The sequence below is a fragment of the Aspergillus chevalieri genome, chromosome 1 (genome assembly GCF_016861735.1).
Source record: "Aspergillus chevalieri M1 DNA, chromosome 1, nearly complete sequence".
Classification (NCBI taxonomy): Eukaryota; Fungi; Ascomycota; class Eurotiomycetes; order Eurotiales; family Aspergillaceae; genus Aspergillus; species Aspergillus chevalieri.
Window position 1 is genome coordinate 679312 of NC_057362.1, and position 917711 is coordinate 1597022.

At 49.3% G+C, this 917711-nt stretch overlaps 346 protein-coding genes and 4 non-coding genes across 350 annotated transcripts; 183 read left to right on the forward strand and 167 right to left on the reverse strand.

Annotated features, from left to right (window-relative positions):
• Nucleotides 1-4414: 4414 nt before the first annotated feature.
• ACHE_10229A (D-mandelate dehydrogenase-like dehydrogenase) lies at nucleotides 4415-5585 on the reverse strand (the record flags this gene model as incomplete). The annotated part of the gene is made up of 4 exons (XM_043276953.1): nucleotides 4415-4513; nucleotides 4570-4809; nucleotides 4860-5478; nucleotides 5539-5585. 4 exons carry the CDS (start codon nucleotides 5583-5585, stop codon nucleotides 4415-4417), a joined length of 1005 nt encoding a protein of 334 aa, XP_043131349.1.
• Nucleotides 5586-7753: 2168 nt separating this feature from the next.
• ACHE_10230A (putative cell cycle control protein (Cwf19)) lies at nucleotides 7754-9923 on the reverse strand (the record flags this gene model as incomplete). The annotated part of the gene is made up of 2 exons (XM_043276965.1): nucleotides 7754-8575; nucleotides 8628-9923. The coding sequence occupies 2 exons, from the start codon at nucleotides 9921-9923 to the stop codon at nucleotides 7754-7756; spliced, it is 2118 nt and encodes a 705-aa protein (XP_043131350.1).
• Nucleotides 9924-10165: 242 nt separating this feature from the next.
• On the forward strand, nucleotides 10166-11435 carry ACHE_10231S (putative ATP binding protein; the record flags this gene model as incomplete). Its single annotated transcript, XM_043276976.1, has 2 exons — nucleotides 10166-10208; nucleotides 10273-11435. 2 exons carry the CDS (start codon nucleotides 10166-10168, stop codon nucleotides 11433-11435), a joined length of 1206 nt encoding a protein of 401 aa, XP_043131351.1.
• Nucleotides 11436-11805: 370 nt separating this feature from the next.
• ACHE_10232S (uncharacterized protein) lies at nucleotides 11806-12452 on the forward strand (the record flags this gene model as incomplete). The annotated part of the gene is made up of 3 exons (XM_043276987.1): nucleotides 11806-11811; nucleotides 11871-11988; nucleotides 12043-12452. 3 exons carry the CDS (start codon nucleotides 11806-11808, stop codon nucleotides 12450-12452), a joined length of 534 nt encoding a protein of 177 aa, XP_043131352.1.
• A 1487-nt stretch (nucleotides 12453-13939) lies between these two features.
• ALP1 (S8 family peptidase) lies at nucleotides 13940-15423 on the forward strand (the record flags this gene model as incomplete). The annotated part of the gene is made up of 4 exons (XM_043276998.1): nucleotides 13940-14269; nucleotides 14320-14767; nucleotides 14819-14907; nucleotides 14956-15423. 4 exons carry the CDS (start codon nucleotides 13940-13942, stop codon nucleotides 15421-15423), a joined length of 1335 nt encoding a protein of 444 aa, XP_043131353.1.
• Nucleotides 15424-16309: 886 nt separating this feature from the next.
• On the reverse strand, nucleotides 16310-16573 carry ACHE_10234A (uncharacterized protein; the record flags this gene model as incomplete). The annotated part of the gene is made up of 1 exon (XM_043277009.1): nucleotides 16310-16573. The coding sequence occupies one exon, from the start codon at nucleotides 16571-16573 to the stop codon at nucleotides 16310-16312; it is 264 nt and encodes an 87-aa protein (XP_043131354.1).
• Nucleotides 16574-18426: 1853 nt separating this feature from the next.
• On the reverse strand, nucleotides 18427-20649 carry ACHE_10235A (uncharacterized protein; the record flags this gene model as incomplete). Its single annotated transcript, XM_043277020.1, has 2 exons — nucleotides 18427-18630; nucleotides 18682-20649. 2 exons carry the CDS (start codon nucleotides 20647-20649, stop codon nucleotides 18427-18429), a joined length of 2172 nt encoding a protein of 723 aa, XP_043131355.1.
• A 2857-nt stretch (nucleotides 20650-23506) lies between these two features.
• ACHE_10236A (putative C6 finger domain protein) lies at nucleotides 23507-26187 on the reverse strand (the record flags this gene model as incomplete). The annotated part of the gene is made up of 2 exons (XM_043277031.1): nucleotides 23507-24829; nucleotides 25102-26187. 2 exons carry the CDS (start codon nucleotides 26185-26187, stop codon nucleotides 23507-23509), a joined length of 2409 nt encoding a protein of 802 aa, XP_043131356.1.
• A 1389-nt stretch (nucleotides 26188-27576) lies between these two features.
• On the reverse strand, nucleotides 27577-28519 carry ACHE_10237A (putative formin binding protein; the record flags this gene model as incomplete). Its single annotated transcript, XM_043277042.1, has 2 exons — nucleotides 27577-28443; nucleotides 28496-28519. 2 exons carry the CDS (start codon nucleotides 28517-28519, stop codon nucleotides 27577-27579), a joined length of 891 nt encoding a protein of 296 aa, XP_043131357.1.
• Nucleotides 28520-28718: 199 nt separating this feature from the next.
• Nucleotides 28719-30640, reverse strand: ACHE_10238A (putative tubulin-specific chaperone; the record flags this gene model as incomplete). The annotated part of the gene is made up of 4 exons (XM_043277053.1): nucleotides 28719-29771; nucleotides 29821-29911; nucleotides 29961-30423; nucleotides 30475-30640. 4 exons carry the CDS (start codon nucleotides 30638-30640, stop codon nucleotides 28719-28721), a joined length of 1773 nt encoding a protein of 590 aa, XP_043131358.1.
• A 176-nt stretch (nucleotides 30641-30816) lies between these two features.
• Nucleotides 30817-31579, forward strand: ACHE_10239S (spliceosome assembly protein PRP11; the record flags this gene model as incomplete). Its single annotated transcript, XM_043277064.1, has 2 exons — nucleotides 30817-30828; nucleotides 30881-31579. The coding sequence occupies 2 exons, from the start codon at nucleotides 30817-30819 to the stop codon at nucleotides 31577-31579; spliced, it is 711 nt and encodes a 236-aa protein (XP_043131359.1).
• A 509-nt stretch (nucleotides 31580-32088) lies between these two features.
• On the reverse strand, nucleotides 32089-34164 carry CBK1 (serine/threonine protein kinase CBK1; the record flags this gene model as incomplete). Its single annotated transcript, XM_043277076.1, has 4 exons — nucleotides 32089-32401; nucleotides 32455-32931; nucleotides 32992-33495; nucleotides 33557-34164. 4 exons carry the CDS (start codon nucleotides 34162-34164, stop codon nucleotides 32089-32091), a joined length of 1902 nt encoding a protein of 633 aa, XP_043131360.1.
• An 894-nt stretch (nucleotides 34165-35058) lies between these two features.
• Nucleotides 35059-36559, forward strand: TIM54 (Tim22-complex subunit TIM54; the record flags this gene model as incomplete). Its single annotated transcript, XM_043277087.1, has 2 exons — nucleotides 35059-35149; nucleotides 35208-36559. 2 exons carry the CDS (start codon nucleotides 35059-35061, stop codon nucleotides 36557-36559), a joined length of 1443 nt encoding a protein of 480 aa, XP_043131361.1.
• A 2766-nt stretch (nucleotides 36560-39325) lies between these two features.
• On the reverse strand, nucleotides 39326-42116 carry ACHE_10242A (peptide alpha-N-acetyltransferase complex A subunit NAT1; the record flags this gene model as incomplete). Its single annotated transcript, XM_043277098.1, has 3 exons — nucleotides 39326-39789; nucleotides 39845-41785; nucleotides 41885-42116. 3 exons carry the CDS (start codon nucleotides 42114-42116, stop codon nucleotides 39326-39328), a joined length of 2637 nt encoding a protein of 878 aa, XP_043131362.1.
• Nucleotides 42117-42418: 302 nt separating this feature from the next.
• Nucleotides 42419-43080, reverse strand: ACHE_10243A (MIX23 family protein; the record flags this gene model as incomplete). Its single annotated transcript, XM_043277109.1, has 2 exons — nucleotides 42419-42927; nucleotides 43008-43080. The coding sequence occupies 2 exons, from the start codon at nucleotides 43078-43080 to the stop codon at nucleotides 42419-42421; spliced, it is 582 nt and encodes a 193-aa protein (XP_043131363.1).
• Nucleotides 43081-43563: 483 nt separating this feature from the next.
• ACHE_10244S (putative formamidopyrimidine-DNA glycosylase) lies at nucleotides 43564-44729 on the forward strand (the record flags this gene model as incomplete). Its single annotated transcript, XM_043277120.1, has 2 exons — nucleotides 43564-44156; nucleotides 44207-44729. 2 exons carry the CDS (start codon nucleotides 43564-43566, stop codon nucleotides 44727-44729), a joined length of 1116 nt encoding a protein of 371 aa, XP_043131364.1.
• A 116-nt stretch (nucleotides 44730-44845) lies between these two features.
• On the reverse strand, nucleotides 44846-45733 carry ACHE_10245A (uncharacterized protein; the record flags this gene model as incomplete). Its single annotated transcript, XM_043277131.1, has 1 exon — nucleotides 44846-45733. One exon carries the CDS (start codon nucleotides 45731-45733, stop codon nucleotides 44846-44848), a length of 888 nt encoding a protein of 295 aa, XP_043131365.1.
• A 678-nt stretch (nucleotides 45734-46411) lies between these two features.
• Nucleotides 46412-48291, forward strand: nar1 (iron-sulfur cluster assembly protein NAR1; the record flags this gene model as incomplete). The annotated part of the gene is made up of 2 exons (XM_043277142.1): nucleotides 46412-46519; nucleotides 46594-48291. The coding sequence occupies 2 exons, from the start codon at nucleotides 46412-46414 to the stop codon at nucleotides 48289-48291; spliced, it is 1806 nt and encodes a 601-aa protein (XP_043131366.1).
• Nucleotides 48292-48711: 420 nt separating this feature from the next.
• RPC10 (Rpo12/RPC10 RNA polymerase subunit family protein) lies at nucleotides 48712-48995 on the forward strand (the record flags this gene model as incomplete). Its single annotated transcript, XM_043277153.1, has 2 exons — nucleotides 48712-48908; nucleotides 48971-48995. The coding sequence occupies 2 exons, from the start codon at nucleotides 48712-48714 to the stop codon at nucleotides 48993-48995; spliced, it is 222 nt and encodes a 73-aa protein (XP_043131367.1).
• Nucleotides 48996-49397: 402 nt separating this feature from the next.
• Nucleotides 49398-50770, reverse strand: TRP4 (anthranilate phosphoribosyltransferase; the record flags this gene model as incomplete). Its single annotated transcript, XM_043277164.1, has 2 exons — nucleotides 49398-50372; nucleotides 50444-50770. 2 exons carry the CDS (start codon nucleotides 50768-50770, stop codon nucleotides 49398-49400), a joined length of 1302 nt encoding a protein of 433 aa, XP_043131368.1.
• Nucleotides 50771-51125: 355 nt separating this feature from the next.
• ACHE_10249S (mitochondrial 54S ribosomal protein uL10m) lies at nucleotides 51126-52181 on the forward strand (the record flags this gene model as incomplete). Its single annotated transcript, XM_043277175.1, has 1 exon — nucleotides 51126-52181. The coding sequence occupies one exon, from the start codon at nucleotides 51126-51128 to the stop codon at nucleotides 52179-52181; it is 1056 nt and encodes a 351-aa protein (XP_043131369.1).
• Nucleotides 52182-52403: 222 nt separating this feature from the next.
• Nucleotides 52404-53804, reverse strand: ACHE_10250A (phosphatidylinositol-specific phospholipase C; the record flags this gene model as incomplete). Its single annotated transcript, XM_043277187.1, has 1 exon — nucleotides 52404-53804. One exon carries the CDS (start codon nucleotides 53802-53804, stop codon nucleotides 52404-52406), a length of 1401 nt encoding a protein of 466 aa, XP_043131370.1.
• A 1039-nt stretch (nucleotides 53805-54843) lies between these two features.
• ACHE_10251S (putative 2-oxo acid dehydrogenases acyltransferase) lies at nucleotides 54844-56486 on the forward strand (the record flags this gene model as incomplete). Its single annotated transcript, XM_043277198.1, has 5 exons — nucleotides 54844-55015; nucleotides 55075-55102; nucleotides 55162-55237; nucleotides 55290-55361; nucleotides 55425-56486. The coding sequence occupies 5 exons, from the start codon at nucleotides 54844-54846 to the stop codon at nucleotides 56484-56486; spliced, it is 1410 nt and encodes a 469-aa protein (XP_043131371.1).
• Nucleotides 56487-58842: 2356 nt separating this feature from the next.
• Nucleotides 58843-59672, forward strand: ACHE_10252S (uncharacterized protein; the record flags this gene model as incomplete). The annotated part of the gene is made up of 3 exons (XM_043277209.1): nucleotides 58843-59009; nucleotides 59056-59312; nucleotides 59425-59672. 3 exons carry the CDS (start codon nucleotides 58843-58845, stop codon nucleotides 59670-59672), a joined length of 672 nt encoding a protein of 223 aa, XP_043131372.1.
• Nucleotides 59673-60452: 780 nt separating this feature from the next.
• ACHE_10253A (gluconokinase) lies at nucleotides 60453-61208 on the reverse strand (the record flags this gene model as incomplete). Its single annotated transcript, XM_043277220.1, has 2 exons — nucleotides 60453-60905; nucleotides 60972-61208. The coding sequence occupies 2 exons, from the start codon at nucleotides 61206-61208 to the stop codon at nucleotides 60453-60455; spliced, it is 690 nt and encodes a 229-aa protein (XP_043131373.1).
• A 2175-nt stretch (nucleotides 61209-63383) lies between these two features.
• Nucleotides 63384-65001, forward strand: VPS26 (vacuolar protein sorting-associated protein 26; the record flags this gene model as incomplete). Its single annotated transcript, XM_043277231.1, has 5 exons — nucleotides 63384-63603; nucleotides 63667-64139; nucleotides 64208-64232; nucleotides 64322-64438; nucleotides 64775-65001. The coding sequence occupies 5 exons, from the start codon at nucleotides 63384-63386 to the stop codon at nucleotides 64999-65001; spliced, it is 1062 nt and encodes a 353-aa protein (XP_043131374.1).
• Nucleotides 65002-66592: 1591 nt separating this feature from the next.
• On the reverse strand, nucleotides 66593-72031 carry ACHE_10255A (putative endosomal peripheral membrane protein (Mon2); the record flags this gene model as incomplete). The annotated part of the gene is made up of 6 exons (XM_043277242.1): nucleotides 66593-71149; nucleotides 71200-71288; nucleotides 71351-71557; nucleotides 71610-71783; nucleotides 71839-71905; nucleotides 71954-72031. The coding sequence occupies 6 exons, from the start codon at nucleotides 72029-72031 to the stop codon at nucleotides 66593-66595; spliced, it is 5172 nt and encodes a 1723-aa protein (XP_043131375.1).
• Nucleotides 72032-72521: 490 nt separating this feature from the next.
• Nucleotides 72522-73193, forward strand: MMS2 (E2 ubiquitin-conjugating protein MMS2; the record flags this gene model as incomplete). The annotated part of the gene is made up of 5 exons (XM_043277253.1): nucleotides 72522-72594; nucleotides 72668-72747; nucleotides 72810-72935; nucleotides 72993-73072; nucleotides 73133-73193. The coding sequence occupies 5 exons, from the start codon at nucleotides 72522-72524 to the stop codon at nucleotides 73191-73193; spliced, it is 420 nt and encodes a 139-aa protein (XP_043131376.1).
• Nucleotides 73194-73544: 351 nt separating this feature from the next.
• ACHE_10257S (LYR motif-containing protein) lies at nucleotides 73545-74511 on the forward strand (the record flags this gene model as incomplete). The annotated part of the gene is made up of 3 exons (XM_043277264.1): nucleotides 73545-73593; nucleotides 73659-73819; nucleotides 73885-74511. 3 exons carry the CDS (start codon nucleotides 73545-73547, stop codon nucleotides 74509-74511), a joined length of 837 nt encoding a protein of 278 aa, XP_043131377.1.
• Nucleotides 74512-75033: 522 nt separating this feature from the next.
• ACHE_10258A (RWD domain-containing protein) lies at nucleotides 75034-75800 on the reverse strand (the record flags this gene model as incomplete). Its single annotated transcript, XM_043277275.1, has 2 exons — nucleotides 75034-75668; nucleotides 75734-75800. 2 exons carry the CDS (start codon nucleotides 75798-75800, stop codon nucleotides 75034-75036), a joined length of 702 nt encoding a protein of 233 aa, XP_043131378.1.
• A 393-nt stretch (nucleotides 75801-76193) lies between these two features.
• ACHE_10259S (ACL4 family protein) lies at nucleotides 76194-77418 on the forward strand (the record flags this gene model as incomplete). Its single annotated transcript, XM_043277286.1, has 2 exons — nucleotides 76194-76723; nucleotides 76779-77418. The coding sequence occupies 2 exons, from the start codon at nucleotides 76194-76196 to the stop codon at nucleotides 77416-77418; spliced, it is 1170 nt and encodes a 389-aa protein (XP_043131379.1).
• Nucleotides 77419-77773: 355 nt separating this feature from the next.
• SIR2 (putative histone deacetylase SIR2) lies at nucleotides 77774-79530 on the forward strand (the record flags this gene model as incomplete). The annotated part of the gene is made up of 5 exons (XM_043277298.1): nucleotides 77774-78053; nucleotides 78123-78433; nucleotides 78505-79056; nucleotides 79110-79289; nucleotides 79348-79530. The coding sequence occupies 5 exons, from the start codon at nucleotides 77774-77776 to the stop codon at nucleotides 79528-79530; spliced, it is 1506 nt and encodes a 501-aa protein (XP_043131380.1).
• A 442-nt stretch (nucleotides 79531-79972) lies between these two features.
• Nucleotides 79973-81681, forward strand: ACHE_10261S (tRNA (guanine-N2-)-methyltransferase; the record flags this gene model as incomplete). The annotated part of the gene is made up of 5 exons (XM_043277309.1): nucleotides 79973-80086; nucleotides 80239-81161; nucleotides 81211-81413; nucleotides 81467-81591; nucleotides 81640-81681. The coding sequence occupies 5 exons, from the start codon at nucleotides 79973-79975 to the stop codon at nucleotides 81679-81681; spliced, it is 1407 nt and encodes a 468-aa protein (XP_043131381.1).
• A 50-nt stretch (nucleotides 81682-81731) lies between these two features.
• ACHE_10262A (HIT family protein) lies at nucleotides 81732-82745 on the reverse strand (the record flags this gene model as incomplete). The annotated part of the gene is made up of 4 exons (XM_043277320.1): nucleotides 81732-82006; nucleotides 82068-82158; nucleotides 82212-82630; nucleotides 82679-82745. The coding sequence occupies 4 exons, from the start codon at nucleotides 82743-82745 to the stop codon at nucleotides 81732-81734; spliced, it is 852 nt and encodes a 283-aa protein (XP_043131382.1).
• An 846-nt stretch (nucleotides 82746-83591) lies between these two features.
• Nucleotides 83592-85298, reverse strand: CLB2 (B-type cyclin nimE; the record flags this gene model as incomplete). Its single annotated transcript, XM_043277331.1, has 4 exons — nucleotides 83592-83677; nucleotides 83735-83873; nucleotides 83923-85155; nucleotides 85290-85298. 4 exons carry the CDS (start codon nucleotides 85296-85298, stop codon nucleotides 83592-83594), a joined length of 1467 nt encoding a protein of 488 aa, XP_043131383.1.
• A 1317-nt stretch (nucleotides 85299-86615) lies between these two features.
• ACHE_10264S (mitochondrial 54S ribosomal protein uL2m) lies at nucleotides 86616-87903 on the forward strand (the record flags this gene model as incomplete). The annotated part of the gene is made up of 2 exons (XM_043277342.1): nucleotides 86616-87746; nucleotides 87802-87903. The coding sequence occupies 2 exons, from the start codon at nucleotides 86616-86618 to the stop codon at nucleotides 87901-87903; spliced, it is 1233 nt and encodes a 410-aa protein (XP_043131384.1).
• Nucleotides 87904-88554: 651 nt separating this feature from the next.
• On the forward strand, nucleotides 88555-91462 carry ACHE_10265S (putative C6 transcription factor Prf; the record flags this gene model as incomplete). The annotated part of the gene is made up of 6 exons (XM_043277353.1): nucleotides 88555-88876; nucleotides 88981-89293; nucleotides 89344-89863; nucleotides 89919-90410; nucleotides 90463-90720; nucleotides 90788-91462. 6 exons carry the CDS (start codon nucleotides 88555-88557, stop codon nucleotides 91460-91462), a joined length of 2580 nt encoding a protein of 859 aa, XP_043131385.1.
• A 371-nt stretch (nucleotides 91463-91833) lies between these two features.
• Nucleotides 91834-93090, reverse strand: ACHE_10266A (WD repeat-containing protein; the record flags this gene model as incomplete). Its single annotated transcript, XM_043277364.1, has 3 exons — nucleotides 91834-92520; nucleotides 92585-92897; nucleotides 92978-93090. 3 exons carry the CDS (start codon nucleotides 93088-93090, stop codon nucleotides 91834-91836), a joined length of 1113 nt encoding a protein of 370 aa, XP_043131386.1.
• A 900-nt stretch (nucleotides 93091-93990) lies between these two features.
• Nucleotides 93991-95499, forward strand: ACHE_10267S (ribonuclease P protein subunit p40; the record flags this gene model as incomplete). Its single annotated transcript, XM_043277375.1, has 7 exons — nucleotides 93991-94134; nucleotides 94196-94340; nucleotides 94404-94466; nucleotides 94533-94634; nucleotides 94684-94830; nucleotides 94882-95221; nucleotides 95298-95499. The coding sequence occupies 7 exons, from the start codon at nucleotides 93991-93993 to the stop codon at nucleotides 95497-95499; spliced, it is 1143 nt and encodes a 380-aa protein (XP_043131387.1).
• A 214-nt stretch (nucleotides 95500-95713) lies between these two features.
• Nucleotides 95714-96631, forward strand: ACHE_10268S (uncharacterized protein; the record flags this gene model as incomplete). Its single annotated transcript, XM_043277386.1, has 1 exon — nucleotides 95714-96631. One exon carries the CDS (start codon nucleotides 95714-95716, stop codon nucleotides 96629-96631), a length of 918 nt encoding a protein of 305 aa, XP_043131388.1.
• A 698-nt stretch (nucleotides 96632-97329) lies between these two features.
• DNA2 (bifunctional ATP-dependent DNA helicase/ssDNA endodeoxyribonuclease DNA2) lies at nucleotides 97330-102482 on the reverse strand (the record flags this gene model as incomplete). The annotated part of the gene is made up of 5 exons (XM_043277397.1): nucleotides 97330-99863; nucleotides 99924-100185; nucleotides 100234-100728; nucleotides 100783-100878; nucleotides 100935-102482. 5 exons carry the CDS (start codon nucleotides 102480-102482, stop codon nucleotides 97330-97332), a joined length of 4935 nt encoding a protein of 1644 aa, XP_043131389.1.
• Nucleotides 102483-103168: 686 nt separating this feature from the next.
• ACHE_10270S (uncharacterized protein) lies at nucleotides 103169-103607 on the forward strand (the record flags this gene model as incomplete). Its single annotated transcript, XM_043277409.1, has 2 exons — nucleotides 103169-103428; nucleotides 103520-103607. The coding sequence occupies 2 exons, from the start codon at nucleotides 103169-103171 to the stop codon at nucleotides 103605-103607; spliced, it is 348 nt and encodes a 115-aa protein (XP_043131390.1).
• Nucleotides 103608-103984: 377 nt separating this feature from the next.
• Nucleotides 103985-105048, reverse strand: NIT2_1 (carbon-nitrogen hydrolase family protein; the record flags this gene model as incomplete). Its single annotated transcript, XM_043277420.1, has 5 exons — nucleotides 103985-104341; nucleotides 104408-104486; nucleotides 104553-104836; nucleotides 104885-104977; nucleotides 105037-105048. 5 exons carry the CDS (start codon nucleotides 105046-105048, stop codon nucleotides 103985-103987), a joined length of 825 nt encoding a protein of 274 aa, XP_043131391.1.
• A 296-nt stretch (nucleotides 105049-105344) lies between these two features.
• Nucleotides 105345-108500, forward strand: DIS3 (exosome catalytic subunit DIS3; the record flags this gene model as incomplete). Its single annotated transcript, XM_043277431.1, has 2 exons — nucleotides 105345-105540; nucleotides 105598-108500. The coding sequence occupies 2 exons, from the start codon at nucleotides 105345-105347 to the stop codon at nucleotides 108498-108500; spliced, it is 3099 nt and encodes a 1032-aa protein (XP_043131392.1).
• A 990-nt stretch (nucleotides 108501-109490) lies between these two features.
• On the forward strand, nucleotides 109491-112188 carry ACHE_10273S (LIM domain protein; the record flags this gene model as incomplete). The annotated part of the gene is made up of 3 exons (XM_043277442.1): nucleotides 109491-109587; nucleotides 109739-111804; nucleotides 111859-112188. 3 exons carry the CDS (start codon nucleotides 109491-109493, stop codon nucleotides 112186-112188), a joined length of 2493 nt encoding a protein of 830 aa, XP_043131393.1.
• Nucleotides 112189-112779: 591 nt separating this feature from the next.
• Nucleotides 112780-113914, reverse strand: trm8 (tRNA (guanine46-N7)-methyltransferase; the record flags this gene model as incomplete). The annotated part of the gene is made up of 3 exons (XM_043277453.1): nucleotides 112780-113456; nucleotides 113509-113696; nucleotides 113745-113914. The coding sequence occupies 3 exons, from the start codon at nucleotides 113912-113914 to the stop codon at nucleotides 112780-112782; spliced, it is 1035 nt and encodes a 344-aa protein (XP_043131394.1).
• A 571-nt stretch (nucleotides 113915-114485) lies between these two features.
• Nucleotides 114486-115205, forward strand: ACHE_10275S (ESCRT-II subunit protein VPS25; the record flags this gene model as incomplete). The annotated part of the gene is made up of 3 exons (XM_043277464.1): nucleotides 114486-114512; nucleotides 114566-115043; nucleotides 115093-115205. 3 exons carry the CDS (start codon nucleotides 114486-114488, stop codon nucleotides 115203-115205), a joined length of 618 nt encoding a protein of 205 aa, XP_043131395.1.
• Nucleotides 115206-115397: 192 nt separating this feature from the next.
• On the reverse strand, nucleotides 115398-118123 carry ACHE_10276A (uncharacterized protein; the record flags this gene model as incomplete). Its single annotated transcript, XM_043277475.1, has 4 exons — nucleotides 115398-116036; nucleotides 116089-117481; nucleotides 117534-117970; nucleotides 118034-118123. 4 exons carry the CDS (start codon nucleotides 118121-118123, stop codon nucleotides 115398-115400), a joined length of 2559 nt encoding a protein of 852 aa, XP_043131396.1.
• A 3074-nt stretch (nucleotides 118124-121197) lies between these two features.
• On the forward strand, nucleotides 121198-121672 carry ACHE_10277S (uncharacterized protein; the record flags this gene model as incomplete). Its single annotated transcript, XM_043277486.1, has 3 exons — nucleotides 121198-121234; nucleotides 121288-121411; nucleotides 121474-121672. The coding sequence occupies 3 exons, from the start codon at nucleotides 121198-121200 to the stop codon at nucleotides 121670-121672; spliced, it is 360 nt and encodes a 119-aa protein (XP_043131397.1).
• A 4101-nt stretch (nucleotides 121673-125773) lies between these two features.
• ACHE_10278A (uncharacterized protein) lies at nucleotides 125774-126937 on the reverse strand (the record flags this gene model as incomplete). The annotated part of the gene is made up of 1 exon (XM_043277497.1): nucleotides 125774-126937. The coding sequence occupies one exon, from the start codon at nucleotides 126935-126937 to the stop codon at nucleotides 125774-125776; it is 1164 nt and encodes a 387-aa protein (XP_043131398.1).
• A 1452-nt stretch (nucleotides 126938-128389) lies between these two features.
• On the forward strand, nucleotides 128390-129913 carry ACHE_10279S (putative toxin biosynthesis protein; the record flags this gene model as incomplete). The annotated part of the gene is made up of 4 exons (XM_043277508.1): nucleotides 128390-128587; nucleotides 128657-128795; nucleotides 128849-128957; nucleotides 129025-129913. 4 exons carry the CDS (start codon nucleotides 128390-128392, stop codon nucleotides 129911-129913), a joined length of 1335 nt encoding a protein of 444 aa, XP_043131399.1.
• Nucleotides 129914-130186: 273 nt separating this feature from the next.
• ACHE_10280A (ceramidase) lies at nucleotides 130187-131364 on the reverse strand (the record flags this gene model as incomplete). The annotated part of the gene is made up of 4 exons (XM_043277520.1): nucleotides 130187-130367; nucleotides 130419-130935; nucleotides 131017-131203; nucleotides 131272-131364. The coding sequence occupies 4 exons, from the start codon at nucleotides 131362-131364 to the stop codon at nucleotides 130187-130189; spliced, it is 978 nt and encodes a 325-aa protein (XP_043131400.1).
• Nucleotides 131365-132211: 847 nt separating this feature from the next.
• On the forward strand, nucleotides 132212-133248 carry ACHE_10282S (putative mitochondrial carrier protein; the record flags this gene model as incomplete). The annotated part of the gene is made up of 2 exons (XM_043277531.1): nucleotides 132212-132266; nucleotides 132329-133248. 2 exons carry the CDS (start codon nucleotides 132212-132214, stop codon nucleotides 133246-133248), a joined length of 975 nt encoding a protein of 324 aa, XP_043131401.1.
• Nucleotides 133249-133568: 320 nt separating this feature from the next.
• ACHE_10281A (uncharacterized protein) lies at nucleotides 133569-135429 on the reverse strand (the record flags this gene model as incomplete). Its single annotated transcript, XM_043277542.1, has 3 exons — nucleotides 133569-133778; nucleotides 133832-133897; nucleotides 133951-135429. The coding sequence occupies 3 exons, from the start codon at nucleotides 135427-135429 to the stop codon at nucleotides 133569-133571; spliced, it is 1755 nt and encodes a 584-aa protein (XP_043131402.1).
• Nucleotides 135430-136794: 1365 nt separating this feature from the next.
• ACHE_10283A (putative prefoldin subunit 1) lies at nucleotides 136795-137275 on the reverse strand (the record flags this gene model as incomplete). Its single annotated transcript, XM_043277553.1, has 3 exons — nucleotides 136795-136957; nucleotides 137023-137189; nucleotides 137246-137275. 3 exons carry the CDS (start codon nucleotides 137273-137275, stop codon nucleotides 136795-136797), a joined length of 360 nt encoding a protein of 119 aa, XP_043131403.1.
• A 1330-nt stretch (nucleotides 137276-138605) lies between these two features.
• On the reverse strand, nucleotides 138606-138788 carry ACHE_10284A (uncharacterized protein; the record flags this gene model as incomplete). Its single annotated transcript, XM_043277564.1, has 1 exon — nucleotides 138606-138788. The coding sequence occupies one exon, from the start codon at nucleotides 138786-138788 to the stop codon at nucleotides 138606-138608; it is 183 nt and encodes a 60-aa protein (XP_043131404.1).
• Nucleotides 138789-140077: 1289 nt separating this feature from the next.
• ACHE_10285S (uncharacterized protein) lies at nucleotides 140078-140854 on the forward strand (the record flags this gene model as incomplete). The annotated part of the gene is made up of 1 exon (XM_043277575.1): nucleotides 140078-140854. The coding sequence occupies one exon, from the start codon at nucleotides 140078-140080 to the stop codon at nucleotides 140852-140854; it is 777 nt and encodes a 258-aa protein (XP_043131405.1).
• A 1062-nt stretch (nucleotides 140855-141916) lies between these two features.
• ACHE_10286S (uncharacterized protein) lies at nucleotides 141917-143101 on the forward strand (the record flags this gene model as incomplete). The annotated part of the gene is made up of 1 exon (XM_043277586.1): nucleotides 141917-143101. The coding sequence occupies one exon, from the start codon at nucleotides 141917-141919 to the stop codon at nucleotides 143099-143101; it is 1185 nt and encodes a 394-aa protein (XP_043131406.1).
• Nucleotides 143102-143956: 855 nt separating this feature from the next.
• On the forward strand, nucleotides 143957-145330 carry RCD1 (Rcd1-like cell differentiation family protein; the record flags this gene model as incomplete). The annotated part of the gene is made up of 4 exons (XM_043277597.1): nucleotides 143957-144422; nucleotides 144488-144643; nucleotides 144719-145094; nucleotides 145153-145330. 4 exons carry the CDS (start codon nucleotides 143957-143959, stop codon nucleotides 145328-145330), a joined length of 1176 nt encoding a protein of 391 aa, XP_043131407.1.
• Nucleotides 145331-146455: 1125 nt separating this feature from the next.
• ACHE_10288S (putative PHD finger domain protein) lies at nucleotides 146456-149136 on the forward strand (the record flags this gene model as incomplete). The annotated part of the gene is made up of 4 exons (XM_043277608.1): nucleotides 146456-146626; nucleotides 146712-146809; nucleotides 146872-147091; nucleotides 147142-149136. 4 exons carry the CDS (start codon nucleotides 146456-146458, stop codon nucleotides 149134-149136), a joined length of 2484 nt encoding a protein of 827 aa, XP_043131408.1.
• A 6586-nt stretch (nucleotides 149137-155722) lies between these two features.
• On the forward strand, nucleotides 155723-157235 carry ACHE_10289S (HMG-box domain-containing protein; the record flags this gene model as incomplete). The annotated part of the gene is made up of 2 exons (XM_043277619.1): nucleotides 155723-155791; nucleotides 156015-157235. 2 exons carry the CDS (start codon nucleotides 155723-155725, stop codon nucleotides 157233-157235), a joined length of 1290 nt encoding a protein of 429 aa, XP_043131409.1.
• A 545-nt stretch (nucleotides 157236-157780) lies between these two features.
• PSF1 (DNA replication protein PSF1) lies at nucleotides 157781-158538 on the forward strand (the record flags this gene model as incomplete). The annotated part of the gene is made up of 3 exons (XM_043277631.1): nucleotides 157781-157807; nucleotides 157859-158388; nucleotides 158445-158538. The coding sequence occupies 3 exons, from the start codon at nucleotides 157781-157783 to the stop codon at nucleotides 158536-158538; spliced, it is 651 nt and encodes a 216-aa protein (XP_043131410.1).
• Nucleotides 158539-159153: 615 nt separating this feature from the next.
• ACHE_10291S (sulfate transporter family protein) lies at nucleotides 159154-162702 on the forward strand (the record flags this gene model as incomplete). Its single annotated transcript, XM_043277642.1, has 6 exons — nucleotides 159154-159394; nucleotides 159451-160821; nucleotides 160875-161074; nucleotides 161120-161353; nucleotides 161408-162612; nucleotides 162678-162702. The coding sequence occupies 6 exons, from the start codon at nucleotides 159154-159156 to the stop codon at nucleotides 162700-162702; spliced, it is 3276 nt and encodes a 1091-aa protein (XP_043131411.1).
• A 1922-nt stretch (nucleotides 162703-164624) lies between these two features.
• On the forward strand, nucleotides 164625-166542 carry ACHE_10292S (uncharacterized protein; the record flags this gene model as incomplete). The annotated part of the gene is made up of 5 exons (XM_043277653.1): nucleotides 164625-164905; nucleotides 164966-165164; nucleotides 165216-165417; nucleotides 165468-165779; nucleotides 165833-166542. 5 exons carry the CDS (start codon nucleotides 164625-164627, stop codon nucleotides 166540-166542), a joined length of 1704 nt encoding a protein of 567 aa, XP_043131412.1.
• A 1797-nt stretch (nucleotides 166543-168339) lies between these two features.
• On the forward strand, nucleotides 168340-168528 carry ACHE_10293S (uncharacterized protein; the record flags this gene model as incomplete). Its single annotated transcript, XM_043277664.1, has 1 exon — nucleotides 168340-168528. The coding sequence occupies one exon, from the start codon at nucleotides 168340-168342 to the stop codon at nucleotides 168526-168528; it is 189 nt and encodes a 62-aa protein (XP_043131413.1).
• Nucleotides 168529-168856: 328 nt separating this feature from the next.
• Nucleotides 168857-169624, forward strand: cpcA (amino acid starvation-responsive transcription factor GCN4; the record flags this gene model as incomplete). The annotated part of the gene is made up of 1 exon (XM_043277675.1): nucleotides 168857-169624. The coding sequence occupies one exon, from the start codon at nucleotides 168857-168859 to the stop codon at nucleotides 169622-169624; it is 768 nt and encodes a 255-aa protein (XP_043131414.1).
• Nucleotides 169625-171768: 2144 nt separating this feature from the next.
• ACHE_10295A (asparagine synthetase domain-containing protein) lies at nucleotides 171769-173539 on the reverse strand (the record flags this gene model as incomplete). Its single annotated transcript, XM_043277686.1, has 2 exons — nucleotides 171769-172800; nucleotides 172850-173539. The coding sequence occupies 2 exons, from the start codon at nucleotides 173537-173539 to the stop codon at nucleotides 171769-171771; spliced, it is 1722 nt and encodes a 573-aa protein (XP_043131415.1).
• A 304-nt stretch (nucleotides 173540-173843) lies between these two features.
• Nucleotides 173844-176255, forward strand: ACHE_10296S (guanine nucleotide exchange factor VPS9; the record flags this gene model as incomplete). Its single annotated transcript, XM_043277697.1, has 4 exons — nucleotides 173844-175164; nucleotides 175214-175291; nucleotides 175347-176154; nucleotides 176210-176255. The coding sequence occupies 4 exons, from the start codon at nucleotides 173844-173846 to the stop codon at nucleotides 176253-176255; spliced, it is 2253 nt and encodes a 750-aa protein (XP_043131416.1).
• An 868-nt stretch (nucleotides 176256-177123) lies between these two features.
• ACHE_10297S (uncharacterized protein) lies at nucleotides 177124-177414 on the forward strand (the record flags this gene model as incomplete). The annotated part of the gene is made up of 1 exon (XM_043277708.1): nucleotides 177124-177414. One exon carries the CDS (start codon nucleotides 177124-177126, stop codon nucleotides 177412-177414), a length of 291 nt encoding a protein of 96 aa, XP_043131417.1.
• A 359-nt stretch (nucleotides 177415-177773) lies between these two features.
• ACHE_10298S (F-box protein) lies at nucleotides 177774-179219 on the forward strand (the record flags this gene model as incomplete). Its single annotated transcript, XM_043277719.1, has 1 exon — nucleotides 177774-179219. The coding sequence occupies one exon, from the start codon at nucleotides 177774-177776 to the stop codon at nucleotides 179217-179219; it is 1446 nt and encodes a 481-aa protein (XP_043131418.1).
• Nucleotides 179220-180482: 1263 nt separating this feature from the next.
• ACHE_10299S (uncharacterized protein) lies at nucleotides 180483-181121 on the forward strand (the record flags this gene model as incomplete). Its single annotated transcript, XM_043277730.1, has 2 exons — nucleotides 180483-180586; nucleotides 180641-181121. 2 exons carry the CDS (start codon nucleotides 180483-180485, stop codon nucleotides 181119-181121), a joined length of 585 nt encoding a protein of 194 aa, XP_043131419.1.
• Nucleotides 181122-181818: 697 nt separating this feature from the next.
• Nucleotides 181819-182855, forward strand: ACHE_10300S (VIT1/CCC1 transporter family protein; the record flags this gene model as incomplete). The annotated part of the gene is made up of 3 exons (XM_043277743.1): nucleotides 181819-181891; nucleotides 181952-182300; nucleotides 182354-182855. 3 exons carry the CDS (start codon nucleotides 181819-181821, stop codon nucleotides 182853-182855), a joined length of 924 nt encoding a protein of 307 aa, XP_043131420.1.
• A 133-nt stretch (nucleotides 182856-182988) lies between these two features.
• ACHE_10301A (DUF4202 domain-containing protein) lies at nucleotides 182989-183651 on the reverse strand (the record flags this gene model as incomplete). The annotated part of the gene is made up of 1 exon (XM_043277754.1): nucleotides 182989-183651. The coding sequence occupies one exon, from the start codon at nucleotides 183649-183651 to the stop codon at nucleotides 182989-182991; it is 663 nt and encodes a 220-aa protein (XP_043131421.1).
• An 859-nt stretch (nucleotides 183652-184510) lies between these two features.
• ACHE_10302A (uncharacterized protein) lies at nucleotides 184511-185907 on the reverse strand (the record flags this gene model as incomplete). The annotated part of the gene is made up of 2 exons (XM_043277765.1): nucleotides 184511-185154; nucleotides 185262-185907. 2 exons carry the CDS (start codon nucleotides 185905-185907, stop codon nucleotides 184511-184513), a joined length of 1290 nt encoding a protein of 429 aa, XP_043131422.1.
• A 1186-nt stretch (nucleotides 185908-187093) lies between these two features.
• Nucleotides 187094-189596, reverse strand: ACHE_10303A (putative C6 transcription factor; the record flags this gene model as incomplete). Its single annotated transcript, XM_043277776.1, has 4 exons — nucleotides 187094-188231; nucleotides 188288-189050; nucleotides 189109-189525; nucleotides 189590-189596. 4 exons carry the CDS (start codon nucleotides 189594-189596, stop codon nucleotides 187094-187096), a joined length of 2325 nt encoding a protein of 774 aa, XP_043131423.1.
• A 2120-nt stretch (nucleotides 189597-191716) lies between these two features.
• ACHE_10304S (Zn(II)2Cys6 transcription factor) lies at nucleotides 191717-193757 on the forward strand (the record flags this gene model as incomplete). The annotated part of the gene is made up of 3 exons (XM_043277787.1): nucleotides 191717-192111; nucleotides 192172-192777; nucleotides 192872-193757. 3 exons carry the CDS (start codon nucleotides 191717-191719, stop codon nucleotides 193755-193757), a joined length of 1887 nt encoding a protein of 628 aa, XP_043131424.1.
• Nucleotides 193758-196045: 2288 nt separating this feature from the next.
• On the forward strand, nucleotides 196046-198944 carry ACHE_10305S (uncharacterized protein; the record flags this gene model as incomplete). The annotated part of the gene is made up of 7 exons (XM_043277798.1): nucleotides 196046-196096; nucleotides 196161-196200; nucleotides 196270-196623; nucleotides 196673-196851; nucleotides 196908-197118; nucleotides 197176-197315; nucleotides 197367-198944. The coding sequence occupies 7 exons, from the start codon at nucleotides 196046-196048 to the stop codon at nucleotides 198942-198944; spliced, it is 2553 nt and encodes an 850-aa protein (XP_043131425.1).
• Nucleotides 198945-199404: 460 nt separating this feature from the next.
• ADE2 (phosphoribosylaminoimidazole carboxylase ADE2) lies at nucleotides 199405-201302 on the reverse strand (the record flags this gene model as incomplete). The annotated part of the gene is made up of 4 exons (XM_043277809.1): nucleotides 199405-199601; nucleotides 199668-200625; nucleotides 200684-200781; nucleotides 200837-201302. The coding sequence occupies 4 exons, from the start codon at nucleotides 201300-201302 to the stop codon at nucleotides 199405-199407; spliced, it is 1719 nt and encodes a 572-aa protein (XP_043131426.1).
• A 305-nt stretch (nucleotides 201303-201607) lies between these two features.
• ACHE_10307S (uncharacterized protein) lies at nucleotides 201608-203165 on the forward strand (the record flags this gene model as incomplete). Its single annotated transcript, XM_043277820.1, has 5 exons — nucleotides 201608-201617; nucleotides 201725-201770; nucleotides 201828-201876; nucleotides 201932-202571; nucleotides 202633-203165. 5 exons carry the CDS (start codon nucleotides 201608-201610, stop codon nucleotides 203163-203165), a joined length of 1278 nt encoding a protein of 425 aa, XP_043131427.1.
• A 362-nt stretch (nucleotides 203166-203527) lies between these two features.
• On the reverse strand, nucleotides 203528-207100 carry ctpA (Cu(2+)-transporting P-type ATPase CCC2; the record flags this gene model as incomplete). The annotated part of the gene is made up of 1 exon (XM_043277831.1): nucleotides 203528-207100. One exon carries the CDS (start codon nucleotides 207098-207100, stop codon nucleotides 203528-203530), a length of 3573 nt encoding a protein of 1190 aa, XP_043131428.1.
• A 1045-nt stretch (nucleotides 207101-208145) lies between these two features.
• Nucleotides 208146-209137, forward strand: ACHE_10309S (uncharacterized protein; the record flags this gene model as incomplete). Its single annotated transcript, XM_043277842.1, has 2 exons — nucleotides 208146-208404; nucleotides 208464-209137. The coding sequence occupies 2 exons, from the start codon at nucleotides 208146-208148 to the stop codon at nucleotides 209135-209137; spliced, it is 933 nt and encodes a 310-aa protein (XP_043131429.1).
• Nucleotides 209138-209795: 658 nt separating this feature from the next.
• rgsB (putative RGS domain protein (Rax1)) lies at nucleotides 209796-211032 on the reverse strand (the record flags this gene model as incomplete). Its single annotated transcript, XM_043277854.1, has 3 exons — nucleotides 209796-210032; nucleotides 210093-210816; nucleotides 210878-211032. The coding sequence occupies 3 exons, from the start codon at nucleotides 211030-211032 to the stop codon at nucleotides 209796-209798; spliced, it is 1116 nt and encodes a 371-aa protein (XP_043131430.1).
• A 1049-nt stretch (nucleotides 211033-212081) lies between these two features.
• Nucleotides 212082-213688, reverse strand: gcnE (histone acetyltransferase GCN5; the record flags this gene model as incomplete). The annotated part of the gene is made up of 7 exons (XM_043277865.1): nucleotides 212082-212102; nucleotides 212178-212885; nucleotides 212937-213051; nucleotides 213104-213312; nucleotides 213375-213431; nucleotides 213506-213600; nucleotides 213667-213688. 7 exons carry the CDS (start codon nucleotides 213686-213688, stop codon nucleotides 212082-212084), a joined length of 1227 nt encoding a protein of 408 aa, XP_043131431.1.
• A 231-nt stretch (nucleotides 213689-213919) lies between these two features.
• Nucleotides 213920-214324, forward strand: ACHE_10312S (putative DNA repair protein Rad1; the record flags this gene model as incomplete). Its single annotated transcript, XM_043277876.1, has 4 exons — nucleotides 213920-214022; nucleotides 214078-214107; nucleotides 214161-214215; nucleotides 214279-214324. The coding sequence occupies 4 exons, from the start codon at nucleotides 213920-213922 to the stop codon at nucleotides 214322-214324; spliced, it is 234 nt and encodes a 77-aa protein (XP_043131432.1).
• A 1455-nt stretch (nucleotides 214325-215779) lies between these two features.
• Nucleotides 215780-219470, reverse strand: RAD50 (MRX complex DNA-binding subunit; the record flags this gene model as incomplete). Its single annotated transcript, XM_043277887.1, has 2 exons — nucleotides 215780-215788; nucleotides 215847-219470. The coding sequence occupies 2 exons, from the start codon at nucleotides 219468-219470 to the stop codon at nucleotides 215780-215782; spliced, it is 3633 nt and encodes a 1210-aa protein (XP_043131433.1).
• A 1064-nt stretch (nucleotides 219471-220534) lies between these two features.
• WC2 (GATA transcription factor LreB) lies at nucleotides 220535-221726 on the forward strand (the record flags this gene model as incomplete). Its single annotated transcript, XM_043277898.1, has 2 exons — nucleotides 220535-221633; nucleotides 221686-221726. 2 exons carry the CDS (start codon nucleotides 220535-220537, stop codon nucleotides 221724-221726), a joined length of 1140 nt encoding a protein of 379 aa, XP_043131434.1.
• Nucleotides 221727-222098: 372 nt separating this feature from the next.
• ACHE_10315A (uncharacterized protein) lies at nucleotides 222099-223122 on the reverse strand (the record flags this gene model as incomplete). The annotated part of the gene is made up of 3 exons (XM_043277909.1): nucleotides 222099-222447; nucleotides 222498-222797; nucleotides 222869-223122. 3 exons carry the CDS (start codon nucleotides 223120-223122, stop codon nucleotides 222099-222101), a joined length of 903 nt encoding a protein of 300 aa, XP_043131435.1.
• A 1043-nt stretch (nucleotides 223123-224165) lies between these two features.
• On the forward strand, nucleotides 224166-225447 carry ACHE_10317S (FAD-dependent oxidoreductase; the record flags this gene model as incomplete). The annotated part of the gene is made up of 3 exons (XM_043277920.1): nucleotides 224166-224474; nucleotides 224531-224928; nucleotides 224982-225447. The coding sequence occupies 3 exons, from the start codon at nucleotides 224166-224168 to the stop codon at nucleotides 225445-225447; spliced, it is 1173 nt and encodes a 390-aa protein (XP_043131436.1).
• A 197-nt stretch (nucleotides 225448-225644) lies between these two features.
• Nucleotides 225645-227431, reverse strand: ACHE_10316A (uncharacterized protein; the record flags this gene model as incomplete). The annotated part of the gene is made up of 3 exons (XM_043277931.1): nucleotides 225645-225909; nucleotides 225962-227340; nucleotides 227417-227431. 3 exons carry the CDS (start codon nucleotides 227429-227431, stop codon nucleotides 225645-225647), a joined length of 1659 nt encoding a protein of 552 aa, XP_043131437.1.
• A 364-nt stretch (nucleotides 227432-227795) lies between these two features.
• On the reverse strand, nucleotides 227796-228875 carry ACHE_10318A (putative Phosphoserine phosphatase; the record flags this gene model as incomplete). Its single annotated transcript, XM_043277942.1, has 6 exons — nucleotides 227796-227953; nucleotides 228009-228157; nucleotides 228221-228520; nucleotides 228591-228667; nucleotides 228722-228735; nucleotides 228788-228875. The coding sequence occupies 6 exons, from the start codon at nucleotides 228873-228875 to the stop codon at nucleotides 227796-227798; spliced, it is 786 nt and encodes a 261-aa protein (XP_043131438.1).
• Nucleotides 228876-229421: 546 nt separating this feature from the next.
• ACHE_10319S (tRNA (adenine-N(1)-)-methyltransferase) lies at nucleotides 229422-230967 on the forward strand (the record flags this gene model as incomplete). The annotated part of the gene is made up of 4 exons (XM_043277953.1): nucleotides 229422-229530; nucleotides 229591-229737; nucleotides 229805-229875; nucleotides 229951-230967. The coding sequence occupies 4 exons, from the start codon at nucleotides 229422-229424 to the stop codon at nucleotides 230965-230967; spliced, it is 1344 nt and encodes a 447-aa protein (XP_043131439.1).
• Nucleotides 230968-234681: 3714 nt separating this feature from the next.
• On the reverse strand, nucleotides 234682-236978 carry CCR4 (CCR4-Not complex 3'-5'-exoribonuclease subunit Ccr4; the record flags this gene model as incomplete). The annotated part of the gene is made up of 2 exons (XM_043277965.1): nucleotides 234682-235868; nucleotides 235937-236978. The coding sequence occupies 2 exons, from the start codon at nucleotides 236976-236978 to the stop codon at nucleotides 234682-234684; spliced, it is 2229 nt and encodes a 742-aa protein (XP_043131440.1).
• A 4036-nt stretch (nucleotides 236979-241014) lies between these two features.
• ACHE_10321S (class I SAM-dependent methyltransferase) lies at nucleotides 241015-242217 on the forward strand (the record flags this gene model as incomplete). Its single annotated transcript, XM_043277976.1, has 1 exon — nucleotides 241015-242217. One exon carries the CDS (start codon nucleotides 241015-241017, stop codon nucleotides 242215-242217), a length of 1203 nt encoding a protein of 400 aa, XP_043131441.1.
• Nucleotides 242218-242692: 475 nt separating this feature from the next.
• On the reverse strand, nucleotides 242693-243047 carry ACHE_10322A (electron transfer flavoprotein regulatory factor 1; the record flags this gene model as incomplete). The annotated part of the gene is made up of 3 exons (XM_043277987.1): nucleotides 242693-242709; nucleotides 242784-242927; nucleotides 243002-243047. The coding sequence occupies 3 exons, from the start codon at nucleotides 243045-243047 to the stop codon at nucleotides 242693-242695; spliced, it is 207 nt and encodes a 68-aa protein (XP_043131442.1).
• A 422-nt stretch (nucleotides 243048-243469) lies between these two features.
• ACHE_10323S (uncharacterized protein) lies at nucleotides 243470-243841 on the forward strand (the record flags this gene model as incomplete). The annotated part of the gene is made up of 1 exon (XM_043277998.1): nucleotides 243470-243841. The coding sequence occupies one exon, from the start codon at nucleotides 243470-243472 to the stop codon at nucleotides 243839-243841; it is 372 nt and encodes a 123-aa protein (XP_043131443.1).
• Nucleotides 243842-244048: 207 nt separating this feature from the next.
• Nucleotides 244049-244614, forward strand: ACHE_10324S (thioesterase family protein; the record flags this gene model as incomplete). The annotated part of the gene is made up of 2 exons (XM_043278009.1): nucleotides 244049-244201; nucleotides 244261-244614. 2 exons carry the CDS (start codon nucleotides 244049-244051, stop codon nucleotides 244612-244614), a joined length of 507 nt encoding a protein of 168 aa, XP_043131444.1.
• Nucleotides 244615-247532: 2918 nt separating this feature from the next.
• ACHE_10325S (putative ubiquitination network signaling protein) lies at nucleotides 247533-250650 on the forward strand (the record flags this gene model as incomplete). The annotated part of the gene is made up of 2 exons (XM_043278020.1): nucleotides 247533-249309; nucleotides 249386-250650. The coding sequence occupies 2 exons, from the start codon at nucleotides 247533-247535 to the stop codon at nucleotides 250648-250650; spliced, it is 3042 nt and encodes a 1013-aa protein (XP_043131445.1).
• Nucleotides 250651-251316: 666 nt separating this feature from the next.
• Nucleotides 251317-252178, reverse strand: ACHE_10326A (flavin reductase family protein; the record flags this gene model as incomplete). The annotated part of the gene is made up of 2 exons (XM_043278031.1): nucleotides 251317-252053; nucleotides 252115-252178. 2 exons carry the CDS (start codon nucleotides 252176-252178, stop codon nucleotides 251317-251319), a joined length of 801 nt encoding a protein of 266 aa, XP_043131446.1.
• A 362-nt stretch (nucleotides 252179-252540) lies between these two features.
• Nucleotides 252541-253110, forward strand: ACHE_10328S (mitochondrial 54S ribosomal protein bL31m; the record flags this gene model as incomplete). The annotated part of the gene is made up of 1 exon (XM_043278042.1): nucleotides 252541-253110. One exon carries the CDS (start codon nucleotides 252541-252543, stop codon nucleotides 253108-253110), a length of 570 nt encoding a protein of 189 aa, XP_043131447.1.
• Nucleotides 253111-253496: 386 nt separating this feature from the next.
• VPS5 (sorting nexin 1) lies at nucleotides 253497-255553 on the reverse strand (the record flags this gene model as incomplete). Its single annotated transcript, XM_043278053.1, has 6 exons — nucleotides 253497-253643; nucleotides 253708-254310; nucleotides 254369-254749; nucleotides 254814-255289; nucleotides 255401-255460; nucleotides 255520-255553. 6 exons carry the CDS (start codon nucleotides 255551-255553, stop codon nucleotides 253497-253499), a joined length of 1701 nt encoding a protein of 566 aa, XP_043131448.1.
• Nucleotides 255554-256101: 548 nt separating this feature from the next.
• Nucleotides 256102-256962, reverse strand: mde1 (methylthioribulose 1-phosphate dehydratase MDE1; the record flags this gene model as incomplete). The annotated part of the gene is made up of 3 exons (XM_043278064.1): nucleotides 256102-256219; nucleotides 256279-256754; nucleotides 256828-256962. 3 exons carry the CDS (start codon nucleotides 256960-256962, stop codon nucleotides 256102-256104), a joined length of 729 nt encoding a protein of 242 aa, XP_043131449.1.
• Nucleotides 256963-257630: 668 nt separating this feature from the next.
• Nucleotides 257631-259596, forward strand: clxA (calnexin; the record flags this gene model as incomplete). Its single annotated transcript, XM_043278076.1, has 5 exons — nucleotides 257631-257756; nucleotides 257852-258134; nucleotides 258202-258332; nucleotides 258401-259054; nucleotides 259117-259596. 5 exons carry the CDS (start codon nucleotides 257631-257633, stop codon nucleotides 259594-259596), a joined length of 1674 nt encoding a protein of 557 aa, XP_043131450.1.
• A 603-nt stretch (nucleotides 259597-260199) lies between these two features.
• ACHE_10331S (CoA-acylating methylmalonate-semialdehyde dehydrogenase) lies at nucleotides 260200-262100 on the forward strand (the record flags this gene model as incomplete). The annotated part of the gene is made up of 3 exons (XM_043278087.1): nucleotides 260200-260920; nucleotides 260986-261623; nucleotides 261684-262100. 3 exons carry the CDS (start codon nucleotides 260200-260202, stop codon nucleotides 262098-262100), a joined length of 1776 nt encoding a protein of 591 aa, XP_043131451.1.
• An 888-nt stretch (nucleotides 262101-262988) lies between these two features.
• On the reverse strand, nucleotides 262989-263854 carry ACHE_10332A (uncharacterized protein; the record flags this gene model as incomplete). The annotated part of the gene is made up of 4 exons (XM_043278098.1): nucleotides 262989-263111; nucleotides 263166-263633; nucleotides 263693-263734; nucleotides 263801-263854. 4 exons carry the CDS (start codon nucleotides 263852-263854, stop codon nucleotides 262989-262991), a joined length of 687 nt encoding a protein of 228 aa, XP_043131452.1.
• A 389-nt stretch (nucleotides 263855-264243) lies between these two features.
• ACHE_10333S (dynactin subunit 2) lies at nucleotides 264244-265788 on the forward strand (the record flags this gene model as incomplete). Its single annotated transcript, XM_043278109.1, has 3 exons — nucleotides 264244-264282; nucleotides 264339-264398; nucleotides 264451-265788. The coding sequence occupies 3 exons, from the start codon at nucleotides 264244-264246 to the stop codon at nucleotides 265786-265788; spliced, it is 1437 nt and encodes a 478-aa protein (XP_043131453.1).
• A 103-nt stretch (nucleotides 265789-265891) lies between these two features.
• On the reverse strand, nucleotides 265892-267667 carry ALG12 (dolichyl-P-Man:Man(7)GlcNAc(2)-PP-dolichol alpha-1,6-mannosyltransferase; the record flags this gene model as incomplete). The annotated part of the gene is made up of 3 exons (XM_043278120.1): nucleotides 265892-267267; nucleotides 267318-267599; nucleotides 267652-267667. The coding sequence occupies 3 exons, from the start codon at nucleotides 267665-267667 to the stop codon at nucleotides 265892-265894; spliced, it is 1674 nt and encodes a 557-aa protein (XP_043131454.1).
• A 141-nt stretch (nucleotides 267668-267808) lies between these two features.
• Nucleotides 267809-268242, forward strand: ACHE_10335S (YOS1 family protein; the record flags this gene model as incomplete). The annotated part of the gene is made up of 4 exons (XM_043278131.1): nucleotides 267809-267842; nucleotides 267896-267955; nucleotides 268011-268118; nucleotides 268190-268242. The coding sequence occupies 4 exons, from the start codon at nucleotides 267809-267811 to the stop codon at nucleotides 268240-268242; spliced, it is 255 nt and encodes an 84-aa protein (XP_043131455.1).
• An 853-nt stretch (nucleotides 268243-269095) lies between these two features.
• On the reverse strand, nucleotides 269096-271556 carry creB (ubiquitin C-terminal hydrolase CreB; the record flags this gene model as incomplete). Its single annotated transcript, XM_043278142.1, has 4 exons — nucleotides 269096-271115; nucleotides 271209-271222; nucleotides 271286-271426; nucleotides 271521-271556. The coding sequence occupies 4 exons, from the start codon at nucleotides 271554-271556 to the stop codon at nucleotides 269096-269098; spliced, it is 2211 nt and encodes a 736-aa protein (XP_043131456.1).
• Nucleotides 271557-275243: 3687 nt separating this feature from the next.
• On the forward strand, nucleotides 275244-277115 carry HTS1 (histidine--tRNA ligase; the record flags this gene model as incomplete). Its single annotated transcript, XM_043278153.1, has 2 exons — nucleotides 275244-276761; nucleotides 276825-277115. 2 exons carry the CDS (start codon nucleotides 275244-275246, stop codon nucleotides 277113-277115), a joined length of 1809 nt encoding a protein of 602 aa, XP_043131457.1.
• Nucleotides 277116-277243: 128 nt separating this feature from the next.
• On the reverse strand, nucleotides 277244-278831 carry COQ6 (putative ubiquinone biosynthesis monooxgenase (Coq6); the record flags this gene model as incomplete). The annotated part of the gene is made up of 2 exons (XM_043278164.1): nucleotides 277244-278604; nucleotides 278657-278831. The coding sequence occupies 2 exons, from the start codon at nucleotides 278829-278831 to the stop codon at nucleotides 277244-277246; spliced, it is 1536 nt and encodes a 511-aa protein (XP_043131458.1).
• Nucleotides 278832-281754: 2923 nt separating this feature from the next.
• ACHE_10339S (uncharacterized protein) lies at nucleotides 281755-282149 on the forward strand (the record flags this gene model as incomplete). The annotated part of the gene is made up of 2 exons (XM_043278175.1): nucleotides 281755-281970; nucleotides 282027-282149. The coding sequence occupies 2 exons, from the start codon at nucleotides 281755-281757 to the stop codon at nucleotides 282147-282149; spliced, it is 339 nt and encodes a 112-aa protein (XP_043131459.1).
• A 255-nt stretch (nucleotides 282150-282404) lies between these two features.
• SNX4 (sorting nexin-4) lies at nucleotides 282405-283997 on the reverse strand (the record flags this gene model as incomplete). The annotated part of the gene is made up of 2 exons (XM_043278187.1): nucleotides 282405-283592; nucleotides 283704-283997. The coding sequence occupies 2 exons, from the start codon at nucleotides 283995-283997 to the stop codon at nucleotides 282405-282407; spliced, it is 1482 nt and encodes a 493-aa protein (XP_043131460.1).
• A 1602-nt stretch (nucleotides 283998-285599) lies between these two features.
• Nucleotides 285600-288154, reverse strand: kexB (kexin kexB; the record flags this gene model as incomplete). Its single annotated transcript, XM_043278198.1, has 2 exons — nucleotides 285600-286347; nucleotides 286404-288154. 2 exons carry the CDS (start codon nucleotides 288152-288154, stop codon nucleotides 285600-285602), a joined length of 2499 nt encoding a protein of 832 aa, XP_043131461.1.
• Nucleotides 288155-290915: 2761 nt separating this feature from the next.
• ACHE_10342S (uncharacterized protein) lies at nucleotides 290916-295325 on the forward strand (the record flags this gene model as incomplete). Its single annotated transcript, XM_043278209.1, has 4 exons — nucleotides 290916-292458; nucleotides 292513-293909; nucleotides 293960-294458; nucleotides 294514-295325. 4 exons carry the CDS (start codon nucleotides 290916-290918, stop codon nucleotides 295323-295325), a joined length of 4251 nt encoding a protein of 1416 aa, XP_043131462.1.
• Nucleotides 295326-295976: 651 nt separating this feature from the next.
• Nucleotides 295977-297224, forward strand: trr1 (thioredoxin-disulfide reductase TRR1; the record flags this gene model as incomplete). Its single annotated transcript, XM_043278220.1, has 3 exons — nucleotides 295977-295998; nucleotides 296062-296961; nucleotides 297022-297224. The coding sequence occupies 3 exons, from the start codon at nucleotides 295977-295979 to the stop codon at nucleotides 297222-297224; spliced, it is 1125 nt and encodes a 374-aa protein (XP_043131463.1).
• A 355-nt stretch (nucleotides 297225-297579) lies between these two features.
• aof2 (putative lysine-specific histone demethylase Aof2) lies at nucleotides 297580-300888 on the reverse strand (the record flags this gene model as incomplete). Its single annotated transcript, XM_043278231.1, has 1 exon — nucleotides 297580-300888. The coding sequence occupies one exon, from the start codon at nucleotides 300886-300888 to the stop codon at nucleotides 297580-297582; it is 3309 nt and encodes a 1102-aa protein (XP_043131464.1).
• Nucleotides 300889-301947: 1059 nt separating this feature from the next.
• Nucleotides 301948-303346, reverse strand: TVP38 (TVP38/TMEM64 family protein; the record flags this gene model as incomplete). Its single annotated transcript, XM_043278242.1, has 3 exons — nucleotides 301948-302314; nucleotides 302374-302790; nucleotides 302850-303346. 3 exons carry the CDS (start codon nucleotides 303344-303346, stop codon nucleotides 301948-301950), a joined length of 1281 nt encoding a protein of 426 aa, XP_043131465.1.
• A 733-nt stretch (nucleotides 303347-304079) lies between these two features.
• ACHE_10346A (Zn(II)2Cys6 transcription factor) lies at nucleotides 304080-305897 on the reverse strand (the record flags this gene model as incomplete). Its single annotated transcript, XM_043278253.1, has 2 exons — nucleotides 304080-304978; nucleotides 305033-305897. 2 exons carry the CDS (start codon nucleotides 305895-305897, stop codon nucleotides 304080-304082), a joined length of 1764 nt encoding a protein of 587 aa, XP_043131466.1.
• A 3096-nt stretch (nucleotides 305898-308993) lies between these two features.
• ACHE_10347A (uncharacterized protein) lies at nucleotides 308994-309173 on the reverse strand (the record flags this gene model as incomplete). Its single annotated transcript, XM_043278264.1, has 1 exon — nucleotides 308994-309173. The coding sequence occupies one exon, from the start codon at nucleotides 309171-309173 to the stop codon at nucleotides 308994-308996; it is 180 nt and encodes a 59-aa protein (XP_043131467.1).
• A 1110-nt stretch (nucleotides 309174-310283) lies between these two features.
• Nucleotides 310284-310931, reverse strand: ACHE_10348A (phosphoglycerate mutase family protein; the record flags this gene model as incomplete). The annotated part of the gene is made up of 1 exon (XM_043278275.1): nucleotides 310284-310931. One exon carries the CDS (start codon nucleotides 310929-310931, stop codon nucleotides 310284-310286), a length of 648 nt encoding a protein of 215 aa, XP_043131468.1.
• A 402-nt stretch (nucleotides 310932-311333) lies between these two features.
• Nucleotides 311334-313001, forward strand: ACHE_10349S (carboxylesterase/lipase family protein; the record flags this gene model as incomplete). Its single annotated transcript, XM_043278286.1, has 1 exon — nucleotides 311334-313001. The coding sequence occupies one exon, from the start codon at nucleotides 311334-311336 to the stop codon at nucleotides 312999-313001; it is 1668 nt and encodes a 555-aa protein (XP_043131469.1).
• A 102-nt stretch (nucleotides 313002-313103) lies between these two features.
• ACHE_10350S (ankyrin repeat domain-containing protein) lies at nucleotides 313104-315338 on the forward strand (the record flags this gene model as incomplete). The annotated part of the gene is made up of 1 exon (XM_043278298.1): nucleotides 313104-315338. One exon carries the CDS (start codon nucleotides 313104-313106, stop codon nucleotides 315336-315338), a length of 2235 nt encoding a protein of 744 aa, XP_043131470.1.
• A 2908-nt stretch (nucleotides 315339-318246) lies between these two features.
• On the reverse strand, nucleotides 318247-319143 carry ACHE_10351A (MBL fold metallo-hydrolase; the record flags this gene model as incomplete). Its single annotated transcript, XM_043278309.1, has 1 exon — nucleotides 318247-319143. One exon carries the CDS (start codon nucleotides 319141-319143, stop codon nucleotides 318247-318249), a length of 897 nt encoding a protein of 298 aa, XP_043131471.1.
• A 717-nt stretch (nucleotides 319144-319860) lies between these two features.
• ACHE_10352S (TDT family transporter) lies at nucleotides 319861-321122 on the forward strand (the record flags this gene model as incomplete). The annotated part of the gene is made up of 4 exons (XM_043278320.1): nucleotides 319861-320213; nucleotides 320263-320559; nucleotides 320624-320909; nucleotides 320958-321122. The coding sequence occupies 4 exons, from the start codon at nucleotides 319861-319863 to the stop codon at nucleotides 321120-321122; spliced, it is 1101 nt and encodes a 366-aa protein (XP_043131472.1).
• A 1070-nt stretch (nucleotides 321123-322192) lies between these two features.
• On the forward strand, nucleotides 322193-324520 carry ACHE_10353S (CCCH zinc finger and SMR domain protein; the record flags this gene model as incomplete). The annotated part of the gene is made up of 3 exons (XM_043278331.1): nucleotides 322193-323121; nucleotides 323187-323906; nucleotides 323959-324520. 3 exons carry the CDS (start codon nucleotides 322193-322195, stop codon nucleotides 324518-324520), a joined length of 2211 nt encoding a protein of 736 aa, XP_043131473.1.
• Nucleotides 324521-324940: 420 nt separating this feature from the next.
• On the reverse strand, nucleotides 324941-326049 carry ACHE_10354A (HpcH/HpaI aldolase/citrate lyase family protein; the record flags this gene model as incomplete). The annotated part of the gene is made up of 3 exons (XM_043278342.1): nucleotides 324941-325657; nucleotides 325717-325937; nucleotides 326010-326049. 3 exons carry the CDS (start codon nucleotides 326047-326049, stop codon nucleotides 324941-324943), a joined length of 978 nt encoding a protein of 325 aa, XP_043131474.1.
• A 757-nt stretch (nucleotides 326050-326806) lies between these two features.
• Nucleotides 326807-327508, forward strand: TVP23 (DUF846 domain-containing protein; the record flags this gene model as incomplete). The annotated part of the gene is made up of 3 exons (XM_043278353.1): nucleotides 326807-326943; nucleotides 327022-327308; nucleotides 327360-327508. 3 exons carry the CDS (start codon nucleotides 326807-326809, stop codon nucleotides 327506-327508), a joined length of 573 nt encoding a protein of 190 aa, XP_043131475.1.
• Nucleotides 327509-330543: 3035 nt separating this feature from the next.
• Nucleotides 330544-332751, forward strand: ACHE_10356S (putative zinc knuckle transcription factor (CnjB); the record flags this gene model as incomplete). Its single annotated transcript, XM_043278364.1, has 12 exons — nucleotides 330544-330589; nucleotides 330685-330799; nucleotides 330851-330931; nucleotides 330986-331054; nucleotides 331108-331238; nucleotides 331300-331430; nucleotides 331490-331588; nucleotides 331646-332064; nucleotides 332133-332209; nucleotides 332270-332330; nucleotides 332391-332539; nucleotides 332609-332751. The coding sequence occupies 12 exons, from the start codon at nucleotides 330544-330546 to the stop codon at nucleotides 332749-332751; spliced, it is 1521 nt and encodes a 506-aa protein (XP_043131476.1).
• A 1579-nt stretch (nucleotides 332752-334330) lies between these two features.
• Nucleotides 334331-336155, forward strand: ACHE_10357S (sugar porter family MFS transporter; the record flags this gene model as incomplete). Its single annotated transcript, XM_043278375.1, has 4 exons — nucleotides 334331-334553; nucleotides 334622-334810; nucleotides 334864-335803; nucleotides 335858-336155. 4 exons carry the CDS (start codon nucleotides 334331-334333, stop codon nucleotides 336153-336155), a joined length of 1650 nt encoding a protein of 549 aa, XP_043131477.1.
• Nucleotides 336156-337450: 1295 nt separating this feature from the next.
• Nucleotides 337451-337522, reverse strand: ACHE_t10006A. Its single transcript has one exon. It is a non-coding gene; the product is annotated as a tRNA-Ala (tRNA).
• A 577-nt stretch (nucleotides 337523-338099) lies between these two features.
• ACHE_10358S (putative MFS transporter) lies at nucleotides 338100-339867 on the forward strand (the record flags this gene model as incomplete). The annotated part of the gene is made up of 3 exons (XM_043278386.1): nucleotides 338100-338251; nucleotides 338309-338620; nucleotides 338688-339867. The coding sequence occupies 3 exons, from the start codon at nucleotides 338100-338102 to the stop codon at nucleotides 339865-339867; spliced, it is 1644 nt and encodes a 547-aa protein (XP_043131478.1).
• A 464-nt stretch (nucleotides 339868-340331) lies between these two features.
• glnA (glutamate--ammonia ligase) lies at nucleotides 340332-341844 on the reverse strand (the record flags this gene model as incomplete). Its single annotated transcript, XM_043278397.1, has 6 exons — nucleotides 340332-340349; nucleotides 340403-340824; nucleotides 340878-341382; nucleotides 341552-341644; nucleotides 341732-341767; nucleotides 341842-341844. 6 exons carry the CDS (start codon nucleotides 341842-341844, stop codon nucleotides 340332-340334), a joined length of 1077 nt encoding a protein of 358 aa, XP_043131479.1.
• Nucleotides 341845-345915: 4071 nt separating this feature from the next.
• ACHE_10360A (RNA polymerase II mediator complex middle subunit MED1) lies at nucleotides 345916-348225 on the reverse strand (the record flags this gene model as incomplete). Its single annotated transcript, XM_043278409.1, has 2 exons — nucleotides 345916-346515; nucleotides 346573-348225. 2 exons carry the CDS (start codon nucleotides 348223-348225, stop codon nucleotides 345916-345918), a joined length of 2253 nt encoding a protein of 750 aa, XP_043131480.1.
• A 3284-nt stretch (nucleotides 348226-351509) lies between these two features.
• ACHE_10361S (uncharacterized protein) lies at nucleotides 351510-352408 on the forward strand (the record flags this gene model as incomplete). The annotated part of the gene is made up of 5 exons (XM_043278420.1): nucleotides 351510-351605; nucleotides 351667-352076; nucleotides 352131-352210; nucleotides 352261-352291; nucleotides 352342-352408. 5 exons carry the CDS (start codon nucleotides 351510-351512, stop codon nucleotides 352406-352408), a joined length of 684 nt encoding a protein of 227 aa, XP_043131481.1.
• Nucleotides 352409-352600: 192 nt separating this feature from the next.
• ACHE_10362A (SOS response-associated peptidase) lies at nucleotides 352601-353933 on the reverse strand (the record flags this gene model as incomplete). The annotated part of the gene is made up of 3 exons (XM_043278431.1): nucleotides 352601-353241; nucleotides 353304-353859; nucleotides 353907-353933. The coding sequence occupies 3 exons, from the start codon at nucleotides 353931-353933 to the stop codon at nucleotides 352601-352603; spliced, it is 1224 nt and encodes a 407-aa protein (XP_043131482.1).
• A 293-nt stretch (nucleotides 353934-354226) lies between these two features.
• On the forward strand, nucleotides 354227-355675 carry ACHE_10363S (TPR domain protein; the record flags this gene model as incomplete). Its single annotated transcript, XM_043278442.1, has 1 exon — nucleotides 354227-355675. One exon carries the CDS (start codon nucleotides 354227-354229, stop codon nucleotides 355673-355675), a length of 1449 nt encoding a protein of 482 aa, XP_043131483.1.
• A 612-nt stretch (nucleotides 355676-356287) lies between these two features.
• ACHE_10364A (isocitrate lyase/PEP mutase family protein) lies at nucleotides 356288-357429 on the reverse strand (the record flags this gene model as incomplete). Its single annotated transcript, XM_043278453.1, has 3 exons — nucleotides 356288-356344; nucleotides 356396-356877; nucleotides 356952-357429. The coding sequence occupies 3 exons, from the start codon at nucleotides 357427-357429 to the stop codon at nucleotides 356288-356290; spliced, it is 1017 nt and encodes a 338-aa protein (XP_043131484.1).
• Nucleotides 357430-357980: 551 nt separating this feature from the next.
• ACHE_10365S (putative MFS transporter) lies at nucleotides 357981-359717 on the forward strand (the record flags this gene model as incomplete). The annotated part of the gene is made up of 6 exons (XM_043278464.1): nucleotides 357981-358103; nucleotides 358157-358217; nucleotides 358270-358441; nucleotides 358492-358760; nucleotides 358810-359452; nucleotides 359522-359717. The coding sequence occupies 6 exons, from the start codon at nucleotides 357981-357983 to the stop codon at nucleotides 359715-359717; spliced, it is 1464 nt and encodes a 487-aa protein (XP_043131485.1).
• Nucleotides 359718-361002: 1285 nt separating this feature from the next.
• On the forward strand, nucleotides 361003-362333 carry ACHE_10366S (transcription factor domain-containing protein; the record flags this gene model as incomplete). The annotated part of the gene is made up of 2 exons (XM_043278475.1): nucleotides 361003-361540; nucleotides 361591-362333. 2 exons carry the CDS (start codon nucleotides 361003-361005, stop codon nucleotides 362331-362333), a joined length of 1281 nt encoding a protein of 426 aa, XP_043131486.1.
• Nucleotides 362334-362502: 169 nt separating this feature from the next.
• On the forward strand, nucleotides 362503-363008 carry ACHE_10367S (uncharacterized protein; the record flags this gene model as incomplete). Its single annotated transcript, XM_043278486.1, has 2 exons — nucleotides 362503-362511; nucleotides 362541-363008. The coding sequence occupies 2 exons, from the start codon at nucleotides 362503-362505 to the stop codon at nucleotides 363006-363008; spliced, it is 477 nt and encodes a 158-aa protein (XP_043131487.1).
• Nucleotides 363009-364703: 1695 nt separating this feature from the next.
• On the reverse strand, nucleotides 364704-366056 carry cpcB (40S ribosomal protein RACK1; the record flags this gene model as incomplete). The annotated part of the gene is made up of 4 exons (XM_043278497.1): nucleotides 364704-365129; nucleotides 365320-365637; nucleotides 365733-365859; nucleotides 365977-366056. The coding sequence occupies 4 exons, from the start codon at nucleotides 366054-366056 to the stop codon at nucleotides 364704-364706; spliced, it is 951 nt and encodes a 316-aa protein (XP_043131488.1).
• Nucleotides 366057-366461: 405 nt separating this feature from the next.
• On the reverse strand, nucleotides 366462-367438 carry EMI5 (succinate dehydrogenase assembly factor 2; the record flags this gene model as incomplete). The annotated part of the gene is made up of 2 exons (XM_043278508.1): nucleotides 366462-366916; nucleotides 366979-367438. The coding sequence occupies 2 exons, from the start codon at nucleotides 367436-367438 to the stop codon at nucleotides 366462-366464; spliced, it is 915 nt and encodes a 304-aa protein (XP_043131489.1).
• Nucleotides 367439-367921: 483 nt separating this feature from the next.
• ERV25 (emp24/gp25L/p24 family protein) lies at nucleotides 367922-368798 on the reverse strand (the record flags this gene model as incomplete). Its single annotated transcript, XM_043278520.1, has 4 exons — nucleotides 367922-367940; nucleotides 368015-368315; nucleotides 368378-368504; nucleotides 368583-368798. The coding sequence occupies 4 exons, from the start codon at nucleotides 368796-368798 to the stop codon at nucleotides 367922-367924; spliced, it is 663 nt and encodes a 220-aa protein (XP_043131490.1).
• A 713-nt stretch (nucleotides 368799-369511) lies between these two features.
• ACHE_10371A (uncharacterized protein) lies at nucleotides 369512-373171 on the reverse strand (the record flags this gene model as incomplete). The annotated part of the gene is made up of 1 exon (XM_043278531.1): nucleotides 369512-373171. One exon carries the CDS (start codon nucleotides 373169-373171, stop codon nucleotides 369512-369514), a length of 3660 nt encoding a protein of 1219 aa, XP_043131491.1.
• A 2972-nt stretch (nucleotides 373172-376143) lies between these two features.
• ACHE_10372A (uncharacterized protein) lies at nucleotides 376144-377220 on the reverse strand (the record flags this gene model as incomplete). The annotated part of the gene is made up of 1 exon (XM_043278542.1): nucleotides 376144-377220. The coding sequence occupies one exon, from the start codon at nucleotides 377218-377220 to the stop codon at nucleotides 376144-376146; it is 1077 nt and encodes a 358-aa protein (XP_043131492.1).
• A 2887-nt stretch (nucleotides 377221-380107) lies between these two features.
• On the forward strand, nucleotides 380108-381856 carry wetA (developmental regulatory protein WetA; the record flags this gene model as incomplete). The annotated part of the gene is made up of 1 exon (XM_043278553.1): nucleotides 380108-381856. The coding sequence occupies one exon, from the start codon at nucleotides 380108-380110 to the stop codon at nucleotides 381854-381856; it is 1749 nt and encodes a 582-aa protein (XP_043131493.1).
• Nucleotides 381857-383176: 1320 nt separating this feature from the next.
• On the reverse strand, nucleotides 383177-383871 carry ACHE_10374A (uncharacterized protein; the record flags this gene model as incomplete). Its single annotated transcript, XM_043278564.1, has 3 exons — nucleotides 383177-383547; nucleotides 383611-383727; nucleotides 383799-383871. 3 exons carry the CDS (start codon nucleotides 383869-383871, stop codon nucleotides 383177-383179), a joined length of 561 nt encoding a protein of 186 aa, XP_043131494.1.
• A 441-nt stretch (nucleotides 383872-384312) lies between these two features.
• Nucleotides 384313-386223, forward strand: ACHE_10375S (calponin homology domain protein; the record flags this gene model as incomplete). Its single annotated transcript, XM_043278575.1, has 2 exons — nucleotides 384313-384479; nucleotides 384549-386223. 2 exons carry the CDS (start codon nucleotides 384313-384315, stop codon nucleotides 386221-386223), a joined length of 1842 nt encoding a protein of 613 aa, XP_043131495.1.
• Nucleotides 386224-386450: 227 nt separating this feature from the next.
• Nucleotides 386451-388186, reverse strand: ACHE_10376A (uncharacterized protein; the record flags this gene model as incomplete). The annotated part of the gene is made up of 2 exons (XM_043278586.1): nucleotides 386451-388027; nucleotides 388084-388186. The coding sequence occupies 2 exons, from the start codon at nucleotides 388184-388186 to the stop codon at nucleotides 386451-386453; spliced, it is 1680 nt and encodes a 559-aa protein (XP_043131496.1).
• Nucleotides 388187-388494: 308 nt separating this feature from the next.
• On the forward strand, nucleotides 388495-388565 carry ACHE_t10007S. Its single transcript has one exon. It is a non-coding gene; the product is annotated as a tRNA-His (tRNA).
• A 261-nt stretch (nucleotides 388566-388826) lies between these two features.
• Nucleotides 388827-389961, reverse strand: ACHE_10377A (uncharacterized protein; the record flags this gene model as incomplete). The annotated part of the gene is made up of 4 exons (XM_043278597.1): nucleotides 388827-389093; nucleotides 389145-389477; nucleotides 389535-389819; nucleotides 389869-389961. 4 exons carry the CDS (start codon nucleotides 389959-389961, stop codon nucleotides 388827-388829), a joined length of 978 nt encoding a protein of 325 aa, XP_043131497.1.
• Nucleotides 389962-390539: 578 nt separating this feature from the next.
• On the forward strand, nucleotides 390540-391324 carry ACHE_10378S (uncharacterized protein; the record flags this gene model as incomplete). The annotated part of the gene is made up of 2 exons (XM_043278608.1): nucleotides 390540-390584; nucleotides 390650-391324. 2 exons carry the CDS (start codon nucleotides 390540-390542, stop codon nucleotides 391322-391324), a joined length of 720 nt encoding a protein of 239 aa, XP_043131498.1.
• Nucleotides 391325-392010: 686 nt separating this feature from the next.
• Nucleotides 392011-392697, reverse strand: ORM1 (ORMDL family protein; the record flags this gene model as incomplete). Its single annotated transcript, XM_043278619.1, has 3 exons — nucleotides 392011-392061; nucleotides 392120-392478; nucleotides 392565-392697. 3 exons carry the CDS (start codon nucleotides 392695-392697, stop codon nucleotides 392011-392013), a joined length of 543 nt encoding a protein of 180 aa, XP_043131499.1.
• Nucleotides 392698-393652: 955 nt separating this feature from the next.
• ACHE_10380S (zinc knuckle domain protein) lies at nucleotides 393653-395565 on the forward strand (the record flags this gene model as incomplete). Its single annotated transcript, XM_043278631.1, has 2 exons — nucleotides 393653-394636; nucleotides 394687-395565. The coding sequence occupies 2 exons, from the start codon at nucleotides 393653-393655 to the stop codon at nucleotides 395563-395565; spliced, it is 1863 nt and encodes a 620-aa protein (XP_043131500.1).
• Nucleotides 395566-395694: 129 nt separating this feature from the next.
• On the reverse strand, nucleotides 395695-396819 carry ACHE_10381A (putative haloacid dehalogenase-like hydrolase; the record flags this gene model as incomplete). The annotated part of the gene is made up of 5 exons (XM_043278642.1): nucleotides 395695-395904; nucleotides 395959-396127; nucleotides 396183-396392; nucleotides 396468-396500; nucleotides 396551-396819. The coding sequence occupies 5 exons, from the start codon at nucleotides 396817-396819 to the stop codon at nucleotides 395695-395697; spliced, it is 891 nt and encodes a 296-aa protein (XP_043131501.1).
• A 311-nt stretch (nucleotides 396820-397130) lies between these two features.
• On the forward strand, nucleotides 397131-398450 carry ACHE_10382S (uncharacterized protein; the record flags this gene model as incomplete). Its single annotated transcript, XM_043278653.1, has 1 exon — nucleotides 397131-398450. One exon carries the CDS (start codon nucleotides 397131-397133, stop codon nucleotides 398448-398450), a length of 1320 nt encoding a protein of 439 aa, XP_043131502.1.
• A 681-nt stretch (nucleotides 398451-399131) lies between these two features.
• Nucleotides 399132-404043, reverse strand: ACHE_10383A (uncharacterized protein; the record flags this gene model as incomplete). Its single annotated transcript, XM_043278664.1, has 3 exons — nucleotides 399132-399269; nucleotides 399331-400620; nucleotides 400672-404043. The coding sequence occupies 3 exons, from the start codon at nucleotides 404041-404043 to the stop codon at nucleotides 399132-399134; spliced, it is 4800 nt and encodes a 1599-aa protein (XP_043131503.1).
• Nucleotides 404044-405468: 1425 nt separating this feature from the next.
• ACHE_10384A (uncharacterized protein) lies at nucleotides 405469-406014 on the reverse strand (the record flags this gene model as incomplete). The annotated part of the gene is made up of 1 exon (XM_043278675.1): nucleotides 405469-406014. One exon carries the CDS (start codon nucleotides 406012-406014, stop codon nucleotides 405469-405471), a length of 546 nt encoding a protein of 181 aa, XP_043131504.1.
• A 204-nt stretch (nucleotides 406015-406218) lies between these two features.
• Nucleotides 406219-406533, reverse strand: ACHE_10385A (uncharacterized protein; the record flags this gene model as incomplete). The annotated part of the gene is made up of 1 exon (XM_043278686.1): nucleotides 406219-406533. One exon carries the CDS (start codon nucleotides 406531-406533, stop codon nucleotides 406219-406221), a length of 315 nt encoding a protein of 104 aa, XP_043131505.1.
• A 1010-nt stretch (nucleotides 406534-407543) lies between these two features.
• On the forward strand, nucleotides 407544-409409 carry ACHE_10386S (fungal specific transcription factor domain-containing protein; the record flags this gene model as incomplete). Its single annotated transcript, XM_043278697.1, has 6 exons — nucleotides 407544-407568; nucleotides 407617-408158; nucleotides 408218-408491; nucleotides 408545-408723; nucleotides 408778-408961; nucleotides 409015-409409. 6 exons carry the CDS (start codon nucleotides 407544-407546, stop codon nucleotides 409407-409409), a joined length of 1599 nt encoding a protein of 532 aa, XP_043131506.1.
• Nucleotides 409410-409496: 87 nt separating this feature from the next.
• On the reverse strand, nucleotides 409497-410624 carry ACHE_10387A (uncharacterized protein; the record flags this gene model as incomplete). The annotated part of the gene is made up of 1 exon (XM_043278708.1): nucleotides 409497-410624. The coding sequence occupies one exon, from the start codon at nucleotides 410622-410624 to the stop codon at nucleotides 409497-409499; it is 1128 nt and encodes a 375-aa protein (XP_043131507.1).
• Nucleotides 410625-411299: 675 nt separating this feature from the next.
• ACHE_10388A (transient receptor potential ion channel family protein) lies at nucleotides 411300-413547 on the reverse strand (the record flags this gene model as incomplete). Its single annotated transcript, XM_043278719.1, has 2 exons — nucleotides 411300-413122; nucleotides 413178-413547. The coding sequence occupies 2 exons, from the start codon at nucleotides 413545-413547 to the stop codon at nucleotides 411300-411302; spliced, it is 2193 nt and encodes a 730-aa protein (XP_043131508.1).
• Nucleotides 413548-416180: 2633 nt separating this feature from the next.
• has1 (ATP-dependent RNA helicase HAS1) lies at nucleotides 416181-418222 on the forward strand (the record flags this gene model as incomplete). Its single annotated transcript, XM_043278730.1, has 4 exons — nucleotides 416181-416820; nucleotides 416868-417589; nucleotides 417645-417905; nucleotides 417971-418222. 4 exons carry the CDS (start codon nucleotides 416181-416183, stop codon nucleotides 418220-418222), a joined length of 1875 nt encoding a protein of 624 aa, XP_043131509.1.
• A 140-nt stretch (nucleotides 418223-418362) lies between these two features.
• ACHE_10390A (zinc-binding alcohol dehydrogenase family protein) lies at nucleotides 418363-419639 on the reverse strand (the record flags this gene model as incomplete). Its single annotated transcript, XM_043278742.1, has 5 exons — nucleotides 418363-418571; nucleotides 418627-419210; nucleotides 419270-419392; nucleotides 419445-419467; nucleotides 419520-419639. 5 exons carry the CDS (start codon nucleotides 419637-419639, stop codon nucleotides 418363-418365), a joined length of 1059 nt encoding a protein of 352 aa, XP_043131510.1.
• Nucleotides 419640-419926: 287 nt separating this feature from the next.
• Nucleotides 419927-420893, reverse strand: ACHE_10391A (putative U1 snRNP complex component Yhc1; the record flags this gene model as incomplete). The annotated part of the gene is made up of 6 exons (XM_043278753.1): nucleotides 419927-420279; nucleotides 420329-420412; nucleotides 420474-420602; nucleotides 420660-420761; nucleotides 420823-420828; nucleotides 420884-420893. 6 exons carry the CDS (start codon nucleotides 420891-420893, stop codon nucleotides 419927-419929), a joined length of 684 nt encoding a protein of 227 aa, XP_043131511.1.
• Nucleotides 420894-423820: 2927 nt separating this feature from the next.
• ACHE_10392S (DUF3602 domain-containing protein) lies at nucleotides 423821-424312 on the forward strand (the record flags this gene model as incomplete). The annotated part of the gene is made up of 1 exon (XM_043278764.1): nucleotides 423821-424312. The coding sequence occupies one exon, from the start codon at nucleotides 423821-423823 to the stop codon at nucleotides 424310-424312; it is 492 nt and encodes a 163-aa protein (XP_043131512.1).
• Nucleotides 424313-425816: 1504 nt separating this feature from the next.
• Nucleotides 425817-427067, reverse strand: RO4 (actin-related protein ArpA; the record flags this gene model as incomplete). The annotated part of the gene is made up of 3 exons (XM_043278775.1): nucleotides 425817-425879; nucleotides 425930-426244; nucleotides 426300-427067. 3 exons carry the CDS (start codon nucleotides 427065-427067, stop codon nucleotides 425817-425819), a joined length of 1146 nt encoding a protein of 381 aa, XP_043131513.1.
• Nucleotides 427068-427691: 624 nt separating this feature from the next.
• alg13 (N-acetylglucosaminyldiphosphodolichol N-acetylglucosaminyltransferase catalytic subunit ALG13) lies at nucleotides 427692-428385 on the reverse strand (the record flags this gene model as incomplete). The annotated part of the gene is made up of 3 exons (XM_043278786.1): nucleotides 427692-427827; nucleotides 427881-428019; nucleotides 428076-428385. The coding sequence occupies 3 exons, from the start codon at nucleotides 428383-428385 to the stop codon at nucleotides 427692-427694; spliced, it is 585 nt and encodes a 194-aa protein (XP_043131514.1).
• A 347-nt stretch (nucleotides 428386-428732) lies between these two features.
• On the forward strand, nucleotides 428733-429932 carry RSM24 (mitochondrial 37S ribosomal protein mS35; the record flags this gene model as incomplete). Its single annotated transcript, XM_043278797.1, has 2 exons — nucleotides 428733-429291; nucleotides 429343-429932. The coding sequence occupies 2 exons, from the start codon at nucleotides 428733-428735 to the stop codon at nucleotides 429930-429932; spliced, it is 1149 nt and encodes a 382-aa protein (XP_043131515.1).
• Nucleotides 429933-430676: 744 nt separating this feature from the next.
• ACHE_10396A (uncharacterized protein) lies at nucleotides 430677-432455 on the reverse strand (the record flags this gene model as incomplete). The annotated part of the gene is made up of 3 exons (XM_043278808.1): nucleotides 430677-431791; nucleotides 431845-431920; nucleotides 431970-432455. The coding sequence occupies 3 exons, from the start codon at nucleotides 432453-432455 to the stop codon at nucleotides 430677-430679; spliced, it is 1677 nt and encodes a 558-aa protein (XP_043131516.1).
• A 901-nt stretch (nucleotides 432456-433356) lies between these two features.
• Nucleotides 433357-438082, reverse strand: ACHE_10397A (putative chromatin remodeling complex subunit (Chd3); the record flags this gene model as incomplete). The annotated part of the gene is made up of 3 exons (XM_043278819.1): nucleotides 433357-433973; nucleotides 434042-437633; nucleotides 437696-438082. 3 exons carry the CDS (start codon nucleotides 438080-438082, stop codon nucleotides 433357-433359), a joined length of 4596 nt encoding a protein of 1531 aa, XP_043131517.1.
• Nucleotides 438083-438446: 364 nt separating this feature from the next.
• Nucleotides 438447-439874, forward strand: ACHE_10399S (TrmH family RNA methyltransferase; the record flags this gene model as incomplete). Its single annotated transcript, XM_043278830.1, has 1 exon — nucleotides 438447-439874. The coding sequence occupies one exon, from the start codon at nucleotides 438447-438449 to the stop codon at nucleotides 439872-439874; it is 1428 nt and encodes a 475-aa protein (XP_043131518.1).
• Nucleotides 439875-440208: 334 nt separating this feature from the next.
• On the reverse strand, nucleotides 440209-443844 carry ISW2 (putative SNF2 family helicase/ATPase; the record flags this gene model as incomplete). The annotated part of the gene is made up of 4 exons (XM_043278841.1): nucleotides 440209-440322; nucleotides 440378-443335; nucleotides 443403-443519; nucleotides 443719-443844. 4 exons carry the CDS (start codon nucleotides 443842-443844, stop codon nucleotides 440209-440211), a joined length of 3315 nt encoding a protein of 1104 aa, XP_043131519.1.
• A 685-nt stretch (nucleotides 443845-444529) lies between these two features.
• Nucleotides 444530-445309, forward strand: ACHE_10400S (uncharacterized protein; the record flags this gene model as incomplete). The annotated part of the gene is made up of 1 exon (XM_043278854.1): nucleotides 444530-445309. One exon carries the CDS (start codon nucleotides 444530-444532, stop codon nucleotides 445307-445309), a length of 780 nt encoding a protein of 259 aa, XP_043131520.1.
• Nucleotides 445310-445644: 335 nt separating this feature from the next.
• Nucleotides 445645-445985, reverse strand: ACHE_10401A (uncharacterized protein; the record flags this gene model as incomplete). Its single annotated transcript, XM_043278865.1, has 2 exons — nucleotides 445645-445826; nucleotides 445883-445985. 2 exons carry the CDS (start codon nucleotides 445983-445985, stop codon nucleotides 445645-445647), a joined length of 285 nt encoding a protein of 94 aa, XP_043131521.1.
• Nucleotides 445986-446248: 263 nt separating this feature from the next.
• ACHE_10402S (putative AP-3 adaptor complex subunit mu) lies at nucleotides 446249-448287 on the forward strand (the record flags this gene model as incomplete). The annotated part of the gene is made up of 3 exons (XM_043278876.1): nucleotides 446249-446295; nucleotides 446383-446793; nucleotides 446859-448287. 3 exons carry the CDS (start codon nucleotides 446249-446251, stop codon nucleotides 448285-448287), a joined length of 1887 nt encoding a protein of 628 aa, XP_043131522.1.
• Nucleotides 448288-449153: 866 nt separating this feature from the next.
• ACHE_10403A (hexadecenal dehydrogenase) lies at nucleotides 449154-451296 on the reverse strand (the record flags this gene model as incomplete). Its single annotated transcript, XM_043278887.1, has 5 exons — nucleotides 449154-449200; nucleotides 449588-449947; nucleotides 449999-450798; nucleotides 450864-451094; nucleotides 451151-451296. 5 exons carry the CDS (start codon nucleotides 451294-451296, stop codon nucleotides 449154-449156), a joined length of 1584 nt encoding a protein of 527 aa, XP_043131523.1.
• A 577-nt stretch (nucleotides 451297-451873) lies between these two features.
• ICL1 (isocitrate lyase 1) lies at nucleotides 451874-453619 on the reverse strand (the record flags this gene model as incomplete). The annotated part of the gene is made up of 3 exons (XM_043278898.1): nucleotides 451874-453130; nucleotides 453193-453348; nucleotides 453416-453619. The coding sequence occupies 3 exons, from the start codon at nucleotides 453617-453619 to the stop codon at nucleotides 451874-451876; spliced, it is 1617 nt and encodes a 538-aa protein (XP_043131524.1).
• Nucleotides 453620-455345: 1726 nt separating this feature from the next.
• NTH1 (alpha,alpha-trehalase) lies at nucleotides 455346-457801 on the reverse strand (the record flags this gene model as incomplete). The annotated part of the gene is made up of 5 exons (XM_043278909.1): nucleotides 455346-455481; nucleotides 455558-457299; nucleotides 457357-457478; nucleotides 457542-457614; nucleotides 457667-457801. 5 exons carry the CDS (start codon nucleotides 457799-457801, stop codon nucleotides 455346-455348), a joined length of 2208 nt encoding a protein of 735 aa, XP_043131525.1.
• Nucleotides 457802-458518: 717 nt separating this feature from the next.
• On the reverse strand, nucleotides 458519-459495 carry ACHE_10406A (short chain dehydrogenase/reductase family; the record flags this gene model as incomplete). The annotated part of the gene is made up of 4 exons (XM_043278920.1): nucleotides 458519-458738; nucleotides 458804-459107; nucleotides 459179-459413; nucleotides 459466-459495. 4 exons carry the CDS (start codon nucleotides 459493-459495, stop codon nucleotides 458519-458521), a joined length of 789 nt encoding a protein of 262 aa, XP_043131526.1.
• A 380-nt stretch (nucleotides 459496-459875) lies between these two features.
• Nucleotides 459876-460853, forward strand: ACHE_10407S (deubiquitinase OTU2; the record flags this gene model as incomplete). Its single annotated transcript, XM_043278931.1, has 1 exon — nucleotides 459876-460853. The coding sequence occupies one exon, from the start codon at nucleotides 459876-459878 to the stop codon at nucleotides 460851-460853; it is 978 nt and encodes a 325-aa protein (XP_043131527.1).
• A 1759-nt stretch (nucleotides 460854-462612) lies between these two features.
• ACHE_10408S (MFS transporter) lies at nucleotides 462613-464366 on the forward strand (the record flags this gene model as incomplete). The annotated part of the gene is made up of 3 exons (XM_043278942.1): nucleotides 462613-462934; nucleotides 462998-464007; nucleotides 464070-464366. The coding sequence occupies 3 exons, from the start codon at nucleotides 462613-462615 to the stop codon at nucleotides 464364-464366; spliced, it is 1629 nt and encodes a 542-aa protein (XP_043131528.1).
• Nucleotides 464367-466961: 2595 nt separating this feature from the next.
• Nucleotides 466962-470334, forward strand: ACHE_10409S (PE repeat family protein; the record flags this gene model as incomplete). The annotated part of the gene is made up of 4 exons (XM_043278953.1): nucleotides 466962-467105; nucleotides 467242-467317; nucleotides 467383-467712; nucleotides 467762-470334. 4 exons carry the CDS (start codon nucleotides 466962-466964, stop codon nucleotides 470332-470334), a joined length of 3123 nt encoding a protein of 1040 aa, XP_043131529.1.
• Nucleotides 470335-470596: 262 nt separating this feature from the next.
• ACHE_10410A (gamma-glutamyltransferase family protein) lies at nucleotides 470597-472521 on the reverse strand (the record flags this gene model as incomplete). Its single annotated transcript, XM_043278965.1, has 3 exons — nucleotides 470597-471883; nucleotides 471938-472309; nucleotides 472357-472521. 3 exons carry the CDS (start codon nucleotides 472519-472521, stop codon nucleotides 470597-470599), a joined length of 1824 nt encoding a protein of 607 aa, XP_043131530.1.
• Nucleotides 472522-473197: 676 nt separating this feature from the next.
• On the reverse strand, nucleotides 473198-475621 carry THS1 (threonine--tRNA ligase THS1; the record flags this gene model as incomplete). Its single annotated transcript, XM_043278976.1, has 5 exons — nucleotides 473198-473352; nucleotides 473408-474074; nucleotides 474128-474703; nucleotides 474764-475028; nucleotides 475101-475621. The coding sequence occupies 5 exons, from the start codon at nucleotides 475619-475621 to the stop codon at nucleotides 473198-473200; spliced, it is 2184 nt and encodes a 727-aa protein (XP_043131531.1).
• Nucleotides 475622-475858: 237 nt separating this feature from the next.
• On the forward strand, nucleotides 475859-476762 carry GAR1_1 (H/ACA ribonucleoprotein complex subunit GAR1/NAF1; the record flags this gene model as incomplete). The annotated part of the gene is made up of 6 exons (XM_043278987.1): nucleotides 475859-475934; nucleotides 475999-476046; nucleotides 476105-476205; nucleotides 476268-476413; nucleotides 476470-476498; nucleotides 476548-476762. The coding sequence occupies 6 exons, from the start codon at nucleotides 475859-475861 to the stop codon at nucleotides 476760-476762; spliced, it is 615 nt and encodes a 204-aa protein (XP_043131532.1).
• Nucleotides 476763-477211: 449 nt separating this feature from the next.
• On the forward strand, nucleotides 477212-478253 carry CHO1 (CDP-diacylglycerol-serine O-phosphatidyltransferase; the record flags this gene model as incomplete). The annotated part of the gene is made up of 6 exons (XM_043278998.1): nucleotides 477212-477284; nucleotides 477336-477393; nucleotides 477462-477499; nucleotides 477561-477572; nucleotides 477636-477817; nucleotides 477885-478253. 6 exons carry the CDS (start codon nucleotides 477212-477214, stop codon nucleotides 478251-478253), a joined length of 732 nt encoding a protein of 243 aa, XP_043131533.1.
• A 3138-nt stretch (nucleotides 478254-481391) lies between these two features.
• Nucleotides 481392-482300, forward strand: ACHE_10414S (WSC domain-containing protein; the record flags this gene model as incomplete). Its single annotated transcript, XM_043279009.1, has 3 exons — nucleotides 481392-481701; nucleotides 481760-482226; nucleotides 482277-482300. The coding sequence occupies 3 exons, from the start codon at nucleotides 481392-481394 to the stop codon at nucleotides 482298-482300; spliced, it is 801 nt and encodes a 266-aa protein (XP_043131534.1).
• Nucleotides 482301-483790: 1490 nt separating this feature from the next.
• Nucleotides 483791-484852, reverse strand: ACHE_10415A (uncharacterized protein; the record flags this gene model as incomplete). The annotated part of the gene is made up of 1 exon (XM_043279020.1): nucleotides 483791-484852. One exon carries the CDS (start codon nucleotides 484850-484852, stop codon nucleotides 483791-483793), a length of 1062 nt encoding a protein of 353 aa, XP_043131535.1.
• A 2660-nt stretch (nucleotides 484853-487512) lies between these two features.
• On the forward strand, nucleotides 487513-488610 carry ACHE_10416S (uncharacterized protein; the record flags this gene model as incomplete). Its single annotated transcript, XM_043279031.1, has 4 exons — nucleotides 487513-487664; nucleotides 487722-487829; nucleotides 487888-488461; nucleotides 488521-488610. The coding sequence occupies 4 exons, from the start codon at nucleotides 487513-487515 to the stop codon at nucleotides 488608-488610; spliced, it is 924 nt and encodes a 307-aa protein (XP_043131536.1).
• A 1888-nt stretch (nucleotides 488611-490498) lies between these two features.
• Nucleotides 490499-491904, forward strand: ACHE_10417S (uncharacterized protein; the record flags this gene model as incomplete). Its single annotated transcript, XM_043279042.1, has 3 exons — nucleotides 490499-490740; nucleotides 490817-491135; nucleotides 491197-491904. The coding sequence occupies 3 exons, from the start codon at nucleotides 490499-490501 to the stop codon at nucleotides 491902-491904; spliced, it is 1269 nt and encodes a 422-aa protein (XP_043131537.1).
• Nucleotides 491905-492279: 375 nt separating this feature from the next.
• On the forward strand, nucleotides 492280-493821 carry mpkA (mitogen-activated serine/threonine-protein kinase SLT2; the record flags this gene model as incomplete). The annotated part of the gene is made up of 5 exons (XM_043279053.1): nucleotides 492280-492392; nucleotides 492493-492625; nucleotides 492692-492758; nucleotides 492815-493129; nucleotides 493181-493821. The coding sequence occupies 5 exons, from the start codon at nucleotides 492280-492282 to the stop codon at nucleotides 493819-493821; spliced, it is 1269 nt and encodes a 422-aa protein (XP_043131538.1).
• Nucleotides 493822-494343: 522 nt separating this feature from the next.
• On the reverse strand, nucleotides 494344-496562 carry ACHE_10419A (uncharacterized protein; the record flags this gene model as incomplete). Its single annotated transcript, XM_043279064.1, has 2 exons — nucleotides 494344-496250; nucleotides 496370-496562. 2 exons carry the CDS (start codon nucleotides 496560-496562, stop codon nucleotides 494344-494346), a joined length of 2100 nt encoding a protein of 699 aa, XP_043131539.1.
• Nucleotides 496563-497267: 705 nt separating this feature from the next.
• Nucleotides 497268-498576, reverse strand: ACHE_10420A (metal homeostatis BSD2 family protein; the record flags this gene model as incomplete). The annotated part of the gene is made up of 3 exons (XM_043279076.1): nucleotides 497268-497852; nucleotides 497904-498434; nucleotides 498553-498576. The coding sequence occupies 3 exons, from the start codon at nucleotides 498574-498576 to the stop codon at nucleotides 497268-497270; spliced, it is 1140 nt and encodes a 379-aa protein (XP_043131540.1).
• A 352-nt stretch (nucleotides 498577-498928) lies between these two features.
• ACHE_10421S (ubiquinol-cytochrome c reductase complex assembly factor 2) lies at nucleotides 498929-499381 on the forward strand (the record flags this gene model as incomplete). The annotated part of the gene is made up of 2 exons (XM_043279087.1): nucleotides 498929-498943; nucleotides 498992-499381. The coding sequence occupies 2 exons, from the start codon at nucleotides 498929-498931 to the stop codon at nucleotides 499379-499381; spliced, it is 405 nt and encodes a 134-aa protein (XP_043131541.1).
• A 330-nt stretch (nucleotides 499382-499711) lies between these two features.
• ACHE_10422A (3-oxoacid CoA-transferase) lies at nucleotides 499712-501386 on the reverse strand (the record flags this gene model as incomplete). Its single annotated transcript, XM_043279098.1, has 3 exons — nucleotides 499712-500025; nucleotides 500080-501265; nucleotides 501324-501386. 3 exons carry the CDS (start codon nucleotides 501384-501386, stop codon nucleotides 499712-499714), a joined length of 1563 nt encoding a protein of 520 aa, XP_043131542.1.
• Nucleotides 501387-502197: 811 nt separating this feature from the next.
• Nucleotides 502198-506671, reverse strand: UBP2 (ubiquitin-specific protease UBP2; the record flags this gene model as incomplete). The annotated part of the gene is made up of 11 exons (XM_043279109.1): nucleotides 502198-502766; nucleotides 502825-502996; nucleotides 503054-503474; nucleotides 503527-504205; nucleotides 504261-504798; nucleotides 504857-504945; nucleotides 505006-505400; nucleotides 505456-505501; nucleotides 505551-505761; nucleotides 505817-506571; nucleotides 506650-506671. The coding sequence occupies 11 exons, from the start codon at nucleotides 506669-506671 to the stop codon at nucleotides 502198-502200; spliced, it is 3897 nt and encodes a 1298-aa protein (XP_043131543.1).
• Nucleotides 506672-507011: 340 nt separating this feature from the next.
• Nucleotides 507012-507949, forward strand: ACHE_10424S (Tim17/Tim22/Tim23/Pmp24 family protein; the record flags this gene model as incomplete). The annotated part of the gene is made up of 4 exons (XM_043279120.1): nucleotides 507012-507339; nucleotides 507413-507532; nucleotides 507603-507800; nucleotides 507855-507949. The coding sequence occupies 4 exons, from the start codon at nucleotides 507012-507014 to the stop codon at nucleotides 507947-507949; spliced, it is 741 nt and encodes a 246-aa protein (XP_043131544.1).
• Nucleotides 507950-509803: 1854 nt separating this feature from the next.
• Nucleotides 509804-512766, forward strand: ACHE_10425S (SLM1 family PH domain-containing protein; the record flags this gene model as incomplete). Its single annotated transcript, XM_043279131.1, has 4 exons — nucleotides 509804-510449; nucleotides 510511-510998; nucleotides 511058-511395; nucleotides 511443-512766. 4 exons carry the CDS (start codon nucleotides 509804-509806, stop codon nucleotides 512764-512766), a joined length of 2796 nt encoding a protein of 931 aa, XP_043131545.1.
• A 657-nt stretch (nucleotides 512767-513423) lies between these two features.
• ACHE_10426A (uncharacterized protein) lies at nucleotides 513424-514008 on the reverse strand (the record flags this gene model as incomplete). Its single annotated transcript, XM_043279142.1, has 2 exons — nucleotides 513424-513549; nucleotides 513610-514008. 2 exons carry the CDS (start codon nucleotides 514006-514008, stop codon nucleotides 513424-513426), a joined length of 525 nt encoding a protein of 174 aa, XP_043131546.1.
• A 238-nt stretch (nucleotides 514009-514246) lies between these two features.
• Nucleotides 514247-514927, reverse strand: ACHE_10427A (uncharacterized protein; the record flags this gene model as incomplete). Its single annotated transcript, XM_043279153.1, has 3 exons — nucleotides 514247-514342; nucleotides 514419-514520; nucleotides 514580-514927. The coding sequence occupies 3 exons, from the start codon at nucleotides 514925-514927 to the stop codon at nucleotides 514247-514249; spliced, it is 546 nt and encodes a 181-aa protein (XP_043131547.1).
• Nucleotides 514928-515554: 627 nt separating this feature from the next.
• On the reverse strand, nucleotides 515555-517298 carry ACHE_10428A (RNP domain protein; the record flags this gene model as incomplete). The annotated part of the gene is made up of 8 exons (XM_043279164.1): nucleotides 515555-515851; nucleotides 515908-516350; nucleotides 516406-516457; nucleotides 516517-516654; nucleotides 516709-516802; nucleotides 516856-516863; nucleotides 516975-517027; nucleotides 517193-517298. The coding sequence occupies 8 exons, from the start codon at nucleotides 517296-517298 to the stop codon at nucleotides 515555-515557; spliced, it is 1191 nt and encodes a 396-aa protein (XP_043131548.1).
• A 1610-nt stretch (nucleotides 517299-518908) lies between these two features.
• On the forward strand, nucleotides 518909-519586 carry COQ9 (uncharacterized protein; the record flags this gene model as incomplete). The annotated part of the gene is made up of 1 exon (XM_043279175.1): nucleotides 518909-519586. The coding sequence occupies one exon, from the start codon at nucleotides 518909-518911 to the stop codon at nucleotides 519584-519586; it is 678 nt and encodes a 225-aa protein (XP_043131549.1).
• Nucleotides 519587-519905: 319 nt separating this feature from the next.
• Nucleotides 519906-521240, reverse strand: ACHE_10430A (uncharacterized protein; the record flags this gene model as incomplete). Its single annotated transcript, XM_043279187.1, has 1 exon — nucleotides 519906-521240. The coding sequence occupies one exon, from the start codon at nucleotides 521238-521240 to the stop codon at nucleotides 519906-519908; it is 1335 nt and encodes a 444-aa protein (XP_043131550.1).
• A 361-nt stretch (nucleotides 521241-521601) lies between these two features.
• Nucleotides 521602-523311, forward strand: ACHE_10431S (WD domain protein; the record flags this gene model as incomplete). The annotated part of the gene is made up of 3 exons (XM_043279198.1): nucleotides 521602-522157; nucleotides 522209-523037; nucleotides 523092-523311. The coding sequence occupies 3 exons, from the start codon at nucleotides 521602-521604 to the stop codon at nucleotides 523309-523311; spliced, it is 1605 nt and encodes a 534-aa protein (XP_043131551.1).
• Nucleotides 523312-523902: 591 nt separating this feature from the next.
• On the reverse strand, nucleotides 523903-527781 carry ACHE_10432A (GTPase-activating protein BUD2; the record flags this gene model as incomplete). Its single annotated transcript, XM_043279209.1, has 2 exons — nucleotides 523903-524876; nucleotides 524934-527781. The coding sequence occupies 2 exons, from the start codon at nucleotides 527779-527781 to the stop codon at nucleotides 523903-523905; spliced, it is 3822 nt and encodes a 1273-aa protein (XP_043131552.1).
• Nucleotides 527782-530542: 2761 nt separating this feature from the next.
• On the forward strand, nucleotides 530543-533466 carry atgI (autophagy protein ATG9; the record flags this gene model as incomplete). The annotated part of the gene is made up of 2 exons (XM_043279220.1): nucleotides 530543-531291; nucleotides 531354-533466. 2 exons carry the CDS (start codon nucleotides 530543-530545, stop codon nucleotides 533464-533466), a joined length of 2862 nt encoding a protein of 953 aa, XP_043131553.1.
• Nucleotides 533467-534065: 599 nt separating this feature from the next.
• Nucleotides 534066-535341, forward strand: ACHE_10434S (ATP-binding protein; the record flags this gene model as incomplete). Its single annotated transcript, XM_043279231.1, has 3 exons — nucleotides 534066-534072; nucleotides 534134-535205; nucleotides 535293-535341. The coding sequence occupies 3 exons, from the start codon at nucleotides 534066-534068 to the stop codon at nucleotides 535339-535341; spliced, it is 1128 nt and encodes a 375-aa protein (XP_043131554.1).
• Nucleotides 535342-535952: 611 nt separating this feature from the next.
• ACHE_10435S (class I alpha-mannosidase 1A) lies at nucleotides 535953-538554 on the forward strand (the record flags this gene model as incomplete). Its single annotated transcript, XM_043279242.1, has 2 exons — nucleotides 535953-538465; nucleotides 538518-538554. The coding sequence occupies 2 exons, from the start codon at nucleotides 535953-535955 to the stop codon at nucleotides 538552-538554; spliced, it is 2550 nt and encodes an 849-aa protein (XP_043131555.1).
• A 505-nt stretch (nucleotides 538555-539059) lies between these two features.
• On the forward strand, nucleotides 539060-541392 carry ACHE_10436S (DUF2013 domain-containing protein; the record flags this gene model as incomplete). The annotated part of the gene is made up of 6 exons (XM_043279253.1): nucleotides 539060-539105; nucleotides 539207-539299; nucleotides 539385-539503; nucleotides 539571-539924; nucleotides 539973-540126; nucleotides 540176-541392. The coding sequence occupies 6 exons, from the start codon at nucleotides 539060-539062 to the stop codon at nucleotides 541390-541392; spliced, it is 1983 nt and encodes a 660-aa protein (XP_043131556.1).
• Nucleotides 541393-541537: 145 nt separating this feature from the next.
• On the reverse strand, nucleotides 541538-542758 carry scw4 (putative cell wall glucanase (Scw4); the record flags this gene model as incomplete). The annotated part of the gene is made up of 2 exons (XM_043279264.1): nucleotides 541538-542625; nucleotides 542689-542758. 2 exons carry the CDS (start codon nucleotides 542756-542758, stop codon nucleotides 541538-541540), a joined length of 1158 nt encoding a protein of 385 aa, XP_043131557.1.
• Nucleotides 542759-543818: 1060 nt separating this feature from the next.
• lcbA (serine C-palmitoyltransferase subunit lcbA) lies at nucleotides 543819-545510 on the reverse strand (the record flags this gene model as incomplete). Its single annotated transcript, XM_043279275.1, has 4 exons — nucleotides 543819-544001; nucleotides 544049-544540; nucleotides 544602-545112; nucleotides 545182-545510. The coding sequence occupies 4 exons, from the start codon at nucleotides 545508-545510 to the stop codon at nucleotides 543819-543821; spliced, it is 1515 nt and encodes a 504-aa protein (XP_043131558.1).
• A 693-nt stretch (nucleotides 545511-546203) lies between these two features.
• Nucleotides 546204-552049, reverse strand: FKS1 (1,3-beta-D-glucan synthase; the record flags this gene model as incomplete). The annotated part of the gene is made up of 3 exons (XM_043279286.1): nucleotides 546204-546531; nucleotides 546588-551858; nucleotides 551919-552049. 3 exons carry the CDS (start codon nucleotides 552047-552049, stop codon nucleotides 546204-546206), a joined length of 5730 nt encoding a protein of 1909 aa, XP_043131559.1.
• A 5159-nt stretch (nucleotides 552050-557208) lies between these two features.
• GAS1_1 (1,3-beta-glucanosyltransferase gas1) lies at nucleotides 557209-558894 on the forward strand (the record flags this gene model as incomplete). Its single annotated transcript, XM_043279298.1, has 2 exons — nucleotides 557209-558109; nucleotides 558179-558894. The coding sequence occupies 2 exons, from the start codon at nucleotides 557209-557211 to the stop codon at nucleotides 558892-558894; spliced, it is 1617 nt and encodes a 538-aa protein (XP_043131560.1).
• A 6498-nt stretch (nucleotides 558895-565392) lies between these two features.
• Nucleotides 565393-565840, reverse strand: ACHE_10441A (uncharacterized protein; the record flags this gene model as incomplete). Its single annotated transcript, XM_043279309.1, has 1 exon — nucleotides 565393-565840. A coding segment is annotated over one exon (448 nt), but the record flags the coding sequence as incomplete, so codon positions are not given.
• Nucleotides 565841-566444: 604 nt separating this feature from the next.
• ACHE_10442S (alpha/beta fold hydrolase) lies at nucleotides 566445-567469 on the forward strand (the record flags this gene model as incomplete). The annotated part of the gene is made up of 3 exons (XM_043279320.1): nucleotides 566445-566807; nucleotides 566881-567234; nucleotides 567296-567469. 3 exons carry the CDS (start codon nucleotides 566445-566447, stop codon nucleotides 567467-567469), a joined length of 891 nt encoding a protein of 296 aa, XP_043131562.1.
• A 450-nt stretch (nucleotides 567470-567919) lies between these two features.
• ACHE_10443S (uncharacterized protein) lies at nucleotides 567920-568153 on the forward strand (the record flags this gene model as incomplete). The annotated part of the gene is made up of 1 exon (XM_043279331.1): nucleotides 567920-568153. The coding sequence occupies one exon, from the start codon at nucleotides 567920-567922 to the stop codon at nucleotides 568151-568153; it is 234 nt and encodes a 77-aa protein (XP_043131563.1).
• Nucleotides 568154-568272: 119 nt separating this feature from the next.
• On the forward strand, nucleotides 568273-568362 carry ACHE_t10008S. The gene has a single exon. It is a non-coding gene; the product is annotated as a tRNA-Pro (tRNA).
• Nucleotides 568363-568699: 337 nt separating this feature from the next.
• On the forward strand, nucleotides 568700-570959 carry ACHE_10444S (SprT family zinc-dependent metalloprotease; the record flags this gene model as incomplete). The annotated part of the gene is made up of 2 exons (XM_043279342.1): nucleotides 568700-569784; nucleotides 569843-570959. The coding sequence occupies 2 exons, from the start codon at nucleotides 568700-568702 to the stop codon at nucleotides 570957-570959; spliced, it is 2202 nt and encodes a 733-aa protein (XP_043131564.1).
• Nucleotides 570960-571504: 545 nt separating this feature from the next.
• Nucleotides 571505-572278, reverse strand: mog1 (Ran GTPase-binding protein MOG1; the record flags this gene model as incomplete). The annotated part of the gene is made up of 2 exons (XM_043279353.1): nucleotides 571505-572144; nucleotides 572205-572278. 2 exons carry the CDS (start codon nucleotides 572276-572278, stop codon nucleotides 571505-571507), a joined length of 714 nt encoding a protein of 237 aa, XP_043131565.1.
• A 576-nt stretch (nucleotides 572279-572854) lies between these two features.
• ACHE_10446A (uncharacterized protein) lies at nucleotides 572855-573563 on the reverse strand (the record flags this gene model as incomplete). The annotated part of the gene is made up of 4 exons (XM_043279364.1): nucleotides 572855-573081; nucleotides 573141-573396; nucleotides 573470-573501; nucleotides 573554-573563. 4 exons carry the CDS (start codon nucleotides 573561-573563, stop codon nucleotides 572855-572857), a joined length of 525 nt encoding a protein of 174 aa, XP_043131566.1.
• Nucleotides 573564-576892: 3329 nt separating this feature from the next.
• Nucleotides 576893-577378, reverse strand: ACHE_10447A (uncharacterized protein; the record flags this gene model as incomplete). Its single annotated transcript, XM_043279375.1, has 1 exon — nucleotides 576893-577378. One exon carries the CDS (start codon nucleotides 577376-577378, stop codon nucleotides 576893-576895), a length of 486 nt encoding a protein of 161 aa, XP_043131567.1.
• An 805-nt stretch (nucleotides 577379-578183) lies between these two features.
• ACHE_10448S (threonine aldolase family protein) lies at nucleotides 578184-579254 on the forward strand (the record flags this gene model as incomplete). The annotated part of the gene is made up of 1 exon (XM_043279386.1): nucleotides 578184-579254. The coding sequence occupies one exon, from the start codon at nucleotides 578184-578186 to the stop codon at nucleotides 579252-579254; it is 1071 nt and encodes a 356-aa protein (XP_043131568.1).
• Nucleotides 579255-581763: 2509 nt separating this feature from the next.
• Nucleotides 581764-582975, forward strand: ACHE_10449S (lactate 2-monooxygenase; the record flags this gene model as incomplete). Its single annotated transcript, XM_043279397.1, has 1 exon — nucleotides 581764-582975. One exon carries the CDS (start codon nucleotides 581764-581766, stop codon nucleotides 582973-582975), a length of 1212 nt encoding a protein of 403 aa, XP_043131569.1.
• Nucleotides 582976-584785: 1810 nt separating this feature from the next.
• Nucleotides 584786-586018, forward strand: ROM2_1 (RHO1 GDP-GTP exchange protein 2; the record flags this gene model as incomplete). The annotated part of the gene is made up of 4 exons (XM_043279409.1): nucleotides 584786-584903; nucleotides 584964-585388; nucleotides 585444-585878; nucleotides 585938-586018. The coding sequence occupies 4 exons, from the start codon at nucleotides 584786-584788 to the stop codon at nucleotides 586016-586018; spliced, it is 1059 nt and encodes a 352-aa protein (XP_043131570.1).
• Nucleotides 586019-586983: 965 nt separating this feature from the next.
• Nucleotides 586984-587289, reverse strand: ACHE_10451A (uncharacterized protein; the record flags this gene model as incomplete). The annotated part of the gene is made up of 2 exons (XM_043279420.1): nucleotides 586984-587059; nucleotides 587123-587289. 2 exons carry the CDS (start codon nucleotides 587287-587289, stop codon nucleotides 586984-586986), a joined length of 243 nt encoding a protein of 80 aa, XP_043131571.1.
• A 1823-nt stretch (nucleotides 587290-589112) lies between these two features.
• ACHE_10452S (uncharacterized protein) lies at nucleotides 589113-591434 on the forward strand (the record flags this gene model as incomplete). The annotated part of the gene is made up of 1 exon (XM_043279431.1): nucleotides 589113-591434. The coding sequence occupies one exon, from the start codon at nucleotides 589113-589115 to the stop codon at nucleotides 591432-591434; it is 2322 nt and encodes a 773-aa protein (XP_043131572.1).
• A 1175-nt stretch (nucleotides 591435-592609) lies between these two features.
• DLD1_1 (FAD-binding oxidoreductase) lies at nucleotides 592610-594194 on the reverse strand (the record flags this gene model as incomplete). The annotated part of the gene is made up of 3 exons (XM_043279442.1): nucleotides 592610-592702; nucleotides 592770-592945; nucleotides 593006-594194. 3 exons carry the CDS (start codon nucleotides 594192-594194, stop codon nucleotides 592610-592612), a joined length of 1458 nt encoding a protein of 485 aa, XP_043131573.1.
• Nucleotides 594195-595458: 1264 nt separating this feature from the next.
• On the forward strand, nucleotides 595459-595942 carry ACHE_10454S (uncharacterized protein; the record flags this gene model as incomplete). The annotated part of the gene is made up of 2 exons (XM_043279453.1): nucleotides 595459-595833; nucleotides 595901-595942. The coding sequence occupies 2 exons, from the start codon at nucleotides 595459-595461 to the stop codon at nucleotides 595940-595942; spliced, it is 417 nt and encodes a 138-aa protein (XP_043131574.1).
• Nucleotides 595943-597081: 1139 nt separating this feature from the next.
• ACHE_10455A (uncharacterized protein) lies at nucleotides 597082-599277 on the reverse strand (the record flags this gene model as incomplete). The annotated part of the gene is made up of 1 exon (XM_043279464.1): nucleotides 597082-599277. The coding sequence occupies one exon, from the start codon at nucleotides 599275-599277 to the stop codon at nucleotides 597082-597084; it is 2196 nt and encodes a 731-aa protein (XP_043131575.1).
• A 1924-nt stretch (nucleotides 599278-601201) lies between these two features.
• Nucleotides 601202-603472, forward strand: ACHE_10456S (uncharacterized protein; the record flags this gene model as incomplete). The annotated part of the gene is made up of 3 exons (XM_043279475.1): nucleotides 601202-601309; nucleotides 601357-601937; nucleotides 601987-603472. The coding sequence occupies 3 exons, from the start codon at nucleotides 601202-601204 to the stop codon at nucleotides 603470-603472; spliced, it is 2175 nt and encodes a 724-aa protein (XP_043131576.1).
• A 112-nt stretch (nucleotides 603473-603584) lies between these two features.
• ACHE_10457A (uncharacterized protein) lies at nucleotides 603585-604047 on the reverse strand (the record flags this gene model as incomplete). Its single annotated transcript, XM_043279486.1, has 2 exons — nucleotides 603585-603800; nucleotides 603850-604047. The coding sequence occupies 2 exons, from the start codon at nucleotides 604045-604047 to the stop codon at nucleotides 603585-603587; spliced, it is 414 nt and encodes a 137-aa protein (XP_043131577.1).
• A 5328-nt stretch (nucleotides 604048-609375) lies between these two features.
• On the forward strand, nucleotides 609376-611721 carry ACHE_10458S (uncharacterized protein; the record flags this gene model as incomplete). The annotated part of the gene is made up of 2 exons (XM_043279497.1): nucleotides 609376-611571; nucleotides 611623-611721. 2 exons carry the CDS (start codon nucleotides 609376-609378, stop codon nucleotides 611719-611721), a joined length of 2295 nt encoding a protein of 764 aa, XP_043131578.1.
• Nucleotides 611722-613016: 1295 nt separating this feature from the next.
• On the reverse strand, nucleotides 613017-613340 carry ACHE_10459A (uncharacterized protein; the record flags this gene model as incomplete). The annotated part of the gene is made up of 1 exon (XM_043279508.1): nucleotides 613017-613340. The coding sequence occupies one exon, from the start codon at nucleotides 613338-613340 to the stop codon at nucleotides 613017-613019; it is 324 nt and encodes a 107-aa protein (XP_043131579.1).
• Nucleotides 613341-613352: 12 nt separating this feature from the next.
• ACHE_10460A (uncharacterized protein) lies at nucleotides 613353-614580 on the reverse strand (the record flags this gene model as incomplete). Its single annotated transcript, XM_043279520.1, has 4 exons — nucleotides 613353-614224; nucleotides 614288-614390; nucleotides 614447-614503; nucleotides 614554-614580. 4 exons carry the CDS (start codon nucleotides 614578-614580, stop codon nucleotides 613353-613355), a joined length of 1059 nt encoding a protein of 352 aa, XP_043131580.1.
• A 3383-nt stretch (nucleotides 614581-617963) lies between these two features.
• Nucleotides 617964-618561, forward strand: ACHE_10461S (uncharacterized protein; the record flags this gene model as incomplete). Its single annotated transcript, XM_043279531.1, has 4 exons — nucleotides 617964-618036; nucleotides 618082-618149; nucleotides 618213-618402; nucleotides 618455-618561. 4 exons carry the CDS (start codon nucleotides 617964-617966, stop codon nucleotides 618559-618561), a joined length of 438 nt encoding a protein of 145 aa, XP_043131581.1.
• Nucleotides 618562-619151: 590 nt separating this feature from the next.
• On the forward strand, nucleotides 619152-621317 carry ACHE_10462S (uncharacterized protein; the record flags this gene model as incomplete). The annotated part of the gene is made up of 7 exons (XM_043279542.1): nucleotides 619152-619178; nucleotides 619228-619275; nucleotides 619328-619519; nucleotides 619571-619621; nucleotides 619670-619826; nucleotides 619897-620947; nucleotides 620999-621317. 7 exons carry the CDS (start codon nucleotides 619152-619154, stop codon nucleotides 621315-621317), a joined length of 1845 nt encoding a protein of 614 aa, XP_043131582.1.
• A 710-nt stretch (nucleotides 621318-622027) lies between these two features.
• ACHE_10463A (uncharacterized protein) lies at nucleotides 622028-622278 on the reverse strand (the record flags this gene model as incomplete). Its single annotated transcript, XM_043279553.1, has 2 exons — nucleotides 622028-622087; nucleotides 622138-622278. 2 exons carry the CDS (start codon nucleotides 622276-622278, stop codon nucleotides 622028-622030), a joined length of 201 nt encoding a protein of 66 aa, XP_043131583.1.
• Nucleotides 622279-622388: 110 nt separating this feature from the next.
• ACHE_10464A (uncharacterized protein) lies at nucleotides 622389-623149 on the reverse strand (the record flags this gene model as incomplete). The annotated part of the gene is made up of 2 exons (XM_043279564.1): nucleotides 622389-622505; nucleotides 622556-623149. The coding sequence occupies 2 exons, from the start codon at nucleotides 623147-623149 to the stop codon at nucleotides 622389-622391; spliced, it is 711 nt and encodes a 236-aa protein (XP_043131584.1).
• Nucleotides 623150-623420: 271 nt separating this feature from the next.
• Nucleotides 623421-623690, forward strand: ACHE_10465S (uncharacterized protein; the record flags this gene model as incomplete). Its single annotated transcript, XM_043279575.1, has 1 exon — nucleotides 623421-623690. The coding sequence occupies one exon, from the start codon at nucleotides 623421-623423 to the stop codon at nucleotides 623688-623690; it is 270 nt and encodes an 89-aa protein (XP_043131585.1).
• A 443-nt stretch (nucleotides 623691-624133) lies between these two features.
• On the reverse strand, nucleotides 624134-627516 carry ACHE_10466A (uncharacterized protein; the record flags this gene model as incomplete). The annotated part of the gene is made up of 16 exons (XM_043279586.1): nucleotides 624134-624362; nucleotides 624428-624557; nucleotides 624621-624742; nucleotides 624807-625005; nucleotides 625056-625271; nucleotides 625317-625493; nucleotides 625548-625728; nucleotides 625785-625981; nucleotides 626031-626252; nucleotides 626301-626502; nucleotides 626556-626652; nucleotides 626703-626944; nucleotides 626992-627080; nucleotides 627129-627165; nucleotides 627227-627252; nucleotides 627432-627516. 16 exons carry the CDS (start codon nucleotides 627514-627516, stop codon nucleotides 624134-624136), a joined length of 2451 nt encoding a protein of 816 aa, XP_043131586.1.
• A 492-nt stretch (nucleotides 627517-628008) lies between these two features.
• Nucleotides 628009-630569, forward strand: ACHE_10467S (uncharacterized protein; the record flags this gene model as incomplete). The annotated part of the gene is made up of 2 exons (XM_043279597.1): nucleotides 628009-628056; nucleotides 628119-630569. 2 exons carry the CDS (start codon nucleotides 628009-628011, stop codon nucleotides 630567-630569), a joined length of 2499 nt encoding a protein of 832 aa, XP_043131587.1.
• Nucleotides 630570-633797: 3228 nt separating this feature from the next.
• ACHE_10468A (uncharacterized protein) lies at nucleotides 633798-636532 on the reverse strand (the record flags this gene model as incomplete). Its single annotated transcript, XM_043279608.1, has 4 exons — nucleotides 633798-635044; nucleotides 635154-635509; nucleotides 635570-636289; nucleotides 636354-636532. 4 exons carry the CDS (start codon nucleotides 636530-636532, stop codon nucleotides 633798-633800), a joined length of 2502 nt encoding a protein of 833 aa, XP_043131588.1.
• Nucleotides 636533-637301: 769 nt separating this feature from the next.
• Nucleotides 637302-639144, forward strand: ACHE_10469S (transcription factor domain-containing protein; the record flags this gene model as incomplete). The annotated part of the gene is made up of 4 exons (XM_043279619.1): nucleotides 637302-637686; nucleotides 637735-638308; nucleotides 638385-638745; nucleotides 638794-639144. The coding sequence occupies 4 exons, from the start codon at nucleotides 637302-637304 to the stop codon at nucleotides 639142-639144; spliced, it is 1671 nt and encodes a 556-aa protein (XP_043131589.1).
• Nucleotides 639145-641569: 2425 nt separating this feature from the next.
• ACHE_10470S (uncharacterized protein) lies at nucleotides 641570-644301 on the forward strand (the record flags this gene model as incomplete). The annotated part of the gene is made up of 3 exons (XM_043279631.1): nucleotides 641570-641929; nucleotides 641986-643061; nucleotides 643119-644301. 3 exons carry the CDS (start codon nucleotides 641570-641572, stop codon nucleotides 644299-644301), a joined length of 2619 nt encoding a protein of 872 aa, XP_043131590.1.
• A 112-nt stretch (nucleotides 644302-644413) lies between these two features.
• Nucleotides 644414-646738, reverse strand: ACHE_10471A (translation initiation factor eIF2B catalytic subunit epsilon; the record flags this gene model as incomplete). Its single annotated transcript, XM_043279642.1, has 4 exons — nucleotides 644414-646271; nucleotides 646327-646451; nucleotides 646517-646573; nucleotides 646658-646738. 4 exons carry the CDS (start codon nucleotides 646736-646738, stop codon nucleotides 644414-644416), a joined length of 2121 nt encoding a protein of 706 aa, XP_043131591.1.
• A 905-nt stretch (nucleotides 646739-647643) lies between these two features.
• On the reverse strand, nucleotides 647644-649132 carry skn7 (putative stress response transcription factor SrrA/Skn7; the record flags this gene model as incomplete). The annotated part of the gene is made up of 3 exons (XM_043279653.1): nucleotides 647644-648164; nucleotides 648219-648408; nucleotides 648458-649132. 3 exons carry the CDS (start codon nucleotides 649130-649132, stop codon nucleotides 647644-647646), a joined length of 1386 nt encoding a protein of 461 aa, XP_043131592.1.
• A 1909-nt stretch (nucleotides 649133-651041) lies between these two features.
• ACHE_10473S (peroxiredoxin family protein) lies at nucleotides 651042-651807 on the forward strand (the record flags this gene model as incomplete). Its single annotated transcript, XM_043279664.1, has 5 exons — nucleotides 651042-651249; nucleotides 651303-651402; nucleotides 651462-651507; nucleotides 651564-651729; nucleotides 651779-651807. The coding sequence occupies 5 exons, from the start codon at nucleotides 651042-651044 to the stop codon at nucleotides 651805-651807; spliced, it is 549 nt and encodes a 182-aa protein (XP_043131593.1).
• A 199-nt stretch (nucleotides 651808-652006) lies between these two features.
• Nucleotides 652007-652477, reverse strand: ACHE_10474A (BolA family protein; the record flags this gene model as incomplete). The annotated part of the gene is made up of 2 exons (XM_043279675.1): nucleotides 652007-652182; nucleotides 652249-652477. The coding sequence occupies 2 exons, from the start codon at nucleotides 652475-652477 to the stop codon at nucleotides 652007-652009; spliced, it is 405 nt and encodes a 134-aa protein (XP_043131594.1).
• A 293-nt stretch (nucleotides 652478-652770) lies between these two features.
• Nucleotides 652771-654065, forward strand: ACHE_10475S (Nif3-like dinuclear metal center hexameric protein; the record flags this gene model as incomplete). The annotated part of the gene is made up of 4 exons (XM_043279686.1): nucleotides 652771-652874; nucleotides 652924-652967; nucleotides 653016-653144; nucleotides 653212-654065. The coding sequence occupies 4 exons, from the start codon at nucleotides 652771-652773 to the stop codon at nucleotides 654063-654065; spliced, it is 1131 nt and encodes a 376-aa protein (XP_043131595.1).
• Nucleotides 654066-654123: 58 nt separating this feature from the next.
• On the reverse strand, nucleotides 654124-656392 carry cog6 (Golgi transport complex subunit COG6; the record flags this gene model as incomplete). The annotated part of the gene is made up of 2 exons (XM_043279697.1): nucleotides 654124-656028; nucleotides 656096-656392. The coding sequence occupies 2 exons, from the start codon at nucleotides 656390-656392 to the stop codon at nucleotides 654124-654126; spliced, it is 2202 nt and encodes a 733-aa protein (XP_043131596.1).
• A 215-nt stretch (nucleotides 656393-656607) lies between these two features.
• ACHE_10477S (uncharacterized protein) lies at nucleotides 656608-657456 on the forward strand (the record flags this gene model as incomplete). The annotated part of the gene is made up of 1 exon (XM_043279708.1): nucleotides 656608-657456. One exon carries the CDS (start codon nucleotides 656608-656610, stop codon nucleotides 657454-657456), a length of 849 nt encoding a protein of 282 aa, XP_043131597.1.
• Nucleotides 657457-657615: 159 nt separating this feature from the next.
• ACHE_10478A (heat shock 9/12 family protein) lies at nucleotides 657616-657994 on the reverse strand (the record flags this gene model as incomplete). The annotated part of the gene is made up of 3 exons (XM_043279719.1): nucleotides 657616-657661; nucleotides 657715-657907; nucleotides 657961-657994. 3 exons carry the CDS (start codon nucleotides 657992-657994, stop codon nucleotides 657616-657618), a joined length of 273 nt encoding a protein of 90 aa, XP_043131598.1.
• An 836-nt stretch (nucleotides 657995-658830) lies between these two features.
• Nucleotides 658831-660380, forward strand: ACHE_10479S (NYN domain-containing protein; the record flags this gene model as incomplete). Its single annotated transcript, XM_043279730.1, has 2 exons — nucleotides 658831-659703; nucleotides 659760-660380. 2 exons carry the CDS (start codon nucleotides 658831-658833, stop codon nucleotides 660378-660380), a joined length of 1494 nt encoding a protein of 497 aa, XP_043131599.1.
• Nucleotides 660381-661502: 1122 nt separating this feature from the next.
• ACHE_10480A (putative AAA family ATPase) lies at nucleotides 661503-664182 on the reverse strand (the record flags this gene model as incomplete). The annotated part of the gene is made up of 3 exons (XM_043279742.1): nucleotides 661503-661723; nucleotides 661785-663960; nucleotides 664099-664182. 3 exons carry the CDS (start codon nucleotides 664180-664182, stop codon nucleotides 661503-661505), a joined length of 2481 nt encoding a protein of 826 aa, XP_043131600.1.
• Nucleotides 664183-665246: 1064 nt separating this feature from the next.
• Nucleotides 665247-666609, reverse strand: mrsA (putative mitochondrial carrier protein; the record flags this gene model as incomplete). The annotated part of the gene is made up of 6 exons (XM_043279753.1): nucleotides 665247-665298; nucleotides 665349-665793; nucleotides 665857-666136; nucleotides 666189-666224; nucleotides 666281-666350; nucleotides 666572-666609. The coding sequence occupies 6 exons, from the start codon at nucleotides 666607-666609 to the stop codon at nucleotides 665247-665249; spliced, it is 921 nt and encodes a 306-aa protein (XP_043131601.1).
• Nucleotides 666610-668048: 1439 nt separating this feature from the next.
• Nucleotides 668049-669712, reverse strand: ACHE_10482A (RING finger protein; the record flags this gene model as incomplete). Its single annotated transcript, XM_043279764.1, has 3 exons — nucleotides 668049-668077; nucleotides 668145-669560; nucleotides 669625-669712. 3 exons carry the CDS (start codon nucleotides 669710-669712, stop codon nucleotides 668049-668051), a joined length of 1533 nt encoding a protein of 510 aa, XP_043131602.1.
• A 1127-nt stretch (nucleotides 669713-670839) lies between these two features.
• ACHE_10483A (uncharacterized protein) lies at nucleotides 670840-671796 on the reverse strand (the record flags this gene model as incomplete). The annotated part of the gene is made up of 1 exon (XM_043279775.1): nucleotides 670840-671796. The coding sequence occupies one exon, from the start codon at nucleotides 671794-671796 to the stop codon at nucleotides 670840-670842; it is 957 nt and encodes a 318-aa protein (XP_043131603.1).
• Nucleotides 671797-672536: 740 nt separating this feature from the next.
• On the forward strand, nucleotides 672537-673585 carry ACHE_10484S (uncharacterized protein; the record flags this gene model as incomplete). The annotated part of the gene is made up of 3 exons (XM_043279786.1): nucleotides 672537-672794; nucleotides 672845-673229; nucleotides 673287-673585. 3 exons carry the CDS (start codon nucleotides 672537-672539, stop codon nucleotides 673583-673585), a joined length of 942 nt encoding a protein of 313 aa, XP_043131604.1.
• A 696-nt stretch (nucleotides 673586-674281) lies between these two features.
• On the forward strand, nucleotides 674282-676030 carry ACHE_10485S (uncharacterized protein; the record flags this gene model as incomplete). The annotated part of the gene is made up of 1 exon (XM_043279797.1): nucleotides 674282-676030. One exon carries the CDS (start codon nucleotides 674282-674284, stop codon nucleotides 676028-676030), a length of 1749 nt encoding a protein of 582 aa, XP_043131605.1.
• A 124-nt stretch (nucleotides 676031-676154) lies between these two features.
• Nucleotides 676155-676811, reverse strand: ACHE_10486A (uncharacterized protein; the record flags this gene model as incomplete). The annotated part of the gene is made up of 1 exon (XM_043279808.1): nucleotides 676155-676811. The coding sequence occupies one exon, from the start codon at nucleotides 676809-676811 to the stop codon at nucleotides 676155-676157; it is 657 nt and encodes a 218-aa protein (XP_043131606.1).
• A 399-nt stretch (nucleotides 676812-677210) lies between these two features.
• CDC60 (leucine--tRNA ligase CDC60) lies at nucleotides 677211-680710 on the reverse strand (the record flags this gene model as incomplete). Its single annotated transcript, XM_043279819.1, has 3 exons — nucleotides 677211-678015; nucleotides 678068-680565; nucleotides 680636-680710. 3 exons carry the CDS (start codon nucleotides 680708-680710, stop codon nucleotides 677211-677213), a joined length of 3378 nt encoding a protein of 1125 aa, XP_043131607.1.
• A 478-nt stretch (nucleotides 680711-681188) lies between these two features.
• On the forward strand, nucleotides 681189-682025 carry ACHE_10488S (mitochondrial 54S ribosomal protein mL61; the record flags this gene model as incomplete). The annotated part of the gene is made up of 3 exons (XM_043279830.1): nucleotides 681189-681227; nucleotides 681306-681308; nucleotides 681447-682025. 3 exons carry the CDS (start codon nucleotides 681189-681191, stop codon nucleotides 682023-682025), a joined length of 621 nt encoding a protein of 206 aa, XP_043131608.1.
• A 342-nt stretch (nucleotides 682026-682367) lies between these two features.
• ACHE_10489A (rhomboid family protein) lies at nucleotides 682368-683551 on the reverse strand (the record flags this gene model as incomplete). The annotated part of the gene is made up of 2 exons (XM_043279841.1): nucleotides 682368-683088; nucleotides 683148-683551. 2 exons carry the CDS (start codon nucleotides 683549-683551, stop codon nucleotides 682368-682370), a joined length of 1125 nt encoding a protein of 374 aa, XP_043131609.1.
• Nucleotides 683552-684989: 1438 nt separating this feature from the next.
• Nucleotides 684990-685406, forward strand: ACHE_10490S (uncharacterized protein; the record flags this gene model as incomplete). The annotated part of the gene is made up of 1 exon (XM_043279853.1): nucleotides 684990-685406. The coding sequence occupies one exon, from the start codon at nucleotides 684990-684992 to the stop codon at nucleotides 685404-685406; it is 417 nt and encodes a 138-aa protein (XP_043131610.1).
• Nucleotides 685407-685408: 2 nt separating this feature from the next.
• Nucleotides 685409-687500, forward strand: ACHE_10491S (WD40 repeat domain-containing protein; the record flags this gene model as incomplete). The annotated part of the gene is made up of 5 exons (XM_043279864.1): nucleotides 685409-685458; nucleotides 685557-685573; nucleotides 685632-685780; nucleotides 685834-687402; nucleotides 687474-687500. 5 exons carry the CDS (start codon nucleotides 685409-685411, stop codon nucleotides 687498-687500), a joined length of 1812 nt encoding a protein of 603 aa, XP_043131611.1.
• A 639-nt stretch (nucleotides 687501-688139) lies between these two features.
• Nucleotides 688140-689251, reverse strand: ACHE_10492A (uncharacterized protein; the record flags this gene model as incomplete). Its single annotated transcript, XM_043279875.1, has 2 exons — nucleotides 688140-688491; nucleotides 688554-689251. The coding sequence occupies 2 exons, from the start codon at nucleotides 689249-689251 to the stop codon at nucleotides 688140-688142; spliced, it is 1050 nt and encodes a 349-aa protein (XP_043131612.1).
• Nucleotides 689252-689779: 528 nt separating this feature from the next.
• trpE (anthranilate synthase TRP2) lies at nucleotides 689780-691529 on the forward strand (the record flags this gene model as incomplete). Its single annotated transcript, XM_043279886.1, has 4 exons — nucleotides 689780-689791; nucleotides 689851-689996; nucleotides 690075-690148; nucleotides 690217-691529. The coding sequence occupies 4 exons, from the start codon at nucleotides 689780-689782 to the stop codon at nucleotides 691527-691529; spliced, it is 1545 nt and encodes a 514-aa protein (XP_043131613.1).
• Nucleotides 691530-692410: 881 nt separating this feature from the next.
• ACHE_10494S (epsin) lies at nucleotides 692411-694255 on the forward strand (the record flags this gene model as incomplete). The annotated part of the gene is made up of 4 exons (XM_043279897.1): nucleotides 692411-692483; nucleotides 692536-692605; nucleotides 692665-692885; nucleotides 692937-694255. The coding sequence occupies 4 exons, from the start codon at nucleotides 692411-692413 to the stop codon at nucleotides 694253-694255; spliced, it is 1683 nt and encodes a 560-aa protein (XP_043131614.1).
• A 611-nt stretch (nucleotides 694256-694866) lies between these two features.
• Nucleotides 694867-696378, forward strand: ACHE_10496S (mannitol dehydrogenase family protein; the record flags this gene model as incomplete). The annotated part of the gene is made up of 1 exon (XM_043279908.1): nucleotides 694867-696378. The coding sequence occupies one exon, from the start codon at nucleotides 694867-694869 to the stop codon at nucleotides 696376-696378; it is 1512 nt and encodes a 503-aa protein (XP_043131615.1).
• Nucleotides 696379-696885: 507 nt separating this feature from the next.
• Nucleotides 696886-698601, reverse strand: ACHE_10495A (uncharacterized protein; the record flags this gene model as incomplete). The annotated part of the gene is made up of 8 exons (XM_043279919.1): nucleotides 696886-696922; nucleotides 696973-697218; nucleotides 697273-697440; nucleotides 697493-697572; nucleotides 697625-697830; nucleotides 697894-698305; nucleotides 698376-698417; nucleotides 698476-698601. 8 exons carry the CDS (start codon nucleotides 698599-698601, stop codon nucleotides 696886-696888), a joined length of 1317 nt encoding a protein of 438 aa, XP_043131616.1.
• Nucleotides 698602-698935: 334 nt separating this feature from the next.
• ACHE_10497A (uncharacterized protein) lies at nucleotides 698936-700969 on the reverse strand (the record flags this gene model as incomplete). The annotated part of the gene is made up of 2 exons (XM_043279930.1): nucleotides 698936-700440; nucleotides 700504-700969. The coding sequence occupies 2 exons, from the start codon at nucleotides 700967-700969 to the stop codon at nucleotides 698936-698938; spliced, it is 1971 nt and encodes a 656-aa protein (XP_043131617.1).
• Nucleotides 700970-701277: 308 nt separating this feature from the next.
• Nucleotides 701278-702183, reverse strand: ACHE_10498A (telomere maintenance SDE2 family protein; the record flags this gene model as incomplete). Its single annotated transcript, XM_043279941.1, has 1 exon — nucleotides 701278-702183. The coding sequence occupies one exon, from the start codon at nucleotides 702181-702183 to the stop codon at nucleotides 701278-701280; it is 906 nt and encodes a 301-aa protein (XP_043131618.1).
• Nucleotides 702184-711775: 9592 nt separating this feature from the next.
• Nucleotides 711776-712850, forward strand: ACHE_10499S (40S ribosomal protein eS10; the record flags this gene model as incomplete). The annotated part of the gene is made up of 5 exons (XM_043279952.1): nucleotides 711776-711784; nucleotides 712113-712126; nucleotides 712203-712252; nucleotides 712376-712536; nucleotides 712596-712850. 5 exons carry the CDS (start codon nucleotides 711776-711778, stop codon nucleotides 712848-712850), a joined length of 489 nt encoding a protein of 162 aa, XP_043131619.1.
• A 225-nt stretch (nucleotides 712851-713075) lies between these two features.
• Nucleotides 713076-714367, reverse strand: ACHE_10500A (M20 family metallo-hydrolase; the record flags this gene model as incomplete). The annotated part of the gene is made up of 2 exons (XM_043279965.1): nucleotides 713076-714021; nucleotides 714072-714367. 2 exons carry the CDS (start codon nucleotides 714365-714367, stop codon nucleotides 713076-713078), a joined length of 1242 nt encoding a protein of 413 aa, XP_043131620.1.
• Nucleotides 714368-715553: 1186 nt separating this feature from the next.
• Nucleotides 715554-716589, forward strand: HNT1 (HIT family protein; the record flags this gene model as incomplete). The annotated part of the gene is made up of 6 exons (XM_043279976.1): nucleotides 715554-715596; nucleotides 715713-715795; nucleotides 715972-716040; nucleotides 716232-716324; nucleotides 716392-716406; nucleotides 716482-716589. 6 exons carry the CDS (start codon nucleotides 715554-715556, stop codon nucleotides 716587-716589), a joined length of 411 nt encoding a protein of 136 aa, XP_043131621.1.
• Nucleotides 716590-716815: 226 nt separating this feature from the next.
• ACHE_10502A (CRAL-TRIO domain-containing protein) lies at nucleotides 716816-718524 on the reverse strand (the record flags this gene model as incomplete). Its single annotated transcript, XM_043279987.1, has 3 exons — nucleotides 716816-717364; nucleotides 717419-717460; nucleotides 717514-718524. The coding sequence occupies 3 exons, from the start codon at nucleotides 718522-718524 to the stop codon at nucleotides 716816-716818; spliced, it is 1602 nt and encodes a 533-aa protein (XP_043131622.1).
• A 340-nt stretch (nucleotides 718525-718864) lies between these two features.
• On the forward strand, nucleotides 718865-719678 carry DAM1 (DASH complex subunit DAM1; the record flags this gene model as incomplete). Its single annotated transcript, XM_043279998.1, has 4 exons — nucleotides 718865-719182; nucleotides 719254-719311; nucleotides 719371-719425; nucleotides 719483-719678. 4 exons carry the CDS (start codon nucleotides 718865-718867, stop codon nucleotides 719676-719678), a joined length of 627 nt encoding a protein of 208 aa, XP_043131623.1.
• Nucleotides 719679-720805: 1127 nt separating this feature from the next.
• On the forward strand, nucleotides 720806-722615 carry ACHE_10504S (putative ubiquitin C-terminal hydrolase Ubp8; the record flags this gene model as incomplete). Its single annotated transcript, XM_043280009.1, has 7 exons — nucleotides 720806-720857; nucleotides 720919-721155; nucleotides 721219-721326; nucleotides 721379-721701; nucleotides 721762-722181; nucleotides 722235-722438; nucleotides 722499-722615. 7 exons carry the CDS (start codon nucleotides 720806-720808, stop codon nucleotides 722613-722615), a joined length of 1461 nt encoding a protein of 486 aa, XP_043131624.1.
• A 4125-nt stretch (nucleotides 722616-726740) lies between these two features.
• On the reverse strand, nucleotides 726741-726812 carry ACHE_t10009A. Its single transcript has one exon. It is a non-coding gene; the product is annotated as a tRNA-Gly (tRNA).
• Nucleotides 726813-729931: 3119 nt separating this feature from the next.
• ACHE_10505S (Ytp1 family protein) lies at nucleotides 729932-731895 on the forward strand (the record flags this gene model as incomplete). The annotated part of the gene is made up of 4 exons (XM_043280020.1): nucleotides 729932-730193; nucleotides 730257-730888; nucleotides 730962-731651; nucleotides 731710-731895. 4 exons carry the CDS (start codon nucleotides 729932-729934, stop codon nucleotides 731893-731895), a joined length of 1770 nt encoding a protein of 589 aa, XP_043131625.1.
• A 2835-nt stretch (nucleotides 731896-734730) lies between these two features.
• ACHE_10506A (uncharacterized protein) lies at nucleotides 734731-735060 on the reverse strand (the record flags this gene model as incomplete). The annotated part of the gene is made up of 1 exon (XM_043280031.1): nucleotides 734731-735060. The coding sequence occupies one exon, from the start codon at nucleotides 735058-735060 to the stop codon at nucleotides 734731-734733; it is 330 nt and encodes a 109-aa protein (XP_043131626.1).
• A 3659-nt stretch (nucleotides 735061-738719) lies between these two features.
• On the forward strand, nucleotides 738720-739592 carry ACHE_10507S (dienelactone hydrolase family protein; the record flags this gene model as incomplete). The annotated part of the gene is made up of 3 exons (XM_043280042.1): nucleotides 738720-738807; nucleotides 738877-739323; nucleotides 739390-739592. The coding sequence occupies 3 exons, from the start codon at nucleotides 738720-738722 to the stop codon at nucleotides 739590-739592; spliced, it is 738 nt and encodes a 245-aa protein (XP_043131627.1).
• A 665-nt stretch (nucleotides 739593-740257) lies between these two features.
• rbd2 (rhomboid protease family protein RBD2) lies at nucleotides 740258-741386 on the forward strand (the record flags this gene model as incomplete). The annotated part of the gene is made up of 6 exons (XM_043280053.1): nucleotides 740258-740450; nucleotides 740521-740658; nucleotides 740722-740803; nucleotides 740859-740924; nucleotides 740986-741107; nucleotides 741169-741386. 6 exons carry the CDS (start codon nucleotides 740258-740260, stop codon nucleotides 741384-741386), a joined length of 819 nt encoding a protein of 272 aa, XP_043131628.1.
• A 246-nt stretch (nucleotides 741387-741632) lies between these two features.
• GAA1 (GPI-anchor transamidase subunit GAA1) lies at nucleotides 741633-743869 on the forward strand (the record flags this gene model as incomplete). The annotated part of the gene is made up of 5 exons (XM_043280064.1): nucleotides 741633-741645; nucleotides 741783-742086; nucleotides 742171-742409; nucleotides 742474-743315; nucleotides 743372-743869. The coding sequence occupies 5 exons, from the start codon at nucleotides 741633-741635 to the stop codon at nucleotides 743867-743869; spliced, it is 1896 nt and encodes a 631-aa protein (XP_043131629.1).
• A 211-nt stretch (nucleotides 743870-744080) lies between these two features.
• RPN9 (proteasome regulatory particle lid subunit RPN9) lies at nucleotides 744081-745355 on the reverse strand (the record flags this gene model as incomplete). The annotated part of the gene is made up of 3 exons (XM_043280076.1): nucleotides 744081-744722; nucleotides 744791-745026; nucleotides 745088-745355. 3 exons carry the CDS (start codon nucleotides 745353-745355, stop codon nucleotides 744081-744083), a joined length of 1146 nt encoding a protein of 381 aa, XP_043131630.1.
• A 622-nt stretch (nucleotides 745356-745977) lies between these two features.
• Nucleotides 745978-746812, forward strand: ACHE_10511S (class I SAM-dependent methyltransferase; the record flags this gene model as incomplete). Its single annotated transcript, XM_043280087.1, has 3 exons — nucleotides 745978-746015; nucleotides 746067-746238; nucleotides 746294-746812. 3 exons carry the CDS (start codon nucleotides 745978-745980, stop codon nucleotides 746810-746812), a joined length of 729 nt encoding a protein of 242 aa, XP_043131631.1.
• Nucleotides 746813-747367: 555 nt separating this feature from the next.
• On the forward strand, nucleotides 747368-748995 carry NUO40 (complex I NDUFA9 subunit family protein; the record flags this gene model as incomplete). Its single annotated transcript, XM_043280098.1, has 9 exons — nucleotides 747368-747522; nucleotides 747592-747605; nucleotides 747674-747736; nucleotides 747792-747886; nucleotides 747949-748040; nucleotides 748096-748237; nucleotides 748294-748452; nucleotides 748508-748843; nucleotides 748897-748995. The coding sequence occupies 9 exons, from the start codon at nucleotides 747368-747370 to the stop codon at nucleotides 748993-748995; spliced, it is 1155 nt and encodes a 384-aa protein (XP_043131632.1).
• Nucleotides 748996-749309: 314 nt separating this feature from the next.
• On the forward strand, nucleotides 749310-750336 carry ACHE_10513S (uroporphyrinogen-III synthase HEM4; the record flags this gene model as incomplete). Its single annotated transcript, XM_043280109.1, has 2 exons — nucleotides 749310-749580; nucleotides 749663-750336. The coding sequence occupies 2 exons, from the start codon at nucleotides 749310-749312 to the stop codon at nucleotides 750334-750336; spliced, it is 945 nt and encodes a 314-aa protein (XP_043131633.1).
• A 316-nt stretch (nucleotides 750337-750652) lies between these two features.
• On the reverse strand, nucleotides 750653-751910 carry PMK1 (mitogen-activated protein kinase; the record flags this gene model as incomplete). Its single annotated transcript, XM_043280120.1, has 5 exons — nucleotides 750653-750681; nucleotides 750739-751086; nucleotides 751141-751522; nucleotides 751574-751769; nucleotides 751822-751910. 5 exons carry the CDS (start codon nucleotides 751908-751910, stop codon nucleotides 750653-750655), a joined length of 1044 nt encoding a protein of 347 aa, XP_043131634.1.
• A 1572-nt stretch (nucleotides 751911-753482) lies between these two features.
• On the reverse strand, nucleotides 753483-756323 carry SEC24 (COPII subunit SEC24; the record flags this gene model as incomplete). Its single annotated transcript, XM_043280131.1, has 3 exons — nucleotides 753483-754058; nucleotides 754117-755763; nucleotides 755820-756323. 3 exons carry the CDS (start codon nucleotides 756321-756323, stop codon nucleotides 753483-753485), a joined length of 2727 nt encoding a protein of 908 aa, XP_043131635.1.
• A 1689-nt stretch (nucleotides 756324-758012) lies between these two features.
• ACHE_10516S (kinesin family protein) lies at nucleotides 758013-760373 on the forward strand (the record flags this gene model as incomplete). Its single annotated transcript, XM_043280142.1, has 3 exons — nucleotides 758013-758268; nucleotides 758325-758734; nucleotides 758790-760373. The coding sequence occupies 3 exons, from the start codon at nucleotides 758013-758015 to the stop codon at nucleotides 760371-760373; spliced, it is 2250 nt and encodes a 749-aa protein (XP_043131636.1).
• Nucleotides 760374-760843: 470 nt separating this feature from the next.
• AIM24 (AIM24 family protein) lies at nucleotides 760844-762419 on the reverse strand (the record flags this gene model as incomplete). Its single annotated transcript, XM_043280153.1, has 7 exons — nucleotides 760844-761167; nucleotides 761229-761448; nucleotides 761499-761617; nucleotides 761668-761838; nucleotides 761897-761968; nucleotides 762042-762160; nucleotides 762236-762419. The coding sequence occupies 7 exons, from the start codon at nucleotides 762417-762419 to the stop codon at nucleotides 760844-760846; spliced, it is 1209 nt and encodes a 402-aa protein (XP_043131637.1).
• A 1358-nt stretch (nucleotides 762420-763777) lies between these two features.
• Nucleotides 763778-765942, forward strand: atm1 (ATP-binding cassette Fe/S cluster precursor transporter ATM1; the record flags this gene model as incomplete). Its single annotated transcript, XM_043280164.1, has 7 exons — nucleotides 763778-763801; nucleotides 763864-763923; nucleotides 763980-764094; nucleotides 764157-764425; nucleotides 764482-765528; nucleotides 765580-765796; nucleotides 765854-765942. The coding sequence occupies 7 exons, from the start codon at nucleotides 763778-763780 to the stop codon at nucleotides 765940-765942; spliced, it is 1821 nt and encodes a 606-aa protein (XP_043131638.1).
• Nucleotides 765943-767334: 1392 nt separating this feature from the next.
• Nucleotides 767335-767624, forward strand: ACHE_10519S (uncharacterized protein; the record flags this gene model as incomplete). The annotated part of the gene is made up of 2 exons (XM_043280175.1): nucleotides 767335-767362; nucleotides 767425-767624. The coding sequence occupies 2 exons, from the start codon at nucleotides 767335-767337 to the stop codon at nucleotides 767622-767624; spliced, it is 228 nt and encodes a 75-aa protein (XP_043131639.1).
• Nucleotides 767625-768296: 672 nt separating this feature from the next.
• ACHE_10520A (VAC14 family protein) lies at nucleotides 768297-771637 on the reverse strand (the record flags this gene model as incomplete). The annotated part of the gene is made up of 10 exons (XM_043280187.1): nucleotides 768297-768747; nucleotides 768814-768973; nucleotides 769022-769101; nucleotides 769157-769275; nucleotides 769335-769439; nucleotides 769490-770292; nucleotides 770350-771031; nucleotides 771087-771257; nucleotides 771324-771486; nucleotides 771570-771637. 10 exons carry the CDS (start codon nucleotides 771635-771637, stop codon nucleotides 768297-768299), a joined length of 2802 nt encoding a protein of 933 aa, XP_043131640.1.
• A 3851-nt stretch (nucleotides 771638-775488) lies between these two features.
• ACHE_10521A (crinkler effector domain-containing protein) lies at nucleotides 775489-777775 on the reverse strand (the record flags this gene model as incomplete). Its single annotated transcript, XM_043280198.1, has 5 exons — nucleotides 775489-775598; nucleotides 775660-776096; nucleotides 776146-776453; nucleotides 776558-777297; nucleotides 777358-777775. The coding sequence occupies 5 exons, from the start codon at nucleotides 777773-777775 to the stop codon at nucleotides 775489-775491; spliced, it is 2013 nt and encodes a 670-aa protein (XP_043131641.1).
• A 1777-nt stretch (nucleotides 777776-779552) lies between these two features.
• RAD54 (DNA-dependent ATPase RAD54) lies at nucleotides 779553-782178 on the reverse strand (the record flags this gene model as incomplete). Its single annotated transcript, XM_043280209.1, has 5 exons — nucleotides 779553-781099; nucleotides 781148-781271; nucleotides 781326-781409; nucleotides 781464-782127; nucleotides 782177-782178. Coding segments are annotated over 5 exons (2421 nt in total).
• A 286-nt stretch (nucleotides 782179-782464) lies between these two features.
• ACHE_10523S (putative mitochondrial carrier protein) lies at nucleotides 782465-783590 on the forward strand (the record flags this gene model as incomplete). The annotated part of the gene is made up of 4 exons (XM_043280220.1): nucleotides 782465-782630; nucleotides 782703-783042; nucleotides 783120-783450; nucleotides 783501-783590. The coding sequence occupies 4 exons, from the start codon at nucleotides 782465-782467 to the stop codon at nucleotides 783588-783590; spliced, it is 927 nt and encodes a 308-aa protein (XP_043131643.1).
• Nucleotides 783591-784064: 474 nt separating this feature from the next.
• Nucleotides 784065-784543, reverse strand: BUD20 (putative C2H2 finger domain protein; the record flags this gene model as incomplete). Its single annotated transcript, XM_043280231.1, has 3 exons — nucleotides 784065-784179; nucleotides 784257-784436; nucleotides 784503-784543. The coding sequence occupies 3 exons, from the start codon at nucleotides 784541-784543 to the stop codon at nucleotides 784065-784067; spliced, it is 336 nt and encodes a 111-aa protein (XP_043131644.1).
• Nucleotides 784544-785712: 1169 nt separating this feature from the next.
• acoA (aconitate hydratase ACO1) lies at nucleotides 785713-788546 on the forward strand (the record flags this gene model as incomplete). The annotated part of the gene is made up of 6 exons (XM_043280242.1): nucleotides 785713-785748; nucleotides 785897-785914; nucleotides 786009-786086; nucleotides 786166-786185; nucleotides 786282-786880; nucleotides 786940-788546. The coding sequence occupies 6 exons, from the start codon at nucleotides 785713-785715 to the stop codon at nucleotides 788544-788546; spliced, it is 2358 nt and encodes a 785-aa protein (XP_043131645.1).
• Nucleotides 788547-789253: 707 nt separating this feature from the next.
• ACHE_10526S (putative metallo-beta-lactamase domain protein) lies at nucleotides 789254-790321 on the forward strand (the record flags this gene model as incomplete). The annotated part of the gene is made up of 4 exons (XM_043280253.1): nucleotides 789254-789337; nucleotides 789404-789416; nucleotides 789478-789837; nucleotides 789900-790321. 4 exons carry the CDS (start codon nucleotides 789254-789256, stop codon nucleotides 790319-790321), a joined length of 879 nt encoding a protein of 292 aa, XP_043131646.1.
• An 880-nt stretch (nucleotides 790322-791201) lies between these two features.
• On the forward strand, nucleotides 791202-792968 carry TPS1 (glycosyltransferase family 20 protein; the record flags this gene model as incomplete). The annotated part of the gene is made up of 5 exons (XM_043280264.1): nucleotides 791202-791502; nucleotides 791585-791957; nucleotides 792017-792387; nucleotides 792437-792776; nucleotides 792836-792968. The coding sequence occupies 5 exons, from the start codon at nucleotides 791202-791204 to the stop codon at nucleotides 792966-792968; spliced, it is 1518 nt and encodes a 505-aa protein (XP_043131647.1).
• Nucleotides 792969-793549: 581 nt separating this feature from the next.
• On the forward strand, nucleotides 793550-794245 carry ACHE_10528S (uS17 family ribosomal protein; the record flags this gene model as incomplete). Its single annotated transcript, XM_043280275.1, has 1 exon — nucleotides 793550-794245. One exon carries the CDS (start codon nucleotides 793550-793552, stop codon nucleotides 794243-794245), a length of 696 nt encoding a protein of 231 aa, XP_043131648.1.
• An 801-nt stretch (nucleotides 794246-795046) lies between these two features.
• On the forward strand, nucleotides 795047-798022 carry ACHE_10529S (putative spindle pole body component; the record flags this gene model as incomplete). Its single annotated transcript, XM_043280286.1, has 4 exons — nucleotides 795047-795106; nucleotides 795197-795405; nucleotides 795495-797931; nucleotides 797987-798022. The coding sequence occupies 4 exons, from the start codon at nucleotides 795047-795049 to the stop codon at nucleotides 798020-798022; spliced, it is 2742 nt and encodes a 913-aa protein (XP_043131649.1).
• A 709-nt stretch (nucleotides 798023-798731) lies between these two features.
• On the reverse strand, nucleotides 798732-799916 carry RPL8B (60S ribosomal protein eL8; the record flags this gene model as incomplete). Its single annotated transcript, XM_043280298.1, has 4 exons — nucleotides 798732-798932; nucleotides 798988-799497; nucleotides 799555-799632; nucleotides 799914-799916. 4 exons carry the CDS (start codon nucleotides 799914-799916, stop codon nucleotides 798732-798734), a joined length of 792 nt encoding a protein of 263 aa, XP_043131650.1.
• Nucleotides 799917-800376: 460 nt separating this feature from the next.
• APS3 (putative AP-3 adaptor complex subunit sigma) lies at nucleotides 800377-800992 on the reverse strand (the record flags this gene model as incomplete). Its single annotated transcript, XM_043280309.1, has 2 exons — nucleotides 800377-800865; nucleotides 800924-800992. 2 exons carry the CDS (start codon nucleotides 800990-800992, stop codon nucleotides 800377-800379), a joined length of 558 nt encoding a protein of 185 aa, XP_043131651.1.
• Nucleotides 800993-801247: 255 nt separating this feature from the next.
• On the forward strand, nucleotides 801248-802269 carry ACHE_10532S (translation initiation/elongation factor MRX8; the record flags this gene model as incomplete). Its single annotated transcript, XM_043280320.1, has 2 exons — nucleotides 801248-801786; nucleotides 801837-802269. The coding sequence occupies 2 exons, from the start codon at nucleotides 801248-801250 to the stop codon at nucleotides 802267-802269; spliced, it is 972 nt and encodes a 323-aa protein (XP_043131652.1).
• An 855-nt stretch (nucleotides 802270-803124) lies between these two features.
• Nucleotides 803125-806512, reverse strand: CDC4_1 (F-box/WD repeat-containing protein; the record flags this gene model as incomplete). The annotated part of the gene is made up of 3 exons (XM_043280331.1): nucleotides 803125-803253; nucleotides 803307-805985; nucleotides 806084-806512. The coding sequence occupies 3 exons, from the start codon at nucleotides 806510-806512 to the stop codon at nucleotides 803125-803127; spliced, it is 3237 nt and encodes a 1078-aa protein (XP_043131653.1).
• A 1602-nt stretch (nucleotides 806513-808114) lies between these two features.
• Nucleotides 808115-810837, forward strand: HOP1 (putative meiosis specific protein Hop1; the record flags this gene model as incomplete). The annotated part of the gene is made up of 8 exons (XM_043280342.1): nucleotides 808115-808651; nucleotides 808705-808984; nucleotides 809044-809209; nucleotides 809259-809544; nucleotides 809606-809839; nucleotides 809985-810114; nucleotides 810164-810357; nucleotides 810412-810837. The coding sequence occupies 8 exons, from the start codon at nucleotides 808115-808117 to the stop codon at nucleotides 810835-810837; spliced, it is 2253 nt and encodes a 750-aa protein (XP_043131654.1).
• A 2387-nt stretch (nucleotides 810838-813224) lies between these two features.
• On the forward strand, nucleotides 813225-815579 carry ACHE_10535S (uncharacterized protein; the record flags this gene model as incomplete). The annotated part of the gene is made up of 1 exon (XM_043280353.1): nucleotides 813225-815579. The coding sequence occupies one exon, from the start codon at nucleotides 813225-813227 to the stop codon at nucleotides 815577-815579; it is 2355 nt and encodes a 784-aa protein (XP_043131655.1).
• A 1169-nt stretch (nucleotides 815580-816748) lies between these two features.
• ACHE_10536S (putative UDP-galactose transporter) lies at nucleotides 816749-818303 on the forward strand (the record flags this gene model as incomplete). Its single annotated transcript, XM_043280364.1, has 4 exons — nucleotides 816749-816817; nucleotides 816872-816901; nucleotides 816950-817924; nucleotides 817983-818303. 4 exons carry the CDS (start codon nucleotides 816749-816751, stop codon nucleotides 818301-818303), a joined length of 1395 nt encoding a protein of 464 aa, XP_043131656.1.
• Nucleotides 818304-818831: 528 nt separating this feature from the next.
• Nucleotides 818832-820547, forward strand: MER3_1 (Sec63; the record flags this gene model as incomplete). Its single annotated transcript, XM_043280375.1, has 4 exons — nucleotides 818832-819114; nucleotides 819175-819273; nucleotides 819326-820346; nucleotides 820427-820547. 4 exons carry the CDS (start codon nucleotides 818832-818834, stop codon nucleotides 820545-820547), a joined length of 1524 nt encoding a protein of 507 aa, XP_043131657.1.
• Nucleotides 820548-820868: 321 nt separating this feature from the next.
• MER3_2 (translocation protein Sec63) lies at nucleotides 820869-823760 on the forward strand (the record flags this gene model as incomplete). The annotated part of the gene is made up of 7 exons (XM_043280386.1): nucleotides 820869-821345; nucleotides 821396-821971; nucleotides 822031-822185; nucleotides 822238-822335; nucleotides 822384-822605; nucleotides 822656-822854; nucleotides 822908-823760. The coding sequence occupies 7 exons, from the start codon at nucleotides 820869-820871 to the stop codon at nucleotides 823758-823760; spliced, it is 2580 nt and encodes an 859-aa protein (XP_043131658.1).
• A 722-nt stretch (nucleotides 823761-824482) lies between these two features.
• Nucleotides 824483-826838, forward strand: ACHE_10539S (uncharacterized protein; the record flags this gene model as incomplete). The annotated part of the gene is made up of 4 exons (XM_043280397.1): nucleotides 824483-824506; nucleotides 824559-824606; nucleotides 824660-825236; nucleotides 825289-826838. The coding sequence occupies 4 exons, from the start codon at nucleotides 824483-824485 to the stop codon at nucleotides 826836-826838; spliced, it is 2199 nt and encodes a 732-aa protein (XP_043131659.1).
• Nucleotides 826839-827291: 453 nt separating this feature from the next.
• On the forward strand, nucleotides 827292-828002 carry ACHE_10540S (Mg-dependent acid phosphatase; the record flags this gene model as incomplete). Its single annotated transcript, XM_043280409.1, has 2 exons — nucleotides 827292-827491; nucleotides 827549-828002. The coding sequence occupies 2 exons, from the start codon at nucleotides 827292-827294 to the stop codon at nucleotides 828000-828002; spliced, it is 654 nt and encodes a 217-aa protein (XP_043131660.1).
• A 228-nt stretch (nucleotides 828003-828230) lies between these two features.
• ACHE_10541S (transferase hexapeptide domain protein) lies at nucleotides 828231-828977 on the forward strand (the record flags this gene model as incomplete). The annotated part of the gene is made up of 1 exon (XM_043280420.1): nucleotides 828231-828977. The coding sequence occupies one exon, from the start codon at nucleotides 828231-828233 to the stop codon at nucleotides 828975-828977; it is 747 nt and encodes a 248-aa protein (XP_043131661.1).
• Nucleotides 828978-829319: 342 nt separating this feature from the next.
• On the reverse strand, nucleotides 829320-835515 carry ACHE_10542A (putative filament-forming protein (Tpr/p270); the record flags this gene model as incomplete). Its single annotated transcript, XM_043280431.1, has 2 exons — nucleotides 829320-835168; nucleotides 835224-835515. The coding sequence occupies 2 exons, from the start codon at nucleotides 835513-835515 to the stop codon at nucleotides 829320-829322; spliced, it is 6141 nt and encodes a 2046-aa protein (XP_043131662.1).
• A 650-nt stretch (nucleotides 835516-836165) lies between these two features.
• ACHE_10543S (transcription factor TFIIE subunit TFA2) lies at nucleotides 836166-837047 on the forward strand (the record flags this gene model as incomplete). The annotated part of the gene is made up of 1 exon (XM_043280442.1): nucleotides 836166-837047. The coding sequence occupies one exon, from the start codon at nucleotides 836166-836168 to the stop codon at nucleotides 837045-837047; it is 882 nt and encodes a 293-aa protein (XP_043131663.1).
• A 343-nt stretch (nucleotides 837048-837390) lies between these two features.
• On the reverse strand, nucleotides 837391-838272 carry RIB3 (3,4-dihydroxy-2-butanone-4-phosphate synthase RIB3; the record flags this gene model as incomplete). Its single annotated transcript, XM_043280453.1, has 3 exons — nucleotides 837391-837916; nucleotides 838010-838127; nucleotides 838206-838272. The coding sequence occupies 3 exons, from the start codon at nucleotides 838270-838272 to the stop codon at nucleotides 837391-837393; spliced, it is 711 nt and encodes a 236-aa protein (XP_043131664.1).
• Nucleotides 838273-839131: 859 nt separating this feature from the next.
• Nucleotides 839132-841006, reverse strand: ACHE_10545A (uncharacterized protein; the record flags this gene model as incomplete). Its single annotated transcript, XM_043280464.1, has 2 exons — nucleotides 839132-840900; nucleotides 840964-841006. 2 exons carry the CDS (start codon nucleotides 841004-841006, stop codon nucleotides 839132-839134), a joined length of 1812 nt encoding a protein of 603 aa, XP_043131665.1.
• Nucleotides 841007-841380: 374 nt separating this feature from the next.
• Nucleotides 841381-843053, reverse strand: CHK1 (putative serine/threonine protein kinase; the record flags this gene model as incomplete). Its single annotated transcript, XM_043280475.1, has 2 exons — nucleotides 841381-842890; nucleotides 842965-843053. The coding sequence occupies 2 exons, from the start codon at nucleotides 843051-843053 to the stop codon at nucleotides 841381-841383; spliced, it is 1599 nt and encodes a 532-aa protein (XP_043131666.1).
• Nucleotides 843054-844107: 1054 nt separating this feature from the next.
• Nucleotides 844108-844763, forward strand: UBC11 (putative ubiquitin conjugating enzyme (UbcK); the record flags this gene model as incomplete). The annotated part of the gene is made up of 3 exons (XM_043280486.1): nucleotides 844108-844217; nucleotides 844274-844606; nucleotides 844658-844763. 3 exons carry the CDS (start codon nucleotides 844108-844110, stop codon nucleotides 844761-844763), a joined length of 549 nt encoding a protein of 182 aa, XP_043131667.1.
• Nucleotides 844764-845149: 386 nt separating this feature from the next.
• On the reverse strand, nucleotides 845150-847114 carry ACHE_10548A (NupC/NupG family nucleoside CNT transporter; the record flags this gene model as incomplete). The annotated part of the gene is made up of 3 exons (XM_043280497.1): nucleotides 845150-845428; nucleotides 845483-846743; nucleotides 846819-847114. 3 exons carry the CDS (start codon nucleotides 847112-847114, stop codon nucleotides 845150-845152), a joined length of 1836 nt encoding a protein of 611 aa, XP_043131668.1.
• A 1194-nt stretch (nucleotides 847115-848308) lies between these two features.
• On the forward strand, nucleotides 848309-850116 carry ACHE_10549S (putative CECR1 family adenosine deaminase; the record flags this gene model as incomplete). Its single annotated transcript, XM_043280508.1, has 2 exons — nucleotides 848309-848423; nucleotides 848507-850116. The coding sequence occupies 2 exons, from the start codon at nucleotides 848309-848311 to the stop codon at nucleotides 850114-850116; spliced, it is 1725 nt and encodes a 574-aa protein (XP_043131669.1).
• Nucleotides 850117-850771: 655 nt separating this feature from the next.
• atg2 (putative autophagy regulatory protein Atg2) lies at nucleotides 850772-857301 on the forward strand (the record flags this gene model as incomplete). The annotated part of the gene is made up of 3 exons (XM_043280520.1): nucleotides 850772-850933; nucleotides 850989-857219; nucleotides 857284-857301. 3 exons carry the CDS (start codon nucleotides 850772-850774, stop codon nucleotides 857299-857301), a joined length of 6411 nt encoding a protein of 2136 aa, XP_043131670.1.
• A 411-nt stretch (nucleotides 857302-857712) lies between these two features.
• URE1_1 (urease) lies at nucleotides 857713-860761 on the reverse strand (the record flags this gene model as incomplete). The annotated part of the gene is made up of 10 exons (XM_043280531.1): nucleotides 857713-857793; nucleotides 857859-858038; nucleotides 858100-858159; nucleotides 858214-858889; nucleotides 858947-859162; nucleotides 859233-860020; nucleotides 860079-860456; nucleotides 860508-860534; nucleotides 860592-860678; nucleotides 860741-860761. The coding sequence occupies 10 exons, from the start codon at nucleotides 860759-860761 to the stop codon at nucleotides 857713-857715; spliced, it is 2514 nt and encodes an 837-aa protein (XP_043131671.1).
• Nucleotides 860762-861268: 507 nt separating this feature from the next.
• ACHE_10552S (urease accessory protein UreD) lies at nucleotides 861269-862216 on the forward strand (the record flags this gene model as incomplete). The annotated part of the gene is made up of 1 exon (XM_043280542.1): nucleotides 861269-862216. One exon carries the CDS (start codon nucleotides 861269-861271, stop codon nucleotides 862214-862216), a length of 948 nt encoding a protein of 315 aa, XP_043131672.1.
• Nucleotides 862217-863041: 825 nt separating this feature from the next.
• On the forward strand, nucleotides 863042-864502 carry ACHE_10553S (uncharacterized protein; the record flags this gene model as incomplete). Its single annotated transcript, XM_043280553.1, has 3 exons — nucleotides 863042-863423; nucleotides 863488-863558; nucleotides 863609-864502. 3 exons carry the CDS (start codon nucleotides 863042-863044, stop codon nucleotides 864500-864502), a joined length of 1347 nt encoding a protein of 448 aa, XP_043131673.1.
• Nucleotides 864503-864663: 161 nt separating this feature from the next.
• On the forward strand, nucleotides 864664-865644 carry ACHE_10554S (uncharacterized protein; the record flags this gene model as incomplete). The annotated part of the gene is made up of 1 exon (XM_043280564.1): nucleotides 864664-865644. One exon carries the CDS (start codon nucleotides 864664-864666, stop codon nucleotides 865642-865644), a length of 981 nt encoding a protein of 326 aa, XP_043131674.1.
• A 127-nt stretch (nucleotides 865645-865771) lies between these two features.
• On the reverse strand, nucleotides 865772-866809 carry ACHE_10555A (uncharacterized protein; the record flags this gene model as incomplete). The annotated part of the gene is made up of 1 exon (XM_043280575.1): nucleotides 865772-866809. The coding sequence occupies one exon, from the start codon at nucleotides 866807-866809 to the stop codon at nucleotides 865772-865774; it is 1038 nt and encodes a 345-aa protein (XP_043131675.1).
• A 1569-nt stretch (nucleotides 866810-868378) lies between these two features.
• On the forward strand, nucleotides 868379-869320 carry ACHE_10556S (carbon-nitrogen hydrolase family protein; the record flags this gene model as incomplete). The annotated part of the gene is made up of 2 exons (XM_043280586.1): nucleotides 868379-868433; nucleotides 868491-869320. 2 exons carry the CDS (start codon nucleotides 868379-868381, stop codon nucleotides 869318-869320), a joined length of 885 nt encoding a protein of 294 aa, XP_043131676.1.
• A 1496-nt stretch (nucleotides 869321-870816) lies between these two features.
• On the reverse strand, nucleotides 870817-871338 carry ACHE_10557A (uncharacterized protein; the record flags this gene model as incomplete). Its single annotated transcript, XM_043280597.1, has 1 exon — nucleotides 870817-871338. The coding sequence occupies one exon, from the start codon at nucleotides 871336-871338 to the stop codon at nucleotides 870817-870819; it is 522 nt and encodes a 173-aa protein (XP_043131677.1).
• Nucleotides 871339-871862: 524 nt separating this feature from the next.
• On the reverse strand, nucleotides 871863-872357 carry ACHE_10558A (uncharacterized protein; the record flags this gene model as incomplete). Its single annotated transcript, XM_043280608.1, has 1 exon — nucleotides 871863-872357. One exon carries the CDS (start codon nucleotides 872355-872357, stop codon nucleotides 871863-871865), a length of 495 nt encoding a protein of 164 aa, XP_043131678.1.
• A 14-nt stretch (nucleotides 872358-872371) lies between these two features.
• ACHE_10559A (uncharacterized protein) lies at nucleotides 872372-872623 on the reverse strand (the record flags this gene model as incomplete). Its single annotated transcript, XM_043280619.1, has 1 exon — nucleotides 872372-872623. The coding sequence occupies one exon, from the start codon at nucleotides 872621-872623 to the stop codon at nucleotides 872372-872374; it is 252 nt and encodes an 83-aa protein (XP_043131679.1).
• A 150-nt stretch (nucleotides 872624-872773) lies between these two features.
• ACHE_10560A (uncharacterized protein) lies at nucleotides 872774-872944 on the reverse strand (the record flags this gene model as incomplete). Its single annotated transcript, XM_043280631.1, has 1 exon — nucleotides 872774-872944. The coding sequence occupies one exon, from the start codon at nucleotides 872942-872944 to the stop codon at nucleotides 872774-872776; it is 171 nt and encodes a 56-aa protein (XP_043131680.1).
• Nucleotides 872945-874531: 1587 nt separating this feature from the next.
• On the forward strand, nucleotides 874532-875851 carry ACHE_10561S (uncharacterized protein; the record flags this gene model as incomplete). Its single annotated transcript, XM_043280642.1, has 1 exon — nucleotides 874532-875851. The coding sequence occupies one exon, from the start codon at nucleotides 874532-874534 to the stop codon at nucleotides 875849-875851; it is 1320 nt and encodes a 439-aa protein (XP_043131681.1).
• Nucleotides 875852-875931: 80 nt separating this feature from the next.
• Nucleotides 875932-877188, reverse strand: ACHE_10562A (uncharacterized protein; the record flags this gene model as incomplete). Its single annotated transcript, XM_043280653.1, has 1 exon — nucleotides 875932-877188. The coding sequence occupies one exon, from the start codon at nucleotides 877186-877188 to the stop codon at nucleotides 875932-875934; it is 1257 nt and encodes a 418-aa protein (XP_043131682.1).
• Nucleotides 877189-878917: 1729 nt separating this feature from the next.
• ACHE_10563A (uncharacterized protein) lies at nucleotides 878918-879214 on the reverse strand (the record flags this gene model as incomplete). The annotated part of the gene is made up of 1 exon (XM_043280664.1): nucleotides 878918-879214. One exon carries the CDS (start codon nucleotides 879212-879214, stop codon nucleotides 878918-878920), a length of 297 nt encoding a protein of 98 aa, XP_043131683.1.
• Nucleotides 879215-885345: 6131 nt separating this feature from the next.
• On the reverse strand, nucleotides 885346-886470 carry fbp1 (fructose 1,6-bisphosphate 1-phosphatase; the record flags this gene model as incomplete). Its single annotated transcript, XM_043280675.1, has 2 exons — nucleotides 885346-886285; nucleotides 886349-886470. 2 exons carry the CDS (start codon nucleotides 886468-886470, stop codon nucleotides 885346-885348), a joined length of 1062 nt encoding a protein of 353 aa, XP_043131684.1.
• Nucleotides 886471-887865: 1395 nt separating this feature from the next.
• On the forward strand, nucleotides 887866-889108 carry ACHE_10565S (uncharacterized protein; the record flags this gene model as incomplete). The annotated part of the gene is made up of 6 exons (XM_043280686.1): nucleotides 887866-887900; nucleotides 888093-888145; nucleotides 888351-888396; nucleotides 888577-888633; nucleotides 888815-888879; nucleotides 889086-889108. Coding segments are annotated over 6 exons (279 nt in total), but the record flags the coding sequence as incomplete, so codon positions are not given.
• Nucleotides 889109-889905: 797 nt separating this feature from the next.
• ACHE_10566S (uncharacterized protein) lies at nucleotides 889906-894044 on the forward strand (the record flags this gene model as incomplete). Its single annotated transcript, XM_043280697.1, has 3 exons — nucleotides 889906-889913; nucleotides 890012-890463; nucleotides 890548-894044. 3 exons carry the CDS (start codon nucleotides 889906-889908, stop codon nucleotides 894042-894044), a joined length of 3957 nt encoding a protein of 1318 aa, XP_043131686.1.
• Nucleotides 894045-897095: 3051 nt separating this feature from the next.
• ACHE_10567S (AHA1 family protein) lies at nucleotides 897096-898323 on the forward strand (the record flags this gene model as incomplete). The annotated part of the gene is made up of 4 exons (XM_043280708.1): nucleotides 897096-897318; nucleotides 897372-897454; nucleotides 897523-898181; nucleotides 898305-898323. The coding sequence occupies 4 exons, from the start codon at nucleotides 897096-897098 to the stop codon at nucleotides 898321-898323; spliced, it is 984 nt and encodes a 327-aa protein (XP_043131687.1).
• A 380-nt stretch (nucleotides 898324-898703) lies between these two features.
• Nucleotides 898704-900273, reverse strand: lys9 (saccharopine dehydrogenase (NADP+, L-glutamate-forming); the record flags this gene model as incomplete). The annotated part of the gene is made up of 4 exons (XM_043280719.1): nucleotides 898704-899624; nucleotides 899674-899999; nucleotides 900065-900118; nucleotides 900222-900273. The coding sequence occupies 4 exons, from the start codon at nucleotides 900271-900273 to the stop codon at nucleotides 898704-898706; spliced, it is 1353 nt and encodes a 450-aa protein (XP_043131688.1).
• Nucleotides 900274-900679: 406 nt separating this feature from the next.
• Nucleotides 900680-901953, reverse strand: RER2 (undecaprenyl diphosphate synthase family protein; the record flags this gene model as incomplete). Its single annotated transcript, XM_043280730.1, has 2 exons — nucleotides 900680-901663; nucleotides 901729-901953. 2 exons carry the CDS (start codon nucleotides 901951-901953, stop codon nucleotides 900680-900682), a joined length of 1209 nt encoding a protein of 402 aa, XP_043131689.1.
• A 780-nt stretch (nucleotides 901954-902733) lies between these two features.
• ACHE_10570A (putative glycerol-3-phosphate acyltransferase Sct1) lies at nucleotides 902734-905167 on the reverse strand (the record flags this gene model as incomplete). Its single annotated transcript, XM_043280742.1, has 4 exons — nucleotides 902734-903942; nucleotides 904006-904274; nucleotides 904331-904928; nucleotides 904994-905167. The coding sequence occupies 4 exons, from the start codon at nucleotides 905165-905167 to the stop codon at nucleotides 902734-902736; spliced, it is 2250 nt and encodes a 749-aa protein (XP_043131690.1).
• A 2176-nt stretch (nucleotides 905168-907343) lies between these two features.
• Nucleotides 907344-908212, forward strand: ACHE_10571S (uncharacterized protein; the record flags this gene model as incomplete). The annotated part of the gene is made up of 3 exons (XM_043280753.1): nucleotides 907344-907354; nucleotides 907468-907639; nucleotides 907697-908212. 3 exons carry the CDS (start codon nucleotides 907344-907346, stop codon nucleotides 908210-908212), a joined length of 699 nt encoding a protein of 232 aa, XP_043131691.1.
• Nucleotides 908213-908733: 521 nt separating this feature from the next.
• Nucleotides 908734-909541, forward strand: ACHE_10572S (cytochrome b-c1 complex subunit 6 family protein; the record flags this gene model as incomplete). The annotated part of the gene is made up of 3 exons (XM_043280764.1): nucleotides 908734-909004; nucleotides 909239-909361; nucleotides 909477-909541. 3 exons carry the CDS (start codon nucleotides 908734-908736, stop codon nucleotides 909539-909541), a joined length of 459 nt encoding a protein of 152 aa, XP_043131692.1.
• Nucleotides 909542-910214: 673 nt separating this feature from the next.
• Nucleotides 910215-910601, forward strand: ACHE_10573S (uncharacterized protein; the record flags this gene model as incomplete). The annotated part of the gene is made up of 1 exon (XM_043280775.1): nucleotides 910215-910601. The coding sequence occupies one exon, from the start codon at nucleotides 910215-910217 to the stop codon at nucleotides 910599-910601; it is 387 nt and encodes a 128-aa protein (XP_043131693.1).
• Nucleotides 910602-910717: 116 nt separating this feature from the next.
• Nucleotides 910718-913719, forward strand: ACHE_10574S (involucrin repeat protein; the record flags this gene model as incomplete). Its single annotated transcript, XM_043280786.1, has 3 exons — nucleotides 910718-910888; nucleotides 910966-913575; nucleotides 913636-913719. 3 exons carry the CDS (start codon nucleotides 910718-910720, stop codon nucleotides 913717-913719), a joined length of 2865 nt encoding a protein of 954 aa, XP_043131694.1.
• Nucleotides 913720-917711: the final 3992 nt, after the last annotated feature.

Sequence of the window (917711 nt, forward strand, 5' to 3'; positions counted from 1 at the left end):
CTGGAGAAGACCAAGATGTCATCAAGGTAGACTATCACGAAGATGTCGAGATATACTCCAAGTACATCATAGATGAATCGTTGGAATGATGCTGGTGCGTTGGTAAGCCCAAATGGCATGACCAAATATTCATAATGTCCATATTTCGTTCTGATGGTCGTTTTCCATTCTTCTCCTCTGGCAATTCGTAGTCGATTGTAGGCGTCCACAAGGTCAAATTTGGTAAACCATTTTGCTCCTCTAATTCGGTCTTGCATTTCATCAACTCGTGGTAATGGGTGTCGATCTTTGATGGTGATGGCGTTGAGTGGTCGATAATCTGCACATAGTCGTAGGCTTCCATCCTTTTTCGGTACAAATAGGACTCCGTGCCCTGCTGGTGATGTCGATGGTCTGATGAATCCTTTCGCCAATTGTTCTTCGATATATTCCCGTAGTATTTTCGATTCTCGTTCTGACATCGGGTAAATTTTCTTGCATGTCGGTGTCTTCCCTTCCATAAGGGGTATGCGATGATCGTGTGGTCCATGGTCTGGTAGTTCAGGTCGTTCAGGCTGCTTGAACAAGTGCTGAAACTCAATATACTCCTGTGGAATCTGTGGTTCCTGAGTCGTTGCTGCTAGCTCCTTATGGTCAATCCATTCCCATGAGCCTAGCTCTGAGTCTGATGCTTCTTGGTTGCTATCAACTCTTTCTGAGCGATATTCCTCAATCGGCGCTGATCTCTTGGGTATATCCTCGTCCATCAAGTATTCGCAATACTTCTGGGTCGTGTCCGGTGCCCATCCGGGTAAATTCATCAGCCAATGTCGTTCTGAGGCCCTGGTGGCTGCTAAAACAATGTTTGTCGCTGTGTCATTCATTTCTCTGTTATTCAACCCACCTCTTGGTTGCTTCACGTATCTACCAGGTCTCCTGCCTGTAGATCGTGGTGAGGTCCCGGCCTCCCGTTGACTCGGTCCTTTCGTTGTTCTTGGGCAATCGCAATTCACAAAGTTCATTTGTCCAGTTTTCCAGTTGATTTCCGGGTTGTGATTCCTGAGCCATGGAATCCCCAACACTATATCGTATTGTCCCAGCGGTGTCACGTCGAAATTGATCCTTTCTTCATGTTCCGCTACAGCCATAGGGACAAATCCCGATTCGACCGTCAGGTGGCTTCCCAAATTCTCACCATTCAGTCCTGAGATAGGCTCTGGCTGCGCCTTCTCAATTCCTAAGATCCCCAATTGTCGTTGGAATCTAGGATCCATGTAATTTCCAGTAGCTCCTGAGTCAACCATCACTCTGGCTAGTTGATTGAGAACTGGTGTCGTAAACTTCAAGTGGTATCCCCGTTGTGTCGCTGATAGGCTTGCTTGCCATCTTGGTTGCCGTAGACGTCGTGGACTTGGGTAATAATCCTTGATCTCAAAATGAACTATGCAGTCATCTTCATAACATGCAGTCCAGTGCATACTTGAATGCTCTGGATGCAGTAGATATCCTCTGCATGCACAGTTCCAATCCCAACAAGGACAGCTGTCGTTGTATTTCCTAGGTCGTTCTGGAAAATAATGCGCCATTTTCTTTCGATCATAGTGTTCTCCACATGCATGGCTATAACACGCAGTCCAAGGTAATTGGCTATGCTTTGGGTGCTCTCGATAGTGCACACAATCACACCAATCGTACTTGCATGAGCTGTGGATGGGGCCTCGTAGTCGTTTGGTGGTGATGTCTCGTAAGTATCCCCATAATTCTCCATTGTTCTGTCCACAGTAATGGCACGTGTATGGGTGCTGGTCGCATTTCCGTAGGTGTTCGTCCCAAGTTTCGTTCGTTCGTTCCCAACATTTCAAGTTCTGATGTGGGCAGTATGTATTCAATTCATTGAATAGTTCCTTCAATCCTTTAGAGAGCCTCTTGGGGTTCTCCTGAAGTGAAATAACAACATCATCAATGAAGTACGCGGCAACGTCGGTATTCGTTTCTTCGTCGGCTTTTCGTTGTTCCGTATATCGCTTGGACCATAGCTGTTGCTTCGAGATAGGGCTATACACACTGGACTTCGTGTATCCCTCATTATCTTCTGCCAGAATCTGTTCTTCATGTTCTTCATTTTCGGGAGTTGCGTTCTGAGGTGTCTCCGGTATCTCATGGAGTTCCTCCACGTTGGGATCGTGGCCATTCCACTGAGTACCGTACTCTTCGTCAAGGAAATCATTAACTGGCCAATCTTGGTTGGGCAGTTCGCCGAGTGATTTCTCATGAACTGGCTCATTGATGGCTTTTTCGGACCCATCCGTCCTTATATGGGCTTTGTCGCTTCCGCTGTCGGACCCCACCGTCCGTTCGTTGGGCCAATATTCTTCTTCGCTTGAACTCATGATCTCATCAATTTCCTCTGTCGTGAGGGTCGTTTGTTCTTCCATCAACCTCCTCAATGGGCTCAGGTTGGGTACAATCATAGTTCTGGGTCTCCATGGTCCTCCATGCTCATCCGAAGCCTCTTGCATGTGCCGTCCAGAATCATTTGTTGCTCTGAGTTCAGGGTTCACAATTCCTGTGGTGTCATACGCTCCTCTCTCCTGGGTAGCGTGCAGTTGCTTGTTATCGTCTCGTTGTTGCTGAGGCCTAACGTTCTGTCGTTGCCTGCATGCCTTCGTCATGTGGCCCGGCTTTCCACATGTGAAGCAAAGTTTCTCTTTCCTTCTTCGTTCTCTTTCCTTGTCGGATACGAAGGGCCTATGCTGTGTGGCATCCAGCTCCATCGGTCGTGGTCCATAGGGATCTTCATACCCTTGGCTTCGTGGTTGAGCTGGTCGTTTATCGTTCGATCGATAGTGGCTCGTTCGTGGGTTTCCTCTGAAGGTGTTTCCATATCTTGACTCCTTCTGTCTGACTCTAAGGTCATACAGGGTGTTGTCAATCTTGACAGCTCGTTCAAAGAGTTCGTTCAATGAAGTCGGTCGTTCCATCCAAACTAGTTTCTCCTGAATCTCTGGTTTCAACATTTCTTCGAACTTCGCAATGTACATCGTCTCGTCCCAATTCAGATGGGTGATGATCTGCTGGAAATCAGATACCAACTTGGCTACTGATCCTGTCTGTTTGAGTCGCCATAGCTTTCGTTCAGCGTTCCGTGTGGCGTCGATATCTCCAAACGTTCCCTGGAGTCGTTTCTTAAATTCAGTGAAGCTGCTGAAAACCTCAGTGGTATTGTCGTTATGGTATTGTTCATCTCTCTCCTGGAAGTCGCGCAAGGTAGGTTCAAACCAATCAAATGCTGGTCCAGTCAAATAAGTTGCTGCAAGTAGGACTTTGTCGGATTCGAAGATGAGCTTGCTCCGGTTCATGCGGACATACAAGTCCAACTGGGTGATGAAGGGTCGCAACTTGTATCGAGTACCATCAAAGGGTTCCGGCGGTCGAACTTTGATAGCTTTGGCTGACTGTCGTTCTTCCAAAGTAGTGATGCTTTCCTGCAGCTGGCTAACCATTCCAAAGAGCTCTTCATAAGTCGGAGTTCGTCCCTCAGATCCACGAGAGGACCTGGGAGTGGTGTTGCTGTTACTGTTGTTGGACATGGTTTCAGTTCGTGTTTTAAGTCAATATAGTCTCGAAACCTGACTCGTACTGACTGGCGATCAATGTGTCACAACCTGGCTTCTCTCGTGTCGTACCTAGGGTTCTAGTTAGTTGTATTTCGAGACTGAACACTTACCTTAAGTGTTCCCAAGTAGTCGTATGCTCAATGCCCCTCCGGGTCCGGTTCGGTATGTCGTATGCGTTGATGGGTATGTCGCCCCCTCCAGGCTCCGTAGTTCAATAGTCGTTGATGGGTATATCGCCCCCTCCAGGCTCCGTAAGATAATCAACAAGTAGGAACGGTAAAGGTAACGAGTAGAGAAACAAGGCCAACCGAGTACGTATACTGGGTTGTTGGTTAAGTGCGGACGAGTCAGAAACTAGAAGGTAACCAATGCTGTAAGACTTGAATTGATCGCGAAGAACTAACTAGGTGCATGAATGAGTGTCCTTATATATCCTCCGCTTGTATACCATATGGACTACCATTCTGATGGTAGTGATTGTGGTAGTTGTATACCATCTACCAATGCCAAGCCATGGTATATGGTAGTTGATCACGTGATGCGCCTGTTAACTATCACCTATGATCCCTGTCCTTCCTGCATTATTACCAGAGCTTATAGTCCAATGATTCTGCCTTGACTCCCCGCATAATCACGTGAGATTAGTGCCTTAGGGGTCTGTAACAGAGAGATATTCAAGGGAGATTCAAGAACTCATGTTAAAAGGTATAGAGCAGTATAGCAAGTCTATCACATTCTGTAGTTTATCCGAGTCTATGTACCGAGCCCAAGCCATAGCCCCTGTTTTATGTACATAAGAAACTCCCTGGCCAGTGATTTCACAGATCAGCCTGTTCAGGGACAGGACTCTTTAACTTCCCAGTCTGGAGTGCGTCTCGCACATTCCCAATCGCCCACTCTTCCATAGCAGTTTGGGTCTGAAGTATATTAGCAATGAGTCTATCTCACTAATTTTAGGCAAATAGCGACTCACCTCCACCGTCCAAGTACCCATATGGGGAATAAGCAAGACATTCGGGTTACGGACGAGACCAGGGTGAATCTTTGGCTCCTCCTCAAAGACATCGAGGCCAGCAGAGTATACCTTGCCGTTGTCGAGGGCTTCGACAAGAGCTGCTTCGTCCATGACGGCACCTCTGGCTGTGTTGACGATGACAACGCCATTCTTCATCTTGGCGAATTCGGATTTGCTGATGATGTGGTGGGTGTTTTTCTAAAGAGTTAGACTTCAGTAGTATCGAGTGCAGTGACGAGCGCACTTACATTCAAAGGCAAGTTCAAACTGATCACGTCACTGGTCGACAGTAGTTCGTCAAAGGTCACATATTGTGCTCCTTCTGACAATTCCTCACTCAACTGCCGACGGTTGTGGTAGACAACCTTCATCCCGAACACCTCGGCCTTCCTCTTCAGGTTCCGTCCAATTCCACCCATTCCCAGGATACCAAGGACCTTGCCTTGAGGATCATGGCCAAGGACGGGCTGTCCACGCCATCTGCCCTCGCGCAGTGCGGCCATTCCAGTGTTGAAGTTGCGCAAAGCACCAATTATTAGGAACATGTTCACATCGGCCGTAGCATCATCGACAGCAGTGGGAGTGTTGGAGACCCGAATGGGCGGGTTCCGGGCACTGCAGGCGTGGACGTCGACTTGGTCATATCCTGCACCGCAATGCGCAAGGTACTTGAGAGATCTGGGAAGTGCATTCACGATCTCCTCATCAATCTTGCCTGTAATAGTCACGGAGTCAAACGTGCGATACGCAGCGACCACTCCGTCCAGCTTGCCATCGCGGCATTCTTTGAGGAAGCCCTCACGGTTGGTGGCGGTGGGTGCGACTAATTCTCCAAGCTCGCTTAGGGAATGCCAGGTAGAATGCGCGCTGCCAATGGTCAGTCGGAGCAACTCCGGTGGGCAATGAAGCAATGGATGATAAGCGTACTGGACGATCTTTCCAAGGAGGAGGATCTTGGGTCTGGAGTCGGCCATTGTAGAGTTTGCTTGATATGTATTGTCTATTGGAATGTGAGCAGGAAGGTATAATGAACTTGAAAGGAAAAAAATGTAGGTCTTACTCTGGTCGTTATCTCGGACGATAGATAGAGAATTGTGACCGAGAACGAGTCCCAGCCGGGCGTTGAGGCCACTCAAAACGATGTTAGCAGAATGTCGAGGATAAGTCAATTACAGGCACATCAGTGTGAGTGTCCAGAATAATGTCCAGAATAGAAATATGAGGAAGAGGGAGAATGAAGAAGAAGCGAAAGGCGAAGGAATGACAAGAGATTAGAAAATGAGCCCCACATGGCATTCCCCGCATCGGATGGCATCAGGATTTCCCAAAGCGGCAATTGTTTGCCATATTCAGGGCTACATTTTGTTGTGTACCTGCACCCTGCACCAAATACATAACGTCTACCGGTATTCTATAGTATGACGTGGATATCTCAGCTGAGGTGAGATGCAATTTCAAGGTAAATACATATAGGAAACGAGATGGTCCTCCAATCTCTCAATTTCAATTCCACGAGCATCTTCCGTACAAATCGACAAGGTGCCGTATGTATGTTATTTGGATTCCCTCTATCTACCAGTATTTCTACTCACACATTCTAGAAACTCACCATCCGCTATGCAAATGAAATGTTCTTTTATCATTATCTCGAAGATATCCAACAAATGTAGCCCTTTTTCTGCCACCGTCTGTCGTGCGCCACAGCTAATCAGTAACTAGAGTGTTAGATACATGTGTGGCAATGGGAGTTTCGATAAATCTCCCGTTGAAATTAGATCTGCATGTCCCTTTCGTTCAACATACTATGCAAGTGAGATCCTCCATACGTATCTATATTTGCTAACCAATACCAGCCTTCACGCAGCAAAAGGCAGATTGGGCGATCTAAGGAAGGTAGACCTTGGAGAAGGGGTCTTTACCGATATCCAGAGGATTGATGAGTAAGATATCAAGCCCATGATCAAGGTAATGTACTACGATTGCCTCCTTTATCGACTTCCGTAATATGCACAGGCTAATGATACATTAGAGCGACCGATTATATCCTGTCCAAAGGTTCTTATGAGCATCCCCTCGAGTATCTCACGTATAATGGTAGCTTGACCGATGTTTCAATTAGTAGTCATGTCAGGTGAATAAATTGTGCGCTTAGCATTGAAGGACGGGAATACGGTTAGTAACCGTATACGCAGGCATGAAATCAAATCTCTTGGAATTCTGTTCCTTCGTTATAGTCTTGAAAATTAACGCCATCGACAACCGAGGGCTGGACCAGCCTTATGCATGCCATGTGGCTATCATTGCACCCAATCTCATCAAGGTAAATCTCAAGTTATATAGCAAATATTCCACTGAGTTTAGTTATACAGATTCCAATTTCTGATTCAGTCATCCGTTGCCATGACAGAGCGAGTCCAAGCGCCCAACATAATGCTCAAAAACGAAAGGGCAAATCATAATGAAGAGAAACTAGGGAAAGCCCATGAAACTTGCACACCACGGTTCTCAGAACACTTTTACAGTAACATTCTCAGATCAGGCCCTAACAAAATTATTACAATCATTGCCTAGCCCAAAGAGTATTTTACAAAATTCCCCGATAAGGATCTCGACTGAGCTTGAGGAGGCTGAGGATTGAATTGGTTGCTATTAGTATATAGCTTTAGATGGAATTATATAAATCAGAAGGCGCTTCTTCTCTCATAGCAACATCTGCAGCTGAGAGAAGGCCCACCATAGTTCCACCAGTAAACTTTCCTGCATGCTATGTGGCGTCATTCAGTCTCAGCTGAGGTAAGTAATTAGGAGAGGGAAGTATTAGCCATTGCTCTGTTCAGTAGAGTTTGATATGTCTAGCTTGGAAGGAATTAAACATTAACACCATGAATATATCGAGCACTGAGATAGAAAGATAGTCCTGAGTGTACAATAGGCTATTGATGGAGCATTGACCCTCCAGACCATGTCTCGTTGGAGGATCTGGGGAAATGCAGAGGTGGCAGATAGTACATCGACTGAGATCAAGGTATTAGAAGAGAATTTGGTAGGAGTCATTTTTGGTTCGGAAAGGAGGCTGTTCTGCCTGGATTAACCACATAATAATTTCAATCAGCGATATATCCAACAGAAAGAAGATGCTATATTATCCCTCAACCAATACCCGAGTCCAATCAAACTTCCTCCATCGTCGTCGGAACGGCTCTACTCGTCTATCACCGCCCCGCTGCCATCGTCCCTGTCGCTTGATAATTTCTGGCCCTATATCCAACATCCCTCCAATAATCTCTCGGGCGAACAGATCGCCCTTGGGCCACTTGTGTTCATCCTCGACGACGTGGCCCAGCCCACCATCTAACTCAAACCAGACATGGAAGTAGGGCATCTCCTTCACGAGGGAACGACGGAAGGCTGACCGTCCCAAGCCCTGTCTTGACTTGGCGAGAGTATCAATAAGTTTCCGATGTTGGGACCATTCCGAGTCGGCCGATAGGATTGCTTCTTTGAAGAAGGCTGGGGAGGTCTCTCCCAGACTGTATGGGAGTGGCACCGCTTCCATCGCTGCATGTCTCCTGCGTTGAGGCTGGGCGGCATTTTCGTAGAAGATCACGTCGCGGCCTTGTTCGTGGTACATGCGGGTCAAGCTCTTCATGAAGTTCCGGATCTCTTCCCATTCATCATCATCGCATTCCATGAGGTTGGTTCGATGCTGGATAGGGACGATGGTGGCGCATCCTTCGTTCAGTTCGGGTTCTGTTGGGAGTGTCAAAAATACCCGTGTGGCCAGCGATACCACAGGTGCAATTGGAGGTGTATTTGTATCCTCATGATGACAGAGGGGACAGTTATCCAAGATCCGGTTCATCTTTTGGAAGTCGTTGATGGCGGTATTTTTGATGTCGATTTCAGATCGATGTACGCGCCGAGCCAGCTTGGAGGCATTGTCGTCCATGTACTCTAGGTCATTCTGGACGCTTGTTAGTGATCATGCATGTCTGGCAGGAAGCAGGTAGACTCACCTCGAATTTAGAATCCTTGGCGATTCTGTCCGCCAACCGGCGTCCATCACCTCCAAATTGACCCCGGCTTCGCCGTTCCTCCTGAACCATATCTTCAATGCTCATGTCCTCATTCTCCTCCACATGGCCTCGCTCCCGGCCTCTTCTGGTTTCAACCTGCTTGACCTCGTTCCTCTTTCCGGCCAACATCCTATTCTCCATGACACCAAGCACCACCACATCGGATTCCTTGCGGTTAGCCATCGAGGCTGCAGCTGTATTGTAGCGTTCTTCGAGCTCAGTCGCATCGGGAGCACCCTTCAGTTTTGCTTTCATCATTTGTGCCTTGAGTCGGTTGAGGGCAGTTAGATCAAGGTGCTGTGTAGTATTTGCAGGCGGTTCGGTCTCCATCGGCTTGCCCTGACCTTGGGCTTGGTGTTCTCGCCCTGGTGACCGGACATGTTCGTGGGAGTCTCTCCGAACATTATTATCGAGCTTCCGCTCCTGGAAAAGTTCCCCGGATGGCTTTACTTTACCAACGTAGCCTTCACCATAGGTCTCGCGGCGATCCAATTCTGCTTCTTCTTCCCGAGCGTCATCGAATGAGCGTAGATCTCCAAAACGGTTGAAGGCAATCTCTTCCACCGACTTCCCACTTTCCTCCGCCTCTCGATAGACCGCTTTAAGCCTCGTCATTCTCCATTGAGAGCCAGCATCGCCAAACTCGTAGTCCACTTCATGTTGCGCCGGTTCCTCCTCGACCTCTTCAAGAGCTTTCCCATCCTTCAAATCGTGCAGATGGTTGTTAATCTCCCGGTTGTGAATCTTCAAGTCGAAATCCGCCTGGAGCATCTTCGGCTGCGGCTCCTGTAGGCGCGTCGAGTCGCGCCGGTTAACGTAGTCCACACTGAGGGCAGACGGAGCCTCCATCCAAGCATCTCGCTTTGGACGACTTGGTTCCTCCTGCACCACCTCTTTTACTGACTCCCGCGTCCCCGCTGATCCATCGTCTCTGCTTTCGTGTCGGTGTCGGCGTTTATGGGAGCGGTCTCGGTCGTCGCCGTGATCCGTGGAATGGCGCGAACGCTTATGTCGATGGCCGTTTTCATCGCTGTGTCGGGACTCGCGGTCTCGTCTTCCTAATCCTCGTTCTCCGGATCGTGACGAATGGCGATGGTGACGGTGTCGATGGTGTCTGGAGCTGCGGTCTCTGCTGCGGTCGCGATCGCGATCGCGGTGACGTTTCTCTCTGTCGCCCTTTTCTTGTCTCTCGCGACCTTCTTCGGCCAGAGCTTTTTCGAAATCCTCCAATGTCATTTTCTGCTTGTAAATCGCGAAAGGTTTGACAGAAAGGATAGAAAGAGCGAAAAATACAGGCGGCGGAGTGGAATGACGTCTGGCCGGCCCAGAACTCCACCGCGATCCCCGCGACAAAAGAATTTCATTCTGGAAAAATCTCCATACAGCTTCACGAAAACGAGTGATCTTGCTCAACTCGCCTGGCATTTGTTATTCCAGCTGCACAGAGCTTCAAAAGTGATACTAATTAATTCTTCATCATGGCGACGACCCCTGTGTCTGTCGTCTGCGTCGGCATGGCAGGTAAGTCATAGCATCTCTCGAATCGGTCTCTAAGCTGGTACTGATAGATGATTCTCTAATATAGGCTCGGGGAAGACGACTTTCATGCAGCGGATAAACTCTTACCTCCATTCTCAGAAAAACGTCCCCTACGTGCTGAACCTAGACCCCGCCGTGTACTCCGTCCCATTCGAGAGCAACATCGACATTCGCGACTCGATCAACTACAAAGAAGTCATGAAGCAATATAATCTCGGCCCTAACGGTGGTATTCTGACATCCCTGAACCTCTTCGCAACAAAGGTCGACCAAATCATAGCCCTTCTGGAGAAACGCGCCGCTCCGAACCCAAGCACACCTTCCGCAAAACCCATCGAGCACATTCTTGTTGATACACCGGGACAGATTGAGGTGTTTGTGTGGAGTGCATCTGGTACAATTTTTCTTGAAACCATGGCATCGTCGTTCCCGACTGTTATCGCTTATATCATTGATACCCCCCGGACCAGCTCGACGAGTACCTTTATGAGTAACATGCTCTACGCCTGCAGTATCCTGTACAAGACCAAGTTGCCGATGATCCTCGTGTTCAATAAGACAGATGTGCAAGATGCGGAATTTGCAAAGGAGTGGATGACCGACTTTGACGCCTTCCAGCAGGCTCTACGAGAGGAAGAGGAGACTGGCGCGTTCGGAACGGAAGGCGGTGCTGGAGGATTTGGTGCTGGGAGTGGATACATGGGGTCACTGCTTAATAGCATGAGTCTGATGCTGGAGGAGTTCTATCGCCATTTGAGTGTTGTTGGTGTGAGCTCCATGACAGGCGATGGTGTTGAGGATTTCTTTAAGGCCGTGGAAGAGAAGCGCCAGGAGTTCGAGCGCGATTACAAGCCAGAACTAGAACGCAAGAAGAAAGAGCGTGAGGAAGCGCAAGCAAACCGGCGAGAGGAGGAATTGGGCAAGTTGATGAAGGATATGAATATGTCTGGGCCGAGCGGGCAACGGCGGTTTCAGGACACTGAGCCGGAGACTGTTAGCGAGGCTGAGGAGGAGGAGGAGGAGGATGCAAAGGCTGAAGTGGAGGATGATGACGATACGGATGATGAAAGTGCGGGTGCTCCTCGCGCTGGAGACGATGATGGGATCTCGCAGCGGTACAGGAGCGCACTTTCAGACTCGCAGAAAGGCCCTGACCATGAAGATTACAGCTTTACCAGATACCTGCGTGCTAATAACATCAATGGGTGATGGTGATAGTTGGACTCGGAGTTTCGAATTAAATGATGTTACGGTTTATCGATCGATATCTTTCTTGCATTCAATCCAGACACTATTACTTTGCTCTCTGAATAGTTCAACACACATTTGTCTATAAAATACAGCAATAGCATTAATTAGTTATTATGGTCATCTTAGAAAAAATTGTGCAAACAAAGCAAACATTCATGATGTCATCGAGAATGCCCGGCGATGTTATCATATCAACGTCTCCAGAGCTGACACTGATCCATCTTGTTGGATTTCGCTATATTAAACGGACTGTGTCCCCCGAGGAACCATTTGAAAATATCTGCAACCATTCAATTGTCTACTTGTGACAATATACAATCACAACATTATGGATGTATGTCTTGTCTTCCTATCTGACCCTCACAATCGAGACGCAAAAGCTGATGACCACAGGTCTTCTACACCTACACCTACACAACAGCAGGATGGCTCTCCATACAGAGCGCAGCTCTAACACTAGCACCGCAAATAATCATTACCTCACTGCTGGATGAAACCCGCCCCCCAACTCGTGAGTCGAACCGAATCCCAAGATCTGCCAGGCTAGCTATCTGACACCCCACAGCACTAGAGATCTACTTCGCCCGCACCCTCGGCTTCTCCCTCCTCACTCTCGCCGTCCTAGTCGTCATGTTAACCGGCTCTGTCCCCCTATCCACCACAGTCACCGAAGCTGTGACAACCGACGAATCAGACCCCAAAGCACCCTACGCCGTCCCCACGCTCATGGTGTCCACGGTGTTCCAAGGAGTCTGCGCATTCTATGCATACACCTGGTATACTTTTAACGGACAGGCTGCGTTTGCGATTGGGGTGCTGGGGTATGCGCTTGTGGCGAGTATTGGGCTTTGGTGTCTTCTTTTTGCGAGCAGTCATGGGAAGATCAGTCGGAAGACGGGGGCTGATAAGAGGACGACAGGGTTTCCGTTTTCGAATCGCGAGGCAGAGAGGAAGCATACTGGTAAGAGCTCCTGATTGAGCTTGGATTGGATGTGGTGGGATGGCCATGTATCCTAGATGAGGTCGGATTAGTCCGGTCATTGCGAAGTGAACTGTGACATAGCATGTATAATAACGACTTGATGTTTCTAAAAAGAATATGACTGGATGCAAAGCTGAATCCAGTCATTAATCTAAATCCTAACATCTCCCTCGTATTCATGCCGTGCATTGCATACTCGACCGTCTCGTGATATCACGTGCCTCGGTGCAACTTCAACCTCCCTCCCCAGATTGTCAGCATCTCGACAGTGACTCAGGTATACCCACAGAGTGCCCCAATGCAAGGCTGACCAGCTTCGAGCTACTTGCCCAGGATGCAACATTTCGCGCTTCCCTGTCATTACTGCATCTGCTGATTCGCCCATCATCCTTCCTGCTGAGAGTTTGCCCTGCCAAATCAGTACTTTCAGCTACATAGCAAACATGTCACGATGTACCTGAGGTCGTTCTCGAATCGAGTTCGACTTCTACTGTCGCTTATTTGACGCCTGATACCCTGGCATAGACCCTGACGCCAAGGCCAAGAGGCTGCTGGTAATGACAAATGCTGGATATTTCATATTCAAGAAGGTATTTGCTGCTAGCCAGTTGATTCATAGCCTGGTGCGATTGAAAATCCTTTCTTTGCTATGCACGACATCGTCACCGCCATATTCTTAGTCGGAGTCGCCGCTCATTTTTCCCTTGCCTGTTCGATCTATACTGGGAATAAAGAGGACATTAGGAATGGCTTTCACATGCTGATTAGTATATGGTATTCGCAATATTGCGGGGATTTACAAGGTGCAACCACCTTATCACAAGCTTCAAAGACCCATGGAATTAATCTTCCGGATGTCTTAGCTCGTCAACGTTCCAGATAAGAGGTGCGCCGTTGGCAGCCGCTATAGCATTGGCGATGCTGTCATCGAAAAATCCGAGTAGGATGTTACAGCAGAGCCAGATAGTTCGGGTCTGTAAGCCTCCTGCGGGTTTAGTCGGTCTTAGAAATCATTTGCACGACATTGACAGCCAACAGATGTAGAAATCGGCACGAGCTTGCGTGTTGGCTACCACGAGGTATCTCCAGGATTCGGATACTTCTAAAACCGAGATAGCAATCTTCGAATGCAGGGACTCTCCAAGCCCTCGCGGCAAGATATGAGCACATGTGTATAATTCCCGATTGCGGGGATGGTGCTGAGGGTGTAGTCAGCTTCCAATCCATTATATGCATAGATAACCTTATAGGCGGGGCACGGAGGACAGCCCTGGAGCTGCAGTGTCACCTTCTTGGTTGCGATGGTGCACGAAGGTGCACCAAAGCATTTGCTGATCAAGTGAGATTGACATGTCAGAGGCTCAAGAACGAGCGAGAATTTCAAAACTTATAAATATGCTGATGATCAAGGCAATTGGCGGATCTTCTTTTGTTTTACCTACGGTTGTAGCATTCAACTTTGCCCTAAACCAGTTATACCATGCAGTTCTTCAAACGCGCCCTCTTGCTCTTCGGAGCATTGCTCCCAGCTGCCCTCGGACATCCCATGGTGCAAGGGAGACACCGGTCTCCAGAGATGATCCCTGGAAGATACATCGTTACCTTCAAACACGGCTTAGATACGGCAAAGGTAGATGCGCACACTGCGTGGGCAACAGACCTGCACAAACGCCATCTCGAGCAACGTGATCAAACAAACGACGCCTCGATGCCTATTGGCATTCAGAAGAGTTACAGGTTCACCAGCTTTTCTGCGTATTATGGATCTTTCGATGATGCTACCATCGAGGAGATCCGGAAACATGAAGATGTCTGTCTAACACCAGTGCAAGCAGAGATACTACTGCTAATAATAAGCAGGTAGAGTATGTCGAACAAGACCAAATCTGGTACCTCGACGCCACCATCTCCCAGAACAACGCTCCCTGGGGCCTAGGCAGTATTTCTCATCGCGGCCAACCAAGCACAACCTACGTCTACGACGATAGCGCCGGCGAAGGCACCTTCGGCTATGTCGTGGACACAGGCATTAATGTTGACCACCGTGAATTCGGCGGCCGCGCCAGTCTTGCCTATAATGCTGTTGACAATTCTGACCATGTCGATACTGTTGGTCACGGAACGCATGTTGCGGGGACTATCGGTGGTGCTACCTTTGGGGTTGCTAAGAAGGCCAATCTTTTGTCTGTTAAGGTGTTTGCGGGAGAGTCTGGACGGACGTCAGATATCCTGGATGGTTTCAATTGGGCTGCTAATGATATCGCTACGAAGAGGCGGACTGGCAAGGCAGCTATCAATATGAGCTTAGGTGAGTTCTCATCTACCATTCAGGATGAAGGGAAATAGGCTAAATACACAGGCGGCGGATTCTCATTTGCCTTCAACCGCGCCGTCGAAAATGCATATGACTCCGGCGTTCTTTCCATCGTAGCCGCCGGTAACGAAAATGTACGATCCCCTTCCCCATTCATACAACTGCGTATGCTGACCGCACAGATGGACGCCCGCTTCACCAGCCCCGCCTCCGCCGAAAACGCTTTCACAGTAGCTGCCATCGACCGCAACAACTCCCGCGCGTCCTTCTCAAACTACGGCTCCGTAGTGGACATCTTCGCTCCGGGTGTCAACATTCTCTCCTCCTGGATCGGGAACGACACCGCCACCAATACGATCTCCGGAACATCAATGGCGACGCCGCATGTTGTCGGGCTGGCGATTTATGTAATGGGACTTGAGAATCTGGCTGATGCAAATGCGGTAAGTAAGCGGCTGAAGGAGCTGGGGACGAGGGATGTTGTGACGAGGACATCAGGGAGTCCGAATTTGTTGGCGTTCAATGGGGCTCAGGGGGGTGCGGGGACTGGGTCTGGGGATGGACATGGGCGTGTTGATGAGGATGATGAGGATGAGGATGAGAACTGGGATTGGCCGTTTGAGATGAAGAGGGCTGTGAGGAGGTGGTGAGTGTATTTGGATTTTGGGTAGTTTTCTTGGTGTGCTTGGTGTTTTACATTTGTGGTTTTAGTTGTTGTTCAATGCAATCATAATGATGTTCTTCCATAATAACTAGCTTTTGAGGATTTAAAGATAACAAGTTAATGATGATGATGAGCTTAGCAATACTTTACAAGGATATAAGACCTAGGGGGGATGACTTTCAGAATTCAGGGACTGAGAACTTCATACCAAGCAATTAACAACTACCGGTCATTGTCGGCCCATGCCATTGTGAGGCAGAAGTCTGCATTTCTCACGTTACGAGTCTCTGACGAGAAGATGCATTGGCTATGCTGTGATATTGCTAGGTTGAATCCATTGCAGATCCCCGAATAGAGTGATTGTTGAAGCAATACATACAAATTATTCGAGATAAAACAGAACAGAAAGGTAACAATAAAAATAAAAACCCATTACACGAACCACTACTAATTAATTAACATTCCTATAAGGTCGTTGAAGATGACTTATGAGTGATTTCTTGTTTTCTTTTCTTCTCTTGCGTGCATAGCATAGTTTGGCTTCTAGTGGCGTTCAATGGTCTATTTAGCATGTGTCCAATTGTTTATGGAGTTACAAGTCAACGCATAATCATCAAATCCTGGGTTATCCCTATCCACCCTAGTCATTTCGTATGAGAGCTTCTGCACTACTCAGGATCCTACTTCCGGCCTACTAGTCACACACGGAACGTCTCAAGCAACCACGCGATACAAAAGAAGTAATCACAAGTAACCCATCCGCATGGCCGCCCCCAACGTAACCCCAGTGGTAGTCTCCAGCTTAGCCCCCGTCGAATACAAGACCTCCGCTATACAAATAGTCCCGAAATTCTCAGTCGCGTCCTGATAAATCAAATCCAAACCCTTTCCAAGCCATCGCTCAGTCGAAAGCCGTTCTTGATGTGCCGAGAAGCGTCGTACTTCAAAGTACCATTACGCAGAGCCGCCATTCCTGGCACATCATTCTCGAATAGCGTTTTACCATGGTTCTTCAGGTCAGACTTCGTCTCCGCACACCAGGATGGGGCTTTGGAGTGGAGATTGAAGGCTTCAAGGGAGGTCGAGTCGTTCTCGTTGCTAGTGTCGTTTCTAGGAATGTCGTCGGCACAGAACATTTTGTTGGACTTAATAGTGGAGTTAAAGAGATCGACGCGCTTGCTAAAGTTTTTCTCTTAGGTTGAGGACTGGCTCCTCGAGGAGGACTGAAGCTAGAGAAGGCGAGGGAAGCGAAGTCCATGAAAGCTTTGAAGAACATCTTGAAGACTGCTGTAGAGTATTTGGTTTAGCTTTTTAGTTGGAGAATCAAGATAAAGATTTTGTTGTTCGGTTCAATCAGACGGGGGGAGATCGCCTTTATAGCCAGTTCCATCGCAACGCCAAACTGTGTTAGTCTACGTGTTTGCCTGACCTTACCACACTACCCTTTCTTGCACCTCCTAACGTTTGCATGCTGCTATCTGCTTATCCCAGCCATACATCAGCGGTTACTGGAACGGCTATGGTGGTACCCAGCCGTTCGGGCGTTGGCGCTTAAGGCTTAGGAAACTATATCCTTTTTCGCGCCTGTATGGGATACCTCGTTTCTACCTTATGTCAACTGACTTTTGCTCGTTTGATTAGCTGTGCTCAAAATCCTGTACTCAGGGTAGCCTAATCGAAAGAGCAAACAGAGCGAAGAAGGCGGCTAGAAAAGCACATACAAGATATCCCGGGTTCACAGGCAAAGGAGCTGAAACGAAATCAATCCAGTATTGCAAATAACACATTACAGTAGTACCTTTAGGAAAATTGAAGCATAATAATGCCAAAGAGAAGAAGGCCCAGTCCCTTGAGCCCTAAGCGCCAACACCCGATGTGCTAGTACCACCACAAACCGTTTCAATAGCCACAAAAAAAACTCATATTATGCCTTACAATAGGCGAACACAACAATAAACACAGCATTGTGTTAAATCAGCTATAAAGGCAACGTCTGTATCAATTGAGTCAACAACGATTCATTCAGTCCTCATTCTCCAACCACACGAAACCAAACCAACCTCTACAACAACCTTGTTTAGAAGCAGTCTCTGCCACTCGCAAAAACGATTGTTAAAGCCTCCATGTTCCTGCTTGCGACCTTCTCTCTTGCCCCGGCTCTAGCCGCACCATCGGTCGAATCAGTATCGGCAATCAAACGAGCTTGACAACAACTTCTTCATCTCCTAAAGTATATCCAGAATGCCAAGACCAGCTCCACACCGACCCTAATACTATGTTCGAAGCAGACCCATTCCGAAAAGAAGTTCCCGAGTGGTTCACGAAAATGAAAGAGGGCCTCAGGAAAGGGGGAATGGGACGGCAGATGCGTATGGCGAACGTCAGACATTGGTGGAGAGAACATCAGGCACAATATCGAAAAGAAATTCGATATTTATATGAATATCATATATGGGAGGAAATATGGGGGAGGAGGATGAAGCGGTGCGTGGGTTTTGTGTGCGTACACTTCAGAATTACGGGTCGAAGGGGTTGGAGTGTACCAAGGACGTGAAAGGGACTACTGTGATTCAGAGTGGAGTTGCTTCGTTGAAGTATGATAATATGGCGGTCTGATCTCTTGAGCTGGTTTATTGTTGATTGCTTTTCCATGTCAGAAGTCCAGAGCGGATGCTTTTGCTTGCCATCTGTCTCATATCATGGTACTGTTTACGAATTCTTGAATGCAATGGAATACATCGAATCTACTGAATGTGATTAAGGAGTGCAAAGTTCTCATTTTAATTACTTCATTACAAATCCTGAACCTCCTGTCCCAGGAAAGTCAAAATCAAGATAAACGAGCGAAGAAGAAAGGTATCCAACTAAAAAAAGGTAACCGAGATACATAAATGTGCCAGCACTTCCAAAGCGTATCACCTCATCCAGAAAGGCTGTCATCAAAAGAACGGAACGAAGAAACGGAAGAAAAAAGAGAACGCCGGTACAATCATTGAGTAACGCTCCTAGCAGAGAAGAAGTGCGAGTAGAACCGCGGTGTCCCCGGCACGGTGGGGGATTCTGGTGTCCGTGTCCCGTCGCTCAGGTTGTGCTTAGAGGAGCTGGCGGATGAGGCGTTCTTAATGGGCCATGGTGACAGGCAGGCACGAGGCGCGAGTCCTTCTTGGCCGCCATCTGCCGGAGTACAGAGAACCTGCAAGTTCTGTCAGCTAATGTAGATCGGTCAAAAGCGGAAGGGACTTACCCATCCGTCGTCAAAGGATTGGCGGATGATAATATGTTGACCTTCGCGGAGGTCCAGCTGTCCGACCTTCTTAGGTTGGAACGCAATCTCAACCCGATACACGCTGGTCGACGACGGCACCATGCTGGTGATTGCCAACAAATTTTGGCCATTACCATTGCGCGGGGGTGGACCATTTTCCTGTGCCCCATGATCCGGTGCCGGATTGTCCGGGGCCGGAGGGGAAGGGCTAGGGCTTTGCTCGGGAGCTTTGTCATTGTGCTCCGGCTCACTCTCCTGCATATTGTGGGATAGTCCAGATTTCGGTTCAACAGACTCGGAGCTTTCCATCTGGGGCCGACCAGAGACCACTCGCCGGACGGTTGGGGTTTGGTCTCGTGCTATGCTTTCGCTTGGCGAAACGACCAGTGTCGGGGTCGATTCATTAATGTCCGCTTTCTCCGCCGCAATCGAGTCATTCCGGTCTGAGTCGTGGCCGGAGCTGTAATCTAGATCGTGGCCACGAACGTGGATACCGTCATTGCAGGGGTGATTGACATGTCCCTCCTGCGGCATGGGTGCCTTCTCCGGCTGCTCGTGAGAGCGGCGGTTGAACTTGGCCATCGCGAGGGAGCGGCGAACCGCGCCCAGCGCGCTTGCACCAGTCCCGACAGCAGTACCAAGGAAGTTGGTGTAAAACTGCGAAGTACGCTGCTTCGTATTGGCCAAAGACTGGCGGAAAGCGTCTCGAACCATTTTGGATCGGTTGGCTTCACTCTTTTGCTGGCGCTTTCTCTTGGCGAGCCAGAAGACCACGAAGCCTGCGACGAGTGCGACACCAAGGAGACCGGCAAGCGCCCCGGTGGCCTTGTGATATGATCCGTCGTCAGAGTCTTTCGTTGCCTCCGGTGTCGGAGAGGAAGTGGCCGACGATGTGGACGAGGTGGTAGGCGAAGTGGTATGGGTGCTGTCCGTCGTGGCCACCGAGGTTGTGAGGCTCGATGTTGGGTCCAAGGTCCCGGTGGTCAGCGTGGGAAGAGTATGTGTGGGTTGTTGGGCAGTCTGCATGGTTGCAACGGGCGCAACGTGGTTATTGACCAGGTTATGCCGTTCGCCTTCTTCTGCCGTGTCCGCATGGTGCTCCCCAGAGGCATGAGCGTCCGACAAAGTCGCATCCTTGTTGTCCTGCTCATGGCTTGGTTCAGTGGCATGGTGGTCGTTGTCCTTGTAGGACGACTGTTCATTGTCGGCGTCTGACGGGGTTTCCTGGATTTGCTGACTCGATTGCTTTGGCTTGGAGTGCACTTCCTGTGCATTCTGCTGGGACGAGGAGCTTTGCTGTTGAGCATTTGTGTTGGCAGCGTCAGAATTCGCTTGCTGCTGCCCCGCAACGCCCTGTCCATGCAAGTAGCCACTGTTCGGCGTCCCTTGTTGGCTGTGTTGCTGGCCGGTATCCTGTGTGTTTGAACTCTGTTGGTAGGCACCGCTGCTGTAGGAGCCACTCGGGGATCCGCTGGGAAATCCCCTGTGGGACCCGCTTTGGGAACCCGCGTTATACGAGCCGGTGTTTTGCGTGTTGGTGTTCTGGGATCCGGCATACTGGGAGCCGCTGTACTGCGAGCCAGCCTTCTGAGACCCGTTCCCCAGCGAGCTGTCGTACTCGGAACCACTGTACTGTGAGCCACTTTGAGAGCCACTCTCATATCCCTGATACTGCTGCCTTCCCCGGGAAGCCTGGTCAGCAGTAGCTAGAGACGAGTCTTGCCGTGTGGTGCTGTCCTTCTTCTTGGAAGGGTAGGAGCCATCTTCTGCCGCCATCTGGCCTTTCTCTCCAGTATGGTAGCTAGATGGGTGATAGTAACCATCGTCGTAGGAGCTGCTGCCGTGGCCCTGCACTGCGCTGTCGGAATCTCTTGCTGTCAATGCAAGCCCGTCTCCAGCTGGACCTCGGGTCGGTCGGTTTTCCTGTCCATATCTAGTCGGTGCCATGATGTCGATGGGCTTGGTCAGGTCGTTTAAATCGAGATAAGAAAAGAAAAAAAGGAATGAATGACTGGTCGACAATATTAAGGAACGAATGAACGACAGAGGTAAGAAAGACGAAAAGAAAGAACGAAAGAAGGGGCAAAAGACCTGCCAGGTGCCGACTACCTACCAATTACCTTCACACGACAAGGAAAGAGAAAGTAAATCCAAGCCGGAGACGAAAGAGGTTCCCTGGGGAATAAATGATATGGCAACCGGATACCAGGGAGGTGGAAGCGTTCATTCTCCAGCACAATTGTGTACCGCTCGTAACTGTGCGGCATTCAAAACATTGCCCAAAAAAGTATAGATGTGAAATACCACTCGATCCCGACTGACATTTGGCGATGCATCTTTGCGACGTGGAATGGAGCCAGGAATGGAGCATTGTTATGCGGGCCGGTAAACAGTACTCGGTGCCAGCATTCTACTCTCTATAAACAAAGGCCTCGAGTAATTCTGCAGTGGTTTCATGCCCCATTCATGTCTGTTAGTTTCAATTTGCCGTACGAGCAGTCAATCCGTCAAGTGACCGTAAACGTACTATTCTATCCCGAACGTCCTGCGCTGTAACTGTACCCTACATAGTACATCTAGGCAGGACACTTGCATCCTGCATGTGTGCTCATCCAGCTCTATCCAAAGCATTCTCCACGGTCAGAGGTCTGCTCGTTGAACCTCTAGATCTTGCGCCACCGTGAGCTGAGATCCGGGCTGTGAAGGAAAGGTGAGATTGGAATGCTCGATGCTTGTCTCGCGTCGGCAGTTATGGTGTCTTTGTCAGATCTGAGTCAGCAGCTTCGAGCATAGACGTACAATATTTGTACTTCTACCTACAGCTCAGAATTAAGTCGAAGTATTAGGAATTAATCAAATGTTGTGCTACACTCTGCTCTCTTTCTTCTCCCCTTTTCCTTCCCCATAAAGTTGTGCTGAAGGCCTGTGGTGCCGGTCACATGGCATCATACCACAGCCTTACCTTTTCGGGATCACCACAACAACCTACCTTGCCGCAACATACCACAGACAAACTGCTTACCAAGCTCTGTGTATATGCTGCTAACTATACACAGTAAGTTGCTCATATAAGCCATGCCATCCCCTTTCCCCGAGGTGAATTCCCGAGCCAGTGATTTCTACGCCTCTACGCACCCCCCTGCTCTATGTCCGGGTAGCCCTACCGTGTGTATGTAACGGTGAATGTAAATAGTAGGACTAGTGAGCTGCATACCTATCAGATCTTCGTTATTAGGTTCTCGTACTTCTGGTCCCATCCAGGCTCCTGGTGTTGGGTCGGTGTTGTGCGAACTACGAAGGATCGATTGAGCCTTGCAGGAGTTCGTTCCGCTCTCTCGGTAGATGTCAATAGGCAGCAAGTAGATTTTATGTCTGTTTTAGTATCATGTGATAGCCGTAGAAGAGTGATATATTTGCTTCCCATGCGCATTAGAATGGGTTTGTCCCGCTTGAATCTAATATCTTGTATAAAGACGGCATATTATTATTATTATTATTATTATTCATACACGCATCTGTCAGCCCTATAGGCCGAGTGGCGGCAGGTCCTGCAGGGCAGCCGGGTAAGCCGCCGTAATGGTAGTCGCTATGTACATCGTCGTCTTTATACACATGTCCTGATATCTCATTCCGCATGTTGTATATCCCGTGCTACTGTTTTTGTACTGCTGTTCCCATGGCCACGAAGGTCCATGGGCCTGTTGGATACTATCTCGTTTCCTTCCCTACTTCTGCAAGCACTTAACCTCAGCTGCACTATGCTGCCAGTTGCTTCGTGTCCGTTGTTGTGACTCGGTATGTGGTTGGTTGGTAGAGTCTGAAACTGGCTTAGGAGGCCTGTGTCAAGCATAAAGCGCACTGCCTTCGGTACCAGGTCTGGCCGTGTTAGGTAGGCCCGGTAATCCAACTCCCGCCTTGATCCCTGTGTAAGATGGCGCATCCGGGGGCCTGCCTGGTTCGTACAGTGGAGGAGAACATAAAGACGGCATATGTTTCGCGTCTGCATAGACTAGGAGAGATACGGAGATCCGTAGTATCAACAATGATATATAAAATGGTTTATTTAAAATGGTTTATTTGGTTGTTTAGACTTGAAGTCCTGAGTAGAAAGGGTAGTGTCAGATATATATATGTCGTGGCATACATCCCCAGGTCAAACATATATCTTACCGTCCTTTACTTCACTACACCATGAAACATCACTCAATTAGTGCGTAGGAACTTCATTGATATACATTGCATGATATTTCTTTTATCTTATTTTCTTGTCTTCATTCTCTATGATCCTTTCACAGAACTGGTGGGAAGGACGAACATCGTACTCTAGTGTTTGCTACTATGCGGTTCTGTGGCCATCCCTGCGGCCGACCCCTTCGCGTATTGTACCGAGCAAGAGTGGACTAAATGATCATTTCATTGTGAATGTTATAAGCCATATAGGCAATTTATCTAAATTCAGAGAGCCTCCTATCCAAGCCAGACAAGGAGACCCAAAGATACCTATACACGGATATGGTAGTAAGAGGCAGGGAAATGCACCCGGAACGCCAGAAGTCTGTCATATATGTCCCAGTTGCAGATAGAAAAAGGAAAGCAAACTCCATGACCCTCTAATAATCTCCTCCCAGAAGACTCACAAAAATAATAAGAAAAGACGTATATGCGTCAAGAGTTAGGTTCCGCCACCCCAATTGACAGGTAGAAAAACAAGAAAAAGCAACCATGCAAAACGCTTTTCTTTTTGTACAATATGCAGCAAGAAGAAAAAAGAAGCAAGAAAGGAAAGAGAGAATTATGTGCACACCTACTCCCGAGATACAAACCACGACCGAACGGCCATCCCGCATATCCGTTTCGAGACTTGCGTGGTGCCACTTCCGTTGGCTTGCTGTTCAAGAAACTTTTGCGCCACGTACAGTTTCGCTCCCGCATCTTTCTCGTTGGTCGTGATCGGCTGGGGAAGGCTGTGCGGAAAATCTGCCCATCGTTGTCCAAGATGGCGGGCAATAGCAATCGAGTAGATCACGTCGCGGTTTTCAGTCGTGTCCAGAAGGGTCCGACAACGAGCCAATGTGTCATCGATCTCCTTCGCAGAACTGGCTTCGTTATCGTGGAGAGTCAAGAAGTGGCCAAGACAACTCCAGAAATCCAACGACCGTTGTGTGATCTGAACGGTAAGCGCTGGCGGGTCCGCTGCGGGTTGGCGAACGGGAGATTGTTCCAATGGGTTTGTTTCCACGTGGTCGCCGGTAAGCAAGGCCTCCATGACATCGAGACGTTTCGAAGCCGCCAGCAGATCAAAGTCCTGGCCGTGATTCCCATTCGCCATGTTCATCACGTGGCGACACAAGGTTATGGTGCTCCAAATGACCGATGCCTCAAAACTCTCCAGTCGAGCGACAACATTGGGATCCTCGAGATTTCGATCGTTGAACGCGTCGATCAATGCGGAATATTCAGCCATGAGTTGCGCGTTCGCCATAACATGGGGTAGCGCCTTCTCTTGGAACCACGGTGTCTCGAAGAATCGATCAATGGCAGGAGCATATGTCGCGAGGAAAACAGCTTGGATTTCTTCGAGGCGACCAGGCGGGAGAGCAGTGACGGGATGAGGAGGCGGGGGAGGGATGCCTCTAAGCGCAAGAAGGTCGCTAATCTGGACTTGTTTTACTATGCGAATGTCAGTAGACGCAAGAAAAGCTGGAGAACCGAGGGAGCATAACATACCGCTCGCATTGATGGGAGCTTGGTAGAATCCATCGGTGAGATTTGTCGTCGCATGCTGCACGCTGGCCATGTTCCCAGAATTGTTATTCTGCTCCAGCGACGGGTCAATGGCCGCGCTGTAATTGAATTGACTTTGCTCTGTGGATGACGGCGCAGACGACTCGGAGGGTAGGGACGGTGCGAAGGGTTGAGAGACTGCAGGTACGTAGCCAGGGGGCGCCGCAGGGTAGGAGGCACCGCTTGGGGGTTCCTGTGGAGTGACAACCAGCGAAGGAGACGGATTAGGAGCCGGTTGAATTGCAGAAGGCGTCGATGATTGTGGTCTGAAGACAGGGTCGTAACCTAAACAGTCTCGTTTACTTTTGACGCAGTTTCGACAAACGGGATGCCCTTCGTCGCACTATAAAGACAAAGGGAATGCAATTAGAAAAAAAGCGCGACAACAAACAACCAACCCAGATAGAAAAAGAAGAAGAAAAGAAAAGGCAAAAGGATGAATTAAATGGAGGAAGGAAAAACAAGCGACTCGGCCAGCGCGGGCGACAAGAATAGCGGGGTTTGCGGTGGGCGATTTGCAGAACAAGCGAGAGATCCCCGCGCCCGCATCGCTTGTCCAAACGACCGTCATATCTAGGGTTTTGCAATTGTTCATAATTCCTAAGCGTTACATACCTTGATTCTTCGCTTGCGACATGTAAGACAACCCGTCTTTGTTCTGCGCTTGACCTCTTTCTTGTGTCTGCTGCCCGACAGCATTTTATTAGGGTCTCCTGGGAGCTGGTAGCGCATCTGAGCGTTGTTCATCTGCGACACATTCGTCGGATAACCTGTCATATACTGGCCCGCGGAAGGCATTGGAGGCGAGTTTGCCGGCATGGGGGACCCAATGGGGGCCTGGGGGATATGCGCCTGCTGCCCTTGAACACCATTGTGATCCATATGATTGGTATTCATGGGTTGACCTCCGGCTTGTGGACTGCCTTGCTGTTGATATTGCTGCTGATACTGCTGCTGCTGCTGCTGTGGTTGATATTGTTGCTGGGGAGCTTGTTGATACTGCTGAGGAGCTTGTTGCTGTGGTTGATACTGCGCCTGCGGCTGTGTCTGTTGCTGTGGCTGATATTGTTGATATTGTTGCTGAGACTGCGCCTGCGGTTGTTGATTTTGCTGTGCTTGTTGTTGTTGCGGTTGTTGCTCCTGGCCCTGCGGCTGTGGTGGTGGAGGTTGATGCTGCTGTGGCTGGGGCTGCGGTTGCTCAGCCGACTGCTGAGAGTAATGGTAGGTGCCATTAGAAGCCGGCTGGTTTGTTTGATTGGCAGGAGTCGAAGCATGAGACGAATCTGCATGCTGAGGCAGGCCATCATTGGATTCTCCAGGCGCAGATGTAGGATCCCCCGACTGTGCACCTTGGGTATCGTCCTGTCTCATATCCGAAAAGAAGGAATGGTCCGTATGTAGATTGACCTCAGCAGGTAGTGTCGTATCCAGCGGAGGCAAAGAAGTATCGATCGATGGCAGCGCTGGTACTGATGAATCGAAGGCTGGAATAGATGAATCGATCGCAGGCAATGACGAATCCATGGGTGGCATGGTTTTATCAATAGCTGGCAAAGTCGAATCTATTGTCGGTAGCGCTGGGAAGGACGATTCTGTAGCGGCCGGTGCGCTCGTTGTCTCCGCGGTTGGGCCATTCTGCGACTCGGTTGACTGCTGGGCCGACTCGCCAGGTGGGTTGGCAAGTTCTGTAGACTCCGTCATATCCAAGGATTAATCTATCCCAGACAGATCCAAGGAGCCGAGTGGATTTCCTCGACGTGTTCGCGTGGTGCGAAGGTCACTGGTCGGAAGAGCGGTTGTCGAATTTTTTTTTCTAGGAAAATCAGAATCGTTAGTCTTAGACCGTAATTCAAGGTTGAGTACGCCAACGTCAGCACTCAGACACGGTAGCAACGGCCATTTCCATTGTCATGAAAGAAGAGAGAGCGTGTGTGAGAAAAAAAATAAATTCTGCTGTTTCGTGCATAATAGCCGGAGATAACTGCAGGCGCAGAAACTGCCAACCTAGCATAAGAGCTCTCCAACTCTTTTCAAATTGAAAACACACAAAGCCCACTCCGTGTGAGACCGTATGCCAACCGTGTACAGGCCGTGGTATCCAAATGAGAGCTGAACGCGACCGGGGATGTCCAATTCCGCATGGCGGAGGTCGAAGCAATTTGCGACATAACATACATCCCCAACGTAGATATTTTTCCTCGTACAGGCCCAGAAAATGGAAAGGCGATAATCATCTCCAAAGACCGAACGATCGTAGAATCTCAGAGAGCAGGACTAATGGCGTGTGGGAACGCGAGATAAAAGCAGGTTCGCAGCTCATTTACTTACCAAGGAGACTTTGTACTCGTCGATTAAGCGAAAAAGAAAAAAAAAAAAAGCGAGCCGAATAAATTCTATTCCACCAGATCTCGCGAACTCGGGACCGAAGAGGATACTCTGCCCATTAGAGAGTTAGGAAAACGATAGAGAGGAGAAAAGAGATATGCACCCCCGAAGTTGTTGCGCGAGCAGGTCTGGGTGAGCTCCGGGAAGAACAAGATGAAGTCCGGACAAAAAAAAAAAAAAGTAGACAGATAGTGGCAACACCAAACGCTGTGAATAGCATTAAATAGTGACATTCAACACAACAATTCTACAAAGCACATAAATTAGAATAAATATAAAAATAGATTCTCATTCTAATGCTAGCGGTACTCTGGGTTCATTTTCAGAAAGCATTCAAGACTATCGACTGTCAATTGTCAACTATACAGGAGACCAAAATATATCCTTACTGAAGCATCTCAACTACAACGAAAATACCACACACTTGGCACTGTCTGTTGTTATTTTAGAATCAGATAACAAGCACTGGACATGAGGGTAAGCTGTTTATACCAGCTAAACTATGGTACCCTGGTGATATCCCCGGTGCCTCGGTAGGAACTAGGAGTAGCCATATACAGCTCAAACTCCAAGACCCGCTCCATATACTCAATATACCCTTCAGTTAGTTTTTGACCAGATAGACTGGCAGTAGATAGAGAAAACCCTCAAGATTCATTATAGATATTCACGATTAATGTTGACGAGACGAATTCATCCTAGCAATTATTTCCGCATAGCCTTCGGTTTGCGCTTCTTGAATAGCACTCCTCCCGCCGGTTCTGGCTCTTCAGTCTCGTTCTTGACTGGCGCAGAAGCCGAAGTCGTATCAGACGGTTCTTCTTTGATAGGAGCCTGCTCAGACTCCGGCGCCGGCGCCGGCGCCGCAGCAGCAGCAGCAGCCTCCTCCCCAGCCTCACTCTTCGTCGGAACATTATCATCAGCTGCTTCCTTCTTTACACCCTCCTCCTCCGGCCACTCATCCTTAGAAGGTTTAACCTTCTTGATATTCTTCGTAGATGCAAGTAGCGTATCCAGATCTTCATCCTCACCCTGAGCACCGGGGTATTTCCGCGTCGTCGACCCCCATCCCTTACTAACAAGTCGTTCAGGTTCCTCCTGTTCTTCATCCGTATCCGCATCTTCTTCAGCCTTGCGCTTGCGCACCCCGATTGACTTTGTCGCCTGTTTCCCCTTCTCATTATCATCTCGAATCACCTTGACAGACGTAGTCTGCCAATCACCCGCCAGCGCCATATCCCGTCTATACTCATCCGGAATCGCAACGCCCATTTCCGCCAACTGCGCCATTTGTTTCTTCCTTTCATCAACCGAAACTGGTCGCTCTGTTGGCGGCGGCGGAGGCGCGGCTGTACGTTTCCCGGGCGGCGCATTGCCGGATACGGCCTGTTTTAACCGCTCGACTTCATCCTTTGCTCTTTGTGAATCGCGTTGCTGGAGTTCGTTATTGCGGTGGATGTCGCGGAGGAAGCGCTTTAGGTTGGATTGGTGTTTTGCGCTGGCCTCGTGTTGGGATTTCTCGAATGCGGTGTCGCGGATGTAGATCTTGCACTGTTTGCACCAGAATCTGGGCTGTTGTTGTTAGTAGGAGTCGATAGCAGATGAGCAGATAAACAGCACTTACTGCTGATTTCCAGTATTCCGCCATGGTTGTTTGGATATCTCGCAGTTGATAGATTCGTGACTGATAGCGATGCGATATCTGCGGGCGATGGACGTAATTATCCTAATCTGGTATAGCGCGCCACGAGTCATCCTCGGTTCTCTGTACATCGAGTATATATTCTATATTCCATTATCATTGTCAAAACATATACAAGCCTATCGTATCGTAATTGCAATTATCTTCAACCCAGCAAGTCCACTCTAATCCTCGTCTCATCAAGATCCTGCAACCAAAACCCAATATCCCTCGTAGAATCCACCAACTCAACCTCCCTCCTAACAAACCTCGTCTCATCTCCAGTGGCATTCCCGATATCCATCTCCTCATCCTCACTATCCCACTCCTCTTCTTCCCTATTTTCCTTGCTGACTGGGTCCAGCTCGTCAGTTTCCCAAGTTAGCCGAAACTCCAACGGTGTCAGACCGAAAAGGCGGGAGACGAGAGCTTTGACTTGATATGTATCGAAAGAACGTGGAACTTCTTTGGTTTTGATGGTTTCTTCTTGTGAGGATAAACGGAATACCAATTTGACCAACCGCGCCGCGACAGATCGGGGGTTCACCGTACGGCCTAATTTCTCCTCTGCCCGTCTGACAATCGGTTCACCATGTCTCTCGCAGAGTTCCCCGTACCGAGGATGTTTTGCCAAGATGCCCTTTTCTGCGTCCTCCGGTAATGCAGAGAGCTCCTTGCCAATGAGAGAAAGGTAGTATAATTCACCATTGTTCCGATCCTGCGGGGTGATGTTTCCGTAGTTGAGTATTTGAATCGAAGGCAGCCGTGCGAGAGTGAGCATGTACGCTTCGTCGACGGTCATTGGCTTGTCGGGCATGTTCGTGATTTCTGTTGGCGCCACTGGTTGGTTGTAAAGAGGATTTCCTGATATGCGGAGGGATTGTAGTCCAGGGAAGACGAGGGGAAGTGCATTGATAAATGACCATGAATTGATCTTGTTGTATGATAGATCGACGAATTCGAGGCTGAAGGAGAATTGAATAGGGTCTTCGGCTGTACTGGGGCGGCTAATTTTCTCGATGCAGTTTCCGCGTAGCGAAAGATATTTCAGTTTGGGAAGAGCTGCAAGCTTTCTCACGGAGAACAACGAGTCAATCTCATTGTGCTCCAAAATTAAGGTGGTAATGGTCTCCGAAATAGGTGTCGACACCTCATTAACTTGATTCATAGAGACTGACAACGATTTCAGTGCTGGGAATTGATAGGACAATGTCGACAGCTGGACATATTAGCAGTGAACTTGAAGTATATTAAACCAATCAACGTACCTCTTCCCAGGAGAGAAGAGTCTCATTCAGATGCAACTCCGCAATCCCTTCAAATCGAAGACCCTCCTCAACCGCCCCAAATCGATTCCCACTTTTCAAGTCAGTCTACTATAATGATCCATTTGAGACGACCGACCTACTTCAACTTCAACACCCTCAACCTCTCAAGCCGGGCACATATATCCTTAACGTCTCTCCATTGACTGACCAGGCACCGACTAATATCCAACTGGGCGATCTTCGGACAAGTCTCTTCAATCTCGCGACATGCCCTCTCCCTCCCCAGACCTTCTGCCTCACTCTTTTGCACCCCATCCTCTGCCTGTACACCAGCAACACGCAATCCATCCAGCAAGACAATCTTCAACTCCTGCAACTCGGCAAGCTTCTTCCTGATCTTGTCAAAACCAACTTCTTCAACGACCTTGCTACTGAACTTAACAGGGTAATGAAGAGGGTAAGTAGCATCAAATCCATCGCTACCCTTCTGCTCCATAAATTCAGAGACATATTTCTCCCTCAACGCCTCGAGGAACCCTCTAGGCTTATCCGCCGGCCGAGACGGACGCACAAACGACCCCGGCGTAGCTTCTTTATTCCTGCCTGACGTTCATTAGCATATTCTAACACCACTGACCAGAATCGGAAGAATACATGTAAAATATCTCACTCCATTATGCTCGCCCGAATGTTTCCCCCGTGTTGGGTTATCCCATTCCACGCCCAGCCAGTCGCCGCTGGTTCCCTCGACTTGACCCACGTAACGGATCGTACACAGATTACCATCATATGACCGACGTTGATTTACAGCGAAGTCCATTGTCCATAGATTTATGGTCTGTATATCCAGCGATATCAACTTGATGGAAATAAGCTTGGCTATCCTGGGGCCACCCAATCGCAGCGCTATATCCGCTTACATAATCCAGACGCGGATCTTCGCTGGAATCGTTCATTCGAGCTTTGCCATATCACAGCTTCGCATCAAACACCAAGATGGATTACCAGGTGCGTATACCCTTACTACACCCCTAGACAGGGTATATACTAAAAACCACAGAACCGAGCGGGCTCCAAATTTGGCGGCGGAGGCGTAGCCTCCCAATCTGCCACAAACGCCGACCGTCGCGAACGCCTCCGCAAACTGGCTCTCGAAACCATCGACCTCGACAAAGACCCCTACTTCTTCAAAAATCATGTCGGCAGCTTCGAGTGCCGCCTGTGCCTGACAGTTCACCAGAACGATGGCTCCTACCTGGCTCACACGCAGGGTCGCAAGCACCAAACGAACCTGGCCCGTCGTGCGGCGCGCGAGCAGCGCGAGGGCAAGAACCAGGATCCTTCGTCGTTGCCGGGAGCTATGGGGGTGCAGGTGAAGAAGCAGACGATCAAGATTGGGCGGCCGGGGTATAAGATTACGAAGGTGCGGGATCCATTGACGAGGCAGGTTGGGTTGTTGTTTCAGTTGCAGTATCAGGAGATTACTCCTGGGGTTGTGCCAAGGGTGAGGTTCATGTCTGCGTTTGAGCAGAAGGTTGAGGAGCCACCGGATAAGAATTTTCAGTATCTTGTTGTGGCTGCGGAGCCGTATCAGACTTGTGGGTTTAAGTTGCAGGCGAGGGAGATTGATCGCAGGGATGGGAGGTTCTGGACTTGGTTTGATGAGGATAGTAAGGAGTTTTGGGTTCAGATTATGTTCAAGACAGAGCGTGAGGAGCGGTTCAGTGGTGTCCCTGGTCTGGCACCTATGAGGACTTGATCTTGTACAAAATCTTGCTATCTGTTTCCGGCGCTTGGGTGTTTAGGGATTTTATACTGGAATTATTTCAAGATTGGCCTGTGTTTACAATAACGTGCTTAATCAACATGACATATGGTCGAAGCCAGTGCATAGCACGTTCTTATATGGTAAATTGGAAGAAGTCAGGTACATGGCTGTAATGCATTCATGTGGTGCTGTGCACAATTCATAAGGTCTGTACTTAGTTATATCACAAATCTTGATGTCCAAATCAACAATGCACTCGTATGTAGTCTTTTGCCAAAACAACAGATGTAGGCATATATGCAAAAGACAAAATCGGAGGGATGGGAATATGCACAGGTCATTATCACAAGGAATAAAATGCGCTATATGCTCAATGACATCAACAATCAACAAATTGAACCGCTTTCAACTGCCTGCGTTCAGGCTCCCCGGGGAATCAAAACGAAAAGAAAAGACAAATGTTCATGGTCGGTCTATAAACTCGGAAATCGGCTTTATGTTCAGTTGCCCTGGAAGGCATTGAATGCTTTGTACGTGTATCCGATGAATGGCAGGCTCATCTCCGCTTCTTGCTCGTCCGGCATAGCGCGAGCCTGAGCACGGTGGATGGCACTGGTGTCTTCCTGTGAAATCTCGTCGATGGGGAAGTACGAGACATCGATGTTCGAGCTAAGTCTCGGCTCGAACGGAGCGCGGATGTTGCGAAGTTGTTCCCAAACCACTCCGCGGAAGAAGGGGTGGTTCTTAATCTGCGAGGCGCCGCCATATTGGCCACCTTCGCTACCAATACGGTGTTCAGGGTCACACAGGAAACTGATCATTCATTAGCAACTGTGCATATCTTGAGGAAAATCAGTTTTACATACCTTCGAATGAGATGCTCAGATTCACGAGAGAGAGTAAGTTCCTCGGGGAAGTAAAGACACTCCCGCCAGTTCACAATCTTACGGTAGGTGTCGGTAGTGTCCTCAGCACAGAATGGTGGCCACCCAACAAGACACTCGAACATAATGGCACCAACCGACCACCAGTCGCACAGGTAGGTGTACCCTTGGCCGTTGAAAATTTCGGGAGCAATGTAGTCTGGTGTTCCGACGGTCGAGTACGCCATAGCACGGCGAGACTTTCTCCAGGTGTTGATCTGCCCACGGTTCGACACAGTCAAGTTGATCGCGTCGTTGAAGTACCCCGAGTTGCGGTTCTTGTCCTTGGATGTCGAGTTCTTGAGCAGGTTCTGGTAGTACGAGTTGTCGTGTGTCTTCTTGCCACCGGTGGAGAGACCGAAATCCGTTAGCTTAACGTGACCACCACGGTCAAGGAGGATGTTGTCAGGCTTGATATCACTATTTCATGTGTTAGTCTATTTCCACGGCATTTCCCTCACAGAGCCCAGGACTACTCACCGATGCAGGAAACCAAGCTTATGAACAGCCTCGATAGCCATGATCACTTCCGCCATATAGAATCGCGTAATGTCCTCCGAGAAAATTTCATACTTAATCAGCATGGTCATCAAGTCACCACCAGGCAAGAATTCCATCAGCAGGTAAAGGTAAGCGGTGTCTTGGAACGAGGCGTGCAGCTTGACGAGCCACGGGTTGTCCTTGGAGTCGGCAAGAATGTCACGCTCCGCACGGACGTGGGCCAATTGGTCCTTCTTGAACATCTCAGTCTTAATGAGAGACTTGAGAGCGTAGATCTTGCCATCGGTCTTCCGTTGCACCAGTTTGACCTCACCAAATGCACCCTTTCCAATAACCTTAATCGTCTGGAAGTTGTTCGGGGTTTCCTTGGTCCGGAGGAATCGAAGGAAGTTGGATTCCTTTATGGAAACGGCTCCGGTGTCTTGACACTTCTTTTCCTTGGGTACGGCGGGGTCACGAATGAGCTTGTCCAGTTCCGCGGAACTAATTAAATGGATAGTCAATTTCCGCATATAATAATAAAAAAAAATGCGATATAACTTACCGCATGTTGCGGTCCCGTGCACGTTCAATGTTCTCATGGAAGAACACATTGACCAACTCCTTGGCGGCTTTACCACGCTTATGAACATTCTCAGAGAACCGCTCGGGGTTGCGTTGAAGTTCCTCATTCTCAGCGGGGGTCCGGGGGCTGCGAGGCATGGGAGGAACCAGGTGTGGTTGCTGCTGGCCGGGAGCAGAAGAGCCCGCCGTCCGGGGCCGCTGCCCTGGCGAAGCATTGCGGTTGAAGAACCCCCCGCGAGGCGAATTCAGATCCTGGTTCGAGAACTGCTGGATCAAACCATTGGTACCATCGTTGTACGGGACACGATTCTGGTAGGTAGCCTGAGGGGACGCCATCTGCTGGCCGTAAGCTGCCTGGGCGTACTGCGGCGTCTGCGGCGGGTACGGGTTGTTCATGAAGTATCCTTGTCCACCATACGCGCCATTCTGAGTATCCATTAAATCCTGCGGACCCTGATTCTGATAGATCGGCTGGGGGAAAGCGGAAGGTGTTGTAGGATAGGCGCGGTTGTTCATCGCAGCTGGGTTGAATGCACGCTCATTGTACCCGAAATTCAGGTGCAGACGGTTGTTGCCGTTGGGGTCCATCGTTAAGAATCTCCCCAGAAAATAAACCGGGAGATGAAGATAAGATTAATAGTAAATAAAGAAACGAACGAGGGGATCCCAGAGAGAAGAGTACAGGGGAAGAAGACACGGAGGGGGTTAAGGAGGAGGGGAGAAAAGAGGGTTTGTTTCGAAAGGAGCGGTGGCTCAGGAGAAGTTTATAGGACGAGGGGACAGAAATCCCGATGTCCAGGGGCAAAAGCAAACAAAGAGTGATTGCCTCTTGCTTCACTGTACAGATAAAATGGTAGAAGCAAAGAATATACAGAATAAGACGAAAAGAAAACAACAATAAAAAGAGGCGAGAAAAGGAGGCAAAAGTCGAGCTGAAACTGGAGGCGGCTCTGGGCCTGGTCTCCTGAACGGGAAATCTGGGGGCTACGGAGGGCGGTTAGTGCCACTATGGCAGCGCATTTGTACTTTGCAGCATAACGATGAATTGGTCTTATTTGATAGATGAGATGAGGGACGTAGCTTTGTTTGAGATTGATAGCTGAGTATTGTGTGGTATCCGGCTTCCTTTGCTCTGGTTACTGTACTACTTGCTCTTTGACTCGGAGCGGTTACGGAGTACAGAACAGTATGTAGAAGCATGGCCCTTGCGCCAGGATAGGGCATGAATCTGACACCATTCATTTCCCCATCATATCATTAGGAGAATTATTTAATGAAGTAACCATCGTCTGCTCGGAACTAGTCTTCCATTCTCAGAGTACTTTCATTTTCGGAGCAAAGGCATACTCCAACCGATATACTCCGGATTAATCCTATCCCGAAAGCACCGAATTTTGGCGATAACCGCACCGGCCATCATGACGGCCCTCCACATTTCCATTCAGGCTCAATCCCACGCCTTCGAGCTATCATTCTTCGAAAATGGTGGACTCTTCCAATTCTGCCCTGGCAGCCGGCCAGGCTCAGTCGAAGCCGGCTCCTAAAGCACAAAATCCAGCCATGAGGATGCTCGGTATGACCCGGCGGACTTTTCTTTGATACATATAGAAGGCTAATGGACTATGCTACAGGAATGCCCAATTTCCGCTTCAAGTTGCCTTCTCGGAATTGGATGATATTCCTCACTGTCACTGGTTCCTTCACCGCCGCTCTCCTCTACGACCGCCGGGAGAGAAAGCGCTCCCAGCAAAAATGGTGCGATTTGGTGGCTCACCTTTCCAAGGAGACTCTTCCCATTGAGCAGACACGGCGCAAGTTGACAATCTACCTGGCCGCCCCTCCGGGTGATGGTCTTCGAATTGCGCGGGATCACTTCCGCGAGTATGTGAAACCGATTCTGGTGGCGGCCGCGCTGGACTACCAGGTTATCGAGGGTCGACGGGAAGGCGACATTCGTGCGGGCACAGCGGAGAATATCCGGAAATTGAGACGGAAGGCTGGCGAACCGAGCAGTGTGGTGGAAGAGCAAAGCACTGAACAGATCATTGCCGCAGCAAGGCAGAGTATGGGGGTTTACGAGGAACCTGGTCCACAGGGTGACATCGTGATTGGACGGCATACATGGAAGGAATATATCCGTGGTCTCCACGAAGGGTGGTTGGGACCGCTTGATCCTCCACAGCCGCCTGCGCCGGTGGAAGAGGTTACTAACCTCCAAAATAACCCCGAAACTACCCCCGCAGAATCTCCTGAGAAGGAGGGCGAACAAGCCCCCGAGAGTAAAGAGAAGGAAGAGGAAAAGGAAAAGGCGAAAAAGAAACCGGCAGGCCCGGCTCCAGCATACATTGCTCCCGCCGATTACCCGTCCCGAGCCCTTCCTCCCACTCTCCCAGAGTCCTTTGACGGCTCTGTCCCAATCGCGTTCCCGCACCTCCTGGGCTTCCTGAACACCCCGATCCGACTGTATAGGTATCTCAACCGACGTCATCTCGCGGAAGACATCGGCCGCGAGGTCGCCGGTGCCGTCCTCGCCTCCTACACCAGGCCCTACCACGACGACATCATGCCCTCAGACTCCGAATCCGTGACCACAACCCCCACGTCTATCCCTGGCCATGATGTGACAACAGACCTTCCGCCCCGGAACTACGAGCAGCAGACTATCCTCGAGGAGGCGGAGCGAGAATGGCACAAGTCGGTCCACAAGCGCGACCCTGTCGGCCCCAACGGCGACAACGAACGCGAATGGCTGGACAATGTTGTTTTGGATCCTCGGATTGCTTCCCGTATGCAGCGCTACACGCTCTGCCCTCACGAAGAGGCTCGTGCCCAGCGCATTGTTGAGGGCACAGAGTACATCCTTGGTGAGAAGAGGCCTGCCCCCGTTCCTTTCTGGAAGAACCTCTGGGTTCAGTATGGATACGGCGAGGATGAGGAGACGCTCAAGCGGAAGCCGATCCTTGGAAACATTGATGAAGAGTAAAAGTCAAAGTTCTGCTGTGGATGACCGGACAATGTACTTTCTCCCAACTCTGTCATGGTTTTTGGATACCAACACTACTACCTGTATATTAGCACGGCTATAGATGCACTTTAATCGAGGTTCGAGTGCTCCCATCATCAAAATCTCACCATTCAGCGCTTAATAGAGGGCGGTCAATTGGCACGTGATAGACCAGGTGCATGTTTGTTGCGAAGAGCCTCACTTCATATCCATCACCCTTCTTAAACAAATTCCAGAACAGCGTGCCATTGGCAACTACGAAGCTATGTGGAAACAATCGTTCATCCGTTCTTTAGTTTCAGCGTCCGCATGCCAGGCTCGCTGGCTTTCGAGATGTCCATAGACGGGCCTTACACCTGACAATACCACGGAAAGGGTTTATCTTAGAAAAAGCCAGTTCGTTTACTTACCTTCCCTGATAAGCTGTTGCGATTTATGGATATTGATCAGTGCCTCTATCGAGGGTAGATGATCAGGATGAGCTTTTCAAATGTACTGGATCCAAATGGATGCTCAATAGGAGCATCACTTAAAGCAACGTTATGTCAAGTTCAAGCCGACAACCTCTGCCGTCAGGCTGCCTCGCTATTTGGCAATGACACAAATGCATGTGCATTGCAAAGCTGGAAGGGAATTTTTAGAAAACATATTCCCTCACAATGGACGACGGCAACGAGGTTGTCGCAAAGATTCTGTCTCCAATTGCAGGTCACCATCGCTGACGATAGCGTCTGAGGTGGCTACGACGAATTTCTGTATATCTACATACCCGTTCTACCACATACTGCGCTGCTTATACTTTAACTATAGTGCGGCCACAGACCTCGATTCGGGTTCCAGAAGCGTTGGCTTGAAATTCAAACCTAGTGAATCCAGTAGGCACGGAATATATCATCATGGAGAATATGCGAGGAATTGCAATGTCCACGAAATGGGCAGAAATGCAACTGGCGGACCGCTACAAAATCATCAAGCAAGTTTTTGAAATGGAGAAGGAACTTGTACGCTTCAAGTTTTCGGCCTATGGAAGTCTCTATATGCGTGATTGCGTGCCTCATGGATATCGCCATTGTCCACTTCCTCCAGACTTGGATCCTGCCGGGTTTTGCATTGGACCATCCTGCAGTGTATCTGTCTGGGGCGATGACTTCATTCACGTGCCCCAATCCGTGGCACATGCCGGCCCATGTGAGCTGTGTCATCCTTTGATTGAGATAAATATCTGACGACTCGAAGGGTCCTTCCTTCCTTGAGGAGTCTATCCGCCAGCGGGAATTAGACTAATTAGATTTCGACGCAATTGAGAAGCTGGAGTACAGAAGCAACTCAATCGGTTTGACGAGAAGCAGTCTGTTGACGAATATAGCAGCCTATTACATAAAGTGAAAAGAATGCTCCCTATACTATCTGTGATAGAAGTAGCCGACTCCGTCCTGTGGCATCAAGACATGCATCTGGGGCAGATTTTCGTCTCCCTAGACGACAAAACGACCATTCAAGGAATAATCGACTGCCAAACAAACTCGAGTTGCTCCTTTATTCATACAAGCTCAATTCCTGAGGTATCCGAGAGGTTACAAGGCTTCGACACCCCAAATTATCAGAAAATTACGACGAAATGGTCGCCGAGGAGAAAGAAGAAGCTATATTGGAATACAGAGCGAGCTCCCAGCCCAAATACTACGAGATGTATTGCCTCTCAACAAACAAACCTGCTTATAATGCAATGTCATTAGACCGGAGACTATGGTATTGTTCACATCTTACATTCTTTCTTACGACAACCTCGTTCCAGTACGTGAATGCCTAGCACGCGTGGCGCAAGATTGGGATGACCTTGACCTTCCTGGCATATGTCCGTTCTCGTTTACCGAAGAAGAATTGAAGAAACACAATAAAGGGGCGGAAGAGTACGAAGTGATATCTAAGCCATGGGACATGGTGCAGACGGTGCTCTATACAAATTGAGATGGATGAGTCCGGAAAGGCCGATGGGGGGCAACAACTGAGTTAAATAATGAGGTATATGATAAGTTTGTCGAGTCTGTGGGCCGAGGAGAATCGCTAGATGAGGCGGCGAAGATGTATGAGAAGTATCCGTTTCCGCCCAAAATTATTGTTGAACTTCGGGACTAGAACTCTAGGTGGATGGATCTAGGATATTTGGACTTTTGCTGGGATGTATGATGTCTCTGGGTTGTCGGAACTCATGTTGTGGTCTCCCTGAGTAGGCTGACTATAATCTGAGAGGTTTCCAGGCTCACTCGGATATTCGCTACTGTATTTCTTTGCCAATTGTGACATCTATGTACAGTACTCAGAAGAGATGATAGTGAACAAAGCTCCCTTCTCCCGTCAGACTACGACTAGGTTTTCCAGCGCAGAGGTTTTACTTTTTAAAAGTAATGGTTGGCATTGTCATGAGTGATCAGTTGGAGCTATACAATTCTTGGGATGGTATAGGCAGTAGCAACAGTAGAACTTCGCTTTATCCGCATATACATGGAAGTATTCGCCTCAGATAACAATACAAAACTCCTTTTCTGTCTTCGTCTAAGTCGATGTCTTCGTTCAGGTCTTATCTCATGAAAAGATTTTCTCTTTTACATCCGTCTCTTCTATGATTCTTTTCCATGTCTCTGTATGAGCATCCAATGGTCGAAAGCGCATTCGCTCTCCCTAAAACCTTCCTGCCGAATAACCAACAGACCACCTGCCGCTTATCCAAGGAGTACCTAAGACACCTTATTCGAGGCCAAACACCGACGATTCAGGCCACTTCCCCTTAGCCTTCTCAGCATAAACCTGTTTCGTAGCCTGCTCGCTCCGCCACTCATTCAACAATTCACGACCAGCAAGAGCGGTTTCAATCGAGGCATCGCTCGAGTCCAACGTGGCAGCGAGATCCTTCTCGTTCTGTGCCTTGGTGTCAGGGTCGATCAGTTGCCGGCAGGCAAGGGCTGCCTGAATGTGTGAGACACTGTCCTTGTGCACCGAGAGGAAGTTGTTGTTCCACTCGTCAAGATTCTGGGACTTGGGGAGGATTTTCTCCAGTTCCGCGTTGACGGATTCGGAGACTTCTGAGGCAAGAGGTTCCTTAGGGCTGTCCAGGGCTTTGCGGAGGCGGAGGGTTTGGATGTGGACAGTTGGGTTAGAGGCGTCGAGAGTGTGTGCGGCAGTAAGGCACTTCTGCGCAAGGGCGAGTTTGTCTGTGGGAGATCAGTTAGCTGAAGTTTCATGAACGAATGCTGTGATTTAACTTACTCCTTCTGAGATAAACCTCGAATCCAAGGAGCTGGCCTTCAATGTTTTGTGGGCTGTGCTCCAGAATAGGAGTAAGGATCTTGGTTGCTTCATTAAGCGGATCGGAAGTCTGAACCAGCTTGGTTCCGAAAGGATCGGAGTCTTCCTTCTTAACTTCACCATCAAGGCCCTTGACGGCCGTCGCCGTCTTCCGCATCTCCCGTTTCTCGGCCTCGACCTTCTCCAGACGCTGCTGCTCCTTCTTTGCCTTCTTAATAGCCTTTCGCCTCTCGGAGTCTTCCCCTGTGTCATCTTCACGGCTGGTACCAGCGGGCATGGGCCCGTGGACCAAGTCAGGGTCCTCATGCAATTGAATGTAGGCTTTAATGCCAGCAAGAGCGGCCCGGGTGTAGAATGGGTGCTCACGCAGGCGATCCTCCCAACGAATCATATCAACGTAGGCTCGGATCATACCCTTGCGGAGAGAGAAGCCGTGGAAGTCGAACTGGTCTTCCTGCCAGACGTCGAAAATGTGGTAGACGGCATGAAGACGCTTGAGGGCAAGCCCGAGCTTCCTCTGTCGCAGATACGACTCACCATCCTCAGTCAAGTACCAGACGCACTGCATTTCGTGAAGATCACCCAATGCACCACCAACGGTCTCATTTCGGGTGAACTTGCTCATGTTGTCAAGAGCCTTGTCGTTCTCGTTGTTGCGAAGTTGATACTTGGCGGCCTTGGAGTTAATGTGACGGTCCTTCACGTCTAGGGTCCTGGCCTTCTCCATCTCCTCTGCAGCTTTTTGAACGTTGCCATAGTGCTTCCATATCCGTGCCTTAGTCATCTGATATTCGACGGCCTTGGGGTCGAGCTCAATGGCCTTTTCGACGCTCTCCATCGCTTTGGGCAGGTTACGGCTGAGGTAGTAGTTGTAGTGTTGAGCCAGGAAATAATAAGATGATGAAAGGAACTCGTCTCCGTTCTGCGCCTTTCCAGAAGTGTAGCCATCTACCAGCTCCTGCACAGTGTCGCGCTTGGCCGAATTTGTGTAAAGTGTCTTGATGTTCGCAAACAAGGATGGCACGCCCTTCTTCAGCATGCGTTGCAAGTAAGCATCGGCGGCCTGCTTGAAGTCCTCCCCTTCAAGAAAATCTAGCGGAATTCTGCGGGCGGCATCACCACGGGGATACTTATCCGACCACGAGTCGTAAACAGCCTTGAGCGCCTGGTGGTCGTCCTCGGAGATACCCTTGGCTCGGATCAATGCATCGTAATAAATCGAGTTTTCCGGGTTCCGCTCCAACAGATCAGTATAGGCCGCTTCGGCCTCCTCTTTCCGATCAAGTCGCAGAAGGTAGTCCGCCTTCATCTCCATGACAGCCAGCACGTCCGTGGCTCTGTGTCCGACCTTCTCAAGGTGCTCCAAGGCCTTGTCGACCTTGCCCGCCTCCGAAAGAATGGTGTTCTTGTACAGCACAGCCTCCGAGTGTTCCATATCAGCAATTGGCGGCGGCGTCTTCAGCGTCTCCTCGTACGTCGTCAACACCTTCTCGGCCTCTTCCAGGTCCCCGGCCAGGTGGTGAGCAATCGCTAAAGCGGTCCAGTTCTGTCTGAATGAGGGACGAGCTTGCAACATGGCGCTTCTGCTGTTAATGTATCCCTTGAAATCGCGCATCTGCATCTGCAACAGAGCAAGGTCTCGTTGGATAGGCTGGGATTCGGGTTCGATCCGCAATGCAAACCGATACGCCTTGATCGCCTCTTCGTAGTTCTTTTCGGCACGATAAAGCAAACCGTACACATGCCAGCAGACATGCGATTTCATATCGTTCTTCAGAGCTTCCTTGGCCAGCACAAAGGCCTCTTCCTGCTGTCCTTGGTTGCTGATGATCAATGCCTTCATCGCCAGTGTGTCGCCATGATTCGGGTTCTTCCGCAAGATTTGATCTGCTGCTTTGATACCTGTTTATCAAGGGAAAATGAGACGTCAGTCATCAAAACCTATTCACACTGTAAAAGGACCGGAGGGGAGGTCTCGGGGCTCGAGAATCCTAAACCCACCCTTCTTGTGCTGTTTGGTTTCATAGTGGCGAACCACCTGGCGGAACAAGGACGCATCCTTGGAACTCAATTGTTGCGGCATGATGGCTGTTGCGCAGCGAGTTTGGTGGTGTTGCGAGGACCGGCCAGGTTGACTTGTGCGTGGAAGCTGGATGTGGGCGGGAGGGGACTTTCTCCGATGACGAGGAGTAGTAATCTTAGAGCTACCACAGAAACAGCTAATCATCGCCATAATCCCCTCTTTATTTATACCTCTGTTTCTTGAAATGACACTCTATAATGAGGACCGTCTAAATAGGAAATTTTAAGCCTGACAACAGACAGATTAACCGAGTCGACAGCGCAGGGATTCATATCCAGCTACTGTCGCATCCAACGAATAACGCCTTCTTATGCAACTATATTACATATGATCTATGTACATTATACCCTTCAACCTCGCCAGAAGCTATGAAAAGGTAGAAATGGGAAAGGAGTTTAGATGGAAAGGAGATATCGCACCTCAACACCAGGCATGACTTCTGATAGGACATGCTACCGCTGCTGTCTTTCACGCCAGCTATTGAGTGCCTCCTCCCAATTAGAAGACGAACCGCTGCATCTCTCAGAGACCATAGCCCACGTCCGCGCCCGAATAATTTCCTCAACAGTACGCTGGTTCCGAACCAAGTTGGCCAGAGACTCCGTCCGTGCTTCACGAGGGAAGAAACGCGCCGAGTATGGATCTAGCCGCTCATTGACGACCCGTTCTCGATCTCTGGCGGATTCAATCTGGCGGAGAATGAGATCCGGATCCTCCGGATCGGGGCTCGTAGCTACGCCGGCACAGTAGCTGAGCACATCTGATCGAGTCTGCCATGAGGGGAATAGCACATTTTCTTTAAAGCTCTGGCAGGCTTCTGGATGTATTGGTTTCTCGAGTTTGTCTGTTTGGCGTACAGCAGTGGATGAGGGATCGAAGCCCCTCCGGGCTGGAGTGATCAAGGCATTGAGGTTTTGGGTAATGGAGTCGTCTATGGTGGATCGCGAAACACGTAAGAAGTCTGGAAGGCGTAGCAGTATACTTGTCAGTCGAGATCCTGGATGCAACTGTCCGGGGACGCCTTGTACCAAGCAAGCATACCTCTCAGCACTCTCTCGTCAAAACAGAACTGAGGAGACAGTGTAGGAGCCGATGTCGATGCTGCTCGAGACATTTTCTATTCACCACTTTCCTGGTGCGTCGCCAAGTTTGTATTGTCCCGAGGACAGAGGTTCACACCAGTCTGAAACAGATGCGATGACGATATCAATTTTAAGTGGAATGATCACGGAACACGCTACTAACTGTGCAGTCTAGTCGGTTATAACAATGACGGAACTAGTCTGAGGGCGTTAATGCAGGTACCCGAAATACAATAGATCCAACCAGATAGCTATTCACAGGATTTTCTCGAGACCAACGGCGTGGAAGCTTCTCCGGCTGGAATTGATGGTGGGATACATTTGCATAACTAAGATATGCCATGACTAAGCACCTATAACTTTTTTATGCACAGGGATATCCATCGCGTGTCTCCAGCTTTATCAGGACTCAATTCATTCAACCGCATTGTTTTACTTTTGAGGATCCTAAAATTGATACGAACGCATGCTGTTGTCATAATTCTACCGGCTGACTATTCAATTTCTTGCGCAACATGCCTGAGCTAGCCGAAGTTTCGCGCATCGTCCATTTCATCCGTCAGCACTTGGTTGGAAAGACCCTCTCAAAGGTCGCAGCCCAGCATGATGATGTTGTTTACGGAAAAGTGGGCACCAGTGCTGCAGAGTTTCAAAAAGCAGTGCAGGGGAAACAAATCGCAGGTGCCGGTCAGCAGGGGAAGTACTTCTGGATCACCATGTCCTCGCCGCCTCATGTTGTGATGCACTTCGGCATGGCAGGCTGGCTGAAAATCAGAAATGCCGATACATTTTACTACCGGACTGACAAGCCAGAGGACAAGGACTGGCCGCCTAAGTATTGGAAGTTTTTACTGGAAACAGACGAGGATCCCAAGACGGAGGCTGCGTTTGTGGACTTTCGCAGACTTGCACGGATACGATTGGTGGACTGTCCAGCAGACGAGATCCGAAAGTACACGCCTCTCAAGGAGAATGGGCCCGATCCAGTTACAGACAAAGATGCAGTGACTGATAGTTGGCTGATTGAAAAGGTACGGAGCAAGAAGGTACCAATTGAGACCTTGCTGCTTGACCAAGCCAACATCAGTGGGATAGGCAATTGGATGGGGTAGGTTTCATGATTGGGAGGCCCTTGCTGCAGAGACTGACAGGTTACAGGGATGAAATATTGTACCATGCCAAGATCCATCCGGAACAATACAGCAACACGCTGAGCGATGAACAGATCAAGGAGCTCAACTCTTCAATGCGTTACGTCTGCGACACCTCGGTGGAATTGCTTGCAGATTCCGAAAGGTTCCCAGAACACTGGCTTTTCAAGCATCGGTGGGGAAAGGGGAAAAAGGACCAGCCCTCCGTTCTCCCTAACGGAAAGGAGATTGTCTTCCTTACCGTTGGAGGTCGAACCAGCGCGGTAGTTCCGTCTGTGCAAAAGAAGACCGGGGCTGTATCAAAGGATGTTAGCGACGAGGATGTCAATGGTGCGCAAACTCAGTCGAAGCGAAAGAGGGGAGCTGTTAAGAAAGAGGAAAATGATTTCGAGTCTAAGGACGACGAAAGCAAGGTTCAATCTAAAAGACAGAGCAAGGCATCCGTCAAGGATGAGAATGAGGAAGATACAAAACAGACAACTGAAACGGCATCTGCTGGCAGACGCCGTTCCACTCGCAACAAGAAATAGATTGCAACCCCGCGTGTACATACTATTTACAGTGCTGACCATACTGCCTTCACTGCACTATCTATTGTAAGACTCAAATACTCGTCAAGGAGCAGTACATGGACAAACATGATGGATTAAATTGAAAGTCCATCAAGCACCTCCTCAAATATCTCTAGATTAGACCTCTCCCTCAAACTTGGGGGAGGTGGCACAATCGCAAATGCAATGGTTTCCCACCATCCTCGGAATTCCTTTTCCTTCAGTACTTCAGCCCAGCAATTCGCAACTTCTTCTCTGGGATTATTGAAGGCACCGCAACCCAAGGCACCCAAGACCAGCCTGCGATGCTTATTGTGTGCGGCCATGCGAAGGATCACACGCATCTTCTCCTTCATTATCTCTCGGTCTGCAGGATCTTCGTAAGTGGGAGGACCACTCGCGGGCCACCACAGCCCTGGATTGTACAATGCAGCCATACTGATGACGCTGACAACAGGGAGCGATCTCGGCTTCTTCAAATCCAGAAGTTCATAGTCCTTTTTGATACCCTTTCGAATTATCACAACGGTGGGCGAGTAGATGGCCTCGAGATCCTTCATGGGATAGAACCGTAGCTTCAAAGTGAAAATAAGGCTACTCCGATAACATAGCTCTTCTTCCTGTGCCAACGACCCATTGCGAAAGCCTCCTCCTGCCCATATCGCGTTAGCCATGTTAAGGACACAGACAGGTTTGGTATTGATAGGATTTTTGCGAGGGAACAGTTCATCAAAGCGAATTGCAGTATCGAATGTGTCACCATTCACAACCTGGACCTGGCCATTTAAGTTCGGACAGTATTTGGGATCCAGACGGCGTATTTCAACTGGTGTCCATTTATACCCATCGGGTTTAGTTGGGAGATTTTTTAGTATGCCGGGGAGCACTTTTACGGTTTCCTTTGCGATTTCTCTCCTTTGCTGCCGTCCTGCGTCCCAATTATGCCGTTCTGTCTCCACTGACTGGGACGTGATGCGATTCATTTTGTATGAAGGACTGGAGACCCTCGAATAAGAATTCCTAAGAGAGTCCAATGCCATACGGGAGGAATCGGGGGAGGGTGATCGCCTCGAGAAGAATGCAGCGAGTGTCGTCTGTCTTAAGCCGTGCGCAGAAGTGTCAGTCGTTCTCGGTATTGCAAAAGAAGCGGGAGTTCGAGAACTCTCTGTCACCGTGTGTTCTTCCATAATTTATAGAGCGCAAAACACGTCTTTCGAAATTTATGAGTAGAAAGTCGAAACCATGGTAAATGAGATGCAGAGTTAATAGTTAGTCACTTTCAAGAGGTATCGGCAGAATTCCAGGCGGCAGCGTCTTGTTATCGCATGGCGGTGAGCTTATCAGGCCGATCGCGGGGTGTATCGTATTGGTAAGTTTCGGTAATTACCGAACGAATCTTCTGCTCGCCACTATGACAAAGCAGCGGTACATCAACTATCTATCATTCTTCTTTTCTCTACATTTTCGACGTCTTTTTGATTAAAATAAGCGAGAAAGATCTTTTATACTACATTCCAAGGCTATCTTCTATTCACTTTACCTCATTCACCTTACCTCGGAAACAACGGAGTTGGCGCTTTTCAAACCAACCGCGCAGTGGCGTTATCTTCCTCTAGCATAACCGTTAACGAGGAACTGCTCCAAGAGCAGTGTCCAGCACAATGAGTGCAATTCTGTCTGCAGATGACCTAAATGACTTCATTTCGCCTGGAGTCGCATGCATCAAGCCCGTTGAGACTCTCCCACAGAAAGCACCACAGAACTCAGAGGTATGTTAGACCCTTCGTCACATCCTTATCGCATCGTCCAATGAGCAGGCATTGATTCTTAATCTGGTATACAGGACCCTTATCAGGTGACGACAGAAGACAAAGTCCAGCCCGAGAATTTTCCACCGGCAGAGATCTCGCTGACAGATTGTCTGGCATGCTCCGGCTGTGTCACGTCTGCTGAAGCAGTCTTGGTCTCGTTGCAGTCACATATGGAGGTCCTCAACACTCTCGATGCGCACCCTCAGATACCATTGGCATTTGAACAGGATGGTACGGCGAAATTAGCAACCAATGCTGTACCCGAAGAAGGGCGGATATTCGTGGCTAGCGTTAGTCCTCAGGTCAGAGCTAGTTTGGCTGCGACATATGGCATCTCGGAGAAGGAGGCCGGTTATATGATTGACCAGCTTCTTCGAGGACCTAACGGTCTTGCGTCAGGTGGTAAACACGGAAATGGGTTTACATGGGTCGTGGATACCAACAACATGCGTGAGGCGGTGCTAGTTCTCACTGCAGACGAGGTCGATGAGTCGCTCAGTCCTAACAATACTACTGCAGCCGATGGTACAAACAATGCACCTCCGAAGCGGCCGATTTTGTCTTCCGCATGCCCTGGGTGGGTATGTTACGCTGAAAAGACACACCCGTTCGTCCTCCCTCATTTGTCTCGGATGAAATCGCCGCAGGCCCTGATGGGCACTTTCTTTAAGACAGTTCTGGGCAAATCTCTCGGGATTTCGCCGTCTCAGATTTGGCACCTGGCGGTCATGCCATGCTTCGACAAGAAACTCGAAGCTAGCAGAGAAGAGCTTACTGATGTGTCATGGAGGCCCGAGGGAAGCGCCTCTCAGCCGGTTCGCGACGTCGACTGTGTGATTACAACCCGCGAGATTCTTTCATTGGCGTCTGCACGAGGGCTGTCTCTTCCTAATCTACCTTTGAAATCTTTGCCACAGTCCCTCACCCCGCGATTCCCCGACAGAACTTTGCACGACATGCTCTTCTCGAAGTGCGCTTCGAAAGACCAGACGCTTGCCTCCAGCACTTCAGGGGGCTACCTTTACCATGTTTTGAAAACATTCCAGTCCCGGAATTCGGGAAGTGAGATTGTCATTCAACGCGGGCGGAATGCCGATGTAGTCGAGTACATCCTCATTTCCGCCGAAAAACAACCCATCATGAAAGCGGCTCGTTTCTATGGTTTCAGGAACATTCAAAACCTTGTCCGAAAACTCAAACCTGCACGCGTGTCCAGGCTCCCAGGCGCAAAAACGATTGGTTCTGCAGGCGGAAACCGACGACAGCCCGTGTCGCGGAATGGGGCCTCTGCAGGGTCAGGCCCGGACTATGCCTACGTCGAAGTCATGGCGTGCCCTGGTGGCTGTACCAATGGGGGTGGACAAATACGGATCGAAGATGCTAAGCAGATCACCTTTGATACGCAAACGACAGATGCGTCTGAAACATCATCCAAGCCGACGCCACACGAGCAGCGCGCATGGCTCGCTCGTGTAGATGAAGCATACTATTCTGCTGAGTCTGAATCAGAGAGCATCGCAGAGAATCAGCAGCCCCCTTCTCTGGCCGAGAAAGAACCCAAGATCCACGATGCCATGCAATATTGGTCCCAGATCATGGGAGTCCCGCTCCCTAGGCTTGTGCAAACGACCTATCGCGAAGTACAGAGCGACGTTGGAAAGACGCAAACTGGAGATAATGATACTGCGCGTGTTGTCGAGTTAGCAGGCAAGATTGGTGGCGGCTGGTAATGATTGACAGCCCTAAACCTTCGCAGTCTTGGTATATATGATAGTTTCTTTGGCAAAGGTTTTGCATGGATAGACTTGGGTTTGCATTTACAGCGGTATGGAATTTCAGAGATACCAGTTTCTTTACTTTGCAATGAAATCCACCTTACGAAAATTGCCATACTTCCATAGAATGTGCTCGTAGATAGGTAGATCCGCACTATTCCCAAAAAAGCTAGCGCACCCAAGCTTGACCGTGCTGACTCACCCCCTTCGAGAAACGCCGAAAATTCAAGCAAACGCAGAGCTCCGAGGTCTATCCTCTAATCCTCTCCAGTCGAAATCTCTCCTATCTAGCGACATCATCCATCATATCCTCATCCTCCACACTACTCCGACTATTTCATCTCTGATCAACCGCAACAAACCAAACGAAACACCATGTCCCGCGAAGCCTACCAAGTCCCCTCCCTCGGCGGCCAGAACGCCTTCGGCGATGGCTTCGCCGGCTCGATGGACGGCCCTATTGTCGCTTATCTGTGTGGAGAGTGTAACTCGCGCGTGTCGCTGAAGCGCGGTGATCAGATTCGGTGCAAGGAGTGTGGTCATCGGGTGTTGTATAAGGAGCGGACGAAGAGGTTTGTGTTACCCTTTTGATTGGATTCAAGGGGCAAGAGCTAATGCATCTGGTTTTGAATAGAATGGTTCAGTTCGAGGCCCGGTGAAGCAGATTGTGAAGCGAACTCAGAAGATAGAGGGATCTTTGTCCTTAACGATTGATGTACATTACATGGCGCTACGGAGTTTGGAATTTGCAAATACTAGTACTTGAAAATGGCAGGGAGCTTGATGGTCATTCATTGCACAGGTGTCTTCGCTGGGATTGTGAGCATGGGCTCAGTCCATGACTACAAGCAATAATGGTATAGACAATTTGCTCATATCTTTCCCTTAACCAAATTGGTTTTATCCAATGCGCATTTTATTTTCCCATGCGTAAATAAATTACAAGTCGTTTGCTACTGAATTTCGAAAATGTATTGTCCATAGAAACCCCGAAATATGTAATGCAAAAGAAAATAATCAAGAAATATCCAAAGAAACAGTCGTCTCATCATCAAAACATCTTATTGCTGCTGCTCGAGTTTGTTCGTCACTTCGATGAACTCTTCCAGGCATTTGAGAGAGGCGCCGTTCTCGATAGCCCAGCGAGCACGACGAACACCCTCCTTCCAGCGTCCACCGCCAGGGCCACGCTCCGTGATGACCTGACCATCGTCGCCTGGGCCCATATTGCTGGTATCAGCATCACAGATACCGGAAACGACCAGAAGGGCAGCGACATTCATAATAACAAAATCCAGAATGGGGTCATCACGAGGCAGTTCGTTGCGCAAGATGCTCATAAGCTTGGCCGCATTGTCTTTGGGCATCTTCCTTCCGTACACGTCCGACAGCGGATGAGTCGGAAGACCAAAGTCAGACGGGTGGAGCTGGAATGTTTCCAACGTGACCAGAGTGCGGGGCGTGTCCTCCTCACTGCTGCTGGTCTCGTCTGGTTTGTCTGATCCTTGATAGGCGGGGTTAGGATATTCAGAGAGTTTCCAGCAGTTGGTCTTGCCCGCGCAACTAATCTCATCCATATCTTCTTCACCACAAACGACAAGGGCTTTCTTTGCACCCCCTTGTCGCAAAGCATCTGCAAAAACCGGGCCAAGACTCTGGTAGGCCACTCCAACCATGCGCGCTTCCAGGGCCCAGTCGACAGGATTGGCCAATGGACCCATGAGATTGAATATTGTGCGAAGTCCGAGTCCACGTCGCACAGGATTCGCGTAGCCCATACCAGGGTGGAAGTTCGGGGCGAACAGGAACGCATAATTGGTCGCTTCGTAAACCCGTGCAACGTTGCTTGCATTCACAGCTGAGATCTTCGGTGGAACGGGCGAAATTGCATTGAGAACATCAGCGGATCCGGAAAACGAGGTCTGCGCGCGATTGCCATGTTTGGCCGTCATAAGCAGTGGCGATGCGATAATGGAGGCGGTCGTAGAAACGTTAAAGGTAGAATGCGAATCTCCGCCGGTGCCAACGATGTCGCACTAGGTAGTTCAAGAAACAACGTTAAACACTGTAACGCTCAATTTGCTAGGTCGATCGTAGATATACTTACCAAACCTCCCTTGTAGTTGCCTTCCTTCTTTCCACGGGCCTTGAGAGCTTGCTTTAAAGCAGATCTTTCGACCTGGGAAGCGGCCTCTCTCATGCGGTGCGAACATTTCGCGATGACGTCTGCTTCCTTGTCCTTTCCAGTAGAGTGCAAGAGAGTCAAAAGGGCAGCCATTTGAATAGCGGATAGGCGATCTTCGAAGATCAATGCGAATGCAGAGGCGATCTCAGATGCTTCGACTGGAACCTGAGTCGCGGGGTAGGCAAGTCGCTGAAGGAGGGGCGAGATGGAGACATGCTCAGCCTGCATATCGGCTGGATGAGAAGGCATTGGGAAAAATTGAAGCCAGGTAGAGCTAAGAAAAAACGAATTAATGCTCTAAATATACTTGTAAGGGGTATAAGTGTCTCCAGAGGAGAAAACAAGAGAGTATGAGCTGAAGGAAAAGAGTCACACCTTCCTGTAGTGGAACAATGGCCGGCAGAATCACACCGCTTTCGACCGCCCACTATTCCCTTTTTGGTATCTCGATTTCTTTCTCACTCGCTCCGGTTTGTCGACTGTGAATTATCTCTCAGCATTGGCGTCACCGGTTGCTGAATAGGGTGTTTGCCTTTTTATTTGTATTGATACACTTCATTTCGGCCTTTTCAATTGACAATTCCAACCCCTCTCCCCCGCCAAAATGCCTCCACGGTTACGGGTCTCGAATGCACGCCTTCCACGCTCGCTCCGATGCCAACGGGCACTGTACCAACATGAGCTTCCTATCCTCGTGCGGAGCGCAAGCACAGCGACGACTCCGGCCCCATCTCACGAGCAAATGACACACTCCCCTCCTCCGATTGCCAGATACCCTCCCTCTCAGCCTCCCTCCCACCGTAGTCCCGAGTACCGGAGGTCACAACTTCTGCGGCAATACACATCGCTCATCCGCACCACGCCTCTGATGCTGTTCTTCCAACACACCAACCTGAAGTCCGTGGAATGGGTTGGAATCCGACGAGAACTCAACAAGGCCCTGCGCACTGTGGACGAGAAAATCGCCGCAGAGGGCCGCGCTACTCCCGCTTTGACACCGCACATCAAAATGCAGACCGTCCAGACCAACATTTTCGAAGTTGCACTGCGTATCGTTGAGTATTTCCGCCCCGATCAAGCCGCCATGGCTGCCGGACAGAGCCCCAGCGCTGTTGACCCGGCGTCGCAGACCTCCGCCGAGATCAACCTGGCAGGGTCGAGGGATGACCCGAGTCTGTTCCACGATTTGTCTCGTACCGCCCACGACGCTGTGTTGAACATGAAGAACAAGCACGAGTTCTCGACGCTTCTTGCCGGTCCTATTGCCGTCCTTACTATCCCCCAAGTCTCGCCGGAGCATATGAAGGCAGCGCTTTCAGTCCTTTGCCCAAAGGCCGTTGGATACCCTGCCCCAACCCGGAGAGCGAACCCTGGATGGCACGAGACTGGTGTGCAGGAGGGTCTGCAGAAGCTGAACTTGCTTGCTGCCCGCGTTGACGGTGATGTGTTTGATGTCGACCAGACCAAGTGGATCGGCAGTATTGAGGGTGGTATGGATGGGTTGCGTTCGCAGCTCGTCATGGCCTTGCAGAGCATAGGATCCAGCGTTACGAACACTTTGGAGGGTGCTGGAAAGAGTCTGTACTTTACTCTCGAGAGCAGGAAAAACGTTTTGGAGGAGGAGCAGAAGGGTCCAGAAGAAGGGAAGAGCGACTCGTGACTCTAGACTGCGACGTTTCATGTGGATGGTTCATGTACAATAATGTCTTCTTTTCTCCGTTTTGTCTATTTTAGGTCAAGCTTACAGGATGATGTATATTCCCAAAAATTGAAGACTGTTTGACGTTTTATTCTCTGGGTATAACGATATTACTATTACCTTTCTTGTTTATTGATATGTGCAGAATCATGAAAATAGAACAAAGAAAGACAAGGCCGCGATTTATGCGCATTTTGACTGCCTGAACTTGAGCCTTGAGTTCATTCCCACAATGCATCGCGCGAGATCCCAATCGCCATCTTTCCCAACCCAATCAGTGACCAGAATACCAGTAGACCAGTCAGACTCTCCCTCAGCCTCATGCCGACGACAGAGGTAATCAACCGCCGCAGGGTTTATCTTAGCAGCAATCTTCTCCGGCCACGTCTTGAGTTTGAAGAAGTTGCTCGCGCTCAGGAAATTGATGTAGAACGGGTGGTTCCTGTCGGCATTGGGAGGCAGGATACCAAAAGGATAACAGGTCTGGCTTGCTCGATGGCATTGCTCGCTCACATACTGTATCTTCTTCTCGATGACCTCTGGTTTCAAGACTTCGTAAAAATCCTGGATGCAGATTTGCCCACTGGGGCACATCGAGTGCGCGCAGTTGTCGGCCCATCCGGCGGCGTCGATGCCCCAACCACGGCCTTCGTGAGCTTGTTTCAGTCGTTCCTGGATATTGAACCGGCGCATAAGGACAACCTTGCCGCGGACTTCGCCCAAGGTGGGGATCTTGGGTTCTGTGTACCACCGGCTCTCTGGGGTTGCGTAATGGTCGGCTACAATGCGGCTCAGCTGCTCATCGGTGTGGGTGCCAGGACCTTCCCGCTTGAGGCAGATAATGAGGGACTCGGACGGGTTTTTCTCCAGAAAATCGTTGACCTCATCCATCAAATCACGGAAGTATTTACGCCAAGTCAGAGCGACGGGGAAGACACTGTGCACCAGGGCCAGTTCATCTCTATCGGGGTTTTCAGGGTGTACCGGCTGGACGCGAATATCAAAGAAGCGAACGCCATTTTGGAGCTGTTCGCGTGGGCTCACGGCCTGACAACGAACAGACGGAGGCGCGTGATGGTATGTAGGTGCGTTATGTGTGCCTGGAATCGAGAGAGATGACATTAATGTGTCGTCCCTTAGTTCCTTCATCCACGCATTCAGATTGGCCGAGGAGTAAATCGCGAGATGCGCTTCAGGAGTCACATAGATGCCGGTAAACTGGAAGCGAGGGCTGTCGGATAGCGGCTTCATGGTGGCCGATTCGGACGTAGGAACGGGGGTCTGCACCTGGTGCTGCTCCCCTTCTGCGTCGATGGTCCAGCGCAAACGCTCCTTTTTGGAATCAACGAAAGCGGGGAGTTCAGTCTTGACTGTCGTGAACGGTTCCACGCGAATGTCGACCTCCTTCTCAGCAAACGGCTCAGTATGAGAGTCGATGACCACGACGCTCTTGCTGTGGGTGGTATTTTTCAGGGTTCCGGTAAGGCACGAGAAGCCATGGTTTGTCGCATGAAATCGCTCAATGCGCTTGACGGTAACCGGCGTGGAGGTGAGGTTGCGAATGGTCAAATGTTCGGCGGCCATAGTGAGCTGTGTAGGATGCTTGGTGCGATTAGCATTCCATGCCGGAAGAAGAGAAAAAGAGGGAGAGAAACAAAAAATTAGGGGGGATACGAACGAGGAAGCAGCGACCCCGGTGATTCAGATCAAGAAGACGCGCAGACCCCCTGTCGATATTGGACGATCCGCTCGAGCTGCCGCGGAAGGCACGAATTCATTATTCTTATTCGTGACTTCCTTTAAAAGATTTCCAGTTAAGGTTAGAAAAGTGAATCCTCGAAAAGAGTGTGCTCCATAGTGTTACTCCGTTCTCTGGTAGGCACCGGGATTGTGAATGTGCACCAATAAGCACCGGCGTTGCCTACAGTGTGGGATCTCCTCGTCGTCAGCGGATCGATCTCAACACACGGCTTTATAGCCTAAGTTGGCAGTTCGTATGGAGCGTAGGGTAGTATCCAGCTCTTGCCATTGCCTGAACCATTCCTCGCGGTTCAATGGTTAATGACGATCGACCAGAACCACTGGTGGAGGGTTTCGGAGTAGCATATCGAGGATTTATGATTGATCTCGAGTCGCAATTAGATCTCACGGATACCATTGACCATTACTTTAGCAAAAACAAAGATTACTGGGTTAGTTTTGAATTTAAATGAGCAAGGACATTGTTGCTGTCATATCGTCTGTCGCATACCGTGGGACTCGGCCTGCGCACTATACACAAGTATGGTGCAATGAGACAGGCAATGCGCAACATCCAGGAAGCCACAGAAGCAACTTATATCCTTAAGAGATTCATTTTGCTTCCAAAAGAGACATACGTAGTACTCCGGAGTACTTCTCTAGCTGAGGAACAACAGATGGTCCGGGTTCCAAAATGCGGAGTGACATGGCACGTGATATAACGAGCAGCTCGGTTATCGTCGGCGATAGCAGTACTGCGGAGGTACAGCAATTACATATGGGGTACAGTTCCAGCCGGGGATAAATAATTATACCAACCCAGAATGTCCCTGGACGACCTTCTCTCAGTTTACTTTACCTCAGACAAAACCACAGACCCAAGATGAACGCTTTGCGGGGTAGCAGAGGTATCACCTGGGCTGCCAGGACTTACAGGTCCCAGCGATTCCTGCCAACATTGTCTCCAACATTGTTGACCATCCCTCGGCGCACATTCCATTCGTCTTCGTCTTTGTGGTCAATTAAATCTCAGGTTTTGAAGGATGTTGGTGAAGGTAGCTCTACCCTATCTTTGGCTTCAGCTCCTGCGGTTGCTTACTCGGATTCTCTCTAGGGATAACGGAGGTTCAGATCATTCAATGGTAAGCCGATGTGACAAGTCTGGAAGTAAAGCTCCAGTTATTCTAACGTCGGTGGCTAGGTATGTCGAAGAAGGAGCGCATATCGAGGAATGGAATCCCCTTTGCCAATACCAGTCCGACAAGGCTGTCGATGATGTTAGTTGTTTACCGTTCTACGTTTGCTGGAATAATCTTCTGATGGGACTAGATTACCGCAAGATACGAAGGGGTTGTCAAAAAGCTTCACTTTCAGGCCGATGATACTGTTCCAACAGGCAGGGTAGGGAGAGTCCTTATCATCCCCATTGAAGATAATCTACCAACAGTAACGCGTTTCCATTAGGCTCTCTGTGACATAGAAGTCGACGATGCGAAATATCCAGACGGGGATGCCCAGCCGGCACCAAGCCCGGAGCCAGTTCAAATCAGTCCTATCCCGACAGAGACGCAACACACGCAGCCTACACAACCATCCCAACTTACTTCTTCAGAACCTGCCTCGGAGGCACCAAAATCACGTTACGCAACTTTGGCTACACCGGCAGTCCGAGGATTACTCAAAACCCACAATGTCAATATCTTGGACATTAGCGGTACCGGCAAGGACGGGCGGGTGCTCAAGGAGGATGTCAATAAATTCATTGCCATGCGGGATTCAGCAGCTACGGCGCAGCCGGCTGCTGTTAGTACACCAGAGACTGAAAAGGTGGTCAATTTGAGTCCGTTCCAGTCTCAAATGTTCAAGACAATGAGCCGATCACTCAGCATTCCACATTTCCTTTATGCCGATGAGCTCAATATCAACGATATCAGTACGCTGAGGAAAAAGCTGGCCAGTGATTCTAAAGACCCTCAAAAGATCACGTTCCTTTCGTTCATCATTAAGGCCGTCTCTCTTGCCCTGGATCAGTACCCCCTCCTGAACGCAAAAGTCGACACGAGCAACCCGGATAAGCCGCAACTCATCATGCGTCCCAAACACAACATTGGAGTCGCAGTAGATACTCCAAATGGCTTGATTGTTCCAAACATCAAAGACGTCGCGAACCGGTCGATCCTCAACATCGCAACGGAGCTGTCGCGTCTGAGTGCGCTTGGAAAGGAGGGTAAGCTCACACCAGCGGACCTTAGCGGGGGCACAATCACCGTTTCCAACATCGGTAACATCGGGGGTACTTATGTGATGCCCGTTATTGTGCCTAACGAAGTTGCGATTCTGGGAGTTGGGAAATCCAGAACGACGCCCATCTTTGATGATGCGGGTCAGGTCACCAAGGGCGAGCTGGTGAATTTCAGCTGGAGTGCTGACCACCGAGTTGTTGACGGGGCTACCATGGCTAGAATGGCGACCAAGGTCCGACAATTCATCGAGTCTCCAGAGTTGATGCTTTTGAACCTAAGGTAGCGCTAGCTATACTATGTACACTCGAGTTGCACAGAGATTTTTGGCATCGTCCTCGCATATTCAAGACATTACAATCACTGTATAGACTAACTTCAATGAAGATATGATCGTTCTGTCGCAGCTCCATTTTATTCACTAATCATGACATTTTTATGGAACGGCATCCGGACAGGTGTCGCCATGGTAGCGTTCAATTCCCGTCCACTTCCCTAGGGCTTCCTGGAAACAAACGAGTTGGGCAACGCCTTCACTGTTTTCTGTGCCATTTTCTCTCTCTGTTATGATATATCAACTTCACTGGTATAACCCCTCCAATACTCACCCTTGTCGACCCCGCCACTATCTCTGTCTTCTGGCGCTCAGAAAGTACGGTTGCTGCAGCTGCGTATCGCCGTCGTCAAACGCGTTCGTTTGTAAACCTTCATTGGCTGTATCCGACCTTTTCTTCTTCCTTCTCGCCTCTATATCATCCCCCTTTTTTATTTTTTTTTTCTCTCCAGTTTCTCTCCATCTTCGTGTTTCCGTCCGTTCTGCTGAACTCCAGATCAACATGGGAACTAGAAAACATCTCTTCATCCGCTGCCGTGGTAGATGGTTCATCTACTACAACCAGTTCGATAACTACCTCGAGTGCCTAGGAGACGCCATTGTGAACCGGATTCCAACTGACCCTGAGGAATATCGCAGTAAGTTCAGAGAAACGTTATAACAGATATATCAGTGTCTAACTGGAATTGTTCAAAGCAGAATGACTTGAGTCAATGAGAGAGATCTACACTCGCCTTGCTCTGCGGTCCCAGGAGCACCACCTTCCCGTGGCCGTCGAAGTTGGTCAAGAGGATGCTGAGATCTCCAAGGAGGAAGTGTATTCGAAGTGCTACCTGGCCATTTACGACCGTCTCGACCGTCTCGAAAGAGCTCCGATGTTGGCCATGTCGATTGACCACATGAACGACTTGTTCATTGAATACACGTACACTATCGGCCTTGATCGTGAGATCTTTTCCATCGACCGGTGCTCATTTCAAATTCTTGAATATTCTCACAGTAGAGAGTGGATTAAATCGTTGGTCAGGACTCCTACGAGCGCAGGGCACTTAAGCACGGTACATTAGAGGAAATAGCCGCCAGCGTGGAACGGAAAACTGACATCGAGGGAAAGCCACGAACCTTGCTTGACAGCTTTAACACCAAGACGATCACTCTAAAGAATTCTGTTGCGTCAGTCAGTGCTCCCAGCCAGCACATCTGGATGAATGCGTTCGATCGTATCAGATCTACTTACAGTTACCTCTTCACTAGGTACATCTCCAGCTGGGCACCAGAGGAGCTTTTCTCATTCAGGGAGATGGCCTTTGCGATACTCTCCTTGGCAGTATGTGAAGTCTCCTTTGAATGCCCTGAAGTCCTAAACAGAAGACACAAGGAAGAGGGTTACTTCTTGATTCCGGACGCGAAACTTCAACCCCCTCAGCAGAAACTGCTTCCACGCTTCCTGGAAGAAAGCCATATCCCTGGCTTTGAGCCTGGAGCAGCCCCAAAGAAAACTACTTTCTGGCTCAACAATGTCCTTGTCTACCTGACTGCTCGTCTCGACTCGGTTGAAGTCCAAGGAGTATCCGTTGTTGAATTGGTCAAGGCCGGTCTGGGTTGGGGTCTCAAGGATTTCAGCGCCATGGTCTTCTCCATTCTGCACGCTGTTCTAAACCGGGTCAAAGTTGAAAAGGAAGGTACAGTGAATGTGATAAGGTCACCTTCTTTGCCCCTGTTCTAGCAGTATGACAAAGAGGATGGTCAGGATGATGGTCAGAGTGATCATCAGGATGAGAATATTGATGAAGAAAATGGTGAGAACAACGACGATGATCAGGAAGACGATAGCCGTCAGGACAAGGATGTTCACAATAACGACGTTGATCAGGAAGACAGTGGTCGTCAGGAAAGATTGACCGCAAGGATGATCAGGATGATGACAGTCAGGCCGACCAGGAAACGTCAGTCAAGATGAAGAGGGCGGAAAGCCCCCATACGAGCATTCTAACTTCATCGCACTGATGCATTTCTTCAATGCAGCGGAAAACCAAAAGCTCGTCAGAATTAAATCCTCCATCTTCCCTAACGAGACCCTGGCTATTGTCATGCATTTCTTCTGATGTCCACACATATCAAACGCTCGCCAAAGTCTCTTCTTACTGCCGGAAGGTGGCTCATACCAATTTCCGGTTGAGCAATGACTACATGGTGGTTGGCAAGGGAGACTGCTATGAACTGTTGCTGTTGGAGGATCTACAGACAGGGGCCAAAATCAGATCATCGGTCTCAGAGAGGGCGCCATGTTCTTTCTCAACTTGGCATTATGGATTTTGACGATGACGAGCCTATCGATAAGGAGCTGTGTATGAGTCCGATGATTGGGATTGCGAATGTTAAAAGAACCATCATCATGGGTCGCATTAAGCTGACCTTCTCGAACGTCGGTGAGAAGGATCCTTTCTTCAAGAAGGAATCTGAGGGCCCTCAACAGTAAGCCTGACTCACTTATTGCCCTATTCGTAATTCCGAAGACTAGCAAGCCATACAATTCTACAGCACCGAGTTCTACTGGACGACCGACCCCAGAGTCAATAAGGCAGAGCGCGTCTTGGAAATTCAAGATTACGAATACTCTGGATCCGTCGAAGAAGCCTGGGGCCGCTACCTTAGCGAGATGGTCCAAGGCTCCAACTCGTTCATGGTGGCCGCCGCAGCTGCTACCTTCCGCTGCCTTCTTCGCCCTGGAAGTTGAAATTGGACGGGCTCCTCTTCAAAAACGGACTTCGTGCCTTTGTGCGTCGCCCCCGCGATGAGTCGCCCAAGGAATGGGAGATGTCACTCGATTACGCCATCAGTGCACTCGCCCTCGTCGAGGCCACCATTGACAATTGATGCAACCCTCCAGACGAGCTGCGCGGATGCTTTGCCATTGTGGCATTCGGAACCAGATACAAGCTGTTCTACTACGTCCACTACGGCCCCAACCCATTTCCGCCTCTCGAGCCCGCTACCAACAACTCGTACTGTGAGCAGATCGCTGCAAAGGTTACCGACCCGGTCTCGAAGAATCGTCTGATCCAGCTCATTCCCGGTGACGAGCCGATGGATCTGCGCAACAGCGAAGGATGGGACATGTTGGCGCACTGGCTCTGATTGATCAGTGGTATACCGCTCTCTTGGAAATGATCAGGTATACGATCCTATTTCTGACAAGTATGTGTCTGCCCCTAAGTCGTCAGAGTAACGTAATGACAACAGGACCTGAATCTGGACCTCGTGCCTCGATCTGCAACGGAGTTAAGATGTGACGCATTCACGACTGTCTTCTTTTTCCTTCGTTGTGGCTCCTCGTCATGGAAATGTGACAGTAAGGGAGCTAATTGCGCTATGACATTGTAGAGCTAAGCAACAACAGGTAAAAACAGGTAGAAGAACAGAGAAGCGCTCAGGTTGTATGAATGTGCAATGATTCCATGTATCTATTAGTCTAATATGATAGGAAGACTAGATAGAAAACACCATGACAGATGACCTGCAAGGCACCGGCCTTATCTGGAGTCTACGATAGCATACTACGTGCTTGTATAAGAGCAACCACGGTATTACCGTAGTCACCAGTCAAAAATAATTCTGGAACAATTGTATTTCATTGGGTATTCGAAACCAGAACGGGGCAAAAGACATGACAAAAAAAGCAGTTCTGCCCCTAAACGACGGGGTATCAATCGTCTCAAACCGACATAATGCAGAAAACCAAACAAGAAACTCCGAAAATAATGCCGAAAAAACAGACCTCATGCGCTGGGAAGCATGAGAACTCCGTAGACACCGGGATAGAGACCATGCATGCGTATGCTTTTTAGTGTCCCAACCAAGACCAAAAGGAAACCCGAACGCAGAAAAGCAAGAGACAAAAGCAGTGCAGCAAAGCAACTACTCATACTCCGCCAACTTAGCCGTTACCAAGTCCCACACATTCCTCTGCACCTCCTCCTTCGGCCCCTCAACATTAACCGTCAACGCATCCCACTCCCCAAGCGGCTCTTCAAGCACCTCAAGCTGCGAATGCACCATCCCGCTCTTCATATAATGCGCCTCGCGCTGGTTCACCCGCTGGATAAGCACACTCTCCGATAACCGCAGGTAGATAAAGTGAATCTGGACGAGGGGTGTGCCGTACGCAGCAACGCGCATGACATCACGGTATTTCTGCTTGAGCGCGGAGCAGGCGACGACGACGCCCGAGGGCGGGTGGAAGTTGTTGGATTCAGAGGGAGAGAGGGCGTCGATGGCAGCTTTGCGGAGCGAGATTAACCAGTCCCAGCGGTCTTCGTCGGTGAGAGGGGTGCCTTGGGCCATTTTCTGTTTGTTGGAGACGGAGTGGAACTGTTCTCATTAGCATCCTGTCGTCTGTTTGTCTTTGGGTGGTTTAATTGGGGGGACAACACTTACGTCGTCACCCTCGAGGAAAGGACAATTTAATTCCTCTTGCAGGTCGCGGCCCACGGTGCTTTTCCCACATCCTGCGGGGCCCGTGATGACCCAGATGTGCTGGATATTCCCGACCTGGTCCATGTCTGGCCAGGGAGCGGCGGTATGGGCGGAATGGTTGAGGGAGACGGGTTTGACAGGAGCGTCTAGGGAGGCATTGATAGTCGACGGCTGAGGCCGTTCACCGGCAGACAACATGGTGGTGTTGTAGGAAGTTGAGAAAGAAAGGGACAAGAGAGGAATGAAGTTGATTGGGTATGACGCCGAGGTGATATGGATCCGGAGATTTAAACGGGTGAACCAGAATGCGAGCAGTGGTAGGGTATATATACAGGGGACGTTCTAGGGGAAGAAAAAGAGAAAGGCAAGAAAGAAAGATGCAAACAGAGCGTTCTTATTCCTTCAGCCGTTTCGAATCCGGGTTGGTGGGGCTGTTCTGGAATGTGGTAATTTATCGATAGTACGGATGGTGGATTTCGAAAAGGGATGCGCCGCCGGTTTGGTTGTTAGTTGCCGATCGATCTGTAGAGTTTGTGCGGCCCCCTACCGGTAGCTATCTCAAATATGTACATATAGTAATCTTGTCTTACGGGGTTTTGGTCTTTATATGGTCTCTTTGTCTTAGGACACTCTTCAGGTACTTCATATCCTACTGAATAATGCAAAACCCGAAAGGCAGTCACATGACATCATCCTTGACATGCATATCCGCCGTGACTAATCCGGCTTAGCTCGGTACCCCTGCCCGGGGATTCGGGACAAACTTACCATACGGCCTGTTACCACACCGTATTTTTGTGACAGACGGACGACCCCCCACGTTATGCCGCTTCGGGTATTGAGTCAGATGCCGACGCCTTGTGTATATCGACTTGTACTCCGTACTCCCTACATGTACTTGCATGCTGCCAGGGAATTTGCTTATGCCGAAATTTTGAGAGATATACTGCGGTGGAGACTGCGCTTTTTAATTGTGCAGTTCGGATTGATCTATCCACCCGGACTTTTACTAGTGCGTGACTGTGTATTGTGGAGTCTCCGTACTCCGTACAGGACCTTTAATGGCCTCCCTCGCCGGACGGTGTTTTCCGGGGTACAGTCCCCACAGGATGAAGGGCCTTCCTACTCCACTATGCCTGCAATTGAGAGGCCGGGGATATTCCGTTCAACAAGCGGCCCGGGGGAAGATGTGATTGCGATTGAAGATCCCGGGCGGAACATCCATTGCAGCCCAACTCGGTTCGTTATCCTCCAGCGTCGGAACCAAATTTGCCGACGTTAGGTTCCGCCGGAAAAGGAAGCGTCACATATGCCGGACTGTTGGTTAAACACTCTTAGTGTGACGGAATGGAATACCCCTCTCGTGCCCTTCAGGCTATCGATTATCTCGCAAAGAGGGGTAATATGGGCCGCCCCTCTATCTGACCGGTTATGTATTGTACTGAGGGCTCTTAGCCTTCTTCTATCCTGATGAGTGACGCAGACTGGGTCTTCATTGCCGGATGACAGACGCATTGACTTCCCTCAAGCATTAGGCTCCGGGATAGCCCGTAGTCTCGTAGACAATGCACCGTCACGTTGAACATTGCTGTCAGATATCCGGGTGGTCTTGTCTGGGCAGCATTCGCTACTCTGTGCTCTACGAAGTACGAGTACGGAGCACCAGGTGTACTTGTAACTCGCGTTGTTCGTGCTGAATAAGAGCGGGCGGGAAACGGTTTCCAGTCCTGTTGTTTGCGGATTTGCATATAAATCCGCTCGTACAGGTTAGTGGGCAGTTTAAAGGTGTGATAACACTGCAGCCTTACCAAGTCTGCATAGTTATCCGAGGGAATGTCAAAATCCCAACCATCCTCCTTGATGATCTTGAATCCTATTGCAGTCTTGCTACAATGTCTTGTGCTGGTACTCCGTACTGTAGAAATTTATCTAGTTTGTTCGTCCATCGTCCAACCGCAAGAAGCATAGACCCGCATACTACTGCGCATACACTACAAGTATGTCAGGCACACCATGCCACCAGCATCGTCCTCACATTGCATGAACGTACAGAATTGATTACCCTTGAATTGAATGAAAATGCAATTCCAGGATTCAAATCATTGATTTAGACTCTCCATAGAACAGCTGTTCTTGTCCTGTCTTGCAATGAAGCTTGGCTTATGTAATCCGCGATATGCCAGCTCGCAGCTCGAACCACCGATGAAGCCCACTAGCATCAAGTCCGACGCAGAGACAAGGCCACGCGACATGGTCATTCGCTGCTAAATCGATACTCAACGACAGATCATTAATCACAATAAGCTTACGGAATACTGTACGATCTCGCCTAGCTCGGCTGCGAAACGAAGCGATCTCCCCTCGCCGCCCGCCATGACTTCCCTCTTCTTCTCCACCCCCGTCGATATCGACGTCGTTCTCGAAGATAGCGATGAGCGCCAGACGGTCGATGTCAAACTCGACAAGGGCCGTCGGGAAAGGGCCCCGCTGTATATGGATGGAGAGTCTGTCAAGGGTGCTGTTACTGTTAGACCCAAGGATGGGAAACGTTTAGAGCATACGGGGATCAAGGTGCAGTTCATCGGAACGATTGGTACGAGATATTCACGCAAGCTCTATATCCTGGTATGATATTATGGCTGACGGGCGTCTGCAGAGATGTTCTACGACCGCGGAAACCACTATGAATTCCTCTCCCTCGTCCAAGAACTCGCAGCTCCCGGCGAACTTCAGCACCCCCAGACCTTCCCCTTCAACTTCAAGAACGTCGAGAAGCAATACGAGTCCTACAATGGCATCAACGTGAAGCTCCGGTATTTCGTGCGCGTCACTGTTTCCCGCCGGATGGCCGATGTCGTGCGCGAGAAGGATCTCTGGGTCTATTCCTACCGCATGCCGCCAGAGAACAACAGCCCGATCAAGATGGATGTTGGTATCGAGGATTGTCTGCACATTGAGTTTGAGTACTCAAAGTCGAAATACCACCTCAAGGATGTCATTGTCGGGCGTATCTATTTCTTGCTTGTGCGGTTGAAGATCAAGCATATGGAGCTGTCTATCATTCGGAGAGAGACAACCGGATCTCCGCCCAATCAATATAATGAGAGTGAGACGCTGGTTCGCTTTGAGGTAAGCCTTCCAAACCTGCAATCTTGACGATGTGTTGGGAACTCGGTTTGGCTAACCTGGTATCACAGATTATGGATGGTTCGCCTTCACGGGGTGAGTGGATCTTTTGGCCTTAACGTCAAAACACATCTGGATATTCTGGGTGTGAAGCAATGAGGAGCAATGCGCTGACCAGAGCTCAGGAGAAACCATTCCTATCCGTCTGTTCCTTGGCGGTTTTGATTTGACACCTACCTTCCGTGACGTCAACAAGAAGTACTCGACACGTTATTACCTCAGTCTGGTTCTCATTGATGAAGGTAAGTGCTTGTGTTTGTCTTTTTGCAGAGATTCGAGGCACTCCATTGCGTTGGTGCCTGAGGCGGTCAGGTTGGCGATGACATCCCAAGCATCTTCAGCATTCCACGCCGACGTGGATCAATAACCGATCGGTTATTGACTCCCGGCCGGTACCCGACCTGGCCACCCCCACGCTATACCTGATACAGCCATGGTTTAGCGTTGCAGCCCCACACTCCCCGGGTTTTGTCTCTTCGAAACCGTTTTGGTCTTTCCCGAAGTTTCGATTTCATTACAAGCGGAGCTTCGTATGTATCAAAAGTACGACCAATGCTGACTCGTGTTTCACTTTCTAGATGCTCGTCGGTACTTCAAGCAATCCGAAATTACTCTCTACCGTCAGGCTCCCGAGATTGCTGCTACCCCTCAGATCGCCCAGCAGCAACAAATTCAGCAGCAGCAGATCCAGCAGCAACAGCAGCCTCTGCCGCCCGGTTCGGCCACTGCTGGACCCGGAAGGGGCGAAGCTCATCAGCAACAGCAGCAGCAGCAGCAGCGAACTGCCCCTCCTCCGGCAGCTTAGAGCTTAGAGCCTAGAGCTATGTCGATCGGGTTAGGTTGTGCTTCCGTATTTATGACATGTCAGCTGTTCGGAGTGTTCTTGCCATCATTTATATGTACTCTTATACCCTGTCCTTACTGTGTTAGCCTCTCTTACTATCATGACTCGATTTTCTCAGCCGTCGTATATGATCCCTTCTCATCTTCCTTGTATCCATACCTACATGAAAGAGGATACTATAGGGCAACTTGACCCAGACACAGGCAAACATACCACTAAGTGGGGCATATTGTCCACTGTCTTTGTGTGTACCGTGTCGATGAACATCAGTACTCCGTACGTAGTCAGCATTAAGGGCACGAAGTACAAATACTTTAACATTATCCCAGGCCCACCCTACCAACCATCAGAACTTGCTGCAGAGACGGAACCCTTACAGGTCTGATCAGTTGACTGGCACGGCCGCCTGGTCTCACTGGCAGAGCAGAAGGGACCCAGGTATGCTTTGAGCAACTCGCACAGCCCACTTACCCACCACGGCGAGATTATTCAAGCTCCCTGAGTGTTCTGATGTCCAAGCTTCTCGGTGTTCGAGCCAGCCTGCCAGTACCGTACCAGCCTCCCTCCGTAGCCCAGGCCCAACCCGACCACCCAATTAGGACTTACCGCAGTGACACTTTGGTGTACATGCCGAATTGGTTGACCGGCATGATACTGATACCACCGACAACACAAAAACATCCAGGTTGCTTGAACTGCCACCCACCCTCGCCTCAAAGAACAAGCGTCCTGAATGTACTGCATAATCTCCCAGCACTGTACCGACCTCCCAACCAGCTCCATGTCCTACCCACCACCCAGTCAGGACTTACTGCAGGAGCCAACGCCCCTACAAGCCTGATCAATCGGCCGGCACGATGCTGATCCCACTGGCAAGCACAGATCTCAGGTATACTTGAGCACTCACTCAACAACCTGCCCACCGCGGTGAAATACTCAAGCTCTCTCGGTGTTTTATGTATCAGTTTCTCCGCACCGTACAAGCTTTTCTACCAAGGCCCAGTTGCTGTATGTATATGATTAGTATGGAGGTCAGCTCCTACCCAGCCTACCCGACCAGAGCTGTGTCCCAGGCCCGTCCCGACCACCCAACCAGGGCTTCTTGCTTTGTCTGTACTGTTGTTCGTACAGAGAAGTCTGTATATCATGTCAGCAAGCATGTTCAAGTTGACTGGGGTCATTTGCCTTTTCTTCCGGTCCAGCACGTGGTCTGTTAGCATGTATATGAGAAATCCCAGGCCCGACCCAGCCACCGATCAGGGCTCACTACCAAGAACGTCGATGAGCCTTGTCAGGTCTGTTCTGATCAGCCGGCTTGAAACAATGCACTGGCGATCCGCTGGCAAGAAATGACTGGAGGTGAACCTGGTACAATTCGAAAACACCAATCCAGTGGTGGTGAGGTGCTTTGAGCTTCCCTGGGTATTCTTTCTGTTGTACGAAGTGCCTGCTTCTCACTTGAAACCGAGGCATTTATTACAGCAGAATAGAATTTAAGAACAAAGTAGTTATTCATTGATTACTCGACCATAAATACAGTATCATAAGAGATCTATATACCGCAATGACCAACTTCCTGCAACAACTCACCCAGTACCCGAAGAACCTCACCATCATCCTTTTCCTTCCCTGCTACTTGCAATGCTTTCACGACGAGCGGGTATATCCACTCGAGATGCTTCTTTAGCTGATAGCCGTCATTTGGTTGCACCAGGGACGCTGCTACACTCCTAACAACAGGAGGTTCTGGAATGGCGCTGGGCTCGCTTCGTAGCTCGACCATGCCTCGAAGTAAGTGCAGCAAAACCTTGCGCGCGGGTGTTGGCTGTGGCATGAGACCGCGAAGAGGTTGGTCTGCGATATACGCGCGCAGGGACACGGCGCTTCGGAGGATAAGGTATGGTGAGATGGATCGAGCGAGGAGGGTGTGTGGCTCTTGGTGGCCATCATCATCTCCTGGGACGGCTGCGAGCTCGAACATTGCGTCGACCAGAACGTATGCCATTCTGAACCGCGTAGTTGGGGGAGGTTCAAAGGTCCTTCCCGGGCGGACATTGTATATCCCCTTGAGAGGATCGTTCATCAAGGTTGTGATATCGGGGAGATCAAATCGCTTCGGGGCGTATATGAAGGAAGAGTGGAACAATGCAAATGCAAAATCCCGCCGAATATTGTCTTTGATCACTGCCGCTCCAAGAGACGGAATGATCAAGCTCTTCAGTCTGTTGAAGGCGGTAATATCAAAAAATTCATCCGCGAGCATGTCTGTCATGGAGAGTTCTTTAGTGCGATACCCCTTGGCAGAGACTATGCCGCGCAAAATATCCACCACGCATTCCCAGAACCGAGAGATTTCTCCTTCAATTGATTTCTCGTATTGTTTTTCCACATAGGGAATTGCAACCTGGAGTATGTCCAGAGATGTTGTGGTCGCCTTCTGCCACAATCTTGGCTCTCGATCCTTGCCTTGCCACTCGTATTTCCGGGTAATGGGATTGGAGAGATGTTTCAATGCAGTAGCCAGTGATCCATCCGTAAATACATCCTCCTTAATCCCAAAATCAGCAATATACCAGCGAAGGAGGTCGACTGCACTTTTTGAGAATGCGACAAACGTCGGTCTTCTCGAGTCGCTTCCAGGTGTCCATTTCGATAAAGCAGAGTCGGCGTAATCCGCAAGACAAAGCAGAATTTCAGGCTGAGAATCCTTTTTATCGAGACAAATGGCCTTGGTGGAAGCAATTATCAATGACTGCAAGGTCGAAGAGCGGTCTATATCGGGGGAATATCGGGGAGAGACAGAATTCCATGCAAGCAGTTTCATATGTCCAAGGATGCCCGCTATGCGTTCTCGAGTCAGATTGTCTTTATGAAGACGGTATACTTGTTCGAAGGACTGTAGATACGCCAAGGCAGAGTCCTGGTTGGGGCAATCGAGATCCAGCAAGTCCTCTTTACTGGCGGGATGGCCACTATCCCAAAGTGACCATGTAGACTCCAGCGCTTGTTTGCTGAAGCCAGTTGGGCTTTCTACCCTAAGGAGGATATTTGACAAGCTGGAGAATACGGCTTCACTGAATTCTAAAAGACCCAGGCCAATCAATGTCTGGAAATAGTTTAGAAGGCGTTCCCAGGAACGGTCGAACTCTTCGTCCTGAACAATCGAATCGAAGAAAGTTGTGATCAGTTCAGCAGATCCTTTGATCATCACGACTGTCGTGTCTATCCAAGGCTTGAGCTCGAGTGAATTTGCCCCGCTCCGTTCTCTCACGACTCTCGTAAGTTCAGCCTCGACGTTCTCAACCATTTGAAAGAGAACTCTGTTGAGGCACAACCGCCACGCCTTGGCCGATAATTGTTGGCCATAGGCATCGAAGATCCTTAGCAGTGTGTGTACTGCGCAGTTTCTGATTTCGGTTCGGCTATCGGTTGCAAGGTCAACGATTCTCAGTAAGAGTAATAACCAAAGAGAATTACGGGATACAGAGACATCATTGTCCTTGGCTAGCGCTGCAAGGTCTTCTTCTCCAACTGATGCATCAACATGAGATTCAATGGTGAATCGTTCTATTTGACCCTGGAGAAAGTCCGAAACATTCCAGAAAGACGAGGTCGTTGTCAGCGAGATGTTGAAATCTTGTTGCTGTGAGGCAAATCCTGAAAGAGAATCCACAAGATCCAAACGGCAAGGCGCTGGAAGCAGAGATAAGAAATCAGAGGCTACCAGCTGAAGAGATTTGTAAGCTGCGCGGATAAGGCGAGGTGAATCAGCTAACAACGATGCTTTGCCTGAATTTGCCGTGCCTGTCTCTGATGTCTCCTCGGCCATTACCTCCCCAAAAACGCTGGAAATGAGATCGAAGACAAGGGTCCAACCATCGGCAAAAGTTTCTGCATACTGTTCCAAGATGTTTTTCAGAATTTCCAGGCTTTGCTCGTGGATCTCAATAACGACAGCAGGATAGGAACCTGGCAGCTTCGAATTATAGAGGGAATTTATTTGCTTTTTCAAGGTTTCTAGGTTTCTCAGCTGCCGTGTGTTTCGCAAAGAGTCGTCGTCAACATCATTCTGTTTCATTGTCTGAAAGACGAGGTTATTGAGTACTTCGCTGGCTTTTAACCGAAGAGCTTGGCTGACTTCGCCATGCGATGCACCTGATATGAGACTATCCGTAAGGCTCTGCCAGGAACGAAGATCGTTCTCATCCAGAGATGACAGCCGCTCCAGATTCGCTTTAGCTATCTGGTCTGCTTTCTCCAAGACAAATTTCAGCTGTTCATCCTGCGCCTTGGATTTGCCAACTGTGAGCGATACGCGACGGGTACTCTTGCGCATATGCCCTGAGCATCGAAGAGACTGCGCAGAGCGAGGAGCGCCTGATACATTCCCCGATGGATCTTCTTGCGACGCTTCCTCAGTAAACCGTGAAAGACTCAAAAGGGCAACTAAAATGTCTTGAAAAGAGTCAGTGGGATAACCATTAGTGCTTTCAAACATCTTATTAGATGCTGTCTGCACCGCAATGATCTCTGCGCCAAGGTTCGCTTTGGGCACGTCGATGCCGGAGCTGGTTGCCGCATCCCCAGGGCTATTAACTGCGGCGCTTGACTTTATTGTAGAAACAGACGATATCCCAATCAACAAATCTGTATCCTGGAGGGTCTCAAGGATAATAGACCAGGCTGGCTGGTCCAGAATTGGCCCTAAAGCAATACCCAGATTCAGCAAAGCACGCAGACATAGAAGGTTTCTCGTGCTTAATAGCACAGAATGGCTGTCTGAAGTGGCACTTGGCGAATCGGCAGGTAATGGGGAGCCGATATCTGCGCCCTTACGCCTTTTCTCAGACGCATAGTCATTCTGGGAATCAAAAACAGGTGCTGTGGAGGTCCCTGTTTTAGCACCACCGGTCTCAGGCGGCATAGCAGCCTTGCCCAAAGTTGTCAAGAAAGCGTCACGAGGAACAGAAAGTCTCAGAAGGCCCGCAACATGGGCCAGCTTCTGGAATGACCGCACTAGGCTATGGTAGAATTCATCATCCAGAGCTGCATACAAGAACGTCGAACATGTGGCAAGAACAGCAGGCCAACAGTTCTCGATAATTCCGGCACACATTTTGATTGCTGAAATTTGCGGATGGGATTCCAATTCCAAAAGGTTGACTGGTACAGGCGACTTTTTCGACTTTGAATTCTGGGTGATTTTCCAGGAATGTGTCCTTTGAAAATCTGAAGATAACGCAACAGGTGAGCTCGGTTCTTGATCAGGGGTTGCGATCCGATTTTTCCGTTTATGTTTAAACTCAGGAACAGTCAAAGGCAGTATGAACTTTGCGAGACCTTCGGCAAATACAGCGATGCAGTTGAGTATAAGACTGTAAATATAGGTATCTGGGGGAAGAGGCGCATCAGTCTTATCGAGCATGTCCATGTAAGGTGAGCGAACCACACTCCATTGGCTGCTGACGCCTGGTACATTTGTATCAGTTGGAACGGAGGTGCCAATGACACCAGCCACCCCACCAGCTTCTAAAGTGATTTGTTCCTCGGTGATGGACCTCGAATGTTCTGCGCGCGTAGGTACGGTAGATTGGCTGCCGACTCCAATTAAAGATGGTCTCTCGGAGGCCACGCGAACAAGTGAAGCCATATGGTCTCTAAGAACGTTCTTTCTCCCTTCTTCTCCATCGTATAATGAATACATCAGTCGAACTAAACCTGGTTCAGCGTACAAGGATCGGAAAAGTTCCATGCAAATCACACGCTTCCAGGGCGCTGTTCCATCCGGTTCGAGTAAGTGCGTCAACAGACCAAGTGCCATCTCACACTCCGCTGTAAGAAGCGACATATGGCGTTTCAAGCATATAAGTAGTATCCGGGAAACCCGGACTGTTTGAGCAAAGTTGTGCCTTTCAGACAAGTATCTGACGGTCAGTGGCATAAGCCGAGCTCGAAGCACCTGCGTAAGCTCTGCATGTCCGACAAACAGATTGCCGTTATTGACCAGGATACTTTCAATGAGTTCCAAAGTGAATGTTGGGGAGAGTGATTTCATGCGCAGGAACTGCAGTGGTTCGCCATCTACGAGACGGCAGAGATCATCCAAAACCTTGATACTATATTAGCTTAAAGTGATTGGAAATTGGATATTCAGCTCACCCGTAATGCATCATAAGCAAAGTGGCTAATGGTTACTGGATGGTCGTCGACAGTAACGATTTCAGTTGGTTTGGACAAGTCAAGTATTTCTTGAAAGTCAGCAAACAGCACCGATTTTGGGGGGGGCAGCAAATGAGCTTTGGCTACTAACTGTCATCAATGGCAATCCTCTCAAATGCCGACGTCACGAGTTGCTGTAGTGTAGCTGCTGCAGTGCTGGACACAGCAAGAGTTTTGCTTGCTTGCAACATCGCACATATTTCCAATGTGCTCACAAGCAGCTCTCCACTAAGCTCATTGGAATAGTGCTGTAACAAAGAAGGCAATGTTTGCAGTACTTTGAGTTGGATGTCCAGACCTTGATAGGGTTAGCATCTCAGCGAGTAATGTGGACCTCCTCGGCAACATACTCAAATTAGTAGTTTCCCTTAACCCATTCAGAACATCCCTCAGCCGTTCAGGTGGTAATGAGCGTGAAGCCACCAGTCTCTGTAGGCACACGACTCCAATACCAGCAAGCTTGGCATGGCGACTATGGCAAGTTATGATAAACGGGTCGACGAATTTCGGCCTCCGTATCAGGTCTCTTGGTTATTTAGTAACGGGACATCGTAAACAGTGATTGGGATTTAAGCACACCAGCTGTTGTCTGAGCCTCCGAAGTAGAAGGCAATGCCTTCAATTCATTGAGAGACGTCTCAGCAGCCTGCACGAGGTTAGCCTATAGATATTCGAAGAAGGAACGGCAGCAGACATTTCGCAGGTCAGCGTTCTTTCGTTTTGACTCTTGAATGAGATGCAAGAGCTCTGTCTGCAGGAATTGAGAGGACATTTCAGATCGATTGCTGTATCAAAACATGGCCGACTCGGACTATGGGTATTGAAACCAAATATACTCCGTCCGGAGTTCTCCCGTCGGAGACGATTGGTGAATTAGAACAACGATAGCTTAACCACGTTAATTCTCACACCCTGTAATAGCGCTGAAGTATCAAAGCTTTCCAGCTTGTAAGCGGTTTCCAGGCAAAAAGTCGCCAAAAACCTACTTTTAGTCCAGAGGGTTGGTCGATCAACAAAAGTGTCAGGCGTGGCATCTCCAGGAAACGCCAAGGCGGAGATGTTAATCACGTGATCGTTATCATCACGTGGCGACTCGGCGGAGGACCGTTCTGCAGTAGGTAAGTGGGATACAGTGCGTCAGTGCCCCTCTTCCACTTAACTGCATCCACGGCTCTTTTTTTTTTTTTGGCTTTCACCAATACTTTGCCGGCTACAGCTGCAGTTGATTGCCTAGTGCTGTCGAGACATATTTTGCGCTCACAATGTCGGCGAAAGTTCCCAGGAATTTTAGACTCCTCGAAGAGTTGGAGAAGGGTGAGAAGGGTCTGGGAGCAGGTTAGCATGTGCAACTGGCGATCACTATCGAATTACGCATCATTCCGCTGATACGAACCTTTCGGATATACAGAGGCATGTTCCTATGGTCTCGCGGATGGAGAAGATATGATGATGAGCAACTGGAATGGAACAATCCTTGGACCTCCTCACGTTAGTCTGCCGGCTATGGTTATCCTCGTCGATTTCCTCATATCGCTAACCTGGACTGGTAGAGCGTCCATGAGAACCGGATATACAGTGTCAACATCCACTGCGGCGCCGATTACCCTGACAACCCTCCTTCGATTCAATTCATCTCCCGTGTCAACATTCCATGCGTTGACCAACGAAGTGGAAAGGTAATAAACACTATGCAGTTGTGATTCTAGGTGGAATATAGCTAATGCATAATTCAGGTTGATCCTACCAAGTTGCCCTGCCTTGCTCAATGGAAGCGTGACTTCACCATGGAAACTGTACTGCTCGAACTCAGAAGGTAATCGGGGTCCTGTTCAATTTAACTTGCGAAACTTAGCGATACTAATATTCTTGTCAGATACATGGCTCTGCCGCAGCACAGAAAACTGCCTCAGCCGGCTGAAGGCTCCAATTTCTAAGTCCCTTCTTTCCATGCATAGTTTAGAAAATCACGAATGCGGAGTATTGCGGTTGGTTTTTGCTATTTGTTTCTTTCTCTGTTAACATTGCTAGAGCGTATATAGTCTATGCATACCGGCAGGCATCGGCGTGGTTTCTTCTTCATTAGTGCATGACGTATTTCGCAACCTTTTCTTCATATACCGCGATGGCCCAATTGGTGCTCCTCAGTAGTACCGGGAACTGCCAGTATACCAGTGAACACCAGTGGACAGAGCTTTATGAACTAAGTGTAGAGTCACGTGACATATCTGGGGTAATATCGCTCCGAACGGAGACCCAGTCCACCTTCTCAGAGCACGCTGTGCAAAATGCGCAAAATCACTGCTCCAAAGCTCTCCGGGGTTCATCGATTTGCCTGTAAGTTGATCGCTTTTTGTTGATTCCCAAATGGCCATTGTCGTAACAAATCATCCCTTCATCAGGTCTGGCTCTTTACCGGGCACTTCTCCGACAATGCGCAAAACTACCGAGTACTGCACCAACCCTCAGCGAGGTCAAGCCAACGATACAACAGAAATTTCATAGATATAGGAACCTCCAAAGCCCGTCGCAAACTCTGGACGCTCTGAATTTTGGATACGAGGTACCAATCTGCAGCCCGGGCCCAGGTTTACAAATTGTTGCTAAATTCTACGCTGTACGAGCAAGGCCCTGGATTTAATACACGTCGCGTCCCGAGGAAATCAGAATGTGATCCAACGCGTCTCGACACTCATTTCAGAGAGTCAGTCAGAAAGACAAATAAACAGTTCAATCCAACAAGCACTGTCCAAGGCGAAACCCGCAAAACCCAAATCTAAGAAGGAGCAGAAGAAGAAAATCATCCAGGCATTTGAGAAGCAGACCGCGCGACGACATCCAGATGCTATTCCAATCACTTTCCGTCCTCGGCCAGCTGTGAGCGGGAAACGTCGAATACCTGTTCTCGTCAATGCACGTGGTGTTCCCTTTTTGCGTATCAAGAAGCCGCAACCGATGAATCTGAGCGGAGCGATTAGAAGCAAGCTTGAGAATCGCTGGAGACGTATTGAACGGCGAGAAAGCCTGGAGGCGGCATTAGAGATTGCGAGAGGGGAAGATAGATGGGACCAATTGACGCATGGCCAAGAGCCAGCCACTTGGTCTCAGGTGATTACAGATGCTCTGACGGAAGTAAACGATAAAATTCGCGAATCCGATCTGCAGAACAAGAAACTCGCGAAGGATATGTGGAATGTGGTTCTTGCTGAACGCAAGTTGGCGGCGGAGGAAGAGAAGAGAGCATCAAATGCATGATCACGACAAAAGGCGATCGATTCGACTGTTGAAATGGCATACATCGCCTCCGACTTTATATGGTTTTTCGGTCAGGTTATTACCGAAAATATCGCTACTATAAAACGAGAGATTTGCCATCTGGGTTGGATTGTTCCGCACTGGTTATAGCATACCTGCAGAATCCAATAATCTCAAGTCTGATGTGTATCATCGGGTTCTTCAACCATGGTGCCTCCTCGTATCCGCTGGTTGTTGAGTTGAGATCCTCGACTTTCACCCCGTTCCGGATGAGGTCTACGATATATACCAAATACCAGATTTAGGCATATTGCGATGACCTGCGTGGACCGAAATCGAATGCCCAGTCGTCCTTTGTCATTGGAGTCATTATTTTCAAGCAACATCTATGGCATTGACCGGTGGAAGGTCTAGCCAACCTGATTGGGAAAGACATCATATAGACAACAATTTGAATAGTGGCTTCTTGCCAATCTTTCAATATATGCTTTTCATAACCAGACTATACACACAGTACCATTTTTATGAGGATATCTTCATCTTTTCTACAGCTGGCAGAGCATCCTCACCCTCTTCATCATAATCTCCCTTGCCAGCCAAGCCTCTCTCCCATAATTGCCTGCCCGTGAGCTTCTTCTCCTCCCGAGCTGCTGGTTTCCTGCCCTTCTTGTCCTCTGCCTCCTTCTCCTCGCGTTGCCTCTGCTCTTTCTCCGCCATCTCCTTCCTAAACTGCTCGTGCCATTCCAAAAACGACTGGATCGTAACAGCTGAGCCTTGGAACTTGCGGTTCTCCTCTTCTTCTGCCTTGGCAGCTTCCATCTCTTTTAGCGCCTGAGCAGCATTCGACCGCTCCGACATAAGAAGTTCCGCGCTCTCCTTCAATGCACTGACCAGAGTGAAAACCATCGCCATGCCCATGTTCTCTTCGACAGTTGGCGCCAGCGCTTCAAGGAGTCGGTCCCGGTCTTCTTGGACGTCCAGTCGGGGGTGTTTCGGCGCATTATGCGGAGCTGAGATCTCTAGCTCCGGGGCAACGTCGGGATAATCTGCTGGGTAGGAAATTTGCAGAAGCAAGACGGGTTGTTCTGCGTCTTCGATGGTATCATTTTCGGGTGTCTCCAGCGTTACGGATATCCGGTATGAGGTCTCAGAGAGGTCTGGATGTCAGATCGTAGAGATTAGTGACAGGATGGTAGCGGTGCCGGTTAGCAGTTCTTCTAACCTGTGATTTCTTCTGGAAAAATAGAGTCGAGCACCTCGCGCTCCTCGATTTGTTCCTCACGGCCCATTTTATGTTCGATTCTGCCGCCCAGCGGATTGGAGGGGTATTGTTGCAAATGGACTTTGAAGGGTGGAAAGAGAAACCAAGATAACAAATTATCCGGAGAATAATACACGGAATATTTTTCAGTAGATATGGGACAATCAATGCTCCCTTTGCTTCTTCAAAGTCGAAGTGCTACTGCTTCGATGCTGAGCGATGCAATATTCAGTCCCACATGCAAACCAAGCAAACAGGGAAAGAAACCCAAAATAATTTTCCGTCGAGTCGCAGCTCCAAGCTTTTTTCTAAAGATCCAAAAATATATATGCAATACCATATTTGAGAATTCCTTATCGATTTGATTCTCCTTTTTCAGAATACAGAGTACGTGACTAAATAATCTACGAGTCGAGAAACCATGGGGAAACCCAGACCTCACAAGAAGAAAGCATCCAAGTCAAAGTCCGCTCTCCGCGCCCGCAATTCCAAAATGAACGAGGACCCTACGAAACTCCTGGAGCAAGCGACACTCCTTCTCCAGACAGGCCAAGCAGATGAAGCGCTCTCGGTAGCTCAGCGGGCGCTCGAACTTGCGTCCAACTCCCCCCTCTCGGCCTTGAACACTGTCGCCGAAGTCTACATTGAACTCGGAGAAATCGATGTCGCGAGAGAACACTTTTTGCGCGCGGTGGAATTGGATCCAAATGGCACAATACCGGAATCGCAGGGTGGTGGTGCTGAGAAGTTCCTGTGGTTGTCGCAATTAAGTGAGCAGGGAGGTCAGGATAGTGTGAAGTGGTTTGAGAAAGGTGTCTCGTCCCTTAGGCATACTATCCAGCAACTGGAGGGGACTAATGACCCGGAAAACCTCGCTACTTTGGAAGAGAAGAAGAGAAAGATGGCAAACGCCTTGTGCGGTGTTGCTGAAATTTATATGACGGATCTTTCGTAAGTATCGCATTCCTCGAGCATCAGTTTGCGCAACTAAACTAACAGCAACTAGGTGGGAAGAGGATGCGGAGAGTCGCTGCGAAGCCCTCATCACGGAGGCGCTTCATGTCAACCCCAATGCGCCTGAAGTGTTGCAGACCTTGGCGTCCGTCCGAATCTCACAACTCCGGACAGATGAAGCCCGGTCAGCGCTTTCACGGAGTATGGAACTGTGGAAAGACTTGCCGCCAGAAGACCAAACGGTTCCAGAATTCGCGATCAGAATCAGTCTGTCGCGTCTATTAATGGAGGTTGGCATGGAGCTGGAGGCGCTTGAAGTGCTGGAGCGTTTGATCCTCGAAGACGACCAAAGTGTCGAGGCATGGTACCTTGGAGGATGGTGTTTGAATCTGCTGGCAGAAAAGCAACAGGCTCCTAAGGATGAAGAGCCCGAACAAGAGACGCCAGAATCGAATCGACTTGCTTCGCTGGTTGCTAGCCGGGAATGGCTCAAACAGAGCTTGACACTCTATGACATGGTCCAGTATGAGGACGAGAGGCTCAAGGAGCACGCTCTCGAACTTGTTGCAAACATGAACAAGGAACTTCCTGAAGATATCGACGACGAAGACGACAAAGAAGGCGAAGGCGAGGAAGGCGACTGGGTGGATGAAATTGAAGCCGAGTCGGACGAAGAGATGGCGGATTCCTAAAAGTTACTGTTATATGCCGGTTACTCCGTACATAGATTCATGTCTCACGAGATGCAAGTTTTGTCATGATACCAATAGAAAGTGTTACGATTCTACAAATGACTCGCCTTTTCCATTCTCTCTAGGAATAACTACCTTATACCTGAATGATTGCCACTTCCACTTTCGGCACTTAGTCGCTCGATACTCGGTCACCGGATAAACTGCGTCTCCGACCGCTTTTTTCCCCAGATACATAGTAATTTTCGCCCCGAAAACTTTCAGCGTGGCGATAAAGCTCAATGTGAGTGAAATCAAGCATTGTCGTCATTGAGGCTGCTGGAAAGCGCGTCCGATCTTTTGTCCTTTGCGTGGGATGGACCTGGCACCAGCGCCCAGCGGGGAGAGTTCGTCGTTGAAGGAACCGGTGATTGAGGTGCAAGCCGTCGATATGACTTCTACGGAAACTGAAGAGACAACGAACCCGGTGACGGCGGAGCAGGAAGAGGAACTGGCAAAGAAAGAGGATGAGGAAGATCAGAAGTTGCTGTCCGAATATGAAACGGATAGTGAGGCGGGAAGCGATGAATGGGAGACCCAATCTCTATATGAAGATGCGCTTCAGTTCGTCCGCGATGATCAGCTTCGGGATGGAGGTAATTCTTATGGGATCCTGTAAAACCCAAAGTGAATGTCTACTGATGTGCGAATTTTGTCAAATATAGTGCCTGGGGCTTGCACGTTAGATGAAGCCGTTGCTTATCGACAACGTCTGCATGATATTGGCAAGGCTGCCTTCGTGGAGGAGACAATTGTCCGGGAGATCGTCAGCGCAAAGAAACTATGCACTGCGTTCGGGATACTTCCTCCACCGTTTCTTGAAGGTGCCCCGGATGAGGCGTACCATCCTCTTCTGGCCATGGGGATATCGCGCGAATTCTCCCGGCGCCAGAAACTCCCGCAATACAACACCCTTGATGATGCGGTCAAATTGCTCAAGGATTCTAAAAATATCATCGTGTTAACAGGCGCAGGGGTAAGATTTTTTGGGGTCTCTTTTTTATTTATTTTTTTTGCTAAACTTGCATGCTGATTTCATACTTTTAGATCTCTACTAGTCTTGGTATACCTGATTTTCGATCCAAGGACACCGGTCTTTATGCTCAGCTAGAGCATCTAGGATTAAGTGATCCTCAGGAGGTCTTTGATATCCATGTCTTTCGGGAGGACCCTCGCATCTTCTTCTCGGTTGCGAAGGACATCCTACCTACCGAGAACAAGTTTTCTCCGACTCATGGGTTCATCCGCTTACTTCAGGATAAGAATAAACTTTTGACCAACTATACTCAGAACATTGACAACATCGAGGCCAATGCAGGTGTTTTTCCTGATAAAATCGTGCAATGTCACGGCTCGTTTGCTACGGCCACTTGTTTCAAGTGCCAACACAAGGTTCCAGGAGACACGATCATGGAAGACATCAAGAAAGGTGTCATTCCTGAATGTGTTGAATGCAAGAAGAGGCTCGATGGTGATCTGTTGAAACCGCAAGGGATGAAACGCAAGCGGAGCTCCAATGGCACTCAGAAAGACCGTAAAGATCAGGACAGTTCTGATGATGAGGACGATTACGAACTTCCGACTCCCGGGATCATGAAGGTCAGTCTGTTTTTGATATGGAGGCATTATCTATATGCTGATTTGTTTTTCAGCCTGATATCACATTTTTTGGAGAAGATCTTCCTGATGAGTTCGGTCGCCGTCTTGTTCATCATGACCGTGAACGAGCAGACCTGGTCATTGTCATTGGCACTTCGCTGAAAGTGGCTCCTGTGGCAGAAGTGCCCGGAGTGCTACCTCGCACTGTTCCTCAAATCTACATCTCTCGTACTGTAAGTTCCAAGTCCACCCTGGGTTAAGATAACTACCGATATTAATCAAATACCCTAGCCTGTTTCGCATACTGGCTTTGATATCGACTTATTAGGTGACTGCGACGTAGTAGTCTCCGAGCTCTGTCGTCGGGCAGGTTGGGATCTGAAGCACGAGATGATTCCCCCAGACGAGAAAGTTGAGGTGAAGCAGGTGGAAGGATACGAGTCACGACATGAGTTCAAGGTCGTCGGCGCATAAATGATCGGTGTTGTTTGGATTGGCGTAACTAGTTTTATATGGCTTGCTTCTCTTTGCGTCTTCTTATCTTATTTCTTGCAAGGATTCCCCGATGGTTTGGCTGGGTTCAGACTGGTTGTTTTCTTTTGTCGGGCTTTGGGTTAATGGAGGAGATTGGGGTTATTTGCATAGATACGCTTTTGAATTATCGTTTATATCAATGTACAGTTGATCATCGGTTCTTTTCACTTAAATCTCCTGCCAGGGGTATACTTGTAGGAACTGTCAGTGGCAGTTGCGCGTAGTACATATTCCCAAACCTCGCTTCTGGTTTTCTCCCGTCGGAAGAAAAAAATCATCTCCCAATTAAACAATTGAAATTTTTCGCCAAACCCCACGAAATGAATTAGACCGAATACAATAATTCCAGTCGAACCTGAAGATAATTATAAGACGTTTCGCGATGGAGTTTCTCATTCGCTTCGCCCAGGCGCACGAGACCTTTCGACAGCCGGAGATCGAAGCTCTGGCATCGCTGGCCGGATATGAAGTCAAATTTCTTTATTACGATAAATTTGTACGTTATGTCTTTTTGCGCTTTAATAGATCAGCTCTGTCACTCTCCGTCTGTTCTGTGGCTTCTGCCATATCGCATTGCCCCTCCTCACAGATTTCCTTCGCCCCTCCTCACGTGCCCAGATAGTACATCCCACTAACAACTACAAACAGTCACCCTATGCCGTTGTAAAACTACCAGATGAAGCAGCAGCGCGCGCTGTCATCTCCCGCAGCATCCTAGCAAAAGACATCTTCGTACTCTGGGGCCAGGCTACCAACTATGACGACCTACACGCCGACGTCCGTAGGCGGACGTCGCACCTCTGGGAAGACCTGAAGCATGTATCATTCCGCTTCACGGTCGATGCATTCGCGGGGAAACACACCGCTGAGGAAAAGCGCAATATAATCCAGAGCTTCGCGTATGTCGGCTTCGAGGGTCCTATCCGGATGAAGGACCCCGACGAGCAATTTTGGGTGTTTGAGGAGTATATCTCTGATGTTGAGGTGCCGCGTTTGTCGAGGAGTGCGGAACCGATGCCGGAATTGTTGCGTCCCAAGAGAATTTTCCTTGGACGGTGGCTGGCTCAGGGTAGTCGGGATATCATGGCGAAGTATGATCTGAAGAAACGGAAGTTTATCAGTACGACTTCTATGGATGCGGAACTGACTCTAATCACGGCGAATATGGCCCACGCTGCCCCTGGTAAACTATTCTACGATCCTTTCGTGGGGACGGGGAGCTTCTGCGTGGCGATGGCGCATTTCGGGGCGCTGAATATTGGCTCTGATATTGATGCGAGGAGTTTCAAGGGGAAAGATCCGGCGACGGTGGGAAACAACAAACAAGTCCGTGATGTCAGAACAGGTCGCTCCATTGGACTGTTGTCAAACCTCGAGCAGTATGGGATTGCGAGCAAGTATGTGGATGCGTTTACGTCGGATCTGACCAACACGCCCATCCGTCTCGGGCAATTCCTCGATGGTATTGTCTGTGATCCTCCTTATGGTGTTCGTGAGGGACTACGGGTTTTGGGAACGCGTGATGGCCGTGGTACAGAAGAGGTTCTCATCGATGGAGTTCCTGCTCATTAGTAGGTCACGAGCCCTCTCCCGGTTTCGCATTTGACCTAATGATGATAGTCTACCCGGTTACATTGCGCCAAAGAAACCATATGGATTCGAAGCAATGCAAAACGATATCCTCACTTTTGCCTCTCGAACGCTAGTCACAGGCGGGCGCCTATGCATGTGGATGCCCACATCCAACGACGAGGTGGAATTAGTGATCCCCATGCATCCGAACCTGGAAATTGTCAGTGTGTCTGTACAGCCATTCAACAACTGTATGTTTTCTCTTTCTCCTAAGAGTTGTAAACTATTTCGCTGACTTCGTCAGGGTCCCGTCGGCTTATTACGTACCGCCGTTTGCCAGAAGGACAAGTCTCAGATGTCTCGTTGGGACGACAAAAAGATGACGCCCAGGGTATGTATGCTGACGAATTGAATGAATTCAGAAGAAAAGTAAGTAAACCGCTTGGATCGTTGCAATCAACATCTAATCACTCCCAGTACTTTACCAAAAACGAAAAGAAGCTCGCCAAAGAGCAATAAAAGCCTCACAACAAAAGCATTCAGCAAAATTAGATACCAAGATAGAAAGTTCATAATTTCCCACCCCCTCTCCTCTTTCTCTCGTCACCCCCTATATCCCCCTCCAAATCCACCCCCTCCACATCCCTAACACGCTGAACTTCCCTCGCCAGCTCTTCTCGAATCTCACCGGCCAATTTCTCCCCTTCTTCCTCGTCCAGCTCGTCCCTTTGCCCGCGACCAAACATTACATAGCTCGTTTTCTTTGAGCTGGGCGGTTGATCCAGTGGCGGTCTGGGGACGATGTGGAAGTGGACGTGAGGGACTACTTGCGCGGCTCTGATGCCTGTATGAATAGCTTAGCTTTTTATCAAAGGATAGGATAAATCTGAATGGATGAAACGTACCATTATTTTGAACCACATTCCAATGCGCCTCAGAATCCCCGAAAAGCGCCCTCATTACAGCCCGTGAGATTATAGGTATCCATTGTCCAAGCTACATCCTTTATCAGTAACTCTTCTCCGGAGTAAATTACAAGAAGTGCATACCTCCCTCCCAGCTGTAACTCCGACATCCCCTACTGTTCCATAGTGCTCCCTTGGAACCACCAAAACATGGCCCCTCGTCAACGGCATAATATCCAGAAACGCCAGAACAGATTTTGTCGAAAGAATCAAGTACGCATGCGATGACTCTGCCTCTAACTCCGGTTCTGACCCAGATCCTGACGCCGGTCCTGACTCTGGGCGTGTCTCTTCTGTTTCGGCACGGAGACGCGATAGTACGGAGTCCGGAGTTGTGATGGTGGCATTGTTGGAATTAGAGTTGAAAAGTGATGGTAAAATGTGAGGATATCTTGCTGCGATGTTGCAGAAGGGGCAGCGTGCTGAAGTCATGATTCGTAGATGTAGTATTACTCTGGATATATATACCAAGATCGTTTGTAATTGAAGTATATATTTCATGCCTATTCATCAGTTAACGATATACCTAGTCAGGAGAATCAATTACCCACGCCAAGATGGAAATCTAATGAATTTGAGATTTTTATTCAGATGGTTGTTGAGAAGAGAGTCGCTCATTACCGGCCAACTTCACTGAACCTCGGCATCTCCGGCGCAGCCCAGACGCATACAAACTGCGATCTTTGAATTTTCACTTTGGAACATCCTTATTTTCAATAACAATAGAATTAAACGCATATTTACAAAAGAGATTAAGTAAAATGAGTGTAGGGAACCGAAGTGCATCCCAAACAACACGTGAAAGTGGTGTATCCAGAAAGACCGAATGATGTCAGAACCATATTAAACTCCCTAAGACACATATTACTCGATCGGATCCTCTTCATCCATCTGCCCCTTCTATCAATCTACCGCGCTCTTCCAGACTTATGAAAAAGAACGGATGTTGTAATCGGAGTCTCATTGAGTCCCTTTCTTCGGTATCGTGATACCGGCAGTCAGAGCAAAAAACTGCACATGGTTGGTCGATTGTTGCGGGAAGCTGGGTCATTATCATATGAGGCGCATGAAAACAAGAAACGGAAAATCAAAAGTAGCCTGCTTGAAGAACCAAAAAAGAATTGCAAATATATTTCCGACTCTTGTAGCATCCGACGCCTGTAATCACGAAAGAGGTAAGAACGAAAGGTATCCGAACAAACAAGAACACCGACACTTGCCAAAAATCAATAAGTGAAGAATAACATGAACAGAAGTCAAGAGCGCCGGACCCCCATCGAAACAAGTAATGCAAGCATAACGCAAAGTGAAACACAAGAAAGCCCATCATAAACATATGCAAGAGGTGTTTATACCATCAGAGAAAATGCCACATAAAACGAGCTCGATCTCCCGTGGTCATTCAAACCCGGAAGACATGCGGCATTTCGTTATCGTAATCTGTCTCGTAGCTAGGAACTGTTCTTAAAGAGAGCTGTACGACTGTGCGAGCGAGCTTTTGATGTAGTAGTGGTGATATTTTTTGGCCCACTGTCTCGTAATGATGGAGGCTACATAAGTGTTAGATAGGGTCGACATAATGTTCATACGGTGTTCTTGACACTTACCCTTGAGGAATTTCTTGCTAGCGTATTTCTTGAAGAAGGCTTCGTGGCACACTGGACGATGAAGATAGTCGACCATCAAGCGGAAGACAGGGTCAATTTCGTCCTCAGTGTATCCGGCATAGTGGGCGAGGGTAGCATCCTAAGACCAGTTAGCATATTTACGCGTCTAAGTGAAGAGAAGAGCATACCCAAGGTCCTTGATCCAGGATGACGCGGGCAAGGTACATGGCTGCTGCGGCCACATGACTCTGCTGGTAGACCAGGAACCGGTGGTCCAAAAGACTGATTTCTATGAGGTACTTCGCCAGAGTGCGCGTCTGGATATCGTAGTTGTCGGCCTTGGAGATACGACGAAGGAAGTTCATGGGGTTGGGGTAGCTCATGTTGTACTCGAGGGTGGCCAGGATGTGACGCTCAGCATCGAGAATTTCCTTGTCCGAGAAAGTTTCATCGGCAACGTGGCTGAAGTTGGCGACGTGAGGCGAGAGGATCTCTTCGTACTTCGAGGCGATGAACATGGCAGTGACTCCAACCAGTTGAAGGCGGTCCAGCGCAACGACTTCGGCAGATAGGAAACGGTCAATGATGTTGACAGCCAAGAAGAGAGTCTCGGGAAGCAAGCGGAAACGAGTGTGAACTTCGATCAACCAGTCGACAAGGATGCCACGCATCTTCCATTCTAGATCGGGTTGGTGCTCGATGTACTCGGGGTTGGGTTGCGTTTCAATTTCAAGGTCCCTCAGATAGTCGAAAATCTCTACCACGTATTCAGCCACCATCAGGGGGTCGTCCAAGTCCTCAGTGTCCAGGTCGACAACAGCATCCTCAAAAGCCTGTTTAGCGTTGTCCGCGACAGGCACCTCAAGTTCTTCCTTGACCGTGGAGACCTTCTCCACAGGCGGCTGCTTCTCAGCAGCCTTCTTCTCAACCTCAACCTTCTTGCGCGGCGGTTCCTCAGCCTGCAGCGTCTTTTCTTGTACTGACTTCTGGCTGGAGGTCCGCTTCACCTGTGCCGATCCCACGCGCTTCGTTTCGCTCGAGGGTTTCTTTGCGGTCGCAGTGGCAGTGGTGCCAGTGCGAGACGTGTTGGTGCGACTGAGCTTCTGAACACCACCGGTCTGCGATGTCGCCTTCGATGTCAGGCCAATCTTGCTTGTAGCCGGCTTCTTGCCTTCCTTGGTCTCGGTGTTCTCAGACTTGGTGACGTTGCTAACGTCCCCAAGGGCGGCACGCCGTCGGGGAGCTCCATTGTTCGCGGTGCTCGTAGCCACCTTCTTTGTCTGCAGGGGTTTCTTCGCGGGAACATTGGCGGCCTGACCCTCGGTGGACAGAGCAGCAGCCTTGGCTCGGGTCACGCGCGTCGACGGGCCGTTCTCGTCGTTTTCGTTCATCGCGCCTCGTGTGCGAAGGCTTCGGACTTGCTTCAGCGATTGTTAGCGTGAATTCGAATACAAGCCAAGTGAGGACACATCAATCTTGACAAAAGGTCAACCCGCAGATGTAGTCCAGACGCGTGTATGTATAAAGCACTCAGGGGAGAGGGAAAAGGGCTTACAGGAGGCATGGTCCTGAAGAAGGGAAGGAGTGTGCAGAAAGAGGAATGGACGCTAGAATATAATTGCTGGTTGTCCTGTGGTTACCGTCTTGTCAGCATTCCAACAAAGACTATCCCGGTGGAGTTTAAATACCTATCTGTAGGTACGCACCACGCGTGGATATGTAACCTATCACAAGCGACCTTGAAAATGGAAGCAAGGTTCTTTTCGATGAATTCTTTGGCGGTAGATTAGCAGAGAATCGGTCGTGAACTGTTTCGATGCTAGATTCTATAGGATAAAGGCGCTTAAATGACCCTGTTCACGTAGCTTCCACGGCGCGCGTCACGGTGCCCAACAGGGGGTTCGATCGTAGAAATTGTGGGATAAACTGCAAAATAAGAAGATCAAGAGCAAGTTATGCAAGTAATTCAATGCTCTCTGTCGTGTTTCCTGGTCGTAATGGGATGGGAGCGTTGGAATTCCCAAGGGTTGCAGCCTTTGAGGGGTTGGGAGAGAGTCGAAGAAGAGGTGAGGTTGACAGGGCACAGGCGATGTTTGGCCCTACTCTTAGCGTGGAAATAAGTACTGATGCCCCACACCACACTGCGTCGCGTGCAATTGCGGGTTATTCACGGCGGTAAGTATTGTTTACCTGTAGGATCAATTGATAAATCAGGAATATTTGCAGAGAGCAAAACTGTACAATCCTTGGAGCAACAGAAGAGAAAAAAGCACAAAAACATCACTCGAGAAGATCCAAACTTGAGGAAAGAGAGAACCACTGGTTGGTAATATACAGTATCGTACAAAGTTACAGTCTATGCTGTTTTGGGAAGGGGCGTGGAAGGAAAGCAGTATCAGTACTGTCAGGAAGGGAATTTTCATCTGCGTTTGACGGGCGAAGAGATCTGGTTGTGACGTATACTGTTACCAATTGGTAATAATGTTTACAGTACCAGACGCCATCGCGAGGTAAGAGCGCGGCTCCCACATAAACAACGCCGTCGTTGCCCGGCAACCATTCCGGCTCTTACTCGTGTCGTGTCGGCGCGCAATCACGTGACTTTACTGAGCCACAGTGATTATATGAGGCGGTGCATACAATGTCACATGACTTTTATCAGCCACAGCTCCGCCGAAACGAGAACATTTTCAGACGGTCGAAGGACCACCGGCTTTTAGCAGCAATTGAGCCCGGGGAGTTTGTCACCGGTTTCTAATTCTTACTCTCTTGATGTTTTTCCTTTCATGAAGTATGCTTGAATGATAAATTATCTTGTGCTTTTTGTTCAGCTCAGCGCCAACCTCGACGTCTCCATAAAAGACTAGGATTTCTCCCCACGATGCTTCAAGCTCGGATGGCCCTGACGGGCCTCCGTCTTCCCTTCCGATGCCTCCCTTCGCTTTCGCTCCCCGCTCGGGCTTATTCGACAACTATCAATCAGACAGAGAAACCCCCGCAGCAGGAGTCAAACCCCTCCAACTTCGACCCCGGCATTGCTTTTGCTCCCCCGCCGACTCGCGAAGACACCGGCGTCCTCCTTCGATCGTATAAACCGCGCACACCTGGTATCCGACACTTGCGGAGACCGATCAATGATCACCTGTGGAAGGGTCGGCCTGTCCAAAAGCTGACGTTCCCCAAACGTGGTCATGCTAAGGGTGGTCGTAACCACACCGGTCGAGTGACTATTCGGCACCGTGGTGGTGGTCACAAGCGCCGTATCCGTACCGTTGACTTTTCCCGAATCGCTCCCGGACCGCACCTAGTGGAACGAATCGAACATGATCCTGGGCGCAGTGCCCATATCGCGCTGGTCCGCAGTCAACAAACTCAAAGGTTGAGCTATATTCTTGCCGCAGAAGGCATGAGGGCTGGTGATGTCGTTCAGAGTTACATGTCCGGTATCCCAGAGGATCTTTGGAAGAGCATGGGTGGAACTGTGGATCCTGGTGTGCTGGCGGCCAGAACAGCTTGGAGAGGCAACTGCCTACCATTGCATATGATTCCCGTTGGTACACTGATTTTCAATGTTGGGTTATACGCAGGCAAAGGTGGTCAGCTGTGCCGCAGCGCTGGTTCTTTCGCTACGGTTATCGCCAAGGGTGGGGATTTCCAAGGAAGGGCAAACGATACCAGCAGAACCCAGACTGGAGGACCGGGAGCAGAAGAGGAGAAGAAGCCTTTGTCGCAGCGCGAGAAACAAAAACTCGAGCGTGCTACTCAGCATGTGACCATCCGTCTTCAGAGCGGTGAAGTGCGACTCATCCACAAAGACTGCTGTGCCACAGTTGGTGTCGCCAGCAACCCCAACCACCAGTACAGCCAGTTGGGTAAGGCTGGACGATCGCGCTGGCTCAACATCCGTCCGACTGTTCGTGGCCTGGCTATGAACGCTGCGGACCATCCTCACGGAGGTGGACGAGGAAAGTCTAAGGGTAACGTTGACCCGAAGAGTCCTTGGGGTATTCCGGTAAGTGTTTCTTTTCTTATTTACCGTGAGAACTGGAGCTAACATACCCTTCTAGACAAAATCAGGATACAAGACTCGTCCCAAGTGGAAGATCAACAAGGCCGTTGTCGTACCCCGGGTTCGCAACCAAGGCAAGCGTCGCAGAGGATACAGCTAAGGATGTTGCCTTATCGTTTCACTTTTTATTTGCTCCTCACGACTGTTCGACTCATACTATTTCTCTCTTTGCAGCTACTCTTGGACCGGGCGCAAAGGATGGATTGTCCGTTTTCCGCTTTCTTGTACTATATCTTCACGCAATACTAAAAAAGGGGCTTTACGTGTACAAGGTTTCCGCTTGTAAATTGCAGAATTCTTACTATTTCTTTCTGGCTCTCCTGTAAAGAGAAGTAGGGTACAGCAGTGGCGCTAGTGACGCTATATTTCCGTTCGCCTTCATCGATCGCGATGTTTTCTTCACAAGGGAACGAGATCATAAAATTTTCTTACTATAAGCCCTCTTGAAAGCATTCATTCGTTGTATGCGATTTTGCCCTGATCAGCGATACGAGCTCGGAGATCCTGATTAGATCACCTCTTGCCGCACGGAGTCGCCGTCAGCGCATGCGATCTTCACTCATCGTAAAGTTAGCGGCATAAACGGTCGACTAACGTCTCCTTAACCATCGTTGTTTTCAAATGTTGAACCGGAAGGTCTTCTGGAACCGTTGATCGAAGCGGCTTGCCAGCATTCTCTATCACGCTGCCATCTCTTATCGTCGATGATTTTTTTCCCCGTCCACGTCGAGTCACGTCCCAACCCCAGGCCATGGCAGATAACGATCCATCGCAATACTCCGCATTCCAGTCTCTACCCCAGTCCCAATCGCAACTTACCGAAATAGACCACGATGCGGCTGCATCGCCCGCCACGGCCGCAGCGAATGGCGGCGGAGACGGAAGCAGCAACTACGTCCCCCGTCCCAAGCGTATCGCATGCGTCGTATGCCGGAGAAGAAAACTGAAGTGTGATGGGAAAAAGCCTAGCTGCGGGACTTGCTCGAGACTGGGACATGCATGCGCTTACGACGAAGCGCGCAAGAAGAGCGGTCCTAAGCGGGGGTATGTCAAGCAGTTGGAAGCGCGATTAGGTAGGACAACGTCAAGCCTTGTGCTCTGTTTATCTGGATTTGAGATACCTGTCTTTGATCTAAGCTTTTCTGGACCCATTCGCTGACATGGATTATCTATGAAGCCCAGGTTGAGGTTTTGCTGAATGGCCAGGAGTCAACAGCATTACCGGCGCCCCAGACACTGCCCCAATCCCAGGAGAACGCGTTTGATGCCCCTATGTCGAATAGTACTCTGCCGTCCGATCTCACGTCGATTCCCGCAATTCCAGACGTAGTTGACCGTTGCATTGTATCGGGGGAAATAGCTACACAAACCCAGCCTGCCCGGGGATACCTACCAGAGCAAGGATTTAACACGACGGGTAATTCCACGTGGGACATGATCAGTTTGGGGTTAGAGGAGTCACTTCCTGACCAGAATGTGATTGATGAATTGTGAGTTGTCATATATAACATGCCTCTACGTTGATGCTCATGGGTTGCAGACATCAAATCTACTTCGAAAAAGTCCATCCCTCGATACCAGTCGTTCACCGTCCAAGATACTTGGCGGCTTCGAATTTGGCCCCGAGCCTACGACCTCCTGTGTACTTGCAATATATCATGTGGTGCCACGCGGCGTCCATCAACGATAAATACCACCAATTGCACGGCCACTTTTACCAGCGAGCGCGCAAATATGCCGAACTGGAGGAGATGAAGGGACTTGGGGAAAACATACTTTCTTTGGCCTACTGTCAAACTTGGCTGTTGATCGCAACATACGAGTCTAAAATGCTGTATTTCCCTCGCGCATGGTTGAGCACTGGAAGATGTGCGAGAATGGCATTAATGATGGGATTGAATCGGCTGGACGGAGCTGGCCTTAACGTCAAGCAATCATTACCACCACCTAAGGATTGGACCGAGCGAGAAGAACGAAGAAGGTTATTTTGGATGATATTCTGCTGTGATCGATACGCCAGCATTGGGACTTCGTGGCCTATGGCAATTGACGAGAGAGATGTTCGTAGCTGCCACTCCCTTTATCATCACAGTCGGATTCTAACTCAGCCAACAGATCATGACAAATCTCCCTGCCACCGAGGATTCGTTTATCAAGAGCAAGCCACAGCGGACATTACGTCTCGCGGACGTATTAACAGGAGAGGGCAATGCAACTTTGTCGCCATTAGCAAGCGTCGTGTTGTTGGCAGCGCTTTTTGGAAGAAACCTCACTCACCTTCATCGCCCTGACCCCCAGGACAACGATTATGACCTCAATGGAGAATTTTGGAAACGCCACCGATCGTACGATAACCTGTTACTCAACATTGCTTTGCAGCTTCCTAGTCATCTCCGATTACCAGCAGGAATGGACGATCCGAACATCATATTCAGCAACATGTGTATACATACGTCCACGATTTGTCTGCACCAAGCGGCGATATTCAAGGCAGAGAAGAACAAAATGCCCAGTCAGATGATCATAGAAAGCAAGCGAAGGTGCATTGTGGCTGCTGATCAGATTGCGAATATTATGAAGCTGATCAGCCATATGGATCTCACTATTGTGAGTATGAAGCATTCATTTACCACGAGAAATCTAAACTGACTAGCTATAGATGAACCCATTCTTATCGTTCTGCGTGTACGTCGCCGCGCGTATCTTCGTGCAGTATCTTAAGTCGCGGCCAGATGATTCTTTGGTTCAATCTTCATTGCAATTTGTCATGTCTGCTCTCAGAGCTCTGAAGAGCAAAAATCCCCTGACGGAGACATTTCTCGTTCAATTGGACGTTGACACGGAGGGGACAGCCTTTCAGGGCGTTCAAACTCAAAAAAATCGAGACGGTCATGGCAATCATTGTGCTCCAGGATTGGTAGGCGCCTTATTTGATTATAATACATTATGACATCGAATCTCTGACTCATATTCACGGCATCTAGGAAGTCTGCGCCCCTGAAAATATTGCAGATTGTCCAGCTTTTCTCGGTCTTCCCGACTCCCACTCCGGAGATGCGTCTGAGAATGCTCCCCAGAGTAGAGCCAGCGATCCCAGCCTCAATCACAACTCAATTCCAAACCAATATAATCACGATGGAACGCAGCCCAACCTGAACGCAGGTTTCATCAGACCATCTCATAATTTCGACCCGGAAATTGATACGACGGCAAGAGCAATCATCGACATGGACGCTGCGCCAAACCTCATATTGAATGACGACAGCAACACACCATCAAATCACCAGTCCCCATCAACGTTAAACTCAATGTCCAGGACAGAAGACCCCCCGCCACAAAAACTATCTCCCCCTAATACCGACCATAGTACACAAATTCCGATGAACCCATTAAACATGCCATCATCTGTTGGTGGCGGTACGGACCCCAGTCAATTCAGTAACCCTTCGTCGCTTGCCAGGCACTTAAATCAGGACACCGCGCCATTCTACTCCACTAGGCCTGGGACGTCGTTCTCCATACCATCGCCCTCAGCGTGGGACTTCGCAAATTCGCAGGCCGGTGTTTCTAGCCCAGGGAATGTTACTTCGGGGCCAACGGATTCTTACGCTGAAGCACAATTTGCGCAGTTCATATTGGACACGACGTGGCGAGGTTGAGGTGAGGACGTGCCAATATTATTTATGTGAATCCCCCCCGCTCTTCTAATTATACAAACGATGTCATGACGTGATGCCTATTCATATTTCTCTCATATCTCTCCTATCTGAATTGTTTATCCTAAGACGTCGGTGTTTCGAACGATATGGGACAGGAGTTTTGAAATTGGTTGATGAAGTGAGTAATGTATAGGAGTTCATACAGCAGATTCAAGATCGAGTATATAATTTGTAAAGTAAACCCTGGAAATGTCAAAACATCAGAGTCATGAGAAGATAATCCACGATCCCACAACAAACCACAAACAAAGTCATGTCAAAAACGAACAAAAAAACCTTGCGCCCAATAACCTTACAGTATGCACAAACGTCTACAAACTTCCACCCGCAGCACCTACGATCTTCAAACCCCCAGCACCACCACTACCCGGCCCATCATTTGTGGTCGAGTACGCCAGCCAATACCGCGACGGATGCCACGCGACAGCCGGAATACCGGTATTACTACTCCCCCCAACAGGAACAGTATACACACTCTCCCCCGTTTCAGCGTGGAAGATCTCAATGCCATTTCCACCGCAGCCAGCCTCGTCGCACGCACCACAGAGGAAGCGCCCGTCGAAGCTCCAGCTCACCCCGCGCACCGCTCCGCCGTTATTACTCGACACCGTGCGTTTGCAGATCCAATCTGTTGTGTCCCAGAGGGAGATAAGCGCGTCGCTGCCGCCGATGGCGAGGTAGCGGCCTGTCGGGGCGAGGGCAATGGAGAGGCATGCTGAGGTGTGGGCGTGGAGGGTGTGGAGGATATCGAATGACGGGTAGGACATGATTTTGACAGTGCCTTCGCCAGTCGTTGCGAAGAGGTGGAGGTCCGAGGCGGTGGGTGTGGGAATGTGGTGGGAGAAGGTCGTAGCGTTCGTTTGGATTGGCTGTGGATGCGATTCGAGAGCTGTATAGGTTGTCTTGCCGTCTCGTGGGAAGCCGTTCGAGGTAACGCCGTCTATGAGCATAGTCGGGCTCGATGGCGATTCGACGGAAACGGGAATCAGGGTATCATCCTGACAAACAGATACGCGTTAATAACATTTTGGAAAGAAGAAACAGAGTATCATCTCTCCTCACCTTCCGTCCAACCATCAGCACGCTACCATCTGCCGACCAAGACAGCGTAAATGCCTCGCCGCCCACATCCAAACGGCTCACGCAGGTTTTTGAGCGCACGTCCCAGAAGCGCACCGTGCCATCAGTCGAGCAACTTGCCAGCTCTGACTCTCGAACGGGATGAAATAGCACCTTCTCAACGCCAGCGGAGTGGCCGCGGAGGTCGGTCGAATATCTAACTGCCGGGCGCTCGGGGTTCCAGATACGTAGGGTGCGGTCAGCAGACCCTGTCGCGATTAATTGACCGGTAGGGTTCCATGCTAGCGTGCGGATTCTATAGAAAGGAAAGAATCAGCTGGTGATCGTCCGGATTAGAGCATCGCGCCGATGGTTCATCTGAAAGAGTAAACGCACGTGTGGGATCCTGGTGCTTTCGACGCGGGATCGTAATAATTCTGAGTTTTGAGAGTCTCAAAGGCGAACGCGAAACGGTCCTTCGAGAGAAGGTTGCGACGAGGAGGCGCCATTACTGTCCGCTGTCGGTAATGGTGCTGTTTTGTGCTGCCGGCGGACAAACGATTGCAGTTCTGGAAGCTCACATGCGCACCCCGTCAGGCCGTGAATCGGCGATGGAGAGGAATATTAGATCCTTACAAGCGAAGAAAGCCGATTGATTGTCCTAGAAGGACGTTCGATCGCGTTGAAATCTGGAACTTGAGGCGAACTAGGACCGAATCGCGAGATTCTCGGGCGATGGACGTTGGCGGAGGTTTGATGCCTCAGGCATGAATACCATAATGGAGGAGATACTCTGTACCGACTCTCGATCTGTGACTCGTATCCATAGGACAAGTAACAGACATATAAATTCCTTGATACTGTACAGCTTCTGCAATTGCCTTGCTTTCACTCTCTATCCATCTTTCGGTAGCTGTCTGACATGGCGTCTTGACTCTAGATAGTAACAAATGGCCCAAATTAGTTTGGAATGATCTGGAGCCAGTAATAATGCAGAAGAGTTATTTCAAAGAGCTAGACATCATATTTAATCATATCTCTAAGTGTATTGCGTACGGTAATTCCGGTGATGCTGTTCCCAGCCCTTTTTTTTTTTTTTTGGGAAGCGCGCTAGTAAAGTAACGCTACGCGACTAAAACTCTCTTCAGTAATGTTGGATTCTCGTTCGATACTTTCATTATGGTCCATATGTGTAGCTGTGTAAGATATGCATGTCGCTGCCACTGATCGGAGCCATAGGGCTGGAAAAGTGGTCCCAGCGGCGGAGCTTAATCCGACCTCAACCCTCCCATCGAGATTTTTCTGCTCGTCGCTGCCAGGAACCCACCAGATATTTGAATTTTACTGAACAGATCACCACGCAAGTGGGCACATTCATCTTCCCTAGCTCATCTGGGAGACAAACAGCCATGCTCGATTTGGGGGACGACGCGTCCCGACGCGAAAAGTGCTACACTACGATAACCCAGCTGCCGGCTTATGTTGACCCTAAGCAACCTCCAACGAAAAAGTCACCATTCTCTGCGATTTTGTCTCTTCCATATATACATACGGTGCGTGAAAACTGCTTTCTATGTGTGTGTGTGTGTCAGTCATCTAACAGGTCCCAAACAGGTAGAGACTATCTTACCAGAAGCACTCTATTCGAGCATTGGAGAGTCTTTAAATGCCAAATTGCAGAAACCGCAATATGCTAGGGTACTTATGCCGCTGGCTTCATTATTAGAGGGAGAATTTTTCAATGCGTATATCAAGATCGGTGCGTGAAACCTCATACAGAACGTTTCAACTTGGCACCTTTGTGTACTAATTGCGTTGACAGGCAAGATTCTCATGATATCTGAAGGCCGTTCAGGGACGGACAATGTGTTTTCGCTTAGAGATGGTGAGTATCTCGGAGTCTCCTGTCCACCAATCCAATTAGTCTTAACTCATGGATTTTGGTGGCTAGGGATATTGAGATTGGAACTTGGGAAGGAGATATTTGAGCGTACAGGCCTTGCCGGAAAGCCAATTAGGGGCGGCGGGAGGAAGCATGCAAAGGAAAGATACCGTATGTAATTCGCTGATTTGCTTGGAACATTACCTGCTAATTTAAACAGTCGTGGAACTTAATTTGCGATTACCATCCATGCTTCATGGCAAGAAAGGATTTGAACGAATCGTCTGGGCATTTCGGAACGTACTCACAGAGTCGGTCGCTTGGCTTTTTTGCGACCTGGCATCGGAATCGAATGACCTGCCAAAAGGTTCGATATTCAAGCGTCATGAAGCTTTTTACGATTCTGACACAATAAAAGACATAGGAAACACACCACTACAGAAACACCAACCTCAAATCATTGAATGTGATATGGCTCGCATTTTGCACTGTGAGGTACTGGTCCCACCTTCCCAAATGGACATCACGGAGTCCACACCGAGTGAAGATGTGCAAGAGCATTGCAACGCACTTTCCGAATGGCTCGCCATGGTTTCTCTTGAGTCCCCGCGAGTAACTGCAAACGACACAATTGACCCTTATCTGAGCCGTTATTCTGTACCAGATGCAGATGATGCCAATCCTACGAATCTCATCAGTTTGAAGTGGCATGGTTTTATTAATTCGCGATGGATCACACAACTATTGACTGCTTTACTGTAATTGATGCTCATTCCTGCTTATTATCATTGACCATGCTAATTACTCGCCCCATTGCGGGCAATCGCGATCTAGTGTCGAGACTTCCTCACAAACTGCCGGAGCCCAGTCGTGGTTCGCTCTTTCGTCAAATGCTTTGGGCAGAGAGGCAGTGGATGGAAAGGATGGGTACACAATTCTCTCCCAGTTACCCAATAGCCACTCTTCCAATCCTTCCCGAAGACAATGTATCTGCTGGGAATTTGTAGGGACATCTAACACTCTCGTTATGAAATAAGAAGCGATCTTCTCTGCTTTCTCTCTTCTTGTTTCCTACTCTCACAACTCCCTGTTTCCTACCAGTCGCTTCTAACGTTTCTGCATTTCTATTTCCATATTGAGAAGCCCGTTTATCTCTACTATAAACGCATCTTTTCTGCTCCCGGAGGGTAAACTCTCTTTTTATCTGCTCGAAAATCATGCTTTCCATTAAGAGTCTCGTGACCGACACCATGGACACCAGGAACGGCGGTGCCCACTATAGCATCAGTCGTGATGGCAATACCACCATTGCAGACGAGAGCGAGGATGCCACTGCTACTGCACCAGTCACTCAGCTTCCTACTCCGCCCGCTACTTCGCCCGTTCATACTGAGTCCACTCGCCGTTATACCCCAAAGCTGCCTCGTCACAACCGTGTCGCCTCTGCTGGCCTTCGTATCACCATTCCTAACGACAGCGATTATTACGCTTATGCTCTTTGTCGCCCACTTCCAGAGTCCAAGGATCCTATGGCCTACATGACTCCTGTTGGCTATGGTTACACTGTTTTCGCGTCCACGGGTCAGATGTTATACCTGTTCATCCCGGGACCTAAGCTCCCACACCAAGTTTCTCGGTACTCTGTTCCTCCTGATGGCTCTATTCGTCCAATCGTCGCCCCTATGGACTCAGTGTCCCCTCTTTCTCTACCGGGACCTATGCTTCCACACTCAGGTTCTCATGCCGGTTCTATGCTTCCCGTTGGATCTACGCTTTGTACAAGAGAGAACACGTCATTTATACCCGTGTCAACCATTTCACAGGGTATCGTGCAGGGCTCCGCACTATTGATGGCGATGTCGAACTTCCCGCAAGCTCCATTTGGCGCTTCGAACGTTTTCATTTTTGCGCAATACGAGGCGGCTCCTCCGGCTCAGCGTCCTTCGTCTTCTTCTCAACGGCAACCGAACGAACACCACACCCCCCTCAAACAGCGAGCATTTGAAACCCAACGAACTGCTCTAAAGCGAAAATTCGGCTTTGCTGAGCATATAGTACCGCCGAGCTTTATGACAAACTCCGATAAAAATGGCAGATGGGACATTGATTATTACAGCAGGTGGTATCCCTTGATCGCGTCGAAAAACAAAAGACCGTGTCTTCGATAGCAGGTTTCGTCAGGTTGGAGTGCGCACGGAGGTTGATTTACTTTCATATTCGGCACAGATTTCTATTGCATTGGATTTTTGGAAGGGTTTGGGATTGAATTTCTTCTGACTTCGGTTCGTTTTGGGTGTTTGTTACTGTACAAGGTATTCTAAGAATTGCGAAGATGCTGATTGTCCTGGGGTTGTGGCGGCATTGGTTCTGGTGTTTTGCGTTTTCCGTTTAAAAGAGGAAAGAAATTAGACATTAAATAGAATCAGATAGCTTAGATAGGTCACTATCACCGAAGCAGGGCTTATGGTCAATTCAGAGGCATCTTGCATAAAATCCAGGGCCATCCGTAGCTAAGTCTGTTGGCATTGGGGGGTTCACCCAGCCATGCGAGCGTGAATAGCGATTTCCGAATCAGAAAGGAAGGGTTGGGGGATAGTAAAGGAGTGAAATGAAACTGGAGAATGTTTTAAGACCGGATAGGCTATTGGAGGCAAGGCAATCAATGTATTGTGGAGGAATTGATATGTATTATTGCTATCCTTCATGAGTTATCAGCGTTTCATCAAGTATCCAAAATGCGCTATGCCATGCACCAAAATAAACAGATAAACTAGCGCTGCTGTAAGTCAAGGTATAACAGTGTAATGCAAAAGCCGTAAGTCATAAATAAAAAGGCATAGTACAAAAACATCAACCAACAAAAACATCAACCAACAAAGTCGTTCACCACGTCCTGCAGAATAGGTCGATTTCCAATGACCCTATTACCGTTCAGTATTTTGGCACCCTTCTTGGCCGGCTGTTTGGCGCCATTCGGGCCTTGTCCATCCTGTACTGGACTGAGAGGATTCCGGGCAGCCTTAGTCTGAGAGGGTCTTTTCTTCGGAGTGAAAGATGGTTTGCTCTGTGAAGCACGAGGAGGTTGTGTTTGTGTGGCGCTCAAGCTATCGTGCTGGAAGACATGATTCTCAATCGCGCCTTCTGGTAGATCATACACCCATCCGCGGTTTTCCACCAGGTTCATGTATTTACCAAGAAGTTCGTTGCCATCCCGCAACGTGTTCTTGCTGCCAACCACGAGGAGTTTGGTCCGGGCTCGTGTAAATGCGACATTGACTCGTCTCCAATCGCTAAGCAGATCACCGACATAGTTCTCTGCATTGCTTCGCACGCAGCTCAGGATCACAACTTCTTTGTCTCGTCCTTGGAACTTGTCTGCAGTGTGCATTTCAAGTTCTGGCAAGTAGTGTCGAAGATCTTGCTTTAATACTGAGAGTTGGCTGCGGTAGAAAGTAATAACGCCAATGTTGCGCGCTGATATGCCGCAGGAAATAAATGCTTCAACGAGTTGAGCACAAAGCGTTGACTCGGTTGTGTTCACAATCCTCGAGCCCACTGCCACCTCCAAAGCCGTCGTTACAAGCGTGTCCGTATTCACAAAACGGGTCTTAACTGAGGGATCAACGAGATCCCGAAGCCAACAACGACCTTGACTCGTACCTAGACAGCGCTGTCGCATAGTCGGGGTTTGCGGAAATTGGTCGATATGATGTTGCTCAAGCCCAGCAATATTGGGGATCTCTAGCGAGCGTGATGCGACCTCGGGCGTGCCACATTTCAGATGTCCCGAATAGATAAGGTTGTTCGAAAGAAGCATGATATCCTCCGCCATTCGATACTGATGTTCCAGGTTCACCACAGAATCTGGATGAGCAGCAGACAACAATTTAAAAAGACTGACGTCGAGGCCACCCTCTTGGGCCTCTTTGTTCTGTACAAGCGGAGGCAACTGGAAATGATCACCAACAAGAATGAAGGTTCTTGCCATCCGAATAGGCCCTAAACAAACGGGAAGAGTAATCTGCGATGCCTCATCGACAATACAATAGTCGAATATGCGTCGGCTGAATATACTATGATTGACACCCAGGCAGGTAGTTGCAACAATTTGCGGATTCTCGTATCTTGCCTGTACCTCTTCGACGGAGTTTCTAGGGGTTGCGGCTAAGTCCACAAACTGCTGGACTTCAGGATGGACCTTAGCAGTAGCCCCAATGCGCAGAATCCGAACGTTCTCGCCACGGATCTTGAGCAGAATGTTATCAACTGCGGTATGAGTATAGGAAGTCAAGAGGACGCTTTTCCCTTGGGACACCAATGCTCGGATAATATGTGCGATCGTGGTTGTCTTTCCCGTCCCAGGCATCCCAAGAACCAGTGCATAGTCCTTGGCGCTCATGACCTTGTCAATGGCCCGTTTCTGATCAATGTTCAGATTTGACATGCCAGCCTCTGACATCTTGTGGGATGACGTGGGCTTAAACACAGGAGGCTCGTTATCCACGATTAGCCTTCTCAGTTGTTTAGCCTGGAATAAATCCCTCTCCATCATGGCGACGATGTTATTCCGAACAATTGCCATTCCATTGCTGAACTCATCCTTGTCGAGCCGATATACCATCTCTTCTTCAGAGTCATCCGCCTGAGCAGTAGTCGCAGAGGCGCCGTTGTCAAGAATCTCCATGACACCCTTGAATGATTGGTTCCACTTGGAATCAAAACCTGGAGTCTTAGTCCTGGCATTGTGCAGCCTCCGGTCCACAGCAACCGTGATACGCTTGGGGCTGACTTGAACCACGTATCCGTTTGCGAGGGCGAAATGGCCTTTTTCATCAGATACCACAATTGGCTCTCCTAAAGTGAGCTGAGACTCGGTAAACGAGAATGACGGAGACGCTTGCTTTTTGATGAATGTGTACCGGTACCGATTTATCTTGACATTATCATTGTCATCTGAAGACGATCCAGGTTCAATAACGACGTTGCCGAAACAGCGCCCAAGAGCTTCTCTTTCGGTACTCAGCAGAGTCCAGAGCTCGCGTCGGAATTTCATCATATCTTGCTCCTCCTTCGTCAGAAGCTGGTCCCATTTCTTGAAGAATGCCTGGTGCTGGGGAGTCAAATGGTCAGTGTCCTTGTCGAAGTCATCACCCAGTCCACTGGAATCGCCATTTCCATCATCCGCCAACTTGTGATAGATCAAGCAAGGTGTCTTCGCATAGCACTTATTACACATTCCTGGCCTTTTCACCATTGGCGGCAGTTGGAGTCTTTGGCGCACATATCCAGCTAGGCGATTGCGTTCCTGGATCATTTGCAGCAGCTCATGTCGAATACCACGTATACGAAAGATCTTCGATATCTCGAGGTAGTAAAGTAGCCCAAAGTTCACGTCCACATCTGAGGATTCACTATTAGCAAAGCGGCCTTCCCCTGTGGATACGACACAGCTGTACTCACCATATCGATCCGAGAGCAGCAAAGTATAAAGGGCAGTCTGAGCCCTATGAGCGTGATTTGTATCCCGGTTTCCTGTCTTGAGTTCAAGTGGAATGACAAGGTTTTTGTCACCTTCCCCATCGTTACAGGCAATTTGTACCGTCGCGTCGACATTGCCTTTGAGCCCGTACATTGGAGACCATATATGCTCCTCAACTTCGAGGAGTTTGTTGATACTCAACCGCATTTTAGAACTATTCCGATCTTCGACAACGGATTCGTTCTAACTTAACATTAGAAAAAGTAGAACGAAGAGTTTCAGGGCACCTACCGTAGGTTTGACTCTGAGAAAGGTTTCTGCCCAAGACCTCAAAGCTGGGATTCTCCCCATCACATATTCAACTGCTTGGGCCATAGTCATTTGGATTATATAGAGGTCTTCGACGTGTTTGCTCAGGACGTTGGTAGCCAAGCTCTTTAACGAGCTCAAGTCCCACCTGTTTTTCTTCATAGCCTCTTGGAAAATTTCATGAAAAACGTTTCCAAAAACTTGTGCCTTTCCAATGTCGCCAGAATATTTGATGCGCTCCTGAAGTACGGCTCGGCGTTGGCAGCTGGTAGAGTCCGAGACAACAGTTGCTGAGATTAAGTGGTCTGGATGGAGAATGATCATGTTTTGAGAATCATCCACGATACAATGTCCTTGTGCGTCGAACTCGCCGATTAAGTGGATATACGAATCCTTGCTGCAGGGACTATCGAACCAGGATTCACGCAGAATGATCACTTTTCTAAGTTTGGATTTTTCATCCTGGACTAAAAGTATCTGTATGTAAAGTCAGCGAGGGGCAATTGTTACTAGAGGGTGCGCAACACAGACCTGCTCTGGCTGAGCGCGTCCTTTCGGCGTGGTATACGTATCCTCCGCAGTATCCGCGATCAAATAGCGTTTGATAGCCTGTCGACTTCTAATGTTCTATTTTTATATACTTAGCGAACTTCTAAAAAACAAATCCACTAAGAGTGACAAACATGACTTCGTCCATTATCACCTGGGTGCCTCATTGACTGTTCGATGGCCTCGAAATCGAAATCTTCGTCGTCAAATTCATCACCAGAGGATGAATCTGGTTTCTCGATCTCTTTGGATGAATTTGTCGAAACAGCGTGCTTAGGAGTCGGTGAGGATTCTGGCTTGGCGGCAACAGGCGCTTTATCACATCCATCTAGAACCATGCGTATATTTTCTGGTAGTTCGTCATCATCATCATCGAATTCGTCAATGTCGTTGGCAGCATTTCTGATGTTCATGCCCACATTGGTACTATGAGGCATTGCCTCCATGCTGTGGTCGTACATGTGCTGTTCTTTTGAAACAGGCCTATTTGTCGGTACAGGTTTCACCGAATGCACAGTACTGCGTGATTGCGTTGGCTCTGTGAATGAGTCCAAGGTGGTATCCGCAAATTCAAGGAGATCCATATCCAAGTCGTCATCTTCGAATTCAGATGAAGATCCTTGGGGAGTTGTCTCTTGCAACTCCCGAGAATTTGGTCCAAGAGTGTTTGTCGTATCTTTGCTGCCCGCCATTCCAGAAACTTTCAGGGCCGTTTTATCTTCAATCGGGGGTATCGATCGGTTCCGTTGTTGTACATTTGCGCGCACAGGCACAGATGATGAGCCGGGTGGATCAGCAGGAGCAGCAGGGGCTTTGTGAAGACTTTCCATCTTTTCGACGAGAGACCTGAGGCTTGTAGTCTTCGCATTTCCCGAATCGACAACGTTGCTTCTAGATCGAGAAAATATGTTGCGGCCGGTTCTTGAGCCATCTCCGTCCATTCTCCGCCGCTTTGCTTTTGACGTTGGCCAATCGACATTACAGCTGATGGCACGTCTCAAGCCTGATGAATCTCGGCCTTTCTTGGCCGATGCCGGAGTTTGAGGAGATGATGACAGGAGGTTTTGCAGGCGAGGTGGAGGGAGGTCACCGTTGCCGTTCAGTACACCTTTTCCGACGTAATTGTTCCATAAATCAGTGGCCAAATCGTTTTGTGGCGTTTTGAGCAACGCTTGGGCGGATTGCATGTCGAGGGGTTCTTGATTCGCGTAATTCGAATTGTCTGCTAGAGGAGAACTGCTCGGAGTTGCACTGTGACGACGCTTCTTGCCTCGTGCGGATCGAGACACCGAGCCTGAATTGGAACTCGTAGGGACATGCTGCCAAATAACATGATCTTCCGGGGTAAGCTCTTGTCCTGGAGCCCGGCTGATGGCATCTTCCGCATTTCCAATTAAATCTGCCAAAGGGAGCCTGTTCATGGGAGTCTGTGGGCACTCTTTGATTTGCTTGGTTTCTGTCGTTTGGCTCGAAAGTGGTTCTTTGCCGGGCCGCGGCTCCTCTTGTTCCACCACTCCATTTAGCCATGACGCTTGGTTCTCCTTGGTTGCATGGTTTGATTTCGACGATGACTTGGCTGGCGACTTCTCAGTACTTTTCTCGGCATCGTCGTCATATCGGAAGGCGTGCAATTTCGTGCGGGACTTCGAAGAAATCGGGTACGAATTGAGGGGTTTCGACATGATTCTTTTAATATGCAGGGCTCAATTGCATTCGTGGAGGCAATGGCAAAGCATGTCGATAGCGAGTCTTCGTAGGCTGTAGCAGGGGTACTCTGTCCTCCATAGTTAGTATCGGAATGCACCAGCCGATTGAAAAAGGCGTACCGTTAAGATCATAACGAGGCTGGGAGGCAACCAAACAGAGGAGCTTCGTCCATTGGATTCTGCAATTATCGATCAGAGCACGGAAATTTCTCCGTACGTTCCTCTGGTGCCCTTGCTGGTCTGTGTTCAAAGATGAACTGCAGGAACGGAGAGCGATAAGACGCGTCGCGCGTCAATTGTTCTCGCCTCAGGCATTATTTATGTCTTACGAGTAAGGCATAATTGTGGCATGGGATTATGGCCTGTTTAGGATTAGCGCCCAACTCCTGGCTTGGCACCCGTGACTCCGGGCTTTTGCGGCTTCTGAACATCACCGCTAACCACACCAATCACCCCTCCGTGCATCGCGGCTCCCACGATAGCTACGCAGACTTGAGACGATTCAACCGAAGACAATCGTTTTCGCTGGTCGAAAGGGCATCTAATTATTGTCTTTCTGTCCTAACGGTTCCTGTCCTATTCCGACCGACAGGGGTCCTATAACCGCCAATACCTTCCGAACGTCAGACCCCAAAGTCTTACCGAAACCTCCATATTCCACAATGTCCGCCCGTCTTTTCTCGAATCGCCTCCGCTCTTCCCTCCTCGCTCGGAGGCCGCAAAACGTCCAGGGATTCTCCACCCGGAGCAACCTCCGTGCCGCTGACCACGGTGACCACTACGATCCTCCTACCGGATACCTTTTCGGTGTTAAGCCGGGTCAGAAATATGTGAAGGAAGGCTGGGAGAACCTTTGGTACTACGGATTCATTGGAAGCTTGCTCGTTGCCGGTGTCGCATATATCTTCAAGCCGGACTCTTCGTACGTGTTCCCCAGCTGAGCTATGCCATCATACTTTTCATGTCACAGTACGGGCATACCATGAATGGACTAAGAGCTGACTTATTAGCAGGATACAAACATGGGCTCTGGAAGAGGCACGGCGACGACTGGAAGCTGAGGGCATCCTGGAGGACCCAGACAAGGCTCAAAGGAAGTAGAGCTCATCATATATTCCGGGGATTATTCTGTACTTTGTACATAGAGGGATCGGGCTTGTATGACAATCTGGGTTGATGCTTGCACCCACGACGACGATTACGGTGTGCCGGTCCACTTTTACTTTAGACAGGTCGTTTCATTGCATTTCTCTTTGTCTGTTCTTTCTGCCTTCTTGCGTGTACTATGTCACTTAATTCCCTGAAATGTTATAATTAGTTCGTTCCGGGGATGTTTAAAAAGGACCACTTGCTCACTACAACATCAATACTGTGTCTATCTTGCGTCTCATTACAGTGAAAAGCCCTGTCATCTACTATGTAGGACGCGATAACTAGGTACACAACGGTAGGATGGACCCGCTTCATAACTTTGACCATCATACTTCAGTATATATATCTGTCCTCCTGAGCAACGGCATCTCTTTACGGATTTTGGCCAAAAGATCCAAATCGATTTCTGCAGTCGCAATTTGCGGTTCTCTGTATTCATCACCAAGTTTTGCCACGACTTCTCCCCATGGGTTAACAATCACCGAGTGGCCATAGCTCCTTCGTTTCTCATTATGAGGACCGGCTTGTGCTGCCGCTATCACATATGACTGTGTTTCTATAGCCCTCGCGCGGAGCAGGGCCTCCCAGTGTGCATTCCCTGTTGGGACTGTGAATGCTGAAGGGTACGTGATTATTTCTGCATTCTGGCGCTTCAACGCCAGGCTGATCTCGGGGAAGCGTAGCTGTACCCATAGTGTGAGATTGATCCATCCTGTTGACATATAGAAGGATAATGCATCTTGACTTACATCGAAGCATATAGAGAGGCCAACCCGTCCCACTGGAGTTGCAAATGGAGACAAGATTTCCATACCTTTCTCAACACTCCTCCAGACGAAGTCAGTACACTATGACATGCTTTCGCTTGCTTGCCCCTCAAAGACTACCACTTACGCACTCTCCTTCAGTACCGGCCCCCCTTTGATATCGACATCGAAAAGGTGGACTTTCTGATATCGCTGTGTAATATCTCCCTTCTCATTGATCCATACAAGAGTATTCTTCACTTTGCCACCCTGCGCAGGCTCATGTATTCCAACATTGATGTGAAGGTTTGCCTGCTCAGCCTCTTTTTGGAGACCTAAGACGAATTCACTATCATTTACCGAACGTGCCAATGATATTGTCTCTGCTGCCGAGGAGCCAATGTAGTCCGAGGCTTCCGGTAGAAACAGTGCCTAGAGGTATGTCAGATAAAGACATAAATGAACGATTCTCAAACCCACCTTAGCACCAGCAGCAACTGCCTTTCGTACCAATGTTTGACACTGAGCGAGGTTTGCAGTCATGCTCGCAGTCGAGCATATTTGCCCCACGGCCTGAACTCATACATCAATAACTTGTTGCAGGCATGGAAATGGTGTTCTTATAACCGTACTGCAATGGCCATTGTTATAAGGCTTAAGAGTCCCGACCAAATATGGAAATATACCGAAGAGATCCAAGGTCCAGTGCTGTAATGATAGATGATGTGCTTCATTTGGATATCGCTGATGTGTCGGCAGACTTGCCTAATTCGGCACTGATATCGCTCGACCTGCAATTCCGCGCGGAGCCCGAACGTCACGGTGTCGGACTCTTTTCTCTTCAACTCTACGACAACAAGAAATCAAACCTCAATAGAACACTCATTGATCTGCTGCTAAGCCGGAGACGGCCAGCGCAGCAAGCCAGTTGAGATTCAAAATGAAAAGTTTGCGAAGAGATTTCTCTTCGAACCCGCAAGCCGCAAATGTTAGCAGCAAAATCTTTGTGAGGTCCACGAAAAGTGGTAAGGTGCAAAAGATCGTTCGTGAGCTTTACCTGAGACAGGATATTCCTTGCTCATCCAAGCTATGCTTGACATGCCCGTCGGTCGCACCTGCAGATGCAAATGGGAACAGTAAGAAAAAGAGAACTTATCTCGCGATGATAGACCAACCCAGCTAACGCGCAATAGTTGCACCTTTCGTTCTCTCAGATAAACCCGCCGGCACGGCCGCCTTTCCTCAAGGACATTACCTTGTCCCCGATACGAATGCGCTGTTGAATGGGATGGATCTATTTGAGCACACCGGGGCGTTCTACGATGTGATTATTCTGCAAACCGTTCTCGAAGAGTTGAAAAACCAGTCGTTACCGCTCTACAACCGCCTGTTGTCATTGATTAAGACCGACGAGAAGCGCTTTTATCTTTTCTTCAACGAATTTAGATTGGAGACGCACGTTCGGAGAGGCCCTGAGGAATCGATCAACGATAGAAATGACCGAGCCGTGCGAACCGTGGCTAAGTGGTATTCAGAACACCTTCGCCTTGCAGCTAAGAGAAAGAAGGAGAAGGCTTTTCCGGTTATTGTTATGATAACGGACGACAAGGGGAGTTTACAAAAAGCGAAGCAGGAGGATGTGACGGCATTGTCGCTCGCAGATTATGTGTCGGGCTTGGAGGATTCTGACAGGTTACTGGACATGATTAATGAGGCTAGAGAGGCAAGGGATACCAAAGATGCTCGCGGCCAGCTGTTTTACCCAGAGTATTACTCTATGTCGAAGCTGATGACAGGTCTGAGGGCTGGTACATTACATCAGGGTGTCTTCAGTGTATCGCCGTACAATTATCTGGAGGGGACCGTCAACGTCGCGGCATTTGATAAGCCTCTACTTATTCTGGGTCGGGATAACAGCAACAGAGCTATCGCCGGTGATGTCGTTGTGATCGAAGTCCTTCCAAAGGACCAATGGAAGTCTCCATCAACGAAGATTGTCGACGAAGAAGCGGTCACTAGAAATGATAACCCAGACACTGAGGATACAGAACCTGTGGTGACGGATAGGGAGCGTAAGGCATTGCAAGAGGAGGCCCGAAAAGCCCATGGCAAGTACTCTGAAGGTCAACCACAGCCCACAGCTCGAGTCGTTGGGGTTATCAAGCGGAATTGGAGGCAATACGTTGGACATGTCGACTCAGGCTCGACAGGCGTGCAAACTAGTTCTGGCCGGCGACAGCAGAATGTCTTCGTGCTACCTATGGATAAGAAGGTCCCGAAGATCAGGGTCCGAACTCGCCAAGCAGGTGATTTGTTGGGTCAGCGGATTTTGGTCACGATTGACGCCTGGGATCGGGATTCTCGGTATCCCACTGGACACTTTATACGCTCTTTGGGTGAACTGGAGACGAAGGGCGCGGAGACGGAAGCTCTGCTTCTTGAATATGACGTCCAGTACAAGCCCTTTCCCAAAGTGGTTCTCGATTGTCTCCCACCTCAAGGTCACGACTGGAAGGTCCCTGCGAGCAAGGAAGATATCGGTTGGAAGGGACGGAGAGATCTTAGAGATCTCCTCATTTGCAGTATTGACCCTCCTGGCTGTCAAGATATTGATGACGCCCTTCACGCACGGCTTCTGCCGAACGGCAACTTCGAGGTGGGTGTCCACATTGCCGATGTGTCTCACTTTGTCAAGCCAAACAATGCAATGGACCTTGAGGCAAGCCTTCGTGGAACCACTGTGTATCTGGTCGACAAGCGTATTGATATGCTTCCGCATCTGCTTGGTACAGACCTTTGCTCCCTCAAGCCATACGTGGAACGCTATGCTTTCTCGGTCCTGTGGGAGATGACACCAAACGCTGAAGTCGTTTCGGCAGACTTTACCAAGTCCGTGATTCGGTCACGTGAAGCCTTCAGTTACGAGCAAGCACAGCTGCGCATCGATGATAAGTCCCAGAATGACGAACTGACGCAAGGCATGCGAACCTTGCTCCATATGTCCAAGATCCTTCGTCAGAAGCGTATGGATGCGGGTGCGCTGAACCTCGCTTCTCCAGAAGTTCGGATTGAGACGGACAACGACGAAGTCGGAGATCCCTTGACAGATGTCAAGACCAAAGCGATGCTGGAAACCAATAGTCTGGTTGAGGAATTCATGCTTCATGCCAACATTACGGTTGCCGCCAAAATCTACAGCGCCTTCTCCCAAACAGCCTTATTACGACGACACGCCACTCCTCCACCGCAGAATTTTGAAGAACTCATCAACCAGCTTGCCAAGAAGCGGAACATGGAACTTGATGTATCCAGCTCCAGGGCACTCGCCGAGTCCTTAGATCGCTGTGTGGACGCGAAGAATCCGTTTTTCAACACACTTGTCCGTATCCTGGCGACTCGTTGCATGACCTCCGCAGAGTATTTCTCCGCTGGCGCTCATGCTGAATCTGAATTCCGCCACTATGGTCTGGCATCGCCAATCTACACGCACTTTACCTCGCCCATCCGACGATATGCGGATCTGATGGTTCACCGACAACTTGCGTCCGCCATCGGTTACGAGGGTGAAGACGGCCGAGCCACTCTCGAGGGTATCACCACCCGCAACCGGCTCGAAGATATCTGTCGGAACATTAACTACCGTCATCGCAATGGTCAATTCGCCGGACGTGCTAGCATTGAGTACTACGTCGGACAGGCCCTGAAGGCCCGTGGTGAGAAGCTCGCGGCCAATGGCATTGACACTGGTATTGATGAGGAAGGATACGTCATGCGAGTATTCGAGAACGGCGTGGTGGTCTTTGTGCCCCGATTTGGTATCGAGGGTGTCGTTCGTCTGGAAGACTTTGTGCTCCCCGGTGAGTCGGCAGTGAGGGCAGTCGAAGACCGACGCGAATTGGCCATTCGTAGGGAGACGGAGTTCGACCGGGAGGAGTATACCTTGCAGGTCTCAGAAAAGGGCCATCCGGAGAATGAACGGGGGGTGACAATTGAGCTCTTCCAGAAGGTGCAGGTGAATGTCAGCTCGATCAAGGAGGAAGGTCGGGGTGCTGGGAAGAGACGAGTGCGGATTTTGGTGACGGGGGCAGGAAAATAAAAGTATTTTATGTATTTGTTTAGGATGATAGGATTACATGATTAATATCCAGTCTATTCGGAAATATGAACCTGCATTATGCACACGGTTAACGTAACCGGTAAGCGAGTCGGCCACCTCTGTATTGCATATAAAATGGCACCTTTTCAGACCTCAATATTTCGACAACAACATATCGAAAGGGCCTGAAATATGGAACATAGCTTCATGTACTCGTTTATATACAGATGCTAGGCTTTGAACCTTCTAATATAATTAGGTCTTGATATTACAGAGGGAAGGGTTTTGTTACAGCTGTATTTAACGTGAAATTGTATTATAAGCCATAGAAATTGAGAAAAGAAATTCCGAATAAAATGTCTGGTGTCATAGACTAGATTCAATAGGTAGAATTCAGTTCTAATAGTATATTTGTAATATTGGTTGAGATGCTGAGGTCTGGAAAAGTGCCATTTTATATGCAATACAGAGGTGGCCGACTCGCTTACCGGTTACGTTAGTTAACTTATGTGCATGCACAAGGGCGCTGATTCAGCCAACTACCCCGCGTTGCCCGTGACAGCGTTTGTTTGTTTTGCAAAAGGGACAAAGGAAGCAAACACTGCAAACATGGACCCGGTGTCGCAGCAACCGTGGTTGATATAAAGAACCCCCAGGGGAAATAATCTCCTCGGATGCTAATTAAAGATGAAGCAAGTTTTAGTGAAAGGAATGATCTCCAGCTAAGAAAAAGACCGAGCGGCATTCGTTTCAGGCTAATATCTAAGCGGTCGATCTAGCAATCACAATTGACCTCTCAGATGCATAAAAAGAAGCGTCTAGGCGTATCTGTACTGTGACTTCATCGTCCTGCCAAGTCATTATCTCCACGCTGTCTGTCGGTAACCTTCTCTCTATCTATCTTCCACCCCCTGCATCCTCTCTTACTTCTATACATATTCTGTACCTCTTTTCTCAGCCCCGGATGAAATATCTTCAATCTACCCAGACATGATGATCCAGAAACATCATCACCATCATTCTCTCCGAGATGGCCAGCGGAAGGTCTCTCCTCCCGGTCCGTCGTACATGTCCGATAACCAGATCGGTAAGATGCTAGTCGGAATTCGCTGAGTCATTCACATTCCTGTGTCGCTGAGAGCGTTGGCAGAGTGACACCGTTGTTGTTCTATTCTTTTCTTTTCTGTTTCATGTTGAAAGCTTCGTTGCTGATTGAGGTCTCGTTGATTCCTTTCCAGCCAACTACTTGAAAGATCTCCGGACAAATCGACCGCTTCGTCCTAGCGGTTCCAGACCGCTTCCATCCAAACCACCAGGCTCCACCGCTCAGCACGTTAAGGGGAGTTCACCACCACGAGCATCTTCCGCCATGTCGTCGTATGCTCTTGCCAGTGGACAGTCTGTCGAGTCTGCTGTTGAGGGAAGTTCGCCACCGCGGGCTTCACCACCACGAGCTGCCAGCGCCATGTCTCACTACCGTTCGAGCCCCTCACGGATGTCCTACGGAAGCTCTGCGGGCCGGCCCTTAGTTCAGGAACCAAACACTACTGAACCAAGAACTATTCCCATTCGGAAGAATATCTCCCCCCCTCAAATATTTTCTCGTCCCATTTCGGTCTCGCCCAATGCGGCCTATAAAGAAAGTGACCAGCGGCGGATGGAGAAGGAAGAGGCACGGTCTCTGAGGGATGCGCTGGAAGAGATGGATCTCCATGACGATATCCATCTTCATCAAGCGGCCCAGGATGAAGCCACAGAGCTTGTCTGGATGCACCAGAATCCCGGTGTACCTTACAAAAACCCTGGCGCCCCGTACCGAAACCCCGATATGGAGAAGCGCAGTCAAAGTCCAGATAAGAACAACCGCTCCCCGAGCCAGTATCGTGGATTTCGAAAGAATTTCATGTCTTCCCCGAGACGGAATAGTCGTCAATCAGCATCAGATACTTCCTCTGACGGGCTCCATGGTCTTGGCCTGGAGGACTCACCCGGCAAACAAAGCCAGACGGATTCAAACGGGGAGGGTTCTAGCCCCAAGAGGAACAGCCTATTCCGCAAGAACCTCAAGGTGAATTTTGCGTTGCCATCTGAGGAGAGTTCGTCTACGCCTGCAGTTGACACCAGCGGGCCCAACAAGACCACGTTCAGCAGCGAAACGTCAAAAGGGATTTTCCGCAATCCGAATGATCAGATTTACGAGGAGCCAGAAGAACAACAGTCCAATTCCACCAATGATCGGTCAGAATTTTCAAGGTCCGATTCGTCCGCTTTGAGAAACAGACCACGGAATATTTTTCCCCGAGGCTCTCGACCACTTCCTAGTCGTTTCGGCAATCTTCCTTTTGTGGACAAACTCGCCAAGTTTGACCTTCACAAAAACTCACAGACCCAGTCGCGAAATCCAGAATACACGGTGAACGAGCCCATCATCCAGCCTGGTGTTGGGGCAAAGGCTGCAGAAGAGGAGACTGTCCCGACAAAAGATGGGCTTGAGATTAGAAGCGACGACATTCGTGCAGCGACAAGCAAGAAACGCACAGATCGGAGTTCCAATCTTCCTATGCCAACTGCGGTCAGTGACCGGACTGGTAGGCCGATCGTGAGCTTTGATCCCACCTGGAAGCCGACTGAGGCAGCATCACCTGGTCGTAGTCGCGATAGTCCGATAAACCGTGGATCTTCTTCCCCAACACCACCGCCAGCAGCCCCTACGATTCAAGTATCTGATGCTCCTACGATTCAAGTATCGGAAGCGCCCTCAATCCAAGTGTCTGAAGCAGCTTCGATCCCGGTGATTAACCTACCTGACAGTAAGGAGCCAACAATCTCGGAGATAGACGCTAGCTCAAGGCCTATACCAGAGCCGACAAGAGGCAACAGTCGACACCCGATCTCCCCCACGAAGCAGCCGGCGGCACCGCAGAATCGGTGGTACACCCCATACACCCGCGCTGGTGTTCCAACCGCAAGATGTGAATCGTGCACCCTCCCTATTGCAGGAAAAATCGTTACAGCAGCTGGATCCCGATTCCATCCTGAATGCTTCGTGTGTTCCCATTGCCAGACTCCTCTTGAATGTATTGGGTTCTACCAAGAGCCTGAGACCAAGCGGAATGAACGATTAGTGCAAACACCAGTTGAAGATGAAGAAGCACGTGCCATCCGATTCTACTGCCACCTGGACTTCCACGAACTGTTCAGCCCAAGATGCAAGAGCTGCAAAACACCCATCGAAGGAGAAGTGGTTGTGGCCTGTGGAGCCGAATGGCATGTCGGCCATTTCTTCTGCGCTGAGTGTGGTGATGTAAGCACCTTTCCTATCTAAACTGATCACAAGCCCAGTCACTAACTGTCACAGCCATTCGATTCACAGACACCATTTGTCGAAAAGGACGGATTCGCATGGTGTCTCCAATGCTACTCTCGCCGTACAGCTCCCAAATGCATGGGCTGCAAGAAGCCTGTGCAGGAGGATGTGGTTATCTCTGCCATTGGCGGACAATGGCATGATGAGTGCTTCAACTGCCACGAGTGTGGTCATGGCTTCGGTCCCAATGGTCGTTTCTTCGTCCGGGAAGGCGAACCCAAGCGGACCGCCAAAGGTCGTATCATCGGAGGTCCAGTCCAATTGGCCATTTGCGAGGGCTGCGAGTCCATTCGGCTCAAGTCGTCTTCGCCCAGGCGCTGATTGCAGCGGCTGACTTCAACCTGGACAATCATTGGCATTTTGAGGAGACATAGTTTTGCATTTACGGGTCGAATTGCATTGCAGGTGACAGCAAGCGGGAGTCATCTTCTGAATTTCTTATCGATATAACATTGCATGTATTTTAGCAGCCAGCGTTAGACTCCGTTGTTTGGAATTTGTTAGTTTAGATGAATAGCAGAATGCTTGTAGACTGTTGGCTTTTCTATAACAGGGGGATTCCTCATTGTTTCCATATGCATTTCTTGTCCTTTACACTTCCTTCTTATCACTTCTCAAACTTTTCATTCCTGCGTATTGGTATCATGGCATCTCATGGTCTAATGCCGACCGGTCCGTTTGACTGTTTGATGATTGTTTCACATCTATCAGACGAGAACTTCGACCCTTGACCTTCTTCTTGACTCATACAATTAAATATCCCGTCATTTGAATCCAGGTGGGCAGGACGGTTTTAACCCTGCATAAGGCACACATGCAACCATCGCATTTGGAGATAGATACCCCTGGTAGAAAACTGTTGATATGAATGTTATGCCAAAGTGCTAGTTACATATTTACAATTAAACAAGACTAAGCAGGCCACTGCGGGTCCGCCTTTCGGCGAAAGACAGCCACAAACTTATGGCCCTTATTCCTCGTGACCTTCCTCCCTTCCTCCGTTGCTTCTTTCATGACCTGCACGCAGGGATCACTCTCTAATTCCTCCTCAGACACCCGTTCGAAAAGATCTGTAACATCACCAGCAGTACCAGCCGCAGTCTCACCCGCAGCACCACCATCCTCCTGCGCTACCGACTTCTCCTGCCGAAAATGCCTAAGAATCCAGTGATGGTACTCCTCCACATCAGTGATAGTGTACATCAAACCACCGGGCCGCAACACATAGGCATATTCGGCATTGAGAGTCTCAGAAATGATACGGGCTTTGTGTTTGCGCATTTTGAAGTGCGGGTCTGGGAAACAAATGAAGATCTTGGATAGCTGGCTTCTGGCAAAGAAGTTGGGAAGAAATTTCATCGTGTTGCTGCGGATTGCGGAGATGTTCTCGTAGTTGCCAGGCAAGATGGTGGCAGGAGTATCGTCCGATGTGGCCGAGGGCTCGGGTTCGGGTTGTTGTTCGGACGGAGTGGGTTCTTGGGGTTGAGAGGTTGATGAGACGGAGGAGTTCTTAAGTTGGCTCTGTTGGTACCGGAGGGCTCGGACACGGGTTCGTACATAGTCGAGGACTTGGGTACGGATTTCCATTCCTTGTGCTGTGTTAGCTATAATCGTCTACCTATGGTCCTTCGGGGAACCAACCAAGCAGCAGAGTATCCGGCATCAACGGCGCAAGACCAACGAGTAACCCGCCAAATCCACACCCGATGTCGACAACCTCAACATCCTTCAGTAGCTTCCGCGCACCTCTCAGGTTTATCTTGGACGGATCTGGATCCACGAACGCCGGGTAATGAGGTGACCAATCCATGTGCGCTGGGCTTAGAGGACTGGGCTCAGTTAGCAGCGCATCCTCTCAAATTGATCAATAGACATACTAATCAAGTCGATGATCCGAAAATGGATTCGCATGCGCACGTTGCCGATAGAATTTCTTCTTGGGCATCTTAATCTCCCCATTGTTGTTTTCTTTCTTTTCCTCGCTCAATTGCGTCGCGGCCGCATCTTCCGCGATGCGCTTTTGGCGCTTCGAGGGGGGTGGTGTCATGGTGTAGCAGTGACCTCGTCGGGAAGGAGGGGAGAGACTATCGATATTCAAAAAGAAAGTCTTGCTCGGTGGAGGATAAATGGCATGCAATTTCGCAAAGGCGATGGTTTACATGCGGAGAATTTTGTCAGGGCGGAGAAATTTACTGCCGGTGGAGCTATCTATGTACATAGATATGCTCTACAGAGTAGTTTAACAATTCCTCGCCATCCTCTCACATCTGCTTATTGACTCTGGCGGAGATGAGACTACGTTAGGATACCCAATCCTTGAAATCTCGCACTAAAACGTAAAGCTCTCTGTTGACAAATGCACTCAATATGTAGCCCTAGCCTCAACGGGCAACGGCACGTCACCGCCTACAAGGCGGTGATCAATGCGATGATACTATTTTGCCTGGTTAATGTTCTATCGCATCGATTTATCACTATATTCAGTGACTCGGATTCCATGATACGTTTCGAGTGATCATCGATCGGCCTGCTCCTAGGTTTCACCTGAAATATACTTAACCAACCATAACTATTCTGTCAGCCTGCTTCTGACCCAATAAGAACTCGATTATCGACACATGTACACCCCTCCCCCGCATTCATCAGTATGAACTCTCGATCCCTTCCTTCTAAGTACCATACTTAACAGACATACTAGTTCCATGAGAGTCCGACCAGAATGGCCACTTCATCCATAACAACCCCCTTTCAATTCCCACCAACCTACTCCTTCCCACCTTTCTTCACACCCCAACCAAACACGTCGACCCGCCTCTCGCAACTCCAGAAATGGTCATCCCTGATACAGTCTTACTGCCGCCATCATCGCATCTATCGCCTTTCCCTCATCGAAGCCGTCGAGAGCCCATTATTCCATAACGCCGCGCTCCGGAAACGTCTTGGTCTTAGTGAGGCAAGGGCTGTGTTGGAGTGGATGGCCAAGGCGGAGGAAGAAGGAGGTGGGGGGAGGAGAGCAGAGTGGATTGATGGGGGCAGTAAGACGGTTGTGTGGGTTTGGTGGAAAAGGCCGGAGGAATGGGCGGGCATATTGGCAGATTGGGTTGAGGCAACTGGGCAGAAGAATACGGTGCTTACCGTCTATGAGTTAATTGAGGGTGAAGGGACCGCTTCACAAGGTGTGTTCGCTCTATATTTGCTGGTTCACGCAGTTGCTGATTTCCTTAGAATGGCACGGAATGGAACTGGAGGCCATGTTCAAATCTCTCAATGTCCTGGTCAAGCGCGGCAAGGCTCAGGTCTTTGGCAGTGAAGGCCAAGAAGGCGTCAAATTCTTCTAGAAGGGAACATTCTGCTCGCAACAAATGCAGGTGTGCAGGTCGCTTAGGTCTCATGATTTCGTCGAACAAAGGCACAAAAGCGGACAAGAAATGTACAAGAAATGGCCACGGCGATATTCAGAACACGGTATATACAGGTAGGTTTCCACATCCAAATAGATCAACAATTGTTAACATCATCACCAGAGAAAACTAGTTCTTCTCGATCGTCTCTTCGTCCAATTCGTAAGTGTCTGCTACATGCAGCTCCTGCGACATAGCTATATCCAGCAGCCAATCCACACGCACAATCCGTGGTGTCTTGCCAATCTCTTCCACCATCTGGCGGAACCGTGGCCATAGCTTTTGGTGCTCAGGAGCCACGCTGCTGAGCAGATAAACTTCCCTCTCACTTGGCTCCTCATCGCTGCTCTCATCATCACTGTCCGGCTGCTGTACCTTGTGCGAAACACGTCCCCGGAACAGAAGGCAGTTACCGCCGTTCGCATCAACAATGGACTTGAACGCATCAAATCCTCCGCGGATGCTCTCGACACAATAAATATTGTAGCCTTGCAGAAGCTTGTTTTTGTTTTGCTTCGCCTTGATGGCTGCTTCCTTGAGCGAAAAGGAGAACCGCTCTTCAGCAGCTTTATCTACTAATTCGAAGTCTCTGGGGTCCAGGAGCTCGTTCTTCTTCAGGCACTGAGTGATGTACTCAATGTTGACAATGACCGGTGCGTAAGCTAGAGCATTGACAAATTTGGGGGTTCGAAGAATAGACGGGGCGGCGAGATGGCTGCATTTTCGTGCATCTTGGACAACCAAGATCCCAAGGTCTCGAAGTTGTCGCTGTTCATGGTCAGCAAGTGTCGTGTCTATTGAATAATGCAAGAGAACAAACCTTATCCGCATCCTCTTTCCTCAAGTTTCCTACCCACTTCTGATACCCAGTAATCAACAGATGCATGGCAACAGGAGGCTTCGACTTCTTTTGCCTTTTGGCATCCATAGCGTCCTCTGTATCGCTTTCCTCTTGAGGGTCCACTGATCTGCGCTTCTTGCGATTGTCCAGCTGTACTCTGTCCTCGTCCGTCTTCTTGCGACCGCCGTAAATTACACCGCCGACACGTTTCATCTCCTTTTCGTACAAGGCAATATCAGGTGCATATCCATGCAACTTGGCAGTAGCGGCGTCCTTGGACTTCCGGCTGCTCGTCGACGACGGCGTTTCGTTTTCCTTACCCTCCGAGGTAAGTCGTGCGCTGGCGGGTGTCTGTAGCTTTTTATTGCTGTTCTCCAAGTTCTTCCGTGACGTGGTTGTTCGAGGCGTAGCGATTGCTGGCTCCGGGGGATCAATGTCCATCTCCGATGACTCTTCGGGAGCAGAGGTCGTTGTGGTATTCTGATTCTCATTCTGCATAGCCCGTCGTGGACTCGATGTCTGTTCCTGAGGGTGTTCCGAAGATGGGAAGAAGAGACTCTCGGCAACTGATCGATCTACCCTCGTCTGACCAACTACCTCGCCCAGGTTGGTCCTTCTGGGGAAATGCGTATAGCGGGGTTCCGAGGTCGGTAGTAACTTCCACTTCGCATAACTCTCCTCCAACCATAGGTGGTTGATCACATGTAAACCCCATTCTCTTGCTGCCGTGCATTTCTCACTGTGGCCGTGGGCAGTAATGAGATGGGTATTTTCTTGCTTCAGTGTCTTTGTGCATTCCGCACCCGTCGCAACAATGAGATTCTCCAAGTAGACTCGTGCTTCGCCGATGTAGTTGGACAAGCTGATCTTCAATCCCTTGAATCCGGGAATACCAGTACGATTGATGGGGTAGTGCAACAGTCGGCGCATTGGTGAGGTCCAGGTGTTGTACGTCATAAGATGATAGAGCCAGGCCAGATTTCCGACTTCCTTGTTCAACCTCGACGCAACGCGATATTCGACCCCTTCTCTGTAGCGACAGATGAACATGTCCGCTTCATAAACGTCCGATGTTATGTAACCCCCGCCTTCCGTGATGATCTCCTCAATCGTCTCGCGAAGATGCGAGCCAATACCAAGGTCCTTCGAGAACATGATGTTTTTACCCCCAAACAAGTCAAGATGCAGTCGCGTGTCTGGGGACGCGACAGGGGTAGGCAAGGTTGAAGGGGCAGGTGTTGATGCGCCAATGATGTCTCTGTTCTCTGATGAGCGAATTGGCGCATTGGGGGCAGCACGTAGGATTTCCGGATCGGGGAGAGTATACGGACGTTCGTCGATACGTCTTCCGAGCTTTAAGCAGTCATCGAACCTGCAATACGATTAGTTGAAGTGTCAATGACCAAGACAGGGGCGACACCAACCAATGCGGCAACACAACTTTCACGTTCGGCCTCTTGCCCAAGACAATCCGAGCCTTATCAGAGTCCGCCGTCAAGTCCACTAAATGCGTAACCGTATTCGTCACCTTGGAGCTGTAGATTCCACCTTTCGCCAGCACCCCGCCGATAATAGCATCCTTATCGCCCTCCGGAATATCACCACAGGTAACAACCACATCGTTCAAGAAGAGGCGCGGGTCGGGGCTGTATTGGCGGGGATTGGCCACCTTCTTCTTTTCCAAAGACGCGCGTAGCCACTGGGGTTTTACCACGGGTTTCAGGGCATCGGCGGCGGCATCAAAAGCGGGAAAGTCGATAGTAAAGCTGATAAAGTGGGAGAATTCCTCCAAAGGTGGGAATGGAGATGGAGGTTCCCAGATGACCGATTCTCCGCCATTTTCTTCGAGCATGGATGCGAGCTGCAACGTATGGGGTTAGTCGATGTTCATACAAAAAAGTAATAATCCTATAAGTAAACGTACCTGCTGTGCCGTATCCTGAGAAAGATCCTTTGAACAGATGATGCAGACTTTACAGTTGCTGAAAAGCTGCTCCCCCTCTTCGTCCGCCATGGCTGGGTAGTAATATTCTTTCTCTCAGCTGGCCTAGATTCAAAATGAAACGGTAAAATGTGGTGATTACATAGATTAGACGGAAAGTTGCACTGAGAATAGAAAAGTTTGACTGTATGTTCCAGAACAAACTGGATGATCTCGAAATGCGACGCGACGCGAAAGAGCGACGCCTAGTCACGTGAGATGGCACGCTTTACTCAGATTGGGTAAGATGGCAAACAATTTTGAATGTATGTGTGAAGTGTCCACAGATCACGCCACCTCAAAAACGTGGACGCGTGACACTTATGACCGCCAAGACCATTAATCAGCGAGGACGTGACACGCGATTTATTCAAATACAATACCCATTACTCTGAATTTCAATTTCAATTTTCTTCTTATGTTACAGTTGTATGTGATTTCAAAGTATACGTTGATCTTCTCATTACTATGGATCCTCAGCCTGAAATCTTCAATTTAGAAGATTTTACTTCATCAAGTCCAGAGACTGATCCCAATGTCGAGGTATTTATTTTAATTGAGTATTTGTTAACTGATTGCTAACGGCTCAATGCGGAAATAGGGCATTCCTGTACAACTCACAAATTCAAAAAGCCATTCTCTCCAGACATCAAAAATTGAATATATTGATGACTTACCAGAGTATCCGACAAGTCATATTCATGGATATTCATATGTTGTTGCATCTAGAGGGCGATCACAGAATGAAATGGAGCAGCTTGTTCATGAGGTACTGTTGAGTACTTTCTAATTGCTTTTAAAGTGCTTGCTAATCAGTTACAGATTCAATACTCACGGCGTCAACAACATGGACCAAGGAGACCAGTCAAATGCCCATTTTTCAACTGTTTAGTTAAAAGATGGACTTGGAAATGCTCTGGTATCTACGCATGTGAATTTTTGAATCCATTTCTTCAATCCTATCATCATACATTTGTTGATGAGGATTGTTGGGATGTGATTCGAAATACTCAGAGGAATATCCAAATCCTGGAGGCAAATATTGGAAAACGAAATGCATACAGGTATTTAAACATCTCCTAAACAGCTTTGAAGCAATTACTAAGTACTTCTAGCTATTATCGGTCAAAAAATGAATTTTTCAATAAGGGTTATGCATGCATTGACCAGCTTCCAACTTGCAAGCCAGTTTTTAAGCGGCATACCCAAATGGTTGGTTAAATCTTTTTACAATGCTCCAAGTGATTTCTAACTAGTCATAGAATGTCCATGGTGAATTTCCACCATATATTGGCTGTAGTAATGGATCCAATGAGTTTTTAACAAAACATCATCGAGGATCTATTCAAGGCCATACATCAATTGATCTACAGTTCCTTGAGGACCTTTTTAATCATGATATTATGCCACCAACTGAAGAATGTGGTGTTTTTGAATCATTAGCATCCCGACGAAAGTATTGCGGTAAGTGTTTTTTAAGTGATTGTCAATCACCTATTAACTGGTTAAAGATCGAGATCACCTTCAGGGGCCAGGCAGACTACAGCATACTTCCTGTGGTGTTATTTTTACTGCTTTAGTGCCAGTTGATATCAATGAATGTCCATATATCCTCTTTACATCCCATGGAATTCACCAGCATCCACCTCCACCACCAAGCAAGGCACCAGAACGAATTTTACAAGGGGTTAAAAGGATTATCCAACAAATACAAGACCCGAGTTTGACCACAGGTAAGTGGTTGGTTCTCAAGTGATTGAATAATACATACTAACTAGTGTTAGCACAATTTCTTCGAAGTCCACAACTAGAGGCATTTTGTCAGCAGTATGGTGCTTCTACATTAGCAGAGATCCACTCTAGCTTCTGTAATAAAGACCGAATTGCAACAATTATCCAGAAACAACGACTTCTTTCATACCCTAATGGACAGGATATTAATGGGTTGCTATTCCTACAGAACCGGGATTCGCTAATCAATGTAAGTGGTTCTAATCATCCATTGCCTCATTGAATGACTATTAGAATGCTAATGAAGTGCCTAGGAATACATTCAAGAGAAATATCATGATTCTCAAGGTACAATGGTATTTTGTGCCTTCAAGGATCAGATTGACTTATTATCAACTTTATCTTCATTTGAAATTGATATGTCTTTCAAGCGAATTCGATCCAAAGAGATGAATGAGGTTCTTTTTGCAACATTCATGCCAGATCAATGCAAAAGTTAGTATCTGCATAACTGCTTGAGAGCTACTTGCTAACCACTTGGCAACTAGTCATAACTTTACTTCGAGTCTTTACCAGTGAGGATTCTACTGAAGGTTACTATTTACTTTTCAAGCGAGCATTCCATCTTATTGAGAAGGTTTCTGGACGACCAGTTCTATTTGATCCAATTCATGGATCTGGGATTCATGGTATTATTGTTGATATGGACACAAAACAGTACACAGGTAAGCACTCCTGAAGTACTTTTGATGCAGTTACTAAGTAATCAGGGCTTGGGCAATATCTTTCTGAAATTGATCCTCAACACCAAGATCCTACATGGCAGTTACAGCATATTATCATATTCTGTCGTGTTCATTTTCAACGCTCAATTTTAAAGGCAATTGGGACTAAAAATAAAGGATCAGGCCTTTGGAGTCGCATGATGAGTCTCCTAGATTGCCAGTCAGAGGCTGAGTATGATGAGTTGATTAAACTACTGATACGTTAGTATTGAAGTGGTAATAAACCACTCAATAAGTACTTGCTAACTATCGAATAGAATATGAATCGCCAGCAGTCCAGACCTGGGCCATACAAAAAAAGAGTGCAGTTATTAAGGCAGGTCTAAATGAATCATGCTCAAAAATTCAGCCACATTATTTTAATATTCTACGAAACCATACAAATGCTGTTGAGCAATCACACCAAAAATCATATGCTTCAGGGAAATATTTGACTTTGGCTGAAGCAGCTCGGAAGTACTTACCAACTACTCATCAACTGCTTGATACAACACTAACTATCTTAGTTCTGCAAAACTTGACAAAGATGATATTCTTCAATATCATAATTTTCAGCAGTTCAATATTCATCATTCATATCGAGCTTCTACAATGGAGGCAAACTATCTGCGACACATGAGTCGGGAAAGTAAGTTATATAAGTACTTCTTAAGTAATTGACAAGTACTTAATTTAATATAGGAAGAGGCCATAAACGTCAGCGATTATCTTCAACAGCTGAATCAGAGAGGCAAGCAAGCAGTCAAAATTTTGAAATCTCACATGAAAATTCAAGAGGTTCTTCTTCTCAGGTTGCTGATAATGAGTAAGTATACTTTCATGTCAAGTGCTTCTTGAGCAGTTACTGACTAGTTGATAACTACTTAGATCTACAACCTCATCACGGAATCTTCGCCGAGTGGCTTCAACAAACATACTGACAATTGAACAACGCCGTCAAGAATTAGAATTACGAGACCTGGAGGCAGAAGTCAAAAGGAAAGAAGAAGAAGTTCGCTTGAAACAGCTTCAAAATGAGCAATTAGAGCTGGAACTTATTGTAATGGGCCGAAGCCTTGCTATCTAATATATAGATATGTACAAAAGAACTCGTTGGGGAAAGGAAAGAAAGAAAGAAAGAAAGACACGCTGGCGGTGGATTTATATACTCGTGATCAGGTGATCTACGATCACCTGACTTCGGCACGCTCTTGTGAATAGCTTCAATCGAGAACCATTTATGGTTCGAGGTGCCTTTCGGGCCTAGCCCGTTACATTACCCCCTTCCTCGTCGCCTCCGCGATCGCCCCCGGCGTGGGGTGGCTCATTTGGTATACTCAAGGCCGATTGGACAACAATCCCATTCATCGTTTTGTAGGTTTCCCAGTCATCCAATGCTATGGTATCCTCCATGTTCCTCGCATCGTTCCATTCCGGTTCCTGCCAGCCAATGTATTTGACTAAAAACTCATGTCTTTCGCCTCGTCCCCACCGTCGAAAACGCTCATCTAGTATTCGTTCGACCATATATTCTTCATTCCCATTGATCATTTCTGCAGGAGGTTGGTAGTCATCTTTCCGTTGGCTAGGGAAGGGATCCATTGCCGCTGGGCGGAGGAGCGCTGTATGAAACACGTTGTGGATTGTGCCTGGTGTGTTGAGGCGGTAGGTGTGGGATCCAATCTTTTCCAACACAGTAAATTTTGCCTGCCTGCTTCCCAGTTTCTTGCTAGGGCGTTCTGTTTGTATATTGCGCAGGTCAAGCCAGACTTTCTGCCCAACCTGGTATTCAGGGGCGACATCTCTTTGACGATTGGCATAGTCTTCTTGTTTCTGTTGGGCGACAGCCAGTTCTGTTGTGGCGATGTCAAGAGCTCCCCTTAGCTTGGCTGCAATTCGTTCACCTCGTTCACGCATGGTGCCCAGGTCTGGTGCTGAAAGGTTGATTTCAACATCCTCTTCTAACTGAAAGGGATCGACGTGGTAGCCGTGGTCAAGGAAGAATGGACTGACACCTGTGGAGGCAGCATCCCGGCTGCATATTGCAAGCTGTGCCATTGGTAGCAATGACGCCCAGTTCGATTGTGTGTGATCACAGAATGAGCGCAAGAATAGTTCAATAGTAGCATTCATTCGCTCAGTTTGGCCATCGGTTTCAGCGTGGTAGGCAGTTGATAATTGTCGTTTGATCCCCAGTAGCTCACAAAAACGCTTCCACATCTCATTGGTGAATTGTCTTCCTCTGTCTGATACAATACTGGCTGGAATGCCATGATAGCCAATGAAACTCTGAATAAGCTTCTGTGCTACTGTGTAGGTGTCGATCTTCTCACAGGGTATGGGGATGACACCTTTTCCAAGGCGATCGACAATAACCATGATGTTTTCATAACCATTTGAGATTGGTAACTTCTCGATGAAGTCAATTGCAATATATCTCCATTTTCGGTCTGGAATTGGTAGAGGCTTCAGTAGGCCTTGTCGGCGGTCTCTCCATACATTGTTGGCACTGCATTTGTCACAGTTCCGTACAAATCGTCTGACATCCTCAGAGATTGCAGGCCAGTAGACCCTTCGTGCCAGGATAGCATACATTGCGCTCCTCCCTGGATGGCCTGTAAGTACTGAGTCATGTGTTTCTTGTAGCAACCTTGTCCTCAGAGATTCAATGTCAGGGACCCATCGCCGGCCTCGGTAGCACAAGCGGTTGTTCGGTTCAATAGAGCATTCTGAGATTGAGGCTTTGATCCCCAGTTCACGTGGGAATTGATGTGCTCCTACTTGCACTGCTTCTCGTATACGACCATACTTTTCATCTAGTGGCTCTACCCGAGCCCAATGTTCATCAAGAGTCATATCCAGTAGCTCTTCCAACGATGGTCGCTCACTATTGAGATTGGTAGGTTCGTTCGCCTGTTCATATCCTTGAGGTGCGCTTGGCTCACTGTTATAGGGCTCCATGCCGACTGGTGCTAGAAGGATCCGGGACACATTAATAGGATGGGGTTCTTCAACTAGTCCTCTTTTGCTGCTTCCTTCCACTGGTCCGTCCTTGAGGATCTCAGGATCGAATAGTCGTTGTTCGCGATGCTTTAGCCGTTCATCACCCAATACAGGAACATCCTGCTCTCGTCGAGACAGTGCATCAGGGCGCCCTGCAAGCTTCCCTGGTCGGTAATGAAGTGTGAAGTTGTATCGGCTCAATAGATCTGCCCATCTCATCTGTCTCTCATTCAGTCGTCTCATGGTAGTAAAATAACGGAGATTGCGATGGTCTGTCAGTATCTGGAAATTTACCACTGATATGAGCTCTGATTCCCACTCTTTCAATGCATTGATGATCGCCAAAAGTTCCTTGTCATGAATCTGGTAGTTGCACTCTGCAGGAGTGTTTTTCTTGGAAAAGTACGCGCAAGGTCGTAATACACCATCATCATCATACTGTGAAAGTACGCCACCAGTGGCCCACCCTGATGAGTCAGTCTCGACGACAGTCTCGCGGTCTGGATCAAATTGCATGAGGATTGGTGCCGTTGTAAACATCCTTTTTAACTGTTGGAAGCTTTCCTTGCATTTATCATCCCACACAAAGGGTTTATCTTTTTGAGTCAACGCTGTTAGTGGAGTTGTAAGTTCAGAATAGTTTCGGATGAAACGTCTGTAGAAGTTCGCGAATCCCAAAAATGACCTGACACCTTTCACAGTGGTAGGGGCAGCCCAGTTCATGATTGCTTCAACCTTTGCTGGATCCATGCTGACACCTTTTCCTGCCTCAATAATGAATCCTAAATATTTTGTTGACTTCACTTCAAATTCGCATTTATCAATATCAATCTGTAAGCCAGCCTCTTGGAGACGGCCTAATACTTTGCAGACATGCTCTTGATGCTCTGACAATGTTCCATCCGTAAATATCAAGATGTCGTCAAGGTAAGCAGAAGCAAATTCATCTAGGAAATCTCGTAGGACCCAATTAACATAGCGTTGGAAGGTGCTCGGTGCATTGGCTAGTCCAAATGGTGTTACAAGCCATTCAAACAGCCCAAATCGAGTTCGGAATGCGGTCAACCATTCATCGCCGGCAGCGACACGAATCTTGTGAAAAGCAGCAATAACATCCAACTTGGTGAACCATTTTGCTTTCCCAATTCTTTCCAATGTTTCATTAATTAGTGGTAGGGGGTAGCGGTCCTTCTTTGTAATGGCGTTCAGTGCTCGGTAGTCAACACAAAATCGCAAGCCTCCACCAGGTTTCTTGACAAGCAATACAGGTGCTGCAGCAGGCGAATTGCTAACACGTATGAAGTTCTTTTCCAACAACTCTGTCAATGTCTTCCGTAGCACAAGCAGTTCATCCCTTGACATATTATAAAGGGGGCCCCATGGAGGTTCAGGGGTCGTTCCATCAGCGTTCTTATTGAGTTCAATCTTATGGTCGATATTTGGTCCTCGATATGGTGGTTGCTTGTCAGCTTCCTTCCGGTCAAATACTGATAGGAATTTATGGTAATGAGGTGGTAGTTTGGTGCGGGGGTCTGTCAGCAATTTGGGTCGTAATGCTTTCTCAATGTCCTTTAAACTTGCGGCGAAAATCTGTACGCTGCTGTCCTTTTTCTTTTGTCGGTTCCATAGTGCAAAAGCGTTCGCCCCGATGGGCTGGATATCCATTTGTGGTTGATCTTCCATGCTACTAACAACAATGCCATTTGTGAAGCGCAATTTCGGACCATTCGGGTCGATAAACACTTGTTGGTCGTCTATCCATGCAAGGCCTAAAATCATGTCGAGTCCCCTACCCAGTTTAGGAACAACATACAGCCATGCAGTGTTTTGGTGGTTTCCCCCACGTTCAATGAGATTTTCGCTACCTCCCTTATACAATCATCCGTTGGGCCCTTGTAGTCGTCGATAGTTCGTGGTTTGATGGTTACACGCTCCAGTTGATGTTTTCGGGTAAAATTCTCAGAAACCATACCATATGTAGTACAACCGGTGTCCACTAACGTTCTGCTGACCTGTTCTCCATTGACTAATGCGGATACTCTGAATTCAGGTCTGTCAAACTTGACTCTTTTTCGGAAGTCGTTCCACTCCTTCTGAAGGTCTATCTGAGCTGCTGGGGCCGGTCGCCATGTAGGTAGATCCATCAACTGCTGGTGGTGCTCCTGCAAGAGACTTTTTGCAGGAGCTATTCTTTTCCCAGCTTGGGTTGTTCCCTCAACTGCTCTTCTTCATCTTCGAGTTCCGGCCCATGAATGTGTGAGCGAGCCATGCGGGTACTGTTCCTAGGACTGTCGTAGGGGCAATGGGAGATAAAATGCGTGGAGTCACCACAACGAAGGCAACGTCGTTCTTGTCTGCGGCGTTCCATTTCTTCTCGTGATACATGCTTAGCCACGCGTCGAGGTTGGCTGCGTGCAGAAGTTGTTGTTGTGGGTTCCCAGTCCATATCTTGGGGTGGAGAGGAAGCACGGGTGGTATTCACAGGGTGAGCTGGAGAAGTTGAGGTGGTATGCTTATTGTTCCGTGAGTACCGCAATTGGTTCTTCTCCATCCGGTCCGCAATCTGCTGTAGCTGGCGGCAATAGTCTTCAAATCCATTTTTCTTTTCAACAGTTTCAAGGCGTGTGTTCATCTCACGGTTTAATGCATTGTCTAGGTAGGACCTTTTTGTGTTTTCAGGCCAGTTATGGCCATCAGCTTCCATGAGTAGTCGGTTGAACTCAGTGAGAAAGACTGTGAAGGGCTTGTTGTTCTGTTTCAAGCTTGCAAGGTCTCGTACAGCCTTCTCCTCCAGATTCCGGTCCAGAAAGATGAAGTCCATTTGATCAAGCATTCCGTCCAGCTGGCTCTCAGTAGCTCCTTTCTTAGCAAACCGCTCCATCCAGGGCAGCACCTGCATAGCAGCCCCATCTGTTAGACGGCCAAAAGCATACCACATACGATCATAGGCATTGCCCAAGGCTTCTTTATCGACCTCAAGTTTAGCGCGCAGCTTGCTTCGAAACGGACGGTAGAGACTTCGGTTTCGACCATCAAAGACTTCTGGGTCTGTCAGCTTGGGTCGAGGTCTCCTAACAGGGTCCGCCATTGGTTGGGGGGCTATCTCTTCAATAGTCGGTTGTGGCAAGGGCTCTCTGGGTGGGCTCGTCAACTCTTCTTTGAGACGACGAAGATCTTCAATCCGCCGTTCTTCCATTTGTTGCAGTTGTCGTTGAAGTCCTGCAATAACTGCGACAAGATCTTGTGGGACAGGAGTGGTGGTCCCTCCTGAGTGTATATTGTCTCCCATGTTGCCGTCGGTTTGGTCGTTTGACTCGTGGTCGCTGATTTCCGCTGAAAATGTGGTCATATGACTGACTTGACTATTGATTTGTTTGTAAATAGCTCAACTATCCGTGAATTTCGATGTCTGATATCCGATGTCCAATGTATCCAGTTATCCGGTATGTCCAATCGTTCAATGTGTCCAGTGTGTCCAGTGTTTCCAGTGTGTCCAGTGTGTCCAGTGTGTCCAGTGTGCGATGTACGATCCGTTGCGCGTTCAATCCGATGCGTAATCCGTTGTTCAATAAATAAGTAGATAGATGAGGGCGAACGAGTTCTAATGTAATGGGCCGAAGCCTTGCTATCTAATATATAGATATGTACAAAAGAACTCGTTGGGGAAAGGAAAGAAAGAAAGAAAGAAAGACACGCTGGCGGTGGATTTATATACTCGTGATCAGGTGATCTACGATCACCTGACTTCGGCACGCTCTTGTGAATAGCTTCAATCGAGAACCATTTATGGTTCGAGGTGCCTTTCGGGCCTAGCCCGTTACACTTATGAGGCAGCGGATTCAAATTCAGGAACAGCAGCAAACTGATTAGCAAGTACTCAACAAGCATCCAGAAACTGTTTATATAGTAATGTTGAGCCTTCATCATCTCACTGCCTTTTATTTTTCCATTGTATCTTTTTATCAGTAGCCAGCAAGTGCTGAAGAACAATCTATATGTGAGATTTGTGACCCTAATTTATTCCGCAACAAATATATATATTTTTGCCGGCAAACAACTTCAGGTAGCTATTGGCTGTCTCATACAGGTACCAAATATAGCACCTCTGAATCAATTGATTAGAATCTATATTCCAATCGCATGTACATTGGTTTTTATTAAATCCATAGACGTTTCGATGGATAGGGAAGTCATGTAAGGTAGTTGAAATTAGTGACGCGGACTGAAACTTTACACAGGCCGTTTCCGTCTGTATTTTAGTCACATGACCGCCAAGGCCATTAATCAGCAGGAACGTGACACGCGACCCAAAAAACGAGGCCTCGTCATCTGCAACCACATGTGTGAAGTAGCAATTGTATTGATGGCAATTGATTAGTATCGTCCATCAATGTCCATGTTTACAACTTTTCTTTCTTTTTGTGTCGCAATGTCTTGTAGCATGTCTTAATCACTGTGTACAAGTAGTAACATAATGATCACCAACCACGAGGAGCCGCAACTCTAAATCTCTGAACAAATAGCGATCACAATGATGGTTTTCATACGAATAGGCAGTTCATATCTTAGGTAAAGTCGATGTGCAGCCATAAAATCGACCATCCGCGGCTGTCTCTGTTTCTCCGTGCCTCGGCTCGTCGGAAGCCAGAGATCAGCGACGGCCCGTGGGGAAATACCCCCGTACTAAGTGTTCTGGACGGCAGATACCATGCACAGCGCGCTGAATACAAGTATATATTTCCCGGGATACCCTCCCCCTACATTCCATTCACAGCTTAATTGATACCATATTTCCGGAATCATGGCTACGTCCGGCCCCTTTCGCATCGTCGAACATGTTGTCCCTGGCGAGCATATCCGAGAGTACCCAGCAGCAACGGCGAACGAACAGGAAGAGATGCTATATCTGGCCGTGAAGCAATATATTCCACTAGATAATCCGAATCCACAGCTGGGGGATGTCACTATTATCGGAGCGCATGCTAATGGGTTTCCCAAGGTGAGATCAAGTCTTATCCCGAATGAAGGAGGGGAAGCTGAGAAGCTGACACGGTAATTTGGCGAAAAGGAACTCTACGAGCCTCTTTGGGAGGAGATATACAAACGCTCGAAAGCAAATGGATTTCGCATCCGGAGTATCTGGATGGCCGATGTAGCGCATCAAGGCCGGAGCAGCGTCATCAACGAGGACCGTCTGGGGAATGACCGTACGTCCATCGCGTTGGGATGGCAAGGATTCCATGCATCTAACAATGAACAGCTAGCTGGTTCGATCACCCGCGTGATCTCCTTCATCTTATCAACATGAAGCGCGATGAAATGCCCCGACCTCTTATTGGGATCGGACATAGCATGGGCGGTGCGCATATGTAAGTTCCCTGCATTCACGAAGCGCCTCTAGATGACATCGACTAACTCTTGAACTTCATCCTACAGCGCACAACTCTCCCTAATCCATCCCCGTCTCTTCCACACCATCATCCTTCTAGACCCCGTCATCCAACGCCAATCTAGCACACACGAATCCCAAAGCTCCCAGCCTACCAGCCTAATCGCCAAAACTGTACAACTCTCCACCTATCGCCGAGATATCTGGCCTTCGCGCAAAGCCGCCGCAGAATCATATGAAAAGAGCCCATTTTACCAAGCCTGGGATCCTCGCGTTCTAGAGCGCTGGGTGCAATACGGTCTCCGTGATTTGCCAACAGCGATCCACCCACTCGAGGAGTCGCAGCTAAAAGGGAAAGACGCCAAGGACAGATACGCGAACCACCCCGTCACGTTAACCAGTACCCTCCACCAGGAAGTCTTTACATACTCGCGACCCAACTACGACAGGCCACCTGGAACGGATACCCCCGTGAACAAAATGACGCATCCCGATCTAGACCCGAGCTCGCTAGACACATACCCGTTCTACCGGCCAGAAACGTCGCGGATCTTTGCGCAGCTGCCGCATCTCAGACCTAGTGTTCTATATATTTTCGGTTCTAAATCGGATATCTCTCTCCCGGAGGTTAATGCGGAGAAAATGGCCACAACGGGGGCTGGTGTCGGCGGGAGCGGCGGTGCTCAAACTGGGCGAGTGCGCGACGTCACCCTCGATAAGATAGGGCATCTCGTGGCACAAGAAGCGCCCGCTCAATGCGCTGAAGCTGGTAGTAGCTGGCTGGGTCAGGAGCTGCAGCGGTGGCGGGACGAAGATCAGGCTTTCAGGGCTGAGTGGAGTAAGAAGTCCAAGATTCAGAAGGTGACCGTTGATGCGAGATGGAAAGAACATATTCCTCCCATGAGGAAACCCAAGAAGACACCGTCCAAGCTGTGAACATTCTGCCCGTCATACACGTCATACACATTACGCTAAGGTATAGATGTTGCATCGTGCGTTAGGACTTGTTTTGTTGGTATTATTCTGCATATATAGACCAGGTATATAAGCTAATAGATTGGCAATTCAAATGCCAATGTTCCGGCAAAGTCCAATGGATGCGCTTAGTGAGGCATTAAAGACTTCTTCTGGAGCTCCTGGCTCCAACAACGTTAGAGAGAATCATTTTTAATAAAAAATCAGACAAGATCACTCCCAAGAAAATACCCTTTAGTTCGACTTTTTCACCGATCCGCTTTCGTGCTGGCTGTCATTGATACAGATCACTTCAGGAATGTTCCAAGTATGAGGCCACCATAAGTAGTATTCCTCCTGACGGCCGTTCAAGCAATGGCGCAGCCAAATTCCCCAAATAATATATAAGTACGCACCGACACCGGTCATGATGTGCCTGTTGACATTATCAGTTTGTAGTCAAGGATTAGAAAGATAAGTAACATACCACCAGCCATGACCCTCGAGGAAAATTCCCCAGGGGAGACCCACTGTCTTTCGCCATTGCCTAATCTGGCTGCAGAAGATGTTGTCCAGGTTCCAGATAGCAAACCCACCAAGGAACATGCTCAATCCGTAGCCGACCATATACCACATAGTCTTGAGAATCTTCATATCACGAACGTTCTCGTAGTGCTGCTGCTCCCTAGTAAGAACGGGAAAGCCCCGCTTTTCGCGTGTAAGGCGATCCTCCTCGCGGGTACCCCGCCATTTCGGACGGAGCGTCTTTTCCATGGTATACATACTCCGCAAGATCACAACGGCGGTCAAAATCGCATACGCATTCTGGTGGAACACGGGATCTTGCAGGTAATGGTAGTAAAGGGTGATGAAAACGGCGAGCGAGGTCAGAGAGATTGCCAGAGCAAGACGGACGCCTGTTGGCCTCGAGTAGGAAAAGGACGCATAGGCCATGAAACATGTGGTGTAAATCATAGAGAGCTCATCGACAAGCTGCATGGGATCTTAATATCACAACGCGGTCAGCATGGATTGTTTTTCCCGCGCACCAGTATTACATACTCCGAAGGATCCGGGACACTTACATTTGAGGGTCGAATGGAACAGGAAGCTCCCGGTGCCAACGACAAGATAACCGCAGTAGGCGATAAGGAAAATCTGGTCATGCTTATGCCTGCGACAGCTCAAAATTCCCTTGACGCCGAGCCACATAAACAACAAGTTGGTCAAGGTATTGATGATCTCGGCGGCGTAGATGGTCGCATAGTAGTCCTGTCAATGCCAAAAACCAATCCATTAGCAAAATGAGTACACAAAGCCTAGAGACATGCGTTCCATACCTCTTCGCACCAGTTCAGGGTCGATGTAACAGGACTCCAGTACCCGTCCTTGGAAGGCGGGTACGGATAGAACGGCAGGGAGGGCCACTGCATTATGGAGGGATGGTCGCTGTCTCTCTCAGTCTCTCCAGGAAGGATTGTCTACCTCTGTTGAAATAGCAGGGCGGAGAGATGAGAGGAAGATAACCCGGGGAAGACAAAGGGTAGGCAGAAGAAAACGAGAGGGTGAGAATGGTTTCCGTTTCTGGGTTGGTAACTTGCAGCAGAACATGTGACGTCGTTTAGTGACACTGGGAGACTTTCGGGACGTTGATTGGTCAGCCCGGAACTGCGCGGATTGCCGGTGGTTGGTGTACTTACATTCTTGGTATGCTAAGAGGCACACTTTATTGAGGGGAATTAATTGTATGGAGAACCATGCAGAGTATTCTGTAGAGTCAGAGAAAGCATTGATGGTTTCAAACTGAGATATCTCATACTGACAGTGGTAGAAGATGGAGGACTATTCCGCATAGTTGCACATACAATACTATAAGATTCTCTCCTAAGCCACATACAGCAATTGATATTCTCTTCATTAACCTGGACTTTTGTGATTATAATCAAGCATTACTATTTGTGCATAAACACTAGTACAATGTTACAGCCCTGTATCCTGTATAGATCCATTGGCCAATCACAGGCCGCCTGCCCCATGACCTCAACTTCTCTTATGACATCCACCGCAGTTTCAACATTTCAAGAACTACAAGCATTACAATTTGAGATGTGCTCTTTGTTCTATACATGATTGGTCGATCTTTTCAACATTAAATATTTGATTTCCATAACCCTTGTTGCTCTGTGATGGAACACCATTGAACCCCTCACACTTCCACTCATCCCACCTCCATCCAAACCTCGCAGGTTCCCAGGACAAACCTGCGGAGCTTTCCAAGAAATGTCAAATAATGCTGCATATGCCGTATCGCCGCAGGTGAAGAAACCCTCTACATGTACGTCGCTTTCCCCTTCCCTCCTCATGTGCCGCTCAACTAACCCCGCCGTCTCCGGATAGCATCAAAATCCACCTTCCACTTCGCTGCCGGCCTTTGTTCCGGCCTTACATCTTCCATTCTCCTTCAACCAGCCGACCTTCTCAAAACCCGCGTCCAGCAATCTCATCAAACCGCCGCCCTCCTCCCAACCCTCAAAGCCATCCTTTCCTCCTCGAATCCGATCCGCGGATTATGGCGTGGTACTCTCCCCTCCGCACTCCGCACTGGCTTCGGGTCAGCCCTGTATTTCACGAGTCTTAATGCCCTACGACAAGGATTAGCCCAGAATGGCTCTTCGATTCTCGTTGCCAAAAACAATGGTGGTAATATCTCTGCTCTCCCGAAACTCTCCAACTCGGGGAACCTAGCCACAGGGGCCGCGGCTCGGGTAGCCGCGGGGTTCATCATGATGCCGGTCACTGTGATCAAGGTGCGCTACGAGTCTGATTACTACGCATACCGCAGTTTGTACGGGGCGGGACGGGATATCGTCCGTACAGAGGGGATGCGAGGTCTATTCTCAGGGTTCGGGGCAACCGCCGCGCGTGATGCACCATATGCTGGCCTCTACGTTCTGCTTTATGAGCAGTTGAAGCGCCGTTTCGCTTCAATCTCTGCCCCTAACGGGGATGTACCCACGACGTCCTCCTCGTCGATTAACTTCGTCTCGGGTGGGTTGGCCGCTGGTTTGGCTACGACTATCACGAACCCGTTTGATGCCGTCAAGACCCGGCTGCAGCTTATGCCGGGAAAGTATGGGAATATGCTTCGTGCAGTTAGCTTGATGACCCGTGAAGACGGTGTGCGCAGTCTGTTTGGTGGACTCGGACTGCGTATTGGAAGGAAGGCATTAAGTTCGGCCCTTGCTTGGACGGTGTATGAGGAGCTTATCCTTCGCGCTGAGAATCACTGGGCTGCTCAAAATCAGATCCATCTGTGATGGTCTACGTTGGTTATATACGATTGAGTTTTGGTTATGCCAGCACGTCTTTGGGCTGTTCGCCGCTTTGTTTTGCATGGGATCTACGGAGTAACGGTCTGTTTCGGTCTATCTTGGTCATTTGCAATGTGCATGATATGCAATGAACAAAGTGTAACATTTCATTTCAATCATGCTGTATCATATCATCATTTACTTGCTCTCATCAAAAAATCCCAACTCAAGGAAGGAAACGGATATCACAAAAAAAAAATCCAAACAAAAGAAATCAACATATATATTTATCAAAAAGTGCACCGCAAATTTATATACCTCAACAATCATGTGAAGATCCACGAACGACGGCCAGGGCTCTTCTTCCGCACAAGATACATCTTGTCCTTATGCCGGTCGTTGACTTTCAACTCCGTCAGCGAGCTGGAATCCTGCGCGACCAGTCTACCGTCGCGCAGACGTCTGGTGTGTGCGAAGAGCTCATCTTGGAAGTCCTCGGAGATATATTGCTTGATAATGATGTAGTTCGGGTCAATCTGCGATTGTCAGTATGAAATCGTGTAGAAGGTTTGGGTGGAGAAGAGCTTACCTCGTCCCAGTCCCATGGCAGGCGATAGGCTATCAGCGTGTCCGGGAGGAGATGCTTGCGGTGAACCTAGTATAACATTGAGACGTAGTTCTGACAATGAGGTATGGAAATGCTCGTACCTTAATCCATGTTGGGCGGTGGTGATGCTCCTTCTCCTCTTTCTTTTCCTCCTCGGCCGGCGGAGCTGGAGGCGGAGGCTGCTCTGGCGTCTTGCTCTTGGTAATGAGTTCTTGGATTGCTCCTTCATCGTAGCCAAATTCCATTCTCAGCCTCTCTTTGAACTCCTGATCCCTGAGCTCCTGGGCCTTGCGCTCAGCCGCAATCCGCCGTTCTTCTTCGGCCTTCCACTCTGCGACAGCAGCCTCCTTCATCGCGGCCTCCTGCGCCGCACGTTCCTGCTCCTGGAGGAGCTTCCTGGCCTCCTCCTCGCGGATCTCCTGCTTGATGCGCTCCTTTTCTTCATCTTCTTCCATCTTGCGCTTAAGTTCCTGGAGCTTCTCCTCCTGGATCTTGGCTTGGATGCGCTCGCGCTCTTTCTCCTCTGCGATTCGAAGCTGGAGCTCTTTCATCTTTTCTTCGTGAATTTTGGCCTGTACCTCTTCCTGCTCCGCCGCTTGGCGCTCTGCTTCTTCGAAGCGCTTCATCTTGAGGTTGTATTCAGCCCGGGAGCGCTCTTCTTCCATTCGCTCCTTCTTCTCAAATCGTTCGAGTCGCCTCATTCGCTCACTGATCTCATCTTCGTACCACAAGTCTTCCTCGCGGACGAGACGGTGCTCGTGGCGATGATCCAGACGCTCATCGTTGTGGGCTTCCTGCTCCTCGCGACGGCGTGCGAGGTCCCGTTCCAACCGTTCAATCTCCGCCTGTTGCTTCATAAGCTGCATGTCCTGTCGAGCATCATTCCGCTGCAGCAGTCGCTGGTCGACAAGCATGTCGTAGTCTCGCTGTGGGTGCTCGTGCTCCCGACCCCACGGCGAGTAGCCTCGTGGGGTTGGGGCCTGGGCCTGAGGTGGAGCCTGAGCAGGGACCGGGGTTGGGGCCGCGACAGGGACAGGGGCGACAGGCGCGGCGGGCGGGTGCGGGACATAAGCATACTGGTACTCCCGTGGATACGGGTGCTCCCGGTAATACTCATGAGGATGCTCCCGCTCCCGCGAGACGCCAGGGCTGGGTCTCCTTGAGGTAGGTTTCACCCGTCGGTGATTCCGCAGCATGGACTCATCCTCAGACTCGTCTGAGTCGCTTGTCTCGAGCTGGGGCTGCGAACGCCGGCCCTTGTGGGGCCCGCGATGGGTGTTGTTATTGATATCTACCACGATCGCAGGAGGCTCCCGCTCTCGCGCCCATTCCCGATGATGGTCGCGGTTGGCCAGGTTGGGTCGACGACCACCCGTCGAGGCGGACCTCTGTAGACCACCAATGTCCTGGACGACCGGGCTCAGGTAGGCGTTGCTAAAGTCGGGCTGGCGCTGGCGGGACACAGAGCGTCTTCTGAATGACGTACGTCGGCGCGGGGAACGGGCTTCGATGGAGATATCTGTGTCGGAGTAGTCTGTCTCGCTCTCGGAGACGATGGACATAGCAGGGTAGCGAGGCATTTTGATATCTTGTATTGTCTTCGAGCTGGATATATTTTGAAATGAAGAGAAGAAAATAGAGATAAGTGATGGCCTTGATAGACTCGGTGGCGGGTTATCGGTCAGGCGGGGTGACTGAGTCAGGTATGCAGTGCACAAGGACAAACAATGGTTAAAACAGGAAATAAGATGGGATGAAAGAAAGCTCGGTTAAGGGATATATAGCATAAAAAGAAAATAAAAAAGGACAAACACGCTGGAAAACAGATGACCAGCACAACTCGACTGAAGGGGAGTCGTGCCAATGATGAAACACAGAAAGGTGAGAGAAGGAAGAGAAAGAAACCGAAGGGGAGGCTGGAGGGTTTTAAAGCCGGGTTCTTCTATTTTATCTTATTTTAATTCTCTTTTGTTTTTTTTTTCTATGGCCAGTCAAAGCCAAACGAACAACAGGAAAAATGGACCGGTACAGAGTAACCAGTCAGCCTTGCGATCAGCGACTGGCAGAAAGCTGTGGCTGTACTGCTGCTGGCTGCCTATACACTGTAGTATTGCTGGCGGTTATCTCTAGGTGCCTGGATATTCCATTATGACTCTTCTCTGTACAGTCATTGCTCAATTCTATCCTATCAAACTAGACGGAATTGATCCTTTCCGTCCGAAAGTGTGGCTTTACTGTGTAGCCGCTGAGGGACGATGATGTGGTGGCCCGTGATTTGCGGGGCATTGATATTACCGGGAATGCCTTTTTTTTTTGTACGGCGCATACAGAGTACAAGTAGACAGATATGTTTTTCTCCAATGTTGATGTTGTTGTATATACTTGTAGATATGCTATTTAGACCCAGGGAATGATTCAGGCCCATCCATGGATCGATGCGGAACAACTGACCACCCAGAGTGACTTGGATCTCATCTGCCACAGCCACATGACGCCGCATACAGATCATGTTTGCACCGGATCGCAAGTATGATGCAGTGAAAAATGCTGCATTGTCATTCGTGATTATGATTATATCTATGTTTGGCTAATTCACTCCAGTAAATATTAGCAGTCTTTCTGGGCGGACAATACTATCCAGCCAAAATCAGACGCCGTACATGTTCTTGCATATGCGCCGGCCATGTGCATAAAGCGAATCGCGGGTATCTGAGCGGCTTTCTAACAGCTCGGTTCTCTGGTCAATCCCAGAAAACGCGTAAAGTGACAAAGCCAACGACATGCGTGGCTGTCAGGAGGCTTTACGTTGCCTCAATTTCCGTCTCCCCTTCATATGTTCTTTCCTTTCCCCTATCCATCAGATACTCGTAATGCATATATTTTAGATCAAGTATCCCTTAACCAGCCCGAACAGTCGGACTTGTCTCCGCAAAACCACCGGTTATCTACTTGCGCGGCTTCAGGATTGCCTCCAGGTTCTCGCGGGCCTTCGTATGTGTCGTCTCAAAATAGTTCAGTTTCTTCTCCAAGCCAGAAACGTCGTTCTTCAACGTGGTATTCTCAGAGGACAGGCGCTTGTCGACAGCTTGCATCGGGACACCGATGAACCTGTTGTAGAACCTGTCAGCAACTTGCCACTTGAGAAAAAGGATACGCTAGAACAGTAAACATACATCTTGCCCACACCTTCATACACCTTGGTCTCCTTCGGCAGCGAGCTAAGCTCTTTCGATGTCAATTCGAGGAGACGGGCATTCTTCTGCTTGGCTGTGATCTGCGCCTTGGTGATGTTCAGTTGCTGCTGCGAGGTGATGGCCTGGGCCTCGATTTCTTGCAATAGCTATAACCAATGCATATCAGCTCCAAAATCTTGTCATAATAAGTATTAGTGTTTACCTTCTGCAAAGCTTCGTTGGGAATCGACATTGTGAAGGTGGGTTAACGTGTCGAGCAAGGAGAATGGAATGGATGATTGCAGCGGTATTGAGAGGTTATTAAAGTCGAAAGATAACCGGTCTTGGAAGGTAGCCAGGCCAGATTTTCCAGTGATAATCTAAACCAAAATGATTAGAATAAAGGGTTGTTTTGCCCAGGTGTTCTTTGACCCCAGATAGGAGATGAACGCATTCTGCGGGATGTCCGGGCGGTGAGGTGGATGCTTTCTATATTGGGACCATGGCTAGGGCTTAGGGTATTCAGCTACCTACTCCTGCTCCATCTCTACCCACCCAGATTGACAAACATTGTCATTCAACATTATATAAATAACATGTCGCTAATTAATACAACGTCGCCATCCGCATTAAGTGATAGGCAGCCACGGTAGTCGGCTCATACTTGGCTGGCTCCTTTTCACTCATGCACGACGGAATGCACTCGATGAGAGCATCCGTATCACCACATACAAAGGGTTTTAAAAGCGCTGGCGAGTCATTTGATTCTCGTCATCAAAAAGATTGAGAGATGCCGCAACGTCACGCGATGTTTGGTGGATTTGAGCTTATCTGTGTCGAAGTCAGCCAGTTCCCGGTACAAACCAGACATGACATGGCACGTACCGTTACTCCATATCTGCAAGACGTCTCCTGCATTAACGACAACTGCATTCTTGATAGGCTCAGCTGGAATAAAAGTGCCTGGGTTGGAAACATCTCCTACCTCAAGCCTACCGCAATCGTCTTGAAAGAGCAGGGTGAGCGTGCTCCAGTCGGTATGGGCCATACAGCGAGAGACATGTTCCTTCTCTAAGTCCTCTGCGCGAATTGGCAGGTAATGCAGCAACCGTTGGTGATGATTTTCGCATGAGTGCTTCTTGGCTAGATAAGCTTCGTCTTCCAGGTCGAGTCCAATGGCAATTGCACGCAGAATTTCATCTGCGACTCAGCTGCATTCCTAGTAGAACTGGTTCATGAAATCTCGAAAGCCCGGAAGTGTATCTTTGGTGAGCCATTGATTTGGTTGGTAGGGATTGGACTCACATCCTCACAGGGTGGAATCGATCCGTTTCCGGTCTACAGCTTTTGCCAGCGGATTGGTCTCACTGCCCATGTCGTATATTTCCTTAAATGGGTCAGGGGTACGTTATCAATCGCACTATTTGTTGCTCACCTTGACAGCAGAAACCTGCTTCATCTGTTTCAACAACTCGTCATTGTTTCCCGCACTGACATGTGAGATTTCCACACTGCCCATCCTTGGGGATGAGGGTGCCTTCATTTTGTCTTCCTCGGGCAGGGAAAAGAAGCGCTTGGTCCAATCAAACGCTACATCGAGTACAGGTTTTGGCAGGGAATGGTTGACGAGGTACAAAGCCCACGTTCTTGGAAGCATCGACGATCTCTTGAGCCACCTGCAGACGGCCAATTCTGTCTTGAGGGTCTTTCCAAAGCGAGATGTTGACGACGAGGATGTTGATCGCAGAGGTGATCTTGGAAGGCATACTGAATTATGGCTTTACCACAGGTAATTGCCGTATGACAGTCTCCTGTCAGGTGCTCCATTGGGGGATATAAGTATCTATAGGAGGACAAGTGAGGGGGTCTATATCAGGCATGTTCGCTTGGCATTATCGAATGCCCATCAGCGAGATCAAAGAGAGACAAAGAGAGCGACTCCAAATCGATTGATCCTCAACTACACACACACACAAACAAACAAACAAAAACTGATCGCCGAACCATATCCATCGATGAGATGTAGATAGCCACCTAGAGGAGCAATCGCGGCAATACTCTCTAAGTCTGTCATGTCGAGCGTTGTCTGAACGTGCCATCGACTAAGCTTTCTTTATGCGTGTATTTCTTTGTACTCCCAGGACGAGCTATTGACCTCACCAAAAATGTACCGTATGTCTTCCCCTTTCGAGGTTAATGAATATGGCTTCTTTTTCACATTGTGCTTGTGTCATCGCCCCCCCCCCTTCTCTTGTCTGTCTTCCATTCTTCGTACCTTTTCCATTCTTCTTTCATCCTCACCTTATTTTTCTGCCTCCATTATTCTTTGCGATCTCGTTTGCGTATTCCAATCAAGTCGTTATCGTGGTTAGGTAATGCGGTAATGCTTTGTTATACAGTATAGTATCCTGGCTGCAGACCTAGACTTATATCAATGTACTCCATACACTATAAATCGTCTCTAAAGTTGACAGAAGTACATGGTAATACGAAGAGATTTTTACATATTCAGATTGCATCTAATCTTCAGGTCCTATGTACAATCCGAGCGTGCATCAATTGGACCCTGAAACCCCACAATCCAGTAAAATCTCCGATGTTATACCGTGGATCTATATCCCGTACTTCATACCGTGGTCTTACACATCACCCCTCTACTTCTATTCATACGATTCACCTAAAGCCTCTTTTCATCATAATTAACAGTAAGCATTTTCGGTGAAACTCGCAGTTGGGCACCGCCGACGGTGCTCCGTTGCTGTGGCAGGGATTTCCGCAGTGGAGCCGGCTGTTTTAGAACCGCCTGAAAAAGAAGATGGCTGGGCACCATGCCAGCAGCTTTGATTCCAGTGAAGAATTGATTTGGAAAGAAGAAAATTGTCTTCTGGCTATTTCTAACATTTGATTTTATCATTACTTTTGTTATACTACTGAAATTTGCTTGAGTGGTAGCGTTAATCGTCGACAATCTACTTCTACGCTCTAATCGCATGCGATAGCAATCATTGAACGACAAGACGAGATCCCAAGCTTTCCCTACGAGAAAAACGACAAAATGAAGGCCTCGTGGCTTCTTCCAGCCCTTTCCTCCATCTCAACCGCCCTTTCAGCCGATACAATCCCCTTCCACGAACCCGTCACCGCCGCCTCAGAACAAAAACGAGCCTTTGAAGTCCTCCAAGTCCTGAACAAGCGAGTCGCCAACAATTGTCCCGGAGGCTACAACCCCTGCTCGAACCTCAATAACCTCAACGTCTGCTGTCGTACCGACGCCCACTGCGCCCGCGATGCAGCTGACAACATTGCCTGCTGTCCGAACGGAGCCAGCTGCACAGGCAGCCTCGCCGCAGCAACAGGGACCACGAGCAGCTTCATGTTCCCGCAGACTGCGACCGCGACGGCAACGGGCGATGCGACTTCCACGACGAATGAGATTTCAATTACGGGATCGACTATGAACGGTGCTTATCCGTTCGTCTACGTGCCGACAAGTTTTGTGGATGCAGCCACCTGTTCGGCTTATTACTCGAGATGTCAGAGTGACTACACCCAGTGTACCTCGAGCTTGGGGAGTAACGGACAATATGCGGTTACTGTGGCTGGGGATAATGGAGCTGGTGTTACGGTTTCGGGAGGAGAAGCGACACCAGTGGTGTCTGCTTGCTCGAATTTGAGGCTGCAGGCGTGCCACGGGCTGAATCTGGGATACTGTGATGATGCTTACGGCTCGGGAAGTGGTAATGAAAATGCGGCGGCGTCGTTCCGGGGGGCGACAAGTCTAGCGGACCTTATGTTCGGGATGGTTGTTGGTGTTGCTGGGATGTTCATTTGATGGTGATGATGGCCATGGCTATGTTTATGATGACTACGATGATGCTATATTGAAAATGTGTGCTATGAGAATTACTAGATTGAGCAGCTCTTGTTTACCCTTTACTGTCCATAATACATAACTATCATAAAATAATATTCATACAAGACTCACCGCTGAATGCCCATACGTCTTTGCTGGCAGAGCAATCACAAAATACACTGTTCTCTTGACAAATGCATTGTGGAATGACCGCCTGACACGTAGGTTTAGACATGCAGAAACGACCGCCGTCCGGGCAAATCACGTTAAATTCGGCCTCCGGCAAACTGCATCAATCCCCTTTTTTCCAAAGTGATGCTGTCAGGGACTGACTACCTAATGTCAATATTATGTATGCCGTATGTACTCCGGGGCTCTGGTAGATACAGGTACAGATACCGAGATAGGTACAGTTACGTACGGTGTAGGAAAGTTTTAACCGGGACGCACGGGCAAAAATAGGGTAGACAGGGACTAGACTTGGTATATCACCACAAACACCCACTATCATTGGACGTAGTTACCAACCACCCGATTATTTTGTCGAGGATAAACTCAGATAGACTCCATTCCTATATATATCTATATAAAAAAAATGAATCAATTGGCTCAGTCGCTGTCACAAGAAATAGGGTGGTTGGGTAACTATTCATAGTACCACCAAGTTGGTGTATACAAAACAATTGCTAAAACAAGAGGCTGGGAGACCTTGCTCACCGCGATACACTCCCACAACTCCCTCTTCCATTCTTCGTACCCTTTCCATTCTTCTTTCCTCACTTTATTTTTCTGCCTATTCAGTATTCTTTGCGATCTCGTTTTGCGCATTTCATCAAATCGTTATCGTGGTTATCGCATTTAGATAACCCTCACGACCATCGCTCAGCAGCCTGCAAGGCGGTTGACCACACGTTGCTGTGGTTCGGAAATTTCTTCAGACTGGGGCTTTATAAGAACAGACCAGTCGATAAAAGAATTTAAAAAAAAAAAAACACTCGGTTGCCTACGTCGAGCCCTGGTTTGATCTGAACGACCACCGCCATGCGGGCCTTCCAATTAATACCGGCGGTCGTCTCGTCGCTGGTACTACTATCGCAACATGCTGCTGCGAGTCCTTTGGATATGGAAGGAGGCGATCTCGATAGGCGAGGATGCTCTAATCCATGCGGCTTTTACAGTCAGCTCTGCTGCACATCGAGTCAGACCTGCGTCACCAGCGGTGGTCAAGCAGTCTGCTCTGACTCGGGCAGCGGTAGCGACGGCAATTACGACTACCACACCACCACCTGGACGGAGACTGATACCAAAACTTATACCTCGACATGGAGCAGTCAGCGTGCAGGTCAAACTGCGGTTGGTGGAGGTGGCTCAGGCTCGAGTTCTGGAAGCTGCGATTCCTCCATCGGCGAAGAACAATGCGGAAGTACCTGCTGCGGTGCTGCATATGTTTGCAGTAATGGTCAATGCATCATCGGAAGCTCCTCCATCTGGGCCACTGCCACGGCCACGCCTCCGGTGCGAGGCACTAGCAGCGGCTTGTCGACTGTAACTGAGACCGGAAATCCGACAACCACGCAGGCTTTTGATACGCCTGTGAACACAGATGGTTCGCCCGCGATTGGTGTGAAAGCTCCGGATGATGATGGGCTTAGCGGTGGTGCCATCGCCGGTATTGTCATCGGTACCATCGCAGGTGTTGCCCTCCTCCTGCTGGTGTGCGCTTGCTTGTGTTGCCGCGGAGCTTTGGCCGGTTTGGCAGCATGCTTGGGTATTGGACGGAAGCGAAACAATGACGAGCATTACTCGCAAGGCGGGAAGCCTGAGGGACGTACTTGGTTTGGGGCTAAACCACCTGCTCAGAGCGAGGCCGGCGGTGAAAAGAAATCCAGATGGGGCGGTCTGGCGACCATCGGAATCGTGCTCGGTGCGCTTGCGTTGTGTCTGGGATTGAAGAGACACAGGGACAGGGAGCATGACGAGAAGAGCAGTTACTCTTACCCAAGCTCATACTACTATTATTCCGACTATTACACCAATTCGAGTATGTCCTGCACTTCCCACCTTCCCCTGACATCTGGTACTAACTGGTTTATAGGCAGCGCAAGCTCGGATAGGCGGACGAGAGATACGAGACGAACAAGAGACACACGAGGCACGAGAGACACGAGAGGCACGAGAGACACGCGGCGGACTAGAAGATCTCGCGCGCGTTCGGGTCGGTCATGACGAACGATAATCAACGGCCTTTTCGATCTTAAAATCATATTTCCCTCCTATCGACCCAAATATTTCGAATCGATTACGGATACGCATAGAATAGTACCGCCTCCGATATTACGTGTACCATGATTATTATTTTCTGATGTTATGTTTGATGGATTTCGATGGTTTCCTTTATCTGGACGAAATTGACGGTGTACATATGACGGGAATGGGGGAAACTGATGATAGATAATCCTTTATGACAATTTGTATGTTAATATGAATCTATGACAGCAAAGAAAGCAAATTAATGATATTCACTGCACTGTAAAGAGGCTTCCAACCTGATCTGTAATCCAATCCCTCTGTTGAAACAAGGCATTGACCGTCTCGTGCCTGTAAATTCCGCTCCTGCGAGTCCAGTGCAACCTGCATGCACTGTGTCAGTCAGTAGAGGAATGGCATAATCACCACCTGATGCCCCTGAGGGCCGTCAGCCGAATCACCCGTCTGGTGGTATGTAGCAATCAAAAGACCATATTGTGAGGTCTATCCTCAATAACGGCAGCGGTAATAGTGGAGTGCGGACACAAGGCAGAGTCGAAGACCGGCAGAATAGCGGAGCACATGACTTGCTGCCTCCCCGCCTCCCGAACCTTCGTTCTCCTCGACACAACCCGAACTGCACTCACTCCGACCAACTCGCCTCTACTGCTAAAGAAAACCAAATTCGTCCATGATTCTCTCGTTGGTATTTGATTCTTGACATTTTACAAATATCCTATACAGCATTGCCGTCCTTCGTCACCCATTGGTCGTTGTCGATTCTCGCAGTTATCCCTCTGAGTACTAGCAAGACCGAACACCTCGACCCCCGTCATGCTCCAAACGCAGACTCATCACGTCTTTTCCCATCAACATCAGTATCCGCAAGCTGATCCGTCGTGGCTGCACCAACAGCAACAGCAGCAGCATCACCAAGCCGCCCAGCAACACCCGCACCAACAGCAGCATTCGCTGGTAGCCCAGCAGCATGCCCAGGTCCAGGCTGCAGCGGCCGCGGCGGCAGCTGCTCAACAGCAGCACTATAGTCGAATTGCGATGGCCGGAGCTGCCGGTGCTGCGAATCCAGCGCAAGGTGCCGGCGCTGGAGGAATGGGTGGAGATGCAGGCTTGTCCGGTGCGATTTCGGTGATCGACGGTGGAATCAGTGAGGAGAATCGCAAGGTTTTCATCTGGGTGGCGGAGCTGCTGGATCCCAATCGTCGAGAGGCAGCGCTTATGGAACTCAGCAAGAAGCGGGAGCAGGTGCCTGAACTTGCGCTGGTTATCTGGCATTCTTTTGGTACGAATTTCCTTCCCCTCCTATGCCGTGATCGCTGCAAAGTTGCTAACTGTTTGAGCTTCTAGGCGTTATGACCGCCCTTCTGCAGGAGATAATCTCTGTTTACCCATTGTTGAATCCCTCCCAGTTGACCGCAGCTGCGTCGAATCGTGTCTGTAATGCACTAGCTCTGCTCCAGTGTGTTGCGTCTCACAACGAGACCCGTACTTTATTTCTTAATGGTATGTGAAGGGAAAACGCCTTTTGTAACCCTCCTTGGATAAGCCTCGCTAACCCTTTTTTTTTTTTTCAAATAGCTCATATTCCTCTGTTTCTCTATCCTTTTCTCAACACCACCTCCAAGTCGCGCCCCTTTGAATATCTTCGTCTTACCTCCTTGGGTGTTATTGGCGCTCTGGTGAAGAATGATTCCTCCGATGTCATCAACTTCCTCCTTACCACGGAGATCATTCCCCTCTGCCTCCGCATCATGGAGACCGGCTCGGAATTGAGCAAGACCGTCGCCATCTTCATTGTACAGAAAATTCTACTTGACGATATCGGCCTTGCATACATTTGTGCTACTTATGAGAGATTTTATGCCGTCGGAACGGTTTTGAGCAACATGGTCACACAGCTTGTCGAGCAACAGACAGTGAGGTTACTGAAGCACGTTGTGCGCTGCTTCCTTCGGTAAGTGCGATGACTATACCCATCTCTCGTGGTGGGCATCCATTCTAACTGTTTCCAGCTTGAGTGACAACAGCAGAGCCCGGGAGGCCTTGCGTCAATGTCTTCCCGAACCACTCCGGGATGCCACCTTCTCCTCCGTCCTCCGCGATGACGCAGCCACGAAGCGCTGCCTTGCACAACTTCTCATTAATCTCTCTGACAACGTGTCCGACGGCGCTCCGGGTATTGCGATGTAAATCACGAGGCACAAAAAAAGCATCACTTCGTTTTCCTTCCTTTCGTTCTAATCTACTTTGATATATTCGACACCTTTTTTTTTTTTTTTTACACGAATGCATGGGTCGGGCTAAGGCGAACAACGGTTGATCAGGCGCATATAATGTGAAACGGCACAAAAAAGAAAAGAAACGGCCATGGAATATTGAAAAGAGAGAAAAAGGACTGCTTCTCTTTTGGTTTGTCTGTTGTACTGAATTTTATACCGGAAAATTTTGGGATCTTGGGGATTTTCACGTCTACTGTGTACTAAAACTGTGCTTTCCTGCTTTTTACTTCCTGGCTTTGTTCTGTTTTCTTCCTTTCTCTTGTTACCCTATTCTTTCATACTTATCCCCCCTTGTCGTTTCTGCGCGTGTCATCATCATGGTATAGGCTTTGTGGAGGGGCGTGGATATGGTTGGCGCAGTCTTTTTTTTATGCATTTCCCCTATCCTTTATGTTTCCTTTCCTATTCCTCCATATGAGATAGACCTTCTTTGAGCGAGAGATACCAAGATCTAGGTTTTTGTTATTATCTGCTGGTCCTAATGATTCCTCCTAGTTGATCAATGTCCAGCAAAGTGACTTTCGATCTACTGCTTGATCTTTCGGGCTTTGGCAATATGTCATTTCACTATGTGAGGATGGTTGGCGATATATATCTCCGTCGGGCTGGTCTGTTTCCGTACAAATCGCGCTCAGTTTGCATACTCTGTACTAATAAGTTGCTTCAATTATATCCAATTTACAAAAAAAAAAAAATACAATAGCACTTGTTTCATAACAATATCATTATGTGCTGGTGAAGCGAAACGACAATAACCTTATCGCAGGTCACCTGACGGGGCGGTCTCGACGCGCCGCCTTCTCTGAGCTCATCGCCAACTCGCCTCCTCGCCCTGCAAAAGAGACTCGGCGCGCCGCCCGAACATTTGATCGGTTTCTCAAATCAATTCAGTTGTTCAAGGCCTATCAATTCATGAATTCTAATTAATTTTATTTCGTCCGAATAAGAACAAGCACGGCAAGAAAGATCCAGCAGCGTTCCTCCCTTCTACGACGAAGCCTGCCCTCTTGCGCCGCGGCGACCTGAAACCGCCGCAATGGTATCGCGAAAGCGCAACCACTCGGAGGCGGGCGTTGCGCCGAAGCAGCCGCCGGAGGAGCCTGGATTGCTCCATCGCCTGCGGAATAGCTGGGAGTTTGCCAATTTGATGCAATATATTTCCATGTTCGGGAAGCTTATGAAGATTGACGAGAATTTCGGGATTGAGGTATGTCCAGCCTTGTGTTATTGCGGGTTTGCGCAGGTGAATATCCAGACAGTTAATACTAATACTTTGACCTTGTGAATGATAGGACTTGGAGACCGAATGTCTGAAACCTACCCCATCGGAGAAATTGCTGGAGATTGGCCTTTGTCTTCTCAAATGGATATCGTCGCATCGAGGTCTTACGTACGTTCTCCTGCACCGGTTTGGAATTAGGAGAGGAGACTAATTGGATATCTGGAAAATAGATTCGACAATTTCGACGAGTATACGCGACGCCAGTATAATGCCAAAGCCCCTCACCTACCGAACCCCTTTGGGCACGATGAAGTGCCCAATCGATTTCTGGACTTCGATGTCTTCTTGAAACTCCGTGTTCTACACCAGCTGTCCGTCTGGACGTTTTGGAACCCCGACCGTATCCGAGAGAAGATGCCGGAGCAAAGGGAGACCGATCAGACTATTTGGGTGAGTCGTTGTTTCTAGACAGCCTGTGTAAGGTACTGACATGCTGCAAGCGTATCGAAGAACTAGGCTACGATAGTGAAGACCGTTATTATTATGTTCTGGATGATAACCGGCTTTACCGTCTTACCTTTCCGCCGATCCCTCCTCCGAAGTCGCAACCAAAGTCCAGAAGCAGAAACGCACGAGCCATGAGAGTCTCCAAACGAAGACGGGTTTCCGAAGCCGCTGGTGAAGATTCGGATGAAGCGAATACAAATGCCAGTGGCGATCTGGCGAAAGATCCGATGCACGGGATGAAATGGGAATGCATCGCTGTGACGTTGGCAGAGTACCAGGGGTTCCTAGACACGATCCAAAAGACGAGGGACCCCAACGAGAAAGTTCTCAGGGACCGTCTTAATGAACAAGTTATGCCCATCATCGAAAAGGAGGAAGAGGCCCAGCAACGGCAGATTGCCAAGCGCGAAAAAGAGCTTCTCAACATGGAATTACTTGCCGGTGCAAAGAGGTCCAGCCGTCTCGCTGGAAAGATGGAGAAAGAGCGACAAGAACGTGAAGCAGAGGAAGAGGCTTTACGGCGGCAGGCAGAACTAGCAGCGGCCCGCAAAGAAGAAGCCAAACAAAGAAAAATGGAACAAGAAAGGGAGTCGCGGGTCAACCAACGGGAACAGCGCATTAAAGAACGGGAGCGAAAACGCATTGAGCATGAAGAAGAATTGGAAAGGATCACTGCAGAGCAGGAGAAACTTGAACGTGGTGAGAGCAGAATGTCGGAAAGAAACCTCAAGGCGGAACTGGAAAGACGACGAAAGAATTTGGAGGACATCTCGCAAGACGACCAATGGATCTTCGATTGCTCAGGCTGCGGTGTCCATGGAGAGAATTTGGATGACGGTTCGCATAGTGTCGCATGCGAGAGATGCAACGTGTGGCAGCACAGCAAATGTCTTGGTATCGGGCAAGATGAAGCGGAACAAGAAGACTTCCATTTTATCTGTCGAGAATGCAAGCGTCAGGAGGAGGAAGTGAAACTACCAAAGCTTCCACTTCTGAAGTTCCGTGTCGATTCTGCTTCGAATTCTCCATCAGCGGAAGCGCAACACCAGCACCAGCCCCAGGAGCAAGATCTGCCCTTTTCTAAGAAGCCCCAAGGTCCTGGCTTTACTAATATTCGAAATGGCTCTCCCGCCAAACTGTCTGCAGTGCCACCATCACTATCAGCAATCACGGCTCAGCTTTCATCACCGGAGCGTCGTCGATCGCAGCCAGTGCCTCGGTTTTCTCCATCGAAAAGTGCAAATGGCTTTGGTGTGTTCTCGAAAAATCCGGTACCAACGAAACCCTCTGGCCAACCTCCGTTGCCGCCAGTCCAGCAGTCTCTCTCTCGGCGACCGTCAACGTCAAACTCCGTGCAAAACCCATTTTCATCACCCGTCCAGAACCGACCGTCCATGTCTCCAACTCAGGGAAATCGCGACGTAGGCCCTCTGGCAGGGTTTCCGGCCGGCGCTCCTCCGAATGATGCACCTTGGACTCCTTATGGACAGCATCAGGCACCGCGCTCGGACGGTCCCACACGTGGAGCATCCTCTTCATTTCAAAGTAACCCCCCATCCTTTTCCGCAGCAACGCCTAGCAACCCTCAATCTTCCCCTCCACAAAGCTCTCACGGTGGCATGTCCCTGTCAGGAATCAGCCCGACGAAAAACTCGCCGCGACCGATGACATCGGGGAGTATAACAGGGGCGCCGATTCTCCCACCAATCCAGAAGCTAGAACCGAGTCCAAAATTGATGGGGCGAAGCTCACCTGATGCCCCAATTCCCGCCCCTGTGAAGTGTATGACGCCAGAGCAGGAGGAGCGGCGACAACAGGAGAATTCTCTGATGATGCGCGGGCGGAATCCTTCTCAGAGCCAGGGCCAGGGCCAGGGACCCTCGCTGATGTCGTCCCCGTCGCTCAATCGGATCCCTCCCCTGGGACCGTCGGCTGTGGCACCTAAGTCTACAGCTGAATCGATGAAGCAGCAGAGTCCCACGAAGTAATATTTCTTGTTTTCTTTTTTTTCAAGGTTTGCGTTCAGATATCATGTTTTAGTAGACTTATTACTATGGAGTTATTGGTTTTTTTTTTTTTTAAAAAAAAAAAGAAAATATTATCGGGTGGTTCCTTCCTGTCGGGAGCTAAGTCAGGGACGGATATGATGAAGCTGGAAATAATATCCCCTACGAATGATGGCAGCACGATGAGAAGACCCAGTTTATCGGTTTTAAGCATGTGGATACCACGAGCTTGATCGAACGTCGTGAAAAAAGACTGTTTCTTGACTTTGATACTCTATTCTATGTTTTCTGGGATGAACTGGAATTTTTTTTGACTTGGTTGCCGGATAATAGAAGAGGCGTTGGAGGTTCAAGGTCACCATTTTCTTTTCCCTCAATTCCTACTAATTGCTTATTGCATTTGGACTGCAGGCAGAGGAATAAACAATCAATCAGGATTCCTTGTGATTATTTGATAACAATTAACAAACACTTTCCGATCTATTGTATTGCGATCCGAACCGCGTCAGCTGTAGCCGGGATATAATACTGTACAGCAACGTAGCGAAAGAAGCAAAACAATGCGTTGGCTGCATCTACTTGTAATACAAATCGACCATTATTGACCCTCATAACGTCCGGTTTATAATCGGACGGTTCCTTGCCTCTGCATATCCGCTGCTGCATGATGGGTGGTGCGTGCTTGTATACGGGAGGTATACGGGTAGGGATGATTGTATGTATGCACGTATGTCTACGGCAGGAGATACATACAGAAGGCAGCTGTTTGGTTTTTTGCATTCTGCGGCTTTGCAAGCTGCAGTCTGCAACTTCTGCAGAAGCCGAACATGCACCTGTCTCAGACATAAAGGGGCGCTTGTACGTGTATACAAAGCAAACAAGCCAGTGACAGATATGATGTATCTCCTGTTGATTGCTTAAGGTATGGGTGTAGGAAGACACTCCGATATAATTAGTGTAGCACGGGGCAGTTATAGGACCGGGAAGAATGAGATACATATCATTTTCTGCTGGAAGGGCTCGAGAATGAAACGCCAGAGCACGGCTAAATAGCAAAGGGATGCAAATATGGAATGCTATAGACTGGTTACTCGGGCAAACTGGCAGAATGTTTTTTGTACATGCAAGCACAGGTACATGTACAGATAGGAATACATCGAGCCGCTGCTGACCTCACGAAAGCACCAATACCAGCCATGTATTTGGAATTATGTCGGCTGCGGCAGTCTCCGTACAAATGCTCCAGCTGTCATGTACATACTTTCGACAAGGATACGACATAGTGTGCATAAACTATTGGGAGCAGGTAATCTGTCAGGTGAGTTACGCGCAATCTCAATCCATTGACCACTTGCAGTGGTGATAGTAATAGTGGTAACTACGGAGCGGGTAATATACTACATTGTTAGGGACTGGTAATAGGAGTCCGTGGTAGTTACGGGTTTAGGGATTAGGAATAATACGGTAAACGGGACAATACAAGCACCGATCGCAACGCAATTCGGAGTGGCTAACCGAACCAAAGCTGTTATGGATGGATGGTTGGGTATATCTCCACAATATCAGTCTTAACACATACATCAACTGGAGATACGACAGGCAACCTAGAATATCATAGACTACTAAAACAGCGAAATCATTGAGTGACAGGTGACTTCTCCCCCGCAAAGCAATCATTCCTGTCGGAGCCGAAACAGGATTCGAGCCGAAGATTCGCCATATGCACATACTGTACAAGTACATAGCGCGTATTATTTGTTATTACCGTACCGTAACCCCCCTCTCTCGCTCTATCTCGCTAACTGAACTCTGGGTAGATCCACGGGTTCTTGATTTTGACACCACAAAATAGAGCTTAAGCTATGTCAATTCGGTTATAGTATGCGCGGACGGCTCTTTCCGATTGGTCAGAGGGACGTATTCATAAGTCATAAGTACTTGATTTTGCTGTATGGTTGGATATGCTGATTGACTCATGCCTCTGTGCTGCGCTGCGTTGTGGAGTTAATTGACTGGAGATACGCCGATACATTGTGTCTAATTTTGACTTTGTATCTGTCATGATATCTGGCTATCGACTACCCCGTGCTCTATCAACGCTCTAATTTTTCAGTCCCGGGAACCTTGGCGATAGTGAACAGTCTTGGTAGTAATATCTTCTTATGAACTCTTATGAACCTACTCATTAATAATCAGCACAGTTGTGGCAAGTATGCCGTGCCCTACTTACATAGTACCCCTAATAAATAACGATGGACACGGAGCCGTCCCGATTGGGCATCCCGAAGAGAATCTGGCTGGCTTGTCGCGTTTGCTATTGTCCCTCCACACTGTACAGTCCGAATACAGTACCCAGTGTCCTCCATACAGGTGCTACAATGTATCATACTTGTCCACTCACTTGTACGCAGACACACAGACACACAAGGCAGACCCACATGGGACGATCATCTCCAGACTCTACCTTTAGCCAGCCCCAAACTGACACTGACAAGCAAAAGTAAATCAAAAGTACTGACAGCTCTTTATCCCCGAGTCGAGGATGACCTTCGGGAATTTCAGGAAGCAGCTCGTATTCCTCAAAGCACGCTTCGGCTGGGATACCTGTATACAGCAGCCAACTAACCGACGAGCTAGTTATCTTCTCCGGCCGGCGTAATCCAGCCAACTGCGGCAACGGCAATCATGGCAGAATAGGAAAACTTTACTTTGTCCAATCACGAAAAATTAAATGAGGTGATTACTGGTAGGAAGTGGTCTGTTCCTATCAAACCGTTCGTTGGTTCGCTTTTTGACAAGAGATCATGGCGTCTGCGTCCGCGCCGGGGAGATCAACACGGGATCTGTTTCTTTCGAATCCCGAACACCGATGTCACTTTTCCATTTTGAGTAAGGTCCATTGCACTTGTTATGTACGTACCTGCAATACCACGTTGTGATTGATCCCAGGCCAACACGAGGATGACCCAACTACTTAGCTCTGGTACCTGGCTGACTTACCGATACCAAGCAAAAGTCCCAATTCCTGTCATGATGGGGCATCAACTAAGTTTCAACTTTGATCTTTGGAGAAAGGTCGGCTAATTGATCGACACTGTTGAACAGTGATTGCCTGAAGAAGAGCATTTCCTGATACGACCTCACCATACCGTCTCAACACTCAACGACCATCGATCAATTCACCTTACCAGCCAACCAGCAGCAGGTAGACAAGGCAATAGGTAACTAACACATGTGACTGTGATTCTGGAAGCCTTAGTGACTGTTAGCAAAGTTTCAATCCTTGAGAGAAAGCTGTGGCATTTCTAGTCTGGAGCTTGTAGTATGTCAGTGTGATAGAAATGCCTCATGTTCACAGGGACGTTGTGATAACCTGTAGAGGAGACTTGCCCTGGTTTCTTCCAACTCAAGTTCGAGGATCGGGTTCCGATGTACAACCAGGGCACCACATGCAAAAATAGATGAAACACATGGAGTACACAGCATGGACGCAACAGTATATTCTTAGTCTTGCCACACAGATTGTGTCATTATTCTTACATGAAAGATGTTTGTATAGCACGTAGGGCAAGGAATGTGCCAAAAGAGAATGTGTAAAAAGGTTCTTTAAGCTTAACCGAAGACTGACCAAGAGGGTAACTGTTGACTCTGTCTGCAAAGAGACTGAAAGACAAAAGGTGAGAAAAGGGAAGGTGAAGACTGCGTTGTGAGACTAGCGACTGGGAATAAAGCCAGCCTCGTGGCAGGACGCAACTACTCCTATTTTGGGAAGGTAGATGGTCATCCATACCCGGATTAGGATAAGTCCAATTCTTGGCGGAGGCTCGAGGGGGGTTCTAGAAAAATTATCGAACTCGCTTTCTGCGGGATTAGGAGGTAAGGGAAAAGGAAATGGAAGGAATGGATCCCTGTCGGAAATCGTCTGCCCATGGGTCAGTGTTAAAGAAAGAAACGAGAATGGCTTGTGCGTTCATAAAAGTCTATTTCAACAAATGCCCTATCAAGCAGGTGGATACGGCGTGGAGTGTATCAGACAACTCCATGTGGAGGGACTGGAGAAGATTTACTATTATAGATAGTAGTAGAGCTATATGGTATCTTAGTTATATCCCTTCTGCAAGGTGATAAGATGAACCAAGAACTGTTGCAGCAGAACCAAGCACATGGCTGTTGTAACACCTTCTTTATTCATCATCTCCCCCTTTTTTTCTCTTCTCACCCTGTCTATAGAACTCTTTTCAAGACAAAGAACTGGTCAGCGTTCCTGCGTGGCCTTTTTCGTGGCGTTAATATGGAGGCCCTATCGAGGATTGCTCTTACTGCAGATCTCGTCCAGTCTTTCGCCAGGGATATATGTCAGCTTCCGGATTAGGCAAGGCCAGACACGGGAGACATGTGCCATAAGCCAGACGCCCGAGACTCGACGATGTTGCATCGCATATTATCCTTGTCGAGTCTGACTCCTGTATACTGGTAGTATTCGCTCTAGTGCTGTAGTCCTAGTGGTACAAAATGATGCTCATGTCAAAGTGGAGAATGGCAGCGATCGACCAGTTCTTGTGCTACATCAGCCGACGATGATTTGCAACTCGGTAGATCTCTTTTTCCCTCTCCCATGGTTGCCCCACCCTTACCGAGATCAAGATTCCATTGGTCTGTGTGCCAGATGTCGCCAGTCTTGGCATGTTTTTACTGGTCCGATAAGCTCACACGTGACTGTAACGGAACCAATGGCTGATTCATGCCTCAGGCTAGTTGCTAGGTTGCTAGTAAAGCCCCAACTTGATCTGATGTTTATATCGTAATGTAATTACCGCGCTAACCCGATGCGCGTTAAGATCGCCCCATAACCCACCCCGGGCGCACCGGATACTTCAACCCGCCCAATGGAAGGACCAATCATACAGCCCGTGGCGTATTGCAATGGTCATCGGGGCCCCGGTCGTACCGCTCAAACTGTGCCAACCAGCCTGAGGCTCGACTATTCTTTTTTTTTTTACTTATTTGAATCGAGATGGATATTTGTCATGCCTATCTGTAGATAAATTGGGTTGATATTGGGGTCAGAGTACGCGATACGATGCGTACGTAGACTGCGTGGTTAGGGTATATCCGTACTTTATACCATATCTGGGATTGTACTACCTACATCTACTATGTCGAGATTCTCCCCTGATTCAGCTGATGGCGCCATGTGGATAATAAATAACATGCCAAATAATCACCAGGAAGATGAGGATGTGATTCAAGGATTTTGACCGGGGTATCAAGCAAATAGATGTTTGTGAAAGCGAGAAATCAAAAGCCTGTCCTTGTTCCAAGGAACCACTAGCAGAAGTACTTGCACCGTAATAGGCAGTTCTAGGGTAAAGAATAATAACATCTGCCATTTTTGATAGGTCTATCCATTCCGACGGGAAGGCCCGTGTCGTTGGCAGGTGAAATTATTCTATTTGAAAAATACATAAATAAAAAAAAAAAACCTCATGTCGATCCAGGTAAGGGTAAAAAAAAAAAAAAAGTCCGTTACTAGATAATACCAGTAAAAATACGCACAGCAACTCCCTGCTCAGTCCTCTCACACTCCCAACCATAAGTATGTGTCAGTGGTTCGTCCGGGGTCCATCGCCTTTCTCTTAATCTGCATACCTGAGAAATGACCGGATTGAGTATTTGTAGCTTTTTTGTTTTTTATCTCATTATTATTCTTGTTATTTCCTCAATGCCATATCCAAAACTGGCACAAAGGAGAACATGGTATACTCATGGATCCAGGAGGGGGGAGAAAAAAAAAAGTGGGAGAACGGTTCAGAGTCAAAGGGTCCCGACAGAGTGGAACAAAGACTGCATGTGTATATCCCAATTGAGTCAGGTTCAGTTCAGTCTGTCAGGAATTTTTGATATTTGATTTTATTTTTTATCAAATTATGGAACCTGGGGCCACTTGGAACGGGTGTCATATTCCGCCGGGGCTCCATAGACCTTATCCTTCCTCCAACCGTTACTACATCAGATTCAAATTGCTTTAATTGACGACCCCATCATCTTCTTGTTCTCTCTCTTTTTTTTTTTTTTTTCAATTTCTCTATGCACACCTCTTCTTTCTTTCTATATAACTTCTTAGTCTCCCTTTGACACTCTTCATATCTTGTCCTCTACTTCAATAGTTAATTCTTCCTCTCTAATATCCTCCCTTCTTCTAGCTCTTGCTCCGCTTTGTACTCATTTATCATCTCATACAACGTGTCTGTCTCACTTGTTTCCGTCTTGGGTGTTTGACCTGCTCTCCCATTTGCGTCGTTTGAGATCAATCAATCAACCAAGCATCAATCAGGGGAACCGCAGTTGTTCCTCAAATGCAGCTGATCCCTCTCAATTGTCTCTCCATTTTATTCCACTCTTCTTCTCCTCTTCCTCACTTCGATATCCATCATCTGAGCATCGTCTCAGCGCTCCCATTTCTCTTTCTACTTGCTATCCAGCAATGACGACAGCAAAGTATCTTCGAGGTCAACCTCCTTCTCCTCCTCAGTCTCCCCACAGCGATTCTCTCTCCAATTCCATTGCCATGAGCCACTCCTACGAGCATCCTGACAGCACGGTCAAGATGGCTTACGATAGTGACACTCAGCCTTTGGTAAGTTTGCATCAGTGTCTCTTCGCCACATTGGGGACATTCACTGACCACAGCCAAAAAAAAAAAAAAAACAGGCTTACACCTCAGCCCCCTCTTTTTACGTTCCCAACAGTGATTACTCACGAATGCTGCCTATGCAGTATCCTGTAAGTCTCTTCCTTCAATTCTAACAGCGCAACCAGAACGCAACAATTGAACAGTGCTGATGAAAGCTTCCCAACAGATTGCTGGCCACCCCGGCTTGATCAACACCCCTCCTCCTACCGCTGATGAAAGCGTTGTTCCGGGTAGCCTGGAGTCAACGTCTCGCTGGTCGGTTCCCAAATCCTCCTCTGCGAAGCCACGCGTGTCGAGAGCTCCCCGCATCCAGCGTCGATCCAAGAAGTTGAAAGAACGCTCCAAGCCCAATGTCACTGCTCCCTTGAGCAAATCGACCAAGCATATGACACACATTCCTCTTCGCGACATGGAGAGCTGGGTCCACCGTCCCATCAAGATTCGTATGCAAGAAGTTGCCAAGCGGAACGGTCGTGTTGCTCGTCCTATGAACTCCTTCATGCTCTACCGTTCCGCTTATGCAGAGCGCGCCAAGCAGCTTATCACTGAGACCAACCACCAGAAGGTTTCTGAAGCGGCGGGTGAGAGTTGGAAGATTGAGTCGCGTGAGATCCGGGAGAAGTACGAACTTCTGGCCAGCATCGAGAAGAGCAACCACCTCAAAGCTCATCCTGGTTACAAGTTCTCGCCCTCCAAGAAGGACAAGAACCCAGATGAGTCCCGTTCGGAACCGGATCCTGAACAGGGACCCTCCCCCATGTCCAGCCCTTCTTTTGCCCAGAGCGGTCGCGGTATGAGCTGTGGCGTGGAAAATGGCGGTTGGGACAGCCGTGACTTTACTCCCTTTGACCAAGACCATGGTCTTCCCTCCGCAAGCTATCTGAGCTCATCCTGGCAAACGGGCCACCCTGGCAGGCCTTTTACGGGAATAAACGAGGCGGCCCATCACTACATCCCATCGTCCGTCCCTGCGGGTGTCGTGAACCTGCAGGAATTGCAGTACTCGTCGTCGACGGCCCTGGCTGGACTGCCTGGTGGCACTCACCATGACCTTCTTCAACCTCAAAACTCCATCCCGACCCCGGGTTCGTTCACCGATGGTCAGTTGGACCCCCAGCTGCTAAAGCGTGACACGGCCAGTCCGGCTCAGGTCTACCATCATAATGGTGTCTATCACCCCATGTGGCAGGAAGGACCCGCCTATCTGCCTGCAACGACCTCCATGCCGCCAAATGCAGTGCCCTACTCTGTCGCCGGTTACCAGCCGAGCATGCAAACCTTGTTGGACAACCGGGAATCCTGGGAATCTAGTCAAGAGACCAATGTCGACGGGCCCAATGGTGGCGACTTTGACCATTGGATTAATCCTCATCCTACTGGGTACTGATTGTTCATGAGATTTAATTTTCACCCTCTCATGCCCACTATGATGACGATAATGATGACGACAGTGACGAGCTGGAGAGTTTTTCACCCACGTTATTTACTTCCATCTTCCTTTCGTTTTTCCTTTTGTTTCTTTTGGGTCTATCTTTTTACATTTAGAGAGGCCGGAGTTCTTGCGGCGCAATAGATTTAGGATTGGGTGGTACTTGTTTGATGATCATCAATTATATTCCCTGTGTGCTTGGCTGTTGGACTGAAGAATATCCCTTATCTCTTGTTGGGCGGTGGTCTCTACATTGTGATTATTGTATGTAATAAAGGACATAGACTGGTGGCTTCATTGCATTTACGCTTATCTATATCCAACTTCTTCAGTATCCTGTAACACTCCGTAGTTCAAGTCTATGACATCGGGAGAGATCGGCGGATCGGCAAATCTGACTAAGGCACGAATGCACCCATCGCGATCGCGACAAGACAAAGACCCATCTTCTTCGTGACAAATCAGGCACAAAAAAAAGATTCATCCTTTCTTATAACCATATCATGTACGGCGAACTCGGTAACAAACTGGTATGCCCCATCAATGCCTCGATTCCGCTATCTAATTACTGACTGCCAAAGGTCCAACATGCCAAACGCACCCAATCCCTTGCCCACCTCCCACCCTACCAAACTGAAATGGTTCGCGCCGTAGCCCGCGAAGTACGCGATCTCGACCGCGATGTAACACATCTCCTCACCCCCTTCGAAGGCTCCTTCAACCCCTCCGCCCAACCGGCCGTCGCCTGCGCCCTCCTCGTCGACCACCTCTGCATGCGCCGAAACAAACGCTGTCTGTTAGCCTACCACCGCGTTCGTACAGAAAAGCTAGAAGAATTATGCTGGAAGGGCGTGGATCTGCTAGAACAGCAACTTCCGGAAGATTCATTACAACAACAAGGACAGCAGGAGTCAGGCCTTGGGCAGGTAGGGAATCACAGCTCGCTGAGTCCCGAGGAAGAGGAATATTTCCGGCTATATGGGGATATGTTGGCGGCGTATAAGGGACAATGGACGGATGTGGATTTGACGGGGAGTTTGGAGCCGCCGCAGGATTTGTTCATTGATGTGCGGGTTTTGAAGGATGCGGGGGAGATTCAGACGGAATACGGGTATGTCTTTGTCTTTATCTGTTAATGCTTTGGGACTGTGGATGCTGATGAGACAGGGTAATCAATTTGACCAAGAATAGCCAATTATATGTGCGACAGGGAGATGTGGAACGATTGATTGCGCAGGGATTTTTGGAGCGATTGAATTGATATAACATTACGTTTAACTGTATATAAAGTGTTTACTATGCTACAATTCTAATGATACCCATTCGCGTTGACCGAAGTTGGTTGCGGGAATATCGGAGCGTATCAGCTGTCATGCTGCACGTGTTTAACTTTGAGGGCGTCAGCAAAAGCAATATAGATAGACCGCTCGCTGCATAGATCTATCTATTCTATCATTTTTATGTTTACAAGGTTTACTACAAGAGTGCAGCATACAAATATTCAAAATATTCAAATATTTAACTGATCGATGTCTCTACAGGTCTAGGCAGCGCACGGGCGATAAAATTAGCAGGCAGTGATAAGAGTTTTAGTCACTCTGATAAGCTTGTCTCTGCTCCCACTCCAACGTCTGTCATATCACCTCGTTCTTCCCATTCAAATCCTTCTCTTTTCTCCTTCTTCTCATACAATTTATCGTGCCATTCTTACTCTGTTCATATGGCTGCTTTTTTCGTTCGCTTCTGAGCGATGCCAATTGCTCACCTCTGACCCCGGACTCTTTCTCCACGCCGTTTTCGGTCAATATACGCATTAGAGCAGAGCTCTTATCGACTTCCAGGAACAACCATTTGATTTCAGTGATCATAATAAGATATGGGAGTCCTCCCACCCCGCCGCCGTCGTGACTCTAGACTTCTAGGCATCACCCCTTCCAACACCGAATGGTCTCATGACCTTCTCGCCCATGACTCCGAGTTCCCCGTCGAGCACGCCAATAATGGGAGCAGCCCCCCAGCCCCGGGTGTCTTTGGGATCGAACCCTCTGTGCATGGGGGGTCGAGTTATCGGACGCCAAGTCGGTCGTTTCTACATCGGTCATTTCATAATTCGTTAGGTATGTTATCATTCTTGGCTTCTATTTACGGGACTGAGCAATATTGATAATTCTAGATCCTGCAAACTACTCCTCGAACGGCGTCCGTGAAGAAACGGCTGAATTAGCTTCGTTTGCTCTCTCGTTGAATGGGACTCAGAGTCATTCGCTTCCGTCGGATAGAAACCGGTTTCCGCAAAATTTGGATATTTTTCGTCGCTCGGAGGGACAGTCTGAGGATGCGATATCGTCTGGAAGCCTGCGTGATTTAGCAATTCCGGAAGTTGGGGGCCATGAACCTGTTGGTGTGCCTGCTACTGGGTCGTCTGCGTTGACGCAACTGATCCGTAGTCCGTCTAGCTCTCTTGAGGAACGGATATCCACTGGCAGTAACGGCAATGGCGGCGAAGAAGAGGAACAGTATAATGATGGGGAAGAAGATTCACAACAAGAGGGAGAATCAACTACTGCCGATGAGGGCGAAAACCCTACTACTGAGCGAACGTCTTTGCTGTCCAAGTCTTATCGGGGGTATGGGATTGCAGAGGATGTCGAGAGCCAAGGTGTTCCGAACAAATGTCCGCGCAATACGTTCTCTCAGTTTGCCTCAAAAGTGACCAGATGCTTGCAGATTCTTTCTAACCCTATGTCCTGGAATAGACGTGCTGTTTGGCACAATGGCGTGGTCTATCCGCTTAGCTTACTCCCGTCGGTTTTTCTCGGGTTACTACTTAATATCCTTGACGCTCTATCCTATGGTATGATTCTGTTTCCTCTGGGGGAGGCTGTTTTTGCGGACTTGGGGTCCGACGGAATCTCCATGTTCTATGTGAGTACCATCATCGCGCAGGTGGTCTTCTCCTCCGGAGGTTCGATCTTCACTGGCGGGATAGGCAGTGAGATGATTGAGGTAGTTCCTTTTTTCCACCAGATGGCATTGACCATTCTACAGCGCGTTGGAGAGGACAACCCCAAATCCGTCATCGCAACCACCATTCTCGCATTCTCGGTCAGCTCAGTCTTGACGGGGCTGGTGTTCTTCCTAATGGGAACCTGTCGACTTGGTTCCCTAATTGGATTCTTCCCACGGCATATCCTGATCGGCTGCATCGGGGGCGTGGGCTTCTTCCTGCTACAGACCGGCGTCGAGGTCTCAGCACGACTGTCCGGATCTCTGGAATACAACCTTTCCACATTGCAGAAGCTTTCCCAATTGGATACATTGCCACTTTGGATGATACCCCTGTTCCTTGCCATTGGTCTCCTTATTTTGCAGCGTTTTGTTCGGTCGAATTTCCTAGTTGGCGGTTATTTTATCTTTGTCGGGGTTATCTTCTACATTGTTAAATTCAGTGCTCAAGTGCCTATGGATGTTTTGCGGAATCGCGGATGGGTGTTTGATGCGCCTTCGTCTTCGAATCCGTGGTATCATTTTTATACGCTTTATGGTGAGTTTCCTTTTCCAGTCTCTAGACAGTGTATTTCGCTAAGCGTTCGCCAGATTTCTCTGCTGTGAACTGGTCTGCATTTGCAGATACTATTCCAGCCATGTTTGCTCTTACGTTCTTTGGTGTTCTTCATGTCCCTATTAATGTTCCGGCTTTGGGTATTTCGACTGGTGAGGATAATCTGAATGTGGACCGAGAGCTCATGGCACATGGTGTCACAAATGCTTTGTCTGGGTTTGCGGGTAGTATACAGGTACGTGCTCCTGCAGGGATTGCAGAATCGATGCTAATTACTTAGAACTATTTGGTGTACACCAATAGTCTATTGTTTATCGACAGCGGTGGTAGTTCCCGTTTGGCAGGTCTTATGTTGGCAGCGGCTACGGTTGGGATTCTGATTGTTGGACCGTCGATCGTTGGATTCATTCCGGTTATGGTGGTTGGGGCCCTTATTTTCCTGCTCGGTATTGAATTGATGCAGGAAGCTTTGATCGACACATGGGGGAAGCTACATCGGTTGGAATATTTGACGGTAATCCCTGCCAATATCTTGCTCTGCAAAGAGTTGAAAACTAACTGATGTCAGGTGGTGATTATTGTAGTAACGATGGGCGCATGGGATTTTGTCGCTGGAATTCTTGTTGGAATTATCCTGGCTTGTGTTAGTTATGTGGTACAGACATCACGCAAGTCTGCCATCCGCGCCACGTTTTCAGGCAAGATCACAGGTTCAACGGTTCGTCGTCCACCTGTGCAACAGCGGTATCTGCGCGAAGCCGGTCAGCAGACGCTGATCATGAAGCTGACCGGGTATCTGTTCTTCGGCACGATTGTCAATGTCGAGAATACGATGCGGGGATTGATCGAAGAGGAAGCTTTCAACCGACGTCCCATCCGGTTTTTGATCCTGGACTTTTCGCGAGTGTACGGTTTGGACTTCTCCGCAGCGGAGGCGTTTACGCGCATAAACCGGATTCTGCGCAAACGGAATGTGCAGACAACGATCTCAGGGCTGGACGTCCGGGGCGATGTGGGAAGGAGTCTGCAGAATGTTGGACTATTTGCGCCAGAGAACGGCGTGCAGATATTCGAGGATCTCAATTCGGCGCTAGAGTTTAGTGAAAATGAATACCTCAAGGTGTTCTACAATTACCGAGAGGAGTTGCTGGACAGCAATGCACCGTCACGGATTTCCCTGGAAGTGCCGACAATTACCAGGAGTGCCACCGTGCCTCCACAGTCCGGCCCGGCATCATTGGCGGATGGACTAACCAGCTCCCCTCGCCGTCGATACCTGCAACAAGCCGCGACGGAAACGATCCGCGAGGATGAAACAGCGGTACTGATCCCCGCAGCGTGGACAGCGATGCGCCAACCACTACCCCTCCTCCTGCAGACTTTTCAAGGGCTGACCTCTCAAAACGAGGACTTCTGGTACCCGGTCTGTGCGTACATGACGCGCGAGAACTACACAGCAGGGACAGTGCTGTACCAAGAAGGCGACTATCCGCAGGGGTTCTACCTGTTGGAGTCGGGGATGCTCCGGGCAGAGTACGAGCTGCCGCAGGGGCGGTATTTCGAGCTGATCGTGGCTGGACGGCCGTGTGGCGAGTTACCGTTCTTCAGCGAGACGCGACGAACGGCGACAGTTAGGGCGGAGCAGGACTGTGTGGCATGGTGCTTAGGAGCGGAGCAGTGGAGGGCATTACGGGAGGAGGCGCCGGCGATAGCGCAGGAGCTGTTAGCTGTCAGTTTGAAGTTGACGACGGAGCGGATGGACAGTATTACATCGTAAGCCCCCCTCCCCTAGCCCCTTATCATTCTTCGTTTGGAGTTGCTGGTGCTAACGTTGATAGGTATGTTTTGACGATGGCGGCATGATGAGTTGGCGTGGCGACGGATTTGCAAGAACACTTAAGCATAGCGTTTATTTACGAGTATGTATGAGGTCTATGACAGGCAGATATGAGAGCGATGTGATGCGTTATGATGTGACGAGGTTAAGTGACAGATGACCCCTCAGGATCATCGGAGGGGTACTTTACAGTGTATTTGCATGGCGCGATACACCGGCTGTAGATGTCAAAGCTGTAATTCTGCTGTTATTGCACTCTATAACACACTACTCGGTACTATTTAACTATTACAGTTGTATAACTATCCTGTCTTCTACTAATAACGACTACCAGAAGCCGTATCCAAGTTGTAGAGTCATTTCTAGATTTCTTGGCGCTGGTTCCGTGGTCGGAACGAGACAAGTCCATCGTTTCTGTTTCGGGCTAGTCAAAGTTTATCCTTAGCGTCGAATTTATCATACAGTACCCATACGCTTATATAAAGATAGACCGCACGGGGAGGAAAATGAACATCTTAATCTCTGTCTCGGTGCTCTATCTGTGACTTGCTCCGAGTAGATTAATATTAATGTTACTATTACTATGGAGACTAGCACTTGCATGATTGATTTAGCGGAGGGGGGGGGGGGGGGGGAGACCGGAGGACAAGTAGTCAAAAGGATAGGGGAAATCAAGTAAAAATTTCCGAGATAGACTCGCGAGACTAATAAAAGGGATGCCAAGAAGCAGCGCGAGGGATCGACGGGGCGTTATGTGACCAATTTTATTGAACTTTCCCTAAGCATTGTAGGTACTGTACTTGTCCTCCGTACAAGTAGTGCAGTCCTACACTTGACTCGTGGTTAGAATACATAATAATCGAGACACGACTCAGACAGTTGCTCTCAAGGGTACTTTGACTGTAAAGTAGTCTATAAATAAGACCCATATCAGGTGATGGATCACCTGATTAGGTCAGGTGTAGGGCTGGCCAACCAGACCCCTGTTTCAGACCCCTGTAAAATACGGTACTGGTAAGAACAGCTGTCATGTGAAAAGGGAAGGAGCAAGTCGGATATTGGTCGGTCTGACTAGCAGGTGAACAGTCCCATGGAACAAGGACATCGGGCGGCTCGAGTGTCCACTGAACCATGATTCTAGTCGGCATAGTCAGGACTACAAGTGCATCTTCGGTGAGCACTTACAATGGTCAATAGAGAACAGTCTCCTATTACGGAGATGAATCCTGTAGTGTACGGAGTACATTCTTGTATTGTGTTACAGACCCATAGCCGTTATCTGCAGGACCGCTGATGGGTCGGGTGGCCAATCAGCGGGTGATGAGCTACAGGCTGCTGTCAGGTGGTCGGAGGGATGACTTACTTCCATACAGATGCACTCTGTATAGTATGCGAATACTTGAAAAACTGGGAATATATATTATAGCAATGAAGTATGTAGCTGATGACTCTAAAAGTGTTCTACTACTCTGGTATTGTCCTCTATATAGTATTATTACTCTATTCTGTATCGATCCACAGCTATACTACTACTGACTCCTGAGCCCCTGACCAAATAAAAAAAACCCAACCTTACACGTCGCTCCTTTCCTCTTCGGGTCTAACTACCTTTTTTTTTTCTGTCGCCAGTGCCCGCCCTCGCCTTTTTCCCTCCCTTTTTTTTTTTTTTTTCCCTCTTCCCATCTTTTTCTTTTCTTCACCTTTCTTCCTTCCTGTCGCTAACTTCCAACTTCGCTTCTCCTTCCACTTCGTCGTGATACCCGAGAGTTAACTCTTTCTTTGTTTGTGAAGAAAAGAGTCTCTTTGTTTCATTTCTGTTGAGATACCCCTTAAACGATACCCTTTTACTTTTCCCTTTTTTTCTCGAACGTTTTGATTCGAGATTCTTCCCTATACTATATTTCTCTTTAATCATACCGTTTTATAATAACGCCTAATCTTCACCACCATGTCGGCTGAAGCCCAGAAGACCGTCCAGGAGACCCCCGCGGCTGCTCCTGCCACCGAGACCACGCCTGCGCCCGCTGAGTCGACTCCCGCTACCGAGACCCCTGCGCAGCCCGAAGCTCCCAAGGAGGAAACTCCTCAGGAAAACACCGAGGCTGCTGCTGCTCCGGCCGCTGACAACGCCGACAAGCCTGCTGAGGAGCCCAAGGACGAGAACAAGAAGGATGAGGTGACTCCTGCCACCGAGGGCCAGCTCGGCTACAAGGCCCCGGGTCTCGTTAAGTGAGTTTCTAGGATTCCCAGATTCCCAGAACTTGAAGAACAAGAACTAACAAAGAACAGGGGTCTCCGTTTCTCCAAGCGCTTCTTCTACTTCCAAGATGACGCTGTTGAGGCTAAACAGCTCACTGTCTTCCAGCAGCACGAGAAGCCCGCTGTTGCTAACCCCATCGCCGCCTGGGCTAGCCAGACCGGTAAGGGTCTGCTGTTCCTCACCAAGCGCGCTGAGGACAAGGCCACCCCCGCTGGTATCTTCAGCTTGGTATGCACTCCACATGAATATTGTTTCGTTGAATGAAATTAACAAGAACAGGCCGATGCCACTGACCTGACCAAGGAGGGTTCCACCGAGTTCCTCTTCAAGGTTAACGGTACCAAGCACACTTTCCAGGCCGCCAACGCCGTTGAGCGTGACAGCTGGGTCGCCGCTCTTGCGGCCAAGATCGCCGACGCCAAGTCGGAGAAGGAGGCTATTACCAGCAGCGAGGGTTACAAGGCTGAACTTGAGAAGCTGAGTAAGTGTCAATTTCTGGGCCCTAAGTGATTCGAAGCTAACAACTTCCAGCCAAGCCTGCTGGCGCTGAAGCCGCTAAGAAACCCACTGAGAACAAGGAGGAGGCTAAGAAGGAGGAGGCCAAGCCGGAAGAGGCCGCTGCTGCTGAGGAGACACCTGAAAACAAAGAGAACAAGGAGAACAAGGACAAGTCCGCCAAGAGCCGCTCTCAGTCTCGCAAGCGCGCCAGCCTGTTCGGTTCTCTCCTTGGCAAGAAGGAAGAGACTGAGGAGAAGAAGGAAGAGAAGCCTGAGGAGGCCAAGGCTGAGGCTAACACCGAGGCTCCCGCTGAATCTGCTCAGGCTACTGAGACTCCTGCTGAGGGTGAGTACTCCGTACTAAAAACCACGAACCATCATGAAGCTAACTGGTTATAGCTGCTCCTGCTGCCGAGACTGTTGAGAACAAGGAGGAGAACAAGGCTGAGCAGAAGGAAGAGCCCAAGGAAGAAAAGAAGGAAGAGCCCAAGGAGGAGAAGAAGGACGACAAAGAAGAGAAGAAGGATAAGAAGGCTGAGAAGTCCAAGCGCGCTTCCTTGTTCGGCAACTTCTTCCAGAAGGTTAGCAGCCCCTCTCAGGAGAAGACTGAGAAGGAGGCCGCTGCCCCCGCTGAGACCTCGGTCGCCAGCACCGCTCCCCAGCTCGACAACCCTGTCGAGGGTGCTGCTGGCAGGCCCATCGAACCTGAGAGCGTGACCGCTCCCGCTGACGGTGAGGCCGCCAAGGACGCCTCTGCCGCCCAGTCTCCCGTCGAGACACCCAAGGACAAGCGCCGCACCTCTTTCTTCGGCAACTTCGGCAAGAAGAAGGCTGAGTCCTCCGACACTGAGGATGCTGAGGGCAAGAAGGGCAACAAGCTCGGTGGTCTCTTTCGCAAGCCCAGCAAGGCCGTGAAGTTGGACAACCAGAAGGAGGAGACTCCTGCTGACTCCGAGACCAGGGCTGAGGAGAAGCCCGAGCCTGTCTCCAAGGATGCTCCCGTTGAGGAGAAGCCCGCTCAGGAGGAGGCTAAGCCCGCTGAGGCTCCCGCTGAGGAGTCCAAGACCAACAACGTCACCTCTTCCACCCCCGTCCAGGCTGCCGCATGAACTGCCAATCGTCCGAGGCGCGTCGTGGAATTCGAGCGATGGTGGGATCAACCCTACTTGCCCCTTAGTGCCTCGACCGTGAGTTGAAGTTTGCATTCTACGAAGCTGTTTTGCATAATTTCGAAAACGATCAAGAGTGAGAACGAGAGAAAAGCACAAAATCAGAAAAAAAAAAAAAGGGTTCATGTTTGTTTTATTGGATTTTCGCACTGGCGCATGTTCTCTCTGGATATACCCTCACCATGGAGCGCAGCGTCAATGATACCCAATGCTGCTTTGACATCTCTTTTCTGTTTGTCGAAGCCAGTTTTTTCCATTCCTTTATGATATCCCCTCGCAACGATACTCGGACACGGCCTCTTCGGTGTGTGCTCCCGTTGTGCGCAGACTAGATTGATACCATGTGACGCGTTGTTGGCTGCTTGTTGTTTTGTTAATTCTTCTCTTGTTGCTATTGGATTGCTTTTTGCGTTGATACCCTATGGAGGGGGGGAAGAAGCGGGTGCAGTCGTGTTTGGATGTCTCCTTTCAGATTGACCGCGATTATCGTTAGTACCGCTGTTAATGTTGGGCTGGCCTTGGTCCGTCCATGTATAATCTCCAGTAGGTAATAATTAATAGAGTATTCTTATTCTTGTTCTACCTGTGTTCTACTCAATTCATGAATACGGAGTACTGCAGTAAGCGAAAGAGCCGCATTGCCAGTGTGGTCGATCGGGATCACCAAACTTCAAGTCATGTGAACATCAGCGAGAATAGCCGAGGGGAACTGGTGATAACACCATGACGCCGGACACCCGCGGGATTTGCAGCGGTCGGGGCTAACTCGATCGGGAGTCCGACGAAGTAGTACAAGTGTTAACGTGTCAACGGAGTACGCCCTTTTGACGACATGGACTGTTGAAAATTCTAAAAGAAAAAAGGGTTCAGCCGCGGCGAGGCTCAAGCGGGGAATGAATTAGGAAAGGATCGTGGACTAGATGCATGACGGGAGGCTTAGCCGGTGGCTGCCTTGTGTGTTGACGTAGAATGCGCCGTACGAACTGTCGCTGTGATGCCTAGTTTTTTTTCTATTCTTTTTGCTTCTGATAGGTCAATGGCTTCGATTCCATTACTATGGCCTTATTGACCCGTGCAGACTGATACTTTCGATACTTGGTGCGCAACGCAATTTCCCGCGTAAGTACCTCGTATGTACAACTTAGGGGAAGTGCGGAATTGGCCAATTACAAGGCGCAAAAGGTGTGAGTCACAGTTGGTGTCGCTGAGCACGTACCAGACTAGTCCAGATCTGGACTAGCCCGAATAGCCGGGGCAGTGCAGCCTCTAATTGGCCAAAGTGGAGCACGGGCGCACGGGACACGGGCAGTTTAAGAATGCCTGATTTCCCCCTCTCGCTGCCTGGTCGCTTTTTTTTTTCTTCGTTTTTCTCCTCGCTTCAATTCTCACACAATTCTTCTCTACACTATCAACTACCACCTTCTTATATTGATTTTTTCTCTTCAACTTCACCATTCATAATCTAGAGCTTCCACTGTCTGACTTTGATTACCGTCAAAATGAACTCCTACTAAGCTCTTCAATTTCTGAGAGCCCGTCTTTCTCCTTCGAGACAGACACCATTAATCCTTCACGGACTTCGTCGATTCAGCCTCGTGCCTCTTCTATTCCTACCTCAGAGTCTCCTGTCCCAGGGCCTCTGAACTTTAGCCTCGATTCGAGTAGCTCAAGTTCTTCCAACAACAGCACCTCTACGTTCGACTTTACGTCGTTCATCACGGATACCAACCAGCAACCATGGCTTCCCTCACCCCATTCCCCGCAGCCTCAGGCTCCCAAACTAGAATCCAACGACAACAACAACAACAACAACAACAACAACAACAACTCCCTTCAGGAGGACTTTGTGCTCTTTCCAGCAACACCCGCGCCCGTGCCAACGACAACGCCTTCGCGCGCGTCTGGTCCAGCAATTACAACCCATAAACCCTCAGCCTTGGAACCTTTCCTGGCCCAGTCCCAGCAGAATCGTCTTCGTCAGCTTCAGCAGCAGCCCCGTCAATCAGTGACCAGGCCCCTTCCGCAGTCAACTGGGTTTCCTCAGTCTTCATTGTCTTCATCGTTTAATCGCTCCAATCCTTCCTTTCAGAAGTACGCTTCGCGTTATCACGCCGCTTCTGTGCCTTTTAATTTGCCTCGCCCTTCCATTCCACATTTCAACGGTTCCGGTCGTTATTCCGCTTGGAACTACCAGTACCAGAAACAGCTACAGCGAAAACAGCTACAGCTCCATAACTACCAGCGTCGTCGTCTCATGTCGCAGCCTAATCTCGCCCAAGGCCTGAAAATGTCTGACTTCTTTAATGATATCCCGTCGCATCCCTTCGGGGACGACTTAGACACCACTATGCTTTCTCAGCAATTCTCTACTGCGGGTTTAGGGTCGATTCCCGACTCGACAGCGAGTGCTCCCTTGGGCACTATCTCGCCCAAGGATCTGATGATGGATGCTTCGGCCCCACCGTCGGCTACTTTCACGGATTTGAGCACACCGCCTTCCTTCGAGTCGCCCGGATACTTCAGCCAAGACACCTCTCCCATGTTCACAGAGTTGGAATTCCCGGCAGGCCACGAGCAGTGGGATCCCCTTTTCCCAACCAATGACACAGATGCCTTCTCAGCTGCGTTTGACTCTACTGCCATGGAGGTCGCCACGGCCATGCCTCCCCCCAAGGCTTCGCTTCCCCCCATTCCTCCATCTCCTGTGGTCAAGGCTCCCTCGTCGCCGGCACCTCAAGCTGCTCCTTCCCCTTCTCCTTCGCGCGCGTCTTCTGCCAAGCCTTCGTCTGTCGCTGGTGTCAATGCTCGTCAACGCAAGCCTTTGCCTGTCATCAAGTATGACTCGAATGACCCAGTTGCAGTGAAGCGTGCCCGAAATACCGAAGCCGCTCGTAAGTCTCGTGCTCGCAAGTTGCAGCGACAGGACGAGTTGGAGCGCCGAATTGCCGAGCTTGAGAAATCTCTTGAGGAGTCGCAGAAGCGTGAGGCATACTGGAAGACCCTTGCGCAGAACAACGCATGAATTGGTTTTGTTGCTTTTTAGTCCTATATCTCCGCTGTATTAGCATGCTGTTTTCTTTTCGGTCTGTTGATTATGTGGTTTTTAGCGGTGAGCGGAGCCTTGAGCCCTGGGTCACTGTACGTCAGACATAATTGTTAGTTCTGGCGGTTAAAAGTTTCTTATCGAGTTTTGTTTTTTTTTTTTTGTTTCGTTCTATATTGTTTGCGTGTTGGCCGATCGGTTCTGACGTCTCCTACAACTATTTTGCGGTTGTAGTACGATTGACTCGTGGTCGTGCTTAATATTTTTTGCTCGTTATTGCTACCAGATTGTCAAATTGAACCATTCGCTACTTTCTATTTGCTACATCCATAAAACTCATACAAGTAGATGATGGCCCACAGTAGTTTATTCCTTGCATTCTAGTCAATGTAGAGTACGGAGGACACTATCTGACACTACCAGCTCAGACTTGCCTTTTCGCCCGTCATAGACCAACCCCCTTCTCTTCCGTAATGCACCATTCACCATCCATTCCCTGACTAACAACCGAATCCATACCTCTCCTTCTAACAACCAAAAATTGCAGCGTGAAAGAGGCCAATGAACGAAGCCGAAGGCAGCAAGAACCAATGATAAACAATGTGGAAGATGGGACAGAGAGCAGGTTTCGGAAGTATCTGATTCGTTGTCATCATCGCTGGTTCGTACGTTACATTTGCATCGTACTGGTTGTAAATAAGGTAGAGAAAGCTGAAGAGAAAGGATCTATCCAAGGGGCCAGCGCATTCTGCTGGGGTTTACCGCTTTCTACTTTCGATTAATGGGTCTTGGGTGGCCCTAATCGGAGGACCTCCTTCCTTCACTTCATTTTCAGTGCTCTTGACAACGTTAACTCTGCTCTTCGCATCGCTTACTCACCTTTAGCGAACTTGTCAAACTCGAGCTATAACTACTAAATCATATCCTTCTCCTCTAACAATGCATTATACATGCGCAAGACTAGACTTTTATTCAACGGCAAGCAACATGGACAAGTCCATTGAATTTGAAAAGCGATCCCAAGATTATTTAAAAACAGACAGAATTCATCCAAAAGTAGCAATGAGTCTCTATACTGGTACTCAACTGCAAAATGGTGTCAATTCAGCTATCAGCCGACAGCATGATCTGCACGCCCAGGACTCATTTGTGAGGAAAGGTGGCGAACTCAGAAAGTCGGGGGTTGGGAAGGGGGGTCACCCTACATATTGGAGAAAAGGCAATTGCGAGAATAGGCCGGGGTTTTGCGAGGACGTGCGTGCCGAAGTGGATTCACACTGCGAGCTTCTAGAGGCGAACATGCCTTCTTCTGGTGAAGAGGAAAGTTGTGGCGCTGGCAACGAGATGGGTTTACAGACGAGTTTCGGAAAGAATGAATGGTAAAATCGCTAAGCAAATGTTTATTCTTGGTGTCTGCATTTACGTCTACATTTAAGTTTATGCATTTATCATTTCGTTAATTGTAGCAGTTCAGTCATAAGAGCACAAGGTACCTTCCGCGGTGTCGCAATTGCCTCGTTTGGCAACTATCTGTTTTATTTAATTCCAAGTACAACACTATTTTTCCTTTGATACATCACAGTCAGCGATAGCATTGATCAAATACAGCTAGCTGTCTTGAAAACGCGAATCGGCCGAAACACAGGTGCCTCATTACCTATTTTCATTATAAGCAAGCCGAGAACAGAGAATGGATCGACTGGAGTCTTAACATGGGCGACACCTGTCCCCTGCCAAACTATTCTGGATGGTCTTTATTATAAGGAGCTATCAAAGTTATTCTGGAGAATATGAAATTCGAAGTCTGTGTTCATATGCAAGGCCTTGGAACCATTGTTGCTGAGGTTGCTTTGAAGGCTCTCCTTAAGTTGTTCCAACCAGCTGCTCTTCTAGATATGCGACTGAATAATGAGTTGTTTCGGATTCTGTTGCTCGTAAAACTCATTCGTAGGGCCCGAATGTTGGTTATAAGGATGAAAGCCTCGGCTTGATATCAGGGGTTTTGATCCCATAAAAAGGCCCATATCGAACGAACCTCGCCTGCAGAGCCTCTTTTCCTCTCTCCAACTACCTAAAGCAAGCTTTTATTAACACACAATCAATATATTCAATATGAATAAGGGCTAGCTTAGCGCATCCGTCCCCTTTGTACGGCCATTCTCCATCTTAGCCGTCCTAGACCCGAACTGGATAGCCCGCTTTTTCTCCCGCGAGACCTTCTCCATACCAAGCTTAAGAGCAAGCAACCGGAGTGCCTTCTTCTCCGCATCAAGTCCCTTCTCTGATTCCGGAATCTCAGAATCCGCCATCCCAAACCCGCATTTCTCCCATATCGGAGTTTGCAAAACCCACGACACAAACACCTCATCCAGAAATGGATACCGTGCTTCGCGGCCCCAAGTGCATAGGATTCGATCGTCGCGCCCGAGATTCCGTTTTCCAAGACGGCTGACGTCTAGATAGACTTCGTCGATCAAGCCTTGATAGCTGTCGCGGTTGAACGCGACCCCGTGTCTGCCGTATCCGGCGAATAGTTCGTCTGCGCCGAGTCCTGAGAGTAAAACACGCGCTGGTGTTGTGTAGGAGAATGATGTTTCGCCTTCGTAAACCGTTCCTTGTCCCCTGGACGCAAAGTATAATGCACAAGCGATTGAAAGGTCCATTTCAGTATTGTGTGGTCTCATGAGGAGTTTTATGCGGTCTCGATGAGAGATGGTCTCTGTGTAGGGTACGTCAACTGCAACAAGTCGCCATTTACGACCTGGACAGACTTTTTGTAATTCTGCGAATGCTGATCGGCCAGTCATGCGGTCCGGACAGCTCTCGTAGACTGATTCCGTAGAGGCTTCTTTGCTTCTTGCGGCTGCTGCTACAACGCGGGGATTTTCGAAGGCGACGTTGAGGAGGTCGATCGTTTCATTGCTTGGTAGAATCTCGTGCGAGAGTCTGGCGAGGAGTGTGCAGTCGAGGCCGCCGGAGAATAGTACGGCCACTTTTGTTGCTTCTGGACCTTGGCCTTGATCTGGAACGTGTTTTATCCTGAACTCGAGGGATTGGTGGAGTTGTTGCTCAAGTTCGTTGACGACGTTTGATTCTATGGTTAAGCTGGGATTGCCGTTGGGGATGGATTTATTCATTTGTGGGATTGGGTTTTTCTACACTCTGTCAGTACTACTTCCCACCAGTACTAGAGAAATCACGTACAAGATGGTTTGCTGGTGAATCTTTATCATTCGACCAAGGTAGGATTTGGATGTTATACGTCGTAGTCGTAACAGGAGCTGCAAGATCAAGCATGTACACCCCATTTGTATCAACTTCTTCGAAAACAGTTGAAGACGTGCTATCGCACAGACTGCAAACCTTTAAGCTTCCATTCTCATCGGTACCATGTAAGAGTGATCGCCTCCCTAGACAATCCCTGCTAAAGAACAACTTGGAGTTGATGGCATCGTAAAACACGAATGAGAAAGGGCCTGATATGCTACTGATCAGATCCGCAAGCCGTTGTACGGCATCCCCAGTTGCAGACGATGGCTTAGCAGCCTGCAAAAACAGCTGAAAGATCAATTCAGTATCATTGCCCTGAATAGGTTCTCCGGCTATTTTCCACGCCTCCCCGTTCCAGCAAAGCACGGACTGGCTTTCTTTACCAACCAGGGGTTGAGCGTGGACATGGTCGCCCCTTAAAGACAAGACAGTCGAAACGAATGTCAAACAAGCAGGAACGGTTTTCAAGATTTGGTCATCATCTTTGAAGTCATTGATTCGGACATCCCGTTGGACAATGTGGACTCGGAAACTGTCTGGTCCTCGTTGCCGTAACAAGTCGCCTGTCTCCTCAGTTGGAAGCACGGGTCCCGACGTGCTTAAGGAGAAGAAAATCCCACACATTGACACTGACGTATTTGAGTACAGGAATTATATCTTTCGGGGCAACCGTAGTGTTCTATCGGCTTTATCCGGGATAATGATGATCCCAGTCCCGTACGAAGTGGGTCCCCCGTGATGCCCGCCGCGGCGTTTCGTCGATTATTCTCGAGGACGAAATGAACAACAACAACTCTTTCCTCTGTCTGGCATTTGCAGCAGAGCTTACTGATCGACTTTGAATTACAACTCATGATGCTCCAAGTCCCCGTTTGAACCGCGCTCCTCATTCACTGATTTACCGTTGAGAATCGCATGCAGATAGCTTATGTCTACCACCCAACCGCCAGCTTCCCCGAGTCTCACTGGACAGGGGGATGCTCACCCGACTCCTCCCAATGAAGGGACTGAAGGACCGCAGCAGGTGACTGAACCGACCGGTCAGGAACCTGCGACGGAGACCACGGCTGCAGAAAAGGAGAACGTACAGGAGACCAGAATGAAGTCAGCAGCTCTGCACGAGCCAGAAACGGCTGCTGCACCTACCATGAAGGCTCCGCCCGCTACACCGTCACGTAATGAATCGCTGCCGGAGAAATTGAAGGGGTTGTCAGTGTCGACTGATATACCCGAAGATCGGCCATCGTCGTCCAGCGATGCTCCTCCTCCGCCACCGGCTAAGGACGAAGTTTACCTCAACCCGGCCAGTTCCAGCAGACCCACGCATCCCCCGCAGTCACCAATCGACCCATCTTTGGAATGGAATGAAAAGGAGCTACCGGATGTTCCTGGGGGACAGATAGTTGATAACAAGGGAACACCAAGTGCCGAATATAGCCGGGAACACGACTCCTCCCAGCCCGAAATCCAGAGCATTATGGGTCAGTTTCAGGGTGGCCAGGAGCAGTTGATGTCGCCACGGTTGGAACTTGCTGAACAGTTTTTTGGTACTTATCCACCCCGGCAGTCGAGCTTGGACCACAAGAAGAAAGTCGAAGTCGCTGCCACCCCTGACCCGGCTGGAATGGCATCCTCTTCGTCCGAGAAGCAGCCCGCACGCGCCCCCAGCAACCCGCATATACATGATGACGATATGTTGAGCCGGCGGTCCTCGAGTTCTACAGCGCCTCCGCCACCCGAGCCTGAAAAAAGATTCGACTTTCATCGATTCCTGGAGCAATTACGCCATCGTACTGCAGACCCTGTTGCCAAGTTCCTGCGCTCATTCCTCCACGAGTTTGGAAAGAGGCAATGGATGGTCCATGAGCAGGTTAAGATAATCAGCGACTTTTTGACATTTATCACGAACAAGATGGCCATGTGTGAGGTTTGGCGAGACGTTTCGGATAATGAATTTGATAACGCCAAGGAAGGAATGGAGAAGCTTGTGATGAATCGATTATACTCGCAAACTTTCTCCCCGGCTATCCCGCAGCCGCCGTCGATTCCGCGAAGCGCCAGTAGAAGTAAGCGGAGAGAACTTGAACGGCTTCATGGACCGTGGAGACGAGGTCAGCACCAGGAAGATATCGAGCGGGATGACGTCCTTGCACAAAAGATGAAGATCTATAGTTGGGTACGGGAAGAGCATCTAGATATTGCGCCAGTGAATAACCATGGCCGTCGATTCCTCAATTTAGCGCAGCAAGGTGAGTATACTTTTTGCAGACTGCGGTATGTATATCTAACATAGAGCAGAGCTCTTGAAGATCAACGGGTACCGGGCGCCGCGCGATAAAGTAATTTGCATTTTGAATTGCTGCAAGGTTATTTTTGGTAAGTGGAAAGGGCTCTGGATTATGATTGCACACCAGACTGATATGGATTTTAGGTCTACTAAGAAATTCCAAAAAAGGGGATACTTCGGCTGATTCTTTTGTGCCGCTGCTGATTTTCGTGGTGTTACGAGCCAATCCTGAGCATTTGGTTTCTAACATCCAGTACATTCTTCGTTTCCGCAACCAAGAAAAACTTGGGGGAGAAGCGGGCTACTATTTGTCTTCATTGTCTGGAGCCATTCAGTTCATTGAAACACTTGATCGGACGAGTTTGACAGTGAGCGACGAAGATTTTGAGCAGAATGTCGAAGCTGCCGTGTCCGCCATTGCTGAACAGAACCGTCAAACTGAGACCATGGAGCAGAAAGCAGCAGAGCGTTCGGGCAGTCCCCAAGGATCAGCGCGGAGTTCTGGTGAAGGCCAGCGGAACACGTGGCGAAGAGAACAGTCCAGCGATGAAGACACGGCGCCGGTCGCCGGGTTGCTGCGAACCATCCAGAAGCCATTATCAACAATCGGAAGAATGTTCTCAGATGAGCCGGATTCGCCGCAAGATCGACACTCGCCGTCTGGCGCATCACCTTTGTCTCCGGCACCTCCGCGACTTTCTCCTAACGTGTACCAACCTCCTCGTCACAGTACTGAGGAACGATGGTCAGGTGAGGGACCACGGGAACAGCAGCAGCTTGAACGAGTATTAGATGCACAGGATGCGGCAGCGCGTCAAGCCAGTGCAGAAGATGCACAAGCGCGGCAGATACAGCGTGTAGAGCACAATGATGTAGTAGAAACACTGTCGAACATGTTCCCTAATCTTGACCGGGAAGTCATTGATGATGTGGTGAAGATAAAGCAGGGGAGGTAAGTAGATCCGTTAATAGTCAACCAGATAGGGTAAGCAGCTGACGGTATACAGGGTTGGTTTGGCTGTCGATGCATGCCTTGCTTTGAGCGCTGAGTAGATATTGCTAATTTAGGTGTACTTTTTTTACTTTCGAGTATATACTGTGTTTTAAGGCTCATGGTAGCTAGCGTAGCTCTAGTACAGGACATCGAATGCTTCCGCTTTTAGTAACAGACAAACACTGCAAACGCTTTACATTCTGAATGAGCAAGGGGGTCACTATACAACCAATCATATTCCGCAGCTAGGTCTCGCTAAGTACTAGCGCGGTTCCCCTTCCCCCGCCTCTTCCTATATAAAGTCTCTTCCCCGTCCACCCTTTTGAAATTTTCCTTCTTTTCTTTTCTTCATACTTACCTTGTTTGGGTGGCTGCGCTCAAGTAGGCGGCTTACCACGGATTGGGCCCTGCATTGCACAGCGCGGCGGAACAATCCGTTCAACGGCCTTCGGGTCATTGACAGGCGTATTCTTTGGCACCGTTCCTCTTCGAGGACATCTATCTTCATTTCCCTTTTCATCAGTTCTTGAGCTACATGCTCGAGAGTGGAGAAGAGGTTTCCGTAGCATTCGTATGGAGTAGACAATGAATAGAGACCGTTGCTGTCTAATAGAAAATGGATGTGTTATCATTATTCGACCAAGCATGTAAGTCCAAATTTGCTGGAATGGACGATGACAACTCGCTACCGTAAAGGGCAGTCATTACGCCACAGCACAGCCACAACAGCCACAGGATCTTATCTAGCCATGACGTCCTGCTCTTAGTTATCGCCACAGCTGAGTCAATATAAAATACTCCCATTGTACTTCATACATTGCTATTTCGTCCTTCCATCCCCAGAACAATACAATTGTCACTCGAACACGCACAAACACCAAACCTTCACATATTTACTCCCACTGAACGAAGACAAAACAACCTAAAATGCCAATTCCCACCTACGACCAGACCAAATCCTCCAACGAAACCCGCCCATCCGGCTCCGCAGGTTACGCCTCCCTCGAAGCCCTCTCGGGCATGGAAAACAACAGCAGCGGTCGCCTGGTGGGCACTGGCTCCGGCGGCGTGGTGACGGCCCCGGGATACATTGCGGCTGAGAACTCGGATCTTTTGGAGAATGCGGGGAGTGATCGGGCCTTGAGTAAGGAAGAGGCGGATCAGTTGTATGAGGAGAGGATGGAGGAGGAGTATGCGAAGAGGGAGGGGGGTGCTTGAACGCTTGACGCGTCGTGATGGGATATGATTGTATATTTGATATGAAAGCTTGTATGTTGTAATGAATGAGGCTGCCTCGTATTGCATTGGAATAAGCCGCTATTGGCAAATGATAATATAGTTACACTTCTCCACATAATGGTGTTTTTAGTCGAGATAACTCGTACGGTAAGAAAATATCATATCTATATGATTCGTTTTCAATAATGGAATTCTTTTTTCGTCCAACTTGTGGCACGTGATGGCTGCTCTTCTCTATCCACCCTCCGTTTCACCATTGAACAACCAGTTTCTCATCTGCCATTCATCTCCTACCTGAATCGTCAACGTATCACACTGATGTTTGCTTCGTCTCACCAATGTCTTCTTCCGCTGGTCCATTCCACCTACTCCCACAAGATTGCTGGAAAGAAATCCTCGAATACCTCCCAGTAGATGACCGATCCAGAGTTTCAAAGACCTGCAGGGCCTTACGAGTTTCTGCTGAGCCTTACCTATACCGAAAAATCACCATAAACTGGGATACACCTCGCCTCCGTACACCACTCCAACTCTTGCGTACCTTCTTTGCAAGGCCGGAATTAGCAAATTTCGTACATCATGTGGCGTCCTTTCGGCAGTATTATGCAGATCCTGAATGGTTCGGCTGGCCGAGTCCATGGCATTTGCGGGATTGGCCCCGAGAACAGACAGCGTTTATCGATGTGGTGGATAAAACAATCGACATCATCCAGCGGGCTCGGTTTCCTAATACAGATGAGTGGATTCAGGCGGTCTACGAGGGGGATTTCCATGTCTTCTGGACGGTTTGTATCTCCAAGCTCCACAATTTGAGGACGCTTCGCTTGGATTACTCCTTCGTTTGGCAAGGTGGGTATCCTGGTCGAATGGTGAGGCATGCGCTTTTAGGCTCAAATAACATACTGCCGCGGTTTGAGGCGCTTGAGCTGGTTGATTATGGTGGGAATGTGCCGCTTCCAGAGCCGTATGGTCACCTACCAGAGGAGCTGGAGGAGACAGAAGGATTTCCGTCCGTCTACAATAAGGAACAATTCACAGGGTGGTTTTATTTACCAGCGCTTCAACATCTGGCTATCTGGCTGAGGGAGATCACGGGGCTAAAAGAAGCAAAGTTCAAGTGTAACCTTGGAAACCTACGCACCCTGGTATTGGCCCGGTCGACCATTACAGAAGAAGATGCCCTGTTTCTCCTAAGCCAGACAAAGACTCTCAGGAACCTCCACCTGGGTCTAGCATATTCATGGCCCGACAAGAGTGTCCTTCAAAAAGGCGAACTCCTCGTCCAAGCACTAGGTTCAGTCAGCGAAACCGTAGAGAAACTGTCTGTTGGCCTTGACTGCTACCCCCGCGTCTATGAAGAATACGTCACTTTCGAGGATTGCAAAGCGCTATGCGTCCCATTCAACGGTTTCTTAAAGAACTTCCCTCGTCTGCAAAGTGCCGAGCTCCCGATCATCATGCTTCTGGGGTTCGATCCAGGAGATCAAATTGACTTACGCTCCGTTCTGCCGGCGACGCTGCTCGAACTTGGGTTAAGAGATGATCTGGCTTTATGTATGGGTCGCTGGCACCAGTTAACCATTTACGAGCGTGTGCAGCATTTGCATCCTACCTATAAAGAAGCGACGCCGTTTCTGTCGCGTATTTATCATCGTCTATGGAGCGGCATCGATTTCGAAGAGAAGGAGTTACAGACTACCCGTACAGGGACTGAGATTCGTGTGGACATTGTGGCTGATGAACTTGGCCCTGGTTTTGGGCCATATTCGTACTTTAAGTTGTAGGGGATAGGGAAGAAAAAAAAATGTAGGTCGCAGCCTACCGGTTTCGAACGCACCTCCACCGTAGCCTACAATTCCCAATCAGGAAAAAATCATGAATTTTGCCCTGTAACAAAAAAAAAAAAAAAACTGGTAGCTTCTCTTTGATTGAGCGTGTCATCCTTAGTGCAGGGGCCATGCTAATCTTCTCTGTATCGTTTCAAATTGACCAAATGCCCGAAGGCACTGTGTTTACTTTGAAGTGGTTTATATGGCGAACCAGGCGGGGTTCTCTCTCCTCTAATTGGTTGAGCTAAGCGATGGGGCCGGGACCACCGGAAGAACACCAAAATCAGCCCCATCACACAATCACCCCCGCGATCAGTGTTAGTCTGCCTTGTTGAGCGGCACAGGACACGATACGGTGAAGAGCGACATAAGGCTAGACAGGGCTAGGCGCAGAGATTGGGATCGCTATTGAATTGACCGTAGATTTATTAATCGCGCAATGTGGCTAACCCGCGGAAATGACTCGAGTATTGCGGCGTAGTGTTCTTGTGGGGGACAAAGAATGTGAGAGCGAGTGTTTGAGAATGAGAGAGGGAATGGCAGTGGGAAATTAAGCGCCAAGGAGGACCTCGCTTTACCCTTACGGGGTAGCTTGTAGCCTTGTTCGGGAGTGGACGGATTACTCCGGAGTACTGTAACTAGGTATTCTGTCTACAGAATAAGCAGTGTTAGTACAGTAATATTATCACTTCTTTATGTTGGCTTACTCCTGCATTCTGCCTTTGTCTACGGAGTACAAGTTCTCTATACAGGTACTGCTCAATAAGGCTCAGTAATGAACATCATCCTGCCTGAATACGAGGCAGAGCCGCATTGCCCGGTGATCGGCGCCGACAGCGCATCCGCACGGACAGCCTCCGGTTGGCGCAGTCAAACACTACAGATGCTAGTATGGCGACGAGAGTTGGGGGCCGAATGAGGAAGGCTCGTGCCCGACGCTACTAGCCCAGACACTGCCTGCTTGTGTTGGCGCCATGATGGACCCTGATTCGGTTATTCTTTGTCTGCGTCCCGACAAGGCTTTCTTGCGTGTCTCTGGGCGAATCCCACGGCCGGTGGATGGGAGGATGTAAATATTTAAAGGGCTCGTTGCTTCCACTGAGGTTGGTTATTTAGATACAGATTTATCACTATTCCTCTCTTGCATAATAATTCCTCAGTCTTTCTTGATACCCCAAGTCTTTTTGTTAGAAGCAAAAGTACCTACCTACCGTCACAATGCAGTACAAGACACTTTCTCTGCTCCTCCTCTCGGCCACCGCCATGGCTGCTCCCCAGGATGGCAACAACTACTCCGACCTCATCGGTGACCTGGGCTCTCTGTAAGTTCTTTGACCAATTGAAGAGAGAAAGAGACCAAGACTAACAAACCACAGTGCCTCCCAAACCGGCATCCTCTCATCCATCCCCACCAACCTCGACATCCCTGGCGTCCCCAGCTCTGTGGTCGAGGTCCTCGCTACCGCTGTCCCCAGCACTTGGCTCCAGAACATCCTGACCAACTCCGCTGCCCAGACCTCTGTCCTCAACGACCTCGAGAGCAGCAAGTACCCCGACTGGTGGTCGAGCGTCCCCACCGGTGTCCAGAGCTACCTGTGGGACGTCCAGAGCAGCCTCGACGCCTCTGTCACTCCCACCTCCGGCTCGAGCGGCACCACCACCGGTGGTAGCGCTACTGCCACCTCTACCTCGGACTCTGATGGCGACAACTCCGACGACTCTTCGTCGTCCTCGTCCTCGTCGAGCTCTGGTGCCGCTGCCAGCGACACCTCGGAGGGTGCTGCTCCCGCTCAGACCGCTATGGCTGCCACCGTCGCTGGTGCCGCTGGTATCCTTGGTCTCGCTCTTGCTCTGTAAGAGTGTTAAGGGAGGAATATTTGTCTGTTAATAATCAAGCATTCGAGTCGCTATGACTTGGGAGTTTTCTTTGGTTTTCTGTACAGGTTCATTCTGGTTAGGTTATAGTAAATGATACCTCGATTTTCTACTTTTTTTGTGACTGAGAGTACCTTTTGTAGGCAGTAGCCATAGGGCTGATGAGGATAATAACTCCGCTCCGCCCACACCAATAATGACTTCCGTCCTTTCCATAGCAGATCAACGAATGAGGAAGAGCAAAAGAAAAAGAACAATCATAGAAAAGAACATCAGAAAAATCGAGACAGCCACTCACATCCCCTTGATTAGCAGCCATTACGAATCCATTGGCCACTGCTGGTTTCGGTGATAGAAAAATATGGAAGAGATCTCCGTCGCTGACTTTTGGCTGAGCTCTGATTGGCTGGGAGAGTCAGTTCGTCTGTTACCAAACGGCAAGTGTTGCAATTTTGTCGCATTGGGAGGCGAGAAGATATAAAATGGAAGGAGTAGGGCTCTTCATTTCTCAAGCTATTCAGGCTGATTGATCTCTTCTTATTATGGTACTGTGGTATTGTTCTACTCCGTACAGAATCGCTGTCCAACTGTCAAAAAAGTCTAGACTTTACCGTGACGTCAGAGCTCAACCTTTCCTGTCGTTCTTTCCGGAGAATCTTCAAATACTTTTTAAGGAAAGATGGCGCTTTTATTCATCAAGCAAAAGTTCTTTCCGAGTCAGGCCAACAACGGCAAGTCCAAAGATAGTAGCAGTGAGTACACCTGGAATCACCCCAGCGCTTCAACAGCTTGCTAACCCTATCCCGGTGCAGGAAAGCCTCTCCTCTCCCCTGAAGATTCAGATACTCTCCATGGCTTCTCCGACTCAGACCTCGAATCGCAGCGTTCATACAGCACATTCCACAACCCCTCTGGTCTGGAGAACAACGATTATGACACCGACAGCACTTCCAGTGGCAGCACGCGCGCGCGCATAAATCCGCGCATCGTCTCGGATGCGATCTTGGGTCTTTCAGACGGATTGACGGTTCCGTTTGCGCTGAGTGCGGGTTTGTCTGCGCTGGGAAAGACTAAGGTTGTTGTCCTGGGAGGATTGGCAGAGTTGACTGCTGGTGCGCTTTCGATGGGATTGGGTGGTTATGTTGGCGCGAAGAGTGAAGCGTATGTTTTCCCTTCCCAGACATGAACTGAGATTCAGGTGCTAATTGAAGAAGAGAGTCGTATGAAACCACCGTGCGCGAAACAAAAGAATTGATTCAAACCTCTCCCATTGAAACTGGTGCCATTGTGCACAACATCTTCTCCTCGCATGGTATCCCCTCCGACGTCGTCAGTCAGATAAACGCCTCCCTGCATGCTTCTCATGACCGCCTCCTTGAGTTCCTAATCACCTTCCACCACAAAGAATCGCAACCGGACTGCAACCAAGCATGGATCTCGGCCATTACCTTGGCCATTGGTTATTTCGTTGGAGGATTCATTCCGCTGATCCCCTATTTCATTGCGGATCAGGTCATCGCCGCGCTGTATTATAGTATTGGCGTGATGGCAGTGACATTGCTGGCATTTGGATATATCAAGACCTGCATCGTGCGTGGGTGGAGTGGACGTGAGAATATCATCGCCGGTATTCGGGGAGGAATTGAGATGTGTTTTGTCGGTGGTGTTGCTGCTGGCGCTGCTATTGCTCTGGTCAGGTTGATTGACACTGCCTAGCCCTCTTCTCCTTTCGGTTCACTCTCTTTCGGTTTTTCTTGTTTTCGGCGTTTGGATGTATGATATACCATATAGCACGGCGGGCTTTTTCTTTTTTCGATGTACTATAGAACCAAAATCCACCCAAAAGTATTTAACCACCCAAAGCCTTTTGCACCAGTCCTCTGGCCCTCTCCGACATCTCCTCACTCAACTCAATCGCCATCTCATGCCCCTTGCTGGACATCTTCACCCACGTCTTCCTCAGTATAGTAATCACCTTCTCTTCATCTTTAATACCCTTCTCAAAATCCTCAAACTGATCATCCAGAAACACCAAACAGGCCACATCTTCGAGGACCTGCGTCTCACTCTCCTCTCCAGGATTCCGCTTCAATCCCTCCTTCCTAACTAGCGCACCAACCCTCTCCGCCTCATCCTGTGTATACCCACTCTTCACACAGATCTCAACAACAAGCTCAGCCTGCCGTTTCGCAAGATGATTCCTCCACGAATGGTAACCAATTTTAGTCATCGGATAGCTATCTCTCGGCACCTCCCAGCGGCGAAGATGTTGAGCGCGAATAGCGAGACGGAGGAGTTCGGATGCGTTGGGCTGGCGTTTATCGAGGTATTGGGTCATTTTGGTGGCGTAGTGGAGTTCGTAGGGGATTGTCTCGTTTTGGGTTTCTTGGATTTCATCTTGTTGCTGTTGTAGGGAGGTGGGTTGGGAAGAATTTGGGTAGGGGATTCGACGAGGGTCTTCGGAGTGGGCTTGGTCGACTTGGTGAAGGGCTTTTTCGTAGGGGGTTGTCATCTTGATAGTGTTGGCTTTTGAGTTGCTGATGGTTTGTATGTGTGTAGCTTGGTAAAGTGAAGGGAAATTGACAAGATGAAATACAAAATATTGGATTGGTTCAGCAGACCCCGCCATAGCCCCACGGGATTTGGCCGCGGATACTTGGACTGTATGACAGTACGACTATAACTACTGATATACGGTACGAATACAAGACAGTCCATTTCTCTAGCATAGCTCATGCAGACTATCGGTCTTAACTAAACGACATGATAACGGCTGTAAAACACATGGGAGAAACATTAAATCTGAAGCTTGAAGCCTTCCAACAAAACTGCAAATCCAAAACGGTGCCAACTTAGTGGCAGACAGACAGAATAACAAAGTCAGGTCCGATTAGTTCCATCCAAACGCCGTTCCAATCAAAAGCAATGAAAGCCGGGTATATCCAGCACCATGATGCAAAAATGTACGGAGAAATCAGAAATAGATCGAGGACGGGGGCTTAGAACTGATGCATTGGATCCGTGTTTCAATATTGCTACACGTAAAGTCCGCTGCAGCAAAGCCCTAGCCACAAATCCCAAGCCCAGCCCCCTGTAGAAAACCTCAAATCTGTGCACGAAGGTATAATAAACGAAATAGAAATGAGACCTTTTTTTTGTAGATCCACCGATATTGCGGGACCTTTCAATTATCTGGCACCAATTCCAAACATGCCATTGCCTCGTCGTTCGGAGAAAGGTGTAGTAGATACTTTCGGAACATGATCCTTTTCGAAACCGAAGCCGAAACAAACGACCAACAACATCAGCAATCTTTGCCGGACGAGTAATAAAAAAAAGAAGATACACGGAGACGAAAAAAAAAAGTCCCGTCATACCTTCTTGCGCTTTTTCTTCCCGATTCCTTCGCTGTTCGAATAGAAGGCGCCCTCGTCGTCGTCATCTGCGTAACCTTCGCCGTAACCAACAAAGCTGTTGTCATCGTAACGTCTCTTGTGTCCGCGACTGGGTCGACTTCGCTCCAGCTCTGCGGGAGCGGGTGTGCCGTTTGACTGACTGGGCGCTCGAACACCCCCAGATGGCGCAGCCGCCTTTCTCCCAGCATCACCTGCACCTGCATGTTTCGACGGCTTCTCATGGCCCAGCACGTCCTCCCAGTAATCGTTGTTTGGCACGGTGCCTGGCTCCAATTTCATAGCCTTCATCTGCAACTGTTGCAATGCTGAATCCATGTCCGCAATCTTGATTTGCTTCCCAAAGACCTTTTGGTTCTGCCATTCCTCTTCAGGCCACATGGTGAGATGTCTCAGACTACCAGGCATGCCTGCCTCATTTTTGACAGGCTTGTTTCTGCCCGCCAAACCAAGCCCTTTCAACTTGCCTTCGTATGATTTCCGTAGTCTATTGATCTTTTCTCCCGTGACCGGATCCATCCGTGCTACGGATTTCGCAATCGGACCGAGCCCGTACAACGAGACAAGGTCTAATGATGGGTCTGGACCAGTTGCAACATGGGCTGTAAAGTTCAAAATAGAGCAGTGTTAACAATTTCAATCCCTAAAAGAAATCAAACAGGTGCAGGGTGAACTGCAATGAGGATTGAAATTGGGGAAAAACTCTTACAGCTTTTGCAGAGATGGTAGGCCGAGGTAAATTCCCTTTGAAGGGAATCTAAGCTGAAACCATTATTCTCCGACGAGGCCGCACCCTCGTTGTTGCTGCTACCGCTGTTGTCATTGTTGTCGATCTCCATTGCGTCCATATTCGCAGAATCCCGGACTCTAGTCCCGGGATCGGCCCCACCCATATTCCGGTCATGGTCTGTCTGTGTGTGCTCTGGAGGCGTTTGTGTAGGGACCAGATTTGCATCTGCCGTGACAGTTGACCCAGATTCCTGCATTCCAGTACCAGTCAACTTGTCCGCGTCCACCAAATGACCACTCACACTACTGGCCGGAGTCGGAAACGAAGTCGTCGTACTGCTTAGGGTCGGCTGTTGCGATATCTGGGAAGACATTGGATCCGAAGGGGGCAGTGAGGAGTAGTCTGCGGATTGTGATGTTGCCTGCCTAGGTGACGTTTGCGAGGGTGCGAAGTATGTGGCATGGCTCTGAGCGCTGACCGACATCAACGGAGGCGATGTCGGAGTCTGGGGAAAGTGATCTGACGAAATGTACGGTTGATCGTTCTCTTTCAAGTAACCGACTGAAGGGGATGAAGGTGAAGGAAATCCAACTCGGAAGGTCGCAGATGAGGTGCGATCAGACATGGGTCGGGTCTGGCGAGATGGATAGGGAATTGAGGAGATGAACGACTGGCGACAAAGAACCAAGCCTAGGCGATCCGGTAAGCGGCAATTCAGACTGGAAATCGTCGACACCAAATACTGATCAGGGCGGAGAGGGCGGAGGAGGAAAGTCGAGGGGGCGAGGAGGGAGGAAGGGAAAAGATGCCCGGTCGAGAATCGCTCCAGCGGGCGAGCAGGACGTTGCACGACCGTCTAGAAGTCACACATTCCAATGAGTTTCGACACTAGGAACCACATCAAAGTGTCGAAAAACCGAAGGATCGTTGGTGGTGGAATGGTGATGGGATGCTGATGACAGTGGTGGTGGTGAAGAGGCGCGGCCCTTTCGTTGCTCACCAAACCGGGAGGCGGTTCTGAGGATGTTGGATGACGGCAAAAAGCCTGGGCGGCACGTGACCGCCCTTTTTATTTTTGGTACGGAATTTCAGTACGGAACAATACGGTTGGTATTATCTATACGGTAAGGTTATGGTACCCGATGATACGGTAACAACGACAAAGAGCGCGATGACCATGGATCATGGAGTGATTGTTGAAAAAAAAAATTGAAGATAAAGGACGGTACGACATTTCTTTGTAAATATTTCACATAAACAGTATGCTTCTTTGGATGTCAAGTTCAAATTTTGAAGTCAGCAACACTGTTTGTAATGCAGCCCTACTAATTAGATTTATCAACTTTAAATAATACATGACGAAACATGATCAGTTTCCTCCGCTCCGTACGATTGGAACAATGCCGGAAATGCATGTCAAATGCATGCGCCTGTATGAAACAGCTTCCCACCCTTGTTTTAATGAGGGACCTCAGGTTTGTGTCCATATATGCCCTACTCATTCTACTCCGTAGGGTGTTCCCTTCCCACCCATGTATAAGGAGCTCCAATTTACTTACTGCTACTATGTTCGAAGGACTTTTCACTGTAATGGAGCATGATCAAATACAAAACCCGAGGATGTCCTCAATAATTGTCTATTATCAACAAAAATAATATTACTAGACACAGGTAACCAGACCTGTACATGCAAAGATGTATAAGGCAGAAGAAAACGAAGAAAATAAAAATTTTTTGCAACACCCCAGCGAATAACCATCCCTCATGAAGAAGACTCTTAGGAAGTCATATTTCGTCATTATGAAAGTGAATCATGGTTGATAGAAAGTGTTCGACGCATCGCCCATCAGTTGCGCGGACACATCGGGGATGTTGTCTTCCAAAGATGCCATCAATTCCACCTGCTCCTGGTAGCTAAGTGTTCGCTCACGCCACGATGGAACCGGAAGGGGCGCGTTGAGATACTGCGAGTATTGATCCGCAATGGTGCTTGTCCAATTCATTGGGTCAACTGCTGCTTCGACATAGGCCAGATGGCCGGCTGTTGTGGAGGCAAGGTTGAAGTCAGGATCCCAGCCCTGGAGACCTGGAACCACAGTTGGGAATGCGTTAAATGGGGTGGTTGGGTCGACTTGCAGACCTCCGTATGTGGCTGCCGGTGTAGCATATGACGGTGATGTGAACTGCATTGCGGGGCTGTCGTTGGAGATGGGTATTTGTTGTTGTTGTTGTTGTTGTTGTTGTTGCTGCTGCTGCTGCTGCTGCTGCTGTTGCATCGGTGGAGTCAACATCTGGTATGGCGTTGACTCCGCTACTCCAATGGGTGGTGTAGATGAAATTGATGAATGCGAATAAGGCAAGGTAGGATCTGTTGAATGTGCCCGTGATGCCGTGCTTGTGGATGAGCCATCCGTAATGGAAGGTTTACCGAAGCGGGCATTGTGCGATTGTAATGACGTAGTGATGCTTGAAGGGCTAGACATATCAGGAGGACTCATCGCGTCTTGACACGATCCGGGCGTGGCATGGTTGGATGGATTGGACGGAGAGCGAACGACGAACGACTCTTCAGTATTATATGCCTTCAGACATGCGGCAACCAGACTTCTGTAGAGAAGCAGAGCTGATTCTACCCCAGGCCATCTTTTGGCCGCAAGCATAATGGCTTCCAGCGCTACATCAAGATGGCCTTGCACCTCTTCGATCGGATGATCCTTGCGAATATTAGGATATGAGAGCGACCAAAGAATGGTGTTCAAGGCCATAAATAACGACTGGGTAAAGATCCAAGTCAAATCCACTGAGCCGGTTGCGATCTGTTGTCGTTGCATGCCAACGTTGAAAATCGAGGCCTTGTAGGCTTTTTCAGCCGCGACAGGAGAGGGCTCAGGGACCTGGGGTGATGGTCGATAGAGGAACACGATCATTGTATTCAGCCTGCCGCGGAACCTAGAAAGACAATGTTAGAGCTACACTTATTATGGCAGCAGAAGTCCGCAACTTACCATGTTTCACCCAGCCCGCTACCACCATCGTTCTTAGGGCAAGTGACCACCCAGTGCTCCATCTTTTCCTCCATTTGCCTGAACCATGGATCGTGATCATGGATCGGGTTGTCGCGTCTGTTCAGGTAGAGGGTGCGTCTGATCTCCGCTTGCAAAAGTCGCATTTTCAAAAAGTGTATTGCAATACACTTGGTCAATATCGGTTTTGACCCGGGGAGAATGCCATCCGGTGTGATGTACTGATCATCGACCTGTTCAAAAAACTTGACGTTGACATGATCGTGACTGACCGCGAGACAGCTTGGACGGCCAAGACTATGTGAAAGACCAAATTCCATCGACATAACAATCCAGAATAGTCTCCTCCGCATATCCACTTCCAAGCAATTTAACGTCTCACCAGTCGGTGACTTTGAGATGGTGGACTCTTCGGTCAGTCCTAGATCTTGACTCAATTTGATTGCCAGTCCGACGACCCAATAAGCTGCAGTTCTCGTAGGTGTCAGCATCGAATATTGGGCAATGAGGGCAAGGCATTGTAACGCCCCCAGATCCATTCTTTTCAGGGACGGTTCCAAGTATGGCAGTGCAGCGAGGTAGTAACTATCCGCCAACCCGGCATAATCCGTGCTCAGTTTTTGCATACTGATCGCAATCACTATCCTAAGTTGAAAGTTCTGGCGAGGATCGTCGGAGCCATCAAAAACCTCCTCCACCTCTTGACGGAACGTGGGGTAGTGCAATGTTGGAAGCATTGCTTGCGCTGTAGAGAATAGGTCAGCCAAACGCCATATAGGCGCAAAACAAAGTTAAAAGCATACCCTTGACAGCAAACAGGTCCATGAGTCGATAAGTTAGATTGCGTGGGGGCAGATTGGACTGAGGGATGGAGCTGATCATGGGATAAATTTTAGACGTAGGTTTGTTACTCTCTTCCGAGAAGGTAGATTTAATTTCCTGCGCAGTCAATTCGGGAACAACATCTTTGATACTCTTCGAGTCGGTATGTTGTTTGGCCATCTCCATGACCAGGCGAGTGATGGCAATGCCGCTGGAGGGACCTAGATATCGAGGTTCATCGTTCTCCTTGAACCGGATGCGACCAGCGCCTCGAACCATCAATTCTGCATCTGCAGCATGTTGAATCTCATTTTTGAGTTTCTCAACCTCACTTTCCAACGCCCGCGCCCTTTCGCGCAGCGAGATGATATAGGTTCGTGGCACGGTGGCATTTTTGGCTGAATCGTAATAGACACATTTAGCGTTACTGCGTTCGCATGACGCACATTTTGGGATTCCCACATCGCATCTAGATTTCCGCTATCTCTGAATTAGTCTTTGTCTAAGGGGAAAAAAAAAAGATATCATACCTGTCGACATCGCGCGCAAGCGGTCAATGTATGCGCGATCCTATTGTCAGGCACATCAAACGATTGCTGCGATGCTTTAGATGATGTCTTATTCAAAGAATTTCTCATACGGGATCGCGCATTGGGCGAGACTTGAGGCATCGCCATGATGGGGTATCACGAAGAAGAAAGATTTCCGAAGTCAATAGACCGCGAATAATCTGGTCGTGACACTGAGCGTAAGATTATCCCGTTCAACGGTTATGCCATCACAAAGATCCGTTCTATATCCTTTCGCTCTCAGGAGCGTACGTGCGTGTGTGTACGGTAGTCGTCGAGACGGGTTCAACGTTCGAGGTACATGTGACTGGAAGACCGGCAGAACATTCGGCACAAGGGCAAAGTCGACATGGTCTTCGTTTCCGAGTTAGCGGACTGTCGCACGTAGTCTAATGGGTAATTATGTATTTTACAATACATGCATGACACTGTTCGAATTGACAAGAGAGCATGGTTAGCTTGTCGCTGGAAGTGGCCAAGCATGCGACGGGGAAACTCTTTTGGTAGTGCAAATAGTTACCTCTTAATTGACAATATTCCCTAGGGATTTTTGGATTCCTGCTGGCGGATTTATTATCCGCCCTGACGATCAGAACCCTGGAGCATCACAGTACAGAGGAAGCAACGAGAAAGAGGCAAAATGACAAGTGAAAAGGAAGAGGGGCGGAAGGGGAACAGGACCGAGGCTCTTTTGTCCTAAACGGGGATCGACGGGATCTCAGAACGACCACTGGCGCAGTTCTTTATATAATCCCCAAGCCTGACCAAGCATCCTTATTGAAGGAAACAGAATTCAATTGCTTATTACTTTATACGTAGTAGAAATATAATGAAATCTCTAAGCTTACTCTGTACTATTACTCTTGACAGGGTCCAGCTGAAACTGGCCGGATACCAGGGAACCATTGCCACCAAGTTGCGATCACTGGATGATGACACTATCGAGGCCGATCCAAGCGCGCTGATATTATAATTGATTATGATCAGGAATTAGGAGAGTAGAATAATCATGCCAGATACGTGTCCAGCCTGAGGTGGTATCTATTGTCCCTGCTTGGCGTTGGTTGCTATGTTACTCTGTATTGCGATGGTGGTAGTGTCAGTGATCCTATCAATCAGTAGAGACCAAGTAAGGCAACATCATGCTGGCTGAACCCCGTGACCGGGATTCATCGAGAATCGATAATCTTTCACCCTAAAGGAAGTTGTTCCTTTTTCTTTCTTTCTTTTCATAGTCTTCCTCCTTCTCCGTTCTTTCAATTTCCCCGATCCAGTCTCTTCATTCCTTTGTCTTCATAACATTTTCATACCGCGGGGTGTTATTGGCGGTCGGAGCTAAGACGACGCAACCTCTTTTTGACTCCTCCCCAGTTCTTCCTCTTTCATTCTTGTTCGCTCGTCTCTATTTGCAAGAACAACTTACAGTACCTGAAACCGTAACTCTACAGAGTAATCATTCGAGGAGTCTGCGAAATCCCTGAGATTGTGACTAAGCGGTGCTTTTCTCCTGCATGTCACTCGATAACCTTCGTGATACACTTGGATATCTCTCGGCGACCTCGGAAATCAACGACGTCGCTGCAATTACGATTACCTTCAATTGATCTGGGATGACGCCTGTTTCTTGACTGTCTCTTCTCTGTTCTTCTGAATTAGTTTGCTTTTCTGAGGCCTGTTTGTGCTACTGCGCACACCGTAAAAGTGCGTTTTGCTTGCTTACTACAGCAACTCTGCAGCTGCAGACTTTTCTGCTTCCTTGCTATTTGTCTGCAGGAATTGTACTCGAAGGGATTACAAGGAGAAACGGTTACGGATGCGTCTTCATGTTGGTACCCGAAACTAACTTGTGACGGGCCATCTATCCGGGATCGTGCTGCCAGTTGAAACATATCACCTAACTTTAAATTACGTTCTTCAGGTGAGTAATTTGGCATTTAATAATACTTTTTACTCCTAGAACCTCTCATTAGTTCGCTAACCAGACAAGCAGAACATGTAAACGAAAGATAACAACCAAAACATGTCCTCTTCGTTTTTAGACCATCCAATTCTGAAAGTTAGCCGGCCGGTGGCTGCATGTTCAAGATGCCGCACCGCCAAGATAAAGTGCGACGGCAAACTACCAGCTTGCTCGGCTTGTGAGAAGGCTGGAAAAGCTGGCAGTTGCTCTGGTGCCAGTGATGAATTTGCCAAGGGTAAAGAGAGGAGCTACGTCGCCTCTTTGGAAGGATACTGTGAGAAACTCGAGAAGGAAATTGCAACTCTTCGTCATCGTAAGGAGCATGCGTCCATCAACGACGCCGGGGTTCTACAGGAGAGCTCGATCACGGCTATCTCGTCTACAGGTACCGTGGCTGAGGCGCATCGTCGAGAAGTGTCTGATATTGATGACCTTGTGGGCGACTTCGGTTATCTGTGTGTCCTACCTTCTATGCAACAAGTTCGGTTGAATGAGGGTTGCTAACATGCTCTCAGGTCCGTCAATGCCACTTCACGAGATTTCCGTGGTATCACTTCAACAATGTCGTTTTCCAATCTTCTGCTATCAGTTGCCGTGGTCGACTCACTCCCGAATATATCATCGCCGCCACTGCTTCCGCGTCACGAGGCCACGCCTCTCTTACAGTTCTACTTTGATAACATATACACCCAGCTGCCGTTTTTCGTTGAACGGAGTCTCTGGACTTCCATAGACTCCATCTATGAGCCTGGTGGACGTTTTGCTAAGCCTTTCGATCATTTCCTCGTGCGAATGGTATTAGCGATCGCTTCTGCCACCATGTCGTATCATAGTGATGACAAGAGCCAGCAACGGTCATTGGCTCTCGTAGTTGGAGCACTCGAATATGCCGAGGATGTTCTCCAACCTGGCTCCATTGTCGGAATACAAGCGATCCTGCTGCTGGCTCAGTATTCGCTCGCCAATCCGATGCGTTTTCGCAGTTGGTACCTGGTTGGTATGGCAGTGAGGCTCATCGTCGATTTGGGATTGCATCAGGATCCCCCAGAAGAAGTGGTGTCAAATCGAGACCGGCTGGATCTTTGCCGCAGAGTGTTCCACTGTACTTATTGCTTGGATAGGTATGTTTTAGTTTCTCTGCTCCTAAACATTTGCATACTTCCAATAGGTCAAGATCTTCTGACTTCTTCCCTCTTTCTGAGGGTCAATTTAAAGAGGGATTAGCTCAGCCTTGGGGAGAACCTTTTCGTTCTCAGATGCCTCTATCAATGTCTCCCTCCCGGCTCCCACAACCTCACTAGGCTCATCGTTGACCGAACAGAGCCACCTCTTCCAACGCAGCTCAGAGCCTGGATTATACCTCGTCAAAATCCGTCAGATTATGTCGACTGCCTATCAAGAAATGTACTTTAGCGGACGTGAATCATCTCAGCAACCTTTGCCATTGATATGGGCTCGCTGCTCACAAGCCCAAGAATGGTTTGACCGTGCACCTACAAACGTCCCTCATCACTTCCCCGTTTTGTACAGACTCGAGGCGTTGTATACAACCATCATCATCCTTTCCCCGTCGCATCGATGCCCCATAGTCTGCGATTTCAACAAGGTCATGTTGTTCGATCGCTGTATGGATTACATTAGCCAGCTTCATCAAGCGCTCGAGAATCCCAACATGCTGCCATGTATGACCTTTCTTGACATCCAGCGTGCATATCAAGTTGGCCGACGATTTGTCGACCTTTTGAGCCAGGATTATGATATCGTCTTGAGACCCTCTGCGCCTGCACCTCCGCCGGTGCCACCTGGAAGCGTGGACCCGCCGTTGCTTGGCAATGAAGGACGGACCAACTGCCCTGCACGTGCGATTCGATGCTTGACATACACGCAGAATCTTCTCCGATACAGCGCAAGGAAATGGGCAATGTATGCTTTCTTGCAACAATATGAGCAAGCCGCGGCACCTGTTCGAAAGTGGTTGACGCAGCCCTCCGTAGTCTATCTTCCTCCAGGATCGGGGGCGTTTATGGCTGGACCACCCACAACAGTGACGCCGTCCGCCGGCGGTGTTCACTATCCCGGATTCAATTACGGGCCTTTTTGATTCAGGAGTCCCAACATACGGAATCTGGTGCATATGATAATTGGCATTGCGCCTTTAGCGGGTTGTTTGTTTGTTTGTTTTTTTTTTTAACGGCGACGCATATAACAAGACGCAGATTTGGGGGGTTGATTTGTCCAAATGAGATCGATCCTTGTATTCTTACTCAATGATACCACGTTGTTACTGTAAACCGGGCCAATTTGTACGATAGTGAAAGAACCCCTTTTTCGGACAAGGAGAAAAGGAATCCATTCCATTGCCTTATGATCTTCCAGTTTGCCACGCGGGTCTCGACCGAATGGGCCAGGCATCATCATTTTTAACTGAAATTGACAGCGGCAACCCACACAGAGGACCATCCTTGCTTCCTAGGTCAAATTGGGGCGGACCATGCGAGTGCCAGTTTGACAAAGTGACAACACAGGCATGTACGATGACATGTATAGTGTAGAAGAGGGGGAAATGGTTGGACCAGGTGGCATTGCAACGATTCTCATTGTTTGTCATGACTTTTGTCTATCACCGTACTTTTATGAGATCCAAAGGGCACAAGCATGACTACTGTACGGCTTATGACGAGCAACCTGGCACGGCAATTTTCCACGCGTACGGGACAAGGTTCAATTATCTGACGTCAAACGACCAGAGTTATCGCATGGGTTGTGGTTAGTTGGGATCAGCATCGCATGGCGCTGGCCCAAACAACAATACAGCTGGTCGATGCGATGACGATTGCAGCATCTCTTCGGGAGGCCATGCACGGAAAACGATTGCGATCGGTTCTGGATTTCATACATACAAAATCCCCGGGAGAGAAGGCGAGTGAAGGCGGCAAAAAAGAAAAGAATGCGAAAACAACAGAGAGGGAAAACAGCCAAACTAGTGAGATCGACGAACCACCAGCCACCACCACTATGACTCGGTGGCCCAGACCAAACTAGATCGGCCAACAACCGATCGCGATTGTTCCGCAATCGGGAATTGCGAAGAGAACACACTCCCACTAGCACATTCCGAACGGGGGTATGATGGGTCCTCGTTCTACTCAGAGTAGGGAGCACACATTTCCGAACAGCTTTGGGTGCCTCTGTTAAGTTGCGGCCATATGTGGAAACAGTGGAGACCGTGGCTTATAAGGAAGTGAAGAAGCTCACTTAGGATGATTTAAAATATTGCATCGGGCTAACAGGGAGGGGGGCATCTACGGAGTACGTACTCCATCCAAGCCCACGCCAGATAACCTAAATTGTTATGCCGGAAGCGAACTTTTGCCACAGACATGTTCTGATTAGGATTTCCCAGGAGGGATGATCACTGCTCTTGTGCGGATTCTGCTCCGAAGAAGAAAACAAGGCGATGCATAGGAACATGGAAGAGAGAGAGAGAGAAAAAAAAGGGGGGGGAAGAGATCCGGTCGTTTCTCAATGTTGGTTCATGTACGACAGTTTTACAGAGGGGGGTGTTGAGAGTGAGCGCGACATGAGCTCATAAGATTCTGTGCGATGTGCAACAATAGTACTAGTAGCAGGTGTTAAGCCACACAATAATTGTTCGCCTGAAGTTTAAATGAGGAACTGGGATCCATCTCAGGAACCGGGGATTTAATGCTAAGTGGTTAAGTGGTTCTCTCTCTGTGTGCATTTCCGAACGGAGACGCTCTGATGCGCTGATGATAGCACTGACGTCACGCCATCCGTTCCTGTAAACAAGGGAAACTTGTATGGAGAGAGAGAAACTCGCCTGTACTATGTAACTTCCTCCATGAAGAAGATTCACACAAATGGTGATCATTTAGTCTGGATCGTATTTAAACCGACAAATCCGCTTTTTCTTCTCAATTCTTTGTTTTTTTTTTCCTTTTTTCCTTTTTCTCTCTGGTTGGAATTCCTCTTCTACCACTACCATTTAGTACCTCTCTTTTCCCTTGGGTTTAACCCCCTGTTATTATTATTTGCCCCTTCCCTGTTACTACATACATATTTCATAATATCGAGTTGCCTTATTTCTTTTTTATTCCCCCTCATATTCTTGGGCATCCCTCGATTTGCTTTCTGCCTTCAGGGACTGCTTTCTTCCGTTTGCGTCCTTCATTCCCCAGTGATACCCCAGCGACGCGATCGACCACCCACAACGACACACCTAATCAATCCCTTCTCATTTCATCTCTTTTGTTTCTAATTTTGATTGTTCCGGTGACAATTGTCTTAGCCCGGAATATACTTATCCCTTGACATACCCTCGTACATAATCTCTCTCCGTTCAGACCACCTGAACGGCTTTTTTGCATCATGCCGTCCAAAATGGTTAACAAACCCACTGATAGCAAGCAGAAGGAGCAGGTACGAAGCATCCTCCGGGCGGTCTGTTTCTGTTTAGCCCTTGCTAACCCTCTAATTCCTGCAGAGCATCAACCAGAAGCTCCAACTGTACGGAATCTACCATGGTAAGTTGCATAGCCTGACTTTGTCATCGCATCTCTGGCGCAACAGCTGATTGAAGCTTCTGAACACAGGCTTCAAGCATGGCAAGCTCCCCTCGAACAAGCAATGCGACATCGCCTTGAACAGCGCTCTCCAGTCCAAGATCATCTCGTCTCCCTCCAAGGACTTATCGGAAGAAGGTCAGCAGCTGGTTGGAGACCTTCGTGAGGTCATTGACCAGGCTCGCAAGTTGATTCTCACCAAGAACGATGGCCATCTGCTCCAGGAGTTTATTTGGGAGGCTCAGCGTCTGACCGATGTTGAGACGAAGACGCCTAATGCACCTGTTGACAAGGAGGCTGCCAAGCAGGATGGTGACAACGCTGTGCAGGGTCTGAAGACACTGGGTACGCTTCTTATCACCAATGGGGAGTTCAGAAAGATTCGTAAGTTCCTCCTTTATTGTTGAATTGGGACTTTTTCTAACCAGTACAGTGAGCGATGCGCTGGTCATCATCCGTGACATGGCTAGTGATGCCTCGCAGACCGCTGCCAACAAGCTCCGTCCCTCTGAGGAACAGCTTTCTCAGATTGATCAGCCTGCTGAGGAGAACACCTGGCATGAGAAGCCTGACAAGGAGCAGCTCAAGGCCAAGTTCAAGAGGAACAAGGGCGTAAGTCTTTCCCGTGCGCCTACCAAACCGAATACAGCATACTGATTGATGCAAAGGACCGTGAGAGCATGCTGTCCGATCCCTCGGCCAATGCCGATGGCGAGTCGGAGGTCTCGAAGTCTACACGGCGATCAACCAAGGAACGCGCTCGTGAGTACGCTGACAAGGGCAAGGAATATCTGTCCGAGAAGGTACCCAAGGAGCGTCGCGAGCAGGCTATCTGGCGTCTGAAAAAGATGGTCATGGAAGTCCAAGGTCATGCTGATTGTAAGTCCAACTCCCGTTTCGGGTGTCGAGGGAGTTTGTCACTGACAGCTGCTTTAGACCAAAGAGCCATTGAGACCTTGCTGAACCTTGCGGAGAAGTATGCTCGTCACTCCCAAGACTTGTCTAAGCAAGGAACTGGTACCGTCAAGGACGTCCGCGGCAACGACGGCGTGAGAACAGTCGAGACCAACCTCAGGGTAAGCTCCGTTGGATTCTCCTTGTTTGTCTTCGTGTACTAACATTCCCAGGTCTTGCTTGAGCGCTTCGCCAACAGCACATCCTTGGACGACTTCTTCGACTCCCTCGAGACCGTCTACCGCGACGCTGAGAAGGACCCTGAACTCAAGGGCTGGTTCAAGAATGTCAACACCTTCATCCGCAAGTGTCTGCAGGAGCAGGGCTACGTCATGGAGGAGGACTGCAACCGCGACTGGAACCACCTGTACGACCACGGCCGCTACTTGTTGCGGGACCGTTACAAATCCCACACCACCCGCATCTTGGATGAGGTTAAGTTCTTTGGTGAGCAGTACAATGAGGACTCCCAGAACAAGGCTTTTGGAGACGCTATGAACAAGCTCTTCTTGGACCTTGGTCGCAACTCAGAGGGCAAGATGGCCTTCAAGAAGCATCTCCTGAAGGACATTGGCAACGTGATCCTGCCTGGTATATTTGAGCACGTGCGTTACGTGCCTATTCCTCGTATTGAGGTTTCAGACCCCATGGCCGACGTTGTCGTTGAGAACCTGGTCGTTGAGAGCGACAACCTCATGCCCAACGTCCTGGAGTTCGGTAGCGACAACTACTTCCGCTGGGGTCGCAAGCAGATCAGCAGCAAGCGCGACAACAAGATCATGATCTCCGCTTCTGGTATCCAGGCTGACCTGACTGATGTCAGCTACTACATCAAGAAGAAGAAGGGCTTCCCGTCCATCACCGATAAGGGTGTTATGGACATCCTCCTTGGCGGCGAGGGCTTCGGTTTCAAGATCGCTGCCTCCATTGCCAACAAGGAAGACCGGGAGCACATCGTGAAGGTGGACAAGGTCTCTGTTGACATCCACCACATGGACATCAAGCTGCGCAAGTCCAAGCACAAGGTCCTCTTCAAGACCTTCAAGCCCCTCCTCTTCAAGATCGTCCGCCCAACCCTCGAGAAGGTCCTCGAACAAAAGATCCGCGAGTCCTTCATCTCTGCTGACAACTTCGCCCGCGACGTACACAACGAAGCCAAGAAGTCCGAGGAGCTCGCTAGGAAGAACGACCCCGAGGACAAGACCAGCATCTACGCCCGGTACATGGACGTCTGCCGCCAGAAGCTGTCTGACAAGCGCAAGAAGGCCCAGGAAGAGGCTGCCAAGCGCGACACCAAGGTCCAGACGACCGCCACCCTCCGCGACTCGCAGTTCCCTGAGATCAAACTGCCCGGCAGCGTCACTACCAAGGCCACCGAGTACGCTGAACTTGCGGAGAAGGGCGAGCGCTGGGAGTCGCCTGTCTTCAGCCTTGGCAACGCGTCCGAGTCCACAGACGTCCCCAAGCCGGCGCCTATCACCCGCAAGCCGCACCGTGCTGGTAGCGTTAATGGATCTGAAACCGCTGCTGCTGCCGGTACTGCCGGTGCCGCTAACGGTGCCGCTAACGGTGCGGACGGTGTCACCAAGGCCGATGGATACCCGTCGCGTGGCTTCTCGGATGAGATCAACCAGGCATTCGGTACTGAGGGTGGAAACGTTGGTGCGGGCGCCAACGGCGCCGCGAAGAACGTCGCTGATGGAACTACTGTTCCTGGTGCTCCCGCCGCCTTCAACCCCCAGACGGCTTAACTTAATAAAGATGTCTTAAGTGAACTTACATCACTTAATACTTAATGGATTTCTTATTCTCTTTTCCTCGTTATGTCTTTTTCTTTTTGTTTGTTCGTTCAGATATCATATACGCGAGTCGTTTTAAATTTCTCCTGTGTTCCTTAGTACTAACTGTCTTTGTGATATCTCTTGGGTACTGCGATTATTTGTTTGTGTTGTATGAGTATTGTTTAATAATGGCAGTCCGCCTATATTTAGTGTCTGAAGCTAGATATATATGCAGTAGACCTTCCACTTATATATTGCATGAATCTGTTGTGCCGCCCCTTGTATGTTGTAGTAGTAGTGTTGGTCTATGTACCATTCTTTATAGGGCCCAATCCTCTATACGCATTATCGTACCGTAAATCTTAACCCATTGATTCATCCAAACGTAATTATATCTACATTTAAATATTTTGTCCAAGCTCACGCCCACTTACATAGACTCAAAGTACTTCTCCCACCCAAGCTCTTGCATCCTGACACCCTTCTGCTCCATGTTCTCAGCCCGCGCCTTCTCCGCGTATGCCTCGACCTTGCGCTGGATAGTCGGCTCGAACGAGCCCAGGATGCGCGCTGCCAGAAGAGCAGCGTTGATGCTGTTGTTGATTCCGACGGTTGCGACGGGGACGCCTGTTTACAATTGTTAACTATGGTTTCTGATGTTTAGTGAAGAAGGGATGGAGGATAAAAACGCACCTCTGGGCATTTGGACGATGCTGTACAAGCTGTCAACTCCGTCGAGCGAGCTACCCTTAACCGGGACACCGATCACAGGGAGGGCAGTGTGGGCAGCTGCCATACCCGGCAGGTGAGCGGCACCACCGGCAGCGGCGATGATGACCTTGATACCCCGTGCGGCAGCGTCGGCAGAGTACTCGGCCATGTAAGTCGGGGTGCGGTGGGCAGAGGTGATATCGACAGCAGGTTCGATACCGAAGTAGTCTCGGAGCAGCTTAAGACCCGGCACGAGAGTCTTTAGGTCACTATCCGAGCCCATCATGACAGCAACGGAGGGGGCAGGCTTCGAGGGGCCCGATGGCTGGGCTTTGGTCTTGACGTCGGTGCGCTGCGCGCGGATGTCGTCAACGACGTCGATGAGCGGCTGGATGTGCGTCTCGGCCTCGTGCATCGTGGCAGCGGTCACGGTGATGTGGCCCATCTTGCGGCCCGGTTTTGCAGCGCCCTTGCTGTATAGGTGGATGCTGGCGTTGGGGATGGAGAGTGCATGCTCTGCGGCCTTGAGGTGGGTGTCTGGTTCAGCGCCGCCGATGATGTTAAGCATGATGGAGGGTTGGCGGATTTCGAGGCTTTGAGGGGGGATGGAGAGGTCGAGGATGGCACGAATGTGGGTATCAAATTGGGACAAGGGGCAGCCCTCGATGGTGTAGTGGCCGGAATTGTGGATGCGACTGGCGATTTCGCAGAGAAGGAGGCTGTCGTCTTCGAGCAGGAACATCTCGACACCGAAGACACCCTTGCCCTCGAAGGCGGAGACGGCCTTGCGGGCGAGTTCCTGGGCCTTCTGGTTGATTGCGTTCGAGACGTTTCGTGCGGGGGCGTAGACGAGCTTGCATATCGAGTCTTCTTGAACGGTTTCGACGGTGGGGTACGACAGGACCTCATCCTTGGTCTTCACAACCATGACAGCAAGTTCCTACTCAGAAGAAACCAAATTAGACATTGTCCGCTTCCATAGAATCATTGTAACGAACCATCTTGAAATAAGCCCATTTCTCCGCATACAAAGGTCGGTCCTTGAGTGCTTCCAATGCTTCGGGGATGTCATCTTTCGAGTTCACACGATAGTTCCCTAGTTTATCTCCATGTTAGTCCATGCATTCACAAACCTCAATGCGATGACTCACCACGTCCATCATAGGCCATAGTCTTCGACTTCAACATCAGAGGAAACCCAAGCTGCTCTCCAACCGCCGCAAGTTCCTCCGGAGTGTTCTTGGCCAACTCCCGGTGCTCTGCCATCGGAATGCCATACTTGCGAAGGTGCTCCTTCTGGTTGAACTTGTTCTGAATCGTCCGGATAGCCTCCCAGCTGGGTTCGATCCGGACCTCCGAGGCAATCTCCTCAAGCGCATAGGTATCCACATGCTCAATCTCAGCAGTCACGACATCGCAGCCCTTTGCAAGTTCGCGCACCGCCTCACGCTCCTTGAACGAGCCCGTCACATGGCCGGTGTGAGCGCTAATCTGCTTAGCCGGGGCATTCTCCGCATCTAAGACATTGGCCTGGATGTTCAGTCGGTTGGCGGACTCGACGAGCATACGGCCCAGCTGGCCGCCTCCGAGGATTCCGACTTTACGCGAGTTCCACATCGTAATATCGTTTAGTGACCGGCTTGCGATTGAAGTATGGAGTGGGAAGGAGAGATTTACAAGAGCCCCTCCATCCAAATCTGTGGACCCGCCTGCGTTTAAAAAATTGGCCCGATAACCATCACGTGAGACCCCGATAAGCGGAAGTCCAGCGAGCCAATGGGAAGCTGCAACTACCGCCCCGCCGCGCGCGTTTAACAGACAGTGCCTCGTCGCATTGGTTTTGGTTCATCGTTGCTCGACTCGATTGTCGTCAGGAGCTTATTTGCTTCTTTGTCAAATCTGGGATTCAGTACCCCTGCAGAATGTCGCTAGGTAAGCCCCTGCTGTCTGAAACTAGGAGCTGATTTGGATCGCTTCATCACGCTATTTAGCCTTGTTTATACTGGTGCTCCCACCAGCTAACGTTCCGTCATTAACAGATGAAGAAGCCTTACAAATCGTCGCCAAAGGTGGCCTGATGGAATCGTATGCTTAGGCGTTTATCGGCGGCGTGCTTGAAATCGAATAGCTGACTCTCTCCAGTGGGAAATGGGCTGGCTTGGTTGAACCTTTGGTCGAACGGTTGGAATATGTGCGCAGTTGCCCTAGACAATTAATTGCCATGATAACTGTACTGACAGCTATAGATCGTTTACAATATTTTCCCGATGCCCAAGATGCCTCCCGAAGCCGCACCGTCCTCCGTTCCTCATCAATTACCATCCTCCGCCGATCCCTCCTCGCAAGATTCCTCAATTCCGTCGTCCAGCAATAAAGAGAACAACCTGCCAGATTTACAGACTCCTCCACGACCTGCACCAACTTCCGCCGCACCGGCGACCTCGCCCTTGAGCGAACGGGTGCCAGATTCGCAGTCTCAATCATTCACAGGCCCTACGAACGAATCCCTCCCCGCTCCGCTCGCATTGCTGCTGGACTCCATCAAATCTACTCTGAGATCACTATTCTCTTCGAAACCGCCGCATACGATCCAGAGACTTGCAGAGCTCATCCTACATCCCACTGCGCATTATCGAACCCTCCCTGCCTATCTGCGAGCTGTCGATCGAGTCGTTTCAGTTACGAGTAGCGCAGAAATATTCCCTCTACAAGTACAGGCGAGCACAAGCCAACCAAATGGTGTAACAAACGGCGGAGGAAGCAGTGGCTTGCTGTTTGACCATACCCCTGGAAGCGACGAGTCGTTGGGCGGTGCCCTTCTCACTCCGATTCCATGGTTGAATGCTGCTTCGTTTGAAGAGGAGAATGGGGAACCTGTTGCGAAAGGTATTTCAATCAATCATAACTCCATTGTGCTTCGATTAGTTTGCTGAAACTTCTTATCCAGCAATAACCACCGAGTCGATTTCTATTACTGTACACCGTGCGCAACAAGCGCCACAGGGCGAGCAACAACAGCAACCACAACCCCAAGAAGAAATCGAACCATCTACACTCACACAGGAAACAACATCGCCCACGCACACAACGACATCAGCCATCGAAAACGAAGCACTGGGAAGCTCTGGATCTCCACCACCAGCCGATTCCGAGGAGGTACCACACGCCCGTGGCCCACCGGTGGTAGGAGTAGAAGATATGGGGCTGCAGGATGGAAAGGGTGTAGAAATGCCCCTGTCGAATGTCGACAATGCTGGTGACGCGCCACCGGACGACAATGCTATCAAACAACCGGCGCAAGAGAAGGATGACGAGAAGCCAAAACAAGAATCAGCTTCTGCCTCTGAGGAAGGAAAAAAAGACGGAGATGGAGATATCTCTCTAGATGATGTGAAGGGGAAGAACGAAAACGAGTCGGCAACAGGGTCCTCAGACAAGGAGCAGAAGGAGCAGGCGGAAACAGAGCCTGCTAAGAGTTGACCTATTACTTGGATTTCTTCTATTCATGACTGATGACGAGAATATTTGACTATACATATTTTTTCTCAACCTGTAACGATGAATGTCCCGTGGTTACGAGAATTATCATTTGAAAATATTGTCATGACCCGATACCTTCGCCTTCACAGTAGAACATGTAATTGTCATCATTATTGCCTTATAAACCTAGAGGGAATAGCTCCATTGTAAATCTCAATAAATTGCATGAAAACGAGAGAGGTATCAAGGATATCATCATCAAAATGAACATAACATGCATAATCACTGATTTAACGAGCGTCATTCAAGAGAAGAAAATTAAACCAACATGAGATGAAACATAACGCATAAATATGAAAAATTTACACAGGCTCAACTGTCTGTAGCGGAACGTATCCCTCATCATCGTTGACCCTGGTCCTCTTACCAGTAACAAGTGACCAGACAGCGAACCCCGCATCCTTGACCCGCTGCGAGACGGGTTTCCGACGGGATCCCGTAACAGAGAGAGCAGCCGCCCACCAGCTCTTCTTCTGGGATCCACGGGTCCCGAACTGGCTATGTTCCATTTGGAACTCCTTCTCCAGTTTCTCAGCGTCCATCCACTGAGGCCGTTTCCAGAATTTCAGCAGCAAGCTGCTCACGACGACAGACACGCTCGAGGCAGCCATCGCAGCTCCCGCAGCCATAGGGGGTAGCATGAATCCACCAAAGGGGAGGAAAAGACCCATGGCGAAGGGGAGACCGATGAGGTTGTATAAACAAGCCCACATGAGGTTCATCTTGATGCGATTGAAGACAGACTTGGACAGGGAGAGACTGGCAGGTACTGAGAGGAGGTCATCGGGACGCATTAGGACCACGTCTGCGGCTTCCATGGCGACGTCCGTGCCTGATGCGAGGGCGATTCCAATCGAGGCTGTTGCGAGGGCTGGGGAGTCGTTGATGCCGTCACCAACCATTGCTATGTGCTCTCCAGATTCTTGCAGGGAGCCGATGATGGATTGTTTGTCCGAGGGGGAGACGGAGGCGTGGACGGAGCTGGTTGGGATGCCGACTGCTGTGGCGATTGCGACGGCGGTGGAGTACGTGTCACCGGTGATCAAAGAGGTTGAGAGTCCCATGCGATGGAGAGCTGCAACAGCTGCCACAGCGGTGACCTTGATGTTGTCGCGAAGGGAGATTGTACCGGCATATTGTCCATCAATTGCAACGTGAATTTGCGTGATACCGGCAAGGGAACCAGGCTTGGAGCTTATTGAGGTCCGGTCGACTGAAGGTCGCGAATCCGGATCAGCACACTCAGGAACTGGCACATCTCGGGATCGTAAGAATGGCACATTTCCTAGCAGAACACGGTAGCGTGTGCGTTCACCACTGGAAGTCGGCTCCACAATGGCGGAGATGCCCTTTCCTGTACAGGAATCGAAGTCGCCCACGCTCCCGGGCAGTCCATCTTCTCCTGGGTGACCGGATTCATCTTTGGCGGCAGAGCAAACAGCCTTACCAATAGGATGTTCACTACCCATCTCTGCGAGACCAACAATCAACCACCAGAGCTGACGACGTGATTCGCTCGATTTCCAAATGGCTTCCAGTTGTGCTTCGGTCACGCTCATTTTGCCTGAAGTCAGAGTTCCAGTCTTGTCGAAGACAACGTGGTTAACTTTTGTGGCAGCTTCGAGCACAGCACCGCCCTTGACCAGAATACCATGCTGCGCACCAACTCCGGTGCCGACCATGACTGCAGTAGGGGTACTCAAACCCAGTGCACAGGGGCAAGCGAAAACGATGACCGAAATGCAAAGCTTCAAGCAAACCATCACCTTGCCTCCACCGTCCTCTGCCATGAAGATCTTGGGCGGGTTTGGCAACAGGTGGCTAACCACCATCCAGCCAAAGAACGTAACCAATCCAAGAGTAATGATGCTGGGGACGAAATAACCGGCCACCACGTCGGCCATGCGTTGGATGGGAGCTCGGCTTGTTTGCGCATCCTGGACCAGCTTGACAATCTGGCTCAACTGCGTGTCCTTGCCAGCGCGAATGACTTTAACATCCACAGACCCAGTGCCATTCACAGTTCCAGCATTGACCAGGCTACCCTTCTTTTTGTAAACAGGGAGGGCTTCACCAGTGATCATACTCTCGTCGACATAGCTTTCTCCACGGATGACAATACCGTCAGCGGCAACTTTGTCACCAGGGCGAAGAAGAACAATGTCCCCCACTTCGATAAGTTCTGTGGGAATATACTTGAGCCCTGGCCCGGATGCTTCGTCATTCGTTGAATTTGTTGATTTCGATTCTGACTTGGCGTTGGTGCGATCCCACTCTTCGGCGACCTTCTCAGCTGCAATCGAGTCATCGTAAATGGTAGTCATGGAAGGAGCCAATGACATGAGCCGGGAGAGAGCAGCCGATGTCTGACCCTTGGCCCTGTTCTCCAACCATCGTCCCAAAGTGATGAAGGTGATAAGCATTGTACTGGTGTCGAAGACGGTACTGGGGCGCTTATGAGGGGAGAATAACAGTGCGATTATCATGGTGAAAGCGCTGTAAAAGAAGGCAGCAGACGTGCCCATCATGACGAGAACATCCATGGTAGGCGAGCGATGTTTCAGAGACTTGTAACTTGATATGTAAAACCGCTTGCCTATCCCGAACTGAACAGGAATAGTCAACAGTAGGCAAGCCACGTCTCCCAGGAAGATTCCAGGGAGTAGTGCAAAGTTGCCAAAGTCAAGAGCTGGCAAGTACATTGGCATAAACATGTTGATTACGAAAACAGGGACCGCAAACGATACAGAGGTCAAAAAGGCGCGCTTCCATTCTTGAATCTCTTTGGTTTTCGAAAGAGATTCGAGTTGCGCGTTTGTATCGTCCGAATCGGCCAACAAGGCGTTGTACCCAAAGGCTTCGATCGCTTCTACTACGGAGCGGATCCCAATGACAGTGGAGTCGTACGATAGCGAAATTCGGAAGGTAGCCATGTTCACGGATGCGGACGTGATACCTTGTTTTTGAACGAGAGCATCCTCCAGAGCCATCGCTGAGGATGCATCCCGTGGACCGTGGAGGCTCATGTTGACTTGTTGTATCGTCTTCGAAGTGGAAGCATGCGCCTCTGAAGAAACAATGGAAGCGTCGAAACCTCTATCTTCGATCAGAGAAGTAATGTCGTCCGACGGAAGCGTGTTCGGGTCATGGACAATTATAGCACGCTCAGCAAGCAGACTGATGTTGAACTGGACGAGGCCTTCCACATCCTTAAAGGCATTTTCGACACTCGAGGTACATGCGCCGCATGTCATACCATCGATAGCGACAGTGGTAATCTTCAACCCCGATTTCTGACCCTCGGTCTCTTGTGAACCATCCTGGGGCGACGCTGTCTCCAGCACCGTCGCACCAAAGCCGCGATTTTCGATCGCCTCAGCAATTTCTTCCGGGGTAATGCTGGACGGATCGTATTCCACAACCGCGCGCTCGGAAAGCAGCGAAACGTTGACCGATTTAACGCCGGGCTTCTCATTCACACCTGATTCGACGGCGGACGTACAAGCGCCACACGTCATCCCTTCCACCGCCAGGGTGGTCGTGGAAACCGACAACCCTTCATTATTGTGCCCAGCTTGCTTCGCTGATGAGGTATCGGTAGATAGAACGGCCGCGTCGAATCCGCTGGTTTCGATCGTTTGGGCGACTTTCTCCGGCGGTAATAAAGTAGGATCGTGGTGGACGACGGCCCGGCCCATCATCAAGCTCACTGACACATTTCCAGCACCCTCAACACCTTTAAATGCACCCTCCACGGCAGAAGTGCACGCACCACAGGTCATTCCATCCACCTTGACCGTTGTGGTAGCCATGAGCGCCGAGGGCTGATCCTCAGCGCCGGCGCGTAATAAGGCCGAGGGAGATGGTCCTGCCATCGCGACCAAGCCGGTATGGCGAAAATCAAGCAACACAGAGGAAGCTTTAAAGCGAGGTAAATGGCGTTACTATCGCATCGAAGCGTTTTGGACGTGAGGTGTCGTCGTAGGAATCGAGGACAGGGAGGCAATAAAGGTTCGGCCAAGTAAATTCGGCGGGATACCGGAGGCGGAAGACCCGGATGAGATAAGATGGGATGATCGTCAGCGATTCTTGCTGCTTTTCTTATGGAATCGCCAACATTTAACTAAGTTGTATTCCGTTCCTAAAGGACAAATGGTGAGAAGAGAATATGAACAAAGGAAGGAGTAAGATGACGAATTAAGGCGCGAAAGTCACGGGATCACATGGTATGCTGACAGTAAATGGAGGCTTTGAGAGCTTTAAATAGCCGTAAGCAGGACGGATGCAGTGATGCATTATCTTCGTATTTTTCTGTCTTCTAATCTACCTGCGATGTTGGTCCTGCTGCTGTCATCTAGCTTGGTCGTTCCGAGTTTCAATTAGAATGACCAGAGTTGGCAGCTGTCCTGGGTATAAGAATGCCATAGTTTAGTGGAGATGATTCCAACATTTTAATTAAGCAGCTCGTCTAATCCAATCGAAAACGAAGCGTTTTCTTTCTTCCATTCCTTTGTTTTTCCCTTCTTCTATTTAGGGCTGTGCTCGCGTCAGAATACTAGCTGATATCTGACAGCGGCTTGTGGAATAGAGCAATCGAAGACATTTAACATAATGACTGCGACGATGACCAGAGTTCTTATAGTTTATTATATTTCCAGTACCTTCCCATCCGCAGTAACTCAGTAATAAATCAGTGGAGAATGTTTGAGATGGTCTCAAGCAGTAGACGCTATGGCGGAGTGTTTGCACCAGATGCAAACATCCAGATACAGTATCATCACTATCAGACATCAACAACCTCCAACAATCAGAAGATAGAACTGGAACGTTTCCCTACCTCAGCTTACACTAACAACCTCGAGCACTTTTAGCCACTTATCAACGATCTATCATAGACACTAGATAAGGGATCGCTGCTTCATGGACCATACACACGCCCGGGCCCTGGAGGCTCTCCAACCATTCATTCATCTTGCCAACTCCAACAGTGCCACGTCTCCTCGATTCATCGCCAAAATAATTACAGATGCTACTTCCAGTCCGCAGGCGTACGTCTTTGCTGAGCTGCTCGAATCCCGGACCATCCAGTCTCTCCGGTCAAAGGAGACGCCCGAGGAATACCAAGGGTATCTGACTCTGCTCGAGATCTTTGCCTGGGGAACATGGAAGGATTACCAATGTGAGCTTCCTCTCATTAACGTAGCTTATCATCAAAAAGATTGACTGACTGCGAGATAGCAACACCCAACCTCCCCGAGCTCAATCAAGACCAAACCCTCAAACTCCGTCTCCTCTCCCTCCTCTCTCTCGCCCCAACCATCAAACCCCTCACATATGAAGCTCTCATGGAAGCCCTTTCCATATCCAAAGCCGCCGAACTTGAATCCCTCGTGACAAAAGCCATCTACTCCTCCCTCATCACGGCCCGTCTCTCCCCCGCCTCCGATCCGCCAACGGTGAACATCACCTCCGTCGCTACCCTCCGCGACGTCAAACCGCAGTCCCTACCGAGTATGATCTCTATCCTGACAGAATGGGAGTCCCGCTGCGGAGGCGTGATCAGCGATATCGAAGCTGAGATTGAGAAGATCAAAGCGAATTCCGCCAAGCGTGCCGCTAAGGAAAATGCGCGCGCGGAACTACTGAACAAGGCTATCAACAGCTGGTCGGAGGAAGGTGATGAAGGGCATCCGAAGAGATCGGGGACGCGGAGTGGAGGCCGGAGGTTGGGACCTGGCGGTGGTGGTAGCAAGCGCGAATACAGCGCCGATGACAATGACGACGATGGGTATTTCGAGAATGGGAGTGATGATGCGGAGCCCGTTGGTTCGAGGATGGAGATCGATGAAGGCGTAGGGTCATCTCGGGTCGCCGCAAGACAAGCGAAACGTCTCCTCGGGAAGAAAACGTGATATTAGATTTATGTTTTGCTTCTTTCGGGAATGATACAAATGAAATGATATGACCTGGTTTGATTGACGACCCATTGACATTCTCTATTGAACTAGTTGAGTCCTATTGAGTTAGACTCGAGCATTCCGAAAGCCTTTCGCCTGCATTACAGTCACATTTATAAAAGTCTTATCTACCATAGATTATTCGCTTCACTGCCCAAATCAGAAAAAACTCGATAAAAGTCATCCAACGTACACAAATAGTGCGAGAAATGGGTATTTGAGAAGGTAAAAATGAACAAAAAGAGAAAAGAAATATAGACAAAGATGGTAGAACCGGAGGGAAAATTATGGTAAATAGAAAACGAAAGAAAAGAAAGTAAACAGTCGCACTGCCCGAAATAGGATGCTGGGGTAGGCATCGCACAGTCATTGGACGATTGGGATATCGGGATTGCTCCCTCCCGCAAATGAGGGACTGGGGACGCTTGAGACAATGATTGTCTAGGTGGATAGGCTGCTTCCCAGAAGCAGGCCCTCAAGTCATGTACCGTGCCGAGCCAAGGACATTTGAAATTACCAGGCTGACGTCGCGTAGACACATGGCCACAAAGTTAAAAAGGAAAGAAACAACACGCTAGCTGCAAAAACCGAAGAGCATAAAAGAGCGACAAGATCAGAGCGAGGTACCAGGAACGAAGATGAACAGTACACTCAGGGCAGCAGCGATGAAGGCACCGATAAAGAGCACTGAAGTGGATCGCTTGTTCAAGAGTTTCCGGACGTAGGGCTCGCGGATCGGTGCCCAGTTCATAAAGGTGTATTCGCTGTACCCCAAGAGGGCCATGACCGGGTCGAGCTTGTACTGGTAAGTGATAATGAAGTATACGGCCACGACAAATGGCAAAATTATCTGCCAACCATTAGTTAGACGATCTTGGTAGTCTAGAAGTCTAGAGGGGCTATAACATACCCAGCAACGAATGTGCCGTGGCTTGGGTCTGAGAACCACGTAGAATGCACCCCAGAAGCCACCACCGAAACTGATGAGCGCAAAGGCAAGACGGAAAACGATTGACAATGGTACAAGGTTTCCCAGAGCCTTGGCCTGCAAGAATCCTGGGAAAGCATCGCGTTCCATGGCTTGGAAAACATAGTCCTTGGCGGGGTCAAACACTTCCGGGTCGTCTCTACCATCGTCTTCAACCAGATTGATGATAGTAGAAACCATCTCGTCCGGCAGTACGATTTCTCGCTCTGCGCCAGGTAACAGGTATGTGTATAAAACTTTCTCTGCGCTAGCACGAATGTCGGCGCGCGCTACTGTATGCCCTGGCGAATTTGAAATATCTCGTGTTTCGGAACTTTCACGAGCTTGTTCGTCTGACGCACTTCGTTCGTGGTGGTTTGTCTCGTGGCTGGCTTCGGTGGTGTTCCCATTGGTATTGTGGCCGTCAAGACGCAGAAATGCCGACAGTCTTTGATCTGCATCTTTCTCGTCGGGAAGATCGTTGCGCGTGTTTGAAGGCCCAGCTTCTACCAGTGGAATGTCGCCCATTGTATCCATGTTGTCCAATACTGCTGCTGACGAACCTTTGCTTTCGGCCTTTTCGAGTTCCGGCGTGGCCACCAGAACGGAGCGACGTAATTCTCGGACATAGTGACGGCATAGGGACATGTGTTGCGATACATCGAGCCTAACGAAACTTGTGTTAGAAAAGCAAAGGATTAGTAGCCATCGCGATCGTCTGAGCGTACCAGAAGTCCAAGTAATCAACCGACCGTTGCTGATCGCGCATGTAAATGTAGAACGAGAAGAGATCAACGGGAGCGAGAGTCCGGCGACTTAGAACTTCATAGAGTGTCGGGAGGCGATTGCGCTGCTCCACGTCCAAAAGCGAAGGTGAAGCCATTTTCAACGAGTGTGATCGATTATAGAGATCGAATATCGTCGAATATCACGCGAATACGTCGAGCATAAAAGAGGGGCCCGAATAAAGGGAAAAGGGGGGAGCGAGCGTAATCGTCGGTATTGTCGAAAAAACAGGTGTAAATATCCCACAAATTTCCGTGATGATTAGAAAAAGCCAAATCAATCACAGTTGATTAATAGCACTCCACCGAAGGAGGGCTGGAGGAGTTGGAGAAGTAGTGAAGAGATTGAAGGTTGAGCAACAACAATAACAGTAAGGTGAGGATGATCTCAAACAGGAGTCTCCTCCCCCTGTAAGGGTTTCCCGAATAGTCGAAATCCAAACGGACAGCCACTCCGAAGCAGCCGCGCAGCAACAACGAAGAGATATCAAGAAAATAAAATAATATGCATCTAGCAGGTTAAAATGAAGAAACGAAAACAAGAGTGCCCAGCAGCCTCTCCAGCACAAGCTCCCAACGATGAAGTTTTTTTTTCTTTATTTTTTGGTTGTTATCCAAAAGCTAGCAAGCAGACGGCCCGGTTCAATGTTATGCCGAGATGAAGGTCCACCGGCCCGTCAGGCACCCACACGTGCCGGTCTTCAATACTGTATCGTACGGTACGACCGGTATGGCTGGTTTTGGTTGACAGCGGCACATCAAAGGCAAAAACTCAATATTTTAGGAAGGCTATTGTGAAAATCATGGTATTACATATAATGCAGAATGTTGATTATTGCATACCCTACTATCATTTGGGCTGTATATGCTCAGAATGGTACTCTGTATGGATTCTGTACCTGTACCAGCGTTGGAAATCCCAGCAAGGGACCGCAGTAACCCACAATACACAGTGAAATTGCTAAAAATACCAGTTTCACTCAAAACTCAATATAGAAAGCCGAAACCGAACCTCCAGAACCAAAGCTTCATCAATCACATCTTTGGGTATTGTCCATGGAACCTTATAAATCACAGGAAATGCAAATATAAACGCCAGCCACACGAATAACTCCTACGCTCCAAAGCATGCCAGATAATCTTAATTTCAATGGCCATCAGCCAGATGCTAGAAAACCGCAGTTAGCATATGAACAGTAGACTCGTATATTAAGTTGAGGTTCTTGAGACTGTGGATACTTACCGACCACTCCGGGATGTTCCGGATCTGTTGCCACATGAATTTCTCCAATTTGTTCGCACTCTTGGCGTATGGGGTGCTCTCGTTGTTATACCGCCGGCAGTTGTCGAATATCAACATAGCGTCCTTGATAAAGTCCTGTGGTGTCGGGTACATATCCTTTTCGTGCTTCTCCTCCATGGTTGAGAGGTCCATAGGCTCCTTGATAACCTCGTAGTAATCTGGCACTTCATCGCGATTGACGGGTTGGGTGAAGGGCCATGCAGCGCTGTGATTCTGCATGTCATTAAGAAGGTGCAGCAGCTGGTTATAGTTCGGTCCATGGCGTGGTTGACGAGCCAACTCATCCATATCAGGAGACCACCCAGATTCCTTGATGGCCGGGATGCTCAACGGGTCAATTTGACACGGCCCGTTCTTCCACTCTTTCGGCGGATTGTGGATGATATGTGACCGACTAAACGCGCGAATCTTTGCATGAACCGCTTCCTTTTGCTTCAAGAGCATGCGCCCAATTTCCAGATATCGTATCTTGGGCAACATCGTGCACTGCATAATGGTGCCTCCCTCGTAATCCTTGATGTATCCCATCCATATAGACCTTTCGAGTGTAATTTCTTTCGTGAAGCCCTGCTTTTTGAAATATCCTATAGCATAGTTATCGGCGTATGTCAGGAAGTGCATAATTGGCGATGTAGCTTTGACATAGTCCTGCAACACGTTACTATCCAGTATGTCGCTGTGTTTGTATTCAACCCATACCTTAAGATGTGACATCAAATGCGCTCCGTAGCCCTTTACCTGCTGGTCGGACGAGATGGCACAGAAGACAATTTCGGCGAATTTGCGACTGTTGAATGGCCGGTACGTGATCCCTCTGGGTCCGCATTAGTGGCGAACTACAACCTCTTAGAATCCTGTATACGTACCCAACTACCTCCAACGGATGCTTCACAATCGCGATAGACAGGTGCGACCTATCGTACACCAATCGCGCAATATAATCCTTGGGCATCTTGGGAAGTTGCTTCTGAAAAATACACTTCAACCCGGTGAGGATAACAAAGCTATCCCGCGATCCATCATTATTAACCACCCGGAACTCGATATCTCCTCGACGCTCTTCTAGAACCGCTGGCTATGATAGCGCGACAATCAATATCATCTCCATCAAGGCGATTTCGCATCGGTGAAGCTTACTTTCTCGGGAAAGGGGACGATTCGGAGGGGCTTCCCGGTGTCTTCATCTTCCTCAACCTAGACAGAACCAGCCATTGTTAGACAATCGCGTTGACGTATACAGCAACTCTGACGAAGGACCATGAGCAAACCTTTGGTTCTCGTTCCGGCGAGTCAGTGCGCGCTTTCTTACTCTGTTGTTGCGAATCCGGGGAAGTGATCTCTTCGGAAGCTTTCCGCTTTGCACCTGGATATGGGGTCAGTAACCGATCAGACCAATCGCCCAACGGCAGCCATTAAGGCAGCGACTCACTGTCAATCGCCATGGCGGCCATAGTGCACTGGGTGGGTTATTCTGTTGTTCTCTGCTTCGTCTTGTGAAGCGCCACGGCAGCGTGGAGATCCCGATACGGGGCCTAGCGTCGGCGGAACAATTGTTCCGAGATACCAATCGGGCCAGATCATTCGGAATAGCTTCAGATGCATCTACGTCTATTCATCCTGTGCGGTTTTGTTGGTGGTGAATGTCTTTTCTTTGAATTGAATTATAACAAACGTTTATCCTGATGTCGTTGAACGAAGTCTGGGAGGCAGCCTCCGCATACCCTTTCTCTCCCGTGGTCTCCAAAGACAATCAGTTCTCCGTCGGCTTCAGTTTACTGCTCATTGGTCAGGCCCCATTCACGTCCAGATGATATGCCAGGCGTTTACTGACTTTCCATAGCATTCTTCCTGACTGGACTCTTTGGACTAAGTTAGTTCCCACTGCTTCAATACACGACTGGTTCCTGTTCTTATGCTTAGCAGATCGGTCTTTCCTGAGTATTGCATCTCTCGGCGTGCCAGCCTCATTGGCATTCGGGTATGTCATAGCCATGCAATTATCGTGTTTTATACTCACTAATACTGATTGATCTATTTCCAGTTTCGGGGCTGTGTACATGATCTGTGCCGTCGGGGTCTACGTCTAGAGCGACACTCGTGTTCCGAATTCCTTCATGTACTATAAGCTGAGCTAGACACGCACATTGCATAATCTAGGTTCCGGTGTCCTATTCCATCCTTTCCTTGCTATAAATTCAGACCGGTTGAAACAATGGCGGACGGGGAACCCGTCTTCTCCGCTGTCTCCAGCAACGCTTACCATCTATACACTTTGCTGCAATGCATTGGATTCGCGCCGCAGGCTACTGTGCAGATAACACCAGATGGACTTCGGGTTTCAGTGGAGGAGGGTCGCGTTGCACAAGGTCTCGCATTTCTCGACAAGGCGCTATTCACCAGCTACACGTTCAATCCTTCGACGGAAACAAATAATGGAAACGGAGAATCTGGGGATAACAACGATTCGTCTGAAACCGCATACTATCCACATTTCGTCATTTCGCTCTTAGCCCTCCTAGAAACATTGAAGATATTTGGTATAAGCGACTCGTCCGGCTCCAACAAAGCAGCCGCACCGAATACCGCCGCATCCAACGCCTTTACAACTCCCGCATTGCTCCTCGATCGCTCGTGCACCCTACAATACTTCCAACATGGCTCCCCACTCAGCATCACACTCACCGAATCAGGCGTAAAGACCACCTGCGAATTGACAACCTACGAACCCGATGGTGGTGAAGTCGACATCCCACTACAGCGAGACGCAATCATCATGAAAATCATCATGCGCTCCGCATGGTTACACAACGCTATCACAGAGCTCGCCGCAACCGACCCAACAATCTTGAAGGTCTCCGCCTCCGCAACAAAAGCCCCGTACTTCGCCCTCTCAGCCTCCGGCGGCCCATTCAGCGAGTCGGTCGTGGAATTCTCCATCGACCAACAACAGCAAAACAACCAATTCGGCGCACAACAACCCCAAGCATACCACAAGGTCTTAGCCGATGACGGTACGTCTCGGTCACGCGCGAGAAGGGCCAAACTAGCCCCCACAGTTACGGAGACGTTCCTCGTCAGTCCGCCATCTTCCATGGGTTCTCGTATCGTGCAGCACTACCGGTTCCCGCTCATTCGGAAGGCGGCTCAGGCCATGGCGGTTGCGAATAAAGTGAGTATTCGTGGGGACAGACAGGGTGTTTTGAGTCTTCAGTTTATGATCGAGTTGGATGAGAACGGGTCGAAGAATAGATCGTCTAGAGAGATTGCGAGTACCAGTGGTGGCAATGTGACGTTTGTGGACTTTCGGTTTGTGCCGTTGCTTGATGAGAATAATGAGGGGGAGGTTGAGCCTACAGACGGGGGAGAGGAATTTGATGAATTATAGGTCGCTTTTGGTATCATAGTAAAAAATATCGCATTTTTCTTTTCCACCAACGCCAGAGTATGCTTTTGATCAACCTAATTACAACAAGACATATTGACCTTATAAACAAAACATAGCAAACAGTGCCCCATACTCCAGTATCTACTGTAAGATAGCATCACATAACCTGGAAACAAGTCAGTAAATCCCAATGTGTTTAGAGAACGTAAATGGGTTCAACATACCTCTGCAATTGACTGCCGCTCAATAATCGACTTCTGCTTCTCATTGCGAGACACTCGGTAGTAATAATCACAGAAATCACCACACTGCATATGCCGCAGAAAGTCTTCATCGTGCGTAATCACAATCAACTGGAAATTAGCCTGCTGCTGACGAGCCCGAATAATCTCATGCAGCGACTCAGCCAGAGACCGGATATTATCCCGATCAAGGTTGGTTGTCGGTTCATCGAGCGCAATAAGACCGCAGTTAACACCGAAACACTCCGCCAACGCCAAACGAATGATGATACTGGCGAGGACCTTCTGACCAGCACTGCAACGACCACGCATGTCCATCTCTGCGTCCTGCTTGACCATACAGACGCGGTAGTTGTAGGAGCGGTTTCCTTTGGCATTTTCGTTGTCGGAGCGGATGAGGATGGTGTCGACGTCGGTGCCTCGGTAGGTTCTTTGCCAGAGCTCGCCGATAATGGCGTTGATTTCCTCCATTTTCAGGCTGTGGTATTTCATGATTGCTTTGTCGAGCGCGCCACCGTAGCGAGCTAGATCGTCGACAGCGGCTTTGGTGGTTTCTACTCGGATATGGGCTTCCTTGTACTTGCTTGCTGCGTCCTTGTAGTCCGTGTTCCAGTCTGCGAGAAGCTGCATCAACTGGTCGTCTTTGGACTTCATCTCTCCCATCTTACTCGCCTGCTGGGCAGCAAGAGCGTTATGTTCGCGGGTTCGACGTTCCGATTCCTTCTTGAAACGGCTCCGGTCCACTTCTGCATTTTGTGCTTCGAGCTGCTCAATCTCTGCCGTGACAGCATCGAATGCTCTGGTTGATTGGCGGTAAGTCAGGTTATCAGAGTATTGCCGTTTGGTATTTTCGCTGTCCTTCAGCTGTGCGGATATCTTGTTGATTTCCTTGGTGATATTGGCAAGCTTAGTTTCAAGCTGATTGATTTCGCCTTCAATATGCCGAAGCTCGTTCCTAGCTCTCTCTAGCTGACCTGGACCGTCTCGTTCATTATACGAGTTGATCTCGTCATTTGCCAGATCGAGCTGGTTTACACTGTCTGACAGAGTAGAGATTGCATGCTGCAGTTCCCTCTCACGAGCCTCAGCACGCCGGCTAATGTCATCATACCGTGCTTGGGCTTTCAGGAGCTCAGGTGTGAGCCCTTCAATATCCTGATCAGCCTTCTCAATGGCCTCTCTTTGCTGGGCGTTGAAATTCTTGTACTCTTCCAGCCTGGCAAGGAGATCAGCTTTCTTCTCCAACTGGAACTTGGCATTGTCCAGGCTGCTCTTCGCATCTCTGAGCTGCAGCTCCAAGGTGGTAATTTCAGTACGTGCCTGCTCTTTGTCATGAGTGAGCTTTGTGAGGGTCTTCTTCAAAGCTCTAGACTTTTCGCCAGTCGCAGCGATCTCGTCTTGGATATCTTCGAGTGTGCGCGTAGCGCTGGTACCTTGCCGCTTCGAAGACAGCTCCTTGATCTGAGACTTGATGGATTTGATATCACCATCGTACCTCACAATCGTGTTCACCGTCTTCGAAAGAGACTCAACGTCTCTCTTCTTCTCAACCTTCTCGTCAACCACCTTGTCACGGTTTTCCAGTTCGGTCAGAAGCTCATCCCGCCGAGAATCGTGTTGTTGTTCCTCCTTCTCCAGTTCAGGGATGTCCATTTCTCGCAAGCGGATCCACGAATCATAAGCAGTACCGGCTTCACGCGCAGTATTGAGATCTTCTTCAAGTCGTCGGACATCCTCATCCTCGGCTTGCATTTGCGTCTTCTTGACCAGCTGTTCCAACTTGGCTTTGAAACTCTGGAACTCGCTGTCGTTTCTGAAAGGTCTGGTACACAGTCGACACACCTTGGCTTTATTGGCTGTTTCGAGACAAGTGGTGATATACTCGCCAACGCCTGCATATTGTTCCGCATCCTTTCTAGCGATATCAAGCTGGACCTGCCGTTGCTTGACAATTTCCAGGTATTCTTCAGGCTCGTCATCAACTGCTTCCCGAATCTCCTTAATGCTGTCTTGGAGTTCTTTCTGTCGCTGATCCAGAGTCTTCCTAACGTTTCTCAGCTTGAATTCCACCTGTTCCAGCTCTCTATTGACGCCATTTCGGTCGTTCTCTGCATTGGTCACAAGTCTAGATTCTTCATTCATGACCTGTTGGAACTCCTGTTCCAACGTCTCTGGTCGCCAATCAGAGCTGACGAGTTTTGTAAGACGTTCGTCATGAGCGCCCTTCATGGTTTCAAGGCTGCGCTCTCGATCTTTCAGCTCCTTCTTCAAATGGTCTAGGCGAGCCAAATCACCGGCCATTCTAGTAGCCTCAATGAGCTCCGAATTCAATCGCGAACTGTCATCTTCCAGATTCCGAATAGCTGTGTTGATTTCCTGGATCTCCTTATCCCAAGAAGCCGCTTGCGCACGTCCCTTGGAGGAACTTAGACGGGAATTGATATCCTCAATATTCGACTCGATCGCAGCTTGAACACCTTCGTCGACGTCGATTTCGTTAAGCTTTCTTTGGTATGAGGCGATCTCCTTATCGTTGGAAGCTATTTGCCGTCTGGCTGCGTTCTTGCTTTCCTGCAGCGCAGACTTTCGCTGGCCGATTTCATTCAGAGTTACTTGCACTTCGCGTAGCTCAGTCTGCGCTTCACGCTTCGCACGGTCTAGGGTCTGATTCTGGTCCGTCAGGGATTTTCGAATCTTCCGCATGAACTCGTTCATGTCAGTCTGGTCCAAATCATCATCATACCCGCGGATGTTATGGGTTCGTGCGATTTCCCTGATCAGCTTCTTGCGTCTCTCAAGCTGTCGCTCGTAGTTGGCCTTGTCGTTCTCGAATTTGCCGCACTCTGCTTGTTTGAGACCAAGCCTATGTCGAGCCTGCTCAATTTGCTCCTTGATTTCCATATAGTTCTCTTTCTGAGCCTCCTCATTTTGCTGGTAATGAAGCTGTTTTGATTCGAACTGTTCCAAATTCGACTCTAGCCACTCGTCCGAGTCATCGAGTTCAACAAGGTGTCTTTTCAAGTTGTCAATCGTCGACTGGATGCTGTTTGCTTCGATCCGTTTCCCTTTCAGGGCTCCGAGGATTTGGGAATAACTTTCAGACTCTTTCCATGCTTTATCGGCGAGATCAGCAACCCGTCGCATCTCTTCGGAAAGCTGATGGGCTTCGATTCGTAATGCCTCGATTTCTTCCTGAAGCTTGATAGACCTTTTTTCTGCACGATCGGCCTTCTCCTTATCTTCTTTGGCGTGTTGTTCCATGATCTTGTATTTGGCGAGTTCCTCGTTCTGCTTCTTTCTTAGAACCTTGATATTCTCGATAGCCTTGGTGTACTTCATCGCTTCGAAAATCTCGTCGAATCTCTTCTTCAGCACAGAAGGTTCGCTCATAGGCCACAAACTCTCATCCTGGTGGCAGAAAATGACTGAATCCAAGACGGCCTTGGATACGCCTAGATATTGAGGCATGATCTGGTCCAACTCCGCGACCCGGGAGGAGATAGCTGTTCTTTCCCCATCTTTAACCATCAATAGCTGCCCTTCCAGTGTCTTTTGTTGTCTTGTCGTTTTCTTGACCGTAAGTTGTAGGCTTCGGGTGGCTACCATCTTCGCGCCGGATGTCCCCTTAAACGATAGCTTCACCTGGGCCAGAACCTCTTTCTCCCCACAGAGCTATTACTCCACGCCTCAGTAAGTGTTATAACCGAGCAGACTTGTAGACGTACCTTCGGGTCATGGATGAAAGCTCCACCCTTGCTGTTTGGTGGGAGATCGCCGGTCGTCGCATATTTGAGACACTCGATGATGGTCTGAACCCTTTATCAGCCAACACATTCCTTTATAAACAGCCATATAATCCTACCGTCTTTCCCGATCCATTGTATCCGACGATTAATGTAAGAGGAGTATGGAACTGGATCGTTTCGCTGCGGGTGTTGTCGAATGAGCGGACACTGTAGTATTCCCTCCATCAATGACCCGTCGCTGTGTTCGTAGACGTGGCAAACAAAACATACCCCAAAATCGAGAGCTTGTCTATCTTCGCTGTAGCATCCAGTCAGATAAAGATACCTTCCGTCGTGGATCCGCATCACTTACACCTATAGAGATAGCTATGGTCAGCGAAAGAACCCAAACTAGAGAGGAATAATCAGCGCATCTCACATGGTGATAAACGACGCACTGGTTTTCTATTCCTCGCTCGAATCCAGTGCGTGCTATCCAGACGAAGAGTGATCTCTTTTGCTCTATTCCGTACCTTTGACGCCGTTCTGCGCGTCGGACGCGGGGCGGCAGAGCGCGAGATCACGTGCGCCGCTGGAGAGAAGATGGATCACTTTTGCTGACAGGCGAATGATTAACCAGGGGAATTGCAGTCCACAGCTCAGGTGGCAAATTGCTTGTAGGCGAAACGAGGATGCGTTTCCGTACGGAGAGGAGCTGTCTTGAGGCCCTCCGGCCTAAATCTGTCGACTACGAAGCGCGATGCTTTTATTTTCTGAGTAGGTCACTCTATACTACATCAAATGTGGGCTTCCGATTCGCGCTTCTCGACTTCATTTTTCGCTATTTTCCTTTTCTTTGCTGCGCGCGATTGGGTATCGCATGTGCCGTCTTGATATGCGACTGTCGAGTTCTGAGTGACGACCGGAAGTTACAGTTACTAGATCATGGAGCCTGCTTCTATAAGACATGGCCAGGCATATGGCTTGCAAATCGACGGAGGCAATTCCTATACAATACAAGCTCAGCGCATGCGACAAGCACAGTCCCTCACCGGTGACTTCGAGGCGCAAACCGTGCAACAATCCGGTGCTAGAAGCTGGCCACAACGCGCAATAGCTGAGATGAAGGACATGTTTCTGCTTCTAAGCGCAGATGGCACGATAACATACGCCTCGCCCTCGTGCCAGTCGATTACGGGATACACCACGAAACAATTGGAGGGAAAGCCGCTGTCCTACTTCACACACCAAGACGATCGCGCAATATTTTCCGAGGAACTAGACCAATGTGTTGCGACGGGATGTGCTCTACATCTGCATTTCCGGTTCAGCCGCGTGGGTGATTCGCACTGCATTCTGGAAGCCTCCGGGCATCCCCACATGTCGAATCAGGGCGGGAACAACGCAGATGGAAATAGCAAACCCTACGACGGAGTCTTTATCATATGCCGGCCATATCCGACCAAAAGCGCTCAGTTCATCGACTCCTTCCTCGAACACAAGATCGAGAATATCCGATTGATGCAACAGGTCACACGACTCAAGGAGGAAGAGGAGGAGGAATCAAAAGCGAACAAAGCACCATATGCAAGATCGGACCATTCAAGCAGCAGCAACAAGACATATTTCAACCAACCTCCACGTTTCATCGCATCAAACCCAGCTGGTTTCACCGGTACCATTATCCCCGATTTCATTACATCAGCAGAAGAATATGAATCATCAGATACCCTTGAGCCCGAGCAACCCAAACCATTTGCCGCCGAGAATCTATCTCACATTGAAGGGATCGAAGTCCTAACTGGTTTGCACTACGGAGAAGGAGAGAGATCTCAGGGTATTAGCACTGGTATCCGCCGTGGTCGCCTCATCCAATGCGACACCGATTTTACTAAGATAGACCAGCAGGTCCGCAGTATGGAGGAGAGCGATAGGAGGAAACGTCTGAGAGGAGAATATCGATGTAGCGACTGTGGGACTTCAGACTCGCCCGAGTGGCGAAAGGGTCCTAAGGGACCTAAGACTTTGTGTAATGCTTGTGGATGTAAGTTGGTCACCTTCCAATGGACATTTCGGTTATATGCTAACGTCTCCAGTACGATGGGCCAAAAAGAAGCGCCAGACACCACCAACCTAGGTTTCTGTTCTGGACGCACTGCTCGTCGCTCTTTCTTGACTCCAGTTGTATAGCGAAGATACCCCTATGTTCTGCTATTTCTTGGGTTTGTGCATAAGATCTAGCATTCATCCTATAATCATCTCTTTCCTGAGTTATGCAAATAATGCAATCATTTAACGGGAGATATTGATTACTATTGAGCCTTGTAAACCGATTGTACAAAATAATTCCAGAGGTATAAAGCGGGAAAACAGAACGCAACACAACATGAAAGCGGGTATTTGGCTGACGCTCAATTTGAATCAACAAAAAAAAAACATGGAGTATCGAGTCACTGGCGATACAGCATCCCAGTGACCGTTAACATCATCACAAGATTTCCAAGACATCTCACTTAGTCACTGCCTTGGGAGGAGGCGGGAAGAACTGTGGCCCTGATGTCAGGGTTTCCGCCGATTCCTGGTGCGTCGAAGCGCGCGAACAAGGCTGGTTCCGGAACGGCAGGTCAGACGGTCCGTTGCTCATCGGGGTGAAGACGAAGTTGTGCGGTGTCATGGGCGGTAACCCGCTGGTGTTGGGCCCAGGCGTCATCGGAATCATGACGGGAGACTTGAGGATTTCCTCCTCGTACTCCTTCATGGTTCTCTTTTCCTCTTGACGTTCGCGGCGCTTTTCGATTTCTTCCTTTGTGGGGACGCAGCTATGAAAGCTTAGGACGAGCTCGACGAAGTAGAGGATACTGGCCATGGGTTAGCATCAAGTAGTTGGAGAGGCGAGAAAGTTACCTACATGACAATGATGGTTATCGCAAACAGTGCCTTCGCCTGCTTGCAGTATTGGATATTGTTCGGGTGCGCGGCAACACCGCAGCTTTTCGCGATGTACCATGGTGCGCCATTCTGTGGATGTTTCGAGTCGGACGTGTCACTGCCTGCTTGAAACGAGGCCGAGGCGATATAGACGGCTAACAATCCCGCATGGACGAAAGCTGCCACAGGAGGGTAGAAGAGGCGGAGGAAATGCAAGGGAACTTTGGTGATCAAGAAGAAGGTGCTCAGGACGCCAAGGGCTAGGTTATAGTCGTCCGTACTGCTTTTTGTTAGCTGCAACCATTCAAACTCTCTATAGCGAGATGGTAAGGGTAAACATGAAACACGCACAATGAGCTCCAAACTTTAGGCACTTTGTATGGTCGGTAGTTGGCCATGGCGTATAGGATCTCATCCGGGGCACTGTTGAAGCCGTTGTCTGCGCCATCCTGCCAGAGTCGAGTCCGATATAAATCATGTGATGCAATTCCAGTAAGTGTTAAGATCACAATGGTGAACGGCAGTTCAACGGCCATAAGCCAAAGAAACACTTTATGGTACCGGTGATTTCGCGGGAAATATAAAAGGTTCTGTTTCCAGGACATCTTTTCGGCGGTTTCTCTTTCTCTTTTCAGATATTATAATTCGATTAATTACTCTGTTCGCTGAGGCCAGACCGGCTGGCTAAATTCCGTTCACACGCGCATTCAAAAGCGACCACCAGGAATAAAGCCGTCCAAATCAAGAAGAAAGCAAAGCCTTTCTTCTCATCAACCGGGATGAGCACTTAGATATGTGAAAGACAGAGGAATGAATACCTTCCACAGACGCCGCTGCAGCATGTCCAAAAGAGGGGTCATCACCTAGCAAACCCATGTCTCATCCATGTTTGGGACCATCCCAGAGATGCATCTGGCCAATGCTGGGCCTCGAGCAAGCGCTCTCGCACAGGGCCATCGCCAATGAGACTGGCCGAGCTGGGAACGAGAACGCGCTGGTGTGATGGTCGTCACACGCACTAGAGAATGTGATGGGGAATCGATCTGCGCATTCGAAGCAATCAGACAAGGCCGTTAAAATATCACCATGCTTGGAGCTGCTTTTGTTTCTGTTCAATCAGAATGTGTCTTGTCGGTTTAAGCGCCGCGGTGGAGTATCTGCACGAACGCCCCATAGTCATCCGAATACAAAAGTACGAGTGCCGAGAATGTTCATTCTGTACGTTTTCAAATACCATCTTCGGAAATTCACCACCCATAATGCATGGTGTCTGATAGTACGAAGATGGGGTAGAAAAAAAATAAAACAAAAAAGAGCATGGTTCGAACCCGGGACCGAGGTCATTGCGGAGTTCCGCAAAGATGACTAGATCTTCAATTTTTGCCCGTATAAAAGAGAAAACCAGTAGCTCCTTTTGAGAAGCGTGTCATCCTTGTGCAGGGGCCATACTAATATTCTCTGTATCGTTTCGTTGACCAGCACTGGGCTACTGTTAAAGCGTTTTATATGTCCATCTAGGCTGAGAGCTACGTCATTTACCTTTGCGCGGTCAGCCTGACCTCACAAAATCGCAATCACCACCATCACCAGCAGCACCACCATCACTATACTGTACACAGCTTCAGCTTGAATTGAATAAGAACCATCTATGTACGGAAAGAGTCTTCAGTGGCTGTGTTTTAATCAATTGTTCCGATCACCTCCATCCATTGTAACCAGGACCCTCTATCAAAACCGAAATCAGTATCCATTCTCTCCAAGATACTATCGCCAGATGAGCTCCAAACCCAAGACAGGCGTACCACACCAAGTACGCACAGCAGCAGAACCGCGCCAGAATAGACTATATACAGTGCGATTAACGCATATCGACGAGCTCAACCCGACTGTCCGTCTGCTCCAACTAACAATCCCGCCCAATGTACAGAGTCTCGAAAACGACACTCAAGATGGCGATGTACGTACAGGACAAATCTCAGTGCTCCGCATATAGACTTGACTAACCTATCATAGGAAGACAAGACCCCCCAACCACTAACCTTCCTCCCCGGCCAATGGCTAGACGTCCATATCCCAACCATCCCCAATGCCGGCGGCTTCAGCATCACTTCCACACCAGCAGATGCAAACGTCCTGCCGATTCCCGAGCAACCTCCGAAAGAGCACTTTGATTCTGTCGCGGAACCGGGTCTCCCCCCTGTCGATTCTGCGGGGAGACCACCCTACGTCGAGTTAGCTGTGCAGAAGGCGCTGTCGAATCCGGCAAGCGCATGGCTTTGGAAACCCAAGGATGAGATCTTGGGGGCGGAACTGGGGATCCGTGTTGGAGGGGGTTTCGTCTGGCCGCCGTCGGGGATTGATTTGAATGATGTCCGGAATGTGGGTTTGATTGCCGGGGGTGTAGGCATCAAGTGAGTATATGCCCATGTCTTCATCAAGGAACATAACGACTCATCTAGTCCAGCCCCCTCATCTCCATTCTCTCCCACCTAAATAACAACGAATCCAACACCGTCTTACCCAATCCAACAAACATACAAATCCTCTACTCCACCCGCCTCCCCAAACCCACCCCATCGTCGACCGAAGCAACCCTCGACCAAATCCTTTTCCTCACCCGCCTCCGCCAAATCACCCAGTCGCAATGCCAATCCCATCGTCTGCGCATAGGGCTTGATCTCTTCATTACGGATCTGCCAGAGGACTCGCCGCTAAGGACAGCTCCGCCTGTTGATATTTCTATTCATGCGCGGAGAATCAGTCGTGAGGACCTCAGTGTGGCTGTTAGGGGAGCGGATGCGAGTATCAAGCCGGAGGAAACGGTGTGTTATTTGTGTGGGCCACCGGAGATGACGGATGAGTTCGTTGGTGTGCTTCGAGGGTTGCTTGGAGATGGACAGGAGAGAATTCTCTTCGAGAAGTGGTGGTGATAACCATTGTGATAATTATATAGTACTATAACGGATATGATAATGATAACCCAACAAGGATAACTTTTCAGGATAATTGAGAAGACCCCATATATCAACGAACCAAGTATTGTACAGCAGAAGTAAAATAATAACCATGATATGAACCCGAAACCCCATGCCAACCAAAAGCAACATCAGACTTGAAAAGGAGTATCCTAATTTGCCCCATCAGGCCCTTTCACCGTGCCGCCGTCGACAAGCATCATCTCGTCGATCCGGGACGCGGTCTCGCCCCATTCCAGTCGCTTATATGTCACGACTCGCCCAGCGTTCATGTCAAAGTCAAAGAATCGCACTCGTCGAACATAGTCATTGTATCCTCCGTAGCCACCAAGGCCTGCACCGCCGCCATAGCACATCCACGAAGATGGCTTATCGTTTTTATCCTTGTTGAGCATGCAGTAGTCATTGGCATGGTCACTAGGTTGGGAAGTTAGATACGTCTATCACGAAAGTTGGATAATCCACTTACTGTCCACAGCTAACGAAAAGAACACCCTGCTCTTCCATAGCATCCTTGAAGCCAGTGTTAAACCCAGGCGCCGTAGGGACTTCCGGCCAGCCACCTCGGAAGAAATTGCGGTTATCACGATACTCAGGAAGCGGGATATGAATAAATGCCATGTTCAAGTGCATGTGCGTATAAGCCTGGTGTTTGGTCTTCAGTCCCCGTGCTTCGTTCTGGAACCACCGGATCTGGTTCGGTTTGATCCAATCATAGCCGCGGAATTGTCGCTCGTCGGGGGAATAAGAATGTGTGTCAAGGAGATAGAGAGTCAATGCAGAATGGGCCGATTTCCCGCTACCAAGGACCTCAACAATGTAGTTTCCAACACCATCTATGTCATCGGGACCGGCAGATGATAGGGAGTAAGGTAGGTCTTCGTAAATTTCCATAAGTTCCGATCGGTTGAGGTCACCCTCATCATCATGGTTGCCGAAAATGGCCGCATACGGGATCTTGCGATCCACGAGCAACTTGACGGGTTTGAAGAGCGCGCTTTGGGCATCTTTGGAAGTTTCACCGTTCACCTGGTCTCCACTAAGAATAACCAAGTCAGGCTTCTCTTCATCCAAAAGCCTCTCCACGAAATCCAGGGTTCTAGGATCAGCCTCGCACGGTTGGCCGGGTACAAGTTCGACCGGCACTGGTTCTCGACAAGCACCTAGACCCGTACTCATATGCAAGTCCGCCAGCTGCATAATCTTGAATCGTCCATTATCTTTAATCCTCGGAACGGCCCTCTTGGTCTTTTGTGGATCGCCTCTTCGAACAGTAACGCGAGCCTCCAATTGCTCCGTCCAGCTATTCAGCAGCAACGGAGTATCCTTGACTTCCCAACCAACACGCGGCTCAACTGCATCAGCACCAAAGAGCACATCAACCGAGGTGACGGTGGTCTGCGAGTCGCTCGCATGGCGTTTGGCCGTACGCTTCAGCCAGATGCCTCCCGGTCTTTGTTCCCAGAGTTCCAGATCGCTTTGGGGGGTACCCTCCATTAATTTAGGATTAAGTCGGCCAATCTTCATATCAAGGACCACCTTGTCCGTTGGAAGCAGTTCCTCCTCCTTCTTCCGTTCAAAATGGAGGTATGCGCTCGACGTCCATCCCGTGCGCAGGTAGAGATCCTTATCGACCCGAGTCCACGTGTCCTTGTTGACTTTGCAGTTGGAAAAAATATTGAAGGATGAGCAGGTACTAACGGTTACATCGGTAACGACGAGGCCAGAATAATGTGTAGGTAGGTGACCGTGAATTGAGGCCGGTAGGAGGCGATACCGGTTATCGAGAAATAGGACTAGGAGCAGTGCGAAACCTGCAAATAAAGCGAGCTGTACACCTGCCCGCACCTATATGAAGAGAGTGACATCAGCAAACTTCCTTATCTGTGAATTGCTTGTCAAAGACGGGAAAAGGGGCTCGTACAATTCGGCGTGTCATGTTGGCATCCGATACTCCTGGCAACTATTCAGTAAATAATAAGTCGCCGGGCGCTGGATCATGGTGCAAATTCAGTATCGCAAAAAGAAAATAATTTAGAGGCACTCCAAGATGACCATCAATCGGTCATCTCAAAGAGGCCTTTTGGGAGGATGAGGTTAATTCTACTTTCTTACCCCGACGATTCCCGCTCTGCTGGGGAAGGCGGTCACATGCCGTTCTCACTAAGCCTATTTGGGATGATACACCATGCCATACTATGGAGTTATAGTTATCTATGTTCTTGTACTAATTATTTACATTGTGCCGACAGGGTCCCGTGTGTTTCTATCATCTATCCCCTTTACCTGTCATAGGCATCTGCTCAGGCCTCATCCTTTTGCACTTTCTCCAGGCCTTCTTTGGCTACTTTCTTGACGCTGACCTTGCCGCTTAGGATATCCTTGGAGGTTGCCAGAATCGAACTCCAATCCTCAAAGGTGGTGAACGGCATTCCTTCACGTTCGCAGAAGGTTACCAGATCTGGTCTCGGTTAGCTTGCATTTCCCAACGTTGCAGTAAATTGCATTAAGCGTACCATTTCCCTTCTTTGCGAACAGAAGATCAGTCTCGGCAGCGGCAGAAAGGTCAGAAACACCATCTCCTGCGTACAACAGTGTGGGGCGCTCGTCATGCGGCAGTTGAGCATACGGCTTGATTTCCAACGACTTGTCGTGGCCAAAGTGACTGCAAGTAATTTTGATCAGTATCTTGATACCCTTTCTAGGGCCAGAATACCCTGCTACTTACCTATCGTCGTGGTACTTGATCTGCCAACCACCTGGGTTGTTGATGTGCTTGCCATCGCGGCTTTCGACGTCATTGGCGATGATAACAATGTGGTCAGGTTTGTGGCCCAGCAATTTCTCAAGCAAAGCCCTGATGATAGGGATCATTCCGGATGACAAAACAACAATTGGCACGTTGTTCGCCTTGGCCCATTCATAGAACTCGACGAAATGAGGGTCCAACTTCATTACCTTGCAAAGCGTCTCGACACATTCATTGAAGGGGGTCTTGACACTGCCCAACATCTGCCAAAAAGCGTCTCTATACACAGGAGCGAGAAAAGTTAGCCTATCTCGTGAAACAACGCGAGACTGACCATGCTGTGACATACCGAAAACTGGTTTTCTTCTCGAGAACTTCGATGTTCAACTTGCGACGCTTCGTCTGCCCAAATCCAAGATTGTCCGTCTTTCGAGAATTGTCAGCTTACGCGAACGCTCATTCGGAGATTGTATATCGTACCAAGTAGTCATTGCCTGGAGATTGCCGTCAGCGCCTGCTGCTAAGGGCAGGATCCGAATGACTCACTGTCTTCAAGTGTGATTGTGCCATCGAAGTCCGTGAAGAAGATAATGGACGGGTTCGTCTTCAAGTAAGGAAGGTCCGCAGGTGCCATTGTGATCCAGATACGGCGCTTCGTAGTTTATTGAAGGAGTAAATTTGCTGTGGTGGAAAGAGTTAGCCATTTGCGACAAATGCCATGTTTATAAGAGCCTCTCCAGTCCCCTATCCAAGGATACCCAGGAACTTCAGGCACGGCGAGCGTCAGTTGGTGGGAGCAAACCGGGAGAATGATGTAAGTGATTGACCCACCGAGGTTGATGTGGTTGATCTTGGAAGGTAAAACCACTTAGATAATCCAGAATGGTTCTTTTGGGTGTTCTGGAAAGAGGGGGATCTCTATGGAAAATTGAGAGATGAGGAGAAGAAGAGATGTAGAAGAGGGAGAAGAGGGAGAAGAGGGAGAAGAGGGAGAAGAGGGAGAAGAGGACAGAGAGCGAGACCCTTGGCGGGGGATGAGGGGCCCCGCTAACTAATAACAATACCCAAAATGGATCGGCCGGCATTGACCACCGCCGGAAAGATTCTTGATTTCCGATAAGAGCACTTTTAAATTTTCTAATCGCAAATATATCTCACAATTCCAATCCAGCTCGCTCGGATGGCTCGTCTGTTGCAGTCCCTCCGCCGAGTACTGGGACTGAATACGTCCAAACCAGCGCTCCCGAAATTTTCACGGTCCCTCGACACGGACTTTCATATATTTCGCGGTATGGGTCTCATTGCGGTCTTGGCTGGAAAGCAATTGCTAATCCAATTGGTTTTTCTAGAGGGCGATCGTGTCATCGTTCATGGCAAGAATCCAATTTTAAGCAAACCATTGCGACAAGGTCACAAGACCGATACTCGTCGAGGAACCTTATACCATGACACCATTATCGGCCGGAGGGTGCGCGATCTGTATCCTGCGCACAAGGGTTAGTTGACATGATTGAGCAACAGAGAATGGGCGCGCGAACTAACAGTTCATCCTTAAACGCGTAGGCCCGGAATACCGGCTTTCCCTCCCTAACCTCGACGAATATGTCGCCATGACACCTCGCCTGGTAACGCCGGTATGCATTTGCATTGCTTGCATTGTTCACGTAATGGATAATGGGTCATGAAAAGGCTAATGCCGTCTTAAGTAGATTTATGCGGCCGATGCCAATTTGATCGTCTCCCTCCTTGACATCCACGTTGCTCCTCCCGCAGAAGGCGAACAATCAGCGCCACTGGAGATTCTCGAATCCGGAACTGGACACGGCTCGTTAACATTGCATCTTGCGCGCGCAATTCAAGCGGCCAATTCGAATTCACCCCCGTTACCAGAGAAATCCCAAATCCAATACCTGCCAGACAGGCCACTCAGGCCAGACGAGGACGCACCCAAAACGGTTCGGAAAGAGCAACAATCCGACGGAGATACCGCGGAGGATTCAAGACAGAAGCAATGGGACACATGGCGAGCGTCTCGTGGAGCGGTTATCCACACCGTCGACGTATCTCCCAAATTCTCCGCCCACGCTGAGCAAATTGTCCGCAGCTTTCGACGGGGGATTTATGCAGGGAACGTCGACTTCTACGTAGGCCACGTGGAAAACTGGATCGCAGAGCAGATCAAGCAACGCGCAGCTGCTTTGTCAGCATCAACAGGCTCCCTATCCTCTCTTACGAGCCGCGATAACACTCAGCCCGGCCCCTTCCTCTCCTACGCCATCCTGGACATGCCGTCCGCCCATATACGCATCCCTCACGTCGCCCAAATCTTGAAGCGGGATGGGTTCCTTGCCGTGTTCATGCCCAGCATCACACAAATCGGCGAGTGCATCGACCTCATCCGTCGACAGCGACTCCCGTTCGTCCAGGAGAAGGTCGTTGAGCTTGGTGCCGGTATCAGCGGTGGCCGTCAATGGGATGTCCGCTTTGCTGTGAAGAAGTCGCGAGCTGATCCATCTTCTTGGGCAGAGTCCTCATCATCCACAGAGTTAGGGGAAGGAGCCGTTCAGCAGGACCAGGAGGAGCCAGCGTCATCGTCGAATATCGAAGAAGAGGCACCAAAAGAGGAAGATAGTGTCTTGGTCTGTAGGCCCAAGGTCGGGACGAGGATTGTTGGTGGTGGGTTTGTGGGAATCTGGAGACGGATTGAAGATTCCGCCAGGAAGTAAACCCTGTTCTCCCCCCTCCTATTTGTTTTTGTATTAGAAATATTCCGTTGTACAATAGTTACGCATTGATGTAGATATATGGGTTTGGATGGGCACGTTATAGAACTAGTTACCAACTGTCGGGGTTTTCTTGCGAGGAGCTCTGGATCGTGGCTGTAGTCGAGAGGTCAAAGGTCGAGTTCATATCATTCAAATTAAAGAAACCATGAACTGCGTCAGTGTCTTCCCAATGTATGTGGAGATGGGCGGTTGGACATGTGAACTTACCCCAATAGATAGACGCTCACTGCCCTCAGTAAGAACTCACGAATTAGTTATATATCTAGTTGACTTACTACTTCTTAGTTTCCCTGAGTAAAGAAACCAATCGCCATCAGTTATGAGCAATTACCCCGCATTATCTCAGTAAAATATTGGTGTTTGCTTGCTTTCTGAGCAGATCCAACGGTGTGAATGGCGACTTGTCAGAAGCGAATACGTCTCCCTTCCACATGAACTATAAATAATGGGACTGAGAACCCCACAAGCATCCATTTGTCATTACAACTTTAAGGCATCCTTCCAGATGTAATACTCTCAAAGCCTGTTTTTCTGAGCTTAACGCACCATTCAAGGTAACTAAAGCATCTGCTAATGCCTAACTCCATAGAAACACTAAGTACAATGTCATCTCAAGTCTGCGCCCAGGAGCAATTACGGTATTCCTGCGGACATCCAAGAGATGGCCAGTTTATAAAATACCAGAAACATGCTAGCCAAGAGGATTCGAATGCCCGAGAGCACGGATACAATATAAACAAGTCAAAGTTTCAACCCACAAATGCAGGTGGTGTGTGCGGAGCGCTTGAGAGATAAGGATATCAATGAGTGAGTTCCTAGGCTCCCCTTTACCCGTGAGGGCGCTTTCCTGAACAACCACACAAGGGACCTATTTCTTGCCAATGCCTGATTCATCTTTCAGCCTGGTTTCAAGAGCTTCTATTTCCTCCTGAGCTGCTGCCGAACCCACGTCTTCTTTAGCAACTGAAGCTTCAAAATGGAAAACCTTTGCACCATTTTCAGTCATCAGGAAGTTGTATTTATTGAGGTCCCCATGAATGATTCCAGATGTATGCATTAGGCGAACGGTATCCATGCAATCCCTGAGGTTCTGTATGTCTGGTGGTTCCCCCAAAATGTCTTCCATTAGGAAGCCAACTGTTCGATCTTTCGTTTCCCCGCAGATGTAGCCAATAAATCGTGGAGAAAGCGGAAAGCCAGACAATGTAAGTGTAGACTATACCAGAAGCTCTCGCTACAAATACAGAATTTCATCTCTCAATCGTGCGACCTTCAGTATCCATGTCCCACCATCACACCTGATCCAAAAAAGTGCGATCACTGATTCTAGAGACTGTGGTCAGATCTGAAAGATTGTAAAATATGACAGAAGAAATATTAAGCCGTTCGAGGTCCAATCCGTGTTGCGAGAGTTCGTCTGGGCTACTTTCAATGCCATGGGTGCCATTTCGAATAGTGAGTGTTTTCCATTCTTCTTCCCACCTCAGAACTTTCGACAGCTTTGAAAGAATCCGAAAGCTCTGTCCTGCAGCCAAGCGGAACGATATCTCCAACATATACAATCTGTGTATTTCTCGTTATTTGATAGAGATAGTCATTCTCCTCAACATCTAGGGACAATACTTCCTCCCTTTTTTCTTAGCAGAAGGCTTGCTGAAGAGGGTAAATTCAGAATGACTCGTATCATCAGGTGCAGCGGCAGCAGGCTGACTGAGGAGAGGTAGAAGTGAGCTGACACCCCTAGCGAGGGACGATATGAAGAGGCAGAGAGTAGGCCAAACCTGCCATCGAAGCAGGTGAGAAATGCTGAACATACTGAAAGGCGCCTAAGGTGCGTTTGAAGAAAAGGAGGGTGTTGGGTTGGAGATTTGCCCCTTTGATTGCTTAATCATTCCTGGCGTGTCAAAAATCCGGGGTATATCTTGGCAATCTTCGTTGATGATCGATCCATAGGCTACTCACTGGTTCTCCAATTGCATTTCATGCTTCAGAGCAGTAGTAGTTTCCCAATGTCAAAGCTCCTTTTTTTTTATTCTTTTTTTGTTTGTTTGTTTTGGGGGTTGGGGATGGGCTCCGATTATAATGCAAACATAGTGACAAAGCCAGGCCGACTACTCGGGTCCCGAAATGAAATGCGAGGAGTATGATTTCATATAAAATAGGGACTTTGGTTGATGAACTCGGCAGTGATTAGATTCTGATATGGACGTAAGGGGAAGCCAAAGCCAAGCCACGGGGCCAAGTGTGTGTGTATGTGTGTATGTATAATGCAACCAGTCAGCTCAGTACCTTGCGGACGGGGAAAAGATGCGTTCGTGGATTATATTAGATCTTGGGTTGCTAGCTACCTCTCTCTCTTGACAGAGGCCGGCACCAAGCAACAACACCGTCAACGTCAATTAACAATCAACAGAAGAAAATACTGGTGAGTACATAAAGGAAGCATGCCGTAATGGGGGGGGGGGGGGTTGTCGCTAACTAGTACCATAGGAATGTTTTGTCTGAGAATGAAAACCATTCAACCCTTTCTATTCTGTCACGACAAAGGGACTACTCGGCTGACTATTTCATATCAGAGTTCATTGAGGCCGAGCGCTAGCCTCATGAACCATCGTCCCATCACCGGCAACATCGAGGGCGCGAAGAATGTCTGGGATGAGCTGCACTAGACTCATATCATAATAAAATAATCAAGTTTGATCCCGTGCGTGGCTTGTATATAGACAACGGCTGTCAGGGGTTGTCTTTGCCTCCCCAGCATCATATATTATGGCCTTCAGACCCTTGCAATCAACTCAGCTAATCCATACCCACAACAGGGCAGGCTCTGAGAATGCTCAATAGAGTCGTGGCGTTATGGTCATTTTAGATCTCAGCACGTATGCGTACTTACATATTATATAACATCTCACCACTTCAGAAATCCGTCATTACTACACAGGACCAGTCTACTCAGAAGATATACTTGAAAATTGAGATTAAAACAAATCAGAAAGCACTCAGAAGAGAGGCTTATGATAATTTCCTGAAGAGCGAAAAAAAAGACAACACCAAGCCAAAGACAAAACATTCATATAGCAGAAGAGAACCCCATTCGCCTAAAATGGAGAAAGAGGAAAATGGCAGAGGGGAAAAGGGAAACATTTAGCAAAGTGTTTTCTTTAACTCCTTTTTCATCTGGGCCCATAGTGGCACCAAACGATCAAAAGATCTCTACCAGGTCCCCAGGAAAGTTTCAACCCAAACACCAACTCCCTCCCTAGACGTCGTAAACACCGTGATTGTAGTGGACGTTAGATGAGGTGGGATGAGAAAGATGAAGCAAAGTGATCACGAGTAAGGGAGAACGGAAAGAAGCCCAAGATAGATAGCATCCCAATGGAAGAAAAGAAAACTTGCTGCGCCATTGACTACTTTCCAAGAACATAACAATGTGGGTTCATTTGAAACAAGTGCCCAATGGCGACAGCAACACAATGAAAGAAAGGTAGACAATGAGCACACAAGGTAAAATGCAGAAAGGGAACGCAAGAAAAAAAGCACCGCAAGCAAACAAACCACAAAACCCCCAAAGATTCCGAGATGACAAAAAGAAACTGAGAAGACAACTGATTACGAAAACACCAGTCAATCAATATATCCTTTCCTCCACTCTTAATTTCGCTGCGGCCCGAAATCAGCTTCTACAACCTTGCCCTTCTTCCCTTTAATAGTGAACTCTGCGAAGAGTGCGACATGATCACTAGGGAAATGGTAGTTCGGGAAGCCGGGAACCCGCTTGAGATATTCCTTGTCTACTTCCCCGAGCAATGCCGAGACGTGAAGCGAAGTGGACGAAAACCAAATATAGTCGAGGATATCCTTGAAATCTGGGGTGTAATTTGTGAAGCTCATTTCGCCGATTGTACCATACGCTGATCTCAGCTTGAATGGATGAGTCATACCAACCCGGCTGAGGTTTCCGTAAAGCCGCTTCTCGAGATCCGGGTGTTCTTCCGACAGTCGCCCATTCGCGATCAAGTTATACGCGGCGGATCCAGGCGAAGAGTTGAAGTCACCACACATAAGAAGTGGGATCTGATCGCCACTAGCATACTCCATCGACGGAGCAGGCTCTGAAAGCGGCGCATCGGATTCTTCTTCTGCCTCAGAGAACCGAAACGCTGTCTTGTCAGTACACGCAGGCCATTTGGCGTAAGTATCCGAAAGTTTCGTAATCTCTTCCATCAGAATGGCGGTCTGGATCAGTTTGACATCCTTGAAAGCAGGATCCCAATAGAGATGTGCATTCACGACGATGAACCGCGAGCCAGTTTGCCTGTTCTCCAGGAAAATGACAACCGCGATATGGTCCTTTTGCCAAAGTCGGTTGTAGATATCATCCTGGCCCTTGGCGTCAGGTCGTCGCACAGCCGTCTGGCCGAAGTTGATCATTTGCTTGTCCAGGAGAATGAATTTCTTTTCCTTGAAAAATGTTGCGCAGCCGTCGACATTCTTGGCGTCATCCTCCTGCATGCCCATTGCACGACCTCGTGGCCAATACACTCCCTTGTAGCCGCTATAAGCCAACTGCTCCCGGAAGTATTCGTTGTAACTTCCTTGATCGACTTCCTGGAGGCACACAATATCCGAGTTATGGGACCTAAGCTCATTGAAAATGAGCTCTCGCCGGAATTCCCACGACAGAACACGAGAAGGAGCGTATCCGTAGTGCGATTGGGTTGCAGAGGTGCTGCATAATGTGTTATACGAGATGACAGTAACTTTCTCTGTGGGGTTATTAGTAGAACTGGCGGTTTCATCGAGGATAATCCAGTCTCTATCGGGAGGAGGAAGATGTACTATTGAGAAACGGAGCAATTAGTATCGAGGTACGAACATGGTCTCAAAGGGATAGATGTCAACAAACCTGGTGTTTCCTCCTTGAGGTATCTGATCAATGCCTTTGTGCCATCCTTCATGATTTGTGCTTTCAGGACGTCATTCAACGGGTTACCCTCAATTCCCAGAGTCTCCAGCCTGTAAAGGTATCCCATCTCATAAGGAAGAGTGCGAAGGTTATTGTCAAATAGATAAAGCTTTTTCAGGCTGGACAGCATGCCAATTTCTTCGGGAAGATCGGTCAAGTCGTTGCCGGACAGATCCAAGTGAGTCAATTTCCGCAATTGCCCAATAGCTGGAGGAAGCACCTTCAGCTTATTGTGGTTAAGGTATAATTGTTCCAGGAACGTGTAGTGGAATAAGGATGTGGAAAGAGCACGCAACCCTTGGCCACCGAAATCGAGAGCGTTCCAGCCCTGTCTAGGAGCTGGCTTTGTCTTCACCACACCATTCCGTCCGTCGGTGCTGACCTCTTGAACTTCAATCTGGCTCGGTGCGATCTGGATACCCTTGGCTTGTTGTGCCACACTACGGGCGTGGTAATGCGGGGAGCTGGCCTGTCTCGACTCTGCCGCCAACTGCAGCTGCTGTTGCCAATGCTCATTCATCTCATCGATATCATCGTCAAGATTGGTGTGGATCCCATTCTGCATAGGAGTTGGCGTGAAATGCGGCGTGGTAGTTGCCAATGCTGCTGCGGAGAAGGCATGCTGGGTAAGAGGCTGATTGTGGTGTGCGTGAGGATGGGTTTGCTGCGCATGTGCATGGTGGGTTTGCGTTTGGAATTTGGGGATCTGCATGCCAAAACGTTGGTGGGCCTGGCTGCCATTCATCATGACATGCTGGCCTTGGTGAGCTTGGCTATACATGGCGAAATTGAGGGCGGCTGCTTGCGTGAGGGGCGGAGAACGAGCAGGAGAAGGAGTGTCGTGTGTGTATCTTGACTTTCCCGAGGGAGAGTTCGTACCGTTTCGAAGGAGTTGTCGTTGGTGAGATTGCTGTTGCGGTTGCGTCTGAAAGAAGAACTGCCCGGCCCCAGGCTGCTGGAACCTGTAGGTACCATCTGCCATTTAACGTGGCAGACGAGACCTGAGCTTATCGACTTGAGAAGGAGTGTATGAGGGGACCCGAGCCAAACACGCCGGGTTGAAAGCAGTGAAAGAAAGAAGAGGAGTCGGGGTTCGGATACGATCTCTCCTTCTCTTCCACATGGAGTTCTGGAGCGGAACGACCACCCCGGGCTATTGTGTGTCCAAGATCACCGGTCTGCAGCGACACACAAGAAAAAGAGAGGAAAATCCCAAACAACCTTGTGCCGTTCTCGGAATTAATCTGATAAATATCGGGATCTAATATGGAAAGGTGGAAGAATAAAAGACACGATGGTCGAACGATCGAAACCGGCGTTGGGGGCGAGACGAGTCACAGGACGTCGGAGGGACAAAGATCTGGCGGCAAGCCTGCTTAATACCGGGCGGTTAGAGAAAGAGAAAAAAAAAGACCTTCGCAAGTGAGCCACAAAGAAAGTAAGGAAAAAAAGAAACTAGACGAGGAGGACAAGGCGCACTGTTTAGTGAATCGATGGATGCGGCATGACCTGCGTGTTGGTCGAGATGTTCACTCTTCCGGCGTCTTGAGGCTGCTGCGAAGTGGTTTGCATCGAAGGCGGGAGTCGCTGGGTCACGTGATGCAAACGCCGGGGACGTGATTCGTCCGTCCGGTCCACCGATCTTGCGAACGGTCCTGAGGAGGACAGGGTATCTGCTCTATATCTGGCGATGAACTTCCAGATTCCCGGTCGTAGCCAGTTATGAGAAAGAACTATTGCTTCTACGTTCCGCACTGACTCAAGGGTTCCTTGACTAACGAACAACGGACATGGAAGACCCCGAATCCCGCTGGTCAGCTTGACCCCAGATCAACATATCAAATCCTTTCTACACACTCCAATCACTCAGGGTTCATCCAATCCTGGCAGTATCTAGTCAAGCTTTAGAGAGCTGGTAGAAATCGATAGTAGGTCTTCGTATTGCTTTCGGAAGCAAGGCGTCGATCGAGTTTGGAAACAGGACAAGGTGTCAACACCCATCAAAGTGTCCCTCCCCTCTTGGAGAAGCAAACAAGAGAACAATGCGCTGTCAACTGCGGTCCACAACCCATTCAAAGGCATTACAGTGTCTTATTGGTCTCGGTACAGCAGGAGCGTCAATAACAAATACGTAGCAATTTTTTTTTGGGTGGGGGCATATATCTGGTGAGGGCAAGCTTAGGAAAAATATACAAGTACTACAAATATGACCGGGCTCTTGCATGCAGAAAAAGAGATTATGCAACAGACCTTACTCCATACGGAGTATCGAGGAGCGCTTGTACTACACTCCTGACAGGCTGATGGTAAGTCCGCGCATTTGCATCGCCCTGAGAATGTAGAATTAGCTAGTTCTGGTCAGTTAGCCACTCTTAAAATATTCTGGGAACAACATTCACTGATGGAGGAGAATCCCTCCCGCTGCTGTTTCCGCTCCGCTGACACCAGCGGGTCGATTCCCATTGGCCAAGCACATCTTCAGCCTTCTTTTCATCTCGAGATCGATCGCGGCTACAAGGAGGAAGTAATAGACAAAGTAATGGACATTGGTTGTTAATTTGCGCTTGGGGCTGACTGACTGTTCGTGCTTCATTTCAAGGGAGACCAAAAAAAAAAAAAAAAAACCAACGATTCCCCTTGTAGAAGACAGTAGTTATCATGCAGAGCATAATAATGACTCTGATTCTCAGGAGCGGTAACTCTTTAGATAGCTGTGTTTGCTCCATTCTACAAAATAATGACTAATAGGTTGCTAATAGGCTGCTATGCACGACCTAAATCTGTCCTGATGGTGTTTTAATATTCGAGGCCGAAATAAGTCCACGGCAGGCAAGATGTCTACGACTGGGATCATATAGTCATTGTGGGATCGAATTAACTACGATGTCATGAGATTACCTGAAACGAATGACCTTGGCGACGTCATTGCTATCTTGAAGGGCAAGAAGAAAGTATCGGAGGAAGAAAATTGTTTATCTTGAGGACCACGCTTTATTACCTGTAGGGAAGTTTATCTCTTCCTTCAAACTTCACAGCGATCTATATTCCCCGGGAGCCAGCTTAATCGTGGCCTGGTTTCCTTAACAGAGCTGATAGGAAACTGTATTGTGTTATTGCGCCGTCTGGTCCGTCGTCAGCCATCAACTATTTCAAATAGAAAAGTTCGTTTGTTCATGATTAAGCAATATCGTATCCAGCCGGTCTGATCCTGAGAATTGAAATAACCGAAATAGTGAGGCTTCGCTTAAGCGGCAGGTCGTGACGATCTCCGCGATTCATTCCACTTTTTTATTTCCAGTTCTTTTTCTCGCGGAATATGGGTTGAATACCCCGTACATACTTGTTTGAAGGAAAGAGAGAGACATACCGTACATCTAGGATACATACAGAGGACGTACTTGCATACAGAGGATGTACAAGTACTTGTACTGGCAATTCATAGTACTAAGCCATAAGCTAAGAACTAACTGGGTATAGTTTGGGACCACAATTTCCAATTCAAAGGTCACGCATCTGTCAAGGTTACTCCGGAATAACCCATCGCAACCCCTTTTCTCTTTACTGATGATGATAAACGGAATTTTTTACATTTTTGAGCCTACAAGTCTCTTTACGATGCGTAGTGCATGCAATACTCAGAATACAGAGATAATTTGTACGAGTACGAATGCATTACACAGGGCTCCATCTTCCGGAGATAGTCCAAGGAGGCCCGTTAATAGTTTGTCCGGATACTGCACGGAGCCACCTTCCGGTTTCCGACACTTCGGATGCGCCTTTTCCTTTTTTTTCTTTTTTGACAGTCAACGGCGTCTTGGTCTTGGTCTGTGATCCTGTACCAGAGTACAGTACTCCGTACTCCATACTAGTAGTATATCGTACCATGAATAGAAAGCCGGTATTTATGGAACCCGAGATCTAAGCAAAAGGATTAAATTCCTTGACATCATACACTCGATTCGATTACCGAAACGGGCACGTCTTCGAAGATGGCATGTCTTACCTCTATGGAAGACAATCATCTTCAACAACTGGTAATCAAGCACTGGACCGAGTCATGGTCAAATCTTGGATCTCGGTGTATTGGGCAGAATCTCGCACTGGGCAGGCAAAAAAAGAAAGGAAAAAAAAAAAAAAAACTGGGTTCAATTTCCGGCTTGTGCTGGATCTCGAGTAATACTCCATAGAAAGAAGAAAAAAAAAGCGAAAAATTGAGGGCGCTTGTAACTCCCGTATGTTCCGATATCTTTTCTGCACTGGGTCCTTATGAAACGCCGCTCTGATTTGACAGTGGACAATACACGGGATAGCCGTTCGCTTAGTTCGATCCAGCAGAGAGTTAGATCCAATTAGCCCTGTTTCTGATAAATAAATTTTGCGAGCTCAATCTGGGATTATCTTCAGTGGACTGATGCTCAGGGATGGCACACTGACTTACAGCCAGAGTCGCAGACCTTGAGGTTACAGTATACGAGTTTGACACTTTGGTAACTCAAAACTGATCCAATAGCCTGTCAGAGAATGTGAATCATGGTCCCTCCCTCATTGAAGGATCATCCTCTGCATTGATGCTTTCTGTTTCTGGATTTCTGGAATGTGTCTAGAGTACTTACACTTCTCCATCCATAAAGGGGGAATGTGGAACTGGCTGCCATGTCCACCACCACCACTATGAATTGATACCTTTTTTTTGCCCCCCCTCTTTCTTCCCTACTCTTTTCTCTTGCTCCATTTTCCACTGTTCAATTACATCAATAATAATAATAATACTGAATTATTCTTTTCCTTTTATTTCTCCCTCTCTCTTTCTTCTTTTCTTGATTCCTTTTCTTGCTCAGTGTCACCTATATATACGCGCCTACCTATCCAATCAACTATTTCGACTATCCAACCGGACGATTTTTTCTTTTATTCGCAATTGGTGTATCGCTCGAGAATGCGCCCGGCTAGTGGTCTAATTCGACTCGATTGACGAGACACACGAAGCAGAGAAGGAAAGAAACCTGTGAAATAAAGAGATGGATAGCATGACCTCGAGCACAATTCCCGCGATGACAGCTGCTGCCTCTGGTTCCGACCTGAATTCGACCCTCAGTTCCACTGGCCGCGGCTGGGCAGGGACGTCAACCTCCTCCCTCTCCTCCCTACAAAACGACTACAGTACCTACCCTCTGATTCACCATGGCGACCGAACCTATCTGAGAGACCCTGAAAACCTCTACCCGTTACCATGTGACCTGCCCGAAATCCATCGTCAGTCCCTACGCACCCTTATGCTCATCCGCGTTTTTGGCGGCCCTTTCGGTACTCCGTCGCTTGCTGAAAAACCCCCGAAGCGAGTATTGGAATTGGCATGCGGCTCGGGTCTCTGGTCGAGCCTCTGTCACGATTACTTCGCCCGTCGCGGACACCCCAACATCTCCTTCACCGGTCTTGACATCGTCTCAGTTGCCCCTGATTTGCGGAAAAAGGGTGTGAATTGGCAGTTCAAACGGCATGATTTACGCAAACCCCGTCTGCCCTTTCCCGATGACTACTTCGACTTCGTTTTCATTAAAGATGCAGGAATGTGTCCATCAAGTCCAGCACAACAGGCATCGGGATTGAGTGAGCCATTGCGCGTTCTCAAATCGGGGGGTGTTTTGGAAATTTGGGATTCAGATTGGGTTTTCCGATCGTTAATACCCAACCCTGCCCCTGCTCGTAAATTAGCCTCAAGAGAACAAGAAACTGCCGACACCACCGCGACATACACGTTCTCATCCGCAACTCCATTTACAAGAGCGCAGAATAAGTACCTGCAGGACTACAATTCCTGGCTTGAGACAGCATTTGACCGGCGCAAACTTTCCGCGATGCCATGCGCGACAATTGGCCTGTCTTTCAATGCTGAAGTTGACATTCTGGAAAACGTGGATAGTCGTCGCATTGCGATTCCACTGGGGGAGTTGCGGTGGGAACGAGAAGGGCATGGCAGAGATTCCACCGGCCGTACTCGGAAAACCTTAACCTCAGATCAATTTGCAATACGACGCACGGCTCTCCTCACGGTTATTCAGATGATCGAAGGAATGGAGCCTATGCTCATGGAAGCCAGTGGAAAAAGCCGAGATGAATGGGACAGATGGTGGACTGCCATGACCGCAGATCTGTTCCAGAAAGATGGCCTCACCAGCGGGGAATGTTTGGAAGTGAGTGCCTGGTGGGGTCGAAAGAAATAAAAACACCCTACCGAAATCTTGGTAGACACATCCACAGAAAGGAAAAAGAAAAAAAAAAGGGAAAAGCAAAAAAAGTGATTGGTGTTCTGGTGGTCGGAAAAGTCGTGGCCATTTGCTCACATCATATTGGTGATACCCCGAGTCTACGTTTCTTCTTTCGTTTTATATACGGAGTATATGTCTTGAATATTTTGTTGGAAACTTAATACCAGCCCGGCCGGATTATGGGCTTTAATTGCTTTCATAGCGCTGTTTCATTGCGCGATACCGTCTCAGGTAATATCTGGCGACATGTCAGTATCAGCTTTCTCTTTTTGAGAGTGTTGCATGATGTTATGATAGACGATAAGAATAGCGAATGAATATGTTAATCAGCTCCACAAGTAATATTCTCCCCCCCCCCCCCCACCCCCTCTCCCTGAAGGCGTGATGGGTGTGAAACAACCGTGATGGGCAAATGACATAGGAATAGGTCTTACAATGCCTCAATTTCTAAAATGAAGATTTATCACATTAGCAAAGAGTACCCTCCGCAAGACCAATATCAGAAAAATGAAACGGCATACCTTTCTTCACAAATTCCGCCCTCGCAATGCCCTTCTTAATCTGCTCCTCATCGCTCAAATGCGCCTGACTCGAGAACGCCTTATGCAGTCGATTTCTGAAATGATCGTATCCGAGAGGATACGCCCGGCCGAGATTAAGGAGCTCTTTAGTAGCATACGGTGTCAGTGTCAGTGTCCGGACTGTAGAGCAATAGCTCTTTGAAAGAAAATAATTTCACCTTTGTAGATGTTGATGACTTCCCGGCGCAGTGCTGGGTTTGTCATGTTGTATCCATTAAGCGGACTCTAACGTGCTGGGTGTATATTTCTGGTTGCTGATATGAAATGGTTGAAGACAGATGGTGTATTCTGTATTGAGCTCTGTGAATTGAAATGAGTTACCTTCCTCGGCTTTGAAATATTGGCGGTGACGTCGCCACGGATAAATTGCGGATGCAACTGAACTTGTAAACAAGCGTCCTTTATACAATCAATCAGTGAACCGGTAATTTTATCCATACCTGCATCTTTCTGATATAACCACATACCAATGCCGATTCAGCTTAATCAAATGATCAAACTAAGTGCTCTATGCGGAGCGGAGAGCGGGGTTAACCGAACTCCCGGACTCGGAGGTTCAATAGTGGACAGCAACATCCAATTTCTCCCAACTAACAGCGACATCACACAGATTTGATAACACCGGAATGAGTATATTAGCGCGACAGGTCCTACGGCAGCAGCCACTCGTTGCATCCACCGTCATAAAGCCCTCAATTGCCGCCGGACGCTTCTTTTCAACCTCGCCAGCTCGTGCGGAGACGAAATCGGCATCAGCATCGCCCACACCAACGAAACCTCACTCGATTGACCCGAAATGGCTTACCTTGACAAAGCAGAGGATTGGGAGGTGTATGATGTTTGGATTGAAGCCGCCGCAAATTCAGGAGGCGGGTGATATCTTGCAGCAGATCGCGAAGGATTGGAGGGAGTTGGTTTCGGGCAGTGAGGGCTTTTTGACAAATGAGACTGTTAGGGGGTTGTTCCAGCACAATGTGGCATGGGGAGAGATGGTATGATGGCTTTTGTTTTAACTACATGAATAGTGAGATAGGTTACTGATGAGAGCCATGCTTTGCATTGGCATTAGGATACTATGGTAAGTCTATGGTGATATCCGTTGATTAAAAGTTTATGGCTGACTTGTTTGGAAGGGTATGCATTTCCCTAGGAAACTTCGTTATATCCGCAGCACCTGACTTGGACCAGGACATGTCAACAACGTTATGTATGTCAGATACGCCGAGACGGCGAGAGTGAACTTCATGCGCAACTTCGCGACTCACATGGATCCGGCGAATAAAAAGGCATGGATGAATCTCGTTGGCTCAACTGGGATTGGTCTCATCCTTCGGAGCATCAAGATTGATTACAAATTCGTGCGTCCACACAACATCATTTCTGATTGAGTGATTCCTAGTTTGTTGACGCCATCTAGCCCATGAAATACCCCGACAAGATCAGCGTCTATCACAAGCTAGTACAGGACCCTTCTTCTCAGGTCGATAAGTCGGCGTTTGAGCTTCAAGTCGTGATCCTCTCCGAGACACATCAACGACCTGCTGCACGTTGTCATGAGGACATCGTCACGTATAATTATCGTCAGGCCAAGAAAACACCCATGCCTCCTTTCATGATGGAACAGTTCCAGAAGGCGTGGGCACTGCAAGAGGAAGCGAAGAAGACCTGGCAGCAGAGGATCTTGGAAATTGAGGGTCGTGTACGGACCCTCGAGACCGACAGTTGGGATCATGAGGATGCTGTCGAGGACAAGGGATCTGCGAACAAATAGAAACGAGAAGGGACATTGCGATATCTTGAACACTATGATACATTCCCTGCATCTGCATCTGCATGTTTACTGCATAGTGCATACTTGTACAGCGAACCACTGGGCAGATACAATTAATTAAGCATAATAATTCGCTCACGGCAATCGGCTCTTATCAATTTCGAAAGTTCTAAGTGACAATGTGCTGTCATATTTCAAACGCATCGTGAACAAAACTGAAGCGCCTGGGGATATGGCAATGCTAAACTGTCGCGCACAAAAGAACATCAATATAGCATAGTCAGCTTGGGAACGGAACTACAGAGTACATGGGATAGTTAAGAGTTACCGTCTATCAAGGCACTGCTGATTGATGCCTTAGACCCGCATGTATCGTAATGTATTGTAAATGGCCTTCAAGTGGAAACAAGGCAGTGGCTGGACACTTCCCGGATCCGATAGGTGGATGGCGCAGTTGCTCCAGCGGGCTCCATCCGAGCTTTGCAGAGTTTTCTTAAACTCGAGTCCAGATCTGTCAGGATTTTGTTTTTCCAGCGGGGCGTGCAGCTTCTGGTTGGCTCGGGAGACCATATCCCAAGATAGAAAGAATGGTGAAAATTCATGTGATTTCTAGATTTATCCTGTTCTTAATAGAAGCGCTTCCAAGTATTGAGGATTAATATTCTGCAGGATACACTAGCTGCCGCTGCATAACACACCATCAGCATATTAATACGTTTAGACCGATAACTTGGGTCTGTATCTTCTTTCCAGCTATGGAGCCTCGAACCACGGAACTCAAAAGTCTCAAAATATCCTCCATACAAAAAAAGAAACTCGAGGACGGGGATCATACCGTACCGGGGATCTTGGATAAATTAGGATTTGTCCGACCAGGATCCAACCTCGGCCGTGGGTCGAGTCAATTAGTGAGAGGAGTGGTGATGCAAGTTGATATGTTAGTATTTGGTTCCTTAGTCTTTAATTGCTTTGAGCCGGAATTCTTCCTTTTTCATGCCTGGGAGAATCTATACTGTCGTGTGATAACCATGAGGTAAGGCAGAATCACCTGACAACAAGCCTTATGGCGGGGCACGTGCATCGCAGAACTAATTTAGGTGCGATTCCCATTTTGGGACCCTGGACGGTAGATCCTTGTTGCAGGGTCTGCGCGAATCAGCGCCAAGGACTGGCAGCTGCATACGATTCCTGGTCTTTAGTGCTCATTAACAGTTGACAACTCCGTAACCGAAAGCGTTGACGACTTCGGATTGGAGTACAAATACAGAGCACTAAAGCCCCTGTGAGAATCCTGACCGTTGATCAAAAGCAATGCGGTGGGGATGTTACCGATCTGAAATACCACGTTCTGGTATTGTACAGTACAGATTGGTACTATGCATTAACCATGAAAGTTGTGTTATTGTATCTGCTGCAGCATGTTCTGGGGTCTTGGATGATTGCACACTTTTCGGTATTAACTGCAGGCTTGGGTATATTACTGGGTTTGGTCTCTCACGGTATTCTGTACCTGTTTGTGACTGGCTTCGGAAGCGTACATGAGACTATAAACTGCAAGGAGCCATCTACTGGTACGTATGCTGTTAGAATCATGACTATAATTGAAGATAGACTAAGCATAGCACTATAGCCTGCTGTACCGGTCATATGGCCTTCTTTAGCATCTACTAAATATTCAGTGGTACCTCTTATCTCATCCCAGGTTGGCACCCGTAGCGCATCAGCAAGTAAAACCAGAATTTCCAGACCATGCGTCTACCCCTCATAGGGAATAGACATGAATCAATTAGTTACTGGCTCCCCGTACATAATGCCCAGACTATTGCCAGGATCAGTTACCACACAACGTCGACCCCGCAATAGACAAGAAGAAGATCATCAGATCATCCGGCTTAGCGGCGCTTCTGTTGGACTCGGATCCTGCCAAAACACAGACCGGCCCTGTGCTAGGGTTGAACTAAACCGCGAAAGTGTGCCGACAACTGAAAAAATGCCTGCTTTTGAACGGCGTTGCTGGCCTATCAGACAACAATAATAGCAGTCGCAAGTCATACACGTAGCCAACAGCGATAGAGTTCCCTTTGCCTCTTGCCCCTCAAGATCATCGCCTTGTTATCGGGGCAAATGCGAGAAACCCAGCGGTCAAAACGAGGGGAGGGTCACTGGTAGAGTATTAGACAGATTTGATTATTCGGTACAATGGCTGCGTAAACAAGGAGCGAGGCTTTGCTCACCCACGGCTGCTTCGTTTCAAGCCAGGTTATGGATTTTGACAGCGACTGTGGCTGAGTGACTGCAGTGAGCCTTAGGGATACAGTACGTGTGATCTGTCCTTAATCTCCATTCTCTGAGCATTGGACTGTACATAGACATTCTCACATAACAGCAGCAATGCCTATCAGTAGCGACTGTATCATACTGTATTGTACTGACCATTACAGGGAATTACATGCCTGAGGCATAAAGGACCGATCGACAGCCGCAACAATTCCCGCCTTCTGCTGCTAACTATCCCAATCCATTTTTTCCCTTCCCTTTCCTTAACTTCACCTCTTTTCTTTCCTCCCCGCCACGCTCTCTTCTTCCTCCCTCTCTACCCCCCTCCCCCATTCTTCTCTCTATATTCCCATTCTTCCTCACTATTCTATCATCAGCACTTCATTAACCTGTTCTCTCCTTTTCCCGCCGTTCTTTTTCTCTTTTTCTCGTCTTTTTTAAGCAGTTCTGTCGTTCCCTTTCCGCCGCACATTTTCCCCGTTCCCTTCCTTTTCCGCTACTCATAACGTCCGCCAACTACCACCACCCATTCCTCCAATAACCACCCCTTGTCGATTCCGTCCCTTTTTCAACGCCCGGTTCTGGTCCTTGGCTGCTATTTGCCAAGCTGACTCGGACTTGGGTGTTTGGTTCCCTCGTCCATGCCACGTTCATCAGCCGCGGCTAGGAAGAGTCAAAGCAGTCGGCATGAGAATGGTCCCGTTGGTTCCAGTAAGAAAGTGACCAAGCAAAAATCGAATGGACATTTGAATGGACACGCCAACGGTGGCGCTGGTGGTTTTGCCTCGAGCTCGAGCTCCTCTCAAGTCGATCTGTCCTCGTCTCGCTCTTCCAGTGATCCCGCCATCACCGCCACGGTAGCAACGGCAGCCAAACTGAACGGAACGGCAGATACTTCACCCTCGCCTTCCAAGTCCGATAGCAATGTGCGCGGCCTTCTGAATGGGTATACAAAGAGCAACGCAGACATGTCAAATGGTGTCGGTCCGCCGAACAATGGACTCACCGGTCCGTCCTCGCGTCGCACCGAACAGGCCGCCACGACTACGACGGCCATGGGTCCCAAACGGTCGGGTTCGAATGCCTCCATCAATCCGTTGCAATTGGCTTCGACCATTCTCAAGTCATGCCCGATGTACGACACCATCGCCATCCTCATTTTCCTCCTCCAGTTGCCGCCGATGGTCCTGACTTTGGTACAATTCCTGTTTGCGTCTTTGACCTTTATGCCTCCGAGCGGTGCGTCAGCCGGTTCCTTTACGTCCAATTTCGACATTTTCCAAGGCCCGGCCGGAACGCCGTCGTTGGCGACAATGCTCGCAGCGGACGGGTTTTCTCTACTCGTTTGGGGCCTGTTCATGTGGACCTGGGCGCAAAATTTTGCACTGGATCTAGCGCATGTGCAGGTGGCCATCACGCTAGGTGGTGGAGGGTCGGGGAAAAGCGAAGGGGTCAGTTGGGTGTGTGTTGGTATAGTGCTCGCCCTACATCTGCTTCGCAGTAAAGGTATACAGGATTTTGTTATGGGTTATCTTCTCTCTGCAAAAATTGTCTCTCCAGACCTGTTATCTCAGTATTCCCATTTCTTACCTACTGAGTTTCGTCGTACCGAAACCCAGAGTTCTCCGAGTTGGATACGCAGTTTACTGGCAGTACATATTTTAGCCCAAGCGGGCACGGCCATGTTAAGGCGGTCGATGGCCCAAAATCGTTCGCCCACTCCCCCGCGCCTTGGAAAGCGCGGCGACACCGAGGCTTCCGCGGGCTCCTCGCAAGCGCAGGCGGATTCGGCTTTCGAGTCGGGCACCAGCCTTTCCTCGATACTGGGTACTGATGGCCAAATAGCGCCGTCGTCTTCAGCCCTCAAGGACGGCCGGGATCGACTTGTTTCGGCAAAGAAACGGAGGAGACAGGCAAATCAGGTTCGGAGTCGCCAACCGTTTTGGGCGGCACTTGCAAGCACAAAAGTTACTGTGATGAGAGAGTACGAGCATTCTAGAGCAATGTCAAAAACCACACGAGGTTCTACGATGACAGAGGAGGATTTGCAGGGTGTTTCATTGGATGATGGACTTATTTGGATAACCGATGTGGACGGTTCCTCGATCAGATATGCCGCGGGTGATTTTGCCTCGGCGGACGATCCCGCTGTTTCGGGTGCTGCTTGTGAAGCCGGGCACCTGGGAAACGAGGAAATGGAACCGTTTTACGTATGTGTCAATGGCGCACTGTGGGCCACCGCCACCGTCTACAAAGTCGACGATGCTTCTAACGGTTCAAATGCGGTTCATTGGCGTGGCGAGATCTCCGGTCTTGCTCCTAACTGTGCTTACACTTGTTCTTTTGTACGCAGTGATACTGATGAAGAGATTTGCGTCATGAGTGTCAAGACTCCTGCCACCAATGACGCAGATCAAGGTAAGACCCCAGTATCGTCTTGTCTCACTTATACCTTCTTCATGATTCTAATCGTTTGTCTTGCTTTTCTTTTCAGTATCTTCGGTTTCCACGCCACCGCAACCATCTTATCGACCGTCGTCTCCGACAACCACACTCAAAAACTCCATTGTCAACGCGGAAGCAAAACTCAATGAGAAGCGTGCTCGGCAGAAGAAGACTAGAGCCGACCATACACGTGTTCTTAACAAGATCAAGAGGGACATGGAAAGTTTGTCCAATCGCCTGAACAGTGGAACGGATGAAAACAAGCAGAAGCAACGCTCTCTTCAGTTGGAACGGACCATTCGCCAAACAGAGGAAGCAACTACTGCTCTGGAGGCCCAGCTGAGTACAAAGACACAGATCCCTGAGGAGGAGCTGCAGGAATGGGCGTCCCAGAAAGCCGACTACGAGCGTGAACGGGACCAACTCGCTAATGCCAAAGAAGAACTTGTTGCTACCCGTACTGCCATCGCCCGCGAAGTGTCATCCTTGGAATCTGATTTGAACTCGACGATTCAACGGCGCGAACGCCTTCAAAGTCGTCGTGCCAGAGTCAACGAACAACATGAGAGGATCGTTTCTGCCAATGCTCAGGGTCTCAACGAACGCGAGCGTCGCGCGGCTGAACAGTTTGCTAGGGAGCAGGATCAGGCTAAGCTGGAGGCGAATTACAACGATCAGTTTGCCAGCATTGGCCAGTCCGTTCAAGATTACCACGTTCGCACGAATCAACTCCTGCAGCAAGCTGCGGCAATCGAGCAAGCTATACAACAACAGCAGCTCATTGACCCCGGTCCGTTGACTCCTGGAGCTCCCATTTCTGATGGCATGGCCTTGGGCCCCTTAACCAGCACTGCTTCCAACCACCGATCGCTATTGGGCTTAAGTTTCCCTCCATTGAAATCTAGTCCCCTTCAACATTCGGCAACCCTTACTGGTACGACCTCATCTCATCCGACTAGTCCGGCACCGCAGCCGTCATACCTTCACCAGCACGCCCCGAGTTCCCCGCTTGCCCACACCAATTCGTACTTTGCCACGGATTCTGCTTACCGGGATCGATCCTTTTCCAACCGATCGGGCCGAAGCGGTCAGTTCAACAGCACTGCCGAATTTTTGGACGGCAGCCGCCTGCCGCCTCTTCAGCTCGACCTGTCCGAGCTCGTTACCGATAAGCGAGGAAGCTTTTGTTCTGAGAATAACAATCCTTTGAACTCTAGCATGCGCCCGTCTCCGACTTCGTTCAAGCGGGCAGGTAGCGGAAGTGGTAGCAGTGGCAGCGGCAGCCCAGGCTCTGCGCGCGGTCAAGGCAACTAAATTCGTTGAGGAGTTTGGCATGTTGATCAAGATGGGGTGCTTTTCGTGAGACAGCAGTGTTGACGTTCCTCGTGGCGTATCTCTTTTTCTGCCAATGATGTTTCTCAAAGCAAAGAAAGTGGTGTCAATTGGTGTGTGATTGCACTCGTGGTGTACTCTTCTCATTCGGGGTCTTTGTGCTTGCTCGTTCTCGGCCTCTGGTACTCGGATCAGTCGTGTTCTTTCCGTTCGTTCCTTTTTCTTTGCATCGCCTGTGGACGATTCCTCTTGCGTCTTGCATGGCCTACATGTAGATCTCTTAAGGCACTTTTAGGACAAAGATTTTGGGTCCCATCCAAGTTTCATGGGCTGTACAGCAATTCGATATCCATGGACGTGGAAGGTCTACTTGGAGAATTCTATCATTAGCGGTGCAGCAAAACCAAGAGGTTGTGATGTATATAAAAGGGTACATAGCATGGTACTGGAGTACAATTAAGGGTAGCACCAGTTTGAGCTGGGGCTACTTGGTAAACTTCTCACTTTAGTTGCTTCTGTAGCATTGTATGGATAGACGGCGTAGATGAACTGTATATAAACGTCTATTATTCTGTCTATTGTACAAATGGCATGATCACATCGATCTAAGGCAACGAAGCACCATCCTTTAGAGGCAGTCATATCTCGTCACTTGATTTCATGGCCCATCTCCCAGAACTTGGTATTAGCGTACGTCAAGCACAGTTCGCCAGAGTCTGCCTGGCTTCTGACCTCAGCATCCAACGGACGCTGCAGAATCGTATCCACAACATGACCCAACACAATTGTGTGATCAAACACCTCCATCTGCTGCGGAAGGAGCCTGCATTCAAAAACAAACGGGAAATCCACGATATCCCGGCTACGCAGCCCACTCCTCCGCAGCAGCGGAAGAGGCCTGTCGCTCTCATTCTCATTCACCTTTTGCGCATGCGCAACAAACTCAAAATCTCCCTTCCCGTTCACAATCGACAGATTATGATTCCCCCTCGAGAAATCCCTCGCCAGATCTGCTGTCGGTTTCGCGGGTGCTAGTAGATGCACGAGGAACCGTCCGGAGGAGATTAATGCGTTGAGTGTCTCTGATGGTCGCTTCACGTTGAACGAGACGACTGGTTCGGGGTGTAGGGTTACTGTACTGAAGGAGGAGACGGTCATGCCGCGGTAGGAGTGCTCGATTTGGGTGTCCTTGTGGGTGTGGGTATGCGGGTCTGTGGCTGTAATGATGGCGACGGGGTAGGGGACTCGGCGCATGAGAAGGCGGACTTGATCTGAGAGAGAGGGTTTGGGAGTGTCAACCAGGGTTCTGCGCTGGCATTCTTGAGCAGGTCGATTGAGTCCGAGTCCGGCGGGATGGCGGGCGAGTCTGGTGAGACATTGCGGCACTGTGCGTTCATCAATTAGAATCGTACGAAGAAGAAAGAGCATAAAGTTGGGGGAGATAACCATTTAACTGCGCAATGGCCTGGCCCGTTAAGAGCCCCAATCGAGAGTATGTAAAGAGCTTCATACCGCCGGTGGTAGCGGAGGAGCTCGAAGAAGCTCAGGGAATGGCGGGTGAGTGGATACAATCACTGAAGAAACTGTAGAAGCCCTCCCAAATCATCATGAAGCCTCAGAGAATAGTGGCAGAGAGTGAGCTCGCTCAATTGAGAACCATGGTCGTTATAGACAATAGTAGTATTTGTATGACATCCGAGAGGAAGTGAAGGGAAAAAAGTCGGGATATAGCTTACATAAGCCCCGCATCTTGTCCGCGAAATTTCTCGGTCCAAGACAAACCATACCATCACCATCGATTGAACCACGATTTTCCTCCGCGACTACTCCTCCTAACTTAATTCGAACTACCGGAAGGAGGGAAAAGAAATCATGTCCCTCTCAACCCCCCTCCGCCGCAGCGCGGCCACAACATCCACCATCCGAACACCCACCACTTTTATATGCTCACAATGCCGCCATGCCACCCTCCTCCGACGCCCCAAGCGCCCCTACACCTTCACCCAACTCGTCACGCTCTCCGACGGCAGCACCTACACGCAACGCACAACCTCCCCGGTTCCCGTCTACCGCTCCACGCGCGACACCCGCAACTCGCTGCTATGGAACCCATCCAGCCATAAACTCATGAACGTCGAGGAGGACGAGGCCGGACGATTGGCTGCGTTCCGTGCGAAGTTCGGTCGCAGCTGGGATGCTAATACGCCGACTGAGGAGGAGGTGAAAAAGAAGGAGGAGGATGCGCAGGTTCGGTCTGAGGCAGCAGCAGCGCAGGCGGCCGGGGAGCAGAAGTTGGAGAAGAATAATGAGGCTGCGGAAGCTGAGAAGGCACGGTTACAGGCGGAACAGGCTAAGGCGGATCAGGAGGAAGAGGATAATCTGTTGGATTTGATTAGTTCGTTTGGGCAGGAGGAAGAAGAGGCTGGGAACAAGAAGAAATGAGCGTGAGCGTGGGGAGGTTCAGTGCAAACAGTTGCGAGCAATTGTACGATATTCAAGGTTGCAAACAATTGGCTTTCATACCCTGGTTGGTTTATGAGGTTGGGGATTGTGGTTTTTATTGTCTTGTTTAAATCTGTTCGACTATCATTTACATGTATACGTTCATACCTTGAGGAATTCAACCACATCGCTGAATACATAAGTGTCCAGTTTAGATACGAGTTCTTGATATGTCCATCAAAGCGTTATTCAGTAGTCAGGCCATCATTATCAGTACCCAACATTGAAAACAACAAGCCGTGCACGTAACTGACAATGATTCGCACAATTGAGGTATAAAAACAGAGTTATCAGAGCATGCCATCTTCACATAGGACAATAAAAGACTAAGCTCCCTCGCCAGCTGTAGTCACCTCAGCACTTGCAGCCGTTGCAGCAGCAGGTTCGTTACTAGGAGCTTGCGGTGAGAAGAGGGGGTTTCCCTCCTCGCCCACATCCAGTTGTAGGAGGAAGGTCTCCCAAAGCTCGATTAACTAGGAAAAAAAAAGAGTCAGTTAACTGAAAAACCAATGCATAGCCAAGGATAAGGGGTCTCACCTCTTTTTGTGCCTCAACGGCACTCTCCAAGAACGTCTCAACACCAGACTTGAAATCCTCTACCTTCTCCCTTTCGAATCGTTGCAGTTCGTTGCGCATCAATCTACCCATGTCTTCGAACAGCAGTTTTGCCTGATGCACCTTTCGTTCCGCATCAGCCACATCCGCGCTAACCTGGTTCAAACGGTCTTGCTGCGTCTTCCCTTGCCGAAGAAGCTTTTCCTGGGTATGCCTTCGCTTTTGCATTTCCGACTCAGCTGCGTGCCAACTATGATAGGATTTCTGGCGCTGGTTGAAAGCGGTCTTGACACTTCCAATTAAGCGGATGTATTCGTCAATCGTGATGCCGAGCGTAAGAACGTCCTGCATTGCCTGTCGCTCGTACAATTCCCGGATGCGCAATTGCAAGTCCGACAGCCCATCCAGAGGAGTCGCAAGCGCTGGTGACAGCTCAACTGTTGCCAGAGCATGGAGTGAGGCGGAGAAATCGCCAGCTGCTTCCGCAAGGCCCTTCCGCTGCGCAACTACCGTGTCGATAGCTTTCATTAACGACTTTAACTGGTTCTCCAATGCGTCCAGGTAAATCTTGCGGTCATGGAACCACTGTGCATTAATTGTCAATGGAATGAAAGTCAAATCTCACGACAAAGCAGCAACTTACATCGTCATGCTCGACAAACTTGGTGCCTCCCCCAACACTAATTCCAAATGAGCTGAACATGCCCTTGTTTTGACCAAGGTCCGGTTCCCGGTTCTCCTTGTTCTTAATGTCAATGCTGAAGGTCTCGCTTTCTAGGAAGATCTTGAGGTCGCCATCGTGTTGTAGGATAGGGTGTGCGGCAATCTTATTGAGCATTCGCTCCAGCGCAGCTCTTCTCGACTCGACGAAATTCGTGTCAAATCTACCGACAGCTTGCTTTTCCGGAGGCGGAGGCACAACGACACCGGGGTTATTATTATGCAGGGAATTGTAAAGCCAAAGGAAATCGCGGTATCGACGACTGACGGCAAACTCCGGCTGCCGGTATGCTTTAGAGGTTGTCTGCATACCAGTGTCAGCTCCGCCACCTTTCACAGGTCCACTCGTCCGGTTTCTTTCTCCTTACCTGGGTCCGGACTTGATACACAATGTGACTGCCTGTCAAGTCTCCAACTTTATGCGGATCCCCCACCACAATTTCAAACGTTGGTTTAGCAGCCTCCTCTATGCTGACGCTGGGTTGTGATTGTCTCTTAGTCCCCTCTCCCTCAACCGGAGGCTGCACTGGCGGGGGGTCCCTGAAACCAGCGCCATTCTCTTCCAGGGTTACCGAATCCACCATCCCAGCAAGACTGGATGCTCGCGACGTTGACGATGTAGGGCGGGCATTGCGCGCTGCGAATTCCTTTTGAGGTGGTTCGGGTGCTTGTTCGATGGGCGAAGGACCGCCATCGACGGCCGTATCCCCAAGCGGGCCGAGTGGATCAACTTCATCACCAACGGCTTCTAATTTGGTCGCTTGCGCATTGATTCGTCGGTTGACTCTTGGGTTTCGTCGAGCCGAAGAGCTCGAACCGGTCTGTTGAGTGGGTTGTTCTGTGCCTGGGACGATAAGATGTCAGGTTCTGGAACAGGGTTGGTTGGGCGGGAGAGATGGCCTTTGGACTTGAAAAGAAGGACACGGGAATGGATGAGTTTATGGAACGGACGTACTTGTTTCTTCGATGTCAGGATTCGACGCGCCAAGGTTCGCAGTCGATTGCGAAGGGACGTCTGTCATTCGCGATTGTTAGACAACGGGGAACTAACGGTGGTGCCTCCTAACCACTTACCGCCCCATGGGGAGTCTCCAGCGTCCAGATCCATGTTATCGTAAGCTTCGAGTATAGTAGATTAATAAAGAGGGGTTAATTTAAAGTAGAGAGTAGCACCTGTCAAGTTGAGAGGGCGCTGGTTGCTGTGGTCGAACTGTCCGGAGAAGGAGATGACGGGATCGCACGTCTGGCGTTCGGAGGAGGAGCAGTGGCCGACGGATTAGGTTTCCCCCGCCATTGTAGACTGTGTGCAGAGCACTTGATATACAATGGATTGATGTTGAAATGTATGGCCGGAACAAGTATCAATAAAATCAATACATCAATACGCTGCCATTATACAGAGTACTGAGCAGATTCAAACATAGCCCACACCTGACTCAGTATAACGAACGGTACGAGAGTACCTCGACATCGGTATCTTAATAACCCTAGACTGAAGTCATGCTTATGGATTTTCAGATATACAAGAATCATACTACATTTGATATTGTCTACATCTCTATACAATCATCAACTATCATATGCATCATCATCATGTTCCGCATGGCAGGCTCTCGTCAACGTGGCCATCGCCAGTTCAGCAAGCCCGATTGCCGATTAAGAGTCCTTGACCCATGGGAGACCAAGCTTGTGCATCTCCACGGCCAGCTGGAAGATATAATCCAAGCTTTCGCATTGGGTCTTTGCTTTGGCAACAGTGTCTCCCCAAACATAGCTGAATCACTCATTAGCCTCCTGCATAATCGATGATATAGAATGAATGGTAGCACTTACATTCCATGTCTTCTGACCAGAACCGCGTAGGTGTCCGGGTACCGGTCCATCGCCTTCTCCAAACTTCCCGTGAGATCCTCCTCAAAAGGAGTGTTCTCGATGATCGGAATTCGGAGGGTGTCGTGGAAGCCCAGCATACCCTTACCCCGGCCGCGAGGGATTCCCTTGATCTGTTCAATGTCGCTGATCTCGAAGCAGCCATCGGGACCTTTTTCGCGCTCGACCAGCAGGGTCACCAACACGGCCCACTGCGAATGGGTGTGGATGCTGCAGAGCGCACCGCGTTCAAACGCAGAGAGGAAAAGAGGGGTACAGTCCGACGGCTTCAACGCGAGGGGCTTGCGGATGTACTTGCGCTCGGAGGGAGGATACTTCGGAGTGGGCCATTGTAGGACGAAGATGTTTTGAGGTTGCATCATTTCCTTTTGAACACCAGACGGAGCGATGAAGATGTGGTCATCTTGGCGGATCGAGGTCTAGCATAGACATTCAAGAAGTTAATCGCAACGTCTCTGTCGCAAACCAAGCAAGACGCTCAGGGCCACTTACACCACCACCAGTACCAGTCACCCATCCCCAGTTATAAAATCTGCGACAGAGATCAGGGATTTTGTTGGCTGGGTGTTCAGGGTCATCAGACTGGACCAAATGGTCGTTGTTCTCGACGTTCTGGATGTCGGTCATGGTGGCGGGTCTCTTGGAGGGGAGGCTGGATTATATGACGAATAAGCTGATAATATCAATTTGGCCTCCTATCATTCAGAGAAGACTCAAGGTAGATGATATAACCAGTATGCCAAATGGAGAAAGATGAGGTCAAGATCGACCAAGGGCGATAGAAAAGCACCGGCGGGGAAACATTTTTTGAACGGCGCGCGGAGACGATGGATGATCGCGCAATCTGCAGTGATACTCCGGATTATAGAGAGTATGAAGAAGCCGATTGCCTAAAACATTACAATGGAGGCTTTATAAAGCGAGGTCTACGATTGAAACACTACTGGACCTCAATGTCCCCTTCAACAATTATGCAGGCTGTAGTAAGCAGTGAGCCCAGCCGCAGCCTTTCTTCCGATCGAACACTGAAGAATAACGAACTAACCTGATTGGGCAATTACCGTGGAAGAGGCCACCTTTGACCTTCTGGCTTCAATCGTCGGCTTTTATATCGCGCTCTTTCTTCCACCTTCACCTCTCCTCTCTCTTCCTCCACTTCCGTGAGCTAGATAGCTGGCAATCTATCTTTCTCTATATCTAGATTGTCTCCTTTTCTTTCCTCCTCCAGGAGGGTCAATTGATCTCCGTGACATTGTTGTTTACTTGTTCTTGTAGCTACTAGCTGTCGTCCCATCATGCGTTTTAACTCTGCCTTTACGTCGGCGCTTGTCTCTTCGGCCACTCTCATGGGTTATGCCCATGCTGAGGAGGCTGAGCAGAAGCCCGATTCGTCGTCGGTCGCTGAGAAGCCTACTTTTACGGTATGTTGGGAGCTATATCTCACCCGTCGCTCGTTGCCGAGGCTGGCACCTATAGTACCAAATAGCACCTGCTAACTTTTCTTTTGTAATCACAGCCGACAAACTTGGAAGCGCCGTTCCTCGAACAATTCACCGAAGGCTGGGATTCCAGATGGATCCCTTCCCACGCCAAGAAGGAGGACTCTAAATCGGAGGATGACTGGGCTTATGTCGGTAACTGGGCCGTCGAAGAGCCGTCCATTTTCAAGGGAATTGAAGGCGACAAGGGTCTCGTTGTGAAGGATCCTGCCGCTCACCACGCCATCTCTGCCAAGTTCCCCAAGAAGATTGATAACAAGGGCAAGACGTTGGTGGTTCAGTATGAGGTCAAGCCGCAGAGTAAGTCTGCCCCGTAGCGAGAACACAGAAAGGCAAGCGCTGGGATACTGACGACGTCTTTCTATAGACTCCTTGGTCTGTGGTGGTGCCTACCTGAAGCTCCTCCAGGAGAACAAGAAGCTCCACGCTGAGGAGTTCTCCAACACCTCGCCTTACGTGATCATGTTCGGCCCCGACAAGTGTGGTGCCACCAACAAGGTACGATCTACATACGAATTGCTAGAAAATTGCGACGAAACGTGAGGGCTAAATGCTGACTCTGCCAGGTCCACTTTATTTTCCGCCACAAGAACCCCAAGACCGGCGAGTACGAGGAGAAGCACCTCAAGGCTCCCCCGGCCGCTCGCACCTCCAAGGTCACTTCCGTTTACACCTTGATCGTCCGCCCCGATCAGTCCTTCCAGATCCTCATTGACGGCGAGGCCATCAAGAATGGCACCCTTCTTGAAGACTTCAACCCCCCTGTCAACCCGGCAAAGGAGATCGATGACCCCAAGGACAAGAAGCCGGCTGACTGGGTCGATGAGTCCAAGATCCCTGACCCTGAAGCTAAGAAGCCTGAGGACTGGGATGAGGAGGCGCCCTTCGAGATTGTCGATGAGGATGCCACCATTCCAGATGACTGGTTGGAGGATGAGCCTACCAGCATCCCTGACCCCGAGGCTGAGAAGCCGGAAGACTGGGATGACGAGGAGGATGGTGATTGGATTCCTCCTACGGTCGCCAACCCCAAGTGCAACGAGGTCTCTGGATGTGGTCCCTGGTCGGCCCCTCTGAAGAAGAACCCGGCCTATAAGGGCAAGTGGAGCGCTCCTCTGATTGACAACCCGGCCTACAAGGGTCCTTGGGCTCCTCGCAAGATTGCCAACCCTGCCTACTTCGAGGACAAGACTCCCTCTAACTTTGAGCCCATGGGTGCTGTATGTATTCCCCCCAACTGATTTTTGACAATGTTCAATATGATACTAACCAACGCTCGCAGATTGGTTTCGAAATCTGGACTATGCAAAATGACATCCTGTTCGACAACATCTACATTGGTCACTCCGCCGAGGATGCTGAGAAGCTCCGCAAGGAGACCTTTGATGTCAAGCGCCCTGTGGAAATCGCTGAGGAGGAGGCCGCGAAGCCCAAGCCGGAAGGGAAAGGTGCCACCCCTAGTGTCAGCTTCAAGGAGGACCCCATTCTCTACGTCCGTGAGAAAGTGGACCACTTCGTTGGCTTGGCCAAGCAGGACCCCGTTCATGCCATCAAGCAAGTGCCCGAAGTGGCTGGTGGCCTGGGCGCCCTTCTCGTCACGATGATCCTCATCATCGTTGGAGCCATTGGCGCCAGCAGCCCTGCTCCTTCTGACAGCAAGAAGGGCAAGGAAACCGCTGGTAAGTCCAAGGAAAAAGAGGGCGAAGCTACCTCTTCCTCTGCGGACACTGGCAAGGGCGGTGCTACCAAGCGTCGGTCATAGAGAGCTGAGTTCATCTTATGAAAAGGAAAAAAAAAAAAAAAGGGCCGATATAGCCCCTGTGCAATCAGTGTTATTCTTCTCAATTGCTGTTTACCTGTTTCTGAGCCTTGTTTTTTCTCTTTTTTGATTCTTTATACCTTGACCTCTGGGGGTGGAAAGGTCCAGTACTTATTGAAGATGTTGTCACTTTATTATGAGATATGATATTCTAGCGAGAAAGGAAGGCAATTCCGAAGGATTTCTAAAGAGTAGGTTATTCTATCGCCAGCAAATCCCACTTTTTAATTGAAAGAAATAGGCATGTAGTTCCGGCATCTGCTTGATTGTACCCCGGAGTAGCTTATCGCAGTTCCCGATTCGATATCATTGGCTGTGATCGCCGAATGGAGCACGGTGCTTACTTAGCGCTTGGAGATCCCCAACTTTTGCCCCCCAATCGTGCGGCCCGCAATGCCCGCCGTATACAGACCGAGTATATATAAGAAACTTCTGTTGTACACAGCCCCCCTGCGTGACCTGATACCACCTCTACTCATCAATTCATCCCTCTTTTCTTTCCCCTTTACTCTATATATTCTCTATATATTCCCTCTGCTTCTCATCATGGCCGCCCGCCGGTCTCTCACCCAATCTCTCCCCGCTCTCCGCATTACAGCTTCCTCTGCTCGAGTTGCTTCGGCTTCAGCATCACGTTCGCTGACGAGCTTGTCCAAATCGTCTTCAGCTATGTCGTCTTCTCAAAGAATTCCTTCATGTGTCTCTTCACCCTTGACGGCAACCCGTAGGCTCCATGCCACCGCCGCTCAACTCACCCCCGCAACTACCTCCGCGGCTAGCACCGCTACCGAATACCCGACCACCCATGAGCGGATTGCCAACCCCATTGACACTACAAACTTCCTCGACAATGAATTCGTCTCTTCCAAGGCTACGCAGTGGATCGACTTGCATGATCCCGCCACAAACAACCTCATCACCCGTGTGCCCCAGAGCACTGATGAGGAGCTCCGCGCCGCCGTCGAGTCGGCCGAGGAAGCCTTCCCAGCATGGCGTGCCACCAGCATCATGGCCCGCCAACAGATCCTTTTCAAGTTTGTCGGCTTAATCAAGGCAAACTGGGACCGTCTTGCCGCATCCATTACCCTGGAGCAGGGCAAGACTTTCCCAGATGCTAAGGGCGATGTGCTCCGTGGTCTGCAGGTGGCGGAGACTGCCTGTGGTATCACTACCCAGATTACAGGTGAGGTTTTGGAGGTCGCCAAGGACATGGAGACTAGAAGCTACCGTGAGCCATTGGGTGTTGTTGCAGCAATTTGCCCATTCAGTAAGTTTTGCCTTTTCCCTAGGATAACTCGTACAAACTGACCCGAGGCTAACCGTGTCGATCAGACTTCCCCGCCATGATTCCTCTTTGGTGTCTTCCCGTTGCCACTGTGGCTGGTAACTGTCTTATCATGAAGCCCTCCGAGCGGGACCCTGGAGCGGCAATGATTCTGGCCGAACTAGCCAAGGAAGCTGGCTTCCCTCCAGGTGTGATCAACATCATCCATGGTTCTGCGAAGACGGTGGACTTCATTCTGGACGAGCCTGCCATTAAGGCTATTAGCTTTGTTGGCAGCAACCGGGCTGGTGAGTACATCTACAACCGTGGCTCTGCCAATGGCAAACGTGTCCAGGCAAATCTTGGCGCAAAGAACCATGCTGCTGTCCTCCCCGATGCCAACAAGAACCAGACTCTCAATGCTATCGTGGGAGCTGCATTTGGAGCCGCCGGTCAGCGTTGCATGGCTCTCAGCACCGCCGTCATGGTCGGTGAAACTCAGGACTGGCTGTCTGAGATGGCTGAACGGGCCAAGGTGCTGAATGTCAACGGTGGATTTGAAGAGGGGGCGGATCTCGGCCCTGTCATTAGCCCTGAGAGCCAGAAGCGGGTCGAAGAATTGATTACAAGTGCTGAGCAGGAGGGTGCGACTATTCTCCTGGATGGTCGTGGATACAGACCTGAGAAGTACCCCAACGGCAACTTTGTAAGTGCTTTCCTCGTTTGACAACGGGTCTCTCGATATTTGTTGTTAATATGACATCAGGTTGGTCCTACCATCATCACCAACGTCACCCCCGAAATGCGCTGCTACCGCGAAGAGATCTTCGGCCCCGTCCTCGTCTGCCTCAACGTCGACACTCTCGACGACGCTATTAACCTAATCAACAAGAACGAATACGGTAACGGCGCTGCGATCTTCACCCGCTCTGGCTCGACAGCCTCTCGCTTCCAGAAGGACATCGAAGCCGGTCAAGTCGGTGTCAACGTTCCCATCCCCGTCCCTCTACCCATGTTTTCGTTCACCGGTAACAAGAAGAGTATCGCTGGTGGTGGTGCAAACACCTTCTACGGCAAGCCTGGGTTGCAGTTCTACACGCAGCAGAAGACAGTGACGAGTCTATGGAGGGCTGAGGATGCGGTTAGCACGAAGGCTCAGGTGGTTATGCCAACCAACTCATGATCTTACCTATGATCTAATTCTCGTTTATGAAGCATTATGAATACTTATGAATTTAAATATTCTACATATTAAAATTGTTTTGAAGTCAATCCGTATATATACCTTACGATTTGCGCTATGGCAGGTCAGCATTGCTCATAAAGGATATTTCCAGAGCAGCCGTACCGAAGCGACCAGCAAGAAACGCATGAATGATTTGGTCCCTTTTGGCGTTGAATATCCAATCCATTTTTACTTTATTGGTTGTCCTTAAAGATGCTGGATTTTGAAACTGGATGGCGGAGTGAAGCATTGAGGCCTAGGGCTTCGAAAATATTGCCCATGTTCTCTACCACGAGAACTGAATTCCTAGTTCAATACTGGGCATGTCTCCCTTCTCCACCGAGTTAATTTGCGCCGGTGGCCACCCATTCAACCAACTAACAACTGACGACACGCTTAACCTTCCGCATGACATCTTCATAGAAATCGGGCTAGGCCATCAGCTGATCCTCCGATGATCATCTGCACGAGTCGAGATATGGTGCTCAGGCTCTATCCTCAATGCCATACATTTAGTGATATTTGGCATTGCTGGCTTTCTCAGAACTTACTAGACTCAACCAGACTTTGTTTTTTTTTTTTTTCTGAACATTTGGAGATTTTCCAATTAGTTTCCCGTCTTGATAGTGTGACTTAATCTTGATTATAACTATTTACCAGTACTTCTAATGAATTGGAGAACTGCTGAGTTCTGGTATACTCCTTTTTGGGATAATAATATATTGAACAAGAAACGCTAGTCAAAGTTCTTCAATTCATGACGTTGTCACTGGTCTGTCAAGTCCAGTAATTCCACCGGCCAGTCTCGATCAAAGCCCGAGTCTCTATACTCGCACATGAACAGGCTTAGACATCCCGGTGCTTGAGGAAGGAGTACACGAAGCGGATCATCTGGTATTTGCCATCCTTGGCCACCACGATACGGCGCGTGTAACGACGTTCGCCTTGGACAATTTCAAATCCCCAAACCTGTTGTACACATTAGTCACTGAAGCGTAAAGGAGAACCGAGGGTCAAGCATACCTGCTCTGCAGTCCAGCCATACCCAGCGTCCTTGTTCACGACGAAGTTCTGGATATAGAGACCTTCGCCATCACCGTATTCTTCACCCAGAGTTTCTACCAGGAAGCCCTCAGTCTCCGATCCATCCGCCAGGATCTCACCCCTCAAGAAGCGCCCCACATTGGCATCATCCGCGTCGTTGCCAACCTTGGTGCTGACCTCCAGGTTCGGCCGCACCTTGCCGTCTGCGCCCTTAGCGCCCCGGACAACGCGAGACTGGCCCTCAACGTTACCGAAGATGTGGTCGTTATGAGGACGAGCGGTCCAGTCGGTGATACGCTTCTCGCTGGTGCCCTTGATACCACCGGTGGCTATTTGGTCGATGTCGATGTTGATGACGGTGGGGTTTGCGGAGTCGGGATATTGGTGGACCTTGAGGGTGAGAGTTGCGAGACCAATGGCTTTGCGGGTGAGCCAGCTCATTCCTTGCTATTGGAAGGGAAGAGTGTCAGCGATAGTCGGATGTAGATCATGATGTAGGCGCTTACCAGAGCCAGGACCGGGTCAGCGTCATTGGAGACGGATTTGTCCTATCGAGACAGTTAGTTTAATGCACCGAATATTACAAATACAGGGAGTGGTAATAAGAAGCATACCAGAGTCCATTCTCCGTTGAGGTTCTTGATGGTGATGTCGGCGGGAGCAGCCATGATGTGATGCGGGGTAGTTCTAGGTGTAAGAATGGAGAGGAGTATAAGGATAGAGCGAAGATGTATTAAAATGACGAGAATGTGGAGGAAAGGAAGAAGAAATAGAAGAGAAAGGCGTATTTAAGTAAGCCGGAGTAAATCACGTTCAGCTGTTGTTTTCATGTGCTACATCCCTCCACACTTTCCTAATTGGTCCAAGTCCCGTCCCGAGCCGTGTGACACGTGCTTATGCCAGCCTAGCTGACTCACGATTTAATGCTGACATTATGCTAACTTCCCCTTTCACGTGCCCTCCGCCAGGTGTGTTTTCCCTGGTCAACACCGCTCATAGGACATACATAGTACAGCACTTTGTCTGCTGCAATTTATTGCTGCTATTCCCTGTGGACATGGCGCTCAACAAGAAATATGCCGGCCTGCCAGACCTCGTATGCATCATCTATGCTATGGAATGTGACCGTCATTGCTGACTTGACCGTTTTAGGACCAAGCGCCCGACATCTACGAGACTCCCGACCTGACGGACGAAGCCTCCACTGTTCCGGTGAGCTCACTGCCTCTTCCAATCCTGGTTTATCTCGTCTAATACAGGACAGACACAAACAATCCGCACTGCCTCTGAGGCGGACGAAGATGACACCAACTCCGATATTGACCGACAAGGCGTCAATGCAGACGAAGCACGCGCCCAATTCATGGGGGCTACGGTCGATGCCCGCGATGTGAATTTCTCCGATAGCATAGCAGCGAAGCGAAAGTCATACAAAAGCAAGAACCGCCGCCGACGGATACGGGATGACGGTCTGGAGGAAGTGGGGGATCTGAGTGACAGTGAAGACGAGAGTCTGGAAAGAAAGCTCGCGCGATTGCGGAGGGAGGTCGAGGAATTGAAGGACGAAATGACCGCTCGACAGGAGAAGGTTGATATCGAAACTAAGGAATCATCCGGGGAAGGACAGGAGAAGCTGGACGACGGCGTGCAGGAACTAAGTCGGGCGTTGGATAATCTCTACACTTTATCTCGCAGCGCGGCAGGACCGCACTCCGCGGCCGCGACCCTATCCCGGAAGATCGCGACAGATGCAGCCCCCGACACCACGCCGCCGCGTAGTCCAGCACCAGAGAACAAAACGGACGCCTCGACTTCAGCATCCTCCGGTGTCCTGTCCCACGCCGCCGCCTTCGACGGCCGCCTTGCTCTCGTCGAAGCAGCAATGGGCATCTCCAGCTCCTCGAACCCCTTCGTCGCAGACGGAAACTCCGAACCCTCCCTCCAACCCGTCCTCCCCGCTTTGGACCACCTCACCTCGCGCCTCTCCACCCTTACAACCCTCTTCATCGGGCCCGCACCTGCCTCCGCCGTCCCAACTATGAGCTCCGCCCCTCCCTCCACAACCGTCTCAACACCGAACCTGGAAGCCCTTTCCACACGGGTCCGTAAACTGACCACAGACGCCGAGGCACTGGCATCAGCGCGCAAGCGAGCCCTCGACGCCGCCAAAGCTGCCCAAACGGCAAAGGTCGCTCCCGCCTCCGTTGAACCATCAGATATGTCCGTCTCCTCGTCATCAGCAACAGAAGTTGACCCCGTCGCCACCCAGCGCGACGAACAGGCTACCAAGATTCAAGCCCTCTACGCTACCCTCCCCACTATCCAATCTCTGCATCCCCTCCTCCCGAGCGTGCTGGAGCGGCTTCGATCCCTCCGTGCTATCCATGCGGGATCTGCGCAGGCTGCGGAGTCGCTTGACGAGTTGGAACGCCGCCAAGGGGAGATGAAGAAGGAGATTGAGCAGTGGCGTGAGGGGCTTAGGGTTGTTGAGGAGAGAATGGGACAGGGTGAGGCTGCTATGAAGAGTAATATCGAGCTGGTTGAGCCTTGGGTGAGAGATTTGGAGAAGAGGTTGGATAAATTGAAGGGGAGCGGTGTGTGATGTCTTTCTCTCTTGTTCAATACCCCTTTTGTGATATCCCGTTGGACATAGTTTGACATACGCCATTGATGGATAAATAACCATAAACTACTGTACAAACAATCTACTCAACCCGTCTCATGATCTTAATCCTAGGCTCCATCCTCAACTCAACCCACCACCCCCTCGTAACAACCCTTCTCACCAACTCCCGTCCCTTCTCCCAAGCTCCAATCGCACGCTCACCACCAAGCCTCCTCAGAGCACTCTCCTCAACGGACCCCTTTGCCTTTTCACCAGGACGAAGGACCCTAATCCCAGCGAAACCGTTGATCAATTCAACGTTTTCCCAGCGTGAGACGGCCCACGAGGTCAGTTTACACTCTTCAGGTCCTACAGCCTCGATAAGTGCGTAGTCGAACTGGTTCCAGAAAGTAGAGGAGGATTTAATGGTTTCGTCTTCAGTCTTATCGTATTTCCAGACTGTACTGGGGGTGTTTGATGGAACTTGTAGGAAACGGGTCACGCCTGTTTGGCAGGCGAGGTTACCCAGGTAGACTGAGACTTCGGATTGGGAAGAAGTGTCCGCATGGTTCTCGTGAAGAGCGCGCAGAGCGTGTGCGCCGGGGTAGTTAGCTGCTGACGAAGGGAGGAGAACGAATGTTGAGATGGCGAAGGAGGCTAGTGGTGAAAGGACCATGACAATGGACAATAAGCGGTAGATGATAGACTTCGTCCGATGCGTCCAGATATAGGAAGCGCCCAGAGCAGCCGCAGCTGTGAGTGGTGGGATGACGTATAGGATAAAGCGCCATTCCTTGTGCGGTTGAGAACTAAACAACGCCACGAACGCCAATGAAGGGGTTAGGAGGTAAGCTGTTGCTGCGCGTGTCGAGGACAGACTGAACGCTACCGGGATTCCAATGAGATAAGTGCAAGGATTCAACAAAAGACGAGGGATAGAGTTGGAGAAGTAAAAGTGCCAGGGCTGGGTGCCCCAAGCGGACGCTCCACCCGAAACCACATTAAACTTGAAAGCCGCCAGCTCCGGCCAGAGAGGGAATTGCTGCCAGAAGAACGAGTCCACGAACACTGTGGATACCAGGCCGATAGAGAGCCCCAGGATCCCGGCGGGTATGACATCCCGTAGTAAACTGACACGACCCGTCAGAAGGAGGAAAAGCGTATGCGTCGCTAGGAAAAGAGCCAACTCCGATCGAAAGATGATACCAGCCACGGTCAATAGACATAGGGAAAACCGGCACTGGGCCCTGTGTTTGTGACGGACACCGGGTTCGAAGAGGAGAAACCGCATTGCCAGAGTTGAGATCCCGAACGCGAACATGTTGGACAATGTCCTCGAGGCATAGTAAAGGACATGGAACTGACTAGTCTGGAAGAACAGGTACCAAATGGCCGTAGGCTGCCCAAATGCCCGTTCTATCCCGGACGCATATGACATCAGGGCAGATGCATTGAAGAGGCCCAGAATGGCTCGCGCTACAATATTAGACAATCACTGTCACGTGGTCAGGGACGAGATTACACACCAAAGACCTGCCTGTCAGCATTCTCATTCAACCAGATAAACGGTCTTGACAGTCCCGACAACACCAACGCCCCAATGAATGTCCGGGGCACTGCACCGGGGAACTTGAAGTGGTCATAGTGTTCCTGAAGATAGTTCGTAGCCTCATCAAGCGATGGAATACCATATGTTTCAATATCATGAATAGCCTGGACGTGAAATGACTCCTCGACTTTAGTATAGGGCGCAACCAAAAGATGGAGTAGGACCAGTCCCGGAATGAGGAGAAAAAGGAACAGGAATACTGTATTCATCAGCAAATTATCGAAATAGAAATATATAAGATATATACAAACCAATATCTCTGCCCATTGTGGATCAATCAATATGTGAGATGCATGGAAGGGAGATCATCGTCATCCCAAGGCGGAAATCAAACGCCATCTGGCACTCCGCAAACCTCCCACTTACAACCTCACCCCTTCTTTCCGGTTACACTTAAACACAACAATCATGTTCTTCTTCGGCCTTGGGAAACTCGTCTACGGTAAATATTCACCCCCATTCTTCCACTTAAGCACTCGCTAATAATGATCGCAGTCATCATCCTCATCATCAACGCCATCGCAGTCCTCTCCGAAGACCGCTTCCTCGCTCGGAGTACGTTCCCCTTTCTCGGAAATGATACACTGTGCAAACCGCTAATAATGAACAGTTGGATGGGGCCGTACACAACCAGACGCCTTTGGCGCGTCTTACGATAGCACAAGCGTCAAGGCGAAGACGATTGATTTGATCGCGAGTGTCCGGACGGTGATGCGGAGTACGTTCTTTCCCGGTTTCTTATGACTTTTCGGAGTTGCGCCTGGACTAACATTATATCTTACTGAATAGTACCTCTAATTATAATAAACTCCGTCATTATCGTCGCCAAACTTATCTGGTGAGAACCGGCGACGAGTGATAACGACGACCCCGAATACCTCCCTTCCTCCCGCCCTCTCTCTATCCTTGAGACCTCTTGTATCATAGACACGAATGCGAAAAGTTCGAGAACGTTGGATCTACTTATATCCTTGACCGATCCTATTTCCTCGCTTCCGGTTACGCAGCTTCTTGACTGCACTACGCTGAGTCGACAGAGACACCACGCACCTCACACTGGAGGGTTGTATAGAGGCACCATCTCTGACGTGAATAGGCGGTCAAGGGGAGGATATGATTGCTGCATAAGCATAAGCGAAGTATCAACCAAAACTTCGATCCTAGAATAGCGGACAACGCAGAATAATAATGGCTCTATTCTCTATTTATAATACACCGAGACATAGGATGCACAGATGCAGATAATAATGAAAGCCATGGTTCATGTCCAACAAAACGCTTGTGAATGGGGCAGTAGGAATAGTTACTTTTACCTGTGCTTCCCAGAACATGTGCTGTTAATCCCATTGAAATAAGAAAGAAAAGATAATCCAGTTGCTAATCCAGAAGACCAATTCAGCATACAAAAACACCTAAAATAACAAAGAATCTAGTGAACTCCTTGTGTGCGCCGATGAAATGTGACCCAGACCCAGGCTTGGATATCACAGGATCGATGAGTGGAAACAAACTAATAAAAAGAGAAAAGAAAGGCCCCACATCTACCCAGGAAAGACGACAGGCAGGAAAAAATTGGTAGTATATCGAAGATATGTGCGAGCAAAATCTCGAGGATATGTGCAGTCGAAGAGAATCCGTACGAAAACGGGGTTTTAAAAAAAAAGGCAATGAAAAGAAAAAGGAAAAGAGAATGTCCTAGAGCATCTTCCGAAAACTAAAGCTTCTCCATTTTCCATGTTTGTGTTCTTTGGGAGCGTCAGTCCCAGTTTTGTGGTTCAGCGATGGCCGATCAGGCAGTTCGCTTTTGCGTGGAGGTGAAACACCAGCAGAGGCAATATGTTCATTGATAGGTGTTCGGGGAAGATCCGAAGTCGATGTGCGGGAATCCTTGTCCATGCCAAAGCGGTGGCTGAGACTCTTACTGCTTCGCCTAAAGCGATGGAAGCCGTGGTGATGCATTTTCTTCGGGGAGTCAGTATTGCCGTTATCTGGGACATTGCGTCGATCATCCTCGGGTCTGGATGACTTGCTTGTGTCGACAGGGGGCTTTGGTACACCTTCATGTCGGTGTTCGCGGGCGTTTGAAACTCGCCGTTGCTTTTCACTCTTCTCTCTTTCCTTTTCAGCAATCTTTCGTTCCTTTTCTTCTCGAGCACGGTCTTTCCTGGATTGCACATCGCTCTTCTTCGGGCTCAGGGGCATAGTATGGGCTACAGGTATGGGTGGCACAGGTGGCGGTGTGTGTACGGTTGGGGTCCGTAGAGAGGTAATTTCAGGCTCCGTCCGCTCTATTTGAGTGGAAAGTCGAGGTGCAGTGGGTGGTCGGGAGCCATTGGAACGAATAAATTCGGATGATGGTGACGAGAGCTGCGATGTGCTCTGGAAATGGTTCAAGCTAGGAGATGGCGGGACGCCATTGTGCTGCTTCTCGTTCGGAATCGGGAAATCCATAGAGGCTGCCAAATCCTCCTGCTCTTGCTCCTTGAGAACCGCTTCCATAGTAGTCTCTTGGTAAAATAGAACGTAGGCACAGGCCAAGCCAGGCTTGTCCCCAAAGAAGTTGCGAACATAGTTCTTATCCACCGGTTCCACCATCTCATCGTCAAAGAGCAACCAACCGCGGTCTTCTGTCTTTACGATCGACACGTAATGGCCATGGTAGGGCCCCCCACCGATGTGTACCACCACAGCGTATAACTCGTAGAGACGGTCCGGATCCTCGGCATCGTCTGTCGTATTGAAGAGGCGTAGGTGATACGGGTACACGACACGGTGAAACAATTTCTGCAGCCGTTGGAGATCCTCGGTATACTTGAAGCGCTTGAGATGCAAGGCCAATATTCGAGGCAATCGCTTGATTTTCATCCTCTTCTCCGCCTCTTGGAGCCCTCCACAGTTGTCGCAGTGGAATTTATTCCTCTCGCACAGCATCTCTTCCGCGGAGAACTTCCTCAAACACGAGGTCACGGAAGAGTGCTGCTCGAGATCGACAGACAAGTCCAAGAAGATCTCGTCGCGCTGGGAGACCTTTTCGCAGGTAAGACACTGAGTTTCGGATGTCAGTGTCCCCTCAAATAGTTCGTGTACCCACCGCGTGGTATTCGGTGTTTTGGAGCCTGAGCTGTTGGCCAGGTCAAATGAATCCGCACTCTCTGTAAATGGGAGGCTCTTGGGTGGAGGTGGTTGTTTTAGAGCTTCCGTTTCAACATTCGAGACGACTTCATTGAGTAAAAGATTTAGAAATTCGTGGGCATCTTGATGCATGGCGGTCCGAAACATCTCATGTTCACGCCTAAGAACCTCCAAAAACTGCTGTGGCCGTGTGATCCCTATTCGCGACTTGCTTCCCACCAGTGATTCAAAGATATCCTTCAACGCCGTAAACAATGATTCCGACATGCCATAACTGTTGGAATTGTTCTGGGTCTCTAGGAGCGGCAGGGTCTGTAAAGCGACTTTCTTCTTGTATTCGGGTGATTCCTTGTCTTCTGGCTTCTGAGGTTGGTTTGGTGGTGCGCCAATACGCTGAGGGTTCGCAGCTTTTTCTCTTTGGGCTTGCGCTTCGGCTTCTAAGTAAGCGTTTGGATCTTGAAAACGGAGCGATTTCTCTAGCGCGGCCTCCAGGCTCTCGATCGGTGTTCGCGTGGGATAGTTGAGGACGGCTTCTCGGAAGGGAACGGAAAAGTAGAGGCATTGTAAGATCGAGTTACAGTAACTGTTTCGAGGCAATGTATTAGCCCTTTGTCATGCATTGATTTCCTTTGATTTGGTTGGTTGCCAAGTGTGATGCAGGCACAAATCCGCTTACCAGGTGCTACCGTACTAAGAGCAAGGATCATGTTAGCCAACATAAACGCATGAAACGTGGGAATGTGTAGCACTCACATTTTCCATTCCGAAGAACTTATCGCTACCATCGTTCCGAATGGGACCCATTCCCTGCAGCTTCTTCTCCAGCGGACTCATCGGGGGTGCTTGAGGCTCTTTCTTTGCGGGAGACGCCCCGCTCGAAGACATGGAAGACCCCTATAGAGAGAGTGGCGTTAGCATTAATCTCATGAAATTCGACTGTATTATCTCTTTTTGATCTGCTAGAAACAACTGGGCGGTCAAAACCCACCGCATTGCCCCGGAAGCTCTTAAAAAACGAGCCCATTATGGCACCAGAACTCTTAATCGACAGTAGCTAGCTTCATCTGGCAGCGATAACGGGAATGATAACTAGGACCGGACGTTGACGACAAAAGAGAAGACACGACGCGCAAACAGCTAACGGATGCGATACAAATGGGGCGGCGCAGTTGGGCCAAAAAAGGAAGGGTGCGTGCGCAGAGAGTAACGTAAAGGCTATAAATCGTAGATATCGAGTACAATGACCGACACGGTGGTCCCTAAGTCCGTGGATACACAGCGAGGAAAAAGCGTGGAACGATGGACGGCAGAGGCAAAAGAACGGGAGGTACGGCGGAATCAGGCTGAAATGGAACTAGGAGAGGTAGATGGACGAACAGGAAATTGGTGGAGTCGGAGGTAAACAGGAAGAAAAGAGTGTCGAATAGAAGGGCAAGATTAGAAAATAAAGAGTAGAAAAAGAAAGAAAGAAAAGGAGAAGAGGAAAGAGAAATAAGCTGGGGAAGAGGAGTTGAAGGAGAGAGAGCAGCCAAAGAGGAAAAAAGCGTTCTGTAAGCCGAGCTGCTATGACGGAGAGCGGGTTGCGCGGGCCCGAGCGATTAATATTATTATTATCTGGGGGGTTTTTGCCATTGAATTTGAATAATCAGAGATATTTTATACCATTCATCTTTTGCGAGGAACATCTACCATTTCTCTCGCACTTTTGGTTATCAAATGCCATTGGAAAAGAACGATGTACCGTTTACTCTTACTGTGTCTGTACTGTACCATACAAGGTTGTAAGTGGGCCGTTCTGGATTAGGAACCGGCCACCGCAGTGGGGTGCTTGCTTTTACATACCATTACGTATTAATACCTGAGGAATCAATTATCAATCCCCAGATAATATCTTATTCTGGAAGTCATCGAGACTTGTATATATTTTGTACTCTGAGTAAAGATAAGCTTACTTGGGAGATATTGCCGTTTCAATCAGAGTTGCATTGGCACGGCCGCATCTGGCCGGGTTGGTTACTCACAGGACTATGAGTGATTTAATTAAATCCAGTCGCGGGACGCCGACTGGATATCTTAGTCTGCTGCAAAGAATGGCATGAACAGTTTCTTACGTTCACATCTTAAAGACTAGTCAGGCTAATATGTCGTTATGTTCCCCTATATACTATAGATTGCTCATACCGGAAGACCGATGTGTGCTCCTTTATAAAACCTTCCTACCGGAATATCCCAAAGTCTGGTTATCTGAGGAAGACACAGCCCGCGAGTCATTGGTACTAGCGTCCATACTACTTGCATGCACTAGCTATCGTAAGCGGAGAAGCACTGTCGGACACCGGGAAACGAACCCCAAATTTACGGTCAATTCGGGCATTCCCAGAAGCAACCAGACCGTAGTGGGAACTGCATCAAAGGGAATAGAAGATTCCTACTCGGTCCTTACTTCCTTCGAGGTTCCGGACCAATAACACTTTCAATTTGATGGCGGTGATGACAACACCCATCACACAACTTGTGTTGCCATTTGAAAAGTCGCTCATGATAGATTGGAGGTGTAGTCTAGTCAAATATCTTGTCGAATACCTTCTATGTTGCAATATTCGATGCTTTATGTACGGGTATTAAAACCTCAGGCAACAGTATCACCACCACGTGGACCCCAGGATAAGCAACCAATCGTAGAATTATTAGAGCCCCACAGGAGGCTATTATCGAACGAACTTGTCTCGCAGGCTTCTAGATTAGCAGCTTATGTTACAGAATATGCGTGCGCACTACTCCGTGCATTTCCCAATCCGACCGCTTACATCCTGCATCTCGTCTAGTATTCTATATAAATCTGCTTACTTTTCATTCTGTATTAGAGTCTTACATTGCATACACTGGTCGAGAATAACTGGTCATTGAAAGAAAAAAACAAAGTCCCTTGGAATCACCCCCAACCATACCAGTATGATTGGCCCTGTCAACATTTCAACCACCAATTAGTAACCGCCCCGGCCGTATTGGCGTTAAGGTTCCCCGCCATTTCCCCCACAACTACTTCAAGCGCTGCGGCTGATTGGTTCTTCCGCACCAGAACAGGCCTCCACATACACAGCCACTAGTACGATACTTGTATGCGCTAGTAACCTGTACCTTTAACTGACACTCCCCGTGAAAACAGTGGTTTCCAAGAATAATTAGCTGTTAGCGGTACGTCTGTATTACCGGTACCGTACATACCATCGTCCAAAAACTGGCTCGGGAATTTCGGAGTGTATCTCGCCCGACAGAGTACATTGTGCTAATACACTGCGAGAACATTCTGTTCTGTGGAGGTATTGTTTTTGAGTTCTGACACTGCCGCAGATTCGATTCAGTGCTGTGCTTGGACCTCGCGATCCAACCGTCCCCGGATTTCATCCGCTGTTACATCATCGCTTCTCGTCTACTGTCACAAAGGGTGAGGGGTAACATGACACATTTTAGCCATACTCTTGATTGAGAACTATATGGACTACGAACATGTAATCGACGGCCGGATAGACGTGCAATGATAAGATACTATACATTAGTTGACAGGATGAAGGCAACGTATCTGGACTTTAGAATGAACGACCTCACCATACTCGGTATAGTAAAGAGCTGAGTGTCTACCATATGTCTTTGCTCTGTATCAGCTGCAATTGACACTCGTACTCTGTAGTTTTGAGGGTGTGCACCAGTCGTATAATTTTATTTCAAAAACCACCCGGTGTGCTCATCAAGCATGCATTCAGCGTTGATTGGACTCGATTTTATCTGATCAATTCTCATAAATCGCTATCAACCACACTGTTTTCTAATATCGTGTCCACAATGCTCATAACTCATAGTCTGAGATCGAAGCCAAGGGGGCATAGCCTGTCCATCCGTAGTCCATCCATGGGGGTTAGCATGATATTGACGTTCTTCATCCAGCTCAATGGAGTCCGCCGCAATTCCTAACCATTCCGAACATATCGTGAATAATACTGGAGGCGGATAATGTATAGACGTCTATTTCAAGGCCACTGTCGTTTCTCCAGGGACGGATCCAGCTTTTAGCCAGCCCTGACGGTAGCAGATGTAAATTACTTTGTCCGTTTGATGAAAGTACCCATTCCATCCTTAAAGAAGAATCTACATTGCTCGGATGCTTTTGCAGGAATCTCGAGCGACATTCCATGACTGAAAATCTAGCTCTTCATCCAAGAATTCCAAGTACCTTTTTGCACTTGACGTGCCAGTCAAATTCAAAACTGGCTTCCTCCTGTGAGGTTTTAAATGAGCACACATCTCTTGATGTCTGGTGCTACTAGTCAGAACATTCTCTGATGGCCATATCCTATATCGTAACATATAGTAGAGGTCGCTATCAGCTCACAAGTGCAGAATTGTACGTCTCGGTATTCAGTCGTACGAGATCTACGCTTATTCGAGCAGTGAATGGAGAGGACTGGCTATTTGACCAGATAGAGGAGGTCAATGTAGAAGACGATTTGATGTACAGTAGCTGCGCCACGAGGTGTCACAGCCACATCACCAATTAGCTTAGGGCTGTGGCTAGGCTTGCATTACCTCGGAACGGAGAAACAAACCCGATGTGGCTGCCATAATCAAGAAAAAACAGCAAGGGAGTCATGGCTTGACTCTTGACGATTGTGCGCACCCTATCTAGCTATTCTCCCAATTGCATCCAATCGAGTGGATGAAGACCTCGCTATTCCCTGGTCTTCTGTGCCCTGCTCAACGAGCCGTTTACCGCTGTTCCCCGATTAGAACCAGCCCAGCAGCAACCGTCATCGGCCAGAGAAAGAATATTCACCCCACCAGAACCCCCCACTACAACCACCACCGCCCCTCCTATTATCAATTCCCCTGTCGCTACTACTCCTCCGAGTTTTCGTTAGACACCATGCCGAAGGATAACAAGAACACGTTCAACCTCAAGACCCCGAAGGGTACGAAGGATTGGTCGGGCTCCGACGCTCTCCTCCGCGATCGCATCTTCAACACCATCGCCGATATCTTCAAGCGTCACGGCGGAACAGCCCTCGACACCCCCGTCTTCGAATTGCGCGAGATTCTGGCTGGAAAGTATGGCGAGGATTCGAAACTCATCTACGATCTCCAGGACCAGGGTGGAGAGATCTGCTCACTTCGATATGACTTGACCGTCCCCTTTGCCCGGTGGCTCGCCATGAACCCCGATGTCCGCAGCATCAAGCGTTACCACATTGCCAAGGTCTACCGTCGGGATCAGCCCGCTGTCAGCAAGGGTCGGATGCGTGAATTCTACCAGTGTGATTTCGATATTGCCGGTTCGTTTGATGCCATGGTTCCGGATGCGGAGGTTTTGAAGATCGTCACCGAAGTGTTTGAGGGACTTGGCTGGCAGGGCCGTTACAGCATCAAGACCAACCACCGCAAGATTCTCGACGGAGTTTTTGAAGTTTGTGGAGTACCATCGGAGAAAATCCGCCCTATCTCGAGTGCTGTCGACAAGCTGGACAAGATGCCCTGGGCTGATGTGCGCAAGGAAATGGTCGAGGAGAAGGGCCTCGACAGTGCGGTTGCAGACAAGATTGAGACCTACGTGGCCCGGAGGGGAGGACGGGACTTGCTCAACGATTTGCTCGAGGACGAAGCCCTGACCGCAAACGAGTCCGCCAAGGCCGGTCTGGAGGAAATGACCAATCTGATGGACTACCTCGAGGCCTTTGGTGTCCTCGACCGCATCTCCTTCGACATGTCGCTGGCCCGTGGTCTCGACTACTACACCGGTGTGATCTACGAAGTCGTCACGGAAGGCTCCGCCCCTGCCGTCCAGCAGTCCTCCCTCCCAACATCATCTTCGGAAGCCCCCGAAGCCCAAAAACTGCAAAAGTCCGGCAAGAAGGACAAGTCCAAGTCCGGAAACTTGGAAGACGATGATCGCTCCAACGACCCCACATTGGGTGTCGGTAGTGTTGCTGCCGGTGGCCGCTACGACAACCTGGTCGGCATGTTCCTTCCCAAGGCCAACATTCCCTGTGTCGGTGTGTCGTTTGGTGTTGACCGTATCTTCTCCATCACCAAGGCTCGCATTGAGCGCGAGCAGCGTGCTGAGGCTCTGCGCAGCAGCGAGGTGGATGTTTATGTGATGGCCTTTGGTGGTAAGGGCTTCACCGGTATGCTAAAGGAGCGTATGGACGTCTGCAAGACTCTCTGGAACGCTGGTATCAAGGTATGTCCTTCCTAACCCCCCCAAAAAGACTAGCAGAAAAGACACTAATGGTGACAATACCAGGCCGAATTCTCCTACAAGGTCAAGCCCAAGCTCCCCCAACAATTTAAGGCTGCCGAACAAGGCGGTATCCCCTTCGGCATCATCCTGGGCGAAGACGAACTCGCCAACGGTAAGGTCCGCGTCAAGGAAATGGGTCTCGAGGAAGGACACCCCGAGAAGGAAGGTGTGTTGGTGGACCTCTCCTCGCTGGTCGACGAGGTGAAGGCTCGTCTTGCGCGGAAGAGTCAGTCGAATGTGGATGCTCTTGCACAGCAACTGGAGGGCACTAAGACAGAGGATGCTGGCGTTTAATTGCCTGACAAAAAATGAAGGCATGAGAATACAAGTTTCAATACCCAGTTTAGATTGCATTTAGCTCGGTGAATACGATTGCATGAAGTTACAGTTACATTTGTTTTCCACTATTGTACAGTAATATATCAACCCTCTGCATTGCGCATCAGGAATGCCTTGACGAATGGCAACCGCTCGATGGCCTCTACTCCGAGGCTGCGAGCCCAGGTCACAGGTCCCTGACCGGGCACGTTATACAACTTATGCAGCATATCACAAACACCCCCGATCTTAGCATTAACACCGTACCGCTCCGCGCTATACCTTTCCAGCGTGAGCAGATCACCCACATCCATACCGTGGGTAACCGCATACTCAATGGTATTCGACAAAGACGCCACATCTCCAAGACCAAGGTTGAGACCCTGGCCGGCCAACGGGTGGACGACGTGTGCTGCATCACCGACTAGCGCAACTCGGGGCGAGATGTAGGTGGAGGCGTGGCGGAAGCGGAGCGGGAAGGATGCGACGCTGCCTTCTTGGACGCCTGTGACCATTGGTGGGACGTGGGATGGGAGAGGCGTGTGTTGGAGACGCCAGACGAGTTCGTTCTCGTGGAGGTTTTCTGTGTCTGCGACGGAGGTGGATGATGGGCGCTCCATGCCCATCATGTATTTCAGGTCTGCCATTCCGAGACGGAAGGCGGCGTTGACCATGGCGATGAAGGCCTTGGGGGCCAGGGACTTGAGGTACGCAGTGTTTTCGGGAGTGGTTGACCACACGAGGGTTGCGTGGTTATTAGGCAGCGGTAGGAGAGCAATTGGGCCTCCAAGTGATGGCAGGAAACGCTGGAATGCCGTTCTCGTACCCAGTGGGAATGGCGCAGGGTCTGGATCTGACAGGGCTAGTGTTGCAACCACGCCCTGTCGGCCGTAGTCCCAACCATCCGTGTTGATATCTGCGAATCGACGGACAGGGCTGTTGATGCCATCTGCGCCTACAAGAAGTCTGGCCGCAATTCGTGATGGTTGCTGCTGTTGTTGGGTTGAGGAGATAGAGAGGACAGGCCAAGCCGACATATTGGGTCCATCGGGATAGAAGTTTGTACCGTTTTCAATCGACGAGACGGTCGAATTGGCGAAAATGGACAGGTTCTCATCCCCGGACGCCTCAATCCGCGCCAGTAGTGAACGGACCAGGTTAGAGTTCTCCGCCATTGTCGCAACGGTGCGGAGATCTTCAAACGGCGATGTCTCCATCGACCAATCGAACGATAACCGCGACCCTGTTTCGCCATCCCACACCTTCATTTCCTGATAGTTCTGTGCGCGATTGGCGTCCAAGTAGTCCCATGCACCAATATGCTGCAGGAAAGACACAGACGAAGGCGTCAAACTGCTAACCCGGTTGGAGAACTCGTGCGGTGCGGGATTCCACGCGCGGGCCTTGCGGAGGTCCTGGGTTTCGACGAGGGCTACCCGGAGCTTCGAGGTCGCAGGCAATGCTCCTACATACCACAGTCAGTATCCAAATATTGATGAAGAGACAATCAAGCATACGCAGCGCCGCCAATAGCCCCAGACCTGCGGGGCCTCCTCCGACACAGACGACATCGTAGATCTCGGGAGCTTGGTCGGGTTTCGAAGCGAAGCCCCTTCTCTGTACGGCAAATGCTCCAGGTCGACACGGGGAGCGGACGCACAAATGAAACACTGAACAATTAACGGGACGCATCGCGATGGTACGTTGTTTGCGACGATTCAGAAGGGCTAATCAAAACGTCCAAACCGGCAAAAATCCTACCGCCTTGCTTGAAGGTTTTCGGTTGCCCTTGGTTCGTATAGGTATCATTGTGACTTTGCATACAGAGTACCAACAGAAGTACTATTGTCCCTCGTCCTTTCTTTTCCTTTCATTTCCTTTCTTTCATCCTTACTCTTCCTCCTTTCTGATATTGTGTATCCATGATGCCACTAACATGCAATAACAATGAGTGATTGAGAATCAGCCGATCACATTACAAATTACTGCAACTGCATACCGCTTACCATTATTACTGCTATCTTATGACTAGAGGCCTCATAGTACTTGCTTCTTGCTTCCCCTTCTCAACATCCTGCCTACTAATGTACAACTTGCTTCTATTTTTCGTTCTCTTTCCTATATATTCCTTCAATATTTCCAGCATATTGCAGAATTACACGTCCGTCACCTCTGTCTGCACTGGTCAGTGACAAGCCTAACCTGCTGTAGACGGCCTCCCAACCCCCTGCATCTTTTCATGAGCAAGAGCTAACGTACATCCCACCATTGCAGCAAGTCTCTAGCACTCCGGAAGACAGGCCCTCACTCCGACAGCTCAAATCCTGCTCTGTATTGACGAGTGCTTTGTGCTTTACGCTACATGAACAAGAGTGTAAGACGGTCGAGCTGCATGCAGACATTTTTAGTCGTGACACACGGCGTCAGCCTGACTTGTATTCAATATGTTAAAGGCCTGAAGTTGACATGCTCTCTACAGTGGTCACTGATGCAAAACCAGTCTTCGTTTACAATCGATCACTTTCGAGATGTACGAAGAAAGGCCTGTCAACATTGTTTCCATACACTGACGCTGTGCTCGATTTTGAGACAATGCTCGTGGACGAGGATGACGATTCTCCATCGTCCGCGGATCGGGATTAAACTTCTCGCTTCGCAAACTATCCAGTGTCCAGGACTATCTTAGTGAACAAGTTTGGGTTCTGGATAAAACCCAGTCGGCACAGAATTTGGGTCTTTCCATCAATGTTGAGGGCTTCACTGTGCTATGGGGGCTTTTTTGTGTGTACGAATCTTTTATCGAAACCGAAAGGGGATATCTTGTTCCAGCTGAGCCCAGTGGCGTTCGTACTGGCGAAGAAATCAAGTGCCGGTGGACAAAGCAGCCCTCTCGGTCTGATACTTTACTAGGCGTTTCATTAACATCACAATGTTAATTTGCCGCAGCGAAGATCTAAACCGTCCCTTGAGGAATCGCGGTCGGGCTTCGAGTCTCTGTAAGTTCCTTTTCCAGTAGCTAGCAACTACACATAGAAGAATATTACTGCCTCTACAGCCTATGTTTTTTTATTTTTAACCACCATGACAAATTGCAAGAATCAGGTTATTAATTGGTCCATATCAGTTGTTTTCTCGTGCCGTTGCGGCTTTGCACTTTCTGTGTTAGTGGGGCCCTGACGGCTAAGTATACTCAAATGTCCCACTTTTTATTCATCGGCAAAGACATCGAAGACTTTCTAACGCCTTACAGTCAACGCTTCTGGTTAAAGTAGACGGAATGGCTGTAGTTGCTGAGTAAATATCGGAGACATGATACTCTCCGGATGGTCGATGAACCGCTTTCAACCCTACCATTTACCCGAGTATAACACAATTACGACAAATAACATATATGTATATATGGCTCGTGTCCCCGCATACAGAATTCTATAAATACAGCATACCTTTTTGTTCACTCTAGAGTCTCCCAACATTCTCAACAATATATCTCAAACTGCGACAACGAACCTCTGTCCGCAACCTGGAAGCGTACAGGGAGGATATTCCTAGGCCCAGCAAACACGAAATCCTGGTCAAGGTCATGGTGTCTCTGTCTCGCAATCGCCGCATCGCTATATCTATTTCCTGTCAAGGATAATGTGATTCCGTGTTCGAATGCCGCCGGTGCTGTTGTTGAAGTTGGAGAAGGAGTAGGATTTTGTTGCCGGAGATCATATCATTACTACTCTGGGCTTCAGTAATCTCTCAAACAAGCTGGTTGAATGACTAGGGACGGCCTATTGACAGTGCTCTGCAAGAATACCTCACTGTTCCTGGTATATCTGCCGTTAGAGTCCCTAAGGAGTCTCCTCAAAGTTTTACTAAATGGTCAACCTTGGTCATTACCGGTGTCACTGCTTGGAGTGCGCTGTATGGAAATATTCCACTTAAGTTTGGCCATGTAGCTAACAAATTATTGCAAATGACTGAACAATATTCTAGATTTGCTTTTGGTTGTGATAGAGAAGCATGCGAAGTTGCAAGGCTTCCGCAAGGATACTACACAATAGCATTAACAGCTAACTAAAAAATACTATGTACAAAACGCCCAGCAACCAAAAAAGAAAAATACAACAATACCCCGAAGGCACCAGCCTCCGGGATACCCGTTCTTGGTTTGATTGCTACCAAATTTGGCCCTATATTTATACCCGCATTATGAGAACTCCGCCACAATAACGGGGATCCTTGCAGCAGTAACAATCAACAGGCACACAATAATCTTAAGGAACTGAATTGTGTTTCAGGCTAGACCTGCATACTGGAGCCCGGATACATATTTTGCAGCGTGGCTTTGCTAGCTCGCCTCACCCTGTCCAAATGCAATCAATGTATGTACAGCCTCCATGCCAGACCGGGGTGAATTTCATTTCTCATCTCATCTCAGCCTTGCCAGCGCCATCTGCCAGGTTCGAAAAGGCGAAATAAGGGAATAATGGAGTATGATTGTCTGGTTGCCTGGGGAGTACATAAGTGTGGGATTTTCACGCTGGGACCGATGTGCGCTATTCAGGGTCTTTTCACTTAGAAATTTCGGAACCCCCCTCCCAGGGGTATTGATACATAGCCTCTGGTTATGGCTTCCTCTACCGGTAATTCGTCACCAGCAGCTACGACGGAATTGAAACCTCAATCCAAATCCAAGTCGAAAAAAGAAGACAATGAACCGCCCCTTAGCGCCAACTTCGCCCGATCCTCATCCTCCATGATCGGCTACGACCACGAAGTCTATCTTCAGTTAATAGCTGGAGGGAAATCTTCCACAAAGACGGCTAACCAGGTCTATCGTGAGGTGAGTGTGTTCTATTTTTATATGATGATATGAGAAAATGGTGGTTAATTGGTCAGGAACGGACAAGACATCTCACCACTCGGGCGTTGGACCCGGCCATCCTGGAGCCCCAGGGGGATCCCAGTTCGGTGGATTTTGAATGTGCTGAGTACCAGCGGAAGAAGGACCGGATTCAATAGATTAGCGGACTGTTGGGTTGTTTGCCTGTTCCGATAGGCTGGTGTCATGATGTAGTTCTTTTCCTACGACTAAGATCGTCTAATACGTAGGATGAACAAAAGTTGGTATGTACTGGGTATGGAAATTGTCTGAAATAAACCATAGTATATCGTCATTACAGCCATTGATGTCAAGCAAATCATTTTTCAATCCACCAAAAGCAGTCGTAAATATCAAATTAGCAAAGAAAATGCAACCATCAACCTCTTTCTCAACTACCGTTCTGTATTATCCTCCGTCCTCTCAGGATTCCCCTCCACCTCGCCCTCCATATCAGCAACAAATCGCTCCCACGTGTTGATAACCCCCTGGTAAAAGTCGATATGTTTGGCAGCGAAATCCCCCAGCGTGTCCCGGAACTCAGCCGCCTTGATCCGCTCAAAGTCCGCCACCTCGCGTACGACTTCCTCATCGAACATCTCCGACGTCGTCTTAGCTGAGTCCACCTCGCGCGTGAGCTCGTCAATACGCAGCTCCAGCTTGCGCACCCGTTCCCGCCGGGATTGCTCGTGGTCGACACCGCGCATATCTTCCATCTTGGAGCGGATGAAGGAGGCCGGGGAGGAGGTGAGGGGGTTGGAGGCGTAGTAGGAGGATGGGTTGGCGGCCAGCGAGTCCCGCTCGGCGACCGCTTTGTTGCGGTAGTCGACCAAGGCTTCGAAATCGAGTTGTTTCTGCTCCCGGGTCTTGAGCAGGTTCTTGACAGAGGTGATGTATGATTCCATGTCCCGTAAGGAACCAAGGTAGTTCTGGTCCGTATGGTCTTTGAGCGTCTTGAGCCCGCGCCCTGTCTCCTCTACCGAAGCTGCGAATATCTGCAAGGGAACCTCGACGTTGGGTTCGAGACTGACCAAGCTGCGGAACTGCGTAGCTAACTCGTTATAGTCTGTTTCCAGATCCGACTCGCGACGGGCCACCCGGCCCACGATCTTCTCGACATGGTTGAGATCCTCATCTAACTTGTCCGCCTTCTCCCGAACCTCAATGAACCGACGATCCGGCTTGTGCACCTTTGTGAATGCGTTGACAAAGGTATCTGTAAAGTTATCGAAGATCCCCGCTCCCCCGGCAGTCTCCGATGAACCCTGGGAAGTGCGCGATGAGCGCAGCCGCATATGCGCATTCCAGTCCGGTGATTCCAGGAATATCGTCAATATCGGTGCTCGACGGAAGACAGGATGCAATGTAAGTCGTTTGAGAAATCGATGTAGGGACCAAGCACGACGGGTGGTGAATTCAGGCCCAAACCTGTCTCCCCGCACGTACTCCATCTTGTGCTTATCAGGCAACGGCGGAACCGCGCAGGCAGGATATTCTCGATAAAGCGTCTTGTATAGGAAGTAGAAGTCGGTGAATCGTCTGCGCACGGAAAACTCCGGCTTTTGGAAGGATTTAAAGTCGGTCTGTACACGATCATCTCGTCAGTACTTTCATCCATAATCTCTTTGCTACGCAGGCAACCATCGTGAAGATCACGTAAAGCAGTAACAGCAGTAATATAGAACAGCACCCACATGCGTCGTAACCAAATATGAAACATATGCGTCCTTCGTTCCATCATTCTCCTTCAAAGGCGATGAGACATTGCATTCAAGAACCCCGTCACCGATGCCTGCCAGGTCGATAGCGTCGGCCAACGCCCCGGCCTGCGGTTCATCGTGGGCTGAACTCATCCTTCGCTTGCCATTGACATCGTAGTTGAGTCCACGTTGTTCTTCTGTATCTGTCCCGGAGGTGGTTGGACGAGAGTTGTCACTATCCGGTTCGTTTCTCCACGAAACGCTGTCGAAGTCGTCGTGCTGATTCATCGAGGGGTTTTCGATAGGCGCTGATCTGGCGGTCCAGAGAGGTCTATCGCTTGTTTTCGAGGATAGTCTAAGTAATTAGTGTGCAAGACCTCAAGGACAAGACGTAGATGTAGTATTAGATAGCAGAGAGGGAGATAGCGACGGTGTTGCGGAGGAAAATGGATTGGTGGAGACCGGCGTCATCGCCGGGAATGCCAAGAATTGCCTAAAAAAGCGCCGAAAGGGTGCCTTCTTCTACCTACCGTTTTCAGTTTTCTTAGAGCAGAAGGCTTTCCAGATAGAAATAGAGCACATCAGAAATACAGAAACAGCGTTTTGGAATGGCCTTCGAGGAGTTAATTTCCAAGGCCATCGAGACATTCACTTTAACAAAGATGCCTGCTACTGGCAATGGGTGCTTCTCTGACATATGAAGTTATCAAAGCAGCGCACATTGTACCAAGTCTCTGAAGGGTTATGCTATATTTGATGGCGTAAACCTCTATGATAAGATAAAGCATGGCATCAACACGGGGTCTAGGCCCTTGAGATTGGCAAAAGAAAGCGTACACCTGTGGATGAGACCATCAGAAATACTGTTCACACAAGGATTGGCCATGACCGAAGACCTTATACAGTTGGATGATAGTAAGTTACGTTGATCATGCTTTATTGTGAGCTTTCTAACATGGCTCTACGAACTAGAGGTCGATAATTGGGAATTAACGTTGATATTGGATCTTTTTGAACATTCTACCCTATGGGACATTGTGCCCTGGGCATCGGCTATGCTCACAAAGTCGAATATAACCTTTGCTAGAAATAACGGACAGTCAAAGACTCTCAAGTATCAGCCAGGGTATAGACAAAGCAATAAGTACCTCGAAGAAGGCTTTCGGCACCTGGCAAAGCTAGGAAAGCTGGTTGGTCACCTGCCATGGAACAGGCCTCAGGATAATCAGTACCTTTTTCCTGCATGAATATCTATCTGCAGTTAACAGCTGGCAGATGCCTGCCAAGTACTAGGTGGTAGTTTTCCACAGTGAGCTGTATAGTCTCAAACTGAATGGCCATAAATTGGCCCTGAAGGGACTGATTGCCCTCATCCACTGGTCGAAGTTAGGAAAGGTGAATGTGTCTACGTCAACAAACATAATCAGTAAATCTTTCTTGGTCCCAGGATTCAAGTCGGGCAGATACTGTGAAAGGTGGGGGAAATCAATTACCAAGGTGGCATTGTCTGTTACCCTTAAGGGCGATGAATTTTGAGCTAGCCCCAGTTCCCCCCATCTTAGGATGTCAATCACCCTTCATTCCCAACGAACATCTCGGGGCTTGAGCTGTCACTTTTATGAGGACAATACGTTCGGAGCCACATACAGCCCCCAGGGAAGGAAGACATACGTATCGTGTTATAGCTACGAAAGGCTATCATATCGAGTGCTGGGAAGGACCAAGAGTCACCCATGATTCGAATTTGATTGAGTGTTCTCTTTATGTATATACAAAGTACCGATTATTCCACTCTCGCAAGCAAATTTATACTCAAAAGTAATACCTAAACGCAAGTAAAACCAGAATTCCAACTATTCAAGATTACCTAAGGTGATTTAGGTACTTATATCATTTCTCCGGCTCGTCATAACGCTCTCCGCTACTCGTCTCTCGTGCTTTGTGATCACGGTACGGTCCTTCATCGTCGTCATCACTGAGTAATTCTTCATCGCTTTCCCCGGCAAACGCGTTGTACAGCTCACCACCCCGGCGTTGGGTACGGCTCGAGAATCCAGTCATGGCATGTAACTCATCCTCGTCTTCGACGACTTCAAAGTCGTAGTCATCGCGAGGGTTGTCACGCGCGCGCTTGCGCCGTTGCACGTTGAAGTAGACACCGAGGCCGATGCAGAATACGATGATGGAACCGATGGCTGCGTAAATCCACGCTTGAGTGCGTTTCGAAGCACCGAAGGTAGGGAAGAATGAGGGCAGGAAGCTCTCAGACACAGGGGTGCTGGTGGGGATAGCGGATTGAGTCTCCATGGGAGGCCGGGGCTCCGGAGATGCAATCGTGGTCGTTGCGAGGTCTTGTGTTTCGCTGGGTTTAGCGTTGACAGGGCGGTCGACGGCCTCGTTGGGTTCACCAGGGACCTGGGTCTTGGTTGGTTGGGGCTGGACACTGGTCGTAACCACAGTGGCGTCTTCGATGGTGTGGTCGTCGTCGTGTTCCGTCGGGAGCGGGTGCAAAGGCTGATTGGCTCCATCGATGGCCTCTCCCCAAAGATTCAACCGCCAGTCGATAAACTCTCCAGAGTTTTCGTTGACTTTGGTGTCTTTGACGATCACTGTCCATTTTCCGATTCCTGACTCACCCCTGAAAACTAGTTAGTCTAGAAGAACAGAAATATGGGACGAGAACTGGAGTCCTACCAGTGAGCAACAGTCATGAAGGTCCAGTCAACATAGCCAACTGGTGCATTGTCGGATTTTCTAGCCGTACTCAGATGGCTGACGATGCCCTCAGGACTGCGCAATTCCACACTCAGGTCCCCACGACGGGTGTGGTTCACGTTCATGGTCACGGTGACATGCTCCAACCGATCAATATTGGCCTTCTTCAACATGTCACTAGTCACCTCATACGAGCTAGACAGGCCCTGTTCGCCTTGAGGAATCTCATGAAGAACGCGGAGCCATGGAGAGTTAAACCAAGCCTGCGGTTTCACCAAGTCCCATGTCTTGGCCTTCTGGACCATGGAGTATGCGTCAATCTTGCCGTACCCCCAGTCATGGCTGAACTTTCGTCCAGCTTTCGTGATCTGCCAACTTCCGTCATCCTCGTGAATCGGGATGGCCGAATCGAGCATCAGGTATTGAGTATCGCGCCACGTCAGGTCCGGACGAGCACTGAGAGCGAGGGCCACCACGCCGGCGCCGAGCGGACCCGCTGCGGAGGTTCCTCCGTGGAGCTTGCTGCAAGTGTCAAGACCAACATCGGTGGTATGAATCGCATCGCCGGAGCCACTGCTGTACGCGACCACCAACTGCGCGGAGCAGGACTCGGAATAGCTTGGGTGCTTGCCTGCGCGGTCAATGGCACCCACCGTGATACTGTAGATACTGTTGGTGTACCCGTCGAAGTTGCAGTTATCATCTGATGCTGCACCATTGCCAGCGGCAAAGACGAAGATTGAACCTTTTCCATCCCGACCATTCTGCACGCCGTTCACGATGGCCCGTTTGATCATAATCCCAGGACCTTCCATGGTCTGTCCATCATCGGGAGGCCCCCAAGAGCACGAATAGATGTCATTGTGTTGGTAGTCATAGTTGATGGAGGCCGCCTCGTCCGCATCGTCGATCGGCTTGGACAAGATACGGATGCCAGCAATTCGGCTGTCGTAAGCCACTCCAACACCGCAAACATCGTTTTTAGCCGCCGCGATTTCACCGGAGCAGCGCGTACCGTGCTTATCATCGTAAAGGCGGGGTTTAGGCTCGGGAGTCTTGTCGTTAAAATCGTAGGAACCCTCGGGATAGTAGTTGGGTCGGAGGTCGTTGCTGTACATATCTAGTCCGTCGTCGACAATAGCCGTAATAACACCCTGACCGGTAATCCCCTCCATCCATACACCCGTCACGTTCAGATCATGCCCAACTTGTACCGTGTTGTAAAGATGCCACTGGTCCGCGAAGATCGGGTCCGTGATACCGAGGGCCATCGCAACCTCCTGCTGAGTCTGAACGGCTTGTGCGTCTGTCTTACTGGAGAAGAAGCTCCTCGGCTGATTTATTGGCGGAGGCATTCTTTTCTCCAATCGTTTCCGTAGAGCCAGTTTCTGCGACCAAACGATGCCGTCCAAGCCATCCTCCCTTTTATCTAACGCCGCGCCATTTCCCGACCGCCGCCGTAACTTCCTCCGCAACTGTAGATCCTGCAGCAAAGCATCGATATTCGAGCTCTCTTCTCTTGGAAGGGAGAAGGTATGGTGGCCTGGTAGTTCACCTACTTGGCCTTCGTGGCGGGCGCCCAGCGCCTGGGCGACTTCGGAGGGCAACGTGGACTCATCGAGTTGTAGAGCGAAGAAGTCGTGGGTATCGTAAGAACGGGGTTGAAAGTTTGTCGTAGAAGCTGTACACAGGAAGCCCAAGGCTACTGCTGCGCTGGTGAGAAAACGCATTTTCAGGTTGTAATCCGAGTTGAGATTCGAGGTCTTAGGGAGGGTTGCCTCTCCGAGGCGAGACGAGTTCAGACAAGTAAGAGTACCATGAGCTGCCGGGAACCAGCCAGCAGGGAGAAAGCAGGAACAATTGGTTGGTTAAAATATATAGAAGGTTATTCTCTAAGACTGACAGAGGAAAAAATAAAGAGGGAGAAGAAGGAGAAACGTGGAAGAGGAAAGAGATCAGATGCGACGGGGAATTGGGATCGTTGGATGAACACCGCCAGACGCGGCCGGGACAGTTGTGCTTTTCTATGTCGCTGTACAGAGTAACAGATCAAAATAAGCAGCCACGGAATTCGCCTTGCGCGTCTTAACTGATCTTCCTCTCTCTCTCTTTGTTATGCCTCGAAATGAGCCTCTTTGACCCGATTATTCTACCAGGGGTACGCCTTGTTGGGCTTAGTCATAAGACACGTTTTCATCGAGGCGCAGCATTTGGCTGTTTGCGTGCAATTTTGTACTGTTAGGCTTACCCTGGTTATATATGGTATATGGAACACAATGCCATAGACTATTCCGAAAAACACATAAGAGAACATTGTCTGGTGTATTTCATTCTCATACTTGTACGAAGTAGGGACCTTACCGGAAATGGTATAGTGCAACACTCAATTAGGAAAATGTCATTCTATACAAGATCTCCGACCAAATGCTTCAGGCCTCTTCGTCACAAAGTCATCAAATGGGAATTGAACTTAATATTTAGTCTTCTCGAGAGGATTACCACACATTTCCAGCAGCCTGGCTTTCACTCCCTGCGCCTTTTCCTTGGAATAACGTACATATATGGTGTCCGTATTGATCCGGATACCGCCATCAGGAGTGGTGGCTCATTGCACTGGATATAATGCATCAGTGTGGATCCATCAAACCAGCAGAAGAATCCCTGAGCCAACTCACACGTTTGGTCCATAGACCCTGTGGGCCGTTGAATTCATCAAAAACAACCGTCTCTTCATCAAAGCTCAACAGAGGTCTCGGACCTGTAAGCATCGCGGTATGTTCTTCAATGGCAGGGCTATTCAACATGTGCTCAAGGTCTTCGATTCGACTCTCCTTAGCGGGTTTCGGGGGAAGCACTTCATTCAATTCCTGAAGTATGGATGACGGCTGCTCCAGAACTGGGCCCATCGGCCTGAATAAGACTTGAGAGCTTCGCGGTACTCTATGGAGTTTACACTAACTATACACTGTTTAGTAATTGCGGTCAACCCTTTTATAATTCTTTTACTAAAACGGTAAGAGGTACGACTGGTTTCGCACTATCCAGTGTATCCGCCTTAGTATCTTTCATCGAGTCCCTCGAGTCATTATCATGCGGAACTGACGTAGCCAACGAGAAACGCTGGATGAAGCTGAGATTCAGACCGGAGAACATTGCGCCAGAATATTTTTCAATCTTGGCAGACCATTATCTTGCCGCAAGTCATTTGCTCAGGGTTTCAATACTAATTGGACATTAGACGCTATGTACTAAGCTGCTCCGTACATAAGCATGAGATTTGAACTGACGAATGATTGTCCCTAGCGCTTATTCAATCCAATAGCAACCATGAGTGGCAGTTATTCGGCCCAAGCTAGCCATTCTTCGAGGCTTGCCCCGACCCCGTCCATGAATCGATGGAACACGTTTTTAGTAGGTCTTGCAAGGCGAGAAACTGTGGTGGAACGTCATGCTCGTATTGGGCGACAGCATGCTAGGCTATACCATACAAGTACGACCGAGGTGCTTGTAAGACGTTGTTCAACTCGTCCGCGGTTGGTTCGAGGCGTTCTGGTTGGTGTGTTTGCCTGGCTATATCAGACGTGGAGAGCGCAGAGTGAGCGACAGCTTACCAGATTTGCTCATTGGGTTCATGTTGTCTCGCGAAAGACATTAGACCAAATGATGCTTGTTAGTTGACGAGTAAAGGGTGCCATGATGCCCATGACGACAGCGTTGGGAAGCGCAAACAAGGCTCTATACGGATATATGGAGCAGTGAATGGTTATAAACTCGACAATTCTTTCATTCAGAAACTTGCAGCAGATGTGATATATCCTGATGTCTTCTATGTTACCAGTATAATATACAGATACAGATAAAGCTGCACAATGTGAATAAACCTGCAGCAGTCAAATCGCCGGGCAACAGCATCCCCACCATCGAGTCTTATGCAGTTGATGCGTCCAATGTGATCATTTTAACCAGTTCTTCTAATTGAAAAGATTTTCTCCAATTTTCTTATAATAGAGTACCTTCTACACCGTCTGACTGAGTCCACAAATAAGATTCAGAGCTGAGGGCTGGGGTGACCAGCCACCAGGAATACTATTCTTATCGCTTCCTTGTCGCAAACCGCACCTCTTTCTTCTCTCTTCCTCTTCACGTTCGTCTCATGTTCTCTTTGCGATTTGATATATCTCTCTTTATTTTTTATTTTTTTTTGAATTCTGCCCTTGTTTTTTCTTCTTGAATATATTTCGCCTTTATACACTTTGTTTTTATTGTATATCCAAGTCACAGTATATATCTGTCGCCGATGACCCAGCAGTGGACCTGAAAGAGAACCAATACAGACTACCCGGTTGAAGAGTCGACCCGGAAATAATGTATGCTCTCAATATCTCGCATCTGTTCTATTTGATAATAAATTACTTCAGAGTCAGAAGTGCTGATCGAGCAGCGTTAATCTAGATTCACAAGTTCCTCACGGTGAGATCGCATCCATAAACAATGGCAGCAGCCGCCTCCCGAAGACTTGCAGATGCCACCAACGGACATCCTATGCCATCGCAAGAGACCGAGAACAAAGGAGTGGAACGCATACCATCAAGTAGACGGCAAAATGGCTACGAGAGAGATGTCGCATACCATCCTCGAGCGCCTCAGGCCCAAGTCTCCAGATCCCAGACGGTCTCATACAGGAGATATCCAGCACCAACAGCCCGCGGGCATCATCGTTCATCCAATTCATTTTCCGCGAGATCCAGGAATATGCCTCCAAATTGGGACGATAAACCACTTCCCCCAGAGCCCGAGACTACGGAAGACGAGTCTACAACGCCGAGCAGACGTCCATTGCCGCAGCCCGCTGTACCGCAGGACGAAAGCGCACGGGGAGCCTCACCACAGACGATCCTCAGTACCCAACCGACATCGCCGTTAAGTCGATCAGATACCACCCGTTCGACCAAAGAGCGGCGGCATGACTGGGCTTCGGACCGATCTCCTCTACAGAAGCTGGAAGTGGCCTTGGATGGAATTAGCAAAGAAGAGAAACGTGCTCGAGTTATGGAAGCGGAGATGAAAGTCAAAGAGCGATTGGAGCGGCAAAAGGCTGAGAGCGAAGCTCATGATTCACCAGCACCAGCACCAGCTCCCGCTAAGGAATCTGCTAGCCCTTCTCCTGCTCTTGAGACTCCGAAGCCCAAAGTCGAAACGCCGCAAATGAACTTGGACCGGTCAACTAGGAGTACGACCAGAAGTATCAATTCCTCATTAGGGACAAACACTCCCGATGGGTACCGTGATTCTCCGGAGGAACGTCACATCCAGAGGTCCAATACCACAAGAGAGCCGTCGTCGTTTCGGTACGCCGCAGTGCCTCGTAATGACATGCGTTACGTTAAGCCTTCGGCTGGTCAGCCTGTACCCGCTGGTCAAGCTCCCCGGCGAGCTGTGTCAGTCAGCCATCACCCTGGAAGACCGATGCCGCGGCCATTAGTGAATGGAAAGTCGTCTCAGGAAACTCCGGTAATACACAAGAGGACTGTATCTCAAGCTGACCCGGTATCCGTGCCTCCGAGGAGAGTCATGCTTGACGAGAACCAAGCACCACGGCAGGCATCAATCCCTGTCCCGCACGATCTTCCAGGAAGACCAGCCGAGCAACGGGCACCCTCAGCTGCCATGCCAAATTCTCAGCGGCCATCGGCGGGCGCCTATCTGGCACAGAATGCAATGGTACCTGAGCCTGTTCAACCAGTCACGAAAGATTTGGCCGTTCCGCAGGACCTTCCATCTCACGAGTCGAACGAGTGTACTGCGCCACTGAAGCCAAAACGAAACACGGTCTCTTTCAATGTACCACCGCCCACACCACCTCCATTATTCGAATGGAAGAATGCGCCGGTGGCTAGGCTGAACATTTCCGATTTCGAGTTCCAGAATCTGGATGTTGCTAGAATCAAGGCATGGTGGGGCGAAGGAGCTTCCAATCGTCGACGAAGCAGAGGGCTTCCGAAGAATTACCAGATGCCTTCTCAGAAGCCAAGGTGTAAGCAACTTACCATTCCACTTGAGTCCAACGGGGTATTGACAATTGATGCAGCATACAAAGCCTTCCAACCATCGCTTCATTTGAGAAGCGGTCCTCTGCTTCGGTATACAGGGATGAAACGGGTGCAGATTGATGGGCCCAATGGACCGTTTGAGAAGGTGACATGGAGAGGCAGCATCATGATCGTGACTCAGGACTCCAAGTCCGTATACGAGCCAGCACCAACTTTGAGACTCTTCTCCCAGCCGATGGATCTCTTGCCTCCTCCGCCTGTCGTGGTCAATGGTGATGACGAAGGATCCCAGCTTCCACCCGAGTACGTCGACCCGACCGCTGGGCTAATGAAACTTGGACGCGACGGAAGGCCGCTGTACGTCAAGCCCGTGGAGCATACCGAGGAGGAGTTGGATCTGTCGCATGTGGAAGACGACGATGGGATATATGAGTTATCCGCCAGCATCCTCGATTTTAGCAGTGAAGGAGTCAAGCAGCCAATGCCCGCCAACCGGGTCCACACAGTGGACGGAGAAGTCGCTGGGGCGTACAAAGAGCTAACCGGCATCCGCTTGTACGCGGACCTAGACCGCGATGTCACCTTCTGGCGATTCAATATCGAAGTTGAACTAGGTGAAGCCCAGCAGCGGATCGCATACCGCATCAACCACAGTCCCGCGTTGGGTTTCTGGGTCCCAGCCAAGTCACAGATGATGAACATGACCTTCCACAGCGGCAACGGATTTACTCCTGGGGTTGACACGAACAAGTTCTGCGGACCAGACCCTCTATGGCGCGATATCCTCAACGAGCATCAGACTCGACCGTTCCATGTGGTGATCGGTGGAGGCGACCAGATCTTCAACGACAAGGTCACGGCAGAATCTATACATTTCCAAGATTGGCTCAAGATCAAGGATCTGGGAGATCAATACAACATGCCCTTCGATCCAGAGTTTCGCGCGGAGCTGGAGAGCTTATTCCTGAAAAACTATTTGACGTGGTTCTCTCAGGGATTGTTCTCGTTGGTGGGATCCCAGATTCCTATGGTCAACATGTGGAATGACCACGAAATCCTCGAGGGGTATGGATCGTACCCTGACGAGTTTATGCAGAGTCCGGTGATTTCGGGTCTGGGACGTATTGCGTTCAAATATTACCTGTTGTTCCAGCACCAGACTGCCATTGAGGAGACGGAACATGATGAACCCAGCTGGATTATGGGGGCTGGACCAGGCCCTTATATCAAGGAACGAAGCCGGAGTCTGTTCATCCCGCTTGGTAAGGGTGTGACTTTGCTGGGTCTGGATGAGAGAACCGAGCGGATGAGCCATGAGATTCTCAGTGAACCGACTTGTGATATCATCTGGGATAGATGCCATCGCGAGATGAACCGGGGAGAGGTCAAGCATCTGCTCGTGCTTTCAAGTATTCCCATTGCATATCCCCGAATGGTGAGTTCTTCTATTTCCCAGAAACGGATTCAATGGCTAACATGGTGTAGGCAATGCTCAAGAATATCCTGAACAGCCGCAAGTCTCTAGGCAAAGCAGGACTCTTTGGCGGCCTGGTGAACAAAAACGGTGGCAAGATCGAGATATACGACGACCACTGGACCGCCAAACACCACAAGGCCGAACGGACATTCCTGATCGAAGATCTCCAGGACCTTGCTGCAGACAAGTCCATCCGAATCACCATTCTCAGCGGCGATGTCCACCTGGCCGCCATGGGACAGTTCTATTCGAATCCCAAGCTGGGCCTCCCCAAGGACAAGGATTACCGGTACATGCCGAATATCATCTCATCAGCGATTGCAAATTTCCCGGAAACTGAGATGGTGTCGGATATGCTCAACAGGCGCAACCAGGTGCATCATATGGATTCGAACACGGATGAGGATATGATACCGATCTTTACCCATGATGTTGATGGGAAGCCGCGGAATAACAAGCGATTGATTCCACGACGGAACTGGTGTTCGATTCGGGAGTATCAGCCTGGTATGTTTCTATGATTTTTTTTTTTTTGATTTTGAGCCGTCTAACAATGTATTAGGCTTCACTCCACCAGTGACACCCGATATCGATGATGACGAGGAAGAGCCTCGCCCGGGGAAGCTTAAGCGGACATTGTCATTAACGCGCGGAGACCGACCGGCAGGTGGACTCCTACGACGCCTCTCAGGCCGTGGTCGCCCTCCAACTACGGACATCGACTTCGACAACCTAGGCAACGGAAAAGCCAGTCGCCGCATGAGCATGGACGGCCCCTTTCCACCATCAAGCAATAGTTCGCTCCGACCGCCACGATCAACCGAGTCATTCAACCGACCCGGAACCGGAGCCGGAACTGGACCCGGGTCCTTTTTCCGCCGACCTACGAACCCCAGCCGACGGGGCTCGATTCGGTCGAAGAAATCGACTACGAGCAACACTAACAGCACGACCAACACTACTACAGGGGATGACGACGGAATGGGCGGTCTGGTTAACCTGGAAGGCGGTCTGGCGATTACGTTGAATCTGGAGCTGAACCCGAAAGACCCCGCTGGGATCACGACACCGTATAAACTGCTGGTTCCGATGTTACGGTATGACGGGGTGGAATATGACCCGCCGGCGACGCGGGTGACTAAGGGGTGGAAGAAGTGGCTGGGAGTGAAGAAGGGTGGCCATCTGAGCCAGGAGAATAATAGAAATGGAGAGGAAACCGAAGGGGACGAAGTCGAGTCGGATGGGGAAAACTACGATAACGGAGATCAACATGGACAGGCGGAGGACCACTCGGACAGTGATGCGGATGTGGGAGCGGGACCGGCATCGGAGGAGGGGCGGAAGAGGAAGAAGTGGTTTGGACGTAACCTGTGATTCAATTTTTTCTTCCTTATGATAGTACGGATTATCTTCTTTTATTTGGCGTTGTTGATTAGTATACTCTGCACGTGACATGATTGATGAGATCAGATAATGCAATTATGATGACCGGGATTATCAATCTGGGAATCTGGGAGCATAAAGTCTCGCCCGCACCGCTTGCTAAGCACATCCACGTGACCGGTCTCGCCAGACTTGATTAGAAGCACAATTATTCATTCCAGAAGCTGGAATATGGGCCGTTCTTTTATGTTCTTCTCTCTTTTTTCTCTCTTCTCTCTCTTCTATCTCGTTTATTTTCTATAAAAGGCTGTAATCCGTAATCTGTCAAGTTCTGGCTCCACTGCCCCTCGCCTTAATAATCCATTCTGTCCCCTCTTCCGCTTTTTTCTTTTCTTCCATTTCCGTCTCTCACCACCTCTGATCCTCTTTTAAAACCCCCTCTATCCTCCCCTCCCCAAGAAATCCCTCTGCAAAACCGTCAAGTTGTTTTCCTCCGCCTTTCGTCGTTTTCCTCTCTCCATCCGGTCTTCTTTAGGATTGACCGCGGCTGCTGCCTCTTCTCTACATCAGAAATCTTCTCCGTCTGCCTCTGTTCTCTCTAGTCCGTTTACGGCGCCAACGAGCGTCAATTCGTCTTCCAGAATGGTGCACACCAAGGTTGTTAGTAAGTATCCCTTCACATCCCATTGTACTGTTCTTTCGCAGGTACCTGACCTGATCTCTCCAGTCATCGGCTCCGGCCCCGCCGCACACACTGCCGCCGTCTACCTCTCGCGAGCGGAATTGAAGCCCGTCCTTTATGAGGGTATGCTGGCCAACGGCACCGCGGCCGGTGGTCAGCTCACCACCACCACCGACATCGAGAACTTCCCCGGTTTCCCCGATGGCATTGGCGGCGCCGAACTGATGGAGGCCATGCGTAAACAATCCATCCGCTTCGGCACAGAAGTCATCACAGAGACCATTTCCAAGCTGGACCTGTCGCAGAAGCCCTTCAAGCTCTGGACCGAATACAACGACGGCCCCGACAATGCGCCCGCCCACACCGCCGACGCCGTCATCATCGCCACCGGTGCCAACGCCCGCCGTCTCAATCTCCCCGGGGAGGAGAAGTTCTGGCAGAACGGTATCTCCGCCTGCGCTGTCTGCGACGGTGCCGTGCCCATCTTCCGCAACAAGCCGCTCTTCGTCATTGGTGGTGGTGACTCCGCCGCCGAAGAGGCCATGTTCCTCGCCAAGTACGGCAGCCACGTCACTGTCCTCGTCCGTCGCGACAAGCTACGTGCTTCCAAGACCATGGCCCACCGTCTCCTCTCGCATCCCAAGGTCACCGTTCGCTTCAACTCCGTTGCCACCGAAGTGCTGGGTGAGGACAAGCCCATGGGTCTCATGACCCACCTCCGCGTCAAAGACACCGTCTCCGGCCAGGAGGAAGTCGTCGATGCCAACGGTCTGTTCTACGCTGTTGGTCACGACCCCGCCAACGCCCTGGTCAAGGGTCAGGTCGACCTCGACGAGGATGGCTACATCATTACTAAGGCTGGTACCAGCTACACCAGCCGCGAGGGTGTCTTTGCTTGCGGTGACGTCCAGGACAAGCGGTATAGACAGGCTATCACCAGTGCTGGTATGTTATATACCCTTGCTACAATAATTCTCAGGAAAACACGCTAATACATTGAAACAGGATCTGGCTGCATCGCTGCCCTCGAAGCCGAGAAGTTCATCGCCGAAGCTGAATCTGAGTCTCCCCCTCAGGCTGAGACCCAGGCTACCAACCAGGCCGAGGGCTCGACCATCCAGCCCGCCGCCCAGGAGGTCCCTGGCACCGAGCGCCGGAAAGACTCCCAAGGTGGTACCGCTGAGTACCAGCAGAACCCTCTCCTCTAAGCAGCCTCCTCTATTTCACCTTTTCTCCTCTAAACTCCACCTACCGATTCCCTTGATATCATGATTCCTTCCTAATTGGTTGGTTCTCTGGTTTCTCTATGTAATGATTATTCATATTTTGTCATGATTTGTGTCATCTGTCATCTTGCCATATTAGATTTCGTTCAGCGTGTTTTCTTGTATCGCTGCCACTGTTAATTTCAGTGTTACCTTGGATTTTACCGCCTTTTAAGGGGCTACTTCAGTCGATAGATATAGAATTGTAACTCATAAATTGGGTTTACAGGTTATTCTCTGCACTGCACTGCAGTAGCTGTTTTGACGTCATAAGAAGGGAAATAGAAAACAACAGGTCTCAAGACGGATTAGTCGATGGATTTGAAACCGAAGCATTAGCACCGTTGGCCGTAGAAGACTCAGGCTGCCAGCTCTCAAACGGATTCTCCTTACACCACCGATCCTTAACCTCATACGACCTCCTCTCCCACTCCATCGCTTCTCGCCGCCACCGTTCCGCAGCCTTCTCATTCATCCGCCGATTCACCTCCACCTGCTCAAGATACGGCCGTCGAATCTCCTCCGCCGCTTGTCTCCACATAAGCCCCAGAACCTGACGGACTTCATCGCGCGCGGCTTTCGCATTGCAATTCTTGGACGTGGCACGTTTCTGATCGTCAGCCTGCTCGCGCGCTTGCAGCCAGTAGTCCTTCTGGTAGAAGAGAAAGGGGTTTAGGCCTGTTTTTGCGGGACGGGGTTGTGGATGGCCGATTTCGGCATAGATAGCGTCCCACATGGCTGTGTTGTAGGCGTCGCGGAGGGCTTTTTCGGCGGGGATGAAGGAGTTGTTGGTTCGAGCGGGTGGTTGTCGGTCTGTCGAGGACGGTGTTGGCGCTGCGGGTTCCTTCCGCTTCTGGCCTGTTGTGACGGGGGTGTTGCTGACACTGCCTTTTTCTGGGACGAGTGGCTGTGGGATCTCGATTGGGCCAGTGATGGTGTTGATGACTTCGGATGCGGCGCGCAATCCTGAGAGGTACGCTCCGTGAACAGTCGCAGGGTGCGTGCCGCAGGTGGCTTCACCAGCAAAATGTAGATTCCCAACCGGTGTGGCCATCAAGTCATAATCTCCAGGAAGTGACTGGGGAGGAACAAAAGAGTAACTGCCTCTGGTAAACTTATCCGTGCCCCATCGCGTAACGATCGTCTCCAGCGGGTCAGGAACCGCTACATCCTTGAAGACGTTGCGGAGCTGACTGGTAACTTCAGTCACGATTTCTGCGTCCGGGATACACTCGGCCTGGTGTGCTGCATCTCCAGACATCAGACCAATGAGAACCGGTAAACCCGTTGTCTTCAGACAGTTCCAGAACAAGTAAAACCGTCCTCGATTGGCCGCGTAGTCTTCATGCTTCAAGCTTTCAGGGTTCGTAGGCTCACGTAGAAGTCCAAACATATCCCGCTCTGTATCCCAGAATGGCTGGTTGAATACCAGGATCACCTTGTTCAAGAGGCCAAATCCAAGCCGTTCAATCGCTCCAAGCTTCCAGTCAGGAAGAGGAGGAGAGAATTCAATGTTCTGGCTTTTCAGAATCCCAAGAGAACCGGTGAACACCACCCTGTCTGCTTGGATAACTTCGCCGTCTTCGCATTGGACGACCGTTTTCCCTTGACGAGTGCCGGTTGTGTCATAAAGAATCTTGGAGACATTCTTGTTCGTGCGGATGTCAAGTTTGTAAGGCAAGGAAAATAGCCCATACGGCACCTGCTGATAACCACCGATCACTTGAGAGTGTTCACCATCGAACTCGTTCCCCACATCCTGATCCCAACCAGAAAGACTGAGCTGACCCGCGTTCGCGGCATTTGCGTACTCCAGATTCGCAAAATGCCAGTTGTACAATCTCATGTCCTTAGGGGTAAGCGGAAGCATGCGCTGGTACTGCCTGACACCTTCATCCAGTACAGCACCCAACGTTTGCTGATCTGAAGCCTTTGCGACGGGGTCCAAATCTAGCGTCGTGTTCACGGAAATCCCGGCGTTCAGCTTCCATCCCATAGTTTGACAGGTCAGAGCAGCAGGTTGTTCTTCTGCAGGGCCGAGATCTGCGACGGGAGCAACCTTGGTCTTGATATCTGCCGTCTTGTGACCCACGCCTCGACGGACTCGTTTATTTGGTTTTAATAACCCGACAGTACCTGCAGCCCTGGCTTCCTCGTACTGTCGTACCGTTAGACCGTCGCTTACTGTCAGATCACGGCCTGAATCGATCAATTCTCGATCGCCTTCAGCAGTCCGCGAGATTACGGATTTGTGACGATAGAGCCCAGAACGATCGAATACGTTGTTGTAGAGACTCTCGACCATAGCATCCTGCACTTCATCTGTCGGTGTGCCATCAATGTCGTAGAGCGTCGAGAGATCGCGTAGTAAGTGATACGGAAGAGCCAGTTGACCGCGAATAATTGGATCCATCGGATTGCCATGGTCAAATCCCACGATAATATGTGCGCCCATCTCAGCCTTAGGAACGAGTCCAGATGGTAGGTCAGACGTCTTGAGACTTTGCAGAGGATGTGAATAGATCCGGCCGCCAATCCTACGTCGTCCTTCCAATACCACTACGCGTGGCTCACTGGATATGGTATCGTGGTATTGGTTGAAAAGGCCTTCCAGGTGCCTCGCACAACCTAGTCCTGCCATACCAGCACCGATTACCACGACCACAGGGCCGTCCTTTTTCCGCCCTGGTTTGGCGGGAACGGCAGGAGCTGGAGGTAGGGGAATCTCGACACATCCAAAGTTGATGTAGCCATTCCGAAGCAGCCATTCATATGCAAATGAAGCAAGATTCATCCAACGGTAGTCCTTGGCGCATCCGAGAGCCTCGTCCTTGGAAACGCTGACTAGCGGATTCCGAGTCCAGAGTCGAAGAATCCGATTGCGTATGTTTAGGTACACTGTCACATGCAGATGACACAGATGATCTTGTAAAGCTTCCTGCTCGTTTGGATGCAAAGCATAAGGATTGAGGCGAGAAGCATACGCCGCTGCAACACATTGCTGGCCGTATGCTGCAGCAGACAGGCCCGATGGGATGGACGATTTCGGACGGAACCTGGCAAGATCGTTCTTGCTGTCAATCACATAGGATGGGGACCCGAAGGACGAGGTAGATGGAAACGAATGGACAGGATTCAAAGGCGACGCGGATTTTTTTGGATTGGCGGAGGACAATAAAGAGGCAGAGGTCATAGATTCATTAGGTGTGCTAGTGTTCGTATCCGTCTCAGTGCTCAGTAATCCATCATCTAGTCCACTGTCTGTGACCTTCTTGGATATCCTAAAGTTGATGTATGAACCCTCCTGCGAATCTGAACGTTCCATCCCAGTGTGGCACTCTGCGTCACCGCTCTGGCGTGCGCTCCGCGGATGTTTGGCAGGGGATTCAGGTAACGACTGATGTGAAGGAATCTGCGGTGATTGTGCGTTGCCATTTGATTGGGTCCGTGTAGGTGGCATGTATTGCTTGATTTGCAGGGTCTCGGATGAATAGCCATTCGAGCTGTGTCTCAGAGTCTCCGTGGTTGGCATGTATTGTCTGATGCGTAGAGTCTCAGAGGATTGCCCGTTTAAGCCCTGGGTCTCAACAGAAGCCGTCGTCTCCATGCTTGCTGTGCAAAGGCCAACCCTTAACGTAACCGTATGCAGCCAGTAAGTATAGTAATGATGTATCAGTCTGCCTCAGGAAGCGGCAGTATTGTAGTTTACCATGTAAATGAGCGGATAGCAACGACAGACGTCAGATATACGCCTCCATGCCGGGAACATGGGCCAGTATCAAAATTCGAGTCTTCCGTCCATGGTGGGTCCACTTGCACAACGGAGGTATAGTAGAGGTAGAATGATTATTGTATGAATAGATGAATAGATGGGACCGGGGAGTGTGTTTATCCCTATGGTACAGTTAGAAGAGACACTATTAACGGGAATGCAGCATGTCACGGTGAATGATAGGGTCTGGGATAGGAAGGTCTCTCTGGATCGTGCGAAATGACTTGCCTGTAGAAGTATGTGATCAGATTGATACTCCCTCACTCTTTGCTGACCAACTCAGCAAAGATCAATCGCTGTAAAGTACAATATAGCGGTTGGATGAATGAAGGCGGTATGGTAGTAGACGATGGGCTGATTCTCTAGGAGTGCTCTTTCTTGTTCGGGTCGCCGGCCGAGATGCTCCTGCGTAGTTTCCAGTCCGCGCCGCCGCATTCTGCAGAACTCTACCTTCAAGACTACGGAAGAAAAGAGAATGAATATAGACTATAGAGAAGGACAAGAAGAAAAAGGAAAGAAAGGAAAAGAGGACAATAAGGAATAAGCACGGGATGCTGACAGGGGTCAGGGTATGCTGTGGCGCGTGTGATTTCAAACTGGACTGTGACTTCTTCAGGCTAACCGGTTTAGTGCGCTCCAGTTGCGTCCCCGGAAGAGATGCGTCAATAGTCTTGCCTAATCCCTACCTTAAATACTCGATATTCTTTTGGAATATTGGATCGAGATACTTTCGGATACCAATGGGAAGCATGGGCTCTACGAATCTAGGACAATGGGAAGTCTGGTCGTTGCAGCACGCCCTGGTATTCAGATGCATCCTCCGGACGCGACAGTATATTGCAACACGTAAAGGAAAAGAGAAGGTAAGATAAAAATGAAGGGTACCTGCAAAGATCACCCCTGATTTGACCGGATATGCGTATGCATCCGGTATGTCTCACGCTCAGGCTCATCCCCATCCCTGAATACGTCCGAGTCATTGTCCGTAAACTCATCTCGGTACGGACTCACTGCATTCTTCGCTGGGCTCGAGCTCCCATCATCGCTTTCATCATCAATCACAATGTCCACATTATCGTCATCGAAGTCATGGAATCCAGCACGCTCCTCTTCATCGCGGGCAAGAGTCGTGGCGGCAATGTTGGCGTTCGGATCCTCTGAGAAAGCGCGGTGAGGACGACGAGCAGAGTGGTCGCGGTCTAGCGAATTCCGGATTTCCTCTCGTTCCTTGGCTTCGAGTTCTTTGGCGCGGGCCAGTGTCCTAATAACACCGCGAATTTAGCATAGGAATGCGAAAAGACCGCTTGGGAATCACCGTACCTCTTGTAAATATACCATCCGGTAAAAACTCCAATTCCAACGGTGAAAACAATACTGCAGATATTTATCGCTTTCGATCCTGCACTCATTTTCTCATCCCCGGAAAGAAGGCGTAGTCGACTACCAATGAATGCCGGCACTAGCAGTTTGGGTGATATGATTATCGTTGCCAATCCATACATCAAAGGATGGACAGTTGGGAACGTCGACACCGCGCCGTTGCATATCGAATATGGTAAAGGACAGAGGCGGATCATGCACAGCAATTTGAGTCCATCATACTTCAGGGTCAACGCGAGAGCGGCGAATCTCTTGTCACGTTCCATCAGACGGTTAACGAATCTGGATAGAACTGTCCGCGAGACAACGAAGGAGACCGTCGATCCAAGTATAGTTCCCGAGGCGTAGAGAAGCCACCTGCCAACAAATCCATCAGTCAGTGTCCAAAATAGCGTAGGGAATATAGCGATACCTACCCCTTCCAAACTCCGAAAATGAAACCCGCCATCGTCCCGAACGTCGACCACCCTACCAGGGGCGGAAACGAAACAAAGAAAACACAAAGCCAAAGCACCAAAAAAGCAGTCCACGACCTCTCCCAGTCCTCCACAACCGGCGCCATCCAATGGAATATCTGACTCGTGAAATACAAAAACACCAGCGCCAATGCAATCGAGGCCACCACGGCGGCCACCGCACCCGATCTCTGCCACCAATTCATTTTGCGCCATGTCGAACCGATGCGTCGCCATATCTGCGCTCCTCGCTGGACCACCTTATCACGGAATGTAGCCGTAGCTTCACCTGTAGATGTCGATGTCACTTTGTTTGGCTCGGCGCGTGGGGAGTTCCGCCGGCTCGTGGCTGACCGATGGCCCCATAGCGGGCGGCTGTCTTCGTCAGCAGGGGAGAGAGGTTCTGGCGAGGTCGAAATTGAAAGAGCCCGGGCCGTGGAAGCATAATCCGCGGGCATCTTGTGTGAATGGAGCGGTTATTGATTATGATCTCCCGCGTGTTTGGGTATTTTTGACGATGACAGGGATCGACAAGAAGTGGAGGACTTGCGCAACGGCGAAACGGTCAAGATCCAATAATCGAACAATCGAAATGCGATTTTGATAACAATTGTACTCGGTAACTCAATCAATAAACGAAGTCCGTACAAAATTTCGCTATAAGGAACTGGGGAAAGGAGAAGCCGTCACCGACAACAATTCTCCGACGTCAGCGAGAGCTATCGGGAGGAAACGGATTCGGACGGATGAGTCGATTCCAGTCGACTATAAAAGAGAAAAGATAGGATGGAGAGAAAAGGAGAGTCCATGTAGTTAGGAAGGCATGATGAGAGCGACGTTGTGAAATGATGGTGGTGGTGGTGGTGGTGGTGGTGGTGGTGGTGTTTTGGAGTTAGAGGAGGCGCGGTGAGTTCTGCCAAGTTTATTGGAACAAGCATAAGCTTAACAGCCTTGCAGAATACAGCCGGAATATTGCAGCAGATCAAAGATTTTCAGACTTAATTGTGTTACTTGCCCTATTTCTCATGCAGAAGAAGCTTTATGTCTGTCATAGCAGACATCATCTCAGCAGTATATTTACTAGACTATTGACCGACAAAAATGCTTTATTGAAAGTATGTACATGAGGAATTGAACTATTGATATGCAATTAGTTTTTATAAACATGTATTTAACACTGGAGCCCACACGCTATGTCAGCTCCATGTCGAAAATATTATTCAAAAACGACGGATCACTGCATGTGGGATCAATATACGCCGACAAAAGCCCCTGGGAAAACATGTCCTGCCCGTCTGTATTTGTCGGAGGCATTGCAGGAAGATTCCCACCAACGTTGAGCAATTCAGGACCTTCGACAGAAGATCGTCCACTGACAGGACCGTTCTTCAAAGTAGCAGACGAATTGCTACTGCCATGACTCTGAAACCATCGCAAAGGTCCAGACGAGGCAGCAAATGTCTCTGCCGCCGCTTGTCGGACATGCTGATATGCATGTTGTGCGATAGACCAGTTCCGCTTGAGTACTTTTAGACACCCGAGGACGAGAACGACGCGGTTGCGATGATGCTCTGAACATTCGGGCGAATGGATTCGACTAGTGGCTAGCTGAACTAGACCACACAGGGCGAGGCTGCAGATGATAAACGGGCTATATCTCTGAACGTTGGGACGCATGGAAAGTAGGTTAGACAGCTGCTTTGACGCTTCTGTAGCCTTAATATCGTGCACATGGCGGGTAAACGATGGCGGCAAGCGAGCAGGAGTGATCGGACACGTAACAGTTTCCGCGTCTGGTACAGCTGGTCGAATATTACTCCGAGGAAGGTGCAAAAGCATCGCAGCGTATTGAATGATGGTGTGCGCTTGGAAGAGCATCTCGTCGACAACGCCATATGTATCCACAATATCGACCTTGTTTGGCGGAAGGTGGTTTGTCCAGCTGACAAGTGCATTCTCCACTGCTTGCAGGTGATCTCGATGTGTTTCGCCCAGACTGTTGAGAACGAGTACTCGCGCTAGAATATACGCAGCATCAATGCGATAGCTGTACGACGAATAACGGGACTCAGTAGTATCACCGTCATCGTCTAAGAACATGCGTCGGCTAAAATCAGAAAACGAGGGTGCCGGGGGGATGGTACTGCTGTTTGCATATATTGATTCCTCGCAAGGAAGTCCAACATCGTGGGCGATGCTACCACACCGCAAGGTGATCTTCCTCTGAAAAGAAGCCATGTATATTTCCATAATTGTAAGTTCCCACCATGTCCGCCGTAGGCTCTCTGCTTCGAGTTCCTGGCCGTCACAATACATCGTCGCAAATTCTTTGCGGTGCATTCCAAGCTCCAATGCGCCATCGACTGCTCGTGAGAACCATTCTTGGGCCTCTGTATTCTCTCCACGGGCGTATAGGATTATCGAATAGAGTAGGAGGGCCTTCACCATCGATGGCGATCTCGTGTCATTGGAGCTTAATCGAACAGCCGTGGATTCCCGCAACGATTCACTAGATATTAACAACGAATAATGACTTCCGATAAACCGGACCACCTGCCGCACGCATTCCGGGTACCCACGCCTTTCATATTCATTTGCTGGAACCAGGATAGGATGTGCTGAATGGAAGTTCTCATAGTATTGACGGACGAGTCGTGTGTCAGGATCCAGGTCATTTTGGGCACTTGCCCCCGGTAAAGGACTTTGACCATGTGCTCTGGAAGTAATGGAAGCATTGTCTTTGGTAATATTGCCCATACTCGAAAAAGGGGAGTTGATGATATCCCCCCCCAACGGCCCAGAGTCCCCGGGGCGCGATATCTCGGGGACTAATGTGCTGGACTCAGGCCGGCGACCATCGCGGGCTTTTCGATTTCGACCACGACGCGAAGGGAGATATTTGCAACTAATACCGGTGTCTAAGCAGCGGGAGCAGGAGGGCGTTTTGGCATCGCATTTGACATGGTGTTGGCGGCATTCTATGCACGCTAGTGGCGATGGGCGGGCCATTGTAATCGAACCTTTTCCTTTCTCCGCGGTTCTTTATCCTTGGTAATTAGGGATCTTGAAAAGAAAAGTCTTTTATTCTCGTTTTGAATATTAGAATGTATTGATTCCAAAGGACATTATCCGTTTGTAAAGGTCGCCGTTTAATCTGAAGGATTCAGGTTGAACGGCGATCTCGGGGATCTCAACCCTAGCAGGCATGTCATGTGATGTCATATGGCAGCTGGCTATTATCGGGCATCATTAGAGACAGCGCCACCGACTCATGCAGTATGGTGATAGGAAAACAATAGGCTGTAAAGTACAAAGCTTTTGGTAGCCAAGTCTAAACCAACGTCGGAGACGTCCTCTTATTTTTGAAGACCGGTGGAGATACTACTGTGATACATGTCATTGCAGATCATGATAACCCTAACAAATTTGATTCAAGAACAGCATATCAATCTACGCATCCTTGAAGCTCCGCTCTGCTGCAAGTAGATATAGAAAAGCCATACCGTCAAGAAGCAGCCCATATATAGCAATGTGGGATCCACCGCCAGACTGCTCCTCGCGCGACCGAGATGATGAGATAGCGCCGGTCAGAGAGAACATCGCAACTGAGAGAAGGTTTCTGATAGCAGATGTTCCTCTCTTAGAACAAGGTCGTCCTTGTTTGCTTCTGAGCCATGCGAGGTTATTTACGTCGTCGCAGCGATGTAACTCTTGGTAGAGGGCGTTACGTGCCACCTCATGGGCTCTGGCACATCCCTATATATCTGGAACTTCTGCGAGGTTTGATAAGAGCAGGCGTCTGACGAATTACTGGTATTCCGGACTTATTGTGTGAATATAGCTTTAGCGTCAAATAGCATTTTCCGAGAAACAGTCGCAAAATTCCGATACCATTGTCTGCCCATCGTCAGGCAGCAAGGGGGGTTGTTCCCCATCATTCAGAAAGAGAGACTTGTCCAGATATACTATCGATCTGCAGTATAAAGCAGACCTGAATCGCAATCTAAAGCAGTGATTGCTCTGTATAATAGTCGCGCTTTTTATGAAGTCACGATGACAAGCAGATGTTGAGTGCTTCATTAAATACCTGGATACATATAGCGATAGCAATTCCCGTAACAAGACCCATCAGCTCATTTTCTCCACCCATCTGTACTTCCCAAAGCTTGCGGTCAAATCGCTGCTCGAACAAGGCTTGCATGTCACCAGCGTACATGACTGTCTTTCCGTCGACCTCTGAGGGCTGGTTATCGTTTGTGAAGCGTATATGACAGTCGTGAACTTTGTACGCGCTTGTCTCGTAGTATGCGAGCTTCTGGGCATGTGCTTCATCCTGAACCTGGTACGCATATCCACCAAACGACTTGGTCTTGCTCTCCCTTGATTAAGGCGAAATAATCACCCCATTTGCCCAGAGCGTATCCCATGAGCTGAGCCTTGCGGAGCACAGATTCTTTTGGCAGGCCAATAATCCATTTCAGAGTTGAATGGACTGTCAGTGTGCTGTAGAAGAAGTAGTAGGCCGGGTATTCTGATGGAGAAGCCGGCGCCTTGGCAGGCTCTTGGTCTAGTCTATCTCCAAGTGCCCTTTTGATATCGCCTGCATAAGCGGACTATTACCGACGTCATTTTCCCAACGTCTTGAATCTGGATCTGTACCCCAGCGTAGCAAAAGCTTAACTATGCCGTACCGGCCATTATCCGCCGCTCTCCCTAATGGTGTCAGGTAGTAATTCCAGTTTCTTGATTTATAGCTTTCGCCCATTGCCTCTGGCGGACAACCATTATCAAGTAGCTTTCCCACGACATCTTCCCATCTACATATAGCAGCTACCGCTAGCAGTTGGCGTGGTCTAACGTATTCTCAGATTGGATATCCTCTCCAAATCTGTTAATGCCAGGCGTTCAGCCACCGCATAATGCTTCTTTCCAGCGGCCAGGCTGAGTGAACATAGTAGGATGTCTACCTCGGTATCAACTTCAGACCATATATAGAAGGCCATTCTCAGCGGCATGACAGATTGGATAATCCCTAGTCCCTTTTTCTAACAAGTTCGGATCGACTCCCTTATTAAGGAAGTACTGTGCCGCGCTCATATTTCCACTAGCGGCGGCTGCGGATAATGCATACGGGCCAATATACTGCATCTGCTCAATGTCAAATGCTTTTGTAAGGAGCTTGATGCTATCCAAATCGCCTTCAGACTTCACAGCTAGCCGCAATGGTACTGGATAATGTTCGCTCTTGGGATTGTACTTGTAGACAGGAGCTCCATGTGCCACTAGCAGCTGGACAATAGATCTGTGTCTATTGTTTGCTGCGGAGACTAGAGGCCTTCGTATATAGTCCCAACAATATTCATTACTGAAATCTACCTCCTTAAGAAATAGACGTACAATAGCATCGTGGCCTTCTATTGCGGCCACTTGCATTGGAGTTCTGATAGTGGAGGTGTTTAGGAATGGCGAAGCACCTGCTTTGAGCGCCTTCTGCGCTGTTCTCTCATAACCATGTTGCGCTGCCCATTCCGGAACAGTCATTTGAATGCTTGGTATCATTTTGCTTCTACAGGGCGTGGCTAAACAGGAGGTACGTACTTGCTTGTCTGAGAGAAGAAATTTAATTCGCGTTCGTGCTGCAGGGATGAGACGATGAGCCCCAAGAGCTCATTTGGGAGGTTTAATAAGTGCATAATTCTAAAGCGCGGTGAAAAAAAGAGATTGCAAAAAAAAAAAAAAAAAAGGGGGGGGGGCTCACTGGAAATACTTCGCTATGACTATGACATACATGACCATATCTTCCTACGATATCTAGTTGACAAATACAAAATTGACAATCACTCATCTAAGCACTGCCAAAATACTGCGTGCCAAGCTGGTATCTTTAATGGGTGAATAAACAAAAGCCGAAACCCCAAAATCCATCACTACCACAGCTAGATTACAGTCACGATGCAGAATGAAGATCTACCTAAACCGGTGGCGTCCAGTTCATCTCCGTGATGCTTGAGCGGCCCTTACGATGCTTGGCCCTACCTGCCTTCAGTATTCCAGAAAGTTTGGATATCGACTTTTTATGGGCTTCCGAAGCTAAATGGGACTTGGTCATTGCATCTGCGGAGCCAATATTGCGGGAAAGATTTGCAATTTGTCCAGAGCGATTTTGGCTTCCTTGTCATTGAAACCAGCGGCCGCCATAGACGCAGTCAGGTATTGGGCGGGTCGACGATAGAAGGGGACTTCCTCGACATCAAATATCCGGAAGACCTTTGCATCGATTATCATTCGTAGAAATTTTCTGGTCATATCAGTACCGGTGCCGTCATGGGAATCCCATTGCTCGAAGGGTGACAGCTTATATAGTTTCGAGGCCTTCGTATAATGGCATGCTAGACCATTCAGGACCAGCCAAGAAATGAGTATTGTGCGCAGCTCTGGCCTGCTGTGCCACATCCATCTTGCCTTTCATATAGATCCAGATTCGATCCATCACGAACTTCTATTCATGATGATCTGCACTGCCCTTTTGGGATTGCACGTTCCTCGACGTGAGGTATTTCATATTCTGCTTGCTGCCAATTTCTCTGTGGGCGCTTTCTTACCCCGCTGTCGTATCGGGATAGTCACCATCAACAACATCCGGGTGACTATCGTCGACAAAGCTATCCACAATATCTTCCTGTCCCGCTTTGGGTGCGGATCTGACGTTAGAATCTTTTTGGGCCGATCGTAATTCTGTCTGCGATTGTGGATTCGATATCCCGTTCTTCTCCAGAATTTTTCTTCGCTCGCTTTATCAGAAAAAATCGGAAATTGAAGCTCCCTGGATAACCGATCGGGCAAGCAAGCGATCTGGGCCATTCGATACATTTCCGGGAGGAGCAGTGTTCTGCAGTATCTCCTCTGCAGATGATCTGACCACCATTTTCAGACATCTGAATGTCGCGATGTCTTTTTTCTTTCTCGATATCTGCTTGTAGTAACCTTTTCTCTTTGCATGTTGGAAGAGTATGTGCGTATCGTAATGCTCGTGCCCTTGGTTTCCCAGATTTCCTGGACTATTTTCTGCACCAGCGACACTGGCAAGCCCGACAGTTCTGCTCCATGATGGACTATAGCCTCAGGGGTCATCCTTGGCCCAGTGGTCGATTTGGATATAGTCGGGGTTTGGCGGTAGATGGCAGTGAGATGGACCTTTCAGGCCGTATAATCAAGTTGTCAGAGCTTCTTTTTTTTTTTTTTTTGACTAGGCAGCGCTGGGAAATAATTGGTGTAGTAGGCGTTATTTGCATGTAGCTTTGCATTCGTTTGCTGCCCTACCGTCAGAACTCTACTTCTCACATTGCGATTCTGGTTAAAATTGTAAAGATTTCCTTTATACTACCATACCCTTCACTACTGAATTCTAATCGATGTCATCTCAGAGTCTCGATCGAATTGTACAAAAAAGCTCATCCAGCCCGCCTGATCGAACGCCAATTTCTCATTCGGTATGATGTGCTTCATGAACCCTCCATGCGAGACAACGACAATATCCGGCCGTCCACTATCCAACGCCACAAACTCCTTCTTGAGGAATCTCTGAAAACTTCGTCCCCTTTCAACCAGCGCTTCTCGATCTGGCGCGTACAGTTCTTCTTTGGCAGGAAACACTGGGTCGAAAGCTAGTTCATCCCACGGAAGATGCGGAAATTCGGATTGCAGAATAGCCTGGTCAGAGCCGGTGTCGCACAGGCGAGCTGAATGAGCTTGGATATCGGGTGATAACAAGAGTCTTGCGCCATCAGGCTGTCCGCTTCCTGCTGTCTCGGGATAATATTTTCCGTCGAGTGTTTGCTGGAAGCCGATGAGAGTTGTTTGCAGTGTCCGTTTCAGTGGCGAAGTGATGACAAGACCGACATTATCATTGAAAGGAAATATCTGTGAGAGTCTTTCAGATTGCTGGACGCCTTTTGGCGTCAGAGGAGGGTCCAGGATTGAAATATCATGCTTAGGGTTATGGATGCCCTCGGCATGTCGGACAACGTGGAGACGGAAAGCCATTTTGGGCCGAAACTGGTACTTCTCCGGAGATTATTTCGCCGCATATTAATGACAAGCTGACGAATTCTAGGCCTCTTTATATCAACAATAGAGCACTAGTAAACACCCAGGGCTGAGAGGTACCACTCTTATCTCCGACGCTCTGCACCCAATCAAAGTATACAAGCCCGCTAACACCGAGACTAGCCCCTTTTGGCACGCCACGTCGAATAGCTTCATACAACGACTTTGAAGCCCTGAGAATATCTCCTGTCTATCCTGTCGGACATTAGCAAAGTATGTATAGCCATACGTAAGGCCATACGCAATCCACTCTCTGACCAGAGCTATATATCGCTCTTCATGTCCCCTGTATGAATAACAGGCATTCGTTCTGATATCCTACGCGATACTCTCGTTCAGATGAGGCATATTTTCTCTGCTTTACTTGGACTGGCAGCTCTCGGAGCTGCTAGTGCTACTCTTCATGCTGCTGCCCATCAATCTCCCGTAATCAACACCACCTATGGCGATGTCCGAGGTGCTCCATCTTCTTTCCGTGGGGGAAGCACGGCAACTGTCTACAAAGGCATTCCTTTTGCTGCTCCACCAACGGGATCCAACCGCTGGAAAGCCCCAAAGAAGCCAAGGTCATGGAGTGGCGTGCTCAATGCCACTGAATTTGGTCCTCAATGCGCCCAAACCATCAGCGACGCAGGCATTTTCTCCAGCGGCAAGAATATCACGAGCGAGGACTGTTTGTACTTAAACGTCTGGACGCCAACGTACAACGATACTTCGGAAATTACGACCAAGAATCTTCCCGTGTTCCTCTGGATCTACGGTGGCCGCTTCACAGGCGGTTCCGGAGACGTTATCACCTATGACGGAACGGGTCTAGCGTCAAAGGATATCATCGTCGTGACTATCAATTACCGTCTCGGTCCCTTTGGCTTCTTCGCACATCCAGAGCTTTCCGCTGAGTCTGGACGCAACACCTCCGGGAACTACGGTATCTTGGACCAGCAAGCAGCGCTTCGATGGGTTCATGAGAATATCCGGAACTTCGGTGGAAACCCCGATCAGGTTACTGTTGGTGGTCAGTCAGCTGGCTCTGCAAGTGCTTTGGATGCTATGTGGAGTCCTCTAGTCAAGGGCCTTGCTCATGGCGTCATTGCGGAAAGTGGTGCTCGTGGACCACATGACCCTGTCACGGGCAGCGCAGCGACTAGTTATCGGAGCAAGGAAGCGGCAGAGTCTCATGGAGTGAGGTTCCTCGAGGAACTGAATGTCTCTTCCATCGCGCAGTTGCGGAACGTCTCTATGGAAACTCTGCTCGAGTACGATTCGCTGAGTGACACGATCTTCGAAAACACCCAGTTTGAAAACCTGACATCCGCATTCATGGAACCTCCCATGTGGCGTCCCAACCTCGACGGCTATGTTTTCCCGCACACCTATGGTGAAGCCCTTCGTCTGAATGGCCATTCTGATATCCCAATTCTCACAGGCAACAATAAGGATGAATCCGGTGCCAGTCCCGACACGAGCTACAACGTTTCGACATACCACACGCTTTATCAGGAACTCTTCGGTGATTTCGCAGACGAGTTCTTCCAGCTTTATCCCGCGAACAACAGCACCCAAGCCAGCGAGAACAGTAACGAGTTCTTCCGCGACCTCAGCAGAGTCGGAACCTGGCGCTGGGCAGTCGACTGGGCGGCTGGCGGTGCAAAGAGCAACGTCTATACGTACTATTTCACTCGCGCGCCTGCTGAGAACCGCGATAAAGGGGCATACCATGGCTCTGAGATTTGGTACACGTTCAACAACATCCCGTACTCTGATTACTCGAACGTCACTTGGTATGACTATGACTTTGTTGTTGAGGGTCGGATGTCTGAGTACTGGGCCAACTTTATCCGCAAGGGTGACCCCAATGGTGATGGGCTGCCCAGGTTTGTCAAGACGACAAACCAAACGAAGGAGACGATGTGGTTGGGCAACTCTTGGGGAGCTGGTCCTCTTTCTATTCAGGATAAGCGTATTGACTTTATTGAGCGTTGGTATGCTACTTTGAAGGAATGGTGAGAGTCTTACTCTGGTCAAATCAAACACGCTACTGGATTTTGAGGCTCATAGAAAGTCGATATCTCATAGCGATGGTTACGGAGGACCCCCGTAGATAGAAAAATGTCAATAGAGCCCACTTTGGGTCATGTGACCAACTATCCGCGCCCCTGTTCAAAAGTCGCTAATCTTCAAATAAAAGAAACAACTCAATCCCCCAGTATGCTGTTATTGGACTTGCCAACTGAGCTTTTGTGGCTCATTGGCTCCTTTTTGGAGCGCAAAAGCGATCTGAATTTCCTCTCTCAGGCAAACCGACACCTACACCTACTGTTCAACCGCGTTGTCTATGACCTAGACGTCAAAAACTCTTGGAGCTGTGCTCTAGAATGGGCCGCGCGAAATGGTTGTGAGGCAACTGCACGAAAAGCAATTGATGCAGGCGCCTCTCTAGACAGCGAGGAATACTATGAAAGTAAGCCACTGACGCTGGCTGTGGAAAATGGCGATGATGCCTTCGTGCGTCTGCTCCTTGAGAAGGGCGCGAATCCCAACGACGACTCATACTGGAATTGGGGCCTCAACCCTCTTACCGACGCATCAATGCGCGGGTACGAATCTATTGTCAGGCTTCTGTTGGAACATGGAGCTTCCCAATATCGTCCTGATAGTGCTCCCATGACCTTTCCCGCATTGCAGATTTACAACTTGCCATTGCCGAGCGCAGCAGGAGAAGGACATCTCGAGATTGTTAAACTCCTTACAGGAGCCGACCATGAAAAGCGATTTCGAGATCTTATTGGTCCAATTGCACTTACCCAAGCTGCTGCTGGTGGACATATAAGTGTTGCGCAACATCTAATTGAGGAGGGTGTTGATCCGAATTTGCACGAGTGGCAAGGTGAAGATGATCCCATTTCCTGGGCTTCTCGACAGGGTCGGCTGGAGATGGTCAAGTTTTTACTTGACAAAAAGGCCGAGGTTTTGCCAAAAGAGCAAGACAATCTCCTATATCCGATGACCTTGGCCGCTAGCAGAGGCCATTATGCGGTGGCCGAACTCCTCGTATCAACATACGTTGAGAGAATTACTCAATCTGGGAGTATCGAAGAACGAGGCACGCTATTAGCAGTGGCTGTTATCTGTGGATGGGAAGTTACCGTGCAAAGACTACTTGAGCATGGTTGTCCACCAGATACATTGTCTTTAGGATACAATCGAATGAACTGGGATGCCAGCCTGACACCGCTGGCGAGGGCTGTTGAGAACAATGACTATGAAATGATTCAGATATTGCTTCACCACGGCGCAAATCCGAATGGACAAGGGTGCTCTGAACTCTATGATAGTCCCCTTTTCCTGGCAATAACAAATGGCTATCCGGACATCGTGCAATGCCTCCTCGACCATGGGGCATATCTGAGCTGCCCGGAGGGCCATACATGCGATCATGAAGCGATGGTCCTGTTGGGAGCAATCCCATTCAAGACCATATTCCCGCTCCTCCTTGACCGAGGCGCGAATCCAGAGGCGATAACAGAAGATCACGAATACCCTCTTGCACAGGCACTCCGATCTGGCCATATTGCCAGGGTGCAATTGCTGCTAGATAAGGGAGTCCCGTTACAAACGCCTCCTGAGTTGAAGTACGCCCCAAGCGTGCTGGCTTGTGCAGTGGACGGAGGACAGGCTATGGTGGAATTCGTTCTAGCCCAAGGATTTGTTCCCCAACCTGAGGAAACAGAGCGCGCCTTATATGTAGCTGCCCGACATGGAAACCCGGCTCTATTGGAATTGTTTCTGGACCAGGCGACAGACCAAGGCTGGTGTCCAAACGCAAGCGTTATGATGGAAGCCGCCTTAGAACACAATATAGATGATGCAAAAGCCATGATTGATTTATTACTCGACCGCGGTGTTCACATTGACACACGGGATCGAGATAATACGACTCTCTTATTCAAGGCCGCCGAGCTCTGCCATCATAAAATGGTTCCTTTCTTGTTGGAGCGGGGCGCGGATCCTATATCAAGAAACGGCTCTGGAAGCATTTGTCCATTGGTGGCTTCCGCAGCCAACGTGACAAACACTTCACTCTCGGTAACAACTTGTCTGCTGGAATTTATTGAAGAGCGGGGTATTCCGTTGCAGGACTGGGAAGACCAGCTGAAGGTGATAGAGGAGGCAACATATGAACCCTGGAAGGATCAAGTTACACGACTTCTGCAGCGTTTGTACTGGAGAAATGTATATCCTCCTCCGTCAAATATGCCATCGGATTCAGCAAAAGGGTTGAAACGAAGACGAAACAACAGCAGCGCTGGCGGCAGAGAAGTGAGAGGACGGCAAGATGCCTGACATGTTATTCAGTCAACGAAGGCCGGCCTAGTCATGGAAAGACTATGTACATACTTCTGTCTCGTTTAATAATAATCATCTATACATTATTGTCTGGTAACAACGTCATCCCAGCGGTTATTTGATGTCGGGTTCTGAACGGGAAGGTCAGGTGACTCATGTTCACTAAATGGTTGTCTAGCATTTTCATCTTCTGTTCCTTTCTTACCATAAAGAAGACCCGACTCACCGCCATGCATTTCTTCGACTTGTCAACTGAGCTCTTAGCATTCATCATCTCCTTCGTCGAGCATGAATATGACTTGAATGCCTTTTCCCAGGCAAACAAACACCTATATCAGCTGTTCAATTGCGCTGTTTATACCCTTAGTGTCAACCGCAAATCCTCATGTAGCCCTGCATTAGAATGGACAGCACAGCACGGTAATGATGCCACTGCGCGGAACGCACTTGAAGCAGGCAGCTCACCATATCCCAAGTATAATGAAAGCTGTTACAGTCCCATGGCACTGGCTGCGATAAATGCTAATGAAGACCTCGTGCGCCTATTCCTTGAGAAAGTGGACCCTAAAACTGAATCCTACTGGGAACGGACGGAGGAGCTCGTGCTTCTAGCCGCAGAGCGAAGACATAAGTCGATTGTCCGGATGCTGTTGAGATATGGAGCTGCCGTTTACATTCCTATGTCGGGTCAATCGATACACCGTTGAGATTACATAGTGGTGAAGTGTGGAGATATGGATACCGTCAAACTACTTATGGAAGCCCATGACGATGAGCGATTCAGGAACGATGTTGGCCCGATTGCGTTACTAATAGCCGCTGCTAGCAGGCATGCAAGCGCGGTACTATACCTCCTCGATAGAGGGCTCGACCTTGAAGACCGTTACATTGGTGAGGCTGCTGAGAATGGCCATTTGAAGATACTCAGAATCTTTATTAGCAAAGGTTTTCAGTTTGATCGTACACGATTCGATAGCCTGCTACGTCCGCTCATCCTGGCTGCTTGCAACAAACATTATGCAGTGGCTGAGCTCCTGACATCAGTAGGCTCAGGGATTGTTTTTCAGTCCGGAAATATACCTGCACTGTCTATGCTGCTTGGGATAGCTGCTTTCTGTGGATGAGAGGATACTATGCGAAAGGACCCAGATAATACCGGCCGGGACTATGGCATAGATGGCTGGAATCCCGACCTGACGCCATTGAGAAGGGCCGCTCAAAATGGCCACTATAGTGTAGTTGAGAAGTTACTCGACTATGGAGCTATGGCGTCAATGGGTTACATCGGTAATGCACCTTTTTTGTGCGCGATATCAAGCGGGAATTTACAAATAGTGCAGGCCATGCTTGGCCATTATGCATATCTCGATTGCCCCTGTTGCCAGTCCGAATTTGATGCGTTGGTCTTGAAAAAAGCGATCCCATTCGAGTCCATCTTCCGGTTATTGCTCAATCATGCAAATCCACGGGAGACAACAGATTTCCTCCTTACAGAGGTACTGGAATCTGGAAATATTACAGTTGTTCGGCTCCTACAGGATAAATGGTTCGGCTAAAAAGCCCTGGCATCAGGTCCCGGCCATATATACTAGCTTCTGCAGTGAAGGGTAGCAAGGCTATGGTAGAGTTCGTCTTCAATCATGGGTTCTTCTCTGAAACTAGAGACGAGGAAAAGACACAACAGGAAGCTCTGTGCGCAATGCTCGCAGTTCTCGATAATGAAGACACGGCATTGTTAAAGCTTTTTATAAACATTGATATGTTGGTGACGGATGTTTTCTTCTAACAAAATGCAGATGCACTGCTGGAAAATTCAATATGGGCAAGGAATATCGAGGCCGCAAAGGTTATGATCGATACATCACTGGCTAGCGATGTTGACATAAACACACTTGATGAAGAGAACCAGACGTCCCTACTCAAGGCGATCCTGGCACACGAACATGATCTTGTCCCCTTTCTACTGGAACGAGGCGCAGATCCTATCTTGAGGAACCTGAACAATGTGTCCCCATTGATAATCTCCGCAGTCTCTGACTCAGTTACAACGGTCAAGCATCTGTTGGAAGCCATTGATAAAGGGGGTACCCAATTTGAATGCTGGCGAGACCAGTGGTCTCAGGCAGAAGAGGCAGCATCACGCTATGTATGGGAGCGAAAAACGAAAATCGCCCTGCGGAATTACTACTGGAAATAGTATACCCTCTTCCCTGTGTGGTTGAAGGCTTCCTTCTGTTATATCTTCAATTATCAATTAAATATCATGATATTAACTGCAGCGTATTAAGGTCCAAGAGAAACAGACTAACACTTTGGGTCTTTGTACCTTATAGTATACGCTTCGAAGCATTCGTCACGTTTCCAAGTTTAAAGTTACATTTCTCGTGCTCTTAGGTAGGTGGAATCCTTCCTATCTACACCTTGCTACCATGGAAGGAAGTAATGATATGGTTTCCTTCTTACTTGAGCGGGGCGCGAATCCTCTTTCAGAATTTGAGACAGCACTCTGCGTTATGCAACCACTGCATCTTGCTGTCGAGTGGGGTCATTTTACAAAAACAAAGTATCTGCTGGAGGCTATTGAAAAACGAGGTATCCCTTTGCAAGACTGGCGATATCTAACAAACCAGGAAACGGTCAAAAAGTGGGAACCTAAAATCGAACGGCTTCTCGAGTATTTCTACTGGAAAGGAAGATATACTGCTCCAAACTTGAAGATAAAGGTGTTGGGAAGAAGACAAAACAGCAGCGGGAACATGGCAGGAACCTCGAGATATAATCTTCGGGCAAAAAATTCGGCGAATTGACGCTCTGTCTTCTGAATGTGTCTGGACAGCTACCAATTCATGTGGCCTGTGACATGTCTTTATATCTATTCAATGGCAACGCTACGCTATGTACATAATTAATTCCACGATTCCGGGACCCTGACCGGCATCGATAGAAACACTCTCCGATCCGCATGTAGCGGCAACCTCCCTCCCCGGATATTCACCTGCAACGCCTGATGCAGAAGCCGGGGCTCATTCAGCCCCGAATCTCTTTCTTGCCGCCATCGCACAAAGTCCTCTTTGGGTGTACCGCCCTTAACATGCTTGTTCCCTTCTCGTTGTTCCTTGACAGTCACATACGGCATCGGATCTCGACTCTGGTAGTCACCAGATGATGGAGGATAATCATGTCCAGTATACAGCTTGTACTCGTCTGGTAGTGAGAGAAGTTTCTGCATAGAGCTGTATAAAGCATGTGCATCGCCAGCGGGGAAATCACAGCGTGCACTGCCTACGTCGGGGTTAAACATCGAGTCGCCTGTGAAGACATTCCTCCCAATTAAGTATCCGCTATGGTCGGGTGTATGCCCGGGTAAATGGAGGACTTGCCCTGCTATGTCTCCGATTCGAAATGTTTCATCGTCTTGGGAGAGATGATCGAATGCATTATCGAGCTCATCTTTCGGAACCCCATACCGTCGCGCAAAAGTATTTTGTACCTGTCGAATGCGATATCCGGTGCATATTGGCACGTGTGCGTGGTTCTCCACCTTCAATCTTTGTTTAATGTAGTATGCTGCAGTAAGGTGGTCTGCGTGTGCGTGTGTCTCGAGGAGGCGAGTGATGGTATAATTGTGCGAAGTGGCAAAGTCCAACAATGCATCGGCTGAGGTGGTGCTGATGCTCATCTGAGCCTGATCATAGTCCAGCACGGGATCGATGATGGCTGCTTGGAGGGTTCGAGGACAGGCTACTATATATTGCCATGTCGACGTCTGCTTTTCAAAGATTGGATGGATAATTGGTTCCATTATCGATAATGCGAAGATCATTGGAATTTCTAAATAATGCAGAAATGTCCGTTCGGACATATTTGGGGTATTTATGAAATGTCACCGGGTCTCGGGATTCATTGGATAGGGGAATGTGATATCAGATCGGGGACTAAATACAGTCCAGAGTTGGCATATGCTTAATTCCGGAGCTTCAATTCGTGGTTCAGCGGTCGATCACGATCCCCGAGTACAGGTCGCCGAAAATTACCATAGTACCAAGTCCGTTGCTTATCGTGAACGGTGGAATTTGTTCGCCGTCCATTGTTTGTTTTGGTTGCATACCGCAGAGCCCTAATCGGCGATTCAGATAATAATGCATGCAGCAGGGCTGGAACAACAATTAAACCCTCCCTGCATTCGGCTAATTGCTTGTATATAGCAATGACTCAGTTCTCGACCGAAGGGATTAATTAGTACCTGAGACAATGAAGTATTAGAGGAAGATTACTTTCTTCAGAAGGATTCGTCTCAAGAATTCTCAGGAATGTGATTATGATCCCACGCGATTCTGCTGAAAGACCCCATGGATTCGAATACACAGGACTGGGATAATGGAACGTCCAACAGACCCATATGTAAACATGACAGTGGATGGCGCAATATTATTCGGAACTTCACTCCTGGGTTATTCTTTCACCACGTGCCTCCTTGGCTTCAATGTGCTGACCGGTCGATAGGTGGTTTTCCGTCAATATGGGCACGGGAATTGTCTCGATTCTGCTCAATACACTCCCCTATAATGGGGAATGGCTCTATTGGATTTCTGTAGTAGTCTTCGCACTCAACGTGCTGATTTTTGTGATATTCCTCTGTTTATCAATCCTGAGATATGCCTTCTATCCCGAGATCTTCCCGGTGACGGTCACCCATCCAACCCAGTCGCTAACTCTGGGCTCATTCCCAATGGGATTGGCAACTATCATTAACATGATTTGCTTCGTCTGTGTCCCGTCTTGGGGACCATGGGCGAGTTACCTTGCCTGGGGCTTGTGGATGGCGACCGTTGTCTTCTCCGTCGCGACGTGTTTTGCCTTGATGTTCATCATGTACGTTCTAAAACCGGCTTTATAGCAGGAATAATGCTGATATGAGCAGGACGACTAGTGAAGGGGAGGTTCTGTTATCCTCCGCAAGTGCAGCATGGTTGCTTCCAATTGTCGCGTGCGTTGTCACATCGGCATCCGGCTCGGTTGTTGCTGAGGTTCTCCCGAATCCGCAGTATGCCCTTGGGACCATTGTCGCAAGCTACGTGGTATGGGGCATTGGCGTTCCGATGGCATTGATGATGACGGTGATTTATCTATTACGGTTGATGTTGTATAAGCTGCCGCCCAAAGCAGCTATTGCCAGCACGTTCTTGCCAATAGGGCCTCTCGGGCAGGGGGGTTATGGGTAAGTGCAGATCGTCTGAGTCGTCTGTACCAAGCCACTACTAGGGCCGCTGACAATGAGATAGGATCCAGAGACTCGGACAAGCAGCAAAGATGGCCTTCCCCCAAACTGGGACACTGCAGCCAGGAACGGGCGACGTTTTGTATGACATTGGGTTTCTCGTTGGGCTGATATTCTGGGGCTTCGGGCTCGTATGGCTTTTCTTCGCAATAGCAACTGTCTTCCGAGTGCGCAGGTTCTCCTTTAACCTGGGCTGGTGGTCATTTGTTTTTCCTCTCGGCGTCTATGCGACCTGTACGAATCAGCTGGGTCAGGACATGCCTTCGCGGTTTTTCAAGGTTCTGGGAACGGTATTTCCACTTACCTACTTTCTATTAGTCTGCTCTAACCGGAAATAGATTCTCTCTTTAAGTGTCGTTATATCGTGGATCGTGGTCTCGTACTTCACTGTCAGAGGTGTCTACAAGCAAAACTTGTTTGTGGATCCCTGTCTGACGGCTTTGCATGATAAACAGCAAAGGAAGCTGGAGCATCAACATCGGGAGAGGCATAGTTATCCTTGAATGAAGTCTGTACAATAATGCATAATAATATATAATAATATCAAATCTACACGTGACTTTGATGCCAAGACTGATAGCTGAATCAAGAGCGGACTCCATAGTGACGTTGGATTAGACCTGTCGAATGCTTTAGACATCAGGACACGCTGGGAACAAGCAAAATCTGTACAGAACAACTCTAATATTAAGATTATTATATCTGTCATACTCGTAACTCACTTTCTACTCTGTCCTCGTGTATTGTATATTCCTCGTGCTCTCTATCGATCTCGGGCGGATCGACCGCTCTTTGCTGTTATCGTTGTTATGCCTAGAGTCCAGACCCCCGCATCCCCATACACACAAAGAAATCGTCGTATATAGCACAATTACCGGAGTCACGATATACGTAGTAGAGGGAGTAAAAGAGTCAGAGTTTTAAAAAAAATACATTGAACCATAGCATATATCAGTGTGCAATGCTGTATATATTCCCATAGAATCCCATCGAACAGCTGTTGGAGCCCAATCTCTCAGGCATCATCCAATCCCCCCGTCGCGACAACTCGATTCATCGCTTCACCATTTGTCGGTCTGTCAGCGTCCTGTTTCTCTTCGTTTCTTTTTCTTTTCTCACTGTCTTCTCTTCTTTTTATCTTTTTATTTATATATATATTTCGAGATTCCTCCCACTGCCCGACTCTGCATCTCTGATCGGAGATACGATGTGATCGTTCCTGGCCCGCAACCTGTCCCTTTGGCGTCTGTACTTCACCCCTCCTGGGCCACCCTTCTTCGTCTTGCTAAAGCTCAACCCTCTTCTCCTTTATATATCTATTCATTTTTTTAAGGGGATTATTCGCCAATATAATGAGCTCTAAGCTCTGATTGTCACTCATCCCCCTGTCAACTTACTGCCTGTGCCCCCCAGATCAAGACTACTCCACTACCGCTTGGTGTCTCCTCCCCCTCATTCCCTTGCTGCTGGCTGTATCAGCGCTCGTCAGCCTCGCTCCCCACTCCTCCCCTAAGATTCGTCCGACGTCGTTGATCATCAACCTCACTCGAACATTCGTTTTACAATTCTCAGCATGGTGGCAGAAGACGTCCTTGATAGCTGCCTGCGTCTCCTTCAGGATGCCGCTCTTGATGAAGAGGAGCAGGCGGAGAAGGTGGAGGACTTTCTACGCGAGAAGACATCTTTAACAGGATCTTCATTGGAGAATGCGGTGCTTGACATCCTCTGGCGCCATCGAAATCGTTCCGTGCCAGATTCCTCTCCTCCTCCGCGACACACCATCATCCGCCGATCATCGCCTGCGCCATGGCAGATGGCTCGTTCATCCACTCCCTTATCACCCGCATCCAACCTGGGAACGAGCCCCGGCAGTACATCCTGGTTACACAGCTCCCGCGGGACTTTCTCTCGAGCTCCTCTCTCCGCGACCGTCTCGCCATTTTCCTCCCCGCGTCCGTCCCCCAGACTTGCTTTGGCTCAACCGATTCCCCATTCCCCGAACTTGAACGCATACGAATTCTCTGATCAAACTCAAGCGTCGGATTACTTCTACGGTGACCTTGGTAATGACAGCAACGTGGATTGGCTGGTGGCCGATGATGCCAATAGTACTACTTCCTCCATTGGAGGGCTCAGTGCGTCTGGTTCTCTCAGTGCCACAGCTCCCGAATTTGTACCTGATATGAGCCCTCACGATATTCTCCGGACGGTGCTTGGCGACAAGAGATCAAATGAGGAGATCGAGACGGCGTTGGAAGCAAATAGCTATGACCTGGGTGCGACAATTGCCTCACTCACCCAGAATGACGGGGAATCATTGTCGAATCAGTCAGATGATGGTCGGATTGTGGTGGGGAAATCTATGGCGATAGAACAGCCCCAATTAGTTACCTCTACGGCGCAGAACCGGAGTCCCGTGGTCTGCAAATATTGGCTTTCGACTGGACAATGCCTTCGTGCTGATTGCCGGTTTAGTCATGATTTAACCTCCCATGTTTGCAAGTGAGTATAACCTTTCGTGGATATGCACAAAATACAGCTCCTTTCTAATGTATCAAACTCTCCAGATACTGGGTGATGGGCAATTGCCTGGCCGGGGATGGATGTCCATTTTCGCATGACCCTTCAGCCCTCATTTCCAACATCAGTGTGCAAGACGACAACCAGCAACTCAACGCCGGCTCATCATTTCCCGTTGACAATGCTGCAGACGCGTTCCCTCCCCTGCAGTCACCCGCCCTGGGCGATCCATGGGCGAATCAGTACACGAGCAAATATCCAGCTCATCTTTCGGGAATGGGAGGCAGTAGAGCCGGTTCGCACCTACAAGTCCATGGCGGCAGACGCAACGGAAGCACGGGCAATGTTTCACGCCCTCACTCGCGCCCAACCAGTCGACAACAGCATCGCGAGCTGAATCCGACTGCTCCGTCAGTTGATGATCCCGATGCATTTCCGACTCTTGGTACAGTGACTGCAAAGAACGCAGGGAAGAAGCATGGGAAACGAAATGCACGAGAATACCAGTCTGGCAAGGAAAACCACCCGACTTCCCTCGCAGATGTTGTACGTATGACCCCATCTCCCGCTCCTGGGAAGGGGAAGCCCTCGTCGAGAAACGGTCGGGATGGATTCAAGAGCCGCGAAAACACCGCAGCTGCTCAGTCTATTCCGGCCCCGCAGAATATCCCGTGGCTGGAGACTGGTTCGCGAGCAAACCAGCAATATATCAAGTATCGTACTGAGGCTATTCGTCATGGCACAGTGAGGAACAAGTTTCTGCAGAGGTATGTTTCTCCCCATGTCAATTACTCGAGATAGACACGCTAATAAATGCAGTGCGGCGCAAGCCTGGAATCGAAACGATGCTAGGGCTGCAAAAGCTCTGTCACTTCGGGGTCAAGCAGAGAACGAAGCCATGCGGAAGTGTCATCGTGAGGCAGCACGGCAATTATATGAAGAACGCAACAAACATCTGCTCACGATGGGGCTTGATGACTCTACCGAGGAACTCTACGTCGACCTGCATGGCCTTCACCCAGAGGAGGCTATCGAATACCTAGAGAAAATTCTGCTCAAGCATGCCCGTGAAGGCCGCCGTGTTCTCTATGCCATTACAGGCACCGGTCACCATTCAAAAAATGGAAAGGACAAGATTGGGAAGGCCGTCAAGACATGGCTCAACGAGTGGCGGTATCTGTTTCGCGAGTTTAGCGTCCCCGGTGAACGGGGTGGGTACGTTGGTGGTATTCTGGGCATTGATCCCACCAGCTACGACCGGTCACTTGCAAAGAGCCTTGAAGAAGAAATAAAAGACGACGACAACCGGAATCAACCCACTATATCTATGGGCAAGATTCAGCTTCTTAGACGCGAAGACTTGGAACCGCAGAGCAACTGAGAACTTCGCAACTGCATTCGCATGTTGCTATCGCTTATTTCACGACGATCTACGACTTTCCGACATAGCACTTTTTTGGCTGACCCCTTTGGTACTGTCAAGGGATATTGGTTTAGAGCGGTTTGCTGATAGATGATATTTTGTGAGCTTAGCCCATCAATTTCGTAGATATGGGAAAGGACTTCTTGATTTTCACACTTTTCTCCCCTCGCTCATTATTTCTAGCTTAAATTTCTTTAGCGCCTATCTTATTTTCTTCTTACTGATGCTCTGCAGTCTTGACTGACGTTGTAGAGTTGTATATAGCGAAGATGCATATATATATACGCACATGTGAATAGAATAGCTTGCTATAGAGATGCCTTTTGCTGCTGTTGACATAGTTATAGCAATTACAGACATAGCAGCAACCTGAAAGATTTACTCCGGCTCCTGGTGCTGCCATTTCTCACGCAACTCATGGACATTAAACCCACAAACCTCAGCCTTTTTCACAATTGCCCTTGCCTTCTCAGCCACCGGGACATCAATCATCTTCCCATCCAACGTCCAGGCACCCCAACCAGCAGCAGCAGCCTTCTCATCCGCAATCTTCACACGCACAGCCCACTCGACCTCACTATCCTCAGGTCCAAAGATCCGCTCCACGGTCTCCACCTGCGATGGGTGGATACATTGCTTCCCATTGAATCCCAAATGCTTCCCGCCGCGACATTCTTCCTCCAATGCAGCAGGCGGCCGTCCATCACCAGTTGTAGATTTGTACGCAGTGCAGACCAAATCAATCGTAGAGGGGAGGTTCGCAGCGCGCGCAGCGGTTGCGATCATCGACCGCGCGAAGAGGAATTCAGTGAGCGCCGGTGTACGAGTCAGGCTGAGATCGAGCGCGAAATCCTCTGCGGCGAAGATCAGACCCTGGAGGAGCGGGGAGGCAGAGCAGATCTGGGTGAGATTTGTTAGAGATTTGGCGGATTCGACAAGGGCGAGGAGGGAAATTGTTGGGCGTTGTTGGTGTTGTTGGTGTTCTTGTTGTTCTTGTTGCGAGAGGATATGCGAAATGACATCCGTGACGAAGGTGAGGTCTGAGGCTGAGTTGACTTTGGGGAGGACGATGGTGGAGAGGTTGGGGGATTGGAGCTGTTCATGTTTAGCCACTTTACATAAACCTTTTTGAAGTGAAAATCGATTATACTCACCACCTCAGTCAAATCCCCCAATGCTAACCCACTATCAACTGAATTGATACGAACCGCCCGCTCACGAATTCCATCCGGCGCCGGTTGATCGAGAGCCCTCCGCACCAGCCCGCGAGCCTCGACCTTCTTGTGCGGAGTGACGCTGTCTTCGAGATCATAGGCAACGCAGTCAGCTGATAACGTGCGCGATTTGTCAATGAAGCGCTGGGAGGATCCGGGGACTGCGTCGCGATGGTTAGTTTGTGTTTGCGTTTGTTCGGAGCTTGGAGAAATGCGGAGGGAGCTTGACGTACTGTAGAGGAGGGAGCGGCGGAGGGCGTTTCTGGTTGCCATTGTGATTTGTGACCTGGTTGACTTGGACAAGTTTGTGAGCTTTTCAGGGTATCAAGTTGAATCTCGAACTGTGCGGTATAAGAGTATGCGACAGGAGGGGAGGGAAGATGGAGATGTCTCCATCCTCGGCTGCGGCATCTTGGACGGATAACTGTTTAGATGGCGCAATATGGGTGCTCAACCGCGACGCTTATATCGCTGAATTCAGTTGCTCAATTACATTTCTTGCTCGCTTCTCAGAAGACCTGACAACACTATACCTCTTGCAATTTTCCACTTGTATTGTCTGGCTGGTATGACATATTGAAACGGCTATATAGTCATTCTGCCGCCTGTCACCGCCAGTGCGGCGACCCAGCCAATATCCGAAATGTACTGCTTTGCGTCTGATGTGCAATCCTAACTGCCTGTAGGGGGCAAACTTCTCACATCAAACAGATACCCGCGAGCACGTAGAAAAGAACCGCATTCTGACAGGGAATTACGCGTCACAGCAAGGGCTAACGTTAGTTAAATAACGCCTTTTGTTGCCTCAGGCACTTAATGGTATGACATCTTGGAACGGACTATTCTGCCCCCTGTCACCGCCCGTCCGCGCGTAGAGACACGCAGGCCTCCTTGCCGTCCCGCCAAAGATCACGATCACTGACTGGCTTACTGGAATTCGAGATCGAGAGCCGGTCTTCTCAGAGAGTGCGCGCGCAGACTGTTCAGCTCGCTCTCTTATTCGATATAAGTTCTGATTGCCCGCACCACCATGGAGCAAGTACAACCGCAACAAGGCGACCTTAACTGGCGCCTCAGCGCTCATCCGATTACTCTCATATGCTTTTTGGCGTTTCGCATCGGGGCGCTTCTGATGTATTTATTCGGAGTGCTTTTTATCAAGGACTTGTACGTGCATATCTCGTGGTTTCATGGGGCATGGGAAATTCCCCGTGTGGAGGCAAGCTAGTACTAACTGCGAAACAGTATCCTCGTCTTCATCTTCACGCTCCTCCTCCTCTCCGCCGATTTCTACTACCTCAAAAACATCGCCGGTCGTCGCCTAGTCGGACTCCGTTGGTGGAACGAAGTAAACGTCTCGACCGGTGATTCGCACATGGTCTTCGAATCGTCCGACCCCAACACCCGCACCATTGCTGCCACGGATAAGCGGTTCTTCTGGCTCAGTCTGTATGTGGCGCCTACCCTATGGGTAGGATTGGCAATTCTGGCGATTATCAAGTTGAGCAGTGTCATTTGGCTCAGTCTAGTGGGTAAGTTGGTTGCAGTCCGGACGCTCTATACGCGGTGCTGACATGTTATAGCGATTGCTCTGGTTTTGACGATTACAAACACCGTTGCGTTCTCCCGTTGCGATCGGTTCAGCCAGGCTTCGACGTATGCTACTAGCGCTTTTGGAGGATCGATTGTGAATAATTTGGCCGGGGGTCTGCTGGGCAGACTCTTCAAATAAACGGTCTTTCTTTTCGCTTTTCCACTGTGGTATGGTGGATTGTGGTCATTCTTTACGGCTTCGACGTGTTGCGTTGCGGATGTACTAGTGCTGATGCATGGGCTGGATGGATAGGCTGTATCTTACTATACTAGCAGGGAGTTTTGTATGAAAATGAATGCACTGGATGTATTCAACTGGTTGCCACAGAATATATATTGTTAAATGTGAGTTGTTTCTCTTCAGACATGGGGGCTTCTCTACGTGCAATGATAATACAACAACATTCACAACCGATTCAAGGCTGTTAGATTGCAAATGGTGAAATTCAAATACTATATTATTGAAATTATTCCATGACCAATGCATACCTTGAAAAAGCAAACAGTCCCGTCCTGTCGGTTTTGAGTCTACGAAATTTCTCTCTCTCTCTCTCTCTCTGTCTGTCCGCCTTCTTTTCCATTTCCTACACTCCATCAATTCCATCTCTTTACAAGCTTTTGATCTTCCTTGGCGTGAATTGGTCATTGCAATCTCAAGTTTTCACTTTTTGCCGATCTCCTCGTGGCTTCTCGAGGAACTCGAGGTTAACTGAATTGAAAGGTAACCTATACGCCTATACCGCGTGTTTTCTCATGTAATCCCTCCATCCAGGTCATACGTCGAACTACAACATCATGTCGATCGAACGAAGAAGACGCCTTTCCAGCAGTAGTCGATGGACAGAGGAAGAAAGGAACAAGCTCTGGCGTCTCCGTCAGCAGAATCTGGAGATGAGTTGAGAGGACTTCAGTGACGTGAGTCGTTCGTCCATTGTCGTCCTGTCTCTGTCTGCTGACTACCAAGCTCTTCTTTCCGTTTTGTACTAAGGCGGCTCTCGCGAGGGCTTATTTGGTAGGTTTACTGAACTACGTCTATGGTGATGATGGCTTAATGACTCTTCTAAAGGATATGAAAGTACAACGCAACTCGAACGAAATTTCTCAAAATAACAAATGCAAGAGCCCCGCTTGAGAGATGACGGTGAAAAAGTCAAAAACACTGCTGAGTTCTTTTGTTGTTTCCGATGATGAAGTCGGAGTCTGTTTCATTATCAGAAGAGAGCAATCTTGGAGACAGCGATACCGAAGATTCTGACGCAGGAGATATTCCATACGACGATGGTTTGCCTAGGCAGATAGTAAGTTGGCCCTTTTGCTGCTGTAGCTGGGCCTACGGCTAATGTTGGTTGGCACCCTAGCTCTATAAACCACCACCCTCGAATACCTCAAACCGTAACTCCAGCACTCTCTCGGTCGTGAAGGCTCCCTGACTCACTGCAAAAAGAACAGTTACCAGTCGTCTTTCAGCAGCAAAGGCGACAGACCCCACGATGAGACCCATCAAAGTCCAAAACTCATCCAATGGTGGTATTGCGGCTACCCCATCTGCCACTCGGAATATACGTGATCAGACCCTACCGTGTGAATTCAAAGCCAACTCGTGGCCTTGGATCAAAATCTGCAGCAGGGGCACAACCTCATCTACCAAGAACACGAACCGACCTGCTGCGGACGCTGTACCAGAAGTCACCGACGAATCATACACACTGCTCTCCTGAAGCTTTCACTATGCAGCCAATATATTAGCGCAGTATCCGCAGGTAACAGCTCGAGCACAGAAAGCAGAGAAGGATAGTGCGGATAAAGATAGACTCATCAAAAAGCTGCAGTCGTCCCACGAAGCCAAAGTGTCTGAGTTGCGGGATCGGTTGATCGCTCAGAACAAGATGATGAGTGAGAAGGTAGCTGTGATTGAATTCTTTTCAGAGGCGACTCAAGATCAGTGAGAGCCAAGCAGGCCGTGTTCAACGTCTGGAACTCGAGTTGGCAGAATTGAAAGGGGGCCTTCATTCTCCGAAGCTCAAAATTGAAACCCTCTACAGGGAAGACTAAGGATTAATACGTATTATGTTATGTTTCATCTTGTTTATCGCGATTTACATGTCAGTATATATAATTTGTTTTTAGTTTACATTATTTAATGAAATGTTCAAGTTTGTAATCTCTGATGTCCAAGGTCTACGTGTATTTATATAGACCGCTACGCAAACTAGAATGAGGATGACGACCAAGGAGCTAATAATATGAAATAACCACACGTGGCATGAATACTTCGGTAAATGAGCGTGATTCATTTTCATACATTGCAGAGAGCCCGCTTTGTCTTTCGTTGTTTTCATCACAGTCCGTTTGTCGCGTGTTTGCATGGATCAAATCTGCGTCAACTTTTCATATCCTGATTCTCTATACAAAACCAATGGAATCAACCTACAGGGCAACAGCAACCAGAACCATGTTGATGGGATCAACACTAGCCTAACTAGCAGAAAAAGGTGGAGAATTATAGTACACTTGGCTACGTAGTCTGCGGGGAGCTCAGATAGGGCTGCATCCATACAGCTCAGAAAGCCAAGCAGCTCAACTATCTTATGTATAGAACAGTTCTACACAAACAATAAAGACATGCGTATTCAGGCAAGTTGCAGATAATAATTTTGAATGGCATTGACACCGCAACGCCAACCTCCCTTGGGGAGCAAACGAAGCATTCACTGCTTGACCACCATTCCACTTCTGTGTGTTTATTGATTTCTTTTCTCTTTTTCTTCCTCTCTCCTCCTCCATCTCTCTTCATCTTCCACCTTTTTCCTTTTTTCCCTTCTTCTTCATCCTCCAGGGGATACCTCTCTCTCATTCTCAAAAAGCAGGGCATTTGGTCTCGGCTTGTTACTGGTAAGTAGACTTCTCTTTCGATTCGTTTTGAGCACGAGAGGAATTGGGAATTGAGCTCAGTCTCGTTTCCAACTTGTTTCGAATTCACTCGCGTCCAAAAACACGTCAATTCCTCTGGTTGGTTTTCTCTCTATTTCTACCTTCTTCTCGTATATTTCCCCCTTCTCTACCTCTTTCTCTCCTCCAGTTCTCCAAACTGACACTCTTGCGTCCTGGTACTCAGAAAATCTGAACCTTTATCCTTCTCTCGCTCGTTTCTAAGGAAATACACGTCTCTCTAAGATGCCTGGATGGGAATCCGGCGAGGCAGCTGGTGCCTGGGACTCGGGTGGGTACAAACCTTGGTCATCGAGAGCCGTTTCACACGAAGAATACGCGTGCCTTCTGCGTTTTCTTGGGCATCATCTTACTGACAGTGTCTAGGTGACGGCGGTTTCGGTGGTGAAGACGACTTCAACAGCAACGGCTTCGATGGCGGTGATAGTAGATTTGAGGGCGTTGGTGATGGTGGTGCGGGAGGTGACAACAATTGCCGCAAGTAAGTTACTAAGATCTTCCTCTTCTGTACTCAACTAACAGAATCAAACAGCTGCGGTGGAGGGGGCCACTTTGCCCGCGAATGTCTTGAGCCTCGTAAGATGGGTGCCTGCTTCAACTGCGGTGAAGAAGGGTAAGTAGCCTGCCTGCTTGCTCAAGTCTTCACGGTTACTGAGCAGCATTACAGTCACAGCAAGGTCGACTGTCCTCAGCCTCGCAAGCAGAGTGGAGCTTGCTTCAACTGTGGCGAAGAAGGGTAAGTAAAACCTTGTGTGCTCGTGGCTTCGTAGTTGCTGAACAGCAGAATAGTCATAGCAAGGCCCAATGTACCAAGCCTCGCGTGTTCAAGGGACCCTGCCGTGTTTGCGAGAAGGAAGGACATCCCGCTTCCGAGTGCCCTGAGCGGCCTCCTGATGTGTGCAAGAACTGCAAACAGGAGGGTAAGTATCTGATACGGTGTGGCCTTGAGAGACGAACAGAGACTAACTTGGTACTAAACAGGTCACAGGACTATAGAGTGCACGGAGAACCGCAAGTTCGATTTGAACGGTATTCCGGACAAGCTCCCCGAAGAGGCTTGGGCTGCAATGAAGGCGGCTAGTGACTCTAAGGACTTGGGAGAATATCGGGAAGTAAGTCAAATGTCCTAGCTTTGTTTGTGTCCAGTTCAAGTTCGATTAACCGTAAACAGGCTTTCAAGATCTACTCCAAGGCAGTTCCCCAAGTCACCTTTGTGGACATCGAGAAGAAAATGCGTGAAGAGGATTTCAACATTTACCTCATCGCTATGGTTAGTTGCCAATCATATCCTATTGCGCTCTAAGAAGAATACTGATTCGTGGCACAGGAGAAACCGATTGGCGATATTATGTGCCTGATTAACCTTCAGGGTAAGCTGAACTGCAAGTATGTGGTCGGCTTCTATTACAGCCCGAAGCCACAGCGAGCCGCACTCCGTGAGCGTTGGCCCGCCTCGACCGAGGAGAACCTGGCCCGTCTTGAGGACGCTGGTCTGCCTTACGATCGTCAGATCCCGAAATGTATCAATTGTGGTGGTAAGCAAGCAAGAGTACCCAATGAAGAAAACAAAAACAAAGATGCTGACACGGACGAACAAGAACTGGGTCACGTTTCACGCAGCTGCAAGGAAGAGCGTGCTGAGCGCGAGCGAGTCGAGGTGAAGTGTGTTAACTGTAACGCCGTCGGACACCGTGCCCGTGACTGCCCCGAGCCACGTCGCGATCAGTTCGCTTGCCGTAACTGCGGGTAAGTTAACTATCCTATAGCAGACGCCAGTGCTACACCATGTATGCAGGGTTGCTAATAACGCACAGGTCTCCCGAGCACAAGGCGTCGGAGTGCACTGAACCTCGTACGGCCGAAGGAGTCGAATGCCGACGCTGCAATGAGAGTAAGCCGGAACCTTGACATCTTTCTTTACACCATCAATGGTACTAATAACCTTGTTTAGCCGGACACTTTGCAAAGGATTGTCCTCAGGCCAGTGCGCCCCGGACCTGCCGCAACTGTGGGTAAGTGTCGTGTGTCACCAGTAACGACGAAAGAGCACTCCCTAAGCTGATCGGGCACAGATCGGAGGACCACATGGCTCGAGACTGTGATAAGCCGCGCGACGTTTCCACCGTGACGTGCCGCAACTGCGATGAGGTCGGTCACTTCAGCAATGACTGCCCGAAGCCACGCGATTATTCCAGGGTCAAATGCAACAACTGTGCTGAGAGTAAGTGTTTATTGGCCATGCATTCCGTCAAAGAGGAAAAAGATCAGAGCTGACCATGGAATAATGCAGTGGGCCACACGACGCGCCGGTGCCCCGCCGAGAACTCGGGAGAGCCTGACTTGATGGGCGGCACGGACGACTACAACAACGGAGGCGATGACGTCGGCGCTGGCGGCGGATGGGGTGCTTCCGAAGGAGCGGCCGGTTGGTAAATATCATGACTCGTTTCTACTCCCCGAGACGATTGCCGGAACTTGGAACGGTTTCAACCGTGTGCGGGGGAGAAAGAGGGTCAAGAAAAGCCAGAAGCGAAACGGACGGAGGACTTCCGTTGGCTAGCTCGCTCTTCCCTGCGATATACGGAATAATTCCAAGTATACCTGAATTGGTACTACTACGACTCTGGGGCTTTTTTTTTTTTTTTTTGGCTCTTCGTTGCTTGTTTTGTTTCTTTTGTTGCATTTAGTCGAACTGGGGGAGCCGGCAGCGGAGGAATTTCTCTTTCTCTTTTCCTTACTATGGTATTACTTTTTCTCGGACGGAACTATGATGAACGGTCGGTAACGGGAACCTGATACGGGATTGGGATCCTGTTCAACGACGGTTTGGCCTGTCTATGTGATTGATGGAGGGGGGTGGGGGGAGGAGAACTCCGTTTCGCTAGCTCGTGAAGATTGACCAGCTTGCAATAATAGTTGAATAAAAGTTGTCTAGTATTGTGATGCTATTCGCTGGTATGTACACTGTAGCATGACGGAAAGGGAGTAGTGGAGAGTAGTGACTCGGGAGTCTCCGAATGCGTACGCGAGCCGAGGAAGGAAAAGCACGGGGAAGGAGGGGTCGTATCCACCACCACTTTAGCGATGTCCCTTCGGGGTGGTATACAAGTACAATACCTTGGATACGAGAGCAAGGTCACATCCAATAATGACCAGTCTACAGAGTAATACGTGATAGAGAGATGTCAAGGTGGTAATCAGGAGGATTATGCTTCTAGAAGGCTGTGCAGCGTGAGATTTCGCCGCTGTACGACTCGTGCCTGTCCGGGGGATTCTGACTCTGCCGGAATACCATAACAGGTAAACCGAGAGACATGGATCCTTGGAGAGTTGGATGGTTGGGTCAATTAATTGGTTATGGTATGACTGCTTGGGGTGTGAGAGTGGTTTGAATGTGTACGAGAGATTTCCGTTGGGATTGATATTTTTGTATACTATGTGAGATTAATTGCATTTTAATGCATGCCATGTCCTATACATCTATACAGCTATCCAGGTATTTAGACTGAATATACGGTGTTGAGTCTTACTGTAGTCTCTATCCCCAGATTCTCCAGATCGTCTTCGGCCCACAAAAATGACCGCATTCGCCCACTCCACCCTCTCCGCAAGCACGTGAGTTCCCCGGACGTCATTTGGGAGCGTAGTATCAGCATCCAGAAGTGAGAATTTAAACGAAATAAACAGGTAAAATAGGCAAAAAGAGGCAAAATGTCGGGCGCTCTCCGATCGGCATATCCCAAACAGGACAAGCCAAGGCCCGCTGTCTTCGCTCTGGTCTTCAGCCAATCAACATCGAGGCCATCAAGATGCATACAAAGCTTCATAAAACCAGCGGCGCCTCTGCGTCGCGTATTCGCTTGCTTCTTTTTTCTCCCTCATCTGTTCTCTTCTCTTTCTCCTAACGAGTCTCCCGCTTGTATTCTTATGTCTCTCATGACGCTCAATCCTTTATAGTATACACTTTGATGAATCCTTATATTATCCGGAACTGCAGATTGACTAATTCATCATGGGCGGTGGTCAATACTTGGGTCTGAGGGGCAATGCCCTCCAGATTGCCATTGGTGTCATTGCCGGCATGGATTTCTTGCTTTTTGGATACGATCAGGGTGTGACCGGTGGTTTATTGAATCTGAAGTCGTTTATCAGCGTCTTTCCGACTATCGCAACCACCGGAGCCGAGTATGAGAATCTCAGTCGTCCAGAGCAGAGCGCTCGCTCGACAGAGCAGGGTATGTCTTCAGTTTTTTTTACGAAAGTGCCGCAAACTGTCGCAAACTGTCTGATATCTTTTCTATAGGGATCGTTGTCGCCGCTTATAACCTAGGATGTTTCGCTGGATCAATTCCCACAATCTGGATCGGAAATTGGCTTGGACGGCGCAAGACCATCTTCCTTGGCTCGTTTATTATGGTAATCGGTGCGATTCTACAATGTACCGCCTACCATCTGCCTCAGTTGATCGTTGGTCGCATTGTCACCGGGCTCGGTATGTTGCCAGCTTCCTCGTATCGACTTCCGCAAACAAGGCTAATAATGTAGGAAATGGAATGAATACATCTACCGTGCCTACCTGGCAATCCGAATGCTGCAAGTCCAACCGTCGCGGTCAAATGGTTATGATCGAAGGTGCCATGATCACGCTCGGTATCACCATCAGTTACTGGATTGATTTCGGTCTCCTCTTCACCGACCCGAACCCCGTTTCCTGGCGATTCCCGCTGGCCTTCCAGATCTTCTTTGCTCTCATCATTCTGGCGTTTGTCATGTTTCTTCCCGAGTCGCCTCGCTGGCTCGTGCTTAAGGGTCGCGAACATGATGCTCAGGAGGTGCTTACGGCGTTGTTGGATGATACTCCGGATTCGACTCTGGTCCAGAACGAACTTATTGCCATCAAGGCCACCGTCCTCGAGATGTCGAAGGGCTCTTTCAGCGACATGTTCACCATGACTGAAGACCGTCATTTCCACCGTACCATGCTGGCCTACGTCAACCAGATGTTCCAACAAATCAGTGGAATTAATCTGATTACCTACTATATTCCCAAGCTACTCGAGGACCAAGTCGGCATGGACGCAGTTACATCCCGCTTGATCTCCGCCTGCAACGGTACTGAATACTTCCTCGCCTCCCTTATCGCCATCTTCACCATAGAGATATTCGGACGTCGTACACTTATGCTCTTCGGCGCAGCAGGCATGTCCCTTTCCATGGTCGTCCTCGCCATCACCGCATCCATCGCCAATACCCCAGCGAACATCGTCTGCTGTGTGTTCCTGTTTGTCTTTAACACCTTCTTCGGTATCGGCTGGCTTGGTATGACCTGGCTGTACCCCGCGGAAATCGTACCGCTGAAGATCCGTGCACCGGCCAATGCATTGGCGACTTCGTCTAATTGGATCTTCAATTTCCTTGTTGTCATGATCACTCCAGTTGCTTTTGACAATATTGGCTACCAGACCTATATCATTTTTGCAGTCATGTAAGTCCTTGCCCTTGCTTATCAACTCCATAGCAATACTAATAACCCACCCAGTAACGCCTTCATCTTCCCCGTCACCTACTTCTTCTACCCCGAAACAACCCGCCGCTCCCTCGAAGAAATGGACCGCATCTTCCGCAAGACCACCAGCGTCTTCAACCTGGTCCGCACCGCCCGCGACGAACCACACATGTACGGCAAGAAGGGCGAGCTCCTGCATACCGTTGATGACGTCGAAGATGCCGCCGTGCACGCCGCGCGTCAAGTCAGTATTGCTGACGGGACGCACAAGGAGCATCGCGAGCACATTGAGAATGAGAAGTTTGGGGACGGTAGTTCGGATCGTTCATAGACGGTTGTTTTGCTATGTTTGGATGCTTAATGAGACCCATGTTTGTATTTTTGGGTTGTTTTTTGGTTGATTTTTTGGGACGTATATAGCTTTTGGTGTTTGTTATAAATATACCTATTTGATTCATTGCAGTTGGACTTGAATGTTGCATCGGATGCATAGGCGCTGGTAGAATTCGAGCTATTCACAGCACTATTGACTATTAACTGCTATGCCGAGAAGAGTGAATATTCTGCTACGCAGAAATAGGCCCCAGGGAGCTCCCCATCGTATCCAATCTTCTACCTTCCATATTCCATAAAGCCACTTTCTCCCTAATGGTATTGTGGTGGATTCATCAACCAGATGCCATCAACATTTCACATGCTACATGGCGATTGAATTTGCCATGGGGCCATATATAGGGCTACTCAATTCCTCATGTCGGAGACTTAGGAGCTTTAGCGGACCCCGTTACTTTATCAACAGGTTCCGACATTCCTTTTTCGGCATGATGTCGGCTAAGATTGAACGCAATGGATGGCCTTGAGCACCCAACTGATGCCAGTGATCTTAATCATAATGTCTAGTACAAAGACTAATCCTGTACAAAGACCGCAAGTCAAGTGTGAATACCGCAATTTGTCCTCTACCAGCTTGGCACAAACAACCCGACTATCCATAGCAAAGTATACTACGATTCAATTCACAATGATCAAAAGCACAATCAGCAATGTAGTCCGTTAAGCAGGTTTCCAAGGCCGTCATGGACAAGGCGACTCCGATAATACGTGGCGTGAACGGTCTGGTTTTCTTTCTCTTTAGTTCTTCTGAAGTATCGCGACCACTTCGGATCCTCGCGAGGTGCCTGAATTATGGCATGAGAGTTACGATTTGTTGGTTTTGTCATTGGTCCTGGAATCATTTGCTTCATACTCCCACTTTCTACAGCATGTGGTTTTGACGACCATGCAAACAAATATTCGGTCTCTTCATGACCAGGGTCTTGAGAGAGACAAGGCTCACATGGTATGCTCGATCCCCGAAATGTCAACCACCTGAGCAGTGGCCAAAGATGTTTTGAGTCCGTACTCAGTACTTGTATATTCTCTCCAAGGGAGTCATCTATACTCCGTAAAGCATCCGTCTAATAACAGACCCTCTACACAACCAGAGTCACTGCCTGGAATCCGAGCACTACCGTACCCATATATGTTGCACCTGCTTGGGTGCAACCTCCAAAGGATAGCTGAATATCGAACATATTTTCTAGTTCTCAAAAACAAATTTAAAAAATATGTCAGAAAGAAAAAAATTGGACTCGCGGGGAATCGAACCCCGGACCACCCCCATGCTAAGGGGGTATTATACCACTAAACCACAAGCCCATATATATCCAACCCGATTGAGCATATTGATAAATGAGAAGCAATCATCCTCAAACAGAACCAATATAACTGTATCCGGCATAGTTCCCGAACGCACCCGCGGTAGAAGCAGTTCAATTCAGCTCATTCCATGGTCAATTTTGCGACGCAATCATGGATCAATTCTTTCACATAATGATTATCAAATATCATCCTGTTGCAATGATACAATCACATCCACAATTAAACCCGCCGACATCGGACTCACGGTCTAATACCACACCATGAGTCATTAACTCTAGTCGCTCGGAGAATTGAGCTTTAGCGCGGAAAAATCAACAGTTGAGCCGACGATAGCCAGAGTGGAGTGTTGGGACTGATTGATTGATATGATCTCGGTCACTCCCTTGGTGATAGCCTCAGGAAAAAGAACGACAGCCAAGATGATATGATTCTGGATTTTCGGAAGTTATTCTCCGGAGTCGATTTTGGGAGCCGGTCAGACTAGTCTGTTGGTTTGGGCTGGTTGAGTGCCTGCAGATTTCTGCAGGTTGATTCTCAATTGATATCAACTACCCTCCTGTCGTTGCTAATAGTCATGCTCAGTGGTAGACCTGAGAAAACAAGCAAAATGTCAGACCAACAAGACACCAAAGACATCACCAATGTCACCACACGATGCCCCGAGGATCCCGCGCACGCAGAAACCGGCGATGAGCCGGACGTCGCCAGCATCGAGCGCATCTACCGGTACCTTCACCTCCTCCCTCACAACACATACCAAACGCAGGGCTAACAATGGCAAAGAAAGCTAGACTACCGCATAATTCCTCCCTTCTGGATCCTCTATTTCCTCTGTTCCGCCATCCGCTCCAACGTCGGCCTCGCGCAGACCATGAACGAAGATGCCGGACACGACCTAGGTACTGTGCTGAATGCGACCCCACACCAGATCTCAACTGGTCTCGCGCTGTTCTACGTGTGCTATGTGGTGTTTGATCTGCCGTCGAATCTGATCATGACAAGACTCAGTCCGCATGTCTGGATGAGTCGGATTGTCATTAGTGTGGGTGTTATCGGGGCTTGTATGGCTGCTATGAAGGCGGCTTGGAGTTTATAGTACGTCCCTTCTTCCCCTTGTTCTCAGGTTACGCTTTGGGAAGGTTGTTAATGTGGTGACAAATAGTTTGCTCCGCCTCCTCCTCGGAATCGTCGAAGCAGGCCTCTGGCCCGGCATGTCCTACTACCTAACCCTCTTCTACCCGCCCTCGCGCACCGGAAAGCGAATTGGCCAGTACTACACCGCAGCGCAAATCTCCGCCGCAGTCGTGGGCCTCGTCTCCGCGGGATTCCAAGGAATGGATGGCGACCGCGGCCTAGTAGGCTTCCAATGGATGTTCCTCATCTACGGGCTCGTCACTATCGTGCTTGGCATCGTCCTGCTCTGGTGGCTACCTGATCGGCCAGTCATTCCCGGATCCCCAGAGACCGAGAAGAAGAAATACTTCGGGGTAATTCCCCGCAGTGCACCTGCGCTCTCTGGCGCAAACGCTCTGGCCCACTACCACGACTTGCGCCGTGTGTACCACCGTCCTCGCTGGACACTGCGTGACCTTGCTCGCGTCTTCCTCGACTGGCATCTGTGGCCGCTACTCATAATGTACTTTGGCGTCGTGGGTGTGGGCATCGGAGTGCAGAACTACAGCACCATTATCATCCAAGCCACCAACCCCTCCCTTTCATCAGTTGACTTATCTCTGCTCTCAGCACCGATCTGGTTAATGGACTTACTAGCCATTTTGCTTATCACGCCTATCTCCGATCGCTTCCATCGTCATCGCGCGCTGTTTTTCTCAGGGCCCGTTGTATTGCAGATTCTCGGACTCCTGCTTATGACATATGCTGGGTCCGATGCGAATCCGTGGCCCCGGTATGGTGGATTGTTGATTGTGGGTTTTGGACTTGGCCCTACTGTACCTGTTACTATGACTTGGACGAATGAGCTTTTCCAGCCTAGACATGGGGAGGTTGGTGTTGCTGCGGCTTCGGCTGTAGTGTCTGGATGGGGCAATTTGGGGAGTATCTTGACGACTTATGCGTTGTATACAGGGTGGAAGTCGGATGCCGAGGCCCCGGGGATGGCCAAATATCGCAAAAGTAATTTGGTCATGGTTGGGATTCTGTGTGGCAGCATTCTGGCTGCCTTCTTGATGCAGTTCTTGGTCTGGTTCGTGGACCGAAAGAACCCTGACTCTACAGCTACTGGTCAAAATGACATTGTCGATGGCGCTGCACGCCGCGAGGCTGGCCAGAGAGGACTTCATGGTCTGGGGTCAAATCTTACCAAGATATTACCGAAGAAATAGACTACTTTTGTAATAATGTTGTGTTGATAGCCATATAATCCAGTCGATTATGCCAGACCCAATTATCCCTAAAACGATTGTACAGTACATTTCTACTAAAACAGTATGCCATCCGGCTTTTTGTTTCCCAATTCCCATTTATCAATGCTCCTCCAACCTGATCCTGTGCAAAACGACGGTGTCTCCAATATCACCCCGTAGCACGAATGAAAGATCTATGCTATTGAACGTAACACATAACCCACGAAAACGACAGACAACGGAAAATAATTAATGCATAATGCGGGTCAACGAACGCAGAAGGCAGGCTCTGGCACCCGAGTCGAAAAAGAAAGGAAAAAAAGAACACCGAGAGAAAAACTGCCATGAAAAGTGTTGCCAGACTGCACTCCTGAGTCCCGCTCTGTTGACACCGAAGGGTATACGAGCGCTTAAGACAAAATGCCAACGTTTTTGGAAGGAATTTAGTTGCCACCGCAGAGCTGTTTCAAATTAGTCATGTGGACCTCAATCAAGCCATGAGAGGAAGACTTACAGTCTCAACAATGATACCAGTGATCTGGTAAGGATCAGCATTACTGGCAGGGCGGCGGTCCTCGAAGTAACCCTTGCCATCCTTTGCGCACTGGCGGGGAATACGAATGCTGCCACCACGGTCGGCAACACCGTAGCTGAACTTGTCGATGTTACCGGTCTCGTGACGACCAGTGAGACGCTCTTCGTTACCCTCACCGTAGACGGCAATGTGCTCAACGTGACGGGCCTCGAGCTTCTTCATGGCGGCTTCGATGAACTTCATACCACCGTCGGCACGCATCGAGGCTGTCGAGACATTGGTGTGAAGACCGGCACCGTTCCAGTCACCCTTGACGGGCTTAGGCTCGAAGGAGATCTTGACACCAAACTCTTCAGCGACACGGTGGAGGAAGAAACGGGACATCCAGAGGTGGTCACCCACTGTTTTTTTATTAGCATGGTACAAACTCAATTTAGATGCAGGAGAAACTCACTCTCAATGCCGTTGCAAGGTCCGACCTGGTACTCCCACTGCGAGGGCATGACCTCAGCGTTGATACCGGAGATCTTGATACCGGCGTACAAGCAAGCACGGTAGTGAGCCTCGACGATGTCACGACAGTATACCTTGCCAGTACCAACACCGCAGTAGTAAGGACCCTGAGCACCGGGGAAACCACCCTTGGGCCATCCGTACGGCCAGCCGTCGGTACCGAGGAGGGTGTATTCCTGTTCCAGACCGAACCACCAGTCTTCCTTGGAGTGGGCTTCCATCAGACGGTTGGCTTCGTGGCGGTAATTGAACTTGTTGGGGGTACCATCCGAATCCCAGGTTTCACAGAGGACGAGGATGTTGTCGCCACGACGGAAGGGATCGGGGAAGAAAGCAACGGGGCGGAGGTAGACATCGGAGTTGTCACCACCGGCCTGGCCGGTTGACGAACCATCGAAGTTCCATTCGGGGAGCTCATCGACAGAGGTGACTGGTTTCGAAAGGGTCTAAAGAGACGTGCCAGAACGCGTTAGTACGGGATCACGTGAGCGGATAGCTGCAGGTGGCAACGCATGGGACGTTTAGCTGCATCCGGGACAACCGTGCACAGACGACCGAGATAGCAGATAGCAGTGTAGAGTCCATTTGTTCCACCACAGCATAGGGAAAACTTACCTTGGTTTTGCAACGGCAACCACCAACGGCGTCAATCCAGACGTACTCTGCTTGAACGTGACCCTTCTGGGGGAGGTCCATGTATTTCATGAGCTGTATCCAGCACGAAGCCAGTCAGTATAGGATGTTTTTTTTTTTTGATACTTCCTCGAAAGGAAGTTCTCAGGTAGTCAAACGCACGTTCTCCGTGTTGGAGATGACGGTCGAAGTCTCAGCCTGTGATGCGAGCCAACGAGTCAGTCTGGGATTCAGAATCACCACAGGTCAAAAAGAGAGGAAAGCAACCATACCATGATGACAGGTGATCCCTGGTGATCTCTTGTGAAAGAGTAAAAGTTGGATGTCTCGTAGACAAGCAAAAGAGCTCAGTGACTCGGTAGTGTTCCAGGTGGATGACTCTTCACGAGGAATGAAAAGCGACAGTAAAACTGCGGGAGTAAAGATCCAAAAGATGGAATAGAATTGAACTGGACCTTCAGAAGGCGCGAGACGAAAGAAAGGGAAGATGGAGGATAAAACAGAGAGATGGAGAGGATGGGAGAGGTAATATATGGAGAGAGGATGAAGAAATAAAAGTAACGGAAGGTGAGGTTGAGTGGAGGAGGGCGAGGGATTAAATTAATATTTTTTTTTCGCGCAGGGAAAGAGACAAAAGAATTCTGGGAGGGGCGAATTCTTCGGCTGTGGGTGGTAAATTACGGTACCGTACCGTAACCACCGATCGTGATTTCCGCGCTCTCTTGTTCGGATACGGTCCACGATTCCGCCGTTATCATGATGACTCGTTTCTACTGCTCCGTCGTATCTACTCTAAACAACAAGAATAGAATCTTTTCTCTAGTTTGTCTGCATTTTTAGATATCTATAATTATGCACCAATGTAGCATACACTGCGGTTGTACTCTGTAATAAAACACAGATATCCCTCATACTGTATGTACCCAGTGCGAGACAGTTAGTTGCCCAATAACAGGACGCCTTCCGAATCGGGTAAAATCTGTGCAAAAAATGACTCCCCCTTTCTGCATCTAAGGGCATGGTACAGTAGTATGTGCAGATGTATTCGTAGAGCATGCACAGTAGAGCATGGAAATGCATGGTCTGGATCGATTTTGACAATCAATAATAAACAAATAGTAGCCAATGCGCATCCAGAGCGAGAAAACTATGGCCGATGGATTGTGGAATGCAGCCACACATGTCAACATTTAATTCTCCGTGATATGAGGCATCTTGTGACCTCTTCTCAGTGCATATCAATAATGGCTAATTATATGAAGCGCAGTAGATATCAACACGAGATTGCTAAAACGTGTTATCAACCGCTGAACTCTCTTCCTGGTTATTGCATCAATAACCGTCCTGGTGTGTCTATGACACCATATAATTGGTGACCAGGGCCCTCGTGCCTAGAGTCGTGGACATGAATCGTGTCCTGCGATGCACTCTCGATGCAAGTACGGGAATATATTCGAGTGGATGTTGCTTTTCGATGCCACCCTGGATAAGCGCGGTGAATTTGTTTACGGATTGATTAATAGCGTACAAGTATCGATGCTTATGTATCGGCGTCTGTACAAGTACCTGATCTGTATGATTTTTCTTTGCACATGCTGCGTAATGTACACAGGACTACGTTCCTGGCGTACCTGGCACTTACCATGGCAGGGATTAATCCCTTATCGCATCCCTTAACTTTCGCGATGACGCTTCATACCAAAGAGAACATACAGAATACGACTCTGACGGCTTCTCTGACAGATAGATAGATAGAACATATCATTTTAGAACATGTCAGTTGTGCACTCGACATAGTTCATCGTAGTGGTAGTACGGTAGCGAGCATAGTTCCGTATTGATAGATGGAGATCATTTCCCCATAAAATACAGGTATTGTAAGCAGAATACACCACCCGCCCAAGAGTGGGTCGTGGCAAAAAGGTGTTCTCGAAAAGGCGCTGCCGGTGGGCGGTGGCCCCGACACCGGCCTACGCAACTAGGGTGAAACTCGGTATGACAATACAGCACCGCCTCGATAACCATCCAGAGTGTACTATGTATGTATTCTGGGCGTTCGGTGTCTTTGAACCGAATGTAGAACTAGGATTTGACAAGATTACCCCGGATGGGAAAGCAGCAAATGAAAGAGCAGCTAAGTCGGGTGATTCAGGAAGAGGCTATTCATGAAAAGTCGGGGAAGGAGGGTTGGAGAAAAGAAAGTTCCGTTCAGCCCTGTGATTGCAGATATTAATGCCATTCCTCCGTGCAAGCTACTCGATACGGGGTTTTACTTCGTCCAAATGATATCAAAAACATCATGTGCGCAATCCTGATACAATCAATACAAAGAAACTTGTATTCTATAGTCCACAGTTAGTCACAACCAGAATATCTGACACGAATATCCAAATATATCCGGTAAAACATCGTTTGCGGTAAGAATAGCAACAGGTGTGGCTGGGCGGTAACGCCTCTCTAGCCAAATTTGGTTAGTGTCCACGCGTTGTAAAAGAAGTGGTACAGTTGAGTACATGTGACTTCTCGATATCAATATCAAACACAAAGACTCCTTTCTCTACGCATATCAGACGTATCAAGAGCAAACTTAACATATTAAAGACTAGAAAGAATTGATACATTTCTTACCCTGTACAGACACATTTACACACCTGTATTCTATATCTGGCAAAATCCCTCACCGCATAATAGGGAAAAGAAACACAGAAAAAAAAAACCTTGCCAATTCTAAACGCTCCAATAGAAACCCTTTAAACGCGGCCATTAAATCATCCGTGAACCAGCTCTGAATCATCCATTCCTTCCTGTGACAACCTTCCCAACAGTGTACCATTATTCTTATTGGTTCCCGACAAAAAGACGCGCCCCTGGTTGCTCCACACAAAGGCCGCCTTTTTATCGGTGGAAATTGATTGGTTGACCCGGGGTTCCATGACAAATGACCGGGGCCGCACAGTAGTAAGGGAATTGATAAGGGCTGCATTTGGAGCTGAATGAGTCTTTTTTTCCTGGTTTTATTGCTCTTTGCCTGTGTGCTTGTGATCCATATTGATATGATGGCATTGGGATTGAATGATTAATGGACGTGGATTGATTGGATTGATAGTGGATCAGCTGAGAATTCTTATCAACAGATCGAATACGGCACTCAAAAACGGTTGTGATAGCGGAGTACGGGATATAGGAAACTCCGCTACAAGACCAACTGACTCGAGCACAGCCAGAAGAACACGTCTAGAATCTAGAATCAGATCCTCAATAATGATAATACCTCGTACTCCGTAGAATCCATATCCGGCTTCCACATTTCATCCGTTCCAGTGGTGTCAATGCAAGAGCCATGTAAAGTAAATCATATCAAACTTACCGGTCCCAATAGTTGAAGTGAAAACTTTTCAGTCTTTGCTCACCCCTAATCCTTCCAAGTAATTCGCGCAGTTGATCTCTGTACAGTTCTCTATACAGAAACTGTTGGTATGCGCATTTTGTCCAATCGATAAGATACATCACCGATTTTTCTTCCTACCTACCAGGGATATCATGCTCGACTCAGATAGCTCCTTGCTTGTTACTATTTTGACTGGTCCCATTAAGCTCTCGTATCACGATATATATCTCACCGCCAGTCAGATATCAAATCGTCAGATAACTCCCTCATAGATACAGCAGTACAGAGTAATAGCCTTGCCGTCGGATTTATCTTGTCGAGTATTCAGGATGTCGATGTCGTCTCCCTAGACAAAAAGGGACTAGCTAAGCATGATCTGCACTAATGCTGGTATCTTCCTCCTTATCCACCCGATTCGGGCCAAAAACTGGGGAAATCCATTTCTCCCGTGTCCCCAGGTCTGTCACGTGGCGGTGCTCATGTGATACGGTCTCATCATCCCCAGATTTTGTGCTCCGTACGGGGTACTACTCGGGAATTCATTGCTATTGCGGTCGATGAGCGTTGTGCAGAACTTGTCATCTACTGCATATAAGAAACACTTTGGCTGCGATTCAGGCAGCCAAATAGTACAGTAGGCTATCCATGTTGACACTGCTTGCGCTATACCTGGTTTTGAGCCGCTATCACTTGGTTCTAACGTGTTGCATGACGACTGTATCGATGCAGTCCAACATTACAGTCCAACGTCGAAACCCGTTGCTGATCTACCATGGATGCCCATCATAACACAACCGAAAACAGACCGTCGTCAACATAAGCAGTAACGCATCCCATACCACTCCAGTAAGCTATGTACAACTTCTGCATGTAATAACGACTCTGGTTGGCCAAGACCCATGACTCTGCGGGCATGTGTCGGCCCGAGATCCGAGGTCCATGTCCTTGTTCGCATTTCTTACGTGCTTTCCCGCTGCCGTCTCCATCGCAGAACCCACTCTACCAATATCCCTAAATCCTGAGAGACCTCGAGGGCGCGGGCGATCTTCTTCGGCATTTCCGACGCTTCGTTCTTTTGGTCATCTGTATCTGCACCTTCGGGCCTGTCGTCGCCGGAAACCGGCTCCTCCCACAAGCCAGATGTGTCCACGACTGTGACGTGTCCGTTCAATCCAACCTCGAAACTGATCGAAAAGGTGCTGAGATAGTTGTTTTCGATGGCCGCATCGTTGATCGTGAAGAGTAGCATGATCACAGGGGCCTGTCCGAGTTGCGTCCGCAATGTGATGTCGATTTTGACGTCGTCTGCATCATTATCAGTCGACGCACCCTCCACATTAAGTCCCTTCATTAAGGCGTCGAGCTTCTGTTCATTTGGGTCCTGATTGCTTAGGATGGTAACGTCTCCTTTCCCGTTGGCTGTGCCTGATTGCGCAGCCTGCTGCTTTCTGTCGAGTTTCGTGGACCCCTGTCCATCTTGTTTGTCGTCATGGTCTCTCGACGAGGTATCAAAGATCTTCTGAATCATATTCTCCAACGTGGCATACTGACGCAGAACCTGAAACAAAACACCATTAGTAACCAACCAACAAAGGAAAGATCAGGAAAGACCTACCGGAAGGATCTCCGCAAGTTGACGGGGATGCGAAAATGGAATATCCCGCATGGTCCTGCCGGCAACTGATTCGAAGGCTTGGAATGTATAACAATGTTGCTTTTTACAGGGCTTGTCTTCTGAATCAAACGCCTGTACAGACAGCCGACGTTTCCTTCGGTCAGCCTGCGATGCCTCCTCAGTGTCAAAGCCCATAATATCTGCCCCAGACAATGGGGACGATCCCGGAACAAGCAAGCCGTCGTACGTCACCATTCTGAACTCTTGCGGTAATTGAAGGCCCAGCTGTCTGTAGATATCGGAAGCTGCAAGGATAGGAACATCAAGAGGTGGTTCTATTTTTGCAACAAAGCGGCGATTGGGCGTAGACGAACCCAGCATGCCTGAATCAAGCGCCATGGCATCGGGGTTGCCTTGGTTGTCGGAGCTCGTAGTCATTGGCGGCTCGGCCCAGTTGACCATAGAGACGTCTGGTGCAGCACTTTCCTTGGGAGCGGATGACTCATCGGTTTCTGTAGGTACCAGAACCTCGGAGTTCACCCAATCTTTGGACACGCGGAGTGACGGGTAACCCTCTTCACACTCGATCATGGCGCTCCACATCTTATGTTGATGATTATCGAATTCCTGGTCAGCGTTGTCAAGTACCATCGCGCCAGGCGATGTGCTTTTTCGTTTCGCATCCAAGATTTTTGCTTGGTATACCCAGTAGTCCAGACTGATTCCGATTCGACCTCCCCTGTGCAGAGATGGTCGACCAACCCATCCACTGCATAGATGCTCGTAGGTTTCAGAAAACTTCGAGTGCCTGCTTTCCACGTCCCAGATCCGTTTCAAGCTCTCGTAAAGGCCTTCGATAGCCTCAAAGCAGTTGACTTCTTGACTGAGTCGGTCCAACTTGGCCAGCCATCGCAGGTTCTCATAGAACCCATTCAGCGATTTCCAAGCACCCCGTTCTATCTCCTCAGGCGATTGCATCAAATCCCGCCTCAAGACAGCAGTAGCCTCCTCTCTCCCCTCACCCTCAGTAGCTTCCGGTGTCGCATATTTCAAACTCACGTCTTTCACTGTGTGTTTTCCCGGATGGAATTCGATTTCCAAATCGACGAAGTTACCCGCAATGCTGAGGTTGTCCTCCTGCCAAATCGATTCGAATCCCTCAAGCTGTCCCAATCGTTCAATACCCTCCCTGCACACACCCCTCCCCGCAACACGAGTCCGTAACATCTGGACAACATCCTCAATATGTCGCCTCCGCTCTTCATCACTATCGCGAGCATTTCCAAGCTTAAATCCCTGCATTCCGAGCGCGTGGATATCGCTATCGTGCATGCCAGCCCCAACCAGAACCTCATGCGTTGCAGGAGACGGGCTAATCCCACTGTACCCGCCAAGTGCTAAGAGGGCCGATGGCGAACTGAAAGTAACTGGATCATCGAGCCCCGCGGCTGCAACGGCAAGAGGCGTAGAGTACTGATGCAGCGGTGCGTGACTCCCACCACCACCATGAAAGTGCCCCGACGCCGAGGGGCTTCTTGCCGATGGTGACTTGTGTGACATGGGACGGGCCATGGGAACTCCTGCTGGCCTGGGAGAGGAGGTTAAGTGCGTTGGTGTTGCACCTGGATTCTGTTTGGAAGAGGGAGTCGCCATGGTCGTACTTGGATCCCTACTTCCCCGGAAATAAGGTTGTAAAACAAAGAGAGAGAGAAAAAAAAAAAAAAGGTAAACCCAAAAGACTACTTGTTTCTAAGGATTATCCGGAGAGTAGCTTCTTTAGCAAGAGCACATATATCCTAGGACTGTTTGTTGTCGTGAGAATGGCGAAGCGCGCAGCTGCAAAATTATTCAGGTTCTATGTATCACTCCGTCATCTCTTGAAAACATAAATGCAATTGGGGTATTAGGAATATTATTGATAAAATATAAAATCGATGGGCTACTGATCACCGACTCTCCATGATCGCAGCTTTTGAATTTGGTGAACTGCAAAGTCATGTGATAATATATGCAAATGATGCAAACTATGCAGTAATCGGGCTAATGATACCTTAGGCACAAATTCCCCAAGCCCTGATACGGAGATAGCAGAACCAAATTATTTCCAAACAGTGGCTGCAAGTCTGTGTATTATACTGTTTTTACAGCCAGGCACATATTGGGAATTTTGATCTCACAGCATACATCAAGGTTTTTCGTAACCACCTTTGTTACTCTCCGCTACTTACAGAAGATATAACAATGGTATTGATCATGCTCCGATAGCATGAAGCCACGAGATTTTGTGCTTGTCGAAAATAAGTGGTTGGCGTGTGGCCTAAAATAACACATTGTAGAGAAACGACATGTAGGAAGACCTCCCCTATACATGAATGAATGACAAGCTCCTTTATGGTATATTACCTAGGGTACTTGTTAATCAAATGATAATGCCTCTGTTGACAAAGCAAGTCCACGAATCCTGACCTTAAGATACTCGAAAGTTAACTCGAGATAGGAGTAAACCCTTCTATGTGAATTGTGCAATATGTACCCGCCTAGGTAGAATATCTGTAGTGAATAGATGCGCCCCGCTAATTCTGCTCGCCATTTCCTTTTCTTCGTTCTTCTCTCTTTTCCCTCTGTCGGTTTGGTTTGAACTACACAGCTAATAAGTTTTCCTGGTTTTCAACTGCAGCTTGCGTCGTTTTTATTCACCCTTCTACATTTTGAAACTTCAATTCTCATCTGGTCCTCTTTCTTTCTTTTTTCTACTTAAGCAATCCGACACCGAGACGCTGGGAATTGGAAGAATCCTTGGTAAAATCCATTCTTTATCATAAACGTGACATATGAAGGGGCTGATATCTAATTTTCTAATGGTATACAACCTTTTTTGACCTTCGAAAACGAACTTAAAGAAATTTAAAAAGATAATAGCGCCGCCGGGAACACCAGTGGATTGTGGATGGCAATCCTTCAATACCATTTCGACGTAAGAGATAATTTTGCGCACCGGCCTGAATATCGGAAATCTTAGGTTGGGGTTGGGGGGGCGGGGTTTCACGGACATCACATCTGTGAAGTGGATTGAGGTGAGGGTGACCACACCACCTATCTTCCTTACTTAATCACTCAGACAAAAGCGGCGAGACATCGGAATCAGAATTCAGAATGGGCCAAAGGGGAAGAGCGATTGGAAAATTATCTACAGGCGCTTGGGGAGACATTTAAGCAGCGCAAATGGCTATGGGGAATTTTGGCCATTGAGAATTGGTGAGCTCGTGAAGTTCTACGAGTTTAATCGATACACCAGCACTCTGAGCATCATTGGGTCTCGGCCCAAGGGCAAACTCGATGCTAGCAAAAACGCCCAAGCAATTACCAATATGTTGCTAGAAATTAAGAAAAGATGTTCTTAGACACATGAAAGCCAATTAAAGAAAATACTGTTGGTCATGAAAATTGCAGATTAATTCAATATGGTTCTCTCCTAGATACAGACGTTGGTTGACGTTTCAAGAACGCTCAATACTTCATCCAGGCGCTCTAATAAGTATCTGCGTGTAGCTAATGCCTTGGACCTCTCGAAACGCCTTTGTAACTTCAGGTATAGACGCTTCCAATCGAGGTTATCATCGGCCACGTCCTCTATCTCATGAAAGAACTTGACAGAGATCCTCGATCGCCAGAAAGTGTTACTGAAGCGAAAGTCCAAGGCTTTCTCCACATCGGTCACTGTCTGAGATGGAAGGCAATCAAGAATAATGTAAAGAATTTCCACCGGAATGATGTAGGTCCTGGCTTGCGATATCTCTTGACCAACAGGTCGACTGAATGTTTTCTTCAATTTTCTTCGTTCTGCTTGCTCTAAAGCCAGGACAATGGCATCTGAAACAGTCTTGGTGCGAACGGGATCTAATCAAAGTGAGCCATGTGTTGCCCGGTCGTCAGCACGATAAGCACGTAGATGAACCACGGAGGAAGAGATTGCCTTCTAAACTCATTTCTCGGTACCACAGCATGGCTGATTTCCTTGCATCTTTGTCGAAGAGCAACCAGGCATAAACAGGATAACCAACCCAATCCCAATGAGCCCTTAACTCCTTGGATGAGTCACGAAATTTGGGCGCTACAATGTGTTTCTCTTGTGTTCTCGCCATCGGGCGATATATCAGGCCTTCTCTCTCGTGCAAGGGAACTATTAGCGGTCCTGTACCGCCTGTATATAGTGCAACACCTAATATATGAATGTGCTGCTTTTCTGATTGTAAAAAACTAAGCGTCAGCCAATAATTTATGCTGCTTGATACTCTATAATAACTCACTCATGCGGATAACACTCCACCAGGCTTTTTTCTAAAAGATTGCAAATTTTCTACCTCATCAACGGTACATATTCCAGATTTATTATGATCACGCAGGCTTGGGAACTTTGAATCGTTAACATCAATGGTAATCCATAACTACAGATGTAGCAGATCAGACTGAAGCAGTAATGTTCGGCATCACGATTGTCGAAGAATTTCTCTCACTCATCAGCTGAGTATTCATCTGGAATAGAATGATGAGGTATCATGTTGTTATTGCGAGATTTTGGCTGAAGATGCTCATTTTAACGAAAGGTGCACCCTAATAGTAATCTTGACGTGGACGGGTACTTGGATGTTTGGCTCAGTCATAAGTAGCACCTTCACCATAATCAAGGCTGTTGAAAATAGGGGAAATAACCGGCAATGATATTAAACATACTCATCTCATTTTATGCATTCTCCGATTATTGTAATTAGACGAATGGGGGCAACATGCATCATTAGGGCACTATGCTCCACATGGTCACGTGTGTTTGTTTTGTTTGTCCTCTACATCGTCATAAGCGACTTCAACGCTTCAACTTCTTAGAATTGACCTTTTTTTGATTCGATGTTGCCGGATTCGTCCATATCTCGACACTCAAGATGTTTTCAATAAGGCTAGTTGTCCGTAAGGGACTCAGGTTCCCTAAACGGACACAGATTCGTTCCGTGACCACGCTGGACGGCCGTCCGTACATAGTAAGTCCTCGTCGCTCGCTTTAACTGTCTACTTACTCACGATTGTTTTATTAATATGTAGTATGTCATTCCGAATGAATCAGCCTCTGGCGAAAGCCATATCCTATCCCTCCTACCATCGAAACCGACAAACCCCAACGTGCCCATTGGAATCACGTCCAAATTACCACCAACGCCAGAATCCTTCAAAGAGAACCGGGGTTTTTTGAATATCCTGCAAGAAGTCGTTTCTAAACATGCGCACGAAGACCCGGACAACATCTCCCAGGCCCAGATGATGATTTCCACATCTGGAGCTAATCTGAGCTCCGGAGGGGTCTTGTTGACCGGTCAGAAAGCGCGGAGACGGCGGGCTAGCGCGGACTCGAGTGGCGGCGCCAGTGGTCAGGGTGGTGCTGGTGGTGCTGGACGAGGAGGATGGATACATGTCTTCGATGAGAGAAGGCCACCTGAGTATGGGCGGATTCCATGGTAAGGGAATAATTGTGCGGGTATGATGTGAGGGTGTTACTGACGGATTGACAGGCCTGAGGACATTTTTGGGAGTCTTGAAGTCGATGGTGAGGGTAAATTCGTTAATGGGAATGGGAATTACCAACCGAGTGGTATGATTTTACAGTTGACAGCAAGACTGCCTTTAAGCTGACCATCGCAGGTACATACCGAACTATTACTCGAGACGGAATGTAAGTGCTTGATTCGAATTTATATTTGAACATACTAACTCGAAATTCAGTATTGCGCCAAGCCCATTCCTCAGAGGGAAGTTGGTCCAGAGACTACGCGAAATCGAATCTCAATAAAAGGATGCTGGGGCTATATAAGTAACGATATGAATGTTCTGTATTATACTTTTGGTGTACCATCCCATAAGCTGCTGGACAGTTCGCATACCATTATCTCGAGAGTTACTATAGGTAGAGTCAGGCGAAACGCTACTTGAACATCATTCCAAACGCCATTCCATAGCCCCAGCCCAATACAAAATTAGTATGTCACTTTCGGAAAAAGTCGGTAATCCGCTGAGAGCCATCAGTTGACTTCTTTTCATCCGCCTTCTTCACTGGTTTGTGGTTGGATTGCTTCCAAGGTGAAACAAATTGGGTTTTCTGTTTCTTCTGCTCCGTCACCCCAATCTCATCATTACTATCGGGTGGATGTTCCCTCTTGACACCAGGTACTGGCACAGGGGCGTTGTCCTCGCTCCATTCATTGTCCTGTGTCGTCCGATTCTCATCGTTATCCTTGGTGACTTTCTGTTCCGACATGTCGGATGTCGTATTCTTTTCGCCTTCAGTCTTGACAGGCTCATCGCTCTTCTTTTGTTTTGCATTAGCGAAGAAATTTGCGATATTACTTTTATTCTCCTTGCTGTTGATTGGAATCAAAAAGTCGGGCGAGTTGTTCCCGACCTTGCCAACTTCCTTTGAAACCGGGTAGCATTCTAGTTCGCCCTTATAAGGCTTGAGAATGGACTGCAGGTCATTCGACCATGTGGTCCGGTTGGGATCTAGCCATGTTTTCATTGCTCCGCTATTCTGGTCGAGAACAACTGGCATTCTGTCATGAAGGAATTTTAAGTAGGGGTTTGAACTTGTTGTTATGATGGTGTAGGTATACAATTCTTCGTCGGAGTCTTGAACAAATGTGTCAGTCCAGGAACAGCGTTGAGAACAGAGCAAGAAGTCTCCCGGTTACCTTCATATCGGACACAGTCCCAAAGCCCGGCGAAGCACATCAACTCACCGTCTTTGCGCTTGACGAAGTGCGGCACCTTTTCCTTTCCCCCGGGACCCTTTTTCAGCCACTCGTAAAATCCCTGACAAATAACAATACATCGCTTCTTCCGTTTCATCGATGTCCACATTCCGCGATCTTCAATTAGCGAGTCATCCCGGCAATTAATGGTTCGCATGAGAGAGCCGTAGTCAGGCTTGCGTTTTGTCCAGAATGGGATAAGACCCCATCTCATGCTTTGAAGCTTATATTTGGTCGCACTCTCATTTTCAAGACCAAGATATTGAGTATTATATTCGTCTTCTTGCTCCCGAATTTCTTCCTGAGCTTTGTCTGTAGCTTCGTCTTCTTCGGTTTCTCTTGTAGCTCCATGGTCTCTCTCTCCAGGATCGGCGCAATAGACAACACCGTTGTATCCAGGCGCAAAGTTGTATGTTTCGCGTACTTCATCATCTCCCGGGGCGTCGTCGACTTGCATGCCTTGCTGCTCGAGGCGTTGCCGGACGAAGGCCATGCGCTATACCAGTCAGCGCAAACGCGGTGCGGAATGGACGGCATACCTACAACGCCTAGAGAATATCGCCCGCACATTTTGCAACTAATTATGAACAGTGTGCATATGATATTGTCATGTATGAACCATTGCCAATTCTTCTGGCGTTATCGCAGTTATTCGTGCTGTTAACTGTTATCCGGTTATGACTTCCGACGTCATAGCAAAGGCGGGAGCTTGGACCACCCGCAGCCATTCTTCCAGAAGCGGCAGAAAGTTCTCCAAATTCAACTTCATACATTCTCTCGCAAAAAATATTGCGGATCTCTTTCAACTTATTTTTATTGATCTCTTGAGATCGTATATGGTCGAGCGCCATTGAATATACACCATGCTCAGAGCAGCATCGCGGCGCGCCTGCGCCTCAGCACAAAAAACCGCACAGCACACCCCTCAACCATTGCCACGATCAATATCAAGTAACACCAACCGTCCTACGCCCCTCCACACGAATTACAGACTCCTGAACCCCCTCGTCTCTCGAAATGCCTTCCTCCAAATCCGCTACCTCAGCTTTGCGCAACGAATGAGATATGGCTTCCGTGAAGCTTCCAAGGGAATCTGGCGCAAAAACCCCATCCTCCTCCCAATCGCCCTTATATCCACCATCGGAGCCGGTCTACTATTTGCATACATCGCCTATATTGAGATTACTCGCGTGGGACCTCAGTACCACAAGTTCCCGCCGCCTGTGGCCGAGACGCTCCGGACGGCCGTGTACTACACCGAAGTGGACCTTAACCCGCCTAAGGCATTAAAGGCATATAAGGAGGCGTTGCATATTGCTGTTGAGATGGGGTTGCATCCATTCTCGGACGAGGTCATTGGGATCAAGTTGCAGGTGGCGATGATGTTGGAGAAGGCGGGGTTAGTTAAGCCGGCGATTGATGTGTTGGAGCGGACGAAGGTCGAGGCGCTGAACTGGGTAGATGATATGCGGAAGAAGAAGACTCTCCAGAGCAAGGAGGCGGCTCTTGTGTCTGATAGGAAGAAGACAGAGGAGGATAAGGTTGTGGTTGACGACCCGGAAATTCTCGAGGAGCAGAAGAGAATAAGGGAACTAGAGGAGTTCGAAGATCTCCAGCAGGACAAAACGCTCAAGAAGACCGTGGGGATACAAATGAAACTTGCGGAACTCTACTCAAGCGACTACATTCAGGATGAGAAGAAGGCTGAGCAGGCGCAGGTCGCTGCTGTTGAATTATCATTGAAAGAAATGTACCGTCGCCAAGCTCTCGGCCTCCCTGTTGGTGGTGGATCGCAGAATGAGAACAGTGACTCCTGGTTGAACCTTACGGAGATGGCCACCGCCCTTACTGATCTGGCAACCACCTACGTCACCCAAGAGAAGTACGAGCTCGCCATGCCACTTTACCTACGCGCACTGGACCTGCTTCGCGTGGATGAGGGTAAGTCCCCGACTTGCAAACAGGTCACACTTCTCAATGGTGTCGCTACAGCGATGGCCGGACAGGTTCAGAGAGGGATCCGCCAACAACAGCAACCTGTTCCCCGCGAACAAACCATAGATGCCGCCAAAAAATGGGCGCAAAAGGCGATTGATGTCGCAGCCCGCATACAACCTCCCGTTCGTGACGAAGATTGTGATCTTAGCTGCGTGGCGGCAACGTATAACCTTGGCGAACTGGCGGAGATGCAGGGAAAGCGTGAAGAAGCTGTTAAACGTTATCGGGAAAGTAAATCACTGGCTGTGGGGCTCGGGTTTGAAGACGCGGTTGCCGTGGCCGATGGTGCTTTGAAGCGATTGTCAAAGAAATGAGCCTCGGATGCTTTTAAAGTGATATCTTGTATGTAAAATAGGAAATCAAATGTGATGTATGTGGACCGCATACTTGTATAGAAAGCTCTTGTTACTACATACTGCCACGTATACATCACATTGCGTAGCTTGAGTTCAGTGTCTAGTAGAGTCTACCGCTTACACAGAACAGATCGCCATTCTATGATTCAGCTCTTTTGAAGTCACGTCGAGGGAGCTGTTCGACTATAAGGGGATTCAGCTCCCACTCATCAAACAAGTAACTGGCTGAGAAGGCAGAGCACGGGCGCTCCGAAGTACAGCTATTACTGCCGGCTGTCAATAGTTGAAATTAATCCTACAGCAAAGTACCAATATCACCTCACTGGACTTCGAATATAAGAATATTCCATCGTCCTCTACTCCAACCGTATCGACGTTCTCATTTCTCGTACCATTGCTCCTTAGTGTATACCAAGCATTGTACAAGACTGTTGTTTTTCCTTCTATCTTTCCCTTCTGACACTTAGCTAGTCCAAAAAGGCCAGTGGCGTGTGGTTTACCATAATGATTCACTCTATGGAGTGTTTAAAATTGCATGGTTCAGCTCAGACCAAGGAATTTAATAACTAATTACTGACGTAAATTCACAAGTCCATCTTGATCATATTCGTATCGCATCTCCCGATCCTAAGGCAGTCAGCGAAGAGATAGACCTCACTTAGAAAAGGGCCAACTTACCCAATACCAGTTGAACCCAACACCCTCGCAAACTTCCGAATATCCCAGAATCATCGGCGGTGCACTCACCGTCATACTCTTCTTCAAATTGTCCAATGTCTCCCGAATACTTTTCAGCTTTGCTGCAACCAATGTCCATGGATACGCAACGGCAGAATAACCCAACTGGGCAAGGTCTAACGCAGACAGGTTCTCCGTCTTCCCGCCCTCGATGATGTTCCCGAAAATGGGAATGTCAACCTCCTCAGCGCATCGCTTCATCGCCTCCCGGTCTGGTAGGGCCTCGACAAAGACAGCGTCCACGCCAATACGCTTGAACTCTCTAGCCCGGGTCATTGCTTCATCCCAGCCATGGATAAGGGCATCGGTTCGCGCAAGGATAAAAATGTCATGGCCCTCGTTGCGGGCGTCACATGCGGCTTGGATTCGTGCGTATGCTTCACCGCGGGAGACGACGGATTTACCTTTTGTATGGCCACAGCCTACACTAATCAACATTCATGTCGGAAAGCACATTATAATCCTGACCAAAAAGATGGAAAGGGAGGAAACTTACGCTTCGGCCACGTCTGATCCTCAATCATCACACCAGCCGCTCCAGCAATCGCAAACGACTCCACCGTCCGCTTAACATTCATCGGACCTCCATACCCGGTATCACCATCTGCCATAACAGGCACGGTCGTCACACGCACCACTTCCTGGATCTTCCGACACAGGTCCTCCATAGCAATGTAGCCAGTATCCGGTAGTCCAAAGGCACTGGCCACAGCATACCCTGCTAGAAACACCATCGGGAAGCCTGCTTCTTCCACCAAGCGGGAGGAGAGTCCATCATAGCTGCAGGCATGGGCGATGATCTTGTTGGGATCGTTGTGGGCTTCTAGCATCATGGTTCGGAGACGAGATGCCTGGGCGGAGGGGATTCGGCCGCGTACATTCTCGAGTTGAATAGGTAGGGATGTAGTGGTACCGTCTCCGCTGAAGGTTGGTTGATCGGGAGTGGTGAATTGAAAAGGGTAGGTAACGCTCATTTTGGGCTAATTGGATTGTTGAACGGAAGCACGTGTTTGCAGTTAGATGAAAGCAATGCTTGTGGGAAGTATTCGATTTAAATACTTGTCAATATGTTCTCTCTGCGCGGATATTTTGCACATTGAGCAGGCGGGTATTTGGCAATTTCCGCGCTGAGTGGCAACGAGCAATTTACAAGTACGTACGGGATGCACCCAAAATGGCTCAATGAAAGTATGAATAAGTGTCTGAGCTATCCCCCTCATTCAATTGATGTAATACTATTAATCAGAAACAAGGAAAACGTCCAATCGCACCATACCTATTGGAATTCAGTGATAATATCGCGCGGATATTACCAATTAACCGTGACGAAAAGAACGATCAAAGTTACCCCATGGGGTAGAAATGAGGGGAAGATGAAGCGTATGCCGTCTTTAGCTTGAAAATCCAGGGAAGTCACAAGTTAATCACTGTGGCCCTGTATCCCCGCGGGGATTGGAAGACAGGTATATTAAAGCCCTAGTCGTTGACATACAACGGCTCGCTAATACGCAAAAATCACGCCACCATGGAAGCCGTTAAGGATACAGAGTCACAACATGTGGAGAATGCCGAGTCCATAGACGCGGAGAAGAATGCTATCCAGCGTATCCAAGTCTCGGTTTCCGAGCAAGCTTACATCCGAAGGAAGGTATGGTCTCTCTTCTGATGATTGAACATTTTCGCAGTAACTAACATGCTCAGTTCGACCGCCGCGTATTGCCCATCGTTTGCATCCTCTACGTTCTCTCTTACCTGGATAGGGGTGCGTACCCATCCTGACCACCCTTTCCATCTGTTGCTGAGAAGAAGAACAGGAAATGTGGGCAATGCCAAAACCGCCGGCCTCGAAAATGATTTAGGGCTCAGTGACTCGCAATGGACCTGGGTTCTCAATTCATTTTATATCTGCTATGTTCTTTTCGAATGGACCACGATCCTGTGGAAGCTCCTCCCTGCCCATATCTACGTGGCCATGCTATGCATCTGGTATGTGATTCCTTCCCATGATTCCTATACGAGAGCTGAGGATTGTCCAGCTGGGGTGCGGCAGCCATGTGTACCGGTGCAGTGGACAACATGGCCGAGTTGATCATCTGTCGATGTTTTCTGGGCGTTTTTGAGGCCGCATTCGGAGCCGGAGCTCCATACTTCTTATCGCTGTTCTACCAACGATATGAACTTGGATTCAGGGTCTCACTGCTGCTGGGGATGTCCCCCGTCGCCAATTGTTTTGCCAGCGCCTTGGCGTATGGAATAATACAGATTAGACATTCGATCGCATCGTGGCGGTATCTGTTTATCATTGGTAAGTTCTAGGGCCTGACAATCTCATTTACCTTGACTAACGTAAGCAGAGGGTGCACCTACTGTTATTTTCTCTGTTGTCGTTTTCTTCTTCCTCCCTGACTCTCCGGGCACGGCCAAGTTCCTGACCGAAACGGAGCAAACTCACGCTGTTGAGAGGCTGCAGACAGTTGACCACACCGCAAAAACACGACTCGACCGTAGACAAGTTTTCAACGGACTGGCGGACTACAAGAATTATGTGCACACGGCTATTCACTTTTGTTGCAACTTCTCCTTTGCAGGATTATCCAACTTTCTCCCCACCATCCTCAACGACATGGGGTACACATCAGTCGATGCACAAGGTCTCTCTGCTCCTCCCTATTTCGCGTCATTCTTGCTATGCATTGTGGCAGCGGTTGTCTCAGACCGATGGGGAGGAAGAGGGCTTGTTATCGCATTCTCTGCGACTGCTGGGATGGTTGGCTACCTGATCCTGGCGGCTGTGCAAGATGAATACAAGACTGGAGTGCGGTATTTGGGTGTTTGGCTTGCTACTTGTGGAATCTTCCCAGCACTGAGTATCAATATAACCTGGCTGTTGAATAACCAAGGCGGGGATTCCAAGAAATCTGCCGGGATGGCGCTGCTTGCGGTTTTTGGGCAATGTTCGAGCTTCGTGAGCAGTGCCGTGTTCCCCAACTCCGAAGGGTGGGCTTTTCGCCTCTTTCATTCAATTCGTGGGAAAGAATCCGGCTAATCTCTGCTCTTTAACCACAGTCCAATTTATATCCGAGGTTGTGCCATTGGATGCGGCTTGACAGGATGCATTGCGATCATGGCCCTGGGACTTTATGCAAAACTAACCCTTGAGAATAAGAAGCGGGATAGGCTCTACGGTACTGTGTCTAGGGACGTTCATGTCGATGTGACCAGAGATGGAGATAAGAATCCTCAGTTCCGCTATTTGACCTGAGAGTGTGTAGCTAGTACCGAATGACAAATGAAGAGTAATATATTGAGAAACTTCTCCGCTCGTAGACCATATAATATAATTGTGCTCTTTGGTGTGGTTGATGCCAATAAGATTTGTTCCACCTTTCCCCACACCGTGGAGACGCAGAACCCTTGCCATTTCGGGTAAGCATGACAGGGGACCGCCTCTCTTCGGCTATTCCCAGTATGCCGTACTCCTCCTCATTCATTTATCAGCCTTCACAACACAGGATTTAAAAAAAAAAAATGCCCCGCGCTTCTCGAAGCAGAGCGGCTCCCGAGTATCAATATCAACGAGCGTACAAGGCATGCATCCCCTGCCGTCAGAGAAAGGTCAGATGCGAGTTAGATCCAGCGCATCATCAACAACTGTGTAAAAGATGCGGAAAATTGGATCTTGGATGTTGTTTTACCACCGAGAAACCTTGGTCAAGGAGGAAAACAGGTACGAGAGCGATCCATTTTGCAAAAGTAAGCTCAACTAACGAGGATTAGAGTCACGGAATTCGCGCACCACTACTCAGATATCGTCAGGCCAGGATCGGGAAGATACATACATAAGCCGGTCGCTGCATTCTGATATTAGTGGAGGAGAGCAGTTGCACATTGAAAAAGAATCCGCAGATGGGATTTCTAGTACGGTCCTGCAGAAGAAGGTTACCAGCGGCCACGACGCGTTAGACATTCTGTTCGACGCGGCACTTGAGGAAAGAGGCATACCTGCGCCACCCACAGCCACTCCGAATACAGCATCTCATGTCAAGGAAGATGATGTGCTAGAGGTCTGGGAGCACTGCCGCTTTGTCAAGGGGGGATGGCTCGCTGCGCATGAGGCAGTCTTCCTAATGGATATGTTAGCCGAACACACGCCTACGTTTTCCACATAGACCAATTTTTGACCACTAATAGGTTTTTCAAGAACATGGCCCCCGCGTCTCCCATTTTGACGGATTTCTTTGCTTCTCATAACACCCATTATTGGCTGATCACCCAAGAACCAATGTTGTGCTGCACTATCTTGATGATATCTGCGCGATATCATACCATTCCAGGGCCCTTTGGCACATCCAGAGGATTTATCATTCACCACAGATTGTGGCAGCATTGCCAGCATCTTATATTACGGATTACTCTAGGACAAGAAAAAATCTCTAAAGCGAAAACAAGACACCTTGGAACAATCGAGGCACTCCTCCTCCTCACAGAGTGTTATTTTTCGAGCTCTACATTTTCCTCCGGAAACTGATGGATGGGATTCGGACTTGATGCACACCACACCTAATGATCGAGACCCGCCTGTTACCACGGAAGAAACACCGATACAAGAACGTTGGGAGCAGGACGTCGTAGAGCCGACAAGACGATCGGACCGAATGTCGTGGATGCTTGTGAGCTCTGCATTGGCTCTTGCCCACGAGCTCGGGGTGTTTGATTCGAGAGAACAGTCTAGCATTGCAAACGGCCCGGATGTGGGGAATTATATCAAGCACCTGGAATTTAGACGCGAACGTCTTCCAGCGCTCTTGTTCATTGTTTCGAGTCTCTTGGCCTCTCGAATTGGTTGTCCACCGATTATGTCTGACACGTACAAGCCAAAGAACCTTAATGATATTTTGTTGGTCGATCCGCAATGGACAAACTTCATGGCCTCGTGGATATGTTTGACTGGCTTCGTCCGAGTAATCGGGGAAAAGTTCTTTTTCGGAGCCAGGGATAACGACCATCGAAGTATTGATTTCAAATCCTTGGAACAGTTCAAGGACCAGCTTGCTACGTGGAATGGAAATCATCGTCAAACTGGAAGTGAGTTTTATATTTGGGATTAGACGACAGAGAGACTAACATTATCTCAGATTTTCACTATGACGATATCCTACATTTTGAGTACCAATATCTGAGAGTATTTACCAACTCCCTTGGAGTACAAGGAATTGTTGAACGGGTTCTATCAGACACAATGCCACAAAGAACTATCGATGGAACATTCATCTCACGAGCACGCCAAACTAATATCAGCAGAAATGAGTACGACTTCCTTGAAGAAGTAATCGATGGTGCCTGTGCAATCCTGTCACGGATCGTCTCCCTTTCTCAAACGAAGTTACTCCAATACTTTCCCATCCGGATCTTTTTACGCATGGTCAGTTCCTCAGTCTTCCTCCTCAAGGCTCTCTCTTTGGGAGTGCGAACGACAAAACTGCAGGAATCACTACGCCTGCTTGATCAGGCCATTACTGCCCTACAGTCGAACCAGCAAGATGACATTCATCTTGTCTCGCAGTACGCATCGCTACTACAAATTCATGTTTGTCGGCTGCGGCAGACATTTGCCAAATCGGGCCGATTAGGAAACCAGAACAATGAACCAAATCAAGAAGAGGCCCCTGACAGTGGCAAACTGAGCCAGCTTATTGCCGAAGAGACCCCCTGGGATCCGGGCATGATCGACTGGGCCAACCAACTCGATAATCTCGGTGACTGGCTATCACTCCCATTGGATCCACTGATGGCACCATTTGGATCATGGGATGGCGTATCTACGGACTTGGATTCAGGATATCTAGACTTAGACTTTATCTGGAATCTACCACCTTGACGAGTTGACGAGCCCTCCGAGTGGAGGAAAGTGTACCCCTCCGGTGGGAAAAAAATTCATGCCTTCCGGGACGGGAAGTGCATAAGTGCATAACTTCATTGCCCCCCTTGGAACTCGCTCTTGAGAGATCTACAAATATTTTGGTCACGACGTACCCAACTAGATATTAATGGTGGCAGTCGGTCCAAAATCCGCCCGAATCCCCAGTTACTCTGTGCTCTGTCGGATGACGGGAGCTGGATCGGAGCGTGGCCTTTAGGCGATGGCCAAAATGCATCTTTGCCCGTCAACTGTTCGGAACTCAATACTCTGCTGTGGGAGTACACCCAGGAACTAGGTATTCCGATAGATTTCTCAGCCGTTGTGGATGACTATTTCGAGACGGACAACGAAGCAGGCATCATCCTCACTGGTGGACAAAAGCTCACGGCCGACATCGTTGTCGCTGCTGATAGGGTTGGTTCTAAATCATGGTCCTTGGTCCTGGGCGAAAAGGATGTTGCCATCAGTTCGGAATTCGCCTACTATAGGGCAGCTTTTCCAGCTGGTGAAGCTTTGAAGAACCCCATCATTGCAAAGCAGTGTGAGAATCAGCCTGACCGTGCATCGATGCACATTGGCCCTGGTGCGGTATGGTCGTGGGAAAAACTGAACGGCAAATATGCTATATATTGACACACCGGGTATGTTTCACTTTGCAATATACTGCACGCCTACGCTAGTGTATTTTAACCGACTCTAAAACACAGGATGACCACAACGCAGAAGACAACTGGGACAAAACCGTGTCCATGGACAAAGCCTCGCAGTAAACACAAGGCTGGGATGCTTTCTTGGTCGAGCTCGTCAAAGGAACCCCGAATCACCGCTGCACCGACTGAAAATTGCCCTGGCGCAACCCCCAACCAAATTGGGCTTCTCCTGGTGCGCGAGTTGTCCAGCTTGGCGACGCTGCCCACTCCTTCTTGCCGACCTCGGGGAGTGGGGCGGCTATGGTCATGGAGGATGCGTATTCTTTGGCAACGTGTTTGCAGTTGGGTGGGAAGTCTGATATCTCATTAGCGGCGAGGGTTCATAACCATCTACGGTAAACACATGCGCACAAGACCATACAACAAATGAATTATATGCTAATCAAATACCTCCGCAGGTTCGAGCGCGTGTCTTGCGCTCAAAAAATGGGCTTCGACCATCACTTTTGGGCCTATCTGTACGTCGCCGAAACGCGAGGAATGCGAGTCCCTCAAACAATCTCGTGTTCTTCAGAGATCACTGTAATCTCAATTGAGGTTGATCTCTTCCAGATCTACAGTGGAAGCTACCCGTTTCGGCAACATTTGAGGTCATTCCAATGTATGTTATCCACAGCGGTGCCCTGTTCTGTGTATCAATATCGGTCATTTAGGCTTAGGGGTATGTATGTACCCGGGGTTCAAGGACTCACTTTCCTTTCCCCAGCAATCAATATTATCATACGATCGATTCTCATAAAACAACAACCACAGCTACAATGTTCAGAAGACCCTTAGAAACCGGACCCAAAGACCTTTGCGGTCTCGCCCACCTAGCCCAGGATGGCGTAGAGAGCAACATAAAAACTTCAGTACATTAGTACCATACTGCAACTGCAACTGCACTGCACTGCCGAATCTCTTCTGCTAACTCCGTGCAGGAAACCCTTGAGGACTTCGACAAACTTCCTGGCGCTATGAAGGAGGATCTTCCTGAGGGTAATGAGATGGCTCAGTATATGTTCTACCGCCACTACAGCATTGTATGTGTACCCCATTAATTAAGAGATGAGACACGACAATGTGATCACAGATTGACAGCATGGCAATAGTTCTTCGATGTGTGCAAAAAATGCATGAAAGGAATTGACAGCAATTCGTCCCTCCTAGACAACTACAACTATGACGCCCAACAGATTGTGGACTATATCAGGGACTTTGCTGCGTTTGAGGGTTCCATGAAAGGATTGCTGAGCATATTTCTACGCATGCTGATGGAATCCAGGACTTTAACAGTGAGTTGCAGGATGTTGCCAAAAGGCTATGTATTTGTATGGAGGGTCGGAATGAATGTCCTGTACAAAGATAGGCTAGAGTAAATTCCAATAGAACTACTCCCAGTGAAAAGGCGGAGCAAACTCCAGGTACGAAACATAATTTACTGTCATTCCATCATGGCTCATACATTCCGATATGCCAGCCGCATGTCTTTTTAGTTCTTTTTTGAGAATTTTTGCTTGTAGTGTTGCTCTGTTTATATCAAAATAGAGACATGATAATAAATAAACAGATTAAAAAGAAAAAGGTCCCCTCCGCACACTTTTTAATTGCTTCCATTCATCATCACGACATCTCCCATCTATGCCCTCGACATAACACCCCAAGCACGGATCTTGTTGTCGGTGTAACCAGCGAAGAGAGTCTGGCCGTCAGCGCTCCAGGCCAAGGAAACACACTCGGGCTCACGGCTCTTCTTGCCCTTCTCGATGTACTCGGGCTTGAGCTCATCGACCTTGCTCTTCTTCTCGAGGTCGAAGATGGTGATGCTGGTGGCGGTGGCAGCGCAGAGCCAGTAACGGTTGGGGGAAAAGACGAGGGCGTGGATCTCATCGCCGGCGTGGAGAGAGTAGAGGTGCTTGGACTCGTTAAGGTCCCAGAGCATGGTGGTACCGTCCTTGCCACCGGAGGCGCAGAGAGAGCCGTCGGGGGAGATGGTGACGGTGTTGATGTAACCGGTGTGACCAATGTGGTCGGTCTGGAGACGGCAGGAAGCGAGCTCCCAGACCTTTTCATGTCATTAGTATTTCTCTTTCGCAAGTTTCGCATAGAAAAAAATAGTAATGATAAGGAGTTCCTCAGGCATGTGGTGATTTTTGTCTCATGGCCAAAAGGCTCTGAAGTAGCAAATACGTATATATGCAAACATCTTTGGAACTCTTCGGAAAGAAAAAAAAAAAAAAGAGCCAGAAACGTACCTTGACAAGCTTGTCCCAGCCAGCAGAGACGATGACGGGGTTCTGGGGGTTGGGGCTGAAGCGCACGCAAGAAACCCACTCGGTGTGGCCCTTGTCGGTGATGGTGTACTTGCAGTCACCCAAGGTGTTCCAGAGCTTGATGGAACGGTCACGAGAACCGGAGACAATCTGGCGGTTGTCGGCGGAGAAAGAGACGGAAAGGACGTCGTTGTTGTGGCCGACGAAGGTGCGGGTGGTGGCACCGCTGGCGAGCTCCCAGAGACGGAGGGACTTGTCCCACGAGGCGGAAAGAGCGTAGGCACCGTCAGAGGAGATCACCTATATCGTCCGTCAGTCTTGTTTTTTCTCGCCTTTTTCCTTCTTTGGTTTTCGTTTCGCTCTCGCGGCTGAAGACAGAGGGTGGGGAATCGTACACAGTCAGAGACGATGTGAGAGTGACCCTGGAGGCTGCGCTTGGGGTAACCGTAGGCCTGCTCGTCGCGGGTAAGGTTCCAGATGATCAGGGACTTGTCGCGACTGCCAGAGAGCAGCATGTTGGGGCTAATCAAAAGATCTCAAGTCAGAATCCATATCCAAGATTTCCCGTATGATTTTTTCCAGCGCAAATTTTTCCGCATGCTCTTCCAATCCCGTTTCCAGTATTTTGTTTCGACGTACTTCTCCAAAGAGGTAGCCAGGGAAGTAACCCAGCCATTGTGACCCTCGAGGGTGCCGCGAAGGACCAGCTGCTCAGCCATGATCGGAGTCTGGGAGACGATGAAGGGACCGCGAGAGGTGAGAGGAGGAGGATGAACGCGGGCGGAGCTATTGTCGTTGACTCTCTGGGGCTGGGATAAAATCACAGCAGTTTCGACGAGGCGAACAGACAAGCTGCGTGCCCGCCCGTGCCCTAAACCACCGCCTGTGGGGACGTAGCCCTAGCCTAAGCGAGTCACGTGATGATAATACAGATTACCCTAAATGTACGACAACAACCACGTTTATGGCTATCAATCACTGCTAATACGATAAATGATATAATAATATTCAATCACGGAGAATTACTATACAATCATACATAAACAGTATCGAAAGTTACATAGTCTTACAGGCGATCTCAATGCACCGATGCCTCAAGAGCATAGCGCATAAGGACTCGCAGATCAGGAAAACACCTTGATATTCGGCATCCTCCCCAATCCCCCACCAGCAGTCTTCTTGTTCTTCGCAGATTCAAACCCCTTCGCGCTCTTATCTCTCACATGCTGTCTCAACAACCCCAAAACCTCCGAGTCCGCCCATCTCGATGGAACAGGCCGATAAGCAGCCCTAAAGGCGCCATGTGTCTGCGCCCACTCGCCGCTCTTAGCTCCCGTACGCTTCCAGGTCTCCGTCACGGTGTCCTGGGTTTGCGTTTGCTGTTCCGCGAGCTGGCCGTCAGTAGCTGCAGACTCGGCAGGTGGGTCCTGCGTGGCCCAGTAGTAGATGTCCCAGTCGTTCTCGTCGAGGAAGCGATCATATTCCTCAAGCTGCTTGGTCGTCATCTCGGGGAGATAGACATCAGCAAAGGTGGAGAGCAAAAGGTCGGATTCAAGAATTCCACGTTTGCGGCTCTGATCTGTAGTCACTCGTCAACACCCATTCAATTCATATCACAAGGTATAACGGAAGGGAACATACACAGCAGCCTAGCCCTCATCGTCGCCGAATCCTCCCCTTTCCTCTTCAACGGCTCAACCTTGAACGTAATGCCCTCCATCTCCCCAACCCCGAGCTCCGGCTTCTGCGCCCCAGACTTTTGCCGTCCGCCCGTGAAATGCTCAACCCGCCCGGGATACGGATCCGCAGGCTTGTAGTTCGGATCGACCGAGCTCAGCATCTCCGGGGGTGCGCTCTTCGCGCCGACTTTCGGGTAGTCGTCGGTCATGGTGGACGTGGTGTTGGGGATTGCTTGGTTGGCGGGCTTGGAGGTTTGGCCCTTGCGGTGTTCGGGGGCGGTGGATAAGTCGGGGCGTAGCCTTTTGTCGTTTTCATGGTCGCTGTTGCGAATAGTTGTGGTGCCGAAGGTGTGGGTGGAGGGGAGTTTGGAAGTTGTCGTCGAGGGACGGAGGAAACGGGTGATGAGGCGCGGTACAGACATTTTGCTATTAAACACTCTTACTGAATATTACTGTTCAGTATCAATTGGGAGTGTCGAGATTGAGGATATGAATAAACGTGCCCAGGTTTGGCCGAGGATGGCGGGATTGACATCATCCGGAGTTCATGCTGCGGCTTGTTTGTGATGTTTGCATCGTCTGGCCAACGGAGGCCGGCGGATTACGGACCCGATGCGCTTTAGACTAACAGGATATGGAATCGCATAGGATTCCCTCTTGATGATAATGCGCCAATCGGTATTTTGAAATGCCCAAGCATTGGATCCTCGACTTTACTACAATTCGAAGAGCAAAATTCATAATCTTGATTTTGGAATAAGCGTATTCTATCCGAAAGTATTCAAGTCCTGTATTCTTGTTGAATCCAGGCTCATATTCTGTCATAAGACGAGGCAGGAAAGGAACAGTTATTATCATCAACACATATTATCGTCAATCCCCAATAACCCACCCCATCAATAAATCTAGATAAGGTGCTTGGATCTGTTGCGGTCAGCCACCGATACTTCCAACATACCCGAAATTCACGACAACGGAAGAAAAGGGCTGGAACAAACCTAAAGTAAGCTCGCAAATAAACAACCTGCCAAGCCCCCAGCCCAACGAGCATCCCCATCGTCCCGAACGCAAACCATTTAACCCGCTCGTTGGTACTCTCATTGGTATCCCGCAGCTTCTGCTCCCGCGCACGCAGGTACTCCATCTCATTCACTACCTCGGCGACCAGCTCTTCAATGCGGCGCAGTTCGGTCTCGACAGGCTTGAGCTTTTCTTGCGCTTGGATGCTGGACCAGTCGCGGGCGTCGGCGCCGATATCGATGTCGAGTTCGATGGAGCGGTAGGGGTTGGTGACGGCGTCTGCATCATTTATCAGTATTCTTGCTTGCGTGCGTAGATGTAGTCGAGAATGGAGGACGTACTGTGCGAAACGAGCTGGTTCTCAAAGCACACATCGAACGCAATGTCCGCGGGAGAGGTGAAGGCCTGGCGAGTCTCGCCGGCGACGTCCTTCGGACGGCCGTGGTCGTTGCCAAGAGCATCCTTGATCTATATCATATCACTCCATTAGCATTGTCTTTCCAATTGCGCCCAATGGCATCCTCAGCAAGGCACGGAAAAACGTACGTGCATGTTGACCATCTGACCATCGCCCCTATTCCCATCTACAATCGCCGTCACCACAACCAGCTGATCCTTCAGCACAAAGTTCCGTATGCAGCGTTCATTCTTCGAGCTGTGGCCCGAGACAGCGGGGAGATCGAATCGGAGCGCCGATGTCAACTGCACGAGGACGAGGAGGGAGAGGAGTGGGCGGAGGAGTGATTTTAATGTGAATCCCATCTTGTCGCTTTTCGGTTTCTTTCAACTCATGGGAAGGAAAGAAAATAAATGGGATCGGATAAGAATTGGATTCTCGATCGGTAGACCCGTCGGAGACACGTACTCTGTTCGAGGCCGGAGGAACTGTTTTGGTGATGCCACGCCGCTGCTAAGGGGGTGGAGTAATAATGTTCCGGGCGGATTTCCGCTTGCTACTAGTACTGTACTCTGTACTCTATCCATATTCGAGAGTAACAAACACCATAATATGATGCAAATGTTATTAATCGAAAGTCATGATCTCAATTGTAGAGAATGAATAAACTCCTATATACAGGTTTATAATAAGACAAGGTAATTAAAACAGTAAAGAAGGAGCAGTCCACCCAATGCTGAAATCCAAGATATTCCCGCTGTTTCTGATCAAATCCACAAGGCCAGAAAACAATAGAGATTAAAGGAAATAAGAAAAATAAAAGAAAATAAGAAGGTATTAGCGCATCCAAAATCAGATATATCAAAATCGTGGTGAGCCATAAATGAGAAGGGATGTAAATGAAAGAAAAAGAAAAGGCCGAAAAAAAAAAAAAGAAATGGCTCAGATAATCGTACTGGTTCGGACGCTCCAAAACGCATGACAGCCATAGACACAGCGAGCCTCGACACATATACAAGAAAGAAGGGGGGAGGGCGGTAAACAAGGGAAAGGAAACTCGTCAAGGCAAAAGGTCAAATCAAGCTTCAACCTTCTTTCTCCGCACAAACAACCGGGAGATACCATTCGAGTCCTTTGCCTTGCTTGTTGCAAAAGCTGAAGGTACCCGAGGAGGCTCTGGAGGCCCGGTATTTTTGAGGAAGTCAGCCAAGTCACTGGTCTCGGTATGTCTCTTGGGCATGGCTGTCCCATGAGTGACATGCACTGCAGCTGGTTTATTCCCGCCGTTTCGCTCCATGCCAACCTTGGTGGCATAATCAGACTGACCCGAAGGACGAGGATCAGTCTGAGTGGAGCGAAGAGATGACTTGGAGGTTTTCGAGATGGGTGCTTTTTCTGTGTTGTTGCGGAGGAAACGGGCCTTCATGGCGGATGCACTGGTGAGACTGCTTGGAGATTTGCTTGAAGCAGCGGTTACGTTGGTCGTGACGAGCGGTTGCGGAGTCGAATCAAAGTCAGGAGGAGGCTCGCTGCGCAGGAAATCAATTAGACTTTCCTCCTTACGCTGAGGCTTCTCTTCAAGTCTCAGGAGCTCCTCAAGCTCTTCATCGTCGTCATCATCAATGGCATACGGATCCCGGACCCGTCGTTGCTTCCGGGCAGGCATCCGATCGCCGTCAAATGCCTTCGCTCCACCGGAGGAAGCCGATGTGGGTGCAGGAGCATCTGCTTTGGCATTGGCACGGTTGGACGAGTCCAAGAGTCCCGTGCGGGAACCCAGCGAGGTGTGAGACTTGGTGGCCATCGAGCCATTAGGAGTACTTTCACCGGAAGCCCGGGAAGCAGAGTTGTTCATGTCATCGGAGTCCATTGTATTCCTGAATGGTGCAACGGAGCGGGAGATGCGATGAGAGCCGGGTGTCGGTGGCCCCTCACGAATGAAGTCAATAAGCTCGGATGTCTGCTCTCCTCTGGGAGCCACAGCGGAACGAGCCTGCAATCGTGGACCAGTGGTGTTTCTTGTCGAGTTGGACAAACCGCTATCCGGCCTAATGAACTTCTTGGAGAGCTCCGTAGCATCGGAGAACCGACGCGTGGGTTTCGAAGCGGTGTCAGGAGTCTTGGTAGCCTCTCTCACAATAGTTGGGCCTGATGGCCCGCTCGACTTCACAGAACTAGCAAAGTCGCGAGTCGAATCGGCGGCAGGCTTCGCATCCTTAGGCGACGAGAGAACCTCGCTGGCTGCCGCAATCGGCTGAAACTTGGATACTGGTCTGGCAAGTGACTTGGAATTCACCTTCGGGCCTTGATCACCAGGAGGACCAGTGGTCTTCAAGAAATCAGCCAAATCCGCCGTGCTCGAACGATTTACCTTCCAACGAGGCGAATCAGGTTCCTCCATTTCCCTCATGTTCTTGGGTGTCAGGGTGTAATGGATCGTCTCATCGCTTTGAATAAGCTGATCCAACCCTGGCGAATTCCTGCTACCACTCGATGGTCGGCTAGTCTCAGAAGAACTGCGAACACGCAGAGACGCAGTTTCACCGCGCGGTGATCGACCAACCATACCTTTCAGCTTATTCGAGACCTGAGAGCTGGAAGACCCTGCAGTAGGCGGGCGCTTTTCACTGTTGCTGTCCGACTTGGAATGCGCCGACACTTGTGCGGGAATTCGCTGGACGGAAGCCCGATTGGGTCTAGAAATAGCCGGAGAGGACCGGCCGGCGCGCTCAGCCGATGGCCGTTTAGGAACAGAAGGAGCAGGGGCAGCTCCGTCATCGTCATCCTCGTCGTCAAGAGCAAACCAGGTCTTCTCGACAGTCTTCTTCGCATCGTTGGCTTTGGACGCATCGTCGGCCACTTTCTGTGCGTCGGTGGAGTCGGCGTCAGTCCCTTGCGTCGGAATGGGTACCTTGACCTCTTCCGGCATGCCAGATGCGCTGGACGCCGAAGCAGAGAGGGATTTTTTCGAGTCGTCACTGGCCTTACGCCGTGGACGCTGGATGGTCGAGGTTGGTCTCGACGTCCCCCGAGCTTCGATGACTTCAGTAATACCACGCTGCGTCTCCTCGTTCAGATACGCTGTTTGAGCACTGCCAGGCCGGCTGACCTCAACCTCAACCGATGCACCTGACAGAGAAGGAGCGATGATGGAGTGTCGTGCAGTAGGTGTTTTCGCCCCTTCGGATTGACGACGTTCGGTTGAGAATTCAGTTGCCGTGGGCGTCGAGATTGCCAGACCGGTTTGCGATTCAGGATCAACAGGCTCATCTTGCTCGTACATGGTCTCCAACCGCCGTCGTTCCTCCGACGGAGTGGGGGACACAATATCTTGAACATCCTCCTGCTTAGTGGCACCCTCATCAGTGGGCGACGCAGCCTCTTCTTGGGCTGCCACAACGTCCAGAGGGAAATACGAGTTGTTGGGCAGCGAGCGCGAACGGGCATGGCGGTTCAGCTTTGGACGGGACTCGGGAGCAGTTACAGGGGAACTTGCCACGGAGTGGGAGCGGGGAAGTGGAGATGGGAGCACCATGAGACTTCGTGGACGCACTTTGTGGGCCACGACAGCCTCCATGGTCCGAATCTCGCCTTCCGGTTCAGCTGAGAAGCCCGGAATGGAGATCTCCTTGATGTCGTGCTCCGACATGGGCAAGGGAATAAATGCTGGGTCAATGTCCTCCTCATGCGCTTCAGTAGTCTCAAACGAGGTCACCGAACGCGCAGGAAGCTCATCAATGGTGACCACGCTGCTCTTGCGGCTGCTCGCCAGAGTGGATGCAATGCCACGACGACGGAAAGACTCTCGCGAGAGCGTACGGGACAGATTCGGAGTGCGCATTCGTTTCCTCCATGTACGCCAGAGCCGGCCCAGGGTGGCATTCATGGCCAATTTTTCCATGTCATAATCTTCAACGACCAGACGATCGATGCGGCCACGTTCCGCACCGGATTCGGTAGTTTCATCGTGCTCGAGGCTGAGCTTGGTCGACAGCCGGGACCTTGCGGTCTCACCAGCAATAATCAAGGCCTGCTCACCCAGATGCTCGATGATGGAGGTGAGAAAGATGGCCGCAGCCGGGGTGATATTATCGACATGACTAGCAAAGCGCCGTGGGGCGGTTTCTGTCTCTGCCAGACCATCGCGGACGATGTGTTCGTCCTCCTCGTCCTCCTCCATGTCACCTAAGCGGGTGTAAACCATACAGCGTAGTCGAGTACGCTTCCACGACCGGACGAGATCGAATTCACCGGTAGGTTGCTGGCCACCACGGAATTCAAGATGCTCATCACCCTCACCACCCATGTATTCACTTAACTCATCATCAGCGGCAGATACGACTTCTTTGGCGAGGCGAGGCTTCAGCACCTCAGCGACAGCGGGTCGAATGCTGGAAAGCTGTGTGGACTTGGAGACAGCCAGGATATTGAAAAGCAGATGGTCGAGGAAACCGTTTAGATGCGAGAGAGCTTCTGGCATAACCAGCGCACTGGCAGAGTCACCATTTTCTTCCCCATCGCGGTCATCGGCGACAAAATCGGCTGTGTTGAATTCCTGATCCGCGGTGATTATCTGCGAAGCGGCGGACGAGGCAATGAAGGCTGGCTGAGGGGTAACGGGAGGCGGGAGGAGGAGACTGATCCGTGGGAGCTGGCCATCGCTGGAGATGCTTGTGCTGCGAGAGCGGGAAACAGACCCGAAATCGAAAGGTTCGGGAGTTTTGCTTAAGGGGGGCATCCTGTGGCACCTGCGACGTGGAGTCGCTTGTCTCGGTCTTTATATAAGGATATTTCGTTTTGAGCTCAGAATTGGAGAAGCTTCGTAAGCACGGTTTAGAAAAGCCCGGTCATTCTAGAGTATGAGGACAAGACAGAGTCAGCTTCAAAGTCGCAGCCACAGGATCACCAACGCATATGAACGAACCCGTGAGATTATATGAGAGGTGGTAAGAATGGATTATAACCGTTTCATGTCCAGCAGAAGAGGAGAAGAAAAAGCAACGAACGTTTTGGAATCCGGGGAATTTCTTTTTGACTTGCAGAGGGAACGTGACGGCCGTCGGGGTAGAACTGAAGAATGTGATGAATGTAATAAAGTAGAAGAAGAATCGAAAAGAAAAAAGATTGAAGAGAAAAAGAATGAAAGAAGCAATGAAAAAGAATGTTCAGGAGAAAAAAAAAAAACGAAGGTAAAAAGAGAGAGACGAGGAGGGAAAGACGAAAAAGACCACCCAAAGTTGGGGGAAATCAGGAGAGAGAAGTGGAGGTGCGGTTAGAGTTTCACACGATCGACGTACGCAGTAGTATGTACAATATCCGGGAGGGTACGGAGGGATATAGATCGAGTCAGTCCTTGCACTGGAGGTACAGGCAAGTATTTATGATTCATGAAAGAGAATAAGTATTTCCAATGTCAACCAAGCTAAGTACCTTGAAGAAAAAAGCAAAGAAAAAAAGCATGTGTTGGGACTACCAAGCACTGACTGTAGATGGACTTTGCTCCACTGGGCCAGGTCAGGGGCATAACTTAGAATCCCAGGGGCCACCCTATTCCCACTGCATCTACACTACACTGCGAAATTACACTACTGGGCACTCCCTACACTGTACATGTTATGTAGAATTCATAAATATATAATAATGTCAACTCATCACATTTCCATCCCAACGGAGTCTCTCTTGTGCGAGGTCTCTGGTAACACTACATCGGTACTGGTACTCTCCTACTGCAATGACCACTCCTGCCCCGCACCGCCAATAGTTCTTGTCCATCAACCCTCGAACCATGGATTTTTGCTACCGAAAAAAAGAACCACCGATAGTTCGTTCCATAACCACGGTTTCCAACACAGACCAGGGGGGGATGGTATGCACAACAGGTTCTTTCAGCGTTCTTCCAGAATGTGTCACTCTTTATTCCTCCGATTGCTTTTCAATAGACAGAAGCTTGGCTGAATTGCTGGCTGCGTTGTCTGTCATACAGACTGGACTGTGCAGGACAAGTGATCCTGACTCAGTCGGGTTGCGAATGATGCAATGCTCGTATCCTGAATCCCGGCGGGTACAGACACACGTCCGAGTGTACGTGCATTGATGGAATAGGAGGATCTTGCTATGTAAATAATGTATGTATGCAATGATCCCGGGAGTAATCCCGGTGGACATTGCGTTTATTATTATGCCTTAGGCATATACACTTCTGCTCCTCACATAGTCTATCGAGTCAATCAGTCTCTGCAAAGCCATATCCATCCTGGACCCTGAATATCTCGCCGCCACAACCCTGTCCGGTCCACACCAGTATTTCCGCCTAAACTGGAACCCCCTCGCCTCAGGTCCAGCACCCACAACTGGATTCTCAGCAATTAAGGAGAAATGAACGAGTGCACGCGGTTTAATCCAATTCAAAAATACATCAACAGTCTCCAAACACGACATCGATCTCGTAAAGTCTCAAGTATCTCCTTCCATAGAGCGCGAGATCCTAAGGTAAGACGGACCGATCGAAACAAGACAGAGCGGAGAGTGGCCAACACGACAAATGAATGCCACAAGATCATCCCCTGATACATACGCGCTGCTGAGTATGACTTCTCGTAGCTGTGTTGGTGGTTGAAGAACGTTCATATGCATGACCCGTCTCAGAAACAACGTAGCTTCTTTCCCCGCTGTCAAACGTCATGGACGACTTCTGGAGATTCGGCGCATGCTGGATAAACGCGACTCCCATGTCCACAGCGACGTGAGACTCTATCTTGTAATCAAGCATCTCAACTCTCGTATATGAGATCAAGAAGCGACGAAATTCCTTCCATGCAGACACAGTAGATTCGTTAACCGTCTTGGTTCGATCCCACAACCACTACATCCACCGTCCTCCTTCAAATCTATCAGAAACGATGTCGTTGGTAGTCCCATATCAGCAATGATATTCAACAGAATCGTGAGAACATCACTGCGCATCAGGGACCGGTCCTCGTATTTATCCTCCAGCATCAATTAACATCAATGTCGAAGGAGGTACAGTTGATGCATGATCTTAAGATCCTTTGCAGCTGCTGTACTCTATCCTGATGAAGAGGATCCACGAGATAGCCGTCCACGTGTCGATTCCAGATAATCCCCCTGCCGTTTATGGCGACCGATAGCCGTTGGACATATTGACCCAGCCGTGGATTATCCGCTAGTGTGCGTAGTCGATCAAGACTCTGCGCGAAGAGGTCCGTCTGGACGATTTCGTCGACATATATACTTCCGAACAGGGGAAATGTCATCTCATTCAGGCCTTTGCAAGCCAATCGAAATGGACATTGAGCTGCTGCATCGATGCTGTATGATGTTGTGGACTATTTACGGGCAGGTTGCAGAACGGAGAGGTGGCCTGTTGATGGTATTTTCGGATGTGGTTTTTCAGCTGCTTCAACAATTTATGTATAGGAAACCATTGTACGAAGGGATACCGAGTATTGCGAAGAAGGGAAACAGGGGATGCCATATCGACCACGTCAACTGACTGCTGATCCTTGCTGTAGTCAATGGCAAGGCTGACAAGGCTGAAGTTGAACAAAGCACTTTATGGATAGTAGATGAACGCTCTATGCTGTCTAGGCTAGCTTCAATATTATTGACATCACTTCGTAACGCTTTTGAATAAACCCGCTAATGCTTTTTAAACTATACACAAGAAAATCAGAACCGGAGAACGTTAAATCAATGTTGATCGGCCTTCCAATTTTCCAGAGCATACGTGACTCCTCCGGCAAAGAAGCTCAACTCATCCGCTTCCACATGCACGTTGCCCTGGGCCAATCGCTCTACAAGCAGCCTTTGGATCCGGTCCATCAAGCTCGCATTGTGGCTTTCTAATGCCTTTGTTTGCGGTGTCAAACTCATCTTCTGTGAGCTGAGCGCCACCAGCTCTTCAAATTCGTTGGGTACAAGCAGGTTGCGGAATACTCCAATCACATGGTTCAACGCATGGTCCAAATATACCCCATCGCTGGAGTTCGTCTCCAAATACGGAGTCTCTGCTTGTCCCAATCGAATGTCATCCACCAAGGCACGAAGCCGCCCTTTGTACTGGGAATCAGCAAGCCCTTTGATGCCGTTGACGTATGCCACAAACAACTGCCTGTCCACATCGACCATGTCCCCTGGGTATTCCTCGGGGTCAAAGGCATTTCGCCAGTGTCCCTCGGTCAATTTGATTTCAACTGGCTTTTCTCCATCGAAAGTCTGGAGGCTGCCGGAAGATCGCGCCATCTCCATGAGCTCATGGCAGGTCAGTCCAGTTTCAGGCCCTTCGTCTTCTTCGAGCTCAGGCGCTTCGATGTACTGCACATTCGGATCAAACCGAACCATCGACTCAAACGCGATGAATGAGTCGTCGAACATTCCATCCTCGTCTCCACTGACAATTTCGGACATGGCATCGTCGGTGTCCCAACAAATAGACACTTCGTACAGCTCCTCCTCTTCTCCTTCTCCTTCGGACATAGTCTCGTATTCGTAATCAAACGCATCGGTTCCATAGCCAGATTCCGACTGCGCATTCTCTTCTTCGAGCTCGGTCTCTGGCTTTTTCAGGATAGATTTCAAGTACGGACGCAATTTTGACTCTGATGATGGATCCTGACTCGAAGTGTCCACTGTTGTCGGATTGCTTGAGACTACCGAAATCTCATCGGATGCATAGCTGCTGTCCTGGGAGAGGGACACTTCGAGATTCGAAAATGCGGAAGAAAGTGACTCCCAAGACTTTCTGCTCAAGGTAGTTGGTTCGCCCATTTTGAAGAATCTGGAAATCCGTGCCCTAAGTAACGGTAAAACCAGGAAGAAACGTGAGAGGCGTAACAAACAACTTATGTTGTTTGTGTTGTTTGTTCGACGTAAGAAGATCGTTGGGTTCTGTCTTTCTGAATATCGAATGGCTTTGATGGCCTCCAGTAAACCGATATGGGTCCATGATGGAAGCGCTGACGTAAATCGGAAAGTCATTTAAGGGAGAGCGGCGACAAGGGAGCCCCCGAGCTTGATGCACTTAAAAGCCATGATTCAAATTCTTGCTAATTCTTTCAATTTGTTCCTCGTATTTGCGTAGACAACACGGTTGGATCTGCTGTTTTTCTTTCAACGATTCGAGAGATACCGCTCTGAAGTAATACATATAGGCCGTGATGTCGAAGATATCCGGAGCGGAGAGATGTTGATATTCAGGGCTGGTGAGTCGAAAACCACGAACGCGCTGCGTCTCTGTGGTTAAATGTCGTTGATTTGTCTCCAGAAGACGAGAATAGATCGCGAAAACGTGTGGTAAGAGGTCAAGGACAACGATAAAGATTATTGAATCTTATTGTGTCATTCCCACTTGTGCGTGGGATTCTGACACGAGTAGAGGCGCCGCGGGGAAGACCGAGGCGAGGGGCAAAAATAGAAAAAAAAAATGATTTTCTGCTCCAATCAAGAAGCCGAGCTATTTTAACAAATGCGTTTGAACACTCAAACAATAACAATAGATGGTAGGCGTAGCACAGTTAACAGTGCTGGAGAAAAGGAAAGGAAGGAGAAAGGGAAGGCGAGGGGGCGAAATCGGATCGATCAGGTTCCCGTCATAATCACCTGACCGTGCGTCTCCGGAATTCCGAAATGGGTTTAGCCGAATCCATGCTGAGTCAGATCGATGTTTCCGTTCTTTGGAAGAACCTCCTGGAAGGAAGTCATGACACTGGTTACTATAGTAACAATCCAACAGGGCTGACAGAAGCATACTGTTACAGTGTGATTATTTGCCAGCATGGTGGACGACTTACTGGGCCGCAACAGTTCGATGTTGACGCGACGCTCCGCTTATGCCCATAGTCATCGGCCCCTTAAAATAGTGTGCCATGCATGATGATACTTATTCTTTAGAGTAGAATCCCCGGCGCTAAAGAAAGTGACTCGAAAGCCCGTGGAGTATACATTTCATTAACCATTCTTTATGTGCCTTTTGTCCGTCGGCGACCCGGCCGTCCCTCATGGAATACGGTAAATTTTTCGAGGCTCCGATTTGACTCCCTTTCGAGAAGATGGTTCCATATGTTGGCAGGCTCAAAGAAGGCTGTGATTATTTCCTCAATTCCTGCATATCGTTGGTCTTTATGCAGTCCCTGGTATCCCACGGGGTTGTGGTGAAGGAAGGCTGGGAACAAAGGAAAAGGAACAAACACGAGTTGATCACCTCGGAATAATAGTATCTGATTCATCCACCACCTCTGACTTCATTGCTTTGTTTGAATTGTCCAATCAGACGGACCCAGTCTGCGCAAGCACAGATCACACGTACGTGCCCCAGTTCGAACCGGAGAGGAAACAAGTCACATCGATTTGAAAAGAGTAGTGTGTACGAAATATGGGGTTACAGGTGCAAGTCCGCTTTGCAATGCAATGCGCAAGCCTTCAAGAAGTCCTGGGTCGGCTTCGGACGCATGCGTTTTGTGCTTGATGAAGGCTCGGCATAAAAATAAATAATTATAGAAATCGGTTTCGCCTCTCTTTTCCGAGCTAATCATAATCCGCCATAGCAGATGAAAAAGTGAGTTGCCAGTACTTTTTCACATTCCAGAGATCTGATTGTGCATTATTGGCCTGGGCTTGCATTCCACCCAGCCTCCACATTCCTCACTGAGGCCGCTCGAACCATGTTTGGAACATCCAATCGAGCACATTGCGGACAAATGCATCAAACTGACATTCCAGAGAGGCAGATCCCGGCTACTGGCTGTAGGTCATCCTGGCCACTGCGCTCCAGTTTTGCTGGAAGGTAAGGAAAGAGCTTCTTCGTCATGACGCTTACACCCGCCAGTCTGATGAGATAATTGATAGGTCCAACTTCTCCACAACGAATTCTGAACTCTCCGGCTACAGGTGGGATTTTGTAGCGGAAGTCAATGTCAATCAAGCCGCCGTTCATGATTCAGGCGCATAGATCAACAGGCACTACTATGTATCGCTGCTATCATTGGCTTGAGATGCATTGCGATACCTTTCCAGAACCGTCGTGTTTATTTTCTGATACTGCTATCTTCTCTTGCTAGTTCCATGGCCACTGCTTCTGGTTTAGTGAGCGGGCGTTACATTCCGAAAGGTGGCCGTCCGGATCTACTGTCTCTCCAGGCCGTTTCTTTCCACTGGATAGTATGGAGAGGCCGGAAATGTGTTCAGCCACCGAGATTTTGATGTACTACAATTGGCTGTCGGAAAACCCGGAGAAATATCCCTTCAATTGGTCTGTGGTGGCCCACGTATAGAGGGTCTTCTTAGGGCACATTCCTCGGTCATTGGAATGTGCAGGGAAATCATTGAGGCTGGGACCAAGTCGGAACAGATTCAAATAGACCCTGAAGTCGGTTGTTTGTTTGCTTTGTCTTCTTTGCATCTTCTGCAGTGTTTTCTTTGATTGTCAATCGTTCAAACTGTTCTTACATCACGGGGCATACATTCGTTTCTTGCCTAAGGCTCTCATTCGTTGCAGAACCCTGCCGATTTCGAACTTTCTTTTTTGAGATTGCTTTGCCCTTTTTGGCTTTCTTTATCATTGCCAATCATATTGAATAATCCCCGGTGGTTCGCCCCAGTACCAGACTTTGGCCCAGTCATTCGTTCATCGCCGCAAACGGAAATCAAAGTAGCAAAGATGTTCGCCCAGCAGTTCGACCACTCTTTCAATGACATATTTAACCAATACGTCGATGTGGAATCCTCAAGCGCCGATGGCAACAAAGACGTTTCATTCCCGAGCGGCGACTTTGACCAACTGTTCCCACTCGACTCATTGTCAAGTGACTGTGGCGCCCTTTCGTCGCCCACTATTTCCCCCTCCAACAAGCGCCGCCAGTCTCCCCAGCCCTGGAGTACTCCTACTCAAGACCTCTGGAGTCTGCCGCAAGAGACCGGCGCTGCGTCATCTTCGTCTGTCGATCAGGGCACCTTCTCTTTTCATGACACAGTCCAACCTTCTGCCGTGTCTAGTTTGAGTCTCAACCTTGACGCACAGTCATCCTCCTCTTCTTCCCGACCTGCAGCAGCTCATGGGTTATCCTCCACCTCGCTGTCGACCCCTCCCGAGACGCCCCGCAAGAAAGTTTGTACGGGTAGTGGTATAACCACTCCCAAGTCTATCCGTCATCACCAGGATACGGGTGACCGCCGTCGCCTGCTGCGCAAGCAGAGCTTCTCCCCCAGTTTGACGCGCTCTTCGCGCGCACAAAAAGCTAGAATGGCATATTCTGATGCTTCTGCCCCGCGCTTCCACAACTTCAGTCTCCATAGCACAGACGACCGTCTACCGTTGTCTCCGCCACCAACCGATCTTCTCGCGCAGCACGAGAATCTCTCTGCAGATAACGCAACCAACCTGAACGGCTCGTCGGATCGTTTTTCTGGTGATCCCGCCGAGATGCCTCAGCAGTACGACTCGAGCATCTTCAACCAATCTCCGGCCATTTCTATGCCTTCGCCCTCGGCGAGTGCATTGGCCAGAAGACAACAGAAATACATGAGCCAACCAAACAGCACTACATTGACCTCCAGTCCTCCCTCAGCTGATGAAGTCTTTTCCTCTCCGCACTCTTCGGGCTCCCAGTCCTTGTCTTCATGGTATTCTGATTCACTTGCTCCATCCGCTTTCTCCTTCACTCCCGACCTCAACCACGATGCGCAGCAGTGGTGGTCCCCCATGGCATCGCGAATCGCACAGCAGCATCAGTCCTCGTATCAACCGATGCTGGAAGCGCCGACTCCCCAAAGGCCCATTGCGAATCACGACCAGCACAACGACATTCTGCAAGGAGGACTTATGATTCAGTTTGATCCCTCCTTCGACATGCCTGCACCGGCAGAGCCATCATTTCCTCCATCAACCATGTCTTCCTCGGCACCGGCTGCGACTCAGGAGAGCCAGACCTACCATCCCGTTTCCAACACACCTCAGAAATACATCAACCCCTCCTTCGCCGCGTCTACTCCTCAAATCCAGCACCACACCCGGTCGCCCTCTCTCTCCCCAAAGAACAACGGTGCTAGTACATCACCGAAGAGCGGCTCAACAACAGCAACAGCAACACCACGCACAGGAACCGTGATGAGAACGCCACACCGCCGCAGCTACGAGCGCAAAATGTCCGCTCCCTCGAACACACCCAAATCCGTCAAGACAACCAGTCCTAGGGGCTCCAACAAGTCCGTGTCCGTGTCTTTTGTCAACTTCACCCCGAGTGACAGCAAGAAGATCTTGACGGGGGTTGCACCCAGTGGTAGCTCCAAGACCAAGGCGAGACGTGAGCAAGAAGCGCGCGATCGCCGACGCAAGCTGAGTGAGGCTGCGTTGAAGGCTGTGAGAAATGCGGGCGGTGACATTGATGCTTTGGAAGCCGTGCTGTGTTGAAAGATTGATATCCTTTCGCTTTGCTTTTGTTTTTGTCTATTACTGACTATATGTCACCTTGGTCATAATACCTTGTGTACTTTATTGTATTTCTGTATGTTTGTTATTTGGCAGTGGTCGTTTCGGTGTTTGCAGGTATCAATTGCTCTTTTCAAGCGTTTTTGGACTGGGTTCTTTGGATTTGGTTATAGGTCATCTTCTATTTGCTAATGAACTTTTAATTTAATCATTCATGATCGCTCTTGTCATGGCATCCTTAGTAGAGATTGAAGCTCTATACTGTATGACATCATCATTCCAACTTTGGCATCCAAAGCATGAATCATACATTTGCTATTATACTACTCAATCAAGTTCGTGAGAAACAAACTCGCAAACAAACAGTACCAAACCGCGTCGCACGCACCCTTTCGCCAATGCCCTTTGCTCGTCAATATCTGCTCAGATTCCGGCTGCTTCATCGCCAGCAAGCTTTAACGCAATGACCACATGGAAAAATAGTCCAGTCCGCCGTTGATTGATCAATCAACTATCCTCGTTGTAAAAGGCCGCCAATGGTTAATTAATTAATAGTTTTTAATACTTTGGTAACACATCTCGGAATTGCTGACCTTCTTTATGGTATAGTGTTTGCAAAGGATCTTGAATCTAAGCGCCGCGTCAGTGTGCCAACAGGATATTGGGGCTTGGAAAGTCAAGTGATAGGTCATGACGAGGGAAGAGTAAGGATAAGAACCCATGGACAAAGTTCTGTAGACAGCAGTTTGCATGTTTTGTCGTTTCCCTTAAAATAGCAAATATCACCTACTCACATTGGTCAGTCTCAGAATGCAAAATGACAATCCGGTAGAAGACCATCTAAAACAGTTGGGGGCGTTGACATTTCGCAGAACTTTCCATAAACTGATTTATGACATTGAAGACATTCCATCCATTGCCCTAAACAAGGAAGACCTCACCAGATCGGTCATTAGGACTGAGTCAGACGACCGAGTCAGAGGAAAGAAGTAGCAATCCAAGTTGCTATTAATTGACTGCGTGCGGAGTGTATAGTTCCCATTTACCCTAAATAGAAAGTGGAGACACAGGTTTCTTAACAGGCATAGCGTGGCTCTTGTAAACCCAACTCGTCTGATTGGGCAACCCCGAGTCCTGTCATAGAACGGTCAATTTTTGGGGCTGTATGGAGTAGATTGTCGTAAAGTCCGTACTATACAAGAAAAAGACTACTATAATACATGAACACCGTGGTGTTGTGCAACTATCGACGCCGAAAAACCAAAGGATATGCGATAGCTTTAACGGGAGACTCCGTACTGCTCACTTCCGAGCAGCAGTTGGCGTCCACGGTTCCGGTTGCCAGGAATCACCCGGATTCCCAGCCTTAGCCTTAGCCCAGGGATCGTTCTCTTCTGCGTATCTCCGCACTTGCTCTGTCGTTGATTCTGTCCCCTCCGATTGTGAAGACGGCGCGTTCTCCTCGGGTCCCCGTAGCGTGGGATCGCTGGTGCGTAGTGCAGGCTTCGGTTGTTGGGTCTGGGGTTTATCGAGATAGGATGGTTTACTGGCCCAGCGCTCATCGGCCAAGCGAGCCAGGTGCTTGATTTGAATTTGGCGCACGACATCCTGTTGTTGCTCTTGGATGGATGGGGGGTCCGCGCGGACGTATCGGAGCCATTGATGCCATTGTGCTTGAGGATGCAATTGTCAACTTCTTGCTTATGTTGTGGATGGAAGGTAAGCAGGAGGCTTACGGGAGACTTTGATATCCGCATAGTGGGTTTTCGGGTTATATTTGACGATGCGCCGTAATCGCGAAGCACTGAGTGATTCCTTGAATTCCCAGTAAGTGTTTCCGGACAGGTCGGAGCCTGTTATAAGCATATAGTCAGTCCGATAGACCCTTCTTGACACAGCGCAAAAAAATAAATGTGAGACATACCGGCCAGAAAGGACCTTCGCCACGGCAATCGGAGGCCTTTCCACTTAAACCAGAGACTATTAATTGGACTCATTTCCAGAGGGGGTTATTTAAAAGAAAAGATGCTAAGAAAAGATACCAATAGTCGTAAGCATGAGTTTTGTGGCTGAGGCGTCCCTCCGGATCATCGCCCTTTTTTCTGCCCGTCGGCCTAAACGTCATCAGCGACCGCCCGCGCATTCCTCCCCTGAGCACTAATCAGACATACTTATGCTTCGTACATAACTCGGGTCTCATTCATCGTCCTAGCAATCGGTTGCTTAGGCTGCTCTTTTCTTCTTATAATCTGTTTTTTTTTTTTTTTCGCCGTTGTCTCTTCGTCTGATTCACTCAACTGTCATCCGCTGACCGGACCCCTTATCCAACCTATACTTCGAGGCGCCAAACATCAGTCGCCAACGAACCCTCACATCTGCAGGAAGCCGTTTATATGCGCCTAGTGTGATTCAAATACAGTCGAAATTGCGAGACGGATATGGCGTCTGTTACGTCGTTGGACAAGGACCTGCGCAGTCTACGACTGTCCCGCTATACCCCGCAGGCAGCTGCCGAAGTGCGCGACTGGATCGAGGAGGTCCTTCAGGAACAGTTGGCCCCGGGTGATCTCTTGGATGCGCTCAAGGATGGTGTGGCGCTATGCAAGTATGTTTCCTTGGGAACTATATAATGTTAATGGATTCAGCGCAAGTACAGCAACTAATGCGTGAGCAGGTTGATCAACCTGGCCGTCTCGCCCGGCGTCAAGTTCAAGCAGTCATCGATGCCATTCGTGCAGATGGAAAATATATCCCACTTTCTTCGCGCTTGCCAGATCCCCCCGCTAAGCCTTCCGCCACACGATATGTTTCTGACAGTCGATCTCTATGAAGGCAAAGACCCTGCGCAAGTCCTACAATGCATCATGTCCTTCAGTCGCAGGGCCAACGCTGTCCAACCCAGCAAGTTCCGCCGTACCATCGGACCACAAGTCAACAAAGGTAGCGGTCTGAGTCCGAATGTGACGGGTTCCAGCCAAGGGCCCACTACCCCCTCGCGGTTCCGTGGGGCCAGCCCGAGCTCGAGCGGACCCTCTACACCTGCAAAGTCGCCAAATGTCAGTAGCTGGAGCAGGAAAACGGATGAGATTTCTACGGCACCTGCTTGGAATATTCACCAGTATGGCTACATGGGTGGGGCGGATCAGGGCAATCAAGGGGTGGTCTTTGGTGGGCGGCGCCAAATTACTACTGCTGCCCCTGTGGTCCCCAGCCTGGCGGAGAAGGAGAAGCGCAGGCGTGAAGCGGAAGCGAGAGCACTCGTTGAAAAGCAGGAAGCGGAACAAACGCGCCAGCGACAGCGGGAAGCGGAAGAGGAACAGGCCCGGCTGGAGGAGCAACGAAGATGGGATGAACAGACAGACCGCCTGAGGGAGCAGGAGCGCCGCAAAGTTGAAGAAGAGAAGAAACGATGGGACGAGGAGAAGCGGCAATGGGAGGAGGAAGAACAGCGCCGTCTGAACGAGGAAAGAGAGGCCGAAGAGAAGTTCGAACAGGAAAGGCAGCGTAGGCGGAGCATGGCCGACAACCGACTGAACGGTCAGTTCCTGAGCCAATACCAAGCCAGCCAGGCGATCCCTGCCAAAGCAGCGGTACCGCCATCTGCTGAGTCCCAGGAAAGCCAACGCGTCAAGGAGCTGGAAAGGGAACTGGAACTTGCGCGCCAGCGAGAACTCCAGTATCAACATGAACGGGGGGACTTCAAAAAGAAAGAAGCCGAGCCTCCTCGTCCTCGACCGGTCCCTCCCAAGCCAAGCTATGATTTCTCGTCCCTCGAGCAAGAACGCCGGATGCTTCGCACTGAATGGCACAAAAACCAGGATGAAACTTCTGCCCCGCCAACACCCCCTCGCCCATTGCCTGATCCCACCGCGGCCCAGAAATCCGCTCAAACCTCCCCACGTCCGCTCCCCGATCCCGTCGCATACACTAACGCCCGCGAGAACCGTGTGGACCGCTTCCTCGCCTCCAACAAACCCCCCGTCGGACCGAAACCCGCGACCCACCGCCCAGCAGACTACAGTACGACCGCTGAAGTCGATGCCGAAAACAGCCGCCGCGAAGCCGCACAGCAGAAGACCAAGGCCGGCGGATGGGCGTCCAAGTCGCTTTTGGAGCGTGAAATGGAGCGCGAACGTGAGCGCCAGCGCGAGTGGGAGGACAATCAGAAGGAGACCGAGGAGGCGGCGGCCAAGGGCCTTGCGGATCCGAGCCAAGGGTCCGGACCTGGAGGTGCTTGGAATGTCTTCCAGTATGGATATATGGGCGGTGATAACCAGAGCAGGGGCGGTCCTGGATTGAGTAACTGGGGCGCTAGGCGGCAGATCATTGGGCCTAGACCTCCGCCGTAAGTGTCTGGATTCACCTTTCGTTGTCTTGTTCAGGTTTGGTAGACATATCTTTGTTTCGCGTGCTTTTATATTCCCACTTAGTTTAGGTTTTGCGAGCTTGTTATAGACATTATACGATTCAAAATCATACCAAAATGAAAAAAGGTATAGTTTAGCAAAGGGTATCTATTAGTAAATGACTGCAACGAAACTATATGCATGCTAGAAATGGGTTTAGGGCATCCTTCTCATGAAGCCTGCATACTCGGAACCAACTCATTAATCATAAACAACAACCTCTCCCCACTTTCAATCAACCAACACCACTCAATCTCCTCCACCTGCTTACTTGACTGATTCCTTTTCACTTCCTGCGCCCTTTCCGCCCTCGCCATAATCCCATCCTCTACGGCCGTCCGCAGCTCCGGCGTGACCTTCAGCATCTCACTCTCCGCGAGTAACATAACAAGCGCCTCTAGCGCAAGTGCCATCTTCGTATTGTCAACCACTGATGCTGTACTCGCGGCATACGGTAGGAAGCACTGTTCTAGCTTTGTTTGGCTGAGATACTCATCCTCTGTTTCGGGAGCTGTGCTTTCACGGAGGCGGAAGAGGAGAAACTCGCAGAGAGTTGTTTGCGCTGCTGCAGAAAAGTAGGGGAGGACGTGTGGGGAGACGAAGGATTGGTAGATCGGGAGGGGGAGGTGGCGGATGTTTTCAATGAAGAGGTGGTAGAGCTCTTCGAGGGTTGTGAAAATATCCGGGAGGGATTCGGAGACGGCGGAGAGGAGGTGCAAAAGACGTTGGCGGAGGGCGAGTGAAGGGAGACCGCCGAGGAGGGAGAGGGTGCCGTGGGAGTAGAGGGTGTTGTTTGTGGTGAATGTTGCGGTAGGTTGTTGTTCTGCGATTGTGTTTCTTGTTCCTCTTCTTGTGCGTTTTGAACGTCGTTCTGTCGTCGTCGGCTTGTCTGTTTCGCCGTCGCCTTCCTCCGATTCGTCCTCGTCGTCTTTGGTCAGGTAGTCACCGTATTGTTCTTCGTCGATGTTGACCTCTGCTTCTCTCTTCTTGATGTTCTCCTGGTCCCGCTTCAGCTGCTTCAGCTCATTGCGAAACACCTCGCGGAACTCGTTAACTGAGCCCGAAGTCCCATCCGCGAAAATGGCCCTCAAAATCCTTCGGTTCCGTCCATAGCTCCCACTACTCCCATCGATATACCGGAAGATAAGGCTCTGCTGCAGAATGTTCTGCCGTAGCCGCTTCTTCAGCTTCCCATTCCCAGCCCCAGATACTTCCCGCTCAACATGCCTCTTCCGCTCGTTCCAATCATCCTCCAGCACTTCACACATAAACTGCAGCCAGACCTGCCACCTCTCCCACCGCTCCGGGTGCAAGACGGAACAGTTGAAAGCCCACCCAACCGCATGCCAGAAGTCCTCCGCGCGAGACCACACAGCAGATGACTGTCCTAGCTCGGTATTCAGCAGTTTCCATTCGTTCCTCAGCATCTCATTTTGAGATGTTCCCTCATCCTCGCTGGCGCGCCGGCGTATACCGCCATGGCGGGAGGCTTCAAAATGCGTGAATGCGAATGCGTTGTCAAATCTAGCAGCTATCGGTCCGACTAGGGTATTCGTTAATCGGAGGAGCCGGAGGGCCGCGCTGGGAGCTTCTTGTTCTTCCGAGGATCTGGCGCGGGTTGTGGTTGAGGGGTGGACGAGGAAGGTAGCTGCGACGGCTAGGAGAGGTGGTGATGGGACGAAGACAGGGCCAGAGGCGACAGTTCCAGAGGTAATGATGTTTAGGAGGAGGTTAAGAGCTTGTGTGTCTGTGCATGCGGTATTAGCTAGATGCTTTCGCGTGCTCCGGGGTAGGGCAACGGACAGAGTTTCTCTTCGAAGAAAATCCCCGAATGTTGGACCAGTTCGAAAGGTACAGGTCTGGAAGCACGATAGGAAGGAGTCTCCTCCCCATTCTCGACTGCCATGGCAGTGAATAGAGCGTTATGCGCGGGAAGTGTTGAAGGTATGAAGTGGGATAATGACGCGGTGTCGCGACGCTTTATCGGTATCGCGCGTCAGGTCACAATTACCTTGCCTATTCGGTCGATCTCTTGCAACGTGCAGTGCAATAACGAGTAGGTTCTAGTAATAACATTGTATCGTGTTTGTCCCTATTGACAATTCCAGCGAAGCACGAAGTAGGATTAACCTATCTTACCCCTCAACTCAGTGAGCCGACCAAAATGCATTAAGCATGATTATATCATCTGAGATGTCGATCACAATAAGCCAAGGTGCTGTGGTCTAGTGGTATGACGTCGCGTTGTGGCCGCGCCAGCCCCGGTTCGATTCCGGGCAGCGCCATTTTTTCATTTTTCCTTCTCTCTTTTCCGGCTTTTATTGGTTTCTTTTTTGAAAGTCGCTGACCAAACGTGCCCTAGCCACTACCATAAACCTAACTCCCTCGAATTAAAGCATCCAAAACATCATTTTTAGTAGAGACAGAAACATTCTCAGTGATAGCAAAATGGTACCAACCACGAAGGTTCTGGAAAAGGAAATCAAAGGGAAGCATCGAGTTTAATGACAAATTGATCTCCTTTATTTGCAGTAGGACATCACGATTTATCCTTGATATACCCCCTTAACCTTCCCATCAAGAACCTCCTTCACATAATCCTCAAATGTAACATACTCGAAATCCGGATACAGATCCTTGCCATTCAAATACCCCAGATACTCAGCGTTCTCAGGCGTATTATCACCCCGGATACCCCAAGAGTAGAACAGCTGGTTAGCAATAAATGCGAGCTTTGCGTCAATTTCCGTCGGATTCTGCTGAAGTTTAGCCCGCGCGTTATCAATGTTGGTGCTCGCTTCTTTTTCGGAGACCTTACAGAATGTTAGCCGTGCGCCAATAGATAGGAATATCGAGAAACTGACATATCCACGCGGCAACTTCTCTCCACTCAATCCCTCCACGACTTCATAAACCTTGTTCTGTGTATAGAGCTCACTATACACATGCACTCTCTTGTTCAAAGTACGGGGGTCGGCGATAACCCTCGCTACATATCGTCCCACATCCCTCAGATCTGCCAGCGCAGTGGGGACGCTACCATCAAGGCCAATTGGCAGGTCTTTGTGCGCGGGTGATAGAAGATGGTCAATACGGCCTGAGGGTAGTCGCGGGAGGGTGAGTTGGTACCACCAGCCAGCGTCGATGTAGGTGTACGGGAGGCGGATTTTCTGGAAGTAGTGAAAATTATCTTCCTTCTGTTGCATATTAGCATCAGCAGGTTATGTGGGAAGTGATGGAGTGGGTATATTGACCTTTTCGCGAAAATCGACAACGCCCTTCGGCGGGATGACAATCATCAGCGCAGACTGGACAAACCGCTTAACGCCAGCTGCCTTGGCAGCATTCGCGAGTGGTATCTCTTCGTCCAGATTATCGAAGTAGATAGCTGAGATTACCACATCGATACCAGTGAGCAATCCGACAAGTTCATCAGATGGGCCGCTGAGGTCGGCGGAAACGACTTTCACGCCATGCTCTTGAAGTTTGGTATTCACGGGTTTTTGGATAGATTGGGGGCGTGTGAGAGCTATTACCTCCTATGCATAGCATAGTTAGATACGTGCAAGTATGGGCTTGGTAACTCACATATCTTGGCGTGGCGGAATCGAGTAGGGCATTCACAATGGATTGGCCGCTTTCGCCACTAGCTCCGACAATTGCGACTTTGGTGGTGCTCATGTTGGCTTTAGATCTAGATGCTGTCTGTATATAGATCGAGTCCTTCCAATGTAGCACTTGATACCCTGTAGAAGTAGGGCGGCTTTATAGGGCTAGGCAGTATCTCCACTTACATGATCGCCACCGAGCGGAATTTATATTCCTGGACATTTCCCTAACAACGAACATCAAAACTCGATGATGATAAATACAGCAGTAGTAAAACAAGATTGCAGCTTGTAAAATCGGACTCCTTTAACCCCGAGCTATTGCTAATACCATCGTAGTTTCTAGCATGATTTCTAATCCTACCATCCATCTCCCTATACATATACCTAATTCCAAACAACCCTTATACACATCTCCAATTCAACACTGAACCATAGAATGTCCAAAATCGGGGTTTTCCCGGTATCCGGCAACCTGGGAACAAACATCATCAACCACCTCCTCAAGCTTGTCCCAGCTTCCCAGCTAATCATCATCGCTCAACACCCCGAGAAACTAGACCATCTATCCTGCGCCGGCGCGACGATTCGACGGGCAGATTACGATGAACCGACAACCCTAGAAAATGCCTTCAATGCGTGAATACATTGATGCTGATCTCGTATGCGTCCGTCGAAGTCGAGTATCGGTTTGAGGTTGGTCCTGTCCCTCCATCTAGAACCTACTCATACAATATAATGCTGATCCGTGATGCCTGTAGGTACACAAAACCGCCATAAATGCAGCCCGCAGCAGCTCCGTCTCCCACATATTCTACTCCTCCCTTGCCTTCGCTGGAAACCTCTCACCCACCAGTGTCGCAAGCGTTATGGGCACGCATCTACTCACAGAGCAATACCTATCCTCCCTCCCTGCTCAAGGGCCGGCTACATACACAGCTATCCGCGAGGGCCTGTATAGCGAGCCATTCCCGGTCTACACAGCGTGGTTCGATATCCATAACCCTGTGGAGGAGATTACGACCCCGCATTCCGGGGATGGGCCGGGGATACGGTGGGCGAAGACTGATGAACTTGGAGAGGCTACTGCGAAGATGATTGTTTCCTACGTGCAGAGTTCAGGAGACTTTCTGTGGCTGAATAAAGCTGTATTGCTATCGGGACCACAGGTGTTGTCGTTGAAAGAGACGGCTGATATTCTTGGGAGGGTTACTAGGAAGGACGTGAGGATCAAGGAGATTTCAGCAATTGAGTATGCGGAGTTGCCATTCAAGGATAAGTATTGGTATCGTGGGGTAAATCTGTTGAACGATTATACGTTGTGCTGGGAGGCGTTTAGACGAAGGGAAACGGCAGTGGTGTCGCCTTTACTGGGGGAGATATTGGGGAAGGAGCCGGGGGATTTTGAGACGACTGTTAGAGGGTTGCTGCATTAGATATACAAGCGATATCGGTGTCCTTGGAGATCATCAACGGACGCGCACTTCGGCTATATCAGGGGGCCCCTATGATGCAATGGGGCTCCATCCCCACAAAATAGCCAAGAAACACAATTTTGGAGATTTTCTACAGTTAGATTCAATCTACAGAACAATGCTATATACAGAGTAGACCTCATGCCTTATATCGACTGTCTATTAAATATTCGGGACTGTTAATGTGCGGCGACCTATCTCGACTAAGTACAAGGGTCCACCCGCATACCCCTAGCCCACGCTCTACAGCGGAAGAACCCCCCCAAAACCCAAGCCAAACCGTAGTGAAAAGTTGCAAGTCAATAATAGTAGCAATAAATACCGTAGCACTTGATATCTAGACCTGAGTGCCGGGGATAAGAACCAAGGAACAACCCCTATTCGCCTCCTTTCTTTTTTTATCTTTTTTTTATTTTTCATTTTCTCATTTTTGGTGACCACCTCTTCCTCTTTTCCTTTTTTCCCTGCTCTCGAACAAAAGATACGAAGGTAAGGAGTAATGAAGACAGCTTGGATCGTAAACGCCAAATGAAGTAGAACTGCCGCGGAAGAGGAAAAGAAAAAGGAGTGCTCAAGAACAAAACAGATGGGAATTCAAGCGACAAAAGGTCGAGGCCACCAAGGGACAAGAATGAAAGAAACGAACGCTATAGTTCCTCCGGATCGCCGGAGAGGAAACCTATCCGCAGTCGGTGTGACTAGAACAGCGTTAGCGACAATGGAACGTGACACAATCCGAGGCCAAGGGCAACATACGAAAGGAAGTTTGGGAATAACGACACCCAGCGTGGCCAGGAAATTGATGGTGAAATATGTCAGGTCGTAGTGGGTATAATGAGTGCTGAGAAGAAAGAGAACAATGGGTACGCAGAGGAGGAACTTCTTTGTCGGCGTATATTGATCTCCATTGTCGATTTGCTCCCACATGTTGAGATTATCGTAAGCACCGGCGTTGAATTCGAATGGAATACCCCGCACCCAGTGGAACATGATAAAAGAGCCGAACATGTAGCTGATGTTGGTGAGAGTCCATGATGTTTCCTGCGAGACGCCGGGGATAATGTCATAGAAAATCTTCAGGGCCACGATCAGAACGAAATGGATAGTCCAGGCGCCTAACAGTAAAACCATAGTCAGCATAATTCCTCCCAGAAACGAAAAAACCACGTCCACCACGTCCATCAATGTTCCTCCGACTAACCTTTGGCATTAACCCAGTTCGCATTGAGGTTGGGCAACGCAGCCTGATCACTAGTATGCTCCAACGACTCCGCAGGCTCCTGGTAAATAATACTGCTCGACCGCCTCCTTCTCCCAGACTTTGTTTGGTCCATATTATTGTTGGGGGTCAATCGTTGCGGCGCCCCAGTGTCAACCTCCGGAGGGAAGGAGATGGCACGGGCCCGGGGAACCAGTAACGAAGACACTTTGGCGGTTAATTCCCGTACGGGAGAGCGATCGGAAAGGATATGTAAGGGGATCGTAATCGGGATACACAGGGAGATGTCGGAATATAAAAGAGAGAGAGCTGACAGGCGGTTCGGCTGCAGGCGTAGGCGTGGACGGGCGAGGAGATGTTGAAGTTCCGACCGGAGAGAGATCTGCGGAATTGGGTCACGGGAGCAGAGATCGGTACAGATAGAACAGAGAGATACCCAGGGATGGTGAAAAGAGAGAGAAAAATAGAGAGAAAGAGAGAGAGATAAGGCAGAGAGAGGGTGAGAGCTAGCGATGCTTCCACAAAAGAGGATCTGTCAGAGCGACACGGAAATAGTCCCCCAAAGAAGCATGCAGTATCGGGATAGGACAGGTCTATGAGAGAGGTAGAACAACGGACTAGAAGAGAAACAGAGAATAGTAAAAAAGAAAAGAGAGAGCCCAGGGAAGAAAGAAGCAGAAATTGTACAAGAGAGCAGGAAAGAACAAAAAGGAAGCCAGAGTGCTAATTATGGAAGAATGGCCGCCGGCACGTGGCTTAGTGGTCTAGACAGTGTAGACTCTGCTACTGTATGTCACTAGCAGTCTGATATAACATTACTATATCTGTTACATGGCAGTCATTATTGTCTCTTGAAACGATATTAGCTCCCAGATACATATAAAGTACTCCGTAGACCTGTATTAAGAACTGCTCACTGCGATACGTTTCTGGTCTGTTGGGGCCACCGTAAATTTTTAAACTCCTACTCCAGATTCCGCTCACTGATTCTCTCCCATTTCGCGACTCTCCCTTTCCACCTTATTTTCACCTTTCTTTCCATAATAAGCACACACTGGCTGCGATCAGCCATGCCCAACTCATCAGGGGAAGAAAACGACTCGCGAACCGCGTCTGTTGGCCTACAACGCACCCGCGCTCAAAACCAAGACTCGCACCCGAACAAGCGCCAAAGACGCACACGAGGAAACTCTGGGAATAATGACGTCCGCGATTTTGTTCCCCAGGGTGGCACATTTAGCGCGAAACCTCTAGAAGTTGATCCGGATGACACGTCTAGCTCTGGCTCCGATTCTGACTCCGGCAGCAACTGGTCTGATGCGAATCCGCCAGCGGCGAACCCTTATGCGGGAACGACCTCGCAGGCGATTAATTGGAACCAGGGGAATAAGCGTGCGGTTAGGACTACACTAGGTGGAAGAGGGAAGGCGAATAATAATAAGAGGCCGGAGCCCCAGTCCCAGCGCGAGCCGGAGAAGAAATTAGATGCCCAGTTTGATGCGGTGAACGGCGCGTACTGGCGCAGTCGGAGTGAATCTGTCTCTATTGGAGGCGGTGATAATGGCAAGAAGGATGAATGCAAAGACATGGAAGAAGGGGAGGTGAACGAGGACACAACGGAAGCGCCTGCGTTGGACACATCAGGAGACTCAGATGATTCGGAATCTCTGGACTCTGAGGCCGATGATTCAATCTTGTTAAACATCGGTCAAAGGCAGAATGGCCATGCAACTACAGATGAGAATGATGAAGACGATGATTATGACCCTGAGATGCAGCCGTTTGTGGGCGTCGTTATCTCGAATGGCACTACTAAAACACAGAAAGGAACACAGGATGGAACTGCTAAGGACCCTTCTAAAAAGGAGGCAATCTGCATTTTTACGCAGAGATATCCATCTCCACCGGCTGTTATGACTGACCTGGTTCAGGAGGACAAGGACATTCAGACCAGGTTTATGTACTGGACCGAGTCGAAAGACCCTCAAATCCCCATATCTTGCATAGAATGTATGCAGGAGGGACACATCGCGCAAGTGTGTCCATCGAAGGAGGTGTGTATCACCTTTTATAGAACCCTGTGAAAACCCCACTGACAAAACAGTGTACGCACTGCGGTGCCTGGGACAAACATGACAGCAACTTCTGCCCCACCTGGCGAAGATGCCAACGCTGTCGCGAACGAGGCCACGACGAAGCCCAATGCTCTTCGTTACTGAAAGGTTCTGCCTCTGAAGTCCCTTGTGACCTCTGCGGCTCACAAAGCCACCTAGAACTTGACTGCGATTACATGTGGAAGCTCCCACTACGCGATCCATCATCAGGACCAGTACTAGTGTCGATTTCCTGTTCGCATTGCACTAGTAACCACCACCTCGCTGGTGACTGTCCATCACTGCCAAAGCCCTTGTCTTCATCATCGTGGACACTAAACGGAATTGATCCGAACATGGTCACCAATATTAACTCCGTAATCCCTGGCCGGGGTCGACCCGGGCCTGGTCCTGTGGCTCGGGGTAGAGGGGGGATGAAGATCCGCGGCCGGGCAGAGCGCTCACCAACACCTGATAGCGACGAAGATGACGGCATGTTCACAAGACCAAACCAACGTCCTCCGCCTCCAGGTCGAGGAGGAGGCCGTGGTAATATCCGCATTGGAAGCGGAATTGGACGAGGGAAGAACTTGGGTCCTGGGGGATATCGGGATCAAAATGATTCTTTCGGAGACCGCTCTCGTCAACGATCAATGTCTCCTGTTGGACGACCTGGTCCGGGTTCTGGTCGAGGAAGAGGGAGTCGGGATAACTGGAATGTGCGCTCTCGGTCACCGCCGCGGAGGGGCAGACCTCCACCTCCACCAGCGCGTGGTGGACGTGGACGCGGAGGAGGCGGAGGTAAACGAGGCGGCGGCGGTGGCGGCGGCGATGCTTATCGTCCTATGCCTAGTGCTGCGAAAAAAAATTGGGATAGATATCGGTTTTGATTTGGACTTGCTGCATTGCCACATTTTGTTATATACCCGCCAGAGGAATTTGCGTGCAGAAGGTGATTTCGCTGTATATCTACGATACCAATGAAATATGTCCAAAAGAAGAGCAAGCAGTTCCGCGATTCATCCCTCGCGATCACTGGTAGCCGGTTTATCACCGCCCCGGTGACCGACGAAGCCGTTCTCAAGAATGTCAACCAAGTTGTCCAAACGGTTGATACTGAGATCCGTATGCTCGTGATCCTTCAGCCAACCATTCTTCTCATTCAATAACAAGACAGTAGCTGCACCGGCCATGTGCCCAGCAGTCATGTCGTCGATGCTATCACCAACCTGTTCTTGGTTAGCTTACTATTTATCGTACGCAGGTAGGTAGGCGTTGAATACCATGATCAAATGCTCAGCCCTAGCCCCAACTTTCCATGCCTGCGCAATATGCAAGATCCCCGCGGGATCCGGCTTGGGCAGTAAATCTGGTGTTTCGCGCGTAATAATCGGCAAAAAATCCTTTTCGTGTGCTGGAATATGAGTCTGAATCAGATGTAGCACTGGCGTTCTACCAACCGTTAACTCATCTTCATCATAGAAGAAAGGAAGGTGGGTAGTTATACTCAAAATTCCTCGTACAGAGTGCCCTGCGCACCCCACGCGCCTGCAGATAGTCCATCAACTGAACAAGGCCCGGCTGCGGTTGCTGCGAGCTCATGGCTTCGCGCTCGATGGCTTTGATTTTGTCAGCGGCTGCGAGACGGGCTTCGGGGGTTGGGAGGTCGCGGATATGGTGCAGGATGTCGATTGATTTGTCGATACCGAGCGCAGACCTTCATTTCGTTGAGTATTTATTCATCCGATGATGCCAATTCAATTCTGAAAAAAGTCTGGATTGATCGACGTACCGCATCTCAGAGAACATGTAGTGTTGTGGTAAACTGCGCATATTAGCACCGATCCTTTCTATACATATTTGAAAGGAAAATACCATAGCGTTCCGTCCACATCAAAAACAATTCCTTCTAATGCTGGCGCATCGGATTCACTCTTCCGCTCCGGTTTGAGGGGAGCGAAGCGTCGTTGGCGGAGGGGGTAGCTGGGGATTGGTATTGACGGAGAAGACATGACTTTGGTAGAAATGGCTCTGCTTAGAGTATTGAATCGTAGAAGTGGCTGAAATGGAGGCGAGGGTAAGAGGCGCATGGATGTAGTCAGGATAGTGTTGGGTTGACGTTGGATGTGGAAGAAAAGATCCATGGTGAGTGAAGTGGGGATCTTAGCTTAGCTATCTATGATCAGCATAACTCTACAACTATTCTGCATATCCAGCTATACAACGGACTAATACAGAATATCAGTATGGAAGGAGTACAGGACTACGGCATACCCTGAGCATACGCTGGTCGCTCTTTCCCTCCTTCCATCCAAAGTAGCAACAACACCCCCAAATCCTCTTCTCCCAAAATGAATGTCTCTATATCCTCCTCACCATACTATTTTATCCACCATTTTATTCTATCCCTCTACTCTATATATACATAGCATTCTCCAGTACTTATATGCGAGAGATGTCCCTCCCAACGACCACCCACGACCTCCGTCGCCTCCCAGAGACGCAGCAGCCCCAACCAACCACCGACAATTATTACAACTACTCCAACTACTCCAACTCAATTACCATAACTTTTACCCAGCTCTTCACCCTTCTTGGTGCCCTTCTCACCCTCAAGTTCTACCATGGCCTATCAACCCTCTCGCACGGCAAGAGACCCGCCCATCAGTCCATCGAGGAGCTCGAACGCCGCATCGTGGCTCTTTTTCAGGCTATCGTTCCAGAGGGGCTGTATCAGGTGAACTCGAGGGGTTCAAACTCGGGATCGGGATCTGATGCGGCGTCGAGACACTCGTTTCCTTGTGACAATGGCGGGAACAAGAGTGGGAACGGGAGTGGGAAACGAAATGGAAATGGAAGTGCGGCGAGATCGATGGCATCGGCGTCTACCCATCGTCTTCAGCCAGGAAATGCGATGATCGATTTGGACAATGCAACTACCGAAGAAGGATCTGCGCACAGTCCCCTCATGAGGGTTACGACGAATATCGCCCCCGCTATACGCATGTCGCAGGGCCTGTCGAGGATGTCGGGGGAACAGCTCGTTCGGACGGCCACAGCTGGAACGACCATCACGGAGAGCATTCCGGAGATGTCGTTGGATAATATTCACGGTGACAACCGCCAATCGTTTGCTTCGTGTCAGGCATACTGTGGATCTATGTCTTCTGCTGCTCCTCCCCCTGTGTCTGCCTATGCAGCTTATAGACCAGGCACTCCTTCTTTTTGTCCGCCGCCACAGAATACGCCTGAGTCAGGTACGCCCGCTATTACCAACCTAGACCGGTTCATTCTGCAGGTCAGGCCGCCGCGGTCCACTTTCATAGGCCGCTTTCCGACGGATGAGGATGGATGGTCGCCGATTGTCAGCCAAAGAGAACTGACTAACGAGTCTGAGGAAGAGTCACCAACGAACAGGCTTAACAAGTGGCCCGGGGTCGAGCAGGAGCAGTCGCGGTCGTCGAGTCACGAAGAAGAATCACCAAAGAACGAGCTTGTAAAGTGGCGGTTTGGCAAGGAAGATGTGGATGATGTCCACTCATCAATCTACGACGCGGAAGGTGTGGAGACTGACTCAAATTCGGATGAGGATGGGAATGAAGATGACGATGGAGATGGGGAGGGTGGATTAAAGTTGGTGTTGGTCCGTTCGGCTGAGAGCTATCCAGGCAAGTTTCCTGTTAGTGAAGGGCTGCCATTGGAGGCGTTGGCGACGGCTCCTATTTGCTTGAGAGGAAAGGCGCAGACTTCTGTGAGGCCGCTATCGGAGATTTGATGGGTTTGCATTGCTGCTTGGTTGACACTTTTTTCATGCTTTGATGTATGTTTTTGGGTTGGTTTAAAAGTTATCATTCGTTGGCGTTAGGGTATATTGGTTCGAAGTGTTCCGTTGGCAAATGACCAATGACTAGCTATAGGTCAGCAACCTTTATTGTAGACATTGATAGGGATCTTGTTCAGAATGAGCTGTAATAAAAGTCCAATACTATTCTGTATGCGTGTATGTACGATCATTCTATATCCATCAGCAACATAAGCCAACAAGCATCGACTCGAAATAACTATATATGATGTATGCCAGAACTGACGCTCATTTGCTTTTCAAAAGGATCATTATGCACTGAACATCAACATATCAACAAATGGTACATGCATGTTTATAAGCAAATAATATGCAGGAAACAGATACACAAGAAAGAAAAATTACAAAACCTCTGTCCATCCCATCATACCTAGTTATGTAGTGACATCGAAAGAATAAAAATAAACGAAAAATGACATGACATGATGCTTCATTCATCAACATGCAATGCAATACAATGCAATGCATAACAGGGGATATAAAACGTTAAAACAAAATCGACGTCATAAATTTCGTAAAAATCATTAGGAGATTGGGAGTATGGGTATGGGTATTCAGGTAAGGGTTCAGAGTTCAGTCGTTCAACGTTTCGCTTCAGTAATCGAGGTCGTCGACTTGGTCTGGGCTAGCGCCGCGGTAGCGACTGGTGCGGCTGTATTGGCTGCCGGAGTTGAGAGGGCGAGGACCGGTGGGTTTGCGGGAGGGGACCGGGGATGAGCGCATTCCAGAGCTCTGTAACTCATTATATTAGCATTCATCTCAATTAAATCGTGGATATGGGAAAAGGGCATACCCTCGAAACAACGCGATCCGCATAAGACCGCTCATCATCCTCTTTTACCTTGGGCGGACGCTCAGGAACCAATGGTCCATCGTCCCTGACCTTCGGGGGCCGTGGCGGACCCGTACGTCGCGAGGAAGCCTCCGAGTAGCCAGTGTCCGAGATCGGGGACAAGCGGCTGCCGCCGCTGTAGCCACTGTAGCGCTTCTGGACGTTACTGGAGTTGCCACCGGAGAAGCTGGAGTTGGAACCCCATTGCTCGGATTGCGGGTTGTGGAAGCCGTAGACCTGTGCTTGGGTTTCGAGTTGGGTTTGGTAGCGGCCCGTGGGACCCTGGCGGGGCTGCGGATGCTGGAGGTCCATGCTGTCGCGGTGAGCGCGGTACTTGGGGGCTTCAGAGACTTGTGACGGGATCAGCGGGGATGGAGGGCGGTCCTCTTGCTGCTGCTGCTGCTCGAGGTTGGTGTTGGACCGGATCCGGTCGTCGCCCTGGGGATCGTAGTAATCGTCCGTCTTGTATGCTCCGTAAGGAGCAAGGCTCGTGTCCGACCGCTCTTTTTTGTTCTGGAGGGTGTTGCGGATGAACTTGGGAAGGAAACCGCCAGACTTGCGCTTCTGAGCTTTGTCGTTCTGCTTGGGGGGCGTGGCTTCTCCATTAAGAGCGCCAGACGCCATGGGAGGCTTGGAGCTCTCTTGAGGAGGCAGCTTAGGGCTCAGGAACTCGGCGCGTTCATCATAATCGTCTTCCTCGTCCTCCTCGGGAACCGTACTGGGACGACTGGGCTGGTTGTGAATCGTGCGAGACCCTCCGGTCGAGGGTCGTCCGGGTTGATCAACGGGCGAAGTACCATCTTCGCCCTCGGTTTCATAGCCATCGTGGTCGAAACTTCCCCGGCCACTGCGGCCAAAGTGGTCATCCTGCTGAGCTCGCAGAGCGTCAACATCATCAAGGAGTTGCTCCAGCATGTCTTCAATCCTGGTCAAGTCGTTTCCGGACTTGAGACTCAAGCCCTTCAAGGCGCGCTTGAACACGTTCTTGCGTTTGGAGCGCATGTCCTCCTCTCCCTCTGCGGCGGCGGCGAGTTGACGAGATCTGGCGCTGGGAGGTTGAGGACGCGGTCCACTGATAGCTCGGAATGTTCGCTCGTGTTGCTTGTCGTTGGCTTCCATGATCAGTCCGTCCTGGTAAGCGATGTATTTCTTCATGTCCTCGAAAGAGTTGCGCATCTCTGCAGCGCTTCGAACCAGGGAGACCAAAATTTCCGTGTCTCTGGCGTTGCGTTGGGCATCGCGAACAGTAAGCTGAAACAGTTAGCGAGTGTCATTAACGGATAAAGATCGAAAGATACTCACATGATCCATCAGCGCAATGATGTCCTTGGACTGAATCCGGTCAACGCCTTGCCCGGTGGCGCTATCGTACATAGGCGAGCCAACTCCATGAGAGTAGCCACTCAGGTTTCTCTGGTGCTCAGCACCACTAGGGCTGTCAAAGAGCCCCAAGGTGTCCATGCCACCGAGGCCTTTACCTTCGGACTTTGGAGTGCCAACACTAGGTGAAAGCGGGTGCGCTCCAGACGCATAGCCCTCATCCTTAACAGCCGGCGGCGTACCAGGCACCTGATCATAGGATTGATCGAAGTAGCCCTCAGGGGCATAAGCACCTTCGGGGTAATAGCCTGGATCGTAGCTCAGTTCCTCGTCCAAGCCAAGTCCCTTGCTCGCTTGGTCGTCTTGGACATCCTCCTTAGACTGCGACCTCTCGTCGTATGGCCAATAGTCCTGGTTTTGGGAAGGCGCCCTGGGTCCCTGAATGATCGAGGGGTTGGTGTCAATCTCAGATTCCGAATCCTGGGCATCACCTGCCTCCGGAATCTGAGCATCATCACCGGGATCAAAAGATCGGGAGTGACCCAGCTCAGCCTGCTCGTCCATCGACTGAGCGATGCTCTGGGGCGGCGAGCTGACACCCATTCTCTTACCGAAGGAAGTTGCGTCGGGGCTGCCGGCGTCCTGACGCTGCTTCAGAGGACTTCCTTGACGAGAGCCAGGAGTGGTTGTCTCCTGCGGCTGCTGCGCTGTCGGTTGTGGGCTACGTGGCTGTGGGCCGCGGGTCTCCGGGCTGCGTTGTTCCTGTCGCTTACTGAGGTCGGACTTGGAGCGATTTGTCAACTCAGAAAACACCTGAGTGTAGCGTTCCACAACGGAAGGCTCGAGTAGTGAGGCAACCGCAGACTCAACGGGTGCCGGATGAACGAAATGAGGGTTGGCGCCATTGCCTTGGGAAACGCGCTGGCCCCGGCGAACCTTATCCATGTAGTCGATTTCGCTGTCGTCGGTGTGGTTTGTCATGCGCTTGGGATCGAGGCTGCTGGTATCGGCGGCTGAGTGCCGACGAGAGTACAGGTCGGATTGTTCGTCCCAGTCTTCTGCGCGCGGTTGTCGAGAAGAATCCTGTTCGGACTCATGTCGCTTGTTCAGACTGAGACCTGAAGGTTTCGTTCTCGTCGATCTGGCGAGATCCGTACTCGGTGCCGACGAAAGTGAATCGATGGAAAGTCGAGGCTTCAATTCCTTATCCCCTCCTGACTGCTGACCAGGCGATGGTCGTACTTGGGGCGGAGGCGGCGGAGGCGGCGGTCTTAAGTCGCTTTGCTCGCTAGCGACGCTTTGAATGGGACTAAGGGCCCGCCGTCGGGAAGGATCAGCTTGAGTATCCAGCAGGTTGGCCACGGCTGCGGCTGCAATATCACCCGCGGCAGCAGCATCCTCGGAATCACCGCGATCATGTCCTCCAAAGGAGGCGCGGTCCTCCTCATCAGATACACTTTCGACGGAGACGTTATGGGTCGACTTGTTGGGGTGGCGGATATCCAATTCGTGGCGAGTGTCCAGCGGTGTTCGATTCGGGGTGCGAGATAGAGGAGAAGGAGACTGGACGGGAGAACCACGAGCAACCTCTTGAAAACGAGTCTTTTGCGGGACAATTGACTCGGTCTCAGCGGTGCGATGAGAAACCAGCGAGTCCCTAGTCATGTCCGACTCCAATGCGCTGCGCAAAGGCATTGGAGGCACATTATGTTTCTGGAACACCAACTCCGTCTCGTTTCCATTCCCAGCGCGTTCCTTCGTGGGGCTGGGGCTCTGGCGGTTGCTCTCGTTTGTGTCCATGCTGGACTTGGAATCGTGACGACGCAGAGCCGCAGCAGTCAGCGCCGTGCCGACACGTCCAGCTTTTTCCGCATCGCGGAGTCCTTTGCTCTTGGCGCGTCGAAGCTTGTCGTTCTCATTCATCTCCGGACGTAGACCCCACTTGACGTAGGTAGGATCCGCTTCAGTACCCTTGCTCTGGCTGCTTTCCTTGCTGGGTTTGCGTTCCGGGTTCTTCGTGGGAGCCGGATCGTCCCCAAGCAAGGTGGTGCCTTCATTTTTGCTGTCTTTTTTGAGGAGGACCTTGGGCTTGATGATATCCGGGGCACTGGCATGCTTCGAAAGCCGGCGGCCAAGTCCATCGCGCGTCTGGGTGCTTGACTGCATTGAAGCATTCATGTCGCGGTCAAACTTGGATGTGTTGTGCATGACCTTCTGGTCCTTCTTGAGCTCCTTGAGTTCGGGCAAGATAAGCCGCCGGATAGCATCCTCTACGGTCTCCAAGAGCTTGGGGTTGTTGTTGAAGGTGGACTTGTTCGAATTTTGTGATAGGAAGGAGTATTGGTCGTTGGAACGACGGTTCGCCGATACTGCTGAGGCACTGAGCAGACTGGACTCGGCAGGGTTGTAGACGGAGTCGTCATTCTCCTGGCGTCTCTGTGCACGCTGTCGTCGCCGACGGGCGGCAGGTGTGTCGGGGTCCAGGAGACTCCGAGGGTTGCTGCTGTGGTCGTCGTCGCGCTCGCGCTCCTGTGGGCCGCTGGTGAGTTTCTCTGCGACCCTGTGCGCGATACGTTCGGTGCTGAGACTACGGCTGCGCTTTCTCCGGGGGGTCTTGAGCAGCTCTTTATTATCAGCCTCTGGCTCCAAGCTCTGGCTCCGCTTGTGGTGTAGACTGGATGTCGGACCCTCCAGCAGGCTGTCTGTCGGCATCGACGAGATATCAGACATAGCGGGCTGGATGTGGCGGTTCTCGCGCGAGAGGCTGGAAAGGACACTTTCTTGATCAGGATTATTCAGAAATTCCTCGGCTTGCTCACGGTTCTCGAACTCGATTTCGAGCGGACGGGATCCGTGGTGATTTTCGTCGTCGCTGAGACCTTGCTCATCCAGGTCGTCCAATTCGAGGTGCTTACGCGACTTGGGCAGCGACCCAAGAGAGATACGGCGGGCGTAGACGGGGCCCCGATTGCCGTTGGATTCGGTGATCTGGAGATGATGGTCTCGTTGGTCCTTGAGCTTCTTGGAAGAAGGCGTGACACGGACGCGGACACTGGGTCTGGAGACGATGTTGCCAGCACCTGTCCCACCCTCGAAGTATTCAATGAGGAGGGAGGTCTGGGAGTTGTGGGAGGTACGGGACAGTTTGGAGGGATCGTCCCGACGGGAATCACGGTTTCTCCGGCGAGTGGGGATGGTGACGGGACTGCCGTCGTCGGGAACGGAGTAGGACGTTTTGTCTGTCCGTCGAGAGAGGTCAGTGGCCAAGTCAGTTCCAGTCATGCTGCCTCCGGATGTTTCGACGAGGGAATCTGAGGCGGCGGGCATGATGGGTTTGCGAGTGTCGACGCCCATAATTACCGCCAGAGATGGTGAACGAGTGGAAGATGTGCGTGTGTTGAGAGGGAGAGAGAGGATGAAAGGGAAGGCTTTATGTTTTTAATTTTCCCGTTTCAGCCAGACAAGACCATAGTCCTTTTAATCTCTTAAGACCAGGTCTGTAAGGGATGACTGATGATTATATTATTCTTGATAGAATCCGAAGCAGAGAGGCAAAGGGAGAGAGAGAGAGTGTGTGTGGCTGTCGCTCTGCTCTGGTCACTATCACTGGGTGGGCGATTCACAGCGACGGCGGGGCGGATGCGAGGTTGAAGTAGAAGTAGGGCATCGACAGAGATAGTAAACGTACCAGCAGAGCAGAGGGATTTCTCCCTTGTTGATTATAGACGATAAACGAAGAGAGAAGAGGGGGGGAAAGGAGGAGAAAAGAAGAAAAAGAGGACTGTCAGCTGCTGGCGATGGGAGGAGGATAAGTCCAGCAGCGGTGAGGGACTCCACCGAGGCGAAAACAGAGCAAAAGATGGCTGGAATGTCAAGATTTGCAGAGAAGAAGGTGAAAAGGAACAGAGAATGGAAAGATTCCCGATGAAAAGCGAGAAGGAAATGTGTGCCAGAGAGTAAAAAAAAGCAAAAAACCAAAAAACGAGAGGCTGGACACAGGCTGCTGCTGTGATGGCCAGCTGTCGGCGGAGACCTGATGCACTCTCACAGGACAAGCAACCAACACCACTCATATCGATGTATTCTATTCTAGTTTATCCTTCCCCTTAATTGAGCCCAGTCTTTCATCAATTGATTCAATGTCTATAAAATAACCATCACTCAACCTGTCTTCCTCTCCTGTGTCTCTCTTCATATTCATATATCGGTGGCTGGGCAGGAGTCAGAAGTTTATCTGATACCTTTCCCCATCAGGTATAGTCCCCTTGCCGCTTACACCGATATCAATCACTCTGTGCTCCATACTCCATGCTTGTACACATACAGCCGTGGCTTCAAATGACTTTAAATCCTACATATTATGCTACTAATATAAGTACTTAATCTGCTGCGCATTGCATGTGGAGTATGCGTCAAAGCATATGCCGGACATTTCCATGTCAGCCACTGCAGGAACCGTTCACTGATCCATCTACTGACCCGAGGAACAGCCAAAGTCAAAAGGCTTCCTGATATACTATGCTAAATTTGTATAAGCTTGAATACGTGAGACTCAAAAGGACACAAAACAAGACACAAAGTGCACCATGGTCTGTAACACTGTACTCCGTATGCATGTCATATCTTGCATCCGGAAACCACCTCTCGCAAAATTTACCATTGAACAGCAGAAGGATAACCACTCAAGTCGATACAGGCATTCACTTGGTTTCGATATAGAATGCCTGGGACTGAATTCATTACTGTGTCAGTTGAATTTGGCAGCTAGATTGACATGTTCTATTCAACAATACGTTCACCTGAAGGCTCTGGCATATGCCACTGATCTCCAACCCGGAAGCCCGTTGGAAAAGGATCCGATGGATCCAAAGACATGTACTTAAACCCGGTGATCCACGCATTCCCCTTGACCGTAGGCAGGGCCGCATCGAAACCGCCCACAGTGGTCGTACCCCTGATATGACAATCGAAGGTTGATCCAATGATGCTCTGATGTGCCAACTTCTCCCCAACATGCAGTCCACCTCTTGCATGCAAGAGGGCCAGTCTAGCACAGCTCCCGGTTCCACACGGGCACCGGTCGAATCGCCCTGGAGACACCACAACGGTGTTCATTGCCATCTTGGTGCCATCCGAAGCTTGTCGTACGGGCTCGGTGAATTCAACAATTGTGACCTGTCTGATCTTATCATTTTTCGGATGCACGGGTGTGTAGGTTTTTCTCACAGCCTGCTTGATCCTCTCTCCAACCTCGATCAGCCTCGGTCCATTCGCGTTCTTAATCTCCAGACCAACAGATCGAGCATCAATGATTGCGTAGTGCATCCCGCCCCATGCATATCAACCGAAATCACACCCAGCCCGGGAACATCCACCGGCAGATCAAGCTTGTACACAAAAGCAGGCACATTGTCAAACGCCACAGCCTTGCACTTCCCATCCTCACAGTCCGCCGTCACGCTAACCAGGCCAGCCGGGGTATCAAGATTCAATTTGGTAACCGGCTCCGTCATCTTCGTCATTCCCGTATCAAGCAACACCGTTGCCGTAGAGATGGTGTTTCCCCCGGACATAGGCGGGTATTCGTCGCTTTCCATAATGAGCAATCCTGCGTCTGCGCGAGGATCGCAAGGAGACAGAACAAGATTCATGCACATTTGCAGGTCGGCTGCGGGGCTCGTTCATAAGGAATTTTCGGATGTCGTCTGCTTCATTTTGGAAGTATAGTAGCTTTTCGTACATCGTCTTGCAGTGTGGTGGGTTGAAGACGCCGCCGACAATCACGTCGCCGACTTTGCCGGCGCAGTGAACGCCCACAATGGAAATGGTGCGTGTGAGCCTCATTGTGTGTGTAGTATATGGAGCAGATAGTTCAGAGAACAAGTATGGAGCGTATGGTGGGTTTATATCTACCTTTCACATTGATGCTCTATTGGTTCCCCAGTTCTACCACGGGAGGCATGCCGGCCTACCTTAATCGAGCCTCTACCCACTATTGAAGATTTCCTGCGACTGATTTCCGAGTCCCAATCCCAGACATAACTGCTGAAGTGCGGAGCTCTGATATTCTCAACACTGGAAAGGAGCGAAAATAAGGTTTCCTTTACTTCTCCCCCGCAATTTATCATCGTGCTTGGTTGAGATAGAACCATCGGGAATGCACCCGATCAGGTACAGCTTATCGGGAGAGCTTCCGATATCACTAACGGGAGATATCAAAACGCATGTAGATGGAGCTACAATCAATAGAGAACACCCCCGCATTTCGGCGGCGGGGATGCAGGATTGACCTCTGCTGCAACGCATCATCTTTGCGATGAAAGTCTTATAATCATGAATCTATCACCAGAGTCCCGTGTCAAGAAACGTTCATCGAATGCGTATGTTCTTTAAGCAACTGAATTTCGATTGAGAAAATACTGATATAATTCAGCTGCCAACGATGTCGGCGACACAAGATCAAATGCTCCGGTTCTCAGCCCTGCGATACATGCAGGAAGCGCAAGTTGAACTGTGTGATTGATGACCGCGCGCAGAAGGTATTGGTGGCTCGAGGGTATGTTACTGCACCTTCTAGTTGGCCAATGCTAAGACCTGCTCAGTTACATTGAGGATCTACAGAGGAAGGTGACCTTGCTGGAACAAAGTCAAGAGTTACCGAGTCCGCAGACTTTTTCGGATGATTTTGATAGACCAGATTCTCGTAATTCTCACCGAACCAGTTCTTCATTCGGTGGCACCGCTAATTGTCATAAGGCGATACGACAGGACTTTTCGAGGGCCCTGAATGGGATCAGGCTGGCGAAAATGACCCCGAAATAACCAACCCGCTCTCGACAGGTCCATCGACGTTCATGTCGACAGGATTTGGCCGAACATGTAGGTTTCGCATTAGCCTTACCCTTACAGAATCTGACCCCCTAGCAGTCTACCTGGGCACCTCGTCCAATTGGTCCTTTGCTCGAAAGGTTCTAAGCATGATTCACGAGCATCTCTACGACTCCCCTCTCCCGACAGACAGGCGTCATTTCGACGAGACTGCCTACGAACTAGGCTGGGATGGCTTGCGAACGTCCATGTCAACTGAAGTTCCAATGGTTCCCACCCTCGACTTCTCCATGTACCTCCTCAACGCGGTCAAATTCCATGTTGGCCAACTATTCCATATCTTCGACGAGCTGTCCTTTATGGAGGGCCTCTACGCCTACCACGAGAATCCTGTCCATCGGACTTCCGCCGATCCCCTGTGGTATATTCAATATCTACTAATTCTGGCATTTGGCAAGGCCTTTACAGTGCAAAGAGGCCCAAGTACTCGGCCCGCGGGATGCGAGTTTTTTGTCAAGGCGCTGCAGCTACTACCGGATTTGACCCATCTCAACCAATATCCAATGATATCAACTGAGATCCTGTGCTGCGTAGCACTGTATCTACAGTCTCTGGACTTTCGGTCGTCAGCCTACGGTTTTGTGAGTACAGTAATCGCTCAATTAAATGACAAGTAGCTCATATGTATGAAATACTACAGATCGGCCAAGCCGTGCGACTTTCTCTGGCCTCCGGTATGCACACAAACATGCCAATTGACCATCTAGGCGGAGAAGCGCTTCAGCGACGACGCAGAATCTGGTGGACGGTATACATCCTCGACCGCCAAATGACTTCTCTGATGGGTCTTCCACAGTCAATCGAGGATAACCAGATCTATCATGAGCTCCCGCTGTTCCCTGAATCACCACATAAGGTCACCGCGCTGAGTATAGAAATTAAAATGTGCCAGATCATTGCAGACGTCAACAGGAGTAGGCGCCCAACTCTTTTGAGAAACTGTGAGATAAGCTAACGCAGAAGCAAGCTGTATATGGAGTCGATGGTCGTCTCAATAGGAAGTTCCTCTCGAGTACCAAGACTGCTCTGGGGAATACCGCCAACCTAGACACCAGATTGCAAGAGTCCCATCGTCTCGGGCTAGATGAGTCTAGTCCAAATGGGGTGTCTCGTCTGTCAGCACATCTTCACCTCTTATACCATCAGGTACATCTTCACTTATGTTGTGATCCTTTGACACATCTGACCAATTCTGTAAAGTGCATAGTACTAGCAACACGACCACTATTATTCTGCTTTTTGAAAATGCGACTTCAAAGCTTGGACCCAAACGCAAAGCCTCTCACCTCCTCAGCTATCGTTTGCAAACTGCTTCAGGTATGCGTCGAGTCTGCTAAGCAAATGCTGAACATCCTTGTCATTCTGCAAAAGCAAACTTTGCTTGGTAGGGATCATACATTCCTTACATTGATGGCGTATCAAGCTAACATGTACCAGATAGCTTCCTCCCATTCGACCTCGAATCCACATTCGTATCCGCCCTAGTACTCTTGCTAGCGCCCTTTGTCGATCCATATCTTTTAGACGACTCTCTGCCATGGCTCCAAAAGGCATACGATGTCCTAGACGAAATGATATACCGTGGAAATCAAATCGCCGCGTTTCGAAGATCAGATCTCGAGCAACTGCACGATCTGCTGAGAGAGTCTTCAGGACAATGTGGTCGCCGCGAGGAGATGATCTCTCACATGTCATTGCTTTATAGTGAGGAGAGTCAGTTTGGGGATGCTGCTGACTTGACGACTGCTGATATAATGGCTGTAGCGGAGTCGATTGATTCTGTGGATGTGGATTGGATGGCGCATGCTGTTACGGAGAATTGTATTTGGTGAGCTATGTGATGGTGCTTGTAAAGGAATGAAATACTCCATGCTTCAAAGCATAGGGTTAGGTTTCTATCAAGATGTCTTCTGGTAGACTCAGCTTGAATCCAAGGGGGTTTGCTGCCTCTTCTTGTAAAGGTCCAGGATAGCATCACCAACTGTAAGATCCGTAAGGCTCACTCCGACACTCTTATAAACAACAAAACCCTCCGAAAAAAACCAGTTCATCTTCTCCGCATGCTCCTTAGTCGAGCTCACTCCCTTCCTCAAGGCAATAATCTCACCAAGCTCAACAACATCATTCGCCGCAATCCCACTCTGAACCAATTCACCACAGCTTTCGATACCAAACTCGCGATCATCGATGATTATCACACCCCTACCCTCTTTCCCAGTCAGAGGATTGTATCCATAACTGGCTGTGACGGCATCATGTAACAGTGAGGGATCTAGTTCGATCATGTCTGGCTGCCAGGAGCCAATTGCTGAGATCAATGGCCGTCTCCTCCCGTCCTCAGTCTTCGTAAGATAGCTAGCAGGGAAGAGGGGTTTCTTGGATGACGTAGTGCAGAAAATGCAATCAGCATTTCTCAAACAACTCTCAATCTCCCACTGAGCGTTGAAAGCAGTAGAGTTGATATAATGAAAAGAACACCCAGACTTCCACCGAACCCGATTATCCTCCGAAACCGTAGCAACAAGCCCATCAACTCGCTCCTTGGACGGACTAACATAAGTAATACTCCTAACCTGCTCACCCCGAAGTGTCAAAATAAGCCGTGTATGCCACAGCGCCTGCATCCCAGCTCCAAAAATCACAATATGATCAACATGCCTTCTCCAAGAAAACGGAACCATAGCATTCATCGAGGTTCGGTATCCCGTTACTTCATCGGAGCTGAGGAGTCCAGTTGGGTTTCCCTTGCTATCGGTAAGCACTATGGCACCGTGCAGCGGACTCTTTCTGCCCTGACCGTCTGGCCCTGGTTCAACGGTGATTTTGGTGCCGATGCATGTGTTTGAGGTGAATGGTCGGAAGAGAGTGTTTTGTCCGTTGGGGCGGTTGACGATGCTTGGTGGGGGCTGGTATTGGCGCTCGCCGTTGACGGAGAAGGATTCGAGAGTGTGTTCGATGATTTCGCGGAAAGTGAGTGATTCTTCTTTGGAGAGGTTGATTAGTAGGTTGTACATTGTGGGGTTGTCAAGGACTTGAATGCTGGTCATTTTGCGCTCTAGAGCAACTTCGAAAACAAAGCGTGGTACATAGATTGAACATAAATGAGTTGGTCTGGCATAATACAGTTGGAGATATTCTTTTTAAGTGCAAGGAATGGCAACCGGTAGGGCTCCCGATAGAAGCCCCAGAACTGTAGAAAGATATCGGCAGGTCTTCCGAGCATGTGTCCGGATACAATTGTACGTCCACATACTGTTAAAGTATCAAAGCAGGCACTATAGTATTATATCATACCTAAGCGAACTAATAGTACACTGCAGCTATAAAAGCAAATGCCAGAGGAGAAATAGCTCTGTAGAAACGAAAAGAAATAACCACAAACCCAGACCCATCGCCAAATCCAACGCATCAACGCCTGACAAAATAACAAGAGAAAATAATCCTGACAAGGACGAAACGAGAGCAAGACTCTGTAAAAAAGCGAAAGAATCTTTTTTTGCTGTATATCACATTGTATAGTGGGAGAAGAAGAAATGAGAGCACTCGAGCGGAAACAAGTGCAATCCATTGAGAAAGTAAACGAAAAAGGATATATCAATAAGCAAAGGTCCGCAGGAAACAGCTAAAATATCAATCCAGTCCCGCGCGCTAAGCCATATCTTCATCTCGAGCAAGGCGAGGGGCAATTATAAAACGAACAAAAATCACACTAGCCCTCCCGGTTAATGATCGTACCCGGCTCCTCGTTGCCATGGACTTGCGTTGTTCTGTGCCCGCTGGAAGGGCGATGCATTATACCCTCTTGGGACTGGCGAAGGCGACCGCATGCCATTGTAACTGGGAGGGGGGCCACGGTTGTCACTGGGGAACAGAGGCACCGATGGGTCCACAGGAGAAACAGGAACACCACCTGTGGCATTGTGAGGCGAGGTGGCCGAGTGCGGTGGTTCCAGGTTTTGACGGCCGACGCTAGCCCCATTGCCGCTGGAGAAGGAGTCATCATCCTCAAAGGGGCTGGTATTGTAAGCAGAGCCCTTAGCATCCCCACGAGCGGTGGCACCCAAGGCGTCCAATTCGGTGGTGAGCTGAGTCTGCGACTTGATGAACGAGCCACGGTCATCGCGCATCGGCTGGTAGCGGGTGTCGGGGTTCTTGGACACGATGGCGTAGATGGAGGCAATCAGGACCAGTATCAACAGAACCAGAGCGAACACGGCGTTGTAGACGAAGAAGACGACACCCATTACACCGGTGACAAGACCAGGCTGGTTGAAGACCTGAGCGAAGAAGAGCAGGAAGATGGCGTTAAGGAAGTTGATGGCCTGGATGGTGATGTTGTAGATGTTGGTCTTCTTGTCCATCCAGGGACGCAGCACACTGACGGCGATGAGCATGGCCGCTTCGATGATGACAAACGCGACCGTCTGCACGATAGGCGCGGGCTGGCTCAGGCCGATGAACATGCCCTTGACGAGGATGTAGACAAGGACAGGGATGACAAAGTAGTAAGCCGTGGCGCGGTACTGCACGTACAAGAAGCCCCACTTGTTCAAGCAGGTGGGGTCCGAGTAGAGGATGTAGGCCGGGTTCCGGTGCATAGTGATGGAGCGCTTGGCAAGACGAATAACCTTGACTGAAGCCCAACCCAATGCGGCGACCATCGACACAATCATGATGATAGCCAAGATGATCTCAGCAACCGAATCGCGCTGCGTCAGTTCCCAGAGACACAGCACGACCATTTGCGGAAAACCGATCAAGGTCAAACGGAACAGGATACCTCGAGCCACGACCTTCCACCCGTTGCGGAAGTCCGAGAACTTGTCACTGTTCATCTTGCCGTTCTTGGCGAGAAGCTCGCAGACACCCTTGAAGATGGCCACGATGATCATGACGACTGCCACGAAGAAGACGAAGAAGATCAGACCGGTCAGGAAAATATTGGTCTCTTCAATACCGGCTTCGAATCCTACACGTTTGATACCACGGACGGTGGTGGTCTTTTGAGTGGCCTTTTGCGACTCAGCCTCTCTCTTGAGCAACGGCTCGGCGGCACGCTTCATGAGAGCCAGGGACGGGTCAACGGAACGCTTGAGCACTTGGACGGATGTGGTGGACAATTCCGAGAGAACGGTCGATGGGGTACCTCCCGTCGAGCGCTGATACCAGGTGCAGATGGTTTGCAAGAAGCCCACACGGATGATACCCATACTCCACTGGAAGTTCTGCGTCCACGATTCGACAATCGGAGGCATATGGACCGCCACCATGCCGAACAGGGCCTGAGACTGCATGAAGCCGAAGAGAGACAGGGCATTGGCCGCCACGTGAGCAGCGGTGTTGGAATGTCCGAGACCGGATGTAATGGCAGACGCGGTTAGACCCAATCCAGAGATGACCGCGGTCGTCCAACCAACGCCTTTCTGGTAAACCGTTTGTCCGTTGGACAGACGTGCCTCGAGACAAGAGATACTCTCACCGGTATCGGTGGAGTTGATGTAGATACGGACATTGGCATCGAGGTCGGGAACCGTGTATGCGATGCCTGTGCATGTTAGGAGCCGCTCGCTATTTCTCCTTTCTCGAGTAGGAACACTTACTGGGAATTTGAGAAACGACATTCTCTGGAAGATCGAGGTTGGCCCTGGGCACATCAATGGGGCCGGTCTGCATGGGACAGAGACCGGCGAGGCCCATCTCACAAGGGTCCAACTCCTTTCTCAAGGCAGTGTAACCATAGGCCGTGAGAACAAGTTCAGCCTTGACCTTGCCGGAAATCGCAGCGACACCATCGAAAGCGAAGGCGAGCGAACGGTTGGCGGGAGTGAAGGTGACACTGAAATAGGTTGCCGTGAAGTTGTTGCTGTCCTGACAGAGACTGAGGGCATTTGATTCAATGAGCTTGGTGGCCCCTCCGAACTGCGCGAGAAGCGCGACGAAGAACCAGGTGAAGAGAGATATTAACCGCATATTGGGTGTACTCTGCGAAGAAGTTGAAAGGAAGAAGAGGGACGAGAAGAGACGAAGGCGAGGTTGTAGAGGGTGTGAATTCTTCGACTTGGCAGTGACCGAATGCGGAAATCACAAGGTAGTATTGAACGTCGCAGGGGAATTCCAGGGACGAGTTGGATGATTAATCACGAGGCGAAGAATTTGAGACCGAAAAATAAACGAAGAAAACAATCGCTTTGAAGAGGGAAACGGTTCAGAGCGTCATTGAAAGGGGGCAGGAAAATCGATAACCAGAGCGACTTTTTTCTTTGCGCGGGATCCAAAAGAAAGGAGAGACAGATCTATCAAATCGAAAAAAGAGCGACCGAGCGATAAGATCAAGGAATCAAATCCTTAACAAGTAAAAGAAAATAGACGAATGAATGGATCACTTGGGAGCAAGTGAGAGGCACGTAGAATCGAGCGAGCGGGACGGCGACACACAGTATAGCCGGGGAAGAGCGAAGGGACAAAAGAAGAACCCAAGTCTTCTTTTCAAAAGAAAATGCGAAAGAACTCTTTTCTTTTCTTTGGAGATTGACTCTCTTCTTTCTTTTGGTGATGCTTTCTTTCACTCTCCTGGGGGAGTAATACCTCTGTTTCCAGACAGAAGAAGGGGGCCTGGAGAGGAGAGAGTAAAAGAGAGAAGAATAGACAGGGTAAACGAGAGTCGATGATGGCACTATTAGTTAATGGCGAGGGGATTCAAAAAGAAGCCATCAAAAAGAGCGAAGAAGAAGAGAAGAAGAAAAGAAAAGGCGAAAAAAAGAACAGAAATGAGAAAAAAAAGTCAAAAAAAGAACCGACAGACGGAACTGGGAGGCGAAAAGAGAGTGTTAAGTCAAGTATGGAAGTGCAACGGAATGGAGAATGCTGGAGGTATGACTGCTGACTCAGCCGGCAGGGGATGGAATTCAGGGATGCCTTTAATAGTGCTCTGTAGTTGGATGTCAAGTGCTGCCGTATTAAATGAAGTTGATCGTTTATAGCAGTGCTTCTCTTACTACTCCAGAGTATCTATTGTCATATCCCATCCCATGCTCTATACTCTCCTCCTCCAGACTGTACACCGGAGTATGTACAACCTACATGGTACAGAAGTGCACGCGCGTCCTCAGGAGCTCAGCCAGTGACAGATGGTCCAGCACTTGTGCCGCCCGGCGGATGCTGTGGATCGAAGTGAGCCTGTCCGTCCATCGTTACTCGCTCTGGGGAAGCGCTCACTTGCCGTTCCGTGTCGATGAATGACGATATCCTTTGTGTTTGTTCTTTCTTTCTGCCTTGTTTGCTATAAATATTCGCATTCCACTATTAAAGAGTGCAAAGAGTGCAACATCTACAACTGAGTACTCCAGAATGCACGGAGTACTCTGTACGTGCAGACGACATTTAGATCTGACACTATGCAGGGACACTGCATTCTGTCCCTTATTCGCATTATGATTCTTATCCAAGAACTTATTCCAAGTCTGTTCGTTGACCGCATGCGACTCCATACAACTCCACAGAAAAGGAAATGCCCAGGATGTGCACTGCCCCAGCCCCCTTGGCGGATAATGGATGAGCTTACCAATAGTTACTTGTAGTAACCCTCTTAATTAGTCCCGGGCAATGTTAGTATTAAACGGGTTAAGATGTCTTTGAACGACTGTTGGTGTGTTTCACATTGGATCGTTTGGGAGCACTGTGTGCATTGCAGTGTTACTCTGTAGGAAAGTCAGGGTCCAATGACGCTGAGCCTCGGATCGGCCTCGATTGATCTTCGCTGGAATGCGCGTCTTGGTGGAATCAGCCCAGCGGTCACCAAAACCAAGATCTGGAAGGATTTTTTGATTCCTGACGGCCGATGTATCTTTCGTATGTGTGCTCAGGTTCGGAGAATATGGCACCTTGGCTCTCCAGGAGGCCGTGGTAAATGGCAAATAGAAATTGGGCGGTTCTATTTTTAACGCCGAACCATATGACCGATTGCTCTACAAAGTATGGTTCAGACAACTTATGTACTCTTCCCTCGACGGTTTCAACCTGAGATTAATCTCAAAGATAAACATTCCATGTGAGTAGCGTCAGAATAACTTATCTGAAGTAAACAATTGCTGCTTTGACTGGCTTGTGCGGTATTCCTTAGTCTCTCTATGACTGAACGGTCAGCGTAGAGAAGCTACCTTTTTCATTCTGCTCGAATCCCCCTTGTGTTTTCTCATCTTTTGCCCATCTTCCTCATCACTATTAATTGAGAATATACGATGTAGTACAAGTAGAAGCAATTGCTCAGCGGTTACTTAAACTCCCTAGTCTGTACTCTCTCTGCATGAGTCGATATTCCGAACCGTATGAGACCACTTTCTCTATCAGGACAAGTTCACTGTACGAGTACGAGTCGGCTTTGGTTCGGCCTAACTGTCTGAGGTGTTCATTTAGTTATGCCTTATATGCCTTTATGCCTCAATGCTATCTGCTATCGTTATCTCCACGTGACTAGATGCTAGAATTCTCACCGCCTGGCAATAAGATTCTCGCCCGCAAAATCTAATATCTCCGACCGCCGAAAAAAAAAAGTCTCCTACGAGGACAACCAGGTACAAGAGAACAAAACATTATAATAATCAATTATGGCAAAGGAGATCGAGAAGAAGGCAGAGCCCGTTGACTCGGCAAAATCTATTGCCAAGAAGAGAAAGAGAAAGCATGCGCGCGCCGGCGCAGGTGCTGAGGAAGAGACTCCCAAGCAACAAGCAGCTATCGCCAATGGAAATAGAGAAGTGAGCGACAGTGACAACGAGAACGAGAACGAGCAAAAGAAGACTTTCTCGAAGATGAACGCGACCAAGGAGAAGGAATTGTCGAGAAAGCGGAAAGTAAGCGACTCGCCCAGTGAGGAAGAAGACGACGAAGAAAAATCGCAAAGTGAAAACGACGATGACGATAGTGATGAGGAGGAAGATAAAGGGGATGAGGAAGCTGCCGATGACAAGGCCGGTGCAGACCTGCCCTCCGTGGATGCTGTCCGTCTGCCACAGACAGAGGGCGCACCGCAAAAGTTCTCGGACTTGAACCTCTCGGACAAGACAATGAAGGCTATCGGGGATATGGGTTTCCACACCATGACGGAGATCCAACAACGGACTATTGCTCCATTGCTCGCTGGACGGGATGTACTGGGTGCTGCAAAGACCGGTTCCGGAAAGACTCTGGCTTTCTTGACTCCTGCTGTTGAGATGCTGAGTGCCTTGCGGTTCAAGCCTCGGAATGGTAAGCATTCTTATTATCATACTATGATTCAGTACTAATGTTACTAGGTACCGGTGTTATCGTCGTCTCTCCCACCCGTGAACTGGCCCTGCAGATCTTTGGTGTCGCCAGAGAACTCATGGCCCACCACTCCCAAACGTACGGTATCGTCATCGGAGGCGCCAACCGCCGCGCTGAAGCCGAAAAGCTCACCAAGGGTGTCAATCTCCTCATCGCAACCCCCGGCCGTCTCCTCGATCACCTCCAAAACACCCAAGGCTTCGTTTTCAAGAACCTCAAGACCCTCGTCATCGACGAAGCAGACCGCATCCTCGAAGTCGGTTTCGAAGACGAAATGCGCCAGATCGTCAAGATCCTGCCCGCCGAGGACCGCCAAACCATGCTCTTCTCCGCTACCCAGACGACCAAGGTCGAGGATTTGGCACGGATATCGCTGCGTCCGGGTCCGTTGTACATCAACGTTGACCACCGCAAGGAACACAGTACGGTCGAGGGATTGGAGCAGGGATATGTGATTTGTGAGGCAGATAAGCGGTTCTTGCTGCTGTTCTCATTCCTCAAGCGGAACCTGAAGAAAAAGATCATTGTTTTCTTCTCCAGCTGCAACTGCGTCAAATATCACGCCGAACTCCTCAACTACATCGACCTGCCTGTGTTGGAACTTCATGGCCAGCAGAAGCAGCAGAAGCGCACCAATACTTTCTTCGAATTCTGCAACGCCAAGCAGGGTACCCTCATCTGTACCGACGTTGCTGCCAGAGGACTCGACGTATGTTCCCCCCATCTACCCCATAATTCTATAATCCCAATACTGAGAACCGCAGATCCCGGCCGTCGACTGGATCATCCAATTCGACCCCCCAGATGACACCCGTGACTACATTCACCGTGTCGGTCGTACCGCACGTGGCAAGGAAGGCAAGGGTCGCAGTCTGATGTTCCTGCAGCCCTCCGAAGTGGGCTTCCTCAAGCACCTCAAGGAAGCTCGCGTTCCCGTCGTCGAGTTTGACTTCCCCGCGTCGAAGATCGTGAATGTCCAGTCGCAGCTTGAAAAACTTATTGGACAAAACTACTATCTTAACAAGGTAATTTTTTTCCCCTCTCTCCCCAGACTTGCACGCAAACCACATGCTAATTTGGTAAACTACAGTCCGCAAAAGATGGCTACCGCGCCTACCTCCAAGCCTACGCTTCGCACTCCCTCCGTTCCGTCTTCGACGTCCACAAACTCGATCTTGTCAAGGTGGCCAAGGGCTTTGGTTTCTCCACGCCCCCGCGTATCGACATCCAACTTGGCTCGAGTCTGGGCCGTGATAAGAAGCAGCAGCAGGGACGGAGGAATTACGGGTCTCAGCCTAATGGGAAGGGACTGAAGTTTAAGAGACAGAGGAGGGATGATTAGGTTTATTTGTATAGAGAGAAAAGTTTGATTTATTGTCGATAGTTGTTTGGGTATGGCGTTTTAGCCTGTGGATACATTAATTGCATATGCTGTTCTACAGAGTTCTCTTATTCAGGTTCAGTAATCATGTTATGTACAAGCTATTGAAAGTCAATGATAACCTTCCTCGCAGAAACACCCTTCATCTGTACATCCAGCGCATGCTGCACACTCTCCAATCCCTTCCCAACAACAATCGGATCAGGCTTCGTCTGCAACTGGCCGTTATCAAGGGCAGCAGGGACAAAGTCCTCCCATATAGCCTTTCCAATCTGTTCGTGTTCAGACATGGCCAGGTGTAGCGCGAAGACTGTACTGTTAGCCTCACCATCCTCGGAATAATGGACAAAGGAAACGGAACATACCAAATCTAGCATTCAACCCCCTCGCCTCTTTATACGGCAACACACTCGCAATCCTCAAGCCCTTCTTCCCAAGTCTCTCCAGGATCTCCGCAATAGGTGCGATGCTCTTCTCCTCGCTAATGGCATCATAAACACCAACCAGTTCACTCTCCGCCTGGCTTAACTTTTTCACGACATCCTCCACTAAACTTTTGGCCTGATAATTAAACACCAACGACGCACCCAGCGACTTCACGAAGTCAAAGTTCGATCCTGAGGCCGTGGTCACAACCCTCAATCCCGATGCGGCGGCGAGTTGGATCGCCGTTGCGCCGACGGAGGACGACCCGCCCCAGATTAGTACCGATTTTTTAGCACCGAATGTTGGTCTGGACTTGGGATTGTCGTTGATGGTGGGTAAGGGGAGAGACAGGTAACCAGGTAAATAGAGCCCAGCTGCAGCCGTTGAGATGGCCAACGGTAGAACGACAGATTGTCCGAAAGACAAGGAATCCGGAATCTTCGACGTAAGGCTCGAATAAGCGTGCGGATAGAGCTGGTAGCCTGAGTGGATGGGATTTGCTGTTAGGAGGCTGGGAACGTGTCTGTTTACACATGTTGTTAGTTCTATGCACTTGATAGAGGGGGTGTGAGGGGAACACACGAAATAACACGATCACCCTTCTGGAAACGGGTAACTCCCTCGCCTACTTCGTCGACTGTTCCTGCTACGTCTGTTCCCAGGATGAAGGGGTAGTTCTTGACATAGGCGCTGTATTCGTAGTTTCTGCGGAAGTCAACTTCAATTCCATTCGGATGGCTCAGAAACATAAGCTCACTGGATCTTCCAGTCAATTGGATTCTAATGCATGTTAGTCAAGGCTTCTTTCATGGACTGTGGTTAGGGTACTCACCACCGCCGCTGCATGGTTTTTGATAACGAGCGTTCCTGGTTCGGGCTTTGGCAAAGGCGCATCGTCGACTTTCAAGGGCTTTGCCTTTTCAGATACGATCCATGCTGCGCGGTTGGTCATTTTGTTGGTATATACAATGGATGGAGGTAGAGGGGCGGAAATCGATATGAAGGGTGTATTCCGGAATAGATCATGTTGTCAAACTCCGGCTCCGGTTCAACATATTAATCAGCTTTTGGGCAAAAAAATTTAAGGTGCTTCACGTGAATTGGCAAAGGCGAATCCCATAGATTTATTACTATTTATGCACGTTTTCCGGAATGCAGACGTTTTGCCGAAAGCTAGACAAACAAGACTAGGTATATGATATGGAAACATTGTAAAAAACCGTAAAGACCACTTTCCTACTACCGACCATCACCAAGACCCGGAGGCGGCCCCGGAGGACCCGGCAAAGAAGCACCCGGAGGTGCACCCGCAAACGCTGGCATCGGTGGTGGGCCACCAAAGCCCTCTTGCCCCGGAGCCACTGGGGTGCCAGGACTAGGACTCGGGGTGAACCCGGCACCGGGAGGCGGAATGGCTGGGAATCCCTGTGCACCTGGAGGGGGAATAGGGAAGTTCGGGAAGCCACCAGGGGGCGGCGGAGGGAGACCCTGCCCACCAGGCGGTAGTGACATGCCAGGCATAGGAGGTGGAGGAAGGTTTCCAGAACCGGCAGGGAACGGGGGAGGGAAGGGAAGGCCACGGCCACCGGGAGCTGTATGATCATTAGTTTGATTCCGGAGCACGGGAACAAGAGAACGTACGAGGTGGCATCCCTGGTGCAACAGCTCCAGGTGCTCCTGGAGGAGGAATTCCAAACGGGGGTGGCGGCATTTGACCCGGTCGACCTATCAAGAACCCTGTATCAGCTTGCGATTCTTTCCCACACCACCTTTCGTCATCACTAACCTGGGAATCCAAATGGCGGAGGGTAGGCACCCGGGGGGACCATGACAGGATTAGGAACGGCCTGCCCTTCAGCGGCGTACGACGACGTGATCGAATCGATGACCGATTGAGCTTGTTCCTGTCCAATCTCTATCCTCATCCTGTAAGCCAATATTCTTAATGAACCCTCAGGGACATCTCACATACGTTGATAGTACTCCAACACGTTCCTCAAATGGTTCCGTCCCGCATTATGCGCCTTGCGCACACTCATCGAGTCGTGCGTGAGGTAGACATCGCAGTAATCACCTATACGGGTCGCAACGGTTAGCGGAAGTCGATAAGGTTGTCGGGCCACGGCAAAACCTACAGAAGAGTGGATGGAAGTTAGTATGAGAACATATATCATCGGGGAACCGGGGAATACTTATATTTCGGCATCTTGAATTCTATTGCTGGCGATTCAACTGTTCCTGATGTCCTAGACCAAGCTTTGACGGGTAGCGCTCCAGAAGCGCGTTGCGTAGGGTCGGGAAGAAGCTCAGCGTCGCGGGAAAAGAGATATTCAGATAAACTCGGGATGCGCCAATTCACTGCTATTTAACACGACGTGATGATTCGTGATGTTTCTTAGTCTGAGAAGAGAGAAAGCTGGTGGTCGACGTTGGAGAATATCGATGGCGGAGGTTCGTAAATGGAAGGCGGTTTCTGTTGGCAAAAATAAAGCATATCGTTCAACGATGAAAGCTTCATGATTGCCAATTTAGATGTGCACACTACGGAGTAGGATATGTGCTCATCGGGATGGTTTGTTGATTTGCTCTGTATGAAGATAATGGCAGTGTGAGCTACTAGTCCATAATTTGAATCTGAAGTTGCTAGTAGTATCGGATCGATATAGATCTTGCTTAGCATACGGATATGGATATATATTTAGCAAAATCAATACAGTTACTTTGCGTTTATGATTACTACTTATCGGGCATACTGCCAAATGGACTCGAGTGTCTGCGCAGAAAGGCGTTCATGCCAGTGTCATCTCTCAACGAGACGACTGCAACAAGCAATTGCTCCGAAGTGCAGCTCGAGCGACAATAGCTCGATGGCAGACCGTCATAACAGCCCGACAATGTGCGAAGGGGCCAAACTTTATGAGACAGTCGTGATTGAGTCAGTTGATGCAGGCAGTCAGAAACTGCATTTCTAACATGGACATGGGCGCAGCCTGATGGCAATGGCGAGATCAGATGCGCAGCCTCCCTTCATTCCAGCTGATGAGCAAAATCGAAGCAAATGATCAATGCGAGGACACAGTAATAAGATCTTTTGATGTCTGCCTGCATTAGCTGTACTCTGCATGACACAATTAGCACCAAGTATATGGCGATGGCAAAAATGCCCAGAAGTAAACAAAGCACCTGACGGCACCAGCCACCAAAATAGTGCAAGTAAGAGTTGAAATGACATCCTGGTCTCTCAAAAATACCAGCTTTGAATATGCAATAGATTCAATTCATCACCTCATCACAGCACTCCCTGTCGCAGACCGCATCTAGAGTCTAGAAATCACTCAAGCAACAGAAAACAGTACGTAACCGTTAGCAAATGGTTCTCAAAAGCCTGGAGGCTTGCAGATGCAACAGTGGTAGACACGATCCGCGCTAGACCGGTCGTGCAGAACGGCGGATTTCCTTGTCATTCGTTTGAAAGTGGCGCGGGGAAGTGTACAATGTCATCATAGTCTCCTCCCCGACAAACCCTAACCCTGTAGAAAATTAAGGAGGTTTCCATGCAGCTAAGAGGAGAGAGTTATTATAAGATGCATTTCAAAATATCCCTCATTAACGTCGGGGTGGCAGAGGGTACTACATATTCTGCGGGAAGCAGGAAAATCCGGGGAAACAGGTTCGATTCGGCTGTCATCGGTTGCCATTTTCGGATACAGCCGGTCATTTGCCCGGATGGCCGGCTCGGTGATGTGGTCCAATAAGAAGTCAGAATCTGGGTGGGGTCTAGCTGAGGAATTTTTTTCTCATCGGCTGACTGCTGAGTCAGGAGCCCTGATTTGGTTTGTTTTGAAACGTTCCAAACGTACTCGTACCATGGCAACTGCATTGAAAATGTCGGTCAGGGCTTTTCATGTAGAATATTCGAGGCTTAATGCACTGACTGAAGAGTACCCCGTGTGGCCTGACGATGAATGAGTGATTTCTTTCGTGACCGGGGTTGTTACTAAAAGTATGCAATGATGATCTGCCAGGGCTATGAGCACCCTGCCGAGAGGCCAGATCTACCAGCCAAGAGCGGCTGTAGTCAGGAGGCATTTTCAATAATTACTTGTAAAATAACAGACAGTTGGCATTATGAGATGCCCAAGAAGACAAACATGCTGGGCAAAAGGAACAGCCCAGGACCGAGAATGAGTACCGTGACAAAATAAAAAGTCCTCGGTAAGGACTAGTGAGGCAGCGGATGGAGCCTACCGAACACGTCGCCAGCCCTGACACATAGTAACCCAAAGCAGCGTGGTCAACGTGCTGCCGACGGGCGATGATGCAATGGTACAGCAATCTTCCCCTGTATTCCATAAAAGTTCCATGGCATCACTTTGTACTATTTGCATTATCCCTGCCAAGGGACTTGGCTCGCAACACATGTTCATTATTCTCTCATCATCCCATTCAGGGATAGTACACAGTAGCATGGCTGAATTACAGGTAATTATGAACTCAACGCGTGACCAGTGAAGCGTGGTTTCCATTACCCCCAGGAAATTGCTGGTCTTACCCATTCTGGGACTCATGGCCCCCTAACGCCCCCTGATTGGCCCTCACGGGGTTTCTGTTACGTAGCGCCACCACGCCCATTGGCGCTTGTTTGTCAGATGATCCGGGGGCGGCTGTCTGCGGTAACCAATTACAACGGTCAGTGATCACGCCGTATTCAGTAACGCGCGCCAAGTGGGTTCTTGGCAAGGCAAAATTATGAAAATAAAAAAGAAAAAAAAAAGCGCAGTCCCACAGGGGCCCACCTAGTACCCCATATGGTAGCGACCAATCATGCGTCACAGGACGGTACCTGGCAATGAATCTTTGGTTTGTATAAAACCCTGAGGGGGCCCGCCTGTTGTCTGGGTCTGATTCACAGTGCAAACATCTTCAAATCTATCAGATTTCTCTATCGTGTCCCTGTTGACCACCTTCGTTATCACTACTACTCCCACGCTACCAACGGGACACCATACCTGACCTTCTTCAATACCTCCCACCTATACACCACCACAACATTCGGATGGCTTGGAACTGCATACAGCAAATAGAACAGAGCTTTCAGTTCAATAATAATAGTCATCATAGACATCGTTCATAATGCCTGCCTCCACGAATTACCACGTCATTGAACCTCATCCCTCCGTCCCTCATACCTCCCGGCCGGCCATCCATACAGCTCGCGGCGGTGCTGGCAATGTCATCAGCCTGAAGAACACAAAGACCACCGATTCCCGTAATGCCTCCGGTCCGCCTTCTCTGACTCGCCTGGACTCTCGTGTCCCTCGCACCTTCAAGTCCGGTCGTGGCGGTGCTGGAAACGTCCACAGCAGTAGTGAGCGTGCTATGTTCAGCTTCGACGAGGAATTGGAACGCGAATTGCGTCGTGTGGCTCCTGTCTACCATGTTGGTCGTGGCGGCGCCGGTAACATGATCCACAATGATACTTCCGGCTCGTCGTCCCTCAGTCGCATGTTCTCCGGCAGCAGCTCGGGCACCAGCAGCAGCTCCCTCTCGATGGGTGATCAAGTTCGCGACAAGGCCATCCATGGTCTGCAAAAGGGCTGGGGCAAGTTGAGAGGTGTGGCTTAAGGCCTTCCATCTTTGCGCCATTGTGTCTTTCGACGGGTGCCCAACTCGACCTTCAACTGTTACGAGTTTACGACCAAAAAAGTTCTTCGATTTCTCTTCTTTCAACCTTCCCTTCGAATAGCCTACAGGCCCTTTAATCTCCATTCCTTCTTCGATACCACTCCTACAAACAGCAACGGGCACGATCACCACTCGAAATCACTACTCTTTTGAACACCCCACGCAGGGGATACTTTGCTCCTCGCAACCCGTCTGTTTACCAGCGTGTCGATTTGATTGATACCCCTTTGGTTGATCAGTGCGCACCTCGCATTGATTACTTCATTTCCTTCTCTTCTCATTCCCTTTGTTCTATTTCTTTCTTCTCGACTACCCCTTTTGTCTATCCTTCTAGGCTTGGTTCAGGAGGTTTTTGAAACTTGCATTGGCAATTTTGCATGTTTATTTTGTTGCATCATATCCCACCCATCCCTTTTATGGGTCGGGTGCTATCTTTGGTTTTGGCTTTAGCTTAGTTACCATTCTACCGTCACAATATCACTACTAGCTACTACTATCTAGCTAGTAAGCAAATGCGCATTGTACTTGCCGTCTCTTCCACGCTATTCTATTCTCCGTACTACCACATAAGCCTAAGCTCTCGTGGTGTTGAACAGTGTAACCAAAACCATGAGGTGCTAAGCAATGGCACATGAATCATACTCTGTGCTCCTTTTCCGTGAATCGTTGCATTTGCTTAGCCTTCATGTGAAGCTTATTATCCCGTTTTCTCTTGGCGTAGATATTACCTACTCCCATCCAGGTAGTTAATCCCCGAGTAAACACACGTGTTGTGCGTGTGTTCGTAGAGCAAGGACTTATCCCACTTTTTCAGCCTCGAATAAGCATCCATCATCGTGACCCCACGGCTGATGTGCTGTAGATGAATGGAGGTGATTCAGAACCTAACCCAACATTGCAAAACTTCGAGTCATGTCGGTTGCTCTAGTGGCGTGCAGGTCAATCAGGGCCAACGTCTACGTATTGGCTACGAGGCATTGGATTGCAAGCTAGAAATCCCATTCTAATTGTTTGTTCGTATGTACACTCGTGTCAAACTAACCAAATACTGCCAAATAAGTACAGTTTATATGTAGGAAACTGCATATGTTGAACCTACGCCATTGCTATACATATCCGCGTTGGCAACACGTTTGACATAAAACATGAAACAAAAAGAAAGCTCGCGATAATACATCGATTCAAGAAACTCAACTCGCATAGACTGAAGAAATTAACTCTCATGGGTATCAAAAGCCGCTGCTCATATTCCAGAAAAAAGACCCAGATAGCGGTGTCATGGATTGCTCGACATCTCGCTGGTCAGAGTTCAGCGCCAGTGTTGTAAATGGTAATGTAGACGGAAGGAGAAGAGAGGAATTTGGGAGACGTTAGACCATCATTCGTGTCTTTTCACCTTTTTTCGTGGTTTTTCCTTCTTCTGACACCAGGACGTAAAGCGTTCTTAGACGAATTTCCGGTGGATGATTTCTGGGTCTTCGTGCCATTCGTCTGCGCTAACCCACATCTGTTTCTTATTAGCAGGGACATACAGAACCATAGAGCGTCTCGACTCACCTTTCTGAAAGTGCTCAACCCGGCAAGAATACCACCACCAATCCATGTAGTATATTTCCGTTCTGCAGGCGCAGAAATCCGAATCTTCATGTCCTCCACGGCCAATCTCTTGATCTCGCGCATCAACCGGTCAGGGAAGTTCTTGCAGAGGGTTGAACCGCCGGAGAGAACGATGTTGAGGTATAGCGATTTCCGCAGGTCGAGGTCTGTCCGGATAATGGCGTCTTGAACGATCTGGTGGACACCGGGATATTCGAGACCGATGAGTTCGGGATCGAAGAGGATTTCGGGGGCACGGTAACGTTCTTGTCCGACCTGTTGACATGCTTTAGAAAGTGTTGGCAATGGAGGCGGAAAAGGTGAAACGTACCTTAATCTTGTATCCATCAGGCAATGCATAATCCACCGACTTCGCCTCCGACTTGTGATAACTATTCATCCAGTCCTTCTCCTCCCGCTTCGGATCCAACGAAACATAGCACACCTTCTCCTTGATCATCCGCACCACCTCCTTCTCGGCACTGGTATGAAGAACGTGTCCATTTTTCCTCAGCAGCAACTGCAACTGCTCCGTAACATCCCGCCCAGCGACATCAATCCGCCGTATACTATTCGGTATTGCGAATCCCTCGAACACCGGCACCGCATGAGACACACCATCCCCCGAATCCAGCACCACACCTGTCGTCCGTCCAGACGCGTACAGCGACAACACTGCCTGGATAGAAGTATACAGCGCGGGCACATTAAACGTCTCGAACATGATCTGTGCTGCAGCGTCACGGTTCTTGCGCGGGTTCAGCGGCGGCTCCGTGAGCAGCACGGGGTGTTCTTCGGGGAGGGTTTTGAGTTCATTCTCGTAGACGTAGTGCCAGATTTTCTCCATGTCATCCCAGTCCGTGACAATGCCGTGCTCGAGGGGATACCTGATCTTCAGCAGGCCGCGCAGTTCTTGCGCGCGGTCTCCGATAAACACGTCCCCCTCCAGACCGCCGGCCATGACCCGGGGGTGCTTTGGGCGACCGACGAAGGATGGGAAGTAGCAGGAGGGAACTTCTTCGCCTGCGAAGCCGGCGCGGATGGTGCCACTGCCATTGTCGATGACTATGGGGGCGTTGTGAAGTGTTGCTTCGGCCATTGTGTGGGGATGGAGGGAGGGTTGAGGAGGGAGGGCGGATGTGAAGTTTGGTGACCGACGGAGTTGTTTAGTTGTGAAAAGGCCTCACGGCCGGGGTTACTGAACGTGTAGAACCGACAAAGGGCGATAGTGACGACAATTGAGATTTAAACTGAAATCTGTCGCCGTTGACAGAAAGCGTGTGCAATGGGGATGCTAAGTGGTGGCTTTATGGAGGGGGTCTCCAGTCCGCAACTTCGCGTCTCCGGCCAAACAGCGGAGCTTGGGCCACTTGTATACATCCTCCGTATGGATTATGCCACCACTAAGAGGATGGTACATGGAAACAATTGATGGTAACGGAAATCCAATTGATTCTCAATTCTTTAGTTGCTCAATTCTTTATATATACAATGCCTTTGGTCGCAATAATGGGCCTCTTGGCGCGGGACGAGTAACCATGACTGATTCCGTGCTCCAAAACCATCAAAAGAATAAGATAGATGACAATAGTCCTGTCATATCTTAGCTGTAGTAGCGCCCAGCGCACACTGTATTGTGTCATTCGTCATAAATATACCCAGTCCGGCGTGGCTCAAGGCCTATACTTCCAACCCAAACCAATATAACCCCAAACCGTAGGAATCAATCCACAAACCCAAGCTCATCAGACATAACCTGTTCTAGCGTCGGTTGTCGTTGGTTTCGTCCGCGAACCGGCGGCCATCTCAACATGTGAGAACGCAGGGCTTCTGCTTCGCTCACAGCTTCGGATACCTCACTGGCAAATTATCAGTCATTTATCTCACTTGAATTTGTTGGAAAAAGACATACTTGACATTGCTGGCTATCACATAGCCTTGCTTTTGTAGCTCATTCGCCAGTTCTTTCTGATGGTTATCCTTGAGCGAAGGATTTGGGACGACCACGAGTGGAATACCCAGGCGCATTGCTTCGAGGATAGTTCCTGACCCTAGCATTCAATTAGCACCCTCCTAATGTATCCCCGCATTAAGGGAATCATCGTACCTGCATGACTGATGATCATCCCGCCCTCCTGATCGAGTTCAGCATTCGCCTGAGCCAGACGCATCTCTGCACCAAGTCCCGCCTGGTTAAAGTCTAATCCGGTAATATCAATCCCATGACGAGCCACACTTCCTTCCGGGTTTTTCTTGGTGAAATTCTCGCAGATGGCTTGGCCATCTTTGCCGTACTGAACGAGTAAATGTGTGTACCCGTGTTGCTTCAATGCGCTCAGGAATGTCTCGTTGAAAACAGATTGGAGGAGTGACTCGAAGGAAGCCGTGGCTCCCACCGTTACAAAACACAGCTTCATGACTGGGTTCTGCACTTGGAACCTTGTGAATCTTTGAGGACTAGACGAATGACCGCGGGGATCGGGAACCCTTTGATTAGCGAGGAAGTTAACCACGACCTCGTTCACGGAGTATATTACACCTCATATATGGGCAAATCGAAAAAATGCAGCAGGAGGAATAAATCACTGGTAATGTTGCCGGAAAGTAAGCTAGCAGTCGTCCGTAGTACTAGACGATGTTGGAACTCGTCCCAATCCGGTTTAGCGCCCCTCCGCCGCCAAGCCCCAAAAAACATCCTCCGAAAGTCCATCGAAAACCGTCCGGCGCAAGCACGGGAAATCCCACACTCACAGCAACACCCACAATGGCCTCCGTCGCAAGGTCTCTAGGCCGTCCAGCCTTCCTCCTGGCCCGGAGAGGCCCCCTTGCCACGTCCTCGCGTTCATTCTTCCTCACGCCCTTCAGATACATGCCCGAGGATCCCCCGGTCCCTCCTCCCCCAAAGGCACGGAAACCCGAAGACTATGCCGCCATGCCGGAATACTCGCCAGACCTGCTGAGTAAGGAGGAGCGGTCGATGTACGACATGATGGCCCCCGAGGAGAAAGAGCAATTTGATGCAGAGAACCGTCGAATTGTGGAGGAGTTCAATGATCCGCAGAAGCGCGCGGCCGCATTCGCTGAGATTGAGAATCTGGCGAACCAGGTGGAACGGGAGGAGCCAATGCGGTTTAATGATGAACCTGAGAGGAGACGGGGGTTCTGGGCGGAGGACGATGGTGATGAATTTGCTCTCGTCGAGGATGGTGATGAGGCGTTCAACGACGATGAAATCACCTCCATGGCTCATGCGGAAGTCGAATTGCACCGCGAGATCAGAGAATACGCACGCATTGCAGCATGGGATATGCCTCTGTTGAGCCGTATGCCTTCCCGATATTTTCCAATTGCGTACAATTGCTAAACTGCTACAGACCTCGCAAAGCCCTTCACCCTCCCTCCTGAAACTCACATCCTCCGCTTCCGCTACACAACCTATATGGGCGAACAACACCCCGCAGAGCCCAAGGTCGTCGTCGAACTCTCCACAAAGGACCTCACCCCCAAATACCTCACCGAAGCCCAGCGCCAAACCTTCCTCAAACTCGTTGGCCCGCGCTACAACCCCGACACTGACATCGTCCGCATGTCCTGCGAACGCTTCAACACCCGCGCCCAGAACAAGCGGTATCTAGGTGACGTGATCAACAACCTCGTCAAGGAAGCTAAGGAGGGCGATTCGTTCGCGGATGTCCCGCTTGATCTCCGGCACCATAAGCCCAAGCGGCAGCTGCGCTTCCCCAAAGAATGGATCATGACTGAACAGAGGAAGAAGCAATTGGAGGCGAGACGGGCGCAGCGGGAACGCTCGGAAGAGAAGAGGCAGATTGTGGACGGGAGTGCTGTTTTTGCGGAAGCAGCAAGGACACTGCCTGAGTTGAACCCGGCGTTGAGGGCGCAGGCGTCGAATGAGCGGGAGAAGGTGGCTGTGAAGGTCGGTGCTAGGGCGAAGAAGTTACGCTGAACGTTGAAAACATGATGGATGTACTGCATGTTTTATGTTAAAAGCAAGTGTTTGAAATGGGCGCATGTTCAAAACGGTATTTAGACTCTATTCCAATGTATTATATTTCCAGGTTACCTTGTTTCCTACTTTGGCATTATGCGTATCGTATGGATCATCATATCTGCGGCTCTCCCACCGTCATGCCCTATAATGATATAAGATACCCCTCCTGTTATAGTACACACACATGTAACCCCAAAGCAAGATATCCACAGATCGACCAGGAGAGAAAACACGAGATCCCCCACCGCACCCTGTTCCATGTTTCAAAATTCAACCACCAAAGCCAGTCCAGTCAGCTGTTGTCATAGTCGTGTGTTTGTCACCCATCCTCATAACCTAAACGATCAAACCAGCATCCAGTATATTCATCCCAGATAAAATCCAGATAAAGTAGGCGAACGATGTCCAAGGGTAGAATGTGAAGAAAAGAGGAGATATTCAACAACCCGTCATCCAACAACACACAACGAAGACGTGAAAACGAGAGACGTAAAGACAAACAAGAGAATTAAGAAAAACAAACCACTTGGCCGTCGAGCCGCGCGTGACCATTCTCAGAGGTCAGGTATATTTAACCGTGTAATTTCCACCATTTTGTTGTATCAAAAGCCAAGTGGTCCTCGCGTCCGACACGATTAAAACAAGAAACAAAAGAAATGATGAAAGAGTAAAGAAAATGGATTAAACAAACCGACATGGCTATTTCCCATGACCTTTCCCATTACCAGACTCAACACCGAAATCAAACAAATCTTCTTCAGAAGAGTTTGTGTTCGCAGACTTCTTCCGGTTGTAGCCCCTCTTGCTCCCAATAGCGCCTGGCATGACCCCGTCCTTGTTCTTGTTATAGAACGCTTGAGGACTCGACTGCGAAGACAACGAGGTCGGCGAATGAGTAGATGGGGAGGCCACACGAGTGGGAGGGTCAGAGCTGCCCAAGATGCCCATAGGGCTCGTGACCTGAGATCCGTTCGTTCCTTTAGAAGCCACGGAAGCGGCGCTGGAATATGTAGTGTTACCGTGCTGTGCGTTTTTGAAGGAAGCTTGGTCACGTATTTCCTGACTGTCACCGGGGACGACGATCTGGGAACGGGGTTGATACAGACGACGACCCTTTTGCGTTCTCTTGGAGCGTTGCTGGGTCGAGTTCGGACCGAGGGGGGTGGGGAGATAGTCCGGGGAGTTTGGCATGAGGGATTGGAGATTGCGAACCATTCCTTCGCGGTGAGCCTCGTCGGGTGTTTTGGTATTGGTATTGTTGGCGTTGTTGCCAGGGCCCGAAGCAGGATACGTCACTCCAGCCACGCCTCCATGTAAGGAATCAAGAGACGGATAGTCTGGAAGAGGATCGAAAGACAGAAGATCAATCTTCCTGGTACCGGGCACACCAATGCTCTGACTGGCTGCATTTCTTGATCCATGCCTCTGAGAGCTAGGTGCCCTGGGCGGATTCATAGCAGGATAGCTGGCACGGGGATTTCCAGGAAACATGGCCGCCCCGTTTCCATTGCTCTGAACAGTGGGAGCGTAGCTGGTCGCTTTCTGCTTTGAAGCTTTCTCTGTATCTGACGAAGAAGGAGTAGTGGTTCCGTTGTAGCGCAGACGAACCGGATACTGGATAGCCTTGACCGTGCTACTGTCTGCAGCATCCTCTCTCCAGTTATGGCTGTTATTGGTACTGGCACGAGCGTTGGCCCCCCCAGGAAGTATACTGGGAACGCCGTATTTCTCACGGTACCAACGGGGGATGTCACGAAGACCGAGTTTTTCCAGCATAAAAGGGTCGGTAGGCATTTCATGCTTGTAGAGGCAGCCTAGCTTCTGTTAGCGTTTTACCTCTTTCCACTTGGAAGTGGCTAGTACCTACCCTGCTGCTGATAATCACATTCTCCATGGCGGATCCAATAAGAGCAGTATTCTTTTTTGGCATTAAAATTGGGACCCTATAGAGTCAGCCTGCTGGACCTTTCAAGATGATTAGAATAGACCAACCTGCTTAGGGCCTCCCGCTCTCCCACCACTACCACCAGCAGGAACCAACCAATTACCCGCAGCCGCAGTCTGAGTCGACGAATTCCCTGCAGCCCCAACCGGCCACTGCGGAGCCAAAGCCTGCTGAATTGAAGCATGCAACGCTAAGCGCTGGTTTGCAGGAATACTCTCATCGGAAAGAATCCGCACAAGCGAAGTCTGCAACTCATAGTCTCGAGAACGAGCACCAGCATCACCAGCAACAGCCGCAGCGGAATTTCCAGCCGTAGCTCGCATGGGAGCAGTCGGGACACCGTCAACAACGTAGGTCTGGTTTCGTGCGTTGACGGTTCCCAGACTGGTCATGCCCTGTGTGTCATTGGGGGACAGGGCTCGTGAGACGCCGCGGATGGAGATGTGCGAGGGTAGCTCATCCACGGCGATCAGGGGGGTCACGGTGCCGTTAGGACGCGTACAGAAAAACTGAGGGCGGAGAGGAGATGTCATTTTGTTAGATTTTCTTTTATGAGGGGAGATTTTTGTTGCTTTTTCTTTACTCTCGGAGGGGTTTGCTTTTTTAGAGATGGCAAAACGCCTCGTGCAAAGTCAAGAAAAGAGTATACGAATAGGACAGGAAGACAAGAAATACGAAGAAGAGCGAGAGACTATAGAGGGGGATAAAGAAGAGAAAAAGAAAGAAGAAAATGTGTAGCGAAGAGGAGGCTGGAGGGGGGAGGAAAATGGTGAATGTCACCCCCAGGGAGTCAGAGTACGTAAAAAAAGTACGACATTCACTTAGCAAAGGAGAAGGATAAAGAGTATAAGATCAAGGAATAAATGCAGATATATTGATATACAATACAGAGATGTACTTGTAGTAGGAAAGTTGAAGAAAAGAGCAAAGACAGAAGAGAACACAGTGAATATAAAAGATATTCCTCAAACCAACCCCAATCCACTATCAAAAGAAAAAGAAAAAACAAATCATGCGTTTTCTGTAGCGCTGTTTGCTTTGATTTCTTTTTTGTTTTCAACAAGTACCACTTCGGCAGCCTGCAGCAAACATCCATCAATCCACCCCGGATTCTATATATCGTTTCTTACTTGCGTGGATTATATTAAGAAGAGAAAAAGAAAAGAAAGAACGGACAAAGGAGCCAGGTTGATTACATTTCAATGATCTTAGCCCTATATCGATATATCGCTAAAATAAGAACTATGATCGCTGACGGGGATCGAGGATTGTCACTCGCGATGCCACGTTTTCCCTGTAAATGTTACGGTAGATAATAATCATCTGAACGATAAGGCGTAGAATAAATAATTAATACAATAGCTATGTTACAGAGTAGATCACGATGACCTCCACAAAACCCAATTATAACGCCCATGTCAATCATCAAATGCATTACCTTTGTCCATTCAACCAAGTCTTAAAAGTACTTCGCCATGAAGGGCCGTTGGGTCCAGATCCCATAGCTGTATTATTAGTTCCATTGTCACCAGTCAGATTGGTCGCGGGCGGCGGCCCCGGACCGATGCCAGGACTGACACCAGGTTCAGGAGCAGGTCCAGGTCCACCAGGGACCGGAGATGGAGCTGCCGTTCCATGAGTGCTATTCCTTTTCTGGCCATTGAGAACACCGAGAGCAGGTTTACCTCCCGAGGTCGGGGTCGGGTTCGGGTTCGGATTCAGGCTCCTCCGCCGACGGGCCAGATCTCCCTTGATACCACTCACGTAGCTTCGTGCCAGGTTTCGAATCTCACGATCTTCTATGGAATTCTTCAGTGCCTCGAGCATGCGCGAAAGTTGTACCTCGGACTGGAGATGCGGACAGGTCCGTTTAACTCCGTAGTGTGCAAGTCCACAAAGGGGGCAATGCTCAACCCCGGCCGATTTCAAACGGCACTGACCTGGGGGGTGGGTTCGGTTGCAAGCGTAACAGACGAGGATATTTTCTCTTACGGGGGCTGGGGCTGACGGGGGTTCGGGATCTGGAAGGTCGACACGTTCAAACGGTGCCACTGTTATTTTCGTCAGTACCTACCTTTGTCTTTCACTATTGACAGAAAAAAAAAGAAGAAAGAATTACCCTTGGTTCTCTTCGTAGCCGGCTTCAGATCATCCGACAACATCCCTGGGTCCGAATCCGAATCAGACTCCGGCGCGTCAAGATTTCCCGCTTGGAATTCGACATCACTATCGTCATCTTGCCGGCGAGGCTTGGCTGGTGAGATCCCTGCGGCATGGCTATAGTCAACTGCCGTCCGCTTGCGCTTCCCACGACCGAAGTTCTCTGCTTTCCTTTTGGCCTCTTCCTCTGCCGCCTGCTCCCGCTCCTTCAGAATATTCTCCCAGACGCTCGAGTTGATCGGTCCCTCATCCACCCCGTCGCCTAGCTGCCCATCAAGGTTCTGGTTGTCATTGGCCCATACGCGTGCGAAACTGAACGGATCCTCGGTGCTGTTCGCGTCAGGCGACTTGGTCTGTTCGGCTTGACTGCGATCGAGGAGCTTGTCGACTGATTCTGAGTCATAGTGGATGTCGCCAGAATCATCGTCATCAAAAAGCGCCTGAGCGCCGTGTCGTAGAATAGATTCTAGATCGCGGCCATCGTCTTCTTCGGCAATCATCCGGTCGATCAGCACATGATCCAAGACCATTTTCTTTTTACCGATCTGCATGATCTTCTCTTCCGCACTACCACGCGTCATCAACTGGAACACAAGCACCTTGTTCTTCTGCCCAATCCGGTGAGCGCGCGATGATGCCTGCATATCCTGGTGAGGATTGAAGTCCGGATCCATGATAATCACGGTATCCGCAGTGGCCAAGTTAATACCAACACCTCCGGATCTAGTCGACAAGAGGAAAGCAAAGTACGGTGACCCTTCCGCGTTGTACTCATCAATCCGTTTTTGCTTCTCCATTGCCGGCATCCGTCCATCGAGACGACGGTATAACATGCTCGATCCATCGAGGAAATCTTCTATGATATCGAGATGCTCAAGGAACTGACTGAAAATCAACACCCGGTGTCCGCGCTGCTGCAGCTTGGGTAACATCAGTTGAAGTAACTGAAGCTTCCCAGCTGCCTCGATTAAGTGCCGATGGGACTCAGTAACATCAGGAGTGCGCTCTTCGATGGCCTTGCTGTACAGGAACGGATGGCAAAGACATTTCCGCAACTGCAAGAGGATATTGTTCAAATTCTTGCGCTCCACCTGCTTCACGCCTGTCTGGTCGTCTTTCCGTTGGAAGATAGTCTCAATCAATTGAGGGTTCTTCGCTAGAATTGACTTGTAAAGCTTCTTTTGCACAACGGACATCGACACAGGAACAATGATGTTGGCAATGGGAGGAAGGAAGTTCAAGACTTGTGCTTTGGTCCGACGCAAAAAGAAAGGTCGGATCATTTCATGCAACTGAGGGATATTATCTTTCGATAGCACTCCGTACTCAGCCTCCATGTCTTCTGCTTTGATGCTAGGATCACAGAATTGAAGCAGGTTAAAGAGTTCTCGCGTGTCGTTTTGGAGAGGTGTGCCCGTAAGGAGAACCTTGAATGGGAACTTGATCTTGAAAAGACCTTCGTAGAGCTGACTCCTGTCGTTCTTCAAGCGCTGTCCTTCGTCAACAACAAGCCCTGCCCAAGGGATTCTCGACAGTGTCTTCCGAGAATGGTCGTCCACCATTGCTTCATATGATGTTACAACAACATGACACCGGAGAACAGAGCCTTCTTTGCCAAACATTTCATAGTCGTGGGCCAACTTGCGAGAAAAAGCAGACCCATAGTATGTGACGACTCGAATAGAAGGAACCCACTTTTTAATTTCCTTGCGCCAGTTGGGACAAGTCGCGTTCGGAACGACAACAAGGAAAGGCCAGCATTTGTGATACTGAATGAGGGTTGCAAAGAAACCGATAACCTGGATAGTCTTCCCGAGACCCATCTCATCAGCCAGAATGGCGTTCTGCTGCTTGAACCACATGTAGTACAACCAATTCAGGCCATCCTTCTGATATTCCATGATCTCACCACCAGTCATCGATTCCGGTTGAGTATCACGGACGACCGTCGTCTTGAAATTTTGCTTCCGAACATAGGCAAGGTGCTTTTTAAGGGCATCCTGACTAGGCGTGTGAATATAGTCGCGCCGTACCCAATCCTCATAAGCAGTTTTAAAGTCATTCCATCTCTCAGAATCAGCCTCAGGGGGTACTTCCCATACTGTCTCCTCGTATGGTAGACCCTTAAACTTCATGTATGCCTCCTGGACCTTGTCGATTCGTGCAAGGTCGGCTTCTTCGCTGCGATCCTGTGGCTTCTCAGAGTACCGGACATCGAAAACGATATCGACACGCAAGAAGTCTTCTGGGATTGCCTCTTGGGCGGACTTTTGCGGATTTATGTCTTTGTCTGACTTTAGGAACGCTCGCCGCATAGCATGTTTTGCGACTCCCCACACCCAAGTACCGGGCATCCATGTAGAGTGATGATATGACTTGTTCCGCCATTTAATGAGATACTCCTTCTTGCCTTCGGCCAGCTTACTTGCTGCACAGTCGACGAGATCGAGTTGAACTGGCCGCCAGGCGACCATGGCAGCAATTTCATCTGGAGCCGATATACAATCGAGACAATGCCAGCGCGACGAATATTGCTGGAAGGGCGAAGCGGCAACATCCTCACGATTATCATTAGACAACGGAGGTAGATGGTCCAGATGGTAGGCCCTACGACAGCCAGAACAGCGGAACAGAAGATTATCGAGGTTGTTAAAGCGCGTCATGTCGACAGAGGTGATCGGATCTTTTCCGCCATTCTCTTGACGGAGCTGTTGTTCTTGCTTAGGCGACAAGCGCTCCCTGAGAGGCTTGGACATTGACCCCTTCTCATTGCACGCGTTGCAGTGACCTAGATGCGGAGATAAACGATCTTTGGCATGGGCGACACCCAGACAATGACGGCACTGAAGAACAAAATGATCATCTGCAACTTTGGTAACGAGATGGTCTCTGCTCCCCCGTGGTCCTAGGCAAACTTGATGGTAGGAGAATGTGCAGCCTTGACAAAAGATCAGCGGGCCTTTCTCATCATTGTTATCAGAAATACCGCAAACATCACAAACGTTAAGATGACGATGTCTGAACGGATCACGGCGTGGGACTGTATGAAAGACCTCCTTGGCACCGATGTATTTCTTCTTCGCCCTAATCTCATTTTCAGAAAAATCATCTTCAAACCTTTCGCGCAAGTTGCTTCGCACTGTCCTCCTTTCGCGCGTTGAGAATCTAGTGCCTTTCGACTTTGGCTCATCATCAGAGTCAAAGAAATCGGATATTCTGGATGATTGCCGCCTGTTTTGCAAACCTTTGTGTCGGACGCCCCTCTGCAACCTTCTTGCTCTAGAAGTTGTCACAGAAGAAACAATCACGTCGTCACTCGATGAGCTCATTATACCCCCGTCATCGTCACTGCTAACGCCAGCAAAGAACTCCGTGAACAGACGGCGGGATTTGGTCGCGCGTTTAGACTGTCTGTCATTGACTGACCGAGATTCGGTAGAGTTGTAGTCTTCATCTGACGAGATCGTGATTCGCAAATCTTGGTCCGACGATTCGAAGCGTTCGAGGGCTTCCGGTCCATTTTGGAGGGTTTGGAGCTGTGTCAAGTTGACCTTCAAAGGGAAAGGCTTTAGTATCCTGGGTATTAAGTATAAGAGAACAACCCGGCCCTTACTGTTTGCAACTCGCTACTCCGCATCCGAACTTTATATACAACATCTCCGTCGGCACCCTGCTCCTCACTGATGATATACCAAACAGCTGAATGCCCTGGAAGGGTGTCATACTCCTCCCCATTCACTATCGCCGGGATCTCCACTGCCGCTAACTTCGGCCCTGGCGGCTGCTCATCTTCTGTCGTTACATCCAATTGTAATGTTTCCTGGAGCTGGTTCGCAGGCTGAACTTGAGAGCCCGTAGGCTGAGAGTTGTCGGGCTGGACTCCGTGTGAGCTCTTTGCGGCCGGTTCCTCCGCTTGAACATGCGCACTAGCCGCATCGAACTGGGAAAGAAGATCCGCTACAAGATCATCGTTGGGATCGAGCTGGAAATTCCAATCCATGGTTGACTGCGGGATGAATATCGAGAGCTATTCAGTAGGGTTGGAGTTGAAACAGGTAGCGAAGGGACAGTCAATTGCGGGCATTCTGTTAAGCGAAGAGGAATCAGCATAAAGCATTTTAAGCAAGCAACGGCAAGAAGCAACGAAGGAAAGAACGAGGGAGAGTCCGTTCCCCTGGTGAAAGTTGGACACGTTCAACCCTTAACAGGTAATATTGCTTGCGGGTACCTGTGAATATAGACGCGCAGTGACGCGAATCGCTCCGGAAGAATATTTTCCCGATTATCTTATCGGCGATCATTTGCAACAGAGACTTCAGACTGAATATCAATTGATTAGACTGCTGCGGCTGTATCTATTCGCTATGTCCATACACGCCTCTCTTGGTTCTCTTAGAGTGTGTATCTGGCCATCGAACGTTTCTTCTGCCCAGTTGACCACTGTCCGACATGCCTCTCTCAATTCCGCCATCGGCCGTGGCATTCGCAAATCCCGCGGGCTAGACAATTCTCCTCCGTCACGAAACCCTACAAACGACAATAATTCTCGCAATGGGCAAAAAGGCTCATGGTCACGAAACCACACAGACTATGATGACCGCAGGGATACACGGTCCGATGTGGACGAATTTGTCCGGTCAGGTAACTTCCGCGAAAGAGTCGGCGAACGGCAACATCCGAGCTGGATGAAGCGTGGAAGAATGGACAAGGACGAAACCCTAAAGAAGCTCAGCAGAGCCAAGAAGCGGGAACCGAGACACAAATGGTCAGAGAAAATGCCGGAACGGGTAAAGGATCACGTTTTTGTACCCAAATCGATACCCTATACCACACCTGCGTCGGAGTTCATTTACGGGACCAACGCTGTCGAATCGACGCTGCGCTGCAGCCGGCGGAAAATCTACAAGCTGTATATCTACCAAAACAAGGGAGAGGAATTGGGGCCAGCGAAGCTTATGCTACGCAAACTCGCTTTAGTGAAAAACATCCCAGTGAAGCTGGCGTTTGCAGAATGGGACCGTCTGCTTGACAAGATGAGCTCCGGACGACCCCATAACGGCTGTGTTCTCGAGGTGTCGCCTTTACCAAGATTACCCGTGCAGAGCCTCGCGCCCGTTCCGTCTCCAGAAGAAGATTTTTTCCGCGTGGAACTAGGTTCCCAATCGCGGGAGGAGGCATTAATCAATGGTACAAGTAACCGTATCGAGATCCATCAACCGGTCCAACAAGAGCACCGACGGTATCCTGTCACCTTGCTCCTAGACGGAATCGTTGACCAAGGGAACCTCGGCGCAATCATCCGTTCTGCATATTACCTGGGCATCGACGCGATCGTTTTCGCTGGCCGAAACTCAGCACCTTTGTCCGACGTGACGATCAAGGCTTCTGCTGGAGCTTCAGAAAACATGACTCTCCTCGAAGTCAGCAACGAGAGAGCATTCATTCAGCAGTCCAAGACAAATGGGTGGCGTTTCTATGCGGCAGATGTCCCCGGTCCTGGTTCTACGCTTGAGGGCCAACACGATGCAAACCCTACCAGTGGTGGCAGTCGTTTGACTCAAGGACCTAGTGTTATCATGATGGGGAGTGAGAGCAGCGGATTGAGCCGTCATTTCATGTCCCATGCAAATGCTATCGTGAGCATCCCGGGATCACGATTTGTAGGTGATTCGAGCGTTGAGTCTGATCCCGCTCGGGTTGACAGTCTCAACGTCAGCGTCGCTGCGGCGCTATTGATGGAGAAGTTCCTACGGACCCCACTTGCAGTGACTGAAATACCGCAGGAAGGCTGAGTCGAAGTTAAACTCAATGATGGTATTGGTTGTAGCATAGCGTTTCGTGAGATAAGATGTCTATAGACGATGGAAAAGACGAACTTTTGCGAAGTGAACTTGGCATATTCTTTACACAAAGTGGGTTACTGAACATTGGGATACCATTCCATTCCTCTGGTACATTTTTAATATCACAATCCAATAAGTTATGGTATTACACGGAAAGAAAAAGAAAGCAACTATCTATTCAACGCCAGTCCAGGATAAAACGTAACCCAACAGACCCTTCCAGGCCAAATGCATCACCATACCTGCAGAACGATCAAACGCTAACAGATTCGGTTTGGAAATATTACTTCTTGCGACTTTTGCTCTTGGGCGCCGTGTTGGAGGAAACACTGGCCGCCCGTGATGTTGAGGCAGAGTTGGACTTGCTGCCGCCCTTGACGGCTTTGACCTGCTTGTTCTGCTGTGATTGTACGTTAGAGTATATCATTAAGAGAGGGGACTTGGCCACATACTACGGCGCCGTTCTTGGTCTTCTTCTTAGCAGGGGCCTCCTCTTCATTCTCCTCGTCTTCGTCATCACGCCCACGTCCACGACCTTTACCGGCTTCCCCATTGGCCTTCCCATCACCAGGCTCAAACTCCTTGGCAACAGTGTTGAGAAGCGTTGTGCACCTGCGCCCAATTTCCACTGGCGTCCGGCTCAGGAAAAACCAATCAAATCGGAAGAGGGGCGACTCGCGAATTTCATCACGGATTTTCTCATAGAGACCCTCACCATCGACACCATATCGGTCGAGCATCACTAAAAGGAACCGATCTTCCTCTTCGGTATAAACCTTTTTGTTCGTCGTGGAGACAGTGTAGTTGATCTTGAGTTGCTGTAGAGGAACACGGTACATCTCGATCTTCTTGCGGAGCATCTTGCGCTGGTGACCCATCTTCCGGAGTTTCTCTTCACCTTGATCGATGACACGGAGATACTTGGGATAGTCTTGGATTTCGGTGTAACGCTTCCAGAAAACATTCGCGTACTCCTCGACCTCGTCCGCATCCTTGCTGTCAACCTCGGTGGCAATACCATCATAGTCGTTGCGTCCAAACTTGGCCGATCCGTTGATAAATTGCTGGAAGTCTCGGCGATTCCAGGTCGAAAAGCCTTCTTCGGACATCTTGGCCTTCTTGGCTTGCTCATCCTCCGTCAAGGGTGTGGCGTTGTCGATCTCCTGTTGCTCCAGATCACGTTCAGCCTCGCGTTCACTGAGCTCCTCTTCGGGACCATCTGGGAGTTGGGCCTTGTAGCCAATCTCCTTGTGGAAATAGGCTGTTTCTTTCTCCTGTAGCTCCTGCAGACCAGGCGGGAAAAATTGCCAGTCGTGAACAGCAATCTGCTTGGGTGCGCGGGGAACCTTAGGCTTAGGATCAGCGGTCCTGCCACCAGTGGCCAAGGCCTGACGATAGTATTTGTCGATGGAGTAGAACTGCTCTTTTCGTTCACGCTTCGCCGGGTTGATCCAGTTAATTCCAATGTCCTTCTTACGCTCGGTGAAGTCTTGGCCATTCCACTCATATGCGCTCTCAGAGCTGAACTTCTGAAGGTCGTCGATACCCAACTTTTCATACTTCTTGTTCAACTCTGCAGTTCGCTCTTCACCCTTGCGCAAGATTGCATCGATATCATCTTCCGAAATTTGCTTTTCAGATGAAATGGTACTGTTTTCTTGACCAAACACGCTGGCGGCTCCATGCTGAATCATACCAAGCAGTTCATCCTTCGAAGCGGCGTTCTTAGCTTGCTGCTGGGCACGGCCTTGTTGGATGACCAGCTGGTCAAGCCGCAGCTTTTGTGCCGCTCGCTCCAGGACTTTCTCTTCAATAGCCTTTTCCGTAACGAAACGGAACGCCACCACTTGTTTCGTTTGGCCAATACGGTGAGCACGGTCCATCGCTTGAAGATCAGCTTGGGGGTTCCAGTCACTATCATAGAGGACCACGATATCTGCAGAAGTCAGGTTGATACCGAGACCTCCGGCTCTTGTCGTGAGAAGGAAGACGAATTTGTCAGATCCAGGCTTGTTGTAATCGTCGATCGCGGCAATACGATCCTCGTGAGCCGTTGTACCGTCAATACGACAGTAGTTGTAATCTCTGAAGACACAGTAGTCTTCCAAGATATCGAGAACACGACTCATCTGGGAGAAGATGAGCACCCGGCTTCCTTGCTTCTGCATGCGTGTCAGGATTTTGTCAAGGATCACCATTTTCCCCGAGTTGTAGACAAGATGCTCATCGGTCGTGTATGGCGGGCCAGGCTCAGCACCTTCGAAAAGATATGGGTGGTTGCAGCATTTGCGAAGCTGCATCACAATATTCAACAAACGCGTCTTCGATTCGCGCTTTCCTGCGGCTCCATTCACTGCATCGATATCCTTTTCGAGAATCTTCTGATACCACTTTACCTGCATTTCAGACATGGGCACGTACAAATTGATCTCCTTTTTGGGAAGCAGACTCTTTTCGACATCGCTTTTTACACGTCGCAACAGGAAAGGCCGCAAAACTCGGTGGAGCTGCTGCACCACAGTGTCTTGGTCAGAATCCTGGGTTGAGAACCATTGGTCAAAGGCTTCCGAGTCACCGAACACATCCGGCAAAAGGAAATTCAGAAGGGCCCAGAGTTCATGGAGATTGTTTTGAAGCGGGGTACCAGTAATCAGCAGCCGATTGCGCGAGTTGAAGACACGGATGATCTGAGCCAAGGACGATTCCTCATTCTTGATCCGATGGGCCTCGTCGATGACAATGTATTCCCACGCAAACTTCTTAAGGTGTGTCTTCTCCCGTAGAACCATTTCGTAACTGGTAATGCAAACGTCGAAATTCTCTTCAAGAAGCTCTTCGTTGATCAAGCGCTGACGTTCCTCCTTGTCACCCTGAAGGACCAGAACCCTAACATCAGGCGTCCATTTCTCAAGCTCTCTCTTCCAATTGTCCAGAGTCGATTTGGGAACAGCCACAAGATGAGGCCCAGGGATGTCGCAGACATAGCGCAGATAACCAAGGAAGGAAATAGTCTGCAGGGTTTTACCCAAACCCATCTCATCTGCCAGAATGCCCGAGATACCATTTTCATGAAGAGAAACGAGCCAGTTTAAACCCGCAATCTGATAATCACGCATTTCACCGTTGATGAATGGCGGGGTCTCCCGAAAGACAGTACCGGTTTGTTCTCCGCTCTCGTCCTTCAGCAATTCAGCATCCTCCTCCTGCTCCGTTCTGCGGCGTCTTTCGTTACCCGCGCCACCTGACCGGGAAGTACCCTTCTTTTTAGCCTTGGCTTCATCGTCTGCATTTTGTCGGTCAATTTCGGCAATGATTTCTTTGATTCGGGGATTCGGATTCGTTTCGATGAAGTGGCGGAACAAATCGGTCAGCCCAAGCAGGTAGCGGAACCGTCGAATAGAGTCAGTTTCCTATAAACAGAGAACATCGTAAGCATCTGGCAGAGAATATATTGATGAGCGTTATGCGCCAACTTACCTTAGACTCATCCAGACGACCGTGCTTTTTGCCCAAGGCACTTTTTCGTTGGTTAGATTCTGCAGATCTTCGTTTCCTACCATCCACAGTCGTGTCGCCCGCGACACTGTTATCATCCTGAGTATTAAAAAGTTAGCCATTCAGTTCACGAATGTTTGTCAACCCAGCCACACAATTACTGTATGCTGTGAGTTGTCCCGGTAGCCCTAAAATAGGATGCAGATCTCAAAAGGATTTCTATAAAGAATCTGCTGAGGCAAGAGATGCGCGCAGTCTTGTATAGATGCGGCAGGGCAGGCATTTCGGCATCACTCACCGTCATCTGCGCGTCGGTGCTGTCCACGGGCACCGACGTGATTTCTTCATTTGCATCGGTCATGGGGGTATCTGCCTGAGATGGCGCGTCCGAATGAGGATCTAGGGATTTCAAAGGCGCAACCATCTCCGTTCTCGGCGCACGGAAGCGCAAGTCTCTGATCGATTCGATTAACGACTCGACGAAGGTTCCGGAGGAAACGCGGACAAGTATAGGATGTACGCAAATAGAAAGATCTAGGACAAGAGAAAGGAACAACAAGAAGCAATTGATATCCCTAGGTATACAATATCCCTAGGTATAAAATAGAACCAGGCAAGCCCAAATACCTCGAACAGCAAGATCCGAGCTGACAATTGAGGAGGAAAGATGGACAGGTTCGAAGACTGCGATGCACGGGATGGCAATTGGGAGTTTCGTCGGCGGAAGCGCGGTCTACACGCGTGCTGATTGGTGGACGGGGCGCGCGGCGTGTATGAGTCAGTTTTGAGTCAGCAGAGCGCGGAAGACAAGTTTCCCCGCGGTGGGTCACGTTACCGGGCCAAACGCAAAGCAAAAGAAACGCTGCGGTCATATCTGCAGCTTCATCCCCTCTGCCTTACAACACTGCAGAACTTACCAGGACCGTTTTTCGGTCGTTGTTTCGATTTTGCATAGGTATACTTTCCCTCAATAACCTGAATTTTCTTTTTCTTCTTTCGATTCCTTCGATCTCTGCGTCTGCATTCTCATCAACGGCTCTGACTAACGAGGGACGGCTTTGAAGGCACAAGAAAGGAGGAGCTGTTCGAGTTACGGCCACCCACCCAATATGGACTCCATGAGATCGTTGAACACTTCCTTACCGAGCTCGACTCCCCGTCCTCAGCCCCCCGAGCAACTCCTACAGTCGTTCAAAGCCGCCGCCCTATCCGTGACCAACCTCTACAAGAATGCTGTCTGCGAACAATCCCAGGCAAAGCAAGCGGGCTATCAGGAAGCCATTGAGGATCTGCTGCAGTTCCTTGACAGAGAGAACTTGGGCCTAGGAGATGGGGAAGGCTGGTCGGTTCGACAATGGGCAACGGAGAGACTGGATGGCAACGGGGTCCCCGGTAGCGACGATGACGATACCGAAAAGAGAGCTAGGAGCACAACGCCGGCTGCAGTCCGCAAGGAACAATCTGGGCCAGACGCTTCTCAATCACCACCAAAACCCGCCTCGTCTCCTTACGATGCGCACGTTGCCCCGCAGCAACAACAACAGCCACAGCCGCAGCAGCAACCGGCACCACCATCACAGCCAGAAGCCAACTCCTTCGACAGGCCAGCCATCTTCACATTTACTTCTGGGCCTTCGTTCCCTCAGCCTCAAGAGCAAGATGTTGACATGCAACCATCGGAAAATTCTCCCGATGGAGCACCCGTTCTCTCCGTTTTCCCTCGCAACTCCCGCTCGCAGCATCGCCACAACAACTTGACACGGTCTAACCAGCGCACGTCGACACGTGAGCCTTCTGTCGGGGTAGGCTCAAAAAGGAAACTTGCCGTTCCTGACTTTTTTGACTTGTCCGATATGTTTGGAGGGAGTAAGAGGGGGCGTTTCACCTAAAGAATATGAAGTCGGATGACGGGACGAAACTAATATTCTTACGGTGTCACGTAGCGGTTGATTGATTCGGCATTTTTGCATTTCGTGGGAGTCTTGCATTTGTTTTCTGGTTTTCCTTTTCGTCTTCATCTTCTGATATGTTCTGTCTTTTCTCTTCTTCTAATTCTTATGTTTTATGTTTCTTAAACTATTTTAAACATATAGACGTTATTGAGCAGGGCGATACCCAGGGTGGAGGTTATTCTTCTTCATTTTGAGTCGTATAAATACAATCTATTTTGGAACGCAGTAATAACATCACGTCGTATCCAGCACTGTACAGAGTATACCAGTCCTTAATTCAATGCTCTCCAAATACCCATGCCTACCAAGGTTGCTGAAATAGTTGCAATGCCCAGCTGTCGAGAACCCATCTTGTATTTGGATGCGCTTTGCATGATTGCCTTCTCCTGCTGGCGTAGATTGTTCATGCCTGTATAGTAACTGTAGACACCCAGACCAACGAATGCGGCAGACCCTAGAGTAATACTATGTTAGACAATCTGATAGAGAGAACAAAGGATGCAAACATACCTGTTACTCTGCAAGAAAGGCAGTCATCATATGTATCTTCGGCGATCGCTCGTTTGGCATCCTTTTCCTGGACATTCCAGGACTCATTCTGTGCAGGTGCCATGATGCGTTGACCAGGGGGTTCTTCTAGTAGCAGATTCGTAGCCTATAACAAGCGGGTAGACACTAATTCACAGCGACAACACTCCTCGTCTCCATCTTGAACTGTTCGCTGGGGAAATCCTGCAGAAGGCGGGCATCTTCGGCAGAATATGACCTCTTCCGATTTGGGAATATCTTCAATGGAGCCAGACAAACACCGAGCATTCTGGGAGTTTTGCAGCATCTGGACGGCTCGATTCGAGGAGGAAACGAGCATCGATTGACATGATGAGCGGCGAGATTGATGCGCTCTATATCTACGATGAGCATAAGTAGGCTCCCCCTCTCCTCCCATAGTCCGGTTCCTCTGGCTATACAACCGCGGCCCTGCTAACTGTTGCGAATTACCATTTCTATAGTCAACCTCTTGTAGAGCACGTATATCGCTCGCGCCCGCCATCTGCGGCAACACTCCGGCCGCTATACTTCGCCCATCGAGTCCCGCGTCCTTCCCTACTCTACTTCCCAAATACCTCGCCGCCGGTAACCGTGTTCTCGGTGGTCCAGTCGAATCTACTCTTCCTAGCAGTATCGGAGGTAGATACGGAGCCGCTCCTAGCGCTTGAGTTTCTACACCGGGTTGTTGATGTGCTGGAGGAGTTCGTCGGGGCGCCGTTGATCTCGACCAAGATCCAGTCGAACTACGATGTGGTAGCTCAGCTGCTGCATGAAATGTGTGATGGAGGGCTGGTATGCAATACAGAGCTCAATGCGCTGCAAGAGGTGGTTGATATGCCTGGGTGGATGGGAAAGCTGTTGGGCGGGGTTGGGTTAGTATCCAAGCTTCGGGGTATGGGAAATTGCATACTAATGGATGGTTATTTCGGAGCAACAGGTCATCATCTTCTACGCCATCATTGGGAGGCCCTAATTCCCTGAAACCACCGTTGTCATCAGCCGCTTCACAGGGTCCTGCGATCCTGTGGAGAAGGCCCAATGTGCGACATACGTCCAATGAATTATACGTTGATATCGTCGAATCGCTCTCCGTTACAATCGCACCTTCCGGACGTCTGCTCTCCGCGCTGGTCTCGGGGACAATTGCATTCACGGCTAAGATATCAGGTGTCCCCGACCTGCTTCTATCGTTGACGACTCCGGGAGGACAACAAGCTATTGGACGTAAGATGGATCTACCAGTGTTCCATCCGAGTGTCCGACTAGCGAGATGGAGGGAGCGACCAGGGGACCTTAGCTTTGTCCCTCCCGATGGTCGTTTTATCCTTGCAGGGTATGGGGTAGACCTGCTCCCCATTGACCCGGACCTTGACGAACCGCCAAGTCACATGGAGAAGCTCTTCCTACCTGCTTTTGTGGACATGCGGAAATCATTAGGACCCACAGGATCTGAATTCGAGGTCCGCTTGACCCTTAACACCAGCTTCCCGGGCGTCGCATCCGCTGCACGACCGGGAGCAGGACGCGCCAACTCAGGCACATCGACGCCTTCATTCCTTGGTGGTGGTGGAGGCGGGACTCCCTCTGCACCAGTCCTGGATGAAGTCGTCGTCACAGTACCAATACCCCAGTTGGTCCGGAACATCACGGACATGCAAGCCAGCCGGGGCGAAGCCATTTACAACCCCGGGAGCGATGTCCTCGAATGGCGTGTACCAACCAAAGACGCAGGAACCGTCTCCGGAACAGCAACTCTTCGATGCACCGTAAGCGGTCACCAAACAGGCGACGAAGACGTGGAAGACGAAGCAGCCGAAGCAGACACGAATCTCTTGCAGGGCTATTATGACCCGTCGACATCTTACCAAGACGGCACGGGGATGGACCCATCAGTCCGCAGGAAACGGAAAACAAAGAAAAAAAAGAAGACCAAGAAGGTCTCTAAATCCAAACACGCCTCCGCAGACCCAGACCAACAACAACAATCAGAAACACAACCAGAAGCCTCCGATCCGCATCTCTCCATCCCACAGTCCCCAACGCCACAACAGTCCTCTCCCATCGCCTCCTCCCCATTACCCCCATCCTCTCCTAACCCTACATCCCCACTACGATCATCACAACCATTTCCGCAATCAATCTTCCGCCCCGCGCCCCGCAAAACAAAAACACAGCTCAACGCATCCCTCATGCCAGACTCCGTCTCTGTCTCCTTCGTCGTCCAGGGATGGCTTCCCTCGGGGATCAAAGTCGATAGTCTGAACATCGATCCCAGACGGAGTCGCGGGCTAGGCGAGGGCGTGAGGCCATATAAGGGGGTGAAGTATCTGTGTGTTAGTCGGAGGGGGGTGGAGGCGAGGTGTTGATGCGTCGCTTACTTGCTCTAGAGTATGTGCAATGTAGTCACGGTGATATACGATATAGCAGGTTCTATTTGGATAGGCTAGTTAGATATCTTGGATGGTGATGCGTTTATCTATCTGATCAATCAATAATAAAGAGCATTTCGTGAAGTGCCATCTTGCTTGACGCCATTAAACCCGTGTTGACCTCCAGTCTCTTCCTCGTCACTCCTCCGTTTCCTACACCCTAGTATACCTATACACGCAAAAGCTGCACATCCACATCCACATCCGACGACCAGTAAGACTTATTCTTATAAGCCCTCCAAAGCTCCGCAAGCTCTTTCTTCAACGGAATATATGCCTCGCTCCACTTATCAGCACTGGTGAGCTTCATTGTGCCGGGTTGGATTGATGATGGACTTTAACTAGAAGCTGGTGTATTTGGAACATGAGAAATGTTGGCTATATACAGCAGAGGCTAGAAGCTGCAAGATCTGTTTAAAAACGTCTATGCCATCCATCGATCGGACCATCATGAATGGGTTGTAGCTCAACTGGGAATGTATGACCCACTACACTATTAGTGCTGATCCGTGATAGTCCATGTACTATGATGTACTCAGCTCTGCTTGGATCATTTGCGTTCTGTACACATAGCTACAAGAGTCGAAAGGGCAAGGAAATGATTTATTGTTATCTGCGGACTCAATTTGCTCATCACTATCGTACATAGACCACCGCCAATCTTATCTCATTTCATCTCAATCTTTTCCATCTCATGAGCAATCTGCCTAAAACTCATTAGATCAGCTCTGACGTCAAGAACAGACGCAAAGGAAAAAGGAGAACGATCCTATTATAGTTCGTATATATCAGAATCGGCCAGCTCAGAGCTTCGCCCGACGTTCGAGAAGCCGCATGACAACGTAGGCCACTGTTATGTGAAAGTGAGATTGTAAGTACATGATATATAGACAGGAAATATGCATATGTATATCAAATGAGCGCGAAATATTAGGAAATAGGGAAATTAATCGATATATCAGTGGGTATAGGTGGGCATGGGGGTATCCAAAAGGAGAGACGAAATGACAGGAATCACAGCACAAAAGGAAATCAGTCGAGTTGAGAAGACAGGGGTTCCGATGGTAATCATTGTCGGTCGTCTGATAAATTAAAATGGCCGAGTGAGAAGTCTGCGATTCGCAACAATGGAAATGCAGGGTAGGGTAGGTAGGGCAAAGGCGATAATGCAATGATCCAAAAGGACATTCCAAAATGTAGAGCCCAAAAATGAAAGGAGAAGAAAAAGCTCACTCACCTGCAGCAACTGCAGCGGCTCTCCCAGCACCAGCCGTGGCACTTCCACCACCAAGAGTGAAGATCATTCGCAACCAGCCCATAGTAAGCTTCTTTCCGTCACGGTCAAAGTCGGGGACCAGCGTGCTGGCAGCCCGGAAGGGGCCCGCCTTGCCGGCGTACGGAGGATAACGGATGGCGAGGATGGATTCGAGCCAGCTGGGGCTGGTAGTGATGGGACGGCGGTGAACGAAGGTATCGAAACTGGCTCTGCCACGGTAGGCTCCGTAGCCACTCTCACCGACACCACCGAAGGGAAGGGTGGGAATGTGCAAAGCGGCGTCGTTGACGGAGGCACCGCCGGAACGGGTCATCGAAAGGACTGAGGAGTTAGTCAATAAACACTATCTTTGAGAACTTGCTCAGTACTCACTCTTATCGGTATCCTGCTTGGAACCAAATGGGTAGAGACCCAAAGGAGTGGCCTGGATGCCGTTGGCGATCTTGACAGCCTCGTCAAGGTCGTCCACAGGCAGAATAGGAATCAAAGGACCAAAGCTCTCTTGGATCAACAGCGAGTCATCAGTAGAGTTGACCTCGACGATGGTAGGCTCTATGAAGAGCTCCTTCTCGTCCATAGTACCACCAACCAAGATCTTGCCCTTGGAGTTGTCAATCATAGACTTGAGCTTCTGGAAGTGACCCGCGTTAATCATACGCGAGTAGTCAGGAGACGCCTTAGCTCCCTGCGGGTAGAATTCATTGTATGCTTTCTTAAACTCCTCCACAACACGGGGGACAATGGCGCGGTCGACGAGAAGGTAGTTCTGCGAGGTGCAAAGCTGGCCAGCGTTCATGGTCTTACCCCATAGCAGCCGACGGGCGACGAGTCTCGGGTCCGCACTCTTGGTGATAATCGCGGGGTTGATTCCTCCCAGTTCCAAGACGACGGGGGTGAGATGCGGTGCGGCAGCCTTAGCGATGATACGACCAACGTTGGCACCACCGGTGAAGAAGATCTTGTCCCAGCGCTCAGCCAGCAAGGCCTGGGTCTCAGGGATACTACCCTGGATGATCTTGTAGCAGGAGGGGTCGAGAGCCTCCTCGACGATTTCCTGGATGATAACGGCGGAGTTGGGGGCGTTCTCACTGGGCTTGATGGCCACGGTGTTTCCACCAGCGATGGCACCAATCACGGGTCCCAGGGTCAATTGGAAGGGGTAGTTGAAAGCTCTGTACGTTTCCCAAACCGTTAGTCCAGGTCCAAGCCCCCGCAGTTATTATCCGGAGTAACACACCCAATAACTAATACCATACCCAATGGATCCTTTCTAATCTTGGGGTTCATAAACTTGAAGGTAAGATCGATATCCTCAGCCTTCTCATCTTTGGCCCATTTGTGCAGATTCCGCGACACGAATACGCAGTCGTTCTCCAGCCAGCCGCTCTCCGCAATGATGGTCTCGAAGGGGGGTTTGTTCAGGTCCAACCGACAAGCTTCGGCGATTCTGTCTTCGCGGTCTTTGATGCTATTGAGCGATTCCAGTCAGCGTCAGTTCAGGTTCCAAAGAAAAAGAAAACTCACGCCCAGTAGAGCTTGCGGAGCTGGACCAGACGGAACTCTACATCGCGGGTCTTGTGCTCCGAGAAGGTCTGGCGGAGCTCAGCAACACGCCCCTGGATGTCGTTGAGGGGCGTATACTGCAGCTCGGGGATATCAATAGCACCCATCGTGAATTCTAGAAAACGTAGAGAAAAGGAGCGAAATAGTGGTGAATCTGAGGGAGGAAAGAAAGCAGAAGAAAAAGTGAAGCGTGTACTATTATAGGAGAGCGGATTGCAGTTCCCCTAACCAATTGCGGGAAGATTTAATATGAAGTTCCCCGTCGAGATATCCACTGTATTTATACTAATCCAGCTAAGCTTCCGTCGTATGGAAATTTCCTCGCGTTCTTTTCTGTTTCTGGTGATTATCATTTGGGATTGGTTTGGATCGGGGCTTTAGTTTCCCCTCACCAGTCGATCTTCCTCTGGACCGCGGTTATTGCGGACTTGTTAATCATAAGATGCGCCCCAGTCAATATATCATTCTACCACATAGTACGGCCAACCTCGGGATGTACTTGCTTAAATACGTTGATACAAAATGGTGGTGTTGCTAAATCAATGCATTAGAGACACTAGGTATATTTTCTTCCCGAAGGAAGACCGAAAAAAAAAATCATAAACAGCCCGTATAAACCAAAAAGGGAAAGAGGTCATCTAATATACAAATTAGACCAGGAAAAAACGATTAACCGCCGCTCAATTATGCCTTGAACTGGTCCTCTGTCACACCCTTGCCCATAGCAGCCGTGCTGCTGATACCTCCCGAAACCATCTTCAGCATGTTGTCCACGTAGTTGGCACCACTCCACTTCTGGTGTGTAACCACATCGACGCCCCGCTCCATCTCGGGCTCCTGAACCAGCTCACCGTATGCCCGCATGCCCTGCTTCGAGTATGCCTGCGCGAACTGGTCCGAGATGAGTGCCGTCGTGTGTAGACCGGCCAAGGTGATAAACTGCCAGCAGTATCCGAGCTCACCAAGGCGCTGGATATAGGTCTCCTGCTCATCGCGAGGCATGGCCTTCTTCCAGTTGAAGGAAGGCGACAGGTTGTAGGCCAGTTTCTGCTCGGGCCAGACGGCGTGCACACCGTCAGCAAACTCCTTGGCCTGCTTGTAGTCGGGGAGCTTGCTCTCCATCCAGATGAGGTCGGCGAAGGGTGCAAAGGCAACCGCACGGTTGACAGCGCACTGAGTGCCGCCACGGTAGCGGTAGTAACCCTCACGGGTACGGGCGGAGTCCCAGTCCCAGTAGATGTCGACACCAGTGATGCCCTTGGCGATGGCACGAGCCTCGCTGTTGTTCTTACCCTTGACGGCCTTCAAGTAGTCGTTGATGAGACCCTCCTTGTTGACGTGCACACCGCTCTTGATGGTGTCAATTACAGCCTCGTCGAAGAGCTTGAGGCCGGCCTGAGCGTTCCACTGGTCCTCAATGGCCTGGAGGTCCTCTCCAGACTTACCAGCTTGCTCAGCAGCCACCATAAGGTCATTCAGAGGCTGGAGGCCGGGATTGGTAGAGCCGACAATGAAGGGGTGGTCGCGGAAGTCAATAGTAGAGGTAATGAGGGTAGCGGCTTCGGAATCGGTACGGGCGATAGCAAGGAGATCCGTACCCATAATATCAGCCTGGGCACGAATGGCAACAAGACGGTTGATGTGCTCGCTGATGGGCACCAGGACCTTTCCGGCCATGTGTCCACACTTCTTGGTACCAGGGGCCTGGTCCTCAATGTGAATACCGGCAGCGCCACGCTCAACAAACAGCTTGGTCAATTTCATGACAGCGGTCAGACCACCGTGACCGGTGTCAGCGTCAGCAATGATGGGACGCAGGTAGTCAACATTGGCAACCTTGTGGCGCTGATCCTTGGGGGTGGTGATGCGCTCCTCACGCTGTTTCCGGTCGTGGAACAGCTGAGCCATCCAAAGGTGGTTGACCTTGTTGGGGACAGTATTCTGTCACAATAGTTAGTTACCATTTACCAGATACAACCACCATTGTTCCACCAGGAACTCACCATAGGGTAGTCTGCAAGGTCGGGGGAGGGTTCATCTGTCGAGGAAGCGGTAGAAGAGCTTTGCCAGCCCGAAACGTAGACGGTATCGAGGTACTTGGCCATCTGGGTGACCATGGTGGGTTCGAGACAGCCATAGGTATAGCTAGGGACCTTGTTCTGTTGAGGGCATATGCGTTAGCACACTATCTCCCTTACTTCTCTTGAGCTCGCGAGGGCAACGAACCTTGAAGTTGTGCTCCAGGATACCCCAAAGCTTCTTAGCCTGGACGTTGGAAGGGTAGTCGATCTTCAAGTTCCCACGCTTGGCCACAATCTGCTCAGCCGTGAAGGGACGCTTGGTGTACCTCCATCTCGAGTCTTGCCACCAAGCCTTGACATCGTTGACCTCCTCCTGGTACTTTCTGTCCTCGTCTTCAAAGAAACCCATTGTGGCGGTCGGTGGTATAGAACGAAAAGCAAGAATGAACAGAAAACAGATGTAACCGTAGAGTAACTTTTCAAAAAACCCCCAAGACAAGACAAATCTGGGGAAGAAATAAGGAAATGATTAAGAGAAAAGGAAAAGAAGAAGTCAAGAGAATCCAAATCACAGGCCCGACGAACCCAGGGTACTTATTAGTACGCTTGGGAGCCGGCATGGCGAATGCGTCAGAAGGATGATTGTCGGTAAACACTCGGGTCTGCGGGTAACACGCGGACCAAGACGAGGGAAAAAGGGCTTGATCCAGACACAATGATTAAGCTTGGTGTTGTAACAGAGTTCACAAGCTGGGGTTGTGGTTCGGAAGAGAGGATCGAGACATCACCGTGATCCTCGGTCTAATGGGTCATGCCGGGGCTTTTTTGGCCTGCGGTTGCCACTTTGTGGCGAGTCTGCGTTGGGATAGAACTGAATGCGCATGGCTATATCGAAGGCTGGCAGTTTCTTTACTATACTCAGTAATCAAGATACTCTTGCTCTTGCTCTTGTTCTCTACTGTCTCTTCCTCTGTCTTCACAAGCAAATCGCGGAGGTCGCGTACCGATAAGCACGGGTGACGTCGGCCACATGCACTTACCCGGGTTACAATACGTGACAATACACATATGGCCGAAACCGGTAGTATGGAAGATGCCATTGAGTCACTGTGATTCTCCATTTGACTTTTAGCTTATGGATTTATATATTCGTATATCGTAAATTATTATTACATACCAAGCCGAACTAGCAGAGCTCCCTGTCGCGTGTTGAATCACACCGATGTAGTTGTATAGATCTGCCAATTCCCCGGTATTGCACTCCTCCGCATCCGGTAACATAGCCATCGGCCCGCCATAGCTTTAGGGTCTATACGGAATACATCCAAGTAGATGAGGAGTACGTCGGACAGATCCCGTACTGCTCAATCAATGACCGGAATCTCTACCATATCATCGCCCAGTACCCCGGACGGAATATTCAAATGGAAGCTGATATCCTTGTCCACATCGTACCTCGGCAACTCGACAGCCAATCACAAGCATACTGCAGCCCGAAGTATGCTCGTCTCAGCCAGGGTCTTCTATTTGACTTGGCTTGCTCGGGGCTGTTCTGCGCGAGATCGGAAAGATCAGGAATGAAGTCATGGATATTTGCGATTGTCGGAAGTATCTACAGGAGATGATATAGGGTGCTGGTTATGAGTCAAGTAAGGAGGCAATTGCGGTAGCTGCGGGAAGTCAAAGGCGGGTATGGGGAAGCCTACGGAGTACGGAGTAACCGGCTCTGCAGTGATTCAGTGCCTGATGGAGTACAAGTAGACCCAATCTGTCTCCAGAGCTCTGGGCCTCGACGTTGCAAACCCAAAATAGACTAACTACGGTGTTTAGTAGCTCGCATCGTTCTACTTACATACAATCAATTCAAGGGAAATACCTAAAGAAGGTGGTATTCAATCCAAAATGACCTATTATTTCTCATTCTATATCATCCCGCCTTGGGCTGATCCGGTTTCCTCCATTTCTACTCGGGATGTACCAGTCAAATACCATATCAGGATAAGCACCTTCCCGATCAATTTAATCCTCACCAATCCATACAGATGCAAAAGAAATATCTTGCCTAATTTCAGATGGTACTATAAACACACGCACACCGGTGGTGCAAGCATACCAAGTCAGAACAGCATTTTAGTTTAGCTAAAAGCCTCTTCGCTTTGCTCCATGGCATGGCGGTATGTCTCGTAAGGAGTGATGGTTCCCAGAGCCCTCCGCATATGAGCGTTGAGAATTTCCAGACCGTATACATAACTGGCATTGACCCAGCCGAATCTGTAGAAGAACAATATGTTAGACAAATCTTCCAGTGCAACGTATGGTGCTTATATATATATATATATAAACTCACCCTTCTCGAGGTGCACCCTTGAAATCAACACCTTGGTTTCCATATTCTGCATCTACTCGATGCGGATCAATCGGCCGCGTAACATCATATTTCTCGACGACGACACCGTTAAAGTCGACAAAAGCCTTGGTGATCATAAACAGCCACTTGTATGCAAGTCGCTTAGCTTCATCCTCGTATCCATAACGCAGGAATCCAGCCCAGGCAAGCATCTGCTGTGGCGCCCAACCGTAAGGGAAGTCCCATTGCCGATTGGGTCTCTCCAGCCCGACAGGGCCTCGCGACTCTTCTGTACCGGAAACCAGACCACCAAAGGCTTCAAACCGAGGAAGTGCCTTCTCAATCATATCTGCCGCTTGTCGTGGGGTAGCGAGTCCTGCCCACATCGCCCAGAAGGTGGTAGCAGTCTCGTAAGACGTACGTTGCTTCTTGGCGGTATCGTAGTCGAAGAACATGCCCTTCTCTTGATCCCAAAGAAGAGAATCCATTCTCATCTTTCGTCTTCTGGCACGACGATCCCACACGGCTGAAGATTCATGCGTGATATCTCGGGAGGAATCAGTGCGGAATTCTTCTGGTATGTCCAGTCGGTCGTTGAAATGTGTCCGGATAATCATGGCAATGTCGACTTCATACTTGTACAGGAGCGAGTTTAAATCCACCGTAGCAAGATTGGCGCAGACTTTCTCGAGGCGGTAAGAGGTATCGTGACCTGACTCGCGGACTGCTCTGTCATGCAAGAAATACTCGTCCAATTCTGGTTCTTCGATCTTGCTATGATTGTAAGCCTCGACAAAGTCCCTGAACTTCATGCCGTGCTTCTCCGCATAGGGGGTGAGAATATGGGTGAAATGAGACGGTTCGGTCTCTGGTGGCACCCCTTTTCCTTCTGGACGGTACCTGGATAGACCAGTTGCTGGGTCGAATCGCGGTGCCGAGACCCATACACTGTAGTACTCTTTGATGGCAGCGAGCGTTGCGTTGCGGAGAAACTCCTTAGCATCAGGTTCGGTCTTGATACGGTCATATACGCGGAGCGCCATGTCGGTCAAGAACGGTGGTTGAGATCGAGAAAGGTAATAAGTGCGGTTGGCGTTGAGGATTTTGCCGTAGTGCTTAATACAGAAACAAAAGTTGATCACCATCGCTTTGGCAAGATCGACTCTGTCGCTGACGATCAAGCCCAAAGAAATCATATAGCTATCCCAGCCATACAATTCGTTGAATCTACCTCCAGGGACAACGAACGGCACCCCTATGAGGTCTTCCTTCATGGTCGATTCGTTGTACTTTGGGTGCATGGCCAGCGCCAACAACCCGGGCTTATCATTGAGGTCCTTAACATACTCAGGCGTGATATTCGAGTCAAGCAATTGCACGTCGAGTCGCAGCTCGGGATGGTCTTTGGCAATATTTCTGTAGTACTTAAGCTGTGCCGGGGCACCCGGTGGAACATAAATTCGGGGGCGCGGATTGTCAGTCCAGTCCTTGGGATCACGACCAGCCTCTCCGATGTTGTGACCGTCGATCCGTCGTGTGAGGGCCTTCCAAAATGAATTCTTGATGAGGCGAGAAAGCCGTGCAACCGGGTTCTCGCTCAGACGTGCCTCATCTAAAATAATGTGCTTTCGATCGTAGTCTTTAGCGATGGTCAGTTCCTGTAGGAGGTTGGAGAGCATGTATGTTCCTCGTAAGTCGAATCGATTATAACCACCGGATGACGCAGTCCCAACCGCGAGCACCTGCTGAATGTTAATAGCTGCCCCTAAGAAAATGAAAACCCTTCAATCCTGTTTTACCTTCGGTCCGACATCCTCAATTGTTATTTGCATGTTCCTGTCCGTGTCTTCTCTCTCCAACAGATCATGCAATGTCGCATCGACATCAATGAGGAATTTCCGAGGTTGGGCAGACGTCTCATCTGTGTAAGAACATAGATTAGCATATCGCCCCAGGATGGATAGTCTGCAAGAAATATACATACCATGACTGCCTCTTCTTGCCGGAAAATGACCCAGGTAGCTGTCAATATCTTCACGGTTGAAAGATTTCAAGCTCTATTGTACATTAGCCATAGACCTTTCATGCCTCCTCCCAAAACCGCCTTACCGTTGAAAACGCACGCCTGCGGTCCCTGAACCTGTTAAGGACATTCTCATCTCCATAGTACACATCCGCATCTGACAACGGATCGGCAGAGCTAATCCGTCGGTGATGGTGGTGATGTGGCTGAGACGAGCTCATCTTCTGAATTGTCGGAAGGGAAAGAAAACCGAGGGATTCTGGTGATACACCGACAAGCTAAGGAGCTAGCACCGAGATAAGGGTTGCTCTGTTATATGGGACCAGACAAGATTCTTTTTGGATGGAAATGTTTTCCAGACAATTGATATCGAGAGACTCCCCCAGTATAGTATTTGACTCGAAGAGAGGAATAAATAGCAACAAAGGTGCAGGAGGCGACAACGCACAAAGCTGGCTTCGGAGAGATAACACCCGCAAAACCCGTCGCCAATATCCCTTGTGTATAGGAGCGGAGGATGGAAATAGAATGGAGTAGAATGCTGTTTAGTATCAGATGATCAGAATTCACACAGACAGTCTCACAGATCCAGGACGCAGGAGCGTGAAGAATGAATGGAATGGAATGAATGAATTAAAGACCTGAACTCGCGGCGGCGGTGATGCTATGACGGCAGCCCACCGATGATGTCGCCGCTCCACCGCCGCCGCCGCCATCAAAGTTATTCATGGTAGCTAATATGGGTACATATTGCTATGCAGTGTTTCTACACATGGCAATAATGTTAATATTCTTCTTATCGAATCTTTTACACATGATTTCAAATAAGTGCAATCCGGCTTCACAGAAGTAGCTAGCCTTACAAGGGCACATCGGTGTTTTGGTCTAGATCGCACGGCCTAAAAATAGATAACATTCTGATACGAAACACCGGGTGCTTACAGCTTAGAACCAACAAGAGTTCCACCATCCAATGCGATGGTCGCGCCGTTCACAAACGCGCCGGCACGGCTGCTCAGGAACAGACACGATCCAGCAACATCTTGGGGAGTGCCAATCCGGCCCAATGGGATACCCGCTTCGATAGTCTCTCTGTAAGCCTCCAGTGTAGCAGCCATCATCTTGCTTTGAAATGGACCGCAGGCCAGCGAGTTGGATCTGTAGAGAACAAAGAAAGCAGGGTTAGCAATGTGGATACAGCCGGTGACATGGGAAACACGAACGTTATGTTTCTTTTGCCAAGGTGATTGGCCAGCACCCGACTCAGGTGGTGCAGGCCAGCCTTGCTAGCACTGTATGCGAAGGTCTCAAGTGCCGGAACTCTCAATCCATCCACGCTTCCGATGTTAATGATCCGGGCGGGGTCGCCAGGAGTAGCGGCCTTCTCCAATAACGGCGTAACGAGTTTTGTAATGTCGAAAACACGGTGAAGGTTCAATGTAAGGACCCTAGACCAGGCAGAAGATGGGTATTCATCGTATGGGGCACCCCAGTTTGAGCCGGAATTGTTGACAAGGACGTGGAGCTCTAGGAGACGGGTCAAGTCAGTCGAGTTTGTCGCAAACGCCAATCATATAGCCAATAATCGAGGAACTTACTGCTCTCTCGCTTCTTGAGCTCCTCCGCCAATCTCTGGCATTCCTCCTCCTTGTAAAAATTTGCCGGGATGGCGTGCGCTTTGCCCTTTCCGAGCGCATTGAGCTCCTTTACCGCTTCGTCGCAAGACTTCGCATCACGAGACGAGATGTAAACAGTAGCGCCGTTGCTCACAAATCCCTCAGAGATCATGCGACCTATGCCCTTCGCACCACCGGTGACAAGCACCACCTTGCCCTGATAATCGTCAGCTAATGATCAAAAAGCATGGCGCCTGGATAACACGAACCTTGACGTCAAAGAGACTCTGAGCGTCCATTGTCAAGTATTATAATTCTGAGTGAAATATAGAGAAGAAAATTATACTCAAGAGCAAGAAGAGCAGTCAAGGAGGATGAAAATGGTCCATTTCGTCAAGAGACCATTCTCCTCATGGTCCAGCTGCTTTTGGAGTAGCCGGCGACCGAAGGCTCCGCAGATACCGAGGCTCAGGGGACAAGGAACAAGAGATAATCCGAGGTTATTACGCTATTCCTTTTTGGGAGCTACCTAGGGCTGATATGTCAGGGTTTTGCGGGGCAATCTCCCTGGCAAGTAACCGCCTACGTTGACGCGCCCATAATAACAATTCGCTCGTTTCGGCGTCTTTTTTTATTCGCTCAACCTCCTTTATCTTAATTTATACATATTATCGACAAGATGGAGGAGCTACTGAGCAAGCATCGCAAAGAGCAAAAAGACCTTCAAGCGCGCATCACGCAGAAGAAAAAGTCCGCCACCAAAAAAACCCGCAAAGGAATCAACGATGAATGCGACCGAATTCAACAGGAGCTCAATGAGAAGCAGCGCGCAGAAGTCGCATTGGTGAATGGCGAGGATACTGCTGGAGTTGATGGGGTCCAGGACCTCAGCATTGCAGACCCTGTCGACGAAGACGGAGAGAAGAATAGCTCGAACGACGCCCCCAAAGACACCGGTGTCTCCGATACCACTTCCTTTTCGACTCCTTCGCAACAGCCCCCCGCGTATACAAGAAAACCAAACCGACAGAAAGCCCGCCTTGCTCGACGTGCAGCGGAACAAGCGGCTCAAACAGAAATTGCGCATGAGGAGGCCGCTAAATTGACCGATCACCGTGCAAACGAGAAAGAAGTCATGGATGGTGTATTTAAGCAATTCAATCTTAAGGAGATTGAAGTGAACCCCGACGGACATTGTCTCTACTCCGCCATCGCCAATCAGTTAGACGAGTCAGGACTCGGACTGAGACCTGATCCGAAGAGGATTGCCCTTCAATCCACTACGGAGTCGCGGGTGGAGACAGTCTCTTCTCCAAAACATGACGGCTATCGCGCCATTCGAGCAGTTACCGCCGATTACATCACTGGGCATAAAGATGATTTCGAGCCATTCATGGAGGAGCCTTTGGACCAATATACTCGGAAGATCAAGCTCACGGCCGAATGGGGAGGACAGTTGGAACTGCTAGCGATTGCCAAAGCCTATGGTGTTGATATCAACGTCATCCAAGGAGATGGCCGTATTGAGAAGATCGAGTCTGGGGACATGGAGAGCTTTGATGAGGAGGAGAAAAACAAGCGTGTTATCTGGCTGGCTTATTACCGACACACTTATGGACTCGGAGAGCATTACAATGCGCTCACCAAGCAAGCTTAAATACGACGCGAAGTGTGCCTATTCAATTCCTCGAACCACACCGATCTGGCTTCGGTTGAGCGGCACAAAGAGGCATAGCTCCTGGAAATCATATGTTGAGCATGTGCGAGGCTAGACGTCGACGTGATATCGCTACAGCGGGCCTGCGCTACATTGCGTTGCCTACACGCATTTTCTGCCAAAGTTGACGGGAGTGTCTTCTATCCCGTGCGCAGGCAGATCGCCGCAGTCGTGTGACGGTCTTGAGACTTGTGACCTCTATCTCTACAATCACCATGCCTATTTCCGTTTCAACATAACTGAGAGGTATGGGTGGGTTATATGTCTGGTATATACGGCAACCCCGGTAGTAGCTAGTGACGTACGCCGGGGCATAATATCTGTATCTTGGCCTGTCATACACATAGATATCTGCATTGACATAGAGAACTGCATATGATTACAGAGTAGCCGAATGGGCTTTAAAGACCTCATGCTCTTCTATCAAATAAAAGCACCTCTGACTCAAGCAACCAACCTTCTCACTTACCTTGCGGGCTCCATTCATCATATCTTTGCGCTTCATAGAGAAGTCTATCATTGCTTGCTATCTAGTGTTCTGTCCACGAAATCTGCGAAACCCATGAGACAGCCGCTACCCTTACACTTGCGATTCGTTTCGATATGGATCCCCACGCAGATGAAATTTCCAAGGTCATCTGGGCCTGTCAAAACAAAGCAGCATAGCAATTAAATATAGAATATTGTGTACTTCGCCTCAGCTTTTCCAAAAAAAAAAATTGCTACACTCGGAGAGGCCCCATCAGACTTCATACTAAAGCTTAGTCTCCGACCCGAGGCCCCACTGGCCCCAACAGTGAAAATTCTCCATAAAGGCTTAAAAGGCAGTAGGAGAACATGGAATGTTCGTTTGATTTTGCAAGATACTTTGTACTGGCTTGTTCAACTATGTAGGCATGAGGCTCAAAATATTGATCTGCAGATTCCTCCCAGTACCAAGGATGATACTCGACCTCGGCTACCGAGATGCTCCTTGACTTGCCGACGTTCAGGAAAAGAATCCACGGATGGAGCGGCACATGGTTCCTGACCGATGATTGGCATTGGGCCTTGCATCAAGCAATTTCGAGATTCACGCGAAGAGTCTTGCTAAGGTTTCCGCGGTCTAAAACGCATTTCCGAACCATTCTTTTGTATGGAGTACGGGAGTAGTGGTTGTGTAGAGTGGAGGGGTCGGTATTGCTAATACATACAAAAATGGCGTTATTCCGCTGTCAGGGTTCTCAGGTACAGTTACCTTTGTAGTTCTTAACTTCGATATTTTTGATATTGGATGACAACCGGGGCTGAGGGGTACTTGCCTAAAAAGACTCAAGTTTCAACAGTGGAGAGAACGTGACTGACGCCTTCCCTTTTCGGGTAGACGCAAGAGATAAGGACCTTCTTCTTAGATTCTGTTCGAATGTTTCCCTTTCTCTCTCTTCTCTTCTCGGATGAATTCTCCCATTCGCTTTTATCCTCTTTTCCCCTTTTATTGACATCCATTTTGATTAGAATACATCGGCACATCTTCATACTTCTTCGTATATCGCCATTTTCGTCTGCAGAAAAGCATCGATTACCTTGCTGGTTGCCGGTTCATCCTATTCTTTCTTCACTCTATATCAGTCCCTTTAGCGTTCTGTCGCCGTTATCAGTTTTTCTCTTTATGGGACCATCGATCATCGAAGCTGGAATACGGGAGCTGCGACTATAGGAAATGGCTTCTAGTATGGAGGAATCGAGACCGCCCACTGCGGCACCGATCGACATCGAACAGCTACCGGCACGAGATGGGGATGAAGAAAAATCCTTGGATCATAGTTCGCCGGCAGTCGAGGGCAAAGAGCACGACGACCAGTCGATTGGACCAGGTCCTACCGTGGTGCCGAGATTGAAACGTCGAGGGCTCTTCGGACAGTTTACTCTACTGGCAGAGGTCGAGAACCCCAAGCTGTACCCTAGGAAGACCAAATGGTTCATCACGTTCATCGTTGCGGTAGCAGGCGCCACAGCTCCCATGGGAAGCTCCATATTCTTTCGTAAGTAGAGCGCTTGTTGGATAGAGCTTGCTGTCGTTGTTCTGGTCTAACTCGATATATTAGCCTCTCTGGCCCGAGTGACGAAGGAAATGCATACCACAACCACCATCACCAATTTGTCCATCTCCTTGTACATGCTTAGCATGTCCATATTTCCGCTATGGTGGTCTTCGTTCAGCGAGAGACTTGGTCGACGAACAATATACATCGTTTCGTTCTGCCTCTTCGTGGTTTTCAACGTCCTTTGCGCCATCTCTCATAACATTGTGATGCTCATCGTCATGCGGATGCTCAGTGGTGGGGCCTCAGCATCAGTCCAAGCAGTCGGTGCAGGAACGATTGCTGATCTTTGGGACACACATGAAAGAGGTCGAGCAATGACTACTTTCTATCTCGGCCCGTTGTGTGGTCCATTGATTGCTCCAATTGTTGGTGGTGCCTTGGCGCAACGGTGGAACTGGAGAAGTACGCTATGGTTCCTTGCCGCTTACGGTGGCTTGGTCGCTGCGTTTATCTTCCTTGCGCTGCCTGAGACGTTAGCGAAGCGGAAAGCTCCGGCTATGGTCGAGAACATTGAGCAGCCAGCGCCAGTGGAACGTCGATTGAGCCGAGCTTCTTCCAGACAGGTTGTTCAACTCACGACAAAGTGGCTGAAGATGTTGAAATTGGTGTTCTTGGATCCGTTGAAGATTGTTCTTTACTTGCGATACCCCCCAGTTCTCTTGACAGTGTACTATGCAAGTATCACATTTGGGTCCCTTTATGTGTTGAACGTCAGCATCGAGCACACGTTTGGATATGCCCCTTACGAGTTCCCTACTATTATTGTTGGTCTTCTCTACATTCCCAACTCGCTCGGCTATGTCGTTGCAAGTACATTTTCAGGACGCTGGATGGACAGTATCATGCAACGCGAGGCTAGGAAGGCTAATCGATATGACGAGGACGGCAAGTTGATCTATCGACCCGAAGATCGTATGCGCGAGAATGCCTGGCTCGGTGCTCTCATCTATCCTGCCGGCTTGATATGGTATGGATGGACCGCTGGCGAGGGCGTCTTCTGGCTTGTTCCGGTACGTTGAGTTCGGATCGTCAAAAGAGCCTTGCGCTTGCTAACTTATTGTGCCTGCAACAGATGATTGCCAATTTCTTCTTCGGGGTGGGGTCCATGATTATCTTCGGTATGGCGACCACGATGTTGACGGAGTTTATGCCAAAGAACGCATCTGCGGGCGTTGCACTGAACAACTTCATGCGGAACATCTTTTCGTGCGTCGGATCCTTGGTCACTGCACCGATTATAGATGCCATCGGCAACGGCTGGCTCTTTACGATCCTGGGCCTCGTTGCGTTTGCCAGCAGTTCAACCCTATATATCATGAGAGTCTTTGGTCCCCGCTGGAGGAAGTCTATGGACGCTCTCACGCAATGAGCTCTCCTGTCCTTGCACAATCGTCGTGAAATCCTTATTGTGGTACCTACTTGACCTTGCTTGGGTCCAGGGTACGCTTGGTGCATTTTAATGATTGGTTTAGACTGGAATGAGTATCAGACGATCTAAAAGGCGATACGAATAAATTTCAAAAAGAAAAAAGAACGAACACAAGCTAACGAATATCATGTTGCGCATAACAGTCATGCCAGTTGCTATCATTTCTGTTAGCGTTTTGGGCGGCGTTTCTTGTTTTTTTTTTTTTTTTCTTTTTTTGTCCTGCATAATATCTTGGGCGCTATTTGGGTTCCGTTGCATGTTTTATGATCAATTGAAAAAGCAAGGGCCGGTGGCGTCTGGTTTCCGGCTGTCTGCAGGTTTAGCAGGTGGCTTGAGGATACCCAACGTGATGAGCGGTTATTTTTAGTTTTTATAATGCAGAATGAATGAGACTAGCTTGCTGGGCTAGTATGGTAATTGAAGATTACGGACATGGATCTTCCTAGTTGTAGGCTGATTGATATTCGGTCATTCAGCATAAAATGAAAATGATGATGTTGGTGAGAATCGGTACACATGGATTGGGCGCCTATAGATCTGAAGCCTCGGATTGCCACTCGCCAGTATTATAGCTTCGTACGATTTTGACAGCCTTCCTTTTTCTTCCATTGCCTTCGTGAAATTCCATGAAGTTGGTTGACAGACGTCGTGTCGTGTACGGTGGCAAGATAGAGAGACATATGGGATGAACTAAGATCATCCTATAGCAGCTCTGTTAATTATTTGTGGTTTGAACTCTTGCAAAGATGTACATAGCACTGCATGGTGTGCATTGTCCAAACGGAATTCAGAAGTGAACTGAGGCCACAAGTAGGAGTTAGCATGCGGGATACCGGCACATGCATTGTATCGGAAACAGCACTACGAGCAAGTATCACTGCAGAGCATCATTGGTATATCCAACATTGTAGATCACGATGGTCTTTCGAACCCTGTATATACTCCGTATTCTGTGCTTGTATGCTGATTGATAGCTGTGGTGATGGGAATCAGTTCCCAAAAGGGTCGATGTAGATCACGTGGTGCTCCATTCACCGCCTCATTCTGTCATTTTCGCTTCATCTTCTGTTCCCTTCACGTCAACAATTTTCATTCTGTATGATCTCTCGCCATTATTATGGCTGCTTCTATATGCAATGAATTACAGATGCACAGAATTGACAATTTACTCATACTGTGATGGCGCCACTGACACCTAAGCTGCAGACAGATCTTGCTTCGAGGGACAAGTCATTGGGGGTAGTACACACGACCAGGTTACCGTCTTAAGGTGGATCAAGATGAGATGAGATGATGAAACCAAACACAAACGGACACGCTCTCTCTAGTCCCAGTGATCTGCTCGTCAATTGACCCATTGCTGCTAACTGACCCGGATTCCTAGTTGCTGAATTGTCCATCCAGACGGTTCCATCGCAAGTGGAGCAACATTACAATTAAGTACGGTACTGGCGAGTCAGGATACACGCCTCGTGGTTATTATTGCCCTCTAATCCCTACAATTGGGTGGGAATATAGACGGCGGATTATTGTCGCACTGTTTTCTCCATGGCTGTTTTTACCGCTGCTGCCCACTGCGCCAGCATTGGGCAGAAATTTCCAATTCCCCATGTCTGACAGTTTCCGGGTCTCCGCTCTTCGATAGCTACATACCAGCCTCTCGATTTACTCGGTCCTGATTGCTTCGATCTGTGTTTTCCCATTGCTGGATCTGCGAGACATGCCTCATTTGTTTCTCGCTTGTAATCAATCAGCTTACGTTCTGTACTACCTTATCCAGCAACACACAGCATCCTCTGTACTCGGAAAGTACTCCGTGCATGCAAAAACAGCAAAAATTACGGATCAGTTGCACTCCCCCACCCGCCGGCATACGCTATCCTGCTTTGAGTTTCTATGCTGCCCGCCGGTGGCCACTGCTTGCTCGGACTATCAGCGCACTGCATATCGCCTTGCAGATGGGCTGGTCGTTTTGCTCTCGTCGCGACCTCCATTGAAACACTCGGAGGTACGTATCAGGGTTAAAACTCCCCCAATTGTCTAAGCCCGTGAGACGTGGCCCAATAATTGCACATCCCGTTGGGCAGTTCGTTTATGACGGCCCGGGATTGCAGTCCTCCTCCCAGAGCACACTGCAACTCCGGCCCCGTCATGGATCCCACTCGACTGGGTAATGGACAAACAACAATACGTCGCCTCGCGTTTGGCCTTTAAGCGGAAAGCTCCACTTAGTTGGCGAAGAGGTGGATGCCCGTTGCTTATTTTCTCTCGGTCCTCTTATACATGAATCGTCTGCGACCTTTTTGGCTTTCTTTTTATTATTGCACTCTTATCTCTCTTCTCACTTTGCCACCCATTTTCTTTTTTTTTTTTTTTTAATATCGGGCCTCGTCCCAATTCCCTGTCTAGCGCCGGGCAGATATTCCTTCATTTCTCTTTTTTTGGTCTATAGTCTTTCATTAGTTCTCCCTCTTCCAATTACTTGGAATAGAGGAGCCTCGTGGTCTCATGCTACGTCATTAATCAATCGAGGACATGGCTAAAGGTGGAAAGAAAAGCAATAGGAAGAAGAGTATCAATAATAAACAACTGCTCCCGGTAATAAACGACAATAACCTACCTGTCTCTGAACCCACCTCCGACGAGAAGGCAATTGTGGAAGATGGGGTCCTCGGTCCAGTATGCACAACTTCCCAAATTTGAATATCAAAAAGTCGCGAGTCATTACCAGACCTTCGATCGTCGTACTTTAAAATCCTCATTATATCCTGTCAATTCCACCGTTTCTCGTACGACTCGTCTGACTCCAGAAAAGGACCAGGGCGATGGCGATGAACCTAATGGGACGGAAGATGCCCCGGCAGGAGATGACGCTGCCGCGCCGGATGCTGGTATGTCAAGTCTCTTTCTTTCCAACTGTTGTTCTGTTGTGACTGATACCCAATGCGTTCAACAGAAGCAGCTGAACATTCGACACCACCTGAGGAGCCAGCAGAACCAGTCGACGAAGAGGTAAAGCCGGAGAAAGAAGCATCACCCGAAGAAGCCAAGCCTGAAGGCGAAGACGAAGCCCAACGTGACGAAGCAGCAGCCGAGGCAGAAGAGGCACCTGCGGCAGACGGTGAGGACGCACCAGTACCAGAAGAGGGTGCCCTCGATGGCGAGCAAGGAGGACAACCTGCGGAAGAAGTTCCTCAAGAAGCGAAGCCAGCACCGGAGCCTGGTGAGGATGCACCACCGGCGGCAGATGAAGCTCCCGCAGAAGAGAATGAAGGTAAAGGTGACGGTAAGCGTGTGTTCACTCCCTAATTTTGAAGTCAGCTGATTATTCACAGGAGAAGAACCAAGTGCAGAAGAACCCGCTGCCGAACCTGCAGGCGCTGAACCGGTCGCCGATGCGGAAGAGACCCCAGCGGATCCTCCTGCGGAAGACGAGCCAGCGGCCGACAAAACTGCCCCTGCTAATGACAATGCTGCTGCGCCTGAGGAACCCGCCGCTGAAGACCCTGTGGCCGAAGCCGAGGGCGCACCCGAAGGTGAAAACGAGAAGGCCGAAGAGCCCGAAGAGACACCAGCTGAGCAACCAGAAGGCGATGAAGAAGACGCAGAAGAACCGGGGCCAGCATTTGAAGAGCCCGCAGAAGCCGCTCAATCCGAGGAGTCTGCTGCTCATTCGGGACCTGCTGGAGACGAAGCTGAAGCCGAAGCTGCTACGGGAGACGGTGCGGATGAGGTAACCCCCGAAGAAACCCCAGCAGAGGAACCGGCTGCCGAAGATAGCCCCGAAGAGCATCCAGCTGAAGAAGCCCCGGCCCCGGCAGAGGAAGCGGAACAAACAGCGGAGGAGACGACTGAAGAGGAGACGTCAGGTGGATCGGCTGATGAATCTGGTGAGGAGCCAGCAGACGAACCCGCCGAAGAGACCGCTGAAAAGGCACCTGCCGAAGAATCGCCTCCTGAGGAAGAAGCAACTGCAGCTGAGGAATCTGCTGAAAAGCCACCTGCTGGAGATGTTCCAGCGGAAGAGGCTCCAGCGGAAGAGGCTCCAGCGGAAGAGGCTCCAGCGGAAGAGGCACCTGAGGAAGAACCTGCGGAAGAGCCTGCACCTGCCGATGAACAACCAGCTGAGGAATCTGCTCAGTCTGCTGAAGAAGGTGCCGTTGAGGAGTCCGCTGCTGAGGATGTACCTGCTGACGAACTTTCTGCTGAAGAGGAAGCACCAGAAGAAGAACTCGCTGAGGAAGCTCCGGCCGAAGAGCCCGCCGCCGAAGAACCGCCGTCTGAGGAGCCTGTACCCGAAGAGGCTGAGCCCGCTGAGGAAGCACCTGAGGAAGCACCTGTCGAGGAACCATCGGAAGAAGCTTCAACTGAAGAAGAGGCTGCTGATGCAGAGCCTGCCACAGAGCCGGCTGAAGAACTGGCTAAAGAGGCTCTTGCCGAAGAGCCCGAAGAGCCACCCGCTGATGAGCCCGCTGCGGCAGAAGAGGCGTCTGCTGAAGAGCCTACACCCGAAGCCCCAGCTGAGGAGCCAGTCCCTGAAGAAGCCCCGGAAGAGGCTCCTGCCGAACGTGAACCAGCACCTGAGGAGCTTGCAGTTGAGGAACTGCCTGCCGAAGGAACGCCCGCCGAAGAGCCAGCTGAAGTACCTGCACCAGAAGAGATACCCGCCGAAGAAGGTCTTGCCGAGCCTACGCCCGAAGAACCTGCAGCTGAGGAACCGACTACTGAAGAGACTCCCGAACTCGCGGCGGAAGAAGCTCCTCCGGCTGAAGAGCCTGCGCCTGAAAAACCTGTGCCCGAAGAGCCCGTCCCCACTGAAGAGCCACCTGCTGATGCTGATAGTGGAGAATCATCTAAGGGCGATCACCTCACAGAAGCTGCGGTCGCTGCGGGGGCTGTGGCTGCCGGAGCTGCAGGAGCTGCAGCTATACATTCTCGCAGAAAGAAGCGACGCTCTACAGATGTGGATGGTGAACGACGCCACTCGAGGAGCTCATCGTATGGATATCGCGACCTTGAGCGCGGCGGCAAGGGTGATGGTAACTTAATCACGAACCGATGGGTGAAGGCATTGGGCGAAGCCAAGAGACAGCATGAAGAGAAGGCCATCAAACAGGAGGATAAGCGACAAAAGCACAAGGTCGCCGTTATCGAACGGGGCCGCCGGTCTGAGGAGCGGGAACGCGAGCGCGAAGAATCGCAGCCAAGGGAGCGAAGACGATCTAGGCGTGCTTCGCGCTCTGAACGAACTGAACGAACTACTGGGAAGGAAAGCGTCGCCCTTGAAACTAAGTCAAGACGTCGGAGTTCAGTCAGCTATGAACGGGACTTAGCCTCGAGACATGCGATGTCGGCATCTTCAGCACCGAAACCTCGTGCATTTTTGAAGTACATGAACACCGAGTCCGACACGAACGGTCCTTTGCTCATGATAAACGGCCACAAAGCCTCTGCCAACGTGCGCTACCATGACCACAGTCATGGAAGTCGCCGGTCTTCGAAGAGCTATGCCCATAGTCACGCCCACAGCCATAGCCATAGCCATTCGCGCGATGAGGGAAGAAAATCTCTCGAACGCTCACATTCCACCAGATCGCGTCACAGCAACAAAGGTGATAGTGAAGATGAAGCCGCCAAACGAGAAGAACGCGAAGCACGACGGGCACGCAGGAAGGCCGCCGAGGAAGAAGAGAGGAAGCTCAAGGAGCAGGAAGAGCAACAGAAGCAGCAAGAACAGCAACAGAATGAAGCCGAGGAGAAAGAGTCCCGTCGTCGCCGGCATTCGGGAGAGAAAGAGCACCGTCATCGCTCTCATCACCATCGGAGTCGACAACTTGAGACTCCTCCGCCTCCGCGGCCATCGAAACTGAGACAGATTCTTAAGGCTACTACTGTTGTGGTTTGTTGAGCTGCTTTGTTTCTATGTATTCTTTTTTTCATTTCTACTTTCTGTGTGAACATTTATTTTACTTTTTAATATTTTCTGGTTTCATTTCTGTTACTGAGTTGTGGGATTTCTGATTTCTGATGACTGATGTACGCTACAATATTATGTATGAGTGGGAGGGTTAAAAATGTATTTTTTACAATGAAATCGGATTCTTGCGCTATACTGGTTGAACTGGAATGACTGTTTCCTGCCCATAGTCTTTCTCACATACAGTGTTTGGTTATACGACAGGAATAGCCATGCCATCGCCTCTCGGATCACTACCCGCACTATACACCAGAACTCCATCATCATAGTGAGACCTAATAATCTGTCCCCTCCCAAACATACCCCTCTTCCACCCCTCCAACACCTGGATCTTATGTCCCTTTTTCTTCAACCCCTCAACAGCCTTCTCACTAACCCCTTCCTCAACAAAGACTGTCCGGTCCATATCCTTCCCGGGCTCTGGAGACGTAGCCGCAAGACAAATCCGTGGTGCATCCAGAGCTGCCTGTGGGTGGTACTTGAACGCTAGCATGTTTAGCAGGACTTGCACGTGGCCCTGGGGCTGCATGAACCCGCCCATAACGCCGTATACGGAGTGCAGCGAGCCATCTGTGGAGTTCGTGATCATGGCAGGGATGATGGTGTGGTAGGGTCTCTTGCGAGGAGCCAGAGCATTGGGGTGTCCAGCTGTAAGCGAGAAGTTACATCCGCGGTTCTGCAAAGTGAACCCGCAGCCCTGGGGGATGATTCCTGTTCCGAATCCGGCGTAATTGCTGTTAATGAAAGAGATGCCGTTGCCATCCTTGTCAGTTACGGCGAAGTACACTGTATCGCAGTGGTTGTGTGCGGGACTGCCATGGTCGAGAACATTGGATGCTTGGTCTGGATTGAAGAGTTTGGCGCGTTCAGTCAGGTAGCGCTGGGAGATGAGTTCTTTTGTTGGGACTTTCTCGACGTCGGGGTCTGTGACCCACCAGGAAGCATCTGCGAAGGCGATACGGAGACTTTCAATCACGGCGTGTAGGTACTCGGCCGAGTTGTGCTGGTCCTCAGTGAATTGTGGAATTTTGTGTGTGCGTTCGAGTTCCTCGAGGATTCCCAATGCCATCAGGGCGACGATACCCTGTCCGTTGGGTGGGTGTTCCCAGATTTCGACGCCGTGGTGGGCGCCGTCATCCGTGCCGGCACGTTGGTTCTCCACGATATTCTGGCCACTGAACTTGAGCGAGATAGCGTCCGTTGCTTGAGTGCCAGCTTCCGCGTGATGCTTGAGGTCATCGAGGGAAATGTAGCCTCCGAGATCCTGGACCACCTTGACTATTGCCTCTGCGATCCGGCCCTCGTAGAAACCTCTCTTGCCTTCTGCTGCTAGAGAGCGGAAGGTCTGGGCTAACGTTGGGTTCTTCAGGATATCTCCGGGCAGAGGGCTTCTGACACCATCTTTGCCGTTGGGGTCTGTCTTGAGCATCTCCCGGAAATTCGGGGATGCATTGCGGAGTAGGTTCTCGCTTTCTTGCCACTGTCCTTAGTCAATATCATATCAATCTTCATCAAAATAAAAAGAGAAACTCACAAACGAGGAAGCCAACTCCGAAACCGGAAACCCCTCCTCTCCCAGCTCAATAGCCGGCTTCAAAATCTCCTCCAATGACAACTTCCCACTCCCAAACTTCTCAATTGTATCAATCCACCCTGCCGCAGCACCGGGAACAGTCACCGCAAGAGCACTGGTCATGGGAATACGACCACCCTGATTCTCAGGCGCGATATTCAAGTCACCTCGGACCTTCTCGAGGCTTGCATTGCCGGCGTAGCGGCCAGAACCATTAAGAGAGCCGACCTTCTTGGTTTTGGCATCGTAGTAGAGACAGAACATGTCACCTCCGATGCCAGTGGAGCTTGGTTCCGTGATGTTTAATGCCGCTGCTACGGCTACGGCGGCGTCCTGAATGTTTTTAGTATATGTCTCGAGGTAGGATGCAGTGGACATACAGCAGCATTTCCGCCCTCTTTCAGAATCCTCTGTCCCGCAGCCGCGGCTAGAGGCTGCGTGCACGAGACAATGCCTTTGGTACTATGAACGGTACTTCTCCGGCTGGAGAACGGGACGAAGTCCGCATTGAGTTTGGAGTAGACTGCTTTTGAATTGAGCGGCATTTTGATATCTGATTGAATGTCAATGGTCTCTTGGTATTATTGTAATATATAGCGAAGAAGGAAAACAGGGAGAAACGTTGGTGACTGGGGGTGGATCTATCACTATCAGCCTTACCCCGCTGGGGGGATCCTCTACTTTCCCTCGGGAAGACGGAGTTATACCTATCTCCGACTTTGTGCCGTGATACCCTAAACTAGAAAAATCTCGACTTCAGATTATCTAACGAATACCCCGTAACTAGTTTGTCGAACAAGGTAAGTCTTCTCAAATTGGACGTCGTTGTACTTCAATCCTCAAGATGAGATAAAGCTGTTTACACTCGGCAATACCCGTCCAAAATGGCATGTACTTGTTTCGGCTACGTGCGCCCTCTGGTGACATCGTTACGCCCTGCGGGGACGTCTCCAATACTGAGGATGGGGCTAGCATGAACTCTGAATGTGGTTGTCACACGGGTTTGGGGTAGGCCGAATATTCTGTTTCTGTGACAAACTACTCTCCTGGCACTCCAACAGAGCGTCAATAAGACCAAGGCAATGTATCAGTCAAATGCATATCATTCTTCATCTATTCGTTCAACTTTTCCGGTTTTCGTTCATTGATAGGTCAAGCAACATGAATTATTGGTTGGCCGTAAGATAGCGGTCCCAACCACGCTAGCCCTGCTCAACCCCCTTACAGAGTGTTCACCAATCGGCGCTCCTTCCGTAGGGCCCGGAGCTTAGTGCGTGCTTCCTCAAGAGGAATCATAACACCCTGCTTCTGAGTGGCCGGGTCGTCACGGTTACGGATGTTGACGGAGCGAGACTCCTTTTCTTGGGCGCCGACAACTGGTTGAAATGTTAGAAATAGACCAAATATGCAATAAGAAATGAGAACACATACCGAAAATGAAGTTGTACTGAGCCAATTGTCCAGTACGGATCTTCTTCTGCATGGTGTTACCGCTGACGTCAATGTCGACGTTCAGCTTGTCATCACGCAGGAGTTGCTGCAGTTCCTCGACGTAATCGTTCACGGCAGGCATGACGGGGACAATAAGAATCTGGCGAGGGCTGATCCAGAAGGGCCACTTGCCACCAAAGTGCTCAATCAGGATGCCCAGGAATCGCTCGAAGGAACCAATAATGGCACGGTGGATGACGACGGGACGGGCACGGCCAGGACCAGGCTCGTTGGATTTGGTCTCACCCTCCTTCGCCTCTTCCGCACCGGCCTGGGCCTTCTCGTGAGACATGTACTCGAGCTTGAAGTTGATCGGTGCTTGGTAGTCCAGCTGGATGGTGGCACACTGAAATTCTCTCTTCAGGGCATCAGCGATGGTGATATCGATCTTCGGTCCATAGAAAGCGCCGTCACCCTCGTCGATGGTCCAGTCGCTACCCTTGAAGTTCGACATGGCCTTCTTCAACTGCTCTTCGGCGTAGTTCCACGTCTCAACCTCGCCCAGATACTTCTCAGGACGGGTAGAGAGCTTCAACTTGAAGGTGAAACCGAACAGGCCATAGATGGACTGCAGGAAATCGAAGAGGCCCTCAATTTCCGAAGTGATCTACATATTGTTAGTATTATTCGAATGGATAGCAGATTTGAGGTCTTTCGTACCTGGTCCTGTGTACAGAAAATGTGAGTGTCGTCCTGCTGGAACTTACGAACACGAGTAAGACCACTCAAGGCACCTGAAGCCTCATTACGGTGCAAAACACCAAAGTCTGCAATTCTGAGCGGAAGCTCTCTGTAACTGCGCTCGCGGTGTCCGAAGAGCACAAAGTGTCCAGGGCAATTCATAGGCTTGAGCGCCCACTCCCTCTTCTCAACGTCGAGCTTGAACATGTCGTCCTTGTAGTGGGCCCAATGACCGGATGTCTTCCAGATACCGACATCGTACATGTTCGGGGTCTGGACCTCCTGGTAGCCACGCTTACGATATTCCGATCGCAGGAGAGACTGAAGGGCATTGAAAATCTTGGTTCCGTTAGGCAGAAGGAAGGGGCAACCGGGGGAGACTTCGTCGAAGAAGAACAGTTCCTGTTCCTTGCCGATTTTGACGTGGTTACGCTTCTCTGCCTCCTCGAGGAATTTCATGTGCTCATGGAACCGCTGCTTGTCGGGGAAGGCAACACCACGGATACGTTGCAAGGAGTCATTGGCTTGGTCACCGAGGAAATATGCGGAAGAGTTCTGTCCAGGGTGTTAGCGGTCGAATCCACCTAATAACCTTCGGACCATATCAATAAATACCTGCATGATCTTAAAGTTCTTGATCTTGCCGGTGCTCTGAATGTGAGGACCCCTGCACAGGTCAACAAGAGTACCGCACCTGTATACAGTACTCTTTTCACCCGTCACCAGCTTGTCGATGTAGTGTAGCTTATATTTGCTGTACGCAAACATCTTCCTAAGATCCTCCTTTGTAACCTCCAGTCGGTCGAAGCTCTGCTTTTCTTTCATGATTCGGTTCGACTTGCTCTCGAGGGGCGGCCAGTCACTCTGGTTGACGACACGGCTATTTTAACGTCAGTCATCGCAACGCAGACAAAGTGGCGTGTTAAAGGCAGGTTTGTTGCCAACAACATACCCGTCCGGCATGGCCATATCATAGAAGAAACCCTGGGGTGTAGGCGGACCATGCGAAAGAAGACATCCATACTGACATTCACAAGCCTCACCCAAGCAGTGTGCGCTAGAATGCCAGAACACCTCCCTTCCCTCTGGGTCATCGAAAGGAATGTAGGCAACTGTGCAATCGTGTTCCAAAACTCGACCCAAGTCGTAGAGCTCTCCATCAACCTTTCCGATCACAGCATTGGCGCCCAACTCTTTCGGAAGATCCTTGAGGAGTTTGGCGGGGGTGGTCTCCCAAGCTTTGGCCGTAACGGTAGTGGTGGTTCCATTGCCGAGGTCGACAGTAATGTTGATATCCGGGTGCGGCTTGTTTTTGAGCTCCTCGAGATGTTTCTGCCACAGTTCTTCGAAGAAATTGTTGCGCTCGACGATAAAATCAGGGAGGGCGTCGGTGTTCGACTGCTTCGCATCCGCCTTAGCGGGGTTAGCCTCCGCGGGCCTCACGGGCAGATCATTCGAGCCTTCAGCAGCCATCTCTATAGTCACGGTTTCGGAGGGGACCGATTTAGGAGCAAGAATGAACTGTATGGAGGGGTGACTCAATCGCGGGCGTTGCGCAAATCCAAATGAGGGACGGAAGGCGGTGAGTCACGTGGGAGAAAACTGCCCTGGCGGCTAGCGACACTTTACCGTTTCTAGCCTTCCACCCAACGAAAACTTCTCCGACACCCGCTCCATCCAATTCAATCGCATATACCAACTCAAGTCATCATGTCTTTTCGCGGAGGGGGCCGTGGTGGCTTCGCCACCGGTGCTAATCGAGGAGGAAACTTTGGTGGTCGCGGTGGTGAGCGAAAATTCAGTCGCAAAAGTCGTCTTGAACTCGGGCTAACGAAATTTTCGTCGGACAGGTCGCGGAGGCTTCCAGCCGTCGTTCGGTCCGCCCGCGCAGGTTCTGGGTAATTATTATGCTGTTTTTAAACGGTTTGAATTGTTCCAGGGCTGATATATGTGCAGAGATGGGAAGCTTCATGCATGCGTGTGAAGGCGAGCTCGTTTGCGAATCGATCAACCCCAAGATTCCGTACTTCAACGCCCCCATCTACCTCGAGAACAAGGTCCGAAACCACCGAACATGAAGTGAATACAAGCGATCATTAAGGCTAATGCGGTTTAATAGACTCCCATTGGAAAGGTCGACGAGGTCCTAGGTCCCATCAACCAGGTGTACTTCACCGTTAAGCCTCAGGAGGGCATTGTCGCAACCTCTTTCAAGCCTGGTGACAAGGTTTTCATCGGCGGTGACAAGCTCCTGCCTCTGGAGAAGTACGTTGTAGTCCCTCTTCAATCTATCTCAAGTTGTTGCTAACAAGTCCTCTTAGGTTTCTTCCCAAGCCCAAGCCCCCACCGGGTATGGATCCCAATCCTTTAATTTACGATTTTAACTAACATAGTTCTAGGTGCTGCGAAGCCGAAGAGGGTTACCAAGCCTGGTGCTCGTGGTGGTGGAATGAGGGGTGGACGTGGTGCTCCCCGCGGTGGCAGAGGCGGCGCTCCCCGTGGACGCGGAGGTTTCGGTGGAGGATTCGGAGGTAGAGGAGGTGCCCCCCGTGGCGGAGGCTTTTCGAGAGGCGGCGGCCGTGGAGGTCGCGGCGGCCCTCGCGGCCGATTCTAAGCAGTCACTACCACATCTGCTGCTACTGTCTTATTACGGCGTTTGGGGAAATTGGGAGCTCTTGCAGGAAACTTTTTGTCCTTTTGTGCATACTAGGAAAAGTGTTGGTTGCTTCTGTGTCAAAGCTATAGAACATACTGGCCATTAGTGTACGCAGTGTCAATCTATAATGGTGCTTCTATCTGAAGAAATACGAAAAAAGTCTGGCGACGGAGGGGGTAACTATTTCCCGTGACCGCGGCTAGTGTATGTGGCGCAGTCAGCCACGCCTGCTGCCAATGACGTGGGTATCCGCCAGCCGTAGAATCTGTGCGTCTTTGTCAACACTCACTTCACGCCAACAACTTCCCGCCTTTTTATCACTGCATCTCCACCGGAGTCCACCTCAATTCCAGGACTCTTCTTTCGCCTCTTATTGTTGCTCTTCTTACCTCTGTGTCTATCTGAGCATGTCTCGCAGAACAACAGCCATGTCGTCGAGCAATTCTTCGAATAGCGGTAAACCGGCCTCGGGTGATGGTGGTAGGCATCCCCGTTTTCGGCTGGACAATAGCAGCAGCTAATGATTTGCAGGCCAGGAAAAGCAGAAGATGCTGCTGTCAGCAGAAACAGGTCATTTTAGCATGATCAGGTTAGCTCTTTATGATTCTGCTACTGTGCGCTCAGTCGGGTTTGCTGATCCAATTGTTCAATTGACAGGGCCCTGCATCTCGCTGATTTGGTCACTGAGCTCAATGGTAAATACACTGGATGATATCATTTATACCTTCCGCGTACGTTTGCTAACAATTGTGCTAGGCTTCTGCGGAGGCAAGTCCTTTTTCAAGTGATTCCCCCTATGTTTACGTCCGTCGCTGACCGTTCCGCGAGCAGTCATGTCTGTTTTCTCGTCCATGCGATACTGTTTAGGAGAGCCGACTGATTACGGCAACATTTGGGCCGCTCTTGCTTTCATGCCTTTTGGATTGTTTTTTGACTTCATGGATGGAAAAATTGCAAGGTGGAGGAAGAAGTCGTCTTTGATGGGACAAGAACTTGACTCGTTGGCGGATCTGGTATAATTCTCTTTCGGCGCTAGCGTTCATTTCATTAGCTGACTCCTCATTTTCCTCATTATTCTAGATCTCCTTCGGCCTCGCACCCGCTGCCGCGGCATTCGCACTCGGAGCTCGCACACCGGCCGACCACTTGTTCCTGACTTTCTTTGTACTTTGCGGGCTGACACGCTTGGCCCGTTTCAACGTGACCGTCGCAGTACTGCCCAAGGATAAGACTGGCAAGTCGAAGTATTTCGAAGGCACACCGATCCCTACGACGCTGTCTATCGCTTCGCTTATGGCATACTGGGTTTCGCAAGGTTGGATTCTCGACGATCTTCCCTTGGGTGTTGTTGCGCAGGGCACGCCTTTCGAGTTCCATCCAATTGTGTTGCTCTTTGTCCTGCACGGTTGCTTGATGGTCAGTAAGACAATACATATCCCCAAGCCATAATTGGTTAATGGATGCTTGTCCGGTTCAGACTCTCCCGTTCTCAGTTGGAAGATGTTAGAATATACAGAGGGAGGGAACCTGAACACGAAAGGATACAAAAGGTGGACACAGCGCATCTATATTGGAAATAACGCAATTTATGGAATAAATTGAATGCATCAACTGCATCGTTGCATCAACTGCATATATAAGGGAGAGATGATTGCATCGGAACTCATGAACGACCGAGTAGAGACCGCATGTTTGGTAACACAATTATCTAGCCCATGTGGTCCTATGGATAGCAGCCCGAGACGATTCTCAACTACTGGTTCGGATGCTGATTGATTGTATATGTATAAGTACACTTACGTATCAATATATCTATCATTCGTTTGAGTTCAAATGTTGTAATCCCAGGAGCAGTCGAGATCCCAAGTCCTGTAGCCTGGTACTCGGTACGGATAGCATTTTCCGTGGGTTGGTTCTTTTGCCTTTATCCGTGTCATGTTGGACAAAGGAAAAAGAAAAGGAAAGGAAAATTACCCCTGTTCTCTCCATCAGGGCGATAATTCCCAGCAGAGTACCGAGTACAGCTAATGTGGGACAGGGCACGGAGCTGTAGCGTACAAGTACGGCGCATCCCGATTGACCCTGACCCAGAAACAGAAAAAGAGTAAAAAGTTAACTCAACTAACATCAAGACAAGGCTAATCAACGATTGCCAAATGTTTCTGTTTGATTCTGCATACAAAATGGACAAATATAGAAAGAAACCGGGGGCTAGTCTCTTCCTTTTTGGGCGGGTGGAGAGAAAAGGACCGAAGATCGACTGTGCGAATCAGGGTCCAGACCGGACACTGGCTCCAGTGGGATTCTAGACTTGGGGTTGTTGGGTTTAATTGCTTTTGGGGTGTTATTCTGTTCTCTCTTTTGTAGTACAAAAAAGGGTACTCCGTACTATTGGAATTATGCAGAGTATGGGCATGTTCTAATAGAAGGGGGAAAAAGTACGAACGATGCTGACTCGCTGACGAAAGTACAAAGTACAATACACGTATACAGAGTTGTAACCTGAGACATGCATGCAGTTGGGATTAAGCTTAAAGGATTCCTGTCAAAGGATTGGGTTGATGGATTCTTATATGGGGAGCATGCCGGGCTAAGGTTGGAATGAAATGTACGTGTCACGTATCGAGGGTTTGCGATATGTTCGCTGTCTGTATGGAGTACTTCTCCGGAAGAATCGGATATGTCTGGATATTATTAATTGAAGACAGAAAAGAAGAGGAAGAAAAATAACAGCACACATCTTCATCACTTGTGCATAAATACAAGTAGAATTAATGCCTGAGGCTACATTTGCCATCGGAATCTTTTCCACCTCCTTGGACAGCAAGCGAAATTGCAATAGGCGCTGAACCGTTATTTGTCGCCAGGCACAAGACCATTTACGCTTTTAATTTGGTGCAGAGTTTGAGCATCCTTGGATACTCTCTACACAACATCTAGGAAAAAGAAAAATGGACGGGCATAACAAGTCATACATCGCAGTGCACCTGTACCTGAGCGGACCCATAAATCAACCCTTATTGGTCCAATAATTACACCATCGTATCGATAATACCGAACCTGTAAACACCTCGGGAGCTACCGCAGCGAACCCATGGATAATATAGAAAACAAAGCAGAGTCACAGGCAGATGATCACTAGTATATGTATCCAGTGGTAGGAATCTTTATCCATTTAGCAATGATTTCTTTTCGGGTCAGGACAAATGGTCGTTGAACAAAAAGCAAGGCGCTTTTGGTCGGGAATTGATTGGTTATTACCGGGAAATCGACGGACAGCTCGGACAGCAGGGATCAACTTGGCCGTTTGAGGTGACACTGGTGAGTTGTTTGCGAGTGTTTGTAGGGAGTATGTTACAATGCTCCAGAGTACTTGTATGGCATATTTGAGTCTATCCTTTGGAGTAACGAATCGTTTAACTACGAGTGCATAGCAAAGTGATGCCAGTATCCGTACAGTACAAGAGTAAACCATAGTTATGCACATTACTCATCAGTACAATTGTGCAGACAGTGATGACGAGTATCTTCCCCTCTTTTTATTTATCGAGTGCCGCCCTGGCGTGTCACACCAGTGCCCCCATCATTACCTTACTGAGTAAAGCCCAGCAGCCCGCGTGCCTCCAAGTAGCAAGGATCGCCTTCACACTTTTCCCCCTGGGCCGTCCATGCATCGATGATTAATCGCGTATCGTAACCTCGTACCACAGATCACTCACTTCTGGGTCAGGGTCAGCCGCTCGGCTGGTAAATTACCGTAATCAAACCAACCCGGGCATTCAGGGCGAAGAGATTCCCTTCATTTCCCCTGCTTCCTCGTTCTCTCCCTCTCTCTCTTTCCCCTTCCAGTCTCTCTTTCTGCTCTTTTTCTCTCTTTTTGCTTTCGCTCCTTTCTCTCCCTTCCTTGGATTTTTTTTTCTTGTGTTTTCCTTTCCCTGTTGGGTCGATGGTTAATCATTCTTCAACTTACTCATACTCGCTGACATACGCACACATTCGCTTTACCGCGCCAAATAGGGAGTCTCTCCAACCTCCTGTCGCCCTCTAATCGCCAATACTAGGGTGTCCTCTCCCTATTGTTCCCTCTTTTCAACTTCTCATCCTCCGCACAAGGTATCCGTTGTCCATTTCTTTTCGACTCTGCCGGCTCATTTAGGGTGATCGGTCATCCTATTTCTTCGGGATTTAAGGGGAAGCCTTGGAAACGACTGGTCCTAGAAGTCTGTCTCCGCCAAAGGGACCCGGACCCTTCCCTCTGTTCCTCCCTTTCATCGATACTTCCTATCGTCACCTACCCTCCGGATCGCTCCTCTCCCCCTTATCGCTGTTCATCGAATTAATTCCATTGTCGACGAGTCCCTAATCGCCCCTACGACGCGGTTCCCCGTCCCTGAGGAATCCACGGTTAGCACGACACAAGGTCCAAAGGGTTACGCGGGTCGTCCCTGGTCCTTTATTGGCGGCCAACACAAAAAAAAAAAAAAAACAACTCCCCTACGCGTGGTGTCCGAATTAACTCCCAGCCACCATCGATATCAATTCGATCCGTCCTAACACACCGGTTCGATTGTATATACATCCGGCAAGATGAGGTTCTCGACGATACGCTCCGCTTTCCTCACTTCGACGCTCTTCTTCGCTGCCAGTGTCCCTGTCATGGCAGCGGATTCGTCCTCCAAAGGTTGCTACAGTGATGCGACGCCGTTGGAGGATCAAGGACCTTATACCTTCCAGAGTTCAGGATACTGTAAAACACAGTGCACAAAGAAAAATAAGGCTGTGTATGCACTGTACCAAGGTTCGAACTGTTTATGTGGAGATGAAATCCCGGCATCGTCGAAGAAGGTTTCCGATGATGAGTGCAACGTCTCTTGCAACGGTTATCCTTCTGATAAGTGTATGTTCCCCTCATATGAAACGCATGGTACATGTAAACTGACCCTTCTCGATTCTAGGTGGTGGTGATAACGCCTATGCTGTTTATCTGACCGGCGAAAGTGATAATGTCAAGACATATGGATCGTCCAGCTCCACTGATAGTAGCTCATCGACTTCGACCGATGGTACTGTTGAGACCTCTGGAGGACACACCGTCGTGGTGACCGCTGCAAGCGAGACTGGTGCAACTGGTGAAAAATCGAAGGACTCGGGCCCCAACACAGCAGCCATTGCGGCAGGTGTCGTGGTAGGTGTCGTCGGATTCTGTGCCCTGGTGGGTGCAGCTTTCTTCCTCTGGCGCTTCCGGAAGCGCAAGGGTATGCAGAATGAATACGCCCGCAATGCCCACATTGACAACTTTGGCAAGCCCAAATCCACAAGTTCCATGTCGGACTCGAGGTTCGACGGTGACTTTATGGCTCAGAGGCGCCAGAGCAACGGCAGCATTGATGACGATCAAGACTTTTCGCGTCGGATTCTGAAGGTAAAACAATCTGATTCACGGGCTTAGGGATTAATACTGACTTTTGACAGGTGACGAATCCCGACCGATCATAAGTCTGACTTCATTTTCGGCATAATGACGGCTGTCTGCGCCTTTATTTTGTTCTATAAAAAGCACCACGAACCGTATATGTCACTTTCCTCTATTCGAATCCTCACCTTCGCTTGTCCCGATATTTTCTTTCCTTTCATTTTCCTTAATTTAACAACCACTTTATGAGAGCATCACCTACTCCCATCGAATCATTCAGCGCGGCGTGATGATATGTCACTGTACGATATATTCAGAATCAGGCTGTATTCGAAACTACCCCGGATTGCACCTTCCATACCCATCATCGAAGCCAACACGGCCGCTGTCATGCATGGCTCGAGGGAACCGAAGAACCCTTGCATCCCACCCGGACATTCGAGGCTACACTAATTGACGACATATCAAAAGTGCTTGCTGTATAGATAACGGAGGGTTCAACAATCTTGCCATTTCTATTTACTGGGAGGCATGTCAGGGGTTTTGTATTGTGAAATGGCGTTTAATTTTGGTCGAATATTTGTGTATTTTTTTCTCTTGTGGACAGAATTATTACCCTTTGTTTATTATCAAGCCGGTTTTTATTGATTCCCTTTTCTCGTGTTTGTCACCTCTAGTAAAGCAAATCATTAGCTGCTATAGGGGTTGTATTTGAGTGAATAGGTCTGCAGCAACGTGAGAATGTCTAATACCGATATGGTGCATTTTGATGGAGTTTATTTATAGGTAAAGTTGCTAAAGCCGTTGGCAAATGGTCAATTTTGGACTTGTGCTGTGCGAATAAATGACGATATATGTAAGCATGCTCTTATGCGGTAACTACCGGATGTGCATTCCTCCAAATTGACCAACTCATACTGCGAAAGCAAACAGATGCGATGAAATTGCTTGAAATAGCAGCGACAGTAAGCATGAGTTGGCTGGTTTGGTCGGTATTGTCTGGTGATGGCTGGACTATGGACTAAGGTGCCTGGACGTAACATACATTGGACGAGTTTCAACGAAGTTCAACGTGTGGGCCACAAGTTGTAACAATGACATTGAAAGTAAGCTAGGGCTCTGTTTACATTCTAGCGTTGTTTATGGGGTAGATCACGATCTATAAGTCGTCTAGATTTAGAGGCTTAACGAGACATTCACTTTACAGTAGTATATACACAGTGGGAGTATATTGAAATGCACCACCTTCGACCGAGGAGGCCTTTCTATGTCCTGACAGTGTACCGTGGTGCAATCTCTATTAGCGTTAAATAACGACACCTACTCCTAGACCAACCTCTGCACCTTTGCATATTGAAACCCTATCAACACGAATACATACCGAACATCGAGGCTCATGAGGCTGATGCCATCCCGGGGCTGCATATGCAACACAGACGGTAATGAAAGAGAAAAAAAAAAAGGACCTGTAGTGTGTGTAGGGAAGATATAGTACGAGATTCTCTCCCCAAGGATTGATTGCATTCATACAGGAGAGTTGTAAATATTCTTGTCATTCATCCTCAGACATGTTCTATAGAGAGCCTGATGTAGCTGCAGCATGGTCCCTGAAAAAGTTAGCAACCCGGTGAAACGACTCCTTAGGCGCCCAGGGAGGCATGGTTCTCGACCTCGGGTTCTGGTCAGGGAAAGTTTTGACTAATGAATAAGACATCATGTCCAGGTCCTTTGCCCCTTCACCCATCCGCATGCACGCGAATGAAAAGACATAAACGAAGACAGCATGGACATCCGCATTCGCGAGGAGAACCAGCTGCGTACCCAAATAGTCCGCCTGCTCCCGCTCGCTGCGGGTCGGGACGACATCGTCTTCGAACATGCCGCTGCCGTCTGGATTCGTGCCTTTTAGGAGTATGAAGCCGGCGTCGCCGCGTTCTGCTGCTCCTTCGTAGGCACAGCATCCGACTTCCATTACGACCAGGGGCTTATCGGATCTATGGCGTTGGAGGCCTGCGACATATTGTTCTTCTGTCTCGCCTCGGCGGTAGTGGTCGATGCCGACGATGTCGAAGATGCTCCAGTCAACGATTTCCCATGTTCCAGCGGAGTATGTCAAGGACCCGGCGAATTTGGCACGGATTGCCTCAGCAAAAGACCGTAGGATTTCGTTTAGTTTTGTCGACTTCTCACGTACGGTCTCGGGGATATTTTCCAGCGTGAAGCCTGCGAGCTGAGCGCCAAACCACGCTCCACGCTCGTTAAACGAGTCACCAGGGAAGACCCCTTTGCTGAAGATCGTGTACTCGCAGCCAGCAACGAATACGATATCGACGCCCTCGTTTCTGAGCTGTTCGGCCGCCTCTGCGGCCTCTTCGAAATAAGCGCGCGTCTCGTCGACATCTGCATTCATCTTCCACGGGTTGAAGAACACCGTGAGTTTCATTGCATGAGCAGCACGTGCAGCAGTTGTCAGTCGCTGGACTTCCTCCCCTTCGATCCGTACAGCGTTGGCGTGCAAGTCGTTGGCGATTACGCGCATGTCGTATTCCACGAGGACGGAATCGAAGGGTTCGACTGAGAACCCTTGGTCCTGGAACCTTAGTCCGACATCGTAGACAACTCCGCGATACTTCATAGCTAACTTGATGGCCAATTTGTGTGTGAGCTTTGCAGAGTGGTGCGTTGCAGGTGGAGGACTTGTTGGTCACTTCAAGTGCATATGAAGCGAAAAGTACATATCTCGGCATCGGGACCTGTGAGTCCCGCGATATACAGTACATGAATAATCAAGTCATATGGAAGAGCATATCCTGAATGCACTGCTGGATAACTGGAAGTTATGCAGTGCATAATCCCATCCGAATTGGCCCGAATTTACCATAGTGTCATTCTGTGCCTGAAACAAGCGCATAGACGAACCTGCTGCAAACGACTCTGTCACTGACGTTGCATCACGCTCTGGTGTGAGGATTTAGCAAGAGGGCATGGCCACAATGAGAAGCATATATCTGCGCAGTGCCATATAGAGTGCTCACCAATCTGGGGGCCAAAGGTGAGCATGGTCTATTTTTGGATGCTCCTTCGAGCTCAGCTGTTATGCAAAGTGAGACCGAGAATGTCGCGATTGATCGACTCCTAATGCTTTTCGGATCTATCCCATAGATCATACCCCCAGGAAGCCTGTAGCAGAACTGCCACTGTTCGCAGCCTCAGTCAGCCAAGGCAGATTTTCCAATTACCGGTTTGCTGGAGGCGCAGCAGCAACAGCAACAACAACAACCCATGGTTAAGGTTGTGGGTGCTGGTTTCAGAATTGCAGTTTCAGACATGTAGATTCTGACTTCATCTCATGTCAGATCTGTCAAGAATGCTTGGTATGACAAGACTGCATAGTACTGGTATGTACTCCGTAGATACTCTTCGGAATTCGGAAATCTAATCATTACGAGATTGTTCCGGAACGGTTTGCGATCTACCTGAGAAAATGCCGTACTGTACCCCTACAGCACTAGGACATGCTCTGTTGGGTTGGATAGAATCTCAACCACGATGGCCAGTACTGTACACAGAGTATTCTGGAGAACCCGGACATCTGTCAGGCTGACAGCCCAAACTACGGTGGACCCACGTGACCCACTCATGCACTTCCCGTTCGAGCCTCACACGTGACAGAACATACCAGGATTCCTTTTTGTAGAAATGCATATGACAGAATGGTTCTTCCTGCATGGACTATCTATTTTTAATCGAGTTCATTTTGCCATCTTGCTCCTGGATACAAATCTGACAGGAGATAAAATCATGAAACGGCATTTTGGGGCCATTTGGTGTGGCAGAGCATGGAATCCCTCGGGGGTGCTTCGGCACTCCACAGGGCTGACTTGGGTTATGCGCTTGCACTTTGCTATGTGTTCGGTGAAGTGTTACTGCATGGGTGGATTCCATATCCACCTTATGCGGTTTAACAAACTCTACAGAATATCACGGGTCTGAATGGACTATCTTTTAAAAAAAAAAAAAAAAACAAATGAAATGAGCAAGATGAGCATTGTCTACACTACGTGCAACTTGTACTAACTACTCATATACTTACCTACAAGTATGTACTTATAGTCACTGCATAATAGGAAATAATCCTAGCCGGTTCGTATTCGACGCAGGGTCTCCATACTGGCCTTAGTCCGGATTAGTGCAGGGCGGAGTGGACCGCCTAACCAAGATAGGGTTTGGGCTGGCTGCGGCAATGCCAGAGCGTCCTGATTACCCCGTTGGGTAAATTGTGATCGTTACCAACAATTAGACCCTGCCCAGTATTTCTTTGTTGTATTTGTGAGGTGTCTGATTCAATGTCTCCTTAATTTCTTGCCCAATTTTACTGCAGAGGTCATCTCCGAGGGACCGAGATGCTGCGTGGTAGGTCTTATACCCAATCTACAAGTGAACTTCCGAGTGGGCCTTGAGGCTTAATGGCAATGACCAGATCCAATAGCTTCGCCCCTGTACCAACATTTTCTAATGTTCACACTAATTGCTTGAATGTTAAATCCTTCGCACATTGTCAAAAATAGATAATATCAGTCTGCCCGGCCAATCAGCCTCGTGCAAAAACCAACATGAATTAAGTAGTGTTGTCACAAGCGGTAAATACGCGATACTAGCGCATCTTTTCAGGGACTCTGATTGGGCCAGCTAAAATGTAGATTTATCACGATCCACCCCATGAGGCTCTGTTGTGGGGGTCCCCTCTATAGTCTAACAATCTGCCATTATTTCTTCTTATTTACTTGATCATCTTCCTCTGTTCACTGCTTTTCGACATACAAGCATAGCCCCCGTTGAGTGGAGGATCATCCTGCAAGACCGATCCTTAGGGCTTACCGACATTCTCCGTACAGAGTACATCCGTGCGTCCTCATTTGTTGACATCAGGATCAGGAACCGGGACTGCCTCGCATGGCGGACTGACTCGATTGACTTCTCTATTTTCTGATCACACACCTTATTCAGGTTACTGCCACTCTTGCAGCCGTTTCAGATATCGTGTTTCGCCTTGCTGCAGATGCGAGGCACACTCAACGACTGATTCTGCTCCTTTACCTTTATCCACAGCCATCGATTTCCGGAAAAGGAAATCGGTTGTGGGCGAATCCTTTCAGGGGCCAGAAGTATATTATCCTTCTTCTCGCCCATCCATCTATCTGTGTTTTCAGCAGATCAACAAGACAACATCACAACATCACAACTATCTACATCCTTTTCAACATAACAAACTCAATCACCGCAACTTCCTTCACCATGCGTCGGACCAGTGCAACCTTGGACATTCCCCTTCCGATCACCTACACTCCCACCACCCACCGCATCAGCAAAGCAAAGAAGGGAAAGCGTGTGCATGCCTGCCAGTATCCTGGCTGTGAAAAGGTGTTTACCAGAGCCGAACATCGGAGGTATGCTTCTCTATCCACCACTGTCCAGCTGTCGATGACATACTAAACATCTACCAGACGCCATGAGCTGAACCACAACCCTGAGGCCCTTTTCCGTTGTACCTACTCTGAGTGCCAGAGAACATTCCACCGTCAGGATTTGCTTAATCGCCACATTGAGCGACAGTATGTTTTGTCTTTTTCGCCCCCTTAGTGGTAGAACGATGCTAATGACTTTCTACAGTGAGCTCGATGCTCAGATGGAACACGCAGCCCGTTGGAAGCAAACCCAACTTCCTGTCGCACCCCAACCTTATCCTTCCAAGAACCTCATGCCTACGCCCTTCGACTCCAACATGTTCCTGCCTACACCACAACAGTCGACCTCGACTTCTATGTCCATCGACTCCCTCGTCACCCCCGAAATCCGCCTAGACCTTACCAACGATCAACCCTTCCAATGGGATGGTCTCGACTTTCCTTTGTACCCTCAGCAGCCTTCTCTGCTTCGGAGCCCTATGCCTGAGCCCATCGACGACAACTCTTCTTTCTACTCGTACCCCGAGTCCTGCGCTTCCCCGTCCTCCTCTGGGGGTGCTACATTCCTTTCTTCTCGCCCAGGCTCCTCGCTCTCCTCCACACCGGCTACGACGATGGAATCATATCAAGAAAATTACCCCGAGCCCATCCTCGATTGCGGCTTGACTTCCTCACCATTGCCTCTGCAGGCGGACTTGCCGCCATTGGATTTCTCCGGTGTCGATATTTCGTGGTCGGATATTGAGCCTCTTTCGCTTGATGGGGATTTTGCGCCTCAGGTAAGCGACATTCCAATAATTATAATATGAAGGACACGAAGCTGACTTGTTCGAATTAGCCCCTACAATACAACACCGCCCCTGCATGGACACTTCCCCAAGAGGAATCCGACCCGCAGCAATACGCAGCGAAGTCATTCTTCTTCTAGTTGTCTCAGTAACACTAGTATATATATCTCTTTTGTTCATTTCCTTTGTCTGATATAAAATGACGAGATGACCCTGGAGAGTCTCCACTGATGCTGGCATGGTTATGGTGATGGAGTTTTTGATTTTCTTTCCTTTGTACTTACATATACCCACTTTGAATTTGATGTTATACCATATGGATTACTGTGTCTATCAAAAGAGAGTACTAAATTTTCTCATTATAACCTTGCGACCTTATCCTGCGCTTCGATCAGCCACAATAGGAAAGACTAAGAATACCCGAACTAAGTTATAGATCTTTAAATTGAATATATTCGAATCTTGATGTAAAAGAATGGATCTTGTTCACTCCTGGTACAATAGCATGTACCAATCACATGGTAAAGTTCAATTGGCATGAATTCTACACGGTTCGAGCCTTGAAATTGATCTCGACATCGTAATTTTGAAGCCTAAGAACTGGACAGCCCAGTCCGATTGAAAGCCTAATGATATCAGAGTGAACCTTCAACTTGTCTCACAGGCAGCACTTTCAAGCAACCCGCCTACAACTCCTGTAAATTACAGTTCTTAAACACGAGCAGATTCACTCCAAGCAAACACAATGATCAAGCCTTCATCTAACATAGGCCCCTGGCAGGATTGGTCGGAATATCTAGAAAGAAGCAAAGACCCCCGGGTACTGGCCAAAGTATGTCTCTCAGAGCGTCGGCCATTCCCAGACAAGGCCAAAGTCCTGCTTGCAAGTCTGGAAGAAGCCCACGAGAATTTAGCTGATATGTGTTGGCTCGAGATAAAATTGGATGAGGCTGGCAGCAACTATCAGCTCGCGTAGATTTTTCGCTGGCATATACTCTGGGCTCAGGCCGATGATTGGAGATTGCTGGTTCGCAGATGGTCTCAGCGCTTTGTTGAAGCGGATATTAAAGCTCGCTGGTTCGTTCAGAGAGATATATATTTGAATGAGGAAGCCCAGGCTCTGCGAAAGTCACTAGAGCTGTCTGCGGATGGCAAAGAGGTGGCTGCTATGAGATCCCAGCTCAGTATGTACTGCGAGGAGCTTCAGAGCCTCGATCGAAAGTACTGGGATGCTTGCCGACTCGCTAGAAGTTGGAAGGAGATATACCTGTAGGATCTCTTAGTCGAGCTTTCAAAGCACACAGAAGCAATCCGGACTGGTATCTCTGTGAGTGGCTGCGCCAGGACTGTGCTGGGCGCGGTGGGTGCCGTAGACGAGATTATGGATGCTGTGAAAAGTCTCGACGAACACACCGCGATTTAAATCAAGAACACTGCGCCAGTGCTTGTGGTTGTTGTGTTCGCACCAGGCCAAACCATAGAAAGAATGAGCAGGCAAGGTGTAACGACGTTGAGGAATTTCCATTCGGCATTGTTGCTAACAAGACACTGTATTCTGCGCGAATTTTCCGTGCATATATCTGGGGACTGAGTTTCCTTGATGAACTTAATCTGATTGGAACCTTTCACTGATTTACCAAGGCTTAAAGATTATTCATATTGCTTGTAGTTCTAAATGGGCTTATCGATACGGGTGACGTCAGATGACTGGGTTTATGAGATTGAGGTATTCGACGTACTGATTAGGTGATTTGCTCGAGAAAAGAATGGAAGAAGTTACAAGAATGCTACTCTCCGCTTTCAGTAAATCATAGAGTATACTCGGAGACGATGTTCTACTGCGTACGGCCAATATGTACTAGATCTCCGCTCCGAAGACGGAAGTGACCGCTCCCCGCTTCAACATCATCTTCCATTTCATTCCATCTTCGTACATCTCAACGATCATGATCTGCAGCTCTTGCTTATAGTAATTCAATTTCTTTGCTTGTCTTGCTCTAGTTTCAACTGCTTGTTTATGGCAAGAAAATGGTAGTGTTTGTCGACTTGGACGATGATGCTTTCAGCAACCAGCATCATCTCCCCGGAGGTCCAGAGGATGCCTTGCTCCAGAGCTTCATCACCAGGCCTGAAAAGGCATCATTAATGCCATCTTCGAAGCGGATGAGCGACTCTACTACAGATGAAAGCTCTGTCGATTCATCCGATCATCTTTCGACAGATCGATATTCCAACCAGACTACCTTCTCAGCTGCTTTGAGCTGCTATCCGTATGGACCACTACTACCGATAGCTTGTCTCCATGCTTCAGGTGTGAGTGCTAACCTTGGAAATGATTGATTGTAGAATTATCAAGGAGCTAGCCCGATGCGTGGATCTGAATACACTACACGCGCTCTCGCAGACCTGTCGCCAATTCTATACGAACCTAACGCCGTACCGACAACAACTCACTAAGCGGACCCTGCGTTGCGAGAATGAATACATCGAGACCTTGTCGGATATGTTAAATAGCGGCGCTGCTATTCCGGAAAGTGTCAAATCCGTTATCCAACTCCTTAGCCAGGGTACCGGACAATCTGGGAGAATGACTCGGGGGAAGGTTAGCAAATGCGCAAGAGATATGGTGGGCGAGTGTCGGAGGTGCTCAAAAGTTATCTGCAGAGTGAGATGCCCTGGACATCATCGACTTGGCCGCTGCGACATACTGACCAGTGTCGCTTCAGAATTGCACAATCAAAACCCCGACCAACGCCATGCTTAAGAACCGCATTCGTCGACTATGCATCACTTGTCGCACTGTTCCGATTTCCCAACACATGGCATACTCCGCATCACAAGACATGCAAACAGTTTCACCATTTGACCCCTCGAGCTTCACTGCACCCGCATTCTTGCGTACACCGTGCTCATGTGAGGACGCCGTCTGGCTATGCTACCAATGTGGACATACCATCCGCAGAGAAGATACCACATATCGTCGGGTATGGGCCTGGCGTACGCGGTATAGTACCCATCTGGGTGGATTGGGAACGGGACTTGGTGAAGGTTGTCAGGGTGTCAAATGCGGTCGAGGGGAGAGTTGCCTGGCGGCCCAAGAGATTGAACTGGAACTCGTAAGTGAAGCGGATGACGATCCTGATGGTCTACATAACCACGGGCTTCTACAACATACCGGTGAGAACACCATATCGACTCTAGACGACGAAGAGCCGGGTTACTTCCGCCAGGAGATTGTTGGAATCGGAGGGAGGTTCAAGCAGAAGGTCAAGAGGAGGGTTATGGTGGGGGCTTGTGTTCCTGAGTATGAGGATGAACGTGATACTGGACGATATCTGATTCGAGAAGAGGAGGGGAAGCATCGGGGATGGTGTGGATGGTGCTGGAGGGTAATTCCAGCTAAGAACGAGACTATGAATGACTATAACCCATGATAGATTGATAGATTGTATATATAATCCAGCCAGCTGCTCTCCCATGCCAGTTATGCCCGAAGATCATGCAGTCTCTTAAGAAAAGATCTCTTTGACCCCTTATTTTGTGTGCTGACTGATGGTTGATTCGCCCCGCTCCACCCGGGCAATCACTGCGGGGCTGAATCAGTTGGTCCGCTGAGTGTCAACGCTGTCAAATCTCTCTTTGCTTGTCTCACTCCCACCTCCTATTCTTCTTTTGCCCCTCCTCCTGCTATATTCCACCTCTATTTGAGTACGATTTTTCGCTGCGAGAACCTATTTTTGCGCTCACTGCCGATTAAAACTCTCACCCCGTCCTGAACCCGAGCGCACTCTCGATCCAACCCCGGCGCCATGGCTGATTTACAAGGTCGCAAGATCTACAAGGTCTTCGGGCAGGATTTCATTGTTGGCGACAGATACCATGTCACCAAGGAACTGGGTCAGGGTGCATACGGTATTGTCTGGTAGGTACTCCTATTCCAGCCGGTACTTCTGTCGGGCTGTCTCGCGCGCTTGCATTCGACCATTGAAAGAACAATGCTGATGAACAACCTCGTTCTCTAGCGCCGCAAACGACACCGTGACGGGTGATGGCGTCGCCATCAAAAAGGTGACCAATGTGTTCAGCAAGAAGATCTTGGCCAAGCGCGCCCTGAGAGAAATTAAGCTGTTGCAGCACTTCCGCGGCCACCGTAACGTACGTTTCCCATATGATACCATTGTGCTTGAATCCTCCGGCAAGATGCAATGCTGACAGCGACAGATTACCTGTCTGTATGATATGGACATTCCTCGTCCGGAGAACTTCAATGAAACATATCTGTACGAAGGTGGGGTTGCCCCTCCCCTTTAATTATCCGTCACAACGCTGACCCTTTCCGTCTAGAATTGATGGAGTGTGATTTGGCCGCTATCATTCGTTCCGGACAGCCCTTGACCGATGCGCATTTCCAATCTTTCGTTTACCAAATCCTCTGCGGTCTGAAGTACATCCATTCGGCAAATGTCTTGCATCGTGACTTGAAGCCCGGTAATTTGCTGGTCAATGCGGACTGTGAACTCAAGATTTGTGATTTTGGTCTCGCGCGCGGTTTCTCAATCGATCCTGAGGAGAATGCTGGTTACATGACTGAATACGTCGCGACAAGATGGTACCGTGCCCCGGAAATTATGTTGAGCTTCCAGAGCTACACCAAAGCTAGTACGTTTTATTGTCAGGTCTCTCTGTTACAAGTGATACTAACCCCGACAGTTGACGTGTGGTCCGTCGGCTGTATCCTGGCCGAACTCCTCGGCGGCCGCCCCTTCTTCAAGGGCCGTGATTACGTCGACCAACTCAACCAAATCCTGCACTACCTGGGCACCCCCAACGAAGAAACCCTGAGCCGCATCGGCTCCCCCCGCGCCCAGGAATACGTCCGCAACCTCCCCTTCATGCCCAAGATCCCCTTCGACCGACTCTTCCCCAACGCCAACCCTGACGCCCTCGACCTCCTCGACCGCATGCTCGCCTTCGACCCCACCTCGCGTATTTCCGTCGAGCAGGCCCTCGAGCACCCCTACCTTCACATCTGGCACGACGCCTCTGACGAACCCTCCTGTCCCTCGACCTTCGATTTCCACTTCGAAGTCGTCGAGGACGTCGCCGAGATGCGCAAGATGATCTACGAGGAAGTTGTCAATTTCCGCGCTGCCGTGAGGCAACAATCCCAGGCTCACGCCGCCGCCGTTGCTGCCCAGCAGCAACAATTGGGCAACGTCCCGATTCCCGAGGGCCAGCATGGTGGCTGGAAGCATGAGGAGCCTAAGCCGCAGGAGGCTGGTGGCGGTGGGGGTCCTGCCAACGACCTTGAGGCGTCGCTAGCGCGGGGGATGGATGCTCATCATCGTTGATTTGGTTTTTCTGGATCTTGTCAGAGTACTATTCTGGGGTCGCGGGGCGATTCCCAGGATGCTCATCTCGTAGAAACGAAAGTGTGCTTTCTCTTGATTGTTTCTACTTTTCACATCTTCAATCTGCTGCATGTTTTGCCATCTAAATAGAACTTTTTTGTATTGTCCTTCACTGTGTCTGTGTATGCAAGCATAGACAGCGAGGCGTTGGTTACCAGGATGTGATGCATGAAAAGCAATCACCCTTGTTTTACTACTATCAATTGTTAATTACCAGGTGTAAGTACATGGGTATGATCTATCTAAGTAACCCGCTTTGCTTCTATATAAAAGTGATCAGGCTGTATTCCAGAAATGCAAATCAATACAAAAAAAAAAAAAAAACAGACATCGCTCGTGAAATCATGAGATCGTACAACTCCAGCCTTGAAAACAGAAAACAAATGATGAAAATGAAACCAAATCTCAAGCTCAAGCTCAAATATGCAACGAAAATCGCAGATCAAACCAAAATGGAAACAATCAATAATAATACCCCCTCCACCAAACCCCCATACAAGCGGCAACCACCAAATCCAACATCTTAATTCCCTCATCCTCAACCACCAGCTTCCCCAGCTTAGCACTCTTCCCGCGCATCCCCCCACCAGCACGCTCACGAGCAAGTGAGAAGTCCAAACGATCGGGGTCGTCGCTACTCTTGCTGGCTGTGCTGGCGGTGGAGGGTTTGCGGGTTAGGCCGATGTTCCCTAGAGTGTTGTTGGTGGTGTGGGCGCGGGGGCGGTTGGGATTGAGCATTTGGGCGAGGGAGGCGCGTTTGGAGGTTGGGTTTGTTGGTTGCAGTGGTGGGGACTGTCGTTCTGGGGGGATGTTGCCGGGGATGGTGGATAAGGGTTGGTCGTTGGGGTCGGCATGAGGGTTGGCGAAGGTGGGTGTTTGGCTGAGCTGCCAAGGAGAAAGATGTGTGGGACTAGGTTGATGGTGAAGGTGGCCCGGTTGGAAAGGTGTGTTGAAGCGGATTTCAGCGACTGTCACAGCTGGACTGCTGCCCACCGTCTGCGCGGAAATTGGGGGAAACCCAGCAGGAGCCTGGAGAGGAATCATATGTTTGCATTTCAGACTGCGGCCATTCACGCTCGTTGAGAATGTACAGATACCGTTCCAGGGTGAGTTGAAGGTGTAGTAGCCGCTTTTGAGCTTAGAGAGACTATGTCCGCTTTGCGTCTTTGGTGGTGGACTGCCGGGACCGATGCTGTCGATGGAGCCGCGTGGTGCAGATTGTTGGTCCATTGAACCTCGTTTTTCATCTTGCAACGGCCTTGAGACACATAGTTTGCGACGGAACCTCTTTGGACCGGCTGGTTCTTGTGAGCTGTTGTCGTGGGTATCATTATGCGGAACCGCTCCATGCGATTCAGCTTGTTGCTGAAGGGCTTGGAGTGCAGAAAATGATGGACCATTCATCTTGTCTGAATTCAATCCCAAACTCGCGAGAGATATCGGTTCATCCTGTGCGAGAAAACGGTTGTACCCAGGAGTTGAGATCTCTAAATCTATCGCACCTTCATCCAATCGCGTAGTCGAAATTGTCGCTACGTTCCACTGCGTTCCATGTGTAGGATCTCGTCGGATGAGGGTAATATGAAATCCAGAACTGGGATCTGGGGACCTGCTGTCGTGCGACCTCCGGCTAGGGGACAGCCCTGGACTTCTCCGCGGCGATTCATGCGAGGAAGGCGGCCGTAGTTCCGTCCGTCTGGAGTCCAAGCTGTGTCGATTGTTCGATATCGCTTCATACTTTTCCTTCCAGCCTTCGAGCCCTTGTATATTCACATATCCTGCCAGCGCACTCCACCGGTTATTCCTCTTAGCAGGGTGGCCGTTTTCCATGGTTTCCAACGGCTCCTCATTCGGAACAGAAGGAAGTGGTCGCTGTGGCACGGGACTCCGTATCGTAGGCTTCCGCTTTATGGTCGATTTCCGCTCCATAAACTGCACCCGTTGGCCGGCTTCTTTTGGAGGTTCGGTGTCTGGCACACTCTCTGCGAAGGGAGGGGGAGGCGAAGCTTGAGGCCGATGCTCGGGGACAGCTGGAGCAATATTCTCCTGCGACGGCAAAGATGGCGGAGGAGTGGGGGTAATCGAATTCGCGTCCGCATTGCCAGTACCAGCAGTAGGAGCACCACCAGGGACCGGCTTCCGTCGTACATTATTCAATCGCGCAAACTCTTGCTGCATTGGACCGGATTCCGCTTCGTCACCATGCATCTCCCTGCGCAATTTGGCCTCCTGTTCCCGCTCCTCTTCCACCTCCTGTAGCAAAGCCTCATCCTCTGGCGTCGCGACGTGGAGGTAATAAAGGGAAGCATTGATAGCTTCTGCGGAAACGCTATCTTTGGTGGGTGGCTTGAGAGGGGAAAGGAACACATCTATGCATCAAGAAAAAGCAAATATTAGCCATCTATCAATCTTATCCTCAAGATCAAGGAGAAAAACAAATGTTTCCCATGAATATGCGGGGCAAACATGTTTGCGACAGATAACCTACCTTTACTCCCCGGAACCCTCACAATATACAACTCCAACGGGTCTAGCTTCTTCTGCGTGGGATTCCGCGGGTATGCTGGAGGATTCGACGCGATGCCCGTAATTGACGACAGCGAACGAGCTTCGACGGGTCCCTGAGCCATGCCATGGTTCGGCGGCGCGGAGGACGAGATGGAACCCCCGTCCACCGCCATTTATTGTTCCAGGAGTGTGAAAAGACGTCGGAAGTTGGACGGAAGCGTGCAGGGAATGTTCCGTGTCGCACTTTGCCGTAGCTCCTTGGGAAAGGGAGAAAGGATCCGTCTGCAGAAGGAGAAAGAGTTGGGTTTTCTGCGGTTGTCCGGAGACCTGCGGAGAGATGCCAAGAAAGAGTTAAGCGATGGCGATGATCAGACGACGACGATGTACAAGGCTGAGGCTGAGAAGAAGAATAAGAATAGGATAGGATACAGTCAGAGGAAAAGAAGTGAATCCAAATAGGAGAGAAAAAAAAAGCTGCCTATGACAACCCGGCGAGAGGCGACAAATGGACACAGCCTCAGGCACCGGGCCAACAAAACAAGCGTCAACGAAAACAGTATCCGTCTTGATTGGTATCTTTTCCCAACGAATATAGCTACATGGTATGCTTAGTGTGCTGAATGCGCAATCCCAAGTATCAAACATATACAAAAAAGGAATCAAACAAAGGAAAAAGACGGCACGTCCAAGCAACAAACAAGATTAAAATCAAGGAAAGCCGGCGGATAATGTCCCCATATATTAAACCCAACCATGTCCATACAAACAAAAATGTTCATGACTCCATGCTCCCAATGAAAAATTCCCAACCTATACGCAATAAGAATGACTGTACTGTCCCAAGAAGAAACCCATTTGATTGTTGTTTGCCAAGTGTATCAAACCACCGTCTCTGCTCTCTCACCCTCCGCAATGACCGGAATGCCGAGTCCACGGTCAGGACTCTGTAATACAATCTGCTCGTGGCGTCGGGCCCGCAAGAAGTCACTGATGGCGCGAATCAGGATAAACCAACCGACGATCATCAAGATGTAGGAGATCCACTCGCTAGTACTAATAGCAGACATAGCACCGTTGCCATCGCCACCAGCGCCACCGTCTGTTACTGCATCGGGGTCAAAATTATGGCTGTTTGGGTCTGGGGGGTTGACATATTGGTCCGCATCACCACCATCATCCGGTTTCGGATCGCTTCCGCCTTTCATGTAGAATCCATACTGCACGAGAGTAAGACCGAGACCAGCTCTGCTTCCGTTCTTCGCTGCGTGTGTAGTGTGTAAGAGGTAGGTGAGGAGGAATCCGACCAGTTGGAAAGACATAGAAATCATGGCGTTCCAGACAAAGGAGAAGATCGACCCAACCGGCAGTCCATCCACGAACACCTCATCGGACGAGATGCCTGGCGCCAAAATCGTAGTTTCCCAGTACGGCGGAGTCGCATCGGCGGCTGCTTCTTCGTAGGACTATCATGGATCAGTAACGCCCCACGAAAATATAAAAAATTAAAGACCTACCGGAGGCAAATCCTCATTCTTCTCACCCCGCTCCGGCTTAGCCGCCAGATTCGCAAACACACCGTCGTTCGATCCGATCACGCGACCCGGCGCGGAAGACGAAGGCGTGAACGACGGAAGGATAGTCAGTCTTCTAAAGATCCCTCGACCCTGTTGCTGTGTTTGATCCTGCTGCCCTTGTCCTCCCCCTTGGCTCGACGAAGACGCAGCGGCATTACCGTTTCCATTGTCATCGTTGTTGTAGTCGCTACCACCGGCAAAAGCCCGCGGCTCAGGGTTCGCCCGCATTAAGCGCTGTCTATCGTCAGGCTCATTCTCCACCTCCGAGTCGCTCCCATCGTCGAACGCATCGGCAAGGGTCTGGTCCGTATCGTCGGCCCGGCGAGAGTCATCGTTTAAAAGACGTCTGGATGAAGGCGAAGAGGAACGAGAGTGGAACGAGGGAGGTGGAGAGGATGGAGCGAGGTGCGAGTTCGATCGGGACGGATTCGACGGGTAATGATTTGGATCATCTTCGTCATGGGCGTTTACCTGGACCCGGTTCTTCGTCAGTCTCTGGATCGAATGAATGGCATCCGAGAGAGAATAGGACCGAGCATTGTGCTGATTGTCGTGATGTGATTCATCCAGATCAGCGGCGGAGACTTACCCGTTGATAACGCTGCGAGCTCATGATGAGCTGAGCGAGGCAGAGAAGGAAAGAGATGAGAGAGCGTGTAGTGTAGATCAAGCTAGTGCGTAAAGGAGACGTAGAAGGCCCTAAGCGAGGTTCAGGAGATGGATAAAAAACGAGGGAATGAGCAACTGGCGGCGAGGGCGATGATGAATGGCTCAGGATGGCGATGCAGAAGGGAGATGGGAGGCTATGATGCCTTGCGGCCTTACTATTTTATGCCTAAGGCATTAATACTTCATCGCCGCATATCCAATCCTCTTGTCTAAATTATCATCAAACATAATTCAGTCGCTACTCCTCTTTTACGCGCTACTCAATCGATTAATCAATTGACAAAACAACCATAATCATGGCAAAGCCACCAGTAAGTTTAAGCCATGGCCGCTACAGAAACAACACTAACAACCGCCAGGTCCGTCCACAAACCCTCCAAACCCGCATCTCCCACCTTCTCTCCCACTGGCCCTCCGACCCTGTCCGTCCAGCCTCAGTCTCAGTCCAAACATACCTCCAGACCCGTCTCTCACAAATCTCTCCCCAAGATGCAGCAGCATCGCAGCAACAACAACACCTACCCCAGAACCATCAACCGCAAGAAATGTCCGAGGCGTCATTGAACGCATTGGCGTCGTTGTTGGAAGATAGATATACGAGACGGTATCCATTGTCGCCAAAGTTGCGCAGGCCCGCTAGTAACCCAGATCATTATGATAATGTGGTTAAAGAGTTTGAGGAGGCACCGTCGAGAGATTGGTTTGGGAGACTGGGGAAGAGGTTGAAGGGGTTGCTTAGGTTTTCTTAGGTGGTTTATGGTATGTTTGTTTTTTACGGGTTATGGTATTAAAAAAAGAAGTCGTTCTGTTATTATGTACCTCTGTATAATACTCTATTGACTAGATGTATGATTAGGAATGGGAAAAGCACTGCTCTACCGAAGACTGCATGGCACTCTTGGTTTGGCAATAAAACTGCATTGCCAGGTATATACATTTTTGTAACAAAATACATAGTAAACAGTCAAGATATACAGTCGAATGCGATCAATCAATCAACAAATCATACACGCTCAATAGTCCTTTTTAAAACATGCAAACAACCATGGATATCATCTCGTCAGAGAAAAAGAAACGTCTTACAGCATAGGCTTCAAGTCATCAGCAACCTTGAACGGAGCCTCTGTCTTGGCCTTGACCTCGTCAACAGTAACACCGTCAGCAAGCTCAATCAGAGTCAAACCGTTGGTGAAGTCGACGTCAAAGACGCAAAGGTCGGTAATGATACGGCTGACGCAGGTCTTGCCGGTCAAGGGGAATTCGCAGTTCTTGACGATCTTGGGGTTGCCCTTCTTGTCGGTGTGCTCCATGGTCACGACAACCTTGGTGGCGGAGGGGTTGGAGACGAGATCCATGGCACCGCCAAAGCCCTTGATCTTGCCGGGGAGCATCCCTGATATAGTTAGCTTCGTTATACTTGTAAACTGAATGGAGAAGGTAGGCTTACAGTTGGCAAGGTCACCCTTGGCGCTGACTTGCATAGCACCCAGGATAGTCAAGTTGACACGGCCAGACCGGATCATGCCGAAGGACTCGTCACTGCCGAAGACAGCAGCACCGGGCAGAAGAGTAACTGTCTCCTTACCAGCGTTGATAAGATCAGGGTCCTCCTGGCCCTTCTTGGGGTAAGGACCCAATCCCAAGATACCGTTCTCTGACTGAAGCATGACCTCAACAGAGGGATCCACGAAGTTAGGAGCCAGCATGGGCATACCAATACCCAAATTGGCGTACATGCCGTTCTTGAACTCCTTGGCAGCACGACGGACAATACGTTCACGCTTGTTGGCAGTGTCGCCCTTGCCCAAGGCCGCAGCATCCTTCTCTTCACCTTCCTCTTTCGCGAATGTGTATTTCTCAATCTTCTTGTCCGTAGTGCTCTGGATCACACGCTTGACGTAGATACCAGGCAGGTGCACAGCCGCGGGATCAAGCTCACCAACCTCAACGATGTTCTCAGCCTCGACAATCGTCATTTTTGCGTTACGGCCCATAGCACCGTTGAAGTTAGCCGCCGCATAGCGGAACTGGCAGTTACCCAGCTTATCGGCCTTCCACGCCTTCACGAACGCATAGTCACCCTTAATAGCCTCCTCCATGACATAGCTCTTGTTGTCAAAGACCTTGACATCCCGCGCCTTGCTGTACAGCGCCACAGTACCATCGGCGTTATGCTTCAACGGCAAGTCACCCGTCTGCACGACCGTTCCAAACGCAGCAGGCGTGTAGAAAGCAGGAATACCAGCACCGCCAGAGCGGCACCGCTCAGCGAGAGTTCCCTGAGGCGTCAACTCCAGCTCAATCTCACCGGTCAGGTACATTCGCTCGAAAGTCTTGTTCTCGCCAACATAACTGGCAATCATCTTTCTGATCTGCTTGGACTGCAGGAGCAGGCCCAGGCCCGAGCCATCGACACCGGCGTTGTTGCTGACTGCTGTCAGGCCTGTGATTGAGGGGTTTGCGCGCACGGCGTTGATGAGAGTATCGGGGACACCGGAGAGGCCGAAACCGCCTGCTAGAAGGGTGGAGTTGGATTTCATGTCTTTGATGGCCAGGTCGGCGGATGCGACGACTTTGTTGATTTCATACCGGCGGGCGCTGCTGGAGAATGTGCGGGCGAGGAATTTCTGGTGCTATTCGAAAGTTAGCAGTTGTAAATAGACGGTAAGGAAGTGTTATGTGTTTCCTTACCTTGCTGGGATCAGTCGAAAACTGCCTGGCGATGCGCAGGCAGGTCGCAAGTTGTGAAGACATGATGATCTCTGATGTATGAATCCGTCGGGTGTATCACACTATGAAAGACGCCTGTATTGACAGACAAATACAATGATAAACAGAATATGAGGAGAAGCGGGTTTTATATATACCCGCCGCAACAACCGCAACACAGCGGAAAGTGGCCGGTCCGACTCTCCGCATACCCCGGAAACCCCCCGCATTTGTATTGACAAAGCAGCTGATTGTATTATCCGGCGGATATTGTTGAAGAAGCTGTTGATTATTTCATGCTTAGATACATTCCTCTGATTCTTCTAACACTGTTTCTATATAACTTCTAGATTTCGTACTTCCAATCCTAACTACAAAGCTGTTTACGTAGATCGATCTCGGTCCGTCATTCCGCACTTGGTTGCCGACCGCACGTGCCGGTTCCGATTCGGAGTGCATATCGGAGTTTATCGTCGCCATCACTACTAACGTCTGTACCATGGAAATCGATGTAAACGGTCATAACATGATGGTATCTTCTGTTATGTACAGGCAAAACAAGACGTAACCCTCTAGCATGCAAAGAAAGCATATCATGTCATACACATATATCATGATCTCCTGGAGCATTATACAGTTCCAGAAAAAAAAAAGAAAGAAAGCTTCCCCCATATTCGTAGAACACATCCTCCAGACAAGTAAACAGCAAAACTCGAGAAGAAAGTAAGACATTTTCATGTTAAATCCACCCGGACGTAACCGTTGTTGCTGCCCTCCAGCTCATCCACTCCCTTGCGTTTCAACGGATTATTCGCATTCGTATCCATGGGAGGTGGGAAAGACATCTTCTGTTTATCTACCACTGCGCATCGTTTGTGTTAGTCTGGGTATCGGATGGCCATTTCCCTTCATTTCCATAAGCTTTCTTCTCTTGAGTTAAGGAGGGGAGATCAGCCCCCGTACCTGGTGCGCCACCGCTTGCCTCGTCATATGCTGGTGGGTCCATGTTGACGTCTCCTTCTGTTGGCTGCTGTGAAGCCATGATAGCTTCTTGCATAGCGGTATCCTGTTCTGTTTCGGGAAATGTCTGGGCATTCGACTGAGGATCGACTATTTCCCGACAGACAGGGTTGACTAATCGGTCCTTCATGGTGTCGTTGACATATACGAGGAAATATGGCGTGGATGGGTTCTGTTCTTGCCGATCCTGGAAAATCTCAGATGGGTCTTGAACTTCTGTGACTTCGCTGTCGTTGTATTTCCGCCAGACGTTATTTTTGAAGTCGTAGATGTATATCCAGTAATGCCCGAAGCTTACTGAGCCACGATGGACGAAGACGGCGTACAATCTATAAGCCAGATGTCTATAATCGGCAAACTGGCTCGATATCATTGCTTGCGTGTCTCTGATCTCTTTCTCGATGTCTGGACCGTAGTCAGCATAGCCCAAGGATAGTGGTGCACTTGTGATATTTAAACTTACGACTCAGCTCGGTTTGTGTAATCTGAGAGAGCTGTCCCAGTTCAGATGCAAGCTGTGGATTGATATCCAGTGCGTCCTGTGCAGCCTCCGGGTCTTCTTTCATCGAGTTGAGATCATCGAGCAAGTCTTTGGTGCTACTAAACAGCGTCGGCATATCAAGCCCATCGCTCTCCTGTAGCACAGGTTAGGGTTAGCAATGCATGTATGAGACAAGAGCAGTATGACATACGTTCTTGCGCAACAAGTCCGCTCGTCGAGCTTCAAGCTTCTTCAAAGATTTCTTCCACCCCCAGCACTGTTCTCTTCGTTTCAGAATCTCGGGGTGCTGGGTATCCATGTACCGATCCAGGTAGATAGTTTCTTTCAAGTCGAGATGATGAGTGGATTTGAAAGAGCTCTTCTTTACCGGGTCAAATTGCACACGCTGTACTTGTACTTGAAGTACTGGAGGTAATTTGCTGATGGCACCGTATTGTTCGGCTATGGAATTGTCGATATTCACTTTCTGGACATCGAATGCGCCGTCAATTGCCGCGTATATATCACGGGATCCGGTGGCGACGTCTACTTTGATATCGCACCACCATTCCTCTCTTGACCTGACGTTCTTCTCCGTAGAGAGATAAGATTTGGTCCGTCCGTAGAATAAGCTGCGGAATTGTAAGTAAAATATCGATAGTCTTGACAAATATTGGTACATACTCCTTGATCTGGTCGAGCTGCTCGCCATCAGATGCAATCCCAATGGGCCTGATGGCGCATTGGCTCTGGAAAAGAACGTTATTGATCACCTCCGTCACGTCTTGCTGAGCCCCGATTTCCACCTCTTCTATGAGCTGCTTTTGCGGGTCCACCTGGGGAGTAGGTCGAGGAGGTACTGGCGGAGGTTGGCTAGGCGGTGCGATTGGGCCGTCTGCTGGCCCAAGGGGAGGCATGTCGCCATTGTTAGTAGTCTCGGGTGCATCGTTTTCCGAATTTTCCATGACAACATCGGTCTGCTGGGATGCATTTTCTTGATTATCCGCGTGGACGGCCGGTACACCCTGCTTGGTGGTCTCAGAAACAAGAGTAGCGTCACTATCGCCGTCGCTTATAGGCCGTCGAGGCCTCTCTGCCTCGGCGATGCCAGGGTTCTCGCTTGGGTCTCGTTTCTCAGCTTCCTCAGTAGTAGTCTGTGGAGGCCCGAGAGGGCCCAAGATTGGCATTCCGTCGACTTCCCCGAGACCTGAAGGCCTTCCGGCGGATATTGTTGATCGGCGACGGATTGCGGCCTCGTTGGATGGGCTGATTAAAGTCAATCGCGCCAATTCTTGCCCTGGAATAACGTAAGGCCTGGAGGAGTTGATCATATCATTGAAGAGAATTCGTAGTTCTCGAAGGACTGAGTAGGAGAGTCAGTATCTGCAGTCTGTTCTTTACATGGGGCTGAAGCTTACACTTCTGAGAACGCTCCACTTCTTGTTTCTGTACTTTGCGTGATCCGACTTGCTTTTTCTCGATACCTTCATCATCCACCTCCATACGAAAGTTCTCGAAATCAAGCACCATCTCACGGAACGGAAGTACAGAGAAGTAGAACTGGAGCAAGCTGTTGAGGTAACAGGTGTTTCCAATATTCTGTAACCCAACAGGCCACTCTGATATATTCCGTCCAGGTTGTGCAGCAGCACCGGGAACCATGCTGCTCAGCAGTGGACTCTCCCTGTCCTGTGCGATGAGACACAGAGCGCGGTTATATGTCTCGGCTTGAGCTGGAGCTTCATCAATGCAGATCGTATATGCTGCCATGATTGCTCCATCGTCGATGGTCCGGTCTGGGATTTGTAGGAGACGGTAGGCATCTGCGACGTCCATCTCGCCAGCACCCGCCTCGCCGGTTTGAAGGAAGTGCTTCAGGCCTTCCGATTTTCGAGATTGGGCAATGAGATCGACAGCTCTTCGTGCAAGGTCTCTGGTTGTGGGGTTGTCATTCACCTAGTACAACTATCAGTACTGATTCAATAAGTGAAGGCGCCTGATAATGATATGATACCTTTGCCGTATACATGGTGATAATAAAATCATCGGACGTCTTGTCATCAACACCCAAGAAAACCTGGGCTTGCTCAGCATTGGAGACCCCTATTTCCATCAGTCAGTTATCATGTCTATTCTGTATTTCACTTGTAAGTCAGAACTAACTGTCCTCTGCAGCGGACTTGATGCGTTCGCTCTTCCTACTGTCTCCTATCCTCCATAACTGCGTCCGGCTTTCAGTCTCCTGGCTAGTGGAGCTCAAGAAAGCATAAAACTTTCCAATAATACTGTCTTCAGTGAGACGGATATCGTCATGGCTGAGGCCAAAGTAACGATATGCTGTGACTATATCGTCGTCGGTATACTTTCCTTCCGCATAGGCGACCTGGACAGCCTGATCGATGATTGCTCCGTCCTCCCCACCCCTGAGCTCACCGATGGCTTTCAGGCATTGAAGGTAGAGCGATGTCCTGCCCGGATCTACCGAGACTTGTCGATTGAAGGCGTCAACAATTAGGGTCGATGACATGTTCTCGACAGCTCCCAAGTCTTCGTAGTACCTGGGTAATTGGTCAGACTGATGTTCAAGATCTTGGAGCTTGAGGGTAGACAAACGGTGCAGGTGCCATGGAAAAATCGTTTGATCGTGTTGTCTTGGGGTCTATTTACAGATTAGCCATGCGCGACTGGGAAGTGAGATATGTACTCACAGGCCAAAGCTTCTAACGCGTCAAGGAGGTCATCTGACGCTGGGGAGCCAATAGGATCTACTTGGTTGCCTCTTTTTTCCGATAATGGACGCTGCTCCATAAGCGCTGCCAGCTCATGCGCAACATCATCAAGGAAAATCTTTTGTTGATCCTGGTATGGGTATTCTGCCCATGGGTTTGGCCGGGGAGGGTCCCAAAGTCCTTCAGCCTCCTTGTTTGTATTAGAACAGTGCCGCCTATCGTGGATTGTAAGGATAAGTACTTACCTTGAATGTGAACCCTAAGAATTCCAGCAAGTCTCCACATGGCCGGCCCTCAACACCAAAGCAAGCCATGAATCTCTTGTTGACGGCCGATATCGACTTACTGCGCTGGACATCACGAATGGAATTTGTGATGTATATGCGCAAGTTGGCCAGCACGCTGATAGGAGGTGGCCGAGCGATCCCCTCCATACGCTCCGGATACGCAGCAATCGCCGCGTCTGTCCGCTCCGCCAGCAAGTCCACATCGGTCAACAGTCGCACCCAATCGTCCGCGAGGACAGGGCTCAAAACACGAACGGATGTCGTCGCTGAGCACGACAGATACGAGCATTCATAGTGGAACGATTCCGCAACCTGGCCCTTGGGTGTCACCTCGACGGGCGAAACACCACTCCTCTGCCTGCCCGACTTGTATACGAAGTGATGGATGTGGCCGGAGAGGTTTTGTCCGGATTGACCGATTGCGCCAGCGTAATTCACGATGACCTGGAGATGGGTACGGCATTTGGTACCCATCGCTGAGACTCTCGAAGGTGTTCCGGTGTTCCTTCTCTGATCCGGTTGCGACAGGAATGTCTGCATTTCCTTTCGCGCATATTGATGGCGACATGCTAACGGCGAGACGAAGTCTTGTGGGCCGTTGTAGTATTCAGGGTATACTGGGGGTACGTCAGAGAGCAGATTGCGGCCGGTGCCCGGGGGATGGGCGGGATCGTAGTCTTGAACATCCTGTACAAGACGAGGGGCAGTCTTGCCTATAGCGTATTAATTTGATGAAATCAGTACAGGTCCTTGGTTGGCGACAAGCTGGCTGGAATCTGGGAAGTACATACCGGACCTCTGCAGAGATGACATCGGGAGGCTCTTATGAGCTCACAGGTTCAGAAGGCCAGGCTAGACGAACAACTGATCAAACAAACTAACGTTCATCCATAGAACCAATAAGAGCGCTTCTGGTACTATTGCAACTGGGACTGGCGTTATCAATAAGCACTGGGCATTTATACACTTCGCAGATAGCGGGGAGCTCACCACACTTAAACGGCGGTACGATAGCAGTGCTCAACACCACCACAGCGCAAGCCAATAAATGTTCAAATAATTACACGACAAGAGTTCCTTTGAGTAAAAGATATCTTTGCGCTTTGAGAGCTCGCGTCGAACTGTGCAGAGCTGTAGTTGTTTAGCGCTCTCCATGGAGCTTCATTGTAGCTCAAGGAAAGCGGTGTCCCACGGCAGAACCGCCCTTCCAAATTCCGAATCAATCACCGGACCGCCGGCCAACAACTACGAGAGCAGGCAGACCATCCACCATCCCTCCACACCCTCGACAGCCACCATGGCCGCGGAACACACAGAAACCCACTACCATCCTCACGATGCGATCGGTGCGGCAATGAAGGCGACCACCCTCACTGGTGGGGTTGGTCTCTTCGCGGCCGCCGTGCAGAACACCTTGACCAAGCAGAATGTCGGACCACTGGGAATCTTCTTCAAGAGCGGCGGCACAATCGGTATTTTCGGTATGGATACGGATCCTGTGGAAGGGGTATAATGAGGGAGTTAGGAATTGTGGCTAACGAGAATTGATTGTAGCGGCAATGGGTGGTACCTATGAGTTCGTGAAGACCGCATCGGCGAACCTGCGAGAGAAGGAAGACCACTGGAACGTGGCGATTGGAGGTTTCTTCTCTGGTGCCATTCTGGGTTTGCGAGGTGCGTACAGTCTCTGTCCTTTCTTGATATCGCGCTCTGTAACTCGGCTCTAATCATACATTCGTTACAGCCCGGACATTCCCTGCCTTGATGGGCTACGGCGCTGGCTTGGCCATTGGTATGAGCGGATTCAACTACGCTGGCGGTCTGTGGGGATACAAGAGAGACAAGGACCTCTCGGTCGACGAATTTGAGCGCCGTACACAATTGCGGAAGAACTACCGGACTCCTGGGGAACAGACTTTGGCTGAGCTGGGCGAGGGACGAGGTATATGGTCTTGATATGAGATGGTATGGAACGGTGCTAACTGGTATGATATAGGTCTCTACGGCCCTGGCTACGCGGAGAGACGGCGTGAGAGAATCAAGGAAGCATACGGCTATGACGTCCCCACGACCCAGGCACCAGCATCATGAAAAGGAACGGTTGGATGTGTTTTGTTCGGCGTGCTTTCTGTAAATTATCACCATACCAATTCGTTTGCAATAAAACCGTTTCTTTGTGGCGCTGCGGTTCAAATGGATTTTCTATAAAGTAGGGTGGAGACATGATAGGGACGTTAGAACGTCTTTAGGGATGTCCTAGCCATAACGGACCGTACTCCGTAAGCACCTTATTCTTGGTAAGTGTCCGTGTTGACAGTCAACATGTTCTACAGCGCTGGTCGAGTATGTGGTGTCGCGAGTGGCAGCCAATCAGGGACAAGGTTATCAAATCAACGAGAGCAGGACTCTTACTCCGTACATAGTCGATCAATCGCATTCCCGTCGATAGTATAGAATTCTCCAAGCATTTGCTACACTTTATGCGCAGATGCAAGGAATCATAGCTTCCTATATGTACGGAGTGTGCAGCGAGTGCCAAGGGTATGGTCTCCTTCTACATTGTCACGTGATTTTAACGTCAGTATGTGCAGTACAAAGTATTCTTGTACTCTAACTAGAGGCTCGGTACGGAATTGATATCCTGAAATACATGATTCAGACTCAATTGAGTACTGTACCTTGGTTGTGATTTGTAGGATAAGACGGCATATGGTGATTACAACACGATAGCTTCATGAATACCGGATTAGGGAACCCTGAACAAAGGGCAGAATGGTTTCTCCTCACGACAACCATGGACCCTTTTCTTCATGTATCAGCAGTCCGTCATGGACTTACCTCTGCTATGTTCGACCCCTCTAACCCCTCTTACCTCCGTGCATAATACGGACATTCTACTCGGCTTTACCCGGCCAGCCGGAAGATGCCCTGTGCATGATATAATATTAGATAATCTTCGATTCGCCACAGGAAGAAAAGAAAAAAAAAGGGGCAACTCTAATGGAATTTGATATTAACTGGTAGAATCACAGTGAACGATCTTCATGAGAGACGCGAAAGGATTGGCTGTTCGGGGCTCCATCGAAGCCATCGAGAAACGGAGAAAAGAGAGTATAAGCCACTCCCGACTCCTGAACAGGCAACGGAATTACTGAACCTGTAAGTACATGAACTCTGCCAATTAACTGATCAAACTCTCATCACTTCATCATAGAACCATCCGGGAGTCCCGTATCCTATGGAGAGACTCGTATACGGAGTATATACACATACATAGTAGTAGAAGTCATACCGTCGCATTTTTCGGGGGTCTGGTCAGGACGTCATTCAACCCGGATTCCTTGAGAATTATATACTCTCTTCCCTTTCCTGAGTACGTACTCTGTACTCGGTATTTGAAAAGTATTTTGCTCTATGAATACTCTCAATTGTCAATTGCCTCCTGATGAACATCAAATAGTCCAGTGGAGCGACTATTCCCTTGTTCTTTTCTTCTTTTTTGCTTAATTAAACTATTATAAGAAAACAGCCCCCCGCAAACAGAACTCCTAGCAGTACGAAATACTACTAGAGAAAGGGCACTATCGCTATATACGACGACTGTATGGTTCGCCTGGTAACCATCTTCCCAGGGGTTTTCTTTCCTCGATTTTTTCTCCCTTTTTTTCAGTAGTTTTTGTTTTACCCTATTTTTTTTTCTGCATTTTCTATTCTTATATTGTATCCTGCGACTTCCTATATACCCGTTCAATTCCTCTCTCCCCGTCGATCGATCGGCCTGTTCGAAACCGTCCGCACTTGCATGCAGCGAGAATACGGAGGAAGTACTCGACTACAACGACGTCCCTGGATCTTATTACAACGAACGACTTGAGATTTTTTCTGTGCATACCGACTGATACTTGCCCCTCCTCTCCTCCTCCCTCGCCCCCCCGTCCCGTGACCATGGCGATGGCCGCACGGCCACCGAGCCCCCTGGTGCAGGATGCATATGGCCCGATCCCTCAGCAGCCCAACAACAACGCTGCCAACTTCAACAACGACGGTGCTACCCATCCGGATGTTGTCGCCTTGAGTCGTGGCTATGGTTCCCGCTCTAACTCCAGACCAAATTCCTTTGTCGCCAGTAGCGCCGCTTCGAACGTGGCTCACGGTGCCCTGCTCGATCCCCCCTCCATTGCTGCCGGATCTCGTTATTACCAACCCCCATATCAGCAACACCACCACAATCCTCGGTTTCACGAGGACTTCGATGCAGCCAGTCAGCGTGGTTCCGTCGTTTTGGAAGGCCCGTCAGCTGTCCAAGCAACAGCAGCCGCCACTCCGGGCGTTCAGCGCTCCGTCTCGCAAATGTCCCAGTCCCGTTCCGCAACTCCCACTCGTACAAGTACGTTGAAAAAACGCGCTTCTCTCACCAAGAGGGGCAGTATGCGTCGCAGTGGGAGCAAGAAAAGCATGCGCGCCGGCAGTGTTCGTAGTTTGGATCGGGAGCGGTACGGCGCTGACGGCGTCGATGATATCAACAGCGCCTTTACCGTTCCGATCCCAACGGACGGTAATCCTACGGAGGCTTTGGCTAATCGCTTTCAATGTACGTTTTTTCATTTTTATTTTTCAGTTTTTCTTATCAAATCGACACTGACATCAGATAGCATGGCGCAAGATCCTGAAAGATCTAATTATCTTCTTCAAAGAAATCCAGAAATCCTACGAAATGCGCTCTAAATTGTTCCTGTCGGCTTCCAACGTCATCAACAATTCTACGATGCCTCCGTCCTTCCTCAAATCGGGCGGTATCGCCGACGCGACCGAGATCCTCCGCGATTTCCATCGACAGGGCTATCTCGAAGCGAACAAAGCCGCCGAGGTTGAAAGCGAAGTTGTCAACCAGCTGATGAGCCTCCGCAACGACCTGCACAAGAAGATCAAGGAAATCAAGGGTCTCGCCAGTGATTTTAAGAATACCGTGGAGAAGGAAGTCGATGGCACCCGCAAGTCGGTCCGGAACCTGCACGAAGCCCTGGATCTTGTCGATAGTGACCCCGCCGCGGCGTCCGGGAGAGGCGATCCGTTTATCGTTCGTCTGAATGTCGATAGGCAGATTGAGAAGCAAATCGAAGAGGAAAATTATCTGCACAGGGTATGTTCTATATTAAACTTCAATTTTCACATTGATGCGGGAAAACTAAAAGGTTCTAGGCGTACCTGAACTTGGAAAACTCCGGTCGCGAACTCGAGTCGATCGTGGTGAGCGAAATCCAAAAGGCCTACAACGCATACGCCAGCGTCCTCAAACGCGAGGCCGATGAGGCTTACGACACCGTCGAGAAATTGCGCGCGGGACCGATTGGGATGCCTCAGGATCACGAATGGAACTCGTTCATTGCCAGCACCGATGACATGGTCGATCCGCGCGTGCCTCTCCGCAACGTGGAGAACATCACCTACCCAGGCAGGGATCATCCCGCTGCTGCAGAAGTGCGATCCGGCATGTTGGAACGCAAGAGCAAGTACCTGAAGAGCTACACACCAGGCTGGTAGGTTATCTTTCCCTATGGTATTCGATGCAGTACTAACTGGTTAGGTATGTGCTGTCGCCGACTCATCTCCACGAGTTCAAGTCGGCAGATCTAGTGGCTTCGCAGACTCCCATGATGTCTTTGTACCTTCCGGAGCAGAAGCTAGGCCAGCACTCCCAGCCAAATTCGTCGTCATACAAGTTCATGCTCAAAGGACGCCAGACAGGAACCATGCACCGGGGTCACTCTTGGGTGTTCCGTGCGGAGACGCATGAGACCATGATGTCATGGTTTGAGGACATCGGAAGTTTGATCTCCAAGACCGGTGAAGCTCGCAATGCGTTTGTTCGCCGACATGTCCGGAGCATCAGCGGAAACAGCATCTCTTTCTCCGGCGGCAGTGATGCGATGGAGGATGAGGAAGACGAGGCCGACAGGACTCCGTATTCCAGTGAGGCCGCCTTAATGAACGTCGAACGACCGACCTCGCAACCCCGTCAACCTGGTGGACGCTTCCCCAGTGATGTGCACATCGATCGACATCTACAGGTGCCACTGTCCCCATCCAGTGGGGAGAGCTCTGGTGACCGGGACCTTCTGGCAGTCGTTGGATCATCCGGACCGGATCGGTCTACGTCCCCTCTGGAAGGCTATGGCAACCGTCTCTCAGCAGTATCAGACCGGGATGGGGACGCTGGCAGCACCGCTAGGTCTTCCGTTCACGGAGTAAATGACGCTTCGTCTCTGGGACCTGGTCGTGTTGAGAGGCACGACAGTTACTATGGGGACTGGATTGGACCAGCGGCCCTTGCTGCTCGTCAGCAGCAACAGGCTCAATATAAAGCATATAACCCTCCTGCTCAAAATGAGCAGGGCTTGCTTCAGCCCGATGAGAGGCGTCCTCTCTCCTCATCGGACTCGAATCTGCTCGCATCCACAGGGTCCACTCACTCCCAGGATCCTTCCTCTACGGGATTCCGGCGCCGTCGTGAGAGTGCCTCGACGGCACCCACCACGACAAATGTGACGAACGTGACAGATCACACGAGCAATACACTCCCAACGTCCATCGACGAACCCTCTATTGTCGGGACTGGCGACCCCGCCGGCCCGCACAGACGGCAGCCAACCGATGAGACCCTAAAGGAGGATCCTACATCTGCAGCAATCAAGATGGATGGCGTCTCGACTACTGACTTCCCAGTAAGGGGTATCTCACCGGGACGTTCCGCGTCGAACCAATTTGACCCCTCCATGGTAGGCGAGGAGTTGAAGCCCACCACTACCGCCGCTACCGGTACCACCGGTACGACTGGTCGCACGAAGGGTAGTGTGTCAACACTGGAATTGAAGATCCCAGGACATTACCCTCCCCATGTGGCCGCATAAACCAGTTTGTTTTGAGGTCTGAATGTTATATACGAGCATTCCCACCCTAGCATTCTGGATTATATATCACCTTTTCGGCCTTTGTGTGCGGGGGACCTGGCCAGTCCCTCTAGATTTCCCTTTTGATTTTTTGCCTTTTTTTTTTTTTGTTCCTTGTATTCATATTTTGTAACGTTTTTCTTTTGTTGTTTCCTTTGTTAGCATCTCCTTTGTCATTTTGACATGACATGTTATGCTATGTTTACGGTTACGGTTTGATTTGATCTTTTGATCTTTTGATCTTTTGATCTTTTGATATGGTAGGGTGTGGTCTGGAGTTTAGGTATTCCTTTTTTTTTTCTTTTTCTTTTTGTGTTGTTGGTGTACTACTTGGGACGGACGGTTCTGTTTTTGTCGTATATGGGATACCCAAACCCAATTTGTTGTTTGTCTGTTGTATGTGTGTGCGTGTCTGGAAGCTCAGTTGGGAGGAACAGAAACTGGGAAACTGCCATAGGATTTATATATCCCCCTGTGATGCTGGGGCGGTATGAAATAAAGATTCATGATTATACGTCGATCGTACTGGTTATCCCATGTATTCTACAAAATACCAATAGTACGAAGTAACTTTGTCCAAGCTCAACTTTCTCACCTCCAGCTGAATCGTAGTAGAGCTTAGGCAACAGCCCGAGGCCAATCATTATAATACTCATCCACCGTCTCATATGACCCGTAGTTCACCCTCTCACCTCGATCATTCCCAGGCAGGGGAATTCCATTTCTCACACGACTAACCAGGTCCTGCACCATGTTAACACCCACCCCTCCCTATCTCCATATCTCAAGGAACAGAAAACATACCGGATTATAGATGAAAGGCCTCCCAAATGCCACTAAATCCACAACCCCTTCCCTAACAACCCTCTCCGCCTCAACACTATACTCATGATTCACCATCAACATCGTCTTACTACCGGGATATTTGATCAACCCCCCGAACTGCTGTACCAGTTCATAAACAACCGGTAACTCCAATCCCTCAGGTCTAGGGCTGGGCTTGAAGTATTCATCCGTCCCCTCACGACTAACATCACACCCCCGTCCTGAGAGATTAATAAATCCCACCTCTCGGGCCATGATCTGGTTAATGTAGTAGATGTATGTCTCTGTAATTTCTTTGAAAGAAGCAGCAGAGTCGTTGTAGTCGTCCGACGGGCAGAGTTTCACGCCTACGGACTGGGTACCGAAGAAGGAAATCATGGCGTCGAGGTACGGCGAGAGGGAAGCGGGTGCGGTTTTCGATGGAGCCGCCGTATTCGTCGATGCGGTTGTTGGAATGGCTGGGCACTTGTGAGTAGGGTGCTGCGCATCGGTAGTGGAGGCCGCTTACGAGCAGAGGAAGTTGTGGAGGAGGTATCCTCTACAACGACCAGTTAGTATTGTTGACGTCCATCGTTGAAATGAAGTGAGTTACCCCTGCGCTAGTAGCTCAACACCATCAAACCAAGCTTCCTTTAGCCAAAGCCACCGAGTGACGGCATTGTTCGACGATAACTTGCGGATCTTCGATCTCGGCGATATTCTCGGTGTAGCCCTAACCAGTCAGTCCCTCCCCTCACCTGCCAACAACGAACCAAAAAAAAAAAGAAAAAATAAGAAAAAGACCCCACGGGAAGCCTCTCCAACGTCCGGACCTTCCCACCCTTAGTCTTTATCTTCGACGGCGCCAGAACCGGATACCCAATTTTCTTAAGCATAGGCATATTCTCATTCTGAATACGACCAATCCAACAAACCATCAGCACTTTCAATTCACCTATATCATACGAACATTAACATCAAAGTCAAGGAAAGAAAAACACCAGGGTGGCACGGCTGAAATAAAATCCTCCCCCCAACCCCATGCACCCCATCCGTAACCTTCCTCCAAGCCTCCACATGACTCTTGTCGAACATAACGGCGCATGCGGCCACTCCGCCCATTCAGATACACAAATGTTACCTCTGCGACAATCAGTCCCGCGCCATCGCACGCTCTGTCTGTATAGTGGTGGATACTTGCGAGGGTGGGTTTGTTGGCGTCGGTGCAGCGGTTGCGGGTTAGGGAGGCCATACAGATGCGGTTGCGGAGGGAGAGGGGGTCTAAGGTTGTTGGGTGGAGGAGTGCTGGGCTTGTCATGGTGAGGGCTGATGGATGAAAGTGGGTGAAGTAGGTTGGCGAGTTGAGATTGATTGCGGGTTGAAATTCATCTTACAGAATGATATCGATCTAGGACGTTTCTGTTTCTTTTATGGGAAGATAGTAGCATCTTCGCGCGGAAATAGCCGGAGATATTCATCGATGTCAGAGTGGAATACATTTTCCTCTTGCCCTATGCTGAATATGGAAGGAAAATGACCAGATTAAGAATGATTAACAAGACATGCCAGGGCTGACAACAGCGTAGAATCTCGAGATAATCTCAACTACAGTTTGCTGCAGAGCCTTGCAGATTGCTACGGTTATGTTTTTACTAGCACTTGTCTACAGGGATCATTTTCTCGGAGATAGCAGATGGAGTCAATTATCAGATCGATAAATACAAGCAAACGAGCAGAATAAAGTGGTCAGAAATCATCAATTCCTGTCATTTTCCCATAAAACATGGTAACTAGTGGACGAAACAAGGAGGATATTAGAAAGCAAAGATAAAAAGACAAACCAAGAATACCTCCATAAAATCACAATCTCAGGGTAATATCATCTCAACTTTTCGAAATCGACCGATTGTCGCCAGGAAAAGTAGACCGTAATAATTTCCTATTATTACATGATCTGATCCTGAGTGATTCCAGAAGGAGGCTGGAAGTCACTGTCCATGGCGTCAGGCTCACCAGGGCCCGCGTTCATGTACTTGACAAAAGTGATGCCCAGAGGACGACCACCGTACTGGTAGCCAGTGAACTTGGCGATGGAAGTTTCGGCAGTCTCCGGACTGTCAAACTGGACAACACCAGTGCCACGAGAACGGCCATTAGGCTCGTACTGAATCTCGGCACGGTCGACCTTTCCGATGGTCGAGAACAGATCCACAAGATCTTCGTTGCAGGTGGACCAGGGCAGCTAAAGTCACATGGAGGTCAGTGCTGTCCGTGTTGGACTGTGGAATATAAACTTACGTTGCGCACATAGATGACGGCAGACCGGTCTCCACCGGACGTAGCAAAGTCAGTGAACGGGTTCGGGGGCACTGCGGAAACGGGCTCGAAGCCCGGTCCTCCCGGTCCTCCCGGTCCTCCAAAGCCACCAGGGCCACCGCTGTAGCCGCCGCGGAAACCACCGCCAAATCCACCGCGGCCACCAAAGCCGCCGCCACGACCACCAAAGCCACCACGGCCACCGAAGCCACCGCCGAAACCACCGCGGCCGCCGAAGCCAGGGGGGCCACCGGCAAATCTGTCCTCACGGACCTCCAACATCCGGCCCTGCCAGTCGTAGCCGTTGAACTGCTGAATGGCATTGCGCGCATCGTCTGGCGATTCAAAGGCGACAATTCCAGAGCCCTTGGGACGACCAGTGGGATCGGTGTGGACATCGGCGCGGATGACGGTACCTTGCTGAGCTGTCGCGGAGTTAACCTGAAATACCTCGGAAACTTCCGATGAATTAGTACTTACCAGCTTGGCGGAAGAGATCCTTCAGATCTTGCCAGCCAACGTTGAACGGAAGCTACAAAATGTCAACATCACGGGGCTTTGAGATTCTGCCATATGGGACAGGAAACCAACGTTGTTCACGTAGAGCTGTCTGCCAGCAGCGCCGGCACCGAAGCCACCACCGCCGAAGCCACCTCCAAAGCCGCCCCGGCCGGCGCCAAATTCACCGCGAGGGGGGCCACCAGTGAAGCGGGGCTCAGCTTCACGGTCCTTCACTAAAGTTAGTAACTTAAATCCCCACCTCAGGAAAGGGGGGAAAAATACCTCGCGAACGTAGACGAGACGACCCATAAGGTTTTGGTTGCTGAGCGTGTTGACAGCATTCTGCGCTTGGTCCCTTGTTGCGTATTCCACAATCCTGTTCCAGTATCAGTTTTTCGCTCATGTAGGCTGAAATCAAGAAATACATACCCGCATCCCTACAAGTATCCGAAAGGCCAGAACCCATCCCGTCAACCCATACAGTCCATCAAAGGGTAAACCAATAACAAAAGAAAAGAAAACCAGCCACGCTACACATTGGCGCCCACCTTCGACATTCCATTGGGAAGTAGTAAGACATCGGCAAAGAGAACCTCTCCAGCTGTAAGGACGAAAGGCGGAAACAAATCCCCCCCTCCAAGTCAGCCAGTCAATTCCAAATCCAACCGGGAAGGTGAAACGGTTATGGGGCGGTTGTCGCGATGAGGCAGTGATTGTAGTATGGTAAAGATGATGGACGATAGTAAAGATAATGACCCTTGCTCACCCTGTCTCATAAAATCTTTCAGATGATGCCACTTGACATCGTAGGACAGATTGCCGACATAGACCCGACGGTCTTGCTGGGACGATTCGCGAACGTTCTGCATCATTTGCTCTTTGGCGACAACTCGTTCTTCAAAAGGTCTAGGAGGACCGTAACTAGCACGACCACCGGCAGAAGCAGCACCGGAAGGACTTAGAGGCGAACGGGAGCGGCGATCAGTACGGTAGTCGTCACGGCTGCGCGAACGACTGCGGGGCGAGTATGAGCGACGGCTCCGTCGGGGACTCCGGGAACGACGACGAGGGGAACGAGATCTCTCGCGCTGAGGGGGGTAGTCAGTAACCAAATCGCGCATGGACTGGCCTAGAAAAGAAGACAAAGTGATACACTTAAGAAGTGTGTGAAACGGGAGGTGGAGTGAGAGAAGAGAGAGAGAGAGGGAGGTACGGAGGAGTTAGTATAACCGGAAATGGGGAAATTGGGAAGTGCGGTTCCGACGGAGGGGGTCTTGGTCAGGTGACACGGCTGGACTGCGACGGAAAGAAGAGAGGACTCCGTAGTGTGTTATGAGGGTAGAGGGTACAACAGGGTCAAACATCAGAAGCGAAGAGGACCCCGGGGACAGGACCACAATATATATAAGTCAAAATACACACACAAAACACGACTCTCAACCACACAAAGTACAGTATGTATGTGTGTCTGTATAGCTGATGTGATTGATGACTCGGAGAACCGCGTCCGGAATGTACCGAGTATGGGGGGATATAAACAGCAGCGCAAAAGGAATGCTGTGAAACGAAAGATTTCCACTTACTTGATAGGGACGGTAAACGTCGGCTGGAGGAGAAGCTGAAGTGTAAGCCGGGTTACGTTAAAAAAAAGTTAAGAACAAGAAAAAAGGTAGAGGGAAGGGAGGAAGAGGGACAAAAAGAGGGGAAAAGGAGAAAAGCAAAAAGAGGAGAACACGGCGAGCTGAAAATGAGTAAAAAAAGACTGATTGGCGAGCAGTGGTGATAGTGGTGATAGTGACAGGGTGCAGCAGAGCCCAGCATATAATAGGAGCTATTAACCAGGGAAGAAAAACCCACCCATGATGAGACAAGAAGTAGTAGTACTTGGTAGACCAGAGTAGAGTAAGTCGTAGGAAGATGGTTGGCTGTCTCTACTCTATTCTACCCAATCGTTGATAAATGAGAAAAGAGAAAAGAAGTAGTGAGTGGAAAGAAGAAAATGAGGGAAAAACAACGACGCGACAAGACACCCACGGGCATGCGCTCTAAACCACGCACGGTTGGGGGAGGCGGGAGCTGGTAGCTGTACTCTGTAGGGTAGCTAGAAATGCCAAGTTCAGAAGACAACAACAGGCCTAAAAGAAAGGGAAAAGAGCTTGAAAATCGTAGGGAAAAGACAGGAAACAGTCACTGATTGCGCTTATCTGATTGGTCATATCAGTTGAATGTGTGCCTGAGGCAGTAACAGCCTGAGGCAGTAACAGTGTCAAACAAACAACCATCGTTTGTATTCACCAGAGACAGAATTGAAATCCAATAGCAATTATTCTCAAAATAAGCACCGTATGCCCTGAGTAGTGCCAAACAACACCATCGCTTGTGTACATTCAACTCTGGCCTTGGCTCCGCTCCGGCCAAATTCTACCTCCGGACTCACCATCACCACCACTACCACCTACTACACGCAACTCATACAACGACAATGGCGCAACCATTCCTACTCTCCCTTCCCCGTCGGGGACTTACACCCTCCCCCCGTCTCAGCCTCACCTCCCCATCCAGAACCATCGCCTCGTGCTCCCGCTTCACTCCGACAAGACCGCAACACCACTACCAACCACACCAACCACAACAACCACAACTTCTCCAAAGAAACTACCACTCCGAAAACCATCCCTCCACACCCCCACAAGAAAACGAATACTCCAACTCCCAACTCACCATCCTCTCCGCCGCACTCGCCCATGTTCCCCGCCACGGCTTCTCCCGCGATGCTCTGATCCTAGGCGCGCGCGACTCCGGATTCCTCGATGTCTCGGTGCAACTCTTACCGCGCGGAGAATTTGATCTTGTGCTGTTTTGGTTAGCGAGTAGGCGGGGGTTGTTGAGAGATGTTGCCGAGAAGTTGAAGGGGAAGGAGATGGGGGTGGAGAAGAAGGTGAGGTGTCTGGTTATGGAGAGGTTGAGGATGAATGAAATGGTTAAGACGGAGTGGCAGGGTGTAAGTTCTTGTCCATCATTCTCATATAATAAATCGGTTATCGGTTGTGGGGAGGTGGTGCTAACTGATATATTATGTAGGCGCTGGCACTTATGTCCCTCGCTGGAAATATCCCCCTCTCCCTCTCCGAACTTCACGCCCTCTCGTCTGATATCTTGAACCTTTCCGGTGATACCTCTGTCGATGCCTCGTGGTACACGAAGCGAATGTCCTTGGCCGCCATCTACGCCAGCGCAGAGGTCTACATGACCCGCGATCAAAGCCCGAACCTTGCCGAGACGGAGGAGTTTGTTAGCCGGCGCTTCGAGGACAATGCTGCGATTGGCGAGAAGTTGAGCAGTGCTAAGCAGTGTCTTGGCTTTATGGGATCTACTGCTGTTGGGTTGGGGAGGAGTTGGGGTCTGAAGATTTAACTATGTCCAAGTTGTATTGATATGGAGATGTGTATATTACAGATTTATGATAGCTTTTTACATATTTATACAGAGCGCCTCTTCTGTACACGCGCTTCCAACCGACTCACCCATCCCTCCGGTCCAAGCAAGTCCCTAACTGCCCGCCGATTTGGCGCCATATCCCACCACGGCTCTCGAGTCCGGACCTTACCCCCCTCTTCAACTTGGCGACGACGATACCAATGCTCTTTAAGGTCCCGATCCCGCTGGCGCAAGATTTCCTTTAGAATATGGCATGTTCTTTCGTTTGCATCCACACCGATCACTTCCATCTCCTGTAATAGCGAAGTCACCCCGGCCAGATCATTCATACCCTGCCAGTAGAAGGTGATCAACTCGTTGTACAGACCCGTAGACGTACCCAGGACTGCAGACGCACGGCCATGCGATTTAATCGTTGACCGGAATTGGCCAATGAGTTGCGACTTGGGGTAGTGCTGGTTTAGCAGACGGAAAGCAACGAGAAGCATCTTAGGGTACAGCGAAACCACGACCGGCTCAACAGGAACCGACGGCGGAATCTCCAAAGTCGGCTGCTCCTGCTCTTGCTGAGAGTGTCGCTTCCTCTGCCCAGAAACAGTATTCGGTCCAATATGCTCCAACATCGAGAAGATGCGCGCCTTGCAAACATCCCAGATCCCAATATCCCCCTTATCATCACTAACCGCCTCCCTCAGCATATTCTCAATCTTCTTTGCTTCCCTCTTCACGATAATCCTAACCGCCCGCTGCATGGGAACCTGCTTCCCCTCCTCACCCAGTATCGCAGAGATATCAACCACCGTCTCTCCACCTTCGCCAAGGGTCATCTCAGCCCACATTTCATCCTCCTCATCGCCTTCCTCTTCTGCATGGACCGAGCGACGTCGTAGCTGTCTCCGTTCACCACCGCGCTTATCCTTCCCCCGCACTTCCGCGAGCACCGATTCGAAAATCTCAGAGAGCTGGGACATCTCGTCACCGCGGCTATTACCACTCTCGGGTTTCTTCTTTAGGCCCTGGGATGCTGCGAATGCGGGATATGGCTCTGATTTTTGGAGCTCTCCTAGCAACTCTCCGAAAGCCTTCCTCTCGCTGCGGGTCATTGCGACCTTTCGCTTTTTCGATGCGTCCCGGCTCGAGGATAGTCGTGATGCTGCATGTTTTTGGAGGAAGGATGGCCGTGGTGCTCGTTCGGTACTCGTAGTCGTCGATGAGGGCGAGGTGCTGGAGGGGTTTGAGGTCTCCTCGTCCAGGCCGTCAGCTGTCGTGGAGTATGACGTGCGGAGAGTCGGAGCTGCAAGGGTGCGTGTTTGGTAGAGGAATGGGGTAATTGAACTGTGCCGGGCTGCTAGCAGCCATTTGCGCGAGGTGGCCATGTTGTTTAACGAAACCTGGCCTTGTGTAGGCGTAGTCGTTGTATTTGTTTGGATTGTGAGCTAGTGGAAAAAATTTCGGGAGGTTGAATGACCGCCGACATTGTCAGGACTCAACCAGGACAAACTGACACCAGCATAGAAGATCATAGAAGGGAAGTCAAAGCCAGACTTTACCATAGAAATTCCAAAGATACACTATCTAGTACTATCTACTACTTCCATTCACCTTTGTAGAACAACGGCTTAATGATTCACGTGACACCGCGACGGCGTGCACGCGTTTCTCCCGCGACCAAAATGCGACTCAATTGACACCGTCACTCACAGTAGTACAGGAAAAGCCCCAACAAGGACCGCCAAAATGCCCGCCGAAGAACTCTCCGAGTTCGAAAAGCAACGCCTAGCCAACATCGCCGAACGCGACCAACTCCTCAAAAAACTGAAACAAGAAGCCCAATCCTCCGGCCTCGCCCTCCCACCACCACCACGCCCAACAGCCAAAAAGCCACCGACAGACTCTTCCAGACCGAAAAAGAAGCCCGCACCCAGAAAACCAGTCGCCCAAGATGACCCTGCCCCGCGTCGTGTATCCTCCCGCCTGCGCGGAATCGCCGCAGACAGCGAAGTCGCGAAGCGCAAGGCGGACGAGCAGCAGGAGGCGTTGATGGAGGCGGAGCGGGCGAAGAAGGTGCGTAAGTCGGATGCGTTTTCGTTTAATGAGATGGTTGTTTCGGGGCAGAAGCTTAGCCTTGGTGGGGAAGGGTTGATTGGGGTGGATGTTGTGACGAAGGGGGTTGCGAAGCCGTATGAGCGGACGTTTGGGGATGAGGATATCAAGATGACGACGGATGAGGATTTGAAGGCGTTGAGGGAGGAGATGAGTGGGTTGCAGTTGTGGGAGGCTTGGGAGCCGAATCGTATGCTTTCTTGTCCCGATATACCCATATGCGCAAGCTAATGATGTGCAGGCATCAAGTTAACTCCCGAGCGAATCTACACGATGACCTTCCACCCCTCAGAAACAAAGCCATTGATCTTCGCAGGAGACAAAATGGGTCACCTTGGTGTCCTCGACGCATCCCAGGAAAAGCCCGTCTCCGTCAAAAACGAAGACGACGAGGACGCAGAAGATGACCCAGACCCTATCCTGACAACTCTCAAACCACACACCCGCACCATCAGCTCCATGACCATTCATCCTGCCAAACCAACTCACCTCTACACGGCAAGCTACGACAGCTCCATTCGCGAAATGGACCTGGAAAAGACCACATCTGTTGAGAAATACGCCCCGACATCCCTAGCAGACGACCTCCCTCTCTCCGGCATCGACATGGCCCCCGACGACCCTAACACTGTCTACTGGACCTCCCTCGAAGGCGCCTTTGGTCGACATGACATGCGCGCGCCTCCGCCCTCATCAACAGAGGTCGTGGAGTCATGGCAGCTGTCTGAGAAGAAAATTGGAGGATTCTCGCTCTATCCAACGCACCCACATTACTTCGCCACGGCGAGTTTAGATCGGACAATGAAGCTATGGGACCTCAGGAAGCTCTCGCGCGATGAACCCGTCCCTGTCGGTGAACATGTCAGCCGATTGTCTGTTTCGCATGCAGCGTTCAATTCTGCAGGTCAGGTTGCTACCTCATCGTATGATGATAGTCTTAAGATCTACGACCTGGCAGCGCAGGGCATTAACACCTGGCCAGAAGGCCATGGCAAGACCCTTTCAGACGAGCAAATGAAACCAGATACTGTCGTTCGTCATAACTGCCAGACTGGTCGTTGGGTTACTATGTATGTCCCCTACTAACACTACTTAGCCCTACCCTCTTTTCTAACAGTATGCAGTCTCCGCCCTCAATGGCAACAAAACCCGCAATCCCCTATCCAGCGTTTCTGCATCGGAAATATGAACCGCTTCGTCGACGTCTACAGTTCCTCGGGTGACCAGCTCGCCCAGCTGGATGGCGAGGGCATCACTGCCGTCCCGGCTGTGTCTGTCTTCCACCCAAGCAAGAACTGGATTGTTGGAGGGACGGCGAGTGGGAAGGTTTGTTTGTGGATGTAATGATTTTGTTTTCTTTTGAGTTGGGTCTATTTACTATCTTTATTGTTAAGTTATATTGGACGCGAGTTATATGGAAAATGTAGGAAGGATGCTTGTATAATCTAGCAGCTCCCAGGGGAGACCGAATTTAAATTCTTGGAACATCTTTTTATCTTCCCAAAACAGCAACCAGTATTCAGGGCAGGGTATCAACACCATGGAAAATGCTTTCCCGCAATAATCAAAAAAGAGAAGAGAAGAGAAAGATACACAAAAGGCAAACGAAAAGACATCAAATCATAAACACATTGTTTGCGACAGCAGGTGACAGACAGGCAGGCAAGAAATCGAGGGAGGATATACAACAGAAAACGGTCCACAAAAAAAAAAAAAAAACTGTCTTGTTATACAGAACTGTCCGCTGGAAAATATGTACCGATTAGGAAGAAAAACGCATGCCACCCTTTGCTTTCAGTGAAGAAATAAAACGAAGAAACAAGAAACGAAAAAGTCATGGCACCGTATATATCGATCATGACCGTGAAATAGCGAACTCCTGTACAGAAATTATATAAGATTCCCCCCCCCCCCCCCCACAAGAAAAAGAGGTTATTAAGATTCATTTCGGACTTCCTCGCGAGGCTGGTGTTGGGAGTGATCCCGCTCTTTGGCTTTGCGCCGCGGAAATTCAAAGAGACCCCGGTATCTGCCCGATGACTCTCTGGAGACGCTGGACCGACGGCCGCTCCTGGTAGTGATCTCCGGGGAGTCAAGGGAAAAGGTAGATGAGTTTTTAGAGCTTGAAGCACTGTCCCGCGCCTCAGACCAACGGGGAATGGTAAATGGCACTCGGGATGCATCCCAGGTTGCGGATGAGGAGCTGGGAGGGGTTTCATCGTCCACCTGCTGCTGTTGCTGTTCATAATCGGTCGACCGACGTGGAAGATAAGGGCGCGCGAAGTATCCGATTGAATTCCGGTGGTTATTCGTGACGGTTGCGGAAGAAGCCAGGGCCGAGTCGGCCGCTGGAGTGGCCGGCATGCTCGAGTTGGCGTCGTCGTAAAAGGTCGCACTACGTTCCATCAACTCTACCAATTCTTCCCATTTGACCACGAGGTTGCCATTAGGCCGTTCTGCTTCCTCGGCCCTGTCCAAGCATTCCCTGGTTCGTTGGTGAAGACGTATTGCTGTTTCGTGGAAGTTTTGGAGCACAGGGTCAATTTCCTCTAATTCAGCCAATCGGGGCGGCGCGACTTCAAGCCAAATCCTAACCAGGTTGGAGAAGCTCCGGGCATGATCGAGCAAGAAAGGGAGACTAGGGAAGCCTTCGCGTGAGGTAGGAGGCAATCGGCCAAGAATTTGGATCGGGGTCGCGTAGGACGGGGTAACAATCGGAGCCGGGCGGTCAGCGGGTATTGCGCAGATCGAATCCACGAACTCTTTAAACTCAACACGATTGCTGATCAAGAAACGGTTCATCGGCTCCATCCATGGTTCTTTGCTGCCAAACGTAGTCATGTTGGCCAGGCCTTGCAAAGCCTTAGCAATCAAAGTCAATGTACGCTGGGCACGAGGACGAGGGTGATCTGTGATCCTTTATTAGCAGTGACCCTCATACCGAAAAGACGAATGCATTGACATACCCTTGAGCAAGCCAAACAGCTTAGGATTTAGAATGGCAGGACAAAAGAACCGCAGAAAGAGAAAGCCGGAGACACTGCTGTACGTGACCGATCGAAGGAAATCACCATAACGGTCCTCCGCACAGGCTCTGATATGCCGGAATATGAGCCTGAGCTCAGGTGGGCACCGCGAAGCAGAACTAGCAATGGCTTTCCAGACGCCCGTCGTAAGAGATATCAAATGATTCCAATTCCGTTCGAGATCATCAGACCGGTGGACACGAGATGGGTCAACCTCACACTCAGGATTCTCTTCATCGATGCTGCGTAGCCGATCTCCAATCGTCTCATCTAGGTAGTCCTTCCCAAGCCGCCGCATATGAAAATCGAGCGCCTTCGTTAGAATCGAGTTCCCGCGGAAGAGTAGATTGGCTTCCACTGTAGCAGTCCTTCCGAGATCCCGGACCAGGAATTCTCTTTCCTGGTTAGATTCCCTGGCATCATTAGATTGGATGCGTGTGGTGTACCGCAAGCGATTGACGGTTGATTCTTTATGAACCCCATCAATCTCGTCCTCCACTAGCGCCGAAATCCATTCCACCGCCTGGCCTGACACCTGAAAGATGTTGAGAAGTGTTTCGGACAGCTGGTTCAATTCCGATGATATGATCTGCGCCATATTGACTGTGAGACCATTGGTAAACGAGTGAAGGAGTTCTGACATCTGCTCATACTCTTGAGACATGAGCACGACAGTCTCCTCCATCCGAGCTCGCATCAGCATCTCGCCTACTGGCTGGTCTTTGTCGTCCAGAATTGGCCACCATTTCTCTGTTTCCACGCCTGGCTCCAAGTCATCTAGCCGCAGTTCCACCCTTCCATAGGTTAGATCGTGCGCGCAAACCTCAACATCATCCAAGGGTATCGTGCTGATATCGCGGCTTTGGCTTATCAAATATGTCCCATGAGCGATGAGAGTCCAATCTTTCTGGGCTGGATTAAGCGTCTTGACTAGAAGGGAGGCTTGGGACAGCACCGGGGGAAGGTCGTGAAAAATGAAATCCTCTCTCCAGAATGGATTGGCGGTGCGGTACTTGACGGCGGTTTTGGCCCGAATCTCGCCGTCCAGCGTGACTTCGGTATAATAATCGCCCTCAGCGGACCTGACGGTGGTCGAGTGCCCATGTGACCTAGATTGTTTTCGGCCCTTTTGGGGCGTGTCTTCTCTCGTCCGGAACAGCTTGGCTTCTGTAACCTTGACCGTGAGGCTTCGCTCAATGCGAAACATGTCCGCCGTAGACGCCGTAGCTGCCGGTGGTGTTGGCGCTGGTTGGAGGTTGACAGGCCTTAGATCGTCCTCTAAGGATGACTCAGGGCCATAGAGCTCAGGAACAGTAAAAGCCCGCAGAAGAACAAACCAAACTTCAAAGAGCACCCGACTCTCCAAGGAGAGATAGATCGGACGGATCTGGGATGGATCAATATTCGCATGCGCCGCATATTGGGGGTAAATGGCAATGCAAAATTCATCCTCGAGAACCGACGCGTTGAGTTGTTGTACAGCACAGCGGGACAATTGAGAGAGTTGGACAGAATTTAGGAGCGACACATCCGACTCAGTGAACAGTTTGAAATGGCCATTCTCCTGCAGCGTACAACTGACCCTCTGCCAGGAGGACTTTAAAGTCCGTTGCTGCCGGGACGACGAGATCTGGCGACTCGAAGCAGGTCGTGCTCCCGACGCGGTTGGCTTGTCCCAGAGAAGCATCTTCCCAACCTTAATGATAGCCGCATCCTTTTGCACGGTGCCTTCAGAATTGCGCCGATGGCGGTCGGGATAACGGCGTTCCCCTATTGTTACCGGCTGGGGCTTGGTCATCTTGTTCCGCACACCCCTTGGCCGAATGGGCTGCCAACAAAGCAATGCGGCGAGCCATGAATCAAATGTTTCGCTGACATGAGGTCGCAGTTGAACTCCCAGGCCCGACGTAAAAGTGGACACAGTTAGATAATTGTTTTGGAAGTCCGGATCGTACAGGGTCCGCACCCGACAGCCACGTAAATCGGGAATCAAGGTCTTCGTCAATGCGGGTTCTCCTTTAGCCTGGTAGATTAGGTATACCAAACTCCCTGTAGCCACGTTGATGGCGCATACTCCAGATGTCCATGCGGTCTGATTGGAAGTTCGGAAGGAGAGGACGCCATGCATGCGTCCACTGGTAGTCTTCATGAGGTGTAGGATCTTTGCAGAATCGGAATTGGAGATTGGGGAGGTTAATGATGATGCATTAAGAGAATTCAAGCCAGTGAGCACACCAGGCGGCCTACCCGGCCGTGGCCGCTCGCCGAAAGAACTGGGTGAATATGTGGCGGGGGAGCTCATGGTGCTGGGTTGCTCGTCTGGAGTCCTGACCTGAGAGCCGGAGGTGTGAAAAGATCCAAAGCGGCGCCAAGGGAGCATTGTATTATTTGAGGGCACTTCCGTCCGCTCCTCGTTGGTCGTCGTTGTCCGTGATCGTATGCGGCCGTTCATGGCATTGGACGCTTCAGCTTCATCCCCTACCGAGTGAGGGTATTGATGTTCTCGGCGGTCACCATCAACGGTTCTGACTCTGTGTGTCGCGCGAGGAGAAGGAACACTGCTACCTGGGACGTAATCGGCATCGGGCAAGGGAAATTGCTTGTCAGTGTCAGATTCCGGCGTTACGGCGCGGATGCCTGTGCCCTTGAAGCTTTCGGGATGATAAACCATGCCACGGCGGTCTTTCGAGGATGACTTCTTGCTGGAACGCCGTTCAACGGCGTGACTATATATCCCTCCTTGGTGAGTCGAGCTCCGTTTTGTCCCATGTTGATTTTCCGATTCCATCTTGTCTGGTTTGAAATGACGAAAAAGGAAAAAAAGAGAGAAAGGTGGAGCGGAGAGAGCCCTTGTTATCTTCTATGCACACAACCTAGGTAGCGGTAGTCGAAAAGACTCGCTATGGAAGGTCGCACAAAATGCAAAGTGCCGCAACACAGTGCCTTTTAATCTCCTCTCAGCCTCTTGTTGGGCTTGTATGTGCGTATGCGTCTCGCGCCTGCTCACTCTCACTTTTTTCGCTTCTCTTTTCTTTTTCTCCCTTTCCTGGTCACCCGACTCGTTGGGAAGAATGTTACCCTGCAGCCCGTTTACACCAAGGTTATATTGCGCAACCTTCCTCGAACAATTGGAGTCCCCTGTCGATCCAGTGAGAAACTGGCTGAACGCATGGAGTCCGGAAAGAGAAAGAGAGAGGAGAATCGGATTGCACGTCAATTTTCGGCGCGTCGCAAGAAAGGTAGTGACCGGAAGTAGTTGAGGACGGACGCGATCCACGAATGGTCGGTCAATTCAGGACGACGATTATCGATCGAAAGGTAGGTCTAACGGGAGGCAAAAGAAAAACGCACGCGGCGCTAGAGGGTATCACAAGAGTCCAACAATCCTCCAACAGCCAGTCGACCGGAAAAGTGTTGATGCTAGAAAACCATTGTCTATGATGTTAGCCTCAGGCAGGGAGAGGGGGGTGGAAGTCGTGATAGTAGCCCGGAATACGAATCAGGGAGGTGGAGGGAAAATGACGGAGAGGAGCACAGAATTAGATACAGGGAGGAAGAATATACAGAAAGGAGAGGAAAAAAGTAAGTGAGGAACAGCGAGGGAGTTGTTGTTGGGGGGGGGGGGGGGGGGGGGAAGGAAGTAAGAGAGAGAGCGGAAGTGAGAGAAGACGAAGAACGGGTTTCCACGCAGCCAAGCGAGAGGATCTGAACGGGCGTCCAGGAGGCCGGCCGGCCGAACAATGGGGGAAGGGGGTGGGAAATGACAGACAGCAAGAGAAAGAAACCCACCGGCATCAGTTTATTATTTATTTTTCTTATTCTCTATTCCATATTTTCTTTTCTTACCGTTGGGATTCAACCCGAGTAGAGCAATTTGTAAAGCACTGTGTGTGGTGAAGAGAGGGAAGATATGGACGACGTTGTTTCCTGTCTGACCAGCTGGCGGAATATTAAGCGAGAGAAAAAAAGGAAGAATATCACTACCGTAGAGGAATCCAGATACTGAAAAGAGAATCAAATGATAGCAATGGAGAATTGCTCTATTCTTCACGCTAGGTACTATGTGTGATCTTCTCCCCGAACGGGTAATACCCCCAACCAAGAAAGAACACAATTCATCTGTCTACGGGAATTTGGTTGATACGGGGAGGATTGGACCATTCAAATTGTGGAATTGAATCAATTGGATTGTGGGATTGTGATAAGACCACCTTTGCCACAGGAACAGGTCCTTTCAATAATGAAAAAATTCTCCGTCCATCTAAACTACTGACTGGGTTGCGCACCGGCAAACTCTCGGGGGATGTGCGCTCGACAGGTCTGCTTATGCTTAGTCCATGATGTCGATACGAGATAATCATGACGAAGAAATCACAGTTAATGATGATAATCTTCGACGGTTCGTTCCACCAAACGATGTTCCATGGCTCTGGATATGAGTGTTTCCAGTACTCTAATCATACTTATCTGTTCTCTTGTTGTCCACATACGGAGTACCAATTCAGAAATCACCGAGAGTGGGACGGATAATCATTCATGTTGCTTTTTTCTTTTTTTTTTTTCGCTTAATATGGACGAGAGGTTTGAGCAGAAACAGTTTAGCAGCTACGTATGCAGTTAATCTCACGGACAAATGGATCGAACTGTGGTTCTCAATTATAGCCATAGCGACTACTCGAGTAGGCGTAGTCCGAAGTAGACTGATGTGGACAAGAACATGGTGTCTCTATCTCTCTCACTTTTTTCTATGAAGTCATCATATTAGTCCTGTTATAGCCCACCATTCGGTTCCTGTATATCCTACGTACTAGATATGTACACAATGAAATCCTCCGCATAAATAGATTGGTTATTGATAGATTGATATGGCCAGTATATTAATTGCATCCTGGGCTTCTGGAAGAAAGCGGAGGCTGCACATAGGTATGTATCTTTTGTAACGTACCATGACTGTATTAATGTATTCGGCTATCCCCAAACAAGGAAACACCCCGCACGTTGATCCCTTGGCACTCCACCCAATGAGGTCCACTGACTTGAATTGGCGCGCTTCTCCTGACAGCGCAATCTGACCAACATCCCACCTGGCCTGACTCGTGTCGTCACAGATCACGTTGCCACGCGTATCGTAATTTACGCTATGACATTTATTACGGTCAGCATAACGCCTGTCACCTGACTGAAGTCATGTGATATACACCTGAGGCGCCAAATTCCGTCATGCGATCGTCCGCTTATCACGAGTACACTGGCACTCTTTGACACTGAAGCTAGTTGTTTCATTGCAGTCAAGCACATCCCCTTGTCTGCTCGTTGCTTGTCTTTCTGTCTTTTCTGTCTTTGGCTGTACTTGACCGTCTCTTTCTCTAGCTTCTAGCTGACTCTGCTTCCCTGAAATACAGGTTGTCGTCACCAGATTGACGCAGTTGTCACTTATCTAGCTCTGGCGCAGGTCCATGAAGAGGCGGCAACACCATGCGTTGATACCCTAGAATTTATATACAATACCCACGATTCCTCCTTATCACTCTCAGTAAACTTCTTGCAAGATGATGAAATCCAATATTCTCTCACGGATCCTCCCTCCCGCGGGCTCTCCATCGGTTTACGAAGCGATCCAAGAACAAGACGCCGATTCGAATGCATCAGACGTGGAGGAGCGTGCGGGCCTAGCCTGGGATGAAAAACGGGGAGGAGACCATTATAATGATCAGGAGCTGGAGGAGGCCATTGCCGATGCACAGGGCAGTGTTTTGTCAAGCCCGAGCAACAGTACTACGGCGTTTCTGGCCCAAGACCGTTCATCCAGGGAAGGCAAGGGCAAGGGCAAAGCTACATCTCGTCACCGGAAACCGAGTCGACCGCGATGGGCTCAAGATGGACCACCGGAGTACGATGCCGACGATGCGGATGAAGATGTTCCTGCTTCGCTTTTGGTAGAAGGAAACCACGATGATGATGAGCTGAGGTCCAGACTGCCTCCACCTCCGCGTTCTTACCCACATCATCCATCCCCGGACCCTGGTCCTTCATCACGCAGCAACAGATCTCGATGGGAGACAAACAGGGCAGCTATGGAACAGGGAACACGTGATGGCCCCCAACGTCAAAGGGAACCCCCGGCAGCAAGGTGGTCGATTGGGCAGCATCCGAATCTTGCTTTTGTCGACCCCAAAGAAAAGGCTATGTGGAGATGGGCAAATGTCGAGAACTTGGATAATTTCTTGGAGGATGTCTATGCATACTCTCAGGGGAATGGGATTTGGTCCATTTCTCTAGGACGGGTTATAGGCCTTCTGTATGTCCCATATGACCTCCGCCGATATTTCTTTCATTAACAAACTGCTTTCTCTCGCTTAGGAATTTTGCGTTCATTGTCGGGTTCAGCACGTTTCTCACAAACTGCATCGACTACTCCAACGTCCGAGGAAGTAGAACACTGGATGATATCCTCATCAAACGATGCACGACCAATATGTCAACCACTTCGACATTTCTCCTCTGGGTGCTCACTTTTTTCTGGATAGAACGAGCATTCCGGTATCTGCTGGATCTCCGGAGACTCAAACACATGCATGACTTTTACTATTACCTTCTGGGGATATCCGATGCCGAAATCCAAACAATCTCGTGGCAAGAAATTGTCAGCCGGTTAATGGCCTTGAGGGACGCAAATCCTGCTACGGCTCGTGTGTCCAGTCAACATCGTAAGCTGATGGGAAGTCAGTCCAAACAACGGATGGATGCCCACGATATAGCCAATCGGCTGATGCGCAAAGAGAATTATCTGATTGCTCTAGTGAATAAGGACATCCTAGATCTCAGTCTACCTGTACCTTTCGTTCGGAATCGGCAGCTGTTCTCAAAAGTTTTGGAATGGAATATCTATCTCTGCATCATGGACTATCTTTTCAACGAACAGGGTCAAATTAGGACGCTATTTTTGAGGGACACCCATCGCAAGGCTCTGGCAGAAGGCCTGCGTCGGCGTTTTGTCGTGATTGGTATACTAAATATCTTTGTGGCGCCATTCCTGGTCGTCTATTACCTCATGCACCATTTCTTCCGCTATTTTAACGAATACAAGAAGAATCCTTCTCAGATTGGTTCCCGCCAGTATACCCCCCTAGCGGAATGGAAATTTCGTGAGTTCAACGAACTTGATCATCTGTTCCAGAGTCGGACCAATATATCCTATCCCTATGCCAGCCGATACATTGACCAGTTTCCGAAAGACAAAACGGTGCAGCTCGCCGGATTCGTGGCATTCATTTCCGGTGCAATCACGTCCGTGCTGGCTGTTGCGTCGCTAGTGGACCCCGAGTTATTCCTAGGGTTTGAACTCACGAACGACCGCACCGTGCTATTCTATTTGGGTGTTTTTGGTTCCGTCTGGGCTGTTGCGCGAGGCCTAGCCCCGGAAGAAAATGATGTTTTCGATCCAGAGTATGCCCTTCTTGAGGTAATTCGGTATACTCATTATTTCCCTAGTCATTGGAAAGGACGACTGCACAGTGACGAGGTCCGAAAAGAGTTTGCGATGCTGTACCAGATGCGCATTATAATTTTCCTCGAGGAGGTTCTGAGCATTATTTTCACACCGTTTATTCTATGGTTCAGTCTGCCCAAGTGCAGCGAACGAATCATTGACTTCTTCCGAGAATTCACCGTGCACGTGGACGGGCTGGGGTATCTGTGCTCCTTTGCTGTCTTCGACTTCAAGAAAGGCACCAACGAGATTACCCAGGGCCCAGCAGGTCGTCAACGGAACGCTCATGATCCGTCCAGGCAGGACCCACGCGCGGATTACTTCTCCACCAAAGACGGCAAGATGCTTGCGTCTTACTATGGCTTTTTAGATAACTACGGCGCAAATCCTCGGCCATCCGGCAGGCGACCGTTCCATCCACCACCAGCCTTCCCGACGCTCGGGTCACCATCTGGCATCGACTTGGGACAGTACCCCTATCCGCGGTCGGGCCCAGCAGCTGGTGCACCGGGGAGTACGATGATCGGCCAGATGTCGACCGCAGGACCTCGATTTGGGGCTCCAGGCGCGATGGATCACTTATCGCCAGCCCCATCGATGCTGTTGGATCCACACCATCAACCATCCACAATGAATCGCACTAGTGCTCACCCGATCTATCGGGCTTCACGCGCGGTCCCAAGGGTTGCTGGACCGATTGAACATGGAGACGAACCCCCGTCCATTACTACTAACGCCCGCCGTCTGGTACCGCAGCTACCCGCACACACCACCACGGCATCGAGTGGCGGCATTGGAGAGAGCGAAAGCAACTTAGGGGACTCCTGGCGTATGAACCTAATGGGCAGTGGCGAGGGTGAGGAGGAAGGCGAGGAGGGCGAGAATGTGGATCGCATCGTCGAAGGCCCAGGTGTCCTGGGCTTGATTCAACAATTCCAGAAGGCGAATAATGATGGCCGAGGACGGACGACAGTTGGCATCTAATTTTTTTTTTACTTCTTCCCCCTTACGTTTTATATCTGGTATGACATGCTGCTGCCACGACTGGGCTTATACGACAGTTACGGATTTGTTTTGGGAGTTATCATCTTTTGGAAGCACGGAGTATACGGATGGCGATTTTACAGTCTGCTGCACGTACACTTTGGACTTATTGGGCTCCTATAATATCTTCTGGTTATCTTTATTTGAGTATTACTTTGGAGTAGATGGGACATGGTAGCTAGAAAATCAATGCAATTCCGGATCCCCCGAGTTTACCGAGTACAGATTGGAAACACAACTAGCAATTGCAGATATAATGGCCTATCCATGTAATATGAGCAGCATTTATATCCCGTCTGACGTGGGAGATTTGTTTGTTGGGTTGCGGTCAGTAATTGCCCTGCCGTCATCTCTGGTATAGAGCCTGTGACTGCACAATGTTATACATAGCCCTCTGCAGTCGATATTGAATAATGACCTCAGTCTGCGATTTTTCTTTCTTTACCACATTCCGATGAGTAGGCATGCGAACATGGCCGCTTTTTCTTCTTTTTCTTCTCCGCCCTCGAGTCCTTCACCGTATGATGCACCCCCATCATATGGCAAGTAAGCTCTCTTCTTTGATAGCAGATACCTTCCTGAATTACTAACTGTCTATTTAATACAGAACTCTCCGCATTACACACCGCTAGCTGCCCGCGCACGAGAACCATTACAGAGCTTGCCAAAGTCCTGGATGAGCACCGAGTTGCCCTGGTCAGAGGGCCCCCATCCTCGGGCAAAACAACACTCGCAAGGCTCCTCCAAAGCTATTATGTCAGTCGCGAAGAACCTGTTGTCTTCCTCACAGGCTGGCCCCGCAAAACTGTCGACCCACCGATCTACCTCTATGAGAAATGCAAAGAAGCCGGGTACGAGGAGGTCGATTACATGACCGTCCAGTACTCAAACATCACATTCATCATCGACGAAGCGCAGCAATCGTACAATGATAAAGCGCTGTGGCGGGGTTTGATCAAGTCGCAGAGCGGCTGCCAGAGCGGCGCGAGGATCTGTTTGTTTGCGTCGTATGGCAACCCAGTCATGGGGACGCCCGAGGGGCCGGGGGGTCCGCCTGTACATTTTGAATCGGAGCAGCGGGTTTCACTGCTAAGGTATTATGCATCACATGGACCGCACTCGAATAACCTTGGGCTGTTTTATACGGTGGAGGAGTTTGAGTATGTGCTGCTGTTGTGGTCGGCGGTTAACGAGGTTGAGATTGCACCGGTTGCGAGGAAGGTTCTTTATTATGTGACTGGTGGACATCCAGGGGCAGTTGAATCGCTGGTGGCGTATATATTGGTATGTTTTCTTTCTTGCTCACATTTCTCGTATTTACGGGACGTCGTTCACGTTCTTCAGGCATATTACCACTGCGAAGTAGAAAACAACAGCATCAAAACAATTACAGAGAAGCACCTAATGGATTCCCTAGAAGACGGACCCAATCTCTTCGCCTCTCTCCAAACAACAGTCTTCTTCCGGTCCTTCCCAACCTCGCAACAACTCGCACTCACGCCCGCCGCTGCAACCGCGCTCCGTCGGATCATCCAGGAAGGGACAATCCCATGCGACCTGGACGATCACGGAGTTGAACTCTGCTTTAAGAGAGGCTGGGTGCACACGGATTATACGCACAGTTCTCCAGCTGGAGTAGAGAATTTGGTTTGCTTTTTGCCGACAAGATTGCATGTGAAGTAAGTTCGGCCCTGGTCCTGTTTCTGGTTCTGTTCCTGAACCGAATTTCTGTGTGGAGTCGGTTCTAACAGGGGCTTACGGAGTAGAATCTTGGAGGATCTCCTGGGAATAAACCAGCCGGGTTCGTTTTTCTGAGTGTTGGCTGGCTGTGGGTGGTTAATCTTGCATGGTTATAGCATATGCTGAAGCCGGAACTGGGATCAGCTAGCGGGTATTGATTCTTATACGATCCATAATCAGGGGGGTCAGAAGTTGTCTTACATTCAGTAGAAAATTCGAAAGATTCCATGCAGATCCCGGGGATCGGATCTCGATATTGATTGTTGCTATTTTAGACACGGTCGAGACTCTCTTAGAGGGCTCAAAATGCCACAGAAAAGGATGTTAAGTCCACAGACAGAACAAGTCAGATCCATGATATTAGGCCATTATTATTGTAGTAATATGGGTAGCACTACATAATGGAAATTATTTTTCCCTGGGCGCGGCTCTTGGCCGATTTCATTTTTCTTTCAGTGTGTCTCTCCTTTCCCTCTATTCTCCCTCTTTGAAAGAGACATGAAAGAGAGGCTGTTGCTATTATATGCTCTTTAATGGATAATTGTTGATGCCTTGACAGTGCCTTGTTCTCTTTTTCCTTCATCTTTCTTTTACCCAGTCACTCGTTTACCTCACCTGCAACAGGGGGAGTACCTTCCTCTTTGTCCCTCCCTTTCTTCATTCCATTCTTTTCAAAAGTACACAAAATGCTCGTACCACGTCGATATCGCGGCCTTTTGATCTTCGCCGTCGTGTTCGCCGTGGTGTTTTTCCATTTCGTCCGTTCCCACGACTGGCAGATCGTCTTCCCGGGCGACTATCACGATCATCACCCCCATTTCCCCCCGCCGCCAGGTGATCTCTTCTCGCAAAACCCTCCCTCGCTCGACTTCGTTCCCGGTCCTCCCCCGCACCAACAAACCGCGAATACCAAACAATCCCACGAGAACGCGAATCAAGTCGGTGTCAAAACGAGCGGTAACGGCGACGGTCAGGCCCAAAATGCGGGACTCGGTGGTTCTGGATTGCGTAAACAGCAACAGAAACAGGGAAACCAGGGGAAGCAGAAGCAGGGCCTGAGCATGTTTCCGGTGAAACGACCGCCGCCTCATTGGAAGAAAGTCCCGGAAATCTTCCCCCTCGCACCGGAAGAGCGGATCACGCTGCCGACTGGTCAGCCGAAGTCATTACCGAAACTGCAGGCCAGCTTCGAGGTTGAGTCGGTCGAGGAGGAGAGGAAGCGGTTGGAGAGGTTGGATGATATTCGGAAGACGTTTGAGTACGCGTGGAACGGGTACAAGTCCTCCGCGATGGGGAAGGATGAGCTCAAGCCTCTGCGCGGTGGCTACAAGGATACATTCAATGGCTGGGGAGCTACGGTGGTGGATGCGTTGGATACGCTTTGGGTGATGGGATTGGAGGAGGAGTTTGCGCTTGCGGTTGAGCATGTCAAGAGTATTGACTTTACGACGAGCGAGAAATTGGAGATTCCTGTCTTCGAGACGGTCATTCGTTACATGGGTGGATTGTTGGGTGCGTATGACATCTCGGATCAGCAGTATCCCGTGCTTCTGGAGAAGGCTGTTCAGCTTGCGGAGATTTTGATGGGGGCTTTTGACACGCCCAATCGCATGCCGACTTTGTTTTACAAGTGGACACCAGATCAGGCATCGAGAGTTCACCATGCGAGCCGTCGAGCGGTTCTGGCGGAAATTGGCTCACTTTCAATGGAATTTACGCGGTTGGCGCAGTTGACCAAAGACGACAAATACTACGACGCCATTGCACGCATCACCAATGAGCTGGAGAGTGTTCAATCTTCCAGCAAGCTTCCCGGTCTGTGGCCTACCAAGCTGGACGCCACTGGATGTGAAAAGCCTATACCCGCACATGCTGTTGTGCGCGATGTTCCATCCCCGTCCAACTCATCGACAACTCCTGTGCTCACGCCCAGTGCAAGACCAGCTCCAACAGATATTCGGAGCTATACGCATTATTTCGAGCGACGCGGTGAGAGTGGCCTTGCGCAAGATGCACAGCCTGCCGATTATGAACAACTGATCAAGGAGAAGAACCCCGATTCCTACATTGTACCCGCAAATAGCGACTGCAAGGGAGCCTTGATAACTCAAAACTCTTACAAGGATGCTTTTGGCTTGGGAGCAGAGGCAGACTCAACGTATGAGTATTTGCCCAAGGAATACATGCTCCTGGGTGGTCTGAACGATCAATACAAATCCATGTATGAGAAAGCAATGGATACAGCTCGCGAGCACCTTCTCTTCCGGCCCATGGTGAAACATGGCCGTGATATCCGTTTCTTGGCCACTCTTGACCTGAGCAAGCCTCTTGCAGAGCTGCAGCCGAACCAAATACCAACCAGGTACGAAGCGACGCATCTGACCTGCTATGCCGGTGGCATGTTCGCGGTTGGTTCCAAGTTGTTTGGCATTGATGGTGACATGGACATCGCCGCTAAGCTTACGGACGGCTGTGTGTGGGCGTATGAGTCTACATACACTGGCATCATGCCTGAAACCTTCCTAGTGATACCTTGTAAAAAGGGTGAATCATGCACGTGGGATGAGGCGCGTTACAAGGATGCCCTGGACCCTTGGCGAGAGGAGCGTTTGGCTGCGATGCAAAAGTTGAAGGAGCAGGCCATCGAAGCCAAGGAGTCCCAGGAGGTCGCGGTCGAGGCTGATGAGCCGGCTGCCACGCCTGAAAAGAATGCTGTTATCTACGAACGAAACGGAGTCAAGCGTGATGCGACAGCATCGCAGACCACCGAAACACCAGTACCAACAGGCCCCAGGGTTAAAGTCACACGCCGGAGTCTCCTTTCACCATTGCCTGGGGATCCTGCTTCCGCGCTGGCTGATGATTACGTTAAGACCCGGATCAGGGAAGAAAGATTGCCACCTGGGTTTGTCCGCATGACTGACCGACGCTACCTATTGCGTCCCGAAGCAATTGAGTCTGTCTTCATCATGTACCGTCTCACAGGTGACAATTATTGGCGGGAGAAGGGATGGAGGATGTTCGAGGGTATCTCCAAGCACACACGCACCAATTTCGCACATTCGGCAATTGAAGATGTCACTTCGATGCATCCGGAGTTTCAAGACTCAATGGAGTCGTTCTGGCTTTCGGAGACGCTCAAGTACTTCTATCTGCTTTTCAGTGAACCGAGTGTCGTTAGTCTTGACGAATACGTCCTGTGAGTTGTCAGTATTCCAGCTTGGGAGAGCAATGTTGCTAACTATTTCCAGGAATACGGAAGCCCACCCATTGAAACGACCTACATAATTGCTAACAGTAGCTTCTTCACGTACATTATTTCTCTTTTGCCTTTGCTTTTCCGGTTCTTGTTGCATACTTATTGATACCAAGTGCTGTCGTGTTTGATTGTATTAGCAGATGTTGGTTACCAGCGTGTACGAAGTATGAACTATAATGCCATTCTTAATACTACTGTATATTATTCTATAACATCCTTTTTGATGACCTACAAAGTTGTTGAATAGTAGTATTGTCTGGCACCGATGGATCGCCTGCAAATCCCCCGCCGCCTTTTTTTACTTCGCCCACGGTCCACCATCACCGAACACCGCACTAGTTCTGCCTGCCTCTATCTCATCAACTCCAAATCAGCACGTCCGCCTCAACCCCATACCCGTCACATATTCAACAATCCTTCCTCCCATTCACTGGGAGCAAAAGAGTCTCCTTGACGGGGAGGACAAGAGACGAGACGGGATGAGTGCAGAGCATCACCGACAGACGCCCCGACGACGACTGCGAGCCGTGGGAAATGGAGTCCGAGGTTATTTTAGAGAGGGAGCAGCAGTTCTGGGATGGTGCGTTCATTCCTCCTCGATTGCTTTTGTTTTTCTTCTTTGGTTTTAGCATTGGTGGCTTGTTATGTGTGATGCTAACTAGCTATTGCTGGTGTTGACAGAACTTCAGCAAATCGTTTCTACCCCTTGCGACTCGGAAGATCTGATTGATAATGTGCTACGGAGTTATTTGAGCTTGACTGTTCAGTATAAGGGTGTGGCTCCTCTTATCTTTTCTGGGTGCTATCTGTTATGCGCAGCGTGGTCTCAAGATGCGGGGACTAACCTGACACTGGACAGATGAATACCTCAATTCCGAACTAGACATCTCGCGCTGTTCGTTCAAACTATTTTCATCAACTCTTTACGCCTCTCATGGAGATTATGTCCGGAGACAGTTGTTATATGGTTTATTGCAGGTATGGATTATACCAGTTGGGATTCGCGCACATGGGCAACGTTGACGGTTCTGTTTCAACGAAATAGGAAGACGATCCCAAAACGCTACACCTCATATCCTCCTTCCTCCTCTTCGACGGTCGCCAGAATGAAGCTACTTTCCATGCAATGAACGATGAGGGAGCGTTTCCGCGGTTGTTAGAGCTATTACAGAAGAGGAAGAATGATAGCCATGGCCATAGCGACGAAGATGAAGACGGCGGAGCTGGTCTCCATCGCATGTTGATGGATCTGTTATATGAGATGTCGAGGGTACAGAGAGTGAAGATTGGGGATTTGGTGCTTGTGGACGACGATTTTATCAAGGGGTTGTTTGAGCTCATTGAGAATCTTTCGGATGATGTTAACGATCCGTATCATTATCCGGTTATTCGTGTTTTGGTAAGTGCTTCTTGACTTGAGTGAAGGACGGTGATGCTGACGAAACAGTTGGTGTTGAACGAGCAATTCATGATTTCGGCGCATGATCCTATTGACGAACGGTCGGGCTTTTTGACGAACAAGGTGATCAAGGTGCTTTCTATGCAGGGGAATTATTACAAGACATTTGGCGAGAATATCATTCTTCTCATCAACAGAGAAGGTCGGTCCTTGTCGCTGAACAGATAGTATGCAGGAGCTAACCTGAACAGCTGAGACATCACTCCAGCTCCTCACTCTTAAGCTCCTATACCTTCTCTTTACCACTCCATCTACGTTTGAATACTTCTATACGAATGACCTGCGTGTCCTGGTTGACATTCTGATCAGGAATTTGCTCGATCTGCCCGAGGAAGCTTCAGCTCTACGACACACCTACCTCCGCGTGCTTTACCCGTTGCTCGCTCACACTCAATTGAGATATCCTCCATATTACAAACGTGACGAATTGAAGCGCATGCTAAACATTCTCATGCGCGGTCAGCTCTCTGGACAAGAGACAGACGAGGAGAAGATCCAGCATTTTGAAGATGTCGACGAAACGACAAAGCGATTGGTGATGCGCTGCGCAACGGTCGAGTGGCTGCGGGATGTGGAGCCTGAAGTTGAATCGCAAGCTGCATCTCGAACAGGATCTGTTTTTGCAACCACCGGGGAGCCCCTGGAAGCATCGCAGATCACCTCATCCAGCAGCAGCTCTGACAGGGATACTGCATCGCCAACTGGCCACCAACAAGCCCCTGGCTCGCCAGACGTACGACACCACCATCGTAAACTAAGCGCGGTGAAACGACTAGGAATGCATCTCGAACCGGCTTCCACATCCTCTTTGAGCGTACGCGAGGTAGCATCCCAACATGAAAAGCCGGGTGTCATCACACCAAGCCGAGCAGACCTCCCACCTGAAACAGAATTTGTGCACCCCGGTGCCAAACCCAAACCAAAGGTCAAACCCGAGCCACCCAAAGCAAGACGATGGCGCGGACGCCGCAACCACGAGGAAGATGAGAACGCCGACAGGATCCCGGAAGACTCTCCGATACCATCGAGTCCAATCCCAAGAGCCGTCACCCCTACGCCGCCACCACCGCCGCCAATAGCAGGGAATCGACGAAGATCAACAAGCACCTCTTCCTCGCTCGCACCACCTGTTTCAGCTCACTCGCGACGCTCCGCTTCGAATCCTCCCCCGGCTGTACCTCCACCGCGACGGTCAGCAACACATCCTGCTGTGCAGTCCCAGAATAGCCAGTATAATAACCAAAGTAATCTTAATAGCATGGTGCAGCAAGGGAAATATGGGCAGAGACCTGAACCGCCAAAAACACGTCGCTGGGGACGGAAACAGGCGCAGCAGTCTGAGCAGAGTGGTACAAGAGAGCATACGGTTAGCGTTGAGGAAGCAGTACAGAACGCTTCGTTGGAGTGATACATGGTTGTCTGAAGTCTGCATTGCTTTTGCATACATTGCATGAATCATTGCTTGTTGCTTATTGCTAAAGTACAGCATACATAGATGGCTATTATACATATATCGTATACAGTATAACATAGAATGCAAGAAACGATCACAATCAGCGATTAATCCCCCAAAACTTCTCCGCTCCAAACGTTCCCTCATTGTCAGTCTTCCACAAATCATCAAACGCCGTAAACAACACCAGCCCGGCATCCCCATCCCCCTCATCCTCACCCTGTTCACGAAACACCCTCCTCAAACTATCCACCGCAACCCTCTGATTCTCCTCCGACGGCACAGCCTTCCCATTCGCCGTCCCATCATGCGGCCACCCACTCTCCGCAATAACAGTCCTCTTCCTCCCCCCATTCTTTCCCTCTGTCCCCTTCGAAATCCGCTTAGCAACGTCAATCGCATAATCCCCGGCTTTGTCAGGAGTCTGCGTCGCATCGAAGAAAACATGACAATTCGCCGCGCAGTAATCCGACGCTTCACATAGCTCCGGGTGTGCCAAGAGCATTGTGTAGGTATCGACAGTCACGACGGGGCCCTGATACCCTGCGGACCGGAGGATGCTGCGTGCTTGGTGGAGGGCGGAGATTACCTCTGGGATTGTGGCTTGGTGCGTTTGGACTAGTTCGTTTCCGATTGCTATAGTGTGGAATATATCCCATCCATTTTGTTGTGCTCTTTCGTCTCGTTTTTCCGGGTCGGTAGAGTGGGAATGAGCAACGTCGATAATGGCATCGAGCGAGTGGGGGAAGTCGGAGAAATCGAAGATACCAGCAAAGACGCGGAGGTTGTGGCGCTTTGCAGCTGTTGTTACGGTGGCGGTTTGGTTGCAGTCTATGCCGTAGATTCTTATGAAGCTGTAGTCGCTTTCTGCGCCTTCGTTGTTCTCTGCTGGTGGCGGGGTGGATAGAGAGACGAGTCTGTCGATATCTGCATTTACCTCGTCTTGGGATTTGCAGGTGCTGTCTGTGTTGTAGGGGGAGTAGGAGATTCCGAATTTTCGTTTCTTCGGTGGTAGTTGGGGTGGTTTGCCATGGTGGCCGTGCCCGTGGCCACCATGGTGGTGGTCGTGATTGTTATGGTGACGAGGGGACGGATGTAGCTCGACTTCTACATTGGTGCCTAGGTTTGGGGCTAGATTTGGATTTGGAACATCTCGTTTGTGGTGCTGGATATGACTGTACGAGATTCCTGTACATTGCCATGTTAGCATCTCTGACATGCAGCGGCTGTAGTCACTCTGAGATGCAATACCATGAGGAGCCGCGACTGCGACTACAAGCAGAGCATTGAGAGTGATCAATGCTTGAGTGAGATGTCGCATGCTGATCTTGAATCTTCTTCGCTCTATAGCCGGTAGCCCTAACCGAGTATACTGTGCACCCGATGTACAGTAAACGAGAAATCAGGGAAATGTCAAGATCTATTGAGAAACAAGTTAACCAGCACCTCAGCTTGAGATTAAAGAATCAAATAACGATCAATGCAAGTACAATGAACCCGAATCTCTGACACTCTCCGCACTGCAAGTATGTAGCAGACAACACAAAATCCAACGTTTCAACCCAATCCAATCCAACACAGTGACACAATGCAATGCAACAGTTTCCAACTCCCAACAGACGAGCCCAAGAATGAAGAATGTCCCACAAACCTGATTCAAAGAAAATGTTCCTTCCGCGGAATGCTCGGGGCTAATCTCCCAGGAATGCGTGAGCGGGTAGGGAGCTCGTGGGATTTAGATGTAATTAAATACTCCGCACTCTGGGGTAATTTATCAGGAATGGTAGGGCATAGTAATATATGGTGTCTGTGTTCCTGTTCCCTTGAGGGGCAAAGGGATACTGGACTCCTGGAACGGGGGAGACAGAATGCTGTCTTGGCAAGGGAGGATGGGATATCAAGGGAGTTGCGACATTGGTCTTCTGTTTTACTTTGTTTTGGTGTTGCTTGCCACACTTGGTACTCGCTTTTCTAATTCTTTCTGGTAGAAATTTGGTCTATGCTTTCTGCCACTAAGTATCGAAATCAGTCCGTATTAAAGATGTATGAATTAAGTCTAATAATGTCCACAATGAAAGCAAGAAAAAAAAAGACCAAGCAAGTGCGAAAAGCTGAACAAAGTCTCGCCAACAGAATCAAAAGAGGCAGTGTTTCAGTACAAGGCCGGCCACTGTGCAAAGGGATAGCCAGACCATCCTCTTCGTAGAGATGCTATACAAATAAGTGTATGTAGGGTCGATAATAATAGACAGGTATTAAGAGTGAGCAAGAGAAGTGGACATAGAAGAAAGAAGCAAACGCAACCTAATGAAACCCAGCGAAATCATGGCAACATGAATGTCATGAACAAACTCCGTTTTTGCAGTTTAATCAATAGGGCATCACTTCTTCCTGCTGACGATTTTCGTGATAGCATGGCGGATTACCGTCCCTGCCTTTTCGATTTCTTTCCGGGTGAGACCAATGGTCACGCAGACCTTCAGGGCCGGAAGAAGGAGCTGCCTGGGCTCGAAGTTGTCATCGAGGGTCTTTACACGGGTGATGAGGACGCCATTTGTCGTGCACTAGAACAGTTAGACAAGTTTTGATTAATCGGGAGCAAGGTACCTACCTCATCCACAATATCCTGCAACAAAAACTGTTGATCCTCGAACGACAACCTCTTCGAAGCAACCACCTCAGGCTTAAGGGGCAAGATGATGACAGGGTTCTCCGGAGCGCTGGTGCAATAAACCCAGTCACTGCGAGGAACCAGTTGTGCCCTCAAGACCTTGGTTTGTTCCCGGAGCTGAGAGATGATATCGGGATTGCTTTGGAGAAGGTTGATTGTTGCACTAGCAGTTGTAGACAACATCGCGGGCAGAGCGGCGGAGAACGTGTATGCGGCAGCAGAGATACGCTGGTGATGCACGATTTCCTCCGAGCCAGCGCAGAAACCACCACCTGCGACGAGTGGGCCGGCCAGCGATCCCACAATCATATCGACCTCCGCCGCATCAACGTTCTGGTGTTCCGTCACGCCACGACCAGTGCGACCAAGGACACCAAACGACCACGTCTCGTCGAGGATAAGCCGGAACTTGTACTTGAGTTTCAGCTCGATCTGTGAAAAACAGGTTAGCGAGACGTCATCCCAAAGATGCCTCAAGGGAAAGGTTACATACAATCTTAGGCAGATTGACCATATCACCATGAGACTCAAATATACCCTCAGTGATGATAAATCTCCGAGTGAGCGGCTTTCTGGCCTGCTCTTTGGTAACTTTGGCCAAAACCCTCTCCAGATCCTCCATGTCATTATGCTCATACCACCGCACAATACTCCGAGAAATCTGGATACCCTTCCGAACAGCAAAGCTAACACCCTTATCCGCAACAATGATATCGCCACGCTTCGAGAACGCCGGGATAACACTGGAGATGGTCGAGAACGCCTGCGCATAGATGATACAGGCGGGAGTACCGAGATACGACGCGACATCCGCTTCAGTCTTCATGTGCACATCCTGTGTACCGTAGAATCCACGTGGACCGCAGGGACCGACACCGTAGTTGCGAAGGGTCTGAATAGCCTTTTCCTTGAGCGATTCGTTTGTGTTGAAGTTGTAGAAATTGACAGATCCGAGGTTCATGACAGTGCGACCGTTCGAGAGCTTGGACTTGGGGCCAACGGGACTAGACCAGGCGTCAGTTGAAGCACACATGGCAAGAACACTCATGGCAAGAACAAAGAGGGCATCCTACCCAACAATAACAGCCCTCTTCTCGACCTCCATCTCCTCCAAAGGCGTGGGACTTCCCACCAAGGGCTCCGGGGTCCATTCATCCACCAGATCATCAACTTCATCGTCCGAAAGTTGAACAACGCCGGGCTTCGTCGAATATTTGGGCGCAAGCAAATACCGCACAGCGAAAAGGAAAAGGAACAATTCGACCATCGACCGGACCGGGTCATCTTGGTAACTCGACTTCACATAGCGGAGGAAAATGGCAGATCCGGGGAGCTGATGGAACAGGTTTGCTAGTTCATGGAGGTACTCCGAAAGGAGACGTTGGGTCTCCTGGATATCCATGACTGGAAAAGGGCAGCGCTCGCAGCGCAACAATCGAAACGGAATACCAGAAGAAATTATATCTGCTGTGGTCCAAATGAGAGAGAAAAAGCGATAGAAATGAACGGGATGGACGAAGGAGTCGGGCGTACAGGACAGACGTCGGAGATTGATTTAAGGAGCGACGCGGAAGTCGAGCGGACCGCACGTGACTATCAAGAAGGTTGCATAATTTTATGACTTTGGCATAAACGGTTCTTCTACAACCAGAATAATACTACTACGTAGTGATAGAGCACCCTGGTGTATAATAATCGTTGCGTTTGCTCTAAGTACATTGAACGAGGGAATCAAAGAAATCGAGAAAACCGGTAATGAAAGTGAGAAACAATTGGAAAAGTCTAATGAGGGAACAGAACACCGAGAATACAAACAGTAAACACAAAGATGGGCTTCATTAAAATGGACACAAAACGACACGAAGAGAATATATCAAAGAACCGCAGGGTTTACCGCTTTCCTTCCATGCTTTCTGTATCTTCCTTTTCTTTCCTTGGTTCTTCTCTTTCAAAGACATTGGATACGTTATACAGCTCGTGTTGATGCTCCGGGGCTGAAAATTCAGCAAAACGAAGAAAATGATGGGAAAAAGAAAAAAAAAAAAAAACGCCCTTTCATGAAAATAGAATTGGAAATTTAAAAAGCAAAGATACTTTAAGAACTTGCGGAACCAGAAGGAGTGGGCGCGCCAAAACCGCTGGTGATCGGCTGCATACCAGCCGGCAGATTGCTGCCAGTGTACCCGTCGATGGTGTTGTTGTTTTTGGTGTCAAGAGGTTGCAACAGACCACCACCAGCGACACTCGACAGAGGATCAGAGTCAAGACCCAATGCAGCCTTGTACTTGCGAGCGACCAGGGGTACAACAAGCAGGACAAGGAAAAGAATGAGCATCGTGAAGTAGAGAATGGCAAAGCGGATAACTCTTCTCTTCCGGAGCTTCGACTGCTTCAGGGAGTAAATCGGAGGACGGATTTGACGACTATAAACCGAGTTAGATACCGATCAATCTGGTAGAAAGCGATGATGGAAACTTACCTTGGCCGCAACCAGAACAGACAGACAGAGTGGAACTTGTCCACGAAAGGAATGCAGAGAGCCGGCAACATGAGGAAGAGAAGAAGGTGACCGAGAACAAAGTCGGCAGAAAAGTAACCCAGTTCGGTGATCTTACACAAAAATTCACGGCCAGGCTGCGAGACGGAGTGCCAACCCATGCTGTACCATTTTCCAGTCCACCAGGCGATGTTGGACTGATCGTGCTTGAACTCACGAGTCAATGCCAAGCAAATGATCAGCTTGTAGATGAACCGCTGAATGGCAATCATGGCAATCATGCCCAGAACGCAACGAGGCCAGGACCATCCCTCAAGGAAGAACATAACCTCGAAAATGGCAAGCAGGACGATCACAGCAATAGCGTGAGCGATGGCAGCCAGAACGGCACCGAACTTCTTGCAGCACATGCTGAAGAGAGGACCCATACAACAGGCCATACCGAAGAAGGCACCCGACACACCAGCGTTGATAGCAATGGGACCGAACGCAACGATGGCGATACGCAAGATAGGGTCAGATTGGTTTTTATCTGTCGATGCCTTTTCGATACCGGTTCTGGAGTTGATGTAAAAGTACGGGATAATGGTGACCCCAACCAAGATCAGAGGGACGAAGATTTCGCTGTAGAAGACGTTGGAAATGCGCGCCCTTGGCACGTCACCAGCGCCTTTCTCCGACGGAACACCGAGCAGCTTACGCTTGTAACCGGTGATACGGGTACGGGACAGACGGCAGAAGCCGATCCACGAGGACTGGTGGGTACGAGAGTTACCACGAGACAGCCAGCGCAGATAGTCACGGTAGTCGATGAAAAAGTCATGCCAGGCGAACTGATGAGGGTTGAACAAGAAGGGCGAGATACACAGGGCAAGCAGGGACACCCAGAACCAAAGAAGGGATGCCGTCCAGACGGTGGATGTCGAGAACAGGAGCATCAGCAACAGACGAGCACCGGTGTAGATGGAAGGACCGGCGAAACGCGAGTAAAGGACACCAAACGGAATACGCGCCGTAGCGAAACCACGACCAGTACCAATATAACGGGCACCGCCGAAGGACAAGTTCTGATGCACAGCGTTGGCGTAGATTTGACAGACAAACACTTCGAACATGAAGGAGAACGATCCAAAGTGTTTGGCCAGACGGATAGCCATACGCCAGAGACCCCTCTCCGTCAACTCCTGAACGGCCAGGGGCACGAACGAAATGAAGAAGACAATGAAAATGGAGATAACGCAACGGTTGATCCAGTCAATGACAGGAATCAGGTTGGCACAGTAGGTCGGGCGCAGGGGATCCGTGATGGGCAGGTCAGAGTTGTACTTGCAGGTGATGGTCTCGTGCTTCAACGCTCCCAAGTTGATCAAGACGATCATGAACATTTGCACCGACAGCATAATGAACATGTTGTTGATGTGGAAACCAGGGTGGGCGAAGTAGAACGACAAGAAACGGTCAAGTGGCAGCTGAGTACCCAGGTAGTAGTATTCACGCGAAAGCATCTGCTCACCCATACCAGTACCAATCTTGGTGGTGAAGTTGAGAATGGAACCGAAACCAAGATCACGACCTTTACCACACTGGAAGTACTCGCAGTGCTTGATTCGACCACCACGGAGAAGAGCGTTCATACCAATGTAGATATCTTCGTTCAGGTGCAATCCCTTCTGAGCCTTGGAGACACCTCCACGAGTCGTCATGAAAATACCGTTCAGGAAGTCAGGGTGACCATAGTGCAGTTTACCACCAATCTGGGCAAGAGTACGAGCGAACAAGGTACCGAATGTCTGTTCCTTTCCGGCTGCGACATCACCAAGAACACCGACGTTCTCGGAGAAAATGTATTCACGAGCACCAAGAATGGCAACGGGGTTGGTGTTGGTCGTGGGGATACCGGGGGTGTAAGGAGAGACGTTGTCCGTGGTCAACTCTTCGAATTCGGCAAGAACGCTACGGATCTTCAAGCACTCTTCGAGATAGTTGTCTTGGTTGGCATCAATGAGCTGGATGTACTCGCCACGGTAGAAGATGATGGCATGGTTCTGGTTGTCCGACTTTCCATCACCGAGGATGGGGTTACCAGAGAGCTGGACCCTGAACTTGGGCTTGCGCAAGTTATTCTCAAGCAGTTCACAGTGACCGTCAATCAACGCTGAGTAGAGACGAGGCTCCTCACCCTCGTTCGCCGGTGGCTCTTCATCAAGATAGGCAATTTGCAGGTCAGGGTAGGCACGGAGAAGGAATTCAGTGTTCTCACGCTCCTCCTTGTTGAACTTGGCGTAACGCTGCATGGAGACACAGATCTTAAATTTGCGGCGAGCCATTCTCTCGAGTTCACGTTCGAGCTTTTCAGAGTTGCCGCCGAACATCTGAACGACCTCCGGGTTCTCCACACGGTAGAGAAGCTTGATAGCCCGGCTGTAATTCATGAAACCAGAGATGGTACGGTACAAGGTTTGCGAACGGAGAGAGGACCAGATACGGGTGCGAAGAGTGTACTCAGGAGCAGCTGACTTGAAACCGATACAGTAGAAGGGCAGATCGTCGATCTTGCTCTTGGCCACATCCTTTTCGTTCTTCTCGGGCTCGCCGTTGAACTGGGACGTCTCGTCGGCCAAGATCTTGGTATCCTTGACGAAGCAATCCCACTCGTGAGGGTGCAACTGCTTCAGGTATTCTAGCAGGGTGACACGAGAGTAAGGCTCATCCTCACGAATGATCTCACGAAGGGACAACAGGATCTTTTCGCTGTAGTGAGGGATCAGGACGGAGAATGTGGGCATGTTGTCAACCGGCAAGGGCTCGGGCATGGGAGTGGAAAGAGACTGGGCAAAGAAAGAGATACGACGCTCAGCCTCACTGCCGGCCGGGAAGAACTCCGTTTTGAACGACTGGTCTTCCTGGGAGACAAAAAAGGTAGGGGCACGGAGGGTCCGCTTGCCTTCCTGTTCGGAGGGCACCTGGTGGTACAGGAGCTTCTGGACATGGTCAATGGCCAACAGGTGCTCACGGTACATGGAGATGATAATAGCGTTCCAAACTTGAGAGATCAGGACCTTTGGTTTGTACTTGATCTCCATGTCGGTGGTGGCGAGAACCTTGGAGTAAATACGTTTTGGCAGACGAGAGAAGATGTTTCTCCAAGGCGACCAGATCGAGACACCAAGGTAGAATGACCGGGCGACCGAGAAGACCGTGTTACAGATAACGTACCAGAGGTAACTATCCAGGAAGAAAAGTGTCAGATCCATGAAGAACATGAGACCGAGCAAGATCTGAGGCTGCTTGTAGCACAGGACATCTCCGACGTATTTGATACCAATACACTTCTTCAGGGCCATCGGCGACAGAATCCGAATCGGGTCCTTGAACGACAGCGTCAAGAAGAAGTACGATTCCGATAACTTGGCACCAAAGACACAAATCCAGAGACCGTAGGACATCCACATGTCATTTCCTTGGAGACGCGGAAAACTGGCTGTGAACGTCTGACTGGCAACATACTGACGGCCGTGCTTCTTCATGTAATTACCGAAGAGCGCGCCCAGGGGCATAAGGGCGAAGAAGAAGAACGTAGCCAGAGCGACAAAGAAGTGAACGATACCAATGATCAGGGGAATTGGTTCCTTGACCTTGCTACCCCAACCAAAGACGAAGACACCGGGAGCCAGGTTAATGATGAGCATGCCGAGAAGGAACATCAGACGCTTGCTCAGGTGCTGCGCACCAGCCCATCGGCGTGGAACGTAGAGCCATTCGCAGAGCGTAGCCAAAACCTGAATGAAGGAAACCAACGCACCGCCAAATCCGACTGCAGACCAATAATAAGCACCAGGGGGCTTGTTGTCCAGTTGTTGCTGATAGTTCTTGGTGTAGATGGTCGGAGCGTTGTAGGCGGTGAAGAACCAGAAACATCCCAGATGGATAACCCAGATACGGTTGAAGTTGGTCACCATGTGGAACCACGAACGGGTCTCCTTGTAAGTCTTGAAGAATGCCTTCTTCCAGTTGACATCCTTCAGTTTGGTCCACCGCTCGCCTATAGGGATGTCCACCAGGCGGGTCTTGTCCTCGAGCTTGATACGCTCGATACCTTCGGGGTACCAGAAGAGCTGGTTCATATCATCGTAACCAATGACTTTGTTGTGATCACGCTCCCGACGGACGTACTTGCCATCCACGATCTCGTAACACTGATCACGGCAGTATTGGTAGAGGGGAGTGATCACCTCATTTAGGTATGTAAATTCCTCAACAGGCTCCACGCGGTTCTGGCATTCAGGGGTTTGGTAGTAGTCGTCGGCGCATTTGAAGATGAAGCAGAGACATTCCGGCAGGAACCGGACCTGATTAGCTTCACCCCAGCACATCAGAAACAGGGCCAGCTGACGGATCCGGTCGTGCTGTGACATGCGATTCATGCGGGTCTTCCATCTGTACTCAGCCGCTTCCAAGCTGTTGTCACCCTCCAAAGCCTCGAGGGTCTCGTCGACGTTTTCGGGATTCTCCTGCGCGGCCTTCTTGGCGGCCTTGCGGGCCTTCCGCGTCTTGCGATCCGCCTTTCCGAGCTTCATGTTGGCAAATCCGACCGCGTCGTCGAGATCCAAGTGGGCAGCGAAGTACCAACGCCGGTAGTTGGCATTGTCACCACCAATGTAGTCGGCGTGCAGGGAGAGCAAGGCCTGGTTGGGGGTCATACGAGAAGCACGTGAGTCGAGCAAAGTCAACAGATGGTCGTACATGTTCCGCATGCTGTCCCGCTGGAAACCGAACTTGTTAACTAGATCAAGGAAAATGTCTTCGATCTCCTCTTTGGAAACTGGCACCTGAGCATCTGACGACCAGGCCGGGTAGGGTTCGCGAGAGCGCTGACCAGCTGGCAAAGCATTTCCATAGTCCATGCCATATACAGGGGTCGAGGCACCCGAGGATCGGTTGGCGCCGTAGGACACCTGCGAGGATGGAGGGCGGTAGCTGTATCCCCGGCCACCGTACTGGCTATCGGCGTAGCTGTTATAGCGTTCATCTCCCCGGCCGTAGTAGTCCATGTCCGCGGCGCGAGCGGTCTCGGATCTCATGGTGAAATCACTGAAGGTCTCGGACTCATCCTCGGAATCACCCCTGCGTCGACCGCCGCCATAGCTCTGATGGCCATTGCCTCCGTCGTAATACGGATCGCCGTAGTAACCATCCTGCTGACCGTCGTAATAACCACCTTCGTGGCCATAGCCATCAGCTGGGTAATATCCACTGTCCACCAGTCAGTATGTTTCCGTCCTGGAGACCGTTCAAGGGATGAGAGGCACATACTGCTGATCATAGTAGCCATCGCCATAGTCGTTGGGGTCATAGTACCCTTGACCGTGTTCGTCTTGGTAGTAGGAATCACCATGAGGATGGCCGTAGCCATCATCATAGTGACCTCCCGGGTAGCCTGACATAACGGGAAGTCGCTATAATCGAATTCTCTTTCACGATTTCTGTTCATGGTAAGGGGGTCTGATTAGCCTCTTTGGTTGTCATCGCGGCAGGTCCGGCCAGGTTGTCTTACATGAACAGTCACCCATCTAACAGATTAAGTTGTCGATATAAGAACTCTCTTCAGAAGCATCAAGATGCAAACGATTAGAGCAAACGATTATTGTGAGGTAGCAGTCCTATGCTGATGATTCTAGGACTGAAACGATCCTGCGTCGATGAAAAAGACGGTGGTCGACTTTTAGAGAACGAATGGACGGTAGGAGGGAATAACGAAAGAATAATAAAAGGATAAGATGATAAGTAGGGAAGCCACCAGACAGAGCTGCACCTGCGTAGTCAAAAAAAGACAAAGAGGCGGTAGTGGTGGACGATAACCTCCCTCCGGCAGTCCTTCTTTCCTCTTAACGAGAGAAAAGCCAGAAAAGAAGGAAGGGGGGAGTCAAGTGTAGGAAGTTGTCTAGAAAAGACGTTTCAAACGACAACAACCAAAAAGGAAGAAACGAAGAAAAAAAAAAGAGCGAAACCGGCAAAAGAAGGAAGAGGGAAGAAAAAGAAGAGAGGGAGGGAAAGACGCGAACAGGAAAAAAGAGAGTGTGTGGTGGTTTAGCGGTGGTGGTGGTGATTAGTGGTGGTCGAGGAAGGAAGAGACGGGCCAAAGACTTGAATGGCCCAGCCTTTTGCAACCGGGTTATTTTGGGAATCAGGATCTGCTCATTTTACCGGCCATACAATACCCATACGCTTCCGGAAGGCCTTGTGGTTGGCCGGTGCCTTACAGTCCCATGCAGCAGCACCTGGTTTTGATCATTTTACCGGTATGTATACGATACTGGTCATGTATGGTACCTGTCATTACACCACGCTCAAGCCACATCCCCTGATGGGGGCTGGTGTGAGTTCCCATAATAGCACATGATTGGTTTAAAATGTCCCCACTGCTACAATTCAACACTTGTTCAGTTCAGCTTCATACAAGTATTTTCAGTGCACAGTTTGAAAATACACAAGTAAAGAATAGAGCCAGCGTGAGAATTGTGCCTGCATAGATATTAAGGTATATGCAGACTCTATACAGAGTACTTCTAGTGCTTATGTGTCAATTACTCTAGAAGAAATACGAGCAATAGGAATCCATGGTATCTGGACGGCCCCTGAGACTAGCTCCACCGCCCGACAAAGATACCTACGTGTCGGTAATTTGATATTATTACACCATTCTTACATACAGGTACATCGTTTCCGTTGTCCTCGCTTTTACGACTGGTATGAAGGGATGGCATCACCATCGCCATCGGTCGTTGCCATCATCAATAATCATAAAAATTTACTGCACTCGTCTCCTCACTATTTGCATTCGAATAGTGGCGAGTCCCTGCATGCGTTGCTGGAAAAGTTCTCTATTCCCTTTGTACTCGTACACTGTATCCGAGAACCATGGGAAAGGATGGAGCGCGGACCAAATATCAGTACATAGATGCTTTGTATTGTAGACAAATGAAGCTCCACGAAACCATGGATATAACACTCAACACAGCAATTGACTTTTGACTGTTGTCGAAAGTATTCGTACTTGTACTTAATTATGTTGGAACAGAGTATATCCTACTCAATGTTCATTGTACTGTGCGTACTGCTCTGCACTCGATAATCGCTTGCGGCTGATAAATCGCCACCTTTGCTCATGATCCCCCTTCTCGGCTATCCCTGACTGCATGGGGTACGGTAAGGATCACTGACGGCCAGTACGGAAATTCAGTGTCAAACTAGTCTTTCTATTCTAGAATCTAAACGCCAAAGTGCTACTACTGGTCTATTTTAATTAACCATCTGTCTGTCACGAGAGATCTCCTATTATCGCTCTCTTCTATGATACTTCCATACAGATACGGAGTAATGTATTAATGTATGCGCATACATAGTACTTGTACAGTACAGTAACAATACATATGGATTAAGTTGTGTTTCAGATATATCGGGCAATCGATCGTAGTCCACCAATCATACCAAATCCTGGGCTTCTTTTCATGGCCTCGACTTTTGCCACCGTTCCTGATTTGCTTCTTTTTGCTTATTTGGGTCTGCAGGTGGATGCAGGGTGTGGTGCACAAGTACAAGTCCAGTACGGGGTGGTACAGAATCTCATTTCGATCGGGAACTGCTGGAGTGCAAATACGGAGAAGAGCGAGTATCCATTTTATTCTAGAAGGAATCGAGGCTCCAGCTAATAGTGGTCAATAAATTGTCAAATAATTAATCAAGGCATTCCATTGTTCCATACCGATTACTAGGTAAAATACTCCGGAGTGAATGAAATACAAATACGGTGGTCGCACGTTCCTGTTTAGAGTTTATCTGCTTACTTACTAGCCACAGTTGTCTGAAGCTGGATCCTTGAACCATGGTGTCGTCCATAGTAATTGTACATTCCTCAATAATTGAGTTTCTTTCTTTAACTTGTAAACCTACCATAGTCTCACATCTCATTTTTAGTCCCTCCAGTCCTACCACTCTGCATAGTACAGAGTACAGAGTACTCCGTACAGAGTTCTCTGGCACAATTCACTTGTACCGAGGAATAATCCAGAACTCGCCTCAATACAAGTACACTATTCCCAAAATAACAACAACCCCCACATCGCCTGACACTAATCTGCAACTAAAAAATAATCAGGGGAGGTTGGCTCCCTATGGTTGGTCTCCAAGAGACCCAGTTAGACCAATCGGGTACACCCACCGGAAAGGGTGGGTGCATTCCAAACGGTGGCAAGTGTACTTTTCTGTACCCCGTACGGTAGACTCAAGTCCATACGATGTGGTTGAACGAGAGAAGAGTACAAAGTTAAAGGGGTTTGTTGCATGATCATGCGGAAGTCCAATGGTAGAGATGTGGTTGCTCCTGTACTCCAGACACCAAGGCACCAAGCACCGTAGTATCTATCCAACAGAATAATCTACTTGTACATTCCATCATCGTCATCAACTCGATATATTATCACTCTGGTATGCACAAAGTACGGCACGTCAGCGATCTCCATCCATATGAGCTTGGCCTCCTAGTCAATGCTTATCCCGTCCGCGAGTACACTCGTTCCGAGAGATTTGGTCTCAGTGACAACCACAAGGAAACGATCGTCAGGGCACAACTCGCGCAGAGACAGCAGAATACAACGCACTGGTGGCAACGTGTACATGTACTCCATGAGAACATGATCATCCGGTGATCTGGGCGTTGATTTGTCCGCTGTCATGCATCACCGTCGAACACGGCCACACTGGACGGCACAGAGGAATATCACAACCTTTGTATTCTGTAGTCCAATCGCATCGCATACGGCTTTCGGAGATGGTTTCATGTGTTGATAGCGGATTCCGGCAGAGTTCCGCGCTCGGTTAGTAGCTGATGTACAAGTATGTTTGTACGTACGAAGTATAGAGTACTCCGTAGCAGTGATCTAATCAATCTGTTCTATCTGTAAGACAATGAAATCAAGGCGCAGGATATGGATCAATGCGTGGCCGAAAACGAGAACCATACATTGTTGTAGTACAACTCCAGCGGTTTTGTCCACGCTTTGTTTATAGCCGACATGACACCGAGCGTTCAGGATATTTTGTTGGCTTGTTCGATAGATATCGTGAAGCCCTCCGTCCTTCCCCAAATGCCTATCTACTGGGCCTAGAGCGTAGGAGCTTGGATTCAAGATAGATGACCCACCGCTTGTTCAGAGATATACAATGAACTGAATCCTGGCGGATGGGAATTTGAGGTTCAACAAAGTCATTCGCTCAAGTGCGGTGTTGCGAGTGGTACGGAGAAGGAATGCGATACGCAGGTTCAACGGAGATATATACTTCACCGCGGTTCTACTGGCACCCTTCAGCAACAAGCCCGCATGTACAGATTACCAACGGAAACAACATTCTACTGTGCTGAGACCCATCGCTGTTAGGGCAATGGATCCCAATCAAGTCTGCCCATAACTTTTGGCATACTCCAGAGAACCCAATGTGGTAGCACAGCAGACAGAGAGTTGGCTAGGTGGTATCCGTCACCCGATGAGCATAAAAATAGCATGTTTGCTACCCCGGAGCCAATCTGACTGGGGACCGCGTCCAGTGTGACCTTACTTTCGGTACCGCGTAGGATATGGAAGGAATTGATATTAATAGAATCCGTTGTCTCAAAACAACAGACTTGTTCCGTCCTATCTATCAAAAATCCCCAGACAATCGGATTGCGTGACAGTGACCTAGAAAAAGGGTGAGCAGTTGTGGCAGAGAGCCTATTAGCATTCACATCGACCTAAATAGGAGATTTTGATCTTCTTGTATTCCGTTCCGCCCCATACAGTCTTCCGCGTAAATATTGAATTCGACTGTCGGGGGGGGGGGGGGGCTGTGAGCTTATATATCCTGACATGAAAGTATTCTGGAGTATACCCAGCCAAGCCTATAACCATCAACTCCATACCAAGGACGTTATATATCCGATTTCAGACAAACAATACTAGCTAGACACATAGACACCCATTGACAGCGCTGCCAAGACGCCTACTAAAGAGTTACTCCCGTGACCCTTGTTTCAGGAGTGGGAACAATGATTGCGCGTTATTCCGGTTGGTGATATCACGGGGCGGCTCCCGTGAGAAGCGGCAGTTCCTTAGCGAATCAAAAGCCGCCATACTGCGGATCGTCGGCCTGGATCGCTGTCTTTGTTCCTGAATAGGAAGCTCTTGGCATTTTTGGTGACTTTACTCAGCCCGGTGGATTCGGCGGGCTGTGTTGACCCTAGAGCCCTGACTCAGCAACCAATAGAAGCCCCCAATTGTCTCAGGGACATGCTCCATCCAGGGACCCGTCCACTATGGCTGGTCTCCTCTCACCTTTTTTTGGGGTCGCCCCCCTTCAGCCCCCCCCGTTTCAGTGCTTTTCTTTCTTTTTACATCCACATCTTCCTTCCAGCCCTCTTCCTCCTCTCACACTCTCTTCCTTTTCAAAAGTCCTTACGGCGATTTCGCTGTTGTCTCTCTTTTATTTTCTACATACATTCGTTCTGTATCGTTTCTTGACACTCTTTATTCTATACTAGTCTCTCCTTTTAACTTGACGTACGACCGTCATGAAGCTCACCAACGTTGTCGCTGGTGCGACTCTCTTTGCCAGCACCGTTCTGGCTGACTTGGACCCTATTGTCATCAAGGGTTCCAAGTTCTTCTACAAGAGCAACGACACCCAGTTCTACATCAAGGGTGTTGCTTACCAACAGGAGTACTCGGGTCCCAAGTCCGACACCGACAACTTCAAGGACCCCTTGGCCGACGCCGATGCTTGCAAGCGTGATGTCCCTTACCTCGAGAAGTTGGGTGCCAACACCATCCGTACCTATGCCATCGACCCCAAGGCCGACCACAGTGAGTGTATGAAGCTGCTCCAGGATGCTGGCATCTACGTTATCTCGGACTTGTCCTCTCCCAGCGAGTCCATCGTCCGCAACGACCCCAAGTGGGATGCCGATCTCTACAGCCGCTACGTCAGCGTCATTGACGAGATGTCTCAGTACTCCAACGTCATTGGTTTCTTCGCCGGTAATGAAGTCTCCAACCAGGCCAACAACACCGACGCCAGTGCCTTCGTCAAGGCCGCTGTCCGTGATATGAAGCAGTACATCAAGGCCAAGAACTACCGCAGCATGGGTGTTGGTTACGCCACCAACGACGATGCTGACATCCGTGAGAAGATGGCCAACTACTTCAACTGCGACAACGCCGATGACAGCATTGACTTCTGGGGTTACAACATCTACTCGTGGTGCGGTGACTCGAACTACCAGAAGTCTGGTTACAAGACCCGTACCGAGGAGTTCAAGGACTACTCTGTCCCTGTCTTCTTTGCTGAGTACGGTTGCAACGCTGTTCAGCCCCGTAAGTTCTCTGAGGTCGAGGCTCTCTACGGCAAGCAGATGAACGACGTCTGGTCTGGTGGTATTGTCTACATGTACTTCCAGGAAGAGAACGACTACGGTATGTCCTTAGTTTTTTTTTTTTTTTTTTTTTTTAGCAGACACCGTAATAGAAAACTGACGTGATTAGGTCTCGTCTCGGTTGACGGCGACAAGGTCAGCACCCTTGACGACTTCAACAACCTCTCCTCGCAGCTCGCCAAGGTCTCTGCTACCGGTACCAAGAAGAGCGAATACAAGCCCACCAACTCTGCCCTCCAGTCTTGCCCCGCTGTCAACAGTGCTTGGCGTGCTGCTGCCACTCCTCTTCCCCCTTCGCCCAACAAGGACCTCTGCACCTGCATGATGGACAGCTTGGAGTGTACTGTCAAGGGCAAGGTTGACGGCGAGAAGGTCGGTGAGCTGTTTGGTACCGTCTGCGGGTACGACGTCTGTGACGGTGTCTCCGCCAACGCTACTACTGGTGACTACGGTGCCTACAGTGTCTGCACTCCCCAGGAGCAGCTCGCTTACGCCATGAACTTGTACTACAAACAGCAGAAGTCCAAGGGTAACGGCGCTTCCGCTTGCGACTTCAATGGCGCTGCCACCACCAAGACCTCCAGCTCCCCCAGCGGCACCTGCTCTGCTCTCCTCAAGGAGGCTGGCTCCTCTGGCACTGGTACCGTCACCTCTTCCCCCACCGGCAACGCTAACCAGGTCTCTGCTTCCGGCTCTGCCTCCGCCTCTGGCTCTGAGGGTGCTGCCCCCATGGTTGCTCCTGGTGCCGTCCGTGTTGGTGTCTGGCAGTTCGGTGCTTACCTGGCCACCGCCGTCGTCGCCGGTGCCGGTATGATCCTTCTGTAAATTTTTTAAACCATCCGTTATATATTTCTTCTATATTCTCGCTGTTTTATACTGCCATTGGTTTGGATCCCAGCCTTGTCAATTGTGAATAATGTTCAAGCCGTTGGCTGTGTTTAGTTTCCCGGTGTTTTTCTGTATCTCGTTTTGGGTGGTAATCCGCCGTATATAATAGATTCTATACATAATGCTGTCTTGGTGTAGGCTGCGTAGAAATAACCTTGCGTACGATGCAAATCAGGGTGGTGACTCCTTCCCAGCTTGGCTTACCCCGTCCCATCAACCAAATACCTCTCTTCACTCCATCATCAATCTATCAACCCCGATGCTAGTTGTCACATTCCTTTCTAAAACGGCTTTGATGGCTTTGGCTTGTTAATTGCAAACACCTGCTTCTCTGAGTCCAAATCGTGTCCCTGGTATGTATCCCGCAGTTTGGACTGATGATGAGACGAACAAGCAGAAAAGGTTGGGTAAAATAGCTTCCATTCAGCTGTTTTGTATGAAGTACTCAACATATAATAACCAGGGTCTCTGCCCTCTGTACACAGTCAACATCTTTCAATGACTCAACTAGGTCCTAACGCTATTATCGCTCTACAGGACTGGGCCCCCAAATGTCGTGCCATCGCTACACACTACCTGATTACCACTCAAGACAGCTTTGACCTTGTCTAAATCGTCTTCCCACGATTTTGTGGAAGGAGGCTTATCGAACGGATCCTTATTCGGTCCCTCCACGTCCACACGTACGTGACCCGGCAAGGTCATCGTACCCCGCGCAATCGGATCACCCAGAGAGTCCAAAAGACCTGGGCCTTTGACGTGCGCTGCTTTAGGATCTTTGTACACCTTGACTTTGAACGTCTTATCTTTGTGGAAAAAGAAAGAGGTTCCTTGCTTGCGAATCTCATCATTCGTGGTCGGGAAGGGCTGCATGGTCACCTCACGCCAGTCGGGCAACGTCAGGATCAAGCCATTGGAGAGCTCTTTGTTGACTGCCTGTGTCTGTGTCTGGTCCAGCTTCAGCTTCACGTTGCTAGCTGAAAGCGAGATGTTCGGAGCTCGGAGCAACATGTGCGAGATATGAAGTTGATCGGGTGTTCCGTATAGGTAGAAAGGCATGTAGTCCTTGGGATAGCCGTGTTCGCGATTGGGTGAGTTGAGCGGCCGGCTCTTCACGGCACGATTGAGGGTCACCTGGCAATCCGGGATCTGTGTGACATACCTAAAGCAGATGGAACATGTTAGCCAGGAAAACTCGAGCGAAAATGCGTTGTTGTAACATCGGATGACTTACTTGTCGTTATCCTTGATGGCGATGGAGCCCTTGAGAGAGGGGTGCCCGCCCGCAAGCATCTCAAGTATTTCAGCCTCTATGTCCTCTTTTTTGTCGGATAGCCAGGCAATCTCAGCCAGTGGGTTATCCTTCTTGAGTTGAGTATACTGTGCCTTTTTGTCCGGGTCAAGGTCCGCGGACAGGATAATCTGCTGACGCTGGGTCGCCTGGTGGAAACTCGTCAGGAAATCGAGGAATATTTCGTCGGTGCCGTACATCAAGAAGTTGACGTGATAGCTTCCGGGCCTGTTCCTCGGCCAGAGGGTGTTTTTGACCTCCTCTCTGATCACCGACTCCAAGTACCCAATCAAGCCACCGATGAAATTCTTCTCAGTCGGGAAGGGACTCATGACAACATTACGCAGGACAAAGAGGTCCTGCGGTACCGGTTCGAGGTGCAACCGCTTCATGAAGTGCAGCGCGCATGTGCCGTATAAGTCGGGCTCGAACTGGGTCGATGTCAAATATAGGGGGATTTCTCGCGGGCTTTGGCCTGCCTTAGTGATTGAGAGCTGGTCAACCACCCTCTTCATCAGATAATTTGCTTCCTCGATCTCATCGTTAAGACTGCCATCTTCGCGGTACCAGTTAAGCGCAAATGCATTGATGTTGAGGTCCGAGCCCAGTTGCCGGAGATCATTCATGATTTTGGGGTTACGCGCGATCTCTTCGTTCGACTTCCCAAGGATGTCTTCGGTGATCGATTTTCTTCGCTTGTCGACTTCAGGATCCAGGGAATCATAGTTCTCCTTCCCTTTCTCCTCGGGGAGCCGGTTAAACGGGATGCAGATGTAGCGGCGTTTGCCGGTTCCTTCGTCCAAGGGCTGCTTCCAGTGCATGGCCGCATAGTGGGCACTCAGCTATCGATTGTAGTCAGTAGGCCTATTTGGACTTGAAGAAGCCGCCAGATACATACCCGGGCACTAGTGAAAGCGGCCTCTCCCAGCAAGCGACCATATCCATTTTCATCAAGGCCAATGGTCTGGTTGGACAACCAGGTTCCCATAGCCGCCGCGCCGGGCTTACTGCCCTCAACTCCATACACACCAATGCTCTCCAGCGACCCTTGTGTTAGATACGGACTGGTCCAGGTCACCAGGAACCTCAACCTCTCGTCCCGATACACCACCCCACCAGCAGGGTAGGGAATATATCCAGCCTTGTGAGGATCCACAGTAATTGAATCAGCATATTTCAGCGCCATAAAGTCCGTCAAGGTATCCTCCCGGAGAGGCAGCGATGGCATCTTGTCGATAGCTTTTTTCCCGCTGGCCGGTTCCTTTTTGACTTCCCGAGGGATCATACTGGCAAAATAGCCTCCCCATGCGGCATCTGCGTGGACCAGGAACGACAGTCCTTTGGTGCGGAACTCGTCTCGAAGCTTGATAATTTCGCACAGGTGGTCAGCGGCGCCTTCTTCTGTGGAACCCATCACGGCCACAATTGCGTAGACCGGTTGCTCTTCCCTTGTGCAATACTCAAGTCTCTCCCTGAGCTTTGTGAGGTCGATGTGGCCGTCCAGGTCTAGTTCGACTCCTTGCATGTTGGCGGAGCCCAGGCCCGCAATGGCTGCAACTGTCAGCATGTATGTTCAATATATGACGAAGGGGTGCATGAACATACCACCACCTTTAGGCCATGAGTAATGCCTAGTTTTCGCGTGGAAATACTGCCCTTGCTTTCCCATATGAAATTCCCGCTCCAGCGCATCTTTCCCGATTGTCTGGATGCTGTGATCCCTCAAGGCATCCTCGAGGTACTTGGATGTGATACCATACTTTGCCTACAGGGTATTGGCAATTCCCAAGATGGTGTCAGGCCAGAGATTCAGCAGTTCCCAGAGAGTGAGGTCCTTGAAGGGCTTCATTTCCCCGAGACAGGTGGGGACCTTGAATTCTTTGTCGGCGATGAAGCCGAGGGAGCCCTTTTTCATGGCCCTGCGCAGCGAGAGGGGGTAGAATTTCAAATTCCGTGCTGCTCGTCGTCTCACTTTGTGTGTCACATAAAAGGGGAGGGAGGAAAAGGATACTCACCAACCCAAATGGACTCCAGATTAGCCACCGTACCATCGCAGGTGACGTGACCCCACGCTGTCGGGATGGTGTTCCTGTTGGTATTGTATCCGAACATTTTGCACAGCTGCTTGCCAGCCTTATGCTCAACAACCGTGGTAAAAGGACTCGCCTCGACGGTGACGTTGTTCGGGTTGAACATCATCGTGGCTGCGTAGCCGAGGAGACCGGGCATGGTTAGGTCGGTGCACATATGCCCCTCATATCTAGAGTTGATGAGGTTAGCTCTGCCAGGCTGGGACAAAGAGATGCAGAGGGAGGTTGAGGTACCGTGGATGCCAGAAAGGAATCGAGTGCTCTCCCATCAACTTCGCAGATAATTGCAACGCTGCGTTGAACCTCTTCGTGATCTGATCGAAGGTCTCAGAGTCTTGGACTTCTTTTGAGATAAATACCTATACGACACAACATTAACGACCATTTCGATGACAGTGAGCGGTAAATGACACACCTCATCATCCCCATGATACGATTGTCGAGCGTTCTTGAGCTCCTCCAGAATGGTATTGAAATTGTCTTTGGATAGCTTGAGATTTTCCGCCTTGGGACCGATAAAGTACGTGCTGATGACTTCGTGAGGGTCGGTTTTCCAGCATGATGGGGAAGGCATTTTGGCTGTTAGTCGTCTTTGTCGTGCTGCTTGGGTTGGTCTGGTTGATGGGGGGAGCTGGTTGTTTTTTATGCTTTACGGTGGCTTCTATGGCGCGGGGTATGCACTGGCTTGGCTGAAGCCATTATGTATGAAGTACGCAATGAACTGAGGATGTGGAGCGAGTTGGGTTGCCTTGACGCATGTCTCTGTGTCCTGTGAAAGCTAGAACGGGCGACTCGTGTCGCATCATGCGAGTGGCCGTTTCTACAAAAGCACTACGAGCATGAAAATGCTGGTCTCAAGACCAGTAGTTGAAGATATTGGTCATGGCTCGACGCAACGCTTGAAGATGTTGCAAGGGGAAACTTCAATACTTCACCCATGGCTTTTTGAAAACTGAGCATTGATTGATCAAATGACCCCAAACAAGTCACTTCAGCTGAGCCATCATATCGAGAGAATGGGCAAGTTGAAGACGTGGAACTGGCTGCCTTAATGCATGCATGTCTGAGTGCTTGCGAGAATGAAACGGGCGACGTGCATCCATGCAGGTAACATTTGTTGCAGAAACATTAAAGTATCTGGTATCTCAGGACCGGCAAGAGAACAAATATGCCGGGCGAAGACGATGGTTGAGTTATCCTAAATCAAGATCGGAGAAAGACTGAACAGCTGTTCTTCGACTATTTCAAACCCATAATCTCTGGACTGTCATGGATTCCACAATTGGGACCCCATTTGATCAACCAATCTCGAACATGTCGTGTCATTTTCAGCTGCTGTGAGATCCACTGAAACTAATGCGTGTCCTGCATTGTGGAGTCGCAAAGTACTTACGGACATACGCAGACATGTCTCCGGAAAGCCACCATAGTTACCATACAAGTACAAGTGCATCACTTTTGCATTTGCTATTCATGACTACGCCCGCACACTCCGGATATGCACTTGTGGCATTGGATGACGATTAAACAAGAGAGCGAAGTTGACATAGACACCATCGTTCTCCTTCAGGCTGAATACCTGTGGGTCTCTCGTTGCCTGCTGGGCCTCGCTGCTACCCAATTACACTTCATGATAGTGGCCTTTCGTCCGCTACGAACTAGGATTAGAGATTAAGAGATAACTGTCATACCACGCGCTCCCCGCATAGATGTGATGAGACCGGGGCGAAAATACCCGCTCCAAGCTGAGCTGTATGGAGTACATCAATATCACACTAGCAGTTTACAGTTCGAGTACGAGGATTTGCTAGATGATAGTCTGTAGTGGCTGGTTGAACAGTCATGCCACCTGAGTCTCCCCGCTTCCGGTTTTGTATTGGTTTTCACTACACTCCTCTAGCACAATCCTTCGATGAAGGAGAGGCATATACTTTATTATAGCCATGTCACTAACACTTAGCTTCCTCGATGCAACCTCCCATCCTGTCAAACCCACTTAATTCACAAATTAGTATCACCCACAATCTCCATAAGTTCCGGTGCATCCAGACTCCGAAGATACGCAAGCGTACATGCCCTGTAATGCTCAAAATCCACCAGCGTAACCTTCCCATACTCCCTATCGTAGAGCACATTATGCCGTCCGCATCTTTTAGGTATACCTTCAGCTTACAGAGGACTGACAGGATATGGATACGCTCAACGCGGGTGTTTGTTAGCCAGAGGCTAAGGATTGTGTCTCCGGGAACCCAAGAATGACTAAGACGTTACCGGATGGGAAGAGAGATGAACAGACGATATCGCCGTAGGCGAATATCGAAGGGAATTCCTGTGTTTGCTCGCCACAGCCAACTAGTGCGTCATAGAAGCTGCTTTCGGCAAAGTAAATGGAATAAAAGTTAGCTTTAGTCACTTCTCTATTCGTCTGTAGAATGTGCATGCCTCTCAAGTCCATCGCTCCAGCATTTTGCCATAGCATGCCTTTCATTGAAAAGGACTTCCATCATTGCTTTCTTGTCCGGTTTATTATGGATGATGCGCACACAGGTAACTGACGCTTTGACAACTTCCTTATCCCCGAAGAGAATGCTGTTAGCGGTAGTTGTGTTGTTGGTACCTATGTCAGTGTTAGTGTCAGCAGGGGGGCATGTTATTTGTCGAAGTATCGCCTTGCGTTGCGGTCTGATGGTGAATCGAATGAAGTGTCGAAGACCGGAGCTAATCCAGTTAGATGGTTCAATTTCTCTAATATACCACTGGTAAGGAGTAGCACTTACCATCCATGCCTCAAAACCATTTGCTTCTCGGTACGTCGTGTCCTTGGCAGCAATGACAGCAAATGCAATGAAATACTCCCGAAGCCATAGTCCTGTAGTACGATAGTTGATAGGAACGGATAATTCAAACCTAGAATCCGTGACACGACGGATAAAGACTGGCCTTGTAGGTAGTCAGAAATCCGTATTCAAGACCATGCTTCTCACGCCCTCGATGACATGTCCTGAGATGGTGAGCACAGTAACAACTCAATACGGTGTTTTTAAGATCACATACCAATAGGGTATTCTGACGACAATCCAATAGACCTTCCCATAACTGGATATTTTTCAAGCTTGGATATCCAGAACCTTTTAACATCGCCCGCGGCAACTGGAGTGTTATGGTCATAACCATTCCCTTCAGTCTCTGGGCGTTGATTTATCAGCCCGAGAAAACTGTCATCTGATGATTGAACACCCTCTACATTCTCAAATACGAGATATTGATAAAATGTAGTTGAAAGTGCTTTGGCAACTGGATCACACACATAATGCACGAAGCGGGTTGCTAAGCCACGCTGGTTCCTGATGAGATATTTCTCGCCCTCTGAGGAATCAGCCTTGCCGGCTGGTTTGCTGAGATCGAGGGATTGTAAAGTGCTTTGGATGTCTTCGTTGAATGTGGTCCAGGGGTGCAGGTATTCTGATGAGACAGGATGGTTCTGATGTTGGATGCTGTCCATGAGCTGTTGTCGAAGAGAGGGGCCCAGGAGGGGTCCGGCGAATAAATCGCAGGCTGGTTCAATTAGCTGGAGCAGTGCTTTATTTGCGGGTCAGCTGATGTTTTAAATGTATAAGCTATTTAGAATATGTAGGCAGCAGTTGATATAATGCGATCCTACTGATGAAATAACCCTACTTGAATGGGTTGCTTGCTAGGATCTGCTACACAAAACAGACAATCATATCCACAAAGTAACCATTTACCATCATTGACATGTCGGTCGAGTAACCTGTAACATCACCTTGAAATATCAATCACAATCCCAGCTACCATTTAAGCCCATATTATCCTCGGGTAGGAGTTCTTACTTCGGGACTTGCGTAAGTTCCAGGGATCAAAAGAAATTACTGGAAATACCGTACAATAGGCGGAGAAAAAAGAGGTTACTGTTTCTGGGAAAATTGAAGTCATATCAACTTATCAATCGTCCCCCACATAATTGCGGGGTACAACTTACGTAGCACAATTGGTTGTACACAAAACCAATAGATATATCTGTCTTCTTCCTTTTCCATTCTTCGTATAAACATTCGATTCGAACCATTGCATTTCAATCCCCAACAATGCCCAACACCAAGACCGTACACGTTCCTCACCTGGGCGGCATCGATGCCGCCTACCAGATGCCTCACCCATTCGACCCCGCAAAGCCCACCCTCGTCCTGGTCAATTCATTCACCACCTCGTCTGAATTGTACAGCAAGCAGTATGCCAACAAGGAACTCACGGATAAGATGAATCTGATCGCCATCGAGCTGCTGGGCCATGGCCAAACGCGCACTAAGCGCGAACACTGGACATACTGGGATACGGCGGAGATGAATCTCCAGGTCCTGGATTCTCTAAATATTGAAAAGGCTTTTGTGCTGGGAACGAGTCAGGGTGGTTGGATTACGGTTCGGATGTCGCTGATGCGGCCAGACAAGGTACGTACAGATGCATGCATATGCATGTGCAAGGATGTGTATGCAATACAACTCGTACTAAGAGACTCTGCAGATTGCCGGTATAATCCCCCTAGGCACGTCTATGGACTACGAGTCTGAACCTACCCGCCAACTTGGCTGCTGGGATGCCCCCAATCTGCTCACTCCGACCATCGATGCTTTCACGTCGAACGAACCAACGCCAGACTTCGAGCCGCCTCTTGCTTACTGTGACATGCTAGTTAATACTGGCTTTGGCGAGGATTGTCCAGCAGAGACGCGCGAGTACTGGCGCAAGACTATCCGTGAGAACTACCAGGGTGATGACGGACGGCGCCGACTTCGCATGTCGGCGATCAATTTAAGAGATCGCGATGGTTTGTATTCGAGGTTGTTTGACGTGAGGTGTCCGGTGTTGTGGTTGCACGTAAGTCTATGCCGATATATATCTATACCAGATGGATGACGCTAATATATATGTTCTGCAGGGAACAAAGGATGTGGTCTACTCGCTCGCTAATGCACAGAGGGAGATTGGATTGTTCGTTAACTCCCCTGATGCGAAACTCGTGCCGGTTGAGGGTGGCGCTCACTTCCTGAGTGCCTCGAATCCTAAGGAGGTTGATGCGGAGATCTTGGGGTTTGTGACCAAGTACAGCTAGTAATGCATAGTCTGTCATGTGGGGTGATGATGCACTCTTTTTCTCTATTGATCAAGTGACTGCAAGACATTCACTGTATATACGTTTGGGAAATATATATATCGCGTCCGTAGTACTCGGACACCGCGCCAAAAACCTCGAGTTATCAAAGCAAACCCTCTAGCCATTAAACCATTAACATCATGGTACCCGAAAAAAGAAAAAGCCATCGAGGTAGCCCTCTCAGAATACAAGTCCGACAAACACCCCTCCCTCCGAGCTACAGCCAAAGCACACAACGTCCCTCTTGCTACTTTATCCGACCCAAGCTCTGATAATTCTACGGATACACGCCATACCTACCACGAAAAAAGTCAGCGTCTGACCTTCGAAGAAGAAGACTTTCTCGCAGAATGGATGACTGATCAAGATAGGCAAGTGTACCCTCCTACGCACATCTGGGCACGCGAAATGGCGCAGAGAATTCGACAGATGCATGGTGATCCCAAACCAATTTGGTCCCACTGGGTTTCTCAGTTCAAAAAGCGTCACCCTGAGGTTTCGTCAAGTCTTGGAAGGAGGATCAAGAAGTCTAAGAAGAGAGCGGTTCCGCCGGTGAAGATTATGCCTAGGGAGGATGTGCTGGAATCGATGAGGTTGAAAAAACTTGGGAAGAAGGCTGAAAAAGCGCCGGAAGGAGTTTAAGCACGTATTAGAAGCTATGAAAGCATGGTACTTGGTTGTGTACATAATAATCGTCCTATTGTTCTAAGAAATGTAAAAATTTCCTTATAAAACTAAAAGTAAGAGGTTATTATACAACAGCCCGGGTGGTCTAGTGGTATGATTCTCGCTTAGGGATATAACCCAAGCATATCTGCGAGAGGTCCCGCGTTCGATCCGCGGCTCGGGCCGTTTCTTTTTTTTTTTTTTCACCTTTTCTTTTCACTACTTTTTATGTCTTATCGATAGAACATTCATTGAGCAGCATATTCAATTGGACCAATTGAACCAAGAGTCGGAGAGAAATGGTGTCAGTAAGGTACCGCTGCATGCCCGGATAGAGGGATGCCGTTACCCGGCCAACCAGCCACCACCGGACAAAGACATCAACCGCCATACTCCTATGACGATATTAGAAAACATACTTACTGGCTTTCGCCATTGTTTATCTCTTTTCTATCATAGTGTATATGTTTTATTATTTACGTCTCGACTGAAACGAAGGACATCGACGTGGAGATAGAAGCCATGGCGCGACTCAATAACACGCCGTCACCACGAAAACGCCAGGAACCACGGGCACCACTTGGGGCACAAACAAAGCCAGAGCGTGGACTTAGCAACTTTTCATTGCCGAAGACGACAGGGAACAGCACAAGCAGGGGACTGTTTGCTGAAACACGGACGACAAAGGACAATGGAGCTACGAAGGAACCATCTTCCGCAAGAACACAATCCCACAAAAAGAGCAAATCCTCACTCGATTTCCAAATCTTCCCCGACAACAATGCCTTGTTCTATGACGAAGCTGAGGAAACCGAAGAAGAGCACAGTGACACTAGCGAATCTCACACCTCACCAACCTTCTCTCCCTCCTCTTCTATCGGCAGCATCTCCTCCCACGACAAGACGAAGAACCCGCTGAAGCTCGCGCATGTAAATTCGATGTTACTTCCAATGCCGTCACCTCCGTCGCCGGTTCGCCAACGCCGTCAGACCCGGAAGTCAGAGATACTCGATTATGCGAAGGAGAACGATCCGATTGAGGAGCCGGGAGATGACGATCTTGAAGCCGCGTCCTTGTCGAGGAGCTCGTCAGACGCTTCTTCGCGGCGGATACCAGTGCAGGGGAACGTACGCCAGATACCCGGGGGAAGGAATCGGAACAACAATCTGTCGTTTTCGAGCTACCGGCAGCTTGAAATAGAGGAAGCAGATTCTGAGGATCCTGAGGACAATGGCTCCGATCTGGAAGGTTTCATAGTCAGCGATAACGAAGATCTGAGCTTCCATGACGTATCGGAGAACGAATCTACAGAAGAAGAAGAAAAGATGCCCTCACCTCCACCTAAGCCAAGGCGACGATTGATGAGGGGCAGACGGCCAGCATCAACAGGGGAGCCAAAGCCAGACCCAGAGCCAGAGGAAGTAAACAGGAAGTCATGGAAGGTGCCAAAGGAACAATCACCCATTATGGATACCATTCCTCCTATGGGCCCTACGAGCACGCGGCTTTCCCAGGAAAGTTTCAATATTAATGAAGAGCTTGACAATCTGAACCTGGATGATAATAACAATGATCCTTCTTCTCAGCTTTTCAATGACTTGAATGAGTAAGTCGACAGCCTTTCCTATACCCAGAATCTAAAGCAGGAGCTAATAACTTCTCAGTGCTGTGATAGAGCTTAACACTTCTCCTAAGAAGCCGGCATATGAGCCGCCGAATCTACAAACACCACCATCCAGCCCATCGAAAAACAACCGTCTTCGCTCTCCTACGAAGAACAAAGTCTGTATACCCCCTACCCCATACCGCGAGAGTACCGACGCCTTCTGGAGCCAGGAGACGACCAATGACTGGGTCGACCAGCACTCCCCCAAAAAGTTGGACCAGCTGCTGCGTGAATTCAAAGAGTCAGACGACGAACACAACCGTGAAAGATCATTTGACATTATGCCCCGGAGCCGCAACGTGAAGGGCAAAGAACCCAAGTCGCCCAGCAAAACGGCACAGAAGAAGGCCGAAATCGAGCACAGGAAAGCCCTCATGGCGCGTAAAAAGTCCTTTGATGACAAAAAGGCCAGTCTCGCGTATGACTTCCTCAAGGTTCTCGACATCGCAGTTGCTGGCGGACAGGTCCAAGAGATGGCCAACGAAACTGGCGGCGTGAAAATCGTTTGGAGTAAAACCCTACAAACCACCGCCGGCCGCGCAACCTGGAAGCGTGTTCGTGATGATAATGGCTGCGATGCCCGTAAACCAACCAAGCATTACGCGATTATCGAACTAGCGGAACGCATTATCGACAACGAAGATCGGCTGATCAACACCCTCGCGCACGAGTACTGTCATCTGGCCAACCATATGATCTCCAAAGTCTACAACAACCCGCACGGAGCAAGCTTCAAGCAATGGGGTCTGAAGTGCAAGCAGGCCCTCCAGGACCATCCTGTCTACGCTGGCCGTATTGAAGTCACCACCAAGCACAGTTACAAGATCGACTACAAATACGTATGGACTTGCGTCGACTGCGCGCAGAACTACGGACGTCACTCGAAGAGTATTGACCCGACTAAGTCGCGCTGCGGACGGTGCAAAGGTATTCTGCAGCAGATAAAGCCTAAGCCGCGAAATGTGTCACCAAAGAAGAAGCCAGCTGCTGGTGCTAGTACTGGCCTCGGTATTGGCGTTGGTGGCGCTGCCGCTCAGGGATCTCGTCTTTCGCCGGTTGACACGAAGGCTGTTGATGATGTGATGCAGGTTCTTGGGGGTGTTAGCTTGCATTGATATGGATAGTTCCTTTCTTTTGTCAAGTCACTCATTACATTACTGTTTAATTTCTGTCTTTACAGCGTCGTTCTTCTTTTCTTTATTCATGCTCCGACACGAATACAGAACAATCTTTGTTGATAAACAATTGTCACACTGGATAGCTATGTTAATGGATATATGAATGATGTATTAAGAATTGATTCCACATAAAGCGTTGTCCCCTGACTCGACCTGTAATGGCGGATAGTCCGTTCATCAGTAGCCTTGAATACGCAGCAGATACGGGAGATTCTCGTAGATCTTGATCGGCATTGATCTGAGACCTCTTCAAAAATTAGTCCGGGGAAAGAAACGGACTGAGCATGTGGGTGACCAGAAAATGGAGCCGATTTTCCTTGAGCTAGAAAATGGAGTACCTTTAGGGTTGAGGAGTGATCAATCAGTAGTATTCCATTTATTGATAGCATCTATCTATTACTAACTAAAGCTAACTAAGTAAATAGAAATCCATATCGCTCGTAACCATCGTTTTCATATAACCCTTCTCAAACAATAAAACTTCAACCAAACAACCCCCAATTCTTCACCTCCAAAGTCTCAACCAGCTTATCGATAAAGCCAGCAGCCATTTCCTCCTCCCTCGACAATCCACTCGGATCCCCCTTTGCATCGAACTCATCATGCGGCACATTCATGAATGCCAACAAATCCGTCTCCTGTTTCTCCAACCGCACAAGCAGATAGTGACAGCTCAGCCGCGAAATCTGTGGCGCATCCGTTCCCCCGACACCGTTACTAGCACCCATCGTCGTTGTTGCCGCGGATCCGTCCACAGACCCCGGAACGCGACCACCGCCCTTCCGCTGCGTCTTGGGAGTCGTAAACGAGGCCACGCCCTTGTATGCGCGCGCTTGTTCTGGCGTGAAGCGTGGGAGTGAAATAGGAGCTGGAGGGATAACGGCTTGGATGGTGTCGCCTTCGTCGCAGAGGTCGTGAAGGTGGTAGTTGACGGCGGCTTTGTCGATAGTTTCTTTATTCGCGTGGACGCCGCCGGCTGGGGCGGTGGATTGTTGTTGTTGTTGGTCTAAGTAGGCGAGAGCTTTGTTGTTGGGAACAGCTTCATTGACCTCTAGAATGAAGTTGGAGAGGGTGGTCGGAGAGAGGTAGATTTCTTGGTGGTCGGGAACTTCGCGGAGATCGCTGTTGAAGACTTGGAGTTAGTGGTACTCTGCAAAGTTGGGAGTCGGTATAGGTGCTTACCTGCTATCGAGCCAACTTGTGGGAATAGCACCAGCGATAGCGCCGCCGTAGAAATCACGTCCAGAGTAGGCCATATCGATGTCCGTCTTGAAGCTGGTATGTTGGAGGGGCAATGCGACACTGTTCTCGCGAAACGGCGTTGAAGAAGCTTGAGAAGAACAGAGAACTTTGAGATACTGAGCAGCAGACAAGAGCACCAGCTATTTATGTATCAGCACTCCTCGTATTTCAAGCGCAAAGTGAATGAGTCTATCGATTGTTGACTGTTGACTGCGGGCATGAGTCCCCCGCCGCCAATCACGGGCAGAAAATTCGATGAGTGACGTCCTTCTGCCGTCGCCGCCTACTGACACCGCCTTTGTTACTCATATCTTACTAATGGCCCCAAATACGGACATCACTCGTCACTTCTGCCTGAACAACAGTGCCCTGCTTGCTTTGGGGAAAAGACGGTCCAATTCACCATTTACCATTCCGGAATGCTCTATCAATGAAAACCGACTGAAGGAAGGCTATACCATCGTAATTTCCCTCAGGCTGGCCCACTCGACCCCTTATAAAGTTATCATCATAAGAGCTGCCGCCTCGACTAGGAGGATTTTAAACTACTTGCTGGGTTTTGCTCACCCTCGGCTCTAGAAATTCGCCTTCTATATTTTCTCCACCTGGGGCTTGAAGGAATATTTGGTCGGTTCAATTATACCCTGAACAGTCTGAGGTCCGTGCAGCTTTTGGAGAGACCTGTAGGTGAGTATGGCAATAGGTGTATCCAATGGTGACAAGTTGAAGCCCTGAAAGTCAAATTCGAAATGACACGGCGAGCCATCGACACTATCGAAATAAGCTACATTATTGTGTCTGGTGAAACGAATTGCACCTTTTCACTCACGTTAAATCCATGATCAAAAGTGTTCATCAATAAGAAAGCTGACCTACCTTGAACGGTCGCCTCCAACTCGAAGATTGTGGTTTCATGTCCCTTATCAGGTAGGTTGGTCTGGGCTATGACAGCATGGCCCTTGACTGATATACAAAAGTAGGAATCAGTGATCCCAGCCCTGAGATCAAAGCTTCCATGGACGCCATCTTTGATAAAGCCGGCAAATGGATTGAGTGACTTGTAGTCAAAGGCTGGAATATGGGTTCCAATCTCGCCTTTAATCTGACCGGCCTTCTCGATGGTACCCTTGATCTGGAATTCGTTACCCCTTAGCCATGAGGTACATGTATGCTTCCCACGCCGGGGTTCGAGAAGCATCACACACCTTGATGGGACCAATATCTCTTTCAAAATCAACTATGCTCGAGATTAGCGGCAGCAATGAAAATCACGGTGTGTATTCTCATACCGATAAGCATTTTGGCAATTATTGTAGTCCAATTGTACTCCGTACCTGAAGACTCATTCTCGATAGCAATAGAGAAGGACTAGAGAGATCTCGAGGAAAATCTATTACCTATTTATAATGGTTCGAAGTGGGTAAAAGAAAGACGGGGAGCTACGTATTGCTAGGAAGCCAATAAACAATGATATACTTGTAAAGCTATATCAAGAATGATGCATACAGCTGAAAATGAATATGCAATAGAATGTGCTGTGACAATGCAAAAATGCACCAAAATGCACTTAAGTCGCCTAATTGCTGATAGTGACCAATCAGAACCCCCCGGCTCCTTAAGCCGTAGTCCGTGCATGGATCTTCTTCAGCCTCGAAGATGTTCGGTAGAGTGTCCTAGTATGGCCAGCTCACCTTCTATCTTTGCAACTACTGCCCGATTTAGATAACCAGGTCGAGAATGTCGATGCTGTGTTCAATATTACGCCATTACTCCCGTGATAACGCATATTAGGGTAGAGAAATTGGAGAAACACGGAACATTTTGCAACGAGTAGATGTATCGAATTGCAGATGAGCTGACCTGGGCTAGCTCAGCTCAGTTATCAGTTTTACCATTCTCAATGAAGTGCATAAGATCATCAACATAAATTGCATTATTCTATGCATTTATTATCCAGTAGTGTAGCCCTAAGTAACAGAGTTTCTGTACGACCGCTTGTCTGCGATCAAATGCCCAACACTTTGAAATGATACAAGCTTCTCAATATCATACCGTAACTATATATATTGGCGCAAATTTCACGACGGCAGCTCATATCTAACACGATCGCTCGGAGCCTCAACTGCAAAGTCACCGGGAGCCTCAACTGGAGATCGTGGCTGTTGAGCTATAGGCCCCCACTTGGAAGAGTCTTGCGAAGGATTTTGTAGAGACCAAGCGGCCGCCGCGTTTGGAACTTTCAGATGAGCTTTCTGACGACGACGGAAATACCAGATTATAGCAGCTAGGACTATGAGAAAAGCACAGCCAAGCCCAACACCGACACCAATTCCCACTTTTATTTGTGGCTTAAGTCCTGCTTCATCGCATTGGTCTGATGACCCTGTAGGTGTGGTAAGACATGCTTGGGTGGGTGAAGCACCAGTTGCGGTAGGTGAGATGGTTGACCTATTCATCGACGTGGTAGAGGGAAGCCTCGCTGTGGTGGCCTCGTTTGCGAGGATGTTGAATGTATGGCAAATAAAATAATCGTTGCCCTTTTCTTCACTGATTACTTGGAGGACGAAGACATTTGTTTTTGTTAAATTTCCCACTGGTGAGACAGTCCAGCCGTAAGAGCTGGCACCTCGTAAAGGGCCCGTGGTAGTCAGTCAGACATGGAAAGGGAAAGTCACGTTAGCTACATTGGACATACCCTGAATACGCTTGCCTTTATTTGTACCAACTTGCCATAGCCAGAGGGAATAGACGTTCCAGTTGGTCGACCATTGGATTTCAAGCAGATCGCCAGCTTTGTATTTTGGATTCTTGTCCGCCCTTGCTGGAGGTGAGAGGAATACGTTCTGCTCTGCCCCAAGTACGGGGTGAAACAGAAGCAGTAATAGAGTCTTCAATATGGTTGCCATTTCCCTCAGAAATCTCATGACCGCTATCAGCCGGCAAGAATGTCAAGACAGCTAAAGAAGAGAGAATGGAGCTCGTGAACTTGAGATGCTTACTTCTGAGGCTGTTGATGTTGCGCAGATATTTCCCCTCGTCGATGTGTTACACGCCGCGTCGCACTGCTAATTTGAACAGGACTCGAGTTGCTCAAGGTGTATATAAGTTGATCATCCAAAGAAGGTTCGTCTGACCGAAAACATTGTCCACCTACCAAGCTACTATACATCGAGTCAAATATAAACAAGGTAAACAAGGCGATCTATACTAATAACCCAGTTTCCCCCGTGTTGTGAACAAAAATGCATCAATTAACCATAATCTCTTATCGCACTGACAAAGAAAACAGGATACCCGCAAATAAACACAGAAAGATATCATGGAGGCAGCTCATATCTGACACTTTTATGAGCTTCAACGAAGTCACCTGGGACCTCAACTGAAGGAATCCCCGGCTGTGACTGATGAGTAGGATATTGTGTATTATCAGGCTCAGACCAGATGATAAATTCTATTGCTTCACTAACAGCTGTAGCTGCTCGGCGGCGGAAGTACAAAGATATAGCAGCAAGGACTATGAGAAATGTACAGCCAAGGCCAACACCAACGCCAATCCCCACATTTGCCTGTGGGGATAACCCAGCTTCAATGCAAGGATTCGACGAAACCGTAGATATTGAATCGCATGCCTCAGTGAACGAGGGGGGTTGCTGTCGTGCTGGCATTGCTTGCAGTGATGTTAAATGTATGGCAACTAAACCAACTATCGTAATTATCCACATCTGTTATTGCGAAATGATAAATATCTCTCTCCGTTACATTCCCTACTGGAGAGACAGTCCATCCATAAGATGTAAATCTCTGTGCACTGTCTATGATCATCAATAAGGCCATGTAAACCAAAAACGTGAAGTAAAAAAAGGACACACCCAGAAGCTCTTTGCCTTGATCAGTGCCAGTCTTTCAAACCTGGAGGTAGATTGGGTTTTCTATGCCGGTGGTCCATTGAATATGAAGTTTTTGACCAACATAGTATACCGGATTATAATCAGAGCCTTGTGGAGGATTTATGAAGGAACCATTTTTGTTTGCCCCAATAACAGAATGGACCAGCAAAACAAGAACGGGAAGGACTCCCAGCATATTTAGCATTATTTTCATAAATTCAACGTTGTTATAAACATGGAAAGGAGAAGTTAGGAGACAACTGAAAGAGGGAGGTCGAAATGCTCACTTTTGAAGGCTGACGAGGCTATGCAGGTGGTCTATTCCCATTGCCAAGATATTACACAGAGCCTTGCTCACGCACATACACAACTCAAGGTCGGCTGGTTGTGATCTTAGTGGCAAAATTAGCTATACTACATCCCGGGATGGAATAGGAAGTAGCATCATCGCCAAGTCACACCATCATGTCCTTCCAACCAGGAACTGTAGATAAACGAAATCCTACATATATATTTACAATCAGCTTATTTTGCCCGACAGTGTCATGATCTTGCTTTGACAAAAATCTTCGTGCCGATCAAGTGTGGACGACCTGGATCAAGCATTGCCATTATTCTAACCCTATTATACAGAACCCTATATAGCCTCAAAAACTGTCACATACTCGTCGATTACCCATAGCTTTTGTATATCGTGCCGAAATACATGTACATGCGTACACTGACAAACAGACGCAAGTCTCACGATGACAATTCGTATCTGACACGATCGCTAGGAGCTTCAGCAACTGCAGAGTAACCGGGTACTTCGACCGGAGGAGGCATTTGCTTGGAAGGGTCCGGTGTATCGCTTGGTGGAGACCATGCAGGAGGTTGATTTGGCGCATTAGAATCAGGAGCAGTAGCGGAAGCGGCTTTCCGACGACGGAAATACCAGATGATAGCGGATAGGGCTATGAAAAACGCACAACTGACTCCAACGCCGATACCGACACCCACCTCTGTGCCGCTGTCTGAATCTGAAGATTCGGCGGATGTTGAAGAGGATGCCGAAGGGGTATTGGATGAAGGCGTTGAAGTTGTAGTGCCGTTCTTTGGTAGAATCCTGAAGTGGTTGCAAGTGAAAGTATTCGTGTAATCGTTATCATCAAACATTTCAAAATAGAAAAGACGTGTTAAATCCATTTCTGTTTGCACAATCCAGTTCCAGTATCTCTTTCCTGTCATATTAACTGTATTTATCAGTCAGGTGTGAGAATAGCATGTTGCTGCCAGAACAGACATACGCTCAATGAACTGCCTTGCATCTGTACCGACTTGATTAAGCACAAGAGAATAAGCCTTGAAGTTGGTTTCCCAGAGTATTTGGAGTGTCTGGTCCACATCGTACTCCAGAATTTTGTCGGTTTTCTCTGGAGGACGCCAGAAAGAATTAACCGCGTTGACCCCTGAAATGGAATGAAGCAAAATGATCAAAAGGGAGTTAGACATGTTTACTGTCCTTATCATGGTTCTAATACCACAACCAGTAAGGAATAAAATTGAGGACAGCTAGAAAGCTCGAAAGGAGAGAGATTCCAGGCTGGTACCAGGAAGCGGAATGCTTACATTTTGAGGCTGATCATGTTGTACGAGCATCTTCTCTGAAGTTGTTACACACGTCGTCTTGCCAATAATTGAGCAAGACTCGAGTTGCTCAAGACATGTACCTAGAAGACAATCAACATTGTCTTCTAGTGACGTGCATATGGCGTATGGCACCCTTCCCTCAATTAGCGATGCCGCCTACCTACCGAGTTAATACATATTGATTTTAATGATAAAAAGGGGCCGATATTGAAGTGACGAAGGAAATCGGCTTTCCTTTTGTTTATTTTCAATACGACTGTGTGGTTCATTCCCGACATCGGGAATAAGTCGTTGAATCAATTCCGATGTTTGGGGTATTTATCGGCTCACTTTCACGGACCCCTAGACCTCCTGACAACACACGTTTTTGTACAATTTTTATTCCTTTCAAACCTCATAGAATATGCCTGGTCCCTTTTCTGAAGATATGGCACTGCCTCAGTACAGCTTTATGGACGATTACAGCGAGGGTGCACATCCCCAACTTCTCGAGGCTCTTGTACGCACCAACTCAACCCAGCAACTTTCCTATGGAAACGATGAGCACAGCAACGAAGCCCGCCAATTAATCCGGACCAAGCTCTCTGCCACCGAGGATGAGGTTGCTATTCACTTTGTACCTAGTGGAACTTCCGCCAATCTTATCTGCATCGCGAGCTGTTTACGGCCTTTCGAGGCGGTGTTGACCGTCGATTCAGGGCATATTGTTAGCAAAGAAGCGGGCGCCATTGAGGCTACTGGACACAAAACGATTGTTGTCCCTGGGGTAGGAGGGAAAATGACGCCTGACAACCTGGAAAGGGCTGTTCGCCAGAATCAGTTCTTCCCGCACAACGCTAAACCGCGGTTGGTTTATATCTCCAATGCCACGGAACTAGGAACGATTTACACCAAACGAGAATTGAAAAGCCTCAGTGCCGCGTGCAAACGCTGGGGCCTGTTGCTTCTCATAGATGGCGCTCGCATTGGAGTAGCACTGAGTGCTCCGTCTAATGATTTGACACTGCGAGACCTAGTGGACCTAACCGATATTTTCTGGATTGGTGGCACCAAGAATGGCGCATTACTGGGGGAAGCAATTGTTGTACGGAAGCATTTGGCGGACGGCTTTGCTTTTTATTTGAAACAACACGGCGCATTGTTAGCCAAAAGTCGTATAATAGGTGTTCAGTTTGCAGAACTCTTCCGGAAGAGCCTCTTCTTTGAGCTTGCAGCGAATGCCAACAACGCAGCCCAGATGATCTCAAACAATTTTCAAGAACTGGGTTATCAACTATCTGCGAAAACCGAGACGAATCAAGTATTTGCAATATTACCGGAGAGCTTGGCTAAGCGGCTTGAAGAACGGTTTCGCTTTTATGTGTGGGAACACCTCGACAATCAACAAGTTGTGGTTAGGATCGTTACGTCGTGGGCTACAAACACATCAATGGTGGATAAATTTAACGCATGGGTTCAGCAGTGGACTATCTAAAGGCACACAATAAGCCATTCGACAATATGGATAATGAAAAGTGTACGAAAATTTTAATGGAACAAGCTCAGCATAACCTATCTGCCTTCAACACCGAGTACTATCGAGCTATGCAGCCGTCCTTGCCCTAGAAAATATCTAGTTAACACCAGTACAAACAGCAACTTATATATGTCAGGCAGCTAAGAGACCAATGGATACAATTGAAGCGCTAGCAGTAATACCAGTACATATACATATTAAACTATTTTTATTTGGAGAAATGCTCGCTTCGTTGTACTGATTACTAATCGCCTAAAATGGCATTCCCGACTTTTTGATTCCCGACAACTTTTGTTCTTGTAAAACGAGGACCTGTGAATTCCCTGTTCCGGTTAGTTTTACCGTTTCTGGTTTAGCCTCCCGATACGCCGTATTGTAAACACCGCCCGCCTGGCCTCCCAATATAAAAGAGCCCTCCCTCACTGTTCTGACTTCGTCTCCTCACAAATCTTTTTCTCTTGCCAAACTCCCCTCCCATATTCTGCACTCATCCATATTCCTGGCCACCTGAACTCCGCCGCCCCCTCCCCCTTTTTTTTTTCTCGGAAATTGCGGCTGCGCCTTCTCACCTCCACTTCCGGTTTCCTTTTCCTCGTTTACGTTGACCGGTGTTTCAAGCTGATTCTGTCTCCCTCTATTCTTTATACAGTGAATTGGTTCATATCCTTTGCTCCCCTATCTTTTACTAAAAAGCGAATTTATATGAGGTCTTGCTTTTCCGGCCGCTCTTCATTAATGGTATCCGCCCTTTCGACTCCCTTATCAAATGAAAGGTATTGACACCAGGCTTGACAGACACCCAAGGCTGATTACAGCTTACAATTGACCCCATGCATTGCCCCTTTCCGCGGGCGCCCGTCCTGCGTCGCTCCTTCGCCCTAACGATGCTGATCCCATGTGCCGCGTATGCGGTTGGAACGCTCAGATGACAACGATTTAGCATCCGGGAGAAACAAATCCAATGGCATAAATGCCTCACCTGTGGTTTTGTTGGTTATTTTCGCCACAAACACTGGTCACATTCCCGCGGAGGCGGTTTTGTAAAGTCTGGAACCAAACCTCACTGCCAAGTGATGAATGATTGGAGCTCTGTTGTCAAATTTCCAGTCTGCTGCCCCCCATGGCACTGTGGAAAGGAAAATGCTACAAGAACCATCATTCGCCGATGCAAAGTTCCTCAGAAAATGAACTATGCTCCCGTGCCCTCATGACCATAACACTGGTTTCACATGTCGCTTTGAGCAATACGGCAATGTTTGGTTAATCCTGCCTTTGACTGTTTAGCATTCTGGGATGCATTAAAGCTGGATTCCAGAGTGATAGGGATACAGCAGCAATTTCAAGGCGCTCAGGGGCGTCGATTAGGCTATAGCATTCATGCCACATCAATGTGTTCTGTTGTCGAAATCAGAGGTGTTTCAAGCGAATGATTTGGCTCCCATTGCGCGGGTGATGATGGAGCTGATGCAGAAATATGCCAAAGATGATAGGATCGTTGGTACTGACAAATTTGATAGCTGACGGAGTTGCTTAGCTGCTATTGAAGCTCTCTACGACAACGTGGACTGGCTTATTGGAAGAATTGAAAAGGGTTTGTAGTTCTCTCTTTGATTTTGAAAGCTGCTCATTGGTTTCTAACAGTGTCTTTTGACGTAAATCCGTTGGTTTCGTGGTGAACTAAGTGATCTAGCATAGTATAGCCACTAATCATTAGCTGTCCTCTTCCAATATTGAACTACTTGGCATCTGCACATAGCCACAAACAGACCATAGATGTTATTAGATTACCGCTATTCCTTATGAGGTTCAGCACTCGCCTAGCTAATTGCCTTTTATTCGGCTATAAACGGATTACTCAGCTGAGAGAACTCCTGGATTTCCGGATTCGCTCTTTTTTCTTCATTAGGTAGACAGACCTCAATATAACGCTCGTTACTATCATCTCCATCTAGCCTTTTTAGGCGTATTGCCTACGCTGACCCACCAGCCTCAACAATAGAGTTATCTCGTATGGACCACGTTGAGCCTACAATACCACTAGGCCACCTTTTAGGAAATTCTGGGTAATAAATAGCAATGCACCGGCTAATCTTTCGGAGTTGGACAACGGTTCCCGGACTGCTGCAGGGTCAATATCGACAGACGATCCCTTGATATAGCTCCCGTCCGAATAGAGACTTTCGAATTCTTAGAAACTCCGTTCAGGCCCAAATAATTGACATCAGCAAGGCGTTTATATGGCTAAGAAAGAAAATATCTACATATATGAATACATAATAAACTTTGGATACGCGTCCTGCAGTCTATGACGACACTTGATAGGAATGTGCTTGCGGCCCGGCTTGCGGCCCGCATTTTTGTCATTTTTATCCGGTTTTCGAGACAAGACAATCAGTTTAAAGAGACTCGCACATACTTTGTATTGTGTTTCCTTCCTGCAAGATTTCAGAGAAATCTGTACGCTATCATGAATATCGCACCGAACCCAGCGCCGTATACGTACGAAGTGGAGGTTTATCAAGAGGGCCTCCGTGATAAAAGACCGGCGATTACCTTCAATGCATTTGAATGGGAAAAATTAGCCAAAGAACGTCTCTCGGCAGAGAGTTTTGGATACGTCTGGGGCTCTGCCGGATCTCGCGAAACCGATGACAACAACCGAGCAGCCTTTAAGAAATGGGGAATTGTGCCCTCCCGTCTGGTGAAATCCGACTTTCCGAGCTTAAAGACCACTTTGTTCGGTGACAAATACGATTATCCGTTGGCTATTGCACCGGTGGGAGTCCAGCGAATTTTTCACAGGGATGGTGAAGTCGCAGCGGCTTCTGCAGCGCAACAGGAGAACGTGACATATATCCTCAGCACTGCATCTGCAACAAGCATCGAGGACGTCGCAATGGCCAACGGATCCGGACCCCGCTGGTTCCAGCTTTACTGGCCCCAAAACAACCAGAGCGATATTACCGTCAGTCTGCTGAGGCGGGCCAAAGCTGCCAACTACAAAGTCTTGGTGGTGACCCTCGACACGTACATCTTGGGATGGCGGCCGTCGGACCTGGGCAATGCTTATAATCCGTTTCTTCGCAAGGACAGCATCGGGGTTGAATTAGGGTTCTCAGACCCTGTTTTCCGGCGCAAATTTCAAGAGAAACACGGCAAGACCATCGAAGAAGACATGTCCAAGGCAGCGGCCGAATGGGCTCACACCATCTTCCCTGGAACCAGCCATGGCTGGGAGGATCTCCGTTTCCTACGCGAAAACTGGGATGGCCCTATTGTTCTCAAGGGCATCCAGACTGTCGAGGACGCCAAGTTGGCAGTCGAATATGGGATGCAGGGCATCGTTGTTTCCAACCATGGTGGACGTCAACAGGATGGTGGTGTTGGCTCGCTGGATGTGCTTTCTGAAATTGTCGATGCTGTCGGAAAAAAATTGGAGGTCCTATTCGACTCTGGCGTCCGTTGTGGTGCGGATGTTATTAAGGCTCTAGCGCTTGGAGCCAAAATGGTCCTACTTGGTCGACCTTACGTGTACGGTCTGGCAATTGGCGGCGCAGAAGGCGTTCGCCATGTGCTCCGCAGCATTCTTGGAGATATAGATTTGAATCTTCATCTATCTGGGATTAAATCAGTGTCACCTGAACACCTGAACCGCTCTGTGTTACGCCGAGTAGCATAGAGTTAATGCCTCTGTTGTCTGCTGATGTGTTCAACCATATTTTATTATAGGCGGATAGAGCCTGGAAGATATATACAGGGAAGATTTGGTAGAGAGGAAGAATTCCGAAGAATTCTTACTGAGATAGGGACTAGCATATGTTGTAGTTCTGTATTCAACTAATCAACTCAATTGTCCCAGTATGTCCAATTAGTCCAGTTAGTGTTTGTTTGCTTACTTCCTCTTTATCTTTGCCTTCTCTTGCTCCATATCTGTTACAACCCATGCGCTCCGATGCGACCTCCGACTTCCACTACAAAGATCATCACATCAAAGGAAGCCTCAGAAACATGATAAAAGCCAAGTAATATTGGCCCTTTAAGCTATACAAAATGACAAAAATTTAAGCTCTCGAGCTGCTGGCAGGATCTATCACGTGGACCATGTGAAGCTCAGTTGCCGCCGGTGTGGCATGCGATTACGATGCAATATGTCAGCCAATTCACGGAGGCTCACTGATCTGGAGGGATCAACGCTTGCTGAACACATACTTGATCTAGATTCCAAAGGGTTTCCTTCTCGGTCCTAGAAACTATGAGGAACGAGAGAATCCGCCGCAGATTTTATTAGACGGATCAAGGATTATACACTGATGAGACTGGACTCCATTCTGGATAGGAACCAAGAAGAATGTCCCCGTGCTTTTCCGACATGCCCTAGGTGTTTTCCAGCTACTCAAGTCTAATTAATCCTTGTTTACAAAAACGTCGATCCAGCCATTACCCAATGAAGACGGCGTTTTCAGTTGAAGATAGTGGAATAGAAAGCAAAAACGCGTCTGTCATAACTCCGTGGTGAGAGAAGTTAGTCTTCAGAAAACCTGATAAGATACCTATGTTCACAGACCCATCTGCCGACAAGAGGATGTTTTCAGTATTTATGTCACCGTGTACAATTCCCAATTTTTTGTAAATGTACTCGATCCCCGTCAGGATTTCACAGCAGAATGCCGTGATTTCGTATGCTTTCAACTGGCCCAATGGCGTTGCAAATACCTGTGCAAGTGACACATCTAGCACTTCGTAAAGATGTGAATCATGTTAGTGATATAGCGCTTGTTGGAAGGTGACGATATTCTTGTGAGAAACTGCAGTGAGCGTTGATAACCAGTCTTCATGAACCTTGATATTTTGATTGTCATCTCCAAGAATGTATCATCCTTGGTGAGTGCAAAGTGTCCCAAACCTACTTACTATATCTTGAATATTGCCTGGTATCGTTCCCATGGATTAGACACTCTTTGCGGTGGCGTCGTACTCCTCGCAGCGGCTTGATATCCCGTACTGGTACACTCTGAGCATACCTATAATGCGGTGGTTTTCCTGTGCTGCACGAGTAAATTTAACTAAGATTGGCTACCTACCTTACTCACGAATCAGCAGATGACATTGACCTGTGCTCATGAATACCATGAGGCATTAGTAAACTAGACCTGGATATGATTACCCAAATGGGGGCCCTTTCACCCAATATCCTAGTATGTTTACAGAATTTACGCATGATTTATTATAGTAGTAGTTTGTATGTGATATAAATACACCGTATTTTATTAACTTGGGTACGAGCCTCGAAGGCATTTGGGTATTGGGTACAACATCTGTAAGATGATGACGTCATGATAAGAATGATGCACTTTTGGTCCTCTTGCACCAACGTATGAAAAGCGGAAATGGTCGGTTAGGCTCAGCTGAAGGTTATCTTCTCTGGTCACATTCGTTCCTTGGGCCTGTGATTTCAATTTTGTGGATGTTAAAGCCAAAGGTTTATCAGGATGATCGAAAAGGAATATGGGAAACACACTGAGCATAATCATAATTTTTACTGCAAGACCGTTCTGCGCAAAAATTACTTTACAGAAACCAATTGTGTGAACTGTCTATTACCCATTAGTACGTTTCTTGTCCTTCCTGGAAAGTTTGCATTGGATTTATTGACTAATTGCTTTACAGATGGTGATAGGGATTTGGTGATTGGCACGGACAACGGAATTTACTTGGTCAATCAATGGCCTATCGACGAAAACATCGGACCGCAGCTAATTATCGACACTGTCGGCGTTACTCAGATTGACATTCTGGAAGAGCATCGCCTATTTATGATCCTGTCGAATGGAACACTAAGTTCATATCCAATTGAAGTCCTGAATGCTAGCGGAGACCAGGATTTAGTATCTTGCGAACCACAGAAGGTCCAAGACTATGTGGACTTCTTCAAGATCGGGATTAGCGTGGGACGACATCTTGTGTGCTCTGTCAATACTTCGGAATCATCAACTGAAATCAGAGTTTTTCAGCCTACGGATATCTTCAATCGAAATGGTATGAGGTTAGCCCTGGACAGTATGGGAGATGGAAACACACTCAACCTGTTCAAGGTGAGTAATTCCTTTTTTCCTTTGACAAAACTACCATCTAAATTTTTTTTTCAAGGTATTTCACATTCCTGTCGAATGCTGGTCTGTACACTTCCTGCGGTCAACTTTAGGCATTGGCTGCACAAAGGGGTTCAAAATCATCAATCTGCATACTGCAGATATTTACCCACTTCTTGACCCGGCAGATAAATCGCTAGATTTTGTTTCACAGAATGAAAACCTCAAACCCTTTCACATTGAAAAAATGGACAACGGCAGATTCCTTCTCTGCTACAATGGGTTCTCAATGTTTGTGAACCGGAATGGATGGCTAGCACACCCTGACTGGAAAATTTCTTGGAAGGGCACACCGAAATCTTTTTCGGTGTCATATCCATATATATTAGCCTTTGGGTTGGACTTGGTAGAATTTTGGCACATCAAAACAGGCAAACTGCTTGATACTATTGTTGGACACAATATTCGGATGTTACATTCGCGTCCAGGACAGGTGAGAAATTCACTTAGTATTTAATTCTGGGGTTTCTTCAATTGCTGATCTTGAATAAGACATTTTACGCCTTTGAAGACGACGGTGGTGAGGATGCAGTAGCAAGTTTAACATTTAGCGCGGCCTCAGGACCCTCCTGACCACCGAGCCGCCAGCTGACATCTCCAATCACGCAGTAGGGAACTATTTCCTCGGCAGTCAATAGACTAAAATAGGCCAAGGAAACTACTCCTTACTGGACACGCGCGGCTGAGCCCACCTCTGCAACTGTTGGATGCTGCAGTGTCTGACTTGTTTCTCCCAAAGGCGCAGCAGTGTCTCAGCACCCATGTCCTTTAAACTTGAATACAATAACAACCTCCCTATTGTGGAGGGAACTACAGCATCGCTTTACAACGGATGTAACTTGTATAGGCCTTGTCAATTGAACCGGATAACACCTGAATACTAAAGCCTTATTATAGCTGGGCTAGGATTGAGAAGCATAAAACAACATACGCCACTGATTAGAAAGAATAATTGTGATTACCTTGATTCTTACCGAGCCATAACGCCTAAGTGTCATATGCAGAGGATGGAATTCTCCCATCCCTAAAACGGAACCGGATAGGGACGAAGATATTTGGTTTTTCGGGAATAGGAAAATCCCATCCTCATCCCATCCCATTTTCGTCTCATAAAATGGGAATCCCATCCCATAAAGGCTTGGCATCCTGTGGGACGGGATAAGACCCTCCCGGGTATCCCGAATTCCCATTCTACAGTCAGCTTAGCCACGATTCTAGGGTGCATTCTAGGGTGCATTCTAAAAAGATAACTGCTGCGCCAGGAACAAAAGAATAGGATACTAAGCTGATAGGCTTAGTACTGTACTCACTTATATAGTTAGGTGGCTCATGCCGTTACACATAGGGCATTCGACAGTATCTCCAGGTCTACATGAAGATATTCAAGTTAAGCATAGCTTTACCAACCATCATTTAAGCTAAATGATGAAACAGAATCTCAGGAATACCATTATAAGCATATGATAGAGTAGTAGTAACCTTACTATCTACTTGTCCATTGCTGTTCATTGCCTCCTTGCCATCTCAGGTATCCACAATCACCAGCGTTGCCATCTACGCTCAATATCACCATTCGATCCCTTAGCTCCTCCATTGTCGTTTTGTGTGGCATACCTAAGAATCACAGTAGTCAGCCAGTATGCTCTCTCGTTCTGCGATAACCCAATCATCACGTACTGTCCGGATCCTGAATAATAGTCATTACTCTGCGTCGCCATGTGCGATTGATCCTGCCAATCCGATGCGCTCTGGCTTGAAGACGTGTTGCTGCCGCAGTTTCTACTGCTTCTGAGCTTGTCTGCTTGGTCGTATAGATGGCAAGCTTGGTCCTGGAGGTCTGACATATTGGAATGCAATTTTCTATGGCGATAATGTAGTAGCTGTAATGTTTTCTATTCCTGCTGTGAATTTAATGGACTTTGTAGATGATTTTATATACTCAGTGGGGGCAAATCCACTCCGGATGACGTTGTTAATAAAAATTCCTTACAAGACCGGGAATTTTAACACAGCGAATGGGTCACATTTAGGAGAGATCAATCGATTTGATCGGATTTCTCAACCGGATTTAGCTGTGTACAGTGGTAATGGTGAATTTTCCTTTGTTGAATTCCTGAGGACGAACATCCTCAGGTCCCAATAAGGAATGAGATCTATAGATATATACTGCTTGCAAGCAATACAATTATTTTGACCGGTAAAACGAGGACCTGTAAATTCCCTGTTCCGGCTAGTTTTACCGTTATGGTATAGTCTCCTGATACGCCGTACTGTAAACACCGCCCGCCTTCCCAATATAAAAGAGCTTTCCCTCACTGTTCTGACTTTGTCTCCTCCCAAATCTCTTTCTCTTCCCAAACTCCCTCCAATATTCTGCACTCACCCCATATTTCTGGCCATCTGGACTCCACTACCCCCTTTCCTTTTTTTTTTTTTTTTTTAGAAACTGCGGCTGCGCCCTCTCACCTCCACTTCCAGTTTCCTTTTCCTTGCTTACGTCAACCGGCGTTTCGAGCTGATTTTGTCTCCCTTCATTTTTCATACAGTGAATTTGTTCATACTCTTTGCTTTCCTATCTTCTATTAGAAATGAATTTACATAAGGCCTTGCTTTTCCGGCCGCTCTTCATTAATGGTATCCGCCCTTTCGACTCCCTTATCAAATGAAAGGTATTGACACCAGGCTTGACAGACACCCAAGGCTGATTACAGCTTACAATTGACCCCATGCATTGCCCCTTTCCGCGGGCGCCCGTCCTGCGTCGCTCCTTCGCCCTAACGATGCTGATCCCATGTGCCGCGTATGCGGTTGGAACGCTCAGATGACAACGATTTAGCATCCGGGAGAAACAAATCCAATGGCATAAATGCCTCACCTGTGGTTTTGTTGGTTATTTTCGCCACAAACACTGGTCACATTCCCGCGGAGGCGGTTTTGTAAAGTCTGGAACCAAACCTCACTGCCAAGTGATGAATGATTGGAGCTCTGTTGTCAATCTTCCAGTCTGCTGCGTCCCATGACACGCTACTGTGGAAAGGACAATGCTACAAGAACAATCATTTGCCGATGCAGAATTTCTTGGCAAATGATACTATGCTCTTGTGCTCTCATGACCATAACGCTGATTTCACACCTCGCTTTGAGCAATACGGGCAAGAGCAATACGGGCAAGATTTGGTTAATATTGCCATTGACTGGGCATAGTGACTGTAGGACGACCGTGCTGTAGTGGATTTTGGCGTCAAAGTATAGTTTATCGTCTCACATCCATTCATGCTGTCCTTGTAATGTCGGAAGCATATCAGGCTTATCCTTGTCTTTACTACAAAAGCAGCATCACCGCCTTGGGGCAGATTGAAATTTCGAAATCAGTGTAGTCCTGTTGGAAATTGTCACATTCGTACTTTCAGCGAAATAAATCTCAGGGTGTAGCGCGTTCCGCATGACATAGTTACGAGGTGTCTTGAGCAGCATTGATGGGTTAGCCACGCCAATCATAGGAAATACTTGGTGTCCAAGGCAGAAAGCGTCCGCGCTAGCTGGATTAGTAATCGAACATAAACAGGTGCTCGGATGTCACATCGCAACTTGTCATGCGTTGTGTCATGCATGGTGTCCTAACAGCGGGTCATCCACTAGTTTTTTAAAGACAGATTTACCGCTAGTTATGCAGGACGATATTGCTGAATTACGACGTCAACTGGAGGAAGAGAGACGGGCAAGGGAAGAGGCGGAACAGCGCCAGGAAGAAGAGAGACGGGCAAGGGAAGAGGCAGAACAGCGCCAGGAAGAGGCGGAACAGCGCCAGGAAGAGGCGGAACAGCGCCAGGAAGAGGCGGAACAGCGCCAGGAAGAGGAGAGACGGGCCAGAGAAGAGGCAGAACAACGACTGCAACCCAACTCTCTATTTCGCCTTCTCGATCGCTGCCACGAATCTCTGTCACAGACGATCCGAGTCGAGACGAACGCGACCCTGACGACCCAAGGCAACGTGACTGACCCCGTCAATCGACTTTTTCCCAAGCGGATTGTTCCATGGCTTGATTTCCCTCAGATCCAGGAGCAAATCTGGAAGAAACTCGAGCGTGCAGTCGGCTTTACCTCACGTCCGCTCTTTCCTTCCGATAACCAGCTAGACTATGTCGCAACAAATGTCCAAGACCGACCGATTTACTCAGAAGCGACTTTACGAAATTTCGAGCGAGACACTGTGGATAACTTTGTTGAAAAGATTGTCGAGGCATTACGAGGCGATGAAACTTTGCAACGGGAGTTTGGTATTGAGGGCCGAGTGGCCTTTTATGACCGCACAAACTCAACCTCACTGGATGACAATTTGGAGATGCATCTTGACGACGCACCCTGTCAACCAACAAACACCAGCCGCGGGAGAGGTAGAAGAAAAGGGAAGGGGAAACAAATGGGTCAAAGTCAGACAAGGGCTCGCTCACGAAGGCGGCGCAATCGCCGTGCTGATCAGTTCTGTGTTCACGTCGTGGCTGATGAGCGCCAGATACCAGTATATGCAGTGGAGTTTAAAGCCCCTCACAAGCTTACAGTCGCGGAATTAGTCGCGGGCTTGCACGAGATGGACCTGGCCCGCGATGTTATTGATCAGGAAGGAGACACATTTGAGTTTCATACCACCCGCCTTGTTGCCGCTGTTGTCACTCAAATATTCTCATACATGCATGACTTGGGGATACAGAACGGGTGTATTCGGACAGGGGAGGCATTTGTCTTTCTACATATTCCAGAGGATCCCACAATAGTTCAATACTACTTGTGTTTCCCAAATCAAGACGTGCAGGCAGGCGATGAGAGCCGTCTCCACCGGACTGCCGTGGGCCAGATGCTTGCGTTCACACTCCAAGCGCTGGCTGCTGAAGCTCCGTCCCAAGAGTGGCACAATACCGCACATGAACAGCTCTCTACCTGGAAAGTCGAATACTTGGACGTCTTGCGCGATATTCCCGAAACGATTCGCAAGGAGCCGCCGCCCTCAAATTATCGGCCTTCATACTGGAAACCGAATCCAAAGACACACAATACACGTTCCTACGCTCGCTGTAATCCAGGCGTATCTACCCCGGTAGGCTCGCCAAGTGAAAGCAGCGATAGTGACGAGGATATGCCTTCGCCGTCCACCGCACCAGCCGCGCGCAGTCGATCAAGTCGCGGGAAAGGTAAACATCTATCAACTGGCAGACGCGAACGGGCACCACCCGACCGAAAAACAAAGCAAACTCCTTCTCAAAGGGTGCAGAGACCGTACTGCACCATGGCTTGTATCCGCGGTATGGTCAACGGGGGTCCTCTGGATAAAAAGTGCCCTAACTGGCAACATCACGGCGGTCAGAGGCATCCAATGGGCCCGCAGGAGTTCACGCGCAAGCTGCACCGTCAACTCGTCCAGAATCGAAATAAGGGTTTTGAGCCGCTACACATCCGTGGTCGGACGGGGTATCTCATGAAAGCGACTCTATTGTCTCATGGGTATACCGTAGTCATGAAGGCTACAACGAAGGAGAATCAGCATGCCCTCAAAACAGAAGTTGACAATTATCGCAAGCTCCGAAGCTTGCAAGGATATCAGATCCCGGTCTGTTTAGGCGACTTTGAGCCAAGCATCGCATACTGGTACCACGGTCAGGTAATGGCGCATATGATGATCCTGAGCTGGTCTGGAACTAGGCTTCAGCGGATAATCAAAGACGAAAATATGGATTTCTTCCACAAAGAGCGAGAGAAAGCTCTGAAGTCCCTCCAGAAGTATGGTGTTGAACACAAAGACAAAGAGTGGCGTAATATGCTGTGGGATGAACAGACCCGCAGTTTGGTTGTCGTTGACTTGGAGGACATGGAATGGCTTAAGCGGCCTCGGCCTTTCCAACCAACACCTGGCAATTCATTGGGTCGTCGTATCGTCCTGAGAAGGAAAAATGGACGAAGGCGCCTATCTAGTCGAGCTGCTGTCTGTACATCATGATGGCACTGGAAATGGCCGCCGCTTATCACTATCCCAGTCTTATTCCCTGTGCGCCTTGTTGACTTCGGATTGTTGTGTCTTCCTGGGGAAAACCACTGTTCGGAGGAAGATGATGGTTTGGCTTTCGGCGCGATCAGCCATTTCTTGAGTCATCCAATTAATACGCTACTTAGTTATGTTCGGTCAAGCGAGTGGAGGGGTTCACCACACGGCGATGAAATAATCTTAGTTTTAGCAAGCACTTTCTATTGTCACGGTGGCAGTTCAAATTGCAATAACCAAAATTAAAATATTTGTAACCATATATGGTGAATATACTAGAAATATGGACTGAGTATGCTGCGAATAGGCCGGAAAGCCCGGAAGGCGGAGACACTGGCATTGACCAGTTCAAATAAGGATGGCCCGGTCCATGGGGATTAAGAATTAAGCCGATCTCTACTGATTGCAGGTAAAGGATCGTGGGCGTGGCAGTGTAAACATACAGATAGCTAGAACTGTGCCGCAGTGGATTTTAGCGCCAAAGACATTATTCTACGTCCATTCCTGCTGTTTCTGTCTAATGTCGGAAGTATGTCGTATCGGGCCAACCCCCTTCTCTAAACTGGTCGACGTCCTGCTATATCTGGAGAAGGATTGGCGCCTAGTGTCTCCACCTTCGGTGGTTCCGGGCAGATCACTAGGTACACCATGTTCTCGACATAGTGGTTCAGCGAATTAATAGACTGTCTTCAAGCGCTGTGTCTGGAGGCGTAATCGCCGTTGCTCGCTTTGATAAAACTCCTACGATCAGATTAAGGCAAGGCGAATGACTTGTGAGAGCGGAGCATTGATCCTGCGGAACATGTCATGTACAGGAAACCTGCACCAATTGACTCTGTCATGGTCCACTCCATCGGCAAATCGGTGGACGTTGATCCTTGTCCGCTGATTTCCACATTTGTCTCGCTCATGTCCAGGTTTTGTCCGTCCATGCCAACGCTCCTATCCCACACGTTCCACTGCTGCTTGAGGGCATGCATGTCGAAAGTTTAGATGGTAAATAATAGACTGGCTACAACTAATGTAGTCTATTCGACCCAGAGTGGACTTTAGGATTCTTTGATAATAATTCACTAAATTAGATTACAATAGCCGTTGATATTTTATCATAAATAGGACATATTACCTCACCCCTACCACTCGGATACTTCCTCCCGCTTTGGAACCTGCATCCGGATCACTTTGTCGCAATTCAACAGACACAGGGGATCAAAGGCTTGTTTCATCTACAGCGTAATTAGCCAAATAGATGCATAATAGGAGAGAAGGAAAAGAAAACAGGCTGAAACATACCTTGCGCATTGCATCAACGGTGGACTCACCGACTTCATGCGGTAAATAATCTCGCTTGACTAGCCCAATACCGTGCTCTCCGGTACATGTTCCCTCCATTTCAATCGCGCGCTTTACCATGCGATGGATGAGTTCCTCGACTATTTTTTGTTCCTGATTGCTGAATACAAGCATTGCTATGAAAAGCAAAGGAGTGATCAGCATAAGTGCTTTGACAGGACATCACGGTGACTTACCATGAAAGTTGCCATCGCCGACATGACCAGCAATGCCGCCGACCACACCAGATTTGTTGATGTCCTCTCTTGTTTCCTCGATGATATCAGGTAGCCGACTGATAGGGACAGCAACATCGGTGGTCCACACGCGATCAGAAGGGTCCTTTTTCCTTTGGACAATACTGTCCAGGACCGACTTCCTCGTGCCCCACAGTTTGTCGACCTCGTCAGGATCGCGAGCAAATTGGAAGGTTTTGACTTTTTCTCTTTCGGCAAGATCTTTGATCATGGAGATCTGCTCCTGGGTCCCGGAGGGAGTGCCCGAAAATTTGAAGAACAACGTTGGAAATTCTTCAAAAGGGTGACTGGTCAGTCCGCTGGCGTTGATGGTCTCCATTTGGACGTCATCGAGGAGTTCAACAGCCGCGATATGCACTCCCTTTCTCACTACTGCTGAAGCACAACCAGCTGCGCTGTGGATGGATGGGAAGGACGCCACAGCCACGGTCTGATTCTCGGGATAATTGGTTAGTTTCAGGGTGGCTTCAGTGACAAGGCCTAGGGTGCCTTCGTTGCCGATGAAAGTTTTGGTCAAGTCATATCCTGCGCTGGATTTGCGAGGTCGCTGCCTCGTTTTTATGACCGTGCCATCCGCGAGAACTATCACCAAGGAAAGCACCCATTCGCGCATGGTGCCATAGTAGTATGCATTGGTTCCAGAGCAGCCAGTAGCGACCATACCTCCAACCTTCGCGCCGCGCCCCGGATCGGGAGGGAAGAAAAGCCCGGTTTGCGCGAGTTCTTCGTTCAATGCCTCCCATTCCACCCCAGGCTGGACCACGACATCTAAATCGTCTTTGTGGAGGGCGACTATTTGATCCATCCGTTGAAAATCGATTGATACTCCGCCTTTGGTGGCAGCAAAATGTCCTTCCAGGCTCGTGCCTCCCGCATATGCGGTCACTGGGATCACTCGCTTATGGCATACTTTCATAATACGGGACACGTCCTCGGTCGAGCCTGGAGTCAACACAATGGCGGGTACCTCGTTCTCTTTCGGGGCATATGATGACCAATCCGATCCGGCATATGACTTCATGATTTCGTGGTCAGTCATGACATTATCTTGTCCAAGAATCTCGATGAATTCTGTCAACGCCGCTTTAAGGTTCTCTGGGGATTTATCATGGCTTGGAGGCTTGGTCATCCGAAGAGGAGTCGTAGAAGCCGTTGATTCTGGCGATGATACTGGTTGTTCGGCTTGTGCGGTATCGATACTGTAACCACCGATGCATACCAAAAGAAATGCTGCTGGTTGGAGTTACCTCCAATCAGCAAAAATGGGCAATCACTACAAAGAGCCTTTTGGGGAAACGGAGGACGATGTCATACCCAGAGTGACAACACCCCGGCGGTCTTGTTTCCAATATTTTGGATCGAACACCCGCTCCGGGGATTCTGTCGCCGAAACTGTCATTAGCGTCCTGGTTCCTTCTCCCTCCCCGATTTTGGCTGACATTGTACTTACTGAGATATTGCTGTGAACTACTACTGATAGAACGCTGTTTCCCGAAAGAGCAGCCATGCCTTTCTATTGGATTTAATACAACACGACGTTGAACAGTCCGAGCATGGTGAAGACAACATCTGCGAGTAGCTGCATTCAACATCATCGTTTCTTCTCTCCTCTTTGAATAAAATTAGTGGATTATATGAAAACATATAAATAAAAAATTGAGTGTTAATTGCAGAACTATTACCCTTAACAAGGCCTGGGAATTTGTCCACGACACACTATTTAACCAATTCTCATGGCCGCTATGACGCCACAAATCTGGAAGGACGGTCCGAATCTGACTGTCATACGGAGAGAGGTTCCGGAGAGAGTACACCGGAGCAGTGCGCCCCGGAGTCGGAACCAGAGGGAAGCTGGAGAGTGTCAAATGCCGTCGGATATTGGTAAGAGGAGGCAAATAGGGGGAGAGAAGGGAATAGAATAAGGCGCATGGAGGACAGGTATCCGGTAGTAGAAGAAATGTGCCTGCAGACAGTGCTCCGATATGTACTCCGTATCCTGTAGCTGTATCCGTTGTTGTGCTTGAAGCGTCATAGCCCCACCATTCTATGACAGTACGAATATGTGACTGACGTAGATATGAAATAAATAGCGGACCACTGGCACAGCAACTTTTCGGAGTTGGATGACGGTTTCCCCGACTGCTGCTGTGTCGGCATCGACACTAGACCCGGTCGATCTTGTTTCCGTCCGAATGTACTCTGTAGATCGTAGTTCTGTAGACTCTCGGACTCTTACAGGTACTCCGTCCGAGTTTCAATAATTGATATCGACAAGACGCTGTATATCGGCCGAGAAAGGAGTATTTGCCGAGTTTTATATCTCATCTGCGGGCTGGCTTGCGGTCCGCATCGTATTCCGGTTCTCGCTCAGAACATGGGAATCAGCTTAAAAAATGCTTGCGTTTCCATGCTGCAAGATTTTTACATTCTGTACCATTTGTGAGAGAAATTTTATTATCATGAATGCCACCCCGAACTCAACGCCGCATTCGTACGAAGTGGACGTTTATCAGGAAGGCCTCCGTGATAAAAGACCGGCAATCACCTTCAATGCCTTTGAATGGGAGAAATTAGCTAAAGAGCGACTTTTGGCAGAGAGTTTTGGATATGTCTGGGGTTCTGCCGGATCTCGCGAAACCGATGGCAACAACCGGGCAGCCTTTAAGAGATGGGGAATTGTGCCCTCCCGTCTGGTGAAATCCGACTTTCCGAGCTTAAAGACTACCTTGTTCGGTGACGAATACAATTATCCAATGGCTATTGCGCCGGTAGGAGTCCAACGGATTGGATTGTGTGGATTCCAACGCTTCTAAAGTGACTAACTGTGTGTAACAGTCATTTGAGGATTTCTACTTCCAGACCATAGGCGAGATATGACGGCCAGAAGCCAGATCAAAAAGCTATTCATTTTTAGCAGTGAGAATTTTCTGAACGGTCCCTTCCTCGGCCTTCACTTAATATTTACATCGCTGAAAGCACTGCCATAATCTGATGACATCAGTAAACGGGAGCCTTGCTAACATGTCTGAAGCAAACTGGCGTATGAAGTATTTAAATTTCGGAAACTGAGATACTTCCTAGGAACATTAATAGTCAACCCGTCTCCGGAGGCGCAGCCCGCCAGTTGTAACAATGTGCCTTGGTTTAGTGCGTCATCAGCTGGCGGCAAGAAGAGCACTCTCATTCGTTACTAGGGATAAGGAGTTAGGCCAATCCATTCTAATTAGCGATTGAAACAGCAGCGCACATCCACTTGTGTCTGGCCTAGCCTGATAACATAAGCCTTCCGTTAGACACGACCTGAATCCTATTGGGCATAGTGTCTGTAGAACGACTGTGCCGCAGTGAATTTTAGCGCCAAAGTATAGTATATCGTCTTACATCCATTCATGCTGTCCTTGTAATGTTGGAAGTGTGTCAGGCTTATCCTTGTCTGGATTGGTCGACGTCCTGCTATATTTAAAAGAAGATTTGGCATGAGTGTCTCCACCTTCCGGGTGGTTCCGGACGGATCAGCAACTACACTGTGTTCCTGGCGCAGTGGTTCAGCAAATCAAGAGACCGTTTTAAGCGATGTGCCTGTGAGGCCAAGTGTGCCGCAATCACTGTGTCGAGCTCGGATAAAATATGGGTCTACTTTATCGGCAAATCAGTGGATGTTAACCTTCTCTGCTCATTCGTACATTTGCCTCGCTCGTGCCCAGTTTTACTTTGTCCGCCCATGCCAATGCTCCTATCTCCAGCACGTTCCGCTGCTGCTTGAGGGCATGCATGTCGAAATTTAGATGGTAAATAATAGACTGGCTACAGCTAATGTAGTCTATTCGACCCCCAGAGTGGATTTTAGGATTCTTTGATAATAATTCACTAGATTAGATTACAGCCTCCATCAACTTGTGTTCCAAAGCGCCAGTCGTAAAAAGAAAAATAATGAATCCCATGCTAAGAAACTCCGGTTCACAACACCCCAGGAACAGATCTTCTCAAACGAATGCTCCAATAATGTACAGTTATCATTAGCAAATAGTACGAGGTCGTTTTGGCTGACGTGCCTCTGCCGCGCACGAAAGCATCCGCTTTCTCTTCGGCCGACGGTCCAATCTAGCCCAATGAAAATCAATAATCAGCGCCTGTTGCAGCTCAGCATTCCATAGAATATTATCCGGTCGAAGGTCCTCATGCAAAACTCCGAGAGAGCGGATCTTCTTCACAGATCTCGAGATTTCACGATTCAATTCTTCAGTGAATTCTGGACAAGAAAGTGCATTCTCGATACTGCTGATAGAATTCCCACCCCACCCCATAAGTAGCATATGCCGAATTGCACCAGCCCCATGGAGGAAGTAGGTCTTCTCCAGGTCAATTGCTCCTAGGAAAACAGGAACTGCAGAAGCCTGAGCCTGCTGCAGGACACGATATACCTCGGCTTCGCGCAAGAGCTCCGGCCACCGGCAGGAGGTCGTGCCTTTTCCAACAACAGTGTACCCATATTTAGCATAGGTGACTTTGAATGGCGCTCCTGATGCTCCACAGCCTCCCATTGGCGTACAGTTGCGATCGATATTTTTATCCAGCTGTTTCTTCACGCCCTGCAAGAAAGTTGTGGATTGAATGGCGTGCCGCCTACCGTCTCCGCCCTGTTTATGGAGCATTACATTCGGGCAGTCATCATCGAGCTGACCACCCTGCTGCAGGCCCAATAGACAGCGCTGTGTACAGAAGTCTGCATCATGCCGCCCATGTTGACCGTCTGACTGTGAAAAATGTCGCGAACCCGCCCGGCGTACCGTCCGTTGGACCGGCGATGAACTGATCTCGCTGAGGCCGCGTTTCTGACCTTTTTGACCTGAAGCTTCAAAATCCGAATCAGGATCTGAAGATTCATCATGGTATGTTGTGGTAGAAGGTGAGCAGCCAGGCCGAGACCGGGTTGGCGCTCGGCGTCCCTCAGCGGTAGGGGATTCCGCTGAGGATGACGATGGCGGCAGAAATTCAGATGTGGTGGACTTGGGGCTAGGATAAGTGTGCTTTGAATTCGGGGTACTTTGTGGCGATTCAAATTCGGAGACTGGAAACCAAGTGCCATCAAAGCTACCAAAGCTAGACTTCCAGATTGGGAGCTGCGCGTCTGCTTCGTTTCGCCACTGTTGGCTACGAGGACGTGAGCGAAAACTCATCAGACAGAGACACAATACCCGAGCGATAGCTGTTGCTGGCTGCAGAAAACTCTGTTCATCTTCTGGGTTCACTTCCTCGTTCGGTTCACACAGATGGTAATACAGGGTGCCTGGGTCTTCATAGGGGACTCGCAGAAGAATTAATGCGAGTCCATTAGTCACATATGAATATTCGAGTCCTTCCTGGATCATCACATGGTACTCTTGGGCGATCACTGATCCAACGACCCTTTCAGCTTTCTCATCTTCGGTATTGGGGACACTGTGAGCCTTGACCACCTGTTCCCAGAAGTCCATGGATTTAAGACCCCTGCGAAGGCTCTCAACAGGTAGCTTGTGGGGAGGCTTGTACTCGACTGTGGTAAGAAGTGTGCTCGTACCGTCGTCAATGCGGTGTATGCAATACTGATCAGGCCTGGAAGACCCGGATCTTGATGGTTGGTTTGTCTGTAAATCAAGGCTATTGGCATGGCTGTCGAACTGGACTCCATCACCCAAACGGAATTCATCTCGAGCGGCAGGTATCTTGCAAAGCTCTGCGATTATGTTCCGTACATGATTCTCAACAGCAGATCGCTCATAGCCCTCAAGGTCCCGTTCGCTGCTTATCGGTCTCTCTTTGACATTTTGTCCCTCATACTCCAGCGCAACGAGGGGTGGAAAAGCCCGACGCGCTGTATCCCCTGTCGATCCAAGATGGTTGCAAACAGAGCGATAAATGTCCTCCTGCTGGGTTTGACATTCCGTCCACGGGCGCAGTTTTACTGGGCACTTTTTCCCGATCGGTGCTGAGATTTTCCCTGAAGTGCAGCGAGATTGGTTTGCGACTCTCAACGATCTAGCGACGTTGTTGTGGCCATATCGAATGAGCTCGCCAAAGGTCGTTGGTCGATTTTGTTCCTCTGCTTGTTTCTGCCGCTCCTCTGCTTGTTTCCGTCGCTGCTCTTCTTGTTTCCGTCGCTCCTCTTCTTGTTTCCGTTGCTTCTCCGCCTCCAGAAAGAGTTTTTTATAATCTGGAATATCGTCACTGGCCATGGGATCCGCAAGACGCGTGTGAAGGAGTGTTGATGCCAAACCAGTTTGGCAGATGTACCGACAATTTTTGGCTCGTATTGAAAAACGTTCGATAGCACAAGCAGATGATAGTGATCAGATGATAGCCCGAAATTGCAAGATATTGGAGGGTAGTGGAGGTGTATTTGAGGTCATTCAACGTACGCAATAATGAAAGGAGATCGTTAGCCGCCTTCCCTATGGCTATGCCTGTTTTGGTGTTCGGAGCGGGTATTAGTAAATCCTAATCCGAGCTAGGTTCCCTTTGCGGCTTTGAAGATTGCTTGTCTTTCAAGAAAGGGTTGAACTCATGCTTGGTGGTCAGGCAATGTCTATCTACACTATCAAATAATCACTTGTGTTCAATGCGATATAGTGGGGGACTTAGGCGTGGACTAATGTGATCCGTAGGGAAATCGGCCTTAGGGGGAATTCGTGAGGGGAAACAGTCCATTAACCAGGTTCGTCAGCTGATGCCAAGACCGACTGTAGTTAGTGTCATCTTATGAGGCCTTAGCAGTAATCCCCCAACCTTCCATTGTCTGCTCAAATTACAGTGACAGGAATTTCAAACATGTCCGCTGCAGCAACTCCTTAGGAGACCAACACATGTCTATTAGACTAAGAGGGAGGTAAGGCGGTCGGGCATCCATGTGTAAGCGCCAGCCTAGTAAGTTAACTAAGTCTTTTACGTGTGCACGGTTCCCTTTACTGAGCCAATTTCTGGAGAGATGCAATCGCCTCGGCCCATGCTACTCACTGAAAATCTGCTCCTGCAAATGTGATGTCGCGCAATAACTTCAATGAAAGATGCCCTGTACTCAAGTATCGCTTAGGGAAGACCAGGAACGCGCGGTTGACCGTAGCGCTAGCACGACCCTCCACCAATGACTCGTAGAAAGGGGAGAGAGAGACCCCATACATCGACGAATCCATAGATGCTGAGAGTAGTGGGACGATTAGAAGTCATATAAGTCTCTACCTTCGGCTGCAGCAATGTGTTGGTGTTCCTAGCCAGTCAAAACAGTATGCGCCAGAGCACAAACAATGCTCATGTTGGAGTAGCTTCTATTTAAATCTCTCAATCTCCCGTAGTAGCTGCGGCGCAGGACCTCCACACACACAAGCGCCTACGATATGGCGGTGATTCGCTGAACCACTATGCTGGGAACACGGCGGAACCGCCGGAAGGTGGAGACACTGGGAGTCTGGACACTCAATTCCTTTCCGGATGTAGCATGGCGTTAACCAGTCCAGATAAGGATTCGATCGGCTGGTATGCCCTTCTTATAGATCCCGCAGCAATTGTTCCAAGCGGTCCCATTAACCCTGCTTTCATTTGTGAAGTTTATTGCATATGTTTTGTAAGAATTTCTCCAATATGAGACATGAAAGGCGAGGAAGTTGCTTGCTGCGGAGTTATTGCATTAGTCTCATGTGATAAAGCGGCGGGTAGTCAGGCCCTTGGACACAGTCGGCGCGAGCTTGGCTGGTTGGGCGTGGGCCAATCAATGGCACTGGGCGTGTGCAAACATTCCGTATGACCTCAAACACTAAACAGTTGTCTGGGGAAATATCTGAGATACATGCTTTTTCGTTAATTGAATTTTCGATGGCTTCGCGAGATTACAATTTATAGTGTATCTTAAATTAGTTGGCTCCTTTCCACAAGATGCCGATCACAAGGCGGAAGCAGGTATTGCGCCTATAGTACCTTTGGCCTACAACTATAAGTGGCTGGACAACATATGCATGTTTGTTGGCCGAAAAGGGGTCTTTGGAATTGTGGACGCGTGGCTTAGCACGTGCGGGGTAAAAAGCACCAATTCCCTCCAGTTCCTTTCAGTCACTCTTGCTCTCAACTTCGCCATCTCAATGACAACAGGAATCATTGAACTTCATCGATATGGGACTTACCGAGAGTAAAATCGTCCTTGAAAGATTTAGTGCCGCATGTTTTGAAGCAGATTGCCATAGGCGTGACGATATCCGCGACCTCCTTTCTGATGATAATGTAAGTTGATCATTCTCTATACAGACTGTCATACTAACATAGAGAAGTTTTTAAGGCTCCTAAATAATCTATGGAAACAAATCCCCCCAGTTTCAAGGAAACGAATCATAAAGGCCAATCGTCGTAAATCTGCGAAATATGCGACGCCCCCAAAAGTTGACAACGTGTCTGACGACGTGCCCGAGAGCTTGATGAAATTTATCCCACAATGGAAAAACAACATTCAAAGCTTTTTCACTGAGGAGGACGCGCTTGACCTCAACTTGGATCATCCTGTAGCTGAGTCGTACAGGCTACTTTTACAACTGGAGAACCGCGGAGAAAGGGATACTTGGCGTACCCGGTTCCTCAAAGTCGTGTTCCACCGTCTTATGAAGCAAATAAGCAGTGGTCAGTACACGCAGTCGGCCGATGTCACGAGAGCCACAACAATAATCAAAAATTCTGGTATTGGTGACAATTCCGAACAAATTGGAGAGCGTTTCATTGCCTGGGGCAAGGCTGGGCAGAGATTAGAGTTACTTTGCAGAGATCTTTTAGATGCTAGGGACAGGTGTGATGATGGCAGAAAAAAAGAAGAGCATCTCGGTTTCTTGTTCCGCTTGCCTAAGTACATGACGGATAACTAGTAAGTGCTCCCTGATGCCGATTATAGCACCATATCTGATCTTTACCAGCTTAAGGAAACTCCCTAAAACTGGAGTCACCCGAAACCAAGAAATCAGACGTTTAAAGGACAGTGGCTTGCATGCAGGAACACAATACAGCACTTTAGGTGATCTTGCTTTCAATATCTTCCATCATCTATGGGGTTTCATTGAAAGATCACTCGCGCAGGAAGCTTTCATAATACAGGAAGGACCAATACTGTCGCGCCAAGCAGTGTCCCGATCTCGAAGCAAAAGAAGCGCGTGCGGAACTGCTGATGCTGTTAGAGATGATATGCCTCTAAGTAATGTCAGCACACGACCTTCATCGGAACAAACTTTGAATTACCAGAGCGCGCCAGAAAGTAAGAGAGTTGATGAAGTGTTTCGTCATAACAGTCCTCCAAGCGCCGCATCTCCTATCTTTGAAGAAGCTGGTGAACAGACCGATTATACCCTACCACATACATCACAGAGGCTGGACGTACCTCAAAATTCACTTCACCAGCAATCACTCATGGTGTCACTTGACTCAAACCACCAGCCCGAGCAAATACAAATGGATACAAGTCCCGATGACTTTAATCAACAAGCAACACCCGAGCCTTCTAGCCAAACCAGTTCGCAGCATGCAGATACGGATCAAAATACATTTATCCAGCAACAACAGCAGCAGCAACACATGAAAATACCGCATTCGGATGGCCAACCTGAGCAGATTCAAACAGACGGGGCTGTGAAGGGGTTTTATCCACAACTTTACCTTCTAGACAACAGTCAAAGCCAATTCAATGCTCAGCAATTGGATGCGGTTCATAATCCATTTCCTCAGCAATCATATATGGCACCCCCATACTCAAATGGCCAGCCTGAGCAGATTCAAACAGAGGGGGCTGTGAAGGGGTTTTATCCACAACTTTACCTGCTAGACGACAGTCCAGGTCAATTCACTCCTCAGCAATCGGATGCGGTTCATAATCCATTTCCTCAACAATCATATATGTCAAGCCCTTATTCAAATGGTCGGCCTGAGCAGATTCAAACAAACGGGGCCGCCAGTGACTTTCACCCACAACTTTACCTGTTAGACGACAGTCCAAGCCAATTCACACCTCAGCAGTCGGATGCGGCTCATAATCCATTTCCTCAGCAATCATATATGGCACCCCCGTACTCAAATGGCCAGCCTGAGCAGATTCAAACAGACGGGGCTGTGAAGGGTTTTTATCCACAACTTTACCTGCTGGACGACAGTCCAGGCCAATTCAATCAACAGTCGGATACAGCTCAGCATGCAATGGATCTCCAGGTACAAGATTCGCTGGTTGAGTCAAATGCACGCTCAAATTACCCTGATGCGCAACGACATCAGCAGCCCTCGAATTTAATGCAAAGATGGGCTAATCAGGCAGTTGGCCAAGTGGGCTCTGGTCGCATAGAAGCGAATGGCTTCGACAGGTTGGATCCATTTCAGAACCATTTATTTCGCACTCAGTCGATGATCACGGGAGTATAATCAACTACTTTTGGGCTACATAATTGGTGCCTTTGAAACGCAGTATTGAGATTTGTCTAGTGATAAGCAAATTCGCATTTAACACACCGATTTTGTATTTGGGATATGAACGCTAACAAGATTGAGAATGAGAGTTTCGCTTCATGAAAATAAGGACAGTCGTTCGTGGACTGAGCATGGAGTTATTAGTGGTACACATAAAAGAGCCTTCAGTCAATGATTCGTCTTGTGGTATGCTTGCGCTGCCGGATAGTGGGACGAGGTACATCGAGGAGTCGTTAATTAGTTCCCTTGGCGCAGGGAAATGCCAGAGGGTCCATCCCCAGTCCTAAGACACAATGAGCCTTGTAAAAAAAGTAATCAGGAGACAAACATACCGGACCAAGACCAAGATAATGGCGCAGGGTGACGACTTGCTTTGCAAGCTCCTCTCCTGCATACATCACTCTCCCATCATCACTGCGAAGGCAGTCCACCTTCTTAAGGTTGCTATTATCTTCTGTAGCAGTCTCTGATATCATCTCTTTGATCTGCTTTCGAACCTTTTCGGCGTCGGGCTCCAGATGGCGGCTCATCTTGGTGTGCGGCGCAAGAACACGAGATTCGTACAAAGGGTTATGCTGACTGCAAAATATATTAGCATTATGACGATATGCATTTTTCGCATAGACAGACCTCTCAAACTAACAGAGATAGTTATTCTTCAGACGAGTGTCATGTTTTACCGTATGAGGGGCATGGAGGGGCTCTTGGGAGGAACAACTTTATAGCTCGCACTTTGATTGATTAGGTGGTCGGTGCGGCCTAACTACCTATGGGGCCTAGTGCCTGTCGGGCCGGCCTATCTACCAATAGGAACCTAAACGAGGGCAGCCTTGGCGTCACATGACTAGACGCCATGGAGTCACGTGCCAGACCTGGAGTATGATGAAGCGGGGTCTCTCGGATCGTAGCTCAAAGGGGAAATCAGGAGTCGATTATTCCGGACTAACGAGATCTATATGGAGAGGACTAGTATGAAGGTAGAGATGTATTGCCTAACGAACGTATGTGCGCGTACGTAGCTGATTGAGTGCTTGATCTACTATATGTGCGCACACATCGACTATATAAAAATCCTCTGACCTCGCTACTCGGGCCAACCATTTATCTGATCGATCCTTATCATATGACGTTTCGAAAGACAGACTCATACTCCTGGTCTCCAACCAGACCGTCCCTTTTGGATGTAGAATGCTCAACTTCTAATGCACAGAATTCGCACCTCATAATCGTGCTAAAGAATCATTGTACTCGATAGATTTCATAGGCTACTCTATGGCTGCTCTGAATTTTTCACGCGCTCGTTGACCACTGGTTGGGTGGATACATATTCCTTGGGAAATAACACTCCGCAGTATTAAACCCTTTTTTGTCATATAGGTCATGAATTTGCAGAGTTCTAATGACAAGCTTGAGAAGAGCGAAGAGTTTATCTCAAAATGTCTATACAATTTACATTGAAAGCTACGGACGACATGGCACTTGTACCGGATATCACTCAACAAGAGGCACATTGGACATGGGAGACACACTCTTCAAAATCAAGATAAGCAATAATTACGGACAGGAAATACGATTCACCATCAAGCCCTTGCAGAGTAGATAATCGTCTAACAGCTCTTTTCCACGCTTTGATCTGCACAGCTCGCCCTCTCCAATAATAATGTACTCTATCCAATTCAATGTAGCTGTATCTCCACCTGAGTTGAAGTAACACTGACTCATTTGGCACGCCACCTGGTATTCGTTGTTCGGAAGTTTTCCTTTTATGTAATGTCTTCGGTAACCGGAGCAGCCATCAATTTGTGTTGGGCCATCTTCGAATACAGGTGCCAAAGCATCTAATGGGTATGAGTGTTATATTCCTGGACAATCCATAGGCAGACAAACCTGGGTTGGATGAATTGGAAGCCTCGCCAGTGTATCCAAAACAATCGTAAAATGGCGAAAAGGCAGTGAGAAAGAAGCTAATTGCCATAGCTATACTTCAGAGGACGACAGAGAGTAACCGGAAGACATGTATGGCACAATGCTGGAAACGAAGGAGGTAGCGCACATATATATATATCAATCAAACCTTCAAACTTCAGATGAATGGACGTATTCCTGGTACGCAATCGCATCGAGCTTCTACTGAAGGATATCTATGATGTGATGGTGGTTGTGTTTGTACCCTGGCTTGACCTAATAACACTTTTTTGAAAGTATATGCGGGCCTTTCTGGTAACTGATCTGTTCCGACGTAAATAAAAATCCCAAAATTCCCAATACGTTTTGCTCATCCAACATCACACATCAAACCTTTCATATCTCGAGGACATAAGCAAGATGGTATCCCGCCCAGGCTGTGGCCGTTTTGTTGCATCAGGCATATAAGCCACGAGGAAATGTCTATCGAGCTGGCGTCGGGTGGGTTGGTGTTCTGAAAAATGCTTCATCTGACAATAATGAACCTTCGACATATTGTTGTTGGCTTTTACAGTGGAGATTAGTGAAATATGAGGTAAGTATCGCTCAAAGACACGTCGTGGCTAGGATTTACCTTTCTTGATCGAAGCGGATGTTGTACCCAGATACGACATTCGCCCTGTTTAGGAAAAGCGTCTAGTTCACCTTTAGGCTAAGTGTCTCTTATTGGACAGATTTGTTGCTGCACGGAGCAGAGATTGAAAGGTAATACGAGTCTGTGGGGCTGAGAACGCTTTTACTAACGGGGCGAATGTTGTACCCGGGTACAATGTTCGCACCGTTTAGGAAAAGCATCTAATCGCTGACTTACTGACCCACTACCCACTACCCGCTATCCGCTCCGATGTGGGCAAAATTATTAGTATCAATGAGATTATATGATCTTAGTTTAGCCCGGAAATTCTAAAGCAGCTGCACTTACCATACTTATGAGTGATATGCAGGCTGCACCGCTGCACCGCTGCAGCAGGCATCAATTGTTATCTATTCTCACCATCTGCTTCTGATCATTTACCCTAGGCCAAACTTATAGCACAAGCAGTAAAAGTTTTTGACCAACCATTTCACTTTCACTGATGCCAAGTATGACCCTAAAAAGGTAATAAGAATAAAGAGCCAGTATGTAATGAAATAAACTGGAATGTCCATCTATATTTACTCCTGGAGATCCTCAATCAATTCGATTCTTTGATGATAGATTACCAACAGTAATTCTACTTCATCTGTGGCAACGGTATGTGCCTTGCTTTCCATCTAATAAAATTGTTTCTAACTCACTAGGCATAATATGGCCTGCTTGGACGGATTATCCCCATGGAAACTACTTCCACGCTGGGTCAAAAGCTTTTTCCAACGCGACTCTGCCTACTCGGACACGAGTTCCTATATAGATACGTTCTCATCGGGAGGGGAAGTGCGTCTGGAGATCCCAGACCCAGAGCCTTCCTATACATCCTCTACAAGACCACTCTCGTCAGACAGCAATTCCAGCATAATCCGCCTTCCAACGCCTCCTCCCCTGTGTGTCCCGTATCGAAGAATCCAGCCAATGCCATCTTCGTACGAGGCACTTAATCGAGAGCCAACGCCAGAGTCAGAGGACAGAGAATTCAAAGGTTGGTCAAAGTTTTTTTTGGACAACAGTAAGTGACTCATGCAACAGTACTTGTGGCTTTTACTGACAATGAATAAAAAGGTGATAATGAAGCAGAAAAATCATGGCTGTCCCATCTTAAACAGAAATCTCTACCGTCGTATTAAAAGCTTTGAAAATTACTGTGGCGTGATATACAGCCCCGGTTCAGAGGCATTCATTATGTTGCATGTCCTCTATCACGATGAGACTACTGGACGTGTACGTTGCTCAGCTGCATATTTTGATGAAGAACCACAATCGTCGGTGCGGTTGGATCTGGGCTTCCTTATACATGCTAAAGAATGGAGGGATTTGAAAAAGCATGGTTTTACTTGGAGATGTTGATATTCATTGTTGCTGTCTGGCTTGTATATATACGCATAATCGATGTTGTCGATCAATGGATTTGATATAATCTCTCGCACGTTCACGTTCTAAATATGATAAGTGGAAGTCCATTCAGCTGGTCAGGGTATCTATACTCGAAGCAAATCTAGTATAGATATGCAGAGAGCTAAAAGAAAGAAAGAGCGGATGAGACAAATCACGACAACACAGGGAAATACTTAATGTACTGAATAGATAAAGATCAACAGTCGTATATGTACGGTATGCAGGCAGCCTCGCTAGTGAAAAGGAACGATTATACCAAGTAATAATCTATGGGTAAGAACTCATCGGAATGAAAAAGATCTTGGTCCAGACAATATACAAAAAGGACCCCTTCCCCGTGCTGTTTCTTGCTTCTCACCATACTTTTTATTTTCTATCTTCCACGTCCACACGTCATTGGTCTTGAGGGTTCCAATATTTTTTTTGGCAATATGGAGTGAGTAGAGTTCTTACAATTACTTCAACTAACATTTGACTGATCAAGGTACCTGGACAGTGGCCGCCCTGGTTCACCTGGCTCCAGTCAGAGTGAGCCCAGTCAGACACAGGATGGCCCTTGGAACATTTCATCGCTGGTGATCTTCTTCTGCGGCAATTGTGGTGAGGAGTTAAAACCGGTAGTCTTTTTATGCAGCAATTGTGGTGGAGATTTAGGGAAAGCTGTCTTTGGTCAAACATTGCATTACCAGACATGTGAAAACAAAGTGTGCTGTTGTTGCAAAAAAAACCACCAATATGGGCTATGTGTAAGTATCCCTAATTATTTTGATTTTCTGTTGTACTTATTTAAGGGTAGGTTCCTGCAGGATGGTTCAGACAAATTGAGAAAGCTCGCGACATGTCCAGGCATCTTGAAGAGTCATATGAAAATTTACAAGCACAGCAGGCTGACGAAAGGTTGTACGTTCCCTTATCTCATAGTCATGTGCGTCACTAACATATGTATTTTTGGATACATAGTGACTGACTGGACAACGCTCCTCTCGAATAACTTTGCAGCATTTAGGAAGTGGCTGTGCTGGAGCCCGAGGGCTTCTGTAGATTGTCACGGGAAAGGCCATCAATCTATAATCTCCAATTCTATAATATAACATAGTATACCTTTTGTAATGATTCATTTGTTTCTGCTTGAAGCCATGAGTAAACAATCAGTCAAGTTCGGCCTTGAAAATTCTGAAGGTAGAAAGCCTCCTTTAGCATCATTTTTTATTATATTATTTTAATGAAATGTAGCTCTGACCACACAGGATGCATGTTCTCCACAATCTACTGATATTTGACCTGCTCTGACTAAAAGTGGGAAAATATAATGTTGCTAGATCAAAACCAGCGAGTTGATATAGCTAGAGTTTGAAGAGAAATGGAATGGAAAGAAAAGCAATAAAATGAGTCTGATTGTAAGTGGAACAATAACTTACTGGCTAAGCTGACATCCTTGATTGTCTGAGTTCTTTATTGACAACTTCATCTTACCTACTATTCAGGTTGGGACAGTTATAGTCCGTTTTCGGGTAGTAGCCCTACTTCCGAGTTTCCAGGGTGGTCTCCCAACTACATTATCATAACACAAATCTGTGCAGCATGCTGCACAATATAAAAAGGTATAAGTAAGGAGAAGGTTTTTAAAAAGAAAGAAGAAGAAGAGGTTCACACTTTAATTTCTCCTTTGAATACGTTTCCCAGCCAAGGTTGACCAGTACAAAGAACAAACATGGTAAGCTGTACACCTAATAGGCTTAACAGCAGTGGGCTAATTCTTATGTTCAAGGCGACTCTTCCTAGAGTTTTCCTTTTGCCCCCAGCCAAGTTGGCTTTGAAATCTCTGCAGGCATTGTGTCTATTGTCAGACCGTTTCAAACATAGAATGTCCCTCGATAGTCTTAATTCTGACGGCAAAACGCTCCTGGGCATCTGTTGGAATTTGGAGACAAACGGATATAGCCGAGAAGAAGACATAAACCATCTAAACACCAACTCAATACTTGATGAGCACATCAAATGTGTCTCAAAAGATATCGCTGATGACGACCTCTTCAAGCTAGCCATCCTTACTTGGAGCGTTGATGCAAATTCCCAATTGCTGTCCCAAGAGCTTTTTTACTTTCTCATTAACCTACGTGAGAAAAACGACATCTTATATCCCATACTTCACACAACATACAGCAAGTTCGCCCAAAAGTGTTCAACATACCGGTCATTTAGACGAGATTTCACAAAATGGCTCAACTCCCTCGAGGATTGTTTGACACATGAATGGAATGTCATCTGGAAATACACGTCTTTGGAACGACAAACCCCCGCACCATATCCAAAGTTGTCTCAAGACCATCTGCTAGCTATGGATAACTCTTCCAGCCGTGATGTTGGGGGATGTCATACTATTTCCGCCAGCGCTGTTTATTCTAATCTTCAGAATGAAGGTACCCGTCCAGGACAACCAGAACATCCGGATGTTTTACCATCCAAGGAGGGGGAGGATAATGGTGGAGAGGAGCGAGGATTGAGCAGCAACATCAATGAGGTTCAAAATCACACTGTCCCTGGGGCGGAGCGAGAACAACAGATCCTTCTTCAGCTAGACACTCGGCCGGTAACAGAAAAGCAATTGGCCATTGATGTCCACGGGATCTATGCCGGATTGGTGATGGCGGAGGAGAAATGCATTGAAATGACCAAGCAGCAGGCCGAGTCGCCAGAAAAACCGTCAGATTATCAATGGCAGGCTCTGATTTCTCTGCACCAGACCCTGTTCTGTGAACATCATGACTTCTTTCTCGCCTCGCAGCACCCGTCTGCAAGCCCGGCTTTGAAACGGTCACCTGAGGAGTACGCCATGCCGGCCCGCATGTGGCGCTATGGTATCCATTCATTTCTGGAATTATTGCACCATCGACTTCCAGACTCGCTGGAACATACACTTACATTCCTTTACTGGGCATATTCAATGATGACCCTATTTCTGGAAAGTGTTCCCGCCTTTGAAGATACCTGGATTGAATGTCTTGGTGACTTGGCCCGATACGGCATGGCCGTCGAAGATTCTGTTGCTCGAGATCACGAGAACTGGGCCGGTGTGGCCCGGTACTGGTACCACAAAGCAGCAGATAAGAACCCAAATTTTGGCCGGATCCAATACCACCTTGCCGTTCTCGCCTACCCAGACATACTTCAAGAGCTCTCTTACTACACAAAGAGTCTTGTTAGTGTTGACCCGTTTCCTCCTGCTGGAGAGAGCATTCAATTGTTATTCCGCCCACTTCTCAACGAACCCAAACCCTATAATCAACCTGCAGTTGCTGTGTTTATGACTATTCATGGAAAACTGTTCATGCAACGTCCTCTGTCTGATTTCAAGACGCTCATGAATGCGTATCTGCTCTGTCTGGATGGATACATCCGTCAACATAGGAGTGCATTCAAGATGCATGGCGTTTTTATCGCGTCGTGCAATTTTGCTGCAATTTTCCAGTATGGGTCTACTGATGCTGTGCTATCTAATGAGTTCAAGGAGGGCTTGGCGCAAGATGAGACCAGTCTGACTGCATCAAAGAATTGGACGCCTGTTGGGAACTTGGACACAATTGAGGCTGAGTTTTGTGAGAATCAGAACTCGCAATCCCAAAAAAAACTGGTCTACTATGGTGCTCATCTCACCTTCAAGACTTTGTCTGCCTTACTGGATCAGATTGGCAACAAGAATGTCTTTCCAGCCGTGCACGCCTACTTGGCCTTTATCTGGTGCATGGCCCAAAATAACACCAACATAATGCATATTGAACTAGTTGTGCCATGGAGAAAGCTCACTATATTCCTCAATACAATGATCTGTAGCGACACGGATTCTCGCGTCATGGAAAGAAACGAGTTCCCCGTCGCAGAGGACAGGAAGTGTTTTCCAGAAGATTTCCTTCTCCGTGGGCAGGTCTGGAGTCAGCGATACTTCTCTGCTGACTATTTTGAGGGTTGTCTGGCGGAGGATGATGGACGCTCGATTGAGGTGCCATCTCTGACTGTTGCGAGGATGTATCGATGTTTATGGTTAGGGGTCCGACTTGCGGTGGTTTGTTTCTCTCTCCACTTGATTTGAGGCAAATACTAATATTAGTTGTAGTACAACCGTTGGATCGAGTATATTTCGACCTCCCAAAGATTTTCTGTGAAACCATTTGCCCTAGAGCTTGAAAAACGCGCTCAAAATTGTGAAATATAGAAGTCGACTGTTCTTTATTTGACTCTCAGCCCTTTTTTTTTTTTTTTTTTTTTTGGCCTTCCTTATCATCCTTGGTGTGTGTAAATTGTCCCAAACCTGCCTGTTTTATCTTGAATATTACCTGGTATTGTTCCCATGGATTGGACACTTCTTTTTGCAGCAGCGTTGTATCTCCTCGCAGCGGCTTGATATGCCGTACTGGTACACTTTGAGCGTATTTTCTAAATTTGGGCTACCTCTTTTTGCCTCTGACTCTGGCTGTTGGTCTGTCAATGCTCGCTTTGGAGCCTCCAGTTTGTTGAACGTACGCTTTGCGATTAGATCTAGGAGCCACGGTCAGCCACCCCAGGCTCTCCCAGATGAACCATTCAGTAGGACGGCATGGGAAAGTTCTATGAATATGATGATGCAAACGAATGCTGAAAATTTGCGTATAGCCATGGCATGCCACTTACAACCGTAGCTACAGTCGCTTTGTGACGATATTCGTTTGAGAACCAGGATATTACCAAGGCCAATCCATTAGGGTGCTACAGGCTTGGCTACTCCATTAAACTCCTAGAGCCAGTCCGCAATAGACACTAAACCCGTTTTAGCACACTCACCAGGAGCTGGTCAGAAAAAGATACTAGACCTGTTTTAGCACTCTTACCAGGTACTGGTTAACAAGAGACGCTAACTAATCCTGATATGTCACTCCTATCTCCTAGGAAAACGTTGGCATAGAAACGTTAAGCCCGACACGATGACCTAGGCGACGTCGGTGATGGCTTTATGAAGCATTTAGCCTAAAAGGAGAATTTACCTGTTTCAGAGTATGGCTGACAAAATATAAGTAGAAAACCTCCCTCAGTCTGTTCACAAGCTCTTTAAAATACCAACCAAGTTTGCTGGCTGACAAAGGCTCAGGAATATGCACAGTTTGAGGCTCCTCCAGTCAAGATAGGAAATATCTTTGAGCATCCAGCAGTGTCAGGTGTCGTGTAGGATGGATTTCTTCAACCCCTTAGCTCATTTCTGTACCAGTTGGCCTGTTAGTGGGTGGATCCTACTGCGACGCTTCTGGTCCATAGTCCTATTGTACCTAACTGGACTCAACAACCTGACAGATTTAGGTTATGCGACACACCCTCAATATTGTAACTACTACAATTTATTCTTCGCGAAAGTTCGGCTATTACAAAAGTGCCGATTGTATTGGTGAGTCGCGGAGCGAGATAATTTACCATAGGGTTGAAATGACACAGTCGTGGTCCCTTCTGATTAATTGGCCATGCTATATTGGGCAAAACGCATCATTTTGTTTTCAATGGCTTTGAAATAGTGAAAAGCTGGTCTGAGTCTATAGGTTCTTGCCGGATCTCGTCATCCGTTAAAAGCTCAAGACGGTACATGATTTGCGGAGGGCGGTGGAAAAGGAAAGAATTGAAAAGGTCCTCGTCCTTGAAAAGAGAGCATGGTAGCTGCCGAGCTTCACGGACCATACCTATAACTACATGAGCGTGTTTGGGGGTTAGGTTGCGGTATTTTGTGGCACTGACTGCCGGTGCAGCAGAGTATTGTGCTGGCTTATCAGGTATGAATAGAAGGATACTGCCGCTCCCAGCAGCTTGCACCATAGAATGCCACTCTCAGCCTTGATCATGCCAAGACTGAATCTTCCTTTTCACCAAGTCCAAACCTGAGGGAGCATAGTCTGGTGCTCTTGGACCATTGATCTCAGATGTGGCAATTTGGTTAATAATATGATCGCGGCTTGGATGTCTCGCAATGGCAGGATCCCAAAGACCTCTCTGGGTCTCTATATACTGATAGACATACCATTGAAACAGCCGCATGCTGAACTGGTTGGGGTTGCGTCCTTGGCAGCACTGGACAGCCGTTCGATAAATCCATGTAGGCACAGGCCCATACATCTCTGTTCGGAATTCGGTTTTTTGACGAAGAAATTCAATATGTTTCTTGACTCTCAGCAGGGTTTCCGGTAAAAACAAGGCAAGAGCCAGCTGCAGGAGACGATTTGTGACCTGTGCCCCGATATCAGGCACGAAACGCCGGAAAATTGTAAACAGATTTCCAGCAAAATTGTGCTCATGTTGAAGCTGCTCCCATTTAGTAGCGATCGCCAGGTTTTTACTCTCTTCCTCACCGAGGCATACTCCGCCGCTAATACCTTTCGCGTGAGGTTTGCCCGTGCCCTGTATGTCCTTATCCTTGTTTCCAGCTGTCGTTTCGGTCTCAATTCCAGCCTTGTAATCAGTAAGACCCAATGACTGGTTCGCACAGGATTCGATTGGATACATTGTGTCTACTAATCGGTTGAACTCTTCATCAGAGAGCTCTTCACTTCCCGGGATCCCGCTGAGATTGTTGAACCCAAAGGAGCCCTGTGTCGTTGAGTCATCGTGGCAGTAAAACTGAGCTTCTGCATCATCAGTTCTATACAGCTTCCCGCAGTGTGCTTCAGGAGGCAAAGGTGCAGAAAGAGATCCTGTTTCCTGGTCTGCCCGAAGTGAGTACAACCTTGTCAATATCCGTCGTGAGAGGTAGAATAGGCAAGACGCACCTGGACTCTTTATACTGCCAATATAGAAGCTCCTTGGAAAGTGCGGAGCAAGCCATTCCAACAGGATCAATAGCTGGGACAGTATTCTATGGAACGTGGCTACCTGTAGCATGATATTAAAGATCAGCTGGGAAATCAAGGCGTTGCCAGATTTATTACCTTTTGTTTCACCTCGAATACCATGTCAGGATGCTCGGTATACTTCTCGAGTGGTTCCTAGCAGAATGTAAGTTCTTATGTCAGAGCCGACTATCGTCGAAACAGACCGGTAGATGAATCAATAATGCGAACATGGCTCGTTTCCCTGAATCTGCATATAAGAGATCGGCGGATGTCGAAGTTGCCTGGATAAGCAGTATATTTGCCAACAATAAATGGCAAAAATCTGGGATCACGCGAGCCAACCAAGCAGAGGCTCAAAGCCGAGATGGATGGAAAAGAGCTAGATGAGTGATGAGAATCTCTCCATTTGGCTGGGTGGGAGCAGTCGGGGGGTGGGCGCGAAAGAGGACATGACGATCCCGTCTCATTCTTTCTGGCGTCATCCCTTTGTCAGGCCTGAGCAGAACTGAGCAGAACTGAGCAGAAATAATTGCATGAGTACGGAACAAAGAAGTTAGTCTCTTTATGTGATGTCTAGGAGTCTAAAGGTTTTATGTCCGACGCCTTGACCCTGAGCAGACCTGAGCAGAAACCGAAAGAATATCAAGTGGAGTACTAGTGGTCCAATCAATAATGTATCTGACAATCGGACTGTTCTCGAATTTTCGGGTCAGTGCCCATGGACTATAAATGGAAACGTATCTTATGCCAACCGAGCAAAGGCTGACTGGTGTCTGTCACCAACAGCCCGCGTCTACGCAGGCCAACTTATTCGACGAAGCAGGATGGATCTAATGACGGATGGGTGGGCGTCGATCAGTCAGGTGGCAGCGAGGTTTCCACCTAGCTTGATCGCCCCGCATGTTATCTTCGCGGCCATGATATAGCCGCTTCCTACCCTCTAACTTGTGGTCCTGCAAGCCTATTCAGGCTGCCAGTGGAGAAAGGCCACAGTTTTATTACTATCAGTAGGCCTCATACTATGGTTTTCACTGGCATTATTATGCTCACTCTGCGACACCGTTTGGGCCATCGACCAAAAGGTCATGGTTTCAGTACCAATGGCCTGCGCGCAGCTTTGGTCTTCCCGACCAACCCCCCACCAATAACACCGTCTCTCCATATAGACCTCGTTAGTCCGGAATAAATCGACTCCTGATTCCCCTTTGAGCTACGATCCAAGAGACCCCGCTTCAAAAATGACGGCCTAGTCATGTGGGTTGACGGCACTAGGCTGAAGCGGGTAGCTCAGGTTCGGGGAATCGGGAGCCGATAATCCGACTACACGAGGCTATATGGCGTACAGAAAATGGAGAGTAATATTATACGCCGAAAGGAGTAATATTGAAGTCTATGGTAACCACACGTAGAACAAGTGCTTGAGTGCTTGACTATCTAAATATGTGTAAACGTCGACCTATATAAAGATCCCCTGGCCTCGGTAATCGGGGCCGACTATTTGTCCGATAGATCCTCATCAGGTAGTAATTGCCCTGCGGACGAGTGAGGACCAATGAACCCAACTTCCAATCAGCTTTCGCCTCATGGAAGATGGAACATTAGAGCGACTATCTCGGCAGGATGTGAGAACACATAACATCTTCTATACCAGATAGCAGTAATCCCAATGTAGAATCCATGTTTAGTGTACAAGATAAACAGGTAAATGAACAAGATAACAATCAACGAGAAGTGTCGCAGGTCTTTTTTAGGCCTTTTCATCTCCGGCAGAAGCTGATGCACCTCCCGGATCTGACAAACGCTCAGACTGGGGTATGATATCTTCAATTGCCTCCTTGACCGGGGGAGGGTAGTAAAATGTCTATTGATGTCAGTGGGAGGATAGGAAGGAAATTGGTTAAGCATACTAAGACAGACAATGTACTGAGCCACTGGTTTCGCGAGGATGAATCAAGAATATACATCTGTCCAGTCTTCCGAACTCGTACAGCCACAAACACGTCAGACTCGCATTCATGGCAGAATTCCGCTGCCTTTTTGAAAAGACCTCTCTTACGTCTGTGTCGCTGTTGCGCCTTTGCTCGAGCAGTCTGCAAGCAACGCTTCTTTACCCAGGAAGCTTTCTTGGACATCATGTAGATAGATTTCAGGTGAGATGGAATTACTTGGGAACATCATATCTCAAGATGTTAGAGCCTGTTAAATATGTCGACCCCGGGCATTGAGGGCTGCTGCGGTGGTCCCAAGCCGAATAGCACTCTAATTTCGCAGGCCATGGTATACTGCGGTGAGCTGCACCGCAGCAAGGTCGTCACGCTATCTCTCGTTATAAGAACCCTCTGCCTCGCACGCTGACTCTCCATCCCTCTTTTTCTTTCTCACCCTTCTCTGTTCACTTGTTGATCCCTACGAGTATGAATGCATTGGCCATTTATGCAATTGCCGCTGGCGGTATCTTTGCTGGGCTGTTCTTGATCCGGACCCTCTCCATCCTTACCAATTGGACAAACTTGTTTTCTGTTCTAGCTTCTCGACACTTGACCCTTCCATTTGTTGTTCATAGAAATCGATTGTGGGGCCCGTGGTCCAGAGCCAGTGTTCTTCTTCATGCGTCATATGTCGCGGTTAACGTCTTTCTTGTCCTCTTCAGGATAGAATCGTTTACTGGCGCTGGCCGCCGGGCAGGGGAGTTAGCCCTAGTTAATCTGATTTTCCCTTTATCAGCTACCCATCTCAGTTTCCTAGCTGACCTTCTTGGCATCACCTGGCACACTTGTCGCAGAATCCACCGCGCTGCCGGTTGGATGGCCACTGCTCTGCTGGCATTCCATATCATTGCGGCAGTTCAGGCTCAGCACTTTAACTTCCGGCTCGGTGATTCGCGAAATCTGTTTACCATGATCGTATGCCCCCTTATTAGTCTCATTCAACTCCAGCTAATATCAGCCAGGGTGCTGCATCACTGGGTGTCCTTGCTCTCTTTTCCATCCCATGGTTTCGTCAATGGTCGTATGAGATCTTTCTCCGCGGGCATCAGATCCTGGCCGGGCTTTTTGTCTATGGCACCTGGCGGCATCTTCCGACTAAAAGCAGCTCCCCAAAGCTTTACCTCTGGATTGCGTTGGGACTTTTGGGGTTGACCTCATGCTTACAGCTGGTGACCCTGCTATATCAAAACGGGCTGTTTGCGGGACGCGGTGCTCCCAGAGCCATTGTATCTTTCACCATCAGAAAATCGAAGGAGAACGTCCTTACAACAACAGCTGCACGGATTCGTATCCTCTTGCCTCGGCCAGTAAAAGTTGAAGCGGGGCAATATATCAACCTCTGGATACCATCGGCTAGTTTGTGGTCATGGACACAGACACACCCATTCACAGTCACATCATGGTCTCGGGGTAGGCAGGACACCATGGAACTTCTGATACAACCACGTCGTGGTCTATCCGCGGAGCTTATTCGTCACGCCTCAGTAGCTGCAGAAAACTCGGTGTCTTTCTTGGCCCTGTTCACTGGACCTCATGGAACGAGCGAGGATGTCAGTTAATACGAGAGCGCCTTATTGATCACGAGTGGATTCGGGGTTGCCGCGGCAATCCCCTACCTTAAGAAAATGATCTACGGCTATAACACCTGCACCCTACAGATTCGCCGACTCCACTTGGTATGGCAAGTTAAGTCGATTGGTAAGCGCGCCGTTCCATAAGCGCTGCACCCAGCTAATGAAACAGACATGACAACTGCGGCCCAGGGCCTGCTTAATAATCTCCTTGAGGACGATATCATAGATGAAGGCTATGTTCGTAATAGATCCTAATACCGGAGATGTCCCCCTTGAAGCTGACGGAAACTATGGTTCTAGATCCTCAACATATCTATCTACGTGGAGAATGGCCTTGCACACAACAAAACACCATTTGGGAAGCATGAACGAGTTTGTTTGTACCAAGGTGTGCCCGATTATCGAAGTATTATCTCGCTAGAGGCGTCCGGCGACCAGATCGAAAGGTTGCCGAACATCCGGGACGAGCAAGGCCGGACGCTGGTAATGGGTAAGGATGTCCATCTACTCTGTTCACATCATGTGCTGAACTTCTTTGTCAGTCTCCACGGCAGACGATCTTCGAGACCACATACGGGAGATCGTACGAGGCTACCTCCACCAGGGTGTTAAGCTTTCAGAAATGGAGTACCAGCCTAATGCTGGTTGAGCATCGTCGATCGGGGAAAAGGTGGGTGGGTGGGTTGGAGCGTGTTGGAAATTAGGGAATGAATGGATCGGCAGTATTGTAGATAAAATACGGGAAGATCAGTGCATCATGGCCTGCTTAGCGCTGGATACAGGACTAGCTGTTATTTATGGGGAAAGAGGACCATGAAACATGGACTAGTACTGTAATTCTCGGCAGCCCTGCTGAGACCTTTCGGGCTCGCAGGACGCACGTCATGTTCCTGGGGAGGTTCATGGTTGTGGTGACAGGGACGGGTTGGCAGGTGGGGCAGTGCATTATCCGACCTTTTGGCCTGGTCAGGGGCCACGATTTCCCGTGGCCTTTCAATGTGCTCCCAAGAACCCTCACTTTTCGAGCTCTTTCGCTGTTGAGCCTCATCTCCCCAATAAAAGGAAGTCGGTTTCCTCTTTTCACTCTTTCCATAATGCGTCCACTTACCCAGACCGTTCGGCACCTCCCTCTCTGCCTGTTGAACGGCATCCTTCGTTTGATAAATTCCACATTATCCCTGAGTCCTTTATTCTCTCGTTTATTATTAGTGGTCGTCCTTGCAGGCTGGTCCTGCCAAAATGATCACTATCACGGTCGGCCTTCAGGTAAGTGAAACCGATCCAACCCAGTTACATTCACTCACCCCACTTGAAGGATATCCAGAACAAAGGACCGGATTTGGATGAGGACAGTGGTTCTGATGTCAGTAAACTCTTCTTGACGCCTCCTGTGGATGACGCTTACTCTGATGCAGCTGGTCAACCAGATTGGCAAAAAGCTAGAACATATTGCACGACTAAATGATTCACAGAAGACGGATACCTTCATCCGGGCCCAAAGTGGAGGATTTATACGATGGCACATTTTAAGTGCTGGGGAGACAATCATATCCTCGACACACCGGGATGGCTGTATGGACGTATTTTTTGCCTTGGTCACCCTTGAGGTGAGTTTGCCGTCCACAGACAACTCCAGCGACTAATAGGTTCTGTCGTAGGATCGTTCAAGGGTGATGCCTTTGGATCTGAACAAGACACAACTTTGCCAGGTTAGTTCGCCAAGAGATATTTTCACACTTGATCCTCACTTTATCTAGCTTGTTCGAGGTCTCGGGTCCGATCTGGAGCAGCTTCAGAAACTGAAGAGGTCCCAGGTAGCTGATATCTGGTATGGGCTTGAACATGCTGGCTTTGTGGAACGTGGCTGTGTGGAAAGTTCTCAGGTGCAAGAAGTTATCCAGGACAATTTACAAGGTAACGTGTGTTTCTATCCTGTTCTTCTTACTGGCACTCGTGATCTCTCTAACTGTGCATTGTTTTGAAGGGAACTGTAATACTGATGTAGTGCAACCCACTTTATCACCTCCACTTGCCCTTTCCCTACCCATGAGTGATCCCACAACATCAGACCCGGCAAACGATACCCTACAATTTGATTTCGAGCATGATTCATGGACTCTGTGGACAGACGACATGTACGCCTGTGGTGACTATCCAGGCAGTGTGTTTGACACAGCCTTGGGCACTCGTACACCTGACAATAGCGCGGTTCCCATGGCGTTGAATATGATTCCTCTCGTTAACCCTCACCCTGTCTCCGGAATATCTTCGCCTGCAGAAACCACCTCTACACCTGGACTCCACCAGAGTGTTTCCAGCTACTCGACACCCTCTACTACATATGTTGACTCTCCACATATGGGGGAGCAACTCCTTCCGGGACTAGGGGCCACCATGCTCAACCAGGCAGTCAAGAGGAAGAGACGAGACAGTGACCAATCGATGCAGTCAAAGTCAACAGCGGTCAAGTTGAATCCGACGATCTTCCAGTTGCTGCAATCTTGTGCATTTTACAAAGTGGACAAGCCTGAGGAGGAACGTTTTCAGAAAGCCCTGAGTATCCTTAAGGCGGAAGTCCATCTTTTCATGGACCCTTGCGGAATGCTTCAACCCTTATTGGGTGGGCGGGACAAGAACATGTTGCTCAGTTTTCATGCACTCGGCCTCCCTGCTGTCTGGAGAGGCAAAGAAGGCGCTGTGGATTACATCCGCCTACTTGACAGACATGCGTCCCAGTCGTGTCTTCATCCCATCGCGGAGCGTATTGCACAGGTATTACTCTACTTCAATTATAAGGAGCTCTGTAAACATCCGCAAAAATACCTCCCCCCTGGGTCAAAGCCGAACGTCACCTCTGTACTTAACTGCATCGTTGATGCCTATCATGATGATCCCCGCAAGTCAATGCCACTGCAATCTCGTCGTAATAGGATATCTGGTCACCATGTGCGAGGAGGCAGGAGGTGGTGGGATTTGGCAGGGACCTGGGGAGCGGGCATTTTATTAACAGGAGACGCTTTGTTGATGAGTATCATGTGTGTTTCCCAGTTAGCTCACTGCGTGGCCTCATTGACTTGAGTGTCTAGGTGTAATGACTCGTTTTCCATTCTTCAAACTAATGCTCTTGTCACTTTCGTCTTGAACACTCGACCGGGCACCATTCGCATCTTCCGTGCGTTGGAGCCTGTGGTCAAATCCCTTATGTTTGAACAGGTTACAGACGACCTTACGGCACTTTTCAATGATGAATCTGGCCTTTTGGGGCAAAATGAGTTGACCCATGCTCATGCTGAGGATGAGGCGGCGTTGGCATGCCAGCGGATTGAAAATCCTTGGACAGAGATTGACGCCAATGAATGTGCGATGGCGAAAATGCGTGAATTTGTTAACGTGCTGACCATGTAGTACTAGCCTGACTGCTATTTACCTATCTCTCAGACAGTGGGAGGCTTTTGAGCTTGATTCTGCTAACCCCTCAGGCTTTCATACATCACTTAGCGATCCTCATTTCATTTTCCTTTAGCTGCTGTTTTTGCAAAGAGTTTGATATCATTTACCAGCCCAGGTGGCTCTTCTGTTTTCAATTGCGCTGCAGAATAATAGGCTATCATGAATCTTCGGGATTTTCAGACTAGGATACGAGTAAAATACTAATTTGACGTCAAAGTGGATTATAGAGGGTATCTTGGAGCTATACCACCTCAGTACCTTGGCAGTCGGTACTCTGATCTGAAAGTATCCATACTTTCCATATCAGCATTTATCTACGTTCACCCTAGTCACTTAAAGCCACCTTAAATCAACAGGATTGTCTATCTTTTGCCTATTTCCATGGTCTTTATGTAACCCATGTAGCAATGTCCGAGCCTTATTCATCCTCATCCGGCTGGGGCGCGTATGAGTAGAATGTACGTGCAGATATCAGGGCAAACCATGCCAGGCCAATTAGATCACCAGTGTGACGGCCTGGTCACGTTGGTTGCTTATCACGTGAGGTGTGGTTGTTTGCTTTGTTGCTTTGTTGATAAATATGGCGTTACCTCCTTTCTTCCTTCCTCATGTTGATTATTCTCGTCGATAGCTACCTAGGTAGAACCCATGAGTTGGACGTTCCATTATCCTAGTAGAGCGCCGTGACAACCAGGAGCCCAGCGGATTTCTGCCAAGAGATGCTGCTGGAAACCAGTGAGCAGCTTCCAAGATAAAAAATAATGTGATGACAAACCCTTTTCAATTCCTTGAATGAGCCCGCTGACGTCGTCGCGGAGAGAAATTCAATAGCAGCTGGGCAATTCCGCCAGCGATCAGGATTATCGATCCCAACCGCCCCGTCATCCTTGACGTATTTCTGCATCAGTTCCATCATTACCCGCCCGACGGGAGCCAAATCGTTCACTTGAATCCTACCGGCCGGCTGGATGGCACAGCAATCAATTCGTGCTAGGAGCTCTGGTCAGAAGCCTTTCTGAGCTGGGTTCAAGCAATGGGGTTACCGATCTGGACCTCCCCGTCAAGGCTCATCAGGACGCTGGCACAATCCAGGGAAGTATGCTGGAGACTTTGGGCGTCAAGATATGATAGTCCATCAACAAACTGCGAACGGTTAGTGGCCAAGTATATCCGCGTGGGACTGGGGAACGGACCTGAGACATAATGGCAGCCAGCTGCCGCTGGTCTGGGAAGGCTTTGCAGGCGACGACATGGTCTAGGGTGAGTGGGTGGAACTGGCTGAGCATATATAGAGCATCAGAGGTGCGGAAACATTCGAAAGCCGAGACCACATTTTTATGGCTCGTGGAACGGAGAATCCCCAGGATTCTGTCAGCATCTTTGCAGGGATACTGTCGAATCGCCCAGACACCACGGCGACCGGAGCGCCGGACGCATACGGCAACGGTGCCAGCCAAATCGCATTCGTAGTACTTCTTGAAAGTATCCCATGGTGGCTCCTGTCGTATGACTAGATCTGAACCCGAACTGTTCCCTAACCTGTTGGTCTCTGGAAGAGCCAAAGCTCGTGGTGAGCCCCGGATGACCTTACGGCTGGGCTCCACGAGCGAGGGAGCAAGGGGCCTTTTAGCCAGACGCGCGCTGGATGGGACAGGTCCCTTGTGCTTAGATTTCAGCTCATGCGGCGACGACGGCACCGCTGCTTCAGTATCGGGGGGAGGTTGTTGGAGCAGAGGAACTTGATCCGCCCGGTATTGGGTGGCCCGCTTGTTATCCACCGGCTGCATGATAGATCAAATGATACCAAGTCCAAATGAATAGATGCAGCCATAAGGAAAGGCAATGCGCGCGAGCGGGAGGGCAACTTTAAGTTGGTCTGGAATAGGGCTGCGGGAGCCTGAGGTCGCGGCGGGGAGCCTGCAGGGGCGACAGAAAAGCTCCGCAGTGCCCCTCCCGCAGTGGAGAGGGTATTCCACACACACACATATATATATATCTTGCAGCACGTTGACTTCCCTTCTGTCGCTATCGATATTTGCTTCCGATTCTAGACCTGCAATGCGACGGGCTCTATTTACTGAGGAAGAAATCCGGCTGGCAACAGAGCGTCGCCTGAAATACCTAGGAGCCGCCAAAGTCAATATCTATCAAATTCAATTCAATCCCCCATTGCCTCGCGACCTCGATCCTAAGAACTTGGATCGACTGCGTGAAGTCTTTCATAAAAACCGATGCCGCCGTCTGGATGTCGACAATCATGTCCCTGCGACCGTGTCTCGGCAAGACCTTGCCGATGCGCTGCGGCAGGCGTGGTTGCAGGTGACCTGAGGTCAACTTTCGTGGTTGCAGGTGACCTGAGGTCAACTTTCTCCTCGTGCGGGACAAACTTGCTTATATAATGGTCTTGGCAGTCATGTGACCAACAACCGATCTTTACAAAATTTCCTCCCGCATGATCTCTGTCAGACTGATTACCAACATACTTGTAAAGTAACTACCGTACCATCACCACTACTACCACACTACTCTATATAGCTGCTCTGTCGCTGCTCTATTCAAAAAGAAAAGGATATTACTTTTTAAGCAATTAATAAGCGACAGCTTTATTAAGATCCAGTCTATGAGTTCAGAAATAGTATAGTGCCTCCGTAACAATTGAAACAGTTACCGTCAGTCCGAAATATATTTCTGCATGATACATTATACAGTTGCGCAACTTTTCTATTAAAGTGTTTACCAAGTGCTTGTGAACTGCTTATAAACCAGTTGAGTCATGTTGAGTCATGTTCCTGTATCCGCATTCTTCTCTCCATAAGATCAAGTTCCAACTTCTCATTTTGAAGTTGTTGCAGGCGAATATCCTCCTCTTGCTTTTTGAGATTAGCTTTCTTTTGTTGAAGCTCTATTTCAAGATTCTCTAGCTCAATCACTTGACGTCTCTGTTCAAGATTTAAGACATTTGTTGAAATAGTACGTCGAAGATCACTTGATCTCATTGACCTGATATTTGGTAAGTACTTTTGAAGCACTTTATGACTACTTGCGAAACACTTGTTGGGACTTACTCATTATCACCATTTCTTGAGGAGGTTTGTGACCTTGACCTTGTATTTCCTGGCAGTAAGGGTGAAGCTGATGAGCCTGATTCAATTTCAGATGAAATAGATAAGGCAGACCTGCGGCGCTTTCGGCTCCCTAAGAGTAAGGTAGTTAGCAAGCAGTTCACAAGGACTTGCAGAGCAGTCCTTCAATACATACTTTCCCGACTCATATGCCGAAGGTAGTTAGCTTCCATATTAGAAGTTCGGTATGAATGATGAATATTGAAGTCCTGAAAGTTATTGTACTGCACAATATCATCCCTATCTAGCTTCGCAGAACTAGGGTATATTAGTACTCTTCTTAAACAGTTGACAAGCAATTTGTAGGAGCTTAAGGACTTACTTCTTAACTGCCTGTACCAAAGTTAGATACTTGCCAGATGCATATGATTTCTGATGGGACTGCTCAACAGCATTTGTATGATTTCGCAGCACATCAAAGTAATGAGGTTGGATTTTAGAGCATGCTTTATTCAACCCAGCTTTGATTACTTTGCCTTTCTTTTGAACCGCCCAATTCTGGACATTAGCATTCTCATATGCTGAAGCAGTTAGTAACTCATTGTCAAGTAGTCAATAGGTGGTTACATACTTATCAGAAGATCTAATAATCTATCATAATCATCCTCTGATCTGCAGTCTAAAAGACTCATCATGCGGCTCCAAAGGGGAGAGCCTTGGTTATTGGTTCCAATAGCTTTCAAGATTGACCGTTGGAAATGAACCCTGCAGAAGACAATGATACGCTGTAAATGCCATATAATGTCTTGGTGTTGAGGATCAATTTCAGAAAGATATTGACCAAGTCCTAAGGAGTTAGTATGTGCTTTTCAAGCAGTTGATAGGTACTTACCAGTATATTGTTTCGAATCCATATCGACAATAATACCATGGATTCCAGACCCATGGATGGAATCAAAAAGAACTGGCTGAGAGGAGACCCTCTGGACTAGGTCAAAAACTCGCTTGAAAAGTAAATAATACCCCTCAGTAGAATCAGTACTGGTAAAGACTCGCAGTAAAGTAATAACTAGTGACTGAGTGGTTAGTAACTGCATACTAAGTGGTTAGGAATAATACTTACTTTTGCATTGGTCTGGCAGGAATGTAGCAAAAAGCACCTCATTAATATCTTTTGACCGTATTCGTTTATAAGACATATCAATCTCAAAAGATGAGAGACGTGAAAGAAGTTGAATTTGCTCTCTAAAAGCACATAGAACCATAATACCCTGGGGATCATGATAATATTCTTGGATATAATCCTAAGTGCTTGTTTAGTGCTTTCCAGTTGTCTTGAAAGTGCTTTAGAAATACTTACTTTTAAATGCCGGTCAGTATTTTGAAGGAAAATAAGGCCATTAATATCCTGTCCATTAGGATATGAAATAAGACGCTGCTTTTGAATTATTGCTGCAATTCGATCTTTATTACAAAAGCTAGAGTGAATCTCTGCTAATGTAGAAGCATTGTACTGCCGACAGAATTCTTCAAGTTGTGGATTTCGAAGAAATTGAGCTATGTAACTGGTTATCAACTACTCCACAGGTGGTTGGCTAGTACTTACCTGTTGTTAAATTAGGATCCCGAATTTGTTCAATAATCCTTTTCACACCCCCTAGAATCCTTTCAGGTGCCTTGCTTGGTGGTGGTGGTGGATGTTTATGAACCCCATGTGAAGTAAATATTATATATGGACATTGCTCTATATTTGTGGGTACTAGAGCATTGAAAATAACATCACAAGGGGTGTGCTTCAACCGACCAGACCCCTGAGGATGATCTCGATCTAATAACTGCTTAGTAACTGGTTATAAAGTGGTTAGCAAGCACTTACCGCAGTACTTTCGGCGGCTTGAGAGAGGTTCAAAAACACCACATTCTTCAGTAGCTGGCAAGATCTCTTTATTAAAAAGATCTTCAAGAAACTGCAAGTCTATGGCTGTATGTCCTTGAATTTGCCCCATATGATGTTTAGTTAAACCTCCATATGATCCATTTATACAGCCAATGAATGGGGCGTATTCTCCATGAACATCCTGAAGTAGTTAGCAATTACTCATTAACTCCTTGAGAAGCAATTATCACATACCATCTGGTTATATCTTTTAAAAACCGCTTTGCATGTTGGAAGTTGATCAATACAGGCATGGCCCTTCTTAAAGAAAGAAGCCTTTGACCGATAATAACTAAGACTGTATAAGTACTTGATAAGTAGTTAACGAGTAGTTAAGAGTACCTATATGCATTGCGCTTTCTGATATCAGACTCTAAGATCTGGACATCTTTCTGAGACTTTTGAATTTCTTGCCAAGTACCTTCATCAACAGATGTATGATGATAGGACTGGAGAAATGGGCTCAGGAATTCACATGCATAAATCCCAGAGCATTTCCATGTCCATTTCTTAACTTGAAATCCAAGAAATGGGCAGTAAACAGGTCTTTTTCGTCCAAAAGGCTGTCGTTTTGCATATTGAATCTAGAAATACTTAGTATCTGATTATTAAGTACTTGAAAAGTACTTACAGTATCTGGAAGATGTTCCATTTCAACCTGTGTTCGTCCTTTGGAAGCAATAACATATGTATAACCATGTATATGAGTTGTGGGATACTCTGGAAGATCATCAATATACTCAATATTCAATGTTGTAAGACCAGAACCTTTAGCTCTTGTAAGTGGAATAAGCATATCCGGTTCCTTTATCTAACTGGTTAGCAAGCAGTTGACAGCTGATTTGGAGGCAATCGGATAATTATACCTTGATTTCAGGGGGAGATCTCAGCGCTTGGCTCGACAAAATTATTGCTGATATCGAATGGAGGCCCCTGGGAGTCCCAAGGGTTGAAAGAGTCCATTATTGCAACCGTTTGGTAACTAATTCCCAACTGCTTGGATATTCTTTGAATAGCAAAGAATTAAGAACGGAAATTGAATTTCATGCCTAAAGTTCAGTATTTAATTACCTCGTGCGGGATAAATCGGCTTAATAAGAGACTTGGCGCTCACGTGCGGGGGGTCTAGGCCGCATGAGCTCACCGCTTGGCTCATGCGACCTGCGTACACGCGGCAGGCGAATGTTCCGCAGCGATCTCTGCTGACTAACAATCCTCACCATTTTCCCCAACTGGGATTCGCGCCGGGACAACTACAGGCCCTCCATGGCCGTCACCGCGTGCAGGCCGGGGCCGAGGTGCTTCCCCCAGCTGACCGCTGGTGGACGGTAGATCTCTACTTGGACGGCATGTAAAAATCATCTCTTCAATATCTATAGCGCTGACCATCAAGGTAGATATCGGCAACGAACTGAGAACCTCCCTGGTAGAAGAATATGCCAATCAGAAGAAGCCGACTGATGGAGAGATATATCGCAAGATCCGACAGTATGAGGGCGAGGGCAATGAAGCCTTCCGGGAGCGGTGGTTTGTTCGACTGTCGCCCAGCAATCAGGACCGCTTGGATCAGTTGGACAATAAGAAAAACCGTCGTCTTCGGCGGGCTTTCGATCGATTACTACCAATCCCCGGGCTTTGGCCACATGGGATGAGAATCAGCATGCTCCACCGGTTGATCGCCACGGGTTGTGTTGAAGTGAGTTCAAAATCCAGGGCTTGTTTCCCGCCCTGCTGATCCCATTGCTCACCGCTCTGTAGGAGATCCTTACCTACCTAGACCATATCGAAGACTTCTGGTCATCCTTGGTTGGATCGGATCCTGTTTTAATGAAAAAGATTGATCGGGATACCATCGATGCACTGCAGCTGTTGGCGCCGGGGAAATCCCGAACCGACGGAAAAACAGCCTGTGGGCGGGTCTTGAGTGGCCAGGCATTCGCAGAATTCAGCGATGAAGAACGAAGGATTATATGGGACCGAATGAAGGATTTTGACGGGCTGGTTCCGTCCTTGTACACCTTTTTTGAAGACTTCAAGTACCTGGAAAGCTGCGCTCATTGTGTGAAGCGACTGTTTGGCCCGTTGACTGAGTCTGTCTGGGAAACTATGAAGTCAATTTTTATTCCATCCTCAAATTCAGAAGCTGAGAGTGTTATTCAAACTTCTGAGTCCACGTTCCGGCGTCAGCGTGCGACCGACCTGGAGCGTCTGGAGAGGGGATACTTGCAGGTGTGGCTGTATACAATGCGACATTACCCTCTGATGCCCCCGGACCCAAAGAAGGATGATGACCTGTTGGCAAAGCCAGCTCGTGCCAAAGCCGATGAGAGAGCGATCTATGAGATGGCTGAACTTGCTCGCCGGCTCGGATTCAAGTCCCCAGAAATCGATGCATTAATTGATGGTTCCCCAGACCACCAGATCGCACAAGCGGCTCTGCTGCAAGCCAGGAAACCTGGTCGGTTCCGATATGACGCCCAGCAGTTTGATATTTTGGTCAGTCGAATTGTCGATTGTTTCGCAGAGGCGGTTCCCGATCAGCCTGACATGGGACATGACCTTCTTGCGGACAGCGCCATGAAACCCCGGGCTCGCTGCGGGATGCCAAGAATACGAACGCATAAGCAAGATAGCCCTTTGCTCTTCCTGGACCGTTTACACGCCGATGATGCTGGGGTTAGCGACACGACCACTAGCTTTTTCGTCCGCCGCTGTGTCTATTTCGCCTTCTTCGGAAAACCTACACAACCTGGACTTACTGACAGCGACCCGACCGGAGGGTCTCCTGGGGATATGCCTTGGTCGCCGTTGTTCGTCACAGAGGATGATCCATCCGGCGGCCATGGATTTGCTATGCAAGCTGCTTTGCCAAGGGAGCCACCCCAACAAGACCGAGAAGAGCCACAGGGCCAGCGGGCCCGACAGGATAGGGAGCAACGTACTCTGCGCTGCCAGCAGTCACTGAGGCGCGAAAGGGGACGGGAGGTTTTGAAACGACGACGAACGCGGAAGGCTCAGATGCGCAGACGTCAATTGCGCCCAATGGCCGGAAGCGACCAAGAGCCCATGGAGTTAGAATGGCTGAGCACGGAGCCCTCGGATCAGGATATGTCCGACCAAGGACGTTCATCCCCGGAACTTCCTATCGAAGGTCTCCAAGATGAATCAATACCGTTCGATCCAGCGACCGCCCTTACGCTGCACTCGACACATGGCCCTGCCGGCCCGGGAGAAGCAGATACCTTTAGCTATTGCACGAGAATTTCGCTGGAAGCAACCCCGCTTGAGCGGGTCTCAGAAGACAGACCAACGGTAGAAGGCCAGAATCATGACGAGGGTCTTGAGGAGCAGGCGCAAGTTGATCATCCATCACAGCGACAGTCCACGAAAGCTGAGGATGGCAATTCTTCAAGTGTTGGCGATACAGGTGGGCAACAACCGGTCTTGGAGGAATACCTTGACCAACTGATGAGGGCCCAGGAAGAGCAGGAAAAGTTGGAGGCGGAGTTAGAACGTGAGCGACTCGAGGAAGAGCTTGGTCTTTCTAACCAAGAGCAGCCAGCTCCGGATCTATCACCTAGACCTCAAGAAGGACAAAATTCACCAGCGAGACCACCTGACAAGCAACTGACGGAGGTGACACACACTAGGGATCCAGATTTAGCACAGGCTGCTCTTCCAGAACCTACTCAAGACCCTTCGCCAGGGTCTCGCCTTGAAGGACAGCCAGAGCCCCCAGCGGAGAATCTCGAACTTGTAGCACTTACTACCCGGGATGGGGACAGCAACCCCGAAAGTCAGAATCCTCCAGCAGATGATGCTGGTCCTCTAACCATGATGGAAGCACCACCACCAACTCTTGTTGAGATTTCCTTCTGGACTTTTGAACAAGAGGAGTGGAAGCAGTCAGACCGTCTCCAAGTGGATCCTTCAGATCCATCGCCGGTGGAACGAGTTGCGAGGAAGTACACGTGGAAGAACTACTCCCTGTATGATTGGAAACTACAAAGCCTCAGCCCTGCCCAATGTTATCGTGCAGCCACCGTCGACGGCAATAATGCTATATTCCTGATTTCTGAGCATGAAGAGCAGAAGCTCGCGGCCGAGGGCCGATTTGTCAAGGACAGGAAGCTTCTATCGTTGGTCTCTCGAGTCCTGAATCGGACTGAACCCAAGTCTACTACCAAACGTCACCGTCTACAGCACTGAAGAGAACATGAATACCCTTTTAGGTCTTTACCAGGAATATGTGGCTCAACATGAGATGGTTTGGCAGACATGAGCCATGTTGCTCTGAGAGGTTTCTCTCAGAGCAGTTTGACCCATGAGAAACACTTCTTGTATTATCTTACAGGATATGGAGACCTTTTTGTGTGTTATATCATATGTAGATGTTCACGATAATACATTTATGGTTAGAGCATCATAGGGCCTAAAATGACTTGGGAGTAGTGGATCAAAAAGCCTCTCCTATGAGGGCAGCCTTCTTGTGAGAATCCTCTTGTGAGGAAATTAGCCACGTGAGGGTCCACTTAAAAGTAAAAGCCAGACAAGAGGGCTGGAATCATGTGAAACATCTCATAGAAATATATACCTTCTAGGACAATCGTCTCATTCCTAATGCGATCACAATAGATTCATATATGCCTACTGACAGAGTGTGCTCTATCAGCGCGGATGTACCAGAATGACTGCCAAAACCATGACTCCGCTTCCGAACCATTCAATTATACTGATCAATCATATGTGTGCACATAAAGAAATCGTGGCTTCACGTTCGTGCATGGCTCGCATGTGACTTTCTGTGTCTGCACCAGCAAACATTGTAGGGATCAAGTAGCCCAATAGTTCACTGCGGTGCTCAAGTATCGGTATGCTGCTGGGCCTGGTCTCGCTGGCTTAATGAGGCGAGTTTCCATTGGGTTGAAAATGTTTTCGGTAGTTGCCCTGAGGCGAATGATGTCTTAGCGCCGCAGTGACTCTTCCAATAATCGAGCAATGAGGCTTCATTGGCCTCCTGCTACCATCGCCAGAAAAAATGGGCCACCACTAAGGCACATCCCACAGTGGCCCTCCATTTGCGTCGTTTTGGACCGCTGCGGGCCGACAAGGCTCTCGGCGGATACTTGGGTAGATTCTAAGTGGGACTGGACCAGACTAACATTGACAACGGGCCAATAGGACCAACATATTCCCCCGCAGACAGAGCGACTGCGGCGCTAGAACTGCAGCCCTTGACGGCCTGCCTCAGGGCAACCTACTCTTGTGTCAAAGCAGTGGCCTACTGTGGCCAAAGCTCCCGAGGCCGAAACATTAAAGCTCCTGAGGCGCTAGCGCCCCATGCCCTGAGGCAGTGGCTCATGGAATAAGGCCCACCCCTGTAGTTTCCACGGTCTTCTGGCACTGCATTGCCTCTTCCTAGGCATGTCTAAGGTCAACTGAGCTGATATCCTTGGCAAATTAAGTGTTATAAATTTTATCCTCCTGACATATATAAACTCCTTGCTTTTGGCAACCTTCGTGCTACCAACATCAGTCCTCTGTTCATCAAAGACACGCACTTTCCTTGAAGGTCTTCATACGAACTTCTTCTATAAACTCTTTTTCGTTATAAGCAATTCGATATTGCTACCACGAAGAAAAGCAGAGTGCTGCATCCTCATTCCATCTATGGAAGCGGAGAACACAAAGAAAACGAGATTTCCACTGTAAGGGCACTCTTCGCCTACTGGGTGGCCTGTGTCATCAAAACTGCCATTGATTGCTTAACCAATACATGTCAAGGTATCCGACCAAGATGACGCCAATGGGCAAGGATACAGACGCACACATTCGTCAACCTCCAGGAGATCAGAAGGAGCAGATGCTGTCAGGTAAACAGCACAAGAAGGAAGTTGCATTAGACTCCCAGTCCTATTCTGAGGATGATTGCTCAGTCGGGGAAGACATTCGTCTGTGTCTTTTAACACTTTCTTGGGTTACTTTTCAGTTGTGTTTGGTCTGGTTTGGCTTTCTGTGAATGTTTTTCTTCATTGCACTTAAGTGCCTGACAATTACCTGTGTTTGGATCACTTGACTGTCCAAGACGAGCACCGATCGCAAGGTGGGAGGGAACCTGGAGCTCTTGAGCAACCCGCTGAAGAATACAGACAGATGCAAAACCAGTTTCACCACTACATACATAAGGATTAGGATTAGGATTAGAATTTTATTCATACACCGATCCAGCCGCCTTTTCCGAGCAGCTGTGCGGGTACTGTTGGTAACATCTTTGGTCTTGTCAACATGTGGAGAACAGATTCGCCAAGGCTGAGGTTCAACAATCCTCCTATTCTCTTCAATATACCAAAAGGTTTGGTCTCCACCATCGTCCTAGATCGACAACTTTAACCTCCCTGATGTGGCTTTGTATCCGTGCTGATGAGTGGTGAGGCTTGATTCAAATGCTTGCTCTTCAAATTTAATACTAGACCTTCCAAAAAAAGGCGGTCTTGAACAATCTTCTTGATGAATGGGGTGGCCGTGACAGCCATGAAGATGGTGTTTGTCCCGTCCTCGATCACTGCATCACACTATGCGGGGCTACCTATGCGCAGGTCTGTCGTGAAGGGCCGCCCGTTGATCCCTCCTATTTTTCCTAGCCAGTTGTTCAATGGCAGCCGGGTCGGATGACAGCCCAACCTTCCACTGTAGTGCTCTAATCTCGGTAGGGTGGTGAGTTCTAGTCTTGCTGACGTAGTGAGGCTTTGCTGAGGTCAAAGCAAAAGCCTTAGCGCCGCAGTCGACCATGCCAAGTATAGAAGAAGGGCTGTCATTGGCTTATTGCGTCAACCGCCTAGAGCTGCGGGTTCTGCGGGAGGTACAGCAGCGGGCTATAAATCGGTTTGGGACTATTCTAAGTTCTTTGTACTGTACCTTTTGAACATCGTAATCTGACATTAAATAATGAATATTTGATCGGCTTCATGTGATGCTTGTCACCATGACAGACTATTGGGTGCACGTACGCAGAGCTCAACTTAGCGCCGCAGTGCCTAGTATTTTAGGCGGGGGTAGGGTGACTGCGGCACTAAGATCTCGCCTCCGAAATCTGCCCAATAGTCTGTGCTGCTGCTGGCAAGCCTGCGGCGCTAGCGGGTCACGAGGTGACGAGAAATCTCCAGTGCAAAGCAATCTAAGATAGCACCTTGTTCAGCCGCAGCATCAGGGAATAGACGTGGCGCCAGGCACAGTGATCACAATCACCTTCTTCTAAGTCGTATATTTAGCGTTAGATGGTTTGTGTTGGTAGTGCATTGTTTTTAGTGCTTGAGCATCGTTTGCTTTAAGTGATATGATCTTATATAAAAAGGTAAATGTTGTATTAAGGACCAGCCTTCGGCACATGAGAAGGTTCGAGATCTACCTACAAACTATAAACAAAATTGCTTTGTACTATCAATGAGGGTTCAATCGTTGGGACCGACGGCAGGTCTCATTGTATTTGGTATTCGAGGCTGCAAGTAAACGTGGGTCAATCTTCCCTATTTCAATACCAACGGAGGAAGCGGGAGTCTCGGTGGCCGATCGGCTCGACCTTAACGACATGCTGGAGCTGCTGAAAGACGGTGTTTCATCCCGAGACGGCTTTTGTCTCTTGGGAATACGTTCCAGCTTGATATGGAGGTCATAGTGATGAATATTGGCGGCATGTGCTAAAAATTCAGCAATATCGATGAAAGTAGGGAGTTTGCTGCAAGTTTCCCAGGTGCAGCGTACTCCGTCGTGTGCGTTCATAAGGTGACCGATCAGATGACGACGGAGAGAATCCTTCCTTTTTGATGGAAAATTGTGTGGATGAGGATTAGAAGGTGAGCGGCGGGATATACCGCAACAGATGATACATACATCCATGGGGCACTCCGGGGATTTTTCTTCTGACAGGAAGGCTTCCTTTCCCCCAGATGTCTCGCTCTGCTCATCGTCCCCATCCCAGTTGGCTCGTTTGCCTCGACGATTTGGTTCACAGAGGTGCGAGAGTGCGACCAGGTCCTCAGTAACTTGGATACGTTTTGCAAGTAGTCTATCCTCGTCAAAACACTCTCCCTCCGGACCGTAGAATGATTCCACTAGACGAGCTCTTTCAGGAAAAACGTAATCCGGGATGGGGGGCTGCCAATCTTCATCGCCATCCTTGGTACTGTCATCATCACAATTTTCTGCACCAGATTTACCCAAGAGTTGCTGGATTTGTCTGTCGATTTCTAGTACGGGTGCCGTATGGAAATAATCTTTTCTGGCAGTCTGCCGAGTATTATCTCGTAGGGCCTTTCTTAACTTGGTGAGCTTCCTGCTGATTTCGTCATGCCTCTGATAGAGGTCAGGGAAGTGATTTCGAGCGTTCTGAATGGTGCCAGCCAGGGATCGCATTTCTTCCTTTAACTCCCGTTTCTCTCGCCTGAGTTCCAGAATTTCAGGATGTCGACGAATAGCCCGTAGCTGCTCGTCAGTAATGTTTGAAGGGGCCAGTGGATCTCTGTTCCTAAGCATGCCCGCTGCTCTCTGAAGAAGACCCTCCTGAGGGGGCCGAAGGAGGACCACATGTTGGAGATCTCGCTGGATAAATTCCGCTTGGTAATGCTTTTCAAAAATAAAGTCTCCGGACTGGCCAAGAACCCTCTTCCGCTCTTGACTGGTAAAGTGGCCTGTTCCAAGCACGTTAGGTAAATCCAATAATTCATTTAAAGCCCCCATACCCATCGGAATCACAGAGGTCCTATGAAGGGCAATACGGTCACATGCAGAGATACTTACGATTGGCTTCGTTTGCAGTCCAACGCCGGAAGTTGTAATGACCTAGGTTGTCCTCAAATCCTCCATCCTCTCCCAGATCTTTGAGTGCCAGCCGGCTCGAGTCATAAGTCATTGGTAGCGTCGGATGAACCCCATAGCCATACTGAGTTCGAACCACACGTCGAAGTAGGGGAAGGTTCAACTTATCCTTTTTCCACCGAAGCGGAAGAGCTCTGGTACGCTTCGGAACCTTAATCCGCCAGATCAACTCAGGGGTCAGCTCATTTTCGAAAGCGTCATCGCGGAAGGCTAGTGACACAATTTGAACAATTGGACAGTATGCCAATTGATAATCTCCATGCATGAAGAACTTCGTCCTTCGTCCCAGCAATGTCAGTAGACATTAAAGTTTGCTGAAAAAAATTGGGAAAACTTACCCATCAGCACCCTCTGGCCGGCCCTTAAGATTACGAAATTCAATGATGGCACAGAGAACGTCTCGACCATCATCTGGGTTTCTGAGGTAAAAGAGCTCGATATCCCTGTAACATATAGTGTTGGGAAGGTCGTCGGGTGAAATCCGTTGAGGAAGATCACTCTTAAACGAATCACCCCGCTTGCGCTTTCTTGGGCCGAGCGAAAGCGAGCCATCTTGCGATGCATTGGGATCATTTGTAGCATCTCGCTGCGGAAGTAGCACGCCTGGTCGAGTCCCTGTGATGGAGGACCAGAGCATGATCACAGCTTGCTGGATAATCATGCTCCCATGACGGAAGAAAGAAGAATGGACCCAGTGGTGGCGTAAAAGGACGCAGAAATCATCTATGTCCAGTGTGCTCTTCTTTTTCACGCGCCTATTGATCTTGCGCTCTGCAGGAAAAACTTGTTCAAGGTACTGTTGTCTATTGAGTATCCAGGTGTAAGAATGGAACAGGAAGCTTAAACATACTCGTCGCATCTGCTCATGAACATGATGATTTACAGGCCGGCGGGCAAACAAGCCAAAGTATTGGCACAAGCGCCGCCAATATTCATCATAGGTCTGAAGTCTTTTCTCACGCGAGGTCCTTGACATCCAGTCAAGAAAGTTCATATAGATGGCTTTGTCTTCCGACAGTAGATATTCCACATAGTCCTCGTTTGAATGTGCACAATATCTGCAGGCTGTTAGTTTTATTGGAACATCCTCTGGTCCACCGTGAGAGTGAAGGGATGACGTGCCTTCGCCAGTACCGTTCGACAACTGCAAGACCTTCAAGTGTCCTGGGCTTGTAGTTAGGGGGAAGCCATCCCAGATTTCGGAAATGCTCAAGTCTGGTCCGAGTCTCCTCGCACAGGATAGGATCGGTCCAGTACTGGTGCTCGTCGGGGTTCGCAGGAGGAAGAGGAGGCGGCGTCATTGAGACGAACAGATATAATATGAATAAAGAAAAAGGGAGTTTTGAAGGCAGTGCTCGCAACAGTTGAGGCTGGGTTGGGAAGGAGAGTTCGTCGAGAGGCGTGACAAGAGACAGAGATGGCCAGAAAAAGGAGACAAGGGGAAGAGAGAAAGTGACATTTTATACGGTCGCCCAGGGAAGCCTGTAGGAATCAGGGAGCAGCTGTATTTCGCAGCGAGGGAAGCCATTTTCGGCAGCGATTCGATCATGAGTCGAAGAGGTTCGCAGGGTAAGCCAACAGCACGGGGTGCGGTACTACAAAGAAAAACGGGCTTGGCGGGTGCAGAATAGTGGCCGGATCACGTGTGTAAATCGTTCAAGCAGCAACCGGTCGCTGAAACGCCGTGTGGAAATGACGCCGTAAACGGCCTCACTGGCGGTCATTTTCGGCGTCGATTTCACAGGTACTCACATTCTAGTTGTTATTCCCGAGGAATGCTTTAGAAAAAAAGAAAAATGCGCCTTTCTATATCCTGCGATTCTTGTCGGTATGTAAATCCATTGTCATGATCTGCGCATTTCCACTGAAATTGATTGTAGGAAAGCGAAAGTCAAATGTTTCCATGAGGGTCATCCTCCATGCCGTCGATGTCAACGAGGAAATCGACATGGTTGTGTGCTCACAGATCCGCGGGCGTCGCCGTTACGACCACGGGTAGACTCATTGCGAGTCCAGCGCAAGACAAAATCCGCTTCTAGGGCTGCAGTCGACACTTTTACCGTCGATGCCATGGGCTCCAGTGATGATGACCCCCAAATTGCGTCCTCCAACCCGGTTGCTTCTCTATCTCCGTCCACCCTCATCAGCGCCTGTGATACCTACCGTAAGAAATTTCCTGTAGCGAACTTTCTTCACTACCCGTCACTTATTGCCAACATCTCGACCAATCCCTCTTCTGTGGACCCGGTTTTCGTGGCCGCATTGCTCTCCCTCTGTGCCCGCTTCCTCCCGGAGCATAATCTGGATTCTGGCGAAACATATGCAGAATATGCACGATCCGAGCTGGCTCACAAGGCCTTCGAATCTCCTTCACTATCCCTGGCACAATCTTCGGTGATGCTTGTATTCTATGAGTGGGGGTCGGGGCGCCCATATAAAGCGTGGATGTATAGTGGTATGTATGTACCATCTCTTTCAATTGATATATCACTGACACTGTTAGGAATGGCAACTTATATGATACAGTCGCTGTTAAAGACAGCGGACGATAGTATGGAGCACAATCCAGATGAATTTCATGCTTCTCAAATCCAGTATGAGCAGCTTGTCCGCACGTATTGGGTCTGCTTTGCTCAAGATTGCGAGCTAAGCTCAGGAGCTCGTCAGCACTTTGCCCTATCCTTTCGTCATATTTCTGTCCCCCTACCGGTTAGCGATTATGATTATAATTTCGGCCGCCGGGGACCACCTAGATTGATGCCCGCTGATCTTACTCGAGGCTCCCCGCTGTGCGTGAAATTGACTATCGAACACGGCCTGACGGTCGTAACGCGCGGCTTCGATATATTCGTGCGCATCTTACGTTTTGCTAATGAGAGTCGTCGCGGTCGAGTCTCGTTAACGACGACGGCGCTATCATCACCACAGCAAACCTGGCAAGTCCTTAAAGAAGAGCTAGATGAATGGAGGTCCCTGCAAGACTCGACTCTTCAATACCCGGCTACCAGCGTTCAGGTGCATGTTGCTCTCGGATATGGGGAGCTCTTTGCTTATATCAACCTGATTTATTTCATGAGGTAGGCACGGGGATCATCATTCTCCAAGTCTCACGAATACCGTCAACTGAGGTACAAAGTAACTGACTTGCTGAAGCATCCTCTTCCTTTATCGGGATCAGCTTTTGTCTAGCTTAAAGCAAATCCATGATCCACGCCACGATCCTCAGTCTTCAACTAGCTTAGACGGGACCACTTGGAGCGAAGGTGCCATTGACCGTCTCTTTGAAGCAGCACAGAATATTGGAGGTATTTTATCAGTTCTGCAAACCTGTTCAGCGCCTGTTATCACACCATATGCCGGGTTCAGCGTCTTTGTAGCTGCCCATATCAATATGTACGGAACTGTATCACCACTGCAATATCCGGGTGGACAGGGACGCGCAGAGAAAGAGAAAAAAGCTAATTTCTCATATCTTGAGCGGCTGTGCGAATTCTGGCCGGTCGGCCACAACTGGGTAAGTCCACTTACTTCCACGTTATCTACACCGATTAACCATCGGTAGTGGCGGGCTGCACAGGACGCAAACAAGTTCTACGAAACGGCTAGGAATAACCAGGAGCATGCCCTTTCAGGCGACCGCCCTGGTCATATAACGCTGGCAGGGACTCTAGATGAATACGGGGATATACGGTCTTCTCGTCCGCGGAATGAGACGTCCTCGAATACGAGCCACATTACGCTGCCCAGGGGCCAGACTGACTCTCCTACTCAAACACGCTTACCGTTTAATGACCAGTTTATATTGGACGCTCAAGAATTGGAGACGGATATGTTGCAATGGCCATTTATCGATGAGACTTGGTCATCTGGGTTTGATACGGGGTTTGACGCTGCGTGGCCTAATTTTGGCTAACACAAGCGTAAAGGATGCACAACTGGAGTGGTTTGAGGATTATCAAGGCTCTCGATGACTCGAATTTGCATACAATATTTACCGTGACCGCTGGACAATTGAATTTGGAAAGTTCATGCACTTATTTGTCAATCACGGACTTGCGATAGCATAGGAAATCTTAGTCACGTCCTTCTGTCGACTTATCTTCCTCACAACAGTCTCTCCAATGTCTCCGGTGGTAGGAAGATGCGTCCCTCCATAAGGATAGGCCCCGACACCATCAACATCTACAACCCGAACATTGCCATCGTCAGGGATTGAGAACCCTTCTGGTAACGCAGCACAATGAGCCTTTGCCTTCTTCTCATCCCACCAATCAATATTCACCGGAATATTTCTCTGCATCAGCTCGTTCACCCGCTCTTAAATATCACTCTTCTGCTCACCGGAAATCAACCCCCAAACACGAACGCCATCCCGGGAGCATGATTTGCTTTCACCTCAGAAACATCCCTATCCTTTTCCTTCAATTGTCTTCGGATGAAACAATCTGGTCGCGCCTTAATTTCATTTGGCCGTTATCGCTGGGTTGGCCGCCTCGGGGAGTGGAATATTGTCTCGTCAATGGCGATAACATAGTCACTATCTTCGGCATTCTCAAAGAGTGCTCTGTCGGTTTCTGAAAGAGATCTTGTGGATTGACAGGAGACTATATTCGTTACAAGCTCGTGGAGAGAGGATTTAATTTGGTACACTGGTACCGTGCTGGCAATTGCCGGGATTGACTGCTCAAGCGTGAGTACAAATATCCAGACTGGCGCGGATAAACATAACATACCATGTTTCATGGAGCACAACGGCTTGGACGAGAAAATTTGTAAGAAAATGCAAAACTTCTTGAAAGATCACCTTTAAAATAGAATAGCGTTGAATCCATGTGGGTTTTATTACCGATGCGGGCTCGCGAATACGTCTCGCTACGCTATTTCCGCCAATGGCGAAGCCAGACATCTTGATAAGGATCTCAATTTAAAGTTGAATAAAAGAGCATTGATACGGCGATGCTAATGGGTGCAAAGTCTCATGCGCTGGTGATTCCGTTAGCTGGACTTACGATCTGTCAGGAATCAGGGCTCGTTCTATCTAATGAGAGACAACTGTTTGATACCGTGGCAAATAATGCAATAGTCAGGTCTTAAAGATCTTAAAGGCTTTCAGATCTATGTATTTCTGGTATCACTTATTCTGAACAAAGAGTGACCGCACGAGTAGCACGCGGCATCCTCTTTGCCCCCAATAGTAGCAGATTTCTGCGCGTGTTTCGCTTGCTCTTCTCCTATCATGTTCTTCTAGGTAATATTTTTAGAATTGGGGGAATGACTGGTTTGGTGAAGCTATCGCTTCATTGATTTCAACTACGAGCAAATCCATCCCTGCTGAGCTCTCGTCAGATGAAAGCGTAATCAGCGCTGCCACAGAAGATCCACTCCGCTGCCTCCATGCCTACGCCCTACTCAGATGATATGGTTTAAGTCCTCAATACATTCAATAATAATCTACCTGCTCATGGCAAAAAGTCGATACTTCGTCTGATAAATGAGGAAACTTCTGATGGCACGCTTTTCGAGCTTACCCTGCACCTCACTACCGCTATCCTCATACCCAGTAAGTACAATCTTGGGCTGCTTTCATTGTCGATAATCTTTAATGAGATGCTTAAATCGCGGCTGCTCTGTCTACCAAACTAGTAGTCGGATTAGATACCAAAATATGGAAGACTCTAAAACTCCCCGGAAGTTGAGGAAATCTCGCACCTTTGCAAGCGTCTATAAGAGACTAACGTTAGAGCCTTCTACTAAGACTCCAATGATAGGTTGCACAGAAATCACCCACGTATTGATTTATGGCTACGGGTGCTCACCTCTCACACCAATCGTATTCTTCCAGCTACCATGATTACCCGAGCAGAATCTTCCGCGCAAGATTTAGTCTGCAATCCCATGAAAATTACGGGAAATACTAGTAGCTAACTATCCTACATGCTGCAAGTCCAAGCATATGTAACAAACGGATGTTTATTTAGCATGTCTACCGGCCCGGTGGACCTGTTAGCCCTAGCTGCGTAACGGTCGTAGAAAAACAATGCGTACCGCAAGGTAGTACACCGTAGCTAGGCACGCACACGATCCGGCGATATACCTTTATCATCAAGTATACACGTATATATGGCGCTTGTTTTCAGTCGAGCCATAGCACGCGACATCTTGCTCTGATAGATTACCTTATTTGCAGCGTCACACAAAGACATAGAAATCCCCTTTTTATGATTATTCCCGGGCATTGGAAATAATAGCATAGCAGATTCTGTACGACATCCCTCCGGGAGGAATGTATAAGGGAGAGGGTATGTAACTCATCCATCACCGACCACTGACCGACCACCATGGACCCAACATACACAACCCGGCAGTTCCGTGAATACCTCCAGTTTAGCTACCCTGCTGCTACACTGCTAGTATTTTTGATCGGGTTTATCACAAATTCGGTTCTGATCGCTAAAAGCTCCCAAAATGGCGGCGCAGTGCGGTGTGGTCTTGAGGAAAAGCCCTTGTCCAAGGGGTTGAGAAGTACGATACACAAGATTGCAGATGCTCAGAAGCATCAGTTTTCTTCTAGTGCAAGATATGCATTCGTATGGCTTGTGGTTGGTGTCCTGGTGACCCTTGTGGCGGATGTTTCTGTCCATATCAGTCATGCTATTGCGGGCCATGAGGAGAGATGGTGGTGTGGACAAGCGACTGTGGTGAGCTTCTTCAATTCATATGGCTGGAAAATAGCAACCAAGGCTAACCGGTATAGATCTACGTCGTGGGATCATTTTTCTCCCACGTCATCATCTTCCTCTCCCTGCTCGATACAAATCCCGCCCCAACTTTCGCGCAATTTATTCCCTGGTCCATGACGATTCCGTTCGAACTCGCCATAGTCGCTACTTCTTTATCAATCTATACCAATACACACCATGATCCGATCGTCGGGAATGCATTCGGCGGTCCTCTGCGCGAAAGAATCACAAAGTGGGAATTGCTGGAGGTGATATCCGGTGTTATTCGACTTCTTTTTCTGGTTTTCTTGGTTGCTTTGTACGTGCTGCATTTCGTCCGCGCGAATTCGGCCGAGGGCTCTCGCGAAGATAGTCCAATGGAGCAGATTGGACTTCTTGACTCTGAGACAAAGGCTGGGGCCGAGAACAACGAGGGTGACGATGCCCCCGAAAAACCTACAACTGCCCCAAACACCTGGTGGCAGTACCTCAGCGGCTACTCCGTACTATTTCCATACCTATGGCCCTCCAAATCCCGGCGCCTTCAGATTATCGTCATAATCTGCTTTGGCCTCTTAATCCTCCAGCGCATCGTTAACGTCCTAGTCCCATACCAAGTCGGCGTAATCACCGAGGCCCTCTCCATCGAAGGAAACAATATCCACCTCCCCTGGCTCCAAATCTGCCTCTACATCATCTACCGCTGGCTCCAAGGCAGCCAGGGCCTTCTCGAGTCCCTGCGCTCATATCTCTGGATCCCAATTAGTCAATATGCTTACATGGAAACGTCGACTGCGTCGTTTGAGCATGTGCACGGTCTGAGTTTGGATTTTCATTTGAATAAGAAGATTGGGGAGGTGCTTTATGCGTTGAATAAGGGGAGTGATTCCGTAAATACGTTTTTGGAACAGGTTACGTTCCAGGTTGTGCCTATGGTTATTGATCTGGGGGTTGCGGTGGGGTACTTTTTGATTGCGTTTGATGCGTATTATGGGCTTGTTGTTGCTATTGTGACGTTTTTCTATCTCTATGTCACGGTGCGCATAGCGCAGTGGAGGGCTGAAATGCGAAGAAAACAGGTCAATGCCCACAGGCAGGAGAATGCCATCAAGTGAGCCCTCCCCCCTGTACCCTCACTTGGCAGCACGATAGCATGCTAACGACACAGAAACGACTCCCTCTCCTCCTACGAAACAGTAAAACACTTCAACGCCGAACTCCTCGAACACACCCGCTACCGAACAGCAGTCTCCACCTTCCAATCCGCAGAATACCACTCCCTCTACGCGCAGTCCTTCATGACAGCAGCCCAAAACACAGTCTTTACACTAGGCCTGCTACTCACCTGCTTCATAGCCGCGTACCAGGTCTCCATCGGCCAGCGGCCAGTGGGCCAATTCATGACTCTGCTCACGTACATGGCGCAGCTACAGACGCCGCTGAGTTACTTTGGGACGTTTTATCGGTATATCCAGACTGCTATGATTAATTCGGAGCGGTTGTTGGAGTTGTTGAGGGAGAGGGCGTCGGTTGTTGATAGGGTGTCTGCTAGACCTATGGATGCTTGCCAGGGACGGATTACGTTCGAAGATATTGGATTTGCGTATGATGCGAGGAAACACAAGAATGCGTTAAACGGGCTATCATTCCACTGCGAGCCAGGCACAATAACAGCCCTAGTCGGCGAGTCCGGAGGCGGGAAGTCGACTATCTTCCGCCTGCTCTTCCGCTTCTATAACCCCCAAACCGGCCGGATCCTCGTCGACAACAATGACGTCCAGGATATAACCATCGCTTCTCTCCGCGAACACATCGCCATCGTCCCGCAGGACACATCCCTCTTCAATGAATCCCTCCTCTACAATCTCCGCTACGCATCCCCCTCCGCCACAGATGAAGACATCCACAATGCCTGCCGAGCAGCCTGCATCCATGATAAAATCATGACATTCCCAGAAGCCTACGAGACGAAAGTCGGTGATCGGGGACTGCGGCTTAGCGGCGGTGAGAAACAGCGCGTTGCGATTGCGCAGACAATTCTTAAAAATCCGCAAATTATACTCTTGGATGAGGCGACTGCTGCGTTGGATAGTGAGACGGAGGGGCATGTGCAGGAGGCGTTGGGGAACTTGGCAAAGGGGAGGACGGTGATCATGATTGCGCATCGTTTGAGTACTGTTACGGAAGCGAACCAGATATTGGTGTTGCATGAGGGCAGAGTTGTGGAGAGGGGGACGCATGGGGAGTTGTTGGGGTTGGGTGGGAGGTATATGGGGATGTGGCGGAGGCAGAGTCGGCAGGGTGCTGGAGAAGAGTTGCGGAGACGGAATCCACAGCAAAGGTTGCTCTAGTCGACGTGGTGGCATTGTATATAGGCACTTGATTGCATTGCGAGGTAGCATTTTGTTCTATCTGAACTCCTTTTCTTCATAACCATAACCCATAATGCATATACAAATCACTCTACTCATCATCACTTTCCTCTTCCTCATCTTCATCACTATCCTCCTCCTCGGCATTGGCAAGCCAGTCCACAAACTGCTGCGTCTGGACCCTAATTTTCCTCATATCCTCCGTCCCGCTAGACCGCTCATCATCCCACCACTGCTCATAAGCCTCTTCCTCGATCAACTCGAGATCGTAAAGCTCCTTCGCTGTAAACAGCAGTACCGTATCGCCCTTTGGCCGGGTAACGAGGTCCTGTTGGAGTAGGAGTAGTAGGTCCACCTGGTCCGGCTTCGCTGCGGTTTCGCGATCGAACATGCACCGCTCCACGATCTCGCGGTACGTGCCGAAGATGTCACGGACGGCCTGGGAGGCGGATTTCTGGCTCTCGTCTATGAGGTTCTGGATGCGTTTCATGAAGGCTGAGACCACCGCGCGGCGGACTTGGTTGTCAGATGCGTTGGCAGTCATGCGCAGAGAGACGAGCTCGAGTTGCACGACGTCTGGGCTGACGCCTTCGCGGAGACCGTCGTAGAGGCTGACGGCGGCGTCTTGGACGAAGTGGTCTTCTTTTTCTTCTTCGGAGACGGAAGTGCCGTAGCTTCCTGCGCGGGAGCCGGCGAAGTCGGAGGTTTCAGAGGACAGAGTTGAGATGGATTCGGTGGAGAGGGAGAGGTTGGCCATGTTATAGACTAGGCCGGAGGAGGTATCGCTTGCGTCGTCCTCTTCGTCGTCTGAGTCTTCGTCACGGGTGAACTCGTATCCTTCGCCTCCGGCACCGACGACCGCCGGATCGCTCTCAGGCGCAACTTCATCATCTTCCTTCGGAGACTTGGTAATACGGATCCCTTCGCCAATGGTGATTCCATCGGCAATTTTAACTCCGTACGAGAGAAGCGCCCCCGACTCGACCTTGCATTGGTTGCCCACCACGGCACCATTGGCAACAATAGCCTGGTTAACAATCGTGTTATCCCCAATGACAACATTGTCCCAGATATAAGCACCGTTCAGAGTCACGTTCCTGCCGATCTTGCAGTTCCTCCCGAGCACCGTGTTCTTCACCGTCGTCTTCTCGCCGATACTGGTACCTTGTCCGATCACCACCCGACGACCCACGACGCATGACCTCGCTAATGTCACGTTCTGTTCTTGGTATAGGTTGCTCTTGCGGAGCTCGTAGTTGTGTCCGGGGAGCAGGTTCGTGTCTGGGCAGAGGGGGTACGTCCATCTCGAGATGACGTCCTTGCTGATGGCATCGTACGCCTTAAGATTCCGTGCTCTTGCCGCATAGTGGTCCTTGATGATGTACGTGTGGATGGTCTTACCGTTCAACTCGTAATCCTTCAGAACACCAAACAAGAATTGCTTCCGCGGCGCTTGATAGTCGAAGCTGTCGGACCACAAACTCAAAACATCGGGCGTGCAAATGTCGATGCTACAGTCAATCAAATCCTGACGGATATCAATCTCCGGATGCGAAGCAATAATCTCAGTATCGATGTTCAAACGCGCCCCATGCTCCGACTGCTCTGCGTGGTGGTCGATCTCCTCGTAATGAAGACAACGGTCCTTGGTCGGATCGACGACAAACACCGGCGAGACGGACGAGGACTTGGTTCGGTGGTTCCGGCCAGCTTCGCGCAGGACCATGGTCATAATCGCGTTCTTATCGGCTTCACGGCGGGCTCGGTGCGTGGCCAAGGCTCCTTCAATCGGCATGTTGCTGATGACATCTCCGCTCACGACGATAAAGTCTCCTGTAATGACATGTTTCCCGTCAAGATCTCGCATAACATCACCGACCGATGTAGACGTGGACTTGAGGAAGGTCAATTGCTTAAACGGCGACGAGAGTGCTCTCCATTTCGATGCGCTGGTGTCACAAGTTAGCTTGGTCACAGCCACACCCTATTCCTTCCCTCACGTACTTGATATACTTCTCCAACTGGTCGGAGTGAGCACCTCCATAGAGAAACACCTCTTCGACGCCCGCATTGGCAAGAAATTCGAACGTATACTCAATCAACGGCGTGTTGGCCAACGGCAGTAGACACTGTATTCGTTTATCGCATTAGCACCAACCTTTACCCCGGGCATATAAGAGGAAAGAGAACTAACCCTAGGCTTGTCGAGCGTAAATGGCTCGAATCTTGTCTCGAAAGTATCGGCCAGGACCTAAACCAGTCAGCCTCCAGCCCCGCGCCGCGTTGTGCCTGTCGATCTGCGATATCGAGATCTGGGGTGCAGGGGCAAACATACAACGGCCTGAAGTGTCTCCTCGACTTCCTCTGCGGCATTTCGCTGTTTCGGCGCGCCACCACCGCCTTTCTTGGGGGCCATAGTTGCTGCCGACAATCCAAAGAAGTTAGCAAACTAGTTCTCCGTGTGGGCGACCGGAGAATGCACAACGCGGGGAAATGGTACTTACCTCTATCCGTACAGTCGCGAGGTCAAAGGCAACAAATCTTCGCGGATAAAACACAATAATCTAATTCTCTCACAGGTACCTCGTTGACCCAATCGCGACTCTTTCACAGAAAACTCCGCCAAGCCATCGGAGTCATCTCCATCCCACTTTGATTCTGCCAGGCGGTAAGTCTGTTTGCGATATTTGTGTATTTTGCAGTGTTTGCAATTAGAGAATCACGTGAATCACGTGAAAAGCCACAATGACGCCGCGCAGCCCCCGAAAGTCCAGACCCTCGACTCGACCTTGGTCAAGGTCTAGACCGCGTGGAGAATGCAGACCTTGTATTTTTGTTTTCTTTCATGGGTTTGTTTGACGAATCTGTCCCTGCCGCTCGTGTGGAGCCTTACTGGGCTTATTGACTTATTGATAGTAACACACAATATATGGATGCAACTAATTTGTTCATCGAATGCAGGTAGATACATGGGGAAGGAAAAAAAAAGAAAAAAACTCACGCCGCCACTCCCAATTCTTGTACACCAAAAAGCCAAACGCTTCCCCATAGGGAGTATATAAATAAAAACATCTCACGCTGCCAGTCCTCAAAGTCTCGATCCAGAGCTCCGCTGAACGCCCCATATAGTCTATAAGTCACAAAGAATGTAATGAGAAAACCTCCCGGAGAACAATGTAAGAATATTCGCAGTAGAAATAAATCGTAGTCCGGAGACGGTATGAGTGAATCGAATGCTTGAAGCAAATTTGTACGCGAGGTGTATATGTGCAGATAGAAGTGGAATAGAATGCCGCGTTAGACGTTCATGAATCAAGTAGACTAGCCCGTCCGTGCTTGCACCGGATTGACCATCGCCTGTGCAGGCTGAGCATACATGCGCGGTCGCTTCGCCATGTTGGGGTTATCTGGAGCGCTGGACATTTCCGATACTTGTCGTCGGTGCGGTGGCCGTACTGCTGCTGGCGCCGCTCCGGCTGGGGCGAGTGCCACTGCCGGTGCTGGGTACTGGACACCGTTTTGATCGACGGTGTACGCGACTGGAGCAGCCGGCGTGGCGGCAGCATATTGCCCTTGTACATGCGGAATACTGGGATGGACCGCCATGCCATGGAACTGGCCAGGTGACTGCCAGTTACTCATGGACGCAGCTGGCGATTGACCGGGGGAACTGTCCTCCTTGACAGATTGAGCAGCGGAGCCTTGCGCAGCCATTGTGACCGCAGGCGCAGGTTGTGGAGCCTCCATGCCCTGCGGAATAGACTTGAGATGGACGAGATGCTTCTCAAGCATGTCGAGCAAGCTCTTGCGAGTAAACGGTTTGGGAAGCACATCATCCATTCCTAGCTTAATTAGCAGCCGCATGAAAACAGGCATCAGTAACAAAGCGCACTCACCATGCTGGAAGTAAAGCTGAATATCATCACTCCGGATGTTGGATGTCATAGCGATAATAGGAGTCCGGTCGAACTGGCGGATAAGGTGGCAGGCTGAGACACCGTCCAGATTGGGCATGATGATATCCATGAGAATTAGATCGTACTTCGAACCGTCTTGAATTTTGTTCACGGCCTCGAGACCATCAAACTGCGACAGGTTAGTGGACTGTTCTATAATACCAAGGAGACAAACATACCGCAGTATCAATTACACAAGAAAACGAATACAAGAATTTCCCACCAATTTGACGACACGTTGCGTCGTCCTCGACAAGTAGAATGTGCGGGCTGCGCATCCATCCCGGGTCAACGTTGGTGCTCTTCTTTCGATTATCAGGAAACTGCCGGCGGGCATCACTGGATTCGATCTCCGGCTTGGGTGGCATCGGATATGGCACATTGTTAACATGCTCACTGTACATGGGATCAATACCATTGGTTGCACCAACGGGGTAAACCACGGTATCCATCTCGCCATTCATCTTGGGCGTTGTGGTGGGATAAACCAAAGCGCTGGAATTGGCGCCAGTCGTCGGTGCACGCACCATTCCGGTAGTCGGCGTTGATACGACGGGAGTCTGTTTGGCTTCGCCAAGTTGATCGACACCGGTGAGGTTGAACTGCATTTCGGAGTGCAAATCGTTGAGCAGCTTCGAGGCCTGCTGAAGCGGCGATGATGGCTCATCTTCCATCGGGGTGACCTGGGACGGGCTCAGGGTCGAACCAGCTTGTCCTTGTGGTTGGAAGGGGGCAGCCGCCTTGCTGTCGCGTCTCTGCCGGGCATCGACGGACAGTAGGTAGGTCATCAACTGGTGAATGACGTTCTCGTGGTTGAGGACCGTCTTTTGCACGCGCATCACCTCCTGCAGCATGAGCTGATGATCGACGGTGAGTTGAGCGTAGCGGTCGGACAGGTGTTGGATCTGCTGTTGTTGGGCCACGATTTGTTGGTTCAAGAGATCGATCTGCTGTGTCGGGACAGAGTCGTCATGATCGCGAGCCTGTTTACGGGGCGCCGGCGCTTTCCGTCGAATGTTGTCCAACGATTCCTTGCTGTTTGCCCGGAACTCAGGGTGCTTAAACTCCCAAGCCTATACACTATTAGAACATTGTACGTCCGGAAAGAAGTAGATGTCGCCTACGTTGGGACCGTATGGTGATTGCCCATTCTCCTCGTTATTCTGCCGGACTTTGTGGAAATCGTATTTGTTCAGCTGGCGAACGAAACTGGCAAAGTTGCTGTGCTTGAAGTGTCTTGGCAGGATGGTTTTGGTGAATTTTTCGCACTAGAGCAAAAGATCCTCCGGTCAGTCTACTTTCTTGCCAGCGGAACGAACGGGGCGAAATGGGCGCAAATTACCTCCAGGACGACGAAGCTGTCCCCCTCATCACCCCAACGAACGATCTCCGAATATGATGGGTCCTCGAGCATCCTTAAAACGAGTCAGAACACGAACTATTGATGTGATCCATGGTCGCGTCGCAGGTGTTGGGCCGAAAACGCCGGAAATCGACAATGCCGAACAAAGGCAGCAAAAAAAAAAAAAGTAGCGGGGTGGAAAAAGAACTCACTTGTAGAGTTTTCGCACCTGCCATTGTCAGTATTATTGAGAGATAGTAGAATATGAGCATAGTAGAGACGTACAAAATCGCTGGAGTTGCCCGAGGGCCCGGAGTTGGACGAGGTCGAGGTCTGGCCACCCTCCATCGTGGGCTAGACGGGTCGCGACCGATCGAAAAGCAGCAGGGAGGACTATCACAGTAAGTGACGGGAAATAACAAGATATAAGAGAGAAAAAAAAAGATATCAAAAAAATAGAGAAAAAAAGAAAAAGAAAAAGAACGAGAGAAGAAGAAAAAGATTCTAAAGAAGAAAAGAGAACAGAGTGAGTTGGAGGAGAAAAGAGGAAAAGAAGAGGAAGAGGAGAAAAGAGTGGTCAGTGAGTGGGACGGGGCCAGTGGAATTCCGCAGTGACCCCGGATACTATGGACTATCACCACTAGAGCTGTTATATATAGTTGAGTTTTTATATTTAAAGAATGGATAAGACGTATGAGTATAGTTAAAGACTCAGAATTTGTATTCTTGTTCTCCGGGGGGTGGTTCATATCATATATGAACTGACAGCACTCAACTGCGATGTATCGGAGTACTTGTCTGCAGACCAGTGAGAAATAGGGCATCTGATTGGAAGCCTATAGTGATTGACGTTGGTCTAAAATCCCTATGTCAATTGTGTTGTTGTTTTACATACATAGTAGCACTCCGTATAGGAGTGTTGTATACGGGGTTCTCATTCGGGGCACTCGGATGGCCTCCTCCTATTGTTACTCCTCTACTTCCACTACCAGTATATCTATGATTGTAATCCTGGGTACGATCCTTGAAACTCTACATTCACATGCTGATAGCTGCAATATACAACCTGCAGTTATGCAATGCATATTCAAAACAGCTGTCAACCCCTCATCCCCGCTGCGAGTATCGGTACAGTGTAGGCTGAATTTTTTAGCATCTGACATAGAATGTCATCGTAGTACTCCGGAGTAGTCCTGTAGTAGTTTTATACCCCTTGTATACCCCGTACACTAACACCACCTTTTTTTTGATTGTGCCATACAGGGCAGACAGATACTACTAATCAAGCAACGGTCGGCTATGACGAAATCGGTCAGGTCCCCGATATAAGCGGAATACATTCTTCTCCATCTTCTTCAATCTACCACCTCAATTACTCTACAAACCGCACACTACTCCCCTAACTCACCCAGTATTTCACGATGTTCGCCACTCGCCGTGTCGCTACCTCCCTCCCCCGCGCCTTCTCCCAGCGCGCCCTCTTCCACAACACCGCTCCGGCTTTCGTCCAAAAGGGCGACTCCATCCCAGACCTCGACGTCCTGGTTGAGAACTCCCCGGGTAACAAGGTCAACCTCGCCAAGGAGATTAAGGGCAAGGGTGTTATCATTGGCACTCCTGCTGCCTTTAGTAAGTCGCTCTGCTTATCTTCCATGCTGTGAGTAGTGCGACTAACAGAATAGGTCCGGCTTGCTCGAGCACCCACGTCCCCGGTTATATCAACCACCCCAAGCTCAAGGAAGCTGGTCAGGTTTTCGTTGTCTCCGTCAATGATCCTTTTGTGTATGGAGAACCCGTCCGCGCTTTCAATTGAATAACATCAATCTTACTGACCGTAACAGGACCAAGGCTTGGGGAACCTCCCTCGACCCCACCGGCAAGAGCGGCGTATGTTAACTCTCCTCATAACGAGGACAAAGTCCAATTGTTAACTGCTTGGATAGATTCGCTTCCTTGGTGACCCCACTGGTAAATTCTCCGAGGCCCTCGATGTGACCTTTGACAGCACCTCGGTCTTTGGCAACCAGCGCAGCAAGCGCTACGCTCTTACTGTGGAGAACGGCAAGGTCACGGGTACTTACATTGAGCCGGACAACACTGGCGTCAATGGTATGCACATCCTTATAACATCGCTGAGAATACTGCTAACATGCATTAGCCTCCACGGCCGAGAAGGTCCTTGGTTAAACGCTTTAGTATAGATTGAATGTACATTCATGCCACTGTAAATGACCATCTATAACAATGTAGTTATTCATTCAATCATATTCGACAACCATAGTCCCGTTGCCAACATTATCCGTACAATGTACATTTTTATTCCTCCAACGCCTAACAATGGCATCTATGCAATCCGTCCATATCCCATCTTAATGTTATTGTCAAATCACTGCTGCATCATCGACTGCCACTGCTCCGGTGTGTAGCACTTTGGTGTCCAGGCATGAATAGCCGCAATCTCTTCCTTAAGCGCGGCGTTCACCAACCGATGCCGAGCGAGCATGTTCTTGCTTTCGAACTGGGGGGAAACGATAATCGCCATGAACGCTTGACCGCATCCGCCTACACCTCGTCAGTAACCATTCTCTGTCCCTTTTTATTTCCCCTCTTTCTTTTATAGACCCATACCAGACAAATCTTCAATCTCAACATGCTGAGCCTGCAGCTTCTCAATCAACTTGTTGCGTACCAACTCCGCCGTAACACCGGTACTCGAATCTGCCATGGCTGCGTCGACGGCCGCAAAAGAGCGCGCAGAAAGCGAAAAGGGCGATTTCTTAACCTGGGGGTTGTGGATGGGGGCGCGGAGAAGATAGCGGCAACTTCTGCGGAAGATGGTGGTGCTGCGGGAGAACATCAACGCGGTCTATTAGGAGGAGGAAGAAGATAAAAGAAAAGAAAATATAAGGGGTACAAAAGGTAAGACAGTAAATATGTTGTTATCGGATACCGCATCCCAATTCCATTCGAGAGAATGACGGAATTAATCATCCAACGTCGGTCCGTTGCTTACCGTCCATATGCTGGCTTTTCATTGGCGGGTGTGATCGTGGGGTGTGTGGCTGGTGCTGTGGCTTGAGCTCTACAACAATCGGCGTCATCTTTTCTTCCCCCAGATATCAATATTTTCTCTGCGTGGGTTGTCTTTTGATGTCTATTCCCCGCACATTGCGTCGCTTTTCAAACATGCCATCATCATCTCCCGCTTACTGCTCGCCTTTTACGCGGGCAGTGGTGAGCTCCATGAGAAAGCTGTACGCCTGTTCCCCATCAAGCTTGACATTGACTGACGAGACGAAATAGCTATCCCGAGTCATTGGCGGATAAAAGCTGGGACAACACAGGCTGTATGCAACCCCGGAATCTTCCTAATGTGCAAAGTCTAATAACAGCAGTACTCCTCGAAGCTCCCTTTGACGGCTCCCGATACCGCCAACGAAACTCCGTCCTCCTAGCCATTGACCTCACCAAAGCCGTCGTCGATGAAGCCATCAACCGCGGAGACTCGGTCGTCGTGGCCTACCGTATGCCCTTCCCACCAATCACCCACGACCAAATGTCAACCCACTGACAGGTCACTGGCAACGACAGACCCCATCATCTTCCGCGGCCTCAAATCCCTCACCCTAAACGATTCCCAACAAACCTCCCTCCTCCGTCTGGCTCAAGCAGGAATTAGCGTGTACTCCCCGCATACAGCCATCGACGCCGCACCGGGTGGAATGGGCGATTGGCTCTGCGATGTCGTAACGGGATGCTTCATCTCGAAACCACAGGACCTGCCTCCGGCGCCGGCAGAACAAAAACCGATCCCGCAGCTCTACACGAAACCGACCTACCCCCAGCCAACAGGAATCACCGCAAACCCGCCCGAACTCAAACATACCCGCAAGACAATCCACCCCTCTTCCCCGCCCGTACCTGAGGGTTGTGAGAATGCGGGGATGGGCCGTCTCGTTACATTCTCTGAACCGCAGCCGCTGTCTACGATTATCGATCATATTGCCGCTGGAGTGGGTAACCCGGGTGGTATCCCCATTGCCATCCCGCAGGGTTCACAGCTTGAGGACATCCGCATCCGCACTGTGGGCGTCTGTCCGGGGTCAGGGTCCAGTGTGCTCATGAAGGGTGTGAGCGAGATCCCAGATCTAATGTTCACCGGAGAGATGAGTCACCACGAGGCGCTTGCGGCCATTGAAAATGGAAAGGTTGTGGTTTCGTTGAGCCATTCGAATACGGAACGGGGTTATTTGCATGCTGTTATGAAGGAGAAGTTGCAAAGTGCTCTGCGGGGGGAGTGGGAGAGCGTTAGACAAGAGGGTATTAAGGCTTTTGAGGATGGTGGTAGTGTCCAGGAATTGGAGATGTTCGAGGATGGGACATGTGAGGTTGATGTTAGTAAAGCGGACCGGGATCCGTATGGGATTATGATTCGGCGGATATAACGATTTTACGCTTGTGATTGCAATACTAATGCATTTACAATAACAATGAAGAAACATTCTAGCTCAACAACACCCTTATCTCCCCCGTAGTCCTCGGGAACAGCGCCCTCAAACTATACTTCTCCTGGCCCTCTTCACCTTCACCTTCGTACTCGCTCCCACTCCAATCAACATGCTCATTCACGAGTGAAATACCTCTCGCCTCATCCGCCCCAATAATCATCCCCTCTACGAACTCAAAGTCCCGACAAAACGCCTCCACGGCTTCCTCAGTAACACTCTTCACGAATGCCGCACTCTGTACCCTCTTCAAGTTCTCTGTGGCATCCATGAGCGCCGACGGCAGGAAATCATCGAGTTGTTGACTGGCTGCGATGAGGGAGGATGGTTGGAAGGCCGGGAGGGTAGTTATTGAAGCGAGATTGGTGCTTGGTTGGCGTTTGTGATTCGAGGTTTGGGTAGTAGAGGTAGAAGGGGAGTAGGGTTCCAGTGCTTCGAGAAGGACCTGGAGACCTGAGGAGGATAGGAGGTAGCGGTGTTGGATTTCGAGGAGATCGATACGGATGGTTGAGATGGAGGTTGAGAGGGGTTGGAGGTGTGTTGCGCTAGCGAAGGGGTAGGCGGAGATGTTTGTGCGGGTGGTGAGAAGGATGTTTGTTTTGTAGATGGTGCGTGCGGTTTCGTCCTGGAGGTCTTCTGCTGAGGACTCGGCGAGTTTGACGAATGGGTCGAGGGCGACGCGGAGGACGGGGGTGAATTGGTTTCCGCCAGGTGTTTCCGTGTCTTCTGCAAATGAGACTTCGTGAGCTTTCATGAGGGAAGTTAGGCCTTCTAGGGCGTCGAGGAGGAATTGGGGCGCGGAGAGGTCTCGCGACGGTGTTAGGGCGGGATGGTCGTTGGAGAGGGTGGTGGTTTGCTCGTGCATGAGGGCTTCGAAGTGGCTGAAGGTGAACTTTTCCAGTGTTTGCATCAACTCCGCCAAGTTGGAGTGCTGGCCTACTAGCCTGGAGAAGGTCGTCCGGTAGAAGGAGAGTAGGTTGACGACCTTGAAGCAAGTGATGGGATCGTCGTGGCCTTGGATGACAAGTTCAACGCGCTGTCGAAGAGAGCGGGAGACTCCGGTGAGGTCGCGGTTGACGAGGTCGCTAAGGGCTTTGCGGCCATCGAACGCAACTGTCTCTTCGTCTTCGTCGATTCGAGACCATGGTTCGCTGCTCAAGCCGGCTTGGATGCCCTTTGCAAGTTCTTCTCCATCGGCTACGAATAGGGCCTCTAGCGCTTCGCGCTCAGAAACTGCGGTCGAGTGCACCCACGCCAGCATATCACCCACATATCTCATAGGATCGTGGGCCGAGAATTCAATAGGCTTCACACTGCGATCACCACCGGCACCAGAAACCGCATCACTGAGCGCGTAGTGAAACGCCTCAGATAGAATATAGTCTCGTGCCTCTGCAAAGAAGTCCAAGCAGCTATGGAACAGACTAGGCCGCTCAGCCAACACCCGTAGCGCTTGTCGGATCGAGCTGCTGATCCGAGGATCCTCAAGATTCAACGACCGGAACTCCTTCTGAATCCACACGTAGAGCTTCTGATACGCCGAATTGAGATTCCGGGAGCTCCTCTCCATGATCTCCAAACCTAGTCTCTGATTCTCTCCTCCCAGCAAGACCTCGCAGTCATGGTGCACCTGCTTCACTCTGGCGAGCACGTCGAAGAAATGGTCATCAATTGGTACTTCGGCGGACGTCAAAGCCAGCAAGTCCTCGTCGGAAATAATAAAATGCTGCATGAATGCGTTGAGAAGCTGCTGCTTTGTCTCCGCCTCTTGCTTCTGGTTCATCAAGGATGTCGCTTCATCTAGCACGGGGCTGGTATCCTGCTTCGCTAGGACAATATGTTTTCGCATTTCGTCACACGTCTGGTTCAAGCTCGTAATCACCGTTCCAATCCGTTTTAATTGCTGTCATATGTCAACCATCTGTTTATTCCCACAAGACCCAACACCCAACACCCAATACCCGGCTCACCTCCGCGACCTTGCCAAAATCATTAACAACCTCAGCATTGCAATCGACCACCTCCTTCTGCACATCCAAACGTAACTGTCTACGCGTCTCCACCGTATTATGAACACCCCTGAGACTCAGCGTCTCCAGCGCATCGCGTATATCCGAATCCGCGTAGGAAGCCGAAAGGACACTCGTCAGTCGGTTGGAGAGCGCATTGGATCGCTGCGTCGGCGGGGAGAGCGGAGAATTTGCCGGAGAAGGAGTTCGTGTGGACGCATGGCTGAAATTCGCGCCGGGTGGGAAGTAACTTGCCATGTTGTGCGTTGTCGAAATATGGGACAGGAGAAACGGTGGTTGACAGCTTGACGCTTCCGTGGAAGCGGGACCGGATTAATCACCCCGGTTTATTGATCGGATCGACAACATTTCATGCCTAAGAACACAACATCATCAAGGCATAAACGACAAACTAATAATATTTTGACTTCATTATTTTGACGAATCTACGCTTAACGACATCGAATCGCATAATGGACCCCCTCGTCTCTCCCGCCAAAGCGCGACAAGCCGCCATTCAAGCCAAAGACTGGGCCTACGTGAATTCCTGGCTGAGTCGCCAATGCGCCCCAAAGCCTGTCCCTGCTTTTGAACGAAACGAAGATACTCTACGAACCCTGCTCGCATTAGCCGCAGCCAGCGATGCTGCCGACGAGGAAGCCACTTTAGTCCACCGTGCACGGGAGGAAGTAGTGCAGGGATTCAAAGCGCGAGAGGAAGCGGAAGACAAACAGAAACTAGAACTACTGGATGAAGTCGAGATGTGCCTGGATGATAAAGGGAGGCGAAACCTGGATTATCTGGCAGAAACAAGCGCTGTCCTGGGGGCATTGAGCACGGAGGCCCCCAATCTCGGACAGTCCATTATCGAGCTTACGAAGGAGGAATTCGATACTCACGAACAAATTTCGAAGGTGGATGCTTTGCAGAAGTATCTGGAAAAGGAATTGGCTTCGCTGCAGGAACAACTGGAGACACTCAAGTCTGATGAGGCCTACGACACATCCTCGGATCTTCCAGCATTGACGGCGGAATGGACCAGGAATACGAAGCTACTCACTGCGAAAGTGAGAGAATACCGGGATCGAATCGCGTCACTTGAAAGGAGTGAGCATAAAGGGGCTACAATTGAGGAGTTGATAGCTGAAGAGGGAAGTGTACTTCAAATCAAGGGAATGGTTGAGACCCTGGAAAAACGGGTCCGAATGTTCCTTGATTTGCCCGAGGATATACCAAGTGCTCGCTCCCAGTATCGACAATTAGAACGCGAACTGGGACAACTCATCCAGCAGCGGAATTCAATGCTCGAGCCCAGTGGATGAGATACTATGTGAGAGACAGTTGAACAGATGATTGATGAATTGAACGAATTAGGTATTCATCCATTAATTAAAACACGACACAGTGGTATCGTCAAGTCGTAACAGAGTCATAGGCCTAATTATACACATCCGTAACCAATTCCCATTCCAGACGACAAATTATTTGTTGCCGCCAAGTCCCAAGGTGTCCTTGACCTTGTCGCCACTGCAACATAGTTAGCATCTATCCCTGAGATTGCAAATCACAGATTGACGCACATCGACTGGCCGGCACCGCCGTGGTGCTCGTTGTCGTGAACACGCTGGGTCTTATCCCAAGCCTCCTGGGGGGCAGACTTGTCTTTGTCGGACTGGGCGCCACGAGTGAAACGGTCTGTGGTGTCGGTGACGGTCTCCTTAACCTTATCCTGAGTGGACTTAGCCGAGTCAGGAGTGATCTCCTCCTTAGCCTCTTCTCGTTGTTAGCAACTGTATCTCTCTAAGTCTTTCGTGTAAGGACAATACTAGTGGTGAAGTCCTTGCGGCCGTAGTCAGACATTGTGATTGATTGGCGATCGGATTGGTCTTGAAAGAAATAGTAATAGATTGCTTTGTTCAGAGGATATAGATGTTGTTGATGGATTGAAAATTCCGAAGGCGAACAGAAGCACCCTTATATGCCTTTTGATTTCCCCCCTTGAAGTCAAATATTGTACCATGACGTCGTAGAAGATTCCGGCTCAACCTGCTACTCCAAGTTTTGCTTCATTTGAAACCGGAACAGGGAATTCCATGGACACGACACCATCGCAGGCCAATGAAGATCATACTATATGGTGAATAAATGAACCGTGGATGACGTCCGAGACCAAATAAAGTCATCAAGTATGCAGATGACGTCGTGATGGCGCGCAGAACACGTGCAGTTCATGACATTAGCCGAGACTAGTCCGGAACGGGTTAGTCTAATGACCTTGTCTAAATTTGGAGATTTCTTCGGATTATCTGTTACGGCGACTCCCGGAACACTAGTCCATTTCGGGACGGATGATTCAGACTTTTGCATAAATAGAAGGCGGTGCAGCATGGCAGAATAGAGACAGTTCACCGCATCGAGTCATGTCGGGTCTCCTCTTTCTTTCTCATCTCCAATGCTGTGTATGGCATCAAGTTTCTGCCTTCAGGTCTCTTCGACCACCATGTTGAGTTGTCTAATTTCTTTGATCTATGCGAACTCGTCACGATTCTTTGTCTAGTTATCGGTTTTTCTGTTTATCTCTCAGTATTTCCCCTTTTGTTTTTGTCTGCCCCGCATTCAGGAACAGAACGCCTTATCGCAGCCACGGTTTTAAGTTTACAGCGTTTGCTTTGCTTTTTTGAGCTTTATCATCATCAATGCCAGCATCGATTACATCCAACTGGGATTTCACTCCGGTGATTAACCTGCTCCGATCCCCCGCATACACCGCTGGGGACTCCTCGGCCCCGTCTCGCCACTCCGAAGACCATGTCGCTACACCTCCGGCCGAGGAATTGAAGGATATCAACAATGATCCAGGCTGTGTGACACCTAAGAATACCAACAATGTGGACACCACTACACCAAAACTCGGTGATTTCGGCTCTCTGTGGGATTTCTTAGGCCAAGGTACTGCCGTTGCTTCCGCAACCACCATCGCAGTCGAAGGTCCCCAAGGTTCCGAGTCTTCGAATACTACTCCCCGCCCACGGTCACCACAACCATCCACACCGATCAAGATCCTTCAGCGGCCATCACCTAAACCACTCGTTCCCGAAGTTCTAAACAAAGGTCCATCGAGCATTTCGAGACGGATCCTCGTTCCTAAATCTCGCAAGAATAAACTTGAAGTTGGTGTGGAATTCGGCTCAGGCAATGAGCACAATACCCAGAAAGCCACGCTTGAGGCTACTTCGTCTGACAGTACTGCGGAGTCGGATAGTATCTTTGATCCCCCTCTTTCAAAGAAAGGAGGTGTTGCATCCTCCGCACAGCCTGCGAAATCAGAGCTATACGATAGCCCGCCGTCTTCTTTTGACGAGCTTGATGGTGCCTTGACTTCTGAGACCATCAAAAAGTCACATGAGAGTGGTGTGATTCGCGTACAGTCAAATGTATACAAATCAGTGGATGAGCGGAGAGATGGTCTCCATTCCAAGTTACTCAAGAAATTTCCAGACTACGCGGGAATCGTGTCTGGGAAAGGCTCTTCACCCCGACCAGTTCACGTTTTCGTTGACATCTCCAATGTAAGTTTTCCCTGGCAAACGCAATATATCAAGTATAGTCACTAATAAGCGTCCAGATTATGGTTGGATTCCATGACTCGGTTAAGTTGTCACGGAACATTCCAATACCAACTCGAATTCGCCGTCTACCGCTGTCATTTAAGAATTTCTCATTGATCCTGGAGCGTGATCGACCTGCAGCTAAGAGAGTCTTGGTAGGATCAGACCGCTTCGCAGCAATCGACGAAGGCGAAAAACTCGGCTACGAAACAAACATCTTGGATCGCGTTCACAAAGCGAAACAGATAACACGACGCCAGGTCAAGTTCCGAAAGAATGCCCGAACAGCTTCCCAAGAAGCCGCCACCAGTTCTGAAACGAACGAAGTGGCGGCCCAGCGCTGGGTCGAGCAAGGTGTGGACGAAATTCTACACCTAAAGATCCTCGAGTCTCTCCTGGACACGGACGAACCGGCGACGATTGTCCTCGCCACGGGTGATGCGGCGGAAGCTGAATACTCGGGCGGGTTCATGAAGATGGTGGAGCGGGCTCTGCAGCGAGGCTGGACCGTTGAACTGGTGAGCTTCTCGCAGGTGACGAGCCAGGCTTATCGACGGAAGGAATTCCGGTCGAAGTGGGGGAATCGGTTTAGAGTGATTGCGTTGGATGATTATATTGAGGAGCTTTTGGCGATGTGATAGGTTTATGGTTTATTACGATCTATCTTGATCATTAGTTGAGAGTACATAGATCCAGCAGTCCGTGAGTTCTGTCAGATACAAAGATGGAGGATTATCTTGTCTATACCAGGGCCCGAATCTTTGCATTCTGTCAATACTTAACATCCCGTTTACTTATGCGGCGTTCTTGGATTCTTTCAACAAGCCATAGGAGGCATAAGTTACTCATACTCATGCTAGTTGCGGATAATCCCACCGCAGCAGATTTTCAGCCAACATACCCAACTCCACCATTATGTTGAAGATCCGAACCAAATCAATCCATACCCACATCCAGTAGCGTAGCTGAAATTCTCAGCTGCGGCCTCAGTTGAACTACTTTATTGTGCCTATAAATCACAAACCCCTCCCCTTCTGTCCCCTCTCATCAATCAATCTTTCTTTCATCCTACCCAGAAATAAGCCAGACAAACCCAGAACCGGAAAACTCTCAAGATGCCCGTCCCAACCATCCAAGAGTGAGCCTAGGACCTCTTCTTACCTTTCTCCGCCTTACCCCACCAAAGCTAACCCTCACTCACTCTCTATCAGCCCTGGCCATATCTTCAAAACCATCGAAAGAGGTAACACCATCATCCATTACTGACCCCCTTGGCATGGACCACAATCACCTTTACAGCCCATATTCGAAGACGTGACCGATGAGGTTGGAGATGCGCTTCAGTTTTACATTGTGGACAGTGGCTTTGTTCATCCTGAATTCAGCCCTGATGAAATGCCGCTCACGGTCCTATATAAAGATGGTGAGAAGGTGGATACAGCACTGTTTGATCCAAATGCGACTTTTGAGCTTATCCAGAGGGCCGAAAGTCTTTTGGGGTGGAATATGTATCAATCTAACGTCTCACACAATATCGTTCCAAGAAGATTGAATATCATCACCCATGACTATCATTTATGCTAACCAACCAAGCCAAACCAAACCTAACTTGAAACAACCAAGACTCCCCCAACAAAGCATAACCAAGTAAGCATAGCCTAACGTAACGTACATAAAGCATCAACAACATCAAATACATACAGTACAACCAGTGAAAGAAAGTCATACTTTTCAATCTCGACCCACACAATAGAAGGTGATCAACCCCCCCTCTCCCCGAAATTCTTCGCCCACTCCTCATACTGCTTCAGCCCTTCTTGACTGACACTCGGCCTGATAGCGTACAAACTCGCCTCGAAATCAGCGAACCGGATCGGTCTGATCTGGTCCATGGGCGTGTGCAGGAGGGCTTCGCCGAGGTTGCGGAGGGGGCCCATTGCTGCGTCTTTAGCGAGGGCTGTTATGTCGCTGCCGGAGAAGCCTGCCAACATCATATATTAGCATGGTGAGTGGGATGGATGGGTTAAATGAAAAGGATGCACCTTCTGTAACCTGGACAAGAACCTCAATATCATCATCAGCTAACTCGTAGACTTGATGGCTGAGCAATTTCCGTATCTGCTGTTCGCGCACGCCATGCTCAGGAAGCGGGATGTACTGTCTCCTCACGAATCGGCGTCGGGCAGCTTCATCGATATCCCATGGCATATTCGTAGCAGCCAGGACAAGGACCCGACTTGCATCTCCGACCTTCTTATCCGCTTTCCCTTGTTCGCGCCCTGCAGCTGCGCGTTGTAGATCAGACCATTGGATCAGGAATTCCGTCTTTGAGCGACGCGACGCTTCGTTTTCTGCTCCTGATGATCGCGCAGATAGTAAAGAGTCGATCTCGTCGACGAAGATGATAGATGGGGCGAGGGTTTTCGCGAGACCGAATAACGCGCGGACGAGCTTTTCGCTTTCGCCATGCCATTTGGATGTCAGTGTAGAGGCAGATACAGAGAAGAAGGTTGATTTGGATTCGGTGGCTACAGCTCGCGCAAGCATTGTTTTTCCTGTACCAGGGGGTCCGAATAAGAGCATGCCGCGGGCTGGTTCGCGGAGGCCAGAAAATAAATCTGGACGCAGGAATGGGTAGACGACTGCTTCTTTGAGGGCTTTTTTTGCGCCTTCGAGTCCTGCTATATCGTCCCAGTGTACTTCGTCGCCGCGGACGACGATGTCGTTGAGGATCTGGCGGGCTGCCATGGTGTCGACGCCTTTGGGGAGTTTGTTCATGATATCCATAATCGCATCGTCTTCGTCCCCGTCCTCATCCTCATCATCTTCTTCGTTATCCTCGTCTGCATCTGTGGACCGGGGGCCGGGTGATTCGGCATCGCTCGATGGAGGCGTCTCTCTCCGGACCTGCGGTTTCCTTCGAATCGCCGGATCAGAGATATCCATTCGGTCCATAGAACCGGAAAGTCCTGCATCATTATTTCCAGTTGAAGTGGGTGTGATTCGAGTTCTCGGTGCGGGTTGGCTTGTCCGACTAGACCTGGGCGTCCCGGAACCAGACGCTGCGCGATTGAGCTTTGGTCGAACAGGAGCCTGCTGTGACGTTTTCAATTCAGCCGGCTTGGGTTTAACAGAGGGCTTTGGCGACGAACGCGGCGCGGACCCTGAATATGATCGTTCGCGACTCGCAGAATGAGAACGCGCACCACCAGACGCAGCAGACGAGATTGTCACCGGGGTCTTCGCAGGAACCCGTCGTATAGCCTGGTCAGACGTCCGCGGGGAACTCGGCTCAGTCTCATCGGCAAATGTCCTCCTCGTTGGCACTTCTTCTCCCGACGAATACCTCGAATCTGAGACACTAATCCTCGACGACACTAGTGCCGCATCACTGGCCCCTCTGTCCGATGACGACGGCGATCGATAGTTACTATCCCACGCTAAGCCCGCGGCGGCCTGCGAGGCAGCCGGCCTCGAGGTCCGTTCCGGACTAATCCTGGGACTACTGGCCTTCTTCTTGGCCTGTTTCTTGGGATCCTTCTTAGGATCCTTCTTGGGATACCCTTTGCGTAATGTCGATAACATGGGTGGTATATTGTCCGGTGCTTTCCTTTCCGGACTCAAGATGCGCGATTGTGACTGGGGCTTGGGTTTGGGCTTGGACTTGGGTCTGCTGGAGGAATTGGATAGGACCTGGGATGGCGGTGAGACTGCAGATGATGTCGTAGTCGCGTGTCGGGGGGCGATCGACTCGGAGCTGATCCTGGTCTGAGGCTGGGGCCGACCCGGTAATGTGGGGGGTTTGGATAGATCGGCGTAATGAACGGCGGGAATGGTACCGTCACCGATCCAGCCCGGAGTGGTATTATTATGACTAGTATTGTTTGTCGGCGAAGTCGGACTCTTGGACGAGAATTTGCCTTTTAGTGACGATAACCCGGTAGGACTTGTAGGTTTGCTGTTTCCGTTTCCGTTGCCGGTACCGTTGCCGTTAATAGAGGGATTGTTGTCTTTCTGAGCTTCTTTCCTGCTTTCACGGAGAGCTTCGAGGAGATCAACGCGTTCTCGACATTGAGCCTCTAATTGTCGGATGGAGTCTTGGAGGGCCTTTTCGGTTTCGGTTCGCGGGGTGTAGGTAGCAGACAAGCGATAGGCATTATGGTAATTGATGGTTTCGAGGGCGGAGCGCCAGGACCTCAAGGCCTCTGCTTCATTGTTCTAAACCATTGTCGGGTTAGCTGGGGTGAGGCAGAAATGGTGAAAGTTGGAGAGGCTGGAGAGAGTGTGAGAGTGTGTAGGAGTGACGGAGCCAGTGACGGAAGACGAGGATGAAAGGGAACGGAAAAGACAACCCACTTTGCCTTCGAAGTAAACGGCGGTTGAGCACGTGAGATAGCACTCGTCGTAGGTCTTTTGCAGCGAAGAAGTGGTTTTGGCCATTGCGATTGAGCGAGCGATGGTTGTTCAGCGAAATCGTTACCTCGGCGCACCCGCCCGCACCAGCCATAGATCGACAGAGATCCAGGTAGGGCAGTGATAATCCAATGCTCACTGAACAGGGTGTAAGGCGTTGGCTAAACAGGAAAAAAATCTTCCAACCTCGGGTTGTTGAAGTCAATGAGGACAGAAAGCAAATCGAGGAGGGGCGCTCGCGGCGTGACGTCGTTGGTCACCGCTGAGTCGCAGTCTTGGGCGAACCATACTTGTAATTAGTAGTAGTAGTAGTACTCCGGCATACGTTTTCGGACATACTAAGAGGGATATATATGCAATACTCCGTAATGTAGAGAGATGATTGACTCTATCCATAAAATACAAATGGCCTCCAAAGAATCAGCGTTCCAACGCCCGTTATTGGATAATACATTGCAACGAAATGTCAGAAAATGCCCAAAATGAACATAAACAAGTCACGCCCGGTGAACCCAGATCTCTAATAATCAATACATGGCCAGAATTAGAATCATAAATCGGCTGCGGAGGATATCTTATATCATATATCCTTTTTTTTTTTGTCATAACCCGGGGCTCCCTTCACATCGCTAGACAGTCCGGAGTGTCTCGGTTCTTCTGCTCACCCCGAGTTCAAGGAAAGGTATATGTCGGAGAATGAGAGTTCAGGTAGACGAGAGATAGTCAGGTGTAACGAGGGTAACGGGGGAGCAGAAGAAACACAATGCGCCGAACCCATGCAATTGAGCCCGCCAGCAACATTTCTCCCTTCTTTTTCTCTTTTTTGTAGATTCCCTTATCCTCCATCCTGGATCATACCAAGTCTTCACGTAATGCCAACAGGTGATGTCATTCCCGTCAAGTTTCCATTTTTGGCTGGGGTAAGACATGGTGGGTCTTTTTTTTTTTTTTTTTTTTTGAAATTTTTTCTTTGCTGACACCGTTGTCGCTCCGTGAGATCCGTACCGGCTAGTACCAAGGATGAAAGAAGACATGTCGCAGATTCGTGGGCCCATCACAATCGGGTTCGTTGGGATGCTAGGGGAGTATCCTTATTCATTTACCTGGCGCTTAAAGTACGCCTTGGCCATTTCATACGATGTCCTAGGAAATCAATATCTGTGCAGATTAACAGCAGAGGCAATAAAACTCACCAGCAAATCGCCGTACTGGGCATCGTAGAAATAATCCGCGGCCTCGCACCACGCAGGAACCCGCCCCAGCCAAACTGGCGCTTAATAATAGTGGCAGCGTTAATCAACCCCTTGGCCGACCGCACCTCCTCATTTTGTGCCAGGCCACGGGTCTGAAGGAGCGTCTTCACGACGTCCAAAGGAGTGGTGAGACCGGCCGCAAAGGCACCGGCCAGACCACCGGCGATGCAGTGGGTGAAGGGGTCGTATTCCTGCGATGGGTTCATGACCTTGGAAAGCGACTCATATGCGACGAATTGGGTGGCGGTAAAGGGGACTGTCATGCAAAGGGTGGTAGGGTAGGAGACGTAGAAAGCCTGGAGACCTTCTGTGCGGTAGACGGACCGCGCACATTGGGCGAGGGTCTTGTGCACTGAGCCATGAACCTGCATGCGCTGCTTGATCACTGCGGACTGTTAGATCGCGCCATTGAATTAGAGCGCATCGCGCCGTTGAATGGAATGCTCACCATCAAAAGGATTCATCAATGCGTCACTGGCAATGGTCGCAGATGCACCGCTCAGAGCAGCCGCCAGCGGATGATGCCCCTCGTCCACATTCCCCCCTGCGAATTCCTTGACAATCTCATATGTGCCAAAGTACACCGCATGGGCCGGACCAGCACCCACAATCACACTCGAAACGCCCTTCCATAGTGTCCTCCAACCTTCGATCCGGTAGATAGTCGAGACCGCATTGGTCAGACCTGTATAAAGCGCTCCGGAGGGATGTAGGATTTGCATGCGAGTCTTGAGACCAATTAGCAACCATTCCCCATTTCACGATTATGGACAGCCATACCTTCAACAAATCCACCGGATACATCACAGCGTGTTCCTATACCGCGCGTCAGCACCACCCAGTATTTCCGGCGCAATTGACCATATCCATACCGCTATCCCTGCAAAAGCACCGGCAAGCATATTCCGGCCGAGGCCGTAGTTCGAGGGGAGCGCTTCATAGCTAGACGCGACGTTAGCTAAGCTCAATTGATACCGTGAACGATTCCTCGGCAAAATATCAAGACGTGCAATGCAATTGATGTTGACCCAACAAGAACCAAAAGAAGAGAGGCAACTCAATGGAGACAAGACACAAAAAAGAAAACGCGCGGAAAGTCAATCAGGATATGCTGGGGAGGGGGAGCTGGGGACAGCAAGCACGCAAGCATGCAAATGACATACTCGTATTCCTCCCCCGGAACCTGATCTGGGGCTGCCATGGAGAGCTATGCGAGCTCTGTCGCCGGGACACTGAAGGAAGAAAAAAAAGGGAAAAAAAGGAAAGCGGCCGGGAAGAGCGGAGAGGTGACGGCAACCGAACAGTGGCAGCAACAGGTCCCTGGATTCTTTATTTGGTGGTGGTTGTAAAAGGCAGGTTTACAGGGAATTTTAATGAGTGAAAAAAAAAAGTTTCCCGGGCGGCGGGAGCGGAGATTCTCTTGAGGTTTCTTGCTGTTCCCTATTAGGACCGAGTCCGAAGGCCGAATATGTGTCGGGGGCCGAAAATATGAGAGTAGAGAGGAATAACAATAATAGGGCGGGGGAGGCTAATAGGGAAGAAGGAAAGGAGGGAAGCTGAGCTGAAGAAAAATTGTATGTGTGGTGAGGGGAGCCAAGTGGACGAGAGGTTGGCCGACGATGATCCTCAGCGCCCGCCAGTTGGTACGCAGAACAGGTATTGTTTATGCACAACTGCTAGAGATTTGGTTCCCTCTTGGATTCTTTTCTTTTCTTTTTTCCCCTTCTCGCTTACTATCTTTCTTCTAGAATCCCATACAAGAAATCATCATAAATAAACTAGCTTGGTGTGTGCTTATTCAGATGCCTGTCCAGACCGAGGTTTCCGATGACGGAGATTTCCCCAGAGTGCATAACTTTTATGCTGGTAGATCTTGGAAAGGAATTTTAAGGGAGCATTGTTGTCTCCATGGATACAGAATAACTCATCTAATCAGTTTATTAACTAGAGACTAGAACAAAAGAACATACAGAAAAAAGGACACATACCAGACCCTGTACTATGCTCTATATGTGCTCAGTCCGCATCTCCGAACAGCGGAGGATTCTCTTATCAGATCGGATGGCCGCTGCTCATCAGGACTACGAGTGGACATGTCAAACAGGCATGTATCTCCGAATTATCTGATCCATAAATTGATCTATCTCAAGATATCCATCAAGTCCGATCCTCCAGCTCTTCTTTCATAAAATCCCTATCGATACACGAGCAGAAACACATGGTGCACCGTATACAGTCGGCACAGGGCAAGACGCCGGCCTGTTCCCAAACGGTTCACAGTCAAACAGGCCACGCGGATCTGCACGTTCCCGCCTCGTGTAATCCGTAGGAGATGAAAAGGAGCTGTCAAATCAAACATGGTATAGTGCCACCAGCGCCCGCCAAAATGAACTGAAAACAAACACAACCGCACGGCTATCAGTTATATCATAAACAGAAGATGTAATAAAAGTAAAATGAGAAAATATGCTCGATCGCAGAGATACATTCAAGTCCAATTCGCGTATCCGGAAAATGGACGAGATCGATCCGGTATGCTAGAATCATGTACGCTGAAAATGTCATTCACATCGTGAGAAAAAAAATCTTTTCCGCCAGTTATAGCGGGGGATGTAAAGTGAGGTCGGTAACAGGCGTTCTTCACCACTCCACGTTGAATGACCACTCGCCTAGACATCGACATTCGTTAGCTTCAATGCGCCACATTAACCAAAGAAAGGAAAGAGCATTACTCACCATCTTTCAAGTTTTCCGCGGTGTCACTCAACAAGATCACCCGGCGCTTGTTGCAATACGCCGTCTTGTCCAAAATGTCCACCTTGAGATTCGCCAGCTCCGGTACCGGCTTTTCGAACATTTCACTCAGATTCTCTACTGCCAGTTCCAGGTCCTTCTGGTTGTCCTCAAAGATCTCTGTGAGGTTGTTCCGGGCAAGGTAGTAGGCAAATGCGTAGGTCCACTTCAGTGTCTGCCGGCACTGTTGGAGAGCTTGCGATGCAGTGTCGAGGAACTGCACTTCAATCCACGAGAGACCCGACTGCGACTGAAGACTAGTCATCTTCTTCTCGGTCTTCAGATACAGATCTCGATCCAGCTTCGCAGATTGCTCGTGGTTGGCGTATCGGTTGTAATAGTGTAGATACCGTTCCAGCGACGCGCGAGACCGGGCCTGATCTGTGCGAGCCTCTGACCCCGACTTCTCTTCGAATCTGCTGCAGTTATACCAACTCGTGCCATGCTCCGACCATAGACCCATGCACATCCAGCAAAACTCGTGCTTACATTTGCGGCACGTCATGTGATTGCATCCGCCGTTCTTCTCGATCGTGGAGTGGCATTTGGGGCATTCCTTGGTGTTGGCTGAAATCCAGTTTGCTGTTTCCGAATCGTCTTCGCACTTCTTGAGCCACTTCTTCACCAAAGCACAGGGTGTTGGTTGGTGATCGTTGAGCGTGCAGCCAAAGCAAAAGTTATGCTTGCATCCGCATTGCACGGTAGGCACGATGCGGTTGAGTTCCCGCTGTCTGACCGGACAATCAACCGCATATTCGCAGTTCGGAGCAGGGCACCACTTAAGGTTCTCCTTGTCATCGACATAAGTCCGGGTCAGAAGTGTATGATACCTGTCCTTGAGATTCTCTGTAACAAGTAGACTCAAGCTCTTCGAGTCCACGATCATATGGCAGCTGTCTCCCGGACATTGAATCCTTGATGCCTCTCCTTCTTCACGAATCTTCTGGGCCAGATAATGTCGATAGCAATCCACGCAAAAGCGATGCCCGCATCGCATCGCATAAGTCTCTAGATCGTCTCCATCCTCGCAGCAAATGTCGCACATGAATCCCCGTATCACCTCCGTCTTTGCTGCACCTTCGAAATTTGTCCCAAGACCCGCATCTTCCAGTGTCTTTTCCGGGCGATCCATGTAAGATTCAATCACCTTTTCCCGATTCCATCGCCCGTATCGCAATAAAATAGCGCATGACTCCGGCGGCAGGCCCAGGATCGACGAGACCTCGTTGACTTGTACATTCTGCTCCCGCTCGATATCCTCCGGACTTAATACCTTATGATCCACTTCGTATGGCTTCTTTGTCTTCCCGATGATATCCTTGTCTTGGGAAAATCCTACGTCGATATCATCACCAAAATCTAGAAAGCGCAGAAACGTCAGTATCGGAAAAAATTACCTATGGGGTATAGGCTTGCAACGCACCATCCATGCTCTCAATATCACTTCCCTGGTCATCCAAGAAGTCCGCATTCGAGGACGCATCGCTCATGAAATCATCGTCCGAATCCATGCTGGTGGTCGCGGGCGTAGCTAAATCGTATCCCTTCTTCTTATCCTTATCCTTATCAGAAACGGGGACTTTCCCAACAAATGACGAGTCAGAGTCTGATTCTTTCTCGACCGGCTCGAGCTTGCGGGCTTTCCGGGAGCTAGAAGACGAGCGTCTGGAGGTGGCGTTTCGCGTACCGACGGCGACGGGGGACTCGGTGGCGGCAGTGGTTGTGTTCGCCGCCTCGGCCGCCTTCCTCTTCCTCGTTAGAGGAGGCGTGGTGAAGAGCGTGTATTGGTAAGCTTGGATGTGCTGTAGAAGAAGGAAAAGAAGAAATTAGCCTCGAGGTAATAGACCGTCGAGACGTTTCTCTTTTCCCTTTTCTCCTGATCAACACACTTCACAGCCTACCAAGTGGCGGTTTCCCGGATAAAAGATAAGAAAATAAAAGCAACGGGGCTGAATATAGAGAAGATAAAGATAATCTCCAACCGACCGTTGCGAGCGAGGTTTATTAAGAGTCAGAGGGGAGAGGTTAAGTTGGAAGAGGGAGAGTCGAAAAGCGATGAGCAAAGGGCGGGACGTCACGGGAGCGGGGACTTAGAAGTCTTGGTCTAATGAAGAACCCGGATATCGATTGAGCCTCACAGGAAATGACCGCGATTTGCCCTTAATAGATCGTATTATCGCCACTTGGGGTTGGTTGGTTGGCAAACCACGCTTGCTGTCTCCTGAGAATCCGACTCCGCTGTGGTTGTATGGAGAAGGGGAGATACAGATAGAGAATGAATAAAGAAAGGGAGAATAGCAGAAAGCTGGTTAAGTATTTGTAGTGGTTCTTCCCTTTAACAGGCCGCAGGAAGATGCCTATCGTATCTTCAGGCAGCAGGTGAGCAATCATTTCCAATCAGCCTATGTATCACGTGCGCTCAGTCAGCTGACTCGAGACGTCTGTCCATTGAATGCGCGCTGACTCGCGCTCAATGCCATATCAAATATTACGGTTAGAGAGGTTTTCATAGTAGCTTCAGGCTACTGTCCGTTCTGATGACTGCTTTACGAGAAAAGATCTTTTCCTTGATGTTTTGACACTCAGCTCTACATGCAAATATATTCTAATTTAGAATCACTATTGGAACAAAATCTAATCACAAAAGGGCAATCCCAGTAAACGCCCTCGAGTCCTCAAGATACAGCCTCTCCTTACCCTTCCCCTCCAAATCACACCGATAAACACTACCCCCCAGATCCGTCAAATAAACATGCCCCCGCTCAACATCCAACTTCAATCCAATAGCCTCATTCAAATTCCTGGTAAGAATTTCATACTTCCTCTCCTGCACCTCCGCAGTAAACGAAGCAGAAGACGTTACGATCGTCTTTGGCATGCCCGACTCATCCAACCGGGCCCGGTTCAGAGAGTTTCCAAATGGCACTTCTCCACGATCAGTCCAGTATAAAGTGTTAGAAGACTCGTCGAATTCGAGATCGATAGGCTCCGGTAAGCCAGGCAGAACAACTTGGATATCATCCCGCGAAGTCGCCGATTGGCCAGCAGGTGTATCGATGTCGGCAGAGAAGATCCGACCCTGTCCGGACTTCGAGTATCCCTTCTGTGTCCAGAAGAACTTGCCAAGCGAGGGCGCAACAGTGATTCCAACGCACCATTCTGCCACATCCGGTGGCGTCGTAGGTTCACCATTCAGTATCAACGCCTCAAGATCCGAACCGTCAAAATTACACCGATAAACACCAAGCCCCTCACGATCACAGAAGTAAACCTTCTTCGCGGCCTCGTCCAAGGCCAACTGCTTGGGTGTGTTTACTTTCCCTGGTGCCACCAGAGTCTGGACATCACTACCGTCCAAAGCGGACGAGTAGACTGCTCCATCCCATTTACCGGGAAATCCCATGCAGGTCCAGAACATGCGTTGGCTTGCGGAGTCGACGGCGATGCCATCTGGGAGGGATTGGCTGGAGACTAGCACTCGTAGTTGTTTGGTGTTATCGTTGGGATTGAGTTCGAGGACTTGGCCTGCTTGGAGGAGGGGTGGTTCGGCTGAGAGGCCGATGTCGAGGACGAGGATTCGGGGGTAGTCTGTCATGGTGATCTCTTCAAAAGTTGGGTTCGGTATGGTGATTTGAGTTTGAATTGGGAAGTTAAGACACAAGAGGAATCACTACCAACTTATATACAATTCTGGATCTAGTCACCCAGTATGATAGCAGTACGTACTCCGTAGATCACAAATCACACATCAGCCAAAGATTCATAACCAAGCAAGCAAATCCAAGTTCCCTAGGCAAGAAACCTCGGAAGGCAAGCGGATAGACCTGCGGAATTGCGGGAGTATCTCGGATTCGAGTCGGTGGGCCAGACGCCCCCGAGTCAGTACAGCAAGCCAATTAGCCAGTGGGTTTGGATGCAATCAGATCAGATTGGCTTACCGGCTTCGTGAGTACTGTGTAGGATTTATCAAGTATTGAGCCACACATCAATCATCCCTGTGTATATTTTATGCACGATTCATGTAAATTCTCACATCGTGCGGCAAGTATACTTCGGGGTGGGGGTGGTGAAGTGACCCGAGTGTCTGTACTAGGGCTTCTTTGGACGTTCCAGAAACATTTCCGAGTTGATCCGGTGGATCGTTACTGGGATTACCATACGTCATGTATTTCCGACCTCGGAGCGGCACTCTTCCTCGGATAACTTGCGGAGCGGCGATCAATGCCCTATTCCGTCGTATTGTTCTAGAAGAGGAACCCTGCTCTATAAACAGCTGTGACCCCGGTATCTCATAGGCTCCAAATTGCATTATTCTCATTTAACACATCACGGAACATGAATACTATCAAAACAATCGGCGTCGTCGGAACTGGTGTCATCGGCGCCAGTTGGACAGCCCTATTCCTAGCCAAAGGATACAAGGTTATCGTGACAGACCCGGCACCTGGTGCGGAAGAGAAGCTGCAAGCCTACCTACAGAAAGAATGGCCGACATTAACCAAAATCGGACTCGTACCCGGCGCATCATTGCAAAACTACCAATTCGTCGAAAACATTGACGAGTACCTCGGAGAAGTTGATTACATTCAAGAGGTCCTACCTTTCTCAACCCTCATCAAAAGGATAATGTTGATAGTGTATAGAATGGCCCTGAACGACTAGACATCAAACGTCCCCTCATCACCCACCTCGACGCCAACACCCGGCCAGACATCACCATCGCATCCTCATCATCCGGTCTCCCCTCTTCGCAATTCGTCACAGACTGTACCAAGAACCCATCCCGCATCCTGATCGGTCATCCATTCAACCCACCACATCTTATTCCCCTGGTCGAGGTGGTACCCCACCCAGGTACAAATGCGGAAACCATCTCGACCGCGATGAACTTCTACCCAAAACTGGGCAAAGATCCTGTGCTTGTGAAGCAGGAAACACCGGGGTTCATTGCCAATCGTCTTCAGGCGGCTGTTTGTAACGAGGCGTATAGTCTTGTTGGGAGAGGTGTTATTTCTGCTGAGGATTTGGGTAAGTCGTCCTCCCCCCGGTCTCCCGTTGAAAAGCTTCTATATACTAACAAAACAGACAAAACAATGACATCCGGCCTCGGTCTCCGCTGGGCCGTGAACGGTCCCCTGATGACGAATGCCCTCGGCGGTGGTAGAAGTTTCCGGCACTTTATTGACCATATTGGACCTGCGGTGAAGTCTTGGGGTGATGATATGAAGCAGTATGAGTTTGGGCATGAACCGGAGAAGAGGGATAAGGTGACTGAGAAGGTTGAGGAGTATGTAGGGGGTGTTGATTTGGACGAAGTTGAGAAGAGGAGGGATGAGTTTATTCTTAATTCTATTCAGTTTAAGTCTAGTGCTAGGGGTGCTTAGATAGGATTACCATTGATATTGTCCATTCGTTCATGATCTATCGTCAAGAAATATCTCTTGACACGACGGCCAGATAAAAGCGGCTTTCAAAACCAGGGAAAGCTCGAATGCAAGCACAAGTTCGAAGGCGTGATCGATACTGATGCTAAGGCAATCACCAGGATACTACGGCAAGTCCATGCCATGCCGTCCTCTTCGGATCTGAACCCGGAGGCGACACTGACTCCTTAAAACGGCTTTCCTCGGAAGAAACGATGTGGCGTTGTAATAGTTACAATACATAACTAGACCCACAATCCGAAATCCTCGGCATGCCGTGCAGTTGTTCCGCTAGCGGACAACGGTCAACTCGACCTTGTTGAATATTACACTGAACAATTGTTATCGTTACCGCGATGAAGCTTAGCCTTGCACATCTATCAAACTCTATAGTCTTTTTGGCTGTTGGGAAGCATACTGATCCGAACGGCACTGTCTGGCCCTACTTGCCATGACTCGAGTTATGATACAATTATGGAGCTCGGAACGTCTAGATTACTTGTATCCTCACGCCATGATATTTTTGATCCGACCCGCGGGCCGCAGCGGAGATATATCATATATAAAAGTAGGGCTGTTTATCATCTAGCAGCCAGATAGATGTCTTGGTGTTGATACAAAAAAATTCAATCCAATTCTAGGAGAGGCAATTACAAAATGGCAACCCACACAGTAATCCCCGGCGACGACATCTACGGCCCGGGCTCATACATCGACAAACAACCCATCCCCGTCCCCCAAGACGCTCGTCGCATCTTTGAATACCTAGCCAAAACCACCCCCGGGTTCACTCAAGACCAGCGACACTGGGACAATGTCACCTTCAACGGTCGTCCAGAGCCCTCAATCCCAGGCCCTATCAAAGCACCCGTGGTAGCGGCTGCGCTGCACGCCATGTGTGGTGTTGTTGCAAATGAGATTGTCGAAGACCGCGATAACCAAAAGCAATCGAGTGAGCAGGCAAAAGTGTCTGTGAACACGGACCACGCGGCGATCTGGATGGGAAGTATCTTCACGCCGCACATCAACGGGACGGATGTACAGGATTTGTTCAAGGCGAATAAATTGGGTGCCTTGTTTGAGAAAGATCTTGAACACGGATGGATGGATAGTTTTATGAACTTGCGCACCACTGCGATTTACAAGACTGCTACGCCTGGTGTGTGGTACCAGCTTCACGGCTCGCTGGATGCAGCCCCAGTCCTGCGCTCAATGGGCATGGACCCAGAGTACCCAGCCAAGACGCCGTACGAAGCATATGAGTACATCGCCTCGCACGTTGAGAAATGGATGGCCGACGAGCTGGAGATGCACAATGTGCGGAACGGTTTCTGTGGTGAAATCTGCTACACGCCCGGTGACTGGCGCAAGACGGAAATGGGCAAGCGGCTCGCTGAACACCCGCTCATCAACTATAAGCGCCAGTCGCACGCTATTCCCACGCCGCCCACCCCATTTCCTTCACGCATTGGATCAAGTGACCGTCGCCCGCTTGCCGGTGTCAAGGTCGTGGAACTTGTCCGCATCATTGCGGGCCCCGTCATCGGAAACACACTCGCAGCTTTTGGTGCAGATGTGATCCGTGTCGGATGCGACAAGCTCCGTGATCTGAACGTGCTGCAACTCTCCTTGAACACGGGAAAGCGGACCATCAACCTCGACCTCAACAGTCCCGAAGACAAGCAACGTCTTCACGACCTCCTCCAAGACGCCGATGTCTTCGTGCAGGGTTTCCGCCCCAAGACCATCGCCCGCAAGGGCTTCGGTCTGAATGACTTGCTCTCTCTCGCCGGCACCCGCGGCAAGGGCATCGTTTACGTCGAGGAGAACGCCTTCGGGCCGGATGGCATCTTCCACGAGCGTCCCGGATGGCAGCAAATCGGCGACGCCGCGTCGGGATCGTCGTACGTCACCGGCCGCTCCCTAGGCTACACGGACGGAACCAGCGTGCTGCCGCCGCTGCCCATCTCCGACATGACAACCGGTCTGCTCGGTGCGTTGGGCACCATGCTCGCCCTCCGTGACCGCGCGCGCACCGGGGGTTCCTACCACGTGCTGAGCTCGCTTGTTGCTGCTGATGAGATTGCTCTCCGGCCCGAAATCGGCCTGTACAGCCCTGAAGTCGTGGCGAAGAATGTGGAAACGTTCAAGTGGGGAACTATGGGACCTTCGCAGTATGTCACTGAGGTGTTGAATTTGGTTATGGATGGGTGGAAAAGGGTGTTTCCGGAGCATTTGACGCCGGGGACGGAGCAGTCGTTTATGGTGGGTTTTGAGGAAAGTGTTTGGGGGAAGATGGAGATGTTGAAGCCGGTTGTAAAGATTGGGGATGAGGCGGTTAGCCCGAGGTGGGAGACGCCTACGGTGCCAAATTGTGGGCAGGATAAGGGTATTACTTGGCTGTAGTCGTTTTACATGTGTATAACTATTGTAATATTTTCTCAATTTCCACCGCCAGGGTTTCTAACAAATAAATTAATACCTCGCCTGTCCACATTCACCGTTCTCATCATTTTCCATCGCCCACAAGCTACATGGCTAATTCCTTCTTCCCAGTAATGAGGTCGAATGGCCGTGCTGCACCCCAACGGCCTGCGCCGACGCGCTTGACGCTAACTTCTTGGTACCCTCGTCTGCTCCAGTATGCACCAGCAAGTTCACGGATTGCTTGGATCCATATAGTGATTTTCTCGGGCATGCCTCTGTCGTCTTGCTGTTTTGACCTCTCATCCCGAAACCGGTTGACGAGAGCTGACTCGACCTTAGTACAGCAGCGAGCCGCAAAGCCTTTCCTTGCATATCTCGCGTCATCCTGAACGACCACACTGGACAATTCCCAGTCAATGATCGAGTACCAATGTGTAGGCCTCGATCCAGAATAATCCACATCGCCTCCCACTTCCAGCCTGAAATGTTCCTTGTATGGTTTCACACCAGCATAAGCAATCGGAGTATATGTATCATCGGCAATGAATAGCACGCAGCACAAGCCGTGTGGGCCAAGATCGCTGATGACATCCTGCGGCGTCTGGAAACGGTCGCTATCTCTGTGTGATGGTTGCAAGAATCCTTTCCGGTGGGAGATGAAGGCGCTATTAATCATGGACCAGAGAGATAACAAACATGGGTGTTCCTGCAGTTCCTGTGACGTGAACACCTGGAATTCATACTGTGAGTCGGCAGACATGGCGGTTCAAATTTTATGGAAGAACATAGAAATGTGTTATACTGGGAAGGAAAGCTTTTGAGTGACTGTTGATAAACCTGGGCAAGTGGGCACCCTTAAGACCTGGTTGGACAGTATGAGTCAAATGTTGCGGGAGGGCGCAAGGCAGTGGATCAGCTTAACGATTGCATTGGCTACTTCATGGAGCCTTTAAATGCACTAAGAATAAGGCTAACGGGTTAAAATTCTGTAAGATCATCACTAACGGCAATTAGTCTAGGGCTTAATGGTACAGTAACCATAACCCATTTACCACTTGGCCTGGAAACCCTTTAGACTAATGTAATCTTCATTGAACATAAATCATAATATTTCACTTTTCCAACATAAACCATCAAAATTCAAAAAAAAAAAAAAAAATCATTCCGCAATATTAACAAACTGGAAAGTCGGCTGCCCAGGCACCGCATTTTCAGCCGAAATCCCCTCCCTCTTTTCACCAGTACCAACAACCTCACCACTCTTACCACCCTCATCAACAGCAACGATCTCAATCTCCTTGGCACCAGTAATCCGCTTCAAGTTACCAATCATCTCAGTAAGGACGGCGAACTCGTCAAACGGCAGCTTCCGCTCGAAGACGGCATCGGGCTGCTCGCGGCTCGTGATCAGGCGCTTCTTGAGGGTTTGCACGAACGGCATGGCCTTCTTCATCTCGCCCAGCTTGCCAACCTTGGCGTTGAGTTCCTTGTCGTTGATCGAGATGCTGACGGCGTCAAAGGCCTCGCGGACAAGGTCGATGTACTTCTCTTGCCACTCGGGGTATTTCTTGGCGGCGTAGATGGTGATCTTCTTAGGCTTGCGGGGGTCGAAGGTCGAGCCCTTGCCCTTGGAGAGCTTCTTGGCGAGGGTGGCCTCCGAGGAGGTGATGGTGGAAGAGGTGCTGCGGACGTAGTTGGTGGCAGCCGTGAGCTCAGGAGAGGGCTCAGGGACTTCGGGGAAGCGGGCGAAGTGGATGGATTCGGGCTTCTTGAGGACCTCGAGCCAGATGTACTCGGCCCAGTGAGGAGCGATGGGAGAGAGCAGGAGAGCCTGGAGCTCAAAGTAGCGGAAGACCATGTCACGGTGCAATCCAATACCGGCACCGGTCGCTGCTTCACGGTAGGTGTCACGGGCGTGAGTCAGGTCATACAGACCGCTCTTCAGGGCAAGCTTGAAGTTGGTGCTAAACATGGTTAGTAAATTGTGATCGTAAGAAATGAATTGTCGCAACTTACTCAGAGTAGTGCTGTCTGGTCTCACGGACAAGGCTGTTAAGCTCGTTGTCAAACACCTTGTCGAAGAAGGTGTCGGCAGGACCGGTACGCAAGGACTGATCCTTAGCGGTCTCCTCAATCCAGTCCTTGAGTGTGTACAATCTCAGGATGTTGCTGTTTGCAACAGTTTCCTCGAAGTTAGCATCCTCAATACCGTCACCAGCATCAGCGAACGCGATACGAGTAGCGTCAGCACCGAACTTGTCAACGGCGTCCCGCAAGGTAAGGAAGTTGCCGGAACTCTTGCTCATCTTGTCACCATTCAGGAGCAAGTGACCGTTGGCACGGACACCACGGGGCCAGTACTCGGAGGGGAAGAGGGCAAGGTGGATGTAGAGGAAGAAGGTCAGGTGGTTCTGGATCAGGTCCTTGCCCGAGATTCTGACGTCAAGAGGGTAGAAGTATTCAAACTCTCTGCGCATGACCTGCAGAGACTCCTTGCTGATTCCGCTCTTGGAGACGAGCTCGTCGCTGAGCTCACGTCTCGTGAAGACGTAGTCCCAGACCTCGTCGGTCATCTGCTCGGGCTTCAGGCCCAGAAGACCGGGCTGGGAACCGTAGCGGTCACCGTGCAGCAAGTGCGCAATGGTGTAGTACGCCATGTAGACAGTACTGTCACTCAAACTCTCGACAAGGAATTGAGGGTCCCAAGGGAGCTTGGAGCCCAAACCATAGGTTCTGGCACATGCCCAGCGGTTGAGCCAAGAAAGGTTCTTCTCGAAACCGTTCTTAGTCTCGTTCGAGTAGGTGTTGAGTGTGTTGACAACGTGGTTGAGAGTGTCCTGTTGCCATTGAGCGTCGTTTTCACCGTAGTTCAAGAACCACTGACCGAGGTAGGCCACGACGCAGTCGTCACCGCTACGGCTAGTAACCTTGCCCATAGGGTCGGCAAACGGGATAGCATCACCGCTCTTGTAGAGGGACTGGCGGATCTTGTCCTTGACGCTGCTGACTGGCTCGCCCTTGAACTCACCGACAATCATGGTACCCTTGTAGAATGCTTCACCATAAGCCAGCTCCTTGGCCTTGGCGAGCTGGTTGACATCCTTAGGCGAGTTGATCTTGAGCTGCTTCACCAGAGTAGGAGCTGTCAGGTTACCGTAGTTGGGGGTATCGATGAGAGGGAGGATCTCGAGCTCGGCCCATTCCTTCTTGATTCCGTAGAATTCGGGCTTCTTGGCCAGGTCCATCAGGGTGGCGTAGTCGTCAGGGCTGTCCGAGGGGACCGAGGTGACAACACCAGTACCCTTGGTAGCGGAGACAGTGTCCATGGGCAGGATACGGACACCCTCAGTGTGGAGCGAAAGAGGTGCGTTAACCAGGGTGCCGACGAAAGCAGATCCAGGAGCCTCCACAACGAGCGGCAGCTGGTCCTGAGACTTGGGGAAGTTCTCGCTGTCAAAGAAGTGACCCTGGAAAGCCATGTTCCAGGCAGCCCGCTTGGTCACAACGAAATATTCCTTCTCGCTGACCTTGTACAGACCGTAGTTGATCTTAGGGCCGACAAAGCAGCAAGTCTGACCGTACATGGTCTCAGGACGCAGGGTAGCGGGAACGAAGTAGACCTTGGCATCGTCCTCAATCTTGCCCTTTACCAGCTCAGCAAGTTCCGGAGCCCACTCCTTGACCTGCAGCTTCATAGCGGTGTACTCCTGAGGGCCGATACCCTCACCCTCAGTCCGGTCGTGATCCATGCAGGGCTGGCCGTCCTTGGGCGAGTAGATGGTGTAACGGTTGCCGTACATAATCTTGCCCAGTTCGTGGAGGCGGTTCATCTGCCAGCGCACAAAAGCGTCGTAATAAGGGTTCGCATCAGTAGTGACGAACTGTCTTCTCCAGTCAACACGCGCACCCAAGCTGTCAAGATCCCGGATAGCCAGCGGGGGGAAGTGCTGAAGCCAGTGGTCCGCATCGGCGAACTTGTGAATCTCCTCAATCGGAAGTCCAATAGCCAACATAATCTGGAACTGGTACTTCATCTTCACAGTCTTAGCGGCGGCCTTGCTCTTCTTTCCGGAGAACTTCTCCTGCTCAGCCTTGACCTCCTGCGTGGGGGCTGCAGTCTCCTCCACCTGCTCACTCTCCTCCTTATAGCCCTCGAAGTTCTGTCCGAACTTCTGGACCTCGTCGCGCAGTTTGTCCGCACAGGCCTTGATGGGCATACCGGTACAGTGGAAACCGAGGGGAAAGAGGGCCCGCTTGCCCTCCATACGGGCGAAACCGGTCATGAACTCGACCTTGCTGGCAGTGAAACTGTGGCCAGCGTGCAGGGTACCGTTCATGTAGGGGTAGGCCATGGTTCCGAAGAACTTGGGGTACTTCTCACGGAGTTCGGCCGCAGTCATCGAGCCCGCGGGGACCTCAGAGAGGGAGGGCGCGTTGACCTCGAAGACCTTCTCGTTCTTCCATTTTTCTTGGTACTTCTTCTCGAGCTCGATGAGGGCGTCTCTCCGTTGGGTCTATCAACACGAAAACTGATTAGTTACATATCCTTTCTTCAACACTGAGGGGGAGGGGCAGGTATCGAACATTTTCGAGCTTCAGAGTGTTCTTGCTGCTGTTGCCCGGATCGAGCGCAGCTGCGGACGCAGCGGCGGCTGCCATGGCTCAGGTTCTATTAGTTTGACTGCGGAAAAGAAGGGAGCCGTGAAGGCGAAGTGGATTGAGAGAGAATCGAAAATCTATCTCCCGCGGGGTCTTATCCAAAGCGAAAACAGCATTTTACGGCACGTGACATCTGCAAAGTTGAGTCACTACAGTAGCGAACATGACTTGTTTGAGATTCAGAGTGATACACTATAAAGATAGCTATTTGAAGTCTTACTGTAACAGAAAATACAACCATACACTTTCTAGAGTGCCAGTAAACAACCATCAAATCGAATTCAAGTCACGTGACGTATATGGCACTTCCGCCGAACCAAAAATCGACGTCCAGAACTCCGAGCCAGCACCGCAAGACTCGAGCCTCGCATCAACACGATTCGGGCTGGATTCAATTCTCCAGTCTGCTTTTGATATTTCAATTTTATTCCTTATATCGGTTGACTTCTGAGAGTGCCGTGCTCCCTGGTCCGCAATCATGGTGAACCTTTTCAAGCGAATGCGGAAGTTGAGATCAGTATGTTGATGGATTGAACCCTTTCCCTCGGAACTAAGCTGGTATTGAGAACAATAGTTAATCGTCATGAATCTATAGAAAGTAAATACTATCCTATTTCGTCCTCACATGTCCCATTGACTACCTCGTTATCCACCCGGATCCCCGACTCCACGCCGCGAAACACATGCACATATACATACACACACCATATCGAAGATACACTAACAGCAAAAACAGATCCTCCATGTCACTGTCGGCCCCGGCGCCGCAATTCTCCCATCCCCCCAAACAGCAACAAAAGAATTCCCCGCCATCACCCGCCTGCACCTAACCTACGCCCAAAAAATCTACAACGGCCACCAAGGCGCGCGCCACTTCTGGCGCCAATGCCTCCCGCGCCTGAAATACCACAACCCGTCCATCCCGATGACAGTTAAGCAAACGCAAGACCAAGATGGCCCCGCGGCACTGACGATTTACTTCGCCGAGCAAGTGAGTAACGCTGCCACACTGAACGCTGCGAAGGATGTGAATGATAAGTATGCGCCTGCGGCGGGGGAGAGTGAGAAGACGGCTGTTGTGGATTTGAAGGATTTGGATTGGAAAAGGATTTGGGATAAGGTGCGGATCATGACGGGGGCGAAAGAGGTGCAGGCTAGTCAAAAGGAGGAGGAGGAGGTTAAGAAATTAGAGCAGATGGCGGTGCAGTCCGTGAAGGATCGGGAGCGGAATGCGAAGATTCGGCAGGCAAAGAAGGATCAGGAGAGAATGTTGCAGGAGGCTAGGGGCGAGGTTGAGAGGTTGAGGCAGACCTGAGTTTGTTTTGATGTCGTTTGGTTTTTCTTTGTTCTGATGGGAATTGTGGAAAGGGGAAAGACTTCGTCATGGCCAATTATGTATCATAGCATCTTGTCTTTAGATTCATATATTTCTGGGAATCTCTCTCGTTTTTATGAAGCTGGCCATGAAGTAGGCCGATACGAAACAGTATGGGTATATCATGGACCATATTCCTACCAATACCAAGCAAGCACCTCTCCCTTCATATTCAACGTGTAAGTGTTTGATTCCAAATTTGGAACAACCTAAATCCACAAGACTCCTATCCCATGCAAAGAAAAGCTCGACGACTTTTTTTTTTTTTCTTTTCCCTTTTTCTCAAGCGTTATCCGGCGTGTAGTTGGTGCCTCCTAACATTCCCTGTCCTGCTGATACTGTAGGTGTTGCAGCGCGGGTAGGTTGGCTAGATGCTGCCGACGACGGCGAGTGAGACTGCGCTCTTCCTGCAGCTGCCGCCTGAAGACGCTGGTCCAGAGCCCTGAGAGCCAGGGCTCGTCGTCGTTCTGCCTCCTCGCGCTTACCCGTACCTCGCATGCTACTAGCCCGATGGCTGCTGAGTAGCGTCGGGAGGCCGGCCTCCCCTCTGGCAAGGACCTGCTGGTTCCCCGAAGCGATAGCCTCCTCCGAGAACGGGGTACAGATCTTGAGAGAGACGAGCAGATTGTAGATTTGGTCGGAAATCGCGGCGATCGGCGGTTGGATCACATCGGGGAAAAGACAGGCAAAAGCAAAGGTTTCGCTTGCATCGCCCTTGATGCCCATGCCGTCGGTGGACGTGCCGGTGAGATCAGGCTGCCGCTTGAAGAACCGGAGGTATGTCCAGCTGGTCAAGAGACCAAGCCAGGAGAGAATCGCTGCACTTTCGGTTCCCAGCACCACGCCGCTGATGGTGTTGAGAAAGAGGAAGAGGGCGGGAAAATGTTTGACGCGCATCTGCACCAGACCCTTGAATACAGTGACGGTGTGTTCGGGAACGAGCTGCTTGAAAGCGACAAGGAAGGAGGCTTGGATCGATATTCCACCGCAGATTTGAGTGAGGCTATTCACCGAGAGCACGTCAGTATGTATTTGAATGGGATGAGGGGATGACCAACGTACCCTATCGACGGGTCACCCCTGATGGCTGCCCACAACAGATAGAATGGCACGATGACCACATTGGGGATGACGGCGATGGTGACAATGAATTTGGCGAACTCCCGAGAACTCCAGGCACGCTCAAGGTACTTGCCGCCATAGAAGAGGGTAGCCAGGTTCAGAAGGACGGTGAAGATGTTTTGCTCGACAAAGGTGGCCGTGAGGAGGGTCCATGGGTAGTAGAAGAGTCGCAAGGGAACGAGAGTTAGGTAGGGGACGACGATAGGCATAGTCAGCTGGGTTTTGCCGGTGGTGCCACTGATGCTGCTTATTTGGCGCCATCGGGCGATGTTGTAGAGCAGGGAAAGGGTGAGGAGACTGACGAGACAGATGCGGGTTGCCGGAGGAATGTTAACTCGGACCATTTTGAGGGAAAGAAAAAAATAGAAAATAATAACAGAGAAGTAAAAAGCGGAGATAAAACAGGAGAAAAGAGAGAGAAAGCAAAAGCATTTGCGGCTGCTGAACGAAGCGCAGGCCGCGGGCTGAGGTTGAGAGCCCAACTGGTGGTTGGAAGTGGGAGAAAAGAAGTGAAAGATGGTTGAAAGGGGAATGTGGAGGGACTGCGGTGGTGGTATTATAGGCAACCCACGCCTACATAACCTCTAGCTATATATATATTTATATATATATCATGTATAACGGCGTAGAGTAGTATTCATTATTTGAATGGATATAAAAAAAACACTGAACAGTGCTTAGTTCTTCAGTAGTCCTCTGTAGTGGTGTCTCGGGGATTATTGCAGAATCGAGGGATTATTGACAGACAGAAGGAGCACACGAGCTGTCTACTAATACAAAGGATGATATAGGTCATTTTTCTTTCTTCGCTTTTTGGTTGTTTCTCTTCTTCATAGTAAATAATACTTATTGTAATTATGTCTAAAATCCTGAATGCTGGTCAGTTGTCGACATGCAGAATTCCAGACAACAATGAACGGATTCATGATCCACGCATTGTCGATCTGTCCACTGTAAGTTGCCGGTACTGCATGGCTGGGAGGATCTGAGAGTACCAAGCAGACACATATTTGAAGATATCTCTTTCTTTCTAATGAAAAGTGATTATATCCAAATGTTAAATATCACTGCCACTTACATAAGGCTAGGTCTGAATAACCATCAGCCTCTCCGGCAGAGGATCTTCCCCGGGGACTGTGCGCCGTTGACACAACATAAAAATAGGAGGCTGTAGCTGTTTTATCGTAATAACAATGATTATTGAGAAATGAAGAGGAAATCAACAAAATATCCGAATAGAGCGATAGAGCTCTAACTATCAATGTATTTATCTCTACAGAATAATCCGCCCCCAGAGCTGGAAGTGGAAGTGGATATGGGAGAAAGTCCCTTGGGTGGATCTCGACCATTTTTGACTTCCGTTCGTTTCTCTTCTTCCTCCAGATCCGACTTCTCCATTCTCCGTTGCACTTGCAGTGTACTGTATTTGTACTTTGTATCTTGCTCTTCTGCTCTCTCACTATTACAACCATCGTCCTTCAGTTCCAGAGTATTATTGTGGTTCTGTTGTTGCGGTGGTCTCGACTACCCGCGGTCGTCATTCCTCCATTGACCCATTTCCCATTTCATTTCCTCTCTTGAATTTCAACCTTCCTCTCTTCTTGTCTGTCTTTTTTTTTTTTTTTTTTTTTGCACCTTTTGTCTCTTCTGCAACAGCTTCTCTTTCTGTCTCTCTTTACCTTTCACTCTTCCAGACGATCAGATCTCTTCTTTACTTCACCCCTGCGACATAGTCTAAGAGACACGACGACCACCACCATCATCACCACTGGCGGTCCTTAGATGTCCTGCAGTTGCCCGGGACCTTTAAATCACCACCACCTGACCATCTTCAACTGCTTCAATCACTTTCCGCTTCTCGCTGCGACTCTATCTGTCAACCGCTTGGCTGCGTCCTTCCCCGGTCTTTCTGCCCGCGAAAAAAGCAACGATAGGCCAACGCCTCCCGATTTCAACGCATCTCCAGAGTACTTCCGCAGAGCCTGTCTCTATCCCTCCCTCTCTTCCCATTGTTTCGATCTTCCATCTTTTGACTCCCTCTTGCTCCTCACTCCTTTCTCTATTCTATATTATATTCTCAGTCTTCTTCTCCTTCTCTCTCCACTCCCTCTCTCCGTTCCCCATCCCCTCACCAATCGAAAGAATCCTGTTTTGGCATGCGAGCGGTTCCTGCGCCATAGCTCCCTCCCACACATGTAACAATGTCGCACCCCGATTTAACCTCGCATCATGTCAATTATTTAATATGGAGGTACGTATTACAATCTCCAAAATAATCTCCAACGTGGATGCATTGACCAATGGGTTTCCTACTTTTCTGGATTGGATCGCTAATTGAGCTTCTCACAGGTATCTCCAGGAGTCGGGTTGGTGATCACTTTTCTACTTATCACTCCCTTTCCCGTGGCTAACAAGCTATTCCAGGTCTTGGTGATGCTGCTGTAATGCTACAGCGCGCATGGAACCATGATCCGCAGAGTTTACCATTTGCTCCCTACATCAGAACTCATGCGCTGGTGTCCTTGGTCCAGAAAGGTCTACAGTATCATGAACTCGAGAAGTCTCTCGACAAGGTATAGTCTGATTTATTCCGTGATGATTTGCGACTTCTAATCAACAATCACAGGAGGGAAACCCGGTCCCTTTCACCCCATCCAGTTATTTCTTCGGGCCACAACCACTCGAATCGGATTTGCTGCGTACTCCAGCTGGCCCGGCTGAAGCCGCGGACCACGCGGCGCTTGTCTCGCCAACCAGCAAAGTGGCGCGAGACGCCGCGACCAACGGTCACCTGACAGCCGAGACTGGCAAAAAGTCACGCAAGGGAGATCGCGCGGACACTGCTGTGGCTGCTGCGAACGGTGAGGAGAGTTCTATGGAAATCGACACCAATGGCATCCACAAGGATCACGATGAATCCCCTGTCGCCGATGCGACCATCGACGGTGACGGGGATGTAAGCATGATTCGGTCGGAATCGCAAGGTCAGGAACCAGCCGCGCCGCCACCGCCGCCCCCACCGCCTACCTTGGCGACCGGCCACAGCGTTGGCGTCCAGATCAGCCCCGCCAAGGCCGCTGACCTCAGCCCCGGCACTGCGCTACTGAATGTGGCTGGTAAGGACCACGTGACACGAACCTTGTGGCGCCCCCGCGATCCCACCGTTGTCGTAGCAGCCGGTGATACCTTTTGCAGCCTGTGGAAGCTGTCCTCCTCGTCACAGCCAGCGCCAGAAAACCTGGTTGATGGCTCCCGGGAGGACACTTGCGTCTCTGCCGTGGCATGGGACCCAACCGGTCAGAAGCTGGCCGTCGCAACCTACAATGACATGCGCGGCTCAATTACCATGTACGATGTGCATGGCCATGCAGTCGACCTTTTGCCCGAGGTGCCTCGCATGATTACGGGCTTGCATTGGGCAGAAAGCGGCTCGCATCTGGTTGTTGTTGCGTCGGACAGTCGAGTCTCCGAGCTGGCTCTCTGGGACGATTCATTACGGCCGGATGTGTTTCCCGCGCCGCAAGTGATTGATGGGTCTATCTATGACCTGAGCTGGATTGGACCAAACCAAGCCTTCGCATGCAGCGACGGTTCGGTCTATCAATGTCAGGTCGACTCAAGCATTCATATCACCCGGACGTTCTCGTCTGGTGCACCTGACACCACATGGACATTTATCCGCTGCGCCAGTGCCGGGCCCTCCTCTTCCATGGCCGTAGCTGCATCCTCGTCCACCGCTTCGTTCTGGATTCCCACGCATGATATGCGCCTAGACGAAGCGCACCAGGGCGACATTACGGCTATTGAACTTCGTGCTGATTCTCGGCAATCTCCATTTGTCCTGGCTTCTTCTTCGGCTGATGACACCGTTAAGATTTGGCATATTGACCCGGGGTCGAAACGTTTCGAGTGCATCCACCGCTTATTCCTTGGGCCGTCTATTCCCGCTCTTGCTGGATGCTTTTCACCGGATGGTTATGCCCTGGCGGCCGCCAGCAAGGAAAGATTGTACATTTGGAATGCTGAGCGTGGCGGCTCGGCGATGGCCACCTGGGCGCTTCCAAGTTCAGAAGATGCCAAAGAAGGCCCGGACCAGGCTGTCAATGGACACAATGGGACGGGTGATTCATTACCTGATCGGTCCCTTTCCTGGGATACTAATGGGAAGAAGCTTGCCTTTGGTGTTGGCCATCAGGTTTGTTACAAACCCCACCGATATTAGAAAATGTGCCCGTTTAACAACTAATCATTGTGATCTTCTATCAGATGGCTATTGTGAATTTGCAACGTTGAAAACAGTTCAACCATCTTACGTCTTTTATTGAAAGCGAAGCATGTTGTCATTTGGCTTTAGCATGTCCGGAACTTATGAACATATGTACGAAACCGGTACTCGATGACAGTTCTGCTCCCATGAAACGGACTAAACAACTTGGGATGTGTCACAATCCGCTCTTAAGACTTATACAGGACTCAGTTGTCTTAGGGTCACTTGGCCCTTCGCCCGATTTGGCGACTCTCGGATTCACCGACGTACAGAGCTTCTGGATTTCTTTCTATGCATTTCACGTTTTGCACTCGAATTGAGGTTATTGGCTTTGGGTAGACAACACAAAACGGCGCGGGTTGGCGAAGGAGGCAGGCGATCTCGGCGAATCATGCGGTTTGGGGGATGTCTTTTTTTCTATTTTGCTAATATGGATTATTTGCTGATCGATCACAACACTTTCTGGACCCATTATACCATTTATCGAATGTCAGAATATCTTATATGTCTCTGTTTCTTTGTGGATCACTGATTGGTTTTACAATGGACTCCTATGGTTGGCGTTTGCTTGCTCATCGAGGTGGAGTTGACACAGCAGGCTGAGAATATCAACATTATGTTTATAACTCTCAAGGGTTTTATTATTTTTTTCTCGATATCGATATTCAACTGTTCTCACCTGTACTAGACAATGGAAGGCAGTTATCACGAATGGTGTCCAATGACTGCTGCTTCTGTCTTTTATCCCGTCGCTGTTCACGCTCACGTTCCCGAGCTTGAAAGCCTTCCTCGACATCCTTCCACCCACGCATCCACGCGGTTATACCATCGAACAAGGCATCAGCGTCATCTTCTCTCCGGGCGGGTTTGCGCTTCGTCCATCCCTTTCGTGCTTCTCGTGCTTGGATTATTGCCAACTCGTGATCGCGCTGCCATCCGACTACCCAGTTTTGCAGACCGTAAACCGTTCCCCGGAATCCTTCGCGTTCTATCGAGTTTTCCAAGATGTCTGCTTGTCTGCAGTGGCATTACAGTTAGCCTGACCATGACATATCTATATAATGACGGGGTCCACTCACAACTCGCAAACCTCACCCTCCAGCCCAGCAATCCTCCGCTCCAACCCTTGACATTTCTGAGTATACAGCTCATAGATCTGAAAAGTCTCACGACGTCTCTTGTCCAATTCGGAACCCAGCGCTGTCACTTCCTCCAGAACAGCGGTGAGTTGCGATTCGGTCGGGTGCGGCTCTGATCTCGGTTCAGTAGTATGCGACACTGCGGGCGGTGATGGTTCCGCTACTGTCGACGATGGAGGCGATGGGTAATGCGGAGTAAGATTAAGGCTCTGGGGTCGATGCTTGGCGATTTCTTGCGTTAGAGTTGGACGGGGATCATCATCGTCGTCGTCGTCGTCGGGTAGAGATAGCGTGTTCTCGATAGTTTCCAAACAGCGGTGGAGAATCGCCGTATCGGTTTTTGAGAACGATCGCGATTTGATACCGTTATCGCTCTTTCTCGCATTCATCGCAAGTTTCGCTAGTCGCGCGGCAAGGTGGAGACTCTCCGTTTCTGTTTCACCAGCGTCGAAGTTTGTATCAGGTTCTGTTGACGCTTCGGAGGTCTGGATGTGCGTTTGAGTCTGGGGAAGCTCCGTCTCGAGCTCCATATCTATGCCGGAATCTGCGAAAGAGGGGGAAAGTGGACCGTTGTCGTGGTTTTGAGGGTGACGAGTAAGCGTAGGAGGTAGATCCATATCATATGTAGTCCTATGCATGCATATATGTATGTATGTACGTCGATAAAGATGTTGGACAGGTGGACAATGACTTGGTTGTCGGTGGTTCGCGGCGCAATCATCGTCTCCGTCCGGCTAAGTTACAGGGGTGACAGGGGCTCCGCCTGCTATTTCCGGTTGAGATAGTGGCCTGAATACTTAGGCATGAGAGTCGAAGGCCCAGGCATCAACGCAGACTTGGCATTTGGCTGCCTTTCCCAAAAAGAACGACGCTAAACCCAAGTGGGCACTGTAGCTGAAAGTGAGTCTTTCTCCAGCTGACTGCTTAATTCACGGCGTGCATACATAAACCCTCGTTGGACCAGCTCACTGAGCCAGTTGTCTGACCAATTCTTGTGTGACGGACGCATTTTGGCTTTCTTTCATTGACTCTCTTTCCTTTCAATTCCCCCTCCGCTAACTTTCTTGCCTCTCTTCTCTTTGTCTTCTGCCCTTCCTCTTCTCTCTCCTCTAATTCTCCTTTTCTTCATTCCTCTACTACAGAAACTACTCTACCAGACCGACAAGATGGCGCCTCCTGTGAGTCTCTCTTTGTTCTGCCTCTCAATGGCTTGAAGAAATCAATGCTAATGAGTCAGGCGATTGTGCCCACCCTAGAGACCGCGGCCGATGTGATCACGAGCACGAGGAACACTACATTCCCCCCGAACCTGCTTCCCTTGACGGCTTCGATTCCTGCAGACCTTTTGACCCCTACATTGGCATACTTGAAGATCTCGGAGAAGTGAGTTGCGAGGACAATCCGCGTGGTGGGGTGTGGGGTAGAAAAGAAAGAAAGGACTAACAATGAATTGCGCGATAGGTCGAAATTGTCGTTCCTCTACGAGAGTGCTGCGACCACGGAAACCATTGGGAGGTACAGTTTTGTCGGTGCAGGTGCGTTCTTTTTCTCTCTATCGTTTCTTGGTTTGGGCGCAGAATCTGACCGATATCGCGATGTCTAGACCCCCATAAAGTCCTCAAGACCGGCCCCGGCCATGGTCCCGCATGCGACCCTCTTCCTGCCCTGGAGAGCGAACTCTCCCAATATCGTGTTGCGACAGTCCCTGGTTTGGTCTTGCCGCCTCTCACCGGAGGAGCCATCGGTTACGTGGGGTACGATTGTGTCAAGTACTTCGAGCCCAAGACGGAGCGGCCGCTTAAGGATGTGCTGGGCATTCCGGAGTCGTTTTTCATGATGTACAACACCATCGTCGCCTTTGACCACTTCTTCCAGGTTGTGAAGGTTATCACCTTCATCTCGATCCCAAACTCCAATGCCGAGCTGGAAGCCGAATACCGCAAGGGTGCAGAGGTCATTCAGCGTACCATTGATACCCTGCTTCAGCCCGAATACCCTCTGCCTCTGCAAGGTCCGATTGTTCCGAACCAAGAATACACGTCTAACATTGGTCGCGAGGGTTACGAGAGCCATGTGACGAAACTCAAGGAGCATATCGGCAAGGGTGACATTTTCCAGACGGTGCCGTCGCAGCGGCTGTCGCGCCCGACTTCTCTTCATCCGTTCAACCTTTACCGCCATCTTCGTACTGTCAACCCTTCGCCATACCTTTTCTACATTGATTGCGAGGCATTCCAGCTTGTTGGTGCCAGTCCGGAACTGTTGGCCAAGGAGGAGAAGGGTCGCATTATCTCGCACCCGATTGCAGGTACGGTGAAGCGCGGTAAGACCGTCGAGGAAGATGAGGCGCTGGCGGACGAGCTGCGCGGAAGTCTGAAGGACCGCGCTGAGCACGTCATGCTGGTTGACTTGGCGCGCAACGATGTCAACCGGGTGTGCGACCCAATGACTACGCAGGTGGACCGTCTGATGGTTGTCGAGAAGTTCTCGCACGTGCAGCATTTGGTGTCGCAGGTGTCGGGAGTGCTACGACCAGAGAAGACACGCTTCGACGCCTTCCGCTCCATCTTCCCGGCAGGAACGGTGTCCGGAGCTCCCAAGGTGCGCGCGATGCAGCTGATTGCGGAACTGGAGGGCGAGAAGCGTGGAGTCTACGCGGGAGCCGTGGGATACTTTGGATTTAACATGTCCAGCACGGACGGTTCGAAAGAGCTACCTGGCGCGATGGACACGTGCATTGCGCTGCGGACGATGATGCTGAAAGACGGTGTCGCGTATCTCCAAGCGGGTGGTGGTATTGTGTTCGACTCTGACCCGTACGATGAGTACGTGGAGACGTTGAACAAGCTGGGAGCTAATATCCAGTGCATCAAGGGGGCGGAAGCGAAGTATTTGAGTCTTGAGCGGGAGGCATAGTTTCAATTTCTGGTTCCTTTTGGTTTCGCATGTTGGTTATGTTTTATTTACTTCTCTATGTCTGGATATGTGCAATGATGGATATGAATACATAGTCTGAATACAAGTTACTACAGCTGTGGCGGTGCAGGTCAAAGCGGTGACGTAGGAGGACCCTTTTCCTTTTCTGACAGACAATTTTATTCCACGGACTTTAAGGCCTATTTTGGCAGTCGAGGGTTACGCGGCCTCGCCACGATTCCAACGGTATGGCTTTGGGCCGTAGTGCATCTTTTCTACCTTGTAGCTAGCTACAAAGTATATCAATTGTGGCAGTTGGGATATTTATAACAAAGACCGCTAGTTTCACGGGACAGGACTCTCCTGGAAAGACCACTACTACTGGCAATACTGCTCTGCACTGCGTCGTCATAGTCATTCTCCGCTGAGCCTCCATTTCTTTATCCATCCCCTTTTCCTCTTCCTCACTACTACTACCTCTACCTCTACACTACGAGTGTACAGACATTATACTGCAATAATAATTCTCTTAATACTCTGTACATCCCTGACTCCGGATTCCGAATCCCTTTCCAGCTTTCCCCCCGAACGCGGCACCAGCCACTCGCCCAACGCCGCGCGATAACGACCGTTCATCGGCGCTTCTTTGCCTCTACTACCATCTACCCTCACTCACCACACTACCTTTGAGTCTGAACCGCTCCGGACAATAGTCCTGGTCATAGTTTTAGTCCTATTCTCCCTCCCACGTTATTGAATTCGCGCAATTTAATCCCATAATCTGAGGGGGTTACGGATCGGTTTCACCTGCGTCGTATTCTCGCTGCCTGGTACAGCATCTCACCACCACCACCACCACCACCACCACCACCACCACCACCATGTCTAAAGTCGTGCGAAGCGTCAAGAACGTTACCAAGGGTTATTCGGGTGTGCAGGTGAAGGTTCGAAATGGTATGTTCATTCCAGAGAGAAAGGCGTTCATGAGAAATACTGACCTCTACAGCCACAAGTAATGACCCCTGGGGCCCAACGGGCACCGACATGGCTGAAATCGCCGCCATGACGTTTGGCAGGTAAGTCTTCATATGCTTCTCTACGCGATTTGGTGGGAATAAAGCTGATGGTCTTTCAGTCCTACAGATTTCTACGAAATCATGGATATGCTGGATAAGCGGTTGAACGACAAGGGCAAGAATTGGCGCCACGTCTTGAAATCGCTAAAGGTTCTCGATTACTGTCTGCACGAGGGTTCCGAACTGTCTGTTACATGGGCGAGGAAGAATGTGTATATTATCAAGACTCTGCGCGAGTTTCAATACGTTGATGAGGAGGGGAGGGATGTTGGTCAGAATGGTTAGTCTTGTTCTGCGACTTTGGGTTTTATTGATTTGCTAATCTATACAGTCCGCGTCGCCGCAAAGGAACTTACTTCTCTCATCATGGACGAAGACAGACTGCGCAGTGAACGCTCCGACCGTAAACTCTGGAAATCGCGCGTCAGTGGACTTGACGACTATCAACAAATGGGCTACGAGCCTCCGCGACGGGCAGAACGGCCGCGTCGGCGACAACACGATGACGAGGATGATACCGAGTATCGTCTGGCTATCGAGGCAAGCAAGGCAGAGGCCGAGGAGGAACGGAGACGACGCGCAAAGGCCATGGAAGCGGCAGAGGATGACGAGGACCTGGCCCGAGCTATCCGACTCAGCAAGGAAGAGGAGGAACTTCGCAAGCGCGAGTTGGAAGAGAGCAACGCACAGTCGCTTTTCGATGATACCCCCATGCAGGCCGCTCCCGCCCAGGCGACCGGATACAACCAGGGTTACCAGCAGCAGAACGCGGTGGACTGGTTCGGTAACCCAATCAACCCGCAACAACCGCTGACGACTGGCTACTTGAACAACCAATATGCGCAACCGACCGGTTTCCAGAGCCAGCCCACCGGCATGAATGGGTATGGGACCAGCGTTTTCGACCAGAACCCATACGGTCAACAGAACAACTTTTTGCAGCCGCAAGCGACGCTCCAGCCCCAGCATACGGCATTCAACACGAACAACCCCTATGGAATGGACGTGTACTCGCAGCAGGCGCAGCAGCAGCAGCAAATGATGCTCCAGCAGCAACAGCAACAGCAACAGCAGGAGAGTTACCCTTCAGCCGGTAGCAATAACCCCTGGGCCAGCTCGCAACCTGCTGATGCCCTAAAACCCATGCCAACTGGCTCCAACAACCCCTTCGCGGGTCGTACACAGTTCCGACCCACTTCACCATTGACGCAAGGCCCTCCATCCCTCAACACCCTCGCCGAAGACCGCGCCACCACGCAATTCACCGCCAGCACCACCAACCCCATCGCCAACTTCCAGCCCTCGCCAATGGCCGCCCCTCAACCCCCCAAGTCCACTCCCCCACAGCTGAACAACCCTCACCACGCTCGTCTGAACGCGCTTCTTTCTTCGGGCGAAGGTCAGGACACCTTCGGAAACGTGGGCGACCTCCGTATTCCCGCGCAGCACACCGCGCCGGGAACATTTGTCAACTCTGCGGGTCAGGGACTGTCGCGCTTGCAGGCTACGCAGACAGGGAACAACCCATTCTTTGGCCAACAACAGCAGCAACAGCAGTTTGTGCCGCAGCAGACGGGGTTTGTTAACAATCCTTGGGGCGGACAGCCTCCGCAACAGCAACAACAGGGTGGGAGTTTGATTGATCTGTGATCCTGCGGTTTTAGAATTTTCCTTTCAATTTGCTGGTTGTTGCTTTGGTTGGGGGTTGCAATGTCAGATTCCGGATACCAGAGTTGTTTAGTTTCTGTTATGTTTTTTGTGTTTTTTTTTGTTTCTGGTTTGACCTGGTTTGCTTCTCTGCATATGAAGAAAGAGAATCTATCGATCTAGTATACCTAGTATTCCTACTTCTATTCCCTCCTTTGCCTGTACTCTTCTTTTTCTTCCCTCTTTTTAAAGATTAACCCCCAGTTTGTTGCTATGAATTGGTATTTCCTTTGTGTTGAATAAGTTCTTGTTTTTTATAGGTCATGTCCTCCTATATTATATTACATACTAGTACTTATCTACCGAGTATATTATATTTCACAGAGTACTCACCGACTGACAGAAAAGGCAACTCCATAAGGGTATCCTCATAAGTGACAAGATTTTTATGTGGGGGACGAAACCGGGGATCGCGCTATCCCGGGGCTCCGGTATTTTTAACCCCGCCACCTGATGTAAGCAGTCAAAACCGGCGGTGACATTGAAAAGCTGCTCTCGCCGATTCAGTCGCAGCAAACCCTTCATCTTTCAATTCATTTTTTCTAATCACGATAATGGCACCCCTCAAGCTCAACAGCAAGAACCTGTCGCAAATCTCGGCGGCAGGTGAGGCCCAAGTCAAGGTCCCATCCTACCAGCGCGGTGGCGCTGTCAAGGAGGGAATCGTCCACGTCGGTGTCGGCGGCTTCCACAGAGCTCACCTGGCTGTCTATGTCGACCAATTGATGCAGAACCATGGTGTTAATGACTATGCAATTGCCGGTGTTGGCTTGCAGCCCTTCGATGTCGCCATGCGCGACGCCTTGGGATCGCAGGACCACCTGTACACCGTCATCGAGCGTTCGGCCAAGGGAAGCTTTGCCAACGTCGTTGGCAGCATCAATTCCTTCCTCTTTGCCCCTGATGACCGCGAGGCCGTCATCGCCAAGATGGCGCACCCTGATACCCACATTGTGTCGCTCACTATCACCGAGAGCGGTTACTACTACAACGAGAACTCGCACGAGCTGCAAAGTGAGCACCCTGACATTCAGTTCGACCTCGACCCGGCCAACGACAAGGCCCCACGCACCACTTTCGGCTTCCTCTACGCCGCTCTGGCACGGCGCTACCAGCAGGGACTCAAGCCCTTCACCGTCATGTCGTGCGACAACATGCAGAAGAACGGCTCCATCACACGCCACATGCTCGAGTCGTTTGCCCGCCTGCGCAACAACCCCGAGATCGCCAACTGGATTGCCGAGCAAGGCGCCTTCCCCAACGCCATGGTCGACCGTATCACACCTCAGACATCCGCCGCCGACAAGACGGCACTCGTAGACACATTTGGCATCGAGGACTCATGGCCAGTCGTCACGGAGCCCTTCATGCAATGGGTTATCGAGGACCAGTTCTCCGACGGCCGCCCACCGTTCGAAAAGGTCGGCGTCCAGGTTGTCAAGGATGTCCACGCTGTCGAGGAGTTCGAGAAGCACAAGCTGCGCCTGCTCAACGGCAGCCACTCGGCCATTGGCTACCCAGGTCAACTGGCAGGCTTCAAATACGTCCACGAGGTCATGGAGAACCCAGTGTTCCACAAGTTTGTGTGGCAGATGATGCAGGAAGAGGTGAAGCCGCTCCTGCCCGAGATCCCGGGCGTCAACATCGATGAATACTGTAACACGCTCATCGAGCGCTTCTCCAACCCCACAATTATGGACCAGCTGCCCCGCATCTGCCTCAACGCTTCTGGCAAGATCCCACAGTTTATCATGCCGTCGATTGCCGAATCGATTTGGGTTACTGGCCCGTTCCGCCGCCTGTGCTTCGTCGCGGCCGCTTGGTTCCGTTACGTCAACGGCGTCGATGACAACGGCAACACATTCGCCGTCGACGACCCGATGCGCGAGGAGCTTCAGGCCAAGGCTCGTGCGGGAGGCACCAACCCGGCCGAGTTGCTCAGCATAAAGAGCCTCTTCGGTGACGACTTGCGCGGCGACAAGAGATTCCTCCAGGAAATCACCACGGCTATGGAGGACATCGCCCGGGACGGCATCTTGAAGACGCTTCCCAAGTACGTTGACTGAGTGCCACCGCTGGGAGCTGTTGGCTTTGGCGAAAAAAAGGTATATCTGCGTTTGGCTTGTGAGTGATGTTTATGCTTTTTTTTTTTTTTTTTTCATTTTCTTTCCATGCGTGAGATTTTACGGGAAAAGGCACGGCATAGAGATAGATGGTAATAGACAAAATCCATTCCATTGCACGTCCTGACATTCAGGTCACGGCGCGGGTCTCTGTGATTCGTTCCACTGATTGGAGCACCCCACGCAAATTGAAGAGTTGGCTCGATCGACTAGAGGTTCGGAGAGTAAGCTATAGAACACCGGTAGGCAGCAGTGCGGTTACCGTTGGAACAAGTGAGGGACAAAAGTTGAATGGGCCGGTCAGAGTGAGTATTGAAGGGGTAAGATTTAGTTTGGTGAGAGTTGTGAGAGTGTCATGAGGAATGGTGAGGGGAAGTTCTTAGCAAACATGTAGTACTCGAAATAGTGACGCATGACTAATATCTATATATACAATAACTATAACCGAGGTTACACCTGACGCAAAGACCCCAAAACACCAACGAACCTATACCAATTAGCTCTCGTTCCACTACAGAACCAATCAAGATAACTCACCTCCTCAACCCCTCCTCCAAAACCTCTTCTTCATGCGAGAACACCAAGCGGAACCATCCCGGTGCCTTCCCATGTTCTTCCCCGGGATGCAAGAATACGCCTGCATCGAGGAACTTCTGCGCTAGGGTGACTTCGCGGTTCGTTCCTGTACCTGCTTTTGAAGTGCCGTTGATACCGTTGGTAATGGTGTCTGGGAGAAGGGCAAGGTACGGGGAGAGGTCTATATAGATGAAGAAACCTGCATTTCTGTTTTGCGTTGTGGGCTGTTGTTCATATACTAGGGAAGAAGGGGTGGCTTACCCTCCCTTAACATAATTGATACCCTCCTTTTCCAAAGTCGAGGTGGTGATCTTGTATGTCGAGGCGAGATGTTGGCTGGCTTTGGCAAAGAAATTCGACACAAACTCTCTATCTTCAAGGATTGTTGCGCCGATTGTTACGGCGGCGGTGGAGGTGTTGTGTAGGCGTCTGTATCTTAGTATGGAATTCTCGGATCAGACTATATAGAAGGAGGGCATACAAAATAGCCTGACAAGCACGACGAAGCTCCTTGTTCTGGGAAATTAGGAAACCAAGACGGAGACCGCCGGAGGCGAGGTCCTATCATATTTAGCTAACATGGCAGATATATAGATGGAAAGGAGTGAAATACCTTGCTAAACCCGTACAGCAAATGTACAAGGTTAGGGTCTATCAGCGCCGGTAGATCCAATGACAGAACTGAGGTGAACGGAACAGCATCTGGATGCCCCGAGTTAAATATACAAGAAGCATAGACCTCGTCACTGATAAGATGCAGTTGGTATCGACTGCAGAACTTGACTATTTCACTCAAAGTCTCGGCCGGGTAGCACCGTCCTGAGCCTTGTCAGTCCATATACATATATATCCATTGAGAACCGAGATCAAGGATAAACATACCAACAGGATTATGCGGATTCACAATCAAAACGCCCCTAATCCTAACCCCCCTCTCCCCAGCCTCCTTCAGCGAACTCTCAAACTTCTCAACCACCCCTGGGGTGAAACCCTCCTCAACATCATTATCCGCATACACCATCTCCACACCCGCCTCAACACCATAGTCCAGTTCAAACCGGCCATAAACTGGCCGACTGACCAGAATCCCATCTCCGGGCTCAGCAATCGAAAATCCCAGCATGTGACCTAGGGCCGTGGGAGAGCTGGCGACGAAGATGGTTTCTGGGGTGATAGGGGTGTTGGAGGGATGCGGGTGGAGGATTTCATTGAGGTGGGTTGAGAGAGCTGCTGGGAGGCGGGTTGAGGAGAGGGGTGAGGGGCGGTAGCCTACTGAGTCTGTGGTGAAGGTTACCTGGGATTGTTAGGTTGTCTCTTTAGATGTATGTATATGTGTGTGTGTGGGTGTGGTGTGCGAAGCGGACCTTTTGGTTTATATAGTTGGCGATTTCGGTCCGCATTGGGCTCTGCTTGCGTTAGTATTTTTTTTTTTTTTTTTATTTCAAGGGAGTTTTGGAAACATACATGCTCTGCCATTCCAAAAGATATAGTTCCATTGGGGTTCGTTTCCTTGTCGTATGTGTGGGGAGCTGCATAGCGCCATGGGATATCGAGCATTTCTGCTCTTGAAGTGCCGCGGGAGGACAGCATCTCGGCCACTAATAATTTAACATCAAAATTGAGAGAGGGAGACCGGATTGTATGAAATAAGAAAGGAAATGTTGAGGGACGAGTTAATATAGAAGGTCCCCACAGAAAAATGTGCTCAAGTGTCAATAGTGATAATTAGCGAAATGCCTAGAAAATACCGTTGATCGTTGATCAGTTGAGTATAAACGCATGCAAGGAGAAAGAGTAGAGTATTGTACACAACCATATATCCCACATAAAACACCAATCGCTATGCTACAGCTATTTAACAGAAAAAAGACACGTATATCAACATGACAACATAACATCCAACCTATATTCTATGCCAACTATACTACCGAGCCCGCCTCTGCAGACCGATATTCTGCCGACCCCGAGGCCCTCGCTTGCGCTTGTCAGACGCCTTCTTTTGAGCGATGAATTCCCAACACTCAATCGGCATCCGCGATCCAATGTGTTGACCGTTCGGGCTGAACACGTCGACCTGGGGCAAGGACCTTGGTGACCCCGCGTCCGCCGACATCGACTTGGCCCGAACCTGCACCGTGAGCTCGACCCATCCGCAGCCCTCGATCAAAAGATCGGTCGACATCACTTTGTACGGTAAGGGAGGCGGTGAAGCTTTGTTGTCTTTCACGGCTTTGGCAATTGAGGTTGGCAGGTGGGATTTTGTCACGTCGTGTTTTAGGTCGAAGGTTCCGGCGGATTTGATCACTTGGCTGAGTCCTTCCTTGGCGATGACTTTGCCGGGGTATGGCCGTGTTTCGGCTTGCATTTCGATTGCCTTGTCGGTCTTCGTGATGTGGGTATCCAGAGGGACGAAGCAGGCGGCCATTAACACGTCGTCTGGATTTACCGGTGTGATTCTGATGAGTCCGCCGCCGAGAAGGAGAGATTGACCTCCTTTGATCGAAAGGCGTTCCGGCTTCGGTCGCTTGGACATGATCAGGTCGCGCTTGTGCTCGTCGCGTACGTAGTCTTCTAGCTGGCCACGGTCGAGTCCGGGCAGATCAATCATCTCACCCTTGCCGCGACCAAACGGAATACGGATGGGCGAAACGGTAGTCCCAGGGAGCGATGACACCACCGGGAGGACAGGATAGAGATCCTCCCGAGGAGCAGGTGGCAAAAGACTGTCAGGACCAAGAACGGGAGCTTGAGCTTGGCTCTGATCCGCAACGCCCAACCCTTCCTGACGACGGCGTTCAACCAGCTCTGTAATCTTCTCGAGATTCCTTGAGTCCTTGGGGAAACAAGCTTCAATGAAACTACTCTTCCCGACATTGGCTTTGCCAACCACCCAAATCCCCTGGCCGTGGTCCTGAATCTCATCCTTGACCTTCCTAGTCCACCAGCCCCGATGAGCACTAATCATATGCACATTCCCTAGCCGCACATCTTCCGCTTCTTTCCCCAATGCCTGACGTAGCACAGAGCGCATGTATTCCATCTTCGTATCCACCTGTTCTTTCGTCGCGCCCAAGAGATCGGAGCGTGTTATAATGAACGATATCGTAGGCAACTTTCTGTTTCCTCGGTACTTGTTGTCCGTGGCTCTTCGGTTCCGCGCGCGCTGTTCCTGGAGCGAAAGGGCTTCGTAAATATTGGGAATGACGGACATGGGAAAATCCGCCGCGTCGAGAATATGATAGACACGATTATGCTTGTACGGCGATTCGTCTAGGAATTCGCGGACGGAGTCGATCGTAGGCGAGGGTGCGGATACCGCTTTATTATGGTGCACTAAGTCGTGGCATCTGTCACAAACCGGCGCGCGAGAGGCAGACGCTTCGAGGTATCGACTGGCTGTACTAGCTGCTTCCTCAATCATGGCTCCATCTAAAAGAATCCATAGTTAGCAAAAGGGACAGACAACACGGCGCAGCACAGATCCCCACATACGTCTAGGCGCAGGTTTGTTGTATCCTTTTTCTTCTGCATCCCGAAGCACCTTCTCAATTCTTTCTGCGGCAGCTTCCCCCTCAGTCTTCAATTCCTCGGTAATCTCCGCATCTTCGTCTCCCTCCTTGGGTGCTTGCTGCTCCTTGGCAGCAAACTTCCGCCGTCTACCCTCGCTATAGTAGCCCAGTTCGTCGGGTTCGATTGTTTGCGCATAGGCACCGCATCCGGGACAGCAGATAGGAAGAGTGTCCGTCGCCGTATCTAAATTTGCGCATGGTTGGGTGGTCGAAGAGAAGCTGCGTTGCTGGTTGATTGTGCTGTGACCGGGTGATTGTATCTTCGGCGATGAGAGAAGTGACCGCGATGGTAACACTCTGGGGATAAGTCGGGTTCGGTATAAAGGGGTTGAAATAATATGACGCGGCTTTATTGCCCTCGAGGCTATTCCTCTTAGACACGGCGCCATAATGGCACTTGGTTTGGTAAGTGTTGTGGGGATAGAAGAGCAATACTTTTTTTTATCGCCGCGGCAGTTTGATAACACCGATCCCGCCGCAGTGGCGAGCAAAGGCCATTCTACGGAATAGTTCTAGGGATTATACTCGTTCTGATGAGAGTAACTAATTTTAAATATACGCGATTGAAGCAAGCCGTAAAGAAATGTTGTTCAAAAATTATAACTATGTACATGAGAACCTCAAATCCTCATAGTATGCAAACCTAGAAACAACGCCGCTAATTAGAGAAACTAAATGCTCTGTATTGCCTGGCAGATTATGCCTTGCCTTTGCCTTTGCCTTTACCCTCGGATTCTTCCTCTTCCTCCTCAGAATCACTCATGAATTCGTCATCGTCGTCGAAACCGATGAACTTCCTGGGAGCCGCGGAGGTCTGATTGGACCCAGACGAGCTTTCAGCTTTGTTCTCTTCCTCGCTTTCTGCTTCAGAGCTAGACGATGCCGCATTCTCACTGCCCTCACTGGCACTCGTACTCGATCCACCCATGATCGTATCGCGAAGGTTATCAGTCCAAGCACCTTCCTTCATAGCCAACAGCACAGCCTCGCGCGCCTTCTCGTTCATCTCCTCCTTATCATCCATCCACTGACCATCAATCTTATGCTTCCCACCCCCGTTCTTCAGCTCCTCCTGACGCTTCTCCGCAACCTCCACGACAGACTGCCATCTGCGCCGACGCTCTTCCTTCTCCTTCTGGTCCATCTCAGGCTTAACAGCAAGATACTCGGCTAACGCTTTGGCTTCATTGACGGTGCGAATACGTCGACCGTCGAGGTTGCGGCTGGATGCATTGTCGTCGCCTTGAGTGCGCTTGCGCTTACTGGACATGCGCCCACCGGCAGCACGAAGCTGGGATCCAAAACCACCCTTTCCTCCGCATAACGGGACGGTGAGGCGGAGGGGGAGGAGATTTGACGTGATTGCGGATTCGCCATCGCGGGCAACGAGGAGGGACTGTAGACGGTCTGACGACGGGACCACTTGTTTGTTGTTGGTTGTGGTCAATGAGAGCGACTGAAACGGCACAGACGATGGAAGGAGAGAGACAACCTTCTCGGTGAGGTCTGAAATGGTCGAGATGGATGGGAGGGAGAAGGAGACGGTTGAGTGAAGCGAGAGTCCTGGAAAGGACGAAAGAAGAACGTTGACTCGTTCGGCCATGTTGGAATAGTGTATACAGTTTCGTGAGATCGTAAAGCGTATGAGATCGGGGTCCAAATTTCGACTAACAGCGTGTCCGTAGGATTGCCGCGCGACGGCGAAGTTGTCTGGATCCAGAGGCGATGTTGAAGTCAGGATGCGTGGTTGCAGATGACGAGGCCTCGTTTTTTGGGTCGCGTGTCACGTTCCTGCTGATTAATGGCCTTGGCGGTCATGTGACTAAAATACAGACGGAAACGGCCTGTGTAAAGTTTCAGTCCGCGTCACTAATTTCAACTACCTTACATGACTTCCCTATCCATCGAAACGTCTATGGATTTAATAAAAACCAATGTACATGCGATTGGAATATAGATTCTAATCAATTGATTCAGAGGTGCTATATTTGGTACCTGTATGAGACAGCCAATAGCTACCTGAAGTTGTTTGCCGGCAAAAATATATATATTTGTTGCGGAATAAATTAGGGTCACAAATCTCACATATAGATTGTTCTTCAGCACTTGCTGGCTACTGATAAAAAGATACAATGGAAAAATAAAAGGCAGTGAGATGATGAAGGCTCAACATTACTATATAAACAGTTTCTGGATGCTTGTTGAGTACTTGCTAATCAGTTTGCTGCTGTTCCTGAATTTGAATCCGCTGCCTCATAAGTGTAACGGGCTAGGCCCGAAAGGCACCTCGAACCATAAATGGTTCTCGATTGAAGCTATTCACAAGAGCGTGCCGAAGTCAGGTGATCGTAGATCACCTGATCACGAGTATATAAATCCACCGCCAGCGTGTCTTTCTTTCTTTCTTTCTTTCCTTTCCCCAACGAGTTCTTTTGTACATATCTATATATTAGATAGCAAGGCTTCGGCCCATTACATTAGAACTCGTTCGCCCTCATCTATCTACTTATTTATTGAACAACGGATTACGCATCGGATTGAACGCGCAACGGATCGTACATCGCACACTGGACACACTGGACACACTGGACACACTGGAAACACTGGACACACTGGACACATTGAACGATTGGACATACCGGATAACTGGATACATTGGACATCGGATATCAGACATCGAAATTCACGGATAGTTGAGCTATTTACAAACAAATCAATAGTCAAGTCAGTCATATGACCACATTTTCAGCGGAAATCAGCGACCACGAGTCAAACGACCAAACCGACGGCAACATGGGAGACAATATACACTCAGGAGGGACCACCACTCCTGTCCCACAAGATCTTGTCGCAGTTATTGCAGGACTTCAACGACAACTGCAACAAATGGAAGAACGGCGGATTGAAGATCTTCGTCGTCTCAAAGAAGAGTTGACGAGCCCACCCAGAGAGCCCTTGCCACAACCGACTATTGAAGAGATAGCCCCCCAACCAATGGCGGACCCTGTTAGGAGACCTCGACCCAAGCTGACAGACCCAGAAGTCTTTGATGGTCGAAACCGAAGTCTCTACCGTCCGTTTCGGAAGCAAGCTGCGCGCTAAACTTGAGGTCGATAAAGAAGCCTTGGGCAATGCCTATGATCGTATGTGGTATGCTTTTGGCCGTCTAACAGATGGGGCTGCTATGCAGGTGCTGCCCTGGATGGAGCGGTTTGCTAAGAAAGGAGCTACTGAGAGCCAGCTGGACGGAATGCTTGATCAAATGGACTTCATCTTTCTGGACCGGAATCTGGAGGAGAAGGCTGTACGAGACCTTGCAAGCTTGAAACAGAACAACAAGCCCTTCACAGTCTTTCTCACTGAGTTCAACCGACTACTCATGGAAGCTGATGGCCATAACTGGCCTGAAAACACAAAAAGGTCCTACCTAGACAATGCATTAAACCGTGAGATGAACACACGCCTTGAAACTGTTGAAAAGAAAAATGGATTTGAAGACTATTGCCGCCAGCTACAGCAGATTGCGGACCGGATGGAGAAGAACCAATTGCGGTACTCACGGAACAATAAGCATACCACCTCAACTTCTCCAGCTCACCCTGTGAATACCACCCGTGCTTCCTCTCCACCCCAAGATATGGACTGGGAACCCACAACAACAACTTCTGCACGCAGCCAACCTCGACGCGTGGCTAAGCATGTATCACGAGAAGAAATGGAACGCCGCAGACAAGAACGACGTTGCCTTCGTTGTGGTGACTCCACGCATTTTATCTCCCATTGCCCCTACGACAGTCCTAGGAACAGTACCCGCATGGCTCGCTCACACATTCATGGGCCGGAACTCGAAGATGAAGAAGAGCAGTTGAGGGAACAACCCAAGCTGGGAAAAGAATAGCTCCTGCAAAAAGTCTCTTGCAGGAGCACCACCAGCAGTTGATGGATCTACCTACATGGCGACCGGCCCCAGCAGCTCAGATAGACCTTCAGAAGGAGTGGAACGACTTCCGAAAAAGAGTCAAGTTTGACAGACCTGAATTCAGAGTATCCGCATTAGTCAATGGAGAACAGGTCAGCAGAACGTTAGTGGACACCGGTTGTACTACATATGGTATGGTTTCTGAGAATTTTACCCGAAAACATCAACTGGAGCGTGTAACCATCAAACCACGAACTATCGACGACTACAAGGGCCCAACGGATGATTGTATAAGGGAGGTAGCGAAAATCTCATTGAACGTGGGGGAAACCACCAAAACACTGCATGGCTGTATGTTGTTCCTAAACTGGGTAGGGGACTCGACATGATTTTAGGCCTTGCATGGATAGACGACCAACAAGTGTTTATCGACCCGAATGGTCCGAAATTGCGCTTCACAAATGGCATTGTTGTTAGTAGCATGGAAGATCAACCACAAATGGATATCCAGCCCATCGGGGCGAACGCTTTTGCACTATGGAACCGACAAAAGAAAAAGGACAGCAGCGTACAGATTTTCGCCGCAAGTTTAAAGGACATTGAGAAAGCATTACGACCCAAATTGCTGACAGACCCCCGCACCAAACTACCACCTCATTACCATAAATTCCTATCAGTATTTGACCGGAAGGAAGCTGACAAGCAACCACCATATCGAGGACCAAATATCGACCATAAGATTGAACTCAATAAGAACGCTGATGGAACGACCCCTGAACCTCCATGGGGCCCCCTTTATAATATGTCAAGGGATGAACTGCTTGTGCTACGGAAGACATTGACAGAGTTGTTGGAAAAGAACTTCATACGTGTTAGCAATTCGCCTGCTGCAGCACCTGTATTGCTTGTCAAGAAACCTGGTGGAGGCTTGCGATTTTGTGTTGACTACCGAGCACTGAACGCCATTACAAAGAAGGACCGCTACCCCCTACCACTAATTAATGAAACATTGGAAAGAATTGGGAAAGCAAAATGGTTCACCAAGTTGGATGTTATTGCTGCTTTTCACAAGATTCGTGTCGCTGCCGGCGATGAATGGTTGACCGCATTCCGAACTCGATTTGGGCTGTTTGAATGGCTTGTAACACCATTTGGACTAGCCAATGCACCGAGCACCTTCCAACGCTATGTTAATTGGGTCCTACGAGATTTCCTAGATGAATTTGCTTCTGCTTACCTTGACGACATCTTGATATTTACGGATGGAACATTGTCAGAGCATCAAGAGCATGTCTGCAAAGTATTAGGCCGTCTCCAAGAGGCTGGCTTACAGATTGATATTGATAAATGCGAATTTGAAGTGAAGTCAACAAAATATTTAGGATTCATTATTGAGGCAGGAAAAGGTGTCAGCATGGATCCAGCAAAGGTTGAAGCAATCATGAACTGGGCTGCCCCTACCACTGTGAAAGGTGTCAGGTCATTTTTGGGATTCGCGAACTTCTACAGACGTTTCATCCGAAACTATTCTGAACTTACAACTCCACTAACAGCGTTGACTCAAAAAGATAAACCCTTTGTGTGGGATGATAAATGCAAGGAAAGCTTCCAACAGTTAAAAAGGATGTTTACAACGGCACCAATCCTCATGCAATTTGATCCAGACCGCGAGACTGTCGTCGAGACTGACTCATCAGGGTGGGCCACTGGTGGCGTACTTTCACAGTATGATGATGATGGTGTATTACGACCTTGCGCGTACTTTTCCAAGAAAAACACTCCTGCAGAGTGCAACTACCAGATTCATGACAAGGAACTTTTGGCGATCATCAATGCATTGAAAGAGTGGGAATCAGAGCTCATATCAGTGGTAAATTTCCAGATACTGACAGACCATCGCAATCTCCGTTATTTTACTACCATGAGACGACTGAATGAGAGACAGATGAGATGGGCAGATCTATTGAGCCGATACAACTTCACACTTCATTACCGACCAGGGAAGCTTGCAGGGCGCCCTGATGCACTGTCTCGACGAGAGCAGGATGTTCCTGTATTGGGTGATGAACGGCTAAAGCATCGCGAACAACGACTATTCGATCCTGAGATCCTCAAGGACGGACCAGTGGAAGGAAGCAGCAAAAGAGGACTAGTTGAAGAACCCCATCCTATTAATGTGTCCCGGATCCTTCTAGCACCAGTCGGCATGGAGCCCTATAACAGTGAGCCAAGCGCACCTCAAGGATATGAACAGGCGAACGAACCTACCAATCTCAATAGTGAGCGACCATCGTTGGAAGAGCTACTGGATATGACTCTTGATGAACATTGGGCTCGGGTAGAGCCACTAGATGAAAAGTATGGTCGTATACGAGAAGCAGTGCAAGTAGGAGCACATCAATTCCCACGTGAACTGGGGATCAAAGCCTCAATCTCAGAATGCTCTATTGAACCGAACAACCGCTTGTGCTACCGAGGCCGGCGATGGGTCCCTGACATTGAATCTCTGAGGACAAGGTTGCTACAAGAAACACATGACTCAGTACTTACAGGCCATCCAGGGAGGAGCGCAATGTATGCTATCCTGGCACGAAGGGTCTACTGGCCTGCAATCTCTGAGGATGTCAGACGATTTGTACGGAACTGTGACAAATGCAGTGCCAACAATGTATGGAGAGACCGCCGACAAGGCCTACTGAAGCCTCTACCAATTCCAGACCGAAAATGGAGATATATTGCAATTGACTTCATCGAGAAGTTACCAATCTCAAATGGTTATGAAAACATCATGGTTATTGTCGATCGCCTTGGAAAAGGTGTCATCCCCATACCCTGTGAGAAGATCGACACCTACACAGTAGCACAGAAGCTTATTCAGAGTTTCATTGGCTATCATGGCATTCCAGCCAGTATTGTATCAGACAGAGGAAGACAATTCACCAATGAGATGTGGAAGCGTTTTTGTGAGCTACTGGGGATCAAACGACAATTATCAACTGCCTACCACGCTGAAACCGATGGCCAAACTGAGCGAATGAATGCTACTATTGAACTATTCTTGCGCTCATTCTGTGATCACACACAATCGAACTGGGCGTCATTGCTACCAATGGCACAGCTTGCAATATGCAGCCGGGATGCTGCCTCCACAGGTGTCAGTCCATTCTTCCTTGACCACGGCTACCACGTCGATCCCTTTCAGTTAGAAGAGGATGTTGAAATCAACCTTTCAGCACCAGACCTGGGCACCATGCGTGAACGAGGTGAACGAATTGCAGCCAAGCTAAGGGGAGCTCTTGACATCGCCACAACAGAACTGGCTGTCGCCCAACAGAAACAAGAAGACTATGCCAATCGTCAAAGAGATGTCGCCCCTGAATACCAGGTTGGGCAGAAAGTCTGGCTTGACCTGCGCAATATACAAACAGAACGCCCTAGCAAGAAACTGGGAAGCAGGCAGGCAAAATTTACTGTGTTGGAAAAGATTGGATCCCACACCTACCGCCTCAACACACCAGGCACAATCCACAACGTGTTTCATACAGCGCTCCTCCGCCCAGCGGCAATGGATCCCTTCCCTAGCCAACGGAAAGATGACTACCAACCTCCTGCAGAAATGATCAATGGGAATGAAGAATATATGGTCGAACGAATACTAGATGAGCGTTTTCGACGGTGGGGACGAGGCGAAAGACATGAGTTTTTAGTCAAATACATTGGCTGGCAGGAACCGGAATGGAACGATGCGAGGAACATGGAGGATACCATAGCATTGGATGACTGGGAAACCTACAAAACGATGAATGGGATTGTTGTCCAATCGGCCTTGAGTATACCAAATGAGCCACCCCACGCCGGGGGGCGATCGCGGAGGCGACGAGGAAGGGGGTAATGTAACGGGCTAGGCCCGAAAGGCACCTCGAACCATAAATGGTTCTCGATTGAAGCTATTCACAAGAGCGTGCCGAAGTCAGGTGATCGTAGATCACCTGATCACGAGTATATAAATCCACCGCCAGCGTGTCTTTCTTTCTTTCTTTCTTTCCTTTCCCCAACGAGTTCTTTTGTACATATCTATATATTAGATAGCAAGGCTTCGGCCCATTACAATAAGTTCCAGCTCTAATTGCTCATTTTGAAGCTGTTTCAAGCGAACTTCTTCTTCTTTCCTTTTGACTTCTGCCTCCAGGTCTCGTAATTCTAATTCTTGACGGCGTTGTTCAATTGTCAGTATGTTTGTTGAAGCCACTCGGCGAAGATTCCGTGATGAGGTTGTAGATCTAAGTAGTTATCAACTAGTCAGTAACTGCTCAAGAAGCACTTGACATGAAAGTATACTTACTCATTATCAGCAACCTGAGAAGAAGAACCTCTTGAATTTTCATGTGAGATTTCAAAATTTTGACTGCTTGCTTGCCTCTCTGATTCAGCTGTTGAAGATAATCGCTGACGTTTATGGCCTCTTCCTATATTAAATTAAGTACTTGTCAATTACTTAAGAAGTACTTATATAACTTACTTTCCCGACTCATGTGTCGCAGATAGTTTGCCTCCATTGTAGAAGCTCGATATGAATGATGAATATTGAACTGCTGAAAATTATGATATTGAAGAATATCATCTTTGTCAAGTTTTGCAGAACTAAGATAGTTAGTGTTGTATCAAGCAGTTGATGAGTAGTTGGTAAGTACTTCCGAGCTGCTTCAGCCAAAGTCAAATATTTCCCTGAAGCATATGATTTTTGGTGTGATTGCTCAACAGCATTTGTATGGTTTCGTAGAATATTAAAATAATGTGGCTGAATTTTTGAGCATGATTCATTTAGACCTGCCTTAATAACTGCACTCTTTTTTTGTATGGCCCAGGTCTGGACTGCTGGCGATTCATATTCTATTCGATAGTTAGCAAGTACTTATTGAGTGGTTTATTACCACTTCAATACTAACGTATCAGTAGTTTAATCAACTCATCATACTCAGCCTCTGACTGGCAATCTAGGAGACTCATCATGCGACTCCAAAGGCCTGATCCTTTATTTTTAGTCCCAATTGCCTTTAAAATTGAGCGTTGAAAATGAACACGACAGAATATGATAATATGCTGTAACTGCCATGTAGGATCTTGGTGTTGAGGATCAATTTCAGAAAGATATTGCCCAAGCCCTGATTACTTAGTAACTGCATCAAAAGTACTTCAGGAGTGCTTACCTGTGTACTGTTTTGTGTCCATATCAACAATAATACCATGAATCCCAGATCCATGAATTGGATCAAATAGAACTGGTCGTCCAGAAACCTTCTCAATAAGATGGAATGCTCGCTTGAAAAGTAAATAGTAACCTTCAGTAGAATCCTCACTGGTAAAGACTCGAAGTAAAGTTATGACTAGTTGCCAAGTGGTTAGCAAGTAGCTCTCAAGCAGTTATGCAGATACTAACTTTTGCATTGATCTGGCATGAATGTTGCAAAAAGAACCTCATTCATCTCTTTGGATCGAATTCGCTTGAAAGACATATCAATTTCAAATGAAGATAAAGTTGATAATAAGTCAATCTGATCCTTGAAGGCACAAAATACCATTGTACCTTGAGAATCATGATATTTCTCTTGAATGTATTCCTAGGCACTTCATTAGCATTCTAATAGTCATTCAATGAGGCAATGGATGATTAGAACCACTTACATTGATTAGCGAATCCCGGTTCTGTAGGAATAGCAACCCATTAATATCCTGTCCATTAGGGTATGAAAGAAGTCGTTGTTTCTGGATAATTGTTGCAATTCGGTCTTTATTACAGAAGCTAGAGTGGATCTCTGCTAATGTAGAAGCACCATACTGCTGACAAAATGCCTCTAGTTGTGGACTTCGAAGAAATTGTGCTAACACTAGTTAGTATGTATTATTCAATCACTTGAGAACCAACCACTTACCTGTGGTCAAACTCGGGTCTTGTATTTGTTGGATAATCCTTTTAACCCCTTGTAAAATTCGTTCTGGTGCCTTGCTTGGTGGTGGAGGTGGATGCTGGTGAATTCCATGGGATGTAAAGAGGATATATGGACATTCATTGATATCAACTGGCACTAAAGCAGTAAAAATAACACCACAGGAAGTATGCTGTAGTCTGCCTGGCCCCTGAAGGTGATCTCGATCTTTAACCAGTTAATAGGTGATTGACAATCACTTAAAAAACACTTACCGCAATACTTTCGTCGGGATGCTAATGATTCAAAAACACCACATTCTTCAGTTGGTGGCATAATATCATGATTAAAAAGGTCCTCAAGGAACTGTAGATCAATTGATGTATGGCCTTGAATAGATCCTCGATGATGTTTTGTTAAAAACTCATTGGATCCATTACTACAGCCAATATATGGTGGAAATTCACCATGGACATTCTATGACTAGTTAGAAATCACTTGGAGCATTGTAAAAAGATTTAACCAACCATTTGGGTATGCCGCTTAAAAACTGGCTTGCAAGTTGGAAGCTGGTCAATGCATGCATAACCCTTATTGAAAAATTCATTTTTTGACCGATAATAGCTAGAAGTACTTAGTAATTGCTTCAAAGCTGTTTAGGAGATGTTTAAATACCTGTATGCATTTCGTTTTCCAATATTTGCCTCCAGGATTTGGATATTCCTCTGAGTATTTCGAATCACATCCCAACAATCCTCATCAACAAATGTATGATGATAGGATTGAAGAAATGGATTCAAAAATTCACATGCGTAGATACCAGAGCATTTCCAAGTCCATCTTTTAACTAAACAGTTGAAAAATGGGCATTTGACTGGTCTCCTTGGTCCATGTTGTTGACGCCGTGAGTATTGAATCTGTAACTGATTAGCAAGCACTTTAAAAGCAATTAGAAAGTACTCAACAGTACCTCATGAACAAGCTGCTCCATTTCATTCTGTGATCGCCCTCTAGATGCAACAACATATGAATATCCATGAATATGACTTGTCGGATACTCTGGTAAGTCATCAATATATTCAATTTTTGATGTCTGGAGAGAATGGCTTTTTGAATTTGTGAGTTGTACAGGAATGCCCTATTTCCGCATTGAGCCGTTAGCAATCAGTTAACAAATACTCAATTAAAATAAATACCTCGACATTGGGATCAGTCTCTGGACTTGATGAAGTAAAATCTTCTAAATTGAAGATTTCAGGCTGAGGATCCATAGTAATGAGAAGATCAACGTATACTTTGAAATCACATACAACTGTAACATAAGAAGAAAATTGAAATTGAAATTCAGAGTAATGGGTATTGTATTTGAATAAATCGCGTGTCACGTCCTCGCTGATTAATGGTCTTGGCGGTCATAAGTGTCACGCGTCCACGTTTTTGAGGTGGCGTGATCTGTGGACACTCAGGATGCGGAGACTTCGATAAGGCTCAGCTGAGTCAACTTTTTTATGCCCAATAATTCAGGCAATAAAGGACAAGTCATGTGATAGGGCGCCAACCCTAGCAAGCGCTCCGAAACGGGAAGATCGCACTTTTCTCGAGAGGTTCCCGCTCCACTCTGATCATTCCTATCATTTAAACAAACCACTTTTCCTCGCGTTGTCTGAGCGATTCCCCGAATAGCGCTAGGAACTCGCGACAATGTAAGTATACCTATGTCGTTGTCCCAATGCTTGAAATTGAAAAAAAAAAAAAAGGAAATAACTGACAATCCTCAAGGCTTATCCCTAAGGACGACCGCAAGAAGATCCACGAGTACCTCTTCCGCGGTATGTGAACGACCGACGAATCCTCAATCGTTCGAAGTTGCTTCGATGGTTTATAAATTGTTATATGCCTGGACAACTTGAGCCGATCAAACCTAACAAAAGATAATCGCTGACTTGGAATAGAGGGTGTGCTCGTGGCCAAGAAGGACTTCAACCTTCCCAAGCATGGCGACATTGACACCAAGAACCTCTACGTGATCAAGGCCTGCCAGTCGCTCAACTCCCGCGGCTACGTCAAGACCCAGTTCTCGTGGCAGTACTACTACTACACCCTCACCCCCGAGGTATGTTTCGCCATCTTCGCATCATAACACAAGCGAACAGAAGCCTGACAATATCCCAGGGTCTTGACTACCTCCGTGAGTGGCTCCACCTCCCCGCTGAGGTTGTCCCCGCCACCCACATCAAGCAGCAGCGCTCTCACGCTCCCCCCCGCGGCATGCTCGGTGGTGAGGAGCGCGAGCGCCGTCCCCGCGCTCCCCGTGAGGGTGGCTACCGCCGCCGCGAGGAAGGTGGTAAGGAGGGTGGTGCCCCCGGCGAGTTCAACCCTAGCTTCCGTGGTGGCTTCGGCCGTGGCCGTGGTGCGCCCGCTTCTTAAGAAGGTGTTGTCCGCTCCTAGGTCTCCTTCATGGGATTAATGGTGGATGGTACAGATGCAGTTTGAGTAGGCTTTGAAAGAGGTTCGAAACGAACTGCATTGTTGTACATCTACTATTTTCTGAATAAAAAAGGGAATATTTCAAAAATTTAACATCGTGTTATGAGTAGCTATGTAATTACAGTATCCCGTCATGACATGATACCACCCACTACCTGTAAAAGATCATGTTGGTGCGAACCTCTTGCGATCATATCGAATAACTGCTTGCAGTATCACAGATGTACCCGTCGCACAATCCTCAGCAGAACAAAACTCCTCCGGATGATGACTGAGACCGTCCCTACACGGGACAAAGATCATGCTCGTCGGGGCCCTCTTCGAAGTAAACACACTGTCATGACCAGCACCGCTCATAATCGTGCGCACCAGCGACTTTGGCTCTAGCGTTTCAGCATCAGCAATGACCGCTTCAGCAGACTGCTGCACACAGTCGATACAGCTCTCATGGAATTTGACTGCCGGTGAATCAAAATCCAGAGTCCATTCGACACGGCACGGTTTCCCAATTCCCTTTCCTTCCTCTGCAGCAATGGCATCGAATTCCTTTCTCAGTTCTACTTCGACTGCTTGAACCATATCGGTCTCAGGTCCGCGAATATCAAGCGTGAAGCTGACCAGCCCAGGGACGGTGTTCACGCTGCCGGGCTTCGCTTCTACGATGCCAACGCTGGCAAGACAACTCTTTGCTGCTGCGACTTCGCGAGCACGTACCATCATACGCGCGAAAGCGTATAGGGCATCTGCGCGGTGTTCAAACGATGTCGTTCCCGTGTGGGTGTCTCTGCCCACTATGTTAAGCCGAAACCAGCGGTACGCTTGCACTGCTGTCACGACGCCGATTCGCTGGCCTGCGGAGACAAGATGAGGGCCCTGTTCGATGTGTAGCTCGAAGTGTGCGGCCATTGGTGTTTCTTTGTATGAACATGGCACGGTACCGAGGTAGTTTATCTTCTCGAGGGCTGATTTCATGGTCTCAGGGGCTGAGGAGGCTGTTGGGAGTGAGGCGACTGTGGGCACTTCTTTAAGGTCATGGGCTCGAGAAAGTGGGATGCATTCTGCCCATACGCCGGAAGAGATCATACTTATGGGGAAACGGGCGCCTTCTTCACTGTAAGACGTTAGTGATGGCAGTTGTCTTTAATGGTGAGTAGGGCTTACTTTGTCCAATTCACAACACCAATGCCTCCCTCTGTTTCTAGGCCCATCTCGTCAATGACCTTCAGAGTCTCGATGCCGGACAAAACACCCAGTATACCGTCATATCGACCGCCTGTTGGTTGCGTGTCTAGATGGCTACCGATGAATGTTGGAGAGACGTCCTTTCTTCGACCAGGCCGGACAGCGAAGATGTTGCCCATTTCATCCACGATGACGTTGCATTTCAACGCCTTTGTTGTCTCGATGAACCAATCTCGCACCTGCTTGTCCTCCTGGGATAAGGAAAGGCGTTGCATGCCCGTGTCTGTCGATCCACTATAAAATCATGTATTAGCCCGGTGCATATCATGACACAATTCCAACAGCGTGTGATACGACGATGAAATGCTGAATACTCACTCTCCCCATCGAATTCCATATCCCCATTGACAACTATGGTGAAGGTCCTTGGCCAACCGCTCCTTATTAGCCTTCAAGGCCGATACCTCTGCCTCAGACAACTCCGTCGATAACATGGCTAGCTTTCGAGAGACGGAGAACGTCCGGTATTGCTGGATAGCACTCTTTGTAGGTTGGGATAGCGACCTAAATGGTATTCTTTTTGATGTCCTAACTGTACGAGACAGAGACATCATGTTGATTCGAAGCGCGGTGTCCTGATAACGCTGTCTTATATAGGTCCTGGCAGTCGGGGTTGACCTGGGGTTTTTGGAGACAGTTGCCGAATCAGGAAGCTCTAGTGAGACTGGAGATAAGCGTTAAAGCGGGGTCAGTGCCCATGCATGCTCCTTTAGCCGATGTCGAGAGATTGGAGGTTCATTTCAAAGTAGAAGGTACAGTCGGTTGTCAATTCGGGGGTTTTTATTAATCATGCACGTCAATTGGAGGGCAGAATACTGAATGTCATAGAATTGGTCGTATACTCCGCAAAATAGTGTCAATATAGCCTAGCCATGGCCATGGCTCGGGCTCGAACGCATGTCTTCGGGAGGGCGTGTGCCGTACATTCGGGACACGGGCATCGGCCTGCAAAGTACACGCACTATTGACTTCAAAAAGATGGATTTTTGGTGATAAGATTTGGGGAAAAAAAGAGAGAACAATAAAATAAAGATCCAAATGACCGAGAAGCAAAAATAAAATGGCAGAAATCGACTACTATGTCGATGGAAGGATTCCAAAGATTGTGGAGAGGAGTATTTTGGGCAAGCCACGGCCATCTCTGGTAAAAGGCAAGAAATGGGTTCTGAGCTAGCCTGTCCCACTCCTCACAAGTTATGTTTTACAATGACCTACATACCAATTTTAGCAAAAACATCGCGCGTTCGAATCCCTTCATCTCCGTCATTTTCATTTTTCCTTCCAGCCGCCAGCGACCCCGCATCGTTCCGGATAACCTCACAACTGTCTGTTCTGCTGTCTGTACATAATAACTGTTGTCCATCCTTGTGTTATTCTATCTAGTTATCCGCACAACACAAAATGTCTTCTTCTGCCGCGTGTATCTTCTGCAAGATCATCAAGGGTATATAGTTCCATTTCTCCCTTGTCGACTTGTTGCTACTTGAGCTCGTCGCCTTGAAGACAGCTATTCCGGCAGCTTTCAATGGACGCAATTCGCTAAGTTTGTGTCAATGACAGGTGACATCCCTTCATTCAAGCTCTACGACAGCGAGAAAGTCTTTGCTTTCCTTGACATCGGCCCTCTGAGCCGTGGCCACGCGGTGAGTTCTCCTTCCCCCGCACCGCACCGACGCTTGATTGAACGCATATTGTACACTGATCGAGCAGCGAGGAAGCTCCGTGATGGGCTTCCCTGCATGTCAATCAATCTATCGTCTTCAATTCCGTACCTGGAGTAGGAGAAGCAATGGCTAACGATCTGCAATCATCCCAACAGCTCGTAATCCCCAAGTTCCACGGCAAGAAGCTTACCGATATCCCTGACGAGGACCTCCTTGAGATTCTGGTATGTTGATATGTCAAATCAAGCAGTGACAGAACCGGGGAATATTTAGTTTTATATAATCTTCCGGCTGGCGTCAATCCTCGGGGACCTTGGGTGATATGATGCAGCTGGGCCAGATTCCCCTCACATGGTTATGCAAGTATGCTTGGTTGGTGGTGGACAGATGATGCTAACGGATGTCTTTTTAATAGCCCGTCGCAAAGAAGATCGCCCAGGCTAGCGGTGCCGAGGACTTCAATATCCTGCAGAACAACGGCCGCATTGCCCACCAGGTTGTTGACCATGTAAGGCTCTATCAATATGCAGCACCTGGCAGACAGAACAGATGCTAACATACATTGCTTCATATAGGTCCACTTCCACATGGTATGTCCCTCATGACGCCTTCACGCCGAATACCGTCCACTCCTGAGCCACATAACCTATTAACCACCGGAACAGATCCCTAAACCCAACGAGACAGAGGGTCTTGGTGTAGGCTGGCCCTCCCAGCCCGCAGACATGGACAAGCTCAAGGCCCTCCACGAGGAGCTCAAGGCTAAGATGTAAAGACATTACGCTCCCGACAAAGAATACCCAAAATAATGAGATGAGATGAAACGAAATCAAATGTGCACTTCACCAGAATGTGCGTCTTCAAGCAGGATATGCAGTAGAATCGAACGTATAGTGTGAATTTACCAACAAAATGCAATTATCTAGATCTAGAATGCTTAAGTCACCATGCACACATTTAGACAATCTACCTCATCACACCATGCATGTCAATTCTTCCTTAAGCGCCAGGGTAGAAGTCAACCTTTCCATCGCCCTTGATCACATTGGTTCGGTCATACAATGACCGAGACCGGATGTAGGGATCAAGCACCCAGTAGTGCTCCCGCAACCGGTTGATGAGACCGTTTCTCCGCTCCTCAGCTAGGCTAATAGCATCCTTGTCCTTGCTGGCGCTGGCGGAGAGCCAGGAAACAGTGGCGTCCTGAATCTCCTTGGCCATCTCCTGTCTCTCGGCGATCAGGGCGTCGCGCTTGGCTATGTCTTCCATCGCCTTGTTCTCGTCGGGTTGGGGCTCGACGTATTTGTAGTCCCAGTTCTCGTCGCCTTCGAGTTCCTTTACGATGCGGTCCCGGGGAATGAATTTCTCGAGATCGTTGGCGTTCTTGGTGAAGTGGACTTTGCCGGCAACCACAGGGTCGAGCCAGCCCTTGATGATGCTCCAGACCCCAGAGAAGAGCCAGGGAGCCTTGTGGACGAGAACTGCGCCCAGGGACTCGGGGTAGTTTGCTTCGAAGCATTTGATCATGAACTTGACGGGGGCATAGTCCTGAAAATCGATCATTAGCGATTGAACTAACTTTTTGACAAGCACCCGACTTACCATATTTGCCAAAGAAAAGTTGCTCATGTCAAAGACGATGGTCTAGTTTTTGTTAGAGCTCCGTCTTGACCATCTTTACAATGATGATTACTTACCGCTGTCTCAACCGGAGGAGGCAACATCATACGGGTCGTCTCGATCACGTAGACAGTGAAACGCTCCAAGGACTCTTCGCTCTGCTCGCCTGCCTTATGCATTCGCACTCTAACAACGCAGATAGGCCGGCCATTCTTATCCACGCCGTGCAGATAGCTTTTACCCAGACGCATCTGGTCCAGGAAATCCTGACCCTTCTTCTTCTCCGCAGGGTCGGCACTCTGTGACTGCTTCTGAGCAAGGGCCTCGCCGTTTCTCATTATATCATCATCGACCTTGATCTCCTTGCTCCTCCAGCGTATTGTCGAGATGAACATGATGAAGGCCTTGTTGACGTTCCACTTCCGTGCCCGCAGGAATCGCAGGAACAGGGAGTCGGGGTTATCGTGCTTCACCATGTTCCAGAAGGTTATCCGGATCTCCTCCGCCGACATGTCGGCAAGCGCTTGCTGGAACTCCTTCGACTGTCCATGCTTATCGTCATCGGCGGCAACGTTGAGGGAAGAAACGCTCGATTGTTCTGTCTCGCGGGACTTGACACCAAACGTCTTGAGGGCCAACTGCCAGAATTCCTGCAATTTGGCTTCTTGTTCGTGGGTGAGGTTACCCACGGTCCCAGGGGGCTGCTCGACAGGCATGTTCTGTAGGAGATCAACGATTCCAAGGAAGGGTTCTTGCGACTGGTCCGGTGGGGATTTTTCGGAATTGGATGGTTGTAGCGAATCCTTTTCGGGGTCAAAGTATATCCAGGATCCTCCGCCGATGAGAAGAACAGTGAAAGCGAAAGCCCAGAAGGATTGCGAAGCCCGTTTCGGTGCTCTGACAAAGGGTAATGGAAAAGTGGAGAAGGGTCGTGTGGGCGGAGTGCGCCGGGTTGGGGAACGCTTCAGGGGTCTAGACGGACTAGAGAGACTAGGGAATTGAGCACGTCGAGGTACAGATGATGACGAACGAATGGTATTGGCCGAAAATTTGACGAGACGGCGGCGTGGGAATAAGCAATTGTGCATCTGCCGCTGCTCTGAAAATGCAAGGGAAGTTGTTTGCGTGAGAGGATGGGAGAGGCGATAGGAGGGAAAACAGATGTAATTGACTAAATAGGAATGGTCAATTCTCTCAATAGCGTTAATAACAAGGCTGGACAATAAACCGAGAGATCCGCTTTCTTTACCTGGCGAGTTAGCAGGCTGCTGTCTATATTTGTATGGGTCGAGATGAAGCCGGAGATCTCGGTCAGGTGAGCGTCGGCGGATAAAGGCGGGGGATCTTCCACCAAAACAAACCGGTCAACAACCGTTTTTCTTCCCGCAGACACTCATACACCATACCAATTAGAAACGAGCAGAGAAGATGGATCCAAGTACGTCCCGTTCATCCTCGCGCCAACGACTTCCCTCTAGGCCCACGACACCTCTGCGCCCAAGCTCCCGGTCATCATTTCGCGAAGCCCATGGCTACGGAGGTAGCATCAGCAATGCAGGATACTCGCAGCCTGCTATCAATGCCCTGGAACCCCAATTCGCGGAATTGGCAGACTCAATGGCGGATCTTGAGGCAAACTTTATGCACCTGCAGCTGTTACACGAGAGTTTATCACGGTTCAGTGAGAGCTTCGCCAGTTTTCTCTACGGATTGAATATGAACGCATTTTGTGTGGACTTTCCAGAGGTACAATTACTCAGGCCTAGACTTTCCCAGGTGTCTAAAGTGGTAAAACACTAACTCGTGGTTTTGTTCAGGCTCCTATTCCTGATTCCTTCCGAAGAGCAAAGCAAACAGAGGCTGAAAAAGAGAGGGGTACGGTCAATTTGCACCATTTCCGAGTACAAGGACTGCAATTGCTAACGCTCACGCAGAGGCTGAAGCTGAAGAAGCCCGACCGACGGTGAACGATGGAGAAACGACGTTTATGTGAGTAGGAGACTCAGAGGTCGTGCAAGATCATTGCTAACAAAGGGGTAACAACAGGACAACGGACACCTCCTTCCTCGAAAACCCCCCTACCACAGTCTCTTCGAAACCGACTCCCAAATATTCCGTTCCTCGCACAAGAGGCTCTTCTACTCGTGGAACTACTCGTGAGACAGCTGGTGGTCGCTATACTACACGAGGCACGAGCCGAGCTCGTCCCAGTGCGTTGCCTCGAGGAAGGGGAATGCGTTGAACGCATGCGATTCGCCATTGCAATAGCATGAAGCAATTGATTGGAATGAGAGTACGAATGGGATATCATAGCAAGGGAATAGCGTCCATCGAGCGTATATCGCATGGTCTGGTCTATCCAGTTACCAATGTACATCCGCACGGTCATTGGCAGCTTGAAACGAGACATGAAGGATGACAAAGAACGTTTCGTTGCTAGGCCATGATCACTCCTATCGTCTGATGCGGAGGACTACAATCGTCTGGCACAGAATGAAGGCACGCGACTTCAATTTCCCCATGAAATATAGCGTTTTGTGGTGAAGAGGTATTGATAGGAATGGGATATGGCGATTGCAATCTCCCTTGGTGGCGTCACGATGGGAGTCGCATACGTCTACAGTAGCTGTTAGCACTCATATTAGAATGTACCATGAGTTATATGTCTCCAATTATTTTCTTAACTAGTTGAGCGCAGTTAAGTACTTTTCTGAATAATATCTGACTATCCCTACGGGGTCGCGGATCAAACCCCGTCCCGAATCCTTATCACCTTCGAAACCCGGGATCGCTCTTTTCTTGTCCCATCGCAACGAGTGAAAAGCTGAGGGCCACTGGCTTTTCGCAACACCAGAGACCATACAATAATCTACGATACTCCAGGGAAATATCGTCCGGTTGATTGGAGCTGTCTATACGTTCCGTTGCCACGCGCATCGCTCGTCGCCAGCCTTGTGACCTCTCCGCGGTGCTCGTCCCGGTCTCCGACGCCGAACATCCCCAAAGTGGCCATTGAATGGCGTTGATATTCACTCTCTACGACCAGCGGTTTCTATTATTGAAGTGGATGCCTTTTGAATAAATTGGGGAACAATGTGGTTGTGAATTGCACAAATTGTTTTTCAGCTCCTGCGCTTTGTCTGGTTTATGGGTTAATTCCCTGCCGCCGTCGCTATTGCCTTCCTTCGTTCCAAAAAGAGGCTCTGGACCATTTACAGAGGTTACTTGAGCCGCTGACGATCCTTCTTTTACCTACATTCTCTTTCGTCTACCTTGGCCGGTGCAACTTGCGAGTTACGATTCACCCGCGGACTATACATCGACTGCCGCCCCGTGATCACTCGACATTTCTGATATTCGACATTCACAATGGCTAGTATCAACTCAGTATCTCTCCTGTCGGAGGCGGCGTTTGGCTGCGGTATGCGACTTTTTGAAGACTCCTTGGACCTCCCATTTGCCTCATGCTGACCTACGCAAAGAGCATCTTGCTACCGTCATGAAAAGTGGACAGACTGCTGGACAGTTCAAAGAATCATTCATTAAGGCGAACAGGGCGTTAGCTCCACTGGGAGACTCTCCAGCAGCTTTGCTTCCCTCGAAATCTCGTTTCCAGTCTTCCGCTCTCCTTAGACCCAGGTACATTTGCTTGTCGTGCTCTGAGCCTTGCTTGAGTAACGAACGGCGCGCGCACACAGAGAAGACCGGGCATCAGTTTTGTATGCACCCATGCGTCTGTTTTTGACGCAGGTAACCCGTTTGCTAATGGACTATTCGATCAGATATGGACTCAAGAGCGCGAAACGTGTATTGTCAAGGTTGTGATGACTTTGTCTACGACCATGAATTGGAACGGCTACGGTCTCCAGCGCCAGAGGTGTCGCTCAAAGGTTCGAGATCCGTTCTAAATCTCTTTAATTCTGCTTACTGACATTCAAATAGCCTCCAAGCGCAAGATCGAAAACTCAGCAGACGAGCTCTTTGTAAGGAGTAACGCTAGCAAGCGTCCCTGTGCAAGACAAGGCGTTAGGGGCCTTTGGAATCTCGGGCAGTCTTGCTTTATGAATGTCATCTTGCAAGCCTTGCTGCATGACCCCATCCTCCATGCCCACTTTCTAGGAAATGGTCACCAGACCCAAGAGTGTACTATTGCCGACTGTGTTGGGTGTTCAGTTGCTGAGGCTTTTACGGAATTCAACACCACCGACAAACCCGAATCATTCGTGATTTTGAACTTATTAGCCGCAACTTGGCGAGGAAGCGATGTCAGTTGTTGCGCCGTCTCTTTTTGATATCGATGGCTCGAATGCTGACTGGCTTCTTAGGCATTGGCTGGATATCGTCAACAAGATGCACATGAATTCTATCAGTTCCTCGTCGACAAGTTACATTCAAGTGATGATGATCATGTGGATGACTACGAATGTCCGTGCTTCTTCCACAAGACGTTCCACGGCAAATTGCGAAGCACAGTTACTTGCGACAAATGCGGCAACGTCACCCAAACCGAAGACCCCATGGTCGATCTAAGCCTTGACGTACAAGTGCAGGCGAAGAAACGCGCCATGGGCAGTGGCATCGGTCCCTCATCCACCGCGACTCTGAAGGGCTGCTTAGATAGTTTCACATCACCTGAACATCTCATGGCCGATGCGTATAACTGCGATCAGTGCGGCACTCCTCAGAAAGCAACGAAACAGCTGCGAATCAAGAAGTTACCAGCTATACTATGCTTACAGTTGAAGGTGATTTTCTCTTTAATTCTTCTCAAGGCGCCAAATTGGCTAACCTGATGCAGCGCTACGAGCATACATTCGCCGTCTCTGAGAAAGTCGAAGGACGAATTGATTTTCCTCTATCACTCAACATGCTCCCATACACCACAAATCCGGACGTACGAGTCGACAGAAGCAAATACGTCTACGATCTATCGACGGCTGTGGTTCATAAAGGAAAGCTGGACGCAGGACACTACTACGCCTACTGCCGGCAGGGTGACCAGGTTAGTCGACATCTCTGCTTACTTCTCTGACTTGCGTAAGCTAACTCTATGAATTACTAGTGGGTGCTCTTCAACGACGACCGTGTGACTGTTGCATCCGAAGCCGAAGTCCTCAACGCAGATGCGTACCTTCTGTTCTACAACCTCCGAACATTGGCGGCCACTGCAGGATCATAATCATAGTCACAGTAATCATTGTTCGGGAGATCTATGAGGTTCACTTCTACTTTGCTTTTTATTTTATCATTACAGATACCATTGATTGCGGGCAAGGAGGGAAGGGGTTCGTTTCTCAATATTCAGAATTTTGCATATTCGGTATCAGTTCACTTGGAGTCAACTTGGTGAAATTGGAAAAGGGGGACATGTCGTTTTTTTTTTCTTGTGATAGTTTTGTTTTTTTTCTATGGATAGACCATCAGTATATCAGCCAACGCTTGGTTTGGTTTGGGGCTTCTTCTACATAGATGGATTCGAATGGTGGTTGAACGGGTGCGCTTGCAATAAGATAGATTCAGCTACAGTAATAAACTACAACACTCGCGCAGCAGTTGAGTATGGCTACGTTTAACGCGAGTCCGTGCCGATCTGGACTAGGACTGGGAGTACGCGTCAAACGTGGATCCTCGGGGACACTATGGCATGTTGCTGTATTAGGAGAGGGCGTTGCAAGTCTGTCGTAAGGAGAATGATGCGGCATTGCTCGCCATGATTTTCCCACTCGCATTAGCAATTCCCAGCGACGATGTCGAACCAGTATCGGAAACGGCGAAAGATACCAAAGTTAACAGATAAATCAAAACATATTTGTCTTTCCCTCATTTCAAACGTAGCGAGAAATAAAAAAGGAAAAGGATAGCAAAAAAAGAGGAGGGGATATTTGATTCGACATATTGCTGACACCATCGATCAAATTGTCCACGCCGGTATCCTGGAATTATGATTCATATTTCCACCCCTCCGTCAATTTTTCCCTAATCCTTTTTTGATATTTGCCTTTTATTCCATCCACCCCATCGGGAAAACTCAGGTAAATCGGATCCCCTTTTTTTCCTCCCATGGTTGATACCAAGCGCCGAGCACGTAACGGAAATCGTGAAACACGAACGGATCGAGAAAAGAGACGAGCAGGAATGGATTTAACGGTACTGTAGTGCGAGAAAAAAGACATGGTTAGAATATCTGGACGGTCCCGGGTGCACTTTTCGTGTTTCTGTTGTCGTTTGGGAATGCGTGTAGAGATATCGTGTGAAAACGAACCTTGTTGAAACCGATGTCCTGAGCCTTCTCACGGAAGCACTGACGGCAGATGTTCATCTGTGAATCGCCCCTGTCAGCCAAATTGTCCACATGTATTGTATCATGTCATGTCTATCCAAAACATAATATTTCAAAGGTTGTAAATATTCCATACCCCGTACTTGCGGATGAGACCACCGCGGTTCGAGCAGACACGGCTGAATTCAGAGTATCCATATTAGCATCTTTGTCTTTTCGGTCGCCCATTTTTCGCCTTCCTGTCATCTTTATTCTCGGGGGTTTATTTGGTCACACACCATCCACGGGATCCCTTGCCGTACCTAAACAAATAGAAAAAAAATCATGTCAGCATCAAATTCTCAAACCATCTCATCGCCATATGTCCAATACCCAACACCTTCAAAGGGGCACAACAGCAAAAGGGGAAGCCTTACTTGCGGGGCCGGCTGTACCACACGGACTCGTGAGTCATCTTGAAAAATCGGAGGCGAGGAAAAGACCTGAGTGAGGTTTGACGGTGGTTATGCGGCGGGTGGTGATGATGGTCGTCGTCGCGGTCGTTCGCTGGGCGATTGGGGAGGATTGGGCGGAGGTCGAAAAGGTTAGGGTTCAATTTGCGAAAATTGCGGTTTGTGTGCTTTTCCCGACGCCGAGGTGGGGCCGTTAGCTCGCTTGAAGGTGCGCTAATCCGTTTTGGGTTACGTTTCGTTGAACTGGGGTCATGTGATTGGCGGGTCGGTTTAGGTTGGAGATCCGGGGGTTGGTTTTTCCGGCGCTTGGGTAACACTTCTATGTTTTAACATGTCAAAGGGGGGTACTACCATTCTCGATTTCGATCGATGGTGAGCTGCAGGATACTATTCAGACGAGCTTGGCTGGCTTACGCGACTCGGACGCGGCTACCATGTAGGCTATCTAGGCTATCCACTTGGCTTGGAGCACATCCAGAGTGAGGGAGTTAAACGTCTCATAATGAAGTAGCTGTAGCCTGGTCATTCTTTGGCTTCAATGACAGTCCAAGATTGTCGATTTAGACAGAAATTGGAGGCTACCTGGGAGTTTCTTTGGCTTATCAGCCAATGGATTTGATCGCCTACCTTGTTCTGCTTTTTCTCTTCGTCTTCCTCAAGCTTGGCGACTTTGATGGTGAATGATGGTTTATGCGTGCGATCGTTTGCTCATACGCGAAAAGACTTACAGTCAACAACCTTCACTGACCTTTCCCATTTTGCAACAACCGCCTTGAGGCGATAGTCCATATCCCACTCGGTGTAAGTGCACTAGCTTCCCATATCAAGGTTGGACCGCAGTCGCTTAGCATGTCGTCGCCACTTCGCCTTGAACCAATCCAGCTTCCTGCTTCTGGCTCATCCATCCCCCAGGGTAAGCGCGTTGACAAGGAACTCTGGTCGACTTACGACTATAAACGCTACTACCCAGCTAATCCTAGAGAGACACTTGATGACCAGTATCAGTTGCTGGTGAAAGTCGGTTGGGGAAGACACTCAACAGTATGACTCGCGCGAGACGTCAAGAGGCGTGTTCTGAGCCCTTCCATACCAACTGCAGCTTCCAAGACTAACAAGCCATCGGGCTTGATACAGATACAAAGGGCAATCTGAACGGAAAATGACGTTGAAAATCAACAATACCAGAAGCCCTGAGATCTCCAATCGTGAGCGTGACATCGAAGAACCCATTGCTCAACAAGACCCACCACATCCCGGTCATGTGTTCAATCGAACATGGCTTGAGAGCTTTGTGGTGGAAGGTCCAGAGGGGAACCATCTATGCTTGGTATACGAGCGGATGCGAGAGCCGCTCTGCATCCTTCCGTATCGCTTCGTGAGCCAAGAAAGTTCCCATCTCGATTGCAAAGGCATACATTCGCGCTATCCTCTTCGGTCTTGACTATCTATACGCAGAATACAAGGTTTGTTCACACTGGTAAGTGACCTGTTTTCGCCGGACTTGGAATGGGACACTAATATGTATTGCGGTGCTCAGATCTGAAACTGGACAATATCTTGCTGATTATCGAGAGCGAAAACACTCTTTCTGATTTCGTCGAAGAGCATACTACTAAGGTCTCATGGGATACAAAACGAACCCCACCACTAGCCGGACGGTCTACCGCTGTGAAAAGGACTTGGGCCCATGGACGTGAAGGAGGCTAATAACATGTTTCCCAAGATTATTGACTTTGATCTGGCGACAAGGCTTGGCAGTGACAATTCGCTAGTGGAGGCAATTGGCACTCATCCCATACAGCCAAATCACTATCGTGCTCCGGAGGTCATGCTTGGTTGTGGCTGGGACTATAGCGCTGATATTTGGAACTTGGGTGTTCTGATAAGACATTCCATCTTCCCAGGTGTCTATCACTGGATGGAACTGCGTTTAGGACGATTTTGACAGGTATGGGATATCATTGATCGCATGCGGTTGTTCCAACAAGTGCATGACACTGAAGGTCGCCATGATATCAAGGCACATCTAGCGGAAATGATCGCTCTACTTGGTCTGCCTCCTAGAGAATTACTGAAAATATCGAATCTCACTGGGTATTCAAAATGACGCGGGAAAGCTCTGCAGACCCCGCAAGTTTACTTCGGCTGACCAATTCTCAACGGAGAAGGTAGGAGATTAATATACCAGGCCGTTAGCATCCTACTGATCGGTTCGTTGTGCAGGCAAATTCCTTTACGAAAGTTTGATACCAGTCTGGACCCTTGAATTGGCAGTTCTGTCGTCTTTGGGGGAAGAGGAGAGACAAAACTTCTTGTGATTTTTTGTCAGATGCTTGGCTTCCGGAAGAGAGGAAGACGGCTCGTGAGTTGATTGAGCACCCTTTCTCGAGCTGGAGAATTAAGAGACCTGTACGCGGTTCTACAATTGTCATTCTGTCAGGCACGCCATTTTATTTAGTTCGTCGGTATGGAAACTTGATTGGATGTTAGTCGGACTTAATACCACAGCTTCTTGCATTTTGAAGAGGAAGGTAAGGGCCAAAAAAAAAAAAGTCATGGAAATAAAAAAAAATGCGTTAGCTGGGAGTCGAACCCAGATCTAGTGCTTGGAAGGCACCAATGCTAGCCGCTACACCACTAACGCGGTGGATATTTTGTTTTTTCCTTTATTGATATATGTTAAAATACGCTGTTACCATGGCTGAACCTGAACCATCGCATCGACACCAAACAAAACCATCTTTATACCGTATGGAACACCCGGACACAAATTAAATCCACCTGGCCATATATTCGGCAATAAAATCATCCATTGACCAATCACTTTTATACCGATCAGCACTACCCAATGCACATCATCCTCGGTAGTGTCGCAAAAACTAATGGTCCAATACGGGACCATCCGCCCTATCGGCCTGGATCAAATTTTTTGGACCTCCGCCATCGGACAACGGCACAACGGCAGGCGGCAGGGCTGGAAAGCGAGCCGGACAGCCGCCAGAAAAATAAAAAGAAAGTTTAATAATCAACAATAATATGCATCCTCTACGGTGACGGAACTTCCCATGTGCCGTGTACAAAGAGTGGATATGGGCAGTTATTGGCTGGGCTTGGTGGAAAGGACTTTCCATATGGACCGGAGTGTCGATGGATTGGTCGAGGTTGCTGAATGCCGGATATCCGACTTTGGCTTGATGCAGATTACTAGGAGGGGTAATTTGGCACGGCGCTTAGTCGATGCTATACGGACGGGATGTGTCTGGGTTCTAGGCGTGGATTAATCAAGATTCCATGCATTTCGAGTGTTGAAGACCTTCTTTGGCATGATTTGTTACGTCAATAGTGTGTTTGTTTGTGTTTGTTTATGGGCAGCTGCATGCTCACTATGTATCAGAGGACTGTACAGGGGTAACGTTACTATCAAGCAATCATGTATACTTGAATGCCCTTCAAGGGGCGAGAAGAGAAGAGGCGAAAGAAAACCGGATGTCAAAAAGCATCAAGCTTGAGCAAATCCCAAGCTGAATAAAACCGGATGATTGATCGGAAATTTGACCCCACTACAACAAGTATACAGGTGGAGTAGGTTGGGTACGATGCTCGGAATTCGCTAAGAAGGCCAATTAACGGCCATAGGTTGTACTATGCTATCACAAGGTCATGGTTGGGTTTGATAGAGTGCTTGTTATGTTCTTGAGTCAATGTGCTACTTGTGCTACGTAGGAATACATTCAACCAAAGAGGACGTGCTCGATGGGACTTTCCTTTCAGCTGTTCAGCTGTGGGGAGAGGATAAACTATACGCTACCGACTAGTTTAGGTAGGTGCGCTTTATATCGCACATCTTCTACTCTGTATCTATCCGTACTCTTGACCCGACTAGACGACTAGATGAATCGTATGTTCATTTTACCAACCACGGATAAGCTAAGATCAGCAAATATTTAATAATGAGTCATAATAGGACAGACAACCGGGATTCGGACATCAGGTGCCTAACGCCGATTCCTCCGGGATCCGTAGATTTGAGAGCTTGGATGTGTGCACAAAGAAAGTGCGTGGACGACAGGCGCGTTATGCACACAGGGTTGGATAATGAGCGCCCGATGACCTCACGGAAGGTCGCGGATAGCACCGATTCACGCCGAGAGGATCGTCATTCGGCGCTTCCCCTCGTCTTTGTAGAAATGAAAGAAGTGCCGTGATTCTACGAGCACCAGATGCAATAATCAGGTAAAATAACTGACTATTGAATCCTTTCTGAGCCGTGGTCTAGCCGGTTATCATTCATCAAACTGCTACTTCGTAGTGGCGATATTGATAGGGAAGGATGTTTGTTTATATGACAGCATAACTGACCACCCAGGCGGCACCACGATGTCATGCTACGGAGACACCAGCTGCAGAAAGGAAGGATGGCCCCGGCATACCAGTATTTCTGCCTGGAGGGCAGCCACACTCGTACAAAGTACACGGACAGCCAGTTGACGGCTACTTTATTTGATCTGTGAGGGGCACAATGATATTCAGATGATCTTCTTCTGTCCTCCAATAGATCTCAACCTACTCTGCAAGTCTCAGGGTGCACAGAACGAAGTTTTCTCTATTCCGTAGAGCATTATCTAAGGGGACCTTGCTTGGCCAACTCATACTCGTAAAATCATGTGCCAGCCATGCCAGGCTCGTGTCAGACTCTGCATACCATCTGACACGGAGGGAGGATGCCCAACGTCATTCGTGGCTGACTGCGGCCATGGATAGATAGCCTATCATGCCATCGCGTTTTTATGCGTGCTTCGTAGTGGGATGTCAAGTCTCCAGATTCCACCATCCTGCCCTTGTAGTCCATACGTACTCTATGCCTGGATGGGAAGCCGTTCCACTGCCAAGATTGCCTAGAGAGTGACCTAGAGAGCAGGTTCCCGTGACTGCCGATTTCCGAGATTTCTCTGTTCATAATGAATACAGAAGAGTGCACGGTACAGTGTACTCCGTACTCAGTCTCAGTACAGTGACATACCACGAGTAGAAAGTATAGAACTGAATCAATCTCTAGTAGCAAGATTCAAAGCGCATCATGATGGAGTATCCAACAGAGTGTAACCCGACTCGTACTCAAAGAACTCAAAGACGTACAATACGGCCTCCATAATTATACTGCTTATTTCCACGGCCTGCCCGTTGTGATCCCCGCTCGGAATACTGAACGAGCTGGAAGTTCGGATGCTCAGGATAAAAAAAAAAAAAAGGTGATGAATTTCTAAGGCCTTGTTTTCTTCTCTTCTTCTTTTTCTTCTCCTTTCTCCCTTGCTATTTCTCTGTTTCTGATTTCATTTCATTTGGTCTCTTATCCTTCTTTCATTTTTCTTCGTCTCCTTGTTCTGCTCTTTGAGTAGCTCATACATCGCTCCGTGCTCTCAGCCCTACCGCGGTATACTACACGCTTCGCCGATCGGTCTCTTCCCCTCCCGTGTATAACACGGTCGTGCACTTGCTTATAAGCGACAACCTCTCTCGTTCGTTCTGTCCTACTTCAGTGTGCTACCTTCACGCAGACGATCAGGAGGAGATTTGGAAAAAAAAAAAAAAAAAAAAGGAGCTTCATACGGTACTTGATACAGCTCTTTACAGCTATCCGGAGTTGGCGGAGTGTGATATCATCAGTTCTGGGTACCGTCATAGCACAATCATTGCTCCCCCAGAATAAAAGGGGAAAACGCAAAGGTCGTACTCAAATAGTTTCTCAAATCAACCCCCTCGTCCATGTGGCGCAAAACCGCAAATGCCGCGTTCAACGCGGCCTTCTTACTCGCGTCGCTCGCGAACGCTCTTCCTCACGGTGATGGTCACTCGATAGATGATATGAATATGGACATGGGTGGCCATGGTCATAATGCAACTTCAGAATCGTCAGAACCAGCTGAAGACTCGCCCATGAGCTATTTCGCGTATGGGAAGCACTCGGGCACCATCATCGCGCACATCGGTCTGATGGTTTTGGCTTGGTGCTTTATTCTTCCCGCAGGTGAGAAGCCCTTCGCAAACCCGATGATCTCGTGAGTATCAATTCTAACATGAAAACCAACAGGTGTTATGCTCAGTGTTGCGCGCTCGCGGTTGGCGCTTCCTACTCAGTTCGCGTTCTTGGTTTTCAATGCCGTTGGTCTGTTAATCGGAATCATCTACAACAGCCAGACTCCCGATCTTTACGAGAACAATGCGCACCACAAGGTTGGCTGGATCGTGACCTGGGTCGCTAGCGCACAAGTTGTCATGACCTTGCTCTTTGCTTATGCTGGACGGGGCGAGACTGAGGTGTCCTCCCATGAACGCGCTGCGTTTCTTCCCGTGGCGACTGAGGACACACCCAGTCCGCTGCAATCCTACCCGTCCGGCTCGTTCCACGACTACCGGTGGTCCAGAGATAGTGGCCAAGGATCGGAGCGGAACTCGTCCTCCCTGCACAGCCGCCCTGGGTCGCCTTCGGACGAATATGATGGTTTCGAGAAGCCGGAAGAGGACCACGCGAAGCCCGCCGAGAGCCGGCGTTGGTTCGAGGGCACGGTTGTCGACCGATTTTTGTCTAGTCGTGTGCCCTCCATGGTATCTAGCCGTGTTCTCCGGACCTTGAACATCATTCACATGGTTATCGAGCGGATTATCATGCCTTTCGGTTTCGCTGCTATTGCTACTGGAGGTGTGACCTACGGTGGTATTATGGTAAGGACAAAATTCTTTTTGGACTTTCAGTTTCCACAAAAGGACGGCTGACTAACGCATATTTTTATCACAGAGAGGCCACGAAGTTTTCAACGGACTCGCTCACTTTATCAAGGGAGGAATCTTCTTCTGGTACGGTCTGCTCACTCTTGGTCGCTGGATGGGCTGCTGGGCCGACTTGGGTTGGGCCTGGAACGTGAAACCTAAATCTCCCATTGTGTCTAAGTGGAAGGCCAACATTGCCAGCGGCGAGTTCACCGAATCGAGTGTGATTTTCACATATGGTATCACCAACGTCTTCCTGGAACACCTTGCGGGTTGGGGTAAGGAATGGTCTGCCACGGACTTGGAACATGTGTCCATTTCCATCATGTTCCTCGGCGGCGGTCTGTGCGGTATGCTTTTCGAGTCTAAGCGCATCAAGAGCTGGTTGAACGAGACGATTTTGCAAGCTCCTGGCCGCGGATCAATGGATTCCACCTGGAAGCTCCCTGACACTCAGGGTGTATCGCTCAACCCGATGCCGGCTCTGGTGATTTTGCTTTTGGGTATGATGATGGGCTCGCACCACCAGGATAGCATGGTGTCCACTATGATACACAAGCAATGGGGCAACCTTCTCGTGGGATTTGCCTTGGCTCGTGGCGCGACTTATGTCTTGCTCTACATCAAGCCGCCAACTTCCTACTTGCCCGCACGTCCTCCGACTGAGATCATCTCTTCTTTCTGCTTGATCGCCGGTGGACTGATTTTCATGCTGAGTGTAAGTCACAATGTTCATGTTTATTGAAGAAAGCAACTAAGCTAACTATCTTCTGCAGACCCGCACCGTTGTCGAGTCCATCGAGTACTACCAATTGGATGCCATGTTCACCTTCACCGTGGGCATGGGATTCACGGCTTTCATCATGGCCTGCGCTATCTTGTCCATTGCTCTCAAGGCGTGGGCTGTGAAGCGCGAGTCCAAGCCGCAGCTGCCGCCTTTCCAATTCCCGGCCACAGCGTGAGTTCTATCCCGACAGGCTGACATCGACACACTCTGCTCTTCACTCCGCTGTCTTGCTGAAATTACGTGCAAGATAATAATTTTCTCTGCTTTTTTGTTTGTGTCTTTTGTTGCTATCGAAGACGACAACGGAAACAGATGTCTGGACCCCGTTGATCGACTTCGCAGCTTGCAGCTTTATACCCCATACATTATTGCTTTCTTCGGCCCAGAGTCGGAATTAGCCTTATTCGCAAAGGCATAATACCACGAGTACCGACGTACCGACGCGAGGAGTTTGCTATTTACACGATTTTTCTTCCTGTTTTATGGAAATGATATCCCACGGATTATGGTTGAAATAATGAGGTGGTTAATCTGACGACCGGGCTTGATTTTTGTGATTATTGCGCTATAGGTGGTCTTTGGACACACGGTTAATAGTATTGTCTATCTGAATATACGTTATCAAGCTATGGTTGTTCTATGTAGATGTTTAACGCAAGAGCGAATTTTTACTCGTTCCTCAGTAGCATTAAGGTGGAAGAGGATGTCTATCAGTATCTGTCACGGCCTCGGCAAGTTGCGACGGTCAACGACACGGCCAATACTGGCAAACACCACCGACAAGGCAAACGATGCCCTAGCCCTGCCACACATTCTATACATATGTCCCTTTATCCTGTAAATAGCATGCCCGACCCTCCTCCCAATCCCCAATTTGTAGCAACGGGGGTTCATTTGTCTGTGGCATATTCCTTTGAGGAGCCGTGTAGTTAATGCCGAACGGGTCAATGTCGGTAGGACTGAGACTAGAGGGCGAGGCAGGGGTACGGCTAAAGTTGGTGGGGGTTAATGCATACTATGACGACTCATCTCATTGCCCAAATGGTTCAAATGGATCCACACGATCAACGGCCTTCCTGCCGCATTTCATCGAACATCCCTCTAATAGCCATTGGACCAAACGCTGTCATGAGAATACGACGAGCAATACCCCAATTCTCTTCTTCTTCGCCTTTGGACTAATCAGAATCATGTCAGCAATTGTTATCCGTGGAAATCTCTCGATCATCTACTTACCGTGAAAAGACCATCATTTACAGCAGATCGCAGCTCCTGGATCATTCTGTGTCAGCTTTTGACTTGACATATTGGTTTCGATGCATACCTCAAGGTCACCTTCAGTACACTTTTTGAACCATCCATCATCACAAACTTCCCTCACGAAGTCCCAGGATAATACTATCACCTCTTGTAACCACCAATGACAAATCATAGATTGGCCCTGGAAGATAAGTCAGTCTTTTAAGTAAATAATAAACTCGAGCTGAAACCTCTACCATATTTTTTTTCGCCAAGTGCATCATTGATGCTAAAGGAAACTCCAGGTTCCACATCTTTCAAGTTTCCTAAGGAAGGTATCATGGGTGGTTATGAGATGGAGACTGGCTTCTTTTCCGAAGTTCGAGTCATATTTATACCTCACAAGGGACAAAATGGGTAATCAGTAAGGTTATGAACCAAAACTTCACCGGGCTACGGAGTATTTAAACAAGGCTCTCTATATACATATATGCTTAAGCTTGAATGAATGCGCTTAGCAGGAAGCAACCTATGGAAAAGGCAGGCACCCACATAGTGCAACGGTTCCCGCGGGTTTCAGCGTGATGCTTAGATATGCTTCACCTCCTACAGCAACTACGGCTCGGAGTCCCAGAACTTCTTGATCTGGGAACCGGCCCTCAAGATTGTGTTCACTTCCAACACTTCCCCTATCTTTTCTTTTCTCTTCCTTTTATCCTTCACCCCTCTTCCTTTGAAAAATTGAACCGTCTCTCGATTGAGTGACACTGTAATGGAAACGGCTGTATTCGGACCTAATGGTAGTCGCTTATCGAGAAATCCACCGTCATATCTAAAGGACCCACGTCAAACCCTCGGGTGTTCGGTTGCTCTGCAATACTCCGTACAAAGCAAAAACTTCTTACAAGAGGTACTCTGTAGATCTACGTCGGCTATTACAGGCTCTGACCACCTGCTAGGCAGAAGCGGGGTCCGGTCCAACACAATATCATTTCTGTAACCTCTCACATCGGATATTTGATTCATGAGCCTGAAGGACGCCCCCTTTCCGAACAAGTGCCAATGCCTCGGAGTCTAAACATGATATTCATGCCTAATTAAGACCTTCGTTGTTCAGGTATCGGCGCACTATGTCCGTAGGATTCTGCACGGAGTGCTGTGACTGCGTTACTCTAAAAGCCAGGTCCTAGCCAGCCATTCGGACAATCCAGTCAGTACTTTCGATCGGCGGCCGGTGCGTTCCCCGCCCTTCCCTTTGCCAAAGGAAGATTACCCATCAAAACTCTCAGACGAGGGGCTTCTTGTACGACTACACAAGCTCTAGACGACATAGTATTAACTGAAAATGGGGGAAGGGGCTATTGTACCAGTTCTGCACACACCAGCTCCTTTGAAGGTCAAGGCACCATAATCCCAAATTTAGGCACAGTCTTTGAAGTTTTTCTTCAAATTCAGGCAAGTGAGTTTCTATCGTCATATATTCAAAAATGGAAGCTATCAGCAAAGCATGATCGGCTTTCCAAGGCTCTTCTATTAGCAAAACGTTCACCAGACCTTTGTTCACATCACTTAGTGGTCTATTCGAGTTGACGAATCCCTTCCCAACGAACACACGAGATCCTTCAAGCTTTGATAATAATTCAAATCTCGGCTCTGCACTGTGAAGCGCAAGATCAACCGGTTGCCAGGAAATGCTCGAAGCGGAAAGCCATCCCTCTTCGCTTCCGATTATCCCTTTGAATTTACGAGCCCACAAATGCAGCATAACAATCTACTGGACCATTATTGTTTTTTCGAACTCCATCTTGCCATTAGGTCTGTATTTCGGCATCAGGTACACAACCTCGATGTCCATACAGGACATATTGTCGATAATCACCGCTGTCATTGGGATACCGGCCCTGTGGTCTTGGATATTAAGGAGTTGGAGACTCTGGAGAAACGAGGATGTGAGGCCAATAGCCACTAGGAACAAATTGGCATTTGACTTTCTGGGATGGAACCTACATATTGGTGTTGTATACATCACCGTCGTACTGGTTTGCGCTTGTATATTTTCATCTGGACTCCGCTTGTTTTCATTGATGCTTCCTCTTGTCATTCTTCAGACCTGTGCTCAACTCCTGCTTACAGAAACACTTTTTCTTTTTCGTTTTAAGACACCGTTCCCTATTTCATCGATTCCAGTCGGCTCCAATTTCCCCGCAGCAGTGATGATATTGGCGGAGGATGTCTGTGCAGTTGATGGAAAACTTGGCCGGGGCTTCCGCTATGCTTTGCGTCAAAGGGTTTCAGCAAGCCCACCATTGCAACAGGCCGTGCGGAAATTAGATTGGTGCTGGGGTCTTTCTGGTCTAATACTCGGATGCGCCATGATTGCGATCATTTTCACGATTAAAAACGACGAGATCGGGCTTACGATTGGTAACAATAGTCTCCTTTTCTATGCCATCGCATTCTTGCTAATATCGTTAGCATTCACAGTTCCATGGGTCTGGGCAACAATAATGACTGTCTACACAACACTGTGTATCCGCCAAGCTCTATCAGATGAGTATCAGATATAGATTGTGGATTTTGCGGGCTTGTGACGACTCCGGTGAAAATAGAAACTGCGATCAGAGGAAACTGTGTTAAGCAGTCATACAGAGTTAAATCAATTTTCTTTACTCTGTTCCCAGGAAGTCTGCCATAGGGGGATTTGAGCGATTTGGATATCTGCTTAGTCTAGGTTTATCAACTTTCAAATCAGACCTACTCGAGATGATATGTAAAATTTTATATACATATGTATTGTGATAACTGCTGTATTGGTCCTAGGGCGCACGTATTACACCACTAGTTATCCAAAGTAATAACTTGTGCCATGCATTTCAATGACGCGCCAGCCCATGCAACCCGAGCAGACCCTTGGGTTTCTGCCATACCCACCGAAAGATTTGTGCGGCCCGTACAAGGATAGGCGGAATAGGCGGCAGAGACTCCATAATTCTATTCTGCTGTTCAACGTCGTCACAGTAAGACGCAATGATAAAAAGGGGCCAGAATGTCGTGTTGATGAAAGGCGTCTGCCAAATGTCCGACAACACTGCGATCATGTTGGTGACTAGGGGTTGCGCCATTCTATGCAAGTAACTTTCATCTTGAGAAAATGACGAGTATAGAAAAAGCAATAGCGCGCTCTGCATGGCGGAACCGGCCCCCTTCCTGCCTCTTTCGTCGATTTTCATGGCTGTTGATGAGAAAGGATACGGCCGGAGTTTGTCTCCAACGGAAATCGTGCATTTCAATTTCTGGAAGGCTGCTGCGCATCCTGGATCGCGGTTCTCAGCAAACTCAGCTCTGCGGTTCAGCGCCAGTTGGCATAATTGCGGGGATAAGCTCAAAGTTTAACAGCGCTTCCAAGCATCACACCAGAGGTACCATAGCAGAACTTCCACGTAGATAACTAAAGGATTTGATGCGGCATCAATATCAGTTGCGCTGGGGGAGGAGTCGTAGACTGGTGTACAACTCGAAGTAGGCGTGCATTTCAAGTAAAACTCCTATCAGAGTCTGCATGAGACTGTCCGTAGAGGCGTAAAGAACCTGTGCGAAATGACGGCCGGCGCTGATGTGATGAAACATATTGCCTTTGTATGCCAGGCCAGCAGAGCTACTATTTAAGTCCTTCTTAGAGACCAGCCATAGACATGCATCCATGGACCAAAGACTTGGAGGGAAACATTATCGCTGACCTCTAAGTGGCAAAGAAGAATTATTGTGAGAAACAGACGAATACAATCCGAGTCGTCTGCAGATCTCTGAACCCAATTGGTCAGTCTCAGATTCGGCTCGTTGATGGCTTTCCCGTAGCACTGCAGTGCCTGCTCCTCCTCTTGACGAGTAGAAGGGCTAGAAGATATGATCGACCCACCCAACGCTAACACGACATTCAGAATAAGAGGATCCGAATGCGCCAAGGGCAACATGTCCTGTGTCAAAGAGTTGGAGAAATTTTCGGGGGTTGATAAGATTTCGGGGCATATACGCCAGAGATAGAGCTGTAGCAGCCGTTGAGACCTTGAACCGGCACGGCGGGTCCTGTCAACGAGGGAGACAGTGTCAAGACCTTGTCAATTCCGGCTGCAGGGGCGAGCCCCCCCCCCCCTTCCTCAATGAACTGCCATCAGTCACGGTTAACCCCATTCGAATTCTCGGTTGAGCTTGGCCAAGAGCATGCCAGTCCCATCTTGCTGCAACCTCCACAAACTGGCCTACGCTCATCACACTTCTTCTTGTGTAGGCGACAGTAGACACCCTGTTTACCAGCGCGTCTTTCTGGAGCGTAGTTCCAGGTGAAGGTCTCTGCGAGGTTTGGTGATGGTTCGCGGCATCTCTATTTTCGCGAACGAGAGGGCTTGAGTGCATACAGTTTAAAATTACATAAATATCGAAGTCGATATTCGGAAGCCGCGGTGAGTATGGAGTAAGGCTTCGAAGATGGTGGATCTATGGGCCCGAGCTAAGACCTTCCTCGTTGGGTTGCGTAATCCACAGCCCTGCCCAAACAGTCTAGCGATCACATGATATACTATACTCATGAACAATGAAAATACACAATCTACAGTCTAGTACTGCTACAGAATGGGGTCTTAACGCAAGGCTCAGTTTGTCTGGCATTGGGAGGTGGCGCAGGCCTCTCTGGATTGCGACCCAGAAGCGATGCAGAAGTGTCTCAAGCATTGTCTGGTACTGTAAAACCTCGCTATAACGAGATAAACACGTTTCCTGAATTAATTTTCCATATAAATAACGAGAAACCTCACCACTACAAGCCTCATTAGTTTCCTCTGGTCCTCCCATACAAATCTCATTATAACAAGGATAATTAGCTAACATGCCACCACGAAAATCCATCCCTATCTCCCAAAAAATCTCCCGCCAAGCTCGAAAGCGCCTCTATCCAAATGCAGGACAAAGAGAACTCCGCAAATGGTTTGAAATTTGAATATAACCATATCCCCTCATTCAGTCCCATCTCCGATATCCTCTCCAGCAAATATAGCCACCTTGATGATGATCTACCCCCTTCAAACAAAGATTTTAAAGTGCCAATGCTGTGAGAACTGGCCGGAGCTGGAGAATGCCTTATATGATTAGATAACACATGTTGAGGGACAAATATCTATATCTGCAGAGGTTATACAGCATAAAGCAGAGAATTTTTGAGATTCTACTTATCCTGGGATGGAGATACCTACATTCAGTAATAGCTGGCCACATCAGTTCCAAGCCCAAAGAGCTATCAAATGGCATGAGCAGTAACTAGATATCTCCAACTGCGGAATTAAGTGTTTAACTCCGAGCTGCAGAAAGCTTAGCCCTACCGAGATGTCGGCAAAGCAACGTTACCATGGAGTAGGGGGTATCAATGCGGCGCATTGAAACTGCACTCCATGGTCATATAGTATACGTGGTAGATTAGAGATGGCAAGTGTCAATGAGAATTGTTTCTTTCTTTTCCCCTCCAAGAATTGGGGTCGGAAACGAATCAGTCTTCCCCGCAGGCTTAGTCATTATCAACGAATATTTCCCGAGGAACGGAGCAGGCAAGTGGGGTGGGAAAGAAAAAAATGGAAAGGAGAGAGGCGTGGGACCTTGCGAATGACGACGTTATATAAGAGGGACTGCCGGGTCGCTCAATGTAGCTTTTCTTCAGCTTAAACTAGATATCCCCATTCCCTACCCTGTACATTTTTAATCTCCATATCTTTCAAAATGGCCTCTAACCCCCCTGGAGCTTGCTGTGCCACTGGCTTTAAGCATGAGGGCACCCCTGTCGGTGAGGTGAAGAACATCGCTGGTGGTAAGTGTCCTCAGCGCCATAACCCCCCCCCCCCCCTTCATGAGCAATACTGACCTTAAAACCGTGCAGTCGACACCTACATCACCTACCCCAAAGACAACAAGAACCCCGACAAGGCCGTCATCATCCTCTCCGACATCTTCGGTCTCTTCGTCAACAGCAAGCTCCTTGCTGACGAGTTCGCCAACAATGGCTACTTGACCATCATCCCCGACCTCTTCCACGGCGACCCCATCCAGATTGGCGACATGGAAGCCGGCAAGGTCAACCTCCCCGAGTGGATTCCCAACCACCAGCCCGGTCGTGTCGACCCCGTTGTCGAGAGCTCCATCAAGTACCTCAGAGAGGAACTGGGTGTTAAGCGTGTTGCTGGTGTTGGCTACTGCTTTGGCGGCAAGTACGTCTGCCGCTTCCTGAAGAACGGCAGGCTCGACGTCGGCTACACTGCTCACCCCTCGTTCGTCACCCACGAGGAACTCGGTGGCATCACTGGTCCTCTGTCCATTGCTGCTTCTGGTATGTTTTACTTGAAGAACCCTGTACACCCTCTTATCTCTTCTGCAGTAACTGAAATCTCTACAGAAATCGACCAGATCTTCACCACCCAGCTCCGTCACGAATCCGAGGACACCCTCATCAAGACCGGCCAGCCCTGGCAGATCAACCTCTACAGCGGTGTCACTCACGGTTTCGCCGTCCGTGCCGACCTGAGCAACCCGCACTTCAAGTTCGCCAAGGAGCAGGCCTTCTGCCAGGCTGTTGTGTGGTTCAACCAGTACCTGTAAATTGATATCGCAGAGTTACATTGTAGATAGCGAAGATCACGAATGATAATAATGAGAAATGTGTAAATCGATTTTTCTTGGCAGTCGTAGATCGTCCAATTCGATAACGGCCTTATCGGGTCACGTGGAACCGAGACCACCTGGAGTTCTGATCCTAATTATCCGAACTTGGGAAGGAGTCAAGCCTCGTTTCAGTCCTTTTGCATTGACTTCACTGGGGGCTATCGGTCGTGGCTCCTTTTACTGGGGTCGACTGTTGCACTCTTTTGTGTTTCCTCAACTTTCCCCCATTCTGGTCGTTGCTGTCTGTTTTGCATAGCCCCTGGTGATCTACCAGGTGTCATTTGTGATAGCCGATTTCGCCTTGTTGTACAGGCGTGGGTTTGACTGTGGGGTTTAGCATTGCCTCTCTTTCTCTCCTTCAGAACTCGCATTTGATCCGTTAAATTCAATCTTTTCGCTATTGATTTCGGCAGCAACGTGTTGTGTTGGCACTCATTGGCGACTTCAACCTCTTCGCTCGCTCGTGACCTCGGTTTCTCTCCAGCGAATCGATCACCCACCAGATCCGGCGTCGTACAACCGATCCATTCGAATCCTCCCGCTGAAACGCGCCGAGAACAAAAAGACCCGGTATCGCGAGACAAACAAACATCTCCCAAACAATGGCTACCCCGGCCGCTCTACCACCGTTACCTTTCAACCCGTCCCGTGTTCGGTCCTACATCCTCCGATTGCCGCTTTTCACGCGCCTCGTGCTTCTGGCGATTCTTGCGTTTTGGATCCTCGAGTTACAGACAATATGGAGTGTTGTACGGTGGGGGTCTTTGACACCGGATGAGATCGGGCTTGGTAGTAGTATGTCCAACACCCCCTGGCATTTTTACAAGGACATGAGAGGTCGAATGGGGCTAACGCGGTGAGATAGTGTATCGGCTTAATACGTATCCATTTATTCATATGGGATTCTTTCACACTTTGTTGAATGTGTTTGCTCTTACTCCGTTGTTGGAACGGTTTGAGGCCGAGCATGGGACGTTGACTTCGCTGGCTTTGTTTATTGGACGTGAGTTTGGCGATTTTGTACGGTTTGATTGAACGACATCATGCTAACCCCCGATTCTAATAGCGCTTTCTACTCTTCCTGCGGGTCTCTATCTCCTCGTGGAGAAGGTGCTTTTGCATCGCAATACTCCGGTTGTGGGCGCAAGGTTTGTGATGATATCAATTCTTGGTTATGTGGTCAACAGGGCTGACTGCTACAAGCGTTTGGGCGTTCCTTCTCTTGGGCTCGGAGGCTGTCAGGACGTTCAAGTCCCACCCGTACTTCAGGTATATTTCCTCAGATACGATGGAAATCAGTTAGCGGTATTCTAATATGCTAACTTTTTAGTATCGGTTCCTACAAAATACCCACCTGGACATCGCCTCTGCTTGCGTGCATTTTCGCATCGGTGCTCATACCAAACACCAGCTTTCTTGGACACCTCTGCGCTGTGCTTGTCGGATACTTGCGTGAGTACTATAACCCTTCTCATATTAGAGCGCATGCGCTGACTCCACATTCTATTTTCAGTTGGCCTCGGATACCTCAAGGTCTTTGTCCCGCCAGAGAAGATCCTCCGATGGATCGAAGGAAAGCTGAATCTCCTGGGAAGATTGCCGCACTATGTGTCAGTGGATCAGAAAACATATGGTCGCTATGGCGTGCTTCCTTCTACAAACCCCGTGGGGGATCGGCCAACACCCTTGAGCTATCTGGGATCTACCCAGCGTCTGGGAAGCTCGGAATGATGACCTTTGGGTTTCGTGTTACATGTGTGCATATGAATGATCTATAATTGTATGATAGTAGAAAAAAAATATAATCTCGAAAAGCCTTCAGAAGCATTGTAAAGTCAAATTGTGCAAATGGTCGCTACCACCGGACGTATATTTATGATGCACGGTCTAAGTACCGTGATCCGCGCGGACCAGTCCAACGTGCACAACTCCGTACAGCATGGAAAGATAACTCGAAAGACCTGAATTTATGTATCAATGGCTTTAAAACGTGAGTATGATCCATTCTAACCCGCGCTCCTCTCAATCCCACCCTCCTACCGACCATAACCATCTCCTCCAAACCCACGGATTTACCTCTCGAACCACCATTCTGAACCCAATCTACTTACACAACAACAATGCCAGTCCCTACCCGCAACTTACGGAGTAACCCTCACATCCTCTTCGTCCGCCTCCCGTACCTCCTCTCGTTCCTTTGCATTGTCGTCGGCGTTATCTGGCTTCTCCTCCTGCCCCTGAACGAATACTCGCGCCGGACGTATATTTCGGAGAATGCGCTGTTGCCCGGTCAAGTGCATGCATATTTCTCGGGTAGTGAGCAGAACATCTTCCGGGGGTACAAGAAGGAGCTTGGGGGGTTGTTGGTAGGTGGGGCTGGCGGTAACGATGGTGAGCATGGAAGCAGAGGGGAGGTGGAAGTGACACCTGAGTATGTCCTGCCCTCCCATCGATATTGGAATAGCGGGGGTTGCTTCTCTAGCGTGAGTGCTGGATGCTGATTACGGGTGAAAAGGGTATCTGAAAAGGTACAATCGATCTTACGAGCCGCCGGGTTGAAAGTCGCGACGCAGAACTACGAGTACACGTCTGCTGGAATCAGACATCGAGGACAGAATACCTATGCGATTATCAATGCGCCGCGCGGTGATGCTACAGAGGCAATTGTGTTGGTTGCGGCTTGGAAGACGGTGGATGGGGAGTTGAATACCAATGGGATTACTCTTGTGTTGACGTTGGCGAGATACTTTAAGAGTGGGTTCTTTTCTCCTTGCCCAGGCAAGAGAGATGATGTGCTAATAAATGCTTGTGACTTTAGGATGGTCCCTCTGGTCCAAGGATATTATCTTCCTAATTACCCCCGACAGCAAGTCTGGAGCGCAGGCATGGATTGATGCATACCATGACATGCACCCGCCCTCTGTCCAACCATTGCCATTGAAGAGTGGAGCATTGCAAGGTGCCCTGGTGGTGGAGTACCCCTTCGACCACCGCTTCGAGTCCCTACACGTCGTCTACGACGGCGTCAACGGCCAATTGCCTAACCTCGACCTTTTCAACACAGCCGTCTCCATCGCCGGCGGACAAATGGGCATTGGAGCCGTCCTGCAAGAAATGTGGGACCACGACGACAGTTACGAAGCCCGACTGGAGACCATCCTTCGGGGAATGGTCAAGCAGGGCTTTGGCTACGCAACCGGTGCGCATAGCAGCTTCATGCCGTACCATGTGGATGCGATTACTTTGCAGACTAAGGGTGAAGGCTGGCAGGATGAGATGGCTCTGGGTCGGACGGTGGAGAGTCTCTGCCGGAGTTTGAATAACTTGTTGGAACATCTGCACCAGAGTTTCTTCTTTTATCTGCTTATGCAGTCAAATCGGTTTGTTAGCATTGGGACGTATTTACCCAGTGCGATGTTGATTGCTGGTAACTTTACTATTATGGCGATTGCTTTGTGGATGCGTACGGGGTATTATGCGGGTTCTTCTTCATCTACCTGCGCGGGTGCGCCAACTGAAGAGAAGAAAGAGACCACCCAGAAAGGATCAGATGCCTGTGGCGTCATGGAACGACAGCTAGCCCTCCCACTTACATTCGTCGTTGGCCTCCATCTCTTGGGCTTACTTCCTCTCTACATCTTCAACAATCTCTCCCACCAGGTAAGACGAGCCCGAACTTAATCCAGTGGAATGAGAATCCAAACTAACAAAAACAGTATTTCTCCTCTGCAGTCTACACCTGCATCATCGCAGACATCGTCCTCCCCCTCACCCTCGCCGCCCTCTTAACTCACCACTCCCCTTCAACCCCTTCTACTCCTGCCAACACAATCCCCCAACACTGCCTCCTCATAAAATCCTTCTCCCTCCTCCTCCTCGGCCTCTTCCTCTCCACCCTCGCGACCCTAAACTTCTCCCTCTCCTTCATGATCGGCCTCCTGTGCGCCCCGCTTACGTTCACAAACCGCACTGCCTCCACTCCTGTTTTACGATACATTATCTCGACGAGCGGGTTGGTGATTCTTAATGTCCTTTCGCCGCCGGTTGTGCTTGTGGGTGGGTGTTGGTATGCGGGTGTGAGTGTAGAGAGTGTGCTTACGCAGGCGGCATTTGGGTGGGATGTTTGGGGGATGTGGACGCAGGTTGTTGTTTGGTGTGTTTGGTGGCCGGCTTGGGTGACTGGGTGTGCATTGTTGGGGTCTTCGATGTTCTAGTTGGCTCGTGGTTTGGGTTATGGTGTGTGATATGTGACTGTATAGATAATACAGGTTTATGTAGTGATATTATCAGTCCTTGACATTGCAACCATCATCAATTACCATCATGCTTTTCCTATGATGATCAGAAAAATCTAATACAGGATTGTACGTAAATGCAAGCAGTACCGTCCCCATTTAGATAATGGATGTAAATAAGAGAACACATCTATGCAGCCCACACATCCTTGCCAACACCCTCGATCCAGTGACCCAACTGGTTAACACCAGCGTCCCAATCCTTAAGCCTATTCCGCATAGCTTCAATCTGCTTCAGATCCAGCACCTTGGGTTGCACCCAGTTGATCTGAGCAACCTGGGCGACCTGGTCGATCGAGCCCCGGAGGAGACCCAACGACAAAGCCTTCATAATCAGATGTTCAATTTCCTCAGGTTTCACCTTTGTCTCGGCGGAGATCGATTCGAAGGTCAGGTTGCGGTCGTGCGGGGGACGGCGGAAGACCATCTCTGTGAGGGCGGCGAGGGAGATCTTTTGATAGAGGAAGATACGGTGCTGCGCCAGGAGGGAGTCCTTGGAGAGGTTGCCGGCCAGCACATCGTATGCGGTTAGGTCGCCACGGTTGAAGGTGAACAAGAGGTCACGCAGCCAGGTGTATTGCGCCTCCGTGAGCGAGTCGAGGATGGGATGCATCAGCAGTTCACCGAAGTTGTAGATCGAATCGGACACTAAAGCGGCGATACTGAGGTTATATGCGCGGGTGGCCCGCTCAGATGCAGACAGGTCCTCCAGGTTTACGCAGGCGAGGTAGAGAAGAGCGTTCTTGTAGAAGGAGGCGAATTCTTGCTTGGCCTATTTTCGCGATTGTCAGTTTTCCATGCAACCAAGTCAAAGACTTTATAGTAAGGTCTTGTACTAACGTGGTAGTAATCTGCGTTTACTTTATAGAACGAAGCGTGCACGACGGTCTCGACCGCGTCAAACGAGTCCAGGATCCGCTGGCACATCTCCAGGTCCTTCTTTGCACCGTCAAAGTCCTGTAGCCGCTGCTTGACATTGGCAACGTCCGCAAGGGCGTAGGCGTAGGCATCTTGTGAGTCGGGCTTGTTGACTTTATCGGCCAATGATGTAAGGAAAGAGAGTCGCTCCTGGTCATCTATACCAACGCGTGCTGTCAGCTTCATCCGTCTCCAATCCAGACATTCAAATAAACTCACCTGCACAACCCGTTGATGCCATCAACCCCAACAACACAAACTTGAGCTGGTTGATCCGGTCCGCAAAGCTGAGGACAAACGTCTTGAAGATTGCTAACCGCTGCGGAGCACTCTCTGGTGTGCGGAAAAAGTCGATCAGGGTATCGGTGAGTTGGTGCCATAACTTTCGCTCCCAGTAGTCTTCGAGGCTGAGGAAGAAGGGTTGGGACTGCTCCGGAGCTTGTGAAAGCTGCTCAGTCAGGAAATCGGAGATCTTCTGGTTCTCCATGGTGGAGAGTGGCAGGGTTAAAGAGGTGAGCTGCGGGCTGAGATGAATCGGTGAATTCAATGGGAGTGAAGCTTTGATAATAGGCGGCGGAATAGAATCAGTCCGTGGTATACAGAATCGAGACCGTGTCTGATGGAGGCAAAAAGACGGTCGTGATGTGTTGAGAGATGACAGACATAGCGATGGCTGGCCGCTTTGGGAGGAGCTCAAGGCGGTGTCTCTGCGGCGCCGTAGTCCGCTGTCGTCAGTAGATCCGCTTCGTCTTTACCCAACTACAACTACTCCCGACTACCACAACGGGTTTCTTCTTCCTTTCTCTTCAACCCTTTTGCGTTGACTCAGAAAAACACTAACTTTCTTATACGAGGGGCTCTGACATGACTCTAGTCCAATCAATGCCTTCCACGCGCAGACGCTATGGAATCCATTTAGAAAGTGTCCGATATCTCTCCGAACCGACATAGGGTACCTTGGGAAATCTTGGTGCTTAAATACCAGATTATTCTCTCATCAAATTGCTCTTCCTTCGTAATTTCTTTGTTCAAAATCTCAATTCAGATACACTCAATTACTTCCATTCGACTTTCTGGACTTTGCAGCCAGCTCAATCCTCATTACAGCCATGGCAGAATTCGCTGAGAAAAACAGACAAGTCTTCGAGTACGTGCACCTTTCTGTGCTGCATTGGATAGAAGCTAATAGTGATTGTAGCAAGAAGGCTGCCTCTTACATGAACGATTTTTCTGGTGTCATCCAGTCCATCTGCAACCAGGTTGAGAACCGCCGGCTTTGGATCAGTGACAAATGGACAGATACCCATGCTGGAAAGGGACAAGAATTTCGGTTGCTCGAATATGCTTGTGGACCAGGTGCCATATCTGTGGTAAGTATAGGCAATGTCCTTCCCCGGCATAAGAATGAATGGCTGACTTGCATAGACACTGGCTCCATTTGTGACAAAGGTCCTTGGATTAGATGTCTCCGATAATATGGTTGCGGAATTCAACAAGAACGCAGAGGCGGCTGGTCTTTCAGACAAAATGAGTGCGCAGAGAGGCGACCTCCTGGCGGACAACGCGTCAACTGAACTGTCTGCTCCGGAATTTTTCAACTTTGATGCTCTTGTTGTCAGCATGGCCCTCCACCACTTCGATGACGCTGGCAAAGCCCTAAAGAGCCTTGCAGAGCGATTGCAGTCGGGTGGCACTTGCGTAATTGTTGATCTCGTGCCTGACCATTCACACGATTTCCGGGAGCAAGTCCGCGAACATTTCAGCCGGGAGACTGCCGAGACCGTCAAGACGCACGGATTCACACTGGAGCAAATGAGGGACTTGTTTGCAGGCGCTGGCTTGACGAACTTTGGCTACCATGTCTTTGAGGAACCAGTGGTATTCCGCAAAAATGGGAAAGAGATCTCAAAGACTCTTTTCTTGGCTAGAGCACAACGCTCATAGAACTGTTGGATTGACAGATAGGATATTTTTTCTATGAATAGATGACGGCGTTATTGAGTACCCCTGATATATTTGCAGTTAATTGCATTCGATGGTATCGCATCCTAATCCGTAGACATTTAAATCAATGTAGTATGTAACAGGCCATCTGATTGGCCAAAACTCAACGGCCAATAATATCAGCTGAATAGTCAGACGTAAATGGCATGGAGGTTCTCAACGTCAACAAAGTAAAGCAATTCAGCTGATAATAACAAAATCAAATCAAACACAATTTCTAACCTCTCACTTCTCATATCATCTAAGAAAATCTACGATGTGGGCTATGATGCGGCGCCAGCAGCTATGTAAAGTATTTCCGAATCGGGTTTAGCGTCACGGTCCCGTGGCCTGCGCCGGGAGTCTCTGGAGAACGGCTTTCGCCAGTCCAGCGTCAAGTCCAGCACCACTTGCTGAGCTCTGCCGGCCCGTCTCCCATTCCCCCCACCATAGTACGTGCCTTTTTCCTTTTGACTGTCGCATTTAATTGGTCTCCTCTAACCTACACGCGAACAGATGACCATGCAGAAGTGCAGGGCTGTCAATTCCGCCCTGGGGTCGAAGGCATTCGTCCCCGCTCCTCGCGTTCAATTCCAGGCGCAGCGCCGATTCCTCCAAGATGTCGCGATTACTAGAACCGGAAAGCCGATTCTGAAGGTCCAGGGTGGACGGTAAGGATGTGTTAGAGCCGGAACGTGCAGGTCAATGGGTTGCTGACAGGTCGTTTTTTTCTTCCACAGGTCGTCTCTTGGAGGTATCAAGCTCTTCCCAACCGGTCCGCGTTGTTTACCAGTCCAATCAATCTGACAATCTGTGATTTAGGTTATACCGCAACCGTCTTCGGTGCCACCGGTTTCCTGGGTCGTTACATTGTCAACAGACTCGGTATGTCAATATGCTGCCAGCAGATGAAGGGAGAAGAAGCTGACAATTTGTCCAGCTTCGCAGGGATGCACGGTTGTTGTTCCCTACCGCGAAGAGATGGCTAAGAGACACCTGAAGCCCACTGGTGACCTTGGCAGAGTTGTTTTCATTGTACGCCGTCAACCCGAGCCAATGCAAAATTATATCCGTGCAGCAAGCTTATGCATTCCTAGGAATACGACCTGCGGAACACCCAGTCGATCGAAGAGAGCGTCCGTCACTCCGACATTGTCTACAACCTTGTTGGCCGTCAATACCCTACCAAGTGAGTAGTCATTGGGAGCTTCGGTCTTGAAGCTAGTGTGTTAATGGCTATGCAGGAACTTCTCCTACGCCGATGTTCATGTCGACGGTACAGAACGCATTGCAGAGGCGACCGCCAAATACGATATCGACCGTTTCATTCATGTCTCTTCTTACAACGCTAACAAGGATTCTCCATCCGAGTATTTCTCTACAAAGGTCCGTCATCCTCTCGGGTGCATACTTCATCTTCTCGGTATACTGAACTGTTATAGGGCTGGGGTGAAGAAGTGGCCCGCTCCATCTATCCCGAGACCACCATTGTCCGACCCGCTCCTATGTTCGGATTCGAAGACAACCTTTTCCACAAGCTCGCTAGCGTGGCCAACCTTTTTACCGCCAATCACATGCAGGAGCGCTTCTGGCCTGTTCACGTAAGATTTTTTGCGAACACATTCTATGGCGGATTATTTGCTGATGTCCATCCAGGCCCCTGATGTTGGCACTGCTCTCGAGCATATGCTTCACGATGACTCCACTACGGGTGAGACCTATGAGCTCTACGGTCCCAAGAACTACTCTACCGCTGAGATTGCCGAGCTCGTGGACCGTGAAATCGTCAAGCGCCGTCGTCACTTGAACTTGCCCAAGCCTGTTCTCAAGTCTTTGGCACACTACCTGAACAAGTACCTCTGGTGGCCCACCATCTCCGCCGACGAGGTCGAGCGGGAGTTCATCGACCAGAGAATCGACCCCACGGCCAAGACCTTCAAGAACCTCGGGATTGAGCCAGCTCAGCTGGAGGACCTCACCTTTCACTACCTGGTAAGTGCTTGTTGTTCTGTCGTGTTGTTATTCAGTAGCTAAATATTGCGCAGAAAGGTTACCGGAGCGCTTCCTACTACGACCTGCCCCCGGCCACAGAGCGGGAGAGACAGGAAGAGAGGAAGTACGTGCATGTTCTCGACGACCAGTAATCGTCTCTGTTTTCATACGTGTGTACATAAACTAGACTCAATCAATTTCCTTGTGTTCTTCAATGACGTAGTTTCGCCAAAGCATAATGTTGCAGCGTGATTGAATTCTCAGGGATAATCCAGGCAATTTAATTCATAATAAGACATCAGTAACCGAGATTAAATCTCTTTTATAGCATAAGAGTAATCTACCTGCTTACCTGCCAAGTTTCTCATTTGAACGAAATCCTCTGCTTCATCCGACATCTCCATCAGTAAACCACCACCAATACAACAAGCAAAATCAACTCCATAAATCAACAGGGACAACGAGTATGACGCACAAAACCCCAATCCTCCTCCTAAAAACCAAATCCACACCCTCCGACGCCTACGATGAATACTTCACCGACAAAAACTACAACCCGCTCTTCATCCCCGTCCTCTCGCACCAATTCCACGCCGCGAACCTCGCACACATCCGCGACCTCTTCAACACCGGCGCCTTGAAACATGATGATACCGAAAGGAAATATGGGGGGTTGATATTTACCAGTCAGCGTGCTGTGGAAGGGTTTACGAGGATGATTGAAGAGGATGCTGATGGTATCCCCTCCTCCCCTCCCCCGCCCCAGGTAATGGATATAGATCGGTGTAATGCAAGATGCTAATGAGATTTGACGGATAGAACAAATAGCATCCGATTCCTCGAAATCCCTCCCCCTGTACACCGTCGGCCCCGCGACATCCCGCTCGCTCTCGTCGCTCGTTACTTCGCACCTCCCGCACGCAACGATCCACGGCACAGATACAGGGAACGGGGAGAATTTGGCACTGTTTATCCTCGAGCACTACAATAATCTCGCTGGGAATAAGAACGGGAGAGGAGAGAAATTACCGCTTTTGTTCCTCGTTGGTGAACAGAGGAGGGATATTATTCCAAAGACGCTTATGTCGGGGAAATTACCGGAGGGGGAGAGAATTGGGGTGGAGGAGGTTGTTGTTTATGAGACGTGTGTTATGGAGTCGTTCGAGGATGACTTTACTAAAGTCATAGACTCTTATAAATCTGAGGATAATGATGGTGGTGGTGAGAAGGTGATGTGGGTGGTCATCTTTTCGCCGGCGGGGTGTGATGCCATGTTACGGGTTCTTGGGCTGGATTCTTCTTCAAATGACAATGGGGACGGCGTATTAGTGGCACCCGGGAAGAGAGTGTTTGTTGCGACCATTGGACCTACGACGAGGGACCACTTGCGCTTGAAGTATGGGTTCAAGCCACATGTTTGTGCTGAGAAGCCTAGTCAGGAGGGGGTGGGGGGTGAAATTGAGAGGTTTATGGAAAGGAGGAATGGTAAATAAGTGTGATTTGGTTGTTTTATAACGGTATACCCATGTGCATTACTCAATACGTATGATGGAATGAATGGAGATATGCTATTCAAATGGCCTTTGAGAGGCTAACAACTATCTTAACGCCATAATCTCAAACAAGATACAGTAACATGACAGAATCAAGAGGCCCAAGATGGATGGTAAAGTGCTCGAATGTATGTATGTCGCCTTAAAAACAAAACTATCCTGACCCATATCCACTTCCTATTCACATGGTCCCTTCTATCTACTCGATGTATGGTCGCAATCATTTATGTACTCGAATAATCTTTAATCGAGGCGTTTACCGCATGATCTCTTCGTAAATCAAGTCTACACGATTGTTAGTTTCATTGTAAACAGGCTCATATGGATGAAGGTGGAGCGTACACTTCAGCTGCTCCTTGCTGAGCGCATCCTTGTTCTTGTCAAAATCAAAGAATCCATCCGGAATTGGGGGAGCAGTGGGCTCATCGTCCGGGTCATGGTACGGCTCCAGGTAGGGGTGCTGGAGGGCTTCTTCGACTGTGATACGCTTGGCAGGGTTGAATGCGAGAAGTCTCTCCAGGAGGTCAAGAGCCTGGTCGTTGCTCTTAGGGAAGAGGGCCTTGAAGGGAATCTTCTTCTTGAAGGGGAGGGAGCGGATGTACTCGCGCGCACGGCGGGACTTGATTCCGTAGTAGTCTTCCATGGTTGGTGTACCCAGGACGTCAAGGATAAGGGTCAATTGGTGGTGATCTTTCCCAAGTTAGCTCATGACGGTTTTCTTTTCCGGCACTCGCTGTCACTTACAATCTTTTCCGGGGAACAAGGGCTTTCCGCTCAGCATCTCGGCCAATATACATCCAACACTCCACACATCAATAGCTTTTGTGTATTCCTTGAAGGTCAACATGATTTCTGGCGCACGGTACCAACGTGTCGCAACGTATTCCGTCATGAATCCGGAATTATCGTCGGTCGACGCGGCAGAACGGGCCAGACCAAAGTCGCAGACTTTCAGGTCGCAGTTTGCGTTGAGTAACAGGTTGGATGGCTTCAGGTCACGGTGGAGAACGTTTGCGGAGTGCATTGCTTTGAGCGCACGGAGGGTCTGGTAGATGAAGTACTGGCAGTGGTCGTCGGAGAGGTCTTGGGTACGGATAACTCGATGCATATCGGTTTCCATCAGCTCCTGCGATAGTTAGCCTGGCTCCCATGGGGATAATAGCAGGAAAAGTAGTACTTGAATGAGATATACTTCATTGAACGAATCATAGCTGCGGGGTCTCTGGATATCCAAGATGGAGATGATGTTTTCGTGGTTGAAATAGCGCAGCAGCTTCATTTCACGCAGGGTCCGCAGACAGAACATCGAGTGGTCGAAGGGGATGATCTTCTTGATCGCGACCTTCTGGCCGGAAGGCTTGTGGATTGCCGAACTAGGAGACACTGTTTAGTACTCAATTATACCTGGTAATCACAAATACATACCAGACAACACCATAGGCACCCTCTCCGATGATGTCAGCAATTTCATACTGTTCGGAGATGTTGAAAGAGATCTTCCTCGACCCTTGCATCTTTGCTGTGATTTAAAACTATAGATCGGCTTGTCAGAGGCCCGATTGACATGGAACCGGCCATGAAGAATCCTGGCATGCCGTTGAATTAAGCTTACATTTGTTTGTGTCACGCGGTTCGTGTAATCCGAGTGTACCAAAAGCAGACGGACTCTTCAAGGTGTACGTCACAATCTGCAAGAAGTATAGCGAGGCAATCAGGGCGTAACCGACGGTTGTTGGTGAATTCAGGAAATTGTAGGATGTGCAATTCTGGCGGATTTCGTTTCCCCCTTATTCCAAAGTAAAGCGGCCCTTCGAACAAGATCGACTGACGTGAGTAGCGGGGACGAGCGGTTAATTGATGACGGATGGTGGTACACTTCACGGGCAGTCACGTTAGAATCAAAAGGCTTCAAGAGGAAGACGAATCAGAGAGACGCCTTAAGCGCTCAGGTCGAGCCATGCCATTCCATTGGAGAAGCCACGGCCATCGACATAGAAGACAAAGCGAACGAATATCCGTACCTGAGCGTGTAGTTCCCCCTGACCTGCAAGTGGTGTTTATCGGGCTGCCGCCGGAGAAGCCGTCGTGAGATCTGTTGTTGGAGACGGTCAGTTGTCTGGAAAATATTGAATATTATAAGTGGGCGGAAAAGGCAGATAAGAGATAATTCTGATAGAGCACACGGACTTTCTTTTCTGAGACGGTCGGCGTGAAGTTGATGGATCTGAGTCTGTCTGTCTGTCGCTCTCTCTTCTTGTCTCAATAGTCTGTCTGCGGAGGGGCTAGAGAGGGGAGAGTGACGCGGGTGTGGGGTGGGGCAGTCAGCAGTAGTAGTAATGCAGGAGTACGTACGAGTAGAGTAGAGTGTAGGGAGAAAAGGTGTATGAGAGAAGCTGAGGAAGAGAAGTCGAAAGATAGAAAAGAAAGAGAAGAGAAGAAGAATAGGAATAGTGAGCGATCAAGCACAGTGATTTTTATCTGGTCCAGACCCTCAAATAATAGTCTACTCTAGAAGCAGGACTATTAAATGGTTGGGGATCAACAGGAAAGATTCAGGGAGATTAACACTTTTCCTAATAAAGTATTCCATGGAGTCCCCTCCATCCATGGTAGAAATACCTGTCATTGACCCTGAAAACCCTCTGCTTCTCTTCTGTCTCAACCAGCGTTTCATCTTCGTCCTTAGTTGCCTCAACATATTCACCAGTCACCCTCCATACTACTTCATACAGAGTAATTACTAAGAGTTGGCACTACTGCTGGGCCAAACTCAATCATCACAGTTCATCACAATTCAAATCACATGGTCTCTCAGCCACCTCTACCTACTCCGCACTCCATGCTCATACAAATAAATACCAGCCAAAAAGGGGAAATACCCTGACTGCCAAATAAGATATCTTTGTAATTGGTGTTGTATCTCTCATAGAAAATAAGGAACCAAAGTATTTTGGAAAAGGGAAGCCATCTTCTACTACTGCACAATCTGTACACGTGTTTTCAACCTCGTCAGCCCAGTGGTCTTTATCGCACCAAGTCGACTGGGAGAAGGGAAGAGAGAGAGAGAGAGAAAGAAAAAAAGGGGATCAAACCTTTTCTCGCAAAGATCCCATCCATTGCACCAAGCTGGCGCTCTGGTCCGACCGGTCCTCAACCAACAGCGTCTGTGCCCACAACCGGAGGCCTGGCTCCCCATCCTCCCTAACCACATATAGATGCGGCACCACGATACTGCCCGCCCCCTTCGCACGGTGGTCCCGGCTCTTCTCAACCACCGCCCGAACTCGCTGGCTGAAGTCGTTGTCCAATTCGGGAAGGTACTGCTTGCCCACGCGGAGTTGCAACTTGTCGGGTAACCCGAACACGTCAAGGATAAGCTGCGGCACCGCATCACGTCCCACCCACAGGAACTGCGTCTGTCCATCATCGATCAGGTAGAGACCATACGACACCATCTGTTCAGACGCCAGGTTGACGGGCGGCGGAAGGATGATTTCGCCCGTCTGCTCATCTGGTAATCCAGCGTTGTCTGGCATGTCGTGTAGCGAGTACATCTTCGGGTAGATGTATTGCATAAGAAGGGGAAGAGGAAGCGTCGAAAGCATACAAAGAGCGGCTGACCGCATATCGGTCGGGATCTGGGCGGATTTCCGGAGACCAAGCTAGAAAAAGTCCGTTATCACCTTGTTTGATAGCGCAACTAGAGGTCAAAGGACTTACGTTCTTGATCATGGCGAGGAAAAGAACAGGGAGTGCTCTCAAGTTGGCAGGGAACTGGAGTCCGCTACCGCTCACGCTTCCACCAGCAAGCTCCTTGCGGTATGTCGACAGAAGTTCCGTGACCTTGGCTTGCAATGCCTCTCGTGCTGGCTCCAGACCACTCGACAGAACCCGCTCAACAGCTTTGTGGCTGAAGTAAGCGGAAATCGCCTGTTGATCTGCTGAAGCATACAGGTCCGCAAGGTTCTGAGTGGTGGGAAGCGCCACGGTCAAAACACGGATCCTCCGCTCACCGTTACACGTAGTGTGAAGAACAGCTGCCTGCATGCACACCACTGGCTTCGTGACAGTCTCGTCAATCGCAACCTCAACAACGTACGCTTGATCACGCGGGAAAGCAGGGAATGCACACAGATCCGAGCTACGGTTGAAGAAGTTACCGTAGAACGTGTTCATCCGCAAACCAGTCGTCGCACGAACACGCAGGACAGCCTCCAGTCCAATCTCTGACGATAGGTACTCAGAGAATTCCCGCGCAAACTTGATGGCATCTTCGGTCCGGGCCGCGTTCCATCCAGGATAGAAGTAAGTCTGACCACCCGTGTATCTCGGAAGGTTGCTCAAGGATGCCACATCTTGATACTGGGAGGAGAACAAGAACATGTCCACCGACACCTGCGCCTTGGAGCACTCGACGGCAAAGCTCTTGTAGAAGCTGTTGGCGGTCTGCAAAAGACCGCTCTCCTTGTTCGTACCTAGGACCTTCTTATCTTCTCTCACGGTAAGGGCACCTTGTCCCACATTAGGGAGCGACGAGCTGAGGACAGTCATCTTTCCACCCACAGGGGAGATCAACTTGTAGCCAGCCCGCAAAGCTGATCCCATAGCACAGCCATTGCTCTGAGTGTTCTGGAACATGTCCTGCAGCTTGTCCAAGAACAGCTCGATGTTCTCCCGGCATTCACTCAGTGGCACCAGAAGATCACCAGGGATGGGTAGGAAAGGTTCGTCGAGATCGCTGACAACAAGCATACGTGGATCTGAGCTCTCGGATCCGTCTCTGGGGATGCTAAAGTAATGAAGGCTGGTATCCACGGCCATAAAGCCCAACCGGGTCCGGCGATCCGCGTTAGGGATCCGGTCAAGGCTCTCCTTGATGCACCGTGCGGTCGTAGCCAAGAGGCCGTTGGCAACCGAAGTATAGCTCACATCAATCAGGAAGAGGTAGACAAGCGGCTGCGGTGGCCGGACCATATATTCTTGAGGTGCGACAAACTCAACGACCGAATGGTTGAGTTCAGGCCGCAGAGCCCGGTCCGCGGGCTTTTGCGCAGCGCTATCCCAATCGAAGGCCTGAGGTACATCGTTGGTCAAGCTGCACATATTGCAACGCCAGCGGTGGCCATTATCCATGAATGTGACGAATGGGTTGATGTAGGATCGGCAGCGCCGGCATCGTGAGATGACTTGATCGGGAATCACTGGGATAGCGTCCTCTGCGTCATGAAGGGCTGCGTATGGCTGAATGACAAGAGAGAAGGGTAATTTAGATTTCTTCAGAAGCGAGTGGTTCGTCGGAACGGCATTCAGTGTCGAGCGCATATACTTCGGAGGGCAGTTTGCGTGGGGAGACGGGAAGACACTGGTCTAAGAGCAAGTCAGCAAGCTCCGACACCAAGTAGCCCAGTATTCTAGGTACATACACCCGGCGGCAAAATAATAGGAGGCGGAGGCAAGTCTAGCTCTGCGACATTAAATGGTTGACTGAGGAGGTCGGTCGGAATGAGTTGGTTGAGAGAAACAGGTCGCGCTTGGGCAGCCTGCGGCGGCATCTGATGCGGATCGGCCATACCCATGGCGCCAAGTTGCTGGGTCATCTGCGCAACTCCAGGTGCGACGGGCGGAGCATAACCTTGGGTCATAGGCTGCATCTGGGCTGCGGCATCTGCTCCGTAGATGGGCTGCGCCACGGGTTGTTGGTATCCCGCAACAGCCTGGGGAGGGTAGCCGTAGCTGCCGCCGGCTGGCATCTGACCTCCCAACGCCGCATTGGCACCGGAACCAAACTCGAAAGACTCGCCAGCATACACCCGCTTCTTCCTACCTCCAGCTTGACCTTGAGGAGGCTGCCCGGGCTGAGGAGAGCCATAGCCAACGGGTTGACCGTACCCTTCGTGGGGAGGGTAACCCCCCTGTGGTGCTTCCATGAGAGACGAAAGTGTGAAATCGGGTAAAGACGGCTGTTGGCGCTGGATAACTTTCTTCGAACGTAATTTTGCGGGGGAGGGTATATGTAAAACGTCGTGCGAATCGTAACTGGTTTACTGCTTGTATCGGTCAGCCACGATATCGACTTGGAGCAGGGAGAGAGGCAGAGCGACTCAGGCCACTCTGCTTGTTAAGGAACAAATTTGCGGATGGGAGACGAACGTATAACAAGGCTATATTAAAAGAAGAATTAATGAGTTCACACGCAAAAGCCGTACACCAGGTCGGTCAACGTGTCCTGGAAGGAGAAGTTATGGTTTATGCTCGAGTAGGCGAAAGTGTACGGTGGCCTTTGCGGCAACCTTGCCTCGGACCAATCAGAGCCCCGCAGGCATCAGTCCCCCAGCCAGACTTCAACGTCGTCTCAACCTCTCATTTTCGGATTTTAATCTTATTGACTATGAAAGTGTTAGTTTAGCTACTAAAATGATTGGTTGTTGTCAGTGAATTACTTGTGCCGTTGAGTGATTGCTGCCCGGAGTTCCATTGATATATATATATCCACACGGTGTTACCGACAGGAACAGGACTCCGTTACACGATATAGGGCTCCTCACCCTCTAAAACGATAAATTGGGTCATAGGGGTCATAGTCAATCGAAAACGGTGCCAGATAGATCCCTGAAGATCCCCTGAACTACATACTACAGTATCGGGTGTCCCCCAAGCTCACAGCAATACACAATGCCACACAGGAACACTCGACTGCTTTTTATGGACCAAGGATTGAAGGCTTTATGAGAAAAGAACAGCGCTTATAATCTAGAGAATAACTGGGACCTTTTGAATGGATTGCAGAATATCTGTCACTCGTCCACACCAGTCATTGATGCTTTTGTTGATCGTATAGGCTCTCCGGGATCTTGCTACAAAGGAAGGATGTCGCCATGTGCAAAAGTGACCTACCCAATGGCGTGAAATGCCATGACTCCATTTCTCACAAACCTTGCAGGAATAGTTCTGAGGCGTTATGCGGTAGATCTCATATGGTAAGATATTGTACCAGAGATAGCAGGACCGAGTGATATGCATAAACCATAGCTATTTTTACGATTGTCGCTTGCGCATATGCATGATAAATGCAATTGATGCTTTCCTATTCCCATCACTAGCCTTTCTTGAGCGTTGAATTCTCATTTTGTATCTCGATGCTATGTTAGGGCGGTCACGGGTTGCCGTGCCAACACAGGGCGGCGGTGGAGCCCACGACAACAACGCATCTTACCCCCATTCTCCTCGGTTTGTCCTCCACTCGAGTGTCACTTTGCGGCTGCCAGTAACTAACCAAACAGGTGTTGCAGGTTTTGCTTGTGGCTTTGTGCTCTTCTTTTATCACGTTCTTCTTTTGTTTTGTATTTCAGCGTCAATTTACAGACAGTTGGCATTCCTTTCCAGTCCGTAGACAGATACCATTGCACCGCATTTCGCCTCTGCTTACTTTTGTCCTTTTGCCCCACTTACTGCTGCGGTGTATTATTATGCAGCAGGTCTAAATCCGAAGACGCGACTGTTGACATCGAAACGGCAACTCGTTCGCCCTCTAGCACCTAGCCGTACACGTCGACGAAGGACACACGGAACTCTCGCTTGAGGAATACAAGGATTGGACGACGAGGACATACAACAATATGAGCGTCAGAGTCGTTGCAAGAATCAGACCACTCTTGAAGTCGGAACGAGAACTGGATGTCATTATTCGGACAGGCTTCAACAACAAAGGAGAGAAGAAGAACACCGAGGACAGTAGATCGTTGGCTGCACTGAGGGATCGTGATACGCTCGTGCGAATTCCGAACCCGAAACATGAGCACGAGGAGTACTCCTTCCAGTTCAATGCAGTCTATGATGCAGATGCCTCTCAGCAGGAGGTCTTCGATGCTGAAGGTCCGCACCATCTTGAAACGCGCCGAAAGCTCTTGATATACTGATTGAATGTGCAGTTGCTCCCACCGTGAAGCATCTTTTCAATGGATTCGACGTCACCTTGTTTGCATACGGCGTTACAGGAACCGGGAAAACCCACACGATGCGAGGTGGTAAAAGCCTTGCCGACAGAGGTGCAATCCCTCGACTCCTCAGCACTATCTATCGACGCGGACGGAAGATCGAGAAGGATAGCGAGGGTGCTACTTCTGTGAAGGTCTCCTTGAGTTATTACGAAATATACAACGACAAAGTCTATGATTTGTTTGAGCCCCCAGAGAAGAGGACATTTGCAGGACTGCCCCTTCGGGACAACGGTGGAAAGACGGTTGTTGTGGGGTTGACAGAAAGGCCATGTACGAGCTTGAAAGAGTTTGAAATCCTTTACGACCAAGCAAACACCAACAGGTCAACCTCTGCTACCAAGGTGAGTTCGCTAGCTGTGGTCATCCTAGCGGGCATACAGTACTAATGGAATATAGCTGAATGCTCATTCTTCCCGATCCCATGCAATCCTTTGCGTTAAACTCACGGTTACTTCCGGCGACAAAACACGAGTTAGCACTGCTTCCGCCATTGACCTTGCAGGCTCCGAGGACAACCGCCGAACGGACAACGGGAAGGAGCGCATGGTGGAGTCAGCAAGCATCAACAAGAGTCTCTTCGTACTAGCCCAGTGCGTCGAAGCAATGACCAAAAAGCAACAGAGGATACCGTATCGAGAGTCGAAGATGACGCGAATTCTATCATTGGGCCAGAATCACGGATTGACGGTCATGATCCTCAACCTCGCCCCTGTTCGATCTTACCACTTGGATACACTGAGCTCACTCAACTTTGCCAACCGGACGAAGAAGATTGAGGTCCGCGAGGTGGAGAATGAACCAATGTTCAAAGGTCCTCCTAGGCCAGCCATGCGGCCTTCTGTAGCTGCCCAGCGACAGCCTCTCCGGCCATTGACGGCTTCAGTCAATGCAAATTTACCAGCACCTGGTACAACAGATGCATCGAAGCCTGCAGACAGCAAGCCTGCTAAGGCGTTCTCTGTTTACTCGGATAAACCCCAGCCAAGTCATTCGGCACAATTCAAGAAGCCTGAAGTTCCCAAGCGGACATCCTTTAGTTCCAATGCTCCTCGAACACAACCATCGAAGATCGGCCGTCCTTCCCAAACAGCAACACAACAGCAGACCAACCACGAAGATATCTCCGCTGCCAAAATTGAGGAAATGGTGCAGAAGAAAGTTGAAGAGATCCTCGCTGTCAGAGCTGTTAGCGAACAGACAAGACAGACACAGGTCCGCGAGCTTAATGAGCAAGTCCAAAAGCGATTGGAATCTCTCGAGCAACGCATCGAAGGCTCCGAGGATGCAAGAGCTGAAGGGCTATCGTATTTACTCATGGCAAAACAACACCAGGGCCGTGGTGAGGACCATTCCGCATTGAAAATGTACCAGTTAGCATTACCATTCTTCCCCAACAACGAGAAGCTGGCCATGAAGATTTCACGCCTGGAAGAGCGTCTGTATGGCTCGCGCGGTCAGGAAAACACATGTTCTGCTACCCCTGCTTCTCCGCCCGCAAAGAGGGGACTGGGAAGCATGCTGTCAATCAAGAAGCAGCCCCAGAAACCCCAAATCAAGCGCGCGGCCGACCATTTGGACAAGGATTACGAGGAGCCCGAGGCTGCCTCTGAAGCTCCTAGCGAAGACGAAATCCAGGATACCTCTCGCGCCCAATGCAGGAAGCGCGCAAGGACCATCAAAGTCGCATCGAGCGACAATGAGGACTCAGATGTAACTGAACGTGATAAAGACGCTCCCTCACCGCGTACAATCCACCTCCTATCTGTCGTCAACTCCCGCGACGTCAACCAAATCAAGTTACTGAAGGGCGTTGGCGTCAAGAAAGCCGAGGCTATTGTTGACTGTCTGTGCGAGATGGACCAGAAAATAGAGGAAGGAGAAGAGGCTCACGCCCAGGTCAAAAACATCTTGGAATTGAGCAATTTGAAAGGTGTTGGGGCAAGGACAGTCCAAAGCATGAGAACCGGTATCTTGATTTAAAAAAAAGAAATTTGCATACTATCGTGCATTTGAAGCGGTCTTATTAGAGAGACTTTCGAGCATCCATTGCATTGGTGCACCGTGCATGCATACCCTTTTGCTTGTTTTTCTCATTTCTTGACTTCATCTATTTTTGTATACATATGGCCATGGCCTGTTTTATCTTGTTTCTTACTTTCGCGTCATTTTGAGCGAAGGCGTTCTTGGGCGTCATTTATACTCGTTCATCTGTTAACATTTTATGATTTTGAGGTGTCTTTGTTGTTACTATGCGAATACCATCTTTTGGCCCTTTCGTTCATTTTGCCGAAGAACTTGGGTAATCCTCGTATTTCCCGGATAGTGTGTGGATGTAGACACTTGATCATTGAACGAAGAGGTCTAATGATATAATACATTGCGGTTGCGGACTGACGGAAATGACAAAAAAGACCCATGTCCATTGCTTGCTATTAACTGCTGCATGAAGCTCAATTCTTCGAAGCCGGCTTATCGAAAATCACCTTCCCCTCCTCCGTAAGCTTCGCGATCCTCTGGTCAATCCCCCTGACCTCCTGGCTCAGACTTTCGACCGAGCGAGCAGGAACAGGCGCAGCGTGGGTTGCTTCTACAGCTTCTTTCCGGAATTTCTCCTCTCCTCTCTTCCTCTCCGCGCTCTGTTGCGAGGGTCCACTTGTGAGGCCGCGAGGCGATCCCGCTATTTCGTTTACTTCGCGTTCGGAGAGGACATCGTTGAGACGGGGACCGCGAGATTGCACAAGGATTTGGGCGGGACCGTCGAATTGGAGGAAGAGCTTTTAGTGATAACATGTTAGTTCCAGAACTGCATATCCATTGTGAGGCAAAGTTTCATACTCTATCACCCCAGATGGTCATGCGGGACCATGTCCGGATCTTGTGGAAGATCTTCATGGCCGTCTCCCATGTGTCGGTCTGTGACATGTTTTGGATAAACCTCGTATTCTGGAGGAAGCTTGGTAACGCCTTGAGGCCCGGCACTTGGAAGTTCAGGGTGGTAGATTTGAATCGGTAGGGTCGAGGAGGGTTGGAGGTCATAGTGTAAGCCACGACGTTGCTATTGTTCTGTTAGCACTCGACCCAACCCAACAGATCAGACAGCCATACCTAGGATGGGCAATGTATTGCTCTCCGGGTTTCACGTCGACGGAGTATAATTGCCCATTGCCGACTAGTGCTAGAAGACCTCGTCCGGTGACTTCAGAGTTACCCCAGTGGGTCACGCTCTTCGCGAATTAGCCTGTGCTTTCCATGCCGTGCGAGAAGTTGGACGAACCATGTTTGTGTTGATAACCGGCTTCACGGAGATAGAACGTCCGGTCCAGGCGAGCAGAGCTCGTTTCTGGGCGATTATCCAATCTTCAGAGCCATTAAGATGGAGGACGGCGAAGGATGTGGTAGGGGACCGAACGGAGATCAGGGCAGTCACGGGGCTGCTAGAGGTTATCTATCCGGCATCAGTTATCTTTCCTGGAGACCGTAGAAATGGGCAACCGCTTGCAGACCTTCTGGTAGAGGAATGGCACGCCGACGGGGGCTCTTCGGACGGGTTCTAGGACGCTCAGCGTCGAAACCACCTGCGCGGAAAGCCAATTGTCAATTGCACAAGATCAGGAGAGCCCTTTGCTGAGCGACAAATGGACCTCATACATTATCCGCCTTCCCACTCAGTCCAACCAATGTCCCTCTGCGAGTGTAGAGATGCTGCGAAGCTGAAAGCGAAACCGACAATAACGAGTATGGGGAGCCGATGATATCGAACCGGGCGTCTGAATGTTTTCAATTTCGTCCATTAGCCCGACTGCCGTTTTGGCACGATCAATCCTTACCAGGGAGAAACATACCAGGCGACTGAGCCGAATTTGGCGTACCGGCTACAGGAAGGTGATCTCCATTGAGTTGCTCCGAAGGCACGGCACGAATCTGAATGCCTCTTTTCGCTTGCTGCAATGGGTCTTGTCGCGCCCACTGCGGAAGGACTCTCGTCCAGGAGAGAGCCCGGACACCTCTCCTTAGGCTTTGGTTCATGGTGGGTGATTGCGCAAAACTGCAGCAGACGGTGCCGGCGGGGAATATACGGACCGGGTTTCTTTTCCCCTTGAAGTGGGTATTTCGTCAGGCTGTCACTTGGTGAGCGTTCGCCTAGGCTGGGACTGGGGAAGTTCAATGACGTTCCAGACAAAATTCAAGCAACACACTCGCTTTCGAAGAACTGTGAAGAGTCAGTAGCTGGACTTGTTTTGCTTCGAACAAGGCGTGAATTGTTGATGCCTAATAACGCCTGATGATTAAGGCATAAATAGTTGGCAATACGTCAATACGTCATCTATAAATCAGCTACGCGAAACTTTCAACCGTTAACATTCTATCCAAAATGCATCACCAATATTTGCCGTTCGAGTTTAGTTTGATAGATAGGTCTCCCTTTGGAATTGGTGTTCCCAAAGCCAGAAGAGAAGTTCTGCTCTCAATGCCGTTAGAATAGCGAAAATGGCATCAAAGCATTTCTAGTCAACAAGTAAATACCAGGGCTTTCATTCAATGAGTTCATACCAGAGGTATCCAGTACCCCAAAACATAAGCCTAATTGCTTCAGGCATATCCAAATCGAAGCCTGTCATGGTCTATCTGATCGTAGGAAGATCTCAGGGCCTGATTACAGACAAACAATGCAAACTAGCAGCGGGGATTTGATTATCAGATTGCGAGCCCTCGCGACATATTGACGATACTGGATCGGAGTGTTTCACTACCGAGAGAACATAAGACAATTTTGCTTTATCCTTAGTCTTCCAAAAGAAGCGCTTTTACCATTACCGATTGCGATACCTCAATAGAAGGCGAAAGACAAGCACTCAATCTCGGAGTTTTCCGCCGACCCTTTTCCTTTCCATCTCCGAACCCGGCGGTCCCCGTCCTAAGTCCCAGCTGGAGGACCTGCGGTTCAATTGCTTCCACAACCTTCACAACCCACAATTATGTGCCATTAGGCCTGGAAGAAGTTACGGTAATACCGATCGGCTCGCTGAAAGAAAGGAAAGGGCACTGTACCGGCCGTCATGCTGCCCCGGGCAGCTCGATCGCCTTGCTGGCGTACTACAACGCCGTTCATGCATCCGGCTCGCGTTGTTCCGCGCTCAACCCCGTGGAGGTCTGCCTATTATGGCTCACAATTCCGAGTATTCACATCGGGCCAAAGTCCGCTGCGGAGGCAAGCAGCGGGGGATAAACCTATGACAACCACGAACACCCGAACCGCGGTGAAAGCGGCTCCAGATGAGAAGAATGCCCAGAATGCGACGGCTACGAAGAAGAAGGACCTGCTGGGCGAGGCGAGTATAGGGAATAAAGAGCAGCGCAAAGCTGACTGGGCTATCATGAAGGAAATGGCGAAATACCTTTGGCCGAAGGTGAGGACGGTTTGATCGCGCGGCAGAGAATAGGCTGATGCTGACCGGATACTACGATGCAGGAGGACTGGGGTACTAAGCTTCGTGTTGGGAGTGCGTTATCACTACTTGTTGGCGCAAAGGTGTGTTTCTGATCTCGAGATCTTATGCGACTTGGTTACTTATGGTCACGGACTAGATTCTGAACGTCGAGGTGCCATTCTACTTCAAGAGCATTGTTGATTCGATGAACATCGACTTTGCGGCCGTTGGAGGAACAGCTTATACCGTTGCCGGCTCAATGATTATAGCTTGTAAGCGAAACACTTTGGTCAACCGCTTCAAGGAACACTGGATTTAACAGTTCCCATTTCAGATGGTGTCACTAGGATTGGAGCAACGCTATTCCAGGAACTGCGGAACGCCGTGTTTGCTAGCGTGGCCCAGAAGGCTATTCGCAGAGTCGCAGGGAATGTCTTCGAACATTTGCTACGGCTTGATCTCAACTTCCACCTTACCCGTCAGACCGGTGGACTGACGAGAGCGATTGATCGCGGTACTAAGGGTATCAGCTTCCTGCTGACATCCATGGTGTTTCACATTGTTCCCACGGCTTTGGAAATCTCGCTCGTCTGTGGTATTTTGGTATGGCACATGACAGGTGATCGACTCTATTAGTGTTCTACTAACACAGGCATTAGACTTACCAGTATGGTGCTCAATTTGCGGCTATCACGGCTGCCACGATGCTCGCATACAGTGCATTTACTATCACCACCACTGCCTGGAGAACCAAGTTCCGCAAGCGAGCCAACGCAGCGGATAACCGCGGTGCGACAGTCGCTGTTGATTCCCTTATCAACTACGAGGCTGTCAAGTACTTTAACAACGAGAAGTTCGAAGCTGCACGATATGACAAGGCTCTTAAGGCCTACGAAGAAGCGTCCATTAAGGTCACAACGTCTCTGGCTTTCCTCAACTCCGGTCAAAATATGATATTCTCCAGCGCGCTTGCCGGTATGATGTACCTCGCTGCTAATGGAGTGGCTGAGGGTGCCTTGACTGTCGGTGATTTGGTCATGGTCAACCAGCTTGTCTTCCAACTCTCGGTTCCGCTGAACTTCTTGGGCTCTGTGTACCGTGAGCTGCGCCAGTCGTTGCTGGACATGGAGACCCTGTTCAACCTGCAGAAAGTCAACGTGAACATCAAGGAGCTCCCCGACGCGAAGCCGCTCGAGGTCAAGCGAGGAGGCGAAATCCGGTTCGAGAACGTGACATTCGGCTATCACCCCGACCGACCTATCCTGAAGAACGCTAGCTTTACAATTCCTGCTGGTCAGAAGTTTGCTATCGTGGGACCGAGCGGCTGCGGGAAGTCGACGATTTTGAGGTTACTGTTCAGATTTTATGATGTTCAAGAAGGCCGCATTCTGGTCGACGGCCAGGACGTGCGCCATGTGACTTTGGATAGTCTCCGGAAGGCAATTGGAGTGGTTCCGCAGGACACGCCTTTGTTCAACGACACTATCGAGCACAACATTCGCTACGGCCGGATTGATGCATCTGATGAGGAAGTCCGTAGGGCTTCCCAGCGCGCTCAGATTCACGAGCTTGTCCAGAGACTCCCCGATGGCTACAAGACTGCCGTTGGTGAAAGAGGTATGATGATCTCTGGTGGTGAGAAGCAGCGGATGGCGATTTCTCGTCTGTTGCTGAAGGACCCTCAGATATTGTTCTTCGATGAAGCGGTAAGTATCCTTTAATATTAACATTGACAGCTATCTGAACGTTGAAAACAGACTTCTGCCCTCGACACCTACACTGAACAGGCTCTGCTGCAGAACATCAACAGCATTCTGAAGGAGAAGGGCCGTACTAGCGTCTTTGTTGCCCACCGGCTGCGAACTATCTACGATTGCGACCAGATCCTGGTACTGAAGGCAGGCGAGGTTGCCGAATCGGGATCGCACCGTGAACTCCTGGAGCAGAATGGGATCTATGCTGAGTTGTGGAATGGTGAGTGATTACTAGATACCAAATTTCGAAGATATGAAATACTAATTGATAAAATAGCGCAAGAAACATCGCTCGCAGAGGATGTGGAGCCTGATGAGGTCAAAGAGGCTGAGGAGAAGAGGGAGAGTACCCCGGATCGTAGATAGACGGGTTCTCGTTTCTTTGTTATAGATTTCCAGCATTTGAGTATATACTTTGTCTGTATAGTAGACGAATCGCATTGTGAAGGAACAGAGGGCAGTGCAGGAGTACGAATCCATCGCTATATCAGGAAATTCGCGCTGTTCCATCATAACGGCTCCCCCTCACCTGAAGGACCCCGACAACGGCAACGATAACAGCATTGTTTACCACGCGTCACGAGTTAATTAAAAAAGAACAGGGGCTCTCGGGGCGGTTACCGGGCAAAGCTTACCGCGGGCTTAACTGAATCTGGCCTAACGAGGTCCCGCTAGAAGGGTCTACTTCGGAGTACAGTACTTCTGATACTAGTCTCGATGGTTCAATTTGTTTCTCCGCTCACGTTCCCGAACCAGATTTATTTGGTACACAAGATCCATTTGTGCCTGAAAGTTAAATAGATGACGGTGTATAGCCGGTGGCACTATTGGAAGCCCTTTTATATTAAGATGTTCTGAATACGAAAGAGAGAGAAAAGCAACAGAAGAAGTTTACTAGGGATAGTCAGTTGAACTATTGATAGATCCCGCACCCCTGGGCCAGAAGTACAACTAAAGTACGGTGCCTTGACAGCCGAAATACAGAGTACAAGCGGTATTTTTGGGCCGACGGATTCCCCACACGCAGTCCCAGAATCAGGAGAACTCGAGATCGCTTGGAGATACTCGCGTGTGTTTTTTTCCCTCTTTTCATCTTCTGTTCTTCCCTTTCTGCTTGTTTACTTTTATTCTCTACACTCTTTTGTGCATTCCTTCGTTAAAATCATTCGCTTCTATACACTCTTTTAATCAGGCAGTTGCATTAGTGCAACAGCCAAGCTTTCCATACAACACTCGATAACCATCCATTCGTTTATCCTAGACGCTGCTCTACATACTCAAACAATCACTAGCCTCGTTCTTTTCGCAATAATCTATTCGATTCTTCATTCTCATCATTTCGTCTAGCCCTGCAATTAATTGCTTACACAACCACTGGGTCCCCGGAGTAATAGCTTTGCCAGCCACCGGATTCCGTGCTCGCCGTCACTTACCTTAATTTCTCATCGACTTATCCCACGTCAGCCCACGAATTGCTGTTGTCTCTCTTAAACTGGAGAATTGAAGTGAAGAAAGTGGAAGGTGATGTTTGTGGTTTATTGTACTTGGTACGTCGCAGCATTTGCATTTTTCTCCCTTGGGGGTCGATGTGACGTCCGAAAGCGATGCGTTGAATCCATAAACAAAAAAGTATATATGAGATCCGTGATCTGACTTGCATCACAGATACTCTATTTTCAATATTTCTCAGCATCCCTGGCACCCGAAGATTCCGACAAACGAAGTCAACAAACGACGAGAGACCTACCACTAGGCACAATGGGTATTATCGAGAAGTTGCAAGCCAGTATGCCTACAAAACATTACCTTGACACAACTAGAGCCGATTCAGAACTAACGTTTCTTAAGAAATCGAACTCTACCGCCTGGAGCAGCGCTACGCTCGTCGCAAGCACCGCACCTCTTTTCATGACGTCCAGTATGTCGATGGAGAGTACGTCTTCAACGGTTCATTGAACTCGCCCACATCCAGCGTCTCCAAGCACTCCACAGGAGGCCAGTATAAATCGTCAACCTGGAGCGCATCGAACGACTCGCGGTGGCGTTGATGACTTCTTTCTTTCCGTTTCCTGCCTTGAATGCGCCCGTTGATTTCGTCTAGCTCTCCCTCGTACGACTTCCTCACATCCTTTCTCCACATCATGTTTCATGTGGACTTTTTAACGATGTCTCCAAGTGAGCGGGAACAAGTTTCATCATGCTGTCGAATATACCCATAGCCACATTTGATTGGAGGTCGATATTGATTTGATTTGCCTGGTTTGACACTCGAATCCGAGACCTGAGGCAGAGGTGTCTTGGCCATTATCACGTCCTGCTAGATCCCGATCTCGTGGGGTAAAATCTGGCAGGTTAGTCTCTTTGTCTCAAATATCGATTCGATATTGTCTGCAATCTGATCGAGTCGTTCGTTGTTTGAGTTTGAATCTTCCCAAGCATCGTGCTGTCATTCCCTAGAAGCGAAGCAAGTTACGAATGTTTCTTTTTCTGGATTTTTGTTTGATGAATCTTTCAAATACCTGCGTGTCTAGCGATTTTGCCTTGATTTTATGGTGGCTGTTCTGATTCTTTATTTTAACCCCTTGTACATAGGTTCACATTTCGGGTTGTTAAATAGAAAGTATAGATAACTTCTTGCCAATTTCTGCGCCTTTACTCCCTTTACTAACAATAGAATAAGATATACATAAGAACCTCTCTGCAAGCAACATCTCTTCATATCAACGTTTAGACTTCCGGCTCCCAATCCCAAGCCGTCCGAGATTAGGAAGACTTGATTTATGCCGATGCGCACCCCCTAGAATAGAGCCTCCCCCACCATTCCCACCAACCCCCTTCTGTGTCCCAGAACTATCCACTGAATTCATCCGGCCGGTCCCTCCTGCATTTCCACCACGCAGGGACTCTCCACCCTCAGCAAACCCCCGATCCTTACGAGTCTGGTCCGATGTCGCGGCCGCAGAAAGCGCAGCGGTTAGAGAGGGGTTCTGGGGTCCCGTTCGGATACCATCGTGGTCGAGTTGGCGCTGGTAAGCGGCGCGTTGGGCTCGTCGGGCTTTTTCTTGCACGGATTTGAATTTGTCTAGGAGATCGGCCCAGCGGATGGAGGAATCGTCGCGGGATTTCAGGCGCGCGCCGGTTGGGCGTTCAAAGGTGGATATTGGGGCCGTGCTGATGCTTTGATGAGTGAGTTGTTTTTGGTTAAATAGGTGGATGTGAAGATGGTTGCTGGCTTACAGTCGTGGACTAGCGTGGAGGAGGCCGATATTGCTGACGCTGTTAAGACGGTTTTTGAGCGCTGCGAATGCGGAGCTCTGCGGGAGTAGCATGAGGACGCCGTAGAGGCATTTATATAGGTATGGGTATTTTTCTGGTTCCAGGAGTTGGAGACGGAGGTCTGGACGAAAGTTAGCATTGAGCAGCCGCATAGGAAGGCTGAACCAACAGGTAAAGACAGGTGATTCTAAGAGCTGGACCAGCTTGTCGATTTGTATTAACATATTAACGGTCATTTCGAGTTCAGCACTAGTAACGCGTCAGTCAGCAGGGCATAGACGTGAACACTGCATGAGATACTAACAAGACTTGCAGAAGGTTATATGCTTGCTCATAAGCTTGAGCGAGAAGACATAGGGAAAATGTAGAGACTGCATTATGGCACCATGACCTGAAAAGAGCCACAAAGAACATTTGGCCTTCCTAGAAACGAGAAACCTCGTTAGCTGCTCTTCCTAGTTTCAATTTGCAGTATCGTTCACCTTTGAATCGATATTCCTTAATCTCTTTCGAAGATCGGAGAGTTCAGGTGCGGTGATTAGGTTGTTATTCAAATTCTGGACCATGATGCTAGCAAACTCGATATCCTGACGATTGGTTAGATCAGACTCAGTCATCCTTTCGTTGGAATACTCACCTCTTCCTTTTCAAGGCAATCTGCTAGGGTCCGATAGATACGTTCCGGACTCAAACTAATGCAAAGCTGCCGAATGATGAGATTTCCACGAACCTCAAGCAAATTCCGGTCCGTCGAGAACAATTGCAGCAAGTTCACCATGAAAGATGCAAAGTAGCTATCCTCACTGTTCTTTGAAATTTGCGACAGAAGTTGGAGATCCTTGGTAACAACAGCTTCCGCAGGGTCCGACAATGTTTTGAGAAGTGCAGGAAAGGTTCCGTCATTGAAAGCAACAACCTTGCGTGGAGCCTTCCGATGTAGCATGATTAACCAGGACAGTGCAGCTACTCTTGTGGCTTCATTCTCATTCAAAAATTGCAATGTAAGTGAATTGACGGCTGCAGCATAATCAAGATCTGCTGGAGGAGCTGGCGCGGACACAATGCCACTTCGGGGCGTTTGATCGATTGACGGTTCTTGTTGAGAAATCTGCTTCCTAAGTTCACTTCCCTGGGTATCAGAGGGTTTGCCGCCTGGTGTCGATGACCTTCTTTCAGAATTTTCCTTGTTATTTGGGGCGGGCGGTAATTTCGAGGTCGCGGCTGGACGATTTTCCTCTGAGGTGTCTTCAGACAGGGTGACTATATACTCCAATAAAGAAGTGTTGACTCGATTAGCTGCCTGTCGTACCTGGTCCGAGCCACTGGACATTGCAGGAAGAACCTGAGTCAGAAGACATGGGACGAAAGGGAGGATATCTTCAGGGCTGATATCAAAGAAGTTATCAATCCAGCGCAGCGCAGTCAGTTGCATCTCCTCATCTAAGGCTTAGGAGTTAGCGAGAGCTCGTACGATGAGGATATTCGAGTGGAACTCACCAAACGACGTGTCGACGAATCCCACAAGAATGTCCAGGATCTTAGGATAATCAATATGGACATCTTGGCCCGGAACCCAGTCACCATCAACCTGGGCGCCATCTTCTTCTTCAATGATGGATTCAGATGCCGAATCTTCAATAGCATTTTCATCTTTGTCCTCTTCTGGGGCAACAGCCTGGTCGGTAATTGCGCTCACATCGTCACTCGCAGCCGATTGTCTTTTGCTTTCTTGTTCCTTTCTGCTATCTTCGATACCCTTTTTGAGACGTGCAATCCTCTTTATTTCCGATAAAAATCGATCAAGAAGGCCTTGTGTGGCGACATGCACATCCCTACTTGGGTCACCCAGGAATTTAACTAAACCCCCAAGAAATTCCGGCAAGTAAGAGACGAGTTCCAGGTCAGGAATTGTATCCAATAATGTCAACCATTGTACCAAGAAGATTCGAGTGAATGGGCTGATCACATGTATGCGATCCTTAAGCAAAGGTATGAATTTCGCGAGAGAAAACGCGGTCGGCAGATCTGCTTCTTCCAGCGTATCTGAATCTAACGCATCCTTCTCAGAAAGTTGCAGAACCGAGATATACGTGGCAGCAGACTCCGAAACAATATCCTTCACAAGGCGATCAAGAAGCTCAGCACCATTCTTCACGGAGAGCTCCGAGTCCGAAGCTAACTAGAACACATTGTCAATAGACGCACTTTTACAGTCTGATTACCAGCGCACTCACTTTGCTCAGCGCATCGAAAATCTCGTTAAAGAATAACAGTATTTCTCCTTTGGCGACCTTGGCAATGTTGTACATGCTTTCGCATGCATAGTACCTGACCCGCGCATCTTGGTCGGAGAAACAGGCAAGAACCGGCGGTACGATTTCCTTGAGATGAGGAGCAACACCCTCCTAAACCAATCTCAGCATTTCACATTTACCAAATTACCCAGATCCAATATCATCGATTTCACTCACGGATCCCAATGCTATCGAGGCGGCAGCCAGCCCAATTAAACCACCATTTCTGGCGTGAGGCTGGTGTACGGCGTAAGCGTAGTCATGGCAAAGCTGGTCAACTATCTTCTGGATCTCCTCAATCTCTCCTTTGAAAGCGGCATTTCGGACAATTTTTTCAAGCCTGGATGTTTTACCTCTGTGGTTAGCATATGGTTTGGTTTATTTGGTATATTCGTCCGATCCGCGGGCATTTCTCGATCATACTCTAGAGCTCCCTGTTTCCTCCTATCGTAGAGCTTATCGTTCAGCAGGCGTTGGATAGAGTGATCCATCGCTCAGACAGATACGATGCACCACACAGCTCAAAGGCCTCGGTAGTCGTCATTCAAGTCGTGCTCATTGTTGAGGGGGCGTCTAGATTCGGTGCAGCTGGGCGGTGAATCGGGAAACTCCTTTGACTATTATCGCGCTATCAGTATCTTTCTATTTCGCAACTTTTGTGTGTGCACAGCTAGAATGCTTAAAGGGACTTACCACCTTCTAAGCTGAACTAATAACGGGCGAGTGGGGAGTTGGTTAGTTGCTTACAGCGAAGATGCGTTGTCAACGTGGGCATGATGTGACGTCGTTCCCGCCGAGCGTTATCGCAAAGTACTTGGCGCCTGCTCCATATATATTGGCGCTGATCGACGCAGCACTTTTGACCTCAAAATGATTGCTAATTTGCTATGAGAAGAGAATAACGCCATCAGAAATCCCAACATGGCATACAAAAGAGCTTCATTCCATCCATTGTTGCCTAGCTTCTGTGCCAATAAATATAAGCATTGTATACACTCTATGGTTGGCACTCGATAAAATAAGACCTATACCTAGAGTGAAGCGATCATTTTGACGAACTTCTGCCACATATCAGATAAGCGTTGCTATTTATTTTTAGCATTGGCTGTTTTCAACCATCTAACCATCACGAAGTCTCTTATCAAGAATCTAAAGCATGTTTTCGCGGACTCTCCTCGCCACTTGCCGGATGGGTTGCTCCATGTCATATAAACAAAATCAACAATCATCCTAGAATGTTTGGGCATTGATAAAGATGGTGGCATGATAATGAACCGGCTGTCTACCAGCCATCCCATGTTCCAAGGGCCCCATTTGAGGTAGGTTGAAAAGTCATTAATTTATGATAGAAAATAGGATAACCAACTCGAAAACGTTCTTCTAACTTGTATATGTCAGTCATCAGCGTTGCTATCACAGCATTGCAGTTTTATTTCAGAATATCATCCATGGTTTTCTCCCCACGGTTGACTTCCATGTTGATATGGCCATGAAAGCATCTTTCAATAATTTGCATTAAAGGAACATGGAAAGTTTCAGGCATTGGGCTATGACAAAGTGGGCCTGAGACATCTGCAACACATGTTGTGACGGCTCAGCTCAGTGCCTTTATGGACGTTCATTGTCAATATGGCAAACAATGCCATGAAAGCAATTGAGACAAACAGCTGCTTAGCGAGGCCACACACAACCATATATAAGACTTCTTTGTGTAAATAGACTCTTCTTTCTTTTCTTTTCCTCTTCAGATTCGATATTCTCGTCGATGGCTACAATAGTTTAGATAGGAATATCATTTCGTTATTATCTACTATTCTGAGCTCGTGACACATGTCTGGCAGAAGACATCAGGTGTGAATTCCCCTGTTGGGTAGTATGATCCGATACGCAATGTCATAGCAGTCCATTCCAGAATGACAGCAGAAAGATCATCATCTAAGAAAGTTCTGAGAGACAGAGACAATAATGTCGATTTTGCATGATGATGTGACCAGCAGATCGGGACGCTCTTCATACAGCCATACGGCAATGATGGGCACGCCCCCATGTGCACAGTATGGGTTGACTGGTTGGGGCCGGCACAAAGATATGAAATGGTCTACACCTTTGGCTGTTAGATCCAGGACCCAGGATGGGAGGTGATTGAGTATTTTGCTGGAATGACCATTGTTGATGCTGCAAATTGCAAATGAGGCCAATTCCATGATGCAGACTTTTGCTGCATCAAGGAAAACCTCCTATATGGGTTTCTTGTAGTTGACTTCAACCTGGTGCGAATCAGTGGACTTAGATCTGGCACTCCAGACTCCAAGCACAGAGTACACCATGTCTCAGGGATCAGACACTTTGAACAGGATGGTGGAATAGAGTAGAATTTGCAAGGAATTCTGCTTTAGAACATGAAAGTCCTCTCAGAGACTGTTCATTATTACTACATTATTGAAGCCAGGAGTTTTGATGCTCCCTGGTGAAGGATCTGATGGTGATGAGATCAGACCCGTGTATCTATTCTTCAGTCGATTTTGTGGTAGTTTCATGACCCAGGATTGGTGGCAGAGAGTTTGAGCAACCTTCACTAGGTCTACCCACCCAATACAGAGTTTTCCACAGTGAAGAATGAGCTGTTGGGCAGCAATGACTTCTCGGATCAGCCAGCAGCGGCTGAAAACAGGACGATCAAATAAGTTCAGCACTGATATCCAAACATCCAATTTGAAGGGGGGAAATGGTAATTGGGAATCTGCCATTAATTGATCTGGATCAGGTGGAATGCCACACCTCTTGAATGCTTGAGCAATCTTCTCCAAGATGGCGAAGACTTTGGTGGTGTCGTCTTCTTCTTCTCTGACCCAGAGTGTTACTGTTACAGACCTTGTCGTGTCAGACTCACGTGATGACGCGGGGAGTTAAGACAGAATTATTGGATAATGGTTGATGATGGATGCAGGAAGCGACAGGGATCAAGTTGATATCCGAACGGGACACGTGATATGGTATATGGTATACGGCACGGTATACAGGATGGTATATGGTATATGATATACGGTATACACCGTGGCACATGAACTGGTATACAGACCAAAGGATATATAAGGACGCTCATTCATGTACTTAGCTGAGTTCTTCACGATCAATTCTCGTCAATCAAGCATTGGTTACATTCTAGTTTCTGACTCGTCCGCACTTAACCAACAACCCAGTATACGTACTCGGTTGGCCTTGTTTCTCTATTCGTTACCTTTATCGTTTCTACTTGTTGATTATCTTACGGAGCCTGGAGGGGGCGATATACCCATCGACGCATATAACTTACTGAACCGGACCCGGAGGGGCATTGAGCATACGAATACTTGGAAGACACTTAGGGTAAGTGTCCTGTCTCGAAATACAACTAACTAGAACCCTAGGTACGATACGAGAGAAGCCAGGTTGTGACAGGTGGATGTATGAAAAGCAGAAAGACAGCACCAGTGAGACTGTGGATACTTAGATACTAGCCTTACAGCCTTACTAGGTAGTGATTCCATTCCAGGTGAGAGAATAATAGAGAGCCAATTCCATCCTAGTACTTTTATTATAAATCATTAATTCTCCTCCGCCTGATTCACCTGTGAAAAGATCTCCGAAAAGGTCTCAGGCCTATCAGCCCCTTCCACCGCATACATGCCCTGCACCATGAAATACGGCATCCTGGCCACCAACTGTCATTATGCCTTTTCCGCCTCCGCATCCACCTCCTTCCCACCCTCCTCCTGGCCAACACCTCCCACCCCGGGTTACAGAGCTCGCCAGATATCCTTGCTTCATCTGTACAACCTGCCCAGTTGTCTCCGCACCATCTTGGCTGTAGTAACAGTGTGTCGACTTTAAACCCGCCTTCCCTTGATACCTTTTGAGTCTGGATCTCCAATTTTGGCTCTGTTTTCAGGAGCTAATTGAAACAAGAGATATCATATGGCGCAAGCAGCTTATTCACTCCTTTGCCCTTATTGCTGTTAAAACCGCACATTCGCTTAGAACACTCTGTTAGGTAGCTACAGTTTTATATAGGATCCTAGATAGCTTCATTTGCACAAATCAGAGACCTCGACCATATACGCTTGATACGTACTTTCGACCCTGACTAAGCCGCAACTCCGACAAAGGTCCATGCTCCGTGACAAGAATATCAGCCCTGGAGAGGAAAGAAAAGGAGAAGAAGCCATACAGGCAAGACAAAGGAAACCAGGTGAATAAATCTGATTTATTGATAATTGAGAAGTTGGCTACAGCTAATAAAGATACCACAATAAAAGACAAATGCAAGTAAGCAGTGTAATAGCCATACCATCCCCGCTGATTCTCAATTATATAGATGCACAGACATCATAAGAACTTTCTGATGGTCATACAGCTGCAATTCAGAATAATCATTGATAAACACAGCATGCCACAGCTTAGGCTCAGAGAACTCTGTCAAGTTGTTAGCGGAATAAACCATGGCTACTAAATTAAACACCGAGTAAGAACACACCTTTGGTTGGTAAAGAAGTTGCACAATCAATTATGATCCAATCCTCAATCATCTTCTCCTCCAGCCAGGGATGATACTTTCCGCCGGCCTTGAATCGAGAGATATGTTCATCAACTTCTCCATGATCTCTCAACAATTCAATCGCCCATTTCTTTTCAGGGATATAGAAATCCACTCGACCATCCTTGGTCCTTGACCATTCACTGGATATCGGTACACCTCGCCCTGCTACATGGACAAATCCCCTGTAGAACTCATCTTGGTATTGGGCTTCCACAGGTCTGGGTTGTGATGCACTTGACATTTTTTTGCCCTCAGCTGAATGCCTTAAGTTCATGATGGAGAATTTGCTGAGGATTTCTTTGCATAATGTTGGCAGTGAGTTGAATCTGACAGGCAGGCGTTGTGACATTGTGCCAATTGAATATTCAATGTATCTAAGATGGTCAGAACAGAACAACAATAGGGGCATGTGAGAAGAATTACTTTTCATGTAAGCGTGATGGCAGAACTGCAATATCACAGCTACCCAGAGCTACTCTGTGAATCCAACCTTTCTGATAACAGAATTTGATGCTTGCATCATTGATATCAAATGGAATACTTCCTTCCTCTGTAATTTTGTTCAACATGTCTGAAATCCCATCAGTAGCTTCTGGTATTTTTGGGAAAGAGCGATTAACTGGCTGTGTGCTTAGTTTTTGAAAAACTGTGGCGGTGTCCTCCAGGAACCAGATGACATGATCTTCTGTCAAAGCCCTAATATGTCCATGCTTGATGTCATGGTGATAGGCCTGAAACTGTTAGCTTCTTGGTTCAGATAAAGCTTCTCAACATGCCCCACTATAGGAATACCCAAAGAATCCCAAAATTATTTGAAATCATATTTGACACGTACCTGGAAAAGTGTGCTGAGTATGGATTCGACCGCTCCTGGATGGCCATTTGATAATGCAAATATGTAATCCTGGGCACATTCACCAAAAGTGAACCTTTTTCGATATTCAAATGGGATTGACCGTGAAGCAACATCCTTGAACTCTTCTTTGTCATAAAATAAACCAATAGGTGGTGCACCTTGCTGACTTTGTGGTGTCAATGAGATGCATTGTTGGTTAGAAAGCCTGACTGGAGTGAAGAATGTTTGATCTGGACCTGCTTCTGGACTGCCGTAGGAGCAGAAAAGACATAGTCGAAAATTATAACCAAGAAAAGATGACTGTCTCTTTTTGAGAATTGTGTTCCAGAGCGCACTATCATTGTAGGTCAACTGTGCCTCATCCACAAGGATCACAGTGTTTGATGTCAGAACCCAAGAGAGATCCTGTTCTGATTGTGATGAAGTTGTGGTGGGAGCATCCTGTGCTTCTTCATTCCATTTCTCAACAAGCTTGACAAGACTGTCCCAAGGATTCTTGTGATTGAGTTTTTCCCATTCCTTGATCAAGGAAACTCTTCTTCCCCTATTGCGATAGTGGTAACTCAGAAGTTCAGAGAGATATGTTTTCCCACTGGCTGGAGTTCCACGCACATGGACTATGTTCACTTCATCCAAAATGGCTGCAAGTTCTAACACTGTACGCTCTCGAGGACATACGTGTGGATCCTCTGTGATGGGCCGTTCCGGAGCCAAATTCACTATCATATATAAATGTAAATTATAAGCATGAAAAGATCATTAAAAATGGATATTCTCACCATTTTGTGATTCCAAGCACTTCAGTTTCTGTGGAGTGGCACCTCCGCTCACAACAACAACAATATCCACATCTGGATCCTTGCTTTTGGGGAAGAGTGGGTTGGACGTGACCATTCGGCGTGGATGTAGGAATTCACTATCATCAATCCTGAACTTCTGTTCATGATTGAGTTGCACCACAGGGCTGTAGAGGATGAGATCACCATAGTCAGATGCATCTTTCTTGGCGTGTGCTGGTGCATGGTCCCAAATCTTCTTCATGAGTGTCTCAATATCGTCTTGGTCTGCAACACACTCTATAGAGAATGGCCGCCCAAGATTGCCAGGGACAGCGCACCATAATTTGCGAGTACGTGGTCGAGACATTGTCAAAGATTGGATTGGGTTGAGCACCCAGCTGGTGATGGCAGCAGCCATTGTAAGATAAGGACTAGAAGTGCACCTGCCTGATGAGAACAAGAATTGCACCTGCCTGACGAAAACAAGGATTGCACCTGCCTAATAAGGGCGAGACATGCACCTGCCTGACAAACAATACTGTACAAAGAGGGGTTGCCGATGGCCTTGTTACACATACAGGCAAGCAACATGTGTTAGTTTTCTATTCAGAACTATTTCAAGTCAATCGGGTAAGGACTTGGCAGGGGATAGGATGTAGTAAGATGAGGACAAGATGATCATTAGAGATGGGGTTTGGAAATGAAGACGTACGGAATATACTACCGCCGCTGCCGTTGCTGCCAAGGTGAACATGTGATATTAGTGTGCTGATTGGTTGATCGATTGATTATGTCATACATCATCCAGCGGCGGGACATGACACTTATTGTACAGAGTACATCTATGGTTGAGTTATCATTGGTCCAGTCTAAACATCCTTTAGGCGTCACTGTGGGACAGAAGCCCATCATCACTGCATCTTTTATCCACTTATTTTCAATATTCTCTGTTAAATATTGACAACCATCCCCCCTCATACACCATACGTCACAAGTGTATAGCAACTCCTCCCAGCAACAGTTATTGGAGGAGTTGTGCGAAGCAGTAGTATAGGCTAAATCGACAATTATCCTGGAATGGTTGGATATCAATCCTGCTACCAGCGAAAAGGTTACCAACCATCTTCTTGGAAGACCCACTGTTTGAAAGTTTGAACATGAGGTAGGCTGCGGAGCTCTATCGGACCTTGGAATATGAACTGACTTCAAGATGCTCTTAGACTATCATACAACAGCGTCACTCGTCGATTTAAAAAAAAATTCTCATCCGGCAAACTTTCTTACACAATGTTTTCTTCTCGTGGATGCATCATGTCCTCTGCAAGTGGGATCTCACAAAGGAGGAGGATGATCTCCTTACACTTTGGTCTGGGGAATGTGACAGACAAAACTATCGACTGTAACGGTATTCTGTTTACTTATGTGTTCTTATAGCTATAACCGACTTCAAGGCTCCATATGAGAAATCCATGAAGGATGCGGATGTATGTATTCATAGGAAGGCTCAACTTCTACCACAGGTCGTGGTCGAGTGTGGTTATGCAGATTGCCCTGACCACCTGAATGACGATCTCATTCTTTGGTTCAAAGGTGCATCGCAACCCATACCAGTCATAATCATCGTTGTATGGAAGGGGCTGACCGAAAGTAAGGTTGCGGAGCATACACTGTCTACCGATATGCTGAGCCGGGGCAAATCACCCATCAAGAACGAGTGGTAATGCCTTCTTGCTACCTGTTGTTTCTGGAAACGAGTATCTAACGTAATTCACTATGTATAGGAAATATTCCCCGTTCCGGCTTCCGTCCCAGAGACGATCAAAATCACTCGTCGTGATATATTCGGTTCTGAGGTTTCCGAAAGCAATGACCCTCTTGATAAACTTCCTCTTAATATCAAGCAGCTGCGTAAGAGGGTGACAAAATCATTAGAAAAGATTGGGTTGACTCCTGCATGAACCAGATGGCTTGTTTGCCAAATAACTGTGAAGGGGAAGCACAGAGTATAACATGTCTTAGCTCATGAGGCCCAATTCTAAACAGCTATTTCCTCTTTGTTATATTGCTCTAACCTAAACAAAAATATCAAATTGCAAATAAGATATGCCTGACGGAACCAGAACTCCCAAATCATTGTCATAAGAAATGTATGCCAAAACATAAGCGGTCCCCTGAAATAACGCCTTCGCCTTCAATCAATGACTGATATATTGGAAGACCGCAGAAACGTCCCTTTCTGTAGTCTCCTGACGAATGAGCAAATCTTGAATCTTCCCAAGCTGACCCTTCTCTCCATCGTTGACAAAATGATTCCAGGTACTAGTGTCACCATACAGCATGGCCGGAGATTTGATAAACTGGGACTCCTTCGGTCTACACCTCTTGCACTTGATTGTATCGTGCGTGTCGCTCCGGGTCTCTGGCTTGAACTGGAAGAGCTCACGAAGGGATTCCAGTGAGAAGTGGCGTTCGACATCTTCCGCAGAATCAACCACAGCAGAAGAGAGTGATTGTTTATGCGACTGGCGCTGGAAGATCTTCTCCTCGATTGATCCAGTGGCGATGAAGCGATAGACGAAACAGTTTTTCTTTTGTCCGTCACGCCATACACGAGCCAGTGCTTGTTGGTCTGCAGCAGGGTTCCAGTCGGGATCGAAAAGTACGAGACGGTTTGCACCGATCAAGTTCAAACCGCACCCACCGGCTTTGCTACTAAGAAGAAAGACAAATTCCTCTCCGTCGGGGTCATTGAACTTATTGACTAGCTTCTGTCGTTTATTGACGTTCATGGTGCCGTCCAACCGCAGCGAGCCGTATCCTCTTGCTCTGCAGAGCTTTTCGAAGAGATCCAAAGTTTGAGTATAATTGCTAATAAGAACGATCTTGTCATTCGTATCCTGGCGAATGCGTGCCAGCATGCGATCAAGGACCATCATCTTCCCGGAGTACCAGGACTTAATTTCCCGGTCACGACCTCTGCCTTCAGGGGGTACATAGTCGTCTGGGAATACATGTTCACATCCCGGGAGGTCCGCAGAAAGATTGAGCAGGTCTGGGTGGTTACAGAGCTTCTTCAAGATTCCAATAGCCTTCAAAGGCTGACTTCCCTTTCCCCTCAGCAAGCTCCTGATTTCGGGACTCTGGATGAAATGATTGTACAGTCCAAGTTGGAATTGCGACATGTTGCAGAACACCACATGTTCGTACTTGACTGTCAGATACTTCGACAAGATGTCGTTTGTCCGACGGATGATGAATTTGTTGACAATGCCCGAAAGTTCTGACAGACGCTCGTTTCCTTTCTTTTGCTCATCTTCTGTTCCCGCCGCATCTCGACCTTTGAGAATTGGTAATTCGAATCTCTTTCGAAACTCGTTCTGCGATCCAAGCAAGTCTGGATTGGCAAAGTTTAGGAGAGCAAAGTATTCAGACAGGTCATTCTGGATGGGAGTACCAGATAGAATAACCCGGCGGCTCACATTCAAACTGTTCAGCGCAGTCCACGTCAAACTGTCTTTATTCTTGAGGCGATGACCCTCATCACACAACAATAGGCCGATTGGTGAATCCTTCAGCGCATCAACGTACATGCGCAGCGTCTCATAAGACACGATTAGGACAGGTCTAACCACGGAGCGTCCAGAAGCGATTGCCCATTGCTTTATCTGCATGGTAAGCTCTGTTTTCGATGCCTTACCGTCTACTGCAAACGGAGTAATGGTGCCCTCCCCAAGCCATTTCCCTATGGTCGTCAGCAGGAGCACAAGATGCAATTTACCATAATACTTACCAAGCTCATTGGCCCAGTTTCCAACCAAACTTGACGGGCAAGCAATAATGCATTTTTGAATCGTACTCTTCCCGGCTTCTGGGGACTGCTTGAGCAGAGTCCACATCAAGGCAATGCATTGAAGCTGCAAGCGTTAATTTCGATTTTTTTTTTAAAAAAAAATTGTCTCTGTACATACCGTTTTGCCTAACCCCATCCCGTCTGCCATGATGCAGCCGTGCGCGTTCTTATCCACCATCCCAGTTGTGCAGCGATATAAGAACTATTGGTAGTCAATCAAACTATTCGCTGTGGTGTAGTGCACAGAAGAGCGTACCTTGACACCTTCAACTTGATGTGGACGTAGAATCTTTGCCAATTTCGGATCTATCACAACAGGGACCTTGGGGCGGGTATCAACCTCCTTCTTCAGACCTAGAATATCCGCCAAGCTCTTATGCATGATCGGCTCGTCCAACTTCTGTTGCTCGGATTGATCCTCTACTTTTGATTCGGGTTTCTCTTCAACATCGTCAACGGTCGGGTCATATAACACAATTGCAAATTCTCCACTAGGATCATGCAAAGGCTTCACGACAAACGTCGCGCCTCTTCTCATTCCGAGCGTTGGTGCTGGCCGCGAGGCATTGTAGGCGTCGGAAGTCTTATTAACGAGCGGAACTTTGAATCTCTGCTTGAATGTCGTATCCTTGTCTTTGGGCTTGAACACGGGGAATCTGTTCACGTCTCTGGTAGTCAGGGCTAGGCGTTCTTCGTTCGTGTATGGCTTTTCTCCTTCATCCGCGTTTCCGTCGGCGCCCGTATAGTTGACTTTTCTTCTCTTTCTCGCCGGCTTATCTGAGGCTCGGGTTGGGGTAGCAGATCCGGGGCATCTAAACGGCTTCGAGAGGCGATCGAGGGGATTATGAGGACTGTTATGGAGTGATTTAGATGACGGCGTCGTTCCACCATTCTCCGTTGCGGCCGGTCGAGGTCGATACCTAGGGTCGTTAGTGGGCGCCTCTTCGGGACCAAGATGCGTTTCCTCACATTGATTCAGAAAGATCTCAAGATAAAGACTCAATGAAAGTCTTTTTTCTGAATGCTTTCCATATGATACTGGTCGTGGTCGACGCCAATAATCGGAACGCGTAGTCGCCGCTTGACGCGTCTGCCGTTACCGACCAGACACTAAAGTATCGCGATATCACGTGAGATCACCGCATCCGAGGTAAAAATGGAACCCTAAACGGAGCCCCGCTGCCGTCCTGCCGAAGACAGGCGAGTACAGAAGATCATGAAGATGTAACAGCACCTCAGCAAATCAGTAAAACCCTCATGGCGTCCGATTTCTGCGCTGGATACCTCAGCGGCGCGATTGGGATTATCATCGGGAACCCGCTAGATGTGATTAAGGTTCGGTTACAAGCCGGTCACAACTCTGCAGATGCAGCTGCAGCTGCAGCATCGAAGCAACGCTTGAGCCGCTTCGAGCTTGCGCGAGGTATGATAAGCAGCCCTGCATACATCTTCAAGTTGATGATTGACTTCATTGACTTCTTTCTATGATCAACAGGAGCTGCAGCTCCTATCCTTGGATATGGGGCTCTCAATGCCGTCCTTTTCGTCGCCTATAACCGGTCGTTGAAGTTTATGGATAGCTCAGTCACGGACCCTACAAACCCGCAGGGCATTCCTCTTTACAGGCTCTGGATTGCCGGTGCTGTAGGCGGCCTGGCTAGTTGGACCATATCATCTCCGACAGAATATATAAAATGCCGTGCCCAATTAGATAATCGGCCCGAGGTCTCATCGTGGACCGTTGCGAAAGACATTGCTCAAACCCGTGGCTGGAGGGGCCTCTATTACGGAGGGGGGATTACTAGTGCCAGGGATTCTATTGGTTATGGCTTTTAGTATGGAAACCGTCTTCCCCAGATTTTCTCCGCTCATCCACATATCCGTGCTCCGTTTAACGCATGCTACAAAACAGTTTCTGGTCCTACGAGTATTGCAAACGACTTGTGGCCTCTGAAAATGATGATGTTCATCAAGCCGCGATAAAGGTGCTTCTCTGCGGAGGCATTGCTGGCGTCGCTACCTGGGCGTCGGTTTTTCCACTGGATGTGATCAAAACCAGACTACAAGCGCAAACCAGCGGGATATGTCCTGAGAGCCGGCCGCTTCTGCCGTCGCAGAACAACAGGCGGGAACTGAACTCCTTCCAGATTGCCAGGGAAGCATATCGGAACGAAGGCATGAAAGTCTTCTATCGCGGTCTTGGGGTTTGCAGTATCAGAGCATTCATAGTAAATGCGGTCCAGGTACGTTTGTCCAGTATATTGAAAACGCACAATTACTTATCGTATACTAGTGGGCCACATACGAATGGCTTATGAAAGCCTTCACTAATGTCGCTTGGAATGAAAGTTTCATGCCCGAAAATGCTCAGGCACACAGATGAGTTGTACTCGTACTGTACTTATAACTAAAATGAGATATTTCGACCCATTTCAATCATACCCCGTACGGCTTTGTATTGCAGCTAGTAACTAAATTTCGTCCTAAATAGAAAGCGCCGGACAAAGGAAAGCGATACAATATCCGAAATGCGGCGACTTGCGTTGTTCGCCGCACACCGGAAGAATCGCACTCGGTAAGACAAAATTGCGACAATCGGCACTTGTAGTCTCACGTGCAGGCTATCCCTTTTCGGGAGAAAAGCTTTTTCTATTGGAGCTCAGCCAATCAGAATGCTTTCAGAGCAACGACGGCATATCGAAAATTTTTGCCCATCGACAACCCTTTACTCGCAGATTGCTGTAGCGAGGCCCTTTTCCTGATGGAAGGAATGCGACTTTATCCTTCTTGTATGCTTCATGTCCGAGCTTATTCCCATACTTCGTAGATATCATTGGAACACATGCGGGGTAGGTAGTTAATCCTCCATGGCGATTTCAGATTCCTGTGGTCGCTTGCCGTTGTCTGTTCCCAACCCAACAGCGGCTTCGGCCATCTTCTGTGTATGAGGATCCTCGCGTAATAGGCGGAGTCTATCGTTCAGGAAGCCCCTTCTGTCAGTTTCAATCCCATGTGACGAAAGTTGGCTGCGGGGTTTCAGTTTCCATACCTTCGTTTGTGGTTCTTGCCCTTGGTGTGGGCGACCAAATTGTATTCGCTCTCAAACCATTTTGCGCATTCGACACAATAGTGCTTTCCTAGGCCTGGAAGATCGTCTGCGTCTTTGGTGGCTTTGTACTGCGCAAGGTGTTTGGGGGACTCGAGGTCTTCGCGCACTTGATCGTAGCCTCTGGAAATAAAAGATCAGCATACCAAGGCAGATGCGACACCATCCCAGATATAAACTAGGACATACCTTGTCAGGCGCTTAGTCTTCACTCTTCTCAGCGCACCCATCTTCACGGTCTATCAGCCAGAAAGGACCAGCCGAAAATTTTTCCCGATGCGTCGTTGGTATCAAAGTCCTTATCACCGATATACGGAAAGACTCTTGTCAAGAGAGCGGGTCACGGGGTTTCGCAAAATTACGGAGTGTTCCGCCCTTGTGTGCGAAGAACAAAATGTTGAAACACGTTGTGTCTGATTGGGCAAGCACCACACATTGCTTGGCAATCGGCCCGCGGGAGGTAAGTATCGGTAGGCCTCGGCTTAGGCTCGGTTTCGTCAGCGGATACATGGATACATGAGGCGTAATTTATGACGTTTGCAGATTTCGGCTCATTGCTCCGGAAGAGCAACAAGGTGTTGTCTATGATTTCATCCCCCAGTCGGGTTGCAGGCGATAATAATAACACCTCAGTCCTCCAATTTTCACCATAATAAAACAGATTCAATACAAAGACAGGATTTAAGACTTACAGAGCAAGAGCAATATACCTCAATACTAGCCACGATATCTGGACAAATGTAATTTCGGTAATACTGCTGTGTACAAGTTAGGTATGGAGAATGGGGTAATCAACCGCCCCATGATTGGCCCAAGCGGTCCATTTCTTAACCTCACATGCGCTCATTGCCGCACTGGTTCATTCTTCTCCGGAGTCTGCGGCTAAGCATACTGTAACGGTATGTAATGGTATTTCGGAGGCAGGGAGATTCTCTACCTCAGGGAACTGTGATTCCTACGAGAGAGCTTCCAGAGGGTCAACGAGAAGCCATTGAGAGTGAGAGTTATTCAAATTCAAAATTATCTGAACGCTGAATGGTAGATACAATACGAGTTAACGTTGATGGCGAATGGGACATATACGCAAATACCGTTCGATCTGTGCTTCCTTGTGTCCGGGAAAAACAATAGGGCGGACCGAATGCGTAAATAAATTACAAAAACTGTATTACTGTCAGATGCGGTTACGGGTCCTCTGCTCCGGTCTCCCCCAGTGGAGTAGTCGCTGTTGGTAACAAGAATCTTTCCATTCCCATACGCCTATTCTTTTTTATCTGCTCTCATCCCTCCGTCTTCTCTTTCTTTCTCTTCTCTCCTTCTTTTCCACTCTCCACTCCATACTTGCTCCGGCTCTCCTTGGATGTGTTGCAGCCGTGTTTACACATAGAGAGCTTTCATCATGATCTCCTCAAGGCTCGCGCGCATGGGTGCGCTGGTAAGTTGCTGCTCCTAATCCCACTTTGCTGCATCGACCTGTGAAAGCAGGAACGGCAGCTAAGCACGACCTGCGGTCCAAGCTCCGACGTTGACTGCTTGCCTTTTCTGTTGATCGAGTTGAATGTTAACTGTTATCTGCTTAATAGGCCCCTAAGTCCCGTGCTGTAAGCTAACCCGACCACATTGCACCTCGCCCATAGAAATTGATATACAGTTGTTGGATGGTTCTGGACAGAAGATGATTAACATGCTATGCAGTTCTTCGGAAACCGGGGCATGGCCACCGTCACTGACAGCCCTCTCGACAAGAAGGTCGAGATGACCCATTGGGAGAAGGTATGTGCATTTGGTTAGCCCACTATGGAGGGGCATCCTACGTATTGTGGTGACATAACCGCTAACCGTCTTCAATTAGGGTAACTACATCAACTACAAGTAAGACAGAGCCGATATACCCAAAAGCAGCAGCATTTGCAGCCGTCTGCTTGGGATACTATTGGCGGATTACTGACATGACCTGCGTTTTTACAGGAAGATGTCAGAGAACCTTGACATTGTCCGCCAGCGCCTGAGCCGTCCTCTCACCTATGCTGAGAAGATCCTGTACTCTCACCTTGACGACCCTCACGGCCAGGACATCGAGCGTGGCAAGTCGTACCTGAAAATGCGCCCCGACCGTGTTGCTTGCCAGGATGCCACTGCTCAGATGGCCATCCTTCAGTTCATGTCGGCTGGTATGCCGTCCGTCGCCACTCCCACCACCGTCCACTGTGACCACTTGATCGAGGCCCAGGTTGGTGGTGACCAGGATCTTGCGCGTGCCAATGATATCAACAAGGAAGTCTACGACTTCCTTTCCACTGCTACCGGCAAGTACAACATTGGTTTCTGGAAGCCCGGCTCCGGTATCATTCACCAAATTGTCCTGGAGAATTACGCTTTCCCGGGTGGTCTGATGATCGGTACCGACTCTCATACCCCTAACGCCGGTGGTCTCGCCATGTCTGCCATTGGTGTCGGTGGTGCTGATGCTGTCGACGTCATGGCTGGTCTTCCTTGGGAGTTGAAGGCTCCTAAGGTCATTGGTGTCCGCCTGACCGGTCAGATGTCCGGCTGGACTGCTCCTAAGGGTAAGCTATTCAACAATGACTTGCGATTTTCGCTCGATACTAACACCATGGATTTCCAGACATTATCCTTAAGGTTGCTGGTCTCCTTACCGTCAAGGGTGGTACTGGTGCCATCATTGAGTACCACGGTCCTGGTGTCGACTCTCTGTCTTGCACTGGTATGGGTACCATCTGTAACATGGGTGCCGAAATTGGTGCCACCACCTCGCTCTTCCCCTACAACGACCGCATGTACGACTACCTCAAGGCCACCAAGCGTCAGAACATTGCCGACTTCGCCCGGAGCTACGGCAAGGAGCTCCGCGAGGACGAGGGTGCTGAGTACGACCAGCTGATTGAGATCAACCTCTCCGAGCTCGAGCCTCACATCAACGGCCCCTTCACTCCTGACCTTGCTACCCCCATCTCCAAGTTTAAGGAGGCTGTTGACACCAACAAGTGGCCTGAGGACCTCAAGGTTGGTCTGATTGGTTCTTGCACCAACTCCTCGTATGAGGACATGTCCCGTGCCGCCTCCATTGCGCGTGACGCTCTTGACCACGGTATCAAGTCCAAGTCTCTCTTCACTGTCACCCCTGGTTCTGAGCAGATCCGCGCCACCATTGAGCGTGACGGTCAGCTTCAGACCCTTGAGGAGTTCGGTGGTGTCATCCTTGCCAACGCTTGCGGTCCCTGCATTGGCCAGTGGGACCGTAAGGATGTGAAGAAGGGCGAGCCCAACTCCATCATCTCTTCCTACAACCGTAACTTCACCGGTCGTAATGACGCTAACCCCGCCACCCACGCCTTCGTTACCTCCCCTGACCTTGTCGTTGCCATGACCATTGCCGGTACCCTCAAGTTCAACCCTCTTACCGACACCCTCAAGGACAAGGACGGCAAGGAGTTCATGCTCAAGGCTCCCTCTGGTGAGGGTCTCCCTGCCCAGGGCTACGACCCCGGCCGTGACACCTACCAGGCTCCCCCCGCGGACCGTGAGTCCATCAGCGTCGCTGTCTCTCCCGAGAGTGACCGTCTCCAGCTCCTGGCCGGATTCAAGGCCTGGGATGGCAAGGATGCCACCAACCTCCCCATCCTTATCAAGTGTGAGGGCAAGACCACTACCGACCACATCTCCATGGCCGGTCCTTGGTTGAAGTACCGTGGTCACCTTGACAACATCTCCAACAACATGTTGATCGGTGCCGTCAACGCCGAGAACGGTGAGGCCAACAAGGTCAAGAACGCCTTCACTGGCGACTACGATGCTGTCCCTGCTACTGCTCGTGATTACAAGGCTCGGGGTGTCAAGTGGGTTGTCATTGGTGACTGGAACTACGGTGAGGGTAGCTCTCGTGAGCACGCTGCCCTTGAGCCTCGTCACCTTGGTGGTCTTGCTATCATTACTCGCAGCTTCGCCCGTATCCACGAAACCAACTTGAAGAAGCAGGGTATGCTTCCTCTCACCTTCTCTGACCCCGCCGACTACGACAAGATCCAGCCCACCGACACTGTCGATCTCCTCTGCACTGAGCTCGAGGTTGGCAAGCCTATGACCCTCCGTGTCCACCCCAAGGACGGTGCCACCTACGACATCAAGCTCAGCCACACTTTCAACGAGTCCCAGATCGAGTGGTTCCACGATGGCTCTGCTCTCAACACCATGGCTCGCAAGTCTGCCAGCTAAATGCGAGAACCCTTATTGAATCGACCTTGAGATAAGCCCTTGGTTGATAAGGGTTTTGTAAATTATGTGTGTTTCTATTTCACTGACGGAAACATCCTTCCTGTTATGAGGAAGGGTTAGGTATGATGGGGAAAATGGAGTCCAGCCGCGAAAAATTTCTTTTAACGATTTCCTTTTTCTGTTATTTCCCTTCCGTGTTTGGGTGGGTTTTATGGATATAGTTTTTGTGTGGTGTTTTTCTATATCATCTATTCCTGTATCTTAGGAGTGAGCGCATACCATATTTCTTTTTCTTGTTCAACTTTTTGGTCTTGGTCATTATCGTAGCTTTCTGCATCGTAGCCAACTATCTTGAACCATATAATTACCTCAGCACTGCTGACAAAGATGGCGTGCTGTAACTACCGAGGCCCAGTATTGATTTGCCCCGCTCTTCGGAAGGGGCTTGGGGCGATCGTGAATCTGGGCGTAGATAAAGGTGTGTAGTTGGATGTGTTACTGATGCATATACGATTCTGTGTTTCTGCGTGATAACTTGTACAAGTCCCATAACCATTTCTTCTAACGCTGAATGCATTGCTGTCAGACTCGGTTGCTTTGTTGTAGCACTGGGGATAAATATATCTTTACCACCTGTTTATCAGTCCCAAAAGTTGGTCAATTTTCAACTGAGATCCCTACTGCAGCACCAGCACAATTACCACATCATGGCTACACAATTGATTCCACTGCCTGAAGTGGAACGACTCAGTGCTTCTGTGGTGCGGATTTTGGGGGGCAACCCTGGAAAGGTAGGCCAGCATTTATCTCGGCAGTCGGCGGTCGTATGGCTAACAGCTTATTGCCGTGAGAAATAGTTTACATTACAAGGTAATCCTGTTTACACCCTTGTAAGTGTTTTTGAATACACTGAACTGATCAATCACACCAGGAACAAATACATATCTGATCGGTCGAGGACGCCAAAGGATCCTCATCGATACGGGCGAAGGCAAACCCACCTGGGCAACAAGTCTTAGGAACGTCTTATCATCGGAGAACGCAACTGTGCAAAGAGCGCTTATCACACATTGGCACGTGGACCACGTTGGTGGCATTCTTGATCTCAAGCGTCTCTGTCCCCAAGTGATTGTCCACAAGCGTGAACCTGAAGAAGGGGAAGCGGACATCGAAGATGGGCAGGTATTTAGTGTTGAGGGTGCGACGCTGAGGGCCAGCTATACGCCCGGTCACGCTTTTGACCACATGGCGTTTGTTTTGGAGGAAGAGGATGCGCTTATTACTGGTGATAGTAAGTTCATCTTCTCTATCATCCGTTTGGTGCTGGATGCTCATGCAGCCCGTGTTCGGCAGATGTCTTGGGATATGGGACGAGTGTCTTCGAAGACCTGAAAGCCTACATATCTAGCCTGCAGAGGATGCACAGTCTAGCCTCCGGCCGCGGATACCCCGGTCACGGGCCAGTGATCGAAAAAGTGCAAAGTAAAGTCACTGAATACCTAAGGCACCGTCAACAACGCGAGGATGAGGTCGTCCGAGTCCTCCGATATGGCAAGCTTGACGTGGGCGATGACGAGAAATCTCCGGAGCGCAAGGGATGGTGGACTCCACTAGAGTTGGTGAAGGTAATCTATAAGGGTGTACCTGAGAGTCTGCACCTGCCTGCGTCACATGGAGTGTTGCAGGTGCTTATGAAATTGGAAGATGAGGCTAGGACAGTTCACGACTCGGTATCGGGGAAATGGCGTTTAATAGATGGGAGGTCTGCTCTGTGAATACCGGTTATCTGAAGATTTCGTATAGCGTATATGAAGTCGGGGCTTTCTGGTATATGTTCATGTCATTATTGTATCATTTCGACCAGAATTTGTCTCCGGATTTAATGCTAATTATACCATGTCTCTGAGAGATCCTTGCCATCGGTTTACGCAGATTGAGCTGATCTCGAGTAGAAAGTACTAAATGAAAAAATGTCATTTTCCTAGATAAATATGGTGTTATCCAAGGTCGTAGCGGTAGTAACGGCATCATCCATTGCTGGATCCACCCAACTAAAACTCCTCCGCTGACCTCATCGCCATCTCATATCTCTAGATGCCTATTCAACTTCAGCCATCCCTCATATCAAGTTGGAATCAATTTATGAATTTGTTATTGAGGAGCGCATTCGATTTTTCTGTTCATTTTTTAGATTCGTAGTGTAGTCAGCCCGCGGCGCTCTAGATTGCGTTGGTCCACGCGCATTGGCTCTGAGGTCACTCTTCCCCGCCGCCGACGACTTTCCAGCTTGTTTCGGTCTTACGATTCGAATAACGACCTTGCGAATCCTATTTCTCTTTTCTCTCCTGAATATCAGCCTATTTCATCTTTATAATTGGGCGAATTTCACATTTGGAATCTTCTGGACTCATTTTGTCCGGCTTGTCTTCCGCTTGGCCTGATTCTTTCGGCATTGGTTTGTACTAATCCTAGTTGCTTTGCGCTTGGCTCCTTCCCCCCCCCCCCCTCTTCTGATATCTCTTATTAATATATTTTTCCCCTTCGTTCGTAACATTTCTTTCAAAAGCAGAGCCTTGCTGCGATCAGTACCCTTCTGAATATACGGATACTCAGACGCCGTCGCAAACGATAACGTACCTACGATCTTCCGTCGTGATGCCGTCCATTGATAACGATGGTAACGAGGCACGGCTGCTCCTCGTCTCGAACCGGTTACCCATCACCATAAAACGCTCTGAAGATGGCAAATATGACTTTTCCATGTCTTCCGGTGGCCTGGTTAGTGGTCTGAGCGGCCTGTCGAAGTCGACAACCTTCCAGTGGTACGGGTGGCCCGGCTTGGAGGTTCCCGAGGAGGAAGTTCCACATGTCAAGGAGCGACTGAGGGACGAGTATGGAGCGGTTCCGGTGTTCATCGATGATGAACTGGCAGATCGGCATTATAATGGGTTTTCCAGTTAGTCTATCTTACAATACCCAGGCGGGTCGAGAAGCTGAAGGGCTCGGGTATGCTGACGGCATCATCTTGTGTTGATTAGATTCGATCCTTTGGCCGCTCTTCCATTACCACCCTGGTGAGATAACATTCGATGAATCCGCATGGGAGGCATACAAGGATGCAAATCGCCTATTCGCCAAGGCTGTCGCAAAGGAAGTTAAAGATGGGGATCTGATTTGGGTACACGACTACCACTTGATGCTACTTCCGGAAATGCTTCGGGAAGAGATTGGCGACAGCAAGGAGAACGTCAAGATTGGTTTCTTCCTGCATACGCCTTTTCCCAGTAGCGAGATCTACCGAATTCTGCCCGTTCGGAACGAGCTGCTGCTTGGTGTCCTTCACTGCGACCTCATTGGGTTCCATACCTATGACTATACCAGACATTTCTTGAGCGCTTGCTCACGGTTACTGTAAGCTTGAAATTCTTTTTCTCGACAGACTTCTAAGCGGTGCTAATCTTTGTGCGAAGGGGATTGGCAACAACCCCGAATGGCATTGAGTTCCAAGGCAAGATCATCGCCTGTGGTGCTTTCCCAATTGGTATCGACCCGGAGAAGTTCCAAGAGGGTCTTAAGAAGGAGAAGGTTCAGAAACGGATAGCTATGCTTGAACAGAAATTCCAGGGCGTGAAGCTCATGGTCGGAGTAGACCGACTTGACTACATCAAAGGCGTACCCCAAAAGTTACATGCGCTTGAAGTCTTCCTCAGTGATCACCCTGAATGGGTCGGAAAAGTTGTCTTGGTTCAGGTTGCTGTACCCAGTCGACAGGATGTTGAAGAGTATCAGAACCTTAGAGCTGTTGTCAATGAGCTTGTTGGCAGGATCAACGGCAAATTTGGTGAGCTTTTTGTCATGCCGATGCATTTATCCGTTACTGACGGTCTCAGGGACGGTCGAGTTTATGCCGATTCACTTCCTTCACAAGTCAGTTAACTTTGACGAGCTTATTGCGCTATACGCAGTATCGGACGCCTGCATTGTTTCGTCTACCCGAGACGGTATGAACCTGGTAGCATACGAATACATTGCGTCGCAACAAAAACGTCATGGTGTCCTGGTGCTTTCAGAATTTGCCGGTGCAGCCCAGAGCCTCAACGGCAGTATAATCGTTAACCCTTGGAATACGGAAGAGCTAGCAGGAGCCTATCAAGAGGCCGTCACAATGGGTGATGAACAACGGGCTCTGAACTTTTCCAAATTGGACAAATATGTTTCCAAGTATACTAGGTGCGACTTCATTCGTTCCACTACTGTTGAAGCATTTCACAGTTGCTGACCCATTGTAGCGCCTTCTGGGGCCAATCGTTTGTTAATGAGTTGACCAGAATATCTGCGGCAGCGGAGAAATTCCAGTCGAAACCAGCCACGCCAGGGCCGAGCTCGCAGGTCGATGGTGTCAACGGTGCTGAGGCCAATTGAGCATTGAATATCTATATATGCTCATTCATTCTAATTAGCTTGTAAAAGGGATTGCATAATATTGATATCTTTGGTTGCTTAAGACTTTGGCGTGTTAGGAACTGTTTTCTTTGTGTTTGCTTGTACTAAATAATTAACTTTATAATGCATATGAAAGGCCTCGAGAAGTTGCTTATGAAGCAACGTTTCGACTTTGTTCAACCTCGATAATGGAGTAAGACCTAGGGCATCCCATTGTAGAGGTGGCTGCAAACGTTGCAAACACTCACTTGAGAAATTCTCCCATCTGCCGATTGAGACCGTGAGTTCGATATGGCACGACGCTGGTCCCACGGCGGTTATTCAATCTTCCAGCAGTTTTTTGCTCGCTTTTATCTGTGGCCGTCGGAGCCAACAATTCTGTCTTCTCTTCTAATCTTGCCTCGAATTACCGCCGAGGTGTCTGAAAACGGCCCGCCACGAGTCTCCGATTTTACCGTCGTTTGATCCAGAACGAGACGATTCAATTCGGCTGAGCCTGGTGGTATTTGAGCCTAGTACACCAATTTTCATTTTTATATCGAGAATACAGAGAGGACGAAATGTCTCCGAGCAACACCATCCTCCGGGCAATGCTGCCCCCCCGATCTTCCATGACCGGCTTGAGGACCAAGTCCTCTTCTACGGCAACCCTTCTCCCTCAATTAGCACGGACAAAATTGATGATTTCCGGCTCTCAACGAGCAGCTTCCACCTCCGCCGAAAATCAACAACGATCGCAACAGCAAATACCAACCCCTCCTTCGACACCCACACCCACAACCGCAGCAGAAACCAAAGCCGCACCTCCCTCCCTCCGCAGTTACCCCTACACTCTCAAAGTCGGCACCGTATCCTCCGTCGGCAAGATGGACCGCACTGTTCGCGTCGCCCACCGTCACACCTTCTGGGACAAGCACCTTCGCAAGACCTACCCGCAAGTCACCAACTACCTTGTCTCGGACCCGCACAACTCCCTGCGCGAGGGCGACGTGATTGAGTTCTCTTCTGGGTTCCCAAAGAGCCGCACAGTGCACCATGTTGTTGAGCGGATCATTGCGCCGTTCGGGAGTGCGATTGAGGAGCGGCCGCCGGTGATGTCGCGGGAGGAACGCGAGGCGGTCCGTGAGCAAAAGAGGGCTGCTAAGTGGGAGCGGAGGGAGCAGAGACGGTTGGAGAGTGGTAATGAGGATTCGGGGGTGAAGGAGCATGTTGGTAGGATCCGGGGGTTGATTCTGGAGAGGGAAGCGTATAGGTGAACTACTGCATTTGGGTTCCTTCCCTGATTTCCTCCCCATATCTTGGATTCTGCTCGTGGCACGGAGTTTGCCTATCTTGATTCTCGATTTCATGTACCTAGTGTATTATATTGTACCGTGCTATTCAATTGGGCCTGTGGATTTTATGCAAAACAAAACAAAGCAACTGGAAGATGCGAATGAATTCGTCCACGAAATGACTTTCTAAGACCTACGATATACATTCAAAGAAAAGAAAGACATTGCTGTAGTTATACTCCGTGCGTTGCGGGCATTTTTAATCTAAAAATGCCAAGACTTGGGTCGCCAAAAGAGTCACCACAGCGACTATTTACTTTGTTTTTCCTCATCGCCCTCGAACATCATCGCATGCCCAACGACGCTCCCTACTGTTAATCGCTCGAACTCCCCAGATTTGAACTTGCCTGGAAACGAATTTATACACTTCTGAAGTTCCGCACGATTGGACTCGAGCATACACACTGTTCATCTCACCGACCGTCTTCTGCGTCAAATCCCCTCCCTCCACAAACGGATTCAATCTTCAGCTGCGATTGTACGTCTCTCTCCGTCCGTGTCTGCGCCTTGGTGCGACGAGAAGACTATTTCATTCTTCTCGTCCTCTGCCTATTACTATCATCAATTCCTTTCTCTACTTATACCAAGTCCCGCGATCCGGTATCGCATTTGAGATACGGATGGAGTGTTAACCATATTCCTGTGCCCCTCCAGTGACGTTACGAACAAATTATCGCTTAACGAAAACGAAGACTATCTTTCTATACCGCTACCCTTTCAAGTATGGCTGAAGGAGAGGAAGATCTTTCGTCGTTACCATTGCCGGACCGATTCTCTCACAAGGTGAGCCGCCGTCTTCGCTCGAAACCATTGAACTCGGGAGGTTTGTCTAGGCGGGAAGAAGAGCGCTGACAGTTAATCACTTTAATATAGAATTGGAAAGTCAGAAAGGAAGGTTACGAAGATGCGAAGCAGCAGTTTGAAAAGACACCCGACGAGTCGCATCCAATATTCGCTCCGTTTATACAAGATCCCAGTCTTTGGAAAGGCGCCGTCGCAGATTCCAACGTCGCCGCTCAACAAGAAGGTCTCGGGTCATATTGTTCGTTCTTGAAGTTCGGTGGTGTTCAAGCTTGCACAAGGTGCGCCATGATCTGTTCTGTCCCCAAAAGGCTTCAGGGGAAATACTAAGGGAAGGGGCCTGTATAGCTGACTTGTCGAATTTCTTCAGAACTCGCGGATATACCGTCTCCGCCATCGTTGAGAAAGGTCTCCCATCAACACGACCCGCGGCCAAAACGAACGCCTTGGAAGCGCTTTTATTATGCGTCGAGTTCGACAAAGCAGACCCAGTTATCGAAGAGATTGTCCCCGCACTCTCGCACAAAGTACCCAAGGTGATTGCGGCGGCATTGGTGGGGTTGAGAGCGATTTACCATAACTTTGGGTGCAAGATTGTGGATCCCAAACCAGTCCTTAAGGCGCTCCCCAAGGTATTTGGACACGCGGATAAGAATGTCCGTGCTGAGGCTCAGAACCTCACCGTCGAGCTTTACCGGTGGCTGAAAGAAGCTATTAAACCGCTTTTCTGGGGTGAATTGAAGCCCGTGCAACAACAGGATCTGGACAAACTCTTCGAGAACGTCAAACAAGAACCTGCACCTAAACAAGAACGCCTTACAAAGGCCCAGCAAGATGCCATGGCAGCGGCTAGTGCAGCCCCTGACGACGACGAGGGTGAAGGTGAAGGTGGTGAGGAAGATGCGGACGAGGATGATGGGGAGATCGACGCATTTGATCTCGCAGAGCCCGTTGATGTGCTTTCGAAGATTCCCAAGGACTTCCATGACAACCTGTCATCTTCCAAGTGGAAAGACAGGAAAGAAGCTTTGGACGCACTCTATTCGATTATCAACGTCCCTCGGATTAAGGACGGCCCATTCGATGATATTGTTAGGGCATTGGCCAAGTGTATGAAAGACGCCAACATCGCGGTAGTGACCGTTGCTGCCAACTGTATTGATCTGCTGGCAAAGGGTCTGAAGTCTAGCTTTGGCAAACATCGCGCAACAATCATGGCACCCATCATGGAACGTTTGAAAGAAAAGAAGCAGAGCATCGCAGATGCCTTGGGCCAAGCTCTCGACTCTGTATTTGCATCAACGAATTTGTCGGAATGTCTAGAAGAGATCCTCGAATTCCTCAAACACAAGAACCCTCAAGTGAAGCAGGAAACCGTGAAGTTCCTTGTCCGCTGTCTCCGAACCACCAGAGATGTTCCGTCTAAGCCAGAACAAAAACTGATCGCGGAGGCTGGTACCAAACTCCTTACCGATTCCAGTGAAGTTAACCGTGCAGGAGGTGCTGAAGCGCTTGGAACGTTGATGAAGATTATTGGAGAGCGCGCTATGAACCCCTTCATGGACGGCCTTGATGATATCAGGAAAACAAAGATCAAGGAATATTTTGAAACCGCCGAAGTCAAGGCCAAGGAGCGGCCCAAGCCTATTGTTGGCCCACCCAAGACCGCTGCTGGACCTGCTGGAAAGAAGCCAGTAGCAAAGAAACCGGCATTGGGTGCGAAGAAACCAGCGCCTGCTGCTGCCGCACCTCCTCCGGAAGAACCAGCCCCAGCCCCAGCGACAAAGCCTGCTGCCAAGGCTCCGGCGAGACCAGGTGGTGTTCCCAAACCTGGTGCTCTTCCTACGCCGGGATCTGGCCTCAAGAAGAGGCTTGCCGGTCCAGGGGCAGCTGCCTCTCCGCAACGACGAGTCGCATCTCCACCCCAGGATGAGCAACCACCACCGCCCGCTGCGCCTAAGTTTGGTCTTGGACGAGGCCTTGCTGGCCGTCCTATCGCGAAACCGTCTCCTTCTCCCTCCGCTGAGCCTACTCCCCCGCCAGCCCCTGAAATGAGCGGAATGTCCAGCTCTGACCGGGCGGAATTAGAAGAGCTCCGGCTGGAGAAGGACCGGTTCATGCGCATGATCGAAGACATGAAGTACGAGCGCACCAAGCTGAACTCCCAAGTCACAGAGCTGCAGAATCAAAACGCACAACTCATCGAAGACCACACAAGAGACGTCCTAAGCGTCAAGGCCAAGGAGACGCAACTGGTCCGCGCACGCAGTGACGCAGAATCAGCAGAGCAAACCGTCCAGAAGCAAACGCGGGAAATCGAACGTCTCAAGCGTGAACTTGCCCGCGCCCTTCGCGCCAGCGCCATGAGCCCTCCCAACACAATCGCAGACAACATCAGCATGCCCGTCCCAGATTGTACCCCAGACACAGGCAGTAACGGCAACGGCACCGGCCACGGCGCGACCCCGCGCGTAAGCAGCCTCCAAATGGGATCCCGCCTCGAAAGTTCCCGCCCACGCAGTTTTGCCTCTACCTCTCCCATCGAAGACAACCAGAACAACATCAACAACGGCTTAGAATCCCCCGGTGGCCCGAACAGCAGGGATAGCGCCCTTGGACGACGCAAATTCAGCCCTACCTTTGGCACGAGCCAGTCCGGTCTTGCTAGCCCAACGAGGTCATCGCGGGTTGGATCTGGTAGTTATTCGGGGGAGGAGCAGGGTCAACGAAACGCGGAGCCGGCGGAGAACTGGAAGAGGGCCGCGGAGGTTACGAGTCAGTTGAAGGCTAGGATAGAGGCTATGAAGGTTAGTCCTCTATCAACTACGAGAATGTCGATGGTTGCTGACATGGAAACTCTAGGCACGACAAGGCATTTCACGACCGGCTGGTCGCTAATGACTGAGTACGATTGCATATATTCTGTCCTTTTCGTTTCTTTTCTCTTTTCCACCCTATTGTTACATGTTCCTTCATGATTCATCTTTTGGGCGGGTTCTTGGTCTTGTTTTTGCTTTTATATGATTACTGAAAATATCCACTGATTTTTTGCTGTTCTCGTCTTTCTCATCAACGGGATCAGATTGGGGGGAGTTTCCATATATCCAGGTTCTTCGTCATCATTCTCATCATTATTGCTATTGCGCGTTTCTCGTGTATAAAACTTTGTATCATTGCTTGCTTGTGTTGGGTTGTGGCTTTGTTCGTATTGTATGAGCATAATTCAATGAAATGAATCGAGTCAAGTTGCGGGTTGCCTTTCGCGTAGCAAATACTGCAGCATTACTCCGCTTACTATGATATCTTCGGCAAATAACGGGACGCCTACGGTAAACTATGAAGACTAATGATGAAGACGGAAGAAGGTACAGAAACAGACTCCACATGAATGCTCATTCCTCAACACTACATGTACATCCAGGTTGACAAGGTAAAAATGCATTCATGGGTATCTGTAACGTTGTACATGAAGAGTAATAAATAAAAGGAAACGAGATTTGCAAGGTGCCAGACTTTTTCGTTGGATTATAGAAGCTTTTGAAATTAGACCACAAGATCGTGAAGTTCGTCGTAAAAGAAAAATTTCTCGTTTTTCAGCTAGACAAGCTTAGACCTTGATAGAGGCCTCGAGGGCCTTGCGCTTCTTCTCAGTGCGGGCAACGGACTTGGCACCGAGGATACCACCACCCCAGTGGCGGCGAGACTCCTCGTACTTGTCGGTGTAGCCCTCCTTGATGGCGGAGAGGAGCTTGGAGAGCTCAGCCTTGTCCTCGTCACGGGTCTCAGTCAGAGCAAGGACAGCAGCGGTCTGGTGATTGAATTAGCAAATGCACATCAAGTATAAGATGGGCTGATAAACATACCTTCTTGTGGACAACAGTTCCCAGACGGGCCTTGCCCTTTACGATGGCGTAAGGGACACCCATCTTGCGGCAGAGGGCGGGAAGGAAGACAACCAACTCAATGGGGTCAACGTCGTGGGCGATGAGGACAAGAGAAGCCTTCTTGTTCTCAACGAGACCAACAACGTGGTTGAGACCGTACTTGACATTGTAGGGCTTCTTGCTGACGTCCTCCTTCTTCTTGCCCTCGGTGATGGCGGTGGCCTCACGCTGGAGACGCTCCTTCTTCTCGGCCTTGGTCTCAGGGCGGTACTTGTTGAGGAACTTGAAGGTCTGGGCAGCGGTGTTGCGGTCCAGTGTGTTCTGGAACTGGGCGATCGAAGGGGGAACCTTGAGACGGAGGTTCAAGATCTTCTTCTGACGCTGCAGACGGACGTACTCGGGCCACTTGACGAAGCGGGACAAGTTGCGCTTAGGCTGAATGTCCTGGCCGATACCGAAGTTGCGGGGGCGCTTCTCGATGAGAGGGTTCTATTGATGGTTAGCATTTTCATGCTAGTGCAATTTGAGGGTTAGAGGAAAGCCTACCTTGGGGCCCTTCTTGCTAGCACCAGCCTTACCCTGGGGGTAGGGCATGGCGGCGACCTTCTTACCGGACTTGGGAGGCTATCATTGAGAAAAGAAGATCAGCTACATGTTCCTCCAATGCTGCATCTTCCTTGAACTCTAGGGAGAATGCAAGCGAGTCTTTCGACTACACTCGCATTTCCAGCCATATCATCACCGCTGCACGCATCCCTATTACCAGGATTTGTGCGAACGATGGAAAATGCTTCGAAACTTGCGACACTGAAGATTTTACCCTCACAGTATCTTGCAGAGGTTTTACGAAGACTTCTTCGAAATCGCAACGAAGCAAATCAGAACACTGGAAGTTAACTGCTTACCATTGTTGTCGACTGAGATCCGCTGGGCTGGGTGACGGGGTTGACGAAGAAGAGAAGAAAGAGAAAATCGGAGGTGAAATTCAAGCTTGAAAAAGAAAAGCGGCCGTCGCTTTCGTGGGCCGCGCTAGTGCGGAAAAACAAGCGAGCCGGCGCCGCGGGTGGGGCATCACGTGCGCAGGGTTAACCCTGCGATATCAATCTAGTCTAGACTTACCTGGGAGTTGACTACGAGCCTGGTAAGCATTGGCATCGATTGAAATGAGATTAAAAAAGTCGTATTTGAATGAGTATGGTCTTCGCTATCAGATATTCGAAAAAAATAAATTCCCAAACGCAAACCGAAACTCCCGTAAATGGACCTTGGCATATCAGCAGTGTATCCGGCCATAACATGTGTAATGCAAGCACAAACATAACTTCAAAACAAAATACGGGATATACGAGGAACAAAGACACTGCGACATCACCGCCACGCTCCCAGCCCCGGAAATGCACCCCGCCCAACACTCGAACTCGCTGCCTGTATAGCCTTCCTTTTCCCATAATCCCCTTCCTGGATCTTTACACCCCCAACAATCTTCTCAATATTCGTTTCCACCACAATACCTCCAACAATGATCTCAGCCAGTACAGCGTGCATGGTTTCGTAGCCGAAGATAAGGTCCAGTTCGCAGACGTTCTCGAAGACGCGGTCTAAAGCTTCGACAAAAACCTGGATCAGGTCGATAAGCGCAAGCGGGGACTCGGTGGATGTGGAGATCATGATGAATGAAAGCGTAGCATATGTCCGGTAGGTGATTTGTGTAGGAGCGTCCGAGGGACCAAGAGCTGCGCTGGAGCGGGCACCACGCGCGAGGAGGGGAGGGAGAGGGAGGAAGTTGCAAGCGCTTGCTGGACGTTGGGCGACTAGGTCGTAGATCTGTGCAATGAGAGATTGTTTTGTTTGGGTATCCTTGTTGTAATGGATGTTAGTTCAAGCTGCGGTGTCTGTTGTCATCGCGCGGACTTACAATTTCTGTGTAGAACTTGGTAAGGCGCGCTTGCCCGGTATTGTTGAAGACGAGCACGGCGTTGATCATTTTTTGTCAGCCTCAAAGGGATGTACTGAGAAGAAGAAGAAGAGGTAGGTTTCCAGACCGCAAGATCGACGTCGCGTTGCTCCCAAGCGTCGTTCCTGGGATTAGCTTATCGGCGGGGCGGAGGAGACTCGGCAGAAATACCATGATATCGGCGCCTCGGGAGACTTGCCAATCATAGAAAATCTCTGGAGAAGCTTCACATTCGCGATTGCGAACTGCACTTTCTACACCAGAATACGACACTCAACCAACATCATGAGACCACGAAATTACATCTGCGCTACCTGCCTCCGCAAAAGAACGCCATACCTCCGCCATCGCACCGTCGCAACAACATCAACACAACCAACCACCGCAAAACCCCCCAATCCGAACCTACTCCCCTTCCACGCCCTCACACCCTCCCAAATCTCCTGCTACTGGGAGACACACATCCCCAATGAACCCCAACTCGCCTACGCCAACTCTCTCTTCACCCCCTCACGCCATTCCCCCATAAAATTATGGTCCGCCAACCGATTCCGCACATTGCCCATGTCCTCTCTAGAACCCGAAGTCGCGTTCCTGGGTCGCTCGAATGTTGGAAAAAGCTCATTGCTGAATGCGATTATGGGGAAGGAGATATGTTGGACATCGTCGAAGCCGGGGCGCACGAGGGAGATGAATGCATTTGGGATTGGAGGGACGAAAGGTGGGGAGAATAAGATTGTGTTGTTGGATATGCCGGGGTATGGTAAAGGTAGTAGGACGGGGTGGGGGGTGGAGATTATGAAATATTTGCAGGGGAGGAGGCAGTGAGTACCCCTTTCTCTTCTTGTCCTCGGAGCTAATAGAAAGTGCTTAGACTTCGCCGCGCCTTCGTCCTAATAGACTGCGATCACGGCCTCAAACGAACAGACCATGACATCCTAGCCCTATTCCGCCAATACGCCATCCCTCACCAAGTAGTATTATCCAAAGTCGACAAACTTCTTAGATCCAAGTCCGGTGCGTCGGTAGCAAGCCTCACCGCGCTGCAAGACAGACTACAAAGTCTACGATCCGTTGTCCAACCAGACGGTCGATTCGAGGGGCCCGGTGCTTTGGGTGAGATTCTCACATGCAGTACGGAGCCGCGGATGCGCGTTGCGCCAGGGCAGGGACAGTTTTTGGGAATTAGTGCGTTGCGGTGGGCGATCTTGTCGGCTGCGGGTTATGGGGGCAGTGTGGAGGTGAAAGAAGATCCTGTTGTGTCTTCTGAGAAATTGGGGCAGAAAGTACCTGATTTTCGATTCTGATGTCATGCTGGAGATTGGAATCTCTCCGGCTACCGAGAGACAGCCAGGCGTCATGATGCCGGGGGTTGTCTAATATGCAGCTATTAAAGTGGCATGCTGACGGCCTCGCTCGGCCTGATCAGATCAAGCCTGTGCTGCACCAAAGGGGCAGTTGTAGTTTGCTATGCAATGTCATCCATCTATTCTAGCTTGGATTCGTGACCGCCACCTGCAACTGAACCCAACTCTTTTTGTGGTTTCCGGGTTCTTGGGTCTTAAATGACCAAAAGGAAAGCACAGCTGTACAATGGTTTCGTGTAAAATCACTGTCGCGCAACGTACATCATGATTTAGAATGGCGTAAAAGATTTGTACCCTGTCCACTGTGTTCGTCTTTCAGATTCAACCTATGCATCGGAAGCATATACCGTTGGCAATGCAGAATTCTCCCGATTAGACTGCAGATAGTCTTGATATTGCAACAGAATTCTAAACCTCTGACCTTGAGATATGAACATCGAAATACACACATAAAACACTGAATAACAGGAAAAAAAAAAAAAAAACATATGCACCATGACTTGATTGAAAATATGAAGAGCGTGGCACCACCACGCAAATTAAACGCCTTGTCCACTGTAAAACACTGCAATGATGAGATGCATGCTGACCGCGCTATGCAAGCTTTCATTAAAATGTAAAAAACAAATGATCGTGAGTATGGGTATCGCAAAATGAAGTTATATGTCGAAATCCGCATAAAAAAAGTTGTCCGCCTGTAGCCGAAATTGTGGCGTTCGAAGTCACTATGCTCCACGAGCAAGGCCGCTGCCTGATAATGTGATGTTAAAATCCGGTAAGATAGGATAAACATATTTAACCGTCCGACATGTCGTAATCTTCCTCGGCATAATCGCCGGTTTCTAGACCTCTTCGATTCACGACAATACGTTTCCCCAATTTCTCGGGTGGCTCTCCGTCACGGGAAGCGCCAAAGTCAAGGACCTGAAGAATCCGTTAGCATGTAGCCGTCAAAAAAGATATTCTCCCTGACTGACCTCGATGTAGGTTAAACTATCACGCTGCACTGCGGCAACGCACCTCCGATCATTGAACTTGACTTGCCAGACCCCGCTGAGGTCAGTGAGCAAGTTTCGGACGTGTTCTCCAGTCTGCACATCCCACATTTTCAGAGTTTGATCAGAACCCGAGATGACTTTTTGGCCATCGTGCTGAAAACATGTGATCGCACCGGTGTGGGCGCTCAACATGCTCTTACACCGGCCGGTTTCGGGGTCCCAAATTCTCAAAGTCGAATCCGCCGCTGCAGAGACAAGACGATCACATTTAAGATCAAGAAGACCGACAAGAGAAGTATGACCCTCAAGGTTGTACAGAAGAGATCCAGTCTCCAGCGACCACACCTTTACCAGGTTATCCATCGATCCACTGATACAACGGTTTCGCTCGTGGTCAAGAACCACGCTATACACCTTGGAAGTGTGTCCCTGAAGTCTGTGCACAGTTTCTCCGGTAGATATCCTCCAGACTCTCACAGTGCAATCATAGCTCCCACTCACTAGAGTATCTCCGTGAGCGGCGATGGCACGAACTGAGTGTTGATGGCCTGTGAGAGCACGAACAAAATAGGGGCAATCGGCATCGTCGACGTGAGGTCCGCTTTGGAAATAAAGCTGATCACCTGGCCGGGGAAGCTTCCACACCCGTAGGTTAGAATCACGGGAGCCAGTGATGATCAACGGCACCTTGGGCATCATTTCAACGGTGCCATCGGCCCTTTTCCCGACCTCTGATGGCAGTACGATCTGCAGACATCGCACGGTGGAAGTGTGACCATGGAAGATCTGGGTACATCTTGCTCTCTCGATGTCCCAAACCCTCACAGAGCGATCGGTAGACCCGGAAACAAGGGTATTGCCGTAATATTCGAGAGCCCAAACACCGCCTTCGTGGCCCTCTAAAGTGTTTCTCAAAGCGCCGGTCTTCGTATCATAAACGTTGATATTGGTGTCATCGCTTCCCGTAAGAATCTTGTCCGTATCGAATTGGAGACACGTGACAACGTGGCGATCATGCGCACGGAAGGCAAAATGTTTCGGCCGAACGTCCGGCCTCATCCAACCTTTATGAATGCAATGATGCCGCTGGTAAAGAGATTTGTACAGGTGAAGGCTACGGAGAGATGGCAAACCAACATCGGGGTATGGTACGGCTGCTGCGGCAGCACTAGCAGCAGCATATGGGCCTTCCGCCGTTGCAATATCGACTCTCAAGTCAGGGGTCTCCGAACGATCTGTCCCACTGGACGAGATCTTTCGCTTCGCATATTTGCGGGTTGATGTGCGAGTGGCAGCCTTTCTCTTCGACTGCCGAGTGACCAATATTCTGTCATTGTGCCCTGCTGCCTGCAACGAAGCCGAAGCAGAAGAGCCTGGACCGGAATTCAGAGGGAGAGATGTAGATAAATCCTTCTCGAAATCTTCATCTCCATTCGGGAACTGCCATCCCCAACCTTCTCTAATAGCGCGTTCTAACTCCCCTTCAGGGAGAACATAGCCATCCTGGTCCAGGAGCCCTTTCCAAGTCTTCTCATCGGAATTGATGATATGTCTCCATTTCTTTGACACCTGAGCCGCACGACACATGGTCGGAGCATCAAAATATTTGACGATGTTGAGACTCAATTCAAGCGGAAGCATGGATAAAAAGTCGCATTTCAGGGCCGGATTAACGACATTAGCGACAAAACGGAGAGTGGGTTTAGGACATCGACGGAGCAATTGGTACATGAGATACGTTTTAAACCCCTCAGGAACCGAGTCAAAAAAGTCCAGTACATTTGGCATGTCCATCAACGATGCCGTGGAACGTGGAACGTCGGCGCCCTTTGAGGATCGAGGAACATTGTTATCCAAGCTAGAATCTGTATCAACTCCCGCATCCTCTGTGGAATCAAAGGATGAATCGCCATTCATGGCATTCATGGCAGCCACGGGAGACAGACTAGGGCTCGGTAAGCACATATCTTGAGCAGCAACATTGTCAGCTGCCGTCCTCTGGGTGTTCGTATCAAGCGACTTGCGCTGTTGCGGAATTTGCACCGACACATTGTCTGACAGTCGGCTAGTAGGAGCTGCTCCTTCTTCTTCCTCTTCCTCTTCTTCATTCTCCACGCGGGCGCTAATGTCGTCCTGCAAAAGTTGCTTGTCCGAACTAAGCCCTGTTCCACGATCCAGCCGGGGGCTTTTTCCGGGGGCCACAAATCTGGTCCGCGCTGCATCCTTTCCCAGGAAAGATTTTAGATTCCCTTGAGACTCAACTTCAGAAGACAGAGGCGAACGTAATTGTGAGGCTCTTCGTGGAAGGGCTGCGCTATGAATCCTTCGTCTTGGAAATGCACTCCCAGCATTGAAACTGTTATTCTCCGTCTCTGGTGTTGCTAGCCCGTCCACCGCCGGAGCACGAGATCGGGATAAGCGGGCGGCAGGCTCTGATGGAACCCGAGAACGCGTCCGGGGTATACTCGGTTGTGCCTCTGGGATCGATACTGGAGAGACTGGTCGACGTCTTAAACTTGACGGGTGACTCGACGGGTGGCTAGATAACCTGGTGTGGGCATTGCGTCGAGTATGTCCGGTATCATTAGGCGTGGTGAAGGATGCCACAGACCGGAGTAAGCCATTCGAGGTTTTGAGCGCGTCATTCCTTTCTCTCGTCTATAAAATGCGTCAGTCATTGTGAAGTGACAGGGAAGCCACTTCCAAAAAAAAAAAAAAAAAGGCGTAGCATTCATCGTGTGGATTATACAACATACCTCGTTAACAGCACTTAGGGTATCCTCAGGCTCGTTGAAAACCACGGATTTCCCTCCCAGCTCAAATTTGATGTTTCTTAGAGAGTTAGGAGTAGGTGAGGCCGCCAACGGATAAAGCTTGGTATCTAAATTTCTTGTTGCCCGAGGTGGTTTGATAATCAAGGGAGGAAAGGTCGTTGTTGTCGTGGTCGTGGTGGTCACAACAGTGGTCTGAGTGGCAGGCGCGAAGGAAAATTGACCAAACGAGCCATCCACTTGAGTATTGTCACCGTTGTCCATTTCACGTTTTCGAGACTGGCGATGGCGAGAAGAAGAAGAAAGATGGGAAGATGGTGGCTCGAGGGGCGCCAAAGACGCGTCCGTGGGTGCAGGCGCTGATTGCGAGTCGACTTCAACAACGTCGATGGCAGTGGAGGCGTTTGAAGTCATGGTCTAGGGACCCTAGACCCAGTTTCCAAATTCCAAAATGAAATGATAATAATGAAATATGCACAGTATGCTGGTGTCCACGGGTTTGTACGGGGGAGGGAGTATCTAATCAAGGGAAAGCGGGCCGTCGGTGTTGAAAAAAAATGGGGCTACCCCGTCAGTGACTGTAACTGACTGTTTGAAAGGGAGCACCGGTGGTTTAGAGCATGGCGAGGAGAGCAACGAGAACGTGTTGAGAAGTTATTTGTTGTGATAAGAACAGGTAATGTGAGTTTTTTGGGAGTCGAGTGGTGGGAACGAGGGGGTAAAAAAAAAAAAAGAAAAGAAGAGAAAGCGAGCTGACAGGGAGAGAAAGAAGAAAAGAGGTTTAGTTTTGGGCGGCGGCGGAGAAGAGGGAATGGCGCGGGCGCTGAGCGGTGGTTGGTCGTGCCTCCTTCCGGGTGTGGTGGGCGTTCTCCGAGGCTCCGCAATATTTGGGGCTTATTTATGTTTCTTTTGACAAAAGATAGAGAAAGATTCAGTGATGATAATGAAGAATAATAACTGAAGATATAAATAAATCGACAAGACATGACTTGACATAATAAAGAAAAGGGAAACATCACGTGATGGAGTACAATATTCTAAAAAGAAGAGGCAAAGAGACGGCGGTTGGAGATTTTGCCGTCCATCCAGACGGCCCTACGAGTGATACTCAGTCTACAGTACGGAATAACCGCACTAAAATATATCCTCCGACTACTATTTCAAACACTGGCCGTTGACTTGCATATGATATCTCCTATAGACTGCACGATTTCAGGTCTTATTTTAACCTGAGTGCATACACGTGACCTGGTGGGGGCGATAACAGCCCTGCTCGATGGCTCCATAGCATCACTTGCAGGATATAGATTGAGGTACATACTTGAGAGGATTCTACTACTATTTAATATAGATGGACTATCCAGTTCATTCTCGAGAACATTTCCATCACGGGGCCATGCTCGTTTTCTGGTCCATAATGAAAGAGAGACCATGGGAGTAACCCGTGTATATTCCCAAGGTATTCCCCTGAGAATTTCTTTTCGGTTCTTTTGCCGAACCTATCCGCTCCTATAGATTCATCATCCTGTTTAGTGTAAGGTTCAATCTGTCTCGGTACCAATATATATCCTAGACTGAGATATGGTGTGGACAGAAGAACAGTGCATTGATTCATAAGCAGTCAGTTCCAGTTTATTGACTGTCCACTAGTCACTGTGACCCTTATGTTGGCAAGGCAGTATATTAGCCTGACTATATTGGTGCTGCTGACGTGGGTAGCTAATATGTCGAGCTATCTATATATCCTCTTTTTGACCATAATATTCGATATAAACAGTAAAGCCCAAAAAGAGAAATAATAAAAGGAGTAAAGATGTAGAAGTATTCTGTGTTTTTGATTGACGTTATGCTACTATGCTCCCAAAAATCCCCGTGACCTGCGTGCGAATGACACCCATCTCTCCAACTTCTTCGACCAAGTCATTTTGCAATCGTCCCTCTTATCATCACAACAACAACAACAATCGTCATTCCACCCGTTTGCTACACTATCTTGCATTCTAACTATTACCAAACATGGCTCGTATCAAATATACTGGACCACTATCAACGGTTCAGTTACAACGAACCCCAGTTCAAAAGCAGACGCAAGCCGAATTTCAAGAGGTATCCCGGTTGAAGTTGCAAGAGTGTCTTGCTGTGAGGCAGCAGCAAAGCATGGAGATGGTACAGATCATGTTACATGTATCTGTAAGTTCCTTGTTTACCCTTTCCCTCCATGTCTATGAGATTCTGACTTCGAGTCTCCTCTCCTTAGTTCGGAACGTTGTTTTATCTTCGGTTTGCAAGCCCTCTATCACAATCCGCGGTGATCGTTCGAGTCTGATGGCTATCAACAGGGAGTTCTTGCCGCTCGGAAGTTTCGATGATCGTGATCTGAAGCAAACACAACGAGAACAAAAATATTCGTACGAGGAATTCATCAATGGAAGAACGCGCACAGAGAGCCCCGAGATTCAGGACCTTGGTGTCGGTAAAGGAAAAAGGGGCCAGCCTCTGAAAATTATCCTTCGCAACTCAGATCCCAAGGCAGACATGGTACTTGATCTGTTGGTAAGATCCTGGGCTCCCTTAATTTCTCATCTCGTGGTCTTTAACAAGGCCAGGAACACGGAGTCTTTGACGCGCTCAGCAAGAACTACCTCGAAGCCATCCAATTGACTGTCCTTGTCGACAAGGACGAGCCACAAAATGTGTTGGAGACATACACATTCTCGTTTAAATATACAGGGGCACGTGGTGATGTGAATAGCCGCTTGGAAAGCCTATCCCTGGATCCTGTGGGTTGCGTTGCCGATATGAAGTCTGCGCAGACAGCGCGAACTGGATTGGAAATGATAGTCAGACGCCTTATTACGTTGAGTACTTTTCTTCCAGCCCTGCCAAGTACGTACTACCTTTCGACATGATGCTAGACAGCCCTGTGCTAACGAGTGAGTGTCCAGACAAGCGCAATCTAGGAATCCACTTGTTCTATACCGAAGACTGCCCGCCTGAGTACGAGCCCCCCGGATTCGCCAAATCGACAAACGATACTTTCAAGTACCCCTTCAATGAGAACTGGCAGAGGGAAACCCAGTCCTGTGGTACAATGGATAGCGGGTGTCATACGTAAGTGGTTAGCCTTGACGCTGCTGCTTCGAGTGCTGATAGTGGGTAGCGTTGGTCTTAACGTGACCTCGCTCAAGTGGACTGGACCGGACCCCGAAGGCTCGGAAGCTCTACCTAAAATCCCTTCTCAAATCGAGTACAATGATAAAGTACAGCGAGCAGCTGAAATTGGGCTTACGAGCGAAGAAATTCCCAACCCCATGTTGAGTCGAGATGGTACAGTCGCAGAAACGCCAACTCCTCAATCATCAATGTTAACCTGGACTTTGATAGGTAGTTTTCTGGAAGCGACTCAAGAGACTGCAGAAAGACGAAAGCTGCAGATGATGATCCCTGTGAGGCCCTTGTAATGATGGATTGTTCCATATATGTACTAATCAATTGGCAAAGACACAGGCATCATCTTATCCAGACAGCGATCTCGTTCCCACACAACCAATCTATACAGTCTCTGCGACCGATACTGGAGGAGTAAATATGGACCACAATATGCGCCTTTTACAAAAGAAGGCACTTCAAATCGAAGACTTCTCACGCATGCAGATTTCGAGGCTTGCGAGAGAAACAGAGGACCTGGCCAATGGGTTGATCAAATGCCAATGTGGCTGGGATGGAGAGGAGCCCGAAATGGTACGTCCTATTCAAGTAATATGACTTAGATAACTAAGATGGCCAGATTACATGTTCATTCTGTCATACGCGTCAGCATTTGCTTTGCTATGGTTTTGAGAACTCCAATGATTCTAGAATTCCTGATTCCCATGCATGCTATCAGTGTCTCCTCGAACCAGACGAAACCCAGTTGCTGCATGAAATGCATACCCTCGTTCTCCTGAGGCGAGCGTTGAAGATCATCCTGGATGAGGGATTTCCCAGCAAGACATCCATTTTCACCCAAAAGCTTCGTAAGGGAATGATCGTCGCATTTGTTGGGAGCGTACTAACTCGAGATAGACTGCAATGGACAGACAGTCGTTCAGATCACCGATCTCCTACGTAAGCATAAGTTTCTCCAACCGACTCCTGGTTCCAAGAGCAAAGGATTCCTGCAGAAAGGACTGCCCAAGTTCGTCGTGCCTAGCGCCGAGGATACCCGGAAGAGGATGCAACACGAGATTCTGCACCCGTTTGCGAAGATCTACCATCATGTAGGTAAGCGCTGTGGAAGCGAGTGAGGATAGCCTTCTGACTGCCTCTTGCAGTATGTTTCACAGGATACGGGTTCCATTCCCGGCGCAAAACTTATCACAGATGATCAGCAAATGTCTCAAGGACCAGCATCTTCGATGGATGATGGTCGTGCATATGGCCAGGGACCACAATCCTCGAACGCCGAGGGTAACAGGAGCCCAGGCCACAAAAGAAGACACACCCAGATGGAGAGCAATGGCCAAATGGAGCGTCAGGATGTCCTTCGACCGACTACCAGTCTCGGAAACCGAAGCGACAAATTTGGAAGGGGCATGATGACCAGTGACCGGATTCGTCCCCAACCTGAAACACCCACTAGTCGACACCAATCGGATAAGAACCATCTGCGACGTAGCAGCCGAAAGAGGCGCAAGATTAGCAATTACACCCAATTGATTGATGTTGGAGCGGCTAGCAGTGGTGATGAAAGCAGTTGAAACGCACCAAACTGGAACATGCATATGAGGTTCGGGGCGTTTCCATTTCTATCAAGGTCGAACGCCGGCAGGTAGCTAAATCGGGACAAGCTTGCACCAAGTACGGTAACTACTGGGTACATGAAACAGGCGAGCTAGGCGCAAAAGTTTGTGCGGGTACGGAACATACCGAATGAAGTCTCCCCTTTCTTCATTCTCCTTTTAACGATGCTGTTCATGATGTGTGGTTTATTTTTAAGATGCCAACCTGGAGCTCACGCGTTATGTTACTCGTACTCCGGAATATATGGTTGTTTGTTTGTATGCATATTTCCGGGTGCCTTTTTCTCGACAGATGTACGATTACCCTGTGTGTATATTTAGAATCGCATGCATAAATGACACGGAAGATTACTACCAGTCGGATCGGGCGTTTGCAGCCTTCGGATGTTGATCGAGCATGCAGAGTAGTGTTGAATTCGATAATATACGAAATCTGGACACCACGGTCGTATCTCACGTATAACACGCCAGACACGCTAAGATTCAAGATTTAAGTCGGGCAACAAATCACCAAAACGCAATCGAGCTAAGCGCCAGGAGGAATTCCGAAGGGAACTAGATGTGCAGAACGTGTAAGATTCCGAAGTTGTCTGTAGTGCTACCACTACGAACGCCATAGTTGGGCCGGCGCGATTGAGAAGATTTTTGCCTTTATTTTTGTTCCTGTTATCGGGACGAGTCATGACGGTTCCTAGCGAGGAATGTCGATCGACTCGAGGGTTTCAGACGACTGCGGGAGGAATTCTTCCCATATATATATATATCATAATATCACTATATTCTTATTTTTTTTTATATTTTTTTTCGCAGTAATCCAGTAACTATCAAAACATTAAGTAGTACGTATGCCGAGGAGAGTACAATTGGAGGTGAGTGGGAAATGCCTCCCCCTGAACCGGCAATTGACATGGCCCAGAGTTCGATGGAAGGTTAGTAGCTTCTGTTTCGGATGGTTCCAAGTTGCTGGAGAGTTTATAGTTTATCCAAGCGCGAACTCAATTAATGTTGGAGACTATTCTGCACCGAGAAGGTAAATAACAACACAACAACAATTTAACTACGTGATTGAGACTCCATACTTGTACAGAAGACACACGAGGGTAAACAGGGGCGAGGACCACAATTTGTCAAACCTCACTCCACTAACCTACCAGGATGTCATAACTAGTACTAGTGTACTAACTGCTAATTGCAAGTGGGTGGGCAAGAGGAATCCTAGCCATTCGGGTGATCTGGGAGATCTCGGAAGGCAAGACAATTAAACCTCCAAACTCTGCTAGATTGCGAAGAAGTGAATGGGTGTGCTCTGATGGCGCTCTGATCCTCTACCATCCACGGAACCCCATCAATTATTGTCGTCGATCGGATGGCAAATATTGCTCTGGAGCCATCTCAGAACGATCAGAACCATCTTGTTGGTGAAGCAGAGGCAAAAAGATGTACAATAGTGGGCAATAGTCGGAAATCAATGGAATTGTCTGCATTGCGCATTGCACTGGCATAGAGTTAGCCTACAGTAGTGTAACTCAGGAGGCTTGGTGGCTTCAGTCTGACGGAAATAATAATACTATTAGCCTTTGGATGATCTTCTGGGGCTCTCCTTTTGGGATTTATATACTACTGACTGACTCTGGTTTGTTTCCCTGGTCCTTGCGTTCTTCGTCTCTTTTCTTGGGGATTTTCGCTGAGTACCTCCGTTTGGGGTTCCCCTTAAGCTGCCGTCTCTCTTCTCTCTTTTCTCACTCTTTTGTTCTGCTCCTTCAATCATTTTGTTCTTTCTTTCATCCTCTTCACTCCTTTACTCCTGCATACTTTTCATTTATTTCCTTTTTCAATTGTTTTGTGTGTTTTGCCCGAGTTATTCTTCCTAGACTTCCGACATCATTGCTGCCTCGGCATCCCCAACTCTCCCTCAACTCTCCCTCTCAATTCGACTTTTCCGTCGAAGGTAGACTTAATTCCTCTTCCTCGAGGAAACTGAGAAAGAGTCGACAAACATCCCCGCAGAACATACCCTAGTACACCCTCCGACCGGTCGACCGTACCTGGCCGTTCTAAACGTCAGCACCGCTCGCTATCCGTGGTACCTGGTGGAGGAACCTGAGATGACGACCGGCGACAACAAATAATCGTTTTTGGTTGCACCTGTTCGCGACTTAATTAGAATCTACAGACTTTATTCACGGTCTCGTTCGTTCTTGTCAGTGGACCAGTTCGTGCGATTTGTGTTGAAGTGGAATTGGCCGGACTTTTGACTACGGAAATCCCACACGCTCGCAAACCACCCTTAAATCCATACACAACTCTCAATTGACGGCTCGTCGACCAAATCACATTCTGTCACAATGGCCAGAGATCCACAATCCCTCCAACTCCCGTTGCGGTCCTCCAATGCCAATGTCGACAACTTTGACGACAACCAGGAAGACCTCCGTTCGGAAAAAGCCAACAACAGAACCTCCAAGGCTCAGAAGATCTTGGGTACCGCTGAGGCCCCTATCCAGCAGAGTAATTCGCCCCGAGATGATGCTAGCAGCCAGAAGAGGCGCACACGCCGGCCAAGCTTCATGAAGGGCGGCGGCTTCGTGCCTTTCCCCACGATCAACGCCGACGATGGCATGGCTCAGCAGAATCAACCACAGCTGCGTGTTCGCGCATCCTCGCCGCTTCTGATTAACACCCAGGACGCTGCTGCTTCTAACCCGAAGAAAACTGTGCATCAGTCCGGCTCCGCTTCCACCCTCTTCTCCTACTTCAACTCCCGCGATTCAACCACCGCCACCACCATTGGAAGCCCGACGGATCCCAAACCCGCACCCTCCTCCATCTCCCTCAGTTCGTCCAAAAACTCGGCCAAGGACTCCAAGCGCAAGCTCCGCCCTCCCCGCATTGATCTCTCCCTTTTGTTCCCAAAACCAAAACCTGAGAAACCTGCCGATGCGCCGATGTTGTCTCCGCAGCGCATGGTCCATTCTCCGGCTCCCCTCTCCGCCCTTGGCGAGTTCCCCAAATCGACCAACTCTGATACTAGGTCTTCGGGGAGGAGACACACAGAGACACAATCTCAAACGGATCTACCTACAACGGCAGGACCACCACCGGCGGCCATTCCCAGACCTGGTAGTCACCGTTCTACCCCCGCCAACCGGTCTTCTGCTATTTCGACCGACACTAGGAACACGGAGTTCCTTGAGCCTTCGCTTCAGCGCACCGTTAGGACAAACGAAATGGACATGGCGCTCCAGAACTACTCCGAACAGCAGGCAGCCTCAGAACGTGCTCAGTCTGATGCTGCATCGAGTATTTACTCCAGAAGCCGTGACCAATTGCATAGCAGCAGGGCCAAGTCCGACAGGAGCACCGGTAGGGTGTCGTCCAATGGCTCTGCGGGTGGCTGGAGTAAGGAGACTTACTTGTCGCCCAAGTCGCAGCCACGCCCGGCACGCCGGCGCCAGTCGCCCCCGCGCGATCAATGGCCAGCTCCGCCGTCACGACGAGAGATTGACACTTCGTCCATGTCCAAGAAAAGCAGCAAGAGCATGTTGGCCAACTCGGATCTCAACATCTCTAGTGTCCTCTGTTTGTCTTCCTCGGAAGACGAGGACGACCATGACGAGGAACTGCCGAGCGATCGAACGGGCGTCAGTCATCTCATGAGGGATAGTGTCACCACCTATGGTGAATTCGAGCCCGAGATCTGCACCGCTTCAGCAGCCCAGGCCACCAGAGGTCCGACCGTCCGGCGACTTGATCTCCGACAGGCCGCGGCTGTCAAACATCGGGGTCCCACCATGCTGATGAGTCCTTCCATTCACCGGAATGGTTCCATGTCCACAGTTCGATCCTCATATATCGGTCGGAGACCCCCCAGTGGTATTCCTACCATCTCAGAACCGGACATCAGTGACCACTTCCCCGCGCCTGGCGGTAACGGGCGTGCCTCGGCGGCATCCCGGGAGATCAAACAGACCAATCGTCGCAGCCGAGTCATCGCGGTTACAAGACAAGAGGAGAATCTCCTCGAAGCCATGCGGCAACGAAGGGGCAAAGTCACGCCTAGTCTCTTCAACGAAACACGATTCAGCCAGAATACGATCGCTACCCATCGCTCTAATCCTAACCTTAATCACCATAATAATACTGATAATAACTCGCACGCCATCGACACCGACAAAGAGTCTATGCTGTCTGCTGCGCCCTCGCGCGACTCTCTGTACAGCGCTGACATGTCCTTTCTGCGTCTGAGCGCGAGCATCCCGTCATATACGACGGCGACCACGGCCACGAATGATAGAAACAACAACCACTCCCGGTCAGATCAAGGTGCAGCACACCTGGATAAAGACAGTCACCCTTTCCAGGGCGCGGCTTCTGATGCTGAACAGAAAACCCTTAATTCACCCCGCGCTAGCCTTGTCTACTCTGAAAGCCTCCCCTCTCCCGCGACCAGCGGTGCGTCTCCCCTGACGCCGACGCTACCGATTCATCGCTTCTCGCCGCTGCCCGGCCAGCAACACTCTTCTCCAACCCGCTCTCTTCCTACCACTGCGCAAAACGACCAGCGCCGGCACTCGCGCCGTCGCACTGATAGCAGCGAAGCGATCGTGCTGGGCGAGGCGACTGAAGGGTCGGCCAAGGAGACCGACGAGTTCCCGATCTGGGCATTGGGCTGGAACCATGACCTGGCGGCTGTTCACTAAATGCTCTCACCCTCCCTCTCTTTCAATTCTCCTTTTCCTTTCATTGTAATTTATTTCCTTTCTTATTTTATTTTTACCACTTATGCTTTACCGGCTATGCTGCCGCGTCAATCGCTTAAACTCGATCTCGACCTCAACGTTTCTACGGTTTCCTTTTTTGTGACATACGGCAGAATGCGCCGCTGCTTTTTGGATCTAATTTTTTTTCTACGTTGTTACTTGTAATGCAGCTTGATAGTGTACATTAATGGCATATTGGATTGGGTGGTGTACTGTATTTCTGAAGGGGTTGGAATAGATTGGTTACATTAAAATATGGTCTCTTGAACTATACAAGTAAACAGCTGCAAATAGGATCCTACTGCTCCATGTCTTCAAGATCACAAATGGTCTGACGCGCATTTCCTGCAACCAGCTTTAATTGCGGGGTGTACCACTTGCACCATTGATCCATCTTTTCTGGTAAACAGACAGCAATTTACAAGTACATACTTGTATAGGATTAATTAAGAAAGGCGGGGATATCCAACCCACCTAGCCCTACTGCCCCCTGTGTTTGCTTCTATTGTGACACTGTCTCTTTTACTACTTTCCTGGGTCTTTCCATTTGTCCCTGTAGCAATACTACAGAGTACATAAATCCGTGGTACTCATCAGGTCCAAGTGTAATCGTTACAGATCCCGTGACGCCAGCCCCACACCGCCTTGATTTTCTGCCCAAGATTATCTTTCGGGTGATACACGATACACCCAACTTTCCCCCAGATGAGATCCATCTGGGACTTTTCCGATGTAATCTTTTTGTCTGTCTTTCTATCTTTGTCTGCTGGCTTATTACTTTACAACATTGGGACTACCAGTACTCGATACTACCTCGTTGAACACGTCAACCATCTTCCCACCCACCGACTGTCTCATTACGTTTTGAACCTTTTCTTGAAACTCTGATCTGTCGATCGGTCTGGCCCCAGTTTTTGTTGGCCGCCGACCTAGGGCCGCCTATGAACAACCTCTCCTTTTAGCCCACGCGCGCAGCTATCCCACGCTGTCATTCTGCACTTCAATTGTCCACCAAGAAAATCTTCCGAAGAAACATTAATCTTATACCGACTATTTACGAATATATATACACATATTACATATCTTGAAGGGAATCGGTTCCGGTGACTATGGGAGAGCGCATGCAACGCCAGCCGCCGGGGTCGGTGTCGGTGGTGAGGCATTCTTCATGGATCCTGGTATGACGATATGGCCTCGAATTGCTTGCAGAACTTGCTAATCCACCTGTCTAGTTGGCGATACAGTACACTGCATTTGTGTTGGTAAGTTGTCATGACAATACTGCAGAGCAAGATGGCTGACCGGTTCAGCTGCTGCATTACTCTAGAATCATGCCACTAGAAGATGGTAAACGATACCTGACTTCGACCGCCGTCGTTCTGAATGAAGTGGTGAAGCTTGCCGTTTCCCTCACCATGGCTCTCTACGAAGTCTCTACAACCGCACCGCCGTCGATGCCCGCGACGTCGCTTTTCTTCTCCGTTGTTAGCGCCGTCTTCTCGGGCGACAGCTGGAAGCTAGCCTTACCAGCTTGTCTGTATACTCTTGCGAACTCGTTACAATACATTGGGCTTTCGAATTTGTCAGCAGCGACGTTTCAGGTCACATACCAGTTGAAATTGGTTTTCGCGGCCATTTTCAGTCTTGGACTGTTACGGAAGACAGTTCCCCTCCGCAACTGGGCATTGCTTCTATTGCTTCTTGTCGGTGTTGCATTTGTGCAGCTGCAAGATGGCGGCCCTAAGGATGAAAGTGCGCTGGAGGAGGAAACTGCCCGCATCGCCTTTCCCCGATCGCTGGAAGAGTGGCGGGAGGTCCAAGCAGGTGGCAATATCTACAAACGTTCTGCGACATACGAGGGTATCGAAGAGGACATGTTGACCGCCTTCCCACGGCTGAACGGGGCAGTTGGCTTGTTCGCCACCCTCGGTGCATGTGCTGCGTCAGCTCTTGCGGGCGTCTACTTTGAAAAAGTGCTCAGGGATAGCGCCAAGTCGACGTCGCCTTGGGTCCGCAATTTGCAACTGGCTTTTTACTCTATCTTTCCAGCTCTTTTTATCGGAGTCGCATTTCTGGATGGCGAAGATGTGGCTGCCAATGGCTTCTTCCAGGGTTACAATTGGGCTGTTTGGTCTACCGTCATTGTCCAGGCATTGGGGGGCATTGCTACATCTTTTAGCATCATTTATGCAAACACGGTTGCGCGAAGTCTTGCGACCACGGCTAGTATCGTTCTGAGCACCGTGGGGAGCGTTTGCTTGTTTGACTTTGAAGTCAACGGTTACGTATGTTCACCCTCTACCTTTTTCTCATTGGGGAAAAGATACTAACGTTGTGGTACAGTTCCTTGTGGGTACCGCCACAGTTCTTGCAGCAATCTATCTGTACGGGGAGCCGAGCGCGGGATACCCCTGGCATGCCCAGGCTAAGATGCAGGGTGGACGCCCGCCACCAATTCGTATCGACTCATATGAGAAAGACGCCCTAGGAGAGGCATCGCCAGTATCTGCCCCGAACGAAATCTCTATTAAACTCCCAACAACACCGTTCCTGTCAGACGCTGGTCTGTCGACATCCCGTCCTACGTCCCCGGGACAGGTGAGAGTCAGCTCCTCTCGGAACGCTAGTGGGAGCTACTTTGATAGAAGTTCGCATGACGCTTGAGAGTGTTTTGATGGTGTTGCACTATGCACGTTGTATGGGGGATGTAATGATCATAATTTCTTGGAAGTAGATAGGAACAAAAGCAAAATGGAGATACGGGTGAAGATGACGATGATATCAGATATTTAATATCCGAGCCACGATGAATATGTGTTTTCGATTCTTCTGTTGATTTATTGGTTTTATTATGGTGATTGTTTAGCAAGGACTCAAGGCGTTGACACTGATGGGTTGATATAGCATCGAGGAAAACGGATATTAAATTGACAAACTAATGGAATTATGGATAATAATCAAGAATAATTATCATATGGTTCATATACAATTTTGGTCTTTTACAGACCACATTATGCCCTCCTGCCAACTCTGCTATTGGTTCACGTGCCCTTAGGATGACTCCCAAACTTCTCCCTCTTCAACCAACCCACTTCATCCCAGCCCTCACTAAATCATCAATTTACTCCCATTTCCATCCCCAAATACGATTAATCAGCAATCATCCTTCACTCAAAACCCTATCTTCCAACCATGAGACGAAAGCCCTTCAAACCACCCTACCAACGACGGAATGGTGACGAGTCCTCCTCCAACCGTCCCATTAAACGAAGCGGCATTATTGATCAGAGACTTATTGAGGGGGCTCAAGTATCAATGCCATTCTTTAGTCAGTTTCGAATGAATGGTGATGGTGATGGTGATGAATATCAACGTCGAGGGTTGGGATCGTCGTTGGCATTGGAGACGTATACTGGTGTTGAAGGTAGTGAGGGGAATGGGGTTGGGGAGGAGGATATGCAGTTGGATGCGTTTGGTGAGTCTTTCTCAATGACGGTGGTAGTTATTCAATGCTAATGGACGGTTGTTGTTACAGACCTGCAGTTACTTGCACAGAAGGATCGAGCGATGAATAACGGACGGGATATCATGCGTGGCAATCGTCCTCCGAAGCAAGTTTCGAGATTCTTTCCTGGTAGGTGGATATAACCTGGCATTATAATTCCATGCTAAAGCTTGGGGTTTAGAACCGGACTCTCATATCACTCCCCACCGGGGGATTGCGTCAAGTTCGTCCGAACTGGATGTCGGTTCCAGTCCGCTGACGAAGTTTCACCAGGATAGGACAGAGAGAAAAATGGTGGCAGCTGGTCCAGCCTCTGTAACGGAGTTGTCTTCGCAGACAGAGGGATCACCGTCGTCTCATTTGGACGTCGAAGGAATGGCGGCAAGGGCTGGTCAGAGCCAGTCTCTACAACAGACGACGACAGCCTCGATGACACCGTTTCAGAATATTCCCATGTCCATTCGTGGTATAGTTTTGGTATCGGTCCATGAACTTCCGGATAACTATCGGTCGATATTCCCTTTCCCGGTCTTTAACGCGATCCAGTCAAAGTGCTTTCGAGCTATTTACCATCAGAACGATAACATTGTGCTTGCTTCACCTACAGGAAGCGGTAAGACTGTTATCATGGAGCTAGCTATTTGTCGCTTGCTTGGTGCCTTGAAAGACGAGCGGTTTAAGGTTGTCTATCAAGCCCCGACAAAGTCGCTATGCTCCGAAAGGTTTCGTGATTGGAGCAAGAAGTTCATGACCCTAGGGCTTCAGTGTGCGGAATTGACCGGTGATACAGACCAGACACAGCTGAGAAGCGTACAAAGCGCTCAAATTATCATCACAACACCGGAAAAATGGGACAGCATGACCCGCAAATGGAAAGACCACGCACAGCTGATGCAACTAGTGAAACTATTCCTCGTTGACGAGGTCCACATCCTCAAAGAAACCCGCGGTGCGACCTTAGAAGCTGTTGTATCTCGCATGAAATCCATAAGGTCGAACGTCCGCTTCGTTGCCCTAAGCGCTACCGTGCCGAACTCTGAGGATATCGCGACTTGGCTGGGAAAGGACGCAACGAATCAACATATGCCGGCACATAGAGAGCACTTCGGGGAGGAATTTCGACCCGTGAAGCTTCAGAAATTTGTTTATGGATATCAGTCTAGCGGAAATGATTTCGCTTTTGATAAGATGTGTAGTGGGAAGTAAGCATAATTCTTTCATATTTTGATTTAAGAGGTCTCTTTCTTCCTTTTTTTTTTTCTGATGTATTATAGGCTTCCAGGTGTCATCAACACACATTCCTGTCGAAAGCCGATTATGATCTTCTGCTGCACCAGGAATTCTTCTGTTGCTACGGCGAAAGAGCTTGCTCGACTCTGGTCTATGACGAACCCTCCGGCTAGGCTATGGAAAGGGCCGAGTAAGCGTCTTGAAGTACATAATATGGATTTGAAAAGTGGGAATTCCCCTCTTATGATTCTCAGGGTGGCTTATACTGACAATTGAGCGCAGCCACGATAGTCGCGGGCGTTGCATTTCACCATGCCGGGCTCGATCCTGCAGACCGCCACATAGTCGAGAACGGTTATTTACAAGGAGACATCAACATTGTCTGCTGCACTTCCACTCTTGCCGTGGGTGTCAATTTGCCCTGTCATCTGGTCATAATAAAAAACACTGTCGGATGGCAAGACGGCGGCTGTAAGGAATACTCCGATCTAGAAATGATGCAAATGTTAGGCCGCGCAGGCCGTCCCCAATTCGATGACAGCGCGGTAGCCGTGATCCTTACGCGCAAAGAGCGGGTGAATCATTACGAGAAGCTTGTCTCCGGATCAGAGAGTCTGGAAAGCTGCCTGCATCTCAACCTCATTGATCACCTAAATGCCGAGATTGGACTTGGTACAGTGACAGACATGGAGTCTGCCGTTCGATGGCTCGCTGGAACATTTCTATTCGTAAGGCTTAGACGAAACCCGACACACTACAAGCTGAAGGAAGGTGCTAGTCGCGATGACGAACACGGGATGCTTCGACATATCTGCGAGAAGGATATCAAGATGCTTCAGGAGTGCGGTTTGGTTATGACGGAGCAGCTCAGGTCTACACAATTTGGCGATGCTATGGCTCGATATTATGTGCGGTTTGAGACTATGAAGAACCTGCTTTCACTGAAGCCGAAGGCCACAATCCTGCAAATAGTAAGCAGCGCTCCAGCATTTGGTGGAAGAAAAAGCTAACGATTACCTAGTTCTCCAAAATTTCCGAAGCAGAAGAGTTCCATGGTCTTCGCCTCAAATCAGGCGAAAAATCAGTATACAAAGAAATCAATCGAGCCAACGGCATCCGGTTCCCGATCAAAGTCGACATTGCCCTTCCAGCCCACAAAACCTCGCTACTAATCCAGTCTGAGCTAGGTGGTGTGGATTTCCCAGACAGCCACCAGTTCCAAAAGCACAAGTTCCCGTTCCAGCAAGATAAGAGCTTTGTATTCACACACATCAACCGGCTGATACGCTGCGTGATCGACTGCCAGATCTCCCTCGAGGACTCAGTTGCTGTTCGGAACGCGCTGGAGCTCGCCAGGAGCTTCGGTGCTAGGGTCTGGGATAACTCACCATGGCAGATGAAACAACTGGACCAAATTGGGACCGTCGCTGTGAGGAAGTTTGCGGCGGCTGGGATTACCAGTATCGAAGCTTTGGAATCCACTGAGGCGTACCAGATTGATATGACTTTGAGTAGAAACCCACCATTTGGGTCGAAGCTCCTGGCTAGGGTTGCGGAGTTTCCGAAATTGCGAGTATCTGTGAAGATGATAGGGAAGGTATTGGTTCTCTTACGATTATGCACTCGAAATGGGAATGGTGCTGAGCTATTCAATAGGATCGCAAACTCACCAGTTCCGTGAAAGTTCGTTTCAAGGCGGAGGTAGCGTTCATGAACGAGAAAGTACCGACTTTCTTCCAGAGACGTGCTGTCTACGTTTGCTTTTTGGCTGAGACTTCGGACGGTCGTATGATTGACTTCCGTCGTTTGAAGTAAGCCATACTTCGTCGTGACATTTTGCTTTTATGCTAACGCTTGTTACAGTGCCAGTAAGCTTCGGAATTCTCATGAGATACTGTTAAGCGCGGATTTGCAAAGCGTAGAGGAGTATATTGTATGCTATGCAATGTGTGATGACATTGGTAAGTAGACTCCGATAGACTATGGCATCCCTCATTAACGATTAACAGCTGGAACAATGCGGTCTGCGGAGCTCAAGCCTGGCCTTCCGGCATCTCTGTTCCCGGCCTCGTCAGAAGAAAGGACGGAGAGTGAGTCGAGGAAAGAGCCAATAATTAGTGTCACGCGGCCTCGTGGAAATGAGCTTCCCCAAAATGGAGAGTCTTCCAACCAGCCAATCGACATCGATGATTTCTTAGGCGAGATGGACGTAGAGGACATCCTAGAAACAGGTAAATCGCCCTATCTGACAGCCAGTAGAAAGAAGCTAACGACATTGAAGACCAGGATGTTGAGGAAAAGGATATCGACTGGCCCGTCGTAATCGCAGAAAGCTCACCTCAGAACAAGCCGCATCAACAAGCTCGTAAAAATAGCAAGCCAGAGAAAACGAGGGAGCAAGTCCCCGAAATCGAAGAAGAGCCCGTCCGCCTCGAAAATGGTAAATGGGCGTGTAACCATAAATGCAAAGACAAGAGAACGTAAGCACGGCCTCCTCCCTCGTGCTCGGTACTCAGGACTAATGTTGGCTTAGGTGCAAGCATCTCTGCTGTCGAGATGGGTTGGACAAGCCACCCAAAGCTAGCAAAAAGCAGAATGCAAACGGAAACCAGAAAAAACATGAGCCCAACCAGTTGAAGCTGTCAGCCAGTATGGCTAAGAAGGGCGCGTCCGCAGGTCGAGAGGACAAGGAGGACAAGTCTAATACAAGAAGCGCGCAAGTACAGTCGGTGAAGCCGACTCTGGAGTCGACATTCACGCAGGTGGAATCGACAGACCCTCTTGCTATGCCTTCGGGAGTAAAGAGGATGCAGTCTTCCAGCGATTACGGGGGCGATGATTTTGACGATCTACCTTCTCCATCGGCACTATTGAATGGAAACGTTAGCATTGAAACGGACGATTCGATTAAAGAAAAGGAGAACGCTCGAGAGGAAAAACAATTTGAGAAGAGCGTCTTCGACTGGGATGATTGGATTGAGATCGACGACCCGGTCGAACCTCTCACCCCAAAGCAGAACGAAACGAACACGCTTCAACAAATCGACTTGACGAGTCAATCCCCCAACACACTTGTACTATCTGGAGAAGAAATGGATTCAGACAGCCGAGTCCTGTGCTCATTCCATGATGTCGAAGGTTACCAGCCATCAAAGCGGACCATACCGTTTGTGGACGAAAATAGACCTCCCCTCAAACGAACTAAGACGAATACACAGTGCGAATCCTTCCCTTTATACCACGGACAAGGAGAAATAGCCTTGGTTGAGCGGAACGGGACGAATCCCGGTCCCAGAACCGACAAACCGACCAGTTCGCCAAAGGATTGGGAAGACATCGACCCATTGCTGCTGGATGAGTTCAAAGATATTGTCAATTTCTTCTGACATTTTACAAGGATATTACTGTGCTACTTAGATCGTGGGAGCTGGACTGATTTAGATATGATTTGCTTCTGTCTTTTGTTTTGATTTCTTTTAGATATTCTTAGACAGCCCTAATGAAAGTTCTTGCTGGAACAAATAGAGTATAAAGCATCAGTGAATGAAAGATAATATAATTCATAACCAGTATAAAGCACAGCTATTCACTGTATGCCCCTCACAGACTGTTTGTCTTTTGTCATCTATATTCTCTCCTTTCTCTTCCCTCCACCCACAAAGGCAAATATAAAGGCCACCCCAGGCCCTGTCTGTAAAAAAGGAAAACATCCTCCCTTCTTCTATTATAATCTTAATCATCAGAAGCAACTGAGTAAGTCTGGCTCTTTTCTCTTGTTTTTCTAGTGTTGGGAAACCCAGATTCCCTTTTCACATCCTTTTTTGTTCTCCTTCCACCTCCATCAACTTGCACTATTTCGTGATTTTCCTAATTTCTTCTCACTTAGCAATCTCAAAGAAAGGAACTTGTTTGTCTATCAGTTTGTTGGGTATATAAACCTCTTTCTCTATTGAAGAGAAGAAAAACAGAGGTTTGCTATGAGAAGCAATGAGATGAATCCTGTTTCTTGCGACTTTGCCTCAACTATGGTCTACTGCAAAGGTGAACTGGCACTGACAACTATGGCGCTTATAGGTTGCTGTGACAATTTTTGCGATTATCTTCCAAGATGGGCAAGTTGAATTATTCAGCTGTGAGTACAAGCACTTCTTTCTGTTGGACGTCGACGGCTAACCTGTTGATAGCGAAAGATCGACGGCGTCAAGGCCGCGCAGGTGGTTGTTAGGGACTTGGTAAGTTCCTTAGTCTTCTTTTCTCCATTACGACAGTAAGTTAACTAAGATAGAAAAAACGAATCACTCCTGGCTCCGGCGCCCGAAACACCTCCCGCGATCCAATCCTCGAACTTGACGTCAGTGACAAAAACCTAACCGACACCGGCTTTGCCGAAGTCATCGACGCCCTCCTTGAATGCATGAAGTACCGTGACACAGAGCACCCCGACGGCGCCGCCAAACTCACTGAGCTACACCTCTCTGGCAACCAACTGACCATCATGTCGTTGGAGAAGCTGGGCGAGGTGGTTGAGCTCAGTTCTGGGGATCTACGCGAGTTGGATATTTCTCGGAATGCGATTGATATTCGTGGCGATGATGATCAGGGGAAGGGGATTTGGCTGGAGTTTTTGAAGGCGTTTGCGGGGTGCTATGTGCTCAAGAAGCTGGATTTGGGGATGAATCGGTTGGGGATTGCGGGGATCGAGCTGCTGTCGAGGGTTTATACGCGGAGTGATCTTGATTTCTTCGAAGAGGAAGACGAGGAGGAGATTGTTGTCGAGGAGATGGCGACGTTGGATGTCAATGAGAAGGAGAATGACCGTGGTCGTTCGAAGAAGTCGCCTAAGGGTAAGGCGAGGCAGAACGGTAAGCCGCTTTCGAACTCAATCATATAGATACCGAGCTAATATAATTCCAGGTACCATCGCTACTTCCGGTCCTTCCACTACAAAGACTGTGAGCCCTGCCGACCTGAAACGCTACGCCTGTACCAGAGGCTTACGCTCTGTGCCGTACATTATCCTCTCAAACATCTCGTTGACTACTGGTGCTGCCATCCATCTGACCAGCATGATTCTCGCCCATCGAAATCCCGAGCAGCTGCTCCCGTATCTCCCCCCAGGCAAAATGCCCCCTTTTCCCGACACCGACGGCCGATGCAACGGTCTAATCTGGCTCCCCAACGACAGCCTAAGCGACCTGGGCCACAAGATGCTTGACTCAGCCGAGACGCTTCGTCAGTTTGCCTCCGAAATGCTTCCCGAGGAAGATCAGGCCCATCGGGAGGGAAGGCTTCCCCGCGATCTGGAAGGGGTTAATTTGATGGATTTTATGGAACAGCGCCGTCAGCACACAAAGCTGAACGTCGAGTACACCCGTATCATCAAGCGTGCACGAATCGAAGCTCTAAGGATGGAGGGTGTGCATGCTGCGGAACTTTGGGGTGCTGCATTGCAGATGATTACCATGGCTCGTACGTTGTTGATGGATGGTTCCAAGCGTGATGCAGAGGAACAGTCTGAGTCAGAGAATGAGCAGGAGAACGTCCCACCTGCGTTGTCTGACCCTGAGCCCGTCCCGACACAGAACGGGGGGCTTGTGTCCACCTCTGCGTCTTCTAATCGTACTTCGATCAGCATGTCTCGCTTTACGTTGCACACGCCGGCGCAGACTCAGCCAGTGGCTCCTTCGAATTCTGTCCTTGGAAGCAGCAGGACATACGCTCCCTTGAACTACTACGCGATTGAACACGAACGTTTGTTGCCGTCGTATCCCATTCATACACCGCAAACTATGCCAGGTGCCTATCCAAACTGCGACCATGCGTTCACTACTAGTTCCGTGGGTGGACCCTGGTCTTTGGATCCCGTGTCAGGTATTTTGTATGACGAACGAGGCCGCCCTGCGAACCTTCATAGCCAGGAATACATCCAAACAAGCAATTACGAAGCCTACGTCTACTCAGCGTCTGTCGACCCGGAGCCCACCCCAAAGGGCCCGTTCCAGCCAGGCGGTGCGACATTCGATGTCAATTTCCCTGCTCTGGGAAATACTGCTGCTAACAAGGGACCTGCATCTGGACCTGAACCCATCGAGCCTCCGGTGAAGGAGAAGATTCCTGTTACGCCTCCCCAGCCCCAACGAAGCCAACAGCAACGGCACCAGCGACAGAAGTCCAGAGCGGAGCATACGAACCGCACGAATGAGAAACGTACTTCCGCCCAAGGGCAAGAGAAACCCCGGAATCTATTCCACAGACTCCCCTTGCGCGTCAACTGTCAGATTATCGCGCGCAGAGCCGGTGCGGAGGGTATCCTTAGCCTCGCGCAGCAGGAACGACTTGTCAAGTACGCTACTGACTGGAATTCTATTGCTGCTGAGATGAGAGCACAGGGAGCTGAAGAACATCAGCAGATCTGGAAGATTCTGGATTCTGTTAACTGCTTTACTTACTCTTCTTTGTCTTAGATGTGAGGGGTATGGTTTGCGTGTCGTGGTTGGGTTTGAAGGATTTCTTTCTCCTATTCTCTTTGTTAGAGTGAACATGTTTCATCTATGACCAAGTGAAGCTATGAGGTGCTGTTTGAAGGAAAGAATGGCTCTCTCTTCTGTTTGGCTTACTTGACAAAGAACATATGAATGTACTTAGTTTCCAGATACAGAAGAGATCTAGACCCAATCCTCCATTCTCAATTGACTTGAAAGTAGTCGAAATGAGGGCACGTGGAAACATCCGAAAATCCCCCGCAATCAAACCCCTCCGCCACCAAAACCAAACTAGAACCACGAACCAAATTTCCCACTTCCACGGATCAGCTTTTCTCTTGTTTTTCTTTTCAGTGCCACTCGGGTATCAAGATCTAAAAGAGGATCTCAGGCTTAAACTCTACAGAGGAATCGATATCGTCCATCGCAACAACAATGAACATGGTGCGGGCAAAGCGACAAAACACAGCGCCCTTGGAGGACACATCCGTGGCGCCAGCGACATTCAACGACGGCCTTCCTTTGCCAAAGCTGATCGCGTTCGATTTGGATTACACCCTGTGGCCGTTCTGGGTAGACACACATGTCAGCGCGCCCGTGAAGCCCCGCGATAACAATTCGCGCTGTGTGGATAAGTATGCTCCCCTCATCCCCATGATATTGTCATTCTAGCAGCTGCTAACAATAGACAGATGGGGTGAGTCCTACGCCTTCTATCCGGCCGTCTCTTCCATAATCCACGCCTGCAAAACCCGCTCCATCCCCCTCGCCCTCGCATCGCGAACCTGCGCCCCCGACCTCGCGCGCGACCTCCTCAAAGCCCTCCACATAATCCCCACCTTCACCGACAACCCAGCAGCCAACAAAACACGCACCCTCCGCGCGCTCGAGTACTTCGACTACGTGCAGATCTTCCCGGCGACCAAGACGCAGCACTTCGCACGGATTCACCAGGCGAGCGGGGTTGCGTATGAAGATATGTTGTTTTTTGATGATGAGGCACGGAATCGGAATGTTGAGACGGAGTTGGGGGTTACGTTTACGTTGGTTAGGGATGGGATGACGAGGGAAGAGGTTGATCGGGGAGTTTTGGCTTGGAGAAAGAGGAATGGGATTAAGCCGGGGCAGAGGAAGGATGAAGAGTAATTGCTTTTATGGGGATATTATAGACTCTTGTTTTGTATATATGTTTGACGTGAGATACCCATGTGGGAATTGAGTGCCGTGGTACGAGATTGATATGCCCAAGATTCATATCTTTATCCTTCTCCGACTCCGCAACCTCCGCTCCGCAACTTCACCACGACACGACACGACAACATCACCAACATCACTACTATCACACAAACATCCTCGGAATTGAAGAAAACGAAAATGGACCACCGACCATCCCAATACCTCAAACCCCCCTCCACCCATCCCCACGCCCACTCCCAACACCGCACTCCCACAACCTCATCCTCACCGCGAGCCCCAGTAACCGCCCACCCAACCGCCATAATCGCAGACACAGTCGTCTTCCAAGGAACTCACCCGATAGCCATCGGCGCAGAAACAGTCATACATCCACGCACCCGTGTATACTCTTTCGACGGCCCCGTGATCATCGGCGAGGGATGCATAATCAGTGAGAAGAGCACGATTGGTGCCGCGCCGCTGTCTTCACCGGTATCTTCGCCTACGATTGGGGGACCAAGTCCAGCAGGAGGGAGGGATGGGGTACCTACGCGTATCTCGCATAGCGTAACTATCGCCCCGCTCGCGACAGTTCTCCCAGGCGCACATATCCACTCTTCCGTTACAATCGATAGTCTGGCAACCATCGACCGCCGCGCGAATATCGGTGCGCACTCGAAAGTCTGTGCTACATGCCATGTTCCCGCCAAGGCTTCGATTAGGGATTGGACGGTTGTTTGGGGGTCTGGAGCTGGGTTTGGGCAGAGGAGGAAGAGGGCTACGAAGGCTGCTAGAAATGCGGGGTCGGTGCAGGGGCAGGGGCAAGGGCAGGTGCTGGAGGGAAAGGTGATTGAGGATGCGAGGTTGGTGGTTCTGAAGAAGGAGAGGGAGGCGTTGGTTAAGCTGATTGGGGCTTCGGCGGCTGGATCGGGGAGGAGGAGGTGATGCCGTTTTGATTTGCTGAATGCTCGATTTATGATACCACTCTTTCTGTCTTTCTGTTCATATACCCAGTCATAGCATGAAATAATGCACTTGGATGAGCCTACAAAAGGATTCAAGTATAATACATCCAAAAAGTCTCCTTGGTTTCAATTTGGAGAATGATAATTAGTACATGCAACCAGAACCCAAGCACAAATGCCATAAATCACGTAAGCCACAAAGGAAATAACTTGAAGATTTTTAGTTCGGAAAACGCAAATCAACACACATTCGCAAGCAAATAATAGAAGAGAAGGAAGAACAGAAAATATTAAGAGAAAAAAGCTTCAGAAATGCAACACATCAAGATCCCCGATTCCCATGTCCACCACCTCTCATTCTCTTTCCGCCTTCATGACCAGCATCAGCTCCATCTTCTCTGGCACGCTTGTTACCCTGCGGAACGAACTGGCGAGCACCGGCGTTCAAATTACCCCGGTTGGCTTGTCCGCCCTGAGCAGCGTTGGCATTCTGCACATTTTGGTTCCCGCCACGACCAGCGCCTCCGCCACGTCCACCACGGTTACGAGGAATTCCAGTACCACGCTGGCCCTGTCCTTGGGGGGGTTGTTGCTGCTGCTGCTCGTTTTGCTGCGCGTGCTGCTGTTGGCTGCCGCCACGTCCACCGCCGCGGCCTCCGCCCCTGGCAACAGGGAGACCAGACTGGAGAGCTCTAAGAACGCCAGGAGCAGCATTGCCTTGTGGTGGCTTATTGGGCAAGTTCTGCTGTTGCTTGTTTTGAACCTGGCCAAACGGGTTCGGGAGGGTTCCTGCTTGAGGGGCGGTTGCATCTGCCGGTGGTTGCTGAATTTGAGGTTGTTGTGCGTCCTCTTGGATCTGGCCCTCTTCCGCAGGTGGTGCGGGCGCGGGCGTCGGTGCAGGTGCAGGTACAGATGCAGCTTGTTGCGGCTGCTGAGATTGAGGTGGCTGCTGAGGTTGCTGAACCTGCGGCTGTTGCTGCTGTGGCGGTCGTTGCTGTTGAGCTGCCGCTGGCGAAGGCGCCGGTTGAGCAGCAGGCGCCGCTTGCGCAGCCTGTCCAGGAGATGCTGCGACAGAAGGCTTGGCTCCTTGTACTTGGGCAGCAGGAGCAGGTCGTGCCGTCTTGGCCACTTCCCACACTTCCACGACAGGCTTCTGAGGGGTCTCATTGGCTGCCTTCTGGACGACATCGATCTTGGCGTTTGCAGTACGGAACCGGGTATCAAGCATGCTAATCCGAGCCAGAGACTTCTTGTCCGCGAGCTCGACTGCAGACTTAACCTTTTCCTCCAGGTTCTCGTCGTGAGACTTCTTGAGCGCGTCTCTTTCGTCGCTGAACTTCTTCTCCATGGCGGAGATGGCCTCCTGGTTGGGCTCAGCAGATGGCTGTGGCTGCTGCTGCTGCTGTTGCTGCGCACCCTGGTTCTTCTCTTTCTCCTTGGCCATCATATTCCGAATGTTGTTCCGAATGATCGTCCGGATTGTTTCGTTCTTCGCAACCAGTTCTCTTGCTTGGGCATCGGTCAAGTCCGGAATTCCTCCTTCAGTTTTCGATGGCGTCGAGGGAGGCTGCTCAATCTTCGGTCCTGGGGTTCCAGGTTCCTGTTGAGGAGTTTGCTGCTGAGCGGCAGCCGTCAACCTCTCCACCTCCTGCTTGTGCACGGCCTTAATTTCAGCCAATTTGTTGTTGTACATCTCCTTCAACTTCTCCGTACGTTCCTTAAGCTTGGCATCGTGCTCGGCATCTTTCGAGGCTATGATAGCATCCTTCTCAGCCAGGGCAGCCTCAAGACGCTGTATCTTCTCCTCAAGAGCCTTTGCCCTTTCGTCATCTGTGGCAACAGCAACTGGAGTGGCGGATGTAGGGAACTGGGACGCGGGTGTCGAGTTGACGTTGCCGCCTGCTTCAGGTGCCGGAGCGGCCGGTTCTGCTGGCGCGGTTTCTCCGGCAGCTGGTGCAGTCTGTGTAGTTGGGACAGAAGGTGTCTCTCCAATCTTAGACTTGAGCTCGTTCAGCTCATTTCTCGTAGTCGTCAATTCTGCTTGGATGGTCTCCTTCTCCTCCACCACGGTGTTGAGTTCCGCCTGCTTGGCATGGATTCGGCCAGTCAGTTCCTTCGAGCGAGCCTTGAATTGTTCTGTAAGTTTGGCTCGCAACTCTGTTATTCTGTCTTCGGCCTGCTTGAGTTGTTCGGGGAATGATGTTGCCTGTTCCTGCAGGGTGTCGCGCACCGTAACAGCTTCGTCGCGTGCTGTAACGGCCTCGTCACGCTCCTTCTCCAATGCCACAAGTTGCTCCTTCAAACCCTCCATCTCAGCAGGGTCAACACGGTCGTACTTTTGCAAGATGTTCTGGGTACGCTGTTGCCAACGGTCCCGGTCTCCCTGCAGAAGCGACATCTCTCCGTCCTTGGTTTCGACAACATTCTCCAGTTCCCGGACCCGAGTTTCAAGAGGCGAGATCTGCTGTACTAGTTCATCGACACGAGCAGACTTCTCTTGCAAGGAGGATTCAGCCTGCTTGACTTGGTTGCGTAGGGTGACACTACTCTCGCGAAAGAGGTTCAGTTCGTTGAGGGTTTCCATGAGCTTGTTGTGGCTCAGAGCAGTATGCTCACTGTCAGTGGCAGCACGGCGTTGCTGTTCGAGCTTGAGACGTGTCTCGTCAAGTTGCGACTGAGTGTAGTCGAGCTGCTGACGCAAGCGCTTGCTCTCCTGCGTAGACAGATGGTATTGTACATCGACAATCTCCTTCTCCCGACGCAAGAACTTGATAACTTCCTGAAGACCCTCAAGGTTCGGGGCAGCATCCTGATCATCCTCGCCCTCCGGAATGTTGGCGCGGTCACGCTGCAAAGCGGAAATTTGGTTGGTGATATTCTCGAGTTGGTTGTGGAGCAATGAGTTCTGGTGTAGGACTTCTTCGCGGCGCTTCTGCAGCTCAGTGATCTCGCTTTCATATCTATCCTTGATCTCATTCCAACTCTGCTCCTTCTGGGAGAGATCCTTCTTGTATGTCTCGGACTGAGTTCTCATTTCGACCACCTCGAGCTTCAATTGGCTGGCTTCGGAACGAACGATCTGTAGGTTTTTCGCAGCCTCAGCGTGCTTGACCAATTCGCTTTCGTAGTTTTGCTGGGCATGCTGAGAGATCTCGGCCTGGGCCTTGAGGTCTTCTTGGTGGAACTGCGCGGCAGCAACTTGGCGTTCATTTTCGTCCTTCAGTCGCGTAATCTCTGTTTCGAAGTGGGTTTTCTGCTCCTCCAAGCGACGGGAAGCATCGCCCTGTTCATCGCGGAGCTTAGAAAGTTCAGAGTTAGTTGTGGAAAGCTCAGTGCTAATCTCTTCGATCCGCTTCTCAAGGTCTCGAATCTTCTCATCCTTCTCCTTGAGGTGATTCTCAGTCTCCTCGCGGTATTGCTCGTCCGTTTCGGTGACGGACTGCAAGCGTTCTTCGGTCGACTGGCTGATCGCCTTGTAGTCTTCAACCTGCTCCTTGGCGTGTTCGAGTTCTCCCCTAGCCAGGTCCAAGTCACGTTTGAGTTCAGCCACTTGAATTCCCAGTTCCTGTTCGCGCGTCAAGTCGGAGTCCAGCGCGCCTGGTTCGGGAGCTGCAGGGACCTCAGCTGGTGCAGCAGCGGAGATGCTAGGCTTCTTAGACTGCAAGACCTGGAGACGTTCTTCGGCACTCCGGTGCTCGACAGTTAACTCATCGACACGGGCCTGCAGATGGTCTCTTGTCGTCTTGGTGGCGACCAATTCCTCGCGAACGGAACTCAGGCTCGTCACCAAGTCATCGATTCGCTTCTGGCTCTGCTCATGCTCGTACTCCCTGCGGAGCCCCGCCTTCTTTGATTCCTCAACCTCGTCGTTCAACTTCCGCTTCGTGGATTGAAGCTCGGACTCAAGGGTCTCAACACTTAGCTGGAGGCGACGGCGGTTCTCGGAGTCAGTGTGGTCTCGTTCGTTCATCATAGTCTGCAGGTTCGCGTTGAGTCCATCGAGACGGCTGCGCTCGTTGCGCAAAGTTTCGTTGTCCTCAATAAGCCTCCTCTCAATGCTCTTCCACAATTCCTTCTCGGCCTTCAGATTTGCACTTTCCCGTTGGAGGCTGTCAACAAGACCCTTGGCCTCGACCAGGTCTTCAGCCGCTTGCTGAGTCCTGAGGTCTTGGCGGTTGGCATTTTCAAAAAGAGTACCGTAACGTTTCTGGAGCTCAGAATTTTCACTCTTAAGCATGTTGAAGTTGCTCTGGAGAAGCTCCGCTCGCTGGGATGCGGCAGCAAGCTGACTGCTCGAGCGGCTGATTTCGCTCATCAGTTCACTGTTCTTCCTTGACAGCTCGTTGACTTGCTGTCTAAGAGCACTGTGATCCGTAGCGCTTTCCTCGCGGAAATTGTCAAAGTGCGCTTGCACCTTTCTCAACAATTCGGCATAGTCGGGTCCGGATTGATCCTCGCCGCCTGGGGGCACAGCACCAAGAGGAAGCGACTGGGAGAATGCGGACGAGTAGTCGCCGACGGTCTGGCGCCTCCGAGTAAGCATGCTCCGGAAGGTATCACGTTCTTTCACGTAGCTCTTGGTCTGAGCAACGAGGTTGGCGATTTCATCGCGGTAGGTTTGCACTCTAATTCTCAATTCCTTCAATTCCTCCTGCTCTTGCTGGCGAACAGCATCCTGTTCGCGGGCTTCGGCACCTTCCATCTTGTCACCAAGCTCCCGGAGCATGCGTCTGAGAGTGACGTTCTGCTCTTGAAGGTCGTAAAGATCCTTGAATGTTGTCAAGTTTCGGCTGATAAAGCGTCCTGTTGGGCTAAGCTCGGCAGTCGACTCGTCGATCTCGTTGCGGGCAATCTTTTCGAGTTCCTCACGGTCATAGACCTCGCCCTCCTTCATAAAGGCCACCTCCAGGACCAGAACCTTGACCTGGGAACTTAGGTCTCTCAGCTGCTGGCGCAGAATATCACCCTCGCGAGCCAATCCTTCAACCTGGCCCTGCCACTTCCGTGCCTCCTTAGTCGCATCGTCCCTTTCCTTTCCAGCAGATTCCAAAATATTCGACATTTCAACGACGGCATTCTCGAGTCGCGTGTGATCGGTTCGCAATTCATCGATCTCGGGCTTGCTCGATTCGAGATCCTGGACCATCTCGTCCAAGGTGGATCTGAGTTCTTGACTGGTCTTCTGCTCCGCTGCAAGCAGGGTCCGCATCTTGTCGTATTCAGTGTACATCTGGGTGAGCGTAAGACCGCCCTTCGTCCGCGAGGTTCTGGGCGAGAAAGCTCCAACGGGCGTTCCGGAGCGAACGGGCGTGCTGGGCCCCCCGTTGAGACCACGAGGGGCCGGGCTCATGGATCTCCTGCTAACAGGTCCTTCGGATTCGAGTTGACTAAGTGTCATCTCAAGCTCCGCAACACGACGTTCAGCGGCTTCCTTGTCAGAATGTTCGGTTTCGATCTCGACGCGGAGGCGTGAGATCTCTTCCGCAGCATCATCTTTCGCCTTCTCTAAAGCCAACTGGCATTCTTGCACGCGTTGTTTAGCTGTTTCGGCGGAGCTTCCTTGAAGCTCAGCCAGTCGGTTCGCGCTATCCAACTCAATGCGGAAGGATTCGGCGGCTTGAATTGCCTCCTCTTTCAATTGTTGAATGCTCGAAAGCGACTCTTCGTAGCGTTGCTCAACCTCGTCCAGACGGCTCTTAAGGTTGTTCTCGCTGCGTCTCATAGAGTCGATGTTCGCATTTGCCTCCTCATTTTCACGTTGAAGCTCCGAGATCCGGGCACTCTTTTCTTTGCGGAACTTGAGGTACTCGGCAGATTTCGTCTTCAACTCCGTCTCGAACCACTCATTGTTTTTCTTTGTCAGCTCCAGCTCTTGCTGAAGGCTCTGTTCACGGAAGCGAGCGCTGGCCGAGGATGAGTTGGCGGACTGGAGGTTCTGCTCAGCAGTTGAGAGTTCCCGTCTCAGTTCGATGGTCTTCTTGTGTTGCGTCGAAAGCTCTTCGGCCAGCTTGTCGTAGGCGGCAGTCTTAGACTCAAGAAGGGAGAGTGTGTCTCGGTTCGAGGCTTCGAGCGAGGAGATTCGAGATTTTAGACTGCTAGCTTCGGATTCATTAGACGTAGAGGACGACTTGAGCGTAGCGATTTCGGATTCCAAGGATGATCGGGAGTTTTCTGTAACGCGTTAGACAGAAGCCAAAGGTTTATCCTAAGCGCCATTGATAGATACCTGATTCATGCAGCTTCTTTCTGGTTTCCTCGACCTCCGCATGGCCCTTCTCGACCGAGTTTTTCAGGACCTTGATCTTAGAGTCGGTGCTCCTTACGGCATTCTCGAGCTCTACTTCCAAGCGAAGCTTGTCGGAGTTAAGCTCATCAAATTGATGAGCTTTCTTGGTAATGGACTCCAGCAATTGATTGACCAGTTCGACCGTAGGAGCTTGCGTGAGGGTAGAGAGGGTCGACTCCGGGATCGAATAATGCGAAGAGAGGTAAGATAATTCGACTGTCGCGGTAGCCATGATGGCTGTCTAGCAGCTAGAGCAGAGCGCTGCTCAGCTCGCCAGTGTCAGAAAGTCGATTATACCGCGAAATGAAGGAATTGTAAACGTAGGTAAAGTAAGCTAGCTCGATCAAACAAGTTCGTCGCGTGTAATGCGCACTTATTCAAGACAAGTGCACACCGCTCGCGGAAACTTAGGACATGACTGGGTTCATGGACAAGACGAGTAAGGATTAAAAACAAACGATAGAGGGAAAGGCGAAAGAAAATCCCCTGTCGAGTGAAGTGTCAAATGGTTGATCGATGCAAAGGGCGTGAGGCGCTCTGGCTTTGGGCGGTTGCTTTCTCCCAACGCGGTTAGCGCGGTTAGTGCCACGTGATCTCCTTGTCTTTCATCCAAGGCCGTCATCTATCTTCGTATCCTTTACCTTCAGACAACAGCCCTTTCACCTCTTGCTTTCCGTGTTTATGGAACTTGGGTGATCAAAGAGCCCTGTTGATTCGTTCACTGGCTCAGATGAATTATATTGGTCCACGATAAGAGAGGTCTTTCGCTCGCTCGAGGCAAGGCCTCGTCCTTGCTAACGGCTTCCCTTTCCCTTGACGTCTTCACGCATCCACGAAATACCCCCTTCTTCCTTTAAGTCAAGACATCTCAAAACCAGCAAAATGTCACACCTTCAGCAGCAACTCAAGAGCTTCAACGCCGGTGTCATGGACTATGCGCACCGGATGCCGCAACAGCGACGCTTTATCCATAACGGCAACTCCACGAGCACGTCGCAAGCACCATCCTCAGCAGCGTCGACACCAACACCCGGTATCGACCCGAAGCGCAAAAGGCACGATGCGGACATCGTCTACTCGCAACCCGCCAACACCGGCACGGGTAAAGACATCATGACGCAGGTGTTTTTCGCCATCGAGCATATGAAGAATAAAGGCATCCCGCTCAAGTTTTCGGATATCGTATCGTACCTCTCCCTCCAGCACCGTGCAAATGATGAGGGTTATATCCAGGCGCTGCGGAGTATTCTGCAGGTGCATGAGAAGGTAGAATTTGACCCGAGTGGCGCGAATGGGGAGGGCACGTTTGCCTTCCGCCCGCCGCACAATATTCGCTCCGGTGAGCAGCTTCTGCAGAAACTGCAGGCGCAAACTACGGGCGCGGGGATGAGTGTTCGAGAACTACGCGAAGGTTGGCCGCAGGTGGAAGAGACGATTAACAAGCTGGAGAAGGAAGGGAAACTCCTTGTGACGCGTAACAAGAAGGATGACCATGCCAAGATGGTCTGGGCGAACGACCCTTCATTGATTGTACACTTTGACGACGAGTTCCGTCAAATTTGGGAAAAGATTCGGATCCCGGATCAGCAGACTGTCAAGGAGGAACTGGAAAAGGCCGGTATTACGCCGACAAGCAAGAACAAGGTCGTTAAGGCACGACCAAAGGTTGAGCATAAGAAGGTCAAGAAGCCCCGTCGTAGTGGAAAGACGACCAATACCCACATGATGGGTATCTTGAGAGATTACTCTCATCTTAAGCGTTAATTGTTAATCAGGCTTTGTGTGTACCATATTAGCATTAATCCTATAAATTGCAAAATAGATACCAGATAAATAGAAAGTGCCAGACTTGTATTTTCGTTTCAAGTATCGTAGCACTTTGGTCTGGGTTATAACTTGATTTGGTCACTGCATGTACATTCTAGCTAACCCGTCTATGTATTTCTCACGAATGATACCCCGAACCAAAACTAAGATACAAAAAAGCGAGAAAATAATGAAAATGAACATGAAATTTACACGCCCAGTAGAAATCCAGAATTAAATATTCAATCACAAAGTACCAGAGCAGGAGAAAGATACGCGGTATGCGCAGCATCAGCTCAACTCAATGCTTTCCATTAATAGACGCAGCCAACTTCCCCTCCGTCCTCTCAATATACTCCACCAAATCCTCAATCGTACACACCTTAATCCCCCACTTCTTCCCAAACCGCAAACACCCATCCCTCCTCATCATCCCATTGCTCCCTCTCATCTCAGCGACTCCTTCGGTCATCTCCCCATCCTCAACCAACTCTGCAATAACACCCACAGGGCTCTTACCTGCCAACCTGCACAGGTCAACAGCAGCCTCGGTGTGTCCCGTTCGTTCGCGCACGCCGCCGGGCCGCGCGCGCAGCGGGATAATGTGGCCCGGGCGCCGGAAGTCTTCGAAGCGGGCGGTTGGGGAGGCCAGGGTGCGGCAGGCGAGGGAGCGGTCCTGTGCGGAGATGCCGGTTGTTACGGAGGGGTCGCTGGAGTCGATGGAGATGGTGTAGGCGGTGCCTTTAGGGTCGGCGTTATGAGTAACCATTTGGGGGAGGGAGAGGCGGTCGGCGATTTCGGGGGTAATGGGAGCGCAGATTAGACCGCTGTTGTCGGGGTAGGAGTGTTAGCAAATGCTCCTTTCCAATTTGGCTCCAGCTTGTGGCGTGTTTCGTGTCTGTGGGAATGGCGAGGCTAACCTTGTGAACCGAACGAGGAATGCCATCTGGGCATCAGTGACTGATTCCGCAGCGATAATAAGATCGCCTTCATTCTCGCGGTCTTGCGAATCCAGCGCAATAATAAACTCTCCTCTCTCTGTGAGATTGACCGGTTAGCATCCTGGCTGTCTTCTCGGAGGTCCACAACGGGAGAATGCATGGAGCGTTTACTCACTAAAAGCTTCGACAGTGTCTTCAATCGGGTCGAATTGGAGAACGGAGTCTGACGGCGAAGAAGGCATATTGACTGCTGGGGTTGTGGAGGATCAATGGACAAGTGTGCAGTTGTAGTAACTTTTTTGGGTGACTTTTTGCCCCTCGGCGTGAATGTGAAGATGTCAAGCGGGGCTATCAATTATCTCGGAGGTCTTGCTCAACAGTTCGAGGTAATTAGATCGAGGAGAAAAGCAGAATCGCAATGTTCTGGATTATAGCAACAACAGGGAATTGAAATCCTTCTTATACGGGTGCAAAAAAAGAGCTACAGTGACAGTATGGGATGATAGGCGCAAACTCCGGTCCCTCGGCGGCAAATCGCTATCAAAATCGCCCGGTTCCCCGTAAAGCCGGGAACGTGATTGTTTGTCTGATATTGACAGCTGCACACAATTAACGTGCCAAATAGTCGAAACCACCGCGCAGTCTGCAATGATGATGCCACATGCCCCTGCAGATCCAGAAGTATGAAACAGTTGATCTCTGCCAGATATGAGATTGCCGGTTTCGGGAGTGTGGGGGAAGGTTTTTAGTAGACAGTGTGTACGCGGATGCGGTGGGATTTACATGAACGGGCTTTTTGCTTATATTATTAATATTAATGAGGTCGGTGATATTCTGGTTCTCGTGGGATTCGGTGGGATAGTCCGTGGTCCTGTATTGATAAGGTGTGGCGGCTGTCAGTAAAGCGTGGGCACCACATGGTATCAGAATGTTACGGAAAATGCTGATGCGATATCAGAGGTTTCGTCTAGACTATACGATAGATCCAGGGAGGCTCTCAGACGCAAGTCCTTGTAGTCTATCTATGCAAAGGTGAAAATGCTTGACATATACCAACTCCACAGCACCGTTCAAATAAACGTAGACGATGAAGATCGAGCATCATAAACCAAAACCTCCCATCCGACGGACTTCATCAGCCTGCCTCTCCAATGCCCTTCGCATCGTCCGCGCATACTCATTCTCGCGTCGCAGCTGCTCTCTTCTCTGATCTCGTAGCCTCTCACGAGTAGTGCTGTCAAGTTCCTCATCAATAGGGATATCCTCTTCTTCATCCCCTTGATTAAGATCCGGTTCCGGGATCCCAGAGAACTGAAGACGTCCAATCCGCTCTCCAGTCCAGATGAGAAGCTCATCGTCCATCAAGCTGCCCCCCGTAGGCATAACCTTTTGGACAACTTCGTTGTTACCACGTGAACTGGTGAATAAACCACCTGTCTCAGCGTCGTCTTCATCTGGCTCCTCAGCAGCTCCAGAATTGGCTGTGCGTTGGTTTGCTTTCATATCTGACAGATGATTATTTATATTCCAATGACGGATTTCGGAACGTCCGTCTCTCTCTACCCATTTGACATTCCCATCTGCATCGGAGTAGACGAGACGAACACCGTGCGATGCGACAGACAACAATTTTGACCGCGCAGCACTCTGACGGTTCTGATATGCTGCCGAAGAAAGACCGGAAGACGTTTCCGACGGTGTAAGATTATACAGTTCCAGCGAGCCTCTGCCTTTATATTCCCCACAAGCAACTATCTTTTGCACATCTGACCCATTTGAATCCGCACACACCGAAAATTGAGGAGAAGGCGCTGAGGCAAGACCGCATAGACTGCCACCAGAATGAACGATATTTTGCAAATGAGGGAAGAATCGGCGATCGTAATGCAATATGGCAGGGAAGCGACCAGCGACGAGGATAGCATGCTCATGTAGAGAAGGGGGATGTAAGATGGACAAAGGATTAGGTTGGGATAACAATGCGTATGTAACATCAGGTTCCACAGAACCTGGTGCTGACAATCGAGGATCATGGATATAAAGATTCAACCACGTAGCCAACGTCAACGGTGCCGAATAATCCGTTTCCTGTGATAGAGCAAACACAGGGCAAGGGTAGCGCTGCTGCGTGACCACTTGAAGTGTCTCCAGGTCCACTTCGTTCAAAACGTTCCCAACTGCCATATATGCTCGTCGACGGACGGAGTCCACGCTCACGCATTCTCCCAGATTCAGAAACTCTGATGCTGAATTGGAAGCTGTTAGAATCCCCGGAGCACTAACACCAAGGACCCTGCCCTTGGTAGACTGAGGCGCAGCGCTATAGGAATGGTTCAAATCCCATATGCAAACACTGCCATCTTCCAATGGCGCAACCACCTTGTGGTGCCCTGCGGAGTTCCGACCCCGCAGCAGGCCAATCCCTTTCACCTCCGGGGCCTCTTTCTTATTGTTCCTGGATCTCGTATACGGCTGCTGTAGCCAACTGAAAGAAATTGGCCCATGTCTGTCTCTGTATTCCGAGTACCAATCGATTTCTTCCTTCTCATACGATGGATCCCAAGCAGTCGCTGCTCTGGACCTCTCCACGAGCGAGGAGCTGTGTCCATTTCGACCATCCGGACCGGTCTCATTCAAAGCTGTGCTGCGCGGTTGAATCAAAGAACGAAGAGACTCCTGTCCAAGCGAGCTGAGCGATGCCGTCGGATTGCCAACGAGGCTCGCAGTCTCTGCGGGGCGGGGACGGGTGGTCTCGTAATTAGCCCATGATTTCTCGTAGCAGTGAAGTTTCCAGAGGATATTATCGCGGGCGAGGGCGAGGAGACTTTTTGAGACGAATTGTAGCAGGACTTGTTCGCGGGGTGTGAGATCTGAGTTGAATCATTGGAATTGTTAGCTTTGATGAACAGAAATGTGGGGTAAAGATTGCTTACAGTCGATGATTTCGAAGAGGATTTCTACCGGTAGCGTGTCCATTACTGGTTTCTCTGTATGAGCAACATTGAGGGCAGGTCGGTCTGTGGGAGACCGAAGATAGTCCAAGAGATAGATGTCGGGAGGTGGTGTCCTTGTAATGCTCACCGTTCCATGTCGTGGACAGATCGCGGAGTATTTTCCCGGACCTGGGATTTGACGTCACGTGTCTCTTTTCTTTACAATTTCTTACGAGAGTTGTTATCTATTATAGCAAAATTCGCGAGGAATGAATGTTTGCAGGTATGGCTGACTGTAAGTGGTTGTGTAACACGATTAGATCCTATGCAAATGCCTTCTATACCCTTAACCAGGACTTCATAACCGCATTAATCGTACAAAATATTAAAATAAAACAAGATGGAGAAGGGAGGAGATCAAGATTCCGGCGTATAGATGGCATCTTTGCAGAGAATGACCACCTTCTTGAAGAAACGTCTCCATTCAAGTGGATCACCCTTGACTTTCATAAATTCAATCTCGAAAAGACCTTCTGCTACACATTCGATCAGAATCTTGCCCTGCAATACACACTTTCTGGGATCATTTGTGACAACCCGGATCATTGCACCGGTATCTCCCTGTGAAACTGCGGGAATTGCAGGCACAGGGACTCCCAAACGGTGCAAGGCCTCACAAATCAAGGGAACCAGGAGCTTAAGTTCCCAGATAGAGAAGAAACGGGTCATAGTACGTAGAGGTATAATGTCACCGAACCGTTGCGCTTTCTGAGTCCGGCTCAGTGGCACGGATGGATGGGGGGAGAACTGGGACATGGACGGTTCTTCCTCGAGGTTGTCGGCCAGCATAGCGTCGTCCACAATTAGGGGCCTGCCGGAGGGCTGGGTTGATGAGAAAGTATCGGCCAGATGGGGCATATCCCAGTCGACCAACATGTCTGCTCGTACCATCTCCGGCTGCGTAGATGGGAGTCTATGGTCCATATCATCTGTATCCACGTCCATGCGATCCGGCCTGGGTGTGGCACCATTGGCGACCCGGGATACCGGCCGTGTCAGGTCGATGTGTAACGATTCAAACATGGACGTTGCCAAGTTGATCGGATCACCTAGCTTGCCGTCCGGTGTCAGATACCGGTTCTCTCGGGTGTACCAGGGGTGTCTCCTGACATCCTCTAACAAAAAGCGACTAGCGGGGTCGATGTTCAACATTCCACGCATTAATGATAGAGTTGCGGGCGGCAGCTCTTTCCATAATTCGTCCGAGGTCCTCGCATTCGTTCTAACGTATTCATCGTACTCCGCGCTCGTCTCCGTCGGACTGTCCCATGGCGTATTCCCAGCAAGCAAGACGAACAGAACGATACCACAAGACCAAATGTCCACCACGTCAGGCCGATAACCTGCTCCTCTCTGTCCACCGCGAGAGCTGCACGCAATTACTTCTGGGGCAATGTATGGAGGACTGCCGCAGAATGTAGTCGATAGTTTAGTGGCCCCTTTGTACTCAAACAACGTTGCCAGACCAAAATCCGCAATCTTGAGGTTCCCGTCAACCGTCAAGAGCATGTTTTCGGGCTTAATATCGCGATGCCCAACTCCCTTGGAATGCATATAGCCCACGGCACTGATGAGCTGCGTGAAATAGACATGGGCAATATCCTCCCCCACACCCTCATCAGCCTCAATCTTGTCGAAGAGATCGCCACCCTCAGCCAATTCCATTGCGATCCAGCGCCAGACATCATCCTCTCCCGTCGCATAAAAGGATATAATATTGTTATGGCCAACTATGTGTTTATGGACGGTCGCTTCCATCTGCAATTGACGCGGACTGATCCTGCCATGGCGCGCGGCGTATTCTTTGTGAATGAACTTGACGGCGATGACGGGATTATCGGCGTTCGAAGGACAGGCTTTTTTTATACTGTATCGATAAAAAGCATGTTAGAATTTTCGCATGAGCAATTAGCTATATCCTCCTCATTAAATCGCACTTACCAAGCATACGCTCCCTGTCCGATAGTCTTGGAGACAATGCGAAAGGGAAGATCGCTCGGTAGCGGGGCAAGCTGAGAGTGCTGCATCATGACAGACCGTGTGGAAGCAATCAAAAACTATACATTGAATGCAAAATTGAGAAATAAGAAGAACAGACCGTGAGCCATGGTCGAGTTATTCTCCTTCAGTCCACGCAAGGGCCGGAGGCGACTCGAGACAGGCAGAAGAGAGCAGATGAAAGAGAGGCGAACCTTCGCGGCACGCGAGAACCACTTTATCCTAATCGGGGAAATGTGTTATCGATGGAATGAATCAGCTACAGGCAGCATTGGCATTTAATGATCGCCGTGAAGGTAATGCTATGAAGAGAACAGAAGATATACTCAGAGTAGATAGCTAAATTAGCCCTACAAGACTAAAGACAGAACTCTGAGAAGCCAAGATCCCATCTATGTACGGGGAGTACTCCGTACTTGTACCGGAAATTTTGCACCTATGAACTGAATGAAGAAAGTGATCGCTATGAAAATCCCGTATGCTTGGATAGTAGAGCAAGGAAAGGAGTCTAGCAAATCAATTCTCATTCCAGCCTCCATCATACTTCTTCCGTTGTACATGGAACAACATTCCGGCAGTTGAGGTAGATCGGCACATATTCATACCTAGTCAGCCTTAATATTCTCTAAGCATACAAGTACTCTACATACTCTGTAGTTAGCTCTGTATTCTGGTTATTTTCTCTTTCCTTGTATCTTTTGAATTGTGGTAGCAAATAAAAGACTTCCCTACCAGGCAAGCGGGGTGATGGTTGCCCCGGTGGTTGACTTCTTACAGGTGGAGTAAACAATGGCTGTCTTTTGTCTCTTCTTCCCCTTCCATTATTGCTTCTCTTCTTTTCTTCCCTCTCCAAACACTGCAGAATAACTCTTATTATCTTCATTTCTCTTTCTTAGCTTGCAATTTCTTCTGTGTTAAGCCAGCTTTCGTTTTAGGTTTCGATATCCCTTTCTGTGGGTCATTCCTGCGCCCGTCATTCCAGAGAGCAACCCTCTCTTGCAACCCTGTGCTCGCCGCCATCTCTCCTCACCTTACTCATTAAATTCCACACCGTTTGCCTTTCGTGGCCGCTGTCTGATCGCCAGAATGGACTACACTATGGAAGACTCCCAGAACTCGGCACCCGACGCGCACGAGACCACCAAGCTGGGCTCATCGTCGACTCAGAGAAATGACACCCAGAGCGTGACCAAGCGGTTCGTCATCCATTTTCATGTCTCAAAAATGAAATACGGGAATTGACTTCTTGCAGCCTCCAAGCAGAACTGATGCAACTCATGCTCTCGCCATCCCCCGGAATCTCGGCCTTCCCTGACGCAGACGGCAACCTTCTTTCCTGGACAGCAACCATCACCGGTCCGACAGAGACTCCCTATGAAGGCCTCACGTTGAAGCTTTCGTTTTCCTTCCCGAGCAACTATCCTTACGCGCCACCGACCGTCCTCTACAAAACTCCCATCTACCACCCCAATGTCGACTTCTCCGGCCGCATTTGTTTGGATATCTTGAAGGACAAGTGGAGTGCGGTGTACAACGTGCAGAGTGTTCTGTTGAGTTTGCAGAGTCTGCTGGGAGAACCTAACAAGTATGTACCTGATTATGGCTATGGTGTTGTTCAAACGCTGACATGTTGTAGCGCGAGTCCCCTCAACGCCCAAGCTGCTGAGCTGTGGGACACGGATAAGGAAGAGTACAAACGCCTCGTTCTGGCAAGACACCGTGACGCGGAAGACATCGAATAAATCTATATCGTCGAAATCTGTCCTAACATCGAAGGACGGATGTATATTTACATCTTGTCGCCATATCAGGATTCGTGCAGTCGGGTCTACACTGCCTCCCGGATGGCAAATTGCATTTGCGGATGGGTTCATGGTTTTGGAGTTTACGTTGGACTTTTATAATTGGGATCACGGTGTCAAGTCAATTGCACGTGTCCCTGAATACCCTCTTCTTTGGCATAGTATAGGAATGCATGGAGTCATCGTTTTATGACCACTATTATTACTGGTGGCGGCCCACATTGCTGTTATCAATGAAAAATCCCCGAAACAACAACCCAACGCCTTTTCGAGGTGATGCAAAACAAGATACATATCTGTTACAACAATAATAAATATACTTATACCTATGATGAGATATACTGTTGCTCATCGGTGATCAATAGCCCTGCAATCGCGGCACTAGTAAAAGTGCTAACCGCTCCGGTCAACATAGCACTGATAGCAACGCGCGAGACATCACCAGCACGCGACGGAGCGATCTGAGCCAGCACACCAATCTGGTTACCCAGAGAGCCGATGTTTGCAAAACCGCACAGGGCATAAGTAGCAATGACGCGAGAGCGTGCAGAAAGATGCGAATATTCCTCGTATTTCTGAAGGTGCTCGTAGGCGACGAATTCATTCTGCAGCTATTAATACGCACGATCTCTCATAATATGAGACAGAAAGATACTTACCGAAATCAACTTGAGCCCAATCAACTGCCCAACCTTTAGAATGTCATCGCCATCGCGAGAAACACCCAGAAGGAACGCAATGGGGTAACAAATGTACCCAACAATTAACTCGAGCGTCAATGTCGGCTCATTGATATTGATATAGCGACCCCACCAGGTTAGGAGGCCGTCTATGAGGCCAATGAGCGAAATAATACACAGTAGAGTAGCGCTCATGAGACCCGCAATCTTGATCCCCATCCACGCGCCGTTGGCAAATGCATGCAATGCGTTCGCGGGCCGCTCTTCCTCGGGGTCCTCGGGAATAACCACACGGCCGGCGGTGATGGTTTCTCCTTCGGTCTCGGGCCAGCGTAGTTTGGACGCTGCTAATGAAGCTGGGATACTCATCACACAAGACGAGATGAGGGCTTGAGAACTGATGCCCATGCCGATGAAGGAGACGAGCAGGGAGCCTGCGATGGTAGCGAAACCGGAACACATGACTTGGTGGATTTCAGCCATGGTGAGATGCGCGACAAATGGCTTGATGAGCATTGCGGATTCGCCCTGTCCGATGAAAGGCGATGCAGCTGCGACAACGGCCTCCGCGCCGGATACTCGCATGCTCCAGAAGAAGAATGCAGCGAATTTGACAATAAACCACTGGATGATGTGGAAGTAGTACAGCAGCTGGACAAAGGAGACGAAGAAAATAATGGCTGAGATAACGCCGGGGATGAACCAACCGCTGTGGTCTGCGGCGAAGCCATTTGTAGTTAGGAAGTCGGTGCCTTGCGTTGAGAACTCGAGGAGTTCGCGCGCGAGCGTCGAGATGAAATTGAAGATGTCGTAGCCGGCCGTGGTGCGCAGGACGAACAGCGCAATGATGAACTGCACCAGCATACCCACGATTACCGTGTGCCAGTTGATTCGGCTGCGGTCCCGCGAGGTGATCCAGAGACTGAAAATGCACACGACCAGGCCAAAAAGACTGACGGCGCGGTTGTCGCGCGTGTTATCTGCGGATTCGGGCGAGGCGAAGGAGCCGATTAGGATTACCGCGATGGTGAGGAGCGCTGCGGCTGGGGTTCGCAGTTTCTCGGGGATAACGCGGACGAGGGGTCTAGCTGTGCGTTTCCAGACATAGAACGCTGGTCGCGTGATGATGGAGACGGGGACGTAGAAGAAGATAATCCGCAGTGTGATGGCGAGGTAGAGCAGGAACGGGATAACCCAGTTCTTGTCATGTCGGTGCAAGATGAGACTGGCTATCCACCATCTATCATACGCATGAGTCTGCTTCTTTTCTCCATTCTTACCGCTGCTCTGTCTGCCCCCGGAAGTAAGAACTCACCCGGTGAACAAGAGCCAGATGACCGCGTAGGCGACATGCTTCCAGTGTCGCAGCCAGCGATGATACCACGGTTTGGAGATCACTTCGCCATCCTCGTCGCTTTGGCTTGGGATTTTGCCTGCGTTTTGCTCCCAGGTGGTCCCGTCCTTGGTGTAGCCGACTTCCTCGCCGTGGGCTTTTTCGTCCACCGGTTGGATGTGCTGTTGGGGTTGGGGCTCAGGTTGCGTGACCGGTTCGGTATGGATTTGAGAGTTCATCGTTCCTTCTTGCTTCTGCTTGGTGGCGTGGTCTGCCATTTTCTCACGTGTCGAACTGTGAGCTGCCGGTCCTGCGGCAGTTTATCAATTCTGTGTCTGTGTGTCCAAGATATCTCAGATGAGAGATAGTCGCCACTGATAGGAAGTATATACCCTGTTTAATTCGGGGAATAAATGCATGAATTGCCTCCGTCCTGGCTTGCTCCATTCCCGGTCTATCGGGCGAAAAGGTCGATTTCTGGGCCTAGGGCATGATGGATAAGAAGAAAGAAAAGAGGAGAAGGAAAGAAACAACCGGAATGATAACGGAGAAACCGAGAGGGTTTTTTTTTTTATTTTTTTCAGTGTGTATCACGGACCATCCGGGCTCTTTTTTTTTTTTTTTACTACCACGATAAGACGATCAGGGACCTTCCCTCAAGTGTTAAACCGCATACCGGGACTGGATACTTGCCACTGTCGGAGACGCCCCGACTTTGATTCTCCGCATGAAGTAGCAGTGCATAGTTACACAGTCATACGGCATTAAGATACGAGGATGGATTACTGGATTATTGGGTTATCTGTAAGGGAATATCAAGAGACTCTACGAAGTACCCAGTGCGAGTAAGCGTAGATAGAGTCGTCTGGAGGCGAAGGGGAAAAGAAAAATATATTAAAGTGCTTCCCAGATAGGAAATGTTCAGCCGAAGCTAACAGACGGAGCTTTCCGTGGTTTAATAACGCTGATAAGAGATCTGGAATTCGACGCGTTCACGCGGTTGACAGGTATCAATTGAGATATGCTTGTCTATTTAGTTTCCCGGGGCTGTTTTATGCCCCATCTCCAGAGTGTATGGGCTGAGGTTCATACGGCGTAGTCCGAGGGGTTAGACTTGAGTACAAGCATGAGCCAAGATAACAATGCAACATTGTTCGTTGCAAGTAGATCGGGCACGTGCTCATCATGGCTATGCCAGATGACCGTTTTCGATTTGATCCAACTGAGTACGTAACTAGCAGTAATAATTATTCTGTGGTGTGCAGTGATTCTGACTTCTAATGCTCTAGTCTGCACATGTTGTACATGTTGTACCCTGCAGATAAACGTGATCAAGCTTACTTCTGCCTCCTCCATCCGGCGGGTCTTTTCCAGCTTCCTTCAACCTTATCCGGCCCAGCAAGAAGGATTGACAAAAAGCAATGTGATCCATAGGTTGTCACTTGCACTAGTACACTATCATTATCGCAGCCATGGACGCAGATTGGGAGTTGGAAGAGGGTATTCCTCAGGTTGAGGATCCCTTTATTCAGAAGTATCTGAATGGTCGCAGTTCCTTGATCGCCCAGGAACAGAAACAACGTCATGGTCAGCAACATCATCAAATACAGCCGCTCCTTCTGACTTTCCCTCTCGAGATGGTGTAATCTAATCATTCTTATTCTATACAGATGCCAACCTCCGAAAATCCCTATCCCCCATCGCCGACAGAGCATGTCGAATCGTCTCCAAGATTCGCGCCCGCGAGCGGAGGCAGGTCTGGTCGAAGGAACTCAACGACCCCAGGGACGACAACGAGACCGCTCATCAAGCGGATGAGATTTTATACCCGGGAGTCATGTTCCATCTGGCCAGAAACCGGATGGAAAAGACCAAGCTCTGGAAAATCGTTCAGTGCATGCCCAAGGGCTCATTGCTTCATGCCCATCTCGATGCTATGTTCGACATAGATTTCTTAATCGACCAGGCCTTCTCTACGCCAGGAATTCATCTATGGGCTCCTCAGCCGTTGCGGTCACAAAAGGATTTCGATGAGGCGCCGTTTTACTTCCGGTATGTGTCATCGCCGACAAAGGCCGGAGAAGAACCGGTTTGGTCTGAGAAATACAAGCCTTCCTCGTTGATTGATATTCATGCGGCTGCTGCGTCATTTCCAAACGGAGGAGAAGCGGGCTTCCGAACCTGGCTGAGGAGTCGATGCGTTTTGACACCTGGGCATTCATTCTACCACTACCATGGAGTCGATGCCATCTGGGCCATCTTTCGTCGCACATTCCCCGTCATCAACTCGATTGTCCAATACGAACCCATTTTCCGTGCGTGTCTGCGTCGTTTGTTGGGACAGCTCGCGGCTGATGGTATCCGATACGTAGATTTCCGAGCCGCGTTCGTCTTCGAATATAGACGTGAAGGAAGTGAGACGCCCGAGCCGGACTATATTGAATGGTGTCGTGTCTTCAAGGATGAAATTGGGAAATTCCAATCCACCGAAGAGGGAAAGAATTTCTACGGAGCGAGGATTATCTGGACTACCCTTCGCACGTTATCCAACAAGATGATTACTGACAGTATGAAACAATGCATCGAGACCAAGCAGACCTTCCCAGACCTTATTTGTGGATTTGATGTGGTTGGACAGGAGGATCAAGGACGAACGCTGGTCGACCTCGTCCCCATCCTGTTCTGGTTCCGAAAGCAGTGTGTGGAAGAGGAGGTGGAATTGCCCTTCTTCTTCCATGCAGGAGAGTGCTTGGGTGACGGGGATAGTACGGACAACAACCTCTTTGATGCTGTCCTGCTGGGTACCCGAAGGATTGGACACGGATTCTCGCTGTTCAAGCACCCCTTACTTGTTGACCTAATTAAGGAAAAGCGCATCCTTGTCGAATGCTGTCCCATCTCGAACGAGATTCTTCGACTCACTCCCACGATTCAAACCCACCCCCTTCCCGCTCTGTTGTCTCGCGGCGTGTCGGTCGCGCTCTGCAACGACGACCCTGCGATTCTAGGTCACGGCCGGAACGGGTTGACGCATGACTTCTGGCAGGCTCTGCAGGGGTTGGATAACATGGGTCTCACGGGACTGGCCACAATGGTGGAAAATTCGATCCGATGGAGTTGTTATGAGGATCAGACGACGCCCGAGTGGCTAGCGGACATTCGTGACGGTATGCTGGGCGACGGGACCAAGGCTGCTCGTTTGCAAGAGTGGTATAGGGACTTTGAGAAATTTTGCGAGTGGATTGTTCTGGAGTTTGCTGAGGAGGACATTGATGATTGATTTCGGGTATATATCCCGAGCGGAGTAATGCCATAATTATTGTTCTTTATCTGGCGTGAGATACTGGAACCTTGACATGATCGTAAACAGTATACCCAGAATAGTTAATCCGACGTTTAAAGCAATGCTTATTAGTTACCCCTGTAAGAACGTTGCAGTAGCATATCTAGAGTCGTGCCTAGATACACATAGCAGTGTAATCGACTACATCACGGCGCCTGTTTTCGGGGCATTTACAAAACATAGAGATTAAACAACTCATATTAGTCTAACACAAGAGAACACATTCGTCGCATTCCCTGGACAAGTTACTGACTTCGGCGTGTGAGTTGTCGGGGTGCGATTTGACCCTCCGCCTGACTCTCAGTCGGCGGCGGTTGATCGCCATTCGGGACGTCATCTCCTCTCCTCCATCTCTGGGGAAAAGAAACAACACCCTCTCTTTCCTTTTTCTTCCTCTTTCACATTTCCCAAACAAACAAAGACACTGTTCCTACGGGAATACATACAGAAGAAAGAAGGAGTCGCTGTGCTCCCTTGTTTATATATCACGTTGTTTTTTTTTTTTCTATTTTTTAATAGTATTATGTTCCTTCCCCGATGACATCTGAGAATGTCTAAATGAGTCCCCGGTCGGCTCTGCTCGTCGCCCAAGATGGCTTCCTTTTTACCTTCGTTTTTTCAGAAGCGGTTGCTCCGATATGCTCTGTCGAGGCTGGAGCTGGTCGATACCGAGGCCTTGGACTTGGATAGTCTGGGCATCCGTTGGGGACAGAGGAGTACGGTGGAACTACGGGATATTGGGTTGAGATTAGAGGTAGCCCTTGTCAAGAGCATTAAAAGAGCGGAGGATGGAGCTGATACGATTGCAGAAACTAGCTAGCTTTTTACATCTTCCTCCTTCGAGTGAGCTGCTCAGCGCTCGCGTCCGGTTCCTCAAAATCACCGTCCCCGCCGATATCTATAGCAGTGGTATTGTTTGCGAAGCTAGCGGGATTGAAGTACATTTAAGAATACTGTCGGAGGAAACAAAACCGTCATATCATGATCGGAAACTCTCGACGACCGCCCAGGATGCTACTGATGACCAAATCCTTCCCACACCGACCGATCTCGCCCAGTCGTTCTTGGAGACGGAGCCTAAGGAGGAGAAAGATGAGTTACAGGCGGCTATCTCGTCGCGGTCTCAGGTGCTCCAACAGCGGTCGTCAACATCGTTAAGTGATGATGAGGAGGAGCTGGGGCTGGGGAATGAGAGTCTGTCTTTGCCTAGCTTTGTTGCGGCTTTTCTGAAGGGGATTGCAGATCGACTGCAGGTCAGGGTCAATGATATTGCTATACGAGTTGATATGGAGTTGAAGCAGGATGGGCCGGCTAAGAGACAACCTGAGGAGGAGCCGGACTTGGTGACTGCTGTGCTGAGTGTGCGGGAGGTCAAGGTGGATGGGGTTTCGATGACTTCATCTGACGATGCCTCCCATGCTCGAACAGAAGGAAAGAGGGCGATCTTGGTGTCTGATATCAACATGATTTTGGTATCTGACCCTGTCATTTTCTCAAACTATTCTCGATTTGCCGCTTCCCTCACCCCGGATGAAATGACGCAGTCAAAGTCGAGTCAGCTTCCCAGCAGAGCTCCCTCTCCTCCGCTTTCCGAATCATCGGGTAATTCAAATCTGGCCATGACGCGGTCGACCATCTTCGAAACACGGAACGAGTCGCAGGAGGAAGAACCGGAGCAGCCAGGAACACCAAGACCGACTGCACCGCAAATGGAAGCATCTACATATACCTACGATGGTCGATTTTCGGATGCAGATTCGGAGGGTGATGGTAAAGGTGATCGATATCTTCAAGACTTGCAGAACCTTGCGGATGATGGAATATTGGATAATCCAGATTATCTCGATTCGGTTATTAATACTCAATACGACGATGATGATATTGAAGGCGCATCACGCCCATGGCCGAGAGGAGAGCAACGGTATACGGATAGTGAGACTACTTCATGCCCTCCAAGTCCGCAGCTACACTTCTCTGAAAGCATGCCGCGGGAATCTGATTTAGGGGAACCGGGGACCGCAGCAGGAATGTCCGCGAGCCACGAATGGGCACCTGATGCCCACGGCTCTGTGCATGATAGCCAGGCTGGTCTCGGAATTACTGACAGTGCAGTACACCGCACGGGATTTTCTGAGCTTCCTCATCTCTCCGATTCTTCGCTCACTGACGGATACCCCGAGGAGCAGCCTCCATCTCATACTTCTTCACCCCCATCTGAAGCTGGCAGCACAGGCTCACATCCCAGCTCTTCCAATGGAGACCTCTCAGAGTCCAAATTTTTCAGCCATGAAGAGGCGCAGAGCATGTACATGAGCGCTATTAGCCAAGGATCAGGCTCGAGGAGTTTCATGCCTGCCATGCCCGGGGCATGGGATTCAGAATCGACTGTATTTAGACCTAACCCTGTTCGAGAGGCGGCCAGTCGTGAGGAACAGGAGGAATCAGTCTCCACACCAAAACTTAGTGGTCAACCAGGACCGTTCACACAGGCCCAGGAGCAGATTAACCTTGAGGCACGGTCTGAAACGACTGAAAAGGGACTCGGCCAATCGACTCCGGAGTTGACCAAGGTCACTGGCGTGGCGAAGAGGTTTTTCAGCGCTGATCAGGTGTTGATCTGGATTCCGTCTGTTGAAAAAAGCACCGAGGGTGGAGAAGACACGCCAGCAGAGTCACGCAGAGACACCTACGAGGATTTGGAAGAATCCACGGCCGACTTGCGAGAGTCTAGAGTTGAAGATGACCTTCTTACTTCGAGGATCTATGACTCTACGCGTCATCGTCCGGGGACTTCGCGCCGCCCAGGGGAACCGTGTCCCGACTTACACGATGAGCATAAAACGATCGCGGTCGAAGTTTTCTCCGTGGACTTGCAATTCGACATTGCTACTGGCTGGCTTCTCACCAAGATGGGCCAAAAGGTCGTTCAGGCCTTTGCTAGTAGTGAAAAACAACCACAACCTCCTAAGAAAGGCCATCAATCAGAACAGCCACAGGGCAGACAAGCGATCAACCTCTCTCTCAAGAAGTTGTCTATCAAGTTCGTCGAGCATTTGCACGGACACGCTTATCCTGCTGATGGCACTGGGTTGAACTCATCGCAGTCATTTGGTCCATCCATCGAAGATATCGTCCTGCAAGCTGCAGCATCTGGCCTACAGGCTCGCTTCGCTATGGAGAAAGACACCACAAACTTGCACCTCGACATTTCCAAGTTCACGCTAGGTTTTGCTTCGGATAGCCTGATCTCGTTTGATGAGAGCCTGAAGATGCGAGAATCCACACGAGATATTATGGCGCCCACGCATGGTGAAATCTCTCTTTTTCTAAGCAAATCTCCCGATTCTGCAAGAATCAATTTGACCACGCTTCCGCTGCTGGTTAATTTCAATATCCAACGCTTAGAGGAAGTCTTTGGTTTTTTGGGTGGTTTGAGTACGATTTTAGAACTGGGAAGCTCTATTTCGTCTGTCTCAACCGTGAAGGGTACTAAGCAAGAACCGCCACCACCCAAAAGGCCTCGTGGGGTGCATTTCGAGACGGCGCCTCCGCCTGCCAGTGTGGAACCAGATCACTCTACGCCCTGGAAGGTCAATGCTCGCGTGGGTGGTATTGTGCTAGATGTTGTTGGAGAAAGCCATTGTCTCAAACTAAGATCCACGGCTCTCAAAATGGTCAGCAGGTCCGAAGGCATTGGGGTCCAAGTCGACAAAGCAAAGCTGAGCGGACCATTCCTCATTGATGGCTCCCAGGATGCACCTGCGAAGGTCAGCTTAACGAACATCAGGGTCGAATACTTATTCACTCCGAAGGAAGTCGATTTGGACCGTCTGCTGGCGCTGATTACCCCATCCAAGGACAAGTATGATGAGGATGATGATATTATGTTGGATACGTTATTCCGACAACGACGACAGGGTTCTGTTCTTCGTGTGACGGTTGCCGAAATGAAGACTGTCGTTTCTCAGATCAAAGACCTCAACTCAATTTCTCAACTCGGCAATGAGTTGGGCAGGTTCTCGAGTATGGCCAAGTACTTTCCAGAGGATGACCGCCCAGGACTGTTTATCCTTGCTCTGGTTAAGGAAGTCGAAAGCCAGGTACACGTTGGCGGCCAAGTCGGGGATATTTCCGCTCACCTCCGTAACGCCGAGGCTGCTTATATCAGTATCCCTTCCCTGATTTCTGCTCAGATTGGGACAATGGGAATCATCAGAAATGGCGAAGAGGAGCTCCTTGGTGAAGCGTTGCCGTTGAGCAGGGGGAGCCAGGATCACACATTACTTCCTGTTCTAATGGCTCGTTTTATTGCAGATGAGATGGAACCTGCTGTCAAGATCAAGCTGCATAATCTGCGGGCGGAGTATACCATTCCGTCTGTGATGGCATTCCTCGGGTTCAGCGAGGACATGACACGGGGTGATGTTGCTAGTAACATGGCGAACTCACTGGCCAATCTTGCAGAGGCACAGGAGTCTCATCATGCATTTAACAAGTCTCCTATAGGACCTGACAGTCCAAAAGGGCCTGTTAAGCCTACCAGGCTAGCACTTGATTTGCGAGACTGCGTCATTGGCCTCAATCCTCGTAACACGCCAGCGAGGGGCTTGGTTGTGCTTACAAACGCCAAGTTTTCCGGCACCATCCATGGTCCCGAGTCCTCTGATGCGACATTAGATCTCCGAAAGGCGTCGATTATGGTCATTGATGATGTGCAGAATGTGGGGTACACCGACAATGTATCCCGGGCTAGATCTGCCGTTCCACAGAGCACCCAAGTCCGATCCTTGATCGATATGGGATTTGTTCCTGTCTCATCGATCTCGTCAGCCACGGCTACCGTGAAGTTATTGACCTCAGGCGACGACGGGACAAAATCAATCGACGTGGAGCTCAGAGATGATCTATTGATTCTTGAGACTTGTGCCGACTCGACACAGACCTTGATAAGCATCGCAAATGGCCTTCAGCCCCCGATACCTCAAACTGAGGCTGTTAAGTACCGGACAGAGGTCATGCCAATTCAGGACATGTTGGCGTCATTCTCAGGGGATGCTTTTGAGACTGACACGATAACTACTCGGCCGGAGGGTGTCTCTGATCCTGTTCCTATTGGGGAAGATCACGGACGAGGGGAAATAGAGGACGAGCTCGAATACGTGAGCGATTTCTACCCAGTCAAATCGGGCTCTGATACCGATGAGTTTGCCGGCATGACGGACTCGCCTACGGCCGCTTCCGACTCCGAAGATCTTCTCGACAGTTTCCATTCACAATACGAGGTTTCGTCTAGTTTCTCTGAGCTTGATTTCCAGAGCGACCATTTTGCCAAGAAGTCCGCAGTTGGTGGTACGGCGCATCGGTGGGACTCGACGCAAAATACGTATGGGCTTTCAAATGACTCGAAGCTCCAGAGGAGTCCTCTGCGGGTTAAGGTCCGGGACGCTCATGTTATCTGGAACTTGTTTGACGGGTATGATTGGCAGCGGACGCGGGATACGATTTCCAAGGCCGTCAAGGATGTGGAGAAGAAAGCGTCGGAAAGACGTGCTAGGACTGGTGGTAGTCGAGCGTCCCCTGCGCTCGAAGAAGAGGAAGAGTCGGTGATTGGCGATTGCCTTTTCAATTCAATTTATATTGGCATCCCCGCGAACAAGGACCCGCGAGATATTCGTGGCGATATCAATCGAAACATCGATGATCTCGTCAGCGAAACGGGTAGTTATGCAACGACAACGACTATGACCGGGGCGACAGCGCGACAGAGCCGATCACCCTCAATACGAGGAAAGAAACTGCGTTTGTCTCGGAGCAAGTACCACAAGATGACGTTTGAGTTGAAGGGTATTTGCGCGGATTTTGTTGTCTTCCCGCCCGATTCAGAAGAGACGCAAAGCTCGTTGGACGTGCGTGTCAATGACCTAACAATCTTCGACCACGTTCCTACTTCGACATGGAAGAAGTTTGCTACCTACATGCACGAAGCTGGCGAGAAGGAAAGTGGGACAAGCATGATCCACTTGGAGATCTTGACGGTCAAACCAGTTCCCGAGCTTTCTGCATCGGAAATCGTCTTGAAGGCTACTATTCTCCCTCTTCGGCTGCACGTCGATCAAGATGCTTTGGACTTCTTGTGTCGGTTCTTCGAGTTCAGGGATGAGTCTGCCGTCAGCACGCCGCCTGCTCCAGGCGAGGTCCCGTTCTTGCAGCGGGCAGAGGTCAATTCTGTCCCTGTAAAACTGGATTTTAAGCCAAAGAGAGTTGATTATGCCGGTCTGCGGTCTGGTCGGACAACTGAGTTCATGAACTTCTTCGTCCTGGACGGCGCAGACATGGTCCTCCGCCATGTGATCATCTACGGGATCTCTGGATTTGATAAGCTTGGACAAACGCTCAACGACATCTGGATGCCTGACGTCAAGAGGAACCAACTGCCCGGCGTCCTTGCCGGTCTTGCCCCGATTCGCTCTCTCGTCAATGTCGGTGGCGGCGTGAAGGATCTCGTGGTGGTGCCTATGCGCGAGTACCAGAAAGACGGGCGCATTGTCCGCAGTATCCAACGCGGTGCTATCTCCTTCGCAAAGACTACATCAAACGAACTCGTAAAACTTGGCGCTAAACTTGCCATTGGCACTCAAACCGTCCTCCAAGGCGCAGAAGACCTCCTCTCCACCCAGAACGCTGCAGCCCAGCAACCAATTCCTTCCGCGGCAGCAGGATTAACAGAGGAAGACATCCTCGATGAAGAAGAAGCCAAGAAAATCTCTCTCTACGCAGATCAACCAGTAGGCGTAGTTCAAGGCCTCCGCGGCGCCTTCACCGGACTAGAGCGCGACCTATTACTGGCTCGAGACGCTATTGTCGCTGTCCCAGGTGAAGTCGTTGAAAGCGGGAGCGCGAAAGCCGCTGCGAGGGCTGTGTGGAAGCGTGCACCGACTGTTGTGCTTAGACCGGCTATTGGGGTTTCGAAAGCTGTTGGGCAGACATTGTTGGGAGCCGGGAATACGTTGGATCCGGCAAATCGGCGGAGGATGGAGGATGTAAGTTCCTTCCCTGTTTTATTATCTTTTTTATACGCTCGAAAATGAGCTAACGTGTGAACAGAAATACAAACGCCATTGAAGCCCATACGATTTTTGACTTTTGACTATCACTGGACTGGGTTGTTTTCTTTTTGTTTTTTCATAAAGCCTACTTGCTTGCCCATTATACCCTACTTTATACTACTTGTTATGTTTCCATATCCCGATCCCGATCAGACCTTTGGAGAAATGAGATTGACGATAATCATGATTGACGAATGACTGCCCGTCCTGTCTTCGTTGTTGTACTTGGTTGATTGACTGTTTGTTTCGATTGCATTTCCTGATTATTTAGGACATAGATTGGTGTTTATTGGAATTACTTGCTTGCCATGAATACTATAAAGAATGAATCAATTGCTTTTGTGATTATAATTAACTGTCATCAAGGTTACATATACTCATTCTTACCCATAACCCAAAGCGGAATAACGGAGAGAGGTAAGTACGATCAGAAAAGGAAACACTGCTGTCCCAGTGGCACACTGGTAACTTCTCCAGCCTTGCACTGCTTTCCATCCGCCACGACAGTCTACAAAATCACCACTTAGCGCCCTGCTCCTCTATAAATATTAGAAACAAGGACCGGGAACTCACAAATAACTCCGGATCAACCTCCATGTGTGGCGTAGCATTATTGAACTTCATATCATGCTTCGTGACGGTGCGGCAGTTCTTGACTGATTCGATTTGTTTCCGGAGATTGTACGAATCGATGACGCCGGATTCGACGCTAGCTCTGGAGACGAAGAGGACGCTGGAAGAGGGGTTCAGGGGCTGTAGTTGCAAGAGTGTTAGTGGAACTGAGTTCATTGGGATGAATGGCAGGGAAACGCACCGAAAACATTTTCCTGGTGATGATGGGCTGGACGGTAGAAATGGAAGCATTCGGATCTCCCTTTGTAATTGTTAGCGCTGAACTGTTTTTATCAAACTAAATGACGAGACATACCATCTGTGCCGAAGCGATGAATCCCTTCTTCAGCACCAAGAATGGCTTTGTTCCAAAGTTCGCCGGCTCCCAGACCACCAAATCCGCCATCTTACCCACTTCCACACTTCCCACCATGTGACCAATACCCTGCGCCAATGCAGGATTGATTGTATATTTACTGACATACCGCTTGATGCGGTGGTTATCTGCTCCAGTATCATCATCCTCAGGGAGCGGACCTCTCTGCTGCTTATTCTTATGCGCCGTATTCCAAGTCCGCAGGATAACCTCACCACAGCGGCCCATTGCCTGGGAATCAGAAGACATCATACTGATAGCGCCTGTGTCGTGGAGCATGTCTTCAGCTTCAATGGTTTCAGCGCGGATACGGCTGTCTGCGAAGGCGATGTCTTCAGGGATGTTCTTGGACAGGTGGTGGCAGGACATGACCATATCGAGGTGTTCGTCGACTGTGTTGCAGGTGTATGGCTTGGTTGGGTTGGTGGAGCTAGGAAGGATATTGGTGTGCTGGACAAGGGTGATCATATCTGGGGCGTGACCTCCACCGGCGCCTTCAATGTGATATGCGTGGACAGTACGGCCTTTGAATGCTGCTGCTGTGCGTTCGACGAAGCCGGATTCGTTCAGGGAGTCAGTGTGGATCTGGCACTGGATGTCGTATTCTTCGCAGACGCTGTATGACTTCGTTAACAAAATGCATAATGCAAGTGGATAGTGATGGGAAACCCACCCAATGCAAGTGTCAATGGCTGACGGCGTACAACCCCAGTCTTCATGCAGCTTTAAACCAGCAACACCTGCATTACACTGGTCCTGCAGACCTGGCTTCCCAGTATCACTTCCTTTTCCAATCACACCATAGTTGACGGGTAGATGATCCAGGGCCTGCATCATTTGACGGATATACGTTTTACTCGGAGTACAGTTTGCCGCGACAGTAGCCGTACTAGAGGTACAAGTCAGCTATCACTGCCTAAGAGCCAAAAATGCACTTTAGGGAATGATGGAGTACATACCTTGCTCCCGTACCTCCACCGAACATGGTAGTAATTCCGGCGGCCAACGACTCATCGGCCTGTTGGGGACAGATAAAGTGAACATGCGTATCAATTCCACCAGCCGTAACAATCTTTCCCTCAGCAGCGACAATGTCCGTGTTCGATCCAACAATCAGATTTGAATTGACCCCGTCCATGGTGTCAGGATTTCCGGCCTTTCCAATAGCCACAATCATGCCGTTCTTCACACCAATATCAGCCTTATAAATACCAGTCCAGTCGATAACCAGGGCATTGACAATGATCAGATCCGCGCATTCGTCGTCTGCTCGACCTGCAGCTTGACCGATTCCATCCCGAAGAGTCTTGCCGCCGCCAAAGGTGCACTCGTCGCCATGCGCAGTATAGTCTTTTTCCACCCTCACCCACAGATCTGTTGTGCCAAGACGGATTTTATCACCAACTGTTGGTCCATACATCATGGCATATGACATCCTGTCCATTGTATACGGGCGGATAACGCTGGGGTCTGATGGGGGATCTTCGGGGACATGTCGGAAACCTTCTTCCTCGAGGCGTCGAAGGACGGCGTTCACATGCGACATGTCAATCGTTCCAGTTGCGACGCTGCTTCCACCCTTGATGGTCTGAAGACCGCTGATTTGAGTCAAAGTCACTGTCTTCGTTTCGCCCGGTTCGAATCGTGCGGAGGTTCCCGACGGTATATCTAAATGGTAACCGTACGCCTTGATGCGATCAAACTCCAATTGAGGGTTGGTTTCGATGAAGTGGAAATGCGATCCGACCTAGAAGAACAGCATCGTCAAGGGATTGCCCATAACAAGTGGAGGCAGCGATACTTACCTGAATAGGCCTATCTCCTTTATTGGTAACGCGCACTCTAGTCCTTTTCCGCCCCGGATTAAGCTCAATCTTGTCGACGTTGGCCGGGACAACCGCACCTGGTGCTAGGTGCGGATCATAGTCGGCGTCTTCGTATACCGGGAAAATAGATTCGGATGGAGGAGAAATGAAGCTGCCGTAGAGCGCAAGCTCTATGTTTCCATCTGCAGAACTGATCGGTTGGTCTACCGTCACTAGATGAGTTCCAGTAGTGAAGGTTCCTTCAACCTGCAGCACTTGAAGCTGAGTGACGACAGAGGGGAGTACATGTCGGCGACCTAGGATATGCTTTCCCAGAGACATGAGCTGTGCCACTGTGCGGGTGCCATCGCGGATTAGCTGATCAATTGGTTAGCACGTCAATTGATTAAAAGAAAATCAGAATTTTACTTCATGAAGGACATGCGACAACAATGCCTATCAGAATGTTAGCCGTTATTTATATCATCTTGGGACAGGTGAAGGACATCGCACTGTAGCTTCAGTAACATTCAATTTCACTCCCCTCGCCAATCGATGCTGGGCTAGGAGACCGGTTTGCGCGATGATAAGTTTGTCCAACTAGCTTGTCCGTCAGCCAATAACTTCACAATCTTTTGTGTAGACGATGCGGTGGACAGTACCTCTCGGGGAACGAGGTTCATCTTGGGTAGCGATTGGATAGTCTCCAGTCACCACCAACAAAAGAAAAAAAGAATAAAATAAAGAGCGGGAAAAGCTGGTAACATATTTAGAGTAAGAAAGATTGTATTCAATAAATCATGCATATGAACGGTTCGTGGACCGATAGTACTCCGTACTATGGAAGATGCTCGGTGCCGCAACGCCGGAGGTGGGCCACGGGGCTGCAGCAGCATACCAATGCCAGGGGCCGTGAACGGCGTATGTCACAAATCTCTCACAGGTCAATGGGCCAGTGCTCTTGAATTTTGCCAATCTCGGCCATCTTCATGGAAAATATGGAGAAGAAGCTTTCGGCCATCGGCCAACGCGGGACCACCGGAAACGGCATACTTGATGTCACCATTCCAGAGGGACCAGGAGAGCCAATTGGCTGTGAACGGGGCCTGTCGTAGTCATTTTGAGCTCATGAGGGTAAAGTATAAGATAATGACGGGCATCCCATGGCACTATACGGCAATGGAAACGCAATGACAACGAGTCTCCCTCGCAGGCGCACGGTTGGTGGCGGAGAGATCGATATCGAGGCATTCCAGCGATCCTCCTCGATCGCAACCCTCTCCTCCACATACCCCTTGCGGCTCATCTCGCACCCAGTTCGGACAAGCAGTCAGGCCGCCATTATTTTCATGTCCTCCTATGGAGGAGGACTTGTGGCTGGGGATCATGTTGATATGCATGTTAGGGTCCGACCCAAGGCACGGCTAGCACTTCTGACGCAGGGAAGTACGAAAATCTACAAAACACCATCGAAAGACTTCTGCACGGAGCAGAATCTCACCGCCACGATAGATGAGGGAGCAGCGCTGCTATTGCTGCCCGATCCTATACAGCCATTCAAGGCGAGTTCGTATAAGCAAAGCCAAACGTTTCATGTACATCCGCAGCACTCCAGCGTGGCATTTCTAGACTGGCTGTCAGCAGGCAGGGCCGCACGGGGAGAAGCATGGGAGTTTTTCCAGTGGAGAGGGCGCAATGAAGTGTGGTGCACTCTCCCCGCCAACGCAGCCCACGCGGCCCCGAAAAGGCTCTTGCTGCGGGACAACGTCATCCTAGATGGCATGTCACCATTAGAGCACAGCTATCGCGATGAAATGGATGATTTGGGGATATTTGGCACCCTGGTCCTCCGGGGGCCAGTTTTTCATCCGTTGGCGCTTTTCTTTCTGAAGGAATTCACCAGTCTTCCGCGGGTCCGAGGGGTATCCAACACAACACCGTCAATCATGAAAGCGGAAACAACACCAGCAGCATCACCAAGGCTGACTTGGACTGCTGCGTCAATACGGGGTTGTGTCATCATAAAGTTTGGGGCCAAAGATGTTGACGATGCCAAGCAATGGCTGAGAGACATGTTAGAGCGAGAGGGAACGGTGGAAAAAGAGTTTGGCAGACATTCTCTACTGTGCTTACAGTAGTAATGTGTACATAGACTTAAGAGCATCATCATAATAAACAAGCGGTCTTTTGCCTTCGCGGCGGTGACTCAGCTGAAACATGTTCCTTGCAGAATCTTCAAGATCGACTGGCGTTCAGATCGTCTCATAATGGATCAATCATTCTTTTTGATGTATTTGTCGCGGAGGGGGCGGGGGGCAGGACAGCACCGCAACTGCAGTCATCATTGGACCACGTTGGCTGGTGGTGGGAAGTTTTAAAAAAAGATCCGTCGAGTGGAGAGAAAAAGAAAAAAAAAATGAGAGGAAAAAGAAACGAAAATGAGATGAAGGGGGAGAGTGCAGTATGAAGTAGAGTTATTGACAGAGGCAGAGAAGAGTGGTTGGGAGAAAGAGAAAAAGAGCGACTGAAAAAGGAAGGAAGAGGCTCTGCTGGACGACACCGACTGCAACTGTACTTTTTTTTCGTATAATTCTGCATTTTACTACGAATGACCTTTTATTTTATTTATATTTGCTCTTCTCAGCGAGGCGCATCCATTTGTTTTCTGTCATTTAATCCGACTCTTCCCTCTTTGTCTCTTCTATCTCTTTTCATTATCTTTCTTTGGTCCTTATTCGTTTGCTACTCTGACCTATATAACACGGACCTATAGAACGCTGTCTATTGATCAGATCCTCTGTTTGCCTGGGCCCTGACTGTTTGAAATAGCCGCTGCCTCGTGCTATGCTCCTGATTCGACCTTACACCTGGTTGTGATTTCATAGAACCAGACTCAGTCTTTGCTCGGAAAAGTTAACCACTTTTTCTTTTTCTTTTTTTCTTTCTTTTTTTCTTTAGCCACAATGGAGGTTCGACCATCCAATCCACATCCTCTGGGACTCCGGTACAGCGTTGTCGATTTCGACAATTATCCCGGTTCCTTGCAGTTTCAGCTTCATCAGCCAAAGGATTCCCTAGGCGCAGGCACAGCCTATAACGCAGCCATGGAAGAATCGAAACCGGACTGTTCGGGATTGCTTTCGGTACACCAATACCGGCAGAGTCTCTGGCAGGATGACGAGAGCTGCAGTTCAGATGGCTATGGCGCGAAGGCGCTGCAGCGCAGCAACGGTGCTTCTAATCCCAACCAGGCGTCCTCTGTGTCAGCGACGTCAAGTCCGCCGCCCCTCTCTCCTTCATACTCATTAAGTATTGCGTCGCAGCGCAGTGAACAGGAACTAGAAGGTTTGGATGGTTTTCTTTGTCAGCGCCCCGTCGCATCCATGGAGAACCGTACTGACGAGGATAGTTCCACGAGCATCTAGTCCCCAAATGGCGCATTCGGAGTTTCCAATTCGCAGGAAAGTCTCAAATAGACTTGTATGTTTCTGTTTCCTTATTTTATTCCATCGCTCATGCTGATGAATCAGAATACCTTCCGCGATAGGTTAAGGAAACCATCTCTCACCCGAGAATCGTCATTCCGCAGCAGCCATACAAAGACGCGATCAGATTCGGGCCTTATGGACCTGAAACAGGCCAAGGCGACAATGGTGCACCAGGGAACGTCGTTTGAGATACTGAACCCGCATGAATCGCTCAACTTTGCCCGTATCGTTTCTTACATCGAAGATGTGGATATGGATGACTTCTCACGTGCTTCGTCAGATTATAAACGGGAGTCGTTCTTATCTGCAAGTACAATCAACACGAAAGTCTTGAAGTCGGAGAAAGAGATAGCGCTATCAGTTGAGGTACCAGATAACGGCGGTTCAGAAACAAACGGCGATCATACTGGCAATGAAGAGGCGCAGGTACATTCAGATCTTGTGGGCGAACCACCTCATACACCAATGCCGTCAATCTCGGAGCGTTTAGAGAGCAACGAGGAGGGTGCATCAAATCATGGACTGCGTTCCGAAACACCAGAGTCCAGCAACCTGGGTGAACCAGGACCGTGCGAAGAGGATGGTGTTGTTATCATTGAACCAGAGCAAGTCTCCAACACACCGAAACAAGATACTCCCATCGCACCGAAGCAAGCTCCTTCCAACGTACCCAAGCAAACGCCTTCCAATAAACCAGAGCCAAAACCTCCCATCCAGAAGCGTTTCTACCCGGAAGCATGGTCATTAAGTATGTACGACGACGGACCCGCATCTGGGCTTAGGGCTCAGGCTCAGGCTCAGCCCCGCCCGATAATTCATCATCAGATATCTGCACTGACGGAGAAACCAAAACGGAACGGTGCATTTAGTCGAATACGAGCTGTAATCCGTTTACCATTTTTTCGGCGGAAGAGAGATAGTTTGGGCCGGTGGTGAGATCGTTGCTTATGATTTTTTTACGGAATTATTATTAGATACCCAGGGACTATGCCATTCTGACGTATATTTGACTTTCATCTCATGCGTACTCTACCCTGTACAAGCTAAAATCCTACGGACTACATCACAAAACAAGCAAAGAAGACATAACAACAAATATGACCGAATCCTCCCCAACAGCCCTCGACATAATAACCACCCAATCACTCCACAACACCCTCCCCCACAAAACGATCCTCATAACCGGCTGCTCCTCGGGCCTAGGCACCGAAACCGCTCGCGCCCTCGCCAAAACTGGCGCAACCCTCTTCCTCGGCGTCCGCGACATGCTAAAAGGCAGACGCACGCTGTCAGATATCCTCGACGGCTCACGGGTCCGCCTCCTCCGTCTCGACCTCTCCAGCTTCGCGAGTATCAGACACGCAGTGCACGAATTCTTGAAACATGCCAGTTATTTACATGTCCTGATATGCAACGGGGCCGTCATGGCGACGCCCCACGAACAAAAGACAGAAGACGGGTTTGAGATGCAATTCGGGACGAACCATCTCGGCCACTTTCTGCTTTTCCAGCTCCTCTTACCAGTCATGTTACGCTCCGTCGACAAAGAAGCCGGCGAAGCCGCCCGCGTTATTGGCGTGACTTCATCTGCCCACCGCCGCCTCGGGATCCAATTCCACGACCTTAACCTCGAATCCGCACATCTCGACCCCACCGAAGTCCCACGCCTCGCCTACGCCCAATCCAAAACAGCAAACATCTACATGATGAACGAAATCACTCGGCGCTTCGGGTCCCGCGGCGTGCAAGGCCTCTCTGTTCACCCGGGCAACGTCTTCACAGGGTTGCAGAAGTACATCGACGAAGCGGTGCTGGAGGAATGGCGCCAGCCGGAGATGAAGCAGCACCTGAAGAGCGTGGAGCAGGGTGCTGCGACGACGGTTCTTGCTGCTGTGGGGCGGGAGTATGAGGGTGTTGGCGGGTTGTATTTGGAGGATTGTAGGATTGGGGGGCTTGTGGAGGAGGGATATCGGAGTTTTGACCCGGGGTTTGAAGAGCATGCTTTTGATGAGGAGGCGGAGGGGAGGTTATGGGAGGTTTCGTTGGGGTTGGTTGGGTTGGAGGGGGATCAGGCGTAGCATTAAATGGCTGGGTAAGGGGTTGGAAGGCAATTAGGGTAGGGTGATGGGTATCTTTGTCAAGTACAAGCATACTATATACAAGAAGAAAACTATAATACAAATACAGATGCAGATACAGAGCGCATTAAAGACAATTCTCCACCATCGATGCCAACGCAGCACTAACCAAACTCTTCCTCCTAAGCCCCTGCTCACTCTTCTTGCGCATCTCCCGGCTCGACGACGGCGGATAGTGACTCTTGTCAATTCGCGATGAGAACGATGGCAAGAGAGCTCCAGAGCTACTCTTCCGTCGTCCTCGATACCCCTCTGATGAATCCCCTGCTCCTGAGCCAGAGACTCCACCACCAGATCCAGAAACAGCCCTCGAACGACTCCGATTCATTGTAACAGCCCTTTGCCGACGGGGAGAACGCCGTGGCGGCAACGAACTTGGGTGGCAATCGTATTCACCAAAGGTGTCCATGGGACTGTCCTCCTCCGCGCAGCAGAGCAGCGCCCGACGAATCGCCTCGACATCAGCCGCGCTGCACTGGATCTGCGAGATCTGCTGCCTCTGCGCGCGGACGTTGATCGCCTCGTGGGTGTTATTGCTGTCTGTGTGCAGGAACTCCGGTGGTACGGACGTAGGACTCAAAAAGGGTGTTTGAATATGCGAGACGGTTGGCGAGGTAAGCGTTGACTCGTTATCGCCGTCACCATGGAGCGAAGAGTCATCGTCGTGATCGACGTCTGTGTCTGGGGGCGTGAGGAAGTATCCCGGGAGTCCGGAGCCGGGGACGAGTTCGGGAAGGGAGTGTGGTGAGATACATTCTTCTTGCGCATTATTCCTGGTATCAGGCTGTGGTTGTTGCTGCTGCTGCTGCTGCTGTTGGAGGGTATGTTCGTGGAGTTTCTTGGTGAGGGTTTCGATGGATAGTCCGCCGTGCTGGTGGTCGGCGGGGACCGAGGTCGGAGGAAGAGAGGGCTGTCGGGAACGAAGTAGAGATGGTCGCACTGATCGGGGGAATCGCTGGCCCTGTGGCTGCGAGGTAAAAGGACCGGGCGATGGACAGCGCGATGATAGAGGAGAGACCAGCGAACTGTCGCTGTCAACCATGAGGCGATCATCGCCGTCGAAGGCGACGCGGGGTCGCGGCGAAAAGGTGAAGTCTTTGAACATTACGCCTATGCAAATTCAAACCGAATAGATTAAGTCGAAAATAAAGCCCCGGAAACTATCACTTTGGATATGTGAGGAGCATAAAACCGGCAGGTCATGGGGAATCACAGTAAATGAGTGAAAGTAAATAAAATAAAAGAATTGCCTCTCTTTTATTCAAAATTCTTTTGAAGGCGAAAACGAGCGACCAGAGGCGAAAAAAAAAGGGAAAAAAAAAGGGAAAAAAAGGGAAAAAAAAGAAAAAGAGTTGAGGGTGAACCCTGGGGCAAGAGTCAAAGGAAACGAACGTGGAGAATCACATCGTCTTTTACTGGCAGACTTGAGAATGCCACATTAAAGAATAAGAACTGTTACAATAAAATGAAGAATATGACAATTACTCGTCTCCTTTTCCCGTCCAGTTCTTTAAGTATTCTTTTTTCGTACGTATCTTTCATTGCGGCAGAGCCAGCTACATCCCCGTGCACGCCCTGGATCAGGGGGATTCAGGAGTGCTTACAGTGAAGAGTCCAGTGTAGAACAAGTCAAGAATTGTAATTATAACTGGAGCTTAAGAAGACGAAACAGCATTGTAACCAGTTAATGCATTGTGCTGAGTAGTCAGAGTGAGACTGACATGTGCTACTGTTCTACAAGTATACTCCGTACAAGTACACCACAAAGCATGAGACATCCATGACTATGTGGCTTCTGATCTATCCTTTACTATGTACTCGCATATTTGCATGACTGCACACATGATTTGTGTCTTGTATATTCCTTTTTCAGACCTGGCTCGACTCTCGCCACCCGCGAAATGTCCGATCAAGCCCCCGGATATCACCCGGAGACCCTGTATAGAACACGCATAGAACAAACCTAACCGGAGTAATGGAGGCCACTAATTTAGACCCCCCGAAAAGGCTGAACGATAGGCCCTCAACGGTTGGGAACGATTTGAAATCGGCAGATCTTTCTTTGTCTGCTTTTAGTATTCGGTCTCCGGACGGAGTATGTGTGCGACTGTCTCGATCAGAATTCTTTATTGGCAGAGACATCCGAGGAGTCCTGTGTCTTCTGGACGTGTAATTCTTGGCTGGATTCTCGATTCTGGCTCGAATTTTAGATCTAACCCCTAATCCGGGCCGATCTCTATGGAGTCCTCCGTGGGATCGGAAATGAACGGTGAATGGCTTCCGGGATATTGGTGTTGCTATTATTATTGCATTTTGGGCTTGCTGTGCGGTCATTAGTGGCGCTTAATATGGGTTTTGGCTTGGAATGAGAAGAATTAAGACATTTTGTTTCAATAGGCTTCTTTTGGAGTGCGGATGGGATCTATACCCACGCCAGCCAGCCTAACAGTGTCTATGCATATCCAAAAATGATATCTCTCTCTCTCTCTCTCTAATAATCCTGAAGTCAGCTAGTACAGATAGTCTAGCCTATCTCTGAGCAATCATGGCGTGCTGCCCTATCCCATCCTAATGTCCCAGTCTCCGGCGAAAACGGCCGATCTCCGAGATAGTTCCCCGCATCTCTATCACAATCTGACTTGCCTCCCACTTCTCTCCTGAATAGACACATACCATGGCATCCTTATTGAAGAAGCCGTTGAAGCTTGCCCTCGTGCAGCTGGCCTCAGGTAGTTCCCTCCCTTCCTCAAGAACCTCTCTCAACACCCGCTAATAAAACCGTACAGGCGCCGACAAAACAGTCAACCTCTCCAACGCCCGTACCAAAGTCCTCGAAGCCGCAAAAGCTGGCGCATCCCTAATCGTTCTCCCCGAATGCTTCAACTCCCCCTATGGCACGCAATATTTCCCCAAATACGCCGAAACCCTGCTACCCTCCCCGCCCACCAAGGAACAATCCCCCTCCTTCCACTCGCTCTCCTCCATTGCCGCAGAAGCAAAAGCGTACCTTGTGGGCGGCAGTATCCCCGAACTCGATGCGATAACGAAGAAATACTACAATACCTCGTTGGTGTTCTCCCCGAGCGGTTCGCTGATCGGCACGCATCGCAAGACGCACCTGTTTGACATCGACATCCCCGGCAAGATCACATTCAAGGAAAGCGAGGTGCTTTCGCCCGGCAACCAGTTAACCGTCATCGACCTCCCAGAATACGGCAAGATCGGACTGTCCATCTGCTACGATATCCGCTTCCCCGAAGCAGCCATGATCGCAGCCCGCAAGGGCGCCTTCCTACTCGTCTACCCCGGCGCTTTCAACCTGACCACCGGACCGCTGCATTGGTCGTTGCTTGCGCGGGCGCGTGCCGTCGATAACCAGGTATATGTGGCGATGTGCAGTCCGGCAAGGGATATGAGTTCTACGTACCATGCGTACGGGCATAGTTTGGTTGCGAACCCGAGTGCGCAGGTTCTCAGCGAGGCGGAGGAGGGTGAGGAGATTGTTTATGCGGAGTTGGATAATGAGACGCTGGAGGGGACAAGGAAGGGAATTCCGATTTATACGCAGCGGCGGTTTGATTTGTATCCGGATGTCAGTGGGGAGGGGCAGGCTTAGGTGGTCTTACCGTATGATGTTACATGAATGATGCATAAGTTCATACCTTCTCCAAGGCATTTGATACTGGCATGAATTAAGAGTTGACTTTCGTGCTTTAGTTTACCTTCTCCTTCTGGAGGTCTAGAGTTTATGCTCGAGTACTGTCTTTCATCCGTAGGCAATATCAATTCGTTGTTTGTGTTTGTTGTTACATGGGTATATAATAGACCAAAACAGGATTATGCGAAATCGCCAACACCAGCCCAACCCAAAGAGCAAGGCCACCAAACCCTACCCCTAAACAACCTTAAGCTGAGCATCAGAAGCATAATGATATCCACCCTCACATCCATATCCATTCCCCTCTATACTGCACAAACTCAGCAATACACTTCCCAATCAACTGCAGCTTCTCCTGCTCCTCTTCCGCGCTTCCTCCTCGCGCAGTGCGTTTTGTTGCACGAGGAGAGCGTTGTATTGGCGTTGACATGTTAGTGTATATTCATCCACCAGTTTCTGTTGAATGTTTGCGAGGTCGTTGGTGACTTGCGTTACTTGGGCATAGTGTTGTTGTTGCCGATGTTTCTCGGCAGCTTTGGCGGCTTGTAAGGATGTCCAGATTGCGTCTGTTGTGCCGGATTCGCGGCAGTTTTTTATAATTATATCGGAGTCATAATTGCTGATATCGATGCCAGTGTCATCACCGTCGTCTTCCTCTTGTTATTGTTCCTCCGCGTATGTAGTTGCCGTGTTGTATGTAAATGTTGGCAAGGTCTGTCCAGATTCGCGGGTTCCCTCCATTAGAGTATATTCGGAGTCATCTTGTGGCGTGAGAGTTCTGTTGAAGGGGAGACAGGAAAAGAAACCTCCATTTTCCTTCCTGCCATTGTCGTTGACCATTCGACGGCTTCGTCGATTGAGGGTGCTCGCCTACACGACGTGACCATTGTAGTGGAGACTTGTAGTGGTTGTTGCTGGTCAGTGATGAGGTCCATGTTGTCGAGACATTTACCGAAAACCTCCTTGGTTAGGTATTCGACGTCGTGGGCGTTTCTCCAGTCCGGCAGGTCTTGCATTCTCTGGAAAGGATTTTTGGCCTCTGTATTTTGGACGGGGTCGGGGTCGTTACGTACACCCTTTTGTTCGAGTCTGCGGGATAGCAGCGGCACACAGTCGTCTGCTGGCAGTTTTTTCTGAACGTGGTCTCGTCCCGAAAATACCAGACAAATCCGGTCGTTTCGACATCAGTTTGTCTGTGCCCACAATGTCCCCAGCGAGAATAATCACCATCTTCTCGCTACTCGCAGACTGGCCCAGGAAATGGACAAGCTCATTAACTGCCTCAGCAACGAACGTGCCCTCACTGAGACGATATGTACCACGAATAAACAAAACCTTCGCCAGAGCATCCTGAAGAACCTTTCGGGTCTTTGGGGATGTATGCTCAACGTATTCACAGACCAAATCGGCATCGAGATCTACACAACCTCATCCGTACCGAGGAACCCCATATTTTAAAAGAACTGCCCATGTGCTTTGCAGTCGTCATCTTCTCGTCCTGGATATTCCTTGAAGATGAAACTGGTCGGCACGAAGTCTCTTGGATTCAGACCCCGTTGTTTGGTTGTGTGGGAGTGGATCTGGTGGGCAGCGAACTTGTCGACGATGCTGGCTTGTACTTTGCCTGTTAGCAGGCTGTAGTAGTCGAGTTTGTTACGGTCAAGGTCTTTGTCGAAGTCGTAGGTTTCGAGAACTTCGTTGCGGACGTCGGTTTCGGAAAACTGGGTGAATTGTTGGTTTTCGAAGTTTAGTTTTACGCCGGCTAGACAGCTCTCGACTTCGCTTGCATTCTCGAAGTTTGGACGCATTAGGGCGCGTTCGAAGCTGTCTTGGGCGACTTTCCTTGCCTCGGGGATGCAGGCAAGGCCTTGTTGGGACATCTTTAGGTCCATGATTTGGTCGAGTTGGGGAACGGTGTAGTTATCGAATCTGAACACTCGTTTTCTGCTGAGGCCAGGGTTGGCGTTGTCGAACATGGTGTTCATTCGATCCTCGTAGCCGAGCGTGATGATACATCGGTCCTTGCCGGGGGCGCCGTGGACGTTTGGCGACGATGGTGTCGAGTACGCCGATTTTGTATTTATCTTGTTCTTTGCCGATGTCGCCAGGGTCGAGCATGTATGATTCGTCGATCACCAGGACTTTGCCTATGGATGCGTCGAGGATTGGTTGCGTTTGTGCTTCGGACTTTCCAATATGTCGGCCAGGAAATCGGCTGGGGTCTTCACTACTACACTCCCACGGCTCAGAAGTCCCAATTTCAGCGAGAATCCTCCCATGCAGCTTCGCCACTCGTCCCATGAACAGCTGTTGGGTGGCATCCGCCAGCGCGTTTTATCGTGTATTTCCCGCTGATGGTTCCTCTCCATCATGTGTAGCATACTCTCCACTCGTTTCTTGATGTCATCCAACTCGATGAGTTTCTCGAGCTCCATCCATGCGGAGCTCTCCTTGGCTGCTTCTGACGGGTCCGGGCCAAGGATGTCTCCCTGGGTGAGCACTAGATAGTTTGGTCCGTCGAGGGAGAATCTTTCTTTACTTGGACGAACTGCTGACTCTGTCGTCGCGCGATCCGGGCGAGGAGGCTGTGGGCTGCCCTTGCATTGCCGAAGGCTCTATCACCAGGTCCTTCTGCAAGACGCTTGATGGCGATTTTCATGGGCAGGCCACCATATCCACCCTCAATCATCATTTTCCTGTGATACTGTTTCTCGATACTAGGCTTGAGAATAGTCCAGAGTTCTACCTTGGTAGAGTCGGCGAAATCAAGAACCCATGGAATCCGACTAGTGAGACCCGGGTTGTGTTCGAAAAACACCTCCATTTCATCTTTGCAACTGAGGAAGATCAGCACCATTTTACCGATGTTGTCTTCCATGAGTTTGAGGATGAGGTCGAGGATCCGTGTCCCCAGCACGCTCGCGTGTGGAGCAACGAGCTGGTATGCCTCGTCGATGAGAAGAACGCCGCCGTTGTGTGGCGTGAATTCTTTCATGAGTTCCTTTTAGACTATTTGGGGTCCTCAGAGGCTAGCTTAACGCCTGAGGTCTCTATGACATGGCATGAACCAAGGACTCCGATGGAATATAGGAACTTCGCGTACAGACGGCCAATGGTCGTTTTACCAGTCGGCAGGTTTCCCTGGAAGACAATGCTGTACCGGTCGAGTTTCGGATCTCGTCCTTGTTTCTTGCAGACGTCGATGTGGGATGTTATCGAAAGGAACTGCTGCTTGACACTTTCCAGGCCTTGGTAGGCCATTATCTTGTCAATGTTGTGACAGTGCTCTCCACGGCTTTGTCTGTATTTCTACTTCTCTGTCGCTTTGGATAGGACGTGACCGAATGGATTTCTGGAAGGGAGCGGATGTGGAAGCTGAAAATTGTAGTGGGATCCAGCGCTGTACTCCGATCAATCGTCTTCAGAGTCCGAATAGTCATCCATGCGAGCATCATCGGCATTGGTGTTGGCAGCAGTAGCAGAGTAATTATAACGAGAGGTCGAATTACCACCACCAACGACGCTATTGTAGAGATCATCTAGAGTGGTCCTAACATGGTCAGGTGGCATGGTCATAGACATGGCTGAGGAGCCAAAAGTTGGATATAGTAACTGCAAAGGCCACATGGGTAGCCTAGCACCTTTCCTGATATTATTAAACTTGTTTAACGTTTCAGGGACCCGGCACTTCTTAGTCATTCGCGCCTAGATAGAGGACTTGGAAGTCAAACTAGCAGGGCATAGGAAATTGACGGTGTACGGACACTTGCGGTAGTAGTGATAATCGCCGCACACGCAGCGAAGGAAGCGTGGTTCCTTGGAGGGCGCAGTTGCGGTGAGAGAACGGGTACGTTTCGGCACGATGAAAGATGAAGGAGGGAGAGAAGATTGGTGAAGTGGAAGACTCTTATTTACCTGCTGACCGATAAGTTGGACGAGCAGGGTTGATGGCCGCCATGCCGAGTCACAGTAGTGGCGTGGTAATTGGAGAAGCATTTGTTAACGGGAAATAGGAGTTCGCTATATAGAATGGCTTGTTGGGGTTCGATATCAACTACATCAGCCCTAAGTATGGTATGACTCAGTTTCAACTACGCGGACCTGTACTTGATGTAGTACCGTTTAGGACAGTAGTCAGCTCTCTGATACGGCTTGCGGATTTGATATTGTATTTCTTCCGGGATATCCCATACTTGCGCCTGAGTTCAGTCGCGAGACCCCAGCTGGCGACTTTGTATTCTGTACCGTTTCCAAACTTCAAGTGCTGTGCTTGTATAAGTTTTGTACTGGTCAAGAACTTCTGAAGAGCGATGTGGAAGAAAGAGTCCAGTTACTTCTTACACGATAAGACCCCGTTCAAAGGACATGTTATCTAAGTAACGTTAGAGAATAATTCCAACAAAAAAAAAAACAAAATTAGCGAGCTAGTTTTCTCTTTTAAACACCCTGCCTTCCTTGTTTATCCTACTCCATCCGAGCCCGGTTCGTTTCTTCATCTGTCTGGTTCCAATAATTGCCTGTATTTCGTTTATTGGAGGTGGACAGCAGGAGTATCCCTCGAATCAGGATGTGCATTTCTTCTGAGATTTGTCGTCAGTATTTGCCCACTATAGAAATCCCATATGGTTCCAAAGCGTTTTTGACATGGTAGAATGGCATCTTGCCCTTCTTGGAATGACTTGTTCTATGGGGATATTGAACTTTTTTGGATAAGTAGTAGTAACTAGTAGTAGTTGACCAGATGTGAAGCGGGGTCTCGGATCGTAGCTCAAAGGGGAAATCGGGAGTCGACTATCCCGGACTAAACGAGGTCTATATGGAGATAACTAGTTTGACGAAGAGGTATACTGCCTAACGAACGTATGTGCGCATACGCAGCTGATTGAGTGCTTAATCTACTATATGTGTGCGCACGTCTATAAGAATCTCCTGACCTCGCTACTCGGGCCAACCATTTATCCGTTGATTTTTTTTTATGAAGATGCACCGCCATCCACATGATGCACGTGATCCGGGTAAGTTGGCCATCACCAACCAGCACCTGTGATCGTACCGGACATACCATCCAGGCTCCGCAATATGTAGCCTCTAGTGGGCTGTGTCAGCCCAAATTCTTAACTTTCATATCAAGACAAGCGTCTTTCACAACCTGTCATCTGCACATGAGCAATGACACTGCAAGCCATCATCGCGCAGGGAAATTTCCCGAGTCTTTCAGATACCGAAGCGGTTAATCTGTTTGGGTCAGCCTTTCGGTCAGAACTCGAGCGTTTGAGAAACGCAGAACCAACAGTGGAATCAGGGACTGAAAAGCCTGCTGGGAGTCTGAAGAATGGAGAAACGCCGTCGCGGCGGCTTTTCCAGACAGACTATGCAGAGGTAAATCGAACACTTGTGAATATATTAGCGCTGAAGTGGATTTTGGCGGAGGATTATGCCTCGTTCACCGCATGTCAGCGCGATCCGGGGAAGCTCAGCGAGGACTCGTTCCGGCGTTTGTGCGAGTTTTTCAAAAGCTATAAGGATATATATACGCTGCTGGTTGCGGTTGTGACGGATGATTTGGGGAAGGATCCACAACTTGCCAATGAATTGGAAAAGACAAGAAACGGCCCTACCACGACTGTCAAGATGGTAAATCACTCAGAATTTCTCTACGAAGCAGCCAAAGCGGGGATGATTCCCGCTTTAGAGAGTGTTCCGGTATCTGGGCGGGAAACTATCCTCCGCAGTATGGAGATCGAAGTATACCTCAACATATCCCAACTGGTACAAGGAGAGAATGTGCCAGCTAGTTTATCAATTCTCCGCAATATTCAAGATGGCAAGAATGGGTTTCATATGAGAGCTATGGTGACAATACTAGATGTTGCAGGCGCTGCTGCCCACAGCAATGCCCGAGGGTGTCTGGTGATGACGGAAAGTGTCTACCAAGGATACATGACAGCCATAGAGGCTCTGGAGAAACTCGTTTTAAGAGAGATACCAAGCGAGCGTGCATGTTACGACCAGGTCCTTTCCAAGCGGGCCAGAAATCTGCATCTGAAGGGATACGACCTTTTATCGACGAACAATGCAGAGGAACGGGCGCTTCTTCGAATTTTCTGCATGGGCCGTGTGGACAACAAACAATCAGCAAATCTTTTCAATAAAGCTTTTGCAAAGCTATCGACAACTGAGAACAGCAGTCTAGTCAATGCATTAAACGTGGACGGCCTAGAGGATGGCATTGCGATTTTGCCGTATTATGCGCCTGGGTTGATAGCTGAAGTCCTTCGGGGAGCTCAAAAGAAAGAAGAACCCGCTATCATCGAAGCATTGTCAGCTTTCATGAGGTTTTTGGCAAGAGTTATGGAATACGAGTCGGAGACAGGTGACCCTAGGGTTATTGAAAGAGACCTGTCGTTTGTTCAGGATGTCATAAAGAGCAACGGCTTCAAAAATGACCCGTATGTCCTCGACAATGTCCAGCTCCCGTGGAGCCAGTAATTACGATTGCGGAAACTATGGATCCATGATTATTATTTGATGATGACAGCACTCTATTTATTGCAATGAGGAAGTTTGAGTTACAAACACATAGATAATGAACGACGCGACTGTTTGCGAGTAGCCTGAGTCGCCTTATTCATCAATTCGTTCTTCACTCCCACCGCATCCCATCCAAAGTTCCCCTTATCCACGTTCTCCTGGGCCAGTTTTAGCCATTCCTCCCAGAATCCAGTGTTCGGGGCTGCACCACCGCGCTTGACCCATTCCACGCTGCGCGTTTCCTTGATCGCATACCAAAGGGTTTGAGTGTAGCTGGCATTCGTATCGAGGGTGCGATCAAACTTTGCATTATACTTCTTTTGGTAGAGACTCATGTCCCACGTCTTCTCATCTCCCATGACGAACGGAATTACCCAGTACATCATGTTGAGGATGATATACGCCATACCAATAGCCGTCTGCATGGTCCATCCGCAGTTGGTGAAGAAGATGATTGATGCCATAAGCAGAACGGTACTGATTCCCAGCATCACTTGAAGCGCGCCATCTTCAAACATGTATCGGCAGGTATCAGCGCAGGTGTACAGTTCTCGGGTGACCTCCTCATCACAATGGACCACAACAAAAGCGCCTGTCCGGGTTTTGATGACGATGTCGCCGGGTGGAACGACATTACTTGTTGGTCGCGAAGATAAAGTGGGGTGCCATGTGTTGGCCCAACACGCAATACTTGTAGACGCGGACATGGTGGCTATCGCGATCATAGCTACGCCGTCGTGGATGAGTGCTGCCCAGATGAACAGTCCGATCGTCATCAGTATCGACGCAACGGTGACAATGGTTAAAGTGCTGAATGGCTGGAAAGGATTATCGATAATGATTTCGTTCGGTGTTTTGTCTTTCTTATCTTTCTTGTCTTTTTTGTATATTTGTCCCTGCTCTGCCATGGCCACTCCTGCCATTACCAGACTCTGAGTCGCATTTCGACACAGTGTATTGTCCGGCCGTTTTGTGATCTCATACCTCCGAAACTCATACTGCTCCAAGTCCTGTATCTTATGGATAACATCAGCAAAGAAGTTCAACTCCGTGACCTTCGTTCCGGAGTGGACACCAAAGATCTCAACATCCTTGACTGGCGGTAGTCGCTCGGGTCGCTTAGTTTTGAGCAGAGTCTGAGGAGCGGGAATCAAGCGAGGGATCCAACTGAGACGCGAGGCTGTGATAAGCTGAGTATGCCGCTCGATGGTCGATTCACCGATGACAGCCACCAAACTGACAATGTCGAATTTCCAGCCATCGGGTTTGCTCCGTTCGGATGGGAACCAGGCCATTTTGCTAAAGAATTAACCATGACTCGGAAGAATTAAAGAGATTAAACTTTCGTTCTCACTCGAAATTTATTTCAGCATCATCCTCAGCCTCAGCCTGATGATCTCCGCTTCGGCGGGTTTAGCGTCAATGCACGAAGATAGCGAACAGCTTGGCCATTCTGCACGGAGGACTGAACTCGAGAGGGTCCGCAGACGAACACACTATTAGGATCCAATGATAGCGCACCGCAAAATAGCTGGCTCAGATGGAGCTGAAATCACATTAATACATACTCCGTACTCTTGGGTGACGCTGAATTACTAGAAGCGGTAAAAATTTTCCTGTTTAGGTTTAGCGTGCCATTACAAGCACGCTCACCATATTGCGTTGTAAACCTGGTCCGCTTTTCTCATTTATGTCTAAAGAAAAGACATCATTCCCGAAACAAAGAGATGTTGGTTGTCGCACACCAATTGGGACAGAAGCGGCTTGCATCTTTTGCTTGTGCTTTCAAGTACAACACTCCATTGGCTGAGAAAGTTTCCAACGTCGCATGACGATGATGCACACGGTTGTCGGGTATTGATGGCTAAACTGAATTCTCTTTATGATTTGCTCTTCTCCCACGTCAATAAACCATGTCTAATGATTGTTATTTGGCATAAGGTGCAAATATTCTCAGTGTCTCACTGGGACTCTGGTCAGCACACAACGTTGAAATTTTCTACAGTCAAAGTGATTCATAATTTCTAGTGGCTAGTTAGTTATTATTAACTATTATTATTATTATTTAATCAAGTTTATTGTCCATACCGAGCCCTAGAGCTATGACAGACCACGATTCGTGGACTCGAGGTCAGTGGCTATTCTACAGTCTCTTGTCCCCATAGGTTCCTGAGGCGTTAGCCCCCTTCTATCATCTTTCTGATCCTTTTCCTCGCCCCAGACCGCCTCTATGCGCAGGGCTTTTGAGCACAGTGCTCTCCTTGTGTTTTGGAGCAAGATGGGTGTGGCCTAGGCTGACTCTCAGCCTTGGGCTACCCTCCCTGCTACCCCTCTCCTGTTCTAACTGCTTCCTCCAATGCTTCCAGTCCCCGTTCCTCGTCTTTCCGGGCTCTTTCTACCGCTCGTTGTAGATGTCCCTGAGGTACAGCTACACTGGTGTTGGCTAGGAATTGAGCAGCGCCCTGGTCGCTTTGGGCTCGCCTAGAAGTCGTCCTTGTGGATATTCTTCTGCAGTAGTGGGTCTCATGACTCCGTCCGTCTCCAAGTCCTTGTAGAACTTGTTCCGTTGGTGTTGCCATTTCCGGCATTCAAAGAAAAGATGGTGTATTGTTTCCCTTGATAAACCACAACCTTTACAGGTTGCATCTTCTTGGGCCTGGATCCGATGTAGGTGTGCTCCAATGGCTGCATGTCCTGACTTCAGTTAAAAATAGCGGCTTGCCAGGTGCTTGGGAGCTATTGCAGCTGCTGGGTTGAGCCGCCAGTTTTTCTGCGGCCTGTAGATTCGTTGACCTTGTTGAGATCGCTGGTCGAGCTCCTTAGTGAGCCATCTCTGCCTCTGTGTTGTAATGGCTTCTGTTCGGGCTCTACAGGCAAAGGCCAGTGATTAGTTATTATGTATTAGGAAGCTAGGCTGCAGCAGACAAGTATAGTAGACAGAATAGTATAGCGCTAATGAATAGTGTGTTTAATGATACACAGTCACTCAGCCGCCTACCTTAATGCTTGGACCCTTTCTGGCTTTTAATTCCTTTCAGGCAGGTGTGAGTAAGCGATGGGACTGTCCACATATTCCTCAAGTAGGTCATCAGCTGGCCAAACAACCTTTCCAGACCTCTTCCCACCCCGAGGAGTTCCATCAGCTTTCTCCGGAGTGTGCGTTGCCTCATTAAGAGTGAAGTTCTCCTTGCCATTGGTATACCCATGTGATGCTACATGGAATTGCCGTTGCACTTGATTGTCTGCTTTGAAGGCGAAGGTGCCATGCCAGCCCTTTGGGTCTTTGGCATGCTTGCCGTCGATGGTGGTAGTATCATGCATGTCAGATCTAATACACGGTCTAATTAGCACCAATGACTTTACATATAGTATGTATGGTTTGGGATTTTCAGTGCGTGTGCGTCAAGGCTCACAGTAACATGAGAGAATAATGATGAGGACTAACCAAATGAGGATTGCTTTGGGAGCCAACTGTTAGTCTCAAGCTGTTAAATAAGCCAGGGCTACTAATGCCTTCTTTCGATCTGCATTGATCATGTTGCCGGCATAGAAAAAGTATCTGACAAAATTCGCAGCATCCATGGTTTGAGAATGAAGTAATGAGTTATATGTAATAATATTTTCGCTTCAGCACGTATTCAAAATTTTTGAATTTGACTGTAAAGATGATGTTCTGAAGAGAGGGCCATTGCCCTCTTCTTTATATGCCATTTTACCTTTAAAAGTGGGGGAAAATATGGGCGCCTGTCACCGCAAGCTCGTTGGCTGCATGAAGTTGAACATGATAGGGTGACATTGTTGCGGTTAGCGATCTTTGTATAGACCTGTACAGCGAGCCATCCCTGTGGCACTTGCCCGAATGAGTTTGGCATGGGCGGCTCTGTTATGCATCATAAGCCTGTTAAAAACAACTCCTTCCACCATCGCTCAGTCTGCTTAGCATGGCGCGCTATTCTAGGATAAAGGTAGCCGCTCATCCCATCATCCCCCTTTTTTTATCCCCCAGACCCCTCCAATTCTTGACATCATTGTCACGCCCACCATCTATTTACCGCTCGCTGAAGCTTGAGTCTTGTGGATTGTTCACGCGACCGAGCACCATCCGTTCTTATTCATCAGAAGCAATGTCGCGCGGCGAAGAATAGTACGACTGGATTGATGGTGTAGAGTCACTTGAAAAATACAGGCCCGGCGGCTATCATCCTGTCATGATTGGTGACATGCTACATGGGCGCTACCGCATTGTGGACAAGCTGGGTTTTGGTGGCTATTCCACCATTTGGCTCGCCCAGGACACTCACTTGGAGCGGTATATTGCTATCAAAGTCGGCATAGCGGACGCGCTTCCTCGTGAAACAAAGATACTCCGAGCCCTTTCATCTTTGTCCATACATCCAGGGCGAAAATCAATTTCATTCCCCATAGATGAATTCAAGCTGTATGGTCCCAGTGGGACACATCCATGCTATACAATGGCTCTCGCACGGTGCAATCTCAGAGAGATTTCTTTCAGCCGCCTCTTTCCTCTTGAGGTTGCGCGAGCCCTGTCAGGTGGCCTTACTCTGGCTATTGCATATACTCATTCACAAGGTTATATTCATGGAGGTCTGTCATCTCAATTTTTATGGCCTTCGTCACCTCAACTAATTTTTTTTCTCTTTTAGATGTCCATCTCCGTAACGTTTTGGTCAAGCTCTCATCAAGTATTGATGTTGACTAATTTAATTGTTTCTCCTTGATTGTACTTGCAATCTTTTTTGTTTTCTTTTATTTGTGGAACGCCGCAGGCCACTTGCTCCAGCTCAAGAGGATGGACCCATCATTCAGAAAAAGTTATCCCTGATCATGGCTATGGTTAGGCGGTCGCATGGCTTAATAGGCGCCGTTTCTGGCGCTCCGCTAACTGTCACAACTATACTCTTTAACTCTTTAACTAGTTATGGTCTCTTTTAAAATGCGCAAGCGAGCTGTTACCTGCTTCAGTACATATAAAAGGTGCAACTACTAGCCAATATCTGCTCCAACATAGGTTTTCATTGGACTATTTCATCTTCAACGACTAACTTTCGTCATTTTGGATTCACTTCCGCCATTTGTCTCTTCAATATGTCTTTCACGGAAGAGAGAGACACTGATCGAAAGGTGGCCTCCGGGCCGCAGATATGTTAACACCCTTTACTCAGATCCCAATTTCTCAGCATCCTATCCAGAATGTGTCAACGAGAAAATCAACACCGGAAACGTTATCTTCAACTGGGGGGCGTGAAGATAGCAAAGATATTCCCCGGAGTTGTCAAATTCGGATCCCATGTTACGATCAGCGAGGCGAAAAATATGATGTTTGTCCAAAAAATACAGAAAATGTACCTGTGCCAAAAGTGTTTGCCTATAGCATTGGTTACCTTCTAGTTTCTGACTCTTCTGCACTTAACCAACAACCCAGTATACGTACTCGGTTGGCCTTGTTTCTCTATTCGTTACCTTTACTGTTTCGAATTGTTGATTATCTTACGGAGCCTGGAGGGGGCGATATACCCATCGACGCATACGACTTACTGAATCGGACCTGGAGGGGCATTGAACATACGGCTATTTGGAAGACACTTAGGGTAAGTGTCCTGACTCGAAATACAACTAACTAGAACCCTAGGTACGATACGAGAGAAGCCAGGTTGTGACAGTACCTTAAGAGCAAGATTTGGATGTTGGATGTACAAAATGTATCTGCTTTTTGGTTTTTCTTTTATTATACCCTTTGGAAATAGATCTCACGCAATTTATCACAAGAAAATCACATTCAATTCAAATAAAAAAAATGCGTCCATAATCCTGGACAGAGTTCATCAAAGACAACATTCATCTCAATGCCTGTGTCTGCACATCTGGCTTGTACCTCTTCTCGTTCCTGCAGGCAGGACGTTTGATCCTTATTATCCATTATTCGAACAGTTATGCGTTTGATGTGGGGTGTGTGAGATTCCAAATCATTCAGTAGGTATTGAATGATATCCAGGAGCTGCTTCTGGCTCCACCATGGATTGGATCCAAGCTCAGAAAATCCCAATGAAGACATAGCTCTTGCAGTGTGTTGGGTAAGAGTTCTCCTACTTGATCAGCTGCCTCTGGATCTAATCCCAGAAGTAGTGTGATAGGTACTTCAACTGAAGAAAGTTTGGAGAATTGTTTCAGGAACCTATAAAATGGTTCTCTCAGTGAAGGGTCTTCAGTATAGTCAAAGTAATAATATCCATCCATAAATGGGTAGTATTCCAGTGCAAGTGACAGTTTCTCAACAGTATCACTGACTGAGCTCAACCCTTCTAATATGGCTGGGCCATTCTGCAGAGCACATTGCTCATGCCATCTATAGGCCATTCCCAGATGGAGAGTCCTCAAAGAAGTGGTCTTGGATAGCAGGGTTGAAACATCTGCTTCATCAATAATTGTTCGAGGAAGAAGAAAGCGTGTGCAGCTGGTGAAGTTTGGGCTGTTGCCCATTTGGGTTGACATTGATCACACCTTCTGTGCTTTGAAGCCAAATAGACAGGGACTGAATGGATGGCAGATAAAACCAAGCCATGAATTGTTCTGAGTCGCAGGTGGGATAGCCAGGAACATCATTAAAATCTCCAATTTCTTCAAGAAGCTCAGACTGTCGGACATTTCCTCCGTAATCCACCATTATAAAAGAATCGAAAGCTGACAGCGACCCTCCTTCTAAAGGGGCAGAGAAAAGGGCATGTCTCAGCATCAAGCCTGGAAGCCCTAACATCCAGACAAATGAATAATCAAGTTGAAGCGACTTGAGCTTATGAAGTTGGGAGAGAATAATGGTGACAAAGGCATATGGGTTACCATCTTGCAAAGCCTTGTTCCATTTTTCTGCGTTAGGGAATTTTGCCTTGTTAACAATAGCTTGAGCTTGTTCGACAACATCACTATATTCCAACTGTTTTGCACTCCAGTCCATCTCATGCCATGTCATAAGGCCTACCCGGGGAACATAGGATTTTAACATGCTGGATTTCGTTATGCTGCAGAATGGTGTGTAGCAACCGAAGAACGCTTTGCATGGGAACTACGTCCCATGTTCATGTGATGTTACGGAAGATCAAGGGTTTCACCAAAGCATGGAGGCCTTTGGATACATAAGAGACTGACAGAAGGTCTTCTATTGGAAGGCCGTCTAGTATACACATCCAACAATTACTGGACATGTAGGGCAGCAAATGTGACAAGCTGGCTTGTCTTAGCTTTGCCTTGAAATCATCAGTTCAGGATCACTCACCTTGGTTCTTGAGATTGTTCTGGCATACTGTCTATTTACATGTGGCTGGTTGGATAGGCAGCCTGACTACTTCGTGATTGAGAGATCAGAAACCAAAAAGGGGAGTAGCGAAGTGAGAAGGATAATATGGAGGATCAATTGTAAAAAGTATCTGTACTAAAATTATATGGGCACTGGGGCGATGATAAAGTGAATGAAATATGGTGAAAATCTGGTGGAAGTTGAAGTGGGACAGAGGACGCTATTCCATTTGGCGCATGCAAAATTTTCTTCATTTCTTCGCGCATTTTCGCGCTAAATACACACATGTCTACTCCAACCTATTGAATGCACTCTACTTGCCGGATTATACTCTTTTTGGAATTTGTGAAGCTTTTAAATTTACCGCGGGATATCATATATATAGATTTCTTGGACGGTTAGTTTGCTCACTTCTCGGACAAGGTCATTTTCCAGATGAACCGAAGCACAGCTCAAATACTGCATTTAACACTCTGTGACGGCTCAGCTCAGCGCCTTCATCGGCAAACACCATCATCATAAGTTTTTGAAGCATCGACGGCAAGTGTTTTCTGCGCTTGCATTGATTTAGTGCCCCTCGATCATGAAGTTTTTGCAACACTGAAGAGAATTCCATGGCGTCGTAAATTAGGGGCAGCGGAGGAGAAATGTAGGAAGTTATAGGATAGCTTTGGAGGCTCGGATCAAGGCCCTATTAAGTAGCAGTTCCACCATCTCTATACTGCCTTGGTTTGCAGCCATTTGGGGTGGTGAGGGTCGCGGACGTCCGGCTCTATATGGACAGCCGCCATATTCAAGCGAAAGTTGAACGGCTCCCTTGTGACCGTTACCTATTGCTAGAGCCAGTGGTGTAGCCATCACTGGGCTATCCCGTTGGAAGGATCGTGAGCCTCAAGGCCTTGTATCTCCATGGATGCCTCTTTCAAGGATATGTCGCACGATATCAACAAGCCATTCAGCGGCTGCCTCCAGAAGTAATTCATGATCGACTTGGTTGGCACCGGACGTTTATACCTCAACATTGATATGTTTGAGCACCAGTTCTGTCATCGCTGTGCCCTTCTTATGAGCCATATCACGCAAGACCCCTAGTGAATATCCTCGATGAACGCCATGAGTAAGAGGATCAGGGCGAGCTTCGTTATCGATAAGGAGTTGAAGATTTTCTGGATCGCGAGCGAGGGTTAGAAGACTAACATCAGTGTCGTTCAGGTCTGCCCCAGCACTGAGCAAGAACCGGATTATCTCCGTGTGTTCAGGCTGTAGCGCTTTAACCAAGGTGGGTGTGCCCCATTCCTAGCATTAATTGTCTCCGCGAAACGTTTTGCAAAGAGTTGAACCACTTCAAAATGTCCACCTCTTGCTGCCCTTTGCATAACCAATGCCAGGCATTCCTCGTTCAACTCTACGGTAGAAGGTCCATCCCTGCGCCATCAGACATTGCAGTAGCGATCCCGAGCAGTGAGACGACGCCAGAGTCTAAGTATTATCACGCTTTTTGTCCGGAGATGTCGCAAACTCTGTAAATATCCCAATGCCTCATGGTTCCCAAAGGCCCATGCTACAATCAGAGGGGCCCAATCTTTATAAAGCTCAGAGTCTATTGCAACTCCCTCCATAAATGCCTTTCGAGCAGTGACCACATCCCCAGTACGCACTTCACAATGCAGAGCCTCGCTATTGCCGTGATGGACATCGTACCGATGGAGATAGAGATTCAACAGGCCGTAGAATCTTGTGGTTGTTCGCACAAGAGCGTTGATATCGCAGAGTCTAGAGCATAAGCGATAGAAAATAACTCAATTGGTAGTTTAGATAAAAGACATGATGAGATTATGAGATTATTGATTGCATTGGTTGAATTACGAGCTGCGGGTTGGAGTCTGAAGATCTACCGCGTATAATCACGTGAAATCTGAAAATTGCATCGGTGTCTGTCAATTGAGATTGAACAAGATCCACAAAAACTTGTAAGCTATTTGCTTAAATTCATGTATTGATAATACTATTTAATACAGGTAGAATCGTTCACTTCGTTAGTGAAACCGCAGAACTCCATCCGAACAGTCCAGACACCGAGACGCGCAAAGGAAATGAGAAAACCGTTTTGAGCGGGAAATAGGAATATTAGTATGCAATTATTTTAACCGTGGTGTTTCTTGTACATGTCGATGACCTTCTGGACCTCGTCTTTCGAGCCCAGGTAAACACCGCTGCGATCGTGGATGTGCTCGGGCACAGCTTCGAGGAGACGTTCTGCCTTGGAGTTGATGGCCAAACCGCCTGCGTTCTCGAACAACATAGCCATAGGAGCACACTCGTACAAAATACGGAGTTTGCCCTTGGTGCTCTTGGAGTCTGCGGGGTAGGCAAAGAGACCGCCGTAGAGAAGGGTGCGGTAGGCATCGGCGACCATGCTACCAATGTAACGAGCGCTGTATGGCTTCTTGCCCTCTCCGGGGAACTTAAGGGAGTGGAAGTATTCGTTCACCCAGGGAGCCCAGTACATGCTGTTACCCTCGTTGACTGAGTAGATAGCCTTCTTGGGAGGCATCTTCATGCTGGGGTGGGTCAGAATAAACTCTCCCAGAGAGTTTTCCATAGTGAAACCGTTGACATCACCGTCACGCATGGTAATCACCAGCTGAGCAGATGCACCGTACATGGTGAATCCAGCAGAGATCATTTCCGTTCCGGGACGAAGGATGTCCTTGGCGGTGACCTTCTTGTTCGGGCCGAGAACCTCATCTGGTAGCTTGTAGATACCGAAGATTGTACCAACCGAAACGCCTGCGTCAAGGTTGGAAGAACCGTCGATGGGGTCACAGACAACGGCGTAACGGGCATTGGGGTGCTCGTCGAAAATGATCTCTTGCTCCTCCTCTTCCGAAACGAGGATGCGGCACTTGCCGGAGCTTCTCATTGCAGAGACGAAGATATCGTTTCCAATCACATCCAACTTCTTCTGGTCATCACCGGTAGTGTTCGAGGACCCAGCGAGTCCAGTGAGGTTGATCAAGGAGGCACGACGGATGTAGTAGGCAATGGACTTGAAGGCGAACTGAAGGGCGTGGCAGAGGAGACTGTACAAGGACAACCATGTTAGTTGTTATCATGTGCCAATTTTCAAGTAAAGGGAGACGTACGTGAAATCACCAGTGGCTTCTGGGGCCTTGGCTTGTTGTTCGGTAAAGAATCTGGTGAGGGTGATGATGTCGGTGTTGATGTTCTCCTGGCCGACAGGAGGAGCGCCGCCGTTGTTCGCCATTGTGGATGATAAGAGAGGAAGGATGTGTGTACAAGGTGTGATTGTAATTGAGGTGAGAAGGAGAAGGAACTGGGAGAAATCAGGGGATTATATATGAAAGTGAATACCTCGGTTTGACGGATTTTCGGGAGAAGATGAAGGGAGGAGAAAGAGGGAAAGACGACCACGATTCCTGGTTAAGTATCCGTACCAGAGGTATGTGAGGACAACCAGGAGCTAGTACTGCACTCAGGGATGATATCAGAACTCGTGGCAACCAGGTCAAGGCAGAGAGACACGCTTAACAAGTACCAGTACCGTCAATCGTTGAATGGAAACTTCTATTCTTCTCGAATAAGTGCAATTCCCAATAATTGTCGCCCATCTTCATCATGTTGGGCCAGTATATCCTGATGCCCGTGGAAAACGTCAGACCGGAGCAAACCGGTGACGCAATGGCCGTACTGTATGTATCTTACAGGCGGTCCCTACTGTAACCTACTGGCTTTTCGTCATTACCCGTTCCATCTCCCCGCCCTAAGCCCAACCAGGAAAGTCTCCGGCTTGTTCTCTTGAATTTCCCGGCAATCCCCGCTGATATCTTGTGACTTGATATCCAAAACTATCCAGAGAATACTGTTCGAAGGTATCAATTCAATTGTCTACAAGTACATCGTACGGCAGTAAGTATTGTACCGTACTGTATACCCCTATTCCGAGTCCCGTCCCGAAAACACATCCCTTTCATTAGACAGTGGGCTGCACAGGGTCAGCAGACATGCACATTTTTCTCTCGAAGCCGTCCACCTGGAACTATTGGAGTCTCGCCAGAAATCGGCTTTGGACAGTTGGTCACGCGCAGGCGGGAAAATGATTGTCCTGCTGGATCGACAATTGTCCTTTTTTCGCTGGTCAGCTGACCTTGACCAGGGATATAAAAAGCAATGCCATGTTGCTTATCTAATACTTACCATTCTCGGTTAATGCTGAGGCTCTAGCGAGGCTAACTGTATCCAGCTAGTGTATCGGTAGAAATAAGATCCGCCCGGTGGAGAGAGCTTGAAAAACTTCGCGCAGAGAAATTTTCTTCTGAACTTCCACCTCCCACAACAGAGAAAAATCTTCCGATTTTGAAGATCAACAAGGACATTATGCTGTTCTATATTCACAAACTTGCTCAATCAGTCTGCTCTGTGCATACTAACACACTTTGGTAAGTTCCTTCGAAATCACTCCCTCCCCCAGCATGATGACACCCATAACCAAACAAACTAGAGTCTTTGACCTTTCGGGGCGTGAAAACTCTGTTATTTGCACGTCAGTCTGATTGCTCATCATCATTCGTATTGCATTGATCACTCCTGGAACTTGGACCTGAAGCTAACGTTCCTGTTAAGATTAACAGGCCATGTCTAGTATAAGCGGATACGGAAAACAATACTGGTCTTTTGGTAGGTGACAATATTCCTTCATCTTCTTGCAAATCTTTTCGAATGATGACCTTCGTGTTTTAATACGCTGGAAATTACCGACTGAGACCTTCGGGTCGCCGACGATACAAATTGGCTGTTATCTGACAATCTTCCAATTCTTCTGCTTTATCTCACAATGCTTAGCCTGTGCATCTGCTGACTTTGTGCAAGGCTTCGTAAGATTACAGAACCACTTCATGATCAGTCGCTCCCTAAAATCAATGGTAAGCGTCTCGACCGCTCTTCGCACTTCCGAAACCTCCAAAGATGAAGCGGCACTGGGCTCCGACGGCGTCCTGACAGGCGACCGGTCGTGATGGATATGCCTTTTTGCGGCAGGCCTAGAAAACCTCGCCCACTGAGAACATTACAATAATCTCCATCATACTGAGTGCTATGTCATAACTTGGTTCTGACTGTTATGAATAGTAGTTGTCCTGATTGATTGTCAATCTAAGGTGTTAAGTCTTCGAAGGTACTTCTTTCCAATCCCTGCGCGTGCCCCATTACCATGATGAATCTTTAGATGACGAGTCTTATTCGAGTTATCGATGCAGACAACATCTTTTTCTAACCATTCATGCTTTTCTGACATCCGTCTATTTGATTTCTACATTGCTTTGCGACTAGTTGACATTTGCTAACTTGCTTGTAGACATGTAGTCTTCCGAAGTAACAGCTTGGCAAACTGTCTGCAGTCTACATACAAAGTGTATGTATATGTCAAGTTCCTTCCTTGCACTGCGTTACATGATGAATCGACATTACAACAAAGACAAGCATATGTCCAAGTCGACGTCTGTTGACCAGGACGACACCGTCATACCTGATCACTCGAAATATTTGTTTACGCTGCTGTATCCAACAAGTCTCGATGCTGACTTGGTTCGCAGAGATCTAATTCTCCTAGGACGAACTAACTGTATACAGCGCGCTTGCTGTCTCTTGACATCCAATTGTGAGTTACATTGTCTCGTCTTTTGCTTCCCCCCACCTCTTACGATGATGATTTATTTTTTATTTAATCACGACGGTCAACATAATCATTTTCATTGATGACCACTGCCTGTGACAGGGCATTTATCTGACATCATTCCTACTATACTTTACACTCGATCAGTTATCACATGTGTGGATATAGTGCTAACATCGACATGAGAACAGATTTCGAGGTGAACCTTGAGTAGGCGAGTCACGTGCACTACATCCATGAACGGCACCGGAGCGACCGGTGAGCAGTTATCAAATCAAAATATCGCAACGGATGATACTAGTATGGAGTTGTCTTTAGTTTAGATAGAACCAAAAATAGTATCTTGGTGATTTCGTACATGACTTTCCCGTCCGTCGCACGCGGTATAGGCCGACCTTGTCCTGTGAGGGGACTGCGTTTACGTTTAAGTAGCCCTATCTGCCAATCCTTAATTGTTTGGGTTGAATGACCGATCTACGCCAATCATTACCGGTACCAAGAGAGTGCTTTATTGCTTTTTGGAAGGATGTTTTGGGCCATTCACAGTTGACCACCGGGGCGTTGGACCGGGATAGATGTGACGGCGCTTGGGGCTGACCTGTGAGAGCGCATGGATTAAGCGCCTACTCCCACGCCGGGTGTGACGAGCGGCGTTGGCTGCATGTGCAGAAGCCAATTAGTCTCTTTGGGCCGGTCGGGGTCTGTTGCTCTTCTTTCCTTCCCGTGTGTTATTCTTCCTTTTTGTTTCTTTTCTGGTTTATTTTTATCGCATCTCTGGTCGGTGAATCCTATGAGTTATGCCCGTCTACCGGCCGATGGGTCTCTCCTGCAGTTGCAAAGAATAGAAACAACTGGATTTCTGGTTCTTTCGCGCTTTCCTGTCCATCCATCCTTTGTCGCGTCTGTTCGAAGAACCACCAGGGAGCGTTGGCTACTCACTCTGCCTCTCGCAATTTCCTGCGCGCGGCTTAATGAGGATGCCATGCCTGATCTCATGATACTGCTGCCAGTATGAATAGGTGCGCAGCCCCCTCCCCCGCGGATCTGTCGTCCAACCCTGTCAGTCGATTCTATTTACAGCCCCCCCGGGGGATACTGATTGGGTTTCTCTGTGTAGCTGGTTCTCGTCAAGTAGCAACGCTGGAGAGGCTCACCATTCTCGCAGCGGCTGGTCACCCATTCCCACCGGCACCGTCAGCAATCAGCCGCCTTCCAGTCGTCGTGAACATGCGGTGCAGCCTCCTCCCCTTACGACAGCATTGAGTGGTCATCAGTTCCAGGGATTGGGCGTTGCTTTGGGTCCAGGCTACGCCTCGACTCCTTTGTCGACGACTTCGCTCTCCAGCCCTTTCACTCAGAGTCAGTCCCCGTGTGTGTCTTCTCCCAGCAGCGCTGCTGTTGCACCATCGCCCATGGCGTCCAGACACTATAATGTTCCTTACAATCCTCGCGATTGGGGTCCGGTCAATAGCAGCTCGTCAGCAAACTCCGGACAGTCTGCCTATCCACATTCTAGCAGTTCCAATAGCTTGCGTCGAAGCGTGCATCGTCCGCCGCAAAATGACCCAGGTCTGGAATATTCTCTTTTCTTTTCCTGTTACTTCTCAAGGACACCATTCAGCAGGATTCTGACATGATGTGTTATGCATATAGACGTTCTATCGCCTCCGCCCCCGCCGTACTCACCACCAAGCCATCAACATCAACAGCAATCATCGTGGGATGCCGCTCACCACAACTCGATCAGGGAAACACCTTCCGGTGCAGCCCCTCCATATCCTGGACCAAGCAACATGAATGCTGAACCTATGGTGAACGGTCGACAGCGCAGTGTTCCTGGTCCTCGCCCACTATCGATGGTCCACATGGGCGATGCAGGCCCTAGCTCGCAAGTATCACTGCCTCCACCTCCGCCATTGCCACAAGGAGGCCCGCCTCCAAGGTCGTCTTCTCAAAATCGCCACGATTTTTACCATGGCATGAGTTCTGGACCATCGATCATGGTCTCGCAAGAGAGTCCGCAATTCCCAACAACCGTGGACCATAGGCACGCAGCAACTGGCTCACAGTTGGACCCTGTTGCTCCACGCCCGCCAACATCTAGAAGGGCCGTTTCCGCAGGCCCAGTTGTGGGAAGTGCCAATTCATCAAAGGCTGGCAGTCAATCACCGAGCCGCTCACCACCACCACCACCACGGGCCTGGGAGCCAGGAATGCCCCTGCCACCACCTCCGCCGGGACCTCCACCAACTTCAAGGTCACGTAGCGTGTGTGGCTCACCAGAGGCGTCGTCATCGAGGAATAATATGAGTGTGCCCATCAAGACAAGGGTGCGGGCGCCTCCGTCACTAGGAACTGGCTTGGATAGCATCCCACCTACACCTGCTGGCTGGGTAGACGATGGAATTCAGCATGACAAGGGTAAGAATTTGTCAACTGAAGCAAATGGCGCATCCCCGCTTTCTTATACGGCAGCCAACTCAGACAATTCTGTTCATCCTTCGACAAGCCGTGGCAATCTTCTCCGCAGTCCTGCTCTTCGAGATCCTAGCGCCAAGGGCATCCGAGAGAGGAGAATTGAGCGCAGAAACCGCCAAAGCCAAGTCTTCGACGACCATAATGCCTTATCTCCTAACAACGCGTGCGGTGATGGTGTGGACCAAGTGAAACCCTCAAACCTCGTTCTTGCTGATCCAAATGGCGACTCTCGCGACTCTCGCGCTCCATCATCCGCAAAGTATACACCGCGCAGTGCCCAAAGCGTCGAATCGGATACGCCGCAGTCAACCTCACGATCGAGAGCTTCTTCAATCGGCCTTTTTTCCAGTCGATCCTCCTTCTCCACGCCCAGGGCTGAGCCTAGTCCAGCTGCGCCAACGCGTGGGTATACACAAACCCCTCCTTTCTCGCCAGACGGAGATCATCCCTCCCCATATCCTAAATCAATGCCGCAGCCTTTGCCTCCAAAGGCACTCCCAACGCCGCCGCTGCAATCTGCGCGAGAGGGAAAGATGTCTTCCCGTCCTTCGTCTAGGGAAGAGCGTCCGGTATCACATGTGCGCCATTCCTCCAATGGTTCTATGTCTTCAGATTCCCCGATATTGCGGCATCGCTCGTCAATATCGAAGGAGTCATCACCGGATCATATCAAGCGAGACACAGATGGATTCTTCCAGAACTCTATACAACGACATAAGGATTTCATCGACAAAGAAGCTAGCGCTGCGGACGAAGCTGAAGCGTTGAGACTCTTCGCTGATTTCGTTATTGCTGAGTCTCGCGTAAGGCGTCATCGGTACTCACAGGCCTGGGACTCTGGATCATTTGACCACGAGGAAGTGCGCCGTAAACTTTTTGAGACACCACCGGTTCAACCACCGCCAGCCCCCGAACCCATCAACGCAGCGCCAGCGGTTCTGCCAGTGAGGCGACCGTCCATCGGGCCAAAACTCGACATGTCCCATGTCAGCCGACTTGAGCCTTCTTGGGGCAATAGTTATAAACCATCTCTGTCCCCCATTGCAAGTCTCAGCATAAGCAATGATGAAATGAGCTCACGCGGCCGCGCACCCAGCCGCTGGTGGGAATCCAGGACTGGCTCAAGCAGTGAAGGAGATGGACGCAAGGTCCACCGTTCGAAACAAGAGTCGAAATACATGGGGTTATCGCCGGGGTCCTTGCAAGAAAACCATCACCAACCTCCCTCCGAAAATGAAGTGCCAGGCTACTCTCTGGACTCCTCAATGGGCCAGTATGCCGCGTACGGCCCAAATGAATACCCTCCAGAGAAAGTCGGTTGGCATGAAGAGTTGGCGCCGCCACCTGATCCATATATGGCCAGTAGTAGTTATGCTGGGCTACCTAAGATGGACGTGTCACGGCTAATTACCCTCCCTCCGCCGTACCCGCGTCATTATCCTGCTGTCAATAACAACCATCCAGACTTGGTTGGATACCGGACGTTGGTCCGATCAATTAGTGATCTCTCCGAGATCAAAGCCATGAGACAACGACATGACGCGGAAGTTGACCGCTTATCCCAAGACCACAAGGAACGAACCCGTGAATGCCGTCGCATGTTCAAAGCCAACACGCAAACACAGATTCAGCAAGGTAGCATTACCTTTTCCGAAGCCGCTGAGGCAGAAGCTGCACTAGTCCTGGAAGAAAACAAACTCGACAGAGCACTGGCGAAACAAATCTTAGATCTTTACCAGGCTTCTGTCCTGGAGCCGACGCATGGCATACTCACTGATCGGATATCACGAGCTACAACTTGCATTGATGAACTGAGTAGCAAGCTATTTGATGATGCACAGCATGGAACTCCGGATCAAGCTCAGGAGGAAGGTGACGAAAAGCCCGAACTGTTGGAGAAGCTCACGCAACTAAAGTGGCTATTCGAAACCCGAGAAGTCCTGCATCGAGAGATGTACGACTTAGTCTGCGCACGCAACGAGAAATACAGAACCGTCGTGGTCCTCCCCTACCGCCAGAAAGCCAACGACGAAAAGGTCCGTGAAACAAACGCCTTCTTCGACCAGGACGCACTAGACCGCCGCGCCCAATATGAGTCCAACACCCTTTCCCGCCTCGAATCCTTCCTCGACGTAATCGAATCGAACGTCGTTCGAGGCGTGGAGGTCCAACTCTCCGCTTTCTGGGACATCGCGCCCTCTCTTCTCACCCTGATTGACGAAATCCCACCAGACCTCAACGGCTTTGAAGTCCAAATCCCTGCAAACGAATACGAGGAAAACCCAAGCTACCACCGCCATCCACTACAATACCTCTACTCCCTCCTCTCGCACGCAGAAAAATCAAGCTATCAATACATCGAATCCCAGACCAACCTCCTCTGTCTCCTCCACGAGGTCAAGTCTGCCGTAATGCGCGCGAACTGCCAACTCATTGAGGCTGAACGCACGAGGCAGGGCGAACCGGGCGATGAAGTACAACGCGAGATTATGGATACAAGGGCTAGTGAGGAACGGGCGCTCACGGCTGATTTGAAGGATAAGGTTTCTACGGTGGAGGTACAGTGGACGGAGGCGATGGGAAGCCAGATACAGGAGTTGAGGGAGAGGGTTAGGATGCAGCTTGAGGCGGAGGATGGGTGGGAGGAGATGGAGGCTCTGGAGCAGACGTGATTGTGACCTTTTTTCATGAGATTATGCCGTCTTTCCATTCTTGAGATTTGATTGATGATGGTTATTTTTTGATGTTGGATATGTAAATCCCTTTTGGTGATACCCATTCGTTCGTTATTGTTATATACCTTCGCTTGTACAGAGTTATTGGATGTGCCGGATAATGCTGTATTTGCTTAAATTCATTCTACCCTTTTTGTCCCGGCCCTATACATGGCAAATTCCAATGGAACGGAGTAATTACTTCGTACAGCGTCTACATTCTACGTGCTCGGGATATTTTCGAGATCAAATTACTGGCCATAAATCAAATTTCCCTTCTTATTACCGATTAGCAAATAATCAATCGGATTAAATGGACACATCGCCTTCACAATCCCGTATTCGGCAGATATGAACACTGGCTATGCATATGACTGCGATGCGAAAACCCGACGAATACGCACTTTAAAGAAATCAAAAATAAAGTAGGAAACATAAAACCATGAAGTATTCCACGCGGAGAACTACACAGCCTGTTAAATGCCAGAAGCCAGAGATTCGCCGGTCGCTTAACGATTAAGTGCCGATTCAAAAACGTGGGCAATACAACACTGGTGAAGCTTCTTCGTCGAATGAATTAGTTTATTTGCACATCGACTTGGTTCTCTTGCAAATACCCGACTATAGCATCCACAACCTCATCGATATCAAACGTCAACGGAGATATCTTGCGGTTCATCGCAAGAGAACGGATCAACCATTCGGCGGCGTCTTCAAAAAAAAAAAAATCAACATAACCGTCACTGAGCTTCGGACCATACAGTTCTTCAACTTCAGGGATATGGTGTAATTCGTCGATCAAGGTTAAGACGAAGTCGTCTTCGTAGTGTCGAGCCGTGTCTCAGTCAATGAAGCTGGCGATAAAATCCTGTTCCACTATTTCGGAAAGTAGCTCCATACTTCATGACATTTGGGCAGTTGTTTGCCAGGCTATCGTTTTTACAACGCGTTTTTTCAGATCATTCCCCTTTTCCATCCAGGACAAGCTGACATGCAGTCGCAAGTGTACAACGGTTTTATTCGGCGGCAGCGGAGCCCAGCTCTTCAAGGTATTCGTGGATAGTCAAGAGATCCACAAAATGTGAGATATTGTGGGATAGCAAACTTCGCGGAGAGCATAGACCAAAGGTGTTCTGGTGTCTTAACCCGAGTGAATCAGACGCATCTCTTCCTTGATTCTCGTATGGTGTTGCGAGATGCGCCTCTCGGGGTACGTTGTCAGTTCTTCTATGTATGCCGCCGCAAAAAAGCGAGCAGCGAAACCTGCCGGATGCTGAACAATAGTTTGGAGCTGGCTCGTTTACGGTGGAAGCTGTCTTCACCATCACATCGCGAGTAGGGCCCAAATTTTACGCTGCTGTAGTCCCACTTGCCAGAGAAACACGTCTCCTTGATTAGCAAGACTTTTCACACCTGCGGGGAGGCTCGACAGTGCAGCAATGATCCCAGTTTTGGTGGGTAGTCCTTGGCCATAACTTCTGTGGTTTAGGATGAGGTGAGTGGAGCCTCGCTCCCCATGAGCAACGAATACAAGGATGATACCGTCTCCGGCTTTGAGACGAGATGCGACATTCCGAATCCAGGTGAGAACAAGTTGCTTGGTACACCCAGCCCCTGATAACTGATAGAATGGGGTCTGGTGCCTCGGTATTATCGTATACCCGGATTGGAGTCCTAATAGCATCGCGTCCAAGCTTCAGGCGGCCCGACATGTTATGTCTGCAAAGTTTGTTGCAGATAGACATGTTGGGTTTAACCCATCTGCCGTAATTTCTTGTAATAACAAAATCTGTCGCCAGAGCGACATAGTAGATGCTTCCTCCATAGACAATTAGGGCGTATGACATGGTGCTGACCAAAGAGAAGAATGTTTGAGAAGGATGAGTTTCTTTTAAAAGTAATACGACCAGATCTGGGTTAAATGGGAGGCTTCGCTCGATAGAATGCCCTGCACGCCAGAAATGCTACATATTTGTTTCGTGGCCACTGAAGAGCATAACAGAGAGTGAAGCCAATTAAGTGTATGAGAGCATTCAAAGCATCAATCTTCGTGCTGTTGCAGGTGAAATCGGGGCGACTGCAAAAGGAGCGTAGAGGCTGTGAGCCCATTAATATCATCCTCATTTCTCAATCAAAATAGACACACTCAAATTTCTTGAGAAGCTTTCAAGCCTGCAGCATGTAGGTCGTAATGAGGAAACACCTTGCTCGACGTTAGGAGAAGAAAGAGGATAATACGAATGAAGAAATCCACTGCATGCATTACCTCCAGCTTTGGTAGAATAAGTGGCTATATTCAAACTGTACTCCTGCTGGTAGTGAAGATGAAAGATGAATGACATCTGACAAGTTGATATCGCTTATCGGATAAGGGAATCGGCGCTAGTCTCGTTGTGGTTGGCGTGTCACGTGCAGCGCGGCTTCTAGAGCTTTCCTTTCAACATAAAAAACTCTTCTTTTCTTTTCTTCTTCCCTCCGCGCAGAACAGCAGACGGGTTTATTAAGCAAACTCTCCCCCTCCAACCCGGTAAATCTCTATTTCTGCTTTCTTCCTCTCTCTAGCAGCATTGATTGATCTACATCTTTCACAGCGTCCATTGCTAGGACCCTGAATTGTGACTGTAAGTTGCTCTCCCTTCACCTGTTGGCGGTGGCATTCAATTGCCCCACGCTCTGCCCCTCGAATGATGAGATTTCCTAGCTGGCACCAGTCAGACACAGATGGCCTTTTAAGGCTGTCGCTGTTGATTAGCTTTCAGTCCGGGAACGCTACCCGCGATCCTGAATTTTTTTTTTTGCTACCCTTGCACCAATTGCTTCACATTGATGTTGAGATTGCTTGCTAACTCGCAATGATTGAATAGAAACTACAGTTGTCGACGGAATCTTCCTGTTGCTCATATCGAGAACACATACACACAGAAACAAACTCTCTCTTTCTCTCTGCCGTATAGCAGACCTTTAGCGAGTTAGAATAAAAATTCGTTACCCGAATACTATCCGTTCATCATGGTCCTCCACAACCCGAACAACTGGCACTGGGTGAACAAGGACGCTTCATCCTGGGCCAGACAGTATCTTGAGAACAACCTCGTCGGCATTGCCGCGGAAGACAACGGCATCGCTGCAAATATCTCCAAAGTACTGACTATGGACGGCGATGTGGATGTCAGCCAAAGAAAGGGCAAGGTCATCACATTGTTCGATGTTAAGGTACAGCTTGAGTATGAAGGTTTGTAGTCTGTGCCTCGTTCACCCTAGAGACACGGCTAAGACCGTCGACAGGTAAGACCAAGGACGATGAACTGGTTAGCGGCTCTATCACCATTCCTGAGGTTGCCCACGACACGGAGGAGGATGAGTATGTCGTATGTTCCCACTTAGCCCCTTAGATTAAGCCTGCCGTGCCCAAGACTGACGGTCGGTCGGGGATTAGTTTGAGATCGACATCCACTCCGAATCTCCCTCGAAACAACCCGTAAAGGACCTTGTCCGTTCCAAGATCATCCCTCAACTCAGACAGTCGCTGGTCCAATTGTGCCCACGCCTGATTGAGGAGCACGGAAAGGACCTTCAGCACGCCCCTGGTGTCAACCCATCCAGCGGATTCAAGCCTGCTACCAGCTACCCCCAGGTCAAGAAGGAAGCCCCGGCCTCAACCACTACCACCACCACATCATCCAACACGAAGGTTGCCGTTAACACCACCACCGTGACCGCGTCAGATGAGTTCCGCACCACCGCCGAGGAATTGTACAGCACCTTCACAGACCCGCAGCGCATTGCCGCATTCACCCGCGCTCCCCCTCGCCAGTTCGAGGGCAGCAATGTTGGCGCAAAGTTCTCCATCTTCGACGGCAATGTCGTCGGCGAATACTCGAAACTCGAGCCTCACAAGTTGATCGAGCAGAAGTGGCGTTTGGCCCAGTGGCCCGAGGGCCACTTCAGTACTCTGGAGATCAACTTCGACCAGAACGACATGGACGGTGTTACTCAGATGCGGGTTACCTGGACCGGTGTCCCTGTTGGCCAGGAAGATGTCACCAAGCAGAACTGGGAAGTGTACTATGTGCGCAGCATCAAGCAAACTTTTGGGTATGTTATTTCCCCTTCGTTTCGTAGCCATTGCTTCCTCACATTTCCGTCCCAGATCTTCACGTTTTTCAAATTCTTGGAATCGCTTGCTGATGTCTGTCCTCGTTCTTCTTCTCGGTATAGGTTTGGCACAATTCTCTGAACGTCTCCATGAGCACGCGGGAGCCTTGTGAAACCAGTCCACAAGCTCATAGCCCATCATACCGTCTGCGTCGATTGCTCGTCCTATAATTTGGGCGTGTTGCATCATGTTCCGAAGAGTTGGACGTGAGAGAGCAGTACATCTTTATAATCTGCTTTGGTCTTTTTCCTTCTCCATGAATTCTTTTTCTTAGCCTGTTGGCTACGAGTCTGGTCACGATACGAATCTACGATAGAAGTTGATGAAACATATCCATGAGGAAATACTCGATAATGAGATTTTTTACGGAGAACAAAGTTGTCTTCATAATTGTACTTTTATTTTCAATGCCGTAGATATTTTTTTTAGATAACATCTTACATCATGATACTATGGCTAGCTTAGATGGTCTTCTCGATCATCTCAATGCCGTAGTCGTCCTTGAGGGCCTTGAGGAGAGGACCGCAGATTTCCATGTCCGAGGGAGCGAGGACACCAGTTTTGCTGATAGTACCATTAAGCACCTGCTTAACAGCAACAGCAGCGGGAATACCAACGGTACGAGCCATAGCGGAGTATCCACCAGGGATACCGAACTCGCAGAGAGTAGAAGTACGAGTCTCCTTCTCACCGTTCTTGTGCTCAATGCCGAACTTGTGCTGCAGCATGACCATGTCACGCTCGTGCGGCTCGTACTGCATCTTCCTCTCCAGAGTAGCGCACAGGGTGTCAAGCGGGTTACCACGGGGAGTGATCTGCTCGTCGGAGAAGAGGCCGATCCAGCGGAGACCGCCGAGGATACGGTCGCGCTCCTCGTTGTTGGCGAACGCGGTCTTGGACGAGATCGCCCAGGTGAGATCCTTCTCGCCAGACGAAGTGGCGCCCAGGATCTGGCGGGTAGCCTCCTTCCAGGCGATGGGGGCGTTGAGGAAGTCAGCGCCCTCATCGCTCAGGAAGCCGATGTCGACGAGGCACTTAATCATCTCAGGGAAGCCCTGGTAGCGCAAAGTGCCGCGGATGACAGTCTGGGCTTCGGGGATCTCGTAGCGCTCGCGGAAGGGGGTGGAGTCGCGGTTGGGGTAGCAGAGGAAGGCGAAGCCAGGGTAGATGAAGTAGGGCTTGGCGGTGGCCATGAGCTCGGGGCCGTCGACCGAGACGGCCTGGCCGTCCTGGTAGAACTTGGCGGCGTTGCGGAGGGCGAGGAGCACGCCGCGGCTGGACCAGGAGAACTTGTAGCCCAGGGGGTTGTCGGAGTTTTCGGGGGCGGGGAGACCACCGCAGTACGACAGGAAGGAGTTGATCTTGCCGCCCTCGGCGTGGACCTGGTGTCGTTAGTATCTAGCCCTGGGCTTTTGATAGAGGATAGCTCACCTCAGAGATGGTCTTGACAGCGTACAAGTGGTCGATACCGGGGTCCAAACCAATCTCGTTCATGACGGTGATACCAGCCTTCTTGCACTCCTCGTCCAACTCCATCATGGCTGGGGAGACGTAAGAGGTCGTGACAACGTGCTTCTTGGTACGGATGGCCGACTTGATAACCAAGGCATGGAAGGTGTAAGGGATTAAGGAGATGGCGACATCGTGCTGCGAGAGAGCTTGGTCGAGAGCGTTGTCATCGCTGACGTCGAGGGAAATGGCTGTGGTGTTCTCGAAGCCTTCGCAGAGCTTCTGGGCGCTCTCAAGGGTTCTGCAGGCTGTGGTTTGAGTTAGCTGGGTTCGAGTACACTCAAATTGATGGGACAGAACAGCATGCACTTACCAACAGTAACCTGGACACCGGCCTTGCTGAGAACCTCAACGGTAGGCTTGGTGACTTAACCAGAATCAATCAGCATCATCTTTCAAAGAACAACTTTTTCGCATGCGGGGCACTGGATGTATAGCATCCCCAATGGCATGAGAGCAAGGTATCATACCGAAGCCAGAGCCCAGCAGGAGAGCCTTGGAACCAGCGACTTGCTTAACCATGATGGCGACGGGCAATTGGATATAAGGATATAGAGGGAGAGAAGTGGTAAATAATCCAAGTCTCAATTCTTATCTCCAAAACGCCTGCGATGTTCCCCGCCGCAGTGTGGGATGAGTCATGATCACGTGTATATACCTGAGGCATTCAGAGTCCAAAGATCCAGGACGGCAGATACAAAAGGTTTATATATATTGTGCATAATCAGTTGTAGTAATATACAGCAGTTTCCGTAAAGGCAAGTCACAGAAAGTATGGTAAATAGATAGCAAAACACGCGGGATATCAATTGTCAATTTCTCCAAAAAGCAAACTCCGTAAAACGCCCCCAAGTGATGTATGCTATATGCGAGTTGTTTTTGTTTCCTTCCTTTCATTTTCTCTCAATAAGCACACCAGAGGCACGGTTTACATGCCCTTCACCTTGTTGTCCGGACGAAGGACAAATCCATCGTCCTCTTCCGCAAATTCGGAGCCATCTCCATCAAAGTCCCCTTCCGCATCCGGGTTCTGCTTCGATTTGGAGATGCGTCGCTGCCATCCCAGCAACACGGGGATAAAATGCCACAGGTCGAACTCGGGCCACATGACGTTCAAGAAGACAATCTCTGTCTCCTCGTGGCATTGCCAAAGCATGAAGTCACTGAGACGCTCTACCCCTGAGGTACGCACAAGAATGTCCAGCGGCGGGTTGTCTTTTGTGAGCATATGGTCGGTTAATGTCTGGCGCGAGATGGTCTCTGGGGACACGAAAGATGGGACGTCCGTATCCGTCCCGTCTGTTAAGGGCGTCGAGGTCTTGGTGTTGGGGCCATCTTGTTGCCCAAGGTGGAGCGTGGTGGACGAGGAAAAAGAAGATCCAGATTCGTAAACCTTATTGCGGTTGCGGTCCTGCTTGGCGTTCCCATTCCCGTCCTCCGAAGATCCCGAAGTAGATTCCGTATCACTATTGTGTTCCGTCCTCTGCGCTTGGATGTTGAGGGCAATATGCGACTCGGAAAATGGAGTGCGTGGACCGGCAGATGGCGATTGGATCGGCTTCAACGGTCTGCTGTATTCGGAAACCGTATCTCGGACAGCAGTGGTGATCTCATCGCGCGACGTATAGGGGAAACAGATATTCAGGACGCGGTCGCCATTCCGACTCGTCATATCCACGGCTCGGTTGACAGCCTCGAGAACATCGGGCTTGAGCAAATCCAATCGTCCCAGCACCCGGACCTTTGCGCCGTAGCTATCGAGCAAGTCGCCATGTTGTGCCATTTGGGACAGTTTCACTTTGGCCATTTCCATCAACGCATCCACCTCGAACTTGGACCGTTTGAAATTCTCGATACTAAACGCATAGATGGTGACGACTTGCACTCCACTCTTATAGCAGACTTCGAGAATCTAGATGTCGGACAACGTATCAGCCAATTTCCCTTCAGCAAAAGAAGCAGGAGGAATAAGCCTACCCTTGCCAACGCTTCAAATCCCAGATTATGTCCCTCCACAGTCTCAATCCCATGTGTCCTAGCGAACCTCCGGTTTCCATCCATAACGAATGCAACATGTCGGGGGACAGGACCCTGTTTGAGCGCTCCGACGAGCAACTCTCGGAGATGTGAAATGGCGTATTCGATCGGAGGCGACGCGAGGAACCATTTCCGGAGTCGAGACAGGTGCATTGATGTAGCCATGGTTATTCGTCAAGTCGTATACGATAATATAATAATGAGGAATTCGGTAGCAATCGTAGGGAAATAGGGATTAAATGAACGAAACGTGCGCGATGATGATGAGGCGGAAAACGTTCGCGGACGGAGAAGGCGACGTTGCGAAAGGCTTCTTCTGCGTCGAGACTAGCGCCTTTTTAAAGAAAGAGGAAATATTGACAAAACACCAAGCCCAGACCTGTCAGAGACAAGGTAAGAAAGATGACGATAAAAAGGCTGTGTCTATCAGGCTACACTGTTTGTTCTCCAGGCGTTTTCTAATTTTGGGTGATAAGCGGACGAGAGGCAAGATGGCCACAACCGATTGCGGGAAGGTTGGAATGACAGCACGTTGATGTACTCCTCTTCTTTTCAAATTTGTATGTGGATTGAATCTGACGAACAGGAAGAACAACAGACACGGACAAATAATAAAACGCTGGTGATGTATTTTCCGCACGTGTAATTCCGGGGGAGGAAACGTTGCTGTACCAGTCTTGGCTCTGCGCATCCCCGGATGTACTCTGCAGTTCTACAGATAACCCGCTTGATCTTTCACGCTAGGAGATTTCAACGTTTTTATTAAGGATAACAATAAGGATATCAAGTAAACCATGACAATAATTACAGACATTTTCGTTTACACTGCTCAACGCCGAACACCGCGGCTATGGTATGGGTGTTACATCAAGGAATGAAAAGGCGGGAAAAGAAGAAGGGCAAAAAAGTGGTAGACAGGAAAGAAAAATCGTGGTCGTACATCAATCAAATGTTCTTTCGACTTCCATCGTCTGGAGAAGAAGGTGTGCTGGTCCCAGTGCTGGCCATATCCCAACTGCCATCGTCGCTTCGTCGGCGTCGGCGTTCGCCGCGCTCCCTCATGGCATCCCTAATCTTCGAACTTACTTCCTCGAAATCACCTGTAGTGTTCAGTTGACTCAGTGGTCTAAGTTGACTACCCGAAGAACCAGGTCGAGCACCAATGGAGCTGCTCCGGCTATGGCTGCGGCTGCGGCTTCGGCTAGCGGGTCGGGTCGAAAAGAAGCCGATGTTGGCAAGGTTATGGAACGACTCGTTGCGCGGAAGTGGTTCCTGCGTGGCCGATCCTTCATTGAAGTCGGTTGTACTGGTGCGTCTGATTTCCGGAAGTGAAATGGGATCGCTGGTTTTTCCGTCGGTCCGGTTGATCTCCCGGAACGGATCTGTGATAACCCGGGCAGCATCAAAGTCAGGGAACAGCTCCGGACCCAACGTGTTGATGGCGTCCGTGACCTGCTGAGCAAGTGCAGCACGTCTGTGACGGAGTCTGACCAAGGTATTGGCCGAAGAAGGATTCAAGGACAGCACAAGGGGCCGAAGAGACTTGACAATGTCCATACCAATCTCACCGATCCGCAGCGCTGCGAAGGTGACAGTAGGGAACAGAATCATCCCAATCGGCACGATCAACCAAAGGGGAACGCAGGCCGGAACCAATCCTTGTATCCGGTTACGGTAAGTCCAGTAAGTAAAGATGGTCGTATAAGTAGCGTAAACCGCCGGAGCAAACGCGAGGGCGATGAGGAGCTTCCATGTCGCCATAACATCACGTCCTTGCAACTTGACCGATGATGCTGCCAATGCTTCCCTAGACTTCTTGATTGAAATGAATTTGGTGGCGATGAAAACGGGAGTGAAGAGGAGCAAGCCAGGCAGAGTCCCAATCGTCAGCAGAACCAGTTTGATCAAACGATAGATCAGAGTGGCAACGACTTGTATGATGGAGAACTTTGCATAGTCAACTTGATGATCCCGAATGCCAAGGAGACGGAGCTGTTTGTTGTAGGCCGCGATTGATTTCCGGAGATGTACGATTCTGGGGTCATCCTTGAAGTGAGTATATCCCTTTACGAGGCGACGGTTAAGCTCCACAACCATCGGAAGCGGAAGCTTCTTTCCCTTGACATTATAAAGACGGCGTGCGGCTTGGATAACCTGTGAGCATACTGGTTAGTTATTTTTGTTATAAGGAAAGGAACAGATGTATCAAGAACGGACCATCAAAGTCTCGTAGTCAGGACTGGTCACGGTAACAGCAACAAGGCTCTGGTAGATGATGTCCAGCAAGGCACCAACAGCCTCGCGCCGTTCTCCTCGCTTGTATTGGTCGACCAATTCCCTCGGAACTTCGAGAGGAGTGCCGAATTCGATCACGGCCCTGGACCGGAATTTGTGTGCATGGAAATAATTCATTCCGCAGGGGACGATCTTTAAGCCGCAGTCCGGGTTGTCTGCCAAAGTACCAAGAGCCATCATTGCCACACCAGCTAGAGAAGTAGAGTTAGTGGAGAAAATTCAACAAAGAGTTTTCCCAATGACGTACCCTTCAACGGCAGTAGATCAGAACGGTCATGGCTACCACCTTCCGGGAAGATTCCAACGCAACCGCCCGAGTTGAGTCGACTAAATACAGCCTGGTAGACAGCTGTTTGATCCACATGAGGGGAGAACTTGAACTTCGAGCCTTTAAAGTTTTCCAGGTCCTTATCGGATACATCTCCGGTGAATTGCCCATCGTCCGTAATGTCTTTTCGTCCGGTAAGTTGGTAGAGAGCGTCCTTGTGTTTGAATACCTTCTTGATGACGAGCTCCTCCGGACCGTGAATTTCAGCAATGGCCGTATTGTGCGATGTACCGTTGATGGTAGGCAGAGCGATTGTGCCATCTTTTTCGTAGCCTGGAGCCTCGAAATTGGTGCCAATGCCACGGATCAGAGTAGGATGGTTCATCGGGTCTGGTAGATAGATTGTCCCTTGGCCTGGTTTGGTATTATCCATTGCTCGAGCGACTGGCACCGTTCCGATACCTCTGGCCAGCATTCCGATGAACTTGCGCCGGAAGGATTTCTCTGCGATAAGCCATGAGATGCGACGTTGAGCCTCGCTGCGCATGACGCGCATGAGAATTAACGAGTCGACAAACTGTAAAGTGAAATTGTTAGCAGTCTATCAGAACGGAAGAGAGCAATAGAAGCACGTATCCATACCTGGTTCGCATGGGGAGCCGCGACGATAATCATCGGACCTCTGCGAGGAATCTTCCAAGAACCGCGAGGATGAACCTCCCGGAAGAAGAGGTCAATGAGAACGGAGAAGGTCCATAGCACCAGATCATACAACCAGCTAATCAGAGGAGGAATATACGGTTGTTTGGCCGCCATGGTGATTGTGTTTCGCGCTCAGTCTTCCGGAGTTGTCACCACCGGCCTGTGTTAGATACCGGTCGTTAAAAACTCTGGCCAGGGACAGAGCGATTGCTGAAGCCCGGTTCAGAGATCTTGGTTGTTCCGAATCGTTGCTGGGGATAGTATGTAATAAGCACGCGACGATACCGACATTGACTGCTCTTGTCATCACAAGACGATCATTAGCTTCAGTCCAGCCAAAAACAGACAAAACGGGAACTGTTCGCGAGACACAAAATAGTAGGGAGAACGGGAACTCACAGTGACTTGGAAAAATGCCTATTTTCCTGCGATAGGAACAAGACCAACAATCAATACTGTTGGGAAGCATGCATAAATATTAGGAAAGAGCAGGTGGTGATGAAGTAATTCCGGTTTGGCTGGTGGGGGGCAGGAAAAGCGGTTGGTTGCGTCCCATTTTTGACGGGCGCTCATGAGCATTTATTTCTCCGTGACTTGCGACGTTTCTAGAACCACCGCGTCAAACAGCCAATTGCAACCTCAGTGCATTGAGAGAAATTAAATAACGCCTACTATTATTGTTGTCACTCTGTTTACCCCTGTATGCCCTGTATGCCATGTATACGCCTGCTCAGGTGGTGCAATCGGCATGATGGAACCAATCCGTAACGTCTGCCTGCATCGTGCATAGTACTATGTAGGCAGTACTCCCAATGGTTCGGATTAGATGTCTAGTATCTATTCATTTTACCTCTAGTTTTTTTTCTTTCCCCGACTCTGTACAGAATTGTGGAAACATCAACCGTTTCTTATGGAACTGATTCTTTATCCGTTGCTAACGATGGAGCCCTTGAAAGACAACTTGTCGGCATGCTCAAATCAAATCACAAGTACCCTGAAAACTACTACATACCTCGAAACTCGACTAGTAAGTTACCAGTGAATATCTTTCCCGGATGACACAGTTGGGTTGTTGGGGATCCTTTACAAGTACTTGCAATTGCAGGGCCAGAACAACCTCGCGACGATATACGCAGCTGTCATGATGAGAAGGAGCTCCCCCGGTTAGCTGAACGCCTAGACGTGGAATTTTTGCGTCCATCACCATTCCAGGAAAGAAAGAATACCATCGCCGCCAGATACAGAGACGTAGATGACACAGAGAGTCTTGACAATGATACAAAGAGTTTACTCGAGAATTGCATGAGGCGAGACTGCCGCAAGTGTGTTGTGACTAAATCAAGGCTTGAGAAAAGGATTTGAAAGTGCCATGCACCACAGTGGAAGCTGTACGTGATTCCTCTCAGACTAAGGGGACTTCCCCGTTACTTTCCTGATATTCCTTCATAGCTGAGAAAACGTCATCATAATTGCTGAAACAATGTAATCTGATTTTGCATACTTTAACTTCACATTTGAGGCAACAAAAACCCCTGATCGATATAAAGTCAAAATCCTTGGTGGGCATAGCTTTGGCAATCATTACATCGAGTCTAAACACCAAGAGGTTGAGTTTGAAAGCCACGATAACAGATATCCACTGCCAAACCCTGCCTTCCTCTCATCTCATGCTGCGGTGGCTCATATATTCCGTTTGACTGGTCAAGATTTGATAGGAGCATTGCTGTTTGAAAGTGAGTTGTGAGTTTGCAAGTGATGGTACAAATATTGAAGATCTACGATTTGAGTATGAGGAATCTGGCGGCAAGACTGACTTATGCAGTAGTGGTAGTGTTTGCTGTATTCTGCAGCAGTTTATTCAGTAGCAGTAAACAATATGGCCTCAGTAGATGGGTGGACGGTTGTCACTGGCTCATTATGGTGGAGAACCAAACAATATAAATTATAGCTAAAGGAATGGAGACAAGTGGAGTAGTAGCCTCCAGGAACAGAAAATAAATGTTTCTCGAGAAAGAAATCTATTGGAACAACGAGTTTCTCAGTAGGGCCAAGTATGTAATGGAGGAGCTTTTGGTGGATATGAATAATTATGTTTTCAGTATCAGCTGATGCTCTCAATAGAAAGTGGCGGGGCCGGTCTCCCGCAGGCAGTGATACAACACCTACAGAGGACTACGACAGTATACGCATCGTTGCCTCAACACCAGCCACAGCTCTCTTTGCTTCCTACAATATACTGCGGCTTCCTTTTCCACAGGAAATCGATATTATTCCTTACTAAGAACCCAAGATGTCAATCAAGTACGTGCGAGGATCCCCGCTACACCGACATCAGCGCTTGACTTTGTACATGTCAACCGCCACGAGCGGGCAAAACTATGGAGAATACGGAATAAACTAACCTATACTCGCAGTTGGGTTATGCTAAAGGACCAACATGGTTTCGTCCATCTCCCAAATGAGCAGCTACTTTTCAAGTCGCCTGCACGGACTGGCTTCTCGTTACAACCACTCGGTTCATATAAGGGCAGTGACTCGATATCTTTTCAAAGCAGTGGAGGCCATATCTATCTTACCAATCAGCGAGTAAGTCTATCCAGTTAATTCTCTCTGATGAAACGCTCGCTGATAAGGTTGGATAAGGTTGTCTATCTTCCTAGCCAGAGCACTGAAGAGTTTCAATCCTTTTCTGTTCCGCTTCTGAATGTTCGTGATTCTCATGTCTCTGCTCCCTTCTTTGGGCCAAATGTCTGGCAGGCTCTTATCCAGCCGGTTTCTGGGGGTGGGATCCCGCCGTCGCTGCCTGCCGTACAGGTAAAAGCTACTTTCAAAGAAGGCGGAGCGTTTGACTTTCAGAACCAGCTCGAACGAATTAAAGAGCGCTTACAGCAGGCTATGGAGTTTTCTTCGGAAAGTACTCGAGGGGTTCAAGAAGTTAATCTGTCTGGTGTCCATCTGGACGAGTTACCAGCCTACGACGGTCCGCAAGATGGGCGCAGCGCCGGTCATAGCCACGAGGGATCAATATCTACATCGCATAACAGCCACGCTCCTCCATACTCTGGTCCTGAACCCGCGGAGCCGCCGCCGGGATATGAGGAAGTGCAGCAACAAAGCGTTGCGAATGAGCTGGAGGAGAGACTGCGTCGCGCTGGCTAGCCGGGATATTCGTTAAGAGGAGGATCCTAGAAGATTTCTCCGGTGGCTTTTCTTCCTGCAAGATTGACGTTTTGCTTTCTGCTTCTCTAATAGAACCTAGCGATTACAACCCCTCATGTGTACATGTACTTAATGACCGATATGGTAGCGATAAAAACAGCATCAATGGCTGATCCAGCACTTGACAGCATCTCATCTATGCACCCAAAACCACATCATTATGCTTAATTGTTCAAGTAGTCAAATTAGTTAGAACAACACTGCTGAGTAAATGCGATGTTAGCGTTAGCCCGTTCAGCGTCAGCCAATCACGTGGCCGACAATTGGATTCGTCGTTCGGCGGCCGGGGTGTTCCGATTTTCCTTGGGCCGGCAGCGCAGCAAAAGCGGAAAGCTCAAAACCACCTCCAATAATCCCACCACCACACCCATCCTCGCTCCGTCGTCGTCGCTGCCCACCCGCGCACGCTCGAACCCCTCTCCCCGTCAACAACACCCAATTACCCCTCTCAATTGAACAGAATGGGTATCACCGACTTTTTCTCCGACATGATCTCCTCCCTGGGTCTCCCCGAGGCCCAGGCTGAGGCTCCCGCCGAGAACGTCGAGCAGTCCAACGACCAGGAGGCCGAGCCCGAAGAGAAGTCCGCTGAGAGCACCGAGGAACCTGCTGAGGAGCCTGCTGAGGAGCCTGCTGAGGAGGAGCCTGAGCAGGAAGAAGAGGAGGAAGAGGAGGAGGAAGAGGAAGAGGAGGAAGAGGAGCCCGAGGACATCAAGCCCCAGCTGGAGGAGGGTAAGTCATTTGCTCTCAGTTGAAAATGATTGCTCCGTCTTTGGTTTTCGTGGCCATTGGCGAGTTGGAAACCCGGCATGGTAGTGACTCCCCGGAGACCTGTTGGAGTCGATATTCCATTTGCCCGGTTGGGAAATTTGTTTGTGGTTACGGATCCATTGACAGCAGTCATATTCGGCATGTCATTATGCTATAACTGTGGGTTGGATGGTGGCTGACCGAGTATTCAAACAGAGTGCGCCAACTCCTCCCAGTGCGCCCCCTACAAGCACCACTACGATGAGTGCGTTGAGCGTGTGACCCGGCAGCAGGAGGACGAGGACTACAATGGCCCCGCCGAGGACTGCGTTGAGGAGTGTAAGTTGCCATTACACCACTGACCTTTCATTCCTATACTTCCGGCTCCGCATAACATGCCGGTTTGCGCATGGATTCTATTGGGAAATGATATTAACACATTGGCCTTTTACAGTCTTCCACCTCACCCACTGCGCTACCCAGTGTGCCGCTCCCAAGCTCTTCAAGGCCCTCAAATAAGCGACTCCGATGCCCGCCACGTTTTCTCAATGATTTCGAACGCCGAACTGATGTTGACGAGCGAATTATCCGGGATAAGACGTGAAGAGGAATACGTGGGAGCAGAAGTCAATTAAAAGAAAAAGAAAAAAGCATATCATGGATGGCTGCGATGCGCTTTTGAATTGTTCTACCCTTCCTGTGTCAGCCTGCCGTTAAAACACCCATAGCATTGGCCGCGATCGAACGGCTGTCGCGGCTTCTGTGTATTGTCAGGATGGGATGATAGACATGTCCTTTACCCTGTATGTACAGATAGCTGGTTTTAGTCATTGTGAAATTTTGCTGTTTTGATTCATGTTTAGTAGGAATGTTACTGTTTAGATATCTACTGGCAGTCTACGAGTTCCTCATGGTCTTATGACCTGTCAAGTAGTATTAGCGGTGCGATCCGAGGAAGATGAGGTTCTTTAATAACGAGATTAGAGGAGGATCCTGGGCAGTCGTATGTTTCAGAGTCGCTGTGGAAATCCGGGGTTGGAATCCAGAAACACAACATGACGTGCATTTCTCCATACCAGAAGTACAGAGCACCAGAAATAAACAATTGTCGACTCTACAGAATACTCTGTATGCCATGTGCCGCGATTGACAGTGTGGCTGGGGGAATAACTGTATCTTCTCCCGTTTGACGATGGTCACTAACAAAGATGTCATTATCGCCCGAAAACAAGGAAATATGCATATGGCTCCGAATCGCAAAGAAAACACCCACGGAGCCGAGAAGATCAGTCAAGTCGTGAGTCTGTCATCCATCAGAAAGGGCATTTCTTTTTATTATATTCTATCGATTGTTCCAACCCTGCTGTTGGATCTGTCATCCGACCTCGTCAGCTTTTGTACGCTCATTTGCAGATCTCGCCTTTGCTGTCGCCTTTTCCAACCATCTCTTTTCTCCCGTCTCTCCCACTACTTGGGTATCCACTCGTTCCTGGCTCAACACTATCCTTATTATAATCCCCCGAGAAACGAACTTCTTCTCCTTTTTCAAACATACGCCATGATGAGCATGTCCGTGTGACGGCTGTTCCTGAGATCCCGAGTCCGCGCCGCTTAATCGTGACCCTTTTTCTCCCCCCTTTTGGGGTTGACTATTGACTTTGACTTCAATACCTTTCATTTATTGAACCGTCAAAGATGAATGGTAACGACGTCCGGTCCAGCTTGTCCTCGTACGGCGACGCCAGGCATATGTCGGCCGCGTCTCTGGACGCCGTTGTTCCTCCGCAACCTCCGGCCAAAATACTCCTTGACGGGTACCAAGATGCCCTCAATCCGCAACATGAAGAGAAATCGCGTTATAATCCGGTATGCGCAGCCCGCAATTTGACTTTTCTATCGCATGGTATAGACTTGGGAAGTTTTGCTCACAATTGGAATCGCAGCTTAACCAGACGCACCCCCGAAGCTCTGCCCTGCTCAACGCCAATGACCCCGTTACGATGTACATGTTGACCGAAACTGCCATGGGAGATAGCAAGAACTACGAGGTCTTGTCTATGGAGGAGGTGGAAGACCTGAAGAAGGAACACAAATTCCTGTCCGGTCGAATCGGTAGCACGAAACGGAAACTGGCGCTGGAAGTGAAAGTCCGTGACGCCGCGAAATCGCTCTCGAAACTCTACAACCCTAAAAGTCCTCGTACCAGTGAAGATTTCAACAACGGTTCGCCCAAATCCAACCGGAGTCGGAGGAGTCTGTTCAGACGTAGTGGAGACGCTGAGCCGCTCGACAAATCGGACGAGGAACTTGCGGTTAGCACGCGCAAGTGCGAAGCGCTGGCCCAGGAGTTGTGGAAGGTGGAAAGCAGATCGCAACACATTCAGCAGCGTTTATTGGAACACACGGCTGGAGTGTTGCAGATGACGCACAAGGGATTGAAGAAGAATGCGAAGAGCAATGGTGCTTTGTCCCCTGAGCTTAACGGAAACGGCCACGCTCGCGACAGCATTGATGATTTCGATGATCGGAGTTTGTACCAAACATCCAACTACCTGGATGAATTTAATGGATACGGTAGAGAGGATCATGCAAATGGCGCAGGGTCAATGTCTGTCGGTCTCGGTGCAATCCAAGACACTGAGAGGAAGCTGGAGGAACTGAGTACTCAGATGCGCAACACAATCCTACGAGCAAACCCTGACTACTACTTGGATCCTATTCCCCAGCCTGATCACAACGGAGGACCGGTCAATCCAACAGCGACGGTCGAGGCGTATGTATCATACCTTGCGAACGGCCTGGGGATCCTCGGTACACAGCCCTCTGGGAATGCATCGCATGCCCCAGGAACAGGAGACGAGTCTGAGTCAGGGGACTACGTACGCGAGATTAACGGTCGTGTGTACCATATCGTCGCAGAATCAGGATTCTCTCGCGGCCCAACACTCCCTCCTCCGCCCCAATCAGGCGGTCTGCAGGAGAATCTCTCGTATTTGACCACCGGTGTGGACAGCCTCCAGAGCCGCCTCGAAGGTCTGCTTGAACAAAAGAACATCTTAACCACTCAGATCCAGCAGCAGCGCGAGCTTAATTCCAAGTCAGACGCGGAAAGAGACGCGTACATTGCTGACTTGGTCGAGCAGCTGGCACATGCACGAAAGGAACACGAGCTCTCCGAACGAGAGGGCCAGGCCAGCAGAGATGAGCTAGATCTTGTGCACCAGCAGCTGGAGGCACTGCGCCGGGGGGCATCACACCACCAAGCCAACTCGATCAGTAGAGGTGATGTCGACGAAGGCGCTTTGGCGTCAGAGAGGGAATCTCGCGAACACGCCGAGGCTGAAGTCGCTCGCTTGGGAGTCGTCCTGGCACAACTCGAGAGAGAAATTCATTCACACGCTGAAGTCCGCGAAGCACGCAAGCGGGCTGAGACTGAAGTGGCGCGTCTAGAAGCAGAACTCGAACAGCTCCGCTCCGAGTTTCACTCCAGAGCGGAAGAACTGAACTCCTCGCGCTCGCAGACAGATGGTGAAGTCGAACGTCTACAGGGCGTCATCGAGAAGCTGCGCCAGGAGGCGGACGCAAGAGTGGAAGAGGTTACTGAGACACGGGAGCGAGCTGAGCAACAGGTGTCCCAGATGGAAGAGGAAATGCAGCAGATCCGTAATGAATCTGACGCCCGGATTAAGGAAGCTACAGACTCTCATGCCCAGGCGCAGAGTGAAGTTGCCCGCTTGGAAGCTGTCATCGCACAATCGCACAACGATGTCGATCCGCAGGTCAAGGAGGCGACTGAGGCGCGCGCCAAGGCTGAGCAGCAAGTAATTGAGCTCGAGGCGATCATTCAGCAAATCCGTAATGAAACCGACGGCCAGGTCCGCGAAGCCACAGATGCCCACGCCCAGGCACAGAGCGAAGTTGCACGACTGGAAGCTGCCATCGAACAGCTCCGCAACGAGACCGACCCGCGTGTCAAGGAAGCTACCGAAGCGCGCGAAGAAGCAGAGCAAAATTCCGAGCGTCTGCAAAAGGAATTCACAGAACTCGAAACCCTGTACGTCAGGGCCCAAACGGAGCTCACCATGGCCCGGGCAGAGCTCGACAGCGCATATGGCAGTAAATCCCAGCGCGCAGCCGCCAATCCCGGCCTGCAAAAGGAGTTCGAACAATTACATACCCGCAACCTCGAGCTCGCACAAGAACTCGCCGCCATCAAGGCCAAGAAACCCGGCGACGGCAACTTGCAGCGACGAGTGGAGTCTCTGGAGAAGGAGCTCCGCGAGACGATAGACGACTATGAATCCATGACCAAAGCCAGCATTGAGTTCGAGAAAGAACGTGAAGGGTTTGAAGGCGTCATTGACCGGTTGCGCGATCGCTGCGAGCAGCTGGAGACCCAGATTAATGAGGAGCGCATCAACTGGATGGGTCTTAGTAGTCCGAGCTCTATGGGTCGGGATGGCACGTCTGAGACTACGTCTACTATGGTGCTGAAGAACGAGTTCAAGAAAATGATGCGTGATACTCGCACCGAAAATATCAAGATTCTGAAGGTTAGTACTTTTCTTTCTATCCCTTGCACGTGTCTTGCAATACTAAATCATTTAATCTAGGCCGAACAAGAAGAACGTCGACGATTAGAAAACCTGATCCGTACTCTGAAGAAAGAGCAGCAGCAGCTGGCCGGCAAAACATAGTCAGCGTACCACGGCTTTATGATCACGATAATGCTTTCTATTTTTCTGTTCATTTCTGGCGCCACATTTCCGATATCCCATTCTTCGTACATAGCTTTGACATTTCTTTGGTGACTTGCACTTAATTGTTTCATTTGATGTATACTGTTTTTGATTCGGATGTATAGATAGACTAATGTATATGATTTCTGCGAATAGTTGGATTTCGGGCTTTGGGACTCCCACCGTTTAGAGATCTGTTGTTGGTAGCAGTAATAAGACTAAGCAGTAGGTACATCTTCCTAGTTTCCCCAATATGCTTGACTCCCTTCGACCGTGAGACCTAAAACGAAGCGGCCTAGACAATCCATGCTGATACGATTAAAGATTTCAAACGGCCCGGTTACATTTGAGCGTAAGAAAAGAACGCGAAGAGGCACCTACCCTGCCCTTCAGATATTCATATACTCTTCTGTGAATTCAGCACGTGTGTACTATATCTGGTCATAGTGCTCAGACAACATGTAGAACCTAGTAGACTACTATGCTAGTACATTGCTAGTCCGAGCATTGAGTTATGGTACGTACTTCTTTTCGGTGTAGTAATCTTCCTCGTAGCCTTCGAGGATATGGGCCATTGGTCCCCAGGCCCCTTTGCATTAGCGTCGCCTAAGGATTTTCAGAGAGGCGAAAAGGTTTCGCTTCTACAACAGCAAGAACACCGCCATTGTCCCTCACGCGAAGACATCCATCATTTATCGTGCGAATATTAGCTTTCCGAAGCTAAGATTTTGAGCTTTTTCTTTTTAACATCCCAATCCAGTCTGGCTCTTTGGCAGTGCATTGTCAGCGTAGACAGAAATGCCATCAAGGCGATGTTCACTGGGTCCTCGGTTTCGGAACGGGGCGAGTCCTCATATTCTGCGAAGGAGTAATCGGCTATTTTGCAGACCTCGCTCATGTCACTCAGTCTCTCACTGAAGCTGACGTCGGTCATTTCGAAATCATCATCAGAGTCTACCGTGCCATCTACGCCCATACTCAAGGGAAGTCCTATGCCTAAGGATGCCCGTGCCTCGGGCACAGAAGATGAGGTTGAGCGGTTCAGAATTGCCCATTGCTGATGTCTAGTCCATGTGTATGGTCCTAGGCGTGTGACCTGACTGGGTGGAGGTCGCGCTGCTCTCTTGGTCTCGATGTCATTGATGTAAGCAGGAAACTCCAAATCTTCCTCCTCCAAATAGCCGGTTACATAGTTGCTGACTTCTGACGATATTCCATAGATTCAAGGTTCTCCTCCAGCAGCTTTTGCACGGGATGGAATTCCCAAATTATCCTCGTAGTTGGATAATATGCCTGTTTCACTTCTGACGCACTATTCCATCCGCCCACTTCGCAGATGGACAGATCTGTCGGGTGTTCCCCAACATGGAGTGGCTTTTCTGTCGTTCTTCAGACATCTCGTGTGGGTTATCGGGATTGGGCGGTGGGAATTTTTCCTGCTTGGCTTGTTTCTCCCATTGGGACTCGGACTGAGGTAAACCGACATGATCGTCAATGGTAGGCATTCTATTGCCCGCTTGCTTTATCGTATGGGTCAGTAAGTTGAAGCATTCTGGGATTGAGGACTGTGCGTGCTTTAAATGAATTGTGTATTCTGGCTTATAGCAAATGGTACTTATTCAAAATGGCAAATGTTCAAGAGAAACGGAGATGAGAGATAGCAGAGAGAGAGAGAGAGAGTAGGACTATTAAGCTGGGGTGAAAGTAGATCCTTGTTTGCCATGGCTGCTGCGACTCTGTTTGCTTTCACGCCTCCCTGCGGTAGGCCAGGCAATCACTGCGAGGATCTAGCATATTGCTGCAATGCCTGGTCTGAACTTGTCTTTATCTTTTATCCTATTCTCATCGCATAGTTATGAAACGACTTAGACCTTTATCCTAGTCAGGATTCCAAATATCTCGCTTAGTACTAGAAATACCCCTGTTCGTTGTCAGGAATAATCCCAGGTACATGTGCTCCTTTGGCCACGGGCAATCCGTCCCAGCAGTAACGCAGTCTATACCGTGACCAATTAAGAAGGATTGCCTACGGATGTAAGTGACAACTGCTACAATATTAGGGGGTGAATGAGGGCTTGTATGACTAATCGACACGCGCCACCGGTACTCGTGCTTTTGTTTACTTGCATTCTTCTTTGATACACGTAACCCGCTGTTAAGGATCACGATCAGATTGCCTCAACCTAACAGTGCCTACCATACATGAACGAATAGCTAAAGAGAGAAAGAGAAGAAGGTACAGGAACAAGGGAATGGTTGGATGTCTATATGTTCGTCCATACCTCCCCCTTGCATTCCATGCAGACCGTAGTGCAAAGTCATATCCTGAGGTTCGTATGGGATCGTACGACAACCCCATAACATTCATCCTGTGACAATTTCAAGCCAGAATTGATGATTCTCATTAATGGTTCATTGATGCTTGCCTATAATAATAATTGTCATTTAAAAGATATATACACTGCACATGCTATGCAACTGTCCCATCCCCATCTTATAGAGAATTCAACGAAGGGCTTTTAGCTTCTAAAAGACAGCCATATTGAAATCTTAGTTAGCTATGGACACATACTAGTTCTAGAGAGTGTTGCCTTTAAAGTTATTCAAGTTATTTTTAAAATGGCATGCTAATTCTCTTAGAGAAGTTTCATGATCTGACTGAGAAAGTAAGCAAAGTGCTGAAAAGCACTATCACTATGTTTTCATGAATCTATCTGCAGTAGAACAAAACTGGATCTTTTTTACCAGAGATGATATGGCTATCACTTGCTGTCCTTGGGAGTTATGATAATTGGACACACTCAAAAGGCTTACTTTGGCTATAAATTGATGGAGAGCAGACTGAAAAGGTTGTAAGGACTTCCTATGTCCTTGACATACAAGGCTACATTGCTAGGTTTGCTTGAAAATCTCCACTGTGTGACATTCAATGTCCTCAAACTAGCCATTTCATATGGAGGCTTGTGTCCCAGGTTCATTATAAGGTGCTTTATTTGGAGCTTCAAACAGCTGTCAAGAATCTATGTGCAAGTGGCTGGTTATATGAAAAGGCGACTTTCTGCCAGTCTGTGACGGCTCAACGCTATACAAACCGCGCCAACATGTGAAACGAGGCCATACAAGCAATCTGAGCAAACAAGGGCTTAAGCCTCATCGCACAGATGTTTATAAAGACCGCCCATCGTCTAGATAGATTACCTTTTCTTCTTCCCCAGATTCGATATTCTCGTCGATGGCTACAATAGTCTAGATAGGAATTCAGTTATTATCTACTATTCCGAGCCCGTGACACAGTCACACTCTAGACGCACTTTCGGCTGCCTACCAATACCCTACGTCTAGGTACAATTGTTATTATCTGTTTGCGGACACGACTAATTCCGAGGAAATATTCTGAGAATACTGTTCTCTAGCTTTGACCTCTTTGCTGGGGAAACATCAGGGCCAATAATTTGTTCTTCCAACCTACGCCACGCAAGGATTATGATGTCGTAGAAAGCAGAATCGATATTGATGATTTCACGAGTACGCTCGCAGTCAGTTGCAATTTGATGCCCTAGTGCGTACATATCTTCAATATGCACGCACACTCGGCGTGAAATTTGAACGTCCTTATGAGTACCTCTTGTACGTCCGTCCTTCCCTTCCCGATGCAAATTCCTAGCTATCATCCGTGCTACTATCTAGGACTGCAGGGCCCAAGGCGGGCCATACTAGAACAATATACCGCGGCAGAGAGATTACTGATATCAAAGGCGCCGAAGGATGTGTTTTTGGTCTCGTAATTCTTGCTTTTATAATAACGCTGTTAACTTATTTGTACATGTTTTTTGCCATATCGTTTTTTATGCCAAAATTGCTCGTGTTATCCAGGCATACTTCTAAAAGGGCCAGCTTAATATCCAGTTCACCAAGTTTTATGATTTTGACGAGGTCGAGTCCAAGTACAT